The 1,065,837-nt window shown below is 40.9% G+C and overlaps 8 protein-coding genes and 2 long non-coding RNA genes across 28 annotated transcripts; 3 read left to right on the forward strand and 7 right to left on the reverse strand.

The window, feature by feature from the left end:
- Nucleotides 1–27,014: 27,014 nt before the first annotated feature.
- Nucleotides 27,015–105,316, reverse strand: LOC117218726 (transcription factor hamlet). 4 transcript variants are annotated; one of them, XM_033467295.2, is made up of 8 exons: nt 104,834–105,316; nt 61,726–62,112; nt 60,407–60,603; nt 42,280–42,411; nt 40,416–40,542; nt 32,830–32,929; nt 30,766–30,922; nt 27,015–30,683 (listed from the first exon to the last, which is right to left on the reverse strand). In XM_033467295.2, the coding sequence occupies exons 1-8, from the start codon at nt 104,868–104,870 to the stop codon at nt 28,659–28,661; spliced, it is 3,162 nt and encodes a 1,053-aa protein (XP_033323186.1). In that variant the 5' UTR covers nt 104,871–105,316; the 3' UTR covers nt 27,015–28,658. The 4 variants fall into 4 exon arrangements, with proteins under 4 accessions (XP_033323186.1, XP_033323189.1, XP_033323188.1 ...); XM_033467298.2 differs by lacking the exon at nt 104,834–105,316 and adding an exon at nt 83,664–83,816; XM_033467297.2 differs by lacking the exon at nt 104,834–105,316 and adding an exon at nt 66,020–66,734 and having other exon boundaries at nt 27,015–30,668.
- A 30,044-nt stretch (nt 105,317–135,360) lies between these two features.
- Nucleotides 135,361–141,047, reverse strand: LOC117218757 (uncharacterized). The gene is made up of 2 exons (XR_004489848.2): nt 140,589–141,047; nt 135,361–139,761 (listed from the first exon to the last, which is right to left on the reverse strand). It is a non-coding gene; the product is annotated as an uncharacterized LOC117218757 (long non-coding RNA).
- A 121,774-nt stretch (nt 141,048–262,821) lies between these two features.
- On the forward strand, nt 262,822–441,168 carry LOC117218753 (uncharacterized). 6 transcript variants are annotated; one of them, XM_076527692.1, is made up of 8 exons: nt 262,825–263,842; nt 388,521–388,559; nt 427,676–428,154; nt 430,067–430,360; nt 433,278–433,519; nt 434,500–434,830; nt 435,034–435,192; nt 435,267–441,168. In XM_076527692.1, the coding sequence occupies exons 1-8, from the start codon at nt 263,427–263,429 to the stop codon at nt 435,404–435,406; spliced, it is 2,100 nt and encodes a 699-aa protein (XP_076383807.1). In that variant the 5' UTR covers nt 262,825–263,426; the 3' UTR covers nt 435,407–441,168. The 6 variants fall into 6 exon arrangements, with proteins under 6 accessions (XP_033323250.2, XP_076383807.1, XP_076383812.1 ...); XM_076527701.1 differs by lacking the exon at nt 262,825–263,842 and adding an exon at nt 376,874–377,036; XM_033467359.2 differs by lacking the exon at nt 430,067–430,360 and having other exon boundaries at nt 262,822–263,842.
- On the reverse strand, nt 417,278–426,626 carry LOC117218756 (uncharacterized). 2 transcript variants are annotated; one of them, XR_004489847.2, is made up of 4 exons: nt 426,216–426,626; nt 422,987–423,155; nt 420,281–422,773; nt 417,278–420,110 (listed from the first exon to the last, which is right to left on the reverse strand). It is a non-coding gene; the product is annotated as an uncharacterized LOC117218756 (long non-coding RNA). The 2 variants fall into 2 exon arrangements; XR_013035349.1 differs by lacking the exons at nt 422,987–423,155; nt 426,216–426,626 and having other exon boundaries at nt 420,281–420,422.
- Nucleotides 441,169–441,250: 82 nt separating the features above from the next.
- LOC117218755 (uncharacterized) lies at nt 441,251–444,191 on the reverse strand. Of its 2 annotated transcripts, none has more exons than XM_033467368.2 (4): nt 442,344–444,191; nt 441,990–442,258; nt 441,622–441,752; nt 441,251–441,448 (listed from the first exon to the last, which is right to left on the reverse strand). In XM_033467368.2, exons 1-4 carry the CDS (start codon nt 442,555–442,557, stop codon nt 441,289–441,291), a joined length of 774 nt encoding a protein of 257 aa, XP_033323259.2. In that variant the 5' UTR covers nt 442,558–444,191; the 3' UTR covers nt 441,251–441,288. The 2 variants fall into 2 exon arrangements, with proteins under 2 accessions (XP_033323259.2, XP_033323258.2); XM_033467367.2 differs by having other exon boundaries at nt 442,332–444,191.
- A 37,807-nt stretch (nt 444,192–481,998) lies between these two features.
- On the forward strand, nt 481,999–491,932 carry LOC117218776 (Cdk5 activator-like protein). Its single transcript, XM_076523520.1, has 2 exons — nt 481,999–483,976; nt 484,070–491,932. Exons 1-2 carry the CDS (start codon nt 481,999–482,001, stop codon nt 484,555–484,557), a joined length of 2,466 nt encoding a protein of 821 aa, XP_076379635.1. The 3' UTR covers nt 484,558–491,932.
- A 1,861-nt stretch (nt 491,933–493,793) lies between these two features.
- On the reverse strand, nt 493,794–751,810 carry LOC117218758 (Ras GTPase-activating protein raskol). 9 transcript variants are annotated; one of them, XM_076527739.1, is made up of 15 exons: nt 751,608–751,810; nt 737,225–737,389; nt 704,979–705,370; nt 621,629–621,709; nt 584,181–584,240; nt 528,521–528,615; nt 509,211–509,494; nt 507,328–507,614; nt 505,918–506,250; nt 504,805–505,209; nt 504,227–504,393; nt 502,449–504,065; nt 501,557–501,681; nt 499,006–499,098; nt 493,794–496,332 (listed from the first exon to the last, which is right to left on the reverse strand). In XM_076527739.1, the coding sequence occupies exons 3-15, from the start codon at nt 705,079–705,081 to the stop codon at nt 496,062–496,064; spliced, it is 3,921 nt and encodes a 1,306-aa protein (XP_076383854.1). In that variant the 5' UTR covers nt 705,082–705,370; nt 737,225–737,389; nt 751,608–751,810; the 3' UTR covers nt 493,794–496,061. The 9 variants fall into 9 exon arrangements, with proteins under 9 accessions (XP_076383854.1, XP_076383856.1, XP_033323270.1 ...); XM_076527741.1 differs by lacking the exon at nt 621,629–621,709; XM_033467379.2 differs by lacking the exons at nt 584,181–584,240; nt 621,629–621,709 and having other exon boundaries at nt 751,608–751,809.
- On the forward strand, nt 654,200–659,108 carry LOC117218759 (uncharacterized). Its single transcript, XM_033467381.2, has 4 exons — nt 654,200–654,283; nt 654,634–654,712; nt 656,064–656,257; nt 657,690–659,108. Exons 1-4 carry the CDS (start codon nt 654,228–654,230, stop codon nt 659,026–659,028), a joined length of 1,668 nt encoding a protein of 555 aa, XP_033323272.2. The 5' UTR covers nt 654,200–654,227; the 3' UTR covers nt 659,029–659,108.
- LOC143261143 (uncharacterized) lies at nt 654,227–812,932 on the reverse strand. Its single transcript, XM_076527755.1, has 4 exons — nt 807,931–812,932; nt 788,943–789,059; nt 776,143–776,211; nt 654,227–654,486 (listed from the first exon to the last, which is right to left on the reverse strand). Exons 1-4 carry the CDS (start codon nt 808,199–808,201, stop codon nt 654,404–654,406), a joined length of 540 nt encoding a protein of 179 aa, XP_076383870.1. The 5' UTR covers nt 808,202–812,932; the 3' UTR covers nt 654,227–654,403.
- A 2,572-nt stretch (nt 812,933–815,504) lies between these two features.
- On the reverse strand, nt 815,505–974,591 carry LOC117218760 (uncharacterized). Its single transcript, XM_033467384.2, has 6 exons — nt 974,024–974,591; nt 940,094–940,536; nt 898,327–898,439; nt 853,440–853,481; nt 840,777–840,963; nt 815,505–816,581 (listed from the first exon to the last, which is right to left on the reverse strand). The coding sequence occupies exons 2-6, from the start codon at nt 940,335–940,337 to the stop codon at nt 816,463–816,465; spliced, it is 705 nt and encodes a 234-aa protein (XP_033323275.1). The 5' UTR covers nt 940,338–940,536; nt 974,024–974,591; the 3' UTR covers nt 815,505–816,462.
- Nucleotides 974,592–1,065,837: the final 91,246 nt, after the last annotated feature.

The following is a 1,065,837-nucleotide window of genomic DNA, read 5'->3' on the forward strand; positions in this document are numbered from 1 at the left end:
CTGCGACCTCAAACAGCCATCGCATTTTTAGTAATAGCTTGCGGAACGAAACCGACACGATACACGGTTTCGTACAGGTAGCGCTAATTTTTGTGTTTCTGTTGACGAGACAGGTGAATTTGTCAGCAATAGCATTCACTCGTTCTGTCGATTCTCTGCCCAGCGATTTTATACACAGTTTTACGAAATATTTCGGGTTGTCGAGAGTCGGACGAACGCGAAGAAGATTAGGATACTGCTTCACCGTGTGAACCAGTGCACTTTTTCTCTGTATTAGAAAGATGTTGTTTTCTTCTCTGTTTCCTCACTATTTTTATCTGCATTTTTATTCGCATTTTATTCGCATTTTATTGTTTCTTCTTTGAAGTTAGCTGCAGTTCCAAGCGATCAAAACACCTTGGAACAGGTAAATATTAAATATATTGTTTCTAGTGGATACGTACAATTAGTGAAAAAGAAAATGCGATGGAAATACAATTAACAGCAAGAAAGATAAAACAGGAAAAAGTAGAAGAAACGAAGAAATACAAATTAGAAGCAGAAAGGAGAAAATTGGAAGAAAACTGAAGTACGAAGACTAAAAGAAAAGACGAAAGAAAAACGCAAGAAAAATTTGTTAGAATAAGTAAAACAGAATTACTTTCACATTAAGATATAATATGTTATGTTGAAATATATTATACGTTAGATTTTATCTGTTATTATATGTTACGTAGAAATGCGAAATTTTTTAACTTATTTATGAAACGTGTGATATTAAATTTATAAAGTGGCCAAAAATGATATTAAACATGACCAGAACTGGCGTACAAGTTGCCAGGAACGGTGAAAAATAATGTGCTCGATCTCAAGATTCTTTAAGATGTTGAAAAATTTCTCTCAGTCTTCTGTTAAGCTATTGAATGAGAAATGAATCTCGTGGAATAGGGCACAGACAAAAACGATCGGTTCACGCGAAGCACAGGTCGATTTGCTGCGAGACAATATCAGACTGCAATTGATCCGCGATTTTGCTCGCACCTGACGCTTGGTCCCCGCATCCAACTCGCGAGAGACGAGCTGTGTATAGTAAATTCTTCCTAATTGATGCTCAGATTGTACACAAAAATGGACAATTTGAGAAAAGGAGATATGATTATTCGAGTCTTGCGGCTCGTTTTTATAGTTACCGATTATCAACAACTATAAAAACGAGCCGCAAGACTTCAATAATCGTATCGCCGCTTCCAAAATTGTCCATTTCTGTGTACAATTTGAGCGTCAATTAGGGAGAATTTAGTGTACTCTATCCATTCGAAATCTCCAAGACGAGCGGGATCAAGCGACGCGCAATTGCGGTCCATTGCAACCGTCGTCGGTTTATTTGCAGATAATTAAAATTGCCGTTTCATCAATATACATATAAATGTGGTGTAAATAAATGTCATGGAACAATATTGTCGAGAATCTCCGCTGGTCATTAAACAGCTGCCTTCCTTCCTCGCTGACTAGAGTTGAGAATTCTCAACAAAATGCGTATTTTACTATTTTCGTGTTGCAAGTTCGATATTAAAACTAACGATTTTAATTAATCTATTAAAACTTGTACATTCCTTATGTGATACGAGACTTTAATAATAGAACTATCGATCCCTAAACGTGATTAATGTAATATCATTTTATAACAACGACAAGATCGGATTTATTTAAACTTTCTATATTTCTATATTTCTATATTTCTACTATTATAATATGCGCTTCAACGAAGCAGTTGACATAGAAATTTCTAACAGAAACATCTTCATGCTACCAGAAATTGTAGAATAAAAAATCAGAGACCAGTTATTTTTGATTGGTTTGGTAATTCGAGTGCTAAGAATATTTCCGTCAAAATTCCTATTAATCGTTAACGCGGCCGCAGCCGATGCATCTCTCCTAATCGAACGAATCCCTCGCCAGAAGTACGCCAAGCGATCAGAAACGTAACTGAACTAATTCTAAAAGAATAAGATAAAGCGACTATCGAATGGCAGATGACATAACCGAGATAAGAGCGTTCCGGCCGGAGAGAAAAGTGGAACTTTCGAGAGCGAGCGTAAATGCAAAAGTCGAGTTGCAGTCGCAATTATGGCCGCCCCACCCATCTTTTTTGACGTGGCGTCGAGGGATCGCCGAAATTGCGGGAAGACTTATCGAGATTGTGAGTTTGCGAAACGTCCCGGGTCATCGGTCGACGCCCGTCCCGATTTAAGCCCGCGTTCGTCTCGAGCGTTCCTCGGCTCGTAACCCCTTTCGAAACTTTTCACTCGGGCGCGTCGCGCCGCGCCGGTATGATACTCTCGGTTAATAGCCTGTTTGATGGCCTGCTGCGCGGAGCATTTATTTATTCGTTTCCTCGCGTAATTGCCACTCGGATCGCTTTTCCATCGATAAACGTCCGTCCTGCGGCGAACGCGCTAGATTGAGATCGGTGGCACGTCCGAACCGATTTCCCTAATGTTCCGTTCCAGGAAATCGTTCCAATCCGGTCTGTCATTTAGCGAGAAAACAACAGAAACGGAATATGCGCGATCATTCTTCGAAGCTCGTTCAAAAAATTCCAAATAGCCGGCAGATCTTTTATAAATCGCAGAAGATCCTCGCGAATTCGGCACACCGGAGCCGGATGTGGCGCAGCCCCGTGAAGAGAATCGGCCGATTCGAAAGCGTTTCTCGCCCGAATTCTGTTCGGAACTGGCCCGTCGGCTCTCACGAACAATCGGTGCTCGATCATCCACGATTATTCCCGCGCCGCGTCGAAATTGCCGCCGTTGAGGAAGGCCAAGAGCCAGGAAGGAGCACCGTGCCCGTTTTTCGAGCAAGACGTTACCTTCGTGCATTATTTATGGGATCGTATTATACTTTCATGCGGTTATTCCCAATTAACGCGTGTGCCAGTCCCGGCGTTTAAGGTATCTTTTATGGGAGACAGGTTGCCTCGGAACGAGCGCATTAACGGAGCCTCCATTCGCGGAGATTTTGCTGTCAGCCTTTCCGCCGCTGAACGGACTCCCTTTTTCTGCAAACCTTGACTCCTTCGTACGAAATAGAGGCCGTGGGAGAAAGTACCTGAATAAAACAATCCACGAATCCGTCGGCCGAAAAGCAATCCTGGGATCGACGAACGTAAGAATCCGATTTTCCCAAGAGCCGAGAGGCTGCCTGTTCGCGAAACAGGTCTTTCCGAAATCGTGTTCAGGTACAGGCGAGACGGTGTAAGGAAGGTGCCGCGGCAGCAGGAAGGCGGAGAAACGCGGCTCGCCGAGGAATGTTGAGGAAGGACACGGCCGGCGCAGCTGCGGAGAGTCGCCGTAGCCTTAGCCGGGCCACGGACCCGGAAAGAGAGCCTCCCATGTTGAACCATAGAAATTTATGGTGGTTCGATGAAGCCGTGGGACGTGGGCCGCGTCCGGAACGACGATATCCTTGCTGGCAGTTCACAAATCAGCCGCCCATTGTCGCCTTGGCTCGCTCTTCCCTTCGCCGCGGAGCTGCACAAGATACAACTTGGTCGCCCAGTTCCCATTCTTACATCTTACACCTCCGAGCGACGCGTCGCGCGACTGTTCTTTATCTCCTCCGCTGTCCACTCGGCCCTCTTCTCCGCCGGCGATCGATCCGCCGCGCCGAGCCGAGCCGCGCCGCGTCGCCGCGCCGGTGTAACGCCTTTCCAGGAACGTTCCTCCTTCGATGCCGCGCGATATTCGCAGCCATCGAGTGGGCAGAATTCCAATCGGCGATCCGTTCGCCGGCCAGGCCAGAATTCTCGTTTCGACTAATTATTTGACTAATGCCCGACCGGCCGATGCAGCCGCCGGTATGCAGGTTGCGGTGAGCACGGAACAGTGATAGGATTTTATAAACTGACACGTTTCATAAGCGCATAAACATCTGCGGTATATTCATCATGTACTAATTTATTAGCTGCTTTTATGGGTTGCTTGTAGTTTGACGTCGTAAACCGCTGATCTCTGATCTTTCGGGGCTCGAGTGTACCGACTCCCTCGTACCCGACGCTCCGGATCGACGAGAGCCTTAGAGTCGTTAGATAACCGCGCACGCGGTCGAATATCCTCGCATCGAGAACAAGAGCAAGACTAATGAATCTACCAGAAGTACACGAAGGGGGAATGGTAGCGGCTCGTTGCCACTGGAACGACGACTGTATCGAGGTATCGGTTCGTTTACGGTTACGATTTTCAGGTTCCTCCGGTGTCCACGTGAAACTACATCGATGGACCGCGGAGGGAACACGGCGAGCACGGCGGATTTCCAGCAAATTACGGCTCGTTTACACTTGTAAAACACCGAAAGTATCGGAGCGGTACCGGAGCGGAGGCGCGGCAGGTACTCGTATCCCGCGCAACAGGAAACGAGCCATGGGGCTCGTAAAACGGCGAGTACCGGGCACCGGGCACCGGACTCCCGGCAACGGGCTCCGGTGGCCGGTAATAAGGCAAAATCGCGGCTCGGCTGTTGGCCGGTGCCCGAGCCGAAAAATCGAGATCTATGTGGCGTGGCGAGGCGAGGGACCAGCGTCGGCGCAGCGCCGATCTAATTGCCGACGTGGCCGACGTGGTGCAACGTCTCGGCGTTGCAGTTGCAGTTGCAACGTGTCCCCTTTTTTTTTCCTCTCTCGGTCTCCCCCTCCCCGCCCCGTCGATCGCCTCTCCCGTTGCACTTTAGCGGCTCTCTTCGCCGCTATCTGCGTTCACGGTTGAACGGCTGCGGGTGAAAAGTACGCCGGGTATAACATATAATTATTCCAGCAAAATGCCAATTGGTTAATCGTGCATCCGATATGCCCGGTCGCCGTGTTGACGAACCGCGGCGAAAAATGCCGCGAGCATGACCGGCAACGCTGGGCAACGCCGTAGATCTCCGAGGATCGTTCCGCGATCGTTTCGGCGACTCCCGGATGGTTAATTGCACGTTCGCGATGATGAATCGCGGCCGGTAACAATGCGGTTGCATTAGCCGCGGCCGGGTGGGAGGAATGCCGCGATAAACGCCGCGGTTAATTACTATGGTTGAGATAATTACGTTGTGTAATTGAAGGAGCTGAATGAAACCGGCGGCGTCCCGCGAACATCCGAATCCGACGTAGACCGCTTTCGCTCAAGTTCGTCGCGGTCGCAGAAGGACACGAGCACGCGCGCGCGCGTAATCCGGCATTGTTAGAAAGCGAGGTGTTGCTCAATCGCGAGCAATAAAATTCGTTAGATCGGAGACCGGCGCCGCGGGTCGTCCGAGGCTTTTAGAAGACAGTCGCGAAACGCGGAGGCGCAATAAAACTGGGACGCGCGTCCGATAATAGCGGCCGGTTCTTCTCCGTTTTCTCTCCTTTGTGGCGGTTCGCCGTGCCCGAAAGCGACCGCGATGCCACGAGATCCATTGGACGTGTCTTGCGTTCCAGATCTTTACGTAATTCCGAAAAGCGAATCCCGAGGACGGGCCAGCCCCGGCCAGCCGTTCGCTAATTAAGAACTCTGTCGGCCGGGAGACCCACTGTCGACGAAAAGCCAGATATCTCGGGGTTCACCGGCACACCGGACAGCCAATTACCGTGCCTCATTCCCGGCTCGTAAACTCTTTCCTCGAGGGGGGTTCCATCGTTTACTTTAATCACTGCCAATTAAAATCGAATCGTCGCGCCGCGGCCACGGATTTTCGCCGACGCGATGGAAACCCGAAATTGAGATATCCCGGAACGCTCGCAAATTCACGACAACGGGAGACATCGCCGACGCCTGTCGGCTTTAACGGACGGTCTCGCAACATCGCGGTTTATCTCGATGCGACGGTTCGGTATCGTCGGAAGGATGAAATTAACATCTGTCGACGAGCTGCGAACGTATTGAAATAACCGTAAGCCTATCCGCGCGTTTCTTCTTCCAAGGAAGAAACGCCGGCTTTTGCGAAGACTGTCCGGCGTCGGGCGATCCCGGTGAACGGAAGTGCGATCGTTAGCCATTCAGCCGCTTTCAATCGGCCATAATTCATCTCCGTTAATCGGCAGCGAGCTCCGCGCGTTCTCCTCCCTTTCGACGGGACGAAGAAACGACCTTCCTCCGGATCGATGCTCTGCCATCGCCGCGGCAGCCGATCCAGACGCGAAATATCACCGCCACCGCCTCGCTTTCCAAACGGCAGCTGCTCTCCGATCGCTTCTAATGGATCTAGAAATCGGCGCATAAATTGGTTCCACCGCGAGCGAACCGTTCCCGATCGATCGCGCTCTACCTTTTTTCAATCTGTCAATCAAACTGGAATAGGTACAATGTGCTCGATGCAACATCCGAACCGTTACTCGCGAGCAGCACTTCGGCACTCTTGATCTTGGCTGTTTAGACTTTCGTTCCGGAAAGCTGTTTAACCTATTCTCCTCTGACCTCGATTGATTCTATTGTGGCAATCGATGTCCGACGGAGGAACGCCCCTCTTGTTATTAGACAGCAAATCGTTGGTGGCGTCCAATCGGCTCGTGCGAAGTCGTGACAAAGGTAGGTAACAGAGGTAGCCGCGCGCGCGGACTTTGCGTACGTTTATTTAACACTCCTGACTGCCGCGTCACTTATTTATGGATAGCGGAGTTAATTGCTCGGATTTGAAAATAAATTTACACGCTGATCTATTATGTCATCCCAATTCTATCAGGATCCTCGGAACGTAAGAATATTGAAAGTTCAATCGACGTCGTGCAATTCAATTCGCTTCGTCTGTTGAAGATTCATTGCTAATGAAACGAAAGAATTTATTTATTATTATTTAGTTATCTCAGAAAAAGAAATATCGGCGTCTAGAACGGACTTTTTCTAAATGGGCTTGGCGGTGAATGTGTTAATTTTTTCATTTTGATCTGGCCGAACAAAATGCTTCAATTTGATGCAATTTTTGAGACGTTGGCACGACAGTCGAACCGATAAATCGTTACGGAAGAAAGACAAGTAGGTGCAGCCGCATGAAAATGTCATTTGCTATCGAATCGCGAAACGAAACGTCGCGAGATGTGTTATCGGCGACGAATAGAAGATTGGCGCGGGACAAAGCCGATGCGTTGCAGCTCGAACCGCGGCCTCCTCGGCGCAGCGTGTTCGCATAGTGTGCTGCACTCGGTCGGTCCAGCGCAGCGCGCGGATCGGTGCGACGAGGCGTGTTTCGTGTGCGTGCACCTTCGGCGATGATCGGCTCTCTTTCTCTCGCCGGCAGTGTTCTCCTCTTCTCCTCGTCTGGCCGCGCTCACGGTGAAAGTGAGCGCATTCCATGGCCACCGCGACCACGCCCGACCAACACACTCTCGCCCGGTCGCTCGCTCGCTCGCTCGCGCGTTCTCTCGCGAAAGAGATCAGCGAGAACGTGGCCGACCGGAGCGGATCGGAGCGGAGCAGAGCGGAGCCGAACCGATCCGATCCGATCCAAACCGCGCGAGAGCGCGAGAGAGGAGAGCTGCGCGCTCGTGTGCGTTTATAGTTGTGCCCGTGCCTATGCCAACTCCGCTCGTCGTCGTCGTCGTGCCGTGGTGCCGTGCCATGCCATGCCGCGGTGATCGTCGGTAGGAAATTCTCCTTAGGCGCGATAGTGCTGGTTCGCCGGTTGCTCCACGCTCCATCGGGGTCCAGGACGGGTTTCCTATTTGCGCCAAGACCACCTAGGCGAGACGCGTTTAGGCGGCGGACCTCATCCAGTTCACCGCCGCTCCGCGCCACGCCGCAACGATATATTATTTCCCTCTTTTCCAGCAGTTGCCGCGGACACTACGTCCTCTCCCGTAGCCTGCATCCTTCTGCTCCTGCTTTGCCACTGGCTTCGCGATCCTCGCCTGTCGTAAACACCGAAAACCGATCGGCGGCTGTTCCATCGGATTTACATCTTTACGGTCTGCCACGTTCCCTTCGTTCGGCATTTGCGATCGAAGTATTCGCGATTCCGAGAGACCTTGCAGTCGAAACACTGTTCTGTCAGAGCTACTTGCATCCAAATTCTATCTCAAATTACCTTCGCCATTGCATTATTCAGTCCGGTTCGATTAACATTGATCTCGGCGAAGCGAGTTTCGAACGTGTTGAATGGCTCCGGCAACGGTCGCGTGATAAAACCGTGAAAACCGCCCGTTATTCGAGGATTTAACCTACCCAGCCCTAAAAGTACTTAACGTGTGTTGCTTTATAGGAACGACAAAATTCAATTTATTGTGATCAATTTAGATAATTTATTCGATCGGTTTCTATCAGGTTGGTGCATGTGAAATGTCGGATTTTCTTTACATGCGAATGTTTGTCTCTCTGTTTTCGTTTTGATTTCGTTTTTGGCGTAACCTCGTACCGTCCATTACCAGAGTCACATTTCAACAAAGAAGATTTTCTCACAAGTGTTCCATTTTGTTAATTGTTTTGAATTTCGTAAGCGTATGAATTCAACCGATATTCGTGTAACTTTTTTATATGAGTATAAACTTGGTAATAATGCTGCAAATGCTGCACGCAATATGAACCAGGCGTTTGAAGAGAATACTGTCAACGATCGAAAAGTGCAGCGTTGGTTTGGAAATTTTCGGTCTGGTGATTTTTCTCTACAAAATGTACCGCGCGGAAAACCCAAAACGTCTGTGAAAAATGATGCTTTAGAAGTATTGGTGGAAACGAATGTGACTGGAGTAATTCACTACTCATTCCTTCGAACCGGGGAGACAATTACAGCCGAAAAGTACCGCCGGTACATCGATGAAATGCATGAAAAATTGAAAATTATACGCCCATTACTTGTTAATCGACATGGCCCAATACTTTTCCACGACAACGCTCGGCCGCATACGTCGTACAAAACAATTGCGAAATTAAATGAATTAAAATATGAAATTTTGCAGCGCCCAGCTTATTCGCCGGATCTTTCGCCAACCGACTTTCATTCTTTTTTAAACATTTGGAACAGTTTTTACGGGCTGAACAGTACGAAAATGAAGACAGTCTGAACAATTCCATATCGGAGTTTATTGATTCTAAAGATCAGAATTTCTTCAAGACAGGCATTTGTGCATTAAAAAAATCTCGTTGGGAAAAGTGTATTGAAGCAAATGGAGCATATTTTGATGAAATAAACAGCTTTCAAAAAAAGATATACAGTTTTATATATTCGCCTATTTGTATATATTCGCTATTTCATACACACCAACTTAATATAAAAAAATCTTTACAAATTTTAGCAGCTCTGAAACGAAATGAAACCTGTTATTCCCATCGCTCGGTATCTCATCGTCGAAAAGTTAATCGGCCGAATGACTTAACCAAACAATTCGAATCCTAATCGCAAGAACCTCTTGTTCGGATCCTCCCGCAGCAACGACTGCATAAGATCGTCGCAAGCGTCCGCCGTACAAGAATCAACCCGTGATCATCTTATCGACGGTGAAAACGATTAGCTCGAACTATTTCACCACGGAGTCGTAATCGTAATCGGCCGAACGATAGGTTTCTGCGGCATTATCTCCTCCTGGAAGAAGTCTTAATTTCCCTCTCTCTCGTTCCCGTCTCTTCCTCTCCGTTCCCTCTATTTCTCCGTATCTGTCCGCATCTTCCAGGTTCTCCGCTCGCCGCGTTTCTCGCCTGGCCGGTCCGCTTGCTCGCTCTTGTAGCGATCTTTTTTGTGTCATCCGGCCAGCAGCCGCAATATTTCTTCCTCTCGTTCGGCGAGCGTATTGAGAGATTAAACGCTATCTGCGGCCGGCCGGTATTTATGCTCTGCGGATCGGGCTACACGGAAATATCGGGATTTTTCTGGATCCCGATGGCTCTCGGGGACCACACCGGGGCACGATCGTTCCCGTCTGTGTCGCGGCCGTCCGAGTTTCTCCGTGGTCCTTTTATTAATCGGGCCGAGCGCGCGGGGCCGTTATCGCGTCCGTTTTTCTGGCCGATCGTACCTCGGTATTAGTAGAAAGTCGAGTGCGTCGTCCCTGGGCCCCGCCGCGGCTGAATTATGATCGCCGTCCGCGCGCGCGCGCCAACCTGTCTTGTACATCTTTCGGGCTTCGGCTCCGAATCCTACGCAGCCAAGTCCTAGCTCCAGCAGGAAACTGGAGCAACGGGCCGCGAACGGATCCGCGTGTCCCGAATCCCTTGTCTGGACAATTATCGTCGCTCGGGGAATTATTGCAATCGCATCGTCGAGGACGCATCCTCGGGGCGAGGTTCCTCCATCGACGCGCGCCATGACGCAGTCGGCCAGAATTACCGGGTTTTTGTCCGTTCGGGATTTTACGAACCCGTCCGGCGATTATTCAGCCGCAAAGCCACGGAGAGCGAACGCTAGGATTTATTAATTACCGTGATTTATCGCGGCGCGTTTTACGACCGCGTCCAGTACAGTTACTCTCTCTGTGCCTCTCTCTCACTCTGTCTCTCTCTCTCTCTCTTTATCTTCTCGTCTCTTCCTCTCTTCCTCTCGATTCCTCTCCGTCGGCCGTCTCAGCCCTCGATACAAGATTTTAAGCGGCCGTTATTATCGACACTCGGGCTCGGTCCCGAGACGCTATCCGCCCGGCTATCAGAAATTTATATCGTACGTATAAGCGGGCTCATATTATTGCTCCTTTTATGCGCCGGTTGTGTAATTACGGTGCACTGTTATAATTAGAAAGCAACGCCGTTGTACGACGCGCGCGCGCGCTCGTGCAACCGTTAGAAACACTCGCCACGGCCCGGACCTTAATTATCGCCCGGCGCTCGCAAATCCCCGATTTTTCAGATGCCCGATCGCGGAACCGATCGGCCGGTAGCTCGTCCGATTTACGTCCGCCGGAATCGCTGTTATGAGAGCCGAGCAACGCGCAGGTGTCTACAGTTTAAACAGAGGCGTCGTTTTTGCCATTAGTTGCTAATGGCGTACGCAGAGTTTGCAAGATATATGCTCGAGAAGTTCGGCTTCGCCGCGGCACGAACGAGCGTCCGTTCAATTTATGCGGATGATTATTGAAAGTTTATAGAAACGATTTGCGGAGACGTTTATTAGCGGCGGCGCAAGCTCGATTGTCACTTAGTGGAAGAGAGGAAATTAATTTTACTCCGGCTCGAGATCGTCGAGCTAGGACATTTTTGAAAGCTTTTTTGAAGTCTGCCGACGTTAAAAATTGTCGAAAAATCGAAGAAACTCCGGTAGAATGTGATCTTTAGTAATTGTTGATTTTTGAGCTTGCTCGCATTTTTAAATAGAATTTTCTAAGACCCAAACAAGGAACAATTATTGTTCGTTGGTCATTAGATACACTTTTTAATATAAATATTACAGTGAAGTTTCGATCATTGACGCTCAGATTGTACATCAAATTGGACAATTTCGGAAGAGTATACATTTCTATAGTTACCGATTCTCGACAGCCAATCAAAACGAGCCGCAAGGCTTGAATCAATTACGGAGAATTTACTGTATTTATTTTTAGAGATTCGCGTACTGTAGAACCCCGATTGATGCTCGAATATCGAAACTGTTTAATTACAATACTGAAATAAAATCTTACCGATTTGCACCATAAATCATATCGGCCACGGTTGATTTTAGATCGATGCAATAACATATGTGAAACATATCGAGATTGTTGAGGTTAAGTAGTCGGCGAAAGAGTGTGTTAACTGGTGTCGAACGCAGAACAAAGGATCGCGGCGGCGGGGTCGCGCGGAGCAAGGTCGCCGCTGCGTCCAATTTCTCGAAGGGGATCGAGAGCGATCGATGGATCAGCGCGGCGCGGTGTATCAAGGCGAAAACGCGCGAGCCGCACCGTTGTTCGCGATGTAACGGGCATTCCGGTGCATCCTCCGGAGAACCGCAAGCGGTCAGCTGGTGCAGCACGAGCACGCGATAGAACCGCGGCGACGAATCGCGTCGGCTCGGTAACGGTAGCTTTCCGCGCGAGGGCAGCGCGAGAGGGTACCGCGTCGGGTTTGACTTAATACAGTTACGCGAGCGGTAATTTTCAGCGGCGCGGCGAGGAGGATTCAGGCGAGGAGGATTCAGGTTCAGCGGAGAGGTCGAGGGCGCAGCTATCGAGGATGAGGCGTTCCGCAACGCTCGCTCACAGCTGGGAGTTTCTCCATGGAGGAGGAGGAGGATGAGAACAGACGGGAACAGACGAGAACGACGAGGAGCACGGAGAGCACGAGGAGGATCGGGCGGCCCGGAATGCATGGTACGCGGCTGATGCCGCTTCTTGGACAGTGGCGATAATAGCGATGAGATTCGTATCTCCGCTTCGAGTGCGGTCGTTATGCTAACTGCGGGGAATCAAATTTGCCTCGCCGAAATACAAAGCGGAATGCAGTCCGGAGAAATTCGCCTCGATTGCCCGCTGCGCATTATCGCGTGTTCCCTGCGACGAAGAAATCGACTTTCGAGTGTCACCAAACCGATGTTAACCCTTCGCGCTCGAGCGACGACTCTGTGGCGGCATGAAAGATTGTTCCATCACGTTGCGAGATTATTTTAACATCATCGTTTCGATTTTTAAAAAATTGTTGAAGGTGCAACTGTTGAGTCGCAAAATTCAAGTCATATATACATATAAAATGCACTAGATTGTATAACATGGAAATGTATATATCTAAAAATTTCTTTATTTTTCGTACCAAAGGTTACATATAGGTCATAGCATTATAGGTTATTAGATTCGTGTTGATCCTAGCTATTATGATATAACGATAGAAATATGTAATACTATTTGAAAAAACATCGATGACCTTGATATCTCAAAAAATATGACATTTACAAAAAAATGATTTCCGCCACAACATGTGTCCCTTTGAACCAAACAATTTGTTCCTCAAGCATTTCCGTGTATCATTAACGATAATGGAGGTATCGCTTTGTAACAGAGTTACTGAGACACCCTGTATATAAAAATTATATATAAATTATATATACTATAAAATTATGTTTAAATTATATATATATACTACAAAATTATATATAAATTATATATACTATAGAATTATATACAAAATATATACACTTAATAAAAATAAAATTATATATAAATTATACATACTATATATAAATATACTATCGGAAAAACTATTTATAATTTCAAGCTAGAATGGCTGCGACTGCAAAGGGTAAATTCGTTATTCAACTGCGAGCATTCAGCTGTTGGAAAAAACGATGATTCTTAACCTTGGAACAATTCCTATCGCAGATAAATCTCATCCCGAAGATACACGGCTGACATAGGCGCTGTAAACATTTTCCTCGACCCGTTAGCGATCGTTACAAATTTTTCTGGAGAATATCTACGGCTCGTCGAGAGATATCCGCGCCGCGAGATGGATCAATGGCGTTCGGTTTGTGCGACACGCGGCTTCAGTTCCGCTAGACTACGTGGTATCGCCGCGGCAGCGGAGAGAAGATAGCATAATTGCGGGGCATTATGTCGTAACAGCGATGTAACGAGGACGTAACGTTCGATTAATCGATCCGGCGAACGACGATAATCGCGGCGCGAGAACAAGCTCGATCTTCGGATCCGGCGGCAGGGATAATCGTAACAGGATGAAAACAAGAACGATAATGGAACACTGGTATCGCGCGACCATCCGCGATACGCTGTCATCGCGGCGCGCCGCACAATGCAACGAAACACTTATTTTCGTGGACATCGTCGGCCACTTGTCGAAATTTGAATGTAAATCCTAATGTGAATGTAGAGTTCATTTCTTTGCGCTTTCATATGCTGCGATCGCTTATTGAAGATTTCATATTATTCAAAATATTCTTATAAAAAATTTCATATTTTTATTCAAAATTTCTAATTGTTAATTGGGCGCTTCAAATTCTTAACGACAACAGCGACGAAATAGGCATATTTTTAAGCATATTATATTTTATTTTTAATATATATAATATTTATACTAATAAATAATAATAATATATAATATTTATACTTATTATATTTATATAAAATTTATACTAATAAATAATAATAATAATATAATAATATATTTATAATAATAATAATAATAGTAATAATATATTTATTATATTTTTACATATAATATTACAAGATTCAGAACGAATTTACGTAAACTGTTCACCTAATTGGCGACTCGCTGATTCTGTATTAAGTGTGCAAGTTTTGTATTGACATCAGTTTCTGTTCTTTATTGTAAAAATAGGGTTTACCCGTGCATCTAAATAGATAAAATGAATAAATAAAATAAGATTTCGACGATCACGTTTGGCCGACGTTGTCCAAGAAAATGGGTGTTCCGTTCCATTGTGTTGGCGTGACGACGATCCCGAGCAGCCCGAGGAACGAATCGCGGAAGGTATCGGTCTACTTTTCACGGTCTATCGATCGGGGATCTTCCGTAATCAAGCGGTCGATCGAGAAGGGAGCCACGACCCGCCGGGGGGCGACCTTCTTCTTCGCGGTGAAGCGCTCGCTTAATTTCACTTTCGCAACGAACGCGAGATTAATCCGTCGCGTGGTCGAATCTCGAGGACGCCCTGTTGCATCGGGATTCGAGGGCAGCCAAGGATCGAGAAGTCGAGGATCGGGGATCGAGCAGCGTGGACCGTTGGTCCTTTATTTTCCCAGCGAACCGCCCGGCGAGCACGCTCGAATGGCAGCTTTTTCTGCGCATTCTAACAGCGACGTTATTAAGTGATATTTAATTGCAGGCGGCCGGGAACATTTAATATCGTTAAACCGGAGCGGTTTGTACCGTGTTATGAGGTACAAATTGACCGGTAAATTAACGGTTCGAGGACCGATGATCCATCGAAAGCGGTCCCGATCGGATGCGAGGCCCGTGAGAGCGATCCTTTCATCCGTTTCCGGAACACCGATTTCTTTTTCGTCCCTTCCTCGAAGAGCGACGTTGGCGCAGAAGCTTCGCCTGGTTCGGCTCCTCGAAGCCTTCACGAGACAATCTTTTACTGAGACAGTATCTAGAAAACTCATAAAAGGCTGCTGCTTGGTTCAACTCCGAAATCGAACTCTTTTTACGCAGAGTGTAAAATGTTACGCTCGGATATTTCTAAGAATATTTTTAACACTAGATTTACGGAGCACAAAAAACAGCTGTTTTATATTAGTTTATGAAAGTAACAATGAGACACTCATTCTGATTTTTAACAAGTGTTATTGTAACATTTGCCGTAAGTAACATATACAGTGGATCACAAAATTATTCGCTCACCATTTAAAACGCAATAACTTTTTGAGAACTGAACTAAATGATTTGCATTTTTTTTAGATGACAGAGAGACTAGTCTATTGGACAATGGCTAAAAAGCTTTTTCTTAATTTTGCCATTACTTGGAATGAAAAGAAAAAATTAAAAACCCTCGTTTTTTAACTTTTTCATCTGAGCCTATAATGATTAAACCAGAGCCGAGATACAGGCGTTGAAAGATTTGAAAAACTGCAGATTTCTTAGAGTTTTGGATCAAAATCGTGATAAAACTGCGATTTTTGCGATCTTTAATTTGTTGTAACTCGTAACAACGTGAACCGATTTCGATACAATTTTCAACATACATATAAGTTACCAAGATCTGCGGAAGACATTTTTTAAATTTTCGGCTAAATTTTAGGCTCAGATAAAAAAGTTAAAAAACGAGAGATTTTTATTTTTTTACGAATCCAAGTAATAGCAAGATTTAAAAGAAAAAGCATTTCAGTCATCTGTCAATTAAAAAACATGCAAGTCGTTTAGTTCAGTTCTCGAAAAGTTATTGCGTTTTAAAAAGTGAACGAATAATTTTGTGGCCCACTGTAAATTGAATGAATAACTCATAAATAACGAATAATCGTAAGTTAAAAAATCAGTGTCCCGTCATTTTGGCGGGTTCCGCAAATCCAGTGTTAAAATATTTACAAAATTCAGTCGTTTCCACGACGATCGATCTCCAAGTGGGGTTATATTGGAGGGTTCAAACAAAATTTAAAGCGTATTACTCAACACTTAGCCAACCGAACGGGGAGATCTCCCCGTTTTAAATTCAGTCGATTGACGATCGAATGGATGATTAATAAAAAATTAAAAATGATTGCTTAATTTTATTAAGATTTGCAAGAGGTACGAATGCTGAAGAAGTAATCGATGCCATATAAGTTTGCTTCATAATTTTTGTTTAATCGAATGAAATATTTTAATTTCATGAACATTTCTGAGATTTTTAGCACGGTCGTGGAAGTGTTAATATACAATTTCACAACGTTATTATAGTCCGTAGAGATTTATCATATTAATTTAACGGATATCTCGTCTTCTTTTTCTTTTACTTACTTGATACCCTGTATCAATTAATTCTAAACCTTTTTATAACTTTCATAACTAACGGGTAATTTCCCGTGCACATTAAATAAATAAATAAATAAATTCGAATTACATAGTATCACTTTCGTGGAAAACGTTTGTGCCAATGGGACCAGCTGTGCCTCGAGTTGGCCGACAAAATGTCTCCTGCGTGAAGGATTCGTTCGACGAGTATCGCTCGTCGGAGATTCGCTTGTACAAGAATTCCGATGGAATTCCATTCCCATGGAATGGTAGAGTGCTGAATGAAAACATTGATTGAAGAGTCGACTGTAGAAAAGTTCGAGGAAGAGTCGCGGGAAAATGGCGGGAAACAGATTAAGAGAGACGCGGGGACGTGCTGGTGTATAATCGACAGGAACGCTCGCGATGGAAATACCAGGTCGGCCGTCCAGATTGGTCGAGATAGGATCTAGCGGCGCGCGTTTCGAGGATTTAGCAAGCTGCCGGGAGAGACTTTCGTTCCGGTGCCCTAGGAACACCCACGTAAGGTAACGCCGCGTGGTGTATCGATAGAGAGGGCACGCCGCGGCGCGCCGCGCCGCTGTTGCTGGTGCTGGTACCGTAGTTGCCGTAGTAGATCGAGCCAGCTATCGACACGTTTCGAGAGGAGCAGCAACGTAAGTGGAGGCATGGAAACCGCACACGTACACGCGCCTCGGCCACCACCTTCAACGTTTCCACATCCCTCTCTGCGTCTCTCTCTCTCTCTCTCTCTCTCTCTCCCTCTCTCTCTCTCTCTCTCTCTCTCTCTCTCTCTCTCCGATTCTCTCTCGTTTCGAGCGCTCGCGTGCTCGCGCGCCTAGCAAACGTGCACGCCGAGCAACGTACCGAACGGAACGAAACGGAACGGCAGGGCAGGGCGTGGTCGCTCGGTTTATGTAAGGCGTACACGTTTTTTCGTCACCCGCCGCCCCGTCCCGTTTCGAGCCCGTTTCGTCCCGCGGTCGCCGATTTATCTCGACGCGCGACTCCCGCGCTTCGCTTCTCGTCGCCCGGGCCCACCTCTCTCCCTTCGCCTAACGAGGCTCGTTAACGAGAGAATCGGCCGTTTCCTTTTTTATTCGGTTCCCTCGGAAAGATCGGACCCGGCGCGCTCCACTTTCGCGTTTCCCGTCGATCGGGCATTGTCCCGCGAACGATTATCCGAAACCGAGTTGCGAAACCGTCGGCGTTTCCGCCGCGCGGAGACAAAGAACCGTGACATTTTCGAGCGATGTCACCGTCGTCTCGGCTCCCCATGTGAATGGGATGATCTTCGTTCGTCGCGTCGTACCGCGTCGCGTCTCGCCGGCTCGATTCATAGGTTCTCCCCTGACATTTCGCCGGTTGATAAATGTAGAGGAGGCCGACGATCGTGTGTCAGGTACCGCGCAGCATCGTGCTCTACCCACGACCGTCCCCGCTTTGATCCAGCGACGGCCCGCGAAAACCGTCGCCGAACCTGGAAACAGGAAATCACGCTCGCGGCCCGCCCCGATCCGCTCCGAGCCCGCTTCGCGATCCGCGCGCTGACAAATTCGCCGGGCTCGTATCGCAACGCGATTAGAAATCCTGGTCGTGACTCCGGCTTGTCGGCCGACAAGGTCCTCGGCGAGTTCTCCGCGGGGTTTATTTTCAGCTGGCCGCCGATACCGATTAGAGCCGATTTCACTGCTCGTTTCCATTCCGATCGCCGCCTCTGCCAGCTCGTTCGCTCGCTCGCTCGCTCGCTTGTTCGCTCCGGAATGCCACGGATTCCTTGAAACGCCTCGCGTCGACAAGGCTACCGTCTTCACCGCGGCGACGATTTATATCCTCGCAACTCCTCAGCCGACTTATCTGATCCGTCGGCCCCAGCCCTGGGTGCCTATATCCCGGCCACCGATGTCATCGTCACCCGCGACCGCGACAACACGATCTCCCTGTGTGAATGGGACGATCTCCGCTTCCCCTACCACGGAATCCGATTCATAGTCGAGCTCCTGACATTTCAGCGCCGATCGCGGGCAACGTGTGCACACCGTGTGCACCGACAAAGTCGCTCTACACAACCAACCCAGCAACCTTCTCCGCCCAGATCCCTCGCGGTGGTCCATGGTATTTCACCCATTTTTTTCTTCCGGGCCCATCAACGTTCGCGTAATTAAGTTTAAAAATTACGATGCGAGCTCCGATTTTGTTAAAGGCTTTTGGGCAGCAAGATTGAAATAGATATATTTGCGACATTTTTGTGCAATGCAATAACTAGTTTAACGAGGGGTAATCTTCCGATACTCCTCCGGCTAATAAATAATAATTTGTAGATCTAATGTTCATCTATACATTAGTATTGCGATATTTTATAAGAATATAGTTATTTTTTTAAAATTATAGTTATTTTTAAGTTCCGCTATAATTCTGTATGCCTTATAAATAAACACTTTACAAACAAACAAACAAAAACGTTCGCGTAATAATTTAATCATTCATTTATAAACGCATGCGGGCGAGTCCTTGTAACGCAAGCGATATAAAAAGGAGTATAATTATAATATATAATTACAAAATATTATATAATTAGTATATTATAATTACAAAAGAATTGGAAGGATATAGAAGAGAAACAAGAATAATGGGTTTTTACTTGTATATATAAATAAATATATAAATATATAAAAAGATAGATAATATAAATAAATGAATAAGTAAATAATGATAAGTTAGCAAGAAGTGAGAAAGATATAAATATAAACGCGATAGAATAAGATACTACGGTCTTTGACAGGAACATACGTACAGTGGCCTGCAAAAGTGTTCGCATACATTTTAAAAACACAATAATTCTTTCAAAACTGAACTAAATAACTTGAATTTTTTTAGATAGATGAACTAGTTTACTAGACGATGGCTAAGAAGCTTTTTTCTTAATTTTACTGTTACTTGGAATGAGAGAGAGAGAGAGAGAGAGAAAAGAAAAAAATTAGTATCCTTGTTTTTTAACTTTTTTATCTGAGCCTATAACGAAAATTTAAAAAATGCCTCTTGTTGATCGAAATTTGAAGTTTGATCGAAATCGGTTAACTCAGAGTCGAGCTACAGGCGTTGAAGGATTTAAAAACTGCAGGTTTCTTACAGTATTTAGTCAAAATCGTAATAAAACTGCGATTTTTGCGATCTTCAATTTGTTGCAACTCATAACAACGTGAATCGATTTCTATACAATTTTCAACATGCACATAAGTTACCAAGATCTACGAAAGTCATTTTCTAAATTTTCGATATAGGCTTAGATAAAAAAGTTAACAAACGTGAGTTTTTATTTTTATGTCATTCCAACTATAGTAATGTCTCTCTAAGTGACGCTCAGATTGTCCATAAAAATGGACAATTTGGGAAGAGGAGATACGATTATTCGAGCCTTGCATAACCTTGACGTAACCTTGACAATTCGTAACTATAAAAAACGAGCTATAAGGCTCGAATAATCGTATCTTCTCCTCTCAAATTGTCCATTTTTGTGGACAATCTGAGTGTCAATTAGAGAGACATTACTGTAATAGCAAAATTTAAACAAAAATACTTCAGTCAACGTCTTGTAGCCTAGTTCCCCTATCACCCAAAAAGCAATTCAAATCGTTTCGTTCAGTTTTAAAACAGTTATAAAATAAAATAGTAAAATACTAATATAATATAAATAATATAAAAAAATATTTTATAATATAAAATAAAATAGTAAAATAGGTATAAAATAGATATTTTAGAAGAAGTACGAACCCTCTCTCTCTCTCTCTCTCTCTCTCTTTCGTGGACCACTGTAGTTGATTAAGGCTATTCACGAATTTGATTGTCAATTTTTGTAGGCGAGATTCTGTCGATTCTTCTTCAGATAAATATTCTTCTTCACAGAGTAAGATGACTCACAATTTCGTGGCTCGTTGTGTACGTGTAATAAAACTGCATTCGTTCGGCTTTTTCCTGCTGCATTCATTACGATATGCAGAAGCATGATCGCGATCTTAACGATCGTAACGTATCGCTGGGAAAGAAAGAAACTCGGTCCGGTAGACGAACCTCACCCAGCGTTTTCACCCTTCGAGCACGTCCCGTTTCTTACGCGTTCTCCGAGAACATTCTCCGACCAACTGCAATCTAGCGCCAGCATTTCCCGAATCCATGAATCTCCGCGAAGCGACGCGATAACGCTCGGTCTCCCGATGCACAAAGTTTCTCTCGCAGGCGGCGAAAACGATTTTTCCGCAAACGAACCAGTTTCTCGGCGATCGATCGACTGCAACCAGCGCCGCGGTATATTATTCCAATTATCCAGCGGTTTGTTGCTTTCCTACGTTCATTCCATTCCTCTTGGGCAGCGCATTCCGGAAGAGAGTCTCCGGAGAGATTTTCGATCGGAGCACTTTCTCCGACCGATCATCGGGGATTCCTTTATTTCGCGTTTTCGTGTCTCGTCGAGACGACGCGCGCTATCATATATGCGTATATGTGTGTGTATGTGTTGCGTGTGCATGTGTGTATGCGCACGATAGCGGTTCTAAACGCACAACGGGTGTGACTCGTACCCGGCTCGCCTCTAATCCTTTGGCATTTGCTCGACAGTTCCTGCGCGTAAAATCCGCGCGTGGCTCACACACGTGTCTCCTTTCCGTGCTCTTCCGCCCAATGCCAGCGACTCCCACACTCTGATTTGTTTGCTCTCGGGTCATGCTCGAGACACTCTTCCAGCTACGTTTCTTGTCTCGGTGTCGGAGGAAGCCGTCGCTCCGCTGCTAATAAATTTCGCGACACGACACGGTCTCGATCCGCTGCATCTTCCGCTCGATTCCTGGCCAGCCAGTTTCTCGATCGAGCCGCATCTAATCGAATTACGCAGCGTCGTCCTCGGGCAGGCATTGATTCATCGAGCGATCATCTTGTCAGCAAAAAAAATTCTCTACTTCTCGTGATCTTCTCTCGTTGGAAGCTATTTGCATACGACAGTAGCGCTTGATTAAACGACTGAAATGCGACGATTAGATGTCCTTCGGGAATCGATTGCAGAGAATTCGATGAAACCGACGGCCTCGAGACGCGAAGAAGGCGAGACTAATATAAGATACGTGGATCTCGAAGCCGTTCATAGAGAGGCTGTTTTATTAAATGTTGCCTCTGGAGAGCTCGCGTTGTTTCTTCAAAATTGTGAATCATAGATCGAATGTCTTATTTCTTAAGTAGAATATTGATTCTTAGGAGAAGGAAATTTTATACCGCGTGTAACCCTATATCATTATTTTCGTTCCGTTCTGTGAAATAATCGTGTAAAATGCGTGAAAAAAATACAACAAATTTTCTCCTATAAAATTTCGCAGCAATGTGCAGTAGATTCTCTCAAATTGACGCTCAGAGTGTACACAGAAATGGACAATTTGGGAAGAGGAGATACGATTATTCGAGTCTTCAGGCTCGTTTTTATAGTTACCCCTTATCAACAATTATAAAAACGTCTCGCGAGACTTGAATAATTGTATCACTTCTTCCCAAATTGTCCATTTTGTTTCCAAGCTGAGGGACAATTTGGAAGAATTTACTGGAATGACTTTTATTTCGATTCAACTATTTCTTTTTCTTTTTTAATTTAGCATTTAAGGTCACATCGACTCTGTTAGGTAATTAGTAGACCGCGAATTTGTGTGCAATATAAAAATTGCCTGCGTCATTTGCAAGGAATAAAAATCAAATAGCAAGTTCGATTTTCCTTTAATCATCTCAACAGATTAAAAATAATACATTGACGTTTTACAATGCTTTCGATTGTGATACTATTTCAAATTCGAACTACTTAATTTTATCATAAATGCATAGAATCAGCAGCCAAGTTATTATTGATCGTCGATTCAACTTTTTATGACAGCAAAATCACAATTTTTACTTTGCTCCAAGTTGCTGGTACGTATATAAAAAAAATCTACCGAATGCTGAGCGTGAACATCTTCGGTGAGGATCCAACACGTTATCGTGCACGCAGAAAAAATGAATGCTCGTTCGTTATATTGGGTTGGCAACTAAGTAATTGCCGATTTGTTCAATGAAATAAAAAATTTTTGTTTACTTGGAACGAAGTTTAATCTGTAATGTATTTTCCATTTTGTTCGATGACCTTTTGCCATCTCTCTGACAACTTGAAAATTCCACGCTCGTAGAAAGTCTGATCCTTTTCGGCCAAAAACTGAGTTAAGCGAGATTTTACAGCGTCGTCGTCGTTAAAAGTTTTACCACGAAGGGAGTTGTCCAGGGATCGAAATAAGTGGTAATCCGATGGCGCGAGGTCAGGGCTATATGGTGGGTGTAACATCAATTCCCAACCAATATCCATCAATTTTTGCCGAGTGGACAAAGACGTGTGCGGCCTAGCATTGTCCTGGTGGAAAATGACACCTTTACGATTGACCAATTCTGATCGGTTTTCCTTGACCGCTGCATTCAATTTGTCCAGTTGCTAACATTCACGGATAATAAAAAATAACATAATAATAATAATAATAATTTTATAATATAACATTTACGAATATCATAAAAATGGGAGTGAGAAACATCTATAACTGAAATCGGCAATTACTTAGTTGCCAACCGAATAGAATGTCTATGAAGTAGTCGCGGAGAAGAACCAATTCGAACAGTTTTCTTTTGTCCGCAATAGACTCGCCCGCGCGTCGAGCGTGTTATCGATCGCCTTGCGGCGCGAGGACATCTTGATCTTGGCGAGGTGATAGGTCGTCCGAGTGGCAGGAAAACCGAGGCTTGTCATCCGCGACGAGCATGCACCGACGCGGCTCGATAATTTGTAACGATCCTGCGGCGCGATAAGCCGCTTGCAATCGCCGCGTCGCGCCGTTGGAAATTTTCCGATGCACCGGACTGCATCCAGCGATTGGCTCTCGGAGGCGCTTCAAGGCGCGTCCCGGCCGCGCGATAAAGGATCGATTACATAAAGCAGTTCTTCTTCGTCATCGACCGTCGTTTCGCATGCAATTAGCGAGCGGTTCTTCTCGACGAGTTTTAGTGGGAGGAGGAATCGCGAGCTCGACGCGCGGATAAGTTCGTCGGAGCGCCCGCGACCACGACTGTAGGCGAGTCTTTAATCGGGGAAGACGAATGGCGGTTCGATCGGAAACGATTTGCTCGAAGGACTTCCAGTCGATGTAGTATCTCCTCCCCTTGATAAATCCCGGGAGATCGGTCGCTCGCCGCGGACGATCACGGAAGCAGCCGGGTTTTCGAGTAACTGTGCATCGCGTTCGCGGTCCGGTGCATCGGTGCATCGGTGCCAGGCGAGCGAGAATGACGGCGCAGAGCGGCGCGGCGCGGCGCGGCGGTCTCGTGTCGAAACCGAGGCGCAGATAAGCTCGTTTTAACGCGAGATAGTTAATCTTCCGCGTAATCGGCTTGTTTATCTCGACGTGCTACAACCGGGAGAACGCCGGTAATGGACCGGCCGGGAGAGGAATCGGGCTTCTTCATATTCGAAACCGCGCCGCGCAATTTGTCCCTCGTCTCGCGATATTTCAATCGAACCCGTTCGGCACCGGAGGGAGAGGCTGCCGGGTTCCGACTCCGCTCGGCCTCGAGCGGATCGAGAAAATCGGCGCGCGAACCGGGCGGACGGCAGCAAGAGAAAAACCTTGAATAATCGTCGGCGCGATCGCGAGCTTCGTCAAGCAGTGAAAGTAATCTGAATTCATCTTTTTGGCTTAACGAGCTCGACGGAGATTTCACGTAGACACCGAGTTCACCGATCCCGATCGCGCTACTCGCTCGCTCGCTCGCTCGTTCGCTCGAGCGGACTCCAGATCGCCGCTCGATCCTCGGAAGAAGAAATCGATCTCGGCACTCGGCACTCTTTCCCGCGCGGCGTCATTCGATCCGTGGAAAGCGAGACACGGTCTTCCTGTCGCTCGCAAGCGAAATGGAAATAGTACGTCGACTGGCAATACCATTTCCACGATACAAGTCGGTGCTCGCTGATACAACCTCGATACAAACGATATAATCTCGTTATGTTCACGTGTTAACTTTTATGCGTCGGTTATGATAGAACTTCGTTGAGTTATCGGAGCTGCGTCGCAACGAGCTCGGCAGAAGACTTGGTTTCTTCGGAAGCACCCTGAGCCATTTCACTAATCCCATTGTATCTGTTATCAAATCTTTGTACTGTTTACTTTCTCCGTAGAACGTGTGCTTCGTTTGTAGGATTTAAAAGCGTCTAGTGACCCGTGAGTAAATAATAAGAATAAATAAGAATAAATTCAGCGGAAACTAAAAAGATCGTTAAATGGTAGCGACGAAGTGGACGATTCGTCGGTAAAGAAATAGATAAAAACCGTTCGTCATTTTGTCCACAAAATGGCAGCAAGACTGAACAAAACCGACGAAACCGAAGATCGCGTACGATTTTAGCGAAGTCCGTGAACGGAAACCGAGCAGCTGAAGGATTTCGAAGTTGCAGCGACGAAGTTCCGGTATGCATAACGTTCTTCAACGGCGAGGCAGGTCGGAAAATGGAAGGTGAAGGTAAAGATATGCTGCAGGTTCCATTGTGTTCCCGACCGGAAAGAAAACTGAATCGGAAAGTAAGAAAAAAGAAAAAGAAGCGCCTACAAAATAGCAGCGAAGATCGCGAGTCCCATTGTTCGGTCGGCAAATAAATAAGTCGAAAAGTAAAAGGATGTTCGCACAGGAGTTGGAGGTCACGTACTCCCATTGTTCTCGGGTAAAATTGAAAATGATTTTCGAGTGGTAGCAGCGAAGTCGAAGGTTGCGTACGGCTCCTATTGTGTTCTCGAAAAGCTTGTCTCAATTACGATCTTCGCGAACGCGATTGAAACGCCGGGGCGAGAGCGTGTGTGTGCGCGCGTATACGTGTATGCATGGTCGGTGCACGAGCAGTTGCAGGCGAGTCGGTTCGAGCAGAGCGACGTTTTCTATTCCGTAAGATAGACGAGGTTGGAGCGCCGATGCGTGCAGCGTGTAGCGGCGGATTAGAGATCGGTGGGTGTGTTGCGCGGGTCGGATCGGATCGGGTGTGCGATCATGCGTTAAAATGAAAGGAGACGCGCGCGACGTGGCAAGATGAGAGACGAGAAAAACGAGCCGCGTTTCTCGGCTCCGGCTGCTCTCGGTTCTCCTTCGGCTCCTAAAAGGACAGCCGCACGCCGTCGCGGAAACTACCGTGAGACTGACGGAATCGACGGCGGGAACGTTTTTGCTGTTTAACGCGTTCGCCGACACGTCGAAACTCCGAGAAAAAAAAGAACTGCGAAACTTCGAAACAGCGTCGCTGCAGAAGAACCGAAACCGAGAATTTCCAGCCGTCTCTTCCTGTACTGGAAATCCTAAAAAAAAATTTCGTCCGCCAGTGGCAGCCGACCTGTCGGTTTTTCATCGGCAAAACACATTCGCGTCGCTCATTCGAAACCAAAAGTAACAAGGATCCTGTCGTCCACTCGTTAATTTGCAGACGGATACGCAAGAAGTCGAAGCTTGTTCGTGGCGGGACAAAAAGCCGGCGGTGTTGCTATAACGTTGAATGGTAGCCGCCTAGGAAGAAATTGGCCGGCGAGAAGTATGAATTTCGATTGCACTTTGCGGCGAGATGTATCGGTAATTAACACGTAATGAAATCCGCCGGCGCAAAATGATTCGGCAAAAAGCCCCGGCCGATAACTATGACGGATTTTTCCACTTTCTAAACTCGAGCGGCCGATCTCGAACAGCATGGAATTTTGTAATTAGATAGACGGTTTTTGTCAAAGTCACGTTGCCGGTAATGTTCGCTCGCGCGTACAATCGTTGCTTCACCGTCATCTCGAGGTTCGATTACGCCGCCGCGAATGCATCCATTGTGCGGTTAGATAACAGACCGTGCCCCAGAATTTTCGAGTCCTCAACGATACCTCGGAGATCGTTAATACACGGCGCGGGTATCTACCATCTAGATCGAAGCGGGTAAAACAATTTTCAGCTGTTATTGATTGTAACAGATGGTATTGCTCCCTATGCGCCGCGGAGCGCGTGGGCGTGAGAGATCGGTTGTATCAATCGCGAATTATGCACGTATGTGCCGAGCATAGTATTCATTAATTAACCGTGGTGCCACGACTGTCGATCGGTCGATCATTGTAACACTGTGCTCATAATTGCGATGGATTTGATCGCAACTGCTGTCGCCGATGTTGTTATAGTCTTCTGCGCGGAATAATAACAATAAAACAATACGCGATTCCGACGATTTTCGAAATACGAATAAATCGACAAAGCACCCCGACGCGGATTGAATTTTGAAAATTGCGAAGCTCGTCGAAGCGTCGATGCGGCGCAATCTACCGAGAATTGAAGGATCTCGCGGACTCTGTTCGGCTTATCTGTCGTCGATACAGTCGCGTGCTGTAAAGCAGAGATCGATCGGCGTGCCTAATAAAATTGTCGATTGAAACGAACCAATAACCTCGTACAAGCATTATTAATCGAATTAATTGCAATTCCGATGAATTTGTACTCGAACATTATATTTCTTTTACGAACGCATTCGTTCAGGGGAAATGGTCCGCCATAGTCGGACACGGATTTGTAGGGCTTGGAGGCACTCGACGCGGACTTGCGCGAGATCGTTAATTGAAATTAGCAGGTTCGACTATAATAATAATACCGGGCTCGTCGTTGGAGGTTTTCCAGTAGGCGTGATTGAAGTGTAATATTTTAATAGTAATCATAATGAAGTTACAGGATGCTTTTATACAATATGTATAGATAGAGCAATAATATAACCGTTCTTATTTATCTCGATCGACGTAATTACGCATAATCAATCCGTAAGTTTATTATCATCTATGTAGTCAGAGAGAAGGAGGAGAGGAGGAGGAGGATAAGGAGGAGAGATATGTAGAGAACACGTATCCGCAAATAGTCTTGCGTGGAAAAAACAGTTGAAGCCCTACGTTTCCGTCGACGCAGTCGCCAAACGCTATTCGCAATCGTTGTCGGTGAACTGTTAACGAACGAAACCGGGAAATAAGGAGAACCGCATTATACAGGATGGTCTCGCGAACGTCACTCTTATTGCTTCCCCTAAACTAAAACATTCGCGGGCACGTTGAACGTCGAGAACAGGTATGAGAACACGGCTGATATTCCCATCAACTATCGAGCCAAGTAATTTAACAACTATGCGTCCCGACGAGGAGCGTCCTGAGCTCCCGGATCCGCTCGCCGGATCCACGAGGCCGCATTTATATCTTCATATATAATATGTATAGTATGTATATTTATATATTAATAAAAATCACGAAGAACTTCTGTATCTCTGTTTCTTTACAAACGTTATATCCCCTAATGGAAATTTGTACACAGTTTTTCATACAACATTTCTCCCTCTCTCTCTCTCTCTCTCTTTCTCTCTCACTCTCTCTCTCTCTCTCTCTCTCTCTCTCTCGCTCGCTCTCTCTGTCTTAATTACACGCTTGTTTCGCGAGTGGTCGTCCTCGTCGCTTTGGCTTCCCGAATATCGATCCAGAACGCAGCTAGGATCCTTTCGTCTTGTATTCCCTTTCGTCGATGATTCCAGCGATCCGCCCAGCGAAAGACTCCAGCGATCCGGTGGCATCGTTTCCCGAATCTCCCTTGTTTCCGTTCCGCGATCACATCGGCTTCCACGAATACCGGCGATCGGGTTTCACAAACCCGGAACCGTCCTCGCAAAGAACTGCTCTCTGTTCACGGGGCGCCGTAACTTCGTCGCGAATAAATAATACTACAGAGGGTCCGGCTCGCGCGATTCCATCGGTCGGGATCGCGGCGAGTCGCGATTATCAATTACGTGCGCGTGTAGAACGAAAACGAGCCTGTAGGAACTACGCTACGGAGCGCCCTCCCTTCGCGCGCGGTTCTATCCACGCAGGACCGTGTCCCGATCGAACGTCGCGCGATCGTCGGGAAATCGCTGTCGATCGATCGACGAGACGGCAGCGACTTCGTTCGCACGGGGCCGCGTCCGATTCGAGCGCGGTCTAAGGAGAAAGAACTCTGCGTGGATGTCTCCCCTTCGTGTTCCCGCTGTCGAGGTGCAAAAGAACAGAGACGTGGGACGTAAGAACGTATCCGATCCGAGGACACATAAAGAGTCGCGGCGAGATCGCGCGAATATCCGATCTCGGACGGGTCTACTCGCCGACGCTTGCTTCGACGCGAGTGACCTCGGACACGATCGACGGAGTCTAGCTACGGTTTAAAAAAAAGAAAAGTTACATCCAGACGAACATCCTCGCGAGAGCCTCGCCGAAGGGTGGTCCCTTAAACGGTGTCTCTCGTCCGACGCGAACGACCTAGGGGCTATGTGGAAATCTCGATGACCGGCTCGGCCGTGTTGTTGTTCAACAGCTCCGGCTTCTCCCTCAGCTTCAGGTCGTACTGCGGCGGCGGGGTGGTCTCTTTGGTCTCGACGGGCGACAATCCGTCGGTCTCGTCCAGGGGCGAGACACCTTCCTCGCTGTCCTCGTCCTCGTCGTACTCGGTCTCCATCTTGGACTCGTGGATCTCGTGCAGCCGACTCGGCAGATAAGCGGAATGATGGGGCAGCCCGTAGCCAGCCTCGCCGCCGTAAGTCACTTTCCCCATGAACGATCGGATCTCGTCGAAGTAGGTGTCCTCCCGTTCGTTCTCGTTGCTGCTGCCGGGCGAGTCCGCCACGGACACGCCTCCGCTCCCGTCGTCCACCTCGTGCTTCTTCAGGTGTCTGTCGAGATTGGTCTGCTGGCCGAAACACCTCTCGCAGAGGTGACACTTGAACGGCTTCTGCTTGTCGTGGATGTTCCGCACGTGTCTCTGGAGGTTGCTCGAGATGCTGAACGATCTCTCGCAGTACTTGCACTTGTAGGGTTGCTCGCCGGTGTGCGTGCGCAGGTGTCTGGTCAGGTTCGCGGACCTGGGGAACACCTTGCCGCAGAACTTGCACGAGTAGCGGTCCTTCATCTTGCCGTGGGGATGGTGATGGTGGTGGTGATGGTGGTGAGGAGCGATCACGGCCTCCTGGTAAGGCTTCACGCCGGGGAACGGTCCCAACGGTGGCCTACCCAACAGGTCGAACCCTCCTCCACCTGGCCTAGCTCCGCTGAGCCCGTTCATAAGCGTTCCTAAAAAAGGTAGGCCCCGCGGAGGACCGAACGGGGGCAGCGGTGGCAGCAATCTGGACTCTGGGGCGGCGCCTCCCGGCGGCGGAGGACCGCCCGGGAAGCCGGGGAACGAGCCGGTAGGTCCGCGATACATCGCCTCGAGGAACATGGGGTGAATCGGTCTGGGGTAGGCCATGTGCGGCGGGGTGTTCGCGGCTGGTTGCTCGGCGGACAGGCTGGTTCTTAGATGGGGACTGCTCGGCACGTCTTTGGGATCGAGTTCCATAGGTGCGGAAGCTTCCTCTTCGTGTTTGGGCGGCTCCGGGGGCGGCGGTACCTCCTCTATCGACGCTGGAACCGGCGAAGGACTGCGACTCTTCCTGTCGGTAGCGTTCGAGTTGGTCTCTTGCTTCTTCGTTTGCACTCTGAGATCCAGGGGCTGGTCCGTTGTCTCCTCGCTGGTGGCCGACGAGGCCAGCTCCGAGTCCGTCTTCTTCTCGGTCCTGCTGCTCGACTCCCTCTTCTTCGAAGGTTCCTCTTCGCCGTCGGCCGGCGGCTGGACGGGTGGTCTAGCCGGAGAGGGCCTGAAGGAGGAGGTCGCTTTCTCGGCGGTGGATGGAGAGACTTTGCTGTGCTGCGGAAGCACTCTGGGCGGCGAGAAGCGCTCCTTCTTCGGGCTGTCGCTTCGCTTCTCGGCCTCATCGACCTTCGGCGGGAATAGAAGGGCCGTGTTGAGGAAGTTCGGGGCATTCGGAAAGATCCCCGGGTAAGGACCCATCAGGCTCGGCGGATAGAAAGGTATTCCTCCAGGGAGGTTGCCGGGAGCACGAGGGTAGACCATGAAAGGGCTGGGAGGCGGGGTCGGTAGCAGCGGTATGATTCCGGGTGGACCTGGAGGACCGGGGGGACCGGAAGGTGGCGTCGAGTCGCAGAAGCGCTTGTGCTTCGACAAGGAGGTGACCGTGCTGAACGACTGTCCGCATTTAACGCACTTGATCTGCATGCGACAGTCGGCGTGCATGCGCTTGTGCCGGCATAGGTTCGAGAACTGGGTGTACGCCTTGAAGCAGACCTCGCACTGGAACGGCTTCACGCTGCTGTGGATGTGGGTGTGCTGCTTCAGCCCGGAGCTGGTCGCGAACGTCTTGCCGCACTCGGTGCACGCGTGGCTCCTCGCACCCACGTGATGCGTCCGGATGTGCCGCTGGAGGTTCGACGGATCCGTGAAGACCTGCGGATTGTCCGACTGTTAGCGAAACTTTGAAGATGTTACTCTGAGGGGGGGACTTGTAGGGTTGCTCCGCGGGAGCCACGGATGTGAGACTTACCTTCGGACAGTTCTCGCAGGGGTAGTTGCGCAGATCCCCGTGGACGATGGCACGGTGACGGACCAGCAACGGTCGCCAAGCGTACGCGCGAGGACAGCTGTCGCAGCGGTGCTGTTCAGCCGGGTATCTGTGGCAGGTCACCAAGTGGCTGTCCAATCTGGAAATCGCATCCGCGATAAGACAACCAGTCTATCGGCCTCCGAGATCGTACGAGCTATCACTGTCCAGCCACTTCCATTCTCTAGCAGTTTTCCCAACACATTCTCTCACTCTCTCTATCTCTCTCCTTGTGCTTCCATGCAAACACTCCGGGGACAGTAGAGGCTACTACGAGTTAAAATTATCGCTCTTTCGTTCTCTCTCTCTCTGTCTCTTTCTAAGTCCAGTTTCCTGCCCTTCGATGCAACAGCTTTGACGGCCAGAGTACGCGTAAGATCGGTCAAGTGACTCTGCTAAAGGCTAGGACTATCGGTCGCGCTACAGATTCGCCTATGTTCGCCTAAGTTCACCAACGATCAGCGATTACGGTCTCTAGCACTGTTCTTCCGGCACTTGCTCCGTTCCTAGGATCTCGCGGGTTGGTCTCGGACGCGACCGGTGGAGGATCTCGCGGCGGATTCCTCGAGCAGGGCACCCGGGATTTAATCGATCCGCGGCGGGGGCAGCGCGCCGGCGAAGACTGCGCTCGGTGCAGTCGAGGATGATGACTAAGTGACTCCGGCAGCTCGGCGGCGGACAACCTCTCGCGTAATAACGGTCGCACGGCCCGGCCGGCCACGCCGAGGGAGGGGGGTGGTCATCGGGGGCCGTTAGGTGCACACGAACGCTCCGGGGTTGCCGCGTCCCCCGTCGCCCGTTCGGGGGTGTCGCGAAGCGGGCGCACACGGGTTATGGTCACAGGATGTGCCATGGTGTGTGCCGGCATTGATTTTACACCCTCGAACACACGTGTCGCGTGAAACCTATTCGTGGTGAGATAGTAGGCTCACGGTGACGGTGCGCCGTGCCAGATGAGCTGCGGGCACGCGACGCCTTCGATGATGCATAAGGGGGTGGCTCGATGCAACCGAATGCGGATCTCGCGCGTACTTTATGCGCCACAACAGGTGACTCTGCCTGCCCTGCCCTGTCCTACACTCCGCCCTGCCCTCCCTGCCTGCCGGCTAACCGAGCCGCACGGAAGCGGCTGGTGTTGCGGCTTGTCAGGGAACCGGGAAACTGATGCCGGAACCGAACCAAATGGACGGCCGAACTTGCGGAGCTAGTTGGCCCGAGCAACAAATAAAAGTGCGACCGCCGGAAACCGGTCGGCCCGGCGCGGTGGTCCACCACGATGGCAGATTCCGAGTCCAATCGTTCATTCGCGCGACGACGATCGAGAACGGGCACGCGACGGTACGCGTCACGGAAAAATCGTATTGGTCGGAAGAACGTGTAGGGTTCGAAGTCGAAGTACGCCAAGGTGGACGGTTTGTTTTCGATCGGCGAGGCAATTAGAGCAACACGTGCTGCGATTTTCCGAATCGTGGGAAGTAGCCGGTAGGCGACCTCCATATGGCGGTCGGGTCGGACAAGTATTTGACTTTTCGTTGAATGGCGGGGCGCAAACAGCGCCGACCCCTGAAAAAGTTATCGGGCAGTTTACCCCTCGAAATAGTTCGCGTGCTCGGGACCCCTCTCTTTTCGTTAGGAACGCAACTAACGCTCTGATTTCGAGAGGATAACCGATCGTTCCAGTATTTTGTCGAACAATTAATCATTTATCCGGGAATGTGCAAGAGTCGCGAGACTCGATGGATGTTCGAACAACATAATACGAACGTTTATAATATCGCAGTGACGTCGATACGACGGTGGCATCTCGTTTTAGGAGGCAATTACCGACGATCTGATCCGAAGAGCGTGCTACGTCGTTTTATGAATCGTTCATGAGTCGAGCCGTGTATCATCTGATCAGCGGCGGATTCTAACTCGCGCGGATGTAATAACAAGGCTGTTTCGCGTCGATAACATATCTCGGGAGCGTAGAGTTCTCTCTGGCGAAAAGATAACGTCATTACTCACAGTTCGATGTCTTGGAACGGTTTGTCGCAGACGGTGCACCTGGTCTCGCCCTCCTCCTCGTCCTCTTTATCCTCGTCGATGGTTCCGCTGTGCTGCGAGGCTGCAAGCACAAAGAAGAAAAGGCTGGTGAAACAACGCCGGCCGTGGTCGGGAGACAGGGTGGAAGTCGTAATTCCGTTCCAGTTTGTGACGGGCTGCGGCTCTATAAATTACACCCCCGAGGAACGATGATACGTGACCCGTCGCGGTGCGGGCGAATTACGTGATCGAGAACTGGCGGCGGGGGCCAGCGGAGAGTGGCGTGACAAGTGGAAGCCGGGATTGTTCCTGAATTATTAAATCAAAGCGGCACTATCGTCGCGCATCTGCGCCGCGAAGAGCTCGACGTGTTCCGCGAGCCTCTCCGAGCTACAATTTTTTCCCCTCGAAATACGAATATCTGCAAACTTTTGTAAATCGTTCGTGCTCACAATCGTCTCGAAGACAGCCGGCGCATAAATCGAAGCGGGAACGGACGGAAGAACTCGGACGACACTCTCTCTGCACTCGTTGCGCGAACTATGTTTCGCTGCCGCTAATCCGTCGCGATGCTGCAGCGAGCAGAGACAATGGACACAATGATGCACCGGCTCGAGCGTCGCACGTTGTCCGCGAGGGAAAACGCGGACGGGGGTGTCCGGGACCGCTTCCTATTGGTAAAAGCCCGGCCAATCGCAGGTGAGACTCCGGTTGCCCCCCTGCGGCCGCTATTTACCCCCAGCGGACAGAAGCAACGGCAGGTAAAATCAGGAGCCGTGAACGAGACGGTGAATAATTTTTACCGTCCACGATTCTCTCGAGGAGACCGTTTTTCAACATCGGAACGGGGGGGGGCGGGGTGTTCGTTAATTTAGAAATTACAATGACGAAGGCGATGTCGGAAATCGTTTTAAAAACGGAAGAAGAATCTACGGTTGAGCGACGTTGGCACAGTTTATGATTAGTTCCAAATAATTTCTCGCTTCGGAACATAATTTCAAGATTCCAGTCTAAGTCACGCTATTTAACACAATATGTACGGGAGAGATATTGATACCATCGTAAAAAATTTAATTTTTTTTTATTAAAAAGACATAATATTTTCGAAAAGGACTATAAGATTTTAATAGCAGATATATAACGGGGATTATCAGGATTTCGCAATGGGATTCTTTAAAGCATACAACAAAATTTTAAAAGATATTTAATTTTAAAAGGTATTGATACCTTTCCCTCACGGGGTGTGTTATTATACATAGTTGTATAATCTTGAACATTTTCTCGTTTAATGACTGCAATCATGTTATGGGACTAAATACGATATCATTTAACGTGTCATCCTTATTGCTGAATCAACTCGAAAACTTCCAACGGTCGGTCGTAATCGAATAGGCTGTGCGTCGATGAATTTTACAAGCATAACAGAAAGTTCGAGAGATCGAAGTGGTCGATCGAGTATTAGCCAGGCGATTGGCGAGATCGAAACGACACCCGTCCTCCAACGGTTATTTAAATCTGCCGCTACACTTGTCCGGACCATATGGTCGAACGATGGCCCCCAACGGACCTTCATGGGAACCGGGCACGGCCCCTACGCCACCAACTACGCCCAACGCTACGAAGCAACCCCCTCTAGAACGTTAATCGTTTCTCCATCCGCGACTAATTTGAAGCGGCACGCCGTGAATTTAAACAATAAAGGATGCGGTCGGCCTCGTGATCCACAAAACGGGGTCACAGCTAACCAGCCGCCGAAAGAGGACTAGAAATAAATAGCGAAAGGCCTGTACGGACTGACAGAAGGGTGTGAGAATCGACCGATTTGTTCGAGATGCTGTTATACTGAAAACATACAAAAAAACTGTCAACCGGACTTTGCGAAGCAAAACGGACTCAGCGAATTTTGTGGAGCGCGCCGTTGTTGCGAAGGCATTTCTGATTGGCAGAGAATGCGAGGAATATCTTGCTACTGAAATGATTGGAGCTCTGTTTCTGGGTCTACGGGAAGTTCGTTTGATCTGCGGACTACGGACATTATCGGGGAACCAGCAACGAAGCCTGACTTTTCGACAACGAAAAAACCCACCGTCGGATTGTGGAAAGTCAACAGGTGGGATCTACCGGCAACACCCCCTGCGGACGCGTCAGTTGGCGGTTGCATGGGAAAAAGTAACGGAAATCAATGTTCCCGTGGCATCGCGAGGTAGCAGGATCAACGAGATACCCCGAAGAATTCGTGCGAAGCGGCGGACACCTTCGGACCGGAACCGAGCCACCTGCAATTAAGCCCGACGAAGCCGGAGCCGGGCTCGAGCGAGACGGAATGTCGCAACGCGTAAAAAGCCGGTACTTCCAGGAACGGAGCGATGCAAATAATTCACTATAGAGGCCAGCTAATTGCGTGTTACAGAACGTCAGATGAGCCTACGCGATACTTCGGTTGATTGATAGTAAAAGCCAGGAAATTATAATATTAAATATCAGATTAGGTCAGAATCGTGCACGCATTTTCCCCGACTCATTCCAGCTCGTTAGAAACAAGCCCTGACATTTTACGCTCGCAACATCGCGCTCCAGATTCACGCCTCGAACTATTTCGAGCGGTTCACCCTCGGGGAGTCGATTAGGTGCCTTCTCCGAGGGAAAGTCATCCCCGGCGTTCGTCCCACGCACTGTCCGCGCGGAAAACGCCTCGAAGGCCGGCGAAAGTCAAACGTCGGACAGGACGTGTCATTAGTTCGATGAATCAGATAGGGTTGCAGCTTGTCACGCGTTTTCACCCGCCCCCCGCGCGCGATCGCGCGCGTGCCACCCCCTCGGAAAACAGCGTCGCGTGCCCTTTTATGCGCGGATACCCCTTTTTTCAGGCCGCGTACCCTTTCCAACCTCTTTTTCTCTCTTTCTCCCGGTCGAGGTCGCCCCGGAGGCCAGGTTTACGCGCGTGTTAATCGACAATACCAGGCCATAAATTATCCGCGACCCTAAATAGAGCCATCCAGAGGCGAGATGAGCGTCTCCCTGGACGGAGCGGAACGATACGGAACGGAACGCGGAGCAAATGTTGCGGGGAGGGGCGCGGCGAGGGGAGGCTGGAAAACGGGACGCCGCGAAAAATCCAGACCATAACTCACGTTAACTGCCGTCGCCAGTTGCATCTACGCCCCCCGATGCACGCGCGAGAGCGCGACGTGGTTTACCGAATCGTCGGGAAAAATGCGTCTGTCCTGGGATCATAAAACGTATGGCTTGTCATTCGACAACTAGCGCTGCGAGAGAACAAACCCCGGTAACAGTTTCGCTCGTTTCACACGCGACCAACAGAATTCGAAAATTTCGAATCTGTCGTTCGAACTCTAGCCGTTCTAATTCTACTCGTCGATTAGAAATTCAACATCGCCAACATTAAGATCTAAAGATACGGATATTTTTGTATTTATCGTTCGATCACCGTACTTGAACCTGGAATATAATTCATATCGGCGAGTACGATTGTTTGAAAAGATCGCCGAACGAAATTGGAAGTTTAGAAACGGAGAACTCGTGGGTGCATGACGAATGGGGTTGTAAAATGGATAAGAAAAAAACCGCTCCACCCGTAGGAGGGATGTAGTCGCCATTTTAATGCGGTCGTATGCATACGCGACCCCATGCATGCACGTTAAAGCGATTCCCTTCCCGCCTCTGTCGCGTCCTCTGTTTCTCTCCTTCCCACTCTCCCTCTCTCCCTCTATCTCTCTCTCTGTCTGTCTCTGTCCGTGGAAAAAAATGATCCGCTCAAAGGGAGACAGGGCAGAGATATCCCTCGCAAGGGCTGGTACAGCGTGTACCGTTTGTTTGACATCATTATTCTCGCTGCACGCACCAGCTTGCCGGAGATTTCACGTGAAAATGGCCCCGCTGGATTAACGACGGTGCCGTTCTACCATTTCCGAGTACTTTATAGACGGCACTTTTTTCTCGCTTATTAGAAACCCCCGGGGAACTATTGCGGGGTGACGCGGCTTTAATTCGTGCCGGAGAATCCTGTTATTCGATGAAAATGTTCGCAAATTGAATCGACGATCTTCCTCGTTCAGAAACGACGGCCTCTTTGTGCGTTGTCACATCTTCGCCGACTGTGTCAACGAATAGATCAAGTGATCACTTAACGGCTTTTTTAAATATTGAGAGTTAAATTTAAACATTAATTATCGAATTTTAATTTAAATATTGATAGCTGGACTGCGAATTTTATGCATTTCCGACAAACATGAGTAGATCAAATTACAGAACAGTGAAAACATTTTAAAAATTTAAAAGTTCCATTGCATTATTTTCAACTGAATAGAATAATTAAAGTATGATAGAAACGTCTATGCATAAAAATTCGCAGTCTATTGATGACAAAGTGTGATTTTTTTTAGAAAAAACCAAACAAACAAACTCGATAAATTCAAATTATTAATGTATCGTACGAGTAATTCCGAGCAAACATTCGCCGGAAGCGTGTGGGAGCGGGTGTTTCCGTTGCAGGTCGCCCTCCGGCGACCATTTACAACGGACGAAATCTTTGAAAATTTCATTGGGGAGTGGAAGCGATTTAATTAAGAAGCCGAGCGTCGGTGTCTGCTGTCCTCCAGTGAGACGTTTACGAGCCGCGGGAGTTACGGGTAAAAATCGCCGGCGAATTAGCCGTAGACACCGCGCGCCGAACTTCGCCAATAATCCCGGTTTTAATTACCGCGACATCTGGGTGTCGCTTATAAACCCCGTCTCCAATCTCCGCCCAGCAGTCATCCGGATTCTGACCATCGCGCAGGAGTTACAACCAGATAATTGTCGCGCAGCCAGGCACCTAGAGTACCAGCCCCTTCTCGCAAATGTGCGCTGATATACGTATATATTTATATATATATATTTTTACGTAGACAAATATATGTATACAGTGGCCGAGAGAAGTGCGCCTTTTAAAACGAAATTAACTTTTTTAAAGATGGACTAAATGACGTTTTTTTAGATGATCGAGAGACTAGTCTACTGGACAATGAGTAAAATGCTTTCTTTGAAAGAAGTGCGCCTTTTAAAACGAAATTAACTTTTTTAAAGATGGACTAAATGACCTTTTTTCAGATGATCGAGAGACTAGTCTACTGGACAATGAGTGAAATGCTTTTTTTGAATTTTGCTATTGCTTGGAATAACGACAAAAAATAGAAGTCTCCCGTTTTCTAACTTTTTTGTCGGAGCTTATAAGAATAATTTAAAAAATTCCAAGCTATAGGTGCGGAAAATTTTTAAAAACTGCTGATTTCTTATATTTTTTCGTCAGACGTGTCAAAAATCGCGGCAAAACTGCGATTTTTGCGATCTTTAATTTGTTCTGACTAATAACAACTTCAACAGATCTCGATAAAATTTTCAGAATACATATAAGTTACTAAAAAAGGAATTTTTTAAATTTTCGTTATAGGTGCAGATCAAATATTTAAAAAACGAGAGTCTTTTATTCTTTTTTTGTCATTTGAAATAATAGAAAAATGAAGAAAGCAGTTTAGCGATTGCCTAGTAAGATTAGTCCCTCAATCGTCTAAAAAAAAAATTCAAGTCATTTAGACCAGTTTGAAAAAAGTTACTGCGTTTTAACGAACACTTTTGTGGGCCGCTCTATATGCAATACATATTTATACGTAGGTAAGTATATACGTATTTTCTCTTTAATGAAACTCGAAGATGGATCGCCGTTTCGAATTTGAAATTTCTGTATAACGGACTTCTCCCGGGAGCCGAAGCCGACCCCGAAACTTGGCCGAGCTAATGGAAGGGCGAGCTAGGGTGCTCGTTTTATTGGTCGAATCGGGCGCGGCCCACCCCCGCGAGAGAAGGATGTTTTATAACGAAATTTAAAGCGGCACGAGGCCGGCCCGACACGCTGCCGGGAACGCCTCTATCTCGAGATAATCAGCGCTTATTACCGAACAGGACAGGGGTTAATACGCAACGGCCGCGGCCGGCCAGGTGAATCACGCCAGGAATCACGGGTGCATGACGAGCAAGAGCGGTGGCCTGCAGTCAACGATTCACGATTTACCCTCTGTCCTCCCTCGCATCGGCCTTCGCCGACTACCCTGGCCACCGACTACAGAAGACACCTGCCCACCCCACGCGTTCCGACTCGCACACGATCGCGATCCCGCAAACAAGCACGAGTCAGCGCGATCCGTATCGGCCCGAGAAGTCGTAAAGCCAGCTTGCGCCGCTAATTCCACCTATCGTAACCGGTTCGATTATCTGACAGATCGTCCGCCGTTTCCGGTCTTTGTTCAACGAAATTAATTGATCGTCGAACTGATTAATGGACGCGCGGCTGAATCTCCGGTACTCGAGTTCTTTTGTTATCCAAACGCGTTTCACGCAACGAACAAAGCAGTGTTTGCTGTACAAATCGGTAAAGATTTCATCTGGCATTGTATCGGGTTCTTGGAAAAGCAATCACGGCTTTTTTGTAAACTACAGTAATTTCTCCCTAATCCGCGCTGAAATGGCGCACACAAATGGACAATGTGGGAAGAGAAGATTTGATTATTCGAGTCTCGCGGCTTGTTCTTATAGTTACCGATTGGCAATAACTATAAAAATGAGACGCAAGGCTCGAATAATCGTATCTTCTCTTCCCAAATTGTCCATTTTTGTGCGCGGTCTGAGCGCGAATTAGGGAGAAATTACTGCATCTACAGTAAATTCTCCTTAACTAACGCTTAGGTTGTACACAAAAATGGACAATTTGGGAAGAAGAGATACGATTATTTTTATTTTTTTCTTATAGTTACCGATTGTCAACAACTATAAAAACGAGACGCGATGCTCAAATAATCTCCTCTTCCCAGATTTTCCATTTTTGTGCACAATCTGAGTGTCAATTAGAGAGAATTTACTGTATTTGGAAGCATACTAAGCCCGTAACCTGTTAAGGTTTTACTTAGACAGTGTATTATGGTTTTCGTTCATATAGTTTATTTAATACAGAACGAGAACGTGTGCGTGTTGACAAAGTCTAATAGGAACAAAGGCATTTCGTGTGATCGAATATAGAAATCGACACGAGTCGATATTTTGCCTGTAAATAGCGGTTTAGAGTTCTAAAGTTAGGCAGTTCTTTAAGGTTAGGCTTTTCACTTTGTTACTTTCAGCAACTTTTGCAACAACCCAATGGTTAAATAACTAATCAATTCGGATAAGAAGAGTGCACGTTGTACGTTGTTGCATGATCCCACCCGATCTTATCGCAGCCTTTCATGGCCCATTTTTACGATGGTGTTACTTTCACACCGAAGAACAGATAAAACTTGGACGAGTGTTACAAACTAGCCGCTTCAATTATTCGTTTACCATCGACGAAGTTTCACAGGACCGACAGCTTGTGCCGGCCGAAGAGAAGGGCTACAATGATCTGCCGCGAATGAAACATCGTCGACGTCTCCCGATTAGCTTGAACGAGTATCCCGCGCGTGGAAGAGGCTCGTTAACGGGTCTAATAATAATCGCTAGAATGGAGCCGGAGTGCTCGAAGCGACAAGATCGTAGATACTCACCGGTCTCCCGATCGCTTCTGTCCTCGGTTGTATTTTCTCCGAGCATGTCCTGCAGCTGAAGAGGTTCTCGAACGCCGAGAAGAAGCTCTTCACCGACCGCTATGTCCCGCACAGCCTCGTACACCATCTGCGGACAATCGCACCCTTGAATCTTCCTACCCCTTGGTCCGCGGGTCGTCTCGTGCCACGATTCGAGTGCCGGCGTCGCGAAACCAGCGGCAAGATGTCGCGCCGATAACAATCGCGGAAAACGGTCGCGGCGGATAAAGAGCCGATATCGAGTCATCGAATCGGCGTTGCAATAATTTCCAGGCCCGGCCGGGGCCAGCCCATCGCGCGGCCATTAAACTCTCGGCCCCGGCCGACACGTACTTTACATCCGGGTCCATAACGTTCGAAAGCGATCAAAGGATCTTTACGGTGTCCCCCGAAAAGTCATTACGCCGCCGATTCCGTAGGGCCGTGATACCAGAGGCGAGAAACGCGTCGTCCCCCATTCCCACAACGATCGCGGGGCGTGCACCGAGCCCAAACGACTCTGTAGGGTGACTTAATAACTAAACATCCTGTATACTACCGACCAATACCATGTGTCGATGTTCGCACAGATAGAGAGGACGACCGCGCGGGATCCACGTCCTGCGACCTTCGGCTATCGTCGCACGGAGAATCTCGGGAAACGGATGATCGACTTTGAAATTCGAGTCCTAGATTGTAGCATGTATGATCTAAGTTTTGGTACGTTTGTTGGTTCCTATCGGTTGCCAGCTCTTTTTGCGAGGGCCTCGAAGATGAACTTTAATGTCTGGTTTAAAAAATCGCGTTTTCTGTTTTATCTATTGTACTTTGCCATGCGAGATAGATCGAATTTAAGCGTGTCGCCTTAACCATGGGTTCACTAAGCTGGATCTATTTCGAGCCGAATGGTTCACGTTACTCCAGGGCTTTTGTGCACAGCGATTAGGGTTTACCTAATTAGCGAGGAAAAAAGTCTTTTCAGGAAGCTTCGTGTAAACAGAAGAAATAATTGTGTCGATAAACGTAACATAGACTTTCCATTTGCAAAGACATTTTTGTAATAAAATCAGCGTATGTGTTGCTCTCTCTTTTCATCCATTCTCTAGAATATAATATCGTTATAATAATCTTACGAAACGCTGATTTTTTGATACACAAATAAAGAAAGTTTGCTTTGGGCGAAATTTCGCCCGTCTTCGGCTTTCGTTCGACCGCTGAAGCTTTAGTCATCCTACGGTTGAAGGGTGATCTTTGCAGTACATGTAAGCAAAAAAATGAAGTCGATGGCTACATTTTGACTCTCCGAAAAAATACGCTACCCTGAATCTAGCACGATGCATTATTAATCGAAACCTACTATGGCTAACCACTCAAGAATAGATAATAAATTTATACAGCGATTGAATTTAGCTCATGCTTCGACCAATCTACCGGTCGAAGAAGCACACCTTGCTCGCTCTAATTCGCGAATTTACATCGAAGCTGGCCACGATTTAATCGAACGCAGCAAAGTGCAACAGAGTCGCGAGCGATTTGGCAGTTGGACGTGCGCCGCGAACTTGCTCGCGGTTTCCGTTCCATCGTTGGTTAACGAGCCAACGGTTCGCCCGGTGCGTTTCTTTTTTCACGAGTTTCGCCGCAGGTAAGGACTGCCACTGACACCCTGTAATTATTCCTTCCTATTAACTGCAACTGTCGATCGGCCGTGTGTCAGTTGCGCCGGCGATCGGACCCGTAAACGGTTCCGCGCCGATACCGAGTTTCGAAACAATCGAACGGGGCCGGAAACGGCTGCCATTGCGCGCGGAATTCGGTGAAAAATTCGGGCGCCCGATGGCTTAATTACCTGTCCGCCAATGAGCACGTGACGCATGTTGACGAGATGCGGGCTTCTGGTACTGCACACGTATTTCAGCCAATTGTTCGTCTCGTGGGATGCGTCCAGCCAACCCCTCACTCCGCTGCCGGCGGTGCGGACCTGGGAACGGGAAGAGTATCGTTAACGGAAGCAAAGGTTATCCGAAATTACGGAGGATAATGTAAGTTTTTAAATGGTCGAGGGGAGATCAACTCAGCGGTAACTAAATTATTTAACACGTTGAGTGCCATGTCAGCCATCGGTGGCTGATAGTGAACGTTCCGTTTAGGCCGCGTCAACCACCGGTGGCTGACAGTGTAAAATATGATATAAAACTGAAAACGCGCGTGGCCTGACGGGGATTTCCTTAAGAATTCGCGTGGCGCTCAACGTGTTAATCTTGTTGCCGGTAGCGTGATCTTTTCAGTGCAGAAAGATTAGAATTATTATTTATTTATGAGAAGAAGAGGAGAAAAATCATTCGAGGAAGAAGTAGTTGTGTCGAAGAACATAACATAGACTTTCCATTTTCAACTGCAATTTTATATGTCGGAAAACATACAAAAGATTACAGATAATTGTAAGAGTTAAGAAGACGATGCACATAGATGTTAACTAAACAATAGATATGTCTAAAAATCCATATGATGTGACACGATTCTCTGACTTTCAAATCGTGTGGTGTCTAGTGGATGCTCGAGAGATAAAATAAAAACGGTCTGGTAATAGAGGACAAAAGATCATCGACGATTTTAACCGTTTAGCTGCTTCGATCTATTTTTAAGATCAATTATGTGTGCGTTTCATCGATCACACTGGGTGCAGTTTCTTTCGACAAAAGTTGTTCTAGAATTATTCTAAAATGTGTAAAATTTATTAATACGTTTCACAGACATTTTAATCTAAATCGTACGAGAAGTATTTTTTCAGAATATCAATAATTGAGCCGTTTATTTTGAAAGTGGCATAAGTCACTTTATTTTTAAGTCGATATATTTAAGGGTTTGCGTTTTAGCACGTTTAAAAATATGGATGCTAACTTTCGAGAAGATTTACTTGTATTTGTTATCTCAGGATACTGATATTTTTCTCAGTATAAATAATTTCGGATAAACATTAAAAAATCACCACTTTTCATCACGGTAAAGTGACTTAAGCCACTTTCAAAATAGATAGTTTAGAAAAATGACTGACATATATTAATTTTCTCCGACGTATTTTACTGAAGCGATGTTTTGAAAGGACAGTGATTTACTAAAATTGTTGAATAAATTACATATATAATAATAATTTATACCATAAACATATTTAATATAAAGGTTTGATTTAAGTATTTTTTATTTTAATATTCATAAAATACACAAAAATAATTAGTACATTTTGAAACATCAGTATAAGTAATTTATATGAAAATACATCGGTTCAATTAAATTTTCGTCATCAATAGGAGTGATTAAGTCCTCGGAAATCGTATTTTGTTTCAAATTTTTAAAATAACTGTGGTATATTGGGGGTATATAATTAAGCAAGTCCATCATGTCCTTGTATTTTGCTGAAGAAACAGGACGAGATCCAGCATATAACGGATCCATTTCTATTTGTGAATAACGCCTAGGTCTTCCTCTTTTTGGTGACAAATCCAAAGTTAGAAATTCATCTTTTTTTTCATCACTATTCTTTCGCACTTATAAAAGTAAGTCCAGTGATCACAACTTTTTCAAAAATACTGAAAATAATTCAAAACAATACTTCACACACACTTATCACACGTTTCTATTTCTTTTACACTAAGCCCCGCAATCAATTTCCTGAGTACAGCGACTTACGCCACTTTCAAAATAAACATGTTTGTTATACCGTTAATTAGCAAAACTTCTCTCGAACAAATCTCCATAGTTCTTAACTTATTGATTGCAAATTTTTTTTAATGAAAAGATACCGTTCAATTGTAATTAGTGTTACCATTAACTCGATTTTTTTGAAAAAGTGACTTATGCCACTTTCAAAATAAACGGCTCAATTATGTTGATAATACAGATATAACAGAATAACAAACAATGCTCGTGTCCATTCAGAATTTCATCAATTTCACGACAACGAATCTTTTACTCGCAAACTGAATTATCAAAGTGAGAATTCGCAAGAAAGATCCGCGTGCATCGAAAACGCACTTGTACGCGCTTACCCTGCACCTGACGCAGCCGAGGGAAGTGCAAGGACCGTTAAGAACGCGTAAGTTCGGGGATGCGGCTGGCCCCATGCACGTGCGGAAAATAGTTCGAACGAATGTCAATTTCCGGAGGCGAGCCGCAATGTTTCGGATCCGGGACATTGCGTTTAACGGACTGCCGCCCATGGACGCGCGTCAGCCTCCACTCATCACCCTTGCTCTGCAGCCGCAGCATCCAATAGGGTGCTGTGTCAGCTCCCTACTTTTAGGGCGAGACAAGTGATTTTTTCAATTGTCTTGCGCTCGGCCACGCAACGCTCCCCGAGACGCTTGGTCGGCCAAGCGTCTCGCCCCGATCCGCCCCTGGACACCGTGCGCCTTTCGATGGGCTAATTCCACCCCTCCACGGCGCTCTCTTCTCACGCTGTAAACACATTTTGCACTTCCACCGAGGAGCTCGTTGCGTCGGGCTGCGACGACGTACAACTCCGTCATTAGGAGCGCCGTTCTCTTTCCGTCCATTTATTTCAACCCCTACGTAATACGACGCGAAATCGTTATTTCTGTTATTCTAACCCAGACGAATTTCTAATACAAATGCACGTGTTTCCGAGTGAAATACGGAACAAAATGATTGATTAGAGTGTGTACTCTGCGCGAAAGCGCTTATCACGGATGGATCTTAGAGCGTTCGCGAGTCCGCGAACGGCCGCGGTGACAGGTTTTACGTACCACCTGCCGGTAGCGAGCGCAACTAGCTCTAGCTGCGCCCACAAAAATCAATGAATCTCGCAGGTGGATAAGCGTCTGCCTTGCAGGTAAAGTAATCACGGTTACCGAGCACCTGAGAGCAGCGAGCAACTGTTCCCAGCGGGTGCAAGAGGCTCGCTCATCCTCGCACCCCGGATAATCCGCGCGGCTCGCGTAAACTAAGAAAACATCGGATGATCCTCCCAGTATTTACTCGCGCTTCGACACTTCCAAATTCGTGCTCGGCACAGCCTCCGATAAAAAGGCGTCGACGTCGGCCGTGTGCGCCAACATTTGCGATCGCGTTCCAGAGAGAAAGAGGGAGCGAGAGGAACGAAAGAGCGTGGAGCGGAGCCACGATCTCCGATTTGCGGCGGGATCAATGATTTCTCACGAGCCATCGAGTATCGCCGATCGAGCCACGGGAGCTCAGGTAGCCGGCTGACTAGTAATACCCTGTAATGCGGGAATAAGAAGTGGGACAGTTTGGCGAAAAGGAACACGAAGAAAGAGAGGGCGTGAGACGCCGTGGCCATAATGGCCAGTTTAGCTGGCACAGCCGCTAAGGACCGTTTCCGGAAGATGGGCACGAACGGGCCGCGTCACAATGGGGCCCTGCGACGCGACAGATTAGGATCTCTCGCGAGCGACACCTCCGACAATGATGCGCAAAGCTCGCCGATCCGTGAAACGGTATTTGCGCGAGCCATGAAGAAGACAGTTCCTCCGTCGAGGGTGAAATCGAGGGTGAAATCGGGCGTTCCGCTTTCGAGATACGCGCGAGTTTCTGATTAAATACTGACCCGGCGTTGCCGAATGTCGATCTATTGTTACCAGAACGATCCGGGAAGCTTCGTTATCGAGTTGCAAATGATCGTCGTTAACGGCGCCGACCAATTCTAAGAGATAAAAAGCACGTAAGTCTCGAAACGCTCGATATTCGCGGGACATTCGAGGCGTTAAAGGCGGCTATTAAGTTTCACCGAGTGTCGGACGTTAATAAATGGAGCCTCTCGGCCCGCAGGCGAGCTCTTTCACGGTTTTCGGGAAGAGGCTCGTGGCGACCGAGGCAGCGAGGCCCCGCAGCGGGGACTTTGAGCGCTTTGTCGGCGCGCTTGGACATGTGCTAACAATTCGTCGGACAGATTTGTCTAGCCGTGGATCTCGTTCGCTCCCATAATCGAGGCACAGAAGCTGCCTGGGCCCGAGGGTTCCGAAGCTTCTCCCGTTGCAAGCGGAACGCGCATTAACCGGTGGGGATTCTTTGAAACACGGGCGAAAATAGTCGGGCATCTTTGCCGCTGCTCCACGCCGTTTCCATCGCGGGTCGGCGGGGAGAGAGAATTAATTGCGGGCATTATCTGGGCACAGTGGCGACGGACACAGGAGAAAACGATCGCGGAAAGGGAACAGAGCGCGCGGGTAACAAACGCGGTCGAAGCGGAAACAAACGAGGAGGGAGGAAAGAGAGGAAAGCGGAGAACGCGAGCGACTCGGCTCGGCTTGGCTCGGCGCTGCGCGCGCCACGCGAATAAATTATAATTGCATGATTCCTTGAGCCTCTTTGCCGGTTACGGCGCAGCACGCGCCGCCGCGAAATTGCTAAAATTGGCAGAAATGCGCGACCATTTTAATTACACCCGCGGCTTTCGCACCGATTTCTCTCTTGCAAGAACGTTCGTCCGTCTCTCCGCCGCGGCGCTGGAAAATCGACGCTCAGCCGAGGTTCAGGAGGCCAGCGATCATAGGCGGGAATTGCCAGATTTGGACCAGCTCCTTCGTCGAACCGTCATGCTTGCTACTGCAGGAATCGGAATTTATAAGGTCTTTGGGTTACAAGGGCTAGGAGAGAATCGGTCGTCGGTCGGCCGGGACAGCCAATTTCGCTTGGCTTTCCGTTCGAGCGAAGTCTGTCTCCTGGAACTGACGGTGGACTTTTTATCGATCGAGATCGTTGTGCGGAACTTGGAATATTAGGGTTAAAAGATAAATGTTGTAGAAGGACGACGCCGGAAGAGAAAATTCGATGTCAGTTCCCATGGACTGGCGCCGCATTTAACGTGTTAATTGGTTGAAGCAGTCGTCCGGCAGGTGAAAGATCCGGGCTCGAATCCCGGTCTCGATCTTATTCGATTCGTCGACTCATTTTCTCCTACACTAGCAAAGAGAGGGTTTCTCCTACGCACAGCTATCAGCGTCGATTTGCCGTCAACAACGCTTCGGGATCTATTGTAGCTACGTACAGTAATTTCTCCCTAATTCGCGCTCATATTGGGCACAAAAATGGACAATTTGGGAAGAGGAGATACGAGATTATTCGAGCCTTGCGGCTCGTTTTTATAGTTACCGATTGCCAACAACTGTAAAAACGAGCCGCAAGGCTCGCATAATCGTATCTCCTTATCCTAAATTGTCAATTTTTGTGAGCAATCTGAGCTAGGAAGGAATTACTGTATTTTGGAGAATTTCTTTTCCACGGAACTGGTACATTCCTAATTTGACCGCCGGTGCGAGAACGGTCCTCGAAAGAGCGAAGAATATCCGCAGGAGGAACGGTCAGGAGGAATCCTCCTCGTCGGCGCAGCATGGGGCCCGCAGGACAGCCGTGTCGCACAAAACACGCGATCTCCTCCTTTCTCATTGTAACCTCGCACCTCCAACAAAAACGAGTCGACGAAAGATGCTTCGACGTCGGTTGGGTTTTACCGAAAATAGCCCAACGGGAAAGCAGGACGCTGGTCGGGCAGACAGCGCGGCAGATCCTCGTGGATCCTCCTGAATGGACCCTCATAATCGGCGAGGTTCCGCGTCGTTTTCGTCGCTCGAAGGGATCAACCGCCGTCCGATCCTTGATCGTGATCTTTGCCGTCGAGCGACACCCTCTATCCGAATCGGGCCGTCACATGGAACGTGTCCATTCACAAATTAAGATATCGTGGCGTGCCGCTACCTGGATCCTCCTGTCGATCTTCGACGATCCTTCCCGGCAGCTTGTGAATGGGCCGGCCGCCATTCACACGATTCGAAGACGAATTGTATCGATTATGGCCGCTGACGCACGACGATTTTTATTCGGTGCTCTAGAAACCGGAACACGGTGCTACGATCTCGGTGAAAAGTATTCGATCGGGTTAACCCTCCCGTTTTCATTCTACGTTGATCAGCACTCGTTTGTTGCTAACAAAGTCCTGTGCGAGGCAGATGATTTATACTTGTCGAATTGTTAATATTTGTCGAACTATTGAAATATTGATAACAAAAGAATAGAATTGTATTTCGATTTAAGACACGCCAGTCTGCACTTGATAAATCATGTTGAAAATCTTTGCGGAGACTCTTGACGCGATATTATGGAGCAAGTGACTCGTCGAGTCACAACTAAGCTGCGAATGTTGAAACATTTATGAACGTGGGTCTTCTTGCGGACGATTTTCGGATCAAAAATCGGGCGATCGAAGCAATTCAAAGTCGGAGCGCCGTGCTCCGCGCGAACCGGAGAAGAGTTAAACGGGCCGGAGAATAAATGAGCGGCATTCATTGTCCACGGCTAACTTATGGCAGCGCCGGGGCAGAGAGGGCGAAGCGTGTCCGACCCGGGACGGAAGTTATGAATAAAACGGATCGATAGCGTATGATAGTCTCGTGATGGCCGACGCAAAAATGCTTTTAGCCGACACAGCGTGTCCTCCCCGGCTGGGAAAACCCATCTCCCGGCTTCTTTCCCGGTGCCGTCAACCCCGAGGCTTTGCTGTGCTGCGGTCGGGGCGTTCTCGAGGCATTTGCGCGCGTCGTGTTGTCGTGGCACGGCCGAAAGCGTCGAGAGTGTCGAGACCGTCGCGTTCTCCTTGTCACGGCCGATTAACGCCTTCGATAAGAGGCTCACCGCGAGCTCATCTTTGGAATCGTGGCAGGGGCGACCGTTAATATCGGCGGATCGAGCGAGAATGGCGTATCGAATTCCATTCGGGCGTTCTCCCCCTCTTGCCGGGGAGAAAGTGGAGAACACGCTGCGCGGCTCGCCGAATTTCCCAGAGTTTCCAGAAATTCGTTGGGCGCCCCGCGGCCCGGGGGAGAACGAAACGGTCAATTATCATCCCCTAAATAACAGGACTGTTTACGATTCCGTGCGTCGCGCGGCTCCGAACGCGATCCCCCGACCGAACGCGGCATTAACCGTTGGCGACATCTTTGCTTAATTTGCTCGCACAGTTTAGAGCCCGGTCCCTAAAGCGGCGAGCGGGGACGATTCCCGGCGACTGACGGAGCCTTCCGGCAGTCTTAGTCACTCCTTAATTAATTTCTGGGACGAGCTCTAGCTCCGGGAACACCGACGCCGCTCCATCTCGTTCATCCTCGAGCGGCGGCAAGCCTGCGCGAATGTTCGCCGGCTGATTCCTCTCGCCGACTGCCGCGCCAAGCGGATTCGACGGATACGACCGATTCGACGAGACCGAAGGTTAATTGCATTTTTGATAACCAATCGCGCTGTGCTCGCGGCCGCCGTAAATCAAGCGCCTTGTTACGCAAACGTCGCGGGTTATCGATGCCCGGTCGATCGAACGGCCGATCGCCGCGAAGACGATTTTTCCTAGGGAAACATTAGGGACGATTTCCGCGGAATATTCCCCGTGTTTTCCCGGAGATTGGACACGCGTTTTCCCCGTACTTGACCCACTTGACTCGTAGCAGGAATGTAATGCAAGTAATGACGGGGCAAACGGTGCCCTCCGACCCGTGTCTAACGCGAAACAGATGCCACCCCCGACGACTCGGAACCTCTTTCGTCCCCCAGCCGCCGTTTCTAAGGGAAGCTACCCCCGACGTATCTAGCGGTATAAATTATATCCGAGTCGCGTCACTGCCAGCCCCTTATATGATCGATCATTAGAGAGGCCGCCGCGCGCCGGCCTGCCAGAAAATTTGCCAAAATCGGCCGATTCGTTTCTCCTCGGGACCGAGTCGACCCTCTAAACCGGCGCCACTCCAGCCGGCCGGGGAATAATGACGTTTCCTCGTTTGACGAATGATCGGCGAACGAGCTCGCCGGCTCGAACTTTCTTGGAAGCTGGGTCGACCCGCCTCGGCGAACATTCTCCGCGCTGCGTGCCGCTCGTAGCCGCGCGAAGCCCCGTCTAATTAGCTGATATTCGTGATTAGGTTTGCGTTACGTCGTTTCCCGGGGTGTGTTCCTCCACGCAAGTGCATCCCGATTCATGAATCCCTCCGGAACACAGGGGACAATTAAGTCGACGTCGGAAACCGCGCAGCTCAGGCTTACCGGCGGCGTCGTGATTAATGCAGACCAATAGCGGAAGGCACACACGCGGAACGCCTCCAGGCCGCAGTGTATTCCTGTGTATATTGAACTTAGGCTACCTCCCCGAACCTGACCAGATTAGTTCGGTCATTGTGGCAGAACCTGCGCGCTGCCCGTGTGTGCACACAATCTGTCAAACCGGCAAGCGGCCGTGCTGCAAATTCTGCCGATCTCTCGCTGATATGCCGAGCGATACAACCCTGAATTCTTCAACGGCTCCGGTTAATCCGAGAAATCGAGGCCCGCGACCACCCCCGCGCGACGATCCCGACGGAACTGTCGCGATTTCATCGAGCGTAACGCGCCGCCGCCGCGTCGAAGCGTCGCCGCCGTGCATCGCGATTTCTTCTCCGGTCCCCGTTCTTTTGCCGGCGGGAACAATGGCCGGCCGTTGATTGCTCGTCGATTCGCGGTCCGGATTGCGTTTACATTTTGAATGCGCCGCGGCCGGCGTGCGGGCCGTGCGATAAATATTATGAACAACGACGCGCGTATTTAACGGTAGGTTCGTTAACCGGCGGATCGCTCGCGATCGGCAGCTCCGCTGCATGAAACATCAGCCACGGTGTTTCGTAAATTGCTGGTATTTTTGCCGGCGCGGTGGCAATTTTCGCAAATCCGATCGACGAAACTCCCCGTTAACTACGTCGGCACCGCATCAAACGCGTTCACATTGTTTCCGTCAAAGGGCGAAATTTCGCAGCCCTGCGGGATACGATTTGCGGCGAAAGATTTCGAAATTTCTTGGGGGACCGGTAATCGTCTCCTCTCGAACCTGTGCTTCCTCCCCCGTCGGCCCCGCGAACGGTACACCGTCCCGCAGATCCGAGACAATCGGCGGCACATCAAAGGCGGCGATTGTTTCCCGTAAATTATAACCGGGAGAGCACTTGCTCGACTTCTCGTTATGAGTTGGCGAACAAGTTCAATTAAGTTCACACCGGCGAAGACGAGGAACGGCTTCCTACACACGCCGAGGCCCTATCCGGCGTCTGTACCGCCATCAACCCCATGGAACTACCCAAACGCTGCAGACAGAGACAGAGACGGAAAAAGAGAGAGAGAGAGAGAGAGAGAGAAGGAGAGACGACGAGAGGGAGAAGACGGCAAGGGGACAGAGAAGCGGAGCGCGGTGACAATGAGAAACCAGGGAACCAATGCGTTTATTATCAACTCGCAAAGTTCCGAACCGCCCCTTAAGACTCGGCCGTTTCAAATTCGCGATATTAGCCGCGTCATAACGGCCACGCCGTCGAATAAAAACTGTTTCGTGTGCAAATAAATTCTGTCGAATATATTAGACGCGATACTCTTCGAAATTATTCGTGCGATCTCTGTTGTCACAATCCTCGAGGGAGGTGAACTCTCAAACATAAATGTGTTGTCTCCTTATACACTCGAATGACGACCCTCGAGCGTCATTAACACTTTAATGGCTGCACGTCTACGCAGTTAAACGTCGCCAGGAGCCGGCAATATTTTTGAAGAATTAATTGAAAAAAACTTTATGTAAAATCGTGAAATAATTCAACGTGTGCTGACATGCACACAAAACAACAACAACGATAACAATACGTTTAATACATCAAATTTAATGGTTTTCCTTTGTGTGATCATTATTAAAGCAATCACCTACATGTAACGCACAAGTTTTACACATAAAGTATATAGGTTTTTTAATTTTATTCGCATAGCAAATACTGCAATCCCTTCGTACACCGTTTTTTATTACTGATATTTTAACTAATTGATCTTCTATTCCTCCTGCTAATCTTTTAACTCGATCGGGGCGAGATACAGCAGAATCGCCATCATTAGATTTAATCCACGCACTTGCTAATTTAAGTAAAAAATTAATTTATTTCCGGTAATTTAATTTCCGAATGGGATCGGTATTCAAATATTAATATATACGAAACGACTTAAATGTGGCACAATTTATTAAATAGAAAGAAAGTTTCTTTGTCCATTTCTTTGTTTTTCCAATAACCTTCGGCGATAGCATCACATACATGTTGTGTGAGCTACCATTAAAATGTTAAGAATCATTGCAACAGCAGTCAGAACAATTTGAACGTTATCATTCGTATTGAACGCATTGCCGAGTCCGATGAAATATGTAGGCTACATGAAATTTCTGAGATAGCGTCGACTGCATAGCGACTTGTACAATTTACGATAAAATCTGGACTTGGGCCGGATCGATCGTGCGAAGGAAAGAGCCATTTCCTCGGCCAATAGTCAACGAATAAATTTAATAAACCGTGGGTCTCTCGAGGGTAGTAGATTGCAGCGGGTCGAAGGTTCCAGGGACGAGCATGGACGTCCTTTGAAGACGATGATTCCTAGGACGCGTCTCCATTGTGCGGGACAGCCGGGTCAGCCTGACGACCGGGCAACACGTGTCTGTTATGTCTATTATCGACAGATAGTGGGGTAACGAGCGGACGAGATTTATCACCCTACGTTGCCACCCCAGAGAAACGAGAAGCCGAGGGTACGATGGGGTGGCGAAGCGAGAGGAGCCCGGTTTACAGCTGGTTTGACAGAAAGAAAGCCCGGTTAAAGCCTTACAGTTGTAACTCGGCGGGCGACGGCCTCCTTTCGCCAGAGTACACAGACCAAACGAAAATAGGACCGCGAAGAAGCAACGGGATCCACCAACATCGCCAGGAAACGGGACGATCGCATAGAGGGACTAACAGCGAATCTAGATAGAAAAAATCCTACTCTGCGGTAACGCTGTGTATGCTAACTTGTATGTGGTCGATGTAAACGGGAGACTTCAAACTTTCGTTCCCTGTCGATTTTAATAGTAAACAAAATTTTGAAATTGCAAGAATTAAAAGAAAAATTTTTATTATCAAAAATGTTTTATTTGTACGTGTACATGCTGTTCGTATATAACGTTTTCAAAATATAAAATATAATAGAATATAAATAAAATTAATATATAATCGAGAACACAATGTAAATAGGATTCGTGATGAAGTATAATGTAACACAATGTAATATAATAGTATGAAATATGTAGATACAACAATGTATAGATACGAAATCGATAATCAAAATCTTGATCAGATTCTTCGTTATCAGAAAATTCTGAAGTCTGTTCTGCGCTTATGGAGTTGGACGGAAGCTCTGGTATTGTTCTATTGTGTTTAAGATTTTCTAGAAGTACCGATTTTTACAATAAATCAACATTTATGGCTTTACGTGAATGTTTCGTAGTGTGTGCGACCCATCCTCGCATCTTTATTGCGGGCCTGTTTACTTTTTCTGATTCTGTTGGAATATAACTTCCTTTACAATCCAAATGAATGTATTGGGTTGGCAACTAAGTAATTGCCGATTTCAGATATAGATGTCTCTCACTCCCATTTGTATGATATTCGTAAATGTTATATTACAAAATTATTATTATTATTATGTTATTTTTTATTATCCGTGAATGTTAGCAACTGGACAAATTGAATACAGCGGTCAAGCGACCAGAATTGGTCAATCGTAAAGGTGTCATTTTCCACCAGGACAATGCTAGGCCGCACACGTCTTTGTCCACTCGGCAAAAATTGATGGATATTGGTTGGGAATTGATGTTACACCCACCATATAGCCCTGATCTCGCGCCATCGGATTACCACTTATTTCGATCCCTGGACAACTCCCTTCGTGGTAAAACTTTTAACGATGATGACGCTGTAAAATCTCACTTAACTCAGTTTTTGGCCGAAAAGGATCAGACTTTCTACGAGCGTGGAATTTTCAAGTTGTCAGAGAGATGGCAATAGGTCATCGAACAAAATGGAAAATACATTACAGATTAAACTTTGTTTCAAGTAAAAAGAAATTTTTATTTCATTGAACAAATCGGCAATTACTTAGTTGCCAACCCAATATAACTTCATCGTGATACGATTCCAAAAAATGCAACGATTTTTATGCTTATACGGTGACAAAATATATTATTATGGGTATCATTAGTCACAGCAAACATTCTGGAAGATACATCTATTTCCTGGCATAGATCAATTTCTTCTCCGCCTAGATTGCCCATTTGTCCCACCGTGAATCGGCAGCCGATGCAAAAACTTTCCCTAATTTTCTAAAGTCGCGGAGAATCGCCGGGCAAGAAAGGAAAGGGTTCGAGGGGAGAGGCGGGAACTCGTTGCCCCGGTGAATTTAAATGTCAAAATATACACGTTAACGATTCGGACCGTACAAAGCTGTGTCATAGGTTCATTAACATAATAGGAGAAGGTGCTGCCGCGAGCGAGCCTGACCAAGCCCGTCAATCAAAAACCCGATCCTCGAGAAAAGGGCTAGTTAGCCGGTGACCCCTTGCATTCCCGTCCTTGCCACGGATAACGTATGCACGCCTCGGTGCATGCCGAACGGAAATTCCGTCGGCTCATTCCGCATTTCAAAATTCGAGTTGCCATCGCCGTCCGTAAAAAGCGAGGAACGGTAGGCGAACTGTAGATACGTCACGCGCAGACCGGACGCGAGATAGCCGGAGGAATCGGCGATCGAAGGGCGTGGATCGGAAGAGCGTCGGTCGAAGGGGTGCGAGTTCGCTCCCTCGATCGGTGGATTCGCACAGATCGGGATAGATGACCATGGGACACGTCGGGCCTCACAAAGCCGGACATTCCCCGCGTCACTTGATTGTCACTTGTTTCCTGCCGATCTTTCCCCGGCCGCTTCTCTGGCTCCGGTTACGAATTCAAATGGCGAGAATCACGGCGTAACCCTACGCCTTGAGAAATCGAAGGTCACGCGGTGTCGCGCCGCAGTTCGAGCCCAAACACCCTTCCGGGCCGACTCGCGAAAACCTCGCAAAAAGGAGAGAGCCGTGCACACGTTGATGGAAGGATCGAGGCCGAGTCTCGAGGAGGAAGAGAAGGTGGAGAAGCAAGGGGGTCTCTCGAGCATAATGTGGCTCATTGTCGAATCACTTCCGGGGCTTGACCTCCAGCAACGCCCCTAAGACCAGTTCACCTGGACAATGTCCACGAATAATGGGGCGCCGGTGTTATGCATTGTACGGCCGGAACGACCGACACGTCGATTGTCTACATGCGTCCACATCGAGCAAGAATTTAATAATATCTACAATACCGGAGCAGCTCACCACCTACGAGGATCCTGCGTGGATCCGACGAGGATCCTTGCGGAGGGTGCTGCGAGCAAAAGTGGTGGGCGTGCTAGGAAGACCGGGCCATTGTGCGGACATTGTTATTTCAATGAAGATCGTCTCGGCGGAGCGAAATCCGAGAAGGGCGCAGCGCAACGCTCGCAGCCGACGATTAAGTAACGTTTTCGAAGAGAGATTTTTGCCAAAGGCTGAATCGGGGTGGGGCGAGAGAGCCTGGTGCCGCGGCCTCTCTTTTTGCGGGCACGATTCCTCTCATTATTGGACAGTGGGGTGGCTCTCGTGCGGTTTACGCGAGGACACGCTCCGTCGAGAGTCGCCATTTATATGATTTGTCAGCGACATACGCCGCTAATGGCACGGCCTTCCAGCCGATTTCACGAAAAAGTGGTCCGCGCGATCGCCGAGCCGCGTGCGCCCGCTTCGCTATGAAAAACAACCGATCTTCCGCTCCTTTTTGCTCCACGCCCTTTGCTCGACGGCTCGGCCGTGCTCGCTCTCTCGTCCACAGAGAAAAGAGAGAGACCTCGAGAGGGGCCGTCAGCGATCACGCGGAAGAATCGACGATGCTTCCAATATGCCGATCAACGAGCACCGAACGGCAATTTCGAGGGGGTCGCGATTCTACGGATCGCGGAACCGGACGACCCTCCTATCCCGTATGGAAATCCTGACTATTACGAAAACAACCGTTCCTGGCGAACAAATACCTTGCCCGCGAAATACGCAACTCATATCGCGAGCGAAATTGTTCGGACATTTCCAAGATTCGCACGTAGGCACACAGGATTTTTAAATTCGCTTACTGCTATTTTTGTAATTTTTGTAATTTTTGTAAGTAATGATCGACTTCGGCGGTGAAGCGAGCATTTATCTTCTTTCGACGGTGCAATTCTGATTTAAATGATCGATAGCGTTGATGATTTTCTCAGACGGTGAAAACATCGTCTATTGTTCCTAGAAGCGTTAGAAGTCTCATACATCCAACTATTTTCTGTTCAGGGACGTTCATAGAAATAGAACTGTCACCGATGCCAGAAGCGTAAGACTTTTGCCTGCATTAACCCCCTCGTCGTGCCATTTTCTTCGCAGTCGCAACGATTATTAGAACAAAAACAATATTTACATTCATTGTGCGCCTATATTTACTTGAATGTTGATATATTATCGTTGGGATTATCGCTGATATATTATATTTGAATTTTATTCAGGCTTGAAAGAACGAAATAACACTCATATTTAACACTTAAACGACCGCTCACGAGATCTCTTGTGTTTCAATGCTGAGACATGAAAGACCGGCTACGAGATTTCTCGTTTTTATCTCTTTTCTCTGAAATTATCTGTTCTGACAATAGTTGCTAAGTATTACAAAATATTCGAGCGAATATTTCTTGTATTTCTTATATTCTATATCTAATTATTATTCTCATAATAATTTTAATTTAAAGAAAATTAAATACCTTTAAATAATATCAAGAAAGGACACTAATTTGTGTAACGAAATGAGTTTTCTGGAGTATTACGCAGGCGATTTGTTCGATATTTCGAGCGATAACGACTGTACTTCAGAAATAGTGTCCGAAATAATGATAGTGATGACGAGAAACGTGAAACTATGCAACTAAATATAAGTTCAAGTAAATCCGAATAATCGGAAAACGAAGATGTTAGGATAAAGGACAGAACCATAAATCTGGAAGCTTTTGAAGGCAATTCTAGAGTAAAAATTTTACCAGAAGATGTTCAAATCATACCGCAATGTGCTGCACTGTGTCCGGATAATAACTTTTTCACGATTTTAGAGTAAGCCTGCGGGAAATAATATGCGGTCATTTAAGTATATTAATAGGCTATTATCAGAAATCTCCATCACCAGGGGTGAAATGTTTCGCTTCAAGCATGGAAAACTTGATCACACCTAACTCGGACAACTAGAAAATGTCTGCAGCCAAGAAAGTATGAAGAAAAATTACGAAATGCTAAAACGATTACGTTGTTTCCCAAAGGTTCGAGATCGAGTGAAAACAACGCGAGGCGATCCAATCTCATGGATCGTAGCTGGAAGAACGCGGCGAGGGCAGTCCGCAGAATAAACGCCACAAGATTGATCATTTGAGGCGAGTTCTCGAGATCACTCGGCAAATTGGAGCGGTACCCTCGACGCGAGGGTCTCACAGACGAGTGAGCTAAGCCTAAGATTGGTTTAGTCGCCACGAAGGCACGCCGCGACTCTGCGGATCACGCGTCACCGAGCAAAACGCAACCGGAAAGAGAGGATCCCTCCCCTTTTAGCTTCCTCCCGGTTTTCTGGCTGCCAGCCCTCCGCGAGGATCCGAAAAACGAGGCTCGGCCGGCGCGGCAGGTGGGGTACCAGCGATACCTCCCTTCCAAACCGTCTCCCTTCGTTCCGCTTCAGGTGTGTGTACCATAAGTGTCCACGAAATGTTGGGCAAATACGCTCGACATAGGGGATACTTTCTCGTCCGCGTAATTCGGTATCCTCCGCCTTCTCTTCGATACATTCTGTCGATGTTTACACAATTTCGAGAAACGGAAATAACCCTTGCACGTTCCTCGAGGTGAAGATTCGATCATTTCGTAATTTTAAGGGTTGTGAAGCAGTCGATTTTCTTGCGGAGTTGTAGGAAGATTTTTGCAGCTTTTCGAAATCTATTATTATTATTCCAGATTGTAGATCTCTGTGCATCCATCGCGTGTTCCTTACGTGTTCCTATTTTATTTATTTATGGAACATGTACGGAAAGTTATCCATTAGTTGTAAAATCGCAGAAAGGAAAATGTGAAGAATGATTGAAGAATGATGATGTTTAGAATGATTTGGTACAGAATAAATTTTAAAATAAAAATAAAAAAAGAATCATTGAAGATAGAAGAATAAAAGTTAACATAAAGAATAAAAATTTGAAGAAAAAAGAAAAATAACAGAAGATTCTTTGAAGAAGCTCCTTGTTGAAGCGAATCGCTTTGTTCTGACGGGAATGCGTTCAAATGAAATCGTAACGTGAAACACGATTTGTTGGTCCAAAATGTACGATAAAAATATTTGAGGAACGTGTAAAGGTTAGCAAACAGTTCGCTATTAACGAATCGAAAATTCGTGTTCCGAATGCGTCGATTTTCGTCCGACAAGCAGGAGAACCGGAGTGTATCGATAATTCTGCGATCGGCCCGGTTCCCCTTCGATCCCGCGAGAAGTTTGCCTCTTTCCCGGTGAATGTGAGAAAAGGATTAGGATTAGGGGACAGCGTGCGAATCGAGCGAAAGGGATCCCTCCTAGATTTCTCCAATTTCAGAAAAGGATCGCGCTCTCGGTCGACCGTTGGGTTCGTTACAAACACTGTGATGTAAATCGCGGTTCCAGCCATTCCACGGATTTCCTTCGCCGGAGAAATCATTTTTTCTTTTTTCCCTCCACCCCTCGTAACCGCCGCGCGTTTTCCGCGCGCAACCGGGGCGGAGAACGGCACCCTGGACGCGGCCCGGTCTGCTCCGCGCGGCGAGAAATTCACGGTGAGAATTCACGGGAGCGGAGATCTCTGTCGCGATGCTTTCTCCGGTGGTGCGCTCGCACGGTCGCGCGCGTGGGGTTGATAGATCGGCCCGACGAAACGAAGGGGTAGTTTGGCTTTAATCGATCCTGTAATCGCCGGTCCGACAGTTGGCCCCGGCTGCCTTTTTGTCGGCAGTTAGATGGATGGCGCCATTTACATTTTGTCAGTGCGACATGCGCTAACGTAACATAACGCTGCCGCTATCATATCTATCACACCCCCTGGACCGGTGGCGCGCCGGCCAGTCACCGACTCGCTCCGAACCATAATATCGTTTTATAATGGCCGGCGTTTTTCGCGGCCTGACCGGCCGAGAACCCCGGCGATATAATCAGAGGAAAATTTTATAAATTACCGGCATTACCGGTGATTTTATTATGGTCGGAATTTCGATCGATTTTCGAAATAAACGCGCGGCCGCGCCGCGATCGAGGCGATTCAACGGACCGTTTCCTCGATCTTGACTCCGTTCATCGATTTTACGGTCGACTTAAGGACCCGGCGTTTCTACGAGCCAGTCTCGAAAGAATTTTCTACGACTGGAACGTGAAAGAAGAGAAAGCGAGACAGAAAGAGAGAGAGAGAGAGAGAGAGAGAGAGAGAGAGCTGTCCAAGGTAAGCCAATTGACAGATCTGTCAACATGGATGACACCTTCGACGAACGAGGCGACCAGGTGTCTGCTCCGCTGTCTGTCCGTGTCCCTCTCTCTTTCTCACTCTCTCTCCCCTTTCTCTCTCTCTCTCACTCACTTTCTCTTTTTCCTTCTCTCTCATCTTCGGCATCTGCCGGATAATACCAGGGATTATAGCAGGAGGATAGCAGACCCACTGACACTGGTTTCTCGGGCAGAGTATTCCTCCGTTTCGATCCCGAGCCGTAAACAGATCGATCATCTTTCAAACGGCCAGAACCCCGGCGCGAGATAATATCGCCAGCGAATCCTCGGTTTTGCGGGGAGCCCTAAACTGTCGCGGAGATTATGCGACTCAGTTTCCAGGAACGGTTGCGCTCCTTCGGGAGCGGTACCGAGACGGTTCCGAATACGATCGCGCGCGGGGCCGTCGATACGCCCGCTTCGTTTATCCGAGACGCTCGGAAATCCAGGATAACGTCGCTCAGCCGCCGATAAGCAAGAAATGCAACTCACCTCCCACGCGTAGCGGTGGTTGAAAGGCTCGCTCGCCCATTTCCCGAGGAACGGGCCGAACCTTGCACCTCGTGGAATGTCCTTCCTCGCTCGCACCTGAGGACCGCCGGGCAACGAGCCTCCCACCTCGACTTCCGGCACAGGTGACACCCACTCGCGGCTCGACTGCTCCTTCTGCTCCTGCTTCACCGCGTCCTCTGCGAACGTCAAAGCTGTAACCACCGCGAACCAGCGTGCCGCGATCCCTCGATCGCGCGTGTCAAATGTCTCAATCTTCCCGCTCCGAACAATGATAGATTGTTCGAGCCATCGTTCAGTTGACACAAGGCTCGAACAGCGAAACCTAATCGTGTAAACTGACCTGGTTTCTTTAACTCTTTAGGGACAGGTGCGAGGTACGCTTCTGCTCAATGTGTTACAAGAGCTATCTGAGTATTCGCGAATAGTTCATGGGAGCACCGGATGACCGATATTTTAATTATTTAGTTTTCTTATTAGCAGGCGAAGCAAAGGTGTAACGAAAAAGAATTTTAACGAATGGCAACTGAAGTTTTACTACAAACTAGGTTTTATGATAGCTTTGTATTTCGTTGTGTTTGTTCAAATACACGAGGCATCGAGGGCCTCGAACAAAGAAGCTTAACGCTAGAACTACCGAGACCTTTACGGGATTATTATAAATTGATTTATAACAATGGCGAGATTGCATTTATTTAAACTTCGTGCGATTTCTATGATAATTACGCTTGTATAAAGAAGTTGTTCTAAAAGTATCTCCTAGAAACATTTTCATAATATCAGAAAGCGTAAAAGAAAAAATCAGAAACCAGTCATCTGAACTGAATCGGTAGTTCCAGGGTTGACGAACGATTCTGCTAACCGATCCAAGACTAAAAATCGTTGCCAAGCTACCAAGATGTTGTGGCACAGGTGGAAAGCGTTCGAAAACAAAGTCGCTAAAAAATCGTGATTCTTAATGTTCGCCTGAGCGTGGTAGGCCGTTTGACACACGCGGTCGCCGGTATAGGTAATAAAACTAATTAGAGTACGATCCAAGGAACTAATGACGGCTGGCGAGCACCGGCGGCAGCCACGTCGTAATTTAGGAAATTAAATCCTCTCGATAACCGACCCGCGAGCGATAACCTACTATTCTAATCCGGACAATTAAGCGCCCCGTCTCGCGACAATTTACACCGTAATTCGTAAGATTAACAGCCGCGGTTGACCCAGTATTCTAATTTACGCAATTAGCCGGCGATGACGTGTGCGCGGTTGAATTTTTCCCCGGGAAAGTCAGAAAAATCTTGCCCACTCACGGTACGAGTCGTTTCTGTAGGAGTCCCGCGACCTCGAGTAGTCCTTCCGGTCGGCCTTCTCGCTGTAGTCCCAGGACTTGTCCTCCTCCCTGGACGAGGGTGGCCTGTGCGGATCCTTCTCGTAGCTCGGCTGCTTGTCCATGGCCGGAGAGTAGCCGCGTTGATAAGCGGGCCTCGATTGCGGGTTGTAGTCCTGCGGGACATCGTGGGCGCTGGTCGCGTGCAAAGCTTTCAGGTCCCTGTATACCGGGTTGCTGGAACCATTGTTGCTGTTGCTATTGCTGTTGCTGCCGCTGCGAACCGAGCCGTTCTCCTCCATGTCCGCGTTCTCACCGGCACCGGTGCCGACCGGCGTGCCCGACGTCGACTCGCCTTCGTCGCTGCTTCCTGGAACAAGAGCAGAGATCGCCTGGTCAGAGGGCTCGCGACAAATCGGCTCCCGTTTCACCACCGGCGACAACCGGTGACACAGATTAAAGATCGGCCTCTCCCCTCCCGTGGCCGACGGCCACGAAAGGTCAGGCCACCCACGCTTGGGGGAGGGGGGAAACTCCGCTCGCAGATTACGTTCCGAGGCGAACATTCAATTTACCCCGGCGAGATTTGCGTGCGCCCGGAACCCGATCGAATCGAATCGAACCGAACCGGCTCCGAGGCGAGAATGGCTTTTTAAACTGCCGCGCGCCGGTCGTTCCTTCAGAAAACGCGGACTCCTCTGGAACCCGAGCACCTTGACACATTGACACCTTGACGCCGGAACTACGACGCTCCGATATATCGGACCTCAAATTTTTGTTTGCAGGGTTGCGACGCGCGCCGCTTGGACCGCGATAAACAACGATGGACAACAATCGCAGAGATTCCGCGATATTTACGTCTACGATATGCCGCAGTGCTCTTTCGAGCTTCGTGTATTTCAGAGTTTTTCAATCCGAATAAGGCAGCACGGTTTCGTATTTTCGGGGAGCCGGCACCGAAAATGTGAAAAGTCGGAGGATGTCGCTGCGAAAGGTTCGGTGTTTTCGAGAGAAACGCGAGCGAGAGAGAAGTGGCTGTCGGTGAGAAACGGTTTGTTTGCCGAGACCCCCGGCGTTTTCCCTGCACGGGGAGGCTGGACGAAATCCTAGGCACACAAGGACAAGTGGCAATCGAAGAACACTATCTCCTCGAGACCGCCGGTCGGTTTTCACAGTCACAAGCTTGGCGAGCGTGCGATGCGACACCCGAGCCGAGAATGTTTGACGCGATAAGCCGAGAATTATATTGTCCCCCTTGCTGTTTCGTTGGTTTTTCCTGAAAAGACGTGGACGCTGGGATGCGACCGCACGTACATGCTTCGTAGCTTCGTAACTCGGGGCCTCGTGCCTCTGTTCTCTCATTCGTTCGATAATCTCGATCGCCGGATCCTCCGGAAACCTCGGAGGCGTCGAGTCCGCCGAATCTGGATTTGTTTGCATAACTCCGGACCGGATACGCCGGGCCCTTCTAATATCAGGCCGTTATCTTCGAATCGAAAGATATCCCGGCCGGTTGTATCGGCTATCTAAAAGCAAACTAGGAGGTTTGCGCTCGTCCCCGCGGTGACACGGAGACGGAGACGGAGACCTGCGACGATCCATAGTCCTCTGCAAACAGGGTATAAGCTCTCTGTGAATCCGCTAGGCTGGGCAAATTGCCGACAAGCTCGCAGGTGTATCCCGGGGAAGAGGAAGAGGCCACACTCCGTTCGCATTGTGGAACTTTTACGATGCTCCGGCTCTCTCTCTCTCTCTCTCTCTCTTTTTCTCTATTTCTCTCGAATCGACCGTGTCTGTTCTCTTTTTTCTCTGCCGCAACAGGATCGAGATATCGCGTTGGTGGACCGTCGCGTCGGTGTAATAAAACCGGTGGAAATTATCAATTTTACGGGGCCAGCTTCAATTCTGCCCTGACCCGAGGAAAAGAGAAAAAGGGAGAGAGAGAGAGAGAGAGAGAGAGAGAGAGAGAAAGAGAGAGAGCAAACACTTGACGGATTAAGGATCCGCCGAGTTATGCGGTCGCGAGAGCCAGTCGTAAAAGGAAACGGTGATCCCGCTTGGCGAGCTAATCGACACGAAACGCGGAGACAGACGATAATGCGGATGCCGGGACGTGAGCGTGTTTCTCCGTGGCGAATGATGCTCTCGCCCGATACCGGCAAATCGCGGGATCCTTTAAAGAATAATCGTAAAGATAACGTTCTCGCCGCTGCGCTGCGCCGCGCCGCGCCGCGCTAGAGAGGGATAATCGGCCAGCATTCGGCCTCTATAGACGGATATCCGGTCTGATCGATAAAATAAACAGGATTCCAGGACAAGCGATTAGACCACCGATCCGGGAGGATCGCTCGCGAAGAGGCGGCGTTCTTCGGGCTCCCCACCGGATAGGAAGCTCGAGGATCCTCTTCTGCGACTCGTCGATACGATGCAACAACAATATTTGGAAAACTCTCGACGCGTCAGGGGTCTTTGACTCCTGTGGGACTAGAGTGCTCCGGCGTTTTCTCTCCCTTGACAGAGGCCACGAGTACTTGTTGAACCATACGCGATATTATCCCCGATGATAGCGGCTCGAGAGGCTTCCGACGCGATTAGAGCTCGAGTGCCGCGCTCCGCTTAGGGCACAGAGAATCAAAATTTCTCGTGGGAAGACGCCCGGGCTCTCCCACCTTTTTTGCTCGCGGACCCTTTCGCCTCCAGGGTAAACAGGTTGCTCCAATTAAAGCGTATTAACGCACTCGCGACGCTCGTCGTGGCTAGATTTTTTGATCGAGCTGTTCCCGAGACAGGCTGATTAATTTTAAGCCAACTAATTCTCCACGCCGAAACGGTTGCTTGCCGCGAGAATGATTTTGTGATCGCGCGAAACAAGAGCTACTCGTTTCTATGATAAATCGAATCAAATTCAACGAAATCGTACATCGTCACGAGTGGCTCCGGTGTTTCGTATATTTGCCCGACGATAGAACAAACTCGGAAAGCGAGTACTCCATCGACACGTAATTACCTCGCACGTGCAAGCCTGGCGAACCTAACTAGATGTTTACGTTTTCCTAATAAACTCCGGTCTTGCGATAAGGCCGCCGCTTAAATTACTACAGGCGAAGAGGAAGCTCATTCAAGAACTTCGAGATAGTGTCAACCTCTCCGAGCATGACTTATTTTGCAGCTAGGATATTTATAGCCTCTAACCTTTTCACTTATGTTTAAGATATGTCCATTATATCTATTATATTCTATTATAATCTATTATAATGTATTATAAAATCTATTACAATATTATAATCTATTACAATATTATAATACATATTATAATAGATATAATAGACACATCGCAAATATACATTTGCAGCAGCGACAGGGTTAATCATTTCCAAAGAGAACGGAATTTGATTTCCTGTTTGAGATCATCATCGCGAGTCTGACCCGATTACAAGCGATTCGTTCCAACTGTCTCGATGAAAATAGCTCGGAATTGTCGATAAAGCTTGAATAGAAAAATCGAGGAACCGGCTGGATATATTCCCGAACGGATCCCGGAAAAGATAATTAAGCAAATTGCGAATCTCTTCGCAAGCGAGTAAACCGCATTGCCCCGACCGCACAGGACATCCTGGTGATACGAGGATCCTGATGGAACACGCGTAGGGCCCCATTAGCTCGTATCGTTCTCGTCAAACGATTCCGTTCGCGAGTCTAAATGCCCCTTTATCTCCGGAGCTAATTAGAACAGAGGGACCAGGCTGCGATCGCCTGCTCAACTAAAAATTGCGATCTCGAGGCGTGCGTACATGCATCCGTGTATCATCGATACGAGCGGCGATAATGCTATCAGCTTGTCACGGAATTAGATAGAAAACGAAGTTGGACGGAGGAACGAATCCGTGCAGTTCGTACTCCGGATAGGTTGCGGTTCAGCTTCCTTCTGCCGCCATTCTTATGGAACGACCACGAGTACGCGCAACGATACTCGCAACGGATCACGAAAGAATATTGTCGGGCGCTCCTGCGTCGCGATCCCCGGCGAATCGATCGAAACGATCGTCTCTAATCGGAGCGTAATGCGATAAAAATAGATACGGAACGATCCCGAATTCTCGCGGTATCGTTGTTATTTCCTGTGGCACGAGCGTGACATTAACGAGCATTAGGCTTTATCGGCGGCACTTCACCTTCGACCGTCTGCAGCCTTAATTCAGTTTCCTTCGCGAGCGATCGACGCGGGCGAGATCGTTGATACGTGTCGGTCGACCCTGCCGGAAGCTGGCGCGACTTACCATTCATCTTGTAGTCGACCATGGGTCGCGATAGGTCGAGGCAGCTCATCGGTGATCGACGTGGGTGGGCGACAGACACTCCGAGGAATCTTCGAGCATAGAACGTCAACGACACTGTCCACACATGCTAGCCGAGTCACAAGAGTTTTCACACGTCAACACACTGGCCGGCGGGGTACGCGACAAATTCCGAGCGGGTCGTGCTGTCCATGATCCGCGGATCGATACGCATGATCGTCGTTCCGCGGCGATAAAGATTGCCGGCGCGGCGCCCGGCGGGGGGTAGTAGCAGCGATCCTCGCAGGGGGCAGTCGAGCGGACTGTCTCGGCGAGGAGCGGAATCGCGGAGCGGAGTTGCGGAGCGGAGAATCCGTGGGAGTCCGCGTCGCGCGTCGTGCGGCGCAGGCCCGGCGAAGACGCGATCGAAATAAGAAACGGATAACGAGAAGAGCGCTGCTCCGTGTCAGCTGGCTCTTGGCAGACTAGAGGATCCGAAATCTGTTGAGAAGAGGATGGCACGACGAGGGCTCCCGAGGGAAGCCAGGGACGATCCACGGGGTGTGGCGGAGCCGCTTCCATCGAGACCTCTGGTTGGCCCACGGGCGGAGCAACCCCTATCGCATTCGGATCCCCACCAGCGCGCCACAGCATCCCTCGAGAGTGCGAGCAAGAGCACGAGAACGAGAGAAGAGACCGCGTTACACTGGTGGAGGAACCCGGCTCTGCCTGCCTGCCTGCCTGCTTGCCTGCCTGCCTGCGGCTGTCTATGTGAGTCTGAGAGACCGCCGACAGGGGTGGGGGCAGAAACGAGGAATCGGAAAACGTGACACTGATAACGAACCAGACAAGTCCGTGGTCGAACGTCAAAGATCGGCCCGAGGCTCGCGTTCAACGATCCGCCGAAAAAAAACACCCCTTTGTACTCGACATGATCGATCGATAATCCATCGACTGTGAATCCCCGCTCGCTGCAAAGTCTCGATTATTCGTTTCGCCTATTAACCCTTTGCGGACGAGGAGTTTTTAAAATGCTAAGAATATATTCCTCGGAGAATAAGATTATCTATGAAAAACCTAAGTGCAGGGAACAATGATCGATATGTCCTGATCTTCTGTTATGGCTATAATCAGATTACACGTTTGCAACTTCTGGGATAAGACATGCGGTCCTGATGTCGTCAGTACGTCGGCATTGGCTTTCAAAGGTTTAAAATGTTTCTCTGGCAATATGGCAATCATTGTTCGATCCGTTTGAAACAATATCCATTAGCATCTAATTGCAACTTTTCTTAGAGGAATTGCTTCTGACGAAAGCGCGTGTTGTCGACAAACTCGGAATCTTTGTGTAGGATAAAAATTGTCTGCGTCAATTGTGAGAAACTGGAGTCCAACCGACGTTTCGCTTCTTGAATATTTTCGGTAAATTGAAAGCAACAGCAGTCATGAATACTTATAATCTATTCGCAGTTTCAAACGTTATTTACTCATTTTTGTCGCAAATGCATCAAATTCATAGTGCGTTTATTAATCGCTAAACGGAGATATCTTTGTGCAAAATAAAAATTTTGTTCAGCAATTGTATGAAACGAGTGTTAAATAAAAACGTATCTGTTCTTTTAATAGTTTCAACCAGTGTTGAAAATAATGTAACAGTGTCTTCTTAAATTCTAACAATATTTTGACTATCCTGTATTTTATCCATTAATTTTTGCAACAAATGCATCAATTCCGCTCTGTATTAATCACCAATTTGTACAGATCTCGGACGAGCTACGAATTGTGGTGTTTCCCGGAATAGAACGTTAACCGTGATCCATTCAATATTCGAAATAAAAACGTCCCGATTTCCAGGCGAAAGACGCGGAATTTACAGGCAGAGGCAGAGGTCAAATATCGGGGTGCGAACAATTTTTTTCCAGCCGAACCCTCGGTCGAGAAGTGCTCCAGAAAGCACGGCAGTCGGAGCGGACCCCACGCGGAGTCAGGGTCAGTGGAACAACCATCGAAATCTTTATTGGACAGGCTCGGTCACCTTTTTCTTCGGAAAGTAGCTGTCACGAGCCTGTCTAGATCTCTCGGCACGACCGTGGCTCGCAATTCATTGCGGTTTGGACGCGTCAATCTGGACGTTGACTTCGGGAGTCAATCGAAGGAGTAGAGTTTCAGAGACGCCTTTTCTCTGCTTTCAATAACGTCCAACGGAAACTGCGAGTCGTTGCAGTTCGACGATCGTTTCACAAAAACGCGGTTATACCGTTTGATTCTTCGAAAATAAAAAGCCCTGGTTCAAATTTCCGGGAGCCGGTAAATCAGCGCCGCAAGAACCGTCGCCAATAATAATAAGCGGGCGGGAAATCGTCGAAACAAATCTTCGTTTGGTGCCTTGAAAATCGAGTTGCGGGGGCGATGCGAGCGTGTTTCGGAGGCAGGAAGACATGTGTCGCGTACAGTTATATCGTTCTTTATGGCCGGGAATGTCGGTGCCCTTCGTACGTTCGCGATATTTGGCCAGAGGGTTGATTTACACCGGTATAAAAGCGTCTCGGCGCCCTCGGATGTTGATCTCACCTCGTTCTTCGTTGAAATCGCGTGGCCCCGTGACAAATCGCGGCCGGGACTCCGATTTCCACGTTGGCGAGCGAGCCGCGCGGGGGTGGAATGAGAATTCTTTGGAACGCGAGAGAGAGAGAGAGAGAGAGAGAGAGAGAGAGATGTTGGTCAATGGGGAAGCAACTTTGGCGAATAAAAGCGGCGCGGCGAAGCGCCTCGACAGTCGACACAGGCTGCCTGCGTGCACACGCTCGTTCCCGGCCGTCCCCGAGAACGGGCTGATCGATTCGGGGACGCAGGACGTCGACGTCGACGTCGAGGTCGGCATCGTCGATGACGGCGACGCCGGAGGGGTAATAAATAACGGGAGTATCAAAGGGTTATCAGATCTAAGCAGAGCTTCTAGGTCTAGCGCAACTTCTGACACGTAGAGTGACGATGCCGTAATGTCGGTGGCAAAGTGTGCGCATGTGGGGTGACTCCAAGGGGTGGGCAGGCAAGGAGGGGAGGAGGAGAGGCGCGAAGCTATTAAACTGACAGAAACACTTGCCACCCCCTCCCCTGACCCAGCCACCCCCTCGGCCTCCGACTCTATGCCATCCCTTACTCTCGGAAGCCCTTCGTCCCTTACGCTGCAACACCGGTGTTATTAATATTTTTCACACCCCCGAAAATTGTCTCCTCTGTGCTCTGCCTCGTCGAGCCCGGCAACTTTCGCTCCACCGGAGAAGCAATTTTACAGGCGTGTCACCGCCTGTCGCTTGTCAAACGGCGGCGACAAGATACACGGGGATGTGTCCTCGGCCTGACCATTGTTCGCTGCCGCGTTTTCTCCGGCGGATTCTTCCATTGAAACGCCGAAAATTAAACTGCTGCAGTGCCCACCAAAATTGATAGCGCAATGCTCGCAAGCCTCCAGACACCTGTTTATCCTCGATCTCATTCGATCATTCTGCACGCTTTTACATAATTCGTCCCGTTTGCCTGTATCGTTCTGCATCGTGCCAATCGATTTCTGTTCTCTTAGATCGATAGCTGGCACGAACAATGAACGCGTTGGCATAAAAAAATCGGTTGGTCATGTCTATCGAGGAGACGAGCGATTCCCGAAGCGTATGCAAATCGTGCCGAAATTCATTCGGGGTGGAAGAGGCTCTCGAGGCGGGCCAGGTTGAAGGAGTTCGATCAACGAGGACTCGTCTCTCTCTCTCTCTCTGGTCGGCCGAATTGGTCGACCGTTAACGGTCCACGGAATAGAAAGAAGTAGATTGCGCCGGCGAGCGACTCGTCGAGTAAGGAAGAAGAAAGAAGTCGGTCCTCGATGCCGATCAAACAATCGGCTGCTGCTCGAGTGGTCCTCCGGGAGAGTCCGCGTAGTCGCCGACTTCTTGATCTACCCTAAAGCGATTTGCGCGTCCGTCGACAAAGACGCGACCCAGAGAGAAAGAGGAGGAGGAGGAGGAGAAAGAGAAGGAGAAAGAGAAAAACAGAGAAAGATCGTTCAGAGACGTCGAGTGCAGAAGAGAAAGAGGGATGGAACGGCGAAGGGAGAGAGGAATAATCATTCGAACGCGATACGCTAGGTGAAAAGGATCGGGAGACGTGCGTGTCCGTGAATGCCGTCCCCGTCCGCGTACCCTTAGCAACGGGGGCACACGTATGTCCGTGAGTGCCCGAAATAGCGATTGGTGGATCCACGTATGCTCGTACGTAGGTACGCGTACGGCTGGAGTCGCCTCAACGGTCGTGACGGGAGTCTATAATTTGTGTTCGAGTCGAGTTGGTTCTCCGCGTTGTGTACGCACACGCCTTGGCTGCCTTTCGTTGCGCTGCCCTCTAATGCGCCATTGAGAGCCACGTTGATGTGGCATAAGTAGTCGAGCAGAAGAAAGAAACCGCGCGCGGAGAGCGAACCGGAGGAAAGGAGAGGGAGCGCGAGGGGCAACCGGAGGAAAGGAGAGAGAAGGAGCGCGCGAGGCTCTCTATGAGGCTCAGGAGCACCGCCCTCCTGCCTCGAGGAACTTGAGACGCGATTGTTGTGCGCCGCGTGCACACCGTGTACCAGAAGCATTGTCCCTCGTTAGAGGCCACCGGAAGTCACCGGAAGACGATCAACCAACGGAAGACCCTGTGCCGTGGGGCTCCCTGCTCCTCCTGCTCCTCCTGCCGTCGCGACGCCCCTCTTTCTTTCGGACAGACTTTGCAGCTTGTCTCTCCGCGCAGACCCCTCGCGAACCGCTCACTCCCCCCGCCGAGAGATTCCTTTCGACTTAACGATTTTTAAACGCGTGCTACCAACGACATAGACACCCAACGATTTTACGCCCCGAGGCACGATTTTATCAGCCCTCTTCCCGATCCGCGCTCTTTACTCGCTCTTCTCTTCTCTCCTCCTCGGGGCACCGAAGGCACCGAACCGTCGAACCGGTACACGACCCGAGCTCACTGGCTTCGTTTGCTCGCCGAGGTGTGAGCAGGCCACGGCAACGATGTTATTAGCTGCAACCTGCTTTCGAAATTGTTCGCGCTACTTCGCACTTGACTACGCCTTTATCACTTTACTTAGGGATCGTCATTGAAAACGAATTACATCATATTTCGGTACAGTTACTTAGGTCTGAATTACAAAACTCGTGCAGCTCGTCGATGAACGGCGGACGAAACGGGCAACGATTCGGATGCGTTCCAAGATTCTTGAGGGAGTTCTAAGGGGGGCAAGCGGAGGATTATTAGCGCGTGCGGGAGGAGGATACCGTTTTACGTAATTGCAGGCTCGCGCACGAAGGTGCCTTTCCGCCAGGAGATCCATGTCACGGGGTCAAGATCGACGGACGTGGAGAAGATCCAGATGCGGACGATAGAATTGTGGCACGCGAGCGACCGGAACCGGCCGAAGTAGGGAAAATCCGGTACACATTGGGCCCTCTCGTGCTCGTGCTCGAGCTCGTGCACGAGCAACACCCTCGCGTTGGCTGCTTCTCTTTCAGCGGGCCTCTCTCTCTCTCTCTCTCTCTCTCTCTCTCTCTCTCTTTCTCTCTCTCTCTCTAGTCGCGATCCCGGGACCCCCTCGAGCTCCGACGATCGCGTTTTCTTTTCAGTTCCGCGGAGCCGCGATATAATATATTTCGCCGTCGATCGACCGGTCTTCAATTTTTCATTAGACGAAGGAGGACGGGAGGGGGATGGTCGGTCCGATATTGATTTTCCGGGAAGTTACAAAGGCCGGGGCTCATAATTTCGCGCAAAAGTAACAAAATTATTGGCTCGGGCCGCGCATTGTTATCGACAAACAGCGGTCGGCGCTGGTCAAAATTCATTGGTAAATTAAACGTTCCGGCGCACGTCATTCGCCGAACCGGCGGCGGCCGGCCGCGGGATTAATTTAGGAAGGTTTGTGCATCAAGTTTACATCGCGGAGCGAAAACAACGAGTCCGCGCGGCGCGGCGCGGCGGTTCGTCGTAAGCGCGTCGAAACGCGGATGCGGAGAACATTGGTTGGCACGGTCGCTCACCTGGCCAGCAGCGAACACTGGCACACGGCGGCCACGAAAGTGGGAGAAAGAGAAAAGGGAGGAGGCAATAGCGAGAATCAACAGCGATATACGCGTAATATCGGCGCAACAAAGTGCAGGCTTATTGGAAAACGCGGAGAGAGAGAGCAGCGCGCGCGGGCCGCCTCTGCGCCAGGAAGGCAGGACAGCGTGCAAATATTGATGCATTAACAATGCAGGCTAATTATGTTTTGGTTCGAGCCACGCTGTTCCCTGTCGAGGACGGTGTGGCGACGACGATACAGCCCCGGCTGCTAGCGGTGGTTGAAGTTTGCGGTGCCCACCAGCACGGCCATTTCGCCATTGTGATCCGGACTTCAGCAAACAGCCTCCGGGTGGCTCGCAGGCGTAACCCGCCGTTAAATTAATTTTATCTCGTGTCCGACATTAATTTTCTACGGGCCGCTGCCGGGCTCGGTCTATCTAGACCCGTCCCTCCTCTCGCCCGCCTTTCATCCCCCCTCTATCGAGTCCACTCTTTCAAACATTCTGCCGACCGTTCTCGACAACTTTTCGCTCGGCCGAACTTCCATAGAAAAACACATAGTTTCTCTCGGACGCGGCGGAGGCCTCGGTCGGCCGCGGTGCAAAAATAAGCTCGAGGCGAACCTATCGGAACGATTCGACTCTAATTAGATTCTTCGCATCGGTCCGGCTCCGGGCTGTTTGAACGAGGCACGCGTCCTCCGCGAATTCTCCGCGAGGAGAACTTTTCTCGCTGCGAGAGCCGAAGATCGAAGGGCAAAACCCCTGCGGATATCAGCCCTTACCGGGAGGCAAGCTGCGCAAGGGTAGCGACCGAAGGAAGGAAGGGGAACAGATGTTTTTGAGCGAGAGCTAACATCGTAATCTATGTTCCGCAACATCGTAATTAAGGAAAAATGGAGGCTCGTCGCCTCGCCTAATCTTCCACGGTATTCTTCCGCCCTTCGGGCTCGACCCCGTTCGAGGCGCGTTCTTAGCGCCTTATCTATCGATCGACCAATAGAATATGGTCGAGCGACGTCTACCCTGTAGAGATCACGATTCTGACCGTACATTGACGATACGCGCCGTGTAAAATTAGTATTATGTCTACCGGAAAGTTCTGCCTGATAATGTCATTGCAAATTTCAATAGATATGCACATATCCATTTGAGACATATATTTTTGGAAAATATTGCTCACAAATTGCCATTACGCTGGCAAGAGGTCATAAGTAACGACGGAAATTATATTGTACAATAAATATTACTAAATTTATGAAAAATCTATTATTTCCTTTCATTTCTCAAACGGACAGAACTTTCCGGTAGACCTAATATATCCTCGTGCTTCTTTATTGTTGATACAGTATCATCCGTGAAATATTGTACAATGGAATCGTCTTTTTGCCGAAAGATGTAAATACATTAATTGTTCGCGTCGGAACAGATCGTGTACTAGATGAATCGTGTCTGTTCATTTTAGTAAATGAACATTAACATGAAATTTAGAAATAATTAAATAAAGAAAATATAAGACACTCTTATAATACGACAGCTACTGTATATTGCAATGTACGATCTGTGTACACGCGTACTACTCGTGTTTTATTATCCACGAATTCCGGTACTCGTGTACCCGTGTTATCAGTGCGCAAAGAGAAGTACACGGATTAACACGCGAATATATTAATTCAATCGATCCAGGTATTATTGCCGAACTATTTTCTAATCGTGCAAATGTCTCACTCGACGGATAGCGACTTCAAGGAACAGCGGCTCCGTTATCCGAACGAGACCGCGGACGCTCCGAGCCGATCCGGGCCGGGTTCGGGCGGAAAGGGATCGATCGTGTTCAATTTTCCCGAGCTTCCCGACCTAATAAATCGCGTCTGGAAAGAATCGAATCTGGCCGGCCGGATCTCACGCGCCGATCGTAAACAAGGCCAACAATGCGCCGCTGACCGTCCCTCGGCGTTTGCCGACGCATTCACGCATCCCTTACGGCTGGACCGGAGCCGTTTCGAAGCGGGATCGTGGCGCGCGAGATAAAGTGGATTCGAAAGTTTAAATCCTCGGCCACCTCGTGGCCGCCTGGCTTCACTGATTGCGGAGGGGCTGCCAGCGGAGGAAGAAAGGCCGGGCACGGCGTTGCAGAGGGTGGCCAGTTCTCGCCGAGACACAGATACGATCTGACCGTTTACCGCCCCCGCGCGCCGCGCCTAGCCGGCCTCGTCGCGACGAATAGAAATACGAGAAACCGTGAAAAAGGGATGTCGTTCGACGGACGGGGATCGTCCCTGTCCCCCTCTACTCCCGCAGGACCCGAGTCGAGCACGAAATCACGACTTCTGATTGATCCCTTATCGGTGTTTTTACCGGAGCTATCGTCGTTTTTTATCGACCGGTGACGTCGCTCGAGAACGCGTTAGCATAAACAGAACGTATCGGAAGATCTGCAGTAATTTCCGCGGAAATTGACACACACCTCATCCAATAGATAACGGTTATCGATCCTCCTTGTCTAGATCGTCGGCGTTCTATCCTCGAGATAATGAACGGTTTGAAAAACAACGAGAAATGCTGGGGACACGCGTGCGTGAATCTCGCATCCCCCTTTTCTTTCCTCCGATGTTCGTTAGGAGTATGGAAAAATCCAGGGGGCAATCGTCGCCCGGACAATCGGGAGTATCCGACATTCGCGTTCGCAATCCGAGAGATAAGAGTTCAGATATCTCTGGCAGTCGTCGTTCCATCACGTGCGAATAGACTGCCTCCGGCTCTATTCACGGCGGCTGGAAGAATAGCCCCGTGATTCTATTCAGAGGAGAGCTAAAAAGAGAGAGCTCGAAACTGCACGGTATCGGGGCAAGAGAAATAAAGAGGGGCGGAAGAATCGGAAGAGGGGGCAGGGAGAGCCATCTGGGAATCGAATATCTTCGATCTAACGGCGTCTCTCCGTCGGAATATCCGCAATTGTGGAAGAGTAATCGATGGACAGTCGGCTGCGCGACGTTCCGGGGGTCGGCTCGTCACATGCACCCTTTGGGACGCCGATGAAAGGCACCGGAACGAGTAAGATGTTTTTCCACGCTGCGAGATCGCGGCATCAGTTAACCTGCGCGCGTTTTGTCCTACGAGCATTTCCTTTTTCCTGCGGCGAAACCGAGCGAGGGGACGAAGGGCGTGAAGTTCCACTGCCGGGGGTGAAGGAAACCCTGCGGTGTCACGGATCGAACGGTAATTGAAGGTACATAGCGATGGTTATGGTCGCGGCGAGGACCGATCCTGGAAACATTCTGGAAAATTTGATTCGTCGAACACGAGGGCGACTCCGGTAATCATCCGTTGTCGAATTTGATGGAACAACGACACGGCTAATATGGTAATATTGATCTCGGCACGATTTCCTTGTTTTCCAATGCATTCGATTAGTGATAACCTGATAACCTGACATAATCTAATGTCTATCTAACAGTTGTAATGAACTTCGAAAGAGGTTTCATAAGCTTAATAAAAAAAGAAGAAGAAAAACATTATTTTCTTCAGCAAATTCGAATCGTATCTTTGTGTAAATGCAAATTAGAATCGGAGACAAATTTCCGCGGTTAACGAAAAGCCATCGTCGTTGTAAAAATTCAACGATGCTGTAGTTTTCGTAGGTTTGTACGTTTTTGTGCATCGCACGAATCTGCGCATGCCACGAACGCGTAAAGATGTGCAGCGTACTGATCGGAGAGGGTTCGCGGCAGCCACCTGCGACGCACCGTCGCGTAACTCTTGCGAAAACAGTATAGGATGTTCGTTAGAGGGGTCGGAAAGTCAAGTTACCCTTTTCACGTTTTCGTCGGGAATAAAAGACGGGAAAGGCGGAAAAAAAATCGAAGGGTTCCTCTCCGTTCTTTTTTCCGTCGGCAAAGATTCGTTCTTCTTGAACCGGCACTCGTCGGAGCATTGTCTGCGGTTAACCCGGTCGACCTTCGCGAGAAGTTCGATTAAAAAAGTTGAGATCGCGCCCGAGGCGTGAGAAATCGCCGATTCCTCTCTCTTTTTCTCGTTCTCCCTCTCCGTCTCTCTCTCTGCGCGCGCGCGCGCTCTCTCGACGATTTGTAGCCAATAACTGGAGATCTATAACTCATCCGTAATTGTTCGCAGGGGAAGAAACGAACTCTTCTTTCCGCCCAGCCTAATTCGATTTTGATCGCGGTGACACTCGTCTCGAGCAGCTCCCCGCTCAAGCGCCGTAGCCGAACAACTAGGTCGATAAATAACTGACGAGAATCGAACAGCCGCCAGCGAAGGAATTCGGCAGCTCGCGACACCCACGCGCCGGAAGCGCGCGAGATGATTCAATTTCGTCGACGGTTCGAAACGAACGCTCATCAAATACGAATTCGCCGCGACCCTTGAACGTCCCCTCCGTTCGACGCACCTTTTATTAAAAATCTATCTCACCTAGCCAACGGAGGATCCATCAACAGACTTTTAGATCCTTTGCTATACGAGTATACGTGAAACTTCAGAATGTCGATGAATTATTTGCGATCTATTAAAATCAGTAGAAAGAGCATTGGTCTCTATCATTCTCAAACGATGCAGAACATTTTAGTAATTACCGTATTTTCAAAGAAACGAAATAATTTCCATGTAAACGAATATCTCAAAAGTGGTGTAACTTCGTTATCGTTGCTCCGCGTGTAGAAGCGTCACGGCTGTCGAACGATTTATTTTTTAAAAACGCTGAATTATCCGGAATTTTCAAGGACTGCTCGACAGCGTGGCAAAGTGTTAACGAACGCCGTTGACCGGGGCAACTACGAAATGTCGAATTCGTGATTTTGACGGGGAGGAAAAAGCGCGACGGTAACAAGCTGCGCGAAAATATCTGTTAAAGCTCGCGTCCCATGGAAATTCAACTTCGATCGGGAATTTGAATTCAGTGATTGGCGAACGGTTGAAATGGTACCGCGTGCGTCAGACATCAAACGGCCGGCAGGGCCCTTTGATCAACCTCTGTCATTCAGATGACTCTGTCGGGCATGGCCGATCGGCATACTAGCACGGACGTTAAAAAATTGATTATTGTGTCATGGACACCGTGCGAACACCTTTATCGACGCTTGTTGCGTATTCACCGTGGCGTCGATTGGCTACGATCATTTTTTTACCCGCTCGGAAAAATGCTGCGTTCTATTTTTCGGTTCGCCCGGATCGCCTCGATGTTTGCGTGTCCGCTGTGCTCGAGGCAAACAACGAAAATGTAATTTCTACAATTTTTATGTTGCCCAAACTGCGAACGATACATTACGCTATCCTCAAACAGAAAAGCATCTTCGGACAAACGGAAGATTCGCGTCGATGTTTGTTTCACTATATTTCGCATGCACACCAATTTTATCTACTGGAAATTTATCGATGTACTTTTGTGCGAGTCGGCTATTCGGAGGATAAGTTTAATACGTTTCGAACGCAATTCCAAAAGAATGATTAAATGTACAGTAGCTCACAAAAGTGTCCGTACACCTTTTAAAACGCGATAAGTTTTTGAAACCTGAACTAAGTGACTTGAATTTTTTTAGATGATAGAGGGACTAGTATACTAGACGATGACTGAAATGCTTTTTTTTTAAATTTTGATATTACTTGGAATAGCAAAAAAATAAAAATCTCTCGTTTTTTAAGCCTATAACGAAAATTTAGAAAATGTCTTCCGTAGATCTCGGTAACTTATATGCATGTTGAAAATTTTATCGATACCGGTTCACGTTGTTACGAGTTACAACAAATTAAAGATCGCAAGAATCACAGTTTTATCACGATTTTGACCTAGAACTGTAAGAAATCTGTTTTTAAAATCCTTCAACGTCTGTACCGAGACCTACAAAAGGCATTTTTTAAATTTTCGTTATAGGTTCAGATAAAAAAGTTAAAAAACGAAGGTTTTTAATTTTTTCTTTCCATTCAAAGTAATGGCAAAATTAAAAAAGAAAGCTTTTAGCCACCGTCTAGTAGACTAGTCCCTCTGTCATCTCAAAAAACATGCAAGCCATTTAGTTCAGTCCTCAAAAAGTTATTGCGTTTTAAAAGCTGTGCGACCACTTTTGTGGCCCACTGTATCTCCAGATTACCTCGTCGATTTGCGACTGGATCCGACGTCGTCATCGAACAATATATTAGAAAATCCTTCAACTTAACTGTCCATCTTTTTCAAATACCGAACACAAAGAATCGCTCCACCGCTGCATCACTGTCGCAGAAGCGAAGCTCCGTCGCGCAAAGCGGATCGAGAAGAGAGAGGTCGAATTTCCGCTCGTTATCGATCCTGTCGCGATCGTTAACATTCATCTCGGTGGAGCGTGTAGGCGAAGCCGCGAGAAATCCGTGAGGTGGTCGTGGAAGTCGATGGAGGTCCCCGAGTTCCGTCGCTCCCTTGAAACTTTCTTTTCAAGCGGTCAAAGTTTCGACTTGTCGGTCAGAGAGCGAGAGAGAGCGCGCGCGAGAGAGAGAACTAGAGAGAGAGAGAGAGAGAGAGAGAGAGAAAGAGAGCAAGAGAGAAAGAGCAGGCGATACCGAAGTTCGATTACGTCGACGCCACGTACTCCCTCGGGACTCGAGGAGACTTCCGATTAAGCGACCAAAGATGGCAATGACGTCTGGACGTGGACGATTAATCGTTTCCAACCGTGCCCGAGCTCGCGGCCATGTAATATCTCTATAGGTATATAACGGCCGATCGTGGACGTGTACCTGGATATAACGATGCGAAATGCTCGATACCCACTGCTATGGCTTACATAGCTGAGCACTCAGAGAGGGTTCGTTTTTGCCAGCCACCGGGCCGCGACACGATACAGGGAGACAGACAGACCGGTTCTTGCTCTATTTCTCTCTCTCTCTCTCTCTCTCTCTCTCTCTCCTGTTTCCAATAAATATTTTCACGCGATCGATTTTTCTCGGCGGAGGCAGTCTAGAAAAATTCGAGGAAATATTCGACGATCGCTGTTCGCTCGAGAATTCGAAGATCGAGGCGAGCCGAGCCAAGTCGAGCCACGCCGCGCCGCGCTAAAACATCCCCTGGCTCTCATCCTAATGGGGACCCGTCTCTAAGGGCACTTGAGGGTGTGTAATTGCTAGAATCCGCGGCCCTGCTACTACACCGCATTTACGCGTTATGCGGGGTGCGTGTTAGCTCGGGTCGACCACCTACCGGGTGTCTCGAAAGTCCAGCGACGCCTAGAATCATTTTAGATATTCTATCGAAAGTACCACCGCACCATCCCTCGTCGATCGGTACACCTTGATCTATTAATTTAATCTTAGTTCGAGCACGTCCTCGCCCTTCACATGTACAATTTCTTTCGTCCATTCGACCAATGGATATCGATTTTCTCTTTTAGGAAATTTCGGAACGAGCTAACCCAGAGTAACGACGGCGAAGTCGAAGTTAGTTAGTTAACTTAAGTATGATTTTCTCGAATAGAGAATCGACGAGATTCGCGAGGTAAAGTGGGACACAGGATGAGGAGCCGAGGAATATTATCGACAGCCCCGTCGAGACGGGGGCAGCTCTCGTCGCGAGGAGAAGATTGGAGGGGTTAAACGACGAGCCACTAGAAAACAATCCCTCGCCGCATTCGCGGATGCTCTTTTCTTCCATTCTCTTCCCTCCCGGCGACGTTTCTCGCTCATTTTCCCTTCGGGCCGCTCTCTGTCGCTCTCGGCTCTCTCTCTCTCCGTTCCCCGTGCAACTCGACAGATGGCTCGGCCGCGTTTTTGTTTCAAGGCTCGCGCCAACAATCGTCGCATTACCGGAACAAAACGACTCGACGATCGGCCCTTTAAAAAAAAAGAAAAGCTGCGAGAGAGGCTCGAGAGAGCGAGAGAGGAGAGGAGAGAGGGGCCTCGATGGGGGAGGAAGGGGATCGCCGGTTCAGGAAGTACCGATCGACCATATCATCTCGTTAGAAGCACGCACCACATGTCCAAACAGAGAGACAGAGAGAAAGAGGAACGGAATGATTTGCCGAGAGCCCGAGAGACAATGATTCGATTGGCCCGGAACACGCGGCCCCGGTATAATAATATTCGACGGTGCCCCGAGTATACTTTGTGTATACGATGCTTGTTGCAAGTGCAACCGATCCGACCCGACCCGACCCGCGCCCGTCCCGACCGACTGGACCGCCCCGCCCCGCCTTGCCCCGCGCCGGATCAATTGTCTTTACCACGGGTGTAATCGTTGCCGATTGTTCCGCCGCGCAATAGACGCATATGCTGCGTTTGCCGCGTTCCCTGGGTTTGTTGCGCCGGACACCGATGGCTATCCCAAGCCGAAATCTCCGCTCCCAATAGGAAAGCATGCTTATTGTTTCTAGCGATATCGAGAGGCCGCCCGATTAACGAATGAACCTGGCCGTTCAGGTCTTTCCAAGAAGAAGCGGAAAGATACGCGACCGCAAACAAACAATACTCTGGTAATCGTCCGAAGCGACCCAACGATTATATCCGAAACGCGACTTTTACGATAAACATGTCCGAGACCTGTCGAAAAGTTCGAGAGTTTTATAGGGCGGCCTCAACGTAAACAGCTGCGCTATCGTGTGCAATTGGAGCGCAGTGTCGGTTTTACGATCATCTCCATCGAAAGGCTTTCTACGGCGGGCTCGTGTATCGGCTCGACGCTCGCGACCGTAAAAAAAAACTCGTTCTTTTACGAGTTTCCTTCCCCGTAGAACAAACATAGATAAACTCTGCTCGGGCTCTCTGTGTCCTGCACTGTTTCGTCCTCTGCGATTCCGTTCCCGGTCCACGCGATATCGCTCGCTCGCTCTCGATCGACCGAAGCGGGAAAACGCATTAACGATGCACGTGACGCCTTAGCCGGGAGATGAAAACTCCGCTGACAGGCTATGTGTCAATCGGGATCGCATTGCTGCTACTCGCTCGCAGCACCGCCGACTTCGGATTCATACGTTGAGCGCGGAGCTGGGATCGACACAGGTCAGAAGCCACGGAATCTCCCCTCTAATGGATTTCACTCATTTTTCTCCCCCCTTGCGACAGCCGACACCAACCACCGCGACACCTCGTCGAACGCCTTCGAGGTTTATTCATTCGATCCCGAGACGAAGCCGGCGACGCTCAACGTCGACGATCAAACGATTCGCGACGCCACTCGACGCCAGATTTATTTCTGGCATTCGACACACCGAATACTCTCGCGAACTGTCTTCGACAGCTTCGGATGGGTGAAACACAATCTCGGGCAGAAAGGGCTAATTTCCTCTTATCGCCCGATCCGCTTAGAGGAATCACGCAGAACATTTTATGACCGAATTAACTCGTGAAGTCATATCTTTATCTCAATCAATAAGGCCAATAAGTCGTTGCGTTTTATTGCTATATTGCCATGTATTAGGAAAAAACGCAATGACTTTTAGCGACCAACTTAATATAACATTATAATAATATATAATACGTAAATATGTAATATCGACGTTATTTGATTTTTCTATTTTATTTGCACGTTTTAGGTAAAGCCTTATTATGTATTTTGCGTCATTGCGATGACTCACATTTAGCCTTAATATTCTTCTCGTGTTAAGGGTGTTATTATAATAATAGTAATAATAATAGTAATAATAATAATAGTAGTAATAATAATAATAATAATAGTAGTAATAATAATAATAATAATAGTAATAATAATAATAGTAATAATAGTAATAATAATAGTAGTAATAATAATTTGTTTAAATCTTCGTACTACTTTAACTGGCACCAAGTCATTGAATAGAATTCTCTATGCACGCAATCTTTTTCAGAATTCAATCGAGATAATGCTTTAAAAGATAAACAACAAATCTCTCAGAGACGGTATTCCCATTGTGCGGGCATTATCGAGCACGAAAATCCGATAACATAACCGTGGCAATGAAAGCAGTCATCGGCCAGGTGTAATTTTAGCCGCGATTCTTCGTGTCAATACGGAACCGAATCAACCGTCATCCGGAGATAAAAAATTCTGATTTCGGACGGCTCGAATCGCCTCGATTCCGCCATGGTTATCTATCGCGAAGGATGTAATGCACACCGCCTTTACTATGATACGCGTTTTCCTTGTACCGTTTAAGCGGGCCGTTCGCTGCGTTTCAGCCGGTCAGTTACGGACTAAAGCGAAACCGTGAATTGTCGGCGTTATCTGGCGCGATTGTTAACAAACTCGGCCCGAGAGTTTCGTGCTCGCACCCCGGTTCCCGGTAATCTTATCGTCCGCGAGACGACGATGCTATCTCGGCAACTGTCCTGTGACAATCGAAGACAATTCCATCGAAAGATGCCTGATACGCACGGCCGATTTCGTATCGGGGGATTTTCTATTGCGATTCAAGGATTATTAATCGCGGAACGATACGCTTCACGTTGTTCCCCGAACGGCTAATTATACTTCGTACCCGTGTCGTTTTCGCTCGGAACGTTTCGCCGGATCGCCGGCGACGCGGACGCAAACACGAACGACAGAAATCGGCACTGAAATCGGCAACCGCGGACCTCGAGCGGACTGCGTGGAAAGAATGTAGGGCAACGCGCGCGCGGCAGTCTAATCAGCGGCCATCCGCCGACGATTATCGGCGTAATTCATCCTCTCATTATCAAGATGCCCGCGGAGGGTGCCGGTGGTTTTTTTCTTGCCGTTTTCTCGAGTAAAACGCAGTGGAAGCATGCGAGTTACGTAGCTTTTCGAGATTGCGTGCCGAGGGCTGTTCTTCCCGGCAAGGACGACTCGGCTCGAGAACGCAGAAACCGGGTAAACTCGGTTAAAGGAAAAACGAGCGGGCCGGCAAACAGAAACAGAGGGGGTTAAGAGAGGGGGGAGGGGGGTGCGAGTCGATAAAGCGAGAAACGAGCACTCTGTGAACTTCGCTGAACGAGGAAACGACGCGAGTCGCACCCCGGTTTCTTCCTCCGATCTCATCAATATCCCCAAGATTGTTTCGGATATTTTCGAAAAACTCTTTCAATCGGGGCCAGTCGATATTTTTGCAATTAGCAACATTTTTGTTCATTTTCCTGTTGTTTGCATACCCACAGAGCGATCGTTGGAAAAATTTTACGTTCAATGAGATGAAAGAAAGTCGACAGCGAAAGAGTTAATTATGTAGTGCACTGATTGTACCGGTCGGGTTTTGTTTAATTTTCTCGAGTTCTATTAAAAGATTAATTAATTTCTTGACCCCAGCTTGCGTGCGTTTCGTGCACCGGAGAAACATTGTTGCGAGTTGAATCGGAAGACGATCAGTTGGGCAAATGAAATTTTATTACTCCACGATCTTTTGCTAGCTGCAAACACATGCGGATCTATATATTTATTATATTTATACTATAATCACAAGCAAGATTAATCGTAATTTCTGATGAATATTCTAACTGTACACCGACGAAATCTTTCCTCGCACATACACCGGAGGGTTACAATAAAACCGGAGGAGAGATAAAATCTTTGGAAGACTAGGAATAAAAGCAACACACTGCGCCCTAATCTTATTTCCGAGTATACAAGAACGAAGACTATCACTTACGGATCACCTCGAAAATCGTCATCCAGTCGCAGTCCTCGGACAGGAGATCGGGAAGCGTTCACAGTGTTTGCCAACCCCTGATCGAGTCGGGAAGCGTACCTGTACTCGAGGAACGAAATCGGACAGCGATTGGTAAAACCGACGATGTGCATGGGCCGCGCGATCGGATGTTTACTGGGGATCGAAATCGTTTTCGCTGGAAATCGAACAGAGCTGACGACACTTTCGCGATATCTGATTGTGTCTGTTCGGCCACCCTTCGTCATTATCATTTCGGGACATGGCGAGCCGGCCGGCGCGGTGTTCGTCGTATTGTTCCGATTGATAACACCTGGCACACAGGGTTTCGTCATACGCGCGTGTGTCATAGATTAACCAAAAAGAATTCTTGTGTAACCGGCGCGGTATTGCGTTTCTCCAGATTACTCACGACGGTGTGCCAAACATGTAGCAACAATAAGCCGTATCGATACTGTAAATTCTCGCCAATTTTCCACCAGCTTGTAAACAAGAATGGACAATTTGAGAAGATGTGAGATAAGATTATTCGAGCCTTGCTGCTCATTTTTATAGTTGCTGATTGTCAACGATTATTAGAGCGATGTGCAAGGCTCTAATAATCTCTTAGAACTCTAATAACTTTAACCAAACTGTGCATTTTTGTTTATAAACTGAAGGAAAATTAGGGAGAATTTACTGTGATTGCTTTCGTTTCCGATCAATGCAAATTCAAAACAGACTCTTAACGCTTTGGGGACGAATGTCCTATTCAAGAAGATGCGACTATGCCAATTTCGAGCAGGTAATAAAATATCAAAATACAGTGTTCGTTTTTCCCATTATTTAAGTCAAGACTATAATTATTAGTCAAATATAATCTGATTCTTCGCGGAGAATGTTCTTAGTCCCTTTAAAAACCCTCGTCCGCAAAAAGTTTGAATAAATATTAAACCATTAAGAAACGCAAGTCCAATTCATTTTGTTGTATTCGAGCGACCTGGACAGGATGCGATATTTAATAAATCTGAGCGTGGTCGTTAAAAACAGAGAATCTGGGCTCGGAAGATAAAATGTATCGCGGCGGCAGGCCGGTAACCGCAAACAGCTATGACACCGGGGCCGTATGCTAATGGCAACTAATGAGCAAGATATGATAGTGGAGGCTCGAATTACATTCCGCCACTGTTCGAGTACCTTTCCCTCGTGTCGAACCTTTCGGGCATACAGTTCGCTTCCTCGATAAGCCTAGTCATCCGTTGATGCGCAATCGACTTTTAGCGGAAATCTCGCTGACACTCGGAGTCAGTGTCGGCGATACGAAAATACTGATTGTATCGGCGCGTCCCGCGATCAGGGTCCAATAAACCAGATAGTACCGATTATCGCGAAAATAAAAATCGTCATAACAACGCGATCTAATAATAGTCGACAGTGATTCAGATTGGCACACGCGCAATTTCTCTCTCTCTCTTTCTTCCTCTCCCTCTCTCTTTCTCTCTCTCTTCCGCTCTTTCTCCCGTGCTTTCTCTCCTGCTCTCTCTCTCTCCCACACTCTCTCTTTCTCTTCCGCTCTATCTCTCTCTCCTGCTCTCCCTCTCTCTCCCGTACTCTCTCTCTCTTTCCCTCCCGCTCTCTCTCTCTCCCGCACTCTCTCTCATTCTCTCCCGCTCTCACTCTCCCGCTCTCCCTCTCTCCCGCTCTCTCTCTCCTGCTCTCTCTCTTCCTCTCCGACTCTCTCTCTTTCTCTCTCGCTCTCTCCGAATTTTTCGTGCGAACCAGAAGCAAAAACGCAGGCTCGATTTTATTCGAGAGAGAGAGAGGGGGGAGAGCGGTCTTTGATAGCCACGGTCCTCACGGTTGAATGGGATCGCTCAAAGAGAGGACCTTTAATCATTCGGACCACCTGTACAGCGTGGGATAGTCGGACTCGTCGTGTGATGTTCTCGAATGTGTCACGAGGGTCTTCAACAGCCTAAACAACCTGCCCGAGCATCGCGAGATAAAGAAGCGCACCGGCTCGTCACTCCGAGAAGCCTTTCGTGCATGGAGATACTCTTGTTTGCGCCGAGCCAGATAAAGCTGAAGAGCTCGCGGACGGTTACATCCGGGGATCTTCGTAGACACCGCCCCGGCTCCCTGATTATTCCCCTAATGACCTCTATTGTCCGACGATAGGGCCGGGGCTTCCTGTCAACCGTGTCGTATTTCGATTCCATCTCGCCTCGCTGTGGTCGATTCCCTTTCCTCTTCCTGGTTCCTCGACCGCTGTCTGCTATCGCTGCGTTCTCTAATTCAATGTTTCATCGGGCAGTTAATTTTCTTGAAATGAAATCTACACGATTTCTCGTTGCCACCGCGTGCCAGCGGCGAACTTCGTTTCCATCTGTAGTCCTTATTTCTTTGTCTTCTTTGTTCCTTGCGTAGCTTTTCGATTATATCTTTTCTTGTGTGTTTTTTTTTAGTATGTAAGGCTATGTATCTTGATCAGAATGAGCATGCGACCAACAAGAAGAAAACAGAGTTGATAAGAAAGAATTTTCAGCAGCATCATCGTCGATTCTGTATAATCTGACTATGCGCTACACTTATGTCTAAATATAATACGGTAAAATCTCGATTATCCGGGCTAAGCAGAGTGACAAATGTTCAGATAATAGCACAGTTGATTAGTGTTAAAATGCCAGATGTCATTTTTACTGAATTCTGCAATAAATCGTTTTGTACATGATTCGCATTTGATTGAGCTGATTTCGGATAAAGAGTATTTTTGAATAACAGATAATACTGATATTGAAGGACCGAATAATCGAGGTTCTAATGTATATGTATTTGTCTTCGCTTCTATCGCACACTTGTTACTCGCTCAAAGCTCCCGTACAAAGTAAATGCCGGTGTCGGTAGCTCTCTGTTCCGCGTGTACGCCGTGTGAACACAAATTCGACATTCGCTTATTTAGAATACTACGGATGTCGCGATTACTATATGTTCAATATTTTAACTCCCTGTTTTATGCTTTTTCCCACTCCTACATCGATTAAAACTTCTTTCTCCTTATTAGCATCCTAATATAAAAAAAGAATTTATATCCATCGCGTGTGAAGATTTACCTCGATGCTTGTCTACTGACGAAAGAAGAATAAATGCTTCCCCCGATTCGAATAAAATTAACAACGTATTTATTTAGAACGTTGTACCGAAAGTGTTCATCGATAGCCTTGACCCGCCCTTCCGTCTGGGATCAAGCGGACAAAGCGCGATCTAGACAGCGACACAAAGAGTATCACTAGACACGAGCTTCCCCCTTCCTGCAGATAAGGAAATCGAGGCGCCAATGATTCGGAGAATGGCCTACCAGCACAGAAAGTATGTCTCCGATGCATCGGCTCTGAAGAGGAACAGAAATGTTCGGGGCTGGAGTATCGGAGGACGGTAACCGCATTCTCGGGTATTGCCGGGTGATTTATGCGAAAGACTCGCAGGACGCGTGATCCTGGACTCGGGGCAGTTGTGCCGGCAGGCAGGCGTGAAATGAAGCTTCGAATTCGAGAGTGGCGAGCTCTCCTCTGCCGGCTCTTCGGTGACACAGTAGCTCGGGGGGCCGCACGAACGGCCGAGGTCTTTATGGGGCAACCTGAGACCGCAGAGACGAAGGCCAGGAGGACGTCCATCAAAGGGTTCCAAATAATTACCGCCGCTCGGGGCTGCGAAAGGATCGCCACGCCACCGTCACCTCGTTCACGCTGATAAGTCGATGGTGGACGTTACTACGTCTTTTGAAAAAACAGCCTGCCGCGCACCGGATCCTAAGTCAATAACATCGCGACCAATATAAGATACTCGTTTGTAAAGCGAAACCCGATCGGCTCCATCAACCTGATCCGAAACTGGTCTCCGAGAGCTCTTCGAAACTTTCCGACCACGTTTGCTTATCCACGGATCAAAACAAATGAACATCCATCCCCTGCACACCGACTTGGATCGAAAGATATTCAACGCTGGACACTGCCGGTCGCATGACCGGTTTCATATTTTACGTCTCACGATTATTCTTCGTTCAGGCATGTCTTAATAAATTCTTGTCCGTTGTCCTACGAGGCAACACGTGTCAGCCGCTTTTGTGAATCTTGCAGGGGATATTGCCAGGCTGTTTATGCATAATATTCGACACGCTGCTCTTTCTGTCTGCAGTGATCCTAAGGGCCGAGAGCGCGTATGTAATTATTCGTGTCCAGAACGTCGCACGAGAATTCAACGAACTTCTCCTACAACAAAACGAAACGAGAATCGATGTTCTTTATTAAACCAAGCCAGCGACGATCTCCGATTCGTGATAATTCTACGATTTTTTACCGAAACACGTTCGCGCACACGATCTCGAACGTAAAAATCCGGCCGAAGTTGCTCTCGCGAGTATGCCGCACCGGAAAAAGAAAGAAAAATTTGCATCGGAACACGTCGTCCCATCCGCGTCCTCTTCTTCAACACGTTTTTCGTCGTCGGAGACGCTCGTTACACGCGAGTCGATCGTTAACGAGCCCGGGGACGGAACACGGTGTGCCGCGTTTCGGATATCTCTGAAGAAACCTCGTGGCTTCTTCGAGTTCCAAAGTGTTTGATCGATGGATCCTCGAGCCTCGGACCGGAAATTATGCGTCAGCCTATCGTCCGCGCCGGAAGTGACGGCACGGCGCCACACACCGATCACGCCACTATCTGCCGTTTCGTTGATTGCGTTTTCTTTCGTGCGCCGGGAAAGCTTCCGGCGTGTTTGTTTTTCGCACGGTTCTTCCGAGGACCGAGGACAATTTCCTTTCGCCGCGTGAAAAATGTTGGCCGAGGTGCGAAACCTTCGGCGATGCCGCCAATAAAACCGGCAATACGTTATCGAGCTTAAACAAGAGGCTTCCGGTGGCCGAAGATCGGAAGGGCCGCGTACGAGCCCGGTAACGCGAATGCGAACGTAAACGAAAACGTAAACGTAAACGCAAACGCCAAAGCGTCGCGTGCCGTTAGAACAGGCGAGTTCCGGCTGCATTCATATTCTAATGACGAACATTGTGAGCTGGGTCAGATGTTGGCAACCAAACGCCATTGTGCCTGATCTTCCAGGTTATCGCAGTTAGTAACGTTAAGACGTTGAGGGGGATCCGCCCACGAGAGATTCACTCTCGGGTGTATGAGACCGAGCAGGGGAGCCGAGAGTCCTCCTCCACGTGGAAACTAGATATCCTAGGGGGGTCTCGATCGAAAATAACGGTTAGCCCAGGTCCCGGGGCCAATCGCAAGACGGGGCCCCGTGAAAAAGAGCGCGTGTCGTTTCTTTCTCTTAGGTTCATTTGGGACTACTTTTTTTCGGCGGAGGGGTGCAAGCGCGAGGAGCGCATTCACGCGTTCGGAATGATCATAGGGGAACGTGTTATTTTCTGTCTGGAGCAATCCGGCCGACTCGGCGCGGCACGGCGCGGTGCGGCGCGGAGCGAAGCGAAGCGGCGGCGTCAGCTGCCGCTAATAGAAATCGACCCAACGGATCGACCGGAAAGTTTCGCGCGGGGCGGTTAGTCCATCAACATTTCAATTTCGGGCCGATTGGTGCTCGAACGAGATAGCTCGTAAATAGTCGGCACAATATCGTCGGGAGGCACGGTTGTTCTTGAAAGGTAAGGAGCGCGCGGCGAAGCAAGCCGTTTGGCTTTCGAGGAAGCAGAAGACACGAGGAAAGAAGTTTCCGAAGGGTGAGTGGAATCTCGGTAACCGGACAGGAACGAACTTTCGGATTAGGACGAAATAACTGGAATTACGGGCAATCCGCGAGCTTCGAAGGACCGATAAATCAAGGGTGGAAGCACGAGCATCCGGTAGCCGGTTCCATTGGCCTGTTACACGCGACCGGAGCCGCCCGGCCCAATAATGCTCCGCCGACGAAACGATGGAACGGCGGAACGATCGGATCGGGAAAAGTCGGAGGATGGCTTGTCCCGGAAAATCCTTCGGGATTTTCGAGGGCCGAAATTCGTCACGCGATCGCGGCCCGATCGATCGGCCCTATCGCTCGCTTCGCCGACTGTCGGACTTGTCCGCCGATCTCGCAGCGGCGTGCTATTTTCGGCGAACGCGGAGAGTAAACAGTGCATCGACTTCGGAAACTTCGACACCGAATAATTTATAATCGACCCCGATTCCCGGTATTCGATCGCCGGAGCGAGTTCATCGAAAGCCTCCGGAAGTCCGCTTCTCGCGTAAACAATGGCCGGCGGCCAACAATGGCCAGGCATCTCGATCGGCGAGGAATAACCCTAAATTACGATCGGGATCTGAATCCGAAAACGCTCGACGCTATCTACGATCGCGACCGAAGGACCACGGGAAAGAAAGGAAAAAAAATCAGCGGAGAATCTGAACCGCCCAGCGGAGGGTAGATATGTACCGTTGCATCTGTCGTCACGCCCTTTCCCGTCTCCGCGCCTCTGTGTGCGTTCGGCTCGCGGCGCTGTGTGTGCACGCGTGTCTCCTCGTACGTGTAAAGTCACATGTCGCTCTTACGGAGACGCGCAAGGGGATGTTTTTCAGTTTGGGGTCGCCGGAGAAGGGCCTAAATGTTTTATTACTTAATCATAACGCTCGGGGGCGGGTCGCCGGGCCGCTCGGTGGGGGCCGTACGAGCATAATGCGTTCGGGGGAAGGGACGCGACGAAATCATGCTCGGAACCAATTATTCATACGCGTCGAATAAGCTGCGGAGGATAAGACGCGGGGGCCCTCGATAAATCACGCAGATATCTCGCCGGATAACGGAGGGAACGTGGTGGCAAGCGACGAAGCAGAGCAGATCAACTTTACACAAGTTTCTAGCGAGTATGGTTATGTCTCGACGGTTGTAGCGCTTTGGTACAGCGTCGCGTTTCTTGTATTTCTATTTACTACGCATTGTGTTTCGCTCCGTTTCGTTTCGCATTACATATCTCAATTTATCACTCTAATTTCTTTGACTATCTCTATGGCCACCATTAAGACTATAGTAAGTTCTCCCTAATTTTCCTCCAACTTGTAAACAAAAATGGACAATTTGAGAAGAGGAGATACGATTATTCGAGCCTTGCACCACGTTTTTATAATTGTCGACAGTCGGAAACTATAAAAATGAGCCGCGAGGCTCGAATAGTCGTCTCTCGTCTTTCCAAATTGTCTATTTTTGTTTAAAAGCTGAAGAAAAATTAGGGAGAATTTACTGTATTTCAATTTGCACATATGTTCGTATTTTCGTAATACGAAAATGTATTCTTGTTTAAAATTCACTTTGAGAATCGTAACTATACGCACTACTCATATAAATTATTAAATTTGTTCAAGTAGAGTTGCGTTTAACACTAGATTTATGGAACCCGTCAAAACGACGGGTCACTAATTTTTTAATTTACGATTATTCATATCGTAAAGATACATTTATGAGTGATTTATTCAATTTATATGTTACTTACAGCAAATGTAACAATAACACTTGTTAAAAATCAGAATGAATGCCTTATTGTTACTTTTATAAACGAATATGAAACAGCTGTTTTTTGTGCACCGTAAATCTAACATCATTTAATGTTATAACATAATATAATGTTAATATCATCTCCCAATGTTCATACGTAATCGTTTCTTTTACTCGCGAAGCAGTTCCCTAAAAATGTGGCGATGATTCTGCGTCCAATGTCGAGGTACTACCGCGGTTCGATGAAGAGGGGTCGATTACCGATTTCTGCGGCAGATAGGCGCGGAGAGCGTATTCCTCGAGCCCGAAAAACACGAACAACTCAATTAGCCGGATAAAGAGGGGTGGCAGGGTATCCGGCCGTCGCGAAATAAAGAGACAGAGGGATGATAAAACGGGCGAGAGATTCAATGTGCATTGACGCGAGAACCGCCGTGACAAAAGGCTGAGGCATCCCCGCTTATTGTCGCGTCGGCTCCGCGTGTAATTCCGCGGGCCTGTGTGTTTGTGTGTGCGTGTGCGTGGCTGCGTGCCCCGACACACGTCTGCCTCCGCGTGTACGAAAGTACACTATATAACTACATTAGGGGTCGCAACCTTCCCCCGTAGCACGCGCCAGCTGGCTCATTGTTAAATTACGGCCCCACCGATATCTGTTTGTCAGCGGCGTAGAATCTCGATCGTAGAAATTTATTAACGCCGTTTACCTCTTTGCGGCGCGATCACGTGACCGGGGCTTGCTCGTTTAGGCATCTCGGAGGATACCGAACGCGAACGCGAGTGCTAAAGTGATTTTATCGGGGACAACTTGAATCTTTTCAGTGTTTTTGTTGCAAAGAAAGTTTGGACAAAGAGTAAATGTTACATTGGAAGCAACGGTAGAGGAAGAAGCTGGAAAGTTTCGAATGATTCGGGACCGACGCCAATGGCAGGATCATCCTCTAATGTATTTACACGGGGTGGAGACAGGGACGGTGTGCCGATGGGGTGAGATTTGTCACCCCGGGCACACGGGACGATACGTGTCGTACACGGACCACGTTTGTATCACCATTGTCATCCGAGCTGAAAGATTAAGCTAATTTCACACATGTCCGCCCGCTCCGCGTCATTCACCTATGTTCACCGCTGACAGTTGACAGTGTCGCGTGACATAATATGAAACTGTTCCCGACTGACGAATGACTGGCCCGCTCAATGGAAGACAATCGGACGACGACCATTATTCTCCACCCAAATTAATATAGCATTTGCAGCGCCCCTCGAACGTCACGCCTCCGGTTGCCTCGAAAGCGTTTCAACAGCCAGAAATTACAACCCTTGCGTCGATATCAAAAAGCTTCTACGACGTTCAATAACATCAAGAGCAACACTCCATGATTTTAACAAATATTTGAATGCCTGGAATGTAAACCAGGTTCTAATTGCCCCCTCCCCCTCCCAAAATAGATATTAAAAGAAACTATTTTGGGTACATTAACACGAGGATTAAAATAATATACAGTGAACGCAAAATACGTATACTTTTACACAACGCGAACTAGCTATTGATCTATCCGTAAAATTAGAAAATAATTCAAAGGTATAACGATGATACGAAGTGTTCGAATACACTTTTGCGAGGCCCGAATCCATCGCAGCCAGATGAAAGATTCGAGGAATCATGAATCCGTCCCCGGAAGCACTAACGATGCTCGGATAAAATCAAAGATCGATCGGCCGCGCCGGGACAGTTGTCGGTGGAAGATGGCAACATCTGCTCGAGTGTCCCGCTCGATTAGCCCGCTGCTGTCCGAAGGCCCAAAACGCACACGCGTTCGCCTGTGGCGGAGGATTCCGCCCACATCCTTCGGGGTTTACGATTACATAAGGCCGTACACATGTACGAGAATGTTCACACGTGTCCTCGCCTCGGAGCGCGCATATTTTTTCCTCGGTCCCCGGCTCATCCCATCGCGCCGCGGCACGTCGGGACCAGGCCCGGGACCGGGACCGGGACGTTTTTACAACCTGACGCGAACGGACACCTGCGACGAACAAAGTTTTCGGACCTCTGGCCCGCCTTCGTCCTCGCGCCGAACACGCTTATTATTCCGCCGAGCGTGATTACCGTTTCTGATGCGTTGTCGAAAAAAGATCCGCGGATAATGCTGTCCGGGGTGGACGGCGACCGGCTAGCCTATGAAATAAAGACTTTACGAGGAGGGTCCGCTTATTGCGTCCTCGCGTCGGAAGGAATCACCGGGAAACGCGGCGTGTAATGAGTTAATCTTTCGCGTGCGCAATTACCGCTTCCTCGAACACGTTTCAGCATCCGAGCCCCGGCCGGCGACTATAAATTTCTTCAACTAGGATGACGCCGGTAATTGCGTCCGATCGGTGAAACTTTTGCTCGCGAACCTCGCTCTTTCGAAGAAGTCCGGGCAGAGCCCGAAGAAGGGACCGTGTAATTTGGACGTGCAGCTTCGGCTCACGGCGAGCTTTTCATTCCCGCAAGACCTACGACGGCTACGACCTCCACAAATCTCTCGCACGGCAAATCTCTGCGTCTCTTCGTCGAGAGACCCTTCTATCGGCAACAGACAATACTTCCTCTAGAATTCAAATCTTTTGATATTTCTTGCATAGAGGTGTAATTTTTTGTTAAAGCTAGATGTCTCTGTTTTTTGTTTTTAAATCGTATAGAGATTGAGTCTAAGACTGTCCAAATACCACCTAAATAGTACACATATGTTATTTGTGATAATTCAGAGTATAATTTATAATAAAAGTTACGTAAACGAGGATGTTTATTGCTTGTAACATTCTACCCCTTCTCGTTTAACAACTGACCTCTGATACGGGGCTAATGGTTACACTGTCCTCGCTTACATTGAATCATTAATTTCTGATGTTCTATAGAATACACGATCAAATCACATATACAGGTTGTCCCAAAAATGTCTCGCAATCCGAAAGTGGCGGGTTTCTCAGGTCATTTGAAGCAACTTCTTCTTTTACAAAAATTTTCTTCGACGCACCGTTAACGAGTTATTAACGAAAAACAGTGAGCAATGAGAGGCGAGCTCAGCTGGCGCGAGGCGACCGAGCCAATGAGCGGAACTGGGCTTCGTGCGCTGGTTGGCTGGGCCGCCTCGCGTCAGTCGTACTCCATTCTTATTGGTCATTGTTTTTTGTTAATAACTCGTTAACGGTGCCTCGGAGAACATTTTTGTAAAGGGAGAAGTTGCTTCAAATGATCCGAGGAACCCGCCATTTCCGGATTACGAGACATTTTTGGGACATCCTGTATAAACCCCAATGTCTCCATTGACACAGTAATGTCTCCCTAATTGACTGTCAGATTGTGCATAAAAATGGACAATTTGGGAAGAGGAGATACGATTATTCGAGCCTTTCCATTTCGTTTTCATAGTCGTTGACAATCGATAACCATAACAGAAGAGCCACAAGGCTCGAACAATCGTATCTCCTCTTCTAAAATTATCCATTTTTGTGGATAATCTGAGCGTCAATTGGAGAGACGTTACTGTAGTTCCTTTACCTGACAAAAATGTTAAAATATCAGATTATTGTACAGACAACAGAGATTTTTGTGAATCTGTGACAATCAGCCCCGATCTCTCCTAGCTATCTAAAGACCGCGAAGATTCCTTTTCCTTCCGATTTCTGCAAAGTAATTTACGGAAATAGGAGCTTGCAGAAGGATCCCACGCATCGTGACACAGAATGGTCTTAGACATCTCAGAATCTTGCAGAGAGGAAATTTTCTGGCAAACGTTCGGGATCTCCTCGGCAAATGTCCCGCTGCGACACGGAGACGTGGACGGATTCCGGAGCGTTGTCATTTGACACAGTGCTAAACCCGATTCGCACCACAAGCCGATCCTCGCTCTTCTTCCCCGTGAGCCTTTTTCGCCCTTTTTCTCTCCACTTCTCTCTGCTTCTCTCTCGGCCTCCGACCCCGCTTCTCTCCGTCGAGCTGCGAGTTTTTGTCTCGGAGTCCTCGTTCCCAAGCGGAGAACAAACGAGACGACGACCACGCGCACGCACACTCGCGTTACCGCCGACAGTCGAAACGCGAGCATGTGCTTGTGCGCGTACTCCAATGCTCGGACACACGCGAATGTGCCGACGAATCGGGCCCTGTGTGCGCGCCCGTTCGTGTGCAGGGTCTCACGCGAAAATGCTTGCACACGGACGGGCTCGCACACAGAACGGAAGCCAGTTTGTGCGAAAATGTAGGGAACCCGGGGCGTCGGTGGTTGTACACGATGGACGTACGTGTGAACACTGCGAGAAGCGGGTGATCACGATTCCCAGAGCGGGATTCAATTCAAAGAGTGGTCCGCGAATCTCTCGGGAAGATAAGGAGGCCGGCCATTCACGGAAGAATAGGAGCGTGGTGTGTAGACGGTTAGAAAGACATTCGGGCCCGAAAGACATCCCGGAGTCCGTCCAGAAGATAATGAACCCCCTTTTGTACAAGTTACTCGATAAGAGCGGCGAGCCGCTTTCTCAAGGGGTCAGTTCTCTTTCTCTTTTCGAGACGATTACACCGTGTGAACGGCCAATGAGCGGCCAGCTATTGGCAAGTGTCCCCGGTGATTAAACTAATGAGCCGCGAGACAAGTTGACAGGAAGATACAGAAATCGCGAATTCATCTCGACGGAAGCATTTTGCTTTTTTTTTTTGGTTGCTCGAAACCAGAGACTGATGCCGGTGTACGAAATACCGATAAATATTTTGGTACTTTTATCGGTATCGACGTCACATACCGGTATTAAAACCGATTTTCCAAATAGTGGTTACGTTACGACGACAATATGGAAACGAATGCCGGTATACAGTAATTTCTCCCCAATTCGTGCTCGGATTGCACACAAATATGAGCAATTTGGGAAGAGAAGATACGAGATTATTCGAAGCTAGCGGCTCGTTTTTATAGTTACCGATTGTCAACAACAATAAAAACGAGCCTCAAGGCTCGAATAATCGTATCACCTCTTCCCAAGTTGTTCATTTTTGTACGCAATCAGAGCGCGAATTAGGGAGAAATTACTGTAATACCTAAACCATAGAATATTTCGGTGTTCAGTCTCTGATTTGCTGTCACAGAGATTGATATTTAAATATGAAATTACATTATTTTCGATGGAAGTTGTCTTTTATTTCACATTCGGTGCAATTCGTGCGTCTTTAAAGATAGCCCGATATTAATCCTTAATAATCCAATGCCGTCGCATACGCGGCAAAAATAAATTAAACCGTAAAATCTGGCAGGAAACTTTGGAAAAATAGACACGATTATTATGATGAAGTTTTATTAAAAAATAAATATTCTTTTCCTTAGTACAAAATTTCACTTCGCATGAAAAATAGTCTGGACTTGGCGGTATGTAAACTGGAAATACTTCCGGTCTGCTGAGGGTTAACATTGTCCGTGATGTTAAAAATGCAATACTGACAAGATTTCTAAGCTTGTCACTGGAAGAACAGCGAGTTATTCCATATCTGGCCGGCTTCCTCCACCAAACCGAGTTTCCACCTTACCGGAGGAGCATTACCCTCGCGCACGTACCTCCGCGAGGACAAAATAGACGCAACAGCCGTACGTGCCTGGAAACGGCAACAGTTTCTCAGTGCACGCGTTCATTCTCCGGTCTGTCACTGCAGCCCGCTGTAAATTTAAATACGGTGACGGTCGTCGACGGTCGAGATCGAGGACCTCGAAGGCTTGGGTGGACCGGAGATGATTACGTGGTTCGGTACCCGTGAGATCATCCCGTCCAATGGACCGAGGCACTCGAGATAGCAGGGAAGCCACTGTGTCGCGGGAAAATTGGGCCTGAGAAACCGGAGGAGAGCCGTAAAAAAGCCGGGCCTCTCGAGGGCCGAGGAAAACGTAATTACGTTCAAACGCCGCGAGTGTAAAGTTTCCTATCGATTTTATCGCTCCGAGGTTTGTCGATCCGGAGACGAGACGAGACATCCTCGCGGCCCATCCGAGAGCGGTCGTAAAACGCGACTCGCGGTCTCCGATGGGCAAACAATCGTGCGATACCAAAACGATCGTAAAACCTCGGGCGTCGATAAATCTCGCGAAGCTGTCCAAACACGATGCAGCAGCAACCGAGCAACCTTCATGACGTACAAACGACGCGAACAACGACGTCTCTCTCTCTCTCTCTCTCTCTCTCTCTCTCTCTCTCTAACTCCCTCTCTCTCTCTCTCTCTCTCTCTCTCTCTGCTTCGTTCGCTCTCCCGCCCCGCCGATTCCGTAATTGCGAATAGGATAAGCGTTTCTCTTTAACCGGCCGCGGCGGTAATTTAATCGCCTGCCTCGCAGTCGTTACGAGATCGCGGCCGGTTTATGCAAAATTATGCGTCGGTCCTGCTCCAATGAAAATTCGCATACCTACGCACACGTCATGCCGTTCGGTAGGCCGATGCGGCACAACGCAACGTGGTGCAACGGTAACAACGTGGCACCGCGCTAATGCGATAGACGTGTGCCGAGGGGGTGCGCGGTGTGCCGCGGGGCCGGCGCGGTCTGTCGTGTGTCGTGTGTAAGAGGTTTTCCTCCTTCGACGTTGTCGCAACGTCGTCGACTAGAAGTGGCAGCGCGAGGGAGACGAAGACGTAGGCGTAGAACACGGAAGGGGCGATGAGGGACGGGAGGGTGTGTGCGAGAGAGAGAAAGAGAGAGAGAGAAAGCGAGAGAGCAGGAAAAGCCCGGACAGAGAAAAAGAGAGAGGGCAAAAAAGAAGGAAATCTGTAGAGCTAATTCGCGTGCGAGATAACGCGGTGGCCGAGTAAGGTTGTGTGTGCTATCGTTGAAATGGTCTCCGTCGAGTCACGGAGGGGGTTGGCCAGGGCAGGGAAAGGCCACTGTCGACTTATGCCAGGGGGTGGTAAGACGATCTTATCGCGCCACCACCCCCGCCCCCTCTGTCCTTCCTCCTTCATTTTTTCCTCAGCTACCTTTCGCGCTCCCCCGTTCCTCATCTCGCTCCGTTCTTTCTGTGTTTCCCTCGCGCGTCGTCTCTTTCTCGCGCGCGCGAACAGCTAGCCTCGGCTCCGCTCGGCTCGGCTTGGCTCGGCTTCGCTTCGCTTGGCTTGGCTCGGCTCCGCTCGGCTCGACTTGGCTCGACTCGGCTCGGCTCGACTTGCCGGTGGCGGCTACTACTTTTATCCCCTCCCACCCCTGATGACAATATCGCGTGGCCAGCGAGATAACCGCTCGTGTCATTCCTACATCGACTACCTACTTCTCAGTCCGACTAACACCGAGCGGGTTCTCCTCGTGCGATCGGTGTACTCCTCGACGTAGGGACACTTTCTCGGCGCGGCGAGCGAGCACGAGAACCGGGCACGGCGCGACGCGACGGGAGTACGGTACGTACACGGCCCGGGAGCAGATTGTCATCAGGAAAAATCCGTGCGGCCGCGCTGGACACCGAGGAAATGAGAATGGAAGTTATTATGTTACAGGAACAGGGGGGAGGCGCCCCGACGTTATCGGGGATTCGATTCCCTTTAATACTGGATTCATTAGACTGTTATCAGATGACGCCGCGGCTCCGACCGGCCGCTGTTCAAACTATCTGCCGGCCGCACGAACTACGTTACGTCTAAATTATCCTGCGGCCTGCGCTAATTACGTCCGGCGCGGAGCGAAGCGGCGTCTCGCGTTCTCCCGATTCCCGAAGGTGGATGTCAACGATTCGCCGCGCCGGCTTCTCAACTTCCACAAACACGCCGCCGCCCACCTCCGACCCGCTCGTGCATGCTTACGTGACCAGCACGCAAAATTTACATGAGAACGTAGATTATCGGCCGGCAGGTTTTTTCAGCGAGTCACAGGAGGCGTCAGATCGATTATAATCCCGGAATTCTGGCCCAGTTCAATGGAAGGCGAGTTCGCGAACTGACCAGCGAAAAGTGATGGCAACGTTGACGGGAGTAAAGTGCTGCTCCCAGCGTCGCTGGTGGTGGTGGTGGTGCAGGTTGCCAACGGACGGCGGTGGTGTGTTGCTGGTGGTGGTGGTGGCGGTGGCGGTGGCGGCGGTGGCGGCCGTTGATGGTGGCAGCGGTGGTGGAATGACGTTGCGGGAAATGAGTCTCGTAAAACAATGCTAGACACGCGAACACCTCGGGAAAGTGGCCCCGAGTCCACCTTCCAGCAATCGCGGACTCGCTTCTGAATGCACGTTTCACATCATCTCGCCGCTGTCCTCGACATTAATTAATGCCTTATCGATGGATCTACGGGAGACGTCGCGTGTCTCGCTATCGCACGCGTCGAGGATTAAATATCATCCGCGAAACGAACTCCACCCCCTTTTCCGTTCCTTCGCTTTCTTCGGCGACGCGGGGCGATCGTTCGGTTCCCTTTTACGCACCCTTGGGTCCCAAACCGTCCTTCGGCCTTTCGTTTCAGATCTTGCTGCAACTCGTCCCGCGCCCCGTTTAATTGCGGCATTACCGTTTCATGCAACTATTGGTGCAAAATCTCGAGTCTTGTATCGTGCCCAAGGGAGTCTCTCTCGGCTCGCATCGGTGAACGCCGTTCAAAAATGACGACGATGACAGGTCCCTCGATGTGGGCAGGTTCACGCGTGAACACGCGTGTTGCTCATCCGCCACGGTGGTCGTACCGGGAATCGAGCAGATAAGAAAGTTTCGCCCGCGAAAACCAACGGCCTTCGGGACGCGGCCTCAGAAGTCGCCGGATTTTCGTTCGAGCCATTGTTTTAATTGAAACTGTTATCGCACGGCGCCGAGGTCGGACGCGCGGCCGAACGCGCATCATTATGCATCGGTTTTATCGTTGTACCGTCGGAACGGTTTACTGCTTCGGGGTGGAAGCGTGGAACTTTCCGGGAAATCTTGTCGCTCGTTAAACGACGCCCGTTGTTCCGCCAAAACAGCGGTAACGCGCCTCCGCGCCGCGTATTGCCAATCGGATTCGACGCGGATACAATGCAGCACCGGAGCGGAGGAACCGTTCCGCGTAATAAACGGTTCCCCATTCGCGAGGAATTTTCGGCTGCTACGCTTTCCGCTCGGTGCATCGCGCGCGCGCGCGGCGAACGGAACCGAGACCGGCTTGAATAAAATCTGCCGGATTTTTCGTCCGCGTATCGATGAGAACAAGAACGGCGTGTATTCGACACGGCTCCTTTTCAGCCTCGAATCACCGTCGAACGCACACGCCAGGCTCGAGTGCAGCGCTTCGTGCATCCAGGCAAATCGCACGCCTCGCCGGTACGACGTGTCAGCCGCATTCAGGCGCATTCCCGGCTACCTGTCTCCCGTCTGACTCGACGCAGAGGCCCGGCCAGGCGATTGGCAATTCGCACTCTTCTACGATCCGGCGAATCGCGAGTCGCGAGGTGTCGACCAATCGAGAACGAGGTAACAAGTCGAACGATCGCGAATCGGCGTGCCTCTGCCCTCTGCCTCTGCCTCCCCGTGCAAGACACCGTTGTTTACCCGGAGAACAATCGTTGCGTCGCAAAGGAATCGCGATAGCTGGCACGATGAATGCCCAATTGGATGATTAATCGCTCGATTGCCCGCCGAGACCAACAATGGCCGGCTTATCGGCCGCGCGTGCTCCCGGACGGCAACACGCCGCGCCGATTGCGCTTGGCCAGAGACGATTTTCGATAATCTTCGACCGCAATTGATCCCGCCTTCGGAGACACGTGTTTACGCACCGGTTATTTCATTGCCAGCTTCATCCAGTAGCCAGCTGTGTATTGCACTCTAAATGACAACAACGGAAGTTCGAGAATGCTCGTGATTAGCCACAAGCTTTAAAACAAAACACGCGACAATCTTCGTGATCTGTCCGTAATGTGCTAAAGGGACGGGGTGCAAGTGTCAGACTCGTTACACAAACATTTGGAACATAATCCACTAAATATAAATGTTACTCCCTTCTTTCAAATCGAAATAAATTCTACTATTCTATAACGAGGATCGAAACGTCGAAGCGAGTGTTGGCATACGACAAATATAAATTCTCGTAGAAATTTAAATCGTAGAAATTTATTAACGACAAAATAGTGCGAATCGAAGTACTTGCAAAAAAGATCGTAGTGCAATAGACTTTTTAAAGGCATAACGAAGAAGCTAGCTATCAGGTCGCCGAGCGAAGTCCTCGGCTGCGAAAGGACACGCGGCGAAGAGTTCGAGGCGCGGGGTAAATCGGTTGGGGAACAATTTTGCAGCGGATTGTTCGGAATTACAGAGCGGCTGGTTGCAGAGGGATCCAGCGAGTCTCGATGCGTTGGTTGGTCCGCCGCGGCTGATTGGCCGCGTTTGTTTCAGGCCGGCCTGATTGCATTCCACCGGAAACGGCAAACAAATGACAAACACCGAGCGGTGCCGGGATCGTTAATTGGCGGAGGCGAGAGCGGAGAAGAAAAGAGTCAAGGGAAGACTTGCGGAATTATTGCTGCATCGAAAACTAGGGGGAAAAGGAGTGGAGGCTGGAAAGAAAAGGGTGAAGAGGAAAACCCGAAGAAGGAGCGGAGACGATTGTTCGTACCTTTCTGTTATCGGATTTGCATGGCCGCGTGCGGTTATTCGAGAGGGCATTGTTGGCATTTTAATTCACACGGCTCGAATCGATCACGTCCGGTCGTCCAATAACCGCTCGGCGCTACTTCCCCCGAGCATGGCGTCACTTCATGTTAAGATTCCGCGGGATTTTCTCATCTTCCGCCGAAAACTCGACGGGATCAACCATTCACCGGCGAATCCGTTTAGCCGTTCTCCCGTCGCTCGATCAGTGATTCGTTGGGGAAAAATTCAAGCGACTCGGGAACGATCGCGTGACGGTCGAATCACGCGTATTTAGTAATTAATATGCGGAATGCGGGTACGCCGAGGGGACTTATCGAAACACCGCGTGTCACTCGCGACACACTTGAGTCTGGAAACCGGGAGAACGACGGAACGACGAGGAATCTCGTTATTCCTGGCGCGCGGAGAAGGAAGACGTTTTTAATTGGGACTGTCCGGGGGTGGAAACCCCTTGGAACATACCCGACGACGGCGACGAAGACGAAGAAGAAGAAGAGGTGGGATCGGAGGTAGCAGGAGTCTCCCGCAAGACGAGAATGGACTGACCTACCTTAGGATCATCCGATCTATTCAGGCTCCTTATTCAATCGTACCCTCTCAGGATGCGAGACAAAAGCACCGATGAAACAGAACCTCTGCCTCTCGCTCCCCGCTCCCCGGCACGGCACTCTGTGCGTATGTTTCTTTGGCTTTGTCTCCTCTCGGATACGACTTCCGGTGCCGCGGCTAGACGCAACCCTCAATGGGATGATGCGCCTTTGAAACTCGGTTGTAGGTGGATTCCGCGATTATTCCTGCGGTTTGTCCCGGTCCCGGTCCCGGTCCCGATCGTCCTTCCTCCCTTCGATCTACTTCCTATCAGTTTCGAAAATTTCCTGTCTGTTTTCTCGGCCCCGCCACAATGGGCCGCGTCTGTTTCCCGAACGGCGGCCTCCCGACACATTGTCTGACGGATCGGGGGAAATTGATAGCGCGGCCCCTCGCGATCTAGTTGTTGAATAACCTAACGGAAAACTTTGTTCCCCCTCCGCCCTCCGGTCTCCGCGCGGCCGATTTCATTTCGAGCGTCGTTCGCAATTCTCACGAGCCGCTGGAAGTTGCGTTTGGCGCGATCCGCTATGGCGAACGCGCGTCCTGAGCACTCAATTGTCCTCGCGCAGCCCCGGGTCCTCTCTTTTTCCGCCTCTTTCCCTCCGCGTCTCCGCCGAGACGAGTCTGTGCTCGACAAGGCCGGAGGGTGAGTTCCTGGATGGATGGTCGTCTATTGTTTCGGCGACTCGTGAGTCAAGCGTTAACGGATTTTGTCTTACAGATTACTAGATCCCTTCAAAGTACCCGTCGTCCTCCTCGTTGTCGGGGCCTAGCGGACCGTGGGAAGCTTTATTATAAATCGCGATACAAATCGTCCGTCGCGCTCCAAACGATCCGCGTCCGAGCTGATTCTTTCGAACTCCCCTCGGCATCTCACGATGTATCGCCAACTTTTATTTTACCAAATACATACCGTGATTTACATCTTCAACTTGTCCCATTTAACCGTAGATTTTCATTTCACCGAATTTATTAGTGATAGTTCGTTCACTGTAAGTTGAAGACGAGGAAAAAGTTAGGCGAGCCAAAATTACGCTATCCAGAGGAAGAGACGGAACAACGTTGGAAGCTAATCAAGGGTTAATGTTTTTTACGCGTACAATAACTGTAGAGGCTCTCGAGAATGTAGGGCAAGTAGAAGACAGATGCCAGTTTGGTCCCTTTAAAGTACGCTATCAATGTCGGAGGGTATTGTTCCCCGGAGAGACATCGGTCGATCGGGCCAGCCGTTCACCACCGATTTGCCTGTCGCGTCCCATCCGTGAATCGTCGGCGTCGAGTTAGCGACGCGGCGTCATTCACGATATAACAATAAATTAACGTTGGCTCGTTGTGCCGTACGGATCTTTTGTGAGCGCAGCGATCCTGCATTGTTAACCGGCAAACAATGCCAGATCGATCGGCGTTCTTGCCGGCCGAGCGTTCTCCGGCCGTACGGAAGTATTGAAAATGTTGCCCTTTCACGATCGGAACCAGCGTAAACTCGCATTTTTAATCACGCATCAGCGCGGACCCGTGAAAATTTCGACATACTTTTGCCGAGGGACGGAGAAACCGGACTGGCGGGGTCCCGATACGGTGACAGCGGGAATGGGCGGGACTTTTGAAAGCAGATAACCGGGAGGCGGGAGGACGAGCAGAGTGACTAGACAATGCAGGAAAGAAGAAACGATAGCCAGGTCGCGAGTGCGCGAGCGCGAGAACCGCCTACTACTCTTTCGCGTCGCGAAGACAGGGAGGAGAGGATGTCACGAGCGATGACACGCTCGCGGCGCGATAACGTTATCGGTGGCAGTCGCTCCTCCAATCAGACTTCTCTCCGAACCGTCTTCCATGATGCAAAGCTTCTAACTCCGTTATTCTCTCGAGTCCGCAAGTTTCCAGTCGCGGACCCTCATTGGGCAATTGCAAATTATGGTAAACGAAAGTGGGAACGGACGCGTGTGTACGTACGTTTTAGTGTTCGACATTAACCGGTCACGCAATCTGTTTAGGAAGAATAAAGAGTGCCGAACCGTCGACGGTATCGCCGCCAGATCGCGAACGGCGAAGACACACGTTCGTTTTAAAAGGCAATCTCGCAAACGAGTTTTATACAGCCTTATTCCGCGTTTTTACAGCCCCGTCCGTCCAGTCAGTTTCACGGGAAAGCTCCGCGAACGTCTTTCGTTTTATTAGAAGCACTTTCGAGAACGGCGTCCTTTCCGAAGTATCTTTACAGTCTTCGGAAACTCTCGGGCGTTTAATCTATTCGCGAATACGAGAAACGTAAAAAAATCACAGCGACGAACGGACCGCCGAGAAAGCTCGCGAGCAAACGCACCGTTGACAGCTTTAACGATTTGATTATAATTAACGCGTACGCGGCGCAACGTAAATTCGGGCGTGCTCGTGAAATTTTAATTACGGGAATTTTCGGCGACGCCGAAACAGCGGCACGCGGACTTCCGAATACGGTGTGCGGGGCAGGAGGATAAAAGATGCGCGGCGGCTGGTACTCACCCTGTGCCAATCTTCTAGCCACCGGCTTGGATCTCATCGCTGGACGACGGCTGGGTAATTCGAAAACAAAACACTAATCGCAATAACGCAGCTGTCAGTCCTCCGAGCCATGCGAGTTTATGCACGATCGTTTTATCCTCTGGACGATTTCACTGTGTCCGCCACCCCCTACCCCTGTAGACGGAACCGTCCGTTGGCCCTTCGGTGGTCTTCACTCGGATCAGTTCTGATCGAAGACGGACGGTTGTCCTCGAGCGGGCCTCGAGCCGGACACTGAGGAGGGTACGCGGAAAGAGTCCATTCCGACACGCGGGTAGGTACGACGGGTAGGTACCCTGGTTCCTCGGTAATCCGACGGCACCGTCGTCCCGTCCAACTGGGATCCTGACGTGCGGGATCTGTCCTCCGACAGTGGAGGCTTCTCCTGTCCTCCGCGTCTCCTCCTTCTCCGCCACCTTGTCCTCCACCCTCGCAGCTCTCTCCCTCTCCTCCTTTTCCACTCCCTCCAACCTCTCTCTTTTCCTCTCTGCCGCTCTCCTTCACCCTTTCTCACCCTCTCCGCCCTCTCCACCCTCTCCCTCTCTGTTCCTCTTTCTCTTTCTCCCTCCCTGTACGCTCCGCCGCCAACTCTGCCGGTTACACCACCGCTTCTTCCACCCCCTTCTTTCTCCTCTTTCTCCTCTTCGCTGTTGCTTCGTGTTACTCTACTACTACTACTACTACGACCGACTACTTCGCCTCCACCTCCGCCGCCTTCTCCACCTTCTGCCTCTTGGCCTTCCCCACCTGCGGAGTCGACCTGGTGGCTTCCCCACCACCTAGGCGATACGACTCCGCTGTCCACCAATGATCAGCCGCTGTCTCTCCGCCGCGTTCCTCTCTTCCTGCGAGAGCGCAACCTCTCGTTTCTTCGCTCCCGGGCTCCTCTCCTCTCCTATCGAAGCTTCCGTCACCTACACCCGTCGCGTCGCGTCGCGTCGGGGCTACACTATAGCGAATCCTATCCTGGTCTCCCTCCCCCTCGGAGGACGGAGATAAGTCTCCGGCGGTTTATCGAGCTTCGGCCGATGGACACGTTCGACGATCGCGAGATGATTACCGGAGCTGTCGGGCGCCAAATCTTCCAAACAGCTTTCGGTCCATGTAAACTTTGACTCGATGTTGTTTAGACTCGATTACCAATGTTTGCGAACGATATCGAGAATTCGTGCGCGCCGACTCTACTTTTTAATAACAGGCCTCCTCGAACTTTCCAAACTCGTTCTCGTGTTCGCCAGACAGATTACGTGGCTTCTGGAAGCTCTATTGTTGCAGCCGGCATGAAATACCAGCGTCCATTCGGTCCGGTCCTTCCTTATCGATTCCAATTTCGACCACGTCTGCTCGATCCGACGTCGACGTCGCTCGCTAAGGAACAGGTGTTCACCGCCGTTCCACCTCTTTCGCTGACGGCGCAGATCACTGATTCACAACATTGTCCCTCCGTGCGGGCCCATTATCGCCCCTTGTTGCTGACGTGTAGTCTGTACCGGCTCGATACGAGATATCTAACGTGCGCACTGATTACAAACATTCTTAGTCCGATAAACCGGTTGTGTCTCGGCCGTTTCTCAAGTTCAACATTCGTCTGCGATATTATGCAACGTGGTCATCCGAGATGTTCCTCCTTCGCCGGATCCCCTCGACGAATCGATCCTCGGTCGGGTCGGCCACGCTGCCGAAAACACGTGGGGGACCAGTGGCCGGTGATCGATCGCACGATCGATTCGAGGGCCGCTGCACTTTCTGCGAACGCTGCACTGCGCGCCCCTCTCGGATCGATCGATCGACCGCGCGAGATCCTCCGGTTCTATTGGTCCTCGATCGGTGTCCGCGAGACGTTGGTCGCGCGATCGTCGACGAAGAGGCGGCGAGAACGCGTCCGCGGGAAAATGCGGATATCGCCGATGGAAATGCGAGCCGGATCCCGGCGCGTCGACTTCGGGGCTTGGCTGGCAACTCGCTTCGCACCGACACTTCGACTTTGCATTTCTGGGTGCGTTCGCTCGACTAGGCGCCCCTCTTCTCCGTCTTCGTCGCACCTGAGCGCGACCTCCGACCCCACGGATGGTGGTTCGCCGTGGTTCGCCGTGGCTCGCCGTGGAACGCGCCCGCGCACCCTTCCCAGCGCAGCTCCGCCCTGCTCCTTCGCCCTTTCGAAGCCGGGATCGGCACCTCTTCTCCCTTTTCCTCTTCTTTTTCTCCGCCGCGTGCGCTTCCCATCGCGTACGCGTACGCGGCGAAACGCGGCAACCACGCAGAACACCGCAAACTCGGTCGAAAGCGAGGCGTTTCACCCTTTTTCCCGCGATCCCTTGACGTCGACGATCTCTCGACGGACCGCGGATAATCGACCGATCGGATCTTCCGAGCGGCGACGTACAGATTCGTCGGGGTTTCTTTCCGCAGCGGGCAAAAAGCGTCGACGAGAGAACCGACGGTCAACTTTCGCTCGAGTGGAATAGTTTGAACGGCCACTCGTGGGGTCCGTCGGTACAATTATATGTATGTATATACGCGTATATACGACGGGACGGGCCGTTCGGTTCGCAAGTAGCCATTACTTTAATGAGAACTACGTGCGACTCGGCCGATCCGCTTATTGGCGACGGCTCGCTCTGAAATCTTGGGTCTCGAACCGTTCGTGACACACGAGCCGCGCGCTGGCTGCGGAAATATTACGGCGTATCGCGCCGAGAGCCACGCTCTCTCGCGCCAATATGGTCCAGCGTTTATTTTCATCTCGGGAAAATCGTGAAAGACTGCGCGCCGCGTTCTCCGCCGGAATGTATAATATAAAATCCGGCCCGGGGATTTATTTCGCCGTCGAGCGTTTTTCTCGGGCCGTTCTTTGTTTACCCGGCTCCGAGACGAGGGAACCTTTAATAACGATTCACCGAGGCTAATGCGGACAAGCCGGAGATTGTCGGGATTCGTTCCGGTTTGATTTTCGGTGCTTGTTCTCTCTGTGCAAATCGGTCCGCCGGTTCTGCGCCCGAAGCCAACTACTAGCAAACGCGCGTAAACTATTTCCCTTTGCGCGACGATCTCTGCCTTTTATTCACGGCCTCGTCTCGCCTTGCTTCTCGCTTTGCTTCTCGCTTTGCTTCTCGCCAACCGAGAGAGCCGCTCTCTCTCTCTCTCTCTCTCTCTCTCTCTCTCTCTCTCTCTCTGCACACTTTCATATGGTCCCGGCGTTCCATTTCGTCCTCCTCTATTTTTTCTCTTCCTTCTGGTTCCCCGAGTCACCTTCCTCCGTGTTTTCTTCCTTCGTTCCTCCGCCACCTTTCCCTCGTCCTCCTCCTCCTTCGCCTCCCGCCGTTACCACAGCCGCCACCGCGGTTGCTCCTTCTCTGTTTGCTCCAGCGACACCTTCTTCTTCTACGAGACTTTCTTTGTTTCCCGGTGCACGTGCTTCATCCGCGTTTGTACACGCATAAAAACGCGGGCGACGCTTGAACGCTGCGCGAGAGAAACGGGGGAGGGAGAGAGCGCGCGAGAGAGAGAGAGAGAGAGAGAGACCAGAGGTGAGAGCAACAGCCCAGCCGAAGGATACGCGCGACTCCATAAAGCATCCATGTTTAAATGGATATAGTATTTCGTGCGGGGGTGCACGAAAGAGCAGCGACGCCGCTGCGTTTCGCTGCGTCGCGTCGCGAGGCTCGGTAACGCGTCGGGCAGGTGTTGTGCACCGCGTCTCTCGTGTCGGTGAGGGTCAAACGTGAGCACCGGTGAGGGTGGAAAGCCAGAGGCATGTACGCGTACATGTATCTGCGCCGAGGCGAACCTGCACACGTTCCCCGGCACAAATTGAATACGTGCCTGTCAGTGGCGTAGAAGCCGACACGAGTTTCTCTTGTCGCGTGGACATATTTCGAGAGTGCAACAGTTCTTTCCTGCGATATGCAACGGCGACGCCGCCAAGGCGACGCTGCAGGCGCGACACTGTTCCGTTTGCCGGATATTATTCGATTGATCCGCTCTTCTTCCAGATAATCGGACATTTTGCAGCACAGTTTCTCGGTCGTTGGCAATTCTAGAAATGTAGCGATCACGAGCAGTCGAGGAAGTCTCAAATGTTCGATGACCAGTCTGCGCATTTAATGCCATCGCTTCTCGTGGATTCCACGAATACATTTACCGCTTTGCGTAAAACGCAGCACTGTCTACCGTGCGCGCGTAATTCGCAGGACTGTATTCTAATAAATTATATTGCCCCAGCAGATAGAGGGTCGCCGAAGGAATGTTCCGAGAGGAAACCGATCGGACGTGGCCGGCGAACAGATGCCTCGGGGAATAAACAAGCGAAAATATGTGTCGTTTAATATCGGTGGGGGAAAGCAATCTCTCCGGGGCGGTTGTACAGGCTACTCGAGATCTCGAAATCTATAAAGAGATGGAGGAAGTAGATTCGGCCACTTCTGACCGAAAGGAGAGATTCGGCAGGGCGAGAGGGACGCAGGAAAGTGCCGCTAACGGATGACGTATATTAGGGATACTCTGGTCGAGTAAGGCACCCGAGGATCCCAGGACCCTCCCTGTCCTTTCGCTGGCTATAAAAACCACTCGCCTTCCTTCTCGACCCTTAGCTAAAAGGCCAATCCGCCCTACCACCCTTATCGATCCACGAGGAACGAGCGTTCGGTTACTCTTTGGCTTGTGGACTCGACTTCTTGCGCGCGACCACCCGGCTACACCCCCCACCGACGCAACGTCTCTAGATTCATCTTTGCGAGTGTAATTAACGAGCTGACTGATTTTTTTCCTTAGTGCCGGCTAAAAGGCTGCTTCCCATTGGACAGCACCCAAATACCGATCCTGCTGCCCTCGCGGTGTGAAGCCGTCGATAACGTATCGATCTCGCAGACTCTTTCGATTGCATTGTTACATTGTACATGGTATCGTCTAAATCGAAGTTGCAATGGAACTTGCCACACGTGTTGGAGAAACGTGTCTAATATGAGTCCTACTATTTTTTCCAAATCATAATTTTCCATTAAAAATACATTCGTTAAAAGATGACACGCGTTTAAAAACGAAAATATGTGTTTTACAATCTACTGGAAACTATGAAAAGAAAATACCGCTTCTTCGCAGTAAAGGAAAAGAACTAGAAGTATAGAGACTCATAGAATTCAAAAATGGGCTCCGACAAGCAGACGAAACAACTGTAACGGATATTAGTCAATTTTGCCTTATACAATACAACAATATGATGAACAAACTTCGACTATGAGGAAAGTGAGTATAGAAGAAACAGAAGACACACACAGTCATACAATTCGAAAAATACAAACTCCTATTCGAGTCTCACTTCTTGCAGTCGATGGAGAAGATTCTTATTTTGCACATGGATTTCCTACCTTCTCGAAGGTAGGAGAGACCATCGAACGCGAGAATGATTATTGTTAGATTCTAGATGAAACGGAGTATGATGATTAGCTCGGAACGACAGCGAAAGCCCGAGACTCGTTCCGGCGAGCGTGAGCGTCGAGTGAATTCTATAGCAGTTTTTCAACGAGTCCACTTTCTTCCACTGCTAATCGATACCGCTTGAGACATTACCTGGCGAAGATTGCCGGGGGTGGGGTTTACAGCGGCTTGAACATCCGGCCGTTTTCCGGGCCGGCACGACTTCGCGGAAGCGTGAAACTGTCGAATCCTTGTCCGTGGTTCTTGCGCCGAAAAGTTATCGCGCGACCCACTCCATATTCATCGGGAAATACCGTTTCCCCGTTTTTTTTTTAACCCCGGTTTCCCCCAACGAGCCGGCCGCGCGGGCTGCCGCGCGGTATCATATCGGCGCCGCTTGTCCAGACGTGTTTTTCAATTAGCAGAACAGCCTCTGGCCTCGCGATTTCTCCGCACGCGTACCGACCGTTCGGGAGTTGTAATTTAGCAATATACATTATTAGGTCGCTCGGCGGCAACGCGCCCCGCAGATTATGAAATAATGTTCCGCATGCGTGTGCGCCGCGGGATTATCTTAAAAGTATCTTTGAGTAAGAAGAATGAGCTTTTACTCTTAACATCCATTAACGCAGGAGCACCCGGGCACCTTGAGTACATAACTTTTTCCTTTTTTTTATTCAAGTGCGTGACGCACTGCTATGCAGATCGCAACCGGGATAGCACCCGGAGCAAGACGAATCGAATCGCATTTGCCTTGCGCTAAAGTACCGGCAATAATTGCTGAGAAAGCAAGGAAGCATGCTGCACTTTTAATACCAGTGATACGCGCTCGCAACGGCCGAAGAGAGAGAGAGAGGGAGAGAGAAAGAGAGAGAGAGAGAGAGAGAGAGAGAGAGAGAGGAAGAGAGATGAAGGAAGCGAGAGAGGGAGAGAGAGTTTGATAGCCGACGTTCTACACGCGTCTAGAATAGAGCGTTAATTTAATTCTCGGACTTTTGTTTAGGGAGGGGATCGAAGGAGGAGATCAGAGGAGTCATCGGGGCGAGGTTTATTCGAAAAGATAGAGTCGAACAGTCTTGATAAAAGCGACCGCGAGCCGATTACGCGTCGTCCACGTGAAGCGTTTTCCAAAGCCGATGGCGGATTACGTGGGAGGGTGAGAAACGAGGAGAAAGGGTCGCGGACACGACGAGCGTGGGTGGGTGGGGAATCGCGATGGAGGGAGAAAGAGAGCGAGGCATGTCGTGCAGCCTATATCTAAGACGGTCGCATGTCATATCAGCAGTCATCGGGCTGGGATATAGGTATGTCTGTATAATGCCGCGATAGTACCTCGACGTTGCCCCTGTGTGTATATTACGGGGATTTAGCTCGAGGGCCCTCGCATGCTCGGAGACTGATGTGACCACGGAGACCGCCTCGTCGAGACATGCGAACCGACCTGTACGAGAGACCCTGTATCGCCCAGCCAAGAAGCCAGGAAAAAATATCATAAATGTTCCCGATCGCCTCGCACACTTTCTTCGGGTTTACACAATTTCTTCCGGGAACATGTGTTGTCTTGAGTCTTAGGCCCCGCGGCTTAACGCACGCGCACGCAGCTCTCTCTCTGCCTCTCTCTCTCTCTCTCTCTCTCTCTCTCTCTCTCTCTCTCTCGTTTAAAGCGCACAGCGTTTTCTGCGCATTAAAACGCTATCGATGCACGGTTTTCCGAGGCGATCGCGATGCGAAAGAAAATTTATATAGGGATAACGGGCACGAAACAGAAGGAACTGGTTGCGCGGCCGGTCGCGTTCTTAAAGGAGAGAATACGAGCGAAAATATCAGCGGCGGATCGGCCCGGTGATTTTCCCTCGAATTAAGTACCGTTTTCATTCTGTCGTTAACGTATCTGATTGTTCAATAATCGCGGAGATATACGCGCTGGATATTCGCGTTACAATGTATATGAATGAGGGTGGCGTGTATCAGCGGCAAAAAAAGTAGGTTGCCCCGGCTGACCGCGCAAAGATTAAAAGCTTTTGATGTTTCGTATTTAAATTAACTCGTTATCCCGGATCCTTGAGAGCGGCGCGGCCCCGCAAAATCGCGAAACGACCGCGCCACTGTCCTGCAAAGTAATTGCGTCGTTTTCCTTCGTTAATCTAACGAGAGCGTCGTCAAGTTATTTCCATCCGGAGCGGCGACGACGGCGACGGCGGCCACGGCGACGTCGACGACGCACGCGTCGCCCGCCCCGTGCCGCAGTCGATTTCTTTTAACGCACGGATAAGCTTGCAAATTCTCACGCGGTGCGAATGCAAATCCGAAGATGATAGAGCAGATACGAATTCGAAGGCTGCCGATTGGCAAGCCCTCGCGGCTCGCCCGCTCGAGACCAAATCGAAATGATTAACGAGATACGCGACGCGACCTTTAGCGCCCGGCATTAATAAGTTCGGCCGGTGTTTAGCCCGAGCAAACAAAAGGGCGATGCCGGCGATAGCTGGTTCTCGATGGAAAACCGACGCTTGTTCCGAGTTGGATCGGTATCTATCCTCGAGACGCCCGGGACACGGACGCGCTGTGCGCGACGATCGAACGAAAATTTTCGAGCGATAACGATCGTCTTCGCGAGCTTCGCGACAAATCGCTCGACCCGGCCGCTGCGTCGCGCCTGGCCGCGCCGTTCTCTTCGAGGCCTGCATCGCATTACGGTATGTATGTATGTACGTATAACGTTTTCAGTTATTTCGCCGCACAAATTATGCGCGCTCAATAAGGTGGACAGAAGGGCATGGCGTGACTCGTTACGTTTCAGGTCAAGACAATATATTTCGTTATTATATTATTACGCCGGCTGGATGCCAGAGGAAATTACGGATTTATCGTCCGAACATTATTTTTATCGCATCTCGCATACCGGACGAGCTGTATCTGACCGAGGCCGCCGCCAGATTTATTTCAACGACACCGACCTACGTCGCGTTCTACGTTTCCCTCGTGGAGAATCGGCATATGCCACCGTGGCATTGATTTTTACAGACGTTTCCAGCCTGCATCTGCCGGCGACGCAACTGTCTGCTCAACGAGAACGCATTTGTCTTGCGGGGGCGTCGCGTCGATGGATTTTATACAGTGAAAAACCCGTGCCGGTAGTCGTCGAACGTGTTCGATCGCTTACGGAAAGTTCGGAAACTTTTTCTTTCCTAAAAACGATGATTGACGCGAATATTTCTGAATTTCCGCGTGCGATGTTCATAAAAAGAAAAAGAAATATACGAAGAGATTTTGTTTTTATCCGCTGATATTTGCTCCTAAGCAGTCGTGTATCCAGATAGAATTGATTAACTTTGAATTCCATCATCAGTTAGTTACCAGAAATATTAAATTTTGTAGATTACTTTGAATTTTCGCGCCTAATATGCACCGCGTTGAAACAGATTTTTAAATCCAGCTAACTAATTTTTCTATATATTTCTATACTCAGAAAATCGTAAATCAATGTACAACGGATAAATGTTAACTTGTCTAATTAATGGTTTCGTAAGAGCGTGAAATTGTGTAAGATATTTTTGAATTTTCGCGCCAAGTACCCTCTTCACGTTTTTACATCGTACTTGGTACTATTTCAAAATATAATAGAAATAAATATTACGAGATCTATCGTTTTTTTAAATATCTACACCTAAGATGGCATAGGTCAATATGTAATTAAATGGTTGGAATTTTTATGAGGGATTTTAATTCCCTCGACGAGTGTATCTTTGGTTCTGTAATTCGAATCTGCAGCACGTCAACGATACTGATTATCGACTCGCATAATTCCCATGCTAGATGGTGATCAAGCGTACCATTTGTTATGTAAAAAACAATCAAATAATGTGTAATTAATATATTTTATTTAATATATTTTATTTTTTACTTAATATATTTTATTTAATTAATATATTAAAATAAATTATAACCTTACCTGGAATGGCGGATGACAAAGTCCGTGGCACCTCGCGCAGCCTCCGGATGAGCCGACTTCTTTTTAGCCTTTTCCTTCTCTTCTCGAAGTACATTGCTCGAACCAATAATCTATGGAAAATAATCACTACGATCTACTAAAATCTAACTAAAATCTACTAAACTTCTAACGTTGCAAATGAAGATTCTAATCAATTTCACTGATTTTATGACACGTAACAAACGCGCGGCTGTTTCAACTGTTTTACCGAAGGTGAATCGATACGTGAATCAATCACGCGATTGAACGTTCAACAATTTCAGCCAACGAAATGATTAATAGCCATTCTAATGCTCTGTTCAATTTTCGATTAATGTAATTTTTTAATTTGGCGAAACATAGAGACGAAGCGGAAGCTTTTAATTGTATGCGGTGAATATATAATAAAACAATTATTGACGCGCGTAGTGGGATGCGCAGTAGATTTGCATTTGTACCGTTCGCGCCGTAACGAGCGGCGTAGTGCACGCGGCTGTATTTGTTTGTTTTTTTACTAATTTTAACAATTATCGTATGCATTCGTTAACTTATTTATGCACGAACTGGCGAGAGGAATGGACTCTTCCAGAAAACAATCTCATTATCCCTGAAAGTCGATGTTTCGCATGCTATAAAATGAAGGTAAGGTGCTCATCCTCCACAACAAATATTTGCCATCTTTTCAGCTACTCATCTTTAAATCGTACCATAAATTATTCAATAACTTCCAGGCGTAATTCCATTCTTCGTTTTACAACGAAGCATTGAGTCAATTAACAAACACTTAAGGTGTGAGGTTAGGTTAGCCGATCGTCGATCGATTGGGCCCAACGTTGCATATTGTCCACAATATTGAAAACATCGAATATTTAGAATCGAAAGGAATAATTCTAATGTGTCGTATGCTTAGGATATTTGCTGGGATGAAAATAAGAAGATGAAAATATCAACAAGTGTTGCTTTCCACACGATTCTTCTTTAATTACATACATTATTTTCATTATGTGGTATCTTTTTAGGTTGATGGTTGAACAGTGAATCCGTTAGCTCTTTGAGAACCAATGCTCGCTATATTGGTTACAGTAGAGCCTTGCATTTAATTCCTAAACTTGCAGAGAAACAGTTTAATTACTTAGATAACAAGAAATCAAGACGTAAGTAGATTTTGCGAAATATTAAAAATATTCCGAATAAACAGGTAATTAATTCAAGTCGGATATAAATTAATTTTAATGTAACTTATACGCAGGATAATTCTTAACCCTTTTAGTGCCCTTTTAGTGTCGGCTCTTGCTGCACTGGCGAGAAGTACCAGATCCGATATATCGGCCCGCGCCTTATAGCGCTTTATAATAACAAAATTTTACACATTTACAATATATAAATATAAATATAAATATAAATATTTAATGTTATTATAATGAAGTATTATTCAAAATTATATCACAAATATATCTATGACAACATAATTTTGTTTCAGCAATGTTATATTACCTATAACAATTACATATTTCGGAAGAGATAATCCTTCCGGCGCTTACCATGTACCTTCGAGTTATTTTTTATGTTTGTTATGTAATATTATTTATCTTGTTACAAAATATATCAGAAATGCAAAGTATATACTTTGTAATAAACGATCTATATAAAATTATGATGAAAAGATGACTTTTTGTATGTGCAAATACGTTTTGTAAGAGAGAGAACTGGACTTTTACTTTCTTTATGATCTTTTATACCTTTGTTATTTATATAATTTTCAATGAATATAGAAAATCTAGTGTCATTGTTTTGTTCTCTATTCCGTCCTTAATTTACTGCTTTTTGAATCATGTAAATATTGTAAATATTTCTTGTTTGGTTTTTATGAGCATTTTCCCAAACCCTAGTGAAACCGTGAAATTCGGCCGGTTATTCTCGCATAGGCACCTCTTTTTCGCATGGCACTAAAAGGGTTAAATTCGTGTTTAGCGATATCCAGAGGATTTCGATTAAAACTTGAGCGCGTTTCTTTGTAAGACAACATTTCCAAAACTAGAAACCAATCTTGAAGAAGATCCTGAATAAATGAAAACGCAGAATAGCCCATAGTTGGATCAAGGAAAATCAATATAGATCGCGGGGCAATCGGATCTTCTTGTCCCGATACGTAAAGGTTAGTCTCGCGTTGCCGAGGCGGGCTTTGTAACGAGAATTTGATTGGTAATCCTTGGCGTGGCACCCAGTCAGTCAATCGTTACCCCTTGTCATATTACCGAGGCTCGCGCACCCGTGCCTGTGCCTGTTGGTGTGGGTTTGCCTCTGCCTGTACGGCTGTTCAGCGGGCAATACAGCCGCACACGTACAGGCGGATCAGGTGTACGCGAGCGAGCGCGCGTGTTGGTAAGTGGGTTTGGGTAACTAAAAGCCAAGCGCGGGTCGAGTGTGCGAGTGTATCATAGAGAGGGCATTCGAGCGGAAAAACGCAACTAAACGCGAGTAATTGGAAGCCCAAGGGGGGTACATTCGAGCCGCACTGGGTCTGCCGACACCCTCGCCGGAGTCAGGGACGAATCCATGCCCGTTTATTACTTCCTCCGAATGTTGCCCCGTTTTTGTCATACTAACTTCCCCGCGACGATCCGCGAAAATCCCGCGCGAAACTCCGGAACGGTCTCTCCTCGAAAGCTTCAGTTGTCCCAAACGCAACAGCGAAGCAAAAACCCCTCACAATTCTAACATTTGAGACCGAAAATTTGGGCCTCAAACGATAGTTCCAAATGGTCCCTGTTTAAGTCGATGACATTCGTCCGCGGATAACTGCGTTCCATTTCCAAGAGCTACCTCGGTCGAACGATTACGATAGGCGCGAGTTTGTATAGGAGAGGTACAATGGCGCGTCATTTCGAAAACGGCCGGCAGTGCCAGGGAGAGTTGAGAAATAATTCCGTGTGATCGTAGCCGGGGTTGCATTTTGTCTTTTTAAATTCGTTAACTGCTGCCCTGGCGAAGCTTTCGGAGCTCGGCGCTTTCGAAGAGAAAAAAGAATTTCATGTCAAACCTCGCTTCACGTTCCAGTTTAACGCGAGCCCCAGTCGTCATCGTTAATATGTTTCCGATTCTTTTTCTTCGCCGGCGAGAGAAATTTCCCGTGCACCGGTTCCCGCGTTTCGTCGGATTATTTTTTTCCTCTCTTCCCGGTTTTTCCGTGCTCTTTTTTTCTGGCTGTTCTCTTTCTTTTTTTTTCGGATCCGTTGCCAACAACGGGGGCACAACGCTGTAACCTGTAACGTTTCGTGTAAATACAGCACCTTAATGCGTGCCTCCGGTCTCCCGGTGAAAAATCGATTGCCTGGTATTGCTGATTCCGTCGTTGCTTCCCCGCCGGTCCGATAAAATTCGTGAAAGGCCGGCCTTGTTCCGCGAAGACTGTCCAGGACAATAAAACGGTGCTTCTCGAATTTCACGGCTCGTGTTTTCAAAACAGAGTCCGTTTGTTCCGTGCTCGAACCATTATCATACGTGTCCAGACTCGCCAGTCCCGGTTGATCGTAAAACCGTTGGAGACCGTCGAGGTACGAGGAACGCCTCCCTCGCAGAGTCCGGGTAAAGAGGCCATTTTTCAAGATCCGTGGCCAACAATTACCGAGCCCGAATAATAACAGCATCGCTCGGGGACACGAGGCCGAGGCGACTCCGGTTTCTAATCGAATTTCGCGAGCAGGAATCGGTTTATCGTCGTCCTAGCACCGTAGAGGTTGCTATTTGCAAGTTCATGCCAGTTAAACCGAGTTTGATAAGGAGAGAGGGAGAGAGAGAAGTGATTTAAGACGGCCCCCGCCCCGCGTGGCGTTCCTGGTCCTGTTCTGTCTTCGCCTCGATCGTTTCCACCCTCCACGGTCTTTCTCTCCCCGTTTCTGTTCATCCTCGTGCTCCCTCGGCCCCTTCCTCCCTTTCACTCCTCCCTTGTATACATGCATCGTCCCCGAAGAGAGAGAGAGAGAGAGAGAGAGAGAGAGAGAGAGAGCGAGAGGCAGCAGGGGGTTGTTTCGTGGCTGCCGTTGGCTTTTCGTTGCGGTTTGTGCGGGGGATGTTTCCTTCCCTTGTGAACATATCCATAGACTGCGTCTCCCGCTACCGACGCCGCCGTCCCTGCCTCCCTCGCCCTCGACCTCGCCGTCGCCCTCCCAGCCTTCCTCCTTCTCTTTCGACTCAGCTTCTCGACCGTAGCATATTACTGGCATGGCAGTGCCTTCAGTTCAGTCAGTATAAACCCTCGAAGGCATTTGCTGATTCAAATTAATCACAGCCGAGGTAGCCCGCCACCCGGCCATCCCCCAAACGGCTCTCGCCGGCTGAAGCCACCAACAAGTCTGCCAGCCGAGGCAAACACCTATAATCGCTCTTTCTCCCGATCTTTCCTCGTGTCGCGAGAGCTGTCTCCTTTCTCTCGTCCGGTGTTCCCTCGTGGAACGAGCATCCAGTAGTCTACGGCGAACATTAAAAGCTCGTCGGAAAGTGCCCCGAGATTCGATGGAATCGTTTTCGCGCCTCCGAGCGTTGGAGAGAGACGGAAACCAGGACAGGGAAGACGAACGATGGAAGGAAAGGGGACAGAGGACGAAGGAAATGCGTTTTTCATCCCCATGACACGGCTACCGGTGGCCCGCTGAATTTTCGTCGCGCTGCAGAGCACGCTCCCGCAGGATTGAAAAAGAGAGAAAGACGAAACAGCGGGAAAGGAAGAGGAAGGAAACGGGCAGAGAGTCCGACGAGAGTACTCTTTAGAATTAGAGCAGTACCTGCTTCTGCGTTTCTGTCTTTATTTCTCCGGTAGTTCCCCCTCTCCTCTTTCTTCTCTTCTCTTCGCTTCTCTTCGCTTCGCTTCTCCACTCTTCTCTTCTCTGCTCGGCTCTCTCCTCTCCTCTCCTCTCCTCGATGAATCCGCGAGGCGTCTCATCACGCAACATTACCCACAAGCCTCCGCGACTCCGGCTTTCTCCACCCTGTCCTTCTTCATCCCCTCCCGACGACCTCGAACAGAGCCAGACCTCCGACAGGAACCCCTTGCATCCCGGCCACGCAACATTAAGCCTACTCCTTCGCATTTTTCCTCGGATTCTATGAAGTCTTCTGAAAGCGGCAACGTTTTATTTTTTCCCCTGGCTTTTTGTTTTCTTTTTTTCCTACGGGCCTGTGGAGAGTGCCTTCAACTCGCGGAGAATATTAAAGCCAGGGTAAACTCCGCCCGTTTTCATGCCGCAGATACACGCGGCCGGCCCCGCGAGCCTCGTCGTTTACGTTTCGAGAATATTTTTTTACGCGCGAGAGCCGGCCAGCCGGACAACACCCTCGTAAACGACACCTGGAGCCGTTGTCGACCGGTGTCGATACCGGTGTACGGTTGATGGTCCGCTGGCTGCTGTTTTTAGCTTCGAAAGAGCTAAGGGCTGCCGGAGCTGCCGGCGATGCAGCGGGTTGACGGTCTGGGAGGCGGTAGGTACTCATCCTCCATTTTCTCCAGCCTGCTGTCCCCTTTCATCCCTCCGATCTTCGACGCGAGCCGAGCGACGACGGCATGGCATGGCATGGCATGGCAGGGTGGATGAGGTTCGCCGAGGCAAGGGAATAGGCGGAGGATACCGGGATGTCGAGACGCTGCCGAGAAGCAGGAGGGGTTGTTCTCGAGGGTGCTGCTATGGAGGGATGAGAGCAGAGACGAGAGCGAGCAGGAGGAGGCGCGGAAGGGAGGGAAAGAGGTCTCGTCTCCCTGTCTCTATTGATCCTCCGAGGAGGAGCCGCGCGCACCTCGTCTTCCATCCCACCTCATCCTCAATACCACCCTATGCTCGGAGAGACGACGACGACAACGACAACGACGTCGACGACGAGGAGAAAGAGCGAGACAGAGGGAAAAGAGACCAGTTCTGTGGAGCCGGGTTCTGTGTTGCAAGCCTGGGAAAACGCATCGACGAATGCAACCTCCCACGGGTCTACGCGTTTTACTAAATGTGTAGCTGGCGCGTGTCTGGATCAAACGGTCCTTTCATCTTTCTACCAGAAGTTCCGTAATCGAGCCCAATTATTTCTAGAAATTCCGTCGCGCTTTGTACTCCGACTTCGGGAAGTCAGATACGCGGCCTCGTTCACCCTTCGCAGCTACATTTCCACGAAAGAGCCGAGTCCCCGATAAATTGTTTACCGTTTTTTTTTTGTACTCTCGAAACTTTATTTTCGCTCCCACCCCGTTCGGATATCGATTGGACAGTTTCGGGGAATTAGCCTCGTTGGCATTACGATGTATCCGCCGCTTCGCCGGAAATCGTTCACGCGCTAGCTCCTCGCCGAATCTTCTCGAAGAGCATGACGAAGAACAAAGGATCCTCCATCGTGACGCAGGCTCGTGGGGATCACGATTGGTGCAAAAGTCAGTAGCTATCTTCTCCCACCTACTCGCCACTCGGCTCTCGGCTCCCGGCTCCCGGCAGTCTCCACTCTGCCCCTCGGTGCTATAACTCGACCCATCGTTATCTCCGACAACGGGTCTCCCCATTGGTCGGTGATCTTCCCACTCGTGGTGATGCCTCCCTCGCTCATCGGAGCCGGTGTGTCCCTCGGCTCTTCGGGATGCTCGGGCTGCGCGTGTGTGCACGTGCCCCGCAGCTATCCCGAGACCCCGATTGGACCGAGGGGAGCATCCTCGGTTTCTGATTGGGCCGCGGCCCACATCGGGGAGAGCATCTCTGCTCATCCTCGCGTTTGCGCTCCGAACGCGATCATTCTGCCTCTCTGCGTACCCTCCGCATGCCCGCATCATCCAAAATGGAGGACGCGGCTCCCGGAATCCAACGGAGGGAATTCATCGAAGCAACCGAGCTGTTCAAACTCCGTTATCGATATTATCGGCGAATGTTAGCCTCGTACTCGATGTCGCTATAAAACAAAAATGACACTAAATCGTCGATCCTCGCAGGCCCGTTATTTTACTTGAGAAAATCTTACGAAGCCTTACTGTGCCCATTTTTTAAAGGGTGAAGCCTGTACTTCGCGCCCTTGATCCGTTTCCTCAAAGACCCTTTTTCATTACAAAACGGAGCGAGAAACCGCAGTTGCTTTTCTGCGTTTCAAGATCTCTTTACACGTTCGCGCGAATGTTACCCTCTTAAAAGAGTGTACTGAAAGAATGCGACCGGTGATTGTCGGTGGATCGAGCGCTCGCGAGAAACCGTAAATCGTCCGTTTTCGTTTGTCCTCTTACGGAGGCCGCCGCGGAGAGAACCCGTGGCCGGAGGATCGCTTTGAAAGACAGCCGCGTTCGCCGGGCCCGACAAAGCAGTTCCGTCGATTCTTTCGTTTCCTCGGAACGCGGAGCTCGTCTCCAAGAATAGCAGGAACTGTTAGTCATACATCCCGTCGTTCATCGGGCTATAACTGGCGTCTACGACGGGCCAACGCCATTATGGCAGACACGCGGAGCGGCTACGTGCACCGCGGGCTACGGCGGATCCAGTCGGAGCGGAAAGAGAGGTGGAAGGCATTTACGAGGAAGAAGGTAAGACGGACGAGCAAACGAACGAACGGATGGATGGGCGGCTGGCAGGCAGGAAAGACGAGAAGCAGAGAATGCACCGGCTCGGCGAAGAGAGGAAGGAGAGGAGCGGAGGCAGCGTTCATTTGCGACGCGGCGGTAACACGCTGCTGCATCTATTCATACACAGCCTCGTGTCGGGTGTGCAACCACGTAAACGGGGCGCAGCTTGCATGTATCCGGCGTCGACGGGAGAAGAACCGCACGACAGAGAGAAGAGAGCGTGGAGAAGAAAAAGATAGCCTCGGCAACAGTGGCCACTTGTACGTCGATCCTCGTCTGGCGATCGCGTCTCCTCGCGTTCCCCCTGCGACCCTCCGCGTGCCTCTCTGTCCCCCCCGGGCCGCGGGGGCGGCGGAGGACGCCAGGAGAGACATCCAAGAAGGGTGAGACCGAGACACGAGACCGAGAGCGAGATCGCACGATAATTGGAAGAGGAAGCTGCTCGGAGAGGCGAGCGGGAGAGACAGAGAGGAGAGGAGCGCAGGTGGAGGCGCTGTTCGATGGTTGGTGGGGGCCGGAGGTGGTGGTGGAGCCCCCTCGGAGGGTGGAGGATGAGGTGCGGGGGAGTTGGAGGTGGTTACCATGGCTACCTCAAACCGCAGCCGCCGCCACCGACGATGCGAGAGGTGTCACTGACTCCTGGCTAAGCTACCACGCACCCATACACCTGTGCCGCAAGCACACCGGCGCAGCTCTGCTACTGGTGCTGGTACGCATCGCGAGATAATGCGTGTGGAGTACCTTCTCGGTGTGTTCGCTCTGGCACTGCCGCGTTCCCGCCGCCTCCGCTCTGCCTCCGCTGCCTCCGCTCTGCCTCCGCTGCCGTGGCTGCACAGCCTCGTAACGAATTTCGTCTTTGGTCCGTCAAACGTGTGATCCCCATTTAAATATCGGCCGAGGTGTCGGGGTGGCACTCGGCGCGGCGTTCGAAGTTCTCCAGAATATTTCGCGGGGCTCTCGAGAACAGAAGGAACTTTGCCAGATGTATTTCTCATTAAATTTCGCCGCGGCCCAGATCAAACTCTATTTTTTCCCTCGATTTTATCGAAGGCCATCTTGTTGCCGACACCGGCGCGCTCGCGAGCGTGGCGGAGCGCGTGGCGAATGGCCGAGCTGGCATTGTGCGAGTGATCTAACAATCGATCGTCACAACGGACATAAACCCAGACCCTCTCGAGAGAGGTCGACGTGACTTAAAAAGACCATCTCGACCAAGAGAGCGGCGAGAAACAAAAGATCCGTCTCTTAACTGCGGCCGTTCGTTCCCTCCCCCCTTTCAGTCGTCGTCGTCGTCGTCGTCGTCGTAGTCGTCGTAGTCGTTTCTGTCCTCCTTTTCCTTCTTCGCCCTCGACAGGGCGGGAATTAAATTAAGGCTTCCGAAAATAAACTCGGCGACATTCAATTGTTTCTTGCGGGGGCCGGAACGACACGAGACGGCGGCGGAACGGCGGAACGGCGGTGTCGAGCCTCGTAAAAGATGAGAAACGATCCAGCAAAATGGCCGACCCGACGATGCTGGACGCTCGTTCCTTGCCAGGGACGGTTATATCGTCGGAGCTTCTTGGAACGCGACGAGAGAAGCAACGGAACGATGACAATAATTCCCCTCGATCCGGATCGCGATCGCAAATGACGTCGTTGAAGAGGAAAGCTCGGATGGAGTGTTCGCGAGGGAAGCGAGTTTAAAAGGAATCTCGGAATTTCACGTGAAAGCCCGGCAGGAAAAGGAAGAGGTGCACGCGTGGGGGTGGTTACGCCGGTGGCGCGATGCTCTTTCTACGTCTTCGTCGCTTATCGTGTGTATAGTCCGATTCGCTTCGCGGTCTCCATGGGAACCCACGGAAAAACCTATCGATTCTCCCTTTGGACTCCTCTGAAAGAGAACTCTTTCAAGAATCCTTTGCCTCGTCCCCTTCCCACGCCTCTCTCATCTCTTCTGGATCTTTTTGGTCTCCTCTTGCCAGGCGGAACGTTCCGCCAGTTCCCAGCAGGGGCAACTTCTGCTCCCTCTCTTTTTCTCTTTTTTCTCTCTTTCTCTCTCTCTCTCTCTCTCTCCGGGTTTGCCGGAGAAGGGAAAAGAATGGAAGAAGCAAAACGAAGGAAGGAAGAATAGAGAAGGGGCACGGCAACGCCGTTAAAAGAGGTTTATTTCGCTAATAAGGCTGGACTTGTGCTGTGCTTATTGAAACAATAAAGAATCAGCCCCCGTGGGCGGAGGGAGGGAACCCTCAAGATGGCGTACCTTCCTGGTCATGCCGTGGATATACCAGAGGTACGTGCACTGGTTGCAGAGTGCCGGCTGATCAACTCCCGATGGATTTATCGCCGCGATATTGTGGTTCGCTTTCTCCAGCCTCCCGTGTCTCGGGTTTTTATCGCACTCGGCATCCGCCATCTGCTTTCCAACGATCTTCGAAATCGAAGATCCCGAAGATCCTCTTGCGAAGAACCTGACAGCCATCGGTGTTCCTCGGTGATAACGGGCAAAATCGTTCGCAGATCGCACGGCGGGATTTATCGATGCCTGATTTGGGTTAGCAGTGAAAACGTCGGATTAGAATCACGGGGTCGCGAGTACGCGGGTGCATGTCAGAGTTTGCGGTGCTCACGTCCCTAATATGCTGCGATATCGCAAGATTTATCGGTTATCGGTTTCGTGCACCGCCCTCGGTGCGGTTCGAGCAGCCTTACCTCCACTTTTTCTCGCCATTTTCGTCACCGATGGGGATCCTGCTGCAGACGTCTATTACACGCGCAGCTCTTTAACATCAAATACTCCTCTGGGACGTTTTTCAAAGTCGCTTCGATATTAAAGCGTATCCGTTTTACCGCGGCGGCCGGAGTCGCGCAATTTTGCACGCGTAATGACTTCCGCGGAAGAGGTGTTCTCTGTGTTCGAAATCTAAAAGAAAAGAGAAAAAAAAAGAAAGAAAAGACGGAAGTTCGCGTACGACCGTCAACCCCGGTAATTTTTAACTCGGTCACGTCCCGCCCGGGAGGTGAAATCGTCAAGTTTTACGTTGGCCCTCCCCCATGAATCCTTCCCTTATCGCCCGGTAACGACCGAACTTCCCTTTTCCGCGACGAGCGGGACGAGCGGGTTTCTCGCGTAAACGAGTCCCGCGATATCCGAGATACAGCGGAGGATGGTGTGTCTCGTTGAGAATCGATAGAGCTACCCGCCTCGCCGAGACTACCCCGCGAGACACGAATTCCCGGATTCCATGTCGCCACCCCTAAAAACCCCATCTGCGAGAGCGCTCTCTCTCTCTCTCTCTCTCTCTCTCTCTCTCTGCCTCTCGCTCTTTCTTTCTCTCGCGCGCGCCCTCTCTTCCAGTCGTCTCTCTTCTCCAGCCGGCTCTCCCTCGATCCACCCCTTCGGCGGTGCTCCTCGAGGCGCACCGCATTACCTCTGGACGAGAGGACTCCGAGTATGGAAAGAGAGATCGACCGCGAGCAGCCGAGGAGAGAGGCCGGAGAGAGCACAGGGCCAGATAGGGAAAACGGGGGAAGGAAAGGGCTGCGGAGAGAGCACAGGCGAGGGCCGAGCACAATGGACCGCCTCGGAGATTCGGAAACGTCGGGACTCGGGATTCTGAATGGGAGACGGATGAGGAGTCCGCCCCCGACTGGATCCCAGGACAATGCGTCCAGGAAAACGAATGTTAACGCCGACGATAACGCGGAGAGCCGCGGAGATAGATGGTTTCTCCAGACGGTCGCCTCCCTGACCCCCCCATTAACTTTATCTTAAATGGGCTCGAATTCTCGCTCCAGCTGCCCTCTGGAATGCCGCGACTCTATTCAGATTTCTTGCACATTCCGTGCGGCGCGACGCAACGCGCGGCCGAAACGAACAACTTTTCTTTTTTGCATAAAGATCCGAAGCGTAGCCTTGCTCCAATAAATGCTCTCGCGTGTGTTACAGAGGAACCTTGTGGACGCCTCCCAGCGACCGATGAGGAACGCCTGGAAAACGCGCCACCGGAGGTACCGTTGGCAGGGGATGCTACCCTTGTTTGATTTCAGGCCGCAGGTCCATCGACGAGCAAGGTAATCGGTGCTATTACTTCGATAATATGTTTGAACGAGTGTCATCGTTCGAACACCGGGGCTGCGCCCACGGAGCTTCTCCTTATTGGACAACTCGCGCGACCGTCCCCTAATTATTTCAATATACCCGCAATTTATGGCGGGTAATTGCGCTTAACGGTCGTGCTCCGTTGTCCGGTATCGTCTTGACAAACAGCGTAAATTGTAACACGTTTATGGACGAACACAGAGGACGATCGGGGTATTAACACGTTCCGTGCCGAGCTTTTTTTACTCGAATCTTCACACTTTGATATTTTACTAAAACTTGATGTATTACGTGCAATTATTAATTCTCGTACACATAACAACGTAACAAAAACTTATCAACGCCCATTCTTGCGGTGGAAATTGATTCTTCGGTTCTAAATTTCTTGTAAACAATTTGTTCAGTTCACTAAGTAAACATGCAAGCGTGTACCATCGATGGTACACGTGGCACGGAACGTGTTAACCGTTACTCGAATACCGAGATCTGTCGGACATAAACCTTTTCGTATTGCATTTAATCGGAATTGTATGAACGAAATGAATCGAACTTCTGCGAGACACAAGCCGAATTGTCAAGTATAAATCCTTTCGAGAAAACTGATCGTCGCGATAGCGAGGCAATCCGCTCTAGTACGAACACCGTTCTACAAAGAATGGCGCGGTAAGGGGGTCGATCGGTTGGTTGTTCTGTGAACATCGTGGAGCGGGCTGCGGCATCGAGGGCTGTCGTCCCTGAAATTCACGATCCGCGATTCAAGGTGGTTCTCCGGGTTGGCGAGGTAGCCATACGCCTTGATATTATAGGGCGAAAACGGTAAATGGCCCTAATAATGCGAAATCTCGGTAGCCATAAATACGAGCGGACGATATCTGGTCGGTGATCTCGGTGGCATGTCCAGGAGCTGCGTTGCCGTGTCTCGCGGCGTTGATACCGGCCGGCTGCCCCACACGGTACTCACGTGAGTATCGTGGGTACTGGAAGTACTCACGTCAAGTATGTGCACGGCTTATCATACCTCTCGCGACCAGTATATGGTCTTCCTGCTCTTTATGCGAATACGTGTAGGACTCGCGATGTGCTCGCGCTCGTTTTCGATGAAAATACTTAAGCGTCGCGCCGCGTCGTTTCGACGTCGGCCGGGATCCTTTGATCTTTTTCGGCGGGTGCCGCGCGATTTCGCGCGTCCCCGACGACTCGCGGCGATCGCGAATACTCTGGAACCGAGCCGAAAGAACGGTTTCTCGTTCTGGGAGCTCGATTATGCGACGGAGCCGATTCTCGGACGCGGGAAAAGGGGTCCGAGCCGAACTTGTAAACATGTCGCTCGAAGCCAGCCTCGTTACGACCCGCTTCCTACGCGGAGCTCGCATTTCCATTCATTGTTATTCCATAATCCGTGATGAAACACGAGGCTGTCCCCGGCGTTGGATGAGAAACGAACGTGTTAACCCGGCTCAAGGGTGGATAGATCGATGAACGGAAGGAAAGCGTACGCGCGGGGACACGCGGATGGTTATTAAGAACCGACGTGCGCCCGCGCACGCATGAACAATCTTCTCGCGTCCGAGCTGATTGTCCCCGAGATATTGTAATTGTTTTAACAATCGATGCTAATAGGCATCCTCGGTATCGCGACATGTACCGACAATTTATCCCTGCCGCGCCGGCAAAAACGATACCGAGCACTCAATTATTTTAAACCGCCGCGATACTCTCGTAATTTCTGTTCGATCGTCAGTCATCCGTCCTGCAAACTAGTGAATACGATTCTAATCGTTCAAAGGAGAGAAAGACAGTGGAACATTCTTTTTTATGCAACGTTGGACAGGATATCTTTCGAATTTGTCAAAAGTTTTATTTAGGATTCGGGACTTTATCATATCACTGGTACTGTGAATTCTCCCTAATCGACGCTCAGCTTGGTAACAAAAATGGACAATTTGGGAAGAGAAGCTACGATTAATCAAGCCTTGCAGCTCGCTTTTATAATTGTTGACAATCGGTAACTATAAAAACGAGCCGCAAGGCTCGAGTAATCTTGTACCTTCTCTTCCTAAATCGTCCATTTTTGTGCGCAATCTTAACGCGAATTAGAGATTAGTATGCGAATTAGTACTGACTAACTTTTGTTGGAAATATATGTTTGTACGATCTATAATAATCCTCTGGATCTCTATAATAATTAATTGAAAAAGTTAGTCCGTTTAAGTTTTCATTAACTGAACTTCATAACGTTATATATTATTACAGAACTGTCTGAATTAGCTATTATTTTAGATTTTAAAGCTCTGGGGATTGGAAACTTATTAGAAGAAACAAACGATCAAGTTATGAGCCGTTTATTTTGAAAGTGGCATAAGTCACTTTACCGTAATGAAAAGTGGTGATTTTTTAATGTTTATACGAAATTATTTATACTGAGAAAAATATCAGTATCCTGAGATAACAAATACAAGTAAATCTTCTCGAAAGTTAGCATCCATATTTTTAAACGTGTTAAAACGCAAACCCTTAAATATATCGACTTAAAAACAGTGACTTATGCCACTTTCAAAATAAACGGCTCATATGAAAGTTAAAAAAATGATATTATCAATTGTCAGCTACAATAAAAACGAGGCTCGTATAATCATATCTTCTCTTCTTAAATTGTTCATTTTTTTATGTACAATTTGAGTGTCAATTAGGGAAAATTTACTGTATTTGCTTTTACTAGTATTTTGTTTTATTACAATCTGAGACGCACCTGTTTACAGTGCATGATCTTCTTAGAGACTGAAGGAAGGTTGCTTAGTATCCTTGCAACCCGACGCTCATACTCGCACACTCATGCCTACATACAATGTCTGTATACAATACCTGCGACAAGTGTTGTCGATATGGATTCAGATTTACTGATTTACAGTTGCATCTATATTTCTTCACGGAATTAACGGGAACCAAAGAACAAAAGCTTTTTTCGATGCTTCAAGAAAATTAGTGATAAATTAATCTGTGAAAGTACAATAATGGCAAACAAACATACAATAGGAGATATATATATACAGTAGATTTTTCCTAATTAACGCTCAGATTATACAAAAAAGTGGGGAATTTAGGAAAAAAAAATGCGATATTATTCTCAAATAATCTCGTCTTGAGCCTCGTTTTTATTGTAGTTGAAATCGGTAATGTCAATTTTTTAACTTTCATTCTTGATCGTTTGTTTCTTCTAATAGGTTTCCAACCCCCGAGGACTTTAAAATCTAAAATAATAGCTACTTCAGACAGTTCTGTAATAAGATATAACGTTATGAAGTTCAGTTAATGAAAACTTAAACGAACCAATTCTTTCAATTAATTATTGTAGAGATCTAGAGAATTATTATAGATCGTACAAACGTATATTTCCAACAAAAGTTGGTCAGTACAGTAATTTCTCCCTAATTCGCGGTCAAATTGCGCACAAAAATGAACAATTTGGGAAGAGAAGGTACGAGATTATTCGAGCCTTGCGTCTCGTTTTCACAGTTACCGATTCTCAACAATTATAAAAGCGAGCTGCAAGGCATGATTAATCGTAACTTCTCTTCTCAAATAGTCCATTTTTGTTTCCAAGCTGAGCGTCGACTAGGGAGAATTTACTGTACATGCACGCGTTCACGTTCCTCTCTGTAACTCCGAAACAAAATGTCGCCCGCATTTCGAAGCTGCCGCTTTTAACCTTTTAGGCACGACGCGCCACTATAGTGGCTTACTCTAGTAGCTCAATCGATCATCGTTTGAATCAAATAATCGTCTTCATATGCATTGTTTCACACTTCTTTTGTCTTCACATCGATTTACAACAGTCTACAGGGTGTCCCAAAAATGTCTCGCAATCCGGAAATGGCGGGTTCCTCGGATCATTTGAAGCAACTTCTTCCTTTACAAAAATTTTCTCCGAGGCATCGTTAACGAGTTATTAACGAAAAACAGTGACCAATAAGAATCGAGTACGGCTGACGCGAGGCGGCCCAGCCAACCAGCGCACGAAGCCCAGTTCCGCTCATTGGCTCGATCGCCTCGCGCCAGCTGAGCTCGCCTCTCATTGGTCACTGTTTTTCGTTAATAACTCGTTAACGGTGCCTCGGAGAAAATTTTTGTAAAGGAAAAAGTTGCTTCAAATGGCCCGAGGAACCCGTCACTTTCGGATTGCGAGACATTTTTGGGACACCCTGTATATACAGTATCAGACTCTGCCGTCCAGAGAAATAGCCTCGCGCAGAATTCAGCCGTACCTAAAAGGTTAATTCCAGAAGCTTTAAGCTACCGTTCGGGCCGGGAATTTCTGCATCTGCTTGACGCGGCGCAGCGCAGCGGTTCAAAGTACCCACGGTCCCCGAAACCGCGATCTCGGCCGCAGGCTTCGACTCAGCCGATTGCCGATCGCGCCCGGTGTTTTGACGTGTCCGAAATTTAGCAGCGGCTTCGTCTTATAAATCGTGGAACGCGACACCATAAAGAACGATGTTAAACATGACGTAATTTACGAGTGGTTCGGCAGTATTCCTCTTCGTGAGAGACAGCCGGCTAGCTCAGGCAGGCAGGTAGGCAGCGGAGAGCGTGCGTGTCGTGGCAATTCTTTCCGCGGCCGAGGCAAAAATACGTTCGTGGGTTCTTTTATACCACCCTCCTCCGAAGACAATCTCGATGTCTCCGGTCGCGGTGTGGCGTGTCGTGGTGGACATCACCCTCCTCCCGTCGGGTGGAGAGTGCTTCGGAAGGGTGTAGCGTGTCCGGTATCTCTAGCTGGGATCGCAAGAGACATTTCGTCCCCCCCAAGAAGTCAGTTCAGCTCCCACAAATGACCATCGCCGACCACCACCACCGTTCCCGACGCTGTCACGTAGGCCCCGGCACGAAGCTACCCCTATTTCGCCATCAACCCCCTCCCCCTTCTTCGACCCTCCTCGCTGGCTTTCGTATCTTCCAGCGGCGTTGTGCAACGCTCGCGGAGATGAAACGATAAACGAATTTATTATGCTCGAATGAACGAAAACGAGTGTCCTTAGCCGGTAAAACGTCGTCCGCGATTTATGCCCGGCTGGATGGAAAAGCCGCGATTATTCTGTTACGCTCGGAGCCGATCCGTCGGAACGCGTGCACGCGGTTCTTTCGAAGTTTTTAACGAAGCTCGCGCGAAGAGGGTCGGGCGCGATGTTTATCGCGCGAACGAGAAACAACGGGACGAGAACGAAGGGATCTCGCTACGAAACGGAAGGTTTGCTCCGAGTTGTTATGTCTGACCGGAGAACACCGAGGTTCTCCGGTTCGATTCGGAACCGTGTAAGTACAACGGTGACAAATACTTGGGTCCGCACCGACTCGCGTTCGCGGCTCGGCCAACGTTCGAGTTTGACGTTTCATCTACGCTCGCCGCGATTAAACATTAAATATTTGCCCGATACCAACGGCCGCTCTCCTTCCCGGCAATCGGCCCGTTGCCGCAACAAGCGTTATATAACGATACGCGGACTTCGAATCGAGTCGTAAAACGACTACCGTTGAACTTCTTAATCTACGGAACAGCTGCGACCGCCGCGATAGCGAATTATAATTCTTTTTTTACAAGATCCGTAAATACGCGATCCGTCTGGAAACCAGTAAACCGCCATCTGTTGTGAGAACTTTACGGTAGAGCGTAGAAAGAACGGATAAAATTATATTTTGGAAATTCAATTTTTGATAGAAAGGATACAATCTTTTTTTGTGTTTTTTTATAATAGTTAACGGATGGGTTTGCTCAAATTTCAACGTTGCGAATACTGACCAATGATTATCTTCCTCGGTAATTCATCGCTTAACCGTGACCAGCTGTTGGTAAAAGCGAGACCTGCAAAGAAATTTCTGTTGTGAAAATGTTTGAAAACATAATAGTGGGATACTTATTGCTAAGTTGTAGATTTTACGCGTTTTTAGCGACATTGCAAAGTCGTTATTAAATAAGTTCAATTGCACTACATTTCTGTTGTTTGTAATCGACTTGAGGATTTTTGATTTTGCACAAAGATTCGCCGTTTGTTTATTAAAAAGTAGACAGCATTGCACATCTACTGCAGGCTATACTGGAATTGCGATAACTGAAGTAGAATAATTTTTTGGGGAAATCTAATCGAATCTATTTTGTCAGAGTGTTCTGAAATTAACAGAAATCTCTGATTTTCAAGCGACAAATAAATATTCGTTCTGTAATATATTTAAACGAATGTGTAAATTAGTTCCTCATTTATTAAGTTCTTCATCAAAAATCAATAATTAGTCTGCGCTCGGTGAATAAGTTAAACCAATGAGCAATCTTGAATTTCAATCTCAATTATCGATTTAATTTTCCACTTGATTTATTAATTTAAATTATCCATACGAATCATCAATTCGAATTATCAATTTGTATGTTCCATTTAATTATAAATTTTAATTAAAATTTTCGATTTTTTATCTTAATGTAATTTCGAACATTAAAAAGATTTCAATAAAGAGATATCGAAGTACCTTCGACTTCCTGCAACAGATACAAATAACATTTATTTTGTGCTAAACTCGGCAGCCTACTTCAACAAATGACAAAACTCAATTTACTTCCACTCTGCACTCTTCATATTGTACTATAATCACCACTAAAGAAATTTTTTCAATAATTCTCCACGAACGCAACTTCATGACATCAACACCAGCTAAATGAATAATTCGAAATAAAGCTGCATAAAACTCTGTATAAAGAATCCCAAAAATTCCGAGAAATTCCACCGAAAATTTTAACCAGAAGCATCTTGATCCAAACTCGAAAAATTAATTCCAGAATTTCAGCAACGACCTCGTTGCACGGATCTTGGAACAAGTTGCACGCCCGAAAGCAGTGAAAATGAAACTTCGAACAAACGTAAACGTTTCCGCCGCTAGATTTCGCGCAGATGGCCCCGCTCGGCGGATAAATTTGCGTAGAGTTCGCTGGGATCGGCGCAGGCGACGGTCGCTCGGCGCCATCTGCCGGCACGTGCCGAAGTGATCGCGGTATCGGCGGTCGAGAGCAGGGATGCCAACGAGACGCGCGCATCCGCACGGCAGAACGTACGCGTAGTCGCGTCGTAAACAAGGGCTCGTTGCATCGTTTCCTCGGATTTCGAAAAAGTTAGCTCGCGTACTCGTCCCCGATAAACGCGTGTTTCCCGCGTGATCCCGTGTACGATTGATCGCGCGGCCGTGTCGCGGATAGAACGCGGAGGCGCAGCGGAATACGATTCACGCGATTTTTCCGGACGTTTTCACGGTAGTGTGAGTGCGCGGGTTGGCAAGCGTTGCTCTCGAGTGCAGTAGGGCTGCCATTTTCCGTGTGTTGCGGTGAACGGGCTAGAGAGAGAGAGAGAGAGAGAGAGAACGAAAAAGAGAGAGATATCGATAGAGGGAGGAGGAGAGAGTAAGAGAGAAAGATAGAGAGATAGCTAGAGGGATAGACGTGTTACGAGGAGGACGGTGAAGGTCCTGAACACACGGATTTTCGTGGTGCAAAGGACACACGGAGGATCCCAAAGATTTATCTCATCGAAGAACTGTTCCTCGTCGACCGCGCGCCTGACATCACAGTGGACCCAGAAAATATCCTGGCAAACGTGGAAGGCCGAATCGCGGGAGCGCGCGTTCGAAACTGGACCGACGATCAAGGTTAGTTTTCTCTTTTCATTTTCGTTCGCATTTTCTTCCTGTTCCGCGCGGTCTCGCAGCCGAAACGGAGGGATTCGAGCGTGCTCGTATTGGTACGACGATGCTGTGCTGCCCGTCTGTCTCGATTTTTCGTCGTTTCATTCTTCCGTCCGCGAAAGAATTCGCGGCTGATAACGATCCGTCAGCGTCGGCCCGAGTTTCGGCGCGCGGGCATTTGTCGCGACACGGGCTGCACTGTGTTGCACCAGGAAGTGCAGCCCACCGATGGGGCCAGTGCGCTCGTTTCGGCGGCGATAACCCGCGCTGAAAATATACTAATAATGACAACAGCTTGGCTTTAGTAGACGCAAACGCCGCACGGCAGTTAAAGGGGCAATATTTACGCTTGCACCGACCTGCGAAATAATTAGGGCAACGATGACGCAAATGGAAATGTAGCTCGGCTCTTTTAACTCGGGCTCCGGCAAGTTTTCGTGGAGATTTTTACGCAGTTTTATAATTCGATGTGTCGTACCTGGCGCAGTGTTATTTTTTTGTTGACATTTGAGAGGAATTCATTCTACACCTGTGTTCGGGTATCTCCCCTTCCTCCCTAAAGGGAAAGTGACGTCAGTTGCACCGTTTCCTTATCGCGCCTAGGGTGACCGATCGGCACCCCGTCGAATTTTCGGCAGAGAAACTCGAGCCTCGTTCAGAATGCGAACTTCGGATCGCGGTAGAATCGACCAGTAATTAATTATCGTCGCCAATGACATTTGCCCCCGCGAACGAAGCAATCGTATCTCGAGATAAAAATGACGCTTCGCGGAGAATGTGTTTGAAACCGACAGAGAAGTGTTAGAGAATTTCTGTTTATTGATTCGCGTGGTTTCATCGCTCATTGAATGTGACTCACTTGAGCGGACTCTTTTTGCGATAACTTGTTCGCGAATGATACATTATTATTGCTTGACAGCAGAATTTACACACTCGTACAAAAAAACGGAATAATACATGGAATAGAATTTTCGTTCAACTTATTCAAATCACTGACTCTATAAATACGCTGTAAATTATAGAAGCTGCTCGTCGTCTCTTTTTTTTTTTAGTCTGAAATCAAATTCAATTCGTCCGTTATCGACATTTGGCCGTTCAATTAACACAGCCAGACAATAAGTAGAACTTGTTCGTCGTTAATAAACTCTTGCGAAAGGAAATGTATATTTATTGTATATTATTTATATTATATTATATATATAATAATAATAATAATAATAATAATAATAAACTCTTGCGAAAGGAAATATATATTTATTGTATATTATTTATATTATATTATATATATATAATAATATACTATAATATAATATAATATAATAATAATAATAATAATAAACTCTTGCGAAAGGAAATATATATTTATTGTATATTATTTATATTATATTATATATATAATAATATACTATAATATAATATAATAATATAATAATAATAAACTCTTGCGAAAGGAAATGTATATTTATTGTATATTATTTATATTATATTATATATATAATAATATACTATAATATAATATAATAATATAATAATAATAAACTCTAATAATAATATAGCAATAAACTCTTGCGAAAGGAAATGTGTGTGTGTATATTTATTGTATATTATACACACACACATTTCCTTTCGCAAGAGTTTATTAACGACGAACAAGTTCTATTTAGCATAGCTGCGAAAGAAGTCGCAAGGTCGGCGCAGATCGTTTTTTGTTTATCACAAAGATCCGCCGTTGACAGATCGACGGTGACAGTGTGTATTTCCAACGTTACGAGGCAAAATTACAAGGTAAAAATCCTATTATAAACGAGTGGTCGCACTTCCGAGAATCGCTGGAAATGTTCCTGGACAAAGATAAGCACGCTCGATGGATAAAGATAAAGCGCTCGCAACTTCGGAATAGACGGCGCACGTGCGAGCGCGTCGGTGCTCCAGCGGCAATGCGAACCGCATTATGCACTTTCAGGCCCCCGTGTATTGTGTATCGCGGTATCCTTGGAGGAGGCGAAGGTACGGGGGTGCGTGGGCAGCTGCTGACCAGCGCGGAAACGCGGGGACAGGAATCCGCGCGGTGGTCGAAAAATCGTAACGATCCGCGACCGGTAACGGGAACGCGGAGCATGTCGAAACGCGTTTTTACAAAACGACGCCGACGATTACACAACGTCCGCCGCGACGGTAACGTAATCTCGTGACGTGGGTTTCAGCCGCTGGCAAATTCGATTGCCTTCGAAATCCGCGAGCGCTGTCGCATTTCAAATCTCGTCGCGTTTTAATGCGATCCGATCGAACGAGCCGCGGGACCGCTATGAAACGGCTGCATCGCGGCCGCTGCTGCATCTCCCCGCCTTGCCCGTTTTCCTCGCCGCTTTCTTCCCGCTGCATCTCGACGCGTGCGCTTTTTTGCTGCTGCACGACCTCGTTTGCGGCGAATAAATGTTAAGTCGATGCAAATCAGCCTTCGGCATTTTTTCTTTGTGGCGCGACTTTTTTCGCGCAGCGGCGGCCTGCAACTTTTTCTCGTCGTCGGCGGGTTGCGGCCGCGTGCGCGCGCGCGCGGTTGCGTACAATCGACGACGATGCTTTTGCCGCTGGCATGCTTGATGCGCCTCGTTATACAACCAGACCGGTACTCGCTTATGCCGTTTAGGCGAGCGGCGATGAGATTGCTTGCGCCGATTGTCTCCGCACGCGAAAGAACCGGGGAGCGCTGAATTTCGGTGAACTTCCCGCGAATCGAGTAGACAGCTCGTCGACGGTTCGCGGAACGGTGGCGGCGATTTTTGCTCGTAAAATCTGGCCGTGCTCGCTCGCGTCGCAGTAACAACGCGCCGGTGTGTTTTTATCAGCCGCGGATAAAAGACTCTTTACGACCTTTCGAATTCCCCGAAGATTTCTCCGCGACGCGATAAGCACGCGCCGTGCCCAGCCGCGGAATTTCGCGGCAAATTCGCGAGACGATTGGCACGAGTCGCGCTGCCCGGTCACAGTGCAGAAAGGCGATCGAATATCAATTCGAACGGCTCCGGCCGCGCGCCAATTTACCGGGGAATGATTTCAATCGCGGAAACGATCTTGAAAACGTCGCCGTGCCGGCGTAACGAGGGAACGGAAAAACCGGCGGGATATTACGAACAGCAATCGCGGCTGCGTTTAAGCAATTAACCCGCAATAACCGCGAAACGGTGTCCGACGTGTAATCGGATTTCGCAAGGAGTTTTCTATCCGGCGAGTCGTAAACAACCGTTACCGTGCCGCGGTTGTTGCTGCCGCGTTTTTCGCCGCGCCTCACAATCGCGCGGCCATTCTTGCCTAGGATCGGTGGTGTCCAGTTATTTTTTCGAATCAGGCCTCGGTCTTGCCGCCGGCCCGACCACGGCCCGCGCCGGCACCTGGATTCCCGGCCGATCCGACCCAGCGGAATCGATGGCTCGCGTGCTTAGAGAAATGGTAATCGTATTATTAACTCGGGACCCGGTCGTTTCGCGTTTCTCGGTTGCCTTATACGCGGATTTCACGTTAATCGGCCACGTGTCTTGTTCCAATAATCGTACCATTTCGCGATTCATGACTTCCTGCTGCGACTGGATTTATTATACAAGAGCTCCCGCTGCACGCGCGCTCTTTTGTTTCTCTCTCTCTCTCTCTCTCTCTCTCTCTCTCTCTCCCCCCCCCCCCTCTTTCTCTCTCTGTCGAGGGGAAACAGTATCGGAACCCCGCGAGGTTTTCAACGCCAGAACCGCCTCGCCGGCCATTAACACGTTCCGTGCCACGTGTACCATCGATGGTACACGCTTGCATGTTTACTTAGTGAACTGAACAAATTGTTTACAAGAAATTTAGAACCGAAGAATCAATTTCCACCGCAAGAATGGGCGTTGATAAGTTTTTGTTACGTTGTTATGTGTACGAGAATTAATAATTGCACGTGATACATCAAGTTTTAGTAAAATATCAAAGTGTGAAGATTCGAGTAAAAAAAGCTCGGCACGGAACGTGTTAAAAGCCACCGGTTCGTGTCACGGTGCAGGATCGGCGATTCCGATCTCATTCGGATCCTGCGCGATTTTTCACTTACCCTAGGACCCATGAAGCTCGAATTAACCTCCTCGTTTCGGTCGACTCGTCGATTCTAATGCTTCAGCTGTTAGCGAGAAACTATTGGACTACGAGAAGCCGTTAACAAGATTTTGATGGAATTAACACGTTCGCTAGCAGCGTCACAGCGCGTCGCGGTACACGACGTAGTAATCAGCGTGTCCACGGCACGATAATTAGCGTGTACGCAATGTCCGTTTGCTAAATTTTACAAATCGGGTACGCCAACGAGGTGTGTTTGCGTAAATGTGTCTCAACCTTAATGACATTCTTATAAAATTGCGTACAATCTTCACAATCTCTATTAAACCTTTGCGCTCGCGTGGTGACTCTGAGGCACCGTTGAAATTGTTATAACACGTTCCAAGATCATTTTTATATTAACAAAGTTTACGTTTAAAACATCGTTAAAAGTGTAACTGTTCTACGAGTCACCGCAAGACTCAATTTCGTACGCATAAAATGCATTTTATCGTATAAAATGGAAATACTATAAGTCAGAAAAATTATTTTAGATTTACAATTCAAATGGCTTCGAGTGCAAAGGGTTAAAACAACTTAGTTGAATAAAGAATTGTGCGAATAATTTACTCGTTTAAGGAACTATTGGGTTGGCAACTAAGTAATTGCCGATTTGTTCAATGAAATAAAAAATTTTTGTTTACTTGGAACGAAGTTTAATCTGTAATGTATTTTCCATTTTGTTCGATGACCTCTTGCCATCTCTCTGACAACTTGAAAATTCCACGCTCGTAGAAAGTCTGATCCTTTTCGGCCAAAAACCGAGTTAAGTGAGATTTTACAGCGTCATCGTCGTTAAAAATTTTACCACGAAGGAAGTTGTCCAGGGATCGAAATAAGTGGTAATCCGATGGCGCGAGATCAGGGCTATATGGTGGGTGTAACATTCATTCCCAACCAATATCCATCAATTTTTGCCGAGTGGACAAAGACGTGTGCGGCCTAGCATTGTCCTGGTGGAAAATGACACCTTTACGATTGACCAATTCTGGTCGCTTTTCCTTGACCGCTGCATTCAATTTGTCCAGTTGCTAACATTCACGGATAATAAAAAATAACATAATAATAATAATAATAATAATTTTATAATATAACATTTACGGATATCATAAAAATGGGAATGAGAGACATCTATAACTGAAATCGGCAATTACTTAGTTGCCAACCCAATATTTGAATAAATTGGTAGAATAATTTATGGCGAATGATGAATAATCGTTACTCGAATAAACAGACAAAATAATTTAAGACGAGCAATGAATAATCGTTGTTCGAATAAAATATTCGATTAAAAAGGAATTCATTCGGGTAACTATCTACGAGAAATACTTATTCGAAACAATTCGAATACACGCCGAACTCTGTCGCGGACTATCAAAAACTTGCGACATCCAGCACCAAAAATATTTCTCATTTACACCCGTGAAACAATCTCGAATTCTTTGATCATGTAAGAGACTTTCGACTCCGCCGAATTAACGTTCCGGCCCGGTAATTGGGAATCGGCCCGGCCCGCGGAGAGCGTTTCAAGAACGAACGATTCCGGCGGCGATCCTAATAATAAACTTTTCATGCGAGTTCGCGGCTCCACGACAGTTCCCGATCGCTTTGGAAAACGGTCGTTCCTCCGGGAAGCGCATGCGGTCGCGATAATGCGAAAAGTTATTTTAACGAGATTCGATGGGGGACATGAGACGGGTGGAAGCAACCGGCCCGCGTTAGTCAGTCGGTTTTTCTAATTTAGCCGACGCTGCGCGACGCGACGCGCGACTGCCACGCAAATTTGTGGTTCCACAGCTGGAAGCCTCTTAGCGTGGAGAACTTGGACGATGCAACGCGACTCGGCCCGATGCGGCTCGGATACTTTCGCGCGACGCCGAAACGACGGCCCCTCGGTGCAACTTAGGCTGCGTTCACAGCGCGTTTGTCGGACTCTCGCTCGGCTAAACGCTGCTTCTTCCATCGTGGGCAACTTCGAAACGAGAGCCGCTACGTTTCGAAGTTCTCTTCAAAGTTGCATTTGTCTGAAATACCAGATTGTCGGATAAGTGCTCTTCAACCCTCGCAACGCGGTCAATTTTGACTCGGAATATTTAAATCGCCCAGTTCAAATCTTCGGCGATTGAATAAAGTAAAGCGCTCTTACATGATTTTTATGCAAAATGAAAGTTGCCTCTACTGATTACAATATGCAGGATATTTATTGCGTTCATGCAGGATGTATTTATTTCGTTCCTTGATCATTTTAACACGTTGAATGCCACGCCGGTTTTACAGAAATTGTTCGTGGCGCCACGATGAATTTTCTTTTATGTAATACATATAATGTTGAAATATTATCTGTAATAGATAAGTTACAGTATATAATCATGTTTGACATGTTAATTGCGACAGGGGTCACCGTTTGAATTGACGATGGTAATAATATATTTCTATCAATTTTATAATAATATAATTTATTTTATTTATAATATATAATAATAATTTTATTTATAATAATATATTTATCAATTTGATCACCGCCAAGTTAAGTGCCGATCACCGGTGACCCCCGTGGCATTCAACCTGTTAATAAGTCGAAAATAACGCAACAGTATTTTTAAATTCTTCGAATGTTTCTACCGTTTTGCATTTGATCTACTAATTTCGACCATAAATGCGTAAAATCCACAGTTCGTATAATAGGAACAGCAGAAAGGCGGACAAATCTGCGAGAAATATCTTACAAAATATGTTGTGAAAAATTGCTGAACAAAGCTCAGAACTGTTCTAACCATCGTGAATGGCACATTCGTGAAAATGGTACGCCGTCCGAGGGTCAAACATTGCCATTATCTTTTTGCCTATTTACCTGCACCGTTCCGAGAAAGTCGAAATCCGTAAGTACGGCTTCTAGACTCTGCCGAAGTTTTCCGGTATTACTCTGCGAACCATTGGAAATTGTAGACAGCTCCTAGGTTGACAGTTTTACGCTATTGTTCAAAAGTTCCGACAAAATGGTTTCCCGAACTTCGTGCGCCATTTCGTGCAATTTCATCCGCGTAGCTGACTCTGCTGCAAAAGCAGTTTTCCCTTTAAAGCGTCACGATTTCACTGACCAGTCTTCGGCGTTCCAATAGAATTTGATCGCGATTTTTGCGGGCAACCTTTCGAGAATCCTCCGGTCGTTGCAAATCGGTGCAGTTTTCCTGCGACTTCTGGAGAAACTGGATCCGGCGTGAATGGAATTCGAGCGACGAGCATCGGCAATGGGGAGGTGCGGGGAGGTGAGCGATTATCGCGTACGAAGTCGACTGTGACTTTGTCGCCGGTGTTTGCGCACTCGACTCGGCCGCTGCGCTGCTCCGCTCCGCTCTGTAACGCGATCCTCGGTATTCAATTGCAAACGGCGTTTCCCCGGCAAACACGCTCTTCCATTATACTTTGTAGTCCCGCTTTTTGTTCGGTCGTTCGTCTATTATTTCATAGTTTCGCTGTTGGCTTCGGAATGCGCCCGCCAATCAGTGGCTCCGAGCACGCCGCCACCTACTCGCCGCACAAAAAAAAAGAAAAAAATGAATAATATTCGTTGTAGCAGTTTGTAGCAGAACAAAATTATATAGCAATGTAACCCTTAACCTTCTCGATACGAAACAACCAACATCGCAGGATGTGTTGAACCTTTCTTTTTTAAATTGGTTTCCATGAACAGTGGATGTTTATAAAATATCGATTAAAGTCATTCGAACCGTTGCTAAAGTTATAAGTTATAACGAACACTATTTAAGGAACGATAACAAAAAAAGGTGTGCAACGAACGAGTGAGACGATGTTTTATTAACCCTTACAGGACCATATGGTTGTTAAGAGTAAATATTGGTGTGTAATTGTTTAGTTTAGTTCGTTCAGACGTAAAATAAATAAAAATCGTAAGAAAAATACGTGAGAATTTTGAAATTTTATGGAAAATATTTTTCCCGATGGACTATAAAGGTAACACAAATTATGGTTAGGCTTATTAGTCTTTTATTTATTGGTTTATTATAACAAAATGTTAACTAAAATAATACAAAATTATGAAATAAGATTACTATACAAAATGATGCGCTAATTATGATATTCTGCGAAGCAATTTCTTTTAGTTGTAAAGCAAAGACGAACATTGCACATAGTACAATTTGCACATATTTACATTTTTGCTGCTTTTTGCATGTTGTGTGCTGGGACATTGCATTTTGTACCAAAAATAACCAATAATTAACCCTTTGCACTCGAAGCCATTTCAACTGTAAATCTAAAATCATTTTTCTGCCTTGTAGTACTTTCATTTTACATGACAAAGTGCATTTTACGCGTACGAAATTGAGTCTCGTGATTCATACAACGATTACACTTTCAATAACGTTTATAATATAAACTTTGATAATATAAAAATTATCTTAGAACTGATATAACAATTTTTTAGTGGTGCCTCAGTGTCACCACTCGAGTGCAAAGGGTTAAATACGACAATCACTATTGGAAATGGGTAGATAAATAAAAGTAAAACGCAGTGAATTAAACTTATCCCTTTTAGTTTATTAATTTGATGTACGAGGAAGGACCGTCTTTACTCTCCTGATTGCTCCAGGAGACTGAAGACTATTCACAAAGACGAAACCAAAAACGTCACCTAAAGACAAAGAGCACTCTGTTCTATATACATATGAAATCATTGTTTATCTAATGGTACTCTGGCGAGACTCTCGGCGTCGATTCGTTTTTGTAACTTATATGCTAGAAGGAAAAACTTCTGAGTATTCAAAAGAGAGAAAATAATCCAATAATCACCAATTTTAAAATGTGTAAAAATGTTTCCCTTATATTAGTGAAGGTGTTAATTAGGTTACGATATTGATGCGACATTTATCGATCCTCTACCGATTCTTATTAGAATCGGATCAAGTAATCAATAATTAGATCAAATCCGGTTTAACGATTATTTCAATTTTCGACCATTGCGTGCCGCACCGTGCGTCGCTTCGACCTTCCAATCGTCGTCTCTTTCTGCTCAAACAACTATCGCCGGCAGCGGGAACCGTATCTGGAAGCGTTCTCTTCAGAAGAGAGAGAGAGAGAGAGAGAGAGAGAGAGAGAGAGAGAGAGAGAGAGAGAGAGAGAGGAAGAAGGACAAGAAGAGACAACGAGCGACGAGGAGAGAGGCAGCGGGTCAATGGCTCGGTGGCCGTGTCACAGGACCGATAAGAATCGAACGTGAACTTCGGATGAAGGAAACTTTGTCACGTATCGCGGACGCCAGTTTGTCCCTGAAACTCAAAACCGCCTCCGGTTACTTCGGCATTTGCGAGCCGAGCCACCTTCTCGCCGAGGTTGTCGTCGCCAATCGAACTCTCGTGTAGACGCGGATCGCCCGTTCAACGATCGGCCTTCTGCCGGCAGCCGCGTCAAATTGGCAACGCTAACGAGGATCCGTGGATATTGTGGTTCCGTTGTCGCGAGAGGATCGTATCGATCTTCCGGTTCGTCGTACGCCGGTGCCGGTGCCAGGGCCGTTCGTCTCACGGTACCGCGGAACTTAGCGCCGCAAGATTTCTCACGTATCATTAGGTTCCACGGCGCGCGGCGATAAAATGATAAACCTTTGCTCCGTCATGCATTATCCTGTCTACTTTGCCCGGGTAATGCACGATCGCGAGCCCTCCCCGCGATTCTCCTATACGAGGGAGACGACCTATTACCCCGACAGACTCTGGAAATGGGGAATTACCAGCGTTCGAGGCGGATAACAGGCCCGCGTGCCGTTACCCGAACTCTTTCACAGTCTGCGTCAAATCTATTCAATCTTCGCACAATGCTCCATACGAACCTGAATTAGATCCACGCGCACGCCGCGGACTATCTTTTACATCCTCGCTCGACACCGCAGAGGCATCAGTCGCATTCACGCGGCGATTGATAAAATTGCGTGACCGCCGGCCACCTTTTACAACTCTGCTCCAAAGAACACCGTGTGCAACTCAATTCACGCGAATTTCCGTTCCGCGTGGATTCGTTTCACGCGAATGAAAATCGCGCAAATAGGCTCTGCAGGAAACTATGTTGGAAATAGAAGCTGGCACAAGTTTTAGAAGTACAGATTTATTTCACTTTTATTTATTGTTCACTATTATTTATTTCGATTTTATTTGGCGACGCCAGACGTTACCGTAATTCGAAACAACTCTTTTTTTTTTGGCACCGCTCGAGATAATTGGGATAATGAGATATTATACAGGGTGTTCCACAATTTTTTTAACAGCCGAAATTGAGGGGTAGCTGAGGTCATTTGAAGTAACTTTATCCTTTGCGAAAATGCAATCTGCGGCTTTGTTTACGAGTTATTAACGGAAAACACTGACCAATGAGAGGTGACGGCGCAAAGTTCGTGAGCCCGCAGCACAAGGCTTTGACAGATGGTCGGGACGGACACGAGCCGCGTTCGAAGTATTGAACAAATCACGAAGCGAGAACTTTCCGGATTTTTTTTTACTACGTAACAGTGATATTTTTAAGCTAATTTAATAAATAATAATCGTGTTAAAGGACGTAAGGGATATATTTGTTAGAGAAATATGAAGAATATTATCAATAACCTTGATATTAACATTCATATAACCTTGATATGTCAAGGTTATGTCAAGGTTATGTCAAAGGTTATATCAAGGTTATATCAAGGTTATATCAAGGTTATGTCAAGGTCAACATATGAAATTTTTAAACAAGGTGCACAGTGAAGATTAACAAAGTACGTAAATGATATTTTAATTTAAATAATTCCGTGTCCGAACACAGTTCAACGAATGATTCGCAAAGCTAACTTAATAAATAATAATCGTGTTAAAGGACGTAAGGGATATGTTTGTTAGGGAAATATGAAGAATATTATCAATTGCCTTGACATAACCTTGACATATCAAGGTTATATGATGGTCAATATCAAGGTCAAATTAAAATATCATTTACGTACTTTGTTAATCTTCACTGTACACCTTACTTAAAAATTTCATCTGTTACACACGAGGTGTCATGCACACTAGAAAATTAAAATGGCCGTCACGGTTACATTACTTACCATTTCAGGTACGAAAAATTAGTAAATATTCTTCACACGTTTTAAAGTAAAGGTGGACAGCGTTTTTCTTAGAAATATCACTGTTACGTAGTAAAAAGAATCCGGAAAGTTCTCGCTTCGTGATTTGTTCAAAACTTCGAACGCGGCTCGGGTCCGTCCCGACCATCTGTCAAAGCCTCGTGCAGCGGACTCTCTCACGGACTCTCTCTCTCTCGCACCGTCACCTCTCATTGGTCAGTGTTTTCCGTTAATAACTCGCAAACAGAGCCGCAGATTGCATTTTCGCAAAGGAAAAAGTTACTTCAAATGACCTCAGCTACCCCTCATTTTCGGCTGTTAAAATAATTGCGGAACACTCTGTATATTTATATATTATACAATAATTATAATAATATAAAATATATTATATTACAATATAATATTATACATATTATTTTATATACTAGATAATGAGATATTTTTCATTGCTAACGTACAATTTTTCCGGGCGATTTTTCCCCGATATTTCCTTTCACCAAGTTTTCACAAATTCGCCGATATTCGCTGCAACGTTCCATGAAATTTCGTCGAAATTTGAAGGCTCGTCGAATGCTCCTATCAATGTCTCCAACGGCAGTATCCAATATTTTGGCCACGTAAAATCCAGATCGCGTATAAAAGAATACTGCGTAAAAGCGTGTCGCGTAAATCGAAGGACGAGTGCAGAATAGTGCAAGATATCTTTCCGCTCGATGATCTGCTCATTGATTAAGAAACAATCGATGCAAAGTAAGCCAAGCACACGGCGCGCAGAGCAAAGAAACGGCGACGAAAGTTCGGATTTCCTCGTAGCTCATGAAATTACGCGTTTCTTCGAGCGACGCTCTCCTCCAAATCGGATAGAACTTCGTGGACGATTGCACGGGGCACTCGACGGAGATGATCCCGCGCGACGGAGAAACGGTGCAAGTGGTTCTGTCGCGTGTTCCGTAAACCTTTTTCCCGGGCCGCGGAACAGCGTCGAGTGTAGAAGCGACAGCGGGAAACGAGTAGCACTTTGTACAAAGGCCGTGCCACTGAAAATGGCGTCTCCTTCCTCGGCCGAATGCATTTCCCGTCGAGTGGAAGCGTCCCGATCCTGTGGGCCCTGTGTGGGCGTGCTGACCACGGGCTCTGGACGCGAAACCCGAGCAAGTCGAGGCGAATGCCTAAATCTTCGACGACGTTGTACCGTTCTCTCTCTTTCCACCGGACTATCGACGTCGTAATTGAAAAGCTCGTTAGTTCATTAGCGGTACTCCGATATTTTAGTACGATTTCTCAGCGGCGCTGAGATCAATCTTCTGCCATCGGTAGCTATTTCAGCTTTCACTGTAGTATTTCAAGGACGCTGTGTATTCTTGTGACACTGGAAAGGTCAAAGGAGAGGATGCGAGATGGTGCCGGAAAGGGCAAAGGTGGCCACCGCGTTTTCCAAGATGGGCTGGTTTTACGATTTCGATGGGTTTTCTGAGAATGCAAGGTGACAATTCCGAGGGTTCAGGGCGGTTATGTTCCAAGGATTTCGTGGGCCAATAGCGTCCTACCGGCACGCAAGAATCGGAACTGCGAAGATCTGCTGTTGCAACAGTTTTGGAAATCCATGGAATCGCGTACAATGCGAACAGCTTTCGGGATTCAATGGGCCAAAGGCAACCCAACTGCCTGCAGCAGCGAACAACGATCTTTTAAAGAATTCCAAAGCGTTCGGAGACGTCGTTGCTACGCGTGAAAGGTACGCTTTTGTTCGAAACGGCAACGAAGGTCCGCGAAATATCGGCGATGAATAAAACGACCGGCCGGTTTCCCGGTGAAAATTTGCGGGATTCACGCATCGCAGACGTCGACGTTTTAACCCAGTTGCCTTGACCGAGATACGTATGCCTGTTGTTGTTACGTAAGAGCGATCGTGTGCACGGGATGCGAATTGACAGAAGCTGTGCGTCACGTTCGAGCGACACGATCGGGGAAAACGGACGGGCAACGATCAATGCAGAAATGCTAGCTGGTCGGGATCGGTTAATTCAACGTGTCTTCGGTTTCTCAGCCGCGCGTACCCGCCTCTTTCTGCTCGCTCGGCGGAGGAACGTTATGAAACGGCTGGCGGGACGCGAACGCGCGATTATGCGCGTGAAATATTCATAGGGAACGGCCGGAGAGCGATAGTTTGTGCGTGCATCGACGTCGACGGCGCAGAGACACGGCGGAGAAAGATAGCGCACCGATATGTCGGCGACCATCGTCCACCACGCAACGCGCGTGTAAGTGCTCGTCGCTCCCGCGGCTTTTTATATCGCGCTGTTAAGGTGAAACATTGCAACGATTTAGTTGCGTACGTACGCGCGAGAGCCGTTCTCTATTCCGACTCCGCTTTACGACACACCGTAATTTTTTAATTCCGGCGCGCTTTTACGACGCGGAATATAAACGCGCGATTAAAGAGGCGCGGCTCGTTACAAAACGGCGCCCGTTTATGAGTTTAACGAGCGCGATGACGGGCCCCGGCTCGATCTCTCGCGAGCTCGCTCGCATGCTCGTGGCACAGGGCGAGAGGATTTTCCGAGATGAGCCCCGATGCGTTTGTTCGGCCCAGAGAAAACGGGGACTCGCGGTGGCAAGATAGCGGCGTCGCGACGCACCGTTGACCTTTTCGCCGAAAAGCTGGCTGAACTACAGATTTTCGAGGAACAGGTTGCGATGAAGGAACCTCACGGTTTTTCATGTGAAATTACAAATTTGTGCGTTATGATATTTATTGTCAAATGTAAAGTGATGCCTGTAGTAAGTAATGCCAAGTATTGCCAAGCGATCTCACCGCTTGTGACTATTGGCTATGGGGTTATCTTAAGAGCAAGGTTTATCGTGCGAGAGCACAGACAATTCAGGAATTGAAAGAAAACGTTCGCGGTGGAATTGATTCAATTTCTATGGATATGCTGCAACGGGCTAATTTACGAAACCGCGCTTGGAACAGTGTGCACGCAACGAAGAACACCATTTAAGCGTACTTCCGATTACTTGTATTCGCAGATAAATATCTTGACGCATAAAGGGCCTAGCCCATTGAAATGGTAAAAATTGCTCTTAGAGGTTTTTTAACGAGTATTTTTTATACCGTTCGATAGCTGACCAAGGAAAACTCATCTGTGCAAAATTTCAACCCTGTAACTTGTCCGTGAGGGTAGTTGCAGAGTTAAATTAGATTTGGGCGCTTTTCCGCTCATTTCCTCTCTTTGGTGATTTTTTAAAATTTTGAAAAAAATGTGGCTTGTTTCGGACATCAAGTCGCATATTATAGAATTTTTTCAAATTTTTCGGGTGCAAGCTGTGGTTATCAACAATGAAAAACCAAAAAAAAAAAATCGAAGAATTGTAGATATCTCGGAAACAAAAATACAGTAAAATGTCCCTAATTGGCGCTCAGATTGTGCACAAAAATGGACAATTTGGAAAGAGGAGGTACGATTATTCGAGCCTTGCGACTCGTTTTTATAATTACCGGTTATTAACAACTATAAATACGAGACCCAAGGCTCGAATAATTCTCTTCTCAAATTCTCCATTTTTGTGCGCAATCTGAGCGTCAATTAGGGAGAATTTACTGTTCGATACCACCCTGATATTAATTCTCTGATAAGGTGCTATTACAAGCAGCGCGCTCAATTTTTCTAAGATTTTTCGCAGAACTGCGTCATCGTTAAAGAAAAATGAAAACCGAATTTATCGACGTTTTTGCTGTGAGGAAGAAAGTTGCTACTTGTTGGGTTTACTGCAGGTGTAGTTTAAATAATGTTAAACGTTATTACATTGAATCAAGCAATTTTTTAACCTAGAAAATGCGATTTAAGAGAAAGAAAAAATTGTGATGTGCTCATTGCGATGTATGTACACCTAAATATTCCGCTTCAAATTTAAAAATACACTGATTGATTACGAATATAGAGAAGAATCCAAGTTCGAACAGTTTCAAAGGTGTTGAAATTTGTGGCAATAACTTCCTATCTTTCTTTCTTCGCAGATGCATGTTACAATTATTGTTGAATATTTACAGGCAACGTAAATAATCGTAACAGAATTAATTTTAATGAGAAAGCTATTTATTGAAAAAAAAAAGAAACAAACATAAAGTCAACTAATATTACGGGTGATGGTTCGGAGGCAACGGTAGGCACAACTACACATCTCGCTCGTCCGCAGGCAACTACAAAATTTTTGGCCGTAGGAGTTGCTCAAAAATGGCAACGCAGTGCCACTAGACCATATGCGCAGAGGACTGCGGGTCTACGCTTGTCTATTGTTTAACCCTAGAAAGATAACCATATGACAACGTACGTAAAAGATAACCATACTTAAAGATAACCATGCTTCAGAGGCGCATGCTTTTCTAAGGCGTCAATTTTATACTAACAATGGATATTTATTTAAGTTAATCTAGTCATTTTAAAGGTTTGGCATTATCGTAAAAATAAAATGCATTTATATTATATTTTTTTATATTTTAAGTAATTTTAAACTTAAATCACTAGACCTCTATGAAAAATTAACAAAAATCAACAGTCTTCGCAGGCGCCTCTGCGACGTAGATTATCTTTCTCGGGTTAAGGACAACTTGTCCAGGTAGACAGTCGTCGCACTTTCTCGCCAGATGCGACGCAGCCCATCATAAGACAATATAATAACAAAATTTAACCCTTTTAGTGCCATGCGAAAAAGAGGTGCCTATGCGAGAATAACCGGCCGAATTTCACGGTTTTACTAGGGTTTGGGAAAATGCTCACAAAAACCAAACAAGAAACAATATTTACATGATTCAAAAAGCAGTAAATTCAGGACGAAATCGAGAATAAAACAATGACACTAGATTTTCTATATTCATTGAAAATTATATAAATAACAAAGGTATAAAAGATCATAAAGAAAGTAAAAGTCCAGTTCTCTCTCTCTTACAAAACGTATTTGCACATACAAAAAGTTATCTTTTCATCATAATTTTATATAGATCGTTTATTACAAAGTATATACTTTGCATTTCTGATATATTTTGTAACAAGATAAATAATATTACATAACAAACATAAAAAATAACTCGAAGGTACATGGTAAGCGCCGGACGGATTATCTCTTCCGAAATATGTAATTGTTATAGGTAATATAACATTGCCGAAACAAAATTATGTTGTCATAAATATATTCGTGATATAATTTTGCATAATACTTCATTATAATGACATAAATATTTATATTTATATATTGTAAATGTGTACAATTCTGTTATATCGGCCTCCGGCACTAAAAGGGTTAAAATATTATGTCCCTCGCAGTGACAACAACCTTCAACAATTATAAACTCTGCGCTTTGACAAAACAAATCATACGAAGTTACGAACTGTGGCCAGCTTTTCGGCGAAAAGGACATCTGCGCGACACGTCGGCGTGTGCAGAAACGGGCACCGAACGAAAGGAACGCAGCTTGGGAAACGGCACAGTTGCCATTGGAATACCGGTGACGTTCGCGCATAGAATGCACGATAGAGATGCATAGAATTCCTCGATATAACTATCCCCGTTTGCTGAATAGTACCTGTAACTCTCCGCTGAAGTTTTCTCACGGTTCACGGAGCTCCTCGTATTTCGATCTTTTTACGCGGTTGCGAAATTGCGAATTATACTGTTGCCGTGGACACGCGGCGGAACGCCGATATGTATCCGACGCTCCGCGTGGCTCTGATCGTCGATTAAATAATTAGCTAATAACCGGGACGTTTACGACATCGTTACGACTCAAGCAGGTTTTATGGAAATGCTACCGAGTTGCTTCGTTAAATCCCGGAACGATCGGGAGACGCCGAAATCGCGAGGCCTCGTACGAGCACTAATCCTCGAAGTTGTGAGAATTCAGGGCTCTGGGCGGACTCGAAGAATGATAACATCTTCTTCGAAGCAGGTTCCTTCGACCGCTTTACAAGCGTCGGCTTCGGCAACTGAAGAACGGGATCGCCTTGAACGACGCGACGGTTGTTCGTACACAATTTCGCTGGGTATTAGAGTTTGAGCACACGATCGAAGTGAGACGGTGCGTGTAATCCTTTGCACTCCGAAGCCATTTCAACATTAGATGTACGGAACCCGTCAGAATGACGGGTCACAAATTTTTTAATTTACGATTATTCATATCGTCAAAATATATTTATGAGTTATTTATTCAATTTATATGTTACTTGCGGCAAATGTTGCAATCACACTTGTTAAAAAATCAGAATAAATGTCTTATTGTTGCTATTATAAACTAATATAAAATAGCTGTTTTTTGTGTTCCGTAAATCTAGTGTTAATTGCAAATCTAAAATAATTTCTCTGACTTATACTATTTCCATTATATATGACGAAGTGCATGTTATGCACATGAAATTGAGTCTGGCGACTCGTACAGCAGTTGCACTTTTAACAATTTTTTAAATCGAAACTTTTCGATAATATAAAAGATAATTTTGGAATGTGATATAACAATTTTAACACATATTCGTCCGCATGACGAAAATTCGTCATTTGTATATTACAGAAAATAATTGATTCTTGTTCTTTTAATTATAAATAAATTAAATGCAACATTTTCCTTCATACTGGAACATGTTTCGAACAGTACCATTCGCTGAAGAAATATTAATTATTTATAAAATTCAAGATTGGAAAATAATTTACTTCATCTAATAAAAAAGAGAATAACAACTTTGTGTTTTCAGTAATTCATTTCAACTTTTTTGTGGATTTAATTGTTTTTTAACTTCAGAAAGCAAAAAAAATTAAAAATTTATATATAAAGGCAAATTTGTTTTATATCATATTTCAAAATTTCACTGAAAAATTTATGAATTTTAACAAGTTACGTTGTTTTTACATGAATCATATCATTTCCACAGATAGTGTCAAAAAATGCCGGCATTTTGTGAATGGCGGTTCAAAAAATTACGGTATCTCAGAGTCACCACTCGAATACAAAGGGCTAATTACGATTTAGAAAACGATAAAATCTCAGCCGAAGATCTATTTATTCTAAGTTTTCAAATCTCTCGGATGAGATTTATTTGCTATACAGTAAAGTGACTGTACCTAATCATAAACCTTAAATAGTAATACATGGGTAATTTATACATTTATATTACATGTTATTTAATAATAATAAAATACATGCACACGCTTCGATATTGAGTTCAACAAGCAAAACAGACACGATGTTTGGTACAAATGGTTTTAAGCTACTAAGATTACTGATATAATTTGGATTTCTCAGATTCGTAAAAAGGACATTGCCAGACAATGTGATCAATATTGCATGAACATTTGGGAATGTCCGATAAACCTACTCGAAATAGGGAGGAGGCTAAAAGATAGTGATTAGCTCTGCAACGATTGATCATCGCAATTAGTTGGCGGGCAAGCTTCCTTTCTTAAACGGAGATCTATGCGTAAAGTTCGCCGCATTTTGATTCGAACGTCGAAACTTCGTATCGTCGTGTCCTCGCAGTTTTCTTCCAATTAAATATGCTACCAATTTCCTGACAAGCTCTGATCCTGCGCTGCGTTTCTCCGAAATGAATTTCAAGAATCGACGTCGCCTCGCGCTCGCTGCGTTTCGCGGGAAGTGGACGATAGTATTCCTGTCTCGATTAGGGTCGAACGATCCCCACTCCGACAGGTTTCGTAACGAGCGTGTCACCCCGGGAATTACGATTGACCCGATAAAACAACGGTTACTCTGTACACCGGTAACCACCACTAAACAGTCTTTACACTCCGGCCGAGGACAGGAAACAAATCATATCCAACGAAGTTTATCCGTCGCCGTAAGGGAATGGGTCCCGCCACACCGTGTTTACAACTCGTCGCGGCAGTGTAAACGCGGCCGGGTTTAATCGGGAAATCCCTGATTACTCGGCGGCTTCCTGACCGGTCTTTCGTTTTTCTAAAGTTCAATCAACCGCCTTGTCGGCCGGCTCGCGGAAAATAGACGGCGAGGGAGTTTCTTTTAGGCGGTCGTCGCTCGCTGGCTGTGGCGAAGCTGGATATCGTGACAACACATCCTGCCTGCATGCCGGAGCAGCGGTGCAGCCGATACCCAGGCCAAACACACGAAGACGCGGAACCCATTAGCGTTCCATTTGGGAGCCGCGCGCGCGCGCGCCGGATCGGTACGAAAGCTGCGACGCTGATTTATTTGTTGAAACGTTGCTGCAGCTTGCGGCCTGCGTGTCTGTCGAAATGTCACGCGTGCACCGTTCGCCGTATTAAACCGCCCGCATTGCTCTCGAGCCGGCGAGCAAATCGCAGGGAACGAGAAATCGGCCGGATACGTCGCGCGTCGCCAGCTCGAGAGAGTAGAGAGAGAGAGAGAGAGAGAGAGAGAGAGAGAGAGAGAGAGAGAGAGAGAGAGAGAGAGAGCCGGGAGAGCACGCGGCCGAGAAAACTTGTCAGCATCAACGTCTCGGCGCACAATGTTATCGACCGCAGGAGTGGCCGATACCACCTATATCCCGGCGTTATTTTTTCGTTTTTACAGCCAGCATTGTGTCACCGTGCTCTATCGAATGCTGCTTCGCCAGATAGGGCGCATAGTTTCCAGTGTCTAGTGCCCGCGAGGCCGCCTCGAATTTCAGAAAGCCGTTCGAGCCTGAACAACGGCTCTCTTGGCCGTCGAGAAGCCGAGACTTCGAGAACAGAAGAGCGCCACTCTTCGCAGCCTGCACCCTGTGCCATCGATCTGCACGTCTTTTCTCTGATCCGACCCTTCATCCTCCTTCCCCGACCGGGAAACATCCTTGCAAGATAGATCCCTTCGCGGCGCCGAACACGTGCAACATTCCCGAATCGAACTGTTTTTATTCGTATCCTGAAACAGACCTCGAAGTGTCTGGCGAGTTGCGAGGAGATCCAGCGAACCGTTTCACAGGGGGGCAAATGGGCAATCTAGGTGGAGGAAAGCAGTGTCAGGAAATAGATATATCTTCTATTTATTCTTGTTCCAGAATGTTTACTGAGACTGATGATACCCATAATGATATATTTAGCAACCATACAAGCATCGATCACACGTACGAGTTAGCATAATTCGCGTTAGGGGAGACCGACGGTAGAAGTTCCGAACTTTGAGAAAATATAAGAACTGACTAAGAAATAATGCAGTTACTTCTTATCTGCTTTAAGATTGTCAACGCAATTTTAATATGTTGCAATAAGTTTTTCATAGAAACTCGTTTTTTTTTGTGATGAACGCTGGGGTAAATTGTTAGTAAGAAATAAATGTTATTTTCTAATGAGATATTTTATTCTCTGATGAAGTAAAACACAATTTTACTAATAAAATTTGCTTATCAACTTCGGATTAACAGAAATACATATATATTTTTGAAAGAAAAAATATACCATCTTTGGCAGAAACATTGATGTAGTAAAATGAAAATAATAATCTAATACTATGATAATTTAGCAACAACTTTTTCTTAAAGATAATAGAAATAACCTTTTAAACGAAAAAAAATTAGATATCGTCAAACGATTCGTCGGATTCACTATTCGGACAAATATATGATTCAGAATTTATGTTTTTTATACATTTGGTATGAGCCCAATTCTTGCGCAACATTCACTGAATCCATTCTTCTCTGCGCTGCGATTTAGAATATGCATCGCAACACAACAGAAACTATTTGTTCGTTTCAAGTGGGGTAAGTTGTTACGGTGATAATATACTCTGAGACGTGAGAAGAACTACCCCCAATTGACATGGGTGACAATGTTTAAAAATATTTTGTTTATAAATTCAAATATTTTACTAAATGCTATTGCAGCATGTCCTTAAATGTTATTTGATTTATAAGAACAGAACAATAGACGATATTGACATTAAATTATTGTTGAAGATAATAGAAATAACCTTTTAAACGAAAAAGATTCAGTTTTACAATTCGGATTCACTGTTCGGACAGCGTCTACTTTCTTTATACATTTGGTATGAGCCCAGTTCTTGCGTAACATATACTAAATCCATTCTCCCCCTGGGCTGTGATTTAGAATACGCATCGCAACAGAACAGGAATTATTTGTACATTTAAGATGGGGTAAGTTGTTACGGTAGCAATATGCTCCGAGTCGCGGAAAGAACTACCCCCCAATTGACATGTGTGGCAATGTATAAAAATATTTTCTTTATATATTCAAATGTTATTTGATTTATAAGAACAGAATAGTAGACGCGATATCGACATTAAATAATTGAATTAGACAACGAAAATAGTGACTGTGAAATATTTACTCGTCTGGTATGTAACTACTATCTTGTCTATAATACAATTCGCTGTCGCGGACGCTTCTAAAATGGTTGACGACATGGCGTGATCGGTCCACGTTTTCGAAACAATTGAAAGCATAACGCGATTCTTTTTTATTTGAAATATATTACCATCGAAACAACTTATCCCCGGAACTTCTAGCCCCGGTCTCCTTTACTATTAAGTAGGATTTTTTCCATCTAGGTTCGCCGTTTGTCCCACTGCGCGTTTCTTCAGGAAAGACTCTCTCTTACCGAGAGTTTGAGACACCTAAAATCGCACACACTTCTAAACTGATCTCTGCGGACTCTTCTCGCGAAAACGACTCCAGGACATTCTTCGAAATTTTTCGCATACTCCGAGCACACTCCTAGCGATACCTAGAAATGATTCCGCTCGAAAATAGCGCAGGTATTTCGAGCTGCAAAATAATTTGCCCGAAGGATTCTACGTTCGAGCGTATCCCCGGTGACTTATGCACGAGAAAATAGGATCATTTGCACGAGCGGCATCGGCACCCCTCGTAACGAGTTCGGAAGAGCGTGTCCGAGCACCGAGCGTTGCCTCGAACACAGGAAAAGTGAAGGGGCCGATAAGGATGCTGCTTGCCGGACAGTTGTAATTAGAGTACACGTCGCGCTGCGAGACCCGTGCTATTTATGCGGTCCGTTCGTCCGCTAATTCCAGGCGAGAGGTGGCCGGAGAGGCCGGCGCTGTCGCGATCGGGGAATCTTGGGCTCCATTCGCGTGGAACGGCCCCGTATTATTATTGCAGGGCTTATCGAGCGTCGCGTCGCTGCGGCTCGCGAGTTTCCGCCCTATGAAATATAAATCCGAACCGACATGATTCCTACGGAATGCCATTTACCATTGTAACACACCCGGTGCTACACAGGTACAATGAACTCTGCACCTGGTTACTTATGTCCCGGTGCACCGAGTTCAGGCGCGAGCCGATCTAAACACGAACAAATCAATCGTCGGCTACTTTTTCTGCACGCCTAGAGCCACCCGGAGGGAACCACTACGGTGCCCATTATCGTAGCCTGGTTTCCGAAGAAGAGGCTTTAGATATACCGATAATAGCTGTTCGCATTTGCTACCCACATGCTCGGCCAGAGCCGACTGGCCGGCAAGGCTTTCTTTCGCTGTGCTGGACGCTTTAGCTATCGGCGACGACTTAACCCTTTAGCGCTCCGCGCGTTTCTCGAGTACTGCCTACCAGCAACTCCGGCACATTTTTGGAGCGGAGCGTCTGAGATAAAGGAAGTCTTATTTCGAGCGGAAAAGATTACACGTCCTTGCGAATGCATTTGATTTTATTTATTTTGTAAATATACATTTTCCTATTGTAAATAAAAGATCAATTTTAGATTTTGTAATTCATCATGGTGTGATATCTTTGGTAACAAACTCCCATGTGCATTCCTGGGTTTACTTGGACAAGTGTCACAGTACTCGCTTTGCCAAATAGAGTTACTAGATATTTCTTTCAAGTTTAGAACATTTTCTGCGTAATCGTTGATTTCCTTTATAACTTCATTTACTAATTCATTCGTGAGAAATAATTTAAAATATTGTATCGGCTGTTCAATGTTTGTAGGAACTTGTGGTCCAACGACCTGTGGCAATACACTAAAAGGTATTCTATCTGGAATATGTAATTCTTCCGTAACATCGCACCAATTCATCTAGGTCTTGTAACGAATCTTCGCTTTCACTTTCAATAATTCTCATTCTTCGTTTCTTTGGTAGTATAATTTCACTACTACTACTCGAAGTGTCAGAATCATAATCAACATTGTCTTCCACAATGTCTTTTAACTCTTCAAAATCAAATACGTCTTTGATATAACTCGGTTCAAAATTCTCATCATAATATTTATTTTTCTCCATGTTGCTAACCATAGAAAAAGGTAAAGGAATGGTTTAATCGTAATGGTACAGACTTAACACGTTTTAACTACAGATAACAATTGCTAACGCCGACGATAAGGTATGCTAAAAACATTTGGCTCCGCAGCGGAGCCTTCGGAGTTACGGAACAAATGACAAATGTCTCCGTAGCGGAGCCTTCGGAGCGCTAAGGGTTAACACTAGAACTAGCGAGTCCTAAACGCATCTAATCTACTATATTGTTTTATAAGAATACCAAGACTGGATTTATATTATGATTTATATTATAATGATTTATGATTTATATATATTAAAATGATTTATATGATATGATTTATATTATAATATTGTATATTTCGACAAAGAAGTGTACCTAAAAATTTGTCCCAAAAATCTTTGTATAATATAATACAGCAATGTTTCCCTAACTGTCGCTCAGATTGTGCACAAAAATGGACAATTTGGGAAGAGGAGATACGATTATTCGAGCCTTGCAGCTCGTTTTTATAGTTGTTGACAATTCGTAACTATAAAAATAAACCATAAGGATCGAATAATCGTATCTCCTCTTCCTAAATGGTCCATTTCTGTGGACAATCTGAGCGTCAATTAGAGAGACATTACAATATCAGGAATATCAAGAACCATAAAAAGGAAAAATCTGAAACCAGTCATTTTCATTGGTAGTTCCGTTGTTAGTTCCGCTATTTCAACAAAGTTGTCCCACTACGCTGTGTTTTATAGTCACGATGATTAACGGTCTTTTAATCTTAAAACAATTAATGAAATTTAAAACAACATCTTTTAATTCTAATACAACGTAATTTACTTTTGCTAATATCTCGGTAACTATGCATTTTAGACCGCGTTTGGTGTAATACCTTTTTTTTTATGTAGAATTCAACGCTTTAACCGAATTCGGGATGAAATATTAACTAATCCATTTAAAAAATTTGAGGCGACCTTCATATCTTGATAATAAAGCAAAATAACATCAAACTGAATACTACACGTCCTCATGGAAGCCGTGCAACTTTTTTATCCGAAACATTTTTTCGTACACCAAATATTTTACGAGTTATTTTCAGTCGCCATGTTACGGGCCTCGCCCTGTATATTCGTCAACGTGTTAACACGTTCCGTGCCGAGCTGTTTTTACTCGACTATGCACGCTGGCTATCTGATATTTTACTAAAACTTGATATATTATATGCATTCATTAATTATTATATGCATAACAATGAAACGAATTTATCATGAACCGTTCTCGTGGTGGAAATTAATTCTTTAGTTCTAAATTTAACATGAACTATTTCTTCACCGCATTAATAAACATGTAAACACGTACCATCGGTGGTACACGTGGCACGTGTTAACGAATCTTTCATGGGTTCGTACCGAAACACAGTTCGCTAATTTCCTTCCGGACTGTTTCCAGCAAAGAAATCGTTCCGCTGCTTATCGATACGGCGGCAGGCCATTAAAAGAGCTATTACCGATAAGTTAACCGTTTCTTTCGGTAGATAAAGCGTTAATTTCAACATAAGGTTCGAGGTTGCGTGGGTGACTCGGACAAAGGAGAACGACGGTTTTAGAAATTAGTGGGTCACCGTATAATGGAAATAAAATTATTCAGTTGGATCGCGTGCAAAGCTATCGAACTTTCTGCGTTCGCCTGGCGCGGCGTGGCCGTTCGGAAGATTTGTTCAACTTGATCGTTTAATTGGACGCGTCGGAGCTGGTACCGATTGGCTAGCAGCTAGCCGCGGCAATGAACGCGCGAAAGGTGACGAATTGAAGTCGACCCGGTCTAAAATTAATCGAAGTCCACCAGTCTCGCCTTGACCGGACCTCCTTATTGCTAGTGCGCACGATCGACTCGATGAAAATGCACGTGCGGGCCTTTTGTTTATGCAAATAACCGCGCCACCGAGCTGCCGCGAATACCGCCATTGTTCCATTTCAGAGGGACGACCTTGTTGGCACGGCGAACAATAATGTTGCAGTTTATCGTTTTAGAACGGGAGCGTTAGCGAACCGCGTGCAGTGGTCTAGCTCGAATTGACAGCGCGTGCACAATCTCGGCGCTTTCTGCGGGATATTCGATTAGGATGTAGCATTATGCGATCGGAGTTGCCGGGCGAATCTTATTAGCGATGGGAGGCGCGATTGATATCGTTATGAGCGATTAGATTGGCCGATAGATTTTTGTCATTTATTTATTTCTTAGTACACGGGATTGCGGTACGTAATTACCAGACTGCGGATTTTATGCATTTACGGGTAGCTGATACTAGCTGCATTGGATTTTAATTGAATGTCACAGTAGCGTGATTTTGTTCTCGGTATTATTTTTACACGTCGCTTCGGGTGTCGCGCACCGCACGCGCTGCTTTATGTGATTTTTAACTGACGCGCCTGGTCCAGGATTAAATTATTATTATTATCCATTATTGGTTAACTTATCGGACAACATTTTAAATAATCATACCCGAAGTGCCGGATGTGAGGAGTCGAAGTTATCGATCTTTCCATCCACGAGCGTACGGAATCAGGGAAATGAAAACAAATCGTCGCGTTAATTCGGTCGCGGGAAACGGGATCGTGGATCGACGGGGTTCGTCGGCTTGTTAACAAGCCGATTCAGCGGCTGCAATTAGAATAAACATTTAGTCCGCGCTCCGTGACCGAGCTCTCCGCTCCAGCGGGCTTCGGGCTCGCGAGGTCGAACCGGTTTCGAAAAGTGTCGGGCGCGAAAGTCGTCGATGCGATTTCGAATGCGGACCACCGAATCCGCTCTCGAGAGTTCGACGGTGTCGTTCGCCGCCGAAAAATCCTCGACGAATCGAAAGCGATCGCGAAAAGGTCACGTTTAATTTTACGCGGATCGATTCGTCGCCGGCGTTCTCCGCTTTTAAGGGGTCCCGGGCTTTTTCGGGCAAATACGAACGCGCCGGAATGGTGGCAGGAACGGTTTGACCCACATACGCCGATGGAAAAGAATAAAGTTTCCGCGGACAGAAGTTGCGGCTTTGCGAGCTCTTGAAAACCGGAATTACGATTGGAACGCGTGGACGTTGGTAGCTTGCCCGCGCGCGATCTTACTGTTGCTCGCGCTAATTGATCCCTTGTCGTGCCGTTTTCGTCGTGGATACAATGATTACAGCTTCTTCGATTCTAATAATCTCTTGGAAGGAAAATTATTGGTTTTATTTGAACGCTGAAATATTGATGGCAGAAGAACAGAATTTTCTCCGAATTCAATGAACGGTGAACGTTCATACTCGGCAGGTTATTGCTGGAAATCCTCATCACGAGTCAGACTTGTCAAAGTGCGACAAGGGTTTTAAGAAGTAGACAGATTTGCTGCTAATTAACTGCGATTAATAAAGTAAATCTAATATATGTGTATAATATATAATATAATCTAATATTATAATATATTTCATCTAATATATATCTAATATACATCCCATAATTATCTTAATACTCGGATAGAGGTGATTCCTGAGTTCATTTGAAGTAACTTTTTCCTTAGCGAAAATGCAATACGCGGCTTTGTTTACGAGTTATTAGCGAAAAACAGTGACCAATGAGAGGCGAGATCTGCTGACGCAAGGCAGCCGAGTCAATGAGTGGAACTGGGCTTCGTGCGCTCGTTGGCTAGACCGCCTCGCGTCGGTCAAGCTCGCCTCTCATTGGTCAGTGTTTTTCATTAATAACTCGTAAACGAAGCCGCGGATTACATTTTCGCTAAGGAAAAAGTTACTTCAAATGATCTCAGGAATCACTCCTTTCTGGGTGTTAATATAATTATGGGACACCTTGTATATATGTGTATTAGTATGCATATATGTGTACATGTATACATATATTATACGTATATAGTAGTATATGCATACATGTATATACGTATATTAGATTTATTTTATTAATCGCAGCTATCAGCAGAAATTGTTTCCACTTTTTAATTCTCTCTGTCTTTTTTAATCTTTCTTGCGTTTTCTTATGCTGCGATCACTTATTAAAGATTTAATGAAACCATGGCATAAAATTTTAACAATTGGTCGACGATGACCACGGAAAATAGGTATATTTCGTCCCAACGTGCGGCGCGGCGCGACGGCCGTCACGCGAATGTTTCCGCGAGGATTCTTCGGTCGGGAGCGCCGCGATGTCGCGAAATCTCTCGCGATGTCCCCGGTCAGGGATAATTGGAGCCGTTTTCTCAGGAACGACAGAAATCTAATATCGCGTGACGCCACGGCCAATAACTCGGCTGCGAAAGGTAGGTACGCCGAGCCGAGCCGAGCCGAGCCGAGCCGAGCCGAGCCGAATCGCGCCGCGCCGCGCCGGTTGCAGCCAAGGTCCCGCAGCAGTGAAAATTAATGCTCGCTATCATCGAGTCGCCACTCGACTGCTTTACGATCGCGACAGATCACCGCTCGCTAGCTCGGCTGATAATACATCAGCATCGATCGGCCATCGCCTGCCGGCTCTCCTCCGTTCGGTCGGCGAAACACGTTTATGATCGAAAGTTCGCGAAATAATGGCCGCTCGTAAAGCTCTCGACGCTTCGGATCCTCGTTTTTCGACGACAGGGCAACGAGCCGCGCGACTCGTAAAAAAATTCACGGATATTATAGTACGTATATCCCGCGTAGCCGACTGTCGAACGACCCGGCGATATACGGCTTATCTGCTTCTGATTTACCAGCTCGCGGCGCCGATCGCGCGTTAAGAGGCATAGGCGGAAAAACCGGCGCGGCCGATTAATGAGAACGAAACCGACGGGAGGATCAGGCTGGAACTTCGCCGATTCGTTCACCCACGTTTGAAGAATATAAAGGAATTTGTGTTGCCGGCAACGTCCATTCGATTCGGGGTTATAGCACAGCGAGAAGGGCGCGCCGCGAACAACGTTGAGCCACGCGCTTCGAAAACGCGCTGCGCTAGTTTAAGCCACGCTCGATAGGACCCGTTTCGTAACGACCCTTCTCTCACTGACATTTGACGTATCCAGTATAAATAAACGATTGTGTTGCGCGTCCAGTGCAAATAATCGTTTAATAAATGCCAGATCTCTACGCACCTGCGGCTTCGAAACTCGGCATTAATTTAGCGTCGATTTCACCACGAGCCCTACCGGGGGGAACCGTTCGGTTTGCCCCTCGGTTGCGACCGGATAGAGCATCGCCACTGGATTCCTCCGCGGCCGAGAATTCGTCGAATAAATGTCACGTCTAATCGTCGCGCTCGCGGTTCTCGCGCTTTTGCCATCCGAGAGTTCGCGTTTATCTGTAATATCCATTTGTCACGGCTCGCTTGTTGATTATTTTAATTTTCTGTTTAGGGTGAAATACTATCATAGGGTGGGTATAGGTTATAGGGATGTTATAGGGACACGATGTAGGGTGATCAATTGCTTTTAGCTTGTTCTCGGGTGTAATTAACTTTATTGTTTTCGAATAAGCCATTTATTCATAAATAAACAAAATAAAAGAATAAAAAAATGTAATAGGTCTTATTTGATAAATACAAAGTTAATAATACCTGAAAACAAACCAAAGGCACAGTTTGATTGCTTGCTTTATGCAGTGCGCGAAAAGATTTTCGTCTACCATTCCGGGAAAGTTTATATTTATATGCCTAGTGCAACGTCCCTCAAAAATCTTCTACGTGTTTTCCTCAGCAATTACTGGACCGCGGATTTTTCGGCGAAATAAAAATTGCCTGCTGGAAAGAGAAAGTATACGAAACATTCTTTGTTCCTTTAATAATTTCAATGTCTCCAAAATAATGCATTTACATGTTTTAATACTTTCGAGCTATCTGTTATTTAGCCCACCAATCGGTCTAGCAATTGCAGTAATTTCTTCCGGAAATGCCAAATTTCGGGTTGCTGTGAATCTCCCTGTGCTAGTCCTACGCTTGTGTAATTTATTGCTAGGCCGATGCTAAGGGTCGACGGAGCCGGTCAAGCGTGTGATGCGACACGCGACGCGATTCCTGGAAGACAATACAAATGGTCTGTTGGGTGTGAGTCAAGTAAGAACCGTTGAATCGTGGCATGTGGCCTCCGAATTGCCTTGGAATAGTAGCAAAAAAAAAAATGGAAATAAGAAAGTTAAGACATAGTTTTTATTCTAGCATTACTATGTATTTATATTAATGTACACCGGCATGTTGGCCGTTGGCTTTTTTTTTGCCGACTGCCTCGAGTTTCTATAAAAACAAGCCGCGAGGCTCGAAGAATCGCGACTTAATATTCTCAGATCTGCCGGTTTCAATTCCGACCTCCGAACATTTCTGAGAGAAATTACTGTAATTGGTCACCCTAGATTACAATAATTTAGCCCTAATTCACGCTCAGATTGCGCACAAAAATGGACAACATGCCGGTGTTTATATTGTTTTTATTAGAAATAAAAAAAGTTAAAACACCTATAAAAAGAGACACAAGGCTTGAATAATCGTTTCTCCTCTTCCCAAATTGTCCATTCTTGGGCGCAATCTGACTTAGGAAGAAATGGTCGAATTAGGGAGAAATTACCATAATTAGCTCCACTTGCATCGTCGTTTCGCGCGGCACTGGTTCAGTCCAAAAGTATTCAGACTACTGTGCAACATCGAGCTGCTAACAGAGATGCTGACCTTGAATCCGGAAAACGTCTAAACGCCGCCTTATGCGTCGAACCTCGTTAATGGTACTCTAATTAATTTCGTGCGGAAATAGGATAACCGTGACCGCAGCATGGTACATTAAGATCCGCGTGTTACGTCCCGAGTGCGCGACGACGCACTCTAGTCGGAATAAAGTTTCGGCGGGAAAACGTCGCGAGGTTAAATTCACGGAATGAAAAGGCCATTGGTTCGCCGTTGCCGAGTTTAATATCGCGACGGTCGTTATTCCCGCGACCAGCCGGTCGATTAAATTAATTGAATTCGTCGCTCACGGCTTCAGGTGCAGCTGCACGGCTTCGAAACTGGTCGGTCGGGCCCGACTTAACGGTGCACGCTAGGGCCAAGAACCTTTGCCCGTTCTGTGCACCTGGAATACATATTGGCTCCTTGAGCCGCGAACACTCCTGAGCGACATCCACGGCTGATTGTCTCTCCGGCGCGGTGGCGCTGACCTCTGTCAAAATCGGCTGCGGCTACGTTTGCGAGGGCACCTTCGATTCTTTCGCTACGTATCTCGGAAAGATAGAGATAGAGATAGAAAGAGAGATAGATAGATAGATAGATAGATAGATAGATAGAGAGATCGAGGTACCGAAGCTGGTATTAGCACACGAGCAGCGAGAGCGGGCAAACGACGCCTGATATTCCGCTTAATCCCGCCGAAACGGCTGCTACCGTTTCGCCTCTTTAATTCTGGATTACCCGGGCCGGCGCGCGAGAAATTAACAGCGCACGAACAAGGAGATTCGAGTCCCGTTACGGGCCCAGCTTTTCTGATCGCGCGTTTTGCCTCTGTCACGCTGCACGGTGGTCTGGCGAACCAGCGATCCATGGCCAAAATTATTTTAGCGTTGTTTCAAGGTTTAAGGTTGTAATATAGCAGGTCGTTGAACTGATTTCGTCACTAGTTAAGAGTATTATCCAGACAAAAATGTGTATTAATATTTCAGACATCCAGGTGATCAGCATTTTTTATGAAAAGGAACTTGTCTCTCCAAGTTTTCTTATAGCCTAATTTGTAGAAAAGTGAGTACAGTAATTTCTCCCTAATTGACGCTCAGATTGCGCGCAAGAATGGACAATTTGCGAAGAGGAGATACGATTATTCCCAAATTGTCCATTTTTGTGCTCAATCTGAGCGCGAATTAGGGAGAAATTACTGTTCCGACTAACTTTTGTTGGAAATATCTTTTTGCAAGATCTACAATAATTCTCTAGATCTCTATAATAATTAATTGAAAATATTAGTTCGTTTAAATTTTCATTAACTGGACTTCGTAACGTTATATCTTCTGACAGAACTGTCTGAATTAACTATTATTTTAGATTACAAAGCTCTAGAGCTCAGAATTCTTCAAACCTCTGAAATTCGGAAGAACTGTCTGAATTAACTATTATTTTAACTCTTTGCGCTCGAAGCCATTTTAACTGTAAATCTAAATTAACTTTTCTTACTTATAGTATCTCCATTTCATATGACAAAGTCCATTTCATGCACGTGGAACTGTGCTTTTAACAATTTTTTATATCTAAGCTTTGATAACGTAGAAATTATCTTAGAACGTGACGTAACAATCTTAGCGGTGCCCCAGAGTCACCACTGGAGTGCAAAGGGTTAAATTGTAAAGTTCTGAGCGTTGGAAACGCGTTAGAAGAAACAAACGATCAAGATATGAAAGTTAAAAAATTGACATTTGATCATGGATCGCCGCTCCGTCAGACCGCTGTGCGCCGCGCCGCCGCTGTAAATTCCGGTTCGGTCGGCACCCCGTTCATTCCTGTTCGGCTCCGTTGTCGGCAGGCCGGAGAGACGCTTCTGTTTTCTGATACGAGATTAGCCGTTATCGTTGGGATCTGTCCCGTGAAAGCGAGCGAGCCGCGTTAGGCCGAGCCGCCGTCGAACCGGACGGGTCCCCGCTCCGGAATTTATCGGCTGCTCCCCCGGCTGGCGTGCGCGCGAAACGGTAAACCCTTGCATAGGGTTTATCTCGATAAACCGAGTTACCGGGCCGAATGACCCAATAACGTTAGACGACTTCCATATTTCTGGCACGCGAGCCAGCGAACTCCTGACGGACGGGTCATGGCGGGCCGGGCCGGGCACAGGACGACCGCGTTCAAGCAACTGCTTCGAAATACAGGCACGAATGGCTCCCCCCTTTATTCCCGAAATAACCGACCGGCAGTCGATACCCGGCTGCATAGGTGAGACCTACCGGTGTACGAAACCCGGACACCGGGATATTGAATTTGTATCGACAGACACCCATTCGCGATCGATCGACCCCGAACGCCCGGCAAGTCTCTCTCTCTCTCTCTCTCCTCCCTCTCAGTCTCCTTTTCTATCTCCTCCATCGGGCGGAACTCGTCTCCGGGAAAAATTGCTGTCTTCGTGCTGTAGGCCCCCGTCGATAAAGCTATTAAACAGAATCTGATATACGCGACGTTTCGCAAAATCTGCCTCCCACTCACGCGCGCGACTAACCGGAAGCCTCGATAACGAGGCAAATACTTATCCGCGAACTCTCCTCGAATCGCAGATGATCGCGTGAGATCGCTCGATTCCGCTTGCCGACTCGAGTACGAACTTTCTGTCTTAACGGTTTTACATGCTGAACGTGAAATGGGATCCCCTAAACATTACCGAGAAGTGTACTGGATTAGTTTCAAGGATATCGTGTCGCACAATGTTCAAACGTTGATGAGATGTTAGAGGAACTTCATATTGCAATGATACTGCTTCGAGCAGATGCGCAATGCCGGCGATGCGCGACGAAAACAAATCGCAGCTGCGGTTTCTTCTTTTTTAAATTGAAGGAAAAGCATCGAACTTTGTCCCGTTGCAAGCGGAAACGCCGGACAAAATTCGACAAAGTCCGCGAATTTCGTCGAACTCGGCAATTTTCAGTATGAAAAACACGGGTTTACTTTTAAATGGATACAGTGGCGACGGTACGTCGAGCTTAAAATCGAGGAACGGTGTCTTACAGTAGGGGTTTCGAGCTTTAATTTAACCCTTTGCAATCGAGGGCTCCGGAGCGGAGCCATTTAAAATTTGTCTTCAAACTCGAGGGCTCCGCTACGGAGACAATGCAAATAATTTTCAGTTTTTAACATAAGAACAAAAACAAATCGTAAAAATTAGTTATAGGATGTTTCGCTGTTGGTGACAAATGACGTTTGTATCCATAAACAATTTAAAAAATAATAACATACAACGATGACTTTTCTTTTAATGCTTATATATCATGAACTTACATGTGAATATGATCTTTTCACTAAAATGGCTTCGAGTTGCTGGTAATATGACTAAAAAAAAACTTCAAGTGTAAAGGGTTAAGAAACAGATCATCGTTCTGCGATGATTTCCCGCGGAGTTATCGTCAGTCAAAGTTGGTTTAGATTTGTCAAAAATTGTCCTATGTTATATTTTATTCGTCCAATGCATTTCAAAGAGAAAACTATCCGCCGAGACTGCAAGGTCTAATGTTATCGAACGTTGTAGAAAGTGACCACTATTTTTACAAAGATTACATTGATAAGGGCAGTACTAATCCTTATCGTTTCAAGCCTGCTTCTCGCGCACCACCGTCGATTATTGCGTTGCATTCCATTGCATAGTTTTTCCTCGAAATATTACTTCCAAAACGAATAACAATTACAGCAATTTCTCCCTAATTCGCGCCCAAAAATGGACAATTTGGGAAGAGGAGATACGATTATTCGAGCCTTGCGGCTCGTTTCTATGGTTACCGCTTGTCAACATCTATCAAAATATTATTATTAACCCTTTCGCTATGGAGCGCTTGCGTCAAAATGTGATCGCTGTGAACGGAGCGTATTATTGAGTAGTTGGCACTGAAGTACGGAATGCTACGAAGTAATTAGAAGTCGTTTCTTGCTCTCTAAATTTTACAATGATATTTATTATATTCAGTAATATCATCTTACCTTCTAAAATGTAAAAATTTATAATCATAATTTATTTTTTTAAGTATCATATTATAATGTTCATATAATATTTTTTAATACAACGAAATTACTGAAGTATTTAAAGCTGAACATAATTTTAATAATCAAAGTTGAAAGCATGGAACCACGCATAATCCAACATCACATCGTGATTTTATAATTATAAATTCGTATAAACCTTTTAATCAGTACCATTATAAATTGCTGGTATATATCCGTCGCTGGCAATGTTCTAAAGAAGACTAGAACTGTGTATCGTTAGAATAAAACACAATATCGTCTTGTCGATAGTGTTATATTTCATGATAGTCAATTGTTTAAGGCATGCAGCGTTGCCAGATACTCGATTAACAAAAGTATTAGGTCTACCGGAAAGTTCTGTCCGTTTTTGAATTGAAATATAACACAATTTTCATACATTTAATAATATTTATTGTGGAATATACTTTCCATCGTTACTTACGGATTCTTGCCAGTGTGATGGCAAGATTCAGATTGTTCGTCATTTGTATCGCAATGTTCGCTCGAATCAAATACCTTATTCAATCACGAAAGAGATTTCCTACGAAAGAGTTTTCATAATTCCAACAATTTTACAAGAAACATTGTGAAGTCGGTCATTTCGACCGTCGCGATGTTGGTCTTAGATTGTTGTTGCAAAGTCGGATCGAATATCAAAGCTAGAATGAATATCAAACGCATAAATGAAGTCGTCGAGTTTTCAGAATCTATTAGGTCTACCGGAAAGTTCTGTCCGTTTTTGAATTGAAATATAACACAATTTTCATACATTTAATAATATTTATCGTAGAATATACTTTCCATCGTTACTTGTGACTTCTTGCCAGCGTGATGGCAACTTGTAAATGCCATTTTTAAAGAATGATTTATTTTTAGAGGCGAAGAACTCAACTAGTGCTTGCTTGACATCAGCTTCAGTTTTGAATCTTTTTTCCTGTAAAAAGTTTTGCAAAGACAGAAACAAGTGATAATCGGAGGGTGCTAGGTCCGGGGAGTATGGTGGATGCGACAGAATTTCCCAGCCTAGCTCTGCGATTTTCTGACGAGTCGCCAAAGCAGCATGTGGTCTGGCATCATCATCGGTAGCCATGTTTTCACGATCGCGTCTCACTTAATAATGACATGAGATATCTTTGTTTCAGTTTATTTAGGAGAGTTACATGTGTGTAAATGCAATGATAAAGAGAGATAGGCATATATGTCTCAAATCAACATGTGCATATGGATTGAAACTTGAAGTGACACTATCGGACAGAACTTTCCGGTAGACCTAATATCTCACGTGAAGTATGAAATAAAAGTATATATGGTATGAACGTATATATACGCTCTTCGTACCCGTGCGCCCACTTTTCCAGAGCGTATATATACGCCCATCGGAGCAAAAGGATTATTATTATTATTATTATTATTATTATTATTATTATTATTAGAAAGAAATTGCTGTATTTTAACCGGCCCGGAGATTTCGATCGCACAAGGCGTGTAATTTCCATCCCTTTGGTCAATCTTCAGGACGCTATCAATCGTCCTTAACGCCAGGAAAGAGAAATTCGGTTGCACAGAAGCGACCGAGTGGGCCACTCGAGCAGAGACGAGCTCGATGCTCGTTTTTTCCGCGGTTCCGACATTCGCGGCTCGAGAGCGGTAGTTAGGGGCGGGCGAAAAAAAAAATCGGCTCGAAATCCTGTGTATAAACAAGGATGGCGGCGGTAACGAGCCGAACTCGGAAGTTTCCACGTCGCGGATGGTAGAGGCGCCTCAAGCGGCGCCTGCCGCCTGCTGGCTGCCGCCTGCCGCCTGCGAGTCAATCGGGCTCGGAGCGTAGCTTCGGCTACCACCGAATTCAGTTCACGGTGTTGACTGCTGCTTCGTGCATCGCGTTCCCTCCTTGCTTCGTGGTCAAGGTGGACCCGTGTTGTCACGTGGGTGACTCGTTCGGGCAGAGACAACCGCGCGTCGCGTCGCGTCGGATCATTCCGTCGACGAGCAGAGTGGCGTGCGCGCGCGCGCGACATGCGAATGCGTGCGTGTTGTTTCCTCGGTTCCGCGGCTCCCCGGCTCACCTGTCGGTCTCCCATGTGCCTCTGCGTCGTTGATCGGTGCTGTGTGAACACCTGCGTGCCCGGTCACGGTTCCTCGATTCCGTGAGCCACGAACGACCTTCTGCGAGAGGATCCTGCCAGTTTTTCGAACGAGGATCCCGTTGCACGCCTGTTTCTTTTTCCCGCTTGTTGGAGTCGTCGAGAAATCCGGTGAGTGCGTCTCCGGACGTGTCCGATGTCGACCGAACGTTTCGCGGGCCGATGCGCGTCAATTTCGTAGTTCGCGATGCTGTTGAAATAGGTCAGGAAAATTTCGAGCGAGCCGAATTTCGGCTGGATCGATGACAGCTGCAATTCCGGCGAAGTCAGGTGTTTAATGCAGCGGCGGCCATGTGACCGAAGTTATTCAATTTGCAATTTGGTTCGCGAGCCGACGCTAATGCATCGAATAAATAAGCCCCTCGCTCTCTTGCCCCCTCCGCACCGTGTCGCCCTCGGCCGGGGAACGCTCAGCCACTTTGCCTTTGCTTTTCCAGCGCGTACCCGCGCGGCCCGGGTCACTTTTCCGGGGAATTCTCCCTCGAGGAAAATCGGCGCGGCGCGGTGCGGCGCGGCGTCGCGGCGAAATTTAGGCGACTCCGGCCCTCGTGAATAATCATAGAGCTTGAAAGGTCCATTTTTCACGCTCCGGGGCCCCCCCTTCGGTCCCTCGAAGAATTCGGCCAGCCAGCCCACGGCTTTCTCCGCCGGGCACAATGAACCCACCGCAGAAATGATTTTTCCCGTCGACTTGCATAATTCTCTCCGCCGGCTCGCAAATCCGTTCGGCTCGAATATTTAAAGGGAGACACGGTCCGCGGTTTTCTTTTCCGGCGCCGCGGATAAGCGACGCGAACGAATGGCTCGCGTTAGAAACGAAAAAGAACGGCCGAACCGCGCGCGACGCTCTCTCCGTAAAACAAAATATTTATCTCTCCGTTGCTGCTGCTGCTGCTGCTGCTGCTGCTTCTTCTTCTTCTTCTTCTTCTTTCTCATCGTTTTTTCTTCTTCTTCTCTCCCGCGGTCAACGTTTTTCTCGGCGCCGCCGGCTTATACGTAAGGGGCCCCGGACATCGACGATGAAACGTGCAAGCTTCCATCATTGTTTTGCCGATGCACGCCGGTTGCAAGATCGGCGAATGTTTACCCGGCGAGAGAGAGAGAGAGAGAGAGAGAGAGAGAGAGAGAGAGAGAGCTGCTCCCGTATTTGTTCGTTCTCGTGTTGTGTGACGTACTTACAGCTCGCACGGAACAGTAATGAGAATTTATCGGTAAATTCATGAAACAGCGAGAGGTAAACTCTAATGAATTGCTGCGTTATTAACACCGATACCGGAACGGAGCAACGTCGACCGGCGCTTGCGCTCCTCCTCCCCCCTCCCCCCATCGCTTCTCTCTCCGTTGCTCTCATACATTATCCCGGTTTTATCCAACGAAACGGCTAATTTCTTTCTTTCCGCCGGGTTTCCTCGGGAATTGGAAGTGCCGGGCGGTTTCCGCGCTTCCCGTTCTGGCTCGCGTTCAGAACTCGTTTTTAATAATGCCCCTTGTTTTTGCCGGTCCGCCATTAAATCAGTCTTAGCACACTGTTGAGCGTTAACGGCGTCTCGTTTCGACGGCTCTCTCGCGCGCGCGCTCTCTCCCTTCGCCCCTCTTCGTCTTTTTTTCCGTAGGAGTCGCGACGCTTCCTCCGCGACCCATAAGAAATTCGTCAAGCGTCGTCGACGGCCACCGTGAAAGACTTTGTTACGAGCCGAGGGCCAGGCAGGTTGGGTGGTCGGAGGTTGCATGCAATTGGGATTTTTGATAGGGGTGCGTAGACCAACCGATGCTTATTTCGGCACGGGTGGCTACCTTTAAACTTTTAGGTACGGCTGAATTCTTCGCGAGGCTATTTCTCTGGACGGCAGAGTCTGATGTATACTGTACAGAGTCTGATACTGTATATACAGAGTGTCCTAAAAATGTCTCGCAATCCGAAAGTGGCGGGTTCCTCAGACCATTTGTAGCAACTTTTTCCTTTACAAAAATTTTCTTCGAGGCACCGTTAACGAGTTATTAACGAAAAACAGTGACCAATGAGAGGCGAGCTCGGCTGACGCGAGGCGATCGAGCCAATGAGCGGAACTGGGCTTCGTGCGCTGGTTGGCTGGGCCGCCTCGCGTCAGCCGTGCTCGATTCTTATTGGTCACTGTTTTTCGTTAATAACTCGTTACCGGTGCCTCGGAGAAAATTTTTGTGAAGGAAGAAGTTGCTTCAAATGATCCGAGGAACTCGCCATTTCCGGATTGCGAGACATTTTTGGGACACCCTGTAGACTGTTGTAAATCGATGTGAAGACAAAAGAAGTGTGAAACAATGCATATGAAGACGATTATTTGATTCAAACGATGAGCGAGTGAGCTACTAGAACAAGCCACTATAGTTGCGCGTCGTCCAGAAAGATGACATCCGCGAAAGCCACTATAGTGGCGTGTCGTTCTGAAAGATGACATCCGCGGAAGCCACAATAGTGGCGTGTCGTGCCTAAAAAGTTAAGGTAAGGATAGGGTGCGTAGACCAGCCGATGCTTATTTCGGCACGGGTGGCTACCTTTAAGATTAGGATAGGGTGCGTAGACTAGCCGATGCTTATTTCGGCACGGGTGGCTACCTTTAAGGTAAGGATAGTATTGGAAATGGGTAGATAAATAAAAGTAAAACGCAGTGAATTAAACTTATCCCTTTTAGTTTATTAATTTGATGTACGAGGAAGGACCGTCTTTACTCTCCTGATTGCTCCAGGAGACTGACGACTATTTACAAAGACGAAACCAAAAACGTCACCTAAAGACAAAGAGCACTCTGTTCTATATACATATGAAATCATTGTTTATCTAATGGTACTCTGGCGAGACTCTCGGCGTCGATTCGTTTTTGTAACTTATATGCTAGAAGGAAAAACTTCTGAGTATTCAAAAGAGAGAAAATAATCCAATAGATAGTATTTGGGGAAATAGGTATTAGGCTGCCTCGTAGCTTTGCAAGAAGAGAATTAAAGATACATCTCGAGCGGTAAAGATATATCTTTGTGGGTTGTACCAACTACTGCTTCGAAATAGGAGATGGAAATAATTAAACTTGTGACCAAAGAAAACTGGTAAATGCTAGTTTATTGGGCGTTTTGGTTTTTTACAAATGCATCCAAGTGTTCGCGGACTCTATCGCGCTCTCAGCTTTTCGCACTGTGTCGGCGATGGCTTCTGATTTGATATCTAATTATCTACTAGATTGTTCGAAGGAGAATTAAGACTCGATCTCACTAGAGTTTCCACGTCGACGAATGACTCGAAACTAGCCCGATTTCTGGTCGCGTTTGGGCCCTTTATATAGCCAGATTTTCTCTGGAAAAATGGTAGGGGGGGTGTCCTATGTGATCCGATTCCAGAAACGTTCGTCGTCGTACCCCCTTGGCTGGCGCCAGCCTGGCGTGTGCCTTCAGAAAGGAATATAAAAAATTCGTGGGAAGATTCTCCGTACGTTAAAACTTAAACAGGCTTCCTCCCACGTTGGCTGACCAGCCATCGATCGTCGATTGCTACCGATCGTGTTCCACGGTCGACGAGGAAATTACCTCGCGTTCCTATCGATCTCCGCGTCCGGCTCGATCCGGCCCGCGAACGCACGCGGTATCTTGCCAGGGCCATTAACGAATGTTGTCTACGTTGACGTGTGACGCGCGCTGCCGATATCTGGTAAGATAGCGCGAGCCAAGCTGCGCCGTGCTCACCGATTATTGGTTCGGCCCGCCGTGGCTCCGGCAGAAACCGTCAACCGGGCATCCCCGCGGCGACGATCGAGGCTCTCGCGGCATAATTACCGGGATCCAGCCGGGACGATTAGACTGAATTGTTTATCGGGAGTTGCGTAAGCCCCCGGTTCAGCTGGAAAACTACGGGCCGGGCTTCGAGCATCGAGATATCGCGGGCACCAGCGACGGTCGTTTCGACGAACGATTTCAGCTGTCAAGCGGATTCCGGTGGCTTCCCAGTCGCTTCGATCTCCTTATTAACTATCGGAAGTGGGCGTAAAGTGAAGCTTGCCACTGTATTAACGCATTGTATACGGGACACGAGGTAGTGCGTTCTTCGTATATTGTCGGTTGAAAAGCTTATGACTGTTTGCATAAACAAGTAGGGAGACCGAGGACTAAGAAATAATGCAGTTACCTTTTTTCGTTGTTGACTAACTTCTTGGTAAATTTATTCTACTTTAAGATTGTCGACTCGAATTTAATATGTCGCGATAGGTTCTTCATGGAAACTCGTTTTTTCTTTGTGGTCAACTTAAACGGAACTTTTTTTCCCGTCGAGGGGCAAGTTGTTCACGCTCTGGGGTAAATTGTTACTAAGAAATGAATGTTACTTTCTAATGAAATATTTAATTTTCTGATGATATAAAACACAATTTTATTAATAAAGTTTGTTTATCAACTTCGCATTAACAGAGATATATATACATTTTTGAAGAAAAAGAAGATACTATCTTTGACAGAAACATTGGTGTAGTAAAATGAAAATAGTAATTTGATATTATGATAATTTAGGAAGAACTTTACTTAAATCTAATAGAAATAATCTTTTAAATGAAAAAAATTAGATTTCGTGGAACGACTCTTCGGATTCACTATTCGGACAAATATATGATTCAGAATATGCATCGCAACGCAACAGAAACTATTTGTTCGTTTCAGGTGGGGTAAGTTGTTACGGTAATAATATACCCCGAGACGTGAGAAAAACTTACCCCCAATTGACAATGTCAAAAAATATTTTGTTTATAAATTCAAATATTTTACTAAATGCTATTTCAGCATGACCTTAAATGTTATATGATTTATAAGAATAGAACAATAGACGATATTGACATTGAATGCTTGAATTAGACAAGAAAATAGTGACCGCGAAATATTTACTTCTCTGATATGTGACCACGCTTTCAAAACAATTGAAAGCACGATAAAATTCTTTTTTATTTGAAATATATTACCAGGCGGAACAACTTAGCCCCGGTCTCCCCTACTTCTCGAAAAAAATGAGTTTTAATGAGAAGATATTAAAGGAACAGTTTATAAGGAGGAACTAAATAAAGTGAGGTGAAAGTTTATGGCATATTAACCGTTTGCGCTCTTCTTATGTCGCACTTCTTATTATGAAAAAATACGTCAGCAGCCAAACGGTTAATAATTGAACCGACTTTGTAAAACTGTTCCAGTGAAATTATTGGAAATAACCTGCGTATAGTGTGTTAATTACAAAGAAAAGTCTTTATTAGACGGCGCGTTAGAAAGCTCTTTACTCAAAGTTGCGACTGACTTCAGATCCCCGAATAGAAATCTCAGGTCCCCTCGTATCTCGATACTGTTGTTGTTAGGTCTCGCAGTGTATGTTTAAGCATTGACACATTGCATACTATCTTATCTTTCTTTTGAACTGTTATTATGAGAACATTGATTTGTTTTCGCACTCCGACAATAAGTCCACTGTGATCGATACGTATCGATATGCCAATATTATCCTATCGCAGTCGAGTGGTGACTCCAAGACACCGCTAAAAATTCTCATATCACGTTTCAAAATAATTTTAACAATAACACGTATCTCACACGTATAACATGAAAATCATATCTACAATAATAATAATAATATTTATAATACATAAAAACGATGTTGGATTTCGAGTTAAAATGGCTCCGACTGCAAAGGGTTAGGTCCTCGCAGCTTTTCACCCTGTGGTTGGAAAAGTACGCGGAACACGTAATCCTTCAAGGAAGGATGCGAGACGTCCGCTGGCTGCACGCGATAATAGTTCGGGGTGAGAACGTCAATGAGTATACAGCGGAGGGTGCAAAGGGCTGAACGAGTGCGCGATCGATCTTGCACACGTGCTACGGTATCGAAAGCAGCCGAGAATTCCGCGGAATTGTGGTCGGGAAAAGAACGGTGGAGGGGAAGAGACGGAAGGCAGCAAAAGCAAAAGGAGAAAGGCGACGGAAGGAATCGCAGGAAGAAGTTCTAACGACCGCGTGCGCGGCTCGCGGCGCGTGCTGCCATTAATCACGAGCAACAAACGTTTTAACTCTGCCCGTTCATAGAGTAAATCCACGGGAGAGGAAGCTCGCTCGCTCGCTCGCTCGCGCGGGCCGAGTCGCGGCGAGAGTTTCTCCGGTTGCTCGCTCGCTCGTCCGATGCTTTATCGCGCTTCGGCAAAACGGAAAGGAAAGGTTTCAGCGTGGTCCGAGCAGTTAAACCTCGCCGGAGCCGGCAAATTACGAGCTCCGGGATACATTCCGCGTGTACACGTCGGAGTCCCGGTTAATGCGCGCGGGTTCGCCTTCGTCCGGGAAGGATGGGTCCTGCTCCTCCGCGAGCTCCTCGCGAAACCTCGGAACGATCTCTCGGCGGGGCGGTGACAAGCTTGTGAAATTTTTACGCCGACCGGTTCCGACCGTAAAACGTCGCTCTCCGCCGGCGTCATGGACCTTCTCGGTTTACGAACCCCGTCGAGGCAGCGATTTTCAAATTCATCGACACTACCCCGGCCGCGTGACGTACGTCGAGGCGTTCCCGCGGATACGCGGCGGTCGATCGACCGATGAAAAATTCACGGCCGATCGGGCCGGCGATAAAGGAAAATAGCGAACAAACGATTCGATCGCGAGCGCTTTCTCTCTCTCTCTCTCTCTCTCCCTTTCTATCTGTCTCTATCTCTCGCTCTCGTTCGCTCCCGTTGGCGTGCTCTCTTTCTTCCGAGCTCGAGATTAAATCAGCCGGGACACTCGACATACGAGGCAATTAATTTTCAAGAGTGGAATTGATCGCACTAATTTCGGAGAGAAGCGTGCTCGAGGGCGCGTGAAGAGCCATTCGTCGCGAGGAGAATATTCTCGGCCGTAGCGGATTGCAAAAATCGCGTAAACGCCCGAATTCGAGCACGCTGGATGCCACGGCCTGCCCGATTTCGAGCACCGCCCACCTTCCTCCGCGAAACAGGAACGTTCTCTCGAGGAATAGACCAGCCGAGAAGACGAACTTCTCCCTCCCCCTCACCCTTTTCCGCTTTCGCGCATCTAATTTCGAGGTTTCCGCGAGCGCTCGATCGTCTGTCGCAGCGACGGCGACGGCGACAAGATCGCGCGGCTCCCTCCGAGCGGAAATAACCAGCCTCGAAGAGAGTACACTCGCGCATTACGCGCTGTTCGCCAGTAATGACGAGCTCTAACGAGGGGAGGGTCGAACCACCGAGCTACCCAGCCACGGAGAAAGCGAAAGGAAGAAGAGAATAGGCGTGCAGTTGCTAGCAGCCGCCGCTATTCGAACAGTTCGTAAATTACCCGCCGCGCCGGTGATGCTCGGTTACCCGTCTGCTCGACCGCGCGCACCCCGCACCCCCGAACAAGTAGTTTCTTACGTTGTCGATGCGAGCGATCTGCACACGGGGTGTCCCTCGTAAACCGTCCGGCCTTTATCTCGGAAACGAATCGACGTTTTCATCGGCGATTCGATCGCGATTCGATCGACAGTCCCTCTCGATCCTCTGCAAATCGGTATCCTCCTTCCAACTCTTCTCAAAGCGACATCTTATCAATGCTCATCGCAGTCTGCCAAACAAACGCAGCTCGCACATGGTAGCACCCGAAGATTCATTTGATATTCACACTGTAATCCTTTAAGCTCGAATAACGACGTAGACACATTATCTTGCTCGAGAAGTCGCGAACGCATGATTTACTAGCGCACGTAACAAAAAGTTGTGATATATAGACTAGGATTTCGTGTATCTATTATCTAGGATCTACAATTTACAATCTAAGACCGAGTGTACTGGGATCGTCAGTGCATTTTTATAATAAAAATATTGCATTTCGATTTCATTTCGTAATGGAAAGTATTGGGTTGGCAACTAAGTAATTGCCGATTTGTTCAATGAAATACAAAATTTTTGTTTACTTGGAACGAAGTTTAATCTGTAATGTATTTTCCATTTTGTTCGATGACCTTTTGCCATCTCTCTGACAACTTGAAAATTCCACGCTCGTGGAAAGTCTGATCCTTTTCGGCCAAAAACTGAGTTAAGTGAGATTTTACAGCGTCATCGTCATTAAAAGTTTTACCACGAAGGGAGTTGTCCAGGGATCGAAATAAGTGGTAATCCGATGGCGCGAGATCAGGGCTATATGGTGGGTGTAACATCAATTTCCAACCAATAGCCATCAATTTTTGCCGAGTGGACAAAGACGTGTGCGGCCTAGCATTGTCCTGGTGGAAAATGACATAAAAAAATAACAAAAATAATAATAATAATAATAATTTTATAATATAACATTTACGGATATCATAAAAATGGGAGTGAGAGACATCTATAACTGAAATCGGCAATTACTTAGTTGCCAACCCAATATTTTCGGAAAAGTAAAGGTTGCATGGTTTTATCGTTTCGTACCGTTAGACTCGGTATATTTCCAGCGTATATTTGTGTCGCGTATCCGCAATTAAGATTATGAGACAATTTCGCTATCGTCAGGTGTATTGGAAGCCGGCGGACTCGACACTCTGACGGAATAGATCGCGCGACCTATTTCGTCTACGGGCCAAAAAATGTCGCGATTGCGCATTTTCCGACAAGTACACCGGCTAAGGCTGAAGCAGCACCGAAGCGTTTGTTCGGAATTGGATCAACAGATTTTTCTGCGCTCGCTATTCGAGGACCATCGTCGTCCAAGAGCGTTCCTTCTCGCCTGAATTTCTTCAAGGTATTTTGGTAATCGTACACGCGGGAGCGGTAGTCCGCGATAGATTCGCGTTCGACGAAAACTCAAGAACCGCTCGGGAAGCCCCCCCAGGATTCAAGGGCCATCAATTTTATCTCGTCGATATCACTTTTACCGCGACGGTTTTTCCCTCGGCGAGCTGCCGCGCGGGGATTGAATTTCACGGGGACCCGTTACCCCGGGACACCGTGTATGCGTTCGAGTGCAACATGCATGTAAATGCAGCACCGGCAGCAACAGCAGCACCGCGGCCCGCCACGGGAATCGCATAGATAACTGCATCTCGCCGCGAACCATTAGCCTGACCCCTTTCACGTTCGATAACGATATACGAGATCGAACGTGGAATATTGTGCGCTCGCAGGCTGGATAGGCAGCGCGCCGCGCACTGCCAGCCTAAAAACTGTTAGCCGGTTCTCCGTGATGCTTCTGGTTCCGCGGCGTTTCGTGCCGCCACGCTGCGCCGCGCCGCGCCGGCCAGGAAAATACGGTCGGGCCATAAATTATAATGAACATCGACGCGGACGATTACGAACGATCGCGCGGACTGAATTTCGTTCGCGATGTACGCGGAGATAACTGGAAAAATTCCGCGAATTCCGCCGAAATCCTCGACGTGCTCCGCGCGCTCTTTTCCCTCGTCGTTCCCGTAACGTGTAACGACTCGGTGAAAACGTTCCCCGTGCCCTCCTCGTTCGCCTTTATTAAGCGATGAATAATGACGTCGCTGTCCGCGCGCAGCTAGCTGCGTTGCACTTCCTGCATACTGCACGCGTACGTACCGCACGGTCGTTCGAGTCGTGACGCGTTCCAGTAATTTCTTCCTTGTCCCGAGGACGGCCGAGCCGGACGCCGTGTCCGCGCTTCAGTCCGCCTCTTTTCCTTTTCAATCCGGATCGATCCTCCGGTTAATGGTCGATATAATTAACGCAATACGGTACGGGCTACCGGTGCGAAAACTTTTCCGCGGTGCCGGCATATTTTTAAAGGTTGTTCTTCATCATTTTACGAAAATCGATATCACTTAACACGTTGAGCGCCACGCGAATTCTTAACCTTTTAGGCACGACGCGCCACTATAGTGGCTTCCGCGGATGCCATCTTTCAGAACTACACGCCACTATAGTGGCTTTCGCGGATGTCATATCTCTGGACGACGCGCCACTATAGTGGCTTGCTCTAGTAGCTCACTCGCACATCGTTTGAACCAAATAATCGTCTTCATATGCATTGTTTCACACTTCTTTTGTCTTCACATCGATTTACAACAGTCTACAGGGTGTCTCAAAAATGTCTCGCAATCCGGAAATGGCGGGTTCCTCGGATCATTTGAAGCAACTTCTTCCTTTACAAACATTTTCTCCGAGGCACCGTTAACGAGTTATTAACGAAAAACAGTGACCAATAAGAATCGAGTACGGCTAACGCGAGGCGGCCCAGCCAACCAGCGCACGAAGCCCAGTTCCGCTCATTGGCTCGATCGCCTCGCGCCAGCCGAGCTCGCCTTTCATTGGTCATTGTTTTTCGTTAATAACTCGTTAACGGTGCCTCGGAGAAAATTTTTGTAAAGGAAAAAGTTGCTTCAAATGGCCTGAGGAACGCGCCACTTTCGGATTGCGAGACATTTTTGGGACACTCTGTATATACAGTATCAGACTCTGTACAGTACATATCAGACTCTGCCGTGCACAGAAATAGCTTCGCGCAGAATTCAGCCGTACCTAAAAGGTTAAGGAAATTCCCGTCAGGCCACGCGCGTTTTTAGTTTTATATCATATTTTACACTGTCAGCCACCGGTGGTTGACGCGGCTTAGACGGAATGTTCACTATCAGCCACCGATGGCTGACGTGGCACTCAACGTGTTAAAATATCAGACGGTTGAAATAATACTAAACGTGCCGAGGCCTGAATGTGACCGATACGCGTTGCCTTATAAGAATTGCAAGATTGAATTTATTGAAATTTATCAGAATTTTTATGAGAACTTCCTGGACAAAGAAATATTATTTTTATTATGTATTATTGTACTTGTTATATATTATTATTATTATGTAAATATTATTATTATTAATACTAGATTTACGGGGCACAAAAAACATCTGTTTCATATTAGTTTATGAAAGTAACAATAACGCATTTACTCTGATTTTTAACAAGTGTTATCGTAACATTCGCCGTAAGTAACATATAAATCGAATAAATAACTCATAAATGTATCTTTACGATATGAATAATCGTAAATTAAAAAACAATTAATGACCCGTCATTTTCACATGTTCCGTAAATCTAGTGCTAATAAATTTTATTATGAAATAAAAATTTCGAAACCAGTCGTTCGACCGGTAAATGGTAGGTTCAGCGTTAAATTATAAAATATATTGCTTCGTTAGAAGTAGCGTTTCTTTAGATTCGGTTACACAAATAAATGTTATGATCGGATCTTTTTATTTGAAATTGCATTTTACGAGCGATCAAGAAAATAACTAGTTCTAGCCATTCGAACGGCAATGTGTTCACACCGTTCCCCGTGCATCCGCGTCGGACCGCCGCCTTTGCTCGAACCTGTCGCCAGGATCGACGCTCTTTTGTCCTCTTATTTCTCGCTCGGGAGTACCGGCAGCAGACCTCCGTGCTCGTATAGACAGGTGTAGTACCGTTATCGGCGGCACCAAGGTTGCTCCGAACCGTTTTCTTCCTCGATCTACGAATTCGTCCGCGATCTTCCGTGTAACCGGACCCTGGTAGCGCGGCTCGAGGAATGTCGCCAGCACACAGGATATGTTTCTATAACGCCGCGGCCTTGCATGCAGTCAGCTGTTTAGGAACAGAGGATCGTGTACTCTGGGGCCGTGGCAATTCGCTCGTAATAACGGAAGCTACTCCGGGCCGAGGCTGGTTAATCGGATGCCGCGCCGGCAGGAACACTGCATCGTGCCGGCGAACACACTCTCTGGCCAGCATGCTTGTTTACAGTGTACGATTCGTATGGAAATTCGAGGCACGGGCTGCAACCTGCTTCCTAAATTCGTCGGTCGTGCTTTCTTCGTTCCTCCGATCGACTTCGGCCGACTTGGAGGCAGAGACTTTGTCGGCAAACTCGTTGTCGAGCAGCAACGTTCGTCTCCGTCAAAATCTGGCTGAGAGAGCAGCCGAATCGGATGCCAGGCGGAAATGTAACAGTTAGGTAAACCTTGTCGCTCCAATCTTGTATTACCATCGATGGTACACGCGATGCTACTTTCGCTTACATGTTTATTTAATACGTTGATAAGATATGTTTTATAATAAATTCGAGACTGAAGAGTACATCTCCGCTAAAAGCATGCGGCATCATAAAAGATACAGTACAGAACAAAGCAAGTAAGGTAACAGTGCAACGCATTACCTTATACCGTAGAAAACTCATTAAGGAAAGAAGGTAACACAACATGCGAGCCCTTTGAAAGAGATCCTGAAGAACAATGAAACAATTCCCGCTACATTATCTGAAGCAAAACGAACTGTACAATCAACTGTAAACCTGACTTTTGAGTCGTTAACACTAAATTCACGGAGCACAGAAAGCAGCTGTTTTATATTAGTTTATAAAAGTAACAATAAGACATTTATTCTGATTTTTAACAAGTGTTATTGTAACATTTGTCGTAAGTAACATATGTGTTGAATAAATCACTCATAAATGTATCTTTACGATATGAGTAATCGTGAATTAAAAAATTGGTGATCCGTCATTTTGACGGGTTCCGTATATCTAGTGTTAATAATCCACTCAGCGGTTGATGCGACTTTAAAAACTGGGTATAAAAAGAAAAGATCGTCTAATTGTTATATCCACAATAATTGGTAATCACATATGACGTTTCGATCTTTAATGAAAATATCAAAAGGCCCGAATGAAAAGTTCAGCAAAAATGGCTCGGCGCGGAACGCTTTAACACTCTCCGATCTACACTACACGAATCTTCTTCTCTCCTGAACGTTAACCCGAGATTCTCCAGAGTGTCCAGGACACTCGCAGGGAGTCGTCCAGACGCTTGTAAATTTTGCGAGACGCGATCTTACAGAAATAATATCGAGTTTGGTCTTATCTTAATCAGGAAAACATCGCAATTATATTGGTTAAAGTACCGCGAAGAAAAAGCAAAAGATACGAAAGTTTCACATCGCGTTATTGTTAAATCTAGACTGCGGAACTTCGTGCGAAATAAAATCATTCCGCACGAATTGCAAGAAATAGAAGCCAGACAAAAACTTATTCCTTTCTTCGATAATTTTAATCGACTGAAAATAATACGTTCGCATCCTTAAATTCGTTTAACACTAAACCTACCAAGCAATAATACTAACTGGCATGTACTGCTTCACAAAAAAGTGAGAAGACCGAATTTATTTAGAATTTGTAAAGTTTTTATTATAAAACTTGCTCCAATAAAATAACTTATTTTCCACGAAAGTGTCTCGGAACTTTTCAGAATTGCAAAATAAGAAAGCGGCCACTTCGACCGCGGTAGGTTTAACGTTAAAAAACGTGCATTGTTCGAGCATTATCTTTCGTCTCAACTTGAAGAATTACCGTTCACGTTCGACCACCTGAAGACCATTCAAGAACCACGCACACCTGTACCGGCGCGGTTGGAACAAATTTTGATAAATTTGTCACGCAGTTTAATTGCGAACCTCCCGAATCTGAAGCGAGTCTCGCGACACGCCGGAACTTGGCAAACATCGCAGCCTTGTTTCCGCAAGCTTGCTTTCGCAGCTGTCAAGTTAGGTGTGTGCCCCGCGGCGAAAAGCGGGGAACAAGGGCGAAGTAATCAGGCATTACCATAAGCCGGGGATAGTCTTGACGCGGCGCCTAACAAGGCGTCGCGCGAGGATCGTCGGCCGATCGTCGTCAGCGAAAACGAAACGACGGGGTCCATCCCATCGGGTTGGTTCCTTTTGCCGATGATCCTCGCGGCGGTACTTCTCTGCGGAAGAGGGAGGCCGTGTTACGTCGCAGCGAAGGTCGACGATTTGTCCCGTTTAATTGGTCGCTGCTCGGGATAATTAATTGGCCGGAGGTCTCGGGAACGGTACCTCGCAATTAGCCGCGGCGATGCTATCTGGAATATCGTGCTCCATAAGAAGTGTCCTCCGACGGACGAAGGTCGAAGGACGAAGGACGACCGACCGTGTCCTGCGCTCCTTCGAACTGCTCTGCTCGCTCGGATCCCGCGCTCCGAACTCGGCTAGGCTCTACGCCCTCTCTCTCTCTCTCTCTCTCTCTCTCTCTCTCTCTCTCTCTCTCTCTCTCTCTCTTCTCTCGCCACGAACAATTAATTTCACTCGTAGGAGGTCGTGCCTCTCTAGAAATTGAATCAAGCTATCCATGGAACGAGTTAATTGTATTATTCCCGGCCGAAACGACGCACAGTGAGGCTAAATGAAAAAGTTGTGCCAAAATCAAAGGACCTTCGATCGGAATCCGATTAAGCGATGCAGCTTCTTTTTACGTCAAAGCTGGGATGTTGGTAGAATAAGGGAAAATGGGGAGAATGTAGTGTGAACATTTCTTAACCCTTTGCCGTACCATTTTCTTCATAATTAAAACGAGTAGAAGCTGTCTCGATTGTAATAATTTTTTAAGAGAAACAGAATTTTGTTGTGCCTACATTAACTTGAATACTTAAATATTGACATCGAGAATTGTATTGCGACTTAACACGTTGAACGCCACGTCACCCATATCTGGGTGACGGCTATGTTTTCGCAGTCTTCGTCCAGTTAAAGCAGGAGTTTGGACGTAATTTATAGTTACTTTGTAACACAACTATGACGAATATAGACGATATAGGGTAACAATTAAGTATAAAGTAAACAAAAGTAAACATTAAAAATATACTTGTACTAATAATAAAATAAAATAATAAAATATAACTAAACTAGTACTAATAATAAAATAAAATAATAAAATATAACTAAACTAGTACTAATAAATTAATAAATACTAATAAATTATATTTATGTTTAAATTTGTACTAATACTAATAAATTATACTTATATTTAAATTTGTTTATAAAATATTATAACATTTTATTAGTTATTAGGGTGACTCTGGACACTCAGGACAATACGTTATAGTCTTTTGTAAATTTTTTGTTGCTTCGTGGCGCCGGGAAAAACTCGACCGATTCACGCTGGGCGTTGTTAAAAGAATAAAATAACATAATACTGGAATACTTCGAGTTTAACAGAAAATGTTCAAGGTCGAAAAATGTCATTCTTCATTATTTCTATCTTTTCCCTTATTCTATAATGTTTCAACTTTAAAATAGAAAAAAACTGCGTCGCTTTGTCTCATGCCTATCAAAAGTTCTTTGATTTTGGTGCAACTTTTTCATTTAGCCCCAGTGTGCAGCATCCCGTGGCTTTCGCAAACGCACCAGCTATGCACTCGTTCCTAAACGTCCTATCGGAGCTCCCTTCGCTTCTCTCTCTCTCTCTCTCTCTCTCTCTCTCTCTCTCTCTCTCTCTCACTCTTTCCGTTGGATCGCGTCTCGTCCCGTTTCAGCAAAATTGAAATTTATTCCTCGGAGACAACAGCGCCGGGACTGCCTCTCTTTGATATTCCCCTCGTCGCGTCGACGAGAAGCCGACGAGGCGTCGCCTCGCCTCGACGTCGACGAGAACGTCGGCTCTGCCCGGAACACCCGTTATATTTTTTCGAAAGCCCAGCTCTCGCGCGGAATACAAATGGCGGCTTGGTCCGTGGCCGGCCATAAAATATGGAACGACAATAGCCGCGACGTCGACGGTTTCGTTTTCTCGGGTGCCGATCCAGCGATACGCGGTTAAATTACGACCACGTTGCGGATCTTCCTAGGAAAGCAAACATTTTCTGCGTTAATTGCGAGAAACGCGTGCTGAACAGACGTTGATTCCTGGTCTTGATAATTCCGACGGAAAATAACGTGCTGCGGCAAGCATGATAACTCCATGTCGCGCGTAATTCGTTCTAAATTAAGTGATGCACGATTTCAGACACTATTTGGCAACTGTTTCGCAAACTTGACGTTGTTTTATTGAGTTCGTTGCTGCGAGAATTTCTCTTCTCGCCGTAAAATACATATATATCGAGTCGTATATAAATTTAGAATAAAAATTAAATTTCTAAAAATATTATTATTTCTATAAATATTATAATAATTATAAATCTATACAAACAAATATTTACATAAACGTACACGTCACAGAGTGAATCGTACAAATGTTCCGTTATCGGTGTTTAAACATCGGTGGAAATGCAGACGTGCCGCGAGCATTTATCTTCCATCTAGAATAAAGTGATAGGACAAAGTATTACGGAGAACATGAAACGTGGCTTGTTTGGGTAAACAAGGTGTTGTTGTTAAAGAGATGGAAACGTGAACGGGTCAGACAGATCGAGAGAGCACATTGAGACGAACAGTTTTTACCGCTTTTTTTTTCCTGCCAGGTGTTCCAGAAAATGCAAATGATCTGCATCATATAGGTAACTCATTAAAATCGATCGACTCGTTTTAAAATCGATTTCCTCGTGTACGATTCATAAATATGTATTACGGAGCATAGGTTAATCTACAACGTTGTTTTCGACGGATCAGATCCGATCCGATCTGATAGAATACAGGGTGTCCCAAAAATGTCTCGCAATACGGAAATGTGGAGTAGCCGAGGTCATTCTAAGTAACTTTTTCCTTTGCGAAAATACAATCTGCGGCTTTGTTTACGAGTTATTAACGAAAAACACTGACCAATGAGAGGTGACGGCGCGAAGTTCGAGAGCCCGCAGGACGAGGCTTTGACAGAAGGTCGGGACGGACTCGAGCCGCGTTCGAAGTATTGAACAAGTCACGAAGCGTGAACTTCCCGGATTTTTGTTTACTACGTAAAAGTGATATTTTTAAGAGAAACGCTGTTCACCTCTACTTTAGAACGTCTGAAGAATATTTAACTAATTTTTCGGACCCGAGTAGAATCGCGAGGCCTGACCACCGAAGTCCGTCGCGATAGAGTGGGTGCAAGGGTTTGCGGTCGTTATCGCCGCGATTTTCGTTCGGCCGAGGAGCCTTTGGTTTATCGGCAGCGGATCGGTCGCTGACTGGGAGTTAAGGGTGGAAGCAGAAGACGAGGTAGACGGATGCGGATGTGTCTGGCAGGATTACGACGGTCGAGTGGCCGCCGATTCGACGTTCCCGATGCTTTTTCCTCTGTCTCGGTGAAAAATAACCGGAGGGATCGGAGCTTTCCGGCGGCGCGGCCGGAATCGATCGGTTTCCGGCCACGGGAATTTCTTTCCGACCACTGTCATCCTTCTCTCCCTCTCTCTACACTCTCCTTCTGGTTCTCCTTCTTTCCGTGTAATTTTACGCAATTTTTCTGATCGAGTTATCTCGACGTTCTGTATCCTCGGTCTCGCGGCCCCGGTTCTCGAGCCGGTACGTTTTCAAACGGGCGGGCTCGCGCACGCGATTCCCGGCCATTTTTCGGGTAATTCGGTTACCGAGGAAAAGAGAAGCGTTTTGCCAGTTCCATTAAGCCGGCGGCTGACGTCGGAGGCGGAGGACGATAGGAGAGGAGAGCAGCGGCGGGAAGAGGAGAGGAGCGCCGGAGGGAGGCGGGGTAAAGAAAATCGATTATGGGGCTTCACGACGCGTCCGGTCTGAAAGCTTTGTGCCTTGTACGATAAATCCTCCTCTCGCGGAGGCAGATATTGCGTTAGCTTCCCTCTGACCGGAAGTAGGTTTTACTCTTTTAAATATCTCGTCGTACAGGGCAGGCCGCGCGATCCTCCTGCTCCCGGAAAATCCGCTCCTGGTGAGATACCGCGGCGAGTTTGTTGCCGGAATCGCTGCCAATTTAACGCATTATTAGCATCCGCCGGCGTTCGACGGATGAACGGTGCAAGGAGTTGCAAGATGTGCCTGCGTTTTCCGCGTTTTCACTATGCTCGCCTCCTTAACCGTCTTAGATTTCTGTACTGTTCTCTGGTCAAGTCGATATTATACAGGGTGTCCCAAAAATGTCTCGTAATACGGAAATGGCGGGTTCCTCGGATCATTTGAAGCAACTTCTTCCTTTACAAAAATTTTCTCCGAGGCACCGTTAACGAGTTATTAACGAAAAACAGTGACCAATCAGAATCGAGGACAGCTGACGCGAGGCGGCTCAGCCAACCAGCGCACGAAGCCCAATTCTGCTCATTGGCTCGGTCGCCTCGCGCCAGCCGAGCTCGCCTCACATTGGTCACTGTTTTTCGTTAATAACTCGTTAAGGGTGCCTCGGAGAAAATTTTTATAAAGGAAAAAGTTGCTTCAAATGACCTGAGATACCCGCCACTCTCGGATTGCGAGACATTTTTGGGACACCCTGTAGTATGGTTGTACAATTTGGGCACCTTATCGCAGTAATTGCGTCAGAAAGGGTGCAGCAGAAATGTATACAATCTAATCTTTCTTTTTCTTTGCTTTTACTCTGAACTTATCTCTGAACTTTTTCCTTTTCGTGAACGTATAACTAATGGATAACTTTCCGTACATATTCAATAAATAAATAAATAAATAAATAAATAATTTAGATAAATATTCGTTGGACAGTCTCAACGTGTGAGACAGAAATTTCGGTGTGCAATTTATTAATAGCGTAAGCTCGTCTCGCGGATACGAGCCTTTGTGCGTGCAGCCGACTTCCGAGATGGGAACCGCGGTCCGATTTAAAGCTGGATCAAGCTTCGGACATGGTCGCATTGTGGGTTATGTAATCATTGCATTACACCCGTATAACGAGGATCGCGCCGGACAAAGAGCACGGATTATTTTATCATAAGATAAATCCTGTCGGTTCATCCTTCCTCTTCTTTCTCCCGCAACCATTCCGCCGCACGAAAACACCGAACCCGAAAGCTGGAAACATAATTCCTCGTTAATTCGTAGCCGGTTCGAAGAACCGAACAGAGATTAACCCATTGTACTCCGAAGCTTTTTCTGAAATTTCTACCAACGCATGCCAACGTATACATACATATCTCTGCTCCAATTTAATACTCAGATATGTCTGAATAACGAAGTTTTAAAAAAAAGGCATTTAAAACTTTGTTTACCCAATAATAATTTGGTTATGAAAATAATGGAATATTATTTTAATGCTTCTGGCTTATACATTTAAAGATACGTCAGTGTTGCATTATCCACACAATACTATTTGGTATAAAATAGTAGAATATCTCCAGATCACATTTTTTTAAAATAAAATGTCTCAGTACATTGAATTAGAACACAGCGATATATACATCTTATTATAATTATAGCAAACATCGAATCGGAATAAAAATCATTATATTGCTGTGGCATTTTATAAGAATTAATATACAGGGTCTCCCAAAAATGTCTCGCAATCCGAAATTGGCGGGTTCCTCAGGTCGTTTGAAGCAACTTTTTCCTTTACAAAAATTTTCTCCGAGGCACCATTAATGAGTTATTAACGAAAAACCGTGACTAATGAGAGGCGAGCTCAGCTGGCGCGAGGCGACCGAGCCAATGAGCGGAACTGGGCTTCGTACGCTGATTGGCTGGGCCGCCTCGCGTCAGCCGTACTCGATTCTTATTGGTCACTGTTTTTCATTAATAACTCGTTAACGGTGCCTCGAAGAAAATTTTTGTAAAGGAAGAAGCTGCTTCAAATGATCCGAGGAACCCGCCATTTCCGGATTGCGAGGCATTTTTGGGGCACTCTGTATATGATTTTGCGTCTTTATTTATGTATTTTGCTCGACATCGGAGCGCAAAGGGTTAAAGTTTCGCGCGATCGTCCAACGGTTCGAGTCGACCGGGGCGTTGGTCCGCGAAACAAAAATTAATTAAGAACGCCCCCGACGGATTCGAGTTGCAGGCGAGTACCAGAGATACCCGATCCTCTCGCCGACGACGGCGAGCCATCGATATCGCATCAATAGCAACCAACGGAAGAGCGTCTCGTGTTTCCACGCGCGACACGCGTACGATGCCGATTACAAGCTCGGATCGTGGACGGTGTTACGGCGCGCCACTTATCCCTGAAATGGAATTGTTTGCACCGACTTCCAGACCGTGTTGTCGCGCGTTGGTATCGCGATTGAATTGCCTCCCCGCCGGGTCCGGGAGCGCCGCCGAGGAGCGACGGTCTACCGCTCCAATTTACCACTTTAGCTTTCCTATCGGACGACCTCTGGCCGCTCGTCGCGACGTCACCTGCGACGTCACCAGCCGGAAGTGCGTGTCACGTTGCTGGCATTTTTCAACGCGAACCGACGGTCTATAAATACAAGATCGCCCTACGCTTCTATAAAAGGGAGCAGAGCCTGCGACGCCGCGACGTTGCCCGTCGCTTTGATCGCTCGCCCTTCGATCCTCGATTTTCAAACACCTTCGTCTCTCCTGTGTGTTCTGCTCGCGAAACTTCGGCAACATCGTGATGGCTCGTCTTTTGACCCCTTGGCTCGTGATACCGAGAGAAAGAGGACACAATTTGCTGAACAGGATATTGGAAACCGGGTGGTTGTTAAAACGAAACCCTTCTGAATACTTTTCGTTAAGACTGCGACTTCATTTTAGCACGTTAAAACGTGGCTTTCGCCTTCCTTTTCGTTTTGACCGCGTTATAATGGTCTGTGAAACTTAATTAAAAAAATTTTCGGTATGTATATAACAAGTAATAATTAGGTACGTTCTTTTACGTTCTTAAAATTCATTTAAAATTCATTTATATACGAAAATATAATTTTTTACACTGCATACGTTCAGAGACACCACAACTGAGCAGTTAAAAGCGAACACCGTCGCCGCATCCGCAGACCCTATCTGTCTTCAGAATTCGTGGAAGAAACATAACAGATAATGCCTGCATATTAATCAATTAAATCCAACGCATAGGATTTTCCATATTTCGCGATCACGCTTTTTCCGGTTCGCGACTGACAGCAGGCCTTGCGAAACGAACTTTGTAGCGACTAACTAATTGCAAGTCCGCTACCGCTGCAACAACAAGCCCGCGGTTATAAAACACAACTGACGTGGACGACGCGTTAGACTAGGTCGGCGTCAAACACCTGTAGGAAAGTATCGACGCGTTGACCGGCCATGAAATTTTTCTGGGAAAGTTTCTCTGCCCGCTGGACGAACTTTCCAGCCGTCAACGTGCAGTTTCTTATTGTGTTCCGGTACGCAACCCGGCGATTGTTTCGTGCTCCTAAACTCTCGACTTTTCAACGTTTCTCATCGCCGGGGGATTCCTGTGCAATTTACATCGGCACAATACACCTTTACATAACGAATCCCCGCCACTGACACGTACATACAATACGATCTTTGCATAAGTACAATGCGCTGTTTACATAAGCGTAATGCGGCGCGTGCGTGTGGTCCGTGCGTGCGCGCTCCGGGTCCGTTCGATTTCCAAATGTGTGTCTTGCGCGTGTGGCGAGCGAGCAGGATTCGATTCGTCGGCTCTTATTATGTATTCAAGATCGCGTCACTCGTTTCTCCATCGATCATTGATAAATCTGCTCGTTTCGGAGGCCAAAGTCCCGCAAGAAGGATGTTCCGTTCGCCGCGAAGTTCGCGCTCAAATCTAACGCGTCGGTCTGGGGGACCAAAATAAAAAATCAACTTACGTAAAAGCAACAACGAAATCTACAGACACGCTCGTAAGTAGTATTCGAACGACTGTGTATGTGTGTGTGTTGCTGTGCGAGCGTCGATTGGAAATTTCTTTAAAAAGAAAATTAATTTAATTAATTATACTTTCTAGTTTTCTTTCGAATACTATTATCCATATCAAAAGTTACGTACATTCGTTAACACGTTGAATGCCACGGGGGTCACCGGTGATCGGCACTTAACTTGGCGGTGACGCCATGGGTGCCACCGGTGACCGGCGCGCCTAAATTGGTAGAAATATATTGGGTTGGCAACTAAGTAATTGCCGATTTGTTCAATGAAATAAAAAATTTTTTTTTACTTGGAACGAAGTTTAATCTGTAATGTATTTTCCATTTTGTTCGATGACCTCGTGGAAAGTCTGATCCTTTTCGGCCAAAAACTTAGTTAAGTGAGATTTTACAGCGTCATCGTCATTAAAAGTTTTACCACGAAGGGAGTTGTCCAGGGATCGAAATAAGTGGTAATCCGATGATGTGAGATCAGGGCTATATGGTGAGTGTAACATCAATTCCCAACCAATATCCATCAATTTTTGCCGAGTGGACAAAGACGTGTGCGGCCTAGCATTGTCCTGGTGGAAAATGACATAAAAAAAATAACAAAAATAATAATAATAATAATAATAATAATTTTATAATATAACATTTAGGGATATCATAAAAATGGGAGTGAGAGACATCTATAACTGAAATCGGCAATTACTTAGTTGCCAACCCAATATATAATTTAAAACAAAGTCAATATCTAAAATTTTGTATCATTACCATCGTCAATTCAAACAGTGACCTCCGTCGCAATTAACATGTCAAACATGGTTATACAACGTAACTTATCTATTGCATATAATATTTCAACATTATATGTATTACATAACAGAAAATTCATCGTGGCGCCACAGGCAATTTCTGTAAAACCGGCGTGGCATTCAACGTGTTCAAATATAACATACTAATAATCGAAATAGTAGCATAATAAATAATTATATTAATAATATCCACGATATGATGACATCATGCACAGAACGAAGTTCACCGTTTATTATTTAAACGTGTCAATATTGCTGTAATCTTTTGAAACACGCGCGTGAAATCGTAGAATATGATTTTTGTCCCCGAATTCTCTCGACGCAGTGTGCGTCGTGTGTCGAGCGACGAAGCCGCTCGGCCACGTGATCCACTTAATTAGCCGGAGCGGCTTATTAAACGTCTCTTTTAAATAGAGTCGCGAATCGATCGAGACGACCGTCGGAGCGCGTGCTCCGGTTCTCTCCGGTTGGTTAAAATTCACGAAAGGGCACCGGCTATCGATTGTCGGGCGCCGGTGGGAGGGGGAGACAGATAGAGCGAGAGAGAGAGAGAGAGAGAGAGAGAGACGGAGAGAGAGAAAGAGAGCGGCGATTCACGGTTCCCTGATCATCAAACGAAACAATTTCACCGATCGGATTACGTCGCGTTGGTGCAAAACGCGGGCCGGTCGCGTCAGCACTCCGAAGAATACGTGACGGGAGAGTGTGAGCGTCCGTGGTCCCCTGGATTAAGCAATCCCGGCGGTGGTCTCTCGCAACGTCCTCCCGGTTGGTTACTGTCAATAGAAAACAAAGGGGCAGAGGCCGAGGCGGCAAGAGCCGGAACCGGTCGATAGGCGGGACAGAGGAAACCGTCCCCGAAGCTCGGCGAATATCAATGTCTTCTCGCAGCCGGATTTCGTCGAGGACCGTCGACGATCCGATCCGCTCGGGAACGGGCCGAGCGAGGCGGCTCGGGACGTGGCGAGTCGCGACGAAACGAGGAAACGGGCTTCGAGGGCGCTCCTTTTAAGAAAATCAAATCGCAAATCCTGCGGCCCAGGGGGAAATCCTTCTAAATGGAGGGAGCACCTCCGACGCCAACCAATCTGTACACGTATTATGCTCGGTGTACGCGTGCACATACGCCGGATACTTTGTCCCCGTATTACGCCGGAACAGATAATAGACTACTTTGGACGGCTGCCATCGAGCGTTTAGGCGACTTTCCGCCGCGGGGGCAATCGGGAATCGTGCCATCCCGCTTCGGACCGACAGCTCCCTCGATCGTTCTCCACGAGTGTCTACGATTCTGCTTGTATTATCAATTCATTGGGCCAGGCAAAGCCACTCAACGCTTTCGCGATCGCGCCAAAAACTTGAGAAATTTCATAAAATTGGTTGTCAAGTATGAAATGGAGCAAACTTCATGTTATTTATTTCAATCGCACACAGCCTCATTTAGACGCCGTATTTTGACGTAATTTGTTTTTCGTGTGAAAGGTACATCTTTTCCTCTTTCTAACTCATATTTCAGTTTGAACAAATTTGCGATAGTCTTTTTGTATAGGCGATTAAGTGAGACCATGGAAATCAGCGAAATTCGTGTGTTGATGAAGTATGAGTTCCACCGTGGAGCCACAACACGGCAGGCAGTCGCCAATATCAATAGTGTGTACGGCATTCGAGTGGCTACAAACGCGACTGTAGCTCGCTGATTTAAAAAATTTCGTTCGGGAGATTTCGACCTGTCTAATGAACCACGTGGTCGATCCAAGACTCAGGTGGATAATGTCGTCCTGAAAGCCACTGTGGAAGCGAATCCCAGCCAAAGTGCGCGTGAATTATCATTAATGTACAATGTATCGAAGCAAACAATCTTGACTCATTTGGCACAAATCGGTAAAGTGAAAAAGCTGGACAAATGGATACCGCATGAATTGACCGATGACTCCAATCCTCCAAACGTTCGACCACATGCCGCACGAATGACCATGTCGAAGCTACAGGAGTTGAAGTTGGAAACTCTCCGTCACCCACCGTACTCGCCAGACCTTGCCTCCACCGACTATCATTTCTTTCAAAATTTAAACAACTTTTTATCTGGGAAAAAATTCAATTCCGCACAGGCTGTCAAAATGGCGTTTCAAGAGTTCATCGACTCCCGTGATCCAGGCTTCTACAGCAAGGGGATAAATGAGTTACCTCTAAAATGTCAAAAGTGTATCGATAATATGGGCGCATACTTTGATTAAAAATAAAAAGTTTTTATTGCAAAAAAATCGAATTCAATTCTGTGCATTTTTTGCTCCATTTCATACTTGACAACCTAACTCGATTAGATTAAAATTGCGAAGCAAACTTACATGACACCAGTTACTTCTTCGACATTCGTACCTCTTGCGAATTCTGTCAGCCACATGTGTCGTTAATAGAGAGATATAACAGAGAGATATGCGTTAATAGAGTTTAATGAAAACTGTGTTTTACAAAGGAGGAAAAAGTTGTCAATGAATTGCGAAAAACTCCCGGTCAAGACTGATCAATCGTAACGAAAAAAAAGTAAGCGGAATGAGGGCCACGCGTTGCCAAGGTAAAAGTGGGAGATCTCCCTCATTCAGTTATCAAGCGACTTCATTTACAACGGGGAGATCTCCCCATTCGGTTGGCAGAGTGCTAACAAGTATCCCAGAGGCCTCTTCGTATTTTTCCCAGTTTCGAAACTATTTCGACAGGAGGCGATACTTCGTCGAGAATGCGAAGGCACCGCACAAAGAACAGATTAGCGCAGTAAATTCGTTCGCTCGAAATTGCACCGGCGACTTTGTTCCCGATTATTCGGAGCTGAAAGTCGCCCCCCAAGTATAGGAATTCGCCAGGAGGCAGTCGCTAGCAGGTCAGTAGGAGAGCGTGGATGCGATTAATATGTGATAGGTTCGTTTGAAACTGCCATAAGTAAACACGTCGCGTGAAGGTTGATCTACGCGAATCGGTGCCAGCCAGTAATTTTACCGTTTGCGCGGAAGAAAAAAGAGTTTTCTGTGCTACGAGGTTTATCGCGTTCATAAACATGCTCGTGCACTGTAAACCCGGATTCAAATGTTCCACGTGTCACGGAACGCAATAAATGCGCGACTGTGTGTTATTTAGCGGCGAATGTGTGTTATTTAGCGACGAATGCCGTCGCTGATTCGCGGTCGATAGGCCAACACTGGCATAGTTTGTTTTCCAGTCGATGTGTACTACCGACTCTGAAAAGATCGAACGGAATCAAAGTAACTGCGGAGTTGAAGCTTACGAATCTCGTCATTCACATCAGAAGTAAAAGAAGTGCATACTCGCTTGTCGATTCGTCGGTTCGTGCAAGGTCAGGCGACCGGAAACTTCGTAACGAGTTCAGGGAAGAAGCTACCGATCTGTCGTTCGATCGCGGTTTTATTGTCAACGCGGCGTGACCACGCCGATTCCTCTGCACACGTCGATGCACCCGGTCTGCGGGGTTACCGGAGTGCACAGGTGTAGCCGCCGAGAGAATTTCCATCCGAGTTCGCGGCACGTACGAGGTGTTCGCGAGCTCGCTACGAAAACTCTATCCTTGGCCTCCACGGCGGCGCTGTGCCACCACGTCTCGTCTCGTCTCCTCGCCTCTCCTCTCCTCTCTTCGCTTCGTTTCGCTCCGCTTCTCCTCTCTCGTCTCGTCTCCTCTCGCGTTCGTCGCGATTGCGATGCGGTGCACGCGCGCGTATGCATCGCTTCGTTTCCTATGCACGCGGCCCGGCGCAGCACACCATCGCCTCCGAGGGCTGTTCTCGATCGAATTTACCGCCTTTACTTGCGTCGTTACGCTCTCGAGGAGAACTCCTCCTTTTTCCGCCGCTTTTCATCCGCCGCCACTCCGCGTTACACCCCCGCATTATGGCCTTTAATAATCCGTTTGCATTCGGGGTTCGCCGCGCTCTTAAATACGCCGCGCGCCGTCTCTCAGTTTTTCGATCCTCGTTAGGCGCTCGCCATTTCACGCCGGGCAAATTTCCCTCTCGACCGCGTTCCATCGTGTTCCATTAATTTCAAACTTAACGTTCATCGGTTTCGTCCGGCTCTAGCAGCAGTTCCTTTGGCGGCAGCCTTCCGCGCCGAGCTTGCGCCGGTCGGAACATCGCTGATTTCACAACCGTAATACCAATTCCGGACGAATGCCCCTACTGACCCGCTCCCGCAGGCCCGCTGGCCGGTTGCTATACCCCGGGGATAGCTTCGCCAGCGGAGAACGCTCGAACAAAGCCCGGGTCGCAATTCTCGGCGAACGAACTTCTCGGCAGCCCGACACACAAACCATCGACGTCTCGGCGTAAGCTTGCAGTTTAGCGGCGGAACATTTTTTTTCAGCCGTCTTATCCGGGGCTTTGCAGTCGGGTTTACGATCCTCGGCCGGAGGGCAGCTTCCACGTGCGCCGCTGGGACCCGTTCCGAATGCGGAATCATTGGATAACGCGTATTTATCCCCGGTCCGCCGACTTCCGCGCACATATTATCCGGGGGCTCGCGTGAACGCCGGGAAATGTGCGGACTGGCTTCTTCCGGAAACGATACGGCTTCACGACGATGGAGCCAGGCCCTGCTCCAGGGGAATAATATCTCGGACAAGTGATTCCCCCTACGTTTCCCTCTGGCCATGATAGTAATCGTCTCCTGCCTCTCCGCCGATACTCTGCTTGTTTTACGACGCCGCGCTTCTCCCTCGATCGAGGGAAACCTCTCGATGCTCTCTCGTGCTTTCTTGGCCATCTATCCACGACGAAGTCTTCTCTATGATGCCCACCGACGTGTTTATGACCGTTCGCCGCCAGTTTTCGCATTCAGCCTTCGGCCGCCAAGGTTATACCGGCGACCCTCCGCCGCCCGGCTTTTATCGCCGCGTCCGAAACTTTTTCGCTTCTGCCGCGTATACGGGTCATATTGTCGCCGCTTTTCCCCTGACCCACATCGCGAAATGTCCGCGTTCCACGCCGCGGAACAGCCGTCGCCTTTTTCCTGCCCGCGATTTTTATGCCGGCCTTGTTTACGACTCCGCAACAGCCGCTCCTAATCGCGACGACTCGCGCACGTTTCTTCCCCGAAATTAACGCCGAAACTTGGGCCGAAATTGTTGGCTCGGCTCGCGCTGTCCCTGCGGCTCCCTCCGATTACTGGAGACTTATTAATCAACTTCTAAATTGAAGCTGTAGCTTCTTCTGCAACGACGTCGTCAAACTTTTATCACAAGAACTGGCCCCTCTCGTCTCTTAATCCTCGTGCCGCGCTTGCCGGGTTGTTTCGACTCGGAGTGTTTGAATCGTTCGCTTGAGGTGGAAACGTGCTAACATCACGACGCGTGAAATCGTGCGACATTCGAAGAGCGTGAGCGTGCGTATGTCTATTATTTCAAATCCTGAAATCAATGGCGGAAAATACTTCTTAGAATAATATTTTGATGTTAATTTGTGTAGTTATATACATGCACACGCATGTATATATATCTTGTCATGGGATGAGTGAATAGTAATAGTAATAGTAATAGTAATGTAATAGTAGAGTAATAGTATAATATAATAGTAAATATTATATATATATATATATAATATTATACTATTACTATAATATTATATTATTATTACTATTATATTATACTATTACTATACCATTACATTACTATTGCTATTATACTATATATTAGTATAGCTATATTTTATATATTATATATTACATACTACATTATATATATTATATATAATATATTATTATTATATTGGATATTAAATATTTAATGAGGTTCCTTTTTCTAGTTTACCAAAAGATTTGCTCTAACGCTCGTGAATAAGAGTGTTTTGTTTTCATTGTCCCATGACAAGATAGTCCTCGAAACGCAAGGAACTATGAAGTCCTTAAATGAAGAATTACCAACATTTTCGTTTTCAAATAACTCGTCTCATATTGAAAGTACCTATTATACAAGCAAAATGTAACTTTTTGTTTGTATGACATTTTTCTCTATCGGTCAAAGTCTTCAAGCTATGATTGTTTTCGTGAAAAGTGAAATTTCCCACTAAAATCGCCATAATTTTGTTAAAACTGTTCGTAGAACGATATTCCGGTGGTCAAAATGAAGGTCGTGAAAGTACCTTTCAAACGATATTGTAAGATTTAGCAAAAATAAATTTTTTGGAAAATGGAACAGGATCGAGAAGGATCTGGTTAAAAATGAATCTTTTTGTCGCTCTAGCTTCGATTAAATTATAGAGGAAATAATTGACAGGTATCGTAATAAAACTCGCTCGAAATATAGTCAAAATACCTTGAAAATTACGCCTGCAGATCTCTGTACGATATTTTGAACGCGAGTTAGAAAACTGTGATTTTTATAGAATTTTCATGATTCCTGAGCAAAAGTCATTGGGCGGGAGTGTGTATACGATATAATTAATTATAATTGTATAGTGGACTTGTAAATTGTTGTAAAGTATGGAAGATGTGAGCGTACAGAAACATTTCGTGCAATTGGATTTACAACTAATTGTCTTAATATTGTTATTATCAACTATGTAAAGATAAAAAAAAAGCGAAGTGACAATACCGTGCAGGACTTCCGGCGCACGCGTCTCCGCTCCTCGCGCAATTTATTTCTCCGCGAGCACCGATTCCGGCGTCTGGCGAAATTTCCACGGCCGATCGGAAAATTTCCGGCGTTCTCGCGGCCGCCATCTGGAGCGCGGTCTCCGCAGCCAGACGGGGGCCAAGTTCCGATAAAATTTGATGAAACGACGCGGTACGCGTTTTATTAAAATCGACGAACCCCGAGGGGAGCACAGCGATGGGGAGATTAATACTGTTCGTGGCCGATAGTCCGAACCGAAGCTCCGATCCGTTTGCCAAATATTTCGCGACGACACGCGCCGCCAGCGAGATACGTTCTGCAGCATCGATCTGCGAATTCCGATCATTATCGTTGACGTTTACCGATTAGCGCAACGCTTTTAAGCCTGGGCTCGCTCGGCCGGCTCGCGGAAGTTTGCGCGACGTAATCGAGTCGTCGGGGCACGTATTATAATCAACCGGGTAAACAATGAACATTCGACGCCGATGCGAAGCGGAGATCGACGCGTGATCGCGAAGCCGTCTACCGTCGGTGACGATACGGATTCAGCTAAACGTCTATTGTTACTCGTTGCAGATAACCACTGTGTCTCACGGATCATGTTCGGAAATGCTTTATCTACCTTTGATTTCAATTTTGCTCGCGTGCATTTTTGAAGACAAAGAAATCTTTGTTCAAAAGACAAAGAAATCTCTTTTCTGCTCGCGGGTTCTTTACAATCTGTTCATCACACAGAGAATAATTTCCAAACAAATCCCGTCATTTACAGAATTTTGGAAAATATTATTCAAATACTGCGTTATCAAGAATCCTGTTCGTAGTTTTTTTTTTAATTAAAAATGACCATACTGTAAGATATTTAATCTTCTTATGTAATTGGTATACTACTACTGTAATTGGTATTCACTTTGCATCGTTGTGCAGAATGAAAATTGTCTGCATCGACTGCGAGAGAAACGTATAATCTTCCTTTATACCAAGTATAATCATCTTTCTTTCCTAAATCATTTCGGTAAATTGAAATTAATACATCAGCATTCTCAATTTCGTTGAATCTTTTCTCTATTTTAAGTTTCACCGTTGCATTTTTGCCGCGGATGCATAAAATTCGCAGTCTCATAATTAGCGAAGTAACTGGAGGTGTCTATTTTCGAACCGGTAAAATTCCCGGTAAAATAAGAGGGCAACAGTCGTCAATCATCTTTGACAGTAAGATATTTCAAGACCGTCGTAAATTTCCAGTCTGTCAGTCTGCGAGTATCGCTCGCTGGAAAGAAACTTCAAGCTTTACACTTTTTTGCAGCCGTGAAACTTCTATTCATTTACGCGTAACTACGACTCGATACGTATGCAATGAAAACTATAATTTCCCTTCGCTTGCAAAGGACAACGATGCATTCGTCGTGGAAGACGTTATGGTTTCCCGACGCGTCACCGGACGAACAACGTTCCGGCTCGAAGACCGAACAACAATCCACGCGATAGCAGGAACGAGCAGCTCGCGATAGACACGAAGTCGTCGAATGGGTTTTCGTGACATCCGCGAGCCGGGAATCATCGCGATCGCGAATCACGAGGCGAGTCGAGTCGATGAGCTGGACGGCAGTATTATTACGTTATATAGGCGGCGGTATTTTTCAGCGGGACACTCCATTATTGTTATAATAACGGCCGATGAATCAGCTCCGTCGTCGCGGCGCGCCGGAAGCGAGAGAATAGATAAGAGGCTTCCTTTCTTCCGCGTCGCGCGACAAAGGCGTCCAGGTGCCGCGGAACGTGTTTGCCGGGCCGTTATTTCTGGTGAGACGGAGACGAAGAACGCAGGGAAGTCACCTGCTCGTCTGCGACGCACAATGAAACGAAGACGCCTATTTTCTTGGACATCGTCGGCCGAAATTTATTGCCGAAATTTTGTACTACTGCTTCATTAACGCTGAATTCCGCATCTGACACTTTTTATTTTCAGATTGCTTAAATTGTGAATAATCTTTCTTAACATTTAACGGACGGGTCATGTAAATTTACGTTTCTCCATTCTGATTTACTAGAACGGGCCACGTAGATTTACGTTTTCGCCTGAATTTTTATTAATACTTTATTAATACTTTGTTGATATTTTATCAATATTTTATTTTAACACTAGACATGTGTAAATGAATAAATTCGTAAAATTTTATCAAAAATAGCGTTGATCTAATAAAACTGCAACGCTTTAACCCTTTGCGCTCGAGTGGTGACTCCGAGGCACCGCTAAAAAATGTTTATATCACATTCGAAAATAATTCTTGCATCAAGAAAATTTAGATTTAAAAAATTGTTAACAGTATTATATAAACTGTTGTACAAGTCACAAGACTCAATTTCGCACGCATAAAATGCGCTCTGTCGTATAAAATAGAGACAGCGCAGGTCAGAAAAATTATTTTACATTTACAGTTAACATGGTTTCGAGTGTAAAGGGTTAAAACCATACATTCATGTTCATTTAATTCTCTTAAACAATGCCCGAGAACCGAGAGAGAGAGACAGAGAAAAAACAACCAGTCCGTTAAATGTTAAGATAATTCAATTCAATATTTAAATTCAATAACAAGCACAAGCTTACATTATAATAAAAATTGCAAACAATCGAAATAAATTCGATCCTGTCGTTTTTATAAAACATCGCTCGTTAGCCATTTTCAGAACTCGTTAGCTTTAATATTAAATCTTTAACCCTTTGCGCTCGAATGGTGACTCCGAGGCACCACTAAAATTTGTTATACCACGTTCTAAGATAATTTTTATACTAACAAAGTTAACATAACACAAGTCACAATTTCATATGCATAAAATGCACTTTGTCACACAAAATGAAAATACTACAAGTCGGAAAAATTATTTTCGATCGACAGTTAAAATAGCTTCGAGTGCAAAGGGTTAATAAATGCGAATCTGACTGTTACGAAAATGCCGGTCTTTTCGTTTTTCAGTTGCTCCGCTTTAAATAACAATTCGTACATAAGTTTTCAGTGCTTTACATATTATTCGGTATCCAGTTAACAACGATTCTCTACGAAAAATATTCTAACTCGATTCAACAAAGCTCCGGCCCAAGATTTCGACAATTGGCCGATGATATCCAAGGAGATAGGTGTTTCGTTCGCCTGTGCGACGGTCTACGACGGTTTCCGCGCAAACGAGCGAAGAAACGAGGCGCGAGGGAAGTTTTGGGATCCCTTGCACTCGCGAGTGCAGTTACCAGCAGCGGGGACAAATGTTTGAGGAGAAGTTGGCTGCAGGCTCTGGTACACGTGTATCGACGGGACGGGACGGGACACGGGACACGGGGCGCCCGAAAGCGGTGTTATAGTTGCCCGGGCTAATCCGGGGGCTCCGGCTTAACCTGAAAACTTGTACTTACTTAATCCCCGGTGCAGCCCGGTGCAGCGCGGCGCGGCGCGGCGCATGAATTCTTGGCTTCAACGGAATGGCTGGGTTCGGTTGTTCCGGTTTAATCGCGGCTCATCAGATACACCGGCGTGGCGCGGCAGCGACGGCTCTTTGTGCTGCTCGAAATGCCGTCGAAATTAACGATCCGCGGGCCGGTCGCGGATCCCGCATCCGTTTTCCGATACGGCGAGATTACGTCGGTTGAAACGATGAGCCGCAGCACACACGCGCGAGCACCCAGCGCACCTGTGCCGTCCCTCTCCTCCTTCCCTCTATCTATCCCTTCGGCTCGCTTTTACACGCTGTTTTCATGATATTACGACGAGGAGTTTCGGTACGTTTTACATCTTATCCCGACCTCTCGTCCGCAGGACAGCGTTGTTAACCCCATCTTTCGAAACCGTGCTCGCGGAAAATTTCACGAGCACTCCAGCTTTTCCTTGAATTTCCACCGTTCCTTTTTACGGCGCGAGCTTTTCTTTGTCACCGCATAGCTTGAAATTCTAGGAGGAGCACGCCGCTCCGAGCCCCGGCCTTGATGAGAAGCCTTTCCTTCCTCGCTCGCTAGCTCGCGGAGCAGCCGTAAAAAAATATGAGCTCGCTACCACGCCGGTGAAAACCGGTGAGAGAGTGAGAGAGAGAGAGAGAGAGAGAGAGAGAGAGAGGGCTAAGCGCTTTGCGAGCGACCCCGCAACGACCAGCAGTGAAAAACGTAGCAATAACCCGGCCCGCTTTATCGAACTACAATGACCGCGATCTGTCCAATCGGAATGTGCTCGCGGTACGGTTTATACCTTTATTATTTGCAATTAATCTCTCTCGTTAATTCAACTGCCGCTCCGCGCCGCCGCCGCAGCGATCAACCTTTCGTTCCGTTGCTCGCCGATCAGCCGTTCGCGAATCATTCTATTCACTCGCGTTCGCCAAGCGCCGCGCACCTGATCGATCTGAAAAAAATCTCCGTTATCGGATTGGGTCTTTGCGCAACGCTGAAACTGACGACAATCGCATGAGACTCAAAATGAATAAGAATATATTCGCAGATCAACAGTTGCGATACCGGAAACTTTGTTCGAAGCAGAGCAGAGATACAGAGTTTCTTCCATAGAAGAAGATCCCATCGCACCATTGTTGCGCCATGGGGTTTTGAAACCACGCGTTCGTGGTTCTCATTATTCAATTGCTCTTTTCGTTATCCTCGGTGTTTCAATTTGTTCATTGGACATTGCTATCTGTTTCGAATCGGTTCGCATTGTATACAACTTGCGAACTGTTCATAGTATATGTATATACTATGCGTGTACACATATATGTGGCGCACAAAAGTATTCGTACACCTTTTAAAACGCAATAACTTTTTTGAAACTGGACTAAATGACTCGAACTCTTTTTTAGATGATACTGGAACTATTATAGTAGACAATGAACAAAGTGTCTTTTTTAAATTTTGCTATTATTTGAAATGGCAGAAAAAGTTAAAAAACTTTCGTTTTTAAAATTCTTTTATCTGACCTTGTAACGAAAATTAAAGAAATGCCTCCCATAGATTTCGGTAACTTATCTCGTTTAACTTTAACAAGTTGAAAACGAGAGTTTTCTGGTTTTTTTTGTCATTCCAAATAATAGCAAAATTAAAAAAAAAAACATTTTGGTCATTGTCTAGTATACCAGTCCCTCTATCATCTAGAAAAAATTCAAGTCACTTAGTCCAGGTTTAAAAAATTATTTAAAAATTATTACGTCTTAAAAGGTGTACGAACACTTTTGTGGGTCACTATATGCACACTTTATAATTAGTCCCCGGTATTGTGACGTAGATTTTACGTCGCAGAGGGCTGATCAAAAAGCGGGGAACAGTAAACGTACAGGAAAAATCATTTACTTTCAGCAAAGTAAATTTTTTTACAACCTTTTCGAGCAAGTCATTGTCACAAATCTCTTTGAAGCCAGTGACAAAAGCAAAACTTCGGCAAGAAGACACTCCAGAAAATGCTTTGCGAAAGGTTGGCGGATTCGAATGAAGAATAACCGTGCTGGGAGAACCGTGTCCGATCGTGTGGACGCTTCTAGGAAGTCGCGAGACCTGTTCTGTTTCCTGGTCGTAGATCGCGGGGTTCGCGAACCGTTGCCGTTTAACGATGCGCGAGCGGTCAGCAATTGTCTCGTTGGTGTTCAACGAGCCGCGAGTCAGTTCCGTATTGGTTTCAAGGCCGGATCGCGCGGAAGCCGGTCCAGTCCGTCTGATGCACCGGCTCCGACCGATCGAACTCCCAATGGAAAATCGGTGTCGGGGTCTCCCTGTCCTTGTCTCCTCTGGAATCTTCGATTCGGTCGAACGATGCCCGGTCGTCGCGGAGCCAACTCGTCCGGAAAACACGGGCAATGCGCGGACCAGCCGGCGATGCTACTTTGTCGCACAATGGCAACGTGTTGTCCGTGGATCGGCGAGGGTGCACCGGGCAAGAGGCTCGAGCCAGTCCATTTGCCGCGGCACACGGTGCTACAGACGCTCGAAATCACGATCGAATTGTAAGATGGGATTCATTGAAAATTTGTACGCGAAGCTTTCCATGGTCGCAGATTATGAATCTGAATTTCCAAATGTTGATGAAAACTGCATTCGATCATGTGTACTATCATTTTGTCTTCAGGGCAGAAAATCGTTTCTTCGTCGCTCCCGTCGCATCGTCGTTTATGTCGACGACACATCCTCTTTGTTCAATAATGTGATGTTTAACACTAGATTGCCCAACGAAGTCATTTTTTGACTGCTTTTTAATTTCAATTAGAAAAAAATTATGTATATAATGATACAATTTGATTTCTTAGAATTTTGTGACTTTTTGTACAACATATAAATGCGTTTATTAATAATTGTAGTTACCTCCCCCCATCCTTCATTTCCGGTATATATATATTATTTACTCAATTCAATATATATATGTCATACCTATACCTATATCGTTTTGACTGCTTGGGAAATTTAAAATAATCAAATGATAATAATTAATTCAATAATAAGTTATTGAATTGAGTAAATTTCTTATATGACCAGTTCGGCTCTGTATTGAAATAACATTTCTCATTTTTTTCGATTACCGTTACATGATAACATACAAGTACATGATAAATTGTCGATTTGGGCGTATACTAGATAAGTTGCAGTTGCTCAATAAGCTAAAGTAGTACTTGTTATTCGTATCTTAAATTTTTTTATTGTTAATATTTACTAATAACCTGTTATATAAATGTAAATAATATAAAAAAATATTAAAAATTAATTTTAAACAAATTTCTTTACACATCAGTTATTCTTTCACAATGCAGTCATTTTGACTACTTTTGGGCAATATAAGTATATATTAAATTTCAGTCTTTCTAGTGTTAAAGTGTTCAGTTATTGAACCGATGTCATTATCAGAGATGTTCTTTAATTATCAGAAACACTTGTTTTCTGCTTAATCGGTATTCACTGTCGAAAAATCCTGGAAAATAGAAAACACGTAATCGAAATACAATAAATTCTCCCTAATTGTAGCTCAGATTCTGCACGAAAAGTGACAATTTCAGAAGAGGAGATACGATTGTTCAAGCCTTGCGGCTCGTTGTTATAATTACCGATTGTCAACAGCTATAAAAACGAACCGCGAGACTCGAACAATCGTATCTCCTTTTCCCGAAATTGTCCATTTTTGTGCACAATCTGAGCCGTAATTAGGGAGAATTTACCGTATTCTTTTTCAGGTTCCGACCATGGTTTCGGGCTTCTGTAGCGCAGTGCAGCGTGACCCGGGCTTTGCTCGGTCTCTGCTCGCGTCTGCTCGACTCTGCCCGTCTCAGCGTATTTGCAGAGGGTCGGAGCTGAAAGGGCATCCTCGGTGTCTTTTCCTTTGTGCCTTCCGCGTCTTCGTTTCTCGGACCCTTTTCACGGTGAAATTGGACGAACGTCGCCGCCTGCGTTCCTCGCGAGGAAGCTTGTCGAGGGCGAGAGAAGCAGTTACCTCTCGAATTCGAGCGTCCGGCGACGATCGCTTACATTTTTCATCGTCGAAACTCGATAAATGCCCGTCGCGTTCGTTATCCTCGGGAGCAGCTTCCTCGCGTTTCCCACGGAAGATTCGATTCTCCTTCGCTCCCGCTTCCTCTCGTCACCCTTTTGTTCTCCAACTCTTGAGACGCAGCTTCTCCCGGAACGGGAGAAACGACGGGATCGTTAGAAGGTTCGATCGCGCGCGATCTCAGCCACGGTTAGCCCGGCGAGAGTCGCTCTCGAAAAGCTCTCAGTTATACGCATCCAGCTGGCTTGCTCTCAAAGAACACCTCGCCGCGGCACTGCTCGCGGGGAATCTCGATTCGTCTTCGACGTAGCCGGGAGTTGCTCGTGCCGCGAACCACCGCGGCGTATCCGGGAAACGTATCGGTCTTTCGGTGAATAGTTATCGAACGTCGACGCCTGGAAAGATTCCGCGTCGCGGCGCGGCGCGCGGCGTCGCGACGGAAAAGCTGCCCGTTCACGATCGTTACTCTCGCTCTGGAATTGGTTCACGCGTTTCGCAACGAGGTCGCGTAACGAGCCCCTCGTACCGACGATCTCCTCTCATTAAGGGTCAATATTCCCGACACGCTCAGCACACGACACCTTTGTCACGTAGCTCCTTATTATTCCCGCGACGCGCTCCGGCAATATCCGCCACGATATTTCGCAACCAGTTCTGTTTCTACGAGGGCCAGGTTCACGCGTCGCCGACGATGCCGACATCCGATAAGAATGCTCCGCCTGGATGCTCGACCCTCGTTAATCAACGCCGAGGATGGCTCGCGGTCCAACTACTGGACACTCGCGATCGGTCTTGAAACTGACGGGACTGCGTTCGCGCGGATTACCTGCGATTTCCTTACCGAGACGTTTCACGAATCGACGTTGGAAATTGCTGTTTTGCGGACGGTGGTCGAACAGCGCTTTAAATTGTTATCACGAGGTCGTTTTACACTGTAGAGATTAGAAGACCGTGGCCGCGTTTCGAAGGCTGGCTCTTGGTGGCTCGTCGTCGCGAAGTCCGGGAAAATCGGCTCGGCGAGTAATCAATTGAACCCGTTAATGTAACGAGCGCGGTATCGCGGCGTCGCATCCGTCCTGCGACCAGCATCGTTATTTTCCGGCAGCAAATTTAGACCGTATTATTCGATAATTAACCCGTAGAACGATATCCGTTTATCCGGTCGATTAGCGAGCCGAGTAATTATACAACGCTCGCATAGGCAAGCCGGCTAATTACTATAAAATCATCGGTCGAGCCGGCAATTCCCTTTAAACAGACACGCGCGCGTGCTCGAGCCCTCATCCCCCCCTGCGACGCGGAATCGATCGCGAGAGAGTTCCCTTTCTTCGTTTTCCTTTTTCGATTCCATGAAGGCACACGCGAGGCAGCAGCGCCTTCGAGGCTCTCCCTCTCTCTCTCTCTCTCTCTCTCTCTCTCTCTCTCTCTCTCTCTCTCCTTTTCTCTTTTTTCTCTCTCGCCCCTTTCGCTCCAGGTAAATACGTGAGCGCACGTACGGCCGCCGAGAGAGCAGCAACCAGAGCCCCGCGTGTGACACAATCGAGGTAACAGGGCATCGATTACGTCAAAGTGAAACCGGCTCCCGTTCATTGTATAATACGTGGACAGATTTAACCGCGAGGCGGATCCTAGAGAAACAGGAAGCCGCCTCGAGGCGCGCCGTTGACCGTCTGCCATGCAAGTCCGCGGCTTTCACTATCCTTGGCAATTGTCAGCGTTCGATAGCAGCCGGGGAGCTGGCCGGCGAACTATCCAACTGGCTAATCGACCGTGAACATCTTCCTCGCGGACCTTGGACACCAATTGAACTCGCGGCTAGCCGCGCGACGAGCAGCGCGCCAGCCTGTTGGTTTGTTGGTCCGTCGATCAGATTTCGCTGTGACTGCCTCGAAGGCCTGACTAATCGTATTATCCAATTGATCTAGCGATGTCAACGCTCGCGTAACAACCGCAGCACCGCGGCGACGCAACGTTCGCCTCCTCTAGGAACAATCGTCGGCCATTTCGAATTTACTCGACAGACGAGACAGTTCGCGGTCCCTTCGACGTCCTCCGGCTGTTCAGGAAATCGCTCCATCTTCGTCTCGGGTGTCTCCAGTCCCGTTAAATATCAGAAGAGATGACACTATACAGGGTGTCCCGAAAATGTCTCGCAATCCGGAAGTAGGAGGTTCCTGAGGTCATTTGAAGCAACTTTTTCCTTTGCGAAAATTTTCTCCGTGGCTTCGTTTACGAGTTATTAACGAAAAACACTGACCAATAAGAGGCGAGCTCAGCTGGCGCGCGGCGGCCCAGCCAACGAGTGCACGGAGCCCAGTTCCGCTCAATTGGCTCGACCGTCTCGCGCCAGATGATCTCACCTCTGATTGGTCACTGTTTTTCGTTAATAACTCGTAAACGAAGCCGCGGATTGCATTTTCGCTAAGGAAAAAGTTGCTTCGAATGACCTCAGAAATCCCCTACTTTCGGATTGCGAGACATTTTTGGGACACCCTGTATTTCGACACAGTCTTGGCTAGATCCATTCAAATAGCTTTTACATGTTTTCCATCTTATTTCTTCGAGATCGTCGTCGATCAACTCGTTCGGCTGAATTCAAATGGTAATTAAAACCAACCAGAACATCGGGAGATCAGAATTTAGATAAGATTTTGATGATCCTGAGTTACAACGAACCTAAATTGCGGTCAAAATGACCGATATCCTATTATTCGTTTTAATATTGCTGAGATTATAAAACGCTTTCATGGAAAACGATCGAAGACATTCTTTTTAATCCGAGCCTAAATTACTGTAAAAAATAGCTAATGTTCTGAATAGTTGCAATCTTCGTCATAAATAGACTGCGGATTTTATGCGTTTAGAGCAAAAACGAGTGGCTGAAGTATAAGATCGTAAAGACGTAAGAAGAATTGAATAATATCTATACAGTAGTTTCACAACTTGTTAAGGTTAATTAAAACAATTTATTTTTATTTCACTTTTGATCCTTACAATCGTGTTGGTACGTTGGAAAATTGATCCAAAGTGTTCGTTATAAAGCGAGACGCGTTAGTTTCTTTTCGGTTTAATGTTATTCGAATTCCGTCCCCGTGGCCGATTTTCTACGCGCTCGCCTTCGGCTTGCACGGCCGGGTTTTTCCATCGAATTAGCCACTTTTAATCGGCCCCGTCGTCCAAGCCCCGCGCCCCTAACTGCATCTGTGCATGTGCTCTCGATGCAGCGACCGCCGTGGCCGCGCCGCGTGTAACCGCGCGCACGGCCACTCTTCGCCTCTCTAAATCGATATCAACCGCGTAGCCCAGTTTACCGACGATGCTGGGAAAGGCTTTAGCGCGATTCTACGGTTTCCAAGCCGCCCCCGCAAACTTGCGTCATCCGTGGCCGAATTCGCAGCACGAGCTTCGCCCACGGATATTTCGTCGCCCGGTTTTTCCTCGACGCGGGTCCGCCTGCTCTCCCGAATCAATGCGATCTTGTTATCTTTATGCAACAATGCGGCCAGCTCACTTTTGACCTTTGAATAGCACAGCCCCCGGCTTCGTTTTCACGTTCGATCGTTTAGACAAAAACTGAAATTGTTCGCCGTATATTGCTTCGAATGCGATTTTGTTAAACGGTGACACACTTGTGAGCCATAGGGGAATCAATAACGTTCATTATTATTGAACGATGACAATCCACCTCCATGATGCGATATAAAAGCTATTGAATAACTGGTCGGCGAAATGTTCGGCGAAGTCTAAAAAAATCCTGCGCAACTAAAAAAACGCTCGATTCAACATCGTGTCAGTATTAACACTATGCCGTCCGCAGATCTTCGATATGATTCTTTTGTTTGACGCCGGCATAATAGCTTGGAAATTTTAGATTTAAAAAAGAATTTCGAATAATTTTAATTCCTAAAATTAAGACATGTCATCCAAGAATTTTCGTATTTAATTCTTAGTTAAATAAGCACAGTGCTATAACTAATTTGCTGTCTTTTAACACCCAAGAAATATAGTTCGAATGTTATTTCAGTTTTTTAAAATGGCACCGAAGTGATACCACCGGCATACAACATAGTTTTTGCATGGCACCAGCGTGGTGCCACCGGACGGCATAGTGTTAATATTATCTTTAATATTATTTTTAATATTATATTATTATATTTAATATTTATTGCAAAAACGGATGCTTACCCGTATGTGTAAATAAATTAAAATTAAATTATGGTAGCGACGCAGGTTATGAGATATTCATGCATAATTATCTTTTATATTTATCGAATCAGACGGATGAAATTATTTTATTAAAAGGTAAACGAAATGAGGAATTGAATATCGAATATTGAAAATTAACCAGTCGATGCTAACTTGGAAGATCGAAGCTGCGCTGGTGCTGCAAAATTTCCAGAGGTCTCGAAGCTTATCCGAATCTTTCGCGCCATCGATTACAAATGTTTAATACTTTCGCCGAGGAAGTTCTCGCCGGTCGGGCGGTTAATTTCCGAGTCGAACGGCGTCGGTGTCGCGCCGGGCCAGACAGTTCCGTCGAATCAGCCAAATTCTCGCCGGAGGCTGGAGCGAGCGGGCGGCCGTATTAGCGGAATAAAGTGCATCCTGCCAGCGGCAGGCTCCGCGAGCAGTTTCGTCGTCGCAGCGCGACCGTGCTCGTGCCAGACGTCGCGCCGTTTTCTTTTATCCAGCCTCGAGGAGGGACCGGATCGCTATATCGTGTCTCGGATATCGACGGAATCGAGCTCGAGCAGGAAGAAAAAAAAAGGAGAGGACGGTTCTCGGCGCGAGACGCTGCACAGTGGTCCCAATCGAAGCATTAGCTGCTCACGACGATTTCAGCAATGTTTCAAGACGTAAATACCGGTTTATGTAGGTCGTTGAATTCGTCTTGACTTCAGTTATAGCATTATTAACGCTAAACCTACCGAGCCAGTCAAAATGACCGGTTTCACATTCTTCGTTTTAGTATCGCTGAAACGATATAGACTCGTTCGTATAAAAACATTGATGAAATTTCTTAACCCATTAACTGTCAAATCTCTTTTTTCGAATTTTCGACGGGGAAAGTTATGTATACGCACAAGAAGTTGCATAAGAATATAATTCAAGCTATGTTTCATTGTTAAAATATTTCATATTTTTTAAAAATTCCCAAATGGAGATTGTGGATAAAGAAAAAGAAAACATTTTTGTACTGTATGAGAAACAAAGACTGAGTACGTAACACATAGTTACTATAAGCTCTAAATTAAATATTTAAGTATGGTATTTAATTGTAATATAAAAACCAAACCAAAAATATCATGCTTCAAATGTGATAATTTTGTTGTGCTCAGCTTGCAGGTGATTTCTAAATTTGTTCATTCGTTGAAAAATAAACGAAGCACAGAATATACACCGTCTGCTATAAACAATATTGACTGATATATATATATATAAAATGACATTAAACTGTTAAACGCAACTGATATATTCTTGGCGCCAAATGATGTACGTAAAATTCAAAAGTCCCCAAATGGGGATCGTGGCAGTTAATGGGTTAATTGAAGCAGGCATTTTAATTAAAATAGCGACAGGTCTATGTAGGCGCAGTCTTTTCGTCGTTATATTACAATACAGATTAGTTAACTTGGTAGATTTTAGAATTAAATAAAAAATATAAAGTGTCAATTACAAAATCAAGGCGACCTCAATTCTTCGTTTAAAAAAAATTGTTCCAAACATTTTCTCGTCGAAGCACCGGAAATGAGTGAAAAAATCGCGAAATCGTCGTGAACTGTCCCAGTGCTTCGATTGGGACCACTGCAGGGGAGAAAAAAAAAGGGGAGACCGACCAAATCGTTTTCCCGGTCGACGCGATCCTTTTTTCGTTCGCGAAACCGCGTCCCCTCGTTAACGAGGGACCAGCGGGGCGTTCGCAGTCGCGCGCAATTTCGCGCACAAAGAGCAGACGATTCCCCGCGGCTCGCGGAACTGCTTCGCGCCGGTATTATATCAGAATATCTAGCGCCTCGGACACTCCGTTTAACGACACCGACGGGACTGTTTGTCTCCGGGTTTAATGAAACCGGTCGCTGTCGCCGTCGCCGCCGCCTGCACCGGTCGAGTTTTCATGGAGCTACGAGCCGGCCAGTTTCGGCGCACGTATTTCGGAACGAGGACACGTTACGAATTTCGCTGATGTAATGCGCGAACCCGCGCACGAAAATCGGGGCTGATTGCAGCGCTGATTTCTTGCCTCCGCTCGTCCTCGCAGACTTTAATCCTGCCTCGCGAAGGATCTCCGTCCGCGCGTTATTCCCGACTCGAACCTGTAAACGGGGACGTCGAATTCGAGACCGAATTTTGCAGCATCTGGAACCCTGAAATGGGTCAATGTTACCGTCGACGTGCGCGTAGGCCTTGGGGATGCGACGAGATTCGTTCGTTTCTCCTATTCAGGTAAAGGTACCTATGAAGGAACGCGCGCTTTTCGGGGGCTGCAAGATTATCATCGATTTTATTACAACTTGAAGCCGTTGTTTTCGAATATTTATAATGCTGTTCGATAGATCGATTTATCTAGGCAACGCAACGAACTTTGAAATATTTATTTGATGTGAATAAATAATTAGTAGTAAAGTAGCAAAGTGCGAGCATGCGTGTATCGTACCGTACCCCATGGTATTTGAAGTGTCCGTGCAAAAATAGAGACATTAAATACGAAGCACGGGTGCCAGCTGTTCCATAAATTTTTTACAGCTGACTGATACAGTGGCCCGCAAAAGTGTTCGTAACTATTTTAAAACTATTTTAAAACTGAACTAAATGACTCGAATTTTTTTTTTTAGATGATGAAGGGATTAGTGTACTAGACGATGACTGAAATGATTTTTTTTTTTTAAATTTTACTATTACTTGGAATGACAAAAAAATAAAAATCTCTCGTTTTTTAACTTTTTTTTATCTGAGTTTATAACGAAAATTTAAAAAATGTCTTTGTGGTAGATCATGTGGAAATTTTTATCGAAATCGGTTCACGTTGTTACGAGTTACAACAAATTAAAGATCGCAAAAATCGCGGTTTTATCATGATTTTGACCAAAAACTAAGAAATCTGCAGTTTTTAAAATCCTTCAACGCCTGCAGCTCAGTTCTGGATTTCGATTAAATTTTCGGCACGTATACAAGTTACCGAGATCTACAAAAGGCATTTTTTAAATTTTCGTTATAGGCTCATATAAAAAAGTTAAAAAACGAGAGTTTTTCATTTTTCTTTTCATTCCAAGCAATAGCAAAATTATCGCCTAGTAGACTATCTATAATCTAAAAATCCCTCTAAAAATCCCTCTATTAATCCCTCTATAATCTAAAAAATATTCAAGTCATTTAGTCCAGTTTTGAAAAACTTATAACAGTATTTGTGCGAACGAATTTGCGAAGAACAATGTTCGAACATACGGCTAGAATTCGTACGTCTACTTCCATATGCTCTATCTATCTTTTATCGCGTCGTTTGTGTTACTATTTCAAGAAGGGGACACAATCGATGCGCCGTTTCATAATACATAGTTATTTTTACCTTGTATCATTTAATAGCGATGCGGCAGGGCCGGTGGAATCCGAATTTATTCCATATGTCCTACAATTTCGTGTTATTCGTCCGCTCGGAGCTTCGTTCGGCCAGCGTTGCGAAGATGTTTCTGGCAGTATTTCACCATCGGCGAGTTCCTCAACTTACGGAGTACACTTTCTATTGTCGAAACTCCGACGAGGGGGGGGGGGGGGGAGGGGTGGCAGAGGATCTGTATAGAGCAGAAGCGCCATCGAAGTTGGAGCGAACGCGGATCGAGAGAGGTGATAAACGCGAGAGCGTCTCACAGGCTTGGCATCGTCTGGAAGTCGGCCGGCTCTTTTTGGCACGGCTTCGCAACGTGCCTCCGTACGTGCCACCGAGCCAGTCTCCTCCTCAAGGTCACGTGTAATAATTCAGGTGAATGTAGGTTTGCGTAACCATAGTCGGTCGGCGAGAGAGATATCGAGATAGGGAAAAAGGAGAGAGGCGGAGAGCGACGAGGAGGGAAGATGAATGCGCTCGATCCGAGCCGCGGAAAATTATCCGCGTCCGATGAGAGTGCGTCGATGCTCGTTCCCGCGCGACCTCGTGCCGCGAACACAATGGGTCTCGTAGATCACGGCGAGGATCGATGGCGAATTCGCTCGTTTCGCGTTCCCCGTTTCTCGTTACACGGCCACTCGGCACGCTCGGAGAGAAAACATCGCGGAAACGCCGGCTCGCCGGATTTTTTCTCGATCCTTTTTTCGCCGCGATACACGCGACTGTCTCTCTGACGTAATAATCGCTTCGAGGAAAAGGTGCTAATGATCCGAGCAAATATCCCGAGCGCTGCAGGCTGCGCTGCAACCGGGTATCAACGCCAGGTCCTACCCGACTCCTGCCAACGTAAGCGACAATCCATCTCGTTGCAAAATTCTCGAGGTGCATTAGATCGGAATAGTTGCGATTACAGAAATAATGTTTGGGTTCCCCCGATAATTGCTCTTAGCACACTTTCGCGTTTCGTTATTTAGGAACCTCGAACGCAATAGGCTCGCGGTGCAACCAGATTTAAACGATGGATCCTGCCTGACTCTCGAAACGACGATCCGACTCGCTAGAAAATTGTTACGGTGTGTAGGCTCGAAGAGTGGCGATTGCAGAGATGCCATTTAGCTGGTTCACTGGATAAGTACTCTCAACGCAGCTTCGCCGTTTCGTTCTTCAGGAACCCCGAACGCAATCGCGAATAGATCGCGGACTCGTTACGCTTGCAAAGCGATACGAGTCGGTCCGGTTTTCTTGTCGAAGAGTTATCGATTCGAGACGAGGTGGACGAGGCACTGCTAATCGATTCAACGGGATTACTAGAGGAGAGAAAGAGGCGAGAGAGAGAGAGAGAGAGAGAGAGGAAGAAAGAGAGTCGTTTGCGGTAATGCGAATCGTGTCCGGTGTTTCGGACGATTCGAAAAATCCAACGGCGCCGTCGTCGTCGCCGAGCGTGTTTGTTTCATTCGGAATTACACCCTCGTCCGATCGCCACCGATTTTTATCTCTCGTCACGGTGGTATTAATTAATGGGGTTTCGCGCACAAAGGGCGGAACCGGCGCAAATTTACATTGGCGGCGGTCGCGCGCGCTCCGCCCAGCATAAGCCGCTAACGAGCACACATCTCTGGATATATCTTTCGAGCGTTCATTATAAAAAGCAATACAACGCGGCCGGTTTGTTCCCGCGAGCACTCGTTCGCCCATTTATAATTCCCCGCGAGCCGCACTTTTTGTCACCCTTTCTCTCCCGGGCGTTTCACTTTTTCGGTCGCGCGCGCCCCGGTGTGCCACGCCGCGCGCCGTAGTCCGCGTTGCTTTTTTGCGGGGACTCTCGCGAGCAGCGCCAGGCGGTTTCCCGTTGACCCGCCGAATAATTCCCATCGGCGCGGATCGAACAAGCTTGCGCGAGCTTATGCGTGCTCGTGCGAGCGTGCACCGAGTCCTCGCGATAATTATGCAATTTCTGCGCCGGGCTCCGAGGAGGGCGGCGGGGGGCAACGAGGTCGCCGCCGGGAATCGGGATAAGTTTCTTGCATTGTTCCGACGGGCGAGCCCCGTCGGGCCGGGGTCTCGGGTCCCGGGTCGGGCTTTTATTGTGTTTGCGCGCGATGTCTGTCCTGTCTCGAGAAGCGGAGAGGTACGACGGTGGATCCTCCTCGCGGCTCGTAAATTTCACGGAGCCCCGGATAGTTACATTTGCCGTGGCGCGGCGGGTCGGCGGCGGGTCGGGCCACGGCCGGGTCGATAAGTCTAATAACGAACTGGCGTAAAAAGAAAATAAAGCAACGCGGAGCGAGATGCTTCTAAAGTTTTCCGCTTTATCCGGCTACTTTAATGCCCGCGCTCATAGATACGCCGGCACCGTTTCATTTGCATGCGGAGCACTTTTCACGGCAGGGTGGAAAGAGAGCGAAAAAGATAGCCGAGAGAGAGAGAGAGAGAGAGAGAGAGAGAGAGAGAGAGGGAGGGAGGGTGGAAGAAGCGGGAAAAGGGCCACGGTGTGTGGCTAGGCCAGCCAGCGAGAACCAGAAGAGGAGACCCGCCGCGGCACCGGGAACTGCGAACGCGTTTATTTCCGCCTGCGCTTCCCCTTACGAGAAGCTATCGGATACTTTGGCGCAATTAAGATAATTGCGTAATGGTACGCGCGCCCGCGCCCGCCTTTGCCGCCGCTTTACGCTCGGATCCCGCTCATAAATTGGGCGTCCTATAAATATTCACGCAGAACCACGCGGCCGAGGCAAAATATTTGTTCTCGCATTGTTTCGCCGGATCTCGCGCAGCTCGCGGAACTTCGTCCGCGTTCACGGTCTTCTGCTCCCTTAGAGCGAGATTAAACTGTTGTCGCGCGACAGGGCTACGGAAATATTTATTTTGCTGATGAGAGAATAACGTTCGCGGGAATTTCATAACGCGTCGCCTGACAGAAATTTAATAACAATCACCTGCCGTCTGCCTGTCTCTGCTTTCTCGCTCTCGTCCTCGTTCTCGTCCTCGACCACGTTGTCGCGGAACGGAAACTTTTCGTCTCCGAATACGTTTTCTACCTTTCCAGCTCGCGATTTCACGTTTGCCCCAGCTCCCCTTACAGCCCCGGAAGCCCTGGATCCGCGAGATTCGATGAAAAATTACATTCCCGGAGAAATCGCGGAGCTCCCTCGAGTCCGCGAAACCGCTCCGAATGCCCCGGTTCACTTGCGAGCCGAGCGCATAAATATTCACGCGGCACACGTCGTTACCTCGACCCAGTGTCGTCGTCGCTTTGGGCAAAAGTTCGCGGATGCAACCTGCTGCTGCCGTTGCCGCTGCGACTGCTCGCGAGCATCTCCCGCCGGTATGCAAATCGCGGCGGATCTTCGCTAAGTGGCACCGACAACGTGGCAAAAGTTCAAAGTTTACTGCCTTTAAATCAACCGAGCGGTCCTCGCGAGCGATGCGTTATTCAAACCGGGGATCGTTCTTGTCTCTTCCCTCGGCCGGAATAAAGTGTCGCGGTGGAAACGAACGGAACGACGACGACGCCGATGCAGCGGCGGCGCGTTCGGAGCGTTATTGGCTCGCGAACAATCTTATTACTTTCAAGGACACCGATTAATCATCGAGGAACGAGTAGGTGCGCGCGGAGCGGCCGCCTCTTATCGGTTTTCCGAGGCTGACACCGATTACGGCTCGGGAAAAAGAATGTGATTCCACGTCGCTTAGAAGTCCCCGACGACGCGAGGGACGCAAGCGCGAACAAGCCAATGAAAATTCAGATTCCGGTCCTCCGCTGTTCCCAAAGGGAACGGTCGCGAGGAGAGAAGGAGACGGAGAGGGAAAGAGAGAGCCGGAGCCAGCTTGCACGCGGATTTCTTTGACGTCAGTCGCACCCAGAGCGAACTTCAATGAAGAATCATGACCTTTTTCTGCTCGATACTTTATCATCCCGTCTCCCTCTGCCGGGGCTGCAGGCACCGTTACATGTTTCGCCCGACAAAGTCGAGCACCCTAGACGTATTCCTATAAATAAATGCATTTCTACGCGGCTGAAAGCGTGCTCCGTTGGCGGGGCAACAGCGGAGAGCCGTTGGAATTGTTCTGTTAATCGGTCGCGTCGTCGACGCGAGGCGACGGCCGTGTTCACCGCGAGCGCAATTTCCTCCCTCGATTAATTATTGACCCGGCAGTTCGAATCGACGCAGTTATGTCACCGCGATTACAAGCCCGACCGTGATTGTAGCGCGCGACACGCCGACTCATTAATTAATCGCGTAATCGTAGGCGCGACCACGCGAGCGCGACGGAGCGGTTGTTCCCCGCTCGAATCCGCGTCAGACGGAGGCGCTCGAGGAAAAATCATCGGCGAGACCCGTGTCTGAAACGAGACCAATTTACGCTTACGCAATCCGCGCGGACCCGTCTCGCGTGTGCGCGCGCGCGTAAAAGGATAATAATCTCGCCGGGCAGTACCATCCAAGGTAAACTGTGTTCAACTTCTTCGTCGCCGCGCATGCTTCGTCGGCGGTGTTCGACGCGCGACAATCGCCGAGCGAGGATCGAGCATTCCGCGAGAACTTTGCCTCGTTCCCCGTTGCTCGAACGATACCGTTTCCGCGGAAGAATGCGCGGTTCGTGCGCTTGTCAAGCGGAGAGAACGGCATTCCTGGAAACGCTTATTAAAACGTCCAAAGGTTGGTTACCGACGTCTACATGCAGAGCGGAATTGTGACAAACAGCGGGGCGTCTTGCGAAGGATAGAGAATCGGTTAACCCTTTGACTACGACAGGCGCATATATACGCTCTCACGAGTATATCAGTATATACGAAGGACGTAAACACATACGTCGTATTTATTAACGATTTATATTAGGTTACCAATTGTTATTGGAGAAATGTGCAAGCAAAGTAAATTAAAAATAGCTTAGAAAACTGTTTAAAGTAGATTAAAGACTGGATATTTCTAATTTATTATTTAAGTTTTTTTATTATTTATTATTTTAAGTTTTATATTAAATTCCCAATTGTTGTTGGAGAAATGTGCAAGAAAAGTAAATTAAAAATGGCTTGGAAAGCTGCTTAAAGTAAATTAAAGACTGGATATTTCTACTTTATTATTTAAGTTTTTTTATTATTTATTATTTCAAGTTTTATATTAAATTCCCAATCGTTATTGGAGAAATGTGCAAGCAAAGTAAATTCAAAATAGCTTAGAAAACTGCCTAAAGTAGATTAAAGAGTGCATATTTCAAATTTATTATTTCAGTTCTTTTTATTATTTATTATTTTAAGTTTTATATTAAATTCCCAATTGTTATTGGAAAAATGTGCAAGCTAAGTAAATTAAAAGTAGCTTAGAAAACTGTTTAAAGTAGATTAAAGATTGGATATTTCTAATTTATTATTTAAGTTTTTTTATTATTTATTATTTTACGTTTGATATTAAATTCCCAATTGTTATTGGAGAAATGTGCAAGCTAAGTAAATTAAAAGTAGCTTAGAAAACTGTTTAAAGTAGATTAAAGATTGGATATTTCTAATTCATTATTTAAGTTCTTTTTATTATTTATTATTTTAAGTTACATATTAAATTCCCAATCGTTATTGGAGAAATGTGCAAGCTAAGTAAATTAAAAATAGCTTAGAAAACTGCTTAAAATAAATTGATAGACCGAATGCTTCTAATTTATTTGCCATTATTTATCTTTTTAACCCCTAAGCATCGTATCAAATTTCCGACAACCAGTCGCAGAAACGTTCACATCGTTTACAACGTTCACATCGTGAAACAAAAGTGAAATGTTTCCAAGCGCATGTATGAGATACACAGATGATGGGAGGGTTGAAGAACAAGATGAATGCCGTAGAAGGATCGGGGGAAAAAGAGGGAAGCTAGGATAAAAAGGGAGCCGGGAAGGGCGTATTCAGCGATGTTTTGCATCGTTTACCGCGGCTTGTTCCTCATCAAGGTACACCGCCGGGTGTCGCCGTAGGATTACGTAACGCAATTTCGAAAACAGTCGGTTCGTTTAGCGCGCAATACTTCAAACGTGTTATCTCGTGCGAACGTCTGTCGGTGAACTTCAATTATCTGTGTTTGCGCAGCCTGGCAGCGAGTCCTGCCGTTGCTTCCCTCGATGTCGATCGGAAATGTTAATCGAGAATTCTGAAGAGTAAAAACTGCTAAGGACGCGTCGCGTCGTCTCGGAGAGAAGCTCGCTCGCTCGAACGTATTTCGCGACGAATTAGGATAATGGAAGAGGACTCGATCAGAGAACGGTTAACGTCAGATGAAAGAATTTAATTCACTTGGTTCTTCGACCCGCTTCGTGCCGTCCGCGCTCTCCGACCTAACATCTCTATTATCTTCTGCCATCCACGCTGAAATATTGGACAAATCCTCTCAGGGCTTTGCCGGGATTATTGGAAGCGGCGAACGAACGATACTCTGTATCGTCGGTGTACCGGCACATATTCAACCTTTAAAAACCGTAGATAAATTTAAGCCCGCCGCCTGTCCGGCGCACCGTTCCGTTACCGGCGGTACATTCACGGTAAAAGGATAATAAACCCGTAGAAAGAGAGTCCGGAGATAGGGATAGAGAAAGAGAGAGGAAGAGAGAGAGAGAGAGAAAGAGGGGGGAGAGAGCGAGAGATAGGAGTAGAAAGAGCGAGAGAGGGAGACAGATCCGAGCAGAACGAAAGAGCAGACATCCCGCCGATAACGCGGACAATAAATGAATCCCCGATAAATGTACGAGAGTGATCGAGAAGAGAGCATGAAATAACTTAGAAACGTTTGCCCCTCTGCCTCTCCCCCTTATCCGGTCCACCTTATACGCGTCTCGCTCGTTGAGCGCCGCAGCACCCAGCCACAACAAGGCAATTTTTCATTTTCCTGACCAAAACCGCAAATCTTATTTCTAGTATACAGCAATCGATACTTTTACGATTTTTTATATTAGGTCTACCGGAAAGTTCTGTTCGATAGTGTCACTTCAAGTTTCAATCCATATGCATATGTTGATTTGAGACATATATGACTTTATCATTGCATTTATACACATGTGTACTCTCCTAAATAAACTGAAACTATAACCTGTCTGGATATACGGTGAATTTGTGGTTTGAAATGAAGTTAATTACGTTGTAAAAGCTGTATTGCTTTCTTTTGGGAAAAAACGCCATTACTTATTAGCCAACCTAGTATTAGAGTTTCAATATCTAAGTTTGTACTATATTATTATGTCGGTGATTTGATTTATTTTAGTTATTTGTGCATTATGTATCCATTTCTAATTGCATATCACAATTTAAACTTTAGGAAGACTTACAGAAAAACTGTTTCTTCGAGATGAATTCAACAACTTACTGTGTCATAATCTTAAACCTTGAAACATTGTTAAAGTATTAGGTCTACCGGAAAGTTCTGTCCGATAGTGTCACTTCAAGTTTCAATCCATATGCACATGTTGATTTGAGACATATATGACTATCTCTCTTTATCGTTGCATTTACACTCATGTACTCTCCTAAATAAATTGAAACAAAGATGTCTCATGTCATTATTAAGTGAGACGCGATCGTGAAAACATGGCTACCGATGATGATGCCAGACCACATGCTGCTTTGGCGACTCGTCAGAAAATCGCAGAGCTAGGCTGGGAAATTCTGTCGCATCCACCATACTCCCCAGACCTAGCACCCTCCGATTATCACTTGTTTCTCTCTTTGCAAAACTTTTTACAGGAAAAAAATTCAAAACTGAAGCTGATGTCAACCAAGCACTAGTTGAGTTCTTCGCCTCTAAAAATAAATCATTTCTTAAAAATGGCATTTACAAGTTGCCATCACGCTGGCAAGAAGTCACAAGTAACGATGGAAAGTATATTCCACAATAAATATTATTAAATGTATGAAAATTGTGTTATATTTCAATTCAAAAACGGACAGAACCTTCCGGTAGACCTAATAGATTCTGAAAACTCGACGACTTCACTTATGCGTTTGATATTCATTCTAGCTTTGATATTCGATCCGGCTTTGCAACAACAATCTAAGACCAACATCGCGACGGTCGAAATGACCGACTTCACAATGTTTCTTGTAAAATTGTTGGAATTATGAAAACTCTTTCGTAGGAAATCTCTTTCGTGATTGAATAAGGTATTTGATTCGAGCGAACATTGCGATACAAATGACGAACAATCTGAATCTTGCCATCACGCTGGCAAGAATCCGTAAGTAACGATGGAAAGTATATTCCACAATAAATATTATTAAATGTATGAAAATTGTGTTATATTTCAATTCAAAAACGGACAGAACTTTCCGGTAGACCTAATATTTATATATTACGCATACACACAAATACTGAAAGACCTATGCAAACGGGTCGGGGAAGAGACCGCGAAGCGAGAACAAGGTATACGCGAACGCGAAACAACGAAAGCGAATTACGTCGGGTTAGAGTAACGACGCCCCTTCGAGCTCGGGATTCCGGAAGGTAAAATGCATACATTCCGATCCATGCAGTCGATCGTCGTTTCCATTACGTCGGATCTAATATTCGTGTAATGCGCCGCGGCCCGTTCAATGAACCGAGAAATCGGAGTGCAGCGACGGCGCGGCTCGAACAACACCGGCGCGGCGCGGCGTGGCCTGCATCGTTCCGAATTATTCGACGGTGTATCGGAATTTTGGTTAGGCTGCTCGCGGCGCTGGTCTCATTCAGCCGGCATCGGTTTCTCCATTGATCCGGCGACCTTGCTTTCATGGTTGCGTCATACCGCCGCGATTCCACTCGCGTTTCGTCCCGGGCGAAGAAACACGGGCCGCTCTCGGGCCCGTTCCATGCTGATTTCTGACACACGGTTTCGCGATTCAGGCCACCGTCGTCCCGCGTTTCGTCTCCTCGCCCGGCGCGACTCCTACGCGCGGAATACGAAACGCGAAACGCGGTGAACGAGCACGAGCGACCGTTCGAAATGGTCCCGGCAGACCGAGCGTTTCGCGGACCGCGATTCACCGCGCTCTCGCAAACTATGCTCGGAATCTTGCGAAACGCTTAAATAAACCAGCCAGCGAAAACAAACGAAAGGTGAAGGCGTGCGAGTCAGTCGAACACCGCCTCGAGCGGGTACGATCTTTCTCCTCGTAGTCGTTTTATCTGACGTCTCGATCCCGCTCGATCTGTTGTTATTATTATCGTGTATCGTCTTTGCTAGCCACGCAGCTCCTAATTAATGCAGGGCTTTTTTACGTTCGCTTTTTCAATCGAGTTACGTAAGGAATAGAACGCGTAAGAGCAAGGCGCAGCCGAGGTTTCGAAAGTTGAGTCGGGTTCGTACAAAAATCACGATCGATCGAAGAACAGTTTCGTGTCGGCTGAGATAGGAACCGACATTTAAGCGAACGTCACGCAGTTGAATATTTGTTCCGAAAAACGCGGAGAAGAGGCATTTTTTTTTTTACACTATCGTCATAATTGAAAATTTAATTCATTAATAGTTATTTAACCCTGGATCGCGCGCGCGGGCGCGACAATTAACTCTTTGGAGCACGGTGAGATTAAAAATGTCCCATCTTTTTGATGCACGTTAATGCATGGTGAGACATTTTTAGACCCACATCGAGATATTGCAGTAGCTGCATGCGTGTTCATAAACCCATGTGGCATGGTGGGTCTATTTGACTCCTATCCTATAACAACAAATTGAATTGAATTATTATTATTTTTTATGTTTTTATATTATGTGATTCCTTTGTTAACACTAGATTTACGGAACCCGTCAAAATGACGGGTCACTGATTTTTTAATTTACGATTATTCATATCGTAAAGGTACATTTATGAATCATTTATTCAATTTATACGTTACTTACGGCAAACGTTACAATAACACTTGTTAAAAATCAGAATAAATGTCTTATTGTTACTTTTGTAAACTAATATAAAACAGCTGTTTTTGTGCTCCGTAAATCTAGTGTTAATAAAAATATACCAATTCTGTTCAATTTAAAACGCAATCAGACTTCTGTGCAACATGCAAAAACTTCTGCTTTATGTTCTGAAATCCTGTGCCCCAAAGAGTTGAAGTTACATAAAGGTCGCGTGGGGTGCGCGACGCCCCAAGAGACCTGTAAAAATAATACCGAGAACGAAATCACGCTACTGTGACACTTGATTAAAAGCTAACGCAGCTACTGACAGCTATGTAACACCACTTTACATTTCGCTAAAAAATAAAGAAACGATAATCGTAAAACAAATGTCAGTGGTGGCGAACACTCCACGCGACCGTTCCAAGGTTAAGCATACGGGCTATGATTTACTATGGTCATTTCGACTATTTGTTCGCTTTGGACGCGTCTACGCGGCTGCTCCACGGAAACAGATGATCCTCGCGCATCGCCGCTTCCCTCGGCTGCTCCGGGAATCCTCGGTTCCTCGGAAAATCAGCGATCGCCGGAAAACCGGGTCGGAAGGTCGCGTTGAATTTTTAATGACGGAAGGATCCCGGCGAAAGCTCTCGCTCTCAGGCGCGGCGTTTCCTTGTTTTGTCGCGGTGCTTTCCGCCGTTTCGGGAACGGCTCGGCCGGCAACCAGTGTCCTCCTCAAAGAACTCGAGTCCCCCGTGGTCTCCGATAACACTGCAGAGAATTCTTCGGCTTCCGCCCACCGGACACACCGCGAAACTCCCCTTTTTCCGATCCGCTACCTCCGCTCGCAGCGAGAACTTACGAAACAAGTTGCCGTCGACAAAGCCGAGCAATTCCTTTTGTTTCCCGCGGTACCGAGCGCCGTCGCTGCTCGCTGCCTGCTGCACTCTGTCGCCGAATCCCCCGCGATCGACAGCACCCGAGCATCGAACAAAGACCGCGAGCATTCGCCATCGACAAGAGTTAAATACCATCCGACCCTGTTCGGGGAACGAGACGGTCCCTCCGCTCTTTTCCCAGTTTCCCCGGAGTCCGTTGGCGAACTTCGGAGCCTCGGCGAACTGTACGCGGACCAGGTGCTCCAAAAAATCTGATTGGAGAACCTAGATTACCACGGGAGACGTCGAAGCTGCGTCCTGTTTCGGAAAATGTAAACAGTTGCACGCGAACAGACTGCGGCCGAAACGTAGTGTCGGGAGTCCTGCATAGTAGGAAAAATTGCAGTTAATTCTCTCGGATTGTCTCCGAGCTTGTAAGGAGATATGAATATTCGTGCCTCGCGGCTCATATTTATGGTCGCCGATTTAATCGGCTCGTATAATCGTATCTCTTCGTACCAAATTGTCCATTTTTGTTTGCGAGCTGAGGGCGAATTTGAAAGAATTTACCGTATTTATTCCCAAAATTAATGTGACATTGTTAGTGAAATGTTATTGATATTACTATAAGATAATGAAAATAGAGAGGCAAATGAAAGTACAAATTAAGGTACGGAAAACTGTACAGTAATTTCTCCCGGAAATGCCAAATTTTTGGTTATTTTGAATTTTCCCGAGCTAGTCCTACATCTATGTAATTTACTGCTACGTTGATGCTAAGGGCCCACGAAGTTGCATTTCTGGGTGCGAGTCAAGTAAGAAAAACCGCGAAGCTATAAGGTATATGGTATGTAATAGGTACGTGATCATCGAATTGTGATATGTGATCTCCGAATTGTTTTTGAATCGTGTCACGCGGCCTCCGAATTGCCTTCGAATCGTGCCATGTGGCCTACGAATTGCCTTCGAATCGTGTCATGTGGCCTACGAATTGCCTTCGAATCGTGTCATGTGGCCTCCGAATTGCCTTCGAATCGTGTCATGTGGCCATCGAATTGTTTCCGAATCATGTCATGTGGCCTCCGAATTGCCTTCGAATCAAAGCATATGACCTCCGAATTACCTCCGAATCGTGTCATGTGGCCTATGAATTGCCTTCGAATCAAAGCATATGACCTCCGAATTGCCTTCGAATCGTGTCATGTGGCCTCCGAATTGCCTTCGAATCGTGTCATGTGGCCTCCGAATTACCTTCGAATCGTGTCATGTGGCCTACGAATTGTCTTCGAATCGTGTCATGTAGCCTCCGAATTGCCTTCGAATCGTCTCATGTGACCTCCGAATTGCCTTCGAATCGTGTCATGTGACCTCCGAATTGCCTTCGAATCGTATCATGTGGCTTACGAATTGCCTTCGAATCGCGTGACCTGGCGTCCAAATTGCCTTTGAATCGTGTCGCGTGGCCTCCGAATTGCCTTCGAATCGTGGCAAAAAATTACAAATTAAAAAGTGTCGCTGCGTTTTTCGCCTTTTCAGTATTCGACAGCGACAGCTAATCGTAAAACATGGATAACGCGACGTTCTGTTTACATTTCCAGCGAATTCTCGGTGAACCGAGCATGTAAACGGTCGAGTAGAGTCCGTAACTCGTCTGTTCTCGGCGAGGATCTCGAAAAAATCCGATCGCTGAAATCAATTGTGCCGCAACAGTGGGATGGATGGGGTACCAGACGATCGAGAAAGGTCTCCGTCCCCGGACTGCGATCTGAAATGATCGCCGGGACGGATCGCGATATTATAAAGATCGGAGAACGACGTGATTTTCCAAGCTGAATATCCCATTGACACCGTATCCTTTTGCACGGAACTCACGACCCGCTCTTTCACGGCTTAAGAACTTTTTCGCGCGAGCGCGACCGAGATTACCCCTCGATCTGCCACGGCAGAAGCCGTGAAACGAGTGGTCCAAAGAGAAGAAGAAGAAGTCTGATTGCTCCATCCATCCGGGGAGTCACGAAGTGCGACGCGCGAGGCTCGTTCGGCGGGACCGGGAGAGCCTGTATCCCCGTCCCTCCTCCTCTGTCTGTGCACTCTGGCATCCTCAAATTGCGTTTTCAACGGGCGATTACCCGGTATCTTCTGCTTCCTTCTTCGACGCGGGCCCCTTTATCAAGATCCTGCGACGAAACCGGGCGACGTATCCCGTCGCGTCGTGTTTCCTTTTCGCTTCTTTCATCTCGTGCAGCTTCCTCGCGACACACGCCCCGACGATTCCGAGCGCGTACCGTGTTTTATTGTTTCCATGTTGCCGCTTTACCTTTCGCGGCGGATGTTTAAACGCTCGATCTTCCGCTCACCAGCGCTGATCTCTGTTCCTCTATGTTCCACGTACATCTAGAAATTCGTTCGCAGTCTGCTGCCGTCATTGAACAATTTATTCAATAATCCTCGACTACTGATCTTCGCGATTGGAGGGAGTCATCGATAGATTATGCGTCGGGAGCTTCGGTGCAGCTTCTAACGTGGATACAGGGACAACCCCACTGATTGCTCGTGACAAATAAGCAGATTGCGGATTTTTAACACGTTGAATGCCGCGCCGGTTTTTCAGAAATTGCCCGTGGACCCACGATGAATTTTCTTTTATGTGATACGTATAATGTTGAAATATTATCTGCGATAGATAAGTTACATAACCATATTTGACATGTTAATTGCGACGGGGATCACAGTTTGAATTGACGATGGTAATAATACAAAATTTTAGATATCGACATTTTTTTTTTAAATTATATATATTTCTATCATTTCTTTTGCGCGCCGGCCACCGGTGACCCTCGTGGCATTCAACGTGTTATAATAAAAATTGTCTGCATTAATTGTACGATGCAGAAACTACCAAAGCGTTTATTTCTTTCTGTAATTGTTTTATTTCTTGAGTTGGAAATAATTCCGCTATATTTTCTATATTTTAATTATATTTAATAATTGTATTTGATCTACTCACTTTTGCCATGAATGCATAAAATCTACAATCTACGAATAACGTACGCGTATTTTGCCAAGTTCAACTTTACAATTTATTAGGACTTTCACTCAGAGCGAAGACAAAATTCCTTGAACTCGTTATGGCTGGCTCTACACGCAGCACGCTTACATACGTACATATTACATATATAATAGCGACACGTACGAATGATTACAGCAAGATGTCACGATTATATTGGATCTATACAGTGGGACATCCTTCGACGAATTACATAATTTGTCCTCGATCCTCGTTCGTGATAGCATCCGTTCGTTATAGGATACAGTGATTGGTATCGATACATCGTCTCCAAAGTAAACCTTAACACTATGCCGTCCGGTGGCACCACGCTGGGTGCCATGCAAAAACTATCTGTTGTATGCCGGTGGTACCACTTTGGTGCCATTTTGAAAAACTGAAATAACACTTGAACTATATTTCTTGGGTGTTAAAAGGCAGCAAACTAACTATAGCATTGTGCTTATTTAACTAAGAATTAAGTACGAAAATTCTTGGATGACATACCTTAATTTTAGGAATTTATATTACCGCCATCTTCGAAATTTTGTTTAAATCTAAAATTTCCAAGCTATTATGCCGGCGTCAAACAAAAAAATCATATCTAAGATCTGCGGACGGCATAGTGTTAAGATGGATAATGCGTTCAGATATTTATTTATATTTACTTATGGAATATGCGCGGGAAGTTAGCCACAAAATCGTAAGAAGGAAAATGTACAGAGGTGGTGCAGAGTATTTGATACAGAGTAAATAGAAGAAAAACAAAATAGGAGGACAAGATAACCGAAGTATCTTAAATTAACCTTTTAGGCACGACGCACCACTATAGTGGCTTCCGCGGATGTCATCTTTGAGAACGACACGCCACTATAGTGGCTTTCGCGGATACCATCTTTCAGAACGACACGCCACTATAGTGGCTTTCGCGGATGCCATCTCTCTGGACGACGCGCAACTATAGTGGATCACTCGCTCATCGTTTGAATCAAATAATCGTCTTCATATGCATTGTTTCACACTTCTTTTGTCTTCACATCGATTTACAACAGTCTACAGGGTGCCCCAAAAATGTCTCGCAATCCGGAACTGGCGGGTTCCTCGGATCATTTGAAGCAACTTCTTCCTTTACAAAAATTTTCTTCGAAGCACCTTTAACGAGTTATTGACGAAAAACAGTGACCAATAAGAATCGAGTACGGCTGACGCGAGGCGGCCCAGCTAACCAGCGCACGAAGCCCAGTTCCGCTCATTGGCTCGATCGCCTCGCGTCAGCCGAGCTCGCCTCTCATTGGTCACAGTTTTTCGTTAATAACTCGTTAACGGTGCCTCGGAGAAAATTTTTGTAAAGGAAAAAGTTGCTTCAAATGGCCCGAGGAACCCGCCACTTTCGGATTGCGAGACATTTTTTGGACACTCTGTATATACAGTATCAGACTCTGCCGTCCAGAGAAATAGCCTCGCGCAGAATTCAGCCGTACCTAAAAGGTTAATATGATAAAACCCTACGAACTGTTACAACGTTGCGAAATTATATCAAGTAACACGCTTCAAATTCTGTTCGAATGAATTGCGGATGTAGCAAATGTATCGGATGATTGAGAAAAATCGATGGAAGAGTGCGCGCTATTTAGAATAGAGAGAGCGCGATCGCCCGGGTTCTAGTTCGTACGCGAGCTTCGAACTTGGTGTTTCAATCGATTGTAATTCCTACGTATTCTTGTCCAATTTGTCGACCTGCAATAACCCTCGGTGCGCAGCGTTTTGGCTCCGAGAGGGTTCGGTTGACAGATTCTTGGCTAGTCACGTTGGATCGCGTCGATAGCCTGCCTAATCGTGCCCGACTCGCTCTTTCCACGCGCGGCTCGGAATCGATCGTGCCGACGGATCAACTTCCGATCTATCCCGACGGAACGTCTCCGCAATTCCGATCGGAAACGTTCCCCGGGACTTACGAGGTTCTTACGTGCGGCGAACGAGGCACGTTCCCGACTCCGGGCATAAAACGTCGCGGTCGATTTCCGGCGAACGGTCGCGGGAACTGCGAGACCCGTCCGCGTTTCAGCCGGGGCTGCCGGCCGCAATCAACGGGACGCGGCCGTTTGGACGCGCATACGCGTGTGTCCACACAGAGCCTCCCCGCGATCCTCCGCGCCGACTGATTGCGCCCGTAATTAGGGATCGCTCGGCGAGGCCCGGCAGAAATGGAAATTCCGGCGGAATTGCCGCGCGCGGCAACTGTGTCGCGGCCGCGGCCGCAGCCGAGCACGCGTCGCGCATTTCGGCCGCGATAGAATTTGTCAACGGAAGCGAACGTCGATGCAATATTAATCACGACGTTAACGCGCATTAAGGATAAGCGTTCCCGTTCGGTGCCGATTATTATTTTCAATTAAAGCTGCCCGCTACCCCGCCACCATGCTCTCCCAATGGTTTCCTCGTTTCGAACGCCAATTTTCCGGATCCCGCGTAAACCGCGCAGCGATGAACAGCGAGTTCAAAAGCGTCCAGCGGATCCGATGATGGAGCAATCACGGAATTTGGCCCCCGGGTCGCCCTTTCATCTAATCAATTCCTCGAAACCGCACACTTCGCTCGAGGCTTGCGTCTATTCCTTCACGGAAATCAATGACGTTTATTCATTTATTTAGTATTTGACGGGCCGTAGCCCTTTATATACAGTGGTCCATAAAAGTGTTAGTACAGCTTTTAAAACGCAATAACTATTTTAAAACTGGACTAAATGACTTGAAGTTGTTTTTTTTTAGATGATAGAGGGACTGGTTTATTAGGCGATGACTAAAATGCTTTTTCTTTTAAATTACATTGAATACGAAGCACGGGTGCCAGCTGTTCCATAAATTTTTTACAGCTGACTGATACAGTGGCTCGCGAAAGTGTTCGTAACTATCTTAAAACTATTTTAACACATTGCGGACGGCTCACGAGATATCTCGTTTTTAGCAAATTGAACGTTGCGGACGGGTCACGAGATATCTCGTTTTCATGTTTTTTTTATTTAATCGGCAACAAGCAACCAGCCGCAAATATTTCTGTTACGTAACCATGGTAACGAAGCCTCCCGCATTCCTAAGTAATTTTAGCGAAACAAATGAATCATTCCAAGCATGTAGAAATGATCAGTCGTTATAGCCACTCTAAATCAATATTCAAATTTGTATAATAAATAATAGTTAAAATGTAAAAAATCTTATATAATAAACAGATATATAAACTATGTATATATAGTATTATTTAAGAATACTAAATGCAAATTAGAAATGTGCGTATCCGCTTCCTGTTACTTGCCAAGCATGTTTTTGGAGCGTTCGAAAATGTGCGGTCTTTGAGGGCGTGTTGAACGCGCAGAGCCCCGTCCGCAATGTGTTAAAACTGAACCAAATGACTCGAATTTTTTTTTTTAGATGATGGAGGGATTAGTCTACTAGACGATGACTGAAATGATTTTGTTTTTAAATTTTACTATTACTTGGAATGACAAAAAAGAATAAAAATCTTTCGTTCTTTTTAACTTAAAATTTAAAAAATGTTTTCGTAGATCTCACTAATTTATATTCATGTTGAAAATTTTATCGAAATCTATTCACGTTGTTATGAGTTACAACAAATTGTGGATCGCAAAAATCGCAGTTTTATCGCGATTTTGATCAAAAACTCTAAGGAATCTGCAGTTTTTAAAATTTTTCAACGCCTGTAGCTCGACTCTGGATTAACCGATTTAATAGTTAAAAGTTACCGAAATCTGCAAAAGACATTTTTTAAATTTTCGTTATTGGTTCAGATAGAAATGTTAAAAAACGAGGGTTTTTAATTTTTTTTCTATTCATTTCAAGTAATAACAAGATTTTAAAAAAAGCTTCTTAGCCATCGTTTAATAAACTAGTCCCTCTATCACCTAAAACAAAATTCAACTGATATAGTTCAGTCTTGAAAAAGTTATTGCACTTTAACAGTTTATGTCAAGGTTATTTCAAGGTTAACACTTTTGTGGGCCACGGTATATTAAAATACAAAATCGGGAAAATACAGAAGCACACACAGAAAACGAACAGAAACATTATTGAATATTGGTATCAGATAAGAAGAAAAATAGTAGACATTAACAATCGATTAATTAAGCTCGCTTTGATCGAGGCCGCGTTGCCAATGAAACAGTGAACCTTCGTAAAATGTCCCTTAGCAAAACTACCCCCTCTATCGAATGCAATGAAGCAGAAAACTGTAATCCAAAGAAAAAGTGGATATCTGGAGAGTCCAAACGGAATGTTAAAATCGATTGTGGTTGTAAGACCAAAACAGGAAATTCTCCTTGTATTATTTTCTTTAGAAAGCTAAGATCAAAAATATTGGCTTGCTGCAAAAATAAATATCGGTTTCTTCTGCGAGCCGTCTATTTCGAGAACCGAGATTACTTTTGCAACAACCCAATTACTATTGGATAGTCCTACTATTGGATTGGTTGGATTTAGCTGCGTCCGAGATCTTCACGAGTCTGATTTAGTGCTGCAGTACGAATGTATCGAGTTCCCCTTTCTTGCACCGTTTCTTGCCACAGATGCATAAAATCCGCATTAACCCTTTCGCTCCGAACGACGGATATATCCGTCATCCATATGAACACTCGCGGAGCCGAACGCCGGATATATCCGACATCCACGTGATCGCCCTCTGGGGACGAACGCCGGATATATCCGACATGCTGGTATTGCGTGAATCTTTTGATGAAACAAACAAACGACAGTCCGAAATAAACGACACACCATTCAAGTTATATTTGTTCTATCTGCATTTCCCATTATTATTGTGTTACATGTCATAAAGGGATAGAAAATCGAAAGTACTAACTTTAGGACTAATTATTATGTATTATGTTTTGTATTATGAATATTATGTTTTATTTTATTACTGTATATTATATATTATTTCTTCACTTTTTCCATTGTTAATGAAACTTTTTTTACCTATTAAATAACTTTATACCTTATGCAGAAATTATAACTATATTGTTTTAAAGAAAAATCCCTTTTCTTCCCGAATACACTATCCACGCGCAATGTGCACAATTTCGGCGGGTGGTTCCGTTCAGGAGGGGCGCTACGACGGACTGAACCGCCGTAGCGAAAGGGTTAATGGCGACGCGCAATTGGCAGGCCAGTTGATCGCGTTTCCAAGTGCTTGGAATCGATCGAGATCGGGGAACGATCGATAGATCGAGGTCTCCGTGTGTCTAGAAATTGGGGAATTCGTATTCGAGGACCGGGATCCGGTCTCTTTGCGTATCCTCGACGCGGATCGCGCGCGTCTCGCGTCTCGGAATTTGGTCGGCGCGACGCCGACGACCGCCGCGATTCCGACTTTTCTCGGTGCTGCAACGTGTGCTTCGCTCGTTCCGACGGATTATGCGTCGTCGTGTTCGGTATCGCGGAGCCGAAATTGCTTCGCCGTATCGAGATACCATTAACAAAGGGGACGACGGTGATCGATGGCTGATATCTGTAATTGCGAAATAGGAAAACGCGATTATAGGGAAACGGATTTACGACGCGGAAGAAGCTGATGGAACGGGTGCTCGGGCTGGACGGGAATGGATTCTCGGAACCGGATCGCTTCATTAGGATGCACCTTCCGGGACGGGTGCTAATGAATTTCAATCGGCAAGGTGTGGCCGGGGAGTAGTTATTGTCCAACAAAGGCCGGCGGTTTTCTCTGTTTAGCTATTCGCCGATGAAAGTGGACAAATATTGACAGAACTGTTCGCTTTTCGACGGTGCTCGTGCCACTTCGCTCCGGCTGGCTGGTCCATCCTGGAAAAATCCACGAGCCTCTTTGGACTTGTCCGCTCTCGACAGGACTCTCTTTTATCGACGCTTGTTATCAGCCCGCTTCGTTCGAGCCACCCTTTATCTCGCGTCGAGCGCGTCGCGGAAACTCGGCGATACTTATCTTACGATCAACGCGCGTCCGCCGGTCTAACGTTTCGATCATTTTTGTTTCAGGTAAGCATCAACTTCACGGATATCGAAGCGCAGAGCGCGGCAGATATCGGCTGCCTTCTCCGTGGGAAGGTAACGTAGATGTTGGAATTATCAGCATTCAGGTATCGATCGTTTCCACCGATACCACGCGATGCCACCAGTACCATCTCGCAAAACACGGTCGGAAAACCTCTCATTCGCGATCGTCAAAGCTGCCAAAAATAATCGCAGGAATATTCGCTACGCGGATCGACGGAAATTCTTAAATTATCCGCGAAGGTTATTCTTCCTAAAATAATTGCATCATCCGCGCTTCAAACGAACCGTCGTCTATCATAGTACAATTGTAAAACTCTCCTGGAACGGACGTTTCAAAGAAAAGACCAGTTTTTTTCGGTCGGTGAACGGACCGAGCGGAAAGAGTCTTTTTAAAAGCGCTGCTTTACCGACCGAGCGACAGGAAGTAGTCGCTGGCTGCGCGATTCGCCCCCGGATGGCGCCACCAAATCCGGCAGCGGACGCGGCCAGCGTCCGTTATCGACCTCTGTACACGTGGTTTCAGTTTCGTCGACCCTCGACCATCGACGACGGGGACACACGTTTCCGCCGGGCACGGGCGTGCGGCCGTGTCCGTCGTCCACGCAGGCGCTCGCGCGGCCGCCTCGGTTAGCAACCGGCCGGCACGTTAGATTGCATTTCCGGTACGTGCCTCTGCCAGGTACCGGAACTCGCAAACTCGAATTTCCTGAACCAATATTGTCTCTCTGGGAAATCGGACGCGCGTCGCTTCGGCGCGGCTGGTCCGCGAATCGAACGCAAATCCGACGGCCGCGCACAGTTCTCCAAGCCCGGCTAATCGAGCTCGATAAGAACAAGAGCGAAAGGAGACTCTCTCTCTCTCTCTTTCTCTCGAGTCCTCTCTCTCTCTCGAGTCCTCTCTCTCTTTCTCTCGAGTTCTCTCTCTCTCTCTCTCTCTCTCTCTCTATCTCTCTGCCTATCTCTCTCTCTCGAGTCCTCTCTCTCTCTCTCTTTTTCTCTCGAGTCCCCTCTCTGTCTCTCGAATCCTCTCTCTTTCTCTCGAGTCCTCTCTCTCTCTCTCTCTCTTTCTCTCGAATCCTCTCTCTCTCTCGAGTCCTCTCTCTCTCTCTCGAATCCTCTCTCTCTCACCCGAATCCTCTCTCTCTCTTTCTCTCTCTCTCTAGTTCTATCTCTCTCTCGAGTCCTCTCTCTCTCTCGAATCCTCTCTCTCTCTCGAGTCCTCTCTCTCTCTCGAATCCTCTCTCTCTCTCTCTCTCTCTCTATCTCTCTGCCTATCTCTCTCTCGAATCTTCTCTCTCTCGAGTCCTCTCTCTCTCTCTCTCTCTCTCTCGAATCCTCTCTCTCTCTCTCTCTCTCGAGTCCTCTCTCTCTCTCTCTCGAGTCCTCTCTCTCTCTCTCTCTCTCTCTCTCTCTCTCTCTCTCTCACTCTCTCTAATCACTGCTCGTGGAAGATTGATTCGGCGGATCCTGCGCGAGCCGGCATACGCGTATTTGAATTTATGAAAGTTTAACGGCGAACACGGTCGCGCGAAGTTTCCCCGTGCACTCTGGATCGCGGCCACCGCGGCCCCTGTTTCCCCTCGAAATTTCAAATCCGTGAGACGCGTCGCTGGCACACGAACTGCGCGAGAGGGAATTAAACGCGTTAAATTCTTAATACCATTCGGAGTCGGCTAGGAAAAGAGGGCGATAGGGTTGCGCACGAGCCAATCCAGGGGGCAAGTTCGTCCTGGGGGAGCCCTTTCCGCTCCACCCTCCTCGTTCACGATTCCGTTTCACTGCATCTCCCTCTCTCTCTCTCTCTCTCTCTCTCTCTCTCTCTCTCTCGCTATCTCACTCTCTCTCTCTCTCTTACTTTTGACCGAGTATATCCGTCCGTCTCGCTCCGTCGATCGGCGAACACGCCATGTGACGCTCAGCTGTGTGTTAAATCCCGAAATTATTGCGGGACCCGGTCGAGTCGAGTCGAGCCGCGTCGATTACGCCGGGAGCCCTGTTACATAAAGCGACTCGTCGGCGGAGTCGGGGGCACGCGCGGCTCGAGCAGAGGGTGGCCACGTGGTGATGAAAAAAAAATCGGTAACCCCGGTCGGACGACGGCCGATTGTCAGTCGCAGTCGCAGCACTCCCGTCGAGCGTAGACCGGATCGATTCGTGACGCAGAGACCGACAACGAAATTACTACGAGCCGATGCGTGCCGGCTGACTCCGGCGCGTCGTTTCTCGTCGTTGTCGTCGTCGTCGTCGTCACGGCCCCCTCTGTTCCGCTACCGGGCGACGATGCACGAGCGATAACCGCGAGAGCTCGCGATAACGCCGAGACCCATTTGCGATAGATTATCGCGCGACCGAACATCTCGCTGCGTCGGGACAGCTGCAGCTGTCTTCCAACCGACGTCGGAAGACCTCGCTTTCTAGACACCGCTTCGACGCCGCTCTTTGCCACGGGAGCGCTACACTTTGCCCCCGAGGGCAGGAGCCATCGGCAGCTAGCTATCTGTCGCACCCGATTTAGGACAGGTCTTCATAGAGCAATTCGACTCGGGGAGATCTTCTAGCGCCAGTCGAAATAGTATCTCCAGTCGAAATATGTACATATTTCGTTCCGCGTCAGAATTGTTCGGATTGAAACTGGCTGATCTGAGAATACTAAGTCGCGATCCTTCGGGCCCCGCGGCTCGTTTTTGTAGAAACTCGGGGCAGCCGGCAAAAAAGACAGCGGTCAGCATGCCGGTGAACGTTAATATGAATACATAGTAATGCTAGAATAAAAACGTTGACTTGACTTTTTTATTTCTAATTTTTTGCCACGATTCGAAAGCAATTTGGAGGCCACGCGACACGATTCAAAGGCAATTTGGACGCCAAGTGACGCGATTCGAAGGCAATTCGTAAGCCACATGATACGATTCAAAGGCAATTCGGAGGTCACATGACACGATTCGAAGGCAATTCGGAGGTCACATGAGACGATTCGAAGGCAATTCGGAGGCTACATGACACGATTCGAAGGCAATTCGTAGGTCATGTGACACGATTCGAAGGTAATTCGGAGGCCACATGCCACGATTCGAAGGTAATTCGGAGGCCACATGACACGATTCGAAGGCAATTCGGAGGCTACATGACACGATTCGAAGGCAATTTGGAGGCTACATGACACGATTCGAAGGCAATTCGGAGGCTATATGACACGATTCGAAGGCAATTCGGAGGCTATATGACACGATTCGAAGGCAATTCGGAGGCCATATGACAAAATGATCAAACGCTTTATCCCATTGATAATCGTGATTAATTGACCGATAATAAATACCAATTTATTCAACCGAATGGTGGCACAGCATAATTTTTATTTTATTTTTATTTCATTGCCAACATTTCAGTAGAAAGGACTCTTTGTGTTGCAAAGGAACAAAAATAGAAAGTGATAACTGTCGAACAGGACAAGTAAAAATAAAGTGACAATTAATAATACAGTAATTTCTCCCTAATTCGCGGTCAGATTGCGCAGAAAAATGGACAGTTTGGGAAAAGGAGAAACGATTAATCGAGTCTCGAGGCTCGTTTTTATAGTTATTGACAATTGGTTACTATAAAAACAAGCCGCGAAGCTCGAATAATCGTATCACCTCTTCCCAAATTGTCCATTTTTGTGGACAATTTAAGCGTCAATTAGAGAGACATTACTGTATTTCGTTTCGTGTTAGAATTGTTCGGAGGTCGGGGTTGAAACTGGCTGATCTGAGAATACGAAGTTGCGATTCTTCGGGCCCCGCGGCTCGTTTTTATAGAAACTCAGGGCAGCCGGCAAAAAAGACAGCGGTCAGCATGCCGGTGAACGTTAATATGAATACATAGTAATGCTAGAATAAAAACGATGACTTGACTTTTTTATTTCTAAGTTTTTGTCACGATTCGGAAGCAATTTGGAGGCTACATGACAAGATTCGAAGATAATTTAGAGGCTACATGACACGATTCGAAGGCAATTCGGAGGCCATACGATAAAATGATCAAACGCTTTACCCCATTGATAATCGTGATTAATTGCGATAATTGCGCTTAATCGCGATAATAAATACCAATTTATTCAACCAAATGGTGGCACAATATAATTTTTATTTTATTTTCATTTCATCGCCAATATTTCAGTAGAAAGGACCCTTTGTGTTGCAAAGAAACAAAAATAGAAAGTGATAACTGTCGAACAGGACAAATAAAAATAAAATGACAATTAATAATACAGTAATTTCTCCCTAATTCGCGGTCAGATTGCGCACAAAAATGAACAATTTGGGAAGAGGAGATACGATTATTCCAGCATAGCGTCTCTTTTTTATAGTCGTTGACAATAATCGTACCTCCTCTTCCCATATTGTGCATTTTTGTTCGCAATCTGAGCACAAATTAGGGCAAAATTACCGTATCTTGTAGCACCGGACCATTTTTCAGACCATTTTGTATCGTTTTCCGGAAATTTGCGTCGCGTGCCGCATCGCACGCTTGACCGACTCCGTCGACCCTTAGCGTCAACATAGTAATAAATTACATAGGCGTAGGACTAGGGAAACTAGGAACCAGGGAAATTCACAGCAACCCGAAATTTGGCGTTTCCGGGAGGAATTACTGTCTATAGTTGGCGACGATGCTCTTACTCTAGATTGTCCTCGCGGAGCAATTCGTTCGAAACGCGTTCGATTCGGATCAGGTTCTCCGAGTGCTCGCGCAAGAAACGGTTCAACAGAGACGCAAATCTACGCGGAGCCAATAAAACGGCGCGAGTGGGCGCGATTTTCTCGGCACTCCGCTAAACTGCCGCAGCGCAGCACGGGGCGGTCGGCGTCCAAACCGTCGCGGAGCGTTTTCTACTATCCGAATGAAATCGGTCCGTGCTCGAGCGACCGTAGAACGGTCGACGATCGGTAACTCGACCCGAAGCGAACGCACAAGCCGATCAACATTTTTCCGGCTGGCTTTCGAGGCTCGCGTGGGTGTCCCGATGCAACGGGGATACTAAAAATAGCGCGGCGTGCGCGCTGGTAAAAGCTCGTATCACCGCGGCGTGCTCGTGGCCTCCTTTCGTGCTCCGCTTGCCTTCTGCGCTCGCTTTCGGTCCCGCTGTTTTTCGAGTTCGAGCACCCTCGCCGCGCTAGGAGCACCCTACCGTCAGCTAGGATTCTCGCGGCCGAACGCTGCCCCGCCGCGGCGAACGAATCCCCTTCGGAATGCCAGCGAAAAACTTGACTGTTCACCTCCGCGCGACACGCGAGTTACGCAACAAGCCGCGATTCCGCGTCGCCCGCTCGAGCGAAATGTCCCGAAGAAGATTCGTCCGTCGGTGAGTTTCGATTCGGAAACTTCTCGCGAGATCCCGGGGTGAGACTCGTAACCCTGGAGCAGCTCGAAATTTATGGCGTCGAAAAGTCGAAGCCCCGCGGAAATAGTTTGATTCCGGGTCCCCGGATAATCTGTCGTCGAGATCGTTCCCGGGATCGATTCGTTTCGAGCCGGGGCCATAGAGACTGTTTCACTCGGCTCGCCCCGAGATCACCGAGCGTGTTTTACGAGCGCATATCGCGGAAGCACGAGCCGAAGAGCACCGGGAAACGCTTCCAGCGAGGAATAATCGTCTCCTCGGGTAGATAAGCGTAGAAACCGTCGTCGTCTGGCCACGATAAAAACGGACCGTTATCGCGATGGAGAAGAAGAAGTGGAAAATTAACGAAACGGGACACGGCTCTCGAGAGTACACTGTACGAGAGCGAGCGCGCGCTTGTTCGATGGAAACGTGGGTTTCGTGTTCCGTCCCTCTTTTTCCCTTTCTTTCTCCCTCCGATTCCCTCCGATTCCCTGATTCGCTCTCTCGAAGCGCGCACGCACACCGGAGCGCAAATATTCCGCGGGAATCATATTGTCACGCCGCCTCGTATCTCTCTGGCGGCAAGGAATGTCGCTCGGCCGCGGTCTCGTACTACCTGATAAATGATCAAGCCCGTGGAATATTAAGACTCTCGGGCCCGGGTACAACGATACAACCGACGCGAACAAATGTTCCCGGTCGCGTAGCTACACGAAAAGAAAACCGGTCATAGTTCCGCGCTGATAAATCGTCCGCGTTTCGAGCCGCGCCGCGCCGCGCCGTGCCGCAGCCAAACTATCGGGCTCCTTTGTAAATCGAGTCCACAAATTGTCCGGAGATTTGCTAGGTGGCCGGTCGAATCCCTTCGGAAAGCGATATCGGCTGACCGTACGGCTCGAACTTCATGCTCAGCCGTTTTTTCCTCGGCGACGAAATCTCCGAGCTCGTCGATCCGCCACCGATTCGCAGCGACACCCGGCCCACTTTCGATTCTTCCAGCGTCTCGTGCGGATCGAATTTCAGGATTAGTCGATAAATGATTTACAAGGACGCGTACGCGTTCTTGTCGGGCAGAGAGGATTCGATCGCGATTCGAGGGGAGCTGAAAGGCGTAGCCGGCACTCGGGGCGCGTTCCGTTCGAAAGATTGGTTCTCGGTAATTTTCCGGGACCGGTCCGTCATGAGCGGAACGTAAAGAGGAGAAAAGAAAATCGGAGAGGACGAGGGCAGAGAAACGGCGAGCCAAGGAAGACCGAGAGAAAGGAGAAGAAGAGAGAGAGAGAGAGAGAGGCGAGGGACCGGTCCCCGGAGTGGACTGGAGATGGAGAGAGGCTCGGCTCGGCTCGTCCGAGCGCGAGCGGACAGGCAGGAATCGGCAATCGCTCGGAGCGTCTCCTTGGCTCCGGTCAGTGGCTGGCTGCGGCCAACTTTTCTTCACCTTGCGGGCGAATGACCGTTACGTTTTTTCGCTCCAAGGCTGGACGTATCCTTTCGTCGCGGCTTCTCTCTCTTCCCCTTTCTCTTTCTCTCTCCCTCCCTCCCTCTTTCCCTCTCTCTCTCTCTCTCTCTCTCTCTCTCGTCTCGTTTTCGCGCTCCGGAGCCTTTGCCTTCGACTCGTTTCTCCGCGAAACAAAGCTCGGCCCGAACTCGCGTTTTCTACGCGTTCTCCCTTTCGTTTCGAGCCCCCCGCCTCGTCCTGCTGCCTTTGTTCCAGCCGCGGTTCTCGATATCGTGCCGAATGTTTCGGACTCGGAGCTCCACCTCTCCGATCTACAGTACACGAATCTTCTTCTCTCCTGAACGTTAACCCGAGATTCTCCAGAGTGTCCAGGGGACACTCGCAGGGAGTCGTCCAGACGCTTGTAAATTTTGCGAGACGCGATCTTACAGAAATAATATCGAGTTTGGTCTTATCTTAATCAGGAAAACATCGCAATTACATTGGTTAAAGTACCGCGAAGAAAAAGCAAAAGATACGAATGTTTCACATCGCGTTATTGTTAAATCTAGACTGCGGGACTTCGTGCGAAATAAAATCATTCCGCACGAATTTCAAGAAATAGAAGCCAGACGAAAACTTATTACTTTCTTCGATAATTTTAATCGACTGGAAATAATACGTTCGCATCCTTAAATTCGTTTAACACTAAACCTACCAAGCAGTAATACTAACTGGCATGTACTGCTTCGCAAAAGTGAGAAGACCGAATTTATTTAGAATTCGTAAAGTTTTTATTATAAAACTTGCTTCAATAATGTAACTTATTCAAGCGTTTTCCACGAAAGAGTCTCGGAACTTTGCAAAATTACAAAATAAGAAAGCGGTCACTTTGACCGCGGTAGGTTTAGTGTTAATGACCGCATCGTTTTAACCCTTTGCAGTCGAGGCTATTTGAATTCGAAATCCAAAACATGATTTCTGATCTACAGTATTTCTATTTTATATAATTTATTGCGATTCATGCGTATGAAATTGAGCCTATTGGCAAGTACAATGCAATTTTAATAGTTTTTTTTAAAGTATAAAAGAGTCTGATGCTCTTAGAATTATTTTGAAAAATAGTATACCAATTTGTAGTGGCGCCTCAGAGTCGCCATTCGAGCGCAAAGGGTTAAGTTGCACGAGCTTAATTTCGTTATGAATGCATGAAACACGCAGTTTAATTGTATCTGTCCTTCATTTTCTATCCTTTCCTTCGTTCAGCAAAGTAACAAAGGCGAAAGTTCCATCTCAGCCTTTCTGAAACGCTTCGATCCCGAGTTTCATTCAGTATTTTCTCGGATCTGCCTGACACGAGGCTTGCCCGCTAATGCGAACACGGTAGAAATTGCACGGACCTAGCACGACCCGAGCACTGCCTGCAAGCGTGTCTTGGCCCTAAAGGTTCCGAAGGCCAACACTATGGTGGAGAGTCGGTCGTACACGGGTTGCCGGGAAGACCGCCTGGTCTCATGGGAGATCATGTGTGCGACGCGCGACACGCTGCCCTCGTCGGCCCGCCTCGCTTCGAGCTTTTCCCCCGAGCTTTTCCACGCTCCGAATTTTTAATACCACGCGTATCGCGAGCGTGGCGCGATTCCAAAAGGCTCGGACCACCGGAACAGCCGGACGTTTGGAGCCCGGCCAACGGCAGTCTCCACGGCGAAGACGCTCCCGACGGTGTTCTCCTTTTTCTCTCGCAATTATATATACGCGCCTCGGGAATGAACGCACGGAATTCCACGGAATTATTTCTCGAGAGCCACTGCGAGACGATCTGCATTTTGACGAATGCGGCACGCGAGAGGCCACCGCGCCTCTTATCCGAGGCCTATCGAAGCTCGTAGAAAACTCGCGACCATCGTCGTCGCTTCCAGACGGATCCGCGGACGTCACGCGAGCTCGCGCCCTTAAGGGCCCGCTCGCACGCGACCGTGCTTCTCCCGAAATACGCCGAAAATTGCGAGCCCTCTGCGCCGAAACTCGAGAGGGTCATCCAGTAGACTCTGCGGCAGCTGTTCACGAAAATCTGACATTTCTCGGTCCAACTTAGAAATGCAACAAATTTCTATGTGACATTGTTCGTCAGCTTGGGAGCGAAAATTGGCGACCCGGGAAGAGGAGATTCGACAATCGGGTGTCACGGGACAGATTTCCGAATAGACGTGAAGTATTTCCCGCAGAGAATACAAGTATAAAATAATGCGTAGAATGACGGCGATACTGACGGAGGTCTAGAAGTACGAAATAATGTAGATACAATTAGGTTGACACTGAATCTAGGACTGCTTTATTGGGTTTTCGTGGCCTTTTATATACGCGATTTTTATCATAGAGTATGGGAGTAGGGCTATATCTGAGATCATATTCCAATGGTGACACACCAGGCAAGATACGGGGAGTCTGGCTTCACGCGGGAGTCGATTATCGGCATTTGTAAAAGCGAGTATATCTCCTCTTCGCAAATTGTCTTTTTTCGTTCCCAGTCCGAGGAACAACGCGAGAAAACTGATTGCAGTACGAAAATCTTTCTTACTTCGTCGGCTCTGTAAACGATGGCGGTGCGGTGAAAGGAAACGGATCTTTCAATCTTCCCTCCTTTCAAGCTAGAAACGCATGAAACTGCACGATCGACTTGGCCAAAGCGAACCCGGTGGAACGTGCAACCGGAAGCGAATCCGGGACAAACAGGCTTAGCCGGCCGACTGAAACTGGACCAGAGTTAAAGCGGAAGAGCATCGAAGAAGACGGTGGCTCTCCGCGCTCGGATCCCGAGCCTGCTGGAAAATGCTCCGGCTCGGCCGTCGGTTCGCGAGGCTCAATCAGCTAATTGAAAAAAAAACGATGAATCGCCGGGTAGGCCGCGGGAACGGCCGAGGATCATTAGCAAATGCGTATCGTGATTGAGTTTTTCATGTATCGCGGTCATTCGAAAATGCACGGCGCTGCGGCGGCTCGCCGATCGACGTTATTCCTAGTTTCAATTAGCTAATTAAGCTGACAGAGCGTGGCTACGGGCTGCGCCGTTAATGCGTTGTCGATCAATTGACGCCGGGCATCGCAGTTGCGTTCGCGGTGCACCCACGGGCGCATCGCTGCGCGTTTTTCCCGAGCTTTCGCCGGCATTCGCGGCGGGCCCGCCGATCGGACCGACGCGCGCCGCGACGGGAAACACCGATTCCTCTCGATAAAGCGTCGCGCGCGACGCAACGGGGGCAGGCCGAGGGGGAGGGCGACGCGCGTTAATTAAACAACGCGGCTGATATAGCTGCGGCTCAGGAACGAGCGCACGGGCTGCGACTTCGCAGCGTGCGGCTATCGATTTTTTTTCTCACGGGTTCGTTCACCGCGCGCGCGTCCGAACAAAACGTGTACGTGCCGTGTATATTTCGCGTAAGTGCATGCGCATTTTCATTCATCATCCACGGCAGGCTGCCGATGAATCACCTCCTTCGACGATCGCCGCGGCGCTACAAATTTACCGCTCTCCGCTCTTTCATCTAGCTCCCCCCTCCGCCGCACAGTGTGGAACGAAACATCTATTTTCCTCGGACATCGTCGGCCGAAATTGATTGTCGAAATTTTGCGCTGTTGCCTCGTGAAATCTTTAATAAGCGGTCGTGGCGTTAACGAACACGGAGAAATATACTTTACATTTGTGTCGGGTTTAATCCAAATGCATGCGAATCTGACTGTTTTCCAGTTTCTCCGCTTTGTATAATTAATTTTCACCGGTTTGAGTAATCCTATATTAGTTTAGAAGTTCTCTATTTTTTGACATAATACGAGCATCTTATCGACAATGATTTTCTACAAAAAGCATTCCGACTTCGTTTAAATTGCATCCGTTTGCATGCATCGTTTAACAATTGTATGAAATAAAGATCCGTTGCATTCAGTACTATCATAATTCAAGTAACGATTTATAAAGGTTTATTGATAACCGCCCAAGGTTTAAAATACTTAAATTCACTGCTTTAGTGGTAAGGTCTTAAGAAGTAGAAGAATTAGCAGTTAATAGCTGCGATTAATAAAGTGTATCTAAGATTATATGCGTATAACTTATATGGGGTGTCCTATAATTATGTTAACACCCGGAACGTGATGATTCCTGAGGTCGTTTCAAGTAACTTTTTCCTTAGCAAAAATGCAATTCGTGGCTTTGTTAACGAGTTAAAACAAAAAGCAGTGACCAATGAGAGGCAAAATCAGCTGATCCGAGACGGCCGAGCGAATGAGCCGAATATTATATTATATATATTATATATATAAATATTAATAATATTTATAATAATATAAAAATAATTATTTATTTATAATAATATAATAAAATTATATAATATTATATAAATTATATAAATAAATTTAATATACGTATATTTTATATATATGTATGCATATTAAATTTATTTTATTAATTACGGAGCTATTAGCTGCTAATTTGTCTACTTCTCAATTCTCTTTTCCTTCTCTCATTTCTTATTTGTGTACGATTTCTTATTAAAGATTCAATAAAGCTACAGCACGATATTTCAGCAATTTGCCGGCGATATCCAGGAAAATAGGTGTTTCGTTTCTTGCGCCGTCTCGTTTTCCTTCTCCTGCGACACGTCGTTCCCAGTCGCTCGATTTGCTCGCGTCTCGCGTCGCATGCATTATTAATTGCAACGCATGAGATAATTACCGCGAACGTCCCCGGCTGCGCACCGCGCCGATCGGATACGGTTTCTCGACGACGCGAGGCTCCTCGCGATAAATTCCCGATTACGATATCGCGCTTGCGAAACGAATCGCCGCAGGACCGTGACTCGGAATCCTGACTCGACTGGTGAAAATTCGTCGAAACCGATGACTACTACTCCCGGAATTGCCTCCGCGGAGGCCCCGTGACTCACGCGGCGATGGAGGAATCAACGCGCCGATCTCATCCGGCTGGGAACGAGCGACTTTCCCTTCCGGGAAAACTGCGGGATGCTAGAATGTTTCTATAGAATTCAGAGCGACGGGCTATTGCAGGGCAAAGGAGTTAACCCTTTCGCTCTGATGGGAGTATATGTACGCCCTCGAAGAATGACCATTCATATACGCGCGCGGGTACGAAGAGCGTATATACGTTCATACCATATGTACTTTTATTTGATACTTTACATGAGATAATTTTGTTAATCGAGTATCTGGCAACGCTGCATGCCTTAAACAATTGACTATCAAGAAATATAACACTATCGACAAGACGATATTGTGTTTTATTCTAACGATACACAATTTCAGTCTTCTTTAGAACATTGCCGGCGACAGATATATACCAGCAATTTATAATATAGTAGTGATTAAAATGTTTACACGAATTTATAATTCTAAAATAATTTTGTTGGCTTAATTTTAATAATCCACGGGTAAATACTCAATTTCTGGCTTTGTGATAATTAAATGTTGAGTTTTAAAGTATTTAATTTTTTTAGACCCATTATCAAATCATGGGGAAACGAAAATTTAGGAGAATATTTTTCACGAGTGACAGTGAAAATATTGAAAGTGAAAATACCGATACTGAAAGCGTTTGCCATTCAAGACAAACAGTAACGTGCTCAAGATCACAAAAATCTGAATATATTTGGACTACGGAAAACTTGGAACCAGAAATACATTCCGTACTTCAGTGCCAACTACTCGATAATACGTTCGTTCACAGCGATCACATTCTGACGCAAGCGCTCCGTAGCGAAAGGGTTAAACAGTTCACGGAATGATATTAAGACTACCGGAAAGTTCTGTCCGATAGTGTCACTTCAAGTTTCAATCCATATACACATGTTGATTTGAGACATATATGACTATCTCTCTTTATCGTTGCATTTACACTCATGTACTCTCCTAAATAAGCTTAAACTATAACCTGTCTGGATATACGGTGAATTTGTGGTTTGAAATGAAGTTAATTACGTTGTAAAAGCTGTATTGCTTTCTTTTGGGAAAAAACGCCATTACTTATTAGCCAACCTAGTATTAGAGTTTCAATATCTAAGTTTGTACTATATTATTATGTCGGTGATTTGATTTATTTTAGTTATTTGTGCATCATGTATCCATTTCTAATTGCATATCACAATTTAAACTTTAGGAAGACTTACAGAAAAACTGTTTCTTCGAGATGAATTCAACAACTTACTGTGTCATAATCTTAAACCTTGAAACATTGTTAAAGTATTAGGTCTACCGGAAAGTTCTGTCCGATAGTGTCACTTCAAGTTTCAATCCATATGCACATGTTGATTTGAGACATATATGACTATCTCTCTTTATCGTTGCATTTACACACATGTACTCTCCTAAATAAACTGAAACAAAGGTGTCTCATGTCATTATCAAGTGAGACGCGATCGTGAAAACATGGCTACCGATGATGATGCCAGACCACATGCTGCTTTGGCGACTCGTCAGAAAATCGCAGAGCTAGGCTGGGAAATTCTGTCGCATCCACCATACTCCCCAGACCTAGCACCCTCCGATTATCACTTGTTTCTCTCTTTGCAAAACTTTTTACAGGAAAAAAATTCAAAACTGAAGCTGATGTCAACCAAGCACTAGTTGAGTTCTTCGCCTCTAAAAATAAATCATTTTTTAAAAATGGCATTTACAAGTTGTCATCACGCTGGCAAGAAGTCTTAAGTAACGATGGAAAGTATGTTCTACGATAAATATTATTAAATGTATGAAAATTGTGTTATATTTCAATTCAAAAACGGACAGAACCTTCCGGTAGACCTAATAGATTCTGAAAACTCGACGACTTCACTTATACGTTTGATATTCATTCTAGCTTTGATATTCGATCCGACTTTGCAACAACAATCTAAGACCAACATCGCGACGGTCGAAATGACCGACTTCACAATGTTTCTTGTAAAATTGTTGGAATTATGAAAACTCTTTCGTAGGAAATCTCTTTCGTGATTGAATAAGGTATTTGATTCGAGCGAACATTGCAATACAAATGACGAAAAATCTGAATCTTGCCATCACGCTGGCAAGAATTCGTAAGTAACGATGGAAAGTATATTCCACAATAAATATTATTAAATGTATGAAAATTGTGTTATATTTCAATTCGAAAACAGACAGAACTTTCCGATAGACCTAATAATTTTGCTCGGACGCAAGTTTTTGGAAGACCACGCTTCCAGCCCCGGAAAGGCTCGGCCTTAGGCCGCGCAGATTCGACGGAGCCGCGCGAAATTGCTGAATGCACGAAATGAAAGTATCGCACAGCTGACGGATTGGGGTGGAAAAGCAGCAGCAGCAACAGCAGCAGCAGCAGCAGCGGTAGCGGCGGGGTATGGGGATGACCGTCGCGCGAGGGAGAGAGTCCGTGCAGAATCGGAGAGGGTGGTTTTTGCCGAGGGTGCTCTCTCGCCCGGTTTTTCATAACCAGCGGAAGAGAAGGGTTGCGCAGACAATGGATCTTCATCTAAATTGTAAATCGTACGTTGTAAAATTGTAAATGATCATTAGTCGGCGCGCTCGTCGATGCCGCGCCGCGATTTATATTAGCTTTTCAACGGGCAGCCTCTTTTGCATACAACGACCCTCGCGCCGCGCGTTACACGCCATTCGATTCGCTTTAAACGACCTCGCCGCGCCGCTGTAATATGTATAGTGGGTGGCGTTCGATCGCGGGTCCCATCGGCCCGTCTCCGTCGTCGATTATTTCTGTTGCGCCGCGGACTCCCGGCTCGTCTATCATTCGGTAGGACGGGGATCCGGACCGAGGGAGGAGGTGAAGGGCGAAACTTCGGAATCGGATCGAGGGAATCGACGTCGGAATCGAACCGGGGCTGCGAAAGTTCGATGAAGATAGCGGCGGAGCGTTCTCGCCGCAGCTCGACCTGCGAGCGACCGGCTGCTGCTGCTGCTGCCGCCGCCACCGTCACTGCTGCTGAGAACAGGCTCAAGAAAATCGGAGAGGTTGCTCGCCGGATTTGCATTTTGATAAGGAATCTCTCGGAAAGTTTCCCCCGAGCTGCTCCGAGCTCTGCTCCGCCGAGTTCCCGGCTCGCTCCAGATAAGCAGTGCTCGCGCGCGACGCTCTCAGACCGCCTTGTTATTCTTACCTCATTACGCTGTATTAGCTTATTATTCGAGGCGTTACCCGAGATGCACCGCTGGAAAATCGCCTCCCCCGAAACACGTCGATTAAGACTACTACGGAATGCACCACCCTCCTGGATGGAAACTTCTTCCCGCACACCTCGCACCGAAATATCATCTCCAGGATGCCAAAAACTAGCTAGCGACCGGCACTTCGGTTTCTTTCTGCGGTGCATCTGCATTTTCGGAGTCCATTATAAAAGCTGTTCGCTCGATGCAGCTTCTAGGAACAGGGGAGACCGGGGCAAAGTTAGCCGAGAAATGTTCGGAGGATATAAAACGTTTTCTTTGGTAAAAGAATGGTAAAAAGAATTTAAATTATAGTTGAATGTATTCTTTATATAATTTGAAAATATTACATTTGATATTAACTTAAAACAATTTTGAAACTGTATGTACATAAACGAAGGAATTATGTCGCTCTCTTTGCCCTACATATGGGATAAACTGTGGAAGTTTTAGGTTACTTTTAAGTTAAGTCACTGCATACTTTTCGTTCACGCATTTTTGCTCTGCAATGCGGCTCAATTTACCCCGAATTACATGTTTATCATTAATGAATTAAAATTGCCTCGTTTTTCAGTTATTTCACATTGTAATGAACAATATTAATATTTCTAGAAGTCACGGACACACAGATAAAGGTTTCGAATCACAAAGGTTACAAATAAATAATTGATTTATCCAAATTTCAATTTCTACAAAATTACGGATCGGAAGTGCTGATACTTTATTAATTTAGGGTAAGTTTCGGAGAGGTCGATCATTTTTTTGAGAAAAGAATCGTGTTGCTGTGGTTTTTCAGAATTATTATTATATATTATATTATATATTATATTGTATATTATTATATATACATTAATCAAATTACAACAATGTCCAAGCAATTTAATATATATTTATGTAATTTGATTAATGTATATATAATAATATTATATAAAATATAATTACATAATATACATAATATAATTATATATAATATATAAACAATAATTTGCGACAAATTAAAATATATACTATCATTTTCAAGCAAAAACAAAAATACTGTAAGTGAATGATCTCACTCGCATCACCAGTTTAGAGCGTCCACTTACTACGAATAAGACCGACCTCGAAAAACAACCTTGACTCTAGCTTATAAAAAGTATTATAAATAAAGAAAGTAATTCTTATGTTATTTTTTCTTCAGTTTCCCATATAATTCACATAAATTCTCATATTTGGAGCATCCCTCGTGATACCGACTATACCTCACACATTTAAGCCAGCCATCTTTTTTTGTGGTTTCGAAATAGTCCTCTTTGTATCTCACGCATTCATTTTGGTTCCATTCTTCTAATGATGTGTCACTTTTTTGTAAAACTGGATCATCTCTGTTTGACTCGAATGATTGCTCCAATTGTTTCCTACGTTTCTTTACATTCTTCCCCCTTTTAATTGAAACATTCCTACGTTTCTTTACAGTTCCCTCGTTCCTCTTTGTTTGAACTCTTTATAATGTTTGTAAGTTGACTACCGCGTTCTCTGACCATGATAGTTACGCTTATATGTGGAAACACGGGTATTATCTGGCTAAGCCAAACGGAATTCTTTGGAAATTAAGGCATTTCCAACTTGAAAAGATAACGAATTCGCTTTGAAGAAAACCGGATAAAAAAAGAATGAAAATTCCGTTGGAAGACGGAACAATTAATGTGGTTGAACTCTTCCGGATTAGTATAGTCGGTCCGTATCAGGATTACGAAAAAGATCGACCGCATTTTTAATATAAAGTAGAAACGAATACATGCGTACTATTGAGGTTGTTCAGTAGTTTAATGCATAATATATCCCTGAAAATTAAAGTAGTCTAAATAAACTTACCTATCTATCAATTACTGCTATGAATATATATTAATAAAAAAAACTTTCGGATCCGCTTAAAGCTTTAAACGCAATTTGCAAGATCGGGATACAGTAACGCGACAATTGCAATACGTGATCAACAATCAATTTATTAAAGTGTTTTCCGACTTTTAGCACAACGCCATATGGCGTCGTCGTTTCGAGATATTTACACTGGCCGAACTCTCCAGGACTTACCCTATCCATCTACTAAATAGAAGTATTATTATAATTTAACGGATATAATTATCATTGCGCCGATAAATCAATTTACTATACAACTTCACGCCACAGAGACTTTAATTTCATAAATAAATGTTCAACAAAGTTCTCTTTGCACCAAGGCTCGCTACGTCCCCGGTCCTCCCCTACGTTCGGCACGTCGATTACCCATCTCTCTGGATATCATCAACCGGAGCGGGTCCGGCCGGACCCAGGATTCGTCGGGCGAAAGTTAAAAAAAATCCCGTGGACGCGGAACAAGCGCGGGCTGGGCGAGCGCTCGATGTGACAGGACATCGATCCTTTTCAACTTTACGGGAGACAGACGTAAAGAGTATCGATTCGCGAGTGAATAGCAGGGGTGGACTGACAACCCTCGTTTAGATTCGAGTAATTATCAAGCTCCACTCGGCGAGCGTAGAACGCCGTGACGCGTATATCCCGTTGACGAGCTATCCTGAAATCGCTGAACACTCGAACAACGAGCGCCAGCCCATGGGGGAGAATGGGAATAATCGCGGAAAGGTTCTTAAAAAACCGGCAGCCCCAATTAAGTGTATTGGTTGCGCCGCTGCAGCGAATTAGCGAGCGGGTGCCGCGCGGGCCCCTGCCTCCGCCGTAATAACGAAAAAACTTCGCGGATCAAAGTGTTATAGTTAACGAACGCCAGCTGACCCTCGCTCTCGAACCTTTAACCCCGTCGCTCGATTTTTACGCGTGCGTGTTCCGTTCGACGCACGCGACCGTGCAGGCCGATCGATGCCGAAAAAAAAACGCTGTTGCAAACAACTCCCGAACGCGGCGAGCTTCCTTCTCTCTTTCGCTCCCCGGATGCTTCTGTACAGTGCACGGCCTTGCTGCATATCCAGGCTCTCCCCATCCCACACCCTTCCTTCCACCGATGCGCCATTTCTATTAATGAACGGAATTGCTTGGCTTTTTCGCAAACACCCCCGTCGCCGTCGATCGAGGAACGAGGGACACACGGAAGCGCCGCGTTGTTCACAGCGTTTCGGACGCGCCCTTATTTATTCAGCTGAGAATCCTGCGACTCATCGCGCACACCCTGACCCAAGAGTCACTTTCGTTGATCTAGACTCTAGGATCCGAGAGGATTCCGGTTCCGATGGGGACCCCCCGGACTGCACTTCGCTTTCGACTTTGATTCGTTCGAAATAATTTATTCGATCGACTGTGAACCGACACTGCGCACAGTTCAAGGATCCGTGTTGGGTTCAGGTAGAATCAAAATCGAAGGACGAAGTGCCTGAATTCCTCTCGGAAGATGCAGCCTCCATTTTCGCCCCCTCGACGACTCCTTCGACATTATACGTTGATGCAAACGTTACTTTTGTACGTCCTTTTCGATGCAACGTAATTATCGAGAAGTCTGTCGATAAGCTTTCGACACCGATCCGATGGATTCCATACAGAGAGCGGAACGTGGCTGCTGCATAGATCACCGGATAATTACGGCGGCCGAGTTTTTCCGCGCGGTTTCCCGCGTCTCCGTAGGAAAATATTTCCGGTGGAAAATTCGAGCGATGGGTATCGCGGTTCGCCGCAGCGGGTACGCCCTTCGGGAAATATATACGATCCTGGGCGTCCGTCACTTTGAAAAATGACATCGCTCTCCCGGCTTGCCTGGCCGGAGGGCGAGCGAAGAGAGAAAAAGAGAGGCGCGGAAACAATGCTCCGATGCGGCGCTACGGACGAATCGAAAAGGGAGAAGAGGATCAGGATGGAACGACGATCGCGAGAGAGACGCGGCTACTTTGCATCGGAGCCACTCACCCTTGCCTTTGGTACTTTGTGCGCCCGCCCTTTCATCCTTCTGGCTTATTTTCGACGGCAGGGGAGGCTCGATACTCGCGTTGTCATCCTGCGAGCGGGATGCGCTCCCAGCCTCATCCGGAATATTACGCGAATCCAGATGCATTAGGTCATCCCCACGAATCCTATCGATTTCTTACCCGCGCCTCCCGCGTCTGAAAGTTCGGCAAAATGCTCCGACGATACAGTCATTTCTCTAGCACGGCCCCTCCAGCTTGGGAACGAAAATGGACGACCCGGGAAGAGGAGATACGGCAATCAGGAATCGATTATCGACAACTGTAAAAGCGAGCCGCGAAGCTCGAATAATCGCATTACGAGCCGAGGCAGCAGAAATTACTCTGCGTTTCTGTGGAAATTTGGATCTCGAAAATATTTGGAATGGGATTTTTCTAATTTCTGTTCTTCATTGAATAAGGTTTTCATTTCAGGGTGTAGGTGGGACGCATTTATTGTCGCATATTGCAACATTTAGTTCACCTTCTTATTCCACTCTTGTTAAATAGAGACTGTGTTGTGGTTAACCCTTTGGAGTCTGATTTATTTTTCGTTAATTTGCGTTATATCTGAAGTCAAGTTTTACGTACATGTAATAATGTTGATTTTATTAGTGTAGTTGTCCCTTTTAGACGCGCTAAGGGCTGGGACATGTAAACAAATACAGTGGGCCACAAAAGTGTTCGTACACCTTCTAAAACGCAATAACTTTTTTGAAACTGGACTAAGTGATTTGAATTTTTTTTAGGTGATAGAGGGACTAGTATACTAGACACGTTTTTTTAATTTTGCTATTACTTGGGATGACAAAGAAAGATAAGAAACTCTCGTTTTTTAACTTTTTTATCTGAGCCTGTAACAAAAATTTTAAAAATGCCTCTCGTAGATCTCGGTAACTTATATGCGTGCTGAAAATTTTATCGAAATCGGTTGACATTGTTAAGAGTTTTCGTTACAGGCTTAGATCAAAAAGTTAAAAAAACGAGTTTTTTTTATTTTTGTTGTCATTCCAAATAATAGCAAAATTTAAAAAAGTGTTTTGGTCATCGTCTAGTCCCATTATCATCTGAAAAAAATTCAAGTCTCTTAGTCCAGATTTAAAAAAGCTATTGCGTTTTAAAAGATGTGTAATCAATTTTGTGAGTAACTGTATGTCCTGATAGATTCCAAAGGGTTAAGAAAAGGTAAAGGATATTGATATCGAACGGTTGAAATCCCTAATCGACGCAGACGTTATTAACACTAGAACTACCAAATTAGTCGAAATGATTGGTTTCAGATTTTTCCTTTTACAGTTCTTGACATTATAAAAATATTTCTCTAGGAGAAAATTTTAAATACTAAATTAAAAAAAATACTAAAATTTTTAAGTTAATATAAAGTTCTGTCGTATTTTACTACCTGCAGGTAATTTTGCCTGTCAGGTCAAGACAAGCAGGTAAAATGCACCGTGTCGGGGGTCTTATTTTAGCGTACCTCTCGTGGAATATAAGTGAACTGCTTTCAATGCCCTCCATCAATTAGTTACGAAGTACAGAGTGAATAAAATGGCAGTGGATAAAGTGCATTTAAAACATTGCATGTGGTACGAGTTCCAGAAAGGTAGCAACGCATCGGTTGCTTGTAAAAGCTTATGTGACACGTTGGGAAGTGAAGTTGTAAATGTTCGGACCTGTCAAAGATAGTTTGCCAAATTTCGTTGCGGAGATTTCAATTTCAAAGAAGATAGTCGATCTGGGCGGCCATGCAAGGTCGACAATGACATTTTGCGGTCCATGTCGATCGATAAGATGCCTAAAACATGGCAACGAGTGGTTGCAAATAATGGATATTATATGATTGATTAAAACGTAAACAAACGTTATTAAAACTCTCGCTCTCTCTCTCTCTCTCTCTCTCTCTCTCTCTCTCTCTCTCTCTCTCTCTCTCTCTGATTCAAATGTTTTATTTAAAATAGGACAGAACTTTCCCGCCAACCTAATATATTATATAAATCGTACGAAATTTAAATAAATCCTGCATTGGCACTTTTTGCATTCGGTGTTAAATTTAAGATCCCAAGAATATTTTGGTTAATCCAATCAAACACGCTGTTAACACTAGATTTACGGGATCCACAAAATGACGGGTCACTGATTTTTTAATTTACGATTATTCATATCGTAAAGATACATTTACGAATATTTATTCAATTTATACGATACTTACGACAAATGTTACAATAACACTTGTTAAAAATCAGAATAAATGTCTTACTGTACTTTTATAAAATATAAAATCTTAATTTTATAAAATATAAGACAACTGTTTTTTGTGCTCCGTAAATCTAGTGTCAAAAGCTATTGCTAATCGATCGATTAAATATTCTCGAGAACGTCGCAACTAACGAAGATGATCGAACGAGTTCACGCGAAACAAGAAAAAGCGATCCGACCGATTCCGTCCGCAGGAAATCGTCGCGAGTCAATTCGCCCGGATGGATCCTTCTTCCCCGAACGTTCGCAAACGCGGCGACGTTATTTCCTCCGTTAAATATTCCGCTGCGAGACCGCAACGAAGCCGGGCGTACCGCGAACCGCGCGCGACGTCCGGCGTATCGATTTTTCATGCTGCGGACCGTCGCGATTTTTGCATACGCACCGCCGCCGAGGGGCGCAGAAAAAAACCGGCGATACGATGACGCCGTGTTTACCCGTGTTTTCATCGTGCCGGTTAACAGGGCCGAGCAAAAACGATGCAGACGGGAACGGGAAGCGAGAGATTCTTCGCGGGTTCGTTATATTTCTTCCGGCGCAGGCTGCGCCTTAATGGTGGAACAGCGTTCGATTTTCCGCGCGAAGCGACTCTTGAACGTTCAATCCGCCGTTGGGCCGTCTTCTCCGTCCTTCCCGGTTTTTCCGCGGCTCCTCTTTGTTCTCTCATTCCTCGTCGCGACGACGAGAGCGTTTCTTATTTCGTCCGGGAGCCCTGCGTCGCGGCGCGTGGAGTCGTATCGACGGCAGACGAAAATGACGAGAGGAGGCCGCGCGCGGCCGCGATCCTTCGCCTCTCAGCCTCTTTTCATAAATCTTTCATCGAACAAAGCCTCGCTGGTCGAAATTAGCGGCTCTTTCTCTCTCTCTCTCTCTTTGCTCCTCCCGGTCCCTTTCGTCGGGTAGTGTTTTAACTTGAATTTGCATGCAAAAAAGCCCGGGGGCGACGGGAACGAAAAACGAGGAGGACGACGACGACAACGACGACGACGACGAGAGGCTCTCTTCAGCGAGAGGATTCTCTTGTCACGGGAACGAGTCGCGATATCGTTTTGATCGAATCGGGGCTTCCCTTTTTCTACCCGGCTCCGGGGGTGGTAGCACGAGCGGCCGCTCGAGAGGGTTGCTCGTAGATGCGCGTGGAAAGAAAAGGCTCGGGAACCCTGCCAGGGGGAAGTGTACACGGTGAACCACCCCTAACGCGATCACCTTAAATTACTCGGTTGTTAATGGATCGATCGAACGGCTTTTTTCTTGCGAACGCCGTTCGGCGAGTCGTAGGCTCTTCTCGGGCTGCTTGTTTACCGGATTTTCAAGGCCGCCTTCAGCTTTTCTTTTTTGCTAGAAGCTGTTAACGCCGGCTATTCGAAGCGTACGACGGCGAAAAATCGAGTTCGCGGTCGCCTCGTGCACGGACGTAAATTGAATTGAAGAACAAGAGAGCTGGGTTTAAGAGGGGTGAAATTTTGGATTTTTGTAATGGCAATGGATTTTTCTGTGATCTCGTTGTATCGCAGTTTGCTGCCAATTATGATACTTTCGTCGGATTATCGGAGACGCTTCGCGCGGGAAATATCAATTTGACGATGATTACGGTGCTCGTCCGAACGGTGACTGAAAGACGCGCCCAAAGAATGCAGTTCCATCGCCTCGAAGAGCCGATACATTCAAGAAAAAAGAACTTCAATGGGTCCGCTAACAACAGGATAATTTGAGGCGTTAGATAGTTCGGTGGGAAGCGGAGTCGGAGACCGGAGAAGAGAGAGAGAGAGAGAGAGAGAGAGAGGGAGGGAGCAGTTTTTTCCCATCTCGTTCGCGTACTCGCCGCGTCCTCGCGCGAGGCCGCCTTTAATCGATATCACCGCTCGTGGAAATTGGATCTTCGCGGAGCAGAAATAATTACTGGAGAGTTCGGTGCTCTCAGGCTGCGCGCGGCGTCGAGCCGAGCCCGCGTTGGCGCGGCGCAAAGGACGAAAGACTCCCGAAGGAAATTGTGATTTCATTTGCCTTTAAATGACGGACAGTTTCAAGGGAAAGAGACTGTGCCAGAGGGAAGGCGAGCCTCGCCGAGCCGAGCGGAGAGAAGCGGAGCTGGCTGGCGCGCAGAGTTTCGAGCTGGTCGAGCCGGGCCGGCCATTCAAAGGGGGGTGGTTCTCGAGGAACTCTTTCAATCCGGCTCTCTTCTTAACGCGATGTTCTTTATTTGGTTCTCTTCCGGGCGCCGCTCGTTCGGCTCCTCGATATTGATATTGCTCGAGCGGCCGTGCTCCCGTCCTCTCGTTAAACAAATCCAATAAACTTTTTGAGTGGCTGTCGTCGGATCCGTGGAGAGCGCCGCCGTCGCGCAGCCTTGGACTTCGCGGGCCGAAGATTAAAGTCTTTAATTTCCCCGGCACGCCGAACCGGCGGCAGGCATTCCGGCCCGAAATCAGAATTCCACGCAAGAACCGGGACAAACGCGACGTGTCAGACCCAGCGAACGCATTCTTCCCCGGACGACGAGCCTCGGAGCAGCTCTCTCTCTCTCTCTTGCTTTTTCGCGCGCGATTTCTGTCCGGTCCTCTCTTTCCGTCGCAGCGCACCTAAAAACAATCAGCAGCCGGAGCTGAAAAGAGAGGAGCCGGTGGCGTTGGCGCGGCAACCGAACACCAGTCGTCGGAGATCCAGCTCGTATCTGGGTGGATCTTGCGTGCGAATGTCCTTGCCGAAAGGGGATGAGAGCCGGGCCCGAGACAGAAGCGAGGGGCGAGGCGCGGCGCGCGGCTTCGGCGGCGGCGGCAGCGGCGGCGGCGGAGCACGGCGCCGCCGGATCGATAGGGGTGGTTTCCACGGCCGCGCATGCGACCCGACGAGCCAATGGTCGCGCGAGGGTAGCTTCGACGAGCCGAAGCCGTCCTTGGCGAGCGGGGCGCGCGGGGCGACCGAGGAGACGGCGGAGTGCGCGTACCGTCGGCCAGGGCCGTCGTCGAAGGCACCCTCCGATCAAAACTTTCCGCGTTCCACCATTTATCGCGAACCCTTCCTTCCGCTTTCGTTTTTATCCCGCCGCCCCTCCGCGCGCGGTCCTCAGAAATCGCTGCACAAAAGATCCGCCGACCATATTTCACCAATTTCTCCTCTACACGGCAATTATCGTCGGCAGTCTATTACTCGAACCTTGTTCACGCATTCCGTAAACTCTGCTAATTTGCCGCATCGGTTTCGCGTTGTCCCTTGCGCCTGCGGCTCTCTTTCTCTACGCAGTCTACTTTCGCTAGACGAACTTCTAGATGCGTCGAGCTCGTAATCTGATCGTCAGACTCTATCGTGGTTATACGATATTCTCGTTTGTTCATCCAGAAATTTGGAGAGAGTCGCGCGAAACAGTGAGAACGTGGTCGATCGTGGACGACGATGGCAAATTCAAGACGAGTTTACATAACTGTTCACCTAAACCGCCGATTCGCTTGGTTCTGTATTGAAAAAAGTAGCATATAGTATAATAATACCCGTATATATACAGGGTGTTCGGAAAATCGTGGTGCAACCGGCAAGGGGGTGATCCTACATGCAAAAATGAGTCGAGAAAGAGGAATAACTTTTTTTTAATAAGGCTCCGTTTTCGAAAAAACTGAGTTGAAAGATGCGCCAAATTCATGTGGCTTGTAATATGACGAGAAGTAGTATTAGTATATCATGACCAAACGCGCCAGTTGATTTCTATTCAATAGTATTACTTTTTTAACCTAATTTTTCTCAAAAGCGGAGCCTTAAATAAAAATATGTTATTCCGCTTTCTCGATTTATTTTAGCATGTAGAATGACAGTTGTTACTTGCCAGTTATACTACGATTTTCCGAACACCCTATATAAATAAATTAAATCAAGTTAAATTTGATCTCTCGATCCAATACGTGCATTCTTCGAAACGGAGAGGGCGAATTCAATGGAACGGCTCGGTTTCCCGGCTGCATGTTGCGTTCCCAATCCCGGAGCGCGGTTAGTCAGCAAGCTGCTTCTCCGAGCCAGTTCGGAACCCGGTGCAAGGGTGACCAGAACGGCTTCGTATTCGCCGAGGGCTTGTGCACGGTGTTTGCGCGAGGTTTTACCGCGTCCGGGCCCGTGCTCTCCAGTGTCGGACAAGAACGGCAGCCTGTTCGTAGGGGTATCACGTATCGGCGCGACGCGGAGCATGCAGATTTCTGCATCCCCAGTGTTTGTTATTCGGCCGATACCGGCGTCGCCGGGTTCTCCGGGACGACAGCAGCTGTTCGGAGACGGCAATTTCTTCTGTCGCGTCGTCCCAACCTCGGGGAATTACCAGAAATTTTCCGTGCAATTTGGGAGGGGAGCTGGTAGAAGAGGGCGCCCGCTGCCTCGAGCAGAGCTGTTTTATCGGGCTGAGTCACAAGTAATTGCCGGTGCTGATAGCGAGGCGTATACTTTCCCGGAAGCTCCAAGCTGTTGCCACGGCGGTTGCTTTATGATTAGGGATGAAACCGGCCGAAAGGACTGGGACCTTTAATCCCTCCGCTGGTCTACTTATTTCCAATCTACTCGCGGCTCGCGAACTTCTTCGCGTAAGTGGTCTCATCGCGGAGGCGCCGCGCGGTTGCAGGCTTTTGTCCCCTGATCGAGGGTGAAGGACCTTGGGCGAGGGTTGCCCGGTCCGCCATGCCGGTGTCGTCGTCGTCGTCGTGCTAATTACCCGCGATCGTCGGTCGAAAAGAAATCTCGGCGTGTTGCTCGGAGGCGAAAACCGGAACGAGTCCGTCGATGCGGCTGAATATTGATGAGGGAGCGGGAGCAACGCGACCGAGAACTTCCCCGCGAGCGTGCACGGCAGCGCACGGTCGTGCTCGGCACTCTATTCTATGGGGTACCCGGTGGTGGGTTATGCGAGGAGGAGCGCGGAACATTATCGTATTACCGGCGTTGCCATAGAATTCTGGCGCACGTTTCCGAACCCGGTGTGCCGTCGCCGCTCCTGCCGCTGCATGGAAACCGGGCGTTTGATCCTATCGCTTTGCGTCCGCGTTATCTAACGTATCGATATTTAACGAGTGGCTCTCAAAGGCATCGCGGCTGCACCGCGGGGCTGCACTCCGCGCGCGCAATGCACACACCGCGCCACGTCGCTCCCCTTGAAACGATTTTCCCTACGAACCGCTCCGCTAAGCCGTTCGTAATTAAAGGTGGAACGCGCGGTCTATCGGCGATTATCGTTCACGGCCCGTTAAAGAACCCATGCGCCGCTTATCTCCGATTTTACCGCGAGTCTGTCTCTGCCTCTCGCGGAAAAAAATACCTGTCTACCCGTCGAACCTTGTTAGGGGAATAGTAATCCCGCGTAAGGAGAGACGTCCCGCTTTGATCAGCCAAGGGTACCTTTCTTTCCCCGAAGCTCGTCGATAACGCCGCGCGTCGTTCGACGATGTTCCATCCTCGCGGATTATTTTATTAGCCGACTGCTTTTTTTCCGTCTCGAAAATCATCGCGTTTCGTCAGCGTCCGCCTCGATCGCTCTCGAACGGCGAGCGGGGAGCGTCGATCGTCGCGCTGCGAAAAGTGCGACGAACCGTCGATTATATTTGATCGAATTATCGTAGCTACGAGCATGAGAACGCGATCTTAAAAAAGTGGAAGTGTCCGTTTTTGTCTTGATGGACGATTACGTCGGCAAGCACGACAGCGCCGAGGAGAACAAGCGACCGCGGGAGGCGTGACCGGTGGCGTTGACTAGTTATGGCGGAAATTTATTTATCGAGAATCACCGGCCGATAATTAACGATCGCCCCGAGCTGCTTCGACTTTACGGCTGCAATAATTGAAAATTGCCCGCGCTGCTCTCGGCTCCGGTCGGCTTGCGACACGCCGACAGAGGCTGTTCTCGCGAGATCGAGACGATCTCGGGCTCGCTATCGGTTGCCGCGATCGTTGCTCGTTACCAATTAGCATCTTGTTGTAACAAGTGATTACGCGCCGCGCCCGAGCAACGAGCACTTCGCTGTCAATAATAAACCGGAGGGAGGGGAGAGAGAGAGAGAGAAAGAGAGAGAGAGAAGGGAGTGCTCGAAGCTCTACGGACGAGACGCGATCGATGAAAGATGAAGGTCGCTCCGAGGCATCCTCTCCTCGGGATAGCTCTCCTTCTTCGTCGCTCGACCTTTCGTGGTCCCCGTGGGCTCCTTATTCATCCGATCTCATAAATTACAGGGACGTCGATGTAATTCGGAGATCCGCCGACATACCTAGTTGGAGAATCCGACACCCGGTCGAGAAAAATTGCACAATCCCGGCCAAAGTTGGTATCCCCAATGCATTCGTGTTGCATTCGTTCGATTTATTTTTATCGCGAGTTTATAAGAGCGATAGTCGATTCGCGAACAACCTGCCGGGACATTATGCACGGCTGTTCCATAAATCAACTTCGATAAACAGTACCGAGGGCTGCGGTCTCGACTCGACTTTCGACAAAGGTTCCGATGATTTTCTCCTAAACGTTGCGGGCAACGAGTGACGTCCACCGTCGTCGGGTGATCGTCGCAAGTCCGTAGACAAGCTCGTAAATCGCTGCGCAATAAACTAGTCACGATGGCCAGCGATTCGTGACGGCATCGGCCGCAGCACCTGTGCTAGCAGCGCAGGGCGCGGGGCTGCCGGCGAAGAGAGGGCAGGTGTAAACGACCCACGCGACCGTCCGCCCTTTCCCTGCGACCCTCCGGCGAAATTTCCGCGCGACAGGTGCGGCAGCGTGTCGTGTGTCCCGAGTCGAGTCGAGTCGAGTCGAGTGTTGTCGGGTCGAGTCCCGAGTCGAGTCCCGAGTCGAGATAACGCGGGATCGACCGCCGATTGAAATTCCGCGGCCGGTTCGCGCTCATTAGCGGGTCCCGGCTGCCGCGAATCGACACGCCCGAACGCGTATCGGCAGCGGTCGATTGAGAATTATCGCGGAACTCATCGGCCTGTCGCCGAGTGGAAGCCCGCGAGGAAAAGCAATCGACGCGAGCTCCTTTTGCACGGCCGATCGCAGCACCGTCGTCCGCCGGAGTTCTCGAGCAAGAGGAGAGCATCGGCACGATGAAAAAAAAGGCGAACGAGACCCGACGAGATCCCCGGCTCCCGCAATTACCGCAGTCACGAGGATGACCGGAGACCCGGGGTTTTCAGCCGGCGCCGATAGCCGAAGATATTAGCGGGCCGTCGCGATCTCTCTCCGCTCTGACATTTAGACGTTGCTAAATGGACTGTAACCGAGAGCGGCTGCGAACACCGCGGCCCAAGGAAACTTTAAATTGGCCTCACTTCTGGGGCCGTTGCTTCACATTTCTGGCCTAACACGATCCCTATCGCGTTGGAAAACCGTTCTACCATCCAAATGTCCTTGCCTCGGCGTTCCGCGCGCCGCGAGCACAGTCCTTCCATCTTTCGACGTTCGAAAGGACGAACATCCAGCACAAGAAACCACCGAAAATCGGCGGAGCACGAGGAACACACTCGGGATCCCACTGGTAACCGATCGTCGCGATGCGTCGCGTCGAAAATGCGGACGACGCGCCTCTCCGATCTCGCTGGCAGCTTCCGATCGGCCGGCGCGATGAAAAACAGGCCGGTCCGTTAGATTGTTAATCGCGGCGAGTATCGCGAAGAGAAGCGGCGAGGAACGGCGAGGTGGTTGTCGCGCCACCGAGAAAAAGTGCATTTGCCACGTCATTTGACCGGGCGCGGGTTAACGAGCGGACGGGTCGCCGACGGAGACGGTTCTCTCGGTGGCCGTTGTCCGGCGTTTCTTTTTGCGCGCAGCCTCGCCTTCCCCGCGGCACGCGAGAGAGGAGAGACACGGGAGAGGCAGATGCGGCGCGAGGTGCGCGCGCGCAGCCCAGTTTGAAATTCGTGGCGCGTCGAGCCGCGCCGAGCCGCGCCGCGGATCCTCCTCGGGGGCTGTGCGTTCCTTCCTCTCCCGGCTTTCGTTCCACGTCCGTTCGTTCGTTGGGTTCGTTGGTTGGCTCGCTCTCGCCCGCTCGGCACCGCTGGCCGAGCAAGTCGATCCTAAGGTCGCAGTGTCGCGCACCGCGAACAGGGAGTGTCTGCCGCGAGGGTCTACGAGCTGGCTGGATCCGCGGAAATTCCTAAGCTCGCGGCGGTCGTGATGGTGTTCCACGCCGGCCGAAGGTCCTCCTTCGCCGCGGACCAGGCGAATCCGCGCCCAACCGGCCCGGTTCTTCCCTGATCCGTGCGCCCCGAGTGCTGCCAACAGAGCCGGAAGGAAGAAAGGACTGCTTGAACAGGAGCACCGAGTGCGGCTTTTTGGTTCGCGGCGGGCGGTGGTTCTCTCGTTGATCGATTGCCATCGAGAGCAGCCTCCTCTCGGTTGCTCTCGCGCCGAGCACTCCGATAAGAACAAACGAACGCGAGTGGCCCCGGAGCGGTTAGTTCGCGGGCTCTTCTCGTCGCCCTCGGTCGTCGTTCGCGAGTGATCCGAAGAGGCCCGCCGCGCCGAGGGTCCCAGCGAGGGCCTCGAGCGAGCTTGGCTCCTGGGCGCCGGCGAGATGACGAGACGCATCGGGAGCCGGTAGTTCGTGGTTGGCAGGGATGTCCTCGTGACATGTTACCCCGTGACCTTTGCTGGCGCGACTACAACGTCCTCCGCGGAGAGGGTCGTCTCCTGTCCGTGCACGGGTCGACCGAGGATAACTGCCGATCGGTGTCCCTTCATCCACGTGGGGTCGAGTACCGGTTGCTGCCACTGGTGCAGCTGAAGCCCGACTTCGGGATCCCGTATGTTCTCTGCTGGCGCGTGCCGAACGCGGTTCACAGGGTCCAGGTACCCCTTCAGCACCACCAGCACCGGCAGCACCACCACTACCAGCACCATCGACAACGACGCCGACGACACTTCCAGCAATCGGGGACCCAGCGACGGCACCCTGCCTCGTTCGCCGCATCCGCCAGGTTTCCTTCGCCGTACGGCTGTAGTCTGCAGCGCGGGGACCTCGCCGCGGTGCCTGGTATGGAAACAAGGTGAGCACCGAATAGTTCCCGAGGTCCGGGCCGGCTCGTTCCCGTCCATTGTCGCCGGCGAAATTCTCTCTCGCCTTCGGCCGACTCCCGAGACGTGCCTCGTCTCTCAGGTATTTCATTGTCGCCGTCGCAGCCCGCTGCGACGTTCGAGGAACTTTGAATATTTCCTTTCATCCTCCGCAGACACTCTTCTGCGTCTCTCGCTACCGGCTCCGCCTTCCGAGATCGTCTCACCATTGTTAGACAACGACGTCCTTCTTGGAATTTGGGCAAGTGTCGGGTCCTCTCGAAGCGTTCCCTGGTCCTGTCGGAGCAAGATTAGCCAAGATAGGTCGAAGGCTCTCGTGATTTTCGAAACGAAAATTCGTTTCTACGGCTTAGTCGGCCGGCCGGGGTTCGGTCTAGTCAGGATTCCCCGACTGTCCCGGTGCAACTTGTTAGACTCGACTCGCCTCGCATGCAAAATACTTGTGAGGGAGAACCACCGTTCGCAGACACGTTCGCGGACCCTTCCTCGGACCCTCTCACGGGCGACGCCAGCACGTTGCCAAACCCCACGACGCTGGCACACCCTTGTCCGTCGGTGACAGCGGAGTAGAAACATTTCGTCGTCACCTCGCCGCGCGAAATTCGAAACCGAACAGGTGTTGGCACAATGGCGGAGCCGAGTCGTCGATTAGCATACCGTCTGCGTTTCGACGTCCCGACGCTTACGCGCGTGGCTCGCACGGTTTTTTGTCCGGATGAAAAATTGACGCGGCGATCGCCGCGTCGACGTTGTTCGCGTGCCATATTTTGTCGCGATGCATAAAACGCGGAATAAACTATGCCCCGACTCTTGATCCGAAGCAGTGATTGTCACTGCGTCATTTTTCCGCGGGGTTTGTAGAAAAATAGAGCGTTCGTGTCGCAGCATGCGAAAAAACCGCGTCGGCGACGCCTGCCGTGTTCGCTCGCCGCTGTCGACAGATTTCTTCGTCGCCGCGGTTGCGATCCCCTGCTGCCACGGACACTGAACTCTGCGGGCAACAGTTTCTTTCGAACCGGACTTGAAAAGTGGAGTGATCCTTTCCCGACGGTCGTTCGCGCCGCGATCCGACCGGAATATTAAACCGACCGGATCGTCTCCGTGATCTCCGACCCGCAAACTCCTGCCGAATACGCTTCGCGAACTCGAAATGTCGTTTCCTGGACTCCGTGGCCCTGAATATTATTCCTTGGACGGTCCACAGCGGTCAACGACTCCTGCTTCCGCCTCGGCTTATCATTATTGCTGCCAGTTTCGCAAACCCGGCGACGTTCGCGTCTTCGTTTATCCTCCGAGCTTCCATCGGACGCCGCTTCAAAATGATTTCGATGTAAGTCCTCTGATTTCGGGAGTCGACGAATTTTAATGGAGAAAATCCCCGAAGACGATATTAGATTCCCAACTCTCCTCTCGCGAAGAAAGTTCAGCCATACATCATCCGCGGGGCTATGAAAAATCGGCGGAATCGGGGGACCGGATTCCGCTGACCGAACAGTGCGAACCGTTTGCGGCAGCTGAGCTGGCACGTCCGACTTAAAAGCTCCCGGAGCTCCGGGCTATCAGCGATTTCTTCTCAACTTTTTACGTCCCGCGGCGCTCGCAGAAAACCGCCGAAAGAACTCGAATCCCCGGATACCGACTCACCAACTTGGTATATTTCCCGGTCTTATTGCCGATCGTTTCAACTTTACAACCGCGACGATGTCGGACAGCCGCAGGACCAGTAGTCGGCGAGTTTCCGAGCGTTTTCGCTACGGCGGATCGCGCGGGGAGCGATTCGTGGACAATCGGTCTCTTCGATCGGCGCACGGTGCAACGGAACACTTATTATCGTGGACATCGTCGGTCAGTTATTGAAATTTTGTACTATCGCTTCGTCAAATCTTTATTAAGTCAATCGTAGCATAAGAAAACACAAAGAAATCTAAGAAGAAAGGGAGAAAAATCAGCTGCTAATAGCTACGACTAATAACATAAATCTAATATACATATATACACACACGCACACATTATACACATATATATTCGATTTCCTTCTTAAAACCTTCCTATTAAATAAACGAATCTGGGAATTGTGTACCTTGGGCGGTTTTGAACAAAACTTTAAATGATTAGTTGAATTATGATCTTCATTTTATGCAGTTATTAAACGATGGAATTTAAATTAAATCGGGGAATTTAATTAATTTAAAAACAAACATTAAATGTTTGAGGATTTTGAGAACTTATAAACCTATAATAATTATTTAAAGCGGAGCGACTTTCCAAAAAGTTCGGAAGTTTCGTAACAGCCAGACTCGCATGCATTTGGATTGGACTTCGACACTTATGAACGATTAAACCGCGGATTTTCATGTAAAATAAAAATTGTCTGCGCCAATTGCAGGAGATATGAACTAAATAACAAGTTTATTCGTTCTTCAATCATTTTGATAGATTAAAAATAGTACATTGACATCTTTTAATTCTTTTAAGCATTCTGTTGTTTCAAATCGATCCAATTTTGCCATAAATGCATAAAATCCGCGGTCTTTAAACGATCCAAAACGAAAATATAAAAAATATAAATAAGTAACAAGTCTATTAATTCTTTAATCATTTCGATAGATTAAAAATAGTACATTGACATCTTTTAATTCTTTTAAGCATTCTGTTGTTTCAAATCGATCCAATTTTGCCATAAATGCATAAAATCCGCGGTCTTTAAACGATCCAAAACGAAAATATAAAAAATATAAATAAGTAACAAGTTTATTAATTCTTTAATCATTTCGATAAATTAAAAATAATACATTGAGATTTTTCAATAACTTTAATCTTTCTGCTATTTCAAATCGGCCCAATTTTGCCATCAATGCATAAAATCCGCAGTCTTTTAACGATGATTCAATGAAGTCGTAGTGCAAAATTACGACACTAAATTTTGGCCGATCATGTCCAAGAAAATAGATGTTTCGTTCCACTGTGCGGCGCTCCGTGATTCACCCTCCTGTAATCGAACCCGCAAATGCGACTCCTCGTCATCCGCGCGATGAAAAATGCAGAAGGCCGTGCGGCCGTCCCGATGCTCGTCGACGGACTCGTTATTTCTTCGTTAAAAATGAACGAGCGCCACAGTCGCGCGTCGGCCCGGGTCCGGCTACCGTTCCACGTAGCTCGTAGACCCGGCAATTTATCAAACGTATTAACTGTTATTCGTATCGAGTCGAAGTCGGTTGCCACTCGTCGCGTTGCGTCGCCTCGCGTCGGGGGAATATTCAATTAACGCCGCGTGTCGGCAGGCACCTGCCGATTCCTCGACTTTTGTTCTCCAGAATGCATAATAGTCGTGTTTCTCGGTCGATTCGTTCGCCGGCCGATGAAAAGAGAAATTACATTGTTTCGTAACCCCGGCGACACACGATTCGCCCCACGAACTTGTTCCTATCGTCGCACGCCGCTGCAATTTTCTTTTCATGCCACGCAAGATTTGTTGAAACGCTCGCGTTAGAACGCGTTCTCCTCGCAGCCATATCATTTAACCCTTTTAGTGCCAAACGACGATATATCGTCGTTTGGTACACTGGCGAAAAGTGCCAACGACGATATATCGTTGCGCACGCGTTAGCGTCTTATTGTACGCATCGCGAGAGATCTGTATCTCAAAATAACTTTATAAAACGTTAAAATATATATATATATATATATACTTCAAATTCGATTGACAACAACAATTGAAAGAAAGATGTTTATTAGATTCTTTTTGTTGTATCTTATGCTGATCAGTGCCAAGGCGCTCTATATGTATATGTCGGAGCGATAAGGTATTGGGTTGTCCGAAAAGTTCATGCTGATTTTGAAGGAAAATTGAAGCGCAAGAGATTTAAATTTTAGTATACATTTATTATATTATATATATGTATATGTAGGTTTCATTCTTTTCTACAACCATTTTCCATCTTTCAAGCAACTTGAAAATTCCGTCCTCTCAGATTTCAATCGTTCTGATATATTCAGACCTGTCCTTACGCCACCTATCAAAAATCGGCACGAACTTTCCGAACAACCTAATAGAAAGTGGACAATTTGGGAAGAGGAGATACCATTATTCGAGCCCTGCGGCTCGTTTTTATAATTGTTGACGACTGATAACTATAAAAACGAGTTGCAAGGCTCGAATAATGGTATTCTTCTCAAATTGTCTACTTTTTTGTGTACAATCTGAGCGTCGATTAGGGAGACATTACTGTAGTTTCTTTGGACCGTAATTGCAATCTTTACGATGTTTATAATAGTTATCAGACAGTTCAAGTGACACGGCGAGACTAAAATCTTTCTTTCAGTCATTGTTGACCCTTCGAAAGAGCAGTCAGTGTTCGAAAACCGTCAACGTTTTGATAAAAATACAATTTGCATTTTTTAAATTAAAAATTACTGAAAATGAAGTACTTATATTTTATACCACGCGACCTACATAAAATTGATAAAACGCTGATTAGTGAAAATATTGTTTGTAAAAGAGAAACTTGTTTCCATGTTTTTTATTATTGTTTACATTGCTGCTATTCGTATGATTTTCAATAAGTATTGAAATACAGTATTGAAATACTCTGCCATTCTTTCCCTATACCTCTGCGTTTTGAATTTTTTCAATATTATTTTTAGTTTGGTTTTTACGGGCTTTTTCCTAAATCATAGTAAATTCGTCAAATTCGTCCGGTTATCTTCGCATGGACACCCGTTTTTCGTTCGGCACTAAAAGGGTTAAGAGAATCGAAAAACGGTGCGGCGCGTTTATCGCTATTTTTTTTTGCCTCGTCGCGCAGTTCCTATTTTATAAATGTTTTCTGACGCGAGAGATCTTTCGATGAAAGTCGAGAGTTCGATATCGAACAGGTGCCATTTAATCGCAAATTAATTCTTCAGCAAGAGAAACCATCGAACAACAGATAATTCAACGTATCGATCGTTATTATCGCACTTTCTGTAGGAAAGTTACACAAGCCCCGTTTCCGCGACGGATAAATTAAATTAAATCAAATAAATCAAATAAGTTTGCCCGGACACAACGCTTCTCGACAAATCCATTCGCGATTCCCAAACTTTCACCGAATCTGTTGCTAATTGGAGAGTCTAGCGATCCATAGAAGTCGACTAGAAGAAACCCGGTTGATACGAAATCTCAATGACGTCGCGCAGCATCGAAATCGCGGGTTGTCCATGACAACGCGGCTCGATGACGGCGCGATCACTTTCATTTCGGCTGGCCTTCACCCTCGACGACCTCCGGGAGGATGGCCGAGGTCGTAGCAGCTTCGGAGAGGTTCGCCGTTCGTCTCGGGTCTTTCGGCATTCTATTCATCTCGAGCGTAGCTATTCGTGCCGGTGGGCCGACCCGATTAGACGCATTTTTATCTCGGAATCGAAGGAAACCGAGGCCACACCGCGAGGATTCACGAGGGCTCTGTGTTGCGCGGCGTAATTTCTGCGGTGCACCGAGTGTCGGGGCAAGGCGAGGCGGGAATTTGTGGCGCAGGAAATTCTAATTTTTCAGGGACGCGTTCGTGTGCCACGAGAGAGAAAAAGGGGTCGGTCCCGGCTATCGTCGCAGCTGAAATTGCAGCGTTCACGAAAGCCGGCAAGCGTTATCGATCCCCGGCTGTCCGTGCTACGTACCGTCGCGTACGTACCTACGTGCTCGTTATCGCCCTCTTAAAGCAAACGACGCTTTATCTGGATAAACGGTGAATAAAAGGGACAGAGGAGAACTAACGCGATATCGGCCGCGTATGAAAGCGGAGATTCCCGGGTCTTAATGTCCCTCCGCCGCGACGACTCGACCCTTATTACAGGCTCAAACGCCGGGTAGCGAGCCGCGGGACGCTCAAGGAATTTTTTCCTTTAATTATTCAACCCCTCCGTCCCCGCTCGAATCTAGCACCGGCGATCTTCGCCGCGACGGTGATATCGCCGCGTTTGAAACGGCACGGCACCGCTGGTGCCGTGCCCCGGGGTTTTTAATTCGCCTCCGGCTGCAAACAGGAGCGACGTAAAAAATTAGCAGAGATGGCATAGTTAACGGAATTAAATAAATTCGACCTTCTTCGTGTCGGCTGCGAAATTGCGCTCGCCGCACGCGCCCGCCATGTTGTCGGCCTAACTGTGCACGCGTTGGAATAGGTTCGCCGTGGTCGGGGACAGTGCTACGGCTTCGATCTACGCGTACGAAGTTGATCCAGGTAATCTGCTAGACTTTATTAACGGTTTAGGAAGGTCCGCAATAGTGATTCCTAAATCGTGTGGTAGTTCAAGGCTTGCTCGGGTGATTAACAGGTTAAAGGCCATGTCAGCCAACGGGGATTCACGATATAAGATGTAAAAAATCTTGTAGGGTAGATTTTCCCGGTTGTGACCAGTGAACTTTTTTCTGGTCGTCGGTAGTATTATTCATATTTTCTTCTTCGAAGTTGGCTAAAGTTATTAGGTTGGTGCATACGAAATATTGGATTTTCTTTACATGCGAACGTTTTCCTTCCTGTTTTCGTTATGCTTTTGTTTTTGGCATAGCCTCGTTTATAGTCGTGCTGTTCATTGCCAGAGTCACATTTCAACAAAGAAGATTTTCACAAAAGTGTTCCATTTTGTTATTTGTTTTGAATTTCGTAAGGATATGAATTCAACCGATATTCGCGCGCGTGTGTGTGTAATTTTTTTATATGAGTATAAACTTGGTAACAATGCCGCAAAAGCTGCACGCAATATGAACCAGGCGTTTGGGGAGAATACTGTTAACGATCGAAAAGTGCAGCGTTGGTTTGAAAATTTTCGGTCTGGTGATTTTTCTCTACAAAATGTACCGCGCGGAAAACCCAAAACGTCTGTGAAAAATGATGTTCTGAAAGCATTGGTGGAAACGAATGTGACTGAAGTAAATCACTGTTCATTCTTTCGAACTGGGGAGACAATTACAGCCGAAAAGTACTGCCGGTACATCGATGATATGCATGAAAAATTAAAAATTATACGCCCATCACTTGTTAATCGGCATGACCCAATACTTCTGCACGACAACGCTCGGCCGCATACGTCGTACAAAACAATTGCGAAATTAAATGAATTAAAATGTGAAATTTTACAGCACCCAGCTTATTCGCCGTATCTTTCGCCAACCTACTTTCATTCTTTTAAACATTTAGAACAGTTTTCACGGGCTAAACACTGTGAAAATGAAGACAGTCTGAAAAATTCCATATCAGAGTTTATTAATTCTAAAGATCAGAATTTTTTTTTCTTTAAGACAGATATCTATGCATTAAAAAATCTCGTTGGGAAAAGTGTATTGAAGCAAATGGAGCATATTTTGATTAAATAAACAGCTTTTGAAAAAAGATATGCAGTTTAATACATTCACTTAAAAATCCGACATTTCATACGCGCCGACCTAATATTTACTAGCGATCAACAGAACTTTAAACTGGTAAATATACTGTTTATAGTGAATATATACGATTAATGAAAAAAAACCGTGTAATGCAAATGCAATTAATAACAAAAAGGATGAAACCGAGAAATCAGGAGAAATGAAGAAATGAAGAAAAAGAAATTAGAATCGAAAAGAAGGATATTGGAAGAAAAGCAAAATACGAAGAGCGATGCAGAACATAAAAGAACAATCCAAACAAAATTTGTCCCCCAAGGAAAGTATAGCGAACATTTTTGGCAGCAGCATAGGACGAATTATCGTCGTATCGGCAGCTCCGGCGACTGGTTTCTCGGCCTGTCCTCGCGTACAATCGGCGGCGCGTCCGCTCGCCGATAGATCGCGACCGCGATCGCTTGTAAACTGTTCGAGAAATGATCTCAACGTCGTGAGAACGGCGCCGCACGCTCGGCGATCCCGATAAATCGCGCGCAGGTGTTTGCGCCGTCTTTTTTCTTCTCCCTCGGCCGGCATCGACGTTGACTTTGAGTAACTGCGATTGATCGCAGCACGCGACGGAGCACCGAGGTCTGTCTCCCAGCGTTCCGATCTCGGCGTCGCGGCGCGCCGAGATCGTCGAGGGCCTTTTGCCGGACCCGCGGAGCCGGTCGAGGATCGACCGGCGAAAGGCTCTCGACTCGTTACGTTTTATCGCAGGTATTCCTGACGTCACCAGGCGATTTTCGATTACGCGTACCGTTACCTCTGGGACCGAGGCGCCGACGACCCGATGAAGCATCGCTCCTGCGAGACGACGGTCAATCATTTTCCCGGCGCGACGATCGAATCGGATCTCGGATCGCCGCACAGAGCTGACGAATGACCAAGTTTGTGTAAAAATCGGAGAATTTAGAAACGAGATGGAGATGATTTTTTTTTTAAATTAAACTTAAAATGTTCTGGGATAAATCAAACTTACGTGGGATAAAGAATCGTTTCCTTTTCTCCAATTCTGAATCCAATCCAGAAAAGAAGTCCAGTCGCACATCGTAACGGATGAACTGAAGTTTTATCGAAAAATATCAGATTTGACATAAATTTTCAACGTCGAAAATTGTTCGTCCGACATTCGCTATAATTTTCTCTTATCCTGGAACACTTTGAAAAAAGGTTTAACTTAAAATAAAAGTCGTCTCTATGTCTTGTTTCTGCAAAAAATTCTACAATTTCGTCACAAACTTGGTCATTTCTCGCGACCGCGCGCCGTCGGGCTTTTAGTTTAAGCGCGGATGGAACATGCATAATCTCTCCCTGCGAAAGAAAAGGGCCGCATTGTGAAACGGGTTGAACAAAAGTTAATACCCCGCTTAACAGGTTGAGAATGAGAATGTACTGCAGATCTTCAAGAATTAATGGTTCGGAGAATGCATTTCGTTAGAGTCTGTAGGCTCGAAGGTGTCTGAAGGGATTAACTAAATCATGTTGGTTCTCCACGGTTTTTCGAGACGCGGAACGAAATACGGGGTTTATCGCCGTGGCATCTGTTCGGAGCAGAAGTTGCTTCGTGTTTTCACTTATCACGAGCGTGCTCGCGCCGCCGAGGCTTCTGTTTTTGCGCGTCACAGTCTTGTGCACCTGCGGAACTTATTTGGAATTACGCGTTTCCGGCGAGCGTCTCCTCCTGCCGTTCTCGCCCTGTGATCCTGTCTTCCCGAGGAAATCATTATTTACGGCGATTGCTCAACAATTCTTAAGCTAAATACGGTCGCAGTGTCGTGGCTGACTTGTGCAAATATCCGAGCCTCTGCACACGCACCTTTGGCATCTTCTCTTTCGGAAATCTGTGCAGGCTTTTTAACACTCTCACGACCGCGCCGAAAACCTAACAAATTTCATAAAATCAAAGTATTTTATTCGATCGGATTATAATTGCAAAGCGAACTTATGTGGCATCGATTACTTCCTCGTCATACGCGCCTCTTGCGAAGCTTAATAAAATGAACAAATTATAATGATGATTAGCGTAAAAATTGATTTTTAGAAATTTAATTTGAAACAGTTCTGTCGCCCACATATGCTGACACGGTAGTCAAAGTGTTAGCAGAGTTTAATTAGAACTGTGCTTTATAGAGGAAGAAAAATTATTCAATGAATTGCGAAAAACTGAAAACAGATCAAGACTGAACGATGACAACAACAACAAAAAGGTAAGCAGAATAAGGGCCACGCGTTGCTAAGATAAAATTGAGAGATCTCCCTTTTCGATTGGCTAACTTAACATTGGCTGTTAACATGAAATTGCACCATTCCAAAGTACATACACGCGTCACGCTATTCGCGGTAATTTTTCCAGCGCGAACTATAAATAGATAGAGGAAATACGAGGAGTCTCTCGTCAGCGATTTGAACCGCGTCCAAGTATGCAATCGGGCACTGATTGTCGGCGCACCGTTCTGTCCGATTATTCGCAGCGACAAAAAGCTCCGATGCGGTAATCAATGGTGGACGCACTTGACTTCATTAATTCGAATTCGCCCGATTGCGGGGGCGGCCACGGTTCTCCGATGGAAAAATATCCGCGCTGCATCGCGCCATTATGACGCCGCGACGCGTTCGCGATATTACATGGGCGCAGCGGCGCGCGCGGCTCGCATTGACGAATTTATTTGCGCGTTAATTTTCGTCGTCGGCGAATCACGCGGGCTCCGGATTAAATTATCAAACAAAATCGTGGGCGGGTGCACGTGCACCGGCGCGCAGTGTAACGAATCGATACTTTCTCGGACATCGCCGGCCGAAATTGATTGCCGAAATTTTGTACTTCATTAAATGTTTAACCAGTTAGCTGTGCGTGTTTGACGAGTACACTCGTCATGGAGAAGTGGCAGTATTTTGTGTCACGAGTATACTCGTCCTGCGTAAAAAGTAGTGTCCATTGGATATTTAAATTGTAATTTTAGTGAGAACTAAAACATATTCTCAAATTTCAAGGCATTCATAATATTTTGAGGCCAATCCTACGCGAAAGTGTTTACATTATCATAAAAATAAGATTAGAAAATAATTACGATATTGGTGTTCGACGCTTTGCTGAATATGTACCACTTTACAGCAGCAATTTGAATTTTTAACTTTTATATTATAACTTTTTAACGTTTATAAGTATTTGATTTTTCCTGCGTTCTTTGTTTATTATGTATGTAATGTATGTTAATGTTAAATGAAAAAGTAAGTATTAGTAATAAAATTGTTAATTTTATCAAATAAAACCATCTTTTTGATTCAATATTTTAACAGCAACATTTATTCTATGTTTAACGAGTATACTCGCCGTCGCTTGAATCTCGCGCACGTGTGTATAGGTGCGCGCTCTGGAAAGAAGGCACCACAGCTAACTGGTTAACCCTTTGGACTCGAAGCTACTTTAACTGTAAATCTAAAATAATTTTTCTGACTTACAGTATTTTCATTTTATATGACAAAGTGCATTTTATGCATGTGAAATTGAGTCTTGCGACTTGCACAACGGTTACACTTTTAACAATTTTTAAAAATCTAAACTCTGCTAATGTAAAAATTATCTTAGAACGTGACATAACAAATTTTAGCAGTGCCTCAGAGTCACCACTCGAATACAAATTATGGTTAATAGGTGACCGTAGCATAAGAAAACAGAAAGAAATGAAAGAAGGAAACGAGAATTAGGAAGTAGAAAAATCAGCTGTTAATAGCTGTGATTAATGAGATGAATCTAATATACATATATTATATACATTAGACTTAGTTTATTAATCGCAACCTTACCGCGTCTCCGCGGGTAGCCGGAGCGGATCAAAAGGCTGGTGCCAATTTGCGTCACGTGTGATTTAGTCGCGTGCTCGGCCAGCGGCGATCGCGCGGAACGGAGCAGCGGATCAGTAGGTGAAGCGAGCCTCTCGCGAATCGCGATCGAGACTCTCCCTTTGCTCCCGCGGCTCCAATTATAGTTTTACCCGCCCTCCGATAAATTACCGTCGACGCGTCTCGTTGGCCGGCCTCGAAAAATCCGCGGCCGAATGAGATTTTCACCGAGGATTATCCGGTGCCGCTGCCTAACGTCTCTTATTTATCGCGCTCGAACGGCCGCAGAAAGAGAGAGAGAGAGAGAGAGAGAGAGAGAGAGAGAGGGAGGGAGAAAAAGCCGCACCTAGGATGTTCCGGTGGTTTCCGGTAAATTAATGCTTTATCGCGAGGCGAGGACGAGCGTGCGAGGGGCGACAACGAACAGATGTTCCAGGAAAATGCTCGAAACGCGTGAAATCGTTCGGTCGATAGCCTCCGCGCGCGAGAGCGACGATGTTCTGTAGAAAAACAGCCGAGATAACGATGCACCGGCAACTGTAATTTTTAGTCAAAACTACGTCGGTGTCGGGTGACTGCAACCTGCGCGACACCGTGCACACGATGCAGGTTCTCACTCTCGATCCATGGAAACCACGGTCCCTTTTCCGGGAAACGCGATCCCCTATTTGTTCGCTGCCTCTGTTATCAGAATTGAGGAACGTGTACCGAAAGGGCTGAAACATGAAATCACGAATCGATGCGCGAAATAAGGATGCTGCGGCAACATCCGAGGGTCCGGTTAATATCTTGTCCTGTAACACCTCGTTCGGGATCCGAATGTTGTATCTGTCAAATACGAAAGTTATTCGTTTCTTTTAACGCTAAACCTACCACGGTCAAACGACTGGTTACACAGTTTATTATTATAAAATAATATTGTAAAAATTATGAAGGCATTTTCGTGAGATACGATCGAATAAAGTGCATTGTTGCAGCAACTGCAATGATACAAACTGTACAGAATCTAAATAAATTGGATCTTCTTATCTTGACACAGTAATATAGACGAGACAATTTTACTGTTTGGTAGGTTTAGTGTCGAGCAGAAATGAAATTCCATTCTTCTGCCGTCGATACTTGGCAAACCACGATCAATGTGGACAATCTGGGATCAAGATAGCTGCGAGAGAAGTCGACGTGCAAGGGTTTGAAACAACTCTGATCGCGTCGATGATGTTCCCGCAGCTTGCTTACGAGCAACAATAAGCACGTTTCTCTAACCAGATGACATCGTATGACCCTACAAGTTTCAAACAGGGTGACGAATCGACTCGACGTGTAGTATTCGTGGTCCCCCATAGATTTCCGCGTGACTCATTAAAAAATTGTCTCCCCCGTGACCCATCTTACACGTTCGTCCAGTTAATCGTGACGGTTGCCAAACGCCGGCGGCGCTCGTGGATCCGTCGAATGAGGATCCCTGTATTAAAGCAGACGGGCCGCGACGTTGCCGCGCCTCTCACTCTTCTATCGACCGGGCGGCGTTGCCGGCTCCTTTTCCATGCCTTTATCGCCCCTTTCCACGCAGCCCTCGGCTGGCCTCCCTGCCTCCCTGCCTCCCTTTGCCTGCTCTCCTCCGTCTTTGTCCCTCGGCTCTCAGCGATCTCGGTCCCTCGTTCTCCGCCGTTCCTCTCTCTATTCGCACTCGGAGCCTACGAGCCATCGGGACCTACGCTCTTCTCTCCGTTCTGTCTTTATTTATTTTTCCCTTCCTCCCCGGCTCTCTATCTATCAGTCTCTCGGCCTCTCTCTTTCTCTCCTCCTCTCCGCCTCGTTCGCTCTCGGGCTTGGTCTTCGCCCTACCTCCAGTCCAGCTGTTTAACCTTCCTAGGGCAGATGCCGCGCGGTTAGGTGCAACGTCACCTTTATCGTACCTGCCCCTTCTCAACCTCGTCTGGCCTCGCCTCGTTCCGTCCGTAATTACCCGATAAGGGCACACCGGCCACGAAGGGCCTAGGCGATTGGCTCCGACCTCGATCCGAATCGGGCCAGTTTTCCTCGAAATCGAGGCTCTCGGATCCGGCCGTCTTCTCCTAGACCAGCGACTTTCGCTCGGAAGGAACTCTCTTTTTTCCGCGAGAGAGCTCGATTTTGCCGAGCGGCCCGGCGCAAGCTTCTACTGCCAAGCCAGCCATGAAAGAAATATGAAACGGATGACCGGCAATCCCGAGGTCAGCTCGGTCAATAACTTCGTTATACGGGCCAGTTAAAGGCATTTGCTTCTATTCCGCTGCTGGCTGGCGAGCGTCGGCTCCGGCCGCGCGAGCGACCGACGCGCGTCTGCGATGTCGTATGAATTATTTAAGCGCTTCGAACCGCTTATCTCCGGATATCGCCGCCGAATCTGCCGCGTTCGGCCACGGAATTACTCCTCGGCAATTTCGGAGACGCCGAATCGCGGCCCTTCTCGCTCCGACACCGGCTGCACCGTCAGCAATAGGGGGGCAATATGGATGCCACGCGTTTCCCCGACGGCTTCGAGTTGGTCCCCTTTCCGATTCGCGTTGGTCTCGGGACGCAGACGATATCTGCCACGGATCTCGCGGCTCGTGACTCGGCCGCGTGGATCAGCTGTAGGTGGAGGTCGAAGGGCAGCCTGGATCTGGGACGACTTCGGCATGCGCGCCGGACCCGGCTAGGCAGAACAGCAGAAGAGAAACCTCGGAGGAGACGCACGTTCCGTCTCGATCGCCGAGGGACCCTCTGCCAAGGATGACACAGCCCGAACACCGCTTTCGAATAGTGTCCACCGGCCGGAAAAGAACTTTCCAAGACAGATCGTTGTCTCCGCGGCTGCCGAAGATGCGAGCTCGTTACTCGGCTCGCCACCGTTCGCCTCGGTTTGTCGAGCCCGTCGATCGCAGATTACGTCGCGCGGCTTCTACCGGTGAATAGGAATTGCTCGTTTACCTTGCCGCGGTTTTTCGGGCAGCTAACGAGCTACCCAAATCGCATACTTCGCGATCATATCGCGCGCGACCAGAAGGCTGACTAGCATCCGCTTCCAGGGCCGCGCTCGCAAAGTCTCTGCAGCGAAGCAAAGTCGTGTTTCATCGTTCGGTGGTAGGCTCTCTTTACGCGGATCTTCGAACACTATTTCTGGTGTCTAGCTTTAACCTCTTAGGCACGGCTGAATTTTGCGCGGGGCTGTTTCTCTGTACGGCAGAGTTCAACGCGAATTACGTGTAAATCAGGGGTGTCAAACTCGCGGCCCGAGACGAACAATTTTGATGTCGAGTATCAGGACGTAAACAATAATTTAACTTTATATATGTTTATTACAATGTAAAATAGAAATAAAAATATTTGTTTCTATGAACATTTTTTTGCGGCCCACCTAAAGTTAAGCATTGTTTATTTGACCCAAGTTAGCTTTTGAGTTTGACACCCCTGGTGTAAATGATACGGCACTGCAATGTGTGACGGCACTGTAATGACGGATAATGCTGTTCTTTACACGAGTACATTGGAATGAAGTGTTTGATGATTAAATCATAATTTTTCGGAAAGATATGCGCCATTATGGTAGCGCGTCGTTCAAAGAGATGGCATCCGCAAAAGCCACTATAGTGGCGCATAGTGCCTAAGCGGTTAATAATTTGGCCATCTATCGTATACTTATCGTAGAATGAGGGATTTTGACCAGATTGATAATGCTTCAGTGCTCTTCGACAACTGAAGAAACGACATCGCCTCGAACGACGATTGTTTGTATGCGATTTCGTTTGGTATTCGAGTTCGAGCGATTTTTAAACGAGACGGATTATGATCAGTAAAATCTCAGACGGAGGTCTGCGTGTTGAGTTCATTGTACTTTCAGTTTACTTCACGCCGTACCATTTATTTTTTTACAATGATTAGAGCGTTTTCGATCGCAAATAATGTCTTCGAAGAAAAAGAAACTTCGTATTTATTGCGTACTTACATCTGCTTCACTGTTTAACACGTTGGACGCCCAGTTTGAATCGACTGAGTTTCTCTCGGCGCCACGAAGCAACAAAAAATTTACAAAAGACTATATCATATTGTCCTGAGTGACCAGAGTCATCTCAATTATGTTTGCAATGTTTTAACTAATTCCATCGTAACTAATCAACAGTTATAATATTTTAAAAACAAATTTAAATATAAGTACAATTTGTTAGTATAAGTATATTTTATATTTTATTATTTTATTTTATTATTAGTATAAGTATATTTTTAATGTTTTTGTTTACTTTATACTTTATTGTAACCCTATATTGTCTATACTCGTCATAGTTGCGTTACAAATAAAATTACTATAAATTACCACCAAATTCCTGCTTTAATTGGACGAAGATCGCAGAAACATAGCCGTCGCCCAGATATGGGTAATGTGGCGTTCAACGTGTTAAATATTGGTAACAAGAATAACAGAATTTGATTCCAACTTAAAGAAACGAAACATTCATACCTAACAGCTTATTGCTGGAAATCTGCACCACAAGTTTGACTCATTGAAGTACGATAAGGGGTTAAGTGTTTTGAGTGTTCAAAGTTTTTATTCTATTAATTACAGTGAAATATTGTATTAATATCCGTGAAAGCTCTGATCCTGCACTATCTTTGTATTACGGCATAGTCAAAAGCGTCCACCGTTCGGGTTCGGATCGCGATACGCGCGAGTCGCAGTCGGAAAAGGTTGGTCGCCGTTCATTCACAGGGCTCGTATATCGATCTCTACAGATGTAACAGTCCGTTTGTGGTGCGTGGGGGTGCGGCAAGGGGCGGGGGCGCGCGCGCGTGCATCAGTAGGGTTTCATTATCGAGCGAGAGCGGCTCTTCCACCATTATTATGACACTTGGTGGAATAAAAATCCTCGAGAGCTCGGCAAAGTTGGCCCATAAAAAGCACGTCTCGGGGCTTTAAAATTCAAATCTCCGGCCTCTCCTTTTCCCGGCGAATCGCGCCAGCCAACCAGCCTCTCTCTCTCTCTCTCTCTCTCTCTCTCTCTCTCTCTCTTTCTCTCTCTCTCTTTTTCTCTTCCTCTCTCTCTTTTTCTCTTCCTCTCTCTCTTTTTCTCTTCCTCTCTCTCTTTCTCTCTCTCTCCCTTCCTTCGGGATTCGTCCTCTCTCACGCCTCACGCCTCTTTTTTCCCGGAGCGCCTTTTCGCTCGCGCGAGACACGCGATGCGCACAGGTGCCGGGTACCATCGGATGGTCCGGGAACGAGGAAAACTCGATACGATCTTCATTCGCGAGCTCCGGGAATTTTCCGTCGAATTCCCGGCTCGCCGCGGCGAGGTAGTCTAGAGATTCGAGAGCGCGGAATCGAGCCGGTTGCGCGGAATTAGTTTCTTCGGGCTGGGAAATTCACGGTTCAGTTGACGGCCAGAAGCAAATTGCCGGGGCTTCGATCCCAGAAAACGAAGGCGAGCGGCTGACGAAAGAGATATGGGGTGGGGAGAGGAAGAGGAACTTTGTACGGATCCGTCGCATAGCCGGGAGGAATCGTGTCCCAGCTGAAAATGGAAAAATAGCCCCGCGTGGGAGGTTTCACCGAAAGCGGGGAAAGGTCGGCGGGCATTCGCCGTCATCGACGAGCATACCTACCGCGACGCGGACTCTCGGGCCCCTTCGAACGGCGCAGCCAGACGGGATAATGTCGTGTAATGAAGATTAATCTCGTCTAGCAAGCACCGGCCATTCCTGTATTCATAAATCAATCGCGCCCGTCCGATTATCATTCAAATCTGTACGGAGAGATGCACGTCGCGAGCCGCATCGGCGGCATTACCGATCCTCTTCGAAACTCGAAGGACTCGTCTCGAGAAATTAAGCTATACTTCTCGACGTCGATGTTTCCGTTTCACCTTGATCAAATAAATTCACCGCTGTCGATGTAGCAGGTCAAATTCGGGTAAGCTTCGGCCATCCTTTTTTTTTACTACTATTCATCTTCGTTGCTAATTTATAATTTCTATTATGCGCCGATGACCTTTAGGTACACCCCGATCGGTGCAGAATGTTACCGATGTCACACTTTTGCATCACTATCTTTATAGTCTCCCCACTTGGTGCATTCTTAACCCGTTGCACTCGAGAGGTGACTCTAAGGCACCAGTAAAAATTGTTTCACCATGTTCCAAAATTAAGACTCAATTTTATTTGCATAAAATGCACTAATTATAAATCACAGAAAATGGAAATACTGTAGTTCAAAGAAACTGTTTTGGATTTAGAGAGTTAAAATCTCAATGGGTCAATAAATTGATCTTCAATTTATACAAATGTCATTTCGTACACTTCACTCGTAAAACAAAATAATTCTATCGACGACTACTCTATTTTATTCCTAAAAAATGGCTCGTGTTTTTCTCGTACAAAGCTTGTAAATACGCTCATCCGCGTCGTAGGTATTTGACCGGAAACGATATTGCTGGAGATTTTCGAAAAGTGAAGTTCGAACACAGCAGAATGTTGACGAGAAAATCGTAAACCGATCCTCTTATCGCCACGGGTTTCGATTTCTGGATGATTGGTGCGACGAAGAGTGGCATTCCGATGGGGGCAGAGGGACGAGCGTGTGGCCGAATTTCGGTCGTTTCGGGTATCCCGAATTATTTGTAATCCTCGGCCCGGCCGATTGTCCGGAAGAATGAAATCGACGCGTTGCGGATAAGCCGTCTCGCAGCGGTTCGACGCTGCAGAGAAGCTCGATAACGAGATATATCGAGGAGAGCGAGTAACGGCGCGGTCCGGATCGAAAATTTCGCATACGTTCGCGCCGCCTCTGTTTGGGAATCCCGAGGTATCCAGGTATTACCGGTAATCCGACGTCTGCCACGCTTCGTTCCGGCTTAAGCGTCGCCTGCAACGGAACTGACGCGTTTCTCGAGCTCTTTGTAACCCTTTCGGTGCTCGTTCCCTGTCAGGAAACTGTCTGCTAAGCCCGAAGGCTCGGGGAACTCGAGTTCCAGGCGAAGCCGAGGCGCGCTCCGACGGATGAGTTTATTAGGCGATCGTTTCCCGCGGCTTTGCTTTGAAGACACGCGAACAGCGAAACCCGCGAACGCGAACCTTTTGCTTTTTCTCTACGGACTTTGTAATTGCTCGAGGCAACGGCTCCAATCTTATCGCCGAGCCGCCTCGGATCGAGCACGATACGCTCATTAGTTTGATAGTCGTTTGTCAGAAACGCTTATGTTTGTTGCTTATTCTGTCGCGTCCCAAACATTTTCTTCCCTTTCTCTCTCTCTTTCTTTTCCTTCTTTTCCGCGTCTCGTTCCCGCGGTATTTCGTCTTCCGTTTTTCAAAATTCGAGTAGATTGAATAATCTTGGGACTAATTACACTGTTAATGCTTACACACTAAGCGATCAAAATGACCGATTTTTTATTTTACGATACTACAAACTTTGGAGACTTCTTCGTGGATAATGATCGAATAAATTATATTATTGAAACAAGTCTCATAATTAAAACTTTACGAAATCCAAGTGAATTCTATCTTTTCACTCTTATGAGTCAATGCACGCTAATCATCATTACAGGTCGGTTGGTTTAGTGTTAAGGCGTATTACTCAACATAATTCCGCAACGTTATTATAGTCCGCAGAGATTTATCGTATTAATTTAAGGAATTACGGTTGCCTTATTTTTCTGCCTTTTTTTCTTTTTACTCTGAATCAAGTCGTTCTAAACCTCTGTACTCTTTCCTTTATGTGATTTTACTACTAACGAGTAACATCCCGTACAATAAATATATTCAATAAATTATATGTATTGGGTTGGCAACTAAGTAATTGTCGATTTGTTCAATGAAATAAAAAATTTTTTTTACTTGGAACGAAGTTTAATCTGTAATGTATTTTCCATTTTGTTCAATGACCTTTTGCCATCTCTCTGACAACTTGAAAATTCCACGCTCGTAGAAAGTCTGATCCTTTTCGGCCAAAAACTGAGTTAAGTGAGATTTTACAGCGTCATCATCATTAAAAGTTTTACCACGAAGGGAGTTGTCCAGGGATCGAAATAAGTGGTAATCCGATGGCGCGAGATCAGGGCTATATGGTGGGTGTAACAATTGGGTTGGTATCACTTGGATATGGTGGGTGTCAATTCCCAACCAATATCCATCAATTTTTGCCGAGTGGACAAAGACGTGCGGCCTAGCAATGTCCTGGTGGAAAATGACGCCTTTACGATTTACCAATTCTGGTCGCTTTTCCTTGATCGCTGCATTCAATTTGTCCAGTTGCTAACATTCACGGATGATAAAAAATATCATAATAATAATAATAATTTTATTATACAACATTTACGGATATCATAAAAATGGGAGTGAGAGACATCTATAACTGAAATCGGCAATTACTTAGTTGCCAACCCAATATATTCGATATATTATAGCATTCACACATACAATAAATAAATAAATAGTTGATTGGACGATAATTGTTACAAGTGTTTCGTTACGCTAACGAAAAAAGGATTAATCGATTCGACTCGGGGAAAGTCGAGGTGAAAGAGTCGGGCGCGCCCTTGAGCCCGTTGCATGGGGTAATTTTCCGGCGACAAATCTCTCTGGTCGTCTGTTTTCTTGCTCTGTTTCGATCGAGCTCGGCGGCTCGTCCCAAGGATGGAGAACCGGTTCCCCTGTTCTCGGGACAGGGCGATCCTCTTCGGATCTCGCGTTCGCGCATCGCCGATTATCATATTAAATGGACCGGAGTGTTTGCGGTCATTGGGTTGACGAGGGAACGCGAGACACGGTTCGTGTTTCTTTAAACCGGAGCACACACGAAGAGGGTGAAGAGAGGAGGAGAAAGAGGAGGCGAAAGAGGAGGAGGAGGAGGCTGGCCGATCGGGCGGAACAGCAAAAATCAATCCTCTATCGGCTCGGCCCTTTAATCGAAGCTTCCCTTTAATTCGCGCGAAACTGCGAGGCCGATGAAAACCGCGCGGGAGTTCGTTTAACATCGGTAACGCGTAAAACGCATAAAATCTGGCCGCAGATGCGAGAGACCGCGAATCGTTGCAGCCCGTGACGGCCGCGTCGTGTTTCGTTGTTTGCGCGCGAGACGTTGTCCCGGCAAACATTAATTAAGTTCATCAAATATTGACGGATAAATAATGACGATTATTAATTGCCGCGTTTCACCTGTCCCGGGACTGCGTCGACGAATAAAATTCGCATCGTTCCCCCGGCCGGTTGTTACATTTCCGGAGTCGCGTATATTTTTTGATTTCACTTTCGCGATTCGCATGTTTTTCTCTGTTCCTCTTTATCGGTGTGTCGATACGTATCGACCACCGATTAACTTATTGCCCGAGAGCAAAAACAAATCAATGTATTCAGAACCATTTAAAATAAAGATAGGATACCATATACAGGGTGTCCCAAAAATATCTCGCAATCCGGAAATGGCGGGTTCCTCGGATCATTTGGAGCAACTTCTTCCTTTACAAAAATTTTCTCCGAGGCACCGTTAACGAGTTATTAACGAAAAACAGTGACCGATAAGAATCGAGTACGGCTGACGCGAGGCGGCCCAGCCAACCAGCGCACGAAGCCCAGTTCCGCTCATTGGCTTGGTCGCCTCGCGCCAGCCGAGCTCGTCTCTCATTGGTCACTGTTTTTCGTTAATAACTCGTTAAGGGTGCCTCGGAGAAAATTTTTGTAAAGGAAGAAGTTGCTTGGAATGATCCGAGGTACCCGCCACTTTCGGATTGCGGGCCTTTTTGAACACCCTGTATAATAAATTCTTCCTAAGTGACGCTCAGATTGTGCACTAAAATGGACAATTTGGGAAGAGGAGATACGATTATTCGAGCCTTGTGGCTCGTTTTTATAGTTGTTGACAATCGGTAACTATAAAAACGAACCACAAGGCTATTTGGCAAGACTCGGATAATTGTACCTCCTCTTCGCAAATTGTCCATTTTTTGTGTACAATCTGAGCATCAGTTACGAAGAATTTACTATACAATGTGTCAATGTTTAAACAGCCAAAGTCAGTCGCAGCTAGCGGTTAGAAGATTCTTTATAATTAATATAGCGTAAACTTCATTTTACATCCATTTCCAATACTCTCTGTTGAGTTTCAAAAATCAATCTGGTAATTAGTTCTTTTCCTTCCCCCTAATATGATGTAATCGTAAGAACATGCGACGATGTATTTTGACTTCTCCGACGGTTGTATTGTTTCATCGAGTTGAATCATGTTAGTTAGCGCAGACATTTTATAAAGAGAAAACGTATTCTGTGCCTTCCTTGATTAACAAACTAAGTAACTAGATTTACGGAGCACAAAAAACAACTGCTTCATATTAGTTTATAAAACTAACAATAAGATACTTATTCTGATTTTTAACAAGTGTTGTTGTAACTTTTGCCGTAAGTAACATATAAATTGAATAAATAACTCACAAATGTATCTCTACGACATGAATAATCGTGAATTAAACAATTAGTGACCCGTCATTTTGACGGGTTCCGTAAATCTAGTGTTAATAAAAGTGTTAATTGAGAGTCGAATAGTGTAAAGCGAAGTTATTGTGTTATTCCTATAACTAATTATAATCCCTCTTTTTCTCTTTCTCGTCGTTGACACGATCTTGCGACGCGCCGAATTTGGAAACGTGTTTCGGACGCGCCTGAATCGAAACAACAGGAATCTTCGACGGACAACCGTGGTCCCGTCGTTCCGCCGATTCGGGCGGTGTTATTGTTATTGCTGCGAGGGAAAGCTTCGATCGCGTCGGGAAACAGACATGTGGTCCTACGAGCCGCGTCTTGCTCGCGGGGGGTCGCAATATTTCTTCAGCCCCGCTTTCCATTGTCCTCCGGCAGATCCTTTTGATATCCTGCCGATCGATCCGTTCCCCCGGATGCGCGGATTAAAACGAGCCCATTGTCTTTCGACGTCGTCCGCGTCATTGCATTTCGCGCGCCGCCGCGCGAGCAAATTCGGGAAATTACGAAACTGTGGCCGCGCGCGGCCGTTCGGGCAGGCGTTCAGGAAATTTTTTTCCAATTTTTTGATCGCGGCTCGTACGCGTCCGCGTTAATTTGAAGCAACTCGAACGAAAATCGAGCGCTTCGGGCAGCGAGAGAAAGCAACCCGGCTCCCATAAAACTGTCTCGTAAAAGGGTTGAACGTCGGCTTCGATGCGTTCTCGATTCGCCGGAGAATCGACGGGAAGGATCGGCGCGGTGGCTCGGATCGATTAATTCTTCCGAGAAGGATTTTCGAAACTGTAGCCGGATGGTGCGCGATACGGCAGATTACTCGCGGAACGCACAATGGCGGGCTCGTAAATCGTGGAACGGGCGCGCGTTCGACGCTCGATTAAATCCGTTCGCGCGGCCGAATCGGCCGGTGACAATTTTCGAATTTATGATCGTTACTTTCTAATTACGGCCGGATGCCGCCTGGAACCGGGGCGAGAACCTCGCGCCTGCGTCTTCGCCGGGCATTACGGGCGTCGGCTCGTTAATTAGGAAGTTAATTCTCGACGACGACGTCCGAGCACGCCTCTCTCCGAAACGAGCCGTGCCGATGAGACTCTCGGCCCCGCTTCGAACCGCTCCGCGCCGCTCGGCTTGCCGGACAAACGCTCGCATATTAATTACGGCCGAGAGGAGAGGTTGCAACAATCGTAATCGCGCTCGCCACTCACCTTGGCATTTGTCTCGAAATGGATACGCGTGTCGAACAATGCTCGCCGCTAATAAGTCGCCGGCTAATAAGTAATAAACGGTTACTCGGACTTTCGTCATCGTCGGCGTTGCCACCTTGCGCCACCTGACTCTCGTTGACAAGTGTCGACACGACGCGCCGCACTGTCTTTCACCCTCCCGAGCTTTTTGCCGGAGATCCGACATCGTTTCTGCCCCCTTGTTCACCCGCCTTACACCGTACCAGTGATCTGGCGAACCAGCGATCCATGGCCAAATTATTTTAGCGTTGTTTCGGTACGGACGCCGCGATATTCGCATACCAGTCGCTGCTAATGGTCGTCGAAAACGGTACTCGGAGATTTGATACCGTTCTTGGGGGTTAAGTGGAAATAAATAATTGCAATTAGGTGATAGAAATATCCAGCTCTTAATCTATTTCAAGCGTAGTTTTCTAAGCCATTTTTAATTCAACACTTTTAATTCAACATTCCTTCAATAATAGTTGGTATTTAAATATGGAACGTAAATAAATATAGCGTATATTTACGTCTTTCGTACATATTGATTTTATAGATACAGATATAGATACGTCTTTTTCGCAGTTAAAGGGTTAAGGATATAGCATAGTAGGTCGTTGAATTCGTCTCGACATCGATTAGAACATTATCCAGTCAAAAGTATATATCAACATTTAAAACGTCCAGGTGACCAGCATTTTTTATTGAAAAGAACTTGTGTCTATAAATTTTTATATTTCATTAGGTCGACCAGTAAGTCGTTGCGTTTCTTACCATAAATAGCAATAGAGAAAACTGGTCAACCTAACAGTTTGTTGAAAAGTGAATATCGACCAACTTTTGTTGGAAATATCTTTTTGCGAGATCTACAATAATCCTCTAGTTCTCTATAATAATTAATTGAAAAAATTAAGTTCCTTTGATGTTTTGTGCGCAACCTGAGTACGTATTAGGGAAAAATTACTGTTCCGACCAACTTTTGTTGGAAATATCTTTTTGCGAGATCTACAGTAATCCTCTAGATCTCTATAATAATTAATTGACAAAATTAAGTTCCTTTGAATTTTTGTATGCAATGTGAGCGCGAATTAGGGAAAAATTACTGTTCCAACCAACTTTTGTTGGAAATATCTTTTTGCGAGATCTACAATAATCCTCTAGATCTCTATAATAATTAATTGACAAAATTAAGTTCCTTTGAATTTTTGTATGCAATGTGAGCGCGAATTAGGGAAAAATTACTGTTCCAACCAACTTTTGTTGGAAATATCTTTTTGCGAGATCTACAATAATCCTCTCTAGTTCTCTATAATAATTAATTGACAAAATTAAGTTTCTTTGAATTTTTGTGCGCAATCTGAGCGCGTATTAGGGAAAAATTACTGTTCCGACCAACTTTTGTTGGAAATATCTTTTTGCGAGATCTACAATAATCCTGTAGATCTCTATAATAATTAATTGACAAAATTAAGTTCCTTTGAATTTTTGTATGCAATGTGAGCGCGAATTAGGGAAAAATTACTGTTCCGACCAACTTTTGTTGGAAATATCTTTTTGCGAGTTCTACAGTAATCCTCTAGATCTCTATAATAATTAATTGACAAAATTAAGTTCCTTTGAATTTTTGTATGCAATGTGAGCGCGAATTAGGGAAAAATTACTGTTCCAACCAACTTTTGTTGGAAATATCTTTTTGCGAGATCTATAATAATCCTCTAGATCTCTATAATAATTAATTGAAAAAATTAAGTTCCTTTGAATTTTTGTGTGCAATCTGAGCGCGTATTAGGAAAAAATTACTGTTCCGACCAACTTTTGTTGGAAATATCTTTTTGCGAGATCTACAATAATCCTCTAGATCTCTATAATAATAAATTGACAAAATTAAGTTCCTTTGAATTTTCGTTATGTTGAACGTTCATAACGTTCTATCTTGTTAAAGAACTGTCTGAGTGAACTAACATTTCAGATTTTAAGGCGTCGTAAATCCATTACGGTTGTGAACCCATTGGAAAAAAACAAACGTTCAAAATATGAAAGTTGCAAAATTTGGCCATGGATCGGTGCTCCGCAAGACCGCTGTGCACCGTCTCGCTCATTCATGCTTCCACGCTTCCAGCCGATCCTTTCGAATATCCTCAACCCGAAGAAACGTTGCTGCTACCATTCGAACCGATAGCAATCCATTCACGCGGTGCACCTTCTCTTTGCTCCCGCCAACAATACCTAGAACTGTCCAGGATCTTGCACCTTCGTTTCCCCGGTAATTGCCGGCGATCATCGGTAAAAATACATACTTACGTATCGCGGGAAACGCGCGGCTTTTCGGACCGATCGACGCGGTGTTCGCGCGGCGATTTAGCGAGACCTGGGTCAAGGAGCGGCGAAGGCTGTCTGGCCTAATCCCTCGTCAAGTGGAAAGTTCGCTGCAACAGGCCAAGCACTTGGTATCGGGGACTATCGATGACGCGGCGATCGGTCGAGCAATTAGGCTAATGCGGACACCTGCCGGGCAAAAATGCCGGCCTCGATCCACCGAGCCGTCGATCATTTTTTAATCGACGTCGTCCTCTCGCGTTGCGACACCTCGCCGATCGGCCCGCGCTCGTTCTTTCTCCAGTCTTCTTTCTCGGCGGACGAAAATGCGCTTGCACAATACGCTTATTGCGAAACGGCGAGGCGGGAGAGAAAGGGAAGAAAGCGCGCGACGGAAGGGAGGGAGGCGGTCGAAGAAAGAAAAGAAGAGCCACCGAAGGAATCCGTTCTCGAAGAAACGCGGTCATGGTGCTGTGGGACAATAGTTCGTTACGGACGGAGGGAGCTGTCGAAAAGGGGGAGGAGAGAGACCGAAAAGAGGGAAGAGAGAAAGAGAGAATTACGGCTCTTTTTCGCGAGAGCAGCCATCTTGGAAACGTTCTCCCTCGCCGGCCGCGGACAAGGGCGTGGGCGCGCAGGCCAGGGGAATTTAATGCTCTCGAAATGTCAAACGTCGAGGACTAAAATGTCGTCGGGAACGTGCCGCGCTGATTTTTCCTCGCTCTCTTTGCCACACGCAGCTCCTGCTCGCGTTTCGCGAACCCGCGCTCGCGATTTCCGCTCGCGAATTTCCCTGGTCGCTGCGATCTCGAGCGAAATGCGATTCCCTGTCGCTAGACCGAGGGATGAGTCGAGGAGTAACTTCGTTTGTCACTCTTTTGTCCGAAACATTCATTTGCGACCACATTCTCGCGGTGTAATTTATTTAATTTATTTATACATGTTCGGGTAAAAACGCCCATTTTAACAGTACAGAATGAAAACATATATTAAGAATCAGTATATATGTATATGTAATATTTTATAATATACACTACAGGGTGCCCCGAAAATGTCTCGTCATCCGGGAATGGGAGGTTCTTGAGGTTATTTGAAGCAACTTTTTCCTTTGCGAAAATTTTCTCCGAGGCTTCGTTAACGAGTTATTAACGAAAAACACTGACCAATAAGAGGCGAGCTCGGCTGGCGCGCGGCGGCCCAGCCAACGAGTGCACGGAGCCCAGTTGCCCTCATTGGCTCGGCCGTCTCGCGTGAAATGATCTTGTCTCTGATTGGTCACTGTTTTTCGTTAATAACTCGTAAACGAAGCCGCGGATTGCATTTTCGCTAAGGAAAAAGTTGCTTCGAATGACCTCAAGAATCCGCTACTTTCGGATTGCGAGACATTTTTGGAACACCCTGTATATTTAATCGGACCAAGGACAGCATGGTACCGGCACGGCAATGTGAACACGGCGGAATTTTACCGGACCAGGAACGGCACCATGGCGCGCTTCGGACCTTAACCTTCTACCGACTCTATCCTTATGTTCACAGAAGCTCATAATGCACTATGAACGATTCTTATGAATGAATTCTTAATTCTTGTCTTACTATCATTGCTGTACTGCGGACTTCTATGCAAAATAAAAATTGTTCCCATCAATTATAGCGAACAAAAGCTAAATGAAGATGTACTTTTTCTTTCTATAGTGTAAATAAATTAAAAATAGGGTAACAAGATTCTGAAATTTTCCTAATGTTTTCATTGCCCTCTATCTCACTTTCCCATTTTTACCACAAATGCATAAAATCTGCAATCTAATCGTTACAGTTACTGTTATTACCATCCGTTATTCACTCGAAGCCATTTTAACTATAAATCTAAAATCATTTTTCTGAATATAGTACTTTCATTTTACAAGACAAAGTGCATTTTACGCGTACGAAATTGAGTACGTAATTTATAATCTAAATTTTGATAATATAAAAATTATCTTAGAACGTGATATAACAACTTTAGTGGTGCCTCAGTGTCACCACTCGAGTGCAAAGGGTTAATATACACAGTCGGTTTTGTTACAGTTTCTGTAACAAAGGGTTGCTACCGTTTACGTAACAAATAAATTAAACAAAATCTTGGTAGATCGGACGCGATCGGCAAGAAGTTTTCCGCGCGAGCGTTTCCGTTACGTCGGCCGGGATTAATCTCGGATTTTGTTTGTTTGTAATCGGAACAGCGGCGTTTAAAGGGACGGGACTTGTCGATGGATCGGCGACGCGATACCGCGACGTCGAGCTCTTTTTCGAGCGATTCCCAGGGAACCCGATCCCGTGTATCCAGCAGAACAGAACGAGCGTCGTTGCTCGACAAAAACGTCGAACGTGAAACCGCAGAACTGGACGCACGTGTTCCGGTTAACGTGTCTCGCATATGTTCGCTCGGCCTGAAAGAAGTCAACGCGTGGAAACCGTCGTGCTGAGTCGAACCGAACCGAAGCGAGTCGAGTCGAGACGAGACTCGATCCCCGTTCGATCGTGTACAAATGCACTCGAGATTCTCTCCTCTAGCCAACGAAACGCACACGGTGACACCGGTCGCAGCCGATTCCATCATCGAGCACTCGGCGATACGCGCGATTTGATGCTCGAGATGTATCGATGCCGGTGGCTGGTGGCTGGTGGCTCGTTGCGATCCCGACCAGGCAATTAAAGAAACGTTTCCCTTCTTTTGTTCCAGGTAAGCCGGTTCACGATATTCGCCTCACGACCCTTTGTTCGTAAGTACGTGACTCGACTTTTCATCCGGCCGTATAATAATTTCGCCGGTATCCCGACGAACGAGACCGGTGAATCCAAACAGCCGAAAGAGGATCCGGGAACCCGTGTAAATTTAAAAAGTTCCGTCGATCCTCTTGCTCCGTTCCTCTCTCCACAGGCTCTTTGTCTTCCCACCAGCCACGGATTTCGATCCACGGAACAGCCGCTGTTGGCTAACAATCGCGAAACCACACGAAACGTCGAAATCGGCTTCGACGGATCAGTGGAAAAATTGTTACGGTATCGGGAAGCTCGTCCCTTTTTGCACGATGTTACCGGTAGCAAATAATCATCGGACCTCCGCGGATCTTTCTGTGTTTACGACATGTTGCCCTGTTTTTATCTCGTTAAAATTTTTAATAATAAAAATAAATGCTCAGTTTTTGCGATTCGCGTGCAGGCAGATTTGGTTTCGCCCGTAAATCCGCGCAGCGCAATGGTGCTGAAAGAATGCACACGTTTCTTCGCGGAGCGGTAGCAAATGCAGGCTGAGAATTGCAAACATTTGATAATCTGGACGCGCGCGATGCTTCCGTGAATAGGGCGAAATTTTAATAAAATTAAAAGCCCCGATTATTCTAATTAGAATACACGTTGGCAGATTTAGCAAATTTAGCAAATTTATTTATATTAGGTCTACCGGTAAGTTCTGTCCGTTTTCGAATTGAAATATAACAATTTTCATACATTTAATAATAATTATCGTAGAATATACTTTCCATCGTTACATATGACTTCTTGCCAGCGTGATGGCAACTTGTAAATGCCATTTTTAAAAAATGATTTATTTTTAGAGGCGAAGAACTCAACTAGTGCTTGGTTGACATCAGCTTTAGTTTTGAATTTTTTTCCTGTAAAAAGTTTTGCAAAGAGAGAAACAAGTGATAATCGGAGGGTATTAGATCTGGGGAGTATGGTGGATGTGACAGAATTTCCCAGCCTAGTTCTGCGATTTTCTGACGAATCGCCAAAGCAGCATGTGGTCTGGCATTATCATCGGTAGCCATGATTTCACGATCGCGTCTCACTTAATAATGACACGAGACATCTTTGTTTCAGTTTATTTGGGAGAGTACATGAGTGTAAATGCAACGATAAAGAAAGATAGTCATATATGTCTCAAATCAACATGTGCATATGGATTGAAACTTGAAGTGACACTATCGGACAGAACTTTCCGGTAGACCTAATACTTTAACAATGTTTCAAGGTTTAAGATTATGACACAGTAAGTTGTTGAATTCATCTCGAAGAAACAGTTTTTCTGTAAGTCTTCCTAAAGTTTAAATTGTGATATGCAATTAGAAATGGATACATGATGCACAAATAACTAAAATAAATCAAATCACCGACATAATAATATAGTACAAACCTAGATATTGAAACTCTAATACTAGGTTGGCTAATAAGTAATGGCGTTTTTTCCCAAAAGAAAGCAATACAGCTTTTACAACGTAATTAACTTCATTTCAAACCACAAATTCACCGTATATCCAGACAGGTTATAGTTTAAGCTTATTTAGGAGAGTACATGTGTGTAAATGCAACGATAAAGAGAGATAGTCTTATATGTCTCAAATCAACATGTGCATATGGATTGAAACTTGTAGTGACACTATCGGACAGAACTTTCCGGTAGACCTAATATATACGGGTAAACATCCATTTTTACAACAGAGAACAGGATAGAAAACAGTATTTAATACTGACAGTAAATCAGTGAGTCAGCAGTTAGCTAAACGGTTTATACAAACTCGTTTTGAAGCTTGTAATATTGGCAGCAAATACAGTGATTTCTCCCAGAATTGTTCGCAGGTCGGGATTGAAACCGGCAGATCTGAGAATACTAAGCCACGATTCTTCGGGACTTGCGGCTCATTTTTGTAGAAACTCGGGACAGTCGGCAAAAAAAGCTGTGGTGTACATTAATATGGGTACATAGTAATGCTAGAATAATAACGTTGACTTGGCTTTTTTATATATGATATTTTGCCACGATTCAAAGGCAATTCGGAGGCCACATACAACGATTCCAAGGCAATTCGGAGGCCACATACAACAATTCGAAAGCAATTCGGAGGCTATATGACACGATTAGTAAGCCACATGATACGATTCGAAGGCAATTCGGAGGTCGCATGACACGATTCGAAGGCAATTCGGAGGTCACATGAGACGATTCGAAGACAATTCGGAGGTCACATGAGACGATTCGAAGGCAATTCGTAGGTCATGTGACACGATTCGAAGGTAATTCGGAGGCCACATGCCACGATTCGCGCCCAAATTGCGCACAAAAATGGACAATTTGGGAAAAGGAGATACGATTATTCGAGCCTTGCGTCTTGTTTTTATAGTCGTTGGCAATCGATAACTATAAAAGCGAACCATGTGGCTGAACTAATCGTATCCCCTCTCCCCAAATTGTCCATTTTTATGCGCAATCTGAGCGCGAATTAGGGAGAAATTACTATACCTTGTAGCTCCGCGGTTTTTCAGACAATTTTGTATCGACTTCCGGAAATTCACGTCGCGTGCCGCATCACGCGCTTGACCGACTCCGTCGACCCTTAGCATCGTCGTATCAATAAATTACATAGGCGTAGCACCGCCACAGCGAAATTCGAGCAACCCGAAATATGGCATTTCCAAAAGAAATTACTGTACGTCTATCCCGTCGCTGTTGCCATTAACAAGTTCAAGTATCCTGTAAAAAGGGTCGGCCGCCCTAATTCTCGACGTGTGACGATAGAATGCGTTCATGAACGCATTATTAACAACAAGAAATTACAATAACGAATGACGTTTCCAATATCGTTAACAAATAATAAGAACAGAATTGGTGCTACGAAGGGTCCTTGCGGTACACCGATAGAGACGAGAATGGTCCTTCAAAGCGATCCTCTGTGCCTTACACTCTGCGTCCTCCCGGCAAGACAGAAATGCAGCGAGAGCTAATGCGAAACCGTGCGCCGGTCGCGCGGCTATCCCAGAAATGTAAACACCGCTCGCGATCCTGGGAATAGTGCATCACAGAGAGATAGAGGCTCGTCGGATGGAGCGTAGTCCGGGCCAATTAATCGGTCCCCGGTATCAATTTATCGGTAAACCGCGAGTCCTGTTCCCGCGTGGATGATCCCTTTTCGGAGTCGCGGGATCCTTTGGCTGTGCGCGTTCGAATTCGCGTTCACGTTCGGCTCGACAAAGGGTTGGCCTTCGAAGGGTGGCCAGCCGGAGGGCAGACGGGGATGGGTGGGGCGATCACGAAATAGGTTCAATCTATGCATCTCGAACGGGCGATCGGCGGAGGGGGGCACGGTGCGGTCTATATCGCCGACGGGAATCGTTGGTTACCGGTGACGTCACGCGCTGCCAGCTCTGGTAACGAGACCAGCTGTTTTCGACATCTGCGCCTCTCTCTCTCTCTCTCTTTCTCTCTCTTCGTTTTGCACAACCTACGGCTTGCTTCCGCAAAAGTTCCGAGCTTTTTCCACTTATTTTTCACCGGACTCGGCGGAAAGTTCGCCGAGACACGCGGCTACGAGGCGGGCGGGAACAAAAGCAGGAGCTTTCGACCGGAAGGCGAAAGCCGGAGAGACGGAGAGAAGAGAGAGGAAAAGAGAGAGGGTGACCACAGTGTCGAATGCTGACACCGGTGCATCGACGTCGACGTCGAGACGGACGGACGCCGTTTGTTTCCATCGTGGAAAAAAATATTAGTAATAAGCGCGGGGTCGCCGCTTCCGATCCGTGGCGGTTGGATAAAGAGGAAAAGCGGAAACAATTAAACGGCTCGCGGCACCGCGAGGGACTCCATATGGCTGGCATGAACGCGAGGCAACGATCATAATTAACGACGGGATAATTACACGAGGACCAACGCCGCGAGAACGCCACCGGAACATCGCTCGATTCGTGGTCACGTCTGCGCCCTTCACCGTCAGCTTTCGCTCCTGTTGCCCTTCGTGCTCTTAACTACAGTGGAAAGTAGATACCATAAGTTACTAATACCGGGACCTGAACACAGCCTTTATCCGGCAATATACGCGTGAACTTATGAAACATAAGCGACCGCGTGGGGTGACGAGTAATATTTATTGATAATAATTAGACAGCGAATTTTAGCCATTTATGAGAAAAATGTACAGAAACAATATAGAATAATAAAAGGATTATATATTAAATAAATGCTTACATATTTTTCTTAAGCTATTAATACTGTTAGCAAAGAACGAAGGAAGAATGATTTTTATTTTGCAATAAACATCTACTGTCTAATAGTAATGTGTGAATATTTGTATATTTTTTATGAAACTTTATTAAAATTAGTATAATATAATCAATAATATAAATATAAATATTTATAATATATAATATATAATATTTATAATATATAATATTTATAATATATAATATATAATATTTATAATATAAATAAATAATATAATATAAATAAGTAAAGAAGATAGGCTTCATAATGGTGGGAGTCCATTGGACTCCCACGTATGCCTGCTTAAGGCGCGCATCATCTGCGATTCTATGAATTTTTTGAAAAGTGTGCGTCGATTGGAAGAACCAGGAATTTCACAGAAATTGCGTCAAACCTTCCGTGCTGGTCAAAATTACAGGTCCCATTTTTTCTCTTAAAATTGTTCTAAATATAAATAACTTTCGCAGAACAATAGTTGAACATATACTACAATAAAAATGGCCAAAAATCGATGTAAATTCTGTCTTGTCATTCTTATAGAGTTGGATAGGTTTAGTGTTAATAACAACGGAATTCTTAAATTCTTCGGAATACCGTTACAGTTTCTATGAAATTCGTTCCAAGGCAGGCGAACAGTTTCTAAAATTTCAATAAAGTGGCACTTGACAGATCCCATGTCACGGTGAAAGCACAATAATTAACCGAACGAACGATGGGAAAGTTATGAGAACAACGTTGGGGGAAACGGATGGCATTAAATGATCGTAACTTCAAAACAAACGCGTCGACGCGTAACAATATCGCGGACGCAGAAGGAGGAAACTATAAAATTAACAGTCTCGGACAGCAAAACGAAGTACATAATTTTCGACAAATATATTCCAGACGCGGAGTCACGTGTCGCCGACAATGGTCGAGGCTCGCATGACGCGGTTCTTATACAACGCCGTTTAGAAATTGTAGCAGTGCTTGCATAACTCCGGCAGCAATTTCCCATAACGTTAGAGATGTAAATACGAACGAAAATACAAAGTGGCGGGTGTGGCAATTCGGTATCTATACTATGCGTCACAGAGGAGAGAGACGCATTGTCCGTGGAACAAAAGGCTACAGCATTGTGCGAGCTAATGTGGACGCAAAAATACTTTATTGAGCATGAAATCGACGCGTGACGCGGCGACCTTTCTTCGCAATCGGCGCTGACAAATTTTTCATAAATATCAACTGCTCGAAAATCGCCTACGTATTCGATCAAATTTTGACGTTCGCCGATGCGAAACAACACACCGAGCTGAATTTGTCGAGCAATAATATATTTTCCTTTCGTACCCGTGCCACGTGCGGGAGTTAGCTGCACAGTCTGTAAAACGAGGAGAGAATACACAGACATTTCGCGATTCGCCAGACGACCAATCTGTTTACGACGACGACGACGACCTGTCCATCACCGCGGCTGGAAACTCGATGGAGGCGTTCTCGCCGAGAGTCAGAGATTTTCGTAACAACGTCGAACCCGACGACAACCTGTCTCGCTCGAGAGGGGTCGAGATTGAAATTTTATTCTGACCCTATCGCCGGACGAATGGATGGAGGAGGAAAAGCAAGAGAGAGAGAGAGAGAGAGAGAGAGAGAGAGAGAGAGAGAGAGAGAGAAGAGGTCGGCGTGCTCTCGATAGGAAGAGGCTGCTCGGCCCGTCGAATTTCGAGAATAGCCGGTCTCCTTGAATCGGCAAGTTCCGTGAAAAAGTTCGAAGGTCGGCGGAATTGAATTCACGGTGGCTAGCCTCGAACGGGACGAAACTTCGCGGTTTTTCCCGAGATCCCGGCGCGAGAGGATCTGGCGCAAATTAAGCATTCCGTTTCAATTATTTCGCGCGATTATTCGGAGGCGGAAAGTTTCGCGGCGCCGTCGCCGCCGCCGCCTTAACGATGTCCGGGTTTCGAATGGCTTTGAGAGACGAGAAGGAGAAGGAGGAGGCAGACGAAGAAGAAGAAGTCGAAGAAAGAGAGCTGATTGCATTTTTTAATCGGCGACGCCGCTGTGCCGCGAACGCGTGTCCGAGCCAGAGGCATCTGGGCCATCGAACAATTCGAGAATTATTAATTCCCCCTCGGATCCCGGCGACGAGCAGCTCTAATTGCGACTTCGCGGGGGAATAATTCACCGGCAGAATTTTTCCTCGCGGAGGAAGCTCCGCGCGCGAGTTCCCCGCGCCGCCAAAGGCTTGATTAAGTCTCCCCGAGTTTCGGGAACTTCCCGAGGAAAGTTTCGCCCTCGGTCACGCCTTTGCGATGGAAATAACTGCCACGGTTTGGTGGTCGATACCGCGGGATCCCGTGTCCGACCATTGTAGTCGGAGCTCGTTCAGCGAAACGGCGCGAGAAGCGATCGCTTATTAACCCCTTTGTTAACACCGAGTGCTACCACAAGTGGAATCGTTTGTTCAGGTTTAAACAGGAACTTCGCCGCTAATATATTCGACGCATCTTTGGCCTGCGCATTGCAGGAGGGTCGAAAGAACACTCGATATTGTACATCCCACTTCGGATTTATGGATCTTGGCCGATTCGTTGGTTAAATTGTTGAAGTGGAGTCGCGGCCAAAGTTTTAATGCGTTCAACTGCTTTTTACTTCAAGTCTACGAACTCGTTGTCCATCGTCGCGATTGTGTCAAATCAGACACAATCGAAGATACCCATTTAAGGAGACACAATCTTGCAGACCTGACGTGGATTAACACGTTCCGCGCCGAGCTTTTTTTACTCGAATCTTCACACTTTGATATTTTACTAAAACTTGATGTATTACGTGCAATTATTAATTCTCGTACACATAACAACGTAACAAAAACTTATCAACGCCCATTCTTGCGGTAGAAATTGATTCTTCGGTTCTAAATTTCTTGTAAACAATTTGTTCAGTTCACTAAGTAAACATGCAAGCGTGTACCATCGATGGTACACGTGGCACGGAACGTGTTAAACTAAATTGTGGAATCGTACTGGATCGATTTCAGCTGCGTGCACGAAGGTTCACTAGGTTAATAATGATTATAATAATTATTATAGTCTATTTATTCATATATTCGGGTATAAGAACAGTTTATCGCGGAAGAAATAATAAAGAAAAACGAGATTTTATACAGCAATCGCCCGAGTACAAACAAACAGAAAAAAGAAAATAAATCAAAATATGTATACAGTAAAAAATTATATAGCAAATAGTTCCAAAAATGGACAATTATTCGAGCCTTGGGACTCGTTTTTATAGTCACCGATTGTCAACAACTATAAAAGCGATATCAGCAACTGTAAGCGCGAGGCTCGAATAATCGTATCCCCTCTTCCCAAATTGTCCATTTTTCTTCACAATCTGATCGTCAATTAGGAAGAATTTACTTTGTACATACTTCGATTTATTTCTCTGGAGGACGAGGATGCGAATATTCGCCAGGATCCGGCCGATTATTAAAGAAAACAGCCGGTCGCTCGGTTACTAACAAAAGGGTTAACCGAGCAGCCGTGTGGCGAGCCGGCAGGTCGCGGCGGAAACTATCGGGTCCTCGAGCGCGGAGCAGCTTCTTTCGCCCGAAGCTCGATTTTCTGCTTCGTTTAGCGACATCTGAAGCACTTTCGGTTCGGTCGACGCTAGCCAGCGGCGTTCGGCCCGACGACGAGGGTACGTCAACCCCGGATAAACGAACCGCCAGGCCGTGTAGTTTGGCTTCCGAAGAAAATACAGCTTGTTTCCTTCGCTCGGAGCCATCGAAAATATTTGTGGATCCTGCGACGGTATTCGAACGTCTCTTCGAGCACGTTCCTCGTCGAGAACTTTTCGGCCGGGGGACCAAGCTCGACGGGCCTGGCCCGACGAGGAGCTAATTCCATGGAGTTACCGTCGGCCCGAGGTCGTAATCTACGTGTGCCGCGTCGCGTCGCGTCGGCCCGGTTGGCCGCCATATAACAGGATTAATATCCACGGACACGGCCGAGGGGCTCACTCCGCCTCGGTGTGCGAACAACGTTCTCTATCGTCGAAATCGTGCGCCCTGTACAATGGTGCATTGGGTGGTCGTGGCACATGGGGTTCCAGCCCATTCGGAGCGACCCGCCGCGCAGCAGCCATCGCGCTCTCCGAGCCTTGAACAACGTTCACAGCGTCGTCGCTGCCGCTACTGTCCCGCGATACGCTCGCCGAATAGACAATCCCGCGGCGGATTCGCCGTTAGCAGTTTTCACGGTGATTATCACGCCATTCGCGCCTGCTCGCGCCGCGTTTCGCTCGCCTTTACGATCCGCGCGTCGTCGAGACTCCGCGACGCGTCTGTTCCGGCTCCGCGCTCTGTTCGCGCGTTCCCCGTTTTATCGAGCCTTCGACCTCTAATCTAGAAAAGCCGACGATTTTCTAATGATCTCTTGTACTTCGAGTCCCGGTGAAAGTAATTAACCGACGAAAGTCGAATTAAAATATACAGTAAATTCTCCCTGATTGACGTTCAAATTGTCCACAAAAATGGACAATTTGGGAAAAGGAGGAGCATTGCAGCTCGTTTTTATAGTTGTCAACGATTCGTAACTATAAAAAGAAACCGCAAGATTCGAATAATCGTATCTACTCTTCCCAAATTGTCCTGTTTTGTGTACAATCTGAGCATCAGTTAGGGAGACATTACTGTATTTCCACTGTTGACCAGTTAACTGTGTTTGACGAGTAATACTCGTCATGGGGAAGTGGCATTATTTTGTGTCGTGACGAGTATACTCGTCGCGCGTAAAAAGTAGTGACCATTGGCTATTTAAATTGTAATTTTAGTGGAAACAAAAATATACAGTAAATTCTCTGCAATTGTCGCTCAACATGTAAACAGAAATGGACAGTTTGGAAAGAGGAGAATACGATAAATCGAGCCTCGCGACTCGTTTTTGTAGTCGCCGATTGTCAACAACCATAAAAAACGAGCCGCGAGGCTCGAATAATCGCGTTTGCTGTTCTTAAATTGTCCATTTCTGTTTACATGTTAAGCGACAATTGGGGAGAATTTACTGTATTCTTAAATTTCAAGATGTTTGAGGCCAATTAGATGTTTCCAAGAATATTTTGAGGCCAGTCCTACACGAAAGTGTTTATATTGTTATAAAAATAAGGTTAGAAAGGAATATCACGACATTGGTGTTCGACGTGCGAAGTCAAAGCATTATGTATCGTTTCTTTCTTCGCTGAATAGCATCCTATAGCAGCAATTTGAATTTTTAACTTTTATAAGTATTTGATTTTTCCTGCGTTTTTCGTTTATTGTGTATGTAGTATATGTTAATTTTAAGCGAATAAGCGATGAAATTTTTAATTTTATAAAACAAAACCGTTTTTTTTATCCAATATTTGAACAGCAACGCTTACTCTGTGTTTGACGAGTATACTCGTCGTCGCTTAATTCTCGCGACACATATGGATAGGATTCGCCACAGCTAATTGGTTAATAAGTTTGATAAGTTGAAAATAATATAACAATGCAGTAGAACCTCGATTATCCGGGCCAAACAGAGTAATGATAATAGAACAGTTACTAATTGACAATGCCAGATTTCAGCTTTGTTTATTTATACAGTAAACTGTTTTACATATGAATTGCCTTATATTGAGCTGATTACATAAGAACAATATGTGCCTAATAAATTATTCTGAAGTTTCCGTCCTCCTTACACGTTAGATACCTCTTTAAGCAAACCATGCATTCAACTACTGTTAATAATTTTTTAATTCCATAAAAAGCACGACAGTACTTGAGTATACAGTACTTGATAAATTTCATGTATCTAAAGTTACTACTTTAGATTGTAATAATATTGTATAATATATTGTATACAATAGTAACAACTGTGACAATAGTATATAGTACAATAGTATAGTAACAATAGTATAGTACAATAGTATAGTACAATAGTATAGTAACAGTAGTATATAGTACAATAGTATAGTAACAATAGTATAGTACAATAGTAACAATAGTATAGTACAATAGTAACAATAGTATACAATAATAACAATAGTATACAATAATAACAATAGTATACAATAGTATAATAGTAACAATAGTATACATACAGTAACAGTAATTTTATAATAATATATTACAAAATATATTGCTAATAAACCCGTAGGGGGTTTCATAGCTTAATAAAAAAGAAGTTTCTAAAGGACCAGATAATCAAGGTTCAATTGCATTTTTGACCCTTCTCAGACATATGTCGCGTCCCACGTGACATTATACATTAGGCCTGATCATCTGACGTCAGATTAGGCCTAAAATCTTCAACAGTTTTCGTTGTTCCGTGTCTCATCAACTAATTTTTCCCATAAATGCACAAAATCCGCTGTCTAGTAATTAACAATCTTCTGCAGCGCGTTTTCGAAACAGTGTTTCATTGGCGTTTTCGCTTATTTACGGCGTTATACACCGGTCGCGTGATGGTCCTCGAGCGGTTCAACGATGAACAGAGAGTTCCCTCGCGTTTCCAGCTTGGTCCGCGCGACGAAAGAGCCGTTCCGCCCGTGGACAGGTTACCAAACAAACAAAGAACCGTTCGCACGAGCTGCAAATCGAACGGGTCGCAGAAAAATTCTTGTGGGCGGATTCGGCGAAACGGCGACCGACAGATGCGCGACACGTGTTCGCTACTTAGCCTGTTTAGCGTGCCGTATCTCTTCCGAAAAGCAGCTCGACCGGCTCGCCGGTGCGGGAACAGCGAAGTGAGGGGGGGGGGGGTGAAAGCATGGGGAAACAACGAAAATCCAGGAAAACCGTCGCATCAATTCCACCGTGACAAAAGCGGGCTCGAAGAGGGAACGACAGGCATCAAACTCGACTCTCTCGGGGGTGGATGGAGGGAGGGAGAGGGCCACACACACACACACACGCAGTCGGCGGCAGCGGCGCGTCAGCTCGAAATATTTAAAACGTGAAACGGGCTGTGAAGAGCGTGCGGAGAGGAGTGGAGAGAAGAGAAGAGAGCAGAGCAGAAGAAGAGGAGAAGGAGAGAAAGAAAATGAAAGAACCCTCTCTCTCTCTCTTCTCTCTCTCTCTTGCAACTAGCGGTCGCTCCCTCTTCCAGTGGGGTGAGCCCTATTCGGACGCGTAGTACTACGTCTAATTGCGAGCCGGCATACTTTCCTCGTGGCTCGGTCGGTCGCTTGCTCGTTATCCGTCGCAACGACGGCGTCCCGCGGAATATGATTGTTGTCTTTGTGCAAAAAGGGGAGCCGGCCCAACTCGGGCCGGGCCGGGCCGAGCGGAACCGAGCTGCGGCGAGCGGAGTCGAGCGACGAGCTGCGCTGCTGCCTCCGAGAGCTTTTCGGGGATGCTCGATGAGACCGAAGAGAGGGCGACAGAGAGCGAGCGAGAGAGAGAGAGAAGTGGTATGGAGAGGAAGAGAGAGTATCGGCACGATAACCACCGGTTTGTATTGATCCTCGCGGGGGTGTGGAGGGCCCGAAAGAACCGCGCTGCGATCGAGAGAAAGGGGAGCTCGTGTCGGAGCGAGACGAAGCGAGCAGAGCAGAGCAGAGCGGAGCGGAGCAGAGCGCAACGGAGCCGAGTGGTGCAGGGGAACGAGCCAGAGGGAGACAGATGAAGGGGTGAGCTCGAAACATCCCCCTGTGACTGGCGCGCTCCCCAAAACCAAACCAACCCCGAATCCAGGCCCGACCTAACCTACGCGTCCGGACGACCCTGCTCCGATGTATATTCGATGCACCACCACGCGCGTAAAAAGTCAACTTGCGAGCACCGGGGACAGGGACGACACGACGACTCGGTGCACCCTGCGTTTCGGCTGTTTTCTGACGGCGGATCAGCTGGTTGCACCCTTCCATACACCGCTCTCTCAATGTCTGAGAACCGGTCTTTATTATTCTCCTGTTTTACCTCCGCACCGCTTTGATCCTCTGACACGAGAAACTCGATGTTAATTGAAACCATAATTGTTTCCTGTCTGCTCAGATTTATCTGTTACGATTTAACCCTTAACGGCCCAATGCCACAACTCACGCGGCATGGCACTTTTACTCGTTGGGTTCGAATGTCTATGTTGTGGCAAAAATCAATTCATTATTTTCATCATTGTTCGTTCTCATCTGTCAAATCAATTTCTTTTCTGTACCTGATTTGAAAGTTTTTAGCGCGTAGTTTCTCATAGTTTCTCCTTTTATGATAAATAGTTTGGACTTGGTGCTATGCAAACTTGAAACCGTTTAATGATTCCGTAAACTTCTAAACCTTTGAGGATTAATGCAGTAAGAAGATTTCGATCCTCGCGTACAAGCACAGAATGATCACAGAAAAAATCAGATCACTTGGCGTATCGATCAATGATAAGAGCGTATCAAAACTCTAGCGGCACAGAAACAGCGGATCCGGTTAAAAATTTGGCAAGACGTTAACCACGTTCCAGTCGACGGTGTATTTGCAAGATTCTCGATGTAACAAAATTGCAAACATTCACAAACATTCCATTTCACGAACAGTTGACGATTGTCAACAACTACAAAAAACGAGACGCGAGGCTCGAACAATCGTATCTCCTCTTCCAAAATTCTCCATTTTTGTGCGCAATCTGAGCGCGAATTAGGGAGAAATTATTGTATCCAGCAGATTTCTCAGCTCGATGAAACCAAAGCACTGTTCGAAAATCCTCGAATCGACGGGGCGAAGTCCAGTTCGCGTTTAAGTTGACCGCGAAACGTGTCGTTTTCGCCGCGAACAGCGAGGCATCGTCGGAAAGGAGGATAATTACGATGAATGGGATTAATTAGAGCGTCGAAAGGGAAACGGTCGAAGCCGAGCGTGTCGGTCGAACGCGAACGGTCCGAGCAGTCCACCGCGCGAGTACGAGTTCGATTTCGCGAGGCGCGAAAGGAAATCAATGACAGATTATAATGGGGCGCGAGAGACGGAGCGCGGTGTCCGTGGGCCGTAGGAACCGGGTTCCAAGGGGGGACCGAACCGGGACCCAGCTTTCAGCCAGCACTTTCTGCGGATGACCCCCTCGCTCTCTCTTCCTCACTCTATCTCTGTCCCGCGATCGTTGGCAAGGGACGCCGCGATCGACAATCCCAACGTCGAAACACGGTCTGGGCGGTCGTTTGCATAGGCTCGCCGAGAAGAGCGGCAGAGAGAAAGAGAGCAGGTGAGCGAGAGAGAGAGCGAGAGAGAGAGAGAGCGAGAGAGTGCAGAACGGGAAAAAAAATATCACCGGACGATGTCGGACGACACGTTGCAGCGCCATATGGCAGCGAAGCGAGACTTCCCGGCTGAAATTGAAACACGCTGGAAATGTACCGTTCCGATTGTAGAGCATTTATTCGGCCGTAATTAACTCCGTGAAATCACGAACGCCGTGTGCTCGTTGCAACGCGATCCGTCCACGGGAAACACAGAGGAAAAAAAAACGAAGGGAACTCGTTGCCGCGGACCGGTTCGATGCGTCCGACGGATTAAATTTTCGCTAGGTCTCAGGTGCACGGCGTTCTGGCCGCCGTCAGTCCGTGACCGCGCTTTCAAAGAATATTCGACCGAATAAAACAGTTCGATCTCCGCTGGATCGGTCATGATTTCGAAATTCAAGCTCGCGTGACATAGAAATCGCGGAGGTTACGAACTACTATCAACGGAACAACAAGAACCATTTTCTGTAAGTACGTTGCTTGCAACGAACACTACGGCTACGCATCTTTTTGCGGCAGAATTTTGCAAGGAAGCGATCCAGCCGACCCAATTTCCGCTCGTCATCTTTCGCCACTCTTGTTCGACACGGCAAAGAAAATCGTAAGGGTACACCGAACATGAAAATCGATCCGAAATGTGCACGTATTAATCTCCCGAAAAAGAAAAAGTCGCCAACGTCGGTACCGCCGACTTTGATGCGATCGTATATCGTTCGTTTCGCCATCATCTTAATCGCCGTTCCAAAAAAACATGGAACGAGTACGTTGAACACGTAGAAGATGGACTCGATATCTAATCTTTCCTGTCCGCGCCGACCGATGCAACGCTGCGATCGCACGGCCTTTTGCACGCGCTTCATCGATCCACCGTGACGGACGGTCGGCATGGATCGCGGAAAAGTTGTTCGGTCTGTTTTATGTTTTTTTTATTCCGACAGGGACACCGGCAGCAGCGACGAGTTCGATTACGTTCGGAGCGCGCGCCGCGGCTGCAGACAATTTTTAACTGCCCCCCCCCCCCCCCTCTCCCCGTCAAAGTTATTCGAGCGTAATCCACCATTCGTTTCCATCGATCCGAATACGAATCCGAATCCTGCCGCCGCGCCGGCCAGGATGTTGAAATTGTTAGAGTCTGCGAATGATCGTAACCGTCCCTCCCCGTCGCCCCCAGGATCCCCTCGGTTTTCCCTTTCGCGGAACAAATTGCTCCTATTTCGGCGGCCGTGGCCCCGCGATAACTTCGTTCCCCGTTATCGGCCGCGTTCCGACAAATTGCTGCGGCTGTAACGAATTAATAACGTCGAACAATGGTCGCGCCGCGCCGCGCCGGCCAGACGCTCCGCGTCCATCCGCGGAGATCGCGCGGTCACAGCGTCTCGTTTCCGCGATCGGCTCGCAAAATCGAACACGGATCAATAATATGGACTCGTACGAAACATCGTGCGACGTTATTTAACACGTTGACTGCCGCGTCACCCGTGTTCGGGTGACAGCAAAAGTTCTCATCGGGCCACGTCACCCGTAATTCGGGTGACGCTGATTTGACTACTTACAAAGGATTTCCGAAAATATTTCGACAAATATTTTATAGAAGGTAATGAAACTATTGAATTCTTATAAAAATGGTTTATTAAAAAGATTATTCGCAGTGTATAACATTAAAACATTCTCTGCAAAGTTGAGGTTGATCAGGACAGCTTGAACAAAAAGTTGTTGGTTTTTTCAGATTTGCTCGTGCCTCTGATCGGTACATTTCGTATCTTTTATTTGAGCTTTTATTTGAATTGTAGCTTCCTCGGTATCATCAACATTTCTTTCTTCTTCCATGACCAATTCTCGTAAAATCTCGTCAATAGTATCTTCATAACATTCATTATCACTAAGATTGTATTTATCAGTATCCGAATCAGAATCTGACGATGTAATTCTATTTATGCTTCTCCTTCCAGGCAATCCGATCCCTTTTCATTATTGACAAAAATAAGGGCAGAGATTTTAAGTTATACCATTCGGTACTCGGCAAAGATTCCAACTGTTCATGCAGGAACAGAAACAGACATGAAATAACAGCGCATGCTTCCTATAGCGGCACGGGTGGCTTGTAGGAGATTTTGTTGTAAATACGCGTGACAGTCAACGTGTTAAGAGTATTCTGCACAGATTCCTAAGTCCGGTATCTTATTCCACAGAAACTCTTATGACAATAGTATGCCGTAATTATAACAATAATATGTCGCAATTATGACAATAATATGCCGTGATTATGACGACATTATTAATTCTTGTCATGCTAGCATTACTGTCACTGTTAGCGCTACCATCATTGTTTTTTAATTGTTATTATATACTCTTACTCGTGTACTCGCTATTATTTTTCATTGTGTAACAAAGGGTTCGCCCAGTTGAAGAATAAACATTAGTGCACAAACAAAGTGCACCATGCACTTTGTTCCCGATTCCCTCAACTCCTACTTCCGGCATTTCTTTCCTCAGTCGAATCGTTTCGTTGCATTCCCGATTTCGAATATCCCGCGACCCGCTCGCGCCGGATCGTGTCCCGATAAAAAACTGTCGACCGGCCGGGACAACGACCGAATTACTTCGCCGTTTTATTTGCAAACGGTGCTCGCGGCCACCCGAGAGAGCCAGATCGGCGCGATCCGCGCGGTGTTTCGTTTCGAGGGGCGTCGGACGAGTGCAATTCTCGCCTGCGGATGCTGCTCGATGCTCGGAGTGCAGGTCGCGGGGCCGTTAGCGCAGCTCGGCGATAGATCAACGTAAAGTCCTCCGGTAAAAATCGTCGGCCCTCGATCCTCGGGACGATTACGTCGACGGCAAAGCGAGGACCGGGAGAAGAGGATCCGTTTCGCGGTCGCTCTGCTGGGTGCAGGCCGAGAGCACTCGTTTCCCGCGGAAAATTCCGCTCGGCGAGATCACGGCGAGGATGAAAACGGGCGAGGCGAGGCGAGACGAGGCGAGCGGCGGAGACCGTTCCGTCGGTTTCGGTGGCGGAACGCCTCTCGAAATCAGCTAGCCGAGATAAACAAAGAGGCGAATGATCCATTCGCGATAACGAGGCGGGCTTCGCCGCGTGTCTGCTGGGAATCAACGGCGCAGCGAAATAAAACCGGACCGAAAGAAGCGGCGAAACGAGTCGGGCGGCGGGGCGGCTAGAGGGGGAGGGACAGGCAGGGGCGATTTTACAGCTAATCTGCGATACCACTGGGCCGTCCGTGAAAAGGTATTAATCCCTTGCACCGACGGTGGCGGGCATTCAGTTACGTGTTTGCAGGCAGGTACCTCTCTCGTTCACTTGCCCGCGCGCGCGCGAGTGCGTGCGAATGCGTGTGAATTCGTGTGCCACTCGAGGCCCCGACACACGCGCGACCCGCGTTATTTGCACGTGTACCATCGGCGAAAAACTACGCCCGGCCCTTCTCGTCCTTTTTCTCATCGAGGGGCTCGTCCTCGCTCCTCCTCGCTCTTTCTCCCTCGTTTTCGCTCGCTCGCGCAGTCGTTACAGGTTTTTTTAAAGCTCGTTTAACCGAGGCAGTGCTCTGCTCTCGCGACCGGTTCGGTTCGGTTCGGTTCGTTCCGTTTCGCTTGGTGTCGTGCCACGAATATGCCTTGATCTCCGCGAGTTCTCGCCGCGACGACGCGACTCTGACATTTCCTGCGTGGAATTATTCTCGCCACAGATTAACCCGAGGAAACGGATACCGAGAGTCTTTGCTAGGAGACGAAGCTCTGCTCTCGGGTCGGTCCCATTAATATCGGACGCAACGAACTCAGTTTATCGCATCAGAAAAAAGAGTGCATCTGCTCTTGTTTACGTTATCAAGGCGATTTCGAACGACTCGGAGATTAAATTTATATCTGATGTAATCATCGCGTGTAAATTCGCGACGCTTCCGGTGGATAGTTGTGCTCAATAGTTGGAGCTACGAGGATTAACGCGTTAAGCGCGTGGCTGATACCGTATTTTTCGTTTGGATCGCGTCGGTCACCGACGATTCTATTTTATTCTTCCGTCAATCGATTTGAAATAATTTGTAGATCGTAAAGGAATGTACCTATATATCACTTGTCATCAACAAAATTGTCATGAGTATTATTAACGCTACACGGTCCGGTGCGAAAACTTTCGCGTGCAGCTAGCCTGTTTTGACCCATTGCACTTTTGACCCTTGGCGAATCTGAGGCGCCACTACAAATTGTTACACCATTTTTCGAAATAATTGTAACAGTACCAGATTTGTTATATTTAAAAAACTGTTAAAACTGCAATTATTGTACTTTCCAACAGGCTCAATTTCATATGCATAAAGTGCATTGAATCATATAAAATGAAAATACTGCACATCGGGAAACATCTTTTGGTTTTCGAATTAAAATAGCTTCGACTGCAAAGGGTAAAGGTTGTTGCATCAATTTACAAAAATGGATACAATATCAGGATTAAAGTTTTAACTACCAAATTTCCTTTTTATTAAGTTTTGACTATCTTTAGTTCCCCGATATGTCACGAGCAGTCAAAAAAAAGATTATTTTTAGTCATCCAAACGGTAATTTATTAAAACGCGATATATAGAAAAAATTATTGCTCTTTGCAGGTTTCAGGGAATATTGTAACGCGGGCTGAACGGAAGGAAGGCGAAGCAGTCTTGGCGCTTCCCACGTTAATCGTGCTTTGTCATAGCGCGAATATAAATGAACTCTCGGAGAAGCACTTGTAACCGGGCACGATAATCCCAGTGAAATTTCAAGCTCGATGAGATCTAGCCGCGGCGGTTGAACCTCGGCCGCGGACGCCGATACGCCTAGACGCGACGAGAAAGCGCGCTCGCTCTCGGGCGAAACGGTGGAGGAGTAATTGCAGAGAGGGATGTCCCTCTCCAGCGCGATAAGAAGCCACGTGGCGGCTGGTCCTCCGTCGTGGACTCGTTATCGCGGCCGGGGGTGGGGCGCTCATTAACTCCGTGTAATTAGCCGTGTTCGCTTATCACCGCGGTCTCGTTTCGCGAGCGAGTACGCCGGCCTGTTCGTCGCGGTCGCGATTGTTGCCCCGGTCAGCCAATTATCGACGCGAATTAGCAATCGCCGTTAATTAAAAGCCGGCCGGACAGATAGAAGGGAGAGAGAGCAAAGGTGGCCGCTGCTTTCGGCCGGGGCCCTGAGCGTTTGAGGAAAACGGGGGCCGTGGCCGGGCCGGCCGGCGCGACGCGAGCCGGCCACCTGGAAGGAAAACGAGCTCCGCGACGACCGTAATTGCAATTAGCGCAATTAGGTGAACGAACGGGACCGAACGGCGAACCAAAATCGAGCTGCTCCCTCCGCCCTTCACCCTCCGCCCTCGCGGCGACGTCTTTGGTTAAAATATTTCGCAGCAGGCTCGTTTTTGGAAGAGCCGAGGCCGTTCCGCGAAACCGAACGCGCCGCTCACGTGTTCCCGTTGTATATTTATGTGTCACCGTACGTTTCCGAAACGAACGTGAAACGTCCACGGCCGACGGCGGATAGAGTCGCCGTAAATTCGAATATTTGGCTGAATTCCGGGCGAAATTTCACTGCGCCCCGCACGCTGACTGCGATACTTTATGCGCCAGCCGTGCAGTATTGTGCGATTTGCTCGATGACACGACATTGTTCTCCGTCCCTTCCATTACCCGACCCTAGCCGGAGCAGCGTGCGCCGCACGTTGTTCTCTTTCTCCTCCTGTCTCCTTTCTTCTCTCCCTTTTCTTTACTCTCTCTCTCTCTCTCTCTCTCTCTCTCTCTCTCTGTTTCTCTCTCTCTCTCTCTCTTCTCTCTTTTTTTCGTCTCATCTTCTCCCCACGATGCCCGTCCCCTCGCTCGCTGTGAAAGGAGTCTCGTCAATTCGTAGATACACAACGAGAATCCACCATGGGAGCCATAACGCTGCGCCACTCTACCCAACGTTCCATTCCTCTCGTTTCCTCGCTGCTTCGTCCCGGCGCGACGTTCCGCGACGGAAAACTTGCGGTCCCATATTTCCCATAAGAGTTGTCGAGCCAATGACCGAGCACGCTGATAAGATGATCGAGCTGATAAACTGCCCTCGGAGCAAAGGCGATTCTCGACGCTGCAGAAGATTCTGGTTCTTCGCACAATTAAAATTGATGATCTTCTTTTCCTTACCGGAAAAGGTGATTTGAAATAATTTTTTCTTGAACGAAAATGCAATCCGCGGCTTTGTATGCGACTTATTAACATTAGATTTACGGAGCACAAAGAACAGCTGTTTTACGTTAGTTTATAGAAGTAACAATAAGACATTTATTCTGATTTTTAACAAGTGTTATTGTAACATTTGCCGTGAGTGACATATAAATTGAATAAATAGCTCATAAATGTATCTTTACGGTATGAATGATGATAAATTAAAAGATTAGTGACCCGTCATTTTAACGGGTTCAGTAAATCTAGTGTTAACGAAAAGCGCTGGTCAATGAGAAGCGAGCTCGACTGGCGTGAGCCAGTCGAGCCAATGAGCAGAACTGGGATTGCATTTTCGCTAAGAAAAAAGTTACTTCAAATGACCTCAGGAATCACTCCCCTTCCCTGTAGACTTTTAGATATCAAATTTAAATTGTAATGTCCTATTAGCGAGTGTTTAAGCCGTTAACTGTCGCAGTTCTATTCACTAACGTAATCTTTGTCCCTGAGACACAGTAACCGTCAAACCAGCATTGGCACATATGCGCTACCAAAAGGAGGCGAAAGGAGGAGTGTGAGTGCCCGTATCGTGGTCGAATCGAACACATTTCTATTAAACGCGTGCGGATACTCGGATGCTGGTCCGACGGCTTTAACCCTTTCCTTACGGCAGCCCGCTCCGCTAGAGTGACACCACTGAACGGGGCATCGCGCCGCGATGTGTGCGCTTTGCACGTCGGTAGTCTTCGATGTTCGGATTTACGTCTTTCAACGCCACTTTGTGATTGTCTTGTATGTACACTTTTTTAAGAGCTACGTAACAATTGTTTCATCGTATTATATGAAAAACATGAGAATGAGTATACTGTATGAATATTAAGTTATCTACATATTTAGAAATTTTGCTATTATTCTAAGTAAAAATACAATTTGAGGTAGTCAGACATCGAATTATAATTCTTAGTAATTTAATTCAGTATGGTAAATTCTAAAACAATGGTCAACATAGAGACCTACATTACAATTTTAGCATTCGTATCTAGACTCGCGTCTTTTGTCGTTTGCACTGCAAACAACGCACCTTCTGTTTCGGTTTTTTTCCAACTGGTACATACAGGGTGACCCAAAAATGTCTCGCAATCCGGAAATGGGAGGTTCCTGAGGTCATTTGAAGCAACTTTTTCCTTTACAAAAATTTTCTCCGAGACACCGTTAACGAGTTATTGACGAAAAACAGTGACCAATGAGAGGCGAGCTCGGCTGGCGCGAGGCGACCGAGCCAATGAGCGGAACTAGGCTTCTTGCGCTAATTGGCCGGGCCGCCTCGCGTCAGTCGTACTCGATTCTTATTGGTCACTGTTTTTCGTTAATAACTCGTTAACGGTGCCTCGGAGAAAATTTTTGTAAAGGAAGAAGTTGCTTCGAATGATCCGAGGAACCAGCCATTTCCGGATTGTGAGACATTTTTGGGACACCCTGCGGAGTGAAGGAAAATATCGCTCTAAGTCGGCACCCGATACAGACAGATCGTCGCGCGAACGCCGATTATAGTCGGCACCCGTGCACACAGGTCGTCTCGCGGCCGCCGACTATAGTTGGCACCCGTAACGAAAGGGTTAAAGGAACGTTTGATGCTATCCTCGCGGTGCACGATCCGAAACGCGCAATATATCGGAGTCCAATCGCGATGCTGCCTGTCCGAGCACGCGATACCAGAAGATCGCGGACCGGCTCCCGTTCGGTAATTTCCGAGGATAGGTAAAACTGTTCTCGCCGGTTGTTACGCCGGCATAAACAACGGCGTTTCCTGATGCGACGGTGCCTGGAGGAAGAGAGAAAGGCGGGAAGCCACAGGTAGAGGCAGCGGAGACCCGACAGAAGTTCGTGAAGAGGCTTCGAAGAGAAAAAGGGATGGCGAGGGGGCGAGGGGGGGGGGAGGCCGGTAACGAGAGAAAGGTGGCCGGAGAAGGAGGGAAAGAGAAAGGACGAGAGGCGAAGGAGGTGGTGGACACGTCTTATGCATAATTCATGCGGCTGCCTCCCATGTATATTTTCGTGTTTAAATATTTGAATACCTCGTTCGCTGCAATACCGAGAGAGCGGGTTAGGAAAATATTCCGTCGCTTATTCACCGCGGTTCACTGTGCGGGAGAGGCCAACACCGATGGAGATTCTTCCAGCATCTTCAGCGTCGACGTTCGGTTGCTTTCGTTCGACCTCCGCCACCCCCGCCCGTTTACTCTCCACCTTCTCCTCTCCACACTTCTGCCTCCTTCTCCTAGCTTCTCCGCCGTGAAAGAAGATTTCATCAGGACGCGATATTTCCCCGAGTTGCTTCGTATTGTTACGGTCGTTTTGTCGGACGGCAATAAAGCGAGGGTACGATAAAAGAAAGCGTTTACGAGGCCGCGGTGTTTCGAGAACGAGAAAACCCGGAGAGGAAGAGAGAAACAGATAGAGGGAGAGAGAGAGAGAGAGAGAGAGAGAGAGAGAGAGAGAGAGAGAGAGAGAGAGAGAGAGTGACTGGGAGAACCTGACGGCTGGTTCGCGTCCTCGAGTGACACACGGGGTTTCGTCAACCTACCGTCGATTACTTCTACGCTTATACGCAATTGTTCATTGTTCAGCGAATAATAAGGTCGATTAGGCCTCTCCGCGTCATTCTCACTCCCGAGAACAGCCGTGTCCCCGCGATGCGACGCGACACAGTCTTTCTCTCCTGCGCGATTAGAATCGACGATAACGCGAATCAACCCTTTACCGGACGATCCGTTTTGCAAGCGATCGGAATATCGGTCAGAATTCGTTGGCTGCGTGGCAAAGAGAGAAGTCTTCTGCAGCCTGACCTGGAAATCCTGAATCCTTGAGCAACTCGCAGGACGCGGACGAGTCGAAGCCAGAGCTGCGCCGAGCCGCGAGTCCTTGATCGTGAAACAGCCGGCGCGCATCGGCGACGTTCGACGCAGCGATCTTTAAAATAAACCCGATCTGTAATTCCGAACTCGCGTGTCTAGATCGGAGAACCAGTTTTCCCGAGGATCGCGAGCTAATTCCGTCCGCGACACGAAAACCGACCGCCGGTTTGTCATCCTGGATGATCGTCTATCACGAACGGGACGCGTTCGCACGCGAAAAAACCATGACGGGAGCATCGAACCGCGGCGATCGACGATGTGTCGTTTCATTTATTATCATCGAAGACATCCATTTCCCGGTTATCGTGCGGAAAGCGTGCTCGTTAGCGTGCTTCTCGATGGATTTTTCCGCGGGGAGGATCGATCGATCACTCGCCGACCGAGTCGTTTAGGGAAACGACTAATAATAATCGCGATTTTCTCGGTTTTCGCGGTGTATCGGGGCCGCTATCAAGGCCGCCGTGCTCTCGCGAATTAATTATAATATCAAGTTACACTCCGCTTGCCACCGAAAGCTCGCTGCCGGCGCGGTTTTTCGCTCGCTCGCTCGCTCGCATCCACCTACACGAGCCGGCGATAAAGCCGCGGTTACGCACAATGCGCCGCCTCGCGCCGCGCCGTACACCAAGAATCGTGCCAGGCGCGCGTCTAACTCGGTATAATGATCGCTAGCCTCGATGATGTAACTTTCGCAAGGTTTCCCCCGCTTTGTTGCCACACGCGCCGCCGCGCAGAGCCTCTCTCGACCGATCTCTGCTCGATTTAGCGCGCCCACGCTCCCGTTTTCCGTAATTGTTCCGCGGAACACCGCTCTCCGCGGATCCAGGGAAAGCTCCAATTTTACCCAAAGACTAGCACTTCGTGAGCCACCGATGATGTTAGTTAACACGACTCGAAAACTCGTGTTACACCCTAGTTGGATCTCGTTACACCTTTCCTATTTGTGCTCGGCGATTCCTGGTAGCAAATCCTGTGCCAATTCAGACTTACCTCAAGTGATGACGGAATTATTTGCTCGGATTTGATGATCAATATTCACGCTAATTTCTCTCTCTCTCTCTTCTTTTTATTAGACATATCAAACCCTTACAGGTTTATTCAGCCAAAGATTAAAAACATTGCGAGAGAATTATTCATACGGGAGGAGTTGATTATACGAAATACTCGTACTTGTAAATTACAATCCTTGAAGAAAGAAAAAAATGCAAAGACAAGCATTAGTATTCTGTAACTGACACGCCCATAATATTTTATATAGTATTATATATCGTATTTTATAGCCCATTAGATTTGATTAATTTTAATCTTTGCTAATCTATTGCGTCCTTTTAATTTCATTAGGGTCCGCAGAACGTAGAAACGTTGAAAAAGTAACCAACATCGCAAAACTTTGCGTTTCAATTTTAACGTAATAGATCGATGTGTGCTCCTATTGCACTCGTAATCCGACGATTAACGTTCGTTTCGCGATCGCGAAACGTTTCCAAAACATGTTAGCAAGGTTCGCAGCCGACAAGAAAGTTGCCGTTCGGAGTTGCGATATCAACGCGCAGCAGCAACGTCGCAAGCGTGAAAGCCCCCTTCGAAGCCTATCAGAGGCTTCTAAGCCGCGAGAGTGGGTCCGCCGTCGAGGTCTTCGACGTTCGAATGGTGTAAATCACTCGAAGAGGGTCACCGACGAGTAGAAAATGAAGCAAGTCCCGCGGCGCGGTCCTAAAACGGCGTCGACGCGAAAGAATTCTTCCGAGAGGCACTTTCCGCTTCGGGCGGCGCGGCGGCGACATAGACGACGAGAGAAGCTAGGCGTTGCCGAAGACGCTCGTAAATCTTGATCCTATTGCTATCATATTTTAGGTGCAATTTATGTCGCTTTATATGCTGCCCCCGTATATTTCTCCCATTGTCCGTTATCGGGGTAGATCGCCGGGATACGGGAGGATGCATCGATTCGAGAGAGGAGTTCAACCGTTCCTTAACGTCCCGCGATTCTCTCGGCTCGCCGTGACGTGGCCGAATTATCCTCCTTGTTGGTCTTTATTAACTGACAGATGAAGATTGGATTCTTGCAGATCAGAGAGCTTGAGATCATAGACCGTTGTGACCGTTGAGATCATAGTACCGATTGTGGCCAGTCGGTGTTATTATTCATACCGATCGACGAAACTTCAAACTAATAAATACAGGGTGTCCCAAAAATGTCTCGTAATGCGAAAGTGGCGGGTTCCTCAGATCATTTGAAGCAACTTTTTCCTTTACAAAAATTTTCTCCGAGGCACCGTTAACGAGTTATTAACGAAAAACAGTGACCAATGAGAGGCGAGCTCAGCTGGCGCGAGGCGACCGAGCCAATGAGCAGAACTGGGCTTCGTGCGCTGGTTGGCTGGGCCGCCTCGCGTCAGCCGTACTCGATTCTTATTGGTCACTGTTTTTCGTTAATAACTCATTAACGGTACCTCGGAGAAAATTTTTGTAAAGGAAGAATTTGCTTCAAATGATCCGAGGAATCCGCCATTTTCGGATTGCGAGACATTTTTGGGACACCCTGTATATTGTTTCCAGTGGATATGTACAATTAATGAAAAAGAAGTTGCAATGCAAATAAAATTAATGGTAAGGAGGATGAAACGGGATGAAACGGAGGAAAAATGGAGGAAAAGGAATTAGAAGGAAAAAGATGGAAATTGGAAGAAAAGCAAAATACGAAGAATGAAGAGAAACAGAAAAAAACAACGCGAACAAAGTTAGAATAAGTGAAACAGAACTACTTTTATGTTAAGACATTACATTATTATATGCGACATCGGTCAAAGTTTTCCAATACTACAGAGTAAAGCATAGAAATGTGAAACTTATGCATTTATGATAGAAAAGTGTAATTTAAAAGTGTGAGGAGATTAATAGAAGCTAAGAATGCTGACATATTAATTTGAACTCATTAATATTATTTATGAAGAAAATATGTCGGGCAATTAGTGCAGACAATTTTTATTTTGCATAAATATCCGCAGTCAAGTAATAATTCTTGAATCATTTTGTTACCTTATTGCAAGATAGATATTCAAAACTAACGGTATTAACTGATCCGTTCGAACTTGTACGCGTCTTATTATAAGACCAGGAATATTTGCATCGAAATTCTCGTGGATCCATAACGTGGCCACAGCCGGTACATCTACCCTACTCGATTAAGCACCCACGTCGCGTCGCTCCAATCCCCCGTCTTTCACCATCTTTTGTCTTCTCTCGTCTCCGTCCTTCGCCGCTTTTCCCATTTTATCGCGCTCGTGGCACACTTACTCTATCCCCCGGATATCGAGCCTCGCGATCCATGCTCGCGCTTTCCTTTCCTCCCATACATTTTTCCCTCCTCCGTATCGCGGGAGAGACTTCCTCGGCTTCTCGAAAAATCCGGCCGAAGGATATTGTTTCGTACCCGATCGCTCGCCGGCTGATTAAGCCCGCCCACGCGCCTTCTCCGCCGTTTTCCTCGTTCTCGGTGCGCTCGTGCCCGATCTACCGCAAGTGTCCCCGTTATTCCTCGCCGGCCGCGTTGGTAGCGCGTCAACCAAAACTGCGCTCACTTTTTTACTCCGCTTCTCGCTGTCCGACGCGGCGCGGCGTGGCGCGGCGTCCCCGTTTCGATCCGTTCGTTCTCGTTCCTCGGAAGGATAGAGAACGTCGGCTCGCTGTTTGCACGAGAGAAAGTCCGACGTTTCTCAATTCGAGTCGAGGACTGGCATCGGTCACCGTTAGAAAGTGGTCCTGACGGGTGACGAGTTCGGCGATCGGTCCGCGAGCTGACGCGACGTCGCCAGGATCTATCGAGCACTGTCGATCACGGCTCGCGACGACGACGCGTCCTCGGAACTTTCAAATGCCGAGGGATGCTCCGGACCGATCCGCGAGCCTCCGCCGCGATCCGCCGCGGCTCGACAAAAACGTCGACGAACATTCCGTTCTCCGATATGGAATTAAAGCTGTAGTACACGCTCGTTTTTGCTACGGCGCAATTAGGCGGAAGAAACGCGAGCAAAATCGTACCGACAACTCGGTTTATTCCGACAAATTGGCGAGGTGATCGTTTGACATTCGCCTCTCCCGTTTCAGCTTGAATCTTCGAGAACCTCGCGTCAAGGTAAAAGGGAGAGAGAAGGGGAGAAAGCGGATCGAACGGTGGATCGTTTAACTCGCAGCGCGATTCAATATCTCGACCGTTAATTGTACGGTCGCTAATTGAATCGGACACGCGGTCGCGAGATAGCACGGCGAAGCGGACGAGAAAAACCTGTTTGCCACTTGCCCGGCTTCCTGCGTGTCTACATAATACGCCGGTCACTTTTGTTACCGATAGGAGCTGCGCCCGATGGAACTGGTCCTCCGCGGCAATAACAACGATATCGCGGCTACGCCGACCGGGAAGCTTCTTCTCCGGCTTTTATTGTTTCGCGACGATCTCGACGTCGCACAGTGGCCCGGATTTGCCCGAAATCGTGGACAACAGTGAAAATGTTTTCTTTCTTCATTGGAAGAACCTAGGTGGCGCATTTTATTCATGAATGTTTGGAGTGTATATTTACTGTTAAAACGAATTTTTAACATGCAACCCTCTTAAAGATACACCAGTTCAAAGTTTTCGCAGTTATAAGACTAAGATTGATAACACTAAGATTGATTTATCATCGAATTGCAATGTTGACGCATCTATGTTGATATTATTCTACATGTTCGAAATTAGTATACAGGGTCATAATTACGTTAACACCCGGAAAGAGGCGATTCCTGACGTCATTTGAAGTAACTTTTTCCTTAGCGAAAATGCGATATGCGGCTTCGTTTACGAGTTATTAAGGAAAAACAGTGACCAATGAGAGGCGAGTTCGCCTAAGTGCTAGGCGGCCGAGCCAGCGAGCGGGCGAAGCCCAAGTTCCCCTCATTGGCTCGGTCGCCTCGCGCCAACCGATCTCGCCTCTCATTGGTCACTGTTTTTCATTAATAACTCGTAAACGAAGCCACGGATTGCATTTTCGCTAAGGAAAAAGTTACTTCAAATAACCTCAGGAATCACCTTTTTAAGGTTGTTAACGTAATTATAGGATACCAAGAATGTTCTACTCTCAGTTCGTTATTTCACTGGTTAAAGTTATGATAAACACGTACACGAAATCTATGTATTCTTCCCCTTTTCTTAACCGTTTGAGTCGCAAGCAGCGCAATCGCGCTGTTTACATTTTGTGCTGAAAAGTTTCAGGACATTTGAACACTATGAACAACTGACGGTGCACTCACAGACTGACGAAGTAGCCCGCCCAATTTTACTGACGCGTGTACATCGCATAACTGCTTTTTCAAATGTAAATAATACAACTAACTTTCATTGTTATCTTCTCGATAATTTTTATTGAACAGAACTCAAAATATTTATAAACTAATAGTACGTATATTAAGACAAGCGCTATCGCGGTGTTTGGCATTTTTCGACCGCGTTTTTTCAATGCTACGCCTGGAATTCAAACGGTTAAGGAAATGGTTGTCTATCAATTCAGATCAAGAGACCGCTTTTCTTTTAAACGAAACTGTAAAGGTTACTGAACAAGTTCTGGTTGCGTTTACCTGCGGCAGATTGCGATCTTATGAGTTATTTCCATTTCTGTACCGTCCGCACCGTTTATGGAGTTGTACCTCTCCGTGTCAAGATAGGCCAGCTTAGGTTTGCAGCACAGGATTAGAACACGGCGAATAAGCCCTTTGCCGGTAAATAAGCAATTATTTACAACCATATATTGAATTATTAAATATACAGGGTGTCCCGAAAATGTCTCGTTATCCGGAAATGAGAGGTTCCTGAGGTTATTTGAAGCAACTTTTTCCTTTGCGAAAATTTTCTCCGAGGCTTCGTTTACGAGTTATTAACGAAAAACACTGACCAATAAGAGACGAGCTCGGCTGGCGCGCGGCGGCCCGATCAATGAGTACACGGAGCCCAGTTCCCCTCATTGGCTCGGCCGTCTCGCGCCAAATGATCTCGCCTCTGATTGGTCACTGTTTTACGTTAATAACTCGTAAACGAAGCCGCGGATTGTATTTTCGCTGAGGAAAAAGTTGCTTCAAATGATCTCAGGAATCCCCTACTTTCGGATTGCGAGACATTTTTGTGACACCCTGTATAGTGCAGGGGATGGGGGCCTGCGTGAAGAGTGTCTTACAGTGCGCGTTTATGGTATAACAAATAACGGATATATTTGTAAAACAATATTAACAATAGACTAGTCAATGATACAACAACTACAACACAGCAAAAAACGATAGCTACAGTAACGAATGGAAATAGCGGTAACGAACAACTATAATAATTCTCGACGGTGAAAAAATATGACGACGATGCGTCAGCTGGAAGTGTCCTTTGACTGTTGAACACTTTCTGCTTGATTTAACCCGGCTGTCTAGGGATGTGGTTTGGTGTTGTCCCAGTCAACGAGTTTCCGAATTGTTTAAAAGTAGGAGGGACAATTCGTTAACCCTGAAAACAAAGGGAGAAAACAATAAAAATAATAATCTCATAAAACAAACAGCAACGTGACTTCGTCACTTTTACGATGGGTCCTTGATACCTGGCCGCGTGCGTTCCTAGACCGCTGCAGTAGTAAAATGCATTTATGGCAAGATCGGGTGGTTACAATTTGAAATAGGGTAAAGATTAAAGCATTTAAAAATGTCAAAGTGTTAATTTTAATCTATTAAGATGATTAAAGAAAGAACGGATCTTGCTGCTACTTGGTTTCCACTCCTTGCAAATCATACAGACTATTTTTATTTTGTATCAAAATCCGCAGTCCGATTATAATTCTACATTATAATTGTACGTCGTCATCTGAAGGTGATCGTGCAGCAGGTTGTCGAATTCGTCTCGACGTCGCCTACAATACTACAAAGTTAAAAGTTTTTAGTTTCATCTAAAAATCTAACGATGAGTTCGTTTTTTAACAAAAATCAAGTTGTTTTTGAATTTAAACAGTTGCAACTTCTTGTCAAGGTTAAATACTAATTAACTTTGATACGAAACATTTTTTTGTCAGACCATCGGAAGGGGCTGTAAAATCATGGGGCCTAATTTGTGACTCACCCAGTATATCCATAATATCATTTGTAACATTAAAACACATTTAAAAAAGTATCAGACACGTACATCATTACGTATCTACCTTCAATTCGGAGATATTAATTTCATCCACGAGTTCGGGCAAATTTGCAGCTGCGCGCGATTTCTCGTCGCAACCTCTCGCTATCAGCGAGTGTCGCGAGACAGACATCGTTGCGAGCACATCCGAGAAAGTTGGCGATCGATAGTTCGCAGTGCGAAACGAGTCGGGGAATGTCGCGGATACCTGAGGAGGGATTAACGAGCATGCCGAGTGTCGTCGATCCTTTTCAAGGAGTCCCGAGGAACCCACCAGGAAGGAAAGGGTGCAAGGGCAGTCGTTTAGTCGCGGGAATAAAGTTGAAATTAGGTTCCGGGGAAGGAGGCACGAGGAAGAGGAGAGAGAGAACGAGAGGGCCGCTCTAAGGACGGTTGCGTTCGGGGTAAAAGTTCGAGGGAGACCCTTTTGTCGGGGCGACGAACAATAGCCCGAGTTCTAGAGACTATATCCCCTTCACCCCTTCCCGCGGCGGCGGTCAAGCTGTCCCTTTAATAGCGAGCGACGTCCCCCCCCCTTTCCTCCCTCGTAGCTTGTCCGCCGCTGTCCCTTTTACCTCGGCCGAGCCTCTTTAAGGGAAATTCCCTTAAAGGTGTTCTCGCCACCGTTACGCAAGACACGCGAGCCGTGCTGCGCCTCCCGCGGTGCTGCCCGATGCAAATGCGGCCCGGTGCAACGCCGGCGCACGTCCCATTAATAATGCATTAAATAAACCGAAGATTTGTCGAAGCCGTGGTGCGTGGCATCGGAACTCGTTTTCCGGCCCGCGAAACCCGCAAACGTGTTTGCATCCTCATCGAATCCCATTAATTTCCGCCAGCATTTGCACACCGGTTCTCTAGTTTCCATCCGATCGGGGAAATTAGCTCGATTTCCAGACGGATCTTTTTTCCTTCGACAAAGCGCACCAGCCATTGACCTTTGTGCCGCGATCGAAGGTCGTCGAAATCACCGGGAACGATTCTATTCCGCACGAGTGCGCGGCTGCGGGGCGGTTTGTGGTTGAAATTCGAGCGCGGCGATTCCCGAGGCCGGACTTAATAAACAGGGAAATAAAAGCTGCAGCATCCTTTGGAGCCTTTGAGGCGGGCTTTTTTGAAATTTCATAGACACGGCCGACTCGGTGGCTCGATGAAAAAACAAAAACGGGGGCGTTGCGGCCCCGGGAACATCGCCGCAATCCGGAGCAAGCTCCCCGATGCCGCGGCTCGGATTAATTAATCTTTGTCGTCGGCGTATCGAGCGCGGCACCGAGCACGGTACAAGGGTGCTGGAGCCGTTATTAAACCCGAAGAGCAATATGGAGTGGAATAACACGATAATGAGGCCGCGACGTCACGGGGATGGAAACCGGCGACCTTGTTCGCGTCCCATGCCACCCCCACCGTCCCCGTCCTCGCCCTTTCTCTTCCTTTCTCGCTTTACTCTCTTTTGTTCATTTCCTTCTCTTTGTCATCGAACTTCTAATCGACGAAAGAGTAATCGAGTGGCCAGTCGCTTGCGAAACGAGGAGCGGCGCGATTCCGTTTGCAAAGGGAAAAAGAGCACGACACTGGCACGTGTCCAAAGGCAGCCGCCGGGAAATTGTTTCCGGCACCCACGCGCTACGCGAGGAGCCACTCCGTAATTTCTACGGTGTCCCGGTTTAATCGGGGAAGCCCATCCTTTGGAAGCCTCATTTTCACACGATTTTACCAATCGCGGATTATTCTTTGTTAACGAGCTTCATAAGCCCTTTCAAGCTGCAGGTTCAACGCACCGCGAAGACTCCCGTATACGAACATTTATTTTTACAATATTCTGCTGTCCGCGATCGTTCTGTTATCACAATCATTCCGTTATTTGGATACATTATTAACTGGTAGAGAATCCGAATGAAAATTTTAAATAATAGAACGAAGAGACTCTACTGTACGTTGATCGATATAATAGACACGCTATGCGTATTGGACATAATGGATATAAAAGAATAAATGTTTAATGTCGCTTGGTTCGTTCGCAGTTCTAGCCATTCTAGCTGTGCAATTTTTATAAACTAGTGAGGCTCTGTTTCTATCAGCGTGGTAGAGTTCTATGGTAAATTACCGATAACTGCGTAGAATGTTTAAACAGGAGGTAAAGTGTAGGGTACCAATTTGAATGGTACATTTCATTTTATTGCGAGCAGTAAGTATTCGATCCTCGGCAGTTTTCCTTGAGGATATTAACGGTGGTTCTTTTTAGACGAGTAGCTTTTGTTTAAAAAAATACTCCCATACGTAACCATCCTTAATTCTCGTTTTACCGTTACTAATTTGACTGTTATTACTGGACTGCGGATTTTACGCGTTTATGACAAAAATGAGTACATACGTCGAATGAAAAACTGAAACGTCGATGGAAGAATTCTAGGATAATTGTACATTATGTTCAACTTTTATTATGATTATGAAGAAAAAAGAAATATTTCCATGTCACTTATATTCCTTACAATTAACGCAGACAATTTTTATTTTGCATAAAGATCCGCAGTCTAGTCATTACCATTTGTTGTTCTTATTATTGTTATCATACACTCGTACTCGTGTACTCGATATTATTACACTTTCTGTAACAAAGGATCCACCCCATTTATACAACAATTGTATTAAATTAAATTGAATCGAATTAAATTGAGAATTAAATTGAATTAAATTAGACTAAATTAAATTAAATTAAATATCTTAATCGATGATCTTTTAAATTGTTATTACTATAGATATCGTCTCCTAACGTTTGTCCTAGTAACTTGACAAAAATACATACATACTTCAGCTTTGTTATTTCTCACGAGGCCACGCATTCGAAGAGAACACGGTGAAAAATCGAATCCTTGAAAATTTTGGACCAGAAGAATCCCCCGTTAAGGTGACGCCGGAGACCTAATATTGTCGGACGAGGGAAGAATATTGCTATGGCCGAAGTGAAATCAGCTGCCGGGTCTGGAACTTCATTAAACGGGGATATCCTCGAGACCGGCTTCGTAGACGACGGCTCCCGTCGCTCCTTTTTACGAACACGTTCCGGGGCGGGAATCCTTTTCCACCCACCGAGGTCTCTTTATTTTCCTTTTAATTTCTACTCGGCTCGGCGGTAACGATATCCGACCGCTCGGTTACAAAATCGATTGATACACACCCGTATCGAGCTCGCTGCCGCAGCCGCGCCGGTTATTACCCTGGGAATTCCATTCTGTTGCACCTCTGAAATTGAGTTTCGCTCCTCCGTCCTCCTCCGCCCCTCGGCGAATGTATAAATTTTTTAGCCGTTCGCCTGCGCCGCGTTCGTCGGCCGACAATTTCCTACGCGAAAAGTTTTCGGCGCCGGACACCCCTCGATTCGCCCCGGCTTTTTATGTCGCGGTTATCGTAATATCGGCAATGGGAACCGCGACGGTAGAGTCGTCGAGAAAAAAATCGTCGAGCTCGTTCGCGAATTTCCCGGCAGCCAACCGCGACGCGCCACACGGAATCGCACAATCGTACACGCTGTGCCTCTATCGGTTTGCTTCCTGACGGAAAGACTTCGAAATTATTGGGTTGTTGGAAAAGTAATTTCGGTTCGCCAAATAGATAACTTCCGAAACGAGACCGAAATTACTTTCGCAACAACCCAATATTTCTGCTGCGTTCGAAAATGAAGTTTTCCGCGAAAGAAAAAATTCCGACGACGCGGCAGACCTTGTCGATCGAAATGAAAAAAGAATCGAGTCGATCGGACGAACGATCATCGAGTTAAAAATTTCTATGCGCAGCCTGCTTTCGTGGAAAATGACAGATCACGCGTCATTCAATTCCTTCGAAAATGCCGTCCCAGCTAACAATTGTGCCCAAGTATTAAAATAACCCCGAGTAATTAATGTACGATTTCTCGACTCGAAGCTAAGAACGTTTCCATCGGGTTGTCTCAACCCTTGCAGTTCTGGGCCGAGTTCCGCGGTGACGAGAGTCGCAAGAATGTCCCCCATTGTTCGAGGCGCTGCGCAGAGATATCTCTGGTCTTCCCGAGTGAAAGCTGGCCAGCGTGTAACTGACCTCGGCCACTCGTGACCCGGCGAGTTATTACCGTTGATTAGCGAGGCGTCGCTCGAAAATCGTTCGAAGGATCGACGGGGCCTCTCGCGGGGCCGGAATCGTCGATTTCGACGCGGGACACGCTCTCGCAAACCGAACAGACAGTTAACCGCGTTTCCCATGAAGACTGAACCCTATTCCCGAAAGCTCGCCACCGTGAAACGGTTCGAAAACAGGCCGGTTTTTCGGCGGAACCGGTCGGACCGGTTCAGAGACGGCCGTAGAAAAGCCCCCGAAGAGGCTGCTCATCGTAAATGCGTTTGGCCCCCGACCCCCCCGCCCCTTCGAACAGCAAAAGGTAACTTTTGTTTCGACGAGGTCGCGTCTATTCGACGAACGAACCGGGAACTGTCTGCGCGGTGCACAGGTAGCCTTCTTGTTCAGCTTCTTCTTCTTCCTCGAACGGACCCGAATTTCTTTTCCGAACCTTCTGCCGACCCTCCGGATGGCTGCCATTTAGCCGAGGATGACGTGAATAATTGGTGCAACGATGCAGCCGGGTAACATGGTACCGAGAACGGACAGGTTTCTTCGGCGGAAGGAATTTCGGCGCGTTCGTTCGCCTAACCCGTTCATCGGCGAGCCAGAAAAATACCAGAAAGTAATTTCGAGGCTTCCGATCGGTGCGAATTTTAATTGCGATGTATACGCTTAGCTTTTGACGAATATTTCGCTTTGAAATCCGAGCATTTACAGAGCATTCGTTGTCCTATCTGAGGAAATCTTAGAAAGAAATTCCTTCAAATTCTCGCTAGATTGAAAGACGGAGAACGCAGCCTCCAGTCGCTGCACTTTGATGCAACAGTCTACTTGTCTTCAAGCGCGATACCGTCCTCGAAATTGCGAAGAATAGTTTTCCAGTATGAGCTTGCTGTGCGAGAAATCGACGTTAATTTTCTGCTGACGAGTGGAGACAAATTAAAAAATTAATTTAAATTTCTAGCGTGGTCCAAATGCTTAAAAGTAAAGTAAGTCCAGTCCTCCCTAGCTAAATTGTCCTGACTAACGTTTGAAATAAATAAAATTATTTTGAAATAAGTGAAAACAAGTAAATGGAATTACATTTGGAATTCTGTGAAATGTATCAAATAATCTAGCTTCGCTTTAAAAGGAAAAAGGCGCGCGATGCTCGAAACACATAGAAATATCCTGAAAAGTGGCAAATTAGTAGATAAGACGTTTTAGTTAAGAACCGGCAGTGCAGGTGACATCCAATTATCCAGAAAACGGTGGAAGATAACGAAGGTCTTCCCTCCGGATTAAAACGTGGAAGAAATGGCGAATCCTTCCGGGTGTCGCCGCGAGTGCAGAGCGCACGCACCTTAGGATCGATTGCTCGGCCTCGGGAAACTCGGCTCGGCTCGGCTCGGCTCCGAGGGACACTTTCGAGGCGGCAGAAAAGTGGTCGGAAAAGCGTGAGAATATTTATAGCGTTGACTCATTACGGAGCGGCGTGATTGCTCGCAGGTTGCCGCGGTGTCGTTGCAAGTGCACCAGCCAATGAATGAGCCACGGTGCAAGGACGCGCTCGGCTCCCAACGAATCGAACGTGCCCCAGACTCTCCGCTCTCTTTCCCTCTGTGTCGCGCCTTTTTTTCCCTCTTCCAGCTCCGTTAATGACAAATTAAGGCGATCACCGCCTCTTACTCGCGACCCATATCGCCGCCGAGTTCTCGATTCCGCGAACGGACCGCGTTTCCTCGGGAAAACGGGTGCTGCGTTCGAGGGGCCTGCCGGCGTGCTTTTCCCCGTTCCAGTGGTAACGCGCACCTGCTTTTCATCTGTGCTTGCTTCGCGGTGAATATTGCGGTTCCTAAGAATAACCGTAAAGACGCTGTACAATATATTATAAAGTCACTTGTAATCCGTAAGGGAATCAATGAAGTTCTACACTATAAAGAATAGACATAATCGCAGCCGATATCACAAGATTCAAAGGAAGTTTACATAAACTGTTCACTTGAACTATCGATTCGCTGATTATTAACATTAATATCAGCTTTCTGTTTTTTATTGCAACAAATGGGTTTTACCTGTATATATCAATATATAAATAAATAAATAAATATAGCGTCGGATACGCACTTTATCTGTTACCATCATTGACTCTAATGAACCGATTATTTCTTAATGCTATATGTAATCGTCCGCCAAATAAAATGCCAATTCCACTAGCTACCGATCAACACTAGATGATCGCAAAATAGTGAGAAAATCGATCGATGTTATCCTAAATTTTCTAGCCACATTTCTACATCTAATAAATGCACCGCGTCGATCGAGAAACAGTCGCAGCCTTTCCTCTTTCGAAGGATGTCTTACACAAAGACCGATCATGAAAATTCTGAAAAAATTGACTGAAGTAACTCCGAGGTGGTACAGTCCGAGCACGCGAAGTCTAAATATTGAAAGAGAGATCAAAGAACGTCGTGGCAAACGGTAACTTGAAGTGGTCGATGAATGCGATTGCCGCAGCCAGGTGGGACAGCACTAGGATGCGCGTTGCCGAGGAAAATCGGCCGATCCCCTGTAGATCGGACGTGGGATAGGAAACGATCGGATCCTACGGTTGATCGCCCACGAAATACTCGTTCACGGTAAACAGAATGTGTACGCCGATCGACTGGTTGGTTAAGTATGCGACGTGACATGGTTGGCGGCTTGGTATTTAGGAAAGGCCAATCGACCAATGTCACAAGCCGTTTGAAAGGCGTTAGGAATCAATAAGACGCACACAGGTGATCGGCGACCGATCCAATACGATACGATACGATACGATACGATCCGATCCGATCGTTTCTCTGCATCGGCGATCTCTCTCCGGCTCGGATCTCGTCGGCGCGGCGCGGCGACAAAGGTTGACGGTTGCGACGCGGTAACGATTGTCCCGCGATCAAGGACCGTTATAAATACCGATACATATCGAGGAGCGGGAGCAGAAAATCCCGCGGAGAACGGGAAAATTCAGAACGGCAGAAACTGGAAATTCTAGGCCGCCAGAGCCGGTTGCTCTTTATTGTTCTTTCCTAGGATCTGGCAAACGTTCGCCGGGCCGGCATTGTGGCCCGCCCACGCCGTTCGAACGGTTCTAAATTTATCAATTGGTATCTCGGTTCGAAAGCCCGCGGTCGCTCTCGAGGAAACTCGAGATCGATCCGCGCGGTATCTCGCACCGATCGGGCACCGAATCGAAGAACTCTTCGCGCTCTGCCGGCGTGTTTCGGTCCACTGAGTCATGGTCCAAAGGGTGAACAAGGTTAAGAGCGTAGTTAAACAGGGAAAATCGTAAAGTGAGTCAATTCAAAGGCCTCCGGCCGTGCTCGGGACAAAGGGGGGAAACCGAATTCCCGTTCCAAAGCGATGACTGCGCGACCGAGAACCGTTCGGAGGGAACGGACTCCGCGAGACGAGACGGCTCCGCTCCGCTCCGATCCTCCTCGTTCTCCTCCTCGTTCTCCTCCTCGTAAAATTGAGCAACACACCGTGCAAAATCTGGCGCGGATCCCGGAACGTCGCTCGCGCAATCGTTCATTATTTATCGGGCAGAATTCAAGGCTCCGCATCCTTCCGCGTGCGTAAATCCAACTCGTGGCAGCTTGGCAAAGACCTGCGAGATTTACCGAGACCTCCAGCAAACTTTTCCCAGGCGTTCCGACAAAGCAGCGCACGTTGGTTCGCGATACTAAAAAGTTCGACTGCGAAAGAACGAATTAGATTACGTTGCTCTAATATAAGCAGTGACTGGCTTAATTGTGCCACGAAAAGCTTGAAGAAACGATTTGCGTAATAAATAGTAACGTTGAGCAATTGACAGGCCGCCTTGTGCTCGATATCGGTGGCGTTTTCAAACAAAAGCAAGGAGTACGTCGAGCCTGGAACTTCTGCATCACTGCGCACTGCACTTCGACTTTGTGCGAGTGTACACAACGACCGGTCGGAAACGGTGATAAATGCGTATTCTACTATTTTTGTACCGTAATCGTCGTCGATTCATTTCGTTACGTTATTGCGAGTCTGGATAGCCAGACTAAAGGTATGAAATAATCTATTAACCCTTTACGCTCGAAGTTATCCAAGACAGTTTTTCTGACCTACGCTATTTCGATTTTATTAGGTTGGTGTTGCATGAAATGTCAGATTTTTAAGTGAATATATAGAACTGTATATCTTTTTTCAAAAGCTGTTTATTTATAATCAAAATATACTCCATTTGCTTCAATACACTTTTCCCAATGAGATTTTTTAATGCATAGATGACTGTCTTAAAGAAATTCTGATCTCTGGAATCAATAAACTCTGATATAGAATTTTTTAGACTGTCTTCATTTTCATACTGTTTAGCACGTAAAAACGTTCCAAATGTTTAAAAGAATGAAAGTCGATTGGCGAAAGATACGACGAATAAGTTGGATGCTGCAAAATTTCACATTTTAATTCATTTAATTCATTTAACTATTGGCTTATTTCGTTCGGTTAGTTCGTGCGGTACCTACTTATCCATTTTTTTCACCTTGCCAATTTCAGAAAGGTGTCGCAATATTGTTACATAGTCAACTTTCATTCTGGTAACCAATGCTTTCAGAGCATCATTTTCCACACACGTTTTGAGTCTTCCACGCGGTTCATTTTGAAGGAAAGAATCACCGGACCAAAAATTTTCAAACCAACGTTGCACTTTTCGATCGTTAACAGTATTCTCCCCAAACGCCTGGTTCATATTGCGTGCAGCTTTTGCGGCATTATTACCAAGTTTATACTCATATAAAAAAATTACACACACACGCGCGCGAATATCGGTTGAATTCATATCCTTACGAAATTCAAAACAAATAACAAAATGGAACACTTTTGTGAAAATCTTCTTTGTTGAAATGTGACTCTGGTAATAAACAGCACGACTATAAACGAGGCTATGCCAAAAACAAAAGCATGATGAAGACAGGCAGGCAAACGTTCACATGTAAAAAAAATCCGACATTTCATATACTCCAAGCTACCTAACCTGTGTTAGTGCAGTGTATGCATATAAAATCGTGTCTTGTAACTCGTACAGCAGTTACCCTTTTAACAATCTCTTAACCCTTAAATGCATGAATTAATGAATTTTATTTAAAAAATAGGGTTATAATTTTTCAAATGAGTGGAAATCGGGAAAAATATTAAAAAAAATTATAAGTCATATCTTATAGGGTTTTTATTGAAAAATATTAATGATTCATTTTTGGTACACTATGCAAAATAGACATAAAAATTCTTTAGTTAGTATGAAAGAGATTGAAGCAGTCGTTTCCTTTCTTGGAACCAAAATTCAATGTTGTCGTCTCTCCGATTATTTCCAGACATATCTATAACAAAATTATAAACCACATGCATACCACACCAAAACAAAACCAACAAACCAATAAAGGAAGCATAGTACTAAATACATGTCGTAATTATTACCATTAGTGCATGTTGTCCCATTTTTGCATCAACACGAAATAAGCCCTCCATACACATGATAGTTACGGAATATAGACAAAAGTACTAGCAAATTAATAAATAAGAGCCTTACCTTTAGAAAATATTGTTTGTTTAACGAATACACCAAAATATTTCTAAATAATCCACTTCCAAAAGTACGTAAATGAACCCGCTATCAAAAATGCGCGCCAATTGGTATAACGTCAGAAAGATACAAATATTGAAGTCAAATGTCATTATTTTAGTTAATTTTTGATAAGTCAATGGACAAAGGAATCACTGCCATTCAGCCAAATGTATCGATATCAAAACTGTTGTCGGGTATCCGCGCAAAAAGTTATTGATTCATTTTTGGGACTCTATGCATTTAAGGGTTAAACATAAACAAACATGACAATGTGAAAATGATTTTACAACACGATATCACAATTTTCAGCGGTGCCTCGGAATCACCGCTCGAATGCAAATGGTTGAAACCTGCACATTTTTCCTATGCGATAAAAATCTTTGAGAATATTTCCGTTGAAAATCATTTAGATTCTTGTCGTGGCCGCAACCGATACATCCATCCTAGCACGGCCGCAGGAAATCGAATGAATCCAGTTTCCCGATAGTTTCTGCGAGCGGGCAAAAATGCCGGGTTCGTTGAAAAAGTCGCACGTAGCGGTCGAGGGTTAATAAAACGATTCGTCGGTGACCTCACGCGTCGGTTCTAAACCGCAAGCTCGTCCGGCGCGTTTCTACTTTCGACATTTCGAAAGTGGCGGCCGGTGGGAAGCGCCGTAAAAATATTTGCCCGTCCCCGATGACCAAAATCGAGGCGTGCACACGCCGCGCCGGCAGCGGGCGCGATCTCCTCTCTCGAAGGCCGCGCGATCGCTCGATCGCTCGCGACGAGCACCTCTCGATCCCGTCGATTCCTCGCCGCGAGTTCCATCGGTTCCTCGGCGCGTGCACGCGAGGAGAGCGTTTACGCGCCGCGGAATCGCGCTTTTTACGGAGGTGGACTGACGATTTTGCAAGAGAGTGCACAGACTTACTTGGCGTCGCCGGATAATATAGGCACGCTCGCACGCCGCCGTTGGGCAACTTCTAATCGTGTTAACGACACAAGGACACCGCGGGAGCACGTCTCGCGCGTTTGTAAACGCTTGTAAACCTGCCGCGATAACCGGGGTGCAGGGCTCCGAGCTCTGCCATGCAAATACGCGCGAACGCGTTGCCTACTAATTCGCGCGAGTTCTCCTTTGGATACGTCGCTCGCACCGGCACACGCCGCGACGCCTCGCGTCGCTGCAATTAACGCGGTATCCCGCTATTGGATTGCCGAATTTCTTACGATCCAGTCGTTTCTCCTCCATCGCCTTGCTCCGACACGGTTCGAAAGGCACACGATCACTTTTCTTTGAATCACTCTTAAAGGTTTCCACAATCGATCCTCTGAGGACGAATGTCGACATAGTGACGACATCGGGACTGTATATCTTAATCAAGTAGTGGCGGACATATTACTTGATTATGTATACGGCAACAGATTAGGGTGCCTTTTACGTTCTCAACGTTATTTAAGTTTTCGTTGCTCCGATGGAAATGTTCGTAGTATTGTTATCATCGGACTGCGGAACTTTGAGCGAAATCAAAATTACCTTTCTTAACCCTAGAAAGATAACCATATGACAACGTACGTAAAAGATAACCATACGCTTCAGAGGCGCATGCTTTTCTAAGGCGTCAATTTTATACTAACAATGGATATTTATTTAAGTTAATCTAGTCATTTTAAAGGTTTGGCATTATTGTAAAAATAAAATGCATTTATATTATATTTTTTTATATTTTAAGTAATTTTAAACTTAAATCACTAGACCTCTATGAAAAATTAACAAAAATCAACAGTCTTCGCAGGCGCCTCTGCGACGTAGGTTATCTTTCTCGGGTTAATTACGGCAAACACGAGTCAAACTAAAATCGTTTCCTTTCTTTAATCATTTCAGTAAGCTGGAAATGATGCATGGACGTTCTTAAATTCTATGAATATTTTCTTGTTTGAAATTCCATCCACCCGTTTTTGTCGTGAATGCATAAAATATGCAATCTACTTAAACAATAATTGTCTAATCGGTCAAAATTGAGCCGTTTATTTTGAAAGTGACATAAGTCAAGTGGTGATTTTTTAATGTTTGTACGAAATTATTTATACCGAGAAAAATATCAGTATCCTGAGATAACAAATACAAGTAAATCTTCTCGAAAGTTAGCATCCATATTTTTAAACGTGTTAAAACGCAAACCCTTAAATATATCGACTTAAAAACAAAGTGACTTATGCCATTTTCAAAATGAACGGCTCAATTGTACAACACTCATTTTCGTCTGCGGATAATTTAGCAACATTATTCTCCGTGTAGTTCACGATTCTGTAAATATATTTGAAAGCTGAGAAAATGATAATAATAATAACCGTATGGCTAAGACGTAAATAACTAATGTCGAGGACATTGACAAATCGTTAGCATTGTTGTCTCGAGCTCCAGCGAACGACCACGGGGCCACAGTCTACGAAAGAATCTTGAGAATAAGATCGAGACCCTGAACTTTTTGCTGTGGCGATCGGTAGCTCGTCGACGATCCCTGACACATGATGAGTGTCGAGTCTTCAAGTACGCGTTTGCTAATCGACGTGAAAGTGATTGCGGTTGCCGATAGGATTAACCTTGGAAGGAACGGAGAACTGGGATCCATCTGTTAATTCATGTACCATTCGCGACAGGAGTCTTTCTCTGATGGAACCCTTTCGCCCTTTAAACCCAGCTAAACGACTGTGCGAACGTAGATGACGAACCCAAGGTTCAGCTTTCGAAGAAAGAATCGGCTCTCGTGATCATGAAAACTGACGCAACCGCGGCTTGGCATTTATTACATTTCGCTTCTATTTCTTAAATCGACACATCAGTTTTAACCTTTCGTTCACGCAATGAATGTTGACGAATCGTATGGTGCAATGTTGTTTGCCTTAATTACATAGGTACAGATGAATGGCCTACGTTTCGTAACATCCAATATTTGACGCTTTTTTACCGTTCCATTCTCATATCGTTGATCGTTCGGAACCTGAGAAACGAGTAATCTATTTTGAACGTTCCGACCACGTTTCGGCCACTTCCTGGCCACTTTCTGGTCACGTTGCGCGACCACCGTGCTTTGGTAACGCGTACCGGAACGCGGTGAGGCAAGGCTGTCGAACGTCCTTAGCGTCACGAATCGCGGCTGTCGATCGCGGATGCACAGCTGGAAGCGATCGGTGACCGCCTTCGCTATTACTATACTTTGCAGATCGTTGCAACCTTTCGGTGGCAATAACAGCGGCACTATCGGCACGCGGGTAGCTGGAAATTTCACGGCGGAGCGGCGCGGCGCGGCGCGGTGCCCACGCGCTAAACCCGCGAACATGTACCCGCCGACCTGCTTGTAGCAGCCGCCGTCACGGGCCATTAAGGCTGGGAAACCGGCGTTAGATCGCCGCTAACAAATCGATATTTTGTTCGGCTCGATCTCGCGTGCGCCGAACTAGTCCTCGAATCCGGAGCCTCGAGCGAAACGCTGTATCGCTCGCGAGAGTCGCTCGAAGAAAGCCGACATTTCAGAATTTTTTCTTAAGGAACCGCGAAGTCGTGCCACTTTAAACTTTCAGGATATCTTGCCTCGCATTCGAGGAGCATCTGCTAATTTTTTCGTTGCAGAAATGGAGGTATGAAAATATTCGTGGTGACCTGTCGTCGGAGTCGTAAATTGGAGTAAATTCTGTGAATTATTGTTGGCTCTGAATTTAGAAACTGAAACGAGGATTGAGAACGCATTAAACCATGGTTTTACGGTGTTTTTGTTTTTTAAAGCAAACATACTTGTTCAGGGTATTACAGTCGTACAGTAACGTAACATTGTGCACAGTTGCTCGAAAAAGCTAAGATGTTTAACGATGACCATTTTGCCTTAAGCTTCGTCAGCTTATTTTTACGAGCTATTGTTAAGTTGATTAATAAGCAGACTGCGTATTTTATACATCTATGATAAAGTCGAGCATGTGCAATTTAAAATGGCAAAGAGGTTGCATGAAATTAGAAAAACCAAGACATTATCTCCGGTCAATTGAAATGCTTGAAGAAAGGAATAACTTTTTATCGGACTTGTGCTGCTTGCAACGGATACAGAAAATTTGTATTCCGCATGAAAGCCCGCAGTCTATTAATAAGAGTTAACAAGCTCGAGTAACTTTTTGTAGTCTCGTCACACCTGTTCATCGAGTCGAAGAAACCCGACAGGTTCCTCCATCCACGTTGTCCGCCGAGTACGCTGGATCGCGTTTCCACGCGACGAGGGAAGCACAACCGGAGCGAAGATTACGCGTGCGCTAATTCGACGGGCGCGAGCGTGCGGCTCTTTAATTTTAGAATCTCGTTGCGTGGTCGGGCACGGTGCACGGCGTGTTTACAATCGCTGGCCGGCGAGTTCCCTTCACTCTCGGGTCTCGAGCAGAACGAGGAAGCGGAGAGACGCAGCGAGAGAGCAGCTCGGAAATTCGGCGAGTGTCCCCGCGAATGAACGTCTCACCTTTCGGGCTATCGAACTCCCGAGGCCTTAACCTTTACCGGATCGTCCGGAATAACTCCGAGAGCGGTTTGTTTCTAGAACACTGGCTCGTCTAGACACCAACTGGTCCGGCCTACGAGCGTATTTATGCGCTTCGCTCCGGTCTCTCGCTTCGCTTCGCCTCGTCTCGTCTCGACTCGGCGCGACGCGAAGCGAAGCGACCTTCCCGATGCGCTCCCGTCTCTGTCGCGATTCTTCTCGCGTGTACCGATTTGCATAGAGCCGCATTCCGAGCGCCGGGACGATCCAAACTCGTGGGAGGACCGGCGTAATTAACCGCGCGACCTTCAAATTGCTGTCCGAAAAATTTTCCGATGACGCTTCCACTCGTTCCACTCGTATCTTCGATACGTCGCACAGCTGGGAAATCTCGCGATTTTACGGCCGAATCAACGAAAATTTCGAATTTGACAAAATAGATGGGAGTGTCGATTAAAGAACTAATTCGAGCATCGAATACGGCCAGCCGTACCCTGAATCGTTTTATGCAATGGTTGTGCAGCCTGACGAAGTTTAATCTTCATTTTGGGTTATCGAGCTCGTAATCAACTGACCTAAAAATGTGGAAATAAATAGACTATGATTTGCGCCGAAGAGAAATTTCAGTTTGGCGTATAGATCCGAACTTTTCGGTTTTGAAGAAGCTAAGGAAGCGTTTCAGCATTCGAGAATGCAACCTCGATAACTGAGACTTGGAAGCGATAATGCTGAAGACTTTTTCTTGAAGCAGTCGGACTTTGGCGTCGATCGCCGTGGAATAATTTCACGAAAATTGCGTCTCGATTCTATGCACGATTGCCGACACGTTGACCGGCATTTCCTTGCTTCTGCTCGGAACCGACGTCGAAACAGACGCAACGGCGATGCACGCCGGAGACGAAGGAACGGGTCAGAGAGCCGCGTGCATTATCGTCGCAGAACTGCGATTGCAAAATGAAGAATGGAACAGGCCTACCGTGTCCCCATTGTGCTTGATGCCCTCGCGTCCTGTCTCTCTTTCGAAAAAGCCTGTTTTTCCACGAGAGAGAGCCCCGACGACGACGACGACGGACCTTCGCCGCGTTTCTTCGCCGGCCGTCCTCGCCGTTCACGTTCCTCCCGTTCAAATGCAAAAGTTTCGCGACTACAAAAGGGGTACGGGAATTAAAAAAGAGTGCACCGGTGAAAGGACGACGGATGATCCGCTCGTTGCTACTCGAGACACGGTGCAGACTTGCGCGAGCCGTCTACGCCGGCTGGTTCCACAGCCTCTAGCGTCGTTGGTTCAGTCTCTCTCTCTCTCTCTCTCTCTCTCTCTCTCTCTCTCTCTCTCTCTCTGTCTCTTGCTCTCTCTCTCTCTCTCTTTCTCCCTGTCTCGCTGCTTTGAATCACAATAGAATCCGCTGTGTTTGCTTAGTTTAGCTTCATTTGTTTGCCCGTAAATGGGCGTGCTATGAGTTTATGGTCGGCCGTGATTAACGTAGGAAGTATCCTTTCGCGACGATTATTGAGATTGGATGATCCAGATCCGACGTTTCTGAGGATTGGAGGGTTCGATGTTGCCTTCGACTACTTTCGTCAAGTACGAAAGTATTTGAGATAACAGGCAGAACGTTTAGGTGGCGTCATGACGGATCACGAAGTTGCAGTAACATCGAAGAGTTTAAAAATGCTAAAAATGCGTCCGTTTCCTTTCAATGCTACTGCGAACCAATCGTTTCTCGTCGAGCATTTACGAACGCGTCATCCAACACGCATTGTCACCCATGCGTCTTCATCCAAGGATCCGTTCGCAGGAGAACGTCCCTTTCCTTTGTGACTGTCGGAAGACCTTTCATATTCCGGCTCGTCGTCGAGTCCGCATGTAAATACACGGATCTACCAGTTAGGTAACTCAGAGGCCAGGACTTTCTTCTCTCGCAAACGATCCTCGCGATAATTGCGCGAATTTAAATCAAAATTTTGAAGGAGTAAAACGTGAAGGAACACCGTAGCGTAGCCTAAATCCGCGAGAAATTTCGCGAGCTCTGTTAAGACCTTCGTCGAGCCTGCGGGAAACTGTGTAATCCGTTGAAACCCGTCGAACTTTCAGCTGTCAACGGTTATTAAAAAGGTCGTGACCGTTTTGAACCCATAAAATCCTTAGTCCGGCAATAAATAACAAGGTTATGAATTTAGGTGTGCGAATCGCGCGGCGCGTCATCGCGCGGATGCGCCGTTAACAGCAATCGAACGCCGGCAATAAAGTTAATCCTCCGGTTGTTAGGTTTTACGAACGTAGGTGTCCGGTTCGCAGAAACCGGCGCGGCTAGCCAGTGTGAATCGATAGAGCCGGCGCAAAAACTCATTGACGAAAATTGTGCTCACGTTGCTTTCTCGTTGGTCTGTTTCAGGTAAGCCTCCGAGGGTGCGACGCCAGGAAAGAGATCGGTTCCCGGGCGTTGCAGGTAACGTTAACCCTTTTCCCAGCGCGAATTTTCGCCGATCTCGCGCTATACCTGGCCAGGAGGCAGGTAACCGTGGCTCGAAACTTCAACGAATTACGGTTCGGCGTGCAATTTGACCCTTTGTTGGCTCGATCGCGAGCGCGGCGTGCGGATCGTGGAGCGTGGAGCGCCGATGGCAGCGCGCAGCAGCGTCGAGCCAGAAGCCCAGGCAACCGGCTCAAAACTTCCGTTTAATATTTATGAAAGTTCGCCGAGGATCTTTATTCATTGGTATTTATGCTTCGAAGACCACGCCGCTTTGGTGGTGGTGCGTCAAGGCTGTGCGGCCTAGGAGTTCCGCCTCGCTCCTCCTCGCCGAGGATAATTCACGGTGGCTGGCTGCCATGCCGAAAAGAATACCGAACAACTTCGCCGGACTCGCGGAACGGGATTGTTTTATCGATGATTAATTGCCGACGTGCCGAGCCGAGCCGAGCCGAGCCGGCCGCGCTCCGGCCTGATAATTGATTTATGCTTCGCGGAGTCGCGCGCTCTGCTCCGACACGAGCGCCATTCTTATCGATACGCCCGCGAATTATTGCCGATCATCCGCCCACGCCCGTCTTCGAGGCCCTTCGCGCACCGGGAGCCAGTCATCGTGCGATATTTTCGGGGAAACGATGCTTCTATGTTAACTTGTAGGGCATTCGAATTTACGGTCCGAAAGTTAAATTATTAATAGCACCGATTTTGTTCAGATTTATTCTGAGCGATTACATACGAGGGTATAATTAACAAAATCAATTTCAATTTGTGCGAACTTTCGACCCGAATCCGACAAAATTTACCGAGTTTACCCGACGCACTAATAACTTGAAGAATTGGAGAAATGTCAGAAAGACCCGAAGCCCCGAAAGGTCATCCATGCGCGTTGCCGGTCGCCGCAGAGGTCAGAGATCAGTTCACCCTCGAAACATATGATTCGGAGTTGCATGTTCGGGGTTGCATTCGGCGGCGAACAGAGTGTCTGAGGGCGAGCGAGTTCGCGGATGCAACGTTTTCAGAAAATCCTGACGAGGTCGCGGAGGTGGATCGATCGGCGGCGAGGTCGTCGAAAGGTGGGGCCTCCGGAGGAACGGTCATGAATGGCTGGCTTCGTCGACACGCACACTCGCCTCGCCTCGCCCCGCTGCTGCCGGCAGCCGCAGCCGCAGCCGCAGTCTCGTTGCAGAGCGAAACGTAAAAAAGGCGGCTCTCTGTCGTTTCCCCGGGAAAAAGTTGGCGCGAATTATCACCAGCGGGATCTTGGCCGCGGATGCGAAGGTCGTCGAAGTTTCTCCTCGTTTGCGCGACGGTCGTGTTACACTGCCCCCACTCTCGAGGGCCGTTCGCGTTAAACGGCCCGTAATTTTTAATTAGAACGCCCGGGACAGAAGGATCGCGACCTCAGGCCACCGTCGCAGCCGCTCTTTGAAGTCCCGATGCGCAATTAGGCGGTTTTAAAGCTGCTGTTCGCCCCGTTTCTGTCTCCCTCCCCTTCCTCCTTCCTCCATCTTCCTACTCCTGCTCCTCCTCCTCCTCTTCCTTCTCCCCGGCTGCTCGTATTAATAATTTCTCGTTTATTTACTTCCGTCGACGTGTCCCACCGGCATAAAGGCGTCGCCGCTCGGGTTCTTTATCGTAGGAGGATCGGTGGGTGGAGAGCAGCTTAACGCGATAGCAACGGACAAAGAGGTCGACCAGCAAAAAGAGTCGTCCGAGAGTTGCGTATCGATCTTCGCCGTCTTCCACGGTTCGGAGCTTTTCGTTGCCGCGGCCCGATTTTCGAGAGAAGCTCGGTTATTGGCCGTAATAGCTACGATTGCCCCGTGGGGCAATGCTCTGACTCCGGCGGGGTCGAGGGCCACCAGGCCACGCCCATTCGTCAAAGTTCGAAACACGATTACTCAACGAAAAGAGTAAAAATTCGTAAGGAGGCGCACCGTGGTCTTTGGAACTGGATCTTCGTGAAATACAAAAACGGATTAGAGATGGCTCTCTGGTGAGCTCGTGGGCCACCAAGCCACGCCCACCCTGCTCAGAGATAATCTTCCATCATCGTCGGGTTCGAGTTGCTAACTCCTATTTTCCGACAATATCACAGTATCTGTCATCGGAAAATAAGAGACTTCCTAGTTTCTCAGATGTTGCTTCTTTGGGGGTTGCTATTTTAGGGCTCGGAATGAACGTATAATAATCATTAGACTGCGGATTGCATGCATTCACAAGTAGCTGCAATATAAAATTGCGAAAACATAAGAAGAATTTAACGATATTTCTTATTCATTTATCAAGACCGTATCAACAGCCAGGTCATTAGCAACCGCGGAATGATCCAGAAAGAAATATTACAGCGTGTAACCTGCGTTCATTAAACTATTTTCGACTCGTCAGAGTTCTTCGAAGAAACAATTTATTTGTATTTAATTTTTCTGTTTCGTACAATCGTCTCGGAAAGTTTTTATTTCGCGCCGAGATCGGCAGCCCGACGATGATCTCCGGCTGCTCGGAGTGCACAACAGGTGCGTCGCGGATCCCTTTTGAAAACTATCGCAGGGAACAACGACCGAGAGCGGCGTGTTTAGGTGTTTAGCGTCGCTCCTCCGGTACGGTGAAGCGAAAGGGGAGTCGCCGATCGAGGCAGCAGACGTTGGAGGCCCCGCTTTCGACGCGTTCACCCGGTAGAACGGGTCGGTGGCTTGTTTCGCGGTGTGACCGTGCGCAGACCGCGTATATCCTCGCTCCATTATTAATATCGGAGCAGCGTATAGGAGGTGCACGTGCACTCGGCCACGTGTGGGTGCCTGCGAGTGCGTGCACTGTTCGCTGCGCAGAGTGCACTGTGTGCAGAGTGCACGCACCGGTGACTGGTATCGCCGCGGCGCTGCGTGCGACCGCTCGCCCCGGCTCGCCTCGCCTCGCTCCCACAGATTTGCGGATCGCTCTGCGAATGTCGCGATTTCGGCGAGAGAAAGACAGCCTTTCCCTCGACCGAGTCATCCTTTCTCCTTCTCGGCTCGGGCCCGATCGGCGCTAACCACCGCTGCCAGACCAGACTGCTAGGATTGAATTTCTAATTGCAAGCCGCCCGAGGAGGGGAACGGAGCGGTTTACAGCGGCCAATGAGTACCGTGCCGCGGAAAACTAGATTGATCTTTGATCCGCGAACGATTCCTGGGAGGAGCGAAATTTCGCAGTTAGCCGACTTAGGCAAATGTCACGCTAAATGTCATCGATCACGGTCCCACCGATTTTCTGCGTTTTCCACGGCCTCTGCCCACGCCAGCCAATGAAAACCCCGCCACTCTACTAGCTCCAGTGATATCGCTTCGCGAGGACCCTGTCGAACTCTGGCGTTTACACGGACTTCGGGTGTTAGAAAGTTCGGCTTTTAGAAGTTGATGATAATAATGATAACAATAGTAATATTTATTTGATCAACGGAAGCAAGTCCCTGTAAATGTATGACGTTTAGTCGCACAAGTAGCAAATTAAGTGAAATAAAGATAAAAGGAAAGAGAACGATGCAATGAAAGAAAAGATACAACAGGTGATACAGAAAGGAAAGATGAAGTTAACCTTTTAGGCACGACGCGCCACTATAGTGGTTTCCGCGGATATCATCTTTTAGAACGACACGCCACTATAGTGGCTTTCGCGGATGTCATTTCTCTGGACGACGCGCCACTATAGTGGCTTGCTCTAGTAGCTCACTCGCTCATCGTTTGAACCAAATAATCGTCTTCATATGCATTGTTTCACACTTCTTTTGTCTTCACATCGATTTACAACAGTCTACAGGGTGTCCCAAAAATGTCTCGCAATCCGGAAATGGCGAGTTCCTCGGATCATTTGAAGCAACTTCGTCCTTTACAAAAATGTTCTCCGAGGCACTGTTAACGAGTTATTAACGAAAAACAGTGACCAATAAGAATCGAGTACGGCTAACGCGAGGCGCGCCCAGCCAACCAGCGCACGAAGCCCAGTTCCTCTCATTGGCTCGATCGCCTCGCGTCAGCTAAGCTCGCCTCTCATTGGTCACTGTTTTTCGTTAATAACTTGTTAACGGTGCCTCGGAGAAAATTTTTGTAAAGGAAAAAGTTGCTTCAAATGGCCTAAGGAACCCGCCACTTTCGGATTGCGAGACATTTTTGGGACACCCTCTATATACAGTATCAGACTCTGTACAGTACACCTAAAAGGTTAATGATCGAAGGGATAGAAGTTGCTGCGCAACCGCGCGGCTTCTGAAATGGTCTGTTTGCAAGTAAAATGATTTAATATTTCGTCGACAACTAGCAACAGCAGTGCGACGGACGTTGTTCCATGCCAAGTGGCTGGGGATCATTGAACTCGTTCCCGGACGATGGTCGCAGTGTCTGGATCCGGGACAGGGTCGAAAATCCTGACAAAACTCTCGAGTGGATCCAATTTTATCCTTCCGGCAGCTGCGCTCGCCTCTTCCAGCTTATTTCTCGTTAGATTTTTCCGCGAAACGATCTCTCTCTCTCTCTTTCTTTCTCGCTCGCTCTCTTTCTCTTTCTCTCTCGTTCGCTCTCCGCGAAAGGGCCGGAAAAATTGAAGAGAGGATGATGGTACTGGCTGCCGGCTCCCCGTTCCCCAGGCTTTCGTGGAGCCGCAACGCACGGAGATCGTTTCTCAACTCGCGTAGGCGACCAGCCAGAACTATGCTCCTTCGTGCCACCGCAAAATATCGTAGGTTGATCAATTTGTCAGCAGGTTAATCTGCCTTTTCCATCAAACTTCAAGGCTCTCGGACGCCGGAGTCCTTTCTCCTGGATATTACGAAGTCACCAGTCCGTCGCGGTTTTCCAGTATCCTTGTTCGCCTCGTTTCGATCCTTGCGAACGGTCGCATTCGGCGCCGAACCCTAAACGATCTACCATATTTTCTTTCGGATCGACTCCCGGCATTTGTTCGTTAAGCGAGACTCGGATCGTCGCGTTCTTCTGGTCGAACAGAACTGTGATGCGAAAATAGTTGGTATTTGCAGCAAGATATCTTGCAGAACTATTTCGGTGGAACGTACGCAGCGGTTAAATTACATTACGCCGATTGCAGTAAGCTGCGCGTCCATCATTCCGTTTCAGGAAGCATATACTACTCTGCCAGCTAATCAAATTCCGGTCGCTTACGGACGAACGTTTTTGGCTCGCAGCGACGTCCGAAAATCGGAGCTTGCATAAAGATTCGCGGTCCGCCGATAATCTAGCGCAGCAGTTCGCGGCGTAGACCAGGACACCGGTGGCCCGGAATGCGACCAACGAAAGCAAGGTTGATCCCAAGGAGATTGCGACGGATAATTCCTGATCGATTATACGCACACGCCCCAGTTTCCTCGGCAGCCGCGCGAACCCGCATTTTTTCGACACTTCTTTTCGTTCCCGGCCGAGTGAAAGTGCTATGTTCCGCGCGCGACATTTTTCACGCGCCGATACTACGCCACGCTCGCCGGGTCTAGGCTCCTGTCTCGTTTCCATGTCGCGCACCATGTACGAACAATCGACCGGCGCGGCAGTTGCCCCGAATATGTTAATCGGGCGCCACTGGATCCCCCGGTTGTCTACGCGTTCGACGATGACCGACGAATTTGACAGCGAAACTCGGCGAGACGGGCAGGAAGAAGCTTCCAAGATGTTTATTCTGTCAACGATTCGGGAAGCAACGACGGGACTGTGGATTTTTACGCGAATTGTTATTAACATTTGAGTCCGGGATCGAAGTCCCCTGGGGAATCTAAGAAGTCATTCGCTTATTTCTCTTCCGTCATTGAACCGTTTATGGCCAACATGATTGTGTAAACCGACTCTGCTTTACTTCAAATCATTATTACGACTCTCTTGATTCTGTTTGGGATTCACCCTTTCCGTTCGCACTATTCGCTAATGAGGTTACACTTCATGCTTAATAATTCTTCGTTTCATTCTCGCTTTTAACTTATGGGGATACGACGTGACGAAATAAAGGCGGTGAATTACTTTTTTATTAGATTGCTTGATTTTGCTCGGGAAGGTGCAACTCCACGCGGCCCGTCGCCTAACTGCAGCGATCGTACCAAGGATCGACTACAAAGTAATTATACATATACAGGGTGTTCCACAATTATGTTAACACCCGCACATTTGAAGTAACTTTTTCCTTAGCGAAAAAAAAGCGAGAAAACGGGCGAACGAAGCCCGGTTCCCTTAATTGGCTCTCGATCGCTTCACGCTAACTGATCTCACCTCTCATTGGCTACTGTTTTTCGCAAACAACTCGTAAACAAAGCCGCGGATTGCATTTTCGCTGAGGAGAAAGTTACTTCAAATGACCGCAGGAATCGCCCCTTTCAAGGTGTTAACATAATTATGGGACACCCTGTATACATAATTATATCTTAATGTATCTTCTGTATCGTTATATATTGATAGGATTATTGATCGCCTTGTCGACCACTATTGCAAAAAGTTTTTCCTCTGTTTACAATAAAGGGTTTCTTACAATATGTGCATAAATAAATTAAATTAGAATTAAATTAACCCTTAGGGGACCAAAACTATTTATTTCCAGTTTACACACTGCCAAGTCCAGACTATTTTTCAGACGAAGAGAAATCTTTTACTGAAAATTTTTGTATCAAATACAGAGAAGAGATATTCATTTTTTAAAATAAAACTTCGTTGATATATTTTCATCGAAACAATCGTGCCTATTCTTCCAATGTTCCCTGCCAGATTTTACGGTTTTATTGATTTCTAAAAAAGAGACTAGAAGATTCGCGTAATTGTATCGTTCAACGTTGGTATGGCTAATGGACCGCAGAAAAGAGAACCGTCTGATCGAAGGAACAAGCCAGGCTCATACTACTTTTCCCACTACCGCAGTATTTTTCTGAATCGAGATTCAAAAAGCCACATTGTCCATTGTACAAGACTATGACAGTCTCAGGTACTCGCCTATTATTCAGCACTTTTCGATATCAATCTGAACTGAGAGAAACGTAGAAGTCCGAGCGATACGAAACGGTAAAAATGTCGAATCCTGTTGATTGAAAACAAGCTGATCGAGGGGTATGGGAGCCGGAGATCGAGAAAGGCGGCCATTGTGTCGTGATCGAAACGGCTCGGCGCGGCTCGAACGAAAGCGTCGAAAGAGAGAGAGCGCGCGCACGAGAGAGAGAGAGAGAGAGAGAGAGAGAGAGAGAGAACGCGTTTCCGGCCAAAAAGTTCGGAGAATGTCGCTGCGGCCGGTCGCCGGTTTCGCAAGCGGCTCGCGAGACCAGATAAGCCGAGTCGCGTGCCAATCGCTTCCGCGTTTTGTACCGTTATTAGCCGCTCGCTGGAAACGCAGCGAGCGAGCATGCTGCTAAAGCAACTCCTTCTTCTCTCGCTTTGACGGGAAGCTGAATTTAGTTGTCTCCGGACACGCTCCGGCCACGCGCTCCCCTGCAACCTGCCCGCGCGCGGATTTATTTCTGTCGGCGCGCGCGCCCGAGCGAGCGATTGGCCAGGAATTCGCGCGTCCTGTCGCGGAATTCCTTTTTCCTACGGCTCTTCCTCCTCGGGAGGCTTCCACCGTCGGTTGGAGCCGGTGACCAGCTACGAAAGCAGCCGAGACCGGAAGTCGTTTCGAATGACAAACGGCACATTCCACGGTCAATTTTTCATCCCGCGGGGTTCGCGCGAGCCGCGCGGCCGATACAATGGCGTGATTATCAATAATCCGAGTTACTTTCAATGATCTATGCAGCCTTAAATTGAAACATAGTTTTTCGCAGCCGGGCTATGCTTTTAAAAGACCGTGCGTCGTCACGCAGCGCTGAACGCGGCACGTATCTCGCGTAAGCGGTCGCCGCCGGTGCCGAGAGAGCTGTAAATCATCGGTTGCCGGCCGGCGAACAATCGAGTATTTGATTATCCGGGTGAATTATACGGACACGCTGTCGACGGCGGTGTACTCGCGCGAATCACCGCCGGTAAGTCAAAGCGGACCGTCGCCGAAGCCGCCGCGGCTCAATTTGTCCGACACGCGACGCTCGCGATTCGCGAAAAACGCGACGCCGATCCGGGCCCGATTAATTATTCGCTCGCGTTGTCGCATTTAGCCGGAATGACGGACGCGTTCGACGTGGCCATCGTTGCAGCCCTTTCAATATTTAGCAGCTTCACGGATATCTTGGGATCGCGCGCACAAGCGATGCCCGTTTCCCGCTGAATTTCTAGGTCTCCAATTTCCAGCGCAGTTTCTCACGCATCGTCCGCTAGCAGCAGCTAGTAAAACTCAGCGAATACTTCATCCTTTGTGCATATACGGAGCCGGGCGTCTGCGCAAGCTTTTACCTGGCTCTGTGCACACAGCCGATTACCCATCGTCCATTATTCGATAGTTTTGGAAAAGCCACGATTCACGGCCGAAGATGTATTTCAGCTGAATTTCCAACAGCAACGACAAGTTTCAATCGCGTCGCGGAGTGGCATAGAACGCGTCTCTCCGCTGCTCGCGCCGACTTTTCGGTCCTCTCCGCAGAGCTTGATATTAATTGACACGCAATTAAGCGATCGTTAAACGCAGTCTCGCGTAATATGTACCTCGCGGCCAGCCTGATGATTTACGATCGGTTAACCTATGCGTGGACGGCGCTCGCGACCGGCTCGCCGTCGCGCGGCGCCGCGCCGATCTCTCGATCTTCGGACTTTCAGACCTTTTCAGGCGAGCGAAACTTCCGAACGATTGGACCTCCTCTCGTTCACGCTTCTACGGTCACAGCTGACAGCGGGGCGACGCCGTTCCTTCCCCACTGCGGTTTCCAGAGAAGTCGGGTTGTCCGCGCGATTCAGCGAGCGCACGAACCGGCCGAGGCGGACGAAGCGGACACGCCTCGGGGGACGCAGCTCTGCGGTCCACGGCGCGACTGAAAGCGCTTCTTGCTGCGAGCTTTTCGCCCGAACTTCGGCCCGACCGGTCGTGGTTGCGCAAGAGCTTGCAATTGCCTGGAATTGCGAGGCGGATGCTCGTTTAGCCCGCTTCCGATCCTTTGAAACGTATCGCGGCGGAGACTCGCGGCGGATGATCGGCTTCCCTCCTGCATCGACGAAGAATTTTTGATTAGCCTGCTCGAACTTTGCGTAACCTTTGACGTCGCCGGAAAGTTGATAGGTATATAGAACCGTAGACACAGATAACTGGGACCGATGGGAAGTCGTTAACGATCCCGTTGTCCTTTGAGGAAACGCGACTCCCGCCCTCCCTGATTAATCGACGCCGCGGACGGCCTCGCGGCCTCCTCTGTTCGCCGCGGCGAATTTTCCGACTTCTCGATTTTCTTTCTGCCCGGCGCGCCGCGGTGGCTCGCAGAGGAGACACTCGTCTCCAGCGGCGCGCGAGGGACGATCTTCGTTTTTCCTTTTCCGGCGGCCCTCGGCGGCTGAACGAAACGCTTTGTTAGAGTCCACACCGTGTTTTTTTCAATAACACTTCGCCGACCCCTCCGCTTAACGCGCTTTTTCACCTCGGAGCCCTCGAACGTGCGCAAAGGCGTTGCTACACCCGCGTAAGCTAGTCTTTAACGCGTCTGCCCGCCCCGCAGGTTCGATGAACTTTTCCCGGGGAACTTTAAAGGTGAGCGTCCCGTTTCGTCTCGTCCCGTCTTGTCTCGTTCCTCCGTCCCTCGCCACCACCTCGCCCCTCTTCTCTGTCCTCTCTTCTCCCTTCTCTCTCGTCTCGGCTCTAGCCTCGCCTCGCGGCCTCGGCTTGACTTTTCGACCGATGGACGTCCACGCGAGAATCGCTCGACCTACCAATTACCGCATGCTCGAGCACGCGCTCGATCTATCCCCGCCACCTAGGGCTGTGTCTCGGGTAACCGAATTTACGGGTAGGGAAATTTTTTCGAGCTCGCGAATTGCCGCCCGAAGTTCGCATAGTTCGGGTAGCCGGGGTTTCGGGGAGAATAAGATAGGGAAGAGTATGACAAATATGAGATAAAATTCTTCTCGAAGAGATCGTAAGGAACTATGTCTACGCTTTAATCATCTTTCTGAAATTTCGGACACGAGATTGTCATTGAAATTTGTCATTTTGGTATCCGAAACCGCTTTCGAGTACCTGAAGTCTTGCATAATCGAGCTTTTTGAATCCAAAAAAATATCCCGACCCGATCCAAACCCAAAAGAATGTCCCAACCCGACCCGAAGGTCCGGATAACCCGGGATTTTTGAGTGTCCAAGGGTCCTTTGTTGCTAGCCGAATATCTCCGGTTAATTATCCGGCCCCCGATTGCCCCGAGAGCAACGATTTCCAATGGAAAGAACAACGCGGCCGGCAACGCTCGTGCGACTTTAGCCGAGATCGATGATACGCAAAGTGGATCGAACGGTTTCTGATTTCGCGAGGCAGTCTTCAGGAAATGTTTCATGCATGGCCAGCTTCTTTTTGGCTGCTTGTATCTTTCTCCGGTTTCGACACGGCTCGTAGGTAGTCGCGGTCTATTTTCGCGCTGGGATTCAGGGATTTATTTGGGGATCGCTGCAACAGAAAACGCACGACTTCGCGCCTTCCCTCCGGTGACTCTCGTTTCTCCGAAAGAGGATCGAACCCCCGAAACTACGGAGCTGTTTCGCGACTCTATATTTAAGTCCTCGCCGAACGGGACACGTCACTCACGAAAATCGTTTCAATATATTGTTTTTGTTATCGTCCGGTCGACACTGGCTCGTCGGAGACGCTTGTCGAAGAACGACAGGACTCTATTCGGATTTATGTGTAGTTCCACTCAGCTATTCCGAAAATACCGATTTCACGAAGGACCCGCTGCTTCGATTCACGACCGAGCACTGCCATTTTATCTCCCCGTTATCAGGAGGTCCACAACTTTCCTTCGCTAAGTTATCGCGATATTTTACAAACGAAATAGGCCGCTTTTAACGAATCGTTTTGACAATGAAGATGAACGACGGAAAAGTGGTGTCGGTGAACACCCATATGGAATGGGTTCAGCGTGACGTGTAAGCTCCGTTTTCGAAAATTTTGACTTGTGTATAGTATACGTGCCGAAATGTTAAAAAAGCAAGTGAAATAAATTATGAAGTTTCTACAAATTAACGTAACTCTAAATTATCATAACGATAAGTTTGGTCAGTATATACAATACTCATATTAGTAAACAATTACACTCATTGTTCCTCACAGTGTACGAAAATGTGACTTATATAATTGTGACGAATTATTTTCTCAGTTTTGAAAATTATCTCTTACGCTAATCTATTATGTTTTTTCCAATTTGATTAGAGTGAAATTGATTCAATGAAACGAACTATTGGGTTGGAAACTAAGTAATTGCCGATTTCGGTTATAGATGTCTCTCACTCCCATTTTTATATCCGTAAATGTTATATATTATAAAATTATTATTATTATTATTATTATGTTATTTTTTATTATCCGTGAATGTTAGCAACTGGACAAATTGAATGCAGCGGTCAAGGAAAAGTGACCAGAATTGGTCAATTGTAAAGGTGTCATTTTCCACCAGGACAATGCTAGGCCGCACACGTCTTTGTCCATTCGGCAAAAATTGATGGATATTGGTTGGGAATTGATGTTACACCCACCATATATCCCTGATCTCGCACCATCGGATTACCACTTATTTCGATTCCTGGACAACTCCCTTCGTGGTAAAACTTTTAACGATGATGTCGCTGTAAAATCTCGCTTAACTCAGTTTTTGGCCGAGAAGGATCAGACTTTCTACGAGCGTGGAATTTTCAAGTTGTCAGAGAGATGGCAAAAGGTCATCGAACAAAGTGGAAAATACATTACAGATTAAACTTCATTCCAAGTAAAAAAAAATTGTTTATTTCATTGAACAAATCGGCAATTACTTAGTTGCCAACCCAATACCTTAATTTAATGACATTTCTGAGGATGTGGTGTGGCAGTCAAAGTGGCTACGCCGAACGGTCAGTGACCTAGAACAGCAACAGGGGGAAGTAGATGCTTCCCCCCCAAAGAAGTGAATACGACAAAGCATTAGGAGGAGAGGTTTTCCCGGTGTATACATAAGGTGCAGGGAAGATTGCGTCGCAGCTGCGCCAGGTAGGTCCTGCCGAAAAGCTGAAAGCGTGGGTGCCCTGATCGCAGCGCCGGCAACGCATCGGCACTTGCTCGTCCCATTCTCGGTCGCTCTGTCGCTCCTTCAGGTCCCGACAGATGTTTTCGATGATCTCCGATTCTTCGATGCCTCACGCTCGTTACCTCCTCTCGCCACACTGGCACCGAGCAACCTGAAAAGGGCCCGTTCGTGGGCGCAACAATGGGCCGTCACGATTTCTAGCCGATACCTTTCTCTCTCTCTCCTTCTCTCTCTTGCGCTCTCTCTCGTTTCTCGCTCTTCCACCCTCGTTTTTCTCTCGTTTTTCTCTCGCTTCTCTCGCCCGCTCCCATTTATCGTCACCCCTGCACAGTAGTCCCGCTGCGTCTTCCTTTCTGTCCCTTTTCTTCTCTCGTTACCGGCCACCTTTTTTTTCACGAGAAAAACGCAAACAGCCCGGTTCACAGTTTTTCCTTTGCCGATCGACCCGTCCCTCCTTCACCATAAATCGTCTCCTCGTTCGGGCGATTCATCAACCGGGAAAAAGACGCTACTTTCCGGCACGACGGGGGCGGAGAACGGCCACCGACCTTTCTAACGAGAAATCTTTAGTTTCATTCATCCCGATTTCAAGCTGTTTACTTCGGAAATCTGCGATAGGATCGGCAGCATTTTCACTCCTGTGAACGATACAAAGGGGAAACAATTTTTCGATAGTGTCTAGAAAATGAGAATTTAGTGCCAGCTCGTTACAATATTGCTTTTCTATTGATTCTTCTTTGGTATTCTCTTTCTTTTATCTTTTTCCCGAACGGTAATACTTGTATGAACGATAAAACATGTATTATCAATTTTTACTATTTCTACTTTTTTTTATTTGTGAGTACTATACCTGCTATATACTTACTATGTACGCTACATTTCTTCTTATTTTTCTTCTTACCTTATTTCGTTTTACCTTACCTTTCTTCTTACCTTCTTAACTTTCACCCTAATTTTTTGCGCACTTCTGTTGATCTGACAAAAAAATGTTTCGAACAGATGTTTATCGGTTCGCTGTTTGCTATACGACAAAATATTTAATTTAAAAATATTGTTATTTTCTCAATAAAAAATCGGGTTCACCTTAATTCTTCTACATGGCATCGCATATTTTTTATTTCACATTAATGTAGCTCGTATGAAGACGAATTCAACGACCTGCTATAGCATAACATTCGAGTGATCTCGAACCGAGAAATTTCAATTCAATCACACAGAGAACCGATAAACATTTGTTCGAACCTTTTTCTGTCAGATTAACAGAAGTGCACAAAAAAATGTGAGCAAAAGTTAAGGAAACAGCCTGTATATATAATCGATTTCTTTTAATTGTATATTGCTACGACTATGTAAAATCTCCTCTTTTTCATTTATTCTTATGTAACAAATGGTTTCTTTCACCCGTATACACGAATAAATAAATAAGTTCACTTGTGATCCGTAAGGAAATCAATGCAGTTCGCAAGTACAGTAAATTCTCCCTAATTGACGCTCAGATTGTGCACAAAAATGGACGATTCGCAACTATAAAAACCAGCCGCAAGGTTATTTTATAAAATTATTTAGAAAGGAAATAAATGACCGCACAGAGCTCAGCGGCTTGCAATCAGCGCAGACAATTTTTACCTTGCACCAAAAGGTTCCGAATTTCGTTCGGAATATTTCACTTAACTTGACGACACCGTAATCAGGTTCTCTGTTCCCATTTCTGGCTCGGCCCGTAATGGCTGCAGCAGATAAGAGAGACACTTCCCTGCGAAAGAAGGGAACTATTTTCTCCTCTCGTCCGAGATCGGCGGCCGTTCCTTTCTCTCCCCTCGCGTTTACATAAACTCGCCGTCTAAGCAACGTAATCGGGGACAGGTGCGCGACGGTAGTCCAGTCCCTGTCGGCCGCTGTCGCCGATAGATCCGGCGCGATTCGACGAGAGTAATGAATTCGACGACGAAGACCGGTGGGGTCAAGTGGCGCGCGGACAGCAAACCAGTTCCGTTCCCGGCCCGCTCCCGATCCGATAACCAGAGCGAAAGAATCAACGGTGAACAATGGATCGATGATTCGTTCGATCGGCTTTTTCGCCGATTTATCTTATCCCCGGCTGCCACACCTTCCGCGGCTCGGCCGCGTTCCGGGGCCATTTACATAAGCAAACTTCTAGCCGTAAGCGAGCGGGATCGACGACAGGTGTTCTGGTAATCGCGAGCCTGCTCGTCGCCGGTAATCGATTCGGGATAATGACACGAATGTTATTTGTAATAATAATTTATCTATTCAGGTGTGCAGGTAGAAAATTCTTTGTTACGATGGAAGTGATAAAAAGGACGAAATATTATATGGAAATAGCACACGAGTGCAAAGAGAAAAAAGAAAAATATATATAGCTATATTACAAACTATATTATTAGTACACAAACAAAGAGGAAAAGGAAAGAAAATCGAAATAATATTAATATAATAATTAATCGAAATATATATATTTATATTTACCAAATATATATACAGGGTGTCTCGAAAATGTCTCGTAATCCGGAAATGGGAGGTTCCTGAGGTCATTTGAAGCGACTTTTTCCTTCGCGAAAATTTTCTCCGAGGCACCGTTAACGAGTTATTAACGAAAAACAGTGATCAATGAGAGGCGAGCTCGGTTGGCGCGCGGTGGCCCAGCCAACGAGTGCACGAAGCCCGGTTCCGCTCATTGGCTCGGCCGTCTCGCGCCAAATGATCTCGTCTCTAATTGGTCACTGTTTTTCGTTAATAACTCGTAAACGAAGCCGCGGATTGCATTTTCGCTAAGGAAAAAGTTGCTTCAAATGATCTCAGGAATCCCCTACTTTCGAATTGCGAGACATTTTTGGGATACCCTGTATATAGCTATATTACAAACTATATTATTAGTACAAAGAGAAAAAGGAAAGAAAATCGAAATAACTCAAAATGCATATATGTTTTGTTTCTACTAATAATATAGTTTAGTATATATATATATATATATATATATATAAATTTATTTATATATAATAATACAAAATAAGAAGAAAAATACGAGAAAGTGTAGCGAGCATGATAGGTATGTACAGTCGATATAATAAATGAGAGATTTTATCAGAGAGACATAGAATTAGTTGCCACTGGAGAAAGAAAAACAAAAGAAACCGGATACAAAGAGAAATTAATAGAAAAAGAAGAAGAACTCGGTTGTATAGTTCGTTGAGAGCGAAGCATCTCGGTCAAATAGAAACATCGAAATACCAGATGGACTTCGAGAATCTTTGCCAGCCAACTGTGTGAAAAGAATGCGATCTTTAGGATTCTTTTCCGGAGAAACCGACGAACTTCTTTTTTTCGAACGAGCGCGCCGGGGGAGCTACGTAGAAGCAAATTGAAAATTCCAGCCAGGAGGATGAAAAGGAAACTAAAAGACGAGGCCACCGCGCAAGAAGCGCGTGGTTTTTGCCCGTTGCCTAATTGGGAACATCGAAACGTTTCTTGGGTTCGCGAGGCAAATTTCGCTGCTTTTCACCCGCGGGTTTCTTTTTTCTTCCGCCGCGCGGCGAGGAGGAGGATTTTTACACTCGCGGCGAAACTGAGCAATCGAAGACGATTCGGCGAGAGGCTACCTGCACGCGCGATGAATGTCCCGTCCGTGAATAGATAGGCGCGCGATGCGTGTATAGGAGGAGAGCCGATGAACAAAGAAGAGTAGCTGAAAGAAGTCGGCGAAATCGTAGCCGGGACGAAATAGAAACTGCACGGACGGGAAACCGAAGGCGCCCGTGAATGGGAATTATTCAAGCTAGTCGCTCAATGAAACGTGTTTCTTTCAAATTCTCCACTCCCCTTCTCTCTCTCTCTCTCTCTCTCTCTCTCTCTCTCTCTCTCTCTCTCTCTTTCTTTGTGCATGCGTGTTGTGCGCGCGTGTGCGTTTTTCTCCGTCCGCAGCGTTGCTTCTCGGGCACTCCGTTGCTAGATCGTGCGTAGCGTTTAGAGCGTTTAACCGCGTTGATTGGGATCGGGCTGGATTATACATTCATTTCGACGCGATTAAAAAATTGCCGTTCGCGATTCGTATGCCATCCTCCGTTGACTCTGAAATGGAGATGAAGTAAATGTAATTCTAGGAAATTCTACGGATAATATTTCATATCTTCCACAGACAGCGGAAATTGTATACGAATCATATTATCTCAATGAACGTATGCTAAGTAGTTCGTGAATTATTTATATTAGTCAACATTCATTAACGAGATTGCGATTGCTGAGAGTGGTTTATGATACGCGCTATATCTGAGTGATCGCATTATTCGAAACGGTTCCATTCGAAAATTAGTAACGGAATTTGTTCAACAACGATCCCGCAGGACGCAGACGCTGCTTTCGCACCGAAAACGTGAACAGCGAAGATCGCGCGGTGTGAGAAATTATCGGGTGACACGTTTTTCGATTTGGCTCGTTGCTGGAAAATATCCATGGTTTTAGTTTAATTAGAATATTCTTCTAATTCGAATATACGTAAGCTATCATAGGACCGCGGATCTTATGCATTTATAGGAAATTACTCCGATGAAAAATAGCAGGGGGATTCAAAAAATTTAACACTGGATTTACGGAACCCGTCAAAATGACGGGTCACCAATTTTTTAATTTACGATTATTCATATCGGGAAGATACATTTATGAGTTATTTATTCAATTTATATGTTACTTACGGCAAACGTCTTATTGTTACTTTTATAAACTAATATGAAACATCTGTTTTAAACACGTCATTGTATTATTATCAATCCAATAAGATTACTAAGACAAAAACGAACTTTTTACTTCGTTTTTATTTCTCGCAATCGATGCAAACAATCTTTATTTAGCAGAAAAGTCCGCGGTCTATAGCTATAATGGTTGGTCGGCGTAAAGCTGCAGGTTCGCGAACTTTTCGAAAGTGTGTTTGGAGCGGCCGACGATGACGAGCCGCAGGTTCTTCTGGTCTGTCTGGCAATCGGTCTCGCAGGAAGGTAAGGCTGTCCCCGATGAAAGGAAGGAGCCTGTTCCACTGTCCCTGAAGGTCTTCCTCGTCGGCCTCGGCTTCACGGAGCAAGTCACTCGGGCCGGTCGTCCCGACGCAGGCCCGTCCTTTTCTCACGGCCATGGATCGACATACCTAAACCCTCCATCAACAGCTGGCCAATCCCTCGGGGAACCAGCTGCGCTTCCTGTCGACGACAGAGTCATCCCGAAAACGCTGCTCTATCTCCTCGGTGCTCTCTGCGAGCCTCCGGCGCGATTCTCTTCCGTTCGCGGTCTGATACGCGGCGCCGCGCGCCGGAAAGACTTTCCTCTCTTCTGCAGTCGCACTCGCGGGGCAAGTCTCTCCTTCCTCTCTTCCTCCCTTGCTCTCTTGCTCTCTTCCTGCTCCCGCTACTGGAAAACGTCAGCGCCACGAATCGACAGCTAGACGATTGCCACTCGACCGTTCGACGCGACGGTTCGCGAGCGCGTTCGATATTTCCTGGAACGCTCGAGCTCTCGATCCTTACAATCCATCCTCTCTCTCTCTCTTTCGCTCTCTCTCCTCTCCTTGTCCTCTTACTTTTCCCCGTAGCCGGCACTTCTCGACTGCAATGCACCGCAGAAGAGGGGGCGCCTCCGCTTCCGCTCATTTCGATTATTCGGTCGGCAATTAGGCGGTGCGCGTTTGTTTCTCTTTGCCAGCTCACGAGTCCGGGGAGCGAGCTGCCCGGCTAATCGAAAACTTCATCACTGCTGTGTGGCACCGGTGGACTAATAATCGTAATTGCATCTGCTACGCCGCGACTACGAGATTACCGGGGATTTCACTTTTTCTGCGCGCGTAACGCGGTCGGCTGTCATCGCGCGGCGCCGCGGCGAAGCCGCTTGTTTATGCTCGCAGAAGCCGTCGAATCGACGTGAATTTTATTCGTGCTTATGGGATTCGATGGAGTTTGGGTCACGTTGCTTGGAATTAGACTTTGCGTGACTATTTCTAAGGACTCTTTCCTGTGTCGGGGATCTGATACTTTTACGTTTCTTTGTTGCGCCGCTTTATTTCGTTATTCTTGCTTCGGAATCAACAGCGATCGGACGTATTTGTACGTTTCTGTACCATATTATGTTATACCGCGCATGTAAAGTTTAGTGACTTTATTTAACATTAATTTACGGAACCCGTCGAAGTCACTGATCTTTTAATTTACGATTATTCGTATGGTAAAGATACATTTGTGAGTGATTTATTCAATTTATATGTTACTTACGGCAAATGTTACAATAACATTTCTTAAAAATCAGAATAAATGTCTTATTGTCTTATAAACTAATATACTGAACAGCTATTTTTTTGTGCTCCTAGTCTAGTGTTAACACTTTATCGTCCGGTCGTGGTTGAGGCTGCCACTCAGTAAGGACTGGCTTAGTCGCGCGCGCATTTGCTCCCAGTACCGGCTAAATTTTCGCTATTCATTGTGTTGTGCTTATTCCTTTAAAAATAATAATAAATAATAATATAATTATTATAATTATAATTCATAAGGATATGGGGAGGTCAGCATACAGGAGGCCAGCTACTAACAAAACAGTAAAGAAGCGAAAACCGTCGATAGCTAAAAGTCGATTAATAGGCTATCGGTCGATAAGCATTGGCAATCGAAAAGCCGATAAATAGGCTAGCGGTCGATAAAGTGTTAACACTAAATTTACGAAGCTCTGAAAGCAACCGTTTGTTTTTAGTTCATAAATGTAACAATAAGACATTTATTCTGATTTTGAACGAGCGTTATCGTACCTAATATTTGTCCCAAGTGACACGTGTATCGAAAAAATAACTCGTAAATGTATCTTTTGTAATCTGAATACAGTAATTCCTCCCTAATTCGCGCTCAGATTGCGCACAAAAATGGACAATTTGGAAAGAGGAGATACGGTTATTCGAGACTTGCAGCTCGTTTTTATAATTAACGATTGCCAACAGAGAGAAATTACTGCAATCGTAAATAAAAAAGTTAGTGACTCGGCATTTTGACGGGATCGTGTTGACACTGAACCTACCACCGTCGGACATATGAGCCGTTTATTTCGAAAGTGGCATAAGTCACTTTGTTTTTAAGTCGATGTATTTAAGGGTTGCGTTTTAACACGTTTAAAAATATGGATGCTAACTTTCGAGAAGATTTACTTGTATTTGTTATCTCAGGATACTGATATTTTTCTCAATATAAATAATTTCGTATAATCATTAAAAAATCACCACTTTTCATTACGGTAAAGTGACTTATGCCACTTTCAAAATAAACGGCTCATATGACCGGTTTCACATTCTTTACCTCATAATTATTGAAGTCATAAAGCTGCTTCCATTAGAAATTATCGAACGTATTTCTTCGTTCGGGCACACGTTGTTACAAAAACCGTGAGAAATTTAAATCCAAGATTCAAGCAGCTTCGCTGAACTCCACAGGAAAGCTTGGAATCTGATTTTCGAATGTTTATTGTTCGCAAGAAGCGTTTGCGCTCTCAGACTTCTTTTGCGCCGGCGTCTTTCTTTACTCCCGACGGATGGATGGACGTCCCAATTAGGATAATGGATGAACGCGGCTAGAAAAATGATAATTGCGTTTCTTGCGCGGCCTTCTTGCGTAGCCGAAGGCGTCGTCCGGAGAACGGCGTTCCGAAAATCATCGGGGCAGTCCCCGTTCGGCTTTTTCCGGCTTCGAGTTTGCCGCTGAACACCGGAAAATTAGAAAGCGTGCAGCGCCGGGATCCTCGCGGAACCGAAGAACAGAGGATTTCCGAAAGCTCGTGAAGCATGGAAACTCCAGATTGCCCTGGGCATCCGAATCGAGCGGTTTCTTCGAGAATCACGTTTCCCCGGCGCATGCATGGTGGCCGTGATGCGGGCGGGACAAAGAGCGGCGTGTAAATTACGCGGGACACTCGGGGAAAGCGGATGGGAACCGGAGACATCGATCCTGGACAAAAACAGTCCGCGCCCCCTTCGCTCTCCCCGTCTCGTAATTTCGTTTCCTGCGGACCTTTATGCGAAATAAAAATGTTCTGGCTCGCGTTCGCGCGAAGCGAGAGCCGGCGTTCGTTTCTCCTCTTAATAATTTTATGGCGCATACGGAATGCCTGAATTCGCCCGAATTCGGGACGGCCGCTTCCTGCGGCCACGGGTTTTATTTCATGACCGCGGTACCGTCGTGTACTTTATCGCGGTTATTATCGTTAATCGAAAGTCAACGTTAATTCCCTGAAATATTCTTGATCGCTCTCGCATCGACGAATTCGGGCAGGTTCGATTCGGGGCTCTCGAGGCCAGTTCGCTCGTTCGAGACTTCTCTACGGGTCTTTAGAAAATTGCTTCCGGTGACACACAGAGACCACCATTGTGCCTCGGCGGGGCTACTAAAAGCTGCGGTTACACGCTCATCTTCCGCCAGCTGATGGGCTACGGCCCGAGCCGGCGAGAACGTCGAAAAATCAGCTGTCCAGAGCCGGCCATTATCCTCGGACAGCCGAGGAAAGCCTCACAGCGCGGACCTGCTGCGGTGCCCTAAACGATTCGGGCAATCCGATTATCGATATCTTACACTTTTCGAAAAACATTTCCAAAGAATACGGTACACGATTTACATAGCGATTAATTGTGGATCTCGCCGTCCAAAAGGCTAAATTGACGCTGAAAATGAGGTCGCCTCTGGTATTCTTCCTTCAAACTGCTGCTGCTGCTGCTGCCTTTTTGAAAAGTATTTCGGTTGCTATGATTATACTGTATACATGTTCGTTTTCTTTCATATTATATTTAAACACGATACTTTTATAAAATATATAATTTAATAGAGAATATCAAAGTGCATATCTTTCTTAACTAGGTAGCTGTTTTTGACGAATATATTCGTCACGAAAAAACGACTACATTTTGCGTCGTGACGAACAAACTCGTGTTAAGAAACTATGCAAACTTGTTAAGAAACAATGAGCCGGTTCTGCTCGGGGTACTTTTGGAATGCTTTGCTTCAGATTCGAGGTGCGAGTATGAATTTTTACGATTTAAAAGTATTCAATGGAATCACGGCTGTTTGAGAACCAAAGAAACTCGGACCGCTCGGCGCGATTTCTCGCGAACCCCGATGATCGAACATGGGAAAATATTTATCGTGAGTAAGAGCAGACAATCGCGATGGCTCCCTCGTGGACGCAACGTTCCCCGGCTCTTTTTTCTCCTCCTCGGCGCAGGTATATTGTTGGCTCTTTATGAAGAGGTCAACACAAAACGCGGCATGTGAATCCTCGAACGGAAGTCGATGGTCGTTGAAGCTTTCTCAATAGGCGACGACCTCTTACCTGAAAGGAGGCGACCTCTCCTGTACCTGCGCGGGCTCTCGTGCGAAGGACGAAGGCACGCGGAGCCTCGAGATATCCTGGGCGTTCGGTTCTCGCAGAAAACGAGAGGAAGCGGGTTCTCCTCGCGGCTTATCGCGGCGAATCGCGAGAGGAAGCTCGCGCGAAAATTAGCGTCCACCGTCTGGAAACAGCCGAATTGCTCTCGGACACGCGACACAGTTCGCGTCGCTGTCACGGCACGTTCATTCCGCCGTTTTCGTTCGCGAGCCGTCCCTTCGAGGCACCGCTTCAATAAGAACACGGCGAAAGAACGCGTTGACCTTGGCGGACCGATGGCGGACGTCCGCCGGACACTTTTCTCGCCGATCGATGCCGCTTCTTGTTGCGGGTCGAGCTATCGACGAGCCGATTTGTCGTTCGTCGTCGTCCCGTGGGAAATGCGGTTTCGAAAATTTCGCTCGGGACGCGTCGGAACCGTAGTTTCTCTAACAATGCACTCTTCGTTCGCCACCCCCCCCCCCAAACTTGAGCCGTAATCTTGGGGAAACTATTTTCGTCACAAACGAAAGTTTGCGGGATCAAAAGCTCCATGTACGACTCAAAGCTGCCTCTATAAAATCAGGAATAAGGAACAAATCTGTTGCAATCGGAGCAGAACAGTTTCACTTCCGCACTATTTTACTTTCGCACCGCTTTCGCACTGTGTTTTACAAACGCAAAAGTCGCTTCGATAAAAACAGCTTCAAAAATCCTGTACAACCATTGGAAATCAGCATCGTCGATTGTACGTTCCCACGAAGATTAATCTGTAGCACTCTCGCCAGTTCTGCAAAGCATCGCGAACCAGTTGCATCGGTGAACCAGGTACATCGAGGTACTCTCGGTACGAAAAATAGCGGCGTTTTCGGTGCTATTCTGCCACGTGGGTCGGCAGGATTTTTGAAACGTCACGATCCATCAGAATTATCGACCGAGATGATCAATAGCCGACGATAGAACAATTGGAGGCAGCTGCCACGAAAGCAACGCCCTGAACATTCGAGACACCCTGTTGTTGAGGAGCGAGCACAATTTTATTGGCCCCCGGTGTAGGTTGTTTACGGTGTGGCAGAGAGTGCCGACGGTCTCGGAAACTTTTACGAGGACTGTACTCTCGCGCCTCGAGCAGGTATAACATCTACCTAGGCGAGTGGAACTGAAAGGGAAGAAGAAAGGTAAAGGGCAGGTGCGACTGTACCTAGCTATACGCGCCGGTTCCGCTGCAAGATATACGCCCCTGGCACGAGGAGAAGGAAGGCTATATCCAATTATTAAAATTAGAGGCTCCGTCGCCTTCGGTGAAACACCACCACGGAAACCGAGCTCTCTCTCTTTCTCTCTCTTTCTCTCTCTTTCTACCTCTCTCTTTCTCTCTCTCTCTCTCTCTCTCTCTCTCTCTCTCTCCGCAGTTACCTTTCATCCCCCTTTTTCCAGTGGCCGCGCATCGTTCTCGCGCGATCCTTCGCCCCGCGATTCCAGATCGACCCGGAGGATGATAATGTGCTGCTTTTCCTTCGTTCTCCGCGACCCCAAGCACCGTGAAAAGGATCACGCTTTTCAGGAAACAGGCTGCCACTTTTGTTCCACTTTTCTTTCGCCTTTTTGTCGGAAGATCGATACAAGAGGCACCCGACACAGGTTTGCTGCCATTCGGAAACTGCCTCGAACCAGTGGAGGGTGCTTTCGAAAAAGCGTCTACGAATCTAGAGATCCTCTACTGTGCGCTCGCAAACGTGAAGTTTCGCCAGTAAAACTTCCGCGATTACTTCGGATGTGCGGTCAACGTGACCCAACTAATTCGTGCAAGTATTTCTGCGGTTGTAAGGAAAAAAGGCGCAAGTCACGATTTCATAAAATTTATGGTGCTGCATTAATTGAACTCTGCAGCAAACAGGATTTACGTATTTGTCAGAAAGATTGTCGTTGGAACCAATTTCGACAGGCTGAATAAAATTATGCAATTTGGAACGCTACCAATACTAATGGTGATCAGTGGACTGCGGATCATTATGCAATTCTGTCAAAAATGCATGTACCAGATAGACCGTAGTCGAAACTTTAGAAGAATTTAAAGAAACTATTGTATTCTTTGCGACTTATTAAAATTAATGAAAAAGAAAATAAATCTCTGTGCAATAACTAGTTCTTACAATTAACCTTTTAGGTACGGCTGAATTCTGCGCGAGGCTATTTCTCTGGACGGCAGAGTCTGATGTGTACTGTACAGAGTCTGATACTGTATATACAGGGTGTCTCAAAAATGTCTCGCAATCAGAAAGTGGCGGGGTTCTTCAGGCCATTTGAAGCAACTTTTTCCTTTACAAAAATTTTCTCCGAGGCGCCATTAACGAGTTATTAACGAAAAACAATGACCAATGAGACGCGAGCTCGACTGGCGTGAGGCGACCGAGCCAGTGAGTGGAACTGGGCTTCGTGCGCTGGTTGGCTGGGCCGCCTCGCGTCAACCGTACTCGATTCTTATTGGTCACTGTTTTTCGTCAATAACTCGTTAACGGTGCCTCGGAGAAAATTTTTGTAAAGGAAAAAGTTGCTTCAAATGATTCGAGGAACCCGCCATTTCCGGATTGCGAGACATTTTTGGGACACCCCGTAGACTGTTGTAAATTGATGTGAAGACAAAAGAAGTGTGAAACAATGCATATGAAGACGATTATTTGATTCAAACGATGAGCAAGTGAGCTACTAGAGCAAGCCACTATAGTGGCGCGTCGTCCAGAGAGATGACATCCGCGAAAGCCACTGTAGTGGCGCATCGTGCCTAAAAGGTCAATGCGGTCAGTTTTCATGTTGCATAAAGATATCCGCAGTCCGGTGATCGGAACTTCAAGCGACAATATCTCGGAATTGAAAATGAACGTGACACGCACCGTTCTTCGTTGGAATCACAGAATTCTTCGTGCAAGTAGCCGGCCAAAACAAGGAGAAGACGTTCGCCGGCTGTTCAGATCGTTCGGTGGTCTCCAAGTTCGAGAGCCAGGCGAGTCCATGCGTGATCAGCGAGCGTCTTGCGACCCTGCTTCGCCCACCTTGACCCCCAGCTTCTCGGTGGTCCCCGAAGAAGCTCGGTGTGGTCCTTGAAGAGCGCGGTTGTCATCTCCGCGCGGCCATCGTTGGCCGACCATTTTACCCCGGAACTGCTGCGAGGGCTCGTTCCATTTTCGCCGGGCGTTCGATCCCGGGGTTTGCATATTCAGAGGCTGGCGAAGCGGCACCGCGTCTCCGGTACACGCGACACGGCAATAATTAATACCTGGACGCGGCTGCCGGTAAGATTCTCGTCGTGCAGAATGGCCGCGACGATGCACAGTGGAACGAGCATTATCGGACATTATCGGCCGATTGTTGAAATTTTGTGCTGTAGCTTCATTAGATCTTTAATATGTGATCGTAGCGTAAGGAAACATAAAGAAACGAAAGAAGAGAACGAGAATTAAGAAGTAGAAAAATCAGCTGCTAATAGCTGCGATTAATAAAATAAACTTAATATAAATAAATAAGTCTAACTCGATTTCTCCTTCTTTTAAAATCTTCCTACCAAAAGAATGAATTTGGATATTTTATTTGGTTTTCAGCAAAACTTTAACACTAATTGACCTGTAATATCAAATGAGAGAGAGAGAGAGAGAGAGAGAGAGACCTGTTACTCATTTGACAATTATAAAAATTGTAAAGACACTGTCATTAAAAATTATTGTATGAATTACATTATTGTAGCAACTGTTACAACAAAAACTGTACAAAATCTAGTTAAATTGGATCTTGTTACTTTTATAGAATAATGTACATCAGTCGATCTTAATAATAGAATTTAGGCAATAATTGTTCAAAGCAAAAAGATCGCAATTTTCGTAACAGCCAGAATCGCATGCATTTGGATTGAACCTGATGCGAATGTGAAATTCATTTCTTTGTGTTTTCTTATTGCTAGGATCGCTTATTAAAGATTCAACGAAGCTGTAGTAGAAAATTTCGATAATCGATTGTGACCGATGATGTCCAAGAAAATAGATGTTTCCTTCCACCGTGCGATGCACCGTTGCATCGTTGCACCGTTGCGCCCCTTCCGCACGTGTGCGCGTCCTGGGTCCCGAGCCCGAGTCCCGGGGACATGCACTCTCGGCGGTGCACGTCTCGTGCTGCACTCTCGGTATGGTCAATGTCGTCCTTCTCCCTCCTCCCACTCCTCGCTCCGACATTTGTCTCCGTTGCACGCGCGTACCTACGTGCACGAGAGCCTGCACACGTTGTCCCTGTTTCTCTTGCTTTCGCCCTCTCTCTCTCTCTCTCTCTCTCTCTCTCTCTCTCTCTCTCTCTCTCTGTTCAGCTTGGTGCGTGCACCGGGTCTTGGTCTCCGTCCGACCGGCCGGTGCATCCATCGTGGCGTCTCTGTTCCGAGTGCCGAGCGAGGAGGCCTCGGCGTCGAGCGAGGCTCGAACGCCTGCCGCAGCAGCCATTGTCTCGTCTGGGAGCTATTTATCAGGGCAGCTTACGATTCTATCGTTCGTAAATGAATCCGGGTGCCGGGTTTTTGCCCCGGCGATCGATATCGAGCCGTTTCTTTCGCGTTTCCCCGTAATCGACGCGGGATTGCCTGTTTTCGGAGCCGGTGCTCGAACACGGCTGCCCGTCGAATCGACGTCTCGTGCAACAAGCACGATTTCCACGATTAAATCGCGAGCTTAATTAAAACGCTTAGCGCTCGTAAGGTTTTCCAACGAAATTGGCACGAATCGGCGCGCAGGCGCGGCTCGCAAAATCGTTTCGAAATCGGGCCGAATTTTCGATTAACGTCGACGGTAGAGGAACGGCGTTAGAGAGTTCGATTGCAGTGCTCTTTCGGGAAAATTCGAAAGCGAACGATTGGAATTGCCGGCGGAGGAACGTCGGGGGACAGAGAGCCCGGCGCGGCGGGTCAGCTCGGGGAGACGATTCTCCTCGGCTGAACTTTGTTTCCACGTCGGCGAGGAGAGGAAGGACACGCGAGTCGGCCGGAATGACGGGTCTTTGTGCTCGGACGGTCGGTCGGGTCCAGTCCTCTCTCGAGAGAGGACGAGAGAGCCGGCTATCTCCGCACTAGCTGGCGTTGGGTCCAGGAGGAGCTCGTGGAAGACGAGGAAGGAGAACCGTGGCCGAGAGAAAGAGCCGTGGAAGGGCAGGGAGCAAGGAAGATGGAGAGAGATGCTCGGATGTGAAGTGAATGTCAGCTCGAAGGTCGGCTTTTGTCAGGCCCAGCATCCAGAGAGGGAGAGCCTGCGACGAGAGACCCGACCCGTCCCTCTTTCTTGCTTCCCTTCGTCTCTCTCTCTCTCTCTCTCTCTCTCTCTCTCTCTTTCTGCAGATTCTCCGCAGGTCTCCGTTTCTCTTCGCAGCCGGGTTCTTTCTTCTTTCTCTGGCTCTCTCGCGAGACGATCCGTTGGTACGCGATGGCAGCCACCTAGATCCATTTATACATCGCGCATTGCCGAGGCCTGGCCACGATAGATAGCGCACTGACGGGACAATGACCACGCGCGAGGTGTGGTTGACGCGTATACCAGCGCATCGTCGGCGTCTAACGCCGGAACGAGGAACAACGCTTCGGAGGCTTCACCTTCGGTGCAGCATCGGCCCAAGAGCATTCGCGGCGTTCCTGATCGATGAACCAACCGGCGACAAAACGAGGATACTCGGTCTACCCGAATTCCTAGACCGATTCGATCCACCATCGCGATCCTGCTTCCGGAAATATTTGGACGACCAGTTTTTACCCTTCCCGCCAAGCAGGCGTTTCACTTTGTTCTCCACACATATGGTTCTTGAAAATATTAGGTCTACCGGAAAGTTCTGTCCGATAGTGTCACTTCAAGTTTCAATCCATATGCACATGTTGATTTGAGACATATATGACTATCTCTCTTTATCATTGCATTCACACACGTGTACTCTCCTAAATAAACTGAAACAAAGATGTCTCATGTCATTATCAAGTGAGACGCGATCGTGAAAACATGGCTACCGATGGTAATGCCAGACCACGTGCTGCTTTGGCGACTCGTCAGAAAATCGCAGAGCTAGGCTGGGAAATTCTGTCGCATCCACCATACTCCCCGGACCTAGCACCCTCCGATTATCACTTGTTTCTCTCTTTGCAAAACTTTTTACAGGAAAAGAAATTCAAAACCGAAGCTGATGTCAACCAAGCATTAGTTGAGTTCTTCGCCTCTAAAAATAAATCATTTTTTAAAAATGGCATTTACAAGTTGCCATCACGCTGGCAAGAAGTCATAAGTAACGATGGAAAGTATATTCTACGATAAATATTATTAAATGTATGAAAATTGTGTTATATTTTAATTCAAAAACGGACAGAACTTTCCGGTAGACCTAATAGATTCTGAAAACTCGACGACTTCACTGATGCGCTTGATATTCATTCTAGCTTTGATATTCGCTCCGGCTTTGCAACAACAATTTAACATCAACGTCGCGACGATCGAAATGACCGACTTCACAATGTTTCTTGTAAAATTGTTGGAATTATGAAAACTCTTTCGTAGGAAATCTCTTTCGTGATTGAATAAGGTATTTGATTCGAGCGAACATCGCGATACAAACGACGAAAAATCTGAAGAAATTCAGTCCTGTTATTCTGATAGAGCGACGTACGTTGATCGCTTTTAGTGCTTGCTGGGTTCAAATCGATTCGAGATTGAAGAATCGCCACTTAAAATATTTGGCGCTCGCGCTCGGACACCTCGCGCACCCATAAAAGCGTCGGTAGCAATAATGAACTCGATTCGTCAGTGAAATCGTACGATCATTCTCGCGCGTCTTAATTGCTCTCTGCCCGTCAAAATGGCGGGTCTTGCAACTTTTTATTTCGCAATCGTTGAAATTACGAATATCCTTTCGTAGAGAATGGTTGCATAAATTTCGTGCCTCAAGCTTAATGTCTCGTCATTCTTATAAAGTAATACGCGCCAGTGATTTTCAGCGTTAAGACTACGACAATTGCGCGCTTCTTGGTTGAACGATGATCTCCGCGCGAGGAGTTCCTCAATTTCCGAGGTGGTGATCGTGGAACGAGCCGAAGATCGAAAGGTCTCCGGTTCCTAACGGTTCGGCGGTTTTTCTCCGGGGGACAAACGGGAACCGCTAAAAGGAACATCTCCGCTCGTATTTCCCAGTGGGAAAGAGCGTGGTTCGTGACAGCGCGGAGCGGATACGCGCGAGTATCGCTTACCTGGCCGGGCCGGATGCGTCGGGATCGGGAAGAGCGAGGGAAAAAGGCGGGGATCGATCGAAATCGGGAAGTCGTGGGTGACCCAGAATCGAGGAGCGTTCTCGTCCGGCTGTGACGCGGTCCGCTTCGGGCTCGACCACCGGATACTCTCGAATTCCTGGTCGCGAACAGGTTTGCGAGCCGACCGCCCCGCGTCATTAAATTTCGTGGATGGATCGGGCCGACGGATATCGGGCCCGACTGTTTTCACGAAACTCGCAACCGATCGAAGAAATCCCCGTAATCCTTTCTGCACACCGTGCCACAGTTAATCCGCTGAGAGGATAACAAGGGGCTCCGATTACGCGCGCATTATCGGAAGATTAGTGGGCCGGGAACCGCGCCGCGTGATTGTTCAGCTCCCCCGAAGCTGCGGGAATTTCGGATCTTCGAGTATCTGGAGCTGCGGAACCGGTTCGCCGAAATTTTCCGAAGATAGTCGCCTATTGGCAATGGCGATCCTGATCGGCGCACAATGCCGCGCCGCGCACCACGGTATTTTTTAGCAGTCTTTCATTACCCGAAGGCCTCTCGAATAATTGACAAATCTAAGTGACTTTAATGTTTTATTTAGAAAAATATATTTCGTTTTTTTTTTTATCGAAGCTTATAGGATTAATTTTTGTTCGAAACATGTTTTCGTCAGAGCATCGGAAATGCCTGGAAAATTGCGATGGCATGCGAATAATAAATGGTGTTGAATATATTGCATAAACAAATGATACTTGAAATCTGTTTTCGCAGATTTTATTCCTCATAAAAAAAAACGCACAACTTTGACATATACACTATAACTACATCCATAGTAGCCTCCATGATAGTCGTGAAAAATGTTTTTTATCCTCACTTATTCGGGTTTTGAAGTAAAAAAGATAATCAATCAATGAAAGAATAATATTAGAAAAGGATCAACGTTCTTAACTGCGAGAAATGTACTATATTGGTAAAAAGGAAATTGACGAATATTATTGAATAAATTCTCCACGATATCAATAAGAATACGAGTCATTTTTACACTGAAAAATGGAAATATCCATGTTTAAACGCTCTATCTGGCTACATCGCTTACAAAAGTCCATTGAATTCATCGTTTCCAAATATGTGAAAGTTGATCTTTTTAGCAAATGAACAACTAATTCTTCGATCGAGACCATTGCGCGCCGCTCCGATGACCTTCCTCTTCGTCGTCTTCCTGCCGGCCTCTCTCGCCCCTTGGCCAACGATCCGGTTTTGAAATTCCGCGGCGTACTCGCGACTCGTCGAAACCGAGCAACGATCAAAGGGATTTCCCTCGCCGGTTTTCCGCGCGCCACCAGCGCGAGAGGGCCCTCGAAGGTCCGCGGAGCCAGAGTCGTCCGTTCTCTCTCTTATTTCTTGGGAACTGTGTGTTGCCAGTCCCCTTTGTTCTCCGGCGAGCGAGTGCCCGAGGAAAGTTTCGAAGAACCGGTGGAAGTTCGTCGACTTATACGCGGTACCTTTGATTCGCCTGGCAGAACTTCGTGCCGCCTGCTCCCGACAGCCCTTTGCCATTCCCGATTCGCGTATCGGCGAGAGCGAGACGGCGGAACAGTTGTTTCGCGCGAACTGCGGTGCTGTTGCCGGTGCTGTCAAGGATTTCCTAGGAGCTAGTGGATTCTGGAAGGCCGTGGAGGGGGGAGAGGCAATCGGCGAACACCGTCGTAGAAGCAAGAGACTCTTGGTCCAGCTAATTTCTGTGAAACGTCTCGAGTAGGCGTGGCCTCGTTGCTCTTGGCTTAAAACGGGGCCAGGAGTTCTCTCTTCGAGGACACCCGAACGCGTCGTCGATTCCTCGATAATTTGCTTTCAAATCGAATAAAATAAACTATCGAATGGAGTGCGATGAATGGACGCCCCTAGGAAAACCGTCATCCCGTTCCCTTCGCAGGTAATGCTTTCCAGTGGGCGTGTCTTAGTTGCTTTCGATTTCTACGAAGGTAAATCCATGCCTACGACAGGTCTAGGTTCTCAAGAATCGAATCCCGAAGATCACGTTTAATGTCCACACCGAGGTTTTCTCGTTTCGTTAGAAGTCGGATTCCATTTCTCAATGAATGGGCGTGGCGTCGAAGCTCCGCTATCGACGCAAAGCCGCGGGCTACAGCTTTCGGGGATAGATCGGGGGGGACAAAGCTTTTCCTATCGAATACATTTCGAATGCAGATGGGCCTATTGCGGGATAGGCATCGGCAGGTAGACGCGACGTCGGAATCTGCTTCGGATCTCAGGTGAGGGATGTTGTATTCAGGCGAGACGGAGCCTCCCCTTCTTCGTCGAGCGAGTTTGCCTCTGGCCCGAGTTAAATACCTGACGCGATCGTCGGCGTCCCTCGGCTCGCATAAAATCCTATTTAGGGTTCGGGTTACGTCGCCGGCGAGGTTTTTCCGCGCGCGGTCGCCTATCTGTCCGCGAAAATCGAACCGCCACGCGAAGGACGCGTCCGCATCATCGGCGGAAAATCGTATCGTGCGTAACGAACGGGTTTTTCGCGAAAGCGTCGCACGACTGCTGCAAATAATACGCGGATCCGTCATTGACCTCGAAAATTCGCTCGGTTATTGCGTAAAATTTCTACGGAATTGGGAGGGCGCGGGCGGCGGAGCGCGCGCGCGGCGCGGTGCATACGCGTGCCTCGGTGTTCGACAAAAGTTTAAAGGGGATGATGCACCGCGATGCAAGCGGCCGAAAGCAACCGGAGCGCACTCGAAACCGTGGCCCGTGATCTCGTGGCAGCCGGTTACGGTGGGTACTCGAGCTTCAAGGGGAATTTAATTATCCCGCGCTTTTGATGCTATTATTTTGCACGATATTACACCGTAATTATCCCGCTGGTCTCAATGGGTCGGGATTAAAATCTCACGGACTTTTCTCCTCTGCTTTTTTTCTCTTTCCCTTTCTTCCTCGCCCGTCCCCTTATTTCCCCTATTTTCTTTTCTTTTCCTTTTCCGTTCTCGTTCTCCATTCTCGTTTTGTTCGAGTCTCTCTCTCCCATCCCATCCCATCCCATTCCATTCCATCCCATCCCTCCCCTTTCCGAGCCAAGGCTCGCCGCTCGTGTTCGAATGCTCGGCCAGCGCCGCATTACGATTTTAATTTCACCGGAGATTTTATCATTCCTCTCTCGCATTCGCGCACGTTCGCCGCCCTTGAAACGGTGCGCGGTCTCGCCGGGCACGCGTTTAATCCGTCGCCGTCGGAGCGGACGGGGACGCGATCACCAGCCCGATGAGACAACGGCGACGACGTCGACGACGACGATGACGACGAAGACAACGACGACGTTGTTTCTCCTTCTCGTTTCGGATTACCCACGGCCGCCACTCGAATTCGATGGAAAAGACGCGGGCGTCTATTCCCGGTGGCGCTCCTCTCCCTTTGTCCGGCCGCGCGAAATTTCCGAATCGGTTATTCGAGTCGCGCGCTCTCGGATTTCGGAGTCCAGAGACATCGTGAAACAATAGACGGGGCTCTAGGGTTCTCCGAGCGTCTCTGACGACGATTTCCAACGAGCGTCGTGCCGAATTTCCGCAGAAAACTGCACTTCCAGCGCTGATTGCGGAACGGCTCGACGAAGATCGAAATGCGGTTTCGAACGACCTGCACCCGCTCTCCATTGTCCTGGTCGGTGTTATACCAAATCTTGCATGCTCTGTTCTATTTGATAGTTAAATGGATGCTATTCAGAGTGGCGAACTTGATGCGAAGCAAAAGTTTGTTGCATCGATTGCAAGCGGATGCAGAGCGAACGCCTTCAAATTGTACGCCGGTGGAAAAAGAGGAGTTCTGTACCCTTAGACACCCGATCAAAATATAACTATCTAATTATTTATTTTATGCGCCAAATTTCACGTCAATGTTTAACCTTTTGCACTCGGAACCGTGACAATCCCGAGTCCAAAATATTAATTCTTTCCTACACTCTTCTATGACTTGATGCATTTTATACGTATGAAATTCTACCTTGCGATTCATAGATCGGTTATATTCCTTTAATAGTTTTTTAAATGCAATTACAGCGATTATAATATATTAATTATATATATAATAATAATATATATATATATATATATATATTATACAATATAATATATATTAATATAATAATATATAATAATAATTATATAATATAATTCTTGGCAGTGTCTCAGAGTCACCACGCAAATGCAAAGGGTTGAATAACGATAACAACGGAGAAGAGTATTGCTTCGATTTAAAAGACGCGAAGAACGTCCATGTTTAACGGATCATGTTTGAAACATCGAGAGAGCCTGACGCGATAAGGGCAAAAGGTTAAATGCAGAATGTCCTCCTAAACGCAGAAAATCTGCAATCGAGTGCCCTGAGCTTGCGTATAGGTGTCTCGTGGTCGATACTTCTCTGGTATCCACGAGCGGAACGGCGTTTCTCCTAGGCAACTCGATCGTTGCGCGTTCACCTTCAGGAAGTGCGACGTAATAATACGTCATAAAGCCGCGGGGCCGCGCATTTCTCTCCCTTTCTCCGGCCTCGGCCGACGAAAGGGAGAAGAGAGCGGCCGGACAGGCTCGGTTTCTACGGAATAAAAATCCGGCACGCGGATTCCAAGCGGGGACCGGACGCTCCGCGCACGCTCGTAGGCGGGACGGGGCCGGCAGGGCTGGGGCCGGGGCCGTCCCGGTGCCGATGCCGGGGAGAGGTTCAAGGACAGACTCGGCGAGAACGGCCCTTTTTCGGGGACCGAGGTACCAGGTAAAAGGAAGTCGGACACCCGGAGGACCGAACGGAATGACAAATGCCTGGGTGGACGGTGAAGGGAAAGGTGAAAGGAGCGGCGAGGACGGGGGACAGGAGAGGGCCCGCAGGCCCGCTGACCCTCTCTCTCTCTCTCTCTCTCTCTCTCTCTCTCTCTCTCTCTCTCTCTCTCTCTCTCTCTCTCTCTTTCCTTGGAATATGTAGAATTCAGGTGTGCCTAACCGCGAGAGATTGATATCGGCGGTTTTATCTTCCGAGAAAAATCGGAGCTCGATGCAACAGCCTAGCGCCGCAGCGTGAAATTTCCGTGGAAACGCGGCTGCACCCTGCGCTTTTTCTCGGGGGCCGGACCAGAATGATATTTACCCGATCTTGTAATGTCGCTGACAGAGAGGCAGAGAACCTGAAACTTGTCAGCTTCAGCCATCTGCTATTTCGAACACGTTGATCGCCGTGTCGGTCACATACGAGCGGGACAGAATCATAATGGCGTGTGTGACATTTTTGATGATTTTGATTTATGTCTTAACCCATGGCAGTCGGAAGATTTTTTTCTGACATAAGTGCCGACCAGCGGTAAATTTCGCCAAAATTGTGAATCTGTTGTACAAAGCTGAATTGGAATAATGCAAAGGGTTAAAACGTAGTCTGTGTCGACATAATGAACTTACTCTTTAGAAGAATCTTAAAAAGTCCAGTGAAATAAATTGCAGAGTTTCTATGAATGAAGTTAACTCTAAATGATCCTGTCATTAAATTTGGTCAATAAATAATACGCATGTTATTAAACAATAACACTGTTTGTTTATCGCAACGAAGAAAATGTCACGTCGCAACAATTCTAACGAATCGTTTTTCACTAAAATTTGAATGCTTACCCGAATCCATTTTTATTGTTATTACAATAATATACGAATTAACTGAATTCCACTATGATCTTTGGAACGCAGAAGAGTTCAAATACCATCCGCTATGATCAATTTGAACTCTCTAGTCAGTCCCGAACTCTCACCGTAGACCGCGTTGACAGGTCCGCGAGTGATTTGAAAAAAGTTAATTGCCAGAAGGTTGCAAATCGTCGAAGTTACCTCGCGATAAAGATCATCGAAGGTTGGCCAATCGTTTTGTACCGATTTCGTCACTGTGATGTTCGAGTTCCATTGGAGAACGGCGTTGCAGCCGTGGCACGGGGTCGTGCACAAAGTTGCAGTCCTCTAACTTTCTTAATCCTCGGAATATTTACAGGAAAGTTTGGTTAAAAGGTGCCGTAGGAACGGGGCTCCCAGCCCCGGCAACAAAAGATCGATGCTTTAAAGTTTCGAGAGCGGTGGGGTCTCTTAAAGGGCGACCGATAGGAGCTATCGAAGTTGGCCGGCGCGGCGCTGCCTGGCCCTTGGCTGTCCTTCGCCCCTGGTTTCTCGGCGTGTCCTTCGATTCGAGGATAAAGACCCGGGCAGACATCTAGGCGGCCCTAGACGGGCCATTGTGCCTAGCTCATTGTGTCCAGAGCATGTGTAGCATGAGCGTTCGTCGGGCAGGTACGGTCTAGAGGCGTTACCTCTCGGAGGCGTTCGGTTCCCACAGCCGGGTCGTTGGTCGGCGTCCATGCGCGAAAGGGTTAAACTGGTCGAAACACCGGCCCGAAGCCGAGAAAATGGTTTCGGGGAATTTCGGTGGTCGAAACGCTGGTTCTCCGGCCGCCGCGGCCGAACCATGGAGCGTGGTAAAAGGCAGGAGAGAGACCTGCGGAGAAGGTTCGTGCGGGACTCGGAGCTGACTCAACGCCGGAACAGCTGGTTGTAGAAGGGATGCGCGCACCCTAGTGTTGCGTATGTGCGTCTAATATCAGATCGGAGGTCCGGAGGCTGCAGGGACCGATCCTTCATGCTGTGCGTGAAACCGTCTGCACGCGGCTATCTTTAATGAATCCGCTCTGTTATCGATTTCTCGGGGAAGCTGCGGCCGACCATTTACGCTACTCGATGCTGTTCCGCACCGAATCCCGTCGATCCTCTTCGTGTTCTCGCGTAATTTTCTTCCGTCGACCCCACCCTCGGCCAGTTCTCGCCGCACTGTTTATCCCGTGCAAGGGAAATCGAGTTCCCAGATGAACGACAGCGACGTCGAGAAACCGACGGCGATTCCGTCGAATAAAATCAGACGGCAAATTGCATGGCACTTCATGGCTCTCCTCTCCCTCCCTCCCTCTCTCTCTCTCTCTCTCCCCCTCTCTCATTCCACCTCTCGCTCTCTCCTGCTCGTCGATAGCGAACTGGCGAGCACGTACACATTTTTCCGGGGTTAATTCGACGTCCGACCGCCTGGGTTCAGGGAGCGGTCCGCGAAACCCCACTGCACGAGGGAGAACCCTCGTATCCCTTCGACTATAGCGCTGTTTCTCTCTCTTAACCGTGACTCTCTCTCTCTCTCTCTCTCTCTCTCTCTCTCTCTCTCTCTCACTCTCATTCCAGCCCGCTCGTTCCCCCCCGGGTAAACGTTTCAGCACTGGGTAGGCTTAAGCATTGGCGTAGGGACCGGGGGAACAGGCCACGTCACCGTTTTGGAGCCCTGGTTTTTCGAAATTCGTGCTCGCTGCCCGAAACCATGGGATTCGAGATCGACGGAGAAAGATAAATACCGCTTTATCAAGATGCAATAAACCTTGGCGGTAATCGTATGGAAAGATTGTGGTCTACATTGGTACGCCAGAGAAGGTCTTCTTCGCTGATAGAGGGACCCTGCCATGTTGCTAGCGGTGTGGATCTAAGGAGGATCGTACGATTCCATTGCCGCCACTGAATTTTATTCATCGTCCGTGACTAGAGATTGATAGTTGTTGGTTTCGAGCTATGCGAATTTTTGTGCAGCCGGTGTTCTTGAACTCTGCCGATGTTTTTACCGTTCTCTATCTCATCTACTCATTTTTATCGTGAATATCCGCGCATAACGTCCGTGGTCTATTAATCATACGACGCTTGGAGCACTGTTTCGCAGATACGTGGATACCCTTTCACCCTTCCTACTAATCTGAATCCAGCGTAATAATACTTATTGTACTGTCGGCTGCGATACCGAATTCAGACGGAGAACGAACCGAAGCGGAATCCGTCTTGTTGTTTCTTCAACAGTTGTACAATTGTACGTGCCGGAGTTCAATGACAGACTATGAGAACGTTTCGACTTTATTCTTTGCACCAATCTAGTTTTAAATGGCGACCGTGGCAGCGCGATAGATTGGGTCCATTAACGGTCGAACTATACCGGGCACTGAAAGCGACTAGTTTGTTCTCCTTTTAAAAATAACTAGCCCACATTTATCAAGGTATTGTACGATTTTGGTTACAAAATACATACGAGTAGATATATCCAACGATCGCCTACGAAAGCATTTTTACGATCTCGATAATTGTGAAATAAAAGAAACTGCCATCTTGACGGGTTCGATATCGACGACTTTCTCGTTATACATTTTTGAACATATCCTTCGAAGGTCGGGTATTTTTGGCAGAATCAACTCCTCGTTCGGTTACGAATAAATTCCACTTTAAAATAATGTTAGCAGCTGTTCCCGTTTCTTCTTCCTTATCAGAAATGTACACCTCAACCGAGAACCGTCTCAGGGTTAACGATCGAGTTTATTACAGTCTGTTTTACGTGGAAACAGTTACAAAGTAGACTGCAGATCTTATGCATTCGCGACAAAATTAAATGAACGAAATACTAAACACTGAAACCTTAAGAAGAATATCGAAGCATTCTTTTATTATTTTCAATTTAATTCGATTCACCAAATACGGATATTACTCGCTTGTAATTTGAATTTAATTGTTATTTCTCGTATAGGAAATTACTAGAACAGCTAGCCAACGATACGGTCCAATAGAAAATCATTAGAATAAACGTGAATTCTCTTTGAAACAATTATTAACCCTTTGCTGTCGAGTGGCGACTCTAAGGCACCGCTAGAAATTGTCGTAGCACGTTCCAAAATAATGTTACCATAATAATAAAATTGGTTCCATTAAAAAAAAAAACTGTTAAAAGCGTAATTGTTGCGCGAGTCACAAAATTCAACTTCATACGTATAAGAAATGCACTAGGCCATACAAAATGGAAATATTTTGGATTTTTCGAGTTAATACAGCTCCGACTGCAAATGGTTAAAAGACAAAGGAGTCGTAAACATCGCGCCCGCGATGAAAATTTGCGGAGTTCAGGAATTAGCACTTACATCAGTTTCTCGAAGGATCCGCGCAGTAGAAACAGGTGTGGACCAGCCGTAAGTAGAATGGGAAGCAACGCGACGACCAGCGGCGAATTCCATCTCCCGCGTTGGAAAAACTGCAGCACGGCGCGTGCATTCGGTGGCTAGGTAACGCACGGTGCTGAAAACGTTTCGCAGGCTACGCCAGTGCGTGCGGTCGGTCCGGCGGTCTCGGGGCGCCTGTGCCTTCGGGTACGGTCCTGAGCCCGCCGCCTTTTTCTCCCCCCACCACTGGGCGGCGCTCCATGCGCGTCGGAGTCGGCGAGCGGGCTCGAGCTCAGTCTTCGTTGGATCGTCGCCGATTTAGTGTCGTTGGTTCGTGCGTTCGTTCGGCCGTTGTGCGTCGATTCGGCGTGGATTTTTTCGTTCGCCTCGCCTCACCTCGTTCTCCAAAGCCCCCGTTTCGTCGCTCCTCCCTCTTTCGTCCCTGTTTTTTTATTTTTGTTTCCTCCGCGATCGCGTCCGTCTCGCTCGCAGCCAACACAACGGAGAGAGAAAGAGAGAAAGATAGAGAGAGAGAGAGAAAGAAAGAGAGAGGCGAAGAAGAAAGAGCGCGTGCGAGAGAAAGAGAAAGAGAGAGAGATAGAGAACGAAAGCAAAGCAAGAAAGGTGGAAGGAAGATAGGCGAAAGAGAGGTCCCGGTGATCAAGTTTTCTATATGTTTCGTGCGCGTGCTGCGAGTTGTTCGTCGCGCGGCGGTTCGGACCAGTGGTGAAACACGGCCGCGAGCAACAGCAACAACGTCAACAACAAGAAGGAGATAGTCGTCGTGTGCTGTAGTGCGTGCGCGGAGTGTGCAATATTTAGTTGGTTAGCTGCGCCGAGGCTGCACCGACGGGGAACATCACGCGAGCAAACACGAGAGGCATCGTGACCCGTTCACCGGATACGTCGCGCGAGATATGGATTGGGCGGTGAAGGCTCGCCGAACGTAAGTCCCCTGGCACTCTAATTAACAGACCCACCCGGTTACGGCCGCCTCGTGCGGTGGCCGCCCTTCGATCGGCTATCGCCTCGCGTCCCGCGGAATCCTCGTCCGTAGGGGTATCGCTTCTTTTCAAACGCCCAGTGATCCTCGAATCTCTTCTTCGCTCCGAAAGTGTGGTGCAGGTACAGTGGCGCGCTATGCGCGTTCAGTTTAGTGTGCTTTGTCAACGGGCATCCCACAGGAATACAGTGCTGGTTCCAGGTGACACCGTCGCTTCGCGATAGTACCGCTGTCTGTACCCTGCGATTTGTGGATCGAACACTGTGATTCCCGATTGACACGGGAGCTCCATCTGGGGCTGGCCAAGTGGACCACCCAGGGTTTTAAGTGGCGGCCGCGTGTTTCCGAGTTCTCCCTGTTCTTGTACAGTGCGTTCGGATTAACGCTGGCTCGCTCCATGCCCCCGCGGAATTTGTTCGTTGTAATTTGTCGAGAACGACGCTGGACCAGGTACATGGCTCGTGGGATTGAATAATGGTGCGCCTACTCTGCGGCAAACGCGTACCATCCACTTCCATTCGCTCTTCCTCTCGGTGCCCAAATCTGCTGGCCGATCGGTCCGTCGAACTGGCTGTAGAATTTTGTTAATACGTGACCGCATTGTTGTTGCTCGAAGAAGCGACGCCACGCTGGGATTTCTCACTGTCGGGAGCTTCTCGGACGATCGAAGGTGCCACCTCGACGTTGTTACGAATACGACGTTTCTCTGTCCTGCTTTCAAGCAGAATCGGATCTCCTTGCCTGGCTCCGAATGCTTCAAAGTGTTCCAGTCAATTTTATGCGGCACCTTTGTAAAGGTCCCGGCCACACGACAACGACAGTTGCACCGTGAACAAAAACAATGCTCTTAAAAGTGTCGCGAGCACGACCGTTCCTTTAACTTTATTCAAACTTCCGAGTCTCTTCTTTGCCTGGACCTAAATGCTTCAAAGTGTTCCAGTCTATTTATACGGCAGCTGTATAAAGGTCTCGCTGTGACGCCAATGGAATCGAATGAGATGCTTTTAGAATTGCTGCGAATATGAAGTTCCTCCGACTCCTTTTGACCTTTCGGGGTCTCGCGGGCGAAGCAAATACTTCAAAGACTCCTGGTGTCAATGTTTCACAGTTCCTTTGGAAAGACGTCGTCGCGACACCTACGTTCCCCGACGAAGTGGCACCATTTCAGAGTCGATTAGGCGAATTCGTCTCTAGAAATTCACTGCGTATCCAGCGCCGGTGATAGAACCGAGAACGAATGCCTTATCGATGCCGCAAGCCCGCGTATTCGGAGCGGCGAAATAATATTTGAGCCGATAGTGTATCAAGCTTTCGGGAAGCGGATGCGGGTGACCATAGACCCGGCGGTATCTTCGGATAGGACCTCTTGCCCGCAGCGAGGAACGATTTTCGAAATCCGCGCAGTGTCTCTGCACAGGATCATCTCTGCCGTGTATCATCGCGCCGGATCGGATCGGATCGGATCGGAACGGCCGCGCCGACTCGCCCGGAATCGAGCCGAGTCGGCTGTTTTAGCGGCGTGTTCGAGACGGACTATCGAGTCCCCGCGACGTCACTCTTGCTCGCGTCTCGAGGTCAGTGTTGTTTGCCCAGCCGTCTCGTCGCGACGTATATAAATATGGCATCTATGCAAGCCTCGAGCGCCGATACGCGAGGATAAGCGACAAGGGAGAGAAAGAGAGAGAAGGAGAGAGGGAACATGTTTCGCGAGCTACCCGGGACATAACGCAGGCCTGCCTGCCCCGTGGGAAAACCGCTGCTCGAACCCGCGACGGGTTCACCTCACCGTGAACGCGTTCCGCGGAAGCGCGCCTACCCGCTCGAAACGCGCCTCCATATTTGAATTTCACGAGTTCTCGAAGTGTCGGGTTGTTGGCCGAGCTTTCGTCTGTCGGGGCTGTTCCCTCTGTTCATCGACGTCTTGTCTCGCCTGCCGCGGCCAAAGGAGCCCCGTAGTTTAGCGAACGATGCTGCAACCGCGGCGTCATTCTTCGACGTCCATTCACCGGAGCTCTATTAAACGCAGCCTTCTTCGAGCCATCTGACAGCCGAATGCGCTCTTCGACGTCGACGAGCGGTCCGCGTCTCTTTCTCTCTCTCTCTACGGGCTCTCTTGTCTCCCAGGATATTTTTTAGCGGTTCGGGACTCTTTTCTGCCGACGCTGAAAACCCTTCGAGCTTGAAAAGACGATAGCCTTGCCCTCGCATGTACCTTCGGCGACCTCGGGGTCTCTCTGTTTTCGGGGCTCGTCGTGGTCTTCTACCTTTCACACCTGCGCTACCATCCAGCTGGAAATGATCATTCCTTAATCGACGTTGGATCGATGTTGGAGCCACTCGTACGTTAGAGTTCGCCGTTGGCATACTCTGGAAACAGCTGTGCTTGCAAACTGTGCGCCCCAATTCGATTAGTCGTTGTCGAGCGTTGTTTAATCTTCTGAAAAATTCGTGGAGATATTGAAAATGACGTTCGCTTGCGCAAGGTTCTCCTCTCTCAAGAAAATCAATTTGAACAGACAGTCGCCACCATCCGATGGCACGTAGCATTCGTAATCATTTTGCGATTCCTCGTTCACCGCGCCAAACGCTTCAGGACGAGCTTCACGCTGTGAAACGGATATTTTGGAAACACGTAGATATACGAGGTATAATTCTTCCCAATTTCCCTTCAGCTTGTAAACAAAAATGAACAATTTTGGAAAAGAAGATACGATTACTCGAGCCTTGCACTTCGTTTTTATAATTACTGACAATCGGCAACTGTAAAAATGAGCCGCGAGGCTCGAACAATCGCATCTCCTCTTCCAAAATCGTTCATTTTTGTTTACAAGCCGAAGGAAAATTACGGAGAATTTACTGTAATCGGCAACTAGGCATAATGCATGGGTTCCAGAAGCGATCGTGCTCCAAGTTCTCCAGACACTCGATAATCTCGGTTCTGCTCTCACGTGATCTAGAGAACGTCAAGTTGAGCGCCGCCGTGCAATGGTGGAGAAACCCCGAGAAAGTGATCTTCCGGGGAAACCTATCATCCACCGCTTTTATGTAATTGTTAGACTGCGGTTTGCATGCATTTACGACAGAAGCGAGTAAGGTCGAATACAACGCGTTAAATGCAAGACAAAAATCCAGCAATGCCGTTCGATAATTTTCAGCCGATTAAAAACATTGAGAACGGAAATCAATTTGTATTCGAGTTCTGTTTGTTGCAACCGAGGTGCAGCGTTCTTATTTGGCATAAAGATCGTCAGTCTAATCGTAGTATGAACCCTCACGTAGGCGAGGAGACGTCGAAACGTTCGGATTACGACCGTACATCCGATGCACGACCGTCGTTCCTTTCGTTGACCCAGTTTCGTACATTGGGCCTGCTTCAGCCGATTGTTCTTGCGCCCTAGAAGAAACAAGGTCCGACGAAGGATCCGGAGTTTGGCTTTGAGGGTGGACAAAGGCAGCTTACTTTTTCTCTTCCATTACGGAGTGATCTGTCCAATTTGCTTCAGTCTGTTCCTCCCACTTTTTTTTCGTTGTAGTTGGCCGTTCGGTCGATATCTCTCCTCGGTTTTCCGGGTTCCTGCCTCCGTTGCGGCGCGACGCGCTTCTTTCTGTCGGTCATGTAGTGACAAAATTGAAAGTAACGCGAAATTGTGGCAAGCGATGTCAGAAGGACGGATGTATCTTCGACAGGGTCCGCAAGATAACCTTGTCGATGGGTCCTCTATCGGATGCAGGGCGAAAGGCTCGCTTTCTTCATTCCTGCATCTTCACTGTTGAAATAGAGATTGTCCCCACCTGTACTAATCGCGTCATCTAGTTATAATTAAGCGAAACCTAATGTATCACTGTCGCTCTTCGTGCTCAAACAGTCAGTGCGTAAACACGTACGTGTTATCAGAGTGTAATTGTATACGGAGTGGGTGAAAAATCGTGGTACAACCGGCCAGGAGATGATCCTACATGAGGAAATAAGTCGAAAAAAACGAGTGACATTTTTTCATTTAAGCCTGCATTTTCGAGAAAAATGAGCTTAAAGATCCGTCAGGTGTGCGTCGCTTGTAGTATGACGAGAAGTAGAATTGGTATGCGATGGTCAGACGCGCCATTTCGTTCCTATTCAACAGTATTAGCTTTTCACCCTATTTTTTTCTCGAAAACGGAGGCTTAAACGAAAAAATGTTATCCTTTCTTCTCGATTTATTTTTGCGTGTGGAATCATCCCCACGTCCGCTTGCACCATGATCTTTCACCCATCCTGTTTTTCAGTCCAGACACACAAAGTGAGTTAACACTTTATCGACCGCTAGCCTATTTATCGGCTTTTCGATTGCCAATGCTTATCGACCGATAGCCTATTAATCGACTTTTAGCTATCGACGGTTTTCGCTTCTTTACTGTTTTGTTAGTAGCTGACCTCCCCATATCCTTATGAATTATAATTATAATAATTATATTATTATTTATTATTATTTTTAAAGGAATAAGCACAACACAATGAATAGCGAAAATTTAGCCGGTACTGGGAGCAAATGCGCGCGCGACTAAGCCAGTCCTTACTGAGTGGCAGCCTCAACCACGACCGGACGATAAAGTGTTAATTTATCGTAAAATTACAACATTTACAATGCCGCAAAGCCACTTCGTATTCGATTACAACAGCGCAGCTTCTGTTACGTCAATCCTCTTACGCTCTCATAGTCGTTCGAACTTGAAAACTCCGAGGCAAAAGGATTACCCGGTCGAAATCCAGGCCGCTTATCAACCGCGCCGGTATCTCGACGTTCGCGAGTGCCTGTTCGACAAACAACGTTGTCGGAATGACGTTCCGTTTCTGCACCGGCTCGTTCGCAAACAATGCATCGCATAATGGCGCGGTGCACGGTGCACCCGATAAAAATGCGTCCCGATCGATCCTCGGATCGGATAGCGCCGACTCCGCGGGATTTTTCGGAGCAGCCAGCGTCGACAATCGTCGTCGACGACCGTCCCGAGTCTCGAGGGCCGCGTGCAGGAGTCGTTTCTTCTGAATCGACGCGTAACTCGTCGCGTCCCCCGCCCCGACGGCGATCCGATCCACGCTGATTCGACGCGTACGATCGCTCGCATAGATCGTGGCCGAGCCGAGCCGAGCCGAGTCTCCTTTCTCTCATTCATTATTCCCTTTAATTCCCAGCGTCGGTGTTGCGTAACCCCCTCGCAACTCCCCGACAATGTCGCGGCGGCCGAAGGACAACGAAGAGGCACGTTCGCCGATCGTCTAACAAGTCGAACATTGTTCCCGTGGGCGCGTCGGAGGACGATTTCGAAGCCTGAGAGCCGCGGGATCGCCGAGCGTCGGCATTCTTGCCGGCAGAGCAGCCAGTTAGGCTCGCGGAACAGCTGCGCGTTGTTTAACGACACAACATCGCGTCTGATAAACGTCCAGCATATGTGCGATCCCATGCTAGGATAAACCGTAGGACACGTTCCGACGAGTTCCAGGGAGTCACTGTTCCGACTCCTCCAACTCTAGCCGAGACGATCTTTTCAATTTTGCAACTTGCAAGTGTTTTTTTTTAATTGTTTATACTCTCGCAGTACTGGCGGTTGAGCGTTCGCGCGGAGCCCCATAATTGGGTCGTTGTACAGGGTGTCCAAAAAGGTTGGGACCAAACTTAGACAACGTGTTATTGTGGTTAAATAGATAAAAAAAGTTCATATAAACTTATGTCTGAAAATACTTTATTGAAAAGATGTAATCTAGATCATCTGACCTAATGCCTCTCGACTTCTATTTATTGGGTCAAGCAAAAGAGTTGGTTTATAAAAATACGATAGAAACAGAAGATCAACTTGCGCGGAATGTATTCAAAATGCATTTACTATTATTTCCAATATAAATGGAATATTTGAAAGAGTTCGACAATCATTAATTCGACGAATGGAAGCCTGCATTCTTGCAGAAGGAGAAATTTTCGAATTTCTTATAACTGTCACAATAAATTATAAATGTATATGAACTTTCTTCGTTTATTTTACCTCGGTAGCACCTAGTCTAAGCTTGGTCCCAACCTTTTTGGACACCCTGTATACACAAACATTCTGAACTAAAATTTTGTTGTTACCATCATCATTACTGTTATTACTATTATTATTACTATTATTGTTACTATTGTTATTATTGCATCAAGCGTAAAACGGTCAAGTCAGGCCTCGAGCTCTGGGTTCTTTCGAGCCCAGATGTGTTGGTTAAAAGGTGCATAGACACTTTTCTGAGCGACTGTAGGTTCAGGTCAGATTGTCACGTTCACGGTCGTCGTTCCAAGGAACAGGTCGTACTATAACAATCGCGATGCATTCGGTATAATTGCTTTGGATTTGTGCAGCTACTTTGTGGGCCACATTGTGCAAGAAAAAATATTGTGCAGGAATTTGGAATTCTTGGAGAGAGGTCAGACTGTCGGGACTAGGGGTGCATCCATCGAGCGATACGGTGTCCCACAGACGACGGCAAGGTTGCAGATAGGTTTCCGCAGCTGGTACGTTCTTTGTGAGATTCTTTGTGGCATTGGTTTTCTTCGGTTAATGGAGAAATAGGAGAAGAAATGGTCGTTTAAAGGTTGCCGCCGGGCCCCCGAATAGGTTTTCAAGGAAAATATACGACCGGAGCGATGCCGATACCTGGGACAGGAAGGACAATCGGTGGGGATGTGCCACGGCTTTTGTCGTGACGAGGGTAGATTATGCTGCGGTTTCTTGGTGGCGCTTTGCCACCGTGAAAGAAATCAATGAATCGTTCCATCTTTCGCCGCGTAAATTTCCCGTGGCCGGTTCAATCGCGGGAAGAGCAAGTTTGCCTGGCTGAGAGGATTGGTTGGCTGTAAAGTACAAGGGAGAGAGAACGGAGCACTGACGAGTGACGAGGGCTCGCTGGGTGGAACGACCTCCGCGTTCGGTCAGTGGCGTAGCCATCGGAACATGGCCATCCTCCCGACAATTTTACAGAAGTCCCAGCGAACTCTCTTCCAACGAACCGCCGTGGATTTTCTTACCGGCTCGGTGCTAATCAAACTCTTATCGTTAGCCCAGTCCCCGCGGCGAGCCGATGTCGGCTGGCCGTCGTTGTCGTAACTATCGCCATAAAGACGGGGAACACCGTGCCATCAAACTATCTGGGCGTTCTTAGCTCGTAATCGCGCACGGACATCTCGCACCAATTTCTTTCGCTCCGTTCGCCGGTCCTCTCTCGATGTAGAAGTCGTCTCGTTGACGCGTTAGCGTTGTTTATTTTCTGCGGTGGAGCAACGGGAGGAGGGTGGCAAACACAAGTGGGCACCCTTTAACCCTTTCGCTACGGCGGTTCAGTCCGCATAGTTATAATTTCTGCATAAGATATAAAGTTATTTAATAGGTAAAAAAAGTTTCATTAACAATGGAAAAAGTGAAGAAATAATATATAATATACAGTAATAAAATAAAACATAATATTCATAATACAAAACATAATACATAATAATTAGTCCTAAAGTTAGTACTTTCGATTTTCTATCCCTTTATGACATGTAACACAATAATAATGGGAAATGCAGGTAGAACAAATATAACTTGAATGGTGTGTCGTTTATTTCGGACTGTCGTTTGTTTGTTTCGTCAAAAGATTCACGCAATAGTAACAAGAGGCGGTGCAGTCCAAAAATTAGGTCGCGATATAACCAGCATGTCGGATATATCCGGCGTTCGTCCCCAGAGGGCGATCACGTGGATGTCGGATATATCCGGCGTTCGGCTCCGCGAGTGTTCATATGGATGACGGATATATCCGTCGTTCGGAGCGAAAGGGTTAAAACGGCATAACTTCTTAAAGGTCCAGAGGTCGCTCGAACGGAGTCGTTTCAGACTTTAAAGCGATCTCCCTGCTTCTTCGGGAAAATTGTGCTCTCTGGCCGCCGATTAAATTCGAAAGGCGTCGCTCGGAGGATCCCATAGAATACGGCCGGTGGTAGATTTCGGTTTCGTGCCCCTCGTGACTCGGAAGTGGCGAGCCGAGGCTCGAAAATTCGCGGCCGGCTCCCGATATCGAGCGTTCACTTTGTATTCAGCGACGGCACTTCCTGAATATGATAATACTCGGCCGGGAACGGTAATATTCGGCGAGTCCGTCGACAGGACAATGGTCCTCGAGGTACAAGCGTGACTGGCATAACGCGATCTCGGCTAACAGATCCATTTCCTCGAAGAAGCTCCGAACCGACGCGACCGCCCGAATTGACGGGTTATCGGTTATTCCAGCGGCGAGCGAAGCCTTTGTCCGTCCGCGCAGGGAAGCTCGCACTTTTCCGAGCCTTTCGAAATTTCGCGTGGAGCCCCAGAGAGGCGCCAGCCTGGATACAACGTGCCCGTTACAGTTCCCTTCCCCAAGGGCCTGTTCTCCGTTTCCACGGTGCTCGGCGCGAGACCTGCACCTGCGAGCACCTGTTCCCGCTCCGAACGCTCGCCGACGATCCTTGCAAAACGCGTGCGTTTTTTTCCCAATCGTTCCGAGTTCCAGAGCATTGCGCCGATAGCTCGCGGACGGTGTATCGTTCGATCGGGAATCGCGTAATCCGTCCGTTCGACGCGTGCAGTATCGGAGCGCAACTGCAACCTGCATTCCTGAAATTTTCTTTCGGCGCGCTCGTCATGCGCCGACTATTTCACCTATTGGCAGTTTTATAGGATTGTAATTTCGAGGATGCAATATGTTCTTCGAAACGAGCCGCGATTCGCATCGCGAGGGAATGACCTCATTGTCGATCGTTTTCTATTGCATTGTCCGAAGCGGTACGTGCCTGATGCCACTTTATCAATTATCACACCGATAGATTGTTTCTTTTTTGCTCTGATAAATAGATTGCAGATCTTTCTATTTTTAAATACGAGATTGATCTACAAGGTCGCAGAATGCAGGAGTGAAACAGACACTTCATTCTATTTCTAATAATTTTAATAATTAATTAATATTCTTATCAATTAATATATTCCTGTCGTAAAGCGATGAAATCTGTTGTCCAGCGATGAACGGACTCGGTATTTTTCTACGATGAAGTTTTATTCTCCGTAAAGTTGTTCCAATCTAAATCAATCACGAAAGCCAGTGCAATGCGAAATGCATATCTTGATCCGACTTGTGCCAGCATAAGGGTTAAAAATTCGTCGAGCAAACATGATGGACAGTTTCGTAAACGGAGTTAAATATCGCCGTTCGAACGTTCCACGGAATCGTCAACCTTCGCTTTTCGTTTTCGGTGTCCATTTAAAAATTCACCTGTGGCGAAAACAAATGGCGGCCGAAGTCGCCGGGGTTCATGGTTGGTCCTCCGACGTGAAATTCGTGCACAGCTGAGGGGGTGTATCGTTACCGTCCCTTCCCTACAGCCGGTGCTTCGCGAAGACCTCGTCTCGAAATACACACCCGGCCGGTGTCGTGCGCGTTACACCACGTGTTGTATGGCACTGTTCTTTGGTAACGGAACACCCGTCGAATGGGAACTAGAGGAGTGAACGAGAGAGAGAGAGAGAGAGAGAGAGAGAGAGAGAATCGTGGGGGATGTTGGGAGAAGAGAGTGAGAGAGAGAGAGAGAGGTGCGTTCCCCTTTCCATCGTGGTCGCTCTCCCGGTGCGGCTCGTTTTTTCCCTCTCCCTCTTCCCCGTTTTTCGTCGTGGCGTCGTTAATTCCGGAATTTCTAAAGCGCAGAGGAAAAGAACACTCTCCCGCAGAGGGACAAGTGCTCTTCTGCTTTTCGAGAAAACATCGCCGCGCACCGGCGTCCTAAATTCGAGCGCTGCGGCCACTTTTGCCTCCCTCAAAGCGCCGAAATTAATTGAACCCCGGCCTGCGGCCGCGAGCATACTCTCCACTCGATTGCTATTCGCTCTCCTGCGCTGGCTGGACCACCGAGTGGATGGATAGTCTCGATCACTATTGCGATCGGCTCGATCGGAGCGTTCCTGGCGCGCGAATTCTAGAAACGGTCCTCGAAAAGCATCCTCCCTCTACAGCACTCGGTTCTTGGAAGTACGGGAAACTCTGCAGAATCAATGTAATTCGATTTCGTACGCGAACATCATTTTTTGAGCTTGATACATTTCGCGCGGGTCGCAGATCGAGCTTCACTAGCGTCTGTGAATTTTGATAAAATTCGCTTTTCGAAAAACATTTAAAATTGCAGAACTGACAAAAAAATTTTGGCAACAAGCATATGACGAGGATTTGTATGATTTCGCAGAGGGATTCTTTCGAACGTATAACGAAACGAATGAAAATTAAATTTTCCATAAGGGTATTAATAGCTCTCCCGCATATGGTGTGTTGAAATATCCACGCGAGCGATTTCTGAATCGATGTATTCACGGCGTCGCATTCATGGATGCTGAAATGTTAATAACACGTTCATGCGCGTGCCCGAAATACTCCTGTAAAGCGCAATTATTTATCTGACATATGACGGAAAGCTAACAGCCAAAATAGAACATGCGATTGTTGATTTCGAACGATCATAACTTCGGAACGAATGCAGGAGCATAGAAAGTAAAAGAGAACGTAAAAAGAGGCTGTCAAAAATCTCTGCCGCTTGTGTATTTTATTGTCGCGTCGGTTTGATATCAATGGTCCAATTAAGTTTGAAAGAGGGAGGGGATAGGGGGGTACACGAGGGGGTAGAATGAAACTAGAGCGAGGGCCGGCGCGGAAAAAGTAGGGTGTCGAGTCCGATATTTGCCGTCCCGGTGGCAGCAGACGAGTAGAATTCCTCTGAAAAGTCCGGTGCACGCGGTCGCGACGAAAGAAACGCGACAATTCTCGGCCGTGTGGCGACTTTCTCTTTTCCTTTGTCACGGAACGGGATCGGTCGGCGTAAAACAAGGCGCGTCGAACATATGGTTCGTGTCGGGGTAGCGTCGACACACGAGCCCAGACCACAGCTGCGTGGCTTATCTCGTGGAACTCGTGCGTGTAGGGTCTCTCCATTCCGGAGCGTTCTATCCGCTCGGTTACAATCTTCCTCTCCACAATTTTTCGAATCTCTAGAGTTTGATCTTCGATCGGTTCCGATAGAGAGTGCCCCAACCTTCGCGACAGCCTGCGGCGCAGAAAGGTTGACCTCTCGCCTGGGGACTCGTTTCGCGAACGAGCCTTTGCAGAGAATCTTTAAAGAGTTCGAGCAACCCGATCGGGAGCTCGCGAAAATCTGTGCTGCGATGCGCGAAGGCTAGAGGTCGATCTCCGGCGGTCCAAAGTTCACGGAATTCGACGGAAACTCTCGAGACGAGCTCTTGTATAGTGTCGCGACGCGATGCAACGGGGGGGACGGAGGTAGCTCGAGTTCTATGCCCGCGAATTGACACGTAGGATCTATTGAACGCTATGCAAGAGACACACGTGGAATGACTGCTCTTCTATTTTTTTTCTTTCAGACTGGACCGTATCGTAACGAGCAAAAATGAAGACACGAGGTACACAGACCCCTTAGTCTAAACCGCCGTGCTCGTCCGCTTGCTCCCGAGCGGAGTCTCGAAACTCGATCTCTCTCGTAATCGGGAGCGTCCAATTCTTATTTTCTGAAAACTAACTCCTCTAGACTGCGGATCTTCGCGCGATATGGAAGACCTCGCGAATCGATTGTGAGAAACGTTTCCGCTGTTCCACGAATTTTCGGCAGAACGCGTCAAATCCGCAGTCTTACCCATCGGCGAAGCCCCGAAGTGCCGCGAACGGCCGACCGAAACCATTGACGGTTCCACGGAAAACTTTGGAGCCCCGCGGAGCCGGGGTGTAACACGTGTGTAACTTCCCGGAGCGGGATTCGAATTCCGGCGAGAGCTGGCCCGGCTCGAATCTCGGTCAGTGCTTGCGATTAGTTAACCTCCGTCTACGAGAATTGTATCCGTCGGGCGGCAGGAAATCGAAGTTGGAAGGACGAGAGAAAGACCGGCGGAGGGAGGAGGGAATTAGACGATGCGGCTGTGGGCGTCGGTTTATATTTATGCGCGAAAATAGCGGCGCTAACGGCGTCGCTCGCGCGCGCGCCCCGTCGAGCGTCAAGCGGGCTTAGTCGAAGCCGAGCGCGCTCTTAGACCGTGTCGTCATCGAGCAGCAGCTGTTTTCATTCAGCCTCGCCCTTCTTAGTTGGCGACTTCCTTTGCAGCACTTTTAATTAACGTGCACGAGGCACGCTCTCCTCCGGCTCTCTCGCCCCACTTTTCCTCTCTCTCTCTCTCTCTCTCTCTCTCTCTCTCTCTCTCTCTCTCTCTCCCTCTTCTCCGACCACAGCGTCGTTTAACTCTCTATCTCTTTCAATCCCTCTTTCCCCTTCCTCTCGACGCGCCCTCACGGATCTTCTTTTTTCACCGACGCTCCCCCGGCCTTCTCCACCCTTTCTCGTCGCCGCGATTCTCTCGACTCTTTATTTCCTGCCCCGAAAGGGCGTCCCGACGCAACCTCCGCTCCACGCGAGCCGGATTATCGAAATGGTTGCGCAACGACTTCGGGCTACTCGTCTTCGATTCGCACCGCCCTGCCCAGAGACAAAGGATTTCGCAAAACGCAAACACCGAGGCTCCCGCAAAGTGGAGAACCCTGTTACCGCGCGGCTCTCGGCCTTCGACGGAGCTAATTATTTACCGAAGGCTGCCGCGCGCACGCACTCGCTCCTCGATCGCAGAGTCAACAGCCGGTCGGACGAAATATTGAACTTAGTCGCGACAACCAGCTCCGAAGAGCAGTCTGTCCGCCCTTCGAGGGTCCGCCGTTCTCGGAACCCGGCTGTAAAGATTTATCCGAGTGCCGTCGTCTTCGTTTTCTCTCGTTCACGAATTATTTAAGCATCGGCCAGCTCCGACAGCAACAGCTGTAAAGCGGATGTGGTAAAATGATTGAAAACTAAACCAGCTCCGACGAGATCACCCGAGGATGCAATTATCGAGTACCCACTGTGGGCAGAGTTAAGACGTCTTCGTCGGAAGATCGTTCGAATCTGCTTCTCGAATCGATCAACAAGTTTGCTATTACGGATCGGTGGAAATCCTGCGCCTCGTGTACCATGCACGCCAATTTGCCTGTTTATGGCAGCCGCTGCAAGCGCCGGTCATTCCCACGGAGAGACGAGAACAGGATGAAAGGAAACTGAACGAGCCTCTTCCCCGGTTTCATTCAACTTTCGCAAACTAGCGTTAAATAGAGCGCTCGCTCGCGTTCTTTCTCGGTCCCCGCTCCATCGGCCGGACGGGGAGGGGGTCCGGGTTATTAATGACATAATTCCTGACACAATATCCTACATCGCGCTTGAGAAGCGTTCGTTAAGGTCTCAGCCAGTCGCCGGTTAATTAAAGTCAGCCCCTCGGCCCTGGGGTCCGCGTTAATTGCGCGCCACTCGGGGAACCGAAGCGTCTCGTCTCGTCGCTTCGCTTCTCGTCGCATTTCGTCTTGTCTCGTCTCGTCTTGTCCGAAGCCGGCAAGAGATAGCTACTTAACCCTTTAACGCGCAAATATTTTCGTCTATATGCGCCATTCCGGAACTGGAAATCAATTTTTAAACTGGTCTCAGCTTGACTGTCAAAGGAACATTGACGTCGTCCGTTCCCGTCGTGTTTGGGAGCTCCGCGGTACGCGAAGAAAGCGAAACATAGTTTCGAATTTAACACTTCGACTGCCACGTCGGCCGCATGTGGCTGACGGAATTATTTCGAATAGATTGTTGCGTTGATCTATCAACTCTTTGCAATCGGAGCCAACTCGAAATCCAAAATAATTTTTCTATAGTATTCATATAATCTAGTGCTTTTCAAGCGTATGTAATTGAATATTGCGACACGTGCAACGCTTACATTTTTAACAGTATTTTAAGTATAAACAAATTTGACAATATTAAAATTATTTTGAAACCTGATATGACGATTTTTAGTGGTCAGAATCGCCATTCGCCTGCAAAGGGTTAAATCTCCTTGATTTTGTTGGGATCCGGGGAATATAAGGATATTGAAAAATTAATCGATGCGATTAATTATTAGATTATTAAATTAATAATTAATTTTTCAATTTTAATTTGGTTCAGCGATATGCTTTAATTTTAGGAAATTTTTGAAGTTATTGGTGCGGCAATCAACGCGTCAATAAAGCTTCAGAACTGTGCTTTGTTATTTTAGTGCGATCATGTGCTCTTTCGTGGTTTCTCCAAGGATACGTCGTTTAATGGGCTCGAGATGGGGGCGAATCCTCTATATTTTCCAGGATCTACCAGAGTCTTTCGAAGCAACGTGGCATCCCGTCTCCAAGCGTTTCCTTCGAGTTTTCGCGAATTCTCGTGCTTTCTTGCGGTTCACCGCGGATCGTCGAACGATTTGCCCTTGCAAAGTGCTGTTCCTTCTCGGAGAGAGCAGCGTCGGCGAGAGGAGGCTGCTCGTTTGCGAAAGACGCTGGTCCGAGCCGTTATCTCGCGGGCTTTACGGCCAATGAGGGACCTCGAAGCGCATTCCTAACGAGCCCTAATTGGAAGCCTGGACCCTGTCGGCCCCGTCCGTTTAGATGGCTCGAGTGCCAACCTCTCCCTCGCTCTCTCTCTCTTTCTCTCTCTCCCGCTCTCTTCGTCATCTTCCTCGCCTTTCGTTTCTTTTTTCGGTCTCCGCGCTGAAAGAGCCGCGCGTTCGGCTCGATTTTCCGCGAATAGATTTTACGTAACGCTCGCGAGAACGTTCGGCACGTTCCGAACCCTCTTCTTCCTCCTCGCCGGCGAAATTTATCGATCCATTGGCGCCGAAAGCCCGTCTTCCGGTTCGAAACAAATGGCGGCAATTCCACGCGAATTTAAATACAATCGCAGCCGGTGGCAAACGAACGACGCGCCGGTCTGCGTGTCTGCTTTTGCTTCGGCACCGCGAGCCGCCGCGATAAATTTCATGTTTGTTTTGCTCCCGAACCCGGCTCGCCGCGCGTCGGGAGGAGTTCCGTCGCTTCTCGGTGACCCAGTGCGCACCGGATGCGAGATAAAGCTGCGGAGCATCCGCGTCGAAGCGGGAATATCGACTGAGCTCTTCTCTTGCTGGGAGCAGGGGGCGTCTGCGAGTTCGCGGGCCTCGAGGTCGTCGAGCGGAACTAGACCAACGCTTGCTGCTTTCTTCCCTCTTCTTTGCACCCTTCCGCCATTGTAGTTCTGACCGTTCTTCTGGATACAGTCCAGCCTCGGCGCGGACCCGCTGTTTCATCGCCGACACGATTTTCGACGTGTAGACGGACGAAATTGTTTCTTCGGCATCTTAGACACTTCGGCAATGAAAGGAATCGTTTATTCTATTGGCCAACCCGCGTACGTTCGTCGGGAACAGTTACATGAATGATTCTTGATCCATTTTTATTCTTAAAACGCTTTAATGTACCGGAAGCCTGTTAATAAGCTTTACAACGACCGAACTGTGGCTAAACGGAGCACGATAATCTTGTTTAAAATTGCAATTTCAAAAGGTCTTGATACGTTATATTAACCCAAGAAAGATAACCTACGTCGCAGAGGCGCCTGCGAAGACTGTTGATTTTTGTTAATTTTTCATAGAGGTCTAGTGATTTAAGTTTAAAATTCCTTAAAATATAAAAAAATATAATATAAATGCATTTTATTTTTACAATAATGCCAAACCTTTAAAATGACTAGATTAACTTAAATAAATATCCATTGTTAGTATAAAATTGACGCCTTAGAAAAGCATGCGCCTCTGAAGCGTATGGTTATCTTTTACGTACGTTGTCATATGGTTATCTTTCTAGGGTTAACACGGCAACCTCGAAAGTTTCACGAGGCGGCTGTAATTCGTTCCGTGAAACCAAAATTCAAGGCTCTCTCTCGTACCTCGTAGATTAATCTGCGCTGTGTATCACCTGCCATTTCGTAAAAGAGTGAAACGTACTAAACGCGATACACTACGTGGAAGACACATAATAATACGCGTAGCGCACTCTCCACTCTCCTACGACACGGTCGGGGCATGCTAAGCGAAACGTAGAAACAATGCAAAATGCGAGAGCGTGTTCCTTGTTACACGGGGACAGGCTAAGGTTAGTTAATCGTGCTATTTAGAAGCCGTGTTACGAAGACAAATTAAGCGAGTTGGAATATGACGTTACAGAAGGACTGTCGCAATATTTGCGTCGCGTTACATCGAAGCACATAGCCGTTACATAGCCGTGTTTTCACGCGCTATGGAAAATTGCACAAAAGCTCCATTGTATCGTCCCGAAACACGAAAGAAACGGTCTACAGTAATTTCTCCCTAATTCGCGCTCGGATTGCGCACAAAAATGGACGATTATTCGAGCCTTGCGTCTCGTTTTTATCTATATTATTCTCATTGTTTACGATCGGTAACTATAAAAACGTACCGCAAGGCTCGAATAATCGTATCTCGTCTTCCCAAATTGTCCATTTTTTTGCGCGATCTCAGTGCGAATTAGGGAAAAATTACTGTATCTCGGACATCGTGGAGAATCGACGGATCCACAACTGGGAACAGCCCCCCCCCCCCGAAATCAATTCCTCCGTCTTATCTTGTTCGAAGGGCAGCAACCCCGGTAATTATCTTTCCAATTACGGTTGCGGAGTCGCAACAAATCGTGTCGAGCTTGGGTCACGTACGAGCTGGTCTCGTATCAGAGGAAAGTCGCGGCACGTCGATACACGGGACATAAATAAAGTTGCGGCGCGTGGTCGCGGGGAAAACGGATTGCTCTCGTTTTGCAAATAGCCGGTCGTCGTCCGCGTTTCGAACGTTTCCCGGCGTTGGCGACGGAAAAAGACGAAAAGGGAACGAGAAACCTGGTGGAGGGGGGGGGGGTCGCACAATGGTACGAAATATCTATCTTGTTGAACATCATCGGCCAATTGTCGAAACTTTGCACTACAGCTTCATGAAATCTTGAATAAGCGAGCGTAGCATAAGGAAACATAAAAAAATGAACTTTACATTCACATCAGTTCCAATCAAAATGCATGCGAATGTGAAAATTCTGATCTTTTTAAGACTTTTAAAGACGCTTTATATAATTATTGTCTAAATACTATTAGTTTCTGTGTTCTCAATGTTGTTTTCCTATTATTAGATATCTTGCTAACAATGATTTTCTGAAAGAAACATTCTATCTTGATTCACATTTCATCGTTTAACAACTTTGGCGGTGGTGAATGTGACGATGTTTGGGAGAAAAGGAGAGGGGATGACGTTTCGTCCGGTACCCGCTAGGGGACTCATCAGTAAGGCTATCCTAGCGGGCCCTTGCCTTAGACGTTGGGATGTCGATAGGAAGGACGAAGTCTGTATATATACAAATTGAGGCGAATCGGTTGCTTGCGGGAAGAGGAGCCATCTGCTGGCGGGTCTGGAGGTAGCCGCCACACAACTGTGTGAAATAAAAATCCATTGCATTCAATACTATCATAATTTAAGTAGTGGTTTCAAGTTTTGCTGAAAACTATCAAAGATTAAAAATATTTAAATTCGCTGCTTTAATGCTAAGATTTTAAAGAAGTAGAAGAATTAGCTGCGATTAATGAAGTAAATCTAAAATCGCAACTATCAGCAGCTAATTTGTCCACTTCCAAACTTTTCTACTTCTTCTTCTTCTTCTAAACTTTGTATTTTCTTCTGCTACGATCGCTTATTAAAGATTTCACGAAGCTGTGGCACAAAATTTCGACAAATGGCCGATGATGTGCAAGAAAATTGGTGTTTCGTTCGATTGCGCGGCGACTCACGGCCCTGCCCTTCTCCCGGGATCCCGTCCGTGTATAATTCGTGGAGGTGTTGTAAGAATCGAGCGCGCACGCGGCAAAAGGTGTGTGGCAACGCGAGTACGCGCGAGTTTCACAAATGGGTCAGTCGCGCGCCGACAGTGGCAGCGGCGTTCCACGCCGTTTCGTATACGTTTGGAAATATATTTATCGTCGCTTACGAAAAGACCTCTCTCTCTCTCTCTCTTTCTCGAAGAGGCGGGGACTGCCCCCCGCGCCCTTCGACCGGAGCCACGCGCGCTGAATTTTTAAAAACCCTCGCCACTCGCTCGCTCTCCCGGTCCCCACGTTCTCCGACGCCGAGCAAATTATTTTCGAGCCAGTCGAACCGGGAAAATTCGTTGGTCGGATAAGTAGGTCGCGACGCTTTGGTAATTTCTTAAACAGGAGGGGTGCTTCGCCCCCGTCGGACCCCCCTATCGATTACGCAACAACGTCTTTGATCGTTACTTCCTTCGAGATTGTAAGCGAAAGCAAAATCGGCGCCGCTTCGAAAGACGACGTTTAGGAATTTTTTCTGGAGAAGTTGATGGAACTCTTGCTTCGACGACTACGCTGTTCCAAAGTGCGTGTATTGGACCACCCGTAGTAATTTTTTGGCAGCGAAATCTTAACGCCAGGTTTACCGAACCCGTCGAAATGACAGGTCGCTAATCTTTTAATTTATTCAAAATCTTTATTTAGATTGCGAAGATACATTTATGAGTTATTTATTATATATTACATGATACGTTCATCGCGGCAAATTTTGCAATAATAATCGTTAGAAATCAGAATAAATGTCCTATCGTTACTTTTATAAACTAACATGAAACTACTGTTTTTAGTTTTCCGTAAATCTAGTGTTAAGGAACCGAGTATCATCTCCTTTTCCGAAGCTGTTTTCTTATAAATCGCGTCGATATAGAATTGCTATTTTGGCATGACGTCATAGAATTAGGAATTAGACAGTACGGTCTAGATTGCATTATCATTATTTCGGGTCCTGACGCGGGGTGTGTCGCAGACGTTCGAGGGTAGGACATGAAAAGTTTCGCGTAACATCGGGCGCAGAATTTTCCGAAGCGATCGAGCTCTCCCTCGTCGCGGAGAGGAGCGTCGATCGAGGCAGAGGGAGGTTTCTGGAATGAATTTGGTCGCGCGATAACGCCGCGGTACGGAGCTCGGAGCGACGACTACAAAGGCCTTTGTACGATTTGGTGGCGCAAGGAACGCAGAAGCGGGTATCGGTCAGAGCCCTCGCCGTAAACGGCTTTATCGAGCGCGATATATACGCCGATAAAACGCGTATCAGCCTCTCTCGTGTAATTCGCCGCCCGTATTTTTTCGCTCGCGTCGGTGTTGCGAGTTCTCTCTTCCCTCCGTACCCCGGTTCGCGGTCCCTGCCCCCCCTCCCCCCGTGGATTTTCCATGGGTCGCGGTGGTCGCTTTGTTCCATTACCCGGCGGTGAAATATCGCGCGACTTCGACACGCGTTCCTGTCTTGCTCGCAACAATATGCAACGATTTATTGCCGGGTCAATAATTATCGTGTCCAAGATTTACAACTGTCTTTGCTTTCACACGATCCGCTCGCTTCCGCAATCGGGGAGCTCTTATCGGCGTTCTAAAAACTTCAGCACGCGTTCATACGTGGCCGCGAACGTTTCCGCGTTCGCCGGTTTCTCGTTCCGAAATCGCACGCTCGACCATACCGGTACACCATTTTCTTCTCGCAAAGTTGTGGAAAATTTTGGCGAGCTGGGACTTGTTAACACGTTCCGTGCCGAGCTTTTTTTACTCGAATCTTCACACTTTGATATTTTACTAAAACTTGATGTATTACGTGCAATTATTAATTCTCGTACACATAACAACGTAACAAAAACTTATCAACGCCCATTCTTGCGGTGGAAATTGATTCTTCGGTTCTAAATTTCTTGTAAACAATTTGTTCAGTTCACTAAGTAAACATGCAAGCGTGTACCATCGATGGTACACGTGGCACGGAACGTGTTAATTACTTCCGTTCGTCCGTATTATTCTCATAATTCCATGGGGGAATTGATCGTAAATGCCGCGAGTCAGCGATGAGTAGACCGCGGATTTTTGTGCAAAACAAAAAAATGTTCTTCACTAATTGCTGTAAGCAAGAGCCAAATAGAAGTACCTTTCTTTCTTTAATCATTTTAGCAAGTTGAAAAGAACGTAGAAACAGTGTTAAATTTTTTTAATTTTTCTGATGTTTTAAATTTGATCTACTAATTTTCGCAATAAATGCATAAAATCGGTAGTTCAGTGATGCGAAAACTGCGGATTTTATGCATTCTGACAAAAGTAGGCGGGTGAAGCTGAAAACAATGAAAAGATTAAAAAGAGCTAAGAATGTTGTTGCGCTAATTTCAACTTACTAAATTATTAAAAAATAAAAGAAAATTATACTTGTGGCTCGTTTGTTTCGCAACTGATGCAGACAATTTTTGTTTTGCACAAAGATCCGCAGTCTAGTGATTAGCAACCCATTGTCTACGGGCCGCGTGTGACCCATCCGTTGTTTACCTACGGCCCGCCAACGCGACGCTCGTTCAAAAACAGTTGTCGAGCGGCCTATATTAGGTAGTTGGTTTCCAATTGTGACCCACTGCAGGTAAGAGGTTGCTTATTGCTGCACCAAGACAATAAAAGGGAAAAAAAAACTCGTATATAATCTTCCCTTATTTTTGCTTAACACAATACAGTCCTGACTGTTTGTGTGCACGCAAACTTGTGCGCGCAGCCGGCATATTTTAAGGTTATTACGTCACTTTACAAAAATGGACATACCTTATAAGATGTCAGACCGTTGAATTAAATTACAAGATGTGCTGCTTCATTCAAAATCGCAAGATATGTTGCTTCATGAAATTACACGAATAAATTTTACGATTGTGTTTTCTATCTCAAATTGCATTTCACGAGCAATCAAGAAGAAGACGACTATTTTCAGTCATCCGGCATCTCACGGGCAGTCAAGAAAATGACTATTTTTAGTCATCCGGACGGTAATCCGTTAACTTGTCTGCTTTTCTATTATATCTTGGAACGATACGTAGCAAATCGTAGCAAAACTGCGCCGAATACGATTAGACTTTCCGTCACATAAAGCACGCTCGTCACGCTCGTGATTCAGCATTCGACCAGCCGATTAGCCCGCGGAAAAAATGGAGGGATCGCGTCATCGTATGGAAATACCGACGTGAATCGGGAACCCACGTTCGCGATCGAACGCGGACACGCATTTCTCATTTCTCTCGCAGCGGTCGAGCCGCCTCGATGAGAGAGCGCGCTCGCATTTGGACGCGTTTGATCGGGTTCGATCGCGATCGGTCCTGTCGCGAATCCGTCGGAACCGAATTGGATGACTCGAGACAAGCGGCGCGGGTCGCACGCGATCGTGAATCGCGAATCCCGGCCTGCGAAGACAGGCGTGCAGAATCGTTTTCTGGAGGAAGTCGGTCGTCGGTGGTCGGGCGTCGGGCAAACGTCGATACTCGGCGTGCGCGGGAGCGTATTGCGCAACGCGAGACAGTCGGCGCTTCGCAAATTGACATTTTCCGTGCGAACGAGCGAGGGAAACGCGGAGTTCGGTGCGCGCGAGGAGGAGCGGAGCTCGCGCGCGTGTCCTCGCCGGCGCGGCGTGCGTTACACACGCGGCTCGAATCGGCTCGAAGCGAGTCGGCACGGCTCGAAGCGGCGCCGAAGGTCGTGGGACCGTCGGACACGCACACGAGACGACGCAGCCTTTGCAAAAGGCTGCGCCTCGCGGCCGGACGGCGTTTCCCGCGGCCCAGCTGGCTCCGGTGGCCATTTCGAGAGAGGACGGTTCGCTCCGGTGGCCATTTCGAGAGAAGAGATTTCGCTCCGGTGAAAGACGAAGGGAGAGGGAGGAACAAGCGCGGCATTCCAGCCTACGGGACACGAACTTATCAGGAACGCGTTTCGTCATTCCGGCTTTCTTTCCCTCGGCGTCTTGGGCAACACGCCTCACGGAGAAGACACGCTGTCGCGAGAGACACGAGCTTCCAGCGGAGCGAATCGCTCCGAGCTGACGCACAAAAGAGTTCCGAGTTCTTTGCGTAATCCGGTTCAACGAAAGAGAACGTGCGCAAACCGCGATACGGTTTTCAGCTATCTCATCCTGTTTCGAGGAACTTTCACCGTTCGTCGCGCGTTCTCTCGGAGAACCATAATTCGGGCTTGGGCTGGGACTGATACGCCGGTTTTTGGTCACCTTTCGTTTCGTGTGACCTTTACCCTTCGTAAAGCCACCGCGACCGTGGATCGATTCACGTACGAGGGACGGTACTCGTTGTTCGACGAAGGAAAATGCGTTATTATTTCTATTTCGAATGTCGTGACGTTACGTGCCAATCAAAAATGCTCGATTTCACAGAAGTTCCACTGCTGCTGGAAACATTGTCGCAAAGAAGAAGCGTGTAACACAAAATACACGTGCAATAGAAATCCATGTGTCGTACAAAAATACGCAGGTACTCCTGTTTTAACCCTTAGCGCTCCGCGCGTTTCTCGAGTACTGCCTACCAGCAACTCCGGCACATTTTTGGAGCGGTGCGCCTGAGATAAAGGAAGTCTTATTTCGAGCGGAAAAGATTACACGTCCTCGTGAATGCATTTGATTTTATTTATTTTATAAATATACATTTTCCTATTGTAAATAATAGATAAATTTTAAATTTTGTAATTCACCATGGTGCGATATCTTTGGTAACAATCTCCCATGTCCATTCTGGGTTTACTTGGACAAGTGTCACAGTATTCGCTTTGCCAAATAGAGTTACTAGATATTTCTTTCAGGTTTAGAACATTTTCTGCGTAATCGTTGGTTTCCTTTATAATTTCATTTACCAATTCGTCCGTGAGAAATAATTTAAAATATTGTACGGCTGTTCAATGTTTGTAGGAACTTGTGGTCCAACGACCTGTGGCAATACACTAAAAGGGTATTCTATCTGGAATATGTAATTCTTCCGTAACATCGCGCCATTCATCTAAGTCTTGTAACGAATCTTCGCTTTCACTTTCAATAATTCTCATTCTTCGTCTCTTTGGTAGTATAATTTCGCTACTACTACTCGAAGTGTCAGAATCATAACCAACATTGTCTTCCACAATGTCTTTTAACTCTTCAAAATCAAATACGTCTTCGGTATCACTCGGCACTAAATTCTCGTCACAATATTTATTTTCCTCCATGTTGCTAACCATAGAGAAGGTCAAGAAATGGTTTAATCGTAATGGTACAGACTTAGCACGTTTTAACTACAGATAACAATTGCTAACGCCGACGATAACGTACGCTAAAAACATTTGGCTCCGCAGCGGAGCCTTCGGAGTTACGGAACAAATGACAAATGTCTCCGTAGCGGAGCCTTCGGAGCGCTAAGGGTTAACACTAGAACTAGCGAGCCCTAAACGCGTCTAATTTACTATATTGTTTTATAAGAATGCCAAGACTGGATTTATATTATGATTTATATTATAATGATTTATGTGATTTATATTAAAATGATTTATGATTTATATAATATGATTTATATTATAATATTGTATACTTCGACAAAGAAGTGTACCTAAAAATTTATCCCAGAAATCTTTGTATAATACAGTAATGTCTCCCTAACTGAAGCTCAGATTGTGCACAAAAATGGACAATTTGGGAAGAGGAGATACGATTATTCGAGCCTTGCAGCTCGTTTTTGTAGTTGTTGATAATTCGTAACTATAAAAATGAATCGTAAGGATCGAATAATCGTATCTCCTCTTCCTAAATTGCCCATTTTTGTGGACAATCTGAGCGTCAATTAGAGAGACATTATTTATATCAGGAACCATAAAAAAAGGAAAAATCTGAAACCAGTCATTTTCATTGGTAGTTCCGTTGTTAAGAATTACGCGGGTTGAAGTTCGGAACTGCAGATTACACGTGTACCCGTGCACTTAAATACACGTGAAACGGGGATCTCCACTTCGAAGTTCGAAGAGTTCGAGCGGAGAACCGCTGACCGACGGATTAATTGGTTCCCACATAGTCGGGAGAGGGCGAAACTCGTTAATCGGGCCGAATATTCGAGTGGAGGGGCGCAGGTCTGGCGAGCATTAGGAAATGTTTCGATCACAAAGAGAGCCAGCCAGCCAGCCAGCCAAGCCAGCTCGCTAGCCAGAGCGAGCCAGACCCCTTTGTCGCCGTTGGAGAAGGCTCGAACGTGCCTGCACGGGCCATTTCGTCGTTTTTCTTCGTCCCTCTCGCGCCACACCATGGCACACCATGGCAGGGCACGGCACGCCGAGCCGAGCCGAGCCGAGCGGAGCCACGCCACGCCACAGGCCGCGCCGTTGCCTTTTATGATTCCTTTTTATTTATCGTCGAACCCGAAGGTCTGGTTCACAATGGTCCCGTACGCGGTATGCGGGCTCTCTGCGGAGTCGGCCGGCTCCGGAGAGTTCCGCCCTCTTCGTCTCCGTTCTTTCTTCTATGAAGGAGGAACGAGGAGGGTGCGAGAAGGACCAATGAAAAATCGACGCCGCGGAGAGATGGCCCCTCCTCGTGAAATCGTTTTTCTGGCTCCGACGTTACGACGGGAGAGCACATCGGGACGACCGATGGATGCCTATCTTCCCTCGAATTAGCATCCGGCGACCTTTCCATCCCGCTCTCCCTCTCCCTCTCCCTCCGCTTCTCCGATCTCCGGCCAGGATCTACGATCGGAGATCGATCGATCCGGATGATCGCGTCGCGAGACGCGAAGAGACCCCCGGGTGCCGTTCGCAAATTGCCGGCCCGGAGACCCGGCAACCGCTTTCCCTCCTCGCGAGAGATCCGCTTTTCGGGCCGCGCTATCCACCATCGACGTGTTTCGTCATGTTTCGACAAAAACCCGGTGACGAGAGAGCTCTCCGAGCACCGGGACCGCGATGCCGCGGACGCATACGAGCACGGAATTTAAATCGGCCCGATGCAGCCTACACTTAATCATTCTTAACCGCGTCTTCACCCTCCCCGAATCGAGCCGCGCGAATGATTTTCGGATGTTTGCTTCACGCCTCGACGAATTATAATTCCGTTCGTGCTTAACTGGTAGCTAGGTTATCCGACGACGAACGACGCTATGATCATCCTAGCCGACGACGATCTTTCGAAATGATCTAAGAACTGTGAACAGTTTTCTCGGATAGAGGAATGGATCGTGTACCAAACACTCGAATAATGGCAATCGACAATGCACTTATTGGAATAAGAGAATACGGTGTCGTCAATATGTCGACATTCTTCGTATCTGCAGACCCCTTGCGCAACTCTTGCGCATAAAAACTGCACTGTAGATTGCGTCTGACGAGGAGCCACTTAGGACACGTGTCCATTCATACTTCTGTACCTGTCCTTGCAGTTTCTTCAAGGAGAACGGTATGCGGCGCTTGTACCTTACAATTCATTTAGCCAGTTAGCTGTTTTTTACGAGTATAGTCCTCGTGACACGAAATGTTGCCGTTCCTTCGTGACGAGTATACTCGACGTAACACGAAATGTTGCCGTTCCTCCACGACGAGCATACTCGTCCAACTGATTAAGTAGTATAAGACGAGTATACTCGTGAACTGATTAAGTAGTATAAGACGAGTATACTTGTGAACTGATTAAGAAGGATGCACACTATGATATGCTCTATTAAATTATATATTTGATAAAAATATTGCATTTAAACAAAATGTGAAGCACACTTGCTCATCGTTTGAACCAAATAATCGTCTTCATATGCATTGTTTCACACTTCTTTTGTCTTCACATCGATTTACAACAGTCTACAGAGTGTCCCAAAAATGTCTCGCAATCCGAAAGTGGCGGGTTCCTCAGATCATTTGAAGCAACTTCTTCCTTTACAAAAATTCTCTCCGAGGCACCGTTAACGAGTTATTAACGAAAAATAGTGACCAATAAGAATCGAGTACGGCTGACGCGAGGCGGCCCAGGCAACCAGCGCACGAAGCCAAGTTCCGCTCATTGGCTCAGTCGCCTCGCGCCAGCCGAGCTCGCCTCTCATTGGTTACTGTTTTTCGTTAATAACTCGTTAACGGTGTCTCGGAGAAAATTTTTGTAAAGGAAGAAATTGCTTCAAATAATCCGAAGAACCCGCCACTTTCGGATTGCGAGACATTTTTGGGACACAACCCTGTATATACTATAATGATTAGACTGCGGATCTTTGCGGAAAATCTCATTTTCTCGAGCTATGTTACAAAAATTTGAATTAAAGAATCGTTTCCTGCGTCAACGAAAAGTTTACTCATTATAAAAAGAAAATGAAAATGCTGTTAGACCTTGTCAACTTGCACTGCAAATGCATAAAGTTCCGCGGTCTATCCATAACGCTATGCAAACAACGTGACTTGCACACTTTTCGAACAGATTGCAACAGCTGACCGGCTAAAAAAGAACGATCGTGGGACACTTCTAGGCCTCCGAGGGTCAGAGCAGAAAAGCGATATTTTCGCGGCGAAAAGAAACCCGGCAGAGAAGAAACTGGTCGCGGCAGCGGCACGCGACTTTTTCGTAACTCGTCGCGCCGCGTTCGTTCGACAGGTTTCCATTTCAATTCTGCCACAGCGAGAACCGCAGCCGGCCGGGCCGAAGGCATCTTTCACCGGGCCCGTCCGCCTGCAGACGCTTTCGCAAAAGTTTCGAGCGGCTCGCGCGCGCCGCGCGGCGTTTCAGAAATTTTTCAGCCGGTTGCTCGCGGCGGCGCGGCGGTCCTCCTCCTCGCTCGTACAATTAGTGAAAGGAGAGCCCGGAGTGGCTTGTTTCGACACCTTGTCGACAAAACGCTCGGAGACACATTTTTGCGCGGCTCCGCGTCGGGTTCCCCTCGAAACTGGATCCTGCGAGGATTATTTTCGTTTTCGGCGTCCACCGACTCCGAACTGCAGCTCCGTTCTTTCGCGCGTTTGCTACCTGTGTTTTTCTCTGCAAAAGTCTCCATAGCTGGTGAAAGCACGGTGTCTTTAACACATTGACTGTTAAACCTTTTTTGAGAAATCTGTCCTAGACGCCACTATTTCCTTTTTCTAAATAAATAATAATAAGCAAAGAATGATAATGAGAAGAAAAATAAGAAGAATAAAGATAATAAGAATTTTATTCTTATTAATTGTAAGAATAAAATACCAAATAATAAATAAATAATAAGAACAAAATAATAAATAAATCATTTTCTTTGTTAGCAAAGGTGTGTATCAAGAGATATCTCGTAGTCGGCGGTGAATGAATTAACTTTTTAACATTATCAAAAAAAAGAAACGGAGCTCGTTCCAGACTAATTTTCTAAAAAAAAAAATCGACCAACTGTGTGTCATTCGCAGCCGACGCAGACAATTTTTGTCGCGCATGGAAAACTTGCAGCCTGCAGTCTGTATCTCTCACGAAACAGGGGGAAGAGATGTTATCTCTCCGCGTCGCGAATAACAGCCGTCGAGAGAAGTATCAAAATATTTGGCACACGTGTTCGTACACCGTCTACGTGACGGTTGGTGGCGAACGAGTTGAAGTTGGACGAAATCGTTGGCGAGATATCTCGGCGGAGCACACGCTCGCCTCCGATTCGTACCTGAAAATTATCTGGCTGGATCTTCGCAGCGTGACGCTCGTTTGTACTCTCCGCTCGCGGAACAATAAGATTCGAAAGGGAAACTGACGAACGAGGACACCGCGATCTCGTAATTTTCATCCTCCCTCTCCCGGCCGGTTGTTGTTGGTCGCGCGAAAGATCGTACGCTGCCATAAGCAGTCGGTCGTCTCGATCCAGCGGGTCGCGTTTTATTGCAATCGATGATCGGTCTTGACTCATTCCCGGGGAATGCCGGTCGACAGTTACAAGCGACACCGATGTCGCAGAAAACAGTAAATAACCGTCGACTTCGCCGCGTGGGAGGCATCAATTCGCTCGACGAACTTCTGCCAATCGAGCCGCGCCGAGATTCGACCCTTGCGCAACTGCCGGTTCCTGGCTGTCCTTTTCTACTTTTTCGCCGGCGATTCCAGTAGTTCGTAGATCGTAATGTGTGAGCTCTAGGGTGGTCTTCTCTTATTTCGAAGCCTGTCCAACATTTCGCTGTTCTAATTCAATGCTGGACATATGAAAAAAAATCGTGATTTGGAGATATTCTACTTCATACCGAATAGTATTATTTGTGGATAATGTAATACTGACATCTTTAATTATATGAGGCAAAAGCATCAATCGACATATCCCAATGTTCCATTTCTACGTTCTTTGTGAGCATCTGGAGATATACTGATATATTAAAATATCTGTATTGATATAGATTTGTTTTCAATTATATTTATTTTATCTTTTTAACACTAAACCTGCCAAGCAGTAATACTAACTGGCATGTACTGCTTCATAAAAGTGAGAAGACCGAATTTATTTAGAATCTGTAAAGTTTCTATTATAAAACTTGCTCCAATAATATAACTTATTCAAGCGTTTTCCACGAAAGAGTCTCGAAACTTTGCAGAATCGCAAAATAAGAAAGCGGTCACTTTGACCGCGGTAGGTTTAGTGTTAATATACATTAGTACAAATTTAGTGAAAACATTTTTCATTTTCATTTCGACTGGTACGACAAGAGTTTTCGTAGAATTCTAGGCAATTCTCTGTTATCGTACACCGTCTCTAATATTTGTTTTACCAGCGTGGTCCTTTATTATCCCACGGAGTCTGTGTAATGCTTCTTTCATCAATTCGTAAGGGTGCGCATTAAGCAAGCCGAGTAAGCTGCTGCTGTTTGAAACTCCGCATCGAAAGTCGACTTAAGACTTAAGCCGTCCGAAGCAAATAGGAAAACACAGCGTAGTCTACCGAAGCCAGTTCCCTCACGAGCCAGTTGCGATGGTCGACGATGCACCTGCGGACAGGTCGATGAGCGTTATAGAATCGAAGCGTGTAACGAGCTGGTTTGACGGTGCAGGATGGCCCTTGAGGAAGCCGGAGACGAGACGCGACGCGAACTGACGCGGCTACCGGAGGAAAGAGGCTCCTCGGAGCAGAGCGTCGGAAGGGTTCAGATTGGCCTTAGGTTCGCAGACAAAGAGGACAAAGGCCCAGATCTGGCCGCGCCTGCGGAGCTGCTCGGCCGTCTCGAAAGAATTTCAGCGAAGCGAGTGCAGAGCGAGAGCAGAGCAGAGCCGAGCCGAGCGGAGCGGAGCAGAGCAGAGCAGCGCGCGGAACACGTCGAGCTTGTATCGCAGCGCGTGTTCGCGATAAAGACGGCTGCACGGTTGTCCCTCGCATCCGAGCTGAGCCGAGCCGAGCCGCACCGCCCCGTCCATGGAATACTTTCACTGGTTTCACGGCCAGCAGACACGTTTACACGATGCTAATAATACTCTGCTCGCTCGCTCACTCGCTCGTCGTACCATTCGCCTCTCGTCCACGGTTCTCCGATTCTACCCGACGCGATCCTTCCCAGTCGAACCTACTCGCCGCTCTGCAACGTGCGTTTCCACCTGGTCGACGAACTTCCCGGATAGCGAAGGCGATCCTGACTTCGCGATCTTGACCTCGATCGGCACGGTTCGTGCGAAACGTGCGCTGCCCTCGGATCGTTCCCCGAAGTCGTCTAAAATATTCAACAGGCACTTGGCACGTCCTGCTCTCCAGGCTTAGGCGTTTTATTTACCGGGTAAACTTGTTCCGCGTTTTCGACCCGAAACCCGCCGACCCTCCCACCGACCGTGACCTCTGCCCTCCGGAGACAGAGCTGCATTGTCTCTCGGATGCAATTCGAAAGTTCAGGCCTGCGTGTTTTTTTCTTTTTTTTTTGCGAAATAGCGCCGCCGCGTTTTCTCGTCCGACTCGCGCGGCCATTTTTATCCTGCTTTCGTAATCTGCGACTGTTGCGTGCCGTAGCAGCAAACCTGTCGTATTTCATAGAAGTAAAGCCGATGTAATCGCAAGTGATTCGAAGGAATATTCGCTTACACTTGTTCTACCCGCGTCTGCGTACGCGAAGTAGACGCGGACGGTCGTGATCAGACGCGCCAGTAGATTCAATCAATTCTTTTCGCAATTTCGATCCAATTATCCTATCACTGGCAGACATCCTTTTGCGTTATCGTATTACCCTTGCCGTAAGGATCTTGTTGCATATAATATTTACACTTTTACATTTTTACATTTTTACATTTTTATATTTCTACATTTTTACGTTTTTACGTTTTTACATTTTTATAGTTTTTCCTTTTTTTGCATTTCTACATTATAATAGTTTTACATTTTTACATTTTTATATTGTTACATTTTTATATTTTTATATTTTTATATTGTTACATTTTCATATTTTTACATTTTTATATTGTTACATTTTCATATTTTTACATTTTTATATTGTTACATTTTTATATTTTTACATTTTTATATCGTTACATTTTTATATTCTTTCTTTGTTACATACTTTCTTCACTTTTTTACTTTACATATTTACATTTGCATTAATATTGTATATAACATGTTGCAATGGGATTGTAATGGAAAGAATTTTCTCCGCCAATTAAATAAATTAAATTAAATTTAAGAAAATTATTTATCTTTGATAAAATGGAAGGTGCGGTTTTCAAACTCTCCGTGTTTAAAGAAACCGATGACATCTGTGACTTTCTTATCCAAAGATTGATGCAGGTACCGATGACGTAGTTGCCACGATGCAGTTGCAGTTTTATTCGTGTTTGGGTAGTTCGAGTAGAACGAACGAAATTCTTCGCTCCGAACCGGGAATAATTGGCGCATGCGACCAGGAAGAGGAGGGTGCTGCTCGGCATTGTTGTCCTGGTAGCAGGATGCGTCAGCGACACGTCGCGGCCGCACATCCGCCGGAAGAAGCTCCCCTCTGTCTTCGATGAGGTTGCATTCAGGAACGAGCGTCCGCAATATCGATGCCTCGAGTCCCGTTCGCCCGCGTGTCTCCTTCTCTCTCTCTCTCTCTCTTACTCGCTCGCTCACTCCACTCTTCTCATTTCTTTTTTTAATCGACCAAGTTCCTGAATTTCACTCCCCGGGATAAATGACACCCCGCAGGCAGACTTTAATGGACAATCCACGGTAATGTCTTTTTTAAAGTCGACGCAGGAGCGGCGGAGGTTCTAAAACGGACGCGTAGCTGATCTCCAGAGCAGCTTCCTCCGCGAACTTTCGTAATTTCAATCCCTTGGACGCCGTCGAACCGCTCTTCCGGCCGGCGTCGCAGCGAAACTTTCTTTAAACAGAGTTCCTTCTCTGCTGGGGCGATGACGTTGGTGGCCTGGTCGATCGCTCGGAAACATCTGTCCCTTATCTGCACGTGAAAGATCGGCTTTGTTCGGTTCTCGAGCTCTCGCTCCACGCGGAAATCGTTCGCAGAAATCTCCTTAAGTTCAAGGACACGGAGTTGTCGCCCACTCTTAAAATTAATAAGCTGGGACCGGGGTGTAATTAGCTCTCGCTGTGTTTGATCATTTGGAACTGCTCGGTGACTCTCTTTAACCCTTAACTGTTTACATGGAATTTGACAGACTCTACTGTAGATATTATTCCCTATTACTTCTTCGATGAATGGGCATTTTTCGACCCACACTAATATATACGTTGAAAATAGCTTTCCTGTTAAAATTATGTATCATTACACATCGAACGGACAGATAAAATAATAACATGAATGCAAAATACAGAAAAATTATTTTTTAATCGACATTTTCATAATTTATACACACAATAAATTGATTAGGAACTGCGTTCAGTGTGTACGCGACATTGTTTACATGCTTTACAGATTAAAGTATATCTAAAATTTCTATGTAAAAATTAATATCGTATTCATGTTATAAGCGACATATTTTACTCAGTAATTGTCACAAAATCCGGAGGTCCGCAGTTACGTTCCGTGCCGAGCTTTTTTTACTCGAATCTTCACACTTTGATATTTTACTAAAACTTGATGTATTACGTGCAATTATTAATTCTCGTACACATAACAATGTAACAAAAACTTATCAACGACCATTCTTGCGGTGGAAATTGATTCTTTGGTTCTAAATTTCTTGTAAACAATTTGTTCAGTTCACTAAGTAAACATGCAAGCGTGTACCATCGATGGTACACGTGGCACGGAACGTGTTAAGGGTTGAAAAAGTCTAGCGCGGTCGGTTAGGATCGATTCGAAGGACCCGATATTTTTTGAAAGGCTGAATGGAAGTTTCCGAAACAAAATTCGCGGTCAGCATTGCAAAGTATTAGGGAAAGCTCGTTAAAATCGAGCTCCTTCCTTGGGGGAGGAGGATCCCCGGAGGCGGTGGAAGGTGAGAGGCGACCGGGAACAGATAATTTATTGTTATTCCCCGTGCATTCGATGACGGTACGCATTCCCCAAGATGGCTGCCCGCCACAGAGGAGAAAGAAGAGACAAGAAGAAGAAGAGATGTGTGCTAGCGAGAGAGAGAGAAAGAGAGAGAGGAGAAGGATCGGCCGCGGACAGAGAGACGGAGAAGAAACTAGCGATTGGTAGCCGTGACCTTGTCTGGTACCCGACCCCACCGTGTGCGCCTTGGCTTCCACACACATCCTTGGCACCCCACTACGTAACCACCGACAACGGAAAAGAGAGGAGTGTCGGCCGTGGTAGGGAGAAGATCGAGCGGAGGGGCCGGAGGATCGAGCGAGGAGAGAAGAGAGAACGCGGCCAAACGAGACGGCGGAACGCGCGAGCTGCCGAGCAACACACCGCCTCGTCCACTCTCATTGTTACCTAATTTAATGAGCACCGGCGAACAGCACGTGCCCGTGAATACCTCGTTAGAACACCCCCCAGCCCGGCGAAATCAACTCCGATGCCTTCGGACTCTGCCGTTTGATGCGCCCAGAGCCCCGGAGTCCTCGATCGGGTCATTTCGTCCTGGACTCGCGAAACGCCGCGCCGTCATTTGCGAAGCTGTCTTTCCGTCGCCCAAACTCGGTGTTTCAAGCGCAATGTATTTTCCCGCGCGAGCGCAACGCGTCGAAGTCCGGACGTGTAGCTCGCTTCGAATCGCGTTCGAAGACAAAAGTCCGGAGTGACGTTGAACGCTTTAAACGCTCCTTGTACAGCGCGCTGGATTGCAAGACGCCGATTTACACTTTGATCTGCCTATGTACAGTAGTAACACGGATATTTTCTTTACTTTTATTTTCGTTGCTTCGACGCGTGTTACAAAGAATAAAGTGGGAAAGCATTGTAACTGTGTTGCACTGGTGATTTCGGTTTTCCAAATATATAGTTTATGACAAAATTGAAATTACTTACATCAAGCCAATAATAGCTGTCGGACAGACATGGAAGAATAAAGTGACAATACAGAAATACAATGCCTAGAGTTACTTTACTTTTTAAAATCATTGTCGCTATCCCAATTTGACAAATGACTTTTATGGGTGAAATGCCGCTCGTAAGATTGGGCTAACGAATGTACAAAGAGAAGATCAAAAAATTCGACAAGGTCACTGAAACGATGTGTCGTAACGAATAGTTGTGCACAAGTATAAGTATAACGAGTATGAATGAAACTAGACCGTAGAAATGAACCAGACGCTGGCAGATTATTCCGGCAGTTAGTGCTCTTACGATAATTCGACGGCTAACGCGTTAAGGTTTTGAGAAAGTATGTTTCCATTTGCATTTCAAGGCATAAAAAGGTGTTGCTATTACACAAACATTATGCAGATATTGTCCTTCTGCACAGTCCAGGTTCCACCATTTTTATCCTAGGACTTACACCGGACCCAAATCCGTTAAAATTACAAAATGCATGGTACCCGGCTCAGAAAAGAATCATAGTGAATTTGCCAGGTACAAGTTTCCGGTAGCCGGGGCAGGTTCTTCAGGATTTTCCTGCGCCCCTCTCGGGCAAGATGTTCTGGGAATCGCGCGACGGTCGTTACAAAGGTCCCCGTCGCAGTTACAGGCAGCCCCTCACTCCGAAGGCTCTCTATCCCTTATTTCCATCCCTTCTGGATGGGGGGACAGACGATATAGCCCGCGATAATCTCGTTGAGAAACAAATTCCGAAGGGACACGTCCGTGGGAAGAGATAAACCTACGGCGTCGTCGCCGGGAACGGCTGCCAGCCCGGGGTCCTTCCGTTTTATCGACGATCTCGGAACCTCTCTGCCCCTTTGGAAATAATCCCCGAAGCCCGCTTTTCCAGGATCTCGGCGAAACTCCGAAAGTTAACCTGTTTCTTCCGAGATGCCTCGGTCCAGATCAACTTCTGATCGGCGTGCTCACGCCGATTTTGTGTCAATCCACTGAGTCGACGACGTCTCGAGATTGCTTCCGACTATTTCCTTGCCGAATCTAACACTAGAACTACCAAATCAGACAAAGTGACTGGTTTCCGATTTTTTCTGTAAAAACTCCTGATATTATAGAAATGTTTCTATAACCAATTTTTCGATAAACTTTCTTTATTAAACCATACATTACAAATGAAACCGTACGACGTATAAATGAATCCAGTCTTGTCACTGTTATAATATAATAGTAATAAATAAATAAAATGTAATAATAAACATTGTTGTACGTTAGTCGCATTTAGGGCTCGGCAGTTCTAGGCGTTAAATCTCTATGCATAAATCATTTTCTACGTACTTTCGTGCTCGCTTCTTCGGGATAGAACCGTTCGCGAATCTAAACGAACGAGTTAAAGACACAAAGAACTGGCTCCGAGTATGTAGATCCTTTTCCCCGATAGTTACAAAGAAACGAGGACGTGTGTTTTTATCGAGAAAGTCGCAAGGAGCGAGGTTAATAACGCGTTACACAGTTGCCGCGCGTCGAAAAGACGACTTCGGCCGCGGTTTTCTTGCATGACCGGATTAGCATAGCTCCCGTGACAAGCAGATCGCTGGTGGAACCCTGGATCGGATAACGAGCGACGCATTTCCGTGAGTCGGAAACTCGCGGCGACTCGGGAGGGAGGCAAAGTTCACGGCGAGAAAATGTCCTTCGCTTAGGTAACGCGTTCTTTTTGCTTGGAACTGTGACGAGCAGAGAGCCTCGATAACGAGGTAGAATCACGCGACACGAGCTAATCGCCTCGTTGGAAATGGAACACGACGAAACCGCGAAACACGAGCATCCTGAGACGAACAGAGGATCGATTCTGAACACAAAAATTCTCGATTCTGCTACGCAGCTATTTTCGGGACCTACCCACGCTACCCACGCTACCATGCATATACAGGGTGTCCCAAAAACGTCTCGCAATCCGAAAGTGACGGGTTCCTCAGATCATTTGAAGCAACTTTTTCCTTTACAAAAATTTCCTCCGAGGCACCGTTAACGAGTTATTAACGAAAAACAGTGATCAATGAGAGGCGAGCTCAGTTGGCGCGAGGCGACCGAGCCAATAAGCGGAACTGGGCTTGGCCGCCTCGCGTCAGCCGTACTCGATTCTTATTGGTCATTGTTTTTCGTCAATAACTCGTTAACGATACCTCGGTAAAAATTTTTGTAAAGGAAGAAGTTGCTTCAAATGATCTGAGGAACCCGCCATTTCCGGATTGCGAGTCATTTTTGGGACACCCTCGATATTTGCACCATTGCACATTATTGCAAGATTGGAGATTTCCTCAAGGACGGTCGTATTATGCTTATAAACACCGTAAAATATTTAACACATTCGTTGGAAGGAAGAAGCATTGTTTAAAATCGATGCGAAACTTTTAATCGTATCTTACACGGCGTACAAATACTTATGCACGGTAGTGCATATATTTTTACGACAAGCTATTCTGTTCTTCGACGGAAAGACACGAGATGTTGGAAAGTTCGAACATTGTAGATGGTACTTTCGTCACTTTCGATCAAAATGGAGGTCAGACGTGCCGATTATAGATTACCGTGTGCATCCGAGTGACTTTCGACGCTCGGCAAGGAATCGAAAGGCCCGAGGTGTTTCGAAGCAAGGGATCGGAGGAGAGCAATCGAGAGACGAGCCTCGGCGGTTATCTCGACTTATCGAGCGGCAATGGCGCGGCGCGGCGCAGCGCGGCCGAGAGAGCCAGGCGAGCACGTGCGTTTATCTGGAGCTGGCGCCTGGTCGATCGCTCGTTGCGGCGTGACTCGCATCGGCCCCCGGTTCAACGACCCGATTTCTGTGATCTTGCGTGGCCTTGGAACACAGACCGGATGTTGCGAGACCGAGAGCAGCAGCGACCAAGAGAGTCAGAGGAGCCGAGTCACGGAGCCCGACTATGTAAAGTTCGAGGCCGAACACGTGCGAGTTCGCTTCTCTCTGCCTCTCTTTCTCTCGTTCTCTCGCTCCGTCTCTTCTCGCTGGAAGATTCTAATTCCGAGCTTGCAGCTCTGGCCCACAAACACCTCGATGAGAGACGCGTCCATCTCGAAGCAGGTCGAAGCTCGAGGCGTTCGACGATTCCGGGAAGCCCGAAGGGAACGAAGAAGCTGCTCGAATCCCTTCGCAGACTCTTCGCAGGGAACTGTTCTCGGTCTCAGGCGGTGTTCCGGCGCAAGAACTCGTTCGATCCGCGTAAAAAAGACCGAAGGTAGCCGCGCGACGATGCACGGGGTTAGGAGGCTGCGCGTGCACGCGAAGAAAAGCGAAGGGGCACGGGCAGACAATGAACAATCGTACATTGTTACGAGTTATAGCATTGTTACTCCACTCCACGGCCGGGGCCCGTGTTCACATAATTAGGCTGTAAACGTTTCGAGACAATCACCATTGTATTCTGTCTCTCTCTCCCTCTCCCTCCTTCGCTCGGCCCCCTCCGGATTAAGGTGCCACTGGCACCCCCGCGCGCTAACCACGTCGAGATGCTCCGCCGAGATCCGGACGATCGTTAAAATAGCAGTTCTCGATTTATTTTGCCCCTCCACGCTGCATTCCACTCGGGGACACAGGTTTCCCCGCCAATGGAAATCTGCACGCAATCGTTCCAATGGATTTAGCTGTTGTGCAGCGAAATCGAAGTTATTTCTTCGGTGCATACTTGTCAGGAAATTTTAGGTCTTAGTCATCGAGATTATAGAAATGCTTCTGTGAGAAATTTTTCTTTTTCTTTTATCGACTAGAGCATTTACAATAAATTCCCCCATTAGATCATTGTACATTACATTGGTTTATTGTGAAAGTGATTTCGGCGTTTTTGTAAGCTATCTATTTGGAAAACCGAAATTACTTTCGTGATAACCCAATAGTATAATAACTTGGTTGATAAACCTGTTCAGCGAAATATATGTTATAGTTAGCGGATTTCGTATGCAAAATAAAAATTGTCTGCATCAATTGTAAGATATAGAAGCTAAACAGCTCGTCCTTTTCTTCTTTAATAATTCTAATAGATCAACGGTATAATTAATTGACATTTCAAATCCTTTCAATTAATCCTTTGCAATTGAATGGCGACTCTGAGGCGTCACTGCAAATTGATACATCACTCTTCAACGTAATTTAATAAATCGCTCCAAATGCAAACGTTGCACGAACAAATAGGCTCAATGTCATACGCACAACAGGGAAACAATTATCGAAAGTAGAAATACTATAAATCAGAAGTACTGTCTTGGTTTAGAGGTTAAAATAACTTCGAGTGCAAAGGCTTAATATCTTAACTATCTCAAATTGCAAGTACTCAATTTTGCTATAAATGAATAAAATCCACAGAGTCTAATATACTCGAAGTGGTCAGAAGTTAGAGTGAATCTAACCACTGTTGCAAAACGATACACATTAGTCGCGTTTAGGGCCCGGTGTACCTAATATTAAAACAGCATAAATTTCGAGGAATATCAGCGTCGGCACAGCATCCGACGGCTGAACGCGTTTCGGAGCGCCAGCCATAAAGGCTCTCCGCGACTGCTCTTCATAAAGCAGACCAGGCGTGTTCCTCCGTAGCATCTCGGATTCCGCTGATTCGCTCGCCGGAGGCGGTGAGCTTAATTTCAAGCAGCCCGACGAAAAAGGCATCTGGAACGAGAAAAGTTTCGCGCGAGTTATCCTCCGCCAAGGACACCGTCTTCGGGAACCAGTCTCTCTCTCTCTCTCTCTCTCTCTCTCTCTCTCTCTCGACGAAAAAGCCAAGAGCGCGCGGCGGTGGCTCATCGGGCGCGTGCACGCGTCGCTCGTCCCTCGTGTGAGGAAATCCGTGAGCGGAGCCGCAGACCGCTGCCTTTCGTTTTCCCTTCGTCGGACCTTGAGAAAATCTCCACAACGGTCTCTCGATTTCGACGCGGTGGATCGCCGGCCCTCCGCTCGATCCTGGATCGCTGAATCACTGTTCCCTCTCGGTGAGCACGAGGTATTCCCCATCGCCGAAGTCACCGTCCAACTATTCCATGGTTTTCCGCGAACGAGCCGATTCGGTCCTGCCATATTGCGCAAGATCAGACTCCGTTAACCTTCGATTGCGTGCGAGATCCATTTTGGCCCATGATCACCGACGTTTCGATCTCAATCCTGGTTTTCTGCCAGTCGGATTACGTTCGCTGAATAATGTCTATCGAGAAATTCAATCGCGACCGAATCAAATATCTTTTCACCAAATAGAAAAACCACATTTCTTCGCAAATCATTTGATGACAGCGAAAAACGAGAATCCAAGAAGAAAATCGACGTCGATCCTGAAGCAGCTCGGTTAAAGATGCATTTCCTCCGTACCATGTATGCAAAGAAAAAGAAATTATAATATCTCTGGCTACGGATTATAAGCTTTCAAAGACAGCGGAACACTCGAACGCGCGGTTTAGCGATTACTCCCGTGAAATCTCTAGCTGCGAATTACAGGCTTCGAAAGACTGAGAGCCACGCTGGTGGGTCCGAAGAGGACCGCTGTACATGCGATTCGATAAGCGAGAAGGCAGAAGATCTGTCGTCGTTCTCGCGCGAGAAGAAAAAGTCAGATAATAACGTTCGTTCTCGCGCGAGAAGAAAAAGTCAGATAATAACGTTCGTTCCGGAGATCGCGAACCAGTTTCGAGCGGGACGACGAAGATACCGCCGGCTTATGGCGGTCGATCGTGTACCTAGTGGACGTTACACGACCGGTGGACGGCGAAATTGCTCGGATCGACAATCGCCGGTCCACGAGAGAACGGAGAACCGGGGTCTTTAGCTGCGGCACCTGTACGAGTGTCTTCTTCCTGTTGGCGTCGTTTGTCTTCTGGCGAGTCCGCTCGTTTATCTGCAACACGATCCGCGAGCCGTGCACGTGCAACACCGTAAACGCGACCAACAACCGCGGCCGGCCGATCGTTTCGCCGTTCGATCTTCCCTGTCCAAGAACAAGTGGACACGTCCGATATTAAATGGCGCGACGTACTCGCGATTCCAGTTTCTTATTTTTGAAAATCGAGAGCCCCGACCATTCCGCCGCGTTCTCCGCTCGCCGGTTTCTTGTTGGTGGCGCGCAGGAATCTTGTCGCAATTAAGAAATCCATGTTGCTAATATCTGCCTCGGGGAGCAGATATTACCGAAGGCCGAGCAAAATACGCCTCGGCGCCGCGTCGCGTCGCGTCGCACCGCACCGCGTCGCGCCGCATCGCACCGCACCGCACCGCACCGCGCCGCACCGCGGCGATTTTTCCGTTACAGTTATTCGACCGCCTCGCGCCGATCTAATAATAATAGTTGTTTATTGCACGCGATACGATCGCCGATATATCGCCGCGGAAACAAGGAATTAATGGCGGTGCCGTGATTACGATCGAAGACGTGGAAATAACTGGAGGTACGAAGGAAGCGGCGTAAATTGAACGGAGAGCAGCAGCCGCTTAAAAATATCTCTCGACGATCGTCGCCGATCCACGGGCTGCTGCACGTGCGCTTCGGCCGACTGTGTCGAGGCTGCAGTTTGACCCGCGTAACCCGTCCTTAAATGCAGTTGCACCGGGTGGGAGGGGGCCGGTGATCTCATTCGGGAGGGAACGGAGAACACAGCGAACCGATTTAAAGTCGCGAGGCGCCGCGAGTTCGTGGAAAAAGTCAAGTGCACGAGTCTCGACTTTTCTTCTTCTTCTTCTTCTTCTTCTTCTTCTTCTTCTTCTTCTTCTTCTTCCTCCTCCTCCTCTTTTTCTTCTTCTGAGTACCGGCTCCTCTTTTTCGATTTTTCGAGATCCTCTGCCACGTGAATTTCACGATGGGCCTACTAGAGTGGACTCTCTGGAAATCAAGAGGAAGTGAACTTAGTCAGAGCAAGATAATCTTCTACCGTTACTCGCAAGACAGGTTTCCCAGATGTCCAATTAGTTTCGGAAAACTAACGATTAGACGTTGCAGTATTTTTTCACCTGCTATTAACTAATATCAGTGTCAGACGCGCAGAAAATGAACGACTAGACTCTTATGCATTTATGGCAAGATTAAAAAGGAAGACGGTTTTTATTTTGTATAAAAATCCGCAGTCTATTGACAACGTAATTCTTTTGATCTGAATAATAATTATAATAATAACTATTTGTCGATACAATAAACCCATTGTTAGAGTGAGAGAAAGTAATAATAATGTAGCAGTCACACGAGGACGGATAGAATACAAAAACTTAGAATTAGGAAAAAACTTAAACATAAAAAAGCTCATGCGAAAAAGGAGCTAGAAAGAACTATACATGAAATATGATAAGAATTAGAAGAGAAACCTAGTTGATCGCGGTGTCGGTTAAAGACAACAAGTAAACGGTTTAACCTGTTGAAAATGTATAAAATCTCCCTTACGTTTAAAACCATTTTCGCAGCTACTTATGGACGAACTTCGGCTGTATTTTTTCCAACGAATAACAAATTTTCCGGGCGAATGAACGAATGAGGTACTACAACCTCTAAGAGTTAGTCTTTCAAAATTAATCGAACATCTGGCAAGTCTCCCTTGCGAGTTCACAGCAGTGCTCTCCAAGAAAGAACCAGAAGACTAGTTGCCACTCTCCGCCTCTTTGCGCGCGGAGAGCGGTTTCGTTGGTATCGATTTGTACGGAGCCGGTACAGAAGGAAATTCATGGCACTAGACGGTTCGCCGACGGCTGAGAAACGTCGCGAGGACAAAAGGGCGCCGAAAAACAAGGAAGGAACGAAGGAACCATGGTGGAGGACCGGGAACGCAGCCGGGGGCGCGACTCCGAAGAGGGATCGATCTCAGCGAGAGTCGCCGCGCTCGACAAAAAATCGCGAGAGCAGCTGAGGGCCACTATTATTGCCTCGAGATTCGACTCGGATCGAGCCGCGAAACGCCGGACCATTGTCTCGGGCCTCTCGAGCGGGGCGTGGCGCGGCTTGGACGACGAATCGGTCGAAATCGTCTGCGGTTGAGATCGAGATCGAGCAACGTCGCTCCAACGGTCGGAAACACCGATATTAGCTCGTTTCGGAGCGAACAGTTTTTGGAACTCGACGAAGTCGAAGAATTTCTGGACCAAGCGGATCTCTCGGGGGATCGTCTTCAGCGAACGCAGGAAATTGAACAACGACTCCCCTCTGCTAAATTCTTTGCTAACGCGAACGAGAAAACGGTTTGGCGCAACGAACAAGGCGCCTGGGACACGGCGAGCTCGACAATGCAAATCGGTTGAAACTGCAAATGAAACGTCGCATCAACGCGACACCGGGTTAAAGATCCTCGGCGAGTATGCTGGGATTGCTTTCGCGGAAATGAGAACGACTGGGGCGTTGTCTCTGACCAGGAACGGTCGTATCTACTTCGCGCTGGATTTTGCTGCGGTAGCAGCTACTTTTGTTTCCGCTGTCGCTTGATTACGCTACAATCTGTTGCTCAAATTCCGATGACTCGTTTAAATCCAACACACGAATGCTCGTTTGCCTTGCGCGTCGGAAGAGTTCCTTCTAGGCCAGTGATTTCAATTGAACCTGTGAGATACCCGGTCGTCCGAGTATCTCGTAAGTACACAGCGTATTTCTGATCAAATTTACGATGAAATTGAAAGAACTTAGGAACATTGTCCTAGTCTGGTGGATTTATAAAAATGATTAACAGAAGAAATACTTTTCTAATAAACTTCCGTTTCTTAGGATTTAATTAAAAAGAAGTTATATTCTGCATAAAAATACGCAGTCTACTCGTGAATAAGTGGCCTAGTTCGTACTGAAATTCTTGGATCGTCAATTTCCATTGAACAAACAGCCATTGGAGACAGTTCCTTGCCGTTCGTCTTGGAGCAAAAAGAGCATCCTTCCGGCTGCACGAGACGCAACGTGATGCGACTCGCTATGTCCGACATTGCTGGTCATCTTCCAATTCGGCGCAATTCGGTGTATCTGAGGGCCCGATCGATCCGCGTCGAGTCGAGCAACAACACTGACCCCATTATTCCCGGTCGACTTCCAGCATCACAATGCGGAGGAAACAGAAAAAGTAGGTTCGAAAGGTCCAAATCATATTTCTCGAGGCATCGGGGCCCGGCCGTTGCATCAGCCCTCTTCGCCAGACCTTTGCTCGCTCCGATCGAAATCGAGCGATAAACCTGGGGGCCCGGTCCCAGTAGCGGAGCGGGTGAGCCATTGTTTCGACGCTTCTCGGGGAGGGTGTGGTTCCAGGCGGCGAAATCCTTAAAAGGTCGCGCCGCGAAAACGCGAGCTCTCCGGCGCGAAGAGAGTAGAAGAGAGTAGAGTAGAGAGGAGCCGGTGGTTCCAGCCGACAAAAGAGGAGCAGGCTCGCGCTGGCGCGAGAGGAAAGCGAGAGCACGCCGGCCACGGGGTTTCTATCGGGGCCCGTGCCTTTGTCGAGGCAGCTGGCGAACAGGTGTGTCGGCTGGGGCCTCAGTCGTCAGCTGTTCCGCTTCTAAGCACCGCGACCACTAAGCTGCGACGCGCGGAACGGCCGTTACGTTCCTCGCTGATACGCGCAAACCGACCGGGGAAACCGGCCGTGTCGAGGCTTCCTCTGCGAAATTTCCTTTTAAAGAATTCTTCGGACGGAAGCGATCCAAATACGCGTTGCTCCAGATCAGCGTTTCCGGACCGAATGGTCGGGCCACGACCTAACGATCCATCTCCCTGAACTTTTCGCTCGTGAAACATCGTTCGTTTTTAACAGCACTGAGCTCCAATTGTTTCTAACGTACAATCTTCAAGAACTTGCCAATCTGTGAGCCTTCCACTAGGTTTCTCGAGAAGCTTCCTTGATCTTACGTTTGGTTCAGCGATAACCTTGACACCTTGGCTGCCACCTAAACAACATCAATTTAGAGTTAAAGTAATGCATTTAATCGAATTGTCATATTAATACATTCATATATCATTTAATGTACTATTAACCGAATACACATTAATGCATTCAATCGAATTGAAATTGCAAACTTTGGTTCTATGAGATCGATTACTTTGTCCACGTTCTTACCTCTTGCTAAGCCTAATGTAAGATCGGGAAAATCCACTGGATCGGCGTAAAAATGAATTTCCAAATCCGAGCAAATAATTCCGTCATGCATTTATGGGTCAGCAAAAGTTGACCCTTATCACTCCAAGAATTTTATAGAACGCTGTAACGCTGGCTTAAAGCTTGGCAGCATTACTGCCGGTTGGAGTGATAAGTGTTAAAGTTTTAAAGGATGCCCTGGAAGACGACGCAGCATTTTCAGATAAAATCAACCACCTCTTCATCCCGCGTCTAAACGTTGATTTTATTAACCACTTGCGCTAGCAAAAAATTCACCGACGCGTGTCCCAGAACGGTCCAGTGTAACTCGCTGGGAGGCGTCACAGAAATCGGAAAAAGATTGATATTTTCTAAACTAATTTATTTTCCATTTTAGAATATGAGTTAAATATTGACAATTGTACGCTATGCAGTGCAATGAAAATTTGTGCTCTGGCAAACAATCCCACCCGACAATCGCATGACGATGTACATACCACGTCGTTGGCGATTCTGTAACAAAAGCATTACGACGTGCGTGGCACGTCTTTCCAGTGCAAGTGGTTAACATTCCTTCGTCGCGATGCTCTTATCCAACAATATCGCCAACATATTGGGAGCTAAGCTGGACCCATGACGGACGAAAATCGTCGCTGTGGGTCCGCTAAATTCCCGATTGGTCCGGCCAGCGAGGCATCGTTCCCCTTAAGGATTAGCAGCAGGTGAATACGCATTGTGGCTAGAGCACGGCGATCCTATGGAAAGCCTCTAATCTCATTAGCATTATTTAATCGGCGGAACTCGTACGAGGATTCTATTTCCATACAAAGCTCCATAGAGATGTCGGAAGCGTAAAAGTTCTCGAGTTCGCTTTTAATAGCAACAAATAGCGGATTATCGGAGAGAAGAGGGAGAGCTTCGGCCAGCCATAAGTCCCCGTTCGCGGGGAGACGGTGTTGCGAGTGTTTTCGAGTGCCGCGAGTGTTGCGAGTGTTGCAACACGGGCTGGAGCGTCACTCGAGAAGAACGGCGCGTAATGGATCGGCGCGGTGCAGCTCGGCTCGGCTCGGCGTTTCAGTATCATTGAGCGCAATTGACAACTGCTGACTGACGGTTCAGTACCGGTTGGCAACTGGCCGTGCCGTGCCGTGCGCGACCAGCCGTATCCGCGATTTACGCTCGTCCTCCACGATGTTTGATCGATCTGCCTCGTTACGTTTCCACGCGGATAACCAACCACCTTATCCCGGCGGAAACCTCGCTTTGGAAACCGGCCCCGCACCCTCCGGCCTCCTCTCCGACGGTCGCGTGACCGCTGCTAATGTTATAATCGGAGCCCTGCCTCGACGAGAGCTCGCGTCCATCTCGAAAACCCGAGAGCTTCGAACGATTTAGCCGGCGAAAGTTGCAATTTCTGCCGCGAGATAGATTCTCGAATAAACCCGATGACCGATTGGTCCGATCCTTGATCGGTTGCACACCGAATTGCTGCTACACTTCCGATAATCTTTATTTCCTAGCGTTAAGTCTTCAACGAGTTAAATCTAATCTATGCTACACTCCATGTCATTACTCATAATTCCCTTTGAAAATTCATTGTGATGAAACGTTATAATGAGAAAAAGAAAATTAGAGGAATTCTATAGCGCGACTGATTAATTGACGATCGAAAACGTGGACATCGAATCGCTGCTAATCCTTTAGCGGCCTCTATCGAATTGAATCTCTAACGGGACTGGATCAATTCCCCGGCAAATGTGAAACGTATCGCAGCTCGATTAGCCGATCGTTGTTGGAAAATTAAACAGTCGCCATCATAAAATTCATCGGTGCAGGCTCGTGGTACGTCCCCGCAAACCGAAATCGGACGCAATCGTCGGCGAAGCGGAATTCGGCGGAGCAGCGCACGGGGCCCGGAAAACCTGTTAATCCCGCGAAAACAGGTGAAACGTGCCCCAATTCAGTGGAATATGAGACCGGTGGAAAGCCTGCAAGGCCGCCGGATTTTTCCTGGCGCATTTTTGTCAGTTTACGAGCCTCGTGGAAGGGGTACACGCCGCCGGTGTCTCTCTTTTCTCTGGCCGTTTCTCCCTCTACCCTCGCCGATTCCCCTCGTCTGTGGGTGTCGTTGTTACTGGAGCCCAGAGGGGCTCGGGAGGCTAGGGGGGACACGCCGGTGGATTCGGGGGTTGGTCTCGTGTCGAGGTGGGGCAAAGGTGACCCCCGCGGATCAATACCGCTGCCGGTTGGGCGCCTCCACCATGCTCGCCAACGACCGGTGCTCCCGTATTTCCTCTCGAAATCGAATGCCATTCGATCCAGACACCTCGAGAAAATCATCTCTGACTGCAACGCCCTCGTAAAAAGGAAAAAAAAGAATTCCGACCGATCGCCGTTTCGAAGTCCATACTCTGCAGCCTCTGCACCTTTCGTTCGAACCTTCTCGCTCCCGTCACCGGAAAATAATCGCACGACCTGGAATCGTCGATCGTTAATTTAGATTCGATCGTCGATCGAGAATTCCCGATACGAGCTAATTAGATAGGAAACCGAATTGTGAATATGCGGCTTGATAATTACTGGACTGTGGATCTTTATGCGAAATCAACATTTTCTCCATCGGTTTCGAAAAATGGAAATTGACTGAAAACTCTCTTAACAGTTCTAATTGTTTAAAAAGTAACGTACCCGTGTCCTTTCATTCTTCTTCCGATTTTCCTTATCATGTATTTCGCTTTACCAGTTTTCTCATAAATGCACGAAATCCGCGATCTGATAATCCGCACTCTCTTGCGTTGACCAAAAATCTACCGTACGGTTGTACATTTTAATTGGAATTACGGGGACTCCTTCCATGCTGAAAAATTGAATAAATTCCTTAGTCGAAATGCACGTTATAGCAAAGATGCCGAACAGTTTAAATAAATTCCGTCTTGTCATTCCTATGACGCAAGACGCTTCGCGAAACAAAGTCGATTTATCGTTAATTTCTGGAAACAGAGAGAGAGGCTTGATCTCTTAACAATTTTAACAAGCCGCCGGCTCGTCGATTCTCGTGACAAATAATCGAAAAGTGTAACATCGTATAATAATCGTTCTGGTCGAATCGGACCCAGCGTTCGAGAGCAGCGCGGTCCGGCAAAGTGCGATCAATGAACAGAGAACTTTCTTCCGCGGCGGCATTGTTCGAGGCGAGGCGGTTGCGCGTAGAGGCATCGGTCGCCGGTTTTCCGGCTTGTCTTAGGCCGACACGCGAAAGTAGTTCGGATCGAGCGACCGTAACGTCGGCAGCGGCGGCGGCCGCTTTAAACCGGCCGATGAACGACGGTGACGCAACGAAGACGCCGCGGCTCGCCGCGAGATTACACGAGCACTTTCTCCCATTCCGAGGAAGCGCGTAATATTGTGTTCGGGATTAGAGTCGGCCTCTGACTAACGGGGATCAAGCCGCCATTAATGGGCGACTCGTTCGAGACCGAGAGAGAGAGAGAGAGAGAGAGAGAGAGAGAGAGAGAGAGAGAGAGAGAGAGAGAGAGAGAGAGAGAAGCGTTCGCCGGCGAGCTGGCAACAGCCGTGACGGCGAGGAGCTGCGTTCCGAGCGAAGGGCGTCTTACTTGACTCCGTTCCGTAGCGGCAAATTAAATTCGAGGTTTCTCGAGCGCGTTTCCGGTTCCGCGGGAACCGAGCGTCGCGATGCATCCTGCTCGATCCTGCGATCACTTTTTTTTTCCCTTCGGGAAGAACCCCGGTCCCAGAAAATCATCTCGTTACGCCGCCGTTCGGGCTTCCGCGACTCGACGCACAACTTCATGTTCGTACAATGCTCGTTCTAATCTGTCGGCGAGATGCTCGAGCAAATTTCCTGAATCGAGTTAGTGCGTACTCGCGAACAGGTTTCTCGGCATCGATCCCCTTTCAGATCGAAACAATCGTTCACCGGCCAGAAATCTCCAAGTTTGATGGAGTTTCTAACAGCCCGGGTGAACATTCACCCGAGCACAGAGCGTTGGCCACCGTGCGAATCAACACGAACGATTAGACCGAATTCATTCAATTCTCGGATGGCCGTCGACGGTAGCTCGTGCCACATTGGACGAGAGGAACGAACGAACATTGAACGCGAACGCCTTGCGAAACGATTCGCGATTAACGAGCAGATAAATCGCTCCACGCATCTCCACTTGAGCAACAACCGAGGTTAAACAGGAGGAGCGAGCAGGTCGAAGGTCGAGGGTCGAGGGACCGCGACGATCGAGCCTGACAGGTTTCGATTGATCGAAGAACGGGTTCGGAGCCTGCGAACATCGCGTCCGAGCTCGGCCGAGAGTATTCGAGAAAAGTCCGTTGAATAACCCGCTGGGAAATTCCCGCGGGTGCTGTTCGCGGAAGCTTTTTTCGCTAATCTCGATCATTACCGGATCCAGCTGAATCCCGGATGCCAGTGTCCGGTGTTGGTGGCCGGAAGCGAGCCGCGCCGCGCGGATACGAGCGAGTCACGAGCATCGTTCGCGCGAAATTACGTCACGAGGTCGCCGGAAGCGGCCGGCTGCAAAAATTGGAGCGGCCTCGGTCCCGGAACCTTGTTTTCCAGGCGCAGGTGGTTCCTCGTTCCCGTTCACCTTCGCTTAGAGACGACCGTCGAGCAAAAGCCGCAGAGACCGCGTTACTTCCTTCCATAGCTCGCGTCGATTCATCGACCAGGAACTCCGTCGAATCTCATTCAAGTTGTCCGCCGATTAGTCGCTGCGGTCGGCTGCGGCTACGATCGTCCTTCGAATTTCACGAAATCAGATTCTTCCTGCGGCGACCACCCCGATAAACCGTTGTTATCGTTTCGCAGGCCACGAAGTTCACGGTGAGAAACGCCGCCGTTGTCGCGGTCAGCAGCGAATAATCGCCAACGATGTCATTTCCCGAAATTGGTTCTCCGTTCAATTTAAGAATAGAATCAAGTTCAATGCATGCTCAACGATCGCTGCTTCTTTGAGGAATGCGGCGATCTTATCTCGAACTGCGGTTGAACCGAATGTAGGCGATAAATCGACGTTCGTCGTCGTCTTTAGGGGCACGCTTTAACGATGCGGGCTTCCCGTTTCTTGAAACGCCTGAACGACAATTTTCCCGTTACTTCCGAACGACCGGTGCACTTCTAATGGAACGGTCTGGACGCTTTCAATTTTCAACGCGAATTTACCGCAGTTTACAACGTCGGTACTTGCTCTGTTACTCACCGCGTTCGGCAGTATGCATTAGCGGGCACTTGGGATGTTGACACAGACTGCGACTGGTTTCGAAAATGAAGGACGGACCATATACTGATGCCACCAAATGTTATCGAGCGAGTGTACAGACTATCGAGTAGCATAGCGGAGGAATCTTATTACAGATTTTTATGCAAAATAAAGATTGTCTGTATTGACCGCAAGACGCAGCAGCTCGACATTTATTTTTCTTTTTTTTTATAATAAGCATAATGAGTTGAACGTAATACAATAGTATCTTCAAATCCAACACCAGAACTACCGAGTTCTAATCGCAACAAATATGTATTGTTTTATAACAATGAGAATATTCGATTTACTTGAACTTTGTAGGATTTCTGTCATAATGTTTGCTCGAATAAAGAAGTTTTTATCTAAAAATTTCTCACAGACACATTTTTATAATGTCATAAATCGTAAAAGAAAAAAGTCAGAGATCAATTATTTTGACCGTTTTGGTAGTTCTAGTGTCAAATTTATTCACTGTTTCGAGTTTCAACTACACATTATTGTCATAAATCCGTAAAATCCGCAGTCCGGTTGCTACAGATCGCGAATATAAACATAAATTGCGACGTAAAGCTATCATCCACGTTTCAATACCACCTCTGTGCCAACTGCCAACCTCCCAACGGCCGAATTTCGAATGTACCTACTCGCAACGTGTCCTCGCAATCCCGATTGTTCATGTTGCACTGCAAACGCTGCTGGCCGCTTCAAAGTTCACCGGACTGGTTTCTGGACGAATCTTTTTTGCAACGTGCTCGCCGAACAGAATTCTTTCCCCGTTTTAGCGCGGTTGCTCGCGACTGCGAACAGAAACTAGCAAGATGTGTACCAGCTCCTGCGAGATGTTTTCCCAAGCGCACACGCGTCCTCGCCGTTTCCGCGCGGTATTTATGCGCGACATCAAACGCGGCGACGAGCGCCGCGGGGCCGAACGACCGTGAACACGGCCGCGCCACGAATTTATTACGATATTATTCGACGCGATCGTGTCGGCAATAAATATCGCAGGACACGGCGCGACACACAACAACCGGAATTTCGCCGGGCACGCGAATTTGTTCGGATACCCCGAGCATGCTCGTCGCGCGCCGCGTGATCTCGATTTTCCGCGCTCGCCGAACGTTTTCCGCGCGCTTCTAATCGTTATCTGGTTGGCAAAGAGGGAAGCGGAGGGCTGTGTAGTTTGAAAGTTGTTTGGATTCAGCGCTTGTTTATTCAGTGATTCTTACTTCGGCGCTTGGGCCGAGTGTAAGGGAAACTGTGAAGACACGTTGCTACTTTTTCAAATCTCATCGTTACAATGTATTTATTCTGACGTCAACCGTTCTGTGATGATTCTAAAATATGATTAACACGCTAAGCGCTGTACCAGTCACCGGTGAGTAATGTTATATTTAAAGTTGTGTGTCGTCAGTCGCGACGACGATCAAAAATTATACTCTACTATACATGTAAATTTTGAACAATTCGGAGAACATAAAAAGTAGAATATACGTCCAAATACTACTTGTTACCGTAAAGAATTTTAACGAGCATTTTATTACAACACGATAATCGCAGGTTCCACAGAATATCATAACGCGTGCTAAAAGCAATACAAACAGGCACGCCGTTTAACGTGTTTAGGATGTTTGTAGAACGGCGTTTCAGCTATTGTTGCTTCGCACTTAACCCTTAACGGTCACGAGTCACCTCGCACGTGACATTGTACGTACGTTAGACTCGAGCATCTGATGCCCGATAAGGGCTGAAACGTTCAAACCGTGTCTTACTCGCGATGCGGCAAGCCGGAGGAAGGCATCGTAGAAACCGAAACCGAAAGTGACCGGAAAGCTAGCGGTACGTAGACCTGAAATGGGTTATTCGGAGCCCGGATTTCGTCGAGTGTTTCGCGAGTAAGGAACGGAAGGTGTTGAATTCGTGTATAAATTCGAACACAATGTCGCACTGTCCTCTCTGGAGTGTGTTGTACACGGTCGCTCGGTGTCGGAACGGAGAAACACGGCACCGGCGGAGCGGCACTGTGGCCGGTTGAAAAATCAATGCGCCGGCTGAACGAGGACAAATTAAACTAACCAGGTTTTCCCACTGTGTGTTCGCATTGCAGGTACAAAGCGAATCATTGCGTGAGCGGGGGCGGTAGCCGCGGAAACGGCGCGACTGGCGGTACCGGAGGCGGTCTAGGTAGCGGAGGCGGCGGCCGCGGGGGCGGCGGGGGTGGAAGCCCCGGCAGGGGCGGCGGCGGAGGCGGAGGAGGAGGAGGCGGCGTTGGAGGCGGAGGAGGAGGAGGAGGCGGGGGAGGAGGAATAGACGGTGGCGCGGTGCCCGCTGCACCACCGACCACCGGCCGTCACCACCACCACCACCACCACCACCATCATCACCATCATCACCACCTCGTCACCACGACCACCACGACCAACACCACCACCACCACCACCACCAACGGCGGCACCAGGCACCACAAGTACAAGCTGCCCGCTGGCAAGCTGTGCAACGAACACCGTCACCACTCGCATCATCACCGGCATCACCCACACCATCGCTCCCACCATCGGGGCATGAACATGGGCCAAAAAATTTCAGGTTAGAACCCACCACTACTGCTGCTCTTCTACGATACGGCGCTCCCGTTTTTCGGAAGAACACGCTACGAATGTCCTGGCACTTGTTAAGTACCGGTACTCTCTCTCCCAATAGTTCGCTAGACGATGCTCTGGGGTGGGGGTATATTTTTCCGCGGAACCAAGTACCCATACGTTTCTCTTGACACATGGAGAACACAGAGTTACCTCCTTACTACTCTGTATAATAATTAGACAACGGGTCTTTGTGCAAAATGAAAATTGTTTACCTCGACTGCAATAAATAGAAGTCGAATAAAAATATATTTCTTCTGCTAATGAATTTAGTAGGTTGAAAATGATGTAACAGTGTTCGTAATTTTTTCGTAATTTTTCTCGTAAATGTATAAAATTCACTATCTAATAATGATGTATATATATCATTTTTTGGAGGCTATTTGAACGATTAGGAGAGTCGCTTTTAACACATTGTCTGTCACGTCGGTCGTGCGGGACCAACGGAACTTTGTTATCGAACTTGAATATTAATTTTTTGTTGCAATCTATTACGTATGCCAAACTTTATTAGGATCTACGAGATATGACAGAATCACAAAAGAAATTGCTATAACAGATCTTATCTACTCCACTGTTGCATTGTTAAATAATCGTAAATAATAATTTTGCGTGTCTTTTGGAGACACTGGCATAACAGTCAACGTTTTAAAAATTGCCACAATGTGAAAGTCATTTCATTCATGAAATCGAAATTAGAAAGTTAAAATTTTCCTTGGGAAATATATTATTTAACTCTTTTGTATCCTAAAAATTCTGGTAATATTAAGTTTTGCAATAAGAAAAAGAATTTCAAAATCTAGTTAAAAATTAACGTCGTCCATATACGACCGACGCGACTCTCAACGTGTTAAAATACATAGGAGAATGCATACTATTCGGAGAGCAACCATAACGCTGAGGACACTTCGGGCGTCTTCTTCCAAAAAGCAAGCTACAGTGACTCCCGTTAATTTTCGGACAATTTTCAAAATACAATAACTTTTTTAGAACCGGACTAAACGACCTGAATTTTCTTTTAGTTGATAGAATGCTTTTTTAAAATTTTCTTGTTGATTGGGATGACAAAAAAAAAACTAACTCATGTTCTCCATATTTTTTATCCGAATCTGTAACGAAAATTTAAATTATGCGTTTTTGTAGATCCTGGTAATTTATATACGTAATTTAATTACAAATTTCGTTGAAATCGGTTGACCTCGTTATGAGCTGTAAACAATTAAAGATCACGAAAATCGCAGTTTTGTCCCGATTGTCGACACTTTCGACCAATTGGTGTGAGAAATCAGCAGTTCTGTAAGTCTTTTAACGCTTGTAACCTGATTTTGCATTAACCGATTCCGACGAAATACAACTTACCGAGAACTACAAAACGCATTTTTAAAACTCTCGTTACAAGCACAGCCAAAAAAGTTAAGAAAACGGGAGTCTTTATTTTTTTTATCATTCTAAGCAATAGCAAAATTTAAAGAATGCATTCTAGTTACGGTCTTGTAAACCGGCTCTTGTATCATCTAACAAAAATTCGAGTCGTTAAGACCAGTTCTAAAAAAGTTATTGCATTTTGAAAAGTGTCCGAATATTAACGAGAATCACTGTATACGTAGCGATGGGTCGTCAAGGCGAATGTGATATAGATCCCACGGTTGGCACAAAGTACCATAAAGTTCTCAAGCTTGTTTCGAGCCTGCTTGATCCACGATCCTGAGTAAATCTGATATCTTCAAATAGTAAACCTATTCGGAATGTTTGGAGACCCACCGCTATGAACAAATGTTTCCCCTTACTTCGAATCTCCCACCCTGACTCGACTCGACTTGACCTGAACTTGCTTCGACCGCACTCTCTTGCGATCTTAGAGGAAATCGCTTTGAATCCTGACGCACCGGACGAGGAACAATCGGAACACATACAGGCACTACGACAACAACTATTACTACAACTACAACAACAACTAGCACATGGACACCAACTACGACAACAACAAGTACAAGAACAACAACAACAACAACTACAACAACAACTAGCACAACGACTGCTACAACAACAACAACATGAACAAGAACAACTACGACTACAACATCAACAACAACAGCGACGACGACGACGAAGAGGGCGACAGAGGTTGCCTCCGGACATAGATCCTGAGGAAGGTAATGTGTCACGGGTCACGATTTCCGAAGTTCATGATCTGCATTGGATCTGGCTGCGAAAATCAAGATCGATATTTGACCTGATCCATTTCCAAGGATCTTGAACCAACTAGGAGGTGGCAAAAGATTCAAAACTTTGCGTCTCACCGCTAAAAGGGATCAAACAGTTCGAATTTCCGGTCTAAAGTCCTATTTCTACTTCGCCCCGTGCGTTCGCTTCACGCAGAATCAGAACGCGTATAAAACGTAGAGCTTCGTTCATTCGAAACACCGTGTCCGACATTCGCACACCATTTCCACTGACAAATTGGCAAACTTTCCAAATCATTCTGTTGATCTTACACACGGTAAGGGGATGAAATTTCCAGTTCATTTCTGTCGATGAGTCAGGCAAACTTTCATCAAATCATTCTGTTCATCTTAGACACGGCAAAGGGATGAAATATCTGGGCTCTATCTTCGAGCTAGCCTTTCCGGTCGACGTTGCCCTAAGAAACTGGAATGCCGCTACTTTTTCGTAGCGCGCAAGTTCGCGGGTTCCGTGCATATTCAGTTATCCGAAGTTGGTCGGCCGGCGCGTCGGGGCGCAGGAATGTCGGTGTAACCGAGTTGTAGGCGAGTTGTTCGGCCCGTGGCAGCGTTGTAATTGCAACGGAATCTTGGGGATCGAGGGGATTAGTTGCGGCGTCTGGTGTCGCAAATATTTGGACGTTGTCCGAGAGCCCCTCGAAGTGGATACCCGCGCAGTAGGTTAATGGTGTCCCGCGCGGAGTTCTAGTTGTTTCTTGGTGCGCGGTTTAAGCGGGGAAAAAGGAAGGGAGACACAGCTCGGGGCCGAGAGCGAGAAGCTAAACTGGTCGTGTAAATTCGTCGGCCGAGTCCTAAGAGCGGCCATGCTGCGCGGGAAAGGAAGTTTCGGCGTCGACTCGCCTCGCCGGGCTTTGACCAGGGTCAAGGCCTCTGACCGCTCTCGATTTTACCTACCTGCTCAGGTAGAAGCTTCGAACAGGTCCCGCGGACCCGCGTCTCCTCGTTTCTATCCTCCGGCGAGAAACGAGTCGTAAAGCACCGGTCGGGTTTCGAGGCGAAAGTTTTCTGCTGGCTGGTGGCTCTCTTGTTACCACGGTCGGCCACGAATTTACATAAGTGAAAAACTATTAATCACCGATACAATTAACCTTTCCATAAATCCTGCCGATCGGCCGGCTCCGTGTCGACCCGGCGGGGACGACGGCCACAGTTTAAAAAGTGAAAGGAAAAAGAAAGGCGTACCGCAGCCGGTGCTACTTCGACCCTGTGGAACCGCAGGTTTATCCCGCTCTTCTATCCGCTGCGCGCGGAGAATTTATTTTGAAACTGGTCTACCGCTTCCGGCCGCTCGCTCGTCCATTCGTCTCCCTTTCATCTACCGGATCGGTAGTTCGGGCCGGGTCGCTTGCGCAGCATACACGCCTTTGAAAGTTACGACGGTCGAAGAAAAGGTTCCTTTCGAAAAGTTCCACGAAAGTTTCGCCGTAGGGAGCGCGCGTAGTTCGCTGGTGTAACGGGTCGCTAATTATTTGCATACACGCGTTACGCGGCGTAACACGGCCGGCCAGCCTAGCGTAACAAGTTCCGCGGCTAATTAGTTACCGGGAGAGCCGACGATTCTCATTAGAACGGTCACGATCCATCGGGCAGGCTCTCGACGGTGGAAAAAACACCGGCACCGTCGCCGATTAATCGTTTCCCCGTCGATCCCGGCCCCGCTCCCATGATTTACGACCGCTTCCGGAAATCGATTCCGTCTCGCCGGGATCCTGTAACGGCGCTCCTCTCTCGTTGCTCGCCTTTTCGGGAAATTTGTCGCCGTAGACCGCAGCCAATTCGCAGCTCCCTCTCTTATTCTCTCTCTCTCTCTCTCTCTCTCTCTCTCTCTCTCTCTCTGCTGCGCCCGTGAAATTTACGAGCCGGGAGTATCGTAACTCTCGGACACGACGCCGAAAAAAAGCCCGAGCGACGCGTCGAACCCGAAGGAGACCCGCAGGCTCGGCCAACCGACCGGATACACAGAGAGAGAGGGCCGTGAAAGGCCCTTTCTATTAGTGCCCCTCGGCTTTTCGGGCACGGGAGACCCTTTGAAATCCTCACGGACCTTTCCAGAACCCTCGTTTCGGAACCCTCGAAACGCTGTCGGGAACAGCTGCCAGAGCAAATAAACCAGCATCCGAGGATATCGCCCCGTGTTCGACCCTAGCCCAACCGAGGAGAGAAGAGTGGGGCCGAGAACCTGCGAGAGCACCGCAGTGGCGAAAGAGCAGCACCAGCAGCCTTCGAGAACCTTCGACGAGGCCTGCTGTGTGCCCGCCGGAGGACGGCACCGACGGACGAACCCTTCATTATTTTTCTTGCACTCTTTTTTTCACCGGTTCCTCCGCGAATCTACCCGGCAACAACGCCTGCCAGGTATCCGCTCTGCCACAGGATGAACCCCGCGAACGCGTCTTGAATTATTAACGACCCTGTGGAAATCCACCAACGACGGCGAAACGCCGGCCGTGTCGCGGTCGTTGGACTGCCCCTGGACCATCGTAAGTTCGCGATCCTGTGACTCCGCAGGTAGAACCTGTCGGGAACCGACTTCGATGTCTCGTCTGATACCTGCTGCAGGTCGCAGACTTGCTCGTTCGGTCCTGGAGGATCTGAATTTCCTGCCTAGTCGCACGTTCGAGCGCCCCTGCAGACCTGCCGAAGCACGTCTGCCGGCGGGTTGCCGTATTTCAGGGATGCTTTCAGGAGAGGTGTCTAACCTTTGTACAGGCTTTTGACGAAAATTGACTGAATAGACGTTGACGGAAGAGTTAAGCGAACGAGGATAGAAGGGCATGGAGAATGGGAGTGCTGGGTGATTCTATTGACCAACCCTGATGTTTTGCAGGCGGCGTGAAGAGCGTGACGCGCGAGAGCGGAACTGGAACGGGCGCCGCAATCGGCGTCGGAGGCGGCGGCGGCGGCGGAGGCACCGTGGCGTACAAACCCGTGGTACCCAGGGAGCTGGCGCAAGATTTCTCGAGGCCCGCCCGCCTCGACATCCTCCTCGACATGCCGCCCGCCTTGCGGGAGACGCAGATACACCACAGCTGGAACGCCGAGGACCGTAGTTTGAACATATTCGTCAAGGTACGTCCTTCCGAGAAACCAGAAACCGCGACTGACGGTTGCATTAACGTCGCTCATCTCTATCGTACGCGTCTCTTCGAGCTCTCCCACAATGTCTTGCACTCCGGACATTTTTTCGTGAGAATCGTCCTCCTCGAACATAGTGTTCTTGAAACGAGCCATCCGTACGTATGTAAGATTAATCCACGTTTCTATCGCGTTGTCAGACGAAATTGGGTAAGGTCGTAGCTGATCTTATTCCAAATCGAGGCTGAACGCGTACTCCCGCTGCCTTTGAATTAATTTTCGATAGTTTCAGGATTGCGCATCCTCCGGATGTAGCACAGTTGTTAACAGAATTTATAGTCCCAAAAATGTCTCGTAATCTGGAAATGGCGGGTTCCTGAAGTCATTTGAAGTAACTTTTTCTTTAGCGAAAATGCAATCCGATGCTTTGTTCACGAGTTATTGACGAAAAACACTGACCAATAAGAGGCGAGCTCGGCTAGCGCGAGGCGGCCCAGCCAACGGGCGCACGGAGCCCAGTTCCGCCCATTGGCTCGGCCGTCTCGCTCCAGCTTGCCACTCATTGGTCACTGATTTTCGTTAATAACTTATAAACAAAGCCGTGAATTGCATTTTCACCGAGGAAAAAGTTACTTCAAATGAACTTAGGAATCCCTCATTTTCGAATTGCGAGACATTTTTAGGACACCCTGTATAAACCCTCAACTGACGTAAATTGAAGTATATGTGTTCCTGTGAGCAGTGAATCGCCGCAACAAAGTTCCAAGCGCGTTGCAAAAGCTTTACATTCACGATAGAACTCGGTATTCGCGTTGAGAGACTTCCGGGAGGTAAAGAACGAGGCGAGGGTTAAATGGCATGGAGTACAACGGCAGGGTGTCCAGTGGAAACTTGACGCGAAGTTTGGAATAAGATCGTCGATGTGGACTGGGGTAGACGCAAGTTGTAATCTGTATTCGCTTCCGGTTCCGCAGGACGACGACAAGTTGACGTTTCACCGACATCCCGTGGCGCAGAGCACGGACTGCATCAGGGGGAAGGTAGGCTACACGAAGGGAATGCACGTGTGGGAGCTGTACTGGAGCACGAGGCAACGAGGCACGCACGCCGTTGTCGGTGTCGCGACGGCGGACGCGCCTCTCCACAGTGTAGGTTACCAAAGTCTGGTGGGTAACAACAATCTCAGCTGGGGTTGGGATCTCGGCAGGAATAGGCTGCTGCACGACTCAAAGAACAACAATGGCGTCACGTATCCGGCCCTTCTCAAGCCCGACGAGACGTTCATCGTTCCTGACAAATTCCTCGGTAAGGAATCCTCGAAGATTAGCAGGGAGTAGCTGTATCGGAAGCAAGGTCTGGATCTCTTGCTCTTTGGGTACTCCTTAGTACCTTTCGTTTCGCAACATTCATTGGTTCAAATATGGCTACTCTGCTCTGCAGAATGTGTTGAGGAAGTTCGCGGACTGAATCGCTAATGATTAATGGAAACGTTTGTCCTCGTCTCTCAGTGGTCCTAGACATGGACGAAGGTACGTTAGCGTTCGTAGTGGACGGTCAGTACCTTGGGATCGCGTTCAGGGGCCTTAAGGGCAGGAAGCTGCACCCTATCGTGTCGGCCGTGTGGGGACACTGTGAGATCACGATGAAGTACATTGGCGGACTAGATCGTAAGTACACCGTCACAGTAGTCCTAGTTTGTTTGGGTTCTTCGATTAACTGACCTGATTGGGTTGACTTGCAGCGGAACCTCTGCCTCTGATGGATCTCTGTCGAAGAGTGATCCGCCAACGGATCGGCAAGCACAGACTAGAAGAGAAAATTCAGATGCTGAACCTGCCACAGGCGATGGAGACTTATCTCCTATATCGTGACAGGAGATAACAACCGAGTGGCGCCAGTGAGAATGCCACCACGATTACGACTGTGGCGTACCATGCCACCACCGCGCTATTCTATTGCCACCTGGACGCACGGGGGAACATCGTGGTGAGACGAGTACGATCGCGGTCGTCATCGTCTTCCTCATCATGCTCATTGTCATCTTCCTTGTCATCTTCCTCGTCATCCTCGGCGTCCTGAGCCCTCCGCGTCCTCTCTCCCCATCGTCCTCGTCATGATTCCCGTTGGCTCCGTCTGCCGCGCGCTATGTCCTCGCTCCGTCAGCCTCGACGTCGCCTGTACACGAAAAGAAAAAAAAGAAGAAGAAGAAAACGGTCGTGCTCGACTCTGAATCGCGCGTCGTCTTCGTCGTCTCCCGTCGTTTCAGGAAAGCGACGAGCAAGCTCCTCGAGAACGAGCCGCGCGAAGCTGTACACTCGGCGGGCTAGCAACTATTATTTAGGTGATATTGTTGTTTTGTGTTATGTCGACACGATTTAATTCGTGCTGAAGTCTTTATTGATTGTTATAACAACCGGCGAGCGACGCGGCGCGTATAATCTTCTTCTGTTTGATTTTTCTTTTCTTCTTTGAGTTGTTCGGGTAGCTTTCGCTCGGGGCGCCGCTGTCTCTTATTTTTTTTTTACTCGTTTCCCGACGCCCCCGCGCACCGTTAGAACGTCCCACGTGGAAGTGACGACGCCGTGAGAGCAAGAAAGAAGAAACCGGAAGAAAATTGTCTGGGACCGTGAAAACCTATACCAGCGCTTCACACTACTGTTGGCCAGTAAAAGAAAACGTTAGGCTTAGTCGAGTCTGGAGGCTGATACGGGTGAACTTTCGATTAATTAATTAGTCAACGAACAAAGGGGGACTGCGGTCTCGTTCTAGTCCGGCCACGACGCAACCGGGAAGAGGGTCGAGGACCTATCGCAGCGGGGGAGGATGTCTTCAGGGTGTCGGACCACGAAGCCAGGAAAACGGTTCTGTTGTCGATCGAGCCATCGAGAATCGAGGGAACTGTGTATAGTGAGAAAAGAAGCCAGCCACTCGAGCAGCCACCTTCCAATAGACTCATTTTTCAAGTATTTTCTAAGCATGCTAGGTCTAATAAAGTATAGTGGTGTGCGTGAACGGTGGAAGGACACAAGGAGAGAAAAGTCAACGACGCAAGAGAGAGAGAGAGAGAGAGAGAGAGAGAAAGAAAGAAAGAGAGAGAGAGAGAGCATGAGTGAAAGAAAGAAAGAAAGAAAGAAAGAAAGGAAGAAAGATAGAGAGAGAGAGAGAGAGAGAGAGAGAGAGAGGATGTTGATGATTCGTTGAGTAACGCGCCTCCGATTTGCTGTGTTCTTTTCCTTTTTTTAAAAAGAGTTAGCCAAGCCCTAGAGACACGCGCGGCGTTCGACGACAGGATAATCTGTCGTGACCTTGAGCGAAACGGTGCACGCGCAAGCAGTCCAAGTCGAAGGTCGAGTAAAGAGAAACATGAAACGAGAGAGATAGAGAAGGAGAAACGAAATTACCTCATACGATCGAAGTAATCACAATTAGGCAGGCTAAAGTCTAGGCTAAAGTTTAGAACGAGACAGGCGCTGACGTCATGTTTCGGTCACGATCCCGCGGCGATGATGACGAGAATGGATCACGATGGCCGACGTAGACGACGAAGACGATGATAGTAAACAAAAAATGATTATATCCGGGCGTGTTGCTACATATACTATTAGCATGACAAATTATGACTGGTCCCTAGTAACTCTTTACTCTTACGTTTGTCGCTTAGGTTTAATGATGATGCCGCGTTGCCGGCGATGTCGATTTGTACATAGGGTATAATTATAATAATGATAATAATAATAATATCTATCGGTACGACGATATGAATGTATATGCGGGTGGTGATTGTATCCAAGACCGTAAGAACGCGAACCAAGTGCGGGAAAGTTAAACGAACAGAGAAAGAGAGAGAGAGAAAGTTCTAAGGCGCGAAGAACAGAGAGGATGATAGAAATGGAAAAAGAGAAAACGAAAAAAATTCATTGAGTCGGTGTATTGCTTTCGTTCGTCACCGTAGTTGTTGTTTCGTTGTTCAGGTCAGGAGTCGTTCCTTGCTGACGCCACGCATAATTGTTGTTCGTTCTCCTCGACCCGCGTGTATTCAGAGACACAGAAAAACCAAGCCGCGTCTTCCAAAATTGTATTGTCTTGACTCGTTTCGACCCGCGAGCAACGAAAGCCGTTCTGAATAGCACACGCACGATCTCTCGCAATCGGCTGCCGCTACACCACGATATCTTGCGGTCCTCAATACGCACACCCGGCACAACGCTGTCCGTAAGCAGTGTTCGCCTTCACACCTTTTACTCGAGACTCTCTCCAGCTCGGAAGAGGAAAACAAATATGTAAACGAAGAAGAGCGAGATACGAGCGAACGAACGCCGAGGACGAGGTCCACCGAGCGCCGCGACGTGCTTCACCGTACGTCGATCCTCGAAGTCCATGTCGTGAGTTTTCTAACAGTAAGGAAAACCGGGTGGAAACAACGTCCCTGACCGGCAACAACGTTCCCGACCGGAAGCAATGAGAGTGCGCGGAAATTAGTAAATAAATTGTGCGAGACACACGAGGCGGACCTAGTGAGAGTGTGGCAACGCCCGCGGACCCTAGACAGAGTGAGAGAGAGAGAGAGAGAGAGAGAGAGAGAGAGAGAGAGAGAGAGAGAGAGAGAGAGAGCGAAACACAGCGACAGAAAGAGAGAATACGAGGGAGACCATTTTATAGCAGACGCATTCGTGAGTTCTTTACCTTCGTTTCCCCCCCTTTTTTTTTTTTTAAAGAATTTCCTTTTTTTACAATTGTTTTTATTCACGGTGCGCATGGCACGAGCTATATGAAACACAGGACAAACGAAGTAATAGCGTTTAGAATGTTGTACATATTATTATTAATTAATGATTAATATTATTATTATTATTGTATCGACCCGATAGTTTAATTGATTAATCGATTATATCGTGTTAGTCGGCATAATTGTGGATTCGGTTTTTGTACGGTAATAGGACGATCTACGAGAGATATACATAATAGAAAGGATGGAGACGCGATCGATCGATCGATCGGGTCGGTCCGATGGATCAACGTTGACGATCGTTTCTCGGGTCGCGCCGAAGCTTCCTGTTGCTTAATAACCGCGTGACGATGGATTTTACCGAATAGAGAAAAAGTATAGCGACAAAGAAACGTGCTTTTATATCGGTGCGCGATCTTCAAAACGATTTTTATTCTCGGGACGCTGTTTTTTTTATTTCTATGTTGTTTTCGTTACGCACGTTTCTTTCGTTTAGTTTGATGTTATCGTTCGTTCCTCGCTCGAAGTGACGCGATTTGCTTCGAGTCCGTGAGAACTTCTGCTTTTCGTTTTTTTTTTAATAATTCATTGATCAACGAGTTTTCGTCGAAGGAAACGAATTGTTCATTGAAGTGATTTCGAGGATCGTGTCGATCCGGTATGACGCTCGAATTTCTTTGCGATTTCGACTAGACTAATGTGTTGTAATTATCGGAAATCTCGCGAGAGACCCGGTTGTGGTGGGAACTCGGTCGATCGATCGATCGTTCGCGCGATCAATGAAAAGACGGCGTTCGATTCGTTCGCATCCCCCGTCGCGATGGGCGTTCGACGAGAACAAATATAAGAAAGCGATAACGGAAAAGAAAAAAAGATTATACTGAAGCAGAGAGGAGAACTCAGAACGCGGGTACACCGAGGTATTTTTTCCCCGTGAATTGCCTGCCGCCTGACTGTGCAAACTACGCTGCCTCGACAAATGTGTCTAATTTATTGACGATGCGATAATGAGCAAGACCTTTAAGCCGCGTGCGTGCAAGTGATAATTGAAAGAACGATGCTGTGTATATGTGTGAGCTTGCGTGTATGCTTCGAAGAGGGTGACTGCGAAAGAGCCGAGCAAACAAAGGGTGAATGCCAGAAAAACGAAGAGAAAAGGAGAGAGTGAGTAGGGAGGGGGATAGAGGAGAGAAGAGTGTGTATGCGTCTGTGCGAAGTATGGGAGAGAGTGAGAAAGGCGAAAGAACAAAGAACGCGAGCGCATCTGGCACCGGATGGTCTTCGACAAGAGTTTCGTTCCTTTTCTTCGCAACCCGCGAGAGAAACCAGTCGTTCTTTGCCCGAAATTCGTATTTAGTGAATTGTTTAGCGAGATTATCGAGAAGAATGGGTAGACGGGAGAGCGTTTAACACTCCGATCCTCGCGTTCTCGAACACAACCGTTTCTACAGAGAGAACGTTCACGTTCCTAGTTCGAATCGTTCGCTGCACGTTCCCCGATCCGTCTTGTAAATATCGAAAACTTTCGATCGCTCTGCCGTAAACGCCGAGAGAACACTCGTCGCGATTCTTAGGATGTAGACAGATACACAGCTGCGAGCAAAATCATCGGCGTAGCTATAATTAACTAGCTTACAATTTTGTAGTCGCGAATGCAAGTGATAAACTGATGGTTGATTTCTTTAAAGCCATCTACACGCAACGTATTAAGTAAATTCATTCGTACGTTCGAAGTAGACTGCGGGATAAAGATTTGTCGAAGGCGATCTTGGGAAACTGCAACTGTATGAAAGTATATCTTTGCGTCTAATCAACTCGAGAAGTCACGCGAAAAGTGATTTCCACCATAAAATGATTTGTTTCGATTTCTATCGTGTGCTTGCTGAAAGGTCGTCGGACCACCGGCGGTGCGGTAGTTTTAATTTCAAGTATCTGTAATATGTTTGCAATCGTTGTTAGAAGTGCGTATAAAGTCAGCGGTCGCGTGTCTAATTGAAAGCTAGCTGCGCCGATGCTTCGGTTCGCTATTACAAATATGGCGCCTGGGGGGGTTGAAGTGTTGAACGCCTCGAAGACACGGGCCTCGAGAGACCACTTCCGATGCTTCGCGCGCCCGCGTTTCCGGCGACGTTCTTTTCTCTTGTGTTTTTTTTTCCTTAAGCCTGGACTATTTGCAACGAGCGATCTCACGTCTATTTAAGCATAAGTTTACCGAGTTTAGCATGGTATTGCTGTATAGCGGCGAGTGAACGCGAAGAATTTATAAATATGTAATGCCTTAATGTTATAATGATAATAATATGGATAGCGTTACTTGTATAATTAGTTGTGACGCGAGGGAGAAAGATCACGAGTGAATGGGAGAGAGAGAATGGGCAAGAGTGAATGGGAGGGAGAGAAAGAGAGAGAGTTGGTGAACACACAAGAAGAACAGGATGAGGATTTCCAGCGAAGAGATTTCGTTTCGCGAGGATGACGAGTAAACGGGAGGTAAACAGTGAACGCACGGAGAGGACGAGCATGGGGAAAGTGAGTGAAAGGGACGAGAGAGCGAGGAGAGAATTAAACATGTAACAGACGACGCAGAACATACACGATGGCAAGAAAGAGAGAGAGAGAGAGAGAGAGAGGGAGCGAGAGAGAGAGAGAGAGAAAGGGAAAGAAAGAAAGAAGTAGGGAGTGCAGTACGCGCGGCCGTTTGTCTCCATTCTGTTCGTGATTTGATATTTTTTTATAATTCCGAAGACGAGAGAGAACGATTGGAGAGCAAGAGAGGGAGAGAGTATAAATGGAGCGTGTATAGAGCGGACTGCTATCTAAAATAGTTCAGGCTAGATGTCGATGTTTGTAGCGGATAAAGAACAAAAAAAACACAACACAGCATATTGTAATTAAAATTAAAAGTCATTAATATCGACCGATTTTTCATTCGTCCACTGTTCAGATCCTTCTCAAATATTCCAGTAGTTCCAATATGAACAGCAAAATGAACATTCCAATCGGCAGCAGATTCCATTTATTTATTACACGGTCTCAATCATTCGTCGCGCGATTCTACCGAAGTCTCGGAGGACGTCTGCTCCTCGCAGTCTCTGTAGAGGACGTCGCAGTCCTCCTCGCGAATTCCAGCCTCGCCTGCGTCCTGGACCAGACGGTCCCAACCGGAAGTCGACCTCAGAGATTTGCCCACGCTCCGTCTGAAAACGTTCCAAATACACGCAAAATCTCCCAGCCTCTCGGCAAGATATTTTCTATTAACGGGAACGCAGTCCCCGATTTTCTAGCCTCGGATAAATCCTAGAGAATTCAGCGACCCTTTCGCATGCGGAGGATTAAATTCCGCGAGTCGAGAACGATTTTTTGAACTCACGTCAAGTACTTGGCGAGCACTTTGCCAACGGCGCCGAACGTCCTCGTCAGCTTCCGGTTCTCCAGGCAGACCGTCCTCTGTATGCAACGCACCCTGACATCGTCCGATAGAACATTCCTTTGCTCCGCGTTCTGAAACAAAAGGCCAAGCGATTTCCCTTAAGATCCGACAGTTGTTTCAAGAAACAGTAGTTAGATGGACGTTCGTCCCTGTTTTCAAGGGTTCCAATAAACTACAAACAAAAGAAGAGCTTCGAATTACAAGCTTGGTCCACAAGCCAGGTAAAGATAATTCTACACAAGAGAATAAGTCGTTAATCTTGATTCGGTGCTCGATAGGTAACTGAATGATCAGGAAAGTTACGTTACCGCAGAATCAAAGTCGTAAGCAGCATAGAGGTCCCTCTTCTCCCTGGCCGACAGAACATCGGTAAGCATATCCCTGCGTTTCACAGACGCCAGTGTATTCTGTATGATCGCGAAGAGCAGGAGCAGCCCGATGAAGCTGACGATCACCAAATGCTTCGAGGACGGTCCCACAGAGTAATCGATCGAGTGTGCCATAGGATAGGCGAAGTTCGGATGTTCGTACACATAGGGTAGCTCGCTGCGATGATTGAGAAAGGTCCTCGGCGGAACTGTGGCACACGAAACGCTAAGAATCCTGGCGACTCGTCCTAGATCTATCCGCTGGCAATCGGCGATACGAACTAGGAAGGTTACCGGGTAGATAATTGCTCGGAGATGGAGTCAACGGTCTCGCATAGGGCTCCGAAAGATGTGTCATATCCGTGCGGGGGATGGCTTCCAGCCTGCTCGGGGCCTCCGGAACGGAGCCATTTCCGGTCGGCGGAAACACCATGCTCTTGACATCCTGGCCGACAGTCGATGCCGTCAGCGCTACCACAAACAGAAGCTTCGACGACAGAACCAACATCTCTGAAAAATCCGCACTCTTCTATCGATCGCCGCGGTGTCATAGACCGTGCGGGCACGCTGTCGCATTAGATCGCGAGACTGAAGGAAGGACTGGCCGCCTAGATCTTAAGAAGGCCGAGGCAGCCTTAGGATCGTGACACCGCGTCGATTCGACGCGGCCGAGCCGGCGCTGAAACTGCGGCAATTCCGCAAATTGCGGTCCTCAGCGGACTCGGCGAGCCGTTTCGCACGGTGAAAATGTCCCGTTCCTGCGTGGCTTCCGAAATGGCCGGTGCTCCTCGCGATTTTACGCACGAGGAAAACGTCACGCGGCGACGGCGACGGCGACGGCGACTTTCTCCCCCGGGAAGCTGTTTGAAAAGCGAAAAGAAACTCGGGGAAGCGCTTCGATCCCTTTGAAATCGGCAGCCACAAAGCGATCGGGCGCGTTGCAGACGCGAGAGCTTCCACCCCCGCCGGCGAACAAAGGGTTGATTTCCACCGCGTAAAAAAAAGGGAAAAGCGTGTTTGATGTAAATGTTCGAAGAGCGGCCGGCAACGGGGGCCGAGGGACGGCGCGCGCGTGGCGTGGGTTGGGCAAATCGGTTGGTTAGGCTGCTGCATCCAAGGGGTTGCTATGACGATGGGACGGTGGCCGGCGGGGCTGTAACGAGCGGGGCGGAGGGCCGCTGCCTCGAGGGTTCGTCTGTCTGGAGCCCTTCTAAAGGGGATGACGTTCTTCGCTCTGTCTGTCCGACTGTCTGGCCGGCTAGCCGTTCATTTCGCAGTCAGCTGTTCCGACCCGGCTCCGTTTCCTCGGCATTCCACCGGCCCCCTTCATTGTTTCGGAACTGCGTTAGCCCCTCCCGGAGATCCGACACTTTTGCCATGGCTTCCCGACGCACGGATAAATTCACGGAGACACCTAAATGAAGTTCGGGAACTCCCATGGCGGTGCTGAACAATCCGCGTCGCCTCGGCGCGAAAGTATCGCGGCGCTGCCGGAAGATTAATGGACCGAGTTTCTTGGGGGCTGCGAGGAACTTGCGACGACGTGTAGCAATCTTTCTCAGTTTTCTGCTATTGAAACTGGAACACCGTTCGAGAATTTAAGGCCGTATATCGGCCGCTGAAATGGAGTGCTCGGGACTCCGAGGAATGAAATTAACGATAATGGGTGTGCGTGTATCATACATGAAATTTCGCCCATTCGTTTCAATCTGTGAGCGAGGTGTTCTGAAAACGCTGCGACTTGTAATTGAACTTTGTATCTTATTCGGTTTCCCGAATCTCTGATATGGCCAGGCAAGCAGTACAAATTGTTAGGTCGAGTCGTAAATAACTTCCGATACAGCTGGCTAGAATCTATCGTTCGGGACAAACCAGGTTTTCCTTTCACTAAATAGATAAGGGTTCGAAATAAATAAAATGAGAAAGGAAAAATAAAAAGAATAAAAATAAATAAAAAGAGACGAAATAAATATCTGACAACAAAACTGAAGTTATTTATGACTCGATCTAATGGAATTATCCAATTCCATTGTTCGATCAGTTTTGTCCCGCTCACAAAATCTACATCGTATTCAATTTAGAAACATTCCTCGATCTTTCGAAGGGATGACTTGTTTTGATAAAAATTCGCTGATATATATATAAATAAAATTCGCTGATATTCTGATATATATATTGATAGATATTCGCTGTAATATATTGGGTTGGCAACTAAGTAATTGCCGATTTGTTCAATGAAATAAAAAATTTTTTTTACTTGGGATGAAGTTTAATCTGTAATGTATTTTCCATTTTGTTCGATGACCTTTTGCCATCTCTCTGACAACTTGAAAATTCCACGCTCGTAGAAAGTCTGATCCTTTTCGGCCAAAAACTGAGTTAAGTGAGATTTTACAGCGTCATCGTCATTAAAAGTTTTACCACGAAGGGAGTTGCCCAGGGATCGAAATAAGTGGTAATCCGATGGCGCGAGATCACAGGGTTATATGGTGGGTGTAACATCAATTCCCAACCAATATCTATCAATTTTTGCCGAGTGGACAAAGACGTGTGCGGCCTAGCATTGTCCTGGTGGAAAATGACACCTTTACGATTGACCAATTCTGGTCGCTTTTCCTTGACCGCTGCATTCAATTTGTCCAGTTGCTAACATTCACGGATAATAAAAAATAACATAATAATAATAATAATAATAATTTTATAATATAACATTTACGGATATCATAAAAATGGGAGTGAGACATCTATAACTGAAATCGGCAACTACTTAGTTGCCAACCCAATAAAACGACAGGATTTATTTTGTAGGGTGTTTCCACCCCGTGAACGGTCTCCTTGTCGCAGCCAGAGTTTACTAAAACTGTACCGACGCTAACCACGCGTGAATCGATGAAAATCAGATACGTCTGATCATCGGCGGCTCGGTCCACTTACCAGTGTCGTTCGGACGCTGTGGTTCGTCGATCTCCTCGAGGTTCACGCTATCGGGAACACCTCGCCCATTGACACACTAGGCCAGGTTTAGCGACAGCGAGCCGAGGAGAGGCTCCGCTAAAGCTTTCTACCCTAGATGCGACGCGTTTCCCTTAAGCAGCGGAGCGTGCGTTATCCTTGGGACTGCGCTTCTTTTAAACGAGCTCGGAAAATGGAACGTCTATGTACCCTGGATTATAAATAGCCACTTTGCGGTGCATTTTTTTTTTATAGACCGGGGCAGCGGAGATGGCACGCAGCCCCGCGTTTCGACGACGGGTTGCGAAACCGATCGGGCAACGATTCTTCGCGAACCGATTTGCAAGAGGACAGCCTCGCTGCGTTCCATGCTATCTGAACGGAAACTCGAAGTCTTTGGAAAAGTGTTTTTTTGGTAATTCCTCGTAAGTAGAGCCCAGATCTCTGCGCCAATCTACCGTTCTCTTCGTGCAATTAAAAATAACTTTACACGTAAACAATTTTTATTTGGCGTTCGTTTTATTTGAAAAAGATAAGAAATTGCAGGAATTATGTGTTTCACGTACGTTTCACCTGACGATAATTGACACTTCGGCTGCCACGCCGGCAACATCGACGGATTCATACGTTTAAAAAATTTTGTTCGGTCAAATCAAGATTGAAGACTCAAATTGTGCGCCGCCAATTACTTTCTCAACGGAAAATAATTCCGTCGCCCACGTATGCTTGACGCGTTAATGAAAGTGTTAAGAGGAAACGTAAATTCCGTGGCGGACGATCTAAAAGCGAGCAATATTCCTCGATTAAGTCTCTGTGGACTCAGTCGAGGAGAGCATAAAGACACGGTTTTGTGTACTTAGCCATCAGCTAGAGCATCGCTTGTGCACACAGCGGTCGTTCCGTTACCACCGATTGACCGATCGGCAATCTCGCGCGTGTCGAGTCGCGAGACAGCCGTCCTTCGGCACGGAAGACGTCTCCGCACGCGGCGAGCAGACGCGCTGGCGTCTGGAGAGCCATCGAGACTCGTCCCCGCGGATGCTGCCAGTTTATCGCGAACAATAAAGCTTCGCCGACGCTGTTTTCTTTATTTTCATCTCGCCGGTCTTTTTTATTCTAGAGGCTGCCCCGCGTATTGGGGTCACATCGATATACACGCCGCGTGAACGAGCCGCGCGGTTTCGCGCCAACGCGACGCGCGAGGAGAGCGGACATTATATTTTTAGCAGGCTTTTTGCAGCGACGACGCCCTACGGCCGGACACCTTTGCTCGCCGACTCGCTTTTATTTTCCCGTTTCTCCTCTCTCTCTCTCTCCCACTCCCTTCTTTTTTATCACGGCCCAATCGAAACCGCCCGGCCCGCAATCAGAGCTTCGTTAGGAGTCCTTTATGCCGAGGGTTTCGACGCGGTTCGACGCCGCGGCGGGCTTCGATTCAGCCCGGACTGCCTCTCCCCGAATTCCCGTTATTCCACCTGCGGCTAATTCCGTTTCGTTTATTTGTTTTCGTTAAATAGGTCGCGCGCCGGCTCCGTATAACGCGGCTCTATGAAATGCAGTCGAAAAATTCGGGACAAGCAACGCGCGCCAGCTAAACGCGACCCTAACGCTGACAAGTGGAGCTGCTAGCTTGTGCAGAGGCCGTTCTGAAAAAGCATCGAGAGCGTGGGGAAGTTTAATTGCTGGCCCCGCCTGTAAAGGTCTGGCCGTTCCGCAATGAAACGACGAAGTTCCAGAAAAATTGAGTGCATCGATTTTGTTATACTTTCTAACACAACATTTGCCAAGAGACTCGATAGGTACACAGAAGATACACAATCATTGTCCGACGTGCACACCGAGCGATTACGATCTGCAGGCACATCCACCTAAAAAATTAGCCGCGCTCAGTTTCTGCGAAAAGAATCGCGAACGAACGGATTGGCCAACTCGATACCGACCTACAACGATTCTATTCTGGCTTTAGAATCGTCCGATCAAGGATTACACCATCGAACATTACGTGTGTTTCTGTATTTAAATCTCTGACAAATCTGAACGGTCCGCAGTACGCGAACGACCGCGGCGTCGCGCGCCGGGACACGTTTTCTCGCCGGCGGAACACAATTCCGTAAATATTGGCCGGGATCCTTTTTGTCTGGCCGGGAAAGTTCGCCGGGATTGCGATACCGCAGTTACCGCGGCGAATTAATGGACGATTCGTGTCCGTTGTGTCTCTCCAGAATCGGCCGAGTGTTATGCCCGCCGCTTGTTAAGCCCACCCCATTCGTAAGAAACGCCGCTTTTTGCGGCACTCCGGTCGATGTGTACGCCGCTTAATTAATTGGAGGGCTCTTCGTTCTTCGTTCTTCGCATACGTGTCCGACCCGCGGCGGGCTTTACTACTTGCTGGCACGCGACCAGCTCGCGTTTCGTCCTCGGGCGATCGCCGACGAATATTTCGTTGACGGATTAAACTGCCGCCGCGGCTGTTAGTCCGCTCGCCGGACGGCCGTCGAATCGAGTCGGTTCGCCGATCAATTCGATTCGAGCCGCGCGGATCCGATCGCGTAGTGCCCCCGCGCAATTTTTGTTAGCTTCCTTTAACATCCCGACAAATTCTCGAATCTCCCTCTGTGTTTCTACAACGATTTACGTTCCTTTTACGCTATTGGAATTTCGTCCGTCTGGGTGCCCCGTGACCCGCGCCTGAACCCGCACGTTTCGTTGGACTTGCAGATTTTTGGACGGGCCAGAAACTTTCATTTACTTAAAAATGAACGCACTCTCGAAATTCGTTCTATTCTGTCTGGGAATATCGTTAAATAGTTTGCCGAGTGACATAGTTCTTCTTGTTGATCATTTTTAATGGAGAGCGGAGAAATAGGTCAAAGAAAATAGCGTACAAAGCATTTGATTTGGACAAGACAGAATGTTTAATAAGTGTTGCGTCTAGATTGCGGATTTCATGTATTTATGGCGAAAATGAATAGGTCGAATACGAAACGAAAAAGACATTAGAATAATTTAAGTATATTAATTTCCTTCATTAATTTCAACTTGTTACGACTGTGAAAAGAGGAAAGATATTTTCATCTAATATATATTTATTGCAATTAACTTAATTGATTTATATTTTGCATAAAGATCCGCGGTCTAGTTATGGATGATTACTTAGGGACTAGGGATCAGTCGGGACCAGAAACGACACACCACGCAGATAAAGGACAAAAAGTGTACAAATATCGGATACTTGAATTTCGCGCAGGTTTTCACGATTCCCGCGTCCGCTCGACGTCGCGATCTTGACAGCAGTCAGCTGTCCGGCTTATTGTTCTCCGCGAGGCTTTGGAATCGGCTTCTACCCGCCTCGAGGAGCGGTTATTGGTTCCGCGGGAGGCCTTTCACGGCAGCGAGGCTCACGGAAACGTCGCGGAAGCGATAAACTGCCGGGACAGCCACGTGCACGAGTCCTCCACGGTCAAATATTTACGGGAGCGGCGCATTCAAACAGGTTGAGAAGAAACGCCGCGGCCTCGCGGTCTTCCCGAGGTGGTCCCGCGGCCCGGGAAATAGAAAACTGCACGATTTTCGAGGGGAGAGCAAACGGATCGCGCCGGGATCTCTCGGCTTTAAAGGATTTCCCAAGCCGCCTGACCCGAATCGATCCTCCGCGACGGATTTCCGGATACATGTATTCCATTAATGCTCGAATGGGACGCGTTTATCGCCTCTCGCAGCGGACGCAGGCGTCGCGGCGCGATTGTCGATCGTACCTCGCCCCAGCGGGTCTCACCGAAAGGTTCATGCACGTTGTGCAATCTACTCGAGATCGCATTAGTAGTTAGCTAATACGCTTCGTAATAACTAGAGATGAGATCGAGTTCAATATATGTATACAGTAAATTCTCTCTAATTGAGCCTCGGCTTGGAAGCAAAAATGGACGATTTGAGAGGAGAAGATACGATTATTCGAGCCTTGCGGCTCGTTTTTATAGTAACCGATTGTCAACAACTATAAAAACGAGCCAGAAGGCTCATATAATCGTTCCTCATCTTCCCAATTTGTACATTTTTGGTCCCAAGCTGAGGGTCAATTAGGGAGAATTTACTGTACTGACGAATCCAAGTCAATTTCAATAACCAAGTTTCGTTTCATGGGTTTCGATTACTACTCAAAAACAATAATGTCTCAATGATTATACTTAAAATGTATTCATCCTGTACAAATAAATATCGAACTCTGAAGTGAGTACTTCCAGGTTTCGAAAAGGTTTTCGAAAAGATTCGAACCTTTTATAAGTAGTACTCGAATCTTGAAGATCAGAATTCTGTAACAGTTTTCGGCGCCAAAGTACATATCTCGTAGAGGTTCGAGTACATTTGAAAGTACTGTCTTTTTTTGACAAGGTAATTATAAGGAGCAATTATACAGGATGTCCCAAAAATGTCTCGTAATCCGGAAACGGGGAGTTCCTCGGGTTATTTGAAGTAACTTTTTCCTTAGCGAAAATGCAATCCGCGATTTCGTTTACGAGTTATTAACGAAAAACACTGACCAATGAGAGACAAGATCAGCTGGCGCGAGATTGGCCCAGCCAACGAACGCACGTAGCCCAGTCCCGCTCATTGGCTCGGCCGTCTCGCGTCAGTTGGTCTTGTCTCCCATTGGTCACTGTTTTTCATTAATAACTCGTAAACAAAGCCGCGGATTGCATTTTCGCTAAGGAGAAAGTTACTTCAAATGATCTTAACAAACCTCCATTTCCAGATTGCGAGACACTTTTGGGACTGTATATACTTGCAATATATGTGATCCTATCTCCACTTATTGCCAGCAGACTGGAATAGGCTGCATTCAAGTTCTTGTAACTTTCTCAAAACATGTACGACGATCTATCTGTACTCGGTTCAACGAGAATTGACAGGAACTATAAACAGCTGCGCGGGAGCAACGCGATCGAATCGGGGCGGGAACGTAATTCAATATTAATTACTAGATCGTGGATTTTTAAGCGAAATAAAAATCGTCTGTACTTGTTGCAAGAGTCTGTAGTCACTAAAGATCTTCTCTTTTTGTTTAATAATTATAGCAGGTTGAAATACTCTTAGGTAAATACTCTTCATTTCTTTTACCCTTTCTTCTCTTTAAAACAACAAACCCTTATTTTTGTCATAAATACATATTAGGTCTACCGGAAAGTTCTGTCCGTTTTTGAATTGAAATATAACACAATTTTCATACATTTAATAATATTTATCGTAGAATATACTTTCCATCGTTACTTATGACTTCTTGCCAGCGTGATGGCAACTTGTAAATGCCATTTTTAAAGAATGATTTATTTTTAGTGGCGAAGAACTCAACTAGTGCTTGGTTGACATCAGCTTCGGTTTTGAATTTTTTTTCTTGTAAAAAGTTTTGCAGAGAGAGAAACAAGTGATAATCGGGGGGTGCTAGGTCTGGGAAGTATGGTGGATGTGATAGAATTTCCCAGCCTAGCTCCGCGATTTTCTGACGAGTCGCCAAAGCAGCATATGGTCTGGCATTATCATCGGTAGCCATGTTTTCACGATCGCGTCTCACTTAATAATGACATGAGACATCTTTGTTTCAGTTTATTTAGGAGAGTACATGTGTGTAAATGCAATGATAAAGAGAGATAGTCATATATGTCTCAAATCAACATGTGCATATGGATTGAAGCTTGAAGTGACACTATCGGACAGAACTTTCCGGTAGACCTAATACTTTAACAATGTTTCAAGGTTTAAGATTATGACACAGTAAGTTGTTGAATTCATCTCGAAGAAACAGTTTTTCTGTAAGTCTTCCTAAAGTTTAAATTGTGATATGCAATTAGAAATGGATACATGATGCACAAATAACTAAAATAAATCAAATCACCGACATAATAATATAGTACAAACTTAGATATTGAAACTCTAATACTAGGTTGGCTAATAAGTAATGGCGTTTTTTCCCAAAAGAAAGCAATACAGCTTTTACAACGTAATTAACTTCATTTCAAACCACAAATTCACCGAATATCCAGACAGGTTATAGTTTAAGCTTATTTAGGAGAGTACATGTGTGTAAATGCAACGATAAAGAGAGATAGTCATATATGTCTCAAATCAACATGTGCATATGGATTGAAGCTTGAAGTGACACTATCGGACAGAACTTTCCGGTAGACCTAATAAAATCCGCGGTCTATTAATTACTCTCCTTACGGAACGTTTGCGAGCTTAAACGTCTCTCTTAATTTGAAAGAATTTCTTCTCCGACCGAGATTGCTGTGGTATCGAAGATCGAAGTCTCTCCTATACCACAACGCCTCAAACTTTGACGTGCGTTCTTCTGACGCTGTGTTATCGGAGCTCGAATGAGAACTGCGCCAGCTTTGGAACAACTCGAACTGTACACCTGGGGGTTCGATCTAAAAAGATTGATGCCAATTCCTGAATATAACTTAGCATTTCACAAAAGGAATCGTGCTCGCGGCCGTCACGCGAGCGTTCACGAGCGAGCCGAGCCGAATCGGAACGCGTTTAATATGTGGAACGACGCACTTAGCTTAATGTCGCTTGTCCTGTCGCGTCCGGAGCTTGCCGGGCGGTTGAACGATGAACAGGACGAGCCTGCACCGCGAGCCGAGCGATTCAGAGTCACCTGCATCTTTAAAGGCACCGAGACGGCCGGTCCATTCAGCCGCGAGCAGCTCGGAGCAGCTTTGAAATTTCTCGGAGTCTCGGGAAGCCTCGCCTCTGCTCGTTCGGTGGAAAAGTTCCGCGGAAAACAACGATCGACGAGGAGCGACCGTTGTCAGGAAGCAATCGGCAACGCACCATTTCTGAATAATTGCTGGAGGATCGAGTCGAGGGGACACGGAAATAGCTTTCCGCGGCGGAAGAGCTTTCAAACGCGGAAAGAAATCAATACAAGCGACTTCTGTCGGCTCGTCTTTTAACAAGACTCCTTCTCCACCTCGCGGCCGCTCATTTCTTCCCTCGAACGCTTCTCCGGGAACAAGAACGATTTAAAAAGGCTGTTCTCGATTTCGCGGGATCGAAACGATCCCGGCTTGATTGCGCCAAACCGCAATCGACGACGCTGTCTGTAAATACGTTACAGCCGCGTGTGCGATAGTCGCGATCCTTTAGTTCAAGAATCTAATCAATCGGTAACGCGGCAGGATCGAGAAAGAGTCGTATAGAATGTGAAATTTTGATTCGAATGAGAGATTTTGTGATAACAAAAATCGAACGAAGTCAACGCACGAAAGTATTTCAAATGACAACGCGCGGCACGATTAAAGGCCGTATTATAGAACGAGAAATATCGCATGGAAAATCTGAATAGAATTTTATTCGTTCCCACATGACTTCCATAAAAGTAGCGTATCGCTGTTATCTAGCTATCGCATCCGATGTTCCATTTTTCCACATGCATCGTGGCCTTTCACGCTATCTTCGTCCGCGCAGCCTTTCCCAGAACCAGTTCACCGTACAATCGGAGAATCAGGCGCGTCTGCGGCAAGTAGAATCGTCCGATCATGATCGGACACGCCTCAAACGGCAGCGTCCGTTCCCCGAAACGTTGCAACAGGAATTTCTCGAAAACAGAGCCACGCGCAACGTTCTACGTTTGCCACCTGTGTGTCCTCTGGTTGATTGATTCCCCCCGGCAGCCGCGGCAGCGGATCGGGAACGGTCCGTATATCGGTCGATCGAATTTTTCTGTCGCTCGAGCCCGCTCGTTTCACCTCGTTGTTAAGTGAAACGTTAATTAGCGCGCTAATCGATCAGGGATTACACGACGTTCCCGGCTCCCCGCCCCTTCGGCTTTCTCTCTTCCTTTTTCCATCCATCCCCCTCCCCCCTCCCGGCTCGGTCAACTTAATCCGCAGGTTACTGCGTGGCGCCGGTAATTCCGCCCCATCCCCACGTTTTCGACCTTGTTTCGTTGGTAATCCCACCGGCGGGGCGAGTGGACTATACTTTCGGTGATCGAAGCGGCCGGGATCTAGATGCAATCACTCCCCGGCCCGCTATCGTCGTAGCCTCGCCGGGAGATTTTCTATTTTAATGCCCGATGGAGGCCTCGATTGTTCGCCAATCGGAAACGTCGCGCCGGGAATTTCTTACGGGGCACTGCGGGAAATTATTAGATCGGAATCTCTGGACGGGAAGACAGCCGACGGTTCTGGAATATTCTACGACGCCTGCTCGAACGCGTTCCGTGACCCGAGCGAGTACCGCCGCGACGCGACGCAGCTCGCAATCATTTTCTCCTCGCTCATTAGGCCGCAGAAATACGCTGCTCAGCGAAATTACAACGCGGACAAATTTTCGGTCAAAATTGGCCAACATCGACTCGCGATCACTCCGCGATACATCGTCGCGTCGTCGTTGCTTTAAAGTGCTGTGACTATGCGAAAAAATGTCGCAGACGCGTTTCTTTTTCTTTTGATTAAAACAGGAGGATCGAACTTTATTCCGCTGCAAGCATCCCCGAAAGAAAATGGACAGTGTCCGTGCATTTCGACAAAATTGGCGATTTTCGATATTACAAACGTGGCTTCACATTTGAATGATTCCAGTATTGAAAGAGCGTTGAACTTAAAATCGAGGTGTAGCGTCTTAAAATAGAGATTTCAAGCTTCAATCTAAGAAAAAGGTCATCATTCTACGACGATTTTTCGCGAAGTTATCACCAGTCAAAGTTGGTCAATTTTTATCCGAAGTTCGTCTATGCTATAATTTTGAATCGTCAATTGTTCTCAATTCTTGTTTCATTCCGCAAAATGAATGATGTACACTGGAACGTCGCTTATTCGAGCCAATTGCGAGAATACGAATATTTTTGCAGTAGAAGATTTGCTTGGGCACGGTCTGTAAATCTTTCCTGACCTTTAGAATAAATGTATTGCTGCATGTACAGTAAAATTTCTCCCTAATTCGCGCTCAGATTACGCACAAAATGGACAATTTTGGAGGAGGAGATACGGTTATTCGAGCCTTGTGGCTCGTTTTTATAGCTACCGATTGTTAACAATTCTAAAAACGAGACGCAAGGCTCGAATAATCGTATCTCCTCCTCCCAAATCGTCCATTTTTATGCGCAATTCGAGCGCGAATTAGGGAGAAATTACTGTAGATCGTCCTTAGATTCAGACGCTAAAGCGTGTTTGAATAACAGCGAATTGAGACATCGGAGGTCCGGGTAATCGAAGCTCTACCGTATTCCAAGGATATATAGAAAGAAGAAAACTATGACACCTAGCTTGCGAATGATCATCGGACTACAAGGTAAACCGCGGTAGGCTAGAGAACAATGTTGTACCTACATCGTCTATATTTGATGCGCGTGATTCATGCACGCATCGTCGTGCAGCGTCGAGTTAACATTTCAGCTTACATTGCGCAAAAGTTTTCTCGACTGTGCTTTTTAACAATTCCGCGATGTTGAAATATTACAATTATATTTCTGCGGGGTTTGTTTCAGCTCTGCTCGAGCGAACATTTCCCTGTTTTCTGTTTCCAGTTACCGCAACGTGTCTTGTATCTCGTTTACAGTTCCACGAAGAGAGATCGAAAACTCCGGGAAACAGACTCGCGTTTCGTCGTATCGGTGGCCAAGGCACCGGATGAGCAGGTGTAACAAGGTGTCGCGGTTTGATAGGCGTATCTCGCGCAGGAGGCGTCACGACCTGTCCCAGAGGCCTCGGCTAATCTGCGTATCCTGAAACAATAATGTTATGTGTCCACCGCGATAACGCGTCTCCTACGACAATGAAAAATCCTGGCGGCGTACTGTGCGCGTGTTAGGGGTCCCTCGGGAGTCCACCTGTCTCTTGGCTTGCCATATTAACTGCTAGACACTGCTCGAATCTGCCACCGTGCCATTCTCCGAGCACCGAAAGGCCAACGCCTAACTCAGACTTAATCCGGACCAAATGCGGACCAAGTCGCGAGACACTGTGTCGCTGCTTATTACTTATAGTTGAAGCCATAAATTCCAAAACAGTCCACTGTTCAATGTTGCACGAGTTATCAGCGACATCATTGTTTTCTAATTATACAGATTCATCTAACTCGATTTAACATTTTATTTAGCGGTGGCCTGTTAAACAATCATTTCGAAAGCGCTTGCTACGTTATATCGATCTAAATGAGAAGTTCTGAATTGTCGATTTTAAGAGAACCATTACAAAACCGTCGATGGATGCAGCGTTAAAACGACGCGAAAATTTCGCCGAGAGCGATCGACGGAAAAATGCTCGCGGAAAAAAGGCCAGGAGAATTGTTAACGGTATGAAGGAGGCGAACGAAAAATTGTCTCGAACTATCGATTGACGGGCCGGTGCCGTTTCGGGATACATGGCTTCAATTTCAGACTACCAAGGTGCACCAGATGCGCAAAGATTTTACGACGCCTGGGGAACGTCTCGGGGCTAATTGCCGCAGCGAACAATATACTACTTGTACGTTCCGCAGCATAGTTTACGGAGCGTAGCATAACGTTCGTTCGCGAGCGGAATAGGAGCGTTCGGATCGGAGGCGAACCAACGAGCAGGTGAAAACAGCTGCATCTCCATTAGACAGTTCCATTCGGACGGTTCAGGAGAGTCTAAACGAGGAGCCTTAAAGCGAGTCCGGCCGGCCCGGCGAGCGGACCGGAACTTAAAGCCGCGGTTCCTTCCTGCTGGCAGCCCCTCCGCGCCCGACTAATTAATTCTGGTCCACGTTGACAGACGGGAGAGTACAAGTTCAGCCACCCCGCTCGCAATCGTAACCGGGCAGAGCCAAACAGAAAACACCGTGCCGCGAGGGGAGGGGGAGACGGGGTAGGGTTGGACGCGCGATAAAATTCCGCATTTGGCCGGGCATCTACGGCAGAATCTCGACCTACGTTCAGGTGATCCGGCCGCTTCCGTCCAAACATTCGCAGACGATTCGTAAATTCGGCGGAAAAAGGAGGGTGGCTCGTGGGGGTGGGTGTCGCGACGGCGAGCAGAACGAAAGAGGAGTTTTGGGCGTATGCGGCGTGCGCGACTACCCTCTCCGTTTCACCTTTGGAGCCCCGTTTCACCCTTCCGCGACTACCTCTCTCTCTCTCTCTTTCTTTCTCTTTCTCTCTCTCCCTCTCTCTCCCTCTCTTTTTCTCTCTCACTCTCTGGTTCTCTGTTGTCCGCTCCTGCTCTCCTCGGTCTCCGTCGCACCATCCACCCCCGTGAAATCGACGTTGCGCGTTTATCGAACGACTGCGCGCGCACCGATAACAGGGATGGGGCGTGCGAAGTGTTGGTTGGTCGCAGAGGAGGCGGCGGTGGACGAACGAACGTAGGGAGCCGTACGAGCGACGTCGACGACGAGGACGAGGACGAGGACACGGCGACGGCGACGTCGTCGAACACGGGAGCCACCGGACAGACACGAATCGGAGGCCGCCGCGCGATACGCGACCCGTTTGCTCTCCGACTCTCTCTCGTTCTGGCGAACGCTCATCCCCTCGCGTTGTCAACAAGCTGACACTGCAGCTCGTGGTAGTCGTGCCCGTGCCCGTGCCCGTGCTGCCCGTTGTCGTCCAGCTCTCTGCGAGAGACCACCGTGCGCATTCCAACGTCATCCGTCTCTCGACGATTCGAGGGACTGTTAATCGGCCCCCTTCGCACATTCGTGAGTACTGGACTGGTAAACAAACGGGGAGGACTTTCCGTTCGATGGGACCAACGGTGACGACATGGCCCACTAGTGATTAATACGCGGTTGCCCGCGCGTGGATTAAACATCGTATCTGTTCGTCGATCGCTGTCAAGATATCTCGAGGCCTTTCGCTAGAGGGATCGAGGATTTCTTCGACCAGTGTTGTCCGAGTGAAACGGGAGTGCATCGAAAGTGCTGGTGCAGCCTCGACTGGCTCGGAGGGAGATTGGACCGATCTCTCGAAATAACGAGAGAATAGGGAGAGAGAGAGAGAGAGAGAGGGAGAGAGAGAAAGAGAGGGAGAGAGAGGGAGAGAGAAAGAGAGGGAGAGAGAGAGAGAGAGAGAGTAGCGTCCTGAGGGCCCCGAGCATCGCTTCTGTATTTTCGTTCACCTGGTTCGTCCTCCCTCCGAGTGGCGGAGGGCGGTGAAGCATCGATCGCTCGCCATTTTGCACGACCACCGACATCTTCTCCACGCATCGACGACATTTTCCCTCGTGACTGGTCGCCCCGCGAAGACACTTCTCGCGGAATCGTGGGTGGAACGTCTCGCGGAGGTTGGTTCATGCGAGGTCGGACCGGTCCTAACGTTCTCGCGAGCCTGTTCGTTTATTGATCGCGGCCAGCCGCGACAGAGTCGTCGGGGTGGTTTCTTCGAGTGCGAGGAGAAGTTACGCGCGGCACAGCCGATATAGTTTACTGCTGTTCGGTGACCGAGGAAAAGGAGGAAGGAGCGTCGACGAGGCGACAAGTGCTCGAGGGAGGCGCAGCTAAAGGCCGAGAAGGAGAGGCGGAAGGAGCCGGAGCAGGAGCAGGGGGCAGGCTCGTTCAGGTCGAAGTTAGAAGTCAGCAGGCTGGGAGGTCGGCTGAGTGAAGTGGTGGGTCCCGTCGTGGAGGAGGCCATCGAGCCAGGGGATGCGACTCCGCTGACGGGGCCCCCGAGGGAGTCCTCGGTTCCCCGAGCGCCCCCGCCACCCCCGCAACGCGTCACCACACCGAGACCGCCGAGACCTCCGCCCACTACGTCTCAGCAGACACAGAAACCGGGTCATCAGGCCCTCGAGTCGACCTCGGACGGCCCGAATCCGGGTCACCAGGCCCAGAACCCCGGCCAGCAGCCGCAGAACCCGAGCCAGCCGGCTGCGAACCCGGGGCCCCAGCAGAACCCTGCTCAGCAGAGCCAGAATCCCGGCCAGCAGGCCGCGAACCCGGACCACCAGCCGAATCCGGGCCCGCAGGCCCAGAACCCTGGCCAGCCTACCCAAGGCGCCAGTCGGCAGAATCCTGCTCACCAAGCCACGCAGACTCAGGCTCAGGCTCATACTCAGGCTCAGGCCCAACAGCAACAACCTGCGCTCCAGCACCAAGTGTCTCAGTCCCAAGCGCAACCGCAGCCGCAATCCCAGCCACAGCCAGCGCAGCAACCACAACCACAACCACAACAACAACAATCGCAGGAACAACGTGCCGCCAGCATGGGCACCGTGTTGTCGTTGACTCCGTGCGACAAACGCGGATCGGTGTTCCCGCCAGCGGGTCACCAGCATCCCGCCGACTTCACGCTGAACAATTTTAATTACGAACAGCTGAACAATGCGAAGAACCGCGAGAACAAGAGCAGCGTCGCCGCGGTGGCGCCGGCGCCGCCCACCGGCCACCCGCCCACGAACAAGAACTCGTTGCAGAACAACAACATCAACCTGAACAACAACGACAACGCCCGGATCATATCCGAGAAGAACGCCCTCGAGAAGAACCTGAAGAAACACTCGTTGTTCATCAACGCCCTGTCGTGGAAGCGGTTCAGCACCTCCAACAACAACAAGAAGAACCTCGACAACAACAACAAGAACACCGCCTTCAGGCAGCCGCTCGAAAACATACCCATCGTCGACAAAAACAAGAACATACAGACGCCCCAGGTGAGTGACACGACGACGCGCCTCCTCCATTTTGCTTCGGACGGTGCGCGGCCAAACGATGCACCGATCTCTTATCGGACTCGCGACTGGATCCCTCGGCATGTTCCTGCTTTCACGAATTGTTTTACGGAATCAAGGCAATTTTTGCTTTCGAGACATTCCTCGAACATGTTTCTGCTTGGGGTGCTGAGAACGCTTATGCTGCTTTCGAGTTGTTAAACAGAGAACTCGTTCCGGAGAAGAAACATGTTTGTGCTGGTCTCCTCCTTGGTTCTTTGAAATTGACATTGGCGATAAATTTGAACTTTACGCGCGGATCCGCGGTCCGATTCGCATCGCTCGTCTAGAAGCTTGCAGAGAACGAAGGTCGGCTAATTGTTAGTCGCAGACGTGGAATTAACCAAGAAAGTTCGCGATGCTTCTAGGGTTTGCCGTCTATTAAACTGTGCACGCACACGCTGCATCGATTAAAGGCGAGCTTGTTTGACCCTCGTGCTCTGCTCAAACGTGGTTACAGCGAAGCGACTTTCCCTCGTTTTCATTTTACGTCTTGAAATACGGGATCGCGTGTAACCGGGCAGCGGATTTGCGCATTTTAGTGGAAGACGAAATCGTGAAACAGTCGTAGTTTCCAAGTGTTTTATACCGAAAAATCTGGAAACCGCAAAGGGGTAGAAAAGCTATTAGATTTTTGGGGAAAAGAAGATGTCTATCGCTCGAATCACCTGTCAGTTTCAAGCGGAACGATCAAATGTCTCGGCCGCTTAATAAAATGCCGAGCAGCCTGTCGAGTCTACCTTCGGCTTCCGCGTGCGGAACGAGTCTTGTTATTATCACGCGTGCACGCGGACTGCATAGTGGCCCATTTCCGTGCGGCGTCCGCTTCGTAGCCCCGAACAAGTGTCTTGGAAGTTCCGTGGGAGGCACGTCGAAGGTGCTTTGACCCCGAGCACACGATCGAAAGCGTATCGATCCTCTCGGCGTGTTTCCCACCGCGTTTTTCCAGGCACGTGCTGCGCTTACACCGTTCCCTTCCCACCCTCTTATCAGACGATTCCTATCGACCCGCGAATCTTCGTGGATTCGAGGAAACAAAACTCGCTTCGTAAAGTCGTAACGTTCGCTTTTCTTCTTTTCTCGGAACAGACGAAACCGCCGGCGTCGAACAACAACCATGCAACGCACAACCCGACGTGCGAGAAGCTCATGCAGAAGCCGTTACCTCCACTGTCCAGGAAAACTGTGATCCAAGCCTCGACCTCCGAATTGCTCAAGTGCCTCGGCGTCTACCTCCACAGGAAGTGCACCCGTTTAAGAGACTTCCGGGTGAACGACGCCGTCATGTGGCTGAAAGCCGTCGACAGGAATCTGGTGATTCAGGGCTGGCAGGTGAGTCGATCCTGGATCCACGGCGTGACCTATAAACTTTCGTCGCGACACCGCGAAATGTCATTCCACTCGCGGCGCTCCGCTGAATGATACAACCAAAAAGGTTAGGAAGCCGATGCGGCGTAAACAAATTGTTTGTCAGAGTTCACGGCGGTGCGCGCTGCTACGGAGGCGGTGTTCTCTCGAAATGTTAACCGTCCACGGATTTCGGACCAATCTTTTCAGACTCTTGACTCGCATGAAATTGAGATTCTGCTTCTCGAATCTTTCTATCGAACATCGTCGGTTCGTTAACGATTCAGAGCGTAGGAGTAAAACTAGGAACGAACGTTTCCGCGTGAAAGACTGAAAAAACGAGGAAGAGAAAACTCTGCGTTGCAGAAATTGAATCGATGACGCTTCTATCGATTCCAGCAAGAACTCGAGCAAAACGGTATTCCTAATAATGAAATTGAACTTTAATTGGACGTAACTTTTTATACGTCAGCCGGCATCGAGGTCAGGCCCGATGCGTTATATCGCCGGCTATAATATAACCGAACAAGTTTCAGCTGCGGTAGCCTGCGGTTTTGGTAACGAGACCGTGTTTGCTATAACGTCGTCGGTACGGTAGCTCTACCGTGGCATACTTTCCATTCAACGTGCGGCAAAACTGCGACCAAAAATCGTACATTCAACTTTCCCTAGGCCGTTTTAAAGAAGACACTTCGCTCTATAAAACGATCCTAGATGGGCCATCGTACGATTTTTCCTCATAAAATAGCAGCAATTCAAAGTTCCCCAAAATATTGGATCGTTCGGAAAGTTGTTTCGTTTCTCAAAAAAGAATTTCGTTTTGTAAGCTCGTTAAAGAAGCACGTGATTCAGCAAACGACGGGGCTTCCACGAGATAAGATTTTGAAAACACCAGAAAAATGTCGAAAGGTTTTTCTTTTATTTGAAACGTTAACAAATTTTATTTTATTTTCTTGTGAAAGTATACCTTTCACTCAAAGTCGAATGAAACGTTAAATAAAAATTAAATAAAAATTAGATAAAAATTAAATAAAAATTAGATAAAAATTAAAAATTAAATTAAATTAAAGTAAAAATCGTACATCAAATACTGGGGGTCATCGCAAAATTGAAGCTTCAATCTTGAAGCATCGTGGATTCGGTGACGGGAACAATTTCCGAAAGTTTTCGGAGACCTTCGCTTGAAGGGACACGTCGCGCAAAGCTTGCTGGTCCCGTTCAAACAATCCCCTTGTACGACCGAAGGGAAACATTTGCGGTTGCCCTAGGTTCGCAGGCCGGTCTATCTATCTCCGGGCGGACCGGGCCGATAAACTTCGTCCAAACATTTTAGTGAGACCGTCGTCGGCCGATAGTACACGCTCGACGGTGTTCGAGTCCTGATACCGTGATGCCGCGATTACTAATAAATTGTTTGAGGAACGGTTGCCGCTCGAGGGACGAAGACCGGCGCTCGATATCGGGCCAATTAACGGCGACGCGATAATTAATATTTATCCTTCGCGATGTAGCCGGTATCCGATTAAGGCTTATCACTCGAGCACCGTGATAGTAAGTTAATTAACGGCGGATTCGCTTTGTTGACGATCGAACCACCGCTTCGCGGCGAGCCGAGCCGAGCCGAGCAGCCGACGATGATGCCGCCGTCGTCGCCGCCGCCGCCGTAGCGCGCCGTCGCGATCATAACGTTGCATAACGATCGAGCACGCCACGGGAAACAAAAGTTCGCCAGACCGTTCTAATTGAGAGCGTGCTTCCGCCGGCCCGGAAAAAATCGGCCCCGATCGTCGACGTCCATTTCTGAGTCGGTGCACATCGGTCTAAAGTGGCGAGAGCCAGCCCACTCTTACTTGTTAGGCGAAACGAGATCCGCACGCGTCAGATCCCGAACACCCGGAGCACCCTCGACTACTCTCCTGGCGGACTCCTTTTCGCTCTATCGACGGTACAGACCCGGTAAAAAGCTCGCAGGAAAGGCTCAAGGAACATCGACTCCGTCGGAAAGTCCCGTCGCGTTTCTCGAAACTTCAACTTTCACTTTACTCTATTCGATTCTCCGGAGCATAACGCTGTAGATTCAATAGAGAAGTTTGTCAAAAGTTACTCAGGGAAATATGTTTATAGTTTCGGTGACTTGAATTCTGTTAATTGGACTTGCAGTCTACTGGGTACATTTCTCGTTGAACACAATGCCGTGGAATCTCGGAGGACTTCGATCCGAGCACTTTATCCGCCGATCTTCTGACAGTTCTTTTCAAGTCGAACAAAATTTCTTACAAAATTATTCGCATCCTTCTCGTCTGTAATCTGTCAAATTATTAGGTCTACCGGAAAGTTCTGTCTGATAATGTCATTGCAAATTTCGATAGGTATGCACGTGTTCATTTGAGACATATATTTGTGAAAAATGTTGCTCACAAATAGCCATCACGCTGGCAAGAGGTCATAAGTAACGACGGAAATTATATCGTACAATAAATATTACTAAATTTATGAAAAATCTATTATTTCCTTTCATTTCTTAAACGGACAGAACTTTCCGGTAGACCTAATTTGGATTAATCTGATATGCCAAGTTCTCTTGAAAACATTTAATAGAAAATTGTCGAGCTTCTCTTATGAATGAAGAGTAGAGCTTCCTTATTTTGGAGCTTCCTTAAGATTTGCTAAAAATCACGTTACACGGAACCCGTACCAATCGGAGTAGCATTAAACGAGGTCATCCTGTAGCACGTATCTGAAACTCTAAAATTAAATAGCCAGGCGAAATGTCGATATCTCGCGCCTCTAGAAACGAAAGGAAGAAAACGAGAAACGCTGAAACTTCGATGTTTGCTAATCGGTTTTCGCGGGCAATTGTGAAACATGGATTACGGTAAGCCTCGCACACGGGTCGGAGAACACGCAGGATAAACATTGCAACTGGGTGAACGGTCGTAAACTCTTGGAGGTTAGTGTATCGTGTGCAGCCGCGACCCACGGGAATACTCGTAATGAGAGCCGCCGGGGGCACGTTAGTCACAATATGTCGCAAAGGGAATCAAGAGCCGGCACTACTTTTCGCGGAACGAGACACCGGGTTTCCATTTAGCATCCCATATCCATATGGCACTCGGCAGAGCGATGAACCAGCCTCGGTCGAACGCACAGCACGGCAGTCTCTCTGCGGTGCATGTGCGCGGCCGCGAAGGACGCCATCGATCAAGCGGTTTCCCTATGAGTCCGCTTCGATTTCGGGCGAATTTCGCGTTTATGCTAATGGGGTACTGTGCGACGGGATTGCGGCCTATGCAAATTTGATGGTCGCCGCTCCCCGCGTGGCTGCGATCGATCTACGCCGCCGAGCCGCGATTCTCCTTGGTCGCGGAAAGAAATGTCGGTCCCGGAGGCCGCTTTCCGGGTGAAGGTGAACACGGCGTTTTGCATTCGGTGCTCCCTGCGGAGGAATCACGCTGAGGCCGCAGAAAATTGTTCTTCTTAAGCACAGCGGCGGGCAAACTTTCATTAACGCTACGGCCGCCGCGTCGTCGTTCGTGCACGGATCACGCTGATTTTTAACCAGGTCTTGAAAGTCGTCTCTATTGTAATATCTTCGAACGAACTGAATGTTGGTAAATTTTTTTAGAATGTATAAGCGTCAAATGAATAGTTATCACGGTTTTTTTTTACTACTGTGATCAAAAAGTAAGGTGAAATTGTCATTTAAAACTTCCGGGCATTAGGAAGGCAGGTAATTTTTTTTTCCTAGGTTGGTAGGACTGTCTGTAACATTTGCCAAGTGTCTGTTTGTCAAAAGGTTTAATTATCTCCGAGTTACACGTGTTTTTGTAAACAACCAAAAGTGAATTTTTCGATTTTTACAATGGGTGATTTTGTTGAGCAAAGAACTTGCATCAAATTTTGTTTGCGGAACGAATATTCTTGTGCGGACACGTTGAAAATGTTACGGAAGGCCTTTGGTGATCAAACTATGGCACAAAAAAACGTTTATAAGTGGTACAACAAGTTCAAAGCGGGCCGAGAACGCGTTGAAGACGAACCGCGCTCTGGACGACCATCAACGTCTACCGACGAGGGCCACGTCCAAAAAACTCGAAGATTTGGTGCTTGAAAATCGTCGACTGACAATGAGAGACCTCGCTGATAGTGTTGGAATATCATTTGGCTCAGTCCAAACTATTTTGAAGGATGATTTGTGTCTCAAACGCGTCAAGTCTCGATTGGTGCCATGTCATACTGCATTGGTTCTTCGCGACTTTTTTGCCAAAAACTCGACTCATATCGTTCCGCAACCACCGTATTCGCCTGATTTGGCTCCGTGCGACTTCTGGTTATTCAGCAAACTCAAAAAGCCAATGCGGGGACGCCGTTTTGACAGGATTGAGGAGATAAAAACCGAATCGAAGAAGGTCTTGAAGGCTATACCGGAAAAAGACTATTCCGACTGTTTCGAGGACTGGAAAAAGCGTCGGAAACAGTGCGTTTTATCGGACGGGGATTACTTTGAAGGGGATGAAATTGATTTGGAAGAATAAACAAAGAATTTACATTTTATAAACAAATTCACCTTACTTTTTGATCACAGTAGTAACTTTTTAGTTTCGGTTTCGTCACTTGACGCGTCAAAGGCTAGTCGACCGGCTGAAATCGTCACGTTCGTGAATTTCTTCCGGAAAAAAATTAGTGGAGCTTTTTCTCAATTGAGTTGCTCATTTGAAAGCGCATACATTGTACAATCAATAGCAATTTTTCTGTCGCGAAGTCTTAGAAAATGCCCGACTGGCAGTCTGTCTCTAACGAGTCGTTTTATCAAACTCGCTGCGCAGGGTTTCATAAAGATTTTCTAGAAAAATCTTATCTAGATCTCCAGTTTAAACGTGTCTGGGCATTGTTTATGCTACAAAAATTACACCGTCGTATTTGAGGCAATCTATAGGAGTTGTTCTACGTCAGAAACATCGTGATAGATTTTACAGTAGAATCGCAATGAATTTTTGAGAACTGGGAAAGCGAAAGCGGGAAGGTGTTTCCTCGATCCTCGCACGAGAAACCAGTTAATTAAGGTCCCAGCTCGTTTCCATGTTTTATTGCCCACAGAAGGGTTAATGGAAAAGAGCAGATTATGCTCGAATGCTGGTCACAAAGGCAATCTATTGGTCGCCCGGGATCGCTTGTCGTTCCAATCGGTGTCTCTTTGTAGCTGTCAGACGAATCTTCCGGGGTGTGGGTGTCGCAGAACGGTGAAAAAAGTTTTGCTGGTGGGTCCTGACCTTATTCCTCAGCTGGAAGTTTCCGGGAAGCGGAACCTGGCACCTACCTCGCCCTCCTCAAACATTCACCGGCATTTACGTCATTCGAAATCCCTTGCGAAAGATGGCGTAATCCGGCGAATGTAATAAATCCCTGGATTATGAGCGAGGGTTAGCAAGCCACATTCTCGTTAAAACAACGCGCTTCACGGTGAAAAACAAAATTCACTAGGATAGTTTCCCGATCTTCTAACAATTGCGCCCTTAACCCTAGAAAGATAACCATATGACAACGTACGTAAAAGATAACCATACGCTTCAGAGGCGCATGCTTTTCTAAGGCGTCAATTTTATACTAACAATGGATATTTATTTAAGTTAATCTAGTCATTTTAAAGGTTTGGCATTATTGTAAAAATAAAATGCATTTATATTATATTTTTTTATATTTTAAGTAATTTTAAACTTAAATCACTAGACCTCTATGAAAAATTAACAAAAATCAACAGTCTTCGCAGGCGCCTCTGCGACGTAGGTTATCTTTCTCGGGTTAAAGAAAATCGTAAACAGCTGACAATAATATCCAAGTGTACCGACACAGATTTTCGAACTGTAAGAAGTATGAAATATGGGAAGGGTTGTAATTTCCTAGAAGTTTCAACATCCTCAAGACATCATCCTCGACGTCTATATTACAAATGATCATGATCACTGATCTATTCCTCAGCAAGGAATAATTATCTAGGTTTTTCTGATCAATAGACAGTGGATTTTATGCATTTACGACGAATATGAGAGCAGATCAAATTCGAAACGGTGAGCACATTTAAAGAATTTAACGACGCTATCGCATTACGTTCGGCTCGTTGAAATGATTAAGAAGGGATGTAAATTGTTTGTCGCGTTCCTGCAACTTCGAATCAATGCAGACTATTTTTATTGCGCATAAAGATCCGTAGTCTAGTGATCAATTAACAGATACTCTCGATGCAGGTAGTAATGGCCGCACGAGGTCAGCCGAATGTTGTCGGCCGGCAGATGCCGCGATTCGCGGGGATCCGAAAGCAGCTTCGATATTCGATATTCATGAAGAGGCCCGGTGCTCCCGTTTTGTTCTCTCGATTTATCCTCACCTTGACGAACACGCGAGTGCAGAACAATTCCCTGAAACGAAGCAGCAGCGCCAGCGAATTTATCGGCATTGTTTCAGCGACGCGAACTTTCGCGGCCATTTGATACACGCCACGCGGCTGGATCGTTGTTCCCGCGATTATCGCCGCGAATGACAGCCGGCCGCGATCCCTTTCGCAGTCCCTTTTCGCCACGAGGCCACGAAGGTCATTATCGATCATCCGGTTTACCAGCCGCCGCACTCCTCGCCGCTGTTAACGCTTCGCGGAAGCGTTACGGATCCTGGAATCAAACTTTCGGCATTGAAAATTCATGGAACCGCGACCACGCGTGATCGTTACACGTGTGGAATACATTTCGAACAAGTTCTCAGATCGCTATCAGTCACCGGAACTTCTTTAAGAATTCCGAGAACTGGGACAAGTATCCATTTCAGAACGATTGCACTTTCCGAAATTGGCGTACATTCGGTATATTTATCAGAAAAACTTTTCGCCGCATTTCTTTGGATATTCGATGGCATGTTATGGAATTCCACATTTTGGAAGGAGGAAAACATTTTTTTTGTAGTACGAGAGGTTGTACGTTGCTCGTACAGATCTGCGAAAGTATTTTGGCGCGGCTCCAGCGAATCGAATTGCCTCGCTGCGCCGAGCGTCTTTCGATTCTCTGGAAATTGAAAAATCAAACGATTTCGAAAGTCGGAATGGAATTGCGGGCCGCCGGAGGTGGAGGTGCAAAATTGACGGAATGTCGCGACTTTCGGTGCGTCAGAATTCGATAACGTTCCCGGAACGAACGGCGATCGATCGAAAGCGCCCGAAGCTGAACCAACAATAGCCAAAATCCGAACAGGCTGGATCGCTGGAAAAGCTACGAACGCGGCAGAACCATTCCATCGGATGATCCCTCTGGGTCGCGGGGGGCCCTTCGTCGAGCGGCGATAAAGGAATTAAAAAATTCGTTAGGGTCCGAAAGAGCTTGAACTCGTTAGCAGTCGATTTTCTGGGCATAAAGATAAGGGCTCGATTTGGGGGACAGTTTTATCGGCGCCGGATCCCTCTGCCTGTTATCTACGTGGGAAATCGTCGGTCGGCCAGCTCTACATTATCGTCGTGCAACATTCGAAATCAGTGTGTTTGCTCGTGATTTCTCCGACGCTGCTATTCTCGTCCAATCAAGGCGAAAAGTCTTGGCCGGCTCAGAAATCGAGGGGGTAAACAACGATTCTTGGAAAACCGATGATGAAAACATGATGATGCACGGTCGTTTGTGCGGCCGGTTAAAATTACTCGAGCGATTCGCTGGATCCCGCGGATAGAGAGGAGAGGAGAGGACGACGCGCGGTAATTCGGAACGGTGAAAACGAGAACTAAATTCGTGCCCTGTTATTTATACGTTATTTATTATAGGAAGGACGTAGCTATCGTATCTTGACCCTAGAATCCAATTCTGGTGTTAGTGCGTTGCTTGTAGAAGAAACAAAAAAGTTAGACTGCAGATCTTACAGATATGTGTACATATAAATCCTAATTTCCATAAATTGTTTCATAGACAACGGATTTTACGCGTTTATGGTGAAAATGATCAAGTGCATAACTGTGAAGATATTAGAAGAATTTAAGTTATATTATTTTAAATCAATCATTGTTATATTATTCTTACATTATTACTGCGGATTTCTCGCATTTATGACAAAATTCAGTATATGTGACACAAAAGTCTGACACAATTATCTAAATTTCATAATTTGATTACGTTATTTGTAACTCCTTAAAATTATTAAAAATGGAAACAAATGTTTATCTGGTTCCTGTTCTGGAAGACAAAATTGTGAAGACATTAGAAGAATTTAAGTTATATTATTTTAAATCAATCATTATTATATTATTCTTACATTATTACTGCGGATTTCTCGCATTTATGACAAAATTTAGCAAATGTGACACAAAAGTCTGACACAATTATCTAAATTTCATAATTTGATTACGTTATTTGTAACTCGTTAAAATTATTAAAAATGGAAACAAATGTTTATCTAGTTCCTGTTCTTTGCAACGAATAGGCCAAATTTTCATTTTGCATAAAGATCCACAGTCTAATTATTACAATTACTTATGTTCTATGCAATTGATCGAGACAATTTTTATTCAGCATACAGATCCGCACATAGATCTTATTCAAAATAGCTCCAAAATACCTCCTCCAAAATACCACCTTCAGTTTACCAACTGAAGAGTTCCCTGTGGTGAAAGTACGGTCGAAACAGGATTGTTCGTGAAAATACTCGTTTTCCAGTGAACTCGAAAAACGTGTAACAGCATACGGATCCGTTCGCGAGCCTCGTAAAACGGGCGTCGAGCGTCACCGCTCATTGGAGGGTGTTGCTGGTCGCCGTTGATAGATCGTCGCGCGATTTGTCACCTCGCGGGATCGATCCCGTCGGTCGCGGGACGGAAATCGATGACGGTGTCGAACGGGGAGGAGCTCCGCGTGTCGTCGGAGCGGAATAAAAAATGGATCCGCGGCGGGCAGAAGCTTTCAGCGCAGGGCAAATTGAGTTTCTGTCGATCGGTAAGGGTTGTTTTAGAAATTCCGTGTAATGGGTCTCTCTACGAGGGGGGGAAGGTGGAAGCGTCCGGAATGATCGGGGGATGACGTGCCGTACGAAACGCATCTCCGCAGCCGTGAGAGCCTTTAAAAGCCGCCGGTGTTCCAGTATTTCGCGATGACGGGGGTGCGCGAGCAAAACCAACCCCGCCGCCAACGCGTACGCATCCGTCGGCGCATCCGTGTGCGTATCCGGCCGCGTGTTTATTCGTCGCGACGAGTGCACGAGGTAAATACACACGGTGGCTTTCTCTGTCGGAGGATCTCTCCAGCGATCGTCGCCGAGCCACCCTGTTCTTCAACCCCAAATCCTACTAACCCTTACCCCGGACGTCAACCACTCGTTCACCTCCGACGAGAGTTCTCCTGCTGATTCAATTTCCCGCCGCGTTTCGCATAATTTCTCGAGGCGAACAACCCCGCGAATTGTTGCCACATCGCCTTTCATCCCTGGGAGACGGTTCACTCGAGGACAAACTTGCATGATCTTTCCACTTAGAAGATATGTCGTTGAAAGGATATCATTATCATTGTTATTATTTATCGATTAAATGGGCGGAATACCCTTTAGATTAGAGAATGTGGTATATACGGTGCTTTAATTCGAAAATACATAGTGTAAATTGCCTAAATAATGATTTGGGAGTCACAGAATATTGCGAGAGCATGAAATGTGACACCTGTTCTTAAGTTTCTATCTCATTCTATATGCAATTAAAGCATAACAGTGTCGATGTTATCAAATTGAATTAACGCTAAAGTTAGAATGCCGATCAAAATGAGTGCCAGTTTCATATTTTTCGTTTTAAAGCTCCGTCGAAATCGTAGAGACTCTTTCAAAGCGAACGAATAAATCAACGAAGTCAAGCATACACTCTAATAAAAATCGCAAAGACCCTAAATAAATCAAGTCTCGTCATTCTTATAAAGCATAAAGCAACGTGCGTCAATCTTTCACAGCGATTGTCAGATTCAGTGCAAAAAAATCACGATTTTCGAGTCACGTCGCAGCAACATCCCCTGTATTTACGACGAGTAAGCTTGCTGAAGAAGCTGCGCGACGGAGGAGAAAATATTTTTGTTGCGTCGAAACGAGCTCCGTCCCCCTCCGAACCTGTTCAAAGGTGCACCCCACGTCGCAGCTCGTTTCCATGAGTACGGCCGGGCCAAACGGCGGGTCAGAGCTGCAATTTTTTTTTAAGTAATCTCTTTCCGTGGAACGTCTTCCGAGCGCAAGAAGCTTTGGGGGTTCGGGAAGAGAGGTAGGCGATCTCCCCTTCGCAATTAAAACCGAAGGGTGAACGTACCCTCTGCCGAGGCCCCCGCATATTTCCACACTCGGGCAAGGGGCGGTTTTTGCGACGTTGCCGCCGCCAGCGTATCGTGAACCCAACCCCACGGCCTCGGCTCCCACCCCTCGGGATCTCGGGAGTACACCAGCCCTGACACAGCGAGATTGCTGCACACATTTTCCGCAGCATCACTCGCCCCGTTGCGCCGCGCCGCGCCGTCCATAGCATGTGTACCGCCTAATCGATTTCTATCGTTGTTTATAATTAACCCCGCGCGCTCCAATTTCCGACGGCCCGAAGAAAGGGAAAAAGGTGGAAAGAAAATGCGCGCGCGAATTACTGCCGCATGGGGGCTGATCTGGGAAATTGTGTCGAGGCGACGCGGGATTCGCGTAAATAAAAGTATTCGGAAAGTATTCCAAGCGCAATTTTGAGGATAAAGAAAATCTCCCTACAGGATCAGAATATCAAAAATTATAAAAATTAGCGGCGAATTTTTAGGGGTAAAACGAGACTGAAGTGAGAAAGGAAATCAGAAACTGTGGCGAAATACGACAAAAGAAACAAGATTAATTGTTGTTTTCTTGTTATTTATTTATATTCGAATATATTTAAAAAATGTGTATATTTCTTAATTGTTATATTACTTATCGATATATTTTATCAATCATTTCAGTTATTATAAAAAATAATGTTAAAAATTTAATTTAGTGAATATAAAAATATGATCAAGTTATACTAATGGTATTCAAATATAACTATATTAATGAAAAATTGATTTACGACCTTTTTTATCGATATACGCGAAACACCGTGCGCCGGCGAAAGCCTCGATGTCCGATAAATCACAGCTGTGGCGAATTATTGAATGCTCCGGTTACGTAAAGCATCGTTCGATCGATCTTCTCCGGCGTGTTCGATTGGCTCTTCTGCCAAATTGATAACCCTACAGGGAAGACGACCGGCCGTAACGTTTCCTGGGGAAACTCGGCGAACCTTGTGCAACTTTCGGTCCGGAGTCCTCTCCTGAAGATATTGGCCCCGCCTTCCGAAGTTGATGACGCCTCGCGGAGACAATCCCCGCATAATTGCCAGCGATTCGCGCGGCGACTTCGACGCAAGTGGGCCAATCGGATGCCCCGAATAATTCTCCTCCGGTTTTCCTCGCGGACGTCGCCTAATTCGGCGCGGCGCGGCGCGCGCGTAATAGCCTCGGACAGCGAGGAGTCCTCGCCGAGGACCGTGTCACGGCTGGGAGTGCCTCCTGAAAAATTGGCTGCCTCTTCCGGGGAATCCGAAGTCTCCGAACTTCTCCGGCGTGTCGCGAGCAACTTTCCGAGAGATCGCGCGGATGCGTTCCATTTTCCACGGAGCCCGCCCGCCGCAGCTGCAACACGTTGCATCGATCGGACGTCCGCGCCGACGATGCACCGGAACTTCGGGCAAATCTGTTTTGGCAATCGCCCGGAACACTTAAAAGTGCACGAAATCGCATACCACGATGACTTGTACGTCGTCCTCCAACGCCAGTAATGCCCGCACTAATACCATTATCGGCGGGACACGTTCCTCTTGTTTATTCGGCGCACTCGTGCGTCAGTGGATTCAATCTGCATGGTTGACCACGAAATTATAAGGCACTTCACCAGTTTGCAGGTTTCGTATGAAAGCATTTGCTGAACGAACGCGTACACGAGATTTGGGCATCGTACAACGACGAAGCGGCAGAGAGAAACGAAAGTGCATTGATCGACATTGGTTGCACTGTATTGCGAGATATTGGAAGGAAGATCGTCGTTCGTTTTACGGGGAAGCAGTGTGAACTGTCGACGATCTAAAGACAAAATGATCAAATGTTTTATCGCATTGATAATCGTGATCGATTGAACGCTAGTAAATGCCATTTTATTCAATCGAATGGTGATACAATATAATTATTATTTTATTTTTGTTTTATCGTTAATGTTTCAGTGGAATGGACTCTTTGCGTTGCAAAGAAATAAAAATAGAAAGTGATAACTGTCGAACAGGACAAGTAAAATTAAAGTGACAAAGTAATTTCTCCCTAATTCGCGCTCGGATTGCGCACAAAAATGGACAATTTGGGAAGAGAAGATGCGATTATTTGAGCCTTGTGCGCCGTTTTTATAATTGTTGACAATCGTTAACGATAAAAACGAGCTCCTCTCTCCAAATTGTCCATCTTTGTGCGCAATCCGAGCGCGAATTAGGGAGAAATTACAGTAAATAGAACTCGCTACGATAGAAAAGGAGAGAATAAAGGAACGCGATGTCCAAAGTCACAGAATCATTTCAATTATCCTAATTCGATAAATGACTCTTATGGGTGACGTAACGCGCGTGACACCGAAGTTTTAAAACTACAGAGAGAAGGACAGAAGAAATCGGCGAAGTCACTAAAACGATTAGCCGTAACATAGCATCGCGAATAAACGAAACGCGACTCTGTTTCTGTTTTCGTTGCTATTCACGCTATGTTTTAACGACGCATTTAAGTGATACGACTCTCGATGTTCGACACGATTTTCTTCTTTACGATTCAAGCGATCTCTTCTTCTGTTCTCCGCGAAACCTCGGCCGCCCGACATTTTCCGTGGGCTTCCTCAGAACTCGGCGCAATGTTGCGCGTAACTGGGAACCACGCTCCGGGAAATCACGCTGCTTTCTCGCGCGGCAGGTTTCCACGCGATGCCCAGGGCTATCGCGAATCGATCGGACAGAACACGTGCTGAAATCTAATCAGTCGGGGGTGTGACACTCGCCTCGTTCTCGAACGCTCTGTGCCCGGTGTGACGTCCACGAATTTCGCGTGGCCGACGAGCACGCGGATCGATCGCCGCCCCATATAAATAACCGAAACAACTCGCGCTTTCCTAAAAATAAATCATCTATCGACAAGATGCGATACTGCGCTGAACACTAGACACGTGAAATTACGTTTAGTTTCTTCACCGTCTCCTCCCCCTTTTTTTTCTGTCGATGAAATGGGCGGGCTATAGACGTTTATCATGACGCTCTCGACAAACAAACTATAATACAAAAAATATAATACAAACTATAATACAAACAAAACTATATTCTCCTCTGCATAATGCAAACGTTGCGAGAAAGATTCTCCGCGGATATGCGGACATGCGACGAAAGCGAACATCCACATTGTCTGAAACAGGCATAATAATTCTCTGTAAACGTTAATCCTATCGAGTCTTAAAAATGACTAATCTGCGTTGCTTTATAAATAGACCGCGGATTTTATGCGTTTACGACAAAAATGAGTAGATGAAATTCGAAACAGTGAAAACGTTTAAACGATTTATAAATACTATCGCGTTAAATTGAACTCGCTAAAACGATTAAAACTGGCATAAATGTTCGTAAGCTCCTGCAGACAGTGCAATACAATTTTTATTTTGCATAAAGATCCACGGTTCCATTTGTAAGAATGACAAAACTGAATTTATTTGCACTTTGCGTCGTTTTTATTAGAATATTTTATTTATTTATTTATTCATTGGACGGGCTATAGCGGCCTGTTGTACAATCTAAATAGATAAGAGAATAACAATCGAAAAAAACTAGAATAACAAACGAATTAGAGAAAGTCGTTTAATCGTTTCTTAAAAACAGAAAAGAGTCTTCGTCGATCAATTCGAAAATGAAAAATGCAAGCCGGACTATTTTGACCAGCAAGGCGGGCTTAGTGTTAAATGATCGAGACAGCCTGTCAGAATTTGATCTTCGAAGCAGAGTTAAATAACTCTTCTCTGACAGCTGACAATTTTCCAGTTGATCCGACGTAATCAGTGGCGGTATCTGCGGTGGTATCGCCGGTCATTTTGATTCTCGAGGCAGCTCCTTGAATTGCCGAGTTAGGTAACAAACTTCGATCCACGCTAACTCGGCTCGAACGCGCCTTGACAGTGCTTCGCCGCCGATTGCGCAATCTTCTCAGCCGCCTCCTAAAACGTTGCCAAGTTCCAGCGATGCGCTGCGGTCACGTCGAGCTGATACGACGGCTGGTTTGCGAAAGAAAACGGGGGCGATCATCGTTGACGTTGATCCAGCTCCTGCACCGACATCGATCTCTCTCTCTCTCTCTCTCTCTCTCTCTCTCTCTCTCTCTTTTGTTTCTCCCTCATCACGGGAGGAGCTTCGCTTCGAAAAGCCGACTCGCTGGTGTTCGTCGACGAGCAACACGTGGACCGTTTAACGTAGACCGTTGATCCACTTCGTCTAGACTCTAGACGGCCGAACAGAAGAAGCTTGAACGTCATTGCGGCGAATCCCGTTAACGGGGAAACCGTACCCGGTGGAATTGTTTACCGCGGCCGGCACGTGACAAGACAGACCAAGATAGATATCTATCTTTCTCCCGCGTGATGCGAAGCCACGCGACGCCAGAATTTGCGGGACCGGATGATCGCACACCTCGGGCACGTGATCGCCGGTAGATCCTTTTTGCCGAGCTGCAGAAGTCGCTGGATTCTAGAAGCGTTCATCATCGTTTCGTCGGTTTAATTTCACGTTCGTTCTTCCACGTGACATTGGAAAAGTAGACGATCGATGCGGGAAAGAATCGAACGTGCAGAGTATTGAATCTTTCCGAATTGCACTAGTTGCTCGAATACATCGACGGAACTTCTTCCGAAAGATCCACCGGGAACAAGATTTTCGGTGCCCGTTAATGAAGAATACACTTTCCAAGGTTCGCCCGGTTCCTCTTAATTAAGTCGAGCCGGTCGGAAACGGCGGAGGATCAAAGGCAATACTCGGGCTAGATGAACGCGGTCCAGCGTCGATCTAAGAGCGTCCGCTCTTCCTGTCCGGAAGAGTCGGAGGGCTTTGGCGGTCGTAGCCACCGGGAATTCAATTAGAATCGCTGGATCTTCCTTAAGCTGATGAAAAACGCGGTTGCAGAGTAGGGTGCAGGCCGCTCACCCCGAGCGAATATCGACGTATATACACGAGCCACGGACGGGCTTGTGTGCCCGTGTGTGCACAGCGAGGGCTCTCCGGTGTGGCGTTGCCACCCTCGGGCCTTCCAGGCTTTAGCAGTCGCTCGTTACACCCGACCAGAGAGAACCGGGCTCTGTGAACTGCGGCCAAGACACGCGGAAACTCCACGGACGTATCGGCACATGCCTGAACGAGGACTTTATTTAAAAATAACAGCCGCGGCTCCTTTGCGCCAACTCTTCCCTGCGCTGCGCGACAATCACGCGCAATTAACATCGATTGCTATTATCTGTCCTGGAAAACAGAAATAGACGACGGCTAATAATAAAGAGGAACGGTGTTTCGTAACTCAAGACAGAGATGGCCGCTTTGCACCTTCGTCTCGCGCCTTTCTACTCGGAAGATCCCTTTCTCCCGCGCGGGTCGCTTGCAACTTTGTGCCACCGGTTTTCTATTTTAGGGTGCATCGATAACGCCTGCTCGATGCAGACGATCCGGTTGCACGTAAATAATCGCTCAGAACCTTCTTCTTTCTCTTCCTATGCTCCCTCTGCAAACTTTGTCGCTGCGTTCGTTTGCTCTGTTAACGAATGCTAGAGCTGTTGCAGGACACCGCGGTGCACTGGATTCTATTAACAACGCCGTATAAGGAAAAATCACCGTAAAGGAAGATATAATTCGCGGCTGAAGATCTCAGAATAAATTTTTCGATGTTATTTAGCTAGCACTACAGTAAATTCTCTTTAATTTTCCGTCTACTTGTGAACAAAAATGAACAATTTGGGAAGAGCAGATACGATTACACTGTCGGACATACGATAGCCACTATGAATTTTTGTAGTGTGTCGAAATGTAAATTGTTTTTCGTCACCTCTATCGAGCCGTTTCTTCCTCAGAAATGTCTACAAAATCCGATCCTGGGTAGAATTTTCGTGCTGGACAAAGGACTTTTCGTGAAAATACAAAAATATTGCGGAGAAATTACGCGCGTCGACACTTTTTTAAACTTTGACATTAATTTATGGTTATTTAAGATCGAAAACAATTAATAAATTGTATGCCACTATATTTAGAAAACTCTCCCCTGCCTTTTGAGACGGGCTAGAACTTTCTAACGTTTTTACTTTCCATGCAATACCGCATTTTTGTCGAAATTTTTGGGTTTTTACAAAAGCTCGTTTTTTTCGAAAACTGCGGGTGCAATTCGGTTTTCGAATTCTTGTTGAGAAAGTGAAGCTCTACAAAAATTTCATAGTGGTTATAGGAAATCAAAAATCGTGTTGTCGACGATCGGCAACTACAAAAACGAGCCACGAGGCTCGAATAATCGTATCTTCTTTTTCCAAATCGTCCATTTTTGTTTACAAGCTGAGAGAAAATTAGCATTTACCGTATTCGTTTGCCATAATAACGAATACCAAAGCTATTGCAGAACACTGCTGCGTACTAGATTCTATTAATAACACCGTATAAAAAAAAAAGTATGAATACATCACTCGCAGCTGAAGATTTTGTGATAAATTCTTCGATAGCATCGGCAGTGTCGCCTGCGAACCAACAATTCACCCCTCGGTAATGCAACATAATTCATTTTGAATTGCTCGAAAGACTTTAAGCCTCCTTTTGATACATGGAAAATCCAATTAATGAGGTACCGGTGGGTAGTATTCCAGAGAAAACGGCAATAAACCGCATTCAATCGCACCTCGCTGCAGTTGCCTCGGATCGCAGTCGTAGGACGCCGGCAGAATGGAACTCTCGATCGAATTAATTACAAACGATTCGGTAACCTTCCTCGAAATTCGCTGAAAGGAACGTTCTAATTGGGTTCGAAGCTGTAAGCACGTTACCGGCACGATCGAATTCTCATTCTTCCTTGGAAATTGGTATAAAATCCGCGGGCTGCGTCACCGGCGCCCGTCGCGTTTCGAAATAACCGGCAGATTTAACCAAAATATTCCACAATTATAGCCGCGCTCATTTCTCGATGAAAGGCTCGCGGTTCGTTAAAGGACTCGGCTCGATAAAAGGGTGCGCGCCGATCAAATATTCTTTAGCCTTTATATAAGCCTTTGGCACGTATTAATAGCCCTACGAGGGCGTATATAGCCTTTCGCCTTCAAAGGGCTGATTATTCCGCGACTCTCTCGATGCCTAATTTTAACAAAATGCTTGACAGCCAAGACGATCGAGGACCCGATCGGACGCGAAGAAAGGGGATTCGGACCCGCCGAAATTCTCTGTTTCCCGTCGATTCGGTTTCCCTCCTCTTCGATCGGTTCTTTATCGGTTCCAACGCCTCCAAGTGTCGACGTCCCTAGATGTATTCCTGGACGCGTTCCGGCTGGATCGCGGCGCGTTCATGCGTGTGAACGCTTTACACCGTGTAATGCGCGTGAAAAAAAAAGAAGAAGAAGAAGAGGAGAGGCGTCGGTTAACGAGAGGGAGGACGCGCGCGTGCACGCCGGTGCAACAATCAGGCAGGCGACTGGCAAAATTCCTGGCAGGCTAGAAAACGTATCGGGAGCATCGATCCTCCCGGGTCATTGCGGGGCCTCACCGTTAATGCACCCACATGTGCAAGAAACCGCCACCGGTAGCCCCTCTGTAACACCCCCGTCCCCTTCATGCTCGAACCGTTCGCGGTCGGGAAAAGGCTCGCCTGTGATCAAACACCGTGCGTTTTAATTATCACAAAAGCATTCGTTGTAATTGGACGTCGTTTCGGCCGGCGAGGAGAGATCGCTTGACGGATCAAAGTCCCAGCGTTCGACGCGGAACCCGTTCTCCCCGAGCCCGCGAGTCGATTCTGCTTCTTTTTGGCCGTTTGTCCGTTCCGATTCCGACGAATCCTTAATCCCCGTGCCGATTCACACGAATTTCTTTGCTCCTGTTGCGACAGCGTTCTCTAAAAGCCGCTTCATGATTTGCGAAGCAACGCGTACGATTCTATTCTCATAATAATAATAATAATAATATTTATTTGATCAACAAGTCCCTGCATTATGTCGCGCAAGTAGCAAATTAAAAAGAAAATAAGAAAAAAGGGAAGAGAAGAGAATTTTAATTATATCTCGTCTTTTTCTCCTCCTACAGGCTCGCCAACGGAGTCGAGATTGTTTGTCTCGCGTTGCGTCTTCGTAGGCGTCCATAATTGAAAAGTCACTCGGCTAAAAGGTCGGAAGAAACGCAGTAATGCAGGCTGAGTGCCCGGTTGCCAGCGCAAAGGGTTAAGTGCGTCATCCATTGGCGTCGACGCGGCGTCGTTTCAAATGCAACAGCTTTGCAATATTAACGTTCCGGCTCTGCCAGAGGTCTGGCCGCGTACTTCTCTCGCGCCGTATCCGAAAGAGACTCGGAAACTTTGACCCTTCGTTGCCAACGACCGCGCCCTCGACGACAGAGAATCGTTCCGATTTTCTAGGATTATTCGGGGTTGCTAATCCAACGCCTCGGTTGGCCGTGCCGGAGGCACAGGTGTTCCAAGCGAAATTGGTTGCTCGCGAACTCGATCCGGGACCTCGAAGAACACGCGACCCGGTGGAATCGGTGGCCGAGCAACCTGCGCGCGTAATCGAATAGGGGAGGGTCGAACGGCGGGCCGTGCACGTGCGAATCGTGGGTGCACGCGGGATTAAGTAGGTGAAACGCAGCGGGGAACGGATGCGGCCGCACGAGCGCTGCGCCGAGGTCCTTTGTGCTCGCGTTAAAGCTGGCCGACAGGCTGCACGTGTATCTGCGCGGAACATGCCGATGCACTTCCCTGCTGGGTTCTTCGGGTTAGATCGTGTCCTAATTCGCTAATGGCTCGGAGGACTCGGTTTCTGGAGCAAGGAGACCGGACAAGCGAGGAGGAGGAGGAGGAGGAGGAGGAGGACAGGTGGTTCGAACGGGAATCGGCCGACACCCTTTTCGAGACCCTTTTGTGATGCTCTCGGGCCACGGTTTTCTTATAATGCCCGGCCTCAAACTCGTCCTGATTTCAGCACTGAACCTAACGAGCCGGTCAAAATGACCGCTTTCAGATTTTTTCTTTTAATGTCTCGGAAATTGTGAAGATTCTTTCATAGAAAGCGACTGAATAAATTTCATCGCACAAGCGTACATTATAATAAAAATGGCGGCTGAACTAAATAAATATGATCTTCTCGCGTCGTTATAAAGCTATATTTAACTGCTTTTATGGTCCGGTAGGTTCAGTGTTACATTCGTCTAGAGTGCTTTGTCCTTTACGTGAGAGAAAGATGAAGTAAGAAAATGAATCGGGGATCTGTAACAATAAAGTAAAACGGGAAAATGAATTGAGAAATTGTGGAAATTAATTAAAATAAGAAAATTAATTTATCGCGGATTAAATACATATAATTCAGTGACAAATAACAATATATATATATATACTGTATTATTAATTTATTAAACACATTTCTGCATTAAAAATATATGTATCTTTTTAATGCAGAAATCTGTTTAATAAATTATTTATAAATTCGATCTTTTCTTTGGTACTCGAACGGCAAGAATATGAAGTTGGATCTACGAACAGAAGAAATAAAGCTACGAACGTAGCGAAGATATTGGAGCATAAAAACTGTGCAAATAGAATAAGGGTATAGTATATTGAAAATGTTCCATAGAGATGAAAAACGACACAATGAGAAGGCGGGCTGCCGAAAATAGCACAGATCCGCATCCGTATCGTCGGTCCCGGGTGAAACGAACGTCAGTATTTCTCTTCGATTCGCGTTCACCGTGTAAACCTGGAAGCCTCTCCGTCGATTACTCGTCGGCCGGACTTCTCGAGGACACGCGCTTTTGTCCGAGCTTGGCATGACGCGAGCACCCACGCGATACAGCACGGGTGTCGAGCGGAGATAGAAATTTCCCGGTTTTCGCGGCGTGTGAATTCGACCGCGGCAATGAAAGGACGTCAGAGAGAGAGAGAGAGAGAGAGAGAGAGAGAGAGAGAGAGAGAGAGAGAGAGAGCGAAAGAGAGAAAAAGCGAAAGAGAAAGAGTGAGAGAAGCGAGAGGGATATCGCGGGGGTTTCCAATGAAAAGAAGACCCGTCGCAATCGATGCATCGACCGCGGCCGACAATGCCGATTCCAATTTCGCAAGCGTGGCACGTAACGCGACACCACGCGTGAATCATCCCTCGTCGAGTATCGTCTCCTGTTGGAGCTGTTAGACAAGAAGAAGCACCTCGATTCACCTGAACGCGCCTGGCCCGGCCCGAGGAAACTGCACGCGACCCCTCCTACATAATAGAAATGCATCGAATGCCTGTCCGCCAGCCTCGCATCGAGGAATTCAATTTTATATTCGACCGGAGTAGTACTTGTTCTGCCAGCCTTCGAAGTATAATAAGTAAGAGGTTATACCCTGGTCCAGGGTGTTGAAAGCGTTCTCCAGATTCGGAATGAAAGCTTCGGGACTTTTATCAGTCTTAGAGGAACATCGATAATTGAACATTGATAATTCGACTGTGAAGGCGTCGGAATTATTAACGCAAGACCTACCGCGTTAATCGAAATCACCGCTTTCGCGCGATTTATTTTAAAACTGATGCAGTGTCACGAGAACTCTTTCGTGGGAAGTTAGTCGATAATTTTGTTGACTCGAGCGTCAGTTGTGATCAAAATGGTGAGGCGTCTATTTAAATTCAGTCTTGTTGTTCCTATAATAGGACAGACGTTAGCTCGCTTTTAATAGGTTCGGTGTGAAGAAGGAAGGAGATGCATTTTCGTTGAACCTCTCGTTTTCGTAATCGGAGTCGACAATGTATGTTCTGTAAACAGATCCGTAGTCTGTTGATAATTACTTAATGCGTATCGATCCACTTATTTATGGATGCTTGAAATATTATATCTGGGCGAACCTTGCAACGGGTCCGTTCCGACACGTGTTCTAAAGGTGCGATCAAACTTCTCGACGAAATTGACTTTAATTGTTAGCTGTTTCTAAAGAGATCTAGATTTTTCGTATTATACTAATAACTTGAAAACCTGTTTCAACAGGATGTCGGTTTCATGAATCCTGCCACCGTTGTGTTCGTCTATATGCTGGTGAGAGAGCTGGTCGACGGCGACGAGGCCTCCGAAAGAGAGCTTCAGGCGACCGTGTTGACGTGCCTGTACCTGAGCTACTGCTACATGGGCAACGAGATCAGCTACCCGATGAAGCCGTTCCTCGTCGAGGACCGTAAGGAGAAATTCTGGGACAGGTGCTTGCTGATCGTGAACCGACTCAGCGCCAAGATGCTGCGAATCAACAGCGAACCTGGATTCTTCACCGAAATCTTCACCGAGCTGAAGGTACGGTTTGCCTTTACGTTTATGGTAGTCGAGACCATTGGGCAAAGCGTTACAGAGCTCTGTCCTGCAACCGTTTGCCGAATTCAGCGGCAGTAATCGATAATAACGCGGATCAACGACAGCTCGAAGCTTATTAATTGATAGATTTTATGCATTTATGACAGAAATATGAACATGTCATTTGAAGCAGCAAACAGATTAACAGTATTTACGAACGCGAATGTGTTAATTTTCGCTCATTAAGCTCGTTTATGGAGGGGAAAAGTATTTACGAACGTCAATATGTTAAATTTCGCTCGTCAAGCTCGTCTAGGAAAGAGAGAAGTTTCCATTTGGTTTCGATTTCTTGCGGTCGACGCGAACGATCTTCCTTTCACATAAAGATCCACAGTCTCCTAATCGACGAACGATGCGTTTGATTAGGCCTGCGGTACCGGAGGCCGAAATAGTGTGCCTGGTAGCGGCCTCGAGCGGAGCCTCGTCGTCTCCGGAGTCGCGGTACCCACCAAGGCGGCTTGACGGAGCTACACATACCTGCTGGTGCGCATCGACGGGCACAGCTGCGACGTCACGACACTCTGACGACGGCCGTCACGACGAGGAGGACCTGCCCTCGCAGCTTGACCCCACCGCATCGACCTCGACCTCGACGTTGCAACGACAGCAGTCTCAGCAGCAGCAACAGCAGCAGCAGCCGCAGACGCAGCAGCAGCAGCAACAGCAGCAGCCGCCGCACCATCATCATCACCACCATCCCCATCACCATCGATCTAGCCGCGACGAAGGCGAGCCGCCGGCCGGCAGGTGTCCGTCCTGCGGCCAGAAGCGTCGGATAGAGATCTCGTACACGATCGAGGATTTGGACGCGATCGAGCCGGCGCCGCTCGAGTCGCAGAGGACGCCCACCCAGAGGACCTGCAGCTGCGACGTCGCTGAGGCGCCCCGCGCCGCCGAGAGGGAACGCGGCGACCTGAGAAAGTACCGGAGCACCGACACCAGATGGGGGGACAGCAGCTTCCTGTCGCCGGACGAAGCGATCTGGGACCTGAAGAAGCGGACCGCCGAGGGCACCGAGTTCCGCTGGGAGCTACACACGTCGAACACCGACCTCGACCTGGCCAAGAAGACCAAATGCAGCTACCACAGCCTCACGCCGGAGGAGAAGAAGCCGCACGACATCCAGCGGGGCGACCTCAGGAAACACCATAGCGCGGAGACGGACAAGTGGTCGGTGAAGGTCGACTATCTGCAGCCGCCTATGCACGACCTGCGAAAGCACAGCAGCGACGACACCAGAATGGCCAGGGAGGCCCGGTTCCTCCAGGTGCCGGAGGTGCTCCCGAACCCGAAGCCCAGGTGCACCTGTCCGAAATCGAAGATCCTGTCGCCTTCTCCACCGGCCCCGGCCCCGGTACCAGCCCCGGTCCCGGTCCCGGCGCCGGTTCCGACCAAGGTCAAGACTCCTTCCCCGAAACCGGCGCCGGTCTTGACTCTGCCACCGCCGCCGCCCGTGTCGGAGCTGCTGGAAGAGCTGGAGCAGAAGGAGTCGGAGAAGCCTCCTCCGGTTGCTGCCGTCACGCTGAAGGAGCCGGAGAGGAAGCTGTACCACTCGGCGTCGTTGAACGTCGAACGACCACTTCCGGAGGTGCCGGTCGCCGCTGCGCCAGCCGGCGCCGCGCTGGCGCCCGCCGCGGAGAGGCCGGAGCTGAAGAAGCACGCCAGCGAGGACACCAGGCTGGTGCGGCGGGACAGGCCGAAGCTGGAGCGGTCGCACGCGAGAGTGGATAGCCAGGCGTCGCGGAAATGGGGGGCGAAGGAGAAGGTGGCCAGCCCGGAGGAGGGCAAGAAGCCGCGGCCGCGATGGGCGTTGAAGCCGCACTTCTCGCTGCCGGTCGAGGAGAAGAAGTCCCGCTGGAGGAGCCAGGAATCGAGCGAAGGCTTCAAGTCGAAGAGCCTGAAGGAACGGCCGAAGTACAGCATCCGCAGGAGCATGTCGCCGGAGCCGGACCCGCGGCAGATCAGCAAGCTGGACAACAGGATCGTGCGCCGGCTGATCTCGCCCGAGATCATGATCGCGGGGGCCAAATGGGCGCCGTACGAGAACGACTCGCCGTTGCCGACGATCGGCGTGAAGAAGCGGGAGCCGGCGAAGCACATCAGCGAGATCAAGTGGACGCCGTACGAAGGCTCGCCACCTCAGGACGAGGCCGGGGCCGGCGGCGCGAGCTTCGCGGTGGCAGAGCCGGAGGAGACCAAGTCCTGGTCGCCGTTCCACAACGTGACGCCGACGCACCACCCGCCGCCGGAGGCGACGCCCTGTCGCAGCGACGACGAAGATTTCCGCTGGCGAATCCTGAACCAGGTGTCCGCGTTCCCAATATATCAAGGTGGGTGGAAGGATGAGTCGCCGGAGAGAACACCGCCCCGGGTACCCACGCCGGTCGAACTGTCCACACCAATTTGGTCGCCTCTGGTTCCAGCGTCACCGGTGAAGCGGCAGAGGTCCCAACAGCAGTACTCGCCGCAGCCGCAACCGGCGCAGCAGCAGAGGAAGAGCATCTCGAAGCTCCGCGGCCTGTCGAAGAAGAAGCCGTTTGGCGCGAGGGCCCGCTCGGAGAGCGGCCGCATGCCCGCGCAGCCGCCGGCCCAGGCCGAGGCCGGGCTTCGGCACCCGGAGGAGCGGCCCGCGCCGCCGACGGTGATCGTTCGCGCGGCCAGCGAGGAGCCGAAGAGACAGAGGCCGCAGCTGACCCGGTCGAAGGCGCTGCTCGAAGTGCCGGTCTCGGCCGGCATCGGGAAGAGATCGTTGAGCGAGGAGGTGCCGCGCGCGCGGGGCCGCGACCGTCCGCGCGCTCCCCACAGGGCCCGCAGCGAGGAGGCGCCGAGATACGACGATCCCTGGTACGCGAAGCGGGACGGCCTGGGCCGCCAGGCCACCGAACTGAGGGAGTACGTGACGACGGTTTAGACACGGGGGCTGAAACATTGACGGTACTCGAAATCAAGCGACAATGTTATTTTGTAAACGACTATTCATTTACACCACCGTGCTGAGAGCGGGGGTGGGGGAGGGGGCGTAGTTAGCTCGCTTAGATGATTTTGTACCGAGTTTTCCGTAGCAAGCCGGCAGAACGATGAACATTCACACTAGTGGGATGGCGGCAGTTCTATGTTTTCGTCTGCGTTCGCTTTGTCTAAATTGCACACACACGCGCGCGACGTGAGGATAGATCGTAGAAAGAGAGAGAGAGAGAGAGAGAGAGAGAGAGAGAATGAGAGAGAGAGATCTACACACCGCGGATTCATGAGAGCGAACAAAAGTCAGACGGGATTCGAATGATCCTCGAGATGGCCCGCTTCTGCGTTGGCCTACGAAGACCGAGGGGATCGAGGAAACAGCGAGAGAAACGAGTCCCAGCAGGGTCGATGATAGCTTCCGAGGCGAAACAGCGGTGATCACCCGCAGGAGAGGTCCAGGACCCGATCCTAGACGAAAACGGAACAATCTTTTGTGAACTTTCTCGGCGACAATGAACACCGAAGAGTGCTGCAGCTCGACGACGCGTCTATTTCGCGGCGGCGAGCAGGTGGCACGGAGAGTTCGCGTGGGCGCCGTTTAATCGATTACGATAGCCGATTACGTACAGAGCATGTAATACTCGACTTAAAGGTACACCGACTTAACGATAATAATTACGAGCTTAGTTGTTAAGCGTAGCTGATGTAAGAACACCGTGCGTGCGAAGCCGGCGGAGAAGGAGCCGCGCGATCCGCGCGCGTTCCCCCGGAGAAATGATCGCGCGGATCGCGCGGAGACCGTCGCGCCCGGTCGTCGTTAGTGATGGGGAGGAAAGGAAGAGAAAGGAACAACGTGAACAAATTCGGAAACAGGATGCCCAACGTCTCGTGTTCCAGGGACAGACGGGGTAACCAAAGTTCGTCCGGTGAGTCGTCGGGGCTCGTCGAGAGAGATGGACACCTTCGCTACGATTCCTTTCTGTTTCGTCGGGGCTGAACCGCGGGATAGATCCCCTAGATCCGCGTGTCGTTAACGACGAGGTCTTTCCCACAAGTTCCAAGGAAATCGGTACCTGGCCGGTCGAGAGATTCGCGAGTGCTTGGCCCGTTCATCGAAAGAAGACGCCTGTCCGGTTGCTTCGAGTCAGAGAACAGGCGTTCTCTGTCGCGGAAACGGGCCGCGGCGGTTCTAAAACAGGCACCGAGTGGTATCGCGTCGATATTATTCGAATCGGAGTCGAGCCGAAGCCGAACTATCGTCTTCGTGCTCTGCGATCTTGCAAACGTGCGCACCGCGCCGCAAACGTGTACGCAGACCGACGCTAAACGATTTCCGTCGTGAAAGAAGCGTAAAAGACTGTGAAATTAAGAATGTGCCGATATATCGATTCTAGTCAAAGCATAGTACTTTTGCGAGCAGGTATCGATTTCGCTGGTTCAACGATCGTCGGGATCTGTCCCGCGAGGCCCGTGCATACGCATAAATTAAGTTGATTCGTTATCGAAAGGGGGCAGCTATAGCGCGGCTTTCCAGCGAAGCGGCGATCGTTAGCGGCCCCCGGTGTGCCGGTGCGTGCAATATTAATTAGAGATATTACATTATAGCTGATCGAATAGCCAGTTAAGGATGGGGTACTAAGGTTTAAGCGACAGGTTACGCGAGTATCCAGGTGAATCGTTACGGCTGCGTGCTCGGTTGCCGACTCGCGAGCAACTTTTCAGTAGCGACTTTTCAATTCGCTGTCTCTGTCTATCTGTCTGTCTGTCCGTCTGTCTATCCGTGAGCCCAGTTTCAGTTTCCGACCCGCTCGCTACAGCTCCGATAAGTTTCCAAGCGTTCTCGACGATCTCGTACCGTTCGTCGGATTTTCGAGTACTGTATTATACTCACGCGTGCACACGATATACAAGCCCATACATACAAGCGCATACATACGCGCCTCTGGGAGACGAGAGGGTGCAGCGGTCGGCTGTAATCCGGCCTGTCCGCTGATCTCTCGGATTCCAGCGGCGTACAGTCGATCGTGTCCAGATTTTTGATATTATTCCCGTTACTCGGACGCGCTTCTCCGGACAGAGAGGAAGCCGCCGTCGGTGCCGCATTCTCCATTTCGATTTCAAACCGATTATTTGACACCCGCGCACACGTTCGTACATACACACAGGACACGCGTATACACGCATACGTACGCACACGAACACGGAAGACACACACCGACCTTTCTGCCCCAAGAAACCGCGCGCGCGCGCGCGCGTCGCTAGTCGGCGAGGAACGAGAAAGTAAAATGACAAAATGGATGCGAGGCTGCTGCGGAAATCGTTCGCGAACGTGACACGCGTTCGGGCATCGTCGCCGCAGATTTTGTACATATTTTTCATAATAAACGGTACGGTAGGGTGTAATCGGAAATTGCGAGGTCGATCTCGGGCACCGGTCTCGCGATCCCGTGATTTCGTGGTTTGCCAAAGAGAGCAAGAAGAGAAAACACGATCGCCGTCAGAGGCAAGGCGGAACACCTTTTCTAGGGAGAATCTTCGCGAGGATTCTCGCGATCTTCGTCCCGGGTTTCACGTTATTTCTCGTTCAGAGGTTCGCGTTCGCTTGCCCTCGCGGTTTCTCGATGTCGTCCCGCGCTGAAATCGACCCCTCGCATTCTACTGAACGAACGCGCTGCCCGAGTTGACGATTCGACGTTGCGGTTATTCGGAACGAGATCATAAGAAACGGGAAACGAGAAGACAATCCGGCGACGCACGCTCGACGATGGCCGTGAGAGAGATCGACGGTCTTGAAAACTGTTATGACAGCGATTTCGATGCTCGGAAGTACCTGCGTTTCGAACGATTGTCACGGAGAACCGTTCCCGTTGTACACCAGTTCGTAGAAACGTTGACAGTAGTAGTAGCAGACTGCAATCCTTTGCAGTCTGATTTATTTTTCGTTAATTTGCGTTATATCCGAAGTCAAGTTTTACGTACGCGTAGATGCTAATTACAAGAAATGTTGACTTTATTAGTGTAGGTTGTCCCTTTTAGACGCTAAGGGCTGGGACATATGTGTCCCATTGGTTACATGTAAACAAATGCGTGCGTGTTATGCATTCTAAGAATGGTATATTCGCGTATTGCGGAAAAGCGGGATTTATTTCTCCCAATAGGCGTACGAAATACATAGATGGAACGCATATGTCCCGATAGACTCCAAAGGGTTAAACAGATAGTAATGACTGGGCTGCAAATCGTCGCGCAGAATAAACATCTTCGGAGTTTCTTCTCAGAAAGAGAAGTTGAAAAAAATATATATGTCCCTGTAAAATCCGCGCAAACGCGTAACGTCTTCGTGATGTACAATCGAAAATCTCGGTTCCCTGTAACAATCCATTCGAAGAAAGGTTCTCTCTACCCAGTCTTTTTATCGAAGCCTTAGCATAACAGTTGCAAACAGTTACGTATTTTCAAAACCGTTCGAAGAACTGGCCACCCTCGAGTGCATTTCGTTTCCCCGGATTTGCTTCTTGTTCGTCGATAAGTGAAAAAATTACAAAAAAAAGAAAAAGGAACGAAGAGGCGGAAGAGAAGAAAACTCACAGGGAGATAGAGATTATTTTCTAAAGAAGGGAGAGAGAAACGTGGAAGAGTGAGAGAGCGAGAAAGGAATCGTGAGAACGAAACTGCGTGCCAGAAAGAGAGAGAGAGAGAGAGAGAGAGAGAGCGAGAGTGCGAGTGAATGAAGCTGAGAGAAACGTAGCGAATCTAAGCGAAACGAGATGAAATACATGGACGACGAGCTTTTGCGGAAATCGCGGGTGCAAGAGAGAAAGACGAAGAATGATGGTACAAGTGGAAGAGGCGCCACGGGGTGAAAGCTTGTTGATTTCGTTTCCTCGGCGTGTTCCGCGCGACCTCGTGCTTGCGAATTTTTTCAACGAAGCGCGCGTCGCATTGAACGGGATCGGCTAAGCCGATCGAGAAGAGGACAAAAACGATAGACGAGTAGTATATAATAGAAAATGAAAGAAGCGTGGACGTTGAAGTCGAACCATGTCTAAAAAGAATTTAACCGCGCGCGCCTGATTTGACCGTTGCGATAGCGTGCACGATGTTCTCGCTTTAAGTATACCTGTAAGTATCGTTTAAAAGGGGGGGGGGGAAAGGGGAGGGGCGGCAGCCTGCTGACGAGATTAATTGCTCCATTAGTTGCGATTCGAAAGGATACAATATATTCGATTAGTTGGCCGAGTTTCTATCTTCGTGGCTAGCAGTCTGTGACTTTCTTTCTTTCCGCGGCGGGGGGGGAGGGGGGGCGGCTGCGTTTGATCTCGAGAAAGAAGAACGGAGAGAACGCGCGTATGTACTTTCTTCTTCGTTCGACACTTAGGGTTAATTCTAGCATAGATCGTTCCAGCGAGTATAGCAAAGCTACCGATTTTACTTCTCCTACCCCCGAAGGCTCCGAAACTTTCTAGCGACACTTGTTCACTCTCGTTCTAGTCACATGGACACGTACACACAGAAAGACGACATAACCACACACATATACACGCACATAAGAAAACCACACACGCGACAGAGCACACGTGGCAATGCATGTATATCTCCCCCGCAGTCCGACTCGGATCGTTTTAGACGTAGGAGCTCCCTTCTTTCCATCGAATTCGTTTCTATCGTAGCGTTTAACGGTTAATCGAGCGATAAGCTCGCGAATACTTACCGAGAAAAAGGCTGTTGTTGCATTTATTGTTTATAGTTCGCTACCGATTGCACGGGACGGCTCCCGCGAGCCGGCCTCGGTCGACGTTTCTCGAGATCAGACGCGCGTGTACGCGGTTCGCGCGTCGACGGCCGTCCGGAATTCGCGTAAACCGGCGTCCCCGATCGATCCGTGATAGCACCATCTATTTTTCCAATAGTGCGCACGATCTCCGAACCGTGAAAGTGCACGAGCGACCCCTTACAAGCATCCAATCACGATCTGTCTCCGGAATTTGAAACGCGAGAGCGACCAAAAGACCGCGGATCCAGTGCGTTTTCAACGAATGTTGTTTCTGCAACGAAATTCTGCGTGAAGCTTCATTGGAAGCCTGCGGAAATGGAGATCGGCGTGAACATCCGCGGTCCGACGACGAACTAATTTAGGGGTGCTAAGTGGTCGGGAAGCTGTGGCCGATTTCTCTCGAAAGTTTAGGGGACGCGGCAGTCGACGCGTCGAGAAACGAACGCGTTCTCCATCGAGGCGGTGCACGCGGTTTGCGCTCGCCTCCGGTCCCGGTGTTTGCTGTTCGTTCGTTCCGCGTCCTCGACGCCGAGGGACAACGGGAGATCAATCGTGGGAGTCCCTTTCTTCGAGGAACGGGAGATCAAACGATGGGAGTCCGTTTCTTCGCGGAACAGGAGATCGATCGATGGGAGTCCGTTTCTTCGCGAAACGGGAAAAGCAAACGCTCCGGGTCGTATAGGACCCTTACCGGACCTCGTTCCGATCGGAAAGGGGTTGCGTTCTTTCGCTGGATAATCGGCGAAACGCCGGGGAACGTCGTGGCGATCGGCTCGCTTCCGGACTGGCGGCGTGCGCAACAAAGGGAAAAGCGATCGAAGCCGCGGTTACGGTTCCAAATCGGGAAGGATGTACTATAATAGCGCGCCGCATAGCGATTCGTTTCTTCTCGAGCGTACACGTGGGAGCAGCGTATACATAGCTAAATACATAACTATAGGTTCTTTCCTTCGTAGTGCGTACAGTAATAATTGATTCCGGCGCGTCGTTTGCGCGCACTGTATAAAAAGAAAAGAAGATTACTATACATAGCCGACGCTGGTGACCACGTTTGAATTGGTTGCGTGACCGGCTCTGGGACACGTCTCGTTCACCCGAGACCAGAGACGGAAAAGTGATTCGCGAATATGCACGTTTGCTTCTATTCGAGGAGAGGTCAGATTCGGTCACGTTGAAACGCTGTAAAAACGAAAAATGAAAAAAATACATTGTATCTGTGCTGCCATTAGCGTTTAACAAAAAAAAAAAAGAAAACATGAGTGAACGAGGGGAGAGTGAGAGAGTGCGAGAGAGAAAGGGGAGCGTGCATGCGTGTGCGAAAGATAGGGAGAGAACGGAGAGAATCGAAAGAGCGAGAAAGAGATTTAAAGTGGACAGACGAAGCCAAAGTATATAATTAATGAGAAATAAAACACCCGGGTTATACACTGATCATGTACACGTACACGATGGAACGTGGATAGAGGAATATATTATATATACATACACACATACACGTGCTGTATACACGTTCGTACATGCATACAGAAATACATACATTCATGGAGTATAGACATATATACATACATACATACATACATACATACATACATACATGCCACCAACAAATAAAAAGAACACACATACACACAGACAGACGCCCGACGATGTAATTAATAAGTACTTTAATCCCGAGAAAAATTCGTTTCGCGGTACAAGAGAATGATTTTAGGAGCCTTCGTGTTGAATAATTAGCAGTCTCATTCCATGTATCATATAATCGAGAGATCGAGTGACCGTGATCAGTACGTATATAACGATAAAATCATTAAATCAACAAAAAAAAAAAAATGAGAGGAGAGATAAAGAATTAAGATGCGAAGCGACGATATGAACCAGCTCACGATGGTTCGTAGTGTGTACTGTATTCGAATGTGATCAATCTGTTATTTATGTCCCTGATTACTGTTACGTTGAGCTTTCTATTGAATTATTATCATATTTATGAATTATTATCATTATCATATTTATGAATTATTATCATCATTATTATTATTATTATTACTATTATTATTATTATCTTTATTATTATTATTATATTTATTATTATTATTAACGTCGTCATTATTATCTTTATTATTATTATTACTATTATTGTTTGGTTTATTACAATTGCGAGAACTATATACCGTAAACACGAGTATTATTAGCGAGTATTATTACATTACCGCGATCATTGCTATTGCATACTATTTATTATTATCATTCTTATCACCATTTATTATCATTGTAATCATTATCGCGTGACAAAGACGAACCGCCGATTTTTCTTTTCTAGTCGAATTTCTCTAGTCCCAATTAGAGTACTGTCGATACTCAGTCTCCCCCGTCCCCGATCTGTATGATTTTCGTCGAACAATCCCCAAATAAAAGGACGATGCCACGCGTTGCAGGACACATAAATCTTGCGTAATAGAGTGATGCATTTACCTGTGCTACAAAATGCAGTATACAACCCGTAAATATGAGGTCAATGTTGATTTGTTTAAATAAATGTAAGTTTGAAAATCCACGGCAATGGCTCAATCATTTCTCCACTACACGGAAGTTAATACTTCCTAATAATTCATATTAATAATTTATATCAACTGTTGGAACATTTACAAACTAAATAACAAATAATTCTTTCATTTCTTTCATCTTGAAAAATTTAAAAATGGCGCCATTTTTGACAGGTGGCGCTACTTGTGGCGAAATTTGAAACTAAATTTAAAAGGTCCGTACAGCGCCAATTAGCATAGTGGCAAAACGCTCAAACTGTTAGCCAGAATCGACTGCCAGTAATTTGGTTAGCAGTTTCAGCGTTTTGCCACGGACGACGCTACTTGGACATCCCTTACGTTCTTTAACACGATTATTATTTATTAAGTTAGCTTTGCGAATCATTCGTTGAACTGTGATCGGACACGGAATTATTTAAATTAAAATATCATTTACGTACTTTGTTAATCTTCACTGTACACCTTGCTTAAAATTTTCATATGTTGACCTTGACATAACCTTGATATGTCCTTGACATAACCTTGACGAATCCATGACATGACCTTGAGATAACCTTGATATGTCAAGGTTACGCACAACGTGTCATGCACACTAGAAAATTAAAACGGCCGTCACGCTTAAATTACTTACTATTTCGGGTCCGAAAAATTAGTAAATATTCTTCAGATGTTCTAAAGTAAAGGTGAACAGCGTTTTTCTTAAAGATATCACTGTTACGTAGTAAAAAAAAATCCGGAATGTTCTCACAAAGCCTTGTGCTGCGGGCTCTCGAACTTCGCGCCGTCACCTCTCATTGGTTAGTGTTTTCCGTTATTAACTCGTAAACAAAGCCGCAGATTGCATTTTCGCAAAGGAAAAAGTTACTTCAAATGACCTCAGCTACCCCTCATTTTCAGCTGTTAAAATAATTGTGGAACATTCTGTAGAAGTAATAAACTAGCAAATTATAATATTTCTTCTCAATACTTATAATTTTTTTAGGTATTTGATATTTTTAAATGTAAATATTTTGATATAAAATTATTAAACTAACAAATAAATTATTTCCGTTTCGTATATATTGAAATATGAAATATATATATATTTCACATATATAATATATTTCACTATGAAAAGATTTATTATAAATTGAATACTTGTTTGTAGGTAACAATAATAAATGAATTAATTTTTTCACGGTGACGAAAACTTCATCAACATAATTCAACGTTAATCGATATTTAAATATTGACGTTAAAATAGAAAATATTAATTATCTACATCTGCCACAAGAATAACTAAGCGCTACCACCTACCGTAGCAAACTAATACTAAATCGTTGTATAGTTTGAGCATTTTGCCGCTGTGTCTAATGGCGCTATTTTGTCTTTTTCAGGCGCAAATGATTTGTGCTGTTTTTAGGATCTCTTACGAGGAAAGAGATGAGAATCATCCACAGATAGTTAATAATTGAATTTACAGGAAATTTTGTTGAACATTTTCGAGTTCTTATAACATTTCTTTTGCTCACAATTTTTGAGATTTTGTCTTGTTTTTGTTGTTATATTCTGTTCATCCGTGCGATTTAATCTGATCGTAAGATCACAAACAATAGTTTGTTGAACAAATATTTTCTAAATGATATTGGAACGGGAAAAAAATATGTGAGGGTAAATAAATAACAATGTTTAGCAAAAATTAAAGTTTTTTAAAATTCATCTAACGTGCAGCCATCAATCAGCTCGATATTATCCACGACATTATAAAGTCGAGGAAGTTTGAAAAAAATAGCTTTTTCTCATTATTTCTATTCGCCTGTTGTTGAAATCACTCGTAACAGGAGTTCCTCGCTAACTTTCCAAAGGTAGGAGAAACATGTAATAAAAACGCAGTTTTAATATGTCTAATCATATTTATTTGTTCATGTATTGTTACTAATAGATACTATACGCTTAAATACAGATGATGTATTGCAGAAACGAATATACCAAAAAACTTAGCAATGTACACGCTATTCAAGTCATTTTAAATAGATTATTTTTATCGTTTATCGATTACATCGTCCAACAAGATGGGGGTCTAGGGGAAGTGAGGAGGGGATTACTATTAAATATATTAATTTCGTGGTGTGTGAAAGCTCGACGATAGAAAATACTTTCGGTGTGAGTGTGTATGTTAAAGAACGTACAAAAAAAGAAAGGGAACAATAAAATCGAGAGGAAAGTAGGATCGAACGGGTGGGGAAGGATCGAAGGACGGGAGAGAGGATGGAGAAGATTAAGAAGTGAGACATAAAAGTGAGGAGGTGAGGGGGTAGATACATCTCTATACAAAAATAATCGGCGGAAAGCGAGAAAATAAAACGTTCTCACAGACGCTCGACGATAAGCTATGATACAAGTCGACAAGAATAATACTTTTCTTTTTTCAAACGAGATTAGACTGAACCGTAATCATCTCTCACTCGTCGCACACGCCTACGTCATTCGTACATTCATACGGACAGATTCTTTCGTCATTCGCGCTCTCTCATTCCTTCTTTCTCTCAGTCTATCGATCTCTCGCACGCGTGCATCCTCGCTCAATGACACTCGGCTACGATTAAATCGATTACTTCTCATCTGCGCGTTTCTGTGTGGGCCCTGTGTGATGTAAAAACGCGACTCGCCGTGATTGACGAGTCTACGTGCGTGTCCGAGTCTACGATGATCGTCAACACTACGCGTCAACGGTGCGGAACCTAAATCAATTAAAAACGGGCAAAGGGAAAAAGGAAGAAAACAACAAGAGATTGGAAGAAAAATCGAGACAACAAACAGATTCGGCAATTTCGAATTCTCGCGGCACACGCTGACGCTTCCGGCGTCGCCGGAACGAAATATCTTACACGTAAATCTCTGGTGCCTGTGCGCGCGCGCTCTCTCTCTCTCTCTCTCTCTCTCTTTCTCTCTTTCTTTCTCTCTCTCTCTCTCTCTCTCTCTCTCCCTCTCTTTCTATCTCTCGCTTTCTCTTTTTACAATGAAAAAACTCTTCATCTTTGGTAGAAACTACTAAATAAATATCATCGCTTAAAGTAAGAATTTCGGGGCGAAGACGCGCCACTTCCTCGACTCGGAACTGCCGATCGTTGAACGATCTCGAGTAAAACGGGATCGCCAGAGCTCACGGTTATAAAAAGCTAACCGGGTCGAAATGAAATCGGTCGCGTAAAAATGGAAACTAGAAAAATATACACACATATACACAGGGTGTCCCGCGGTACGGTGCTCGAGGACGCCATTACGGGTGCGCGACCAATTCGGATACGAATACATAAATGTAACTGCTTCGTACATGCGGTCTAGGCGGTTACGGTGCATGCGGCTGTGCGTCAAGGTACATATGCTAAAAACGAACGAACAAAAGTAGAACGGAAGTCGGAGGCATCGTTCGTTATCCGACGAACCGATCTTGGCCCCCGTCCCCGATCCTCCGACAGATTTCGACGACTCGACCGAACGAGAGAGACCGTCGCGGCTTTCCGGCTCGTTCCAGTCGAACGATGGAAAGCCGCCCAAAGACGCAAGGCAGATCGTGTTCCCGATGACTCCACTGTCCCAATCGTACACACAGTTTAGGTACAAATCCATCCTAAACGCTATGTCGCGTGAAGTTCGACGTAAATTAATCTACTTAAACCGTTTGCCTATTTACTAGGTAGCCTCTATTTTCGCACGCCACGTATACCCTTATTCTCTCTCTCTTTCTCTCTCTCTCTCTCTCTCTCTCTTTCTTTCTTTCTTTCTTTCTTTCTTTCTTTCTTTCTTTCTTCAAGGTTCCTCTATGTTCACCTAGGTTCTTGAAACCTAGCGCTCGAAGAGGATCCTCAAGGGTGCGCAGAAACGTGTTCGTCTCGTCAGCGAACTACAGGCGATCCGACGAGGAAGAAGACCCAGAGAGGCGCATATGTCCTCTTTGCCGTCTTCTCGACCGAGAAACTCCGTGTTCTAGCTCGATGATCGAAATCATCCCGCTGCCGTTCGCCGTTTGTTTGGTCGTTCGATCAATTTTCGTCCGAGGACGCGGGAATCTCCGACGAATCGTCTCGGATTCCGGAGCCTTTGCGTACGTGTTCACCGGTGGTTCGCGTTGGTAGCCCCGGCGCCTGGATCACGGAGTCCTCAACAGGACGAGCTCTTCAGCTCGCCGATGTCGGCGATGTTCTGCAGCAACGCGGCTGCCTCACTGCTCGACTGGGTCTTCGCGTTGTACCGTTGCTTCAGGGTGCTCAATGCGGACAACAGTCTTGTGTTTGACGTCATCAGACGCGAATTCGCGGCGTCCAGGGCGGCTATTTGCTGTTCCTGCGCGTCGATCACGCGCTGCTTGTACGACAACGCGGCCGACATCTTCTGTTGTTCGCGACGCAGCTCCTCCTCCACGGAGATTAAACTACAATTAGCAAAAGAACAGCTGTTATTAGCGGGCACTGGTCGGGGTGGGGGCGATTGAGATTCGGTATTACTGCGATCTTCGTCGCTAATTCGCCACCGGAGTATACTTTATTCCTCGAACAACTAACTACTTTTCAAATCTGTGAAAATTGTATGTATATTTTTTTTTTTTGCCATTGGCGAGATTCTTTTGGAGGAATAGAGGATACTCGATCGGGTAGCCAACACACACTGAGCTTCGCCTGTTAAGTCTCTCTGTCTTTCTGCGTATCAACTTTATGCGCTGACGTTTTTAGACGGTGTTCGCTAGAAAAAATATTGCTGAACACGTTTCTGAGGAGGCAAAACAGCACCTTGAAGTTTAATTCGCTATTTTGGATCATTAGTTCTACCAAGTTGAACTATTATTACTATTATTATCATTTGGTAGAACTATTATTACTGATATGCACATTATCGTATTTCAGAAATCATAGTTTTATGGACACTTTAGGGATATGCAACTTTGTAAGTTTATAAAAAATTGAAAGAACTTTGCTTCTTATTACGATTTTATATTCGAAGAATATTGATGTGGAAAAAGATTTGGAATTCGAAAGAATGGCAAAGTTATAACACTGGAAATAACTGCATTTCGTGTGGGATAAATATTAACTACAAACATTAATCGTATTTTTATCAAACTACATTTTTTGCACCAAGTCAATATTCGGAAGTTGAAATTTTTTTCAAAGCAAGTTTTGTCTTAGTCAACCACTATTTTTTCAGTTCTAGGAATTATTTTCAAAAATCGTAAGACTTAAGGATCATCTATTTTTCGTCAAGTTCATCGTGAACATTTGTTGTTTTCTAAATTCTGCATTATTTTCACATTGGACATAAGTTAACAATGTTCCACGAGACATGGAGTAACAACACTATGTAATTTAATGTACTAAAATATATACAAGTAGAGTTAAAATGTTGCTTAATATTTGCTACAAAAATCTTAGTTTCTCGCTAATTATTCATAAATAGAAAAAGTGTGAAACCTCCAAGGTTGCATATCCCCATAACTAAAAATCGGCTCATCTACCATTTTTCACGATCACACAATTTCGATAATAAAATAAAACATTCCAAATCAGGCATATTCACAATTTCTCAAACCGACAATGTTTGATCCAGCAATAGTCGTTTCTCAAAATTTTGCAGTGAAAAACGAAGAAACACGATTCTCGAAGATGTCAGCGTTCAACGACATTGCAAGAAAGATCGAATCGATTACAGCAGAAAGTATCTCTCGCTCGTGAGAATCTTTGAAACCTTGACGTCCAGAGAGATTTCACAGGGTAGCTGGAGAATCCAAGCGCATCACGATGCATATGTAAGAAAACGAACACCAATGTATTACTCGGAAATGAAAGTCAAAGGAAGCAGCGCAGTGTCTGGTGCAAAATATTATACTCTCGGAGAACCAAAACAGAATGACGAAGAGTAGTGCATGGGTTACGGGGGGTTGTCTTCGATCAAAGAAGCAAGGCGTTCGCTGCTGATCGCAGTGAATATCTGTGACAGTGTGTAAGTGATCACTAGTCTAGAAACGTTCAGGACGATGCCTATAATAATCCAGTCTCATCAATAATCAATCTCGGAAAAAATTATCCTCGATCTTCAAACTAATCCTACAAACAATCGCTAAAAAAGAGTGAACCAGTACGTGGGCTTTATTTTGAAATTTATGTATAAACAAAACTGCAATTTTGTAGATTATCTGAACATTTTCTCAATGTCAGATCGTTATCTTAGATTCAATCTAAATTGGATTTTGTTAAAGCAATTTCGTAGGTTGCTGTTACTGAGACCGAGCGTCTTTCTAGCTCGTTCGTTATGAAAAGTTGTGAAGGTGGAACAAATTAGGAGATTACGGCATCCTGAACACTTCCGCGAAGACTGGCCGCACGATAGTCATTGGTTGCATAGTGATTCCGTGCACACGCGAGCAGATAGACGAACGTGTTCGAGGCGTGTATAGAGAAGGGTTTCTCGGTGAACAGTGAGACTGACATGTGACTGACTGAGAAAAAAAATGTTAGTTGGACGGTGATGTAAGTATTGCACGTAGGGTGAATAATGCTTTCGTCGGGCGCATGGTTCAGAGTATAACTGGGTGAGCTGAATATATAGTAGAGAGATATAATAATTGATATTTAATAAGTTGTAATCTCGAACGTGGCGACATTGTATCAGCGAGAAAAAGAATTTCTTTTCGCGCGTGTTGTCGTCGGAGAAAAAACCAAGATATGGAGATTATACAAACATATGTATGTATATATATATATAAATATATATCTATAATATATATTATTATTATTGATTTGATATTGCGATACGTATGTATAATATATATTATATTTATATGCTAAACAACGTGATGTAAAAACGTAAGAAGCTTAGAAATATAATTGACTCTTACACCAAGGTCCAGATCAAGCCAGAGTATACCAAATGCAGCGGATAGAATGCACAGGAACACACAATCAATTAAACATACATATTATTTCGAGAACAGTAACCGTTCGACATGTTTCGCGTCAGTGTTCTTTCGTTTCCTTTCGTGTTTGATTTTCCGTTTTAGCACAGAGGGTGTCTCGCTTAAAGTGTGACAAGCTGTTTTAGCAAAAACTATTACCGATACACCGTTGATAATAATCTTCTTTTGTTTGACGTTGTTCGATGGGGCCTCTCGTGGCATACCGTAGTGGCCAACAAAATTGCACCATTCCTTAAAAATACAGTTCCTTGAATATTTATGTACATTGCACATCCGGTAACTATGCTAAGCCGTTTTAATAGTTTCACGTGATCTGTTGCAATAGCATTGTAATGGTACAGACAGTTACTGCTCGTGTGAGTGGGAAACCATAGACAATTATATTTTTAAAGTGATACAATTTCTGTTGCCACTGCCGCAAAAGATCTTTGAGGCCCTAGAATTATTATACGAATCTTTTTACTGGAATTTTTAACGGTGTACTTTCTTCATTTGCATGTGATCTACGTTAAAATATGAGTGATCCAATTATATTATCAATAAGTAACACAATTCTTATCACTGATATATAAATTTTATACTTTGGAGATTGGATATAATTAATTAGTTTTTGTTCAATTCAAAGTATATTTCTGTAATAGTAAAATCGTTGTAAATTATAAAAGTCAACGAGTTGACTAACAAAGTATTGTATAATAATTTGTATCAACAGTGAATGTTGTAATAAGTTTTCATTAGATCAGAAGTACATACGGTCGATCAAGATGCTGGTAATAAAGTTTCACTTCACTAAATAGAAATAATAATATTGTTTTTCAATAATAACTAACACTGTTCCAAAAGAAAACTATTAAACAGGACATAAGATACAGAAATCGCAAACACTTTAGTTATTAGTAATAGATAGTACATATAATAATTAGTCTCATTTGAACCACGTAAACGAAGTAAGAGTTCAATAGATGTCAGTAATAGTTGACGAGGAAATAGCTACTAACACACGTTAGACAAAACACTCTGCACTAATATGCAAAATACGAAGTCTCAGTTGTATAATTTATCTAATCACAACTGATTACCGATCAAATTTATTCTTTAGCAGATTGTGCTTTGTTGGCAGACAGAGCTGAACAATGAAATTTCGTTACAGAATGTATCTTGTAGAAAATTTTTATAGATAAACGATTGTATATTTTGCTATTTTTAGAGTTACCATCGATCTGTTATAGAATTCAATGGGTTAGTGCACGCTTTAGTCTCGAATTAAACGTTTTCTTATACATAAATATTGATTTTTCTTATTTCTTATTATACAATCTCTAAAAATACTGGACATTAACAAATGCAGCACAATTTCTTTATGAAAATGGAAATGAATTCTAGCTCAATGTTGTAAATTACTATCTACCTTTACTAACTTACAGTTTTTATTGTGTTCTCGATGAAGTTATAATAAAGAAAGATTAATATTCTAACAAAGAAAGATTAAATGTCACCGTTCCATGTGATAATAGTTCGTCCCCATTTCCAAGTAGCGGCTCATATCGAAAGAACTGTGTATGGTCACAATTTTATCGCTATCATTTATTTATCTTATTCTTTTAATGTATTTCGCTCATTCTGTTCCTACAAACTAAACTAATTCAACTTATTTTTTGTTTGACCAGATCAGAAACACAATAGTTATTACACATAAGGCACATATAATTGATTCGAATCACTACATCTTCTTCGTTCACATAATCATTTAAAAATGTTGCCATTATTTTGATAATATGTGAACAATAGTAGGTAAAATAAATCATATTATAATAGGAAGAAAAATAACTCAAATAAAATTATTTCATTTTTGAAATCTGATAACATAAAGATTATATATTTGCCGAGTACAGGTATAATTAATTAATACTTAACTGGAATTATCCTGCGTGCAATAATAAGTTAAAAATATACAATAAAGTTTTATTTACCAGAGCCTCCAAAAATGAGGCCTAAATAATGAAAAAATATGTTACATATTTCTGACTTAGATATGTTTTTCACACAGTTTCATCCTGTGCACACCATATATGATTTATCTAAATAGAACACCATTCAAATGTTAACTTACAGAACTCCATTAATTGTCAACGAAAAGAACTGAATCGAGATCAGTCTACTTTCTAGATACAGCATTCCCACCAAATACAAATCCAACCACTTCTATTAAATCCTGAAAGTTCCCCGCATAATTGACAGCGTTTAACATGAGCCACGTGTGCACTAATCCGTGGAGGTTGAAATATATCCAGCTCCGTCCTGCCTTCCTTAAATCGGCTTTCTCAACTGTGCATCGATCTCGACGAGGCAAGCGATGGGCGACAGTAAATGATCAAGATCGAGCCAGGGAAAAACGATCGAAATCGATCGACGGTTTCACAGACTCGGTTTTGCGTTTTGCAATGGCGACGAAGGATTCGCGAGGGGGGGGGGCGAAGTGGGGAACCCGTTGGGGGACTCGGGATGGAACAGAGCTGAAGTGACCGAGTATGATAGAGACGGGTTATAAGAAGGCCTCGAGTGAAACGCAGGGCAAGAGAAATGGTTACCACGATGAACGGGTACAGAGGTAGGTAGGGTATCATAGGTCACACTCAGGCAAAAGAATCAGTCGTTGGGTTAGTTGGCCGCGTTAATCAGGATTAAGTACCTGGAGATGATGCTCTTCATCTTGGTATCCGGTGCAACGCCTTCTATATCGGTATCCTCGGTTGCGCCTAACCGGGCCCTCAGTCGATCTACGCTACTCTGCAGCCTCTCGATTTCCACTTCGTACTGGAAACGAAGAGACGTGGCGTTGTTAGTTACAAGACACAGACACAGATAGACAGACGGTTGAGAGACAGCCTAGCCGTTCCGTTAGATAGTATAAGAATAAAAAAAAGAGACGCGAGCGCGAGAGGAACTTGTTTGTTATCACACACATAGCATTACTCGGCACAATATTATTCTATTTACAGACGAGAGTTAAGGCACGAGATTTTAGAAGTTCCTCTTGCATTTGATTAGAACCGTAAGAATTTTCGACGGCTGTTATACTGATTGCCCGGCTGGTTCCTTGATTCTGGAAATGGTGCTGGAAGAATGTGCTTCGGTTTGGTGAACTTGGTCCTTCGACGAATGAAGTTCAATCAAATTATCATTATATTTTACTCGTTTGATTATGATGTAGATGTCTACGAACTAAAAGAGGCAACAAAACCACTTTCTCAAGTTTACTTAATTACCTTCCTTATTGTTAGTGGAAATCAACTGACAAATATAAATAAGTTTGTTTCGAATGGTTTCAATTAATACAGTGTAAATTGTCGAAAATAGCCACGGAGATCTACAATAAATATATAATCTTGAACAAACATCCTTAATCTACTTCGTTAAAATTGATTTTTAATTTTTCTACACTACTTTATCAGCTTATCATATGAACAGAAAAGATTAATGCATCTATAAAATCTATACAAATCAGGAAAAATATTTCCAGCCTTCATTCGTCGTCGAAGGAACCAGGCAAATTACAACAAAACAGAATAATAATAATTTACCTGATCGATGCTACGGTGACTACGCGATTTGCTCCTCCTAGTGGTGCAGCTCTCCTCCTCACTAGTGTCGGACAAATCCCTCGTCGAGTCCAACGACAACCTCCTCCTGAGCTTCGTGCAGCAGACGCTCTGATTCTGTTCCGAGTTATTCCGATGCGTCTGGTTGTTCTGCCTCCACTGATTCTGGTTGTTCCTCTGGAGATTCCTGACATTGTTCTGTGGTGGGGGAGACGGGCTAAGGTCAACACCTCTGACACCCTCGACCCCGCCGCCGCTTCCGTCCCTCTCCTCGGAGCTGCTGCTTCCTCTCCTGCCGCTTCTTCCATGATTCGGCTCCATGTGATAAACGGGATTTGCGAAAGCTAGTGGCGCGGCACTGAGTATATGCGCGTTCGCATTATTGCTGCTGAGGTCCACGGGGCTGGAGCTCTGACTATAAGCAGCGAAACTCTGGTAGCCTGAGGAGGCGACGTTGCTCAATTGAGAAATAGAGATCTGGGAGCCCTTCTGAGACTTGGACTCCGAGACCTCGTCGTCGGCGTACCTCAACAGGTCGGACAGCTCATCCAGGTTCCCATTGGCAGTCGTGTTATTGGTCTTACTGTTATTGTAATTGTTATTCGGTTGGTGGTTGATGGACAGTGTCAAATTGGACGTCGGGTTCACCACCACGTTGGCGTTCACCGTGGTCTTCGAGACGTTGTTGTAGTTCTGATGTTGAGTCTGGTTAGCGTTCTCTTCTTTGTTGCAGTGGTTCCTGCTAGCCGATCTAGAAACGTTGTAGTTGTTATGGTTGTAGTTGTCCTCTCTGTCGTGTATGTCCAGGTTTTGCAGTCGCGCTATGTTGTGTCTGTGGTTCTGCTGTTGTTGTTGCGCTACGATCGTGCAGATGTTCGGCTGGTTGTTCTGCGACGTTGTGATATTGTAGTTCGAGTCCTTCAGGTTGCTGTGGCTCTCGGATCTTGTTGGGCTGGTGGGATGGGTCTGGCAGTGATTCACGTTCGCCAAACTCGCGCTGGCGGTCAGTCTGTATCCCGCGGTGGCCCTGTTGGTCCCGATTCCTCGATGCTGTCTCACGATGGGCGTTGGAGAACGAGACACAAACGCCGGCGGCTCCAGAGGGTAGTCGTCAGTAGTGATCTGCAGCTGGAGCTTCCCGTTAGCTGGCATGTACGCATTCCGAGGAAGAGTAGCGGCTCTGGCGACGTTCGGGCTGCGAGAGCTGTTGTGGCCCAAGGTGTTCGATTGCAACACCTCGTTGCTGTCCCTGATTGTCCCATTTAGGGTACTGTGGTTACTCAACGTTGATGTCGCCGATACCGAGAGATTCGTATTGCTGTTCGCGATCGTCGGATCGTTGTAGCGGAAGATGTTATTCTGTAGGTTCGGGTACCGATGCGATGTTGGTACTGGACTTGGACCCGGTTGGTCCAAAGCTAACGAGATCCTATCCAGGATCTCCGGAAGCCTGGACGGGGGCAGTGACGTCGAGGAAGATGATATCGTGACTAAACTCTCTCGCAGTAGCGCGTGTAACAGAGACAATTGCTTGCCCAGATCTATGTAGCCGTCGAACTCTAGCGAATTGTTCGCTGGCGCGTCTTTTGGCAGCGGGCTCTGTAACAGAAAATTCGATGTATCAGTGAAAAGGTCTATTCTTTGAGATTTTATATTAAGGTATGATGATGTTTTAAGCTGGTTAGGGATGTTTTTCTAAAAAATTTTATGGTACTTTTCTATTTTGTGAAAAGATTTATGTTTGCAAACGGGGAACATACGCTGATCAATTGGAGGAAGTTCTTCATGGAGGGAGCTTCTCGCTCGAGCAGGTCATTCATAAATTCCATGAAGTTCTCTTTCCCTTGGAATCTCGTGAAATTCGCGAGTGTTTGAAGAGTCTTGGCCACGAGGGTGAGATTTCTTGCTGCCTTTTCGTTCGGATATTCTGCGAAGAAGAATAGTTTCGTTTATTTTCAACACTTCTTACTCTTCAATACACCATAAATCTTTACTTTATCTTATGTTCTATACGCGCTCTTGTTGATTAGGTATTAAAAATTTGATTGACGAGAGTCTGACTGACTAGAGTGTTACAATGAAAAATGTTTCAATATGACGTTGACGTAAAAGTCTAGTGCCACTGAATGTTGATACTTTTACATTCTGTATAATCTCACAAGTTAAAACAAATTAAATAGTTCGTACTAGTTGAAAATAAATCATATTGATGTTACTGATAGAAACTAGCGAAACTAAAATGAAATGACTATCAAACTAGCATGAACTAGTACGGAAGCTTTGTCACCTAAAACCAGCAAAATTTTAGACACAGTACGTGATGAAGATGCAGTCTCACCGTGCGTTATGTTGAAGAGAGACGGGCTTAGGATAGCTGGACACAGGAATCTAAGAAATATGTTCGCGGAGATTAGGTTGTCTGCGATGTCCTCGCGGCCCATGTCGGCCAAGCGTTCGCGGAATATACGGAAGCACTCGCGTAATTCGAGAGGAAAATGTGCGTGGCTAGCCAGTATCCTGCCCCAAGCCAGGTCTACTGCGTTCCGTAAATTCTGTTGTTGTTTGTGTAGAGCCGCCACCGATGCAACCTTCAGCGGGTCCACCTCGCAGTCGCCACCCTCTACTGCGCTCCTGACTACAGCACCCAAGGTCTCCTGCAGGTACCTGTCGCCCGTCAACTTCAGATAGGCCTCCATCGCCTTCGTGGCTAAGGAATTTCCTCGAAAGGTGAGCCTCTCGTCGTCTGAAATTCAATACAATTTTTAGTAACTAAACCATTCGACTGAAGGCCATTGTCATAGATCGTTTGCGCCTTTCAATACTCATTATTATACTGTGGATCTTTACGTAAACAGTTTCTAAAACAATCGTAAGAAACAGAACTTACATAATAATGTATCTTTTGTTTTCATCATTGCAATGAGTCTGTACTCTTAACTGACTGTGGATCTTTACTTTGCATAAACATTTTCTAAGACAATCGTAAGAAGCAGAAGTTACATAACAATGTTTCTTTTCTTTTAATCCTTTCAATGACTTTGTATTCTTAACTTCTGCTCTATTCACAGTTTTGTTCTTTCAGGTATCACAGGAAGAATAATTAACATCAGGTATTTCAAAAATTCTTAAAAAGAAATATGATCTGTTGAAGCTACCAAGACGCAAATTTTTCCAGGATTATAATCAACAAGTTAGCTTTCGATATATTAATCGTTTGTCCAATGTAATAATTTTCCCTCACGACTGCGTATACAATTTTTAAGTACTTTTTTCTGCGTTGTGTTTCCACAGTAATTTTCATTGAACAGACTCGTGACGCTAAAACAGCTAGCACGCGATAACCCATTTTTCTTGATAGACCCAGGTTTCCAGAGGAATAAAATTGACCCGTTTGTTCATCATGAATCATCAGCGACCATATCGAGGCAGTTTTAATGACAGTGTAACACACCTATTCTGTGTATGTCCATCATGACCAAGTCAGCAAGAAACTGTGGCGCTTTCTTTTCCCGTTGCATGACAGCCACCAACGCGGTGGCGATGTCCTCCTTCGCTTTCACGGCGATCACCGGCTCTAATTTCTCGCAGAGTGACTTGTAATCCGACTTCAAGTATTCCAGGAACTCCTGGTATACCTGCACAGGCAATATATCTACGGATTGGAAGCGGCATTTTACCCTAAGCGTCGGTGGTTCCTTTAATGGGCCCTTGTCTCCAACCACCGGATACCACTTTTCTGTTAGATAACGCGACGTCACGTTGTGCACGGGTATGCTGACGGAACCTGAGAACAATTCCAAACATATATTTGATTATTAATTAATCATCGTGGGCCACTAGGGTCAGAAAATTTTTAAATGTTATTCTTCAGAAAATTATTTGCGATATTCTGTGATTTCTAGGATCGCAAGTTTCTAAGAATGCAGGCGGTGACTTTCGGTACGTGATCACGCATAATAAGAACGAGTGATGCATACTTAATCGTAGGAAAATTCAAGTTGCTTTATGTTATTGGTCATCGAAAGTAGTTCACATGACAGTAACATGAGGTTGCTAGTTGCCGCGATTGCATCTACGTGTTACTCAACAGAGAAAGTATTATATAATTCGGCCTGAACTTTGAATGATGAAATTCCAAATCGTTCTGATGCTATTTAACTGAAGAATAAAATGTCTCGCATAAACATTAAAAAAACTATCTAAAATACCGTATGGATAAACCAAAGAGCAGTGTATTATTATAATAATCTACAACAGGGGTGTCAAACTCGCGGCCCGAGATGAACATTTTTGATGTCAAGTATCAGAACGTAAACAATAATTTAACTTTATAATAAAAATATTTGTTTCTATGAACACTGATTTTTTTTTTGCGGCCCACCTAAAGTTAAGCATTATTTATTTATTATTATGGCCCAAGTTAGCTTTTGAGTTTGACACCCCTGATCTACAATATCACGACTTTTAGGTGAGCTAAAGCACTGAAAATAAACAGAGATAAATATAAAATAAATAACTATTATCAAAACATCGTTACAGAAAATTATATAACAAATGCTCAAGACAAATGATGTCCATTATCTTTTGTCAAGTTATCGTGTAAATGAACTACAACCATTTTTTATTGCAATTATTTATCGATTACGTCTATTTCCATTTGTCTCTGGTGCTCAAGGCCACATGAAGGTCGCGATTGTCATTAAATTCGTCTAGACCACGACATGATGATAATAATTATATGATTCTATAAATATACTTTTAAATTGATACGTTAATTAAATGAAATTACAGGTTTGTCTTTTAATTTGAAGAAACCCTTTTCTACAATGTTGATGAGAGAATTACGAAAAAACTGCCATACCGATTAGAACATTCTTGTCTCTCTTCTTCTTTCGGTCAGCTTCCCTGTATAAGTTCACTTGTATAGTATTGACAGAAGGCAAATGATGGAAGTCGAAGTGTTCGCCCCAGAAGCAGAGGTCTGCCTTCAATTTGGCGGTGGTTCGCGCGTACAGGGTGCTGTCTAGGCAGACCTCGCAAAAATATCGCTTCTTCGCCGCCACACCTTTCGCCTCGAGCAGCCATATCTGCAGAGAATTGTCCGTACGTCTTGTTTGCTCTGCGTCCGGCTGAACGGATTTCCTTAAACTGAATTCGAAACACAAATCAGGATTTTGAACCTTTCGAGTAACGTCGAAGGGAAACTACAACTAAACTCTATCTTTGTAGAAAACTATGCACCTTATCATTGTATTTCTCCTCAAATTTTGAAGCTCTTTCAATCTTCAACCATGCATTCTACTAATTATGTCCACTACCTTGGTTCATTCGTTTTTAAATTTCAAGAATTATTGGACTACAGATTTCGTGCAGGTATTGCAAAAATTGATAAGTGAAATAGAGAATAGCATTTTCAATTGAAACACTATTATCAATTGATGAGAACTATCTAAAGGAAAAATACATTTTTATTTAACTCTTGTATTATAGAATTGTTGCAGAACATTTCCATTTTGCATAAAGATCCGCAGTCTAGTAATTATACTGTGTATATTTATTAGATATTTTCTTAATTCTCGCTGCATACTGCTTCACTTAAAATCCATAATTTCAGGAAACACCATAATACACCTTTTGTCTTTTAGAATTCAAACAACTGGCAAAGAAAACTGATATTAGTAGAATGGTATTCTTTTATCTAGATGGCAAGCTAGCTAACTAACTAAGTTTTAACGTTTCAGTCAAAACATTTTTTACTGAATTCTCTCAACAATTTTAACATTAGAACTATACGAAGCCATCAACGTGCCTAATATGTATTGTTTTGTAACAATGGCAAGGTTGGATTTATTTAAACATCATATTATTTCTATTATAATATGTATAAGCTTGAATAAAGAATTTTATCTCAAAATTTCTCACATAAACATGTTTATAATGTCAAGAATTGTAAAAGAAAAAGTCAGTCGTTTTGACTGGTTTATAGTTCTAATATTAAATGGTTACTCTCAAGGGACTCAAACTTATTCAAATCAATGTATCTAATCCAAATAAAAAATAACTACATTAAATGCATCATAAGAAGAAGAAAATAGCAGATGAAATTGTCCAAAACTGAATTTTCTCGCAATATACTCACACGCAGTTTCACTAACCAATTTGTCAATGTGATCAATTACTGAACATTGCTTATGTTCGGTAATATTAAACAAAATATTAAATATTAAACAAATAATATTAACACTAAACCTACCAAGCAGTAATACTAACTGGCGTGTACTGCTTCACAAACGTGAGAAGACCGAATTTATTTAGAATTTGTAAAGTTTTTATTATAAAACTTGCTCCAATAATATAACTTATTCAAGCATTTTCCACGAAAGAGTCTCGGAACTTTTCAGAATTGCAAAATAAGAAAGCGGTCACTTTGATCGCGGTAGGTTTAGTGTTAAAATAATATCAAACAAACACCGTAATAAACATACTACGTCCGGATACTTTTGAACAGTAATGTAGCCATATAATCCAGCCGCGTGAACACGGCAGTGTTAGGACCACGATCTCTGACACATCGCCTCAAAGCCAGAGCGTATCCGCACGGGACGGGAATAAAAATCTCGGCGCTTTACTCTCAAACGGAAACCGCTTCGAATTCGTCAGACCGCATGGGTTCAGGATTCTCGGTCGGCTGTGGCTTGTCGAGTAAAAAACAAGCGAAAGAAGAGACAGAGGAACGGTACCAACCTGTGTAACCACTGGTCCCGTTCGTGAGCGGTCCTGCAACTGAAATACTTGGGTCCACCGGTGCTGGGTGTGACCTGGAAGCAGTGAGGTCTGCCAAGCAGGCTCGGATGCAGCGGTGTCACGGCCGCGAGGTCCATCGAGGTCACCGCCTGTCCGCAGAGGAGGGACTCGTGTGAACGGCAACCCCGAAGTCCGGCGCCGCGTTGCTTCTGTCGCTCGAGCTTCGTCACGCTCTTCGTCCTCTTCAGCGGGTTCGAGCGGAACGACCTCTTCGAGAAGAAATTCTGCAAACGGAAAGAGAACAGCACGGTGAATGCGTGTCGCGTGGCGCGGTTAGTGGAATAGGGTTCTTCGTCATAATCATGGCTTAGGTACTAGGCTTACTAGGCTACCTTTATGTTGTGATCTGTAAGAGAATGTAGATCGACAGGTGTTTTATCTGAATCCTAATTTATCGATTCTTATCGAAATTTATTATTATTTATTGTTAAACAATTTAACTACGATCTATTTCGCAGCTACGATAATTAGCACTCTTCGTCCTTGACACTATGTTCACGGAACACTAAGAGCAGCTTTGTTTGACATTGTTTCATAAAAAGAAGAATGTATTTATTCAGATTTTTAGCGATTTTTATGATTTTATGCAGTAGTGAGGATAATTATAGACTCAAAGTAACGTTTATATCTCTTTAGTGATATTTAAATAAAAACTTAAAAAAATATCATACTTGTATATTTTTTTATTGGATATGATAATATAAAATAGAAATATACAAATATTATTTCCTTTTTGGTTTTCGTTTAAATGTCAGTAAAAATGTAAAAGTTTAAGTTTAAGTTTATAATTATTTACAGCACTGTAGGTAGCCCCTTTTAGCTGAGTTTTCAATCTGTATATTAAAAGAAAATAATAAAATATATTAATAATATACAAAAATATTAATAAATAATAATATCAATAAAAATATACAAATATATTTGTATATAGCAATTTTGTATTGGACATAATAATAGAAAATAAATTGCAGCAGGATTTTGACCAGATGTATTTAAATCGTCGATTCGACTCGATTTTTGGCAGTTGAATTAAATACAATAAATTGCTGTTATATTAGTGACATCAGAAAGACTAATAGGTTTACAGAAAGTATCTCCAAAAATATGTTTTGAAAAATTGATGAACGGAGTTGAGAACGATTATAAACAGCGACAATTGTATAGTCGTGACAGTGGTCCGCTGTCTGAGGGTTAAGAAATTCTTCGACGACACATACAATATTGAATTTAATCTTGCAGTGGTTATTAATATACTATGTATGTAATATGTAAATAATATAAAATATAAAAGATTGAAGAAATATAGTATTTGAAGTATTTGATAGTATTTGAAGAAATATAATTCAGGCAATTTTAAAGATATTATTTATTATATTGCTATAATATTACTAAGCTATGATATGATAGTAGAACTACTGAAGGATAGTTCAAAATGATCCAAATTAAATTTTTAATTTACTTACTTATTATGCAATATTACAATAATGTCACGTAACATTTTGATGAAAGCAATTTTGCAACTTTTAATCAAATATTTTATACCAAGGATCCATTGTTTACCTCTGCATTAAAAATTACTACATTGATTCAATCGTAAAACAACAATAGGTGCTCTAAACTGTATTTGTAGGTTTTACAAACAATTCCTCAATTATGTTTTAAATTATCGATAGTATACTTTTAATACACTTTTAGAAAACTCTTATTTTGCTTCGAAGAAAGAAAACCTATTTCAAATTTGTTGCAAGAAATGTAAATCATAGAAAGCATCCAACTTCTAGGCGGCGGAAGTTTTACTCTCTCTCTCTCTCTCTTTTAGGCTGAAGTTTTGAAGATGGTCGCGTCACGGGAAAATCGAATCTGAAGTTCTTTACGGACGTGAAAAGAAATATGAGAGGAACAGAAAATTGCAGTCTGAATGGAAAGAGGGTGGAAAAGGTAGGAAGGGGAGGGAGGAGAGTGCGGAGAAAGATGTGAAACGAAATGAGTTATGTTTTTTAAAAACCTTATCACATTCCCTTCAGTCATATTTCAACTACTGACGATTTTCTGAAACTTTCATTTATATGTAACTTCGCAAAAACGTTGAGAAACCTGTTTTTCATCTATTAGGAAATTTGTTAAGTCAGAAACAAAATGAATATTGTAATTCTAGTTACACACATTAAATTCACGACTTCAATAAAATGCAGTTATATTTTTAATGCAAAAAAAGCATTTACGTAAAATGCGCGTTGAAAATATCAGCAATGTCAAAGTAACCAGGAAATTCTAACCTACTTTGCACAAAGTGTATGTAATTAAATACATTTAGTGTATGAAATTAACTATATTTAGCGCATGTAACTAACTAACTATACATTTAGTGCATTTAACTTGCTATATTTTAGTAAGTGTTAAAGGTTCACATTGTAAAATATATATTTGAAATACTTATTATACGTTTGTAAAATCAATCATATCAGCTAGCATTTCATTTGATACAAAAATAAATTACTATTTGAAATGAAGTATACAGTGGCTCATAAAAGAGTTCGTACATCTTTTAAAATGCAATAAATTTTTTAAAACTGAATTAAATGACTTGCATTTTTTTTAGATGATAGGGGGGGATTAGTCTACTAGACGATAACTAAAAAGCTTTTAAATTTAAATCCTCGTTTTTTTAACTTTTATATGCGTGCTGAAAATTTGATCGAAATCGGTTAACCCAGAGTCGAGCTAAAGGCATAGAAGAATTTTAAAAACTGCAGATTTCTTACAGTTTTTGATTAAAATCGTGATAAAACTTGCGATCTTTGCGATCTTTAATTTGTTGTAACTCGTAACAACGTGAATCGATTTCGATAAAATTTTCAATATGCATACAAGTTACCGAGACCTACGAAAGACATCTTTTAAACTTTTGTTATAAGCTCAGATAAAAAAGTTAAAAAACGAGAGATTATTTTTTTGTCATTCCAAGTGATAGCAAAATTAAAAAAGGAAGCATTTCAGTCATCGTTTAGTAGACTAATCCCGCTATCATCTAAAAAAAAAGAATTTTAGTTCAGTCCTTTTTAAAAGGTGTACGAACACTTTTCTGGGCCACTGTATGTATTTCTTAGTTGAAGTACTTTTACCCAGGTCTGCCTATATAATCAACGAATCCCGAGGAAATAATTACCCTTGAAGGCAAGCGTAGACTAAACAGAGATTCAAAGAATCATTCCGAAGCATTACGTATCACGTTAACACACTTTTCAAACGTCTCGGCTTCGAAGCTACTTCCCTCTTCACGGGGAGAACAAGAAATGATTGCATGATGAATCGAAGCTGTTCTGCCCGAATGTCCATCCGAGTGCATTAATCCTCATTAGTCACGCGCAGATAAAGATCCTGATCGAAATTGAAAACGCAATGCAGCACCGATATTCGCGTCTTCTTCACAGAGACCCCGGCCGAACTTGAAATGCGATTTGCGACGTTAATCCCACAGCTGAATTTGATTCGGATAACAAGTCGTACACGTTAATGGTCGCATGAAACACACGACGATGAGGAAACCGGTAGCAGATGTAAGCAGTGCCGCGAGTGAAAATCATCGACTGACTCTGCCGGAGCGACACCGGGAATCTTTCCTGACATTGCTCAAGTGAAAGGCATTTCGCCGTGTGTTTCAGATGCTGGGAGTCTTCGCCGCACATATTCGGATCAACTACAACGCGCTCCAGCGATTCTTGCCGCCTGTGACTAAACGGTATACGACCTGAACGGTAAAGGGGTCTAATGATCTATCGCATGGCGAGTTCTTGCAACGAGTCGCGACGATCGGACGAAGCTTCTAAGTACGTGCGCCGTTTAACTATAGTATCTTATTACACGAACATTTGCCCACCAAAAGTTCCACGGATCAACCTTTGAATGGCCAGCAATTTAGCCTGATCTACAGTGAATCATGAAAGACATTTTTCATTTGTGTTCATTATTAGACCGCGGATCTGTATGCAATATGAACATTGTCCGCATTAATTGCGAAAAGTGGAGATTCCACAAGGATTTGTTTCTTATTCTGTTAATTTTAACAAGTTGCAGAGAATTTAATAGGATCTTTTAATTATTCTGAAGTTTTGGCTGTTGCCAAAAATTTTGACATATCCATTTTTTTAACGAGTGCTATGAAAATACGAAAGATTTGTAGTTCATTTATTCCGCTAGGCATTTAACAGCGGAACAACCAGTTAGCGAATACGTCTACTTATTCTGTATTTTGTGATCAAAATTGTGCTATAGTTAGATAAATTGGGTCGTGACAGATCGAAAATGAAATGCGCCTAGTCACTTTTAGTGATCAGTAGTTCTAATATAGATATTATAGAATTACATTTTTTAATATAGATATTAAAAGCGTAAATGTCACTATCTTTTAGCGTCTCTATCTCATTCCTAGCGTCTTTTAGCGTCTAGGATAATTGAATAGTTACAATTTGTAATGGTAAAGAGATTAAAAGAATTTAGAAATATCAGTGCATTATTTGTACTCTATTAAAATTATTAAAGAAAGAAAGAAAGCAAATTCTTACAACAGTTTCATATGAATTTAACATAGGACGTGAAGTAAGTATATAGCTTTTATATGTATACAGTACATAATTTATTTATTTCCGGATAATCTAACGATTACACAAAAGACGCAAAACTTCACAAAAATTATACTATACATCTTAAATCGACGAATTGCTTTCCCTTTACAATTTTACGATCTAAAGAAGTACATTTTAAAACTCTTTGAAGTAACAAAAGTAAAAAGGAATTTTCGAGAAAACTCGATGCAATCTCACTTTTCAAATTTCTCTGTGCGGCTTTACGCTCGCTACGATAATTCGCAGGACTCTAAAGCCCAGATTCGATCTTTTAGACTTAGAGGCTATAGAAAGAGTCACGCTACTTTCGGTGTATCCATTGTTTACTGCAGATTTTTCGCGAAGATCCACGAAACGATATCGAATGTAAAATCGCCCGTTCCACTTTCCTCGACTTTTTGAACGCCCGTGTTGTCTCTGCCGGGTCATCGGATAAAGACAAGTTGGCCAGGCGCCAACGCGACTCGGAAAGAGTCCAAAGTGTTTTGCATGTTCCCGGAAGTGCACTCGGTGTTGCAGCAGGTCGCCAAGTTTCCCGAGTTTATGCCGAAAATTACGATTAATAAGAATCTATGGGACATTCGCCTGGGAAGTATCAAATGTCGTATAGCGCAAAATTATAGCCCTCGTAAAATCATTTTTATATAGTTACGAATACGTTTATGGTTACGGTTCACTTTATAGAGCAAGTTCGTAATTTATTACTGGGTCAGTGCAAACCATTTGGTATCGTGAGAGATACCAAAATTATAATTCCTATAGACTCCATCAAATTATTTCGTATAGACTTTGTTCTGTAGCCAATTTTTTCTTTTAACATTGAAAATATAATTTGCATTATAACGCATTTATGTATGAATACGATGAATACTATTCACAGGTTGTCATAGAAGTACTTGAAACGTATTTCTTAAGCTTTCCAACTTAACTTTTTCGGAAACAAATAATTAAAATAATCCACATCAGGATTCAATTAAATATCGATTACAATCCTAACTGACCAATATTTATATTTGTTAATAATGCTCCCGATCTGGTTTAACACACATTTACAATTTAATTGCGGATTAGATTAATTAGATTATGTAGAGTCCCATTAAATAGAAACACTATGAAGCAATACATGGTCCGATCGTGTTTCTTACGCGTTCGTCCGGTGGAACCTATCCTAAATACATTAATTAATGTTACCACAGTTGGAGCAACAAAAAACCGCAACTCATCTCCGACTTTTCCGTATTCTCGAATTAGTAAAACAAGTCTTCGTCCTTCTTCTGTTTTAATCTCGCCATCAAACGACAGTACGCGATCGTTTCGTTTAATCAGTTGTAATTTATGGAAATTGCAGGTCAAGCCGAGAAATGTGCACCGACCATGGATTTTATGGCGTTTCTTATTTCGAAAGGCAAATGTAGAAACGAAACGGTAGCGTGTTAAATTATTGAATATTCTTGGGTTAGCGTTCTTTGTAGGCGATCGCACGTTTCGTTTTTTTTCCTGCGATCGTGACTCGCGCTGGTTAGAAATATGGATTTCCATCACTCTAGTTTCTACGAATTTTTCAGTTGAACTATTCTGGGCTGTGGCAATCGTGACGCTCATCTATGAGGTATTTCTAATTGGAAAAGTTTTTCTCATTTCTGTATGTGCATTAAATAAATTTTTGTTTGTGAAACATATATTTATTGACTTCTCGACGTGCAATTAATTTTGTTATACGTTAGAAAGTCGCATAGATAGTTTTCGTTTCTACAACGAAAGTATAGTAAAGTTATAGTTCTATTCAACCTCTTGCGCTACAACAATGAATTGGGCTCTCGTGATGAGGATTTCATATGTAATCTACTAAATTTGTAGCAGTTTACATTACATAATATAAATTAATGTGGCATCGACAATATTGACAATGTAATAAATAAATGTAATATTCGTGCAATATATAAAATACATTAGTAATTATAATTTCCTAAAAAATTTGTTTCTTCTGTTATCTAGAAATGGAACTAAATGGAGACATAGAAGAAAGAAAAATTGTCTCGTTCTATTGGAGAAATTGATAAGGACGAAGAAGCTGATCAACGTAGCGCAAGTTAGAGTGATTATTTCAAATGATCTACCATTTTATACTTTATTCGTATCGTTATCTAATACTTTACAAATCGATACATCCCAGTTCCCGGTATCTGATCTAAGAAAATTCTGCGAGTTTTTTCGACAGACCGACATAATTCCAAACGAGCTCACATAACTCCCCCAAACAACCAAACGACAAATGGCACACAATCGCCCGATGTATCAGACGCAAATCACCTAACCACATTGTTCAATTATGCAAAATGCTATTCGTAGCAGTGATAGAGCACTCGAAACACCCTCGTCGTCTGCCTCGACAGCGAGGCCGAACGCCATTCCCCCGCGCATATTTACCCTGCCAGCGAAGTAGTTGATGATCATGCTGACAACCTTCTCGTCCTCGTTCTCCTCCATCGGCTTCACGCACATTTTTCTTCTGGTCATGCGTACTGTACCGCGTGAGAAAGCACAGCAGATGTTCACGGGCCCACGAATTCCACGACGGAAAAAGCAAACGACGTACCCCGACGTTCCCTCCCCGTTCCCGTCACTTCGCAACCTCCGATCCGATCCCGAGGTGTGAAACACGCGAACCCACTCTTCTCAATTTCATTTTCCACGAAAATTCGCTGGGCCGACGGCAAAACCTCCGATCGCAGCCGTGTCTCGATGGAAACAAGGATTTATCGCGACTGAGACGCTGACAGCTTTCGGATATTTTATTCGGAATCGGTGTTTTATTTTCGTCGTTCGATCGAACGTGCTTTTTCGGCACGGCGCTATTATTACTTCGTAATAGTTTTTGAACTAAAACAGTTTTTAAACCAAAACAATTTCACTGATAACTCAGAAAGCCGAAACAAGACACCGTTTCAATCTCAATATTCTCCTCCTGTTTCATAATCTCCTTCTTTACACCAATAATTCACTATTAATTCAGATTCTCTGGTCCTATTGTCACTTCTCTGATTTTATTCACTGCTTTGTTCAGCGCAATCGCCAGACACTTATTGACAATTTATTGATAACTCAATGGCGCGTGGAGGTTCCCGATTGTTGTGGCAGAGCATGTTGCCCGGTCGAAAGTGTCCAACTTCGTCGAGCGTCGCAGCAACGTTATCACTACACGTGCGAGCCCGATAAGCTCGGCCAATGTCAGAATGCAGCGTAATCGGCTGGCAACGGATTGCGTTACCGGTTTCGTGGCTGGGAACCACGCCGAAGATAGAGTCGCAGCTTTTCCTGGGGACTACCAGCTGGTGGGGACTTCCACGGCACAAACGTGATCGATCGCAAATTGTTGACAATACGATTAGAAACAGTGGATAACTGCGCCCCGGCGAACACCTGTACTCGATCAATTTTATTAAGTGCTTGCCGACCGATGATCGTTAAGCAGTTTTATTCCTCTTCCTTTATCTCATTCGGTAATTGCATTCGGAAGACGGTAGCTGTGTAATTATCATTCCTCGATTCTTCTAATAAAATCGAGCTGTTGTTAATACTTTTTTTCTGGCGACCAAGATCGATATCGTATTATGGAACGTCGAGTGTTTATGAACTGATTAGTGAAGTTATTAACTTTAGTTCTTCTTTTGTATTGGACAAGAAAATTTTCTTAACGATTGTAGATCATTTTGTGCGGATGCTGTTTGTGCACTGATGTAATTCTTTGGTATAAATGTTCTTTTATTTAGGGTGCGATCGTGTTACTTAATAGCACTTTTATCGAGGAATTCTTTATTTCAGCCTCCAACTTTGACGAATATTTTTATTCAACAGAAACTCTCGACGAATCGATCTGTCTGTACAACACTATTAATTTTGCACTCGATTCAAGTCGCTGCGTCAGTATTATCAAATATCGAGTACTTAATATTAATACACGCAGTCGTGTAATTCAGAAATTTCCCGGAAAACAAGGACACTCGAACGTCTCCAAACAGTTTCGAACTTCACCGCACCGCCATTTTCGTCGAGTGTTCGTGTTGCACAATTTCTCGGAGTAAAGAACAGGTCAACCAACTGCCACGAGTCAGATCACCGATTATTCGCAAGCAAAGATTTCCAATCGTTGCGTCGCGGAGACAAATGCCACCGAATCGTTCACAAGACCTCGCGCGTCGAGCGTCGTCTCGAGACTTCAGTGCGTTTTTGTCGGCCATGGAATCATTGGAGTTTCCTAGCCGCCACCAATAGGATCGTAGAGTTTTCTATTCGAACGTGTGATCACGAGCCAAGATTTTTGACGGGCCCGAATTCAGGTATCCCACCGAGGCCCCCGAAATGGGGGACCCGCGTTTAGAAGCATGCCCAGGTAGCAGACGCGAGCTTGCTTTTCCCTTCGGAGCCCGACCGAGCCGGGATTTAAATCGTCAGGCTATTTAAACGATCTCCCGCCACTTCTGCGCCGATCGGCCCGATTTACGCTTCTCGCATTCGAACCTTTTTACGAGCTTCTTGCATCGTATTTTTTCTAATCACTGGTTATCGCTTCGGTGTTCCGCCGTTCCTCGAGATCGTAAACTGTCCGCTTTATTCAATTGCCTTCCGCATTCTGCGATACCGACGCTATTATGTCCTCGTAACCATTCTGTCTTCGTCGGTGGAAATTACTTTGACGAAGTACTCTATCTTCGTTCTTGACTAACTTACAGGTCCAATTAATTTAGCACGAGATTTCGAGTTATTTTTTAAACATGGTGATTTGTGATGCACAAATGTTAATAGTCGTTATTTTTCACTGATAAAGTAATTTCTAAAATTCTTCGATCTTGAATAAATAAGAATTCAGCTAATTTAATACGACATTTTCCATCATTTTTTAAACGACAAGCTGGCCAATCGTTCGTTTTAAACAACGATCGATGCACAAATGTTAACAATATTTCTCACCGATATAATCATTTGTGAAATCCTTCATTCTCCGGCAGCTAAGGTTATCCAATTAATTTAATACCAGATTTTCGATTAATTTTCAAACAACAATCGATGCACGAATGCCAACAGTATTTCTCGCGCACATATTTCTGTCCGCGACAGCTCTATTTTCATTTGCTCGACTTCGGCGCTACCACATGTCCCGCGGTTTCGCAGATCGTTAACAGGAGAAAATTCACGAGCACCATTTGTAAATGCTACTGTCGAAACCGACGACTATCGTTCAGCTTGACAGACAGCTCGCGACTCACAGTCCGATCTTGAGGAGAACCGCGAAAACACAAGCGGTATTTTCAGCAGCCGCTGCTCCTCGGTTTTCGTTGATTGCGAGGTCGCCGACCCTGCAGTCCGAGCTTCTTTGATGCTCCTCTATTTGGACACGAGTCCCTTTATTTACCGGCGTCTGCCCGTCGATAAATTATTGCTCGCCGTCACCAGCGCCGATCCGCTTTGACGCAGAGCCCGTCTTGGGAAATTTCCCCAAGACGGCTCGATTTCCTCAGATTTATTCCGATACTACTTTCGAGTTGGTTTCAACTCGAAATTTTCTAATCGGTTGCTCAAAGAGTTTACATTGAAAAGCGTGAATTTCGTGGCGTTCACCCTTTGCGACTCTAGGTTTCTTAACAGTAGTCCATTTTCTGGAAATTTTTTCCACGCAACTGTGCTTTATGTAAAAGGGGCTTGATAAATTGTCTTTTAACCCTTTTAGTGCCGAACAACGATTTCTTACTTCTTCTTTTTTAAATTTTCTAATTATCAGGTTTTACAAAATTGTTATAATTTCTTTCGGGAACACGACTTTTTCTGATCGACGCTAAGAGGGTAAAATAACAATTTCGGAAGAAATTGTGGCATTAGTCCAAATAATTTCTTGAGTTTCGGACAAAAATGCTATCGCTTTTCAAATTTCTCATTCTCTTACTGTTTTAAGAAATTTTTTTTTGACCATCAGAAAACTTTCGGTAAATAAAGTGTCCAGTAATTTTCTCGTATCGAAGAAAATTCGAAAAATACAGTCACTGGTTCGTAAAAAAAACCACCCTCACTTCACTTCCGAAAAATCCTTGATGCGAGTCTCATTAGTTCATGTATTAGAATCGTTTAGAATGCGGGGATCTTTATAAATATTTAATGGAGGAGGAACTAATAAAGGTTCAGAGTTAATCAATGGACGATCGAGCACCGCCGTGCGTTCTCAGCTCCGTGGATCGCAGGATTTCGCGGGAGCAGATGATTTCGCGGCAAAATCTCGTCGTCGACTGGCGCAGATGTTGCTCATCCGCGTAGTCGAAGTCAAGGGATCCTTGGGGCGCACCTTTGTGCCACGACCAAAAACCCTGCCCCAGCATTCAGGTGAGGCAAAACGGGTCACCCCTTGGCCTCTCAGACCCTCGGCCCCCCTCGGCCCTCGGTGGCACCGGTAAGAAGGACAAAAACGTCTTCGAGGGGTTCTCAAATCACGTTGCGCAAGCTCCGGCTACGATGCAGCTGGGATGCACTGTGACGAATGCTGCGAGCACACGCGGAAATCGCCGAGGAGACACGGTCTTCGACTCGGCCCACAGTTTTTCTGCGTTTAAAAAATTGCCCACCACGCCCTTTCTTCCGCGGAACGTGTTTGCGAGAAAAAGAAATGAGAAGAGATTTTGACATTCGGGTGGATGGAAGCGACAGTTTCATTAATTTTCGTAAATTGAACTTGCTCTCGTACTAATAGTTTTTACAAAGTCGTAGATCAGCACTTGACAATTTCGTAAAAAATTGCTCAACACCGTGAATAATAATAAATTTAAATATAAAATTTAATTATAATGTATTTTCATTATAAATTAAATCAATTTTTTGGATTAATATAATGCGATAACTTCATTTGAAATAATTATTGAGCTTCTATTAGATATAACCCTTTCATCAAGAAACTTATTGATAGACTTCTGGTAAATACAACGTTAAGATTCATTTGCAGCATAAAAATATTGACTTTGTGATTTATTTCGATTATTAGTATGTGTTCCATTGTCTTACTATTAAAAATGAATACTACATGAATAAATTAATAAAAGAATTTAATTAGGATCTCCAGGGTAGAAAAATTAGGGGTCAATCAATTTATGTGATTTAATAACCGTTTTAATGAATACAAAGAAAAGCAAACATAACATTTCCAAGGAAAGAAATTAGAATTCAATACAAACAGTTGAGAGATGTTAGTATGATTCAGTATAAACGAGTTTCTTTTACAATGTACATTTTTCAACAAAACTATGTATTACTAAAAGTTCCAGGCAGTAGTAATAACTCTTTACAATTAGAATTAATGTCTCGTTCAAAATTTTTATACATTTATCAGCTTTTCCTTTGCTACACAATTTTTCCAAAATATATAACGTTCAGTCTCAAAATAGGTATAATGGTCGGTCCTGATATCAAAACGTGCTCAAAGAAAATATTCTAACTTGTGTCACTTCCTATTAAAAAATAAGTTCTGTTGAAGAAACACTAAACATTAAATATCTTGATTGTACGAATAATTATCTAGGATAGCAGCGATCACAATTATTACCTACTATTGTAATTATATAAATCGATTAGATTTATTTATGTATAACAGGTTTCAAAAATTTCGCATAAAATGAAGGAAAAGATTCTCTACATAGTCAAGTGAGAAAAATAAATAAGGCCTTGAAAAAAACTGTTCGCGGACTTCGATCCACGGAAGCTACGAATATCGCGCTGGACAATACGTTTTACGGAATTATAAGAGTCACGGGTTTTTATGCGTTCGCTCTTTTACCGGGTCGAGGGTTTCGTAAACAATTCGTGATAGCACGTCGCACTTTAACCGGATCGATCCGTGAAGAAGTCGTCGGTGTACCGCTCGAAAACCAGTTCGTTCCCTCCTTTGTTCCCCTGAAGGGGTCGGCTAACTCCTCGTCGATAGAGAGTAAAAGTACCTTCTTCTATTTCAGGTACTCTCTCGCCAGTAACTATTCACACCGGGATCACCGAAGTTTACGTATTCTTACGAAATCCAAGTGTTCTTCTGGAAACCTCGGTCAAAGATTTAGGTAATCGTGTCCGTTACCATTATTCCTCTTAATGAAAATGTTTTCATTTTATAGAACTATTAGAACAACTAAAAATAACTAGTTTATGATATTGTGTGAGAATTACTAGCGCGTGTCTATTGGTATTTCACTCGATCTTTGTTGTCATATATGCATGAATTTATTTCACAATCTTTCGAAAAAGCAGCTTCATAGTCACAGCAATTAGAAAATAATTTTAATTGGAAATTATTCTGTCGCATCTTGCAAGTCTAGTTTTATGTGTATACATTCTATTCTAATTATAGGATATTTTCAAAAATGTCGCAATAAATGTTCTCTCCATAGAATATCCAGAAAATGTAACAAAGAATGCATACTCTCTTCATAGCATATTTAAAACGAATGTCGCGAAGACTATTCTCTTTATGGAAAATTTAAAAAAACATTACACATTCATGCTATATTTAAAAAAATGTCACAAAGAGTAATCCTCTTCGGAGAATATTTCAATAATGTCACAACGAATATTTAAGAATATTATTACGAATAGAAATTATTATTTAATTATTAAATTATTTAAATCATTAGGAATATTACACAGAATATTTAAGAAATGTCACGCAGAATATTTTAAAAAATTGTCACAAAGAATATTCTCTTCGTAGAATTTAAAAAAAGTGTCGCATGGAATATTTCTTTCATACAATATTTTAAAAATAACATAAAGAAAAACGTCTGGTTTTAATGGTAATTAAATCCCGGCGTTCGTATAAAATCGATCGCAGTGAAACATTGATAAAATAGTTACGTTTATACGATATAATATCGATGGAATATCAGACAGTATCGATTTAAACGACTCACTCCGTATAAAACCAAGGAAACTCGTTCCCCTATAAATTGTCGAAGGTAATCAGGATTCTTTGGTTACGGTAATATCGAATGAACACTGCCAATGAACATTTACAGGGGCTTTTTCTCTTTTAATTAATTTACGACGATTTCGCCGGGATTTAAGGCAAGCTGGATTTTAAATTGTGTCGCGGGGACAAGTTTACGAGGATCCCGCGTTTAAATGGTTTTCTTGGGATACCATGTAACTGGATAAGATTACAAGATCTTCAAAATAATTTTTCCCCGTCGCCGAGTAACGACAAATAAAATTTCTCGAATCCTCCGCACTGTGTACACGCGCGTTCACCACTCTGGTGTATTCCTTATTACTGCAGTGTGGATGTTTATACGAGTTTCCATTATCGTAAATTACTTCACAGAAACTGGGAATAAAGAGACACTTACGTCGCCAGCCGAAAGACTAATTAAAGTAGAAACTAGATAAAAAAACATCGTACTTTACTCGGCCGTGCATGACATAAAGCCTGTGGCTTCGTTGCATTTTTGTCTGGCATATATGTGCCAGATGCAGTTTTTGTCCTCGACAGAGTGTTTTTTCGATTGAGATACAAGTAAAATAGTGAAACAATTTTTTTGTTATTAAACAAGTATAAAGGGAATAAAACTAAAGATTGTCAAATCTTTAACTTTATTATAACATTATTATATAATCTTTTATCTTTAACTTTATTATAACAATTAAAATAATAAAATATAATATAAATAAAATAAATTAGACTATTGAAATAGAATAAAATATGTCAAAATATTAAAACGTTAGAAAAAGAATTTACATTAATAAATTTACATTTTGACTTAATATTTTCATAGTAGCTCTTCATTAAAGATCATTATCCAATGGCAAGTCACTATAATGGCACATGGTAACTAATTTCTAAAATTAATTTTTGAGAAACTTTCTTTAGATTTAGTTATGTTTGCAATTTTTAGAGAATACTGCAGTATGTCCTAACATGAGTAGTAATTACTAGACTGCAGATTTCATTACATTTATGGTAAAAATGAGTAGTTGAAACACAGAAATATAAACAGATTAGAAGAATTTATAAGGATGCTGTTACATTATCTTCAATTTACTACAATTATTAAAAGAGAAAAGACATTTTTACTTGCGTTTCTTGCGATTATTTTGGGCAACTTTTATTTTGCTCAAAAATCCAATATAGTCATTATTTACTTGTTGCATTATTCACCGATTTACAACACGAGCTTATGACGACTATTAAAGGATGTTTCAATTTTATCAAGTTTCTTGTCAAAATTGTTTGTGTGTTTGCTACGCGTGTGTCCGAATTTGTGTGTTAATTGATTAAACAAGTTTTGATAGTAGTAGACGACACTTTCATAGGTTTTAAACCATCCCTCACACATTGCAAATATTTCCGGTGTGAATTGATTTATTTGAAATGAATCACGACGCATATAATTCGTACTGGAAGCTATACAGTTTCGACCGGGAGCTACATAAAAGTTCAATATTAGAGAGACAGGCATTGCCGAAGAGTTGATCTTTGAAATCTTGTCTTCCATCGTCTAGCCAACATTCGACGAAAAAGGCCAACACGTTAAAGTGCCCGGCGACCATAAGCGAAAAGTCGAAGTTAAGAGGCGAAAGAACTCTCCGAAGACAAGGAATACGTATCGATACAAGAAATCTACTCTCGGAACACCTGCGACTTGCAGTCACGTCACGGCCTGGAAAGCAATCTGCCGCGTGAGATTTGAGAACACCTGCAGACACCGGATCGATATTTTCCATGCAGCGACGTCCGTCTACTTTTACGTCCAGCGTGGGGGCAGCGTGTGTCGCTTTATGCAACAAAACGGAAGCGAAGGGCAAAGGTGGCATTCCCGAGAAAAGGAGTCCTATCCCGAGCGAGAATGGGGATGAAATTGCCTCGAGGCGTGTCGCGTTAATGTTAATGCACCGATAGATCTATTATTCGATCGCCGAGGACCCGTGGATCCGATGGTGCGAGTGGTTTCACATTTCGAAACCACTATTTTCCCGCGGAATAGTTTACGCTATAAATAGCAATTTTATAATAAGAGAATCGATATGGCATAGTAAACGAACAATTTCGATCGTAAGATTATGTTTTGTCTTATTGCGATATAACAACAAGTCGGGCGAAGATTCCATAGATAATCTACTAAATATGAATTAATTCGTTTCTTCTAAATTTGTAACAAAATTTGATTCTTCTGTTATCAGAATCGAGGAACGAAAGTAAATGCAGACATACTCAGTATCCGTGATTCAGTTTCGTTCAATTTAATTGACTATTTTATGACTAATTACTATTTATATTTTATATTTATATTTTTATTTATTATTATATATATTATATATTTTATTTATTATTATATTATTATTTTATTTTATATTTATATTTTATATTTTACTATTTAATAGCATAGTATTATAAAAATAACAAGTACAAATAAATAAATATACGACCATCTTGAAGCTGAAAGAAAATACGAAAGTAAATTAAATTGAACGAGAAGCAGAATAATTCACACTTGCATCGCAATAAACGAACAGACACGTTTGAAATCCAGTGATATAGAAATAAAACTTACAATTGTTTGGTGCAGTGAACGTAAGGATCGTTCGTACGGTATATTCGAAACGGCAGTTTCCGAGAAACGAGTTTTCCGATTTGTTTTATCCACGTCCAAGCGATTCGAGCGAACGATAGTTTCGTTCGGGGAATATTTTTATCGCGGTGAGAGTTTCGAAAGTGTAGCAGATTTTGTCCGCCGTTATTGTGCCAGGTTGAACGGGGTTCTTCCACTGGAATATCTTTTTTTTTCCCCAGAAGCACCAAGGCTAACCGCAACGATCTCGGGGACGACGGCGTCGGGCGTATTTGTAAAAATTTCGAACAGCTTGCGGGCGCCCCTCGAGTTCGAGGAACAGAAGAGAAACACAATGGACGTGATGTTTAAAGTGCTTGTTGTTTGAATAAAAGGAAAAGGTGCGCGGCCCGTCAGCGACGGCTCAATGTACCGAGAGATTCGAGAGATCGAAGATACGTGATTGGAAAACCGGAGTCCCGTTTTCCGTGCCTCGAAAGCGAAACGTTACGGCGCGTCGTGGCGCGAGTCGCCGGAGAGCCCGAGCATTTCAACCGGAAGCAGTGGATGTAAAAGCTGCAACAAAAGAATCGACTACGACGATTTATCTTCCGAGGTCCGGGGGATCTTTTCAAATACGTGAGAATATTCCGTGAGAGAAATGGAGAAACGTTCGAACACCGAATTTCACGGGTCGCAAAACCGTCTCGGAATTGGCTGGCATTTAATGGTAGTTGAACTTTGCTACTTTTGCTAAATACCTTCGCTACCGTGAAAATGCTGAGTTTCATTGAACTGTTAAAGTAAGAAATTGGCTAACATTTCGATGCACATGAACGCTTGCAAGAGGTACTGTTTTTTGAAATTTAAATGTCAAGCGGTGTTACTGAAATATAACAAAAACTATTTCGATGAACACCATATTGCAATATCCACTAGAGTTTCACAATTTTCAATCTATCGATCGAGATCATTTTTGAAGAGTGAAATAAAGGCATGATGAAACGCGAAGAATCGATTTAATTTCACTTTTAAAGTTATTCTCACTAATGTGAACCTGTTGAAGTGATTATCATTTAATCAGAATTAAATTTCACTCTTTCAATCGTTTTATATAATCAATTTATATAATGTAATAAATATTATAATATACTTTAAAAATCTCTGTATATGCTAAATAAACGATCTGATTGAAAGCATTAATAAGTAAATATTTTTTTAAATATATAAAAACATATTGCGTCAACACAGGAACTATTTTGCCGGATTGATTAATTCAAAATGGCCTTGAACCGACCTTAGCGCCGTCTCACCCAATTTCTTCAGAGGAAGCTGCCTGTAATCTTCCGATTTCTTATTCATCGATCGAGAGGAGAAAGTTGCTCGTCGATAATTACAGATTCGGGGAACGGAAGCTGCTTCATGTATCGAAACGATCTATACGGAAGCGGGAACGACGAATTCCAGAAGCCGAACCGACCCTCTTCATCGTCGCCGGCTCGAATTTCGAGTCGCATCTAATCTGCAAGTCTAATGCAGTTCGGCGCAGCGCTGACAGATTCACCAAAAGTATTTCTCGCGATAAGGATCTGCGACGGGACAGCATACCGGGGATCTTCTTCAGTGTCCCGAAACAGGAGAGACGCCTAGGCGTTAATTGCGAACTCGAGGCAGCGTGGCGCGCGTCCCCTCCGCGATAAAATAATTATTCCGAGACATTTCGTCGATTAACGACTTTTGCACGGCGCCGAAACGTTCCTGGCAGGTGACGGGCGCCGGCAAATGAAGTTCTACGTGAAGAAAAATCGTTAATTCAACCGTTCTCCATGTCGCAACGTGGATGTTTATGGAAGTTTGCAAATTGCGTTTCGTATAGAAACATTTCTGGACGGTCGTTTCTGTATCGTGATCCGTAAATAAGAGATAAACGTAGTGCGATCTTGAAAATGAATTTAGTAAATTTCTATCGTGCGCTTGTCTGCTTGAATGAATTTATATTAGAACGTCGCAATTTTTATGGTACTAGAAAGTGTTGTTAACATAAATATTTTAAGTAATTGACGACTTTTTAGGTCCATAAGAAATTCGTAAATCTTATAAGATGCATTTTAGACACAGACGATGCAGGAAATTATATTATTTAAGCAAGAAATTTATAATAGTCTATAAAAATAGTTAGTTCTGATTTTATCAATTGTATACATTAATCATAATTGTTAAAATACAGATGCAGTGCAGGTGTAAAATGTATTGCAATTTTAAAAAAACGTTTTCGGTCAGGAAACTCGTAACTAGATCGCTTTTTTAAAATTATAATTTCGAAGGAAATTATAAGATTGCGTTCCTAATGATTATTTATTAAACTACTTCACGAAATATATATATATATATATATATATATATATATATATATATATATATATATATAATATCACAAAGGAACGCTAAATTGTGATCAAAAAGTTTTTGCTCTTTAAACTCCAACAAATTGGGGTATAAAAATTTTAAAATATTTTGAGTTTAGGACGTAAAAGTAGAGAGCTTGACTCTTTAAAATGAGCACAGACAGAACGTTCCAAGATCTTTTTTACACGAAGTTACAGGAACTAAAAGTTCGACTTTATGATAATAATTTTGTGGAGTACATACGTTCCAATTTCAACTGCTCTTATTCAAAGATTTTCGTTAAAAATTGTATTAATGCTCATTGAAAGATCGTTAGTCATAAATTATGCATTTCAAAGAACACTAGAAGTTGATATCTATTTCTAAATCTAAAGTTCGGTAAACGTTTCAGCGAAACGATTTAACAGTAGTCCCAACGTATTTCTGGCGCTGACAAATTCTTGAGTCGCCTATAGAAATACGAATTAGCATAGAGACCAAGCAGCCTAGTTGCAACTCGTGCTCGAAAAGAAATACACTTTTACGATTGCAGCACAATGAGCCTATTCTATGAATCGTGCCCGTACTGGACGGAGCCATTCAGCATTGTGAAAGATCGGAAATTATAGTGAATGGAAATTACAGTGATTTAAAAGGGCACCAATGAAAATTAACTTACGACGATTCTGTTGGGGGTGACGTCCAAGGGTCGTGCTCCGAGGACAGGGGTGGCTGGTGCGCTACCCCTTCGACAGGCCTTCTCGTAGGACGTATCTGAAACATGCAGGAAACGTTTGTGATTTAGTGCATGGTAATTCGAAGAGTGGGCGTTTCCGGGCCTCGGGGTAGCCAAGGGTTCCCCTTAATTATTGTATCTCGTTTCGAGCACGAACGGTAATTCGGGTAAACTGAAACCGCATTGTAGCAATAATTGTGCTCGCCGCGGGATTCTCTAGGGCGGGAAAAATGCCACTTTCTGGGCTTGTATTTCATGTTTAATTGCACCGACCGCGGAAAATCGTTTTCGGCGACGAGGAAGGCTATGGACTTGATTGTCTACCATCACAGGTCATCCCTCACGTTTATAGCGAAATAAAGTGGCAATTTTATAACGTGTCGCCCTTGGCAACCTATGACCTGCGGGTTACCAAGTGACCCATTCGACAATTTGATAATTACATTTGTTTTTATAATAATTAGAATTAGAATTTTGAATTTTTGTGTTTAACGTTTCTTCTCAATGGTAACATTTTGGTCAATATTGACTCGCAGCCAATAAAGGTTACCAACGGCTGATAGATAAGACTTAAATCTGTTAAAATCAGGTACCATGTTTAAAAATTTGATACATTTTAGTACTTAAGGTTCAAATCTGCATGAACATGTCCTTTAACGCAGTACATTTTGTGTGCTTAAATTTTGAACCTATAAATGAAATGAAATCAGTAAATGTATATTTTTAAACAATTTTCCGAGTACGAAACATTTAAGTTTCATAATCGAAACAAATTGTCTTACGAATAAACAAGTTCTAACAAAACAAATAGTGTGCGAACTGTGATATATTAACACAGTCTATCTCGCAGAAATAAAACAGATTAACACATGATAGTACCTAAACGATGCTTCTTCCGGCCACAGGCAACACAATTGTTCTAAAGTTCTCTATAAAGTTTATTCGCTGCAAAATTCATCACCGAGCCGACCACGCTTACATTTCTCCCGATCACGATGATCCGATCGTCGAAGATGTTTATCGAGCAAATCTCGCCGGGCATTAACGCACCTGTTATCGATCTACAACGACGGGGACACACCGTCAAAACGGACCCTCCACACCGGCCCTAATCCAGGAAGAGGAAGAAAAACGCATAGGATCGCGATTAAAGAGGACTTCCGGTTGTTCGGTTAGTTGAACTCGGTCACGGCATGGTTCGAGCAATGTTGGACGAACCCGGTGGATTTCAATGCCGACAACGACGCGCTTTGTGTCGGCAAAGGCCATTCAGGACCCTTATAATGCCGAGGTTCCATCGAAAATGCGATAGAAACGGCCACAAAGGCGGCGGGCCGCGTGCAGGTCCGGTCAGCTTCATTCTGGCCTGGAATCCGTGAATAGAGGATGCAATTGTTGCGACAGGAGCGCTTGTAATCTGATACCTGTTGTTACGTATCCACCGGTGCTCAAACGATGATTCGCGATTAAAAGTAACAAGAGAAATGGCACGTCGCGGTGCTACCAGGAAAGATTCGGAGCGCAGGTACTGAAGGCGGACAAGTGTTGGGCATAATTGTTAGGTGCGCGGATCAAGACGGTTGCTTCGTTGCGGGAAAAGAATGTATTTAATATTTCCTTCCTCTTTTATTAAACTTTCGGCGGAGCTTATAGAATCTTACATCAATGGTGTCGATATGATTGAATAAATATGTGCGTATCTTTGGAAACTGCACTATAATACAATGTTTTTAAGCTTATTATTACTATTAGACTTTGGGATCTTCATGTAAAATAAAAATTGTAGAATTGTTCGTTAGTAGGTCGTAAGTATTGGGTTAGCAACTAAGTAATTGCCGATTTGAGTTATAGATGTCTCTCACTCCCATTTTTATGATATCCGTAAATGTTATATTATAAGATTATTATTATTATTATTATGTTATTTTTTATTAACAGTGAATGTTAGCAACTGGACAAATTGAATGCAACGGTCAAGGAAAAGCGACCAGAATTGGTCAATCGTAAAGGTGTCATTTTCCACCAGGACAATGCTAGGCCGTACACGTCTTTATCCATTCTGGATAATGACGTGTTGGGAACTGATGTTACATCTACCATATAGCCCTGACCTCGCGCCATCGGATTACCACTTATTTCGATCCCTGGACAACTCCCTTCGTGGTAAAACTTTTAATGGTTATGACGCTGTAAAATCTCACTTAACTCAGTTTTTGGCCGAAAAGGATCAGACTTTCTACGAGCGTGGAATTTTCAAGTTGTCAGAGAGATGGCAAAAGGTCATCGAACAAAATGGAAAATACATTACAGATTAAACTTCATTCCAAGTAAAAAAAATCATTGAACAAATCGGAAATTACTTAGTTGCCAACCCAATAATATATCGACGTTATTAATTGCTTTCGATGTGTTTACTGTTTGAAATTGCAGATATCAGGGTTAATGAATACAATTTTATTTGTCACTATGGAATAAATATTTAATCGAATACAAATTTATCTAGATAAAAATTTATTTGAATAAAATTTTGTTCGACACTATCGAATAAACATTCAATCAAATGAAACATTATCTAGATAAAAATGTATCCAAATAAAATTTTATTCGAATAAGAATTTATTCGTACAGGAATTCATGCGGAAAATGATTGACCGGAATAAAAATAATAGAATATAAAATGCTTTTTCATAGATTATCGATTTATTTCAAACATTATTCGAATAAATGGATAGAATAATTTATAGCGTATCATTCGGATAATTATATTAGATTAATATTTATTCGAAACAATCCCAATAATGTCCAAATCTGGCAAATACTCATTCTTGTCATAAATGAATAAAATCTGCGGTCTACTTATTGTATGAAAGGAAATAATAATTAATATGAAATTACGAAAGAAGAATTGATTTACACAGTACAATTATTTGACTCCATAAGATGGTAAATAAATCTTTCAAGAGATGTATAATTTGTGCGAGCTTTGCTGCATGAATTCAAACGATTACCAATTCTATTGGGTTGTGTATATTGACCGTTACGATAGATGCATACAATGCAGTTGTTCAATAATGATATTCGATTGGACCGTTTGACCGTTCAGTCTCGAAACTGGGTCATTGGATAATTAATGGCGCTACTTCTAATTCTGTTGTTGCTCTCGATTGAGCAATATATTGGAAATAATAACGACAATGAAGAAACAATCAATAGCAATTTGTAATATCGTTGATGCTAATAGGATTGTATTTTAAAAAGTGCAAGAATGCAACAAAATGCAACGGAGTTGAAGATAGCTATCTATACGTGAAGTTTGGGGTATTAAAGTGCAGGAGGGTGGAAGAGATTATGTAGCTTCTAATGCATAGATAATGAACACATTATCATGGACCAAACATTTAACATACTCCAAATTATTTGATTATGCACGAGCGAGGTTCGGAATAATTTGTTGTGTTAATGTATTCTGGTTTAGATAGGATGTTTTAGTTCTTCGCAAATGAATAACATCACTTTCGTACAATATTGAGTAATTGAATTATTTTTGATCAACATAAATTTGTGAAAGAAAGCACAGGCATCTATGTATTTTTCTAAATAATCAGTAAAATTATAAAATATCTTCCAATGATCCAAAAACAATGAAGAGATAGCGGTTTAAAAAAATTAAATATCGCTAAATAACATTATAACTAACCCTACACATAACGTTAGTAAATAAATGTAGATACATAGAATAAATAAATACCAATTCTTTTTTTAAAACATGGCTCAATTGGTCGAAAAATTAAATTATCGAAGCATCATGTCGTCGGACCGGTTTCTGACACCTTCACCGCCGAACCGCTCGCCATCAAAATCCTACAAAAACTAGGTACCATATTTTATAACGTAACAACCGAAAAGTAAAGATTTTCAACAATGACTAGCAGGCCGTAAATCTTTATGTATTTACGGTAATTACATAGAAGCCTTCAGAAAATATATAAAACACTAACTGAAATCTAATAAAAATTTTCAAACTTATTAAAAGTTAACTTTTAACTTATTAAAATGATTAAAACACGAAATAAATATCTATGTAATTCTTGTAACTTGTAATTATCGTAGACGATATTTATTTTGCATAAGAATTAACTGAGACTGAGTGACAACTATTTGCTGCATACTGGTGACAATTATATACGTTTTTCTTCTCAAATATTCCGCACTTTATTTCAATATAAATATGTGACACTAAATCATAATTCATTATACCCTACCATTGTGAAAAATACAATTATTATCTGTATCCGAAATAAAAATTGTCTACATGAATTCTAGGAAATGTAATGTTCGATGACAATATTTTTCCTCATCCAATAATTGTAATAAGTAGAAATTGATGTAACAATACCTTTAAATTCTTCTAATGTTTTTCTAATTTAGTATTTGGTCTATTTCAGGCATAGATATATAAAATCTTCAGTCTAATGACAACTATACTTCTTACCCAAAAACTTGTTCAACAAAATATTCTGCGATTACATACATTTAAAACCAGCATTCGCTTTTGACGAACCCTTCTTCTACGTACCATTTTTTCGCGCTAGATCAATCAAGTTCTTGCGTCTCTCCAGTATAGGCTACAAATGATCCGGTAGAGTGCAAGAGGGTCGAACCGATCGAGAGCCCGACTGTTAACTCCGCGGAGCACGTCGAAATAATAAGTGTCGACAGTTTGAGCGTTTCAAAGCGATCAATTTAAATGCTATTCTCGAGACGACGTTACTTCGTGTAGCAGTCGTTTCCATTTAATCCGACCTAACCACTCGACACGACGAGCTCGAGCGAGTGGCGTGCTTCAAGTTCCCTTTTTCTTCTTCTTCTTCTACGTCTCTGCCTCTCTTCTGGCTCTCTTTGCCTCGGTCACGTTTCCGGCAACGGAAATCGACCGCAGGAGGAGAGAAGAAACGAAAGCAGCCCTGTAATTAACGCCTTTTGCGAGGGTCCAACGGGCCCCCAGACCTTACCTCTGGGCCTCACTGTTTACGGTCAGCGGTTTAAACGCTTCTCTCGGGCACAAGAGTCTCGAGTTACCTTGGTCTTTTCTTCTTCCTTTCTTCCTTTCTTTCCTCGCTGGGCAGGGCCCTTCCTCGGCTTTCGGGCTGGCCCTGGACAACGAGAATTCGTCTGCTCCTTACCACTAACGATCCCCTGCTCGTTGGGGTCCTCGTGATTCGATTTCATTCGCAGTCTGAATCGGCAATCGGCTCCGCGCACTCTTTTCTTCTCGCGTGTTTAGTCTTCTGGATATTAACGCGTTTCGCATTGTTCGAGCGCGATTGCGAGTGATTGTGAACGTATTATTGCGTTGATAGTTTGTTTTCTTCTTGGTGATCGCGATCGGAGAAGTTTTTCAAGTAATTGGTTACTTTTATCCATTTCGCCTCAATAAGGTTTAATAAATGCAGAATTTTATGAACAATGTTTGATATTATTGGATTATTTTCTCTCTTTTGAATACTCAGAAGTTTTTCCTTCTAGCATATAAGTTACAAAAACGAATCGACGCCGAGAATCTCGCCAGAGTACCATTAGATAAACAATGATTTCATATGTATATAGAACAGAGTGCTCTTTGTCTTTAGGTGACGTTTTTGGTTTCGTCTTTGTGAATAGTCTTCAGTCTCCTGGAGCAATCAGGAGAGTAAAGACGGTCCTTCCTCGTACATCAAATTAATAAACTAAAAGGGATAAGTTTAATTCACTGCGTTTTACTTTTATTTATCTACCCATTTCTAATAGATATGGTATATTGCATACAAATATAGACAGGATATCGATAACGAATAAGCTAAAAGTGTCTGATCTGTGTTGTTCTATAAGAATGACAGGACTGAATTTATTTACACTTTTCGCCATTTTTGTTCTAACGTGTACTTGAATTAAAACATCTATTCGAGCATTTTCTGTAAAAGAGAGACTTCGTGTCAACAACCTTAAAGTAAAAAAAAATGGAAAACTGGTCAAAATGATCGGTCATAGTAGATTTAGTGTGAAAGTGTATCTTTATTATGCTAATATTAAATTTTACCAAATTAATATTTCTTCCCTCTATAAATAGATTGCAGGTTTCATGCGAATTTTGGAATATTGTTATCCTTTTTTTAATTTTTAAAATTATCGATAGGAAGAAGATATTTCACTTTTATTCCTTACAAATAACTTGAAGAATTTACATTTAGCATAAAAATTTGCATATAAAGAATATGAAACGTATTTTCTGCATTTTCATCATTAACTAAACAAAATGTAAATTTTTAGTGATCTACAAACTATGCAGAGCGTATTATGAAGTTCGAAAGACTTTGAAACAAGAAAAGGTCCCAGTAATGGTAATCAGCTGATTCCCATGTCAGAGTAACTTTTTTTGGGCTCGAAAAACTTCTGCTCCGAATAACAAAGCGTTCTTAAAGTGTTCTCGAAAAAACACGTTTGACGAGACACTCAATCAATGGATGATACAGGATATTCAAGAAAAGATGACCTGCCTGAAATCAGATCCAGCCTTCACTATCGAAATATGTAACATAATACTGATAGACTGTGATCTAGAGTCAAAACACCCGTCACATCTTTGTTCTGGGTGCCATATGACTATGTCGATGTCATTCGATGCTTGGCCTTGCCGCACGGCTCTGCCGACCGAAAGCCGAAGCCGTTCCTTGCAAAATACGCGCTTCCACTGCGTGCCAATTGGGCAGGGGACTAGGCAAAGGTAAACAAGTTTGAGGCGTTTCGTATCACTTCAGTGTCATTTGATTCCACTTGCAAAACCGAACGCTATGCCGATTCGTTTTCCATTCGATATCCGTAAAAAATCAAAGGAAATCGGGCCAAGCGAGGCCAAGTCATCGACACGAGGAACAGTTTCGGTCTTAACCCTTTGCACTCCGCTATCCCCTCTCGTGGGACATCGTAATTCTAGCATATCACTCGGATGTCCCCTCTCGTAGGACATTAAAGTTTATTAGTGATTACGGGGAATTGAGTTATTTCAGCGCAACTTTTTGAGACGTGCATGTTTCCCTGAAGTTTTCTCTTGAAATGGCACAAGAAATCGAATCAAAATATAGTAAAATTACTAAGATATATACAAGAAATGTCAGCGGGTTTTGGCGAGAACGTGAGAGGCGTGCTCACGACGGTCCGAGCACTTCAAAGGCGCCATTTGAAAAGAGCGATAAGGCAAGTTTGTAGAAGAAAGGTCGGTATGCGAACATAGCACGCACTGTATAGTGAGATTTATAATCATAAAATCTGGAGGAAAAGATTTTCAAAGCTGAACTCGGTCTGGTTTGAAGCGTCGAGCGGTATAGATAGATCTAACGAGTGAGAAAATCGGAGAAGTGATTCTTCTCTTGGTAAATAAATTGTTTGGTAAAAGTTTTTTTGGTAAATATCATCTTGTGAGTTAGTAATAACAATTAGAAATTTTCAACCTATGCATTTATTCATATTTTTTATTAGAACAATGGCGAAACGTTCAAACACGAATGAGTCTCATGACACAAGTAGTAGTGAAGATGAGCTCCAGATAGACGATTATACAGATATGCTATCGTTTTGATAGCAGTGATAGTGATATCGTCCAAGCAACAAGGCGACGAGAGAAAGAGTTCGCATAAATAGCGATTACAACAACAAAACAAAATTATAAAACAAACAATAACAAAATTATAAAAAATAAGATATTGATTTTTTTGCAAATTTCTCGATTTCAGCCAATTCATATAAGTCCAATATCATTATAATATGTTAGTTAGTTCCAAAACCATACTAAATAATACGAGGATCTGTAAATGCCCGTTTCTGCCGAAAAGTGGCGCTGAGTAGCTGCTAGCCAACGTCCAGAATGGTTCGGTGTGCTAAGGGTTAAAGTTCGGTCTGGGACAAAATTAATAAGTCCTAGGTGCAATATAACCTCGGCATAATCCCGAGTTGTAAAATTGTACATCCGGATTAGTCAATTGCAAGCTTTTTTTTAGGTCGAATGGTCCCTTTGAAATATGATTATAGTCGCTAAAAGCTACAGCATAGTCACATTTAACCAAAATCCTAAACAGTACACCAAATGGTCTTCGTATTTGCGTGTGCCAACCTGTATTTATGATCAGGCCTGACGTGTGTCAAGGATGACCGTAGCAGGTAATAAATAAGGAAGGCGTTTTGTTTTGTACAAAGCTTGTGGAAATAGACTCGACAAAGGCTGTGACTCTGGCTAACAGCTGTAAACTATGAAATACTAAAAATTATGAAGGAAATAACGGCTTTTGAAAAAGATTGCTTGCTACGGGTAGGTTGGTCGTTTCCGTAATCCTCACATTTTGCGACAAATGCAATGTTTCACAACTTGTATAAAATATTTATTTTTCTCAAAATGTCCAAATATTAATGAGAATAACTGTACCTAGTAAGTTAATTTACTAATTAACTTTATTTTCTGGGCATTTCTAGGTGTACTTGTTTAAAGTCGTATAGCTGTGTTAATAACTAATGAAAATATAATTTTCAATCATGTTCCAACGCCAGCCATACTTCCACGAGAAGGAGGCACGGCGTGTTTACATCACCACTTCGGCTGCTGTCCGGTGTGCCTTCCTTGATCTCTCAGGTAGTGATCGATATTAGTCGAAGACGATGACAAGGGTTAACGACAGGTGATAGCGAAACCGAGTGAGAGGGAACAATGACAGTATACAGAAAAATAACCGGCTCACTCGGTCTCGTTACTACCTGTCGTTAACCTTTGTCACCGTCTTCGACCAATATCATTGACCAATTACTGCTTGCGATCCTAGCAGGAACACCAAACACCAGCCGAAGTTTGTTTGTACAGGACTTACGATAACGAGAAAGGAGGAGCGACGAAGCCAAACACTCGATTGAAAAATTCCGACGTTCGGCTTTTTGAGCCAACGCAGTCAGCATGCCGCGCGGCATGCCCGATCGGCAAAAGTCAGTGGCATTCTATGGACACAGAATGTAATTACTGTGGATTTTATGCATTTATGAAACCTATAAAATGTATTAATCTAATACCACTTTTATTTTCTTTCTACGACGAGCAATTTTTTAGTTGACAAAGGACACTTTTCTTTGATTCTAAGTTTTGTAAGATCACTGATGAAAAAATTGTCTGCTCTAATTACAACATACGGAAACTACATGGATATTTATTTTGTTCCATAATAATTTTAATAAATTTGAAATAATGCCGTTTTTTTTTTTTTAATTCTTTAAATGGATTTACGGTTTTGTGTTCGATCTACTCATTTTTGTCACGAACCAGAATTTTTATCGAGAGCGCTGCAATGTTTATTATGTCTGGAATAACGTACTTAAATAAAATTTTAAACAATCCTTCCATTTTATTTGTCATATAATATACATAATCTTTACGATAATTTCACAAAAGCTTTCAAACTTTCGTCTATTCATTTCGTGAATTACCAGAAAACCGAGTACATTTTACAAAACAATTGTACAAAGCGCCTTACTGTCTCAAAAGAAAGAATTCATCATGCACGTGAGATTTCGCGAAAATCTCAGCGAGTCAAGGAACGTTTATCCCGAAAACAGAAAGTGATCTCGCTCGAAAAATGTGTCGATTACGCAGGCGCGTCCGTCAGCTGAACCGCTTTTGTCAAATCACGTAACAATTTCGAACGAAAACAGGGAAAAAAAGACCGCGCAGAAGAATGAAAAAAACCGTTCGCGACCGCATCTTGAAAGTCCAGTTTGTCGGTGGAAGGGAAAAACTAGCCCCTGAACTGGTTGCGTAGCGCGAGGCACGAATGGAAAAAGGCGACGCACGTGTCGCGGCTGAATGGCCGCTTTCTTTACCGACGACCTGTGACACGAATTCAATGGCGTTCGACAAAGGGACAGAATACAAAAGGCAACTGGCGGACTTCTTGAAACTGATAGCGCGTCGAACCAGCGGAGAATGCTGTTTCTTGGCAACTTTGTGGTCGCCGATTGTGTGCATTTCAGCTTGAGCTGCGGGCTCCCATTACCATCCACTTTGTGGTCAAGCTTGTACAGGATGATCCTACATCGGCAACGAAAGACAGAAACGAGCTCTGTCTAGTACAGGTTCTACAACAATTTTTGTGCTGCAACTTTAGCGCAACTTTTTCTCTGTGTTCATTAATTCGTGAAGTATCTCAGCTGTAGTAACATTGCAGCTTTAACACTGCGCTACAAATTCTTTCACAAGTACGTCGAGAACTTAGTGCAACTATTTCTCTCTGTTTTTATTAATAAGTGCTGTACCTCAGCTATAGCAATATTATGGCTCTAATACATTGCAATACAATTTCTTTCACAGTCTCGGTATTTAAAAAATGCAGCACTTCGAATTCCTTTCTTTCATCAGTATTTAAAAAGTACAGGCACGTTGATCGCCACAACCAGTGTCCATAAAAGTCCAACAAAATTAGAACAATCTATTTCATAATGAATAGAAAAAGCAAGAAGACAACAATTAATTTTCCGCACTTGTTGCACTTCGTGAATCCTAACAAAAGTTTGGTTTATTTAAAATAATCATTTCACACATGACCAAGCTAGAATTTTTATTAAGAATTCTAGTATTCAAATAACGTATTCAAATAAAATTTGAGAAAGTTCTTCCATTTTATTTATCACGCGATTTTCACGTCTTGTGCCAGGGATTTTTAATTTTATTTAAAGGATTGCAATAAATCGACTGCGGATCTTTATGTAAAATAAAAATTGCCTGCAAAAACTATAACCAGCAATAATCAACAAACCAATCAAAATGACTGATTCCCGATATGTTTTTACAATACCTGATATTATAAAGTGTTTCCATGACAATCTTTTAAATAAACTTCTTTATTCGAGCATATATGAGCCGTTTATTTTGAAAGTGGCATAAGTCACTTTGTTTTTAAGTCGGTCACTCTGTTTTTAAGTCGATATATTTAAGGGTTTGCGTTTTAACATGTTTAAAAATATGGATGCTAACTTTCGAGAAGATTTACTTGTATTTGTTATCTCAGGATACTGATATTTTTCTCAATATAAATAATTTCGTATAAACATTAAAAAATCACCACTTTTCATTACGGTAAAGTGACTTATGCCACTTTCAAAATAAACGGCTCATATTATAAAGGAAATTGTACGATGTTCAAATAGATTCAATCTCGTCATTGTTATAAAACTACACATATTAGTCGTGTTTGATGTAGTTCTACTATGAGTTTATCTACTATTTTTTTCTTTTATCTACGATTTTCTTTTATCTACTATATTTCTTTTACTTCTATCTACTATTTATTTCTTGTATTCATGTTTGTTATTAATATATAAAATCCGCAGAGTCCAGTAACAAAGACTGTCATTCGAGTTTGACCGAAAAACTCGTGTTAGCCACTCGAGTCGAACAAACGAAAATCAAGCGAACTTCTAATATTGACATTGAGCCAACAAGACCACCCGGGACTCCGAACCGCCCATGGAAAGTGGCAAAGTAGCAGACGGGTAGAACCGGCGCGTCTCGCGCATACACACCACGCCCTCGCACTCGCAGAACACGAAACGCGAGTGGCGCATGAATAGCTAATTGGCCGGGCAGAAAGGGCACCGGTTCGCGGCTCGGTCGTGGACCCTTTTCCCTGACCGATGGATGCACACGCGGGACCTAGCGCAGACCCGGTGCTGCAGCTGCACCGGCGAGAAAACGCATCTTTTGTGCGCGGGCCTCGAGTGCACGGAGGAGGCGGTGCACAAAGAGCCCTGGCCTCGGACTGTCGAGCGGCGGAATCAATTGAAATTGAAACGGAATGAAACGAAACGGAGTCGGCACCCCTGCGAGCTCCCCCATTTCGACCGGTGGCTACCGTTTACGGTGCCATAGTGACCGCGTGACGCAAGTCACGAGTTATTAATGATTCGACGGCCGCGAAACCCTTTCATCTCGAACGGCGCGCGGTGGAACGAAACGACCTGACGGAGGCAAAATCGATCGATCGATCGCAAATCGATTTTCGTAAAATTGTAAACTCGAAAAAATTTCTGTTGATGATGGGACCGCTAATTATAATTATAATACGGCGAACTCTATTTTTTAAAACACTAACCGCGCTATAGCCGATCAAATGACCGATGCGACAATTCTGATTCGACATTTATTGAAATTATAAAGATATTTTCACCGGAAACTTGAGTTTGTTTGATTGAGTAAATTTATTCATTCGAACACGTATTAATATAAAAATTGCAAAATATCTAAATAAATTCAATTATCATTTTATCATTTTATATAACCTTACGAACTTTAATTTGACCTTATAATATTTATTAATATATAATTATATTATTATTAATATATAATATATAATTATATTATATAATTATAATATATAATTTATTGATTCGTTAGTTATTTTCTCTGTGATCGAATTCTGTAAACAATTCCTTGGCTGTTTTTTTATCTTTCTTTGTCGTTCCAACCAATTGCACTGTTCATAAATATTTTTTTACTCTTTGTCTTTGTAGCAAAGTTGTTCGAACCAATTTCGAAAAGTTTATTCCAACTTAAACAGTAGAAATAAATAATGATAAAAATAGAAATAAATAATAATAATGTAGAAACGAAGTGACGGATTTTTGATCGCCGTCAAGTCGTTTTGTCCCACTGTGCGGCGTCGATCGCGATATTGGCAGGCAGAGTCGAGTCGAAAATCGATCGGTATCCACTCGCTCCATTACGTTTCCGTTCCTGAAACGGCGACTGCCGACACAATGGGCCCGGATGGGGGCACGATTGTTGGCATTCCTCGGCGAGCCATTAACGGGGCGTAACAACCACCCCGGAACAATCAGAGATTTTTAATGAAACCGAACGACCGGCGGACCCCGCTCGCTGATTGATACGTCTTCGTTTTTTTATGGCCAGTTATCGTGGGGGGTTGTTGCGGGATACGTTTGCGATCGTTTCGACGACGGGGTTGTTTGGGTGACTGCTGGGGGCCCGTGACACGCTGCAGATAATGGTAACAGTCTACTGGATTAACCCCTTTTCGGTTCGACAGACGTAATTGGAGCCAGAGGAAGATCGAACCTTATGTTGCCGAGTCGGCAACCAGCTCCAATTTGCGTTTCGAAATTTGTATTGCTGAGACATTGTGACACCGAATCTCATACGAATATTAGGGTCGATTTAGTGTTTTTATCTAATGATGACGTTGATGTATTGTGTGTTACCAGTGAACTGTTAGGTATGTATTTTCACCCAGGAGCAAGCACATGTAAATAATTGTACAGCACAATTTTTATTGTCTACAACTAGATTAGAGAATATCGACAATCTTCAAATAATTGTGCATTAATTAAATGATTGCACATTTAGTAATGTATGCTATTAGTACATGCGATCACTTGTATTGGTGTGAAAAAAGGTGTTGGAACACTGTGGATGACAAAATCTACTGGAACTGTGTAATTTCCTTAAATTAATAAAATATATGCACTTCGACGTATTAATGTACTGTAAATAATTGTAATTAATGAAATGTAAAATTGTAATTAATCAATAAAATGTAAAATTGTAATTAATCAATAAAATGTAAAATTGTAATTAATTAATTAAAATTAAAATTGTAATTAATAAATAGTATGTAATAACAATATTTTGTCAAACTGAGGGAAGATTTGATACGAAATTTGATGTTTGTTCAATGACTGAAATTTTGTATAACCAAGTTATAAAATGAAATTTTAATCCGCTCAGAAACTGTTGGAAATGATAGTTTTTTTAACTTCCTATTGTTCTATGTGTCTTATCATCAATCCTGACAAATACAAGCAGATTTAAACGAACTCCAATAATATTGTAAAGGTGAAGGTAAAATGAGAGTTTTGGAGAAAAATGTAAACTTCCCTGAATATTAAAAAAAAAAAACACCGCTCGTTAAATCTTGGTATGCTAATTGCAAGTGTTAATAGCGAACACATAAAATATTTATGTTCTGCATAACCGTGAAGCAATATCGGCAGAAGGAATTCGTCACTGTTGCCTGTGCATGAATATAATTAAAATTTAATCGAGGAAAACAATGTGTCTGTCGTAACGGCACGTAGCGAAATAGAAAACATCTGCCGTGGATCGATTCAATTCGGTTTGCTAGTCGTGGAACGAAGAAAGAGAGGGCTGCAGAATCGCGGACCATTGAATGGTCAACAATGCACGATTGTGCTTCTTGCAAGGTCGACCTCTTGCATTCCGTTGCATGACGTAATGGCGAGCTAGACGCTACCGATGCCGATTGGATTTTTGGTGGGAGGAGCGAGCCGCGTTCATTAAATCACATTTATGCATAGATTCAAACGTTGATGCGACCACCCAAAGGGAGCCTAATTCTGCACCGTTTAACTCATGCAATTGCCTACATACGGCAATGCTGTCGCTGCAGTACTCCTTTCACCGTTACATTCTCCGGAAACCTTTACGCTTTGCAATTTTTATTGGAAACTGAATTAGTAGGCAATTATTTATCGAATGAAAGAAATGAGAATGAAATATTAAATTGATTCCTTCTCTCGTAATAGAAACAGGTTGCAAATAATGTTTAATAACTCGTATTTCTCGGACAAATTCCTGTTATAAATGCATAAAATCTGCAGCTTGCTCGGGCAATAAACATCGGAGCAATATCCAGTAGTGAAACGAAACGTGATTTTATTACACTGTCAAATACTAATCATCAGATTCGATATGTTACCACGTAATTTCTCATGGTACGGATCAGTTTAAAATATAATTAATCCTTGCTAATACATTGGAGATCTATGATACCACGTCGGAATGACTTATTAATCACGTCAGAACGTGATCAATTTCTGGTGACGTAATAAATATTTCCAGTGATTTATCTTTTCCTTGTCCACGTTCCCTTTTACAAAGTCAATGCAATTAATACCATTTTTCTCCACGGCGCTTCCAACATTAATAATCCTCATATATTCTACGCACATGAAATATTCTATTTATAATTTGCATACAGCAGTCACTTCTTAGAAAATATATCATTCCGTAGAAGTCTAAATTAGTGCGAACATTAATAATCAGCTAGCAGTACGCTCGTTCAGATTATTAATTTGATTTTCCGTATTCTTTGATATCGTTACTTCGAAATAAGTAATCGATTATACGATTCCACGAAAATGTTAATTGCCACGAACATTTGCAGTGCATCGAATGTGATAATTATTTCAATGAACGGTATTTCTGATGTCATTACTTTGTATCTCCGATTTCACACGTACGCCGTATTGTACGGTCGCCATAAACACTGTTAAGCTTTTACCGACAAAGCTGCACCTCCGCGAGTGCAACAGTGTTAAGTACGCCGTACTCACACACCGATTCCCGTGCAATTGCGTGTATCCTGACAGATAAGATCACGATGCAAAGCTCGCTGGCTGGCCATGACAAGAAGTGGTCGCGAATTTACGAGCCTGATGTCGTTTCTTGCCACTGTCTTTAAGCTCTACGCACAACGGAGCAGATCAGAAGAGTTACTGAAATCGGTACAATGAAATTCCTTCGATCCCTTAACGCTAATCTACGAAAAAAACCGCGCGATATGATTTCATTGCGCATGTTTTCCCGATCGTGTCACTCACAGATAGTAAAACGATAGTAAATTTTTAGTATCTTTACTATAGCGATGGCAATTTCAGTCACAGACCAACGAATTTATCTCCAGCGATACTGTTAATGATTTTCTTTGGAATTTTCACCCGAAAGAAAATTGTTAAAATCATTTTGAACGTTATGATCATTGAACAGCATGTTGATAAGCCCGTTAATAAAATTCTTAATCGAGAAAATCACATTAATGCTACTTTTCTTTATTTATAACTACAAAATTGCGAATTTGTATACAAATTTTCGGTCTACATATTGCTCTTGGGATCAAAGAAAACATAGGAGATCAAAAAAGATAGAAGTTTGATTTTTGGACGTAAAATGTTAAAATGAATACAACTTACACGTTATGCAAGCGTTGACGTCGTAATACAAGCGACACGAAAGGATTCATAGTGACGATGAAAATCCTTCTTCCCGGTTTCCAACGTGACGAATGGAGTTATCAGTTTACGAAATGACTATAGTCGCACGTGGCATAGTGTGTCGAGACGCGAACGTCGATATTCGATTGCAGAGTAACAAGCGGTCGCAGCGTTGCTGCTTTATCATCATCTTCGCCGTGGCCGGCATTATTATAAACTCAACTACGTCTAAGATAAGCGCTTCTCGGGTGTTAGGTGCCCGATTCGCGGCGCTGATAGCGACGCACCTTTTAAAGCTGCACTCTCGAATGCGCATTCACACTTCGGGGCATAGCAATGAACTTCGAGTTACGACTATCTTCGGGACTATTTCTTACTCCTGTATCCTTCACGAAACGGTTCTCAACAATTGAAACAAGATTAGGTAGAAAATCCTCTAAAATTGCATGCGATTAACAGACGAAATCAGTATCGCGCAAATTACTTAATTATCTATTTAAACTAATTGAAATTATCCCAGCTAGCTGAGACTAACTAAAAATGTAATTTGATTGAGGCAGCTTGAAAAGAATTATTTTCAGTTTTTAATTTCACTAAATTTTAGAATGTGATGCACAAAAATAGAATTTTACTAAATTTTGCAATGCGATGAACAGAAATATAATTTGATACAGACAGGTTGAATAGAATTTTTTTCATTTTTGAATTTCATTAAATGATAAAATATAGACAAAACATAAATGAAATAGTATAAAGTATAAACAGGCACGCTGAAAAGAATCTCTTTCAGTTTTTAATTTCATTATATGATCCGATAAGAACCAATACTATTTCTACAATTCTATTTGCATCGGCTATCTCGATTAAATATTTTTAGCAAACATTGATAGAGTATCTAGCGAAAGATAAAAAAGGCGCAGAATAATTCATACATTATCTTGCTTCAAGATAAGAGAAAAAAATACGACGTTTCTTGACTGTTGTATTAATAAAATGATCGGTTAGTTCAGAGATTGAAATAACACACAACAAATACTTGACAATATTTTAGCACGGCCTTTCTAATGGAATATGCAATCCGTAACCGCTATACTGTTTTTGGAGCTGTGCTATCCGGAAATCCGGTTGGATGTGGCGTCACAAAACTCTCTTCACCGATATTAATATTTATATCATTTGTTCCTGTCTCTCGTTGTTTGAATATCATTATCATCATACATGCCTCTACGATCGTATTTTATATTAATGAAATTTAATCGTAGTGCATATTATAATTTGATCCGTTGCTTCCTATCGCCATTCTACCATTTCCAATAAATATAGATTCGATCTGTTGGGTAGATCATCGCCAAGCAGGAAATTGAATGAAAACGAACGAGCCTTTCGTTTTACTCTCACAAGTTCCGCAGCGTATAAAACGATTTCTAATCACGAGCGATTTGGAATTCCATTTGGTGAAAACGAAAATTTGCACGGATAATATCTCCACGGTCGTTTTCATTGAACCGGTGGAAGCTGTCGCCGAAGAATCCCGCGGAATACCGATCGCGCCCAATAATAACACGACATTATAATTGAATATTTCAGCTGCTGAAAAGTCGACGAGACGAGACCGTTGGAGACGCTGTCAAAGAGACGGAGAAATTTCTCTCTCGCGTTTGCGGCGCGTCTGTGTTTCCGCGCTCGCGAGCCATGTCGGCGGCAGAAAATTATTCGGAACACGCGAAATCCAATTCGCGGAATCTCAAAATCCCGCGGAAAGATTTTCCTTCCACATTCCACGGAGCGTTTGGCGAACGGCCAAGAATTTCTCTCCGCTAGATGAGGGAGTTCTTCTGGGGACAATGCACCAGTCGAGGAACGCTCCAGCCGCTCGCAGAATTTCTTTTAATAGATCTTCGAAAAGGGAACCGCGGTCCAGACTTTAGAAAATTCTGGACCATCGGACTCTGCAAACGGAAGTATCTATTAACGCTGTCGGAGAATCTCAGAATAGAACACTGCTAGGGAATTGCACTCGAGAATCGGAAATCAATTAACGTTCGAACGGCGGAATTTTTATTTGTCGATCTTTCTCAACATATTTTTCGAGGTATTATTTCTAGACACTAGTTAATTTGTTTATGGACCATTATGAAAGAGGTGAAAATTTAAACGAATTGTCGGAAATTATATAATACAATAAATAATAAATAAATAAATAATTATGTAATAATAATATTTATACTGTGCCATTAAAATGTTAATTGACGCTTTCACATTAATATTTTATTGTTAATCATTTTTTTATAAAACTTGAACCTACATATTCTTTGAAAATATAGGTTATGATTTTATTGAATTAAGAAAATTCAATGAATGTTAAATATATCGCTACTTCACTACTAGTTATGGTTTTATATTTTGAAAAAAGAAAACCAATTTCATTTGAAATATGTCATTATTTAGAATTATAATACAGGGGATGATGTTTTGACATTTTGTACTTAATTGAGAGTATGAGTACTGTTACCAGATAATTACTGAAGTAAATCATTTTCATACTAACCTACCATGTCGGTCAAAATGATCGCGAGAGAGAGATATCACAGCTTTTAATTAGAATTGTTGAAATTATGGAGACTCTTCCATAGGAAACATGTGAATAAATTGTTTCATGCACGGATACATTAGAATAAAATTAGGGAAATATCTAAATAAATTTAATTTCGTAAATCCACCTTGGTTGGTCGCTTTTAGTACTCGATAGTGCTTTTCGTACAGATAAGTCGAAGTCATTTTATACTACATTTATTTAGAATTTGTTTAATTCTTATAAACTTATTAATAAATCTATTTATAACAAGTTAATAAATACCCTAACAAACTTATGTATAATAAGTTTTATGTTAAATTGTATTTATGTTTGTTAACTCAGTATTATATTACATGCTGGTGCCATGCAAAAACTATCTGTTGTATGCTGGTAGTATCACTTTGGTGCCATTTTAAAAAACTGAAATAACATTTGAACTATATTTCTTGGGTGTTAAAAGGCAGCGAACTAACTATAGCAATGTGCTTATTTAACTAAGAATTAAGTACGAAAATTCTTGGATGACATATCTTAATTTTAGGAATTTATATTACCGCCGTCTTCGAAATTTTTTTTAAAATCTAAAATTTCCAAGCTATTATGCCGGCGTCAAACAAAAGAATCATATCTAAAATGTGCGGACGGCATAGTGTTAAGAAGTTGGCATAAGATGTTGAAAGTTCTACGGAATTGCTAATGCACGAAATTCAAAAACCAAGTACATATTCTAAGTCGTCTGGGTCCGGTCGACAAGAATCACTATGACAGTATGTACAACATGTCCTAACAGGTTTAAGATCGGCCGTGGCTTCTGTTTACCTTGCCCCCCTTCGAAGTATATTTTGATATACAATCTTTTTTCGTGTAAATCTATATTCTTCCACCCTATTTCGTTCCATGGCCGTCGATCGATTTACAGGGCAGTAACCTAAGACTCGCCTTGAATGACTTCGCTTCGCATCGGACCAAAGGATTTCCGTTCGTTCCTCAGCTCTTCGTTGTTTTTTTCTGCTGTGGGAACCAGCCTCGAAAAGGGCGGAAGGGTTGCCCCGCGGCTCGGGGTTATTTGAGAAGTGTTTAAATTACTCTGGCCCGTATTCTCCCACGAATTTCCCGCGTTACGTCTTGGCATTTAAAAGCTGCTCTCGAACCATAGCTTTAAAAGCCTGGAATGTCCAATTTAAACTTCGATTTGCACAAGTCGAGTAACTTTTCACATTGCATTTCGTTGTTTTTAATTGTATGGAAAACTATCGAAAATTTGGAGTTACCATTGATAACAAATTTTGCAGTATCAATAACCCATAGAATTCAAAAACTATAAAACTGCGCACAATTAGAGCAGGTTAGTATAATACAATCGTTTACAATCTAATAGAATCGTTTCTAGTGTTGATACGTTGTTTAAAGGGGCGAAAACAGCCCTCGAAACAATTTTGTCAAACAATATTTTCATTTGCGTGAAATATCTCGAGAACAGCATTCAATGAATTCAGATTGAAAATTTCATCGCAAACTCTACTCGCTATGAAGCAGTGTTGGGCATCAATCGATTAAAATTTTTAATTTGATTAAGTGATTGATGAAAACGACTAAAGGTCGAAATGACTAATCGTCGAAATGTCGACGATTGAATGAATCGATCGATGAAATTAATCGTCAATTGTCGATTGAAGAAAACAATTAATAATTGTTGATTTTTTAAATGGTGTTGGAAGGATGCGTTGTTGTAGTAATCCTGTTAAGAATGATTTTTGTTATGTTTATTATATTTTTGTATTGGAAGAAATTTGATCGTTAATTGCAATTCATGATTAAAACGGACGTAATCGTTATTTGCGATTAACGATTAACAGCAGTAATTGAATCGACGATAAGGTTGCCGAACAAGTAATTCGTTCACTACATTCGTTAATATTAAAGAATGAAGTAAGTCATTTATAATCAAAATGAGTGCAATTTGAGACAGTAAAATGAGTAAAAGTAGTGGTAAAATGACTGCAGTAAGAAAGAATTTCCCAATTGGTTCCAGTAAAAAGAACGCAGTCGACGCAGAAAATTTGAATTTCGGATAAAGAACTGCGATTACGACTCATATCTTGGCAATTATCGGATTAGCAGTGAGAAAGGAAAATATTTTTCCAGTCTCTCTTACTTCGTGAAAGATTCTTCCGCGAATAAAGGGGGCGAAATGAATTCAATGGTAGACTTGATAAAAGGAGCAAGTGTCTTTGACAAAGCCAAACGTAGGAAAAGTACGCGAACTTATGAACCGGCGCGATAAATCTGGTCCAGTCGGTGAAAAGACCAGCGATGACGACCGGGCTCGACTGGTTTCCATTGAAGCCCGACCGCTAACCGGTACGACTCATAGGATTCACACGCCATTAACCCTACGATGACTGCTAACGCGACTCAAAAAAGGACACGTCGCGACACACACGGGGTCGGTTCTTTTAATTTATCGCTTTATTATATAGTGCCCGGGGTGTGCACAATGCGTTGGTCATTAGCAACGACCAGTCAAATGCGCACTCAATCCTTTTTTTATGGGGTCCGAAGCTCTGTCCACCGTGAAACCTAAGCAAATTCGTCTATTCGTGGCCGGGTAACATTGTTGCAGGAATGCTCGCGGCTATGTCGCATGCCCCGTGACTCGTTGCGTATCCACGCGAGGCCGATTTTTCTGTGAAACGATGCAAATTTTATAGCCGTTGCGGAACGAATCGTGAAACGCGTTCGAACGTCGATTCATTATGAGGCCCCGACGAGTTTTGGATCGCTCCGACGCGCTTCAATCGGTTCATGATTGTTTCACGGGGTTAATTGCACATTACTCTTCAATCATTTCCAACGGCGTATGGGGATCTTTAAACTTCCATTGCATTTTTATACGAGTTTGCATGTGATTTCAATTTCCGAAAACGAGATATCGGAAATTGTTTCACGGATATACGATTTTTGCGAGTGAACATGAGACGCATGTTTATTTTCCATACTTTATTTATTCGGTATTCATTGATGAATCGAATAAGATAACAATTTAATAAATTTCTGTCTCTGTTTCGTTTATCATTTCATTTCTCCAATATTGGAGACAACGAACCTTATCATCTTCGAGTTTAAAAGCTGGAAATTTTTTTGTACAATGTAATCTTTATAAATCTTCATTCTATAAAACGATTTACTTCACTTCTTGAAAATAACATCGCTACAGCAGATTGAAACAATTTCACCTGCATATATTTTTCCAAAAAGAGTATCTTAAAAATTGAATGGAATTGCGAATATCATATATGTAGAGTGCAGTCATTTCGTAAAATAAAAATCTAAATAAATTGTAAGAAATGTAAGTTAGTTAAAAAAATGTCTTTTCTCTCTTAATAATATAACAAGTTGAAAATAATGTAACAGTATCATAAATTCTAGTTACCTCTATTAATTGATGTATCTTTTTAATTAATACAGTAATATGTTTAGTTTCATTCTTAAACAATTTTAATGCGCTAAAATTAATACAGCAACATTCTTCTTTTCAAATCTTTCCACCATTTTATGTTTCACCTATCCATTTTTGTCTTAGATGCACCAAATCTGCATTGAAATAATAAACAAAAATAATAAATTTCAATTTTATTAAAACCCTGTGACATGCTGTGTATTTCCTTAAAATCACAGATACAGTATACAGGAGAATTGAATTCCATCCGAGATATCAGCTGCCGAACAAAAGGAAAAAGTATCGGAATCCATGATCGAGTGTTTCACCGGCATCATCGGCGCTCCCTGGACGTCGACTTCGACTCCTCGACTTTTCATCGGCCGTTGCACCGGTTATTTTCGCAAGCGGCACCCCCCGCACACGTTCGCAGTCCCTTGCATAATGGGGGAGGTAGGGAGGGGTGCAGTGTCGTCGATTTTTCTGCACAGGCCGACGGAGTCCATCGAAAAGCGATCGCGAGTAGGATGTCGCGTCACGAACGGCTCTCGTGCGAGAGCAGGCCGGGGTTGGTTTTTAAGGGCGTTTCCAGCTGTCCGTCCCATTGTGCCGGCTCGGAATTATTTATAGGCGAAGGATGACCAAACACAATTTATGTCGGCGATACGCGTACGCGTTGCACGGAGCTCATTGTGCGGGACACGACGTAAAAGTCCAGCGACGGCGCGCGCTGTTTAGCCGCGTTGTCTCTCCTTTTGAGCGTCGCGTCGCGTCGCGTCGTCGCGCGTCTCATCGCGATCGAACACGAGTTCGTCCGCCAGGAAAAATACGGGGTGAGTCAATAGCAACGGCTATCTGAAATAACTGGTTGTTTATTGTGTAGCCGGAAAAATGGTCCTTTGGGGACCGCTTCACGCAATTTCACGCTTTTGTGCACTCAGCCTTTTGTCAAACGTTGGTGAATTTTTATGAATGCGACAAAATCTTTATGACAAAAGTGAGTAGACGAAAGACCGGAAACTGACGCTATTAGAAGAATTTAATAATTTTATTATGTTTTTAGAACTTATTAAAATTATGCCAGACAAGAATAAATATCAATTAAATCCTTGTTTCTAGCAAACGATTCACAAACTTTTTATTTTGCTTAAAGATCAGCGGTCTAACCATTATTCCCAAAAATTTTAGTTTATGCATGAACATAAAACTTATCGGGTCCTAAAAGTGACGTTATAAAAATTACAAGATTGAATTTATCGAGACTTTTAGTTAGTTTTATTACAGCGTGTGCTCGAATTGCGGAGTTTATTGAATAATTTATTATAAATAATAAATTGCTGCCATGTGTCAACAATCTTCGTATCAAAGATTCAGCTAAAGTTAAAATAGAGTACATTAACATAAAATGAGTTGTTGTTTAAAAAAAAACATCGTAACAAAATACATGTATAGGACAAAGATATATAATTAAAAACTGGTTTAATTTAAAAATTCCAATTTTGTAGATTAAACAAATAAATAAACAACTTTTTTCAAAGCTTTAGTTAAATATCTTGTTTTAGCAAATCGTTAACATAATTTCTATTATTTAAAATAATTATTTCAATTCACAGGGTACAAAATTAACGTTCTAAATTTAATTCGAACTATTTAACTAGAATAAAACAATAATAATTTTAACATTGTTATATTTACTAATACTAACATTATTAACTTATATTTCTAAAAATAGCTTTTCTGTACTACAGAGATTAAACCAGAATTTATATTGGTATTTATTTTCGGAACAGCTTTTACATGTAACAGAATTATTAGAAAATCAATTTAGAAATACAAGACCCGGCTCACCGAAAATAAGTCACAAAAACACGCGCAATTCTCATAGAAAACGATCAGATCAATTGCAAATATTCAACGTCCGCAATATTTCAGCGCGAACGTCAGGGAAGAATAGAGGATCACGGTCCCCTAAAAAAACCGTGTTATGTACACAGTAATCGAAACGATGATTCCGGCACAATAGCGTCGACTTTTTTCTGCCGTAGAACAGGCCGCATACATTGTGCCGGTCGTAAACGACGATTCGTTCCGACTGACTTTCCCGGATTTCCACGTCGAAAAGACCAACTGGACGATGTTCGCCAATGAAACGTGGATCCTACCGGTTGGATCTCCGAGCGAGGCGTGAATCAGGTCACGCGGATCTGACCATTGTGCGGAAAAACCATAAATTCAGCGGCCGCCTCACCGATAAATAGCTCGGCCGTACACGCCATTCGAAATCACTTTTCCAGATGCATCGATGCATACGCGATTCTATGGGACCGTGGAAGGCGAAAGCACGGAGGAGCAGGATCGTTTATCAAGCGAACGTCAAACAAAGTTACGCGACAAATTTTACCGAAATTTGGACGCCGCTTGCGGAGAAACCGATCAACGATAGATAGTCTGCGGAGAGCAGTTTCGGATGAGTCATGGGGATATTAGCTGATCGGAGATTTTGCACCAGATGCAAAGTAGAACATAATATTATGCGAATTTCGATGGAATTTAGTGCCGGATTTTCGGATTTAGTTTGCGATCAACGTTGCTGTTCTAAGTTATTTAGAGAAATTATAATTATATGACGGAGAGAATAAGTCAAGGGGGATATTAGTTGATGAGAGTAAGTTGATAAGATGGAAGTCAGAGTGAAATTTTAAGAATAAATAGTCCGCGATCTACATTAACGTTCTACGTTATTTAAAGAATATATTAAATTATTCATAGGATAATGTTTTCGGCAAATTCAGGTATTATTAGCAGATGTAATTTTATCCCTGATGCAATGTAGAACGTAGTATCCTAGAATTGAATTTAATACAGGATTTTGGGAGTGTAGCCTGCGATCTACATTGTCGTTCTAAATTATTTAGAGATGTTAGATTATTTATGGAGGAAAGTTTTCCGTGAGTTGAGGAATATTAATGGATGTGATTTTGCTCAAAATGCAAAGTAGAACATTAGATCGTATGAATTTTGATGGAATTTAATACCGAAGTAATCCAATATCTACATTGTCGTTATAAATTATTTATAGGATATATTAAATTATTCAAGGTTCTCGGTAAATTCAGGGATATTAAAAGATGTGATTTTATGGATGCAATGTAGCACATAGTAACACAGAAATTTTAATGGAATTTTGCTCGGAATTTTGGGATCCGGAGTATGTAGGCTGCGATCTACATTGTCTTGCTAAACTATTTAGCCAGCCACTGAAATTGCATAACTTCAGAGAGGATAAAATGAAAAATGCAGCAGCGTATTACATCTACCGAGCAATAATAGTAACTAATGTGCATTGTTTCATAAAAATAAGAAGATCGAATTCAACTAAATTTTGTGAAGATTTTATCATAAAATTTGCTGCAATAATTTAATTTATTCAAGCATTTCCTACGGAAGACTTTCTAAAATCTGTAGTATTGTAAGGTAATTTGATGTAGGTTTAGGATTAGTTATTTTACACAGCTGCTAGTCGTAAGCTAAGCTCCGAGATACAGAGAAAGGCAACGAGAGTCGGATTCGGATTTTGATAGTAAATTATTTTTCTATGAATGAAACCAGCACATTCCATGACAATCGTTGCATGTTATCGCGGTATCGCGTTTCTAGATCACGGGCGGTCAGTGCATACGTATGCATATTGACCTGGCGGAGATTAGCGAGTTATGCACTTTCGAATTTTAATCGAGCGAACGAGAAAAACTTGTTCACGGAGACGTGAACGTGTTCCCGGAACTTTCTTCGAGTAAATTATACTGATACGTAAATAACTGCATTATTCTAGCTGCGAAGCTGTTGCTGCATGGACATCGAATGCGCCGTAACTAGCGTGTCGTAACGAATGCCTCGGAAAGAATGTCGATAATGTGGTGGAATATGTTTTCAACGTTTCTCATCGATAGTTAATTCTATTGGGTTTGTGTATGAAAATATTGCACTGTAAGAAACGCAACAATGTCATGCTAGATATTCCTTTAGAAATCACTTTAATCCTCGACAACCTAATTCTTGTAGGTCTGAATCAAATCTAGATTTATAATCGAATAGTTTAATCAAAAAAGGATATTGTACTATAAGAAATGCAACAATGTTGTGCTAGATATTGCTTTAGAAATTATTTTAATCCTCAATAAGCTAATTTCAAGTATGAACGAGATCTGAGTGACAAAAGAATTCGAAAAATGTATGACCAGAGTCGAAAATTTGTAAAATTGCAAAATTGCAATAAAGAAATTCTTTATATATATCTTATATAGAGAAGCGATGTAACGATAAAATATTACATTAAATTATAGAAATGAAGTGAGATGTGTCAAATGTGCGACTTCACATGTAATTTGTTAAATTTAAATCCCTGGCCAACAGAAACTTCGATAACATAGTCGAAATATTATCTGTAACCATAAGTGATCCTCAGACGACATTATTTGAAAGAGTAGCACATATGTACTTCACCATCGGAATTCGGTCAATCGATTGTGCTATCGAGAGGAAAGGAATATTTGATGAATTTTTTGGCTCACCTGAAACAGAAAAAGAAAGAAGACATTTAATACAGCGTTCCTGTCACAGAAAACTACACTTAACAATTTATAACTTCACATAAACCAATATTAACATTAAAATAAAAACAAATCTCGTTCGCTCGTTTAACCGGTCTAAAACTAATTACGGAAGCAGTGACTCGTATTTTTTTCCGGTACCAAATCATTCTTCAATTTTTTATCTGACGCTGTTAAATGATTAATAGTGCGCACTCGTCAGGGAACGTGACAGTCTGTCGGCACATCGTCCGTTCTTAATGGTTCCCTACACATCCTATTACTACACATTTAATTTATTCATTCATTATCATAAGTACGACCTACTGAAAAAATAGAGAGGGGTGTCTCGTGCGCCATGATAGTATTGAATAGATAACGAACCAATGGGGGAGATTCCCGCGTTTCGATGTGCATTATTAAACAATCAATTAGGGCTGTTTCAGCTATTCATTGGATGGCTTATCTGCACCACGACATCAATTTTTATTTTACCAAGCGCAAAGCGGCTGTCTTCATAAAAGAAATTTTTTCCCCTTTCGTATTATAAACTACGCGAACATTATTCTTCGTTCGAACAAAACTTTCAAAATGTTTTTGCTGTAAAATAGTCAACAAACTAGGTTTGTTAAAATGTATGAGAACCAATCCTCTTGCACTTTTATTACTGGATTGCAGATTTTTATGCAACATAAAAGTTCGCAACTTGACAAAACAAAGTATGTAGACGATTATTTATTTTCTTAATCATTTTAATATGTTAAATATAATACTACAGTATTTTTAAATCTTTTAGATATCTTCATTATTCTTAATATGATGCACTCGTTCCCCGTCATGTTCTAATAATTCTCAGCTTTATTTATTAATTCTTCAAAATATATTTTTGAAGATTCTTCTTGTAGGTCTGTTATCCCATCTATTGTTCCTAATGTGACAAAAATTTATTTAATTTCCGTAAATTCCGTAATTAAGTGGTGATTAAAAGTACACTGGTCCAAAATGACTCGGTAACCGCAATCAGAAGGTCAAAGAACCTTCAAAACCTGAATTTTTATTGACTAAGCGATTTTATAAGATCGATAAGAATTCATATTCACTTCCGAGATAGTGAAAGAGATTGATTAAAAAACACTCGAGTATTTTACAATAAAATGCCAGTATTCTAATCCCGTAAAGAATAACGTACAACCAGTTACAACCATTTGGTGCTTACAAGGCGAAGTTCAAACAGCCCCAACTGCATTTAGAACCCTCTAGTTACTCCGGTTGCGTTAATCTGGTCGCTGGTAAAGGGTAAATCCAAAGTCATCGAATCCAAATTACGCAGCCAATAGAAATAGGGGCAGAGAGATGTACACGTGAATTCGGTGGAAGTTTCTTTTCGAGCTCGCAGACAGCCAGAGGTTCGGTCGCATTATGCTTGTCGCCTGCACGCGGGCGAATATGAGCGGCGTGAATAGTATACAAATGAGCAAAGGCGGGTCTTCAAAGTGACAGAGGGAAAGCGACAGGAGGGTGGCGGGCCAATGGGTTCTCCCTTTCGTTTCTCGGCGAATTTCTTCCGGCTGGAGAACCGCGTTTGTCGCGTCGCGCGTCAAGGATCCCCCTCGAGTCATTTCTATTTTAATAAAGCCATCCTTTTTACGACACGCCAGTCACCGGTTTCCGTCCCGATGACAGAAACCGAGGAGAGGGAATCTGCGAGAATCGCGTGCTCGCCCGTCTTTCGCGGAACTTAAGAATGCGCTCGACGCTTGCTGCTTTTATGCGGCTTCTACCGAGATGCTGCACCATCTGTATGCTGGATGCTCGCTCTATTTTCAGGTTTTAGGTGTGGAAACCGTCGGGAAAGTTACGTAACTTGTTAACACTCGTACGATCTATGTCATACGCAGACTGCAATAGAGTTGAGCGTTATTCGAATTGTTTCCAATAAATATTTATCCAAGGCAAGTATCCGAATGGGTACATTTTAGTGGGCATTTTTTATTCGAATATAATTCGAAACATTCTTCATTCGAATAATGCTATTTATAATATGTATTTATTCGAATATAGATTGTACAATTATTCGAATCATTTTTTATTCGAATATAGATTGTATAATTATTCGAATCATTTTTTATTCGAATAGATTATTAGAATAGAGATTGTTAAATTATTCGAATAACTCTTGATTATAAATCTTGATTCCTGAAGACGCTAAAAATTTTCTGTTGCATCGTGAAGATCAATAAATGTCAGAGCTACAATTTATGTATAAACGTTCGCAATTTTGTGATGATTTATAGCAAGAATAAACAAATATGCGGTAGTCTGCGAATTATCCACATTAACAATAAAATTGTCAGAACTGTCTACTTTAGAGTGTTGAATTACTTTATGAGTTTCAAAATATTCCAGCATTAATGTTCCCCACATAATACGCCCGACGCTATCATTCGCATTTCATACATACTTTATGCAAAATAAAAATGATCTGTCACAATTGCCTAAAACAGTAACGAAATAAAAATGTATTCCTCTCTTGAACAGTTTTAATGAATTGAAAATAATGTATACTTAATTCATTGTGATTTCATAAAATTCACAGTCTACTTACGACATTTAGATTGTACCGTGCATTACACGAAACAATAATAAACAACTACGTAACACAGTCGAACAAGAATTCAATGCACATTTCATTGTCTCCTTCATCTGACAAAACGTTTATCTGCGCGTAAAATGAAAATTTGCTGATGCGATTCAAACGTGTAGTGGTCAAATATAAATTCACCTCTCTTCCGAAGAAGTTTAATTCGTTAAAAATCAAATTCTATCTCGAGATTTTCTCTGTTCGAGATTTTACGGGACAATAAACGCATGAAATCCGCGTTATAGCAGTAACTGCTTGAAAACCAATATTCATTCAAAACATTTTCACGCGGATCGACCCCGACAAACGACGACACACGCTGGGCTCTCTCACTTAGCGGATTCAAATTAATCCTGTATCACGGTTTCCCTCTCGTTTCTATTTTTCATTCCCCGTTTTGACAGACTGTCACGGATAAATTATCGCCGACGATTAATGGCCACATCAAATCGGACGGATCCGATTTCGCACGCTTTATGCAGATGATACATCATCAGCGCGACGCGACGCGGCCTATGAAAACGGGAGGCGGAGTCTCCCTTCGGTAGCAGTCGCATCAACCTAACAACTAAATTCTCAGGCTCATTAAATCCTCGTCCGACAATTACGCACGAATTTCAAACGGTCGTATTAATTCGAATTCATTGGGGGCTTCTTTCGTTCGCGTAAATTGTCGCGTTGCCGCGCCATTTTTCGCGAGTGCCTTAATTGTGCTTTCAAATCTTAATGAGCGTCTGTGAATTCGTATTTAAACGCTCCTTGCGTTCTCCTAGACATAAGTACCATTATTGTCTTGTAGAAATGCTGTACATTATAAATACACTGATTAATTTAACAAGCTGAATTACAAAATTACTGTATTTTGTTGCTCGTGTAACAAATGACAGATTGGAATTAATTAACGCTTTATTTAGCAGGAGTCTATTAGATGAGCTTTTTAATGACGTAATTATGTCCAAGAGAAAATCAGTAATTATTTTTTAAATAATTATTTCAAGAGTACTTGTTGCGTTATATTAATCCATAGAACTTGTTGGATCACGGTTGAAATTATTGTCACTTTTTAATAACTTTTTAAGATACTCTCCCACAGGAGAGAATTAATTATACTTACTTGTTACTACGTATCATTTTAAAGCTAATATAAATTTGTAACAAACGAACTGCTTTTTATTAAATTCCTATTTAATAAAAATTTACTACAACCGAAATATTAAAAGCAGAAATATTTCTATAAATGTGTAAAGATATTATATTTGGAAGCTCTTGAATTTTAAATATAATAATTATAGTTTACCACACAATAAATACCCACCAATGCTTTTTAACATAAATATAAACCACTTATAATTCAAACGATATTACTGTATTTCAATCTCTTTTGCTTATTATTTTAAAATCATCGATATCAGATATGTAAAAACGTTGAACATTATTTGCACAAATGATATCAAAGTTGCCTAAAAAAAAATATATATATATATAACGAAATTCCGATATCAATGAACTATTTTCTAATGGCCACAAGTGAACGTCTATTTTTATTCAACGAATGCATCCTTCACGATGAACTGCTATGAATAGGATAATCGATAGTTAACGAAAATAAACGCCTGTTCTCTCATCTACATATATTCGGGCGTAGAAATATGCAGGAGACCAATTTTTCAGCGAAGATGATCCCCATAAATAATCCAAGCCGCGCAGGGATCGCGGACCGGCGTCAAATGGGATATTTATCCCGTGGCTCAGCCATGAAATACTAATGACATTAATGACGGTCGATCGACCGTCTCCCATAGGGGAGGAAATATGGATTATAGCGAATATATAACCGTGAAATGCCTGTACCCGTAGCCGATCCGGAAAACCTATTCACTACGCAAGGAATATAAAACTGGATCCGAGCGGAACGGTGAAGACCTGGCTGCAGCTTGCCTACCAGCTAATTATGTATTCCATTGTTCCATATCAACCATGATTGGCAAAAACTAGAATTTGCATTCCAAACTTTTTAAATTTCTAAGCGAGAACGTTTTTAATAGATATTCTCTTTATCTTGTCCGAGTTCATTTTAATAGATTATTTATATTTTAGCTTTTTTGTCAAGTGTCCAGTAATTAACAGATTATTTAGCTTACAGCTCAGTTTTTCAGATGGCCATTGTATCTTCGTTTTGTTCGAGCATCTACCATTTAATAGATTATTTAAATTCGAACGTATTTTTATATTTTCATGTAGAATTTTCTTAGACATTGATAAATTTATATAGCGCAAACGTTTCGTATTAAAAGGTGTTAACTTTTTGAATCCTTTATTTCTACTATTTAAGATATTACAACAAAAAGATGACCGGTCACCGGATCGTGTCGACCCACAGGAATTTACATAAATCGTCGACTAATCAGTCAAGTTTCGTCAATTTGATTGAAAAAATAGTTGCTCTAGGAACGAGAGAAAGGCTAACAAAAGTTTACATGAATTGTACAGTCGCGAAACTCCGAGAGTTAATCACTCTACGTAAACAGAATTTGACATGAGATATTGTATCGATGTTGATTTCATAAAGTAACAATTTTTAATCTAGCAATTACTGTAATCAGCAATCTTGTAATGTCCCTCGAGGGAGGACATAATTTTTGACCATTGTGTCAATTCGATATCAACGGACAGATTAAACAGCAGAAGCGAAGGACGGTTAATCAAGAAAACGGAGGAGAAATAATGATCGTAGAAAATGGCCCTTTCGATCAAAAGAACGATAATACCAGTCACCGTTCAGTCAACGTGTCAAGAAGTTTACGCGTACGAGAATTCTACAGCGGCAACACCCGCGATTGATGGATCGTCATAATGGAAACCAGTTTTCATCGACGTTAAGGGACGACAAGAAAAGAACCGGCAGCAAATCCTCGATCTTTCTCTTAATGACGTGGGGGTCCGCGCAAAGCCACTTCCTGTTCGACGACTTCGTCGCGTTTATCCGCTTCTCTTCCGTTTCGCTCGGTGTCGTAGAATATGCACCCCGCGGAGCTTTATACCTTATACTTTGAGCCGTCGCGTTGTTTTTTTTCGAGCTCGCTGCAAAACGGTTTTCGGTGGCTTGTACTTATCGGAACTACGTATCTGCACCGACGATTCCGTGTATTCCGCGGTAATACACTGGTCACGAGTGAATCGTCGATTCCCTTCCGCAAAGAAACCCCATAAAGGAGCTGCAGCGTCGACCGCGGGAGACAAAAGCGGATGCAGTTATAGGTTCGAGCTCGAACTGTGGCCTCTTGTTGTAGCTGATATTTTTGGTATTTTGCAGAAAACGTTGTAGTTGAAAAGTTTTATAGACATAAAATATGTATAGAATTTGTGGATATCGGTAGTACAAATTTATTTACAATGTATTTTGTTTTTACATAGCGAGATTAGAATTAATATCAATGCCATCAAATATTCATGAACATCCATTTCTAATCTAATTTTATTAGCTCTAGAACATATAAATGAGTATCTAGATGCAGCGAAATATTGAAGCAATTAAAGAAACAGGTTAGTTTCATACAGTTTAGTTAAGGAAAATTCATTTAGCACGAAGTTATGTTCACTGATTTACTTCGAGATCAGGTTTCAGAGCAACGCCATTCAAATTTTATGAATCTAGTCTATTCCTAGCTTAATTTTATTAACTTTTAACACGAACGAGTGTCTAGAAGAAAAGTTTCGTTATTTTTTGAACGAATACGAAGGAGATATTTTTATAAAGTTTAATTACATAATAATTAAATTAATAATAAAGTTTAATTACATAATAATAATTACATGTAACATTTATTCACGCCATATTACGTGTTTCAATTCACTTCAAGATCAGGTTCAAACGCCATTGAGATTTTACGAAGCCAACTCTCTAACAGCATAATTTGATTAGTTCTTAAACAGGAAACTTCTGAAGGAAAATTTTTATATACATTAACATTTCATAAAATGACAGAAGAACATAAAATCGAGGCTTTGCTCACTGAAGCAGTTAAAGAAACAGTTAATGTAACACACGTTTTTCGCCAACAGTGCAATTCGTTTTCTCAAGTGGAAAAAGTGTCAACTGTTCTAATTATTATTACAAGTGGGTAACATGTTTTTCTTACAAGCATCTATTCAAACGTCCTTTCTCCTGATGTCTGTCATTCTTTTAATGATACGTCTCCTACGAAAACGTGTTGCTATCATTACTTAATGCTGTGCATCTGTGCGTAAAATTTGTAAACTGACTCAAAGTGTCACGAACCATATGAAATACATAAAACGTATCCATAAAATTCTTCGAGATTTTTTTTGAACTATATGAACATATTTTACGGTCATTGTAGAATTTTATTGAGTTGTTCAGAAGGTAATTTAGTTACTAAACAAAATTTCGTTTCGTGAAGGTGTAAAAAGTGCAGCTGATTCAGTATTTTGTCAATACAAATGCAGTAATAATATTTACTCTAAACATTAAAAAATCGTCTTTCATTTTCTCATAAAAAAATGAAATTACTTGCCAAATAACCTAATGCATCAACAAAATCATTTCACTGACCGAATAAATTTTTAATTCTTGTTCCGTTCAATGCCGACGATCCAAAAAATTAATAATAATCCTCTTTAGCCTGTGTAATTTTCTACATTTCTAACAGATGGAGCTTTTAAAAAATTAATAAATTCTTTCACATTTAATTCACTCTTTGTCCACTTATTTTTAATTTATTCAGAGTTTGCTTTAGCAAATATTTCTTACGAAATATGATAAAAATGCCGTCAAAGAGAGCAATTTTAAATAATTATATTTACAAAATTAATTAGACGTCCTTTGAAACCTGTTAAAGTTCTTAACAGGAATGTGCGTTCGTGTAAACTTCGCCGTCCGTTTTCAATAGCTTGGCGGACGCGCGAAGGATTAATCCAGGAGCCGTGTATTAATGTTAAGGGACAGTAGACGATGTCAATGGGTCAACCAAATGAATCCTGGAAATCAATGAATAGCGGAAGGCTAATCGGTCGGATCTCGGAAAGGTCACAGTGCGTAGCTTCGTGCGGGGTGGTTTTTCTTCGGACGGACACGAATTTCCTCGAGAGCCCAGTTTACGTGTTACTGCCACGTTAGGCAGCGTGCTTAGGTGGTATTGACGATACGGTAGGTCAGTCACGTTATGCAAAGAGCGTGGGATCGACGGTAAGCGCCGCGTTAGGACACCTTTGCGCAGCTACGCCGTGCCGCTCTGTTGCGGAACCTGTCAGCTGGTATCATAAGTGCTGCTAATATCCTTTTATTTGCAAACGATACGTAAACGCATTAAGATATTGTTGCTCCCTGGAAGACGTCCGAGGGGAACGCCCTCGTCAATTTGCACTCTTTAACACCTTGACTGCCACGTCAACAACCACAAAAAAGACGTACACTTAAAGTCTTTTATTTAATTGAATCAAAATTGGCAAGTTAAGTCGTATTACATCAATTACTTTTTCAGCATTCTTATGTTTTACGGATCTTAATCAAATTAGGATGATATAATAGATTGACGTAAAAAATAAATTTTTAAAACGTTTATAAAGGCGGAAAAGTTTCTAGGAACAATCGTTTCGTGCCTTCGTGCTTGCAATTTTGGTACAGTTTGTAAATCGCAAAATATATTTGCACTTTGCAAATACGATTTTTTATTTACCTTATTCATTCAATCTGCATACGTTGTTTATAATAAATAGAATGTTGTACAATTTTAGAAGCAATATAAATGAAGATTCACATATTTATTTTCATAGAAATTTAACGAAGAGTATAACGAGTTGACGAATGAATCAAATGTTGCCAACATTATGCCGCTGATTTTAAAGTTAATAGTGATTTAGTTTTCACGATCGATAAGATATGAGTAAATTACGGATTTTATGTATTTATAGCAAAAATATGAAATTGTGAAAACATAAAATTAATTGAATAATATTGTTACACATAAAATTATGAAAAGAAACACAATTTATTTTTACTTAATTTCTGTTTCGTATAATCGTCTTGGAAAATCCTTATTTTGCATAAATATCCGCATTCTACGCGCGAGTATCCTAAAAATTGGTATCTGAAAAATATAGAAACTATGCAACGACTGATTCATTTTCAGCTTCGATAATACCAACAATTCCAACGAGCTTTGTGCAGAGTGAAGGAACAGGATGATCGAATTAATTCGAGTTCCTCTGAGCGACGTTCCAAATGCATCTTCCAATCGCATAATGATCTATGTAACAGGAACATAGGAGCAACCGGTGATTAAGTTGTAACTGTGCACACGTGTTGCCGAGGACTCAATGATTGAATCGCGGAAGATGATTAACAAAGAATGATTACCGCAGCGGTCTCATTCCCTTCCGGATTGCCAATAAATATTAATCAGCCGATTAAAATTCAAATACACGACATTGATCGTAGTCGTGTTTCTTCACTTAATCGCAATTACTAACGATTCACTTTTGTAATCGCTTCTTACGCGGAAGTGATTCTCGATATTAAGTAAAAGTGACAAGTAGAGCAAGAAGCAAGTTGAAAATTGCTGTAATCTATTTTGCTTCTTTTGATTTGATAATGAGTTTTTGTAAATGAAATTGATTTTTGGGTGAGCGTAATTATATCACTATATAAGTTTTTATTATTATCTAAGTTTGTATCTTTTTCTAAGCTTAGTCGCTTTCTACGTTCTTCTCATTTTCTAAGCGTCGTTTTATTCGAACGAAGTTATTCGAATAAATTTGATTCTATAGGAAATTAGTATCGTAATCTGTAGTGATACGAACTAATTTTTGCTGCATGTAATTTCTCGGTTGGTACTTGGAACAGTTATTTTTACGTTTGTACGTTTATGAACTTCTACAGTATGCTGCACATTTATTCCTTTCACTATGAGGTCAGGTCGTTAGTATGCTATCATTATATGGAATATAGAGGGCACTTGAGACCCAGCAAATGTCTAATATCGTTAAGGCAGGATAAAGCAGGTAATCGCGAATTCTAAATATACGAAACTGACACAAAATTCATCACGTGTCTAATAAGAAGACAAATTGAAAGACCAAATGAGAGACGATAATGGTTGCTATTATTTAATAATTAACCCTTTGCACTCGAAGCCATTTTGTATGATTTAAGTGCATTTTATATACATATATATATACACACACACACCCACACACACACACACATATATATATATACCGTTATCAAACAAATTTGATAACGTTAAAATTATTTTGAAATGTTATGTTACAATTTTAAGTGGTGAGTCGGAGTTACCAGTCGAGTACAAAGGGTTAATCGTAACAACTAGACTGCAAAAATGAGAAGTGTTTTTAAATCGAATATAACGTATAATTTTCAAGTCAAATGAAACATGTGTTATCAATAGACTATGGAACTTTATGTACCTAAATGTTAGATTTAACAAAATATATTTTACAATCTCATACGTAACGATATTCGAACATTGTTTCTATAATACCTTGATAACGCTATTGAACGTACAATCATTCTAGACATCGATTTCTTATGCAAAATAAAAATTGCCTAAAACCTATCGAAAAAGTACAAGCACAAATTGTTTGGAAAACTGAGTTTTTTCTTATATTTCTCTTAATTAATGAATGTAATTCAAAAATTTGTCATCTGCTTGTTATCAACAATGCACATTTCTTAAACGTAAACACGAATGACATAATATATTCGCACTTCCTTGATCAGCAAAATTCCATGAAAATAATATTCAAATGTTTTGTTTCACGTACAATAAAGAAACTATTTATTTTTCAGGATCATATTGTAAAATATATATATTTTAAATACTTATTATATATTCGTAAAATCAATGAAGTATTTCAACTAGTATCTCCTTTAATACAGAAATAAATTACTATTTCAAACACTATTATATACAAATACTATTTAACAAAGACAAGATAAGAGATACACAGATAAGAGAAATAGTATTTTACAAAAATTTGTATTTCTTAGTTGAAACATTTTGACCCAAGTTCGCTCGTAGCTCGTGCACCATAGAAACATCGACTGAAACGGAATGAAAGGTCAACACAGTGCATTAGACGCGGTACCAAAATTATGCAAACGAAAAAAGGTAGAATGGAGTTAAGCGAACCGAAGCGTGCCGATAGAAAGAAGGATCTTGGTCGCGCTGACACGCTCGGAACCCGTAACCACTTGCGGGACCTACATCGTGAGATAAAGCCTGTTTACCTGGAAGGGAATAATTATTCGTGGGGAACCAGTTCCGCGAGAGCACGGCCGCTTGTGCATCGTCTGCCGAGAAGTCACCGTAAAATATCGCCGGATCGTGTTCCTCGGGGACGAGGAGCACGGTTTCGATTCTGGGTACAAGGCCGGGTTTCGATTCAATTAGACGCGCTGCGGCTTGAATACGCTCCGACGCTTCCTTGTTCGGACACTCGTTTTTTCGCGGTACTGTTCCACTACGTGGACGAATGTCATGTTTACAATAATTAACTGGCCAGCATTTTTTGGAATTACCGACTCGTTCTACGCTGTCTTTCTTGCTAATAACGAGGCCGCATGTCACGTAGACAAATCGCAAAATAGTGCAAATGATTACGATATTAAGCGTGGAACAATAGTTTACGTAAATATCGTGCATTATAAAATTGCGATAGACTTCGAAGAAACTTTCTGCAATTTTAAACACCTTCGCAGCTTTTGTAATGTGTTTGTAACAGTAGAACCATCGAACCGTTCTGGTTTCTGGGTTTTCTTTTGCAATTCGTAAGCATGTCTTTTGGTTTAAAAAAATGTTTTCGTGAGAAATGTTTTAAATAAAAATTCATTAATTAAACATTCATTTAAATAATTCCACAAATAATTTACTTCGTATTTCTTATTTGCAAATAAAATTTGCTTTCTAGGGAAAGCAAATATTAAATAATTATTACTCCTCTTTTGTCTGTTGTAAATTATAGCATATTTTGTAAATTAGTGTATATATTTTATCCGAATTTAGGTACAAAGAAAATAATAAATAATTTTGTTTTTTTTCTTCGTGAACAGATTTATATCGCTTGAAGCGATTGAAATTTTCTGCATAAATAGGAAATAAATTTTATTAGTTTAAATAATTTATTTAGATCCATGTAAATAATAAGTAATTATTTTTGTTTTTTATTTAAGCTTCTAAATAACAAATAATTTCTTATTTAAATAATTATTTAAATGAACATTTACTTAAACGATGCCCAACTCTGATTTACGCAAATGGAATTTCGTCATACATATTTCCTAATAATAGCTACTACAAAGAAATTTAAAATTAATAAATTCATGTCACGAGTTACCAAGATAAAGTAAAATATTTATCAATGCATCGTTGTATTCAGGCAAATTGATTGTGCAATTTTGAATTCTATACGGTAACCTGATCGCCATCGGTCGACGTAAGCGAACCCTTAATCCGAACCATCAATCAAATTTCTAGCATTAGTTACAGTCTTGCTGCTGCCACAGTGATTTGCATACCGAAAAGAACGAAAACGAGATTGCCATTTTTCCTGGCATCGTGTCAGCCGGTCTACCTTGGACACATCTCTTTCCCAGCATCACGCTTCGTTCTACCGACTTTTTTTTCTCGAAAAACAGCGAAAAATGTAATTTCTACAGCGCGATTATCCGGTAATAAGGGTAATAAAGTCGATCGTAATTCAATGAATGACGGATCCGCAGCGAATGACTTGTACGATGGTAATTGCGACCGATTAAAAACGATGTTGTTAATTGCTTTCGAGACGGTCGTAGAGGTTTTATTCATTTTCGTTAATTGGACCGGCGAAACGACGATCTCTGCCACAAAAAGGGTAATCGTTTGAAATTGCTGTTTGCGCGAAAACCGACGACTTACCCGAGAATTACGGCGCAAACGGACTCGAATAAAGTATTAAATTGTGGTTCCTTTTCTGGGATAAGGTTGAGCCATTTTGTCGAACATTTAATTATCGCACATTTGCGCACGAGTCCTTAGAAAGTTCTTGCATCGAAATAATTGCATCTGGAAAAATTATTATTCGTAAAAATTGATGCGGGAAAAAATCGCGTATATAGTTTTATAGAATGTAATTATTCAGCGAAAGTAGACTGCTGGATTATTCGCGGCAGGAATGCAGCAAATGATCGAAACTTTTACGCGATTTAGATGATATCATTGATTAACAAATGCTGTACTTATTCTTAATAGACGTAATCCTGTTTTGAGATTTCTATAATCGTTTTCTCTGAATTATGCGCGTGCCTCAAGTATGTAGCTTTCGATTGAAGCATCGAATAAAATGATTCAGCGAAGAGATATCGAAACTAACAACCATCCATCGAAGCAACGTAATAATTATTACTTGCGAAGCAAAAGAATAATTACGATAGGTCGACGAGCATTATAAATAACTTCCTGCTACTACGCTTATACGAGTAGATTCAACGATCTAAGCGCGACGCGTCAGTGTTGTTCGTATGATACACATAAAACACGTCCACGATCACATCTACGCGTTTTACGATCATGGAGACTAAACATTAGCATGTGGACGGCGAGGATTGCTGGGACAACATTCCGACTGAATACCAAAGAAGGTAGCACCGAATTAATAAATCTCTGCAGGCAATGTTGTACCAACTTGCGCTTCAAATTAGAGCAACGATTTTACATCGTGTAATTATAGGAGCTACATTGCCCCCGCAACGTTGGTTTTAAAATAAAACGAGACTTTGGTAATCCACAAATCTGTTCGTGAGTACATGATGAAACGTTCAAATTAAAGAAGTAATTAGATATAATATGATGGAGTTGAAGGTGCAGTGTTGCCGAGGATGTGAAACTGTTTTAGCGACATCAATGCGTGGCAAGCGATGATTGTAGATTAATGTTTTAATCTAATTGGTAATTTTTAAGAAAGATGTATAAAATAGACAATGCTTACTGAATGAAAAAAATATTTAAAAGATTTAGATCCAAAAATTGAACTGATAAGTTCTAAATTTTTCTCCGACTTAATTTAAGCAAACGCAGTTTATACGATCGATAGTCTTCGAAATATGCTAATGGTTAGACTATGGATCTTAAAATAAGTTAAAAACAAAGTAATATGTTAGATTTAATTGTAAGAAACATTGGATGAAAATATCAATCCTTTTTCAATAACTGTAATAAGTTATTAGATCATTAAGCATGAAATGCATACTTCATTCCTATAATTTATCCATAGATTTTAATCTGTGTACATTTTACTGTTTTGTATTTTACCTGTTCATGCGTCATAAATGCACGAAACTGCGGTCTACTGATAATAAAGAAAATTGATATTAACAAGACTTCCACGTATCGCAAAAAAAACGAGTTTCTCGAATAAATAGTAAGTGTAAAGTTGAAATGAAAATCGCGTGTCATAAGAGAGATGGGGCAAAAAATTCTGACCGTCTTGATTGAGAATCGATGAAGTTTTTTGCACTATGCTGCCCAGAAATACGGTGCTCATTATCGATTTGTTTCGCCGTTTCGATTCGAGCTTAATGGATCGAACGGGAATCTCGCGGGTCTCGAAATGTGCAATCGCGTTCCTCGAGGGCACTCGTTTCTTTTGCTTCGTTCACGGATACCGGCCCTAAGATAAGTGTACTCACAAAAGGGCTCGGCGTGAAAGGGTGGAGGGAGACGAGAGAGTCCTCGAATCGAGCCGAGCAATCGGAAATACTATGCGGCACCAAGGACGCGTAGCTCGAGTGGGCGAATGGCCAGCCTTATGCCATGTCCCGATCGCGCTTTGTGCTGCTTACCATGAAAACTACCCCTAATCGCCTCGATCTTGACACGTTTGTGCATCGGTGAAAATAGCGACAGGCTGGATTGTAATCGCCCGCAAATGGCACGGAAATGGAACTGAAGGATGCAGGAGGAAAACCCAATGGACTCGAAAACAATAAAAGAAACGGAGCTATTTCTGTTATTGTTCCCGCACAATCAGCCGTTTCACCGCTAATTACGGCGAACGGTGAATACCTCGAGTGCTGGTATTGTCGACGCTGATCGACGATACTTGGAATTGTAAATAACTGTTCTGTGCTCTTTACGAACACGACGTACAACATCGCTCGTAATCGGTGGCGAAAAAATATCTGCTTCATGAATTCGGGCATTCGTCACCAGAACTGGGTCAAATAGTACCTTAACCCCTTAATGCACAATTTAAAAAAAAAAACCGACCAAAAAAAATCAATTTTTTTTATCTAAGAAAATACATATTTGGACCTTAATTTCAATAAATATGTAAAAAAAATGCAAAAATTACTAAAAATTCAATAAAAATAGTGGATAAATAATTATAGTGAATATTGAATCGCATTGCAGATCGTACTGTTTTTCAATTACCAGTTACTATTTTGAAGGGGAAGGAGGAGACGAAAAAAAAACTGAAAAATATTTAATTTTACCTAAATTTGTAATAATATAATAATAATATTTATTAGCTGAATAATATATAATAAACTAAAACTATTCAAAATTTTCTTTTGTATGGTAAATTTCAAAACAAGGTGCAGCACATAGCCCAACATTCCTTATTTCAACATTAGAAAACATACCTTTTATACACTAAAAATCCAATTTACTCTCTATAAAAATACACCATAAAACAAAAACGTTTTTATATGTTGACACTAATAATATTTGTAAAAAATAAAAAACAATTGTCTTTGAAGAAATTCACTTTGATAACGTCTACTTTACCTTCCATCCTAAAAGTGCATATTTTATTCCTGAATAAGCAAAAAATAGAAAGAGATCGGAGATAACTGGAGAGTAATAAATAAATTAGTCATAACAAAACTCACAAAAGTGCCAACGCTAATTAGATACGCAATAATGGATATAGATAGATAGAAACAATTACCAGGTCAGAGATGCTTATAAGTGTCACCCTAAAAGGCCATACTTTATAATCCCAAATAAACAAACTTTACAGCTTACAATACAGAATTACACGATGAATATCAATAAATTGAATGTTTTCCTTGGTTTTTATTAAGTTATTTTTACTGCCCGGATATATTCGAATCTGAACATTTTAGCGACATAAGTTGCGACGCCGACCGTATATATACGGGTCTGTACATTTTGGCCGGTTTTGCACGCCCGTGTTAATACGTTTCTGCACGTTAAGGGGTTAAAAAGCAAATAGTAAATAGATATTTTATTGTGGGTCGTGCCTGTATTTTTGAAAATAAAATATTTTATTTGCGCGAAATATCGTACTTTTAAAAATAAAATATTCTATTCGTTGTAAAAATATTTTAAAATAATGTTTCAAATCGCATCTCATTTAAAAACACTGAAAATATTTGTGTCACAGTTCGGAATATTTAATTTATTTAATTTATTATCATAATATAATAAAATATTTTTATTTTGCTAAATCACAGTGTAAGAAATAATTATTTCGGTAATCGAAAACGAAAGAAGTACTTTTCCTCTGCATTATCATATACAACGTACGCACAAGCTTTGCCAGAACCCTATTTTACCATGTTAAAATAAGAAGTTTTACGAAGGATCTACGTGCTGCAAAGTTAATACAAATGAAATTGATCGGACTCCTATTTTCCAGGCTACAATAAAGTAAAATGACGAAGTTCCACGAAGAGTCTACAGGTCCCAAAATGAATGAAACTGATATTCTCTAGAGCAGTTCTTTAATCGTTTAGTGACCCTTTTAGGTCCGTACCACTCCGCTCAATTATCGACTGGAAATGTTCAACGACTGGCTTATTGAAACGATTAATAACAGCCTCCTATCGCGGACGGTCATTGATTACCCCCGCATCGGCGGACCCGGTGCGTTAATAAATAACGATTAACTAGAGTGTCGGGTTCGAACGATTCGCGATCGAAATCTTGACCGAAATTGGGTCACCGGCTGCGGTCGCTGCTGTTTTATCTTCTCGTAAGAGTTCCGAGGATCGAGGGCGGTGTGAGGCCACCTTTAATCGCGAACAACCGGCTGGTACAAGCATGTTCGTTGTTCCATCGGACCGCGTCGGTGGAGTTTAACGATCGTTCACAGTTCCGCGATAAATCGTGGTCGTCAGCGACCGCGAGGGTTCTCAACGAGCCGAGAGGTTCGTTTTTGCGAGGATCCACGAAAACCAGGGGTGAAACCACTAGGTAGCGTGGACCGACAGCGGCTGGACCGTGTTTCACCCGATAAATGGTTATTGCAAGCGTGGTACTTCAGGATGTTCAAGATAAATGCTCGCAGAGCTTAAAACGGTTTCGAAAACGACTAGTAATCGGAATTGCTTGTCGAAAAGAATTAAACATGATCTCCAAAATGCAAGAAGGTTGGAAGACTATACAATAAATCTTACAATTTGCTTTTCAATTTTTATTTCGTAAATATTTGATTGTGCAGAATTTTTGAGACTACACTGGATCGATAGACAAAGTGCTAAAACGATTATTGAAATTATAATCTCTAGTAGCTTCTTACGTCATCATTATCTTATTGCTCCAAAAAATATTATACACTTATCAAAACAATTTTCGCGAAACTTTTTTTGGACATTGTCTAGCAAATTAATTCCTTTAACACCTATAAACAAATTCAAGTCGTTCGGTCCAATTTTAGGAAGGTTGTTTCGTTTTGAAAGTGTACGAACACATTTTGGATTCACTGTACATATATGAAATCAAAATCTTAGAAACGATTGAAGTAGAAGATTATAAAGAGTTTCATAGAGAGAAGAATAAAATTCTATGATCGTACGGACAAAAGTTGAACAACTTAATAGTAAAAATTGTAACAAGAATATTAATTTTCATTCGAACTGTGATAAGTTCCAGTTAATATCTCCAAGCAGTCATTTGCATCACAAAAGAATGAATTGTTCAGAAGAGAATTTTCAAGTATCGCGCTTTGTACTTCCGACAAGATATACATATCTACGATTATGCACGCCGCGTGCATTCATTTAAACGCAAAGAAATAAATATCTTTCTCTTCAATTACACTGACATCCGTTTGCATAACAATCGCGACGCGTGAGTTCGTGACTCCCCGCAACACGTTTCATTTCCTATGGAACAATGAACATCCGTCTAGCATTCCTCGAATGCAACGTCTGCGTCCAACCAATTGCAAAATGTTAATTCGCATTCGTATCGAGCGTCGCTGACACCCACGAGCGATTAATAAACGCTCATCGAATCTAATTAAGCGGTTTCAAAACAAACATTGTGATCGCAAGAGTAAACCGTATCTCATTCCAATCTTCCGCTTCATAAGTGTTCCTGCACAAAAGTGTTCGTACATCTTCTAAAACGTAATAACTTTTTTAAGATTGGACTAAATGACTTGAATTTCTTTTTTTTTGAGTGATAAAGAGGCTAGTCTACTATACGATAACTAAAATGCCTTTTTTAAATTTCGCTATTACTGGATGACGAAGAAAGATAAGAAACTCAAGTTTATTAACTTTTTTATCTAAGCCTATAACAAAAATTTAGAAAACGCCTCCGTAGGTCTCGGTAACTTATGTATTTGCGTACTGAAAATTTGATCGAAATCGATTAATTCAGAGACGAGTTACAGGTTTTGAAAGATTTAAAAAACTGCAGATTTCTTCCAGATTTGGTCAAAATCGTGATAAAACGGCGATTTTTGCCATCTTTATTTTCTTATAACTCATAATAACGTCAACCGATTGTTGCTTGTACTCGAGCAACAGCAATCTCACCTATAGGTAACCTAACCAATTATTTCGATTAATATAACACAATAACTTCTTTCGACATCATTATTTCAATGACATTTATCGAGGTTTTTACATATAGCTTTACATATATAGCATTAAAAAGGTTAACTCTCTGCACTCGAAGCCATTTTTTTTAACTCGAAATCTAAAATAGTTTTTCTGACCTATAGTACTTCGATTTGATATAACTTACTGGATTTTATACATATGACATTGAATTTTGTGACTCAAGCAACAATTACACTTCGCACAGTCTTTTAAACATAAACGAATTCAGTGATGTTAAAAAGTATTTTCAAACGTGATATAACAATTTTATATGGCGTCACGGAGTTTCTACTTCGTCTAAAGGATTAATTATAGTGTTAACTAGAAATTCTGGGTACGTTCACTAAAATTTAAATAAATATATATTTCTATATAAATATATAAATAATACGTACTTACAAAAATTTAAATTTTGATTCTCCAGCTCTACTTATAGTCTGCTCAATAATTTCTCCTCAAACAGATATAAAAGTATCTAAAAGAACCGTAATATTATATATAATGATTCAGTTAGATTTAGCCACGACTGCTACGACGTCGAATGCGCGCAGCTCTAAAGGGTTAATTCGAGATAACACGGTTAAGAATCCGATAATCCCCATAACACGAAAACTAGTCGTCAAAGGCATCCGGTAAAGTGCCAGAGCATAATCCAGCTAGATTACCGAAGCGAAACCAATAAATTACTGATCTTCCATTGAACCATCTTACGAGATAAATTTTATTCAAATTTTCGAATAACGCTACTTCCAAACGATACATTATCTTTTATCTCGCAGGATAATTCTCCATCTAAACCCTGTATCTGCGTATTAAAAGCCAGACGGTCGTTATCTGCCTTTATTTTCGTCCATTAAATTCCAATTCCGTCGGTACTGTTCTCCTCGCGGGATTCAACCGATGCACGCAATTTCGAGTTGCATCGTGAAAAAGTGGCGATGCACTTCGACACGCAGACAACGATTACGTCGGGTAGAATCGTTTGAAAATAAGAAAAGAGAGAGAGAGAGAGAGAGAGAGAGAGAGAGAGAGAGAAACGGTGGTTTACAAACATTCGCGAGTCCGAAATGGCGCTCGACATCTGCATGTGCACGTGCAGCTGCACCTTGGTCGCGTTTCAAGAAAGGCACCTAGCATCTGCTTGGTCGTACGTAGGGTCGCGTGCCCGGCTCTGCTCCAATTACCCTTAATTATTATCGCGATAATCATTATTACCGGAGCGGAATGTCGATCGGGAAACCCGATAATGCCTGGAGGACGAGTTCCACGACGATTCGCGCTCCTCTCTCGGTCCCTCCACATTTTTCCTTCTCTCTCTCTCTCTCTCACTCTCTCTCTGTTCAGGTCAGTCTTCCTCGTTTTCGCTGAAGAACACCGTGAGGAGATCGAAAGAACGAGATAACGCGCGCGTGCAATGAAGATCCACGTGGCTGGAAAAATGACCGTAAACGAGTTAAGAGGCGACTTCCTCCAGTTTCGAGCCACTACACTTTAAATTAACCCGAGCACGACGAACGTTGGGTCGATTTGACCCACCCAATGGTCACTTGGCACGTAGAAGCTAAGATCTGTATACACATGAAGAATGTTCATGTGTATTTGTTTGATTTAGATTACATTTGTGTCACAGAAAACAAGGTTATAGTAAAGTGTGACTTCGTTTAACAAATCGCAAGCGATTCTACAAATTTTTGATGGACTTAATTACTAGATTGCTTACAAAACACAGAACAGAGAAAATCTGAGATGAATTTAGATGTGACAGATTACTTCCTAGTTATTGAAATTGTTGAGGGAGAAAATGTATATTATTTAGCTCTCGTTTTATACAAATAGTGCGGATAATTTGTATTTCGAATGTATGCCAATTTTTCTTTTAATAAACCTTTTCTTCTATTAACAAACCTTCTCAATCAATTAATCCAATTCTTTTATTTTAGTAAACACGAATATTTATTTTCAGCGATGTTATCTTGTAATTATGTCCATGTCAAACTGTATTATCATTGTTTAAGCTGAAAATTTGCGGAATTACTTTAGGCAGTAAATGAATAATCTTGAGAAGCTTCTTATTCGACAATAATGCTTCTCCGTAAACAGATTTATCCGCGAACGTCGTCAATAACACTTCGAATATGAAAGTATAAATCTGCATAAAAATCCGCAATGTAATTATTACACACCAGAAATCAAGATTACGAAAAATAATAGCTACATAATGATCGACTAAAATTCAATCAGATATCAAAACAAATTTTTTTATCTCGATAACACATGCGTCCAAGCAACGAACAGGGATCGGGCACATCTAAATTCCTACGAAACAAAATTGAAAACATAACAGCACATAATCGCGAAAGTTTCAGTAAAGATTACGTTCTATTCCCGCACCGTCCAGACCAGTTTTCGAAATTGCTATAACGAAGACAATCTTACGGTAGCCCGCGTACGGCGCGATAAAGCGGAATGAGCAATCAGCTAATGAACACGGAAATTATGAAAATTCATAGAAACACTGCGATGAAACGCATAACGACGGGTTATGAATAAATCATAATCTGTTAAATCTGTCCCTGGAAAGAAGCGGCTGCCCCGATAGTGGTAATACCGGTTTCGCATAATAATTCTGCAGGCTTGTTCGCTTGATAAGCGTGCGACGTCTCTGGAAGATTATTATTCCCGATGCTTATTTATTTCTGTTTCGCAGCTTACCGTTCGCCGTTCCTCGAGCGTTGTCCGTTTCGGAACGGGAATATGCTTCATTGATTGTGCGTACGACAAATCGGCTGCGCGTGCATCGGTGCATCAGTGCACTGGTGCACCGGAGCGCATCCCGTCGACACGTGTTTGTTCGCGTTTCAATCGGCGAAACAAGTTTGCGCATCAGACGCCGCGGATCGAAACGGTCATTCCACTTTATGCGAAAACCATTCTGCCATAAATATGTGCTCCAATTTTCTATCGATCTTTGCTTGACATTGAATAATCATAACGGAGATTGAGTAAATTTAATTTCGGAAAGCGAATTTTATTTTGGAAAGCAAAGTTCATTTTGAAGAGTACATTTACATTTGGAAAACATATTTAATTCTGGAAAGTAAATTTAATTTTCGAAAGAAAGTACAATCATCAACTTTTGCAATTGTTCGTGCTTTAATTGCAAAAACTAGATAAATATTTGCTGCGAAAACTCTTCTGAATATAATAATACGATCTTCTATAAAACATCTGACCTTTCAAATGAGGATAGCGAATTAATATGTCATTGTTATTGTCCGCCATCGCCGTTCTAAAACTATTAATACTCTCCTATGCAATAAAAAGATTTTAAGCAAAATACACTAAATATGAAACTAATCAATATCCAAGCATTAAGTTACGTATTTAATTAATAATTAATTATATAATATTACTTACGATGTACCTATAAATAAGCTTAGATACAGAATAAATGAACCGTTGAAAGCAGAAATGGGATAAATCAAGAAAGTTAATTTGTGGATAATGGAGGATGAATTAAAAGTCTGTAAAATGCAATAATATAAAAGATTGTTACAATTCTTCTGTGTAAGCCACTTTCAAGCTTTAACCTAAAATAATTAAAACAAGTCAAATAAAATATCAAATTAGATATAATATAATAATATTAAGTATCAACCTAGCAAAAAATTTACTTACTTAAAATTAAAAGCTTAAACTGTCTATGACTTTAATTATTCTTTCAATATTATTACGTTATGGGGGTCCTAATAAAATTAGGAAGACATAATTGATCGGCGTACAAATGAATTTTCAAATATGAGCAAGTGACTTGCAGTCGAAGTATTAAATAAAATTTAATAGAACGAGTGTAAAGGATTAATATTTAATCTGGTGGCTCCACGTTCAAATTCAACATTAATATATAAAAAGGAAACTACTGAAAAACATTAATATTCATATTAGCTGCGAACAAAGTCGTCGTATTCATGATGCAGCAATAAAAGTGTCAAGCCAGATTCTCGAATCGTTCGCACATCATTCGCGAATCGTCTGGTGGGTGCAGATCGCGGAGTAAGATTCCCGCGCCTCGTGATTGTCGTTCTAAATTGTAATTTCAGGCGAACACGCGACCCGCTCCTCGACAGGGATAACAGCGCAAGAATGGAAAAGAAAGAGAAGTTAGTTGTCCATCAATTGTATTTACGACCTCGCTATAAATGAGCAACACACTGTCGCTTAATGGACGGCACGCCACCATTAATTCGCAGGTGCTGCAGCTGCACGTGCAGCGAGCGCGTGAGGAGCGCTGTTCGCTCACCACCACTAATTCCCGTCATTCAATTGCAACGCGACGGACGGACGCGCGCGACGATGGATTGTAGAGTGACATTTCGGATATGGTGTCCTGGCAGGGTGGGAGGGAGGAGGAGGAGGAGGAAGTCTCGCAGCGAACAAAACCGATTAAATAGACGTCCATTTTACGCTTTCTCTTTTGTCCCGATCCTATCAGATATTGCAAGTAACGAGTACGTCTAGGGCTTTCCTTCTTATGGCAGGTGAGGATAGCGTACTGACCTTCGCTGAAATTTATTCCGATTAAATATCGAACGAGTCAATTTTTGCAATTTTAATCGAAAGTCGTATACGTAATTTTATTGTGGAAAGGTTATTTATGTTTTGCAGCTGCAATATTCGTTTAACGTTGGAATTATCGAGTTCTCAATGTAACTAATGTACTTAAGAGTCGGTCACGAAAATATTCGGACACTTTTTAATACAGAATATATTTGAAAACATTGGATCATATTGGCTTGAATTTTTCTGAGATGTTAGGTCTAGTTTACTAAACAATCACCGACAATATTTTTGCTAAAATTAAAATTGATTGAAATTAAGTTTAATTATTGACTGACATAAAGAAGTTACAAATTGTGAGCTTTTTGGCATTCGGGTTTGCTTGCACTTACACTTTAATCTACGGCATAAGCGTGGGTTACTGGTTCAAAATGTGAACTATGACAAGCATTCTGCACATATATAGTTTTAAAGAGAAACGTGTTTTCTAATTCGATGACCTGACTTTTACTCAGCTGTTACATTACTGCGAAATAAATGGTCGACTGTCACGCGTATTACAACGCCATATATTTAACAGACTTCAATCAAATGGCCGTCCATTACAATTCATATCACTTATGCAAAGATTAACCTTTATGAACGGTATAGACACGCTGAATGAAACTCGATATTTTTCATAGGATACGGCGAGCGATATTAATCTAAATCTATTTGGTAGGTCTATTTCTTTCATGGCAGTTCGATGATTAATCTATAAATAGATAGAGATGAATTGTATAAACTACTGAGAAGAATAAAACGCGAATTAAGAACTTTTCTGAGCAATGAATTTAAACCTTCGTGAACGGAAATCTTCTAAAATACTAATAATATTTTTCTCAAGTAATTAAATTATGTATCAAAGGTTTTAATAATAGAAACAATGACCCTTGTTACGTATATAATCAAATTATACGTTCGCAACTTCTGGAGAATACAGTCCTGATATTTTGAAGAATTGATTCTGAAAGTTTTTTGAACAAAATTTTATTCGAACAATTGATTTGAAATATTATTCGAAGAATTTGTTCGAAATATTACTCGAAGAATTTAGTCGAAATATTATTCGAAATGTTTCTCCAATAAAATTTGATTCGAAATATTTCACGAATCAAATTTTATTCGAAAAATTTATTTGCAATATTTCCCCAATAAAATTTTACTTGAAGAATTAAATCGAAATATTTCTCGAATAAAATTTTGTTCGAAGAATTTGTTCGAAATGTTACTCGATGTTTTATATCGAAAAGTTACTAGAATAAAATTTTACATCGAAATGTTATTCGAATAAAATTTTAATCGAAATGTTATTCGAATAAAATTTTAATCGAAATGTTATTCGAATAAAATTTTAATCGAATAATGTCCAACTCCTGTCTGGGAGGAGTATATTACAAAACTAAAAAATAAAATGATAAATGATCGGAAGCATGCTCGTTTATATTTTTGTAAAAAAAGATAAAGACTACAGTGCACAGTATCGATATCCTTAAGTCAAGAGAACAACAGTCACGTTGAGCGTAATTAATTCAATGTGTCCGCGACACGAGCCCGTTCACCTTCGAGTGCTCGCCGTTGATAATTAAGCAATGCCGACTGCAGTTTTCCCTTCTCTGTCCCCCTTTTTCCGAGGACCTGTTTTTCCACGCCGTAATTTCTTCTATAAATGCCTGGTAAATAAGTCACCGCCGCTAGAGAACTCCACGGTGAATGTGGGTGGCTGAGATCATCGACTCCACCAGCTACAATATTTCCCCTCGTCAACGGTACCATCATCCCGCCTCCGTTTCGTTCAACGTCTCTTCCTTTTTTTTCGCCATGATGAATCCACGTGGACTACATTCATCCGGAGCCGCGCGAGATGAGTTTCTACTTTGGAGAAGCTGCCGGCCGTGGGGAACGCGCGACTGAACAATACTGTCATTGTTCAGGTCGCTGGATATTACGGTGTAAAGTCATTCGAAACGTGGATCGTAGAACGCGTCGATCAAAATAGTACCACGGAGGAATAGACGAATAGAGGAGTTGTTGTTTGCGGAACCGCCGAATAAGTTCCTTGAAATCCTGTGTGTGCTTTCAAACAATACCTTATTTAACAACTAAATCTGATGATGAGACACCAGTGACGTCAATATTGTATTTCTCAATTATTTTGTAGGAAAAGTTTAATTTTCCATGTTTTTATTATTTTATACCCTAACTGAGAATAAAATACGACGGATATTGTTTATCTATTGGGTCGTTCTGGTTGCTTTATGCTCGTAGATGTCTTGTTTTTTATTGGCAAAATGCTGAATCACGTGCTTTTTTGATATCATTGCGAAACGAAATTTTTTTGAAAAACGAAGCAACTTTTCGAACAATGTAATAGAATTAGATTAACACATATTTTTGCACTTCTTATTTGGAGTCTATCATGACGTGAGCACGGTTCGCAATCGTTAGAGAGCGGACTTTAATGCAAAACAAAAATTGTTTTCACCAATTTTAATACACAGGAGGTATAGAGATATGTATTTCTTTCCTTAATAATTTGAAGGAATTACAAACAATGCAATAGCATTTTTTAATTCCTTAAATATTTTATCTCAACTCATTTTTCTCATGATAGATAGTAATGATTAAACTGTAGGTATTTATTTAAAAATGCATTTCTCCATACTCGATTTATAAGCAATGGAGTAAAAGACATATTGAGAAACTTTTACGACGCGGTGCTTCATCGAACTTGGCTCGTTTGTGATCATAAGTTCTACCTTTAAATATCTATTAAGATGTCTTTAACACATCAATGATTTCTAATGTTTTATTTACATTTGCAGATTTTCCGCATTTATGGCACAATTAAAAATAACAGGATTATTAGACGGATTCAAGAATGCCAATACAATAATCTAATTCCGGATTCTATGTATTTATGACAAATTTAAAAATAACCGGATTCGTAAAAATGTTTAAGAATGCCGATACAATAATCTAATTCCGGATTCTATGCATTTATCATAAAGTTTAAGGATATCAACACGTTATTTTTCATGCAATTGCGGATTTTGTGCGCTAGTAATAATATTTGAAACATCAAGAACATTAAAAGAATTTAATGTTACTTTAAGCTATTAAATCGACTAGCAACAGAAAGGACTTTGAAATTTTTATTCGATTTCTTCTAAACGACGCGAACAATTTTTATTCTGCACGAAGATCCGAAGTCTCTTGATTACCATGAAATTGCTTTAGTCATTTTCCCCCGTTACGAGGAATCCAACTGATTCTACAACGGTTCTCGCCGATGCATGTGGCACAAACGAAACGAGTCGCTTTTGCTGGAATATAATCAGAGGCTCGCGTGATACAATCGAGCTGTTAGTCGACTCTGTCCACGCAAGCGTTTATTACTTACCGTGCATCGAGCACTTGAAGTCGTCAGAATAAACGCGGCATCATGGTACTGGCGCTAAACATACTTCGCGCAGCCGTTTACGTTATAACGCGATAAGTAGACTGCGCACCTTTATGCAAACTCATGTTTTTAACCCCGCGACTGTCGGATGCATCAGAGTTACCCAATTGAAACTTTTTGTTGAACAATTACTGAAGAGATGGGCTTTTTGCGGCATTATTGAGTGAATTGACGGTAAATATCGACGGAAATCTCGGCAAATGCGTTCCCGTATCTCTGGCTATTTGAAATTTAAATGGCATGCCTTGCAAACTATAAGTGGACTGCTGATCATTATGCAAGGCAAAATCATCGTGCATCAATTGCAATAAATAAGAGCTGGATGGATATTCATTCTTCAATAAGGTGAATTGGTTTAATAAGTTTTAGAATAATATATCGATGTTTTAACATACTTTCAATCTTTTTTTGTGTAATTTGTAAATAAAGTTTATAAATTAAATTGTACTTAATTATGAATAAATAGAAGACGAAATTGTTTCTTTAGATCGGATGAACAAAATTGCTGAAATATTAAGCTGTTCGAACACTTTCTTCTTTGCGTACAGTCCAGCGTTACAGTCTTCGAACATTGAATTAACATCATTTTTAATGTTCTCGTGTTGTCAAATGTGAACGCATACTACTTTTCTTGTTCGCTGGTGCCGATTAATGACGCGTAGACTGCGAATTTATTTATTTATGATAAAAGTGAATGGGTGAAATACCGAAATGTAAAAGCATTAAACAAACTCAAGAATCTGTAAAATGTTCATTTGCATGACAAATCTGTAGTCTAATGATGTCTAAACTTCGAATACTTATGCATTTACGACAAGAATGTATATCTGAGAGACAGAGTATCTTATCTGAAGGATACTTTAAAAACCTCAAATCGCAATCATAATCTACTGTGTAGCGGTTATCGGTTTATGGAACCGTGGACGATGGCCGTACAGATCCCCACCGGACGGTATATGACAAGAGCAATAGTAAAGCTATTTTTGAGAAAGCATGTTTTCCGTTCTTTAGAATCTTTCGTTTTCAGTCTCAATAGCAAATGCTGGTGCCGTAAACCCGGAATTTCCAAAGGACCCAACGGCCTACAGCTGGCTCGCGGCTGATTTCACATTTTATTTGTTTTATTATTTCCCTTCCATAAAAAAAGATTGGTTAAATTTCTTCATCCCAGCATATATAATAATAAAAAAGAACTGAACTGGTGTATTTATCGCTATAAAGCCGCAGGTTTAGTATTAACACGTTCCGTGCCGAGCTTTTTTTACTCGAATCTTCACACTTTGATATTTTACTAAAACTTGATGTATTACGTGCAATTATTAATTCTCGTACACATAACAACGTAACAAAAACTTATCAACGCCCATTCTTGCGGTGGAAATTGATTCTTCGGTTCTAAATTTCTTGTAAACAATTTGTTCAGTTCACTAAGTAAACATGCAAGCGTGTACCATCAATGGTACACGTGGCACGGAACGTGTTAACCCTTTGCACTCAAATGGCGACTCTGAGGCGCCACTAAAAATTGGTATACTATTTTTCAAAATCATTCTAAGAGCATCAGACTCTTTTATACTTAAAAAAAAACTATTAAAATTGCATTGTACTTGCCAATAGGCTCAATTTCATACGCATGAATCGCAATAAATTATATAAAATAGAAATACTGTAGATCAGAAATCATGTGTTTTGGATTTCGAATTCAAATAGCTTCGACTGCAAAGGGTTAATTAAATGGTCAGAGCTGCACTTGATTGTTCAGAGCAATCTGAATTTCGACTTTTCCGTTGCCTAAAAATTCGCGAACTCGCCCAAAACCGTGTGCAAAGCGTGGACAAAAGTTTGGCTTGAAAAGGATCTGCAGCTTCACGGCAGAACCTATTTGAAAGTCAGCTTGAAATATTGCGTTCTAAACCAAAGTATCTCTCCGAGCGTTAAATACCGTGTCGAATCACTGTGCAGAAATACTCGGTGGTTATTCAGCATCGAAACACGCACGTTCGCCTACTCTCCGCCATCTCCTAATAGGAGTGCCGTTCGTTTCACCGGTGATCCACTGACTTAATCCCGTAGCGGCAATTATGCCGGCCAGTCTCTGTTGCGTTCAAACAGCCAGAAAACTTTCTCGTTTCTTCGCGCGCGCGTCGCCTCACACGCTCCAGCGAAGCGTTCGCAAATGAAATTTTCAACATGCTGCTCGATTTACGGGATTATGATTCCGTCGCGTTGCTCCTTAATTGACAATTAAGGACACACGGGCTCGCCGGCACCGTGGCGAAACAGCCACGAAATGGAAGAAAATGAATGGAACGTGTGCGGTTTTTTGCTTACCGTCGAGACGCTCGCGGGAACGGAGAGCCACTGTCTTGTGTTTTGGTCTTTCGGACTCACCTGAAACAGACAGACAAAGCACATATTTAGTGTCGTTGTTGCGACACCGACCACGCTCCGGAGGTCGTTGGCCGCCGACGATAATAACCCCGGGTAATGAACTAATTAAGGATAGAGGCGGCATGAATGCGAAACGTGAAAATTCCGCGAGCCTTTGTGATTACGCGGCTCTTGGTCGAAGTCTACAATTTTCTGCTCGCACAGTCTTGGCAAAGCTTGCTGTCCGACCGGATGCATGTACAGATTTTGTAAGTTAATTAGATTCTTTGATAAACTTTTGAATTTCTTCGATGGAAATTTGAGCTGTTTATTTTGAAAGTGGCATAAGTCACTTTACCGTAATGTGAAAAGTGGTGATTTTTTAATGTTTATACGAAATTATTTACACTGAGAAAAATATCAGTATCCTGAGATAACAAATACAAGTAAATTTTCTCGAAAGTTAGCATCCATATTTTTAAACGTGTTAAAACGCTTAAAACCCTTAAATATATCGACTTAAAAACAAAGTGACTTATGCCACTTTCAAAATAAACGGCTCATTTGTAGAAGCTTTAGGTACACTTTCCTTAGCAATTATCGTTTAAACTTATTTATATATATATGCATAATGAGATTGTAATTTATATCTTCTTGTTCAAGAATGTTGGTGAAATATCACCTATTTCGGGGTCATCCTGTATAAAAAAGACATTTCTCGTTTACTCAAAACAATAATCACAGCGCACACGCAGTACTCTTATCTCAACATTTGTATGCGCAGGGAAATTACCGATTTTACATAATACTGGCATCCAGAATTTCGTAACGCTGATAATACCTTGTAGAAAGAGTATACGTTAACCTAACTTCCACGTTAAACAGAATAATTCATGAAACACCAATTAATGCCTCAGGGTTGCGTTTTCCGGCTTTCACTCGCGAAGAGTCCTCTTCTAATCGGAGTACACAAAATTACTCTCACTTTCCGCACAATAGCAATTAGAGATTAAATCAAAGTTTGCTTTCGTTTTACTAAATTCAACGAAACCATATACCATAAGAATACAAAATGATCGTCTCCAGTGGCTCCGTTGAAGGTTTCGACAAGACTGGCCACTCGGTTCATATTTTCTTAAAAATCTTTCCATATGGGATGCTCGAAAGAGGGGATTTACGAAGGCCTCAGATCCCGTATCTTTTATGAACGATTATTTTTCACGGGGATGACTCCTTTAATGTCTTAAATTTCGGGTTATTTTGAAATCATCGACAATCACTTCACCGACTATGTCTTCGTCGACACGAGTTCACCGTCATCGAGTTTCACTGACAGCATGCATTCACAGACATTACGAATGCCTTAATCAACACTCAGTCTGCTGACCTGACCTAACCTAACCTAACGTAATATAACCCTGATCCGACACGGAGAAATACAGAATAAGTCTCGATGAAAATATTCGACGATGATTTTGTGGTGTCGGTGAATGCATGCTGTCGATGAACTCGTGTCGACGAAAACATAGTCGGTAAAGTGATTGTCGATGATTTCAAAGTAGTCCTTAAATTTCACGGTTTGATTGGATCGCAGATAGCCGTTACCTGACCGGAATAGACCGCAACGTGAAATTAAATTTGCACAATGTTCAAATAACCTATTAGAAAAGTATTATCGATATAAAGGAAATGGTCATTGTTCTTGGAAAAATTCTACCGTTGTCTCATTTTAACGATCTCTTTATAATTCGAATTTTTCTTTCCCTAATTGAAAAAGTTATTGTTGGTTTGTGGACCTTTTGCATTTACAGGAAAAACGACTGAAGAAAATTTCAAACAAAGGATAGATGAAATGAATTTAAGAACATCGGTGCATTAATAATTATGAAATATAATATAATTATGAAAGAGAGAAATTAATTTTTATTTGATTCTTTTGTCTCGAAATTGGTGCAATGAATTTTTTTTCATAAGGAGATATTTGCAATCTATTTATTATTTTCCTCTATATGAAAAATTAATAATCTATATCTTGGTATATTCAAAATAAACGCGATAACAGTAAATAGATTGCGGATCTTTGTGCAAAATAAAAATTGTCGTGATCCAGTGTAAGAAACAGAAATTTAAAAAATATGAATGCAATATGACGTTATTAAATTCTTCTAAGAATATCTTCACTATTTAATAATATCTTTTGTTTCATCGATTCATTTTTATTCTAAACGCATAAAATCCGCAGCCTAGTAATAAATGTCATAGATTCTTCATTTTAAATACGATCGACCAATCATTTACTCTGTAGTCGTTACGCAACCACGTCGCAATGAAGACTTCAGTGTTACAAATTATCATAACAGATACACAGAACGAGTTTAAGAAAAAGAAGATGTTTCACACGTGTTCTTGTATTGCCTGAGGCTGTACTCAAGAATTCCAAGCTGCTACTAAAAACAAAAGAAAAAAGAGAGGTCACGAATGAACGATCCATATCAACCAAACTCTAAACCACGCTATTTCTCAATCAAATAATAAATGAATTCGGAATAAAATATTCCGAACTATGGCACAAATATTGTCGGTGTTTTTCAAATGATATACTACTTGAAATATTATCTTACAAATTTTTTACAACAAATAAAATATTTGATTTTCAAAAGTACATTTTTCCAAATAAATAAAGTATTAGATTTTCAAAACTACATTTTCTCGAACTAAATAAAACATCTGATTTTTTAAAAGTATATTTTTCCGAACAAATAAAATATTTGATCTTCAAAAGTACATTCTTTCGAACCAAATAAAATATTTGATTTTCAAAAGTACATTCTTCCGAACCAAATAAAATATTTGATTTTCGAAAGTATATGCTTTCGAACAAACAAAATATTTGATTTGCAAAAGTACATGCTTTCGAACAAATAAACTATTTGATTTTCAAAAGTACATTCTTCCGAACCAAATAAAATATTTGATTTTCGAAAGTATATGCTTTCGAACAAATAAAATATTTGATTTTCAAAAGTACATTCTTTCGAACCAAATAAAATATTTGATTTTCGAAAATACATGCTTTCGAACAAATAAAATATTTGATTTTCAAAAGTACATGCTTTCGAACAAATAAAATATTTGATTTTCAAAAGTACATTCTTCCGAACCAAATAAAATATTTGATTTTCGAAAGTATATGCTTTCGAACAAACAAAATATTTGATTTTCAAAAGTACATGCTTTCGAACAAATAAAATATTTGATTTTCAAAAGTACATTCTTCCGAACCAAATAAAATATTTGATTTTCGAAAGTATATGCTTCCGAATAAATAAAATATTTGATTTTCAAAAGTACATTGTTTCGAACCAAGTCAAATATTTGACTTTCAAAAATACATGAATGGTCTGAAATAAAATATCTATATATTTGCTATTTGTCGTTTCAAATACTATTTAACCCAGCACTGGCTGTAATCCGCAGGAGTTACTATGACAATATTTACACGTTAAGCCGACTCCACCCATGCCGCTGCCATTCAGAAACCGTCGACACCATTCGGTCTCGAAATCCGTAATAACTATGACTAACGCGAAGCCCCGAAATCCAGGCGTTTATTCACCAGCTGATTCAGAAGACAGTTCTCTTTCCCTTCTAGCTAGTCGACTTTAATTATGTATTTCGTGGAGAAGGGGGCCTTTACGACACTCGTTTCATCGCGCGTGACTCACGCTGCACCGCGACGCGACGCACCGTAGCACGAATCCACGCATACACGCAGCCATCAATTCCGTTTATTTCTACGGATTTCCGTGCGTAAATGCACGCTCTATTCGGCTGCAAGGCAACTGATTGGGAATTTCCTCCGGCCTGCCTTTATGAAGTGGATGCAAGAAATCAACACGCACACCGCGCGAAGATGTTGGTGACCAGAATAACCGACGGGTCAATGAATTACTTAATGTGGTCAGACCTTGGCAAATTCTATTTGAAATCATTCATTTCAGACCGTTATTTTCGGTACTAAATTATTCTCAATATTAAATAAAAAACGTATAATTAATTTTTTATTATTTATAATATAATGAGACCAAAGCAGAGATTGCGGCATTGTAACGGAGACACGATAAACAAAATATCAGCCTCAAACATTAAATTAATCTTTAGAATAATAAAGAATTTTTTCAAATAATTTTCTCAAATAATTATTTCAAATAATTGTGAAATAGAATAACATGTTATTTGAAATCATATTTCAAATAATTGTGAAATAAAATAACATGTTATCCGAAATAATATTTCAAACAATTATAAAATATAATAACAGTTTATTTGAAGTAATATTTCAAATAATGTTATTTCAGAAGGGATCACAACCATGAAAACGATTATGAAATAAAATAAAATGTTATTTGAAATAGTATTTCAAAATGTCATTTGAAATCTGTCCAGGTCTGAGTCTGATGTATTATCTGTTTAGAACATAAATATTTTTCTTAAATTATTTTGAACGTGTTCCAAGCTCGTTATAGAGCAGATCTCTCTGGGAAAGATTAATTGGAGGGAAACCGAGAACAAGGGTCGTTGCGTGGACTTTAAATAGAACATAGACCTTTGTTCAAGGTTTCTATTCAATTATTAAACTGCAAATTTCATGCATTTGTGATGGAAATAAGTAAGTGGAATTTGTGATAGTAAAAGCATTAAAGGAATATGTATACACATCGTGTTTAAGAAAATTATTAAAAAGTAAATAAAATTTTGTTTGTCACCTGATTTTTATAACTGATGCAGAAAACTGTTAATTTTGCATTAAGATTTATGATGTATTAATTATTATTTGTCTATAGACCTAATTATTTCTACGAGGTAGCTTCTTAAAGATTGTATCTTTACTTAATTGAAGGCAAATTTTGAACAATAATTTTTATATATAATCTAGTCGATAAGTGTAGCACAATATTTTCTAACTGGGAAAATGAAAAACTTGTAGTTTTTAAAAAAATTAGTACAGTGGCAAGATATTGTTCGGTGAAAGTTAAACGAACCGGTTACACCAAAATGAAGCGAATAGCTCGTACATTTAATAGCTATGTAAATTTTGTTATATCACTATTAAATGTTATCCAATTCAATTAGTCGCGAACACAAGTATCTCACTTTCACCGGAAATCACGCGAATGCATGATTAAAAATGTTTCTTAGAAATCTTTTGATACAAGCTTATTTCCTAGTTTAATCTACCTCTGATTGTCAAATAGATATAATAACAAATAATTAATATAATACAGAGATAAATTTAAATTCCTATACACAGCTGATTTGTATAATAACTATCTATAGCTATGAGCATCATAATTTAACAAGAATTACATAGTTAGTACTTCAAAAAATCTCGTAAATAGTAAATAATTTACTAAACTTCACAAGTAGATTTTTATACAAAATAAAGAAGGTACATAGACATTCATTTCGTTTTTTACTAATCTTAATGAGTTGACAATAATGCAGCTGTTTTTAAATTCTTTAAATGTTTTCACTGTTTCGTATTTGACCCAATCATTCTTATCATAAATGTATAAAATCTGCAATCTATTTATTAAAAAAGCCATTGTGTCTAATATTGATCAATATCTAAAATCTATTTCGTAGCATTTCAATCTATGGGTATAAAACAATGCATCTAAATCATCCACATACATGAAATTCTTCTTTGACTAGATTAAGAAATTATTTCTTATTGTAATATATTCTAACAAACTGAATATTATTATCTAAATGATACATTAGGATTAAAAAAGTGCTATAATAAAATTTGCCTTAAATTTTTCTTTCATTAACTTTACTTCGTTCCGATTTTTTAATGGTTGTGATTCCTCAGTCTACGTTTAAAAAAATACAAAAAAATCGCATTCATTGTGCACGTCGAAACACTGCTGAAAACCCGCGTGCAAGACGCAATTTAATCAATTGATAATGCTTATCGTCTACGAACTACAAAAATCTAATATTTCTTATCGTCATCCGTCCTCCATCACTGTTTCAGGCTTCCGTCTTGTTTCTCGACGTAGACGGAAACCAGGCAAGTTCCTTTCCCCGCAAGAAGTTGAAGGAAAATCGGACTGTTTTATTGCCGACGCTTTCTTTATCGATAATGGATAGGAGGGACGGCTGTTCCCAGATAACCGTTCTGCAAGGTGTGCCGATAACGCGACGCCATTCGGACGGGGAGTGCTTCGAAACTACTGGGAAAACTCTCGACGAGCGGATTTCGTTCGGGCGACAATGGGGGAGAAGCTTCGAAGCCGAAACGGGAAACGGAAGTTCTTTCTCCGTTCAGTTTCGCTACGGAGAAACCGGAGAATTTATCGTACTGACAGATGTTCCGAAATTCGCGACAATCCCGTGCGCTGCCGCTTGGAAAATTGCTCCGCGATTTAAATCCGGGGATAACGATTTTTCTTTCTCGCAGAACCGCTGGACCGATGCCTATAAACAACCGGAGGATCGAAACAAGAGAAAATAAAACGTTCGATAAAATTTAAGAAAGTTTCCTCATTTGTAGTTTACGCGAGATATACCAGTTTGTTCCAATTTTGTGCCGTTCGCCTAAAGGAAATTCATGTTAGCGACTGTAATCCATGAAAGACATTTTGGATCAACAATTTTTCAAAATGTTGGTCGGCTATTATGACCTAGTTTTATTCATTGTGAAGATATCGGATTCCATAAGCTTGTTAAAACAATAATATGAATTGACTTTTCTAATGTATTTATTATTTATTTATTAATGCTTTGAACTAGATGGTTTATTTAGCAAATACAGGATTATTGCGTATATATTCGATATTATATTATATTATATATATTATATTATATTATATTATATTATATTATATATATTATATATATTATATTATATTATATATATTATATATATTATATTATATTATATTATATTATATTATATTATATTATATATATTATATTATATTATATATATTATATTATATTATATTATATTATATTATATTATATTATATTATATTATATTATATTATATTATATTATATTATATTATATTATATTATATTATATTATATTATATATATTATATTATATTATATTATATTATATTATATTATATTATATTATATTATATTATATTATATTATATTATATTATATTATATATATTATATATTTTATATTCGATATTACTTATTATTGTTATTAGTTTCTAGCTATTGAATAACTGTAGTACACAGAATCTTATGCAATTTGATAAATAGACTGTGGATTTTATGCATTTATGAAAAAAAAAAAATTCTAAGAATATTAGAAACATTAAGAATGATCGATACATTACTTTCGACTAACCAAAAGTATTGCGAACAAAAACGATTCTCTAAATAACTGTTGTTTCTTGCAGCAGTACAATTCCATATAATTTTTACATTATTTTTCTAATATTTTTAATGACAACATTTTTCATCTTCACGTGTAAATATATAGTTCCAAATTGCAGATGCATTTTATCCGCCACTCGTGAAACTTCGGTGAAAATACTTCGATCAAATTAACAACAATTATTACAAAACATAATTCAATATAAACAGAACAACCATAAGTTGAAAAAAGCTGTATACGACTAAACTGGTTCCAGCTACACGAATCTCCCGAGACTCCGGCATGTAAAGTGGCTTCAGGTGCAAGGAATTAACAGTTCATCGTCACTTGAAAAGCGTCGTACAGTTGTCGCGACCATCGGGGGAATTAAAATTTCATTAGAAGAAGCTTCCTAACGTAAAAATTCGATTTCTTTGAACAGGTACATTTCGCGGCGCGTCTCGAATCCCGGGTGTATCTTGCTGGGACGAGACGACGCCTTTCTCCGCAAATTACACGAACTCTTAAATGCATGATTTTTTGTTTTGGATTTTAAAAAATCGTTTTTTATAGGAATGTAGTCATATGTTACGTAAAAAAATAAATAAAAAAATCTAGGTAATAATATTGAGTATTTATTTTGAAAAAAAGTTGTATGTAGACTTTTGGCAACAATATGCGTTTATTACTAAAATTATTGTAGACGTAAACAAATGGTCATGTATTTATATTATCTATTAGTATAGGAATTTTCACATTATTTATAAATGAAATGCAGCAAAGCAATTGCGATATTTGTTGTGACACAAAGCAACCTTGCATTTGATGCACTCAGTCCGTGAAACTCGAAAAAAAGGAAATATCTCTCCAAGTAACACATTGAAGGTTATCGCCCACCACATTCAAATGTCGAAAAACATATAACTTACTCGCCAAAGGTAATGTCAAGTCTTTTATTTCACACATGGTCTATTGTCTATTGTTATCAACGTGTGTTCGGAAACGCACATACTCAGGATTTTGAATAAAATTAAGTGGAACTGGAATGTAGACAATTGGCAACAATATGCATTTAAGGGTTAATTGCCAGCTCGGCGTAGTGTTTGTCCACGGATCAATCAAGCGTCCGCATTCAGTTCTCCCGCGATTAGCATAGATACGGCCGATCAAGTCCCGGTGCGATTAGAATTTTCTGGGCCACAGCCACCGCGAGCCCTCGATCCACTTTCCCGGCCGGCGATTTTCAGTGTTTCGAACCGCCTCGACGGGACGAGATGAAACGAGGGGGGAAAGATAATCTAACCGGCGCGTATTTGCATTATTCATTGGACTCGTAACGTCCACGCGTTGCTTTACCACGCTCCGCGGCCGGATGTCCCAGTTCTGAAACGGTCTAACTGCGCCGAATAAAACAACGGTGCACTTGGTGCATCGGCGCGCTGTTGGGGTTCGTTCGGGGGCGCGTCTTTGAATTATTTCGTGCATTGTTCTTATCTTGCTGGCAACCGTTTCATCGACAACCGCTTTACCAACGCAGCTTCATTCACAATTATTTCGTGAAGATATAATTTCTGCAGCAATAACTTCACTAAAAACTATTTTATCGACAATCACTTCACCAACATAATCTCATCGAAAAGTGCTTCATTAACACAGTTTCAGTGATACAGAACTTCGCCGACAATATTTATATCATTATTCATCTTATTTAAATAATTATTACAAACAAATAATTATTTGAACTAATTCGATTATTTCATACACTTTATTATTTTTATCTCACAGATCATATAGAAAACTATATACATTATTCCGTTTTCAATTCAAATAAATTATTTTCAAATAATTTTTCACTTGAATTATTCGCTGAAATAAAATAGCAAATGATTTGACATAAGAATTATTTGATTAATTCGAACTGAAATTGATAAGAATTGATAAAAATTCTTGATCTAATTGTTCGAAATTAGCTGAAAATTACTGAATTAATTATACTAAACTAAATTTAATTATACACGAATAAACTCTAATTATATACTTGAAATGGTATTTTTATAATTTAGCTGCAATTCATTTATAAATATAATATTACTGGCACTAGTGCAACAAATTAATAATTGGTAGAAGCAGTTGAAAATATTTGGAAACTCAGTATTGTTTTTATTAAGATATTTTTGGATATATAGAATCGTGTAATTATAGTGCCCCGCATTATCTTTTCTAAAATGTAGTAACCCTATGAGGGTGCCGGGCTATAAAGTGATCCTCCAAAGACGAAACTTCCGTCGGCGCCTTTTATGTTCCAGTTCCTAAATTAGGTGATCTTGAAACGCTATTACCAGCTGGCTTTGCTGCTTCCAAAAGTTTATGAGTTAAGGAGGAAGAAGTATGCGAAGAATCGAAAATATCTGAAAACGGAATATCCCCCCAAAAAATGTATCTACGAAATATACATATGTATGTACAGATGTAACATAGATGATTCAATATTCTCATTTATATATTTGCAACATTTGTATGCAAATATTTGTATTTGTTTCTCAAAATTCTTGTACAGGAGTTACGTGCCATAGAATTTACACAGTTAAACAAACGTTCGACATTGTTACACTAGTTACGTAACTGTAACAACGTTAGAATTGTTATTGTAACTAAACGAATGATTATCGAGTACAATCGTGCACAGTCACCAAATAATTTTCCAAAGAGCCACATTATCGTCTGACACGTTGACATAGAATGAAAGAAGAGTGGAAGTTAGGTTCGACGGCCAATGCACTAGAAACAGTGTAATCGCACGATGAATCATGGTTTGTCTCAGGCTAAAGCACGGATTATAAATAGATATCCGCATTCGAAAACGATTTATTGATGAAAGAGACGAAGTTGAACTTTTAAAGTTATACCACTTGGAAATCGATCGACTCATTTGCATAAGTTACTGGTTACAGGCAAACTAGTAGCTACTGTATTGTGTTTTTCTAGCATTGAATTTATCATAGGGCTACTTTTTTCAAGGCATGTTTTCGAAGTTTGAACACATCCTTGCATAGTGAATTCAATTATATCGACGAAGTGTTTCTTTCTTTCCGGTTTAGACTACTAAAATTATGATTTAAAGAGAACAGTGAATTAAAACTCGTCTAGAATATTTCGGAAATATTAAAACTTCTATATATTTTCTGATCCTTTGGAATACTATGCATGCATTTAAAATGTTTAAATCCGTGATTACGTTTAAATATATATATGTGTCTGTTATTAGAATTGTAAAATGATCGAGAGAGCAGCAATGCAAAATAAATACATAGACGCTATAATAGTAATTTGTAACCAGCCATCAACGTTACCTTCTAGCTTGTACAGAAACTAGTATTTAATTGGAAGTTTCATAGTGTTTGATCTAAGGCTTCGATCTTGTTTGCATTTAATTCTGTATTGACCCTTTATAAGCCGTAGGAATTAACCGTCGTTATGCAAACCCCTTTTTTCGTATTTATTTTAGGGATTTACTATTCCAGCGTATGTATCCTATATTGCCAGGCTCGTTCATGCAGGAAACGTTCATCGCTCTGTTTGCTTAGGCTGAAAATTAAATAACGCTTCACTGTCGACATTAACGACTCGTTCATGTTCAATGTTGTGAATTATTTCACCCACCTTGACATTTTATGCTTCACCAGTGAAATAAACTATTACAACTGTAGACCAATAGTCTCTGAACTATGCTAATTTACAGTTATTCAATTCAAAACTATTTTTTGCTTTCTCAGCTACTCGATGATTCTGTTGCATTTTCATCTCCATTCACAGAACGCATTTTCTCGGGTACTAAAGATTTAAACAATTGGCTTGCTGTTTTTCATTAACACTGAATCTATCGAGTTCTAAAAGTGACTGACCTGTGTTGCTCTATAAGTAGACCGTGGATCTTTATGCAAATTAAAAACTGTCTGCACCAATTGCAGAGTCAAGTGCAATCTCGCTTCTCTCTTAAAAAATAACTTCAAAAAGTTGTAATTAACGTATCAACGTTTTTAGTTTCTTTTCATTTTCTCATTATTCTATGTTTCACCTACACATTTCTCCCATACATGCGCAAAATCCACGGTCTATTTATAAGCATGACAAAGCTGAATCAAGCACACGCTATAAGTGATTATAGCGTGTGCTTGAATCGAGAAGTTCATTTAAACGTTTTCCATGAAGGAGCCTTCGTAATTTCAACAAGTTCAAAGTAAAAAATGTGAAACCGGTCATTTCGACCAGCACCGCGTAGGTCCGGTGTTAAATCAACAATTAAATCATCGCACGACCGCCACGGTGATTTAACGTCTGCCGATCAATAAATAAACATGAAGACTCACAATGGCGAGCAGAAATTGTTCTCTACGAGGAAACGGTGTGTAGCTGAGACGAGCAGACCAAGGATCTTGCAACTGAAATGTCAGGTGTTAAGTAGCTAATGTACTTGCAAATCGCGGCGCGTAACAGTAGCGAGCGCAAAAATGCCGCAGGCCCGTTACGTGGCAAGAAATTCTTGCATTCCATCGAGATTGACGCGCAATATTGTCGCAGACCTCGAACTTCGGCTGCAGAAGTTTGCAATAATCACAGATAAGGCAGAGTTTCCGGCAGCGAAGCGTCAGCTGGCGGAATGCGAGCCTCGGTGGCCAGAATATTGGCAACACTTTCCATGAGATCATTTTCACAGATTTCATAATAGAAGCTAGACATACATTTTGTTCTTTTTTAAAATAATTTTAATAAGTTGATAGCAGCAAATCGATACAACTCAGTTATTCGTATTTTTCTCTTGTACCTACTTGCAACTACTAAATCGCATCTACTCATTTTTTCATAAATGCGTAAAATTCGCTGTCTACAGATTATAACACTTTTACACTCCCATTATATTTATATTATAAATTATTTAACGATCGTGGTTAGTGAAATTTTCGGTGGTTGGAACGTTGGCAACACCTCCGGCGAGATGAACAAGCTTGTTGCCGGATTGGCCGAGGAAACCGCGCGCCTTGGCTACACGTGTCATTTGGTACAACATTCCTACCTGTCGATATTGCAACCGCTTGTCCATACCCGAGGCAAAGACCCGACGACGCGTTCCCCTCGCTTCGTGCTACCCCCTGGGGACACTCTCCTCAGAAGCGCACGTTAACTACTCCACCTTTCATTAACAGAGGAAAAATAAGTGGGCGAGAGGCCGGACACCTGCCGTACCCGAGGAACACGTGGTGTTTCGTAAAAACCTCTTTGCACCGTATTTATCGTCTCGTAATAACACAGAAATATGGCCTATTAAAGTTTTACATACATATATCGGGCCGTCGATGCATGTGCAAATTTCCGCTGTTGACAAGTTAGCGGCCACGCGAATTTTGTGTTTCGGACATACTTGCTTTATTTATGACAAGGATAAATGTAGGTGTCGCGTGTTCTTTCTCGAAAGAGAACCTTGAGACGCATTGACTGCCGGTATAGCGGTTCATGGATGCTTCGAGTGTCGTCATTTTTGTCTAATTGCTGTGGGAGGAACGGTTTTAATTACCAGGGACGTGTGCATCGAGGCTCTACTTTCGGAAGACAAGTCAGTGACAATTTTAATGCTTAGCACTCGGATGATTCTTCTGACGTACAGCATTTTCTCCCTAATTCGCGCTCAGATTGCGCACAAAAATGGACAATTTGGGAAGAGGAGATACGATCATTCGAGCCTTGCGGCTCGTTTTTATAGTTACCGATTGTCAACAAGTATAAAAACGAGCATAATGATTGTATCTTCTCTTCTCAAATTGTCCATTTTTGTCCGCGGATTAGGGAGAAATTATTGTACCTACCAGCAACTCGGAGCAAAGTTTGCAAACATTGTGATTTCACTATGCAAAGCCGAATTGAAATAAAAATCATTGTACTGCTGTGAAATTTTATGGCAATTAATAAATAAAAGATTTTATGTTTTTATTTATTTTACTTCACATGGTTACTTTACAGTATGAAAAAGATAAAAATCACGAAAAACATATAACACAGTATGAAGAAAGATAAGCAAAGAGAAATTCCATTTTGACGTAAATATACATCTACATCTAGTGTCGCTGTATCGGTGACATCCGAGTGCGAAGGATTAAACAATTTCAGTTTAAACTATTTGATAAGATCGATCACTGTTTCGAGATACATTCGATAATAAAAAATAAGATACAAGTTGACTGGCACAGATGTCTTATTTAGATGAGGAAGAACATTAGATGTGTAATCGAGTTTATAACAATTTTTACGATGATTCACTCAAGTAGCGTTTGCTATACATATATTAGAAGAAGCATCCGGAATAAGTGATTATGTATGCAGATAAGTTGTTTACTTTCCAGTTCTCCGTAGGTTAATAACTTCTGATACTTTATTAGCCGGTTCGAAACATTTCTATCCATAAACGCAGCTAACCAGCAACAAGTTTATTCGCGTTCGCGCATAATTCTGATTTATACAGGTGATAAATCGTGATATTATGCAAGTTCTTCCGCAACACTTGCCTGCAATTAGATTACAGTGGAGACGTTTTTATCTAAATGACATATTTTTTATATTTCTATAGGATGGTTTCGGAAAACATTAGGAAAGAAAAAAAGACAACAACTATTACCCAGCTTGTATATTGAAGAATTAAAACGATTTGATAGCTCAGAAATCTGTAAAGTTTCGAAAAATTGGAATCTTTACGTTGAATTGTGCAACAGAATATCTACATATTCAACACAGAATATTTAACAGTGTCAACTTTGATATTATACTTCCGAGACTTAATAATAAGGCTGCGGATCTTTATGCAAAATAACAATTGTCAAAGTTAATTGCAAGAAACATAAATTATATAAAAATATCTTTTCCTTTTAATAACTGTAATAAATCGTAAACAAGGTGACAGTATCCTTAAATTCTTCTAATATCTTCATAGTTTTGCGTTTGATCTGTTTATTTCTCTCAGAAATGCATAAAATCCGCAGAGTCTAATAATGAATAAAACTGAGACGATTACAAAATCTCTGAATACTTATTGTAAACGGCGGTATGACGGAATCACCTCGAGTATGCTCATCGCCGGCTGTCGCGATTATGTTTCAACGATGCTTGAAACTGCATCGTATCAAATAAACCGAGTCCGTGCAATAAATGTTGAATATTTGTCAGAGTCAGACGGGTTCAAATCCCGAAGCAAAGCAGCCAATCTCCGATCTCGACCGTACCGGCGTGAACGATCGCGGAAAAATTGAAAGATTCGCAGCGCGATCGACAGATCCGATCGCGGTCCGGCCTTCCTTGACAGAGGAGAAACACGAAAAATGCATTCGACCCCTCCGCTGTCCGGTCGGTCGTTCTCGCCGTCATAAATCCTAACTGCAATCTGTATCACGGTTATTCCCGGCCGTAGGTACGTATTTCGAGCGTCTTTCCGGCGACGGGACAACGGGAGATCAGTTTCCGGTTTGGCCGAAGAAAAACGAACAGACAGGGTCGTTAATCCCCAGGAGAATGACGAGGCAAGAGTTCACGGGACTCCGTAGTAAACGTGACTCATCCGTGTTCAGAGAAGAAGACCGCGCGGACAAGACAACTAGGAAGGGGACGAGAAATGGGTGGAAACGGGAAGAAGAGGGAAAGAAATCCCCGATAACGTTCTGCGGAATTCATTATGGCGATCGCCTTCGTCACGCATGGATCCATCGAACACGTTGACGAATCATCGCCTGGAGTTCGATCTGCGTGTCGCATATGATGAGTGTGTCAATAAAACTGACGTCCAAAGTGTTCGACGAATTAAATAACTTGTTTTTTTTTCACTTATATCGCACTTCTTAAAACATTAAGATATATGAGCCGTTTATTTTGAAAGCGGCATAAGTCACTTTGTTTTTAAGTCGATATATTTAAGGGCTTGCGTTTTAACACGTTTAAAAATATGGATGCTAACTTTCGAAAAGATTTACTTGTATTTGTTATCTCAGGATACTGATATTTTTCTCAGTATAAATAATTTCGTATAAACATTAAAAAATCACCACTTTTCATTACGGTAAAGTGACTTATGCCACTTTCAAAATAAACGGCTCAATATGTTGATGACTTTTATTTATGTACGAAATTTTTCGAATAATTGAAGAAGGAACACGAACGGATCAGTTTTCCAGCGAGTTACTGTGCTCTCAAATTTAATTATTGCATGTCAGTCGTTGAGTCATTTCTAGCTACTGTGTGCCGATTTCTGCACAATGATCTAGTTACTGCGTGTCAATTTCTGTGCATTGATCTATGGCTGTATCTGTGACGTAAGTCATACTAGACTGCGGATTTTATGCATTCATGAGAACAAACAGATCAAATACGAAACTTATAAAGATATTAGAAGAATTTAAGGATGCTGTTACATTGTCTTTAACTTGCTACAATTATTAAAAGAGGAAATACATTTTCATCTTACTCGTAGTCCTCACGAATTATTTCGACAATTTTTATTTCACATAAAGTTCGTTGAATATAATTTTTAAATGAAATCGATTAGTTCGATACGCGAACGAATGTAGCGAAATACGATGTTCGCATCTTCGAACGAATCGACGAGATACGCGCGTCTGTTGTTCTGTCGATCCGTTATCATCGTCAACTTTACATGCAACCGCGGTTCAGTAATGTCCTCTGTAGTTTATTATCGAATATTGTGTTCTTATTTCTCAATACTGACCTACATTTATATCACTGCGACACTACATCTCTGACAAAGAGCCACAGTCTAACGATTGCAGTTGTTAAACACAAGAATGCTGCAACAACAAGTTTGTCAAAAATTTCTGCAACACGTTCTTGCTCGATGAAACAGTCTATAATTTCCAAGTAAAAAATAGATCCGTCGGTAAACAAAGCGTAAATGTTTCCGAGCTCAATGAACCGATATCCAAATACCTAATAGCGGACTTTTTAATTCGAGGCTGCAGGGTGTAGCTGCGTCGCTTTGATCGATTTCGAAAGTTCAGGTAGCCAAGGGAGAAAATCGGAGCACGCGAGACTCGGCTTCCTTTAGCGGATCGCGAGGTGCAGTCGGCAGCAGCAGTATCTCAAAGGCGGTCGTGTATCAGAGGAGGTCTGAGCGTCGTACGGATAAATTATGGGAGTGCTATGCTGAAAAGGGAGCGGGTAGAGTCGATAGAGGATACGGCGTCGATATCGCTGGCTGGCTCGCTCGCGTAAACAAGCGGCCAACAAAAGCCGGAGGAAAAGGGCAACTTCAATGACGGCCGCAGGATCCTCTCGAGGGGTGTTAGGATAGCCAATATGTACCATAAACTAGCTTTTAAAGGGATCGGGCAAAGGGTTGGCGGGGAAGGGCCAAGGGTGGGCCAACCAGCGCGTTACAAAGGGGACATTTTTGCGGATTAAGGGTCCGCTTTGTGCGGCTCATTGTTACCAAAGCAGATTTAAATATCGCTGCTGGTACACAGAGGCGGAATGAAGGATATCTGCCGACGGAGTATCCTCCGAACGACAATAAGGGATGATCCTTATCGCCGCCGGTAATGAGGGGAAAAAGGGAAAAAGTTACGGCCAGCCACCATCGATCGATGCTGTTTTTAGGGCAGCGCACGGTGGGGCGAAGTGACGAAGTTTTGTCGAAATCGAAGAACTTTTGATGGAAATGAGATAAAGCGACGATCTTTTCGTTATGTTAGCACTATCTTTTCCGATATTTTACATTATACAATTTATCGAATTAATTTTACGATGACTATAGCAAAAGTCGAAAAGTGATTGCATAGAAAACATGGTCCATAGGAAATAATTTTTATGAAAAATTATTAAAGGATGTCCTTTAAACCTCTTTTGTAAAAGTAGCGTTAAATAGAAATGATTAAAAGTACAAATAGTGTAAAAACTGAAATGTTGCAGAATATTAATGATTTATGCATAAAATGTCATTAAAATATTCAACAGTACATGGCACTGAATAAAATACAATTTTATTGAACAGAAAGTTGAACAGAAATTTTTAAGGTTAAAAGACGTTCACACTACATTCTTTCTACTTTTCTCTTGTTCTGCAACATCTCAGTCTTAACGTACAAATTGCATCGCTTTATTTGATTTCTATGAAAAGTTCTGTGATTTTGCTACAACTTCGTCACTTCACCCTATTGTACGACGTGTCTGGCCCCTCTGCCGACGAATCCTTCTAATTTATCGAATTTACATCCGATGGGGATGTGATGTCAGGGTGCAAGTTAATCTGCTACCCTTCCGGGACCGGTTCCGCGTGAACCGGAACGGAGTCACCGCTTTGTTGGAATTAAAAGTTCCTCGAAAGAATTAGGCGCACAATAGGACGCGCTGTGCGACGGGGAACTTTTCGAGAAGCTTGCGATTGGAATGGCAAATTGGTTTGGAGCTCAACTGACAAACTGAATCGTCTTGAAGTTTGAGAAAAGATTGCGACAAAATTTGAAGTCGACTGGACGAACATTTTGGAAACTACATGGCGGTTATGAACATTTTATACTTGGGAAACAAGCTTTGTGGTTTTAATTCGTTCATAATAACGATGTGAGACAAGGCTACTAAATTGGTTCAAAAACCATTAAACGGTTTGAATTTTCAATTTAGACTGACAGGATATTATACTTATAATCAAATTGGAATGAAAACAAAATGATTTCTGAAACCTTCAGAGAACCTAACTCCTCAACGGTATATTTTAGACCTATGTATTGGGTTGGCAACTAAGTAATTGTCGATTTCAGTTATAGATGTCTCTCACTCCCATTTTTATGATATCTGTAAATGTTATATTATAAAATTATTATCATTATTATTATTATGTTATTTTTTATTATCCGTGAATGTTAGCAACTGGACAAATTAAATGCAGCGGTCAAGGAAAAGCGACCAGAATTGGTCAATCGTAAAGGTGTCATTTTCCAACAGGACAATGCTAGGCCGCACACGTCTTTGTCCACTCGGCAAAAATTGATGGATATTGGTTGGGAATTGATGTTACACCCACCATATAGCCCTGACCTCGCGCCATCGGATTACCACTTATTTCGATCCCTGGACAACTACCTTCGTGGTAAAACTTTTAATGGTGATGACGCTGTAAAACCTCACTTAACTCAGTTTTTGGCCGAAAAGGATCAGACTTTCTACGAGCGTGGAATTTTTAAGTTGTCAGAGAGATGGCAAAAGGTCATCGAACAAAATGGAAAATACATTACAGATTAAATTTCATTCCAAGTAAAAAAAAATTTTTTATTTCATTGAACAAATCGGCAATTACTTAGTTGCCAACCCAATACATACTTTATACGACTTTCTGACAGGATCATTGAATAATAAAAAATCATCATCAGTATAATAAAAAATAATATAAATATATGTCATACTTATTAACCCCTTGCCGTACCATTTTCTTCGCAGTTATAACAATTAGAACTTTTTCGATTATAATGATTAGATTGCGGCTCGTTAAGCAAATTCTCATTTTCATACGTCATTTTACAAAAATTGAAGTTAATGAACAGTTATTTTCATAAAATGAAAATATGCTATTAGTCGTTGTCAATTTATACGTATTCTTATATTTTGAAAATCTGTACATTACGTGAAAGCATAAAGATTCAAAGTCCAGTAATAATTTCTTAAAAAGAAAAGGGAATTGATATTTATTTCGTGTCTACATTTACTTGAATGTTTAAATACTCGTGAAAAGGGAACACAATTTTGTTCGAACTTAAGGGATCGATTAATATTCATGCTTACCAGCTTATTACCGGAAATCTCCTTCAATCAAGTTGTTAATGTAAAACATTCATTTTTATATCACTTCGATGTGTTACAGCAGAGTATGTATGTTTAACTTTGCACGAACATTTCTTGTCTAGCAACAATAAATGTTTTTAAGTTGATAGAACCAAAGAGAAAATTGGCGATCGCCGCAGAAACAGCTTAATTTATTCGCGCGTTTCGCAAGCAGATGCCCGATTTCCCGTCAAATGACCGTAGAAGCTCGGATCACGCTGTTGCACAGCTCGATCGGGAGAAAACAGCGTCGCCTAATTAAATGGAACCAATTAAACGTTTCTCGGCCGCCGTTGAATAATAACGATGCGTTACAATCGATCAAGGCGAATCGATTAACTTGCGAATCTAATCATCGGGCAAGGACATTAACTTTCTCGCACGATAACCGTCGTATATTCAGCCGGACGCGTCGACGCGGAAACGCGGGGCAAACTAGTTATTGCGGTTTCCAATTTGCCAGGGGAAAGCATCGTGTCGTGAGATCGCGGTTACCGAAATTATCGCGGAATCTGATTGATCCTTAATAGGTAAGCCAGCGAAGCTTACCGGTCATAGGGATCACGAAATGATTACGTTAGACGACTCGTCCAGCTGTGCATATACATACATGGATCGTTAATTATGTTACAATTACATTAAACGTTTCTGAATGCTCTAGATATTGCACAAATGAATACACCTTACACGATTTCATATGAATGATTCGTAAGTAATTGATATGTTACTGTGCTTCGAGAAGTCGTCTTAAAGATAGAACAGTTGCTAATAATAAAATAATAAATGGGAAAATAAAGTGCAAAGTGCCTCAGTTAAAAATTAATGATAATTTAAATTTCTATGAAAAATCTAACAAAACTTGATTTTCTATCAAAAATCGAATAAAACTTGATTTTCTATAAAAAATCCAATACACTTAATTTTCTATTAAAAATCTATGTTCTGTACTCGAATTATTTGATAAATGGTAACAAGTTATTATATATAAAAGTTATTATATGGTTGGTTAAACGTAATAGTTTATTTCATTAACCTCCTGCCTTATTGAAAAGAAACGGAATAATATTCATACTTAACAGATTATTATTAAAAATTGTCATGCAATAATTATCTGCAGAATATAGACAAAGAATTTTTATTTGGCATAGAGATGCTCAGTGTAATGGATTAGTCTTACTATTTTCGGAAAGAAAATTGTAAAAATTGCAGCTGAAAATGTTCCTCCGCATGAAGAATAATACGAATAGATTTGATTAAAATTTATAATAATCTGTACAAAACAACATTCACATTAAACTTAATTAGTTGACATTTATTGAACTTTTGTAAAAATGTCGCAATATTTCGTTAAAATAATATAAAAGCTATCATAAATCATTGATTTGCATAAATTAACTTTTTTCATTATCCGTACAAACCTCTCCTTGGAAGGGTCGGTAGCAAATATATGGTGCAGGGTAACAAGGTAGTTAAAACCCTACTATAAGTTGGTCGGTCCCTTTTAGGACCACGAGGTCGTTAAATCTACGAACACAGCTAAATATTTCAATGCGTGAAGTAACCTGGTTAATTACCTGGGTAACCTATTAAACCGAGGGCTTTCCTTGCAGATGTTCGTCCTCTGCTGTGTTTCGGAATGGCGGGCACTTTACTTAACAATGACAGCTTCTAATCATTGGAAACGTTGTATTTGTATACAGATCAGACGAATGTTTGATAAACTATTTGCGAAAGAAAATTTGATAAACTATATGCGTAACGTGCAGAAAGTACATTTTATGTTTGCAGCAATTGCAAGGAATGGAAATTAAATGGGAAGTAATAATTTTATAATAATTTGTAACCATTTTATAAATTAAAAATAACACATTGACGTGTTCAAATTCTTTCAATCTGTCTACTATTGGGTTGGCAACTAAGTAATTGCTGATTTGTTCAATGAAATAAAAAATTTTTTTTACTTGGAATGAAGTTTAATCTGTAATGTATTTTCCATTTTGTTCGATGACCTTTTGCCATCTCTCTGACAACTTGAAAATTCCACGCTCGTAGAAAGTCTGATCCTTTTCGGCCAAGAAACTGAGTCAAGTGAGGTTTTACAGCGTCATCATCATTAAAAGTTTTACCACGAAGGGAGTTGTCCAGGGATCGAAATAAGTGGTAATCCGATGGCGCGAAATCAGGGCTATATGGTGGGTGTAACATCAATTCCCAACCAATATCCATCAATTTGTGGAAAATGACACCTTTACGATTGACCAATTCTGGTTGCTTTTCCTCGACCGCTGCATTCAATTTGTACAGTTGCTAACATTCACGGATAATAAAAAATAACATAATAATAATAATAATAATAATAATAATAATAATAATAATAATAATAATAATAATAATTTTATAATATAACATTTACGGGTATCATAAAAATGGGAGTGAGAGACATCTATAACTGAAATCGGCAATTACTTAGTTGCCAACCCAATATTTTAAGCTACAACTATTCAACTTTATTATAAAGTATAAAATCCGTAGTTTAATAATTAGACCGCGGATTTTTATGCAAAATAAACATTGTTTACCCTAACTGCAAGATACTGGAGCTACGTAGATATTTACTTTATTCCTTATTCATTCGAATGAATTGAAAATAGTGCAACAGCATTATTCAATTCTTTAAATGTTTCTACCGTTCTGTATTTGATCAACTCGTTTTCGTTATAAGTGTATAAAATCCGGGATCATCAAACATTCCATTCTTTCGAAACATTAACTGGCTTTTACTAGAACATCCTAAACAGTTATAATATTAAATAGAATTCGAATCAACTATTTTGCGAATGTACGCGCCCGCAGACAAAATTGTAAGTTCGTAACAGAACAAATATTTAATCGATAACAGCATACGAACGATTTAAAAATCGCTTGAAGCAAACTCTCCAATCGCAAAACACGTGGAACGCTTCTTCATCATTCGAAGTTTCTCCGTGAACTTTTCTGGAACGCTCGCGGTTCGATATCCCCGTTGAATATTTGTCCGTTCGAATTAATAACGCGAGATAAGTGGAGCGCGTATACCTGGGTAAGGTGAATGGTCTTATCATCCGAACGCGATGATTCTCAAAGCCGGTCGTTATCTCGAAGATTCTTCGGGATCGAGCAAACTGAATCACCGGTGATCGTGGCCGCGATGATCGCACAGCTCGAGAATTCGAGACAGCCTGTCGATCGGAGCGTTACGTCCGCGAGAAAGGGGGACTTGTTTACTACGATAAAGCGTAACCTTAGAGAAGGAAAGTGTCGTAAGTTACATTCACCGATCGGCACGAAAGCGCGTTCTGCCGGCAAAGTGCAACGAACCCGCGATTAATTATTCACGACGATCTCGCCGACACGGCTCGGCCCGCCGCGTAACGCGATAATGTAATAACGCAATTAATCCCCGCGATTATGATTGATTGACACGTCATACTTTCTAGTTGCGTGTCCATCACCGTTCCGCGAGACACGGCCGCCGAGCTTTTGTTTCCGATTCATTGCCGGCGAACTGACAAAACGTGTCGGCCGACCCAACGATGTAAATTGTTTAATCGACGCGCCGTTCCGACCAATGGAACGTCTGCTCGTACCAAAATAGAGGATCGATTCAATTAACTCGCCAACGAGCAGCTGCTTTCTGATTGATCGACTTGTTGGTAAATATTATTTGCAACCGCGATCTCTTTATACCGTGTTAGATGATGCTACCAACACTGCGATTTTTGCGGGATTTTCGTATTTGTTGATAGATCTCGCTTCATTTTGTAAGTTTCGGCAGTCAACGTACCAATGAAAAAATTCTTTTTGGATTGTTAATATTATTATTTAATTCTTTGTTTTCTACCTTTCGGTTTTGAAAGTCTTCCGGTTACAGCGGATCCTTATTCTAAACTTCTCATACAATTGAACTTACGTAGTATTGCTTAAAGTAGCTTCGATATGTACTTTATCATAACATAAGTATAAACTAGAATTTAAAAGACGAAATATAAGGCATAGGTAATACATAGTACTTAAATATAGCATTAATCATTACTCTAGAACTCTGACTTGAAGAAGACCCTAAGCTTTGAATTTAATCCTCTGTACTTTGTATTTTGTTTAACCAATCTCATTCTTATATTATGGTTGTTCATATTTTGTTGTCTTGTATTTAAAAATCTCTAGTTACCATAAATGCATAAAGATGGTCTATTTATCATTATACGGAAAGAATTCAATTAATTGTTAGTTCAGGACTGATTAAAATGAGATAGTATAGCAGAAAAAATGTCTATTGTTTATGTTATTTTTATGGTTTTATATTGTATTCGTATTGTATGAATGTCTCGTGCTGGTTATATTACTTATGCTTACATTATGTTTATATTATAAATTATATAATTTAAGAAAAAATATTTTTCATAATACGCATATCCGCGAATATGGACAATGAATTTTCAACGACTCAGACAAAAAGTGTTTGTTTCTAACATTATCTAATTTTCATCCTATCTTGTATTTTCAAATGCGAAACACGCGAAAATGCGATGTTTAATTATGAGATTTATTCTAGCTATAACCTAATTTACTCGAACACTGCTTTAGCTTGCCAGTAACATATGCAAAACAATGTCATTTTCTCTAAAAAACAAAATCAGTCTAATCATCTCAGACTTGCTCTCCATGTAAAAATCGCATAATTTGCGATTGAGCACATGAAAATATGTTACCAAAATATAAAATTTGACCCAATCGTATTCTAAATTACACGAATACTACTCTGGTATGTCAGAAACAATAAGAATCTGAAAACGACCTCTTCTCTAAAGAAAAAAAAATCAGTCCGGTTATGTCAGACTCGATCTACGTATAAAAATCACATTATTTCATTGCTCGATGAGCCTAATGGTGTCGCGAATTAGGCGGACACGTAGAGTTTCGCAGAGTTGCATTGCTCGCGGCCGAGTTAGCGCTCAGTTCCGCTAACCTCGCGGCGAATTGTCGTCTCAATTGATCCTCGTCCTCGACGGTTGTCGGGCTTAATGATTCCTGACTGCAGGAGGCCACGTGCGCCGGCAGTTTTCCGACGGTACGTACACGATCCCGATCCGACGCCTGATGTCACTTCCGGCAGCCCCATTGAACCCGATAAAATCGAGGAAGTTTCGCGGCGCTCGAGCGTGGGCGTAATCGAAACTGACCTCGCGTGCGGTGCCAGACGGGTCGCTGGCGAATATCGGGACACCCGAAGACCGGTTTTCAAGTTGCTCGCAGAGGCAGGAAAGTGAAGTCAATTCGCCAAAGGAACGCGACTTCGCGGACGATAATGAGCCGCGGTCGAAGATAATATTGTCAATTATGGAATATTTCCGGAGATTTATAATAATTATCTTAATTGCTCTGTCGCTGAAGTTATTTCCTTGGTTTTGCATATCATGTTGGGTGGAACTGTGACGTTGGATTGTTCTGCTTGCCATTAAGAAGATCTGATAAGGTATTGGGTTGGCAACTAAGTAATTGCCGATTTCAGTTATAGATGTCTCTCACTCCCATTTTTATGATATCCGTAAATGTTATATTATAAAATTATTATTATTATTATTATTGTTATGTTATTTTTTATTATCCGTGAATGTTAGCAACTGGACAAATTGAATGCAGCGGTCAAGGAAAAGCGACCAGAATTGGTCAATCGTAAAGGTGTCATTTTCCATCAGGATTATGCTAGGCCGCACACGTCTTTGTCCACTCGGCAAAAATTGATGGATATTGGTTGGGAATTGATGTTACACCCACTATATAGCCCTGACCTCGCGCCATCGGATTACCACTTATTTCGATCCCTGGACAACACCCTTCGTGGTAAAACTTTTAATGATGATGACGCTGTAAAATCTCACTTAACTCAGTTTTTGGCCGAAAAGGATCAGACTTTCTACGAGCGTGGAATTTTCAAGTTGTCAGAGAGATGGCAAAAGGTCATCGAACAAAATGGAAAATACATTACAGATTAAACTTTATTCCAAGTAAAAAAAATTTTTTATTTCATTGAACAAATCGGCAATTACTTAGTTGCTAACTCAATATATCACGTGGAAGGGAATGGAAATTGAAGATGATTAACACTAAACCTACCAAGCAGTAATACTAACTGGCATGTACTGCTTCACAAAAGTGAGAAGACCGAATTTATTTGGAATTTGTAAAGTTTTTATTATAAAACTTGCTCCAATAATATAACTTATTCAAGCGTTTTCCACGAAAGACTCTCAGAACTTTGCAGAATTGCAAAATAAGAAAGCGATCACTTTGACCGCGGTAGGTTTAGTGTTAACGTTGTGCTGGAGAGATTGCAGAATGTAGAAAGTGAAGCATATTCTGACATCTTTTAACATTATATGCTGCAAAGTTTAGCAATAATATCGAGAGCACCTTGTGAAAATAATGTGTGGTAATGCAGAATTTTCATGATATAATGTTAAGTTTTTCGAAGACAGTTAAGTGCTTATAGTTTAACATCAATGGAAATTTAATCAAGGTTTTTAATGATCGATTCAAGGCGCAGGATTTAGTTGCTTAAATCAGAGTTCAGAATGCTTCGGAACGACGCTGCAACGATAGTCAGAAGGCGGAGCCTAATGTTGCGTTCCGAAGTATTCTCCGAGCATCGTTCTAAATGATCATTTCCACTTTTTAATGATATTTTTGTTCGAGATGTTTCAACACGATTTGATGACACATACTAAGTGTAAACCTTACTGAACCTACCTGAACCCTTTGGAATCATTAAGATATAAATACGTATAATGATAGCTTAAATTACATTCCATCAGAAAGGGTTCTCTGATGAATCAATGTTTTCAGCGAAGTATGTCTCACGGTTCGTTCATAGAAGTCTCCGATCATTCTATGGACTCTTAATGGAAGCTTCTCGTTTAGAACCGTTGTAGCAACGTTTGGCATTTTTGTTACAAAATTAATGTTCGTACATTCTTGATATCTGTTTCTCGTCGAACATATCGGTTTTTTTTATCTCTAATATTGTAACAATATTTTTGAATTATAGTTCTTCATTATGACATTCATGCAAGTTCACACCATTAGAAATTCCTTCGAAAATTGTCACACATTTTACGACTCTTATTTACTCAGAATCAATGAACATCTTTTCCATTAACAATGAATGTCAATATGGATCGATAGCACTTTAATTAGACAAACTTTGATATACATTGATCAAGAAATTCTTGGTCAAATTGAGGTCACTCTAGCTTGAATTGTATTTAATGTTTTGCCAACATATATATATATGCACATTCTATAAATGATATAAAATTGATGCAAAGAATATCTGAGTTTGAATGATAATATTGATAGTACTCAGGTTATGTGACTTTGACTTTAGCAATACAAATTTGATTTTTTTTACTATCTAATACACGTGATCATGTCCAGAAGCTAAATAATTCGAGGCTGTTCGGTTGATCAGGCACCGTCATTCAAGAGCACGCACTCTCAGAACGTTCATGCACGACTCGCTCGACTACAATAACGCGATGGGAGTCGTAAATTCGGGCTCGTTCGGACGTTTGTGTGTTTAGGATCACGACATGTCGACCCTCCCGTGGAAGACGGTTCGTCCTCGAACGCGAAAAACCGGAGGACCTCGTTCAAACACGCTGGAACGATTTTTCTTTTGCCGGGAAGCCGGGGAACGACGCGTCTGGCATCGCAACTCCAACCACGTTCTGTTCTCGCAAAGTGGGAGCTGCAGACGGGGCAACGAAGCATGATAATCACGCGTGGAATTTTGGGAAACTGTGTTACCTTGCGACGAGCATTCGAATGGCAGTGCGACGAAGCATGGACGAAGAGATAAAACGGAGAAAACGTCCGGGAAAGATAAATTTTTATTTATATTTTACGACCTGACACAGTAGGAATCTTGTTCTTCTAAAACATAGTGATCTTAAAGGACTACATTTTCTCCGAATCGTAGAGATGTTCATTGTAATAAGCACGCGAATAATTTCACACAAAATGAATTTCACACTTTTTTGTTCTTACAATTATGGAATGTAAAATCTAAGTCGAATCATCCTGATTATGTTGATCACCATCCTGCAGAATTTTAATTTGGTATGCACAAAATGCAGATTTGACTATGGATCAGTTTTTACATTTCATTACGAATCACTGTTTAAATTTGATATGAAAATTCTATCGTCAATTTTTCTAGATTAGTTTTTAGGACCCGTTGAATAGTAAATTTTCAGAAATTTTCAAGTGTATTCACTGTTTACTACAATTTGGAAATTAATATATGGGTGAAAAGGTTAACGAACTTCTGCGTTGCTTACGCAAACAACTGTTTTGTTCTGGTAGACAGAGTGGGTTGAACGATAGCGTTCTTTATCGCGACACATTTTTGCCAGTCTGTTGGTGATCTACTTAAATGATGAACATTACACAGTAGCATTTCATCAAGTTCAACGAGCGCGACGCGAACTATGAAAAAAATCTAATTTTCAACAATTAAACAAATTATATGCGAGTATTGAAAAACAAAGAAATAAATCACTGAATCATTGAACACTGAACAATATCGTTTAGCTGAATTTTCTAAGACATATTTACGTTTCATTTCATTCTACATTTGTCATAAAATATTTCTAGAAATTTTACACACCTTTTGTGTTGAAGAATAAATATCCTTTTAGAAGTATTCGATACTGTTGCAGCAATAAATTAGAAAGCTTTTTTCGTTTTGCCACGCCTTATTTTCCGGACATATGCAAAGACCTTTTGTCTGCTTTTTCGATTTTCCATTCTGATCGATCATATGAAACGTGAAATAGTAATGCGTGCATACGCCTAAAATATGACAAGGGTGACTTGTGCATTTTGTTATTCTTGTATATATAATATGGTATTCTAAATCTCCACCCTATTTTATGTTCTCTATAGAATTCCAATTCTAGGGTGCAGTTCAATACAGCAGTTTCACTCATACGAAGTTCATAATACAATTTTCCAATGCGTGAGCATAAAATACTGTAGCATTTAGATTTCTAAAATAATGTATACATTATTTTAACATACACCTGTGATAGTAAATAAGTGCAATACTATTTACTACACTTCAAATACCAATTATTGTAAACGTAAATAATTAAAATAATACGTAGTAGTACAAATAAGAAAAGGAAGATTACAATTTCTAGTTTTCTAAGAAAATGATAATTATAGTTTATTTATTTATTTATATATTTAACATAAACGGACATAAACAGAAACTCCTTTAATTTTCTACAAAAATTCGACACGATAATAATAGCAAACAAAAGATAATAAATACTGTAATAAAAAGTAATCAAAAAATTAAGAGATCTAAAGTTAATTGTTTGCAAACAAAAATTCAAAATGGTTCTAAAGTATCTACAAAATATTATTCAGCATATCATTTCAACTTCTTACTCTTTGTTGAGCTGCAGCTCGGCCGTCGAGTAAAACTAATTACGGCTCGTTCACTTGTTCGTCGACATTATTAAGATACATTTGTTTCAGTGTTAACCTACTGCGCCCGTTTTACAAGGTATGCAAGAAACGACAGAGGAAAAAGGAAAAAGAAACTTGTTGCAAATGACGTCAAGTACCGTGATCGATAAGGATCAACAGTGAAACACGGTGAAACGCAATTCTGCCGGTGAAAGCCGACCGGAAAAAAAGCAGAAACGTTGGAAAACGCGAAATAAAAGATCCCACTTGATACTGTTTTAAATACGGTGTGCCTGCTAAACGTTATTACTGTCCGTTCTCACGCATTAAGAGCCTCCGGGGCAAAAAAGAAAGAAATCCGCTCACTACATAATTGCGGTGGTGCTGGCTGTTAGAATGCTCTCGCGCCGTCTTGGAAGAAACCACGCTTCTCCCGAGGAAATACGATCGCTTCTCACGAAAATTTCCAATAACATGTTTCATCCGAGCAAGAATAAACGCGGCTGATCGCCGCGCGAACATGAATTCGTGCTGTGATAAACGGATTATCGATCTTTGCAAAAAGTCCTGTTTGCTTCGAGTAATTTTCAATGGCTGGAAGCAGTGCTTGAATGAAATTGTTGAAATTTTCAATTGGTTCGGGATGTAACAGTTATTTTTTGACCTTTAATTGTTCCGCTTTAAGAAATCTCAGTTTTAGATCTCCTGAAACTTTTATTCCATATTTATGCATAAACGGAGAATGTTTGCTTTTTCGGAAATGGGAAAAAGTTCTTACATAATGGTTCTTCGTTTTGCCCTTTTTTCCGTTCAATGTAATTTAACTAAGTAGCGCAAATTTTTATATTTTCCTTGAAAATATCTGTTAACAAATAAGTGTATCTTCAGAATCGTTATCGATCAAATATAAAATAATCGTTAAATTTGAATTTTTATATCAGAATTAAAGTGTTGACATGAAAGTTAACTTGTATCGGAAAGAAGAAATAATTCAAAAGTTTACTAAATAACTTGTATTTATAACAGTTAACGGTTAAAGTCCTGACTGAAACTAGCCGGAAATCAAAGTTGGTTAATGTCTTACTGAATGCTTCCTAATTGATATTTAAATAAATAGATAAAAGTAGGATAACTACGGTACCCGTTAATTGTTTTCTTTTACCTGAAATCGTAATTTTTTTTTAGTTGTTACACTATCAAATAGCATTCGTTGTCGTATAAAAATCGACAAGGTCATTTAACAGTAAAGACTTTTTTTTAGAAAGTATCTAAAGGAAGACAGTAGCCTGAAGATGAGCAAACAGTTCTCGGAACAGGATCAATAACAGACACGATGTAATAAAAATGTTGCCAGCGCAATTAGCAGATTCTGATTTGAATGATAAAGGAGAGACCTGGTCTACGTCAATAAGTTTACGGGTCAAGTAACTTAAATTTGAATTAATCTGCATGTAAAATACATTATGGAATCGACCCGTTGGTATTATCATGGTTACATGACTTTTTTTCCGTGCACCGAAACGTATAAATACGGATAGAGGAATGTAGTTTCCAGAATAAGAAATATTGGATAATTTAATTGAACTCAATCTTATCCGAGAAATGCCGTCAAATGACTGCAGAAAGATTCCGATTTCAGAATGATTCTCTGTCATTAATATAACTGGACATCGAGTCGGTCTGCTCTTAATGTTACATCGATGAACTTTAAGTTCGCTTTACGTGGTTCGATAATTCTCAGAGTTAATTTATACGGAATTATGACTGAATAGTTTTAATAGTTTGTAATAATTTGTGCACACAAGCGTCTGTAGTTTACAAATTACACGAAATGTTCAATTTAGAATTTATTGGAGTTATTTATTCGTCTCGAAACAAACGAGAATCATTCTCGTACTCAAAGCATAAATTTAACTTTATAAATAATAAATTCTTATAAATATAAGTAAGTAAATCTTTTAACTTCTGAATTATTTATTCTTCTATTTTCAATTAACTTTTACTTTAACACTTCAATTTTGTTATGGAAGCTCAATTTTAACAGTTATTTTATATTTCATTGATGAACATAGATGCTTTAAAGTAAAATATAAAAGTTTATGCTATTTTCCAAATTACTTAATATGATTTAAGGAAATCGGACAAATATAGATGGGTAAAAAAGTCCTGAGTTTTCTGTACTTCTTTTTATTACACGGTTACATTGAAAACAAAGAATCATTACGTAGGTAATTTCTCTCAAGTATCCATTTTGTCAAGAACTAAAATCTTGAGAAAATTTTTTCAGAAAAATAAATTACTTATTCAAAGTAGTGAGATATAAACAACTTCAATAGGTTCATGAAATCGTACAAAATAAAATGTGTCTAACATCGTGTCTGAACACAAATTCAATTGGATTATTATTAGTTAAATAAAAATAAATTCATGCAGTCACAATATTCTCGTAAGTTATTTATGCGAATTATATTATATTCACCTGGGTTTCGAGAGTTTCGAATCACAAAATCGGCGCAAAGTTTCGAGAACTCGACATTTTCAGTCTATTCTGATCGATGTTGATAAAACTATACAAAATCAATTCAATTAGGGTGCCGCTGTTCATTCAAATATAAACTGCCACAGTTAGTTTGCAAAAATAGCTACTACAGATTCGTTAACTAAACCGGTTGGTCTCTTTTTCGTTGCAGACGTCTCTGAACCTGTAATTACAAACCCCTAATTACAATCATCAATCGTCCAAGGATTTGTATGCGTAACACTCACGAATGTGCAAACACGCAAAACAGCGTAACATTTTTCTTTCCGTTGAAACGAGAGTTTTCCAGCCGATAATTGAAAAGCTTCTCTCGCTGGTACTTTTATAGCGCAACTCACCAGTCACTCCGTCCATCTAAGCCAATCGTTAATGATCGAACTCTCGCTTGAAAACCAATCGTGAGAAAGCGAAGTCGCGAACCGATCTGTCGGTCCTTCTCCTTCGCATAGAATCGAAGCATAGCGGAAAATCCGATGGGAATAAATTTCCGGCGTATTCTCACGTTCAACCGTTCGCGGAAGGACGCGATTTCCTGCCCGAGGATTTGATTCATTCTATCCGCAAGGACCACGAGGGTATACCGGCGTAATATCGGGCTGTGCGCGACGCCATTCGCCGGGCCTTGATGGAAATGATAAACAAATTCCATCAAGGGACTGCCGTTACCTGGAGAAATTCACGATTTTTAAACCGTCCTCGACTTCGGCGACATTTCTATGATTATTTCAGTGCAAATGAACACCGGATTGTGCCAGTTTTAGTATTACATAACTGGTACATCAATTTTGCTATAATACATTATGCATTAATTTATAATGATACATTAATTATAGATTAATTTTTGTAGCATGTCGGATAAGAAACTAGGAATTTATTCAATAAATTAAGAAGTTCATAACTTTACGATAAATATCCAAATGAAAGCAAAGTCTAATTACATTTTTACTTTCATTTTATTTCGAACACTGTACGAAATTAAATGAATTTTCAAAGCAAAAATAAAATGTAATTGAATTTTACTGAATTTGTTTGGATATTTATCGCGGAGTTCGTATAATTATTTAAGGCACTGACAATCTAAGATCCGACGAGTAAAAAGTGCATTTTCTAATCATCTGATTTATCAAGAGGAATAAAATTCATCTAAATTTTTTGTCTGCACGAACTTGATACGATCATTTTAAACATATACAAACTTACTGGTGACTTTCGGAAAATGCAATTAGCGAGAAGCATGAAAGAACCTAATGACTAAATAACGAAGAAGATCAACTAGTGTTATATACGAAGAAGATCAAAATTAAAGTAAACACAGTGATATAATTGTAATGACTTCTACTCGTATGAAAATTATGATCAATACTATCGCAAACAGAATCTGGTTTTCTCGAGTAAATAAAACTGCATCTGATTAATAGTGAAAATGTATGGGAAACACAATGCCCCACAGTGCCTCCAGCAAAGCCAATAAATACTAAAGTCCCGATGAAATAATTTATTACAAATAACGTCTGATCGAATGCTGTTCTGCAAACTGAATAGAACTAAAACTAAGAACTAATAATTCGAAAAATTAGTCAGCAACGTATTTCTGCCAACGATGATCAAACAAAGCATAAACAACAGAAATGTAATTTCATGGACCGATGGTGAACAGCGGTATTAATTATAATTCTGTGCAGGGTGTAAATAATATCGGCGATAAATATGCAAGTCGGTTTCAGTTCGTCGGAACAAGATCGTGGAAATCCGACTCGCGGTTCCCGTGATACTTCTCGAGATCGCGTCGCAACATCGATTGTTGAGCACGATCAGCCGCAATTAAGTAACAGCCACGGCCGGTTTCGAAATCATTTCATAACGAGACCTACATTCAGCCGCCGCGCCGCGTCGCGCGGCCTGAAATTTGTTTCATTCCCGGCGCACGTTTTCATCCGCTTCGCGCCGAGCGCTCGCAATTAGAACACAATTACCGGCTAAAGGAACGGCAGATCTCCTCGTATTGTTTCTCGATTTTATTGCCAGCGATTAAACGCGACCGCCATTGTCTTATCCTTTCACCGGCGACAATGCCGTGGGTATCACACTTTTCAATCCTCGTCGTTGTCGATACTTGCAATTAAAGCCAGCATTTTTCGCGGATCGTTTCGCAAAGGCGTGGAAAACTTTGCTTCTACTGCATACCTCGAAGGAAAAATAGAATGCAAACATGTCAGAAATACAGCGGTCTGAATAATTATACACTCAATGTACTTTTGACGTTTTTACTGATGTTTAAACAAAACAAAAAAAGTATTATATTTTTATATTAGAAATAGCCGAAATAATATAAAATAGAACTATACAAATATGATATTTTGTTAAGTTTTTGTTTAGTAGTAACTATGTTTTTATCGCTACTATTCGTTTAGTAGTAACAAGTTTTTATCAGTAACGATGTAATATTATAATTATAAGTAATATATTATATATATTATATATTACATATTATATTATATTACTTATTATATATTATATATATTATAATTATAAGTAGTATATTATACTTATAATTATAAGTAATGAGTCTGTAATTATGCACATCGTTGTATTTCTTTGCATTTCGAGAATAAGTAAGAGTTTAATTGATGATAATCAGATAAAAAGATTGCAAATGGATTCCAAAATGACTCATAAAGTCAATGCATATTGTAATTATTACCAACCTTTAAATATTCTATAAAATTCAGTTCGAATGCGCAAGATATGGATCACGATTTCAAAATTATTATTAATACAATACGTCGTCGTATTAAATTCATGGATTAAACCTCTCGTTCAGCGTGTGTTGATTATGCACGCGATAAAAATACTTGCGATCGGGACAACGAGTCGCGTAATCCTAAAATCACAGAAGCTTACGGGTGGAGTACAGGCTTCTGAATTAAAAATGCTGGTATCCTACGCGTGAAACAGGATTTTCTGGATTAAGCATGAAACAGTGGACACGTTTCGTTCATCACTGAATAATAAAGAGGACAAGAATAAGTGGATTGTCCTTTACACATATCGTAGCATGCAAAGACTTCATAATATAATCCAATTTAATGAAACGTAAATTGAACCTTTTAGTCACAGACTCAACATTTACTTCTTTTAAATAATATCAATGAAATTATAATAAAGCCTAACGAATAAAATTATATACAACACTATCGAATAAATATGCAATCGACTAAAAATTTATCTAGATAAAAATTGTGATGCCGATAACATTTTATTCGAATAAGAATTCATTCAAATAAGAATCGATTTCAATAGAAATGACAATGAATAGCTCTTTATTCGAATAAAAGGATAGAATAATTTATGACGAATAATGAATAATAGTAATTCGAATAAAATATTCGACTAAAAAGTATTCATTCGGATAATTATCTTAGATAAATATTTCTTCGAAGCAATTCGAACGATGCCCGACTTTGTGTTAAGTATTCGATCTGTTAATTTTTGTGACATCTGCATAGAAACCGCAGTCCTGAGATCAATACTTTACACTAAGATCCGTCATAAAAAAAGAGAAACGACCCGATCGAAGAAACATCAATCTTCCCCGTTCTCTCGAATTCTGGATATTGAAAGAGGACAAAATTGATTAAAACGCGCGGCGCCCCAGAAACGCATGCCCGATTTTCCCTAAAAGCGACATAAGGTCGGCAGACGATATCGCAGTATAATGCTTTCTGGGCCATATTGCGCCAGTGCGTCGCAGATAAGTAACGCTCGATCATGTGTAGAGTCCGTTTATCTGTGGTTCTTTCGATGATCGCCCCTCGCCTCGCCTAACCATCGCCGACCAATGACGACGCGATCCCGATTTTTCACGTTCCGATGAAAAACAGAACCTCGAAACCCGCAAAACGAGCACTTAATGGATCCGAGTCCCCCCTTGCTCGACTGTGAAAAATCACGATGACATTACAGTTTGGAGCTCTTCATCGGCGATCCTACGAAAATCCCTTTCCTGCCCTGATTTTCTCTGTCCCCCCGACAGATCTGTTTTTCTCCCTTTTCTCGCGTCGCTCCCGCTGTCCTTTTTTTTTGCCTTCGCCTCTGCACGAACTTTTGTAAAAAGTTCGCGGACAATGTTCGGGGAATTACGGGGAACGGGGACGGTTCTACGTCGTTTCCGCGTCGTTCTAATGATCCGTGGTAGCGGACTCGGTTGTTCGAAAGTGGAGTGGACATAAGTAGCTCTCGCATGAATATTTCAGCGTGCACCGTGGCGCTTTTGTACGACGGCTTAATTTCTTTCGCATGGAAACACGTCGCGTCGTGGCCCTTTGAGGGGAAAATTGAGCGTGGTTAATCGAATCTACGGCGACGTGTACTGTGAATTGGGTCTAACGAATATGAATATTCCTTGGTTCGCGCGAAGTCGCTATTCTTTGCTTGCGAATAATACGTTCTTGCGATAAACGCTTGCGATGAATAGCCTGTTTAGTTTCCTAGTAAGAAATTATTATCGACTTCGCAGTTTTTCAACGCTTAGAGAAAGACGATGTCTTTCTAACAGTATAATAATACCATTTTTGATCGCAAACAATAAATTGTTGTAGCAAATGTACATTCACAATCGATATGGTACTTAGTAATAGTAATTGTAAAATAAAATAGTGATTGTAAATCTGGTTTAACCCTTTACACTCAAGCGATGAATCTGAGGCATCACTAAAATTGTTATATCACGTTCCAAGATTATTTTTATATTATCAACGTTTAGGTTTAAAAAATTGTTAAAAGTGTGACTGTTGCATGAGTCACAAGATACAATTTCGTGTGCATAAAATGCACTTTGTTGTATAAAATGGAAATGCTATAGGTCGGAAAAATTGAGTGCAAAGGATTAAAGCATTAGTAAATAAATAATGAAAAATTATTGTCGAGTTTGCAGTTTGGATATTTAGAGAATAATGATTCCAAGAGTAGTTAATAATATAATTTTTTGTTTATAAGCAATAATTTGTTATAGTAAATTTACATACATGACGAATAATCCTATTTAATTTGTTCATGGGGAATTATCATGTTCAGTTTGCACATTTGGAGAAAAACTATATGTTTTCAATAATAGCATTTTCGCTTGCTGTGCATTCGTCATCAATTATTTCTTTGTTTGTGGGGGAAATTGTTAATAAATTCACACCTTGAACATTACGAGGAACATTTCTTTAAGTCATTGTTAAAATACAGCATGGATCTCGACATATGTAGAATTTAAATATATGTATAACTTTATTTTCAAACAGATAGTAGACTTTAGATTAATAAAAATATATAATACTGATTTAAATACTACATTAAATCTTTACAGATTTTGTACAACAAACACTGTTGCTTACAGCTCGTTTTCGGATGAGCTAATGTAATTATAAGAAGCCTATACTTTGTTATTCTGCTAGCTTGTAGAAGGCTTTACACTCATTTTGCTCGTAGGACTTGTCCTCAATTGAGTGTTCCTTATGAGCTTTTTACTGAAAATCATTATGAGCCATATATGGGGGTCTGAGAGCGTGCTAAGAATAAAGTAACTGTTCTAAGCCTAGTCGTAAAAGAAAGCGTAAAGCAAGTCATTAAACTTCCCTTATGTTTAGTGACCTAATCTTTTCAGTGACTCGACACGCGAGTTTCTTCGAAAAATTTTCTGAGATTTTACTGTCACGGACGTAATCAATTTTATTGGACGCGCACAGAAACCAGTTTTTCTGTGAACTCGAGAAAATAATACTTCAAGAATTAACTGGTTACATAAAAACTGGGTTTTGTTCTTTTTGTAACTCATAATCTTTTACGTAACGGTTGAATTTCGTTGGTACCTTCGACCCATAATTGATTGCACAAGTATCGAACGGAAAATAATTTGGAAGTCAATTTCACGAATTATGATTCATTAAAGTTTCGTTTCAACAATGTAACCCGTTTAAACCTGATGCAACGAATGGAATTTTTGAAAATATTTTCTTCAGCCCGTTAAAAAGTTATCTTATGCACTATAAACAACAATTTACCTACAAACTTGTTAAAATTGATCCGACACGTTTAAACGTATAAGTTCTCGAAAATTTACTTACACATGAGTCTTTCGCTTTGCCCATTTCGATCCACAGAATATTGTCGAAAGTTGAAAACAGTTAATTGTAGAAATGTCTTACCTGAAACATAAAACACACCGATTAGACATTAAAATCCGATTAGACATTTAGAAGTAAGAAATTTTAGAAGCACCGCTCATAATAATAATTCTTATTTAGACTAAAAATTATTAACACGTTAAGCGCCGAAAAACAACCCCTAAAATCCCCATAACGTCGAAACAATTTAATGAATAAGACCGAAACTAGAAAGTTAAAATTGATCATAGTGGATGGCATTAGAACGCTTTCGTATCCGAGACATCCTAATTAAATTGTGATTGTTCGAATATATTATTGGGTTGGCAACTAAGTAATTGCCGATTTGTTCAATGAAATAAAAAATTTTTTTTTACTTGGAATGAAGTTTAATCTGTAATGTATTTTCCATTTTGTTCGATGACCTTTTGCCATCTCTCTGACAACTTGAAAATTCCACGCTCGTAGAAAGTCTGATCCTTTTCGGCCAAAAACTGAGTTAAGTGAGATTTTACAGCGTCATCACCATTAAAAGTTCTACCACGAAGATAGTTGTCCAGGGATCGAAATAAGTGGTAATCCGATGGCGCGAGATCAGGGATATATGGTGGGTGTAACATCAATTCCCAACCAATATCCATCAATTTTTGCCGAGTGGACAAAAACGTGTGCGGCCTAGCATTGTCCTGGTGGAAAATGACATCTTTACGATTGACCAATTCTGGTCGCTTTTCCTCGACCGCTGCATTCAATTTGTCCAGTTGCTAACATTCACGGATAATAAAAAATAACATAATAATAATAATTTTATAATATAACATTTACGGATATCATAAAAATGGGAGTGAGAGACATCTATAACTGAAATCGGCAATTACTTAGTTGCCAACCCAATACAATGAAAATGGATTCTAAAAATTGGTCAAAAATTAGTGTCACCCGTATGTGGTCGACGCGGCGCTCAACGTGTTAATACTTATTCTCTAATTTAGATTGCACAAATATATTTATAAATTAAAATATATTTTTAAATATATTTATCATTCGAAACGAACAGACTTGTTTCTTGTTAACAGGAATACGTACATGGTTATTACTTCGATGCACAAAATATACTCTGAACGGAGATATACTGCTCCAAAGTCTGATGCCCCAAAACCATAATTATTTTTGCGCGGATGAGATATTGTATGAAGGGTTAATGGGCTACGTCGGATCGTAATGTTTTGTTTCGAATTCATGGGTAGATAGTATAGCGAGTGATAATTGTTTGCTTCCGGACGTGAACGTGAACGTGAACCAGTCTCAACACACGCCAGTTCTCTCGGTGAGTTTACTGCGACCATTCGACGTAAGACGAGAATCCGTTTTCTTTATTTTACAAGCCAACCGAGCACACATCGTATATAATTCATGAATATCTACGTTTATTACGTCATTATATTTAATAAATACGTGGAGATCGTGCAAGTACCTGTGTTACAACCGTATTGTATACTATGATAAACGATTCGTCTATCACTATCAAACAGTTAGAAATTACATGGAGTTTTCAAAGTTTTCACGATCGTTAGCTAAAAAATTCCGTTGGAACTATTTTTAAACATCGCTTCCATAATAAGCAATCGATGCGGCCTTGTTATTTTTACTTATTGCTACTGTTATTTTTAATACTCGGTACTTAAATGTCATCTGAAATTTTCATAGCTTCAAGATTAAAAATTCAACCTCAGGCTCGGAGGAATTTAATTTGGTTACAGTTTTGCAGCAATGTTTAAGGCTCGAGAAAGAATAAATTCAATAACAAATTTACATTGCATATTAAATATGTGCAAGATGATTTTTAAACGACAAACAACTTATGCTTTAAGCGTCTAGGCTACTGTGATTTATTAACAAAAGAATACTGCAACTTGATATCCACTTCGAATTACAAATACGGTTAAAATTATGATTCACAAGATTTGACTTGCAGAGATCGGTTGAGAATTGAGATTATAAAGGTAAAATATATGATTTTACGCGCGCGTTGCAAAGGTAGCTGAAAATAGTCATTTATGTTGTGGTAAAGAAAATTATTCACTGAAATATAGTATTTCATGCGTTTAAATTTCTATTAATTATTTGAAATTCTATTTTTTACGGTTAATATTTATTTAATTTTCAATTGTATTTATTAATATTTATTTAATTTTTAATTGTATTTATTAATATTTATTTAATTAATATTTAATTAATATTACATTTTGCATCTGTTTGCTTTCAACAATTTCCATATCTCAAATGTAAACACGAGTATCAATACAACAATTCGCTATTGCTTGGTCGACAAAATTTCATGAAAATAATATTCAGACGTTTCATTTTACGCACAATAAAGAAACCATTTATTTCAATTAACTATTTCAGATTCCGTTTGTAAAATATTTGAGATATTCATTATACATTTGTAACATCAATTAAGTATTTCATTGAATACAGATATAAAATGCTGTTTCAAACGAAGCATATGTAACACAGTTGAGAAAAATAGTACATATTTACAAATGTTCGCATTTCTAAGCTGAAATATTTGTGCCCAAGCCTGGTTACCACACGCATGCCGAGTTAAACGCACAAAGGGACGCTAAAACGTTCACTAAAACGACGATTTTACGGCCCGATAAATTGTGGAATTTAACCGGACCCACAAATCATTCTCCGGACGATTATAAAGAGTCGTCGCCCGAGATTTCTAATTGACACGTCCCCATAAAAACGCCGTTGGAGTCGGGACGTGAAATGTCGCCGCGAAGCGTTCAATAGAAAGAGAATAGAGGAGTCGAAGGGAGGACTGCCCTCGTAAATCAAGCCGAGGAGTTGATCGAAATTCGCGATCCATCGGCGAATTGGTCGGTCCCGTTAGCTGGCCAGAAATTGCAAGGAGAGAACGATCGCGATCTTTTTATTTCTTCTCCGGGCGCCCTGGGCTACGATAATTAAGGGCAGCCGATTACAGAGCCCCAAGGAGACCCTATCACCTGTTCCTTCAAAAGAAAATAACGCTATTCTCGCCACGTTCTCGCGAACTTCGGTTTCTGCTACCTTGTTAATCGCGTTTCTATGCGCCGAAGTTTCGGAGTCATTCCTGACACTGAAACTTTCGTTCATTATACCGTCGTTAAAAACTTCGGAGCTAAGCCTTTAAGTGAGTCACTGTACCTAAGAGTACCCCTCTAATGACATCACTTTTACAGAATTTTTAGGGCTTTGGGAACGAAGCCAGATAAATTGAACGTTAATGCTAGAAGTAACAAAACAGGTAAATTGACTGGTTTGCAGCTTTCTCATTTTAAAAAAAAACTTATTCAATCAAGTACATATTATAATATAAATTAATATAATCAGCAGTCCATTTATTTAATGGCACTCGTAACACGTGGTAATAACAACTCAATTCCGCTTTGATTAATATTTCTAAAATTTCTAGAATTTCTTCAAACTATATTATTTATTCGCTTGAAAAATTAAAAATTTAAGTATTTAATACACTAGAATCTCCTCAAATTCTCAATTTTATTAAATTCTTTGTAGAGTTATCTCTTCCACAACAAGGAACTATTTCTTATCACAAAAGCAGTTGCCGCTATCTTATAACGGACATCATTAAGTAACATAAGGAGAATCTTTTTCCGTTATTTGAAATGATGCTTGATTATAGAGTAAAAATTAGTTAACTCTACGTTACTTACTTCTCTCTTTTGAAAATACCGTATACGCTGTGATTTGATCTTGATAAGAAAGTGAAACGAAAGTAAAACGAAATCGTAAATTCCACTCTAGTTAACATTTGAACGTGCGACTGTACTTTCCATCGTTTCAGAAATTCAAAGTGCTCAAAATAACGGTTAATTATCATTAAGAAAACCTTGTATTTAGTTATCACGTGCGTCATGAATGCATAAAACTTGCAATTTATTCGTAACAGTTTACAGTAGCGATTTCGTACCGAAGCAGAAACTAGCATTTTCTTTCGTTCAGTATTTATCGCTAGGCTGCGGATTTTATGCATTTATATATATTATTATTATTTCATACATATTATTATTATTATTTTATACATATACATATTTAATGCATTAAAATATGAAACGATGAAATCATCAGAAAAATTTCAGAATTCGGTTACGCTATTTTTAACTTACTAAAATTTTCGAGAAAGAAAACACGTTTTCATGTGGCGTCCGATCTGAACAATGCACTTGGAAAGTTTTTGCTCTATCTAAGGACCCTAGTAATCACAGTATCGTCAGTTATCATTTTCCAAAATAACGAAATCTCCAACAGTCAATAAATCATAAACGTTTCCCGGAAACCGGCGTCACACAGAAATTAAACACGTAAAGAATTTTCTGCTCCAATTCCGTTAGCCGTATTTTATAAAATATTCCTACCCGGTTGACTCCAAGAGAATCGCTTCCCGCGATCGAATCGTCCGCAAATTTGTTCTGTACACCGGGTTCGGCTCGGCTATCATTGACAAGAATTCTCGGCCGAGCTGCCGCGAACAAAGCGAACCTATTCTAGCACCTAACTAACCACGCACCTAAGCATAATTGAATTTCACGCGGAATTAAGCCGGCCGATCGAGTCGCTTTTAATAATGCCCCAGCGACGTTCAATATTTATAAAGCGGCTGCATAACGGGACAGGGACGACAAGGTTAACGAAGGTCTTGGGGAAGCGTCTGTAATTAGACGACATTTTGTTCGGTGCAAAGCTCTGGGACGTGGCTGCTTCCTGCGCTCTTTTCCTCTATCTCTCTATCTATCCTTCTTTCATTATCTCTCTCTCCCTCTCTCTCACACACACACACTCATTCTCTCCTTCTGTATCATTCTCTCTCGTGGGGCGAGTATTTGTAAAGGACCTGCGTTAAGACCCGGAGGACCTACTTACTGGTTCGGCCCCACCTGCCTTTCAAGTCCTAAAAACAAGACCAACACGGCTCCAACTTCCCTCTGCCGAACTTTCCTGTGACCTTCTTAGGGCGAACCCTTCGCTCGATTCTTTATTCCCTCTTTTGAATATCGAATCTCGGAAAGGCCCGCTCCAATAGGAGATTCTTTATTTATTCAACAGATCGGAATGCTGGATGAATGCGTTCGCAGTTCTGTGGCACTGTCTGACGTAATGTTTCATTTTACACAATAAATAATATCGTGGTATAGGATGATTCAAACCTGTAATTTAGTAACTTATTGTGTGTCGAGACTACGGTCTAGTCGAGTGGACTATTAATGGACTGCGGATTTCTATGCGAAATCAAAATTGTCGAAGTTCGTATAGGAAACGTGACAGATGAAACTGTCTTTCGTCTTTTAATAGTTTTAATAAGTTGTAAATAGTGTAAAGATATATATATATATATTCTGTAATTCGTCTCTGACATCCTGTCTGCACAGTTTCGTTTTCTAGTTAGTCGGTTTTGTGAAAAATTCATCGTTGCGAGTTCTGCAAATACATTCATTGCTACCGTTGCTTGTTATTCTATTGTTGAGTTTATTTCTGGTTTAGTCCAACAATGCCGTTACTAAATACCCGGGAAGAATGAATTTCTATTTTGAATTTTGGCCTTAACAGGGACGACATGCGTAACCGAACCAACGATTCTTGATTTAGGACCGCGCTAATATACTTCAACTTTTTATTGTTTGCTCGATAAAACATTGAGAAGCGTTGCGAATAAATGCGATTTGCTTCGAACGGAGGCATCGAATGCGCAGGAATTCATGGGCTACCCCAGTTTCGGGAATAAGGGGTGAGATCATCTCTCTGCCACCTGGGGTGGCGACAATGTGTCCCATATATCACGTAAAAAGCTTTTAGTTTGATCTAAAATATCGAAAAAAGGGGAACACGTCACCGGTCGTTTTCTGACCAAATAATTTGTAACACACGGTCCAACCCTAAGTAACAATCGAAAACCTGTTACCCCAATTTTTCTACAAAAAGCATCGTGGATAAAGCTCGCCAGGTTTCAATCAAAATTGACGAGATTCGCAAATTATTTTTTTAGCGAGTTCATTAGTATTCGTGGAATTATATGAGCTTACAGATTAAATGTCTCTTGTTTAATACGGCTCGTAATGGAAAATGGATTATACTTTGATCGAAACATTTCTGTAGTTTGATATGTCACTATGCACTAGGGAATATAATATTCCATAAATTTATTTAACAAAATTAATCGTTTATCACGTTGGCAGCATTACATTGCGTTGTTAACATAAGCCCCCTCGCAACGGTAATTGTTATTAAGGGTAATTATAATTAATTCAGGTTTTACAATCGAAATAATCAAGCGTTACTCCAGTAATATGAAAATTCATGATATGAAAATAACATAAAATTCCAATAAAAAGTCTTGTAACAACTTCCATTCTTTCATTTTCTGTAACATGTGAGCTTTGTAATTTATAAAATATTTTGGAGCAATTATTTATCACATCTTCGAAAGTATGACAACAATTTATTCTCTCTAGTGGCCCCATCAGAATATGAAAATAATTAAAGAACCGAGTACATTCTAATCTGCTGTCAGAAACGATGAAAGAAAATCCTAAATAATTTCCTTCGATCTACACCTGCTAGAATCTTTATCTCATTAATCATAACATCGTGATCACAAGCTTTCGTTACCCAGTGTCGTCAACGTGCTCTTTCGATAACACAGCTGAAAATGCCTCGTAGCTACACGTTTCTCGGAGCCTCGTTGCTCAACTATGATTTAACCTTTTGCGGACGAGGACTCTCCAAAGTGTTAAGAATATTTCCCCCAGAAAACTGGATTACGCGTCGAAGACTTAACACTAATAGTAAACAATGATAAAACCGAATCAGATTATATCGTACGAAATAGGTTGTGGAGTCTCGATGTCGTTAATACGTCGACATTCAAAGGCTTAAAAACCTATCGGCCGCATCATAATTCACACCGTATCGGAGGAACCTGATCGGATGGCTAGCGAAAGGAACGTGCATAATTAAACAGCAATCAGCGGAAACACTTTGTACGCTCATCTACAAAGAAAAATCTCCCGTTCGGATTACCGAAACGACGGTGTTACCCTGTGCGACAAATTTCCCATTCAAACCTCGGCAAACAATGCAGCCAGTGTCAAAACGTTTCCCACAGCGCGGTACCTGAATGAATCCCAGCGTCCACGTCGGCGTCCTCGAAGACAGACGACTCGGTGCCTTCGTCATTATCCACGACAGAGTCATCGGGCGTCTCGTCATCCTTGGATTTCTCGCTGCCTGATCGGTTCTCGTTTCTGGCAGGCGTCGCGACGCCGCAGGGGCTGTCGACCGACACGTGTCTGCCGGGCACCTTGACCAGGGTGCTGGTGCTCCTGGCTAACTTGGTGCTGTGGGTCCTGCGTATCAACAAGTTGGTGAACGTGGTGTTCCCATTCTGCTTGCTCCTGGTCTCGGAGGACGCGTTCTTGGCGGCTCCGTTCGCCTTCGACTCGGCGATCTTTCCGGCCCGCTTCTCTTCGGTCTTCCTCTTCGGGTCCTCGTCCTCCACCTCGAAGCAGGCGATCGTGTTATTCAGACGGTTGTCCTTCCTGCTGGCGTCCTTCCTGCCGGTGAACCGGCTCTGGAATCTCTCGATGGTCTTGAACGACCTGGTCCTCTCGACCTTCTTCCTCTGCTCGGACCCGGCCACCGGCGGCTGCTGCTCGCTCTTCGGCGTCTCGAAGATCTTCGTCAGCGACTGCACCTTGCCCCGCGACTCCGGGAACGAGTCCTCGGGCCTCTTCGCGCTGGACATCGACTCATTGTTGCTCAATGTCCGCGTCAGGATCACGGTGGGCACCGCCTTGCTGATCGGGAACGTGTTGCTGGCGAACTTGTCCGGGTCGGCGCTGATCGTCTTCGGGATCTTGGACGGGTGCCGGGCCTCGCCGTCCAGCGACACGTAGAACGTCGACCGCCGCTTCGGGGACTCCTCGAGATTCTCCGCGTTCAACATGTCTCCCCTGCTCGCATATCAATGGCCTCGAAGTACCGCCGAGCTGCCGCCCGAATTCTGCGCAAGACCGAGCATCCTAGAAGAGTCGATCCTCTAGCGGCCACCTAGATCGAAACACGTCCTGGTCGTCTACGGGGCTCTATTGCTCGTTGCACGAAGATCGCGCGACTCGGTCCTCGTTTCCGCCGTAAATCAAACCAGGAGGACACCATAAAATGTGTGCCACACGTGTGCGACCAGGCCCCGAAGTTACTCCGAACGTACCAGTCGGTGGTCCACCGGCGGGAGTGTCCTCGAATTTACCTTACGGTCCGGCGGAGAGGGATCCAGGCGCGACCGCGGTCGAGGGCCCCGAATTGCTCGGCCAGGCCCAGAGCCCCCTAAATATAACCGAGCAGCGATCCGAGAGCACGTGTATCGCGAAAAACAAATACGGTCTTCTCGGAGTGCTGGCAGCAGCAGATAGCGAGCCGCGTCCAGCGTTCCCTCTATCGACGCTCGTTCTCGGCAGCCGTTTATCGCTGACCTCTGCGCAGCAGCCGCACCACACGAACAGACTGCCGTGGGACCTATCACTTTCTGGGGGTGGTATCACCTTCGGAGCACCTGTTAATCACCTGGTTCCTAACCGAAACAACACTCGACGACCACGGGCAATCCGACCGCGGAGATAATGGGCTGAGGAATGCGGGGAACGGCACCGACCCGCGCGACGGGCCCACGGACTCGGGCCGAATGCTCGACGCGTCGCGGCAACGAGAAAACGCGACGATCAAGACGAGTATCGAGAGATCGAGACGACACGGATATCACGGGATAGGGACACTCCGGCACGAGGTAAAAGTAAAAGGGTCTGAGTCACTGCCACGGAATCGGGCCCTCTCGCGGCCCCGGGGACCCGTCGCCTCGCTCCAGGAATGCGCGCAAACCGCCCGGATGAGCAACCAGCATCTCTCTCTCGGCCGTTTCTTTTTCCAAGGACAAGCACCACGGGTTTTCAGACGCACACGCGCCGCGAGCGAAGGGATACGAGCAGCGGCGTCGCACGATCGTCCGCACCGCAGACGGGCTCACGACTATCTGCCCGTTCCGAAGCGGACCGAAGCGAGCAGCGCCTCTGTTGGCCGACCATGGCGAACGCACCGCTCGATGGTGTGGCGAGGAGGATCGAGGACCGACTACGGATCGACGAACGTGTCCGATGCGCTGCTCCTCGGGCTCTTAATTAATCGGATTAGAGAATCGTGTAATTAAAAAGTTTCGAGGGCTCACGTTGTTTTTTTTCGGTTTGTTTGTTTGTTCGCTTTATGGGCTGTTCATGGTGTTTCTGGGAACAATGAATTCTTGGGATCGTACACGATGCTTTGGAGAATGTGATTCGGAAAATGTCTTTCGTAACAAGATATTTTTGTCTTGTACTGTATCGTAAATTGTTCGGCGTTTTCGAAGTTAACGGGGACGTTGAAGGCGCTTTTTTCTAGAAAAACAAACCTTGTAGACAAACTATTACGACAGAAAAAGGATGAAGTTCTGTTTACAACATTCTGCTCTTTTAACGCAATGACTGCCAGCCACGAGATAACACCTAAGGTGTTGTATTGACCATAAAGGCGTCATAAATCGAATTTATTTTTTACTTATTAGTATTTCTTACTTATTATTGTTTTATTATTATTATTCGTTCTCCAAATTTGATGGTTTCAGAATTTGAAAGACATCGACATTGTGTTGACAATAATTCTCTCCGTTTAACACGTGCTGCAAAAAACTGTTCTTTTTCTATAGCATCAACTCTTGGGGCACCTATTAAAACAGAATGAGTTTTGTACGAAGACAATTATCGTATTACGGCAATTCTTACAATTTTTCTTTCATAAATGACTCAAGTTTTGTAGTAAATTAAACTTATGTAAAATAAAAAAAAAAACTTAACAAGAAAAATTCAATCGTGGATTAAATAGAAATACGTAAGCATTTTAAATACGTCACAGTTAACATGAAGAGACCAATAATTAAATATTATATTGATATTTCATATTTTTCCACTTAAACTATTTGTGATGTATTTTAGTTTCTTATTGATCAATCAAATTGATATTTCATATTTTTCCACTTAAACTATTTGTGATGTATTTTAGTTTCTTATTGATCAATCAGATTGATAATTATTACTAGTCTAAAATCTACTAAAAATATATAACTTGTCTAATTGTCAGTCTATCTACAGTCTAATTGTACATTTTGAAACAATGGATGTTGATTTTGATGAACGTTTGACATTCCTCCACTAATATAATCAAGATAAAAAATAATAATATGTTGCAAGTATTAAAAGGAAACTGATTCACATGAATCATTTCATAGAATGAAGAACTTCGATATTTTCAAATAACAAACACAAAAGAAATAACCGAAAGTACACAACATTGGTACAGAATTGACAATAAATGTAATTGCAAGACTTGAAATCATTTCCAGAATTGAGTTCGATTTATGTGACTTTTATGCGTGTACTATTCTTGTATATTACTGCAGTGTGCCAGTTGCATAATGCGTAAAGTAACAAACGCTGAAACCATTGCAGCTATTCATATAACGTGGTCGAATGATTTTTACCGTTTAAGTCACAAGCACTCTACCTAGGAATTACAGGAATTATTTATACCCTCCAACGCTGAATGGTATAATGAGTTCTATTTGATGGTATCTGAATGTTGAACCGATGCAAGCAGGCCGTGAACAAGTGACCCTGTGGCCTATTCAGTTCTGCTTTGAGGTCACCGATTAACTCGAAATTGTCATCTTAATTCATTTTCCGTGCATGGGGGATCCGTAATTATACGAGGCAGATATTATTGTAAATGAACAAATGTTATCATAGAGTAGCACTTCTTTTTGTAAATTCAAGCTATATGGATAAACTTTGCTTAATCATTTTCTTTCGCAGAATTAAATCGTGTAGAATTATAAATTATTTGTATAGAAAATAAATTTTGATTTGTAAGAGATTAATATCTAATTTAGTCTCAATATTTCCTTAAACAATTGGTGCAAAAAATGAAAATGTTGTCATAGAAATTTAATATTTAATTTATTCTTAAATATCAGGAGAATAAAAATGATAGAACAAAAATGTTCCCAAACATAAAAATTGAATATTTAATTAATTTTTAAATATTTCGCATCAAAAATAAAAATATTCTCACACCTAGAAATTGAACATTTAATTTATTCTTGAATACCTGGCGTAAAAAATACAAATTTCCAATGATTTTTTCATATATTCATTAATATATATACTCCAAGAAGTAACTAAAGTATACTTGATTTCACAAATAAAATTGAATTTTATCGAACTTTATGTTCACCAAAGAATAATTTTCCTAGAAAAATTTGATTCGAATTTAAAAAAAGAAGATTACTTTACAATTTAAAAATACTTCAAGGAGTTCATTCAATCACCTTGAAACGACTATATTCAGACAAGGTTCAGATACTTAAAGCACTTCAGTTAAAAAGAATTATGAAGAGTGTACTAGACGAGATCCTGTCTGCAGATCGGTACGGTGTTCTTTCGAAAGTGATTGTACTGGATCCAATGCGGAAATATAGCTTTTTTTATAATTAACTTTGGCGAGATCGGTTGGTTGCATAACTGTTCGGATGCAGTCGATTTAATCTCTCCTAAAAAAAACGAATCGCGCGAGTAATCGTATATGGAACTACATAATCCAATTTCATATTGACGTTATGTGACTCGCTATGAAGCTATAAATTGGGAAGACAATGCAAAAAGATGTCATTTTAATAGCAAATAAATTAGCGTTTCAAATGTACTTCTCGCTGTCAAACGTAACACACGATAGAAAATTTTAAATAAACCAGATGCAAAAATATCCTTTTCTATTATAATGCAAATTCACGATGACTTGGTACAACCCGTGACGCAAGTACTGTAAAAACAGTCCAATCATATCCTACATGTAATTTTCTAAAACTTGTAATATACGATAAAACGTTAATAAAATTCTGTTATAAGAAATTTTTCAATCAATTATATATATATTTCTATTTTACAAAATTACCTCTGAAGATGTGAACTATATAATAATTAAATAAAATTCACACAGAGAGAGAGAGAGAGCTCCAGACATCCATTTACAAATGAAAGTTCTCATCATGATTTCACTTCCTTATTGAATATTTATTTTACTTCGTTATGAAAACAATAATCCGCTTTAAATTCGCGAAGATGCACATGGTAATTAATAAACTGTTAACTAAGATATTCGGAAGTACTGCAATAATTACGATAATCATTTTAATTCGCTGGTTACGAGCATTATTTAATGTCGGGGAAATGACACGGAATTAGTGACGCGTGTTTATGTGGGCCCTCGTTTTATCCTTATTGGGGCCCATTGCTCCGGAGGCTCCCATTTAGGAGAGGTTGCGTTGCTGGCTTTCTTCGCGGCCTGGTATAATATACGAATCTAATTCCGAGTGCGATTTATGTGGATGAAAGTCACTGCACGTCCGAGGTGTCCATTCTGTGTATCAATTACGGTTCGTCGGTTAGGTTTGTCTGACTGCGTTTAGGAGCTTTATTTTCCTTTCCTTTTACACCGTTCAGTATACAGTTAGCTCGGAATAGATCCAGTCTACAGAGCGAGGTAGTATTATTTGATTGTTTCCCAAGCAATTCTGGAAACAAACTTTACTCTTTGCACACGTATAGTTTTCATTACATAGAGCAGGAATTGGTAAGTTTAAAAATATATTACAAAAGAAATAAATAAAAGAGAAGACGTTATTTCATGAATAAGCAGAACATATTAAAATAGCAGCAATTTATAGCAATACATACCTTCAAGTTAATTGATGTAATAAAAGTAGCCGCTATTACAATTCATCATTAATTTTGTACTATTTTACTGAAGAACTAAATACTGTCAACATTCTTGACAAAGATTTAACACCAGAACTACCAAAGTAATCAAAATTACTGCTTTCTGAATTTTCCTTTGACAGTTTTTGATATTATAAAAATGATTCTATAATATAAATTGTTGGATATATATATAAATCTCTTTATTCAAGCATATAGTATAATAGAAATCGTACGAATCCAATTTTACCAATGTTATTGAACACTATACAATCGCATAATTCTTGAAATCAACTGATGTCTATATCTATCTTCTTTCTTCAAAGTTTCTCCGAGGTTCAAAATTAATACGTTTCCTTTTTCAGTAACTGTCGAATATTCAAATAATTATAAACTATATTAATTAACGATTTAACGACAAATAATTTAACGATTGACAGTTTGCTCTGCCCAATTGATTTGAAAATTTTGTATTAAATCAAACACGTATAAATCCATTCGTTGCTTTCTTTCTTTTTGTTAATTTATTCCTGTATGCGCTAAGTTGTCATTGTAATTGCAACACATACAAAGTATTACACCCTTTTATCTATCTTTAGCAATAATTTCTAACGAAACCTGATAACATTTACTATCAGTTACAACATCACAGTTATAACATTTACTATCAGTGAGAGGTCACTATCTCACAAGAAAGTATACAAACATAAAAATTGAAGATACCAATCTGGCTGCAATTGTAAGTATCACGTACGAGCGCAGCACTTTTATAATGCTTGGCTATCGCAATTGATCTCGTACATAAAGCGTAGAACACTTTCGTTCGAGTTTTATATGTCGAAATTACGCCGTTTTTCTCCGCAAAAATTTTGTAATAATTCTGTCATTGGAGCGGTTTCACTTAATACTGAACCTACCGAGCAATTAAAACGACAGATGTGCATCGTCCGATGAAGTGAAAACATCGAAATTACTTAAATTTTATGCAATTTAAGTAATGCAATTTAAGTAGTGCAGCTTAAGTAATGCAACTTATCGGACGCGCGCGAAAGCGTCTTTATAATTTTTATCACTTTAAAATATCATATCGGTCGTTCGACCGTGATAGGTTTAGTATTAAGTTGGAGAGTTTGATTAAATTTTAATGAAATATTTTCGAATTGCAATAGAAAGTGTTTGCTCTAGATACGCAGCAGTTCCTTCACCCCGATGGACGAGCTTCGCCGTTCAAAACAGCGCAAAAATGGCCGATTGTTGTTCCGCTGCCACCGCTGCCGTTCAAAACTACGATGACTCATTCCCGACCTACGATCACGATCGATAATCGTTTCCTCGATTTCCTGCTACACTTTCCTACCTTTCGAAACTAGAGCAAGTCCCACGATTTACAATCGCGGTTTCCATTTCACAAAAAGAAACGATCCATTATGCAGTTGGTAACGAGAAAAGATCTATCTGCGGCTGACTCGGCGGAACTATGTCGCTTTTACTGAATCCTGCATTCGAGGTCGATCATTTTCGCAGCGGAGTGTCGTTTTCTAGACATTCGTTTACTTCTTAGTCTAGAAACGGGCGTGGATTCTTCATCCCATAGAATTCCAATTTTTCGGAGAACCAATGCAAATTATTTGTTCGAAGGCTTTCTCTTCTGATTACGAATGATTTTAAATGATACAGACGATGCTAATGTTCAAAAGATGCTAAAAAACGAAACACTTTAATTTCTCTTAAGAAACTAAACTTCATTTTTGGAGCAATGTTTTATTTTCTATGCGAGTGAAAATTTTCTTTTGACGAGTGAAAACGAGTTCAAAAATTAATTTACATTTCTGAAATGACTGCAATTAACACTAGAACTGCGCCACCAATGTATATTGTTTAATAATAATGGTAAAATTGGATGTATCTAATCATCGTACGATTTCTATTATACTACATGCTTGAATAAAGAGATTTATCCAACAATTTATATCATAGAAATATTTTTGTAATATCAAGAATTGTCAAAGAAGAGTTCAGGGAGCAGTCATTTTGTCCACTTTCGTAGTTCGAGTGTTAAATCTTTGTCAAAAATGTTGACAGTATTAGTTCTCCTCTAAAATGGTACAATATTAATAATGAATCAAAACACAGAAATAACGACTGTTTTTATTCAACAAAAACAATTAAATGATCAGAGCTGACTATACAAGCCGTATTCCGCATCTATCGACTTTTACCTTCCATTTACATGAAGTTCTTGTAATAATTGCATCGAATTGTAAATCCATGTCACGTTTCGGAAAACGCCTCACAAATCAGAGACTTAATGGCAGTGAGTCACCGGTAGCCAGACCGACAAAAAATGGCAGGAACTTTTATCGAATTCTTTCGCGTTGTGAAACGATCGCGGCGAGCGTTGCGTTCACGTTAATCATCCGGTAAACGTGAAGCGAGTAACGCAGCGTTATCATTATGCAAGTAAAAACAGCGACAACCGTAATTGCGCGATTATTGCTGGAATTTGAGTTTCAGATGGTAGGTGTGTCGTGCAAGTTGCGGACCTTGCGGATTTTGCGTACCGCGTTGGTGTCGTTTCATTTGTAATTCCTAGAATTAAGGCTTCAGTTTGATTGCTAAATTAGAATTGCAATTTCTTTGACAGCGCGGCTGATATTGTTGCGTCATTTTTTACTTTCGTGCATTTTTATATAAAATTTCATATAGCGTTTCTGTTATTAATTCTCTATAATTTTCTTTAACCCGATAGATAACCTACGTCGCAGAGGCGCCTGCGAAGACTGTTGATTTTTGTTAATTTTTCATAGAGGTCTAGTGATTTAAGTTTAAAATTACTTAAAATATAAAAAAATATAATATAAATGCATTTTATTTGTACAATAATGCCAAACCTTTAAAATGACTAGATTAACTTAAATAAATATCCATTGTTAATATAAAATTGACGCCTTAGAAAAGCATGCGCCTCTGAAGCGTATGGTTATCTTTTACGTACGTTGTCATATGGTTATCTTTCTAGGGTTTCTAGGGTTAAAAATCAGATTCGTAATTCCGTACATTCTTATGTAAACATTGTGTGACACGAATTGCTTTTAATTTTCTATAAGATTGTACCTATCATATGTGAATCGTAATTCACAAATTCACATTTTTGTGAATTTTTTAATAAAAATCTGACGAAGGAAAGAATTTCTTGCATCAGCTATTAATTGCTGCCAATATGAACATTGCATTGCATTTAAAAAACTTGCGTATACCATAAATGCATAAAAATCAGCAGTATACTTATTGATAACGTTTCAAAACGAAACAGCTTCGAAAGATGTTGTATTTATTACTCTCGTTTGGAGAGAATTAATGTGTGCTAACTTAGCAAGTTACATCATGTTCTTGAAGATTAAACGGTATACATTTCGTGCAGTTTAATCAAACAACTATAAGCTTGTAAAGGAATTACAATGAAATGTGTTACACACGTGTTAATTACTCTGTTTCCTTAATTTTTGTCGACCAAGTGTATGCTTTTTATCAAATATTTACTCGCTTTGGCTTATACACATACCTCCTTTCAGAAATACTAAAGAAGCATAAGTTATGTAATATCATTAACCAATTAGCTGTTGCAATCTCGTCGAAACGTGTGTAAATTACTGTAATTATACCGTATATGTTTTATTTAAATACTACAATTTTATAAAATCTATGATTTAATAAAGAACATCAAAGTATAAACTACAAAGTAAATTCTTCTGAATTTTCCTTCAACTTGTAAACAAAAATGGACAATTTGAGAAGAGGAGCCTCGAGCCCCTTATTTGAGCCTCGCGGCTTATTTTTATAGTTGCCGATTGTCAACAATTATAAAAACGAGGTGCAAGGCTCGAATGATCGAATCTCCTTTTCCCAAAATTGTCCATTTTTGATTGCAAGCTGAAGGAAAATTAATTTACTGTATCCTTCTTAACTAGTTAGATGTCTGTAACGTGAATTCTCGTTACGAGGAAATGGCAACATTTTGTGTTATAACGAATATATTCATCAAAAACAGCTAACTGGTTAAATATCAGCTTCCTTCGGATATCATCATACTTCTGAGTGAGGATGCACTTAAGATAGAAATGCAAACACAATCTGCAGCGAATAGAAATAGCGTCTGAAACAATCGATCGGATCGAATACTTAACTAGGCGTGTGCGCGTACATTCGTTAAAGAAAACTAATTATTCGGATCCAAACAGCTTGTTTAATCGAGTGAACAATTTGAATTTGCCCGCAAATCCCTCGCAATTCAAAGCATCGCTCTAGCCTAAAATTTCCGAATGCATAATCGCCTGCTCAGAATTGTCCCAGTTTGCTCCATCCAGCATAAGTGACATACTTGTGGACGGGGGTGTACGTTCCGCACACATCGTCGCTTCTATCTGCGAGCGATTAATAAAACAGACGGCACGATACACCTTTCCCAAGATAATTCCCTTCCTTGACACAGTTAGTAGCAGCAAACTTCATCCCGGCTTATTGTGACAGCCGATCAATTATCAATTAAACCGCGTGGCCGTCCCGCGACGGCGACGCAGCGCAGCACCGACGTTTAATAATCCTCTAATAAGACCTCGATTCGGTGACGTCCGACGATTGGACCTTGCGCGATTTAAATATCCGCGACGATAGTGGGTGTCGTTCGGCGAGTACATCTCCGCGAACAGGTGCCATTTAAATTTCAATCTGTTCGGTGGGCGCTGCTTAAACTTTCATCCCGCCAGTGGGCGCCATTTAAATTTCAATTTCGTCGGTGGGTGGTCCGCTTTCATCACTGCCGACAGGCAGTCGTTTCGAACGGCCATTTTGTTCATTTTGAGCCTGATTCGGCGAGGATGTACCATCGACTCTCGAACATCATCGTTTACCGGATCGGCGAATCATCGATGAAATTGCTCCCGATCGATCTACCGATTTCTTCGCGATGGTTCCGTGTTCTGAAACATTCCGATCTACTGGTAATACGAAGAAACTTGTGGTCACATTGTAACTACCATGAACTTGCGTTCAATAAGAAAATAATTACTCGGCCGAGGATGATCGTGCATTTGTACAGCGCCACGAATATGAGAAACGTACAAAAGGTACAATGCAATTTTTACTTCGATGACAATACGTTGCATTCTGAAGCAGCGACTTATCTTCTACCCTGATTGGCTTTTGCAAATTGTGCTGGGCACAATTTCTTTCTTTCGAGCGGGAATTACATTCTGTTCTCTCTCGCGTTAGCAATATTTACTCATTCAAATGAATGCAGTCGCACAATAAATGTTATCCTTTCTCTTCTAAGAGATTATTACAATCGAAGAGATCGTTGTCACTGTGAAGATAATACGACACGGAGTTAATTAATTAAAACCGCTCCTTTTTCCATTTCCTATAGAGAATTTGTAAAAATGAACGAAAACAGATTCACATACTGTAGCATATTACATAAAAAAAGTAACGTTCATCATATTCTTATCACATTAAAATTTACACAATAGTTCTATTATATATCTACAAATGTCTTGCAAATGTTATTATGTAAAAATGTATCGATTACATTAAGTTCAATATCACACTTTTAAGAAAAGCTATAAACCATAAAGCAAGTTAAAATTCTATTCAGTAATGTATGAACTTATAAAACAGTTTACTCGCGATAATATCATTCGAAGGATTAAATAACGATCAATTTAGCAAACAGTCGGCTTAAATGTCCATCCAATGGACAGATCGTTATGCACAATTGCGAAAAACAAATTTCCAAAGATCGACGCCAAGAATTCCTCCAACAGAGAAGTGTCTGCAAAGAAAGAACAGCATTCGAAAAATTCGATTACAAGCGGCGTTCCTTGGAGCACGCAAATTCATCGCCGCGATCACGTTAAATAAGCCATTCGCGAGCATCCATACTGCTGTTACGACCCTAAATTCTAGGAAGGGATCGGCGGTTCGATCTGGGCCTCACAATTAGCGCGCCAGAAATAGCAGCGTACCCGGGCGGTTCAGAGAAATTGCGTTCAATCAGTGCTCCGCGATTGCAGAGTGCAAGACGAGTGTCTATTTCCCGATGGGTGCATTCGAATCGCAGAATCGATCGGATCCGATCCGATTCGATTTGAACGGGGGAGCAGCCTTGGGAGCCTCCTTCGAATTTCCTCTCGATCCGAGCGACCCGATCCATCGGTCAATCGCACCGTGGCGTATCGCGATCGATTCCACGAAGATCGTAGATAAGCATCGACGGCGCCGCGAATGCGTCTGTTGCCTGCAAACGACGCGTATAAGGATCTGTAACGTGCACGCGTGACGGATCGTGCGTGCAATAAGAAAAGCCACGGCCGTATTACGCCGGTCTGCCACGGATCCTGGTTCTTTGTGAGCGCAACGTGCGTCATGAGATTCTTTTTCATTCGCCACGCGTACCCCGTTGTGCTCTGTCTTCCCCTTTCTTCGCTAGCTTGTCCCGTCTCTACTTCGGAATTCTCTCTCGCTACGACGCACAACAGTCTAAACGGTAGATCTAGGTGGCCAAAATTCAGTTTTACGAATACCGAAGGCGATATATTTTTATCGATATCTGAATGTTTGAGAAACAATGGCCTAAATCTTTCTTTTCTTATACACTTATAAATTTATATTTAATATATTCGAATTTAATTTAGTTTAACTTATTTCAATTTAATTTAATTTAGTTTAACTTATTTCAATTTAATTTAATTTAAGCTAATTTATTTCAATTTAATTTATTTTCATTAAATTTAACTGAATTTAATTTATTTAATTGATGTAAACAATCTGTTACATTACATATGTAATTATAATTATATGTAATTATATATGTATACAACGAGATCCTTACGATGACGATAATGTGGTAATTATTCTATATTATTATTAAAATTTTCTTAGTCAAATGTCAGGAATTCTTATGTGATTTGCTAGCTTTAACACTAAACGTACCGAGCTTTGAAAGTGATATAAGTTTGTCTCATCTTAAAAAGATTACAAGATTGAGGATATTAGACTTTTAGTCACTTTTATTATAATATTTGCTTCGATCAGAAAATGTAGTCAAAGCATCTTTCTTATTTTAATAATCCCAAAGTATCAAATTGAGGAAAGAAAGATCGTTTGACTCGAGATAGTAAATTTACTATCAAGGAAACTGCAGTTTCTTGCTCAATATTGTGTTATCGAACCGATCATATCGAAGTTTGATAAGTGTGAATGCGATTGCGAGAATGTTATATAACAATTCAGCGATTTTTATTGTACAGTGTATTTTGTATTTCTTCTGTGTAATTATACATTTCTATTTTCACGTTTCTACAGTGTTTTATTACGTTTTCACATCATGTTCCTACATGTATATTTCATATATTATAAAACATTGTAAACAGTAACAATTATATATGATGATATTTTATCAAAAAATGTAAATTCAAAGATATGTAGAATTTTGACCATCTAAATCTACCAGTTAGACTACTATTATGCGACTATCGTCTAGCCTCGATCCTTCTTTCTCGCATTTCACGTCACCCTTTCCCGTGTCTTATTTCTGTGAACCCTTCCCTGGAACAAGATCGATCTCCTTGCTGCCCTTTTTCCAACGGAACATCACACAATGGTCAAAAACGCGATTCTGCCTACGGAAAAGGCTTTTTGTCGTCATATTATGTATGTATTTCCCTTAATATGAATATATTTACATATATTAACACTCTGTCATACCTTGGCAAGTATATTCTTCGCGATACAATATGTTGCGATTTCTTCGTCACTAGTATACTCGTCAAAAACAGCTTAAGAATGATATATGATATTTTTCATTAAATTATATATTTTTCAAAACTGTTGTATTTGAACAAAATATGAAGAAACTCAAACATACGTGTACCTACAGTATAATTAGAGTAACTTACACACTTTTCAAAGAGATTGCAACAGCTATGCATCTAGTTAAGTCGATTAATCTTCGTTAAGAATGCGTCTTGTTAACCTTCTCCTATCGTCAATATATTTTAATTTAATTTAATTTATTTCAATTCAATTTATTTTAATTTATTTTAACTTAATTTAATTTATTTAATTGATTGATAAATTCAATTTATTTATTTAATTGATAAATTTTCTGTTTCCTTTAAGAAATCATCATAATCGAAGAAATTCTAATTATTGTAACAGCCTATTGTACCTATTTATTTCTTACATGTGTTTAATAATTTTTGTATACAAACCTGAGAGAATAGAAATTTAACAGTTAGTCTAAAAAGCTTAATCTACAATATCAATACATCTATAAATCGAAATACAAGAAATTCGTATAAAAAAAATTCACCCGTTCGAATGACGATTTTCGATGACGAAGGTGTGAATATATGACAGTTTTTTCGAGCGTGAATGACATTATGTTGGTGGTATAAAGAGATCCGGCATTTCATATACAATAACCTAATATTTCTCATGTTACGAGCTCCATGGGATGAAGCGAGGAAGACGCTAACGAGATGTACACCCATAAATCTCTATATAACCAATCATGATGCTCTATTGACTATAGAACCAGAATACAAGGCATTAGAGTACTACATGCTTCTAAGTAAATAGGTCAACAATTTTTTCAATTACGATTTTATTTACGAGGTATTTAAATAAGATTAAACATCTAGATCGGTATTTTGATAACTCCAGTTTTTAATAAATAACTGAAGAATGCAATAGATCTCGATGAAGACCAACAGTGACAACGAGAAATACCTAAATGAGATCGTAAATGACACATATTGCATAATTCACGATTGAAAACGGTGTTATAAAAATAATTTCATAAATTTTATTGGATAGCAATGATACAATTTGAATAACATTTCTCATAATTGTATTCGGTGTAATAATTATTCAATACGTTTTCTAGGATTTTTTATATGTCGGCAAATATAGCTTATTATTAATTAATTTCTCAGTAATTTAAATGATTAATTAAATTGTCAGTAAAACGTAACTTTATACTTGAACCAAATAACACTTAAAATGTTTAAAAATCTTCAACCATCGTGATTAATCAGCTGATTCTATGGATCTACAATAAAAATAAGTAAATCGAACTTAAAACTAAAAGATCAACCTTAAGATTAAAAGAATTTCAGAATATAGATCAAGATTATTAAAGGAAAAATGAATTTTCTATTCGTATTCTATTCCTCGCAAATGTAGATCATTTCCATTTTGCACGAATATCCACAGTCATGATCATTCGTATACCCTCGTCCACAGCATTCTTATTCACGAAAGAGATAATCGCAGAAAGGATTCCAAAAGGAGAATCCACAGGACACGACTAAATTTTCCAGGCGATCGATCGCCGAAGAAAACGGGTTCGGGAATGGTCCTAATTAACGATTCCCGCCATCAATCCTGAATTGGCGAAAGGTCGCCGCGCGGCGCAAATCGCGGAACATCGAGATACAATAAACCGTAATTAGCAGCGAGCCTAATGCAATCCGGCCGATCTCGGACGCGGCCGTGATATAAATCAAACTTATTCGCCGGCCGGCCCTTCGGCCCTCTTATCGATGCGCGGCAGAGATAAATCGCGAGGGGAACGTCGGCGAGGGTAGTAATTAGTTTCAGCGACATTAGTCATTAGCGGAACGCTTCCTCGTGTCCTCTTTTGTGTGTCACTCATATACCAAGCCTTTCGATTATTACGGCAGCCGGATGGGACTTAAGCGCGCACGATTTACCGCGGTTTGTAATTAAATTAAAGGCCGATCTTCGCGGCCGATCGCACCGCGAGAAACTTTGTATTGGTGCGCGAACGCCCCCGGTTAAACGGCAGAAATCTTCTGAAGTACGCGTAGGTACTTCAAGTACAGGTTACCCTCGAGTAATACTACACTTCTATCAAGTGGTTCTCGGAAAAATCTACTTTGCGCAATTAAACGTTACTACTTCAGCGATGAAGTTTATGCTAATGTAGCGCCGAGACGTAGGGGATTGAGATAAGAAAAATGCGCGGTGCCCGTGCACGATGGCAAATAATTAATGGTGAGGTCGTAATAATTATTGCTTCAGTTTCGCATTCGTTAAATTTACGGAGAGACGCGAAAGAGAGTCCTGTAATAGAACAATATTATCGAAGTTAAATACTAATTAGTATTTTGACGTCAACTTACAGACATAATAATTGCTAAAAATATTACGCGTAATTATATCAATTCAAATTTATTACAGCAATTGAAATTTATTCGAACGTCGTTTATGCCATCAATGAAGAAGTTATATAATTTTTTAGACATATATAATAAATTTAATCTTTTCAAATTGATTGAAATGTGAACTTCTTACACAAAATTTTAATTACCTGCATGCAATTAAAATATTCAACCGTCATCTTACCTTTATTTGACTACGGAAAAACGTAACATAAAACAATACTCGTAACTGTAAAATGATTAAAAGATTTTATTATCTGTTCATTAATATTATTATATCTGCTAATTAATAGTTCCGCAGAATTTAATTGTCCCTTTATGATCTATGGCTAATTAATTATTCATTGACCATCTTCATAATTTGTTTATGGTCCTTCCGTAATAGGCATGCTAAATAGAATAAATAATGTATATATGCTATCATAAAGAAGTTAATAAATTTGATAATTTCAAAATAGCAATTTTACCGATACTATCCAGCTATCTAGAAAATCGCAAAAGCCTGTTACGTGCGAATATTTTCTTTACCAGTTGCATAATAATTCATTACATTCTGCTGTGTCGCCAACATGCTAAGTAATTTCTATTGAAACCACCGTCAATTAAGGTAGCAAAGAATGCCGGCACCGGTTGGCAAGGGTTAAATTGGATCATATTATCATTAACTATATATGATTCGCAGATTCGTTCTTTAAATTCCTTCTATCCCGAATATGGTCCCCGATACATAATTTATCAAAGATTCTTTTCAATTTCTAGTGCACAACATTTCATGCGATGGCATCGGTCACTTCTCCACCGACTTAAATAACTTTCGTCCTCTCTCGTTCAGACATCAGACAACTGTCGATTTTATGCGATTATAGCATACATGGATGTGCACTTAGATTGCGGTAGCCAATGAAACTTTCTAATAGATACGTAAACGCTTGATCCCGGCGTATTTGTCGGATAACTAGTAGATTAATATTTTCTAAATTGAATTGAAGTATACGATCAAATAAGGAAGGAGAACTTCTCTCTGCAATTTGATTCGAATATACCACGTCAATTACATACTAATAAAGCAGTAAAATTAATTTTGTTTCTAGCAATTTGTTAATCCGACTTTTGCTAAATCATTTATAAATTTCATAAAAATGTTACATTGCAGTCGATTAAATATCGTAACCGTGGATAATGTTTGCAAATTTATGTAGTGCACCGAAAAATTAAATTTTTTAGTTTGTTGAACAGGTATCTAATTTATTTGACAACAATAGTAATTTTGGATCTGTCTAATATTTCTCAAAATTTGATTCTGCCTCGAACTTACAATAAATACATTTCTCTCTTCTGCACATACGATTTAAACTACAATAATAAGGGGAAGATTCATAAGAACAATTTACATTAAACATAATTCGTTAAAATGTCTTCGATATTTTTTTCCGAAAAGGAAATGTTAATTTGCAAATGATTAAACTGTTCGAATTCCATCACTTTTTCATGCCTCTATAATAGAAAATGTAATAAAAAGCAAGATCTTCTATAAAAATGAACCAAACGGATTATGCTATCCAACACCGATTTTACGATAATTAACATGTAGTCCCCAATTTTGCTCCACTCCATCGCGTAATTACATTTTACCTCAAATCTTCGATGTTAAAAATATATTAAAACAATTTCTGACGCATTAAAGACGTGTCGCTCTCTTCCAATATTATTTAAACATTCATAATATTATGAATAAATATAGCATACTAATGATACTAATGTATACTGTTTTATAACAATGATAAGATTGGATTTACTCAAGCTTCATATGTGTGATTTATATTAAAATTAGTCTGTCATATAGAAGCCAAGATTTTTCTCTTTAATAATTACAATTAGTTGAACCTTACATTCGTATTTTCTTTAGATCTGTAAACTGTTTTAAATTTTATCCATCCATTTCTCCCCTAAATGCATAAAATCCGCAATCAAATTATAATATATGCTTCAGTGAAAAAGTTTGTCACAAAATTTCTCCTGGAAACGTTCCTATAATTTCTGCAACCGTAAAATAAAAAATCAAGGACCAAGCATTTTGACTGGTTCGGTAGTTCCGGTATTAACCCTTCGCTATCAAAATGTCTCATATCTTTTGTTTCGAGAAATTGATATTTTCACGAGCGGAGCGATACTAAAAAATAATGCAATATACTTGGGAGTGAGATAAAAGTCTACCACAAGTTCTAATAAAGAAAACGATGTTCACGAATCTCCAAATCATATCCTCAAATTTTTGAGTCTCCATATCGTTACTAGTTTCTGAGCGAGAATTGTTTATATAAACTGAACTGCATCTGAGTGGCGCAGTATGACACGCGTGTTTCGCACAGGAAGCGTGACAGCGGAGTGTCAAAGTCGATTGTTTAACACTGACGCTGGAGATTCGTTTTACATTCGAAATGCGAGAAATTGTCGTCACGTCGCAAGCTACCCCGAAAGCTTCGGTTCCAGCGCAGTTCCCCGAATGTTTCGTAGTTCCGTAGTTAATCGACAAAACGTAGCCAAGCCTCTCGGGCAACTGAAATTTGCCGGTCGTTTCACAGGATCGACATCATGCATCCAACAAAGAATCCCCGCAGGCTGGATCTAATCGAGGAACAAAAACGACTTCGTGGAAATAGAATTGACCAGCTGTACGCATAATGCGCGCGAGATAACGCGAAGTGTGCGTAATGTCCGCGGGGAATTGGACGCAGACTCTGGAGGCGTGTTAACGAGGCACCGATAAATTAGTTCCATATCATTCCCTGTCCCTCGTATCGCTTTACGTCTCCTGAACGGTGGGTCCGTCCCGTCATTGACTACCGTTTCTCTCTAACGTGTCTTCGATAACTGTAAAGGCGAAGAGAGCCTGTGCGTGCGAGAAGGGTCGAGAGATCGAGAGGAATAGAACGAGAGAGCGAGAGAGGGAGGGAGAAAAAAGAGAAAAAAGGGCAGAAAGAACGAGAAAGAGGGGGGAGGAGGAGAGGGGGGGATGGTGGAAAAAAGGGACAGAAAAGACGCCGACGACGTCGAAAGAGGAGACACACGCACTTCCCTCGTTCCATGCGGTGCCTCGAACGGCGTCGTTTTTCTTCCCACGCATGACTCTCTCGGCTCCGTCTGCGATGCGCATCCGTTGTCCCTTAATCTCTTTTCCCCGACGTCGTTTAATCTCCCCATAAATCCGGCACTTACTTTCTGCGCGACGAAAGAACGCCGAGAGGGGTGGCGGAATTAAGACGGTAACACGTTAATTGCCGGCTCGCTTCTAATGGTCAGGGAATGCAACGCTCGGGGCCGTTTCACCCCGCGTGCACCTCGGATGCAAGGAAAAAAGACTCTTCAGACCTGCCACAAACGAAATTCAAGAGGAGACTCGCGAGCCACAGTGGCGTTCTATGCGCCGATCGTGTCGAATTTTGTTTCTCGAGGACGAAGTCCAGCAATATTGTATTCCGGATAAGAGATTAACGAATAAAATGTTACTCGACATTATCGAACCAATATCGAATCGAATAAACATTTGTCTAGACAACAATTTATCCGAATAAGATTTTATTCGAATAAAAGATCATTTGAATAAGAAGTTACTTGGTATTCGAATAAGAATCTATTAGTACAGGAATTAATTCGGTAAATAATCAATTTGCACAAAATTACCGAATTGTGGCGTCTTTCCATAGTTTCTTTTTTTATTAATTTCTTCCTCGTCAATTATTACAATCAACTTTTTTTTTCAACTGATGCATCGAATATAAAATGAAGAATTATTCGAATAAATAGACAAAATAACTTGTTAGGAAAAACGAATAATTAGCTCTGAGTATAATCGGTATAGTGAATCCACGACTGATAGAACTGCGTATTTAATATGACCGACAAAGTAAAGAGGAGTGTTATCACTGAACTTATCACTGATTTTATGCATTTATGACAAGAATGGCTAAGAGAAATACAGAACAAGACATCACACAAATTTTAGAATGTTGTTACATTATCTTGGATTTATTCTATGAGATACATTTATATTACTATTATTTTATTCTATGAAATACATTCATATTATTATTATTTTATCCTATGAAATACATTAATACATTTACTATTTTGTTCTATGAAATATATTCATACTTTTATTATTTTATTCTATGAAATGAACTGATTGCTGAGAAATTAGAAATTGGGAAAACCGTTTGCAACCTTGAGTCAGAGTGGGCCCAAAAAGAACACGTAACTCTGACATACTTTGGCATGGCTAAAAAATATAACATAATACACATGGTATGAATTAGGATGTCATTCGCTCGCATGCGTTCGTTTCGCGAGGGAGTATACACGTGTACATGCTCTGTCAAGCGGGAGGACTAAAAAAGAAAGTCTAGTGCAGCGGTGCATAGTGACGAGGAGAGAAATGGGGGAACGGCGCTGTCGAGTATAAAAGTGCCTAGGGCCCTACGAACACCGCGACACAGCCCTGAAACCACCGTGTGTTTTACGTTTATACGAGGTGACTGGATAGGTTTCACGAACGGACCAGTCCTGCGATGGCTTTAGGTTTGGGGTTAGATAATCCATTTAGCCGAGAAACTCCTTGTGGTCAGAAGAGTCAAGTTCTCCAGCGCTAATCCCGGAAAGATTAGGTCTCCGGACTATGTAGTAATTCATGAACGTTCATGGAGATGAGAATTTCCGTGCGCTAAGTTAATCTTGCCGTACTTTGACGAGTTTGTCTAGTAATGGAGATTTCAGTAATAACTTGTCAAAAGAACGTTAATAATAATTCGTCTCTTTTAAATGGAATTAAAATTTCCAGAATAAATATTTTTTTCTTCTTCTAAGAAGTTATTATACGGACGAAAAACTCCTATTCATTGTTACCGCGAAGAGAATGGCACGGCAACGAGTTCAAAAAGAGAACAATAATTATGTTTAAGCAACTATATGTTCGCCATTAGTTGCAATAACTTGTTACCATTTATCAATTAGCTTGTTAATATTATACATTTAAGATGATGTATGTATCGTCGTAATTTGTCCACAGAAATGAAAATTGCCATTTATTTTAATTTATTTTGACGATAATTATAACAATATGACAGAGAATTTCTAAAAGACCAAACTTTTAATATAACATTTGATATTGCATTAATGGAATAAAATCATTTAAGTACTCCATTAGTTTACTGTAAATTCTAAAAAAAATGATTAAATGGTACTAATTGTGTGTTTGTCACGAACGATACCTTTTCTTTACCGATACAGTTAAGAAATGGAATTTATGTAAATAGTAACAGTTTTAAATGCTTTCAGTCGACTAAAACAGTGCTTTATACTAGTTTATAATGATAATATAAGCATTATTATTTCTTATTCAGTTTTAGAATAAAAAGAGCAGTGTATAACTGGCACACGTTTTCGAACTATTGTTGTATTACTGACACTCCGTGATTAATGTGTGTAATCTACAAAGTAGAAGTGACGGCTGCATCCATACCTTATGTTTAAAGCAATTTATATACTTTAATAGTTTCATTTAAATTGTATAGTTCATGAGACAGTTAATTTACTATAAATATATTTACAAACGCATGACAAACAAATTAAAACTATTTGTGTCTTATCGGTATTTGGGTCACGATAATTGGTACAAGTAGCTTGTTCAGGCATCGATAACTGGGACATTCGCATTATTTTTATTCTTCATTAATTTCATATCAAAGTCAACGTTCAGAAAATATGAAATATATATTATTTAAAAAAATATATATAATAATATAATATATAATATTATATATTAATATAATATAAATTAATATATATTAATATAATATTAAAATATAATAATATAATATATATATATATAATAATATAATATATTATTTATATTATTTATAAATATTTATATATATATGTATATATAATTATAATTATTTATTATATTATATATTATATATTATATATATTTCTATAACAAGAGAACTAAATGATATGAAATGCAAGAAAAAGTGGCTTATTGTTAATATATATATAAAATATAATATAATAATATATTATATATTATTATATATTATAATATATGTAATATATAATATATATAATAATAATATATTATAATAAATAATTATAATTAATTATTATAATTATATATATAATTATAATTATAATAAATAATATATAATATAATATATTTCTATAACAAGAGAACTAAATGACATGAAATGCAAGAAAAAGTGAATTATGGATGAATGAAAAATTATGGTAAATGTGTCGGTAACTGGGACTTTGACCCTATTACCATATCTCGTAGTAAAGAGTTTTTGCCGTGGACAAATGAATGAAATGAAACAAAACAAGCAGTTCCACAAAGCCAGATCCAGCCGATCCCGAAGAAGGCTAGCGCAAACGCGTTAAACAGCCCTCAGCCGTCGAAGGGAATTCACCTCAAGATCGTCATCAAAATAACTCCGACAATTGAGACAACAAAACCTCAAGGATGTGCGTAGAAACCAGTTCGCCGGAACGTCTCGAACGGTTACCATTTTTGCAGAACGTCGAATCCGTCTATTTCTCGTGTAATAAACCAAGTGTATCAGCAGCACGAGACCGATAACAATCGCCGCGGACTGGTTTCACCTTTCGCTGCCGGGCAGCCTGTCAATATTCATCGAAACGAATCGGCCAGGTTGCCAGCAACCTTTCCCCCCGGCTGTTTTCACAATCGCGAAACGACGCCCGGTGATATTGATTTTCCAATTATATCAGACTATTAAGAACGATCTTTCTCTCTCCGTCTTTCTTTCGGCGCCGGTCGGGACCGATCGGTTGCGAAACCGGCGCGATATTGCGAAACGCTTGAGTCAGGTTCACCAGATCGCGAAACAACGGTCGCCGGTCTGAGCCAGTGTTCTGGAAGTGTTGCGAGCGTGTTCCGAGCGTGTTGCCGAGCCGCGAAGCGAAAGGTCCGCGGATTTTTGCGGGACCATGCACCAGGCAGCCGCTTTTATGCTCGTTCCACCGTTCGACCGTAACGAAACCGCTGTGTATACATACATATAAACACATGTACACGCATATAACACATCTATATTACATATACACACGCATATGTACACAGGGTGTTTCCTTAACTTCTGCGCACACTTTTGTCGAGCATTTTTGTTAATCCGACCAGAGATTGTCCGACCAGAAAATATCGAGTTTAAAGAAATTATTATATTTTCAATAAAAATTCGTAGTCGCCGTGATTTTTTTTTCATTGCATTGCATGTTTGTTACTTCATATTATTGTAGCTCGTGTCAAGTCGAATTCGACTACCAGCTATAACATGACCTTCGGATGAGCTTGTACCGAGAAATCTGAGGTCAGTCAAAACGGAAACGATCGAAGATGAAAATTGCTTTATTTTATAAGATACGTCAGTCGCTAAATTGATAAGTCTATTGCAAAGAATTATCAGTAGCATAAATTCAAGGAAAAGAAAGGTGTCAAGGTCGGCTATTACGATGAATCTTGAAAATCTAGTTGATGGAGTTCATAACTCAGAATGATTGAAATAACAATAAGTCAGAAAAACATTCATAAGCGCAAACTTTAAATCGAATAAATTGAACACGTGAAAAAATTATGTTCGAACTGTAATTCATATTCCGCAACGGTGAAGTACATGGAATGATGTTGAAAAAAATGAAGGCGACCTCGCTTATTTATGGAAAAAATAACAATCTTGTTAATTCAATATTTTATCGTGTAGCCGATAGGAAACCGATAAACTTCCGTTCGGAACGTTTCTTTTTATTTTTTGTCAGATTGACAGAACCGCTGGCAAGATTGCGTGCGAAAGTTGAGGAAACACCCTGTATACATAATAATGGTACCATGGGTAGTGGCTGTCGCGGTGTTTGAACAGGTAAACGTCACGACGCCCCGATACATCGACTTCTCGATATTTCATCTGGCGTTTACCGGTCCCCGTCGGAGCACTTATCTTTTTCACGGTGATTCATGCTCGTGAAATTTTCGATAAGGAGTTATGTGCGTCGTTTATACCAGTGAATCAGGTCTATGCAATACACCGCGATAGTCGATTACTAGGGTACACAGAGGAGAAGGGTTACCGAGAGGCTTTATTGGACTTATGGGAAATAAATGCGCCGTTGAATCGAAGCAGAGCTAAGTTTGCTTATTGAGGCACTGATTGTAAGTTGATTGTCCCGGCTGCGATTTGATTTATGGGGTGCTGGGCGAGATTTTGCTACTTTGAGAGAGAGAGAGAGAGAGAGAGAGAGAGAGAGAGAGAGAGAGAAGAGAGAAGAGAGAGAGAGAAGAGAGAGAGAGAGAGCGTGGATTTATAAATTGAATGATAGTTTTGGTTGTTGAGATCGTGCGATAGCGGGGATTTATGCGGCATTGAATTTTTCATGGCGCCATGAACTTGCGAGCCTCAAAGGATAGCTTGCTGTTGCATAATTGGTGTACTGATGGGTTGCATCGTAAGTTTACAATAACCGTTTTCTAAATATTGTTTTAGTTGAACAGTTGGACGGCGGAACTGTTTGACAAAAATGTAACTTTGTGTGCTTAGGATCACTTACAATTTTGTTCAGCAATTTTTATCAACATTTTAGACTTCAATGATACATGTGAAAATTAATCCATACATTTAATTCAATTACATCGTGATTCCTAATCAATGTAATTCAATTATATCGTCATTCGTAATTAATGTAATTCGATTACATCGTCATTCGTAATTAATGTAATTCAATTACATCGTCATCCGTAATTAATGTAATTCAATTACATCGTCATTCGTAATTAGTGTAATTCAATTACATCGTAATTCGTAATTAATGTAATTCAATTAGATCCAAATTCGAAAATTATTGGGATTCAACTACATCGTAATTCGTAATTAATGTAATACAATTATATCGTAATTCGTATTTAATGTAATTTAATTTTGTAATTGTATTCTAACTGAAGTTACGAATTACGTACATTGTTATTAAATTAAATGAAAATCTGAATTACGAATTACAATGAATCATAATGTAATTGAATTTTTGTACGACACAAAAATGCATGTGATTGCTGAGAAATGTTTATTTTATCCTTCAAATTATTTCCTCATATTTTTATACACCTCATAAACAATCGGAAGTTGCATAGTTCGTATTTATTACGAGAATGAATGATCGAAATCGAAACAGATGAAGGCACAGCCGTCATCCGTATTCGATTTCAAGTGATTTGAACATGAAGGATATTTAAATTTCGCGTGGAAAAACGTAGTTTCAGAGTTTTCTAAATTATGCGTGAATGAGCTTGTCTAAGATCGTAAGCTCGGCATAAAATTGAGGGTAAAAGCGATTTACGTGGAATTATTTAACATGACGGAGATTTGTGAAAAATTTGCCTTGCCAGCGAGGATTAACGTTCTCAAATTGTAAGTTCGCTAATAGATTTTGGAAACAGGAATTTCTGCAGACATGTTTCTTCTAATTAAACATGACATAAAGCTGTATTTAGTCTTTTGTAATTATAGTTTGTGTTACTCGATTGTTAATCAAGTTTGCAAATTCGACTCACCTTGCGCTCTCTGAGAATCATACCGACTATCCTTAGGTAAAGATTTCCTCTTAGACTCACCTGAAAAATAAGGAACAACGTGTTAGACAAGTGTTATGAATTTCTAAACGAAATACAAGATTTTTTTCTTATTTTCGAAACATACGTTTTGCAAAATTCGTATATTCTTAGAAAAATTGCTGTAATTAAATATTTCTTCGATTGCAGTCAAAATGACAAAACAGGCGAATTGGTAGGGGTGTGCACGGAGTTTGAGAAAACCGCTAAGCCGCTTGGACCAACTGCGGTAAGATTTACAAAATTAATATTGAGTATTCTAGTTGGTTTACGATATAACTTTCTATTTAGAATTCATAAGAAATAAGAATTTTACACGTTAGTAAATCATAGATATATTTATCTGATATTGTCGAGAATAAATTATCAAATATTGGATACATTTTCTAGTATATACAATTGCATTATAACACTAACTAATTAAGGATTAGAATCAAACAAGTATATGTACAATTAAATTATTTTTTAAATAATGAACTGATTTGTCGTAGCATCGATATTTCATTCAGTAATATAAAACTGATGAAAATCATTGTCTATGATGTAATACTTCAAAAATATAAGAAAATCGTATAAGTTCAATAATCATGGTAAAATTATTGAATGACTGTATAATATTTTATGCAAGTTCTGAATTAATTATGGATCACATAAGATATTACGTTAATATATGAACAAATAATAGAAATATTGAAATCACTTCAATATTACCAATTGCCCGAGTGAAACCGAGACAGAAAACATCGAACATTTCTTATAATTTAATATCTACTAAACAGATTTCTACAATGATTATCTCAAAAATAGGCAACAAAAATTTCTTCACATGAAGCCAATAGTAACAAACATTCGTACTAACAAAAATGAACACACGTTCGTCTTACTCTTCTCTTTAATTTAATTATTTATTTAATTAATTTAATTAATTATTTATTTAATTTAATTAAAAATTACAGTAACTTCTTCCTAATTCGCGCTCAGATTGCGCACAAAAATGGACAATTTTTATAATTGTTGACAATATCGGTAACTATAAAAACGAGCCGCAATATTCGAATAATCGTATCTTCTCTTCCAAATTGTCCATTTTTGAGCGCAATCTGAGCGCGAATTACGGAGAAATTACTGTAATCTCATATTCAACGACTCCACGAAACCGTCAATTCCACTTTCTCGGTTTTAAACGAATTCGTTCGGCAAACCCGACCGCTTCACCGGAAGCGAAGCAAAACCGAGAACGAATACAGTGGAACGCAACAAACCCGTCACGATCCGAAAATTGCTCAAGAGACCCAGAAGAGACTCGGAACGCAAACAAAGCGCAGATACACAGACGGCGATTTTCCAATCGAACAGCTCGCGGTTGCGTGCGAGAAAATGCCTCGTAAAAGCTGTTTAGAAAGCGTAACAGCCACGTCGAATAATTAAAAAAAATTCGGAACGGAGAATAACGACGTGTGCGTCGAACGCGTTTTCGCGGGAATGATGGCGAACGAAAGGCCAGCGGGGACAGGCGGGTATAAAGGAGCAGCAAAGGCAGTGCGCGACGATACGAGCTGTATGTAATTCGATTCCAACAGCACCGTGGCCTTCAACATTCAGCAACCACCTGCTGTCCGCGCTATCCATCGGGATCTACGGTCCTGGAGTGTCGTCTCGAAGGTGATCAACCTGTGGCACATGTTGTCCAGGTACCTGCGGATGGGAACACAGCCACCCAGAAGATGTGCCTGCTTCTCGAGACGAAACAGTCGCCATCAGGCCCATTATCGAGGTAGGAAGACAAGGCTCCGGGCAAATAAATCAAATGTTCCACGGGGTAGACCGAACCCGGCAGTTTAGCGACACTCCTTGCTGAAAGATCATTTACCGATGCTAAATATTTCACGATTTTCTAAACGCTTTCCCGACCAATTTTCCACGGTGCTGGCCACTCGATCGATTCGAATTTTTAATTATATTAACCCCTTGCACTACGCTGAAACTCGGTAAAAGCCGTGCCAAAGCCGTGCGCCCGAATGGTCGAAAAAGGAGCCGAACGGCGGAGCCCGAGTGTCGGAGATTATTTATAATATTATATATGTTATATATATTATTTTTATTATTTTTATTATATTATTATATTATTTATTTTTATTATTTTTATTATATTATCATATTATTTATTTTTATTATTTATATATATAAAATAACCTTGGCCCAAGATTAACCCTTTTAGTGCCGGAGGCCGATATATCGGCCCTCGATGCACTGGCGAAAAGTGCCAGAGCCGATATATCGGCCCGCACCTTGTAGCGTTATAAATAGATAAATACGTTATAAATAGTCTAATTTCATTACGAGAGAAAAATTAGCGTCACTGTTTCATTCTCTATTTTGTCCTTAATACACTGCTTTTTGAATTATGTAAATATTGCTTTTCGTTCGGTTTTTATGAACCTTTTTCTAAATCCTAGTAAAATCGTAAAATTCGGCCGGTTATATTCGCATAAGCACTTTTTTTTCGCCCGGCACTAAAAGGGTTGAGACTCGTCTCAAACTCGAGATGTACATGTTGGCCTGAAATGTCGATAACGAGTCTGATTCGTGATATCCACGTTTGGCATGAAATTAAACAACGAGTCCGACTCGTGACATTCAAGTTTGGCCTAAAATTGTCATCACGAGCCAGACTCGTGAAAACAGTGCAAGGGGTTAACAAGTTCCACGCCTGAATTTTTTATTCAGACCATTTGATATCTTTACTAAAGAATCATACGTTATATGTAATTATTAATCATTGCGTATATATACAGTAAATTGTCCCTAATTGACTCAGATTGTACACAAAAACGGACAATTTAGTAAGAGGCTCGTTTCTATAGTTACCGATTGTCAGCAATTATAAAAACGAGCCGTAAAGCTCGAATAATCGTATCTCCTCCTCCCAAATTGTTCATTTGTGTGCACAATCTGAGCGTCGATTGGGGAGAATTTACTGTACCTTGAAAACTCTGAAAAAATGATCTTGAAAAAAGAAAAACAACTATATCTTGCATCGCATTCGTCTCATAATACCAGTCAAGTCCCGTGTAAGAAATTCGCTTCTAATGTCGCTATTGGTGGAGACATTTAGATGGAAACGCGTAGGTGGGCCACCCTGTATTCGCCTAGGAAGAGAGAAAACGGAGAGTTCGCATATCTCACGAAACATTTCCATTCCGCAGAATCATATCCCGGCCGAAAGGCCCCGAAGACTGCCCCGAAGAATGTGGTAATGGAACGTGTAATAGCACCGCATCACCTGGGACGACCTACTGCCTAGAATCTCTGACGCGTCCAGGCGGAGCAACGGCACTGGCCAGCATGGTGCCCACGGACAGTTCGAACCTGGTCACGGCGCTGGAGACCACCAAAGTTGACAAAGACGGCAATCGTCCGTACTCGAGGATCCTATATGGTCCGGCCGAGGAGAGGATCGCGGAAGCCTCCAGCTGCGAGGCGAATTCGCGTGATCCGCCGGTGACCTTCATCGATTGCACGGCGAGCCGCAAGGGGACACTGGCTAGGGTCACCAAGTGTTTCAACGAGATCGCGAGTCGCGAGAAGAACTACTACGAGACCAACGTGGAGGATGGTGACCCGACGGCTGTGGGTTACCAACGTCCGTCGCAGAACGACGCGTGTCGGCGGGACGTTTTCGAAACGAGAGTGGACAAACACGGGCCAAGAACGCGTCTGATCAATCATCCAACGGATTGCAAACGTTATTGCGGCTACATGGAGTCTAAGGCGAGCTGCGACGGGCCGTCTGCTAGGATAATTCAGGCACCGGGCGAGTCTGTCTACGAGCAGAAATACCTGGCGACTGGCCCTGCTGCTAGAGACGATGTAAACGAACGCAGGAATGGGCTGGATCCCTCTGAAAACAAGAAGTCTATTCCCGTGAAGACCAGGGTAAGCTGTCTAAGACCGACCTGTCCTCCAAAAGCTTGTGCTTCGCTAGAGAATTCGCAATCAGAATCGAACTCGGTCGATCAGGTGCAATTGGACTATACCGGCTCAATTAGGTGCGAACCGATCAAGCCCGTCACTCAGCCAGAAGCTGCCAAGGTACCGGTCGAGGAACAATGTAAAACGAAGGAACTGGTTGACTGCGATAGCTCGAAGCTGAAGGACCCGAAGGCGAGAAGCAAACCTGGATACGTGCCGGCTCTCAAGGAAACCTCGGACTGCGCCAGCAACCATGTTCCTCGGATAGAACCGCAGGAATTGTTGACGTGTTATAGGGATTACGTGCCTTCCACTCTGCTGGAGCGCTACGAAGCTTGCCGATCGAAACGGAACGGTCTTCAGGATCAGTGCTTCCTGCCTGTCCCACGGGCGGTGATCGAACTGAAGAAGAACGAAGCGATTTCGCGCAACTGCGATCACCGAGATCTACCGAACAATCAGAATGCGGACTGCCAAAGCGTGGGCACCGGTCACACCTTGGTGACACCGCCAGCCAGCATCGCTTCCGGGTTCTTCGAGAACATGACCGAATTAATGGAAAATGTTTGTTGAACGTGTCGAACGATTTCGTCGTGTTGTGACCTTGTAACGTTTCGTGAACGAGGAATAAAGAATCACGCGACCGGAATGAATGTGTGAAAGATTTTTGTTTGATCTCGATTAAAAATACATTGATTTAATTAGTCATCGGTAAATATAGTAGAGAGCTCCGATTATCCGGAATGCTGTAGAATTCAGTAAGAATTTATCCTAGTGTGTGTACAGTGTGATAGGTTTTTGATCTGATAATTCGAGATTAGTTCGTATGATTATAGTTCTACTGTACTAAATATGTTTTGCGACATAACAGTGCCTTTTTATTTAAATTTTACGTCGTCTTTACACTTTTATTATATTTCTTATATACATTAGTACTCATCCATTACATTGATACATAAATTAAATATATATATATATATATATATATATATATATGTATAATAAATACATAAATCAAATATATGTAATAAATATATAAATATATAAAATAACGATATACCTGTACAAAAGATATAAACGTATATATATTATAATATATATAATAATATAATAATATATATATATATAATATAATATTGTAATTATAATATATATAATATATTATAACGTATATAAATTATAATTAGGTCGCAGAACTTCATGCATTCGCAGCGTATAAAATAAAACAACTGATTCTCTAATCAAGCACCCCTTCAGTATATTTTGAATATCCTGGAACTGCTCATGGAAAATAGAATTTGATTTCATCGCGATCACTTTGGAATTACCTAAAACAGTGATTCTTTCAGACAAAACCCGCGCCGATTCCCGAACCCAAAACAAAGTCGAAACCATCAAAGAAATCGGAACCAAAGGATAAGAAAGCCGAACCCACTCGCGCGAAAAGGATTCGTGTGAGGCGAGTGAAATCTAGAGAATTGTACTCGGGATCGGTTTATATAGACTGTGATTGCTATCATCGAAACGGATTGCAACACGATTGCCCGCGTACTTCTTGCGGTGGTGAGTGTGTTTTGTAGTAAATTCAATTAAATGTTTCGCTCGGAACAATGTCCGATCGTATTGTAGGAACGAGAAACATAAAACTGAAAGTTACGCAATATTTTAGATCGAGTCGAATGAATTTTCTCGATCTTCATTCACATTTTCACAAACAAGAGAAACTGTGCAGTTATGAAATGGTTTCAGTAGATGAAAACACAATATATGTTAATCTGTAATTTTTAAATGATTTCAGGAAAATGAGAAATAAAATCTGTGTTAACCTGAACATTTTTAATAATTGTAGTAAATGGAAGACGATATTTGTGTTACATTGAAAATCTTAAATGGTTCCAGTAAATCAAAAGCAAAATTTGTGTCAAGAGTTGAAATTTTTAAACGATTTCAGTAAATGAAAAATAAAATCTATGTTAAACTGGTAAATTATTCTAGTAAATAAAAAAATGAGATCTGTGTTAAACTGAAATTTCTAAATTATTTTAGTAAACGAAGAATAAAATCTGTGTTAAACTGAAAATTTTTAATGATTGTAATAAATGAAAAACCACAAAATTATATTAAACCGAAAATTTTAAATGATGCAAATGAAAACAAAATCTCTGTTAAATTATACTGAACTTTCTGTAAATGTACAAAATCTGAATTCCAATTATTACATAATCATTAGTAAAAAGTATTTGTATTTACAAATGCACTAAAGATTTTGACGTCTATGAAACCGTAAAATGATGTTTATTATAATAATGTGATTATGGAGCTTATAACGATCGATTTTAAAGAACCCCAGTTTCGTGAATCGGTTCACAGAAAGTTCCATTACCATGGAAATCTACGATCTAGCAATTGCAAATAAAACTTCGTCCATATTGGCTGCAGGTCGTCCACCGTGCCTAGTGAAGCCTTGGCCCGAATGCGATCTGGGAGTGTATTTCATGGACAAATGGGAAAAGTACTACGACCATTTAGACACGATACCACCCACCTCGTTTTGCGGGTCGAAGGAAGCTTGGCAAGCGATTCTCGAGGAGGAGAAACGAAAACGAGCGGGGGATAAATGTCGTGAGGAACTGTTACCGCAGAATAATGAGACTGGGGATGGCAAACAGCCCGCAAAAATTGTTCATTCCAAGAAACTAGAGGACACCGTGTGCGAGTGTTCAGAGAGACCAGATGGAATCGCGGAAGAATACGTGATGATACCCATAAAAGTGAATTCCAAGGAGTCGCAAAGTGTTAAGAATGATAAATCGTCCGGTTTTTGTGACAGTAAGTGTAGCGCGAGTGTGAGAACGGAAAGCTGAACATTATTATAGTAATTTTTCTTGTAAAATTACTTCTATTTGCTAGAGGATATGAAATTGAATTAGACATGTTTCCGTGAATGTTCCTATATCATTATGTCACCCGAAGTGACTAATAAAATTGCAATACACAGCAGTGCAAGAATAACAGATCTGTAAATTAAAAAGAATTATATATAAATGAAGTTTGTACTTTCCGTTTCTATTAAAAAGCTACTCGAAAGTCCAGCTGCGTTGAAAGTTGTAAATCAATTGTGCAGCGATCTCATTTCAGAATAATTTATTTAATACAGACACGTTGTTAGAATAAAGGTGATAGATGTTTAATTATGGGGACAAGGACGAAAGACTTCAGTAACCATAAATAAGTAAATTTTCTATGTCTTCAAATCCTTAATTATTATTTATATATTCCTTATTATTTTCAGCGAATCGGTTCGTCCGTAAATAGACTGCAGAATTGATATGTAAAATCAAAATTGTCTGTATTAATTGCGAAATACAGAAGCAACGTATGAATTCATTTCTTATCTTAATAATTTTAATTAGTTGAAAGCAATATGTATACAGTATTTTTAAATAGTTTATAAAGGTTTTCAACGTTTTGTATTTGATCTGTTTATTTTTACTATAAATGCATACAATTCGCAGTCTATGCATAAAAGACAGTTCGCAATGATACATACGAATTCACGATTACCCAACGAACGAAACAAACATAAGCCCTTGTCGCGATGATTAGGTGAAAAGAAATAACTGGATATTTACGAGCGAGCAAACACCGTTCTAATAGGATTTCGAGCAATTCGTATGCGACGTAGGGCGAATCATTCGCGGCTATTTGCGTTTTGTGATTCTTTCCACGTTGGAAACTCACCACTAAAAGAAACAAATGAAACGTGCGTGTGTACCGGAAGTCGTGGTACATAACCGCGACTACGCTAAGAATACTGTTTTATTTCCGGCCTCGGAAAAATGGGAGCCCAAAATATCTCGTATATCTGCTTCGGGGGCGAAGTCGAAATTAAATTTGGGTTACGCCCGTAATATTCCCAATGTTTCTCCCTGGTCTAAACGAAAGTTCTTATCAGCTAGATATTTTTTCATGAACATGAGAATTTTCATTCTTGTTTATTGTTTTATGAAACAACATGCGTAACATTGATTAAGCCACATAAAATTGATTAAGCAGAGCAGACTCCACTAAAGACAACACTAATTTCTACTCTAATGGAATTACTTGTTGAATTTTTATTTTTGACGAATTTTGTGTTCATTTATCATACTTTGGTGAAACATAGTTTTAACTTTACAGAAATTTAAAGACAACTTTACATAAAGGACTGTAATCCATTCAATGTTTAGCCTGTGTACGTGACACGGTCGAGAACTGCATTCGTTAATTTGTGTTATTTATGACAAATCTCAGCTACTATGACATTTATGTGATTTGTAAATATGAATCTAATATATGGTATCCATATAATACTGATAATATAATATCCATATAATATAATAAAAATCATCAAAATAAAAAGTATATATACAGTTAATGACAAAATTGAACGCACAGCTTTTAAAACGTAATAACTTTCTTAAAACTGGACTAAGCGACTAGAATTTTTTTTAAATAGTGACGGGACTAGTCTATTAGAAGATGATCAAAATACTTTTTTTAAATTTTGCTATTACTTGGAATGACAAAAAGAAATAAAAAGCGAGAGTTTTTTAACTTTTTTATCTGAGCCTATAACAGAAATTTAAAAAATGCGGTAACTTATATGCATGATGAAAATTTTATCGAAATCGGTTGATGTTATGATGAGTTACAACAAATTAGAGATGGCAAAACTCGCAGTTTTATTACGATTTATTATATATATAATAAATCGAAATAAAACTGTGAGTTTTGCCATCTCTAATTTATATATATATATATTATTATTATAACCGATTTCGATGAAATTTTCAGCACGCATGTAAGTTACCGAGATCTACGAACGCACTTTTTAAATTTTTGTTACAAGCTAAGATAAAAAAGTTAAAAACAAGAGCTTCTTTTGTCATCCCAAGTAATAGCAAAATTAGTCTCTCCATCATCTAAAAAAAATTCATGTCACTCAGTTCTAAAACAATTATTGCTTCTAAAAAGCAATAATATGCTCAATTTTGTTAGTAACTGTATATTTCTTCCAATACCTTTTCATTTTAGTCAACACCGAAAGGGTGAGAACGACAAATAATAGTGTTCCTCGACAAATCATTTTATACAATCGCCACTACAAAATCAGGCATTTCAATTGCAAAACGAACGGAGAAATTTGTTCTGAAATATTAAAATGAAGTAAATATTTGGTAAACAGTTGGTAAACGCACTTATTCAAAACTGAACTGTAATGCGTATGTTAAATTATATGCAATATTTAGAAACACTTATTTCATTGCTCTGCAATGTTCACTTGGGTTTGCGAGTCGTAGAAATAAGTTCCACTGGATTTTACAAGGCAGTCTGAGAAAGCAGAGATTTACATGAAAATCCGCAAATCTCTTTATATCGTTGCCGCATCAACTAAAGCAGATAGAGAGGCCGACGAGTCTCGGACCCGGACAGAAATGATCTCGAGGGAAGCTCCGCGGCTGCCATATAATATTCGTAAGTCTAATCCCTTTTAGAGAGACAGTACGCGACTTTCAGGCGGTTTAAAAACAGCCTACGACGTGGATTCGCCGGCTCGGTCCCGCGGATTAAGAGGAACGCACGTGCGGCGGCGCCGGAAATAACGGAGCGTGATCCGTGCTCGTGAGCGAACGACTTCCGGTGCCCGCGGCCAGCCGCCATTTGCATCCAGCATTTGCATCGCGGCGACGGTATCTGAATAAAAACGGGAACCACTTTGTTCCGTCCGGAGCGAATTGTTTGTCTTCTTAACGTCGGGCTTGTTCGTTCACCCCGAGCCAATCAATGGCCTTCGACGTAACTTGAATCGTTCTCGTGGCAGAGAAGTTGGGCCTTGCTGAAAAGTATCGTGCCAAAATAGGGTAAAAGAAATTTGGAACCTGGAAGCTGAAAGATTCTTACAAGGGAACTCTGTTCAGAACCGACTAAAATAATATTTTAAATGACAAATAGTAAATAGATATTTCATTTTAGATCATGCATGTATTTTTGAGAATAAAATATTTTTCATTTGCTCGTAAGAATGTAAAAAATAAAATATTTTGTTCGTTGTAAACAATTTTTCAGATATTATTTCATGTAGCGTTCTCTTTGATTAATTTCTTATCATCGAATAAAATATTTTTATTTCACTAAGTCATGGTGGAAAATATAATTATTTTGGTAATCTAAAACGAACGAAGTACTTTTCCTCTGTCTATTATAAACATATGTTACCGTGAATGACCGAAATTGGAGAATGTCGACTTTCACCGGTGAATGTCAACAGATACCAAATACGTCTGTGAAAGATCGAATATTTCATTACATTGTTGTACATTCGGACCCTCTCCGGTATGTGTCGACAATCACAGATATGCTCTGGTGGAGGTCCAAAACCTGTCATTGCAAAAGGAAGTGTTCCACAAATAAATGCAGTTGTAAAAACAAGGGACTCTTGTGCAATTCAAAGTGTCATAATAGTTTAAGTTGTTGCAATAAATAAGATTTGAATCACATAAGTAAGTAATTTTTTTATTACTATTACTTTCTTTTCTCATGTAGAATGTACCGTGTATTTTAAATTCTTGGTCATTCCTTTCAGAAAGAGAGGCGAAAAAGTTACGTCACCCTTGTGGCGTTTTATAGCGACTGAATTACGGAGAAGAAAATATAAATCTCCAACATGTTCAACATTCGCCATTAGTGCATGGTGAATGTCAACATTTACCGATGTAAGTCAGAAATAAGGGTATTTAGCAAATATTTCGGACATACACCAAGCGACTATGTGAATGTTGACATTCACCGGTGAAAGTCGACATTCTCCAGATTTCGGTGTTTCACTGTAACACATACATTCAATATAGTTTTTCAACAAATATACTTTTGAAGACAACAAATTTCCTTTGCAAATATGATGATCCCATTCGGTACCTCGTTTTACGTTACATTAATCATTTTCACAATTTAATTTCAGCTTGAGAACCGTGGGAAGTATTTCTGTTTTGTGGTTTATGTTGATAAAATAAGAAATATTTTAATTTATGTTTTGTATTATCAAAATTAAATATTGATTTTCATGCTTCAGCTGTGTATTATCGAAATCAAATATCTTATTTACCGAAATTTTACGTCCTATTTGAAGTACTAAATACAATTTCCGAGTTACTCGACAAAATGTCCTAAAACTCTAACAGAGACCACGTGTTTGGAACCCCGTGTTTTTTTCGTACCTTTACTAAGTTCCGAAACCTAGTTCCCAAAATATCCATGCAGGACCTCTACCAAGGATTTCCCGGCGTGCCTTTTCTCGTCCCGAAAGAAAAACAAGATTGTATTAGTGACGATACGTGTCGGGTCTGTAGAAACACAGCGAAGGGAGAGTAAGAGCGAGTGAGAGAGAGAGAGAGAGAGAGAGAGAGAGAGAGAGAGAGAGAGAGAGAGAGAGAGAGAGAGAGTATTCACTCGGGGACAAATTTAAACCTAGAAGAACTTTCTCCCTGTATAGAGTCAGGCTAAACGAACAATGAAATAAAGTCGAAGCAGAGAGCGCGGAGGACGAAGGAGGACATCGAACGATTCGTGAGGGAGGAAGACAAAAGAGTGGCGCATGCTGGAGGACAGGCTTAGGGTACATTCCAAGTGATAGGGAGGAAGAGTCCAAGGGAGAAACCGAGAAGAGACGAGGCGATCCGTCGCTGGGGGGAAAGAGACGATAAAAACGAGGAAGAATGTTTGCCGTGGGATCGAACCGGAGGATAAAGTGGATAGAAGGCGGAAGATCTAATTTTTGTATCGAACGGACACGAGATATCGTTGGCTCATGGCGTCCGGAGACTCGTCGTCGCGGGACACTATAATTTTATGAACTACGTTGTGCCGTGGCCATGCTGTATCTGATGCTTCGGCTAGTTTATCGTTATTAACTTTTCTGGTCTTCCGGGCGCACGGCTACGCAAAAGTGCACCGATGCTTTCGCCTTTTTCCAGATAAATATTTCGTTATTTATAGCTACCAACGTCGGAGCGTGTTGTTGTACAGTAAATTCAGCCCAATTGACCCTTAGCTTGTACACAAGAATGGACAATTTCGGGAAAGGAGGTACAATTGTTCGAAGCTCGATATCAAGGCTCGAATAATCGTATCTCCTCTTACCAAATCTATATGTACAAGCTGAGGGTCAATTAGGGAGAATTTACTATATTTTGCTCCTCTTCGATAATCATTTACGTAGATAAAGTAAATTCTCCCCAATTATCTTTCAGCTTGTAAACAAAAATCGAGAATTCGGCAAGAGAAGATATGATTATTCGAGCTCGCGGCTAGTTTTTATAGTCGCCAATTGCCAACAATTATAAAAGTGAGGCTGGAATAATCGTATCTCCTCATCCCAAATTGTTCATTTTTGTCTACAAACTGAGAGACAATTGCAGAGAATTTATTGTATATAAGAAGTGCGGTCTCTGTTTAGCCTGTTGTCTATCTTTTTATACATATTGTATGATCTCTGCCTTGTCTGTTTTATATAATAATTATATTATAATATATATTGTAAATCTCCTATGAGATTTCAATATTCGAAAAAAAAGCCTTCATAGTTATTGTGTAGGTATGAATATTCCTATTGTTCATGGTTACAGTTGTAGTAAAAATATTCGTAGTTGTACGCAATATTTTCTCAAATGTATAGAAAAAAGGCTAGTTTCGCATAAAATAGTCCTTCTCTTTGTTGAATAGTGGTTGTGAAATATGTAACGATATTGGGGAAGTTAAGTGTAGCATATATTGTATTAGACATTGACAACATCAATTTTTTATAAACATTATTTATCTCTCTTACTTAATTTCGTTAGAAGTGCGAATTCATTATTGCGATGGTGCTTTAAAAATTAGATCTTGAATACATAAAGATAAAAGTCGAACGATGTATGAAAAAGCGTGTCCCAATAATTTTACCACGAAATTGTAAACCTATTGGCTGCTTGTAAATGACAAAATTACAAACTCCACGATTTTACTAAATTATACAAACATTTGAAGTGTATCAAAACTTGTGTGAAGTATCAAAGAATGCATTCACAATGCATTTTTACACGAAACTGTACCATATCGAGTGCTTATAAACTGTGGATTTTTATGCTAAACAAACGTTTTCTGAATTAATTGCAAAAAATAGAAAAATCGATAACAGTTTTATTCTTGTTTCAATCATTTCAACGGATCAAAAATAATACACCGACATTTCTCAGTTATTTCAAGCTTACTATTCTTCAGAATCGCAACTACTCAATTTTGTCATAAATGCATAGAATCCGTTGTCAACTTACAAACGACAAGGTTGCAAACTCCACAAGTTCGCTAAACCATAAAAACGTTCTAACTGTCTCAAAACTCGTCCAAGCTCTATGAAACATTGCATTCCCATAATCTTCGCAAGAAATTACAATTGCTCGAGAACATCGAACCCGCTGTATCACCAATGTTACATTTCTCGAATCCGTTGCGAAGTTTTAGCTATGAGCAATCAACCGCAGAGCACGGACCATAAAAGCATCCGTTTCCAACGTTCTTGCTACAACGTTCGCCGTCGAGAACGTTGTCATAAGTACAAACGTTTACGATCCGTCCAGATCGTGTTTTTGTTTGGCTGGTGCAGCTTATCCGGCGAACGTTATCGCGTCAATTGTACGGGGAGAGGTTTCGACAAGTTGATGCGACTCGACAGGGAACGTATAAATACTCGTCGGTGTACGTGCAACGATTTTGCTAAGGTAACTGTTTATGTAATTTAAGATACGTGCAACCGTTACCGATCAGTTTTTGCGGTCGTACGCGAGCCGGTACGAAATTTAACGCTACGTTCCTGGGACAAGGGAGAACGAGACACGGGGCCCGGCCAAACGAGCAGAAAAGAGAACGAAAAAGCAAGGGAGCTAGCCCCGTGTAACCACGCGGGAGAGAATATACAACGCGACTGTCCGACCGCAAAGATGCACCGCTCGGGACGAGCCCCGGTGCAACCGAATGCAACTACGCTCGAGTTGCATCTACTCAACGATTAACGACGGAGAACTACGGCCCGAGCCGCCGAAATTACCGGGACTTTCTACCGTTTACGAGATATAGTTTCTTGGTAGCCTGCCCTGGCGAAATGTGCAGCATCGAATGCACTCAGCGTTTATTGTAAACATTTTTGTGTATTATCTCATATTTATTTTATACTTTATCTCAGATTTTAATCTCGATGTAAAGAAACGAACATTGTTTTCGTTTGCAAATTACACGCGATGAACTCTTTATTAGACGCCCGTTCGACCACTGACGTTCAAAGAGTTATTCAATCATTGCCATTATTCGATCATTACTCAATTATACGATTTTCTGTAATGTTGACATTCTACTGAACAAACGTTACCTTATCTTTAATAATAGGCTGTTATTATTTCTTAAATATTTGATCGTAAACCATAAGGGAGTAATAATTAATTAGGCAATCAACATTAACCAGAGTTTTATTTGGATAACATTTAGATATAAAGTTTTATTCGAATGTTTCGAACAAATCTTCGAATAACTAACAAGATGTTATTCGAATAAAATTATATTCGAAGAATCTATTCGATTGAAATTGTATTCGAGTCATGCTAAACATTGTCACTAACAGCTAAAATATCATTTTATAAAATATATTCACACCAAATCGATGATAATACTAAGCTCGTTTGGTATCGTTCCATGTTTCCATTTTATCTTACCGAGGAATTAAGAAGCCTGCAACTCCTCCCTGTTACTGCATGCGCAAAAAGGTAGCTAAAATACCGTTCGCTCAATCTTCCGTCCACATTTTAATTAACAAACAAAATATTAGGTCTACCGGAAAGTTCTGTCCGATAGTGTCACTTCAAGTTTCAATCCATATGCACATGTTGATTTGAGACATATATGACTATCTCTCTTTATCGTTGCATTTACACACATGTACTCTCCTACATAAGCTTAAACTATAACCTGTCTGGATATACGGTGAATTTGTGGTTTGAAATGAAGTTAATTACGTTGTAAAAGCTGTATTGCTTTCTTTTGGGAAAAAACGCCATTACTTATTAGCCAACCTAGTATTAGAGTTTCAATATCTAAGTTTGTACTATATTATTATGTCGGTGATTTGATTTATTTTAGTTATTTGTGCATCATGTATCCATTTCTAATTGCATATCACAATTTAAACTTTAGGAAGACTTACAGAAAAACTGTTTCTTCGAGATGAATTCAACAACTTACTGTGTCATAATCTTAAACCTTGAAACATTGTTAAAGTATTAGGTCTACCGGAAAGTTCTGTCCGATAGTGTCACTTCAAGTTTCAATCCATATGCACATGTTGATTTGAGACATATATGACTATCTCTCTTTATCGTTGCATTTACACACATGTACTCTCCTAAATAAACTGAAACAAAGGTGTCTCATGTCATTATTAAATGAGACGCGATCGTGAAAACATGGCTACCGATGATAATGCCAGACCACATGCTGTTTTGGCGACTCGTCAGAAAATCGCAGAGCTAGGCTGGGAAATTCTGTCACGTCCACCATACTTCCCAGACCTAGCACCCTCCGATTATCGCTTGTTTCTCTCTTTGCAAAACTTTTTACAGGAAAAAAAATCAAAACTGAAGCCGATGTCAAGCAAGCACTAGTTGAGTTCTTCGCCTCTAAAAATAAATCATTTTTGTAAAAATGGCATTTACAAGTTGCCATCACGCTGGCAAGAAGTCATAAGTAACGATGGAAAGTATATTCTACAATAAATATTATTAAATCTATGAAAATTGCGTTATATTTCAATTCAAAAACGGACAGAACTTTCCGGTAGACCTAACACTTTCCGCTGATAATAAATTTTACCGTAGAACAGGCAACAGAAGGAATTTCTTTAATCAAGTAAAGAATTCCGGGGGACGTAAGTTGAACGAAAAACCAACAATTTTGTTCGCGAATCCCACGGACGCGGCGGGCGCGCCGCAGGATTAAATTTTCTCCGTATTTCACAAAGGGTGGGTTGTTGGGTTTAATAAAATATTTAGCTGCGGAGAGTGTCGTCAAAGCGAACGGTCGCGGCGAACGTATTAAATTCGCCCATTCTCTGATAAAAAAAAAAGAAAAAAGAAAATAAAAGAGGGTCAACGTTCCGGAACGCACGTTCAAGTTTAAACAAAGCCAGGAATACTGGAAACCAGGAGGATGGCTGGGCAACGTGTGGCGAACAGACGTGGGAAAGGCGTGAGATTTGAAAGGGAGAGGACGAGCATGGTGTGAAGCGATGTGGCAACGTGACGGGGCAGCCTCCAGTAACGACAAATTAAAATTCTCTGTCTCGTTTGCATAGCTGAACTTGGAAATACGAGGGCCGAGAGGCGCCCGTCGTCGTGACATTATTGAGAGACCTTCCACGCACTCGCCAATTAATTCTTGGGCTGGAAAACTCGCGCGTTATTCGACGCGAGAAGAAGTTATGCGACGCTGTTCTCCTAATCACGTGATAGTTTCTATTCGCATTCAAACGCAGCTTCCGCGAAAGCTTTGGAAACATTTTTCTGTGAATTTTGATCGGTGTAGATATTTTGTGTTTCAGCTATTTTTGTATAGCGACTCGCATGGTTATAAACTAAAGCCTCTAAAAATATTATGATACCAATTAAGCTTTTGCACTCGAGCGGTGATTCTGAATATAATTTGTGCATCATCAATTTGTTTTACATTTAAAGTAAAACTGCTAAAAGAGTAACTGTAGTATGAGACCTAATTTCGTATGCACAAAATGCACTGAGTCACGTAAAATGGAAATACTGTAAGTCAGGAAAACTGTTTTGAGTTTAGGGTTAAAGTCGTTTCGAATCCAAAGTCCAAATCATCGATAATAGGATGACTTGGTCGGTGAATGAATAGAACTGAAAACGATTTTAACGTCGTTTGATAGGAATCTAAAAATAGATGAACATTTTTAAGAGTGTAATATATAAGATCCAAATGTCACTTGATCGAATCAATCAATTTTTACAAAATGACATCTGCAGGACATCTGTAGGTGAACAGAGTGTTCCGAAAATGTCTCGTAATACGGAAATAGGGAATAGCTGAGGTCATTCTAAGTAACTTTTTCCTTGGCAAAAATGCAGTCTGCGGCTTTGTTTGCGAGTTATTAACGAAAAACACTGACCAATGAGATGATATGTCAATGTGATAAGAGTATCATAAATCTTACTTTTTCATACAGTAAAGTAAATGTTCTTTCATTGTGGTGTGTTTATTTATTCAACATATCACCCTAAATATATGAGCCGTTTATTTTGAAAGTGGCATAAGTCACTTTGTTTTTAAGTCGATATATTTAAGGGTTTGCGTTTTAACACGTTTAAAAAAATATGGATGCTAACTTTCGAGAAGATTTACCTGTATTTGTTATCTCAGGATACTGATATTTTTCTCAGTATAAATAATTTCGTATAAACATTAAAAAATCACCACTTTTCATTGCGGTAAAGTGACTTATACTACTTTCAAAATAAACGGCTCATATTTTTGTATAGTGACAAGCATAGTCATCGACTAAAGTTTCTGAAAACACTATGGCGTTAAAATGATTCATCTGTAAATTGAAGAATCAAGTAATGTAAATAGATATATTACATTTGAGTTTCCTATGTATAGTGACACACACACACACACACACACACACACACACACACACACACACACACACACAAACACACAGTTATAAAGTAAAGCTTCTGGCATGTTATTTAAATTTATTATTATTATTTATTTATTATTATTTATTATTATTATTATTTATTTATTATTATTTATTTATTTATTTATATTTCTAACAAAAGATCAGCTATCCATTTCAGTTAATAAGTCGGATTTTTCCGGGGAATTAAAAAAGTTGAATAGGTGATACAATAGCTCCTTAAGCACAATAGTTAGTGAAAGAATGGAAAAATTACGCGCGTTTGAGGGAAATATGCTTGATATCCACGCATCTATTGGATAATCTCACTTTTGTTCTCCCGAATGATGTAACGTTTCTATGCATACAATTGTCCTCATTTCCCATGAAAACTGATGCAATTTAGTCAGAGAAATAATTCGCAATCTAACACTTTCAGTGGTTAGTAGGGTAACGCGTAATGCAAGGTTTAAAGAGCTTCGTGTTACGATGTACGTTTTCGGTGCGTGACGATGGTTACTTTCGCTTTAAGTAACCAATATTTTAATCGGTTAATATTCAGGTGAGAAAAGTAAAAATATAGGTCGTGAAGAGAAAGGGAAACTTTAGAATGAAATTTAGCGTTCGAGTTTATATGTTAATCGCGTATCTCAGACGCTTAATGAAGGAAAGTTTTCTCGAAAGTTATTGGAGGAGTTAGACCCCTGACACTTTTTCTTTTCTAAGGAGAAAATTAATTCTTAAACACGAAAATTTGTGGATTCAATTTATTGACGTGAACGACGTTGGTATGTCTTATTATATTATTAACTTACGCAATCAAAGAAACAATTACACAGGATCGTACTATATTTAGGTTTGTATAATGCATAATAAAATTTCAATACTGATAATAAATATTGTATCTAGTGAACGAATGCCTATCAATTTTACTAAATTACAAAATTTTAAATTTTCCAATGTTAGGTTGTTAATAGACTGAATTTTATACATTCGTGAGAAAAATAAGTAGATACAATCTACAATAGGAGATGAATTTTGAAAAAATATCGATGTACTGTTATCATCTAGTTAAAATGAATAATGGAAGATCAAAATGGTGTATATCTAGCTATGATGTCTTGAAATCAAGGTATTATATCAATTAATAATATAATATATATATATATATAAAATGTAATAATAATAATAATATATAATATTATTATTATATAATAGCAATAATAATAATATTATATATTATTATATTAATAGAAACTGATATACATATCAGTTTCTATTTTGCATAAAAATGAAGTCTAATTATTAAGTGTCTTCAGAAATTGAGTAATCCATATTGATAATCTCACTTAGACGTGTGAATAAGCTTAAAACCACTAACAAACTGAGAAATGCAAAAAACCAGCAGGATTAAACAAACAAATTCGTATCGTTGTTATCTCTACAGCAAACGAGCAATTAAAAAAAAGATTGATCTAACTGCGATATTTTGATGATGAAAAAGCAGCGAAAGCTTAGAAAATAATATTATCCTAGTATAGAGGTTCAGCTCGATTTTCGCGTAGATGATTTTAGGATCGCTCGAATGGCTAGATCCGTGTGCAGTCAACGCGGTGGAAAATAATTTCCGTGAAAATCACCGTGTTGCGTTAGAAAGTAATGAGTACATCGGGAGGGGCGAGAAGTCGATGGGTGGAATGGAGCATAGCGTGAAAAGAGCTTAAGTGGCCTTTAAATGGAAATTGATTTGCTTGCGTAAGAAGAGAAGACTGAGGTGAAGAATACGGTATCACCTTGCGCGGTCAACGATCCGACGAATGGAACGCCTTATACGATCGACCATGATCTTCTCCTCCACCTTGTAGGGGGTGTACGACCATTAATGGCCGTTCATACGCAGGACTGGCGCAAGCATAGACGTAGACTCGGACGTGTGACGTTTAACGGACGCAGACGTTTCTCAGTGTGTATATTTCTGTTGGATTGGACGTAGAAACGCTAAATGTAAACAGGATTGCATTGCTGGTTCTATTTATTGCGCTGTCAGAAATTTATATCTTCGGTAAAGTAATCAATCAGAAATGAAATACGAATTTGTCTCTTGCACCGAAAAAATTATTCAATGTTTAGGAAATAAACAAAATTTTATTGAACTCCACACTATTTTACTATATCATGTACAAAATGCATTTGAAAATTTCCACAAGAATAATTAGTTGGACTATATTATGTACAAACGTTCTTTTGAAATAGGATATGATAAATAGTTATCATTTTTGGCATAAATAGACTCTGGATCTGAATGGAAAATAAAAAAATTGTTAATATCAATTGCAAGAAATAGAAACTACACAGAAATTTATTGCATCCATCAATGAGTTTAATAAGTTAAAATTAATTAATTGACATTTTTAAACATTTTTAATCCGTCAACTGCATTAATATAAATAAACTATATCAATATATTATTATATTAATATATATAATATATATAATACTATATAATATATATAATATTATATAATACTATATATTATATATATAATACTATATTAATATAAAAACACAAATCATGATACAGAATTTATTTTAAATTGTTATCAAGCAACTATTCAATCAATCATTAACATTGCCATAAAAATGATTGGATTTTGGGTTCGTGAGAGACCCCAAATGAAAAGTGCAAAAAGATGTGTCAATCTAATTCTAAGCGAACCATTCGTTCTATTTTATGTTCACCTAATGTGTAAAAATAAAACTTTGATGCAGTCAAGGGTTAATTGCGACATTTTGGTCGAAATAAACGCGGTTCCATGGACAGACACGTTTTATCTGAAGATTGAAGTGCGCTTGAAACTTTGCACAGCAGCGTGCGTATTGTAGTAGGTCACCAATGCATGAGAAAAGTATTATATCAACACTTTCTTGGTATAGGATGTTATTTCAGAGGCGGAAACGCGAGATAAAAATTCTCTCTACACCACTGGCTGGACACGTAACGCACAGCATGTGCTGGACGTTACTGATTGCTTTTTGTAACGGCTCGTACGTGCTTCGCGATGTAAACGATAACGTCCAGATACAGATTTGGAATGTGACATTTATCTCGCCGTCGAATAAGAAGGGAATTTTCACGTGAAACGTCGCGTCCACGGACCGTAAAGTAACCGTAAAACGGAGTGCCATAAATTGCCAATTCTCCGTTTCGAAGGACCATGGGTAAGTATTTCAGTGTGATCGTACATTTCTGTTCTCTTATTTGTAACTTTGTAACATTCCTGTAATTTAATATAAAATTTAGAGTTCAACTGAGACTCTTGTGTAATTGTAACAGCTTTCCAGATAAACGAAATATATTAATTATATTTATATAAATTGAAAGAAACATTTCATTTGTATTTTCAAGTAGACAGACAACGTTCGTTGCTTTTTGTGAAAAATATGCTTCAAGTTTAAATTCACCGTTCTTACGACGTGGTAGAAGTTCATGGTAATTTCGTGAGTGGCGCCACATGAAAGAGCACAGCCTTCTTTGCTATTCGTCGGTAAGAAAGAGAAACTGATTTCACTATATCGACTGAGACAATCACTATCGGTAACGTCGGTGCCTGCTATTATTTAAGTTAATAAAGTATTATAACAATAGTTTACATAGTTTAATATTCTAAATGCGTGTATATTGCGTGCCTGATGTATTTCGTAACTGGTACATGATAATGACATTAATTAGGATTTTTATTGACGGGAATGAATTTAATGTAGACGTTTAATGTCGATTTATTAATGAAATTTTAATGATCATGACATTTCTTGCGCCCATTTGTCATTAAAAGTAGCCAAAATAAAAATATAATTTGAACTCGGAGTTATTACAATAATAATCATTTATACCAATGTACCTCAATTTGTTGAAACAGAATATAACATTTTATTTGAAGATAATATACAAAAATTCGATATATATATATAGTAAAGATTGAAAACTAATAAACAACGTTTTCATACTGCCTTTTAATTAAATATTACGTTATTATAATAAATATTATTTAAATATAAATTAAAAAATAATAAATATCATTTTTCTGTACGTGATCGTACAAACTATATATTGAACACAAGAAAATAAAGAGGCAACATAAATTAAAATAATAAATAATTAAGTACTGTGAAATAACCTTCTTTTGGGAAGAGATAGTATTTTATTTTAGATTTAAATCGATTCCGTGTACAAAATTCAAACAAATATATTCCTTTATGAAACTCCCAGTCTTAAGAAATTATTATTAAATTACTCCGAATTACGAAAATTTACGCTAATACGTATTCTTGTAATCACGCCGACAAAGAGTTTCCCACCCCGTCGCTGTTAACGCGATACCGTCGGGGAAACATTTGTAATTTTTTCTAAAAGGGAAAGCACAGCCCGATATAAATGGATAGGGTAAAGAGACCGTGCAGCCCCCTCGCGTCGAAAAATTCACGGGGCTAGCTGCGACAGCCCAGAAAAAATCTAATTTAGGTCCAGCCCGAATAATTAAACTTTTACGCCGAGCCGTGGGAATAACCGGAACACGAAAGTAAAAACGTGTCCCATCCGCACACCTCCGTCGCTTTCGTAAATTCTGTTCTCGTGTCAGCTATTTCGTTATAGCCCGATGAAACCGTGGGACACGGAAAATGCGCAGGAAAAACTGAGCTTCGGACAACGGGGCAAAAGTAGTTTTTACTCGCCCTTTGGGGATCGTCAAATGTATTACGATCTCTCGGGAGATAAATTTCTATTAGCTATTCGACCGAAGTTATCCACTATACCCGTTTTTAAAAATTCAATGATGAGACGATGCCGTAAATTTGAAAGACTTTCTGCGTGCTTTTCGGCGAATGATAGTAAACAGAGAGATTAAGGGTACGAATTTTTGGCACTCTGCAAATTAGCAATTGCTGTTTTATAAAATTTGTGTCAAGGCAATCCTTTTATTTTTGCTATGTTTAAATATTTAAATGTGTTTAAATATTTGTTTATTTTGCTATGTTTAAATATTTAGGTTTAAATATTTACTACGTTCTAGCATTTCATACCATTTTTCATTTTTCTTGGTAACGTCATGGTACATTGAAAATTAACAATTTTTAGTGTACAAAACGTGTATCAATAAAATCTTCTATTTTTTATTTAAGCAGATTAAATATTGCCAATTTTCCATCATTTTATATTTTTCTTTAGAACATCACTTACTATCTCACAAATAAATACGTTCGAGTTTTTGATAGGTAACTCGAGAGAAATCTCCCGAGTTCAAAGGGTTAATTATCGAATGACACGAGTATTTTGTAAAATAAGGAAATTTTCAACGCGGTATACACTTGAAAATTTATATATTTCATTTTACTCAGGCTAAAGAAAAATAAGCAACACTTACTATCTCCATCTTTTCAAGTGTACAATTCGAAGGAAATAACAGAATCCGGATTCGTGTAATTGTAGTAGGTCAACAAGAACTTCGCAAAAGCTCGATCCAGTAGACACCGTTTTTAAATGTGTCCCGTTCGACAACGTTAGAACAGTAAGCTGAGTGAACAAAGTTGACGTTAGTGTGTCAGGCCTCTCCTCCGCAATTAGTTGAATTTTCCGCGTAATTAGTCGATCCTGTTATTATCTTCGCGCCTACGGCATTCCAGTACTCGTAACCTTGCGGTTAATTTCTTTCTGGCAATGCGATGCACACGTAACAATGCCTATTAATAATGCGATACATAAGACGATCCGACAGCCTGACCTTAAATCACGTTATTGTTTCGCGATGAATAGAGCCTTGTAGAACAAATCACAGCAGCTCCATCTTCATTTCTCATTGTGTCTATCTTGTCTCGAAATACTCCGAAATGGCTTGAGGTTCATGAATGTATCTCAATTTTCACTAAAATTTCAGTTCCAACAACAAGTATTACGAACTTCTTTTTGTTTCACCGCTACTATACTCACAATATAAATAATTTCCGTTTATTCGTGACGAGTATATTCGTCATACACAGCGAAGAAGTTAATTCAAAATTCTGATGGACGACTATGATCATTTGCAAGACACAAAGAAGGCATTGAGTGTCTGTTTCACTTCAATACTCGAACGGTGGACCTTTTTAACAAAACTGTAACTGAAGATACTTAGGATAATTTATAATGTTATTTAGAAATTTATTTAACACATTTTTTAAGATATTCCTCATAGACACTATGTTTCACTAATCCTTTTTACAGACCTTAATTTAACGAAACATACGAAAATTTAAATTAACCCTAGCATGCTTGGGAGGGGGTAAAAGAATGTCCACAGAATTTCTAACAATGTTCTTTTATAAATTTTGTATATTTTACTTTTGCATTGCTAGGTACCAAAATGTATTATTTAACAGTATTGTAAAAGTAAATATATCTCGAGCAGAAAAAATAATTTTCTTATATGGATACAAAATGACCCTCCCTTAAACAAACTTTAATGCTTTTAATACCTTAAGCATTCCAAGGTTAATACTCGAACAGTGGATCTCTTTGATAAAAATTGAATATGCACAAGATCGTTTATAATTTTTTATTAATTAAAAAAAAAAACATTTTTCAAGGTACAGTAAATTCTCTCCAATTGACCCTCAACTTGGAAACCAAAATGGACAATTTGGGAAGAGAAGGAACGATTATTTGAGCCTTGCGGCTCGTTTTTACAGTTGTTCATAATCGGTAACTATAAAAATGAGCGACACGACTCAAATAATCGTATCTTCCATTCCAAATTGTCCAGTTTTCTCCTCACAGACATATATTATAGTTTCACTAATTTTTCTACAGATCTGAATGAAACATGTGAAAATTGAAATTAATGTAACAGCAACTATTGAGTTGGTAACGAACTTACAATTTTGTCTGCGGGCTCGTATATTTGCAAAATAGTTAATTCGAATTCTATTTAATATTATAACTGTTTAGAATGTTCTAGTAAAAGCCAGTTAATGTTTCGAAAGAATGGAATGTTTGATGATCCCGGATTTTATACACTTATAACGAAAACGAGTTGATCAAATACAGAACGGTAGAAACATTTAAAGAATTGAATAATGCTGTTGCACTATTTTCAATTCATTCGAATGAATAAGGAATAAAGTAAATATCTACGTAGCTCCAGTATCTTGCAGTTAGGGTAAACAATTTTTATTTTGCATAAAAATCCGCGGTCTAATTGTTAAACTACGGATTTTATACTTTATAATAAAGTTGAATAGTTGTAGCTTAAAATATTGGGTTGGCAACTAAGTAATTGCCGATTTCAGTTATAGATGTCTCTCACTCCCATTTTTATGATATCCGTAAATGTTATATTATAAAATTATTATTATTATTATTATTATGTTATTTTTTATTATCAGTGAATGTTAGCAACTGGACAAATTGAATGCAGCGGTCAAGGAAAAGCGACAAGAATTGGTCAATCGTAAAGGTGTCATTTTCCACCAGGACAATGCTAGGCCGCACACGTCTTTGTCCACTCGGCAAAAATTGATGGATATTGGTTGGGAAATGATGTTACACCCACCATATAGCCCTGTGATCTCGCGCCATCGGATTACCACTTATTTCGATCCCTGGACAACTCCCCTCGTGGTAAAACTTTTAATGACGATGACGCTGTAAAATCTCACTTAACTCAGTTTTTGGCCGAAAAGGATCAGACTTTCTACGAACGTGGAATTTTCAAGTTGTCAGAGAGATGGCAAAAGGTCATCGAACAAAATGGAAAATACATTACAGATTAAACTTCGTTCCAAGTAAAAAAAAAATTTCTTATTTCATTGAACAAATCGGCAATTACTTAGTTGCCAACCCAATAGATAATTGACTCTACCCTATAGAAACTAGATAATCAAATAACGCTTATATTCTAGGGTCAAACTAGACCCGAGCCTATTAGACTGTTAAGAAACGAAAGTGTCCAACAGCATTATACTAAATCATTCTCAAGTGGACACGGTATCGCGGTGTCAAGAAAAGACACCACAAAGGAGCTCTGTCAACATCCGCCCAAGTGATTTAATTACGGCTGTTAGTAAAGGAGCACGAAGCTCGCGTCGCGAGCTGTCAATCGGAAACAAAAGAGTAATTCCTTTCAAGCCGGTTTGTGTACTCCATTGTACGCGTCAAATTACCGTCACCTTGCTCAACAAGCTGCATTGTTCCTCGCTGCTATTGTCGCGCGTAAGTCGCGTAGGTTTTCACCGCGCGGCACTGTTTTTGGCGGTCGGATAAACGCGATTAGGAAATTACGCTGCGGAAAACGGTCGTCGCGATTTCGTGTCGATCTTCGCTGCGAATCGAGAACGCGCGATGCTGGAAGATCGATAATAATAGCAGCTGCCTGACAAACTGTTAATGCCACGCTGCATGCAAACCACTGTTCTCGGTCAATGAACCACTGAACTCCGTGCGGACTTCTGGCGAAACTGGATGTCGAATTTAAGGAAACGCGGCTGACAGTCGCACCAGCCTACAATTGACTTGTCTTTTGCTCGGAGTCTATCGTGAACTCGATACAATAACATTCGACTGCGGATCTTTGTGCGAGAATGAAAATATTCTTTGTGAGAAATAAAAATATTCGTCAAACATATTAACGAAAAAAGACAATTGTAGGATACTGAAATTGAATAAAAATGTATCTTCTCTTTTAAGGATGTTTATTCTATACATATATTGACGGTCTACTAATCGCACTTTTGAAGTCAAAGACCAAGGTTGAACATTTTTTGAAAATTTAATCGAAGGGGACAACACAACTTCGTTTATAATGTAACAAATTATTTGGGTTAACACAATGTAATATTTTATTCTGAAATTATTGTTCGAATGAAAATTATCTAACTTTTTTTTACATAAAAATCATTTATGGAAATATTCATTAACAATCGCCCGGTAAATAAAGTGTTAATAAGTTAATGAGTAAGCGTTAATAAGTATATCATCGAAATATTGTTGCCATGAGTGCATTAGATCTATATTATTTCTAATAATTTCTTAGAAGAACAAGTAACTTGGTAGTTATTGTATCTCTTCCACTATACTGATTTATTACACTATTTATTAAGAAATTTTTGTATTGCAGTAAAACAGACTTAACTCACCTCGAGTCCTACGAGATTCATGTCGATTACTTTTTATTAATGGTTTTCCTTTAGACTCACCTGTAACAAAAATAATGATATTGGTTAGCATATATCTTATAAGAAGATTAGCGTCTAAATTTACTCGTAAAGATAGTTCATTCAGAAATATTTTAATTCCCGTTAATTTTAATTAACGATGACGTATTACATATTCGAAGGGAAAGTTTCGTTGCAATTTTACTGAAGTCCGAATGAGTTGATTCGTGTAAAGAAGCTGATCAAAAAAATGATTGAATTTTCCATTCTCTGTGAAGGTTAATGTTAAACAACCATGTGGAAATATTGGGGATAATATGGAAAAAATATTCCGATAATCCGCCAACGTTAGCTACATAGCTCCATCAGGGGGTGAATGACACACCTATCGCACATGTGGGTCACACGACGGTTCATTATTATTCCTTAAATCAATAATCCACATTTCCCACGAAGTGTACAACGAAAAAGTTATCATACATAGATTATCCGCGCAGATTTTTCATACCTCGAATGAAAATCGTTGTAAAATCATTCAAACAACAGCTAAATAATTTCAGCATTTGTAAAATAGCCAACCATTCTACATTGATTTCAATGCAATTATTTAACTTTCTTCCTTTTCGAATATAAAACGTCAGACGAAATTAAATGCTATGTTTCAATCTAAAACCCTGGAATTAAGTCGTAAAACGAGTGGTTAGAGTATCGATAATAATCAACTATTGGATTGGCAACTAAGTAATTGCCGATTTCAGTTATAGATGTCTCTCACTCCCATTTTTATGATATCCGTAAATGTTATATTATACAATTATTATTATTATTATTATTATTATGTTATTTTTTATTATCCGTGAATGTTAACAACTGGACAAATTGAATACAGCGGTCAAGAAAAAGCGACCAGAATTGGTCAATCGTAAAGGTGCCATTTTCCACCAGGACAATGCTAGACCGCACACGTCTTTGTCCACTCGGCAAAAATTGATGGATATTGGTTGGGAATTGATGTTACACCCACCATATAGCCCTGATCTCGCGCCATCGAATTACCACTTATTTCGATCCCTGGACAACTCCCTTCGTGGTAAAACTTTTAGTGATGATGACGCTGTAAAATCTCACTTAACCCTCTATGGGCCGATTTTTTTCTTAAATATGAAAAAATTTATGCAACGGAAAATCTATTACTATAAACCTATATATGCTAATTAAAAAAATATGTAACAGTTTAAACAACTTTATTACAATTAATTCAATTTGTAACTTCTGTGCAACTATCCACTTCTGTGCATAAATGCTTAAGCATGAAACTCCACAAAACAGTTTCAATTTGGCGTTAAACATTGATGTGTGTTGCATTTGGAACTGGTTGCCAAATAGTTTTTTGTGGTCCTGAATTTTCCTCATCTGATGATAATTTGGTACTAAATTCATCGTCGCTGTTGATAATATTTACGCGTCATCTGGTAAATGCTACTGGATGATCTTCATCGGACTCAAAATCGAATAAAGAATCTTCAGATCTATTACCGCTACTGCGTCTAATTCTAATTCCTCTTTTATTTTTATACGATTTTGTATCCATATTTTGGGTATTTGATATATAAATTTGAAAATAGAAGAAAGCATAACTATTATCCTAGATATACTCAAATCTACCACAATATCCCAATGTAACCTGAAAGTTACAAAACTGTATCATATACAAATGGTAACAAAATGATTACTGAAATGCAAATAAATAAATTGTTAGTCACATACGAACTCAAAGCTATTATATACGCTTTCTTTCTATTTAGTAAACGCCGACAAAAGCACAAATAATGTCAATTGCACAAGACGGTTCCTTTGGTTTCTATCTGCAGACAACTTGCAAGATATTTATTTTGACATTTCAGGTTGATGGTGCTGCCAACCGTCATCAATATTGTTATTGGTTATTTCAGAGGCATTATATAATTAAGACGTATACATTATCTTGTGAAAAAAACTAAAACTATTTGGTAAAATGTGGATATATTAGCTTGTGACTTGAAAGTTACATGGGCCCATAGAGGGTTAACTCAGTTTTTGGCCGAAAAGGATCAGACTTTCTACGAGCGTGGAATTTTCAAGTTGTCAGAGAGATGGCAAAAGATCATCGAACAAAATGGAAAATACGTTACAGATTAAACTTCATGCCAAGTAAAAAAAAATTTTTTATTTCATTGAACAAATCGGCAATTACTTAGTTGCCAACCCAATAGATTATCCAAAATGTTGAACAATTTACCAAAGCGGATCCCTTATCACCGCTTAAGGGGGGTTAAGAGTCTAGTGCTTTGCTACTTTGCTGTCGGTAATATTACTAACTATGTACAAGTTCTAAAGGGATTGAAGCGAGTCTACCTATAATCATATTCCACCACTTCCAAGATTTCTAAACTGCTTAGCCAAGCAACGTTGTTACATATTCTCATCCGGGCAACTCGTAGCTCAAAAGTACTTCGCTACTTACTATCGTATTCGAAAGGGGTGGAAATCGCATCAGCATTAACACACTGCCTACTGTGAACCTATTTTTAACCTTCCAAACGACTGTGTTACATTACATAAAAACTTTGAAATATTTTTTAATATATCAATCTCGATATTAATTTATATTCGATATTGTCATTTTTCTGAACTAGAATTGTCACAACTGCAATTTGCAAGTCATAATTAAATACCATTAACACTTTATTGACTAGAAGACTATTTATAGATTTTCCAATTACTTGCACGAATGTCAAAGAAACTCGTTGTCATTTAAGTGACAATTTCGGAAGACTTTGTTACATAATATTGAATGTTTCGAGTGAATCAATGTATAGCTAGACAGGTGTGAATGGTTCTGTAATTCGATATGTGAGGTATGCAGTGTTTAATCGTTTTGACAAACCCAACGCATAACATCGATCCAAACGATTACTTAAATTATTGATAAATTTGCTGTCTCGTTTGGACAATTTTTAAACAAATTGTCAACTGTTTACCTTCGACCTTTATGAGAAAACTGCTGGCAGATGAAAAATTAACCCCATACCATTTCTTTCACAGCTACACTGACTCCAGAAAGTATTCATACACCTTTAAAACGGTGTAACTTTTTTCGAACTGGACTTGAACATGACTTGAATTTTTTATAGATATTAGAAGAACTAATTTGCAATGACAAAAATACGTCTAATTTTCAAAAAATCTGCATCTATTTTATGACTCAATGGAAGACGTCATTTAAGCTCCTTATCCAGACTCAATAACAAGTGACGAGAAAAAATAACGATTACAGTTAATAATTACAGATTACACAAATGTAATCGTAATCGTGACAACTGATTTCTCCTAGTAACGATTGATTGGTTAACGATTATAATTACAAGACCGCGGATTTTATGCATTTATGGAAAAAACGTATAGATGAAATATAGAATAGTAGACAAATTAAAAGAAGCTAAAAATATTGATATGTTAATTACAACTCATTAAAATTATTTAAGAGAGAAAGAGAATTGCACTTGGCTCCTACGTCTTGCAATTGAAAGAGACAATTTTTATTTCGCGTAAAGACCCGCAGTCTAATGATTACCATGATTACTTTTCGTAGTCAACTCTGTTGTAAAGTTACGTGGAAGAGAACGTAATTGAAGTCGCATTGAATCGAAGACGGTTACGGGAAGAAGAAAGTGCAAATCAAACGCCGCAACAAACGAAGGACGTTCAACGCTTCAGTTACACTTATCGTAGAGAAACTGGCTGGCTATTCACCATGTCTCAGTAAGTTCCGGCAAATTATAAAAGTAATTACGAAATAATCGATTGCTGCCCTACTCTGCTTCACGCGAAACAAGAAACCGCGTCTCCGTGCTTATCGTTGATCGCAGTTCGGCCACGAACGTACCCTTATCCGCAACAGAACCGTATCGTTCCACTTTACAGTTAGAGTCCTCGTGCTCGGCTGACGGATAACGGGCGGAGACTGGTGTTCTCGTTTCAGTCATTTCTTGGTCGTTCGAGAGAGACTTTTTATCGCGATCATAATTTTGAGCATTCGAAGGACACGCGGCGCTCGGCTCCCAGGAAGCTCGTTTCTGCCGGAGCCGGCTTTTTCACGGCGCGGCGACAGCTTTTTCACGGCGCGGTACGGCGGGCATTAACGGACGTGTCCCGGCCATATCCGAGATCCACGCTCCAATTCTTGCGGACGTTTTGCCACGCGAATCGCGGCGCGAGTCGCTCGCTCGCGCGAGGACGCCCCGAGTCCCGCGTCGACACTTTTGTCTAACTGTACACGACGGGGAAGCACGCGGATTAATTGCGGCCTGATTAAGCCGGCCGCGTGAGATCTGTTCCGGCAACGTCTTCCCGGCTTTCGAACGCGACGCGACACGTCGCATGCGAAACTTCGCACGTGCATCCAGCCTTTATCCGTCGCTCGCCTGATCCTGTTTATCCTACCAGGATCTGTCCGATCCGTTTTTCGGTACCTACGATTGTTTCCAGGCTTACGTGAAACAGCTTCCCGCCGAAGCTCGTTTCATGCTCGTCGCGCTAATTAGGCGATCAGCGAACTACGGATTAACAAACGGAGAAATGCATCGAACTCGTCGCGGTTCACATGAATCTCTCTTACGTTTCGTTCGGTGGTATTTTAATTTGAAAGTGTGCGTTTAATATTGTTTTCGAATGTAGAAATGGTAACGATGGACAACCGAGCTGCGCGCTCTCACGCGTGTCACAATGAAATCGTCGTCGATATGATTTATTTATCTTGCGCTAATAGCTGCATTTCATTCGTGATTTCGTACTTTCGAAACTGTATCCGAGTACAGCGCAGTTTAAGAGTAATACGACCGCGCGTCTTATTTTATTTCCAATGTTTCAACGAGACGATTCGTTTGTGTTACGAAGCTGGAGAATAGAAGGTGACAACTATACTAAGGATTTTTAAGCAAAATGAAAACTATCTGCATTAATTGCAAGATACAGCAGCTACACAGTTTTCTTATTAATAATTTTATTCAGTAGGTAGTAACATGACAGTGTTTGTAAATTCTTTAAATGACTTTATTGTTTTGCATTTAAATCAAGCATTTTAAGGTTTTGTCAAGGTTTCGACGAGTCTCATAAATGTGTAAAATTCGCAATTTAGTAATGACTAACGAACAGACAAGAGCCAGATGACGAACGATAACAAAAAGAATAGAACAATAGAAAAATAATATGATAGAAAATATGATAGAAAAATAAACTATAATAGAAATATAATACAGAAATACAGTGCCTGAAATTACAAAATTGCGATTATCTTAATTTGACAAATTTTAAATGGATGATATAACACACATAAGACTAAGATTTGAAATGCTTTGTACAAATCCTCAGCTTCATGAATTCTTTTATAAAAATGTGAAGAAGGAAACGAATGTGGAATAATATTACAATCAATATTTTCCCGTTAATATGCGCGTATGAGTGCATTCTTAAAACTTGTGCATATCATAAATGCATGAAGATCCGCAGTCAAGTAGTCGCACATTTTATCTATCGAAATCGATCGATTGAACAACAATTTTATTGAGTGCGACATCTAATTAAAACATTACAGGAATTTAAAATAGAATTAGAAAACAGGCGATCGAATGAGTAGAATGTGTAAGTGGGAGGAATGAATGGGTTTAAGTCAAATTTATAAAACCACGTTCCTTTTCTTGTCTCTGGGGTCTAGAATAAAGAATTATTATTATTATTATATGAATTATTTATTATTTATGTATTATATATTATATTTATATATATTATAATAATATAATTGTCTCTAGAGTCTAGAATAAAGAATTATTATTATTATTATTATTATTTATTATTTATGTATTATATTTATATATTATATTATTATATCTATTATATATTATATTTATATATATTATAATAATGTAATTGTCTCTAGGGTCTAGAATAAAGAATTATTATTATTATTATTTATTATTTATGTATTATATATTATATTTATATATGTTATAATAATATAATTGTCCCTAGGGTCTAGAATAAAGAATTATTATTATTATTATTTATTATATATGTATTATATTTATATATTATATTATTATATCTATTATATATTATATTTATATATATTATAATAATGTAATTGTCTCTAGGGTCTAGAATAAAGAATTATTATTATTATTATTTATTATTTATGTATTATATATTATATTTATATATGTTATAATAATATAATTGTCCCTAGGGTCTAGAATAAAGAATTATTATTATTATTATTTATTATTTATGTATTATATATTATATTTATATATGTTATAATAATATAATTGTCCCTAGGGTCTAGAATAAAGAATTATTATTATTATTATTTATTATTTATGTATTATATATTATATTTATATATATTATAATAATATAATTGTCCCTAGGGTCCAGAATAAAGAATTATTATTATTATTATTATTATTAGTATTATTTATTATTTATGTATTATATTTATATACTATATTATTATATGTACTATTTGTTATTTATGTATTATATATTGTATTTATATATATTATAATAATAATGATTATTGTCTGGAACAATAATATGCGCAAAGATAAAACATCGCAGCGGAAGTCGTGATGCGGCCATTTGAAAAACGGAGCTTACCGTCGCAATAAGATTATAATTTCAGGGAGTGCGGAAGTTCGGAAATTGTACGGAACTACCGACAGAGATGTATCGCGTGTAAGGGTTTCCGGCGGAGTGTGCAATATTCGCGGTGCTCGTGGTTATTAAAGGAGGCGACAGAATTTCTAATGGGAGTCACGAACGCCCGATCGGAACGCGTCCCGGAAGGAATTCCCAGTTCTGGAAGAGACGTGCAATTTTGCCGCGAGTTAAATGCGACCGATGTTTATAGAAATTCGGAACGAATACGGGAACGCGGGCGCCTACTACTCGCGCGTCGGCACGCCACCCTCGCCATTTTTATTCGAGCCTCGAAACTGATTGCGATATTGATTGTGAGCAACATGAAAAGAGCTTTACGAACGTAATTTGTATGTATATTACGGCGAACGGGATCGCGGAAATTTGAATAGTCGTTAGCAGCCAGTTCCCGATATTTTTTCCAGCTCATACGCGTCCATAAATTTCGCGGCATTTCAATGCCGTTTAATGGAACGCGTCCATTTAGCATAATCCGAAACCGTCGTTTTTTGCTCGTTGTTCCGATCCTCGTGGAAGCTTTCGAGATTCGAATATTTTTCAAAGTCGTCGGCTGTGTTCGATCGAATCGACGTAACGAATGGGGCACCGCTTTTATTTAGGACAAGATAACAACAAAAAACTGAACGGTCTAATTCTAGTGTCGAAACATTCGAAAGACCAGTTCTTTTATTATACTATAATAATAGTATATATATATGCTATTTACTATAATATATTTACTTGATTTATTTTTAATGGTTTTAAGAAGTGCATTTTGTCTCATTCATCAGTTAGTTACCTTGAATGGGACCGTTTTTTTTAATCATTGTAAGTATAAATCTTCTTTACATTTTCGATTATTTTAAAATTTTATGACAATAAATAATCCTTTCAATAAAAAAAAAACGGAAAAAAGGCAACAACAATTCCTAAATAAAAATATTTTAAAAATTAATGATGTGATAAGCAAAAAAATTTTAAAACACTTTTTTAATTAATATGATAAAAATAAGACTATTCCATTCTATGTGTCAACATTCTTGGAGAAATAGCTGATCGAATGCAATAAATAAGAACTCAATTAATTGTCTGACCTAATTAAAACAAGAATAATTTGATCATAGAAAGATTTGAAATTTCTGAGATAATGGTAATGTCCCGTTCGATATGTTTCCATTCATGGTAGTTATCCCCTAATCGATAACGATCGCGCGTCTTTACAGCTTTTTTATCCTGCGAAAGTAGAGACAGAAAAATGTCTGGGAAGGTTTAACGAGATTTTCACCTCCATTAGAAACAATTTTTTCAGAAATTAATCCGCAAGAACATGCGTCAAGCGAACTAATTAAGAAATAATATCGGCTGCAAGCACGAAGTGATTTCTAGAGCGAGCATAATCGTGTGAATTAATTGCTTCCTTGATCCATTTTTTAAGGTTATCTGGTAAAAGATTTGTTTGCTGAAATTCCACTGAAACTTGTTCTCACGCGATAATTATTTCCGTCGTTGCTAAAACAAATGATAACGAGATAGATCGACAATATCAATTTCGACAGGCTTTCATCAAATTACTATATTCAATTACGCCGATCCTACGGAGACCATTGGTTATTACATATGATTGATTAGACGTCCAATTTACTTGTTTCTTTGTGACACAGGAAATCGTACGCGTGAAAGCAGCTTTCCCGGCATTTTTGCCGTGCATCCTGCTGGGAATTTTTTTTTGCAATCGCTCATTGAACATAAGGGTTCGTAGCCAACGTTGTTGCGCTTTATGCTTTATTGTATATACAACGGGGAAAGAAAAGGCATAGCAATTTTCCCAGGCGGATCGATTCGGTTTGTTCGAGCAGAAGTAAATGAGAAATTACTAGGCTGGCTGATCTTCGGCGGAATTTTTGAGCCGGGATGATTTCCGTGCAGCATTTTCGCTCCGATTTAACCGACGCAATCGTATTATTATTGAGCGATTGTGCGGACGTGCCGTGCATGGGTTATCCACTACAGCAGGAAGCGAAGCACGTGTTTCGAATTGCTCGTGAAAGCCGGAGATTCGCGTTCAAATGTCAAGGAACTGGCTGATGAATTATTAGATGCTGGCGAGGGGACGCGTACCGTCCACCATTTTTACCCAGGCATTCGCCGATATTTTATTTGCAGATTCTGCAGTGACGAACGTTTAGTGTTCTCTTTATTTCACTTCGCATTTCTCAAATCGCTTCACCCTTAAACGTTCTCTCGAGAATATTCATGTGCTAAGCTCTCAGTAACATTCATCTATCTTCGTCTCGTGCTTCAACCATCTTTGTTGTAGTCATTTTGAATAAATATCATGATATCCATTTATTTTCGTTCTATACTTTAGTACAATTAATTATATATCATTTATATTATTACGTTTTAAAAAATTGCATAATATATCCATCTATTCTCGTTTTACAATTTGATTCAACCATTTGTGTTTTCTTTGTAGTCTCATATTTTTAACAAATATGTAATATTCATTTTTTGTCGTTAAACACTTTACTCCAATCAGTTATATATAATTCATAATCTTATAATTTAAAGAAGTACGCAATATCCATTTATTATTGTCTTACACTTTAGTCGAACTAATTATGTATCGTTCATACCGTTACACTTTAAATAATTGAATAATATCCATTTATTTTCATTTTACACTTTAGTTCAACCATTTCTGTATCATATACAGTATCATATTATAAACAAATATGTAATATTCATTTCTTATCGTTAATCACTTTTTACTGCAATCAATTATGTATAACTCATAATCTCACATTTTAAAGAAATACATAATACTCATTTATTTTGTTTTACATTCTAGTTCAACCAATTGTGTTTTATTGATAACCTCACGTTTTAAACAAACGCATATATCCATTTATTTTCGTTTTACACTTTAATTCAAGCATTTATGCATCATATATGTGCCCATAATTATGAAAGTGGTCTAAGTCAAAATTAAAAAAAAAAATGAATTTATCACTTATTTCACACGACATGATTTTAAACTAAATTTATTCAATGTAATTTTTACGATATCGTCAAAAATGAACCTTTAGATAGTAGTTGTAATTACAACGTTATACGGAATTCATTTAGTGTTAATTATGAAAGTGGTCTAAGTCAACATTACTATGAATTGATCGAAAATTGTAGAAAAAGAAATACATTTTCGATCAAACGAATGTCGCAGCCGGATTTTATTTCAACGAAATCACTTGAAAAATCAATAACAAGGAGAGTAAAAAATACCGCGGGCGAATCTGTCTCTTGGCTAAAAATTCAATGGATGAGATTCTTGAAAAATGAACCTTATAAAATGTTTTATAAGACTTCTTTAGATGATTCTGAATTCCAAGTTTTGGATCTTTCACCTAAAAGAGGAAGACCAAAAATATACGAAAATATTCAATTACTTCCATTATACAACACCACTAGGCCAGTAACGGAAGAAAAACATAAAGATCTTATGTGTTTACTACCATACATCCTTCCAGTTTTTCAGGAACATTTTAAAAATCTTAAAAACTCGAAATTATGATAAAAATGGATTACTTTTTAAAAATGATTAATAAATGTTTATGAATTATTTCGTTAAAGTTGTTGTTTCAAATGGACCGTTTATTTTGAAAGTGGTATAAGTTCTTTTTTTAAAGAAATTCAAAATGCCGAATCTGAGCTTGTATTGTCTAAATACCCCACGCAACGCCACTTACAATTTCTTTCGATGACATTGGACTTACACCACTTTCAAAATAAACGGCTCAAATAAAAATCACAATTTTTTATTACTTCAAGTCAATTATAGGATATTCAGTTAATTTTGAAAATGGTCTAAGTCAATTCAAGCTTTAAAAACAACATTTTCCTATGAAATTCACACAAAATTTCATATCTATAATAAATTTCCATTAATCAAGACTAATAAAATTATAAATTAAAATGTCGCATAATGTAAAAATATTTTTTAATTTATTCAAATGCGATTCATGAAATATCTCGAAACACAAGAAATATATGACTTAGACCACTTTCATAATTATGGGCCCATATAATTAGGAAAACATTAGTAAGGTGATAAGTTTTTCTACATTTATTGCACTTCCGAATTAGTCCTTAAAAATGTAATCAAGCAGTTGTGATACAATGACAAGATAACGCTATCGTCTGAAGCCACGTAACTGCTTCCTATACATTATGCGCCGTTCATAATAATTCTAGAAATGTAAGACTTTCATACAATAAAACTTTTTATTCTGATATCACAAAACATTATCGTGGAATTATCCAAGAAATTCTCTCGGCATCAAACTCGTTTATGTAACGCAAGTTTATATAACCCATTGTGCTTATAAGACACACCATTACCTAAGTAATACTCAATGGAATATACAAAAGATTCTCCATCAAAAGGAAAGTTCTTGAGATCTGCACTCGAATCACCGCTTCGGCTGCAGATATTTTCGGCTCATCATACGCGAGAGGTTCGCAAACTTGTTTGACACAGAGATTTCCACTGACAGCACTCGTATGCTCGCAGTCTGGAAGTTTCGAGGGTATGTACCACCCCGTTCAAAACTCGCCGAGCACCTGGCTATGCCAACGCAAAATCCTTCAGAGAATATCTCAAAAGTCATTGTTAAACCTTTTCCATTAGGTCAATTACAATTCTACACTCTGGCTGCAACAGTGAAACAAACTTCTGTTAAACATCATTTTTTTTAAACTGGCTGGTACCTTTTAACAGGTGTAATATAAATTTTGATGCAGCTTGAAATATATGCACAAGGTAATCTTACTTTCTGATTTCATGTCATGCTAAATAATATGAATAATCTAAATATTAATTACGCATCTAACTGGTGTAACACAGATAAAATTTTGTCTGCACTGAACTCTCAAAAATGTAGTTAAATATTTGTGTTTAGTAAACAAGATACAAGCGTTTGTTAAAAATCGGAAGGAATTTTTGTACGAGGCTCCTTAACTTTATAATAAGTAATACTTTCGCATGAGACTGCTTAATTTCTACTTGTAATACTTCTGCAATAGACCATTAATTTCGAAAATGGTTACTTGAAATTGATTGCTATGATAAATTTCTTTTCAAACTTAATTTACCCACACTCGATAATGTTTAAACATTTAAAAGCACTCGCACAAAGCCACGAAAAATCTCTAAAAAGTCAAAGTGCAAAGTTTCATGCAAGATTTATATGTAATTTGCATTAAATACACTGTAAAAATCACGAAAACAATCTTCACCCTTTGCACTATGATTTTTCTCATAGCTACACTGATTAATAATATCTGTTCGTCACTAATAAATTCCTGTACGAGATAGTTAATTTAAACTGTTTGTTCGTTAACCTTCAATGTTTAAACATTAATGACAGAACGGTAGAAAAATAATTTTTTTATTTATTACTATAAAGAAACGTGAATAACATTCAAGTCTTCGTTTTAAAACGATATTATAAAGTCAAGAGTGAAGAAGATATTCATCTGCAAACCTTGTAAAATTTAACAACTTCCATTTTTGTTAAACCCATAAAGTGATCACTAACATATTTGACATTGCACAAACAAATCTCATATAACGTCGTTCTGAAATATGGATTACCTACATATTCCGGTTCCGCATTAAGGAGTACACTTCTTTTTTTATAAAGAAATAGGAAGAGCACCGACGGAAAAGGCGCATAATTTATGTAATTTGAGGAGATCAATTCACTCTTACTTTCTATTTACTGATGCAAGCGTCCAGCGACTTATGGTCGGGAGTGTATGCGCCTCTCGCGTTATTTTCAGTGGTTGCATACGTGCATTTCGTGCAGCGCAAGGAACTTTGAAATTTCCACGGGGCGGCGAGAGAACGAAACGAGAAGCACGTGGGTGCTGCACTATGACAGAAAGCACCCAAAAGAGATAAAAAGTATTTTCCGAATGAAATCATATATTTATATCCAATTTTATCAATTTTTTACAATAAGGTTTCATATACCTAATATACAACGTATCATATGTATATCCATTTATCTTCAGAATCTATTTTTCAACATCACTTGTAAATAAAAATGTAATTATAAAATACATATGTCGAATATGCAAGTGTCTAACCAATTAACAACTCATGAAAAGTGAATGAAATAAACGATGCGCAATTTTTGCTTAGATTCTTGAACGTCGCGGAACACTTAATAAAAGTGAAATTTGATTTGAGTATGGCGGTATAATTTTTTTTCATTTTTATAAAATTGTAATAATTATAATATTATTTACAGTGCTGTTGTTTTCTTAATTTAACTAATTGCTGATGCTAGGCATATATGTATTTGAGTTGTGCAAATTTCATTTCGATAACATATTTTTATTTTCATTCTTACTTTCTCAGATATGTTTAGTAAAATTTAATTATTATTAAATTATATTTAATAATAGCACCAATTATATTTAATTGGTGCTATTATACATGTTAAAGTCTTAACATTAAAAATTAGCCGTTAATTTAATAGAAGTACTATTGGAATAGTTAGAGTGATTTTTATATTGACACCACTGTGCGTTACGGGAGTATCGTACAAAAATGTCTCGCAGTACTGAAATTAAGTTTTTTCCAAAATTCTTTTAAATTGTATCTGTTCTTCTATACATAATATTTGTGTTTTTTAATTGTATCATTATTTCGAAACGTTATTACAAGAATTTTACTACTTACCCTGCGTTAATAAGGCCACATATAATAAGGCATCATGGTAAAAAATAAAAAGATCGGGCACAAGCATGTGATTTAAATCAGAAAATATATTTTACCGTTTTTAGGCGCTTTCTGCCCCATAGTGCGCCGAGATAGCAAAACAGGGGGGACAACATCGATTCAATTAACATTATTACCGCGTAAAACGGAGGCGGCCCGATGAAAAAGTCGCCGGCAATTCGAGCACTGACGTCCGCTATGTCTTAATTCCCCTCGAGAATGGAAATGAATTTCTATGGCTGCCAGAGGTTTATCTTGTTCATCTCGTTGTTCCCGGCTCCTTTCCTCGCTTTTTGTCCGATGGAAAATACACCGGACGCGTTTCACAGTGAAACGAAAGGACAAAAAGATTGACGAGGGTGAAGGAGCGGGGATAGAGAAAGAGAGAGTGCATCCCTGGATACAACTTAATTGCCGGTTGGCGGCTATTAAAGCGATCGTATAATTAGCAGAGGAAAAAATTGTGTCTGCGAGGAGAGTACGACAAGCTGACAGCCGATGGATCAATAAAATTGACCTGTGCAGTGATCGTATTACTCGATGCTGCGATACCAGTTCCTTTGTGCCAGAAGCTTTGCAGATTTTCTTGCGATCCTTCCTCGGTTTCGTTATCATATTTCTGATACCATTCAAGGAATAGTTTGGCGATTGATGTTTTGTTTGGAGTTCCAATAGATTGCAACGGGGGAAAAGATGTGCATTTCGTTTTCGCTGTAATTTAATACCGAAAAAGATTTGTTACGAATCGACAGTTGCTTGAACAGTTGATTATTCGTAAGTATGTAATAATTAAACCGTGGATCCTTATACAAAATAAAAATGTTCTGTATCAATTAAAAGTAAACAGAGATTCGATAAAAATGTATTTCTTTCTAGAATGATTTCAATAAGTTGAAAGTAACTGAACAGTGTTTATCGTTCAAATGTTTTACGTACTGATTGTTAGTGGTAATAAATAACAATGATTTTCTGTGCTTCAATGCTTATTTACAGAAGTTTGATACACAGAATATTTCGCCACAATATTATAAATATTTAGAAAGTCTCTAAACAAGTATATCTAAGCATTTAGTCTTTTTAATGGCCTTGTATGCACATTCTGCACATAATAATAATAATTAATAATATAATAAATAATTGTCACAGAGTTGACAAAGGTTCATTTTATGAGCAATCCAAACTAGATGTTAAGAAGCGAAAATAAATATTTCCTTTCGATTTCAGTTCGTCGAATGTTGCATGTATTATTACATTATTTTGCATAAACATGCAACACGCTGTTGATTATAGTATAAAGAATATCAGCTATGTAATTCATTGGCTGTCTTGTAAACTATGCAGTTTATCGCATTAAAACCTTGACAAGGTAACTGGTTTTTCAATGGAGGGCTAGGCCTAGGTGCTTTTCGAGCAATTAGAATATGAATAATTCAGCGGTGTTTAGGCCTATTGCTTTAATACGTCTGTCCGGTCAAATTACTGATAATCAATTTATCATGGAATATAGTCGTTAAGCGATCTTTTCAATGCGATAGAAAATGTTGTGCCCACTGCACTATAAATAACAGAGCTGCTCCTGTAATATAAGAATGTGCACGTAGCGTAAGGTTATCCTCTATCGCTTTCCATAGAATATTCAATGAAATACCATTGATATTTAAAATAATGAGAGCATAATCAAATTATTACCCGCTACTAGTCGGACCACTTTCCTTCTACGTTTTCCAGTTTCGCGCACATTTTAATAACCAGCAGTCTGGTATGTTCACGTTCGCGGGCAATTGCACGGGCAAAGTTGAAATTTAAATCCTTGTTGTGCAACTTTTACCATTCATTTACATAGGAACGTACTTTCGAACGACTGCGGCTCCTATTTGCATACTCATAACCAATATGGGATGTGGATCTGTTTACTGTGTGCCATCTTCCAATGAAATTCCATGGAAATATTTCGACGAAACTTTACCGAAGACTTCGTGGTAACGATAATTACGCTCGATTGATGTAATTATATTGCAGTTGCTCAGATATCAATTATCGTGAGTACATACCGATTATTCCGCTGAAATTTCGTTTTCATCGATGTCAAACCCGCACTTTCCAACGAACGCAATTGAATTCGTGGAACGGATTAATTAGGTACCTGATATCACCGGCACTATCATCATCGTAAATTGAATTAAATTACATAATTAAAGCTGTCAATAAACGATGCGTTTCTTTTTTAATTTATATTATGCCACAGTTGAAAACAATAACTCTGGAAGCAAAACATTAGACGATTTATGAAACAGAAATCGTTTGATCAATGTAGATTGTAATTCACATCGTTGCGATATTAATTAGTGTAATATCAATATTAACGTAGTGATTGTTAATGGTTTATGATGACGGTAAAGAAATGACCAATGTCGACCAATGTCGACCAATGTCAGTTTCAAGTTATCGAACATTAGTAAAGTTAGTTGAAAAGAGAATATTCATACAAGCAGACAGTTAAAGATAGAATTTAAACAAAAATTATTGTAGATTCAAAAATTCTAGAACCATAGTCCAGAACCATCCGAATAATGCAACATAATTTTTCTCTTAATTTTTACAGATTTCACAAATATATTTGATAAATAAAATTATATTCGCTACTACCTGATAGATTACACACAGAAACCATGCTGCCGTGAAATTATATTGTTTCGAAACGTGGAAAATTCATAGGAATTTATCGATAAAATACTTTCGAACATTTAATATTTCATTAGATTGTTTCACAAAGTGTTACGGCATAAAACGGATGTTCGAAACAATTCACGTTGTAATACTTTATTTTCGATACGCCGCAAGAATGTCTCGCACTAGTCAAGCTATTACTCGCGAAAAGCAGAGAGAGAAAAAAAGAGGAACGTACGCTTGTAACAATTTCCGATATCCTGGGGCACGTATCGGATTCTCATGTTGCCGACGCACTCTAATTCCTGTCCGGTATCCGCGCAGTCGGTTCGTCCTTGAGCAATTATTAGATCATCCACGGAATGAATCTATCAGATCAGAGAAGCCTCAAAAATCCGGACGCATCGCTACGCCCCGCTGCATGGAACGCCCGATTACGTCTCGTTCGATTGTGGTGTCGATGAAGTCACGATCGTCCTTCGATCATCATCTTGGAATCAACATCTGAAGATGTTTTATTAATAGCCTTAAGCAATCGTCGGAGGATTTCGTTCAGCGTCGGAAGGTCCGTTTCGTGCAACGCTCGTGTCAGCAAAAACAGCTCATTACTCTTTGAAGACTGTCCAGAAATTTGTCACGCGTCTCTACACCGACGATTCCTGAAATTCTCTAGACGAGTTTTTCGTCGCTGTAATAATAATAATACGGTGGTTCACTAAAATTTCTCTGGTCGCCGATCTCAGCAAAAGTGAAATTTCATCGCACAACAATGACACATACACGCACAGAAGCCGGTCCCCGGTCTCCTAAATTCGAGTCCCAAGTTTGGACTCCGAACTGTTCACGGATCGAAAGTGAAAGCGTCCATTTCACCGAACTTCTTTGCACGTCGAGTTCTATATCGCCGGAGAAAAACGGCAATCGCGATACAGAAGAGCAGCCGATGGTTCAGATCACTCAATTATACCACCAATTAACCAAGCACGGGGCAGCAGTCAATGAGACGTTTGTGCCGCGGCGGTACGCGGCCCGACGGGACCAGCGGAAATCACCGAAAACACTTTGCAGAAATTACGCGGAGTCGGTATCACTTCGGGATTAACGAGCAATTAAAAGGATCGCGTGCAGACGAGCGCAGAAGGTGCAAAGAGTGGCCGAGGTTTCAAGAGTATGCGGAGACGATTAAATCCCCCGAGGAGACACAGATCCATTCACGTCGGAGATATGAAGCCGTGTGCTCGTGTGCGGAAGGAGGGAGGACGAGGGCCCGATTCTTGATGGTAATTATCGTACCGCGAAAAGATAAATAGAGCCACTCCGGGATCGATTCGCGAGAAGCTCTGCGCCCAGTTAGACAGCGGACACGATGTTATGTATAGTCAGGAATGGACTGCCGCGAGCGGAGGCTGTGTATGAAAGTAAATATTAACGCGGCCTCCCTCGGTTACGCTTCCAGGCGCGAGAGATCTTGTAAATATGCCTCACGTAGGTGCACCACGCCAAATACAGGGTGTCCCTTCACTGCTGACAGAGGAACTGCTCTCAACGATACGGATTTTATGCGTCTGCTCTGTGCAATAACGCGCGGCATCCTGGTTCGTATTTAGGATATTTTGATTATTTATTCGGTGCACTCGAAGGAAACGAGCTTCAAAAAAATTTGTCTACGACCTCTACTTCTTCTAGATTTGGGTTCGAACATTTTGCAATGTGTTCGAGCGAAAAAGTCTGTGGCAAATGACATATTTATACATTTTGGTTACACGTTCTTTAGTAAAGTCAGGTTTGATTTGATGGCGAGAATTTATATCTGGAATAGCTTTAAAAAATAATCTTGTTACTTTTTCTTTTCTATAGATTTATGTTTGCACATTTTATAGCGTATACGAGTGCTGATGTCTCTGAAAAACTCCGAATTTACTCCTTTTATTTAGTTCCTATGTAAAAAAGTCACGTTTGATTCGGTTAGGTTTAAAAGATAATTCTTTGACTTTTTTTTCCTAGGTTTATGTTCACACATTTTGTAACATATACGCTTACCGACAATGGTTAAGAAACATTACATATCGTTAAGATTTGAGTAAAATTTGATATCTCAATAAATATACGTCCTATTAAATTAAAAGTACATTAACTTTTGTCAGAAAGTGTATGAATGCACAAAATCATGCACGTTCAGCAAAATCAGGTTTGATTCTGTAACAAGAGATTTTCTACCGTTGCAACTGCAGAAAATCATGTTTTTGCTTAATCTCTAAAAAAGATTGATGTTTGCGAACTCTGTGGCAGGCACGCATGTCTGACAATTTTAATATTTATCTATTCTTTTGTGTTTTTATTTAGTGAACTCAGGTTTAATCCAACGATCGATGGTTCTCTGCTGTCACAGCTTGAGAACGTGCTTTTTTTCCCAGATTTGGGGAAATATTGAAAAATACGAGACTGCAATAAATTTTGGTATTTACGTAATTTCGCTTGTTTCAATTTAGCCAAGGTTAGCTTTAAATTGATGGGACGAGATTTCCTGCTGCGACAGCTTTGTAAAATAATTTTTCTGCTTCTTCTTTTTTTTTAAATTTATACTTTCAGATTGTGTGGAAGATACAAGCGCACGAAATGTCCGTAAATTTGATTATTTAATAATGTTTTATAATTACTTTTTAATTTTATCTAGTGAAACGCTTCAAGTATTTATAAATTTGATAATGATGAAAAATGGATGTAGAATTTTCAACTCTCTGTGAAACAGTTATAACTGTTATAGACTTAATTGTATAATAGAGGAATCTAGGATAATTATGTCATAACAAATGCAAATTTCACGAAGGCAATTTTCGCTGAATAGATTGTTATAATTGCTTTATTTCCGATAATCCTAATTAAGTTGCCTATACCGTACAAGCAATAACTATCTAATGAGTAAACACAAGTAAACACCGTGTTGTGAGAATTTTGCAGGTATTGTGTGGTTTTATAATAATTGAACATCCTGTACGTAAGTTAGGAATCCGCGGAACGTTGGATGCTTGTCTAGTCATTTGTCTGCTCTTGTTATATTTCAAGACCACTGCCGTTAGTTTATTACCTTGCTGAATTCTCCCACGACCTCGATACAAAGGAGTAACAGGCGCTGAACTTGATTGTGAAACTCAATAATCTACGATAGTTCAATAAACCATCTTCTAGCAATCTTCAATAAATTACATAACTTCTGTCGAACTTCGCAACTTTCGAACATGGTTCCGGAATTAATGATTCTTCTGCACGAACTGAGAACACCTAGTTATACGTTCTTTATCAGTTTGCCAATATTACAAAAGAGGTTTTTGAAGGTATGATAACTGGACTGCTGATTTCATGCATTTATGAGAAAAATGAATAGATCAAATACAAAGTTGTGGAAAGGAATGAGAAGACCTTACGGATACTGTTACATTATTTTTAACTTATGACAATTATTAAACGAGGAAAGATGTTTCAAACTAATGATTATGTTGCTTACAATTATCTTTATTTTCCATAAGAATCAGCAGTCTGGTAATAACGTTTTGGATACGACGAGCATGAAAGAAAGAGACGAATAAGTAGAGCTATGCAATATTAATTGACTTGTATTGCTATGAAATAATAAGTAATAAATGATAAATGATAAATAATGAACAAATAATGAATAAGTCGAAGAGAAAAGAGTTCGCGACAGTGTCAGAATAAGAAATGAGTTGATAAATGTACGAATCATAAATGAATTTATAGGATAGAAAGCTTAACAACTGAAATCTGTATCTTGGATCAGATAAGAGTAATTTAATTTAATATCATACTTGGAAAACAATAAGAGAAAATTTCGTTTTCTAAGCTATTGTCGAGGTTCGTAATAAGCAGAAGGCGATGAAAGTTAGCTCAATTTCACACCACAGTTAGATTTCAACAACAAGAAATTCAGTTTAATTGAATAATAACACTGGTAGGATAATAATACCTTTTGATCTTGGACGAACACGAGAATATGTAAACGTGTGGTTACCTGTCACGAAATTTTTGAGCCTAAACGTTATTCCTGTGTCACCGGCGTCTGGCAAAGTGGCAGATAGAAAGTATTTTGGGAGGTTTGTTTCGTTGGAAGCTTTCAGACGGGCCTCTGCCCGAGGATTTGTGGGCGTCAGACGTTTCGGTTCAACGGTGCCGTATATTCGCGTGAATTATTTCGGCGACGTAAATATTATTATTTCTTTTCGTTTCCTCCAATGAAGATCCCGGTGAATCGGCTCGTTTTAAGAGCAGGGAAAAAAGCGTCGAGAACGCTTCGAAACCTGTTCTATTTTAAATTGTGCAGTAATGTTACGCGCTAAAAATTCCTGACGCACTAAATGAGCCGTTAATGTCACTTCTGGAAGCTTGGTTATTTGCGATAAATTTCTATCACTTCATCTTCAGTCAATGATTTTTTAATAGAACTTGAAATAGAACTAGAAATCGATACAGTGTTCTCTAATTTTAATAAATTCCGATACTCGCACACACAATTTCTGATACGATCGAACACTTGTAAAAACAACACAGTAATAATAATAATTTCACTTCAAGTTTCTGTTGTATTTACAGGTATTGATGTTCGTTAGAAAAATAAAGTATTATGGATCAATAGAGTGTGCCTAATTTTAGCATGAATGTATTTCAAATTGCATCCATTAAAGTGCTACTGTGAATCAGAGTTTGGCGTATTTTAATCGAATAACAATTAACAAATAAAATTGTAGAATTTATTGGCAATATTATTCGAATTGTTATCCGCATAAATTTTTATTCGAAACATTAGTCGAATAAAATTTTATTCGAAGAATATATTCGAAATGTTATTGGAATATAACTGTATTGAAAGAAAAATAAAACTTCATTCGAATAATTTACTATATTTGAAATGCTAATCGGATAAAATTTTATGCGGAAAATTTATTCGAAACGTTACTCGAATCAAAATTTGAAGAATTGATTCAAATCGTTATTTGAATAAAACTTGATTCGAAGAATTTATTGGCAACTTTGCTGAGAACGAAACAAGTTTATTCACTTAATTTGAGATAGCACTGGAGATATTTCTTCTAATTACTGCATATTTATATTTAGCATGTGAATTATCGGAAGAATCTTGAATCATATTGAGCGAGTAGTAAAAGTAATAAAGATGATCCAGAACGTAATGGGAAGAGGAGGAATTACAGTTAAAATGAAAATTATGCACACGAGTGCACAGTAATTCGTGCATCCCTCGGTCAAACATAGCATAGCAATCGCGGCAAAGATCAATGGAGCACATTCCCCGACTCTGAACTTCAATGAGGCGTCAATTAATTTCAATTCGGACCGTCGTATATCTGAAACTTCGACGGAAAACGCGCCCATGAGAATTGCATCAGGAACTGCGACTTGTTCCCTTTTTCCCACGAATAGTTTTCTTTTCTGGGAAAAGTGGAAGTGCAGTTTTAACGAGCGTAGGCCTGCAACATTGCGTACGCGTCACCTACGTTCCATGTAAATCATGCGTGTCGTTATCCTACGCAACGCGTCCCGGAATCGTCCAATCTGGAATCGTAAAAAGGATAACGACGTAACGACGGGCAACCCGTTCAAAATAGCGGTCGAGTATATCACCATTAACCTCTTCTTGTCTTCTAATATCAGAACTCGGACTGACTGGCAACAAGAAAGTCATTTTAATTTTTAGGTGGCCATCAAACACTGTTTTTTTGTTAGCAATGTTTCAGCATTTGAACAGTTACAGTTAAAATGAACATGAACTGCATTTTGCTGGTAAAATACTTATAGTCTGTGGATTTTATGCATTTATGAAAAAAATAAGTCAGTGCAATTTTAAGCAATACAAAAATATGGATGACTGAGTTATATCGGAAGAACAAAGTGTATGTCTAACTTCTGTGTGTTGCAATTAAGGCAGACTTTTATTTTATTGAAAATAGAGTAAAAATCTAGTTATTGAAAAATAGAGTAGTCTGAATACTAATGACAATTAATTAGGAATTAATTAATTAAGAATTGTAAATTAAAGCATAATATTTTTGTTGGACATTAGATATAATCGCCTGCAAAAAACTTTATTGTACCTTCAGACTTTGATCGAAACATAATTTGAAATTTAAATTTTTCGTACATCATTTACAACTTATTTTTCTGATATTTGATTTTTCTTGTAAGAGAAAGATATGAAATTTTATTTAAGTTGTTCTTGTACTATAAAAAATTGTATATTAAATTTCCTGTTGCTTTCGAACTGTTTTCCTTATGTATCGTTCCCAAGAAATTTGCAATATTTATACAAGATTTTAAATCAACTTTCAAACTTTCCGGTGTTTGTATAGAAGAGTTCGGAGTTTACGAAATTAATAAAAAAACTATAGCTGACTCTGTGCGATCCATAAAATTTAATAATAAAGTTACAGCATTTAGGGATGCAGACTACATAAAGCGTGTACTTTTTATACTGGTGGAGGCATTCCAGAGATTCGAAGGTTAAGTTCGTGTTTTAAGCGATATATTGCGAAATTTTTATCACACGAGAGAAAGGATATGGAATTCCTAGTAAATTCAATAAGTTTCAGAATTAATCGGTTTATGCAGTAATTTAATGTTTGTATTTTCTTATGTCCACAAAAAATGTGAGACATTTTTTGGAATAGGAGACTGAAACGTATAGTTCAAACTAAGATTAATTCCTAAGTTCAGCCAATTAACAAAGAGTCAGCCAATTCATAGGAATGCTAAATAATAAAGATAAATTCTTCAAAATCGATCTATCTGATTCAAGATCGCCGTTGATTTTTTTTAGTAAAAGTTGGACTTGAAGCATAAGTGATTGGATTTGTTTACAAACTCAATACCAGATATTTAAATAATTTTTATAGAAAATTAACATATGTGTTAATTGATTCCATCAATTGGAGAAAATGAGGAGTAACGAAGATAAATCCTACGATGTCGATTTAACTAATTTTTTAATAAAAGTTGGACTCGTAGCAGAAGATTTTAAATAATCTGCACATAAAACAAACGTATTTCTGTGTTGGATTTGCGAATTAATAAACATGATGAATAACAAAAGTAAATTTTTCGAAGTCGATCTTCCCGATTAAATATATTCATGATCAAATAATGTAGTTCCTGATCATTTTAAAAGTAAATCATTGAAAATCGATGTCTGATTTAACATCAAATAATGCAGTTCTTAATTGAGTCTTCCAATTGCTAGAACGACAAGTAACAACAACAAATCATTTAAAATCGATGTTCCCGATGCAATACAAAATGATGCATTTCCTAATCGATTCTGCGAATTGGTACAAATGACGAATAACAAAGGTAAGTCCTTGAAAATCGATCTACCTGATTCGAGATCGTCGTGATCAGCTCCTCGGAGACAGGAGTGAAAGCTGCGTGACAGTCGACGACCGCCGGGCGACGCGCCCCCCGTCGAAGCGTTGTGCATCTTCCGGGCTGATTTCTTTCACTGGAACCGCCCAAAGAGGCACACCACTCTTCTCCCTGCCTGTCCCTCTCAGTCAGGTGAGACCGAGGTGAAGCGAGTGCCACGGCATGTTTCCTTTTCTTTTCTTTTCTTTTCTATGTTCTTTTCACGAGCGGTTCGCAGCGACGAGCACCGGGCTAATTAAGGTCTAATTAACGGGTAACTACGCGCGATCGTTAGGCGCTCGGATGCGTAGGCGTGGACGCGACTCGTAGCCAACCTCCTCGCTTCTTCTCGCTCTAGTTCGCACCTGCAAGGAAAATCAAAGTTGTCCGGCGACTGGTCGACGATCTGCGAGCCAGCGTTCTCCAAAATGGCGACACCGGAGCCGAACTAGCCGCGATTCAATTCTCGGGTTCGTAACGAAATCCGTTTCCTTTTAACAAGTCTATTTCGAATAGGTCCAAGTTCCTAACAACGAGATGACTAGAATTATTCAATGATTTTTAAGAACACGCACGAGCGACGTTTTTAGTTCTTAAACTTTATAGTACGTACCGCGAAATTTTGCTTTTACGACGAGTATTGTCACTTAGTGAATTAAATACTATTTGCTGACAATTTTTATCATTTTTTAAACAGATATTGTTTTGCTCCTCGTTTTATTCGTCTACTCTTTGAGGTAACGAACCATTTTGATCTTTCTTCTTGTAATAGGTAAATCATACAAGTTTGGATAGTAGTAAATGTTGAAAATCTTAATAACTTTACGAACTTTTAATACCTTGATAATCTCACAAACTTTAGAAATCTCAATAATCTCGCATACTTTAAAAGTAACTTTATCTCACAAACTTCGAAAATCTTCTGAATAAAATTTTGAACATAGTTCACTAGTAAATCCAAAACCATAAGCTAGATATTCTTAAATCTTTAGAAATCAACGCAAAATGAATTAATCTATTGTAAAAACGTAAATTGCCTAATAACATTAAAAAAGTGTTCTGGTTCACAACTTTGGAAATAATTGTTGTCTTGATTGTCTTATCTTGAAGTATACGTCTTCAAGAAGAAGTCTGCAAAGAGTCCATTGTATTTCATAAGAACAACAAGGATCCCAAGAGATACCTTAAAAATGACACTCCAGACCAGAATACTCATTAAAGACACGCGAGATTTCGCGGCAACCACTTTTAATTGCTTCTCGTGGGACAGGAGGAATTGTGACACGGCTGAAGGTTCGAAGTTGAGAGTTCTAGGTTCAATTGTTCGTTAATTAGCTTTGCAAGTGATAGAACTATCTTATAAGGAAACACGATGCACGTGTGCACGATCGTAAGTAGACTGAGGAATTTTGACGAGCTTGTAAAAAGATTAATCTGAAAAAGAGTACGAGAAACTTTCTCAGAATTTAGTTTAATTGGTTTTATAAACCGCGCTTGAATTAGCATATCCGGAAACACATATGTAATTATACAGTTACGAGGAAAGTACGTTTGTTATGGTTTTGCACAGAAACTTTCACAGACTTAAATTCTTTCTGGAATTAATAACGCGATGAATAAGCTGCTACGCATCCTATGTTTTATAAACAGATTGGAAAAAGTAAAAAGGACTGTCCACAGATTTAGATATGCCTGTAATTTACTTTAAGTTCTGCTATAATCTGCGAATTAATTATATAATACTAATTGTTTTTAATGTCACTCTATTCCACTGCGATCGTAATTATTACATGTGTGTATGATTCAAGTCATAAAGTGGGAATGATAAAGTAATAATTATAAAATCATGACCGAAGCTAGACAGTACCTACTAATTACACGATTAATCAACTGGAATTGCAAGTTGGGAATAAATATTATATTTCTTACCACAATTTCCACGGTTGAACTTTTTTATTCAAAGAGTACGAGCCTCTCTTTAGTAATTATGCGATGCTTTCTGAAGTTTCTTTCCATAGGGATTGGTCTAACGATTTCATGTATTTATTCTTACGGATACCAAGTAGTTATTCTAACAAATTTTCACGAGACTTTTACTTGCAATTAGTCTCAAGCTTAATGAAGCAATCAGCGAAGAAAGTTTTTCATTCTCTTCAGAATAGTATAATTGCTACGAAAGGAAACGTTGTCGAGCCATTCGAAAATTCTCCGCGAATAAATTCAGAAACTAAATGTAACGCCGTGAATCATGATCAATCTTTGTATAAAAAACAATGAAACACGAAATTCGATAGCCAGTTTTCGACATGATCAAACGAAATAAATGTGACGCGCCGTTACACGACTCCAATGTCTGCAGATCGAATTAGACCGAGCCATTAATAAATGATCTATCGTGCAACGTTACGTAACTCATTCATAACTCTTCCGTGTCGTTGGCCATATTTAGAATTTGTAATATTGTCTTTCAAAACACGCTGTATCCATCCATGCGAACATTAATTTTATTATCCTACGCGATCATTTATATGTGCAAGCATTCTACAAAATCGATGCTTTTACAAAAATGGCACATAACACGAACTGATACAGAGAACTATTAGGTAGATTATTGCTATGTCTATTAACCACTACTTTTACAAATGTATGTAAAAACGTAAAAAACTTTAATGTAAAAGTATGGAGTGAAACAAAATTATTAATTAATTTTTTTACTATATAAAGAGTATTAAATCCGTATATAATTTAAGTAAATTTTTGTTTGTCATGAGTGCGTTCTATGAAATTTGTAACAAATTCATATGAACTCACAGTTTTTTTACACCTCCAAATATTCTTCATTATATGTTTATTTCATGATTTCGACGATTGCGTTTATAATAAATAGAGACCGTTATTATTCTGATAGTAAATTTAAAATTCTAAATTCACACTATCAGAATTGATTTTGTCTTTTCATCGTTCCTATTATATATAGTATGTTCGTACTGAGAAATTTATTCAACTATTTCCCAATGGTCGAATAAATATTTCTGCTAAACGCGGGATACTAAACCGACGACTCGGTTTATGTAAACTTTTATTTTACGAAACTTAATCGCAGTCGCAATAAACGTCTAAAGATCGCTTCCTTTATTGTGCAACCACGATGCAATAAAGGATGAATTATTATTAATCGATGTTACTAACTAAGAGCAGTGGGTTGACATTTTTATTCAAAGATCAATGGCTCCGCCTGTATACATATGGTTCATATGGGGCCACCGAGTATGGCAAATCGAAAGGACGAACGTTTTGCTTTTGTGGCCGCGTAGATGGAATCCTGGACGCTAGGAAAAGAACTCGTGGTTCGCGTTGAAGAAATAAATCACCCGAGACCCGTGGCTCACAATTTGTGGCCCATCTGGTGGAAACGTATTGCACAATGAAGTGCGTCGAAAGAACGGTTCGGACGTTTATGGTTACGTGTATGGGAATAGAGGAATGGCTCGATACCCTTCGCTGGAACATGTTACGGCAGAAACGCTCGAAGATAATGAAGTGCAATACGTAAACTTCTGTTCCATATCGGAACAGTCAAGCTTGTTTTGACCACATCGATTTAATTGATTTGAAACATATAATAATCACAGATGTATTGTTTAAATGGAATTACGATCATTGAAGTACTCCTTTTATACGGAATTATTAAAATTCCTAAATAGATTAGGAATTTCAATGTAGTATGAAAATATTTCGTTCAGTTTAGCTTTATTGGAACACAAAACGATAAAATTTATTGGAACGGACACGTGATGTGAAGACTGTTGATTTTATGCATTTATGAAAAGAATTCAAGGATGTGTAGTATCGTGTTCAAGTTATTAACATTGTTCAAAGTGGAAATCCAGTTTCATTTAATTTTCGTTGCTTATAATTCACATAGACAATTTTTATTATGCAATATGCATATGTTTATTTTGTAAAACGAATTTAGTGATTAACATTTTAACTAATGTATTAATGACTCGATCACTCCTCTATACTTTAAACAATAATTTTTGTATATTGTTAAAATTTGATACTCCGACATTTTCTTGTTTTTCCTTTTGTTACACGAATAAATCAAAAGAAGCAAATGGTAAACAATCGATGTACAAAATGTGCATCATTTGAATTTATCGAAGTTTGTTGTAATAAAGTAAACTTGTCTTTCAAATGGCTCCGAAAAGATTTTAGAAGATATACATATCGAAGTTTACGACCAATTATAAACAACCACATAATCGCTATCCAATTGCTATCATTTAAATGTATTTCGAGACAGTACATTTCTGTTAATGCAACTAACAATCTTGAATGACTATCCAAAGAAATTAATGACGAAGTTTTGCTGGCTGGACGGAATCAATATTAACCGTTTTCAATTCAATAACAATTGCTACATAAATATCGTATTCGATGTTACTGACGTTACCATCAAATATGAACGGAACAATATAATTCCCGTGTACGCCGTGTATCAGCTATTATATTATTTTGTAAGCGTTACTAGCGCGGTGCTAACGATTGGTTAAATATATAATTTATACCCGCGTTGTTCGCCAGCGTGTAGGCTCGCTTATGCACGCTTATGCGCCGGGGCTCGTAGGTGTGCGTGGGCGTGTTGCATATTTTTTAAATAGGCCGCCAGACTAGCTCGTAATTAAAGGCCGAAAGGCAGAAAAATCAGTTTCGATTTCAGCTCTCGAGGCATCGCAGCATCCTCCGTTGCATCGATGCAAACAGTGCTAATGATGCACCGAACTGCGCCCATGCGGTATAAACAACAGATGATAATAATAATAATTCAACCCTACAGAATACTGCTTGTTACGCAAACATTCATGATTTAAAATTAATAAAGTGGTTTGAAAGGACGATATTCGACGCATTTTTAATGACGTTGTTTTCCAATTTAATCCCATTAATTATCTACCCCGTACGAGGTAAATTTTGAGTTAAATTTTGTGCAGGTTCGGTTTATGTCATTGTGTTTCTCGGATCTGTTCCTGTGCAACAGAAATGAAAAAGTGATAAAGAAATATTATTTTATAGAATTTGAAATATTTTAGATTTAATAATATGTATCTGGAAACAGCAGCAATATAGATTTAACTTCTTGTTAACTCCTTGATGTTTTTAACTGCATTAAATAGTATTATTACAACTAAAATATTCCAAATTCTATTAAATAACATTTCTTATCAGTTTCGTTTCATTCTTTATTATTTTATCCAATTAAAAATATCATGAAATGTATAAGGAACTAAATCAATGTTGCTACAGTTTTCAGATATTAAAACTAAAATTCCAACTGTTCGGTATCCTTGCGAATAATAGAAAATGTTGACAGTACAACATATTACAAAAGTAACTCGGAGTAAACGTACGTAATTCAATTCGCGGAAATAACGCAAACGCGAATCAATTACCAAGGTTCATAAATACATCGCAAGCGCAAAAAGAAAAAATCCGTATTATCAGATTCACGAAGTGCAAAACAACGCAGAAAACCGATTAAACCTTGTCAAACGTTTTCACTCCGTCGCGGTTCCCGCGTACGCAATAACCGCGTAACATCTGCAATTCAATTTGCGGATGTCAAACATTTTTCAAGCTCGTGGCCGCTATTAAATTATCACGAATGAAATATAATTTCCGCGCAACTTTCGATTTCTGTATTACCGGGGAGCTTTCTCCGTCCAGTGCCGAGCATTCCACCGCAAAGTGGTATGTTTTCCCAAAAAGTTGGCCGACATGCAATCTTTAATGTGTCAAGCTAAAGTTTATCCTTGAAGAAACCATTTGTAAAACATTTACCATTGAAATATATGTTATAAAGATGAACTTTCTGTGTCCATGTAAGAAAAAGTATTATATATATCATCTTTTACTGCTCGAGGTATATTTATGCATACAATACTGTTAAATAATATATTTAGGTACCGGCAAAAATACATAGCGACGTACAAAATTTAATCATATTCACAATACGTAAATTTCAAACAATGCTTATGTCAGTAGTACCTGTTTCGAATGTTGCATTTCTGATGGTGCATTCCAATTCAACAATCTCCGAAACACGAGTACCGATTTTCATAAAAATCGTGGGAACTTAAGAATTGTGACCAACCTTTTTGGGAAAAAGGTACCATCGTGCACCGATACATTGATTTTCGTTGTGATGTTAAATTTCCCTTATCGGCACGTCTCGATCGGACGCTTTCCGCTTCGCGAGATTCGGTCGTGAAACTCGCACGATAAGAGACCCAGTGACTTCGACGCAACGTCGCGGAAATGATATTCGATGGAACCACCTGTTGATAGCAAACTTCGGTTTCAACGAAGCGACGCGACACAGCGCGGCGGGAAGGCGCGAGAAACACGAATCCGCTCGCGAGAATCGGCGCTCGTTAATTTCTGCCGGCTAATTAACGATCCGAATAATTTACGACGAATGAAATATTAATTAGGTTCGTGGTTGCGCCTGTCCTTGAATATTCTGTTACCAGAAGGGAAAAGAACACGAAATTATTTGCCACTTATGGCAGCGAGATGAATTTTTTCGGGAACGCTCGTATCGCCTTCGTGCTTATTCCTCGATTACGAGTTTTTTAAGCTTTGTTGGAGAACTGGTTGGGCTCGTGAAAATCAGTGAACGGTGCATAATGCGAGGCCTTGGTTATCAGAACAACGTTTCTTTTGTCCCATTTTCAGAAATCAGCTTGTAAACCGATATCCGACGGGAAGGATACGAATATCAAAATTGTTTTCTTTGGTAATCGTTTTTTCGATGTCGTGCGTATAAATTGCGGAAATTGATCGCATTATCGGCGCAGCCGGTGCGCCGCCGCGATTCAAGCGACTTGTAATATTAAAACGGTCAAGGAGAAAGCCAGAAAGATGTATGGATCTACGAACAGGGGAATATTTCGAGCATGAACACACTCGCGGAGGCGTGACTCGCGATGAATTGCATTAATATAATTAAGATTGTGCTGCAATCTACGTAACTGCGATGTTGTTCGTACTAATAGAGATGTTATAACGTTGTGTAATTAAATGCGGGAACTATTGCGGTCAAAGAGATATCGAAAAGATACTGTCGACGAGTTGATCGCGGATTTTGATGCAAAATAAAAATTGTCTGCACGAATTGAAAGATAACTGAGCAGCAAGTGTGTCGTTCTTTCTCCAATCATTTTTATAGATTGAAAATAATATGTTAACATGTTTAAATTCTATGAATCGTTTTACTATTTTAAATAGCATCTATTCGATTCTGTTGCGATAAATGCCCAAACTCCGCAGTCTATTGACGAGTTAGCTCGCCCTTTGCAAAATTGGCGGAACTTTGGGTCGTTGATATTCCGGTTCTTCCAGAAGAATTTCGTAGAACTCTTTATAGTCAATTTAACTACTTAAATCGTACCTTCGTCAACGTCATTATTAGAATGCGGAATTTATGTATCTGTGAGAAAAATGATCAGGTTCAATAAAAAACTGTAAAGACATTAGAAGAACTGAAAGCTATTGTTACATTATTTTCGACTTATTACAAATATTAAAACACGAAACACATTAAAATTAATTTCGACCATTTTTACGTTGCATAAAGATCCGCAGTCTAATTATAATAATTTTCAAGATTTGTTTCATTTTTCTATAACATTGGCACGTTTTCGACATAACCTTCTCATACTCGCGCTCGTTTATTAATAAATAATAATAATAAATAAAACTGCTACAACGAAGAGGAAAAAATACAATAAAAGTAGCATCAATGACACCTCTCCTTCCTTTTCTCTATAATTTTCTATGAATTTACGCATATATCCAACGTATATAGTACAAAATTTAAATACAATAAATTAAATTTATAGTAAGTATGTATAGTATAGTATGTATTATATGTATAGTATTTATAGTATAGTATGTTCTTATATTTTTTAGATTTCATATTAAATTTATCTTATTCTACGTGAAATCATTGTACTCAACAACAACCGTGCTGTATATTTGGTAGTAATATTTGCTAGTAATATTTGATAATAATATTCGGCAAGACACAATATATCAATATGAATCAATATATCCTGTAACGAACGAATGCTATAGCGAATTAGTTCGATACAGGATACTCTACTGTACACCAAGATATATGAAGTGGACATATTAATTTTACGTCGGAGCCAAATGAACGAACGAAAGGAAAATCTGTCAAGAGATTATCGCAGGGGACTAATTGAATTAACTGCAAGGACGATCCACAGTCCCAGTCGAAACAGTAAGGATGATTAAAGAATCATGGCGTCGAATGAACGTCGAGGCCTTCAGTCCCGAAGACGTCCTTTGTATCGTAATTGCCCGGTGATTCACACGTGACGAAACGCGTGTTACGTAAAATTTTCAGCGGCTCGAACAATGTCCCGTGGAAATCATCGATTCGTTAAACGCTGCGTCCCGTTCGATGTTCGATCACGCGTCGTTAACCGGCCATAAATCTTATCGGTCCCGGGGAACTGTTATTATATTTGCCCCGGCGAGCTTTTCGCTGTTTCCTCGACGATCGGAAACTGGTTCGTTAATCATTCCCCGGGAAACAAGAGCGCGGATCGTTAAGGGCACTCATCGGAACAGAGCAATTACATTGGGCCACGGTTCGGAGCAAGATTTACAACATTGTACCGGGCATGATATTAATGATCGTTTCGATTCTGCCTTTGTGCGAAAACAGAGGGTCCAGCTGGTCGAATCGTGTCTTTTCCTCCGCTCCGCGGATTGTCAGGCCACCAGTGTGCGTTTTAGTCGAATATTTTATTCGAATGACGATCGTTCATTGTTCGTCAGAAATTGTTCTATCTATTTATTCGAATAAATTATTCGCATAATTCTTTATTCGAATAGAATCTTATTCGGATAAATTTTAATGTTGTCCAACTCTGATAGATTGTATATTGACGGGCCGCGATGCAAATAATTATCACTAAAATTGAAACAGCTCGAACAATAATAAAGTTTCCGAGCTGAAATTTTACTGCAAATTTTACTCTTTCCTCGTAAAAAAAATTTTTTTATTATCAAAATATTTTGTTGGTAAAATAATTTGCTCATAACTCGCATCAACTTAAAAAATGCTATCAAAATGCATATTTTCAAAACGTTGTCCGGAGAATTACTGGTGCTTGATTTTCGCCTCCCCCCACCCTTAACACGTTCCGTGCCACGTGTACCATCGATGGTACACGCTTGCATGTTTACTTAGTGAACTGAACAAATTGTTTACAAGAAATTTAGAACCAAAGAATCAATTTCCACCGCAAGAATGGGCGTTGATAAGTTTTTGTTACGTTGTTATGTGTACGAGAATTAATAATTGCACGTAATGCATCAAGTTTTAGTAAAATATCAAAGTGTGAAGATTCGAGTAAAAAAAGCTCGGCACGGAACGTGTTAAAGAACATTAGGGATAAAATTCATAACTCAATTAATACTGTTTTAAAGGGAATAAGAAAATATACTAAAAAACTTGTAAATATCATTCTTGAAGAATATACATATGTATCAAATGAACATATGCATACATATTGAAAATTGAAATGACATTATCGGACAGAACTTTCCAGCAGATAGGTATATTAGAATTTATATTTCTCACAGAAGATTCCATTACAAACAGTAGATTATGCTATACACAACAGAAAAATCATCTCTTTCATCAATGATAGGTTTCGACTATCTTTCTTTCTTGCATCATAAAACAAGCGATACACTATGTTTGAGGCATTTTCATTTGTTTAAACACGCCGATTCCAATCTTGCCCCGGCTGTGCAACATGTTCATAAATTCTAGTCTTACCAACTGAAAAGTCGATCTACCGATTTTTGTCCTCAGGACGACGCACTGTGCGCCGCCGAGTCGGCAGGAGAGCCGGATAAATTTCATGGAACTAATTAACGCGGCGTGGCGTGTTCGTTAGTCTCGGCAATTCAGAGCGGATCGACGCGAGCTAATTGCGGTAATCGCAACCGTTTACGGTGTCTTCGTGCTGCTGCCCCGAGCACGGCCATCTTCTCGCCCCTAATCATCGACGATTCTTCGTAAATGTTCTACGGATTATCGTTCATAGTTATTGCAAAATACGCGCTGTGAAATTGCACAAATTTCGTGGCCGTAAATCGGTTAGAGCGTGTTTTCACTTTCGAGATACTGCTGTTTCGCGTATCTCTCGTAGGTGTTCGATGTTCTTACTTTATTATTTCAGGAAATAATCTCTTCTGTTACGAGTTCAACTCTGAATCACTGTTAACTTTTAAGTCAACAATTATCCAGTTGAATCTTGTGATTAAAATTTACTTTACGTTTTTGATGAAATCGTGATATTACCTTAGATTATTTAGATTATTTTACGGCGACTCAAATTTGCATGAAATTGTGTTGTTTACGGTTTTAAGTTGACTTGTTGATATAAGTATTAGTGTGTTGATTGGGAGGAGATAAATTGATATCGTTATCTCTGCTCGTTTGAATGTCCCAACGATATCTTTCATTTTTATTCAATTCGATCGTACCGAAATTGATAGTGTCAGACAATGAATTGAAAAATGCAGTTGCGTTACTTCCATCTCATTAAAATGACTCACGAAATTAATTTTTATACAGTTCGCTGTGTTTTTCAATTGATGCAGACAGTTCGTATTTCGCTTAAAAATCCACGCTTCAATTGTATATTGTGATATAAATGCAAGAATTTTTATATAATTCGATTCTGTCGAAATGATTATACACAGAGTGATCGTATAAGGCAATATATTGAAAAATTCTATTGCATAATTTCAAGTTATTAAAATAATTCAGAAATTAAATTAATTTCTACATAAATTCTGCGTCTATCAATTCGCGAAGACAATTTTCAATTTCGCATAAAAAGCCGCAGTAATTATCAACACGCACGTAAGAATGTTTAAGGCAGTCTCGATGATTGTTCAGATTGCGATGAAGGTGCAAAAAAAAGTCGCCAACAGCGATGCGAATTGCAGGTTCCCAGCAAACGCCGGAAACATTGTGGAAACAGCAGCCAACTGTGTTGCGTTGCCAGACAGTGGCACCGTGGACAGATATGTATGTAACATGATTTTACGACCGCCAGTGAAGACCGGTGTTCCCCGTCGAACAACCGTGAATAATGTGCACCTGATTTTATCCTTGCACCCGTAATCATCCGTTTTATCGTACGCGAAAGTGGCCCTTACGGCTTGCCAATAAATCGTCGGGAATTTCCAGTAGTGTTGCAAACTGGCGCTGACAACGGTCCGGGTAATAACAAATATTAGCGAATCATGTTCGAGGAAGTAATCGTGAATAACTGGGGCCGGGTATACTCAATTTGGGCGGTGTCGTGGGTCATAAGTGTTTCCACTTTTTTCGGATAATTATCTTAATCCAATCGGAATACATTACGTGCGCGTATTTATTCAGGTATTACGGGTCTCCGGAGCAACAGGAACACGCTGGGAACCGTAGTCTGTACCGAGTAATTCAAGGATTACGTTTATGAGTAGAATTAAAGAGATTGTGATAGGGGGTGATGTATATGTATATGTATATATATATATTCTGCACAGTTTATCCATTTCGTCGAGGTTGCATTGCTTCATCGCTGATTATTAAACTGTGGAACTTTATGCAAAATAAAAATGTTGCTCGTCGATTGTAAGAAACAGGAACTGCATAAAAATTTATTTATTAAACTATATAAACGTCTTGAATAATTTCAATAATATAATCGAATCGTTAAATTTGTATAATAGTGTCACGTTTGTGTATCATTTAATCATTTTTGTTACGAATGCAACCGCGGCTCTTTATGCAGAATACAAATTTTCTTAATTAATTTTGAGAAACAGAAGTTGAATAAAAACGTATCTGTTCTTTTACTAACTGCAATAAATTAAGAATTCCGAAAGTTTTCGAATGTCTTCATTGTTTTGAGAGTTTTGAGTTTTAATTCCCTGGATAAATTAACATAAATGCATAAAGTCCGTAGTCTGATTCTTATAAAGTATGGAATCTTGTTAACGTTGAAATCTTGACGTTGCTTAGCGAAGGATAAATCGCAGTGATTTATGTTTCATTATACTTTTGGTGAAATAGAAATGAGATTTTCTAAGATGAGATTTAAAAGAAGTGGTTCGAAATATTATTAGATGATGTAATTGTTTAAGAATGATATTATTTTGAGAAATCATAGATGCATTTTTAATTTCCGTATTATAAAAAGGTCACAAGCAACGCAATCGCCAAACTTAAATGTAAGAAAAATATAAATGAGGTAGAACTGTCTTTCCTCTTTTAATAATTGTGATACATTGAAAATAATGTAATAATATGTATAAATCCTTTTTAAGTTTTCTATTTAACTTAACCCAGATCTGTTCATTTCTATCACATATATAAAATCCACAGTTTAGTGATATAAAATTATTTAAAAAATTCTTCCTAAATTTTGCATCGGGTTCCACGGCATTTGATGCATTGTTTGATCGATCCCGTGATATTCACATCACTACCTTCGCAGTATTTCCCATATTCTAAGCACGGTAAGAGAAAGGAGAACAATGGTAACTCTGTAGAAGAAAGGAAACAAGTCTATTGTTTGCTTGTTACGTATTTTATAAACGCGTTATTAGTCCTGTAGTGGCATGAGCATTGTACACTGTTCGAACTAATTAAAACATGCTATAATTTAAACGTTTCTGCTGGTGCTACACGTTCAGAGCAGCTGGCATAGACGTGCGTCTATGTAAAATTGAGAAATAATAAACTGCTATAAATAGTCATTCAAATTAGGTAGATAAAAGTAGCCGAGCTCTATGATGTAATAAAGTGTTTACTACGTTACATGAAATATAAGTCTTCTACAAAATTAGAACAATTAGAAGTATTACTAAACACAAATTCCTAAACAGCTTACCAATAATCTTCTTGAAAGTAAATTAATCTAAGAACTAGTATTCTAAGAATAATCTTAATTGTTAAGAAAATAAAGCAAGGATTACTAAAATTATTTTTATATTCTTCTTTATTTTCTCTTCAATACTCGTTTCTGTGTAACAGTTTACGAAAATAGGAATTCTTATAAAATAATTAATAGACTGCGGATCTTTATGCAAGTTATTACTTTCATACGCCATTTTACAAGAATTGAAATTAACGAAAATTTTCTTTCATTAACTAAAAGACTACTCATCATAAAAAGAATGTTAAAATGATATTACACTTTGAATTATACGTTTTCTTGCATTTTAAAAATCTGCACAACGCATAAATGAATAAAAATCCGTCATCTTATTAATTAGAAATATTCTTAAAATATACACGAACGTGTGAAATACGATAAAATATTTCTGTTGTATTATATTCATTATAAAGGCATTGTAAAGAATAAAAGATAGCTTGTAAATAATGCATACTTTTGAGTATCTCAATGTTTTCAGTATCTTTGCAATACTCTCGATTCTTGTGTGCACATTTTCTACAACTGCTAGTAATCCGATATCCTCAATATTTTAGCGATTGTTCTGCAATAAGGCAAAAAAAGGAATACAAACAAATAGAAAGGACAATAATTTTCCAAGGAAGCAGCAACGTGGAAAGTAATCTTAGTTTCCTGGTTTAATCATTCCAGCAGTCCCGACGATTTCTTAGCTTCGGTTCATCGTTAAAAGCCACTTCGGCCAGCGTCTCGGATCTTCTCTATTTTAAGCATCGCTATATCTTTTACGAAACGTCGGCGCGAATAGTCGTCCGTGGCGAGGCAACCTTTAATCCTCGGCAGAATCTAAAATCCGGCCTTTGAACCTGAAATTCACCAGAGCACGATCCCCGTCGCCAAGGGACTTAAGGGCGGGAATTAAACTGACCCATCTATTAATTTCTCGGAGAGACACGACTTCCTTCCGGCTTGCATTAGAAATTGCGCGAGAAATATTTTTAACTATTTCCACGCGACCTTAAACGCGAAAATATCGAGAACCTCGAAAAAATCGAGTCATTTTAAACAGTAAAATACTCGAAAAAGTATTGAAAATAGCTAATGAAATACTCTTGTCGGTATGAAACAATAGAATCTTATTGAAAAATAAGCTTTTTCTTATATTACTGTTAATTAATTAATATAATTCGAACTACATATCTCAAATGCAAACACGCAATTCAAAATTTCACGCAAACAATATTTAAGTGTCTCATTTCACGCACAATAAAGAAAATATTTATTTGAATTAAGTATTTCAGGTGCATATCGTAAAATATGTATTTTAAATACTTATTATATATTCGTAAAATCAATGAAGTATTTCAAATAGTATTTCATTTAATACAAAAATAAATTACTATTTTTTTCAAATGAAGCATATATGTAACACGATTGAGAGAAATAGCATTTGCAAATATTTTAAATACTTTTGTTGAAATACTTAGTTGAAATACTTTTACCCAGGTCTGATTTCAAAAAGTACGTTTAAACTTTGAATTTTATGCATTTGAGACAGAAATTAATTCGTAAAAAGTGAAACAATAGAAAGATTAAAAGAATTTATGATATTGGCATACATTGGCATAAAGTTAAATTATTGAGTCAATTTATTTCGTTCAGGTTAAGTGACAGATCTTTAGTATAAATATTTACGCAAAACATTAACATTTAGATTTATTTTTGCAAATATGTAGAGTTTATTTATTAGCAATCACTATAAGTTTTAATATCGTGACGCAAAAGCATTTCAAACGTGATTTTTCACAAAATGCATAGAAAAGAGGAGCTTAATTGTAGCTATGTCTGTTTTGCATTTTTATAGGCTTTCGAGAGAATGAAGTGCTGCAAAATTTCATTTAACGTAGTAACAGTTTTGGTAGTTGCAAAATAATTTACAACTGTAATGGACACTTTTGTACATTCTATTTCGCCAGTTCCGAATTTTCAAAAACTACAAACGCACAAAGAATTAATTCATAAAGAACATACTAAAGCACTGTTGATCTACATAAGTTTAATTTAATTATTTCATCCTTTAAGCAATTCGAGCAATATATTTGTCAAAAAATATTGCGATAATGGAAACAAAAGTAAAACTTTGGTGGGTAGAAACTAATATAAGAAAACGATATTAATTATTCAGATATTACTTGCTGTATATAATTTTTGATCAAGATTGTATTGCATAACACTACGATCAGAAAATGAATTAGATTACTTTGTTACTTTAGTTTTAATACATCATACAGAGGATGGACTTTGTAAAGCATTTGACATTTTTCGCTGCAATATAGCGTTGAAAAAAAAGGTAAATTATTTGTGAGATCATCTCGTACATTCAGAGAAGTTACATGAAAACCGTATTACCAAGAGGAAAATTCTTTTGTATGTACAGAAGATTGCGAACTACGCAGGAATCACAGGGAAATATGTGCAACTGGTATGAAGAAACGAGATTCTTGCCTTTTAAACGAGTGAGTAAGTCGAGGAAACGACTGAAACTCGTACGATTGCATCATTTGTTAGCTTTTGTTGCTATAGGCTAAAGCTTGGTAGTAAATGATAAGATGTGTGTGGCTGGAATGATGAGACGTATCTATCTATTTAGAAAAAGGATTTCCATTCTGTGAATAATATTGTATCCACGAGGTGTGTAAGTACTGCAAGCGATACGTAACTTTTATTATAATTAATATTCTCTCTTTAAGGTCGACTGTAAATTTGATGTGTTTGTATCGTACAGGATTTATTTAGAACTCTATATTGTATATGCATCGTTAAACAATTTATTCGTCTTAATGACTTATTTATTTGATTTACAGTTTAATAAAACTTTTCACAACGGAAGATAATATTTTCTTGCAGACTACAGTATAAAAATTTGTATTTGCATCATTGTGTATTAAATGCAAAAATAATAAATAAACCATGAAATAAATGAAGCATACCCCTTGCATTATGAATAAACAAGATATCCTCTGCATGTAGATTGCGTAAATAATTCATTGATATTTTAATTGCACTGTGCATTAAATAAATGTATGAAAGATACATTTTAATGTCGCGCAAATTTAACTTTATAAAATGAATGGCAAAAAGTTCGTCCACTCGAAAATTCAAACATAATCGCTACACGTGTCTCAATTTTGTTATATTTCTTTTTAAGAGTATTAATAATCCTCGAGACAGTTTGTAGACCTTAACACAGTGCCAGGACAGTTTTAGGTTTCTTCGATTCATTCATGCGAGAGAGATTCATTCTTGCTTGCAGTGACAGTGAACAACGAATAAAATGAAAACAGTTAAATAGATAATCTAATGAACAGTTTTTACATATAAACAATTTCAAAATGTACAAAATTTTGAAACATTGACAATTTTGAAATACAAACAGTTTTGATACGCAAACAATTTTGAAATGCAAACAATTTAGACGATCGAGCAAATGAATTTATAGTGGAGAGCACGACGAATCAATTCAATGAACGATCGTTAATTAGCACAGTCAATAAGGCTATTAATATGTAGTAGATGTAGTATTATATGTCAAAGTGCTCGCCGACTAGCCACCGATTATTAACATTCAATTATGTCCTACAGAGAACAGAAGCTTCCTGCTGGGAAAAGATTTGTCGTGGAACGCGCGAAAAATGTGTTTCATCTTCATTGTAGACTGCACAAGCGCAGGTGTTCAATTGCATAACAATCGTGCATGCATATTACGTAACGGTAGAGATGCTGAAACAATTGGTGGAAAGTGCTGGCAACAAAGGGACGCGCGTTTGCTTCACAATTAAATGAATAACATGCAATCCGTAGAACGAAATTAACGCTGTTGGATAACGTTCTCGCGGACCATTAGCTTTGTGTCTGGCTCCACAGGGCGTTCCGCGAATCGACCGCGATACAAAAATAACGAAAAAATTGCATGCAAGCATTCCCCTACACTTTGATTGTGCCTTCGATCATAAAACATTATAGAGGAAAGAAAAATTACTCGCTCATATCTCATAAAAATTGTAAAATTTCGTGCGTTTATTTTTGTACTGCAGATCACATGTACTATTTGCTATCATTATTGTACTGCAAATTTTTATGCACTATTGAAACAGTTTAGAAATGCATGAGGAAGTTTATTTATTTTAAATAAATGTGTTGGAATAACAGTATCCACCAGTTCAGTATTAATTAATAATTCATTTAACTATATTAATTCATAATACATTGAGCTGTATTAATTAATGATACATTTACGTTTGCATTAATTAACAATATGTTAAACTGTAATAATATATTACAGTTTAGATATTATTACATATCGAAAAATATTATTGTGAATTAAATTGTGCTGGTTCAAATTAAATGGTACTGTACGTGACACGTGTGTTTAACAGAACAATATAAATACGGACTGAAGCTTTGTGATCGCAGACATATGAGAGTAATATAACCAACATCAAATAATAGAAACTACAAATTTTATTCTCACTTATTTATATTCATTCATTATTTATTTATTATCGTTTAATACACCGAACCAAGAATATATTTCAATGATCCACCTCTAAAACTGTAAAAGAAATTATATCAAAACTCTTGATTTACGTTAAGAAAATCAATCTATGGTATGGTACGAGCAATAATCAATAAAAAATGAAGTTATAACGAATTATAAAAACGTTTATAAGGGGAACACCGACATTACGCATTTATAATAAAAATGGTTAGGTGCAATACAAAGTTGTGAAAGCATTGCATGAATGGTGTTGCAAAAATACAACATATTGTATGTATTTTTGTATTTATGGAATACATTCAATTTAAGTCTTCTTACATTTAACCAAGAAAAAATTTATTTTGCACAAAGCTTTATCTCTATACAGTACAAATGAGTAAGTAAGGTATGGTTCTTTAGGTTTAGTATTATTAATAATTTGTATGTATCCTACAGACTTTCGTTTCTCATATAACAATATTTGTAAATACGCTAAATCAGCCTTAATAAATAACTAAAAAAATTGGTCCCACTGCAGAATACAATATCCCCAAATTAATCTACCGTTCGCTACACGTCAAAATTGCAACAGATGATGCCGAGCGTACTGAAAATTCCGTCAGCCTTGAGGATCTCCTTTCTGGGTAAATTTAATTACTCTGTCGCAGCCGGCAGTCCGCTCTGGCGACCGAGTGCGCATGATTTATTTAACTTCGACTTTCCGACGCTGAAATTACCATGCCCGATCCGCGAACACTGTGTTGAATTCGACTGGAATCCACTTTTCAAGGATTTCGTTTCGCCTGTATCCATTAGTACGCGCACCACGCTAATTAGTAACACAACGGCCGTCAATTAACTCGATCGGCATTCCGGATAGTCTTGCGTACTACGATTCTAGTACGCTCGCGATTTCACGCCGTCTGATTCGCTGGTGTAACGTTTCGATGTCTCGATTGTTCGTTGCATCTCGTTGCATCTCTGCATCGAACGCATCGAATGCATCGCCGCGCCGCGCCGCACCGTACCGATAAATCATTTGCGGGATCGGGCTCTTCCATTAATTCCGGCGATCTGGTCGGAAAATTTATTTAGTCGCGGCGCTTGATTAATAATGCCGGCTGGATCCATTCATTGCTTAATTACGATACGCACGGTGTTTAAGTAATTAATAGCTGGCGCTGAAACGTTTCAAGAATGCCAAATGAATGACCATTTGTAAAATCTGCGGTCCGTGTGTAATTGTACGATTAAACGGTTTTCCTTTCGTTCATTCGTAACCAGACTGTGAATCTATGGCAGTTGCTATTCGAGCAGATTGTTATAAACAGCCTGAAGCAAATGCTGTTGCTCTAGGCTTAATTAACACGCTTATCGAGTTGAAAGTAACATTTTCGTTCGAATATCCGTTCTGTTTGCTCATGCTAATATAGTAACGGTAATAGAATGAAGAAGTAATTATCTCAATCGAATTGTTATTACTCTATATCTTGAAATAAATTTTGCATACATTTTCAATATGTTTGCCGTTACGGTAATAATGTGAACGTTCCATCGTAAACGATGGAAACATTGGACGATTTCCTCGGGCGATGAACATTTTCAAATGTAAAGGATGCTAACGTTAACAATATCCAGCTGTCATTTACACACACTGGTAATTCAATATTAATCCAACAATGCGCCCGTGCCGTGAACATTATTTTAAACTGACTAATTACGTTCGTTATAAAATGCATGGAATAATGAACTTGTAATTTTTGAAAGTTCGAAACGATGAAACTTCTTCTAATTTAATTAATCTTCTCTTTCAATTATTCGAGCTATTTCTACCGGTGATACCATGAAACAATGAAAAATCTTAAAAGGACAATGTTCTGAAAATTTCTTACTGAAAATTCCAAAAACGAAACTTTCAAAAAAATTTCAGAAGGTTTTTATGCTCTATATTATTACTGTATACTCTATATTGATGAAAATGATAATTTCATAGGATGAAAACGATCGGATAGTTTTCGTAGATCTGTCTGCTCCGCTCCGAATAAAATCCTGCGATTCCAATTGGATCATGCAACGTTATAAAGTGACGTGCCATGCGATCAAACCCCGTTCATCTCAATCCCGAATTCATCCCACATTTCAAGCACACTTTTGAAGAACACGAGGAAATCCGTCCAGCGGTTCTCGTGGGCCCAACCCTTTAATCTTCGTTCCCAAGAATTAAACACGATTTGATTCTTCGTGGATCACAAGGGCCGAGAATCAAAGAGGCCTGGCGATGAGAAGTTCAACGACCTGTCCCAGATATTGTCGTAAAATCTCGACGTTACACTCTTGATCACGTAGCAGAGAGTGTGGGCGGCCGATGAAAGAAAGATGCACACAGAGGACCGACGTTTTGCAAGCCCTTCTTTTCGAGCGTGTGTGCACGTTCAATCCGATTAGTCTCGAATAAATCTCTGCCGCAAGTTCGATCGACTTCAACACTGTAAGATCGGCTATTCAACGTCTTAACTTGTAGACCAATATTTGAAACAAGTCATTTTTTTCAAATCGGTCAAAAGTGTCTGAAATTCACGAATACGTTTCACAAAAATTTTAACTGAAATGCACTTGACCTTAAACCAATGCACTTGAAACGCAATAAAAAGCAACAAGGACAATAAAAGCAATAGGAACAATATTGTTCTTATTATTCTTATTGTTATTGCTGTTCTTATTATTCTTACTGTTCGCCGTTTTTGTTACTCTTACTATACTTATTGCTTTCTAAAATTTGTGTTAAAATTTACGTTCGTTAAAATTGCAATTTTTCTGTGACGTGTCTACCGATCATACGTAACAGAACAGTTGATAGTCTTCGAAAAATCAGTCGTGAGTAGTATAAAATTTATAGGTATAAAATTAGTTGTAAGATTTTAAGTATAAATAATATATTCAAAGTTATGATAAATTAATATCATAGTACTACATTTTTTAAATTTAAATTTAATAATGCAAAAGTTAATTTTAATGATAATAATTTGATAAATGTGGAACTTTATACGAAATAAAAATCATCCGAGTCGATTGTGAAAAATAGAAGAGAAGTCTATTAATAAGATTATTGCAAAGTCTGTTTGATATTGGGATTTAATGTGTATTTGAAGTACAGCGAGCAAGTAAGAATTACAAATTTAGAAATACTTTTACCTTCTTCTTGAGGTAGTATTTAATTTTGACGAAGGCGCAGAAATAAAGTAAGCAACGAAACGTGTTCTTTACGTGTTCGACCTTGTGGTATGCAACGTTATTGCATAGCAATAAGGTGTACGAAGTATACCGGCGAACAAAGAACAGCTATGTCATAAAAACGAACAAATTCGCACTGGAATACCAAGTGCGGTCATACTTCAAAATATAGGTCAGATTAGTCAGAACTTTCGACCCCCTTACTGTCGTGTCCAACTGCAGTCGAAGAAAACTGGTAAAAAGTAGCGAGCACGCAAGCCTAATCTAATCAACCGATTACTTCACCGTGTTGGAACAACCGAAACGTTGAATGACGTGGTCGAGCTAGTGCAATTTATTAACAGACACGGCCTGAAGAAATTTTCTGGTATCCCATGAAACAACGAGATATGTACCTCTTACGGATGCAATCTCATACTTTTCGCATATAATTGTCGTAATTTCACATTAAAAAGAATAATATCTTCTTTCTTGTAATATCTTCCACAATTAATTTTTTTAAATTTATTCTCGGCGGTTGCGTTCGTTAAAATCATTAACAATATGCTATGGGAACGCGCACATTAGGAAATGATTAGCTTCCATCATCACTTATGAATCACTAGACTGGATCTCCATACGTTTCACTACCCACTCTTTTAATTAAATTCCTACAAAATTACGTAAGTAGCTTGTCTCGATAGTGCGTAGTCATTGAAATAAGCAGAGCTGAAAGAGGATCTTTTCTTAAAAAACTTATCGTTGCAGCAATTTAATATTTTCAAGCTGATAAATCCTCTCGTTGAAAAATGACGAAGTATCTTTAGAATGTCAACTTTTGAGAAGTAAGGTAAAATAATTGATTAATGTGCCCATAGTCTATGGATTACTATTATACATCGTTGTGCTGCACAGAAAGTATTTCAGGATTTTATGAGTAGCATTCGGTGACAAAACAGAAAAATAAAAGCGAAGGTTGAACGATAATGTCCAGCACGTAATGCCATCGTTATCCTTTGAAATGAGCATTTGCAAGTTTTATGAACACGCGTATCATCCCATGTACTTACTATATATATTTTCTGACAAATATCTGCGCGAAGTGTTGTTAAAGTTCCTGACAACGATACTATAAAACAATAATATATTTCGTTTTCTAAAAAAAATTTCGTAAAGGTGTTAAAAAACCACTTGGTTCAGTATTTTGTCAATAAAGAATTCATTTCAAAATAAAAAAAAAATTTTTTTCAAAATATTTAATAGTAAGTTATAGCGATATTTTGTTTGAATGATGAATGCTTTCTGTTTCAGTGACATTTTTGTATGAGAAAACTGAATTATTTAGCTACAAATGTAAGTGACATTAACAGTATCGCAATATTGTCAAAATGACAAATGATAATCGAACTCTTGTCATGCCTAGAATGGATTACAGAAAGTTTGCCGACACGTTTGCTCCCATTTGTCTCATCCGATAGACCTTTTTGTAATAAAGCGTGCGACGACGGTCGAAAATCCAATCGAAACGACGCAACAAAAGGCCACAATGGAACAGGAAGGGACCAAATTGGGTCAATTGCTCGGGACACGTATTCGTCCCAGGAAAGAAAGATGGTGGTCAGAGAGAAATGAACGTGAAAGGAAAGGCGATTGGATAACACGATGAAGTCGTAGGAAAAAGGGACGAAGCCAAAACAACAGTGGTATATATGGCGAAATTAGGTTTCGCGCCGTATGTGGCACTTGAAACGTTAAATAAAATCATTCTACTCTTATGTAAGCGGTGTTTCTAAAGGTTCGATTCATGAAAGTGGACGATTTTGGCTCGAACATCACTCTTCGCTGCGGACATGCATTAAATTCCAAGCATTTGTTTTTGCTGATAGATCACTTCACATGTTCTATTACGCTAGTAGCTTGATTTGATGAAGAGATTTCTCTGACACTCTTCAAACGATTTTCAATAAGTAAAATTTGTATACTATTTTTAATTTATGAAACTCTATCTAATATGGGAAATAAAATTCTATTTTACATAAATCTCTTAACAATCGGTGGTCAAAATGTGCATTTGCCTGAACATTGCATTTACGAAAGTTGAATAAAATTAAATATAAATACATTCTTTTATTAAATAATTTTGCAATACAATTTCTACTTTACGAAGCTATTTTACACAACGTATACGACATCTATCATATAACAACTTTGCAGATACAAATTCTAAATGAACTAAATAATTTTGAACAAAATTGAAATGAAGCTAAATATAATTACAGCTAAATCTTCAGATTAAACATATTTTACGTTTGCAACTGAACGTGGAACCAGAATAGAAATTCTACTATATTACGAAGCTATTTTACATAAAATCTACATTTATTACATAAAACTTTCATCAGATATAAATTCGACCTGCTTTTGGAATAAAAATTCTACTCTCTCACGAAGCCTGCAGGATTATTTCATCGATCGACCTGCATAAAAATCGTTCGCTAAAACAAGGGAGCGCCCTCTGCGCTGAAAATTTGCTTTCTACCTCGCGATGAAAGCCGTATCTATTTCGTCGACGCGAACGGAAGGATACCCTTTTGTTAGGCGTTATCCACACCGGATGTTGCGTCGCATCTACCTGGTTGAAAGCCGCTTCCTGTGCGTTGCTCGATATTCCCACTTCCCCTGCTTTCGTTCGTCTTCCTTTACCACATTTTGCGTGAATATCTAATGCGACTCGCGGGAAAATCTGTTACCCGTTAATTGAACACGGCTCGTGCCACGTTCCACTCGCAGAAAAATTTCACTTTCCCTGATAATTTCACCGGTTCATCGGTTTCTACGATCTCGACGAAAGTGATCACGATTTTACGCGTTTCCTAGCTCTCGTTTTCACGTTATCGCTAGTCTGATTAAGCATTAATATGTATGACGCGCCTAACGTTTTATTTTTTTACCTCGAAATTTAATCTATTTAACCCTACGAAATTTGTATCTCGAATTTTAACCAGAATTTTAGCCTGAATTTAACTCTAATTTAACTGTAATTTAATGGTAAAATTTTATGAATACAAGTTATTTAGTAAAATTTTGAACTTCTAAGCTATTTCTTTTTCTATTCCAAGTTAACTTTTACATTGACACCTTAATTCTGTTATAAAAGTTCAATTTTAACAGTTATTTTTATTTTTGTATTCCGAAGGAACATTTACTTCTTAACGGATATTTTAAAGTAAAACGGAAGTTACACACAAATATATCTCTTCATTTAATAATGGCAATCATAATTTATTTATATCAAAACATATATATCTAACTTGATATAACATCGTTATTAACTACTCATCGTCTTATATCTACTCATTTTTGCTATAAATGCATAAAATCCACTACCTAGTAATCAGTATCATACATGATGGTTTTACAGATTCTTATTTCATTAATTTATTATTTCATTCTTTAGATTGTCTGATGTATTAAGCAGACGTTCATTACAACTTCTTCGTAAACAAAGTAGAAGGATAAAGCTAGTGACCGATCAGCATACAATACGTTTTCCTAGGATGATTGCTGTGGAAATAAAAAAAAAACCTCCATTTGACTTGTGTTGAACGAAGTCTTTATTATTCTGTATAGCAAAGAAGTTATGCACCAGAGATATTATTTTACACAGTCAAAGAGTTCCGTTCAAAACACACCGTTCTGCTATAAACACCAACCGAATACATGAAAGGTAACTGAAGAAGTATATCTTTTCAAGATCAAGCACAGACATCGATTCTCGAACAGAAACAAAAACGATTTCACTTACTTCTGCGGAATGATTCGTGCGTCGGTGGCATTACAGTTTCGAAAACAGCCACTGCAGACGATCTCGAAGTTTGCTTTGTGAAATCACGCTCGATCTCCGCCATAAACGTCGGCCGTCGCGGCCCGAGTCGAAGAAGTTCTCGCTGTTGTCACGGCTTTCTTTCGCGTGGCTTCCAGCTAACAGAGAGTTTATAACTGTCGGGCTCTCTCTCTCTCTCTCTCTCTCTCTCTCACACACACACACACACACACACACACACACACACGGCGAGGCTCTTAAAGGGAAATATAGCAGAGGAACGCGCCGCGCGACGAAGTAGAAGAACGAACCAATGGAGCCGGGAATACACGGCTGGACAACGAGGCTCGGGCGTAATTCATGCTACAATTTACGCGGCGGCCGCGATCGCGGAAAAAATTGCTTAATGCCCGGCTTTTACGAGCTGGTTACATTGAAGCCGAACGCGGCCAGACATTTCAGGAATTCAGCTTTATTATCGCGCGGCGCTTTGCGCGGGACGATTAAGAAGCCGGGGATATGCTCTAATTGAAAACTGCAGGGCAGATACTATTTTCAATTGCTTTTCAACGATCCCGTCGCTGTAAACGACGCGCGATAGCGGACCAAAGTGTACCGACGTCGAGAAAACTCTGGAGAATGTAGTTCCACAATGAATTTTAATGAATATTCTCCGATATTCACACCATGTTTCGATGCGAATCAATTCGTACATAAAGATTACGGTCTCTAATGGGCGCGTCGGTTTCTGTTAGGCGTTTATGTTCTCGCAAGATGCTTTCGGCAGATGAAGTAAATTCTACTTATTATCAGATCGGATGATAGCGTTCGGTCGTTGCTGTGTCGGTGAATTAGCATGCCGGGAACAGTAAAAGTTGTAACGAGCAGCAGAAGTAAACAGTTATTGTTTATTCTAAGGTCGGTCGAAGATCAGTAAAGTCGTTTATTCAACGATTATAGAATATACTATTCACAATTAGACTGTGAATCTTCGTGCACTTATGGTATATGCAAGTTTGTAGAATGCAAGTAAGTAACATATTAGTGCATATTAGCAAAAACTAATTGTACCATCGTTCCACGTTTACCATAAGAAATTTTCTAATCGTTGCAAGAAATGTCTTTCTTCAGATTTTCATAAACTGATTCATGAACGTGAAAATTTGCAAGAAAGATCCACAGTAATTCGTGACACGAAATTATGAATTATTTAACGTTCACGATATTCCATTCGATCCTTCTGTAATTTGTAATACTTTTCTGTACTTTAATTAAGCTAGATTGAGTGTATTGCAAATAATGATCACGAGCCGTAAATGTACGAGCATCAACAGGCAATAATTTGCGGATTTCGAGCAAACAAAATTGGCCGGCGATTATACCATTGCGCATAAATAAAATATTTGTCGACGGTTAAAAGGTTCAACGTGAAATCCGAAGTGAACCGGTAACCAAACGAAGAATTTATTACCGTGAATGCGACCGCTCTGTGAACAAGTTGGCGGGCGCAAGTTTCTGCTAAATTGCATGAATTCGCAAAGCCGAATTTTCGAGCACAATTTCGCAAGTTCATCCGAGGGTGGGACAGGGCCTCGGCTCAACCACCGAGCAAATAGCAAGTTCGGGGGAGGCCGTTGTATTATTCCCGGGCGAAAACACGTTATGTCAATGGAAATTTAAAATCCGGCAGCCGCGGAGAATGCGGCGGCGGTAAGCTGCTTAAATCTAGAGTTTCGGCGAAACACGAGAGCTTTTATACTCTTCCGGCCGTCTTTCGTTGCGTTTTCGCACTCGCGGACGACGGAAGTTCTCGATGCAAATCCGCCTTGCGAATATATGTATATTCCCTGTGTTCCCGCATCTGCCTGGACAGGGATACGCGCTAATTTACGCCCACGATTTGCGGATCGCCGATTGCGAAATTGGACCCAATTGAATCCAATTAAACACCATATCCCCGAAGTTTCAAAAATTGTTCAAGAATTTCCTCCGCGAGTTATGATGACAGCTTCCTTGACACAGTCGGTCGTTACTTCAGTCTAAGAATGGCTGTTGTCGATTGTCATAAAATATTGTACTTCTTTTAGTTGTAAAAGTGAAGATTTACGATTGGTAATTAATCTGTGACAGGATATATTCTTACGTCATCTATCTCGAATTTCTTAATACGCATAAATAAGCAGTTTTGGTTCATTTTGAATATCTATATTTTATTCTACGTCAATGTCTATATTTTTGCAAACTAGCTTTGTAACAATTATGGTACATTGAGAATTTTGTAATACATTTCTTTTTAAATCCTTTTCCCACTGCTTCGATTACTTTCACTTTCTTGGCAAGCGTGAGTGTATCGAGTTTTCTTTTAGAACTTGTTTAATACACGGAAATGATGCGAATTACGCGTTCGACTGATAAAAAACGATTATGTAGTTTCCGTAGGCGTGCACGTGGCTAAAAGTTATATGGCTTGCGTTGACGTTTGTTTTGCAGCATTCGAGGGAATTCTAACAGTTGAAATAATGAAGGCAGTACCGATCAATTGTTCACTACATTAATTATAACTTCGAGTTATAAAGGACCGAGGATACATGCTTGATTTCTATAGGTAAATTTCGACCTTTGGAGGATCTGGCTATTCTAAATTCGAGTTACATTGATAGAAGTATGCATTTGAACTTGTGACAAATAATTCGAATTAAAAAAAGTTTTATTTCGATTAATACAGGTTTTTACAACGCAGCGGAAGGCAATGAATAAGACGTGCACGATTATATTTCGACTGAAATATAATCGTGCACGTTTGGCATATGTAAAGTCCCACTGATTTCTTAATTAGTGTCGTTAAATCGCTCTAATAGGACACAAACGTGAATCATTAAAGATCCGAATAGAATGCTCCCTGATTGAATAGAACTCTAAATTATTCTTACTATACTTAAATTATACTTAATCTTGTTCCGTCACACTCTGTATATCAACTATGTACATATATTTGATTACAAAAATGATCTGAATAGTTTTCTTTTATTTCAAGTAAGCTTAAAAAAATCAAATACACTCTGCTTTGCCATATTTTGACGTCAAATCTCTCAAAGATCATACTTATTGTCTCCTTCACTTCAACATTATTCAGAACCACTTTGTTGCGCGATAGTTCGCGGGTAACCTTGTTCCACAACCATAACAATTATCATTACGCAATCCTGTCCCAGTAAACCTTATCACGAATATTATCAGGGACAGGAAGGAGCGGTCGAAGAAACGAGCCGTCCAACAAAAAGAAACACAAAGGAACGACGATTTTAACGTTCGAGTCATTATCCTTTAATTACCTATCATTGCATCGATTTTTTTCTGCTGATCAAAAATCAACACAAAAGTAGTAGTACACAACAAGAACGATTTAATTGGTACTCATTGAATCTAGATAGTAGGCGAATTACTTATAATTACATTTTTTTCAAATTTTTATTGTATTCAATCCAAGACGAAAATATTTATCTTCATTAAGGAAAAAATATATGAAGAAATAAAATGATAATTGTTTCATTTAGAAATTCAAGATGATGTTAGAAGATGAATTTGTAAAGAAATTACTATAAAATTGAAATAAATGCAAATTTTTAAGTATCTACGTACAAAATTTGAATATTATAATACCAATAGATTGTGGATTTTTATACAAAGTGAATATTGTCTGCATTAATTGCAAGGTGCACGAGCAACAGAAACATTTGTCTTAATAATTCTAATGGTTGCAAATAATACAATAATATTATTAAGTTCTTTAAGTGTTTTTATTGTTTCGAGATTGATCTATTCATTTTTATCATGAATGAATAGAGTCCGCAGTCTACTAATCAGTACGCACTCAGAGTAAAATAATTAATAAATGTTATTGCCATTATTTGCAAAATACGATTGTATTTTGCCTGCGTCAATAAACCAATTTCGAATTTATTTTATCGACGAATAGATGAAATTAAGAAATTTTTATTTCATCATTTACGTCAATCACTACCACCAGGCATAAAATAACGTCCAGGCAAACCGGTTGACATTTTAATAATTCTTATTGGCCGCACTGGTCAACTCCCGAGGACACAGACACGGAGAGCGACCAATTAATCCATTCGTTAAATCTACAAAAAGACAATATCTAATAGATAAAAAAATGAAATTGTATGCTTCAAGATTATGCACTCAAAAGGGCAATATAGAGCAATTAAATAATTCCCGGAGGGTGCTATCTCCTTGCGTTCGCAATACCAAACTAGAAAATCCGTTGCTCTCTTTGCGGATTCTCTATAATGATAATAACCCTCGGTGTCGAACGATTCTCGGTCTAGAATAAGGTGCACGAGGAGCGAGAGACGCCATCCTGGCCCAATAACCGTTGCTCGCCGGCACAATTTTCAATAATTGCGAACGTGATTAATCGCAAGCTCGGGGAAAAGTCCTGGCGGCAATGGCTCGAGTGGCCGAGAAAATGGCGAATGATTGACGCGCTAATAACTCGTAGCATGATATAATTGTTGCTTCCTTTCGAACGTGCTTACACGCTGCCGACGACTGCGAATTCCACGAGGAAAATACCTGGAGGGTGCAATTTCCGGCGTCGGGATACACGCGCGATCGCTCGCGACTCTCGCGGACGCTCGCGCATGTACGCCGAGACGACTAACGACTCGCGCATAATTGGTTGCTCGCCCGAACCGACCACGATAATGCGAGAACAAGTTTAATGGGGTAAGTGGATCACGGGCCGCGGATAGAGCCATTAACAATTAACCGAGTGGCCCGTGTCATCGTACACTGATATCTTTGTGGCCTGTTATGGCACGACCGATTGCAATCCCCGAGTTCTGCGACGATGGATGGGCTTGTTGCGATGCCACTGCCAATTTCCACTCGGATTTTCGTTTTATTGGCCGTAGGCTGCGGCTCGATTTGTTGCGATTATACGGTTCCGATGTTTATGCAGTTTTGGAAACAGGCAAATTGGTTTGAGGGATTATTGTGAAATGGAAACCCCCTTAGAGTTCGAAATTCAAATGTATTGTTCGCTTCGGATGATTGTGTCATCAGCGGACTACGGATTTCATGCATTTTTTGAAAGAATGATTGGATCGTAAACAAAATGTAAACAAAAATTGGATCGTAAACAAAATGTAAACAAAAATTGGATCGTAAACAAAAACAAAGGAGACATTGGAAGAATCGGAAAATATTTTTGTATTATGTACGACTCGTTAAACTTATTAAAAGAGAAAAGAAAATTGAAAATAGTGAAATGATTAAAACAAACTGAAAATGTTGATGGTAATTTTGATTTATAAAAATGATTTAAGAAATAAAAAATGGCTTCCATGTCGTGCAATTGATGCGGACAATTAGTATTTTGCAATCTTTGCTTTTAGAAATGATAGCACGAAACTTGTTCTCATTACGAAGAACTATAAATTTTTATAGAAGAATTAAAAAATAATGAAATTGATCGAAATTTTCTGCACGAGAGATTATTCTTGTTTTATGATTCTTTTCATGATTTTTGTAATGTATAATGCACAATTAAAAGATTGGAAGAATGAGATAAATGTCTAATTACCTAAAAAAATATATGCATCATAAAAACTATTATAGTACTTCATAAAAAACGTTTGCATCAGGATTAATATTTTATTCACATTTTAGCAAGAACTGAACTGTGGCAATATCTCCTTATATTGCTCTTAAAAATCTCTAGTAATACATTTTACTTTAACGTACTTACGGTATAATTGTTATTGTACGATGATTTTTGTGAAATAATCTAAGAATACGAACATTGTTTATAGAATTAAGATCAAGATAAAATGATTCTTCGACTTCCAACGAAAATGAACACCGATCTTGTTTAAATATTCTCCATAAATAGAATAATCGATCATGCTATACCAGAGTTGTCCACATTAAAGAACAGAAGAAGAACTTAATAAAATTAAGAAAGTGTGAAAGGTTAATGATTTTCAAATTGTGAACTCCTGCAGAAATTGTTACAGAAATTGTTAACTCTGAACGAAGATCTTCTCTCGAGATTTTTGAATGGACCATTTCCAATTAGTCGGCGGTTGTGACAATGAATATCCTTCGAGAACCTTTAATCAACGTTTGTTCCATTTAGTTTTACGGCCGTGCGCGCGTTGAACGTGAACAGGGGAAGAAAGTTGGACGACGATAAGCGAGTTTTCCAAGCGGACTACTTAACACGGATCCTTTTTTTTCACCTACAGGAGAATATCTTTCCGCGGAAATTAAATGAGCGTTGCGAATTGAAATTTCATGCCGCACTGAAATCGTCTCTGCACACCAGGATATGCGCGTGATTTCCATACGATTAAATTACACGCGAAATATTTACACGAGAAATCGTTGCCTCGAACGAGCGAACGTCTTCTTCTACATTGAACTGGCAACGAAGCAACCTGTTAATTAGAACTTAACAAACATTGTAACGAAACGTCGGGCAAGAACTAAGTTGCTGTACGGGCTGGCGTAAGCGAGAGCGATAAATTGTTCCGGGCGCGAAAAATATAAAACTACGAGATAAATTAATGCTATTAATTAGACCGAAGGATAACTCACTTTGGAGTTAATTGCATTTAGTCGGGCTGTCCATTACCAGCAGTGCTACAAGCTAATGTGCGTAATGTTGGCTGAACTAATGTTAACTGCATTTTAGTCGTATCGACGTACACGGCGGCTGACAATTCGCTACTTAAAAATATCTTTTTGGAACTTATTGAAACACACCTGAGATAGATTTCACAATAACCATTTAATTTTCAAGTTAAAGTAATAATTTTTCTTCGAAAAAAATGTAATGTAAAATTGTATAAATCAAGTGCATTTTTGATATCTAGCGTGCATCGTATTCAAAAATTTAATTTTCAAAGGCGTGATAGAAATTATAATAGTAATTTCTTGTAACAATTTATTCATATAAAGTAAAAGTAAACGGAATGAATCCTATTGGAACGAATAATATTAGAATTTTAAGAAAGAATCCTTTGGATTTGGCTCAATTTCACAGGATTCAACTTAGCAAATTAAAGTAATTAATTCGATAATGCATTCATATTTAAACTAGAGTTGAGCATTAGTCTTATTAGAATAAAGTCTTATTCGAGTAACTTTTGATCTAGATAAATTTGTATTCGATAGTGTTGAATAAAATTTAATTCATCAGTCTTCATCTCTTATCCGAATAAAATTTTCTCCAGTTCTGGTTTAAACTGCATAGACATTAGTAAGCTAAATCGTGTGCATTTCAAGCAAACACGAGCAAGTATAATTTTCTATTCCCTGCATTCATTAACCGATGCGACGTAAATTAATAAAATTGTCAGCTTGGCAAACGTTATGAGCAAACTTATCTGCTATACGAGGTTGAACTAGACTCTCTTAAAGTTATCGTTATCTCACTTTTACTTCGAACCTTCATTCGCAGACGTCTAATTAACGAATCCTAGGAGGTGGGCAAACCGAATGATAAGTACTCTCGTCTATTCTCAGGGTCGGTTTGGATCACGTCGCGTGTAATCGGCTCGGTGTCGCTCGGAGAACGCTCGCGATTAGAAAATGCAAAATTTACCTCGTCGTGGACGGCAGCCTTGCCTAGTGTTTCGGAGCCAAGGATCCTTCCCCGGCAGCGTTTCACGTCACTGGACACTATTTCTCATGCTCTCCGGAGGCAGTGGCAGCCACCACAGACGCTGGTCGCTCGTACAAAGCCGTTGCGCCGATGAATGGGACAACGCTGCGAGGATCGTGTGCCCAGGGTTAATTTTAATGTGCATTGCGCGCCGTTCGAAGGACGCTACTCCGACCGGGGCCGGTGACAAAAGGTTCGTTTAAGCTCCGCAAACGAAAACGCGAACGAAAGAAGCCCGCGTGTCTCTTCTCAAAATCTCCTAATCCCACGAATTACCTTTCAAAGTTCGTATTTTAGCAGCCTAATGCGACGAAATTATCGCGCCAAAGGAGCATTAATTTTCAATGACTTCGTTAGCTTTTGTGCTAATGGAAACTTTAGATATGTCTATTAGATATGTCTGTGTATTTGTAAAAACATTGGGCATAGATAGCAAGAAACAGAAATTGCATAGACATTGCTTTTTCTTCATAATTCTAATATTGTCATCGATCTACAACGTTATACGTTTGGAATATCAAAATTCAATTTCGTACCACCAGATTGTTGAAATATTACGCTTGTATGTCGGGTTGAACAGAATATTTGATTTCTTAATGTCAGAAGCACCAGGTGGATGCAAGTAGTCCATTTTAAATTTCTCGTTTTACAAGGGGAAGTAAAATATTCATGAATCGAAGAGGGAAAGGGACAATAAAAATACTGCCATTATTTTTTAGATCTGTGAATAAATTTTGTCATACTCCCGTATAAATACGTTTATTACTTTTGTCTTAGAACGAAATTTAATTGCAGATTTAAATTTATTGGGCGATTAAAAGATACGTGCTTGAATTCAATTTATATTCATAGGTTCTCTTCATTGAGAAAATTTACTTTCTTTTTCAATTTTCTGATATCTCTTTCGATCTTATGAAAATCGGCATGTATTAATTTGTCGCTATAATATACCTTACGTATTTCACAGCACAATTTCTCTACACATGAATATAACCAACGGAGTCTGTTTTCATGAAATGTTTGAAGCTGCAGATCTGAAACTTCAATATTGACTGTCTCTTGCGAAATGAATTATCCAATACTAATCGAATATTATGTTTAAATACGATGACTCAAGTGCTTGGACTTTAACGACAAGGCTCTAAGTAGTCGCGTAAACTCGAATTAACATCACGTGGCACGCCTTTAAATACTCGGAAACTGATACTACCCTGGTTGAAAGAGATTAAAATATAATTACCCAAGCGGAGATCTAAAGAAAATATTTATTCAGATTAGAAATAGCCTAACACATGCTTCAAGCATGTTATTCTTTTAACGTCATTCGAGACCCCATGCTGATGTGTTTTATTCCATGAATTTCACCACCCAAAATTATATCAAACGTACTTTTCCACGTTACAATTACATTGAAGTAATTTAGAACGTTTAACTATTCAACCATATAATAATTACACTGAAATTATTTAAAACCTATAGCTATATATCCACGTTATAATTACATTGAAGTTATTTAAAACGTCGAAATATTTATCCTCGTTATAATTACACTAAAATTATAAAAAACATGTTACTATTTATTCAATTTATAATTCTACAAAGTATTTTCACTTCTTAATCAGCGAAATGTAAAACGGATTTTTAATCATCTAAAAATTTGCATGTCCACTGTTATCGGAGTTTTCATAAATTCTGCCCAATTCTTTCATCCATACTGTTCTTTTCGGGCACAAAGAATGAAAATGGTCTGCAGGAGCCCTATATAGAACCATACGAAAATGTAAAAATATTCAGACAATACCGACGATCTTCAGACTTTAGAATCCATTCCCTTTGGAAACAATTCATACATGAGCGAAACGGAACAGCTTCACAGTACAGGCTATTGTATTCGACTTTCGAACAACGGACTTGGTCTCGGTCAATTAACAAGAGAAATCATTAGGCCTGAAAATGAATCTCATTCATATTGGCTTAATTAATATTAATTTTCATAAAAGCCTGGAGAGAGCCAATCTAAAATCTGATGGAAATAATTTCGATTTTAATATCGCAGAAACATTCGAGCCATTATGCTGATACAATATTCATTGCAGAAAATGTACACTGTGTTTCCAAACGGACGAATAAATGATAAAATAACAACATTATATGAAAGCATTGCTCTAAATAATTTATCATAACAACAAAATTGATTTCTATTGAAGTTTTCTTTTTCCTAAGCTCTACGTTTTAGACCCTTGTATTATGATTTTTTTCACAGATATGTTGATTAATGCTAATAAACTAGACGGTATAGATAATTTATAATTACTGTATTCTAACCACTATATTTATGTTTAAATATTGATAATAAAAGGATAGAATTTTATTTTGATTGCAAAGATGCGAATAACATCCATACGTAGTAGATCATGTTCCAGATCTTCATAACGAGACTGACACGATATTGCAGGCCAAGGGATTAACCCACATTTCGGAAAAGTTTCTTGCATTACACCAGTTCTCATGCCTTTTCCATTTCATTTCTCATGAATATCCATTCGACGAAGAAAACAACAACAATTATCCAGCCACAATATATACTTATAACGAAATTCAATTTTATATGGCAATTCGTGTGTGTAAGTTTCCTAACAATGTATCGCATTTTTTAAATCTTCATTGTAGCTTCAGTTAAAAAAACAAAATGAAAAACACGATTTTTTCATTTTTGTACCATCCCAACCAATTGGAAGCTAAACAAATTTTGGTTTACTCATTCCCTACGAACAATTTCAAGAGAATTCAAGTCATTCGGAGCAATTTTTAAAACAGTTATTCCGTTTGAAAAGGTGTCCGAATATTAATGCGAATTACTGAACGAAATAGCATTTTTTGATTCTGGTTTCAACGAAATCATTTTTCTTCGACTTCGAAGGAAACTGATAATTAGACTGCGTATTTTTGATGTATTCACAACAAAAAGGAACAAGTGAAATACAAAACTCGAATTTTAGAACAATTGCTATACACCCATCAACATATTCAATTTATTAAATAACAAAATATATATTTATCTAGTTTCAATTTCATACAAGTGACTTAGAAAATTTTGATTTCGCAGAAAAATTCGCGGTCTATTGATAATTTTTTCCTTTTCCTTTCGCCGGCAGAATCCCACGTCAATGATCTCGCCTGCAGTCGTCGCGCTAACTCGGCGAGTAAGATGCGGCAGATCAGGAAACAGAAAAACCAAAGTAAATCCACCTTCATCCGAAACGAAATAGTTTTCCGAGAAGAGAAGCGATTTCGCGTTTCCCACGGTGTCGGATCGATAGCCGTTCTACTATCTGAGCCAGTCTTTTCAATCTCTCGCGAGTAATTTCGGAACGGAGGAACTGTCGATAGGATTCAGCTCGAGAGTCAACGTTCAGCTAAAACATCGACAGAATCAGTGCGATTCCTCGAGGATAGGATAGAGCCGCCGGCCGCAGAGAACCGATGGTTCTCGTTAAAACTGTTCACGTCGCACCTGCTGATGCGTGACTCGAATCCGCGAGCCGAAGGATTTCGCACCTGCTGTCGCTCGGTTAGGAAAGGTGCGGGCCTACGAAACCGAGCAGGAAAGTGACAGGAAAAATGGGGTCCCGTGAAAAGCAGCTGCATAAATATGTTTGGAGTCAGTTTCGGTCATTTGGCTGACCCGGGTCGTTGAATTCTCAAAAACTACAGACCAACGCGTTTGATAGAATGACGATAGGAAGCAGCGGATAAAATTATAACACAGGGTGAGTCACTTAATTACGTCACCTTAATTTTTCTTGTGAACTACGTGTTGTATAAATAAATATTTCGAACGAAGGAAACCTTCGTGTCTTGATAAAAAAAGAAAAATAGTAAAAAGGTGATTATATTGCCGTGTATGCTCCTCTTTGTACAAAAAGAAAATAATAAAGAATCTGAAATCTCAATACAATAGCCATATAGAAGCTAATTAGAAGCTAAATAAAGAAGATTTACTATGAGTAATGTGCTAAGATCGAAACTAATCTACAGAGACTGTATTACAAATATTGTACGAACAGGAATTGTTGCAAAAATATATGGCATAAAATGTTTGGTTCGATCACTTTGTGTTCACTATATTTAACTCTCAACTGTTGAGGTGGATCCTGACGTGCCATCACCACACATGTTTTGGAACAAAACATTCGGACTTATAGATTGTGCTCGAGGGCTCCGGAAGTCACGACTAATCTAACGGATGCTAAAATCTTTGTTACAGATATTTTAATTTGGAAAAAATTGTGTAGAGAATATCTATGTAAGTATCAAAGAATATTTTTCTGGTGGATGAGTAAAAGAATATAAGTCAAAATTGTTGTACAGAAAAACACATTTAAATTGCTATACAAGAGCAGGTTTTGTATTTTGAACGTAAAAATTGTTAACCTACGTTTAAATACAAAATATTTTTTTAAAAAACGCAAAATATGTACATACGATTTAGAAATAATTCTTTCTTCGTGAAATAATTATCTGTATGATTTTGGTAAGAGATTCCTATTTTGTTCAATGACACGGGTCGTGTCCTTTCGCAAGAATGAGCATTGCGGCACAGATTTCAAATGATCTCAGTGAGCCTCGGAAACTGCAACTTTCACAGAGTTCGTAGTATCATTAGTAGATCAGGGATCTTTATGCAAAATAAATGTTCTTAATGAATTCTAAAATAACAGAAGTTAAATAAAATGTGTTTCTCCTTTTAACAATTTCAATAAATTAAAGAGAATGTAAGAGCACTGTTAAATTTTTCTCGCCTCATTGTTTCGTTCTTCGCCTAATTAATTTTCGCATAACTTCATGAAGTCTGTATTGCACTTAAAAACATTTCCATAGTTTGTTATAGTCACATTATTTGATTATTGGATACTCCATTTCATAGATTTATTTTCTTAGAGCAAGAGTTTTGACGTAATTCTTTTATTTAGAGGTGGATTAACGAAACATATTTTTGTATTGGTTCACTGAATGGTAATAAATAATGAATGAATATAAATTAATCAAAATAAATAAATTTGTTATTCCTATTATTTGATGCTGGTTATATTACTTTCATATGTTTGCGACCACAAAGCCTCAATCGAAATTAATACTGTTTCGTTAAACACACGTGCCACATACAGTAACATTTAATTTTAGAAGGCTGAATTTACTTCATAACAATAATTTGAATATAAATATTAAACGAAGTTATACAAACTATTATACAGTTTAAGCACTTGCACTGCGATTTCTTCCGCAACGAAGTTTCGCAGTCTAATCATTTGTATCTATTATCCAAGTATATAGTCTATAGTACAGCGGAATTATCATTTATTTACAAAATTCCATAGAGTCTCCAACATTACAACTCGACAGTTAGCGGTTAATAGTGCTTGGCTGCGGTAAGATATACTTCATGCGGGTGTTGTACGTTTCACGTTTTCCCAGTAAGCACATTTACCCCTATTACAGCAGACGCATATGTCTGCATATAATTTGTACGCATTTGTATGGATTATAAAGGATCAACTTCAGCTAATATGCATGTACATGTACGATATTTTTTAAGTTTTTCCTTTATATTCCTAGTTGCGTGAAAAAATGTAAACTGCAGAACTGCATGGTTTGCAACTGTGTTTTCTGGTTACTCTGCCGGAGATGTAATTTTTTGTATGAAAAAAGTGAACTCATTTCGATAAGAATTTCCGCAATCTACGATCTACTGCACCAGACGTAGTATTTCACTAAATATATTATACTAGACCGCAGATCATTATGAAAAATGAAAATTGTGTGCATTAATAACAAGAAACAAGAAACAGGACTTAGGCTCTTAATAAATTTAGTAAATTGAAAATAATGTAACGCGCGCGCGTGTGTTTGAGAGTCAGTGAATGTTTTTACTCTTTCACATTTGATCTACTAATTTTTCTACTATTCTACTATTTTCTTCTTAATTGTTTTTCCCCTTTCCTTTTTTATAAAAATTGTACTTTCATATTAGATTTCTGATAAAAACTTCTACAGTAAATAATGTCGTCGTACATCGTTAATAAAAACAAAATAACAAAAGCAATAGAATAAAAACAAGATAATAAAACGAATGAAAATATTCATTTTTATTTAAAACCCAGTTACATAACTCCTTGCTATTTTTTCATCTTTGTTACTTAAACTGCCCGTTCGAATCGAAAGGGTAAAAGTAAGAGTCATTATGAAAATCCACGACAAATGCAGAAAAAGTTATTGAATCGATCGTGACTCATAGATCGTAACGAATCGATTGTGCCGGCCTGTCGATTTGATGTAAAATGATCTACAGTTTTGTGTTAACACACAGGAGATAAGTATTACGCAAATGGAATGACGCAAATGCTACTGATCGAGTAGTAAACGGACTTTCTCTATCATTATCGAACAATTCTACGTCATCTTAATCACTGAAACGAACGATCGAACTGTGAATCAACCTGCTGCTAATTTTCTGTTCGAATGGCCTTTTACTTGATCTTCTAAAACAAGGATTACAGTTTATTAAACAGCTTCTGGACCACATTGAAACTAGTCGATTCTTTAACCCTTCAGTATTTTCAAAAGTAACAGGTTTTGCTTAATAAAATCCGTATCGATATAATCTTTAATTAAATTGTATTTAAATAAACTAATTATTTCCAATGTTCTACAGGTTTTACACTTCACATTAATTCTTTTGTGGATCATATGCACCTTTTTGCAAATCGAATTATTACTTTGGAAGATTTTATTCATCCTTTTGCAAATTGAATTCATTTGTTTGCAGACAACATTGATCATTTCATAGAACAAAATTGGACGTCGTTTATCCAATCTTTAAATTCTTATAAATATTTAAATTACTTACAAATAGATAATCTTTATTAATCTTCAATAATTATTTGTAAAATGTTATTCAATTTTTAAATTCGATATGAATTTTATTACAAATAAATATAGATAAATGAATTTCAATTGTGAAAAGGTTAATTTCATTTACAAAAAGGTGCGTATGATCTAGAAAAGAATTAATTTGTAGTACAAAACCTGTGCAAGTTTATATTTTCTTTAAATCGTGGCTTACGTTCGAGTTATACATATTTAATATTAGTTTTTATAACAGAATCGTGATCGGAGAAAATTTTCCAAGTACAGAGTTTACAAAAGTATGACGCACTTTGTTAATATCGTGCACCGTAAGGGAACTTCAACCTCGAAGGTTAATGTCAACATTTCCTCCATCACGAATGCGTTTCTTAGACTGTGAATACGATGTCTACGGAAAGGAGCTTAGCATTTTAAATAGCCGGAGGGGTAGAAGTGAAGCCGATGTCCCAGACTATGATAGCATTCGTGGTATGATAAATTGCGTGTCGGGTATACAGAGCAAAGTGGGTCCTCCCCTGGAGGAACAGCTCCAGCACACGTGTAACAAGAAAAAGGAGCAGACGCGTCCCCCCTGCCGAAGCGAACTAGGAAACGTTTCCTTTCGCGAAATTGCCTAATCATTCCGGGTGCAAACAGGTGCGAGATTGCGGGAGAACGATATCCTTTTATCTTGTTCACGATGATAATACTCATCCCTCTTCCTGAATCAGTTCATTTTCTGACACCGGATATGTCGAGAGATGTTCTAGAGTGTAATCATTGGATGTTTACGCGAAATAAAAATTAATTGTATGCATTAATCGTAAGAAGCAGGGGTTGAATAAAAACGCATTTCTTTTCTCAATGGTTTAAACACTAGATTTACGAAATCCATCAAAATCACGGGTAATTCTTCAATTTACTATTATTCAGATTTTATTATATAATTTCTTTATTTATTATGACATCTTGAAACGATGTAATAATTTTTTATTTTTACTAAAGATCCGCGGTCTATTTATAATTCGTCTAATGTATTCACAGTTCTATATTACACCTAATCACTTCTGCAATAAATGCATAAAATCCGCAGCCTAGTAATAAGGAACTAGACGAGATATTTTATTGGCTGCGATTATGGTTGTATCGAGAATAAACTTGATAATTAGATTTCACTTACATTTAGATACATAAATTTCTCTTTAATTCGAGTAATCAGATAAAAAATCTATTATACTGTACATCTCTACTAATTTACGTATATTTTTCTTTATATATTTCATATATATATTTAAAACAATTTTTTTAATATATTTTCCTTTACTTTTTTCTTTTACTATCTCTTATAATATTGCATTCGTAACTCTGTTATGAATATACTGCGGATAACGAAATTAGGAAAATTTAAACATATTTTTATACTATTTACGATTTATTGAAACAATTAAAAATGGAAGTACATTTTCATTTAACTACTGCTTCTTACAATTGCCTTAGATCACTTTTATTTTGCATAAAGATCCGCAGTCTAGTTATGACTGATGGATTTTATCTCGAGTATATAATAAATAATAATAATTTATCGTGAAATAATAATCCTAACAAAAGCTATTATATTGCAGATATTGATAGTGAAGAATTTGTTAAGATATCTTTGTAGTGCCTAGTTTTTTAAAATCTCTTGAATAACCTGTCGACAGATAAAGCATTGAAGTTAGCATCATTATCGGGTTTGTCAAAATGACTCACTTAGAATTTCCTGTTTTACAATGACTTCGTGGTAGTTTTTATGTGGCGTCGATCTTATATGAAGAATGAACAAGAGATTGTAGCCAGAAAAATGATTTCTTAAAATTATACAGCTTGTGAACATTATTTTTAAAATATAAATTTGATATGGACATACTAACCAAGGAAAAGAGCAATATTGTTAGTAATTTCAATGATTAGGTGAGTATATTAATAGTAGAATTGTGTAGGGTCTGATAAAATGATGGACTCCGAATTTGTTTATTTACGATTTTTGAGATTGCGAAGATATTTATTTCTTCAGATATACATATAAAAGTTGCTAAAAATCTGAATAAATCTTATTATTCTGTTCAATAAATACATTATGTATTAATTTATTAAAAATATAGTATTTAATAAAAGATTGGTTTATTACACCGGATTTATTAAACCTGTTTTATAACTTTCAGAGTTCGATGAACCTGGTGTGTCTCACTTGTGGTTTAGAAATGTTTTCTACAATGAATTTGGAGCAGGTGCGATTCTATTCAAAAGCTGAAAAGAGCTCTCCCCTATAATACATACTAGAGATCCGTGAATGAAATGCATTTCTACCTCGAATTTTATATATAAAGCAGGATCATGTTGTATATAGAATTTGTTTTTGTAACATTGGTCTATTTGTAAAAGCTACAATCTCACATAAAAGATTCAAAAATCTGACCTCAAGTTTAAGGAACAAGGTACAAAAACGTCAAAAATAAAATTATCCTGTCTTGCAATATTATTATTCAGCGTTAAATATGTTATTGTTAATTATTGCTTTAGCTTGTTAACGATTTTGTACTTTCTTTCTATAAATATTTGACTACTTACGATAATTACAGTTTACGGAAAGAAGAAAGTAAAAGGCTCTGGGGAACGTAATTCGTTTACTACTTTCTTTTAATAAGATGTGTTAACATAGCTCATAAAATGTTCAATTTGCATATATCAGTATCAACGATGATTTTACTGCAAATTACATGCAGATTTTATGCGATTATCGCAAAATTTAAACAAGTGTAATACAAATTCGTAAAAGGATTGGATGAAATTAATGAATGTCAGCGCATTATTTTGAATCAATTAAAGTTATAGAAAAAAGAAATATAACGTTCTAAATTGTATAATAGATGCAGGACATTTTTATTTTGCACAAAGATCCGCAGTCTAATGATAACGACAAAGTATGTATTCATATGAACGGCTCAGAAGCCAATTAGTGTAAGTCATAACAAGTAAGTCAAATATGTAAGTTACAATTAAATTAAAAAAGATTAATATTAATATTAATATTAATATTAATATGTAATATTAATATTTAATTGTATTATTTAATTATTAAAAATTTTAATTTCTGTTTATAATTTCTTTGTTTTGTTTAGTCATTAGTCATAAAGGTGTGTCTACACTGCGTAACTGATTTCCAAAGAAAAGTGGATTTAGGTACACTGATTGGCTTCCGAACCGTCCATATACATCCATCTCAAAATAAAAGAGAGAGAGAGAGAGAGAGAGAGAGAGAGGTTTTCGAAACATCGAAATATTGATAATTCCGAGTAAAATTTTCTACAAGAAAATGTTCATTAAGCAAGTGACGAACGATGACATAATTCAAATTACTCTTAATTTGCCGTTCTCCCAGAGTATACCGAAACTCTCACTACCTGTCAACGAAAAATTAATATCCACAAACAATTTCCAAAGGAACCAATAACGAGCAAGAACCGCGCGACGTCGCGGAGGAAGATCATTAAAGAAGAATAACTGTTTTTCAGCTGTCTCGTAATAACACGATAATGGGTTCGACCGACAATGAAATCAATATGTCGGTCGGATAAACGCGTTAACGACCGGCGTACCGATCTCGTTCGGATCGATCGATCGTTCGAGGCAAGGTCCGCCGGCAAGAAATCGCCGGTGCCGGTGGACTAAAAATCGATCGAGCCCCCAAAAACCGGCGCGCCAAGAGACGATCTCATTCGGTGACCAAATACGGCTGAGGAGCACGAAACGATAGAGAATAACAGGTTTTCACTTTCATACCGCGAACGAGGCGAACCTCGGGCAGAAAATATGGCCCCCTAGTCCGCCGGTGGAAAGATCGTGGCAACGACGGCCCGAGAAAAAATATGGCCAAGGTTTCTTTGCGGTATACGTGACTCGTGCACGATCCGCAGACCACTAAATCGTCGATCTATCGATGATACCTGTGCTCGCATCCGCCCCGATGCTATCGAACCCCACGGTTCGCCAACGAACCACCGAGTTCCGATATTTGTTGGTCGAATCCGCGGCCGGCCAATTGAATTTTCACTCCGCATTTCCCTACCGCCGCGGAAAGTGCGTGCGATCGAGCTAAACGACGAGCCGACCAACAATATTCCGGTGCTCGGAGGGCAAATATTTTTTCACTGATTGTGCTCGGCACAACGGGGTCCTCTGATTTTAATGAAACGTTCGCGTACAGGCATTTTTTTCGGGAAATGCAGTTTCACGGCCGATAGTTTTCATTCGTTGTCTTCCGGTGCCGATGGGGGTTCGTGACGATCTAGCTCGGATTTTTCTAGTTAATTCTCTGTTGCCGACGTTTCATATTTAGAGTGGTTCCATAAAGCGTTTCGATACTGTGTATCTGATTCAATTGTACACGTTTGCTCACCGAAATGTGCGAACAGCTTCAAACGGGAGAACTTCTTCGAAATGGTCCAAATGACTTGAATCTTTAAGAGACGTTAGATTTTGAAAGGCATTGTCTAGTGGACTAGTTTCTCTAACATACAACTAGACAATGTCTAACAAAATTTTTTCTGCGGACATTTTCCAGTAAACTAGTTACTCTGACATCTCAAAAAGGTTCAAGTCATTTTGATTCAATTTAAGGAAAGTTATTGCATTTGAAATGTGTTCGAACACTTCCGTGAGATACCGCATGTTCGATATTTAAACTGTTATAATTTCGTGAAAAGAAAAATTAAAACGTGAATTAATTAAAATGTCAAAATAAAATCATGTTCACGGTTAAATCAAATCTACCACAGATGCGAAAAATCTACCATCCCTTCTTTGCAACAATCCCTCTTCTATGTGTACGAAAATAGAGACTTCAAGGTGTAAAATCGAGGTTTATAATAGTAAAACATTTTTTAGAAAATTATAACAATTCAGTTATCGATAAGTACTTGAAGTCGAAAATTCAATGCGACTTTAAGTAACTAACTATTATAATTTGGTCCTTTCTGCAAAATGATCGAAAAATGTTGTTCGGATGAAAATGCGTACGAAAGAAATTCCAAGGTAAGATTATAATGAGAAAATTAATTTTTATGATACACGGACTGCAACAGATTTTATGAGAATCTATAATATGCAAGGAAGATTGCTACAGCAACCATGATAAGCCTTGACCTTTAGGTTTCTGTGTCATTAAATAAATTGCTCCAATTTCGTTGGAACTTTTTTTATGGAAGCTGTTTCGACAGTGAACATGTTCAATGAACGCCGGATATTTCCAGAGCTACGCTATTGTTTCCTGCGTATTGTATCGCAGAATGGATGGATACACTGATCTATGGAAAAAAACTGTACGAAATGGAAATTAGTATCGATGATATCTAGGTTAATGTGAAAATAAGTATGTGTTTTTATGAAACACGAATTGAGAAAGTGAGGCTTCGGTTTAAGGGAAGTGTTCCATCATCTTTCAGTTAATGGAACTGCCAATCACTCTCATTAGCGTCTCGTTTTGTTTGAAATATTGACAATAACTAATAATCTATTATTATGTTGTAGATATTACTTTCATGTTTCTCAGAAGTCGACGAATTAATTGTCGAGTGCGGATTTTAATGGAATTTCAGTCTTGTTTTATTTATACGATGTACGTTAATGTGCACAAAATTAATGCATATAACATATATTTATATGTATGAAATTTTAAAATCTTTAGTGATAAATTGTGTCGTGTCGTTTGTATGAAGATACTGTATCGAACAAAATTTGTTACTTTGATACGGTCCATAAAATCGACAATTATCATCGACGTCCTAGAATTTAGCATTAACTTTCCTAAATTTTTGCCCTTGCTTTTTTCCATGATAAATGTTTGAAACTTTATCTTATGTTTCGATCTTTCATTCCCTGATTTTTATTGGTGTTTGCTCTAAAAATTGTATTAGTAACGTAATGTCAGTTAAATTGGTGTGATCACTTTAAAAGCCAATCCCGTTACACAGCATTAAATGATTGCAATACGTTAACAGATCAATGCATTTGATCCTTTATTTCAAAATGATTTTTTCAACAACGCTCCAATATTTATAATATTCAATAAAATTGGTGAGTAGATAACATTAACATTGTTGTGTTACAACAAATGCAATGGAAAATTATATCAGCACCCTGAGATATCATATTACTATCTTTTAATTATTGTATAGTGTGTGGTGAACCACAATAAATTTAATTTAACTAAATTTTGTAGTTCCTATTTCTTTGTCGATTCAATTCAATTTACAGACATAGCATCTAGCAATTGTTATTATTTATTTAAATATTATTATATATTATTTATTATTTACAATTGTTATTAGCAATTGTAATAGATCCAAATGTAAATAAAATTAGCTGTCTACTCTATAAAGCGGAGATAATTGATCAAAATAAAAAAGTGGATTGTGGAGAATCCCATTAACGATATTTATTTTCTTAAATCCACTATAAAACCTGGTCAAATACCCCATGAAAATATAAAATGTTTTCACGATCAGATCATAAGTTTTCTTCTGAGTTTACAATTGTACAGCAAAGTCTCTATTAATGTCTATCTACAATATAAAAAAAGCTGCAAAGAATTTCAAAAATTCATAAATTCGCGGTGTACATTAAAAACGCGCTCCAACCCCTAATCCACCCGAAAACAGTATCAAAGAAGAATCTACGGTGCCCACCAAACCCGGAACGCGAAAAAAAATCCTGAAATAGTAAATCCACAGTCAAAACAACGATTCCGCAAATCCTTATTGGAATCACAGAAACGTTTCTCTAGAACAACATTACGAGACAGTGAGAGCCTTGTCGTTCGCGAGCCGAAGCATTCGAAAAACAGTGTCACGTAACGCGTCACACAACACGCGAGAGCGAGAACGTGTGTGTACGGTTCGATCACACAAGCGGCCGGCGTGCACGAAGAAGAAACTTACTGTGTTGTTAGCTGTTATCGAGCATAGTCGTCGGACGATTGAAAAGCACGCGAGAATTCAGCCAAAAACCGCGTCGAGCGCAGAGCGGCTCGCAAGGTCATTCGCGAGCATCCTCACGTCAAAAGAGACGTCCACGCAACCGCATGCAGACACGCACGCACGCACGCACGCCCGCACACACTCTCACAAGTTCGAATCCCTTTTGTCCGTTTACAGCGCGCGGCGGATCTCGTTCTCCCTATTCCAGGCCGTTCTGGCTTGCCGGCGGCCAACGTAAACAAGCGTCGTCGATCGCGGCGCACCGGTTCGCTCCGACCCGTCGTAATCCGCCTAATCTACGGGCACAACGGCGGCCGTTCACAGATAATAACGAAAGCGCAGGGGAACCGATTGTCACCGGGACGATCTGAAGCGCCGTACCTCGCGCGTATGCGATACGTTACCGGTGAAAACTCTTCCAAGTTGCTGCGAGCTGGTCCGCGCCGACTGTTCCACGCACTTTTTTTTACACTGACTCGTTAATACGCGACACCGGTATTTCACGCGCGATCCGAACCGCGCCGAGATTACTACGAACTGTTTTCGTTACGCTCGGTACCCCCCCGATCGTTTTCGTACCGTCGCGCAGGAACATCGGAACTGGACTGCACGAACACGAACGGATCCCTGGCTGGCGGACGTAGGAGGTGGAGACTGGTTCGTATCGACGCCGTGACTGCGCCGTGGCGCTGCTCTCGCGGTCAGCGTATCGCGAACGCGGATCAGCTGATTCCTGACGTATTTTCGGGGAACCGGAAACCGGGCATCGCCGCGAAAATAAATAGAAGCGTTTTGTTCATCTTGACACTGAATTACTCGGTTCCGAGAAGATGCTTAACTTGAGAAGATCCTTGTTTTGGTGATAGTATTACCGGACCAAATTATGAAATCAGTATTCTTTGATGTTGAGTCGTTGATGGCGCTTGTTACTACCCTCGAGTACGGAACACTCAGAATTGGGCATTATTCGAACAATGTTTCGAATAGATTGTACGAATAAAACTTTGAAATTATTTATGGAATTTGTTTATTAAATTTTTTAATTATTGGAACAAGTGGTGATATGTAAGGAACAAAAACTTTACTGGAATATTTATTTTGATTAGTTATTTACGTTTGCATGTGTGTATATGCATATGGGATAAAAAATTGCTAATTGCCGAATTATACATGTATATACATATACGTGTTTAGCAGACGCATATGCATCCAAATAACACATCGATAGCTTCCGCCGGTCGTATAAAGGGTGTCCTAATTACTGTACATAGTATGAAATCACTGTCATTTGTGTAATAGCACTGCATCATTGTAACTTCCGCATTTGCAAGAAAAAATTCAAAGTATTTAATGTATATAGAATTCTTCTTATACTGTTCATTAACATTTATAAGTTCCCTAAAAATAGTTACATAAAAGAGCTTCGATCATATTTCAATCTCTCTTGCTTTACAGTTTCAATCAACAGGTGATCTACTTATAACTGCTATTACTTTCCTGTTATGCAAGTTATCAATTGATTTGTTTTCATAACGCCATAGTCAGATTGGCCTTTAAATCTATTAAACATTTCTCATAGAATCGAACACATAAAAAACATGGACAAAAAACCTGTACAAACCTATCAATTAAAACATAGAACCAAGTTTTGAAACAGGTCACATAAAAATCCAAATTCCAACATCGAGATAAAAAGTAGTATACTCCTGAAAAATCGTGCAGAGGTTGGAAAAATTAAATAAAAATAACAATTTCGAACGTTCTATGTACATTGGCGTCATATTTCAAAGAAACGTAAAACGCACCAAAACCAGAATGAAATAAAACGTTCCCCTCTACTTGAAAAAGGCAAACGATGAATTCTCCTCCTGAGGAAAATGAATTTCGCCTCTCACCCCGAGGGTAATTAAAAAATCTCGCCTCTCGCAAAGGTAAATGAAACTGGCCTAATTAACGGTGGTACAGGGAAAGGGGGTTACCGAAGGCCAATTAAAAACACTTTTCCCGCGAACGATGACAAAAGTGGTGCACCGGATAAATTGCCTCGAATAAAGACTTGGCACGCGTCCGACCGCCGCCATATAATACCGGCCAGATTATCTGATCTTGACGTCCCTGACGATAATGTGCGGAATAAAACGGTCGAAAAATTTACGCCCGGCGTTCCTGTGTCCGAGCGCGCTGCTTCCTCGGACGAAATTATAACTTTATGCCAGAGAGAATGGCCGTCGCGGCGCAGCGCGCCGCCTCGTTGAACCGTAGAAGTTGGGAGATTCGAAGATACGCGGGTTCAGGAAGGCCCGTAACTTCACGTGGACATAAAGTGGCCTGCGCCAAGTCGTCTGCTCGACGAGACGCGGCCACGAGTAGCGAAGCCAAAAAACGAGAACACCAACGTTGTAGAAGGAAGCGTGCTGGTAACGCGAAGAGAAACGGCACGAGCTCTTCTCAGCTGGAGGTTCCCATGGACCCCATACGTCGGCGTGGAAAATATCAGCCGCCATGGAAATAAGGTCTAAATGGGACAAAAATGCGCTGAGAATGAATCAATGGGCTTTTGTGTTCAACCCTACTATAGTGATTTGGATCAAGACTGAGACTGTGCATTTGGTTTGTACAACCCTTGGCAAGAAATATACGAAAACCTTCTAAAACGCAGTAAACTTTCTTCGAACTACATTAAAATGACTTGAAGCTCTAGGAGATGTTAGAGGGACTAGTTTATGGAACAACGATTAAAATACATTTCTTTTTTAGTTTGCTATTACTTGGAAGCTTGCATTTTATAACATTTTTACTTCAACCAGGGACGGAAATATAAGAAATACGTTTTGCAAATCTCGGTAACTTCTATGGATACCGAAAACTTTATCGAAATCGGTTTAATCGATAACATAATTTTGAGATCCATACGTTATACGATGGATTCTAGAATAAAATAGTGTGCGATCCCTTAAATGTTTTGATGTAGCATACAAGGCGAACAGTGGAATAATTACTGGAGATGAAATATTACTTCCGATTACGTTACTTGCGAACAAAATATTGGTAATATGTCTCTTATTACGCGGTGTTTGAAGATTTGTATTTTTAAACGAGTCTTCACAGTCGTGTGAATCGAAATAACTAGTTCTAGCAATAAGCAAAGAAAACATCTAATAATCTAGTCATCTAATAAGACATCTAATAAAACATCTAATAAGAATGCTGCAAAACAGAATAATTCAAATTCCCATGTTTTTAAATATACGAGTTTTGTCTTCAAATCTTTTACGTGAGAGATTGTTACTAGAAATCTCTAGCGATGGGATACTTGCTTTTTCGTCCAGTTCGCAAATGGTACACAGTAAGCTAAGTCGCGACTCCATCGCAAATTAATGAACTCTACGTCGCCAATAAAACAATCCTACAAGAGAACAACAACAAGCCGACGAGCGTGTCGCGCGACAGATGCTGAATTTACCGTCGAAAGCCTGTAGTAAAATTCAACAGCATCGCAAACAGTGGGCAGCCGCGTATGCGAATGCGACGACTCGAACTGTGCATGAAATTCAGCACTGTTCATAAAAGCCACTTAGGGAAACAGTAATTTCAATTTGCGCGTTCGAAAGAAAAACGGAAAGGCGAAAAGCCATCGGAGGACATGGCTGCGCGTAAAACCATGGAGCGATCGCGGCCGATCAAAAAACAATCGGTATTTCGGAGAGAAATATGAGAAACCCAGTGTCGGGGACACACCGGCTCCGCGTATCGACATAAAACTTTATGAGTATAAAAAATTCAATCGATATTCCGATAGCCGTCCCGTTAAATCCGAATAAAACTGGCAGACGGCCGGCGCGACCGTCGCCGGGAGACGTATAGTCGGATCAGGCCGAGGAACGCTCCGCTATTAATTAAACGAGTATAAATCGCAGAAAGGGGACCAATTTATATGGCCGCGGTGGGGAACTGGTCGACGCGACGCGAGATCCCGGCCGATCAGGTATCCAGGATTTTTGCCGGTTGGAAAATCGGTCTCGGCACCGCTCCCTCGGAGCCGGCGAGGAAGACGTTAATCGAGGCAATTTCTCGTTTCGTGCCGGCGTGCGAATGGCAGCTGCGAATATTTACATTTGCGTTAATTCGTTCCTCGCCAGCTCCTCGAGCTGGCCCGAGCCAAGCCGAGAGTCGAGCCTGACGAGTTCGAGCTCGCCGGCCGCCATTTATCTTCTCTCCCGCACTCGGGGCTTCACCTACCAACCGACTTCACCGTTTCTCTCCCTTTCGCCTGCTTCTTTTGCTCGGTTCCACCCCGGTTTTCACGTGACAGACGCGCCACACGCGAGAGAACCGACGTTATGCTTATGCCGAGCATTATTTTTAGCGGTCTGGAATGGCCATCCTCGTGGTCCGTTTCCGTGGCCCGTCTCCGTGACCAGGCGCGAACACTTTGCGGCCCCGAAGTGTTTCCTGCATCTCAGCTAAGAAGTAACGTTAGACAGTAGAAACACGGTTACCCGAATTTATCTGGGTATTATCGATGTACAGATCGTGAAGCGTTTTTTAAATTCCAGTTTAAAGCTGAATCTCTTCTGATTTATACAGAATGTATTCGGTTTGAACCGTCAAACTTTAAATATGAATTTAGTGTGCTTGCAAATGCTTCCTTCAAGAGATATTTACTTCCACACTTATTAATGACGGACGCGTCAAAAACCTCGAAAATATAGTAAAATTAAAGTATTTTATTGAATAAAATAAAAATTGCAAAGCAAAGTTACAGGACATGAATTATTTTCTCAATATTCTTACCTGTTGCGAATCTTAATAAAATTAAGAAATTATAATGGATTAGCGTAAAAATTAATTCTTGGACATTAAATTTTTAATAATTCTGTCACCCACGTATGAGGAACGAGGTAGTCAAAGCGTTGATTCTGCAATTATTGGGTTGGCAACTAAGTAATTGCCGATTTCAGTTATAGATGTCTCTCACTCTCATTTTTATGATATCCGTAAATGTTATATTATAAAATTATTATTATTAAGTTATTTTTTATTATCCGTGAATGTTAGCAACTGGACAAATTGAATGCAGCGGTCAAGGAAAAGCGACCAGAATTGGTCAATCGTAAAGGTGTCATTTTCCACCAGGACAATGCTAGGCCGCACACGTCTTTGTCCACTCGGCAAAAATTGATGGATATTGGTTGGGAATTGATGTTACTCCCACCATATAGCCCTGATTTCGCGCCAATTTTGATTCGATTGAATATTATGCAACTCCCTTTATTTTTGTTCACAATATTTGTTCTAAATGAAGTAAATGCAAATAACTGATCTTAATAAATAAAGCATTCTATATATGTATATAAAGCGTAAAAATAAAGTTCGATTTATTCAGTCAAGATTTATTAAACTACTATTGGGTTGGCAACTAAGTAATTGCCGATTTCAGTTATAGATGTCTCTCACACCCATTTTTATGATATCCGTAAATGTTATATTATAAAATTATTATTATTACTATTATTATTATGTTATTTTTTATTATCCGTGAATGTTAGCAACTGGACAAATTGAATGCAGCGGTCAAGGAAAAGCGACCAGAATTCGTCAATCGTAAAGGTGTCATTTTCCACCAGGACAATGCTAGGCCGCACACGTCTTTGTCCAATCGGCAAAAATTGATGGATATTGGTTGGGAAATGATGTTACTCTCACCATATAGCCCTGATTTCGCGCCATCGGATTACCACTTATTTCGATCCCTGGACAACTCCCTTCGTGGTAAAACTTTTAATGATGATGACGATGTAAAACCTCACTTAACTCAATTTTTGGCCGAAAAGGATCAGACTTTCTACGAGCGTGGAATTTTCAAGTTGTCAGAGAGATGGCAAAAGGTCATCGAACAAAATGGAAAATACATTACAGATTAAACTTCATTCCAAGTAAAAAAATTTTTTATTTCATTGAACAAATCGGCAATTACTTAGTTGCCAACCCAATATAATACTCTTCTTAAGTAGCGTAATTACGTTATACTTTATCAATGATATAAATAGAATAAATGTTTTTCAGTAATATAATTATGATACGTTTTTTCAAAAAACTGCGCTGAATCGATTTTTATAATTCCTTAGATTCGATCATTCATTTTTACAACAATCTGTTATATCTTCCCAATTATATCAGAAACCAGAAAACGTAAGAATATTGAAAAAGTGATTGCTGTGATGTTACTTAACTTTTCAATTTATATTTGAGTAATGAAATAGTTTAATTTCATGAAATTTTTGTTGTTGACACTGGAACGCTCAAAGTGTTAAAAATAACGAATCATCTTGGATTGAATCAACCATGGGTATTGAAACGTATTTAGGTCACACAGAATTTTGATATCGAAGGTTTGAACAATCGAGGTTCTATCGTAATGTAAATCAACAAAACGAGCAACTACTAGTGCGAAAATCAATGTTTACCATTCGCAATGGAAATTTTGCTTGGACAGTGGACATTCAACAATGGGCAAAGTTCAGTCTCTCCCTGCGAAAGGTCAAAATCGAAAGCTTTTTATCGAATCCGGCGTTTCGCTAATGGCCCTTCCGGACTCGACAAATTGTTAATTGCTATCGGGTTTTGCTTTTATGACCGTAATTGGTGTCGCACCTTGTCTGCTTAATTCCCTTTGTTATGAATTGTCTGTGGTTAGTACGTTGATGATTAGATTACGTAGCTTTAGAAATGTTCTTGACGACGTAGTGAGTTTCTTTTTGATATCTTTCTCTTATCTGATTATTCTTAGAAGATCGGAATTTTTATAAATACCCGCTGTGTGTCTAATGATTAGTATCGTTACTGGAATTTTGTTAAAATACGAAACAATGTTGCATAAGCTCTTCGTAGAGACACAGGCTTATAGAAAGGATATATAAACTTTCTCATATGTACAAATGTTTAACAACTACCCTATATTTAATGATAATTAAAGTTGCAATCTGGAAATGTTTTGTACTAATGAAGTAAAATTGAATTGTTCAGAAATTGGTCATTTTCGCATGGATGATTATTAATACTTTACTAATTTTCCTCATCGAGTTCTATCGACAGGTTTAAAGGGTACCCGCAATTCTATAACGCTTTTGTATGCCTTCGTCTAAGTTCCATAGTATCTTCAAGGATCCTATCATTCATTTGAGTGAACGCTTATTGAATTACTCTCAATGATAATTCTCAAAAGGTCTCTCCCCAATCTTATCGGGGAACTATTATACATTCCACCGTACTTCAATTTCATTTTATAAAGAGTTATTTTTAAATCGAAACCGTGATTAAGATTATCTTCATAGCAGTAATAATAAAACGATGTTCGATTCGCATAAATCCAATTCGAAAACTCGATGCATATTTTTGGATACTGCTACAATACGAATTTTCAAAAAAACTATTTATACATAAAGAATAAGGATAAGGAATTGAAGAAAGTAAAAATTAATTTGCGATATGCAATAAACTTGATTCCAACAAGGTGGTAATTAACCAGTTAGCTGTTTTTGACGAGGATACTCGCCATAAGACAGATGTTGATATTTCTTTATAACGAGTATGCACGTAAAAAACAAATAACTGAAGGATATGTACTTTGATATACTTTATTAAATTATATTTATAATCAAACATATATGGCACACTTATGACATATTTTTCAAAGTGGTTGCAACAGCTAACTGTTTAAAACAATCAAACAAACCTAATACAAGATCTGAATCACGAGAACACCGTAGAAGGATCAAACTACAGGTGTATAGATTCCTGTCTCAAAAATGATAAGAAATATTCATGCTTGGAACGTACGCACAATTACTCGACCCAGATAAAAGCAATACATCATACTTTCGCTCCAGATCAAAGGCGCTATTAAAACCCAAAGAGGGGCACAATCCCGCACATAAAAGGATAAAAACCTCGTTTGCCATCGTGTCGATGACTCCATCCACGATAAGCCTATTAATAACCGCGTCCAAAAATAGTTCTGAAGTGCTCCTATTTTAAATCGACCGATCCCGAAGCGCCGCGTGCTCCTCTTTTTGCGCGCGCTTCGATCGGCAAACCGAGGACAACAAGAACAGCCGAATGCGAATTCGAGCGCTCGCGCCACCAAATAAAACGTATTTTCCGGTAAAAGCGGTTTCGAAGTCATATCGCGCAAGAAACACGGCAAAAAGACCCCAGAAAACGCTCGGCCGGATCGATCAGCTCGATAAACCCAAAACGAAACAGCGGAGTCCACTCCGCGTCGCGTCGCGCCGCGCCGCGCTGCTCCGCGCCGCGCCACGCTGCGCCGCGTCGATGCGCTTGATAAATGGCGCGCGGACCGTGTAAGATGAATCCTCCTCGTCCCGGAGTTCTGCAATTTCTGAAAATTGCTCCTGCAATCTCCTCGGGGGCTGGTAACGCGGAAAGTGGCGAGCATAATGGCGGCCGCATGCGAGAATATGTTTACTCCGTGACACCGCGCGCGACCGCCGTTTCGCCGCGCCTAGCCTCTAGAAAACGCAGACGCGTCTGGCAACTTCCATCTCGCGGTGAATGAGCTCCCGTCGAAACGGCGAGCCACTTACAACTTTGACACGGGACACGCGGCTCCTTCGAAGAGGGCAGAGGGTGCCATTGGGCGGGATACGCTGCCCCGGCGGGGCACACCGAAGTCGAAAGCAACAATTTCACTTTGGAGCATGATCACGCCAAAACTAATTACATTTACGACGAAATTTTGAAGGGGAGACCGTGACATCGTGAGCCTCGGGGCAAAGAGAACTTTGTTGAATATTTATTTGTAGAATTAAAATTTATGCGATCTTGCGACAAAAAGGGATTTTTGAAAACATTAAATTGAGGGGTGTAAAAGTAGAGGATTCGCCCTTTGAAATGAGCAAATCACAGCATTTCGAATGCAGGGTTATTCAAAATAGGATGTCCTTTTTTAAAATAAAAAATAAACTATTTCTAACTTTATTGGTTTTTTTTCTAATTATCAAGTACCATCTATGACAATAATGTGTGAAAAATGATATTATATTATTATTATTATAGACATCAATTCAAATATCAAAATTTTCGATGACGTTTTGGCATATTTGCTCGTTCAATTCACCAATTTCATTTCTACTGTTGTTTTTTAGGTCATGAATTGTTCACTGGCTTGTTGACATAAACTTTGCTTTTCAAAGTAACTCAATGAAAAAATCCAATGAGGTCAAATCACACGAACCGGGTAGCCAATTCACATCATCTATTCTTGAAATTAATCGACCATTGAATTTCGATCGCAACAAAGTGATGTTTTCACGCGTTGTCTGTGGCGTAGCTCCGTCTCCTTGAAAATAAACATTGATGATTCCATTTAATTTCAGCCATAAATAATCAATAATCATTTCATTATAATAGTAACATCTTTTGGGTGAAGTGATTTTTCTTTAATAGCTCTTAGCTCTCCTCATATACAACAATTGTGCTTATTGACGTGTCCATCCAATGTGAAATGAGCTTCATCGCTGAAGATGATGTGTGAAAACAACGCATCAATTCAACGATGTTCTAACAACCACGAATCAGAGAAATTTCTACGCTGTAAATTGTCACTTTCTTTTAATTCTTATGTAAATTGAGTTTTGTAAGCATGCAAATGCAAATCTTTATGCAAAATTCACCACAAACTGTCATGGAACGACGTAGAATTGATGCTGATGGTTCATTCGCAACACTTTCACGAATGGCAGCAATATTTTCATTCGAACGAGCTGATTTTGGTCTGCCAGGCTTTGGTATATCATGAAAAGAGCCAGTTTTATCAAATTTTTTAACCACATTTCGAATTGTTTGCTCAGATCGACGATTATGAGTGCCGAAAAAATCACGTAATTTACGACGGGTAATTTTTATCGAACAATGATTTTGAAAATAAATTTGAATAACTTTAACACGCTCTTTAATCGTATACAACTCCATTAAAATTGTCTGTCATTGTAGGTTAGTAAAAAAAAAGAAAGTGACAAGAAACAAACGTAGCGTTTGATAGATATTTTTATTGAACATCTTAAAGATAATTTTGGGTAACCCTGTATGAGCAATTTTGCAGTTTAAAAGTGAATGTTTAATTTTTTGGCCTATTGTATTAAAATATATTAAAGTAACTGTAGGTATTTTCGTAACGTACGATAGAAAAAAGAGAAATATAAATCATGTTTGTGTGACTTTTTGCAATAACGAACACCACCATAAGATTCTGCCCTACATAATTATTTCACAACAATTTTCACTTGAAAGCGTAATGTGATGTAACCTGTTTACCTGCAGATTCCACAATAAACGCGCTAAAGATTTATCGATCTTAAAAAAGTAAGTTCGTTCAAGGACACGGTTATATAAAACTGTCTTTCGAACATATTAATAAAATGGATTAGAAAAGAACGTCCTTGCTATTTAACCCTTTGCACTCGAAGCTATTTCAACTGTAAATCTAGAATAATTTTTCTGGCTTATAGTATTTTTATTTTATACGACAAAGTGCATTTTATGCATATGAAATTGACTCTTGTGACTCACGCAACAGTTACGCCCTTAACAATTATTTAAATCTAAATTTTGTTAATACGAAAATGATCTTAGAACGTGATATAACAAATTTTAATGGTGCCTCAGAGTCACCACTCGAGTGCAAAGGGTTAATAACGACTCTCGAATACTTGTGCAGTTTACATGCGTTTACACTGTTGCTTTTTACATCAAAAGGACATCATCTTCAGAACTGTCTCATGAATATTTACACGATTATTCGAAGATGTTGGATGAATTTGCATGTCTACGATAAATAATCGTGTGTATTCCTTTGGAAATGCATAAACATCAACTCGAGAATAGAGTACTCCATTATCATTACCGTTAGAGAGTTATTCAGTCCCATTGTGAAAGAGCTGCGCGGACTCTTGACGATGATTGATAAAACTCGTTAGCCTAATTAACGAGTGTCGCGCAACAACGGTGTTTCCGGGCGAATTTCATGAATTTCAAACAAAAGCAAACAGAAGCAGCTACAATTAACCACGGCCGGCCGCGCGATTAGACGACATTTTCTGCGGACTCGGGGTCCGTTGTTACCGTAACGAGGTTCCTTATTATTCTCCAACCCTAAGTGCTCTCTTCCTGCCGGTCCGTCATCGCTTCGGCACTTGACCCGTTGACACCTACGAAATTACCTTCGCGTTTGATGTCTCCACGGACAGAGTCTTGTTGGAACAACAAGGTGGAAACTCGATAAGGCAACGTAATAAGTTCGCTGCAAATGGAGCAACGCAAATGAACCAGAGATCAAACGCCAGAAACACCGTTCCAAGTGGAGAGAAAATGGAATACGCCTCGGTGCACTTTCGTGTTCCAAATTTACTCATACCGCTCCCGATACTTCATTCACTCTCTATCTGCGCCCAACCAAATCCCAGTCAGGCTTAAATCAATTCTCCATGGAAACGAAAACTGACTTTCCTCTGGTTTACCATCGCCGTTCGTTGCTTTGATTAACCGGATTTATTTTACTTTGACGTCCGCTCCGGGAATTAAATTCTTTCGCCGCGCGGTCGGAACCTTTGCCACCCACATGCGAGAACATCCTGGATGCGTCCGTACGTTGTGCATATTTTTCAGACACTGACGAAGTGACGTTTCACTTGACAAACGATTTTACGCTTTAAACACGTCACGCTGTTTTAATCGATTTTGAACGAAATAGTCGATATCAAATATTGATACGAAACATCTTTCTCTTCATTATATTTTTAGAATATCGCAGTCGATTCTTAACTAGAATTTTCAGTAATTATAGTGGCGCGATATTATGATGTACGGTGTATTTTGTTGTGAAAATGCGTTCAGGTAAAGACATGAGATATTTCTGTTATTTGAATCTATTGTATATTGTTCTTTAAGTCTGTAAATGAGTTCCGATCTGTTTAGAATAATAAATTACCACTATCTCATATCTCGTGGCAAAATTTTTAAGTACAATTTTATGTCAATTTGCGTACAATTTCTTTGCCGGCAACTTGTCGAAGAATTTCAATAATAAAAAGTAAATATCTTGAATAACTTACAGCCACATTGCCATTTCAATCTCACACAGTAAATATTCTTCTTAATTATACAATTTTTGCAATTGAATTTCTTCGCGTCAACATTCAAAGTTTAAGCAATTACTCATTCCACATCATAATCGATGCACAGACATTACAAAATTATCGGCATACGAATTTAAATAGAAGGAACCAGAGATAGTATTTCACAGAATGATAAGGCAGAAGGTGACACATCTCGCTTTCTGACATACTTGCGTCATTCACAGTCGCAAAATCAACTGTACTTTCGTTAATACTTCGAATTTAATATTGAAACCTTAGAAACACATTTTCATATCATACAGTATTATACATAAATCTATAGAAAAAATATCTTCGCATTGTTACGCGAGTCGCCTCCCTTAAAGCTTTTCGTTAACGAACTTCGAACCTGTTTGCCCTTAATGGAATTTTGCTGTTAATTCAACGTAAGCCAGAGTCTATTTACTTCACAGAGACGGCAAGAACAGTCAACCAGAGTTCACAAATTTCCTCGCCGCATCAAAGATCAATCGCGGGATCGCTCAAACCCTTTCATCCTTCAAACTAGAAATCTGCACCGCATTCAGACACTCGATTCGACAGTTTAGATACCGCAGAAATTAAATGGAATTGAAGTTCGATGAGCTCGATTAGCAGACAAACCTGCGTATTCCTTCCAGGCTACTTAGCCACAGATTCTATGCAACTTGATTACCGAAATTGAATCTAGAAAGTTCAAATTCATGATGGTGTATGGTATTGTAATTCTTTTGAATCCATATATCGTAGTAAAATTCAGATCCATCAAATATATTACAATAAATATGAAGTTTAAGAAGTTAAAGTTTTCAAGGTCGTCAATGTTTTCTTTTTTTAAGCAACTGCATACATTTCCGCGTGAAACGCGATGCAAAGTGATGCAATACAAAAATATATGTAGTTCTTAAAAAAAGAAACATCGATGACCTTGAAGACTACGAAAGGAAACGAAATTTTAGAAAACAACCCCTGTGAAGTACTGACCACGTGGTACCATTCAAATTACAAATAAAAAATTGTTCACTTTCTCAAAATTAAAGGTGATAATAGAGAGGTCACACTTAAGCGAGACACTCCGTATCATACTGACGACAAGTTGAAAATAGCGTCAAATCGCCGCCAGGAACGTTTGAGGGTTAATGACGATCGAAGCGATTTCCAGGTGACATGAATCGTTAAGACGAATTCCTGCCGGGCGATGCTTTCCTTTGGATCCTCGGACAGGCTTGCAGTTAATAGACGAACGACGAGACGATCCTAAGAGATGGTGCCGGGGGCTGTGTTTCCGAAACGCCCCGCTTGCGTAGGCGACCTACATAGATGCATAGCACGTAGACACGCGTGGCCCCGAATGCACTTCTGCGCCCGCATCCATGGACGACAACGCGCCGCGACGTAACTTTGGCGCATTAACCTGGCTCCCGGCCATGCCGCGTCATAAATACGGGTTAACAATGCACATCGGAGCCACGGTTCTTGACAATGCCGTTCGGGGGTGCCGGTCGCGCGAACCCGAACGCACGTTTTGCACCGTAAGCTCCAGTTTCGCCGCCTTGTCCCGCGATCCGGCTAAATCGGAACGGTTCTACGCAATACAAAATATCCATTCGCTGCTCCGCCACCGTCATAAACGCTCTCGCTCGAATGTTCTCGAGGATCATTCTCTGTTGGTCTTTTAAACTGTTTAACACTTCCACTGGAATCGTAAAACTTCGACTATCGTGCGGATCCTGTTCGTGATGTTCTTTTGAGATATTTGTTTAGCGATTGTTGTAACGGTACATGTGCTCTTGTAAAAAATTTCTCGATATGTGAGCTTGTTTAACACTTTATCTACCGACAGTTTACCACGAAACGGTTCCCTGAAAATCGACCAACGGTTGAGAGTTTCTCGAGTGACAACGATTTCATTCACAATTCAACAAACTAATGTTATGTAATGTTGTATAACACATTCTTCTGACATTTTTATTTAAAAGAAAATGATCACACTTCTATTACATACAGCACAATCATTGAAACGCCTGTTGATAGTCTTCCGGTAAATTAAGTGTTACATAATAGAAGCCGTTATAAGTGCAGCATGCAATTTGTGCAACGAAATTGAAAAATACTCGATACACAGTTTCTTTATGACTATCGGCGTCTGACTTTTAGGTAGGAATATTAAGCATAAAGAGATAATAGTTCGTTTAACTCCTGTTCATTTCAGTCGAGGTAGAGAATTTTTACTTTGTATGAAGACCCACAGTGTAGTAATCATTTCTCAGAACAAAAGAAATTGATATTCATTATGCGTTTATATTTGCTTGATTGCGTAATTATTGCAAGAGAACAGAATTTCATTCCGACTCAAAAGAAAGAAATAACATGGATACTCAGCAGATTATTACTAAAAATTACCATCGTAGGTCAGGTTCGTTGGAGAACGGCAAGGGATACATATGTTAAATAAATGGTTTCTTCCAAATACACACACAATGCCCTATTTAAAAGTACATAATTAGTTCATGTAAGACTTTTAGCTGCAACGATTATATATACATATGCGAATTTAATTATATAAGTACGTTATAGAAATATCAATTTTTCCACTTAACTAACTTTCCCACGCTCGGCGCGTTAATGCTTCCCACAGCTCCCTTCTGTCTTATTATACGTGGCAACTGTATTATAACAGATATTAAAAGAGATGAATTAAGTACCATTGTTCGAATCCTGTGTTACGCAAAACCGGAAACCCAACTACCCATTGTAAGCAGCAATCCAATTCGGTTTGCAGGACGAAGACTGTAACTCTGGTTCGAGAGTTCTAACAGAAGCTTTGCCAATGAAATCGTGGCGGTTCCTTAGGACCAATGCCAAGAACTAATTTCCATGCGAGCAAAAGTTAGACAACAGAACCACGGCATTTCTCGAAACTTCGTAGTCCCGGTTCATGCGTGGAATGCGATTAGATCGTCGCAGAATCGCGAGGATTCCTATTCGTTTATATGTATAATACGGGGTTCCCCGGAAAGAATCATCCGATTTCAAAAATTTATATTTTAAAAAATTACACACAGAAAATTCAAATTCAAACACGAATATAACGGGAAAATGTGCGAGTTTTACTTTTTACCCCATTGGCACTTGGAGGTTCGGAATTTTCTTAACACGGAACTACCAAACCGCGTTAGATTGATCGCAGTTCATCCGATAATATGGTTCTACACAGTTGGCCTCCGAGATCACCCGACCTAACACCATGCGACTTCTTCCTTTGGGGATTTGTGAAGGATCTTGTCTTTGTACCACCTTTACCTACAAGTGCAAATGAACTGAAAAAACGCATTCGCGATGCTGTACAAACAATTACCAGAGATATATTACACCGCGTTTGGCAAGAACTTTCATATCGCAATGATATCATACGTGTAACGAAAGGAAGTCATATTGAACACTTGTAAACAAAAACTCACACATTTTCCCGTTATATTCGTGTTTGAATTATAATTTTCTGTGTGCAATCTTTAAAATATAAATTTTTGAAATCGGATGATTCTTTCCGGGGAACCCTGTATAATTGAGCTGGAATCGTCTAAATAATCAGTTTGTATCAAATCAGTTTATATAAAAGTCCCTTCCGAGCCCAGAACGCGACAAATGTTCTATAACAATGCCAAGACTGGATTTATTTAAATTTCGTATGATCTATGTATATTATAATACTATACGTGTCGATAAAGAAGCGTACCCAAAAATTTCTCCTAGAAATATTTATGCAATATCTAGGAACTGTAAACGAAAAAATCAGAAATCAATCAGTTCTAGTTTTAAGGCTAGAACTACTATAAGAACGACAATGATTTATTATAATTTTCTATTATATTGATCTATTATGTTTATCATATATCATAACGATTTATTATTACTTTCTATTATAATTTGACTGCGGATTTTATGGATTTTTTTACAAGAACGACGAATATTACGCGCAAAGTACAAGTCTATCGCGAAAGTCCTTGAGGATTAATAAGTTGCACTCGTTAGAAAGATGTCTATGCTAGATTACGACAAAATAATAGCTGTTAATGAACAACGAATAATCAAGATAGGGACACGAAATCGTCGCGACAATTAAAGAATAAAGTTACAAAATCTGCATCTCCGAGATCGGTTCACTTAATCGCATTATAATTTGCAACTCTTCGACATATAACACACTCGCATAAGAACAATGGTAAAGAAACTTTGGATTAGGTTACACAAGTGTTCGAACGCTTGTGGACAGCAGCGTGCATCGAACAGTTTAGAAATGAAACATGTTGGTGCAACAGAGTCAGCGAACATAGAAAATTCGTATAATTCAGACCGTTCAGCAGTGCTTTGATCGTGTTTCAGAAAAGAGCGGATTCTCTATTTTCAGCGAGCTTTTAAAATCAAGTGTTCCATATTACGGCCGGTAAGCGCAGGCTCGCATCCGCAGTCTAATTATAAGCAGACCCGCGGCGCACACGCGGAGGATCTTGAATAATTTCGCGCCGGCTTTGCGGGATCTCGTTGAGATTCGATACATGTGGCAATACTTCCGCACGGGCGTGCACGTAATTCCACAGGCAATTAACATCGACGGGTTGGCTCCGGGAGAGGCCGCGAAACTTTCGACGGGCCGGTGAAACTACTCGGCATTCGAGGAGTTAAGTTCGGTATACGCGGCTCAGATAGCACTCGAAATCTAGGGCAAGTTTAACGAGTCCCGCAAAAAGCGAAGTTACCCATTTTCCGTGGCAAAAGCCGGGTCGAGTGGGCTCTCGTGGTCGCGCTCGCATCGCAGCTCCGCTCTGCTCCGCTCCGCTCGACGCCGAGCCGAGCCGCGCCGCGCCGCTTCGACACAACACTTCGCGCGCGTTAAACCGACTTAAGGGGATATTACGGTCGCGAATGAGTATTTATTTATTAACACTAGATTTACGGAGCACTAAAAGCAGCTGTTCTATATTAATTTATAGAAGTAACAATGAGACATTTATTCTAACTGAATAAATAACTCGTAAATGTATCTCCACAATCTGAATGATCGCAAATTAAAGAATTCGTAAACCTAGAGTTGACACTATTTTTATCGATATTTTATAGTATACGATTTACCGCATTAATTTTGCGATGACTATAACGAAAGTTGAGAAGTGATTACATAAAAAGCACAGAACATGGGAAATAATTTCTATCAAAAAGTAATAAAAGATACCCTTTAACCCCCTCGATAAAAATAGTATAGAGAATAGAAATTAAATAGAAATTATTAACTTAGTTAAAAGTAACTTTTCTCTATTGCAATACATAGTAGGTTGTTTTGCATTGTTATTTTTCTCTTCTGTTTCGATTACAGTTCGATTCTATATGTGCACTATTACATCGATTTTATTACGGTTCTCAGTGCTTATTGAATTCGTAAAAGTATTAATATGTATAAAACGATTCAAGTAAAACAATAAATACGGTTAAAGTTCGACAACGACAATAAATATCTTAATTTTTGTCACGACGTACGTATTCTATTATATTGAACCGTACCGTAATCGAAACAGTCATAACTGTTAAAAAACCAAAACCAATATTATAACTGTATATAACCGCTACTACGATTAAATTCACATACTTTCAAGGTCACATGCTCCAAGAAAATGAAATAAAATAAAAAGATCGTTTCTTTTTCGAAATTCTAGACCGTAACACTCCTTCAACGGACGTGGTGTCCGCGGAACCAACAGATTTCTATCGTCCCGGCGCCGTTTAATGAAACACGTAGAAGGAAACGAGGGCGTCGAAGAGGGGCGAATACGGAGCCGTTTCGCGCGAAAGGCGCATTAAAAGCCAAGGCGGAAATGTCGCGCGTGTCGCAGGCACGCGGAAAATTTTCTTTCGCGTTCAATTAATGCCACCGAGGCGTTCTGTTCTCGTTGAATAATATCACGCGTCCGACAGTCGTCAAGCTCTCTAGGATTTCTCGCCGAGTGAACCTCGCTTTGCCGTCTCCGTTCTCACACAGAGCCGTGGTTCCCGGTTTTGTTTAATCTTAAGCGATTGTCGCGACGATCGAACGCGCGGGACCACTTTGACCCCGAGTCGAGGCGCGGCTCGACGAGGTCTTAACGCGTCCACGGCCCCAATTAATTGTGCCAATAGGGAAATGGATTGCAATATTGGATTGCAATGGAAAAGCAAATTGTAATATTTGACGTGAAAACATTTTAACACTTAGCCGACCGCACGCGCTACAGAGACCTGTACGGTTTCCACCGCGCTCGGGAAAGCCAAACTGCGCTGTCCACCGCGCATTTTTCTGAGGTAGCACGGACTGAAATACGCTATTTGAAATCAAAAACGTCCGAAAATTATTTATGTGATCAATTATATCTCACGGTAACAATTTCGTTCAACGATTTCACATATTGCTTATACAAAATTCGAATTTAAAAGTTTATAATAATTATTTTTTAATGGTTATTCAAAAAGTATAGTTAATAGAGTCAGAAAATTAAGGACAGTAAAGATGACGGATAAATAACGTAACTCGTAACTCGTAATAACGTAATTCGTCGATTAGTCTGATATATGGGAACGATGGTGCTATTATTGTCGTCAACTTCACAATCACTTATCAGTAGATCAATGTCTTCAGAACAGTCTGATAGTGTGTCCATAAACAACTCATCGCTTGAATTGTCACTCATGTTTCTGGACATTTTTTGGGATATTTTTTCTATACTTCGTTTCACACCACTTGTTGAGAGTCGCAGCAAGGAGCTTAGCTTCTACACTAATATTTGCAAGTTGAGCGGAGTCTTATATATTCGAAAAAGTCGTGAGAGTGGGGTGTAGGTAGCATTTCGATTTCTAATGGGTGTGGTGTTGGTGTGCATTTTATTATATGTTGTACTCTATAGAAATAAGAAGCTCTATAGAGAAACAAGTGTTCCTCAGGTCAAAGTGGTAGATCTACCCGATCGATCGGCTAAGTGTTCTAATAAAATAATTTTATGGCTGGTAGAGGCACCTTCGGAAATCCCGAACATAAAGAACCGTAATAATGGGCAATAAAAGAGTTCAAAAATTAGTGCATGTTATTATAATTATGTTGCACTCTACATATAGAAATAAGAAGTTCTACAGAGAAAGAAGCGTTCCTGAGGACAAAATGGTAGATCTACCCGATCTGTCGGCCACCGACTAGCTTGGAAATGGGTAGATCTACCCGATCGATCGGCTAAGTGTTAATAATTGATAATTACTAATACTATTTTCAAACTTAAAGTAGTATCAACATCTTCGGTGTTGATTCAAATGAAAATATAAAGTGGAGGACATTTTCTCTAGTTTCTCCTTTTCTTCTTCTATCTTTTTTATCGTCGCACCGACAATCTGATCATTCGCGACGTCTACTACAAATTGTAATTTACAATACTTCCATTAGATTTCATCCCATTTGTATGCCTATAGATTTAATAAATTATAGAAGGCTTTCTCTTTTTTGTTTTATTTTTAATGTTTTCTTGAGATATTTACTTTTTTATATTGTTTCTATAACTTTATATACTATATTTGTATTTGTACGAATGTCGAATCATTGAAAGATCATGGTAGATCAAATTTTTCATAAATGGCATGAATTAAACAGTGTGGCTCTTCCTTGTACCACGTACGGTGATACTCTAGATACTAAGTTATAAAGAAATTAATTGAATTAAAATTTATATTATTTATATTAGATATTTTTTGATAGGTCTATTAAATTTTTGTGCACTTCGATCATAGGAAATACGTAAAGAAATACAATTGGAATTACACAAATGTGTTGTTAAAACTTGTATCTTTCCAATATTTTTCTTCTCAAAGTTATGCAAGATGCTTAATAAAAAAGAATTCTAAGCTTCGTTTCATATATTTCGTATTTAGCTAACGTAGACACGTAATGAAGTCAAGCTTCCATAACCTTCTAAGAAATCATGAATGCAAAGTAGCTTTAATTGGTGTTAATACATCGTCTCGCAGAATGAAATCATATTTTTTAAAAATTCTCACATTGAATCCTGTCTGCTTATAAAAAGCAGTATACAACGTGTTTAAACTTGTTTATACCAGATTGTCAAAAACATTCTCAAAACGAATTGACTTTGTTCGTTTCACCTGACTACAAGCTCTTGCCCATTCATAAACAATGAAACACAGTTTCGAATTTATCATTCAATTTATTATTTAACAGGTAACGCTATTATTTAACGGTTTTATTATTCTTCAGTAAATTATGCATTTTACAAGAGTGTCGCAATTAAATAAAATATAAAGAAACTCAAACTATACAGTAGAATAGTTACTCAATTAACAAATTACTAAATTAACTCCATACTTATGATGATACACTAAATTAGTTCTTAAAGTAGGTATTAGGTATTGGACACTGACGGAAAGTTTTATTGATCGTCTTTTAAGTAGCAAACGAAATCCCAGGACAGGACGACAGAGCCTGGTAAATCTTTGAGAATCAATTAGGCAACCACCCTGAAAGGTTTCGTCATTGATCCTCATGCAAATTTCGACCCCAGCGAAAATTAGCCTTCGTGAAATTGTCTCCTTTCCGAGGAGAAAGCAGAGGCTGGGTCTCGTTAGACCGTATTTCGAATTCCTCGAGCTACTCCCGTGGGGTAGTTACACACACCATAGGTGTGCATCTGTCTCACTGAATTGCGGAGAGCGTCACGCGGAGGTTTCATCGTGGGGGACACTGATGCTCCCAGAATGTTAAAGCGAAATGCTGTAGCGCAGATGGAGAGCGTTCAAGTAACTTTTCAGCAGAAATTTGCCAGTAATTAATAAATTAAACTTTGTGCACATCGTGTCTATCATATTTCTCTCGTTCATGAGCATACTGCAGCTTTCGCGCAGTAAAAACGTTACAAGAATTTCTGAGGCTTGATCGCATACTTATAATTTATTAAAATAGTTGAGAGATTAAATGGATCTTTATTTAACTGGCGCTTTCTGTAATTCCGCGGAAAGAAGCGTGATTTTCGAAGAAATCAAGATTCTTTGGTTGAACTCATTTGCCAACATAATCGCTCTTGTGATGCAGCTTCCAGAACCCAACGAAGTTCTATTCTGATCAACAGCACAAGAAATCCACTTGCTCAATTGTTCTGTTGTCAATATTCGACAATTAACGTAGATATGCAAGTAGAAATAAATTTTCCTTCTCACGTAGGAATTTATTAACGACAAAGCAATGCTAATCAAGGATATCTCTGAAAGAAATCGTGATGCAAGGAGTTAATCGTTGACGACCTGGCCAAAGTTCTTCTTGCGAGCTGCATAGCGTGCGGATTATATGGTCAAAATAAATGCAAATAAAGAACAACACGGCGTTGCCCCCTGCTCAGAAAAATGGGATCCGCGTTTATCCGTTGCGAGTCGGGCGCACGCAAGCGGAAATACGCTGGTCTGCTCGTTTGCCTCGCCATACAGCAGCTGCGAGCGGAATCGTAGCCGCATATGCGCCTATTTGAATAATTAAGCAACAGCCTTACGCAAATCAGTCGGACAAATGCGTTTCGACCACCATAGGAACGAGGGAAACTGATACCGGCTGAGTAGTTACTGCTACAGATGATTCGATCGGTAGGGGAACGAACGTGTACACGCGACTGGGCGGAATGTTTTATCCATTATCTTTTTGTAGCATGGATATTCCAGTTGTGAAAACAAATCTATAGGATTTTCCATTAAGAACGCTATATAAATTTTATTAAATAAAACAAAAGGTACGTGAGGCGGCCATCCACTTTTTCAAATAATCATCCCACCGAACTTTTGCTTTCAGTAATTTGTGAACGTTGTTCGAGCGTGTATTTCTCCATAACTAAATGACAATTCGTAACAAATAAAAATCTGCGAAAAAATATGAAACATGTCGAATACAAGCACGATTGAAAAATTCAAAATTTAAGAAGCGTCCGTATTCAAAAACCCTTGGTTTCTTTTGTTTAGTTAAGGTAAGGCTATTTCAATAGCATCAGTTGATCACAACTGTTTCTTTTTTGTCAAACAAATCTCTTTTTACCTGTATTTTAAATTGATTATTAGTAGAAAGATTGTAAATATTTAAGAATTTTCAGATCATTGAAATTATTCGAGAAATAATTAATTTTGTATGTGACTTCTGCTTCATCAATTGACGAAGGTTATTTTTATTTTTCATAGAAATCAGCTGTCTAATTATTGGTGCATTTTATATATGGAAATATTTTTTGCGACAAATGACATTAATTCCTATTAACGATGATATATATAATAATTCCTATTGACTGATGATTTATTGATGGTTTATTGATGTGCTTCAGAACATGTTTCAGAACATGTAATAGTACTACATAAGTGAGTTTCACTCTTTAGTTTCGCTTTCGTCGATAAACATTTAGGGATACCAACTTCTCTACCATGATTTGCGAGCATACCGTAAAACTTTCTATAATTTTACTTCACCTGTAGTCAGACTATTACACGATATTTTTAAATCAATTTATTTTCTTTTATTACCGTATTTTTCACTCGTCCAATGTATTGTAAGTAGACTGTAAATCTTTCTGTAAAACCAATATGTTTTGTAACAAACAGGATCTAAACAAAAGTGTATTTTTTATCATTAGATTGAGGATTTTATGCATTTACAACAAAAATAAGCGAGTAAGATATAGAATAGCGGAGACATCAGAATAGTTTAAAAATATAATTACATTATTTTGAATATACTAGGACTATTGACATATTTTTATTTATCTTATGATGCAAGCAGAACACATTTATTTTGCATAAAAATCCACAACCTACTTATCAATAACGATTCAATAACACAATAACAAAGTATTCTCAAATTCTTTTAAAGGTTTTGCCATTTTATATTTACCAAAACTGTACACAATTTACAGTTTAATTAAAAAATACTCAACTACATAACACAAGCAATATTAACTCGATGTGTTCACAAAGCAGTGGAAAAAATCCCAAACTCTTTGTTATTCCATATAAGAACGATTACCAATTATCGGCGCAAAGAGACTATAAACTTCTCAGAGTCTCTTCATCGTCGTTATCAGACCACACGAAAGATGTCAGAACTTCGTAACTATCGGCAAATAGTTTAACTAGGTTCGGACCATATCGAAGCGCCGATTGCCCTCGCAAAACTTGGAATCGGTTATTTCGCTTCGCGAACAAAGTTCTGCCCTTTGTCGCGCCGTTGCTTCCAAGGACTTGTTAGCGCCTTGCGAACAGCACATTCGTTCTCTCCGGGGTAAAAAAAACGCAGCGTTTCCGATAGTTGTAACGCTCTGAAAAAGTGTCCGGGCTCTTTGTTGGAAACTTTAACGAACAAAAATGTCCGGTCAATACGGCCTCGTCGTGTTCTGCAGGGCTTTTGTTTCTGCCACGGCCGAGCTGTTTCGCATTTCCAGCGCGATGCTCCCAGTGAAACCGTGGTACGGATTACCAGCAAGAATCAGTCCCGGTCTGTAATTACCGAGGACAATTGCGGCGTGCCTCTGTTATGGAATCTCGTTCATTTCACGTCTCATAAATTTGCCAGTTAGTTTCGCGGACGCTGTTTGCAGAACGTAAAATTCGGTTTTTCGCGAAATTCCCGGCGGTAATTGTCCTGTCCGGTCGGGATCGTTGACTTCGTTCGAAATGGAGTCTCCTCGTTGATAAATACGACCCGAAGTCGATTGCAATTCGACTGCAATTCATGCGGATCGATAATCGCAATGGATTAAACAATTCATTTCATCCAATTAAGATAAGAGCAATTATATATTTTTGAATTTCCGATATTTATTTCCGCATTCCGTCGTTCTCTGTTTTTCGTTCGAGTTTCATTTGTTCATCTTTTCTTACTTGTCTGTTCGACCGTTATCACGTTCACAATGGGTTAAAATATTGGAATAAATAAATAAACAAAATCTAAAATTATGTGAAATCGAACAGAGAATATGTACTTCGTGGTACAAATAAAATTGTGTCCTATAAAATTCCTTAACACTACAATTTGTTTTATAACAATGACAGGATTCGATTTATTTAAACTTCGTACGATTTTTATCATAGGTAATATGTGCTGAAATAATGAAGTTTGTCTAAAATTTTCTCACTGAAACAGTTCCATAATGTGACAAATTGTAAAAGAAAAAGTCAGGAACATCATTTTCAATGATGTGACAGTTCTAATGTTAATAAACTACTAGTTCTTTTAATACGAGCATCGAACTAATTTTTATATCGGAATTCGTGAATATCACTAAAATTTAATATCATATTTTCATCATACACTGTGTCTACACTAAATTTTATTCAGCCATTTTAGCTGCATCGTTCTTAACGATGTGATTCCTCATGTTATTCCAATCACTAATTTCTACTCGTTTAATTAATTTCTACCGATAATAATTGTTTATTAGCAAATTTGCATTTCCAAATTCGCTGCTAAATTAGAGCACTAAGTTAATCGGTAGCCAAGGCCGACGTATCGATAAATACGAGTCAAGGCATCCAAAGCCCTTGCGTTCATCGAATCCTTTGTGTATCTGGCCACGATTATCGAGGAAACGCACCGATGCGTTCTGGTGGAACAATCGCATTTATAATTATAGTTACCTCCAGGCTGGCTCGCCCGGTGTGCAATAAAATTCGTAATTAACGGTGATCAACTTTGCAGCTGATCAGCTGTGCATATCTTTACCTTCATAGTGTTGAGTCACCGTTATTTCTGGCGGGAAGCTCCTCGGCAAGGACAATGATTTTAACTCACCTGTAACAAAAAAGGTTGACGCTTTTAATGATGTTCATCGGAGATATGTGCCGTCAGAAATAATATTTTATACGAAAATCTATTTAATTCCACGTTGAAACTAAATACTTATAAATACAGTAAATATTCTCCCTAATTGACGCTCAGATTGTGCATAAAAATGGACAATTTGGGAAAAGGATATACGATTATTCGAGCCTTGCGGCTCGCTTTCATAGTTGTTGATAATCATATTGAGTCGCAACACTCGAATAATCGTATATCCTTTTCCCAAATTGTCCATTTTTGTGCACAATCTGAGCGTCAATTAGGGAGAATTTATAATATATTGTACAACGCTGATGACTTTCGATTCCATCCTTGATTTGTTCTAAAGTCGATTTATTTCAACTTTAATCCATGGTATAATCGTACTATTTTTTTATGAGAGTGCTGTATCTTTTTTTATTATTTACAAACAACTGTTGTAAATAAACTATGAAATATTCTTTATTCAGTTATCGATCAAAGATACAAGTTCAGCAAAAGTTTGTTACGTTTATTGCTTCTATTTATAATTAATAGTATTTCATTTTTCTCGTTTTATATGCATTTTCTGTTCATAAGAATGATTTAGTATACTTATACGTATACTTTATCTTATTTATATTTGTGTGTAGGAAGTTCTGCATTTTGAGTCACCCTTTATGTACATAATTCTTCATAGGTTTCTAGCTACTTCGTTATTACGAATTATTACAGATCATACTTTTTATGTAAAACTATATTTTACACCACTGAATGTATTTTGTATTACTTGTTAACATAATATTGTTCGAGAACAGCATTTATAGTTTTCCATTTCAAACAATATCGAAGACATTTTCGAAATGTGAATAAAGGCGCAAATAAATTTTCTGCGTAATGTTCTTCTCAAATTTGGACATCTTTTGTTTACGAAGAAAACATTTTCGAAAGAAATATGCACCGTTTGCTTTCCATATTGACATAGTAACATAAGCGTGCGAGGACTTATGGACTACCGAGTATGTTCTCCCCTTGAACGAGTCGACAACCGAAAGGGTGAGCCCCGAAATTAATGAAAGCGTTTCCATTGAACTCCACTCGGGTCAAGTGTGTGATACACTATCGGGTGACCGTTCACGCAACGCCAATCCTGTCAATTAAACCAATTTCGGCACCCCACTGTGTTTTTCAGGTACAGAATCGTCCGAAAATGGCTGTAGGACTGGTCGAGTATTTCGTTGGCGTAGTCGCACTGTTCTTTCATTACTTTGATTGCGACGAGGACACTCGACCAAAATTTAGAGGATTATGTTATTAGAATACTTGATTAATAATTTTTGCTTCCATCTTGCTTTCAAAGAAAACAATCACTTCACTTGCAAAGAAAATAATCGTGTCAAACATAATGAAAATCGATACTGTTAGGGTCGATACATGGTGCTGCGTAAACAAACATTGTTTTTCTAATGTCAAAGTATTGTTTATTAAATTCTGAAATACCATCTTGACATTTATTCTTCGATAACGATAATCTACCAACAATTGGACCGTTTATTTTGAAAGTGGTGTAAGTCCTTTTTTTAAAAAAATGAGATATGACGTAATTTATGCTTAATTTAGTGTAAACTTTTTGTTTATAACTAGTTAGTATTTAATATCTTAAAAAATGCCAATGCTTTGTTCAATTTAAAATTGGCCGGTAAAAGAAATTGCGTAACCATTGATTATGAAAGTGGTGTAAGTCCAATTTCCATCACGATGCCAAGCCTATTACATACGAAAAATATAAGGATATGCAGCAGCTATTACCTTATATACCTCCTATGCATCATGAATATTTCAAAACACTGCCACATGAAGAGCATAAATAATTAGTAATACCAATATCTTGCGTTAAGTTTAACAATATATAAATATAATTAACGTTCAAAATAAAAAATGCTAATCCTATTTTATTTCCTGTTATTATTTATAAACAAAATTGGATTAATATGAGATATATTTTAAGTGATTTTTGTTATTTCAAAATTGAAATTAAATGATATTTACAATTGACTAATTATGAAAGTGGTGTAAGTCCATTTGCAGCCTGGAAATTGTATATTATTTTAGTTAAATTCGACTGAAAGAAATTTATATAATCAAATTACATATTGATAAATTAGTACAAACATTCCCAGACTTCACATAATTAACCTATATTTTTTAATTGTCAGATCTGCTAACATTCAATTTTCATTTGACTTGCACCACTTTCAAAATAAACGGTCCAATTGTTAAATTATTGCTGTAGTTGTTCGAGATTATTATTTTCTATTATCCAGCAATACTAAACGATTTTATTAATTAAAGACAATGAAACAAAATAAAGTATAAAATATAAAGAAATCAATTGAAAATACATGATACATTAATAATGTAATAACAATTGTGAAACTCATATAAAATAAACTCGAATGTAACAAAACAATAAAATACGCGCTTTACAATATTTTGATATTTAATCTGACGAGAGATTCCACGAAAGAAAACTATTTCTGTTTAATTTCATTTCTCACAAATTAATGTACATAAGAGAAGACAGCAGTTGCTCGTCTTTATTTATACCTATTAAAAGTTCAATCTTGTTTTCGAATTGCAGAGACTTCGAAAGAACAACAAACTCGCCTTACAGTCGGGTGCAAAAGTTTCCAGACAATTAATCCCCCAACTTTCCTTCAACAATGAAGGAAGAATCGCATTTCAGTAATTACATTCCTACCTCTTCCCTTGTTGTACATGAACTCGTCAGTATTATTTCATTATTTTTCCAACTAGCTACGATTCAAATATAACTATAGAGCAAAAGTCACATTATTTGTCTTCAAAATGCAGATTTTATGTGACTAGAATATTCACAAAAATACTATACAAAGCATTGGAATCAATAATTTTAATGAAATTGGAAATGGCTCTTACATTTCTGTCGTAATAATAAAATTAAAAAGAAAATAATTTTTTACTCAGTTATAAGGTATATAGATTTCTTCAAAATCTTAATTTGCTTAAAAAATCCGTTGAATACCAGTGACTAGACTGATTTTTATGCAAAATGAACATTCCCTCTATCAAGTGTAACAAATAAGTGCTAGATTGTACGTACATTTAATTTTTTAATAAGTTAAGAATAAAGTATCGGTGTTCTTCAATTATTTTTATTTATCCATTGTTTTAAATTGTTTCCACTCGTTTTAACTATAAATGCATCATATTTCACAGTCTACATGCAACAAACCAAAGGATTAATTCAAATTTTACATTCACGTGAAAGTGTCTTCTCTCTTTGCTTTGTTTCAACATAATCCCTATAAAATTCATACAACTTTGAACAAAACGTACAAAAATGTCAGAAATGTGTGAACAAGCCCATTTCAGAAATGTCTTTAAATATTATAAATTTCACGAACGACATCGCAGTATTTCGCAAGTTACTATATGAGAATCCCGCAACGTGTTAAGCTGTTGTTTCGAATTGCCCTCGGCAAGTTCACCGAGGACACAATCGGCAGGACCCCGACGATTAAAACTTTCGACCGTTAATCGAGTTAATCCCGGTATCGCCACTTGAGACGAGAACGCACACGGTCGAGCAGCGACGCACTCGTGCGAACACTGTGAACGATGCAAGCAATGCAACGCATGCAACGGCGCGAGGTCGGCGCGACGCAGGATTACGTGAAACAATCAAGCCGCTCCGATGGTCCCGATCCTTATCAGGCTGATCGCATAATTCGCGGTTTTCGTCCTGAACAATTAAGCAGCCGTCACCTCGAAATGCGTCGCGCGGGCTCGCTGGCGGCACCAGCGACCCGATACTATTCATTCATTAGTTACACGTCGAAAAGAGGGCTAATCACGTCAGCGGCTAATTGAACTGTTATCGCCGCGGAGCATCGACTTGCGATCCACTTAATTGCACGTTTTGCGCCGCGATATACACACAATCGAGCCCGCGTCTTCTAAGCGCAAAGAGGTAGCGCGGCCGGATCTGTGATTAATCATCCGACGCCCGGAAAAATTCATTAGAACCGTACCGGTCTTCGCATATTGGAGAACAATGTGGAGCTAATTTTATTTTCCAGTCGGCGCGTTTTGCGTTTTTATCGCACCGGTACCGAGAAGCAGCCTAATTATCGTATTGTTGCGAGGGAACGCGGCGGTACAATGCGTTTTTCATTTAGCCCCAGGTTTTTGTTGTTCCGGAAAATAAATTAATTAAGTCGACGGCAAATTTCGAACGTGCAGCTGCTCGTAATTCCCCCGCGGCGCTGCGCTCGCGCGTCTGATTCGGAAAATTAATTAAATCCCCGACGCCGTAAATCGTGAATCGAAAATACGACGGGATCAACGGACGTTTTCGACACGGCCAATTGATATTAATTAGCCTTACGCAATGATTGCTCGGTTTTTTTTTTCGAATAGTAAACAGATATTTCATTTTTGATCATTCATGTATAGTTTTATAAATAAAATATTTTTCTTGTTCGAAAGAATGTACTTTTAAAAATAAAATATTTCATTCGTTGTAACAAATTTTTAAGATAACATTTCAAATAGTGTTTTATTTGAAAAATACTGGAAATATTTATGTCATAGTTCGGTATATTTTATTTATTTAATTGATTATCATTAAATAAAATATTTCGATTTTACTAGATCATAATGTAAAGTATAATTATTTTGGTAATCTAGAATGAAAAGTACTTTTCCTTTGCATTATAAAACTACATTCAATATGCAGTTCTTGAATGAATACATCTGAAGACGAAGTATTTACTTCTTATGTTATCTCGTTTTACAAAATGAGCTATTTTATTTTCCGTTTTAGATTATCAACATAAGATGTTCATTCTAAGCTTCAGCTGTGGAGAATCGAAATTAAATACTTTATGTACTGAAATTTTTTGTTCTGTCCGAAATAGTATTTTATTCCAATCGTGAAGAATCTATTATTTAAAATAGTATTTTTTTCAAATATTTTTTTCTATAAATATTTTCCAGCCCTGGACGGCATTAATGACGTCCTCAGTCGATCCACGTGAAATTCGACGCTTGTTTGCAAACCAAGCTGACACCGAAGGAAAATGAGGTCGCCCGTAATTAATTCACCTCTGACTTTTGCCCGCGACGACACACGGCACCCGCGACTCCCCGATTCGTCGATTTATCCGACCCGCGAAATTGGTTTTCGTTGGCCACCCATCGGGACCGTTGTTTACAGTTCGTTCAAATTACTGTTTGTCCTCCGGAATCGCTTCCGATCCCGCGGAAATTTATTCGAGCAACCAACGATCTTCATTAACCGTGATTGTGCCGAAGTCTTCGGGTCAGTTGTGTACGCTTGCAGAAAAGAACGGTGCGCAATTAACGATTCAGCTGTCGCAATTTGATCCGTTTCAGATTTTCGCGTTCACGATCCCTGGAAATTCTGCGGAATATTATTAATAGACTGCGGCTCTTTATGCATTTACGGCATGTACAGATCTTGAAAATGCAAGGAGACGTGTTGATTAATAAGGTCCGATAGCATTTCAGTTACAATTAGAATTTGCATAAAGATCCGCGATCAGATTATTACATTTATTTATTCGCGTACATGTTTTAATTAACGGTACTTCATAAAAATTACATTAAAAATGATATATCATTTGTTTTCGCAATTACGTTTGATTCATAACTTCGTATTTTAAATATACATATACATTATAGTGATGTATAATCATTCAACATTCTACTAGGAATGAAGAATAAGTAATTAAATAATTGCTTTACTACTATTAATAATTAAATAGTAGTCTTTCACTAACATTGTCAAAAGAGATTCAAACCGTTTATATTTTACATTTATAAATTACTTTAGTTAAACGGTAATAGAATTTGATAATAAATTCTATAATAATTTCACACTTAGAATCTATTCGAAACATTTTTGACTACATTGTTACTATAAATTTATGATTACTTCTAGCATAAAATAGAAATAGTATAAAAATCAATAACTTAATTAATCAATAACTTAATTGCAAAAATGCTTTATTTATTTAAAAATAAACAAATAAATTTACAAAATAATCTTTTATTTATATGTTTACTGAAGTATGGCAAATTTTCGATTATTATATGAAATTATGTCCAGAAGCTTCCTTTCATTGATCTAAAAATACTGAATAACAACAGGTTGTTTTGAGAAGCTTGTTTATTCAAGCTGAAATTTTGTAACAAAGAATTATTTTTAGAAAAGAAGGAAAGCTAGAGAGCGTATCGCAATTTAATATTTTCTGTTAAATTTTACAGTTAAAGCTACAGGAACAATAAAATACTTAATGCAAATATTTTATCAGTTTACATGTACGTTGTTTAACACTTTATCTACCGGCAGTTTTCTAATATTTATCCTAAAATCGCAGATAAACAGTTAACAATTTTTTAAATTGTACAAGAACAAGAATTTCATCCAGAATTTATAAAATTATGCATTTTATTGCATTTCATGTAAAGAACGTCAAATTAATTTTCTGAATATAATTATTTAAAATTGTAACGCATGCCATAATATTTAGAGAATTTATAGCTTCCCTTTGACGGCATTTTCTCATATTTTATAAGAGAATACGGTGTATTTAATACGAAAAATACGATAAATATAACTATGTACGCCAGCGGCGCTGGTAGCGAACGTGTTAATATAATTTAACAAGTTCTTTCGAAATTATTATTTGGAACAGAATTATCGAGCTTCTCCCCGACACATTGAAAAGCCTATTAATAGGGTTTGGGCGAATATTTGCAATATCTAGGACACCGAATAAAAAGTCGCGCACAGTGCACAAAAATGATCGCGCAGTTCTCGTTAAAAATCTGCTTCAATCCGCAACAAAGGATGCGGAAAATAAAGTTAAAGAATGAGATGGAAGAGTTTCAGAACTGCGCAAGATGAAACTTCACGCAGATCCTTTCGCAACCGTCCGCGAAAAAGTTCTGTGATCTCGAACGTTGAACTGAAAGCAACGGGAACAAAGCAACGAATTGCCGCTACGCCGAAAAATCCGTAGAATTCCGCGAGTTGCCGAAAGAGGAGAACGGGAACAATAATTCGGAGCAAAAAATCGCGAACAATGTTTTCTCGACAGAGGGAACGGAACAATTTCCCCGTGTGAGAAAAGTCGGTCTTTTTATCCCGGATCGGGAATTAGCATGCGGCCGGTCATTGTTTCGCGTTCTCTGCCGGTTTCTGCCCGCAACAGTGGCATTTTTGCATAACCCGGTGAAAGCCGTATTCGAGCCGAGTCTCCACCAATTTCCATCCAGCCGATCCACTTCTTTTGTCCTTATCTACGCAGGATTTTTCTGCCGCGTTGCGTGTCCCGCGAAGCTTAGGATCGCTTCGCAGTAAAATAGAAACAATTATGCCTCGTAACTGTATCGTAAATCACTTGGCGCTGGAGGCGCTATTAAATCTTGACGCCTGCGCGCTGCTCGCTACATTTTAACATATATTATACTATTACAGTAACGATTCTCCCACGTTTCAATGTTATCTTCTGTTTCCTTTCGACATACCACATTATTAGGAACGATTTACTGAATATTGCCTATTGTTCTCGCGAATAAATTATAGGGCCATTACTTTCGGTTTTCAGCGCGCTACAAATAGCTCCATTCGATCGCATCGATTCAATTATACGCCACGTTGTGTTTATCGAGTTTAATTATGGCTCAATCAGCATCGAGCGAAGATCTTGATTAGTATGAAACAAGATCATTGCATTTTGCACGAACGTTTTCAGTCGAGCGATCGGGTAGTCGCAATTTAAAATACTAAAAAGATTAAAAGAATTTTGAAACGTCAATTTATTATTTGTAATCTGCTAATAAGATTAAGCAATGAACGAACTTTCCATTTAGTTCCTATTTCATGCAATTGATGCAGACAATTTTTGTTTCACGTAAACATCCTCGGTCTAGTTATCACTATGTCTTTTTGTAAATTCTTCTTTCTAACTTAGCTCCTTTGAAGGAAAGATCTCATTTTTCGTTTCGTTTACATATATTATGATGCAGTTATTGTACTTCTAATTTTCTTATAGTGCTATGTTGTTTACAATTTCATGAATATAGTTCATTCATGAATAAAGTTAGAGAGCATACGAATCTCTCGTTTCACTTTTTATTGATTTATTGTCATCGTTATACATATCGCGGTTCGTGATTTCTATTTGTATATTTATTACATGTTCTTAAACAAAAAACCAAATAGTTTTATAATTACAGTTATACGGTAGTATTCTTTTTAGATAATAGTACATAAAATGTTTAAAAAATTATTAATTACGTAACATCTCCTAATTCTTCATTGTTCTCAGCATGGCGATAGAAGACGTTAGCATCGTTTAAGCTGGAAATTTGGTATGAAATTAATAACATAAAGACTTTCTCGGTACGCGAATAACTATTAATAACATATAGGCGAAGTCTTTGATCTAAAAATATGAAGAAAATAAAAACACTAACACCTCTGATGCAGCCACTGTAAATAGCATTGGATATCGATATAGACAATTTTTTTTTCTTAGCGGCTTCATGCACACGCATTCGTGAAGATACGAAAATAGGTCGGCGATAACTCGACCAGCACAGTTTCCTATAGAAACTTTACCAAAAGCTGTTAGTTTACTGGGTCACCGAAATTTTTAGAAGCTGACTGATTTAATGTCTACAAACTTCCAGCCGAAAATAGGGAAATATATTACGCGGAGCATTTCCACCGAGAACATCGAACTGAAATTCGAGAGCTTGATAGATGCATCCATTTTCGACGCAAACATACTTTGACTCATGACATTTCGAAATGTACGACGTCGCTCCCCTGCTTTTACGTACAATGTCCACTGAAAAGATGGTTTTGTTTAGAACGGTACGGTTCGAAGCGAGCTGGAACGATGCGTCTCGAATAAGAGAAAGAGAAATGCGGAATGCTAAACACGGAATTCTATTCAGCATCATTGAATTGCAAATACGAGTACTTGCTGTACACTGTTCCGCATTAACAGTTAAAACGAGATTTTTGAAAATCACTTGTAGAGATCATTTTTGAAATCATTGACTGGGATCGCTAAAGTACAACACAGAATATTTATCTCAAAATAGAACTTTATCGAAATCGAAACAAATAAATCCGAAGTATATTCTGAACCAAATACATTAACATTTTACGTATCGGCATCACTTAATGTTTCTTTAAAGACAAATATGGATAATTGAGGATTTCTTAGGGAATTATCATTTTATATAATTAAGCTTATTATTTAAAAGACAAATGTTGAGTTTCTTTATTACGTAACACAGCCAATAAAAAACTTGTATATATGTAAAATATGTATTTTACCATTTTAATAGGATGGAGGATTATTAATCATTATCAATTTGTATGCGAAAAATCTAACACTTAATTTTACATTGTATTTTAAATATGTTTTAATAACTTTAATAATAACAATGAATAACACTTTGACCTACAATCTTAGTTCATTTACAAAAGATTTATTGCACGTAAAATTTTCATCTAGTTTGTTACAAATGAAATTTTAATCTGACTTATTAGAAATAAAGTTTTAATCTGATTTATTAGAAATCAAATCTTAATCTGACTGATTAGAAATCAAATCTTAATCTGACTTATTAGAAATCAAATCTTAATCTGACTTATTAGAAATAAAATGTTAATCAGATTTGTTAGGGATAAAATTTTAATCTGATTCATTAGAAATAAAGTTTTAATCTGAAGTGTGAAAAATACAATTTTAACCAGACATTTCTAACAAATACAATTTTAATCTGTCACTTATTTGAAGAATAAAATCTCTAATTATTTATTTGGTTGAAACGGATTAAATTAGCCACAACCGTAAGATGCTTGGCGTTTGAAGAAGGTAGTTCGAAAATGGAGCGGCGCGATTTGAATAGACAGACACGGCAGTCGGAACAATGCTCGGGTACCATGGAATTCCCCAATCAAATAACTGGATCCCGGAAAATAAGTTCGGAGGAGCAATTCCTTTGGCAGAATGCGGAAACTCCGCAAGGTCGGCGAAGTCCGCCATCGACGATTCGGAATTATTTCGGAATGGAACGGGAATATGGGTCACCGTTTACACATCACCGTGTCGGAATACGAATGCCGCAGTTTCACCCGGGGAAATTCTTTTCGCGTCCCCCGCGGAACCAGTTCCCCGGCCCTCCTGCACTCTGCCCTGCATCATGCGACCGCTGCTGGCCATAGATCGGTCCCAGTATTGCGGTTTCGTTGCGCCATTTTCCGCCGCCCTTTCCGCCGATCGTGACGCGTAAAAATATCGCTGGCCATCGTCCAAACGCGCGATCTTCTTGCGTAAACATTCGAAAAACCACACGGCGCCTCCACGTGGTCAAAACGGGCCAGAAAAATCGAACCCAGAAGCAGAATTCAGTTCCCGCTCTGTTCACTGCTTTCGCTGGTTTTGGTGCGAATCGATGAATCATTAGGCAGTCAATCGAATTACATCATTCGACGAAAAGATTCGAACATATTGTCGACACTGGATAAATTCTTCAATTTTTATATTTACAGATTTTCTTAATACCGTACGTCAAATATCATTTCAAATGACATGTTATTTTATTACATAATTATTTAAATGCCTGTGATCATTTTTTCAAATAACGTTTTTTGAAATACTATGTTAAATAGCATGTTATTTTATTTAACAATTATTTCAAATATTATTTTAAATAACATGTTATTTTATTTTACATTATTTCAAATATTATTCTAAATAACATGTTATTTTATTTTACAATTATTTGAGATAATCGTGAAATGCTTTTTGAAAATTATATGCAGAGTTGAGCATCATTTAAATAAATGTTCATTCTTTGCCCATTTATTTTTATTCTATATAAATAAAACCTATCAATGGATTCGTAAGTTGTTTTAAAGGAGTCATCGATATGCAATAATATGTCTGTTATAAATTCATTTTGTAGGTATTTTTGTTTTACATACATTTATGCATTGTGTAATGGGAATATTGCAATTCCTATACAAAATTATTCATGGAGCATCTTCTGCGAGAATGTCAATTGAAAAATAAAACGTATTTTCGTTCAATTATTTAAAATTTACCAAGACAAGTTTCACCAACTCAAATAAAAATGGCCATCAAAGAATGAATTACATTTGTCTGCACGAATTTAGAATTATTTATAATTTACTATATAATTTACTATTGTAGTAAAAATGGCCGTGGTTATTAAATGGTTTAGAATTATTTATAAAGGCAATTTGTAAATAACTCAAATAAAAATGTCCACCAACTAATAAATCATAATTTTCTACAACTATTATTTATAAAAGCGATTTTTATCAAACCGAATAAAAATGGCCATGAAGGAATGAATCACATTCTTTTGTAAGGACCATCAACGAAAGGTCAAACATTTGAAAAACCGTAAAAATCGAATTTGTAAAGAAGAATTAGTCTTCTCCTTCTTGTGTCTCTCGAAGCTTTTCCTTTCCGACCGGAAGCATCGAAGCGCGCCAATATAGAACTGGGACGAGGAAACGTCGGACAACTGGTGAACGCGTGCAGGGATTTCCTTGGACATTTGGCTCCTTTTTGCGCTTTCTTCTTTGGCTGATGCTCGATACAGAGACGACGACGCGACGCCAAATATGGGTCGTCGCGACGCCGTTTCCAAGGATCCCGTTGTTTTTGCGACTGTTTGTTGTTTGTGTTAGGGAAATGGAGTTTAAACTTCCATGAAATATGAGAACGACGCCATTCTTTCATCTTTCAAGCTCGAATGCTTCGTTGAATTTCTTACGAATTTGCATGCTTCAAAGCGTGAACGTTTCTGAAATGTTGCTGTTTCGTGACAGATTGCCAATAAAGAGTCAATAAACAAAAATGTTGTATATTTTAATAGCTGCATCAATTTTTGAAGGTGAAGGCTGATTTAAGGCTGATTACCTTTAATATGGAAGCTGTTTTAACGTCACATTAGTTAAAAATTTGTTAGGTTATTGCTTGTTATTACTTTACTTATTATATTTATGTTATATTTATCTATTATTATCTTATTTTATAATTTAGCGTATTTACTATTTCGTTTAGACTACATATTACTACGGTTTTGAGCCTCTTACTATTATTAGTCAAAAGAAAAATAGTCTGAACTAATTTTATGCTGCTGAGAGACAACTTTCTCTTTTGTCAATAGATTTAATGACTTGAAAATAATGTAGCAGTATTTTAAATTCTTTCAATGGCTCACTCTTTGCATTTGATTGTCACATTTTTTCCATAAATGTATCGATGACATCACTAAAGCTAATATTTCAATACTTCAAATAACAGTTTATATTTTTAGTTATTATTTTAAGAAAAATGAGTACGTCCTTATTGGTAATTGTACTAAGAATAAATCAAATAAAATGCTTCTTGAGATGGCAAAGTAAATTCTTCTTCTTAAATAGTTAGGAATACCTACCTCAATACAAGTTGAATGTTGTTATTTCAATGAAGATAGAATTAAAAATGTGTAATATAAGAAAATCGTTTCGAATAAATTAACATATGACGCGTATGATATTTCGATTAATTGTTACGTATGTTAGAGGAAGTAACGTTTGTAAATAACACACTTACTTTCCACGAAAAGATGATTTGGATCGTGCACGCATAACATTGACATATCGGGGTCCATAGTGTGTCTCATTTTCATTCCACTTCTCGGAAAGGTGGTAACCCTTCTTAACAATGGCGCTATAGAAACATTAAAATCGTTTTACGAAAGCAATATTCAATGTTCGATTCAAGCAATAATCAAGCACGCTTCTGAGGCAGAGTGCATACATCGATGCAAGGACGAAGTCGGCAATGTCTGATTGCGAGAAGCTATAAAAATTGCACAATCTTTTTGGGAAAAGCAGGAGATCGTAGTAGAGACAAAACAAGCAGGCATGAATTATAATGAAAGTGCTCCACTTCGACGTATATGTATAAATGTTCGAAAAGAAATCATTTCTCTTTCGATGTAACACAATATGTAATTTTTTAATAATCAGACTATGATGTCATTTTACGTAATAAATTTCTGATCGCCTTATACCGAGTTATCCCACTAAATTATACACAAATGCGGCAATCTATTATTCAAGCTTCGACGTTACGATGTGTCACAGTCGGAGATAATTATAGATGCATTGATTCAATGTAAAACGAACGCAGCTGAACGAGTGAACTATGCCAGATAACGAATTCGATGTGAAATATTGCTTCCATGAAATGAAACGCATTATTGGTTTAAAAGATGGAGTTTCAAGAGTTCGTAAATTGTATTGTATAATCATCACGATTTTATTTTATTTTATCACGATTTTGTATAATAATTGCACACATTACATTGAAATGTGATATTACAAATAAAATCTTAAAATATAATATAATTTAATCGAAAGAAGCTACTATCAATTTCTTCGACGAAGATGCGTTGCAGTTAATAGGATACGTACAATCTGATTCTTTGATGTTTATCAAACTGTACTTAAAATTCTGTTTATAAATTTTTATTTTAAAATTGTACTTTATTCAATTACCGATGCTATCTGAAAGTAAAATCTTCGTGATATGTAAAAATCTTCTATGCGATTAACTGTTAATTAAACCCGAAAAAGGGTTTAAATTGAACTAAACTAAATTCGTATTATTGTACTACTGATTTTTATGCAAAATAAAAATTGTCTGCATCAATTGTAATAAATACGAATTAAATAACAAGTAGATCTTTCCTTTCATCATTTTAATAGATTTAAATGACATTTCTCAATTCTTTGAATCTTGCTACTATTTTAAATTGCAAATATTCAATTTGAAGTAGTTGAAAAGAAATTAACAAGTAGTTCTAAAAGTTTACTTTTACTGGACAAATAAAACAGGCATCTTATTGTCTATTAATATCTGTCGAAAGTATTTGCACAACTTAGTAAACTAAGCTCGTAATTAGACTGCGGTTTCAATGAATTTATGTGAACAATCAGTAGATAAAATACGAAACAGCGAAAACATTGAAAGAATTGACTCTACATCGTTATATTACTCTCAAATTATTAAAATCAGTATCAGAAAAACAATAGACTGCAAATTTTATGCAATTCTAATAAATATCGGTAGGAGAAATTTCAAACAATGAAAATATTCAAAGAAATTAAGGACATTTACTACCTTCAACTCACTGAAATTATTAAGCAAAGAACGACATTTTTTTATGACTCATCTTTGTTGCAATCGTCGAAGATAAGCTTTATCTTGCAGAAAGAATCGCAGTGTCGACCCGATCGTATTACCATAAAATGAATTTTTCCGACAGTCTGAACGCAACATCTTAAATTGAGAACCACTGTGGCAATCGCAGATATCAGCCACAAAACGCGGAAATACGTCCGTGAGCCTATCTGCATCATGTTGCGAGCATAGTTGTCTGCATCGACGGCGTGCACATGCGCCGACTCACACACGGCACGGTCCATTCATTTCCACAACAATAATTGCAGCGAGTCACTCCGATTGAATTCACGCCCATTCTCATCGCATTACAGTTACTTCCATTTGCATCGTACAATGGGAAACAGTCCCGACTTTGCATTGTAATTCACGGTTTCTGTGTCTTCCGTTGCATCGCCGTGTCCGCGATTAGAAAGCGGTTTCGGGAATGCGTAACCATTTATCTTCCATCTTCTGACACGTCGGGGTTGCTTCTAATCAATTCCACCAGATACACGATAGGTGACTGTCATTTTTACATCGAATCCCGCCGCCATCGCGGCCAGCCATTGTTCTTTATTCGACAAAACAGGAAATCCTGTTCAAATAGCTACGATTTTCGTCTCGTTATCTATCTCCCGCACGAATCCAGATTCTGATCGGGCAATTCCAGTAAAGCTCTTCTCTGGATACCGATATGGCGTTCAAGTTCTTCAGCAAACAAATTAATTAGGTCAGAATTCTCTTGTTGAACTACTTTAATTCAATATTAAAGCTAACATTTTTTTTTGTTAAATCAAACCGATGAGATATTTAAGTTCTCGAGCAAATAAATTAATCATGTGAAAATTCTGTTGCTGATCTGCGAATCAGATCACTCAACTACTAATGCGACGTTCAAGTTTTCGAATAGATAAATTAATCACGACAAAATTATTTCACTAATATATATATATATTAGTGAAATAATTTTGTCGTGATTAATATATATAAGTCTGCAATTCTTCTCAAATTCTTGAATAGAAGCATTACACTTGAAGATAATAATAAATATAATAATAAACTTTAGACTAAAATAATAGACAATTACAAGTGTATTCAATTACAATAATCAAATCACAGTTACAATAACAAGATCAAGTAAATTACAGTAATTTCCAAATCTGACACAGAATAGTCCCAACAAATCGAGGTCGTTGCAACGTCGTGTCGCTACAATTCTCCGAATTTCCATGTCAAAGCAGCATCAAAATTCCATGCACAGTAAAGCAGCATTATCTCCTGAAAGCTGTACCCGAAATCCGACGCGTGGCGCATTACAATTACCGATACTAGATTTTCCCACGGGGCAGGATAAAGACTTGTCTTTCGGCGTCGACGAAATTCATCGAATTCGTTGCTTCGTTTAATCGGCTCGACACGTTGCACCTCGTTCCAACGTAACACGTTAAACATCCGCATCGCAACTTCCCGACACCCTTTTACTCCTATCCAGTCGCCTAACTCAAGATATTGCATTTCCATAATATAGCCAGCGCGCAAACTTTCGTGCGCGATCTAGTTCCTCTAAGTTCCATTAACCTCCCGTCTGCGTGATACTCGATAATACGAATATAATCTTCGAATCGTGTCAACACGAAAATGCCAAGTGCTCAAAATTACTGACTCGTAACTTCGTTTAAAAAGTATCGGACCTTATTCTTTACGACTTTCGACGAAAAAGAGATTATTGACCCTTCAACTGCGGGTAACGTGGAACTCGCGTTCTACATAAAATTTAGCAAAAAATACTAAATGTGTGTAAAAGTTTTCTCATTTAAAATTTTAAAAAATTTTCTTTATTTTAAACTAAAATAATTATTTATATAATATATAATATAATTATATATTATTAATATATAATTATTATTTAATATATAATATATTAATTAATTATAATTAATATAATATAATAATTATATTATTATTTATTTTAACTAAAATAAAGAAAATTTTTTAAAATTTTAAATGAAAACTTTTTGTATATATATATACAGGGTGTTCCAAAAATGTCTCGCAATCCGAAAGCGGCGGGTTTCTCAGGTCATTTGAAGCAACTTCTTCCTTTACAAAAATTTTCTCCGAGGCACTGTTAACGAGTTATTAACGAAAAACAGTGACCAATGAGAGGCGAGCTCGGCTGGCGCGAGGTGACCGAGCCAATGAGCGGAACTGGGCTTCGTGCGTTGGTTGGCTGGGCCGCCTCGCGTCAGACGTACTCAATTCTTATTGGTCACTGTTTTTCGTTAATAACTCGTTAACGGAGCCTCGGAGAAAATTTTTGTAAAGGAAGAAGTTGCTTCAAATGATCTCAGGAACCCGCCATTTCCGGATTGCGAGATATTTTTGGGACACCCTGTATATATATATACAAATTGGAAGAATTTGATTTTCATTGTGGTTCATATGTGTGACCTTGCATGATTTTCATTTATAAGCCATTGTATTCGTCTTGAAAGGCTCTATTAGAATGTGAAAAAAATTAGGTCATTCCATTTGAAAAAACAAGTTTGATTTTCATATATCCTCTACGTCTTCACCTATACAAAAATTATTGACATCCTATAATGTGCCCCTCGAAATCAAACAACTCTTGTCTGACACTCTTTTTTCTATTGTCAAAAACGAGCGAGTTATTTAGGTGTCTTGTCTCAAATACCCCACCCTGTACATGCACATAACAAATAAAACTAGCCCGCGACTTCATACCGAAAAATCAAAAACTCGACTGCGATTAGAGGGTTAACATTTATCTTTCATAAAATTAATTAATTATTTTCATAAAATCAACAGATTTTGAACTGAGAATTCGTTTTAAGTATCTAAAAAAATGTGATATTTAGGACTTTCGTGTAAAAAGATTGGTTATTTTACTGGTTCTTTTTTAAAGCTGACTCTTTAGTTAACAATGAAAATAATTCATTTTTTATTGAAAATACCTCAAGTTATAATGAAACCACTCTTCTTAACGAAAGAAAAATTGAAACGTTGGAAAATCCTATTTTTGTGTGAAACTATAACCGTAATGCCTTAATTGTTTTCAGAAGAATTGTTAAATATCGTGTTTCATTGAGATCATTTAACAGGCATGGTCCAACAATAAATTCGACGTCAAATATGACTTTTCAAATTCATTTATATTACTTTTTCACGAGAATTTACATTACTTCTCCGATTCTTTTCCCCGAAAATCGAACACCGATTTTCACGTTCGACTTAATTTATCAAACTTAATGCATTGCGTAATAAAAAGTATAAAACATTCCAAAATTCTACAGCTTATTTAGGTAATTTCACAATACAATTTATTACTATTATTTTAATTACAAGCTTGTTACGAAAGCTACAAAGCTGTACGACTTCTAGTGCGTGAATTAAAAACAACAATTTCTGTTCAATTCTTGCAAAATCGATTCGTTGATTTCAATCTTTCCAAAGAATCGATCCTCGTGGCTAGATTCATAATCGATTTGAAGGGAATCGAACATCTCTAAATCAAAGTCGATCGATTCGAACTGCGATGGGCGAGTGCGTTTAAAGAGAATCATCGTTCGTCTCGTCGCAGAGTGGGGAGCGAAAGAAAATGGGTGAACAAAGGCGCGGCACGTAATGAGGAAAGGCCATCAACATTGTAACTACGATGCACTTCCTGCGAGCGACGTATTCCTGTCGGCCGTACAAGGAGGTTGAGTCATGCGACAACGTAGGAGGAGCACAAGATGGACCTAACCCACTGTCCGATAAGACGATTCCTCCTCCATTGGCAACGCGACTGAACGCTCGGAGTGAGTGTTCCCTTCCTAGAATCGAAGCCATTAATAATCCGACCCGATCGGGATAATTTGATGTCCAGCGCGACGAGGTACTTCAATATCTGCTGCTTGATTCGTTTATTCGTTTAATTTAAGGAGCCGCTGCATACGAGCATCATTGACGCGTTAGGCTCGCATAAGTTGCTCAACTGCTTCAACAAATGTAGTAATCGTTTCTGCCGAGGATACGATTAAAATTGATGAAGTGTTCGCTCGTTTAATGATCCAACTTACATTTGAGACACTTGGCCGATAAGTGGCGTAAGTCCCGTTTCTTAATACTGTGAAAATTCGACATTTGCGTGATAATTCGTGAAAATATTTAGCACAGAATGTAGCTTTACTGTAAGAAAATATAGTGAAAGAATAGTATAACTGCGATAACATAATTTAATTTGAACCAAAGGTAACGAACAATTTAGTACCATTATTACACTGAATTTTGTCTTTTGTCGTAAAAGTGTGACGTACGCCATATGCAATTAATGTGGAAGTAATCTTATTTATCTCGTTTTACGCACTGCAAGAATTATACATGATGGTATTTCTGTTATGTTGCATTTAATCATTTCGATCCCACGAATTCATTTTTCGAGCACTTAGCGGCGAATTCGTGTGCACGTTCCTCCCGCTTTAATTTTATTTTCGCATGACAAGGACTCGATTTAATTATCTCGATAATTAATCGATAACTTCGATTTCATTATTTCGCGAGTCACCTGATAATTATATATCCAGAGATCGACACCTGCTGATTTCGAATCATGTAGGTCAATTTAATTAGGCATTGTTATATAAATTTTGTTACGTTGCATATATTTCGCCGAGTCATGAATGAAACCCACATCCAACCAGTCCAAAACAACATACGTAAGCGTTAAAAGGTTCGCAGATTCCGCCGAATCACGCTTTCTCCGTGTCTTCAGATCGAAAAGCGTCGTCTTTCAAGTGAAACCTCGTCGAAGTTCCTCCCGTTCGACCAGAACAGTTTGACGAGACGACTTTCTTTTACCCCTTTCGCGATTATCTCGTTGCTCGTTTGGCGTCCGCGGCTCTATCGTGAGGCCAGACTTCCTTTTGCAAACGACAGATGTCGAGGCGGGAACGAGCGAGAGAGGCTAGACGATCGGTCGACCAAAAGAGACGTCGGAGACGCGGGAAAGGAGCGAAGCGGAAGAAGAAACCCCGTTCGAAACAAAGCGGCCATTACTCTTGTACCCCAGCTGACGGGAGAAGTCATAAAATCGTTCGTTATTATTGTACGTCTTGCAACAGGAAAAGGAGATTCGGGATACAATAAACGTCTCCGAGTTCAGGCTCCGTTCAAAATCTCAGTGTCGAGTCAAGAGCCATCCTTACGGGACGATTCAACTTAATTGGAAAGCATCGCATTAGCGTGCCTGATCACAGCTTTCAAAATAATTAGAATTGTCCATTCGATATTTTTCGATAGGAAGACGTTAAATCTATAAGATTGTAGATAGAATTATGCATTACGCTTAAGTTAGAAAATATATAGATAAATGGTCGAAATTGATAAGATTTATTAATTGTGGAACAATATGGAGACTATGGTAGAATTAGTGTTAAAATAATTAAAAGCAGAGATACATTTTCATTTCACTTCTTATAATTCATTTTGTTGATACAAAAATAATCAGACGCAACATTTAAGTATGTTCAGTATAAAACGAAAAATAGTACTCCTAAATTCAGTAACAGACGTGGTCGCACACTCTACATTCGTGTAAGGCCCATCGAACAAAAATACTCGCTTAAACATTCGACTTACGTTTACCATCGCACTAGATAGCGACACCAAATAGAAATGTACACATATCCGGAAATCTAAACAAATTTTATTTCGCGTAAGGGGTGAATAGTAAAGGAATCTTCCGAGCAAACGTGCCAAGTAAAGCGAGCCTGTGGAAACGCTGCTGCGCGACAGCTCTTAAGAACGAGCTGTGCTTATAAGGTCGTCGACGACCGACAAATCACCTAGTTAACAGGCAAAGATTGAGTGATTTTTTAAGGGTTACACGTCGCCGATACAATCGACACGACCAAATTTTCATTCCGGCCGAGGCTCGATCTCCTTACAGTGGTCCCGGGTTGGCGTAATTAGTCCGGTTCAAGCGGACTAGCCAAACGCGTACGGGTCTAATCGAGTACGAGGCGAGCAAGCCACGGCGTCGCAGTCACAATTAAGCAACAGTATATACCGGTGGTTAAACTATACCCCGTGTAACCGAAGTACGGGACCATAGGATCGCGTTACGCAGGCCGGCATTGTCTCCTTGAGTTACCAAAGCGGCAAGTACTCCGTCCAGTATGGGGTCGCTGTCTTCTTGTCTCGTCCCCCCCGCGTTACGACCTTGCGATTCTGGAACTCGATCTGACCCACGGGGACAATTAACGATTCGCAAAAAGGAACAGCTAGTCGAGCCGGACGCAACTTTTTTTTTATTGTGGAAGGAACGGAAACGGTAGCGAAATGTGAGAGCTCCGAAACTTATCGACAATACCCTTGTCTGAAAAGACAATCGGTTCTGAAAGCCTTTGTTCTATCGTATAATGATTAAGGTGAACACTTGCAAGTCACTTATTAGACTAATGAGAGTTACATTTGTACGTGGATAGATTCATCTGGAAGGATAGAGAGTCTATTTTTCAAAATGCATGTCGAAAGAAACCTTTGTATAGTGTAAAACGCTTTAGTTGCAAAACATGTGAGACCCTTTCGATGATTTAGTAATTGGTCAGAAAGCTATGCATGACACAGTTATTGGACACTTTAGTCCTACTGATTGAACATGGTGCTACACGCATTTGTTATTCAATTATTTGAATGAGATAAGACGTAAAGCGAACAAATTACAAAACGTAATGTCAGAAAATTTGTAATTAATTCATATATTAAGCATGCGATGAAAATATCAGATAAGAAGATATCACTTTGATCGAAAGGGATGAAAACGTATATTGTCATTAAAAGGAAAGATTAACACAATTTTAAATCCAAATAAATACAAAATATTATTGATACATTACACGCATGATTTCCGGACTATCCTGTGTTATAACATTTTTTTTGCATGGTATATCCTATGTTTAAAACCACCGTTTGTTGAAACTGTTGAAATATTTGAAAAACATTAGTCTGTTTTAGCAATAATTTAATTACTAGTACGAAGCTCAATATTAATGAAAATGTAAATTGATGCGTAATCACCGAACATGTGCAATCGCTCGTAACATTTATTTTTTATATTGAAACGCGTTTATTGATGAAGAAAATATTGAAAGCGCGAGGCAATCTTTGCAATGCGATTATATTACTCGTTCATGTGTTGCGCCGCGGTGTTCATTCCAACAAATAATATTGCAGTTTTGTATTAATGTGCGAAAAAGTGGTACGGAATGTTTCGATATTTTACTTGTAGCATCGAGAAAAACGGAATTTAATAAACCAAAGGGAATACCAATACTGAAAGTATAAAAGAAAATATTTTTGCATCCGAACCGTTACGTTCTAGACAAGTAATAAATTTCTCTTCGTAATCAATTCTTCTTAGACAAATATTTCTTCTTTTCTTTAATTATTTTACTCAGTTGAAAATATCTTTTTTTGTTATAAAAACAGAATTCGCAGTCTAACAATTATTGAAACTAGTAACTATTGAAACAACATGCATGTTCTCTTATAATCTTCTCAGGGGAAAAAGCAAATTGTAATTCTCTTATAACTTTTACAATCTATATACGCAAAATTATATTTGCATAAAAATTTACAATTTAGTACACAAATTCTTATTATACATTTCTCTTATAATTGGCACACAGTTTTCCGTGATATAAAAATTCTCCAGATGTTTCCTATTAGCGAGATAAATCCAAAAGTTCGGCGGAACAATGGCGTCGGAAATCCCCCGATAATCTGTTTACCTTCCCGCGAGGAACACCCGGTATAAACGAACACCGATCCCCAAAGTCTGGCCCAGTTGGACAGCGGGTTGAAAGTGGAATAGCAGGGGCCGACAGTGATTTTTAATTAAATGTACGCACGTTTCAATTAAAATCCTCCGTTGTCGGCGTTTCTCGCGGCGCTTCCACCCCTCATCGTCCTCTCACCCCGGATAGCCACCCTTCGAAACCCTCTTCTGTCCCGTCATCTCCCGCCTCCGTCCAACGGACACGAGCTTTGATTGCTGTTCCTCGCGCGTTTTGATTCGTCCCTGCTCCCGTCCGATGTTTCAGCAGATGTCGCCGGGCCTCGATCTACCCCTTTTCTTTTAACCCGTAAAAACGACATCCCCAGTTACACCGCGAAAAATTCGCGGTGCAGAGAAACCGCGAGCAAATGAAAATTTCATCACACCAGAAAAACTCTCTTCCAATCCATCGCCTAGTCTTCTGTTTGCACGGTGACATAGAAACGTGAGGAGAATTGGAACGATGATTTATAAAAATTTTGTAGGTCTATGAAGTAATGAGATTGGTGGATTAGAGTTTCTTTTTTAATTATTTATTTATCAAGATCGCACCAACAGCTAGGTTATTAGCGGCCGCAGAAAGAACACAGAGGTACAACAAGATATACAGTAATGTCTCTCTTAATGACGTAATTTTGGTATGCCATGAATGACGCCGTGATATTGCTACGCCGATGCTAAGGTCGACGGAGTTCGTGGACACGTGTGCTGCGGCACGCGCCGCGGTTCCTTTGATTCGAATTCCCGGAAGACAACATATAATACAATGATGTAACATTTTTTAACTTTAACATTTTAAAACTGATTTTTTTTAAATATTGCTGATTGTTTTTTGATTAAAATGAGACCAAATATGATATAGTTTAGACAAATATTTCTGGTTACAATAAAATCAAACACGATATAATTTCGATTACATTTGTTCACTTAATACTTAACCTATTATTACCAAATTTTTTTTTTAATTTTTGACGGATAAAGTTATGCATATGCACAAAAAGTTGACCAACAATATAATTATATTCAAATTATGTTTTGTTGTTAAAATATTTTGTATTCTTTAAAACGTCCCAGATGGGGATTGTGGCAGGTTGCATGAATAAAAGAAAAAGGAAAATTTTTTGTTGTTGTATGAAAAACAAACGACTGAGTAAGTAACACATAGTTACACTAACCTCTAAACTACATATTTATGTGTGGTATTTAATTACAATATAAAAACCAAACCAAAAATATCATGCTTCAAATGTGATAATTTTGTTGTGTTCAACTTATAGATGATTTCCAAATTTGTTCACTTATTGAAACGGAACGAAACTCAAAATACAAACCGTCTGCTGTAAACAATATTGACTGATACGTATAAAATGACATTAAACTGTCAAACGCACCTGAAATATTTTTCGCGCCTATAGTGTTGCTCGTAAAATTCCACAATTCCCAAATGGGGATCGTGGCAGTTAATGGGTTAGTATGTGATTATGTTGAATACAGCCATCGAGGCAAATTGACTTGTACTTTGATAATTGTTTCATTGATTTATGAAGATTGCCGTTGTTACACCCTAACAACGATTCGGACAATAGTGACGAGTCGACTCTTGTACTCACAGGAAAACGTGGCTTCGATTCCAGCCCTTGTCTTTCGTCGCCACATCTGCGACCCATCCGTTCTTCCTCGATATTCAACCTCTTAAAATTCCATGGTAGATGCAAAAAGTATAAAAAACAGTACCTTCACACTCTCCGTCAAAAGCATAGGCTCGTCCTCCGAGTGTTGTTGAATCGAGCAATGTCTTTTCCTACTGTCGTCTAACTGAGCCATGCCTTCTTCTACATTGTTCATCGAACAGAACAATGGCTTTTCCTACTGTCACCTAACCGAGCCCCGTTTCCTTCTACTGCCGTCGAACCGAGCCATGTTCCGAACAACATAAATACCTTCTTTTACGTTGCCTTTAATATTTCATGTGTTATGAATCCTGTTTTTCTAATGCTTTTTATCGCAAATAAAATAAGTTACTTGCTACTTATAACGAAGATGTATGATCTACAGCATGTCGTGTTTGGTATCATTTTAATTGGAACAATCTGACTAATATATTAAAAAAATGTTAAGTATAAAATTTAATTAGTAATTATAATAATAATAATAAATAATAATAATAATAATAATAATAATAATAATAATAATAATAATAATAATAGTAATTATAATTTGTAATTATAATAAAATAAAATTAATAATTTAATTTTAATTTTAAGTATAAAAAATAAAAAATAAAAAAGTTAAGCCATCGTTTTTATTCTAGCATTACAATGAATGTATTCATAGTAATGTACACTGACATGCTGGCCGCTGCCTTTCCAGGTAGATTTGTTCGACCCGAGTTTCATATTCTCTCTCTCTCTCTCTCTCTCTCTCTCTCTCTCTCTCTCTCTCTCTCTTTCTCTCTCTTACGAGGTATCGGCAATTCGATCGTATCGAGGTATCGAATCGATTTTTAAACTGGCTGAACAAGTCCAAAGAATATAAAAATTTCAAAAACCACACACCACTATAAAAAGATGACATTTATTCAAGCAGTTAATTCCAAGGAAATTAAGTTCGTTTTCTGATAATGATTCATACACGACACAAGTAAAAGGCAGTAATAAACACACATCAGCCATGGTTATTTCACGATCATTTCGTAATTATTTGTCCCGAACGAGCATTTAACCCTTTCCTTACGGCAGCCTACTCCGCTGGAGTGACGCCACTGAAGGAGGCACCGCGCCGCGAAGTGTGCATTTTGCACGTCGGTAGTCTTCGATGTTCGGACTTACGTCTTTCAACGATGATTGATGCATGTAACGGTGATTGTCTTGTATGTAAACTTTTTTAAGAGTTACATACATAACAACTGTTTCATCGCATTATATGAAAAACATGAAAATGAGTACAATATTGTATGGATATTAAGTTGTCTACATATTTAGAAATTTTGCCATTATTATAAGCAAAAATACAATTTGAGATAGTTAGACATCAAATTATAATTCTTAATAATTTAATTCAGTATGGTAAATTCTAAAATAATGATCAACGCAGAGACCTACATTACAATTTTTGCATTCGTATCTAGACTCGCGTCTTTTGTCGTTTGCACTGCAAACAACGCACCTTCTATTTCGGTATTTTCCAACTGGTACATAGAGTGAAGGAAAATTTCGCTCTATTAACAGATCGTAGCGCGAATGCTGATTATAGTCGGCACCCGTAACGAAAGGGTTAAATCTAACCTTGTTGAATATACAGGGTGCGGAGAAAATTGTGCCCCTTTATGGAAAACGTTCCTTTTTCTTTCGCGAATGTATAATGTGGAAATCTATTTTGTTTTTTCAATTATTTTTTTTTTACGTCTATTGGTATTCTTCACGTGCGTTTCTGTATTCTTTCAAATTAAGAATAAAAAAACTATGTAGAACGGGTTGGGGTAGAAAGGGCGATGAGAAAAAGAATTAAAGCTATTATTATTGATGGTAGAAGATTTCTCATCAATCATTCATTTCATGAGTTGAAGATAGCATTGCAAAATGCAAGGAAGGAAATTACAGTAACCAAGAATTCGACATTCATTAATAATTTTCCAAAAAGGTTTCGAAAATGTATTGAAGCAGGAGCAAATTTACAACACCTAATACAAAATTTTTCAGTATTGCGATTAATATGTTTCTTAAACTAGTAAAATACAACGGTGTGCATAATTATAAACTCAAAGTAACTTTTACATTGATACTGATATCTAAACGAAAACTTAACAAAATATCATATTTATATATTTCTATTTTCTATTATTTCTAATATAGAAATATAGAAATATGATATTGCCTTAAATTCTTTTTAAATATGCAGGGTGTCTCAGCTAAAGTAGGTCACTTACAATGCTCTGAATAATTATAACCGCAAAGTGACTTCCACATTTTTACTATTTTATATTTGTACAAAAACCGAAACAAGCCACATTTGTAATACAATATATATATAATAACAACAACATTTGTTTCCTATTATTTTGTAATATAGAAATATACAAATACAACGTTTCGTTAAGCTTTTATTTAAATATCGCTAAAAATGTAGAAGTTCCTTTGAGTCCACAATTATCCGCAGCACTGTGTATAGAATATTAAATTGAAGTATTTTTATTCCTAAAACAGCGCGCGCGCGCTAAATATAAATATACCTAGTAGTCCTACCGAACAGGACCAGAATTGAATCATTTTCGAGGCCGAAGAACAGACGGCCGACTCCGTAAACATGTCACGCGGGGAGTAATCGCAAATAAAATCGTGCCATTATTTGATCGGTAATGGGGATATTCACCTCTTGTTTATGAACGTGCGTCGCGTCGTTATGTATCGGGAGGCTCGTGAAGCGACTACGCTAATTACTGCGATCAGCTCGCGCTCGCGCGTACGAGTCAGCTTTCAGGCCGGCAATTAAATGCTTTCATCAAACACGTGGCACTTACGTCAGACCATCTGCTTGCCGACGATCTCGCTGACTAGGTGATGCGATTGTTAGTATATTTCTTTGGGCGAGCAAGTCGAGACTGTTGCCGCCCATCGGAGTATCGTTTTGCTCCTGTCTTTAGATCCTAGATGTTCGGGTGCGACTCAAAACACCATGAAAGTGCTACTGAGATCGGCATACTTCTGCTAAACTATCTCCTTATGGCGCGATTCGAAACGCCATCAAAAACTTAAACCCGAGGATCGGATCCTTGGATTCCGAGAGACCTCTTAATTAGGTACTTGTACAGCCGGAGCGATTATGTTGGTTGTAATACTTACGAAGACACTCTTAGATCTTTCTCACATGGAGATTCGCGAACCGCGATTCGCATTTGACGTACCGACCGTACATGTAATTCAATGTGTGAGTTCAGACAGAGATTGTTGTGCGATTAATATGTATTTCGATTTCCGCCTTGCTGCCATGAAATTTAAAGTTGGTATACAACTTTGTGGGAATATTTAAATTGTGAAAGTTAATTCGCTGCTTTTTCAATGTATGAAATATGTTGTAATACTTATGATAAGAGTGCTTCATTTTTTTTCTGGCGACTGGCGAACATAAAATGTTTACATAAGAAATGTAATATAAGATCTTAAAATGACGGGAAAATGTCTAAACTCTAAATGCTTTTGTGATCGATTCTATGAGAAGACAGTGAAATCATTCTTTCAAATGGTGAATTATTATCGCCTGCAGTAACTGTAAGATAAAGATGGTACATAGACATTTCACAAAATACTGTTACATTAATATCAATACATTGAAATTACTGAAGGAAGAAAGAAATGTCTAAGATAAAGATGGTACATAGACATTTCTTAGAATTTAATGATAATAATTACAACATGAACATTGACGAACTTACAGCAACTTAATAACGTTTAGCACTAAAAAGAAAAAAGAAAACGGTTCAGGAAGCGAACCTACTTTCTTCTATACATTACACCAAATGCGATGCTACTAATATATTTATAAAAATTTTCGTTTATATTCGATTCTGATTCATGAAATAAATGTGCAGTATATGCAGGAAACATCGTTCTATATTTTCGCAAATAAATTCGAAAATACCGTGATTTTTGCACAACATGTTTTGCAGAATCTATGAAAAATCGAAGTCCAACGAATCGAAAACCAGTGCACCAAGAAAGCACCGATGTTCGCGGCACAATAAATATCACCGTGCGACAAAAACAACACAGCTTTATCTTTCCTTAAATGTCAGACGTTCCGTCATCGGTCGCGACGGTAAATAATAAAACACCGCCCACAGTATCGCATGCTGAACTTGGTCTGTAGCCGGTGCGCCGCCACCGCAACCAGAAATCGTTATTATCGTTCTGGTATCGAAGGGATACAAGGAATCGAAATTCCGCTTACGCGCCGCGTACGGGCCGAATGAATTTCGTCGAAGCTGAATCTTTCCGTGACAATGCTCTCTGTCCGTTGCCTGTCCAATCACGCGAGAAGCCTGTGTTGCACACGCACATGTAAATACGGCAGGCTTAATGACGCGGGACAAACAGGCTGCGGTTTCCATTTCCGCAAAAATACCAGGCACTCTGGCGTAATTTACGTATCTCGCATTGCGGTTATTAAGAAGCCCGTCGAAGTCGGTGGTCTTATAGCGAGGAAACGCTCCGGCAGGCCGAGATCTAGAAGCGGAACAAACACGGAAAGTTGTGTAAACGCGACAGAGTTTTGCCCGATAAACGAAATGACAAATCGAGTAGAAACGAGATAGAAATGGTAACGAGTAGAGACCGCGGATATTATGCACGCGTGCCTTCGTCGGTGCCGAATCGAGTTTTCGGTTCGCGTTTTATTTCGGTTTATCTGCGACACATATCTTTTATGTTCTTTTGCCTTTACTGTGACGGTTCACGGAAGTCGGGAATTACGCGAATATTCGGTATCTTGCGATTTTGAGCCGTTTCGAAAGTACTAGGACTTTTTAGAATGTTAATTAGCAGACACCGCGGATTAGGTGAATTTATCACTGTAGAACTGAGTAGATCCAATGCGAAACGATAGAGATATTAACACGTTCCGTGCCACGTGTACCATCGATGGTACACGCTTGCATGTTTACTTAGTGAACTGAACAAATTGTTTACAAGAAATTTAGAACCGAAGAATCAATTTCCACCGCAAGAATGGGCGTTGATAAGTTTTTGTTACGTTGTTATGTGTACGAGAATTAATAATTGCACGTAATACATCAAGTTTTAGTAAAATATCAAAGTGTGAAGATTCGAGTAAAAAAAAGCTCGGCACGGAACGTGTTAAAAGAATTTAGAAATACTGTTGCAATATTTTCAACTTAAACAAATCATTAAGGAATGAAATTAATGGATATGTAGTTCCTGTATTGTGTATAATTAGTGCAGACAAATTCTTATTCTGCACGAACATCCGCTGTCTGTTGATTAGTAATTTTTCATGATACGGTTGAATGAAATAGAAGCCATTTGATAGATGTTTTATTTTGTGTCGATATATCGTTAGGTTGTGTAAGATTTCGTGAATTATATTTAGACTGTGGTTTTTGATATGTTATGACAAAAGTGAACTGATGAAATGCAAACTGTGTTGTTACACTATTTTCGACTCATTCAAATTATTAAATAACAGAATACATACATATCCGTCTAATTTGGATTTCTTATTTCCCGTATAAAAATGTGCGATCTAATTAAATGACAAGAAACAGGAAACATAGAAAATCGATTTCTTCTTTTAATAATTTTAATAAGATAAAAATATGACAGTATCATTTAATTCGTTTGATCCTTTTGTTATAATTTATTTCACCCACTTAATTTTATTATAAATGAATGAAATCTACGATCTATGTACGTACGTACTAACGAGAATTCATTCATTTTCTGATTTAATTTTCCGATGCAAAATTTTTCATTTCTCTATGATTCGGTTTATGGTGTATTTATAATTCAACCACAATTTGATGAATTTATTTAATTCAATCGATTGCATTTTATTCGTGCTTTCATATTTTAATAGACTTGATATTTCTGTCGTTATGTAATTATTATGTAAAAGAATTAGAAATCTCATTATGGATTTGAAAATCATCAATATTAATTCTTGCTACAAATGAATTTTTTATTTTCAATTAGTCCCACGATTCGCTTTTAATATGTATGTCTGATTATCTAGAAGTCCAGCACATCAGAATGTAAATATGTTACTGATACTCCATCGACTCTTGCGAAAGTGACGTGTCGACAGAACTTTATCGCGGAAATATGATTCATTTGAGAGAACACTAGTGGAACCAATTACTTCAAGATCTATTTTAATTGTCTTATACGTCTTGTATCACGATCATTTTATAAATTAATAAATATTACATTACGAACTGTGTGTTCTACTTTGTCAACTATTGACTGGCAGAGTAAATCAAAACTAATATGGATTATTATAGGGTATCTGACGAGTGTAATATGAAATTCTTTCTACTGTTAAATTAACCGTTAAATTAACTATTAATGAACTAACAGCTCAGCGATTCCAGTATTTATAAATTTGATTTTTAGATCAATTAATTATCTATTTTAGATTACTTCACAAAAAATGTTTATCATTGCTTAAAATTGCGAAATCATTTAAAATAATTCTACTCGTTCAACTTCACTTTTATTTACCCAAGATATACCGCACGTAATATATCTACTAAATAAATAGTTATGCACTCAGATAAGATGCACAAAGTGAACGTTGTCGCTCTAGGGTTAGTCCTGTTATCGGAAATCAACCTTGACAGTACAATTTTATTTCGCCCCATGGAGTATGCACCTATATATCCCAATGGAAGCGATCAAGCTCAAAATCAGAAATCACCTTTGACAGTACAATTTTATTTCGACATGGAGCGTGCACCTACGTATATCCAAATGCAAGCGATCAAGCTCGAAATAAAAAAAAATCAGCTTCGACAGTACAATTTAATTTCGTCATGAAGTATGCATTCGCAGTGACGTGCAAAACTGAGTACACACCGTTTAAAACGCAATAAATCCTTCAAAATTGAATCAAATGATTTGAATATTTCTTCAGATTATAATTGTTTTGAACGACAACAAAAAATAAGAAATATTCGTTTTCCAACTTTTCGATTTTAACTTCTAACGAAAACTTAAACAATAAGTTTTTTTGGCTTCGACACGCATGCTGAAAATATACACGGGCTGTTAACATTTAAAGTTCATCAAAAAACAGTGTTTCACGAATTTTAACTAAAAAACGGGTAATTTTTACATATTTCAATGGCTGTAGCTTGACAAAAATAGCTGTGTGCGTCAGCAATAATTTTCGTAAATATTCGTTCACCTTACTGTCTAGTAAACTAGTCTGAAATCTAGGGTTACTTCACGAAGTACTGTAACTTTGCGAACAAAATCGTAGCTACGTTCTTTTCTTTTTAATTAAAAGGGAAGGAGCGAACTTCATTCGGCTGCAAACGACATTTCCGAAAAAAATTTACGAAGTTCGCGCATTTCGTAAAGCTTGGTACTTTTCAATGCGACAAGCATGGTCTCACATATAAAGGGTTACAATGGTCAGGGACCATCAAACTTAAAATCCAGAAACATTACCTTAAAGCAAAGATTTCAAGCTTTAATTTAAAATAAAAATCATCATCCTACGATGATTTTTCGCGGAGTTATCGTCTGTCAAATTTAGCTAATTCTTATCAAAAATTCTATGCTATAATTTTGTTGAGCAGTGTATACATATAATTTAATAAAGAATATCAGTCGGCTGTTTTCGACAAATATACTCGCCACGAAGAAATAGCAATATTATTTGTTATGACGAGAAGAAGAAGTTATTGCATTTTAAACGGTGTGAAATCACTTTTGCGCATCACTGTATATCCCGTTGCATGCGATCAAGCCCAAACAGCAGGAAATGAGAAGCAAAAGCCCGCGATCATCGACTTACAAGCACTGCCCGAGTCGCTCTCTTCTTTCCCGCTGAAGTCCATGTGGTTCTTCTTTTTCCGGCGGATAATCGAGTTCCACACCTTTTTGCGGCTCATCGCGAAGCAATCGCCGCTAATTTCGCGGCTCGAGTTTTCACTATTACACGAACCAACACTATTGTCAGAGTCGCACGATTCTCGCTTCCGACCAGCGGCTGGATCGCGCGTTCTCGCCCGCTGATGATGGTCCCGGGAAAGTGGGTTAATCGACTCTTCCTCCCGATAAACCATTCGTTATCGATGCGTCATTATCGAATAACAATTAGCGACCCGCCGTTCGAGGATCGCAGCGCCAACGATTCCGGTCGTATCTACCGACGAAATGCACACTGCCACGCTGTTGCGAGAGCTGTCGATGTGTTAACCCTTTCACAGGTGGACACGACCGTAATATTGGAACTGTTTCACTTGATACACACAGATAGCATTAACTGCAGAAATTTATCGCGGTTTATTAGTGTTTAGCTCTGCTGTTATTTTTGCTGTATTTAATTCGGGCCAGCAGAATTGTTTGTCTTCTGCAAAAGAGATGGGATGCGTAGAATGACTACGATTTAATTGTCCGGCTCTCACATCTGTCATTAGAAATGAATATATTATTTTACAGAGTGCTTGATAGCAATGATTGGATGAACAGCATTGATCTGAACTTTGACGATCGATTTTACGTGATGCGCTCGTGCGAAGTTGAGACGAGGAACACGTGAGTGAATCATTCGAATCGGAATTAAGTGACGTTTAATTAAACGAGACTATCGTTAGCATTACTCCTCCTTTTCTGACCCTGTTCTTTCTATCTATTCCATCTTATTTTCTGTTACTTTAATGATCTCATACCGTATTATTCTCTATCATTTTCTCCATGTTTTTCACTTTATTTAATTATCATGATCACGTATCTTCTATTGTATCTTTTTATTGTATCACTTCTTTCCTTTTTCTTTCATAATACTGCAACACAGCGTTGATCAAATTAATATATTATTATTATTATTTATATGGATACAATGATGGAATTGTAGAGGTGAAGTTGGAATTTGTGTTATAGAAATATTTTCTGAATCATTTTTATACTATTGTGTCCAGATAGAACATTTTTAAACGCAGATTTTTACACGAACAGGTTTTTGAATCGCAATATTTCTAATAAAATCGGTTAATTTTTACGAAGGATCCTTGTATATATTACAATATTAAATAATTATACTCGTAAACTTCCTTTCTTGAATAAAATAAATGAGTCGTGACGATTGAAATACTGAACGAGCAGCAGCAAGTAGATAGACAAGTCGCGCATAAAACATGTATTGCAACATGCACTTTTTCAATCGCAGGCAATAGTAGCCTGACATATTGACCGAATTCAAAAGTTCATAAATTTCTAATAGTGCAACTAGTACCAGATTGTAAATTACCGTGCATTACTAAATCAAGTTTCTAGAAAACAGTGAAATAGAAAGTGCATGTACTGAAATTGATGCGAGTCAGTTTTCATATTTTAGACTCCGCTATATGTTTATACCACGTTTCTTTATTCTAATTGAAAATCACAAGCAGCCTTAGATTAATTAGCGCTACGTCATTACGGAAAGAAATTGCGAATCTCGACGGGTCACGCATCGCTGACAACATAATGCAATCAATTGTTAAACTGCCACGATCTGCCCGAATCGTGCCGTGTGAAAGTATAATTCGAAACGGGCACTGGCTTCATAACACAATAGCAGCTTCCCAAGGGAACAAAAGCGGATTACAAATACTAGGCAGAAGCCGCATCTAAAGCATTTAAGTTCGTTTCAACTCGCTAAACTTCCTCGAACTGGGTTATTAAATTCACACCCTGCAGCACGCAATTCCGACAGACCTGATACAATAATTTCCTTCAAACATCGTCGAACAGCAACTAAAAAAAAAGAAGAAACTAACCACCGCACAGTGGGCCAAGAACAAACTTTCCGTAGTAATAATTATTTTTACGTTATTTCAAGATTTAAGGTCGCAGTATAGAACGTCCTTGAACTAATCTTGTCATGTATGACATTACGAAGTCAGAAATGTATAATGACATGTAAAAACTGAGGCGACCTTGGATTATTTATGAAACAAAAGTTATTTTAAAATTTTGTTGATATTGAAATTTGGAGAAGACTGAATGCCGATTAACTTTTATCTGAAACACTTTTTGCCAGATTATCAAAAATGCCTGAAAGTACGGATGATTCCTTAAACAAATGTTATTAAGCATTTTTGTAAAACCATCAGTAGAGTTTAATTTGTTGTAAACATTGCACTATTTATGCACAAGTTAAAAAATACTTACGGCGGAATTAAATAATCAAGATACAACTACCAATATGCATAAAGTCGTCTTGCAAAACTATTATTAAATATAATCTAAAATAAATACTTGCAAAAATTAATTTCGTTTTGAATTTCAGAATTCTTGCATTAGTTGTTGCATGTTGTATTCAATTTAGATCAACTTCTAAAATGAATATCTTCGATTTCCTAGTTTCAAAGTGTCCTCACTTCGTAAGTGAACAAATTTCTGCAAAGTATTAAACTTGAAAATTTGAATTTTTGCTACGAAAAGCGAGTTCTTGATTAGACGGCGGATTTCTAGGTAAAATAACAATTGCCTGTATTTAAATAACGAAGCTGTGGAAACGTATATATTTTGTCTTAATAATTTTAATGAGCTGCAAATAACACAATTCTTTAAATGTTTTCACCGTTTTGAGATTAACGTGCACAATTTGTGCCATAAATGCATAAAATCCATAGTCTATTTTTGGCCCACTGTGCGCACCGCTACTTTCCAACACCACGCGCTGCGAATTCCGCTCGGTTCAAAGCGCTAACCTTCCCCTAAACAGCAAGCCACCCTCGAATCACCTGTTGCTGGCGACAAAACAGAATCCGTCAAATGCAATCCAAACCGACGGAGCACATAAAAGAAGATCTATCATGCGAACAAACCAAACTGCTCTATCCTACATCTACGTTAGGGCGGTTCTGAATTTTCCACTTTCTATTTTTTCTAGCCTCGGGCCTTTAAAATATGACACTGCGTGATAAAATGACATGCGCGAAAGTTTGAAACAATAAGACGACGGAAAGCGGTGTCGCGTTTGCGTTAAAATTTAAACGTTCTAATGACCGTCGAATTTTTAAAAATAACTACATATTTCGTTATTTCACAAATATTGTTTAACATTTCTGGCCACAAGGGCCATGATTTAGATTAATTTATGTATTACTTCTGAAAATATATACAATTTATAATAAACAAATATATTTACATTAGCATCGAACGTATGAACGTGTAACAATTCTGTATTTGCTAAATAAACCATCTCGTTTAAAGCATTAATAAATAAATAAATGATATTTATAATAAATAAATATTAATAAATATTAATAATAAATAATAAATAAATATTATAGCGCACAATGCAAAATCTGCACCATCCATATTGAAAGGGTGAAAACATCCCTTAAACGTACTTCTAACCCCCAATTTCACAAGGACTGTTTTCATTCTTTAAAGATTGATAACATTTAAACCAATAAATACATAAATACGATGAAACAATATATATGAAATATTTTTTCGAAAACTACCCCTCATGACAATTTCATCAAAATCAATGTGTCCAGATTCGCCTTATTTCCCTCGTCAAATTCTGTATCACACATTTTTTTTTAACAGCGAGTCAGAAAAGATTTTATACATATTTTCAGAAGTAACACGTAAAGCTCACCATTATTCACTAAAACATTCTCTTTTCGTCGAAAACGTTTAACAACATTTCTGAAATAACTGAATGAATGAAATCTTTATAAAATATTTCCGCAGCGCGTGATTTCGTGTTCCAGCTGCTGCCAAATTTCACGCGCGACATTTTCTCACTAAATTTCACAATTTGAGCTTTCAATTTTAGAGGAACAGGACCAAAAAATGGCAGGCCCCTATTATTAACGACCACTAAAGTCTACATTCGTTAAAGAATTGCAGACCGCGCATCGAGACACAAAAACATCGCACTCGACCTGCGATAGCACACACTTCGTGAAGTTGTCGTGGTCATCCGACTCTGAAAGGGTTAATGGAGCACACATTGAAGAGCATATCCCCGAGGAGCGTCTAGACCTCGATCTTGTTCCACATCTCGCAGAGGAGCGAGCAAAACGTGTGTCGTCGCGTCGCGGCGGATCGATCGATCGATCGCGGAGGATCGGCGCGGTCCGGAGCGGCCGTCGAATAGGATCGGCGAGTGACTCGCCGAATCCCGTGGCAATTATGCGATCGCCGGGTCTCTGCAACTAGTTGGCGGCTTGCCTTGGAGACCCGGGGTTGTCGCTCTACTCGCGGCGCGAACAGAGCGCGAAAGGAAGCTCGTGGACGAGGTTGCACGGTCCGACTAACCGGCTGAACGCGAGAACACTCGCGACTCCCGTTCGCAGCCGCAAAAACCAATGACCTAGCACACTTACTGACTTTTATCCAGTCTGATTTCGCAGGCGACGCGATCGTCCGGCCCGTTCGGTCGGGCACACGGCGTGAACGCACTTATATCGTTTGTTCGAGCCGACTGGAGGACTTTTATCGCATCCGGCGCCGAGCACTCTTTCGAAGAGGAAAGACCGAGCCGCGCTTCGAACTTGCGCGCCAATCGGCGACAGTCGAATCTGGATCGGTGGGGGAGCACGCGAAAATTCGCGGGAAACCAGTGCCCTGTTTCCCAGCTGACGGCGAGAGGTCGTGAAAATTCCCGGAAAACTGGTGCTCTGTTTTGTTAACGGACGGGTCGGGTCGCGAACGTTCGCGGGAAACCGGTGCACAATGTGTCGCACAGAGTAGGCCTTTATTCGGAATATTTCGAATAAGTATATATATTCAAACATTTCTTTATTTGAATAACTCGAATGAGTTTTATTCTAATAACTCGAATGATTTTTATTCTAATAACTCGAATGATTTTTATCCTAATAACTCGAATGATTTTTATCCTAATAACTCGAATGATTTTTATCCTAATAACTCGAATGATTTTTATTCGAAGAATTTGAAAAATTCTTTACTCGAATAATTCGAAAAAGTGATATTCAAGTAAATTATTTTCCGTATGAATTCCTGTACGAATAATTTTTTATGCGAAGAAAGTCTTATTTCGATTAAAATTTTATTCGGATACATTTTTATCTAGATAAAGTTTTATTCCATAGTGTTAAATAAAATCTTATTCCTGAGTCTTTATCTCTTATTCGTCATTCGAATAAAATTTTGCCAAACTCCGGTGTCGCGTAATGTATAAAACTCAAATACCTGAAATGTTTCAATCACGAAATCTTGTATCGCAAAGAGTTATACCAAAGAGAACGTAGATTTTTAATATTATCGATAATTTTTGTTAAATTTATTAATTTGTTGTCAAAGCTCATGTTAGAGTTGTGTCCCAAATTTTGATACATTTTTTCAACCCATTACCTTTGGCAGGATATTTAACCCCTTAAAGTCGAGTGGTGACTTTAAGACGCCACTAGAAATTGTTATATCTCGTTTCAGAAGAATTTTAATATTATCAAATTTGTATATATTTAAAAAACTGTTAAAAGCGTAACTGTTGCATGAGTCGCAATATTCAATTTCATATGTATAAAATGCACTACGTCATATAAGGTGGAAATACTATAAGTCAGAAATGTTATTTCGGATCTCGAGTTAAAATGGATCCAACTGAAAAAGCTAATTTGATTTTTACAGATTATATTTATTACTATAATGTCTTCAAAACTGCCAAGTTGTTTTTCATGATAATAATAATAGCAATTTACACTAATTTGTTCAGTTAAATGTTTATCAACTTAAACTAGACTTTACAAAAAATAACCAAAATTTACTTCCTTGATTTTTAGCACGTTAATTTACGGAACATCAAACTTTGTGTGAATGTCATGAATTTTAGTTACGAAACATTCGTGTTGAAGTTTTTTAGAGTATGAAAAAGCTAAAAGGATTGACAGTGTAATTACTGTGAAAAAGTGAAAGTAGCATTATAGATCTATGCCTATCTTGGTACAAATTTTACACATATAATTAAATTTTATTATATGTACCAGTAATTTGTTACAATAATTTACACGTAGTGTTTATTGTCCCCTACTAACTACCAACTTTCAGAACGTTGTAATTCAGTTTTGGTGTTAAGAAGTCGCTTTCCCGATAACTATGCCCTGGAAAATTCCGTTTTGTACTTTTCTAAAGAATTGTCTGGGAAAAAACGCTTTCTAGGAGACCTAATCTAGAACATGGGATGCTAATAATCGCGTGGAAATCAGTAGCTACCTCTTAGCCAAGGGTCTGATGTTCGAGATTTAGAAGGTGCATTCAAAAGAGTTTTTTCTCAGTGAAATTGTTAATACTTTCCTGTGAAAAATAAACTGCGGATGTCATTTACATGACATTTGCAGACTTTTTATATGCACGGACACTTTTACAGTAATAGATATTAATAGACGGTGAAATAAATTTGTCTTTCAGTTTAATTTCTATTAAAGAACTCATAAAAATTACCGAAAGTAACTTTAGCGGATCAATATTTTATATGGAAGAATTTCTAGAAATTACCGAAAGTAATTTTAAAGAACATTATATCGATATTTTACGCGGACCAGAATTGTTAAAAATTGCCAAAAATAATTTTAGTAATCAATATATCTATAGATTGTATGCCAGAATTTTTAAACATTGTCGAAAGTAATTGTAACTTTTTTTTAATTTCTTCGATAAAAAGAGAACTATTCGTATTAATTTAGGCAATCTAATACATCGTTTCCATTGCGATACGATCGGAGTCACGAATTTCCGGCAAATATTAACATATTTTCTGCTTCTAGATACACAATACACGTAGCTAATGAAATTAATATACACATCAGTGAATGTGAAATCACTTTCTTAGCATCGGCGGAGTTAACGTTCACTTAAAAAAACAATATCGACGTAAGCGGTCCCGATAGCCATCGACACGCTAAAGTAAAAGTATGACACGAGAAGGGAAATCTGTCGAACTCCGCGTGTCATTTTCCCTTGATTAAAGCTACAAATTATGCCAACGACCAATTATATACAACGTTCTCTTTATGTATAAACGATGTTCATAAATATTCAGACCACTTTCACGTTAACGACACCAACTTCCACACATGAGCGTTGCCAGAGAAATCCACTTGGGACAAAATCTCACACTCTTCCATGGTAAAATGGAATGTTAAAGATGGTCGCCAATATTGTGCAATTCTGTTACAACGAATTTATAGCACCAAAAACATACTAATTTACGATAACAACGAGAAAACGATTGAAACGTCAGGATTAAAATATGTGGATGCTCGATTAGCCATAAACTGGTATGAGATCAGATTCATTGATATTGTTAATTTATATTTTAGTCTTCGAGAGTCCTCGATTTTGACAACTGATAAGACAAATGTTATTTTCTAAATTTTTAACGAATAATCATAAATATCTTTATTGGGATACAATTCTAAGAACTTTACGTCTACAGTAATATTCATAATTTAATTATGTCCATATTTATATTATATTTTTACTATATTATATTATATTATTATTATTATATTACGTTATATTATTATTATATTACATTATATTATATTATTTATTTTATATTATAACAATTCCAATTCAAACTTTTTGTAATGTTCATGTGATATTTTTCTTTTATTCTCGATTTTAGTTTTGGATATTTTATCTTGTCAACACTGTATCGTCTTAATTAAATTAGACTGATTTCATTGCATAAAGTATAGCGAAACTTTACAGGTTACTATAATCAATAAAATTTTCGTAACACTACCAAGTGTTCAAAAAATGACATAATCAATTTTTTGTCTAGCTACAAACTAAATTTCAATTCAAACGTAGTATAGAAATAATAATGAAAATTTAACTATCGTTTCTTGAAGACCTAATAGAATTCCTAATAAAATGATTTTCACTTCAAATTTTCCCTAAATTAAATTCAATATTTGCAGAAACACTAGTCTATTTATAAACAATACTTTACTTCTTGTCCTCCTAAACACTTATAAAAGAGAGCTACATATCTAATTTTTCAAACAAGCTACGCTCATTAACCCTAATTATCACAGAATTTGCGTCAACGATTTTTCTTTTTCCGAGGCAACGTCCTGTATTAACACTATTGCAACAAACACAATTTACATTTCACTCCAGAAAATTCCATTCACTAATAGTCACTTTTCAAACACTATTTACTCGATCCTTTATTTATAGTACTTTATTTATAACAGACTGTTAACAGACACTGGTATCCACGCACCGCAAAAAATTCAACTACCAGTCCGCGCTCCTCCCGCGATGATCGAACTATGATGCTTCCGTATGAATCAATGCGTCGCGGTTTTCCTTAGTAAAACAACGTGACCTTGGGATCGCGTTGCGATTAAATCCGGCGAACTGCCGGAGTTGGACTGTCTTCGCTGGTGATTCTACGTCTTGAAACGACCATAGGATGTGCGGTTGTCGGTGACGATAAGTGCCCCGCCTCGCAGGAAGTTGTTCCTCCAAAATAAACAAGCGGATTAAACCATCCGTGAAACTATGATTTCGAATCATTATCTTCCGAACATCGCTCTACGGCTTCCTATCGAAAGGAAATTGGATTCTCGATGCAAACGAAACAATGGTATGCAGCGGCCCGCAAAAGTATTCGCACACCGTTTGGAATGCAATAACTTTTTTAAATCCGGATTAAATGACTTTCTTTTTTTAGATTACAGGAAGACTTGTCTACTGGACAATGACTAAAATGCGTTTTCTTTCTTTAAATTTTGTTATTACCTGGAATGACAAGAAACAAATATTTGCAGGGACGACAGACTTTGATTTTTGTGAATTATAATTTTTATTATAATTATTACAATTTTGTGAATTATAATTTTTATTATAATTATTACAATTTTGTGAATTATAATTCAAAGGAATAACTGTAGCTGTAAAAAGATTATTCAGTGGGCAACATTCATTTTGACATGCTTAACTGTGCCGATACGTATATTTGAACAGCGAGTGTATAAATATTGTTATTTGATTCCCTAGTTTCTGACAATTAATTAAAATTTTTACGTGCTCCGTTAAGGTTTATTGAAAGATTCAGGTTGGCTAGAAGAAGCACTTTAAAACATATGAAGGAAAAAACTGAAAAATAAAATTGCGTTTATTTCTTGTATGTTATTGAGTAAAGAATGTTAGAGATGTGTTCGAACGTATTGCAAACAGGTTTCGATCGTAGATGGTTGTATCGATTGCTATAATAATATTTGATTGGTGATCAGTCGACTGTATTTTATGTATCTTGCGTATTTATGATCGAGTGAAGAACATTATTGCTTTCGCCTCGCACTATTAATGCTAAAAGAAGAAGGAATGCTTAATGAAATTAAACGATCAATTACCTAAGCGATATTTTAGTCTTTAATATTGAAAACGCGTTAAAGTCTTATAACGTCAGAATAAATATTGTATTTCGTTACGATGAAAATGAAAAGTGCATTTCAAACAATTAAGATGTCTAAATGAGCGTGCAAAAACTTTCATCCAGTTCTCATACTCGTCATTCTTATTTCGTTCCTACACAACGTACGTATAGACATCGTTTTCCAGTCTCATTGTTTAGCAACCTTGAACAAAGCTTCGTGAATTGCACGTTTAAGAATGGTCAGAAAATCCATTTCTTTCTTCATATTCTTCTTCCATTCGCCCCAAATTGTACCGAAGGCAGAGAACGACATTAAATCTGCCCCAAACCTTGAAATATTTTCACAATTGGATAACAATCCTTCTCGACAAAGGAGAAAGATGCCGTAGCAAGATTAACAAAACACGTGACACGAGATTAAAAAAGGACGAATGACGCATATTATACCGCAGTGATGCACATCCTGTAGAGGGAAATTACCAGGCAGCTACTTTAATCACTTTCTGCTTGAAAATTGTTCGTTTCGTGGCCTCCGTTTTTTCAATGATGTAATTGTCTCATTGCAGGCCAAGTTTTTCCAATTTATTCGGAACAAGGTTCCACCGCGGAAAAAAGGATAAATCGTCGACGAAAATTCTCGGAGAATTAGGATCGATAGACATAGCTCGCTTGAAAACGTGTTTCATATTTCAAAAGTCTGCCCACTTGACGAAACTATGAAAACAAGTGTAGATAATTCAGTATTTTTAGAGGTACAGTAACCCGTTAATCTCATAAACTGTAAGATATCGTAAACAGCATTATTGTTGTTTTAAAAATGATTTTCTAAGCCTATTTCATTAGACGTGTTCCAAGCAACTGATTCAATCAACACTTATATATATATATCTACTACTTCTGCTAACTTTACGGTTTTTCCTAGTAAAGTACTATTACTGATATGTGATAATAAGGAAGATTTTAATACATTCGTTACGTCATGATTGATGTAATCTACACAGAAAATTCTGCATTTTATGCAATCCGTTACCATTAAAATAACCAACTCTCATCGCTTTCAATTAATTGATTAATCATGGACCCCTTTACTGTAACTAAAGTGCATTTCAACTCATAGAATATGTCCATGAATAAATTCTAAAGGCAAATAATTCCATTTACCTTGAATAGCTTTCAAAAATAAACGCCGAAATTTTGCGAATAAACTGTAGTTTTATGTAATACGATATAAATGCATTTGTTTCAATGTATAATTAATTAAAACGTCGGGGAAATTCAATTTTCGATATACGGATGAACAAATTTAACGAGATCAGGAACGATCCGGGAACATTTTAAATCCGCGAAGTCGAAGTAATTTGTTTAACGAAAGAAAAATTAAAGCGTACACATTTATCGTAGCTATTATCTTTTCGACCATGCAACAGACAACAAGCAAATTCGCTGCTCTCAACACAACAGCCCGAAAGTTAATTTTTAATTTTGAAAGTTAATCTTATCTCGTTAATTTGATCTCTTTTCTTTATCTTTTAAATTACGTATAATGGAATGTGATCATTGCGGATCTTTATGCAAATTCTCATTTTCATTAATCCTTTTGTAAGTATATAAAGAAGCGACAAATTTCTTAAATTGACTAGAAAGATCCCTCGGATGAATATAGAATAGCAATGCAATTAATTTTCATCAGTGTACGCTTTTTCATGCATTTTGCAAGCCTCCGTGAACCGTAAGTGCATACAAATCCGCAGTCCAGTAATCACTAATTGCGAAGGACAGAACGCGTTCACGAATTCCGCGAGATCGAATTCCGGATCACCTGGTTACGGATCAGCTGGATTTTGATAGTTTTATCGGTAAGTGTTACAGCTCGTGCAACGGTAAGTGTTAAACAGGGTTTACGCTCAGAGTTCTGTCCTTCTGACTCATTAATTCAGACGAGCGACGGCACTTCACACGGGTAAATACGGTGCACGATCTTTTCCACGTTACGGGAGAGCAGCGGCTCTACAATTAGCGTGGTTCGCTGCCGGCATAAAATTGCACCTGGCAAACAATAGGGAAATTAGGGTCGCTAGTGTAAACGAGGCACAGTAACGCGCCACGGAGGACTTAATTCTTCTGACGTATCAAGAGCGGACTAGAAAGTGCTTTTGAATGCGGCCCCGTGTTAGGAACATGTCTAGCTGATAATGAACACTCGCGGACCCGTGTTTTTGATACAATCAACGGAAGATTAAATAGGACAAATTTTTATTCGTGTTTATTATTTTATGTTCATACCCCTGAATAAATAGGTTACTTTCCGAGGTAAGCTATTAATGCATACATTTCATTGACTCATTGTTATCTACGATCATTTTCTACCTCTCGGTCAATTTAACGTAATTTAATTTCTACTTGTAAATTTTTGCTACTTCAATCTGAACGGCTCAGATATTTTTTTTATTGTAGAATATTGTTTATTCTGTTTCACTGCACTTACATCTACTTATTTCGATCACGTAAACAATGCATTCCGATTCACCAAAATTGGCAATAATATTTAATTTGTTAACACTTCGACTGATCTGTTATGTCTTTCTAAATTGATTAGGATCCGCGGAATGTAAGAATTCAGTTGAGAAAAGTTATTTATGTTATTATACAACATAACTTTGCAATTCTAATTTGATTAAATAAGATACTTTACATTCATAGTTTTCAAAGTTTTCGAAGTTGTCGCGGCAGTCACAGTGTTAAATGAATGAATTTTTCCATTGAAAACACACGAATTATGAAAAATGCGTATATGAGCCGTTTATTTTGAAAGTGGCATAAGTCATTTTTTCAAAAAAATCGAGTTAATGGTAACACTAATTACAATTGAACGGTATCTTTTCATTTTTAAAAATTTGCAATCAATAAGTTGAGAACTATTGAGATTTGTTCGAGAGAAGTTTTGCTAATTAACGGTATAACAAACATGTTTATTTTGAAAGTGGCGTAAGTCGCTGTACTCAGGAAATGAATTGCGGGTCTTAGTGTAAAAGAAATAGAAACGTGTGATAAGTGTGTGTGAAGTATTGTTTTGAATTATTTTCAGTATTTTTAAAAAAGTTGTGATCACTGGACTTATTTTTATAAGTGCGAAAGAATAGTGCAGTTTTGTAAATTATATTATAGTGATGTGGCGGCTACTTCCAGACCCGCCAGCAGATGGCTATAAAATGTTTTATAAACTAACTTTAGATGAAAAAGATGAATTTCTAACTTTGGATTTGTCACCAAAAAGAGGAAGACCTAGGCGTTATTCACAAATAGATATGGATCCGTTATACGCTGGATCTCGTCCTGTTTCTTCAGCAAAATACAAAGACATGATGGACTTGCTTAATTATATACCCCCAATATAACACAGTTATTTAAAAAATTTGAAACAAAACACGATTTCCGAGGACTTAATCACTCCTATCGATGACGAAAATTAAATTGAACCGATGTATTTTCATATAAATTACTTATACTTATGTTTCAAAATGTACTAATAATTTTTGTATTTTATGAATATTAAAATAAAAAATACTTAAATCAAATCTTTATATTAAATATGTTCATGGTATAAATTATTATTATATATGTAATTTATTCAACAATTTTAGTAAATCACTGTCCTTTCAAAACATCACTTCAGTAAAATACGTCGGACAAAATTAATATATGTCAGTCATTTTTCTAAACTATTTATTTTGAAAGAGGCTTAAGTCACTTTACCGTAATGAAAAGTGGTGATTTTTTAATATTTATACGAAATTATTTATACTGAGAAAAATGTCAGTATCCTGAGATAACAAATACAAGTAAATCTTCTCGAAAGTTAGCATCCATATTTTTAAACGTGTTAAAACGCAAACCCTTAAATATATCGACTAAAAAACAAAGTGACTTATGCCACTTTCAAAATAAACGGCTCATATATTCATGCGTATGAAACAAGATTTACGGATTGTCTGAAAATCGAAGAACAATGGAAATGATTGTCGAATTTATTACATTAGAACGTGAATGATAACATTTTATATTGATACCAATTATTATATACGTAAATTAGAAAACAGATTGCAAACATTATTGAACGTGGTTTAGAATAGCAAAGCCCCGGAGTATTCAGGTGATTAGCCTACCTGTATACCTGCCACGCAAGAAACAAGTAGGCTAAGCACTATCAAAGATGGACAAGTCGGATACGCAGAGCACCGTCGAGTTCTAATCAGCTCGTCCGGTTGAGAAAGATCGACAAAAAGGATTCAACCAACAGTCGAGTAGAAAGAGAAAAATATTTTCCATTGAAGCGTAAAAAAATTGTATTTGGTACAAGTAGGTTAATAAGGCGTGCAATTGAATCGAACGAATGTGCCGTTATGAATTCAAAAAAATCGATGATATGCTTGAAACTGTACATTTCATTCATGGCATTCCGATCCGCTTTAATCTGTAAAAATCAGATACGATATTGTTAAGATTGCCTATTTATTCGATTATTCTAAGATTGTCTATTTATTCGATTATCCTAAAATTGACATTCCTGGCGCTGCAATAAACTCTTGCACGGTGTAACGCGGACTGTTTTCAATTAGACTGCAGATTTGATTCACATCAATCTCGGAACCTCATTTCCACCAGTCTTCCATTTCCGCTACAATTACCATGCGCATAAATTTTTCCTGTTGTTTGTACATTTGCGAAAATGAGAGAGCGCAGTGGCACGAAAATACGCCGCCTCGTTGTTCATTATCGGACTGAAATCAACGTCCAGAATAATAATAAAATATATAGTTAATATTGTTTTATTAAATACACGTTGAAATTTTAGTTTTTTTAGTCTTATGTAAAGACCCGCATAAACGATCTGATAATAGAAACATTACAAATAACTATCGAATACGAAACAACGAAAACATTCAAAGACTTTCACACGACTGTTACATCAATTACGTTTGATTTATAATTTAATTTTAACTCATCGAATTTATTGAAAGATGACACGTATTTATATTAAACATCTGTCTCTTCTTATCGATACAGACAATTTTAATTTTCCATAAAAATACAGCGTCATTAACGACTAAAATGAGGATTTTCATTTAAAATAAAGATTGTCTGCATCAATTGTAAGAAGCAGTTTCTTTCTTTATATATAATATAACATATATATATATATATATATATATATAATAAATTGCTTAAATTTCTCGAATCTTTTCTTCTACTTATTTTTGTCATAAATGCATCAAATCCATAGTCTACTAACAACTGATGCAATGATAAAATCAAAGTGACTTTGTCAATGTGGTCGAAATTATAAAATTTCTGTTTGTCCTAAAAAGATGAACGTCCAATAAATAAGCTTCCCGGATTAAAGCGTGTGTGCCGTATAATGATTGACGTGGTAACTGATAAAAAGTAATGGAAAGACCAATCTAACGAGTGAAGCGACATTCTCGCAAGTCGGTCACATTCATCATTCGGGAATCCCAATAAATTTCGTGATTTTAATGTCCTGTAAAAAGATCGGGCGCCGTTTTTACCGGGCTGCCGGCGCAGCGCTCGTAACTCATCGAGGAAATTCACTCCCGACAACATCCTATTTTCCACTGTTCTCCGGGGCCGGTTCCGATCATTACAGATTCAGAGAAGCGTCCTCGAATGCGTCACGTCGCGAGTACACGCCGGGAGCATGCGAATCGCGCGATTAGCTCACAAAGAAACTCTTAATCACGCGTCTTCCCATTTAACGGTTTTTCCTGCGGCACGCGAGCGCTGCGACTCGTTTTCCACGAAAAATATATCGACGACCCGCACGTTTCCATTAATTAGCTCGCGATCGCCTGAAATTAGGGGTTGCGTGACCGCTCGAGCCGTAAAACGGTCACTACGGTCGCCCGAGCCGCGAAGTTATGCTTAGGCAACGTTTTAACGGTCGATCTATTTATTGCGGACGCTTTTAGAAATGGTCAATGCTCGTATTTTTCGATCGAGTACTTTATTCAAATTATTCACTGAGGATGATGGAGAGATTATTGAACGGTTATCGAACGGCAAACACGCTAGAATGTCTTGATTTAAGGATTCAGCTGCTTGGGAACAGGTTAATTGGAAACATGAAAAAACCAGTTACGTTGTACATTTTTTTTTTTTTTTTTTTTTTTTTTAGGAACTGGTGTCTTGTTAACATCCAAGAGATTAGGAACACGAATTTCTGGGGTCGACGTTGAATTTAGATTGACTTTTTGTGAAAAGAATTTGAATATCTTCAAAGTGGCAGGAATGCGATCCTGACGCTTGTTTTATTACCTTTCGAACGGTAAAATGTACTGTAAACGCGCAGTCATTTATTCTTGCTTGTTAGTGTTTTTTTTTAGACCGAACACGCTGTAACAATTTATATTGTTTGTGTACCAAGTACTTGATATTATACATTTCTTTCCTAGTCAATTGCTTAGTAATTAAGCTGAGTGGTTTTATAAAAATTGCATAATTAAGCTCGTAAAACTGTTACAATTTCATTGTTACAAATTATTAGAAGTCGACTCTAAGAAATAAATCATTTGCCTAGGTCAGTTCCCACTTCAACTTAAAATTTATATTTAACATTTTATTAAATATCCTTTACTATGTAAATTTCTAATAAAAATTTTTATTCTCTTGTCCACATCATTTTGTAAAAGAGTGCTTTCCCTCGTCAGGCAAAACGGAAAGCAAACAAGTAAATAATGAAGGATGCAACTATGTTTCTATTATTCAGTCTAATTGAAGCACCAGTAATAAATTCAAAAACAAAAATTCATGTTCCAGGTTATTGTAATAATTAGAATGTAGATTTTTAAGCAAAATAAAAATTGTCTGCATTCATTGCAAAATCCAGATCTACATAGACATTCGTTTCTTTCTCTGACAATTTTAACGACTAAAAAATAATACAACAGTGCCATTAATACTCTACACCGCGACAAAACTATAAGACACTCACGAACATTGTGAAAAATTCTATGTAACTTAGAAATTTATTTTTCTTTTACGGATAATATTATTGTTTACGTTCTAAAAAAATCATGTCGCTCAGTTGTATGAAATACGTAAGTAAGCAGCCTCGAAAACTGAGACAAAAATTTTAAATACGTTATTCGATCCGCGACAAAACTGTAAAATAGTCTCCGGTAAACTGGCGAATTGTTGTTATTAGGCGTGCAGTATTTAAAGTGATACTGCGTGTGCAATAGTTTTTCATTACACAAAATGCCGCGCGGGAAAAACTACATGCAACGGAGATCAATATAATTAACAATTTAAAGAAGGAAAACTATACGCTGCGAAAAATTGCCCATATATTAGGGAGATGTCGTTGTGCAGTTTATAGATATTTAAAAAAATAAAGAAAAATGTTGAAAAGAACCCTGGTGGTCGTCCAAAATCAAGAAGTGTGCGAGAAAGATGACAAATTTTAAGACGTGCTTTGAATTCTGCAATGACGGCATGGAAAATAGCAGCTGAATCCGATGTTGAATCGAGTGCTAGGACAGTGCAAAGAATGATAAAGGATTCTAAGCATTCGAAAAGGCTTAAAATGGAAAAACAACCACCACTAACTGATAAACATAAATAAGTCTCGGATTGGAATTTGCAGAGCATATAATATAATATAATATATAATATAATATTATAATTATAATTATATAATATATATATAATTATTATATTATATTATATATATATATATATATATATATATATATATATATATATATATATATAGAGTTATTACTCTATATATATAATATTATAATTATATATATAATTATGTAATATTATTATAATTATAATATAATATATAATTTTCATACATTTAATAATATTTATTGTAGAATATACTTTCCATCGTTACTTATGACTTCTTGCCAGCGTGATGGCAACTTGTAAATGCCATTTTTAAAAAATGATTTATTTTTAGAGGCGAAGAACTCAACTAGTGCTTGGGTGACATCAGCTTCAGTTTTGAATTTTTTTTCCTGTAAAAGGTTTTGCAAAGAGAGAAACAGGTGATAATCGGAGGGTGCTAGGTCTGGGGAGTATGGTGGATGTGACAGAATTTCCCAGCCTAGCCCTGCGATTTTCTGACGAGTCGCCAAAGCAGCATATGGTCTGGCATTATTATCGGTAGCCATGTTTTCACGATCGCGTCTCACTTAATAATGACATGAGACATCTTTGTTTCAGTTTATTTAGGAGAGTACATGTGTGTAAATGCAATGATGAAGAGAGATAGTCATACATGTCTCAAATCAACATGTGCATATGGATTGAAACTTGAAGTGACACTATCGGAGCAACTATAGGATTCTATAGAAAGAAGGATATTGAATTTGTTTCTACAAAAATGAATAGTAGAACGTACATGGATATCGTTAATAGACAACAATCGAAATATGTAGAAAAAATAGCTAAGCAAAGGTATATCTTTCAACATGATAACGCAGCTGTGCATACTGCAAGAATAACACGAGCTTATTTCGAAGATACAAATGAGCCGTTTATTTTGAAAGTGGCATAAGTCACTTTGTTTTTAAGTCGATATATTTAAGGATTTGCGTTTGAACACGTTTAAAAATATGGATGCTAACTTTCGAGAAGATTTACTTGTATTTGTTATCTCAGGATAGTGATATTTTTCTCAGTATAAATAATTTCGTATAAACATTAAAAAATCACCACTTTTCATTACGGTAAAGTGACTTATGCCACTTTCAAAATAAACGGCTCAAATATAGATATTTTATCGTGGCCAACAAAACTGCAGGATTGGAATATTATTAAAAACTGTTCGAGAATGCCAGATGAGGAAGTACGCTCAAGAAGGGAAAGCAGTTTAACACCATTGAAGAATTAAAAAATGTGTATTGTGGATAGGTGGAAGAATTTGGAACAAAACGCAATTAAAAAACTGTATAAATCTTCACCACAAAAAATGTTGGAATTGGTAAAAAGGAAAGATAGACATACACATTGTTACAAGGTAACAAAAAGAATTCTATGTGTTGATTTTTTACGGAAAATCCAACCTGTCTTATAATTTTGTCGCGCCCGTTTTTCTTATAAACTGTTACCATTACTGTAAAACAGCAGGAATACTGGTCTATTTTTTATATGTTACTACAGAAGAGATACTCTGCATATGTTTATATACAAAAACTTTTGTGTTTAAGAAACACAAAATAAGTCGTTTCTATGATTTCTTCTCATACAATTTATTTTACAATTTCTAGGTATCATTCGTTATAATTTCTTTCTTCTAGAATTTCTAGATATTATTCCTTATTCAAAAATACTTTCTGATAGAAATCGTACAACATTTAAGTAAATAAAATATTCTCATTATTATAAAACAATATACGATAGTTGCGATTGGGGCTCGGTAATTCTAGGGTTAAACATCCTAAACATTTTTATTTTTCATTTTCAACTTCTTTCGTTCTTCTAGTCTTTTTTCAACTTCTCTTAACTAGTCTTTACTTAGCTATTTTTTGTACATATTTCGATAGTTGTCTATTAACGATATCCATGTACGTTCTACTATTCATTTTTGTAGAAACAAATTCAATATCCGTCTTTCTATAGAATCCTATAGTTGCTCACATCACATAATTTCACCGCCACCCATTTGCCGCCTTTGCTACGTGATTTCTTCTTTCCTCAGATCAGGGAAATAATAATCTAGGCCATTATAGGTCCATCTAAATTAAAACTGATATATTATTTTATATACATTATTATTAATTTTATTAATAACATTAATATTATTAACCACTTGACATACGAATAAAATGTGCATCGACGCGTCCGAAGAATACTATTTAATTTGGCTCAACTGGACACTCATGTACAAGCTCAGAAACAGGGCCTTTTCTTTTTAAAGTTACATTGCTATATAACATTCAATAGGGTTGAAGTATAGTGTTAGTGTACAACAATTAAGTAATAGTATAAAATAATAATTTAATAATTTTGTAATGTGTGATACATCTCAAAGCATTTAGTAATATGTAGCGGAACGAGGCATATTTTACACTGCCAAATTGTTTCACTTCTTATATTATGTTTTACGCAAACATGGCATCTTTTTGCAGGATGTTGCTTTTTATTTGTCGCGGGTATATGTTCAGGAAAATGTGTCCAATATTTTGCTTGTAACCGAGTTGGGCATTCACTTTGCGACCGTCTGCCGCGTGTCGGATAGTCCGGCAGGGACAAATTACAAAGCATGTCTTCTGCAATATTCAATCGAAAATTCACAATCGATTGCTTTTGTGAAGTAGGCAATTTGGAATATAAAACATAAGCATTATAAATAGCTACATCAAACATATAAAAAAATATTTTTTTATATCCTTTTGCACTTTTTCTCATGAGGGGGAAACATGCAAGAGATTGGTCCTGCTTGTCTACACCTCCCATTCCACGATTATACTCCAGAACACAGGTCGGTTTTATTTGTCGATGCAATTTTGTTTATCGGTACTGTTAGGAGGGGGAAAGCATCTCCAACAGTCTAAACAAAACAGCATCAATGCACGACCGAAACAATTAAAGAATCTAATAATGAAATGCACGGCGTTCGCCGAATACAGTTCTTGACGTCTTGGAGACGTCAAAGTCTACAATGGCACATGAAGTAAATGACGTCTCCCAGACGTCATTGTATGTCAAGTGGTTAATTAATAATAATTATTATATTAATATTATATTATTCCACTTTTTACGCCACGCAGTCTAGCGTCCATACAAGAAAACATTTCCGTTGTTCTGCAACACTGTGACCGATGACTCACATACCTACATGCGTTGCGTAACCGTTAAACCGCTAAAATCAACCGCAGCTATAAAATCGCTATTAAAGCTTCGTTCAGGAACTGTCGGAGGAATAAATGAGATTCTGCATAACGATAATTCCGATTTTTCGTAACGGCCGTCGTTCGGTTCTAAAGGAATAGAAATTGTCCGTGATAGCGGTGTGGCGCAACGGATAATCCGGCGTTAGGATATTGGAAAGTTTCGTGGCGTAATCGCAAAGATTCGTCCGCGGTGCCTGATCATGCATTCACGTGGGTGGAAAACGCGCGTGCATTCACGCGTGCATCACGGACGCGCCTCGGACTGGGTCTGGTGACAGGAGGGAGCCTAACCGTACATGCTAGGATGGTTCTTCCGGTGAGGGCATGTCCGGTGCTTCAGACAATACTCCGACGATGAATCGCGTCGGAAAAGTCTTTCAAGTGATTCTCAACTACTATGAATAAACCATAACTCCTGGTTTAAGCGCTCCGCCACGGGAACGGTGTACGTGCTGAAATTTACACGTTCCGTCGCTAAAGTGCCTGACCATTAGTTAAATCTCCTTGTAGATTGTGTACGATGTGGAACTTCGAGTTTGAACAACTTGAAGATTAACACGCTAAGCGCCGTGTCAGTCACTGGTGGCTGACACCATAGAGGGTATCTCGGAAATGGGGGATTGCTGAGGTCATTTGAAGTAACTTTTTCCTTTGCGAAAATGCAATTCACGGCTCCGTTTACGAGTTATTAACGAAAAACCGTGGCCAATGAGAGACGAGATCGGTTGGCGCGAGACGGGTGGGCCAATGAGCGGAACTGGACTTCGCGCGCTCGTTGGCTAGGTCGCCTAGCGCCAGCCGAGCTCGCATCTTATTGGTCAGTGTTTTTTTGTTAATAACTCGTAAACGAAGCTGCGGATTGCGTTTTCGCTAAGGAAAAAGTTACTTCAAATGACCTCAGGAACCTTCCATTTTCGGATTGCGAGACATTTTTGGGACACCCTGTATTTTCCGATCGGATTGTGTCAATCACCGATCGTCGGTGACCGACGGTATTCAATTAAAAAATTATATTCTTCTCTATAAGTAAAGTTTAAACAATTTCGAGATTATGAAAGATTATAAATATTACTTGTTAGCAACAAAAATTTTAACGAGTAGGAGTAAAACACCGTATTCGCAGGTTTCGCAGAATGTTATAACGCGGACTGAACGAAAAGGAAGGCAAAACAGGCTTGGCGCTTAATCTCAAAAATTTCGTAAAATTAAAGAACTTCATCAAATTGAATTTTGCTTAAATTAATTTTCACGCTAATCCAATTATCATTTATTAATTCTATTAAGATTCGCAAACGGTAAGAATGTTGAAAAAGTAATTGATGCCATATAACTTTGCTTTGGAATTTTAATTTAAGTATTTTATTTTTTCAATATTCTTACTGTTTGCGAATCTTGATAGAATTATGAAATGATAATTGAATTAGCGTAAAAATTAATTTTTAGAAATTAAATTTTATAATATAATAATAGTGTATAATATAATAATATAATAGTGTAATTATGATACAGTTTTTTGATAGCGCAATTATGATACACTTTATTAATAATACGAACAGAATAAATTTTGTTAATAATATAACCGTGATACAATTTTTTTAAAAATTGTACCGAATCGAATTTTATAATTCAAATTTTCGCGATGCGCGTGTACGTGACAACGGCCGTCAAAATGTCAGAACTCGCAGGTCTGGCTTTAACGGGTCTTTGGGCTTTGACCGATCTGAAATGATTTTTCAGAATTTTTGTTTTTAGGAAAACTGATGGTTGTATCAGTTGCATATTTTGCTGACATGTTTACGAAACCGTGTAGGATATGTAGAATACAGAATTTTGAGCTTGAGTGACTTGGGAGTCGAGCTAGATCTTAAAACTCACGGATCCGGCCTTTATGAGATCTGTCTTCACAGATTGGCCAAAACCGGTTTCTCAACATTTCCTCAAGAAGACCAATGGACATATTAATTTCAAATTCTCTGGACATGTCCGCGAAACTCTACAGAATGTCTACAATGTGAAATTTTATAATTACAATCAAGATTTGTGTATGCAACAATTTTTCTCATGTTATTTAGAGATTAGCAAATTTACTTTCGCTTTGAAAAATTTGCCAGAGACGCATTGATTATTTATTGTCAAAACGTTCAGAATTGTAAGCTTTTAAAAACATTTTAGAGACGTACGTTCGCCGCGGGAAGTATATTGACAGCTTTTCGAACGGACTAACTTTTTTAGAACTGGTCCAAATAACTTGAATTTAATTATACTAGTCCGACCAGCATGCTAGGGAACGAGTAAACAATAATTTCTTTAGATTGCAATTGTTTGGAATGATACAAAAATTAAATTAGAATAGAATAGAATAGAATAACATTAGATAGAATATTGTTATTGTTATTATAGAATATATTATATAGAACAATATTATATTGTTATTATAGAATATATTATATAGAACAATATTATATTGTTATTATAGAATATATTATATAGAACAATATTATATTGTTATTATAGAACAACAATAGAACAATTTATAACAAATTATTCGAATAAAATATTCGACTAAAAACTATTTATTCGGATCTTAAGATAAATATTTACTCGAAACAATTCGAATAATGCCCAACTCTGATTATTTTCGCTATTTAATATACGCATAAAATTACCCTAAAAGTGCAAAAGATAGCTTGAGAGAGAGAGAAATTATTTATTCATCGATAGAAACCCAGAAGAGAAACGAAGAGTTTGCTTCCGTACAAAAAGCGGAAAAAAACATGTAACAACTAAAATTATATATTTAAGCCCTACTTTTTCATTTTATATTACTAGTACATGTATTTGGTTTTTTGTTGGGATAGAATAATGAAAATAAAGTGCAGGATTTTAATGATTTATAAACAAATTTCTGAGAAATGCAATTTTTGTTTTCAATTTAATTCAATTAAATTGAACATCCTCTCCATTTTCATGTTGCTAACATTGTTCCGAAACCAGTAGTTCCACATGAACGGGTCGGATGTGAGCAAAAGTCTGCATATAATTCAGGAAAAATATTTAATTTTAATTTATATTAATTATATATAATTATATAAATATATAAATATTCTATACATAAATTTATTATCTATCTCTATATAAATTTATAATTATCCTCATTATATTTTACACAACCTGTTCAAAACATTTCGCATAACTTCGTGGCAGGTGTCACTTTGGCATTATTATTAGATGATTTCTCCAACAGCTGCTAATAGCAGTCAATTTTTATTTCGTTATCAATGTAAGGCGTTCTTCTTCAAAATGCGATCAAAGCGAACACTGAACTCCATCGAACTCATGATTAAAAGATGAAATGAAAATTCAACGTATCCAATTGGACACAACACAAAGAATGTGAGAGATAAAAAAAAGTGTCCTATGACATAATTCAAGTACATACTAAGTACATTAAATTCTGTAAAAAGTATTTACTTTCAAAGAACAAAACAATGATAAAAGATGATATAAATTTAGGATGATTCTGAGATGGATTACTTTGAACAAACGGTAAAAAAGATCATAGTAAATAATAAGTCACATGTTCGATCGACCACTAGCGAATAAATTCAGTATTATGGGGGTATCTTTTAAAACTGACTTTCTTCCGCTTTTTCTATGGAAACCGAGCGCTGTGCGCCGCGACGACTTTTATCGTTAAACAAACAGCCGCCAAGAATTCGACGCGCGATGAGCCGGTGACAACGAGCCTGCTTTTTTCTAATCGGAATCACTGTCATTAACTTTCCCCGTTCTCCGGTCGATCACCAAAGAAGCACAGGGTACGAACCACGAACCCATTTATCTGGCCTGCAATCTCGACGTGGTATTACGTTTAAATTAATAATCCCCGTTGCGTCGCGTGATTGCCGCCACTCGGAAACACGTCCGTTACACGCGTGTTATTACCGGCCGCGTGCAATTTCAATAATAATTATAATCAAGCGCGGTTGCGCGTCTCGGAACGAAAAAACTCTGCCAATGTAGCAACTTCCACCCCTATAACCATTTCTCCCTGTTCCGAGAGACCTCGATGCCGTTTGAATTCGCCTCGCGCGATACAATTTGCCGAGGAGTCGTTCCCTCAGCTTTCGCAAACTTTTCTTTTCACGATAGATGGATAATTAACTGGTTTTTACAGACAACAATTCTACACGAAACTGTTAGACATCGTTTAACGTTATGGTACACGAGGCACATTCACCATTGGCGCATGGAGCTCGATCTTTTATTCGTATCTTTTTGTTAATAAACGACGCGCTTTGTTGGCATTCGATGAAGTTAGTATCTTGTTAAGTAAAATTGTTACGAGTGGAAGAAGAATTTATTTAGAATTCGATAAGAGAACAATCGTTTTCTGAGCGGATTTCGTGGACATAAAATTGGGGGACTTTTATGGAGGCTTGATTGTCACAGCGACAGTGATGTAATAAATTTGTTCTTGTAACGGTGTCTATTTATGTTACTATTAGTAATGCAACAAAGAAATATTTTGTATTAATCATGACCGAATCTTTACACTCTGGAGACCAGAGAAATAATGCACGATTCTGCATGAACTTTTATAGGTTAAAGGAACTGAAATTTTTAAGTCGCTGAACTTCTTCTGAAACTGTAAAATAAATTTTCTCAAGCTCTATGCTTCGATAAAAAAACATATTCTGGCCAAATAGTGTGATATAAACAGACAACTGATTTTATGTATTTAAGATAGCAATGAATAAGTGCAGACATTAAAAGAATTTAGGTATGCTTTTACATTATTTTTTCTTTCTACTTATTAAAATTCTGGAAAGAGAATTTTCATTTAACTTTCATTCTAATATAACTGATATCAACTATATTATTTTTATTTTCAATAAAGATCTACATGTGCGCGATTGTTTCATTAAAAATATAGTTGAAAAAAAACGTGGATTATTAAAGTTCTGAAAAGAGAATTTTTATTTAACTTCTATTCTATTACAACTGATATTATTGTTTATTTTTATTTTCAATAAAGATCTACATTTGTACGACTGTTTCATTAAAAATACAGTCGAACGTGGATTATTGCTATGTATGTTCAACCAGTAATGTTACAATTCGTTGGTTAAATATTCATTGTTGTTAGAGATAGTGTTCCTCATTTCTCTCTATCATAAATCCATCACTACAGTTTAAATATTGGGTTGGCAACTAAGTAATTGCCGATTTCAGTTACAGATGTCTCTCACTCCCATTCTTATGATATCCGTAAATGTTATACTATCAAATTATTATTATTATTATTATGTTATTTTTTTATTATTGAAACTTATGAATTATTGATTATGATTATATGAATTATTGATAATTATTTATAATTATTATGAAATTTATGAATTATGGAAATATTTATTATTATTATTATGTTATTTTTTATTATTGTGAATGTTAGCAACTGGACAAATTGAATGCAGCGGTCAAGGAAAACCGACCAGAATTGGTCAATCGTAAACGACGAAAAGACTAACTGACTTTTAGAAAACGTTTAGCCAACCCACAATTATTCCGAATGATAAATAAATAATTCAGTTACGTTACTATTGGGTTGGCAACTAAGTAATTGCCGATTTCAGTTAAAGATGTCTCTCACTCCCATTTTTGTGATATCCGTAAATGTTATATTATAAAATTATTATTATTATTATTATTATTATTATTATGTTATTTTTTATTATTGTGAATGTTAGCAACTGGACAAATTGAATGCAACGGTCAAGGAAAAGCGACCAGAATTGGTCAATCGTAAACGACGAAAAGACTAACTGACTTTTAGAAAACGTTTAGCCAACCCACAATTATTCCGAATGATAAATAAATAATTCAGTTACGTTACTATTGGGTTGGCAACTAAGTAATTGCCGATTTCAGTTAAAGATGTCTCTCACTCCCATTTTTGTGATATCCGTAAATGTTATATTATAAAATTATTATTATTATTATTATTATGTTATTTTTTATTATTGTGAATGTTAGCAACTGGACAAATTGAATGCAGCGGTCAAGGAAAAGCGACCAGAATTGGTCGATCGTAAAGGTGTCATTTTCCACCAGGACAATGCTAGGCCGCACACGTCTTTGTCCACTCGGCAAAAATTGATGGATATTGGTTGGGAATTGATGTTACACCCACCATATAGCCCTGATCTCGCGCCAACGAATTACCACTTATTTCGATCCCTGGACAACTCCCTTCGTGGTAAAACTTTTAATGACGATGACGCTGTAAAATCTCACTTAACTCAGTTTTTGGCCGAGAAGGATCAGACTTTCTACGAGCGTGGAATTTTCAAGTTGTCAGAGAGATGGCAAAAGGTCATCGAACAAAATGGAAAATACATCACAGATTAAACTTCATTCCAAGTAAAAAAAAATTTGTTATTTCCCTGAACAAATCGGCAATTACTTAGTTGCCAACCCAATATATTGTCTAAATACATTTCACACGTAAACAGAGCAAAGTGAGGATATATATTTGTAACATGTGCTCGTTGTAAGAATCAGTAAAAATTTAAGGTGGTGCTGTAACCATGCGACGATTCTAATGTGTTAGAAACTTAAAATAATAAACCTTAATCGAAATAATGCGTAAATAATGAAATATTTCCATGTAAGAGATGTCATTTGAATATAAATACACGCGTTTTAGGAAGAATTATTTGTATGAACCATTTGCAATACTATATGCAGCACAGAATTTCACAGACGACGTTTAATATTAACGTTATGAAATTACAAGTATGAAAATGCCAACAACAAATATTTCGTTCGTTTGTTCAACAATTAATTGCATTATTGTAGCAAATGAAATGTTTGTAATTACCGGTGAAATTAGAGCATCAGTTTTTATAACCACCGCATTGTTCCATCGAATAATTTTTCTCATTCTCGGCCAACAAGCGAATCCTTTTTCTATGTATATTCATCGTGCAATTCTCACCCTGCAAGCCGCGTATGAGCGTCCCACAAAGGGCAGAGACCACCGATGCGTTGTGAACATCGTGGAAGCACATTATCACGTGTCATTCGAAATGGAAAAGTGTCGTGAAGCAGGCAATAACGCGCACCGGAAATAACACGCGAAAAGGAAGGAAGGGAGTAGACGGCCTGAGAGCCAACGAAAATAAGTCAGAAATCGAGCAATATACCGTCGTGGTCGTGGGAGAGCACGAGGAATTCGCGGCGGATCGTGGCACTATCATTTCTCAAGGCGACAAATCGACCTTCGTAAACAGGAGCCTCGACGGTTCGCGATACGAGATCGCATCGATTCAAAACCTCCTTCCTCTTTCCCACGACGTCGGAGAGGAATCGGCCATGCGTTGCGACGAGCGGTTTCGCGATCCGGAATTCGTTTCGAAGACGAGAAACTTTCGCGGGAATGGAGTGCTCTGACAACGAGCAAAGCATTTCGCAACTTGGATCTCCGGTGTCGTTGAAATATCATTGTTCTTGGCAGTTTAGATCAGTATTCGGCGCATCCGGTGGCCCGCAGAAATTTCCTGCCGATCCGTGACAAATTTTGAACACACATCCGTAGGAGAGTGCCTCTGAGAATATCCATCTCAAAGTTAGAAACTTGTTGAATGTTTTGATCGCTTTCCCAATTTTCTAATTGTTCTTTTTTAAAATGAACATTTTCATGTCAGTAATGAAAACCGAACAGGGAAATCTGCGGCCAAATTTTCTGTCAAAGCAGCAGCAGATATTACAGCAAGCAAAAATTGTAATTTTGTGACACTAAATTTAATCGATAGAATGCTTCCTATATTGATTTTTATTTCTTTCTTAGTCGTTTGCCTATCTACCAAACATTTTTTTTACTTTTGCCAGTCCGTAGCTATAAAAGGGTTGATTAACGTTGATGTAGATTGCACGCGAATTCGATTTATGTACCGAGTAACACAAATTCGATATTGAAGATGCTGCATAGAAGACTTTGATGAGAATTTTTGGAGATTTTTATGAGGATTTTATATGAGATTTTTGTCAGAAATCAATTCTTTTTATCGTAAATGAAAGGTTCTCTTTCAAGATGTTACACAGAAATAACACAACAGTCTTGTAATAAATGGAAACGGTTGAAAAAATATTCTACGATATTAAATTATAAATGATGCGAATGATTATAAAGATTTTGAGAAAAATATTTTATTAATTCAATAAAAGAGCAGCTGAGTTATTATGAATACACTATAACTCTTTGCAAGATTTCCACTATAATTTCATGATGTTCATGTTGTGTATAAAAAAAAAATAAAAATAAAAAAAAATAAAAAAGGCAAAAACATATAAAAATAGCGTATTGTTATTTTGTGTACAGTAGAAACTCAATCTGAAATTATATTATTATTTCCATCAAGCTAAAACTTGGAGCGTATTATTTAATTTTATACAGTTAAATAGATATAAATTATATTATATATATAAATTATTTATTATTATTAATTATTTTATTATTATTATTATTAATTATTATACATATAAATTATATTATAGATATAAATATTTCTCACAGCAGTTACACAAATATTACAATTAACTATTTTCAAATTTAGTTTAAATTTAGGATCATCGCGACATCTGCGCTTGATAGTACGAAGTCACACATCTACTGTCGATATAGTAGCTTCCTCCAAACAGCATTCTCTACATTCTGCATTCCAGGATGCACTATCGTCGGTAACACAGAATTTCTCAATTTCCCACTTACCGTTCGACGGTAAAACACCAAAGGAACCCTACACATTTATATATTCTGCTAAACAATGAATTAAAGAATCGCATTATCCAATCGACTCTCCGTTTCAAGATTTATAATACAAAATTAAATGGAAAGATATGGAACACAATAAAAAAAATAAAAAAATTTTATAAAACAGAAGCAAACAGTTCAGATACAAACCTCGCGTTACCTATAATCGATAAACTTACCGAACGATGGTAAACAGTTTTCAGAAACTGAACAACAATTCCCTCGCAAATTCAAATTCAAACGGGCTTTCTCGAAATCGTTAAAGATACATGCGTTATCGATCGGACAAATTGTCGATTCGAAAGGACGATTCGCAGTTACCGCGGATGTTTACAGAGCACCGCCGTTAAACATTGCTCGAGAATTTACCCGATTCCGCGACGTACTGCGCTAATCACCGCTTATTAAGAATTTAACGGCGGGCTCGCGCGAGCGGAAAAGTTTCTTTGTCGTTGGTGGCGCTCTTTAAACGAGGGACCGTGCCCTCCGGGAATTGCACCTCTCAAACAATGTCTGCTCGTTACGAACCCGGCCGCCGGTATTTGTCGGTGGCAGTCGCGGCAGTTTCAACGACAATTCAAACAAAGCGCAATTAATACCGGGTGGTCCGATTCTCCGGGCATTAGCCGCGAGATAAAGCACCGAGGAGAAGCGGAGTTGCGCGCGATTTGCCTCGCGCCGATCAAACAGTCGCTTCCGTGTTCTTGTTATGCATCGTGGGTCGTGACTATTTCTGGATCCGTGATCGTTACCGGCGAAACCATTGCCACCGGCGAATCTCGATCGAGAGAAAAGTATTGTTTCAAGGTATAATCACCTGGAAGTGTAGCAATTCTCCGGACGGAAGATACGAAGGCCGATTCGTTGATATTATCGAGAGATACAATGGCTGTGACGATGATCGTGAACGTTTATTTTCAATTTATTAAGTCTACCGGAAAGTTCTGTCCGTTTCTGAATTGAAATATAATATATAATATAATATATAATATAATATTATAATTATAATTATATAATATATATAATTATTATATTATATTATATATATAGAGAGTTATTACTCTATATATATAATATTATAATTATATATATAATTATGTAATATTATTATAATTATAATATAATATATATAATATTATAATTATATATATAATTATGTAATATTATTATAATTATAATATAATATATAATAATATTATATAATTATATTATATAATATAATATATAATTTTCATACATTTAATAATATTTATTGTAGAATATACTTTCCATCGTTACTTGTGACTTCTTGCCAGCGTGATGGCAACTTGTAAATGCCATTTTTAAAAAATGATTTATTTTTAGAGGCGAACAACTCGACTAGTGCTTGGTTAACACCAGCTTCAGTTTTGAATTTTTTTTCCTGTAAAAAGTTTTGCAAAGAGAGAAACAAGTGATAATCGGAGGGTGCTAGGTCTGGGGAGTATGGTGGATGCGACAGATTTTCCCAGCCTAGCTCTGCGATTTTCTGACGAGTCGCCAAAGCAGCATGTGCTCTGGCATTATCATCGGTAGCCATGTTTTCACGATCGCGTCTCACTTAATAATGACATGAGACGTCTTTGTTTCAGTTTATTTAGGAGAGTACATGTGTGTAAATGCAATGATAAAGAGAGATAGTCATATATGTCTCAAATCAACATGTGCATATGGATTGAAACTTGAAGTGACACTATCGGACAGAACTTTCCGGTAGACCTAATAAATTGTTTGGTACTTCGCATTCCGTTGCAGTTCTGTTTAAACCTTCCTTTAACCACTTAGCTGCGTCGATCTATTTTTACGATCAATTTTGTATGCGTTTTTAATCGATCATACCGGGTGCGGTTCCTTTTGGCAAGTTGTTCTAGAATTATTCTACAATGTGCGAAATTTATGAATATGTTTCATAAGCATTTTAATCTAAATCGTAGAAAAGATATTTTTGTTGCAAGATATAAAATTGTCATTGTCTTATGACGTGTGTATACGTCATCCAGAGGTTATTTTGTGACATTTATGAAAAATTTGGTTTATCATAATATTTAGATGATTTATAATATGAGTGTACAGGATGTGCACTCAGAGTTAATCTTTTTGTAGATCATATTAACCTTTTACGTTTTTAATTAATTTTTTTGTAGATTATAATCATCTTTTGCACTGTAAATTAATCTTCTCTGGATAATGTTCAGCTTTCAGCAAATCAAATAAATCCTTTTGCAAATCACATTTCGATAAATGAAATTCAGCCTTCTACAAAATAAATTCACATATTAATAAAACTCATTAAATTTACAAATAAAACAAAAGACAGCGAAACTCGATCTGTGAAAAGATTAATTTTACTCGGAAAGAGAGCTGAATTTTATTTGCGAAAGGATCAATGAAAGCTGCAAAAGGTTTCATTTAATTTGCTCAAAGGCGAATGTAATCTAGACAATGATTAATTAATTTAAAGTGCAACAGGTGAATATAATCAACAACAGAATTAATTTCGAGTGCGAAACCTGTAATGTAAATGGCTTTTATATGTATAATACGAATATACCATAAAGTCGCAAAAATAATGTAAAAAAAAGATAGATACTTCTTCCATTATACCCATTTTAATATATCATTCTAGTCAGTCCAGAAAAGTCAACGATACAACCACTAACTAAATGCAACAATACCTGTCACTTTTCCGAAATGATTTCATATTATTATAATATAACTTAATTAATCATAAAATAAAAATTTTTTAGCTGAACAAAGAGCTTAACCGATTAAATCTGAGAAAAATTGAGCGCACTGCTTGTGATAGTACCTTCTCAGGGAATTAATATAAAAAAGACCCTATTTTTGTTTTCGAGAAATTTTCTATTTTCCGATTTTGTTTTTTTTTTGGTTTCTCATTTTTGATAACCACAGCTTGCAACCGAAAAATCTGAAAAAATTCTATAATATGCGGCGTGATGTCCAAAAGAAACCACATTTTTTTTTCAATTTTAGAAAGCCATCGAAGAGGGGAAACAGGCGGAAAAGCGCGCAATCTAATTAACCCTGTAACTACCCTTACGAAGTAGTCAGTTACAGGATTGAAATTGATCGCAGATGACTTTTCCTTGGTCTGCTATCGAACAGTATTATACTCATCGAAAAACGTCTAAGGGCAATTTCGACCATCTTAATCGTTTAAACCCTCTTATTCTTGACGGAGATTTATATCGGCGAGTTAAATGCAAACTGGATCGTTTCTGCATCGATTCGAACGTTGATAGAATGCTATTATAAATTGTTAGGCAATTCTGAAATCGTTATTAAATTATGCGACGGTCTATGGTTTTCAAATTGCCCGTTAATCATCGTTACCGATACTCATCAGAGCCAGGAACGAGCAACCTGCTCCCGACGCTTACGTTCGTAACCAGTGACGCGACTTATAAATATATTTGCCCGGGTAAAACCGTTTAGCACGGCTGTCGTTCTTCAAACAAGATTAGACAGATTAATTTTCCGTGTGTTGCAGGGAGACTCACCTATTGGAGACGCGGTGTTGGCTTCCCGAAGGCTGACGGTTTCTGGTTCAACAGCAGCTTCGTCTTCCTCGATCAATGGCGGCGGTGGTGCCAGGGGTCGCGATTCGTAGCCCCAATGTTGCCGGAAAGCACGTGCCCCGCCGTCCAATCGAACACGTGGCAGTTCGACGAACATCGCATCCCCCAACTGTCAATCAAAAGTGATAATTATGTTTCCAATGTGCCAGCGGTACGGTTATTTTAAATGATTTTTCTATATTTAATCCCAAAATCTTAGCAACTTTTACATGGCTTGATTAAGTGTTTTAAAATACGTCGAATTCGTTATGAAGTTATCGAACATAATCTACTAAATATGGATATTATTATCAATTATTCTATCGTCAATGTTTATGAACTACGATTAACATTAACCCTTAAATGCATGATTTTTTGTTTTGAATTTTTAAAAAATCGTTTCTTATTGGAATGTAGTCATAGGTTACGTAAAAAATAAATAAAAAAATCTAGGTAATAATATTGAGTATTTATTTTGACAAAAAGTTGTATGTAGACTTTTGGCAACAATATGCGTTTATTACTAACATTTGTTGTAGACGTAAACAAATGGTCATGTATTTATATTATCTATTAGTATAGGAATTTTCATATTATTTATAAATGAAATGCAGCAAAGCAATTGCGATTTTTGTTGTGACACAAAGCAATTAGATAAATCACTCCTTTATAGGAAACTCGAAAAAAGAAAATATCTCTCCAAGTAACACATCGAAGGTTATCACCCGTCACATTAAAATGTCAAAAAACATATAACTTACTCGCCAAAAGTAATGTCAAGCCTTCTATTTCACACATGGTCTATTGTCTATTGTTATCAACGTGTATTCGGAAACGCACATACTCAGGTTTTTGAATAAAATTAAGTGGAACTGGAATGTAGACAATTGGCAACAATATGCATTTAAGGGTTAACCCCTTGCCATACTTTGACGTGTCCGACTCGTCATGAAAATTTCTAATAACTTATTGAGTATAGATGTTATTCTATATCCGTTAAAGTTGGAATAAAATTCTAGTCTCTTGTCATCAATATTGAAGCATTTAAGTAAAGTTAGTCACACAATAAACATCAATTTCCTTTCCCTCTTAAGAGATTAATGCAATGGAAAAATTTCTAATCGCAGTAACCGCGAAGAAAATGGTATGCCAAAGAGTTAACAATGAGAAAACTGCGTTTATTCGAATTTCGTACGATTTTTATTTGCACGAATTTATTCGAATGAAGAAGTTTAATCAACATTTCGGTAACTGTGAATGAAAAACTCAGAAATCAGTCATTTCGACTGGTTTGGTAATTCTATACTTAACGTAAACGTGAAATAAATATAAGTTTTCTCGCTCATACAGCGATTTATTAACGACAAAGAAGGTGGTAATCAACGAAGCTGTGAAAGAAATCGTAGTGCAAGGGGTTGAAATAAGTGGAAATGATCTCGTAAGGGCATTATATTTATATTACGAATCATTTGTACAATTCGTTGTTTTGTTGAACTGTTTAAGTAAAATCATTTTTGTCTGCCAGCAGAAAATGCACCCTTAAAAGCAATAACGTATTGGTATAAAAATGACGAATATAATTTTAGTATAAAACTAAAAACAGAAGAGTCTTTTATGTTACGATTTAAACGTCGATGAATTAAATCGTTGAAATTAAATATTTAATATCATTTTAAAAACTGTCTAGTTTTGGAATTAAACTCTTTTGGAACAGACGTTGTTTAAATAATAGACGCACATAGAACATAAGCACTTGTATATTAGTGGTACATAATGAGAGGCATAAATACAACTTTTGAGTGGCTATCTTTTTATTCGCGTTGCCATCATGCACGTGTATCAACGACCGTACAATTGTACGCATTCTACGTTAATGAACTCTGTTACCCAGATCGTAAATCTGCCAGCGGAAAGGCTCATACAAACTATACGTGTCCGCACTAGCAGCCAGTGATTTTTGTTGACAGTAGCAATTTATTCTCGTCCACGTTAGAGTGTAACAAGCGTTGCAGTGAACGTGCTCCTGGCAACATTTCATCCGTAGCATCAAATGGAACATAATATCTCAAGCAATGAATTGCGATTGTTTCAAACAATCAACGGTTTTCGCATTAGTCATGTTGCAAAAAGAATTTAACGCGGATAAAATTACTTCGCGTAAATATGCAATGTATTAATTCCAAACAATGTGCGATAGATTCGTTTAAAACAACGTGTCACAGATTAATTTAGAACAATTTGCTATATGTTAATTTAGAACAATGCGCGATACATTAATTTAAAACAATATGCAATAGATTAATTTAAAACAATCTGCGATACATTAATTTAAAACTATGTAAAATCTAAATTCGTTCAGTTAAAAATGAACGAACGTTCCATTGTTGAACTATTCTATACATCATTTCTGTTTCCAATGCATTGTTTTATTCTTATCGAGAGTTTAAAAAATTTTAACATTTTATAATAATGAACATTCGTTTCATAATATTGTATCAAAAACACTTTTGACTATCAAGAATACTATTTATTATCACTATATGTCAGAAAGTATTGTACATATTACATCAATTATTCTTCGTTTATAATTTTGGAACATTGACATTAAAAAATCGTTTACAATGAATATATAATTTCTTTGTCTGAAAAATCATTACACAAAATAAATCAATTACAACATTGATATTAAAATCGTTAAAAAATCGTATTGTGAAGAATCTACTACGGACAATAAAAAACTGCTCGAATTTTTTTGCTATAATTGTGCGTTTGACCCTTTCAGTGCTGACGAAAATGAGAAAGTATAGTAGAAAAAGATATATTGCTAAATTATTTTTATAGTTCTATGTTATATTTGTACACGTTAACTTGTATTATATTCATATTATAAATTAGATAAAAAACAAAGAATTTTTCGATGAAAAAAACAAGGTCACCGTTATATTTTTAAATAAAACTAGAAAATTTTAACTTCATAGTATTGTAGGCGACGTCGAGACGAATTCAACGACCTGCTAATTGATGACCTTTAGATGACATTGAAGAAAAAATTGCCATGAATCTATTGCCATATTTGAAATAATTTAGCGATACATAACACGAAGTCCTCGCATGTAAACATAAACAAATGAACGTAAACATTACAAATTTTCATTTATTCAATTTCAGACCTTAACACATAAAACAAAAGAAAAAACCAAATATTAACCAATTAATATTAACCAAATATATAAAACCAAATATTATGGCAATAGATTCATGGCAATTTCTCTTTCAATGTCACTTGATGGTCATCATATAGCAGGTCGTTGAATTCGTCTCGACGTCGCCTACAATACCGTGAATTTAAAATAACCTAGTTTCATTTAAAAATATAACGGCGACCTTGTATTTGATCGAAAGTCAATTTGTTTTTAAATCTTTTAAAATTGCAATTTCTTGTTGGTTAAATTCTAATTAACTTTGATGGGAAACATTCTTTTGTCAGACAATCGGAACGGGCTGAAAAATCCTGCGAACTAATTTGTGGCTCATCCTGTATATTACGTCGAGTTTTTTATCAGATATTTATTTTATTTTTTTCTAAATTTGTTTTTGTCTTTTCTATCTTCTTTATTTTGAATCCTTATCTATTTAGCGAAAGCACAAACTCGCTTGTCCCGGCGACACACGGTGGATAGATAGGAACAATAGATTGTACCTCGCTGCATCGAAAGTTATTTATGACTCGACCTAATGCATATAAAACGAACTTAATGCCACAATATGGCACTTGGCTGTACAACGTGCCGACTAAACACTCGGAGGGTTAAACGTACGAAATTGTAACACAAAGCAACATATTCACTTTCATAACCATAATCGAGTAAACGACACTACCATTTAACGATACAGCTGTTCATCGTTCGACATTGTACCAGCCTAAACTGCCCAAACCAAAATCGACCTACGATCTATTTAAACAGGAAAAACTGCAATTAGATGCACAATCAGTGCAGCCGCGGCGACGGAATTCTAAATTGCCTCTGCCAGCGACAAGCGTCTGTCAGTCGTTGCCCCCGAAACCTCGAGCAAAGCGCCGAAGCCGGGGTCTCTTTGCAAATGAGCCGAAGGAAACGATTTCCTCGGAAGATCCTGAGAAACCCGAGGCGAAAGGTACGTTTCGCTCTCGGCGACAACACTCACATAACCCCGGACCACGTCCATCCCGGCGGAGCAGATTAACGGGCCATGTAATTAATCCTATTAGAGTGATTCGACGCGATCGAACGGAGAAAGACCGGTTCTACGGATCGGCTTGATCCCGATCGAAAGGAGCCGCGAGAAAAAGGAGGCGCCGCTTATTCGTGGAATACCAGTCGCCGAAGAAGCTTGACAACGACTGGCCGGTGTCTGCCGGTTTGTCTTAAAATACTGTAGATTGACCTGACGACACGCTGACGTCACTAATTAGAACTCATTGAATGCGGTGTGCATCATTGCCACCGGGCCTCGTGAAATCCGAGGGAACGGAGACGATCCCTTGCCACGATTTCTGCCGGTTTGAAACCCCTCCTTCTTCAACGTGCACGTCGCCGAGTGAATTGAAGCGTGTCGGTTGGTCTGGAAACGCAGTACGCTTGTTCCTTTGGCGGTGCCACATTTTTTGGAGCACGCACCGTGCACGTACCGCGGCAGAATGCAGTCCTAAAGTATGAGTGAAACGCGGATCTTTATAAATTTATGGTATAAGATGCAATTAAAATCGCAGATTAACGAAAATTAATTGCGTTATTGTTCCACGTTCGACGCGAGGAACTTTCTAGTCGGCGTAAGAGATTTTGTAGTTTTTCAGATTTTTGTAGAAAAATTAGCGAGGATGAGAATTTTTATAATGATTCACAATTTAATCATAAGATTATGACAAGTGCAGTTTCCATTTTGTATGATATTCGAAGCTTATGTAATTATTAAAATGTATTAACTGTGTTCATGGAATTGTTAAATTGTATTAACTGTAAAACTATTTCATAAGTTTATGTCAAGGTTACAATTTTATAATTTTATCATTTACGATGTATTTTTTATCTTATATTTCACATATAGTGACAGTATAAACATAGATACATTAATACAAGATTGACGAATTCTTTTCTTCCTTGTTAAGATGTAGATTTTCTGCAGTCTTATATATCATTAATGCATAACGATGTAATTCCTTCTATTACAATAACTGCGATAAAAACGTGTAAAATGTTCCAAAGGTCTAAAATGTCTAAAATATCTAAAATGTCTAAAATGTCTAAAATGTCTAAAATGTCTAAAATGTCTAAAATGTCTAAAATGTCTAAAATGTCTAAAATGTTTGAAATTTCTAAAATGTCTAAAATGTCTAAAATGTTTGAAATTTCTAAAATATCTAAAATATCTAAAATATCTAAAATATCTAAAATGTCTAAAATGTCTAAAATGTCTAAAATATCTAAAATGTCTAAAATATTTAAACTGTCTAAAATATCTAAAATGTTTGAAATTTCTAAAATATCTAAAATATCTAAAATGTCTAAAATGTCTAAAATGTCTAAAATGTCTAAAATGTCTAAAATGTCTAAAATGTCTAAAATGTCTAAAATGTCTAAAATGTCTAAAATGTCTAAAATGTCTAAAATGTCTAAAATATTTGAAATTTCTAAAATGTCTAAAATGTCTAAAATGTTTGAAATTTCTAAAATATCTAAAATATCTAAAATATCTAAAATATCTAAAATGGCTAAAATGTCTAAAATGTCTAAAATATCTAAAATGTCTAAAATATTTAAACTGTCTAAAATATCTAAAATGTCTAAAATGTCTAAGATGTCTAAAATGTCTAAAATGTCTAAAATGTCTAAAATGTCTAAAATGTCTAAAATGTCTAAAATGTCTAAAATGTCTAAAATGTCTAAAATGTCTAAAATGTCTAAAATGTCTAAAATGTCTAAAATGTCTAAAATGTCTAAAATGTCTAAAATGTCTAAAATATCTAAAATATCTAAAATGTCTAAAATGTTTAAAATGTCTAAAATATCTAAAACGTCTAAAACATCTAAAATATCTAAAATGTCTAAAATGTCTAAACTGTCTAAAACGTCTGAAACGTCTAAAATGTATTTGAATGAATACAAATCGAAAACAGGAAAGCGATTAATTTTGCGAGAATAATACTACAATATTGCCTCGCGAATTGGTATTGTTTTGAGGTGCAATTTTGCCCCGGTTTTAATGAAATGCTCGTTCTGCTTGATTCGAAATGCGTAGGCGCGAGGGCATAGAAACTCGTAAATTACAACGAGCTATAGAAAGTGGCGAATAAAAAACCGTGACAATGTATCACAGCAACCTATTACAATGGTAAATTAACGGTTGCAAAGTGCGCGAAGAGAGGCAAGGCGAACGATCCAAGGAAACGAAGAGAGACAGAGGCAGGCACGGGAAATTATTAATTTCGATTTGTTTCGAGCGCTCGATTGGCCACATGGCTCCCAATTATTTGCCAATTACCGTTCCGAACGAATTTCTGCCCGCACAATCGACGAAACGGACGCATTTTGCAACTGGTCAGGCGAATATTCGCGACACACGCGCACACGCTTATTGCGGCGGTTGTTTGCTTCGGTGATTGATGCGGGGCGGACCAACGATTTGAATAGTTTTGTAAACTTGCTTGGGTCGCTGCTTTAACCCATCGGGTGTCTCATTAGTAGATCGCGAATTTTTACGCATGATCAATTGTGCGATTCCGTTGCAAGACAGAGGAATTACGTGGACGTTGGTTTCATGGTTTAATAAGTTTAATTAGCTGGAAACAGAGATTATTAAATTATTTTTATGATAAATATATATATTTATATATAATTATGATTTATAATAATATTATATATAATATTATTAATATTATAATATAATTAATAAATTATTAATCTTATATATAATATTAATTATATTATAATATAATTAATAAATTATTAATCTTGTATATAATATTAATTATGTTATAATATAATTAATAAATTATTAATCTTATATATAATATTAATTATGTTATAATATAATTAATAAATTATTAATCTTATATATAATATTAATTATATTATAATATAATTAATAAATTATTAATCTTATATATAATATTAATTATATTATAATATAATTAATAAATTATTAATATTATATATAATATTAATTATATATAATTTAAATTATTTTTATGATAAATGCATAAAATCCGAAGTCCATTCATCAGTCTCTTTCATATATTAGAAAATTCGAAAAGTAAAAGAATAGGGAAATCGAAGTTCATATTTTCTTAAAGTTTTACTAGGCAAGTGAATGTATGAACTTGAATGAATGTCACAGTTGTGTGTAGTTATAGTTGCATAATTAATATATCGTTGATACTGCTAGATAATATTATATGTACGAATGGAATTCAAACGATTTTGAGACCGTAAAAATAGAAACAATACTACACACTATGTTACATTTGTGAAAACATTATTACTCATCTTACAATAAATTGTTTTTCGTTTTCTAACAAAAATCAAAATTTGCTCTTCGAGTTTTTCATATCTCTCTATCATTCATTCAATATTTAGAATAATAAATAATTTCCTTGAACAATGTTGAGTAAGAATTTAGAAGCTAATAATAATAAGTAAAATTAAACATACATACATTTAACATGTATTTGCTAAATAAACCATTTGGTCTAAAGCATTGATAAATAAATAAATAAATCTACATTAATGCTGTAAACTTTAAAAATAACTAACTCCTACGAAACCCTTTAAAACAATTTTTATTAGTTACATAAAATGTATTTGCAAATTCGTATACCAAATAGCACTAAAAATTATTATTATTACAGTACAACATAAACGCCGGTGTAATGAACATGTCAAAAACCATCTGATAATGTATTTCATGCAGCAGAGTATCTCCTTGCAGCAAAAACGATAATGAAACAACAGTAAAATATAAAGTACCCCTATATTCCATCCGCACAAAAATCCCAGACAGTAAACAGCATATACGCGATTCGATGATCCAAAGGGAAAAATAAAAAGTTCGTTACACGCGGAGCAAGCAACAAATTTTTTAAACGGAACGTTCGATCGGACGCCGCCGGCGCCAACGCGGCAAAACAATTTTTCCATCGTACACGCCGTTGCCCGAAAATTCCAACGACTTCATTCGATCTCCAAATTATTCCAATCCAATTACCGGTGGGTCTGAATATAAATGAAAAATCCATTAACGCGAAACGTATCCCGTTTTTCCTGTCCATCTGTTGCACCGTTCGCGCGGCGGATTATCGCGTCGAAAAAGAGGGTGGCGAAGAGACAGATGGCGTGTCAGTTAACAAAAAAAAAAAAAAAAAAATGGCGAAAGAGCTGAGCTGCAAGAAGAGCTTAATTTTTGCAAAGTTGATTTTCATCGTGACCGATTCGAGCGAGCCAGTGGACGCGAGAGGGTTCCGCGATTTTCGATCGATCGGCCGGCCGAACGAGCCGCGATTGCAGTTAGCCCGCGTTAACTGCAATTATCAGGCTGCCGCGAACGAATGCGTCCAATTACATGATCCAGTATTGGCCGCGAACATCGGCGTGCAACAATCCACCGGCTCCCGCCAATTAGTGTTTGCATTCTTCTCGAACGAATCCCGCGGTGAATACGTGACCCCGTTTGCCTCCGAGGTGTTCCATTAACGCAATTACTCTCGACACTAATTCCGGCTATGCGAGCGCGCGCCTTTTCTCCGTTTTCGTCCAAGTCGGCTGCGCTGCCTAACGTCAGCCGGTCCCGTCGAAATTTCGACGGAAATCGCTGCGAAATCGTTCCACGTTGCTCCATTGTACGCGAAATCGCGCTGTAATTGCTGCGCGCTCCGAGTAATCGGGAGACCCGGCTCTGCCTGTGGTTCCCGCTATTTTTTAAGCTGGGTAGTTTTTAATTAACATTGCAATTGGGAATAGTGGAAGCGAGTAATTACTCGATTGGGAATAGCGAAGTAATTTAACGAAGTTGTTTAACGCTCCGGAAATGGAAAGTTTAAAACGTCGCTCAGTGCGTTGAGAGAAATGAAGATAAAATTAAGATTAAAAAACGTAGCTCATCGCATCTATCACGGTTGAGAATTTTATTAATTAGCTTATTCTATGACCACTCGTGCTATTGCGTGATGATCAATTCCGTCAACGTCAAATTCAGATTTGCACCCTTAGCACTGATAGGTATGGATGGCACTAACTTTTTCCAGGATTTTTAAGAAGCATTTTTATTGCAATGTATTCGAATAAACTGAATTTTACTGGGATGCATAGCAGAGTTGACTATTATTCGAATACGGTTTCGAATAAATTCTTCGTATCAGATTTAAATTCAATAATATTTCGAATACATTCCTCGAATCAAATTTAATTCTAATGATACTTCAAATAAATTCCACAAATCAAATTTTATTCCAGTAATATTTCGAATACATTCTTCGAATCAAATTTAATTCTAATGATACTTCAAATAAATTCTACGAATCAAATTTGATTCCAATAATACTTCAAATAAATTCCACAAATCAAATTTTATTCCAGTAATATTTCGAAAAAATTCTTCAAATCAAGTTTAATTCTAATAATACTTCAAATAAATTCTAGGAATCAAATTTTATTCCAGTAATATTTCAAATAAATTCCACGAATCAAATTTGATTCCAATAATACTTCAAATAAATTCCACAAATCAAATTTTATTTCAGTAATATTTCGAATAAATTCTACGAATCAATTTTATTCCAGTAATATTTCGAATAAATTCCACGAATCAAATTTGATTCCAATAATACTTCAAATAAATTCCACAAATCAAATTTTATTTCAGTAATATTTCGAATAAATTCTACGAATCAATTTTATTCCAGTAATATTTCGAATAAATTCCACGAATCAAATTTGATTCCAGTAATATTTCGAATAAATTCTTCGAATCAAATTTGATTCCAATAATACTTCAAATAAATTCCACGAATCAAATTTTATTTCAGTAATATTTCAAATAAATTCTTCAAATTAAATTTGATTCCAAAAATATTTCGAATAATATCGAATAATATTTCGAATAAATTTTTCGAATAATGCCCAACTCTGACGTATAGAATGCAAAAGAATTTAAAGAAAATGCCCTCCGCTATAATAAATGTAAACTTTCTACTTTCAGTTTCACTAATGAAATGACTTTCCGTGGGAATTGTTGCGATTGACTTTCGGCACTGGACGTGTTAAAAGGTTATATTGTGAACGACATCGGCGCGAGAAAAGCGAAAGAGCAGCTTTCTAAACGGAGCAGTCTAGGAACACGACGAAATTCCGCCGGACACCGACAAGAAGCATCACGGACAGCCGAACGAACGGCCGTTCTAACTACGTGCGTGGAAACTGAACGATGCACCGGGGTTTTCGAGACGAAGCACGAAGAGGACGTCGTCGCCATTGCCGTGAAGCATCGGTGGAGGAAGAACAGGGCGAAGACTCATCGCGGACGAAATTGCATTACACGAGAACGTGAAGGCTCAAAGGAGCGAGCGGTTGTCTAACCGTCTGGCTGAATTCGCAGGAGCAACATCCTTCGGCAGCCAGCCGAAGAAACGAAAACGAGCGAGGCACTGGCAAAGATGCCGCCTGCTTTCTCGCTAATTCAATCCTTCTGATTCGATCCCCCTTCCAGCCACCCCGTTTCCCTTGTCTCGCCGCCCGTTTCGAGCTAAGGAAACAATTAGTCACGAGCTTTTGAGCGCCGAGTTTGCTGACATCGGAGCTGGGACACTTGATGAGCTACGAGTGCTCAGCGCATGATTGCTGTTTGTTCTGGATTTAGGAATTCGTGAACTGTGCGAGTGCTGCGGAATTATATAGACGTTTATGGAGTGGTTCGTAGCAATTCTTTGTATCGAATCTTGCAGAATACGCTAGAGACTGTATGAGATGGTTCATGAAGTAGCCGATTTCTCATGAAAGTTGTTCAAAATTCATTCCTTCGAGACTTTGCTTTAAGAAGATTCGTGGTTGAGATTTTTAAATCACTTACAAAAATAGATGCAGTAAGGTATGAGCAGATAGTTTAATTAACGTTCACTCGATTCAATAATTTGTTCAATTTATTTAATAATTTGTTCAATTTATTCATTAATTTATTCGATCTGTTCGATAATTTATTCAATTTGTTTGATGAGGTATAACTTATTCTGTAACATGTGTATCTCATAAACAGACAAAAATGAGCAAATCAAATGCAGAATAGCGAAACATAGCAACGATTCTGAAAATTATTGTATTACCGATAACTTGGTAAAATGATTCTTCAGCTTGCAATTAATTATGATAATTTTTGCTTTGCATGAAAATCCGCACAAATTTCCAAACTTATTTTTCCTAAAAACGAAACCATCTAGGGAAATATTTGATTGTACATTTTCGTCTCACTCTTTCTTGTATTGTAGAATCACTTTTCTTTTAATTTTATAATGAATATTGGTGCATCCTATATTTTTCTAATAGTGCATTCGTGATTTAATTTCAATGTTTATCTGGATTCGAACATTTAATTTCAATGCTACGGTATGCTTGTGTAGTTTAATAAATTGTTATTGATACAGACAAATGAGAATACTGATACATCCTACATTTTCTAATAGTGCGTTCGTGATTTAATTTCAATGTTTACCTGGATTCGGACATTTGATTTTAATGCTACAGTATGCTTGTATAGTTTAATGAATTGTTACAGACAAATGAGAATAATAGTACATCCAACTTTTCCAAACAGTGCATTCGTGATTTAATTTCAATGTGTTTACCTGGATTCGGACATTTAATTTTAATGCTACGATACAATACCACTATATGAATTATTTGCAGTTCTGCGTGTTCATTTTATTCATAAGAACATTTAGTATTCATTCAATGATTACCTTCTACTTTATGAAGTATGATTTTCGAAAGAGAAGACTATTGATTTCTTCTGAAATCAATTAACATGAATTCATCTCGATTCATGAACGTTGAGAAAACATGAAATTATAAATCTTGGCAGCAGATATCGTGCAATTAAACGACGTTAAACATGAGAAATGACTTTAAGAAATTCCAAAAAACAATCCAATTTCCTCTCCGTTAATTAATAAAAATCGAATTTCGTAAAAACATCCGCGAACTTACAAGCCAATAGCATAGAAATTAGCTCGTAAAAACTCGATCTTTTATTCAGTTTTGTAGGCACGATTTAAAACCGCATAAAGATATAAACTGTTTTATTTCCATGAGCAGAATTTATTAGCTAGGAAGCTCATGGAAAACAGTTAATAAAGCAGTGTGTATTAATAGCAATTAATACAACACCGTCGATAAGGCCTCGGCTGTTTATTGATGCTGAAGTATGCTAAACGTGTTTTAGACAAGCTTCGGTGTGACAATCATGGCAGAAAACTGTGCAATACACTGACACGAATGCGTGAAACAAAACACAGGGATACGGTGAGACGAGACACTGCAGTAGACTAGACAGACACAACACTTGGAAGACAGAAAATTAACAAACCTTGTTGTGAGACTTGAACAAACAGGCGGTCCCGGCGAACAGCTGCGTCCAAGCAAAGATACAAATTCATTACTAATCTGTTACTTTTGATACGCATTCGATTCTTAGATAGGGTCACAAATACAAAATAGCTTACGTCTCTTTTCCTAAATAATACACTACTATACCTTTGGGTTTCGGTGCATCTGATCGCGAATAGAATGCCTAAGTTGAAACCTAAATTTTATTGTCTGCATATATATATATATATATATATATATATATATATATATAATATAAAATATATATAATAATAATATATAATAATATATAATAATATATATATATATATATATATATATATATATATATATATATATATATAAAAATAAAAAAAAAATATATATATATATAACAACAATTTATGGCAGCTTCTAACGCCGATTGCAAGCACAATGTGCAAAGTTAAATTTTAATTTTATAAAAATAACAATTTATGACAATTCCGAAATTTGATTGTGAGCAGAATGTGTCAAATTAAATTTAAATCTTATTATATGTATATATGTATTTATAAAATAACAATTTGTGATAATTTCCAACTTTGATTATTAGCATTATGTGTCACATTACATTAAAATTTTTTTATAAAACGATAATTGATGGTAATTTCTAAGTTTAATCGTGAGCCCAATGTGCAAAATTAAATTTAAATTTTATTATCTGCACTCATAGAACAACGATTTATGACAACTTCTAACTTTGTGAGCACAATGTGTAAAATTAGTTTGACGTAATTTTCATCATTTATGAGTAAGTACAAATCAAACTTGGATTTCATTATCTTTATCTCCGAAATTGATTCTAGTATATCAAAACACACAACATTTTTTTTCATTCACGATACTAAATGATAAAAGCTGATGTTGAATTCAATTTCTATTGCAAATACAACAGTATTACTGTAAACAGCAAATATAAATTTCTCTTTTGAAACATATTCGTTCTATGTAAAAATGGCTACATATCACCTTTAAATTTAAATTAATTTAAATTAAGATCTGATTAGACCAACGAATTTTGTTATCATATTTTATTATTATTGTATATTTCCTACAATTGAACAAATAATGATGCCACTCGTTTCATAAAATTATAATGTGCTGTAAAGTCAGCGGGCTTAAATCTCAAAATAGGTGGAAAATATTGAAATCCAATAGGATTTCATAACCGCTCGAATGGAAAGGCATCGAATCAATTTCTACGCCTAACAAATCACGCGATTCCGGAGGAAAACAATTTTCCGAGTTCCACCATAATTCGGTCCGCGATACAAAAGAATAGCTAACGACCAGCAAATCCCGTGATTCGCGCGAGCATGCGAGCATTTCCCTATCAAACGAGCGTGACTGGTAACAAGGGGCCCGACTGCTCGTTACATGGTGCACGTACACATGGTCTGCGGGGTAGAAACCGAGCATAATTAATCGGCCGCTGATGAGGATAATTAATGTCCCGAGTGCACGGCTAAATTAATCGAGTGCTTCTCGAAGAGCGCGCGATATTACGATCGTCGTTATTGCCAATACGATCGGTGTCGTAATTTAAGCGATTTCGATGCGTGCCACGGTCGTCAACGTAATTAATAAATCGGGATGGTTTCGACGCACGGGAACCGGACAAGGGGAAGTCCACTTTAAACAGGATTCGCGTTTTAACGCGACTGAGCCGCTTTGTGGTGGAGTTGGAACGATTTGTCTATGATACGTCGCTCCAGTTTTCAAACGATCATGATTCGAGCAGATGGGAAAATGACTCGCGGAATGACGCGATTCCGCGAACCACATTGCGCAACGGATAACTATTAATATTCCTTGAAGCCATTTATATTAGAGATCTCTATTTCGCACGTATTCGAGTACACGTGTGCACGTGTAATTAGCAGTTCCGAACTTTAACCCGCGTAATTCTTGACACGCAGGTACGTATCCGCAATACGCATTAATTGTAGATAACAGTAAGTAGAATTACGCAATAAAAACTCTAAGATTATATTAACGGTGTTAAACATCGATAAGAAGAGCAATGTTGCAATGTTCTAATCTTTTTCATTGTCCACAAGAATAATCCTGAAATCGTGAAAAATCTACCATCTAAATCAAAATTTAACAAATTTTCGCAACGGGATAGAAATTACGAAGATTTAAATCTTTCGTGTAAATTCCAGCAAATGGTCCTTTAAAAATATGCACTCATTTCCGATGCAAGCGTTTAGCTACCTATCTAAGAACAAGCTTCGCGAAACGTGAGGGATTCGGTGCTGGAAAAGCAGTGTTCTCCGTGCGATTCTTCCTGGCGCCGGTAAAAGTCAGCAGTTTTCTCGAAATTCCGTCGACACGCGGACCGCTTTATCAGACATTCCAGTCTCGATTTATTGGCAGACTGCAACAGGATTTACTTGCCGACCATTTCGAGTTTCAATCGGCCGGCTCCGACTGTTGCGAGCGTGTCTCCGCGACCAACTCTATCTAATTCGCTCCACACGATCGATTCGCTTCGACTCGATCCGATTCGATTCGATCCGATTCAATCGATTCCATTACATCGGTAGATACACGTACGATCATCCGACGATAATCGATCTGCCAGTGACGTTGGAATCGATTCGCGTCCCGGAAATCGGTCACGATAATGGAGCACGTATGCACCCTATTCTTCCAGCTATTACCCTTTCCTTCATGGCTTTTACGTCGGCCCGACGATCACAAAAATGTTGTTCCGATAGCTGTCTATGCGCTCAAACGACTTAACCCACTTGGATCCCTTTGAAGTTTCTATCTGATTACTTTCGAGTCTCTCGTTTGCAATACCGTTACGCATAGATGGACTACCATTGCGACTCGGAATTTTTAATAATAATACTAATGATAATAATTGTATTCATGTATGCGGATAAAAGAACCCTACGTTAAAAAAAGAAATTTAGAAAGAGAGAAAAAAGAAAAGAAAAATTAAGAAATACATATCTAATGATACAAGAAAAAAGTAAGAAGAAAAAGTCAGAAATAGTATAGTATATATGTACATATAATAAATATATAGTAGATATAATAAATCTAGATTTTCGTGCAATTCTTATTCTCGATGATTTCTTTCATAAAAATTGGAGCAAAGAAACCATTGATTTTATCCGCTAAAAGATATTTTTGTGACAAGAATAAGACAGAAGTGCTATTGGTAGAGAAGTATGTTTATTAATATAATTATAATATATATTATTATTATAATATAATTATAACTATAATAATATTATTTTGTCATGAACGCATTTATAATCAGCAGTCTAGTTATCATAAATCATTATAGATTAATTATGATGACTAACGAGTTATAATGGTTGACTTCCACTACTGATTATGTTTCCTTCATTTAATAGGAGTTCACTTTCAAATAAAAGGATAGAGTTCAAGATTAGAGTTCGTTGAACCGTTAACCTTTCGGACTACGATTACATACATAACTACGTTGATTAGCATTTCTTCCTCCTTAATTACTTCTCCAACAGAACGAAACAATTTTTATTAGTTGTATAGATCTTCGTTTACTTTCATCTGATAGAAGAATCGAGTTTTGTTTCAGTTTAGAAGAAGTGAATAACATTCATACATTAGTAGATTATGTATGAAATATTATTCATGTCAGAATACTGTTACAATTTTATTCATACAGGGTTCGTAAAATTATGGTACTTTCAGAAATGAGGGGTTTCTGAGGTCATTTGCAGTAACTTTTTCCTTAGCGAAAATGCAATCCGCGGCTTCGTTTACGAGTTATTAACGAATAACAGTGACCAATGAGAGGCGAGATCGGCTGCCGTGAGGCGACCGAGCCAACGAGCGGTCGAAGCCCAGTTCCGCTCATTGGCTTGACTTCCTCGCACAAGCCGAGCTCGTTTCTTATTGGACAATGTTTTTCGTTAATAACTCGTAAACAAAACCGTGGATTGCATTTTCGCTAAGGAAAAAGTTACTTCAAATGACCTCAGGAATCCTTCATTTCTCAGAAATACCATAATTTTAGGATACCCTGTATAAAAGGAGTTCACATAAATGAAGTTCACGTAAACGAAATTCACGCAAACGAAGTTCACGTAAACGAGATTCACGTAAACGAAGTTCACGTGAACGAAATTCACGTAAACGAAGTTCACGTAAACGAAATTCACGTAAACGAAGTTCACGTAAACGGTGTTCTAGTGAATGAATGCAGCGCAAACCGAATTTCGTAGGAATTTTTAGTCAATGGCATCAGCGATGCGACAGCGAATTCGGACGAACTCAAGAATCTGTTTCGTGGTATGTTTGCGCGAATCCTTTGACAGCGTGCACGGTAGGCGATCTATACTCCAGAAAACGATCCGATAGAAAATAATATCTGCGTCGTTTCGATCGTTTCCTCTGGCAATGTGTCTGCTATTAAGTCTCCTCCTCCGAACAGTTTCCGAGGAGGTCGCGTGCACACTTAACGACGTTCCGCCATGCGACCGCGTCGTTCGACATCGGCGCGACACTTTATATGGAAATCTGCAATCTCGTCGCACGATATCAAAGGGCGACGCGGATGTCGCGCGTATCGGTTCGTCATGATCCACAGAATGTCGGTTTTTTTTCCTCTGATGCGTCAAAGGATGCTTCAATGATATTGCACGCGCCGCGCGGGATCCACCACGAATCGATACTCTGCGTAACCAGCGTCAAGTCTCGCGAATCACGGATATAATATGTACATACCGAAAGAAATATTCTACTTCCGGCAAAAATACATACTGTTCTTATTTCCAATGATTCTGAGAAGCTCGTCCGATACAGCCAAGAAAAGGAACTTGGTTCTATGAATGAAACCTGAAATTCATTTATCTTATTCACGCATTCTGCTCGTTCCATCGTTTCCTAGTCGCATCTTAACCCTTTGCACTCGAAGCTATTTTGACTGTAAATCTAATATAATTTTTGTGACTCATAGTATTTTCATTTTATATGACAACGTGCATTTTATGCGTGCGAAATTGAGTCTTGCGACTTACACAACGGTTACACTTTTAACAATTTTTTCAAATCTAAACTTTGTTAATGTAAAAATTATCTTAGAACGTGATGTAACAAATTTTAGCGGTGCCTCAGAGTCACCACTCGAGCGCAAAGGGTTAAATTATACGCCTTATTCCTATCTTTGGACTCGATACATCTCGTATTTCTATTTCGTATCCTCTTATCTGCACGAGGGTCAAGTAAACAAGATAAGGTCATAACTTTGATATCGTATTTTCTAAAAATTCTTAAAAAACTGTATAAAATAAAAATTTGTAATTTACGATATCTTGTACTAAGATTTCAGTTACTTCAGTATCTTCTTATCTCATTTTCAATACACCATGTTCTACAAGTGCAACAACGTCAGTTGCTGGAACAACGTCAGACCAGCGTGCTAAAAATTATTACACCATAATGTTAAACAATTTTTCTTTCATTTGCGTGGATGTATACGTCTACATATGTATGCAAAATAAAAACTAGCAACGTCAATTGTAAGCTAACACAAGTTAAATGAAAATGTCTTCACGCTTTTAATAACTGTAATAAGTTGAAAATAACGTAACAATATCCTCAAATTCTCGTAATGTCTTCACAGTCTTGTATTTGACCTATTCATTTTTGTTATAAACGCATGCTCATACAAACGGACAATCATTGAAACTTTTATATACGTACGAGAAAAATTGCTACGTAGAACAATTGTAACTTCCAACTACATTATCAATTTATACGATAATAATATCCCTACGTATTCTTTACAAATTAATAAATAAAGCTCCAGAGATAAAATTTGATGATATCCTTCATAGTTTCGTTTTAAAATGTGTGAAAAAATTGCAATGCTTTTCGATAAACAAAATCTGGTAATTTCGTAAAATGTAAAATTATAGTCACAGTGTATCTAATTCCATAAAACATTAGTATAATATGATAAAAATACAAATTGTGGAGTGATGAGAATGTTATGTGCGACAGTGTACTTCCGTCAGGACTAGGAATTTAGTACTTTCATACTGAAAGATGCCTGGTTTATGCGAGGGAACCGACTATTACCGTGGATCGAGATCTACGACATAATGGTGCCAGTTGAATCTGATTTATACTGTACCCCAGAAGCACCGTATCGTGACAGAAGTAATAAAAATGGATATATTCGAATTTGATGGATTGGGAACTAACCTAAAGAATACTCTTCACGTATTCATTTACATTATTTAATAGGAAACGTGTAGCAGAAATCAACGTAGTCGATTTTCTCTTTTACCTGGTAGATAGCATTGAATGATACATTAGGTTTTTATTCATTTTCAGCAATTAGGTCGTAAACATTTAAGATATAAGTGAAATGTCTGCAGTCTACTTATGAAAATAAAGATACAGGAGCTGGTACATTAAGCCGTTCAGTAGCATGTAACAAATTTTCTGTAGAATTGAAAATCAGAATTGAAAATCAGTAGTAATTATAGGACAATTTAATTGTAATACATTTAGCAATGTTCTTGTATCATGAAATCTAATGCCATGTAAAAGCTTATGTTTGATAACGAGTGATTTAATGAATCTTTGTCTAGAAGTCGCAATATCTAGTCTCAGCATATTATTTAATATAAAAATATTTAAGAACTTAGAAATAATTTACTTTCAATATATTTGATTCTGAACTAAGCCTCCAAGTTTTTCCTCCAGAATTCTTGTTAAAACAATTTGTAATTATACAAATGTTAGAAACACTCAGTGAACGATCAATTAAAAATTGGGATAGAATTTAAATTTTTATAATGTCTTTAATGGCCTACTTAAAATAATCAATACCTCCAATAAAACTTTTCTGCTCGACATGTGATCGCAAAAAAAGACACATTTGTATCGAATCAGCAGTGTAATCATAATTATTGTCGAACTTTAATAGGCGCATTAAACGATATCTGAATATCCACGACGGACAATTGCCGCAATTAGGGCAAAGTGTTTCAGCATTGTTGTAAAGTAAGATATTTCACCAGATAAATAGCTAGATGACATGCAGCGGGCAGGCTAAATTGAATCCGGCTGGCAGGAGCCGTTATGAGATCCCACTTGTAACGGCTTTCCAAGAGTAAGGAAAATAAAAGTGGCCCTCATTACTCTAAAAGTTACAACCGCAGGGAAGATTGAAAAAATGCATTATGCATCCCACGTGTGCCAGGGCTACAAAACGAGTACCGTTCTGGTACCAGTTCCTAGTTATATACATAACGTGCATACATCAATAATTCGCGAACCACTTTATATTCTGATATCCGGCGACTGGTTCTGATAATGCCGATGAGATATTACCGCGAAACGAATTTTTCTAATGGAATACTCGACCGCATTACCGCTCGCTTAAAAATGTGTCACTCGAAGCTATGATTGCGCAACGAGTAAACATGTTCACCAAAATATAATATCACCGTAAGCAAAGTTGATCGATAATTAAGGGAGTTTCAGTCATAGTGGTGCAAAATGAATTTTCGAAAATTTTGACTCAAGTGTTGAAACGTAATCTGTTGTAGAAGCTGAAATGTTAAAAAGACAATTGAAATAAGCTATAACTTGACTGTAAATTAACGTAACTATAAATTGAATTAATCGTAAATTAACTTAACTGTAAATTAACGTAACTATAAATTGATCTAATCATAAATTACTTAACTCCAAATATGGTTAGTAAACAATATCTCTATTAGTAAATAATAGCATTTCTTGTTTCTCACATCGGAGGAAAATGTAATTTACACTACTAGGACTTTATCTCCCTTAATTATAGATTAACAAAGTAGCATAATGCGTGTCAAGTGTCTGGGCGAAAATGTACTGTTTCTACTTGATTTTTGTTAAAGTCGTCACAATCCTATATCATCCATTCTATTTATTTATGTTTATTTCTGTTATAAATGAAGTATATACTATGTTATACGCTTCTTTTATTTATCAAGCTTCTGTTTAATTATTACCTATTTATTTTACCTTCGCATTAACTTTATATACTCTAGTTATTTATTTTGGTCATTTATTTGTATATAAATTTATTGTTCTAATATCGATTTTTGCATAGCATATCGAGAAGACATAACTAATTTATGAACATTCCACTCTTTATGAATGTAACAACTGTTTTCTCATTATTATTAGACTTGAATTATTGTTCCTGTTACATTTATATAAATAATTGTAGTTTATAGCAATCGAATGTTATTTATCAAGATTTACGCTCAAGAAATAAATCTAATCTATTAGAATCTACATCTGATTTTACTTACCAAGTATATATATATATATATATGAAAGTAATTTTAAACTTATTTTACTCCTCAATTTCTCAAATCTTAAATGATATAATATTAATACATAATAGATTTTCTTTTTTCGCGCGCGCGCGGTTTTGATGCATTTATGGTAAAATTGGGTGGTTGCTATTTAAAATGGAAGAAAAATTAAAAGAATTAAGAAATGTCAATATCTTATTCCTAATCTATTTAGTTTCTGTTTCTAGCAACTTTTGCATAAAAATCCGCAGTCTAGTAATCGATCTTGACAGATATTATATAGTAGAGAGAAATGATTTAACAACGGAACTCTTGCAATTAGTTCAGCAGGTAATAAGTAGAACGGACAAAGTGTAACGGAATAGCGACAACGTGACAACAATCAAATAATTACAATGTGACAATAATGAAATAATGACGGATTACAGAATGCGTCCAGAGATCTTGATTGCAACATAGAGCAAAGGAGTTCTAAACTCGTGTATCCTTTACAATTAGAAAGTTGTCTACTCCAGGAGGGAGAAAGGAGATAATTAAATAACGCTTGAAACGCGAGCGGAACCTTTTACCGCGCGTTGCGAAGAAGTTCCACCGAAGTTTCCTGATTTATCGGCAGTTATAGATCAGAGAGTAATTTGTTGCTTCTCTGCCGGTGAATCACGGCACTGCCTGCTTCGTGTTCCGTCATGAACTACCGAGGAAGATTTATTAACGCCCTTCGTATGCGAGCAGAACCGACATTCGCATGTTTTCTTCGGAGAACTGTTCGCGGAAAAATGATATCGATTTCTTACATTTAATTTGCTAATGTTGTTTGAGTTCGCAGTGCAACAGGAAAGGGGCGAATTTTACAGGAAAAGAATATGTATCATTGTTAGGCTTTATTTCAGAGACAATTTTTCTTGAAATTTTACTATGGTAAGTAGAAATAGTTAGACAGAAACAGGAACGTTGGCTAATATTCATTCAATAGCATACGTAAATTTTGATATGCAATTTTCTCTGAAAAGAAAATGCCTTTATTCGAGTGCAACTCGTTGTATTGAAGAAATTTATGTTATTATTTAGTTACTGTGATTTATATATATATCGAGAGATCGAAATAACTCTCAAAATCGAAAAACATATTTTTTGCCATACGTTGCACACTATATATTTTAGGATGACATTGTTTATATACAAGTCGTACAGCTTTTTCAACTTCACTTTCTACACAAGCCTTTTGTACGATAAATAATTTTCGAAATAAATTTATATCGTCGATTTTGTGTGAAATATTTTTCTAAAACTACGTCACATGCAAACTACATTGGAACATTTACGTAAGACTTGGGTAGGGAACATTTATTAATAGACTGTGGATTTGTATGAAAAATAAAAATTGTCTGCATCAATTGCAAGATACGGAAGCTATATAGAAATTTTTCCTTCTTTGATTATTTTAATTGAGTTGTTATGCCATTCTGTTAAGCTAACAAGCAATTATATTATGTTGTCAAGCAATTTCATTGAGCTATGCAACAATATTTGTAAATACTTGTAAATATTTTAAATATTTTTACTATTTTACATTAAATCTACTCATTATATATATTGTCATAAGTGCATAAAATGCATGAAATGTATATCACAAGCAAGTGATTATAGTTATATTGGCTGAGGTCATGCACTTTCCATTCGAAGTAACCTGATTTCATTTTTATTTCGCGAAGCAACTATCACTTTAATGTATCTGTTTAAATTGAAATATGATCAAAATTGACCAGTGACATTTACCGATGATCTTTAACATGTGAACCATGGTTCATAGCTAGCAACAGTGAATGTCCACGAATTAAAGTGAATATCAGGGGAGAGCATATACAACTCTAGTAGTTTCACCTTTCATCGAGCTTCTAATGCTAAATAAGCGTGAAGTAATTTCCCTTGTAACATCAAGAATTCCATGAGATAACAGGGAATCGCATAAATTCACTAGTAATTAAATTGACGTACATTAAAGCATATTTAGCTGGAAATTGTACGCGCTCGCATCAGCTCCTGTAACCCGAACAACTTTCGAACTTCCTTTAATAAGAAATACTTTAGAAACTCCATGAAACTTGGAGCCTCGCCATTCTCCAATCAACAACTATTAACAGCTAACGTGATTTTCTCCGTTATTTATTATTTTCTCCGTTATCATTCTCATGAACCATTTTCCTACTTAGGCACATTTTTGAAGAAATGTTATTCTTTTTTAACGAAAATAAAACCGAGTGTGTTTAAGATCGTTCATAAATTTATTTGTCAATTTTTTCAACACACTTTTTAAGGTATAGACTTTAAATAAAGCACGCGAAGGTTTAAAATAATTGCCGAAAAGTAGATAGTCGAATAATATTTATACTCGGATTCCCTGATGTATCATTTTCTTCACAGCTACAATAATTAAAACTTCTTCATCATCAATAATTTTTTAATAGAAAAAGAATATTTGTATTTAAGGTGTATACATTTACTTTAACCTTTTGACATACTTTGACAAGTCTGACTAGTGATGGAGATTTCTAGTAATTACCTGTTAAACACGAATGCTATTTCGCTTCTTAAAGTCGAAATACAATTCGGTACTTTTGTCAAGGTTATTTAGCAATCGAGTAAATATAGCGACACAATAAACACAAATTTTCTTTTTATTTTATTCTTTCTTTTATTTTATTCGAAAAAATTCTAATTATTGTAACTGTCACTTCCTTGGTCAACTGAAAGAATGTGAAAGGAAAAGAAAATTGCTATTGTTAATTTTTATATTTTCTTACGTACAAAGATCTGTTAACCAAATTAATTATATAATAATATAATAATATAAATCTGTTAATCAGTCTGTTAACCAAATTGGCTGTTTTAAACGAGTATACTTATCATAAAAAACTAACTGGTTAAGAATGATATATACTTTTTAATTATATATTTCATAGAAGTGATTTGCACATTTTTCAAAAGAGATTGCAACAGCTAATTGGTTAATACAATATTAATATTATTATTTCGCAAGAACGAATAATATTTCGGAAATTCTGTTTAAAATCTTCATCACCGTGGTTCGTTATCGTATTTCTCCAATAAATTTTCATAGGCATCCGAAAAATATAAAAATTGTATGATTCGATTCAGCATATTTTATTACCTTGTCACGTTCGGTGTGAAAGATGCAAAGAACAGTTTCACCAGCACCGTCGGAAATAAAAGCAATAAGACTTCAGAGCGAGCAAATTGGACCGCGTGTGCAGGGGAACCATCACCATGAAATAGTTACGTGACTATTTCATAGGTGGTTCCGTTTCTGGGAATTACACCCCCGACCCAGGCCGAACAACACTCTGCGAAACTATGCTATAACTGTAAACCACAATTGCTCCCAGGTCGCATTTCCAAAGCCAGCCCTTCGTCATGAGTCTGCCCCTGTACCCTGTAGGTCTGTGCTTCGTTTTATCCGGCGAAAGTGTAGACCGCATTTCGTCCATGTTATATGAAGCATCGTTCAATAATGCGCAGCTACAATTCGCTCTTTGTCACTTTTTATACGTTGCGTTTTATTTGAATAGTCCTGTGTAAATGGCTAGCTCTTTGTTCCCATCTTGCGTTTGCATTTTTAGAAAATATTAGTTCTGTCCGTTTGAGAAATGAAAGGAAGTAATAGATTTTTCATAAATTTAGTAATATTTATTGTACAATACAACTTCCGTCGTTACTTATGACCTCTTGCCAGCGTGATGGCAATTTGGGAGCAACATTTTTCAAAAATATATGTCCCAAATGAATATGTGCATATCTATTGAAATTTGCAATGACATTATCAGACAGAATTTTCCGGTAGACCTAAGATTTTCAGCCTTTGAATGTCATCATTGTAGTTCCGTGTACATGTGACTGGGTTAGAATCATAGTCACGTAAGTCACATTTTCGATCATTTTGACTTAGGTCTTAAAATGTAATCTACAGATGCTAAAATGTTAAAAAGACAAGTGAAGTCAATGATAAAATTACTATAAATTAACTTGGCACTAAATTATCTTAACAATAAGTTTGGTGGATGAGGAAAATGAGACTTACGCCACTATGATTTTAAACCATTTGTGTAAGTCGCCGTTAGTGTAACGTAAAGATCGTTGACTCGGATAATTTTTAAGACAAATTTTCTAAGTTTCTGCATATTTTTAAGGCATTCAATTTTAAAGTGCCAAATTTAATAAAACTCCTTCGAAATTTTGCAAGTTTTTGCACATTTTTAAGATACCAAGGTATATAAAAATCGTACGAAATTATGCATTTCGTCTATTTTTTGGAAAAATTTTGCACATTTTTGCACATATTTAAGATAGTCAAGTTCAAAGTCTCAAGTTTAATCAAAAATCGCACGAAGTTACGAATTTTAGCTGCTTCTTTAGCTGCTACTTTCGGGAATCAGAGACAAGCAATATTCGCAGTAACAAAACGAAACGTCCGACACGTTATCCCCGAGGTTCTCTATCACAGTTACGCCCTTATTATATAATCCGATAGGATCGCGACGTTATTGGCTTCATTTGGGAAACAGCACGACCAAGAAATTCACCAGTTGCTCCGTCTCCCCGAGGAAGTCCTCGAGTGGTCCCTCGTTAGAAATTCATGCTGCGCTGCCGTTGGCCCCCTTTACTCTATTGCCGGCCTCTATCGCTCTCGAAAGCTCTCTTTTCAATGAACCTGTCCACGAGCCCGTTCGAAAAGCTTTCTGTAAACACGTAGAGCGTTCCACTCGGAATTTTCGCTACGGCCGCGCGCCCGTGTACACTACGTATACACGAACCTCGTGGAATCTCTGTCGGTATCCGTGGCAAGAATTCATCTTCCAGTCCCCTATTTCCGAAATACCGTCATTTCAGATTAAAATGGCCAAGGGGAACGCAGTTGCTTGGAAAATTTATGGGATATTTCGGCGATATTTCGCTGTTGGAAATGAAGCGGCGATTCTGTAACATGTTTGCTACTGGCGTCACACGTTTGTCGACAGCCATGAGTTTGTTGTTGACATAAGACTGTGGATTTTATGCATTTATGACAAATGTAAGTACTTGTAACAGTGAAAAATTAAAAACATTTAATAATATCGACGTAATAAAATTATTAAGAAATTAATTGCGAGTTTTAAGTTACTCCTATGTTTCGCAATAGATTCAGACAATTTATGTTTTACATAAAGGTCCGCTGTTTAATTATTATCCATAGATGTATGTTCTAGGAATTTTCGGTTTTCGTTTATGAAAATATCTTTATTCGTATTTTGTAGGAAGATATGTTGCAACTATAAAAACTGTCGGTAAAATAAACGTTGGTAGTTAATATGTTGGTGTATCGGGTTGTGCGATTGAAACTGTTGTATTATTCCGAAAAACAGGAAAATCGGTTTTTTAATGTAAATGTACATTTTATTAATCAAAGTATGCATCGTTTTTTTTTTAAAGTTGTAATTATTAGGGGATACAGGATTTGTGAAAGTCTTTTTGACCTCACCCACGTTACGAAAGATCTTATTTTATTTTAAATAGCAGAAGTTAGAATATTTTTATTAACTTCGGTTTATTTGTATCAAAGGAAAAATTATAGTGATCCGAAAATTTAAGAATAATGTAATCAGTAACCTAAGAATCTACGAACTATAAATGAACATGAACAGAGTGAGAATATTAATTACAGAACATAATTAATTAATCAGCTAAACGATGAATTTTCAACTGCGAGATAACGTGATATTTCATATTACACAAGTTATAACATAACAGAAAATGTAAAAGAAAAGTAGAGATCTTATCGAGCTGTTTGTAACACTTTCTTGAACGAGGTTTTATTCCTAATGAATTATAGGCTTTAGATTTTTATGTATTTTATATAGCTAGAAACCATTTAGACAAACTTTCTTACATTTTTGTATTGAAAGTAGTGAAACAGAATACGGAGCTTTATATAGCTGCGTTTTTGTCTAAGGTTTTGTAGAAAGTTGCGAATTTCCAGGAGAAGTCTCGGTCTAGTTACTGGCATCAGGAAATTTTTAGAGATTCTAAGTTATTATTAGACAGAATGTGAAATATTCAATTAAAATTTATGGGATGGAACGACTTCTTGTCTGGTGATAGCTGTCCTATTCTACTTGGACAATATACATAGTTGCTCTCCGACACGTACACTGGATAACGAAACTAATAGAACGTTCAGTTTCCTTGTGTTTGACCATGTGTCCCACATTTTTAACATTTTTCTCTGCTGCCACTTTGTATATAATTTTCCAATATACATTATTCAATTTCCTCCTATCAATATTATTCTTATCCAATGTAAGTATGTGAATATTTTTTACAACTTTTTTAGACTTTTTTTACCCTGTAAATATTAAAATTAACAAATATATGCACCAAAAACGAGTAGTAGAAGATATAGACAAAAATATTGATCACAATGCAAAAATACATATAATACCTTATTAAAATAATAACAAAGTTCTCTTCTGCTTATTAATTTTATAATTCTTACTAAAATGAAAAATGTGTAAGAGTGCAAAAGTGTACAGAAACGATAAAAAAATATTGTAACAAGACAACTAAGATTATTTATTAGTAGAAAAAAATTCGCGATAACGAAGACAAAGAATAAGGAAAAGCCAACAATGCAACATTTTCGTTTATTTTTGCAGGGAACCGCAAACTTCGCCAAGCTTCCTATGTACACGAAAATCTGCAACAAGCTTTAAAAAAAACGCAGCACCCGGAAACACGAACTAAAAACACTCGATGCTCCGAAGACTACTGAATAATTAATGAGCAAGCCCCGATAAATAATCGGCTTGCGTGAAAGCATTATTTCCCAGCCGATCCTGATACAGTCCGCGACAGAAGAAATCACACTTCGAAATTAACGTGATTTTTATTCGTTTAAGAGCTTGTACATGAACTTGAAAAATACCACTATAAACATACACAAATTAAATAGAATTGAATTTAGCCAGTATAAACGATTTTATTTAAAAAAAAAAAGAATTTTTATGAAAATATAGTGGGACAAAATGACGGCACATTTAATTAAAAATGATGTACGTGTGGCATTACCCTGCTATACGTAATTTTTAGTAAAATGTGCTAGTATTTTGTCGCGCTATATATATATATATATATTCCCGTAATAATTCTTTCTTCTCAAATGAAATTCTTTAGACTGGCGAAATTCCATTTTATTTTATTTATACATGGTTATAGTGATATTTTGCTAGTTTGTATAAAAACCTAAAACTTGGTTATATTGTTAGACAAATCAAAATCAAGTTGATTTTAAAGCGTGCTATCTTTTTGTCGTGGTCTGTACGTCGATGTATTTTCATGCAGTGGACCGCAGACTGTTTCCATTTTGCAAATAACATCTGCTCGGTTTCCGCGAGGGTAAGACGGAAGAAAAGGCTTATCAAAGAAGATAATGGACCCTTCCAACGTTCCATTGACTCGATAATGCGCGGCCTGTTTATTCGTGCCTTCCCCGGCAGTGCGCGCCGGTTGCCGAACCCACCCCCGTATAAATTCACCCCTTTGCTCCCGGCATCCCCATGCAACCAGAACACCACCCTTGTCGTCTTTCCGCGGCCCTCAACGCTCGAACGCCATGACCTTATGAACTCCCGCAATCGGCCACGAGTTTCGCCGTTAAACTCCGTTCCTACGGTGCACTCCCGATGGATACGGAGCCGGCATTAAGCCCCCGCAAGATCGTTTCGACGATGAAACAACCCTACCAAGGGAAGCTGAATATATTGGCTCGATGGCTAACAATTTCTCCCATAGCATGACTTATGGGAACGTTAACGGGCATAAAATCTTATGGCAGAGACGCCGCGCAGGAAAATGTATTTTGAACCCCCGCGCATCGCTCGGGTAATTGCTACGTTAATATCCAGGTGGGCTAAATTGAAACGAAGATCCAGGAATAACTGCGAATGTAATGAGCAGGACTGGCAAAAAAGTTTCATCCTTTACTCCGATGCTGAAAAGGGAATGCGGATCCTTGTGCTTTGTGCATCGACTGCGAAGAACAGAATGTCGAATAGACTGTTCGTCCTTTCTTCGATAATTTTAATGAGATGAAAGTGGGGTGTTCTTAAATTCTTTTAGTCTTGATACCGGTTCGATAATTTAATCCTAAATGCATAAAATCTTCAGTGTGCTAAATCAATTTTTTGTTCAAAAAGGCTAGAACAAAAAATAAACGAATATATTGGGTTGGCAACTAAGTAATTGCCGATTTGTTCAATGAAATAAAAATTTTTTTTTACTTGGAATGAAGTTTAATCTGAAGTTTAATTTTCCATTTTGTTCGATGACCTTTTGCCATCTCTCTGACAACTTGAAAATTCCACGCTCGTAGAAAGTCTGATCCTTTTCGGCCAAAAAACGAGTTAAGTGAGATTTTACAGCGTCATCGTCATTAAAAGTTTTACCACGAAGGGAGTTGTCCAGGGATCGAAATAAGTGGTAATCCGATGGCGCGAGATCAGGGCTATATGGTGGGTGTAACATCAATTCCCAACCAATATCCATCAATTTTTGCCGAGAGGACAAAGACGTATGCGGCCTAGCATTGTCCTGGTGGAAAATGACACCTTTACGATCGACCAATTCTGGTCGCTTTTCCTTGACCGCTGCATTCAATTTGTCCAGTTGCTAACATTCACAATAATAAAAAATAACATAATAATAATAATAATAATTTTATAATATAACATTTACGGATATCACAAAAATGAGAGTGAGAGACATCTTTAACTGAAATCGGCAATTACTTAGTTGCCAACCCAATAGTAACGTAACTGAATTATTTATTTATCATTCGGAATAATTGTGGGTTGGCTAAACGTTTTCTAAAAGTCAGTTAGTCTTTTCGTCGTTTACGATTGACCAATTCTGGTCGGTTTTCCTTGACCGCTGCATTCAATTTGTCCAGTTGCTAACATTCACAATAATAAAAAATAACATAATAATAATAATAATAATAATAATAATTTTATAATATAACATTTACGGATATCACAAAAATGGGATAATAAAAAATAACATAATAATAATAATAGTAATAATTTTATAATATAACATTTACGGATATCATAAAAATGGGTGTGAGAGACATCTATAACTGGAATCGGCAATTACTTAGTTGCCAACCCAATAGTAGTTTAATAAATCTTTACTGAATAAATCGAACTTTATTTTTACGCTTTATATACATATATAGAATGCTTTATTTATTAAGATCAGTTATTTGCATTTACTTCATTTAGAACAAATATTGTGAACAAAAATAAAGGGAGTTGCATAATATTCAATCGAATCAAAATTTATCTAGGTAATTTATCTAAATAAGATTTTATTCTAATAAAAATTAATTTGAATAATTTACCAATTATATAAATTCATTTATCATACGAATAAGAATTTATTTGTACAGGAATTAATTCGGTAAATAAATAAAAATAAAAGGATATAGAATTTTTCCAGGTTAACTATTTATTATTATAACTATTAACTATTATATTATATATATTAACTATTATAACTATTAACTATTTTTCAATCGCTGTATCGGTAAGTTGAATTGATGCATAACTAAACAATTTCTCCCTGGGTGTAGAGGAAGTCATCGAAGTCATTCCAGGATTTATGTTTACAACACACGTATGCATAAAAAATTATCCAGAACGTACGGTCAACAATTATTCGAATAATTTCACAATCTTTATTCGAATAATTTATAGAAATAAAAAATGAGAAATTATTCAAATAAATAGATAGAATAATTTCTTAATAATTATTTTAGATAAATATTTACTAGAAACAATTCGAACAATGTTCACAATTTTCAAGAACAGCATACGTTCTTAACAGATCAAGAAGAACTGCATCCGGAAACGAAATTGCTAGGTATGAATATTTACCTCGTCCGAAGAGAGAATTACATTAACGAAGCCGATTCCCCGAGATAGCTCTTTTAAATGTCAGCCACTGAATTCGCAAGTGTTTAGATTAAGTAAGAATCTCCCGGTCCCTTCGTCTCTGTGTTCGCCTCGTTGCGACACGACTGCAAGAAATTAGCTATATACATACAAATTCATGCATCACGACCATTCCATGAATAATGCAAATCCTCCCTCACGTTTCCTTTCACTGTCTGCTCTAGAATTATCCTTCGGAGCGTGCACACGATACAGTTTGAAACGTATATTCTAAATAAATGAAACAAGTTCCAGCCGTAGTTAATTAAATTTTTAGAATACATCGCGGAACTATGGAAAACCGCGAACCTCTTCATTTTGCCGTGTCTCGTGTTGAAGATTTAAATTCAAATTCAGACTCGAATGGAATATGCATGGTTTCCGTGAATTATCACTGACCTAGGCGAAAAAGCAAAATTTATCTCATGAATGAAAATGTTTATTAAAAATTGTTTATAGAAGATATTAATGGTTCAATCGTGCAGAGACAATATTACAGTAACATATAGAACAAATTCGAAGAAGGTTTTAGTTTACAGATTTATTCAATTTAAAGTGATCTGAAATTTTGATTCATGAACAGCTCAATATTAATTGCTTACAGTTACTCGTAAAATTACTTTCCAAATTGCGAAAGCGAAGTTATCTGCGTGTTCTAGAAGGGATATAAGCTACCGGACTTTTTGTACTTTTACTATAATACTGTCTACCAGTTTCCCCTCAAATAACATACCAGCTATACATTAAGCTATGCATGGATTCACTAGCGAGATAGGAACTTAAAATTGAAGGGTTCCTCCTCGGAGGATTATCCCCGGCTTCTTAGGATATTAATCCAGGATATGATGGAAACGAATCCTCGATCATCCCCGACTTATGTGTATCTCACGATTTTTCTCAGATATTCATACGAAACCTCTTCCCAACTCGACATTATAGAATTACAAAAGTAACACAGGGGCTCGGAACCGATTATGTTTTTAGAGATTACAGAACATTGAATGAAAATTCATGCGATCCTCTATTAGCTCATCAAGTCTGCAATGTTTCGACGTAAATTGAATTGCACTTACTAATTTGAATATATGCAATATTTTCCTGAAGCAGTTAACTGGCAATAATTGGCAATTCGGTTAAGGATTAATTTATTCAACCTTTAATTACTACTGTCGATCTGTGAGGCCGCTATTAATTACTTATTCACACTTATTCATCATTCTTGTTCATAATTGTAAGAAAAATTGCAAAAAAGGAACACTTTTAACATACTTGCTTCTGCACAATCGAAGTTGGCCCTCTTCATTATACAGGGTTCCCCGGAAAGAATCATCCGATTTCAAAAATTTATATTTTAAAAAATTACACACAGAAAATTATAATTCAAACACGAATATAACGGGAAAATGTGCGAGTTTTACTTTTTATTATTTTTTTCTCATGTACCAAACCGTTGGATTGGTCGCAGTTCATCCGATAATATGGTTCTACACAGTTGGCCTCCGAGATCACCCGACCTAAACCCATGCGACTTCTTCCTTTGGGGATTTGTGAAGGATCTTGTCTTTGTACCACCTTTACCTACAAGTGTAAATGAACTGAAAAAACGCATTTGCGATGCTGTACAAACAATTACCAGAGATGCATTACACCGTGTTTGGCAAGAACTTTCATATCGCAATGATATCATACGTGTAACGAAAGGAAGTCATATTGAACACTTGTAAACAAAAACTCACACATTTTCCCGTTATATTCGTGTTTGAATTATAATTTTCTGTGTGTAATTTTTTAAAATATAAATTTTTGAGATCGGATGATTCTTTCCGGAGAACCCTGTACATGCGCAAAGTAAAAACAATTGATACTAATCTTTTACTTAACGCTTTCATGTCAATAATAGCGCAATAAGCATTAATGGTCTATGAGACCGCTAATACATTTTATAATTATACATTTATATAATAATATATTTATATAGTAACACATTTTTGACTTTCTTTCCTATTTTCATATTAATTACACCTTTCCACATACAATAAGCATAATAACATTATATCATAGCAGAATTTTCAAAGGTACGCACGTATCCTTTTAGTTGGATCCGCGTAAGTTCTCACGAGCACCGTAGAAGGGTTAAGACAAAGGAGACTAGCGTCACGAGCGCGTTCCTCGAGGTCCACAAACATTTACACCGACAACGCGGAAGTAAGTCCACCGGAATTCCGAAATCCATGGAAGTAGCCTCCTTCCAGGTTTTTCAAGAGCGAGTCGAGTGGCAAAAGGGGTTGAAAGGTTCGCGAAAAGGCAGAGCCGATTTATCCGTGACAGGCTGGAGAGCCTTCCCCCCCCCCCCCCCGAATCCTCACAGGATTTCTTTCATGACGAGGTGGAAGGATCCTATCTCTGGCACCTAGACCGGCCGGGGAAGACCAAGGACGTTGGAGGGTGGAACAAGAAGAAGGAGAGCTTTGTGCAAGCATGAGAACGCGCGCGCGCGCGCTAGGATATGCGCTCCGGAGTCCGAGCGTTGTAAGCTCGTCTACACCTTCCGAAAAAGGGGGATATCGACTTGCTGGAAAGGGATAAGGGTCGACAGGGAGGCGGATGAACAGCCACTCCGAACCTCTACGGCCAAGATAGACGAGCCGAGTCGACTGGTCCCGACGAATCTCGATCCGTCGATCGTCTGGCTGGATGTGAGACATCTTGTTTCGGCGAAATGCACGCTGGAAGACCTTTCAGCACCGAACTATGTAAAAATAACGTGACCAGGACTTTTCAACCTTTCGACTGGCAGATTTCTGGATACTATGCTGATCCTGGGTACAGTTACCCCTATTAATATTCGAACACAATGCTGTTTCTTCATCTTTTCAGGGATAAGGTTGTATAAGGTAGCGCGATTCAGGTATCATGTCACTTATTGCGCAAATTCGCCATTTTTATCCATTAATAATGCACAAATAATGTTTTTCTAACAATAACATTTAATGATACAATTCGTTTGAAATCAAAAGTAGTCACATTATCTTGTCAAGGGTTAATGGTTTCATAATGAAAAAAGCAAATTTATATTTGGTGTTCAAATCTATATTTAACCCTTTGCATATTTAGTGGATTATGTATGAAATCTTCGTCAGGAGTCTAACTTATTGTTACAATGCAAGAGGTTAATAGAAATTATTATGTTCGTTCAATTTGCCAGTTATCTACTGATGTTTTGTGTATCATAAATTAGTTGTATTATAAATAATCATATATAAAAAAAAGATTAGATATTTATAATATGCTAACTACTGTATATTTGAATGTACGATTGCATACCCGTGTACTCGTGTATTATATTATATATTAATATTATATATTAATATTATATATTAATATTATATATTAATATTATATATTATATATTAATATTATATATTAATATTATATATTAATATTATATATTAATATTATATATTATATATTAATATTATATATTAATATTATATATTATATATTATTATATATTATTATATATTATATATTATGTATTAATATATATTAATATTATTATTATATATTATATCGTATACAATTTCGACATACCCACGTATACCTCGTTTTTTAATTTTTTCATCTGAGTCTGTAACCAACATTTAAAAAATGCTTCTTATAGATCTCGGCTGAAAGTTTCATTGAAATCGGTTAACGCAGAGCCAAGCTACAAGCGTTGAAAGTTTTAGAAAACTGCAGATTTCTCACAGTTATTCCTGGGAAGTGTAAAAAATCGTGACAAAACTGCGATCTTTTATTGTTCACAGCTCGTATCAAGCTCGTGCGACTACGATGAAATTTTCAGGGTGCACATAAATTATCAAGATCTACAAATAGCATTTCTTAAATTTTCGTTACAGACTCAGATAAAAAGATTAAAGAAACGAGAGTTTATATTTTTTGTCGTTCTACGCAATAGGAAAATTTAAAAAATCATTTCAAGTCATTGTCTAATAGAGTAGTCCCTCCATCATCTAAGAACAAGTCATTTGGTCCAGTCTCGAAAAAGTTATACCACTTTTCAAGCACCCGGTCTTCCACTGTACACGCGTATTTTAAACAAACGGGTATCTCTGATCTTAACCGACGATTTCCATGCGCGGGATCGAAGCATTCATCGCGTCGCACTTTTAGTGAAATAGCCATCGTAGCTCAAAACCGCGTTGAAAGTTTGATCGTTTGTTATACCGAACAAAGCCGCGACCCAGACACCGGGAATCCTGAGATCGTTCTCGTATCCACACAGCGTCTGCATCCATCCCACGCTATATTTTTAAAACCGCAGACTCGTCGTTTCCTGCAAGCAACCCTTCCGGAAACCGGCGCGTTAAACCGGCGCAGCTTACCGCGTCGCAAGACCAACACCGAAATAGATCGAATTACTTAGAAAGCGTCGCGCGGGGTCGTCAGATCGGGGGACCGGGATCGGCGGCCGACAATCTTTTAAAAACCTCCATTAAATTGCCCGTCAAAGATCCAGCGATAGCTCCTTGGCCAGACGGCAAAGGAAAGTCAGCAGCGAGGAGACAGAAGAGGACTCGCATCAACGCAGATGCGAGACGCGCAGATGAATCAAAGGGACCCGGGGAGCAAAGACAGATAGGAAGAGAGAGAGCTATCAGCGAACAGATAGAGAGAAAGATAGAGAGAGAGAGAGAGAGAGAGAGAGAGAAGAGATAGCGGCACCGGGAGAACGGGATAGATAGATTTAATCGCACCTACCCTATTCCTCTCACGTCCGGCGAGGGAGACGTGAAACGAGAGAGAAACGAGAGAGGAACAAGTGAGGATCGACAAAGACGGAGGATGAAAAAAATGGCGTGGGTGAGTGAGAACGAGAAAAAGGGGGAGAAGGGGATACAATTTAATACAGAGTCCCATTGGTTCACCCCCGAGGGAGGGTACCATGGAGAAGGCTGCATTTTTTCCTCGCGTGCCGTTTGTCTTGTACGTGACGAGTATGAACGCGTCGAATCCAAAGAATCCCGAGCCGGAAAGGAGCGCCGGGCACACGAGGATTGTCGGATCGCGCGAGCAAAAATATTGCCGCGCACGTGCCACGCTGGTCCTCCTATATCGTTTCGAACTTCCTACGCCCCTTTGAAACAGACCTTCCTTTTCTTGCCGGTAATTTAACGTCTCGGCGCATTTGACTGGAGGTCGGTTTTAATTGATGCGCCGCGGAATTGCCGGAGCTGCCCTTTGTACTGTCTCTGAGGAATTTTTATTTCGCGATTTGGGAATCGTTATTTATGCCTTTCGTACGGCAAGTTTGTCGGCTCCGAATAATTGTGGTCACGTTCGTTTGTGTAAACAACTGTTTTATATTAGTTTATAAAAGTAGCAGCAAAACTTTATTCTCTGATTTTGAACGAGTGTTATTGTAGTATTGCAAGTGACACATATATTGAATACATAATTCGTAAATCACAATCTGAAATCATAATTTGAATAATCGTACATTAAAAAATGAATGATCCGTCATTTCTGACGAGTTCCGTAAACTTAGTGTTAAATATTTGTTGAGTGAGAAGAGTATTTGCCAGGAGAGAAAGCTTGGGGAAATATGTTCTAATGGGGTCGAATATAACTATGAACATATTCGTTGTTACAAGAATTATAAAACTATAAACATATGTATAAATGAAGCATTATTGCAATTATCAAGAGTGTTACTAAAATTAACGATAACGCGAAAAGAATGAAAACTATCATTACAATCTGGTCATTAAAGTTATGTACTTTAAATTCATATAATTCATTTGTTATAATTATTATAATTATAATTTATATAATTATTATGATTATAATAATAATAATAGTATTTAATATTAATATTATTATTATTATAAAAATATAATAATAATTATTATTATAATTATAATTATAATTCATTTGAGTGTTAATAAAATTAACGATAACGCGAAGAATGAAAACTATCATTATAATCTGGTCATTAAAAAGTTATGTACTTTAAATTCATATAATTCATTTAATATAATTTAATTTAATTCATTATATATATAATTCACTTAATATAATTTAATTTAATTGTGTAAAATAAGTATGAACTTCGCCATAGTAATGGTAGGAGAAAAAATTAAACCAACAAAAATTAATAAGAATATAGTAACTCAGCACGATCTGCTAACTACGTGTACAATCTTAATTTCTCGTCACCCGAAATAAAAGTCTATTTTTCTATTCTCAACAGTGCGTGATTGAAGAAAGTACAGACATGCACTGGACATAAATCTTATTTTCTTACGAGATATTAAGCGAACGATAAAAAGGTTCTAATTACTACAGTCATAAAATAAATCACAAGGCAAGTGATTAACCTTTTCGCTACGGCAGATTTTGATGCATATCGCGAGCGCAACATGTGGTAGTTGAACTGCAACACACACTATAAACGTCGAAACTTTTTCATCAGCGTGCATTCTCCTGATTTTTATTGAAATGGTGGAAGATGGTAGTAACACCAAAGAGAAGAAATTGGGAATTTCTATTATTCACTGTATAGTGCATATTTCCATTTCCCTAGGTGTTATTAAAATTTCATGTTACCGTTAATCTAATTAATTGTATCTTATACCATTACTAATATATTATATCATTATATTTAAATTAATTATATTATATTATATTATATTTATATTATATTATATTATATTATATTTATATTATATTATATTATATTATATTATATTATATTATATTATATTATATTATATTATATTATATTATATTATATTATATTATATTATATTATATTATATTATATTATATTATATTATATTATATTATATTATATTATATTATATTATATTATATTATATTATATTATATTATATTATATTATATTATATTATATTATATTATATTATATTATATTATATTATATTATATTATAATATAATATACAAGCCACCAATGAATTAAAAAATAATATTTGACAGGTTATAAAATCGATTGAACAGCCATTGAACGAGGATGTGATAAAAAATTTAAGAAAAAGGGTGATTCAATGCTGGCCATTTGGCTGATATTATACGATTGTTAGTTACAATAAAAATTTGCCCAATTTGTTAAATACAAACACGTTTTATTGGCAAAAAACCATCGGCAGCACTCGTTGAAAGATTCTTTGTATCGACAATATTAAATAGTTCTTATTTTCTTAGCGTTTCGAATGCAGATATGTACTAATTCTTTTCATAAATACATGAAATCCTTAGTCTATTAATCGGAGAAAAAGAATGGCAAATCGAGTCCAGCATAAAACAGAGTGGTTGTTTATTCGAAAGCAAACACGGGGGGCTCGTGAATATCGAGTGTCGCGCAAAAGACGAGTAGCCTCTGAATATTCCGGACAAGCTGCGTCGACTAAAAAAGTGGACGGTTCGAGGGGGGCGGCTGTGGGAGAACAACGATTGGTCGAGGAAAAGGAGATGTCCTCGAGTGCATCGAGGGAGCCGTTATCCGGGGGATGAAAGCGCAGGGTGCGCTCCTCCGCTCGGTGGCACCCTGTGCATAATTTATCGTCGGGGTGGATCAAATTCCGTGGTGCGTGTCGAAGTGCCCGGGCCCCCGGGGTAACTTCGATTCTGCCGGGAATAAGTCGTAATAATTTACGGTCGCAAGTTTCCTGGCGAAAGTAATCCGCGAGGATTCCCGGCCCCTCCGAGTATTAAAGGTATTAACTCCTCTCCGGTGCCTTCGCTTTCACGCGCCGCGGGACTAGAGGATCCTCGACTGGACCGTGTGAATAAACTCGCCAACAATGAGACTTCAAACGGACGCGGCGATTACCGAGGGAAATACTTAATCGGTTCGCAGACCGAAAGTCAATCCTTCTGACGCGTGACGCGTCCAATATTTTTTTCCTGTTCGTTTCTTGTTTCGCCGGCTGAATATACTTAAATCTAGCGTTGAATTATTTAATAGCAGAGTTGGGCATTATAAATGTATTCCTTTTAGTCGTGCTATTCATTATTTGTTATAAATTATTCTATTTATTCGTGTTGAAAAAAAAAGGAAATTTTAGCCTCGAACAAAAATTAATCTATAGTTTACTTAGTACTAAGATACTAAGATATCGGTTTACATTTTCGTCGGTTCCGTCAGCGGGAAACGACGGTGATGTAAACTGTATATAATAGATACCGCGATACATCATCACCGGTACCATTAGATACATATCGTGCCCTGATTGTTTGGGGATCCCAGCGTCATGTATACAATGTGAAACGCGACAAATAAACGTCTCTGATTGGTGGATAAGACGAACCCAAGAAGGGTATAAAAGAAGCGTTTTTTTCTTACCGGACTCTCAGTAGAGTTTGGTCGCTCGATCGTTTTCGCCCATATACCTTCTCTCAATAAAGGAATAAAATAAAGTCTTTTTAAGAAAAGAATTAGAATCATATTCATTTTCATTCCATAATCCCAACAATTCGAATAATCCGTTATTTGTCATAAATAATTATATCTATTTATTGGAATAATTCTTTATTCGAATAATTCGAAAAAGTAATATGAAAGAAACAAATCGATAAACTGTGAAGAAACACTTTGTGCTTTATCATTTTGATTCAAATCAATTATTTTCCGTATGAATTTCTGTACGAATAAAATCTTATTCGAATGAATTCATATTCGAATAAAATTTTATCCGGATAAATTTTCATTCGAGAGAATATTTATTCGACAATGTCGAATAAAATTTTATTCGTTAGTCTTCATCTACTTAACTCTGTTAAATAGAACATCGTGAAAACGTTAAATATCAAAGAGCTGAAAAAAATAGATTTTTGAAATAGTTGCAATTATCGAATTTGTGAAGATGCTTTTATGTCCAATCACCGTGACCAATTATTCAGATGTAATTTTGTAATAAAAATCGTGCAATATTTTGATAGGCGTGATATTATTAAAAAGCAATAAAATCTGGCGAAGCACCAGGTATTTTTCAAAGCCAATACATTTTCTTCACAATTTTTCTAGATATACTGAAGACACGGGGCTTTTAGACCGAACGCAAACAACCACCAGAAGAAGTTGGCAGCCGGAAATTACGAAATCGGATAAAGTTGCTCATATCCTGAGTCAAAATGAAGGTAGGCAGCATCGTCTGAGGGTTAATGGTTTTTCAGTGTTTGCTGCCTTGGTATTTTATTACGAAGAAAGACTATTTTGGCTGTCTTCCCTCGCATAATATACAATACTTTTAATTTTTTTTTTTTAAATCGTTAAGAATATCTGAGATTGCAAACTTCGTAAGAAGATGGAATTGTTAACATCGTAAGCTGTTGACATTGTTAACATTCTCTTGTTAAGATTATTAGAAGACTTTTAAGAAAGTTACAAAACAGTTAATATTAGAAATATGTAACAGGAAACAGAAATTATATAGTTTATATTAGAAGTAATATAAAATATTGGGTTGGCAACTAAGTAATTGCCGATTTGTTCAATGAAATAAAAAATTTTTTTTTACTTGGAATGAAGTTTAATCTGTAATGTACTTTCCATTTTGTTCGATGACCTTTTGCCATCTCTCTGACAACTTGAAAATTCCACGCTCGTAGAAAGTCTGATCCTTTTCGGCCAAAAACTGAGTTAAGTGAGATTTTACAGCGTCGTCATCATTAAAAGTTTTACCACGAAGGGAGTTGTCCAGGGATCGAAATAAGTGGTAATTCGGTGGCGCGTGATCAGGGCTATATGGTGGGTGTAACATCAATTCCCAACCAATATCCATGAATTTTTGCCGAGTGGACAAAGACGTGTGCTGCCTAGCATTGTCCTGGTGGAAAATGGCACCTTTACGATTGACCAATTCTGGTCGCTTTTCCTTGACCGCTGCATTCAATTTGTCTAGTTGCTAACATTCACAATAATAAAAAATAACATAATAATAATAATAATAATAATGATAATAATAATAATAATTTTATAATATAACATTTACGGATATCATAAAAATGGGAGTGAGAGACATCTTTAACTGAAATCGGCAATTACTTAGTTGCCAACCCAATAGTAACGTAACTGAATTATTTATTTATCATTCGGAATAATTGTGGGTTGGCTAAACGTTTTCTAAAAGTCAGTTAGTCTTTTCGTCGTTTACGATTGACCAATTCTGGTCGGTTTTCCTTGACCGCTGCATTCAATTTGTCCAGTTGCTAACATTCAGGGATAATAAAAAATAACATAATAATAATAATAATAATAATTTTATAATATAACATTTACGGATATCATAAAAATGGGAGTGAGAGACATCTATAACTGAGAAATCGGCAATTACTTAGTTGCCAACCCAATAGATATATACAGTCTATATTAGAAATAATAGAAAATAGTATAATACAAATATAGTTTTTTATTTTGTTTAAACATCGATAAAAACACAAAAAGTTACTTTGAGTTTATAATTATTATAAATATCATATTGGCATATTCCTACGATGGAAATAATAGAAACCAGAAATATACAAATATGATATTTTGTTGAGATATCAGTGTCAATGTAAAAGTTACTTTGAATCTATGACTACGCACACCACTGTAAGTACTAACAGAATTTTTCTAAAAATATTATTACGCTCCCTGATTAAAACAGTACCATTGAGCAAATAATTAAGCACTGTTTAACATTAAAATACACGGTTTCCAAAATAATCTCCGGTAGATAACTTGTTAAAATATCGCTGAACGCGTGAAGGAAAAGGGAAGAGAAGGTGCTATTCGAAAGGTTGAGAGTATCATCACGAGATAACACGTTAACCCGTGCGAGGGACGGTTCCGTGGGTAAAAAAGAATGACCATGTTCCGTGACATAACGGTACGGCTGATCGTATACGGGTGTTTTCTACTTGCCGAGTAAATCCCATCCGGGAACGAACGGGTGAGGAATCGTTTGAAAGGAAGAAGAAAAAGCGCGACGGCCGTTAACCCTATTCCTTCGGGGCGGTTCAGCGTCGAGTAACGAAGGGTCTCGTGTTCCTAGACCCCTCGAATGTGATTACACGGAAGGAGAAAAGGACGTGAGCCGGGACAGGGTGAAAGAGGGCTGCCGGCGGTCTTGATTTAGTAATAACACGGGCTCAACCATCGCGTGGCTGGCGCGGGGGAGGGGCCTTGAATTACTAGAAACCTGCGAGACATTCGAAAAATCAAGGGAAAACCAACGACCAACAAGGAGGACAATCGATTGCGACGACAATGCCGGAGACGAGCGTTTGATACGAACGCAGGTGGAACGGTAATGTTTATCTGTCGCGTCGTCTCGTTCAGCATTCTTCCCTTTTTACGCTTTCAGCGCAGACGCAACCGAATCAGTTGCGATAACAAGACATTGATGGATAATACCGGCATTACATCTTGGAAATGTTACAGAAAGTCTGAAACTGAATAAAACGTTGCTTTTTATCCTTTTTTCCAATCGACTGTGAACTTTTATGAAAAATAAACATTGTCTTCACGAATTACAAGATACAGAAATTACATAGACATTCATTTCTTTTCTTAATAATTCTATTGAGTGAACAGCGATACAACTTTCTATCATAAATGCATAAAATCCGCAGTCTGACAATAACTGACGTTTGCTGCTTCATTTATGCTTTTTGCCACTGTTATTGTACTGAATTAAGAAATGTATATAATAAATTCTCGTGAAAGTTCATTCATAAATTCAGATATTCCAAATATTTAAAATAACAATTAAATATCTAAGACGTTTAAAATGAAAACTGTAAAACCGGTAAAAAAGACCGGCACTGCCATGTGCAAATTTTTGGAACACAAGAAAGTATTTGTCTTGTAAAAAATTAATAGCACTCTCTGCGCTAGTTTTGTTGCAATAAAACTTCCAATCAACGAAAGGAAATTTTCTCTCAATTAAACGTTCAAAAAATGAGCTGTAAAAATAGAAAATTGTATAAAGACCTACAGAGTACCAAAACATACTTTACTATATAATGATCCTACCCAATAAAAAACTTTGGTAGATTAAAAATAATGTTACGAATTAGCTAGTATTAAGTCATTAAAAATGATATGCGTGGATTTTATAGTAAAATTACAGAGTAAAGTATGCATTTCGTATTTAACGATCTTATAATTAAACTAGTAATTAAAATACACACGCATTTTAACTGCCGTAAAACTCGGTATTTTACAGTCACAGTATTGTTTCCATAGTTTGATCTGCTTTTGTTTTCCGATGCGGTCGCACGAGATTCGAAAATGATCAAACACGGCGAACTTGGAAATGGTTGATAAATAAATTAGACGAAAACATTGAATAAACGTAATATCGGAATGGACGATAGATTAATATTGGATTGTGTCGTTCCCCTCGAATGAATTTGCAGTTCGATTAAGAGAAACAAAATCTAGCGGAATTAATGTAGGAGCGAAACGAATGGAGCGATCCTCGAGGCGGACGTTGCTATACAGAGAAACTAATTGTACTTTTAAATTATTCAAATTTATTCAGGCCCCCGAGACTGTTGACATAGTGATATCTTTTTCGTATGCAACTGGAACGAATTAGCTTCTACAACGTCGACGGACGTTCATTCGGCGTGGTTTCGTTTATGCGCTCCGAAATTTGCATTTAACAATTCTAAAGGGATTGTATCGAATGGAGGTCATCGTGCACGCCGGTTTATGAACCTTCATTAAGATCTTAATTAATCATGTCATTGTTCTTCTTACAAGGCTGCGGAAGTTCATGCAAATTTCTACTCTCGTAACTATATGAAACTTCGCCGCCTTTGTGAATCGTTTCGGTAAATTACCAAAGTAGAAACTCCGTCAAAATACTGTAACGAATTTCGTTCAAACTTTACATTACGTAGTTGTTACGAATTCATACAAATCGGAAATGCATAAACCATTGCACACTGCTTTGCATAATTAAGAAATTCGAACTTAATAACAGTTAGAAAAGCACAAGAATTTGAAAGCTTACTCGAATGTAAACTAGAATTTTATTACTCATTTTATAAAGAATTATATAAAACAAGTTATGATTATGTAAATTTAATAAAACCAATAACAATTATGTAAAGATTCTTCATATCGTTCGGAGTAATTTCTTCCATCTCTTCAAAGAATAAAACGGAAGTAAATGCTACTTTCAATTTAGTATGTGGCGAAGCTATAGCTGCAACGTAATTTATTCCAAACGTGATAAATAGCTTGGACAAGTATTTACGTTTGGAACACAGACGTTAATAGGATTTACCGAGACTTACTACGTTCAAGTAACCCCTTACAGATCTGCGTCTTGTTAGGGTGCGATTAAACAGTGATCAACATCTCCAGACTGCTCGAAAGATTTACAGTAATGCGCGAATGAGAGGCCAAGACAGTCGCGCGGAGAATTATTAGAGAGCGAATTAGTAGTTACGTTTACATACCACGCGATTTACCCTTTCTTGAGTTACGGCCGCGTTCGCGTCGCCTCGTAGAAACTAACTTACCCCCATGCTGCACCCAAGTGTATCCAGGCTTGAAAATTATTTCATTTAATACGTTAGATCGAATCGTCCAGAACATTTTCGCAAACATCCGCGAGATGAAGTAATTATTTGCTGGTCATCAAATGAAATCAATGAAACACGTTTTGTTCTATCGATTCGTACCTTCGCGTTCATTGCGCATGTTGATGAATATTAGATCCAAGATGTTCCAGATATTGATGGATTATTTTGGGACTGCCTATACAAGAGGTTCAAGTAACAGAACATCCGCAATACTAGTGGATTGTACTGATCAATACATTTACCCCGAGGCTATATTTCCTTCCCCATAATATCGTTAAGTTTCTCTGCAATATTTTTTTAATCTATTCGAGTGCTCATTTCTTTAGGCACGGTTTTACGTTTGAGAAAAGTGTAACATAGTTGTTACTAATTTACATATTCGTTGTTTCTGTTTCCATTGTCAACGAATGATGACGAGACGTGACTTCGGTCTTTTCGTGCAAATTTACATTTCCTGTGATAAGTAGATAACACCCCCCGTACTTCATACATTTGTAACAAAAACAAGTGGTTATAATACGAAACAGTGGAAAGACGAAAATAACTGTAAAATATTGGTAATCCACTGTTGACTTTCTAAAATTATTTAAACGAAAGAAGCTCCTTTTGCAGACACCGAAAAATTAATTTCGCAGGAAAATCCACAGTTTAGAAATATGTTTCGATAAGAAGGTTAAAGAAAGGAGAGTATGATTGCATATTTCATCGACTTTCTTAACATTAGAATTAACGAGCCCTATTGTTTTATAACAAGATTTTAAAGCTTCGTACGATATTATTAAATTTAATTTAAGCTTCGTACGATCTCGATCATAAGACATGATTGAATAAAGAAGTTTATCTAAAAATGTCTAATGTATTCAATCTACCATATTTGATTAGGATCTGTAAAATGCAAAAATATTGGAAAAGCGTCACACATTTCAAATTCTTAATTTTCGTTTCATTGAATAAATTACTTTGGCTTTAAATTTCGTAAATTACTGGAATGACAATTAAACAGTGTTCATCAGAATTTATGCATGACCTAGAGTTTCATTTCTTGTGCCAATACTTCTACTAATTTAAAAACGTTATTGGAAAGATCGAAACACAGTAAGAATACCTGCTTTATTCTTATGTAAAGATATTCATAAATTACAAATGCTACTTATAGTTCACTTTTCGAAAGATACCTGAAGTCATAATAAGTGTCCATTCTGTCCCTATCCAGACTTGCAAGTGTAGAAAAATGAAATGGAGATAAATGACAACTTTAACTGTATTTTACTAATGTATTGCATAATTTTTTGCTCTAACCTACGTTAAAGCGTTAAAGAGGCGTGGAATGCAGCTGTACAAAGATCTAATGAAGATTGCGTCGGGTAGGTGTAACGGTTCGAAAAGAATAACGAGAACAAGCATCCAAAGAGCATTCCGTGAACGTCCAACAATCCTGAATCCCTCCCGTGTTCCCAAACAAATGAAAAATAATTACGCCCGGGGGACATCATTTTACTCTACAATCGCAGGCAATCGAATCAAGTGATTACATAATTTCCACTCAGCCACGGGAGAATCCCTTTGTTTCAGGGGGCCATTTATCACCGTCCCTCGATCACAGCCGATCGTGCCCGAAGATACCAACGATCCTTAAAGTCCCATTACGAGACGGTTCCGCTTACCAAAGAAACAGTCGTTTCATTCGAGAAATTGGGGAACGACGGAGCAAGATGGCGAAACAGTGAAACAGAGAGAAATAGGGATAGAAAGAAGTAAGGAAAGAGATAGGAAGAAAGAAAGATGGATAAGGGGAGATTATGGATGCGTACGAAAAATGAGTGCATAATAACTTTATACATTATCCAGGGTGAAAAAGTCGTAAAGAAAAATTTTACGCTATTTAACAAGCACCATTATCCTACAGTACGATTTATTTCGCAAGTACATCGGTGCGTTTGCAAACTGCAACTGCACTTCTTTTTTCTTTACATAGCAATGCATATCTTTTTGCAGGTAGATCGATTCTCTAGAACATTCTCGATAAAAATGCATTAAGGAGTAATGCTTAAAAAATTAATATTTCTCAAGATATTTCACACACTTACCGACAAAGAAATAATATGTTTTGGCACTATACCCTAATCCCTTCTTATTGAGAATGTTCTAGAGAATCGATCGAACAAAGTATGCAATTCTAGTTTTAAAAAAATACTGTAGTTGCAGTTTGTAAATGCACCGATGCACTTGTAAAAAGAATTGTATTGTAGGATAATAGAGCTTGTTAAATAGTGTAAAATTTTCCCATTACAACTGTTTTGTAAATTCATCTGGAACAAAGCTATTGCTCGGCCCAGAACGTACACTCATTTTGTATACTAGAAATGGGGAACTGTTGATAATCAACACTATTGATAATACTATCGATAGTTCTCCACCTTGACCGTTTACAGTGTTATCGTTGCATTTCAATAAAAGAGGGGGGAAGGGAGAGAGAGAGAGAAAGAGAACAAGACGACGAGAGAGTGGGAGAGAGAGAAAAAGAGCAAGACGTAGATAGAGTTTGTGTATGAGAGAGAGAGAGAGAGAGAGAGGGGAGAGAGATTTCAGACGGTCGATTCGTCTCCGCTTCGAGATCCGTCATTGATACCATAATGAGGAAAATTTCTCTTTCACCGACGCACGGGTAGAAAAAGCACTCGAGGCCCGGCCCGGGGATGGTTATTATGCACCCAGGGGCGTACGAATAAATTCAAGGAGAGTCCTCTCATGCGAAACACGAGTGCCGAGACGCGGCTGGTTTCCGCAGCCAGATTCGACGGGATTTGTAGCCGGCCTTTAAACGCGTAATGGCTACCACTTACACGGCGGACGGGGTCGTGTAGCTACCAGAAACTTGGATCGAGGAAACACGAGCACTTCCAGAAATATGGGCTGCGTTTCCACGAGCTCTTGAATCGGACTACGACACCGAGCCGGAAACACGAAATAAACTGCTTCTGGGTCAATGTAATGGTCGACCGTTCGTTCTCGCGTCTCCACGAGGCTAAGAGAAACGGAATCGTGACAGTAAACTGCGGGATATATATGTTTGAAAACAACGATTCTCGACGATCAAATCTGATGGCCGAACGTTTCACCCTTTCGTCATTTCGTCAACGTGCACAGGAAGTCTCGTCATCGTTGCGTTGATTGTGTGATTTCACGACTTATAATCAAATTGTTTGGCAAATTGATTAACTTCACGAAACAATAAACAGAGTAGAGATAGTATATAAAGAGTCACAATTGTTTTTGATTCTTTTCTTTTGCGGTTGCTGAAATTATAAAGTGTTTTTATCAAAAATTTTTTGACAAACCACTTCATTCAAGCATGTTGTATGTTCGAATAGAAATTTGTGCGAGGTTTGAGTAAATTATAATTGTTATGAGACAACATTAGCCGCGATTTTATGCATGTGTGACAAAAATAGTAATAACAAGTGAAATACATAGCAGGAAAAACATCGAAAGAGTTTGAGAAACTTGATACAGCATTTATGATTTATTGAAAATATTAAAAAAGGAAGTACACCTTTGTCTATCGCTTGTTCTGTACACAACTGTCAATATATAAAATTTAATAAATGCTAGAAGATGTATTATTAAAGACATAGCTAAAATGACATATAATCTATGTCCATGGATTAATCGTTCTAATCATTATAATTGTTTGCATAACAGAGGGAGTTTACATTGTTCAATTTGTAGCATTTACACAACATTTTGTCCACCATGATTTTTATATGATTTGTAATATAGTTACAACATAAGTATAAGTAATTAAATCTGAATTGCATTCGTATATTACGAATTCGATTAATCGACAAACATATTCATTATCTCGTGACGTTAAGCCGAATATTAAGAAAATTTATTCGTAGAGTTAATCGAAAGCTTTGAAAATAAACTTTTAGAAGATATAAAAAGTGAAGCTAATCGAGCGTTTGCAGGGGACAAAAATTGTTACACAGCTAATAATTACGAGTTGTTCAGATCGTGAATAACAAGAGCTGCTTGAACGTGGTTAAACTGCTATAAACTAGAATTTTTTGTTATCTATACATCATGTACAAACCTATTTTTAAGTCGTTATTTAATAGTCGCAAATCAAGAACAAGTTTGCAAGTTCGTCACAAAAAAGTTAGTTTCCTGTTTTACAGTATTTTTACTCTTCTACCATCGTCTCCAACGTTAAGTGATAAAAACTCAAACACGTTTGCAGTAGAGCATTGCACGTACTCGGTCAAGTAGATAATAAATAAACATGGACTGATCAATGAAGAAGATAAGCAATGGCAGTTTCATGGCTGTCGTAGCAACTTGTGCAATACTATTAGCGAGTTATAGTTTACGTGAAAAGATAGGAATCGTTCGGTTTGATTGATGTCGGATGGATGTGATACAAGGTAATGCTTGCTCTAAAGTAAATTGAATGTGCAGAGGCAATTGGCATGAAATGATTGACATAACTTGACGTGTTAATCGAATATTACTTAACTACAGAAGTGTTTGAAGTACCATGCACGTTATCTTAGACTTTAAACAACTGATCGGATTAAAGATTCTTTTAGTCCTGTCTTTCCATTTAAAGATACATATATTAGAGTATTGAAATTAGAAGGATCTTAGTAAAACATAATAAAAGCTGATTTATATCAAAACAAGGCAAAACTGCAACGTGTCTGTAATGAAGTCTGTTATAATCGGGAGATTTTGTGAATCACTATGTTGCAATAAAACAGCTAAATATCCATCTTCAGTTATCTTATCAGTGGTTCACTAATATTGTTGAGCCTTGTCAAGACTGTGGTTTAAAAACCATGCAGAATTTTATCGAATTCGAACTGATCCTCAAAAATCATATAATCCTTTTCATTTAATAATTCGCTAAAAATTCGAATTCCGCAGCCGAACCTATAACATAGTACAGCTAAATATCCATCTTCAGTTATCTTATCAGTGGTTCACTAATATTGTTGAGCCTTGTCAAGACATTGGTTTAAAAACCATGCAGAATTTTATCGAATTCGAACTGATCCTCAAAAATCATATAATCCTTTTCATTTAATAATTCGCTAAAAATTCGAATTCCGCAGCCGAACCTATAACATAGTACAGCTGAATATCCATCTTCAGTTATCTTATCAGTGGTTCGCTAATATTGTTGAGCCTTGTCAAGACATTTATTTGAAAACCATGCAGAATTTTATCGAATTCGACCTGATTCTCAAAAATCATATAATCCTTTTCATTTAATAATTCGCTAAAAATTCGAATTCCGCAGCCGAACCTATAACATAGTACAGCTGAATATCCATCTTCAGTTATCTTATCAGTGGTTCGCTAATATTGTTGAGCCTTGTCAAGACATTTATTTGAAAACCATGCAGAATTTTACGAATTCGACCTGATCCTCAAAAATCATATAATCCTTTTCATTTAATAATTCGCTAAAAATTCGAATTCCGCAGCCGAACCTATAACATAGTAGGCTTAACTTCAATTTTTTTTCATTCGATAATACATTTGAAATTCTAATTGCACAGCTTCAGTTACCTTCATTCGATAATATATTGAAATTGCTGCTTGCATTCGATTAAAATAACTTCGACCGCGGTCCCGTAGCAGAGTCCAACATCTTATCTCTCAAAGTTAAATTAGCACTGTTACAAATAGAAATAGAACAACCACCGTTAACAAACATCGATATTAAGTCGTATTAAACATTTGTATAATATCGAACGGAAATCACCGCTGTAAACATTTGGAAACGCGAATGCAAAAAGAAGCGACCACCGAATCCTTTTCGTCGCGAAATCGGTGAATGAAAGCGAAGACGGTGTATACAGTAAACTCTTTCGCCGAAGGATAATTGCATACACGAAAAGCTTTAAAATTAGCCAATCTCGGCCAAGGATTTGCTCGCGGCCAATGTAATAAGTAGAATTCTGAGCGTCGCCGCATTCGCGGACCGGGAAAAAGAAGTCCAAGTCGGGGACAACGACGCCGGGTATACTTAGGGGATCCTACGAACGACCAAAATGGATCCGGAACAAGAAATCTTCGCCGTCCTCGAGCTTTCTACGTTCGTTCGTTTCACGGGCAACTATGCGCTACCCAAGGGGGCCATGGTTTCTCGAGTAAAATAGCAAGGCAAATGGATGCCGGCGAATTAAACGTGTCAACGGACGGGTATTCGGTAAGACTCGCAGAATATCAATGCGAGTAAAAGCCTTTCAAAGCCGGTATTGCGTTCCCGGGGTATTACAGAGTTTTTCCTTAAACGTTATAAATTGCACGAATTAAGTGTTTTCAATTCGACGGAGGTAATATTCAGAATGCGGACCTTTACAGAAATTCGTACTTTATGTTTCTTAGATGCCTGAATGCGATTCTATTGCATGTAGCGATGATTCTCGCGTAACGATATAATAAATGAATACTTTGGAGATGCAATTGATTCTGATTGCAATGCAATCAAGGTGTAAGATAATATATTTATTTGAAGCAACTTTTCATAATCTTTAAGCAATAAATTATAAGCGAAAGATAAAGATAGTAATATCTATAATGATTTACTTAGTGAAATTAACCCTTTGCACTCGAGTGGCGACTCTGAGGCACCGCTAAAATTGTTACACCACGTTCCAAGATAATTTTTATATTATCAAGGCTTAGATGTAAAAAGAATCGTTCGAAGTCTGATTGTTCTGTGCGTCACAAAACTCGATTTCATGTGCATGAAATGCACTTTGTCATATAAAATGGAAATAGTACAAGTCAGAAAAGTTGATTGAAATTTACAGTTAAAATGAGTTCGAGTGCAAAGGGTTAACATTATAAAAGAATAGTTTTGACCCTTATTGCTCGCCCGAGAGGGCAATGGCAGTTGCGTCGCGGGCAAACATTAGTCAATAAATAATTAAGATAAAATGAAAAAGAGCAATCAAGAAAATAGCACATCAAAGAAGTCGACGGATAAAGTACATTTTTGGCAAAACATCGAGGCAACAAATGCTCTCAGCCACTTCGGCGTGCATCCATTTTTACGTGGACATTTTCATCGCGCGCTATAAAAAATGAACAACAGGGTTTCCCTGGCATCGGAATAAAACACCAATCGAATTATTATGCCCTGCATTTCCAACTGGAGCCCACGGATGTTTTCCATATTGATGGGGCTGTTCCGCATAGAATCGTTAGGGTATTCCCGAAAGCGACAAAATAACGCGAATAATTTCTCTCCGCGCGGTTATAAAATTCTCAAACACGGCGCTCTACGAAATGCATTCGAGCAGCTGGTATTACTCCCGGTGGTCGAGAGCACCATAGCTCTCCACCTGCGTGAACGTTTCATGCATATTTGAACGAGTGTTTCGGAATTGAAAAAATTGCCTCTCCCCGTGGTGACTATGCGAGAACTTTATCCGGTGTCGTTGCGGCCGATATCGACCGTAAGAAAGACACCGTGGACTTTTATTGCCTAACCGCGCCGTAGTTCATAAACCGGCAGCGAGTATGAGGCGAAAGATAAAGGGGCGGGGGTTGGAGGTCACGGTAACTCTGACGGAAAGTTATTAGTTAAGCAAGCTTTTCCAGGGAGGTCCCGGGAGAGCGCGTTCGCGATAGGGAGCACACCTTCCGGCTAAAGTTCACGGTGAAACTTCGATTAAGTTTCTTTCGTTCCGATCCGCTGCGATCCGTGCTACATTCCGCGGAGTGCAATGGTTCGCTGTGCACCCGGTGCACTATAAGGTAAACGTTCAATGTCAAGCAGCTCGCCCGAGCGCGTGAACACAAGTAGAAAATCGATACGCGGTTCAGTGGAATCTTCGAGGTTGCATTCTTTCTTGCGATATCGAGACCTCGGGGTCTGCCATTCGAGTGAATCTTTTGCGCTTTTGCTAGAAAGATCTCGCAAGATTTTTCCATCGGTCGATTTCACATAGTTGTCCTAACGTGAACAGCCTTTCTCGAGATACGTACTATTTTTAATTAAATCTAGCCTGGGGATGCACCGCGGTGCTCCAACGACTGCGAGAAACACGAGCTGCATAGAAACACATCAATCTTTACTTTCGTTGGTTTGAACTATTTGCAAATAACACGGTTACTCCTCGAATTATTTTGATGATTCCGCTGTTTTGTGTTTCGCTAATTTTTGTAATAAATGCAGAAGATTGTCAATTAATTGCGAAGATCTTTTATACAAGACAGGAGGAAAATAAAACATATTTTCGTCGGTTACAATGAATGCATGTTTTGTACAACTAAAGTGAAATGTAATTCACTAAAAAGAGAATATATGTTTTTCAAATTAATTTCCTTTAAAGATCGACGCGAGAAATTGAGCAATTATGTTGTTGAAATTACTACGCGTCTCTAAAATAAAGGGAAATAATTAAATCCGCCTTTTATACTTGACATTTCCTTCTCTAAGATATTGTAAAGCGACTGATCTCTTTCCGCATGGATTCTAACATACAATTTTATAAAATTGTATCTTGTATTATAATATGCATTTCCTCAAAACGTGACATTACAAATGAAACATAATTTTTATACCGTAATATGTATTCTTTCGAAACGTGACGTTATAAATTAAATATAATTTTGTATTGTAACGTGAATTTCCCTAAAACGTGACAATACAAATGAAACGTATTTTCGTATTGTAACATGTACTTTTTTAGAACGTGGCAATATAAATGGAACATATTTTCGTATTGTAACATGTACTTCTTTAAAACGTGACAATATAAATGAAACACAATTCGCTGATATAAAATGTACAACAAAAAGGGCTTACACATTATCCTAGGATCTTGAGCGACAACAGTTCATTCATCAACTTCAATCTGTATATAAAGGGTGAGCCATTTAACTCTCTCACCGTCATTTTTCTTGCAAATTACATGTTGTACAAAAACAAGTTTCGGACAAGAGTTGTTTGGCATAAAGAGGAGCGGCAACAATTAATTTTCTGTTATGCTCCTTTTTATACCAACAACTTACCATCGAAACAACAGTTTCTATACAACGCGCAGTTTTGTTGGGATATTTTGTTTCAGCATGTTCGAAAATGATACAGATGGAAAAAGTTCTTTGGGACAATTTAATTCTTTGACACGTGCCAGCTTTTGTACTCCAGAAGAAGAAGTACAAGAAAAGGAATACATAGATTTGAATATACATATCTTCATATGTATTGGGTTGGCAACTAAGTAATTGCCGATTTCAGTTATAGATGTCTCTCACTCCCATTTTTATGATATCCGTAAATGTTATATTATAAAATTATTATTATTACTATTATTATTATGTTATTTTTTATTATCCGTGAATGTTAGCAACTGGACAAATTGAATGCAGCGGTCAAGGAAAAGCGACCAGAATTGGTCAATCGTAAAGGTGTCATTTTCCACCAGGACAATGCTAGGCCGCACACGTCTTTGTCCACTCGACAAAAATTGATGGATATTGGTTGGGAATTGATGTTACACCCACCATATAGCCATGATCTCGCGCCATCGGATTACCACTTATTACGATCCCTGGACAACTCCCTTCGTGGTAAAACTTTTAATGATGATGACGCTGTAAAATCTCACTTAACTCAGTTTTTGGCCGAAAAGGATCAGACTTTCTACGAGCGTGGAATTTTCAAGTTGTCAGAGAGATGGCAAGAGGTCATCGAGCAAAATGGAAAAATACATTACAGATTAAACTTCGTTCCAAGTAAAAAAAAATTTTTTATTTCATTGAACAAATCGGCAATTACTTAGTTGTCAACCCAATATATTATCCGCCAGACGGCATTTTACTTAAACCTAGTTATTAAGGCAGAAAATTTGACTGTCCAACAAGTTAGCAAGAAAGATGAAGGTGAAAGAGTCGAAAAACTCACCCCGTATATTCTAACGTTATTTTAAAAACGTTCAGAAAGCATTTTCCATCAGGAAAATAACTCGATAAAAATCAATGTTAGCCCGAGCACCTGCAGCACGGTTGCAACAAAAGTAATGGCAGCTAGTAAATCGAGCCGTAAGAAAATGATAAATTGCCAGAAGAAAACGCATCTCCGCCGGCTGCCATGTTCATTTTCAACCCCAGTGACACAAGTTCGAAGCCGCGGTTCTACCCCCATGGTTTTTCGCCCCGACCATTCCCATCGGCACATCAATCGTCAGGCGAACGGAGCCCGCAGACACGCTGCTAACCATAATCTCGACAGATATTTACAGCAGCCGCAGTTTCGGTCAGAAGTCCAAAGTCTTGAAAGCGTGTTGGTTGTACAAACGGCAGCCGAAGGGGTATAAACTTTCTAATCGAATTAGAGGCTAGGCGCCCCTTTGCCATTCCAACCGTGCGATCAAACAACTCTCCGGGCCCCGTTTCGCCTATGCGCGAGCATTGTGCGCGTGTAAACGCGATAAAACGTAGGATTTCTCTGAACGCGTAGAAACGTCGATGCCTAACAAGTGCAAAGGCAGCCGGAGCCCGCCGGTATTCCCATTGAAATTCATACGGCCGGCCGTGTTACAACGTTATCTGGAAAATTAATTTCGAGCGGAACTCGTGGCCTCGCAACATTTGTAAACTGGATTTCGCTGGATTCGAAAAAGATACATCGTGATGATTCTATTTGTCCGACTATTTATTACACGAAATTTTATTTTATTTCGTTCGTTTAATTTTTCTTTCTTGCGAAATTTTATCATTTTTCTTTTTAGTGTCTTCATATATTAGACATTTTTTCGCTAGTTTAAATTACGTTGGAAATTATATTATACTACATTGAAATGAAGTTTACTGAATTAATGGTACTTTAATGTACTTTATTCTTGAAATAGTTTTTAAATATTCACAGGAATATGAAAACGATTATGAATTCAGCGAATAATTAATATGAACAATTAATCATTCAAATTATTATAATTTAATGAATGTCTTAATGAACATGGTTCATTCTATATTCTCACTTATTTTCTCCATGTAATGTTTTTCTACCGTGAACGTATGTATATTTTTATTAGATTCGTCGGGTATAATAAAATATTAATAACGAACTAACCACAATAATAGACCAGGAAACTTGTTAGGAATTAACGGTAACGACTCCTCCTCGTAGTTCACTGATTTACTCTTTCCTCGATCTAGTCGCATTACTCATTTCCAACAATTTTACTACTGTATCATATTTTCCACCTATTCTTGTTTGCGATCCCTCCAAAAACTATTTCATATTTCCAAGTATGACGGGGGAATTATTTCGTCGTATTTGAAAATTAATTTACACACTATATCTTCCTGTTATTAAGATCCGTAAAACGAAAAAATGTTTAAAATTTAAAACTGATAAGACTTAACGTTTCAATTTTTTAAAAGTTTAATTAAATAAAATACTTCAATTTTATAAAAAATTTTCGAGGTGTTTGGCGTGACAGTCAGTGTCAAAACGTAGAATTATGGAAAATTATACTGGGTGTTTCGAATGCATCACGAAATATACATCATCAAATATATTCAATGAATTTGAGAATATTACTATGCATATCATCTTTTTCTTTTTATCACAATTACTGACTTAGAACATTTTTATTTCGCATAGAAATCTTAAACATTGTTCATAACGTCAAACTTCGAACGAAATAACTCGATAGTCGCTTTTTGTCGCGTGTCTATTATTTTGTGCAAAGATTCGAATCTACCCAATAAGCACTGGACGTCTTGAAGACGTCCATTTTACGTCGATTTTAGGTCTGAACATTGTACGACTTAAAATAAGACGTCTTAAAGACGTCTTATTTCAGTGCGTGCTTTATATATTTTTATCTACTTCTGTCCGAGTTAATACACTTCTAATTAAAAATTAATTTGGAAACTATGTATAAGAAAATGTGTGAACACAGTATTGCGTGATTTACGCACCCGTTGTCTCCTCTGATTTATCATGTGCAACTTAACAGGATGATTTGAAAGATCATTTACATGTTCCGAAAATTCCAAAAGTTTCGAAAGTTCCAAACATTTCAAAAATTTGAACAATTCCAAAAGTTCCGAATATTCTGAACATGCTGAATATTCATTGATCATTGTTTTTCATTTATAACTCGTAAACAAAGCCGCGAATTGCACTTTCGCTAAGGAAAAAGTTACTTCAAATGAACTCAGGAATCACCCCTTTCCGGATGTTAACAAAATTATGGGACTCCATGTATAATCTAATATATTAGATATTATAATATATTATAATAATGTATTATAAATACATATATTACAAATATATTATTATATTACAAATGTATTATAAATACGTATATTACAAATATATTATTATATTACAAATGTATTATAAATACGTATATTACAAATATATTATTATATTACAAATGTATTATAAATACATATATTACAAATATATTATAATATATTTATATTTTATTTGAAGCGTTGCTATTTCACGAATAAAAATACATCCGAAATGTTAGAAGATAATCCAAAAAAGAAAATTCTCTTGACACAAAGCGTTAATCGGAGATTCTTTTCTAATTAAAACAAAAACAGTTCTACCGGAAGGATACATATTACGTCCCAGAAAATTCGTACGACTATTCAACCTATCTCTCAGCTACTCTAAAAATGTCTAAAGATTTGCAGCCCGCTAATTCATCAAACCAAGAAATACTGATAAGTTATCCCAGAGTTATCCAGTAGTTCAAGATTAGACATTGGTGTTCATAGACGCGTTGCGAACAAAGAAAGCGGGATTGGTCGGTTCATTCGACGAAATTGGGGGGGTCTTTTTGCGTCCGCGAGTAGGGTAGGTAGAAAATCGTCATGGAGAATGTACTCACAGCCATGTCCTCGCTCCTGTAAGCCGTGAGGGTCTGCTCGTCTTGAAGGAGAACGCAGTAACAAGGTTCCCAGCACGCCTCTCCGGCAGCTTCGCCGACGCAGCATTCGGCTTCTGCAAAAAGAGGAACATTGTCCCGGGTGAGTAAGCTCGGCCGATCGGCCGGCGGCCATTGTGCCGGCTCTGTCCTAGGAGAATAAAGTCCGCGGGGAGCTGCGACAATAAGAATAATAGGAGCCGCGTCAATTATCCCCGTGGAAGAGCGCAACAGGAAGCGCTACGCGATCTTCGCGCCGCCTCGGCGATCGATAACGATCGATAATTCTCACGCTGATGCCGGGCCGCGCAACAGGGTGGGTTGCACGGTTTTGCGAGTCATCGTCCCAATGCGAGGGATTACTGCTGGCATATCGCGACCGCGGCTAGTTTGCGGCAAGACCGACGGACAAAATTTTATTCGACATTGTCGGACGAATATGCGATCGAATACAAATTTGTCTAGATAATAATTTCTTCGAAGATTTTATTCGAATAAGAATCTATTTAAATGAGAATTTATCCGAAGAACAATTTATTTGAATAAGATTTCATTCGAATAAGAATTGATTTGAATACAAATTCATTCCAATAAGAATTGATTCCAGTAAGAATTCATTCGTACAGGAATACAACGTTTCTTTTTTCATAGTTCATCGATTTATTTTATTCATACTAGTTTTCTTGGAATAATTAATACTATTTAAAACTGAACTGACCCTGAATGTATTCGTACAAATATATTCTTAAAAAATGACATAAAAGCGAACACAGTCAACAATTATTCACATTGTTATTCAAATAATTTATTAAAATAAATATAATAATACAGAATTATTCGAATAATTTATTAAAATAAAAGCAAAAATAAAGAATTACTGGAATAATTTATTAACATAAGGATTCGTACAAATACATATATTCTTAAAAAATGACAAAAGCAAACACAGCCAACAATTATTCACATTATTATTCAAATAATTTATTAAAATAACTATAATAATACAGAATTATTCGAATAATTTATTAAAATAAAAGCAAAAATAAAGAATTACTGGAATAATTGATTAACATAAGGATTCGTACAAATACATATATTCTTAAAAAATGACAAAAGCAAACACAGCCAACAATTATTCACATTATTATTCAAATAATTTATTAAAATAACTATAATAATACAGAATTATTCGAATAATTTATTAAAATAAAAACAATAACAAAGAATTACTGGAATAATTTATTAACATAAGGATAGTAACAAAGAGAATTATTCGAATACAGAATTATTTACATAAATAAATGGAATTAATAACGAGACTGAAACATTCTTATAATCACTATAATATAGTCTCTAAACAACAAATATTCACGATGCCATAAACATCTCCCTAAAATGAGTGTCGAAAAAATGGAAGAATTTCGCAGAAAATCATCTCTGAGACTATAAAACAATACAATTTAAAAAGATTTCAGTGTGGTAAAAGCTTTCGTTCATTTCGCTTAATAAATTACCGTCTGCCTGTAATTTGTACTTACGCTAAATTGAGTGCAGTGCACGTTCTCCAAAATCTGTGAAACACGCGGCCATCGCGTGTTTACTATAAAATTGCAGGGTAGTCGAGCAAAGGCAAGCGGCGCAGAGGGGCAGAATTTAATCGCTCGAAATGTCTTCCGGAGCGTAAAAAGGGGGACCCAATCGATAAACTGTTGCGTCCCCGTAACTCTTGTCCACGTGTTGTCGATTAATGTCCACGGCGCTTAACGACATTATTCAAAACGTATCTGTGTATTACGCAAGTAGGCGGCCGCTACTTGGAACGATCAAGGGTCGAGTACGTGCAGGGACAGAGCTGCGACCGTCGTCATCTGGAAAGCGTGGCCCCGGCGGGCCACTAAATTAATTACCTAATTTCGAAATCGCCGTGTCCCGTGCCGTACGTCGCCGTTCGTACGCAACTGGTAGCCACCCTTGCGGGAAATGGTACTGCTACGTGCACTTTAACCCTCTGAAATGTTCCTTCTCGGGGAGCGTAACGAAACTGCTGATAATAATGGTGTTTTCAAAATTAACAATTTTTATTTCGTAAAAGCCGTATCGATGCAATCTTTCGTTAAATTTGATTTAAACAGTCTAATTATTTCCAACGTTCTATGATTTTATATTTTGTTTAAAATGTTACTACCTTGCCAATAAATATGTTCGAGTTTTTGGTAGGTAATAAAAACAAGTTCTCCAAGTGCAACAGATCAAACTTCGAGTCGGAGATTGATTGAACTGTTACTGTTTTTAATTATTGGGTCGTTCGGAAAGTTGTTTCGTTTTTCGAAAGAACTTCGATTTGTGAGGGTGTTAAAAGAAGTGTTTGTACTTTGCCAATAAAACACAAGATTTATACGAATATAAAATTCCATAGCTACCAGAAAAATGTAAGAAAGTTCTTCTACGGTACTTTAAACATTAAAATGTCGAGACAATTTTCTGCATGACTCAATAGTTAAGAAATAACTGTAATTACGCGAATGTCAATATGAAATAAATAATCCTTTTATGAAAGAGGTTGTGGAAAGAAAATTACTTTTTTAAAGAGTATAAACGTAAAGATAAGTCTAGTAAGTATAATAAAATTGTGAATTGTTTCCTCAGAAATGAAAGAATTGTGATGAGATGAAACATTGTATCTAGCTAGATCAACTATGAAATGTCTATGATGAATGAGCAAACAAGATAAAATAAAAGAAAATAATAATGTAAGTGAATAAAAAAGAAGAAAAACAAAAGTGTATAATTATGAAGCATTTACATTTACTTGATGCATGCATTTCATTGCTGGTTCACCAATTTGACTACGCAATATCTCGTATTAAAAAACATATCGAAAATATATACGCATATAAACAAAATTCTGATTAAACTCAAAAGTGACCCAGATAAAAGAATAACCACATTTCTTGAAATATAAACAAGATTTGCGTTACTCAAAATTAATTAACTATACTAAAATATTAACAACATTTTACAATTTCAAATAATTTACCTTCTGCGGAGTGCGATTTTTAAAATTTCCATTTTCTGTCTTTACACACCAACACTGCGAATATCACGAAGTGTTCTCGGTGTTCATTCGTGTGCTAATGTCTTCTCACGCATTGTCGAACAAAAATATACAAAGACACGTGAAGCAGCACGATAATGAACCGGAGATAATAGTAAACGTACACCGACACGTAGAAAACCCAGGAATAGAAGAAAGTAAAAAATTTGAAAAATTGTAAGAGACACATAAGGACCGATAGAAATAAAAAACCCGGCTGAAAAAATGATTATTTAAAAGTATCGGAAGCAGGCGAGTATTGTTTTGGAAATGATTGCTCGCCGATGCGTGATACGCGGATGTTCGCGGCGAACTGATCTCGAGTACGAATATCTGATCGATCGGTAGTACATTTTCTCCCTAAGCAGGTAAATATTACCGCGAAAGAAAAACTAGCAGCTTCGAAATGCTATACCATCTCGGTACAATGTTTTCCCCGATCAATGAGGGGTCATCGGCATCTGGAGTGCGCAGTTCGATTTTCAATGTCATTCTGTCCGTGTGAACGGCTGCAAGTAGGCACGTAACAGAGTAGACTTACGTAAGCAGAGTAAAAATATACTTCTTCAACGTTGTTATAAAAGTGTTACAGAAAAGAAGGATTTTAATATAAGTGTTTAAAATATATACGCGCATATTACGCGAACAGTTTTTATTAAAAAAATCACATATTCGTTCACATTGCTCAAGTAACATTACTACAAATTCAGGTTTTATTTACGAGTAATTAAAAGGTTGAAAATTATCGCCGTGATAGAAACAAATGATTCCTGTTTGTATGTATAATGATTTTTTAATGCTGCAACCAAAGCAGATTTTAGGAAAAACGGTGAATTTTCAATTAATTCAACAGTAGGTTTACGGAGCATTAAAAGCAGCTGTTTTACTTTTCTTTATAAAAGTAACAGTAATATGTTACATTCGGATTTTTAGCAATTTTTATTGTAATATTTGTCCTAAGTGAAAAGATTTTATAAATTACATATAAATGTATCTTTACAGTCTTAACGCTTTATATGGTCCTCAATAACTGAACTATGTTTAAGAGATATATAATAATCGATAAATAATTTTCTTTTAAACAATAATTTCAAAGAAACTTGTTAATTATATTAATCTAAGTAATTTGACAGATTATAGATCAGATTATTCTAATTTTTGAACAATTTTTTAAGAAATTCTCGACTCCTCATCTTGGATTTTAAAAGAACTATTATGATATCACCAGTAATCGATAAATAATTTTCTTTTAAACAATAATTTCAAAGAGACTTGTTAATTATATTAATCTAAGTAATTTGACAGATTATAGATCAGATTATTCTAATTTTTGAACGATTTTTTAAGAAATTCTCGACTCTTCATCTTGGATTTTAAAAGAACTATTATGATACTACCAGTAATCGATAAATAATTTTCTTTTAAACAATAATTTCAAAGAGACTTGTTAATTATATTAATCTAAGTAATTTGACAGATTATAGATCAGATTATTCTAATTTTTGAACGATTTTTTAAGAAATTCTCGACTCTTCATCTTGGATTTTAAAAGAACTATTATGATACCACCAGTAATCGATAAATAATTTTCTTTTAAACAATAATTTCAAAGAGACTTGTTAATTATATTAATCTAAGTAATTTGACAGATTATAGATCAGATTATTCTAACTTTTGAACAATTTTTTAAGAAATTCTCGACTCTTGATCTTGGATTTTAAAAGAACTATTATGATACCACCAGTAATCGATAAATAATTTTCTTTTAAACAATAATTTCAAAGAGACTTGTTAATTATATTAATCTAAGTAAAAAAAATTTGTCAGATTATAGATCAGATTATTCTAATTTCTGAACAATTTTTTAAGAAATTCTCGACTCTTCATCTTGGATTTTAAAAGAACTATATTATGATACCACCAGTAATCGATAAATAATTTTCTTTTAAACAATAATTTCAAAGAGACTTGTTAATTATATTAATCTAAGTAATTTGACAGATTATAGATCAGATTATTCTAATTTTTGAACAATTTTTTAAGAAATTCTCGACTCTTCATCTTGGATTTTAAAAGAACTATTATGATACCACCAATAGATAAAGTGTTAAATAATAGTAAACCTAAAAATTTCGATCCCATAATTTTGACGGGTCCTGTAAACCTAGTGTAATATAGATCCTTAATTACCTACATATTTAAAAAAGATCCTAAAATAACTTCACCAACAACCAAATAATTTTGTATGTCACAGGTGGTGAGCTTGCAATGTTGATGATCGTCGTAATCCGCAAGAGATTCCTAAAACTAAGTAAACGGGAACATGCTTTATAGACACAATAGCTTCTCTCTTCTAGCACAGAGAATGCATTCCATTTGCAGCATAATGCACACTCACATTTGTTTAGAAAGATAGCCTCAATTATCCGAAGTTCGCACTTAAAAATGTTTCGGAAGAAACCAATCTTTCACCATCCGTAAATAAAGGCTAATAACTATCGCATCGTGTAATGAGGAAGTAACGAATACACCACGAACAAAGGACTGTTACGTGCCTATTTTCTCTTGAATATTCTGAATAATCAAGGTCCGGGATAATCGAGATCTCGGATAAACGCGAATCGAGGTCTTATTGTACAATGAGTAATGTATCTCATACCACTCTGTAGTGGTATAATGGCGCCAATGTGCATGCTATTTCCGCTCTTTGATGCACAACTCAGAATCGCAATCCCGCGATCTAGCCTTAAATACGACATTTAAATTACAAAAGAGAATCAATTCACTGTAATAATTATTGTTGCTACGAATATTTGTGTTACTTTGTACCTGTAATATTATTTCAATACAGATATTATTTTATTAAATGCAATCAGATACTATCGTCGACAATAATCGATTAAAGATCAAACCTGCTATAGTAATGCATTCGAGCATGGCTTTACACCACGCGTTGAAATCACCCAATCCAACTTCTGTAATAATGGATGAACTGCTAGATATTTTCCAAAAAATCTTGAGTGCATTGCGATATTTTATGCGCAATACAAATTGTCTGCATCAAATTGCAAGAAATAGAAATTAAAAAGTTCTTTCATTCTTTAATAAGTTTAATAGATTAAAACTAATATATTCATATTTTTTCATTGTTTTAATCTATCTACTAATTATTTTAAAGGAATCTTTAATTCAATACTTTCGCTTTTCTTCTGCGCGACTATAACATATAATATAGAGTTACTTAATTTTTCAATAACTATCTCTTTCGTATTTTCCGATAATCTCATGTTCTCAATCGTTATCTGTCGTGAACGGTCTTTTGACCGCTGAAAATTGTCTGAACTTTTAGAACGATATCTGCGTTGAAATCACAAACTTGTCATTATTACTAGTTTTTTCAAGGAAAATGTCATCCGATTGTAAGTAAATGTCATCGTTTAAGCACAAGCCACGTGCACAATTTGCGTCATATTTGTGACACGACAAGTTCACTTTGAAATAATATTAGTGCACGAACTTCAAATTTTGGTACGTAAAATTTCCAGGTGCAAATAAAATGTTCGAGTAAGGAAACTGAATAAAAACTAAAAATAATGGAATAGCACCGAACACATCGAGATCCACAGGAACAGAAAAACAAAAAGTATTGAGGAAGCATCAATCAACAGATTCCACTACAATTTGTGTAAAACGAAAAACATGTCAAATTGGATATCCGCTAAAAAAAAAAAACATAAAACCACAAACGCCCTGTTGTACATGTAAAAAATATGTCTGCGGAATATGTTCACTGGAGAGACTCGCCATCCGTAAAAAAATGCGGCGTACAATACGTTTTATTTTAATTTGTATAACAACATCTAAAATAACGAAGTAAAATATAATTCTCTCAATTCTCGGATGTCTTCTTTCCAAAGAATGCATATGTCCAGATGCCGATACTAAATTGACTATCATTTGTAATCAACTGAAACAGAATATACCGTTTATTAAAAACAAAAAAAAAACGGTTATTTAATTGTACACAAACTGTCGGTAGGTTTAGTGTTAAAACTATCCATTCACGATTTTACAATACTAATCTCACTTTACACCCAGTTCTTTATGACACAGCGTTTTCATCCTAATCCCATAAGAATATGGAAATTCGGAGCGTTCTTTCCCCCAAAACAATAGACCTTTCATCCGCGCTTCAGGACTTTTGCATTTCAATTTCTTCCGAGTTACAAACGCTGCGAGGAAATGGAGTCGAAAACCAAAGGGTTCGAATGCAAACGAATCCTGTGTGCTGCGATCGAAACGTTTCGCGTCGATGAAACGCGTCGGAAATGGCAACGTTTTTTCGGCGAAATCGAGCCCGGAATTCCTTTATGCCCGTCGTCGGGCCAGGCAAACCGAAACAGGAAAAAGGTGGGAGGAGAGGTACGTACGAATGGTTTTTAAATCTCTCCTCTGACGGCGGAGGAGCCACGCGAAAATTACAGTTACGAAATTACAAGGCGAGAGCATCGCGATCCCTATTGTTCCTCGCTCTTTCGCTGTCGTCTGGAAAAGTAATTTCGACGGCGAACGATTGCGTAACGCAAACACGCTGGCGTAACCGGAATGAATGTAGAAAAACGCGTGGCCGCGTCGCCATTTGTCACTGACGTGGATTACATTACGGTTAGAAGAAGTGTCTAATATATTAGCCGCCGTAAATATGACGGAGAACGCCGGCTCGTAATATTAAGCCGGTCGGGCTAACAATTTGCGTTGTTTTAAGCTGTAGTAATTACCCGCGCACGTTATGGCCCGGACGAGTTATATTGATTGCAACTGTTTAATTGATTTCGTTGGGCTGGCCGCGTAACTAATTTTAGAGCTTATGATCCTTTGTATACATTTTAAGTGTTAGTAAATAATATTAGAGCTTATAATTCTGTGTATAAGTTTTAACTAATTTTAAAGTTTATGATTCTTGTAAATGTTGAGCAATTGTAACTCATTTTTTAGCATATGATTCTTTGTGTAAATTCTAAGTAATTGTGACCAATTTTAAAGCTTATAATTCTTTGTATAAATTCTAAGTAATTGTGACTAATTTTAAAGCTTATGATTCTTTGTATAAATTCTAAATAATTGTGACTAATTTCAAAGCTTATGATTCTTTGTATAAATTTTAAGTGTTAGTAAATAATATTAGAGCTTATAATTCTTTGTATAAGTTTTAACTAATTTTAAAGTTTATGATTCTTGTAAATGTTGAGCAATTGTAACTCATTTTTTAGCTTATGATTCTTTGTATACATTTTAAGTAATTGTGACTAATTTTAAAGCTTATGATTCTTTGTATAAATTCTAAGTAATTGTGACTAATTTTAAAGCTTATGATTCTTTGTATAAATTCTAAGTAATTGTGACTAATTTTAAAGCTTATGATTCTTTGTATAAATTCTAAGTAATTGTGACTAATTTCAAAGCTTATGATTCTTTGTATTAATTCTAAGTAATTGTGACTAATTTTAATGCTTTGTACAAATTTTAACTGATTACAACTAATTTCAGGACTTATGATAATTTGTGTTTAAATTTTAACTATAATTGTATCTAATTTAGAGTTTATTGTTTTATGTTTCTAAGAGAACTCGAAAAATTGTTAAAGTAATTATAATAAACAGTTGCCAAGGTAATAGTTATAAGCTCCTAGTTTTATCAAATTGAGACATATTTTATCTACGAGGAACTATAATATTATATATCGATATAATATTATATATGAAATTTTATGATAATTCTTTGTGACATTTCATTATGCACAATCGAATTGTTACAAATATATAAATATTGACATGCTTAATAATACTGGATTTAATATTTCAGTTATCGTAGAAAGTGCAACAGAGTAAAATGCACAGTACTTTCTCGCGTTTAATCTACGAATCGACTTACGTTCAGCAATTAAAAGAAATAACTGTGAAGTCAACATTATCGCTGCAAGTCAGCAACTTTTTCAACGCAAGATTTTCTGAATCCCAGTTCCTATTTGAACAGCAAATCCTGCTTGCTCGCGCGAAAAAACATCGACGGAAACTCAGTTACTTACCGGAACTACATTAATTATAACTTCGAAGAGAATTCGTCGAAGGAAACCGTCGAACTTTTCTACATCGTTGGAAAAGAATTTCAGCGAGCTCCGAACCGAAGTTGTTCCATTAACAGTTCAACGACGGAGTTGGGTCACCGGTTAATTAACGTTCGAAAAGACATCTCTTTTCAATCGAGGTGTCAATTATAAATACAGGACATTGTTAGACCGGTTTTTAATGCATAAATAATATGGTATATCGCGGGCTGCGTATGACTCACCTTCTTTTTTCCGACTGTCTGACACTCTGACAAGTAACCCTCGTACATCAAATACAAAGTGTCATTTCCACCTAGTCGTAGATGTACCTGTTTATTTATTCACTGTGTGGTCGCTTGTTCGACGAATCGTGAGATTCGTCTTTTTTTTCAGTGAACGAGATATCAAAGAATACATTCGCTTGAATATAAAACGGCAAATTACAGATAGACGGTGAATTTTTATTTTTTCCTCTGAACTGAACGGGAACGATGAAATATTCTCGAGAGCCAGAGTATTTGGTCGCAGATGTTTCTGTCAATGCAAATTTTTATCAGTGAATTTATAGAAAATGGAACCAGAGAAAAATGTTTTCATTGTGTTAGAGGATTTTTCATATCTTGATTTTAGCCGAGTTTTAAGAGATTAAAATTGTTATATACACATATCTGCCGTGAAGTGATAGTAATAGTAATAATAATAATAAGATCTGTCTATAATACAATGTTATTATTACACTGCAGATTGTTATACAAAATAAAAATTGTCTGCGTTAATTAACCCTTTGCACTCGAAGCTATTTTAACTGTAAATCTAAAACAATCTTTTTGACTTATAGTGTTCCCATTTCATATAACAAAGTGTATTTTTTGCATATGAAATTGGGTTTTGTGATTCATACAACGGCTTCGCTTTTAATGATTTCTTCAATCTAACCTTTGATGATATAAAAATGATCTTGGAACGTGATATAACAATTTCAGTGGTGCCTCGGAATCACCACTCGAGCGCAAAACATTAAATGTACGTACACATCTATTTCGTTTCCTAACCATTTTAATTAATCGAAGATAATACGACAGAGTTTTTAAATTTTTCATATGTTTTTATTGCCGTGTATTTGGTCCGACTGATCGTTATCACAAGTGGGTCAAATCCGCAGTCTAATTATTACGTATCAACTCGTTTCTCGCAGAAAGGAAGACAATGGAGAAGTACAGCAGAGCACAGGTAGAATCAATAACCAGAGAGTAAAAATAAATTTCAGCTAAAAGAGGATTTTAGGAAGTGGAACAATCACTTTATCGGATACTAAATTTTACTTATTCAAGCAGAGCTCAGAAATAAAGATCATGAAGACTGACGGTTCGTTTAAATATTCACGTACCTTTAGTCGTTAAATCGCATTAATTCTTCAGCATACGTACACTTCGTGCTAAATCGTTATAACGAGAATTCGGCTGATGTGTCCATCAGTAATACTAAGAGACGTTATATTTAGGCAATAGAACATCCGACTGCTAGGGGAAAAAATAAGGCGCACGAATACAGGTGACTTTATTGCGATTTGTCTAGTCGCGAAACGAAACGGCATCGCGTGACCAGCAACAGATTAAAAGAGAATTAAACGGAATGGCAGTGGACGGAGCTACAAAATGAGAAACATGCAGCAATTTTTCACCGGTGCGCGGCGGTTCGCCTGCAGGGGAAAAAAGGGTGACAGAAAGTACCCACTGAACGCACTACTCATAGCCGGAGCAAGGGCTGAACAGATATCGATTCGACGTTCCAGACGTAGCGAAACTGTTTCTCCTGCAGAGTGCTCGCGCACGAACTGCGGATTACAACCGCAGCCGCACGTGCGGCAGCATAGACGCCTAAATGAACGAGACGCGAAAGAAACTCCGTCGAATTAACGGTCGCGTGAAACCGCCGAGAATTTCGCGTCGTCACCGTCTTGTCCGCTCCTAATGAAAATCTTGATATCCAATTCGGAATATATTCGATGGAAGCATAGAAAAGACCGGCGTCCAAAGTGACTCGGTAAATAATTTAAATAAATTATATTGCAGCTGTCATTGCGATTTTGTTTTATACATTATGCGAAACTACTGTTCCAACATATACAATCAATGCACACACTCACTTAGAAATATACTCACTTGCAATAGTTAAGAGACTTTACATACCGTTAACATTTGATATTCTAATTAATATACGTCTTATTAAATTAAAGTTATATGCTGTAGTGGAGCATACAACATAATGTTTATATGGCGATACAGTTACGAACGAGAGTGTTGGTACAGTTAGCTTTCAATTGCATACCTGCATATAAAATTAAAGAACAAAACGATAATCTGAAAATTACTTTAACCCTTAAATGCATGATTTTTTGTTTTGAATTTTTAAAAATCGTTTTTTATAGAAATGTAGTCATAGGTTACGTAAAAAATAAATAAAAAATTCTAGGTAATAATATTGAGTATTTATTTTGAAGAAAAGTTGTATGTAGACTTTTGGCAACAATATGCGTTTATCGCTAAAATTATTGTAGACGTAAACAAATAGTCATGTATTTATATTATCTATTAGTATAGGAATTTTCACATTATTTATAAATGAAATGCAGCAAAGCAATTGCGATTTTTGTTGTGGCACAAAGCAATTAGATAAATCACTCCTTTATAGGAAACTCGAAAAAAGAAAATATCTCTCCAAGTAACACATTGAAAGTTATCACCCACCACATTCAAATGTCAAAAAACATATAACTTACTCGCCAAAAGTAATGTCAAGTCTTTTATTTCACACATGGTCTATTGTCTATTGTTATCAACGTGTGTTCGGAAACGCACATACTCAGGTTTTTGAATAAAATCTGGAATGTAGACAAAAAATCTGGAAACTGGAATGTAGACAATTGGCAACAATATGCATTTAAGGGTTAACACTAAACCTACCGCGGTCAAAGTGACCGCTTTCTTATTTTGCAATTCTGCAAAGTTCCGAGACTCTTTCGTGCAAAACGCTTGAATAAGTTATATTATTGGAGCAAGTTTTATAATGAAAACTTTACAAAATCTAAATAAATTCGATCTTCTCACTTTTGTGAAGCAGTACACGCCAGTTAGTATTATTGCTTGGTAGGTTTAGCGTTAAAAATTGCAATAACATCATTTTAGAACGCTACATCTTAAATAATCGCAGAGCAACAGAAACCAATGCTATGTACACTTTTACAAGATAAAAATATTGTGATATATGTAGTGATTTAACACTATACCATTGTTATATTGGTGTAATATTTTTACTTAAATTTTCAATTTTCAATTTTCGTAAATTTCTCGATTGTTGACCGGTAATTTTACAACGTCCAAGCATAAGAATACGAGTTGACTCGTGACCGGTCACCAAAGAAGGATTTTGATATTTGCTGCAGCTTCGAGTAAGTCGACCGAAAGCTGCTACAAAGAACAAGACCGCTTAGGTGAACGCAAAAGTTCGGATCCCGGAAACTATTAGAACTTGATTAATTTTTCAAAGCTCTATACGATGGGAGAGCCATTTTCGTATGAGGAGTCATGTGCGGGCTATTTCTATAGCACGCAAGTTTCCCTTCGTGCTATGCATCCATCAAAAATCAATTTTAAACGAAACTCTCCGAACTCCCGAGCCGAACTTTCTTCTCCACTCTTGAACTTACAGCACGACGCCGAGAGCAAAGTTTCTTTTACATGTTTTACCATTCCGTTTCAGATGCACGAGGGGCGTGACATAAATTTCAAACCCGCTCCTATTACACCGTACAGGCGCCTTACTATATGACTCTAGTGATTCACTAGATATTGAAAAATGTACACGGCGCGTGCTCGAGGTACGACGGTCGACAAAAACTCACACCCCAGCTAGAGATTTTGCCATCGGCTTTCTAATTTATAGTTCTTGCCGAGCGATAAATTTTTTGTTCTCTCTCGTCGTCGACCAGGGCTGGTGTTTCCCCCGATTCGGTCCAAAGACGCATTATTTTCGCGTTTTCTTTCGCTGCGGCCCGGGTTTAAGGGTTCCCAGAACCTCGTGCGGCCTCTATAAAGCTTTCGTTTCTTATCGGAAAATATCTCTTGTACACCGGTATCCACAAGTTATTGGTATCTTAAAACGTATCAGACATTTCCATTTCCTTCCCTGCGCTCCGATTCGACCACGCGTTCCCTTCCCTTGCAAGCAAAATTTTAATCCCGTTCGTTCTTGAGCTAAATTCTGGTATCGTTTATTTCGAAGCAAAATTTTATCTCGTTTATTTGCAAGCAAAATTTTTATCCCATTTGTTCCTGAGAAAAATTTTGATATTATTTGTTCCGAAGAAACATTTTAATTTCAATCGTTTCTGTGCGTAACTTAAATTTCGTTCGTTTTTAAATAAAATTTTGATATCATTTATTTATAATCTAAATTTTAGTATCATTTATCTGTAAGCTAAATTTTGGTATTATTACTTTCTAAGAGGATTGTAATCTTATTTGTTTCTAACTAAAACTTTCATTTTATTTATTTATAAGCTAAATTTTAGTATCATTTACTTTTAAGCAAAATTTTTTAATTATTACTTTCTACGAAGAATTATAATCGGATTTGTTTCTAAGCAAAATATTGGTATTATTTAATTTTAAGCATAATTTTGGTAACATTTATTTCTAAGTAAAATTTGTATCCCATTTATTTCCAAGCAAAATTTTAGTCGCATTTCTTTTTAAGCAAAAGTTTAGCTTCATTTGTCTCTAAATAAAATTTTATTTGCTTTTGATATCTTAGTCTCATTTGTTTCTAAGTAAAACTTTGATCTTATTTATTTATAAGTTAAAGTTAGCATCATTTAAACTATTGGTAATAAATATTAGCAAACAAAATCGTAATATTATATATTTTTGTGTGAATAAAATATTTTCTGCGTCCAATAACTTTACTTAAATCATTCATTTGACTGTATTTCAACAATATAAATATCATTTTTGCTGGACGCTATGTCTCAAATCATCGACAACTTAAAACACTGAATAAGCGAAAATTGAAGTTCTATCTTACAAAGTTTTAGGTAGAAAGAAAAGAAAGTTACCTACACTGATATTAGCGAAAAAGAAAAATCAGAGCAGAATAAGAAGAATAATAGAAAAGATAAGTATGTAATTCGAGAATGAACAACAGCGAGAACAGAAACGAAGAATTTAATGATGAAGAAGATGAAGAGTCTTATTGCGTTGCATGCATCGATTCATAGCAAACCAAATGAAAAATGGGTGCAGTGCATGCAGTGTAACGACTGTGCACATAAAGAATGAACTAATCAACACGATTTACACGTTCGTATCGTTCATGTTATAATTGTGAAATCGAATAACCTATAGTCTGGTAAAAATAGCACAATTTCTTTAAGAATTTCATTTACACGTAGTTTCTTTCTTTTTTTGTGCGGTTACGATTAATGTATATCATTTGCTGGTATAATACAGTTTAATCAATGTCTTCGCTAACAAGGCAATATTATTACATAACAAGATAAGGGATAATTGCGACAACTTCCTTGATCTTCATTTTTTATCGACAATCTTGTTATCGACTTGGAAATTAATTTTGACCGATACTTCAATGGGATCAACGAGATTATAAGGTTACAAGAGAAATTGCTATAATAAATCTGTATTTTAGCTGTTATATTATTAAACAAGTTGTTTGGATTTCGTGTATCTCCTCTGTGGATACAATGTAAAAATGTAACTTCTATATTATTTATCACTAGCAGACAGCGAATTTTTATGTAAAGTAAACATTCTCTGCATCAATTGCAAGCTAAATAGGACAATCTCTCTTTCTTTAATAATTCTATCAGATTAACAATGACCCATTGATATTTCAAAATTCTTTTAATATTTTGACTACTTCAAATGACAGCTACTCAATATTGCCATAAATGCATAAAATCCGCAGCGTGATCATTAGCTTATAGATTTTCATGCATCAATGGTAATTGCAGATTTCTAAAATGCAAGAAACCTACAGCATTTTTATACAATTCTTACAATAAGGAATTTTGTAATCGACGAAGCAAATTTCTCTCTAATTCTAGTTTTTATAACATAACGGCTCGAAATGAGAATCTTTATAAACATTCACATAAAAATCTCCATTTCGATACTTCCTATGCGACAAATTGTAAAGCTTCTAGAATATCGTGTATATAAAAATTTATGGAAAAACTGTCGCCGCTCTATAATACTCGATAACTAGCTAAGACGTTAGTATGTAAATTTCCGTTTCGAATGTACCAATTTCTGCATAATCTTAGTCGAAAGCACAGTTACTTTCGTCCTCGGTCTCCCCACACGAAATTGGGCGAATATGAACGGATGGGCTCGTTGTCGCGCCTAATGCATCCTTTGGCTGACAAAGCCGTAACGCGGCCGCGTGTTCCTTGATATTGAAATTCACCCGTGCGTGGATTCCCGACGGATCTCTCCAAAGGCGACGCGACATCTCGAGCCATCTCTTCGCGATCGACAAACGCGTCTGCTCCCCGGAGCTTTCCGAAGCTGCGTGTCTTCATATATTTTTTTTTCTTTTCTCGCCGCGTGCCGTCTTTGTAGGCGCGCGATGGCCGACCATTCTGCGGGACCGAGGCATAGAGAAGTGCACGCGGTGCATCCATATGCATGGAGAACCGACGGAGCAACGAAGCCTCGAATATACGCGGCAGACAATGCACAATGCTCACCGATATTGCTGAAGACGAGAGCCGCGCGCTCAAACGATCACGATGACGACTGCGGTGTAAGGTCTTTCGGATTCCTGGCCTCTCGCCAGCGAACCTTTCTCTGAAGTTGCTCCGGTAATATTCGTCTGGAATTCTTAATCCGACCGGAGCTCTCCTTTAATCATCGGCTCGTCGGAAAATCGACCGGTGGCCCCGAGAATTCGCAGAAAACCGGGGGATCGCGAGCGAGCGAGATCGGTGGATTAGAGCGCGCCGGTGACTTCGACGCTCGGGAAAATCGGAAGCTTCGCGATCGGATCTTGAAACTGATCTGTGGTCTGGAGACTTTATAATGGAGAAGGTTGCAAGTAGATCTGCTAGCGAGTTTTATGCACGCTTAGAGCAGGATCGTCTAATTTCGGATAAATTCTTCGAAAAATATTTCGAATGGAACTTTATTCCAGAGATATTTCGAAGTAATTCTTGGTATATCTTGAATGTTTATTCGAAATTTGAATCGGAATATTTACTGAAATAATGTAATGAAAAAGAGTCCTTTTTCACAATTTCGAATAAAATTTTGTTGTTTGAGGAAATAATTCATAGAATATCATATTTGGAAGAATATTTACGTTTCATTTTATTAGCAATGAACAACAATAATTTTTGTTGCTTCATCTCTAAGTGTATCGATTTGATAAACACATTCTATTCAAATAACATTCTATTAAATAAAGAAAGGGTAAATCACATGTCGACCGCTTTGACATTAAAATGTATAAAACATTTCACTTCAAATTTTAATATTTCTGCACAACTAAAAAGGATTCCAATAACATTTACTTTGAAATCTGCTAGTCAATCACAAATAATTTGTGTTTGCATGTTTAATCTACCAAAAATTAATCAAATAAATGAAATAAAAGTAAACTAACTAATTTGTTTTGATTTAAATACTCTTTTAGCCTGCAATACGATTCAGTATGAATTATTCTCAGCTCAATAAAAATTCTGTATACCATTCACGTTTAAATACATAAGGTCTGTTATTCGAATGCACCGAATCGATTTGAAATCGATACTTTCTTGCTCAACAATAGATGCCGAAAGGCGAACGAAGCGGCAACAAAAAAATTACTTCTGCCAATACTTTCCTGATCGACTGTTCACGAGCTGCTTCGACCGAAACGATTGAAACGGTTTTATGGCACAATAGCAAAATTGCGGAGACCAGTAATCGATACAGTTCTGCGCGATCGTCTTAACAACTTCCCCGGGTGTAATTAGCGCGAAACAACTTGGAAAATGTCCGTGGGCTGCTTTGTTCCTCCTGCTCGCGTGGTTTACGCGGCAATTCCGATGCTCAAGTGTCATGGTATTGCATCGTATTGTAGGAAAGTTCGGGCTCCGAGATGATACTTCGGAGTGTTCGTAAGTTCTGCGAACTTCTTCGATCGACCCGTGCAACGAACATTGCAGACGGATAAGGTAAAAATGGTAGAACGGAGAGAACAAGGAGAGCAGCAGAATTTGTGCAGGTTCCTGGAATTGTACATTCCGCCCGGGAACAGTCGCTGATCAAATTTATTTCTAGCAAAACGGTGTGCATGTAACGTCGGGGATTTGGAATTGCAATTCAATTGCAATCGACACGAGTGTTAAATAACAAATGTGACTAAATATGAAATAATAATCTTCTTTGTCTAGAAAGAAGTGTTTCTTCGTATATACATGTATAATAAATTTTTCTTTCGTTAATAACTTTAATGAATTCAAATGAATGCATCAACATTCTTAGTTTCTTTCAATAATCACGCTATTTTTCATTGTATCTATTCATTTTTAGCATAAATGCATAAAACTCGCAGTCTATTGATAAATAACAATATTATAACATAGTATTCATAAAAATAAAACATTTTTCGTGCAAATAAACGATTATTTAACACGTTCAGCGCCAACAATCTGCCACTAAAATTCCCTCAAAGTCAAAGCAATTTAGTTAATTAAATAAAAACTAGAGAGTTAAAATTTATCACAATGGATGACATTAGAACTCTCTCGTATCCGAAATATCCTAGTGAAATTCAGTTTGTTCGAACATATTACAATGAAAATGAGTTTTCAAAATTGATCAAAAATTAGTGTCACCCATATATAACCGACGCGGCGCTCAACGTGTTAATAATACAAACTTACTCGATTTTTAATTAAGATCAACGAAAATGTACGATAAATATTTCTACACTAACTTAAAATTATTCTTCTCACAGAATGTTGTAAAATAACAATCGCACAATAAAAACTTTTTACGAAGACTGTTCTTGTGAAATGGCTATGTTTCAAAAGATAATGTTTGCGGCTTTGTTTGTAGTTGCCGCCAGGATTCATAAAAGAGACCACCGGTTCCTGCTGCAGCCTGTTTTAACCCGTCAAAGATTCAATCGGCGACAAAGTGCAATTACGGTACCGCCCAGGTGAAAAAAGTTTTCTTTGAAAGTTTCCGGTTGCGACAGGAACAGAACCAGATCTCGAGTAACGGTGTAAAATGCGAGGTGACGTGAACTCTCACGACAATCGTAAAGACAGCGTTGTATCTCTCTACGGATGCGGATGCAACGAATAAAGGTCACAATATGAAATATTATAGGATTCTGTATCGGAGAACGGTAATGCTTGTCGGATGCCAATTTCGAACTGTCTTGAAAGGTGCTCTGCAATTTTTATATGTTTTCAATTCGTATTCGATTCTATTGGGTTGGCATTTGTGCAATGAAATAAAAAATTTTTTTTTACTTGGAATGAAGTTTAATCTGTAATGTATTTTCCATTTTGTTCGATGACCTTTTGCCATCTCTCTGACAACTTGAAAATTCCACGCTCGTAGAAAGTCTGATCCTTTTCGGCCAAAAACTGAGTTAAGTGAGATTTTACAGCGTCATAATCATTAAAAGTTTTACCACGAAGGGAGTTGTCCAGGGATCGAAATAAGTGGTAATCCGATGGCGCGAGGTCAGGGCTATATATGGAGGGTGTAACATCAATTCCCAACCAATATCCATCAATTTTTGCCGAGTGGACAAAGACGTGTGCGGCCTAGCATTGTCCTGGTGGAAAATGACACCTTTACGATTGACCAATTCTGGTCGCTTTTCCTTGACCGCTGCATTCAATTTGTCCAGTTGCTAACATTCACGGATAATAAAAAATAACATAATAATAATAATAATAATAATAATTTTATAATCTAACATTTACGGATATCATAAAAATGGGAGTGCGAGACATCTATAACTGAAATCGGCAATTACTTAGTTGCCAACCCAATATTTTAGATCTTTTGTTTGCAAAATTGAGATTAATCACGCATAGAATTATCACACGAGAATTAAAAAGACTATTTTAAAATTTCTTACCAGTAGATTTTTTCAATACATTAATATTAGCAAACACAAATTTCTGAAAGTATGTATTAAATAGATTAATTTTAAGTTAAATTAAAGATAAGACAAAAATCATTGGAAAAATAAGCGAAATAAGGCAATTTAATGCATCTAATGTATTTTATATGACCATTGATGATGTGAAAATAATAAAATTTCAAACGACGCTTTTTCTACAATTTTACGTAACTTTTATTGAAATATGTAACCAGAGGTGCTCGCAAGTTTGAAGCATCCTCCAAACTGCAAAAATTCATTTCGAACAGAACATTTCTGATACAGTTTTCAACCAAGTCGAATATAATCCGACGCACATTCGCACGTTTATGAGAAGTGTTCGTTGTGTGAAAAGAGAAGTGTACTTCAACTTTCGCATACAGAGGCAAAGTTCGATTGGTATGAAATAAATGGCCACCGGAACAATTGAATTGTTCTCAGCGCGACAACGTTTGCGATCTTGACAATTAAAACAGATTCCAGCGAATGGCATATGCTCCCATATTAGCAACAAATAAAACAAAATTCAATTTATTATATAGAATAATAAAAAATAACGCGAATCTTACGTTCATACTGTGCAAATTTCAAGATATCTTTCTTGCAATTTGTTATTTTATAATTTCAAAGTGTTTAACCTTTTTAATACCGACCGACGATGTAATCTGGTGAAGTTTGAAAAGAAAGCTATAAAATTTGTAAAAAAAACAGTAACAAAATTGATTTACAAAATTTGTAAAGGAGCACGCTAAGAAACACAAGTTTCATTTATTGAAAATATTAAGGAAATAAACTTTTGTCAAATGTAGCCAGTAACGAGATACCGTTGTTCGACACTAAAAGAGTCAATTGTTATAAATTCTCTGTATTCTACCTTATGAGTATCATTTTAGTAGAAATTCGTTTAAACTCGTACAAATTGCCGACTGGCTCTGTTTAATTTTGTGAAAGAAATTCTGTTAAAGGGAGAAATATAAGAAAACTTTTTTCTGCAAATACAGCGCACAGTCAGAATACACTTTCGGCATAAATTTTGAAATCTGCGCTACGGTAAAATACGAGAATTATTCCGAGAGGTAGAAAGCAAGGCGAAAGGAATGTACATTCGAAATATCATACAAAGGCGTCACGTACGACTCTGCCTCCGGCCTACGTGCGCTTTTCTTGTCGCAGAATTGGTCTATTTCATTTCAGTTTTATCTTTACACATGGTCCGTTTAGTACGCGCAATGTTCTTGCGGCAGTTTCAGACTCATAACACATTTCAATTTGCTCAGCTTCCCTCCCATTTTATTAAATCCAATAGATTCCTATCTCTGGTGCCCTTATTTCCTGTGACATTTATAAAGGAGTGTACGCCACCACTATACTGACAATAAGGAACGTTTATGGGCATTTCAATTTGACCAACAATAATTTAACCTTTACGACGACTATAACTGTATAATCCTATAACTGTAAAATGATGATAAAAAATATTTATAGTCCTAGATAGATGGACAATGGTAGATCCAGGCTTGAAGCTTTTATTTTCACACAATCTATTCGTCTTTTTTAAGATTCCTTCGCGTAGCGTAACAGTGAGGGGAATCAGGTTTTCCTCGAAAATACTCCAAATTGAGAAGAAACATTAACACAGATTTTACAGTAGAATACGTGGAATTTAGAACAGCGGACAAAGTAAAATAATCGAAGAGTATCGATGTACTATTTTCAGCTTGTTACAGCTATTAACACGATTGTCGCCATAGCAATGTCTATAAAAATCATACGAAATCATTTCATAATGGAACAATAGGAAAGCCAAATATTACAAAAATTATTACTATTTTTTTAAACAAAAACGAATTTTCTACGCCGATAAGAATTATAAATGATTGGCGAAAATTCTCCTTATTAAAAATTATTACAGGTGACCAAGATAGGATTTCCATCATCGGTTTCGGTCAAATATGAAATATTAATTTTTTTCCGCCTATCATTCTTACAAATCGATCGTAACAGATAAAACACATACTTACGCTTCAGTTTAGAACAGTTTCAACCGTCAAGTAATACCTTCGCGGGGTAGATTTACGCCGGGTTAGATCTACCCATACGCAATATTTGTAATTCATAATTCGACATTTTTGCTGCTATCATTTAAGTAAATAAATAAAATATATAATCGGATATATAATAAACATTATATTACATCGTGTTCGAAGATATATCAGTCTTCTATTTCCCCTAAAATGATTACTTCTAAATATAAAGAATGCCAGGTATTTACTGCTTTCGAATGGAGTAAAAATCGTCATCGTTTCGCCGATATTAACCCTTTGCACTTGGATGCCGCCGATACGGCGACACAATATATTCACGTCAAAGCGGCATCTCTCTTAAATGATTATTTTCCTTCATATTGTAAGGTATAAATAGGGTAATAAAAAATAGTAAAAAATATATAGGGTAATGGGTATATAAATATAGGGTATATAAAAAATAGTAAAAAATATATAGGGTAATGGGTATATAAATAGGGTATATAAAAAATAGTAAAAAATATATAGGGTAATGGGTATATAAAAAATAGTAAAAAATATATAGGGTAATGGGTATATAAAAAATAGTAAAAAATATATAGGGTAATGGGTATATAAAAAATAGTAAAAAATATATAGGGTAATGGGTATATAAATAGGGTATATAAAAAATAGTAAAAAATATATAGGGTAATGGGTATATAAATAGGGTATATAAAAAATAAGGTATAAATATAATAATAAGGCATAAATAAAAACACAAAATCTTTTATATATCAGTTTCTATGAAATTTTCGAGCAGCATAATGAATTTTCTTTCGAATTCGACTCTGTATAACAAAATCTAAATGTTTTCAAAATCTGTTCCCAGTGCAAAGGGTTAATTTGTTAGATTCTTAAAAATAGCAAAATTGCACATTTGACGATTTTCCTCTATTATCTGCAACTAGAAACATTTGAATGGAAATAATAATTGTTATGCAACGACCTTTTTTCATATCGAATACAAAAGCTATTGTCCCCGATTTACTGTATGCCAATATTCTGAAGTCCCAGTAACAATGCAGTGAACAGAACACAGAGATGAAAGAATCTCACAGAAATGCAGAATTTCAACGGTCCAGTGAATGCGACCGCAGGCTCGCGGAGAGTGAGGCGGTCGCGGACATCGAAAGGTGGAAACGTGGCGGACAGGTGAGACAGGTGAGAGGTCCTCTTCGGAGGCCCGGAGATTCGAAGCTGAGTCTCGGTGCGTTCGTGTCGACAGCGCAAAGGAGAGTAACCGTGGAGAGCGTGTTTCTTCCCGCTCCTCGCGCTGAAATTACTTCCTACGGTCCTCATTAGAACCGCGCCGGACCCGGATAGTTCATTACCGGCGATCTTATCTGCGACTTGTTCTTCCACGAGACTTCTTCGTCGTCCGAGAGGAATCTACTCTTTTTTTTTCGTACGCCCAACCCAGGAAGAGCTCTTTCCCTTTCTCTGTTTCCCACGTTTCGCTGCCGCTGCCGCCGCCGTGCCGCGCCGGTTAATTAATAAGCGCGATCTTCCGCTGGCAGCACGTGCCAACGAGCCGATACACTTCGACAATATTGCAAGAGCGCGGGAGAACACGGCGGAGGCCGGGAACGATCGTCGTTTATTTTGCGAACGCGGCCATCGCGTCGTTCGGATCGCGGCTATTACGTAATTGGATAGAAACACCGGGCAACGAGAGATGTGTAACGGGGCGAGCCATTAATCCAGAAATCTCGTTACCTTGTCCGTTGGTCAATTACACTGATCAGTGTTTAGAACTGCATCCGCATAAATTAACACGCGCCCCGTCCCGTTCTGGAAAACGGCTCTCGAAACGGACTGTACTCGAGAGAAATTCTTACTGATTGCGAGACGATCAAAGGAAGTGGCCAGAATCGGACATTATTCGAATCAAATTTTATTCGAAATATTTTTCGAGTATTATTCGGAGAATTGATTCGAAATATTTTTCGAATATTATTCGGAGAATTGATTCGAAATATTTCTCGAATATTATTCGGAGAATTGATTCGAAATATTTTTCGAATATTATTCGGAGAATTGATTCGAAATATTTTTCGAATATCATTCGGAGAATTGATACGAAATATTTTTCGGAGAATTGATCCGAAATATTTTTCGAATATTATTCGGAGAATTGATTCGAAATATTTTTCGAATATCATTCGGAGAATTGATTCGAAATATTTTTCGAATATTATTCGGAGAATTGATTCGAAATATTTTTCGAATATCATTCGGAGAATTGATTCGAAATATTTCTCGAATATTATTCGGAGAATTGATTCGAAATATTTTTCGAATATTATTCGGAGAATTGATTCGAAACATTTTTCGAATATCATTAGAAGAATTCATTCGAAATATTTTTCGAAGAATTAATTCGAATATTATTCAAAGAATTTATTCGAAGAATTGATCCGAAATACTTTTCGAATATTATTCGGAGAATTGATTCGAAATATTTTTCGAATATCATTCGGAGAATTGATTCGAAATATTTTTCGAATATCATTCGGAGAATTGATTCGAAATATTTTTCGAATATTATTCGAAATATTTCTCGAATCAAATTTTATACGAAATATTACTCGTATCTTAATCTTCTCGTATAAGAATCAAATTATATTGAAATAATGTCAACTCTGCAGATGACATTCGGGAATTCATTTTTATTAAATTGAACATGCTACTTTCGTGGATTTATTTGCCTGAATTTCGAGATTACTGTAATATTTTTTTAAAGTGAAGACAACGATTTTATCCGTAGTTCTAGCGATTTTATAATAGCAGTTACTATAGTTGTATGCAAAAGTAATCGACATTTTTAATCTGTATGAATGAAATTAATTTTCTAAACTAAAGTATGCCTTAGAAATTGATAAAAATTATACGTTTGGACGAAACGATTTCTACGAACAAATCATATTCCATTAAGTAAAATTATAATACGTCTACATTATAATTTTTTCAATTCTATTATAGTACAATAAACATTACCCCAAAACCACAGCGGTTAATAAAACACAATGGCAGACCATATGTCGGGTACAGTAGCAAACGAGTTAAAAACAGTTAGGTATGTCGCGTCGCGGAACGTGGCCGTCATTTAGGGAAATTAGACTTGTAATGAGTTAGTAACCGGTAGAGCATGAAAATTACGGGACACGAAGAAGGGAACTGTCAACGGTGGGCTCGAGGTGGAATCGTGGGGAAATGAATTATTAATATGACTTTTCACGAACCCAAGGCCGCAGAAGGCTTTTTTTATCTTTAGGGAAGCTAAATAGACTCTGTTATTCTTATTTTATCATTTTCTGTTCCAGACTAATTTCGTTATTTCGAGAGAAAGCAATTTTACATGGTTTTGAACAGTAAAAATGTAATCGTATTCGAAATTAATTCTTTTGACACCATTATTATTGATATACTAGTGTTGATTACAATATTATTACACAATATTATCTACTTAATGAAATTAATTACGGACTCTATATATTAATATTTGCAGCACCCTTAAACATCTGAACTTTGCAAGTTAAAAATACAGACTATTATTAAATATTTATTAATAGAGTCTAGCGGCGTGTCAGACATTAATCGATTAAAATTAGACCGCGGATTTTTATGCAAAATAAAAATTGTCTAAGTTAATTACAAGGAACGTAGGTCAGATAAAAATGTCTTTCCACTCTTAGTCATTTTACTAAATCGTACAAAATAGAAAGATAATCTCAAATTCTTTTAATAACTTGAGAGTTCCTTATATAACATAATCATTTTTGTTCTAAATGCATAAAATCCGCAGTCCAATTGTAATATAAATTCATAAACACAATGTAATCTCTAATGCAGAGAATCAAATCATGATGACAGTTTCCTTTAGAATTGTGTGCGTGATCAAAGAGTTGCTATAGAATCACACAGCTGTAAAGCGAACTGCCATTTGCAAATTGTTGCTTTCGATAAAATATCAAGCATTCGCAACAAATGAATCTCAGCGATCCCCCGGTCTCTCCATGAGAGTTAAGCGGAATGGAAACTCCCTCGATCGGTATACAAAGACGTCTTATTCAAAAGGACCCTTTCCCCCCGTCATTCGCCATTCTTTCCGCCATTTCTCTTTCTAAGCGACTCGATAACAACCCACTTTAACTGGGAATCGCGAAAATTGACGAAAGCATACAATGCATTCAGCCCGTCTGCGAATCAAGAGAGACCTCATCGTCAAGTACGATGTATCGATGCATACAAATGGCAGATATACATATGTATAAATGGTTGCTATATAATGGAAAATATTTACTTGAAGTAAATACTACTGTTATAAGAATAATTCCTTTCCAGAGAAAAAGTCTCATCATCGAAAAATGTAGTAAAAAAAAACAGCACACATTTATTAGTATTATCATTAATCTGTCGTCAGAATACGCGACAAAAACATAATACATAATACAATAATGAATAAATAAGAAATAAATTTTTCTTGTCAAAAAATATGCTAAAAAATAAAAGGATGAAAAAATGTGTTACATAAAGTTCGAATAAAAAGAAATTAAACGCAAAATTGTTACATAAATGAAATAACTAGAATGCGGATTTTGTTTATGTCAAAAATTGTTAAGAGAAACACATAGTAGCGAAGACATCGCAGGAATTTAATAATATCCTTGCATTATTTGCAATTTATTGAAACAATTAAGAAGAGAAATACATTTTTTGTTTACTCCTGTTTTATACAATCGTTGCAAATCATTTCTATTTTTCACGAAACTCCGCAGTCTCGAAATAACGCATAATACATAACCAATACACAATATTCAATACTTCAGTGGCATATTATTGCGATACGTTGCGTTTACTAATATTTTTTAATTAACCGTTAGGAAGACAATCCGTTGAATAGAAGAAAAAATAATCGAGTCCAAGGCTTGTTAAACAATCGTGTGGAGGAGTTTAACTAGGTCACAAGGTTGTCTGTCAATTCTTCTCAGCATTGGTGAGAACAAGGGAAAGCAAGATATCGACTTTTGTGAATGCTCCAATTTCTCAGAAACAATGGGCTCCGATGACCCTGGAAATTGCGGGGGTTAGTAATCGGAGCCTTATGAAAAGAGATTAATCGCGGCGAGTTTCCTTCACGTTCTGTCGAAATAAATTGCAAGCAAAGAGCGCTTCGTTCTCTTAATTATCGAGCAAACTTTTCCAACCCATTCACTCCCTCCTAATTCAATTAACCAATTATAAAGTTACATGTCGACGTTAAAAATAATTTAACAACGTCAATCCTGATTTCAATGTATATCATTAACGCTCGTAATTTACGAGCTGTAATATTTACAATATTATCAAATTGATAAACATAGAAATAAATATATAATTTTGCAACTTAAAGAAGCAATTTTCAAACGTGACTATTTATCCACGGCTTAAGTTAAAAGTAATCTTTTCTATTATTATTTTTGTTAAGGAATATAGAAGAATGCTCAAAAATATTATTTTTTTAATAAAATCGTTTGTATGTCAACCCATTAGCGGTATTTATGAAAAATTATATCTACCTTAATCTTCATTATAATTTATAATATGACTACAATGTAAGTGCAAGTAATATTAATCTAAACATACATTCGTATATTATGAATAAATTGCAGATTTTATGCATTTACAGCGAAAATGAGTAGCTGAAATATAAAATTGTGAAGACATAAGAAGAATTTAATAATATTGTTAAACCGTTCTCAACATGTCAAAATTAATGAAAGAAACAATTTATTTGTATTCAATTTCTGTTTTTTTTTTACAATCTGCTTAGAAAATTTTAATTTTGCGCAGAGATCGAGAAACAAAGATTTATATGTCAAGGTAATTTAGAGAAAAGATGGATAATAGCATGAGGCAATACTGAAAAGGAAGGACGCCTTTGAGAAAGCAACTAAATCACAAGTATCGGGATCGATCTCGGAACAAGTTACTTATCAAACAAATGCTGTCTACCATGTCATTGTAACATTCTACCCCGTCATCTTATCCCATTCATCAATCAATAGAGCTTAACGAGACAGGCATAGAAAGCAACTTCTGTTACGCTCGTAACACTAAACAGAGATCTGGTAATTCCGTTTGAAATATTTCTGTGCGACCCGTTCCGCACGGCGCGATGGGAAACGCACACTTGCAAAATCGCTCGCCTCGCTGATAATAATTACGGTGGAAGAAGAAGCTATGCCAACACGTGGTACACTTTAACCGCGCGGCAAGATTACGCAATATGTAATTGGTAGATATTGAAACGGCAAAAACCGGCCTTCGTGGCGATGCACTCGGCGGAATAATTTATGGACAATTACTCGACGTCGATTATAGATGCCAATCGTAACAGGAACGCTGGGAACGCCGGTCGCATTTTACTGGGAAACACGGTTTCGTCGACTGGGAGACAGCCGAAACATCCCCGGGTACGAACCAGACGTTAAGCCCGAACAATTTCCTGGTTTTAATGGACCCGCCATCGGCAAACGGCGTTCACTTCAAATAATTAATTCTCAGCGTGACTTCGTTTCGCCGGGCACATCTTCGACGATCTCTTCGGGATTACTCTGAAAACTAATCTCGAATTAGCACGCCGATTCTGGGAACGACGACTAAGTTACTCTATCAATAGATATTTTAACTACCCTTCGCACTCGGATGACGCCGTTACGGCGACACTAAACAGGTTGTCCGTCCATAAATCTGTGGCTGCAAGGAAGAATATCGCAAATCACATAATATCATTCCCGAGATATAGTCGCTTAAAGTTTCTGGTCACTAACGCTTCGCATAAGTAGCGATTCAAATTGCATGATTTTTCTCGGTCTATTGAATTTGTTTTCACGATATTTTATTTTTAGCTTGAATTTCTTTAAACTGCGACTTGCGACGCTTTTCCTTCTAGTCAGAAAAATGTCCAAGCAAATGTCTCGTAAATGCTGAAGTTACAAAGAAGTTCGATAAGAGAAAAATGTACACGGCTTTAAGTCAGCTATAAGGAGTACGTGAATTTTTTTATGCTATATCTTTCACATTTAAACGTTCGGATAACGGAGTGTTCCACTGTGTAATATTTCATTTACTACCTTTATTAGATAAAATTGGATACAATATTGTTACGTTGTAAGCATAAGATTGAAGACTCTGCCACATTCATTTGAAACACCGTAAACAGATTATTTGAATTAATACTGACGGCTAGATGTTGACGGAAAACAATGACGTAAACTTAGTTCGAAATCAATGAATGAATGACAAGATTGAGGCAGTAACATGAAGCTCGAGTAATATAGTTACCTTGCAAATCGATCGGAAAAGTCCTACAATCTAGAGTTACATTTATTAACACATTACAATTGAATAATTGAATGATGTGAGAGAAGTGCAAGTCGATGTATTGAATGAAGAATAAAAAATCAGAGGCGATTGAAATTGTTATGAGTGTGCGTCAAAATATTGTGTACGAAATAAGAATGTACTAATATTAATAATAATAATAATATTTAATTTATTCAATATTTTATTTTATTTTATTAATGTTTAATTAAATTAAATTAAATATATTATACATAATATATTATAAATATAATAAACATTTTAATATTGTATTCGATAAATTGATAAAATATTATTATCAACACGATCAAGTACGTTTTTAACACTAGAACTTCTGAATCCTAAATTCAGGTCATGTATTGGGTTGGCAACTAAGTAATTGCCGATTTCAGTTATAGATGTCTCTCACTCCCATTTTTATGAGATCCGTAAATGTTATATTATAAAATTATTATTATTATGATATTTTTTATTATCCGCGAATGTTAGCAACTGGACAAATTGAATGCAGCGGTCAAGGAAAAGCGACCAGAATTGGTCGATCGTAAAGGTGTCATTTTCCACCAGGACAATGCTAGGCCGCACACGTCTTTGTCTACTCGGCAAAAATTGATGGATATTGGTTGGGAATTGATGTTACACCCACCATATAGCCCTGATCTCGCGCCATCGGATTACCACTTATTTCGATCCCTGGACAACTCCCTTCGTGGTAAAACTTTTAATGACGATGACGCTGTAAAATCTCACTTAACTCAGTTTTTGGCCGAAAAGGATCAGACTTTCTACGAGCGTGGAATTTTCAAGTTGTCAGAGAGATGGCAAAAGGTCATCGAACAGAATGGAAAATACATTACAAATTAAACTTCATTCCAAGTGAAAAGAAATTTTTTATTTGATTGAACAAATCGGCAATTACTTAATTGCCAACCCAATATATTGTTGTATAAAAATGACAAGATTAGATTTACTGAAATTTCATATGCTTGATGGATATACATATATGCATGGATATGCTTGAATCGAGAAGTTTCTTCAAAAGATTTCTGATCGAAACATTTTTATAATTTCAATAATCGTAAAACAAAAAGTCAGGAATCAACCATTTTGATTGATTCGGTAGCTGTAGCGTTAAAAAATGGGACACCTGCGGTTATTGCTAACGGCGCGCGTTCGAAAGTGAACAAATGAGTTGGTTCGCCTAGTAAATAACTGGATGACGAGATGAAGAAATTAAACGAAATGGCATCCGATCGTGTGAAACACGGACCGCACAGCTGCAGCTGACACTTCCATTAGAATAGCGTGTGTTTCCGTAGTTGCAAGTGCAACGAGAACAAAGTGCATTCGGATCCGCACCAGAAACGCTTGAAATGGGAACAATGGCCTATAATCCAGTGAGGATTTCGCTTGTTTAGCATTTGTCACCCTAGTTTGCATCATCAAGGTCGTGTCAACACTGTTCAAACAGGCAGATTCGCTTCGCAAACGAGGGGAAAGTAGAAATGAATTTATAATATTACGCAAAAATGTGATGTGAAATATTATACCGTAAGCTGCATGTGCCACAAATTGTATTTTCTCGAATAATACGAATCGAATTATCGATTGTTTCACACAAAAAACAGCAAGTAAAAGATTCAATCTTTTACTTGCTGTTATTATCTTGAATGAGAAGAAAAATTTTAATTTCAGACATTGTGGAAAGATTGATAGCAATTTTATGGTAAAAACTATCTTCGCCACTTTAATGAATAAAATTAAATTGCTTCGTTATTGTCTGACCAACTTGTATATCAATTTAAATACATTTCGTTGTAAACTCATTTTTATTCCGATAATTTTACATGCTACGTGCTCGAAAGAAACGCCTATTCGGAGTGAAAGGTTTTCATGAATTACAAAACCACGCTAGCGAAATGAATGTTCTCACAACTAAGCGTAAACAAAACGAGCAATATTATGTAACAGTTGACTCCCATTATTTTATCAAACTAGTTTAAAAAGCGGAAATCGCTACGAAGCAGTTTATTTAAGAAATTGTTTCTAATTGCCTGAAATGTTACGAACACTTAGAATTTAACAAACCTTCGTTTACAACTAGCATTGACATTCTCAGCTCTCTGAAAACGATTTTCAATTGATTTTTACTAAGTACTTAAGCATCCTAACGCGATTCGGACTTTTACACTCCGTTCTGATATCGCATCACTTAAATACTGCAATCACTTGTCAATCGTATCAGGTGTCATTAAAATTAGATTAGAGGCCAATGAAAATTCAGGTCAACCAAGTTTATTCCGGGTACTGGTAGATCACGGATAATGGGATATCGGATATCTGTCATGGAGTAAACTAGTAATAGGAACGCGTCGTTACTATATTCCTCCGTCTGAAAATACAGTCTCGAAGTGTAAAGTTAGATAGGTCGCACGGTCTCGTGATAATATTCATCCGTATCGGGCGAGCCGCTTCTCGTTTTACGTGTCATTTGAACTCGCTCGAGATAGATCGGCGAGCATAATTCAAAATTCTGCGTGTTGCGGTCGCGCGCGTCTAACGATGCCTTATATTTCATTCATTTAATAACTAGCCGTTTCTATCGTGTCGCAAACGCAAACTAAGTATTATTTCTAATCCGCGCACAGCGATCCTTCGATCTTACTTTATTAGAGATCGCGTCGTCAAGACCATTTTATACTTAAAACATTATGAACATAAAATGTTGAATGAACAAATTTTTAAAATTTGTCGAACTGATTTCACAAACTGAAAATTGACGAATATTAAAAAATTGTAAAAATACAGTTTAACCCTTTGCGCTCGAGTGGTGACTCCGAGGCACCACTAGAAAATGTTTATATCACATTCCAAAATAATTCTTACGTCAACGAAATTTAGATTTGAAAAATTGTTAGAAGTATAACTGTTGTATAAGTCACAAGACTCAATTTCACACGCATAAAATGCGCTTTGTCATATAGAATAGAGACAGGGTAGGTCAGAAAAATTATTTTAGATTTACAGTTAAAATGGTTTCGAGTGCAAAGGGTTAAATAGTTGCAGTTTAAATGAATGTAAAAAAAATTCTATACATATAATAAATTTGGTAAGATTGTACAACTTTACATTGATCTTTCGTTCTTATTTTATAAACGATCGTATCGCGAAGACAGTTTTATACTTAAGACATTATAAACGTAAGATATTGAATCAACAAAATTTTAAAAATTTTATAAACTTATCGCATAAAATGATTTGACAAATGCCAAACAATTGTAAAAGTATAATTTAAAAAGCTGCACAAATGAATGTAAAAGAATTGAATAAATAAATTTGAAAAGATTGTACAACAAATTTCGTAAATAAAACTGAAGGATCTGTATAATTAGATTAAAGAAGATTGTGCATGTAGAAAATTTAGCTATATAATTAAAATCGAAAAGATTTCACATAGCTGTTTAAAAAATTTGAATCAAGTAGATTTCGTTTATCACTCATTGAGAGCCTAGTTTTCATTTAATGCGCCATTTGCATTCTGTAATCTAAACTTAAATCTAACGAGTTTAATTTATAAGTCTACGAATCCTAAATAGAATGAACGATATTTCGCAATTTCATTAACGACGGCATTTATAGCAGCGACTTTTAAAAGTTAAGAGCGTGTGAAACGCTATAACCCTGTAAAAGCTGATATCGCGATTAAACGAAACCCGTCTGCAGTGAAAAATATTTCCCGATGGAATTACACCGGGTAATTCGATAAATTGCGCAAAACTGTTGCAGCACCGTATACTCTTTCGATGTAATCAGATTTCGCGATCAAACTCCGAATGAACCATCAAAAGCGTTCTTCGCCGGCGAAATTCGCCGTGCCTCCAATTTCAATTCGGTTCTACTAATTACGATCGATGGACGGTAGGCGATTCGTACATGCTTTTTCGTAAGGCAAAGACGAGTCATCGAGATCGTAGAACAACACTGCCGGCCTAATCATCGTACTGACGATTTAATTATTCGCTCGACTGCGCTCGGCATCCGCTCTTCCGTTCGATGGAAAGCTGGGACTTATAACGAGGAGAACGCTTTATGTCGCGTCACAAACGAAGTTTGCAAACGTCATGATACAAGCTCGGCTAATAGAGTTCGACCAGTCAATCGTGAATTCCGTTCCTTTCTCGTTCGTCCATCGAATCGTCGGACACTGTTCTCCGTCCACTCTTCCCACGATTTTCGTATGTGAAAAACTATGGCTCTGCGACGCGGCCTGATGCGGTACAAAAGGTTGCAGTACAAAAGGTTGCAAACTGCCCATTAATTGCACTCTCGCAATCGATCTTAAAACGCATAATCATAAAAATTCTCATTTTTAAGTATTTAAAATGTTACTGATATAACCATACTAATTTTTAATACTAGTTACTCGCCATACTTTGAAGAATCTGACTCGTGATACGATTTCTAGTGATACTTTGTTAAGTATGAATACTGTTCTGTTCCTTAAAGTTGGAGTAAAATTCTGTTCGTTTGTTATCAATATTTAAGGGTGGCAACCCTGTAAACATTAGCTACCAGTAATTCTTGAGAATAAAATTAGGTCTACCGGAAAGTTCTGTCCGTTTGAGAAATGAAAGGAAATAATAGATTTTTCATAAATTTAGTAATATTTATTGTATAATATAATTTCCGTCGTTACTTATGACCTCTTGCCAGCGTAATGGCAATTCGTGAGCGTCTCAAATGAATATGTCTATCGAAATAAAAATATGTCTATCGACATATCTATCGAAGTTTGCAATGACATTATGGGACAGAACTTTCCGGTAGACCTAATATTTTATAGCATTAATTCCGACAAATTCAAATATGTAGACATTAATTTTGTAAATATATTTTCTACGTGAGAAGAACAATTTTTTTCGAAAAATTCATGCTATCTGCTATTTAATAGGTATATGTTTAATATGTCCTGTGATGCATTTTCTATGCAAAGCGTAAGATTTACGAACTTTCTACATATATGTATGTCTGCATCATTATCAAATTTGACACCATTCTTCGGTAGTCGAACCTGCCCGTGCGAAACGATGGTTTCCACGTTAAGGGGTTAAGGTGTTAACCAGGCATGAGCGAAAGAAGTTTTCACCTTTTAATACTGTTAGACGTACCTGGCATGAAATGTCTCTTATGGAGGCCGCATCCTCCTTTTCCGATTTACACTTTCATAAATCTCGCCGGATCGCGTTGAATTTCACACAGATGCAAACCTTGATCAGCAGAAACAAGTCTGGTGGTAAAACCCACTAGGTCATCCCATAAGTAACACGTTCTCCCACTTTTAGTACAAAATAATGGAACGTCTATTTATTGACAATGAGTAATGATCGCAATGACTTGAATGATTGTAATAATTTGTAACGATTTCTAATGACTTCTAATGATTTCTAATATTTTGTAATAAATGGTAATGTGTTGTGGCGATTTATAATTGAAAGAACTTAAGAACACTGTTGCACTATTGTTGACTTATTAAAATTATTAACAGAGAAAGGTGATTTTTATTTCATTTCTGTTTCTATAAAGATTCCATAAAGATGTTACATTATAAATACATTGCGTATAACTCTCACTTTTGTGGATCAGTTTCCAACTATCTAAAGAAGGGAAAAATGTTTCGCATTAAGTAATAAGTTCCTCATGATGGATATAAAATAATCAGTATACATGTCTTCTTGGATTTTACAAACATGCATGTTCCATAGATGCATGAAGATCCGCAGTCTAATTATAACTTACCCATGTCAACAAAATACATTCCTTAAATTTTCACTGTAGTCTCTGATAAAAAAAGTTAAGAAAATACAATACATTTTCTTTGTCATTCTAACCAATTTCCATTTCCGAAATATTCTCAATTTGTTTTACATATTATCTAGTAGAATGCCCCTAACATTTCAAAACAATTCAAGTGACTTGGTCCAATTAAAAAAACGTTACTCCATTCCTAGTCCTAATATTTTAGTAAGTGTCTATATGTATACAGAGACACTCATTAAGATTCAAACACCATTTAAAACGAATTAACTTTTTTGAAATTGGTCTAAATGACTTGAATTTTTTGGAGATGTCAGAGGGTTTACCAAAATGCTTTTTCCAATTTTGCTATTGTTTAGAATGACAAAATCAATAAAATGCTCTGTTTTTTAAATCTTTCTATTTGTACCTGAAACGAAAATGTAATATTGCGTTTTATAGAATTCGATAACTTATGAGCATGCTGAAAATTTCAATGAAATCGGTTGATAGTCAAGCTACAGCAACTGAAAGATATAAAAATTACCTATTTTCGGTTAAAATCCGGAAAAGAGCGCGATTTTCACGATCTTCAATTGTTTGTAACTCATAATAACGTCGAACCGATTTCGATAAAATTTTCAGCAAAAACATCAGATATCGAGATCCACGCATTGTTTAAATTTCCATTACAAGTTCCGATAAAAAAGAAGTTAAAAAAACAAGAGTTTTTTATTTTCTTAAATTTCATTTCCCACGTAGTAGCAAAATTAAAAGAAGTATTTGAATCATTGTCTACTAGTCTAGCCCGTGTATCACCAAAAAGAATGTAAGTCATCTAGTTCTAAAAAAGTTACTGTGTTTTACAAAGTGTCCGAACATTAATAGGAGTCGCTACATAATAAAAAGTAATTGCCGCGAGCAGGGTGTCAATTACCGGCCACGGGACTCGGAAATCAGTCCAGCCTACCCTCATTTTTCGTTCGCCCGTTACCTTTGACGCAAGTCGAGACCGTAATGGCGAATCCTCTCGCGAGTGCCCGATGGTCCGAGAAAGGAGGACGAGCCGCTGAGGAAAGAACGCGACTCATTTACCTACATCGATTTATTGCGACCGGGGAGATTATATCTGCGAGCAACGTTTCTCCCGGCATTACATCCACACTGAATATACGATTTAATTGGTCTCCGCCGTGAATCGATCACTTGGACCCCCTCTCGTCTTTTTCTGTTGCCGGCTTGGAACCGCGAGCACTTGCAAGCTCGAGTCCTGCGAGCATCTGTTTTTCTTGGCCCGGAACCGCCCGACCCGGCCCGACTCGGTCCTGCTCGGTATGCGGTAGTGAGGTGATACGAATAACGCGTGAATTACGACTGGCTAATGCGAGGGAATTATCTTGTCCTGCCTGGAACATGGAGGAGACTGTCCGGAAAATTTTATAAGGGACTTATGACGCTTCCGAGACATTGATTTAGGGTTTCCATAACTGGAGGCGTTCGACAAACACGATTCTGTTGGTCGGTTTTCAGTAATTGTCGAACTTCATAAATTGTGGACAGTGCTGGGTGGTATGGTATTTTAAATGGCGCAAATAGTAAATAAAGTATTTTATTTGTTCGAAAGTATTGGATTATTTTCTCTCTTTTGAATACTCAGAAGTTTTTCCTTCTAGCATATAAGTTACAAAAACGAATCGACGCCGAGAGTCTCGCCAGAGTACCATTAGATAAACAATGATTTCATATGTATATAGAACAGAGTGCTCTTTGTCTTTAGGTGACGTTTTTGGTTTCGTCTTTGTGAATAGTCTTCAGTCTCCTGGAGCAATCAGGAGAGTAAAGACGGTCCTTCCTCGTACATCAAATTAATAAAATAAAAGGGATAAGTTTAATTCACTGCGTTTTACTTTTATTTATCTACCCATTTCCAATAGAAAGAATAATATAAAAATATATAAAAATATTTTATTTGTTGTCAAAAAGTTTTAAAATAAATATTTTGAAGAGTATTTTATTTGCAAAACACTGAAAATGATTAATTCTTACGTTATTTCGTTTTACGTCACATTAATCAGTATTTTATGCTTGACGTTAATGAAAGAAGAGATATTTTATTTTATGTTTTAGATTATCAAAATAAAATAATTATTTCAAGCTATAGCTGTGAATTATCGAAATAAAATATTGTATTTACTGAAATATTTTATGCCCTACTTGAAATACTATTTTATTCGAATTGTAAAAGATCTATCGTCTCCAAGGCAAGGGGATATGATGCGCGCGTGTAAAAGATTTTTAGTTCCATTTTTGTCATAACTATGTCTAATGAATACCAAGAGAAATTGGTCAAAGGGCTTAGTTCTTTGATGCTACGAAAGACATAACTTTTATAGGGAGCTCAAGAGAAGATTGAAAATTAAGAAAAATTAAGGAACTTGTTTTAAAGTAGCGAAAGGTTAACGGGACAATAAAGCTTTTCTTTGAAGCAGAAGTTTGAGACGAAAGTTTAAAATATTTATTATCGCATTAGATTGCGGATTATTTATAACATTTATGACATATTCGAGTTCATAATATAAAGTATATTGGAAAATGTAGATAGAATTCCATGAGTTGTTCCTTTTATTTGGACTTTAATATGGTCTGTCAAAATTTTCGATCAATATTGCAACTGTATGGCATCGCAAATGTGTCATTAGACTGACGTATTAACACTATTTTTTCGATCATTTGTATTATATATGTATACGTATTTTTACTCAATTCATTTCGTAATTATTATATGGAAAGTTGAAAAATCAAATCAGGAAATTATAGAAAATAAATTGAAATTTTACAAAGTTTCTTTTGATAAAAATAGTGTCAGATTAAATTTTAAAAAAGTGTTTCTTGACCCCTCTGGAAAAAACAGTATTGAATTGAAATGTTAAACTGTGTCTTTTGAATATCTTGGTGAAAATGGCGATAAAATTAGGGTTTTAAAAAAGTGTCTTTTGAGCTATTTGGTAAAAATAATGTTGAATTAAAATTTAAGAAGGTGCCTCCTGGCCCTTGTGGTAAAAATAATACTAAATTAATATTTTAAAAGTTGTTTTTCCACCCTTTTGATAAAAATAATGTTAAATGCAGGTTTTAAAAAGATGTCTTTTGACATCCCTGATAAAGACACTGTTAAATAAAAGTTTTAAGAGGTGCCTTTCAACTTCTGTGGTAAAAATAATGAAAAAAGGTAATGAAACCACTGTTATGATCGCCTCAAAATAACAGTTCGGAAACGGTCCAGAGCACAAAGAGAAACGTCTTTCTTTACTACGGTGCAAAGACGCAAAACCAAACCACAGGCAACTGTTATTAAACAGTCATTGACGGTTCGCCTTCCTGCAAGAAATTGATTGATCGCTTCGTCTTATCCGAGAGAACTTCGCTAAACCTCGAGCTAATTCCTGACTTTCGAAGAAAAAACATTCTGCGAGACCGCGAACGTTTTACACCAGAAGTTCGAGTACTAAAGAAACCAGATTCGGTTCCCAGAAGCGAAGCATCTCGAACGAGAAACTATACCATAAATTGGAACAACCTTGGTAGTACTATTGACATGAACTTTTCCATGCAGTTTATACAATTTTCACGAACATTACATTAGTATATATAAAAGAAATACTGCAGTACAAAAACTGTAGTAGGAATTCTATTGAACTTCAAATAGAAACGGAGTTTATCAACGTCCATCAAATATTTTGATTTAAGAGCTGGAGAACGATAAGATACTGAAAAACGGACGAATAAAAATTATCCTGAAAAAGAGGCACTTGAAGAATACCCATACTTCATCATATTTGATAAAGAAAATCATATTCCATCATATCTGACAAGGAAAATCATACTCCATCATTAAACAGCGGATCTTTATGCAAAATAAAAATGGTTTCTTCTCTTTTAATAATTTTAATAATTCTAGTACGTTGTATACAATGTAAAAATATTCTCAAATTCTTCTGTCTTTACAATTTTGTTTTTGACGTAGTATAATTTTTCAAAAACGCATAAACTCCACATTCTAAAAATGAGTTAGGTCCAGCAACGTCACACAAGAATGCAGTCCGTGGCAGAAACTATTCGAACACTTTTTAGTATGCAATAACTTTTTTCAAACTGAACTAAATGACTTGAATTTGTTTTCACAAATTTTTACAATTTTTACATCTTTGAATGACTGCAACTTGACTACGCGTCTACCGATTCCGATGAAATTTACAGTATGCATACGCATCCGAGACTTACAAAACGCATTTTTTAAATTCTCCGTTACAGATGTAGATAAAAAAGCTAAAAAACTAAAGCATTTTATTTCATTTTGTCATTTCAATTGATAACAAAATTTAGAGAAGTATTTTCATCATTGTACAGTGAACCAGTCCGTTTAACATTTAAAGAAAGTTCGAGTCATTCATTCGAATTTGAAAAATTAGTCCAATTTGGCTTAAAAGGTGTTGGAATACATTTTACTAAGAGTTGTAACAACGAATTACCAACGAAAGACCTAATCTTACAAGGGAATACTAAAAATCCTTCCATCTACATATATAAGACATTCTCACAGAGAAAAAAATTCTCCACAAACACGAAGAACCAGGAGTTCGTGTCGAAAAAGACCTCGAAGAAGCATCTCCAGGAACTTACACCTCGCATCGAAACCGCCGGGACCCACGCGAATATCCTTCAATCTGGCCGGTGGAGAGAAAAAAAGGCAACGAAGATGCGACGGTTGCGTGACGACTGAAGAAAATTCCGAGGATCATCTCATCGCTATCTGAAGCGAGCCATCTTCGAGCCGGAGGAGCGGAGATCGAGAGACTCGCCAGTCCCCGGGAGCCAGAGCGGCTATCTCCGAGGGTGAGCACCCACGCGAAACTTCGGCTTTTCATTTAACGCGGGAGATTAATTCGCGCCGGTAAATCACGGCCGAGGATATTCGTCTGCGAGAGCGTATCGGCCACGGGCGGCATTGTATGTTAATGACAATTGGCCCCGCGGCCCCGGCCATAATGGCGCAAGTGCACCGAGTGCACCGAGTGCGCAGAGTGCTCCGAGTGCACCGGGAGGATGCAGATGCTGCGTCTCGCAGGTGAGCTCTCGCTGCACGCTCACGGTTCGACGATCATCCACCGTCCCGTCCCGTTCCGTCCCGGCGCCAGGATATCGCTTTAATCGTCTTTGTTGCACCGGAACCTGACACGTGTTAACCACGCGTGACACCTGAATTGCTCCGCGCGCCGTTTCGGCCACGGAACGATTGACGGCGCCGCGTTTTGCTGCTCCGGTTGCCGACCTGGCGTGATCTGTGATGACAGTGTTCCGTGTAAAATGCGGGACCTGGTGGAAAATACTGAATTCGATGGAGAATGGGAATTGACGGAAAACGCTGGTTTTGGAGAAATTATTGTTGTGACTTCGGTTCTTTTGAATCACGACGCGCGAGTGACAAAATTCGTCGTCGATTTTAGAAAGTTAAAAACATCCCCACGGTTCACCATAACTAGACTGCAGATCTTTATGCAACATAGAAACTGTTGCATAAAACAGGAGTAACTTGTTAGAAGTTTTCTTGCTTCTACAATAATAATTTTAGTGGGTCGAGCGAACTTACCAATAATACTTGAAATAAAATCCAAATCTCACGTTTTCTTTAAAGCAATGTGTTCGTACAGCTTTTAAAGCGAAATAACTTCTTGAAAATTGGACCCGGCACACAGTGCGGCGCTTATATGAGCATCCGGGACGAAATTCATAACTTCCAAGTAAATCAATTTTCGACAAAAACGGCTTCATAATCTATCAAAGAAGATACAAAGATGCATCGATCTGCATACAAAACTTATATGATTTCATAAAAAAATTCTTATTTATTACTTATTGAATAATCAAATCTAATATTTCTATACGTGAATGACCGCGTACTGAGCTGTTGACCGGCTATAGCTATATATTAGGTTTACCGGAAAGTTTTGTCCGATAATGTCACTGCAAATTTCGATAGATATGCACATATATATATATATATATATTTTTTTTTTTTTTTTGAAAAATGTTGCTCACAAATTGCCATCACGCTGGCAAGAGGTCATAAGTAATAACGGAAATTATATTGTACAATAAATATTACTAAATTTATGAAAAATCTATTATTTCCTTTCATTTCTCAAACGGACAGAACTTTCCGGTAGACCTAATATTTTGTTAAATGACTCTGAAGACCGCAACTTCTCGCAAAAAAAAGTTTCTACAGTATCAAAATGTACTATCTGACGAATATGTATGTCGAAATAAGAATCCCAAGATATTTTGCGCCGTTTTTTTTTAATCTTATCTCTCTAAAGTGTAGAATAGGGTTAGATCAGGTTGGCAGGATTAGGACACGATTATGTCAAGATTAGGTCAGGGTTATGCACACACGATATGCTGCACTATTCATTTCTGCCAATTGATTTAGAGTGGATTTCAATAAAACTAAGACCTGTAATTTAGTTAATAACTTACTTTACTAATGCAAAAATTGTTGAAAATGCTGAATAATCAAATTCGATTTTCTCGACAGAAAAGATTTGATTGTTTATTTTCGATTTTTGTTTTTAATATATAAAATCACCCCGTCCTCGGTTGTATCACCGAAGCTGGGATATTCTGTATATTCCTTTGTGCACCGAAAGAGAACGAACCCCAAAGAGAACGAATAAAATATGTTGTTATTATTACTATTATCATTAATAAAAGTTATTGCGTTTTAAAAGATGTACGATTACTGTTGTCGGTCACGGTATCTCAAGAAGACGATCATTTCCAGCGGAAATGCCAGACGATTACCAAAAATAATCGGCGCTTAAGGGAAAATACAATTGGCGTGCCAACTATGAACGAAAAGTTAAGACACTTTCCGGCGGCGTTTCTCCGCAATCAGAGGGTCAGATTTCACCGGGTGCCCGGCGTAAGAACTCATCGTTAAAGCCTGTAGACTGTCGAGGGACGAGAGGAAGGGTCCCGCAATCACCGTGATTCTTAATCTGCGCGGGAAGGAAAGGAAGGGTTTCGGGGAACCGGGGCTTGGTGAAAAATATCAGAGCTTACCGCAGTAATGGACCAGGATATGAAGAGTGCCGGCGTGAATCCGGGAGTCGCACCAGGAACCTGCGTCGACCTGGGGCTCGAACAGAGAGAGATCGAGACCCTCCATGTCGCTCTCGCCGCAGGAGTCGCTCAGAGGCTCGAAATTACCGGTGTTCGCCAGCTCGTCCTCGTTCGTGATATCCTCGGATAGATTCTCGCCGCCGCCGCCACCGCCGCGGCAACGTGTCGGCGTTGTCATCGCCATTTCCCCGCGTATTTCGCAATACACCGCACGCGAATGCGTTTTCTTTCTCGCTCGGCGAGCTAGAGAACGAGCTCGATGATGCTTCCGATCGGCTACCGATCGAATACTTTCGCCGACGGATTTTCTCGCGCGCGCGCTCGCCGGACACTAATTCATCGTGTCGCTCCTTTTGCTAGCGTCGCAGCTTTCGATGGGAAAACTGAAAGCACAATTTATCCTGTTGTAGAGCGCGCGACGAAAGTAAACCGAGGCATATCGAAACTCAGGCGCTCGTGACATAGTTACCGGTTGCAGCTTCGCTGCTCTCTCACGAATTAATCCTTGGTCGCGTTAATGGCCGTTCCAATAACGCAGCAGCGTGCGACGCTGCGACGTCGGTTTTCTTGGTTTGTTTTCAAAGCGAGGCTCCGTAGAGTCTATGGAATCTCTAAATATACCTACTCTGTTTAACACGTTCTCCAACCGCGTCACTAGCGTGCATTGTTATATATTTATTGTACTTATCGTATTAAATACGTTCTAATCTCTTATACAGGGTATCCCGAAAATGTCTCGCAATCCGGAAATGGCTTCCTCAAATAGCTTCCGGAAATGGGTTCCTAAGATCATTTGAAGCAACTTTTTCCTTTACAAAAATTTTTTCCGAGGCACCGTTAACGAGTTATCGACGAAAAACAATTGACCAATAAGATTCGAATACGGCTGACGCGAGGTGGCCCAGCCAACCAGCGCACGAAGCCCAGTTCCGCTCATTGGCCGGTCGCCTCGCGCCAGCCGAGCTTGCCTCTCATTGGTCGCTGTTTTTCGTTGATAACTCGTTAACGGTGCCTCGGAGAAAATGTTTCTAAAGGAAAAAGTTGCTTCAAATGACCTGAGGAACGTGCCACTTTCGGATTGCGAGACATTTTTGGGACACCCTGTATAATAAAATGTGATAAAGGCATATCGAGAAGAAAAAATCTATAAATTCTCTAAATATTATGCTATGTATTATAATTTTAAATAATTATATTCACTTTAATTTGATATTCGTTACGCGAAATACAAAATCGTAGTGGTCACACATGGTAGCGAACTTGTTAAATATCTCGTAATAACTATTCTGACCGATGCTAGAATACGATCAATCGGTATCGAAATATGTACGTGATACAGTACGAGAGTTTTACGAATCTTGTGCAATGTTAACTTAACCAGTTAGCTCGAGTATACTCATCATGAAGAAATGGTAATATTTTGTGTTAGTATGTTCGTCATATATTATACTCGTCATATAATATTCGTAAATATTAAGATTTTTGGAATATTTGAAGGCTAAAACGAAATAAAACGAACAAATAAGAAAATATAAATAATTATTATGAAAAACTGTATACATATAGTGTGATATATGTATGATATAACTATATGTATAATAGTATATTGTATATTGGTTTTTCCTTTGCATTACATTTTAGGTACGCACTTTTCAGAGAGATCGCAACAGCTATTATGATTAAGAGTGGACGTCTAAAGAAAACATTTATCTTTTTTATTGTCTTAAGAAAGCCGAGGTTATCTATGAAGAAGTGCATAATTGGTTCGTCGAAAATTAATGAACCTCTAACGTCGTCATTATCATGAATATTGCTACAACTCCAAGAAACGTACGATTCCTTTCATTATTTTTATAAGCAACACATATCTCAGGGGCGGCCAAAGCGTCGCCCGCTTGTCTGATATTATCTAAGTTTGTTTCAAATTTAAACTCTTACTTTTGGCTTTAAATCGCTACTTTTCTCATGATCACTTAACACATACGGCGTCAGCAGACCGCCGCCTATATAATTTAAAAGAACAGGTCGCTCGTAGTGATCGAAAGTTTGTCCACCCCTGACATATCTGTTCGCATTCGAATACAGAAAGGTCTCGATTTATCCGAGTCCCGTTTAACCGAGGTTCTGCGTTATCCGAGGTGCTTTGAACTTTACGATAGAGCCTCGTTTAGTCGAATAAGTTCCGAAGACGTCTACGGAACGAAACAGCAAAGAAGAAAACATGTGGAGCTAAACACACACACACACAAAAATCTATTACATCATATTTTCGAAAGTTTAGTTGATATTCACTGAATTATATAATTATGTAATTACATATACAATATTACATTATTCAAAATGTTTTTCATGATTTTATTACACCATTTATGGATATTCATCGATCCTACCGTATTATCCGACAATTATACTCTTCATCAGACTGGTAATTAACTATTCCCAAGGATTACATATGTTATCTAGCTAACCTGTTCATAAACTACACAAAGAAATCGAGAGTGTCGCCAATTATCAATAAACAAAAGATTAGACAGATTGTTGTCTCCGCTACGAGGGAAAGCAACGAATTAGGGGAGAATCGATGGGCCCTTTCTGCCGTCGGAGAAAACTGTGATACTGATGGGTCAGATAATGAAGCTAGTTTAAAAATAACGTTGATGGAGGAGTCTGGCACTCTCTCTCTTTCTCTGTTTCTCTCCGGGGAACCGTGGAAAGGCCAGTCGAGTGGAGGAAAATTGCGTCCATGACACACGAGAAACGGGGAGCACTCGCAGCGGCACGGTTCTGAAAGTGGAGCTCTCTGGTGCTCGTGTCTGAAACGCGAAGACACTCTTTAATTAAGCGAGCTTGTAATTAATTGCCTGCTCCCTGTCCATCCCTACGCGCGACATGTCAACGGGACTTACGACCTATCCAACGACACACCGGGTAAGCGTCCGCGTCGGCTCTATGACCTAAAATGGCTCCGCAGTTTCTGGTCCTATTTTCTCTGAAATAAGTTGTGCTGCCGGGGCGCCAGGAGAATGGGGCTGGCGGATTACAAAAGGTATTTTAGAAAAGGTCAGCGGTGATATACTGACGCACGTAAACCCGTGCAGTGGGAGTTCCGCTGGTCTTTCCGACAGTAAACTGTCGTTTGAATAAACTTATTTTAGACTGCGGCATTAGTCTCGATCGTGTAAACAACTTCGACTTGGAAGATCGAAAACAAGTTTATGAACTTTACCTTGTTATGCTAGTTCATTTATTTTTATTTTTATTTACATTTTGCATCGTGTCTCTTCTAATCGAAACTTCGATGATGAAACTTCGAACACATTTATCATCGATATCAAATGTAATGAAAAATTCGTGAATGAAATGTCTCACTCGATCAGAGTTGAGTAAAAAGTAATCCGATTACTATAGATTAGTTATAATACTAAATCAGTTAACACGTTGACTGCCACGCGTATTTACAACAAAATCTCCTACAGGCCACCCATGCCGCTATAGGAAGCGTGCGCTGTTAATTCATGTCTGTTTCTGTTCCTGCATGAACAGTTGGAATCTTTGCCGAGTACCGAATGGTATAGCTTAAAATCTCTGCCCTTATCTTTTCAATAATGAAAAGAGATCGGATTGCCCGGAAAGAGAAGCATAAATAGAATTACATCGTCAGATTCTGATTTGGATACTGATAAATACAATCTTAGTGATAATGAATGTTATGAAGATACTATTGACGGGATTTTACGAGAGTGAATTGGTCATGGAAGAAGAAAGAAATATTGATGATACCGAGGAAGCTACAGTTCAAATAAAAGCTCAAATAAAAGATACGAAATGGACCGATCAGAGGCACGAGCAAATCTGAAAAAACCAACAACTTTTTGTCCAAGCTGTCCTGATCAACCTCAACTTTGCAGAGAATGTTTTAATGTTATACACTGCGAATAATTTTTTTAATAAACCATTTTTATAAGAATTCAATAGTCTCATTGCCTCCTGTAGAATATTCGTCGAAATATTTTCGGAAATCCTTTGTAAGTAGTCAAATCAGCGTCACCCGAATTACGGGTGACGTGGCCTGATGAGAACTTTTGCTGTCACCCGAATACGGGTGACGCGGCAGTCAACGTGTTATAATCGTTTATCATTAATCAGATTAGTTTTTGTCTAACTCCGTACAAAATGTAGCTAAGCAGGTTTAAGAACTTATAAAAATAGTTTTCACCTGGACTATTCCTAAAAATAGTAAACTGTAAATTGTTGTTGCTTTTTAAGCAACAAATACAACGTCTATATGTTCTTGTAATTTTAACGTCGTATATTTTTGCCGTAAAAAATGCTTAAGTTCATAGCGAATAATTAAAAATTATAAGGACCTAAAATGAAAAATTAAATTACCGGTGTTTCTGCATCCCATTTCTTTTTATCATATATAACATATGCATTAAAAATTAAATATTACAAATTGCCATAAGTTTTGATAACTCGGAGAACATCTTATCCATAGCTACTGGAAAAAGAGCAGAATAAAAACAGTAGATCGCAAGACTTTCAACGAACATCCACTTAATTCGAAACGCGAAAATTCATTAAATGATACAAGAGATAAATCTCAAATGGTTCCTCGAGGCGATGGAATTTTTCAGGACGCAGAAAGTGCACGGTCGCGGTGACTTTCAAGTTTGAAATCTTCATCTGCACTGGCACACTAATCATTACTCTCATTTCTCGGTGACTTCGGAATGCGAAACGAGTGTGAAGTTCCTACGACTCTCGTTGCAGCGAAAGCAATCTTTTTTCCATTGCGACGTCATTTGGAATCAGTGCGTGAAAATTCGGAGGACGACGTATACACGGTCACCAACACGCGCGCGTAGGCTGGCTGTGTTGTACGTGACTTTGGTTACGAAATGAGATGCATAGACGAGGGTACGAGTTCCGGCGAACAGTTAAGTACCTAGACCCTTGTCATCTTGCTCGCTGTCTTGTTCTCCCCGCTCTCGCAATCAGTCCACGGATAGAGATTTGATCTTGGCAGTGTGCACGAAACGAAAAATTCTATCCTGATTATGAATTTGCACGGACGTAAATTGGTATGCGTACCTCGTGGCGAATTGATTAATTATAGCGATGTAAAAGATGCATCAAAAGCGGTGCGAATAACGAAGCTCAGACTTTTTGTTTTGCAATTACGAAGACTGTTGAACATGTTTATTTATTCGTGCGCGCGTTATATTGAAAATTGTTTAACTGTAGAATTGTATTGTATTTATTATTTATTTATAATATTATATTATTTATAATTGTATTGTATTTATTAACTGTAGAATTGTAATAGTTTGTAGGAAATTATTCGTAACTAGACTGTGGATAAAATTTATCGGAATTATATTTTTGTATAGTGGTAATAATTAGACTGCGGATTTTCTGTATTTATGACAAAATTGAGTATTTGTAACGTCAAACAGTACAAAGATTGAAAACATTTTATAATATAAATATATTATTTCCGTCCTACTAAAATTATTAAAGAAGAATGCAACATTTAAGATGCCCTTATTTTTTGCAACAGATGTGGGCAATTTGCATTTCGTTTAAAAATCCGCGGTCTAGTGATAATTACTCTAAGTACAGTGGTCCACAAAAGTGTTCGTTACACCTTTCAAAACGCAATAACTTTTTCAAAACTGAACTAAATAACTTGAATTTGTAATTAGACGATAGAGGGCCTAATCTACTAGACAGTGGATAAAAAGCTTTTTCTTTCATTTTTCCATTAGTTGGAATGAAAAGAAAAGTATTAACAACCCTCATTTTTTAATTTTTTTATCTGAGCCTATAACGAAAATTTAAAAAATTAATTAAATAATTAAATAATTTAATTAAAAAAGAAAAGTATTAACAATCCTCATTTTTTAATTTTTTTGTCTGAGCCTATAACGAAAATTTAAAAAATTAATTAAATAATTAAATAATTTAATTAAAAAAGAAAAGTAATAATAATCCTCATTTTTTAATTTTTTTGTCTGAGCCTATAACGAAAATTTAAAAAATTAATTAAATAATTAAATAATTTAATTAAAAAAGAAAAGTAATAATAATCCTCATTTTTTAATTTTTTTATCTGAGCCTATAACGAAAATTTAAAAAATTCCTTTAGTAGATCTCGATAACTTATCTCGAGCTACAGGCGTTGAAGGATGTTAAAAACTGCAGATTTCTTACAGTTTTTGGACAAAATCGTGATAAAATTGCGAGTTTTGCGATCTTTAATTTTTTGTAATTCATAACAACATGAACCGATTTCGGTAAAATTTTCAACATGCATATAAGTTACCGAGATCTGCGAAAGGCATTTTAAATGTTCGTTATAAGTTCAGATAGAAAAGTAATAGCAAATATAATAATATAATATAATCCATTAATATAATATAATAATTCCAAGTAATAGCAAAATTAAAAAAAGAAGCACTTCAGTCATCGTCTAGTAGACTAGTCCCTCTATCATCTAAAACAAAATTCAAATCATTTAATTCAGTTCTAAAATAGTTATTACGTTTCAAAAGATGTACAAACACTTTTGTGTGTATATAAAAAGTTTAACGTTCTTCAATCGACAAAGTAGTAATTTAACAAGATTTCGATCATCAAAGCAGTAATTCAAGAAGAATTATAATTTCCAAACGTTATCTTAAGACCTCTAAGAAAAGCATTTCATCTGTTCCATTATCTGAACAAATTAAAGGTTATCTATAAAAAGGTGCCTAATTGGATAGTCAGAAATTAATGGGCGTTTAACGACATCGTAGTCTGTAATATCTCCGCAACAACTCCAGGAAACGTACGATTTCACTGCTTTCGTAAGTAACACATTTATATTCTTACGAACACCGCTTTGCATTCCACACTAAAATGAATCCATCAAACAATACCGTTTAGAGACGAACAGTTAGAGGCGAACTGTTCAAACATAACGAAATTATAGAATTACGACTACGAACGGCGCAATACCATTCACTTTATATTGAGCAAATTATGGCACCGCGAAGATTCGCACGTATTTCAAACCCAACATCTCACCCGGCCGAATCCCATGATCTAATCGTAAAACGGAAATACCTAGCTTGGATGCGTGAAATTCCAACCGATGCACGCGTTGAATCCGAAAAATGCAACTGCCGGGACCGAAGTGTTTTATCATATACCGTATACATATACATATACATATACATATATATGTATATTTACAGAGTGATATTTTTCATCGAACGGCGCGACGTATCGCGATACGCGCGAATGTAATGCGAACTGGCAAGGGGACATTAATTACACGACGGCCGTGAATGAGATATATCACGACGGCGGCGTGGCGTGCCGTTCTGTCGATAAATTATTTACACGTATTTACACGGGCCGCTTCCTGTGCCACCCGGGCCCGCTGCCACCGCGGATGTAAAAGTGAAAAAACCAGTTTCACAGCGAAAAAGAAGGAACGGGCTGGCGGGGAGCTCGCATACCGAGGCCTGCGTCTTCGCGCCATGAAAATCTATTACGAAATCCACGGCCCGTTTCCGACCGGAACTTTCCAACGACGACCACGGCAACAGACTATTCGATATTCCACGGATTTCCCAATCCACCTTGTCGGCGGAAACCTTTTTACGAATCTGACCACTGGGAGACGTTAGGCAATCGGTCGTTGGCTTGTGGGATAAGATGTTTAGGGTCGGTGAAACTATTTTTGAAGTTGCGGGGGGAGATTCGGAGATAATCGATGGTCTGCGGGACGTGGACAACGGTTTTTGAAGTCGGCGATTCGAGGTGCAACCCTTAATTATGCCTGTCTGTAACTATATGTATAACACACATAACCGCTACTAATTACTTATCTGTCTGTTCGATCGAACTCGAACCTCCTCGTTATTGATCTACAAAGTAACAAGAAGGGATTTTAACTTTTTATTTTCCACTTTCATGACAATAATAACTCAATAAACATCAGTAGTCCGGAGAACGCTAATAGTGGTCGCGTAAGTTTTGATAGGTGTAATAGTTAAAGGTTAAGTAAAATGAGATTTTAATTTCTATGCCAATCATTGGGAATTGCTAAGAATTGACAAAAAGTTAGGAATTATTTTGGACGATTAGGAGAGAATAAACGATCAGCGAACCGAGAATTTTTGTGGAAAATACAAGTTTCGTAAGTGGGTATTGGGGACACAGGCAAAATGTGATTTTGTGTACTACGTCAACGTGTTTAGGTGAGTTAAGTTCTCTGGAAGTTTAGGAGAGGATCGATAAGTAGTCTGGCAACTTTTTCGAAAAACACAATTTTGTAAAAATAATATAAAACAAAGTTTTACCTCTCGCATTGGTATTTTTGCATACATTGAAAAACTTTACAGATTTTAAAAAAAAGCCAATAACGAGAAAAGTTTTATACGAAAAATTTCTTTTCTCTAGTAGAAGATCGTAAAATTCATGCAAAACAAAGTTCGATTTTAAGAAGTTAAAAGTCGACCGGTTAAAAATAATGTGAATCGATTTAACGATTCGGATTCATCATTTCTCAAAACTTTCACTAACAACATATCCATATATACATTTATATATTTTTAACAATAGAACAATAGAATATTTATTTATTTTCCTAGCAGCGAAAAATGTGCAGAAATTAACCACTAAATAGAAGCAACATCGTAAATAATTCTGTATTCCATTAATCAAAAGCCGTAAATTGCATATAAATACAACGAATTACTGGGCGGATTATAGCTAATTAGTAAAGGTAATATGGAAGGATCCATGTGTCATGGTTTATCGTTTGAACAATTATTTATGTTGAACAATTGTGTGATGAGTGAAATATACTTTACAGATTGCTTTCGATATCTAGTCAAGCTATAAATTATAATCTGTTTACATTCTATTGGTTATTCAATATTCGGATTTCTATCTTTATTTAATTCTTGTTTACTTCTTCAATGTGTGTGCATAGGATCGTTTGTTATTTGAATACAAAAGAAAGATAACAAGAAAGATTCGGAAAACGTAGAAGTCAAACGGAATTCGTCACTGTCAATCTCGTTCAGCATTGAATCAACGAGATCAATTATGGGTAATTGAAGCTCATTAAAATCAATGTTCGCCCATTTGCAAAAATCATAAATAACACAGGATTTGTCAATAACGTGGTTCAGAAACTAGTATCAACGCCTACGTAATTTGTCTTGTCGAGTCACAGCAAACATTTTTCATCGAACAGAGGGAAAATTAGTTGTCGACACGTCGGTGCTAGGTAGCATAATCGTCGATTCTTGGCAATTACGTAGGCAGAAAATAACAGGAAGTTTAATAATTGTACACCCAAACAAATCCACCGCTACTTATTATCAGTAATTCTTCGACGAAGGAGTAATAAGCGATTGCTGCAACAACTTAAGGTAGCAATTACTTTCCATTTCATCTTATCTGATTAGTTTAATAAACAACTTACGTAAGGCGATACAAAATTCAGCAAAATTCTTTTATCGCCTTCGGTTACCTCACTCCAGACTTTCCATCGTATTTGATTTTATGGCTTTGTGCACCGAATGCATACGAAGGGAATGCAATAGTAAGCAAATATAAACGTAAATTCTTATAATCTTCGCTCTGTTTAACGCGACTTCAAAGCCACACGCTGAGCAATGAAGTTACAGCCGCAACTTGTTTTTGTTTTGATACAAAATTCTCAAACGTATTTCAAAGTAATTCATTATTAATTCAGTACAATGCAAGAAATAGTATAAAGAATTAACTGTGCAAAAACGTTATTTGCCATCACTTTCTATTTATATTTATATCGACAAACGTTTGTCCTTTTATATATCGTACTCATTGCAACGTGAATTTTACATTTTAATTTATAATCTGAGTAGTATTTAATTTATTTCAGAAGTCTTTATCTGCCTTTCTCACGCGAATGTTAAAATTATTATTCAACTGGAACAACTGCCAATAAAATATGAAATTCTCAGTGCTGTATGTATAATAGAGAAGTTGATAATAGTTTATATACATTATGCATAGTAAATGAATTACAAATTTGGAACGATATTGAAAGGATGTTATTACTTGATTTGTGATGTTCATTATTTTATTTTCAATTGATTAAAACTGTGGAACGAAGAAATCTCATCTATTTTCTGTTTGCCACAATCGTGAGATTATTTATATTAATAGTTTATCCACCGGCAGCTTTCTAATAGTTCTTTTGAATTAAAAAACCAACAATTAAGAATTTCTTCATAATCCGTCAAATTATTTGTAATTAATATAGTGTATCAAGTTGTTTTGAAATTATTATTTAGAAGATAATTATCGAGCGTATTTTTGACACAGTCATTGAAAAGTTTATTAAATAGCTAAGTCTTAAAATGTTACGTATAAATGAATTACTCGAATGACGTGAGAGAAATGAAAGTCGATGTATTGTACCATCGAATAGTAAATGAGAATTGGAAAGGCGATTAAAATTATTATTATTACTGTTATTACTGTAAGTTTACTCATTTTATCGTGGTCGAATTAACTGCGAGGTCATTAGCGACCACATGTCTTACAATTAACTACACTATAATTAATATGTGGCTTACATTAGTATATTTTAACAATGTATCTGTACTATGGATCTTTCTGCAAAATAAGAATTCTCAAAGTTAATTGCAAGGTACTTAAATTAGATGAAAATGTCTTTCTGCTTTTAATAATTGTAACTAATAGCAAATAATATAACGATAACCATAAATTCTTCTAATGTCTTCACGTTTCGTATTTGTCCTATTTTGCCATGAATGCATAAAATCCGTAATCTAAGCACATCAAATAAATCAACCAGAAGCCTGAGAAAATATATATTTTGCATAAAAAGATCAACGGCCTATCAACTACCCTAATTCAAAATTCGTAACAACGACTTGCTCTCATTGTCGTTCGCCGAGTGTCCCTTAATAAATCCGTCAGATGATCCCGTCGAAGGGATGGACACGGGTAGGTGGACCGACGGGACCAAATTTATTAGGACCGTGTGGAAAGATCAAGATCACGCTTCGCGGCGATCACGTCGAAGATCGCGGCACGTGAACTGGTTTCGCGAATACCCGAAGGATGAGCCTGACGTGCTCGTGTGCGTTCGAGTATGCGTCTGTCTCTGCGTATGCGTACGCGTACCTGTGCAACGACAAAATAAGAGGGAGGATGGAAGGGTGTGGGGCCGAAAGGGGGAGGAAAAAAGCGGGCGAAAGAGCGAGAAAGGGGGCGAGATACGGGGGCAGAAAAAGGAAAGCTGGAAGAGAGGTCGTTCGCATCGAAGTTCGAAGTTGGCGGGCGAACCTGTAATCGTTTCGTGACCACGGCGTAGAATTCTTTGCCCTCTTTCTTTCTCCTCTCTCGCCCTTTTCCCGTCGGCCAACACGTTCGCCGACGAGTAACGAACGATCCTATGGGAAAGGGATTGCCGAACGGCACGCATCACCACTTATTCCACAAAGGGCGCACCGAAATTCCGGACGCCGCCCGGAAGGGTTGCAATTTTGCATCTAACGGCCTAACGTCGTGTTACCCCCGTTTCATTTCGATCGAAACGCTGCGGGAATCGACGCTGATCGTATAGACAATGGAAACACCTTTTATCTAACAACATCGTGAGACAGACAGGGCGAATGTGTCCAATTACTGTGCCCATTAAAGTGACGTTCGAAGATTTCGACAAATTAAATAATTTCGATTAATCGATTATAATATAATATATATATATATATATATATATATATATATATATATATATATATATAATATAATTAATATATATATATATATATATATATTAATATAATTAATATATATATATATATATATATATATTATAATTATTCGCATCGATGATGCGAAATTCGTTGAGCACATGAGTTCAACAAGAAAAATATTCAGATATATTGAAGAATCAATTTCAAGAAAGCAAATCTAATCACTTTGAAAAACATTGAAAAGCCGAACGATTGTTATTAACGTAGCACTTGTTTTCTCAAATCTTGTCAAATAAATTTTTCTTTTCACGGAACGCATCGCACGGAGGTCAGGATCTCCATAAACTAAAAAGATCGTGGTATAAAATAAATTTTGCGTATTTATATATTATTATATAAATTGTCTGATTTTCTGTGACTTTAATGTGGACGTTACATCAGTTTTTACGAGCCACAGTATTTTCCAAATGTTAGTTAAACGATTTCGTAAGCTGATACATGTATAAAAATACGAGGATGAATTAATGACGGTGATACAAAATGCTGACTCGCGATTTATTCCAAGGGACCGTGAAAAAGTTTGTACACGCGTATCAGGGGCCCGGCGTGCAAAAATTAATGCAACGTGATGCTTGGTTTAATTTCCAGTCTTCGTATTGCAACCTGATATCGCGTGTAGCCTCGTGTGCTGCATTGAACGTAATTTACACCCGCAGTGAATGGCGTCTTAATTCAGGCGCACCAAAATTCAGGGAAGGTTCACGCGTACCTGCTAAAGTTTGACTGCGAGCTTAATAATGCATCCGTTATTGTTAATACATTCACCATTATTTGTTCATTAGTTGCTTCCGTAAGTATCCAGGATATTTTGTAAAACAGAAATTCTCATCGTAAAATATTTTACTAATACAAAGATAATACTATTGATGCAATCATATAATGCACTGCATACAGTTACTATATAACGTTACCATATACTGTGATTGCAAGGAAGAATGCCGCATGTCACATATTTTCATTTCTGAAATATTGCTCCGTATTAGTAGTGTTTTAAATCGCATGATTCTTGCGTCCCACAGAATTTGTTTTCACGACGTTTTTTCTGATAATTGCGAAAGTCTTATATGCTAATAATAATAATAATTTTTAATACAATATTAAATATTATATTAATTAATTTAATAATAATTTTTTGAAATTATGACATGCGATATTCTCTTCCTTACTATTACATTACTATTAAATAATTAATTAATGATAATGTCTGAAAATGCAAGGAAGTAGAGTAAGTATAAAATTCAAAATGAGAACAAAATTGATTTCGTTCATTAAAACATAGTTAATAGAACGCAAAATAGAATACAAAATAGAACGCAAAATAGAATGCAAAATAGAAATTGTCGATAGATTAATGACTATAATTAATCATGGCTAACATATCGGTTTTCTCTCATTTCTTACAAATTTGCAAGTATCATAAAAGCATAATGAATCGCAATCTAGGCGTAACGTTAAACAATGGGCATAAAATTAATGCAACTTTCATAATGCAAAATACAGGATTATAATGGCCTCGTTATTCAACGGTAGCAGCACATTTTGTTAATCATCCAGTCTTATCGCGTTTTATAAATTTGCGGATGCCATAAAAGCATAAAAATCTGTAATCTAGAAACGGCTTTAAATAACAATGTGCATAGAATTAGTTTGACTTTCGTCGCTTTTAATGCAAGATTATGGCGGTCACACGCGTACAACGCTGATAGCAAACGTGTTAAATCTCACCCAGACAAACACTGGGTGACGTTGTTTACACTTGAAATCACTAAGCTTGGAATATGGAAATTATCTGTATGTAAATATCGTGCAGCTAACATTGCTACTTGAAGCATGTAGGGAGCGGAGTCGCATTAAACGCTAGTAAATTACTCATTAGCAAACTGAGAATATTTATGCAGATCTCTGTATTTATAGACAACCTTCGAGAAAGTCGAAACACGTAGAACCGTCTAGAGATAATTTAGTTTGATAAAAATAATCACTACGAGGTACTAAATTTTTTACTGAACTTCGCAATTTAACTTTTGTTAATTATAATACGACGAATGTCGATGTTAAATGATTTATGGCGAAATTATATAGGTAAAATACAAAATCTTTTGAAGACACTAGAATAATTTAAGAACATTGTTATACCATTTTCGACTTACTAAAATTGAGCCGTTTATTTTGGAAGTGGCATGAGTCACTTCACCGTGATGAAAAGTGGTGATTTTTTAATGTTTATACGAAATTATTTATACTGAGAAAAATATCAGTATCCTGAGATAACAAATACAAGTAAATCTTCTCGAAAGTTAGCATCCATATTTTTAAACGTGTTAAAACGATTAAATAAAAAAAAACGCTTAAAACCCTTAAATATATTGATTTAAAAACAAAGTGACTTATGCCACTTTCAAAATAAACGGCTCAATTATTGAAAAAGAAAATACATATTTATTTCATTTCGGTTCCTTACAATAGACTTTCTCAATTGACAATTCTTGCAATTGACAGTTGAATTTTTATTTTGCATAACGATCCGTAATATAATGATAAGTAGATTGCGAATTTGATGCATACATGAGTAAAAGTGAATAGATCAAATGCAAAATGGTAAAAACGTTTAAACAAATTGAAAATATTATTGTATTATACTGTCAATTCATTAAAATGATTAAAAAAAACAAATAAATGCCTATATAATTTCTGCAACCTGCAATTAATGAAGGAAATTTAGTATTTTGAATAAAAATCCGTGTTATAGTGATCAAGTGCAAGTTGCGATAGAAATGATTGATCAATCTGACTGTATTACACTTTCTGTATTTAGAATAATAGAAGCGACAAGTATTGGAAAGTCCGATCGTAGGAAACTAGTGCAATGTTACTTCTGCAGCATTTTCATTCGAGGGTACGAAAGAAAGATGAAAGATGAAAGTATCTACTGAATCGATGGGAATCATTTAGTGGATGATATACTTTCACGCTCTAATTTCCAGAGCACTTCTGCTGACACTCTCGATGCGCCATCCTTCCTGCCATCAACGTCGCCATGATATATTTTACCTGTCCTCTTGAATGCAATCGATTTATGAAAAGGATATCGATTTTTCCAAAGTTACAAAATAAAACGTGGTAACGTAGAAAGTTCGTTTAATTAGACTGTGGATATTTATGCAAAATAAGATATATCTATTTAAACTATAAATACACTCCGTTCTTTAACAATTGTCATTATTTGAAAATAGTGTCTGTATTCATATACTTTTCTAATGCTTTCACTGGTTTGTTCAATTATTCATTTAAATGTATACAGAGTTTGCTTGCATTTATCACGTACCGTAATCAAACTAATTACTAATTTTCTCCTCAGAGAACCACAAATCAGAGACGTAAGTAATGGGGAAAGTGAACAATATATCCTTATATTCCGTTGCGTACATCACTGAATTATCTACTTGCAACATTAAGGATGAATAAAATGAATAAAGTATCCGGTACTCATATAAGATACCAAGATCGACAAAACACATTTTTGAAAGTTTCGTTCCAGCTTCAGATAGAAAAGTTAAAAAGCGAGTATTTTTAATTTTTTCGTTCTTCCAAGTAATAGAAAAATTTAAAAAAAAAGTATTTTAGTCACTGTACAGTAAACTAGACCCTTTAACATTTAAAAAACAGTCAACTCAATTGGTCCAGTTATAAAAATTTTACTACCTTTGAAAAGATGTTCGAATATACTTTTTGCCAGGGAGTGGTGTACGCAATTGGGCAGTAACCTCTTAGCTGCGGACGACGTGTATTACATAAGGAAATGACAATTTTACATCTTACAACAAAAATACTTCTCCTACGATTTAGGTTAAAATGCTCGTGAAACATATTTTTAAATTTCGCACGTTTTAGAATAATTCTAGAATAACTTACCGAAAGAAACTGCACCCAGTGTGATCGATAAAGCGCATACAAAATTGACCTTAAAAATAGATCGATGCAGCTAAGTGGTTAAAGTTAACTAAATTAAGTAACGCCGGGCCGTCGATAACATCGTTAATAATTTTAAATAAGAAAATTACATATACAGTGATCCTTCTATTCTTTAATGTAAATAAATTAAGAGCAAGCACAATAGGGTCATTCGTAATCCTAATCGTTTGTATTTGCACGATAATTAAATAATTAAAATCTTATACTCTTCGTTGTAATGCAAAAGGAAAGACTCGTGTGACGATTAGACGAAGTTTGTCAACTCGTGTCTATTCTGCGTTGTTCCTGTCACAGCGTCGTTGCCACAACGACGCAACCAAAATCACTAGCCAGCAAATTCTTGTGCAAAATAAAATTTGACCACCACGACCGCAATAAACCACAGGTGAGTAAAAATGTACCCGCTCTGTTAATAAATCTAGTAAATTGGAAATATATACATACTTATGTATACCATTATTAGGTCTACCAGAAAGTTCTGTCCGTTTTTGAATTGAAATGTAACACAATTTTCATACATTTAATAATATTTATTGTAGAATATACTTTTCATCGTTACTTATAACTTCTTGCCAGCGTGATGGCAACTTGTAAATGCCATTTAAAAAAAATGATTTATTTTTAGAGGCGAAGAACTCAACTAGTGCTTGGGTGACATCAGCTTCAGTTTTGAATTTTTTTCCTGTAAAAAGTTTTGCAAAGAGAGAAACAAGTGATAATCGGTGGGTGCTAGGTCTGGGGAGTATGGTGGATGTGACAGAATTTCCCAGCCTAGCTCTGCGATTTTCTGACGAGTCGCCAAAGCAGCATGTGGTCTGGCATTACCATCGGTAGCCATGTTTTCACGATCGCGTCTCACTTAATAATGACATGAGACATCTTTGTTTCAGTTTATTTAGGAGAGTACATGTGTGTAAATGCAACGATAAAGGGAGATAGTCATATATGTCTCAAATCAACATGTGCATATGGATTGAAACTTGAAATGACACTATCGGACAGAACTTTCCGGTAGACCTAATATAATTTGGTTTGCTTTAAGTAATGTAGCAAGTTTTTGATTAGCAAGCAATAAAGCATTGTTCTTCAGTGTACAGTAAATACTCTCCGATTGTCCCTCAGTTATTACTTTTAAATTTACTTTTCATAATCGGCTTTATCAAAAGTGAATCGTATACAAAACAAATGATTATACAAATTAATTAAGTATCTTTTGTATTTTCTGAATATTTATATTACTGTGCTCAGTCCGAATAACTCTGCTGTAATAAACATATAGGAATAAAACTATTAGTTACACTACGTATCTGTTATTATAACTTACATTATATAGATCGTATTACTTCTGAAATAATATTTCACATTTTCTTCAAATTCGCACTATAGTTATTCGATTTCATTACTATACATTCATTAATTTCATCTTACAAACATGTGATAACGCTCTCCACTTTTCGGTCTAACTGAAAAGGACATCACAGTAAATTCTCTCCGATTGTCCCTCAGCTTGTAAGCAAAAATGGGCAATTTGGGAAGAGAAGATATAATTATTGGAGCCTTGCGACTCGTTTTTATAGTCACCAAATTGTCAACAATTATAAAAACGAGCCGCGAGGTTGGAATAATCGTATCTCCTCATCCAAAAAAGGTTCATTTTTGCTTACAAGCTGAGGGACAATTGGAGAGAATTTATTGTATCTTCTAAAGAAGCTGATGTGTTCCACTGTTAGGCAAGTGTTGCATGGTCTGCAAGTTGGTGGTTCTTTTCTGTTGAGACGGTACTGATGTGTGTGACCCAGTATGATTTTTGGGATTACGTGTGGGGTCATATATGTCTCAAATCAACATGTGCATATGAATTGAAACTTGAAGTGACACTATCGGACAGAACTTTCCGGTAGACCTAATATAACAGAGTTTCTAAATTCTTCAATCTTCTCATAGATGCATAAAATCCGCTGTACAAAAATCACTCAAAATATCGACGTAATAAAACATCGACAGCCACGACAAACATTCGCAACAATATTCCACAAAAACTCGGTGAAATTTCCGCATCGAAAGCGCAGTCTCACGCGAACCCAATAACCAGTCTATCACAGTTTTTCCGAAAGCGTTCGTTGCACCGCTCGACTAATTACTGGCCCCACCGGTGGTGTTCGCGCCAAGGCCGCACCACTTACATCCATCACCGGGAAGCACACCAAACGGTGATCGCAGCAATCATCGCGATCGACGAATCGCCCAGCAGGTGCGACGCGGAGGACCACCGACCGCGCGGCCGCGGGAACAAACGGCCGGTGAAGACGTTGCCTCGTAAAATCGTAAAAGAAAAAGTTGATGAACTCTGACATTTCGAGGCGACCGGAAGAATGAAGCAAGACCAGGCAACGAATCCGAGGGAGTCTTAAACCATATACTGTGATTGCGAGGAAGAATGCCGCATGTCACATATATTTTCATTTCTGAAATATTGCTTCGTATTAGCAGTGTTTTAAATCCCATGATTTTTGCGGCCCACAGAATTTGTTTTCGCCACGCTTTTTCTGATAATTGCGGAAGTCTTATATGCTAATAATAATAATAATTTTTAATACAGTACTAAATATTATATTAATTAATTTAATAATAATTTTTTGAAATTATGACATGCGATGTTCTTTTCCTTTCTGCCAGTGTGTAGGAAATCCATCAGTCCATTGAAGCAAAGATATCGGGTCACACGTGACGTCACACAGTGCATCAAGAGATAATTTTAAAATAGCTGGCACGACAGAACGACCGTATCTAATCAATAAATATAAATGTACCATTTAAATGTAACGTCAATGTAATTAAATAATTTTTCTCTGAGCATTCGTCCACTTGTATTTTTGTTATTTATTGAAGCGAAAATAAGTTTTAAGAAAATAATTAGTCGAACACTTTTTACGGAATATTATCAATATCTCAACATCAATTGATTTTCAAAATATATTGTAACGAGTATTATTTAAAATTCTAAAAGCTGAAAGTTAGTGACCAAAATATATACTTGTAAAGAATATTTCTTTTCTTCGATACTTTAAAAAGAATACATGTATACATATATCAATTCACTTACTTCATGTTGTAGATCCAATTTGAGCAATTCGTGCGCCTATTTTATCTATAATGTATACGCTACGTCATACGTTCAGCTACTATTCATAACTTTGAGCCCTATGACATAACCTTGACATAACCTGCTCATTTATATTAACACTATGCCGTCCGCAGATCTTAGATATAATTCTTTTGTTTGACGCCGGCATAATAGCTTGGAAATTTTAGATTTTAAAAAAAATTTCGAAGATGGCGGTAATATAAATTCCTAAAATTAAGATAAGTCATCCAAGAATTTTCGTACTTAATTCTTAGTTAAATAAGCACAATGCTATAGTTAGTTTGCCGCCTTTTAACACCCAAGAAATATAGTTCAAATATAATTACAGTTTTTTAAAATGGCATACAACAGATAGTTTTTGCATGGCACCAGCGTGGTGCCACCGAACGGCATAGTGTTAATAAAGTGCTGTTTGATTATAATTACACATCCAGATTGTTTCTTAAACGATTCTAACACTTCTTGCGAAAATTAACAACAGTTTAAAATCGAGCATTAAAATTGTTTCACGTACTGAAATTCCGGTATGCCCTTTTAAAACATGCATAGGTAAGTACTTGTACATCATACTAACTTAACGTTTTCACCGCATGTGACATCGCGCAGCTAGTATATCTTTGCTTCAGCGAAATTATCTGAGACCATGTCTACAAGTATATATGGTCTAAGGAGAGTGTCCAGATGAGTGAACCCGACAGAGTCAAGATGAGCGAATCCGACAGTCAAGAGAGAGAGTGAATCCAAGAGAGCCAAGATGAGAGAGCCAAGCATGCCGAGAGAGTGAGGCCAAGCAAAGCTGAGAGGAGCCGAGTGAGCAGAGCGAGCCGAGCGGAGTCGAGCGGAGTCGAGCGGAGCCAAGCCAGGCCAGGCCAGGCCAAACCGAGGCTAAACGAACGTGTAGTACGCGACCGACCTTAAGCCTCTGGAAAGGATCTCGAGAGGATCTGTTCCGGCTACCATGAGAACCTTACCGATGCCTACTTACGGCGAGCCGGCCGCGGCCGGAGCGGAAAGGAAGAGAGCAAAGAGGGAACCCGAAGTGCCTACTTACGACAACCGCGATCCCTCGTAAACATCGGATGGAGGTCTCCTGGGAATCCGCGGCCAGGAACAAGGATACCAGGTGCACTCGGCCTGATAACGACCCTGGAAGTACTCGGCCGGCCGAAGATCACATTCCGCCGATTTTTCGCGGCGGCCGCGGCCGGCAGATTTACGACTGGCGGGAACGTGGGCATTCAAATTCGGTACTTGCGTGCGATTTCGCGGTGTATTTTGTAAACGCGGAGCGGAACGCGAAAGTACCAATTATGGTCGCTTTTCAGGGAATAAAAAATTGTCATCGATTTCGTTACAACTTAAAAGTGTAATAAAATTATTCGTATTATAAAATATCGCAGCGGTATAATGATTTTGATTTAAATTCAATATTTGGTGTATTATATAATAAGATTTATATATATTTTATTTTACATTACATATATTAATGTGTATATTTTTATTATATTGTATTAATATAATAATTTAATATATAATAGAAAGTAATATATATAAATTAATATAAACATATCTTATTATATTGTATTAAATATATTTTGATATATACAATATAATTATATTATATTATAATATTATAATACACCAATATTTGGTGTATTATATATAATAAGATTTATATATATTTTATTTTACATTACATATATTAATGTGTACTTTTATTATATTGTATTAAATATATTTTAATATATACAATATAAAATAAAATACATAATTTTATAGGAATTAATAAATAAAAAATTTTGTGTATTTATTTATACGTGTTACATGATTACCTTACAGAATGGACAAAAAAGTAATAATTTAGTGTTACCGTATTGGCGATATCCGAGTGCAAAGTGTTAAGAAGTTGAAAATGATAATTGATATTTTTAGTAATTAAATTGCTGTACTATTCTAAATTTCATTTAGTTATTTACCTCACAAATGCACAAAATTCGCAGTCTAATAATCGCCAACCTAAAGAGTCGCCAATGACCAAGAAATCAATGCTGTTATTTTCATTTAAAATATTAATTTATGCTATTGATTGAATGATTGATCGATTGATTCATTTATTCATTCATTGAAAGATGTGAGAGATGATATAAATTTAGTGAAAATTTTGTGAAATTCATGTGATGAATTGAGACAGCTTAATGATGATCCGAACAAATAATGCTAATAATAATAATAACCTCTTTTGTATAATATATGTATGCATTGTAATTGAATAGAAAATATTCAACCAAAATACAATTATGATTTCAAAGTAACGATAACGTAATTACGATCTTGAAATTCGATATTATAAAGCAGTTGAATTCATTTACCACGCTGTTCGGTTTGCGAAGCAGCAACAGCATGAGTTCAGAATTCAGTTCGGGAAGATAGCTACCAATTAGCGAGAGAGTATCTTTCACATGCAAATTAAACGGACACTAGACGGACTGAGAATTAGTTGAATTCTTCACGGTTTTAATCAGTCTAACAAATCTAATGCTAGACATCGTTCACATCAATCTGTGCATGAATCACGTTTTTGCGAAACAGTGTGTCACAAATAACGTGACAGTGTAGTGAAAACGTCATTTACAATTATAATTGACGGTAGAAGGCCCATGAATACTATTTTTGTTCGCTATGAAAGAGCAATTACACGTAACTTGTCTCATCATGTAAATGCTGCAACTTTCTCCTATTTGAAAACGTATAACCCGAAACGATTTAATGAAATTATGCCGATCGTGATAATCGCGTTTTCATAAAAACACCCGCGCCCGAGAAATATTTTAATTGCGAACAGCTTAATTTCCCAGCGAGTTATTCGAATGGAAATATCTCTTGTAAATCGAAGCGAAGGCAATTTCAACTTCAAACGAGGCAACGGCGGGTCGCGATGGCGCTAAAGCGGACGCGAAATAAATGACTAGAACCCCGGCGAGGCCGTGTAGATATTAATGCAGTGGCACATGGGCGGTAAAGTTTCACATGGTCGGACTATCCAAAGAGAAACTGAAAGTTAAAGCCCTTCCACACTAACCGGTAATTGTCCTGTCATTAATTTTCTGGACGTATGTCCACGCACTGTTCGTTCTCCGTACCGCAAATTAATAATTGAACGACGAAAATGATAGAATTAACGAGAAATTCGTGTGACTGCTCAACGGCTTAACAAGTCGAAACTTTACTAATCTCTGTTAAACTTGTCACTTCATTGAAAATTTATGTATTTTACGTGCTAGCCGGGGATCTCGATTGTTCTGAAATAGGCGCAAGCAGTTAAAACATGAAATCGATTTTACGTTGATGTCGGTGTGACATGAATGGTGTCATAGGGACGTCGAAAATACCGGACAGCCTTCAACGGTACCTCAAATTACATCAGTACAGTCGGGTTCAATAGTATTTCCTCGATCAAAACGAGAAAATTGATCACTTTTATTCGGTCTTTTCAATAGCGAACGCCAATAATATACAGCTTCTGAAAGGCTTAGACATTATTGTCTTTATATTAAAAAACAAACAATTTTTAATTAGACCTTACCTCGTCATGGCCCTAAATCAGTGTACGAAATAACTACAACTTTAAATAGGCGTTACTAATTATTGTGTAAGTGAAGGAAGCGTTAATTTATAAAGTTACGAATATGTGATTTATTGCTACATTCGTTACCGATGTTTGCAATCTGTGCGCGCATAATCTTGTTATTACCAAATTGTAGATCTTTATACAAATTCTCGTATTTATCAATTCTTTTATAAAAATCCATTTATAAAGAAGGATTTCTTACATCAACTAGAAAATTCATTAGGGTAAACGTAGAATAATAATGCAATTAGCTTTCATTAATATACAGGTTTACTTAAATTTAAAAAATTGAATATACCATAAATTTGTTGTAAGTATCATTAAATCTTAGACAACATTTGTGTTCTTAGCAGCATTCTGTCAGCTAGACAGATTATATATATATGTTATGTAGAACACGATACATCTTTATTCTTCGGAGGTTATAGTCGTATCCGTAGGAAGCACGTGAAGAAGCGGCGTCGTAAAGTTCATTGGTTCGGCTCGGCTCGTGATGACACCACGTCTCGCACATAAACATCGAAGATGTCCACAAGACGCTGAGACCAGACTTTATAGAGTGCTATCATTTCGGAGTCTGACCGCATGAAATTTGAAACGAGACCTTGTTATTTATTTATTTGTATTCTTGTACACGGATAATTGCTCTAGCCAAAGTTCAGTTTAACCCATAAAAATAACACAAAACCACTGTGAATGTTAATTTTTTGGAAACTATTTAAACATCAATGGAGATTGTTTCAATGAAAAATTAAATCAATGTCAAACCTTATTAAATACTGAAATGAATGTCAATTAATTTTTCATTTACCGTAATACAAATATAATTAAATAAAATGATTGAATATAAATAGAAAAATGCGATACTTGTTTCAAACATTTTCGGTGTTTAAAAATATCATATAGTCACCCTGAGAATGATCTTCCTTTGGAAATTATTATACGTCAATCTAGATTGTTTTAAAAATGTTCAGTGTTCTACAAATATCACAAAATCGATCTAAATCTTTATTCTTTGGAAAATATTATAGGAATCTGAGCTACTTTTAAAATTACTTATTCGATTGCCAATATAAGGATTCGCCTATTTTGGGTGTCCCAGCTAAAAGAATCGCGTTTCAGGAGTTCGAGGAATTTCAATCAAGGAAATTATTTCAAAAATTTGTATTATTTTCGTTAATAAGACTGGGCGAGTTATTTGCATTGTGTTCTTCGACAAGTCTATTTCACCTATTTCAGTCACTGCAGCTAATGGAAGCATTTGGACTGTTCAGAGTCGTCTACGTTCATGTTTGAAGTATTTTCGTCAGTGGGACTGCCTGAAGTATTCTTACCATTTGGAGCATTCTTGTTGTTCCAACTATTTCGATCATTCCGACTACAACCATTCTATCGGCAATTCAAAAATTAGTCAATTATTTAAGGGTGTCGTTTACGTTATTCAAATTTATTCGGCTATTGACTCCTTTATTCATAACTTTATTCATCATTCTATATTTTTGTGTTGCTTCTATTAGAAATCTTTATTCAATTATCGCATTTTTCTATTTATATTCAATCATTTTATTTCATTATATTTGTATTACGGTAAATGAAAAATTAATTGACATTCATTTCAGTATTTAATAAGGTTTGACATTGATTTAATTTTTCATTTTTGCGCTTAAATTAGTTCGAAACGATTTCAAGTTATTATTGACATTAAATCAAAACGTAGTAAATCAGACAATTTTATTAGCAAGTGTTAATAGACTAAACAAATAATTTTGTTCATTTTATCTGACGTATTAAAAATAATATTCCAATCACATTCTGATTCAATTATTCACTATTGTCTGAATTAAAAAATACAACGAATATATTCATTTATTTATTTTATTTATATTTTATTTATATTATTTTATTTATTTTATTTATTCATTTATTTATATTATTTTATTTATTTTATTTATTCATTTATTTATATTTATTTATTTATTCATTTGAATATATTCGTTGTATTTTTAATTTATATATATTGGAATATGATTATTTTTGAATACATATATTCAATGAATATATTCAAAAATAATCATATTCCAATATATATAAATTAAAAATACAACGAATATATTCAAATAAATAAATAAATAAATATAAAATGTGAATATTCATTGAATATATGTATTCAAAAACAATCATATTCCATGACGTCATCGTATTAATTACTTATAACTAACTTCTTTCTACGCGAAGAGAAAAAGAACACCTTTTGAAACGTAAGGACATGAAATAAAAATTCGCTACGGTACCTTGACGCACGCCAAAAAGGCACCATAAACAACATTGAGCGCAATTTTGGGCCAACGAACAAATGATAACCGTTCGCTGATATTACATAATTGCTTAGCAAGGCTCGCGATCAAGTTCGTAACGCTAATTTAAATTCACCGCGGTATTCTCCGTACATCTGAATCTGTTTATAGGTTGGTTATGCGAGCCACGAGGGCACAGGCTGGAAGAGAGAAGGCGAGCAACAGCAACAGCAACGCTGTTATGTCGTGGACCGCGAACGAAAAGGAGCAGCGAGGCAGGCCGATGAAAAAAGACGGATTAAAAGGAGAAACCAGAAACGAGATCGAATCAGCTGAGAGGGAAGCCGCCTTCTGGCGAGCCAAACAGAACGCCTTCTTAAATCAACGATACGAGGAAGATTTGTCAAAGGTGAGGCCGACGAAATCGAGCAATTTGTGTTCAAAAGACGGCTACCGTTCGTTCCGTGCGTCGTTCGTGCCAAGAATTTCTCGGTATTGTCGGCGATCGTACAAATTGAAATGCTTTTATTCCCCTCGCGAACAATTTGCTTTCTTTCACTGAAAATTATAACTAGCAACATCGTAAGTCATTGTACCTCCTTGCAAGAAACTTTTATAATAAAAGCTAACTTAATTAGTACTTTCTCGTCCTTAACAATTTCCTTAATAGAACGAGACAATTTTTGTTTCTTGTTTGTTTCAATTTGCTTTCTTCATTCCTAGATTTTAATAACAGAAGAATAAAAATTTCGGTTTAGAAGAAATAAATAATATTCGTTGTACATGAACATTACACACGGCTGAATTCTTTAGAACTGTGTATGTAACACACATTTTAATAATTTGAATATTTCAATCAGTAATTTGCTTAAATTTATAGACAAATTCGCTGTAAACGTAGTAGATAACATGTCTTGCCGAGTTTATGAGTAAATGAAATGAGAAAGTAAATTTTCTATCTCTAGCCATTTGTAGATCTTGATGTCTTGGTTGAAAATATAAAATTACTAATGCGATGCAATTTATGAATTGAAATATAAACTGAATACGACCTGTTATGCAACTATTTCATAGAACTACGTGAAAGTGAGTATATTAAATGAATGTATTAGATATGACTAAAAGCAATTTTCGTGATCTTATAGAGACACAACGTATTTTGGCAAATACTTAAATACTACACACATAAGCAGACTAAATCCTTTAATGAAATTAAACTCGTTCGATTAACTCTAACCGCGAGGGGATTTTTGATTTCTCGGTACTAAATCGGGGGCTAATTTTATTTCTGAAATTAAGAAATTTTTTAATTCAGTGATTTTGCTAAATCTTACAAAATATTTGGAACGCGGTTTGACGGTTAAACTGGATAAAAATGTTGAATCAAATTGAAACTTGCTCGCAACTTGTTTATTTAGCAAAGCCATCTTGATGAAGCCTCCCGGTGAAAGTATCATATGTTAAGAAAACTCTATCATTTATCTAATGTATCTAACAACTGTCGTGCTCATACCGAGGCTCATGCGAATACGATAGTAACCGTATCGTGATATCTTAATTGCCTCAAGAGTCGACCACTTGCAGCGCATACTCGGAACAATTCAACCACGTACCAATAAAATCCTATCGCATTTGGTTAGCAGGCTGGAACTTTCTAACGATACTCATGCAAATAGTTGAGTGGTCAAAGTTGTTGCTTTCCAATAGCTTAACGCAAACTCGTAGAGCATGGTCGAGCGATCAGAGAATCGCGAGGGGTCATCGGAATCAAACATTAATCAAGCAAAAGTGGAGTAATCTGTTCCTGGATGCTTGAAAACGTGCTACCCTTAGCGATGCGTGTTCGATCAAAATCGTAAACGTGATTGATGAATCCTCGGGGAATGATTGGCAAGCGTGGTAGCCGGAAAATAGCTTCCTGCATGTATTAAAGGATACAATAGAAAAATCTGTTCTGACACCATTTGTAATTTTATTTACCCATATTTTTTTCTGCATATTCTTTAATGTTTTTCTTCTAGATACGTTAGTTTTTTCTATAGACTTTAATGAAATACTTGTAAAAAAAAAGTAGTTTGACAGAAACTTGAGAAAAATACGCAACTGAAAAAAATAGGTTTGCTCACAAGAACCATGTGAACCTTGTGACTTCGTTTCCTGGACCAACAGATGCCGTGCAAACCACTGCCATCTGGCCTCCTCAATTTCTCAAATTAATATTATTGATGATGCGAAGTGTCAGTGCGGTTGTTTGTAGCGAGATCTAAATCATGTCATATGGCAGTGCCAATTATACGACTACGAAAGAAATGATATGGTACATCAAATTTGTCAACTTGGTTTCCGCCCTCCTTAAACGATAGATGCTTCTCATGTATAAACCATTCGTTCGACCACTGTTAATAAACTTTCAAATTTAACCGTGCAACTACGTCCGCACACAGTGCCTAATAGGATTTCTGTAATAATGTAAAACGAAATAATTAAAAATTACAAATGTTCACAAGCACACACGGTGATTCTACAAAATTATCCAAATTGATTCAACGCTGCCTTTTCCGTAATTTTTAATGAAATATATTCACTTTTATATTAAGATTTATGCAAGGATAATCGTTACGATTAGCATTCACCATTTGCATTTACCATTTGCATTTACCATTATCTTTATCTGGTGTATGGTGAATTTTAGTAGATTAATGTCATCAAATTACTGATAAACTATGCATATTGCGTATAATACTATAGATTATTACTCTAATAATACCATGGTGTTATTCATTAAAACGTCACAATCCTTTCCATCAGTCGCGATCTCCACGAGGTTGATCATGGGGTGTGCGAACCTCCCATGCGAGTAATAGTGTACAGTTACATCCAAAAACATTGAGACAGAAAGCCAGTCTGATTTTTCAGTAATGATTAATAGTAAAATCGATGCATTTTTCTCGTAAACATTATTCACGGTCTTTTAAAATTATTAGTTGAATTATAATCATAAGTTGAATTATTATAGTTATACAGTTGTGAATCATATAGTTGAATTAGTTAAATTATTATCATAACTTTCAAACCGTAAGAGATCTGAAAAATGATTTAAAATGATTTAAAACGATCTAAGATGATCTTAAAGATATAAAAGACGAAAGAGATATTCGAATCATTTATTTTGTGATTATTGAAAGGATAGAGAATATATCTCTACAGAAAAATCTTAATTAAATTGATTTAATCGCGGTTCATTCTAGGGTGACATTTTGGGGACCTTACCATTCCTTGGTATTACAGTGTTAATTTAAATTACAAAAAATATATAAAAGTTACCAATTTTTCTGTCACGTATAAGGAAAGAATGGAGGCATTTATCCAATCCTCTCAAATTTAACGAAGACGAACCATCATGAAATCAATACTTGGTTTCCAAATATTGTTTGAAGTATGCTCTTAACCAAATATTGTTTAACAAATGCTCTTAATCTAATATAGCGCACAGCTAATAGAAACATTCGCTCAAGCCATAAAATATTAAGAATCATCAGAACTAAAAATGATTAAAGCATAAATTATTAAAACATAAATTATCAAAAATATCAAATTATTAAATTAAAACCCTAAATTATTTTTAACCAAGATTGACTGGTACGAAATGAATAACGTGGTTTTGAAATATTATCCGGTAATATGCAATCCTAATAGAAATATTCATTCGAGCAATAAACAATTATTACGCTAGATTTGTTTTTTCCAGTAGACTGGCTTTTTGCCGAGGCTCACGATCCAAGAATTTATTTCATAACACAAATGTCCACATCATGGTCTCCCCTTCGCCAATGCGGCGCGGCCGCGGTTAAAGGGACTTCAGTCGGAAATTCAGTAACTCGGATCAAACGTAGCTAACGGGGGAAAATTATACGGCGGCGAATGAAAAGTCGTGGAACGGTAAAGGTATCTTTCGTATCCCGAATGGGGCGGAAGAAGTCGCTTCATTTCGTCGGCTCTTCCCGGAGTTTTCGGCGATCGCATTGCAAGGAGCCCCGGCTCATAAATTATTGATAGCCAGCGGGAAAGGTTTTCCGAACGGGGAAAGCTCGCGTCGGCATCGCGAACACGGCGGGATCAGCTGGGCCAAGCTGATTTCGCTTTCCGCGGCTTCGCAAGAGGGGAAAAACCAGCTCGAAATATCGTAACACCGCGAGAGGAAGATGAAATAGAGGTCCGCGCTAACGACCGATGCAATAACGGCTGAATAAAACCTTAACAATCAGAACGCTGGCCCCGCGGTGTTCTTTCTTACAACATCGATCTTAAGGCACGAGCAGCGCCCGCAGGTTCAAGGGCTTATTACTATCTGTCTTACCTTGAAAACCCATTACGCGCAACCGAACTTTTTCCCTCGGTCGTAAACTTTCGTTTCCATCGCGATGACGATCCACGCGAGCTCCGCGAACCAGCAATCATCCGGGAAAAGTTTTTCGCGGTGTTCAAAGAGCCGGCACGCGGTTCGCTGTAGCGAATTTAGCAATAATCCTCCGATACGTACAGTTTTTCGTGCGCCAAACCTTTGCGTTCGAGAGAGAAACATTTGCCAGCTCTCGTAATAAAAAGATTAACACGTACGCGAACAGTAAAAATTTTAACGAGATGCAAAAGGTGATTTATTGGTAAACTAATTCCGATATCCAAATTTTGACTAGGCACATTTTATCCGAGTGCTCAGAATATCGCATTGTAATGGTTATTTGTATAGAATGAATGCTACAGCATCCATCCGCGTCGATACAGATCAAATTAAAGTGCAGAATAATTTCAAAAACTAAACGCTACATAGAATTGAACGCATGATAATGCGGCTTATAAATTTGAATGTTATAGTATTTGTGTCACTTTGCATCACAATGAAAACGATTGCTCATAGAATTCACGTCCGCGAACGTGTTAACAGTTTGATTGCCACGCTAACAGCCACCAAAATTTCATGAAATTAGAGTGTTTTATTCAATCAAATTAAAAATGAAGAGTTAAGTTGCATCACATCTTTTTCAATATTATTACGTTTTGCGGATCCCAAAGTTGGAAGATACAGTGTGTAAAAAGAGTATTAGTATATTTTTACAAACGGTGTAACTCTACCAAAATTGAACTAAATTACTTGAACTTTTTGGAGTTGTTAGAGGAACTAGTCTACTGAACAATGAATAAAATATTTTTTTTAAATTTCGCCCACGTTTTTCCAATTTTTTTATCTGAGCTAAAGTTTTCGTCATGCACATCGTTGCAGGTTTAGATAAAAACGATAAAAAAGGAGAGATTTCATTTTTTTGTTACAATAAAATTTTAAAAATAGTATTTTCGTCATTGTGCAGTAAACTAGTAATTTGTAAATTGTAAAATTAAAAGTAATTTAATTGTGCGTAAGTTTTAGTTAAAAAAAAAAAAAAATTCAAGTCATTTAGTCCAGTTTTTAAAAAATGTATTGCGTTTTAAAAGTTTACCCACTGCATAATAGTTATTTACCCACTGTGTAATAGATTAGCGTAAAAGCGAATTTATAAATCCGAGTGAATAACTCTGTTATCGATATATTAATCTAATTTATGTAATCATCCGAGGAAAAATTTCTCGCGGGTAAGCGGTTCGATGCATTGAAATTAGCAATAATCCCCCGAAATATGCAATTTTTTCCAACCACTGAATCTCCTTTGCTTTCGAAATGTTTACCAGCCTTCGTAATGAGAAGATTAATCTAATTTGTGCAATGATCCGGGGAAAAGTTTCTCGCGGGGTTTAAAGAGCCGACATGCGGTTGGCTGAATCTCCTTTCCTTTCAAAATGTTTATAAGTCTTTGTGAGAAGAAATTAATTAAATTTGACCCGCACCAGTTCGCAGTTAAAGTCTAAAGATTTTTATCCAAAAATATTATAGGTGAAGACAGTGTTTATTTTACCATTTGTTCTAGTTATTGTGGAATTCTAGAGAAACTACAGAATTGAAATTTTCTTTGCAGAGTTACAGAAGAAATATTAATGATTAATAGACTGCAGATTTTATTCATTTATACAAAGCATTAAAAGATAAAAAGAGAACAAAAAAAGATATTGTTACATTATTCTTAATTTATTGAAACTATTAAAAGAGCAAATATATCTTTCTGTAACTCCTGCTTTTCACAAATAGGAGACAAAAATTTGTATTTTGCATGCAAATCCATAATATATTGATTGATCAACTAAAAATTACAGTTTCAAATGTATCAAAAAAAATAATATTTAATGAAGTGGAAAAAGACTGTGTACAATTTTTAATATTGGCGGGGAATATATTTTTCATTTCAAGCAATGAAGTACTTCTAGCAATCGGAATACTTTCTACGCGTTTTGTTCCGTATAATTATGCAGCGTTTCCTCCTTCGTTCTACCGCGCAATTGTTACTGTTGAAAGCTGTCAGCGTTACGTCGCATCGTTTCACATATACGTTCGCTCTGTTTAGATTATAGGCATACGAAATGCTGTGCCAAAGATAAGCCTTCGACTAAATCCTCCATTTTCCGTGTGCATTCGTTTGAAACATGCTATCCGAGTCTGCACTGTGAGATTTAATTAAACTTGTAGCTACCATAACAATGTTTAATAGCACCCTGCGACTTTCATTGTGCTATGGAGACGAAAAGTTAGTTGACTGAAATTGTGATTTGAAATATTTCCAGTCAAAGTATTTCAAATTAAAGCAGTTAAAATATTGTATGAACAGTTTCAACACTTTTTTAGACAATTTAAATTAAAATGTGCCAACAACAAACTATTATTAAACAAACGAAAGATTAGAAGAACTTCTTCAATATTTCAATGTGTAAATTTCATTCTGACATTTTTAAAGTTCAAAGGTTGTATTGAAATTACAGTAGATTCTTCCACATTCCTATATACAGTAGATGGATTCGCTGGATTATAAATTCTAAAGCTCCGCAGCATGATGAGAATGGATATCTGATCGATCGGACCTCTGATGAAAGCTTGTTTTGCAAAATCATCTAGCGTGGGCGTCGTCAGTCATATTTATATGAAAATACATTTCTGCGAGGCAAATTATGATAACTAGATCTATACAAAAATCTCCTTAGATAGTAATAATTTTAATAAAATTCTTTTATACTTTCACTTCGAACTTAGCAGACATTCAAATAAAACTAGACTAATCTTTTGCAAACATTTTCCTTTTTAGATACTATTTTTCATTTTTTTCATAAAAACAGATTAAAAGAAACTAAGAATATTGATGCATTAATTCAAACTTATTAAAGTTATTTAAAGGAGTAAAAAAAGTAGCACTTGGCTCCTACACGTTTTGAAATTGATGCAGACAATTTTTATTTTGCATAAATGTTTGTAGTTCAGTTTATTACTTTACGTAGGCAAATTTCTCAAGATAGAACTGTAATTCTGTATAGAATTATTATTTTCGACCACAAAATTTGTGTACCCGTTTCGAAGATTACGATACGACATCGCGGAAAGTTTTACTATTAAATTTCGTATTTACTATTTTTCATTAAAAAAAATCTCAAACGTGGCAGTCGAACTGGGGAAGCCCTCTAGGCTTTGTTCGTACTCTCAAACATTATTTGCAGACATTTCTCATACAAGAACTGTAAATGCCCGAGGACTGTCTGCGTAGTTCTGTAGACTATTCGCAGACAGTCTGTAGAACCGTACGATCCTTTTTGCGCTTCGTTGATGCGTAGAACAAGAGGCAATGTCTATAGACAGCCTCATTATTCCTGGCGCTAAAGTGTTTGTACAATACGAAATTATTCGAAATCGCTGGTTTTGTGCTAAAATTCGTTTAGACTGATCCAATACCGATTACCTCTAACTAAACATTTAGATAATGACAATAACCCTTGTACTGTCAAAATACTTTCTGTCTTCAACCCTTACTGTCACCTTTGTAAAATGTATAGAATAATATACACTAACTTCAGTTTTCTATTTTTTTCCAATTAAGTCTAACCTTTCTACTTTAAACAAAATGTTCAAGTTATTCTTCTAAGAATTATTATAATGTATGCTCGATAACCGGCTTGCTGATAGTGTAGAATATTGAATAAAATAATTTATGTAAAATTCAGCAACCGAGGAATAATATTCCACAGTTGCGCGAATGTCCAATAAAACCGTACAAACTTCCAAGAAATTTCGAAAAAAAACGTCGCTCGCGTGTTTTAAACACAGTATAATGTAACCATAAAACGCTACACCATGGTATTATACGGCGCAACGTTTCAGAATACGAATTTAAATGGGCCGTATAAATTTCCGGACACCTCGATTAATTTGACTAATTTGTCTGACTTTAAGATTGAAATTTTAGATCAGAAAGAGTATTCGCCGAACAACCTGGTTAGAATGAAAACTTGATCGAGCTGGGTAACTATGCCGTGAATGTAAACACGCCGTGCATAGTTATGTCGCTTATGAAACGAACGAACTTCCTATTTACAAAGTTCATTGAAACAGAAAATCGTCCCAAATGAATGAATTAACAGACCCGTTTAGAGAAAAGTGTGTACAAAATAAATCACATTCTACTGAACTTATTTTAAACTAAATAAATATGTTTAATGTGGAAGAATCATGTTTCTACTGTCGATGAAACTGGCCATAAAATTGAGATCCAAACGGTTGACAGTTTTAAATTGACCATCACGATTTATCGATTCGCGATACAATACATCACTAATTTCACGCAGTAATGTCGTCTTGCCGGTTAACCTAAAACGCAACATCTTAACAAACTGTATTCGAGACACGAAACAAACGACACACGCTCTCGTATATATTACTGTCAGTCTACTCTTTTATCTGAATGACTGATGAAGTACAATATTGTGACGTGTATTCCCGGTAACCTGTCACTCAATATTTTCGCAAAGGTTTCGATATGCCACGGGCGATCGCGTAATCAAAACTTCGAAGTACAGTTCGACGACGCTTACCTTGAACGATACGTCACGGACGTAGACGCGCGACCGATGCCCAAGTATTTTCAACGAGGAACTCTTTGGTTATGGTTGCTCTCGGCTTTTTTTCTCCCGGGCTGTCGCGCGATCAAGATAAACGCCCGAAAAACGTCGGGCTCAAGGACTTTCGACCCCGAGTCAACGGACACGGGGACATACCGACACGATCCTTAGTTTCCACGGTCGAAACTGCACGAAGAGGCTACGGATCATTTCACGAGGCCGATTTACTTCTTTCGGCCGCGGATCGTTTCGCCACAATACACACAACACTGTCACACAAACCGGTGGAACGCGCACGACACTGGACACTGGTGTAAGAGATCGATTCACTGTACACGCCGGCTGATTTCCTACGGCCAATTGACCGGAATGTTTTCGGGGGATGCGAGTATGATCCAATTCTAACCACAGAGAGACAGACGAACCGTTTGAATTGTCACATTTTCCCGCTAGCCGCGCCGGATGGGGACACACAAACCGCACGCGATGCTGGCTTGCCGCGAACTGACAACACGGGACAATGCTGGCCGGCCGAGCTCGACCGAGCGCTCCCGAGAACAACCGAACCGGCCCTCAAGTATTACGTGCGTCGACCGATTGACTGCCGCGGGGCTATTGATATTTCCATGCTCTTGCTAATCCTTTCTGTTGGCGGTCAAACCGGCGCAAATTACGTTCTTTCTTAATTCGGGGCCAATAGTCTCCCAATAATCTTTCCTACGGTATAAACAACGGTGATCGAGGTCGCCGTTACAATAAACCCCACGATCTACAGTGTTTCGGATCGAAGAATTCAATGGAAGCCTCGAAGAAGGGTCTATGGTATCGTATTCGAGGTTACTATTTAATTGTTTATTTGCCAAATAATTAAATTTCTCGTATTGATTTTTATCGAATATATCAGGCTGTTCGGAAAGTTCGTTTCGCATCTTTTATATGAACTCGATGAAATTAGTTTTGTTCGGAAAGTTCATTTCCTGCACCATGCAGTTCGTTTCAATTAATTCATATAAAAGATTTAAAACGAACTTTCCGAATAACCTCATACATCACTTTGTAAACGGTCATCGCTTTCAAAAACGATGAAATCACTGAAACTTTTTCAAAATTGTAACTGGGCGAATAGGATTTAAATATAAACATTTCATAAGTATTATTTTTCTCCGAAAAAAATATATCTCTTCTTATTGGTTTCCTGGAGAATTTATTTATATCTTTTTCGTATTGAAGAGTGCTACTGTATGTTCCAAGAGACATTAAATTATAATTTACTTAAAAAAATTATATTCAATTGACTAAAGAGATTTCTCGGTGCTTTATATCGTCGAAATAGAATGTGTACATTGTTGTTAAACAGTGAAGGGTGGTGGGGGAACCATTGTTAATTCAAATTCTATACATTTTCTGAAAGAGTAATGGAAAAATGAATTCTAGAATGAAAACTTGCTCCAAAAGAAGAAGGGAAATAATGCATTAACAAAAATATACATTAATAAAAATCAATTTAATATATTAAATGAATATATATTAACTATTAAATATTTTTCTACATTGTATAAATGCATTACACTGAACACAAACTAACAAATGCTGTATTATTAAACGTATATTTAAATGAATATAATTTAAAAAATACATTTTACGACTTTTCTAAAAATTATACATCCGATCTTTTATTGATTTCGTATTTAAGTTATTGCGAGTCTAAAAAGCAGGACCGTCGACATTTAAAGCATGCCGTTTAAAAGCTACATGGAAATACGAATCGGAGATATAAACTTCAGAAAAAAAGGACACGGTGAGATTGTATTTCTTTTTTTATGTTGAATCTCGAACGGAGGACATCGAACTGAAATTTTCATTACGGTCGACCGATGCTTTATTCATCGTTAAAACATCGGTAATATCTCGTGGCCGGTTCCTCTTTCCCTCCGCCGTATCATACGTCACAATGACAAATGGCGCGAGGCAGGCTTGAGGTTAATGACGAACTTCCACACTACACCGTGAAGATGAGAGAACAGTAAATTTTATCGGCCCCGAAATGCTCGTTTCGAGCGGAGGATACGGGGAGACATTATGAAAAAGTATCGTAAATGAACTAGGACACCTTACGGTAGCTGTGAAAATCATCAAATCAATGAATCCGAGTATAAATTCGGATTTTCGTCGTCAAAATACATTGAAGTAATCGAAGTGATATCGGTGAAAGCAATTCGAGCATATGTTCTATGAAAACTAAGACCGGAAAAATCAAGCCGTGAAATCTGGTGGATTTATGCGTAATCCATGCGTAACTTGATCGTAGTCAATTTTACAGTATTTCACGTATTTTCTATGGAGCTGAAGCAATCTCGTTGATTGTATCAGACAGAGAAATTTCGAGAATGTTTCGAGTCGTTACAGCATTTTTTGGCCTGTGGAATTCATCGAGCACGTTCATTTTTGTAGTTAAACCCCTGTCTTCGGGTGAACACTGAAATAGGCCACCCTTGTGCAATCAAATATGCAGATTAATTAGTAGTTTTGCATAATAAGACTCCGCTCAGAATTCGTAATTGAATATATTTACATTCTTTTGCGTACCGAGACTTTATCAGAAAATTGAATGTTCTGAATTTTGACAACGGCGTAGGTTAAACGTATAATTTCTCGATTTTTTTTGAGGATGGAAAGTATTTTATCTCGGCACTTTTCTTGAGTATAATGCGACACAACTTTACAGCCATAGGAAGTGAGAACGTTTTAATGAAAAATTCAAGAATTGCACTCATATATCTTTTGAAGAAAGTTAGGTAAGTTCAAAGTTCAAGAAGGTGATTGTGTTGCCTCACCGGAGTAGGATAAAGTTTTATTTGAACAATGATCTAAAACAAGATTGAAAAATCCAAGTGAATTTATGGGTCACCCTGACCACACGAATGTCCGTCGTAGAAACTTTCTCGAAACACCAAACAAACACTGTTGTTTAATGGGCGCAGTGTGATTCAAAAGTTTGGAGCACCCTTCTCCCTTCGGACAAGCGAAACTTTACTGCGTACTGTACTTATTTTATTAAAAGTAGCACAAATAACGAGGAAAGTTCTTGGATGAGACGAAATTCTATGCATTTATGCTACCTCTGTGGACCATTTTACGGAAGTCTGACTACAGTCGGGGACAAAAATGTAAGACACCCTAGTAATTGTACAATTTTTAATTAATATCTAACGGTAATGAGGTCTATCATATGTACACATTTTGGCACTACTTTTGTTTATAATTTTTAGTCGAGTGAACTAAAATATTAATATTCGACATTATCTCGAAGAATGTAAAAATTGAATACAATTAGTCGAACAAAATAATGAGATATGTGTGGATAAAATGAAATTGCAATAAGAAATTTGCAAATTCCATTTGATATACATATGTCTTATCATTTTATGCCACTAATTATATACAATTTTTACATTCTTACAAAAAAATATTTATCGAATGGTGAAACATTTTAATTTACCCGACTACATTTAATGTAATTAAATTACATTCAATTAAAATAAAAATTGTCAAATTAATAGAGTGTCTTCTCTTTTTGTCCCTGACTCTAGAAAGTTACTTCCACGTTCCACATTCACTTACGCAGGTTGACCACTGAATGACTGAATGATATAAAACAAAAAAACTTTCAGAAATATGTGCTTTTTTAAATTTTTATTATTTTATTTGGAAATATAATTAATGGACATTTTTTAGTATTTTGTGAGAAAAGCAGCATCTCTCAAATGATCACCATTTTCCTGTTCATAAATACGGGCTCTTTTCACAGAATTTTCCATGACCAAGGCTATAGACTTCGTCTGTTTGCTCTGAGTTTTAATAATTGATCTTTCACTGAAATAGAGGAAATCGACGAGTTTTACGTTGGATATCATACGTAGCCACTTAAATCTCCATAAAAAGGATTGGAAACGAACAAATGACTTTTGCAAACCCTTCAGTTTTTCAGTGGCCACCTGATACCAAAGGTACTGGACAATGGTACTGGACATTAGTTAGTTACTTAATGATACCAAAATGCTATAACCATTCTGCATCGTTATTTACACTGCGACAATTTTCACGTAGCATTGGAACAAGCAAAATTGTTCGTGCAGGACATAATGCGAGGAGACATAAAATGGCCAACGACACGTCCAATAAACGCGCAAGATCCTTAATTTAACTAGAATTTAGGGTGAGCACCTCTTAATGAGGAAGGGAATAAAATCTATATACTCCAGTAAACGGTGAATGTTAAAACATTCAACATACTATAATCACGTAATAAATTGCCGATGATATATTATAGCGACGTTGAAGCGAAACTGATGGTGCTATAAACGATAAATCGGGCAAACAGGTGAAGTGCTAGCGGCAGAATGATATACGGATAACCATTAAATCCTTCACCCGAGACAGTCATTTAAAAACTGATCGTCTGAAGTCATTTCAAACAGCAACAAAATAATTGTTCCAGTACGTCGGTCATCTGGAATCCGACGAACCCACGATAGGACGAATGGACGTTCTAAGGGAAAAAATGTCATGACAGGGAATAGATATATCTTTCATACTTCCCGTTTCCGGAATGTTTATGGAGTCTACTGACACGCGTAAGCATTCATATAGTAATTATATAAGCATAGAAATGAATGATTAAAAAATCGGAATCGGAATACAGTGAAATCGTATGTTTATATTCATTATAAAAGAAATTATGCGGCAACAGCTACGAATTTTCTTCAAACTTGCATCATCTAATATATTAGCATGCTTGAATATTTATATATCAATAGTTCTGATAAAGCCAAGTTGGCGGTACTTTATAGTGGGTCAATCGAGATGAAAAATCACTATAGATTGATATAAAACAATGAAGATGATAAAAAAGAATTAAAAGAGAGCCAATGCGATTTTATATCTTTATTGCAATATTAACGATTATAAATTTATTACATTATTATAAGCTTTATATTTTTTAATTATAAATTTTGTTATTGATAACATTATTGATAAATCTGAACTTATTTTAAAGCTCGAAGTCTTTACCCTCGTAAAACTCATCGATCAGTTCTTCCTACCATGCTTTTTCAATTCGTAGCAAATGGAAAATTGAAAATATAGGTTTATTCGAAACTGATGAAAACTGAATCGTCTCCAAAACCATTGAACATTTTTTTCACGGATAAATCGACCACAAGTTTGAAGATTGAAGTCTCCCCTTTACAATGACCTCTCAAAACTTGATGTACGATTCTTTTTATGAAACAGAAACAATTTCGGTCGTGTAGAAGCCTCGTGAACTTTGTGTTACTGTAAAGTAGGAAGTACATTCAAAGCTCAATGGAGTGGCTTAACAAAAATCGTACATCAAAGTTTAAGTGTTCATCGTAAAGGGGAGACTTCAGTCTTGAAAGCTGTGTTAACATCAGTAGTGAAGAAAATTTCCCATTGCGCTTGCAGACGTTTCAATCCGTAACATTTTCCAGAAGGAGCATGTGTTCAGTTTCCCGTCTGTTACATTATGCAAAACCACGTTACAGGAAAATGAACGATGCATAGTGTAAGTAGAAGCTTCAAGCTTTAAATTGAATTCATGTTTATTGTTGTACGACATGCTTTTGCGAAATTATAACAGTTCGAATATTCATAATTTGTCAACAATCGACAATTCTCAGTGTACGAATACACTTTTACACCGTCTTTAAGTTAGTCGCATCAGTTATCATTTCTACCAACTGTAATTTTTCAAAAATTCTTTATAGCCATTTTCTGGTAAAATAGTCCCTTTAACGTCTAAAAAGAATTTAGATCTCTTGACCCAATTATGAAGAAATTATTCCGTTTTAAAAAATATCCACATACATATATCTGTCCACGATTATATATAGTTATATTTAGGATAGTTACATATGTATAGTCATATTTATACATTTTTATTAGGCGATCCCACCTTTCTGAAAATATTACATTATTGAAAACATTCTGAGAACGTCTCAAATAATAATTCAATTTATTCTGAATAGGACAAAACGATGTACGATATTTTTCCACCCAAAATGCCTACTCATTCCAGAATTGGACAAAAAGTAATCTGATTAATGATTAAGGATTATGACTAACGTGAAATCGTGTTCATGACTAATGACTACGATTACTAAGCAATCAAGTAATAATGATTAATGAATAACTGAAGTAATCAAAGCAAATGTAATCGTTAGTCATTGTTCACAGAATAATCATCAATCATGTAACGATTACGTTGTTTTTAAAAATTTCTCATTATGGTAGCTAATAATACAACATAATTCAACGGAAGACATTTTTAGACTTTTGGTCCCTCATCCGGACCCAATAGCAAGCAATGAGAAAAGATAAATTAATCATTCGCCTATCATTACAGATTCCTGATGAACGATTAAAGATTTCCGAGTGTAATTATGAGTACTGATTGATTTCAGTAACGATTAATTGACGATTGATTCCGGTTACCACGATTACTTTTCGCAAGGTAATCGCAGAACAATCGATTATTGGGCAACTTTCATTCGTTCGATTAACACGTTGACTGCCACGCGTATTTACAACAAAATCTCCTACAGGCCACCCGTGCCGCTATAGGAAGCGTGCGCTGTTAATTCATATCTGTTTCTGTTCCTGCAGGAACAGTTGGAATCTTTGCCGAGTACCGAATGGTATAACTTAAAATCTCTGCCCTTATTTTTTCTCAATAATGAAAAGAGATCGGATTGCCCGGAAGGAGAAGCATAAATAAAATTACATCGTCAGATTCTGATTTGGATACTGATAAATATAATCTTAGTGATAATGAATGTTATGAAGATACTATTGACGAGATTTTACGAGAGAATTGGTCATGGAAGAAGAAAGAAATGTTGATGATACCGAGGAAGCTACAGTTCAAATAAAAGATACGAAATGGACCGATCAGAGGCACGAGCATATCTGAAAAAACAAACAACTTTTTGTCCAAGCTGTCCTGATCAACCTCAACTTTGCAGAGAATGTTTTAACGTTATACACTGCGAGTAATTTTTTTAATAAACCATTTTTATAAGAATTCGATAGTCTCATTACCTCCTGTAGAATATTTGTCGAAATATTTTCGGAAATCCTTTGTAAGTAGTCAAATCAGCGTCACCCGAATTACGGGTGACGTGGCCTGATGAGAACTTTTGCTGTCACCCGAATACGGGTGACGCGGCAGTCAACGTGTTAAACCATCGATCCAACTCGACAAGAAGTAACCGAGTGATTAAATTAACACGTCTCCGGGACCTTGCCGATTACAAATCCGACAATCGAAGATTCCGTCCGCATCTCCCAGCACATATATAGTACACGTACACATAGGTGGTTCGTGCATGTGCCGGATAGAGACGTCTACGCAGTCTATCGGCCACTCCTAAGTTATACAGTTAGCGTCGGTAGTCGATGCCGGTAAACCGGTCGTGAAAATAAAGCATTTGAAATTAGCCAGACAAGCGCGTTCCTCCTGCGGCGAGCCGCGCGGGAAGATGAGGACGAGGGCGGTCGGGGAAGAGGGGAGCTTCGAAGTCGAAAATAGCCAAAAATCCTTTGGTCCCGGGACACCGAATGGCGTCGGCCAGATGAGGGCTCTTTCCTCACGGTCGCCGGGCTAGAAAAGTAACGGTGCCCGATCGTTGAACTTGCCGGCGCGGCGCGGCGATGTGACGGCGCGCGCGGCCGCCATTAAACGGAGCTGAACAGGGTGTACAGGATTCATTGTCAGCGAACGATCGTTCCGGGACGGTCGGCTTGATAGAGCCCGGGGAGAGAAGGAAGAACCGTCGTTGCACTATCTCGCCGCCGGAAACATAACGATCCGATAAGATGCGCGAATTTATTGAAGTGTAAAGCCTGCAAATTATCAGCGGCCGCGGACCCCGCGAACCTCTCCGAGCTGACTTCTCGAGTTTTAGAGGTTTATCGCGATCCGCGGCACGGTAGGAGGAACAACCGGCGTTGGGGTACAAACGAGCCCGAGGCGATCGACGCGCGATACACGCCGCGAAAGAGGGCACCTGGGCGAACGGAGAGGAGAAACGTTGCATAATATATGGACTGCCGGACGTCACGACACGCGATACCTGACGAATTATTTAAGAATCGCCGGATATCCGAGCCGATTCTGGGATATCGGGATGTTTCTCTGGACGTTTCAGCGCGGTGTATTCCTGGGATCTGGTACGGTATGACCTGGTTTGTTGCAATGAACTGAAATTTTCAGGAGTTTAGAGGAGAGAGGAAGCTGGAAGATATTCTTGTGCAACCTGTGTCGGAAAGTATTCGAACGCCTTTTAAAGCGCGGTAACTTTTTTAAATCCTTTTTTAAAGTGACTGCGTTTTTTTTTTAGACGATAGGAAGATTAGTTTACTACACGATGACTAACTTTTTCGTAATTTTGCTATTATTTGGAATTGAAAGAATTTCGTTTTTCAACTGTTTTATCCGAGCTTGTAAAGAAACTTCAAAAAACGCGTTTTGTAGATCTCGGTAAACTTATATGCACGCTGAAAATTTCATTGAGACTGTAGGTCTGGTTAAAGTGAATTTCTTATTATGTGTAATTTATGATTATGTAATCGCGTGTTACGCATTTATTTTACTGCGAGGTTTCCACAACACTTTAATAACGAGGATAATAATGACAAATTTTAGAGCAACTGATATTTACTCGAATTATGTTTTTAGTAGTCCTAGCTTTGCGGGTCACCGGAGACCCCTATGTGACATCCAACGTGTTAAACGATATTTTAGAACAGTGTACTCAGACGAGAATAAAATTAACATGAAAAAGCGATCCAATATTCTTGTCCTAAGAAAGAAAAAGAAACACTGTAACAAATTTGTATATAAATTCTGATATTTACTCGAATTATGTTTTCAGTAGTCCTAGCTTTGCGGGTCACCGAAGACCCCTACGTGACATCCAACGTGTTAAACGCTGTTTTAGAACAGTGTACTCAGACGAGAATAAAATTAACATGAAAAAGCGATCCAATATTCTTGTCCTAAGAAAGAAAAAGAAACACTGTAACAAATTTGTATATAAATTCTGATATTTACTCGAATTATGTTTTCAGTAGTCCTAGCTTTGCGGGTCACCGGAGACCCCTATATGACATCCAACGTGTTAAACGCTGTTTTAGAACAGTGTACTCAGACGAGAATAAAATTAACATGAAAAAGCTATCCAATATTCTTGTCCTAAGAAAGAAAAAGAAACACTGTAACAAACTTGTATACAAATTTAGAAATCAATATCCTCTACTTCCAACGTTTTAGCTACACTATTCAGTACACCTTGAAAAATACGGAAAGCAGTAACAATCGCGCGCGAACACCATCTACGAATGCATCAAACGCGCAGTGGGATTCCTCGGGATTCTGCCACATTAACAAATATAGTAGAAACCTTGTGCCGCTGGCAGCAGCGCGGAATGATCAAAGACAGCTTTCTCCTTGAAACCCGTCGGAGACGAGATTGAAGCCGATCCACCGACTAAAGTTAAAAATCAAGATTAATGACAAATAATAACGTGGCATTGTTCCAGCGACGCGGCCGCGCTGTCGCGATTCCAAAACCAGCGATTCCGCTTTCTAATCTCGCTAACGACGCACAGTGGAGTATTAGGTCCAAAAAACTGGCCAAAATACAAGTTTCCAGATCTTGCGTAAAATGAATAATTTTTTTCTCTAAACTATTGGAATGTGTGAAGAATACTGTACCAGAATTATTTTCTTTATTCATGTACTGCTATAGCCTTATCATACATATATTGTACTATTACATAGGTCTGTATTACATAAAATTGTTTTAAATAGTTTTTTTTATTGTCTTTAGTTTCTTCTATCATTCCCAATAATTTTTAATGCTTTGCATATAGTATTTCATGATTTTTAAGTTGTTCCCGATTATTTACAGTTTCTTTTACATGTATTTCAATAATTATATAGCCTTCACACAATGCAAATAATAATAATATTTGTTTCTTAACGTCTAAAATTGTTCTCACTATATTAAAATATCATAAACAAATAAACTGGTACGTTTCGGATCCGTTAAATAATAAAAATAATATTTTGAATATTTTATTAATAACTTGTATTTGCTTACAATTACTTTTTTCAAGGTTAAATACTAGAAATAAGTTGGTAGGTACACTTTACGCGCGTCGAGTGAGAAAAATAATTTTGGCCAGCGAAATCGGGTGAATAGCCCATTTGTACGACGATGCTTTTCTGAATTCAACGATCCTAGGAGAGGCGCGTCTGGAGTCGGCGAGATTTACGACGATCTGCCGTGATACGAGATAGTTCGGCATCGATGCTACGCGTGATGATAGCTGTCATGGAACACATTGTCGTAATAAGACGCCTAGTGGCGTAATACTCCTTCCGCTCCTACCGTATGCGCGTGAAATCAATGGCGATCGGTAATTACGGGAAGTAATCATATGTCGTTCGAGGCGATCAGGCTCGCGATAATACGGCCAGCGACCGTCCCCGCGTTCACCGACGCTTCCTATCATTTTTTCTAATTCCCCGTCGGGTCTATCGTTACGTCCGATCCATTTTCCCCGGCTTTTTGTTTCGGCGCTCTTCCGGCGAGCCTCTAATTACGGCGCGGATCGTGAAAAATATCAGCAGCACATGGCGCCGCTCCGTATTTCAGCAGGTGTTCGATAGCCGTCGTAATCTTCGTTTCGCAAGCTGTAAATAAGCATCGGGCCGAAATTGTTCGCCAAGCTGGAACGGATCGCGGGGCTTTATGCGACGACGATCTAAATTTCGCTCGGATGCTGACCTACCTTTTGCTCCGGGTCGCACACTCGCTGCACAAAGCTCGGACCCTGGACGGTATGGGACGCTAATTTATGGAGTCGAATAGACAACGCGTGTCTGTCCTCCGCTAGGAAAAACTCTACGGCCCAGAAAGTACAGTGCTCGACGAAAGAATAAAAGGCTCGTCGTATTTCGTAGTTTTTTTAGATTTAAAATATGCGGACGGTTCAGAAGCCAATCGGTACTTAGACAATTTAGGCAACTTAGGCAAATAAGGATTGTGCAAATTAGCTGTGAAAAGATAACAATACTACTAATAATGCAATGCACAAATTTTATTAATATATAAATAGAAGAAAAATGAATATTACTATTTAATTTCTTTTCTTTTCCTTTTTCTTATAATTCTTTTATTTTGTTTAGTCACACCGTGATCGATATAACCACTGCAAATAACATATATGCTGCTATTTATTGTTTATTTATAAAGAAATCGACTATACTGATTTACCGGGATCTACAAAACGCGTTTCTGACATTTTCGTTATAGGCTCGAATAAAAAAGTTGAGAAAACAATCTTCTCATTTTCGCATCGTCCCAACCAGTTACAATTTCTAATCCCACTAACATCTCGAAAAGATTCAGTTCGCTTGACCCAATTACAAAGGTGTATTAGTGCTTGTAGAAATTAATGTTGTAGGAAACACTTCGCGTCGCGAAAGATTAAAGAAGGAGCTTAATCATTTCGATCTACATATAACGAAAACATTAACAGACATATCTTTAATGTAAACGATCGTGTAAAATCGTGATCGTTGAAAATTCCTCGTGCCGTCGAACGATTTTTTTTTTTTTTAAGAAATTCAGATCGTGAATCGTTCGTGCCAGAAAGGTGGGTCAAGCTTCGCGGTCGCGATCGGGAACACGTGACGCACGTGATCGTTCAGATGTCGGGACGTTCCCTCCATTCACTAACGAGAGCCGACAAGAAAATCCGCAGAAAATACCGTAGAAACTACTCTCCGGGGAGAGGATACCTGCCAACAGTGCTATCGATAAGTGTGCCTACTCTCTACATCGATATGCAGCCGGGTTCCACTTGCCGATTCTACTTACTCCGGGACCTAGATATCGCGTTGCACCGCCGCGTGATCATGCGAAAGAATTTAGGTGAGGAGAAGGCGAGATTTTTCAGAGCGTACTGTAACGATCGAACTAATCAAAGGATATTGTAATGCGGGTATTGCGTAACGCTCTATCGTTGCAGCGCTGCTTTCGTGCAGTTGCGTTGCACACGAATATCCGGAATCATAGGAAATAATGCATCGACGTTTATGATCGGCTCCATGGAACGGTCCGTATCGTAACGTTCTCTATTGGATAGAATCTCCCGGTAATTTTGATTGGTTTCAATTAACACCGTACCTACCGAGCCGGTCAAAATGACCGGTTTCGCATGCTTCGATTCTTTGCCGAGGTTACGAAGCCTCTTTCATAGAATATTTATCGAATAAATTTCCCAATCCAAGCATACATTACAATAAAAATGGTGGAAGGTTCGAATGAATACAGTCTTCTCATCGGTATAAAGCAATATACGTTTAATATTAAGTAAATAAGAACATAAAACGAACACATTATTGTCGTAAATTGCAGCTGAAATAATAGGTAGATTCGTTACATCAAACACTGAACAGTGTAAACTCTAATAAAGTAATGTGGCCAAAAAAGATTAACAGAATTACGTAATAATTTTTGTTCAATTTATTTATCTTCGTATTCAAACTAATAATTCTGCCATGGATAAATTACATCTTTCTGTTCTCCTTTCCTCACATTAATCGATGAAATTCTTGTTTACGTTAATAATATAAGAAATAAGTTCCTTTTCTTATAAACTTTGCTAGATCGAGAATAAAGTATTTCGAAGAACATCAACTTTTGATCGTGGTTTCTGATAGAACGAATTCATTTAGAGTAATGCAATCAATTTTCATTTCGATGAATTGAAAAATACGTCTGAACTCGCGTTACATCGTATTGTAGACGTTCAAGTATATTCCGTTTAATAAGCGAATATCCACGAGAGCGTAATACCAGCATCACATTGAACTGACTCGCTTAGCTATTAAAATATAGTGCTATCCTACCACCCTGCATAAACGGAGCCTATTTTTGGACATGAATGGATCAACCGGTTTGAATATAAATAATTTCAACAAGCCGGTGCGAGACGCAGGACTTGTGAAACCAGTAAAGAAATTATATGTCCATCATGATTACGATTATGTTCTTTATTGGGTTCGAAATACTTCAGTTAAACGTGCAACTTTCTTGTTTGAAGTGAAGCTGTGGAAAAACTGAAGTTGACGACGATCAGTAAGACTTGCCTATTGGTTATCGATTGATTGTAAGATTTGTTGGACTTCTGCATACATTTTCGAATTTATTTCAAACTTTACTGGTGATAATTAACTACAATGCTAGCGATATCTTCCAAAATTTGGTTTCACGCGTGTATTATATTCACAGAATTTTTCTATAACAGGGCAAAGTAATTAGTACCTTGGTAGAATTTAATTTACAATTCACAGTCGATTGATACTGTGCATGTTTATGCAATTTCTCATTTTCATGAATTATTATATTTTTATCCTACTTAAATTTTCTAAAATAACAATATTTTAATAGATATACGCATTACGTAATAAATCGGACGATTAGTTAGTATAATCTCAACATCTTTTGCATATTTGTTACAATAACGTTAACTCATTAGTTATTAAACTTTACTGGTGATAATTAACTACAATGCTAGCGATATCTTCCAAAATTTGGTTTCACGCGTGTATTATATTCACAGAATTTTTCTATAACAGGGCAAAGTAATTAGTACCTTGGTAGGATTTAATTTACAATTCACAGTCGATTGATACTGTGCATGTTTATGCAATTTCTCATTTTCATGAATTATTATATTATTACTCTATTTAAATTTTCTAGAATAACAATATTTTAATAGATATACGCATTACATAATAAATCAGACGATTAGTTAGTATAATCTCAACATCTTTTGCATATTTGTTACAACAACGTTAACTCATTAGTTATTAAACTTTACTGGTGATAATTAACTACAATGCTAGCGATATCTTCCAAAATTTGGTTTCACGCGTGTATTATATTCACAGAATTTTTCTATAACAGGGGAAAGTAATTAGTACCTTGGTAGGATTTAATTTACAATTCACAGTCGATTGATACTGTGCATGATTATGCAATTTCTCATTTTCGGGAATTATTATATTTTTATCCTACTTAAATTTTCTAAAATAACAATATTTTAATAGATATACGCATTACGTAATAAATCAGACGATTAGTTAGTATAATCTCAACATCTTTTGCATATTTGTAACAATAACGTTAACTCATTTATTTTTTACTTGTTGCAGATAATTCGTTTAAAAGAAGTGAAAAAACAATGCCTGAGGGAACGAATTAAAAATAAATATATAACTTCTCACGATATAACATGCGCGCGTAATTCATTATATTTCTACATCTTAATAACTGTATTTAACTACTGGAACTAGAGACATTTTGATTACTGAGACAGGTTTGAGATCCTGTTCAAGCATTGGGTTATAAGAGGCCGCATATAAATTCCTATTTAATTTAATTTTTATTTGCTCGTTAATCGGCCATGTCGCTTTATTCAGTAGAAAAGAATCTGTCCTTTCTCAAGTAAATACTAATAAACACCAACGAGAGTTAAATTATACGAATATTAACAGTACAACTGAAACAACTTTCTTAAACGTTTAAGCACTGGGACATTCGCCTCAGCCCCATAAAAATTCCGACGCTGATCGTGAAGCAAAAGTGGCTAGAGGCCTCCTCGGAGGAGACACGCGAGCGACGCGAAGCCTCGTTCCCAAAAATTAACGAAATCACGCGTCTCCCGTTCCCGGAAAATCGAATGACCCACATTATTCCGGGCACGTATCGCGCACGAAGTCCGGCGAACGGTTCCACACGCGATATCGAGGCATCGGCAGCGGTCCGTATAGCGACTGCGGAGCGAAAAATATCGATGGCTGACAGAACAATGCGGGAACTTTGACAGGCTGGGAATATCGAGAGCGCTACCCTTTCATCCGGCCACCGAACAGAGAAAGGAAACGGAGAAGAACCGTTCGGGGGGGGGGGGGGGGGAGACGGAGGAGAAAGAGAGGAGGTAGATTTCCTCAAGGGCCCACAATTCATCCTCTGGATTCATGGTTCGGTCCGTGTGCCTTCGTTCGTATTTCATCTCGCCCGTATCTGCTAAAACGCTACTTCGAATGGTAAATGGCCCGTTTTAGTTTCAATACTCCGCGCAATTTTAAACACATTTCCCACTATGTAAATACTTCTCGAAATGGTGGTCGAGGTTCGAGTCCGGCCCGAGAATATCGCGAAACGTTGCACTTTATTTTTCGAGTATTTCTAGCGAGGATTCGCGGATCAATACGTCCGCGATGCAGGGTTTTCAATGATGCACTCTGTTGCATGCAAATAGTCCAGTTGAAAATAAATTTGTTACTTCGTTTCTGGGGTTTGTTCTGTTTGCGAGAAATACGCTGACTGCGCACCTTAAATGCGAGGTTTTCGCGCAACAAATTATTTAGGTAACAGTATTTATTTTTATTTTTATATTTTAATACAATTATATCTTGGTATTGTAGTAATATTGTAAATATAAATATAATAAATAATATTGTAAATAATAATATTATTGTAAATATTTCTGTTCTACAGATCGTCGACATGAAATTATTTTATGTACTAATTGCATAAAATAGTAAGTAATATTGTAAGTGCATTAAGTTGTCGAAATAAAATATTTCGTTTCAAACTTCTGAATACCATCGTAAAAATATTTCTGTTCATCAGATCGTCGACATGAAATTATTTTATGTACTAATTGCATGAAATAGTAAGTAATATTGTAAGTGCATTAAGTTGTCGAAATAAAATATTTCGTTTCAAACTTCTGAATACCATCGTAAAAATATTTCTGTTCATCAGATCGTCGACATGAAATTATTTTATGTACTAATTGCATGAAATAGTAAGTAATATTGTAAGTGCATTAAGTTGTCGAAATAAAATATTTCGTTTCAAACTTCTGAATACCATCGTAAAAATATTTCTGTTCAACAGATCGTCGACATGAAATTATTTTATGTACTAATTGCATGAAATAGTAAGTAATATTGTAAGTGCATTAAGTTGTCGAAATAAAATATTTCGTTTCAAACTTCTGAATACCATCGTAAAAATATTTCTGTTCAACAGATCGTCGACATGAAATTATTTTATGTACTAATTGCATAAAATAGTAAGTAATATTGTAAGTGCATTAAGTTGTCGCAATAAAATATTTCGTTTCAAACTTCTGAATACCATCGTAAAAATATTTCTGTTCAACAGATCGTCGACATGAAATTATTTTATGTACTAATTGCATAAAATAGTAAGTAATATTGTAAGTGCATATTAAGTTGTCGCAATAAAATATTTCGTTTCAAACTTCTGAATACCATCGTAAAATTATTTCTGTTCAACAGATCGTCGACATGAAATTATTTTATGTACTAATTGCCAGAAGTACAGAGTAGAAACATCTATTGTTTTCTAATCTTTTAACAAAATCGGTGTTTTTTGGAGAAGTGAATCGTTCTTTATTTTCCATTCGTTCAATGTCCTTAAAAATAAAACTGTGTAATACTCAACCTGTAATCAATCTGTAATTATAACTTATGTTATATTGTATAAATCAAATACTCTCTGACGTTAGTTCGATCATAAATAAAATAAGTAAAAAACAAAATCTTATTCGCGAAGCCAGTCAAAGTAACCGGTTTCATATATTTTATTTTAGTTGTTGAAATTATAGACTCCTTCGCAGGAAACTATTGAATTAATATCTCAATCGATCATTACGGTGCAACACATGTATAATTGAGCCGTATAAAGCAAAAGTGATGCAAGTCAATTTTTTGTTGAGTAGATTCAATATTATTAAAAGTCATATGAAATTTAATATTTTATTTTACTTTTTTTATTATTTTATGTTGAAGCTAGAAAGTGGCTTACATAAAAGAGTTTCAACAATGTTTTTATGTTATTGCATTTTACAGAACTTTTCATTCACTTTTAATTACTCGCACAGAGTTGTGCTAAATTAAGTTGACTGCAGACGCACGTTTTTTTCAAAATAAATCGTAAGACAAGGGGTTAAATTGTCGTTTGTTTCTTTTTAGACCTACAGAAAGACTAAGGTGTTTAGAAAGTGCGTCTCCTTGAAAAATATGTTGCGGAACGTTGACAAATAAAATAAAAAATGCTTCTAAGCCTAACTAGGCTAATTAAGCTGCTTACTATAAGGTGACCAATTGCTGTCTTCGATCTGTTTTCCGGCATAATTAACTCTACATCTATCGAATAAGGCATATGAAATTGTTTTATTCCCAAATAAACAAAATAAGAAGAACAACAAAAATTTAATATGTATTATTCGATAAATATAAAAACAATCATGTCCGAAAACAAACCAAAGGCCCAGCAACTGACCAGTCACGGTAACCAGTTCCACTGCCCTACTTATATTTTTGCCAAAGAGACCAGTATAAAAATTAATAAAAATGATTAATAAGAAGAATTCAGAGACGGATGAAGGGTGACTCGAGGGTAAACTCGAAATCCACGAGAGGAATTATCGTGGAAACGTAAGACCTTGAAACGTGGTGAAACGTGGCCGATCCCGCAGAAAATGGAACCGGGCTGACGAACGGCGAAGAAAGGCGGGAAAATGGGCGAAGTGCTCGGCGGTCGAGAGGGAGAGAGAAAGAGAGAGAGAGAGAGAGAGAGGAGAGAGCGTGGCGAGAGGGAGAGAGAAAGAGAGAGAGAGAGAGAGACGGGGGCGATCAAGAAGATAGAGAGGAGAGAGCGTGGCGAGAGGGAGAGAGAGAGAAAGAGAGAGAGAGAGAGAGACGGGGGCGATCAAGAAGATAGAGAGGAGAGAGCGTGGCGAGAGGGAGAGAGAGAGAGAGAGAGAGAGAGAGAGACGGGGGCGATCAAGAAGATAGAGAGGAGAGAGCGTGGCGAGAGGGAGAGAGAGAGAAAGAGAGAGAGAGAGAGACGGGGGCGATCAAGAAGATAGAGAGGAGAGAGCGTGGCGAGAGGGAGAGAGAGAGAGAGAGAGAGAGAGAGAGACGGGGGCGATCAAGAAGATAGAGAGGAGAGAGCGTGGCTGGCATTCGAAATCACTCGTCGGATTCGCGCGTTTGAATAAATCTAACGGTGTACATCCGCGCGGAGAGCATCGCGAAAGGGGACCATCCGCAGCCCGTGCTGAGACGCTGTAAACTGTAACCAGCCGATCGGCCGACTGAAGAAGGATACGAGGAGGAAGAAGAAGGCGGCCGGCGTCTTCCTCCCGAGTCCCGGCGTCCCGAGGCGTCTGCTATCCTCGGGGCCCCGAATGAATGCGAGCGGGAATGCGAATTTATTGTGGCCTTGCGAGCCAGTTCCTCCGCGAGCGTATCCCCGTTTCCATGCCGCGACGGATAGAGGGAAACCGTGCGCGACGACGAACCGTTCGACCGTTTTACATTCGCAACAGCATCCCCTCTTCCTCTCGTTATTTATGACGAGCGACGCCGCGTAACGCAAAACGGCTTGCAATGCGCTAAGTGCTCAATAGCAACTGCAAACATTCCCACGAAATCGGAGCAATTCTATCAACCCTTTCGGGATCGAAAGCTCATCGTGAAAGCTCCGAGCGACATTTGTAGAATGAGAAAATTGCAGTATGTATTATTTAGGAGAGGAAGAGAGAAAATGCAACAACTTGGGAAATTGACACTGTAGAATCTTGATTATATGATCCTAGAATGTTAGAATTAGCTATTATGCAGATACTTCTTACGTGAATTCTAAGACAATCAATTTACTTTATTAATTAACAAAGATTAAGTTATTAATAGATTAATAGATTAATAGATTAATAGATTAATAGATTAATAGATTAATAGATTAATAGATTAATAGATTAATAGATTAATAGATTAATAGATTAATAGATTAATAGATTAATAGATTAATAGATTAATAGATTAATAGATTAATAGATTAATAGATTAATAGATTAATAGATTAATAGATTAATAGATTAATAGATTAATAGATTAATAGATTAATAGATTAATAGATTAATAGATTAATAGATTAATAGATTAATAGATTAATAGATTAATAGATTAATAGATTAATAGATTAATAGATTAATAGATTAATAGATTAATAGATTAATAGATTAATAGATTAATAGATTAATAGATTAATAGATTAATAGATTAATAGATTAATAGATTAATAGATTAATAGATTAATAGATTAATAGATTAATAGATTAATAGATTAATAGATTAATAGATTAATAGATTAATAGATTAATAGATTAATAGATTAATAGATTAATAGATTAATAGATTAATAGATTAATAGATTAATAGATTAATAGATTAATAGATTAATAGATTATTAGATTAATAGATTAATCGTGATTATTTCATAGATTAAATTAATAGATTAATTAAAAAGATTAATTTATTAAATTAATTTATTATATTAAATTAATTGATAAAGTTATCAATTAATAAAGATGATGAGTTAGATAATGTTAAGTTATGATTAAATTAGAACAATGGTATTGTTCACACGAATATAATTTTGAAGTGTTAAAAGAATGTAGAAGAAACAATAATAATAATAATAAAAAGATGAAGAAGAAGAAGTGAGTAAGAAGTATAAGAAAGACATTGATATAAATACAATAAAATCAAATACAAAACAAAAATGATAATAGCGATAGCAGTTGGTGGAAATAAGGATATATGTGAGGAAATATTTAAGAAACAAAAAAATAAGTGTAAAAGAGAGGGAAGAAGGGTTAGTTAAGTTAGCGATATTAAAAATAAGATCGAATGAAAAAGAAAATTTGGGAGAATAGTAAAGAGTGTAATAAACACGGCAATAATAAGGTAGGAATAAAAGAGAATGGTTGAACCGAATGTGTAGCTAAAAGGCAGCTTCCTGAAGAGTAAAGTGACTCGAGAAACTTATTGGTACTACAAGGGTTAAGGACGACTAAACTCTACCGCGGGACCGGTGTGCAGAGGATCGGTGACTTTGCTACCGGTTCGAAGCACCAGCACCGCGGTGCCACTGGCTAGAAACTGTTGCTCGGGGATTTGAACTTTCTCCCGAGGAGTGACAAGTTCGACTAGTCGCGCTTCCGAAAAAAAAGTACAACAGGTTCCTTGCGACGAGATCACTTGTACCTGACACCAGGTGTGGGAGGGAATTCCGGTTGGGCCGACGCGACGTAGCGGGTCGATCGATTTTTCTAGCTAACTTGGTTCTCTTTTTAGCTGCCGCGCACGAAACGTTTCAAGATACTCTACTTTAGACAAAAGGGATCGGACAATCGAATTTTCTTTGTATACTTTTTGCGTTCGAAGTTGGTGATCTGTGCGTTTGATTCGGGATCGGGCAAAATTTAATTCGGATGTGGCGGATAAGAGACAAGATAACAGTTTAGTCAAATAAGATTCTATTCGAATAAAAATTCATGCGAATAGGAAGTTACATATTATTTGAATGAAAATTCATCTGCATAAGAAATTATTTGTTGTTCGAATCAGAGAATTGACTGTACAGGAATTCATTCGGAAAATAATCGATGTGACTATAAATTATAGAAATACAATGCTTAAGCATGGTTTATCGATTAATGTCTATCATGTTAATTTTTACAGTTAAGTTTTTTTCTTCAACTGCTGCATCGGAAAGTGTGTTATTTTTGGACAGATTGACCGTTGATGCATAATTAAACAATCTTTAAAACAAGATTCAAATTTACAACGTAAGAAAATTACGAAAAAAACGGTCAACGATCACTGGCATTATTATTCGAATAATTTGACAATATCTATTCGAATAAGAAATGAATAATTATACGAACAAATAGATAGAATAATGTGTTACGAATAATGAATAATTGTTATTCGAATAAAATATTCGATTAAAAAGAATTCATTCGAATAATTATTTTAGATAAATATTCGCGCGCGCGCGCGTTCGATGCAATTGGAACAATGCCCAACTCTGACTTGTTTGTGAAAAAAGGATTTGTTGATTTAATAAGCAATCTATGATTCAAGAGCTATAAGTAACGTTAATTGTAAAACTGCTTTAAAATAGGCTTGCATTGATTACTCACAATCAGTGTCAGTTATATAAAACTTTTAAATATAATTGAAATACATACATTGGATAATGTCAGAAAGTTTTATTTCCAATTTTAGACAAAACATGAACACGACACAATCTTTTAGAAAAATGATCATAAACATATTTAATACAGACAAGATTGATATCGTTTCTGTCTTCGTAAAGAAACAAGGTTTGATTAACTCTTTCTATAATAAGTCAGGACTCTTTGGAACGAAGACTAGAATACGCAGACATTGAATAATAAACGCATTGATTCTAATGAACGGTGCAACACTGGGCAACATTGAATACTATAATTTATGTACCGGCGATACGACTCGCGATTTATGTTGACGTCGAAGTGGAGGCAAATTATTGAAATCATATATCGTCGCGGACTCTGCCGTTTGTGATGAAGAATCCACCGTCGACGGTACCACCTTTAATAAACGATGAAGAAGCGTTATGCCCGACGATATTTCGATATTATAGGGGTCGGACGAGAGAACGCGGAAGGAGAAAAGTCACGATGAAAACGGGCAGGGTCGTAAACTTCCGTTCGATATGAACTCTCGAGACGAAACAAAGTATGTAATCTGAAAATTCAATATAGGCCGAGAAAGGAACATGCCGGCTCGGTGGCGTGTTCGCGACCGAGGAGGAATTCGCTGGCGTGTGTTATGTGCACGATGCCAAACGAAAACCGCATTAATGGCGGATGTGACTGACAACGCGTTACGGTTCCATCATTAAACCACATTTACACGGGCAACGAGGCGAGCAAGCGTCGATTCAATTACTCTTCCGCCCTCGACGCGTGCTATTGCCATGTTTCTTTTGCTGAAGAATGTAGAATATGTAGATCATGCGATGGAAAAACTGAGAAGCTATGGTTACAGTGAAACGGCTATTAAATGACGTAAGAAATAACCGGTGTTTACGTGAGATTCATTTTGCTACAGATCACTTTACAATTAACCCTTAAATGCATATTGTTGCCAATTGTCTAGATTCCAGTTCCACTTAATTTTATTCAAAAACCTGAGTATGCGCGTTTCCGAACACACGTTGATAACAATAGAAAATAGATCATGTGTGAAATAAAAGACTTGACATTACTTTTGGCGAGTAAGTTATGTGTTTCTTGACATTTGAATGTGGTGGGTGATCACCTTCAATGTGTTACTTGGAGAGATATTTTCTTTTTTCGAGTTTAAAAATTGCTTTGTGTCACAACAAAAATCGCAATTGCTTTGCTGCATTTCATTTATAAATAATGTGAAAATTCCTATACTAATGGATAATATAAATACATGACCATTTGTTTACGTCTACAATAATTTTAGTAATAAACGCATATTATTGCCAAAAGCCTACATACAACTTTTTTTCAAAATAAATACTCAATATTCTTACCTAGATTTTTTTATTTATTTTTTACGTAACCTATGACTACATTCCTATAAAAAACGATTTTTTTAAATTCAAGACAAAAAACCATGCATTTAAGGGTTAACGTTCATTTGTTACATCCTCGTCGCGCGGACTGGCAGTTAGTTATCGCGATATCTTCCGCGGAAGTTAATTATGGCCTACGATATGTGTTACAGTCGATTTAGAAATCAAATGCAATTGTATCGAGCAAATGAGATAATAGAAATTTATGTACTCGCGACGATGGTAATAATAACAATAATGGCAATAAATTGGCAAGCTATATGCTGCTTGAAACTGTATTTTCATTTCTACGTTATATAATTAATGATCGCTTAAAATCGCGATCAAGAAACAGATAAAACGGATAAGTAAAATGCCTTTTTAAATGCGGTATAATTAAAATTACACGGAGAAAGTCGAAAATTCATTTCTTATCTAAGAGCGATGATTATTGACAGAGAAAATACTTCATTAATCGCAGCAAGAAAACGTTAATATCAGCTGAAGATTCTGATAACATTAACTAGTTATTTACGGCGATTCGTCGGATATGATATCAGCCATCATTTCAGAGAGCATAACGATTCATAAAAGTGATAGTCACACAATCAAATAGGAAATTAGTGCTGGAATTAGTTTTCTCCAAACAATGTTCCCAATAAAATTGCTTTCGATCTAGGACATCATCCTTTCACCAGTGAAATGTAGTATTTTCAAGCATAGAGAGAAAGCTCACCGTTGTGATTACGATTATTACAACTTACTGGTATAATCACATAGAATTATCAATAACTTACCGTTATAATAACGTATAATTTCTTTTCATTTTCAAAACGATTTCTCTCATATCGTTTAAAATATTCACCACATTTATATTTATAAATTTGAAATATTAACCACAAGAATATAAAATAAGAGCAGAATATAAAATAATTCAGCACGAATTTCCATACGAAGTTATTTTATATTCTTATTTTTATCTTATTTAAATATATATAATATAATATATATAATAATATATATAAATTATATTATACAATTATATATATAATTTATATATAATATATTATTATATATATTATATTATATATAAATAAGATAAAAACAAGAATATAAAATAACTTCGTATGAAAATTCGTGCTGGATTATTATACAATTATATATATAATTTATATATATTATTATATATATTATATTATATATATTATTATATATATTATATTATATATATATAAATAAGATAAAAACAAGAATATAAAATAACTTCGTATGAAAAAATTCGTGCTGGAAGAACGATTCATTAAAAAAATTAGTCAAACATATTCAAACATTTATGATGTTACAAAAATATCATTGTATTGTGGACAATCTATAGAATCATCCTCTGACAGAAACGTTCACATATCCTTCACAGTAAAAGCACAAGAAATTTATAAAAACTTGCTTCTCCTCAAAACGAACGTCGATAACGATGAACTGTTACGAAATCGTATCAGACTCGTCGATCGATCACCGATGCCTAAAGTAGATGTCGAACATCGCCATTAATAATGAAGCATCACCGACGAGTGCAGTCGCCGCAGAAAATTGCGAGGCAATGGATCGACTATGCAAATCGCCTTCGAAGCCGCCTCGTTGCCTAAAAAGGGAAGAAACCGAGACGGGGTTGGATTAAATCAACGGTAATAATATATTCGCCGCTAGTGAACTGTTCCTGTAAACTTTCTCCGTGTCTTTCTAATTGGCGACAGGACCCAATTACAACCGCGCGGATGTCCACCGCAACCGTGCCCGCTGCGTGGCGTCGCGTCGCGTTGATGCAACGTGCAATCTCGGACGTGCAAGTGCAAGGGAGTCTGCGGGACGAGCTCGAAAGGACTCGAAGTGGCGGGAGCAAACGCGACGAGCATAACCGGGGACAAGGTCGATACGACTCTAGTCCAGCCGGCCTCGAAAACCTCTGTGCGCCGTTATTATTCCCGTCACCCGTTACTCCGCGAGCGAATAAAAAGAAGAGCGTGCCGCGAAGTCAGTGGGTTTACGGCTCGCACATGTGCCGAGTCAAGAGAGACAGAGATAGAAAGAGAGAGAGAGAGAGAGAGAGAGAGAGAGAGAGAGAGAGAGGCGACGCTCTCTTCTCTGCCAGCTAGCGCGATCCGCCAACACGAAAAATGCATTTAATCTTTCAGATTCGACCTGTCAGCTGACGCGCGCCCCTCGGGTCTCGAATTAATTAAAATAAGAGACGCGCGTCGAAACTACTCTCGCCACGCTTAGTCCTTGCGACTCTGCCATCAGGAATGTAACGGTATGGTCAATAGTGTAGCAACTTCGCGAAACAAGGCAACTGTTATGGCTATTTGCGAACGGAGTTTATTGCACGAGCATCAACAGTAAATGGTTGCTCAATGATTGTCGGTCTCCTCGTGGACATTCTTGAAATAGTTTGTTTAAACTTTTGCACTCGGATGTCCCAACTCTGGAGATGCGACGAGACTGCTGGTAATTGAGTCGCTCGCTTGCCGAATCGATTAACTCCGTAAAACAGAAAGTGGAGGAATGTGATGAAATAATATACATTGTTTTTCAAAATTCCCTTTGAAATAAAAATTGAAATAGACATTGTGTAATGCAGAAATACAGATGTTAGCTTTCATATAAAGACGTGTAGAATGGATAAGATAGAGTAGCCTTGGAGTAATTGTTATGTCAAGGTTAGGTGATTTTATTATTCGGCGACCGTAAATATTTTGTTGTTTAGTGGTGTTAATCTGTATTATTTGGGAAATTTATTAGAAATAAAAAAAGTTATGACTGAACCAAGTGCTTTGACACTTGAATTTAAAATATTTCGAAAAGTGGAGTTAATCGATTTGGTCTGTGAACGGCTTAATTATTGATTCGATGCACTTATGACAGAAATGTCTAGATTTTCAAATGAAAATAGGAAATAACTATTTGAAATAATCCATTTCGACCCGTTATTTTCAGTGCTGTTATTTGAGAATGGAAATAATATCGATCCGCTTGAAATAATAGTAATTACAAATAATGAATTGTTTCGTTATTCTTTAATTTCAAACACGACAAAAGAAATAAGCCTTAAAATTATTTGCAACGAAATGATTTTATCTTAAGACACCTTTATAACGACTTGCTTTGAAAAGATTTGATTGAAGAAATCTTTACAGCAATTTGCTTTCAGCGAAATCTTTTCTGAAAAAGTTTATCTTTAAGAGATTTTTGTCGGAGTGCAACTAATGCTATCACGAAAGAAAATAATCGTTTCACTGGTGCAAAATTCGATAGAGAGATGTTACTCTTCAGGAAATGTGTCTCATTATCGGATAATCATTCACCATAGTCAGACCAATCCTTTTATCTTGCAGAAATGTCAGTGAGGATATCAGCATAAACCAGGCTCAGAGCTAATAATTAGATCAAAATATAATATCCATGATGCATTTCACGATTATCTCAAATAATTATCTCAAATAATTATAAAATAAAATAACAACATATCATTTAAATTAATATTTCAAGTAACGTTATATCAAAAGTGATCACAGGTGTGGAAATAATGATGAAATAAAATAATATGTCATTTCAAATAATATTTCAAATAATGTTATTTCAAATATGCCCAGGTGTGTAGTGCAGAACAATGAAAACATTCGAAGAATTTAAAAATATTGTCGCAGTGTTTTCAGCTAATTAAAGTTATTAGGGCATGAAATCAATTGTCGCTTCTCATATTGCAATGAACGCATACAATTTTTATTTTGCATAAAGATCCACAGTCTAATAGCTACCTTCGAGATCCAAAATTTTTATGCGAAATCCTAGTTAAATATTTGCAACGCTATATCATTTTACACTTTATTTGAGACATTTGCAAATAAGTTCGTGTCGTTGACAAGTGATCTCTGCAAACGGAATGTAGATTTCGTCGAGTAATAAACGTTTTATATCGCTCGTAACGCGATCTCGTATAGTTAAAAAATGCATTAGGATCGTAAATTGACTGTGGCAGTTTAGGTATGAAGCCTGGAAAAGTTGACAAACCGAACAAGCTTGGAAATCCGTGCTGTCTAGACAAACTCGTTTGAAAATTTATGGCATGTCTGGAATGACCCACTGAATGACGTGTAACTTCGTTTTCGAATTTCATTTCAGGATTATTGGAGCGGATTTTTAAAATGCTCCACGTTTCATTTGCCTAAAAGTCTCGTTTGTAGTATGTCGTTACGTACAAAGAATAGTGGAAATGTTTATTCTCAAGGCTTTCAGTATTGCTTATTTTTCGTGTTATAATTAAAAATATGGATCTTTATGCAAAATATAAATTTCCTTCGTCAATTCCAACAAGCAGAAGTCAGACAAAAAATCCTCTTCTTTTCTAATAATCTGAATAAATTAAAAATAATGTATAACATTATATATAGCATTTAATTATGCTATAATTATATAGCAATTAATACATTATATTATATAGCATACTATAATGTATTTAAAAATAATATAATTCTTTTGCTGTTATAAATTACAAATGCTAATTTTTGTTATATTTCCAAGTTACAAAAATGTAATTGTAATCTTCTCCTGTAAATTCCTCTTAGAATTTTTAATTGTTAACGTAAAGTACTAGTATTAATTCTACTGACGCGGTCAAAATAAACGATTTAAATATTTTATTTTAGCGTCGCTGAAATTATAAAGATTCTTTCATAGAAAATGATTGAGTAAATTTGTTAATTCAAGCATATATTATAATAACAATGACGAAAGGTCTAAATAAATGCGATTCCTGTCATTCTTACAAAGCAACATATGTTAGGTACCGTTAGAACTCGGTATGTTTAGTGTTATTAATACAAATAAAAAAATGTCAAGTGTGTTTTACGAATTCCAATTAAATGTTAAAAATGAATTACTTTAATAACAAAAGGATTCAGTAACAATTAAATTATCAGGCTCGCTAAATTACATACGCCAGAAAAGAATATTCTATCCGCAAATGAACCGTTTATTTTGAAAGTGGTGTATAATAATATACGTATAATAAATTTCAAGATGATGCCTCAGATAATCCTAATTAATCGTTTGCGCTCGAAGATATTTTAACTACAAAACTCTAGACATTTCTTCGAACGAATAAAAGATTTCTATTCCTTTTTCAATTGTCATTCTCCTTTTGCGTGTAAGTGTTCGAACACTTACTCACGCCTCACTTGAATTTTTAGCAATTTATTAAATGTACATTACCGTAACGTATAATTTGTTCGAAATTACAGTATGATAAATTTTATTGGTGTCTCAGAGTAGCCATTTGAGCGCAAATGGTTACAACCATATTCCTAGATTTGAGTTCCTAAATTTTAAAAAAATACTTCATGCTTGTAGTTTCCTCTCGAACGTTCGCCAATCGAGCATTAATAGACAACTTTGAAATGTATAAAATAACTTTGAAAAGTGAAGTTGCATAAACTTAAAATATTAATGTATAAAATCAATTTAAAAGAAACGTTTTAAGAAAATTATATAAGCAACTTTGATTATATGAGCCGTTTATTTTGAAAGTGGCATAAGTCACTTTGTTTTTAAGTCGATATATTTAAGGGTTTGCGTTTTAACACGTTTAAAAATACGGATGCTAACTTTCGAGAAGATTTACTTGTATTTGTTATCTCAGGATACTGATATTTTTCTCAGTATAAATAATTTCGTATGAACATTAAAAAATCACCACTTTTCATTACGGTAAAGTGACTTATGCCACTTTCAAAATAAACGGCTCAAATATTGGAATATTTTACCAATTCTAGATTTTCTCTAAGACCGTGGCAATTTCATGCACCGCGAGCAGAGTCTGCCCAACGCGACAACGTAAAATCGAATTTCGCAGACATTGCACTGTCAACAGCGGTAGATAACCGACTATCAAAGGTGCCCACGGTCGATTGAATAGCCACGCATGTGTGAAGGGCGTTTTTCGAAGGCCGCACACGGCCGTGAATTTGTAAATGAAAAATCGTCGCTCGCCCTACGCGTTCGCGTAACTCATTGACAAGCCCAGCGAGCAGCCTGGTGCAGCAGGAATCGGCGAAACCGAGTTTTTGCAATCGAATTAAAATTCCTCGTGCCCTCTACATTCTATTAATTTTCTTCATCCTGGCCGCGAAAAACGCGACGCGCATGTTAAACGAGCAACGATCGCACGACCCGATTCGACGCTGACGAGAAATGAGTTTACGAAAATAAAGGATCGCGCGATACAATGTCCGAACCATTAATTTCTGGCCGTAAAAACCACTTACCCTTTCTGCGACGGGGAATTAGCATACCGACATCGTTAATGAACACGTTCGGGACATCGACGCGCGGCTATCAACGCGTACCACAGTGTTTTCAATGAGCGAGAGTCAGAAATTCGATGTGACGAATTTGATCATCTTTGTATAGTGAAATGTTAGTTTCTAATATTACTCATAGCTAGACTGCGGATTTTTATGCAAAATAAAAATTGTCTAAGTTCACTGTAGGAAAGACGAGTCTGTTAATGAGTCTGTTTTTTCTCTTTTAGTCGTTTCAATAAGTTGCACTTTCGTGTTTAACCTAGTTATTTTCGTCAAAAATAAATAAAATCCGCAGCGTACCCATAACTTTTATGTAATAACAAATTATCTCAACTTTTTATACTAATTGTTCGTGATATTATATGCATTTCTTTCAGGCATATTAAATTTTATGTTGACGTCAGATTCAATTGCTCTCTCCCTGAAATGGAAAAAGTAGTCAAAATTATTGATAACATGTTCAGACATTGTTTATTTTCTTCGTTTTACTTTCTACGTAATGAAAATCGCAAAAAAAAAGAGATAAAGGCATTTCCGCGAAACTGATGTAAATATATTTCGAACGAAAATTATTCGGAATTCATGCAACGATAAATTATGTTAATGAAAATTTACATAGAAGTTTCTATGCAATAAAAGAGAAAGTTCACTGCAACAACTACAATCGTTTGTTTCTTGTGCAAATACGTACTTAACGTAGTTACAGTCGCCGTAAAAAGTACCTTGACATAATCTTTTCAAACGGAATAATTGTTTTCATATTAGAATAATAGATGTTCTTACGTGCACACAAAGCCGGCTATATTAATTGCACGTGTGTACGTATATATATACACACAATACACGTATACGTGTATCGTTGATACACGGTCAAAATTGTGATTTCGAGTTGAAATGGAGCATGATCGAAAAAAAGGTTGGGAAACACTGGCGTAGAAATTATGATTTTTCTGCCGAACGCCCATATAAACGAAACACCGTGCGTACGCCACAATTTTTTAATCGGCCGAGTGTATCTTGCCGATCCTTCTCACAGCTGCGTTGAATATTCATACGGGCGCGACCGGACAAATCGAATCTGTTGAATTTACAACTATGAATATTTAATGAACAAACAATGCTGGGGTCTGCAATCAGACGGCCGGGGATCGATGCGTCTCCTTCTTTTCTCCGGCTGGATTTTCAAATTTCCTCCCACCCCCGCGCGCAGCGGTCCGGGAATTCGTTTTCTGCGGCTGAGATTATTTTAACGTTGTTTCAAAAGAGATTTAAGATCATGGTACAGTAGGTGGTTGAATTTGTCTGGACATCAGCCAGAATATTATCGAGCCAAAAATTTCTGTTAACGTTCAAAAACTTAAAGTGACCAGTATTTTTTATAAAAAAGAAATTAGGACATATGTATATAATGTGATATAAAGAGAAGAATAGTTCATAAAATAGCAGAGCAATTATAATTTAATTGTAAAATAATTAATATGTAAAATATCTTAAAATATGCCGGCTATTTGCAAAAGCTTTCGCACAAACAGCCCGGTAAATTGTTTATTTCTGCCTTCGCAACGATGCATCTAGAATACAGATTTTTATGCAAAATAAAAGATTTCCGCCTCAATTGCAAGAAATATGAACTAAATAGCAAATTCTTTCTTCCTTCGATAACCTTAATACATTAAAAATAATACGTTAACATGTTTTAATTCTTGTAATCTGCTTACTATTTTAAATTGCACATTATCCATTTGTATGTGCTATTTATGACGAAAACGAGTATTAGTAACATTTAATAATGCCAATACATTACCAAATTACTAACATATAATATAACTAATAAATTACTAAGAAAATAATACAACTTTTAAGTTACTCCTACTTCTTGCAACAGATGCAGACAATTTGTATTTTGCACGAAGATCCGCAGTCTACTAATCGCACAGTTGTACGAGATTGTTACTATCCTGGATTTCGAAGTTCCAAGGACTCGTCAATGCACAGAGAAGGAAATTTTGTTGGAACATGAAAGCTGAGAAATTGAATTTCGATCAGGAATTATTGTTTCCCAGGCCACCGTGCCCCGAGCTGTCGCCACCACAGACCGCGACGGCAACGGGAACACGCGCGTCGATCTCGCCGAGAGGGCGGAGAGGAGCGAGCAGAAGCTTTATCGACCCTGCCGCGCGACCGACAGTGTCAACGCGAGTTTCTTCAACCCCCGGCGAGGGGTGAAACGGATGCATTTCCTCTATCCTTAAATGATTCCGGGCTAAGGACCCGGGGCCCTTTCGAACTTCTTTATGCGGCGTCGCCCCCGCGGCATTCAATAATTTCTTTCTCGAACAGACTTCCCCGGCGCCGTGCTGCCGACACCGGGGTGGAAATGTGGAAACAAGCCGGGGGAAAATAAAAACGGGGGTGGCTCGCAGACATCGGAAACTTCGGGCCGGGGGAACGGTGATCCTGGGAACAAAGGGAACTGCGCGCCGTGCTGTGCCGTGCCGCGGCGAGAGATACCTCTCGATTGCGATCGCCATTCGACTCCTGGCTCGACGTGACACGTTGTCGCTGGTAATAGTGTTAATGCCAGGCTTGATTGCTTCGAGTGACGGAGGAATGGGAATTGGGAAGCGGCGAGGCGATGATTTAACGCGCGGGAATTCTGGCGCACTGTAAATGACAGTTTCCATTGACCGGGAAAATTGTAAGATACCGTTCGTTCGGATGGTCAGCGGGATTTATTATAATATGTGCATGATCGAATTTGATTTACGTCGTCGCGCGAAAGCGTTGTTGCAATCTTGATTATTGCACGATAGAAAATCTATCGTTTCGATGGCTTCTCTGTTCGATATACAGTCAATTCTCTCCAATTGTCCCTCGGAATTTAAGCAAAAATGGACAATTTGGAAAGTGGAGATACGATTATTCGAGCTCGTTTGATGAACGGCGACTATGAAAACGATTATATCTCCGCTCCCCAAATTGTCCATTTTTGCTTAAATTCTGAGAGACAATTGCAGAGAATTTGCTGTAGTTCTCGAATAAAATGGATCAGATTTTAAATGTAACCATCGCATCGTTTAGTAATGTCTTCTGTAATTTGTCATTAACACGTTCCGTGCCGAGCTTTTTTTACTCGAATCTTCACACTTTGATATTTTACTAAAACTTGATGTATCACGTGCAATTATTAATTCTCGTACACATAACAACGTAACAAAAACTTATCAACGCCCATTCTTGCGGTGGAAATTGATTCTTCGGTTCTAAATTTCTTGTAAACAATTTGTTCAGTTCACTAAGTAAACATGCAAGCGTGTACCATCGATGGTACACGTGGCACGGAACGTGTTAACCATTATAACATTTACAATTGTAAAACAAAATCGATCGCTTGACCAGCGGCGGTAGTGCTTAAAGCGTTAAAAAGTGTCAGTGGGCATCGCTTACAAACGCCAGTTGCAAAACGTCGACTACGAAGAAAGAGAAATGCCTGACAATGCGAATCTCGTGAAACTCGCTTAGAAAGCTCGTGTGCGCGTTATGCGAACGGTCGTTTCATTGGTCATCGATGATGCGCGTAACGCTTTGGCAAAAAGGGCGGGCGGAGAGAGAGAAAGAGAGAGAGAGAGAGAGAGAGAGAGGGAGAGAGAGGCCGAAGGGGGTAAAGAAGACGAAAGAATATAATAAGAAGAGAGGTCGAGTGACACCGGTCGTCGTAGATCAAGTCGAGTCGGCGTGGCATGCGTAAGCGGCTTTCGCCGACCGATTTAATCGGCGGTACACGGACTTAATGTGGGTGGCAAGAAAAACGCGCGTGTGTCCGTGCGTGTTCCTTGGTGTACCTGTAGACTCGCGAATGGCCAGGCAGACGGTGGAGGGGTGCGGGAGGCGAGGGAGATTTACAAAACCCCTGCGACATGTGACACCGCGGCGCAAAGAATGATGTTAAAAAAGAATCGAGAGAGAAAGAGAGAGAGGGGGGTGCGGGGGGAGAAAAAAAGATTGAAAACGGAATCCTACCGGTCGGCCTTGGATATCGAATTCGACCTGTCGATTGCTACCTTCTATCAGGGTATTATGTGCATGCACTTGCAACGCGCCGGGACTGCAATCGATATTATGTTGCGACGAACGTTTCGGATTATGGGCCGATACCGGCGGTAACGCATTTACATAATATTTAAAGTATGCATTGCGCATACTTAATACGCTAATACCTTCTATACACACAACTAACGAAGATACCCGATCGGCGACGCCGTTTGCATAATTTTTCAGAATTAGATCGTGGTCGATCGATCGAAACTCGTTTGTTTTGTCAACGGCCGAATTTTAAATATCGTAAGTGGACTGTATGAATTTTTCAAAAAGAAATACATAATTTGATTTCTTTTCGAGATCCTAAGATGTCGGGAAGTCGACAAATATGTTATGCGATCGGGAAGTCGTAAAATATTGTGAACGCATAAAATCCGAGGTATAGCAGAGAGTAACATACCAGAAACATGTAAATACGTAGATATTCTTAATTTCTTGATACCTCTATTATTTTCTTCCATTAATTCCTTGCACTGTAACGAGTTACACCTGCGATGAAGATTTCATATACATGGTCCATTGAATATGAATCTTACTCATTTCTTCTGACTTGAAATAAAATTTGCACTTTCTATTATCAAAATGTTCGGACGAAAGAAATGGAAAAATACAAATAATAAAAATTCTATCGTTTAATTATTATTATTATTACTATTATTACTATTATTATTATTATTATTATTATTATTATTATTACTATTATTATTACTGTTATTATTTTAATTATTATTATTGCTATTACGTTGATATTTTGTAGAAAAATTAAAAAGTTACTTGGTCCGTTTGTGCTGAATAAATTAAATTAAATTAAAATTATTAAGGACGAAGAAGTGTTTATTCTGAATCAACATAACTCTGAAAAAAATCGTAGTGCAAATGTATAATACGATGTACCTTTATTAACCCTTTCAGGATTATTATCGACATGATACTCAGAACTGTAGATCTTATTACACTAATTGCGAAAATGTTACTTGATCGCGTACATAACAAAAAACCGGAATATATCGTTCACGTTTACCGTTACTTAAGCGTTCGATAAAGACGATCCTCTATTTATTTTTGTCATAAATACTTAAAATCGGAGGTTTAATCATAATAAATCCAATAGCAAGTAGGCTGGTTTATTGTAGGTTTGTCTTTATAAAACGCAACGCGATCAAATTTTTTACTAGATTGAATCTATTTAAGAATCGAAATTGTTTGTACGTGAAGTAAAAAAAATTTCACAAATTAAATTCCAAAAACTAAATAAAAAAAAATGTTGTTTCGAGCAATGCGTAATCGCAGCTGTGCATTATAAACGAGTTAAATTCAACGTTTGCCGATTATACGATAAATCAGAAAATTTACATTGTTCCATACTAAGCGCTTTTTGCCGCAAAATGTTATCAAAGGGACGTCATTTTTAGTGTTTTCCCATGAACGTTCGCGAGCACTTGACGGTTAAAAATAAAAATGTTAATGTAAATGAAAAATAATTCCGAAGAAAATTCTATCTCAAAATAACAATATTCGCGGGCATTTCCCCGTAACGAGTCGTTAATTGAACAAAAAGAGTGTCGGAAACAAAGGGCTTGGAAATTATTTTACAAAAGCGCTGCACTCGTCTCCGAGATGAGCTTTAATTTCGTGCCGGTTGACCGTGCCGCCTTTTATATTTATTTCCACGGTGGAACAGCTTACCGCGACAGCTTTTTAAAAACCAGCTTTCTCGCCCGAACTATTGTGCGAACGCATTAATTCGTCTTAACGAGACCGTGTAATTTTCGAGCACAACTCATTAGCGATCCACGCGCCTTTTTTATCGACGGCGTATGATAATCGTCGATAAGAAACAACGTCTGCATTATCGGCTATAATTCGAGGAAAACGTCTGCCGTCTTGTCACCAGGTGTCGTACGCCATCAGCGTAATACGAGGGACCCCCGTTTCAAAGAGGATTTGCGGAACGAAGCCCGCGACTTCCCATAATGCGCTGCGTAGCCATGCGTTGATACACGTAAAAATAAAAAGCACAAGAAATTTGGAAAAATAAGCGATCAAATAATCGTCGCATATCTTTTAAAACAGAATGACTTTCTTAAAATTGAATTTAAAACGAATAATTTATATTCGATAGTGTATAAATAATTTTATGGAAACATTATATTATTATGTATTATATGTAAAATTTGTATCTTTTTTCACCTGTGTCCATGATTCCTATGAAAATTTAATAAATACGTTTTCTAGATTTTACCAGTTACATGCGCACTGAAAATTGAGCCGAAATTTGTTATAAAAAAGTGGTGGACATTGATGATATTTATTAAATTAAATTAGGCAAGCTGCTGAAGAAATGAAATTTGTATCTTTGCATCAGAAACACGCGAAAATCTTTAGACAGTTACTTTCTGAATGCTCACATACTCCTCTAAATTATTACAATATAATATAAATTATTATATATAATATAATAAAATTATATATAAATATATATAATATAAATATATAATAAATATTATATATAAAAATATATATAATAAATATATATATATATATATATATATATATAAATATATAATATATAATATATAATAAATATTATATATAAAAATATATATAATAAAATTATATATTATATAAATTATTACTATACAAAGTAACTCATATATATGCTAGTGTTTTATATAAAATTTTTAATATTTTCATATTATTTTGTTTTCCTTTCGTATCTTGTGTGTGCGTTTCGTTTATCGGATTTCTTGGAATTAAGTAAGAATAACGATACATATTATCTATTAATACGATTCCTAATGATCTATCGATCACTGCCGACGGCGCAATTTTCTGCGCAACAGAGCAGTGGGGACATTCTCGTCCGCGAACGCGACGCACGGAGAGAAAATTCTCAGTTCTCTCCGAGTCTTCGTATTCGGTGGAGCTTTCTATTCGTGTCGCTTGGTTTGTCATGAATAATTTAGCGTAAACGAGAAGAAGAGGTTATTCATCCCTATTATTGACCACTTTCGGTTCCTTTTTTTATTTCAGTCTGGTCTCATGCAATTTGATTCAATGTTTTTTTTTCAGTAAAAAAAACGTCGCCACCGTCGATTAATTAAGATCATTTCATCGCGTATAAATATGTTGAAATATTTATACATGAATATCTTGAAATAAATAAAAATTTTTATATATGAATATCTTGAAATATGTTCGGAAAATATTAGAATCGCGAGGATCGAAAATACTTCAGTCCAGACGAATAAAATTTTGGTAATCTTCGAGAAATCAATTTAGTATTCCTGTAGAAAATTCTGGGCTTCTGTCTACTTGAAAATTTATTCGTTCCGGGACATCTCCGACGTTACAATTTGCATACAAAATTCTAGCTCTCTCAGAGGCGAGAAACTTGTTGAAATATTTTAAGTTGGATCCATTTGCATCGTGCCATCCAAGTGCATCGTGCATCACCGCCTCTTGTGACAAATATTCATCGGTACTCTCTTATTTCAAAATTATTCAGGGTCGATGACACTTTGACCATATTCGAGGATTTGAAATTTTCACCGAGAACTCCGGATAGATGGGTTTTTTGGCTCAACGTGGTCATAAATCGAACACATTCGATGTATAATTTATCGAAGTCGCGGCGGGATCTGGAATATTCTTACACATTATTGGAGGAAAGAACTTTGACATTTGCCGGGTTCGATCTATTCTGGCGTACCTGCTAGAAGATTCCCAACTGATACGTTCTCAAAGTGTAACAATGTGTGTCTTTTCAGTAGAATGCCGGTCATCGTGTAAAATAGAAACTGTCTGCAATAACTTATAACTATATGCTGTAACTTATTCTGTTAATATAATTCGAGTAGGTTGTAAAATACCAGTAACGTTAAATGCCACCGATACTTCTTCCGCTGTGTTTCAGCTGTTCATTTTTGTTATAGATGTATAAAATCTGCAGTCTATTGATTAGTATTTGAGTATCGAAAAATTTTATTTTATTTTTAAATACTTAGATCAAGCTTAGGTCAAACTTATGCTTTCCAATTTTTCGATTAGCAACGAGGTACATTATTCGTAGCATTGGAACCAGCAATAATAAATTAATATTGAGTATTTGGAGCAGTGTTTTTAATCATCGATGCATCGAAGAAGTAATAATACTAATATGAATACTAATATACTGATATGTATAATACTAATACGTAATACTAATATACTAATATACTAATACGTATATGTAATACTAATATATAATATATTAATATTGAGTATTTGGAACAGTGTTTTTAATCATCGATACATCGAAGAAGTAATGATACTAATATGAATACTAATATACTGATATATATAATACTAATACGTAATACTAATATACTAATATACTAATATACTAATATACTAATATACTAATATACTAATATACTAATATACTAATATACTAATATACTAATATACTAATATACTAATATACTAATATACTAATATACTAATATACTAATATACTAATATACTAATATACTAATATACTAATATACTAATATACTAATATACTAATATACTAATATACTAATATACTAATATACTAATATACTAATACACTAATACACTAATATATTAATATACTAATATACTAATATACTAATATAATAATATATTAATATACTAATATATACTAATATATACTAATATATACTAATATATACTAATATATACTAATATATACTAATATACTAATATACTAATATACTAATATACTAATATACTAATATACTAATATACTAATATACTAATATACTAATATACTAATATACTAATACACTAATACACTAATATATTAATATACTAATATACTAATATACTAATATAATAATATATTAATATACTAATATATACTAATATATACTAATATATACTAATATATACTAATATACTAATATACTAATATACTAATATACTAATATACTGATATGCTAGAATTTATATGGAAGAAATTTCAGAATAAATGGAAGCAGCTACTTCTAGTCCGAATACAATAAAAACATAAATTTTCATAATCAACGAAATGAAAGTAAAGTTGCAACAAAGCAGATTTAAGTCAAACTTTGGTATTGCTTGGGTAAAACCTGGGCAAGCCTTAGGTAAACTAACGGAAAGTTTATGCAAACACTGAATTATAATGTGCACTCTTGGCAACGAGAAAACTGTTCCTAGTACGCGGAATGAAAAGGAAATCATTATCTGGCTGAACGTCCGTAGGAAGTGAAAAGAAGGATATTCCAACATGAAAGGTGGCAATCGTTCAGAGGAGAAACTCCACCGAATGATTATCGCTTTAATCAATAGTTACCATTCGACTGCGAATGTCGGTACCAACTCTCACTTTATCGAGCTCCTCTAAATCATAGTAATTACAGTAAATTGCACGGTAAACTGTCCAATTTATTTGATCCCGTAATACTGCAGAAAACTTGTACTGCTGCTACAATTAGCAGGCACGGGAAAGATACGAGACACTTGTTCCCGGCTATCTTGTTCGTACGACTATCGACAGCCATTTGCCGGAACGGCCAGCTCTCCTCGGCAGACGGTATAGAAAACAATTGGCGCGGGATGGAATTTTTTTTCCGCTCATTCGACGTCGAGAAAATGGCATCCGTATTCCATTTTTCGCCGTCCCTCAATGGGATTTTACGGCGACGGTCAAAGCGGTGGCGGTTTTACGGATCGATCAATAAAAATCGCGTACCGATGCGTGACGAGCAAACAGGGGAAAAAAAAATATTATCCGTTTATGTGCAGATGGCCGCGTGAAATAATAACCGGCAGACGGCGAGTGACTTTCAAACTTCATTTCCGCGCGACGTTTAAATCTACCCGGAACAATGCCGAAAGGGCTCGCTCTGTCGTAGCACACGCGGCTCTTAAATTTGTTCATCTTTTCGCTGCAGCATGAACAATAACCCTTTGCACTCGAACGTTTCCTGTCAGGGAATCTAACAGAACTGTTGTTCATAACGACACTTTCACAATTTTCAGAATTTTTATGTCGTAACATACCAATGCAGACTATTTTATGAAACTTTATTTAAACGGTCTAATTATTTCCGACTTTCTATCATTTTATATCTTCTTTGAAGCGTTACTTATTTACTCCGTTAGTTAATACGTTCGAGACTTTGGTAGGTGATCCGAGAAAATTCTTCGAATTCAAAGGATTAAGTGCCATCGACACCTAATGGACTAAAACGTAATTCCAGCTGAGCACAACGATTATGTTTCCCTCTACGCAAATATGTATTAAAAGTATCTATTTATTTCTTATATTATTTTTTATATTATTTACTATATTATTTATTTATTATTATTATTTATTATATTATTTATTTATTATTATTTACTATATTATTTATTTATTATTATTATTTATTATATTATTTATTTTTTATTATTTACTATATTATTTATTTATTATATTTAGTATTATTCATGCCTGATTATTGTTCACTCGTTTGCTCGCGAACGAATGCAAAAAATGTCGGATCTATTGCGGAATAATTGAGGATAATTGATTTACGCTATTTTGATACATATTGCTAGATTTCGCAGATTTTCGAAACATATACGTTTTTGTGGTTCATAAAAGACAATATTACTTACATAAACTTATGTAATAAACGTATGTACTATATGTAAACGTAGAATTGTAATTATATGAATATAAATATATTCAAAATAATGTTATTTCAATTTTATTATATATTTAAATTACAGTCTAGTACCATAACTATACTCTTTATTACAACGTACAAACGTAATATATAATAAATAAATAATATAATATAATATAATATAATATAATATAATATAATATAATATAATATAATATAATATAATATAATATAATATAATATAATATAATATAATAATATAATAAATATATGGAGATATTTAAACATACAATTATAATACGTACATATAGAACACATACGTATAATACACGTGTATATCCACGTACAGGAAAATATAACGAGAGAAATCATTTTTACGAAAATTACTTAACGAAAGTAAATATTGCATATTTAATTTGTATTTTACGTTTTTGCTCCTTTCTCGTTGGTCACTTTAGGTGCTTGGCGTTGAATATTTTATTCGCCATGGAAATGAATTGGATAATCGAAAGGATTGGATTTTCACGGCTTTGATGCTGGGCGGTGATCAGCATCGCGTAAAATGCGCATTTCAAGGAGCTGCAAGCGAATATTCCGATAAGTGCTTTTCAATTTTCCGGCTAGCGACGAGGTATTATTCATAACGTTGGAACTAGCAATTATAAATTAATATTTTAGTATTCGTTGCAGTGTTTTTAATCATCGATGCATCGAAGAAGTAAGATAATAAAATTAAGCTAGAATTTATATGAAAGGAATTTCAGAATAAATGGAAACAGTTGAAATATAATAAAACATATATTTTAAAAATCAACGAAATGAAATTAAAGTGGCAACAAACAGAATTTCCGTAACGTGTTTTGGCGAATACATAATGAATTTATATTTATAATATACGTATAATAAATTTCAAGATGATGCCTCAGATAGTCCTAATTAATCGTTTGCGCTCGAAGATATTTTAACTACAAAACTCTAGACATTCCTCCGAACGAATAAAAGATCTCTATTCTTTTTCAATTGTCATTCTCCTTTTGCGTGTAAGTGTTCGAACACTTACTCACGCCTCACTTGAATTTTTAGCAATTTATTAAATGTACATTACCGTAACGTATAATTTGTTCGAAATTATAGTATGATAAATTTTATTGGTGTCTCAGAGTAGCCATTTTAGCGCAAATGGTTACAACCATATTCCTAGATTTGAGTTCCTAAATTTTAAAAGAATACTTCATGCTTGTAGTTTCCTCTCGAACGTTCGCCAATCGAGCATTAATAGATAACTTTGAAATGCATAAAATAACTTTGAAAAGTGAAGTTGCATAAACTTAAAATATTAATGTATAAAACCAATTTAAAAGAAACGTTTTAAGAAAATTAATATATAAGCAACTTTGATTATATGAGTTTATTTTGAAAGTGGCATAAGTCACTTTGTTTTTAAGTCGATATATTTAAGGGTTTGCGTTTTAACACGTTTAAAAATATGGATGCTAACTTTCGAGAAGATTTACTTGTATTTGTTATCTCAGGATACTGATATTTTTCTCAGTATAAATAATTTCGTATAAACATTAAAAAATCACCACTTTTCATTACGGTAAAGTGACTTAAGCCACTTTCGAAATAAATAGTTTAGAAAAATGACTGACAGATACTAATTTTGTCCGACGTATTTTATTGAAGTGATGTTTTGAAAGGACAGTGATTTACTAAAATTGTTGAATAAATTACATATATAATAATAATTTATACCATGAACAAATTTAATATAAAGGTTTGATTTAAGTATTTTTTATTTTAATATTCATAAAATACAAAAATAATTAGTACATTTTGAAACATAAGTATAAGTAATTTATATGAAAATACATCGGTTCAATTTAATTTTCGTCATCGATAGGAGTGATTAAGTCCTCGGAAATCGTGTTTTGTTTCAAATTTTTTAAATAACTGTGGTATATTGGGGGTATATAATTAAGCAAGTCCATCATGTGTTTGTATTTTGCTGAAGAAACAGAACGAGATCCAGCGTATAACGGATCCATTTCTATTTGTGAATAACGCCTAGGTCTTCCTCTTTTTGGTGACAAATCCAAAGTTAGAAATTCATCTTTTTCATCTAAAGTTAGTTTATAAAACATTTTATAGCCATCTGCTGGCGGGTTTGGAGGTAGCCGCCACATCACTATAATATAATTTACAAAACTGCACTATTCTTTCGCACTTATAAAAATAAGTCCAGTGATCACAACTTTTTTTAAAAATACTGAAAATAATTCAAAACAATACTTCACACACACTTATCACACGTTTCTATTTCTTTTACACTAAGCCCCGCAATTCATTTCCTGAGTACAGCGACTTACGCCACTTTCAAAATAAACATGTTTGTTATACCGTTAATTAGCAAAACTTCTCTCGAACAAATCTCAATAGTTCTCAACTTATCGATTGCAAATTTTTTTTAAATGAAAAGATACCGTTCAATTGTAATTAGTGTTACCATTAACTCGATTTTGTTGAAAAAGTGATTTATGCCACTTTCAAAATAAACGGCTCAACTGTAGTTGCGTAATTTCCGAGACGTGGGGATTACTTTTCAACGTTGTTCAGTTTGGATTGAAGTTGATAATTTTATCCTCCGATTTGACGGTGATTTCTTGAACTTTCTTGGAAAAGAAATATCGTGTAGCATAATTTAAATCATTATTATTGAAATTGTAGAAATAGTAGAATGAGCGTTTGAAAACACTGTTAAAAATTGGAAACATTTTATAATCTAAATATACATATAGCTCTAGTTTTTTATCGCGATATTTGTAAACTTTTTGTATTGTATCTTTCAAAATAAACATGTTTGTTATACCGTTAATTAGCAACACTTCTCTCGAACAAATCTCAACAGTTCTCAACTTATTGATAGCAAATTTTTTAAAAATGAAAAGATACCGTTCAATTGTAATTAGTGTTACCATTAACTCGATTTTTTTGAAAAAGTGACTTATGCCACTTTCAAAATAAACGGCTCATATGGCGACAGGTAAATATCGATAGGTGATCGATGAATGTTAAAAATGTCCATGGCCATTCTTAACATTGTTAAATGGCGTGTACAAAATGTATGAAGTTCGATCCTTAAAATTCTTCGAAAACTGTGTCTTACACGAGAACTTCCATAACCACGTAGAATTTCCTCTTCCCCGCGACGCGTGTGATAGTTTCGCAGCCAGTTCTTCGCGGCAATATTGTAATTAACGCCGAGTCCCCGGGCCACGGCTGCTTATAATTATCACGGGCTTGTAATTAACACACAGCTAGTTTATACTTACATTAGTCGCACAAAGGCGCCTAATGCTTATTTCTGACTCGAGCCCCGTTTACCCGTTTCGCGCGTTAAGCTGATTTACCGCGTCACACGCCGGGGGATATTTAACCCTTAAATGCATGATTTTTTGTTTTGAATTTTAAAAACTCGTTTTTTATAGGAATGTAGTCATATAGGTTACATAAAAAATAAATAAAAAAATCTAGGTAATAATATTGAGTATTTATTTTGAAAAAAAGTTGTATGTAGACTTTCGGCAACAATATGCGTTTATTACTAAAATTATTGTAGACGTAAACAAAAATGGTCATGTATTTATATTATCCATTAGTATAGGAATTTTCACATTATTTATAAATGAAATGCAGCAAGCAATTGCGATTTTTGTTGTGGCACAAAGCAATTTTTAAACTCGAAAAAAGAAAATATCTCTCCAAGTGACACATTGAGGGTTATCACCCACCACATTCAAATGTCAAAAAACATATAACTTACTCGCCAAAAGTAATGTCAAGTCTTTTATTTCACACATGGTCTATCGTCTATTGTTATCAACGTGTGTTCGGAAACGCGCATACTCAGGTTTTTGAATCAAATTAAGTGGAACTGAAATGTAGACAATTGGCAACAATATGCATTTAAGGGTTAATCGTCAGCTTCGAATACGTTCACACGAACCCGAACGATACTCGAAGGACAGAGACGAGTGAGATTGAGTGCTGGCAGTGGCATCCTTCGCTGACGGTAAATACATTTGGGGGGAGGGGGGTGAATAGGATCGAAGAGGGATGGGCAGAAACGCGAGAACGCCAAGGAAGCTTATTTAAGTGTATTTGCGCTTTATCGACCGGCCATTAGCTTTCGAACACGGACAGCCGTTATTAGAATCCCAATATTCATATATTTACCAACATTTACGACCGCCCCCGTTGCCGGGAGGGTTAGCGACTTAAAAAGAAAAGTGATAGCCATTTGTAAGCGGAACAGCTAGGATACATGCACTTACTAGATTGAACGCCGTGGTATCGAAATGTTTTTGGAACTCCTCGCACGAGGAATCGTGCGATATTCATGAGCTGTGATGCAATAAGAGCTTCCGGAGCTTTTTTGTTATGGGTTTCTTGATACGCGTAACTTAATCTTTTGTAGTCCGAAGTGTTCTTTCTGCCTCGTTTCATATCTTACGACGACAGCATGTAATTTCGAAAACTGTTACGCCACGTTCCAATGTAATTTCTACATTCTTAAATTTGTTTACGCTTAAAGAACTGATAGAAGTGCTACTGTTGTTTGAGTTGCAACACTCAATTTTATATGCAGAAAATACGATAAGTCATGTGAAATGGAAATGTTATAGGTCAGAAGAACTATGCCGAATTTAGAGATGAAATGGCTTCGAGAGCAAAGGGTTAAAATAATAAAAAATTAAAATATTCAATATAAATAAAATACTATTGAATATTTTAATTAATAAAATAATAAAATAAAATACTATTGAATATTTTAATTAATAAAATAATAAAATAAAATACTATTGAATATTTTAATTAATAAAATAATAAAATAAAATACTATTGAATATTTTAATTAATAAAATAATAAAATAAAATACTATTGAATATTTTAATTAATAAAATAATAAAATAAAATACTATTGAATATTTTAATTAATAAAATAATAAAATAAAATACTAAATCTTATAACTGTTCTTACATACCGTATATAATTGAGAGTGTAATATGAATCAATCAAATAAGCAGCTACTACATTGAAAGACAATATCGAATGTAGGACTAGAGATGGATAATTGTAATTTAAAAATATTTTAAAAATCGGACTTCGTAGTAGCTGTTAAAGGATGCTATTTTCGTTTATTACGACGGATCTTTATGCAAAATAAAAATGTTCTGCATCTATTGCATCGAACGAAAGTCACATAGGAACGTCTATTTTTTTTAATAATTCTAGTTGATTGATATACTCTTAAATTATTTTTATGTATATACTCTTAAATATATACTCTTAAATTATTTTTATCTTCTAAATACAACAAAGTCCGCAGTCTAGTGGTCGCACAGTTTCCTATATTTCATAACTTCGGAGGACGAAACAGATCGATTGAACCGTTCCCCGAGATATTTTCAGCATCTTTATACAATTTCTAGTAAGTAATTGGATCGGCGAGCAGATGAAAAGAGGAACGAAAGTCGATTCAATTTTCCGGATCGAGTTATCGCGGAAAGATTACCGTTCCGGAAATAGTGTGCCCGGCAAAGTTTGGACGGCTGTCCGATCACTATACGTTCGTTCTTTTTCGAAAAAGCGAAGTGTGTCATCGCAGATAAGGAAGAAAAGGAAACCACGGGCGACGTTCGAACGATCAAAGAACACCATCCATGAAATATTGACACATCCCGAACCACATGGCTCTCGGTTCTTTCGGAATATCGAGCGCAATCGGCTCGGGCATCGCGGAATCGACGTCGCACCCCGTTCCAAGTGTACATTAAACACACTCTGCGCGCTCATATTTTACTACCATGCTGTGTTTTATCGCTTCCGGGTTCGAGGATCGCGCGAAAGACGCCGTGGAAACGGTTCGGAGATTTGTCGACGCGTTTCGATTTCTGATAGACAAATGCTTTTTGCCTGCCACGCCGGCTGGAAATGTTTCTCCGAAATCTAGAATGGAACGTTCGATTTATCGATCGTCATATTTTAAGCGTAATTCAGTTCTCTCAACTAACGAACAACTAAAATCGTGATCGTACATTTTTGTGGAATATTATTGCTGGACTGCAGATTTTTATGCATTTATTGGAACAACGATGGGATCGAATGCAGGAACAGTAAAATCGATCGAAGAATATAAAAAATACGGTTGCATTAATTTTAACTCGATGAAATAATTCAAGGAAGGAAGAGGCGTCTGTTCTGTAACTTGTAAGTAACGCAGGCAATCTTTATTTTGCAATAATCATAATGAACATAGGATCTTTACGCAAAATAAAAATTGTTAATGTTAAATGTAAGAAACATAAGTTGGGTGAAAAAGTATTTCTTCTTCTTAATAATTCAGTTAAGTTAAAATTATTATTAATTATCTTCAAATTATTGTGTGTGTCTTTACAGTTTTATTTTTGACCTGTTATAAGTGCATAAAATTCACAGTCTAATAATTTCGCACGTACTCTTTTTATCTCCTATAAGGCCACATGGATGCAATACGCGAGTAATGTGTACAGAAAAATGGATTAACACGTTCGCCACCGGCGTCACACACGTGTGCGACGACCACAATTTTGTATTTCACGTAAAAAACATCGAATTAATTCTTGTGAATATAATTATTAAAAATCGTAACACGTAACATGATATTTTATAGAATTTATAGCTTCTCTTTGACGACATTTTTATCGTATTTTATGAGACAATATGATGTATTTAATGCGAAAATAACCTTAACATTTGGAGAATCAACAAAAGCGTATCGCTTGTTATACAATTAATCTTGGCTTTTAAATATACATAATTCTCCTACTCTTCACAGCCTTCGAAATGTTCAAAGTAACAAAACCTAATTCTGACTATAAGGGTTGTTTCAACCCCTTTAGTATGGAAAAAGATGAAAGTCTTTTTTTACAAACGTTCAAAAGCCAGCAGTGAAAAAAGTTTCTGTGAAAAAAGAGTCACTCACTGGATTGAAATTACTTAATTCAATTATCTCAGCTGCCTCGTTGGATTAAATAAATAACGCGTCGAAAGTCTCGATGTTCAAAGTTAAAACTATATTTTCAGAGAATTTCATTTAGCAGATCATAAAATTGACAAAGTTGTAGCTGCAAATATAAATAAGTACTAATTGGATCTTCTTAAAACTATTCCATTCAAATTGACATACACAGGTCTTCATATAGATTCGCATAAATACTCTTTTTCTACAGTACGAACTTATAGAGAGACAATGACAATGTCCTCTTTCAAAATGTAATGCACAAACTCGTAAAAAAGACGATAAACTTTGAATCATTATTTTCAAACGAACCCAAACGACGCTAAATACCGTGCAATCATCGTAGAAAGTTTTCGCCGAATAGCTCGTAAAATTCCCCAAAAACCGACTAATCACCTAATTCCGCCGGTGTTGCGCGAGGCCCGCCTTAATTATTCAGCCCGAAGCAGAGCCCTTTAGACACCATTTACGTTCGCGTTCATTATCCGAATAAAATCGGGCGCACCTGTGGTCCGTTCTCACCTCTCTGCTAAAAGAAGTGGCCCTCGTTACCATCGAATTTTCTCGTGGCAGAGCGAAAAAGGAGAAAGAAAGCGGAGGCTATCCGAAGCAAGCGCAGATTCTAAAAAGATAATGAAACGTCCGGTACCCTTATAAATCTCTATCGGGCGATCCACCGGACACCGAACGAGGGCAGGCGAACACCGAAGAAATCAGGCCGCGGCGAGTTGATGCGAGGCGAGGGTGGGAAAAAAGGGCCGGCGAGAAGAACACCGCCATAAGAATTCTCGCTTTATCGAATCGCGCCGCTTCATCGGCTCGAGTACTTCGTTTGATGCTCGCTTCGATGAGAATCGAAGTTAATGGAAGAGCCGTACACGGTTGGTGTAGCCTCGACACCGGTGCACACCACCTACGCACGCACACAGAGCGAAGGTGACGGCGAGGGGGTGGCAGAGGGCCGGGGAGGCCTCGTGACGCTTTTAATCACGAGGGACAACGGCGATGAAAAATCCAGGTCGTCGGGGGTGGGAATCCATCAGACCAGGGTAAAAATATTTTAACTAAGAAATGCAACTATTTTCAAATACTATTCCTCTCAACAATGTTATTTATTTCTGTATTAAATGAAGTACTAGTCGAATTACTTAACCCCTTAATGTACAGTTTTTTAGAAAAAGGCCGGCCAAAAAAAATCAATTTTTTTAAATGTAAAAAAATGCAAAAATACAAAAATAATGGATATTTATACAATTGGTATGATTTCTAATTTTCAGAATATTATAGAATATTATTATTATTATTATTATTATTATTATTATTATTATTATTATTATTATTATTATTATTATTATTATTATTATTATATGTTATTTTACATTATATTTTAGTAAAATATAAATTGAAAAATGAGCGAATCAGAATCTGAATATGAATACGCTGTCGGAAAGCGGCTCACAAGGAAGAGATAAGTCGTAAGTGTTAAGTAGAAAAAGGATATATTTTATACTTGAATAAGTAAGTGTTATAGCTTACAATCCCATGTAAATGATAAATATCAATAAAACGATTGTTTTTTTTTTGCTTTCACATTGTTATTTTCAATTCTCGATTGCATTCGAGTGTGAAAAATTATAGCAACATTTATGTTGTTGTACTTTAGTACAACGCCGCTCGAATTATCTCGGGTGTGCACAGTTTGGCCAGTTTAGCGCACTCGAGTTAACTCGAGCGTGCACGTTAAGGGGTTAATTCATTTTAAAAGTGTACAGTTACAAATTTCAAATATATTTTGGAATACGAACCTGAAATACTTGATTCATATAAATATCTTCTTTATCGTGCGTGAAATTAATATCACTTGAATATTACTTCCATGAAATTTACTCCGTGACAATATTATAGGTCACTTACAATTTTCGCTTAGTATTTTTTTAACCTTTCGCTGTCATACCGGATCAAAATGCCTCATATATTTTATTCGAAAAAGTGATATTGTTATGATTTATCAAACATATTGTCACCGTTCGAAATGTACGTACTTTAACCTTCGTGTTGGTAGTGACAACTTTCACGAAGAAATCGGTATTATTAAAATATTAGCTAAAATTCTAGGTGCCCTATAGCTTTTTCGTCACGGAGTGTATGTCTTGACATTCGCGTTTGCATTTGAGAAACATTACTGAAAGAAAACTAACATTAAATCTTCTATTATTAAAATATTAGCTAAAATTGTAGGTGACCTATAGTTTTTTTGTCAGAGTAGTTTTTTGGAGTGGATGTCTTGACGTTTGTGTTTGCATTTAAGAAACATTACTGAAAGGAAACCAACATCAAATCTTCCAATTACATTCATTAATCAAGAGAAATATAAAAAAAGCTTATTTTTCAAAACAGTACGTGTATGTAACGTATAGTTTTACTTTCTCTAATAAATATTAATCACGCGAAAAAGAATTTTAAATAATTAATAGAAATTTGGACAGAGATAAAATACTATTTCAAATAATTATTTCCAGTACATCGTAAGAAAATACTATTTAAATCAATAATTTCTTTCATCGCGCTATAAATAACTATTTTCAATGTATGCACCTATCTCAGTGACGTCGAATAAATCTTGAAATATTATTTCACGCAACCGGGATTATTTCATTAACTATTTCCAATACTTTTGAAATATATTTACCCAGGTCTGTAATCCACGTAGAACGGCCGCGCAACGTGCAGCAGGGGCGCTCGAATCCCCTAGCTATCGTCCGAGGGTATTAAAATGTCAGGTTACACTTGCCGGTGTGCCTAACCTATCGGATGCTGATGATATCGTCGACATATGATAATAGGGAGCGCGCTTCGGGGGCAGAAATACCCTCGCTGGCCACCGAACCGTCCCCATGCAGCCCTTCCATCCCCATGCATCCTCCTGCATCCACATGCAGCCCCTCGACCCTACGCTGAACCGCGTTCCGAGGCATCAAGGAATGCTCTGGAGAGCGACCACCGAGTTAAAGGGATGAACCAGGGAGGAGGAGCCGCCTCCGCCGAGCATTGGAATATTTTCGTCCGCTATGTCGCTGCGGGGTTGTTCTCAGAAAATCTGGCCAGATTGGAAGATGGTCCACAATTTTCGACTGTCTGCTCTCTCCGGACTTCAACCTGGAAATTCTAATTCCATGCGTTGGCGTTTCGAGCATTGTTTGGGGACATCGGAAGCTCTGTTACGAATATTTAGTTTGTTTTAGGTTTATTATTGTTTTAACGCTTCGACTGCCGCGTTAGATTTGACCGATTTTATTATTTAAATAGGGAGATACTAATACAATAATAACTAACTTATTAATTAATTCGTTAATAATAATATACTAATAACGATACGACTAACGTCATGAAAAAAATGGCAACATCTTGTGTTAAAATATTATATTATACTCGTCAAAAAGTGTGTGCATGGCTGTTACAATATTAAATTAAGTTGTAATGATATGGCTGTTTTATTTTTTAATTGTATTACCTAATCTTTATTTATTTACTTAATTTAACCAGACAGCTGTTTTTGACGAGTATAATCGTCGTGAAAAAAATGGCAACATCTTGAGTTTTTGACCATTGTACTGGTCAAAACAGTGTTAATAATAAACAATGTTAATAATAAAATTAAAAAATAAAACTATCATTCCACTACGACTTAATTCTATATTATAACGGTCATATATATAGTTTTAAAAGAGATTGCACCAGCTAACTGGTTAAGCAACACCTTCATACATACATTTTTATACAACATGTATATATAGGGTGTTTATTTTGTTCTGCGCATATACCAAAATACTATATCAGAATATTGTAAAAATAAATGTTCGGATAAGGGAGTCTCTATTATACATTGTTTCATTAAAGTTTGTAGATTTACTCACTTCTACTCCTTTGTTATTTTGTTGATTTATTTACTGTTATCATTTTTGTTGGCTTTTAGGTTTATTCACGTTTATTTTTTTTATTCTTTTGGAGATTTGTTTATTTTCGTTTGTTTTATTGGGGTGAAGATTGAATTACTTTTATTGCTTTTATAGGGTTGCTGTGTTCTATGATGAATTTTCGTTTTGATATTGGGGTTTGGCGAATTTTCATTGAAATGGAAATAGTGTTGTGTGTGGATCAGCTTAAATAATAAAGAATACAGATATACAGGGTGTCCCAAGTTTTAATGTTCAAACTTTGTTAGTGTATTCTATGGCACAAAGTATAAAAAAAATGTTATGTAAACATAGGTCATATAGAGCTTTATTAAGAAGTTATAACAAAAATTCAGAATGTGGGAATAGTAATCAACTTGCTGTTACTGCGAGAATTGGCTTGAATAGATCAGCACATGCCGTGTGTTTATGTAAGCTGTGTTTATTAATACATTTCGAAATGTATTAATAACCGTTGTTGACAATACATGATTGACATCGATCGAAGATTTTTTTTAATTTTTTTCTTAGTTGATTACTATTCCTATTCTGAATTTTTGTTATAACTTCTTAATAAAGCTCTATATGAACTATGTTTACATAACATTTTTTTCATATTTTGTGCCATAGAATATACTGACAAAGTTTGAACATTAAAACCTGGGCACTTTGTATATAGGTTTCACAGAATCGAGATTCTACTGTACTTACATTCAGTTAATTATTAGAATAATTAATAGAATCGTTTTTGGAGATTGACAAAACCATATACGAATAAGTAAAAACAATAATCTTCGTCCACCAAAAATAGAAAGCAAAAGTTTCAATAGCAGTTTTAGAAAATATCGTTGAGTTGAAAGATCGCACAATATAATTATGTTGAAAATTGATGATTCTAAATCTTCGTACAATTTGAATTTACCAACTCTCGGACAATCTGTTTCATAAATCGCTTTAAAGTCTAAAATTTCATTTACGAAAATAGAAATAATAATAGAACATCTTGAAAATGTTTAAACATCATTACAAAATATACATTTTCAAGAGCAATTCAAAATTCATCAGAATTGAAAACACGATAATTCAAAGAACACAATGCAGATCTGTTTGCTCGTGAAATTGTGCATCCATTATACCATGACACATGGTCGAGTGCCAAATAAACAAACAAACAAAACCTCACAGGATATTTCAGTCCGTGCGACTTTTTGTAATTTCAGTTAATAAACTGAGAACATGCGTGAAGTTTCGTCACTATTCAAGCAATAAAATACACTTTTCCACAATCACAAAATATTTCAAATGAAAAAATTGTCACAAAATATTTCAAATGGAAAATTAATTTCAAAATGAAATGATTAATGTCTTTTCAATCAAGACTTTCATTAAATTCGCAACGCAGAAAATTCGCAAAGGGGACAAAAAGTGTCAGAAATTTTGTAATTTCAGTTAATAAACTAAGAACACACACATGCGTGAAGTTTCGTCACTATTCAAGCAGTAACCCTTTTTCACAATCACAAAATATTTCAAATGAAAAAATTATCACAAAATATTTCAAATGGAAAACTAATTTCAAAATGGAACGATTAATGTCTTTTCAATCAAGACTTTCATTAAATTCGCAACGCAGAGAATTCGCAAAGGTGACAAAAAGTGTTAGAAATTTTGTAATTTCAGTTAATAAACTGAGAACACATGCGTGAAGTTTCGTCACTATTCAAGCAATAAAATACACTTTTCCACAATCACAAAATATTTCAAATGAAAAAATTATCACAAAACATTTCAAGTGGAAAACTAATTTCAAAATGAAACGATTAATGTCTTTTCAATCAAGACTTTCATTAAATTCGCAACGCAGAAAATTCGCAAAGGGGACAAAAAGTGTCAGAAATTTTGTAATTTCAGTTAATAAACTGAGAACACACAGGCGTGAATTTTCGTCACTATTCAAGCAGTAAAATACCCTTTTTCACAATCACAAAATATTTCAAATGAAAAAATTATCACAAAATATTTCAAATGGAAAACTAATTTCAAAATGGAACGATTAATGTCTTTTCAATCAAGACTTTCATTAAATTCGCAACGCAGAGAATTCGCAAAGGGGACAAAAAATGTGAGAAAACGGACGTTATTAAAAAAAAGGAGAAAGAGAGAGAGAGAGAGATATGTAGTTACCCCTAACTTTGCTGAGGGATTCCTTCCGATCGTACGATCCTTCGCGAGCCGAACGGAAATTCTTCAATTTAGACGGGATGCTTTCATTTGAAACTGGAAAGATTCCAGGGTTACGCTTACCCTTCGTAATATGGACGTGACGTTTATTTACGAAGATCTTAAGCCCTCCGGGGCCTGATCGTTTCACTCGGGGTGAGTTACGGCTAAATTTAAGCATCGCTCCTACCCATTTTGTCAGTAGTCATTAGTTAACGACAGCGCTACGGCTTCGACTGGATCGCGAGTAGATATGCCGGTGTATTAATAGATTAAAATCTCCTAACTGGGCAGAGTGACGGAACTAATGGCCGTACTTTTGGGACACTAATTTGCATACGCAGATTGCTAGATATTTGAATTTTTACAGAAATGAAGTAAGTCGGAAAAGATAATTTTGTGCGGATAATTAAGGATGAATTAAAAGTTCTGTAATATGCAGCAACATAAAAAATTGTTGCAACTGTTTTATATAAGCCATTTTCAAGGCTTAATCCAAAATAATAACGAGAAATCAAATAAAATATTAAATTAAATATGATTTTATAATATTAAGTCAACGTAGCAAAAAGTTGATTTTTGTCACTTTCGCTTTAAACGGCTCATTTAAAAAAGTTATTTACTAACTTTAAGCATTTTTATACGCTTCCAAATATTTATAACGTCTTGAAAGGGAGATTAAATTTATTTGCTTATTATTATCGCAACAATATAACTTACAAATGAATAAATATTTATTGAAATCTTCCTTAAGTACTTCATAAATCACCACATAAAAGTCTGACACTAAAAACAAAGATGAGGATTGTTATTTAAAATTCTGAAATAATAAGAATAATAAGAAAGAATGAAGTCCTACATCTATATTGTCACAAGTATATTTTATTATTGATTTTCTTGTTCCCCTGGCAAATCATTCCAAAGAATTATAGAAAAATTGCGAGATCAATTTCGATTCCAATTTCTTGAGTGACGTAAAAGTGGTGGAATAAATAATGTGATAATAATTGAGCTACATTAAAAATTATAGAAAATACATTGGTCATTGACTTCACTTTTCAATAATAAATTTTCAAGAAAATATTGTCGCATGTATTGTTTTGCGTGCGTTCAAGTAAAGAGCCTTTTCTCTAATTTTGCAACAGTGCATTCAATGTCTACCTTATATCCAGGCCAATAATGACACCGTATTGCACTCTATGATCAAAAGCAGATAATTCGCTCCAGTTCAATCCTAAGTCTCATTCGGTAGCTTCTGACCCAAAGGAACGGACATATTAGACGGCAGAATATGACAATGCTAATTAATGAACCATGGCAATAGCATTATGATCGCATTATGTCAATCTTAATATGGCTATTAAAGACAAGTTATTGTAGCCAATCCTTCTGCTCTATTATGTACAGATGATGCATTCGTATAGTAGAGCTATAATAAAACGTTCGATAGCCCGAATGGTATAATGAGTAAGCGATATTGGACATGTGAAGCACGTCGATTGAGATAGCTAAAGGGGATAGTCGTTGCTCCCGTTTCTTCTTCGGTAATAAAATCTTTTACGAGATATTTATCTGATATATGATTTCAGCTCGTGTTGGTAAAAAGATGTTCCGATTATTTATGCAATGACGATAACGTGGATAGCGTGGCTTTATGGAGCAGGCGTAATTTAACATTCGAGCTTGCCTACTTTTACTAATCTCTGCTTTATACGTTATTCCGAGTAAAATTACACAGACTTGCGTTTTCGTAGGAAATAAAGATAACTTTAAATAAAGATAACACTTTCTTCGTGAAAATTCGAAATTACTTTGCAGAGCCAGCAGTTTTGCTAGGTAATATAGATTAAAACAAGAAGGATTAATTACATTTCATTTTGCGAGCGAAATAAGCATCGTGAACAATGATTAAACGATTCAAAGTTGAAAGTCTTCATTACCGCCATGTATAATTCCGTTTACATTTTACAGATCCTAATCAGAATCTAGCAAATCATATTTTGCATGTATGAAATTTCGCAAAAGTATCGGACTTATATAACTTTTTCAGATCTAATCATCTATTGTATTGCCCAAGCATGTTTTCATGGATTCTTAATAGACGCTGCGGTCGCCATTATTACGTGAAAACAATAGCCAATTTCGTTTAAGTATGCAGTTCAAGTTTAAGCGTAATTTGTACACATAGATCTACTCCGCCATGTTTTATTAATATTTAAATTACATTGTTCTGCGATATCGTTACATTCAATTAAAAATCAGATATCGAGGAAGTTTACCGTAATCGCGTATAATTGTCGAAAGACCATTAAAAAAGAAATTGTTATGTATATTCACAGGAATATCGTCAATGTTCAGAACAAAAATTATATCGCTTCTGCGAAACTTCTAATAAATAAATATACATATTTAATATAATAATAATAAATAATAATATAATAATAAATATACATATTATAGCATTTTTATTACAATAAAGGCTATAAAATCCATGTGTGAATTGGAGTTGCAGCTGCGTTCAATTTTAATCTTCGGAAGATAAAAATGTTCCAATCTTTCGATCGTTCCATTTGAAAGAAAAACAACAACATATATTCATTTGACAAATAAAAAACATGTACATTTTATAACAGAAAAATCTAGCCGGTGTCGGACTTAAATCAACAGCAACTATGCAACGGATCAAACATCTCCAACAACACGATAGAACTTCTCAACGTACGGAATGTTCCGCCTCTAATCGCAGAAAAAAACGTGTAATCCAGCGACAGTAAAATGAAAAGTCGCAGGATTTCATTACTCCCCGTTCAAATGTTTACGCAATCGCAAGGATAACACGCCGATGACTAATTGGTATGCTCGAGAAGATATCATTGCCGTCGTGTCTCCCACTCGGCCGACCGCGGGTAATCAAATATTTCTGAGCCTTAGTGTACCTACGTGGCCCCAATTATCTCCGAGCAATCTCGGTCTTCGTGCTCTCAACGTTTATGACGGGAAAATACACGAAGATCCGTCTAATAAAGACAGCCCGGGGCGTCCGAGTCACGAAGGCGTGGGAAAAGCCGGTTGGAAAATAAGGAAGCGGCAAAGAAAGATCCAGCGATCTACGTTAATCGGGGGCGAACGTTCCCCGAATACGAAAAGAGTCGGGAAGAAGAGGCCTAGGAAAAGAACAAGGGACATCGGATCAGGGGACCTCGACTACCCTGCCTCGTTCTCGACGGTCTCGTATCACGTCGACAACCTCTTTAGCATTAACTGTCTGCAACACGTAAACTATACAGAGCACGGTGGGCCTATTTGCTCAATTTCGATGGCCAAAAATGATTTTTCTCACTTGACGTTTCTAAAATGTACCTACTAACTTATTTATTGCACGTTAACACTTAGAGAATATAATTATAATCAGATAAAAATTATTAATAAAATAGGCAAAATATTAGTTTTATTATTATATTTATTTTTATAACTAATATTATTATTAATATTAGTTTTATTATTATATTTATTTTTATAATTAATATTATTATTAATATTAGTTTTATTATTATATTTATTTTTATAACTAATATTATTATTAATATTAGTTTTATTATTATATTTATTTTTATAACTAATATTATTATTAATATTAGTTTTATTATTATATTTATTTTTATAATTAATATTATTATTAATATTAGTTTTATTTATATATATTAATATATATATTATATATTTATTATTATTATATAATATTATAAAGTATTATTTTATTATTTAATGAATTAAAAATGTGCCTATTTATTTATTGGATTGGGGAATAAATTCGTAGCGTTTTTATCAAGCAATTTGAAGGCGACTTTCTTTGTTGCTTTCGTTAAGCTCGTGAGTCACCCTGGCTCCCAATTTTTCGGCAAATCCCATTGAATGAAGATGATTGAGAATCGTTTTATGATCGCAGTTCATTTTTTCGGCCATTTCACGACTTGTTTGGTGACCGCCCTCCTTCAAAAGTGCTTTGAGACGCTCTTCGTCGAATACGGAAGGTCTTCCGCTGCGGGGCGTGTCGTCGACGTCAAAATCGCCATTTTTGAACTTCGCAAACCATTTCCGTGCTGTAGACTCGCCTATGACACCTTCTCTGTATACGTTGAAAATGTCCCGGGCTGCTTCAGCAGCTTTTTGGCCTCGATGAAAGGCGAAGAAGAGAAGGTGTCGAAAATGTTGCTTTTTACCTCCTGGATATTCCATTTCTTAGCCTCAAAAGTAGAGCAGAAAAAGCTCTATCAAATGAATATTATACACTTTGTCAAACAGCAAAAAATCGTTGTAAAATAAAAGAAAATATAAAAACGCTACGAACTTATTTTCTAACCTAATATTTATGGTATTTTAACGTAGTGGGACATTAGAAAAAGGTTTAAACGTTAATAGAGTTTAAACGTTAATAGAGTTTAAACGTTAGACAAAAAATATTGTTATTAGTTGCATTGTATGAAGGCTGTATAATTGTTTTTTTTTTAAGAAACATGTAAAAGAAACCGAAAACAATTATGAATATCATAATATAACTTAAAGATCATGAAAAACTACATGAAACTATTACAATGTATTAAAAATCATAAAACACTATTGCAAGGTATTAAATATTATTGAAAATGGTATTCAAAAATAAACGAAATAAGAGAATATAAAAATGTAATATTTGTAATATTTGTCTTTTTTGATATATCAGTTATGTACAGTATATACAGTTAATTATGCACAGCAATTGATCACCATAGTTGCATAATTATGAAATAAATTGAAACCTTAAATAAATATAGATATCTTTTGCTGTTCAATTACATTTCTATCTTGTGTTTTTATAAAAATTCGAAAACCGGTTTTTTGGAGATATTGGAATTCCAAAGTCGGATTTTGTTTAAATCCTATTTCCAACAGCTCAGACAACAAAAACTGTTCATCTTACGCAAGATTTGAAAAATCATATTTTGTTCAGCTTTTTGAATCCAATATTCCACAGTGGGGCTGCCACATCTGGGAGGTTTCGCGGGTGGGGGGAGGGGGGATATTTATAACACAAAATGCAGTTACATGACACCACTCCCAAAATTAAAGTTATTCTCTAACTAATTAAGAATACTACACTTGTCTCCGAGGAATTTTGTTTGTAATTTATGACATTCTTCCATTAAGGTTCGTAATACTCCGCCGTGTGACGGCCGATCGTGATGGTGGTGGGATGAGAGGTGGGACGAGGCGGGTGCGACAACCCCGTGTGTCTCGTCTACGAACGCCGTGGGGGGCTCGCTCGTTCGGGCATGAAAATTCTGCACCCCTCGTTGCACAGAATCATCCCCCATCGATCGACCTATTCCGCTCTCGTTTCGCCCTCGATGTAGGTGGTGTCGGCGAAATAAAAAGCGAACAGGCGAAAAAAGATTCAACGTGTGAAATATAACGACGACGATGACGAGACCGCTGCGTAAACAATTTAATATTCACGCGCCGGGAAACAAGCGGACGCCGTGCGGCGCCGCGCCGAGCCGCGCGCCAGCACCGGCGAAAGGCGGAGCGTCGCGACGCGCCGGGATTAATGAAACATGTTTGAATTCGCGACACGTTCGCCGCTCCGGAGAGGCCCGCGAAAGAAATTCCGAGGACAAGACGCTACGGAGGCGCACGGGAACGGCGCGGAATATTAGGGAACGTGTTTAGCCGGCGAGTTTTATTCATCCCGCATCCCAGAGCGTTTCGGATGAGCTTAGAGGACAGCTCTCCGAGGAGACTTTTGAAAATTAATCGGACCTAAGGATTTCGGCGAGGTTCTTTCCGGTGTTTCCGCTAGACACGGTGCCGAGTGTTCCGAGTCAGTGACTGAGCCGTTTATTTTGAAAGTGGCATAAGTCACTTTGTTTTTAAGTCGATATATTTAAGGGTTTGCGTTTTAACACGTTTCAAAATATGGATGCTAACTTTCGAGAAGATTTACTTGTATTTGTTATCTCAGGATACTGATATTTTTCTCAGTATAAATAATTTCGTATAAACATTAAAAAATCACCACTTTTCATTACGGTAAAGTGACTTAAGCCACTTTCGAAATAAATAGTTTAGAAAAATGACTGACATATATTAATTTTGTCCGACGTATTTTACTGAAGTGATGTTTTGAAAGGACAGTGATTTACTAAAATTGTTGAATAATTTACATATATAATAATAATTTATACCATGAACATATTTAATATAAAGGTTTGATTTAAGTATTTTTCATTTTAATATTCAAAAAATACAAAAATAATTAGTACATTTTGAAACATAAGTATAAGTAATTTATATGAAAATACATCGGTTCAATTTAATTTTCGTCATCGATAGGAGTGATTAAGTCCTCGGAAATCGTGTTTTGTTACAAATTTTTAAAATAACTGTGGTATATTGGGGGTATATAATTAAGCAAGTCCATCATGTCTTTGTATTTTGCTGAAGAAACAGGACGAGATCCAGCGTATAACGGATCCATTTCTATTTGTGAATAACGCCTAGGTCTTCCTCTTTTTGGTGACAAATCCAAAGTTAGAAATTCATCTTTTTCATCTAAAGTTAGTTTATAAAACATTTTATAGTCATCTGCTGGCGGGTCTGGAGGTAGCCGACACATCACTATAATATAATTTACAAAACTGCACTATTCTTTCGCACTTATAAAAATAAGTCCAGTGATCACAACTTTTTTAAAAATACTGAAAATAATTCAAAACAATACTTCACACATACTTATCACACGTTTCTATTTCTTTTACACTAAGCAATAACATGTTTGTTATACCGTTAATTAGCAAAACTTCTCTCGAACAAATCTCAATAGTTCTCAACTTATCGATTGCAAATTTTTTTTAAATGAAAAGATACCGTTCAATTGTAATCAGTGTTACCATTAACTCGATTTTTTTGAAAAAGTGACTTATGCCACTTTCAAAATAAACGGCTCAACTGTAGTTGCGTAATTTCCGAGACGTGGGGATTATTTTTCAACGTTGTTCAGTTTGGATTGGAGTTGATAATTTTATCCTCCGATTTGACGGTGATTTTTCTTGAACTTTCTTGGAAAAGAAATATCGTGTAGCGTAATTTAAATCATTATTATTGAAATTGTAGAAATAGTAGAATGAGCGTTTGAAAACACTGTTAAAACTTGGAAACATTTTATAATCTAAATATACATATAGCTCTAATTTTTTTATCACGATATTTGTAAACTTTTTGTATTGTATCTTTTCCGATCTATTCATTAAAAATTATTGATATTTGACAACATTCTTGGAGCTTCTTCTATCGAAGATTTAGTTTGCATATTAACCATTTGCACTCCGCTGTCCCCTCTCCTGAAACATCGTAATTCTAGCACATCACTCGGATGTCTCCTCTCGTGGGACATTAAAGTTTATTAGTGATTACGGGGAATTGAGTTATTTCAGCGCAACTTTTTGAGACATGCATGTTTCCCTGAAGTTTTCTCTTGAAGTGGCACAAGAAATCAAATCAAAATATAGTGAAATTACTAAGATATATACAAGAAATGTCAGCGAGTTTTGACGAGAACGTGAGAGGCGTGCTCACGACGGTCCGAGCACTTCAAAGGCGTCACTTGAAAAGAGCGATAAGGCAAGTTTGTAGAAGAAAGATCGGTATGCGAACATAGCACGCACTGTATAGTGAGATTTATAATCATAAAATCTGGAGGAAAAGATTTTCAAAGCTGAACTCAGTCTGGTTTGAAGCGTCGAGCGGTATAGATAGATCTAACGAGTGAGAAAATCGGAAAAGTGATTCTTCTCTTGGTAAATAAATTGTTTGGTAAACGTTTTTTGGTAAATATTATCTTGTGAGTTAGTAATAACAATTAGAAATTTTCAACCTATGTATTTATTCATATTTTTTATTAGAACAATGGCGAAACGTTCAAACACGAATGAGTCTCATGACACAGGTAGTAGTGAAGATGAGCTCCAGATAAACGTTTATACAGATATGTTAGAAATATTACACAGCAATGTTACTACAGATATGTAGAAGGTTTTCTTCTACGGTTAGTCTATCGTTTTGATAGCAGTGATAGTGATATCGTCCAAGCAACAAGGCGACGAGAGAAAGAGTTCGCATAGATAGCGATTACAACAACAAAATAAAATTATAAAACAAACAATAACAAAATTATAAAAAATAAGATATTGATTTTTTTGCAAATTTCTCGATTTCAGCCAATTCATATAAGTCCAATATCATTATAATATGTTAGTTAGTTCCAAAACCATACTGAATAATACGAGGGTCTGTAAATGCCCGTTTCTGCCGAAAAGTGGCGCTGAGTAGCTGGTAGCCAACGTCTAGAATGGTTCGGAGTGCTAAGGATTAAACTATTTATTCAATAAACGGTGCACAATTCAAAATATTTATATGCGGTAAAATGGCCACTAAACATTAAATTATCAATTTGCTGGAATTTTCAATTTTTTAGTTAATTTTTAGACGTTATACAAATCGAAAATCGTATGAACGAATCATATTAGTATTGTATCTCATCATTCGCATACTTTCTATTTCACGAATTTTATTCAGTTACGGTAAAAATAGGTTAGTGAGATTTTCAACAATGGTCAGATTAAACAAAATTTAACCTTATCTACATATTATTAACAATTCACTAAAATAATTCCTGTTTATTGCAATTTCTATTTTGCACAAAGATACATTTAGTTATCGCATTTGTCGATTTGACAAAAGCCCCTATTTTTTTCAATTCGATATTAGTATCAGTGCACGCTTATTGTAAACAAATAAATGATTTAAAACATGCTGACCGATTGTCGAACAGAAAAATTAATACACATTTTAACTCTCATACTCACATTTATATGTATATTTTGTGTATTCAATTACATAAATGAGAGAAGAACCTCGAGTTCAGCTCGACTGGAATGTACATTTACATTCGCATTGTAGAAACATTTTTTACAATGCTCGCAAGCATTGAAAAGACGCGCGCGCGCGCGGATCCGCATTCAGATAAGATCGAAAAGAAAGGTACAGTAAATTCTTCCAAATTGACGCTCAGATTGTGCACAAAAATGAACAATTTGAGAAGAGGAGACAATCGTTAACTACAAAAACGAGCCGCTTCTTCCTAAATTGTCCATTTTTGTGTACACTCCGAGCATCAATTAGGGAGAATTTGCTGTGTACAGAATTTCCCTTCGTCAAACACTACAGAAAGACATTTCTGCCAATATTTTGTTACTGCAAAGGAATTTCGCCATTTCCGCGGAAATCGGTACCCTTTAGCTAAGAATGCCTGAAATAGCTCGTAAACTAAATTACGGAAACAGAAACGGAAAGTGCGAAAGGGAAAGAGAGGAAGGAGACAACGCAGGGCTCACGGTAATGATCGATGTCGGGCCATTTAGCAATTCGAACAGCCGTAAATTCCCGGCGAACGTTTTGTGGACAATGGCGAAACAATTTTGTAACGAAGTGCAGACGGTGCTTTTCGGGGGGGGGGAGGGGGGGTCTGCTACGCGAAAACTCTTGTAATGGCGGCGTGGGCGACAGCGCGAGGGTACAAAACGCATTCCGGCCGTCGTATGATGCATTGCGCACCCTCCAGTTGTTGCGAACTCCCCCTTAATCATCCCTACGGCCAGTCTGACCATCACAGAACCCTAAATTTTCGTGAGCCAGAAATTAGTAGGGATCCGAATCGCATCAGCTAATGGCCACTTGCTGAAATTTCCTTACAGGGAATTAGCTCGCTCGAAATTATGGCTATTTTGACGGAGGTCCGTGTACTCTCTCTCTCTGTTGAAATTACTTGAATAAATTAACCTTTCGATATTAAATTCTCGAAACGCTTAAATAAATTTATTAAAGGGAATAAGCTGAGTTGATTATTATTGTGGTCGTTTTTGCGGATATACTTGCGTTGCCTCCTTATTTAAATAAATTTATTATCTCCAAGTAAGTATGAACATATTAAGAAGTGACTTCTTATGTCAACCTCCTACTTTTGAATATGCTTAATGAAATTATTTATTCACTTAATTATTGTAGTCATTTTTACAGATGTAACTTACATTGCTTTTTTCCTTTTAAACAACTCTTTTATAATAAGACAACTATGAATGCAACTCCTAATACCAACCTTTTCCTTTTCAAAATGCTGAATTAATTTATTAAACGGAATTAGCTGACTTCAAATTATATTTTCACAGATCATTGTATTTCTTTAGGTTAACCATGAACATATTAAGACGCGCCATCCAATATCAATTTATATCTTTCCAAACTGCTTAAATGGATTTAATATTTACAGCTTTATTAAGTTTTCGGTCATTTGTAACGAACGATTTGCTGGATATTATATATTCAAATAAACAGACTAAAATTCTGTAGAAAATTTGTCAAATTCTAAACAGTGTGCGCTATTTTTATGCCGTTCTCCTAGCGCAGAAGAAACTTTCTTCTTATTGTGATTATTTTAAAATTACTGGACATGAAAAATAAGTTACAAAAATCTCATGTGAACACGAAGAAAATAAGTTCAATTTTCAGATATAATTCACTGGCGCTTTTATTACAAATTCTATACTTATTTTAGACACGTGTTATAGATTTATTAGTTACACTCGCAAATGTAATAAAATACAATATTGTACGATGAATTTAAATATTAAAAAATATATATAAAAATAAATAACGATTCTCTTTTTCCATTAAATAAAGTAGATCACCCCTGTGTGGAGGAGAGAAAAAAAATCTAAAAGTACCCTCATCTTAATTGATCGGATTTCAAAACGAGCATTATTCTCCCATTTTGCAGTGAATTCGCCCGTTAAGTACATTTCGCATTTATTCCGCGCGGAACATTTTCTTTCCGGGCACGATTGATACTCGTTTCAGAAAAAAGAAAGGGAGCATGCGAGGGGATAGCGTGTTCACGGCTCGCGAGGGTAGGCACCCCGAAAAATCTCGCTGGAACAAAACAGTCGGCCGGGGCAAAATGACACATAGCACAACCCCTCGATTACTCGTTTCGCTTAATGCGACCAGCCCGTAGGCGAGAAAATATCCCGCGTGTCTGGGAGCTGGAAAAAAAGAATCGAGTCCCAAAATTACGGAACCGTTAGGGACGCGTTCGCCACGGATCCGAAAAGAGGGTGCCGTTCGGCATTTGCATACGGGAGACGGATCGACGTTGATCGAACGTTTCCCGACGCTCGTGAAATAACAAAATTACGCTTGCGGAACGGTTCCATGCGAAGTTGCAAAATTTCTCCCGTGGAAGGAATGTCTCGGGCCTCGTTTTTTTATGGATGTTTACAGGCAGCCGCGATTGAAGTTCGATTACAAAAGCGGACGAGAAAGTATGCGCAGGTGGAAAAAGTATGAAAGTGCAGGTCGAGATCGATTTAGGAAATATCTACCGGAGTTTTCACATTGGAAAGCGAGCAAGAGCTGACAATGACTGAGTCGCTGCTATTATTTGCGACGGGAAAAAATTTCAACTTGTCGCTGTCGTGGCTGAACTGTTTGCACCGTTCTACGGGGAAAAGGTTGGGAACCTGGTTCTATTGTCGAAATGGTTACGTTTGCAATTGTATTATGCTGCTGTATGCAACTGGCAAAAGTTTGTTGTATTTTTAAGTAGATAATATTTGTGTATTTTTATGGAATTTAATACCAAGCGGATTTTATAAGAATAGAAAATTATCAATATATTATGTTTGTCCTTCTAAATTATATATAAAAAGGTTTCAGAGTGGCTCCTGTTAGTTGCAATAGGCGCAGCAAATTTTTATTTTGCATAAATATCCGCAATCTAACGATGAGAATTAGTTGTTTTACAACTGCTTTTATGAAATGATAGAAAAATAATTTGTTCAAATAATAACTTGCTCAAATAGCAACTATTACATATACGTTGTGAAGTATGTATAATATTTATTCAGATTTTCATCGATTTTTAAGATAACATTTGTCTAAGGCAATAATTAACATATACGATTTAAACTACTAATAAAAAAGTGACATTCAAGTTTTCAAATTGATTATCAACTTATCAACTGAACTTAAAAAATAGAAACGGTATAATTAATTCAAAACCTAGATAGATACGTATAACAAATTTCTTAATTCACGCATGGCTTGATAAAACAGTTAATGCATGAAATTAATATGCAATTCATTTTTGCAAGATATTTCACAGATAACTATGATAACTGTCGTCGGTGATTCGTGTAGAGGAAACGTGAATTTGCATAATCGTTCGCAGAGCACGATCCTGTCGAGTTCGATATTTGAATTTCGAGGGAGATATGCGAAAAGATTTCAGGATGTTTAATTGAAAAATCAGTTTTATCAGTGGCGAGATCAGTGTAAGGGGTTGTAGACGATCAATATACGATGATCCATGCAATTATTCGGTAAGCAGGAAAGGGCGAGGCAAACGTAAATGTCCCATGGGGATGTCCGGCACGCTATAAAATGAAGATTTATTCGTTTCCGATGTAACAGCGGCCAACGTAACCGATTGCGTGGTCGGAATGAATCAATAGATTGCTGTAGACGTCGTTCCGTTTTTATCCGATCAGCCTTCAAACGTCGTCGCGTCTCTTGAAATTGTTACATACGTATACTAATACGTTTCAATTCCACGTTGATCTCTCCATTTTTGTTCGTGGAGAAAAAGAATTAATTTCAAGCTATATTCTATCAGACGGATCTTGATGATCCATTTCTGAGCTTTCAATTTACGAGAATTAACATTCTAAAATTACTTTTATGCGAAACTATCATGCAAATGCATTTTTATCTAATCATGTAAATACTGAAATAAAAATACGCTCCTGCAATTATTACATAGAACGCTATAATTTGCGATGTTTGATACCTCTAGAATTGGATGTGAATGGCTAAACACCGAGATTTTCTAGAAAGTAAAATAATTTTGTAATCATTTAATGTTCGAAATCTGCAAACTATACTTAAACAAAGCTACTATGCCAACAATGCACCTATCAAACGTATTAATACATTTTTTCACTTTATTCTTTTCACTGGAAACATAATGCTAAGCTTTTTGATTTTTATATCATACTGAAAACACGATCAATTATTTTTTACTAAATGTTAATACTAAAAGAAACTATTAGGTTACTAGTAGAAATGATATTGCTAAAGATAACTTGTTGGTTCACGAATAAAATTGCTGTAGCTTTTTTAAAATTGATTAATACTCAGTCATCAATGATCGATTATTTGATAGTCATTAATTGTCATAATAGATAAAGTATTCAAAATATACAGCATATATATGTTCCACTCACAAAATAATATAATACCTGTATCAATCAATTGAAATCAAATAATCAAGTAAATCTTCTCTTGGTGAACAGTTTAAAACCGTCGAAAGAACGTAAAATGATCTTAGAAAAGAATAATTAGCGTATCAAAGAACAAATTAACTATAAGTATATGCCAGTGCCTTAACTTTTTCAATTAGAATACAGATGAAACTAGGTAAGAGCCTCGTTCTTTCTCATCAGAATTTTGATGAATCTTCTCCTTACGACACTCTATGAATATCTGACGCATTACGGTCGAGTAGATGTTAAATTATGAATTCTGTAACACAGGGATTACGATAGTATACGCGGCTATCAATTAAAATCCCACAGCTCAATTAAGAAACTCTACATAAATTCTATTGCAACAAATACTAACAAATAACAAATTAATTTTTTCTGACAAAAATATCGGGTTCTATCTTCTCCTTCACAGTCGAGGAGTTTCAATTTTATTTTATATATCAGCGAAAATTCAAACGCTTGAAATTTCTTAATTCGTTTACAATTTATATATTATGCAAGAATCGATATATCTTGGCTTCGAGTTACATAAGCATTTTCATACTAATATAAAAAAGTTTAGGCTATAGAGGATTAAATCATTTTTCGCCTAACTTTTCAGTGCTCCAGCACGCATTCTTTTCTTGGCAAAAATGTACTTCTCAGACTATTTTTAATGCTAAGTACAGTACAGTTTTTATTATAGTAATTACTCTAGTACTGTAATTTATTCAAACAATTCCCGTGAAACTGTTTTTATGATTTCTATACTTTTTATAATTGTAGAATAATAAACGGGTCATTCGACCGTGGTAAGTTCAGCGTTAAATAAACCCGCTGCGCGATCGTTCGTCCGGTAACAAAAGAAAAATTCGATTATATATAAACATTACATAAGCATTTTCATACCAATATAAAAAAGTTTAGGCTATAGAGGATTAAATCATTTTTGCCTAACTTTTCAGTGCTCCAGCACGCATTCTTTTCTTGACAAAAATGTACTTCTCAGAGTATTTTTAATGCTAAGTACAGTACAGTTCTTATTATAGTAGTAATTACTCCAATACTGTAATTTATTCAAACAATTCTCGTGAAACTGTTTTTATAATTTCTATACTTTTTATAATTGTAGAATAATAAACGGGTCATTCGACCGTGGTAAGTTCAGCGTTAAATAAACCCGCTGCGCGATCGTTCGTCCGGTAACAAAAGAAAAATTCGATTATATATAAACATTACATAAGCATTTTCATACCAATATAAAAAAATTTAGGCTATAGAGGATTAAATCATTTTTCGCCAAACTTTTCAGTGCTCCAACACGCATTCTTTTCTTGACAAAAATGTACTTCTCAGAGTATTTTTAATGCTAAGTACAGTACAGTTCTTATTATAGTAATTACTCTAATACTGTAATTTATTCAAACAATTCCCGTGAAACTGTTTTTATGATTTCTATACTTTTTATAATTGTAGAATAATAAACGGGTCATTCGACCGTGGTAAGTTCAGCGTTAAATAAACCCGCTGCGCGATCGTTCATCCGGTAACAAAAGAAAAATTCGATTATTTTGCAGGGTGACGGGTTGTAATTAAAGTTCTCGGGCTTATGAGGTTATCAAGCTTCTGAAAGGGGCGAAAAAAAGGCGCGGCGCCGAAACAGCACGAGGTTATCGTCAACTGTACAGCGGAGTAGATGGTACCCCCGGAAAGGCAAAATGGCAGGCGCCGCGCGAATATACATAACGAAGACCCGAAGCGTCCCTTTCCTACACTCTCCGCATCTCAATTATTCTTTTACAGTGGTGGAAGTGTGTCCGGGTTCCCCCGAGTCCCAAAAATTTGCGAATAAAAATCGCATGAAAGAACGGGACATGGAGATTGTAAAAACCGAGGGAGGGAGGGGGGGGGGAGGGTAGACCGACTTCGTCTGACGGAGCGGAATGTGTGAAATCTCGAGGAAAACGTGCACGAAAAGATGGAGTGGCGGTGAGCCAAGCTGACGAATACGAATTCTGTTTTGCTTCGGGGATATTTCACTGTCGTCGCGAAATATCGTTAAATTCTGCGGAACATATTACGAACATGTTTGAACGAAACGACTCATTCGAAACTCTGAACGAAATGAGTTCAGAAATAGGACGACCGCCAAAGAAATAAAACCGCGAGAGACGAGTATTTAACAATCAACCCTCGGATAGCCACGAGAGACGAATGCGGGGTCATTTTGATTCATAATGAAGTTTGTGTTGGGAACTGATGTTTTATCGCTCGCGGGTCAAAATGACCCTGCGTTTGACGTGTGAGAGTTAAAGGGAACAATATGTTTGAAAAGCACTCGACGTTGTTAAATACAATTTATTATATATTTATTTCGACGATATAAATATATTTTATGCTGCTATCTTTGTAAGATTGCATTTTGTACATTAATCCGTTTATACTTTAACTTCGCTTCTGCCTTTAAATGAATCATTATTTTTCTTTATTGTTTCGTAATAGCTGCATCAGCATTTACTATATCGTGTTGATCGTGACGATATTTATTATGTGAATTTTCTCTGGCTTATGCGATGTGTCCGGAATTGAAAAATCATCCAATTAGCGGGTTAAATAAATAAAAGACGAGAACGAAGTTTCAGAAGATTCGTTTATCTATAATTGGATTTCGAAGCTATTAGTGCAAATAAATGCGATAAACAAGAGCCGATACGCATACCAGATTAAAGTTGAATACAATGCGAATTCCATAAAACATAATACAAATGAACGACTAATTACGTCTATATTACTTTCCAATTAAACCGTGTGCACAATGAAAATCTTGTAAATCGAATTCAGTATACGGGAAGCTCTTGCAGAGAATTATTCGTAAAACATGCGTTTTTTAATTGTCTGTATTTTCCTTAGGCGAAACTTTTATACAAACTTTCATAAAATATCGTTTATATATATTAATGAAAGCTTATTGTGTCATTATTAAACTGCGGATTTTGTGCATTTATGGCAAAAATGGCTACGTGTAATTTGAAACACTAAGATTGAAGGACTCTAAGAGTATTGATTTATTGTACTTATTGTATTAAAATCGTTAAAGAAAGAGCGAAAATGTGGCTTCTAATCTTTACAATCGATAGAGACAATTTTTATTTTGTACAAAGAACCGCAGTGTAATTAATAATAAATAAATTGTCTAATAATAAATTCGACTGCGTATATTTACGCAAAATCAAAATTCTCTACCTCGATTGCAGCAAACAAAAGCGAAAAATCTTCCTTCTCAATATTTTTAATAAATTAAAAATAATATAACAGCATTGTTAAGCCTTTTTCGTGCATTTACTGTTCTGCATTCTACTTCACATTTCTCATAAATATTCAATATTCAATATTCACCGCAAAGAATTTTCTGATTTACGTAAAAATTATTTCCCTTCATCAGATTTTTAAACGACGATTAATGAATATAATAACTTATATTCAAAATCATTCTTTATTATAACTTGAAAAACGTAATCGTGTTCTACGAGGAGGAAGAGATAGCAATATTTAAAGAGGACAGAAAGTTTCCGCGGAGTTTTCTGCTCTGCTCATTGATCGCGGAGCCAGAATACCGGCGGCGACCAAATCTTCCAGCCTTTTATTCCAATACACCGACACCTCGAGCTTCCATTCGCGAATTAGAGGAGTCCGGGGAGCTTACGAAAGCGGCGGAAAGTGCAAGCGATAAAAAGCCGCGGCGAACACGGAGATCTATAACGCCTCGAGGAAATTGGAAGCTCGATGGCGAAAAGCTCGATCCCCGGCTCGCTATCGAAACACACGGCGCGGTGGGAATAATTGAGAAAACCATGGCCGAACTTCCTGCAAACAACTTCCGCGCTGCTTACTTGCGCGAGAACTTTTGCTTGGTTTTGCCGCGCCCTGCGGTATTTTATGGAACCGGCGAATTTTTTCGAACAGAAGTTGCCCGGCTATGGCTTTGTTCGCGACAGAAGATCGTCTAACTGCAAATTTTACGCGCTTGCTATGTAGTCGAGCGCGCAGTGCACATAACGATAAATCAACGCGACATATACTGCACTTTTTCATTTTGTTTTTGATCTCTTCGGTACCTTCCCTCCATAGAAATTAAACTGTTAGTCATGTTTTTTGGGAAATAGACCGTCGAAGATTCATGTTTGCTAATATTTGTGATTGTTTTCAACTACTTGCTATGCTTGCATGATAATGAGCCGAACTCCCGATGAAGATTTCATACATGATTTACTAAATATCATTATTATCTAGTGAATTTTATGCATTTTATCTAAATTGACACAAAATTTGATTTTTCTCGATATTAATTATATGACACGCTTTATGCGATCCTCAGTTTATTAATTGTCCAATAATCGATTGCTGCCATGTTCGTTGCAATAGATTGCAACTACCTGCCTCACGTTCACTACTTCTTCACTATTCACTATTTCATTAAATAAAGTTTAAAATGTAGTACGATCCACATTAATTTCCGTTCTGAATTAAATACAAATGAATTTCTTGTAAATGTTGTTCAACGTGGAATAACAAATGGACACAAAATCTGAAATGCTGCAAACTGTAATAATTTTCGAAAATCATCAGAAATACCGTAAATATTCGAACAATATTTTACATTCTATCACGTAATTTTTAATTCGTTGAAACGTTTTACAAGTTGAAAAATTCCATTGCGCTGCGATTCCAGGCTTATAAAACCGCAAATCTGCATAATCAAGCGTGGTGAAATTATAGCTTAGAAATCGTTTGAATAGTACGCGGCGGGGACAAGGCAATATTCATTAAAATTATGCTAAAGGCAACGCTATCCCCATCGATTCAGCATTATCCGTTTTTGCACGCAGCATCCGACGCGTATTACGCAATGGCTGGGCCAGCCATACAATGACGACGGTATAATCATCGCGAAATCATTACGAAATCGCCGATAATCGTTCGCCGGTCAGACATCGTGCAATGTTCGCAAACGCACGAACTCGGGCGATTTTTTAATTCGCACGATCGCCGTATCGCGGATCGAGCCAGTTACGACCGAGATTAGCTGGCTCATCCGCTGTCGTTTTGTCCGACGTATCTATCTTATCGTTGACGTTCCCAGGATATCTCGGCTATCGATCTCCGCGCGCTTTTGTTCTCCTGGCGAGCTTGCAACCTGGACAACTCCGACGATTCAGGTGTCGATCTCATCTTCATTACATCGTCGGTTTCAATGCAGATCGACAATACGTTCGAGTGCATTCAGTTGACCCTCTATGGTGACTTCATGGTTCACTGGTAATTCTCGTAAGTGATTGGCCGACGATCCTTCGCGGTAGACCATCGAACTCCAGCTAGACATCGAATCGTTGCGTCCGACGATCTTGGAACTGATTTACTCAAAATGTGAAAAATCTTACGAACTATTTCGCGAAGCAAAAATTCATATTTGATTGCGCGTGCTTTATATTAGGTCGAGTCATAAATAACTTCCGATGCAGCTAGGTGGAATCTATTGTTCCTATCTATCCACTGTGAGTCACCGGGGCAAACGAGCTTTTGCTTTCACTAAATAGATGAGGGTTCGGAATAAATAAAATAAAAAAGAAACAAAAAGGACAAATAAGAAAGGAATAAAATAAATGTCTGATAAAAAGAGACGGAAGTTATCGATGACTTATGATGAGTGTAGAGGAACGTTTGATTGCGAAAATTGTCAGAAAGGATTTCGAATCGTCAGAAAATATTGTTTTCTGCGGCATGATTGCTCACCCGAATTATTTATTAATTATTGTTGATGACGTTTTCCATATTCTGGCAGAGTTCAATATATTTTACTAAATATACGCTTGTATATTTTACTAAAACTATTCTTATCCTTTCAATATGAACAATGATTTTGAAGAAAGTCAATGTCCAGTATTTCTGCAGAAACTACGTTTCGTCGAGATTTGATCGGTGATTGTAATTTGAGTTCGTTTCTCTGATAGACATGCACCGATTTAGAATTCTGCGGTCTCGTGAATTTCACTACGGACATGAAAATCTCGCAACTATCTTCATTGTTACAATTCTGCGGTTTCAGAAATTTCACCGTAGACGTGGAAAATGTGTAACTATTTTCACCGTTACAATTCTGCGGCTTCAGAAATTTCACTGTAGACACGAAGACCTCGCAATTATTTTTAATGCTATAATACAGCGGTTTTAGAGATCTCGCTGTAGTAATATTTTTCATATTTAGTATTACTGTTCATTATACTTTCTACGATAGTCACGCCATATCTTCGCGCTCTGAATATGTCACACGAATCTTCTGTGTCACAAATCGGCGTATGACATCGCGCATTTGCATAACCGATTGTCGACCCATTAACACGGCGTACACGGCGCAAGATACATCATCGGAGCATCGATTTGTCTATAAATTTACTCGTCGTTGTCGCACTATTACGACAGCGACCGCACCGCAAAATCGATTAAGCGGTTGACCTGAAAGTGATTTCGAGTACGCGAAACGTAACAGGTGTTGAGCACAGAAATTTATTGGCCGAGCTGCCCTGTTTAATGAGGCGTAAATCAGCCGCGTCTATGAACGCGGCGAAAGAAACTCGGAAAAATCCGTTACCAACCACGCAAATGAAATCGATTTTTCATTGCTAAATCAAACAATTCATAACGGCGTACGCTGGTAAATGAAGTGTGCGATACTGTCGAAATGATTGACTCTACGTTCACCGCACTATAACATTTTGAAGGACCCGATGGTTGTTAATCTTGTTTATTCGAATAACACGTCTTAAACATTCCTGATATATTTTCTCAGGCCGAAAATTCACTTTCTACATCCTACTCGATTTTTCTCCGCTTATGTTGACAAATGTATTTCTTTCAAATGGGACATTAGAAGTGAAACATAATTTATCAATTTAAATTGTAAAGCACAAATGGGTGAAGTGTATACTTCTTTTACTTAAATTGTAAAGCACGAGTGAGTATAATTTTGTTTATTTTAATTGTAAACAGCAAATGGGTGAAGAGCGTGATTTTGTTGATTTAAATTGTAAAGCAGAAATGGGTGAAGTGCATAATTCTTTTATCTAAACTGCAAAGCACAAATAAGTGAAGGGCATATTTTTTATTTAGATTGTAAAGCACAAGTGAGTGAAAAGTATAATTTTGTTTATTTAAACTGCGAACAGCAAATGGATGAAGAGCATGATTTTGTTGATTTAAGTTGTAAAGCAGAAATGAAGAGCGTGATTTTGTTGATTTAAATTGTAAAGCAGAAATGGGTGAAGTGCATAATTCTTTTATCTAAACTGCAAAGCACAAATAAGTGAAGGGCATATTTTTTATTTAGATTGTAAAGCACAAGTGAGTGAAAAGTATAATTTTGTTTATTTAAACTGCGAACAGCAAATGGATGAAGAGCATGATTTTGTTGATTTAAGTTGTAAAGCAGAAATGAAGAGCGTGATTTTGTTGATTTAAATTGTAAAGCAGAAATGGGTGAAGTGCATAATTCTTTTATCTAAACTGCAAAGCACAAATAAGTGAAGGGCATATTTTTTATTTAGATTGTAAAGCACGAGTGAGTGAAAAGTATAATTTTGTTTATTTAAATTGCGAACAGCAAATGGATGAAGAGCATGATTGTGTTGATTTAAATTGTAAAGCAGAAATGGGTGAAGAACATGATTTTGTTGATTTAAATTATAAAGCAGAAATGGGCGAAGTGCATAATTCTTATATCTAAACTGCAAAGCATAAATAAGTGAAGGGTATAGGTTTTTTATTTGTATTGTAAAGCACAAATGGGTGAAGAGTATAGTTTTCGTACTAAAATTGTACAGCACAAATAGGTGAAGGGCATATTTTTTATTTAGATTGTAAAGCACGAACGAGTGAAGAATATAATTTTGTTTATTTAAATTGTAAACAGCAAATGGATGAAGAGCATGATTTTGTTGATTTAAGTTGTAAAGCAGAAATGAAGAGCGTGATTTTGTTGATTTAAATTGTAAAGCAGAAATGGGCGAAGTGCATAATTCTTTTATCTAAACTGCAAAGCACAAATAAGTCAAGGGCATAGGTTTTTTATTTGTATTGTAAAGCACAAATGGGTGAAGAGTATAGTTTTTGTACTTAAATTGTACAGCACAAATAGGTGAAGGGCATATTTTTTATTTAGATTGTAAAGCACGAACGAGTGAAAAATATAATTTTGTTCATTTAAATTGTAAACAGCAAATGGATGAAGAGCACGATTTTGTTAATTTAAATTGTAAAGCAGAAATGAGTGAAGAGCATAATTTTTTCATTTAAATTGCAACGCACAAACGGGTGAACGATCGTCCCAGGATCTTTTACAAAACTGTTTCTACTGTCTGTGTGAGGATTACTATGATTTTGGTTACGTTTTCGATGAAACTCAGATGACTACGAACCGTCGCACTGAATTTCCTAAAAATATCATAAAATAATTTAGTATATGTAAATTAGAACTACACGCATGCGAAAGAATTTAAGTACACTCCATGCTTGCAAGTCATCAGGCAATCCATTAGAAAAGATCGGTATGCAGAAAATGTCGACGGGATCGCCAAAGAGCCCGAGGTACCATTCGTGGGATAATAGTCGCCGAAGATAACACCGTTCTATATATAGAAATAGCAAAAATGCAATTAATAGTATAAAAATAAGGATAGACTTACAGATAAGCGGACGCAGGCGAACGAAGCAGGTTCGCCGACGCATTGATCAAATAGATCGCGCGATGGCGTCGAATCGATCATTAATAACGTAAATAATGGCGTGGATCGGTGCTAACGACAATGATTCACGGGTCGAGGCAATCGACGATCGGCAGATACCGGTGTACCGGTTGGCAAACGCAATCAACGCGCAGACCGGACTCGCGTGCGACTTCGCGATCAGGAGATCCTCCGATCGTATCGATCCGGGCAGCCGGCCCCCACGGCCTCGATAGATAGATCGGCGAAATTCATTTAATTAACTCGACGCGCCGTGACGGATGCGTGATGCGGTTTAGAACCGTACTCGCTGATTGCGTAACCGGCGCGTTCGCCGCCGAGAAGTTTGTGTATCGGGTGTCGAAAGATATCGAAATCCGATCGAATCGCATTCCTGCACACGCTACGAGCGCGGATATCGTCTGGCCGGGGATCGGTCCGGCTTCGATTCCTTTCGAACCTATTACCTTTCTTCGCGGCCCGTCACGCCCGCGCCCGTCCCTCGTCACCCTCGGGCCAAGTATCTCTTTCTCCTCGGTTCCGCATCAACGGAATCGACGAAAGGGAAGGTGAAAGCTCCCGCATTGTCTCTTCCGGTCCCCCGGAACGGATTATTATGCAAGTCGGTTGATCGACCGATGAGTCCGCAGATTCGGGATGATTTTCTTGGTCTTTCGTTTCCGGTGAAGTATTGCGCGGTGTTTTACAGCCTTATAGGCTGTAGCAAAATTTTTAGCAACTCTTTAATGGTTTGTATAATATAATATAATAATATAATATAATAATATGATAATATAATAATGTTTGTATAAGCTTTACCGACTCGTAGGTGCATGATGTGTTGTACTTCAACATAAATTACTGAAGCATAAGATTTACATTTTAACCATTTGCACTCGTGTGGCGACTCTGAGGCGCCACTAAAAATTGATATACTATTTTTCAAAATCATTCTAAGAGCATCAGACTCGTTTATATTTAAAAACAAAAAACTATTAAAATTGCATTGTACTTGTCAACAGGTTCAATTTCATATACATAAATCGCAATAAATTATATCAAATAGAAATACTGTAGATCAGTAATCATGTTTTGAATTTCGAATTCAAATAGCTTCGACTGCAAAGGGTTAATAACCACGAATGTATGCGACGTTCGCGATTTCGAACCTTACGTGAAAATGGTGAGATTAATTTTAAAATAACTTTCGCTTCGTAAATTGCTTGAAATACCATGGAGAATTTTGTGAAATTAAACCAGAGAATCATTCATATAATTTGTAACAATGATTGAAAGTTTGGGTGTGCTTCTTTTCAGAATGATTGTCATGATATTTAAAAAAATAGGATATCGAACTAGAATTAAGTGTAGAACGATGTGCAGGGTGTCCCAAAATTATGATACTTCCTGGAAATGAAAGGTTCCTGAGATCATCTGAAGTAACTTTTTCCTTAGCGAAAATGCAATCCGCGGCTTTGTTTACGAGTTATTAACGAAAAATAGCGATCAATTAGATGATTGCTTGCGCGAGGCGGCCGTTAATAACTCGTAAACGAAGCCGCGAATTGCATTTTCGCTGAGGAAAAGATTGCTTCAAATGATCTCAGGAACCCTTCACTTCCCAGAAATACCTTAATTTTAGGACACCCTATATATACAGTCATTTTATGTGCAAATTGAATATAGTAAAATATAATATATAGTAAAATAATAGTATAGTATATAGTATATAATAAGTAAAATAATAGTATAGTATATAGTATATAATAAGTAAAATAATAGTATAATAATAGTATAATAATAGTATATATATACATAATATATAGTAAAATATAGTAAATATAGTACAGACGCACGTATGTATACTTAAATATCTTGGAAACTACTAGATTTAATATAACATTGTAAATAACAAGATATTTATAGCAAGAAATTCAGTCGTAAAAGTAGATTTCAGACATATCTCAATTGATTGAAATAATACATAGAAAGACAATACGTGTTTGTCAATTTTTGTAGATTCAGTGAAAAGTATATACACACTATATCAAAGTGTAAGATAAGGATACACTTTAACTTTCGTCATAGCATCCTAAGAAAAGGGATTGTAGTTTAACGCTTCTCATACATTTTGCAAGAAAAGGAGTCCTTAACAGAACACAATCGAGCCGCTTGTAAACTTCCGTGGAGACTAACATAGTTGAAATTCGGGACGCACGGTGGTCTATAGGTTAATCAAACCCATTGTTTACCCACACGTAAAATTTCGAGTTGATAAGTCAACTGGGGTTTGCATGATTTGGTAGCAAGCAAACAAACTCAGAGGCAACGCGTACTCTCGTACGTATGTATGTAGATTAATCTCACAAACACATGATGCTTGATTTCATTTTTTAACGTGTTTTGAGAACGATGAAAAGTTAGTTACAATACATGTGAAAAATGATTTGTTGTATATTTATATATACATTACTTACTGTATACGTTAAAAATTACTTATTGTATATGTGAAAACTTACTTCTACTATATACACTCATACACGAAAGTATTCGTACGCTTACGTTTCTAACATTCAATTAATAAAATATATGTGTTCAACTGAAGCATTTGATATAATATGACACATATAACAAGGGATACAGAAAATAATTCAACAATATATAGCGTTTTTACAGTACATTTATTGTAAACACGTACCAGAAATGGCTCGCAAAGGTATTCGAACGAAACAATTAATAGTTATTTAAATTGAACGATTAAAGGTTTTAATAGGAAGTTGATCCACCTTTTGCCCTTATAACAGCCCTAAGTCTATTTTCCATTGAGTGGACCAACTTAGAAGTAACATTTGCATCTATTGATTGCCATATTTCAATAATATTTCGTTTTAACACTTCTTTCGAAGTACTAACCGTATTTCTTAATCATTTTTCTACTTCATCTCATAAATGTTCAATTGGGTTTAAATCGGGACTTTGCGGTGGATGTGGCACTACGTGTGGAACATTTTACAATACCCATTCTTTAACTATTTTAGAGGTATGCTTCGGATCATTGTCAGACTGAAACCAATAATCGCTAGGTAAATACAATTTTGATACACTGCTTTTTAAATTTTCTTGCAAAATTTTTAAGTATTTCGTTTTATCCATTATCTCATCGATGAACACAAGGTTTCCCACCCCACTAGATGCCATGCAGCCACAAACTAATACAGATCCATCATTATGTTTTGTAGTCGGTCGTAGATTTCGCGGTTCTAATTCTGTGTTCTTCTTCCTCCAAACACTTTTACGTCCATCGCTGCCAAAAACGTTAAATTTACTCTCATCAGAGTTCATTTGTTCCAGAATGAATTATTTTCATAAATACATTTTTTGGCGAATTTTAAACGTACAATTTTATTTTTCTTGCTAATAAATGGCTTTCTTCTTGGAACACACAGAATTAGAACCGCGAAATCTACTGCTTGTAGTATACGTGAACAGTTACTTATAGTACGTGTGAAAAATTACTTATAGTATGTGTGAAAAATTGCCTGTAGTATATGTGATAAATAACTTATAGTACGTTAAAGAATCGTTTCTACTTTACAGCAAGTATATAATTTCTTAATAAAAAGCATTCAGAAATGCAATCACGTTTAAAGGAAATGTTTATTTGATTTTTTACTTAAAACTTCTATTAGGAGAAGAATTCCTGCTTCGACTTGGCCGTTCCGTAATTTCATTTACAAGAGGACAATTTCCTAAAAGAAATTATATAGAAAGAAGCCTTCGAGTTATACCGAGGTAACTGCGGAAAAGCAGCAAACGAGCTAATGAAAGGTAAAGAAGTAGCGGGATTCAGCTGGGACGTAGATGGCAATGCGAAATAAAAGGAGAGAAATGGAAGAAACTTATGAAAGGAGGGGAAACATAATCTCGAAACGTAATTAATATACATATCCACTGTAGAAACGAGAAACTTTTCATTAACTTTCAATCCACTCTTCAAATAAATTAGATTCGATTTATACAACCTATTTTTAACTCGTATCTTCCGATATAATTTTATAAATCAGTGAGATCTTAGTAGCATTAGATAAACTGTATAATTATGAATATATCAGTAAGTGAGTTCTCGTAATTGGTTTTTAATAAAATTTCTATTTCATTGTCTAATCGAATAGAATTATTCATTTCCATATTTAATGCAATTAATAGATTGATCTTTAAGCGAAAGGAACATTTTGTGCACCGATTGCATGAAACAGAATCAGCATAGATATTGATTTCTTCTTTTAATAGTTCTAATAAAATACAAATTACATGATCATCTATCATTTTCCGCGGTTTTTGTTTCATCTATTTATGTGCATGCATTTATGGCAAAAATAGTTGTGTAAAATTTCAAACGGTGAGATCAAGAATGTTCTAATTACGACTTATTAAAATTATTAAAGGAAGAAATCAAATTGTACAGGACACTTACATTTTGCAATTGATGCATCAAATGTTTATTTTGCAAATGATTCAGAGTCGAATCATTTCTATTCATTTGCCATGTACGTAATATAAACGCGAGTTGCGAAAAATCCCAGGACTACAGTATTTCGAAACAAGAACTACAGTGGCCCACAAAAGTGTTCGTACACATTTTAAAACGCAATAAATTTTTCGGAACTGAACTAAATGACTTGAATTTTTCTTAGATGATAGAAAGATTATCGCTATTAGACGATGGCTAAAAAGCCTTTTTTTAATTTTGTTATTACTTGGAATTAAAAGAAAAAATTAAGAACCCTTGTGTTTTAACTTTTTTATCTGAGCCTATAACGAAAATTTAAAAAATTTCTTCTGTAGATTTCGGTAAGTTATATGCATGCTGAAAATTTCATCGAAATCGATTAAATCAGAGCCGAGATACAGGCATTGAAGGATTTTAAAAACTGCAGGCTTCTTACAATTTTTGATCAAAATCGTGATAAAACTGCGATTTTTGCGACCTTCAATTCGTTGTAACTCATAACAACGTGAACCGATTTCGATAAAATTGTCAACATGATCTACCAAAGACATTTTTTAAATTTTCGTTATGAACTCAGATAAAAAAAGTTACAAAACGAGAGATTTTTATTTTTTCTGTCGTTCCAAGAAACAGCAAAATTTAAAAAAAAAAGCATTTCAGTCATCGTCTACTAGTCCTATCATCTAAAAAAAATTCAAGACATTTAGTTCAGTTTCCAAATAGTCATTGCGGTTTATAAGGTGTACGAACACTTTTGTGGGCCACTGTACATTGTTTCTCAACGCACAAAAGAACCCGCAGAAATTCTCACGGACACCGCGGACTGCTCGCAAAAGAAATCCAAAGAAAAACGACTGTCGCGTATAAAAGATTCGCGTGCCACGTGCTCGAAACCGTTCGAAAAGAAAGAACGAATGCTCGATGAAATCTCGTTTCTGTAATCTCGTCGACCAGCCGATTGTGACCGATCCATTCGGTCGATACTTGCCCGTTCGAGAACGGGCCATGAATCCGCGGTGCCGTGCGTCTCGCTCGACTCTCACATCCGAGTCAAGAAAAATCCGTAATGGATATCGTGAGAAACGCAAAGTAACAAACGGCACGCCGCGCCGGTCTCTCACGTACAGGCACGCGACACACAGGCGGAAAACGTAACATGCCGGGGACTTGACTTGACGAAGACAGGAAACCGACGTCGGGACACCCGGTACATTGCCGGTTCTCCACACCCACTCCGGCAAAGCGCGTTTAGATAGACCACTTCGACGCGAATTCCCCCGAGCGTGACTTCTCTCGTGTATGCACACGCGTAAATCAGTCATCCCGGATGCGGTATCTCGTGGTAATTATTTTCGAAGTTTGGCGACCGTTTCGAATTTGTCTCTGTAGGCCGCTTCTGTCGCGACAACCAACTCCGAGGCAAACAAGACGCTGCTGCACTCATCTACGGTGTCTTTTATTTGAACCGGTTCCAATTATTCCATTCTTTTCAAGACTGGACATTATGATATACTGGACAATTTGTTATTGTATATTAGACGATTTATTATTATACATGTATATTTGACAATGTTTTATTACGCATGTATATTAGACAATTATTAAACAATGAATTATTGTACATGTATATTAGACAATTATTAAACAATGTATTATTATACATGAATATTAAACAATGTATTATTGTACATGTATATTAGACAGTTTATTATTAGACATATACATTAGACAATTATTAAACAACGTATTATTGTACATGTATATTAGACAATTATTAAACAATGAATTATTGTACATGTATATTAGACAATTATTAAACAATGTATTATTATACATGAATATCAAACAATGTATTATTATACACGTATATTAGACAGTTTATTATTAGACATATACATTAGACAATTATTAAACAACGTATTATTGTACATGTATATTAGACAATTATTAAACAATGTATTATTGTACATGTATATTAGACAATTATTAAACAATGTATTATTATACATGAATATTAAACAATGTACTATTATACACGTATATTAGACAGTTTATTATTAGACATATACGTTAGACAATTATTAAACAATGAATTATTGTGCATGTATATTAGACAATTATTAAACAATGTATTATTATACATGAATATTAAACAATGTATTATTATACACGTATATTAGACAGTTTATTATTAGACATATACGTTAGACAATTATTAAACAACGTATTATTGTACATGTATATTAGACAATTATTAAACAATGTATTATTATACATGAATATTAAACAATGTATTATTATACACGTATATTAGACAGTTTATTATTAGACATATACATTAGACAATTATTAAACAACGTATTATTGTACATGTATATTAGACAATTATTAAACAATGAATTATTGTACATGTATATTAGACAATTATTAAACAATGTATTATTATACATGAATATCAAACAATGTATTATTATACACGTATATTAGACAGTTTATTATTAGACATATACATTAGACAATTATTAAACAACGTATTATTGTACATGTATATTAGACAATTATTAAACAATGTATTATTGTACATGTATATTAGACAATTATTAAACAATGTATTATTATACATGAATATTAAACAATGTACTATTATACACGTATATTAGACAGTTTATTATTAGACATATACGTTAGACAATTATTAAACAATGAATTATTGTGCATGTATATTAGACAATTATTAAACAATGTATTATTATACATGAATATTAAACAATGTATTATTATACACGTATATTAGACAGTTTATTATTAGACATATACGTTAGACAATTATTAAACAACGTATTATTGTACATGTATATTAGACAATTATTAAACAATGTATTATTGTACATGAATATTAAACAACGTATTATTATACACGTATCTTAGACAGTTTATTATTAGACATGCATATTAGACAATGTATTATTACACATGTATATTAGACAACTATTGAGCAATGTATTATTATACATGTATATTAGGCATATTATGCATTAGGCAATTATTAAACGATCTATTATTATACATCTATATTAGACAGTTTATTATTATACACATATGTTAGATAGTTTCTTATTATACATGTATATTAGGCAGTTTATTACTGTACATGTATATTAGATACATTATAACAACACACACACACACAAACACAGTGACTGAAACTTAAAATCGTACACCAAGGAATTCAACCGATTTTCACTTATAAAATGTAATAATTGTAGGAAATGACTAAAACGCATTTGCATATAGGCATGTAGTTCAATATTTCTTTATTTAATATATAACAACGGAAGAACAAAACTTTCAATAATTATTACTACATTAAATAAAATTTGTCGTTAGGTATAGAACTAACTCGTCAGTAAAAATCGTACAGTACACATATTCAATAATATTTAATATATAAAGCTTATGTTAATATTCTGTAGGATATCCACGTACATTTTCAACACATTGTAGTTACCGAGGATGTGATTTCATTAAATTTTTGCAAAATTGAGGTGTTATTTTTTACCATTCTTCCTATATATATATATGAAGCTTTCTTTAGACTTTCTTTATTTGTAATATTATGTAATCGTACTTTGCTTTTCAATTCATTCCATACATGTTCTATCACATTAATATCCGATTATATAATTCATAGTATTATGTAAAATCCGATTAGGGAAGTGTCCGAAGAACTTTAGGGCAGTTATACAATAATCAATCTCTTGCCACGTATGAATTATGCTTCGGGTCGTTGTCGGTGTAAAATTTAAAATTATTTAAAAGCTCCATTTGTTCAGCACTTTGCTTTAAGTTATTTTCTAATATATTTAAGTAGGTCCATTTGTCCATTATATTATCGATAAATATTAAATTCCCAACACCGGAAGTCGACATGCAGCCCCACACCATTTGAGATCCACCGCCTTTAACCATAGGTTGAAGATGTTTAATATTCATTGTTGTAATTGGTATATAAATATATAATAAATTATATAATATTATATATTATTAATAAATATACATATAACAAAATATGTTCTCATATTAATGTTCATTGTTGTAGTTGGTGTATAAATATATAATAAATTATACAATATTATATATTATTAATAAATATACATATAATAAAATATATAAATTGTTTATTATGCATGTATAATAATACATTGTCCAATATACACGTGTTATTTTAAATTGCCTAATATACATGTATATGTAATTGCCTAAAAATAAATATACATGCCTGTGTATATTAGGCAATTTAAAATAACAAATGCATATTGAACAATGTATTATTGTACATGCATATCAGACAATTTATTTTTACGAACGCATATTAGTCAATGTATTATTGTACACGTAAATAAGACGATTTAATATTATATGTACATGTACATTATAACACAATGTATTATTGTACATGCATATCAGACAATTTATTTTTACAAACGCATATTAGTCAATGTATTATTATACACGTAAATAAGACGATTTAATATTATATGTACACGTACATTACAACACACATCGTTAGATTGAAGCTATGTCCGCAATAGTATATTCAATAACGATTATTCGACTGTACGTTTTAACACGTTGACTGCCGCGTCACCCGTATTCGGGTGACGCTGATTTGACTACTTACAAAGGATTTCCGAAAATATTTCGACAAATATTCTACAGGAGGTAATGAAACTATCGAATTCTTATAAAAATGGTTTATTAAAAAAATTATTCGCAGTGTATAACATTAAAACATTCTCTGCAAAGTTGAGGTTGATCAGGACAGCTTGGACAAAAAGTTGTTTGTTTTTTCAGATATGCTCGTGCCTCTGATCGGTCCATTTCGTATCTTTTATTTGAACTGTAGCTTCCTCGGTATCATCAACATTTCTTTCTTCTTCCATGACCAATTCTCGTAAAATCTCGTCAATAGTATCTTCATAACATTCATTATCACTGAGATTATATTTATCAGTATTCAAATCAGAATCTGACGATGTAATTTTATTTATGCTTCTCCTTCCGGACAATCCGATCTCTTTTCATTATTGAAAAAAAATAAGGGCAGCGATTTTAAGTTATACCATTCGGTACTCGGCAGAGATTCCAACTGTTCATGCAGGAACAGAAACAGATATGAATTAACAGCGCACGCTTCCTATAGCGGCACGGGTGGCCTGTAGGAGATTTTGTTGTAAATACGCGTGGCAGTCAACGTGTTAAACGAAATTTAAAAATGCAACGTAAGGTCCGCTATCTAAGGGCAAACAGTAAAAACTAAAAGCAATGTAGCAGCACTTTACCCTCGTTGTCACCACGTTATTTACCCCGCCGGAGCCGGATGGCACATCTAGCACAAGATACATGAACGTGCGAATGCCCTCAGTTGCGCGACAATTAACCTCTCCTCCCCCTCTTTTCGGAACATCCAGTTTTCGGTCGGGGCGGGTCGAATGAACCCGGTTGTAAACGTTTATCCCTCCACCCACGTCCTCCTCCATTGAAGTAGCAATAAATGCATGTTTTTGCGGTCCGCTGGAAGTGCGCGGCGCGGTTCCAGCGGACATCAAAGAAGCGTAAAAACGGAGGAAGACGGGGGATGAACAACGTCGAAGGCACAATCGTCTCCGCGGAACCGGCGGACAAAGTCGAAAAGGCTTTGCCGGGAAGAGAAGAGGCTGGGAAGACCGCTGGAAGCGAAAAGCGGAAAATAAAATCCGCTGGCAACTTTGTCGACGCGCACGGCGACCCGTAACGCTGAGAAGCTGATGAAGACTCAATTTTGCGAAGCAACAAATATATCGTTTAACACGTTGACTGCCGCGCGTATTTACAACAAAATCTCCTACAGGCCACCCGTGCCGCTATAGGAAGCGTGCGCTGTTAATTCATATCTGTTTCTGTTCCTGCATGAACAGTTGGAATCTTTGCCGAGTACCGAATGGTATAACTTAAAATCTCTGCCCTTATTTTTTTTCAATAATGAAAAGAGATCGGATTGCCCGGAAGGAGAAGCATAAATAAAATTACATCGTCAGATTCTGATTTGGATACTGATAAATATAATCTTAGTGATAATGAATGTTATGAAGATACTATTGACGAGATTTTACGAGAATTGGTCATGGAAGAAGAAAGAAATGTTGATGATACTGAGGAAGCTACAGGTCAAATAAAAGATACGAAATGGACCGATCAGAGGCACGAGCATATCTGAAAAAACAAACAACTTTTTGTCCAAGCTGTCCTGATCAACCTCAACTTTGCAGAGAATCTTTTAATGTTATACACTGCGAATGATTTTTTTAATAAACCATTTTTATAAGAATTCAATAGTTTCATTACCTCCTGTAGAATATTTGTAGAAATATTTTCGGAAATCCTTTGTAAGTAGTCAAATCAGCGTCACCCGAATTACGGGTGACGTGGCCTGATGAGAATTTTTACTGTCACCCGAATACGGATGACGCGGCAGTCAACGTGTTAAATGAATTGTTGTACGGAGAATACTTCAGTGTACATGCAGTAATAAAAACTCACACGGAAAAGTTGCTATTGGACTGTTAAATCGTAACCTTCGTTTGACTGTTATTGATTCGAATTTGTTCGAAGTGTAATACGAGTCATTGATACTGTGTTTAATCTTTGTAATGTAATCTTGAATTGAATGTAAACTTGAAACAGTTCTTGTTATTGAAAACGTTGCTCTTGTGATTTAAGAAAGGGATAGTGATCACAGTTTTATTTCTCCTGCACGAGAATGTAAACAGTTTAACACGTTCGCGAACAGTAAACATTTGCATGGGCTGCAAATATTGGCAGGTGATTTATTTTTAAACGAATTGTGACATCGAAATTTCGATTAGTCACATTTTGTTCGAGTATTCGGAATATCATGTTTCAATAGTTACGATATATACAATGTATGCTATAGTAAAAAATAAACGCTATATAAACGCTAATTTAACGCTTATAAATAACGCTAAGATTATGGTACAACAGGGAAATGAGGGCTTCCTGAGGTCATTTGAAGTAACTTTTTCCTTAGCACAAATGCAATCCGCTGTTTTGTTTACGAGTTATTATCGAAAAACAGTGACCAATGAGGGGCGAGATCAGCTGACGCGAGGCGACTAAGCCAATGAGCAGAACTGGACTTCGTCAGTCAACACTCGGCCGGCTTGCGCCAGTCGAGCTGGCCTCTCATTGGTCACTTGTTTTTCGTTAATAACTCGTAAACAAATGCACGAATTACATTTTCGCTGAGGAAATAGTTACTTCAAATGACCTGAGGAACCCCACATTTCCCGGAAATACCATAATTTTAGGACACCCTGTGCACGACTTATAAATTTGAATGTTATGGCATTCACGTCATTTTCCATTACAATAAAAACGAATGCTGTAGCATCCACGATCGAACGTGTTCAAATAAATGATTCTGTAATGAAGATTAATTTGACTAACTTTCCTTTTATAATAACAAATTTGTTGAACGTGTCAGAGAATGCTTCTGTCATCGATACAAGTTTAATATTAAAACACTATCGATCGGTGATCTCACAATTCAGGATTTTATCATAAACTTTATTTGTTACGAATTTAACATTAGATTCGTGACTTCAGAACCGGTGATACGAAACGCTTTAAATAAAATTTTTAATAAGTTTCTAATGTTTTCAGTGCTCGTTGAGCGTTTCGGGCCACTGCGCGGTGCGACGTTGCACGAGCGATCGGGGCTCGCAATTAAAAGTGGAAATCTCGCCGGCTTTCGGCGCAGTCGTACAATTAATTTTTCCCCGGGTTCGACGGCGGCGCTCGGTTAGATTTTATTTAATTACATCCCTCTTTTCGCTACTTCGTCACCAACGTCCCCCCTCCTCCCCCGCGTCTACAGCCCTTCGAGTTTCGTCTGAGACGAGACCAAACGAGATGAGACGGCAGCTCGTCCTCTTTCGTTCCGTTCCGTTCCGTTCCTTCCGGTCGGGACAAAACTGCGGAATTAAGGACGCAGGTTTTCATTAGCGGCCCCGTGAACCGGTGATTAAAGGATTGCTTTCGTTTTGCGGTTTCATGTTTATTCATGCCCCTCTTCGACGCTCCACTCGACTCTGATTCGACGCGATAAACGTCCGTTATTGAAATCGAACGCGACACGCGCGTTTTTTCTTTGCATCGATGCTCGAGTGGACGCGTTTGCAAGCACATTGTGGCCGTATTCTATCTGAAAAATCGATTCTGGTATTCGCTTTTAAAGCGTTACTCTTCGTAAATACACAGTGGCCGCAATAATAACAGGTTCGTCTCATTTTTGTGACATAACAACGTGTTTTACGTAACATCTCTGTGCTTTGTTATTAGTAGGCGATCGTTACAATGCATTTAATGAAACACACAGTTCTTTAAATAATATAATTTTCATTAATATGTTTATTACATCGATATAACAAAAATTTGGGGATCTTGTGCGAAATAAATGTAGGTTCACTTAATACTTTTGCACTTGTATTAAAAGAATTACCATAAATGCTATTAGAAATTTATTAATTATTAATTTAGTTGGACCACTTAATAATTCTATTAACTTATTTATATCAATATAACAAAAATTTGGAAATCTTGTACGAAATAAATGTAGGTTCACTTAATACTTTTGCACTTGTATTAAAAGAATTGCCATAAATGCGATTAGAAATTTATTAATTATTAATTTAGTTGGACCACTTAATAATTCTATTAACTTATTTATATCAATATAACAAAAATTTGGGAATCTTGTGCGAAATAAATGTAGGTTCACTTAATGCTTTTGCACTTGTATTAAAAGAATTACCATAGATGCAATTAGAAATTTATTAATTATTAATTTAGTTGGACCACTTAATAATTCTATTAACTTATTTATGTCAATATAACAAAAATTTGGAAATCTTGTGCGAAATAAATGTAGGTTCACTTAATGCTTTTGCACTTGTATTAAAAGAATTACCATAAATGCGATTAGAAATTAATTAATTATTAATTTAGTTGGGCCACTTAATAATGTTATTAATTTCTTTATATCATCGAACGAAACGCAGTGACTCATTCAAAACATTGTTGCACAGAAGAATAAATTTACCCCTGCGAACGTCCAATAATTACCAAGTGACCTAATAGCGTATATAAATACTTGGTCTATATATATATATATCTATAAATAATGTTAATTTCATCTATTTTCCATGAAAGTAGCACACGCCTCGCATTTCCGGACCAAGAATAATGAAGCTGAATCGCTCTCTGTAACACGGTTGCAATGTTGCGCTCGATAATGGAGCAGGAGTGGAATAAATGGAGTGTTCGTAACGAGACGGCGAGAGAAATGAGGATCGTCGTTACGCCTCTCAGATTTAAAAAATAAAAAAAAAATAAAAGGGAAAAGAGGTAACAAAAGCGGATGGCAAGCGCATCAGAATATTCAAATCGGGGTAAATAATCTCAGAATTTTTTGCTCGTGAATAACTCTTTTCTGAAATATCGAATAGATTCCCGGCAGACAAAGTAGCAATTATAAATTTTACCGTAAGGCTCGATCTTGGAGCTAGTCCAAATTATTCCACTCGGGTTCTCCTCTGCAATCTACAATTTAATTCTTGTTTAGAGTCTTTCTCATGCTTCACGAAGTTTCGTTAACACTTGTACGTTCTTCAGGAACATTTAACTCGCTAGGATCGTTTCATTTTGTTATACACAGTTTAATTCAACAAATTCACTATTTCAGCCAAAAAATTTGTATTCAAATTATTTTAAAATTATTCAAATTATTTTTTAATTTTTCATCCAAAATGTTTTACGAAAGATAGAAGACAGTAATACGATGATGCAGTTTCAATTTTTTTCATAAATAAAATTTTAATAACGTTACTAATTTAAATAACACATCTTTCATAATGACATCTGTTAACACTGTGGAGCGAATTTCATGCATTTATAGTAAATTGATAAAATAGCAATTCGTTACATTACAAACATATGAATATTGCAATTTTCTCTTCACTTTATTAAAATTATTAAAACAAGAAATACATTTTTATTTAATGTCTATGTCTTGTAATGGAGTTAGAACATTTTTACTTTGCATAAAGATCCGTAGTCTAGTTACCATAGTCAACGTTCATACATTTTTTTATTTATTTGTGACTGATGTGAGACCAGAGTTACAAACGATGACATTATACGAATGAAACATAATTGCTCGAATTAAAAACGAAACTGAAATGGAAAATATTGATAAACAATTTTTTGCGAAATTATTTTTAGTGATCGTATCAGGTTTAATGTGCACAAATCACTCTTTATTGTACATTATTTTGTTAAACATTTGAAATTTGCTAAAATACACACAGCAAGACTAAAGCATCGCTCATTTTTGGACGAAAAATTGTCAACCTTTAAACACCAATAACTCCGTTAAAAACTATTATGGTATTAAAAATTAGAATGTGTTATCCTAAAGTAGAGATTTCAAGCTTTAATTCAAAAAAAAGATCATAAAATTTTATAATACCTTTTAACGGAGTTACAGCTATACAGAGATTGACAATTTTTCGACCAACAATTAGCGATGCTTTAATTTTGCTGTTGAGTGCATTTCATCTAAAAAAAAAATGTGAAATCTAACCATCTGAACGAAGAAATTGGGTGGCACCCACGTGCCTATTACACTGTTTCGCCGTGTTTACACTGAGAAGTTGTCCTCCTCGACTGGCACACTAATTGCCAGATAGTCTGATGAATACAAAGCCTCCCGCGGCGGGTATAATGGCCGAAATCTGCCGGTAACTGTAAACCGATCGCATTTACACACAAAACCGCTCTGCCTCGTTTTCCGTCGTATTTTCGACATAATAGTCAACGGCTTGGTAATTCACACGGGCGAAACGATACAGATTTCCAACGCGAACGGTTGGCCAGCGAGCGTGGCCGAGTTTGTGGTCGACTTGTGTGCGAAACCTGCGATCGGAACAGCAGCGAATACATTCCTGACGGATTCCCATGGGATATCGGATCGTACGAAACGAGATCTGCACGGAGACGTGGGTGTAAGAACCGATCGACCTTTGATCGTGTGTGGGTGCGCGTGGATGCACGTGCATTTCTCGCACCCACGTGTTGTTCGTGCCGATGTTTAGAAAATCGCTTGTATCCAAGAATCACCGGGCCGACGTGAGAAACCTCATTGCCGGACGAATCGGCGTGTTGAAACCACGCCGAGCCGGCCGATTGCGTTTCTCCACGGCGGGATATTACCGTTGACATTTTATAGTTTTGTTAATAACGCCGGTATCAACGGTTGGGAACACGCCCGACGTTAACTTCCTCCGGTAATTTTGCAAATTGTGGCCAATTATCCCACGGTTGACTCGCTACGTTTTGCGTCATTGGATGCGTTTAATAACACGGCGATGGTGTCCGCGGATGATTTAGTGAACGCATAAAATCACGGAAACGCAAGAAACACGCCGCATGCAAATCTGGTCGCGAAGAATATCGAAACTCATTTTACGCGTCTTTTGACGGTGATCATTGCTCACTGTTCTTGAGGGCTTCTCCAGATTCAATTCTGCAGACTGTCTCGAATACGTCGGTATATATTTTTTAACATTATAAATAATTAAACATGTTCCAAAATAAAAGGTTTAAAGCTTAAAGATTTAAAAATCTATCAATTTTCGAAGACATTGGCCTATTTATTTTATATGTCAAGGATCCAATTCGATCGTGGTTTATCAGCTTAAAAAATATTTTCCAAATTTTTGATGCAGTTAGAATGTTCTCGGCACGATATTTGATTCCATTATTACTTGCTGAACTTAGTCAGCGAGGTTCACTTGAATTCTTGAATGGTATAATCGATAATCTCTATGTACTCAATCTATACATAGTACCCTCCTATGATGCGGTTGTTGCAATGACTGGCTTATTAATAATTGCATCAATTGCGTCAAGTGCAGCTGACTCACGCCGTTTAATTTGACAGAGATCAGCGATCGACCGTGCACTCGGATTCGATGCAAATATCGCCATCTATTGTGTCTGATGCTCTGCAATACTACAG

The sequence above is a fragment of the Megalopta genalis genome, chromosome 1 (assembly GCF_051020955.1).
Source record: "Megalopta genalis isolate 19385.01 chromosome 1, iyMegGena1_principal, whole genome shotgun sequence".
Lineage (NCBI taxonomy): Eukaryota > Metazoa > Arthropoda > Insecta > Hymenoptera > Halictidae > Megalopta > Megalopta genalis.

Coding starts and splice junctions, on each gene's coding strand:
- LOC117218726 (XM_033467294.2), bottom strand. CDS start 66,068: ATGAGCTGCCTCGACCTATCGCGACCCATGGTCGACTACAAGATGAAT. Junction 30,923..32,829: donor CCGTTCCAAGACATCGAACT/GTGAGTAATGAC, acceptor TGCGATTTCCAG/ATTGGACAGCCACTTGGTGA. Junction 30,684..30,765: donor CCTGCGAGAACTGTCCGAAG/GTAAGTCTCACA, acceptor TTTCGCTAACAG/TCGGACAATCCGCAGGTCTT.
- LOC117218753 (XM_076527692.1), top strand. CDS start 263,427: ATGTTACCCCGTGACCTTTGCTGGCGCGACTACAACGTCCTCCGCGGA. Junction 430,361..433,277: donor GGACATAGATCCTGAGGAAG/GTAATGTGTCAC, acceptor GATGTTTTGCAG/GCGGCGTGAAGAGCGTGACG. Junction 434,831..435,033: donor CGTTCCTGACAAATTCCTCG/GTAAGGAATCCT, acceptor CTCGTCTCTCAG/TGGTCCTAGACATGGACGAA.
- LOC117218755 (XM_033467367.2), bottom strand. CDS start 442,557: ATGTTGGTTCTGTCGTCGAAGCTTCTGTTTGTGGTAGCGCTGACGGCA. Junction 442,259..442,331: donor TCTACCCGGTAACCTTCCTA/GTTCGTATCGCC, acceptor CGTGTGCCACAG/TTCCGCCGAGGACCTTTCTC. Junction 441,753..441,989: donor CTTACGACTTTGATTCTGCG/GTAACGTAACTT, acceptor CTTTTGTTTCAG/AACGCGGAGCAAAGGAATGT.
- LOC117218776 (XM_076523520.1), top strand. CDS start 481,999: ATGCGTTTGATTAGGCCTGCGGTACCGGAGGCCGAAATAGTGTGCCTG. Junction 483,977..484,069: donor CGCGTTCCCAATATATCAAG/GTGGGTGGAAGG, acceptor CTCTGGTTCCAG/CGTCACCGGTGAAGCGGCAG.
- LOC117218758 (XM_033467369.2), bottom strand. CDS start 629,684: ATGTTGAACGCGGAGAATCTCGAGGAGTCCCCGAAGCGGCGGTCGACG. Junction 584,241..628,852: donor GGACGCTGGGATTCATTCAG/GTACCGCGCTGT, acceptor TGTCTGTTTCAG/GTGAGTCCGAAAGACCAAAA. Junction 509,495..528,520: donor TCACCCCCAACAGAATCGTC/GTAAGTTAATTT, acceptor TTCCGTTTGCAG/AATTTCTTCTCGAAGAGGTC.
- LOC117218759 (XM_033467381.2), top strand. CDS start 654,228: ATGACGGAGATTTGTGAAAAATTTGCCTTGCCAGCGAGGATTAACGTT. Junction 654,284..654,633: donor AGGATTAACGTTCTCAAATT/GTAAGTTCGCTA, acceptor CTTCGATTGCAG/TCAAAATGACAAAACAGGCG. Junction 656,258..657,689: donor CCATCAGGCCCATTATCGAG/GTAGGAAGACAA, acceptor TCCATTCCGCAG/AATCATATCCCGGCCGAAAG.
- LOC143261143 (XM_076527755.1), bottom strand. CDS start 808,201: ATGGTTTATCGGGAGGAAGAGTCGATTAACCCACTTTCCCGGGACCAT. Junction 776,212..788,942: donor AAATCATCTTTTCGTGGAAA/GTAAGTGTGTTA, acceptor TTTTTGTTACAG/GTGAGTTAAAATCATTGTCC. Junction 654,487..776,142: donor GGTGACTCAACACTATGAAG/GTAAAGATATGC, acceptor CTTATTTTTCAG/GTGAGTCTAAGAGGAAATCT.
- LOC117218760 (XM_033467384.2), bottom strand. CDS start 940,337: ATGGCGATGACAACGCCGACACGTTGCCGCGGCGGTGGCGGCGGCGGC. Junction 898,440..940,093: donor TATCCTGGTCCATTACTGCG/GTAAGCTCTGAT, acceptor CTCTTTTTGCAG/AAGCCGAATGCTGCGTCGGC. Junction 853,482..898,326: donor ACAGGAGCGAGGACATGGCT/GTGAGTACATTC, acceptor GCTTGGACGCAG/CTGTTCGCCGGGACCGCCTG.